Raw genomic sequence first — 1,153,433 nt, forward strand, 5'->3', positions numbered from 1 at the left:
TTTGGTGCACATACAAAAAACAAAATAAGATGACATGGTGTACATGTGACATAAAGAGGGCAGTATGAGCTTATTACTGGGTCTAAATATACAGCTCTGATTACTGGTTAAATTGAAATGGAAAGTACCACATCCTTTCATTTTCAAATTCATGCACAGATATGCTACCAACTTTGTTATTTGTTGGAGGGGGAGGGGGTGGGGAAAGGGGGGTCATTACCACCCTGGATATCCAATATAGAAAGAAAGATGCATTATTAAAAGGCAAACACAAGTCAATACTGTTTGGTCACATGGTTGAAATGTTTATTACTTTTCATAAATATCTTCGATCTAGCGATACAATACCCACACTAAGAAAATAAGACTCCATCTCTGATTACTGTAAAAAATAATTTCATAAGCAAGCAAGCATCTACATCACAACTGCTTATATAATATCTATAATCTATAAACTTTGTTCACTGAAGTGAATAAACCTATTTATTATTGAAGTCAAAACCTTCTTAAGATCTGGGAAGAATTTACTTTGTATTGTTTTGGTACATTCAATGTGCATAAGACTGCCTACGAATAACAAAGACAACACAAAAAAGTGAGTTTAACACAATGCTACTCTATCAAGTAACGACAACAGTGAATAGGAAAATATCTATTAATATTAATAAACAGAAAATTTTCATTAATATTTATCACATTTCCTTTAAAGTTTTGTGCTCTCTTAAACTGCATGATAATAAAGATATTATTTTACAATTGTTATCTCTTATCATTTAATCTATCATCGTTCTAATCTCGGGATCAACAGCATTAGGCTTAGCTATGGTACAGTAAAAAAAGGGGAAAATACAATGTAACGGACAATATACAAAACAACAAATATAATTTACAACACCATAATAAACCTATTTACATGTGTATATATATATATATATATATATATATATATATATATATATATATATATATATATATATATATATATATATATTTATTTATATATAAGGACTGAATAAATGTTTGAGAAAAATGTACAACTTGGACATAAAAGGCGGTTAGGAAACAAAAACATTCCCAAAGAAGGAGGTAACATTTTTATACTTCTTATAGAACAGTTGAAATAGAAGACAGTTCATGAAGTTACTACTAACTATCTTGAAGCAACTAAACTCTCATCATTCGTTACAAATCCCACACAAATGAACAGAAACCATTTTGTGATCACGATGTAGAGACATTCTGATAAAATTTGAACTACTTATTTCTTACAGACAAATTGTCTATAAATGTTATTCATTTACTTGTTGGATAACTTACAGATGGGGATGTGCTCTGAGTAGATGGAATCAAACATCATCAGAAAAATATCATTCAGATATATATTAATGTTGTGAACTAAGAAATGCTCAATGTCTTAAAGATTAGCATCTCAACTTTAGACTTTTTGCAATGTGTAGAAGAATTATTTAGGCTTTAACAACTCTACCAGGACGACGTTCATGTTTATCAAACGTGCTTAAAATGTAATATGGTGGCACAAACTATTGCTCAAAATGTGCACAATTCCTTTTCTCACAACAATCATAGTCTCATTTTCTAAACTAAAGAATTCTTACATCATCTTTTGCTTGTAGAAATTTTCTTCAATTTAAATAAAAAGAGTCAGAGGAGAGGTGTACCTCAATTCGCTTGAGGTTTACATCAGTATTGGGAAACCTCACGCAGGGCGTAGCTTGGGGGGGGGGAGGGAACCTCATGCCTGGGCATACCTGGGGCAGGTAGTGCCCAATTTCTACATCAACAATTTTTCTGACCATTTTTTGAAGGTGGGGCAGTTGAAGTTGGATTTGCTTAGTGTCCAGGTAGAATTGTTTTGAAAGCAAACCAACAGTTTTATTCATTAATGAAACCCTCTCATGGGTCAAAAACCTATGCTAGGTAAGTATGGTAGCAGCCATGAGGACTCTTGGTTTTCAGTATTATTGCTGCTATCCAAATCTTTGTCAAAGCTTTCATGAAGTGCACCCATACAGAAAGACATATTCTGAAAGTATGCCCTCTAAAATGAAATGATTTCCTTGATGTTCCCAACCTGGTAGTAAATTTAGTATTTTGTTCCCTTTATCATCACAAGCTGTTTCTCTTTTGTGGTACTTTGAGAGCTAAAACCACTTTAGTCTTTGATGCTACTGTCCAATGCCAAACTCAATTCCCTACTGCAGCTTACAATAATGAATTAATGAAAGAATATCATCCAAATGTGAAAGCATTTTGCCCTTTGATAACCTACTTTGAAAAACATGAATTGATAACCGTTTTCCATGCAAATTTGATTTAAAATGAGATGAATACCTTAATATGGGTTGGTAACTGATCACAAACAACGATAAACTAATAGCACATATTAACGAAAAAAGAAAAAAAATAGAAAGCGTAAAAAAAGATACCTCTTCCGTCCACAAAGACCTATCAATTTTGCATAACGTTTTCATAAATGAATATTCAATAGTTAAAGTGGATTCAGCAAAAAAATAAAGCCTCTTCATTTGTTGCAATAATTGTCATTGATGAAAACTTGAATATGCATATAATCATACAAAGACAGCAACCAATCGGGACAGATATCTAATGTTAGTACCACTTTTTACAGTACTTTCATGTCATACATATTCAAAGCATTCAATATGGCAGCATGAACAGTTCTAAACCTTTATCTAATACAAACAGGATCTTAATGCTACTCATACCAATACAAGTGTACTATACAAAGTGTACCATACAAGTATTATATGAAAGTATCATCATTAAAAAAGTCGTTCTAAATGGGTCGATGAAGGCTTTTTTAAAGCTAACTGCATCATGTCCTAGTTTTGTCGAAACTATACAGACCAATAGAAAGAGCAAACAGCTAATTCTCAAGAAACATAACAGGTAAAGTCGAGATGAAATCTGCAGAGGTAGGTACTAAAAACAAAAGGCTACCAACTAGTGCTCAAGGATCCAGTCAATCAAGTTTGAACAGTAATACGTGTGACCAGAAGATATAGTCTTCAATGCTAGATATTTAAGAGACCATACAGTCAGCAAATGAATCTTTGCCTAAAGTGTTCAATGAAATACTGAACTTTGACCTCTTTGTCATAACAGCAATCTCTGGAACGTAACATTTCTCTCAAAGGTATAAATGTCATGGAAATTGTTATTTCATCCAAAGAACTGCAAAGAAATAAATGTACTCTTAACAGCACTGTGGCCATATTAGCAAAGCTAGCAATTTTGGGGGGAAACTATTTACTGTTTTTTGACAATACAAACACACATGTTACTGTCTTTCGTTGCTTTTGAATATATAACACCAGATAAAATAACACCATTATTAAATGCTACATTTAAAGTTCAAAAGCAAATAGGGCGGGCATGTTTCTTACATCTGAAAATAACTAATAATCCCTGTTTTCCCCCTTCTAAACTGACCTTTCCAAATTGCCTCAGAGTAAGCTGAGAACAAGATAATGGGCAAACAAGTTCAGATTACTGATGGAAAACTTATTTCTTACAAAATAGTGATATAATTGTTACTTGAACATACACAGACATGGACAGAATCAGGTTATTATTATTATTATTATTATTATTATTACTATGTATTTGATAGAGCGCTCTACAAAAGATCACAGCGCTTAATGTGCTAAAAGATCACAGATATCACAGATAAAAGATCACAGGTTCAATGTCAACATTGATACTTGAATCCTAACATAAGAGTTGAGGTTATAAATTTGGCACTTGGATATATCTTATCCATTGCTTTACTACTCAATTGATATGCAATATTTATACCACAATCCTTCCTTATCGAGTGCAGCTATAAATTTGGTATTTTGGCATGTTTGGGCATAGCCAAATACAGATACAATAACATCAATGGTGCCAAAATCCTCCATTGTAGCTGACAGTACTAACTATGGAACTGACATGTGACAAACAACTTTGTTTAAAGACAAATCAAAATTAACATTAAATGTTTTTTTCATACTTGGAGAATTTCCTTGAAAAATAAAATCTATGCACTTTAACAAACAAAAACACAAAAATATTTTAAACCAACAAGAAACTATTAGTCAATGGTTTAAAGCCACCAAAGGACTTACAGCCATATAAACCCCATCCCCTATTAATGAGGCTTACATCAATGATCATTGGAAATGTTGAAATGATGAACAAGCAAGTACTTTATTTAATTTGGAGTCAGATATAACTATATTCAACAATATTTGAACACTAGTTTTAGATCTGATTTATATGTTTACTGGCACCTAAAATGATGGTTGTCTGCAATTCATCAGGTGTTGCATAATTAAATTAACAACACCATATCCACTTCCCAGCAGATTTTATACATTAACTAGGGCAATGATGGGTATTAATGAACCACAGACAAGAACTTTGTTAGCTTTTAGAAGAAACAGCATTCCACTCAATTACGTTTGAAAGAGACAAGAGCAATTTCTATGACCAACACTGTGTTTCTACTTCTTTCCTTCAGAGTCAGACATTTATTTTAGATCCTTCTTTGGGAATTAAGAAATGTTTGGCATTATTTTTGGGACATATCTTCCAAGTTCAATATGCTGTCAACTTTACACTACAAGGCAATCAATAACATGAAATTATCATATTATATTTTGCACGATGAATAAATTGAATATTTAACATCATTAACTTTTTCGCTCAAAAGTTCTGAATAATGTAAAAACAAAAACTTAATTTATTTGGAGAAAATCATCCCTCTCTGATATATATTGCTTAGAACTATGTTAAACAGGTATAAGAAAATTGGTTTTAATATTTATAAAGAAAAATAGGATTTCTATTTACATTTATGGTACTTGTAGTGAATACCTTTTCTTACGATGTATACTCTGAACTCTTTAATGTAAGTATCTCCATTGAACTTTATATATGTGTCTCATGTGTGCTATGTGGTGAGTTGTATAACAACAAATTTGCAGTTTTGATACTAAGATTATAATGACCATGAATGATGTGAATGTTCAATCCCACTGCATCATTACCAAGGTTGCTTACCTCTCCTTTCACAATTGTGACAATTGATATTATGATAGTAGAGTATATATAGTATGATATTATGATTGTATTATATTCATACCATTCCAAGAGGTAGTACATTTTAATGTTCTATTCGTATTTGGCAAGGAAACATGGGGTGGGGATGGGGTGGTGACAAACAAAGGATTGGGAGGGTGACATGTCACTTTGGAGGACGCTTACCTCCCCCCCCCCCCCCGCGTCCTTGAAAAAGAGTTAGACTTTCCAAACAACTGATGACATCTCATCCAAAGTCATGAAATATATATTTTAATTTGTACGATAATAGGTCTCATGTACCGACCAGCCCTTCAATATCATCCAAGGTCATGGACTCGATTGCACGGGGAGGTCTCGGGACACCGGAATCCTCCGAATTTTCATCGTCGGAGAAGCTGATATGTAACTGTGTTTCCTTTCCGGTAAGACTCTTCCGCTTGGCTTCCTCGTCAGCGCTTTCTTCGAACGCCGAGAGGTCTAGGACGTCGAGGTCTTCGTTCTGGGGCAAGGAGAGAGTCATGTCCATCGCTGTATTGTTATTGGCCGCGTCATCCTTGTTCTCAATGATCCCTCTGGTCGCTCCGACGAGTTCGAGATCGGTGGTGTTGGAATCTAAGGAGGTCTCTGACAGAAACATATTGTTCGTTTGAAAATTTGAGTTGGAATTATTACTGTGGCTGAGTTCAATGTTTTTATTCTCTGCGTCTTCCAACGTCGTTTTGATTTTGATCGGCGTCACCTCCGCGACCGAGGAGTGGCTCTGACTCTGCTCGCCGAGTTCCAGCCGATCGGAGGTACGGTCTTGCATATCTGTCGTGACCACGATGGCCACATTCCCATTCGACAGATGCTCCTCTTCCTGTTGCAGTCTAGGAGAATCCGCGTCCAATCGTTGGTTTTTATTCGGCGACCTCGACAACATATTTAATCTGTTCATGTCGTCCGTCAACGTATCGGGTAGAGGAAAGTGTCCGGAGACCGGTCGACTACGCTGCTCCATGAATTCATTGAATTCGTTGTTCTCGCTGGAGCTACTCAAACTGTGATCGTAAAGGGGCTGACCTGCTGGTTGGTCGGGGTTGTAACCCACGTGTAGTTGTCGTTGCAGTTGCTCCAGACGCTCCAGGGTGTGACCCTGACTGGCAGGTTCGGGTCCGTTTGGCATTATCTGACCCATGGCATGGAACTCGGGGAGGTCAACGCTGTTGTCGTGACCGTAGTCATTGCCACTGTGATGGGTCATCGTCAGGTGTGGCGGTGAAGAGAACGGATTACTGTGACTGAATGTATTATTATGGGATGGCGGCGAGAGTGACGTTGTGGTATTCAGGTTGGCGAGTTTGGTCTCTAACTCGTGCAGCATATTGACCAGCTGTTCCTGGTGGTCAACCAGCTCTTTGTTGTGTACCATCAGCTCTTGGACCCTTGCCTGCAATCGTACAAGAAAGAACACATATAAGAACACATATAAGAACACATATAAGTAAGAACACCTTGATAGCAAGGACTACTAGCGGAAGTAGCTGCCATTCATTACAAAGAAACATAAGCATGTCCACTGGCCAATAGTATTGTCCACAAACATTCTTGAGGTTCAGAGCCTTGAATTGTCATGCACAAAAAGCATGTCCCTAAACTAAACTATTTGTCTAATTATTTAACACCCCCTAAACTTGTAAGGTTTAGATCTTTAAGTAGGTTTCATTGGCTAAATCAGTCTGACACTCCCACTTTTAAACTAGATTCTTCCTTTCAGAAGGTCCTTTTCTGACAAACTTATCGTATTTATCACTGAATTTACCTCACCCACTGATACCTGAGGATGAGTCTTCGTAGCTCAGACCGTCTGACTCACAACCTCCCTATAATACCCTTATTTAGTACCGGGGGGGGGCGATACATCCTACCCTCACTGCTGATGTTGACCATGCAAGACAAATTCCTGGTCATCAAATGCAACTACCGGAGGGTTACAGCTCTTTTATAATACAGGAAACCATCATTAAACCATCATTAATGTTAGTTCATGTAGCACATCCTTACAATCCTGTTTGTATTAAGACAATCACACTTCCTTTCATTAAAATTTCCAATTTTTTTTTTCAAAAGGGTTAATTTTACAGACTTTAATACAATTAGTACTCTATTGCCAGATCACAATGGTATCACCTAGGTTACACACTACCTAGGTTACACATTACCTAGGTTACACACTACCTAGGTTACACACTACCTAGGTTACACATTACCTAGGTTACACACTACATTGTGTTGGGTACTGCTACTCACATAAGTTCACTAACCCTTTGAAATCTTCATGTATTTATAAGACTATGCATTATATGCAAACCTTACAGTGGATTTTAATACCTTTTAACAAATAAAATCCTAAAGCAATGTTATGTGTGGAAGAAGACACAGTGGAGAATCCTGTCATTCTAAACTAGGTCAGACTTGAAAACAGAATGATCACTAATTGTTGTGTAGTTAGGTTACAACACATTAGCCTGAATATCTGTGTATTACTCATGTAGCAGTAGCTCATGGCCATGAGTTCATCAACATGGCAAAAATAGTACATCTAGACCAAAGAAATGTTAAACAATGTTACATGTATTGCTTTTTCATGGTTTCACTTCATTGTCCTTGCAAACTGTTCAAGAAAAAAGTAGGGACAAAGGAGCAGCTTGTTACTCAGTTGAACTTCAGCAACTTAGTCAGAAATCAACATCTGTCTTCAATTTTGTAGACCCTTTCACCTTCATAATGTTCATAGCATTTCCATACTGATTTTAAGGCCATGGTAAGAAAACTTATCAGAGTAGAAAAAAAAGAAAAAGTCCAGTCACACAAGATACAACTTAAAAGCAACATTTTGGTGACTTTTACAGTTTAGAAAGATCAGACAAAGTCCAGTCCCACACGATACAACTTAAAAGCAACATTTTGGTGACTTTTTTCTATCCTGAACCAACATGTCCAATGCTATGAATTCAGGCTTGACTATAGCTATGCAGCTTACGTCTACTTGAAGAATATCTGTTCGGTATCGTCTATGACCATGTGAGACATAATGTCATGGTTCCTGCTTTTAATTACCTCCTGGTCCTGTGAGAAACACATGATTGTCCCATCTTGTTTAGAATGTCAATGACTTTTGTCAATCCCAGCCTGGTAATGTCAGTTTCCTTGTTCTAATTTATTGTCCTCTTTGTAGAAGAAGTATTAATTACTAGTATAAAGCAACACAGCTTTTGTTGTGATACTATCTCCATTCTAGCACTAAAATCTTTAGAATACTTTCACAGTCCATAAGTACTCCCTCTTAAACTTTCACTCAGTGAAAAAAACTTGGAGAAGTGTGACAGATTGCAATTATTTTGGCTTGAGTAATACTTCCTTATGTGTGGCAAACTTGTTGAGTTTTACTTGTAGAGATTGATTAATCATGTGTTTACACACTATGAGCTAACAGTGTGTTTCTTAACTATAGGGCAGAGTAAAACTGGTGCCCATATTTGTGTCCTAAGCAAATAGGCTCTGCTCATGTTTTTTTCAGCTTAGCAGCACCCAGCTAATTCCCTATATATTGTATGCTGATTACGTTGTGCAATGACTTACAATCATGCACTATTTGGTCAAAACTCTTTGGCAAATGGCAACATGGTTTTTAACTATGTTGTTTTTTAGCTAATTACTAATAACCGTAAAACAACTGGTTACAGCGACATTATTTCTTACGCATGTCGTAGCAACAAGCATTACCGACTTGGCTAGGATCACACAACTCTTAAAGCTTTTAATGAAAATGTGGAAGTCCCCTGCTGTGTAGGCCTACTAACAGGTAAAGGCTGCAAGCACGAAAGTACTGCAGATTAAAAACTTTTTGCCAGGTTGTAACCATGATATTATGGGTCTTGGGTGTTTAAATCCCATACTTAGTGACACAAGAGTCTTTTAGAGCTGAGATGATAAAAATCAAATCAATGTTCCAAATTATTTGTCACTATGGTAATAAAAAACACACCAACAAAGCATGTAACTAGGGACGAGGTTAGGCTTCATTGTGACATACACAAACAGCGGTAGTCACACAAGAATCTGTACAAGAACGTTTCATGTCGGATATAAAATACATGAGAGGTGGCTAAACGTCTCATGGATGATTCCACTTCTAATTAAGCACTACTAATTTAAGTTACTGCCAGAAAATGCCTGATGGATGCTTTTACCTGTGCTTCGAGTCGGGCGGAACTCTCTGCGGTGAGCTGGTCCTTGAGAAGCTGAACCTGGGCTAACGCCACCTGTGTCTGCATGTCCTGTTGTTGTAACTGGTGATGGAGGAGTTGTTTCTGGTGATAGAGGCTGAGGGGTGGGAAGCCACTGGCTTCATCTACTCCTGCCGCTGGTGCTATCGGTGAAGTAGCCACCTGTTGGTACATACCAAACATAAGAGAGATGCTTAATTATGTTACCATAGTAATTATAAAGCTAAAAAATCTTAATTCTAAGATGAATGGAAAGGCAAACATCAGAGAGATGCTTAAATGTTACCATAGTAACTATAAAACTAAAAAATCTTAATTCTAAAGTTAATGGAAAGGCAAACATTAGTCTGAAAACATTTACATGACATTTTCACGAGTCAGAATACATGATATGCCTACAAATATTTGAGTGTCGGTACTCAAATAGTTCTTCTATCAAATGACATCACACAAACTGGGTTACCAATATTTGCTTGCAGCTACAGTTTCCCCTGTAACTTTCCTTCCTATACAAACAGCAATGAATTTTATTTCACAGCAGCTTCCAGTCAGTGGTTTTTGCCAAACAAGCAATACATTATTAAGTCTCTTTGCTATCTCTAGATATATATGCCATTACAAACTGTTTCCATAAATGGGAGGTTAACATGCTTAATGACATTTGCTGTCAGGGTTGATACCAACTGACTTGGTTAACATACCAATCTTAAAAGGATAGGTTTATTACTTGTCAAACTTATGGACTCTTCAAGTGAGAGTTATTTCACACTGAATAATTTGGTGATTAATTTTTCAAGATAGAGGCTAGCTTTTTCATTACTTTGAAAGTTCAGCGATGAAGTTTCTATATTAATAATGTGCTTCCTTGTACTGTACACAGCAAACTATGAGCTGGTTAAGTGACTGAGCACTCATTACCTAACTCCCCTGTTGGTAGGAATCCCTGTGATTGCTAAATTCATAACATTTTGAATTCTGTTACATTTGGAATGACTGAATAAAAGTCAAACCTATCCTGAGGACTAATTCTGTTACAAACTCTTTAAAATAACAGTGTTCCAATTTTCTGTCCCTTCATCCATTGCGTGGTTTGACCCCAACGGGGCATTTACCATACAGGAAGAGGTATGATTGATAAATATCGCCCACTAACATTCAAGCATATAAATAGTAACATCTAGTGATGCAATATATATGTAGCATGACTTGAATATATATGTATATATATATATATATAAACCAAAACAGCAAGTTTGTGGAGTCTGGGTAAAGGAGAGATCTGTCTAAAACAGAAGAACACAACCAACATGTGCACTTGAAATTTATTCATTTATGACAGAGAAAACTTTCTTCTCAAAAATATTTAAACTGAAATAAACTCTAAAAAGTTTAATATTTCAATTTCAATTTTGGAATGCACAGCAGCATTTTGAAATGTTTACATCATCATGTAGAAGCGTGACATATAGTCGTCACTATTCGAAGATAACTTCCACATTTTCTTGTCTAGTAAAACTCAAAAACAACAGAGATAAGAAAGAGGCCTCAGTATTCCTTTAAAAAATGGAGCTTGTCACATAGAATGGTGTGTGTGACAAAAGCAAAGAAGCTGACTGACACATTACCTTCACCATGAAGCAACAGTTGTAAGTACTGAGATGGGTAGATGCAGAATGGTGGCAGTAGACTGCAATACTGTCAAGTAACTAGCTTGTACCAGGGAGTTGTTCCATAACAACTCCCTGCTTGTAACTACACAGGTATTGCATGGTTTGTTTAAAGTTTAAAAAGGTCTGGTGAATTTTGAATGACTACAATACTTTGTTTTTTCCAAAGACTTTAACTATACATACTGAGGAACATTATTTGTAGATTTTCACAACTCAAATTGCACAATGGAAAGATATTTTTTCTCAGTGTTAGTTTCTCTTTCTTCTCTTACCAACAGAGCAAATTCATTTCTTCTTCTTCTTCCTCAGATGATGTAATTAGTGACCACTTAATAGCCTACTCATTCTAAGCCAAGAGTTCCAAGCCAATTAATGCTAAGTGGTGTTATTTAGTTGTCTAATAAACAAAGTATGCATTGATCCCATACAAGGGCGTAGGAACCGGGGGGCTGGGGGGCGCCAGCCCCCCAGTGAAAAATATGGGGGGCGGAAGTATCATTCCGCCCCCCCTGCTTCGAAAGTCAGAAAATCCCTTTTTCATTTCCAAATGAGAACAAAAATCTCATTTGGAGCACCAAATTGCATCTAAGGCCAGGTGAAAAATGCAAAATTATTTACAAAATGGAGTGGGTGTTGAAGTGTGCTATATTGCACCAAATTGCATCTGAGGCCACCTGGAAATGCAAAAAAAAAAGACCCCCCTACCCTAAGACCCCTCCCCCAGGCCGGCCATCAGTCTTCAGCCCTCCCACTCAAAAGTACCTTCCTACGCCACTGATCCCATAGCATCAAACTAATTAAGTAATATTATGTTTACAATCATATTAATGTATCTATACATATTCGTAAACTCTACATGGAAGCCTGCGTTCCTACAGACAAACTGTCAGACTTCATTAGTCTCCATGACTCATAGCAGTGTCAGTCTACAGGTAAAAGCAAGTTCTAGGATAATTAATGGAAACTCACATGTGCTTGATTTACTTCTGTCTGGCCCATGTGGTGTCCATGGTAATGCAGTGGTGACCCCGGTCCCGATCCATAGCCGGGATTCATCTCATGATTTGACATGACAACTGCAAAGAGGTCAAAGGTCAATGTAATGCAATCCTATTATGCAACTCTCGACTCTTATGATCATTTTGGCGAAGGCGAACCAATCACCATCATTGGAATATGTGATAAATCTTGTTATGAAAATTTTCCTCCAGTTTGAGGGGTATCATGTTTGTATGGTTGCTTTCACACACAAGACTGAAAACTTCAACAAGCCTTAAATATGACATCTATGAGGAAGTTGATTTCTGTAATGGAGATGGTTTTGTATTAGCTGAATCTAAAGTATTGATGATCTGATCTTGATTTAACACTGGCATTAGTTTCAGTGTCAACATCGCCTGGAGTCACCTAGACAACCTATCAAACAGAACAGAGGGGAGAGTAAGTTTCGACTCCTTAGGACACTATGACGTCATAGCTCTACCAAATGGCAGCACCCTGACATTACTTTCATACCCCAATATCTCCCAAACTGAGCTATATTCTCCATAGTAATGTGGGGGAGTTGTGCATGACAAGACCTATATCATATATATTAAAGATGATAGGTGAATTTGTCCCCCCCCCCCCACCCAATAACACTCTCTAGGGGGACACATTTTCAATCACATTGTACATGACATTGTTTGAGAAGCATCATCAATGTATGTATGTATGTATTTTAGATCCTCCTACAAGCAGGAACTCGCGAAAAAGCCTCATTGGCTTGTCAAAGCCGAAGGCTGACCGAAGTCAGTCTCTTACATTCATATTTAACATCAATGATTATGAATTGTCAATTGTCAACAACTCTGTAACTGGACGACATACATTAACTGTTATGTCTTAATAATATGTCTCAATGGTTTATCTCCAAACACTCTGGTAAAGCAGGAAGACAAACATCTTTCAACACGGCAACTGTAAGACACTCCTGGTACTTGGTTTTTTTGCCCCAACATTTATTATTAATATTATTAACTAATATTGCAAAATTCCATTTTACAAAATGACACCCATTCAGACACTGAAAACAATAAAATTACAAAATGATGAATTTTCAGCAGAGCAGAAAGACCTTAAGGATAAAATGTGACTAAATGTCACCGTTTCGTCTTTCTAGCATATTTCAGAGTGAAGGGCACATTCTTCTTTCACGTTGTTTAATGGGTGGGTAAGTTTTCTTGATTTAGTAGTCAATGTGATTTATAATTCACAGCTGGAAACCAAAAAAAAAGGTTACCCAGCCAATGTTTCCCTGGATTGAATTGTTTTTTGAAACCTGTCGGCAGTTGCCTTCTCCCTCAAGATCTCCATTAAATAGATTTTTTACCATCAATTTCCATTTAGATACTTGACAAACTATTGCCAGTTGCTGTACTGTAGGTTTTCAAGTTAAATATTTTACTTTGAAACTTGTTATTTAAGGGGGAAGGAAGGGGGTGCATTGCTTCATGATACAGAAAAGCCAGTGAAAGACTGCCTAGTTCCATTTATGATATCATAAACAACTTTAGTAACACAAAGATTGTCTCAAAAATTATAAATACTGTGTAAGCAAGTATTCAAAACTGTGACATGAACACATGAAAAGTGTTTCATAACTCTTTGGAGACATTCCCGATGGTAATTTGAAACATATCAAACATTTTCCATTCAATCAGTGTTTGATTAACTTCACTGGAAAACTGGTAGAAGAATTCAGCCTTTTGTGTCATCTCGAAGTTGGAATAATACAGAGCTACGCACAACGTTTAACGACAGGTTTCATATCTGAATTTACCCTGTTTTGTATTTATCTCTTCCTCCGCAGGTATCATCAGCTTGTTTGGTCTGTCTGGGTTCATACCATCCGTCACCGCCATGTTCTGTTGGATACTGAGTTTATGACACACCTCGAAAGCCTGGCCGATGCTACGTACGATCCTCATCGCATGGCTCTGGTGAATACATAGAAAATGAAAGAAACAACATGAAAATAATCTGGAGCTTTGAAGTTTTTAGTTTATTAAGTGTTAAGGCAATATCTGCAATCTTGGTAGCAGCTACCTACGGTGGCTTACATGTAAGGGCTGATGACTTAGGGCCAAAACTGAAAAGAAATGGTAGAAAATTAAACTATTGAAGCAAATGGCATAAAACAAAAGTACAAAGTATTTTATGAATGCAAATCTGTCTCCTAGTACATAACACTGTGAGAAAGTGATAAAACATTAATGTTCATGTTACACAAAGTCCTTGGTAATACCACCAAATATTCTGTATGAAATTTTGATATTTTGTTTTCTGGTTCCCGTCATTGATTTATTAACGCCTCACATCATGAAAAAGGTCAACATTAAAAAATGTGATAAATCATATAAATTATATAGACAGTTTTGTTTATATGTTATATATTTTGTTATGCTACATTACCCCAAGTCCTTGGAAAAACCACCAAGTATTCTGTTTGTATATTAACTGTGTGAACATATACTTGCACAATGATAAATCTCACATCTATTTCTACTACATTTGGCCTGAGATTCTCTCTGATAAATAATTAATGGTCATACAACAATGTAGTATTTTCTGAACCTGATGATAAAGTCTCTTTAACCTTTGTCAAGTTTACACCAAACATAAACACATTAAGTTAAATGATATTACATTCTTTACCATTGCCAGATACCACAAGTTGATAGTTTACATAAACATCTTTTCTATGAACAGGCTTAGCCTGGTGTTTACTTCTTGGCAACTTGTTGATATGAATCTATTGGTTACAACTATATAATAAATCATAAAAGATACTTGCTATGAAGCTAGTATATAACACACAAGATGCTTCATTTGCACCAAATATCATTGAAAGATGATTTTATGTTTAGGTTGTTAACTTTCGTTGCATTATTTATGACATATAACACAGATGCATAACCTTTCATTTGAACTGAGACTTCTGCGTGAAGTATGGCTGCACCTTATTAGCAAGTATTTAATCCCTTTTACTAACCAGGAAGTCATTTGACCTAATGATTCCTTGTCATATTTGCTATAAGAATATTCAACTTAAAATTTGCAATCAGGTCCTAACAATTGCTGACTTCAACTACATGATCAGTAAGTAACATTCTTACACTAATGTTAACCTGTTTATACACAGTTAATGAGCTCAAATGATCTTTGACATTCACAAAAGTTCATCCAAGCCTTCCTTACCTATGGCACAAGGTTTTTCAGCCTTAAACCTCTGTTGACGTTGTAAGACCATTGACTATAGGAGACCTATAAATTTCTTTACTATCTAAGGTGGATGGATATACTATTAATAGACTTCATCTTGTGAGTTATCATGTTAAACATTTTTTTTCAGATATTGACCTCTGCTGACCTCAGATGACCTTCGACCCCAAGAAAGACAGTATAGTTGTTTCTTGTATTCACTTAGATGGATCAACAAAGTGAATGCAATCTCCTCTAGTTTGACGTTCAAAGTTTTCAAGTTTTTCTCTTATTACATTATTTCAATTTTGATAAGTCAATCATTAAACATAAAGTATCTATTGTCTTATGGTACGTGATTATCTTGATCTTTCATTTAGAAAAGAATTGTGATCTACCACCAGTTTCATATTCAACACAGGGTTTTTATAATATAGCCAAATGCAGCTACATTAATACGGCCCACATAGCAGGTAGGGATACAATTTCATACTTACGATGGAGTAATAATGCTCGTCAGTAATAAATGATAACATATGTTTCAGTCAGCTGAAATAGACTTCCTATTATTAATTTGATTTATTTATTCTTTATCCTTCCACTTTATTCTCCAGTAATATTCAAACTTCTTCATTTGAATTCCTTTCCTCTCAAACTGTTGATGGAAAACTTTTACTGTTTCAAAGCAGACTTGCAAATGAAGGTTACACTTGGACTTTACAACTGTCCTCCAATTATTCACAGCTTCTAGAAGCAACTGATCACAAATTATGTGGACAAGCCTCTCGGGATAAAAATTCTCTTTTAACGCTTAAGAGGAGAAGATTTTAAAGCAGGTTTGTTATTGGAGAACTTGTATAGATCATCATGTTAGATTCAAGAAACGTCTACACCGACACAACAACTATCTGACCAATGAATGGAGTGTTATTGGTTTATTTTATAGATCTTGGAAAACCACAGCCCACATAAGCAAACATTGTCTAATTCTGGATGTCAACTTTCTTGGACCAACAACAGATATAGAATATGGTTCTATACTCCTTCATAATAATGGTAAAACTTAATACAACGTACTGTGAATGAGTTGAGATGCATAGAAAGCTTTGAGGATAGGCAAACATAGGCAAGTAACTCTCACTTCAAAGTGTCATTATACCATCAATAATTAAACCTTGGACCGGTAGCATATTCAACTTCTTGGTTTCTGGAAATAATTCCGTTGATTACAGGTGTGCTCGCAGAACTTACTAATGATTTAAACAACAATGTTGTATAGTTTACTAAACAATTGAGTCACTGTCTCAGTATAAGCTCACAATGAAATGCAAATACAATCATCTATTTAATACTTCTGCATTAATACTATTTATTTAATTGGCATGTTTCAAATCTGTCTAGGTAATGAATATCACGAACAACAGATAGATCCTTCCTTTCACGACTCACACCCCACCATACCGCTTTAAGACCAATGCCTGTGTCCTGAATAAGGTCACCAATTATTGAATTAACCCTCAAGGAAAGAGGGGGAAGTAATTTTAAGTGGTGAAAGAAAAACTAAAGAATCTAGCAACAGGAATGCTCTGTTATGCCTAAAGCAGGTTGGGCTGGCAGTTGGAGTATATGGGGGGAAAGCCTTCAATTATTTCACGTGTGTGCGTGTGTGTATGTCTCTACATTCAGAATACTTCCATGGTGTGCAAGAAGAAAAGCTGTAAATCTGCAGAGAGGGAGAAATATGGTGGGTGCTAAGAATACCCACATGTTTAGAGGGCAAACTAGAAACAAAATAATTACTCTCAAGAGAGGGATAATAATGGCAGGAAAATGCCAGGGAGAGAGAGATGGAAATGTGTAAGGTTTCTTCTGATGCTCGGGTAGGCATAATATAAGGGTGCTAATGATATCATATTATAAGCATCTATTGGTCGTAAATACAAATGAACTTACTGGAAATTATTCAACTATAGAAAAGAAGGCCTACAAGAAGATATTGCCATATACTAACAAACCAGAATAGGTTATTATTAAAGGTGTGATAAGTTAACATACATGTTAAAAATGTTGAACCTAAATCAATTTTAACATATCCAATAGGTCCTATATGGATGTAGACAGATTCTCACTGCTTTACATAAGACATCTTGTTTATAGTTTGGAGTTACCTTTCTCTAACATAAAGCATACCTGAACTGATACTGTTTGGTTCAATTGGTATTAATTTCACATGCAGATGTTTATTTCTTGAGAAAGAAATTTTGCTTTTTTAACCAAGCATCAACATTAGGCCTACATCACCCTCACTTTCATTGGAAAGGTGTCCAGCCTACTTGTCTAATTTGCATAAAAGTATCCAGGCTGAATGCATGATTGTTATTAATTGTTCAGGCTATTTTCTGGCTACTTATGCAGGCTATTTTGGATGGATAGTCGATAATGCACCGTTACTGTGGATAAATCTGGGTAAAACTGGAATAAAACATAACCGTGCTGAACTATGAGTAACCAGGAAGCCAGTTGTCTTTGTGGTTCCTTGCCATATAATTTGCTCAAAATTCCACATATCTGGAGTTACGTAGAGCAAGTGAGTTAAATTTGTCGAAGAATTAAATGAGAACCGGAAAAGATCATAGATGTCCATCTCTTATTTGTAGCACTCACTTGTGGGCATCAACCAATTAAATCATTGCTAACATTTTATAGTATAGTAGTTTTATTGTAAAATATTTCATTACGCAGAAAGAACAGTTTCCCTTGGTCAAATACAGACAAATAGATGTATATATAAGCATATGGACATTTTCTTTACCAATTTTGAACTAGCAAATCAGCTCTGCCACCAATCATCCCTTTAATAATTCTTATTAATTAATGAGAAATTGTTATTAATTAATGAGAGATACATGAGTTAGTTTATACACTGTGAAATATTTTCACAACTTACTGGTCAAACCCAAAGTCATCTAGTATAAATCACAGAGAATAAGGGCAAATTGTGAGAACATTTGAGATAACCTGTGAACCTCAGAGCTGAAAACTGATAAGGGACACTTGAGTGTGTTTTAAGCAGGAGTGCATAACTATTTCAAGCAGATTTAATTTCCTGGATGACTTTATATATGTAGTTGAAGATCACTTGAGATCTAATCTACATTGGGCCAGTTCACTAGACTGAATTGAAAATTGACCAAACTGAAAAACAAATTGACCAAAAGAAAATCATAGCATGGTAGAACTCACCTATAAATTGTAGCTTGAAGTTTGGAGTTAACATGTTTTACAAGGATGATATACTTTGACACATGTTGACCTCATGTGACCTTTGACCTCTACCAATTTTGGTAGGGTTCTTGCACTCACTAAGCTGGATCTACATACTAGTATGACGTTCCACAAAAATGGGCTTCTTGAGTTATCATTTTTACAAGGTTTTACAGACTTTGACTTATATGTATAATGTTGACTGAGAATGACCATTGACCTCTACCAATTTCAATAGGGTTTCTTGTATTCACTAAGCTGGATTTACATACCACATATGAAGTTCAACAAAGATGTACTTTTTGAGTTATCAAGTTTACAAAGTGTTCAGAAATGTGACCTCTGTTGACCCCAAATGACCATTGTACTTCACAGAAAACAATAGGCTTCTTGTACTCAATAAGACAAGTCCATACACCAAGTATGAAGTTAATTCACAGTGAGTTTTGAGTGTTTACAAGCAAGTGTCACAAACACACATGACATCGCTTAGATACCTTCTGCCTCTGGCAAGGAATCAAAACATAACAACAAAATCAAATTTGATTAAGTGCCAATAAGACCCAGCTGATGCAATAATGAAATAATCATAAGATTTTGAGAATCAGCATTCCCATGGCCAGCACCTGATACTGTAAACAAATATCTCAAAGTTTCTTTATTTAATTCTCTATAAAACAAAATTCGTTTGGAGCCATTCTGGTGATATCACACATCATGAACACTTAAGGTGCCTGTTGCCTTGGCATATGCATATATATATGCATATAATATAATATAATAGGAAATCCCTGTAGCTAAATAAAGCCTAGTTCACATCTGAGAAATCCCTTGCAAGGAGCATCAGGACCCTGTTTTTGCCTGAAGAGGTCATTAACCAAAACCTGGACGTGTCCACATTCGAGAAAGCAAGGTGGATCAACTACAAACGGAGAACACTTTGCAATCATGAAGAGGTCACAGTGATAATTTAAAATTCAATGCGAGTGGATTGTTCTATGTGTTCCTATGTTACTTCTGTGCCAGTTTATGCGGAAGTGTCAAAGGTCACAGAAACGGAGACCTCTTTTTGCTTTGGATCCCAGAGCATCCACAATACAATCTTGATGGTCATTGCAGGGTTAGGATCCTACCCAAAATGGGGGTAATGACTGGGGGGTCACAACTGGGGGTCACGACTGGGGTCACGACTAGGGAGGTCCCGACTGGGGGACACGTGGGGGTCCTGACTGGGGGGTCACGACCAAGGGGTCATCACTGGGGGTTTGATCCTGAGTACGCAAGCATTTATACTAGGATCTTGATCGCCCTTGAATGTGGTCACAATCATATGGCTGTTCCAGGAGAGTAACAAACCAAAAGTTTTGTTCAAACCAAAAATTTCTGTGTGCAAAGTTCACAAACTCCCCCCCCCCCCGCCCCCCCTTGCAACCATTTGAAGTTAATGTCTAATTACATGATTCCTGGCATGATTTATCAAGGGCTGAGCATGTTAATACGAATTGCAACTAATCCAACCCCTAATATTAGAAGAACAATATTGTGCATAGGATACTATTTGTCAAATTTTTCACTTTATGTTCAATTGTGTTGTAACATTATGTGCATTCTCAAAATACTTGCCAACTCTGCTCGCCAACAGTTCCGTTCTAGACAGGCTTTACTCGCAACTAATTAAAGTAATAAGGTGTTTATCTCTAAAGGAACAATACAATGCCGATTAAGTTGGAATTATAAACATCTCGCTGATAAAAGATATTCAAATGAAAACAATAAACAAGATTATCCTAAGCTTCTATGCAGCTTAGGGAAGCTAAATCTTTGGAAAGGTCAAATCAAACTGCAAACCAAATACAACTGCAAAGTAATTAGACTAGAAAAAACCCGAACAAGCTTTGTTAAAAGATCTACAAGCACAAAGGTTACTTTGATGGAAGGATTGAACACAACTCAATATATCGATCTACTCGAAATCTGGCTTTTAAAAGTTTGAAAATGTCAAAAATTTAAAGTGTCTGTTTAGTTTGGTTAATAGCTTCCATATATTCACAACATGAACTGAATGTAGGGTCTTCACTGGATGCAACTAAAAGCTTGACAAAAGTAGCATAACGCATTAGATTGTCTCTGGTGGGACCATACCTAACCATACATTTGTCACACACTGATGGGTCCATACTCCAACATACAAGCAGACATAACCCACTAGATTGTCTCTGGTGGGACCATACCTAACCATACATTTGTCACACACTGATGGTCCATACTCCAACATACAGGCAGACATAACCCACTAGATTGTCTCTGGTGGGACCATACCTAACCATACATTTGTCACACACTGATGGGTCCATACTCCAATATACAGGCAGACATAACCCACTAGATTGTCTCTGGTGGGACCATACCTAACCATACAGTTGTCACACACTGTTGGGTCCATACTCCAACATACAAGCAGACATAACCCACTAGATTGTCTCGGGTGGGACCATACCTAACCATACATTTGTCACACACTGATGGGTCCATACTCCAACATACAAGCAGACATAACGCACTAGATTGTCTCTGTTGGGACCATACCTAACCATACATTTGTCACACACTGATGGGTCCATACTCCAACATACAGGCAGACATAACCCACTAGATTGTCTCTGGTGGGACCATACCTAACCATACAGTTGTCACACACTGTTGAGTCCATACTCCAACATACAAGCAGACATAACCCACTAGATTGTCTCGGGTGGGACCATACCTAACCATACATTTGTCACACACTGATGGGTCCATACTCCAACATACAAGCAGACATAACGCACTAGATTGTCTCTGTTGGGACCATACCTAACCATACATTTGTCACACATTGATGGGTCCATACTCCAACATACAAGCAGACATAACAGAGCCAGCTCACAGATTTTAAGGAGGGTGTGTGTCCCTGGTGTCACTGAAATTTTAGACCCCTAAGTGGTGCATTCTGAGGCACATTTAGGCTATTAATTAGGTCTACACAAAGATGGTACTAATAAGCCTGGTAACTACTTTTAATGTTTTGTGTGGGGTTCATTAAGGTAAGAGCCTGCACAGGATTTATACTAGAAACTTTCATTCCCCCCAAAATTACACTGGTCATGTATGATAAACTTAAACACAAACTTCAAAGTACTGCAAGGGAAGTAATAAAACGTGTAAAGCTTGAGTGACATAATCCTTTGTTATTGAACACAATGGTTTGGAACTGTAACAAGGAGTGAACAAAATTTGAAATTAGTTTTATTAAGGGATATTCAATTATGAGTGAATGTACAAAGGTCAGTGAGAATATCACAACGTTACAATCCAATGGAAATTGCTTCTATCATAAGGATCCTTAATTGGTGAATAATGAATGGTTACCTTCACTTTGACAAGAGCATGGTCACCAATTTTTGTTAATCATTCTCCCTCTTAAATGAACACAAGACTTAAATTCTTGATGTGAAATATAACACAGTATATGTTGTGAATGTATTAAGAAAGTGAAACTATAATTAGCTGTATTAATGAACTGCTTGACAATGAAGTTTAAACTATAAAATTCACCACTATTTAACACAAAATCATCCTTGCAAAGAACAAAAGGCAAAACCATTAGGCAGTGTAAGGTCAACAAGTGATTAGCAGATAAGTGTCATCCAGGGTTACCAGTTAAAGCTAAAATAATGACTCATACGGTCTGGATATGTAAACCGCTGGTTGGTATAGCTGAGATTAAAACTCATCAATTCTTTTCATGAAAGAGTGCACAAACTTTACTGCCAGTCAATTTAAACTACTTGTGCAATCTGCTACTTGTCAACAAACATCAACTCATAGCCTATGTCAACCTTAATAGCTCAGTTGTCTCTACGTCCAGTCTAATCTGCATATTAGCTACTAAGATACATAATGAACTTGTTAACTTCAACAAAGGAGCAACTACTTATCTACTTGCCAACAGGGTTTCTGCACTTTTCTTGACAAATTTCATGACTTGATCTTTTCACTCTTTGCCATGACTTTTTCCAGGCCTGGAAATTGATTGTCATTTTTCCATGAATCTTCCAGCTTTTCCATGACTGTGGGAACCCTGGTTCAAATAGCAGCTTTCTGCTTTAATTATCTGCTTATTACACTTCTTTTGAGTATTGCCTGCCACCAAAATACTCTGTTAAAGCCAGACATTATTGAGTTTAGTGATAATACTCTGCACACTATAAGACTGAAACTGGTTACCAGAATATATGAATAGGTATTCAGGAGAATTGCCTCTTTCAGTAAATAAATTTGCAAGATATCCTCCCATCACACTGGCATGATGTTATTAATTTTCTTACTTCTTCTAATTTAATATCATTTCTTTTTCACCTCATTATCACTGCTCCGACCCGTAAATGGACTGACGGTGGGCCAAGTTGGATTAAGCTAATGAATTCAGTGTTGATATAAAACACTTATATTAACTAGTACTGTAAACTTTTAATATGGAGTATTAGTTTTACCAGTTAACAAAATAAACATGTCTTTAATCTCCCTGATAAAAGCAACCAACAATGTGTGTTTTTACTTGGACTGGACTTTCCCAGTCAACTGAAGTTGACTTTGTCACTAGCTCTCCCTAGCTGTGAGAGACATTGTACCTGACAAGTAAATCCCCCATTAAGTGCTCAACTGACAGACATGAGAGGACAAAGCCATGAATCAGAGCCAAGCAGGAGAGGACGGAATGTTCAACTCAAGCATCCGTTACCATGGAAACATGCATCATCAGTTTCAGATCATCAAGAAAAAAACATATCTTTACAAGATATTTAAAGAATTTATGAGATGGTGACTCAAAGGGATTTCTTAGGGGGCCTAGAGGTTAATGCAAACCAGATATGAAAGTGTGAGGACATAGGAAGACAAAAGGTCATAATTGTCTTGTTTATTATGGTTTGAAGCACCAAGAAGAAGAAACTAAACCAAGAGAAAGGGGCAGATCACTCTGAGATTTTTGCAATTTTTACCCAGTTATTATGGAAAACCATCTAAATCTCAATAAAATTGCATAATTATTTTAGTGAAAGCTAGCCCAAGAAAAAACACTGACCGAGTTTGACCAAAATATGAGAAAAAATGGCAACTTCCAAGCAAAAATTTTCAGATATTTTCAATTGTAGGTCTTACTAAATTCAGGGCTTAATTGTGGCTTCTTGAACCACACTAACAACACACAAACAACCATCACATGAATACATGACGTATTTCAAGGATAGAAACTTGCAAAGTCACATGAGTACTGCTAACTTTTGCAGGGCCAGCAAAAACTCAAAAATTACTTCCTATTTTTGTTCACAGAGGAGGCCTTAGATGTAATAAAATACACCGATGTTATATTCATTACATTAGATCTTATGATTCATGTAGCAAACTACCCTGTCATTGCATATTGAGAATGAAAGTCGAAAACTTTCTGCAATCAAAGACAAGACTGTAGGCCTACATGGTTTGGCTTTTTCAGAAGGCCCTATTATGGACACATGCATAAAAGCAATGGACTTAAAACAACCAGTGCTATTCTATGTTTCAGTGCCACTCTATTCAAACTGAGTACTAGTCTCTTTAATCTTTGTGACTAGTATTTTAGCATTTCCCTAGCAACCTGGAAGTAAAGCAACATACTACTGCTTTCATATTGTTTTGATCATATTGTAGTATCATATATACATTTTGCTTTTCACTCACAATGTGATCAAAGTAAAAAAAGCAACATCCAATAAATAATATCTACTAAATATTTTGGCAATTATATTAACTTTTGACAAACTAAGATGCACTGATTTGTCATGATCAATGTTGGTGACAACAGCCCAAAAAAAAAAAAATGTTTTTCAAGATGTCATATATACTCTTTTCTACCAATAACTGAAAGAAAATTTAGAGATATACATGCGATTTTACGGTGCCCCCCATACAGGAATAGCTGGTAGGTTTATAACATGACAGCGTTTGAACCCAGTGATGGAGTACTACTTTAACGATGAAATGTCAGCAGTTGAAAGAAAAAGGGAAAAAGACTCACAAGGAGAACTAAAGCATAGACTGTAATTTGAGGATGTGACCTAGGAGTACAATTATTGCTAGGATCATCAATAAGATAAATACACTCCTCAAACATCAGCCTCCATTTATGTCAAAAACTGACCCCTTGGTGCTTCTCAAATGTCTGAATTTCCATATTTTGTTGTCCTCCTGGGGTGTATCATAGTGTCATAAATACCTGTAACATCTCTGTGGGTGTCACCAGGCCATAACTATGTCACTACTACAAATTCAACTCTTTGATGACTGTATTATTATATTGTTGGGTGCAAAAGGAAAGTAAAACATTGAAACTAAAAGGAATAAGTATTAACTTAGAAACAAGTTTAATAGTTTCTTATAGCAAGTCACCATCTTTAATTCTCTTGCCTAGGAGGTTAAAATGTACTGTTATTTTGTACTTTCAGAGTTTAAGTGTGTGACTTGGGTTAACATATCGCAAAATTTCACTGAAGATAAATGAATTATGCAGATGTGTGAAAACAGTAACCTTTCGAAGAGTAATATGGGTCACTTAAACTTTTAATGACAGTCCACACAATACCTCCTGAAGCAACACCATTTTAACTAACATGATGTCTCACAATCTGGAACAGTACCATTACAATCAACAAAGTCCTGCCTCACTTTCTGGAACAGTACAATTACCACTATCTTCTGGAAAAGTACTATTTATCTACCATGGTTCTGCCCTATTCTAACTTTCTATACATTGACCTGTTTATTTTATTCAACTAAAACATCAAACTAGGGAACAAGATCTAACCATCCACAATCACCAAATATTCCCTAAAATTCCAGGCTAAACAAAATTATTTTTGAAAAAAATAGTGCAAAAGAGTCCTTCCACACTGTCATGTACTGTGAGTCCAAATACTAGCTCTGACTATCTTTTGGCAATTCTCCAAAGCTGGTTAACCCCAGCTATATTGACAACCATCTTCATCTACTATATCCCTGTCGAAAGTACTGATGAATCAAATTATAGATACAAAGATGTAGATTGGGAAAGTTTTACAGCACTCTGTCTAACTTAATAAATACTCTCTTTGAAGCCTCTACAAAGCTGCAAGATTGTCGCAGCCAGCTTTCATTTGATCAATTTTTATCTTTAAACCACTCTCTCTCTCGCACCTCTACTTCCTTTCAACGAATGGGAATGTACTGACCTTTTTATGCGACTTAAATACATTGCATTTGAAGATGTTGGTTTGCCCATCTCTTGCGATGTAGCTGAATATCTTGAGGTCCTGAGAATCGTGTGAAACGTAGAAAACTCTGAAGGGGAAAGAAAGAAAAAAACAGATCTGCTGATTGTATCCAAAAGAGTACAACAAATATAATATTGCTAATAGTATACGTAGGCAGTATAATGTGAACTAAAACTCCAAACATCAACTTTTTATTAATCATATTTCCTTTGCAAGTATTTCACTATTTTTTTTTTTTCTTGATTGAGAAATCTTGAAGTAGAAAGCAATTTGAGTATTGTCATATAATCATTCTTTTGACTGGTTATTTCAACCCCCTACCCTTCTACATACAATGAAAAATATTACAAAATACTTTTTAAATTGAAATACAATGAAATTTTTCTGATAGCTAAAAACACAATTATTTTCTCCTTACAATAATTCTCTTACAACAGCCTTTGCTTTTACTGATATCTTTCTCCCTGCTTGGCCCCTGACTCAGCCCGCCCTCCCCCCCCCCCCCCATGTATGGACCTGTCATTATCATATTGTGCATTTGACAACACACTGATTTTCCATAGCTTCTGCATAATTGGAAGCAATACTTTCCTTAATGCCTCATTAAATCACCACCGCCAGCTCCTTAGGTAAAGACTAGATATAGTAAACAAACCAAAGTCAAGCCTGCTAGTGACATCCAGCTGTCAAAATTACCATCAAATTGTCGAAAGTCATAATGTCAAAACAGGTAAAACCACATGCAGTGAATTGGTGTCTTCATTTAACTAAGCCAGTTCACACAAATATTTGAAATTGGACAAAGCTTCCCCAAAAGTCTGTGTCCTAATTTTGTGTCAATTTGTGGCATATTGGCCAAGCCAATGCTCACCTTACTTCATCATAACATATTACTGGTGATTGGATTGCAAATTGAGTGTTGTGTCCACATTTCGTATAATTTGTTTTCAAATTAAAAGTTATCCAGATAAGAATTCAAATACGATGTGTAAGCACTTTGAAACTACGTGAATTATCAGGAGAGCAGAAATGATGCATGGTATACACATAGAGCAAAAAGAAAACGATTGTCACTTTTATTTCTGCACATGATTTATAGGACAGTTAGTTTAATACTTATCTCCCAGACTGTAGTTCTGGGAAGTCTGGACTTCATAAAAAAAGCTGACACCAAACATTCAACTTGGATAATAGCTGGAATTGGTGCATTTTTTAACAATTTAGCTGGTTTATGATAGTATACATTTTAACTTGCTTAGCTGCAGTTTACTCTAGTATTGCAAGAAACACAGGTTAGGGATCATATATGCACAACATGTACTGTCAGCTATTTCATATCATTGTTATAATAGTCAAATACACAAAATACAGTTCTTCCTTCATAGGAAGAAAATGCTGTATCATTTCATTACTTCCAATAAGAGCATAACATAAAATGGAGTACAATGTTAGTGATTATAGGATCTTTTTCAGTTGCCCCCTCCCCCGGTTCCCATCACTAGTAGTATCATGGTATTTTTTATACCTGTAGATGGCGTGCTTCATCAACTGATACCGGTCCTCATTCCAGTTGTAATCCTAGTGAAAGAAGAAAATGTTAAAAACCTTTATTTGCAATTTGCAATAAACTAAAGAAATTTTGGCAATAAATATTGGTATTTAGCAATATCCACAATGTCACATGTGTAATTTTGGCCAATCAGCATGCTGTCCCTATAAGATCCAATGAATCAATTACTTACCATGTGCTGGCATCAGTTACCATGGTAGTATTATGTTCACCTAGAGTAACTTATGTTAATTATGTAAATTAATTATGTAATTTATTTATGTAATTTATTTATGTAAATTAATTATGTAAATTAATTATGAAAATTAATTATGTAACTTACCTAGAGTAAGTGGGTTTTTAACCTGAATCTTGGCAAGCAATCACCTATTCACTGCCACACATCCATCTAAAAACTATAGTTGTCTTAGCTGAGTAATGCCTGCTGTTTAATGGATCAGAACTAGCTATACATGCAGCCTTCTATTCCATTTAGCATGCTTACTGTAATCAGTATACAGAGGAAGATTTTAATCTTTGACTGGCTTTAACATGTACTGTTTATTGTTGCCGTGTTCAACCCATCATGACTTATATTATAGAACTTCACACTCTCGTGAGGCTAGTATGCCATTTAGTTTTACACAAGACTTTATGACTAATATGCAACTATACAAAATTGTAACTTGCAACTTCTCTAAACTAGAGACACTTGTATTCATGATTATAAGCAATAAGCTGATTTTACAGTGACTGACTGCTTCCAGTTAAATCATCCTTTCAGAAGTCACCCATTACAAAACCTGTAACAGAAAATCATCAGCGACCAGACTAACTAGTGAATACGGATTTCACGGAACGAAAGACATTGATAATACTGAACTAAATGAAAAGGAGTGCAAAGCTTTGTGACATTATCCAATCTGACAAAACCGCTATACAATAAAAGGATTTCCTTTCTACTGAACGGAGCTTTGTTAGCGAAAGATGTAAAACAAATGCTGGAAAACAAAGACTTTCAGGTCAACCTAGTTTCTTCCGATTAAACTAGCCAAGTTGAGGTGTTAGTGTGTCTGTCTGTTCATTAACATGTTCATATAGTTTGGAAGAGATGGTACAGTCTCAGACTAATAATAATATTCCGTATTGAAGTAACAAGTAGTTACTTTAAGAACAAAGAACTTTCAGTTACTGCTAGATGACTTTTCCATGATCTCTGAGTTCGCATTGGCTGCTGTATTATTATATCACACTGTGGCTGCCATATTGGAAAGTGGAAATTATAAACCCATTAATCGAATGCCATTTCAAACAGCTCTGCATCCTTTAAGCAAAGCAACTAAGGTTGCTCTAATATTAATTAACAAAACATCAATATTTTTAACCAAAGATCTATTAACCAAGTATGGAATTAAAAATTATAATTACAGATAGTGTGGTTAATTCAAACCTCTTCAGGATTATTAATTCTGGAACAATGTAGTATAATTGGCACAGAACATGAATCCCGGGGCAAATAGGAAGGTTGATGATTGGGACATATTTCAATTCTGCCAAGTTTGCGTACTTAGAAGAACAACTATTGATGCAGGGTTACTGCTATTCATACACTCAAACAGAAGACTTTGTACCTGTACTTGTAACATATACCCTTAACTAGCAGTCTAACACACAAGAGACTCTGTACCTATAAACAGGTACTCTGTCACTGTATTTATACTCTGTACTAACACACAGGAGACTTCTTTATTGATCATGTTATGGTCACATCTAGCTAGCTATGCCAGGCCACCAAACTATCAACATGACCTACAGGGTTCAGTTAGTCCTGTACAGTACAGTACTACACTACACAACAAACCTAGATGCTAAATACATTGAGGAGGTTAACTAGTTAATCTAGCTTCATGTTGTGACAACAATCCCAGGCACACTTCTCCCTCTTATCACAGCAGTATCAAGTTAAAAGGTTAATACCAAACCAACATTCAACCTTAACATAATCTCATCAATTTTTAATTCTCGGTTTGAATGCCCGCTGCTCATATTATGCCTTCTAGCATATCATACGGCAAAGGAAATCACAGCTTACCAGACCCTTTGGGCATAATACAGCCATAGAATTGACTTTCTGCTTATATCTACTTTACTATGTAAACCCATATTGACTTCCACACGAATCCATTTTGTAAATCATTTCACATGTCGGCTGCACTTTTCTACTTCTAGAACAGACTTTTGCCTTAAGCACTGGCAAAGAAAATTCTACCTTTATTTTCTTTCCGAAAATCTGCGAGCCTGTTATTAAAAAAGTTTCATTGCAGGTAACAGCTGCAGTATTAACATAATCTGCAACAAGGACAATTTTGAAATAAATGAGACAAAAAAAATTGCCAGGTTACAGAACAGAATATCTGTGGAAGAAAGCATTCTTGGTACTTAAAGCTATCAGCATGCCATTCATGATACTTAAAAGAAAAGTCCAGGTCAAAATTTCTCTGTTTGATATGTTACAGAGGAACATAATCTAAGCATTCTGGTGAAATTTGCATTCAATTCCTATATACCGTTTTTGAGATATTGACCGTTGAAGTTATCTGATATTCTACTAAAAGTAAACTTGAAACAAACAGGTGTGATGTCATAGTTGCACACTGACAAATAATGTTTGTGTTTCTTTATTTTTCAGTCTATTGATTTGACCTTGCATTGGATAGGGTTACTAGTTTGTCTAAAGGAGATGTGAAGTTTATAAAATACCCATACCTATGGTACATTCACATTTTGGATGCATCCAATTGTGGAGTATATAATTAGACGTCAATTTTAAAGGAAAACAAATCATTACTTATCGGTGTGCAACAGTGACGTTACACATGTTTGCTCCGTTTTCACTTTTGGTACGAAAGGGTGGCAACTTCAACTGCCAATATCTCAAAAACGTTAAATAGGATTTGAATGCAAATTTCACCAGAATGCTTAGATTATGTTCCTCTTTAACATATCAAAAAGAATGTTGGACCTGGACTATAATCTTTAAGCTATTTGACAACTGAAGATACTGTACTGATGGAGTATGATATAAGAAGAGTAGATGGGGTGATGGTGTCATGACAGGACTGGGCAAGGAGTGCACAATATGAAGCAGAGGTGTAAAAAACAACACTTGTAAACAAGTTTTAATTTCGGAAGTATCTGTTCATTATGACGAACAAACCATAACACTGTAAAAGGGATGGGAGGCTTTCCATGATGCAGGCATGGGGGTGCTATTGTAAATGTTGTCAGGAATTTCTTGAGATTAAAGAGCAAGGGTGCCATATTTGTCAGTAGCACTGTGGGCATGGCAACACATTAATGTTAGCTACTTCAGAGTGTGAATGTAGCAATGAGACATGTAAGAGAGGAGTGAAATAACTCTGGAAATATATCCAGACATATTAGAATTGTGGGAGAGAATCAGGATTGATTGAATTTCCTCAAATATGTTAGTTAGCTAAATATTGTATTGAAAAGTACAGTACAGGAGCTTCTGCACATAGTATGATATGTATACATTAAAGTATACAGTTATACATGGCTTTACATATTGGTTCAGGGACCAGAAAATTCACGTCCAGATAACAGAGGTATTTATTGTACTTGCAATGTATCCAAGAACTGGTAACAGTGTGATAAAAGAATGGCATATTACTGTAGACAATATGTGAGGGTTGCACTGTTTGATATGTCACTCCTAATTATTGTACTCATGGTTATAATACCTTGCAAGATAACATCTTTATTTATGATATGTTGCCTTAGAGTGCTGCTTATTAGTAAATTTGATGTCTGTCAGACTGTCATGGTAGCTAGCAATTCTGCAAACGAAAACAATTTGAGTTCATTCAGATCCAGTCGAATATCAAGACCAAGGCAGTTTTTGACATTTTCAGTGATGGGGGCTTTAACATGTTACAGATTCATATCTCCAACAGAAGAAGCCGGAAATGAAATTGAGCATATCAAAATTATTTTGTATGTTGTGGAAACTCATGCTATGATAGAAACATCCACTTGTATTGCTATTTTATATGGTTTCCACTGTTAAATAATGCCTCATAACCACATTAAGGACTTAACCAAACAAACTGCAAATTCCACAACAAGCTAACAAGGTCATATGAATACAACAGGTGCATAGAGATGGATCCTAAAGAACCTAGAATTTCTCTTGCTGCATAAAGAATGCAATATGACCTAGATAACAAACTCTAAATTCAGGGGAATCATTCATAATAACACATGGGGACACTAAGGCTATGGCCACACTTTTCTGAAAAGAGAATAACTTTGTGATCCTCATTTATTGTTGATCACCACCTACTGTTTCGGTTGTCTAAAATTTAATCAAAACTGAAACAGTACCCCCTGTAATCTTACAAATTGTCTCTCTTATTGGGTCAAACTTTTCCCTAAACTTTTCAAAAGTATCTTGCACAGGCAAAGGTTGTACACTAGGTTCCCTTAGGTTCGGTTTCGAGACTGCCTAGGAGGTCTGGCAATTTGAACCTCTAGAATGTTACTTGACCTAAATTTGTCAGAATGTGCTTGAAGGATAAACATTTCAATGACAAAAGATTAGTATTTAGAGAAAACTCATGACTGACTTGAAGGTTGTTGTACTACACTACTACTGGTGTTACCCAGTGTTTTAAAACAAACAAGATTACCCAGCCACTTAGCCAAGCTATACTCATCAGGGGGGTAGGAACTGGGGCAGGGGGCACTGGGGGCACGTGCCCCCCACTTTTTCCAAAATAGCAAATGTGCCCTACTGGCAAATAAAATGTGCCCCTTTGATGAAGAACTGTCTTTTGGATATCTTAAGCCTTTTTTAATTTTAATATTTTATTTTAATTATTATTTTTAGTCTGTACATGCTATTTTTAAAATGGCATCCCATATCTTTTTGTAGCACCGTTAACAATAAACAATCTCAATAAATAAAATATCAATGTTGCAGCACACCATAATAGTATTGAGAGCATACTAACACATCATATGATATGGCCGGTGTGTATTGGTTTATAGCATAACTAGTGGTGGTTATGGAATGAAAAAGTGCCCTTCTCATGTTGTGCCCCCATCCCACCCCACTTTTTGGAAGCTTCCTACCTCCCTGATACTCATGAAGCATGCCATAATTCAAACCCAGCAGCGTTTTTTTCTTAATCATATCCCCCCTCCTTCAGTGGGGCTCAAAGTTGAAACACCATGTCCAGCAGGGGGAACATGGGATTAACCTGTTGGATTAAAGCTGTACCACACATCGGGACTAACGAAGGAAGAGTGAGGGGAACAGGAATAATAGCTTCAGTGTAATCTAGACAGCTTGAAACAAAGTAGAATGATTGAAAAACACTTACCCGTTTCTTTTTCTTTCTCAGCGAGACTGTAACTCCCTCTACACTGATAGTAATGTTGACTTTCTTTTTCTTGATTCCTTTAGCTTTAAACTCATACTGATGAAAAGACAAAATGAGAGCAGAATGTTTTGTTGATCATCAGTTATCACTTTACATAAATCCACATAATGAGTTATTTACAAAAAAAAGCAAGCTGCGGTTATGATGCTGGAAGACAAAATTTCCAACAATGTAGAAATTACCCGTGTTTCTTGTATATTCCAAAACTTACTGGTTTGGATATTTACGAGTGACGAGCTTACCTGTCTCCTCACAACCTTAGCACCTCATTCTACCGTGCCTATAAAGTCCTGGTAAATAAATAACACTGTGCGCCCTCTATGACCGGACCCCCCTTCCGGTCCCTCCTCCTTTCTCATGAGACCATTCCTAAAGAGTGGCCTCACGGACACGGGAGTGGGGGTGGCAAGGTCTGGCCACCCCCAACGACCCTCGTCGAGTTAACTTCCCAAAGTGAACCCCTAACAAAAAATTCACTGACGCCTTCTTAGCAGGGGGGAGTGTAACCCTCCCCGGCGCAGCGGGAAGGGGGGACACTCTCCTGAACCCTGCAGGCGGAACTACCCCTTACACTAACAAGGAGCCTAAAGATTTACGGTCCGCCACTTGTTACCCTTAGATCAACTTAGGTGAGAACGTAAGTGGAAGACTATGTACGCAAACGCATACGGAGACACATAGGTACACTCACCGATAGACATAGTCGATGGCTCTCTGGTGGATGGTGGTTCTGTCTATCTGGTGTGAAGCTCGGAGTCATGAGTCAAGTCGAGCGACCGCTCCTCCGTCCGGCTGTGTCCCACCACCCTCTCGGGGGAGGGAGGCGGGAATGGAGACAGGTAAGCTCGTCACTCGTAAATATCCAAACCAATAAGTTTTGGAATATTTACTTCGCTCCTCGCTTACTTGTCTCCTCACAACCTTAGCACCGAGTGGCACTGCCCGATGGTGGGAGGCCCGAGGGGTGGGACCTGTTACCCACCGGACCTCGCATCACCGCGCTACCAAATGCCGCTTCGGCGTGTAAAGTGTCGGTCAAGTAGCAGGCGACGAACGTAGTTGGAGTTTTCCACGCTGCTGCTTTGAGTATGTCCTCTACCGGGATGCCGGCGAATAGGGCTGTAGAGGCCGCGACCCCTCTGACGTCGTGAGCCCTTGGTCGGGAGGTCCCCGATGTGAACGGGCGTATGATCTCTACTAGCCACCTGGATAGAGTGTCTTTGGAGGCCGCTGCGTAGGGTGGTCGTGGTATGATGAAGAGAGAAGTTGATTGTCTTAACTTCTCTGTCTTGTTCAGGTACCACTTCAGTGCCCTGACTGGACACCATCGTTTGTCCTCGGCTACTGATGACATGGTCTTAATTTCCGGGATGAAAATGTCTCCTGGCAAGAAGGTCAAGGTCTGGTTCTTTGCAATAAATGACGGGTCTGGAACCATCCTCACCCCGTGGCCCTCAAATCTGATGTGATTCTGCTTGGTGGATAGGGCGTGGAGGCAACTCCTCCTTCTTGCTGACGCAACTGCGACGAGGAAGAGTGTCTTTTTTGTGAGGGCAGCCAGGGAGGCGTTAGCCATTGGTTCGTATGGTGGTCCTGCCAGGGCATGTAACACTGCTGAGAGTCCCCAGGAGGGGGCCAGCCGTCTGATCTGTGGGCGACGATTCGCCATGCCTTTGATGAGTTGTGCAATGTACGGGTTATTGCTCAGTGTGGAGCCATCTGGGAAGCCCTGGTGGATGGCAGCGATGGCCGACCTGTAATTCCTGATAGTGGAGACTTGTTTCCCTTCTCCGAAGAGTGAGAGGAGGAACTCGGCTATCTGTGTCACAGAGGCAGCAGGCAGCAGTATCTGTCTCGGTCGGCACCATTGGTCGAACTTCCGCAGACGGGAATCGTAAGTCGCTGCGGTCGTTCCCCTTCTAGCGTCGGCTGCCATCGCGGCAGCTGCTTCTGAAAAGCCTCTCTGTCGTAGGGAAGACCGGACAGCCTCCAGGCAACTAATTGTAACCCCTTGATGTCTGGGTGGGAGAGAGTTCCCTGTCTCTGGGACAGTAGGTGGGGCTTGTCCGGTAGACTCACTGGGACGTCCATGAGGAGTTGGGGGATCTCGGCGAACCAGGGTCTGCGAGGCCAGAACGGGGCTATTAGTGTGAACCTGCCCTTGGAGTTCCGAATTTTCCTGAGGACTTGTCCGATCATACATAGCGGCGGGGAGATGTACGCATCCATGTGGTCCCAGGAGAGGGACATTGCGTCCGTGTGGTAGGCCAGGGGGTGGAATCGTCTGGAACAGAAGGTCTGGAGTTTGTTGTTCTTGTGTGTTGCGAACAGGTCTATCGTGGGCCTGCCGAAGATCGAAAAGATTCTGTCGCAAGTCTCCTGTTCCAGGGACCATTCGTTGGGGTCTATATGCCCCCTGGATAGGGCGTCCGCCATCACGTTGAGCTTGCCTGCGATGTGGGAAGCCCTTAGGATCGTGCCGGAGTCCTCGGCCGCTGTTATCACCTCCCACGCGAGTCGGCACAGTCTCTCTGAGCGGGTGCCCCCCTGCCGATTGATGTAGGCCACCACTGTCGTGTTGTCGGTGAAGATTGTGGTTATCGTTCCCTGTACGTGGTCGTTGAAAGCTTCCAGGGCTCTTTTGACCGCCATCATCTCCAGGATGTTGATGTGGAGAGATGTTTCTGTTTGGGACCACGTCCCCCATGCTGTGCGATTGCTCCAGTGAGCTCCCCATCCGGACAGTGACGCGTCCGTCGTTATCGATGTCATTGGTAGCTGTATCGCAAAGGGTACCCCTGAACTCCAGTTGTTTGGGTCGAGCCACCATCGAAAGTGTTGTGTGACCTCCTCTGACCTGTAGATGAGCGTTGTTTTGTCTGGGTCTGTAGGGTCTGCGGACCTCAGCAGGTGCAGTTGCAGAGGTCGCATGTGTAGCCTGCACAGTCTCACTATATCGACGAGGCTGGCCATGAGTCCCAGGGCCCGGAGCCATGTCCCCGTTGGTGACCCCCGGTGTGCCAAGATCTGTTGTGTGGTCGCCTTGACTGCCGCGACTCTTTCTTCTGCGGGTCGGGCTACCCCGGTGGTGAAGTCCAGTATGGCCCCGAGGAACTGGATCGTCTGGGAGGGTGATAGCCGTGATTTCTTCTGGTTCACGATCCAGCCCAGTTCTTGAAGGGTCTGGAGCGTTTTGTGGACGTTGTTGGTTGCTTCCGATAGACTGTTCCCTACTACCAACCAGTCGTCTAGATATACGTAGAGGGTGACCCCTCTTTTTCTGAGGTAGGCGACTACTGCTCCCGCGACTCTCGTGAAGGTTCTGGGAGCCGTGGCTAGGCCGAATGGGAGCGCCCGGAACTGGTAGTCTTGTTCTGCGTACCGGAACGCTAGGAATCGTCGGTGTTCTTTGTGTATCAAGATGTGCAGGTAGGCGTCCCGTAAGTCTACGGTCGCCGCCCACATGCCCTTTCTGAGTAGGGGTAATATTAAGTTTAAGGTCTCCATACGGAAGTGTTTTGGTCTGATGTGTTTTGTGTTCAGGGGTTTTAGGTTTAGAATGGGACGCCAGGTGCCGTCCCGTTTTTTGGTCAGAAAAAAGGAGGACCGGAAGAGTGGTCCCGTCTCTTCCGGAACTCTTGTAATTGCCTGCTTGGCCAGCAGGGCCAGAATTTCCCCTTCTAGGGCTAAGCATTTGACGGGGTCCGTGGGTGTGAGTGTCTGCCTTCCTCCGCCCCCGAAAGGTGGGCTGGAGGAGAATTCTATTTTGTACCCGTGTTTGACTGTGTCCAACACCCACTTGTCCCCGCCAATAAATTCCCATTGCTGGGAGAAGTTTGTTAGTCTCCCCCCCACCGGCGGAATGGCCGCGGTGAGGTGGGCACCCCTAGGGCTGGGCGGCGAACGCTGGTCGATTGGAGGAGCGGTCACTGTCCCGTCTGGTCGACGTGGAGCCTCTGCCTCCTCTGGGGGCCCAGGGGCGGGTTGGACGGAAGGCTGCCCCCCGGCTTCGGCCTCTGAGAGCTCCTCTGCTCATAGATTTGGCGGGTGCTGCTCTCGTTCCCCTAGGTGCTCTGCTCTCCCTCGGGCGGAAGGGTCTGGTTCTCTGGGTAGGTGGGGGTCGGAATTCTGATTTGGCCAGAGTCTCCCTTCGGGCTACCTCTTCCTGGAGTTTCTTTTGGAAGCAGCCCGCAAAAAGGTCTTCCCCGAGGATTGGTAGTTCCAGCATTCTGTCCTTCGCCTCCGTCGAAGGCCAGTGGATGGCGGAGACGATGTTTTGTCTACGGGCCTTAACGGACCTGGTAGCGACCCTTGCAAATTGATCGTACGCGAGTCTGACGAGGGGGCCCAGCAGCAGGAGGAGCTGGCCCGCTTCGTCCCTGGATACTTGGCTGCTGTCCTCAGGGAGCTGTTGGTGGTGTCGCATAAGGACTTCGGCTGATAGCATTAGTACCGATGCGAACTTCATGCCCGAACGGGCTGCCATGTCCACCTCTACCAAAAGCTCTTCTAGCTTCCTCTGGTCCGGGGTCTTGAACACGTGTGTGGATGAGGCCCCTTGTTCGGCTTTTAATCTCTCCTTGGCCTCCTGGGGAATGGTTGGGCATCTGAATAGGTCCTTCCATGCCTCGTCAGGTACCCTGACCGCTCTATCTGCCCTGGCCGGGAAGGCCGTCCACTTGGTCTTGTTGGCAATGGCCTCAAATCTGTCATAACAGGTTGCGTCTACTGGTATGGTAGTTTTGGGCTTATATGACGCTTCGCCGGTCGCCGTCAATTTTGATACCCGGCCCGCCTTCTGCGGTTGCGTCTCGGGTTCCTCGAACCCCAGGTGTCGTCTGAATATGTCTGCCGCCCGTGTTATTAGCTCCTGTGGGAGGGCTCCTCCTGTCACGGGTGCTTCCTCCGGTTCGTAATTGTGACCAAAGCTGTCCTCCATAGGATCGTAGTCGAGAGGATCTGGATCTATGGGCTCCCCTTCGTCCTCCAAGCCGGAAAGATTCACCGACGCTCTGCAATCCAGAGCGTCCGGGTCCGGGGCCGGTTGCAGGGCCATGGTCGATACGGGGCTGGTAGGGCCCGGTGCCACGTCGGCTACCGTGGACGTCCTTTGCTCCAGCAGGGGCCGTAGCAGGCCGGTGAGTTTGGAAAGCCAAGCTGGTTCCTCTTCCTGACGCCGTCTCGGGGACCGGCGCCTCCTCTTGGATCTTCTGTATCCATCGTCGGAAGAGTCCGAGGACTCGTCGGAGATTGGAGAGTATCTCTTCCTCTCTCTACGTCTTGGGGATCTTGTATGCGACCCCGATCTCTCCCTTCTGGGTCGGCGGGAGGACTCTCTCTCCCTACTTTCTCGGGCCGGGATCTCCGTCGGAACCCGCCTCTCTGGCTCCCTGTCCGGCTCCCTGGAACGGGACCGGCTCCGTCTCCGCGTCCCCTCGGTTGCTCTCTCTTTAGGACCCGAGCCTCCCACGGCCGGAGGGCCGCGCTCTGTGGGTCTGTTTAGCTGCGGCCCGGACTGAGACGGAGTCTCCAGCCCGGCCGAGCTGTGCCTCTGCTTTGGAGGTCTTTTCCTGGCAGGAGCCTTGCCTTTGCTCCTGCCCTTCCCTCTGGCCGTAACTGATCCGGACGTAGCCGGGGCCGTTAGGGGAATTCTTTCTCTTTCTCTTTCCTCTCTCTCTACCTCTTTCTCTCCTTCGGCCCTCTCCTGGCCACTCTCCTCCACCTCTCTCTCTACTACTCCCTCCTCCTCTCTATCTCCCGTTATTCCTGGAACCTCCGGCGCCCCGATTGCGCTCGGGATCGAGTCCAGCCTTCCCTGGAGCTTGCTACGTAAGCCCTCAAGCCACAGGTCGATGTCCTGCCACTGAGCTGGTGTAAACTTAATACACACCAGGCAGGGGTCTCGTCGAGTGCAGGATCTGCATTTTGGACAAAGGTCGTGTTCGTCCCAGGCTCTGCCTGGGCGAAACATAGAGCAGTTGATGCACTTCAATGGATTGCGTGACATGCTGAATAACCGGATTAAGGAAGATTACTTCTTAGTGATAAATGAACAACAATAGAAGCTTAACGTAAGAGGGGAGAACTAGGGAGGGAATTAGGCTTAGGTGGAGCGTAGCGTAACCTAGCAACGGTAAACAAGGTAACGCTACGGGGTGGCCTAACATGAAAATGCAAGCTGAAACAAAAATGAGAGAGCGAGAAATACATACGAAAAAGAGTGAATATATGTGAGCAATATGAATCCCCAAAAGGGGGACGAGAGAAACTAATTGGGGGGAAGAAAGCTAGTAAACAAGCTAAGAAAACACAAAAACAACAACACGCTATAGCGTGGGGAGGAATAGGGCGGGAACCTAGGCAGTTTCGCGGAACTGCTAACCCCGCCGCAAACCAACCCGAGGAGGAAACGCACTACGAAAACAGTCCCCAAAACCCTCCCTTTTGATAAAAAGGATACTTATCGGTCAGGAAAGGACTGTCAAACTTCTAAAGATCCGAAGCTAAAAAACTTCCGGCGATCGTCGAAGAAAACCAAGACAATTTTCCAAGGAAACTATCCACAAGAAAAATATGCGTGTAAGCACTTGGAATGGTAGAATGAAAAAGGAGGAGGGACCGGAAGGGGGGTCCGGTCATAGAGGGCGCACAGTGTTATTTATTTACCAGGACTTTATAGGCACGGTAGAATGAGGTGCTAAGGTTGTGAGGAGACAGGTAAGCGAGGAGCGAAGTAAATAAATAAAATTTCATTGCTGAACACTTTATGCACTAGCGTCATGATACTAGACTGTTATACATATCACATACAGAAACATGCTATCTAACCACATGAAAGGTCAATATAAACATACCATGATTCCAGAATCTAAAATATTATACCATAACATTCTATGATTCGATATGTTATACATATAGGTCATGATTCCATACCAAGGTACCCTACCATGATACTGTTCTATGGAACCCTTTTTATACCTTATCATATCATGCCCTTTCATATAATGCCCTATCATATAACACCCTATTATATATTACCCTATCATGATAACAGCTTATACTGATAACAGTAAAGTAAAGGCAAGAGATTCCAAGAGCTTATATATTTTAGAAGCACAAGTTACATATATACCAATGTCTCAGTGTGACCACCACTAGGTCTAAGAGTCTGCTATTATAAGAAAACCTAATAGGACAGGTTAATGGGCATACCTCACCATGACCTTTGACACTACAAATACACAGTATATTTTCTGTATACCTTTTAAGCAGGAATGTACCATTAAACAATGAAATGACCGAAATGACCCTCGACACAGCATTGACATTCCACTAACTTTATTACTTTTCTCTGAAGTAAATCAAGATGCAAGGAAAGGCACAGATATATAACATGATATAGTCCAGTACTGTAGTAAACAGCCATGGTGCTTTCCATGTGTCCTGTTGTCAGTTACAGGGCAAGTGATAGGCTTTTGATGGTTTGACTGGAAATCTAAAGAAATATCATGTAGTGATTCTAAAAGGTTTTGAAAACATTCCATTATCTTTATGAACCTCCTCTCTTGCTGCACCAGGTGGAAGCAACAGTAATTGTGGTTCAGTGTTCAAAGTAGTACATTTTATACTTTCTAGATCTGGGTTTGGCAAAAATGATATTTCGACTGAATCAGTGAACCGCAATACTAAAGGATGTACCTTGGTTGTTATACTGTAGAAAATTAGAAATGTTACATGGTCGAATAAAGATCACTAACTTCTACATATTCTTTGGTTTATATATTGAACTATCCTATCACTAATAGACCCTAGACCTCTACACAAAAACAAGTCCTCAAAGTAGGCCTTTAAATTAGTGTTGCTACGATAATCGTTTTCAATATCGGTATCGGCCGATATTTCCAATATCGGCAGCATATCGGTATCGGTAAAATTTTGCCTAATTGCCGATAACAGCAAACCGATATTGAACTTTTCTTTTTAACAGCAGAGCTACTTCTTAATACTTGCAATGATCTGTTAATCTGCCCAAGACGATCTATTTCTTTAGCGTCAGTTAAACTCAGATTGATTTTCGATTAATATCCATGGAAACCTGACCCTCCGTAACCTCTAAAAACATGTCTACGGCGCGCAAATATAACCAATGACCTTCGTGAACCTTGGCCTACACACAGTATCAGTGTAGCATTATAAATACACTGTACTAACCATACAAGGCCTCCGTGAAAACCTTGAACATGATGTATAACTGCACAGTTCAGCAGTGCTGGAAAACCTTGTTCAATTTCCCGCGAACACAAAATACTGACAACTTTTTTTATTTAAATTGTCACGAAACTGATAAATTTTAAAATGACGAGTTAGAGTACCTATATAATGTTATAAAATGAAAAGAGATTTAATCTGTCTTTCAATCTGTGCAACTTACAAAACTTCCGATATTATGAAACAAACAACGTTCAGTAAAGCCTTGTTTCTAGACTGCCTAACAATGAATAGCGTGCACTATGCGTACATTTTTACAACTGCAGTGTTTAACCCTATACCCAACTACCACGGTACATGTGCTGCAAATTTTCCCAGGTACCTTCCCAAACAACTGTGAGCTCATCCCCTGTGTAACACCTGTTTGTTAACATTTTTGGCACGTTGCCAGGGAACTTTTTAGTTACGTGAGATCCGTAACCGCCAAGGTGGTTAGGCTATTTGCCATACACTTAACTATGGTAGGATATTATTTTTTCCGTATTTTTGGAAATTCTAGAAAATACTTTCTTTTCCCCCGCTTAACAACAGATGGGGTCTTACGGTATATTCATAAATGGATGCACTAGAGCCTTGTTTACATGACATTAGTTGCATTTAGTACGATATGCCAGTTTTGCGTGAATTTTTCGAGAGTAAAATTGCTTGATCTTTCGTAATATTTGAAAGGTGTACCACCTTACTTTCCGTACACAATTGGTAATTTCTCTACTGATTTTCAGTTTTATTCTCTCTATACGGTCAAGTGAATAAGTTGTACATTGAGTATAAACTCAATAAATTATAACTTTTACATTGTGATCGACAGTTCGTAACCTAATTAAGATGCAATTTTGCAAGCATACGTTAACACTGTAAGCAACTTTTAAGTCTTTACGATGTTAAGGCTCACATTTACTGCGTCCAGTTTATTTTGTCTGTTAAAAAATATCGGTATCGTATCAGTATCGGACCGATATTGGGATGATAATATCGGATATCGGCCAAAACCGATATTGGTGATATCGGCGCAACACTACTTTAAATCTATATCATGTTTTCCCTTGCCATAAGATTCTAATGGGCCACATTAGCAGAATTTTGAAAAAATCCCATTCCTTTCCCCGAATGCCCATCTGTGTTCCAGATCAGCTTCAACCTGCAGTTTGAATTGTCTTTGTGGTGATATGTTTAACTCCATAAATAGTGGTTATAAGAGGAAATAAACTGTAAGGTAATTGGAAATCTGTTCCTTCCAGTCCATCAAAAGTACAACGAACAGATGACACAAGGCAATGAAACTAAAATACATTAAATGTGTGAGATTAATGTGTGAGAAGTTTCCCAAGAACTTGGGTGTGAAAAGCAGCAAGTTGGCTGTAACCCTTTTAATAGATGAAGTCTTAGTTTGGATTGAGAGTAATTCAAGTCTGTGTGAATATTACGTACCTGGATGAAATCAGAACAGATATTTCTTTTGGTCAGAGTTATTACACACACTAACAAAATCCAGCATAATATGCAGGTTGTTAGGTTCAGAGTGCTTCCATTATAATATTTGTACTTTGGCTCTGTATCTTAAAATCTTACAATCACAGTCATGTATGTTTTAATTAGAGGTGTTAAAAGTTGAACTGGGACTGGGTGTTACTCAATGTCTATTTATGGGATAAGCCGAATGCCCAAGCTTTGGTTACAACACATGTGGATTTGTGAAATAAATACACAAAGAATCCATTGTGAGAAGTCAGGTTAAAGGTTAAAAGAAATATTTAGTAAGGATATTGAAATGTGTTCTTTTGTAAGGATGGAGGTAGTATGTATGAACTGGCAGGTCACCAATATTTGAATCAAAACAAAATTCTCTATCAGCTGCAGGTATTGGTTGATTCATTATTATACCTGTGCGTTAATCTAATTGAAGCATCAAAAGGCCTAAATATTATTATAGCTAGCTACTGTATCCTGTTTTGGAAGATTCATATTCCCAAAATATTATCCAATTTAGGCTTAAATATTTTTAATTATATCAGCCACATTTCTCTTGAAATCCCTTCCCTACCACTTTCTGGGTCGCAATGAATGAATCCCGGCTTACGTAGCATGCAAGGTACTGTGTTCCTGACTGGCGCACCCAACAGAGAAACCGCTATATAGGGATCGCCACCAACTATGTGCTGGGAAGCTCAGTTGGGAAAGCACTGGTCTTGTAACCCAGAGTTCACTGTTTAAAATCCCCTTCAATAGTTTTCCAGGATTCAGGATTCAAGGCATTTCAAATTTTCAAGTTTCAAGATTAACCATACGCAAAAATAGAGCAAAATGATTCTATCAAGAGTGGGGACAAAAGCTGCCTAATCATTACATAATAGTGGATTTTTCCCTGACAACACTTCCTGAAGAAGCTGACAAGAACAGTTACCATGGTAACTTAACTGAACTATTCACCTGTTGAACCTAATAACTCAGTCTTCCCACTCAAAGATATAAACATATACACCCACCCACCTATGTCTCTGCCAATATAGCTATATATACTAAGAGCCAAAACAGACTCTCCATTCTGAATTCTGAATCATCATTTCATTTCAAATTTAATATCTTTGACAGATCTTGGATATATTCTCCTCAGAAGTCAGAACCACTCAAAAGCTTCAGTGACATTTGACCTTACAAACCTACCATACTGCATGTACAATAACCAAAACTGGCTGCTGGCTATTTTGCAAGCTGATATTATACAATATATTTCTTTTTGGGAAAATTGAGAACAACAACAGTGCAATCCATCAGTAGATTCAGTACAAATAACTATAACAGCATTAAACCTTGTGTGTATTTGATGTATGTTAACCTATGTGTATTGCTCCAACCCAAAATAGGTTTCAAATGCGCTGAAATGTTGCTGAAAATCTTAACCAAGTCTTAACCAACTATCAGGCATGAATCAATATTACACAATTGGTCCAGTTTCATCCAATATAAAGAAAAAAAGCTGGAAAATTTGAAGTCCGAAACACTGACATACCAGTGAAGTCCATCTTCAAGCATGACAAGTGACCTCTATGACCTTAGCCTGAGGTTAGATACCAAGGGGTAAGATCCATCAAACCCTAACATACTGTCAAGGTTGTACTCCCAATATAGCATTGCACTGGAAGCCATCAGTACAATTATCAACCTTGAAATTTACTTCTCTAATCTATCTACAGTGTTTAGTGCCCTACAACACAGGAAGAACCAAGGCAAGACACACTCAACACATGGCAGGACATTGTGTTTGTAAGCAATGCTTACCCACCTCAACAGTGTCATCAAGAAGGTACTTAGGCATAATCTGGATGACTTTATTCGATGGTAACAAAGTGATTTTGGGAATGGGATGTAATATGTGAGAGAATTTTGGTCTGATTGTTTCATTCTATGTAGATCAATCAATCAATCCCATAATTTACTTTTTGTTTCTTGAGAAACTACAAACTAACACATTACAAAACCTCCCAAATTGTGCATTAAAAATCTAGCACATACAACAACATGTACTACGCTTGAACACCAAATGCTGAATAAATTTGTATTTCTAATGCATTTCTTCCATTAAAGAGTGTTTAAATTCAAAATGAATCTAGGTTATTACTTAATATTAGCAATTCAAATTTGTGATATTTTCATCATATCTCCGTTTGTATGCAGAGCAAATTAGGTTGCCATTATATATGTTTACCTTTTCAACTACATGCAAATGAAAATTGCAATTTTAGAAGGTTAGACTACTCTTAGTATAAATTGTGCTTGAGCAAATTTGCATTGTCTCAATACACCGTAATAAGAGGCATTTATGTATATATTTTGGTTGGGGATTTGAAAGAGATACAGTAACATAAAAGGTTACTAGTTTTTTTTGTGATGGAAATGTCTATTGAAGGAGTTACTTTTGTTGTGAATCATTTGAAAGGGAATGCACAATTGCTGAAAGTAAATACCCATTAGGAAATGAATATTAGATTCTGAGAGCTACAGGTATGTATTTTGTACTGACATGGCATAAACTGTTTTTTTTCCATATTGAGTAACTAACTGAAAGACTTTGAACCTGCAATAAGTATGTTCTTTAACATCAGTCCATCATCACCAGGAAGGATAAAAATCGGACAAAACCTTCATGGACCAAAGGCAATGACAAACTCAAGTAATCTGAAATGTGTGGCACTGAGACACTCAAATTATCTACAGGTGATAACTCTAGTTTATATGCAAATGAATGTATCCACTACTAAATGAATTCCCTCAGTTTATAGATAAAGGGATATTTAATTATGAATGAGTACAACAGGGTTTGTTCTAAGGAGAGAATAGAAATTACCTCCCAATGCCGAGATGAATTAAAAATTTCATTTTGAATATCAGGCCCAAAACTTGACAAGTTGGTCGCTGTAACTTATCTTTCGATGCTTCAATTTCTGACTCACTCCTTTTTAACTAACCACCACTTTTCCCTATTAGATCCATGCCTGTTACAGTGATACCAGTCATTTGGAAGCATTAATACACTCTCTTCATTATTGCACTATGCCTATATGCACAGACAAATAGACAAATAGACTGATTGATAGCCTCAGAAACACTGTTTGATGTCTGATGACATGATATTAATAAAACAGTTGCTTTTTTCTGAATTCCCTGAACAATAACATCCAACATGTGGTACTGAGAATCTAGCTTAAAGAAGCTTTCTGTTTTGACTTTGTTCATAATTTAATACTAAGCAATAATGAAATCCTCTCATATTAAATGTATTCCTTAATGATATTACTCACTGTTGACTATAACCATATTTTGATAAATAATGAACAAATTTTGAACAAGTTTTAAAGAGTTTGCACTCAACAGTCACATAATTACTGTGCATGATAAATACAAAAGTGAAGAGTGTCTGGGCAACAAACTGCTTCAGATTTTAATGAAATCTTTCATTTATTCCTTTAATTAACACTCGTTAGTGAAATTATTTAAACACTGGGTCTCAAGTTTGATCAATTGCATATATTCTGAGTAATACTTGATAAATTTGGAATACTGCCAGAAATTGGTGACCCAAATATACTGCAACTTTAGGCTGGTTTTATGGTTATCTTCACAAAAGTGAGACCACATCCAAAAGGTTATCGCAGAATCTGCATTCCTCATTCCTTTTGTTCCAGGGGGGGGGGGGGGGGGTACCTAACAGCTCCTTAAAAGGAGAATGTCTATTCCCAGGTAACAAGGTTCATTCTTTTGTTACTGCACACATAGTGGTATTCTTCAAGCTCTTTTTTAAGTGTGCCACAGGGAAGGAGATGAGGAGGCAATTAAATTTACACCTAAAGCCTAAAGATTCTCTGTGATGGTAGTAGCATTATTAACAGCTACATATGCACAGTACAGGTATGTGCTATGAAAGTGGTCTGCCACACTATATTTGCTATCTCTGATACACAATACTGAAAAGCTTACAGTACAGTTTCTTTGTAGAATACATTATTATAATATCCGTACATACATATGGCTTGGGCAACTCGCAAGTTAAAACTTGGAAACTCCCTTTTCGTGTTACAAATTGGGAGTGAATGGATTCCTATTCATCAATTTGCCTGCAAACATTGCCATCTCAACAAAAATGACCATCAAACAGTACTGAAGTATTCAAGTATTAAAAGGATCATCAACCATACAGTATATCTACAAATACAAATGACATCTCAGTTTTAATACATTGCCCGCCTCCAAAGTACACACAATGGAACAAAATGTTGAACAAAAGACTAAACAAATTAAAAAAGAGATTAACAACATTTCTGAAAAGTTGGAAGCTGCCCAAAAAAGGTGATGGAAAAGAAGTACCTGGATCACACATGCAGCTAGGTATGATTAAATCAAAACCTTTTCAAAAATATTTGCTATAAGTAAAAGGACGATACCTGATGGAATGTAGTGCTGTAGGTGCTTCCTCGAGTTTTAAAATACCACTCGGGTTTGCAGCACACTTTAGCTCACTATCAGTCACACAGGCTTTTAATCACAAGACGTCAGAGAAACCTCCCCCACATTAATATTCCGAAACCCCCTTAGGCACCTGCGATCAATTCGCAAGTCGACTTAATTAGAAGTATCCTCCGAGCAGTTGGAAGCCGAAGGAGGATCAAAGGAGGATGGAGATATTGAGAGGCGGGAGGGAAAGAAATCATTGATCAGAGGAGAGGAACAGTTCGTCAGTGAAACAGGTGACTGTGCCGTCAGCGCGCAGCAGCGCGCTGCCGAGGAGATGAATCATCGAATCTGACGAAATGCTGATGTCATGAGGCAATTCAATTTACTCAATTCTCCCAGAAAGATTCAGGAAGTAGAAAACAACAGGCAGCGGGGTTTGTCCATTGTGAACTGATTTTGGTCACGTATTCAAACTGTCTAGAGCGTATCTTTTTGCCACAGAGAAAATGCAGAATATTCAATTAAGCCATTGTAAGTGCTAAAATGGAAATGTCGTGAGTGCATACAAAGTGAGGCGATGGTGACATTAGTCTACATTCAACAGTTTCTAGAGTTATATTGATGAGTATCTTTTACCGTTAATGGGAAATGTTGGAGTCGAATGAATATCAAAAATGTAATTATCCAAGAAAAAGTACTTACAAAAAGCCATGTAAAAAATTCCTTTCATTTTTAGCATGTCACACAGCCTGAATATCACACTACGTTTTAATATTGTATGTGCCAAAAAAAAAACACCTTAATTTGTTTACAAGATCGACCTTGACATTTTCAAACTCTAATAAAGTCTTTACAATGCTTGTCTGGTAGACAGATGTCAAATAAAATTCTCATAAATTTGCTTCTTTTTTTTTTCCTCTTTTGCTCTGTCATGCAATACTTGATGAAGACAACCTAAATACACTGTTGGCATGGACAATATTCTTCAATATGTGGCATGTAAAGTGTAAAAGACTTGAAATGGCTATTAAGACTTACCCGTATTCTTCTCATTGCAGCGACTATTTCCACCCTGCTACTTGGTCTTGGTACATCCAGTGTTCCAATGTACTGTGGATGGAACAAATAGACATGTATGCGTTAAAAAGACAAATAATGGCGTTTCTTCACTAGCATGTTATCACAACTGTTCAGTACGGGCATGCTGTCAAGTTTGAAGACGGCTTCACGCTGCGTTCCGACTCAATTCAACTTGTTTTGTGGGAAACTTGAAATACTGTAGTCGGGCAGTGTGAGTCTCTGCGTAAAACTGTGATTGATCATGAGGGCTTCAGTGGAGAAATGTACCATTTTCACCCAATGGCAATAGTCAGTATGTGCAGCAATTCTTGACTACAGTACAACTGCCAAGATTCGATCCCATGCATCTAAATAACAAGCACTGGTCGTTAACAATAAACAGTCATTGTGTGCCATTCACACTCGTTTATAGTCTCTTCCCATTTCCCTGATAGTTATGTAGTTCTAAACAATTATGTTGACATACATATTTGTCATTCAGCATGGAATTCTATACCCTAACCTAACAGGTTACTCTTGCAGGCTTCTATGGGGGCCGGGGGCCGGGGGGGCAGAAGGGGCATTGCACCCAAATGTCACAACCTTTTGATGGACCATGGCCTATAAAGGTTGTAGACGGCTGCCAAATTCTACATACTACAGGTATATTGAATTGGTCAATCAACTGTAAAGGAACTGGTACCTGTTAGGATTGTTCACTGACATCTCTTTAGGGATGACGATATCTAGCATAAGATTGGCAAAATGATGCAATTTAAACAGTACATTAAATTTGTGGTACACAAAGTTATCTGTACAGGATCTGTACAAGTGCTAAAACAGCAACTGATCACTACCCACAGAGATCTGTATAAATGTTAGTAAGATGAGATGAACATATGCATTACAACAAAATTATTATATGTTTTTTTCCAAATGCCATAAAAGTTACAACACATTGCAAAATGTGGCTGTGAAATCATAAGACCCCTCATATGATGTATGACTGATGCCACCAGTTGGGATTCTACAGTACCTCCCCATGGAACGAGTCCATCAGTCACTAAATTTAATTACTGAGTAGGATGACACCTCAATGTTTGCTGAAATACAGTCATTGTACCAAGGGACTTCTTCAAACCTCTTTCCATCTCCCGCCTTTAATTTTGTCTCATGTCATTTAGTATTCAATTAAATATTCTCTATTCGGTGGAGAGAATTATGAACTCATCTAGCCATTGTGCCCAATGCTAGAAAGGATGGAGCTGCTAGTCTTTTTCCAGAAGCATGAAGATAAGCTCTTCAAAGCTTGCTATTAATTATTGTACACTGATTCATGTACTTGAAATTTAATCTTCAAGGGGAGAACCTTGCTATGTCAGCACATCAGTCATCGATCTATGGGGTCTTCCTAACTTTCAATTTGTCATAAAATACTAACTTCATCTTATCCTACTATCTTTCCTCTGACTCCTCAAACTTCTCCTTCTCCAACATGTCACAAACTCTTAAAACAACTGACTGTAACATTTTAATCTGTCAAGAAAATGCATCTCGGTAGATTTCTACGAAAATTAAAACAGACAAGTTTTTTAAGTGGTGCATCGGTTATTGTAATTATCACACATGTAGAAAGCCCCCATCTAACGGTCGTTGCTCCCATGTAATCTTATCCATATTAGTCACTTGCCATCTTAAGGAAAGTTTGTGAAATGACAAATATGTTTAACTGTTATTACTCTGTTTGTTCTCTAAATAAAGAGGAAAATCAAAGTTAAATGTGTGTTAAAAGCGCAAGGATGTTTTGTGGTTGTAAACCTGGGAGGTTGGAGGATCAAATAGGAAGGTTTAATTCTTAGTGGATGTTATTCATCATTATGTGCATGGTGGGTCTCACCATAGAGTTTAATATGCTAAAAAGTAAAAACAAGCAAAGGTTATTATTAATACCCAAACAAATATCTTAGTATTCATTGATTACATATTCATCTAAAGATTCTTTATTTTTTTTTTTTTTTTTTTTTTTTTTTTTTTTTTATTGTCATCTTTAATGAGGGTAGTCCTGCTCAGTGCAGAGCAGTGGCGTAGGAGGGTACTTTTGAGTGGGGGGGCTGAAGACTGAAGGCCGGCCTGGAGGAGGGGTCTAAGGGGAGGGGGTGTCCCCCTCCCCTTTGGATTTTTTTTTGCAATTCCAGGTGGCCTCAGATGCAATTTGGTGCAATATAGCACACTTCAACACCCACTCCAGTTTGTAAATAATTTTGCATTTTCACCTGGCCTTAGATGCAATTTGGTGCTCCAAATGAGATTTTGTTCTCATTTGGAAATGAAAAAGGGGTTTTCTGACTTGCGGAGGGGGGGGGGGGCGGAATGATACTTCTGCCCCCCATATTTTTCACTGGGGGCTGGCGCCCCCCAGCCCCCCGGTTCCTACGCCCTTGGTGCAGAGCACTGCTTTCCAGAGGAGCCCTCAAATATAAACAGAAGCAAAATGGTAAGTTCTGCTTAACAATATATTAAGTTGACAAACTGTGCCACATTATGTTACCAACCTACCTGGAACATTATCATGTAAGTTTTGAATACAGGATCCACCTTAAAGCAACATTCAGCCAAAATAAACTATAACAGCATTTATGATCGGTGATAACAATTGTTGTTCATCTCATTTCGGTGATCCTTCAGGGAAGACTTTGGTGTACCAAGTTACTAATTCGCTTTTCAATCTTCACTCCATGTTTATGGTATTATGGAATTGTGATACCCACTTGATCATACTGTTTATATGTATTAGACATGAAAACTTCAGCAAGGAAGTTGGAAGGACCATAACTGTACCTCTACAATGATTATTAAGCTCCAGATGTTGGAACTAAATAATAGTGTGATAATTGTGTCTGTTCTACCACTAGTATAAACACCAATAATTGTCACTTTGAAATAAAGAATGGTGTTTGTAAACAGAAAAATGATAAACTTTTTAAAAACTTTGCTTGTGAAAAAGAAAAGAAGAAAATTCAAGGACAATTTATGTAACATTTTTCACGTTTGATCAAAAGATGCATGCATACACGACAATATTTACAAGCTGAGCAAACGACCTTCAAAGTGCCAGTAAACCGAGTGACAAATTAACCGTCTTTATTCCCGCTGATGGGAGTCTTTATTCCTGCTGATCGGAGCTAACAGCACATCGGTAATAAGTGCTAGGAATCGGCAGGGAATGGTGAACTTGAGATGTAAAGAATCTCTGATCCCTACAGGGGACACACCTTAGGAGCAACGCGAGCCTCCTTGAATAAATAATCACGCAGGTCGGTATTAAACTGTGCAAATCATTCTGACAAGAACTATGATGGAACTAATAGCATGGTTTATTAGTTACTAGGGCTATTCTACAGAATACTTGGAATTCTTGACAGAGACCATTTTCACACACTTCATCGTAGGTACTGTATCGTTATTGCTGCAGTATCAACAACTTTGCGTACAGACAGAATGCTTCTTTTAACACCGGGCTGATATATCAAACTTATTAAAAAATATTAATATGCAAGGTAAAATTTTTCCTGATTATTTTATATCAACCTTGAATTTTTAGGTAATTGAACACCTGTATATGGGATTACTACCAGGGAGAAACTTTCCAAGTAATTACAACAAATTGATGATTCGACCTGCAATATTCCTGTATTTTTCTGCTTGCTGGTATGTACTTGTTAAGGATACAGAATGGAAACATATATGCCACAGCTGGCAAACCTTGTTGATAGATAGTGTAATGTACCTGTTACTGACCTGGGAACAGTCATGGTACATATTGACATTCTCTCTTACATTTCTGATAACAATCATTATTAACATAGCAATGTTATTGGTTGCTATGTGACTGTCTACGAAACAGCCATCGGTGACTTCATGATAATTACCTCAAGCTGTGATGGTAAAACAGAGGGTGGTTGTTTCAGCTCCTTAGTAAAAAGTTCTTTTTATTGAGGGCCATTGACAGGGCAAAAAGATACTGGTCCCTCCATATACACAATACTGCTGGTGCTATCATAACACATACATTGTGGATCAGCCCTAACCAAACACTTTGTGGATAGTAATAAGTATTAGTCTGGTATAAAACTGCCAATTTTGTAATAATCTTCTAAATTAGTGTGAGACAATAAGGTCAGAAACTATTACATATCATCGCTGTGGATGAGCTATTTACTAATATTTCAACATCAGAAATAATTATGATATCATGGCAATTAATTCACAATACACTTACAGTATGTTTTTATATGAAATAAAACATTCAGCAATGTGGGATGCTGCTCATATCATATATTAAGCCCTGTTCTAAATGATCAATATTTTAAATATTAAACTTGACTAAAATTACTTGCACAACAATAAACCAAAAGCTTACCCACTTTATGGTGTTAGTTTATAATACAAATGTGTCTGGAATCTGAATGCTTACAATTAATACTGGATGCATGGAAAGGGTTGCTTTCAATAGTACTTACTCAATCTCTAAAATCCACTGAACATAAAATCTTGCTCATACCACACACTATGCACAAGAATATTTAAGCAAAGGCCTAAACTACTGTAGATCTACAAAAATGATGAGTATAGGAAAACTTAACAACCTCTGTTGCTGTGAATCGATCCATAATTAGATGCTTTAATAAGGCCCTTCTTACACCAAGTCTAGAATAAATCCATCTCACAGACCAGGAGATAAGATTTCTCAGCAGTTTTTAACCCAGGCTTTGATTGATTCAGATCAAAGCTAGAGTAAATGGGAATGTACTAGGGATCCTGACACAGTATTGCAGTACATAGTATACATTTGTGTATTTTGTGTACATAAATGCAAAGGCCATGCATCCTGCATCTATGACTATAGGTGCGTTTACAATATTAAGTTTCTTCACACACAACAAAAACAGGCATCTTGCCACGCAGGTACTGAATAAGGAATGCAAGGCTACTATATATCTTTCCTTGTTATCGTGGGAGAGGCAATGCCATGTTATACAAAGATTACATTAACATTGGGTTGCAGGCTAAATCATTGCTTGTATTTAATGCTAAGCCTCTCTGAAGGACATCGTCTTGCTGCTTCATACACTGGGAAAGGTTACATGACGTAGCTGTTGGCAATTATTCACAATGTTCAGAATGAAAACAACTTTTTTTTAACCTTATCAGTACTGTAGAAGTGTGCTGTGACAACAGGCCAAACCAGCCAGATCACTCTATGCCACATTATTTCATTCCAATTTCCAACATACTGTAGATGGTTAACATGGATATGAATATATGGATGAAGGTTGTCTATATCTCACTGCATCCTCTCGAGAGGTTCTCTGAATACAACATCCATCTTCATTTCAGAATGTGAACCCATCAAGATCAAATATAGAAGACTCTCAAAAATGAGGTCAGAGACAGAAAAGAAAAACTTAATTGCAACTGAATCAGATTACCCCTCAAGGAGAAGAACTTTTGGTTCGAGATGTAATTAAGACTATGGTCAGTGTGGATAAAAAAAATCAATCCCTACAAGTTCACCTGCTAACTAGGTACATTCTAGGTTACTGTTTTTGCAGTTTTAGTAAATTATTAATTGGTTTTTAAGGCCTTATTAATTGGTTATTTCCTTAATATTTTTGTAATCCCTTCCATGCCTCTTATTCTTAGTTTCATTAAAATCCCCAACAGTCCTGTCTATTACCAACACAGGTTACACTTTCTTCAAAACTACCTGTATATCTTGTTTTGGGTTGCAGCTTTGATCATTCTGAAAAGGCAATGAATATAATTACTAAATACACAGTAAGTGTAACAACTTTTCAATGTTACTAAGAGATGTGTCTGCTGCTGATTCTCAAATAATTGATAAATACTAATCATATGTTTACCGAAACGTTTGTGTTCCACATATTTGATGTAATGGAGCATTTCCTACAAACCTTTGAAGATAATGTCTCATTGCATCATTGTTGTAGATTTAAGTAGCAAGTTATGTGTTGAGGTAGCTTATCTCTCATTCAATGGTCGAGTATAGCACCACCAGACTGACAAATTCGACAACCAAATAAAGAACATTTCACTACATCTAAAGTCAATCCAATTGTATTATGTAGGTAAAGTGCACACATAGGTAAACTACTACCATGCTATGTGAAGTGTGCACAATATCAAAAATGCAGAAGTGAAGACAATTCTTGTTTTCAAAATAACAATTTGATTTTTTTTCATATAAATGTCGTCCACTTGAATATGATCTACCTGTTGCAAGGAATTAATGTACTTGTTTGTATCTTCCCATACCGGCACGCTCAGTAATGGCTAAGTCGCATCATCAAATTAAAACTCGGGTCAACAGATTCCACCGAAGTGAAAATAACATGTTGTGGTGTGGAGGAGGATGAGTAATAGTGGGAGAAAAAGAAGTTCTCCTTCGAGCGGTTTGCCTAAACCAATCCAAGCATGTACAGTATCGAAAGATGCGAGCCGAGCTCTCTGCCAAACAAATTACATACGTGCACAATCGCTGGCAGGGTTTTTAAACTTGCTCCAAGTCATATCCAATTGACTAGGTGACTGATGCATTCTTGCTACAAAAAGGTAACCAGGGAGTACCGGTTCTACATCTACTGTGATTTTATATTAGCATCCAATTTAACAGATGACCGAGATCTTCGTTAAAACCCTTCATAATTGTGCCACGTTGCCATTGGACACAAAAACTGGAGATGTTCGAACTGCAGAGAGAGGGAATCTATGACTAAGTACTAGACTGAGGTAAAATCTTAGAGCATCAAGTGAAGGCTTTACCAGAATGCAAAAAATGGACTGAGGTTTGATGACTTCATTACACTAGATAAATGTCCTGAAATACTATTTTGATGTATAATTATACAATGGCATGCTATACACTGGCCAGTCTAACACATGTGGCAATAATACACACCTGCACCAAAAACAATAGGGGTCTTATATTCAATGTGATGCATCCACACACCATAGTATGAGAAGTATCAATGATTCCTACCTTGAGATCATGTTTAAAGGTTTTCAGACTTTGACCTCTGGTGAACTCAAATGACCTTTGACCTTTGACCTACACCAACAACAACACGATCCTTGTACTCAATATGGCAAATTCATATAAGCGATGTATGAGAAGTATCCATGGTTTCTACCATGAGATATCATGTTAGGTTTTTAGACTTTGACCACTGGTGACCCAGATGACCTCCACCAAAAACAATTGAGTTCTTCGCTATTCAATACAACGCATCCACATGCCACGTAGAAACAGTATCCATGCTTTCTAACATGAGATATTGTGTTAACACTGTTTTCAATACTTACCTCTAGTGACCTCCTCATGTGACCTTTGACCTACACTAAAACAATGTTTCTTTTACTCCATATGACACATCCACATGATAATTATGAGAAGTATCCATGCCTCCTGTCTTGAGATATCCTGTTTACAAGGTTTCAGTGTTTAATGTCTGGTGACCTCAGATGACCTTTGACCTCCACAAAAAAAATATTGGCTTCTTCAACTCAATATGCAGCATCCACATGCTAAGTATGGAAAGTATCCAAGGTCCCTATCTTGAGGCATAGTGTTTACAAGGTTTTCATGGTTTAAACTCTTGTCATTCAAAACAAACAAAAAACATAAAATAATAATAACCCAACCACAAGTTCAGAAAAACTAGGACAGACTTTATAAACATACAATATATCAATTGCTAAAATAATATGATCTCCTTTCCAAGTACCATTTCACACTGACAATGTCTAAACGGGGGGGGGGGGGGGGGGGGGAGCCATAAAGTCATAAAGAGAAAGTTTTATGACAACTTGTAAACTATCTTGTATGCTAAACCTTGTCTATCAATACAACTTTCTCTTCAGTGTGTGTTTAATGATCAATCCTTTAATTAACAGCAAGTGCAAATTTTTAACTTAGACCTTCATTGAAAACTGCTTTTAGCACATGAAATAAATCAAATAATGCAAGTATCAACATGGTTTAGTTTGATGGATACCAATATTGCCTACAAAGTAACATGGTGGAAATAGCTAAACAATATTTGAAAAGATATATGAGATCAGTTTTCTAGAGATTCTGGTCCTTAAAATGGAGGATGTTATTGAGGAGTATTTATACACAAGCCAGCAGAATGTCTGAAGGAGGCAAGAAGATGACTATAAATGGTAGCCGTATTTAATTATCAAACTTTTCATAACCAACAGTTCTTTGACTATCCAGCATGATGGGAACAACACCCGTGTCCTACTGTTTATGTCTCAATTATATAATTTTTTTTCAGGACTGAAGTCTTCGGAGAGAGCACTACTTTTTATCTTGCAGAAAGTCCCATTCTATGTCATTATATTATGACTGGTTCTCACAGTTCAAGAGTATTGTACCTGAGATAATCTTTTTGCTTTTTGCTTCTTTTTATAGATATTTTTTTTCAGGACTGAAATCTTTGGAGACAAATTACTCTTTGTCTTGCAGCAAGTACCCATTCTATGTCATAATATATTGACTGGTACTCACAGTTGAGTATTGTACCTGTGATAATCTCATTGCTTTTTGCTTCTTTTAGCGATATTTCTGTTTCAGGACTGAAGTCTTTGGAGACAAATTACTCTTTATCTTGCAGAAAGTACCCATTCTATGTCATAATATATTGACTGGTACTCACAGTTGAGTATTGTACCTGTGATAATCTCATTGCTTTTTGCTTCTTTTAGCGATATTTCTGTTTCAGGACTGAAGTGTTTGGAGACAAATTACTCTTTATCTTGCAGAAAGTCCCCATTCTATGTCATGACCGTCATCTTAGAATACCTCAAGCCCTTCAATTACAAATACAGGTTTGCAAACTTTGCATGATGATTCGATTCTTAGTGGAACCAAACTTACGTTGCAGACTCCATTGGTCAGTCTGTCTCACGATGACACTATATTTATGTGAACACAAAGGCCCGTATAAATGTTTCTAACACACTAATCAAAAGCACTTCAAAATTGTTACAGATGTGTTTAAAAAATGTGCACTTTTAGTGTTAAAATATTGTGGAAGGTTAGCATATCTGTACAGAGCAAGTGTAGGGTTATACTCTCTATACAGCCACTTCAAAGGTAGCATAGACTGATTATGGAAGAGATGCACTTACTGATCATGTTCATTTAACGGTTCAGATTGATAATTAGATCAGAAACAGGCTTACACAGCATTAACCTTTATTGATATTCACACTCTCTTACAGCCAGGATATTGATCTAGAAAAGACCTTTCATGTCACATGATGTCTCATTATATAGGAGTTCTTAAAACTGTGTTTAATGTTTATTCTTGTCATTTGTGGGAAGGGAAGGGGAAGGGTGGTACTTGAATAAAAGTACTAAAAGTGTATGAAAAGTTCCATGTGATTAATATGACTGACAGTTTACAAAATGTTTCAGTAAAATTATATCGATAGTTCCATATTACTGGGTGTCTCACTAGATCCTACAATATGGTTTTACATGTAACATTATCTGTTCTATGGGAAAAATTACAGTTAGACAAAAATTGCTAGATATGCTAAACTGGTCACATCATTATTATACTTACACAAGCTTTTAGCATTCTATTTATAATTTAAATAACAGATATTTTTTATTTTTTTATTTTTTTATTTGTCAATTAGCCTCTGAAGAAGATCCTGCTAGGATCGAAATGTCAGGCCATCTTACTTTTACACATATTATCTACTTGGATGATATATTTGTAATTTTGTTTGTGATGATCTTTGTATTCACAAGTTTCCACAGTGACAATGGTAATGTCCTTTCATGTCTATTCCTACTGATATTTTTGTACAATAAGACATTGCCGCACTTTAGCTAATCACTCGAGTTCCACCGGTTAGCTTAGAGTGGTTCTTAACGTGCTAAAATCAAAGCGCCAAGGCCAATTCATCTAGTATGCTTCAGTAAATCTCTTTTGACTTGTGTTAGATTTGTTTATCTAGTGTATAGGCATGAATGAAAAGCAACACTGGGAGTTTAATTATGTTGTGTTAAAATCTAACACAAACGAAACACACCAAGTGTCTGTGCTGTGCAGTATTCAAAAAATAGTGTTATATGGCCACCTGCCTATCAGAAAACTAACTTACACAGTGGTAAATTTTTAAAACACAAGAAATGTGCACGTTAAATACTTTCATATTAATTACACAGGTCATCAACATGCAATGCCCTTGTCTAGTGCATGGCCATTATTCTCTAAGTAAAAGCTCCTACATTGGTGATTACAAGTTTGACTGACCACATTTAATATGTACAGTACCAACACTGTTCAGAGACATAAATTTCAGATTACAATTCTGCCCTTCCCAGTACATGCCATGCTGTAGTACATTAAAGGTCCATTAGGCTAAGTTGTGTCCAATACCATACTACTACAGGTGCACTTTAGTAATAGAGGTCTCCAAATCACACAGCAGTAAGTTTCTATGAAACCACTAATGCATGACAACTACAGCACCTATAACCCATTCGTGCCGACTACAAATCTTCTTGCAACTTACTGTAAGTTTTTGGATAAGTTTAATTGTTGCTAATAATTTCTCTTTAACTTGAGAGCATTTAGCTATTCAAACACCTCAATATGCTGGGTTCTACATCCAAAGTTAACAGTGTGAATTCATGCATTTGTACCAAACTAAAGCTCTTCATCTCTGTCACGTGTGACTGCCTCTCCTATGATTCTTATACCAGTATCCTGCCTTCAGCATTTCCTACACTTCAAGTCTTTTGACAGCCAATGGAGGTCAAAGCATTCACTGAAGGTTTTTGAGACCAGAAGAAGGAAATGCTGCTTTTTACTCCTACACACTCTCACCGAAATTAAAAACATGGCCTATTAGTGAATGGCCTACTAGTGAACTTTGTGCAAAGTTCTGCAAACAGATGATCCTTTCCCCTCCAACAACTTGAAAAACTTGTCTTGATAGAATTCATTTGAGTAGTAGAAAGGAAACAAACTGCTTCATCCTGAAGCTGTTTGGTCAAGTTATTGCGGCAACAATGAAGGAATAGCACTCAAAGGGAGGAGGGAGCCAAATGAAAGGCTTGGCCTTCTTCAGACAGATATATGGTAACACTCTATTAGAGTTATTGCATTGAAAAGTGGTGGTTAGTGGATAGAACTGAGGGGTATGTAGCACCACCTGTGACAGGAATAAATAGAAGCCATCTTAGACCAATTTCTCTAAACTGATCTACGGTCCAAGACTTTTCATAGATGTTGGATTGCAAGGCCTGACTAAATCACTAGATGGCCTGCATGTTTCACTATTATCTAGCTATTAACAACTTATTTTTGAAATACCTTAGCTTGTTTCAGTGTTATTGCAAACAAAGCTAACATACTCTACTGAATTTGAAAAAATAGGCATAATAACAAAACCACTCATTATTTGATGAATTTGCTTATATTCTTGAATGGCTCTGATTGGGAAGTTAAATTACATAAAATATTTGGTTTTGTCTAAAGTACATAAATTCAAGTGTTCATGACAGTTATCTCTTACACATATAGACCAATAGTCATAGCTGTATACACCCCGTTAACACTGTATGTGTGACTTTCTGTATACAGAGCTGTTGCCTACTGCTGAGAGTCCCGAGACTTCCTCAGCTATTGAAGAATATAACAATGCTGAGCAGCTACTGTAGCTTGGGTTAAACATTAATGGCAAGTTTGACTATTTGGAAACTAAGGAACCTCTTAATTGACTTTTTAAGTTGAGTCAGTTTTATATACCTCAAAGTTTTTCTTTAAAATTACAAGCACACACTGAAAGGACGATAGAATATTGGTTTCGTTTTCGTCATGCAGGGGTAGTAGAAACCAAGACCTGCATGAGTGAGACTATAGGAAAGGAGACAGCAGTTGGGAAATTTTGCAGATAAAAATATAAGGCAGGATGTTTTGTTGTCAAACAATTCCCTCTTCTAGGGCCCTTTGACCTTAGTACCTGTCAGCAGGTAGGAAAACCTGTTTGACTTACCGGTATAGTTATTAAACTTTGACCCTTTAAACTGACAGAGAGAATTTAGAATGAAACTAAAAGAGAAAAGGCAGGAAAGAGATTAAAACTCTCCAGGTAATGTTCAAAGTGTACAATTTACCACCTGATGGGGTTGAAAATAAAACTATTTAAAAAGTGCACATTATAGATGATTTAAGAGATCTGAAAGATACTTTTATAGATGTTACAGTACATACATGATTAATTGCTTCTCCACACCAACCCTTTCCTCCCCCCCCCTCCAACCCCGACTCTCTTGAATACCTCTATGGTCCCTGACCTTTGACACGAATCAGCATGTAGCCACTTTGGTTTAATCTGTCCAGCTAGTACACTATCAGTAGGATGTAGTGACCTATTTTAAAGAGTACAGTAAGTAAATTGCGTACCACTTCCCTTCACTGATGTCCATCCACCGAGCTGGATGCTAGTTTCTATTAAGAATGTTGTAATATTTATAGCAATAGTGAAAATGTTAGGCTCAATGTCCCTTACACTGAAGCAGAAGGAAATGATGGTAGCAATCCCTTCAGCATATAATACACCCCATCAAACCACCTGGGATGGCATTCTCACTGAAAGCTATGTTTCTGTTTTATTGCAATTGTGACCAGGTTATAAATTGTTTGACCATAATGCGATAGCCTTCAGTCTAACTAACACGTCCGTATGTTTACAAATAACTTTGCATCAGAGTAAAAACTGGACTTCTTACATTTCAGTTCAATGCAACAAACTTTTGTGTCCCACAAATTCTAATGAACTGCAATATACCTGTTGTTTATTTGAACATCTTGGAAGTTAATGCCTAAATTTAATCCTTTCTGTTGTGATTTGTTAGACTGAAGTAAACACAATGTATTTCCAGCTATCTTATTTCTCCTTTTACAGGAAGGGTTCCAGACCATTGAACGAACTGTTACCAAATTTACTTGTTGACTGCACACTGTCCTCTTAATGTAATACCTTCCTGTATGTCAGCCAATCCTCTCTTACACCAGTCACTGGCTACAAAGTACAAATTGACAGAGCCATCGACACAACACACTTCCAGGTTCATATTGCTTTTGTTTCTCCTTCAGCAAAATATTTTCCTCTTAAATAACTATATCATATCTAGCAGCTTTTGAACTGGTAAATTCCCTATCATGACAATTTGGCATTTAGCTTACGTGTGGTAAACGTTAACTGCCTACTATCCAACAGATCTGTAATAGCACCAACCATTTAGGAGTGTTAGCTCAGTGGTTAATGCCGGTACCTTTCAATCATAAGGTCCCCGGTTCGAGTCACTCCAAGATTAATGTACTGTATGTCGTCCAGTTACAGAGTGGTTGACAATTGACAATTCATAAATCATGGACGTTAAATATGAATGTAAGAGACTGACTTGGGTCAGCTTGGGGATTTGATAAGCCAATGAGGCTCCTTCGCAAGTTCCTGCTTGCAGGAGGATCTAAAATACATACTATTAAATTATTAATATACTGAGTTTGTAAATCTTGATTATGATACAGCTGATCAATAATTTTAAAGGAGCACTCAATTGGTAAATTATACTGAAAGCTGTCAAATGCAATCAGAAAACTTGTCATGGGTAGTTTTTCATTCAACTGAGTCCCTGCATAAAAGTACAGAAGCAAACTATAAAGTATCATATGACATTGCAAACTTCCACAGAACAGTCTTTTCTGTAAATTACACTTGTAGTGTCTCCACACAATGGCAAAATTTCTATTTTTATATTTCAAATTTTCATTGTTTAACATTTCAATAACATTTGCTACTCAAAAAGCTTTATATACCATTTCTTTTTAGTCGATCTGTCCCTGCTTAATAAGAATTTCCATTAGACAGTTCGGTTAATTGGCAGTTACCTAGAACCACCAACCACCAAGGGGGAGGTGTGAGGAGTAACACTTAGTGCCAGTAATCACCTCTGGCAACTAAATTCATTATCAATGAGAAGAGCAAGTGACTGGTCAAACAGTGCACTGAAAACAGACTAGACATTAAATCAGTTAACAAAAATGCTGTTAAATAAGAGGGTGGGTTTTCAAACTGCATTATCATAATTAAATAAAGAAAAGGACAAGCAGTCTGTACCGAAAGTGCTCTGTAACTCATTGAGAATTGTAAAATGTACATATGTTGTTCCATATCGAGGTCTATGCATCCTAATATTGAATAAAACCACAATACAGTTTTGCCCATGTGCATCTAGTGTTATCCCACCTGCTTGCTTCATTCAATTTTTGGTGCAAGATGTATGAACTTCAAGTATTAGCTCAAAAACTGCACATGATGTAGGACTTGAATGCAAATTACCACCAGTACACTTTGAATATGTTTTTCTTTCATTAGTGAAAATTAAATTGCCAGCTGGACTGTACTATGCTTTGAACCTCAGTACTTAGGTTTGCCCATGTGTTGAATCTCTCCTTTGATATGGGTATTATAACTGCTATGTTTGTTATGTATGCTGATATGTACTGTATGCTATGCTATGTATGCTGCTATGTATGCTATAACTGCTATGCTATGCAACTGCTTTGATGTGTACTGTACATGTACTGTTGCCCTGCAATAGTTCCATAGCCCTATACATGATCACTCACCACAAAGAAGATTACCTGAAGCATCCTAAGTGTGTTATAAGATTGTTTAATTCCTCTATCCTTCACTGCACAGGACAAGCTTAGTTTAAAATAGTAATCTGGACAGAGGACACACGCAACAGACTATACAGAAAGGGTTGGTCTGACACATACTTAAGAGACTTACATCAGGAGAAGAAGCGCAGTTATAAATACACACAGAATCATACGGTAACCCCTACACACACATATCATACACAAATTAGGCCTATACACTTCAAAATACAACAAGAAAGTTGCAGAAAATTACATGCCACTTTCAACTGAACAAATTCATTTGGTAACAGAAATGGGTTGTTCTAGAACTTCTGGAAGGGTTTCAGTAAGGAAAACTCAGTGAATGGCTATGGTGAATGAAATATACTTAACGCAACAGGTAAATTAAAATTAAGGGAATAAACTGAAAATTGAAAACAAAACAACAGGAAGAGAAAGAAAAATTTGGAAAACTTAATACAATGAGCATTGCTCTAATACATTAGCAATTTACTTAAAACGATTAGGTTATAACTGTACAAGAAAGTTACATACAATTCTATGTCTAACAAATAGGCACTGCTTTATGTTCCCAAACATTCTATAGAGTTTTTATTATTTCCACTTTTACTGTTCTGGGAATTTTTACCAAATTGATTCCCACTGCTGATAGAAAGTTGACAGTAAGCAGGAAAAAATATTTGACCTAATGTTAGGGTTTGTTAAGGTTAGTTGAGGATCTGGCAGATGTATACAGCTGATTTATCACTTCCAAAGACAAGAATATATTTGTTAATCTCATCACTTTTTTGACAGCATGAATTACCAGAGAGGTTATCTTAATGTTCTGGGACTAGAGATTAGGTATGTTGCCTGGGTAACAACAGTGAACCACAGCTGTTGGTGGGAACATTTGTCATGAAACAATAATTGATGGCAGTCTCTAGTTATTTGTGAGTAGGCAAAGAGTGATGTCAGGCTAAATATATCTAACACTTGTTGCGCAAAAAGGAAATTATCAAACTCCAATTTCAAGCAAAACTAGCCAACAAAAGAATTTTTTGTCTTTCCACAAGCACTTTCCCAAGACTTCCCAGTTACGTGTCAACTTGCTTTCAATTACTCTAGCAACCAGAATACAAAAATGCATTGTGGTTGCGATGATGTAGCATGAGCAGTTTTCTTCATGAATCTGACGTAATGTATAGTGAGGGTGTACATGTTTACAAGGGTTTCACGATTTGACATCTGATGACCCCAAATGACCTTTGACTTCCACTGAAACAAAAGGCTTCTCTAACTCAATTTGGTACTTCTACACACTAAATTAGAGGTCGGCCCAAGCTTCCAGTATTGAGATATCTTGATTACGAGGTTTTCACAATTTGACCCCTGGTGACCCCAAATGACCTTTGCCCTCCACCAAAATCAATAGACTATTTGTACTCAATGTGGTTCTTCTACACACTAAATATGAAGTCTGCCCATGCTTTCCATCTTGATACAGTATATCATGTTAACAAGGTTTTCACAATTGACCCCTGATGACCCCAAATGACCTTTGACCTCCACCTAAACCACAAGCACTTTCCCAAGACATCCCAGTTACATGTCGACTTGCTTTGAAGTACTAACAATAAACCAGTATTTGGCTACATTCTCTGCAGTAACTCATCTCTAAGCATTACCCCTAAAGTATTAATCTGCCATGTTGAAGCTGATATTCTTTTTCAACATAATCCAACTTTAATACATACATCATCAAATAACAATCAGAAGAAGATCGAGAAAACCTCAAATTGAATGAACGACTTCTGCAGGCAATTATGAACATCCGCCATGCAAATTGGATCAATCGATCTGGACATGAAGCGTGAGATTAAAATCTTACTTTGGCTTGAAAGTTGATCCCATGCTGGAATGCTTCATCACTATGTAAGGGTATCCTGGTATCATAGGCATCCTCCACCAGATTGTACTTGCTGCGACCACGAGACGGCATTGTGAAGGTTCCTTGGTCCAAAGGATGCTAGGAGGAGAAAACAAGAATTATCCATGACCTCATAATCTAAGATTAACCAAGCATTTATGTCTTATCCTTTTAGCTGACGGAATAACGTCTTCCTCTACCCCTTTAAAGTCATCACAGTTCCACTAAGTTATCACCCTGACTAGTCTGGTCACTCTCAATGTCTTTATCCTCTTGTTGCTAAGTATGTGAAATAGTATTTTATTTGCCTCTTTCTCTTCATTTAAATATTGAATCTATCATACTAAATGAGGCATCAATTTTTCAACATGAGATGAGTCTAACTAACTACTTGAGAATCTCTTGATCATCTTCCACAGCTAGTAGAGAGAATCTGCATCTATCTTGGACTACAGTAATTATTGACTAAGTGCTCAGTTTCCTTAATATAACTGGAACACAACCTTTAATCAATATCTTTGTCAGCAATATTTTCTCCCGACTTCATCAACTTTCCGGGCATGTTCCATAGAATGTTGATGTGATGAAAGACCGGCAAACATTCCACCTGCAATGAAATATTGTACGGTCGAACCTCTCACTGTAACAGTACACACAGACTTGGTTGTCCATGAAGTGTTTGCAATCCACAAACAGTCTTGCCTTGGCAGCATCAGTCTTTAGACATCATTAGCACCTTTTACATCTACAGTTAAATTTTGAATAGTCACTGTGCACATACAAATGTCTTACAACATACATAATGGAAACTATGACTGTTTGGTTTAAATATTGAGCACTCCCTGAGCCCCAAACTTTAGTATTAGTGTAAGTGCAATATCCTGTGTACGAGAACTCAAGAACAAGGTCCAGCCGTGAGTTACTAGTTAGTACAGAAGAAAATGCACTGGAGTATGAGCATGGATATGAGTACTAGAAGCCACATTATCCCCCACCCCCCCACCCTGGTGATGTTTTCTTTTATTCAAACAAGTGATTTGTTTCCAGGTAAGATCAGCCTGTTTCCTAAAACACTTTATAAAATTGTGCTGGTTTTGTTTTCCTGCTTGAATACAATGCCATTTTGACCACAACATATTGGTATTATTTGATTTGTATTTCCTTCACTGGAAGTACTTCACTACCTGACTTTTCATAATTGGTTCTGTAACTACCATAACAGTCGTAAGAATTATTTTTCAAAGGAAATCGGAACGCCAGAAACAATATTCCTGACATCAGTGAAAGAACAATAACTTTGCTGCCAACCATCCGGTTAGAACAAGATTGGTAGACCCTAAACTGGAAGGAATCTTTCCTGTAAAAGGCACACCTGAGTTTGTCTGTACCACCAGCTCTGCTTTAATCGGATGCACCAATCTCTAGTAGGAAATGTAGATGTTTGTATTTGACAAAGCCAACTGGCATTTTCAATAAAAAATTCCCACATAAATACCATAATTTAGGCTATCAGCCAACAACTTTTAAGTTTTTCCCAATCTGCTTTTTGCATATGCTAATACTAGTAGCATAAAATCTGTTAGAGGGATAACATGTTGAGGCCTGAATCAAATTCATTAAATAATCTCTCCTTAATCGGTCACTTGGTTTATAGAACATCTGGGGGAAGGTCTTAGTTTGATGGAGCCTAGGTAGATCACAAAAAGCTTATTATCTCAGTTTTGTCAAAACTGTTGAAAAAAGTAGCAGAAACCTGAGCAATTAAGATATACAAGGCAGACCAAAACGAAACAATCAAGAATAAACTGCTCTGTAAGACTGCAACCACATCAGAACTGAGAGATTTTAAGTTTAAATAACTCACAAATTATCAAAGAGGACAATATTTGCCATTATGGCACTACAGACAACCTGCTGTAGGTGATCCACTCCAGGGAAGAATGGAGATTTTAGCTAGTCTAACTAGGTAACATTCAATCTATTCAATATTCTGAGTTGGGAAAGAGATATTGAGATGGGGTTTTCAACTAACAGTGTGGAATAATGCTTTTCTTTCCATAACTGCCATATTGTCTGTCACTGGGGATATCCCTTTCTTTACTGCAATTTATCAAATTTCAACAAAATGGAAAATGAGATTTGAGAGCTCTACCTTTTACTGAACTAAATCTGTGAGCTCCCTAACTTAATTGACACAATCAGCACCTATAGAACTTAATTAAACAAACCAACAGGTACACTTTATGGTACAATTTAAAACTCAAATTTGACAATAAATGGTCCTCTTCCAATTCTTACAATCCATATATTTCAGTTTCCCATCACATGCTCTCAAGTATCTAGTACAGTACATGATATTATAAACCTGTTTTACCATGTTAAACCTATGAAGTGCTATATCAATTCAAGTAAGTCTTATCAGCCAACTTGGGTATGATGCACTCAGCTTTGAACTAAGTACTATAGCATTACTAGCCTTTCCACAAAGTATTTAATGATCACAATTATTCAGATATTATGCAAAGTAGGCCTCCTGTAGCTCTACCTGCAATAAAAACATATTTGTAGGAATATGTTGTGGGGAGACAGGTAAGCGAGGAGCGAAGTAAATACATATTTGTAGGAATATTATAAGCAATCACATTCACATGTTTGGTTCGCATGGTTCCAAAATTAGCAGATATTGTTGAGACCTGTAGTTAAACGCCTGTTATGACACTAATTCAACACACTTCTTAAACACACTTCTTATAATATGTTCAGTACTAATGTATTATTGTGCTGAAGGAGATGTCACATAGGAAATTACACAAACTCTACAGCTCTGCTTTAAGTTAGTTCTGAGAACTGCCCTTAAAATAAACAATATGAATCACATCCACCAAATATCACAATTTCACACTTTCTTGTTCTCCTTTATATTACAGATTCTTTCCAGAAAGAGAAATTTATTTCTGTACTTTGATGTCACAATCTAAGGACATTTTGGTGTGAAACCTTGGGAAAAGTACTCCCGGAAACTTCAATCAATTTTAGCGAAATACTGTAAACGTCAGGGTCGGTGCAAACAAATGAATGCATGAAGTACAATATGTGGTGATAAAAGCATATCTTTACAAAATACAACCTTTTAAATTATGGTTGTCAAAAGATAACTGTTGCTTTGCTGAAATGGCAAAAGTGCATTGCCTTTGTGGAACAGTTTATCGATGAGGAAAACAATAATAAAATGGCAAACTTGTGAAAGGAAACAATAAAAGTTTGTTACTAAAGGATGTAAAAAATGCAGGAAGTGTAAATCATATAATTTCCTCTACAAAGATTACTCTTGCATAGTTAGGTTTGAAGTTTTCCTCCAAAAACAAATCTAGATGAATCAGGTCAAAACCAGCTTTAAGATAATTTTGTAACATCTGTGGCATCTTTCAGTAATTTTTTTCTTTGTAGATATCCTTTTAAAAGCATCTGTTCAAAGTTGCTATATTTAACTACAATAAGATGCTGTAACTGTACAACTCCTTCAGTGTTAAGTGTAATTGGTCCTACGTTTGTGGGATAAACCAAAACATTTGATGATTTTTTTTTTTAGGTTTAAAATTATGATATAAGCTTATAAACATGTCATTTTGACTTATTATGTCCTGTGACTCCTGTACACACCTAATGGAACTCTTTTGTCCTGAGATATGTGTCAGCATTTGTAGGACAATACACTTTGGTTTTCACATACATATGGGCTATATAATTGTCTGCACAAGAATCATTTTAGGCAATGTTAATTAACATACTGATACTGTATATCTCTGTCTGTGGTGGAAAATACCAAAGTAAGGAAAACAATCAACTGCGTGAATTACAAATCTATCTTGGTTGCTACAAAAATTATTTCAAGTAACCCTCCTCTTCACTACAAGTTTGTAAACACAGCACACCAATTTGATGATCTCAATGCTAAAAGATCAAACCATGCCATGGAGGGGTAGTACAGTACTATACTGTGACCCATTGAGAGGAAAACCTATGAGGGTAAAGGTCAAATCTGACTCATCCTACTTGACCTGAGTTAGACCTACAGCACTGTATATAGTATTGCTGAGGATGCTCAACTAACAGCAAAAATATATATAAACAAAATATAGAAACTCCTTTCAAGTTTAGTCATCAATAACAACAGTAGACAAAGTAAAGGACTGTTCTTCAATCTGTTTTTGCTGAACAAAATACTGGTGGTATACAAAGACATTGCCTGGGGGTTAAGCTGCTCAATGTTTTCTACTTTTCAAGGTCAAATGCAAACTACCAGTTGGCACCTGAGGTGCAGGTATCCTATATAATGCACAGACTATGTGAAACATCCAGATCTGTATTCTAGTAATATGACTAAATGCAACAGGCAAAGGGACTACAGGTATAAACTTTAAAACAGTAGTTTTGTTTGTTTGCCAATTCTGTCAAACCAATATCATATATTTTTTAACTAAATAAACTGTGTAGGATAGGAGTTGTTTTCAGTATTTAAAGATATACAAACTTCAGAAACTGAAATTGCTAGGAAAAACTTCATACTTGAAATAACAAACTGTAACCTACCTTCCTTCACAACTATGTTATCCTGCTGGTTTCCTGTTGCTATAATAATCCTACACTATCCAAAAATAATAATAATGTCCTCATGAACTTCTTGACTGTGTTGGCACTCCTTTCATCAATTTGGCCAAACCTCCTGACTCATTTACCAGCATCCTGTTCTGGTCACATGGTTTGCACACAAATCTGTGAATGCAAGTATTGAGACCAGATTAGCAGTGTAGATCTATGCAATGTACACACTATAAACATATACAGCAGGCCTACAGTACAACCCGGGCTTAAATCAAACCATGATGTTTCTCAGAGTAATATGTTTAACATTTAGCAGTTTTCTTTGCAATTTTTCCTATTGCATAACATGTAATCCCACAATTCTTCTGAAAGATTGCCTAATCATGGGCTGGGAATGACGAGAGGGGGAACAGGAAAGGCCCACATTCCTCCTCAATAGAAAATGTGAATGACAAAGTTTAAATAAAAATACAATAGTTCACAAGCATCTATTCACTAACACATGAGAACTTTATAGGGATCAAACACACCTGTGACCTTGTGTTTACATATATTCGATCAATACCAAGGCCTGGTAAATTAGACACTACTTTATTGCAACGGTTCGTTGCACAGCGCTGCACTCCCTCCTAATGAATACAAGTATGCTGTACTTAAATATCATGTAGCATGGTAGCTATATATTGATCGAAGATCACACAGGTGAAACAAATTTCATAAACTTTAATAGTGTAGTACTGTTATAACTTCATGCCTCTTTATTTATTTCTCTAATTCTATATCAAGTATGGTGTAAATTAGTACATGACACAACCTGATATAAAGTACCCTCGATTCCTTGTCACCCCTCACCTATCCCTATCACCCTCTCTTCACTCCCTTTGCAGACCCTACCAATCTGACTTAAACATTAATACTACATACAGCTGCAGCACTGTTTTCATTTCAAAATTTACAACACAAAGTGTAGTCCTACCATGGATACAATGCAAGCTGCTATATATGGCTGAATTATATATAAGGCCAAACTGTTTACACATGTGATGACAACAAGTGCTGCATGCGATCTATTGTTACTCATGCATAATTTATGAGTTTGTCCATGGAGAGAGAGCTCAGCCAGCTGATCATACAGATATCACATATCTCTAGCTCATACTTTATTTGATTTGGCTTCTAATTTCAAGGTAAGGTAATATTTATTGCACTAGGTAATGAATATCTGCCTGGTCCTGTAATATTGACATTTCCATGTAAACAGCTATGTACATTAATCTTGAACATGGAACATAAAAGTAAAGCTTTAGTACTGTTCCATGGAGATATATGCTAACCTGAGACAGGGAATACTCGTGTGAATTCTGAGATCACATCTAGTTACAGTGCTGGCATGAGAGACTGAGCATGTCTATAACATCACTACCAGTCCAAGCCTAATAAGATACCATAGTTAAATACTTTAAGTGGCAATTCATTTTTGTGCTGGTTTATGAAAGTTGTAGTAAACCATAGCATATCCTGCCTCTGCAACCAGCACCTGACTGTGGACTAGTACTCTCAATAATCCATTTTAAGCTCTCTGTAATTTAAGCAGGGCAATTTTAATTCGGAACCTGGATGGAATAGTGAGGTACTGTGTTCACACAATTCACTTTGCAGTTTTGTACAGGGTTGCAGAACTTAAGACTTGAATAAAAAAGATTTGTTAGGTTGACTTGGACATTGACAGGACATTCCAAGGGAAGGATAATAGAGCTTCTGCGTTCTACTGAACTATCCAGCCCTTAGTTGGTGATAAACACTACTGTATATACTATATAACCACTTCCATTGTAAGAGAGATAAAGATAGGAAGCAACAAGGGATGGATAGGGATTATAGGTCCTGTGCTATAAAAAAACGGAGCTATCCAACTGTTATTTTTTGGTGATCCATGGTTGAGGACTTGAGGTGGATAGGAAAGTAGGAATCAGGATATCCTGCTTCCACAGTCATCAACAGTTCATAGCTTGGGCCAGGATATATATACATTTCCAAATGGTATAATAATATGGAAATCATGTTCTAGTATAGATCGATGTGAATGAACTTTGGTGTAGTAGTCACGTTCTTCATGAATTTCAATTTGCTAAACTGACCCCTATATCTGTATAATCTGGGTCAAAACGTGCCAATTAACATCAACGATGCAGATGGCATTGTCCTTACGATTAAACCTTTTTCGGGTAGTAGCGACCTAGCTGGTAAAAGACCGGCTTTGGATTGAGCATATCATGACAGTCACTTATGATAGCTGAGGAAATTAGCTAAAGCTGATATCCTGGCAATCATGACACGTTCCAGTCCTAAAAACTGGAAATGGCTTGTTCGAGTTTTGTGAATCTAATCATCATTTTCCTTCCTCTTACAGCCGAAGGTTTATAAATATCGTTTTTAGATATCTTGCAGGAATGTATGTACCAGGTAAGTTATATCATTACTCATATCAGAACTTTCCTGTTCACAAACAGAACAATGGTCTAGCTCGTGTTTCTCGATCAAAAGTGACCAAGAAGTAATATTGTACACGAAATTACATTTTCCATTCAATGCCAGTTGCAAAAGTGTTTTAACTTGCAAGTTACAGCGTATCTGAAGAGTAAAGTCTATTCAAAGAGAACATCTATAAATAGCATGCTGGAAACATTAGAATAGTATTAAGTCTGTAAACTAGAAGCTGTGAATAACAAAGTGGTAGTCATTAGTCAACCACTTTGTCAGAATACCAATGACATTCACTGGACGGACTTTACAGGCAATTATTGGCCTACTGGATAAAGTGATGCATTTCAGCATTCATCATAATTGCCCACAACTTCATTACTGAACCACAGCGAATGTGAACAAACTCAAACTCGAAAAAACACAAAAACAAAAATATAGTGATGAATAAGATTGAACTAGATTTCTCAAGTTTAAGCAGCACTTTCCATGGAGGTTTACTACAGTATTACACAATCAATCAAATATATAGCAAAATATAACAGACTGCCAGTATGTGTAAATTCATGGCATTACTTTGCTCTCTTGTTAAAAGTTATTTATAGCCATTTCATAACCGCTTAATATGATAGCTTTGTCCTTGCAGTTAAGGGGAAGTTATAAACATACCTTTCTTCCTGGAACAGTTACAGGATGACAAAGAGCTTTTTACAGAAGAAAAGCTAATTAAAACTTAATTAATCAATAGAAAAACAATACACTTTACAACTTCCTGGGTTGTGTATTCAGAAATGTTGATACAAGTTTTACCTATGTCTACTCTATTGCACTTTTCAATCCTATAAATTTGAACTTTGAACTTTGCATCTCTGTTGACACCAGTTCCTGGTCAACGTCTACTACTCCGATATCAAACTCAACACTAACAAATACATCTGAGAGTATTGCTAACAGTCCCATTTCAGTGAACACATCTATGATGTAACTGGTAGTGCAATTCAACTCTGACCTACTGTACAATCTAGTTTACATGTAAATAATTTCAGTGTTGCAAAAGTTTCAGACATGATATGAATTAAGCACAGCTTTTGGATAATGAACAAATTTTCTGAAATAATTTTTTGCTGTGAGAGTGTTTTGGCATGTTATGCACGAGAACCTCTGAAATTGAAATACCCTCCAGGGCTACTGAAAAGCAGCAAAACAATTAATAATTTATGAATCCTAATTTTGCAAAATACAATGGCTTCTATCTATGATCATCACATGAAATGTCAGAAATATTTTGTGATGTATTTTGATGCAAAGGCCTTACATTTTATGTGCACAGTTCCGTTATGCTGGGTACAAACAATTTAAGCAAGTGCTTATAGTAAGGCCGTCTGGAAGCAAATTTCAATAGTGTTATTTTGTCTATATATGGGAATGGAAGACATGACAATGTTAAAAATTTTGTCAGGGGCATTCTCAAATTATTTCTGGGCTACTACAATCTCAGGACAAAAAGCCAGACGGGCTACTAGTACGTTGAAAAAAAAATTGTCTGGCACTGGTACTAATTTGCAGGAAATAATTTGGCTCACTTTTGTGTAGCAGTTCTAGGGCTTATTAGTTATTTTCCTGTAAACATTGAAAATAGTAAACCATGGTTATGTGGCAACCTGCTATGTATCTTTGAATTTGAATACCAAATATTTTCCATTTTGTAGAGCAAATATCTATACAATGCCAGATAAATTATTCACTGATTTGTTATTAGGCTAATATGTCAAAACTAACTTTCCACCTTCATACAAATATATATGGACATCTGTACCAAAGATATAAAGGTGAGTACAATGATATATGTATGAAACAGAAATTTCATCATGACAGGATAATATGTAATTTGAGGTATCGGCAGAAATCCAGTTTGTGATCTGTGTGCTCCCAACATAATCAATACAAAGTAATGCATATATGCCAAAAATGACTTGACTACATGTATAAGAGGGCTATCACGGTAACAAGTGATCGTCAACACGAAACCACTGTTGTCCATTTCAACATGAAATGTTAGAATGGTCAATGTCTCAAAATGCACCAAACATTCAACAGGCTCTTGTCATAAGTAGTAGGCCAACATTAGTATGTGAAATGCTGAACAGTAACCTTAGAAACATCCTCTACTCTAAAAGACCTATGGTTAGGCTTTGGCCTATCCAAGGACTACTGTTATTGTTAAGTTCACTCTAATCTAATGACAGGAATGAATGTTCGGAATCGATAACCCAGCATTCCACTTTTATGTCTACTGCTCACACAGATCTATTGATATATGTATGACTTGCCCCCGTAAGTCCTTCAGTTCACACTTTACTCTTCCAATATTGACATAGGCCTAGGAGTAGGCAGTAACACTACAGTCATACGCCTAATGTACATAACATTGGCCTGGATGAAAAGTGTCGGCTGGTCCATCAAGTCCTAGCCTGTTAGCGTTACATCCAAGGTTTACCTTAGATCTCCAGACTTCACAGTAGTCTGCCAGAGTACGCGGCAGATTCAACTAAAATTTGATTTAGGCTACTATGAAATGAGAAAGCAGGATGGCAAAACAAGGTTATTTGGACACACTATCAGCCTTATAACTTACCTAGCTGCATTGGATTCAGGTAGTCCAAAAAATGACCAGCTTCGAGAGATTGGTCCTTCGGTAAATAAATCACCACCGAATGAAACTGTTCTGATCGATATATTGTCAACACGATCAAATATATTGTGCAATGCATTAATGGAGATTGCTTAGTAACCAGAAAGGAGAGCTGGTTTTATTCCAGATTATCATCAAGTACTCGGTTGGTGGAAATTAGAATGAACGCAAAACATGAAAAGGTTCAAATTTTAACCTCTCGATTTCTGTTCAAGGAAAAGCATGTTCGAATTATTGATACATATCATTTGCTTTAAGGTCGTCACATCAAGGATCTATCAGATGAAAGAGCAATCAAAATAGCATACAGCAAAAGTTGGATAAATGTTGTATGTTAGGCTACTTGTCATCTGATTGAAGTTACTGACAAGTTGAGGTCGCTAGATTGATATAGATAAACCAGAAGAGAAAAGTCATATTGCGCCATGTTGGTAATAACTATCGGCCTGGGTGTTCACTTGGTATTTGCGAAATGGAAAATAAAGAACAAAATACTTGAAACAATGGAAATACTTTTACAACATTGAATGGAATTTCAACTTTAAAAAAAGGTAATTAAAATAGTAGAAAAAATGCAAAGTGAAATGAAAGTCAGAAAGAACTCTTTGAATTTCAAGTTTTTGTACAAAACTTTGAGCTTGTCTTATCTATTTGCATCGACTGACTATTACATGATCATCATCAATGTGTTTTTCATTGTTGCTAACAAAATGAGGACAGATTTCAAAGTAAGAGTACAAATTACAAAACATTTATTTACAATTACATAGTCACAGAAAATAGGAATTTGTATATGTAGAAGGTAACTGAGATAATATACATATCGCCCGATTGTACATTTAAAATCAATATTAATAGAATGGTAGCTCAAAATGAATTATTCCAAATCAAAAAATACATCCTCCATTTTTCATGACCACTTCCTGTAAACTTATTTTCCTTGCACCCTCTTATCAATACAATTTCTTCACCCCTCCCCCCCCCATTCCCCACCCCACATCCCAGTCAGAGTGCTTCTTTGCACCAATTACACTCTACGATGGAAGACAACATAACCTGTTATGTCATGCAAAATATATACATCTTTACACTTTACAAAAAAATATCTTCTTTCTTAAAAATAATAATATTCTGCTTCAATTTGTATTCCAAAATGATAAAATAAACCATTTTAATTCATGTGGAGAATGATGTCAAATTTGCATCATGATCTGCAACCTTAATAAAGTGAAAGACTAGATTTTGCACCGTTTTAATATTTCTGCCGGATTTGATACTAAATTCTATAGCAATGCAGTTCACAAGCTTGATTGATCAAAGCTTATTTTGAATAATGAGAACTTAGCAGCTACAAATGGCTGACTTCACATTGAAAGGATAGCTCAGAGGTTAATTTACTTTTGACATGTAACAAAGGAAATTAATTGAAAAATTTTACTAAATCTTTTAGTCAATGTTTACATGCCAAACCCAATGCAGTTCCAAAACCCAAAAGCAAACAGTGTGTCGATTAATATATATTCATCACATGGCATCTTGCTCATGATTGCTTTAACATTGGTGGATGCTTGTTAATTAGAAAAGGTATGGAATACCTTTGGCAATCATTTCAAATTTATTTATTAATCCAATTAACACTTTAGAGAATGAAAAAACAGGGACTACTTTTTACTTTCTCTCTCATTTATGAAGAAGAAAGGATAGTTTTATTTTTAAACACAACTACAGAATATGATCAATGTAGCTTGAATCAACACTGAGAATTCATTAATTCCAAAGGTCAAACAGTGACATATGTGATAAAACACAAGGAATAAAGTTAATCAATCATTCTGGGACTGGAGCAATATTATAAAACATATCCCAAAATTGGAATGTTATTGTAAAATTGGTTTGTAAAATTCCTATCAGTCACTATACTGCATAATAAATTCAAGATCAAATTTTGCAGGATTAATATATGTTACATAAAGATTATATATTTACATGTAAAAAAAAGTTTTAAGAAAAGTTTTAAAAAAAAGTTAAAGAAAAAAGTAAAAAACAATATATAAAAATTCACTGAATGAGATTATTATTTCATTATTTGGATTTTTTTTGATATGATGCATCACTTCCAAACAATAGAATGCCTTTTCAAGTGACCAGATTTCTGGTTAGTTTATAGTCAGCCCTTGTGGAGCAAAAGTTTATAGTGCCCACAATGTGTACATTATAAAAGATGCATTCATTATAAGTGAGCAAACTTTTCTTACACCAAGAAACATCTTCTTTCATCTTACTTAAATTGTACATTCTCCCCCCAACACTAAACTGGAAAACTAGGCATATACATATATATATATCATTGCGTTTTCTTGTATCGACAGCCTAAGGTTTCCCACCGATTTACTGCAAAGTCTTGGCCTGCCCGCCGATCTTACAGGAAGTGCATGAATATTCCACAGATGACATCATCGAGTAGCTTCTTCAAGTGCGTAACAATCTACTCCGAATCGCTATCGGCTTCTTCAAATTTGTTTTTCTTACCCACTAAACCCTTTAGCTCTTTTGACATATAAAATGGTTTTTCGGCCGAGCCATCATGTCTCTCCAAGTCCTCCACTGTAAATTTAAAAAAATAGTAATTTGGTCTTCAAATACATAAACATTTACAGTACTTTTTCTTGATTTGAATATCACAGCTACATTTCTTGCAGTACACAGCAGTAATAAAGGGAGTGAAGACTCGCGCACAAAGAAACGTCTGATGTCGGTAATCTGACCTAGTTTTAAATGAGGTGTAACAGAAGTGTTAGACACCACCATTGATCCCATAAAATACACACACAGCTTGCTACCATCGGTAATTAGACACTAGTGTACAGTCAATACATGCAGCTACGGTCAATACCCACAGCACAGTGAACATAGCAGCGATGGACATCTCACATCTAGATAAAAGATAACAAGGTATCACGTTTCATTACTATCTGCATTTTGTAGCGACATGAAGAAAACTTCACTTGCAAGCAACAGAAAGTTAACTTTTTCAGAGGCAGCACGCGGTTTGGGGCAAGTCTTCAATGCCTTTAAGCATGGTCATGCCCTGTTTAGAACCAACTCACTGAATTAAACATGAGATTACAGGGATCAAGCCATTTCATTTATTCATTCCAAAATAAATATAAATTAATAAAGAGAAGTCATTATTAAATATGTTAAGAGGAATAATAACTAATATATAAAAGGAAAAGAAAAAAAAAGAGACTTAAGATGATAGGATATCATATAATAATAGACATCTACACATAAAACTGTAAATGTTACTGGCTGTGCAATTACTGCCAAGAACATACAGTTGACAGGTAGGAAATAACTCCTATATCTGAAAAGTCATTGAGTAACTGAATTTCAAATTGGCACAACTTTGATACAGTTAGTACAATATTGTACCTTTTACGTCACACGTCAACATCATTAGCAGTGACAGTTTGAAAAGTATGAATATCTTGTATCTATCAGATAAAGATGTTGGAACTATTCATGCTGTCAGTACGAGTGCTTTGAAGCATGACATAAGTGCAAAGAGTTTGGAAAGTTCTCCCAACTTGGCTGCAACTTCCAAAGGTTTTCAAAGTTTAGCTTAGTGATAGGTTCCGGGACCGCTACTATATGTGATGATCACATTAAACTGATGAATATTTAAATTAATGAATATTCAATGGTAATAACATGAATCATACTTACGGAAGCACATGAAGAGGGTGTCTACAGCCATGTCATAAACACTGAAGAAACACCACGCAATAAAGTAGGTACCAATGCAAATAATCTGTGAAATGAGTAGATAATACACCTTATTAGTAAAAGAAAAGCAAGTATCAATTTTTTTTTGGCAGAGAATATTTTATCATCTTCCATTGCAACTATAGGGCATTCTAAACCTGTATCCTCAAAATGATTTCAATTGCAATCATAAACTCTTTATTATACTGTTATATTTTCAAAATACAATAAAACTGTTAGCAAACTGCTTATCTACTGGAGAGCCTGTGTAAGAGAATGTGTAAAAGTAAGTTGGCCTGACGTTTGAATCCTAGCAGGATCTTCTTCAGAGGCTAAAAAATGTTATATTTTGTGATTTTGTGATATTTCAAAAAGTGTTTGGAAATGAAAATTATGTACTTACAATGATAGGAGTCCAGTAGTAAGTGACATCAGGAATTCCCAGGAAAGAACTCACGATTGTAATTTGATTGGTGAAGAAGAAGAATGATGCTAAACCGATGAGCGCTGTTACCATTAACTTGCCAAGTAATAGGATGTAATCAGTCACGTTGTTTACCACTGCAACCCTACAGTCAGATAGAATCAAGGTTTAAATGGTATAAATTTGATCATTTCAAATCAATCTATGCTCTTTGAGATGGAATAACCAAAAGTTATTTAGATGGAAGGAATGCCCTGCCACTGTAAGTGATTCTATCCTAAGTGTCTTGGTTACTTACAGCAGTATGTACTATTGTCTTGAAACCTTGCATTATGCAGCTGATATAGTCATGTGGTACTCACAGTTCAAGTGGGTATCACCCAACTTGACTCAAAATACTTGTAACCCACACACTTCAGTTTAACGCTTTATAGTTTAATTTGCAGGAAACGTACGTATAATTAGTTTGACGCAATACACTGCTATATTCAGTTTGTACAGCATATTTGTAGATTCTTAGAATTTCATCTTTTTCATTCTGAGTAACTGTTAACTATTCAGCTCAAGTGTTGTTTACAATGAAATGCTCAGTTGGAAGATCACATGATAATATAAGCAGTGGTTTGAAACAAAAAAGTAAGCTCAAAACTGACCTCAAAATGTTCCTCAAAAGTAGCCAAAATGCTTCTTGAGATGCAGAACAGAAGCTTTTCCCGTAGACAGCAATCTGTCAAAGAAAATGTCAAATGAAAATGTGCCTTTTAGTAATTGTCAATGAATTATACATTTCTCATGCTAACATGTACACAATGCCTTTTGGGTCAGAGAGGTTTTGGAGCGGGCACTGGGTGGGAACTTCAGGCTTCTATTGCTAACTAACTCAAAAGTCTCCTTTGACACACCCACCTACCCACCTACCCACCTACCCACCTACCAAGTGGTTCTCATCACTTCTCTGCAACCTTCAAACAGGATGGACTATGATAGAAATACTAAACAAGGAAATAATTCTGCACGACAATTTAAAAGGCTTCAAAGATGGAGTCTCACAGACATAACCTTTGAGCAAGTGTTAAGCAATGACTTACACATAATAACCGGTGAGGTATGATATAGAAATAGAGCTCTTGAGGAAGCTTAATTCTGTTCAGAATGCTGGAATAAAAGATTATTTTAGTGGCTGTATTTAGTGCTTGTATACTTACAATGATGTAGGCATTCTTGTTGATAAACTTCATAACTTTCTCCACCAGCCAGAAGAGACATTTCAGACATTTAATGATGTACTGGACCACCTTGTTGTCTGCTTTGCCTAATACACAACAGATACAGAAAACATATATATATTACATATTATACATACAAAATAATACATACGACATTCTGTTATTCTGCATGTCACATCATGACAACATTCTCAACCATAGTATCATCATTTAACATAGTCTAGTGTTAGCTGTGGATTCATTACTTAAACGTCATCTTACCTTTGAGCTTTCTCTCGACGTACTCCAAGATGACCCTAATTAACTGTATGATGGCTATGATCAGTGATCCAAAGGCCAGGGAACCAAGGTGATACCTACAAGAAAACAAACAGAAACAATTACAAAAAACAATGGCAGTAAACAGTGAAATCCTGAGGTAGCTTTTTCAACTTGGTCTGTTTTTGTGTGTAAATTCTACCAAACTTGTATCCTACTATATCTCTTTTATACTGTAGCGGCGTAATTTGACACCGCTACTGTTTCCGTCAACTGATAGCGCCCTCAATTACCCTTGTAGTATTGCTAAGTCGAACTTACACCACTTCAACTTTCGTCTTTCAACTTCGACCGCTCAACACGACAAGCTACCAACGACGTTAATCACCTACATTATCGCCTATCCGACTGCTATAGATATATTTTATTGGAACCGCATTCCTTTATTTCGTTACATCAACTTTTTGTATTTTGTGAAGGATCTAAACATACATTTAATTATGGATGGATCCTGTATTTTCTATTAATTTATTTTGCAACAGACCGACCCAGTGGACCGGAGTTTATTTTTGCTTTGCTAGACGAACTGGTGAGTAATCATTTCATTTAAGTTTGTCACCGCCAAAATACCAAATGATAGTAATTAAGTGGGTCTTATCAAAAAGCTATTAAAAGTTAAACAACTCAAATTGGAATATACTGTTGTAGTATCAATCAAACTTTGCATTTTGTACATGCAATGGAAACAAGTTACTGATAGTAGAAGTGAGTGACCCACCTGATGGAACGCCACAGACTGTAGACCACAGGGAAAGCAGGAATGTCCTGAGGCTTGGTGAAAGCCCAATAATACGAAGCAAAGGCTCCTGCTAGGGTCATCTGTCCAAGAGCGATGATAAAGTTGACCAGCCAGAAGAGCATGAAGACATTGTAGAACTGAAGGTATACTGTATACCAGGGCAGTGCGTACTCTGCAAACTGGCAACGAGCTGTGGTGTTCGGATACGTTTCATTAAATGTCTACAAGAGAAAAGAAAAGAGGTGTCATGTTTATCATAGAAACAAACATGTTTATTATACATGCATTACTAATGAACTAATAGTTTGTAATGATATAGTATCATGCTAGGATAGCATCATGTTTGCAATACAATGTTCCCAGTGACGAAAATGGTGAAAATTACAACCTGATACTACATTGCTCAAAATGAATTCATAAGGCTTGGTGAATTTCTAGGTATATCTAGCCTATATATATATATATGTATATATATACTGGCCAACACCACAGTGAGTGACAACAACATTGCAATGAAATCAAAATGTCTTTCTATTCATAGGAATCGCTTTCAGAAACCAGGATTTGACTACTACTCACATCAAATTCACAAGTGGTACCATTTGCAAGTGTGAAATCAGACGGTGCATCGACCACAGTGAAGTGGTTCATGTAGGAGGTGGAAACAAAGAGGGCGATGCTCAGCCAGATGAGCACGATAAGTATCTCCAAGATGAAGGGGATGATTGGCCAGAATAGAGTCGAGAACATGTGACCCACCGCTCTGAAAGAGAGAATAGATTGACCGTCAGACTGAAGGGGGGGGGTGGGTCTATAAACAAACAACACTTGATGATGGATGCTATGAAACTTCAGTGAAGACTGCCTTGGTTAGATTTGTGACCATGGATGAACAAATAAGAATTGCAACAGAATTACAAGAAACCTGCTCACATGGCATTCAAACACTATAAGAGATTGTTGAAAGTTTTTGAAGTCATTTTGTTCTTTTCTAGCACTGATTAAAGCACAAAATCATCATGTGAAAAGTAACTGAAAATGCTTAATTTTTACCCTAATTCTTGCTTTTTAACCCTCCTCCCTTTTATTTCATGCAGAAACCGATTCTCAGCTCTGCAAGTTTTAGGAATTAAACAATTCCCAGGGAGGATGCTACATTTTGGTTAAGAAAGACAGAGGAACTACCTTTAGTTGCTTATTTGTTACAAAAACTAAGTACATAAGATTTGCTCGGCAAATTGTCGGCTTGTATTTTCTGATTGTATCATGTACAGAGTTTTGCCGCAGACTGTAACCGTATCTTACCTACTGGCTTCTTTGATCAGTGCGACAGCAATGCGAATCCTGTTGCAGAGGCAGATCGTGATGAGGAGTAGAATCAACAGGATTCCACCGAGGACACAACCTGTTGTGAGAGAAAAACACATTTATGGAATCAACATGAAGTAAAATACTAATTTAGCAAAAAAACTGTAAATAATACGTATCACATTGTCATGTTAGCTTACTGGTACAACTGACAGGGAAGCAAACAGAGTTATATCAGCATTGGAGATTAGTAGTGGGGGTGGGGTAGGGGGAGGGGTTGGATGGGGAGCTAGGGTTCTATCAGTCAGTGTCACATAGCCTGTGATCATCACAGGATCTGCTATTGTATTATACAGAATAGCTGGTTCAGCCGTTACATTATCCTTTCACAAAATTGAATCTCTTTTTCCTCTACAGTTCAAGTACTTTTTCAGTGTCACCAGATGCACTTCAATCTAGTACTAACATTAAACACTTCACAGCCAGTGGCAAAGCATCCATACAGTCAGGGGGGGCGGGGGCGAATGCCCCCCTGATGGACTCAAATGGACTGCTGGCGCCCTTTTCAGCTATTTACCACTTTTTACTTATTCGGGATTATTGACTTTTTTATTGCGCTCTCATATACCTATTGACGTTTGTCACATTTTGTTGGCGATGACACCTATTTATTCTTAGTTTATCTGCAAATTAGCAAGGCCCGGAAAGGGTCATTTCCGGCGATCTAGGGAGTATCTTTACTCAAAAATGTCTGTACGCCCATACAGACCATTCTCGCCCCCTCTGACCAATACCCCTAGCTCCGCCACTGTTCACAGCCATCATAACTCCACCAAACAATTCTCTTTCTCAGTTCTTCAAAAAGGTTGAGTTCCATTATTCTTACCAAAGATCAGCCAGGTTGTTCTCAGCCTGAGGTAACTGAGAAGGTTGGTGGAAAACTCCAGCGCTTCATCAGACCCTTCAACACCCTCCAGCTGCTTCCAGTACCAAAAGCAATAAAATGTGCCTGATTATCAAAAAAAAAAAAAAAGATAAAAATATGAAAAGTTTAAATGAAAGCATTTTTTTGTTTATTGTAACAGATACTTCATATGGAAAGCACAGTAACAATGGGAATAACATTGAAGAAATTTTTTAAAACTCTCTTTATTCCAACTTTGTAAATTTAAAGAAATGCTTACCAACACCGAGGAGCAAGAAGAGGACGGCCATACTGAGGTAAACCATTATACCTGCTAACCATCTCATCAAGACGATGAAAATCATGGACAATAACATCCCGATGAACAGACCACTGGGAAAAGAAAGAAATCCAAAGTTGACATTAAATATAAAGAATGAAAACATGATACAAAAAATGGAGAACAAATATAGCACTGAAAATCAAACCAAATAATACTTAAAGGTGGAAGAAAATGCATAGAGAAACATAGGAGGAGTAAACTGTACAACAGAACTACAGGTGATTATTGTTCAAGGGAGGAGGATCCTAGCGATAAAGTGACTTTGGAAATTGGGTTAAAATATTTCAGGTGTCTTTATGATGATTTATTGATGTCCTTTCTACAAGAGAACAAGTCTGTATTATGTATTGTGCACTGTTATGTACTTATTAACCATTACAAATACATAATTTTATATATTGTGCACTGTTATGTACTTATAAACCACTACAAATACATAATTTAATTTATAATATCAAACTTAAGTTATAATGCCTCAGTATAATTTCTCGACCCAAAAATCATTAAATGCTTTAATATTATTATCGATAATTTAGTCAAATTTGACAACTACTCACATTAAAATGATGTACCAAGAGGCAACCACATCCTCGTAGAGAACCTCAAAGAACCCTTGTAACTGGAGATATATGGATAGCACACTGGATAAAAACAGAAGATTAAGAAAAACACGGTCACGCCAAATCACAAAACCGACCGAATCGTGAATATCAAAGAATGTTGCAAATATATGGATAACGTTGAAAAGGAATGTACATGAATGTGAAGGGTCTCGATTAATTTTCCTATGGGGGGGGGGGGTTGATATAAACTTTGTTCAGAGGCAAAGGGCCAGAGAGAATCTAAATCTCACCTAGATGGAGATTGATACACAGATTTAGCTATGTGGGTAGACCTGTCGGATGCTCAAACCCAAGGTCCTAACGGTCTGCATACCCAATTAGTGCAGGATCCTCATTTTTCGCATTTTAAAAATATTTTAGGACCATATTCGGCCTGTGGGCCGCTTATACTGAGATCCTTTGATGTATGAAATAATTTATAACAATCAGACTATACTTCATCCATAGTAGGGGTACTCGATGGCCAAAAAAACTAAAGAACATTACTATATGAACACATATAACTATATTTACATCTATATGCAAAATACCTAAACATTCAGAAATACACTTCAGTTGGCCTATTACATTAACTCATTACCTACCATGCTGCACTGTTAAAACCTAACATAAAGGTAAACCCTTTCATAGACTTTCAACATGCTCTCATAAGTCAAGTCAGTCCAATATTTAAGATATTAACTTTTATTAACATCAGGGTAGAAAGCTTTTAACAAACATGGTTCTATTTTGTTATTTGAGGTTACCTGGATAAAGTTTGTGTAAGAGCAGTTGCATTGCCCTGTGATACACCATCAGCTGTAAGGATGTAGGAGGTGGTATTTGTGAAGATGCTATCCACAGACGAAATGGCTTGTACCAGCACGGTCGGAACACACCTCTGAACATCTGCAAGAAGATAATATATTCATCATGATATCATAGTTTTTCATTGTAATGAGAATCTCCCGTTCAAACTTTCATCGGCAAGAAGATCATACAACTTAAATAATATTAAATGTAACCTTTTGTGGTGACTAGGCCCCCACTTGTTAAATTTGATAAACTGCACAATATTATAAGAATTAGTTCATAAAGTAATCTAAAAAGGATCTTCAATTTAATATCAATAACATTTATAAGCTAATAAAACATACCAAACAAAAGTTACTCTAGCACCAACAAATCTAAATCCTGAAACTCTTACAAATGATGCAAATGTTTGAAAGGAATATTTTAACCCCAGGGTTTCTTTTTGCATGCAGGAATATAACTGAAATTGTTTGTACAGGAAGCTTCATGGCAACTTCCATAACTGAATTAAGCAATAAATATATAAAATAAAACCAACCCCCCCCCCACAAAAAAAAATAACTCCCTCACAACTTAGAATCACAACACATTGGCCATTGACATGGGTTTTTGTATTATTGAAAATCGTAAACCTGTTTATGTCAATTTTAACCAATCTGTTATATTTCTAAGAAAAAGTGGTCTGGAAAGGGTAAACACCAGTTTTACTTACAGACACTTTCATGGAGTGTATATGCAGCACATCTTTCCTCTTCAAATATTCTTGCTAATCCCAAAGCACCTTGCTGTTTTTTTTTTTCAAAATAAAAAAGAAGAAAAATTAAGATTAGATGGATACATGGATAAGCTCTTTCCACATAAATCACTATCAATGAATTTCAAAAACCATCATTGATGATCCTTGCACAGAATTTGAATTATTTTCATGAAATATTGTGTCCATTTAAAACAAGCTAATTAGAACTTATACACATTCTACGAATGAATGAGTTTTCGATGATCAGCTCGACTGTGTAACGAGTAGGTTACCACTTACATAATCACCGGTCAAGAATTCAGTTTGAGGGTCAAATCCATAGTCACAGAGGAGGGCATCCCACTCCAAAATAGCAGCAGCTGATATACCGAGGAGGGAGACCAGAGCATAGGGAGCGTATGTAGCCGTAGGACAGGATGATACGCATAACTACAACAGAGAAAATATAACCCAAAGAGAGAAAACAAAGACGTTAACAAAACGCTTATCTACTGCAAAAAAGCCTGTGTAGGTTAATGTATAAGTATAAGTAAAATAAAACCAAAACTTGATCATGTAACAGGTGATGTTTAAGTTATTACAACTATTTTTATTCAAGTTCAAGGCCTATAACTGATAAACCCATTATTTGAAAACAAAATTTGATCCCCTCCAAAAAGATGATCACATTACATTTTTTGTATTAAACGTTATAGTAAAGCTTTGCACTGTATAGCATTTCTATAGTAACCATGAACTGAAGCTTGCATACATGCATGTTATAGAATTCACTTTCATGTAATTTAAGATACTTTGAAGAAAATTGTGGTACGATAATGTGTCAACTTTGTTTTTAACACTTACAGTAGTTTAATGTACAGCAGAAGGAGCTGGTACAGTAGCTAAAATATATTGTAAGGCGCTTATATATAAATGGCCTGAGCATTAAGCAAAAGATGGTAATTTCATATGATAACCAAAATTTCTTGACTAACTCACCTGACGTGTACCACAGCTGAAATCTACCAAGGTGTCGAGACTCGCACATGCCAAATAGTCATAGTAGAACAAGTAGGGTTTGTCACTGAAGGCAAAAAGAAGGAAAAGAGTTCATTAAAATTTGACCAACCAGTGGATTAAGTATAAACTCTATAAAGATATTTAAAGGAACCAGCTAGAGCAATCAATCAGATTGTTCATGTCCTGTTAAAGCGAATAAATATTGAATGAAAGAAAGAAAAAGAAGAAAACAATGGATATGTTAATCAATAAATGTATTAGGCATGTAGCTAAATGTGCATAAATAAAGTAGATCATCTATGCTGTACTAGTGGAAATTTATTTTCCAGTCAGTTTGAAGCGGGGTGAATGCGGGGTGAATGCAGGGTGAATGGACCTTAATATGAAACTTACGCAACGGCAGCATCTCTTCCACAAACATTCCCATCAGAGTCTGTCGGATAGAGTAAAATGGTTGGATCTCCATTGAAGAAACCTAGAAGGGGAAAATTACCAGAATAAGAGTAAAAAAAGAAATATTTATGACTAAAATTTACTTAATTGTCAAACAAAAGTCATGTTATGGTGAGAAATATAAACCAATAATATCAATGTTTCTTCTGGTTTAAAATTAAATCCATGTGCCTCACTTTGAAGATTGAAATGTAGCTCAGTTATAAATTGAGAGTAACAGAGAGAAGTAAAATATCTGTATGTAAGTGAAGAACCCATGTTACACACACTTACACCACATACATACTAGCAATTAAAGTGCAATTTTATAACCAATCATTGTATAAAAGAGGGCAGTGTTTCAAAAAGAATGTTTTAAATCACTTTTACCTATCACAACACATTTCTAGTACTTGGAACTTTCAATAGAGGCAATAGTTTACATGATAAAACAATATTTGAATTAATACAGTATGGGATCATAAGAAATTTTACCAAGATAAGCCACAAATCCGAGACCTCCGATACAGATGATGAAAAAAATACAGCAGATTATATCTGTGCAGCCTCTGTAAGATATAAATATGTATATCAGAATGAAATATTACATTTTCAGTGCATGACGTTCTAAATGTTGTTTTTATCCATAATATAAATATCAAGGCATAATTTCTGGTCCGTGACCCAATCTAATGTGATTGATTTTATCCTGCTACGGTAACTATCTGAGTTACATAATTGGTGTGGCACGTTCCTAAAATTGGTAAATTAACCTTCATAGAAATTTCCATAGCATTCACTGTGATTGTCTCGGGTTATATTCAGAGCCTTCAATTTATATAACATTAGACCGTCATTATCCTTCTTACCTGTTTTTAATTGGTCCTTTAAATTCTGGATCATATGTCTTTGGTGTTCCTACAGGACAGAAAGAAAAGAGTGGTCAAAATTGATCAAAAAGTCAATAAAAAGTAGTACAAGTTTTAAACAGTATTTACAATATCCTATACATGTCTATGCCAGTGCACAATGGATAAGAGTCCTTTCAGATACAACATACTGTACCATTACTGCTCAATGTGAGTGCACTCTAAGAATGTAACACAAACCCTTATCTCACCACCCAGCTTGAGATTAAGGACAATCTTGCTAGGTTACTTCTATGTAATATCTTTTATGTCACAGTGGCCCCTAATCAATCAAAAAAGCGGACAGAAATAATTGTGTGCTTGAATGACTGGGTTTGCTTATAGTACTTATAATACTAAATACAAAGAATAATCGCAATTAAAACAAAGACATGATCTGGAGATGAACGTCTTTTTTGTTTTTAAAGAAGACTAGTTCTAGATGAATTGATGAAAATAGCAACTCGGTATGGTGCTCCTGTATTATGCAGGGAATACTATAGTGTTCAAATTTTGAATAGAAGATTTGAATTCTCTGAAGTTTGCTACTTATCAAATTCTATGGTTCATGTTCACAATAACTGCTTCACTGTACTGTACATCTTTTCACTTGTATATTAGTTTCATAAACTTGTTGCAAAATTTATATTTTTGTATCAGTAATATTAGCAAAGGTTACCCAAACTGATATCAACTGTCTGATGCTACAAAGCTATTGCAAAATATCAAACAGGTATATGATCTGCACATGTACAAAAGTTTCATCAATTCTGCATTTTGTTACTGCAGTTTTTGAACTGAACATTACTATGACTCGTACATGAGTAGTACAATTTTGCACTTTGCAACAGCAATTAATGGGGTGAGAAATTCATTACATTCTGTATGTTGTGTACACTTTTCACAATTGGTGACCATGGTTACAACCTCTTAGTGCATTGATTTGGACTAAGAACATATCAATACCAGGAAGCCTTTGATTGTGTTTACTCATTACCGATTTCAATAGGTAGATCTCCTCTGTTAATAGCAACTCAAATGATGCAGACTTTACAATACACACAATTGATTTAAAAACTGTGCAAAAGGAATTTGACAGAAATTTCTGCTGTACTGTACATACAGGTATAAATGCACACACATACACACATAGTCAAGCAATTAGATCTATTACAATTCAAATCTTTTACCTTGTATTATTGTATATACACACCCAAGAAAAAATAGTAAAACACATAACACACAGGACAGTAGCAAAAAATATAAAAGGGCATTTGAAAACAGAAATACTGTTAACATGACTGTTGACAAAAACAAAAAAAAGATAGAAAAAAAAAGAAGCAAAATACTTTGATTTAACAAAGATACTGAAATAAGGAAAAGAATGATGTACAGTACTGGGTACTTTTCAAATGCATCGCAAAAAAAGTATGTTGGTAAGTTTATCATTTACTAGACTTCTCATTTCCACTGAAAAATCCTTTTTTGAAACATGATGCAGTTCTGTGCACGACATACAAGAATACGATGAAAAAAAAGTCAAAAACAAGGTTACCATTCACACAATCCTGTTCTCTTGAACTGTTTCAATTTAAAATGCCACTTTTGACATCTTTGTCGAAAAACAGTCTCTGTATAAATAACATATTAATGCCTGCAAAGTATGTTTACTCAAACCAAACATTACTTTTACTATTTAACACTTTTGTTGTTTGAACTTTCATGAATAAACTACAGGTACTGTGATAAAACATATTAGAGCTACTATCGTATTTCAAAAACATTATCCAATTCCTACAGAGATTCAGTATATTGACTAACTGAAATGTTAGCTGCAAATTGTCTTGTCACATCTCTATACTGTAAGCAGTATCATAAGCTGGTATTTAGCACCTTCTTCCCATGGCAGTTCCAAACAATTTTAAACCAGCTTTTCTCAAATTTTTTAAAACTAAGATGTCTTTCTGCTTCATTATGTAAACAAAAAATAACTTGAGGTCTGTTCTGAAATTTAGAAAGTATTTTTTAATATTTAACATCTGTTGTGCTACTTATTAATGCAACAAGTTTACAGTATTTTGATCAACTATTTTCATGGTGCAAGAAGTTCCTTTGGATGGTAACCACCTATTCTAACAACAGATTATGTGAATCCCTGTTTACACATTGTTGAAGGTAAGTACAATATTGAACAAACACTGCCTATACTAACGGAATCCCTATTCTTCTGTTGTTGTACCATTTAATTAGACAAACAGTAAATTATTATGTTGTTATTTTAACTGTAACTTGAAAGGAAATATATGGGGGCTGCTTGAGAGGTTTTTGACAATTACTGTATATACTGTACATTAAACTGTGTACAGGGAGGACACAGAAGTACAAGAGGGCAATCCATGGTGGTGCACATCTCACAGCCAGCAAGCACTGATTTCAAATGAACGATATAGACCTTTAACCATGTGTCTGTTGACCTCAGTTCTGAGGCAACTACTGTACATATTAGTAGTATTCCACATTTCCATTATAACTGCGAATGTTCCCTGTCATTTGAATTCCCCCTAAACAAAATTTGAAATTCACTCAATTTGATGTGACCTTGGGATCTGTGAGACACATGGGGCCACCCTGGGGTACCTTCCCACTGGGTTTGAAAACAACAGCCATTTAGGAGGATTTTTGTTACATAAAATTGGACACACACCCATCCATGGGCATGTTAGACTGTTCACCCTGGGGTACCCTACCATGGCTGAGAGTAGCTACTCAGGAAAATTAACCAATACCATGGCAAATGTTGCTATGGCAGCTGACATATAGCTGTGTATATGGCCCAACTGGCAAAGGAAAGTAGAGTATCTCATACTCCCTATTAGAGTGGATGAGTTAATAAAGTTTTATTAGTTTTGGGGTGATCTGCATTGAAATTATGCTTTAACACAGGGTGTGAATTTAATTAGCAATGCCTGGAACAGACAATTCTGATTTACTTAAAAAGAAAGTTTATAATTTAGAGATTGAATATATTGCATAGAGATTTTGAGGTTAACTGAATTTCTACCCTTAATAATTATACTGTGAGTTCAATTTGTGAAGAAGACTTTGTGCATTGTGCCATAGCAATTTGCAATGTAACTTTACTAGTGTAGTTAAGTGCCAGTAACTGTTAACAAACCTTTGTTTTATAATGTGGATATGTTTTATAATGTGGATGCTTTTATTAGCTATAGACTTTATGATTGTCTTTACCTGTTATTCTATTGTCAAACACATTCTAGGGTATCAGGCTAATATATGGTAAAGGCTTCATAATTTACGCAACTTTGTAATTGACGCATCTTCAAATATTACCAGCAACAATACAGCAGGCAACATAAACTTTCTGCAGCGAAGCAGAGTTACATATTTCATGAATTTGAATCCATTTCAGGTATGTGCTAATCAAATTGTGTTTTGTTTTAAGTTGTTAACACCCTCAGGCTCCCTCCAGTTTTGCATGTATTTTGGCATTTGGAAATCATACTCCCTAAAAATAACCAAAAATACCTCAATATGATAACACTACTCTCTGGGACCTGACCTGTCTGAGCTTAGAAGCTCAGAGCTCAGCAAATGTCATCAGAGTCAATGGATGTCATGTACACTTACAGTTAGCTTACATCAACGGATACAGGTGTCAATTATGGGGTATGAAAGAGCTTGAAACGGCAAACATTTTGTGGTCAAATTCTGCTCAATTGTACGTTGCGTAGGCACAGAACAATAAATATTTTGAGATCGCTACATTTCTGAGGAACTACACATATGACAAATGCATACAGTTGAGTGATTTGGTTTTTTCCTTGATAGACATCGTTGATCAAATCCTTAAGTTTCAATTATGAGCCCACCATGCTATTGTACATGAGGTTCTGAAACGGCCTAGAACTGCCCAACAAATGTACTAGGCCTATAATGCTATGACCTGTTGGGATCACATTGGAAAACAACTGACGTCTATAGTGAAAAATAACTTCTAGACCTAGGCTTCTGAATATTAATGACTTTAAAGTGTTTAACTTGTTACGTCAGACAGAAAATTGTCCCTATTGACTTGTTAAATAATCTTTACTGACAAAAAGGAAGACCTGCATGGTAAAAATGTGATATCATGTCTTACTTATGGGGTGGGCAAAGTGCAGCCTGAAAGATTTATAAAACATTAATGTGACCCATGGAACCCTACAATTTACATTAGTCTACAATGTTTTACAGAACCTAATCCAGACTGGTTGTAGACTGTTGACAGTGGAGGTAGCCTAGGCCTACTCAGTATACATTACATATTTATATGGATATTGTTGCAGTTAATAATAAATATAGACTTAGTATTATATTTTAGTAAGGGCTGGTATTATGCTACATTTGTAAGTTAACTAGTAAGCATTCCTAGACTATTCAGTTGGTCGGCGTTTATGTAATCTAGAAGGATTTTTGCGGACTTAAACCATTCAGATTCAGACTATATCAATCATGGAAGTATCACGTCCAAGTTTTCCAAGGACCATTTTCGACTTCCATAACCAGTTAGCCAACTTCCGACTTAAGCTGCTCCGCGAACTTTTATTCAAGCAAAACAATCCATCCTTAAAAATGGGACGCATCGGCCGGGGTTGTTGGATAGTTAACTTTTGATTTGGTTATTTGCTTTCATATTTTTTGCGTCAACCACCTTGGCCGTATCATAGCTTAGGCTAACTTAGGCCTGTTTCTTTCAAGTAACGTAGTAAATTTTGATTTGCTTAGCAACGCGGCATACTACAACGCGGGATCAGGCTTAGTCGGTTTCTTTGTTACTTCGAAGAAGATGAAGATGTACGTTACCATGTTTTCCTTTCTTCTCGTCATCTGCAATGAGTTCTTCTTTATCTTCCACTTTGTTTTTTCCCATTTTCCAATTATAGCAGATATTTAATAACTTCCTATATTTCCTTGTTAAGATCCAGATTGCGATTTTAATACGGTACCAAACACCATCAACTAATCACACTAACTTTACAAAAGGGCCACAATCTGGAAGCTGAGAAGTACCTTGCCAGGAGAAAGTAATTAACATGACAAAGGTTAACTGACGTCACGGTGTAAACTTTCCCCACTGTTGCTACAACTTGGGAGTGAGCAGGACAATAAGAGTATTACAGAACAATTTGGTCTGCAAGGTGTAACAAAAGAAATTGTACGTCAAATTTCAATAGCAGCCCATCGAGATTGTGGGCTTAGCAAACCTTATCGATCGAAAGAACAAAAGATCCATTTAAAGCTAGGCCTACTGATGAAAAACATTCAGAAGAAAAGGCCTTGTTTACGGAGAACTTAGTAACTGGCAACATAAATTTAATTTATTCGTAGTTACTCAGTTATTAACAAGGACTATATCCTTGAGCCATATTTGCGCAACAGTTGAAAAATGTTCACGGAACATATTTTTCATGTCGGCCTCTGTTAGTATATTTGCACCCATCCAAGACAACTTAGCAACAAATACAGTGTATAAGCATTCAAGAACATGTACAATGGGTACGTTTGAAGCATGCTGTTAATTATCGATTTTAATCCCAAAGATGAATGGCACGTGATTGCAAACAGACCCTGGTTATACCCCAAATTTATCTGCACTTCCTGCAGGATACTTGGTCCACCATGGGCAATTGCTTTTCCATTTGGTTTGATTTCCCTGTTTCCGTGCCACGTTCGGTTATTCTCTCATTTAATACGAATTACAACGTTTTGAAAATTGTAGTTTTACGTTCGGTTAGACGCATACATCAACATTTTAAGTTTTATCCCCGTAACAAATTCGTTTCTAAGAACTATGCCCTCAATCGACTTGATTGCATTTCCCTCGTTAGAACAAGTAGTAATTATAGTAAAACCACTGTGACACGAATGTTTTTTTGTATGCTGCCATCTATACAAAGAGTGCGTTTAAAGCGCTATCGAGATAGGATATGAATATTCAGCGTGTTAGAGAATGATAATGAACACCCCACGTTCCATAATCTTCCTTGTGTTTTACGATCGCATTTTCTTTGAAGTTCCAGGGTATTTTGGACAGGTCGTGCATAAAATGTCCTATCAAGTACCTAGATGAAATCACTTTTGAGGCGACGACATTTTAGTACATATTTCCTTGGTATTGAGAAACGCCCGAGTCTCCATTAAATCGTCACTGCTGCATGCATATATTGTTAGCATTCCATAAGACAGCAGCAGAACGGGGTCCATGGTTAGTTGGAAAACACTACACTATTATACCTTCTTCTTTCAAATTATAAAGTACTATAATTACTGCAAAGAGTACGCAGGCGCGTAGCCAAGGGGGGGCGGAGGGGGCAGCCGCCCCACCCCTCTTGAGCATTTTTTTTTAAATGTTTTTATGATATCGCTAGTATTTTCAAAAGAGAAAATGCTAAGATGCAACTTACAAGGCCTGGGAAGTGCCATTTCCAGCGATCTGGGAGGCATTTTCAGCCAAAATTTTCTTCTACGCTTCGCGCCAATTATGGTGGCGCTACGCTTAGATAGTTTGCAATGCCGAATCAACAGTTTCGTCCCTCCCTTGGCAAATTCCTGGCTACGCGCCTGAGAGTACGATACGATGATCTTTTTTAAACAAATTCAGAATATATGTGACCAATTGTGACGTCTTACCTCAAAATTTACACTCTATTAGGCTCTAAATTTTATCCCGATATTATAAAATGAAAATGTTGACATTCGAACCTGTGATTTTTTCTCGATCAATCCATTACAAATTCCAAATACAATCATTTTCACAATTAATGTTTAACATCTGACGTTTTCGGTTCCACACTATTTTGCCAAGCCTGATGGCAGATTAATGCAAGGGGTCCATCTAGATATGAAAGAGAAGCAGCAGGCCTTAGAGAGTACACCAGGTCCATTTGGTTGACTGAATGCATGTGTAATATCAATGCTAGACACGTCTTCGCCAGCCTACGTGCGACATCGTTACAAGGGTGGTTATTTACATCCAGTACTTGTCACCGTGTCACGGGAGGTTGCACCATCAGTACCGCTGGTTGGTAGACGTTTAATTTACCTCTAACTCCCAGATCACAGCTACCTTCAGATATGTAACCCATACGATGTAACAAACAGACATTAAATATCAATAAAAATTAAAAATCAAAAGAAAACCAGAATGTACGAAGCAATGGTAGCAATTCGCATGTATTCAAATCCTCCTGTAAGTGTACTGCAAACAATCACGTCAGGCAAGAAAGAGCGCTTTAAAAAAGTTATAACTGAAGTTGTGTTTCTGGAATAATAATAATACAATTCGCATGTATTCAAATCTTACAGTAAGTTTACTGCAAACAATCACGTCAGGCAAGAAAGAGCGCTTTAAAAAAGTTATAACTGAAGTTGTGTTTCTGGAATAATAATAAATACAATTCGCATGTATTCAAATCTTACAGTAAGTTTACTGCAAACAAACATGTCAGGCAAGAAAGAGCGCTTTAACAAAGTTATAACTGAAGTTGTGTTTCTGGAATAATAATGATAATACAATTCGCATGTATTCAAATCTTACAGTAAGTTTACTGCAAACAAACACGTCAGGCAAGAAAGAGCGCTTTAACGAAGTTATAACTTGAAGTTGTGTTTCTGGAATAATAATAATAATACAATTCGCATGTATTGAAATCTTACAGTAAGTTTACTGCAAACAAACATGTCAGGCAAGAAAGAGCGCTTTAACGAAGTTATAACTTGAAGTTGTGTTTCTGGAATAATAATAATAATACAATTCGCATGTATTGAAATCTTATAGTAAGTTTACTGCAAACAAACACATCAGGGCAAGAAAGAGTGCTTTAACAAAGTTATAACTTGAAGTTGTGTTTCTGGAATAATAATAATAATACAATTCGCATGTATTCAAATCTTACAGTAAGTTTACTGCAAACAAACACGTCAGGCAAGAAAGAGCGCTTTAACAAAGTTATTACTGAATTTGTGTTCCGGGAATAATGATAATACGTAAAAGAAGTAACATGAACAAACACGAACACAGTAATTCAAAACTGATGCTAATGTTTTCAGCTTGAAAAAGGAAAAAATGAATGGTAAAATTGAAATATTTACTTTTAGAAATATCTTATACAAATTTTACATAGAATTTGGTAGATGATCTAAATTAACAAAATTGCCAAGAAAGTGTCAAAATGTAATTCTATAATAATTGCAATTTAAAATTTGTTAACAAGCACGAAAGACAGAGTATTTTTTTTTCTAAAAATACTTCAAGCAAGTGTCTAAAAATTGAACTAAAAAGGCAAGATGGTCAGAATTTTCTTTTCTTAAAGCACTCTTAAAATATGAAAAACAAACTTTTGGAAGACTATAACCCCATCATATGGTTGAACCAACTTATCCAAATAGTTTATATTAATATTATTTTACTGAAATAATTATGAACCAGTAATCCCCTGATGGTTTAATATTTTTCAAAGAAACCTTTTATAGGCAAGACTATACTAACATTGCTTTTAGTGCACAGGTGGCAAAAAATATAAATTACCAAAAAACATTCTCTTGTTAACTAATCAATATAATTAAAGGTGTACTATTTCAGAACAAAACAAACCATATTTACAAACTTATATACCAAACTTCTATTTTGTGGTTAAGATATACATGAAGCACATTAATACAAGAGTATAAGAAACTTATAGGTAACAAGCTGTTTTTACCTTGTTTGAGAATAGAATACATTCTGCTGTGATACACCATTTAAACAAATAATATGTATTTTAACAAATAATATGAGCTAGGAGTGTTAGCTCAGTGGTTAACACCGTTGCCTTTCAATCATAAGGTCCAGAGTTCGAGTCACTCCAAGATTAATGTACGTCGTCCAGTTACAGAGTTGTTGACAATTGACAATTCATAATCATGGGCGTTACAATATGAATCTAAGAGACGACTTCGGTCAACTTGCGGCTTTGATAAGCCAATGAGGCTTCTTCGCGAGTTCCTGCTTACAGGAGGATCTAAAATACATACATACATACATATGTCTGCATTGACAATGTTTACAATAACATCAAATGGTACTTAGATGCATCATTCAGAAATATTTCAGTGAAAATTATTTGATGAGTTCAAACTCTGTCTTACTTATCTAATATTTAGTAAAGCACATATTGTCTCAAAGGCATGTAAAGGCATAAATAATTTGTCATTTAGGCAATAGGTATCTAGCACCTGGAAGTGGCAAATGTATGATATGAGATATGTAATAAGCAAGTTTACAGAACAGATTGGAAACACAGCAGTAGGAATACTCTCGAAGTTCAAGGTGCACAGGTTTCAAAATAAAATATATTAATGTAATTTAAGCACACTCTCTCATTAGGTAATATTTGATATAATTAAAGTTGTATCATTTCTGAACAAAAACAAACCATATTTTACAAAATTATACACCAAAACATCTTAAAATGTTTCCCAGTTAAGTCACAAGGTTGGGATCATAAAAATGAAGAGAAAAAGGAAATAAGAAAGCCCTTCTACAACTACAGAGCTGTTGTCACCTTGCTTGAGAAGGTAATGAATTCTGCTGTGATACACCATTTAAAAACGTAAGGTCTGCATTGACAATGTTAAGATTAAAATCAATGGTATGGAGATACATCATCAGAAATATTTCACAGAGTGGACAGGACTTGACATTATGATGAGCTGAGAAAAAAATGATTGATAAACTATTGACTATATACTTATCCAGTGTTAACTCAGGCATGTACGAATCCAAGGTATGTTAAATGAATAAAGTGGATTTTCTATGTGGCAATATTCATCTATCACTATCATTAGGAATACAGCCTCCAAGGTGTATAGGTGTCAAATAAATTAAATTATGAAAGGTAATCAATATAATCAAAGTTTCACCATTCCAAAACCATCAATTTAAAGCAGCTTTTACAAAATTTTGTTCCAAAGCTTCTCAGAATGTTTTGTCATACATGAAGCAGATGAATAAAAAAGAAGAAATATAGCTGAAGAGATGCCACTTTGTTTGATATGCTAATAAGATGCATTATCACAAATATTTCAGTGGACTGTTTTTTTAAACTATATCATGAGTTGGTAAAACGTCTGAAGTGCTAAGAGAAAAAACACAAAACATGAAACTCTTAACACCAACTTATCACATCCAGGCATGTGAAATGTATATCATAATTCCCTGCCAGTGTAAGGCAATTTGTTCTAGCTTGGCAAGTTTTACAAAATGACATTGTAATGAATATTCTTGTCACACATCACCAAATACAAATGTTGTTACTGTTTTTTTTTGTGTTAATTTGCACTCAGGTTTACTGAGAAATAGCGAGGATCACAAGATGAACATGTCAAATTTCTTCAATGACAAGAAGGTGAGCGTATTAAACCCTGCTTATACTCCATATAAGAGCTCTATATACAGCAACTGTTTGGTAATTTCCCAGACACTTCAGTCAGCTGCTGCATTTCTCTTCCCGATGATACTCTTCAGGGATTTTGACATAAAGTAAGGCTTTTCAGCAGAACCGTCGTGCCTTTCTAAGTCTTCCACTAAAAAGAGTGAAAAGAAGAGAATCCAGCTTGTTGCAAGCATACATTCCAAAATAGAAATAATCAATATAGAAAATCCATAGAGTTGCAGCTTTCATCTTCTCAACACAGTTTAGGCCAATCATGACCTCTGACCTACACTGACCTCGATCCTAAACTACCACTTAAATACTATTTTATAACTTTCCCATTATTATTTATGTATCTTGTGGTTAAATGACTTTTCCCAATATGCTGGCAAACCACTTGATGGCTAAACAACAGTTTTTTTTTAAATTTTACCTTTGGCCTATGATGTCACTAATCACGCAGGCACAATTTTTCACGGTCAGGCACCTACCCAGCAAGTATGAATGTCATCTGAATTACTTTGTAGGAGTTTGTGAGACTGTTTCACACAATTTAGGTAATTTTCACCTCCATTGACCTTTGACCTAGAGCCTTAATTTGTCCTATTTATAAATTTGTCTCATCGTTCTCCACATATCGTGGTTTACTGGCTTTTTCCTACATGTGGTTGACAAGCAGTTACCTTACAGTAATCCTCCAATTACAGTTATGTACTTACAGAAGCAGAGGAATAGTGTGTCTACTGCCATGTCATAGACACTGAAGAAGCACCAGGCGATGGCGTAAGTTCCCAGGCAGATTATCTGTAAGATATTGAGGATAATCAGCATAGATGTATCGTTTAAGCTGACTATGCTAGAATGTATAGTGGTACTACTACACAGAGTGGCTATAACAAACACAAGGCAAATGTGCCAGGAAAGGTTATCTATTAGCTTACTCCATCAACATCTCACCAGGAATGATAAAATAGGCAAATAGTTGACAATGAAACGAAAAATAGTTACAGTACATTAGTTAGTTAGTAGAATAAGTTAAAGAGATGTGAAATGGCTGTAGTCAGATAGGTCTCTTAATAGTAATATATTATAAAGAGATATCTAAATAGGTGTGAGTAATACATGGCCTGGTCAGGTGATACTAAGCTATAATACCATGCAAAATGAAGCTTAATAACAGGTAGAACAATGACATATCCTTACATATAAACTTAAAGCAACTAATTTAGACATAATTGGCCAGTAGCCTACTCCAGTGAATATTTAACCAACCATAACAAACTTTGTTAATTTTTGTTGAGGAAATGAAAATCAAAGAGCTGATGAGGAATTATTTACAACCAAATCTGAAATGCTATCTTTATAATAGTTAAAATTTAGGTATTGACGCCAATGAAGGTTTCTTTAATAGTGAGAAATTTAAGTAGTACAAAATTCATTCTATAGATGCATCTGTGATTCACTCTCAAAATGGAAACTGATTTCACAAAATCAAACTTGCCACAAATATGTTTTAAAATAAAAAATAAAAAACTTCAAAATCATTTTAATACCACACTAAACCTTCCCAACAATGTTGTACACTACTGAAAAAATCTGGGCATAAGATGGATGGTCAGAATGTCCAGGAAAGTACAATTAGTTATTAACCACATAGTTAGCATCTTTTTAATTTATGACCAGTAATGATGATCATCAATGTGTACGCTACTAATATTGACTTTACTGAAAAGAACTTCCCAAAAGAGAAAGTATTGCATGCCCCTTTCACTGTAACAGGCAAATAACATAGAAGCTGCCATCTATGGCTATAATACTGGGAGATCTCACAGGAAATACTCTTCACCTGAGCAACAGCCTATACAACAATAAATGAAAAAACAAACCACTATAGGTGTCCAGTGATACGTCACTATTGGAACTGGTAAAAAATCCATCCAAAGAGGAGTCTCCATGGTGAAAAAGCAAAATGAAACCACACCGACTGTCACTGTCACACTCAGTTTACCGAGAAAGATGATAAAATCGGTCACTTTATTAACGACAGCAACCCTGACAGAAGAAAGAAAAGAAATCACAGAACACTGAAATGAAGCTGAAAAAACAGGAAAGGATCATGAAATGTAAACATTGCAATGATTTATGACTAAATATGAAACTACAAATGTACCATCAGGAAACTAAATACTGGCACATAAAAAACCACATAGCTGAATGCTGATTATGAAACCACATAGCTATGATTATGAAACCACATAGCTATGATTATGAAACCACATAGCTATGATTATGAAACCACATAGCTATGATTATGAAACCACATAGCTATGATTATGAAACCACATAGCTATGACAATGAAACCACATAGCTATGATTATGAAACCACATAGCTATGATTATGAAATCACGTGGCTACGATCAGACGACTACAACTTTACTGGCACCATTGAAACCACATGGTTTGATTATGAAGCCATGTGGCTATGATCAGACGACTGCAACTTAACTGGCACCTATGTAACCACATAGCTATGATTATGAAACCACATAGCTATGATAATGAAACCACGTGGCTATGATCAGAAGACTACAACTTAACTGGCACCTATATCACCACATGGCTTGCCTATGAAACCACATGGCTACGATCAGAACAGCTATGATCAGAAGACTAAATACTGGCACATGTGTTGCTAAACATGAAAACTACATAGCTATGATTATGAAACCACATAGCTACGAGCAGAGGACTAAAACTAATTAAAAAATAAATGATTGAATGATATGAAAGACGCATTTATAGCACAGATTCCACTCATGGGAACCTCTTAAGGTTTGTTAAATCATCACCACAATAGTTGAACCTTCATGATCATTTGTTTAAACCTCTGAAACTACCTAATACCCATTTGTGTGACTACTACCCACTTCATAGCCTATTTACTATTGCAAGCATTGAATAGTACAACCATATGTAAACTAGGTAGGTTAGATACTTGCATATATCACACAAAAAACTATAATCCTCACCTCAAAATGTTCCTCATGAGAAGAAAGAATGCATTCTTGGCTGATGTACAGAAGTTCTTTCCATAAATTGCAATCTGAAATTAAAAGAATTAATGTTTAATTCAACGTCATCGCACAAATGACCCAATAAGAATGAAAATTATAAATGTACTCTGACAGACTTGGAATGGAAACAAGGCTCACAGACGAACACAATAACACCAATCTTCCTCGTCACTTATTACAAAAATAGTCGATCTAATGCAATATAAGGGATCAGTTTATACTGAAATGCTTTCTCATCTTTTGTAATAACTCTCTGATACAAGAATAACAATACTATGTAAAAAATTAGCCTAGTACATGTCCTTTCATATGGATTGCCCAAATACTTAAATAATTCTACATCAGGTGAGTGATTTCCTCATCATGTGAGGACAAACTAATAAAAGCAATAAATTAGTAAACTAGAGTAGACAAACACCAATACATCATACATCAGAGATAACTGTTATGAATAACTTCCCCAAAAATCTAAGAAAATCACATTTCATTTTGGGAGATATTACTGATTTTAATGTTTCTTGACCCACAAGTCTGAAGACATGATCAAGTCTAAGGTTTGCAAATGTTGAATCTACAATCATAAGGTCCCCGGTCCGAGTCACTCCAAGATTAATGTTTGTCGTCCAGTTACAGAGTTGTTGACAATTGACAATTCATAATCATGGATGTTAAATATGAATCTGAGAGACTGACTTCGGTCAGCTTGCGGCTTTGATAAGCCAATGAGGCTTCTTCGCAAGTTCCTGCTTGCAGGAGGATCTAAAATACATTCATACATACATACAATGTTGAAAGGATACATAATGAACGGATAAAGGCTGATGGTTTGCGTTACTGACAGGACTAACAGACATTTCATTTCTCTACACAATGAATCATTTCTTTATCGATGAAAAGGACAGCTGGATTAAAAATGTACAATCGTTACATGTTATTTAAGGATTGTTTTAAGGACTTACCATGATGAAAGCATTTTTATTAATAATCTTCATCACTTTTTCCAACAGCCAAAATACACATTTAAGACACTTGATGATGTATTTAACCACATCATTGTTGGCTTTGCCTGTCAACAAAGGAATATACACAAAAGCATGTTACTTTTTATTGAGGGAATTGGGTACTACAATGATTTCCTGTCAATAAACAGAGCACATAATATAATCAGTCTGTGTTATGCTTTGAACGGAGGGGGGGGGGGGGGTTGTTTGTCTCAAGTAAGTAGGCCAATTCTTGCTGCTTGACAGACTCCTGCAATATAAACAGTTGACTTTTACAAAGCTCAGTAAGTGGGCATTATAAGGTTAATCACATCCCTTGACAAGTGGCAAGTTGATGTACAAGTATGTGATTATCCATGCAATGAAGAATGTGACATATTGCAGTATTATATATGACTGTAACACAATTTAATTCTACGTTATCTTGATGATATGACCATATAGCACAGGTCAGCACACTGGGTCCTGCCGGTGCCACATGACAGCAAAGTGGGACCTGCTGGTACCGGCAAAGTGAGGCTGCTGGTACCACAGGTCAGCAAAGTGGGGCCTGCTGGTACCACATGTCAGCAAAGTGGGGCCTGCTGTTACCACAGGTCAGCAAAGTGAGGCCTGCTGGTACATGTCAGTAGACTGGGCCCTGCTGGTACCACATGTTAGCAAAGTGGGGCCTGCTGTACCACATGTCAGTAGAGTGGGGCCTGCTGGTACCACATGTCAGTAAAAGTAGGGCCTGCTGTTACCACAGGTCAGCAAATTGGGGCCGGCTGGTACCACAGGTCAGCAAAGTGGGACCTGCTGGTACCACATGTCAGCAAATTGGGGCCTGCTGGTACCACATGTCAGCAAAGTGGGGCCGGCTGGTACCATGCGTCCCTGCAGACACGTTCCCTACAGCTCACAAGTTTTTCAAAAGCCTATTTATATGGCCTGTAGAGCCCCATAAAACTGAAGCCATATTTTTATGAACATATAATGAACTGAAACATTATAATGTACTAAATGAGTGAAAGAAAGAAATGCACTTTGCTGAGTTTGTACACAGAGCCCAATTTGTGATAGCATATTTCGACATAAGAGAGGGACAATTAAATCACATGAAGAGGTTTCTGATGTTTAGTTCCCATATAATGTAACCTTTACAGTTTTGTCTGGGAACTGATTTATACATCCTTTAAGTGTTGTAGCATGCAAAGTGGATACAAAATTTCAATGCCGCTCGCAAGATGAAATATTTCATGCCCAACCATATTTCATTATTGTAAAGGACAATGAATTATGTCACCATAGACCCCCCCTCTAGTCTACCTAACGTTGAATATTGTTAGCTAATACTGCTTTCATAAACAAAACATCAAATTTTCTCGTTTCAAGTTACTTTCTAATCGGAAGTCACAAGAATTCCTTCACTAGATCCCTCTCTTAGTCCTGCTAAGGTTTATTCTCTTCCTTCGGCATCGAGTTGTGTCGAAGCATTCAATAACTACAGTATAACTACAGTAACTATGCCAGTGCCTTTCAATCACAAGGTCCCGAGTTCGGGTCACTCCAAGATTAATGTATGTCGTCCAGTTACAGAGTTGTTGAAAATTGACAATTCATAATCATGGACGTTAAATATGAATCTAAGAGACAGACTTCGGTCTGCTTGCAGTTTTGATAAGCCAATGATACTTCTTCAGGAGTTCCTGCTTGCAGGAGGATCTAAAATACATACAATACATACATACAGTAGCTCCATACCTTTGAGTTTCTTCTCAACATACTCTAGGATGACACGGATGATCTGGATAATGGCTATTATCAGCGAACCAAAGGCCAGAGAACCAAGGTGGTACCTGTCATTAGTAAGGAGGGTAAATGCAGGATACAAGTTTATACAATGCATGGAAACTGGAACACCTTAAGTGTTATAATAAGAAACCAGTTGACCTTATTTAAACACTCCAGAAAGATTAACATTGTACTGCTTGGAAATGGTAACAATCTATAAATGATCATTCTATTCTGTCTCAATGCAGTGATTCGTATAAAAAAAAGTCACATCTGACGACCACTTTCTGTCACATTTGACACTACAAACCAGCTTGGTTTTTGTCACCATGTCTACTCAATGTCTACTACGAAATAAAAAAAAAGGAGTTGCATGAACAGACAATGGCATTAACATGTGCAGTGCCATTAAGCATGTTTACATGGCAACCTACCAAAAAAATACCACATTCATTAATATCAGGGAGTTCTACTATGCAGGCCATGTACTCAGATATTAATAAAATCAAAATTACAAAAATAACCTAGCCTCATGCAACTCATCTTGGATTTTGTTCCAAACTATAAACTTTATATGTGACAAATTTTGTTCCCTGAATTATAATACATATTTCTCAGCCTGGGTGCAAAGAGGAAACAAATAAACCATTGGAACAGCCTTATAAACAAGCAAGTATTAAAACAATACTACTAAACTTGAACAATGTAGGAGACATAGCAGCTGTTTAGTTTAGTGAATCCCAAGGGTTAGGAAGCTAATAGAAATCCTATGATTGTGATGATTGTGGATATTGAAAACTGCTCTACATCAACAATTTACTTTACATTGATATATCAGAGAACTACAAGGCAGGAGTGTAATTGTCGCACCCATTCATACTCCCAGGACTGCTCAATAACACTGCAGGAAGGTTGAATAGGTCAAGATAATCTAGTTTTGGGAGACATTTTCATCGGAAAGGTAGAAGTTGTGGGGCCGACACTTCAAACACTAGTCAATGCCTTCACCTTATGTATATAGTGTTCATCCATTTGATAAATCTGTTAGAAAAATTGCACCCACTTGGCATCAATATTGTACACGATAACTAGAAACTAGCGGAAACAAATTAGATTGAGTGTTTGGGAGAAGTTTCTGTGATCACTCAGTAAGTTTGTGACTTCGTTTGTCTTGCAATATGTCCTTGTCGCTATCTGCACTACTAACACTCACAAAGAAATATTCATCTCATACTGTTAGTTTATTGCACCCTCCATTACATCCGTTTAAAGGATCCAACCAAGCTTCACTTTGTGGTCGAAAAATCATAGTTTTTATTTCTGGTGTTTTTGTTGTACCGGTGAGCATGAAAATAAATCAAACTTAACAGCTGTTTGGGGCACAATATGGTTTTATTCCCTTCTTTACATGCAACTATAACAGAATTAAGTGCAAGCTGTACTCAGAACGAACATGTGACACATGTGACACATTTAATCTCATTTTCTTTACACATCATACAATTATTTCTAAGGTTACTCCTATTAAATCAAAGGGCCTGTTTGCATGACCTCAATTTTAACATTTACAGTCTATGTGTCTGCCATTAAAAGTACCATGAACTCTAACTGAACTGCTCCTACCCACCCCCCAAATGGAAGAAGAAAATGATAACAAAACCATGAAAATACTCTAAAGGATTAAAAGGGCAGTAAGCAAGTTGAAGTTTGATTCTTGGCTTCTTTAGTACATTCAACTGGCTATTAATGTCAAGAGGTGAGTACACTTCAATATGCCACTGCAAAGAGTGCATCTAAACAAGATACAATGATTCTCGTTGACATAAACCAATTTGCACAGAATGAATTCAAAACTATCAATAGCAAATGTCAAACTCATATAGTATGTTACATGTACAGATGCCATACAGGAAAACTATGTTCTCTGTACCTTTCATTACCAGAGTAACTGTTAAAATTAAGCAATGCTCTATGGTTTGTACAAACTACTGGTAAGTCAGTTTAAATGTTAAAATGTTAAACAGTGCATGACACCACTTGGTAGCATGGTCCCTTTAAGTGAAGCTGTTGTTACTCACCTAAGGGACTGCTTTAAACTTGTGAAGACAGCCAAAGCTGGGATGTCTTGCGGTTTAGTGAAGGCCCAGTAATAGGAGGCGAATGCTCCAGCAAGGGTCATCTGTCCGAGGGCGATGACAAAGTTGACCAACCAAAACAGCATAAAGAGGTTGTAAAATTGAAGGTAAATGAAATAGTCTGGAAGAGCATACTTGGAGAACTGGCATCTACTGGTTCCATTCTTAATAGTGTTGTTGACATCCTGTAGTGTGAATGGTAAACATATAAAACAGTCACCAGCAGTGAATGAAATGGTAATAATAATAATAATAATAATATTAATAATATGCAATTTATATAGCGCAATATGCAAAGGCTTCAAAAGCGCTTTACAAAACATAATACATAAAAAAAAAGTCGTAAAACATAAATACAAAACCAATACATCTAACAAAGATAAAATTACACGATGTAAAGTAGAGGAAATGTTAAAAATACAGTGTAAAACTACAATATATGTAATAGTTACAAATGCAGCATTATTGTCAATTTAAGATACTACGGGACAGAAAAATCACATACAAATGAAGTTCGCTAGGTGGATTACATTGACATTGAATGAAAGTCACAAAGGAGAAAGGAAGCAAATTGTCAACAATTCCAATTTGCTGCTCTCTGCAGGTGAGTAATATGAAGATGAAAGAGCATGTGAAAGACAACATTCTTACATTCGAAGGGACATTTTACCTTTACAAATTAAATGTTCATTGGAGCAAATATCTAGGAAGCCCATAAAACTGGTAAGCTTCCTTCTAGTGAAGCCTTGTTTGAACCCTCTTGAGACCAACAAGAATCAGACCTATCACAAAACAGTCCATCCCCATTCATGCTAAGTACAACATGGAACACTGGTGAAGATAATTTCTTAAATAAAAAATTTACATAGTTATAAATCATTTAGCTGGGCAGGTTATAGACCACTATACATTAATTACAGATAATTTTGTGTCCCACAAATTTTGTATTTCAAAAAACTTTGAGGCTTATGCAAATAATAGTGTAATTTTGGTGGATAAAAAAACAGGTTTTTCAATATTTTATCTAACCGAAATTCAGCTCAAAATGAAGCTTTAAAGTAGCGACATACTTTGAGAACAAACTAAACACTCAAATGAAGCTAGCTACTTACTTCAGCATTGCATTCTGTTCCATTTGTACTAGGCCCTTCTGTCCCATTGGAGTACACCACAGCATAGGTAACTGTGTGTGAAGTGGCAAGGTATACAGCAATCCCCATCCACACACTCACCACAATGATTTCAAGGAAGAAAGGAAAAATTGGCCACACTAAAGTAGATAACATGTGACTTATAGCTCTGCCAATGAAAGGGAAAGAAATATGATTAATAAATTAATAGATATCTACTGATAATTTTACTACCTAGGTTTGCTAGAAGGAACTGACAAAGCTAGCTGTGCTATTGGGATAATCAGTTGGAATAACAAGTGCTTCCAACTAATGTGAGATTACTTGTAGCAGAAATTTACCAAATGATCCCGATACTGATGGTCATGTGACATTGTTATCTTACGGCCAAATGATCCCGATACTGATGGTCATGTGACATGTTATCTTACAGCCAAATGATCCCGATACTGATGGTCATGTGACATCGTTATCTTACGGCCAAATGATCCCGATACTGATGGTCATGTGACATTGTTATCTTACAGCCAAATGATCCCCATACTGATGGTCATGTGACATTGTTATCTTACAGCCAAATGATCCCGATACTGATGGTCATGTGATATTGTTATCTTATAGCCAAATGATCCTGATACTGATGGTCATGTGACATTGTTATCTTACAGCCAAATGATCCAGATACTGATGGTCATGTGATATTGTTATCTTATAGCCAAATGATCCCGATACTGATGGTCATGTGATATTGTTATCTTATAGCCAAATGATCCTGATACTGATGGTCATATGACATTGTTATCTTACAGCCAAATGATCGCATACTGATGGTCATGTAACATTGTTATCTTACAGCCAAATGATCCTGATACTGATGGTCATGTAACATTGTTATCTAACAGCCAAATGATCCCAATACTGATGGTCAAGTAACATTGTTATCTTACAGCCAAATGATCCAGATACTGATGGTCATGTAACATTGTTATCTTACAGCCAAATGATCCCGATACTGATGGTCATATGACATTGTTATCTTACAGCCAAATGATCCTGATACTGATGGTCAAGTAACATTGTTATCTTACAGCCAAATGATCCCGATACTGATGGTCATGTAACATTGTTATCTTACAGCCAAATGATCCTGATACTGATGGTCATGTGACATTGTTATCTTACAGCCAAATGATCCAGATACTGATGGTCATGTGATATTGTTATCTTACAGCCAAATGATCCCAATACTGATGGTCATATGACATTGTTATCTTACAGCCAAATGATCCGATACTGATGGTCATGTAACATTGTTATCTTACAGCCAAATGATCCTGATACTGATGGTCATGTAACATTGTTATCTAACAGTCAAATGATCCCAATACTGATGGTCAAGTAACATTGTTATCTTACATCCAAATGATCCCGATACTGATGGTCATGTGACATTGTTATCTTACAGCCAAATGATCCTGATACTGATGGTCATGTCACATTGTTATCTTACAGCCAAATGATCCTGATACTGATGGTCATGTCACATTGTTATCTTACAGCCAAATGATCCCCATACTGATGGTAATGTGACATTGTTATCTTACAGCCAAATGCTGTACTAATCTGTTCACCCATGGTAAAGGATTTTAGCATAGCAGGATTTTTAGAGGTTCAATGAAGCATGCAACGAAAGAAATTAAAAACAGCTACGATAGCACAGAGTAGCCCAGAAGACAACAGAATTTTTAGAGCAATGGTATCCTTTCGTCTCCTGTTGTTTAGGTTTACGCTCATGCTTATCCAGCAGTGTTCTGCCAAACAAATAATCGTAGCAATATGTGGCGATGATTCAAAAGTTTTTTCCTGCTAGTATATTCATGTGTGTGCTGTCTACATGTTATTTAAACTGTTCAGCAATGAACACTACAATCATATAACCTTCTACTTTAATAGTATATGTCCTAGAGATTGGGATGCTCTGTGGATATAATCTCCCATATTCTAGTTAACATAGTTTGACATAATTTTTCATACTGTAATACAGTTATTGTCATCTTTTGAATAGTCATTGTGTATATTTAATATCATCTCTGAGTCTGACAGACAATCACATACATCTGATGATGTTATGAAGTCATGGTTCATTACTTGTGATGGGAATAGTCCATGGCCAAAATTTGCTCCCTTGTCCATTTATCCTCCCTTTCATTAATTCAATCAACTGTAACTGAAAATGGAGAATGATGTTAGTAATTTTTACGAATTTCCGTCTTGTACTCGGTAGTAATTTTTCAGTCTTTTCCCAGGGTTCCCATGTACCAATTCCCATCACTATTCATTACTAAGATGAACTTACCTGCTAGCTTCCTTTATCAGGGCAATAGCTATCCGAATCCGTTTACACAGGCATAGGGTGACTAAGAGGAGAATGGCAGTAATCACTCCAAAAATACAACCTGTAAGAAAGCACACAACGACCTTTAATGATTTTGATTGGTGCTTATTTTTTATGTATAATACTAAAATAAAATGAACAGATCCCCTTTCTCACCCAACGCCCTCCCCAAAGAAGCATCAAGATATAAAGGGATTCCATGTGAGAATACCAAACTACAACAACTACATGGAAACAGAATGTTCAGAGATGAAGAATGTTATTAAAACAGCTTGTGAATTACAGTTTACTTGCCTAGTATGAGCCATGTTGACCTGGTCTTGAGGAGGCTGAGGACATTAGTGGTCAGCTCCAAAGGTCTGTCTGCCCCCTCAATGTCTTCCAGATACTTCCAGTAGTAGAAGCAGTACCCAGTACCTGTTCATGGAGAGAATAAATGAAGGTAAGATCAAATATTGAGGGGGTGATGATAAGGTGGGGGTGTGGGGGGGGGGTAGGGTTGGATGCATGATGGGAATTAACTGTTTGACTAATTACTTATAGCTAGTTGATGAATAGGGTCATGATTTGTTAATTTTATTAATAAGCTATAGCTTGAGCAATTATTGTCAGCATAAAGTAGGTCCATCATGATGAAACTACAGGACATCATCAATAGTCAAGGGGTTTACACATAGCATGGTGTAATGTGTTCTAGAGTATTGACTCACACTATAAACCAGGCATGTATCCAGTGTACAATATAACTTCTACAATATTGAATCATTAGTCATCAACTAGTGCATTTTCAGACACAATTTACTTTTGTCTGATGTTCCTGTACATAGAGGAAAATGTGGCAATAAAAATTGCCAATTTAAGCAAATTTACAGCAGGAAAATACAATTTCTTCACTAAAATTCCCAGTCCTTAGCATCCCCCTGTCCTACAACTGAAACTTAGCAATTTATGTGAAGCCTGCCTGGCATTCTTCATAACTTCAGTAATGGACCCTTTTCTCTCATATCATCTCACAACTGGACTCTCCCAAATGATACAGCAAAGTGTGACAATTCAAACAGAAAACATGCATTGATGTGTTGGCCTTCCACATCAAAGTACCAGTATTTTGCTCATCTCAATTACAGCAATAACGTAATTAATCCTTACATATGATACAAGAAGATGAGGCAATTCAAACAAAAAACAAATTGTGTGATGTGTCATCATGTAGGGCCTACCAGGCCTCTGCTCATCTCAGTTCACAATAACCTGTTCACTTGCCATGTCGGTATAGGTCAAACTCATATCCACATATGTATTCCCTCAGTCAGGCAAACAAATTCCAAGAGCAGTTCATTTTGTTTCATAGGTATAGGAAAACATCTCTGAGAAAGCAAGGCTATGACTAACAAAGTGTCTAATTATCTATGCTTTTGGGCATCACTATTCACTAATGCCAAGGACATTTTTGGACATTCATATTATCCCTCCAAATTCAAAACTATTCTTAAAAAATCTCAAAATAAACCTGCATTTTTAGTTGATCGTTCTTATATGGCAATTACTTGACTAACCGACAGCATTTCAGCACATTCTTTGTTTGTCACTCCAAGATTGATGTATGTCGTCCAGTTACAGAGTTGTTGACAATTCATAATCATGAACGTTAAATATGAATGTAAGAGACTGACTTTGGTCAGCTTGCGGTTTTGATAAGCCAATGTGGCTTCTTCGCGAGTTCCTGTTTGCAGGAGGATCTAAAATGCATACATACACACACACACACATACATACAACCCACAACAATTAATGTAACAAAAAAAAAAGAAAACAAAGGAAACAAAGAATATATACAAATGTACATAAGAAGAGTATTCATGATAAAGCTAGAATTAAGTTAATAAACATAGACTGTGGTAACTTGTGAATTTAAAGAGTTCAACTTTACCTGCTGCTAAAGCAGAGTTAAGCACCAGGACTGTGAACCAAACAAGAACACCAGCAAACCAGCGCATCACAATGATGTAGATCATGGCGAGCAACTTACCTAAGAGCAGACCACTGAAAACAAACAATCATTAAAAGGGATATACAACAGCAGTCTAGCAGAACATATGATAGGGTATGTTATAGTTTAACTGCTTTATCTGCATGCAAGCACAGAGGATATCCACTCAGTGATCAACAAACCACTACTGTGCTTCTACCACCAGCGTTCCCCTTGTGCTGACACCGCTAGTACTACACCCTTAATACCTCTGTTTGCAAACCAAATTGAGAGAGCTGCTTGAACATGTATACATGCCAACAAATATAATCAAGGTTGCATTACATCCTGCCTTCTCCATAAACATATAAATATTGACATCTTCCCTTTAACTAATTTACAATTTTGACCACAAAAAATAACAAAAAACATCTCCTTGCATACAATGATATCTTTTGTAATATATTTCAACAACTTAGTTCATCACATATCTTATCAAATGTCACTTTATACACCTGGTGAAGAATTTGAAATGATGAAATCAAACATGACAACTTGAAATTGGATTAACTTACAAAATAGTTTACTGACCTGTTAGCCTCTCAGTTCCCTAATGAAACCTATATGATATACACTATTACATGTGTTGTACAATCATACTGAGCTGAAAATAACTATTACAAATGTGTGTGTGACTTATCAAGCTAATCAGAGCTTCAATGGCTAGGCAGAAAAATGAAAGTTCCAAAAAACTTTCACTTGACTATTAGAACTGTTTTATAACTGTCAATCATGGACGTCCCATGCCACAATTTACTTGCAACGTTTATGACCTGGATATACATAAAGTAAGTTACCACTTTTCCTGAAAGAATGAATTTTTCTGCTTTAATACTTACATGAGAATGACATACCAGGATGCTACTATGTCTTCATAAACCAATTGAAATGCATTCTGAATCTCCATGTACACAGACAAGAAGCTGATTAAAGAAAGGATGAAAAGTGAAACTCTAGATTCTGACATTTCTTCTGCTCATAAAGGTATTCCCTAAGAAATGGTTAAATCTGTTCCCATCAAAACACTCCAAGTTGATGACCCTCAAGAGAAATTAAAGCTAATTCAGCCTAAACAACAAAGTTGCATTTCTAATCCTTTCAGCTGAGTCAGTCTATATATTAAAATAATTACTTCCAGTGTATAGAGTAGCTGCATGCAGACTACATATTGTCTTAATGTTATTATTCTGTTCACAAGTAACATGTAAGGCTTTACAAGTAACAACTTGTAAGGCTTTTTAAGACATTTTCAGTGGCATTCTGTGTATAATCATGCTCTACCAAAGATTCTCCCTCAGACTTTTGCATCATTCAAAAACACAATAGAAGATACAAAATGGAAAGGTGGCATAACCTCAGCAGTTACATGGGAGGGTGGGGGGGGGGGGGGCAGGTTGGTGGGGGAGGGTGAATTGTGAGGTAGGGACTATAGTTTAGAAATGCATCAGTATTCACTAAGAGTGGACTACAAATCTCTGATGGTGAGTAACCTACAACATATATATATATAAACAATCAGTGTCCATTGCTTAGTTGAATAGGGTGTCTGCATATGAAGCGGGAGCCCCAGTTTGGATTAACGGTGGAGGCTGGAATTTTTTCACTATGCAGGACTTCCCAACTCATTACTGTTTCAAATATATATATATAGTTATATATATTTATATGTATATATTTATCACTGGAGTAAGGCAAAATATGTCACCAAAACAGAACTAGTATTGTTCGATACAGGTGGCAAAAGCCTACAGTGGAATTATGACCTTCGTTACTGGTTAGGGTGTCCGCACATAAAGCGGGATGGCTGGGTGCGAATCCCGGTGGAGGCTGTAAGTTTTTTCACTGTTCTGGATTTTCCGACTCATTACAATTTAAAATATGTGTATATCCCATAACCTAAAGAAACTAACTAGAACATATACTTGCTATAATAATTAGGCAGATCCTACACTGTATAGTAAGCAGCTCCTCAGTCTTCTTACAGACAAGTTTGTGACGAAAACGGCCTAGTATTTCATTCGCAAACCTTTGAAGTTTTACGTCCATGACTTCAGCCTACCTTGTGCAATTTTGATAGATGAACCTCACCCAAAATGTTTCACGTTTCTTTGCATTTGTTAACCGTTGAGCATGATTACTACTAAATTGTGGCACATGCAAAGTTCAAATTGCAGTAAAAGCATCATCACATGACACTCATGAATTTACCTGGACAGTGCTTCTTCAAGAGCTGTGGCATTGGGGAAGTTTCCAGGCAGGGTAATGTTTGCTGACCCTGTTAGGTTATCATCGGTCAGTCCACCTTGAAATGATTCGACGGCACTCACCATAAACGAAGGAAAGCATCTCTTCTGATCTGCAAGACAAAATACAATTTTATATATCAATTGTTTTTTTGGGGGGGGGAGGGGGGAGGAATAAAGGTGAGCCCGGAACATCCCTGCTCCCAATCTGAAAAAAAAAGTTTCAAATACCAAGGAAAAATCAGATGGAACCAGTTCTTATGTTTGTAAACATTCATTTCTACTTACATTCAGATTGTGGTAGGTAGTAAGCTGCACACTTCTCCTCTTGAAACAGTTTTTCCAATCCATAGCTTCCTTGCTGCAGAATAAAAGTTAAATATATATACTTTTTAACCTGCCTTTGCTTTACTCCCAACCATGCATGAATCATTGTTTTTATTCACTAGAAGTTTGGAAGTGAGCTGTTACTTAGGTGACATCTATTGTTTAGAATACTGATCACATATTAGGAGTATAATCACCTTAATTACCAGTAACCAATGTGTACCATGAGAGCACAGTCACATATACTATATGTTTGATATCATGATCTCATTAATTTTCTTAATTTAGTTAATGTAGTTTCTATCTTCCAGTGCTTTGGTGTTATCGGCTATATTAATATGATAATCGGTTAGTTAACCTGAAGGTACATTTTTGTATAGTAGAGTTATTAGATGCAACCGACTTTACTCTCGTCTCCATCACACTCAGTCATAGTTATCCTATATTCGTCATAACCGACATTGTTAGTATGTCACTGTTCTAATTAGTACAATCATTATAGTATTTAGTTCTATCTGAAGGTGATGCTAATAACGAACTAAAAAGCACCAAAGAAAATATCCATAGGTACACGATACTTGAATGGAACTTACGTAACTTCCCGCGGTATGTTCATACTCCGGGTCAAAACCGTAATCGCAGATCAGCTTAGACCAATCCAACTCAATGGGTAAATTTGGGATCAAGGCCACAGAGCTCTTAGCATATGGAAAGTATGCATAGTCTGGGCACATGGACACACAAACCTTCACAAGAAAGGAATTGAAACTTAAAAGGATATTGCAGAGAAAAATTTATTTTTGTGAAAGATGGAAGAATAATATATATTAAGCATCCTTGTGAAAGTTGCATACCATTTCTACATAGAGTTTTTGACACATTAATCATGGAAATTTTCACAGTTTGTACCATAAGTGAACTTGTAGCAAACAGGTATGATGTCATAATTGCACAGACAGCAATATGTTGTTTTACCTATTTTTTCAAGATTTTTTTGTAAATTTAATGTGCCAATGACTGAAGTGTGCTCATATTGAGATGTATCCAAGTTTTGTAAAAGAAATTGGATGTGAATTTTAAAGGAAACATAAAAGAAATTTGTCACGGTGCTTCTATGACATCACAGCTGTTTTCTGTAGGTTTGCTTTGGGCAAAGTTTCAATGCTGTCATCTCTAAAACATTAGGTACATAGGAATTGAATGCAAACCTCATCAGGATGCTTAGAACGTATTATTTATTTTATTCATATTATTCATACATCAGTGCAAAATAATTTACATATTATTTATTTTATTTGTATTATTCATACATCAGTCGAAAACAATTTTCATCTGGACTGTCAGTGATAACGCTTCATAATCTTGCTACCCAGATATACTGTAACTGTGGCATTGTCTCCATACTGTCTTCACTGAGAGCTGTATTCTGAGAACTCCACTTCTGTTTATATAGTGAGCTCAGGTTTCATGTGAATGTTCAAACAGAGCGTCCTTACATTGTTAGTCGCCTGAATGGACTAATTAGAGCTTGGTATGACTACAATGAAAACTGCAGTTATTAACACCTTGTAGCGTAAAAGGGAGGGAAGATCGAAGACTGATGGGTAAACACATTACCATTTACAATGGGTGCCAAACAACTGAATGGTTTCAGGATATAATACAAGGCAAAAATTAAATGGGCATAATAAGATAGCACACGTACAAGAAATCTTACTTATGTGTATATCAGAGAACTAAAATACTGAACTATTTACCTGAGGTGTAGCACAAGAAAACTCTAAGAGTGTCGTCAGGTCTGCACATGCCATGTAATCAAAGTAGTACAGCAGTGGTTTATCCCTACACAAGAGGAGAGATTATTAGCAAACATTGTATTCAGCATAAAATAATGATTATTGTACAAAGTCACCTATGCTTCATATGTTTTGTACCCATTAATAATAAAGCCTTCATGACTTGCACCCATTAATGATTGGACTTTTCTTTGTCATTATATAATACTTTAAGCCTGGCCCACTCATTAATATTCATGAGATGGGAACCACAAACAATAAGGCACATCTACACATCATCTGGCATATACCTACCCAGTAAGACCTTGATTCAATTAACTTGTTGGTTTTGAGTTATCCTATTTACAAGCTTTTCACTGTGATAACACTCTAGCCGCACCCATTCATGAATAGTTATGAAAATGAATTTCTTGATTATATTACCATGTATCTATCATCAACTGACATTGCCACACCAAATATGAACTTAATTGGAAATAGGGTTGAAGAGATATTACCATTATAAGAAATTTATGTTAAGTCCTGCCCACTCATCAATATGCATGAGATTGGAACCACAAACAATAGTGCACATCTACACATCATGGGGCATCTACCTACCAAGCATGACATTGACTCAAATTGTATTCCTTGAGATATCATGTTTACAAGCTGAACTTCACATATACACACGCATAAACACACGCACGCCAGCACGAATTGCAATGGTTACTGACCCTTTGGCATCGTAACCAGAAATGTTTGATACCACTTCCCTCTACTGGCCAGATTGATATTGGGGTAAGGGATAACCTTGACCTATTATTAACTGCAGACAGTTTCTGGCATCTTTTCACAAAATCAGGACTAAACTCCATTAAGAAATGAGTCTGAACAACCTTTTTGATCCTTGACCTCAATATTCTGTTACAAATTTGTTCCTTCAAGCATGATCCATGATTAGACATTTATTTTTCTAGTCCATTTCAAATTAGATTAGACAGGATTACCAGAGAGAGATAGAAAGGGATATCTACTGTAAGCAGATTGTGATTGTCATTAGAATAACTGGCTTCTCTGACAGTATATCACAAAGTTAAGGAGGATAATACTTTACTTACCGAACTGATTCATCTCTACCACAGACTTGTCCTCTGTAATCGGTAGGATGGAGAAGACTGGCTGGATCTCCAGAAGTAAAAGCTGTGGAACAAGCAGCATCTGAAAATTTATCTGTTAAGCTCCCAAATGAGCAAAAAGGGTAACTTAATGGTCAATCAAACCATGCTCAAACATTGCAAGCATTTTACTGCCATCTTGAAACCAGTTTTTCCTTTCTGACAGGGGCGCCGTTTCCCGCAGGGACACGGGGACGCGTCCCCACCAAAAATTTCAGAGGTGGGGACATGGTATACCATGTCCCCACCATCTTTTGAGTGAATTTTGGAAGTCCGGCTATCCATGATATCCTGCTATACCGCGTTAGTCGTAAAGATCTCAAGTACCAATTAGGCGTTATCAAAATAAGCAACAAAACTAATGAATGAGCGAATGCAAAAGTTGGAAACAAGTCTGATACGTTAATTGGCAGCCTTACAAGTTGCTTGTTTCATTGATGTATGCTACCCGGTGGTGCTAACTTCAACCATGTCTCCAGCAGCCAAAAACAACACCAGCCTTTGTTGAAATTGCGTTGCTGACTTCAGCCCATTGACACAGTGTAGGAGAGATCGAACTCAAACGTCGCTGTCCTTTTCCAAAGGTGGATTTGTTATAATATCTTGTTTTTATATCGGCTCATTATGATGTTTGTATTTGATAAATTTATCATCAGTAACTCTTATTCTTGTATTTTTTTAATTACTATTTTTCATGACACATTTAAAACCGTGAAATATTAACATGAATGACCCATTTTTGATCATAATTGTGTCTGGGAAATGCAATTTCCCGCAATCTGGGGGGTACATCTGTCAACAAAAATTCTGGTACGCTCCGCGCGAACCCATGGTCGCTCTCCGCTTAGATAGTCACGTCCCCACCAATTTTCAAAACAAAATGGCGCCCTTGCTTTCTGAGGTGTTTAAATGTCTGAATAACCTCATATCTGTGTCTAGGAATAATTTGGAAGAGGCAAAACCTAAAGGAAAGTACTTTGAAAACTTTCTACAGTCCTTCGTATACTGATAAATGGATACCCGATCACACACTTAATTGGCAAAGAATGATGTAGTTGCTAGTCTAGTTATCGTTTTGTAACCATGTGAAATATTACAACGATGAAACAATTGGAAGAAATCTTGAAATGATATAAAAAAGTGAAAATGAAATTCTGTTTACAAACTTGGTTACCTGCTAAAATTGAATGACTACAAAGAATTCTTCCAAGTAGCTACAAAGAATTGATCTAGAACTTAAATACCCATGGATGAAGAATGTTTGGAGAACTTAGGACTCAAATAGCTCTAAAAATTCTGCTATCAAGATATGAAAACATGCCAATGAAGAATTATTCCCTGAAAAGGAATTTAATCTTACCCAGATATCCAACAAACCCTAATCCACCAATGCAGCTGACAAATAGAAGACAACAGATGATGTCTGTGCAACTCCTGCAAGAAAAATGAACAGAAACAATATTGATCATATCAATTCCTTTCTCCCTAAAATGTAAACTAACCAGAATGGAAAAAAACATTGTGGATGTAACATGAGCAGTTTTCTTCATGAATTTGACGGAAATGTATAGTGAGGGTGTAGTGTACATGTTTACAAGGATTTCAAGATTTTACCTCTGATGACCCCTAATGACCTTTGCCCTCCACCAAAAGCAATAGGCTTCTTTTACACAATGTGGTACTCCTACACACCAAATATAAGGTCTGCCCATGATTCCTTTGAATCATCGAAACCAAAAAGCCTCCATAAATGCGACTCATGTGAGCAGGTGTATGACTTATACAGATAAACTGTAATTTCTGTAAATCCGGACGGGCATCTTTTCGATTTCCAAGCGGGCTCACAAAACACAATGCATGAATCATTATACTTTGTTCTTGAGTAAAAATTGAATTCAAACAGAAGCGAACAATATTAAATATATCAATGACCTATGGTATTTGAAATATTTTGTTGCAACACTGTTAATCAATATTTTTACTTAGTTTTTTGTATATTTTATATACACCACCCTTATGGAACTTCCCTGGGACACTTATGTTAAACCCTAGCTAGGCCCATGAAAACTACTTTCCTTATCTTCAAAAATATATACTTTTCTATTAATACAATAACTACTACAATTCACAAAATAATTGCTGTTTGTTTTTAATACTTTTTATCATCATTACAGAGTACAATGTACGCCCTTTGTAACAGATTGAATGGAATTGATCCATGCTTGTTTGTGCAAATTGTAACAGTAAAAATGAGGGCTTCTCAAAAAGGCAGTACAATGTTTAAGTAAATCGCAGTGGCCCTGCAATTGGTGAATGCCTAGGCTCTAAGATGATATGGGTTCTAGCAGCTTGATTCGAAAGTGTAATTTGACAAAATACTGATATACTACTATATATACTACTTACCTATTCTTGACTGGACCTCTGAAGCCTGGATCATATTTTTTAGGGTTTCCTGGATTGTGAGTGAAGAAAAACATAGGTAGCCTGTACATTACTTTAAAGACTTGGATGAATGTTGACAAATTCAAACTGTAAAATATCAGTACTATTGACCAAACATTTGATAATGTGATAGAAGATTCTTTGAATCAATATTACAAGGTTTTGAGTTTGATAATAGCAGGATTACTGGAGATGTAGCCCCTTAGTTGGCAGAGGAGAACATTGCATATTTTTGGGATTAAAGTTTATTAGGTTAACACCCTTTTGAAGTTTTGACCACTGTAGAGACAATAGTATTGCCAATGAGTGGCACTTACTCAATTTATATAAATTGGAATTATTTTGGTGCAAGATATTTAAGAGAGACCACCTTTTCTTTGGGCTTAGTTTTGAAGGACTTTACAGTATTTCTAACTTTTTACATACATAAGTATTGCTTTCCATATTAACTCCTGTTCCATAATTAGCACACTTAAATCATCCAACATGGTAGAGTTATCAGTTAGATCTATGACTCATAGCTGCTGTCCATACAAAACTGTGAGTCCACAAATGCACACTGAATTGTCATAAATAAATCCACTATTTTCTGACTTGATTTGGAGCGATTTACTTCAAGCAAATCTAAAAGAACTCTGATTTGCCAACTGCTCGTCTAGTGGCAAGTCTCAACCAATCAAAATCATTGTAACATTTTCTGAAAGATAACCTGCACTCTAAAATGGGTTACAATAACTGTAGTTCATTATGCAAATTGAATAGGGGAGTCTACTTAAATGGATTGGATGAGTCTTTCTCATTAACCCCCTCCTCTCCCTCCTCCCCTCCCCTCTCCCTTCTCCCCTCCCCTCTTCCTCCTCCCCTTCCCTTCTTCCCTCCCCACACCCCAAAAAAAAGCTGGCCATGAACAGTCTTTGACTGTGAGAAAGTTAGATAACTGGGAAGATAAATCTTTGACAAATAATGTGTCAAGCTAAGAAAACCAAAACCAATTGTTTCAGTAGTGAAAGAGCAAGTTGGATGAAGCCTAGGAAGCTGAACATATGTCAGATCTCCCTTCAGTTCATTGCTGCATAGAAAAGTAATTGATATGCCTATAATGCTTGTTTAGAGGTCTAGTGCCTTCTTTCACTAAGTGTGTAGAGTTGCCTTGAGGCTGTCTGCCCATTCAGCATGATTTCAGAGCTTTCTTTATATTTGAATGTATCAATTGATATTTTAATGTATCAATTGACTCTGGTTGTCAAGGTTGTTATCATCTGACCTTGCTCACTGTTTGTCCTTTCTGCTAACATATGAAACTTTGTGCATGTTAACATATGGGTTTCAGTACAGAAAAACATATGAGAGTTAGTTATAGCTAACTTGGGCTAACATTTGAAATAGTACAGCCAACTTATTGGAATAGTACAGCTAACATATGAATCATTACTGCTAACATATATGTGAGCCTCAGATGTTACATTTGGCATCAGTCTGGCTCACTAGCATGGTCAGTCCAGACTTGAGAGTCAAGATGTAAGGCTCTTGATTTTACACTTGGGGGGAGTGGGAGGGGGGGGTTTCACAATTTGACCCCTGGTGACCCCAAATGACCTTGACCTCCACCAAAAACAATAGGCTTCTTGTACTCAATGTGGTTCCTCTACACATCAAATATAAGGTCTACAAAAGCTTCCCTTCTTGAGATATTGTGTTTACTAGGTTTACACAATTTCAACAATGGTGACCCCATATGACCTTCACCAAAAACAATAGGCTCCTTGTACTCAATGTGGTACTTCTACACACCAAATATGAAATTGGTCTGACCTTCCCTTCTTGAGATATCATGTTTACAAGCTGTTTACAAGGGGGACACAGAAACTACACACTAGATGTTTAAAATGGCCACAAAGTTCAAACAAACTTACATCTACCTTGCACCATTTTGTTTAACTCCTTTTTAATATTGATTTGCAAAGTATGATGCTAACATTTGTGTTCACAAGTTTTAATGATGATGCATTAACTGAATACTGAAGTTGAGGTTTCACCTTGCAGACCCTATAAAATGTTTAATATCACTATAGCAACCAATTTTAGCGTGCTGATAATTTACTTTATATTATGTTTTAGAAATTACCTCCTAGACTGTTCAAAGGTATCAAATTCTTTACATTATGGAGATTGTTAGACAACAGAACAAGATGTCCCTAAGCAGGAAACTCCTTTGTCAACCAACTGCAGTCAAACAACTATAAATAAAGTTTCAACAGAGTGACAATTTTTTTTTTTTTTTTCACTTTAAAGCACATTTCAATACAGCACTGATTAATTGTGAAAGTCATTAGTAATTAAAATGTTCGCTAAGCTGTCCGGAAGGTTCTGGTGGTATAAACTATTCATACTAACAAGTGTTCCCTTAGACAATGGAACTATTATCCCATGTTTGTTAATTCCCTTACAACATGCTAATTTATGTACTCTTACCCCACTTCAATCACAAATTTGAAAAAATGTAAGTTTGCATTTGTTCGTGCAATTCATATTTTTTGGCTTAAATGTACATGTACACAGGAAAATTGGGAATGGGAGTAAATATTGTAGTTTTTTCTACTTTGTAAGAGTGTGGTCAAACTTGTCCAGTACGGTATGACATACCTTTTTATGTCAAGTGGGACATTCTCATTTATTTACTCCTATACCCCACTAATGAAAAATTTAAGAGACTCTTATTTGCATATTTGTTACTGTGATCCAACTGTTGTGGCTTAAATGTATACAGAAAAATTGGAAAAGGGAGTGGGTACTCTACTGGTTTTGCTACTTTTCAGAGAATGGACAAATTGTAGACATGCCTTTTTTAATGTCCCCTATGACATACTGATTTATGAACACTACCCAGCCAATGAGAAATCTAATAGGTTTAAACTTGCATGTAATAGTTTCATCAATATGTTGTGAATGAAATGTAGATAAACAAATCTGAGACTTTAAAGCCACTTCACAGAACTTTTCACTTTTTAAAAAAAAAAAATCAAAAGTCATGTCCTTTAAGTGTCCCATACCTATGTCACTATTTCTTAAATATTTCACAACACGCTAAGAATATCGAAAATTTTAATTGTTATTACGGTTAGCACGCTTAGGGTACAACCACCCTCCCTCACTATCTAAAATATGGAAGATCATTAGCAATTAAGAGTGGTTAACGCCGGCGTCTCCCAGTCATGAGATCCCCGGTTCGATTCCCCGCCGACAGCAATGTGTGTCGTCTGGCAAGGGTGTTGTTCAATAACAACTTCCTGACATGGACGTTAAATGAATGTGTGCCGAGAGATTGGCTTCGGTCAGCTTGCGAGTCTATAAGCCTCCATGGCTTCTTTCGCGAGTTCCTGCTTGCGGGAAGATCACATATACATACATACATACATACAAGAGTGTGAATAAGAAAATGTCAGTGAATTATCCCCTATGACAACACATGTATACATATGATATCCAAGTGGTATTAGTCACATGTTTACAGGGGATTGATATCAACTGCCTCAGTCAGGCAACAAACTCTAGCTCAGACTTGACTTGAACTCTGACATCTGTGAAATCCTAACAAATGTTACCATGGTGATCATGCAAGCCCAGACAATCCAAGTCCTCATTTCCATGCATTGGAGCAGGTAGTATTAAGAAATTCTTGGGTTCATAACAACCCCATGAAGTTCAAGTCCTTGTACAGTGACTTGATTTGTAGCACTTGCAGGTATGTCAATAGGTTCTAGCCAAGATAAACAACTAAACGGCCACACTGTTACAACAGAGCACATTTCATGTCCTAAACAGCCGCATAGACAAAGACACCTGTAGCTAAGCAGTCTTATTACAATAAATACCTTATTTATCTTTACAAGAAGCTTACAATTTGAATTGTAAACTGATATATAAGCATATTAATAATGACCTTAAATTGGATTAGCTACGTAGTTGGAGTATCATCATAATACATTATTGTAAATATTAAATTTTGCATAGTGTGAGAAACAAATAAATGGAATGAAATAAAATTACACTTGAATCCCAATGTACTGTAACTTTCCTTTAGTTTGGTTGTAACCGTGTATGACCCATCTAGATCTAGCACAAAATAAGTCAAGGGCAAACAGCTTTCAGTGTCATAATCTGCCAGTTAATAGGGCTGTACATTCACTGGGCATGGGGATGACTTGTCAGCTAGCTGCAGTATCAGGGAATATCTGGTTTCTAGCATCCCGAAATGCTATGCAAAATGGTCAACTTGCTACATAAAGACATGTACCTACAGTGTAGCAGGGTGTGTTTTATTTTGCACAGGAACTATGATATTTTATAAGAGAAACAATTCAGAGCCTTCAAACTGCTACAAAACATGTGAAAATTCCATTATGCCCAGAGTACGGCAGTTTTTTATATGCTACTGCTATGGAAATACTCATTTGTACTGTAGAATTGAAACATTACTATAGCAGCAGTCTAGTGTACATGTATTAACAACATCTTTTTATGCTGATTTCTGTGATCACTGATCAACTGTGCCAGAGCCAAAACCTCTGATGAAGAGAGGAATGAAATTTGGAGCACAACCTGACATGTATTTGCTTAAGAGTAATAAAATAATAAAGCTAATTAGTGCTAATGCACAAACATTCTTTTTACAACATGTATGTGGCTACGGCAACAAAAAGTTATTGTCCCATATATAGAGATGAAATGCTACAGAAATTTTAGTTGCACATCAAAACGACTGGTTTTAAATAATATTTGTATTTTTCTCCAAACTTACCCTGTTCTTCTTGATTAAAATGTGTTTACAATTCTCATTACTTATTTAAAGATCTGCTGTATTGGCTTCAATTATAGCACACTATAGCTATAGGAAAGTTTTGTGATTACGTAATCGACCTGCCACCGTCGTAAATCCACCTCAGGTTCTAAGATGAGCCTGCATAGCTTCTTAACACCATTAGTCTCTTTCAGTGGTGTAAGAAGGTACTTTTGAGTGGGGGGCTGAAGACTGATGGCCAGCCTGGGGGAGGGGTCTAAGGGGAGGGGGTGTCCCCCTCCCCTTTGGAATTTTTTTGCATTTCCAGGTGGCCTCAGATGCAATTTGGTGCAATATAGCACACTTCAACACCCACTCCATTTTGTAAACTTAATTTTGTATTTTCACCTGGCCTTAGATGCAATTTGGTGCTCCAAATGAGATTTTTTTTCTCATTTGGAAATGAAAAAGGGGTTTTCTGACTTGCGAACCGGGGGGGGCGGAATGATACTTCTGCCCCTCCACATTTTTCACTGGGGGGGCTGGCCCCCCAGCCCCCCCCGGTTCCTACGCCCTTGGTCTCTTTGTGTAAACACTGTGTGGAGATATGTTTATGTCCGTAATGTGTAGTTAATCATAAAGTGTCACACAAAGACCCTCTTACAAAAAAAATATATATATGTGGCAGGCGTTGCAGACTAATTGGTATAAAGAGGTCATTTTACAACCAAGGCAGGTCTATTATGTAACCTTTCATGATAGCATGCTATAGTTGGGGCAGGGAGCTGCTACTCTAAGAGTAGAGTAGCAGCTGCTCCCTGGTTGGGGTATATACAGCAGACCTTTAGGGTAATGTTGAGAAAGTTGTATAAAAGGAATAGAAAGGACTGAATCCGTTCCATGTTGGTTTAAGATGGAGATATGTGCTACTAAAATCTTGAATATTTATATAACTGTTATACAATAAATACCATGGCCATTTAGAGACACAATTCTTGGGGAGGCTTGGCCCAGCAAAAAAGTAAGGATTAAAAGTAAGATTAAAAGCATCTTGAGCAAATTAACTTTCTTTAGAAGTATATTGTAACACTTACACTAGCCTAGGCACTAACATGTGAAGGGGATAGAGGTGACAACAACATTATCATGTCAATAATTTCCTGGAAAACATATGGTCACCAAAGCAAAATTAGACTAGTTAGCATTGTGAAGTCAAACCTAGGCTATAGTGTTAACTTTGGACCTAGTAGTAGTATAGTCAGTATTGCAAAGTTCGGCATACTGCGAAAGTTCGGACACCCTAAGAAATACACGATTTCACCATGAAAATCTACAGGAAGAGTCAAATTTCACCAAAAAGTACGAAGCTACAGTTATTTTCTCTCCAAAATGACCCGTGTGCAAGAAATTACTTACATATTTGTCAATAAAATGACGAAGATCTATGAAGTCTGTTATAATTACTGAAAAAGCAACTGCGCCACCAATTTTATCACCAGCGCCACACTGTGGGTTGCGTGTCCGAACTTCGCAATACTCTAGCAAGAAATACCAGTTCCACAATCACGAAGAATCTTCTTGGAAAACAACGTGAAAACAGTTTGCAGGAAAGAAAGTTTAGCCGTGTATCGTACTATAACAAAATTCTCCCACCATATGAAGTATATTTTCAAATGATTTATACCAGAAGATTTAGTTTTGGGGTGTTTTAAGTCTTAAGTGGCCGAACTTCGAAGTCACCATCCTACTACCCTACAATACTACAGGCCTACTTAGCAATTGGCTTTTAACTTAAATCTAGGCCTAGGTTATGCAAGGCCTAAGTTAGGTTATAGTATAGGGCCCACTTGCCTGGCGATAGAAGGCTTGGGCTCAACGGCTTTTGGTTCGGATATAACATTTATCGCTCTTACCATATTTTCCTCTTTCAAAATCAAATTCATCGTCTGGGAGAATTCTCTCTGAATCTTCAACCCTGTTCCTCCTCCTGAACATTATTAAAACTTCTCCAAACTTTTGGTGAACGCTAGCCTAATTCCCCAACTCTATGAAGAAAGGCCAATATGTGCTGTAAACCTAAAAGTTGCAACCCTCATTTATTTAACCATAAGACAGTTCTATATTTGCAGAGTATGGTTTCGAGTAGCTGTGTCCTGTACAGTATACGTTAACCTCAATTTTGTTGCTGCACCATTGTACCATCTCAGTCATACTGCGATTTGACGTCTGATCTCAAGAATTCTCGTTACGCACTCAATTTACAGAAACTATTGGTTGCCCTAGCTACAGGTGCCTTTTTTGCATGACGTCATTACACTTTCCCGTCTGATGGCGCACGTCCACAAACATTGAATCAGTGTTACCGTTAAATTTGAGCATGCTAAAAAATTATTAGTTCATTTGAAGAAAAAAATCCCATTAGGTTCTAGATCCCTCAAATTATTCTATTGCTAAAGAAGATGAAAAGAGCAAACTGAAATGGTTTATGAATTTTGAATATTAATGATTAATAACCTTCTAACATATCTAACACCTTTAGAGTGCTACTGCTGTCCAAGGTGGTTAACTGCCGAGAAAAATGCCTAAAATGACAAACGGAAGTGGCATATATACAATAGTCATCATCGATCTGATGATGCTACATTGTTAGAGTGTATAATTTATACTAGCATTGGTGCAAAACATGCAGCAAGGCTACAAAAATATTTTTAGGTTTCTTGACCTTTGATCGCAATTACCGTCTAGGAGGAGTTCGCGACACAGTTTTTTTCTCGCACAATTTAAGCCAATTAGACCCTTTACCTGAATTTACCTTTGACTCCGACCCTAAACCTGTCCTATGTTAAAAGTTGTCTCATCTCTCTCTACATATCATGTTGAAAGCAGAAAATAGCTAAAAACCAGTTTTTAGGTTTCTTAAATTTTGACCTTTGACGTATGACATCATCAATCACGTAGGCACGAGCTAACATGGTCAGGCATCTACCCACCAAGTTTGAAGTTGATCAGACTTAGGGTCTAGGCGTAGTTTGCGACACACTTTTTTGCTCACTCACAGACACACTTCCTCACATTTCTGATCTACAATATCTCATCTTCCAATTGAAGTTAAACTGGCCTAAGTTATGCGAAAAAGTGTGTCGCAAACTCCTCCTAGACCGTAAATCCGATCACAATTAAACTTGGTGGGTAGGTGCCTGACCATGAAAATCGTGCCTGCTTGACTGATTAATGATGCCATAGGTCAGACGTCAAAAGTCAAATACCCCCAGTACGGCTTGTCAGTATGTTGGAAAAGTTATTAAACCACAAGCCATGTAGAGAATAATGGCACAATTTTTAAAATAGTACTTATGTTGTTTTTAAGGGTCAAGGTCGAAGGTCAATGTAGGTCAAAGGTAAAATTGGCCTCAGTTTTGCGAAAAAGTGTGTCGCGGAACTCCTAGACCGTCACACGATATGTACAGAGTGATGAGACAAATATTAAAATAGGACAGGTTTAGGGTCGGGTCAAAGGTCAATTTCAGGTAAAATGTCAAATTGATTTTTTGTTAACACACACTCGCCCACTCACACACTTTCTCAAATATCTGATGTGGGGTGAAGTACAATATCTCATCTCCCTATACATTATATGTGAGGAGATGAGATAATAATATGAAGAACATTTCTTCCTACAAATAAGAACAAGAGGGCAATCCATGGAGTTGCAGATCTCATCTCCTCCATGACAGAAGTGATTGTTAGTTTACTTCTGGATGCATCTGGTATCCATCTTTGTTAATAGGCTGGAATCCATTTTCTTAACGTATAGTTTAGTTTAAAGTTTAGTAGAAAGCGATATTACCTAACCATCACTGTTCTTTCATGCAAGACATCAAATAAGGACTCATTTCACATCTGAACTACATTGTCTTTTTTAACGTAACCCTCAACATCCAAAAAGGAATACACTAGTATTTCTTTCATCATTCTTTATATATATTGTGTGGTTTAATGGCTGTTTTTTACATGTTGACGAGCAGAAAATGGCTAAAGATCAAATCATTAGGTTTCTTGACCTTTGACCTATGACGTCATCAATCACACAGGCACGAGTTGACATGATCAGGTACCTACAGTACCCACCAAGTTATATTAACTGCTAAAAATGATTCTATATACACGTGTGAAATTACTTCCAGAATAATTAAGATGAAGCGGGAGGCCTTGGTTCGAATCCCGGTGGAGGGTGGAAGTTGTCTTATCTCTTTATATTTATCGTATTAATGTTCTAATTGATTTAATATCTTTAATTTAGTTATTGAATACATTCATTAAATTAAATATATTTATATTTTCGTAAAAAGTAACTAAAGTTTAATCTTCAATCATACAGGATATGCTCCAGCTTACACCTTAAAGTTACTAGTGGTGGGACTCCATTGGAATATTACTACGCGACTTCATAGACGAGTTCAAGGGCGGCGGAACCGGGGGGGCACAGGGGGCACGTGCCCCCCCACTTTTCCTCAGGGTTAAAAATGTGCCCTTTTTCTACATAAAAATTGAGGTGTCTCAAGTTAGCAAGAGGCCAGGGAACCAGAATGAACACTCGGGAAGGGCCATTTCCGGCCATCTGAGGGGTTTGTAAAACCAAAATTTTTCTTGTACGCTCCGCGCCAACCGATGGTGGCGCTCCGCTCAGATAGTCGTGCATACAACTTTGCAAATCCTGGCTACGCCCCTGCCTTTTAATGAATTTATGTGGGTCAAACTCAAAGCTATTTCGAATGGAAACAATTTGTTAAGATATTAACAAGAAATAAACTCTAATTCGGAAGATTCCTACATTAGCAACTAGCATGATTTCACCTCATTTGTCTCAATAGAAAACTTGTTCCTTGTTTCCCAATTTGCACATTGGATATTGCAGTGCTAGTGTAATATTGTGACGAGCCCGGCTCCTCCGATAGTAAAAACTATATCGGGACTCGCGATAGAAAGGTACTGGGATATCTTGATGCCGTATTTATGCTTCTTCAGGAGATGTCAGAACGGGCGAAAACAATGAGTTCACAGAAAAACAATTTGACGAGATAGGATTTGATTAATGATTCGGTATAATTTCTTCTCTGTCGATTCTCTTAACAAATAAAACTAAATTACAATGATTTGACTTGACTTGACTCCGTCAATTAAACAATTAGAGGGAGTGATGAACTTTCGGCGGAGTGATAAATTTTCTGATCAAGTGATAAACTTTCGCCCTCCTTTTACTTTTATACCTTACTTCCATAAAATCTCACTGCGCATAATCAGTAGGCAGCCAATGACCTGACCATCCTGTATTAACTTAATGATATAAAAATAAGTGCGCTGGCACTGATCTGCCCTGATTGGTTGGGAGTTTGGAAGTCCATCCCCTTTCTATGGAAACTTCCATACCACGTGAGAGAACCTTCTCGAATGTTCCACAGACATAATGGAATCTATTTTGGGAAAAGGCCCTGTACCAAGATTCAATAAGATAGTTAAAAACTTCTCGTGGGAAAACTGAATCCATGACCTAGATAAATACATAAGAGGCCCGTAAGGTGTCTCGATGGAGTTTTTCGGTAACATCAAAGAGATGGTATTACTATTTCATAACATCCCCCTCAATCTTTTAAAATTTTTGGATACTCCAAAATTTTAACATCATACTGCTTTAACTTATCATTACCTCAAGAAGGTAGAGTACTGTAAGCACATTCACTAATATTCATTTACTTCAATAAATGGTCTTCATATATCTCAAAGGTTAACACCTAGGTTACAAATATTAAAATGATCATATGGTATATACATTGACACTATCTCCATGAAATATTGTGTACCTCTTTAATATTGATGACATCATATGATGTAATCTATAAAAAAAAAAATATCTTTAAGATATCTTAAAGTTACATGACACAGCAAAATATGCAGTATCCTCTTACAAAATACATTTATGCATTTCATACATCAATAATACATTTATATCAAAAGTGAAATCATGCCGTGATTTGGGGAGAGATCAGAGAATACTAGACTTAGTTATCCCTTAACTGAATAGAACACCTTAGCGTTCCATAAAATTCGTACATTAGAAAAAAGAACCTTAAAATATTACAAACTCACTTAAAAAAACCTCCTCTTTAATGAAGGCATAGTTTCAAAACTGCTTTGAAACCTTGTGAATCATATACATTCACTTCAAGAATATCAACAAAATGTGACTCGATAGCATAGTGACCCTAGGTATGCACTCCGAAATAATTCTAGTAAAGTACCAAAGTACTAGATATTCGATACCATAAAAGAGACCCCATAGACTATGACATCAACAAATCTTTCTTCAAATTAACATAATACTTAACATCTTGTCTTTTAAACTTCATGATGAAATTTACTTTTGCATGAATATTTGATAAAAAGAAAATATATACATAAGTTCCTCAAAAGAGCTATACTTTCATTTGCTTCGATAACTGTTGCTGTAAGCAAAAGTTGCATATCACCAATGCTGTCTCTAAATAGCCTTCAATATATAACATCAATGATGCAATGTAAATATCCTTAAAATATTTCTCAATATATGAAAACCCATGTTGCTAATATTCCGGATATGTTCTAATTGCCGGGTAAACGTTTGAACGAATTCATAAGGAGAAATTAGGTATACTCACTACATATTTGTTATAAAAGATGAAACTAGGTCACTTGGTGGCGTTTTAAACAATAAAGCTTATTATTGTTACACCATACAGTACAATGACTTCCACTTACTAGGTATGCAGGTAAATGCCATGACGCATTCCATTCATACAATTGTGGGTAAAACACCTGTTCATCTGAACTTAAAGCAATATGCAGTTATACATATTAACCATATAATGTTTGCAACATCCTGCCTGGATTGCCTGTAATGTTCAATCCCTTTTCATGGAGAAAATTCATTATTTCCTCTGTGTTGGAATATTTTCCAACATTCCACCAAAAATCATGACTCTTAAAGCCTGAAGGAAAACATGGTGTCTGATAGGTGACCAGAACCTGTAATTCACCCAATTTGTATCGAGCACGTTGGACTTTCATGTCTCCTTGTGGAGCATTTGCAAAAACTTTCTTTTGCCTTAATATGCTATCTTTCATGGAAGGATATGGAAGTGCTAATCCTTCATTATGTGCTCTATTCTCCAGAAAGGATGCAACATTCATTGGCTTAGTGCTCATAAGACACATGACATGATCTGAAGTTACCCCTGGCAAAATGTTACCAAACTCATCATGAAACTCAATATGTGCATCTTGCATGACATTAACATTTTCTGCATTAGAAGTGTTACTACTCAAAACATTTCTCATTCGAGCAAGCTTTTCACTTGATGAACCCTTTGTCTTCAAGACCTGACGCAATTTCTGAATGTTGGTGATATTCTTAGTTTCAGAAGATGCTCTTACAAAACATGGTTTAAGCCTGTTATAATTGAATACATCACTAAGAATTTCTCCTTTGAGAGTGGCCAACAAATAATGAGTCCTATCTAAAACTTGATGGATCACTAGTGGTCCACACCATTCTGCAGCAATTTTGCGAGAGTTCGCAGTCAAGGAGGAAGACGTTGGCTTATACAGATACACTAATTGACCCGTTGAATAAATTGCACCCTTGTCCAGTTTTGCACTTATCTTAACATTTTGAGCATCTTGTTGCTTCTTTTGTAAGCCTAACATTACCCTTGACAAATGATCAAATCGTTTATTTAACAATGCAGCATATTCTCCATGAGATTGTGATAATCCTGCCATTGGATTGAACGATAAATTTGTAAGATTTGGTGGCTTACGTCCAAATGCAAGTTCAAATGGGCTATAGCTACCTAACTGAGGAGAGGAAAATGTGTTATATGCATAGGCTGATGTTGGGACAAATCGTACCCAATCCGTACCAAACTGATTTAAGTTCACTTTGAGGAAATTTGAAAGAGTCTGAATGTGTCTTTCAACCTGTAAGCTTCCATGATTGTTTACACTGATGAACTTTTGTTCAATGCCCAAAGCTTTACTTAAGAGCTCCACTAATTTTCCTGTAAGAGAAGCTGCCGCATCACTTATGATACAAGACGGTGGACCAAAGGTTGTGACTACCCTCTGCAATAATGCTTCACATATCGTTTCAGCATCAAGAGTCTTAAGAGAAACACATACAACAAATCTAGTGATCTCATCACAAACAACCATCAAATGTTTAAATCCTGTAGCCGTTATGGGCATAGTCTTGAAATCCAGACTAAGTCTGTCAAAAGGACGATAAGAATCAGGAATGCGAGCATGATATTGTCTCAATTTGTCCGGTTTCTTACGGAATTCTTGACAACGGAGACATGCCTGAATATAATTACTGATGCGTTGAAACATATTGCGCAGATAGAAATGCTGTCTAATGGTCAAATATGTACGCATTACACCCTGATGATTACTTAACAAGTCATCATGATAACGAGATATTATCTGTTCTACCATAGTCTCAGGTACGACTAACTGAAGAGTCATCTTAGCATCATTAGTCTCATGCAAAAATATCCTGAATAACAAACTATTACATAACAAATAATCCTCTGCTTGAGAACGAACAGTTCTAGCATGCTTAGCATTACTTGGAATAATGTCATGTGCAAGAAAATCATAAATTGGTTTGTAGAGAGGACAAGTTTGTTGTTGAATTTGCAACTCTTTTACATCAAATGGCAGATCATAGTTTTTGATCAACTTTCCTTGAATTGCCTTCATGACTTTATTCAATTCCTTTTGTTTTGGAATGTGCCCTGTAACCAAATGATCAATGTTCGTTATGACTGGCTTCGGCTGAACAAATAATTCTGGTGGTGGTTCTCTGATTACCTCTGGCACTCTATGTCTACTCTGATCCACTAATCTTGGCTCTGAAGGTTGAGAAACACTTGTAAAATTTGGCACAACCAATACATCAGGACTATATGTATGTCTATTTTCACTCGGCATAGAAATAGTAGGCCTTTGAATATATGTTTCTCTCCTATCAGTAGAATTAACTGGTGTAGTCCTCTTTTGTGACTCAGATTGTGGTCTCTGTGTAACATGATCACTAGAATGTGTTGCCTTAGGAACGGATGTCCTTTCAACTCTATTTGTTGATTCTTTGGCTGGGGAATCCTGCTTGGACTCCTTAGTGACTTTATTCGGAAATAAATCTGGAACCTTGACTCCCATTGACCTTGCCATTGACCTTGTCATGATTGGATTAAATGTCTCCTTAGGTGGAGTTGAAAAATCCTCATAAGCATTGAACTCTTGAGCAACCTGATCTATTTCAGAGTGAAATTCCTGTGGTGCTCTAGACAAATAATCTGCCAAAACCAATTCTGAGCCTTTCTTATAACCAACCTGAAATGTATATTCTGACAATTTGAACAGAAGCTTACGTAAGCGTGAAGTTGCTGGTTCTTGTTTTGACTTAAACAATTCAACAATGGCTGAGTGATCAACATATGCCTCAAATTCTACATTTTGCAATAAATGTTTGAATGCTGTCACATTAATAAATAGACCCATCATTTCTAATTCAGTTACACTATACCTATGACATGCTGGTGGTAATATCTTAGAGTAATATGCAATAATATTCTCTTTGCCATTAACTCTTTGTGTCAAGTATGATCCTGTTGCTACTCGTGATGTGTCGCTATATAATACAAAACGACCATATTTCTGTGGCATATGCAATATAGGTGGATTACACAACAACTCTTTAATATTTTGAAATGCACACTGATGTTCTTCTGTCCATTTAAATACCTTTCTCTTACGACTCAAATGATGTAATGGTCTCAATAGTGCTTGAATATTTGGAAAAAATGAAGCCACATAATTAACTGCACCTACAAATCGTCTTACTGACTTAACATTGTGTGGTTTCGGTGTGTTCCTGATTGCTGCACATCTGTCATGCAAAGGTTGGATACAAGCCTCGCCTTCTGGGGTTATTGAGAGCAAATGTCCCATATATCGGACTGAATTTTGAAAAATGCTACACTTTTTCGGAGAGATTTTCAATCCGTTGTCCATTAAAACCTTAAAAATTGCCTGTAGGTGTTGTTTGTGAGATCGTTTGTCTGCACTGTACACAATAATATCGTCATGATGAGCAATACAGAACTGATTTGAATTTGGGATCGTTGCCAAAATATCATTAATTTGCGACTGAAAGATCGCTGGAGATAAATTCAATCCCTGTGGTAAGCGTTTATAATAATAATGCTTTCCTCCATGAAATGAAGCAATACCTGTATATTGTTGTGCATGAACACTAAGTGGCAGACAGAAGAATGCAGACTTTAAATCAAGAACACCCAAAATTTTGGCTCCAGAGTACCCTATGGTACGGATAGTCTCGTTCAGTAATGGAAATGGGTGATTGAGACGTTTTATTCTACTGTTCAAGTAGCGAAAATCTGTGACAACCCTTTTGTCTTTTGTTCCCTTCTTTGGAATTAGGAAAACCGGTGAGGTATAAGACTGATGTCCTACTGCTAAGATTCCTAATCGCACTAATTTGTCAAGCTCACTGGCGACAATGACTTTGTCCTCATCTGAAAGTCTATAGGGACGTATGTAAAATGGCTCAGCATTAGTAAGAGTAATATCAGCCTCATAATTTGGACAGTGAGATAATTCACCATAAAGAGAAAATGCATCTCTATGTGAGTCTAGAAATTCATAAATGCTTTCTGTTTCTGAAGCATTCAGAATACTTTGTTCCAAATTAATGTTTTCTCTCATGATTTCCTGTTCGGATTTGGAAACCAGGGGATCATCGGCTGTCAAATGTGGATAACGATGTAAATTATATCGTGTAATTTCATCACGATTCTCTTTGGAGTCTGAATTGGTTCGAAAAAGAGACGGTTTTTCGATGTCTCTCATGACATTGAGAAAATCTAGAGAATCAGTAGGTATGTCTTCTGTGACCGTAATGATATCTGCTAAATCTAAATGAGCTACTGTGCGAGAAGGATGCAGACAAAATTTCTGGTTACCCATGTTCCTTAGTAGAATCTTTGTTCTACCTTTATGCATTTTCACTAACATTCGTGAAGGACACATACGAGATATTAGAGGAAACGGTTTAATAACCACATCTGCATTTCGTGCATATAATGGAAGACGTCCCTGTACAGTAATGTATCTTTGCTGACCTGGGTAAATAACAAATCTCTGCACTGGCCTAAGGAAAACTTTGGCTTGTTTAATTCTAAAACAGTTTGTGGTAAAGTCCAAAGAACCATTCAATTCCTTCAGAGTTTGACTACCTAATATTAAGTCAATACCTGTCAGGTTTGCAGCAATTAAAGCAGAAAGCTGAAATTCATGACCTTGAATTTTGACCTGAAATGTTATCGTGCTATACGCATGAATAAACTGACCATTACCCAACTTTAGGTTTACTACATCAACTGAGACTGGTTGTATAGAGGATAAATACTTTGAATTTTGCACTGTAGAAGAAGAAATGATAGAGCGTGTCGCTCCACTATCAAACAACAATGAAATTCCTTTACCATCATGTAAAGTACCTCTTACAAAATTACGTGTGTCCAGTTGAATATCCACATTACGGTCGTTACCTGTATATTTAGAACTAGGTATATTACTATTCTTCCAAATATTATTTGCTTTACGTTTCGATCTTCCTTTACTTGGTACTTTGTCTGGAGTCACTGTATGATGAGTGCTATCATAAGTGCTCCCTACTGAAAATTCTGTGTTGGTACTTTCTTTACATTAGCCTCCATTTCATGGCTTAGGCGAATTTGACAATATTGTGCAAAATGACCTTGATTTTGGCAGTAATGACATGTGATTGAAGGATTAAAATATGGTAACCTTCTCCTGTTATTATTCTGACCTGTCCTAGGACCACGAGAATCACGAGAACTATATCTTTGCCTCACATCTTTTGGATTGTCTTGCGATTCTGACCTACGTGACTGATCAAACTTGGTCTCTAATTCCTGAATTTTGGTACACAACTCGTGTATCTCAGAAGATGCAGAAATAGTAGGCGTCTGAACAGAAGACGCTTTGTCGTGCATTGCCATAAATAGTTCGGAAGAAGCTGTGGGTTGACTTTGGATTTGTAAGTCAAAATAGCATTGTACTTTCATGACCAAATCTGCAATTGTTGCTTGTGGTGATGCAGACATTAACACTGCTGAGCGGCATTGCAAAGGCAGGGTCGAGATCAATTTATCTCTAATTTGGTCCTCGCCATAACTTAATTGTGCTGCAGCTTTTGAAATTTTGGCCAAATGTGCTTGAGCTGTATCACCTGGCGTATAGCTTAATGCGTGAAATGCCTGTGATTTAGCGTAGGAAGAAGTGCCTGGACTGAAACGAGCAAGGAATTGCTTGCGAAGATCAGCAATAGTTGAAAAATTTTTGTTTTCAATCCAGAGTCTGGCTTGGCCTTTAAGTGTTCGCTTAAATATGCGACATATTTCATTAAATTCTTCCGCTACAGCCTCAGGGGTGGTTTGGGACGGCAATTTATGCACCTCTAAATAATCTTCAAATCCCAAATAATGAGCTTCGGCTAAATCTGCATCAATTACATCGCCCTGAAATCGTGATGGCAAAAAATCAGTGGGCCTATGTTTCTGCACAACAGAGGTCGAAGTTTCCTGTTTACTGACGGACATTATGCCGCATACAATTAGGCTGGTTACGAGTATACAACATGAGCCTATACCTAATTTGAACACACTATCGACCGCAATTAAATACAAATAACAAATATGCAATACATGGACACGATTAAAATAACTTATCGTTACACTCTGATCTCAAATAGGGGTTGGGATACAAATTGGCATGATTTCACTCACCCTTAAGTTTAACTAAGAACTGGTACTGGAACTGCAAACGATGATTGAAGTCCCTCGGCTAGTAGTAGTAGTAGTAGTACAGTAGCAGGTAGGTAGTAGCAGTAGCAGGTGGGCCTACATCTCGTATACTGCAGATTCGTTCGCCGTTAACATCGGGTCGAGCCTAGGCTTAGATCGCGAAAATGTTCAGTTCTGATGTTTAGAGCTGTAGTATTCTACGTACTAGTTGCGCGAATGTTCAAACGCGAACTGCATGCTGGGTTGATTAACGTTAGTGTACAGATCAGTGGTTCCGGTGTACAGACTTAGGCCAGTATAGGCTGACTTCCCTCGTAGAGTGTATGTTAGGCTAGGTCGTGAACATACGTTGTGTTCCTCGTTAGGTCTTCGGGCCAAAAAAAAAATCCTTCTGTTCGTTATTGATCGTAACGAACGAAGTTGTGAAAAGTTCCGTTTCCGTTGTGTTCCTGAAGAAAGCAACCGATCTCCACCATGTAATATTGTGACGAGCCCGGCTCCTCCGATAGTAAAAACTATATCGGGACTCGCGATAGAAAGGTACTGGGATATCTTGATGCCGTATTTATGCTTCTTCAGGAGATGTCAGAACGGGCGAAAACAATGAGTTCACAGAAAAACAATTTGACGAGATAGGATTTGATTAATGATTCGGTATAATTTCTTCTCTGTCGATTCTCTTAACAAATAAAACTAAATTACAATGATTTGACTTGACTTGACTCCGTCAATTAAACAATTAGAGGGAGTGATGAACTTTCGGCGGAGTGATAAATTTTCTGATCAAGTGATAAACTTTCGCCCTCCTTTTACTTTTATACCTTACTTCCATAAAATCTCACTGCGCATAATCAGTAGGCAGCCAATGACCTGACCATCCTGTATTAACTTAATGATATAAAAATAAGTGCGCTGGCACTGATCTGCCCTGATTGGTTGGGAGTTTGGAAGTCCATCCCCTTTCTATGGAAACTTCCATACCACGTGAGAGAACCTTCTCGAATGTTCCACAGACATAATGGAATCTATTTTGGGAAAAGGCCCTGTACCAAGATTCAATAAGATAGTTAAAAACTTCTCGTGGGAAAACTGAATCCATGACCTAGATAAATACATAAGAGGCCCGTAAGGTGTCTCGATGGAGTTTTTCGGTAACATCAAAGAGATGGTATTACTATTTCATAACACTAGTATGCATATTTTCCTTGAGGAGGGGGGGGGGCGTTGATGGAGTGATGTGTATACGCAAATAAGATAATACAATAAGAGTTATAAAGGGTACTAAATATCAGGCTGCATCAGTCCAATCGAATTTCTGCAAAGTGCCCTTTGATGTCGGTGCCCCCCAAGATTAAAAGTGCTTCCGCCGCCCTTGGACGAGTTCTATGGAACTTTGTTCTATTTTGTCAGGTCTAGCAGTCGACCAACACTTACTCTTCATTTATATCGAAAGGACCGCATTTTCTCTCCTTCGGAGTTCTCCTAAATCTCATATTTAGCTATATCTATATTTATACAATTGTGTTATAACAAACTCTCAGGTTAGGTATAGTATATCATTTATGTACAGTGTTGGTCTATGAGGTATTTAGTTTTTGTATAGCGCCATACCTTTGAGTTGGTCGCTGCTTCAATCAACTAGTGAAACAGTGAAATCTAGTTTTTCTGTTTATTCTTTGATAATCCTTATGATCCTCGCTGAGGATAAATTGTAATTTACTTCCGGGAATAACCTACAATCTTCAACATTCACCGACAACAAAAATTGTTAGGAACATTAATGTGATGTTTCTATTTGTCCGTTTATGTGGCTAAAATGTTTAACCTTTCAGCAAAGCATTTAACACATCAGACGTGATAGCATCAAGAACAATGCATGTGCTCCGACACTGCTGCGTATGTTTGTTTTGGTTTATCATCCAGTCTAAGGGTTATATATATATATATATATTTATATTATTACTTATTACCTATTTATATATATATATATATATATATATATATATATATATATATATATATATATATATATATATATATATATTTAACTAATTGAATGTCGTTTTGCCGAGTTACGCGCCTTTCTCTTTATTCCAATTTTTGCTTCATGCTCAAAACCAAAATCGTCACTGAGATTCTTATCATTTTGCTACAAACAATATTTGCAAACATTTCACTTTTTTCTTACTTCATATGTTTGCGAAACCGTTAGATTCTGGAGGCGTATAATTTTGCTGGGAACAATATTTCCAAAGATCTCATTTCTTTCTATTTCACATATTAGGATGTTTACTCCGTTGAAATGAAAGTCTTCGACCAAGATGAAGAAGTGCCCTTAACCATGAGAATTAAACACTGCAAAGTACAGTGACGTCACAAAGTGGTGTACTGGTCAACGAGATACTAACTACAACGGACACTGTGTGTATCCAATGACTACAAAATCGAAATAGATAAAGTTCCTCATGGGTTTTACCGAGATGTAAACATCCACAATCTACTTCGATTGTAACATCTTTATTATCTTGTATCATCTTTATCACTTAGTTAATGACTTTGAAGTTAATCACTTATAAGTCCCTATACTCCATCTGTATCAGATGATAGGGATATAAATTTATTTAATTCGGTACATATGAAGTTAAATCGATAAATACCAGATGAAATTGATATAAACCATGGCACTTTAAGTAACTAAAGGTTATATATTTACACAGACATCTAAGCACCGATTTCTAAAGTGACTTTGTCCATGAGTATATCTTGACTTATAGCTTAAATTAACATGTTAAATACATCGGTTTATGTGAGTTTAATCCTCTACATGTATGTGTAAATTAAATCTCTACTAGTTTTGACCAGTTTTTAAGGTACCTAACCGCTCATTAGCACGTTACAAATGACACGACAATGCTAGATGGCAGTTTTGATTTTGTATGTATTTGCAGCCCGAAGGAGATACTTGGTGGACGTACAGAATGAAAGAGGAACACAACTCCGGATAGTTCAAGAGAAATTAAGATCGTATTCAGTCCGATCCGATCACAGTAGAGTAAAAGTTTCAGAAGGTTGGGAAGAAAAGTTGTAATGAACACGCTGACAAGTCCTCACCATGCAGTTTGTTTAAGGGGAAAGGACACCAATGGAACCCGGCTACCACCCCCGAATATTGTAATTGTTCAATAGCATCAAATATCTACCAAACGTGATTCTCTATAACAGCTCTATGAAAGAAAGTGGAAATTATGGTTTTTAAGTTGACGTCTTAAGTTGACAAAATTGTTGGTTTAATGCAAACATTATTTGTAAGACGCAGGTTTGGCCGGGAAATACCGCCATGTATTACCCATGCTTTAACACCTTTAACATATCGAACAAAACAAATAAGCAATTCAATAAGCCATCGTATGAACCATAGCATTACAAACTAGTTGTGATACTTAACAGCATGAAATATAACAATGTTTAAGACATAAATTCGCTTTGCTCACATTTAGCTGTCCCTTTCGTCTTTCATCAACATTCGATACCAAAAACTTGTAGCCAATAGCATTGGACTACACCCGTACACTATACTGACAAATCAGGCTTTGTACGGGATTCGTCATAATTCATACAAACGCACTGCCCTCTATTACCTTCTTACGAGTATATGCTTTCCCTGATATTTCTGTTATCGTAAGTCCACATGGAACCTATCATTACTTTAAGGTTTAAGGTTGTCATGGTCCGGATTTCAACATGGGGACGAGGTGACAGGACTGCTATGTATCGAATAATCAGTTAACTTGATCTACAATATATCTTACAATCATATATAGGTAGAAATTTGCTAAAATGTTGTAGAACCTTGCTGAATAGGCATGGGCGTCAGCAGGTTTCAGAAAGTGAGGGGGACACTATACTATCTAAGCGGAGCGCCACGATTGGTTGGCGCGTAGCGTACCAGAAAATTTTGGGTACATAAGACCCCTAGATCGCAGGAGACGGCCTTCCTGAGTCGTTTTTAGTTACATCAGAACCAGATCTGTGAGGAGAAATTTTGTCTCAAATTCCGACAGAAAGTACTGGTAGAAAGATGCCGTTCTGACACCAAGGGAGACGAATTACACAGCGTCCATCTCAAACGAAATATTGAAAAAGTGGCGCCGTCACCTCCGGGATGAGTGGAGTGGTATATATAATACATGCATGTACATGCATGCATGCATGAAACCTTAAATAGAAAATCGCGCATATGCATGTGATTTTTTTTAACAACTACTCTGAAAAGTGGGTGGGACAAATGATATGATATCCCCTCCACTTTTGAAAGTGGGGGGGGGGACATGTCCCCCCGCCCCCACCTGTTGACGCCCATGTGAATAGGGTTTCGACAAGGGTTGAATCAAGCAGTTGTATGCATTGTCCGGCTCAATGCTCGGAACAACCATGAATTCACGAACAATGATATCGGGGTTTCCCCCGATGGAAACGTTTTGGGCCGTTTTTATTAAACACTGTACAATATGCTATGCTATTGAATATGTAATACGACCTCGGTTTGATACGTATGTGTGGATTTGTTGTTGCTTCTAACCATACAAAAGCCAAAGGGAAGATTTAAACAATCTTCGTATAACAGAAAGTCCGAACAATAATACTCAACCAAGCGGAACTGATGAAAAATCAGTTAAAAACAGGTTTTAAGAAGGCTAGCACGGTGTATGTATGCATGTATGTATATGTGATCTTCCCGCAAGCAGGAACTCGCGAAAGAAGCCATGGAGGCTTATAGACTCGCAAGCTGACCGAAGCCAATCTCTCGGCACACATCCATTTAACGTCCATGTCGGGAAGTTGTTATTGAACAATACCCTTGCCAGACGACACACCTTGCTGTCGGCGGGTAATCGAACCGGGGATCTCATGACTGGGAGACGCCGGCGTTAACCACTAGGCTATACACTCCGCATAAGTATGAAGTATGAAGTATAGCGGACGTAAACGTTCCCCAAATAGCTTTGCATATCGGTTAACATAATGTGGATATAATTACTGGTTTGGTAATTGAAGTTAGTTTTAGGAAAAGGACTTATCTATGACTATCGTATTTTGTCTTCATCACGTCTTCCTCACCACACAGTTGGACACCACCTCCCAGTTTAAAGCTGATTCGATACTGGAACTATAATAATCATGGATTACATATAAAAAATACCATATTATTTGAAGCTATAGGTCAATGGAATCAATGATATTTACACCATAACAAAGGACATCCAATTGAACCCTGAGTAGGTAAGTAAATAACGTTAATAGATAGTACTAATAAATGAAAGAATTATGGAAGGTGGGTATAGTGCAGGACCTAATGACAGGAAGGGAATCCAAAACTCGCCTCCCGCCCCCCGCCCCGCCCCACCCCCTCCCCGCCCCTCTGCACAAAGAAATGCTAGACACACTACTCAGTTTCCATATGAATCATAAATGATACAATAATAATAATTTAAATGGAGGTAAACTGAATGTGATCTCTCCAAGAGAGATGTTTGTCAGTATATCTTCCAAGGAACTTAGAGGCGATAGATAACAATATTTTTGGCACCACGGAGGTCGATACTTTGGAAACTTGGATCAACTAAAGCTACAATGGTATCTGAAGAGCACTGAAGTTGTTTTCTTAACATTTAGTGAAAACGTATATTGACACAAAACCAATTGTGATTTTTAAGAAATTCTGAATGAACAGTCTCTACGAGAGAAGCGACGTCAGGGTCAGAATAGAAAAGTATCATCCGCATATAAAATCACATGCATTTGGTTGCTATATCCTCGTACAGATGTCGTTGATATGAATAATTAATCAAAGTGGGCTTAATAATAGAACCTTGAGGAACACCACATTAGACATACTTGTAATCAGAAATGGTATTATGAACGGTAACGAACTGCATCCAGTCTGATAAATAGCTATTAAACTAATTAAGAGTATAACCCTACAAACGCCATAGTGTTATAGAGCTATCTAACAATATTACGGTGGAGAGTGTCAAAATCAGTGGCGGAGCGTCCATACAGTGAGGGGGGGGGGGCGGATGCCCCCCTGACGGACTCTGCTGGCGCCCTTTGCAGCTTTTTACCACTTTTAACTTATTCGCGATTATTGACTTTTTTATTGTGCTCTCATCTACCTATTGACATATGTCACATTTTTTTGGCGATGACATCTATTTTTTTAGTTTATCTGCAAATTAGCAAGGCCCGGAAAGGGTCATTTCCGGCGATCTAGGGAGTATCTTTACTCAAGAATTTCGGTACACTCCGCGCCAACCCGTGGTGGCGCTCCTCTAAGATAGTGCCGAAAGCGCCCATACAGACCATTCTCGCCCCCCTTGACCAATACCCCTAGCTCCGCCACTGGTCAAAATCCTATGAAAGATTGAGAAATGTACCTGATACTATAGGTAGTTGTTTTCAAAGGAATTAGTCAACATAGTCAATAAAATGTAACAAAGGTTGAACGCCCTGGAAGAAAACCACACTGGTAATCCTATAGTACCCTCTTGTTACACCAAACAAAATTATGCAATTTAGAGAACAAGAGGTTTTTTTTTTTTAGAAACAAGGAAGGACATAGATAGTAACTTTGGGGCAGTAGCCTGCTTTAAGGGAAAGAATTAAAAATATAGGCATTACTACTCTCGGGGGGGGGGGGTGGGGGATTTCGTCACAACCATCTGTTGAGTTCTTTAAGGACATTAATAAACGAAAAATCTCTTCACCATTGGTTGGATTCAAATAAAAAGGGAGTCTTCAACAGGAGCACCAATTTCTGTAAGAGGTAGAATAATACTTTATCTTAACTATCGTGTTCTTTTTCTCACCACTTCCCCAAATCACACAGTTAGACATCACTTCCCAGGCTGACTCGCTACTGGAACCAATGTTCATATATTGAATATAATATACTATAAAGACACTCGAAAACTCCAATCCTACAGCTCCAGTCTATACCAAAGCTATATATCATGGAATCTATCATATTGTAACCATGCATTACAAAGGATATCCTATGAAACACTTAGTAGATAAGTATAGAAGGTTTACAGATTTTACTGTGTGCAGTTCACAAAGAGAGTATACATACACCCCCCCCCCCCCCTTGCACTAAATGTCCATTTGTATCCACTTTGTTCCATTTTGGGAGAGATGTTTTTGTGTCGTTTTCGTTTATTATTAAAGAAACAAAAACAATCATAAAGTAACCATATTCCGTAACGGTTTCAATCATACAAATATTCGGTCTGACGTCGTTGCTTCTACACAACAATTGTCCCTGTACGGTAACTAATTCGCATGAGTGGTTTCAATTGTTCGAAATTACAGTATTTTTTTTAATATTGTACCTACATAAGGAACTGACCTACAACTATTTATGCAAGCTTTAGATCCAAATTTACATTGTTAGGTGTTCCCAAATACTGAGCATGTTCACTACACTGAACTACCACAATACATACTCATCATCATTGCTTACAATTTACATGCAGTGCACACTTTCAGGGAGGACTGTTCCCACTAATGTGCTATCACTCTGGCCATGTATCCCTATATATATATATATATATATATATATATATATATATATATATATATATATATATATATATATATATATATATATATATATATATATATATATATATATATAGATATATATATATATATATAGATATATATATATATATATAGATATATATATATATATATATATATATATATATATATATATATATATATATATATATATATATATATATATATATATATATATATATATATATATATATATATATATATATATATATATATGTTGTTTCGAGTATGAGCATTGTTTAGAGCAACATTTTACATGCTGCTATATTCAGCAACACAAAAGTTTCAACAACCCCCCCCCCCCTCCTCTTCCTTGGATCCGGCCCTGTCTATAGTAATGGTCTTTTAAGCCAGTGACGTTCAATTTAGTGTTTGGTGGGAGTGGGGGGGGGAGGGGGAATTGTACGAATGACAGACGTGGCTTTGGGTTCGTTGAATGCGATTCCCATGCAGGGGGTTGTGTTGGTGTTCCCTCAGAAGAAAATGTCAAATGGTGGATTCTGGGGCATATTAAGACTATAAAAATTAGGACAATAATTAGGTCAAAACGGTGCAAAGGTGCGCTACAAATTACGTGACAGAGGATAGAGGTAGGGCGTGGCCGTGTTTACCGACGAGTTAATGTTCAATTGCGATTTATGACTTCCCTATACCCAGTGGCGTAGGAAGGTACTTTTGAGTGGGGGGGGGGCTGAAGACTGATGGCCGGCCTGGGGGAGGGGTCTAAGGGGAGGGGTATCCCCCTCCCCTTTGGATTTTTTTGCATTTCCAGGTGGCCTCAGATGCAATTTGGTGCAATATAGCACACTTCAACCCACCCACTCCATTCTGTGTATAATTTTGCATTTTCACCTAGCCTTAGATGCAATTTGGTGCTCCAAATGAGATTTCTTTCTCATGTGGAAATGAAAAAGGGGTTTTCTGACTTGCGAAGCGGGGGGGGGGGCGGAATGATACTTCCGCCCCTCCATATTTTTCACGGGGGGGGGGGGCTGGCGCCCCCAGCCCCCGGTTCCTACGCCCTTGTCCCTACCGTTTGTATTGAATTTGTTTTTGTTAATTGTTATTCTTATTGTATATGTTTGTTTTTCGTTTGCTTAGGAATGATTCTTACAATTATTGAAGCGTTTCGACATATAACTATTTAAATTATTGTTTCTTTCTAAAAACCAGATATCGCTACAGAAGACCAAAAATAAGATGGAACATGAAAAAAGTCTAGAGCACGTGAAGATTAGCGATTTGGAGAATTCATTGGAATTTAGTAACATCATCATTTTCGTCACAATTTCCTTTTGTTTCTGGAGCATCTTCTACAAACTATTAAATTCGCTTAATCCTTCTAAAGGATCCGAATGGAACTTTAACATCGTAGCGATATGTTTTTACGTGTTGATAGTTGTTATGAGTTTTATATGCATCGTGTGTTTCAACTCGCCAATGCTAGCACACTTAGGTAAGTCAAAATTGTAATAACTGTATTCACATTTTTGTTACATGACAAAACCCTTGCATTCGATGAGAACTTCGAAAAATACTGTATAACAACTATTAGACACACATTTAATTTGATTTTGTCATTTCACTCTTCGCTTTTCTAAATGAATGTTAGTCTTCATTAGCTTGTATAGCGAGTCAACTTTCAAAAAAAAAAATGAAATTAAGTCGAAAATTTCGAACCTTTTATTTTTGTTCTTTACATGTTGCATTATACACTGTAGTCTTGGAAAATGTCTCGGAGACGAAATATTTGACATCAATTCAAATTTTCAAACTCATTAGTTTATTTGATATAAGTATTCTTAATTAATAAGACACATTCAGGAGGGTGTCTTAAATTGATTAATTACAACCTTATTGTGTGCAATGGGAGGGGGATGGGTATGCACGCATCGCGCACGTCATTGCAACTGCATATGATGAACAATGCAACAACTGTACGATGACAAGACTGTCAGTAGACAAGACTATACGATCTCTCAAACAGAACAACATTTTCTTAGTTGTCATTTTATTTCACAGTATTCATATTATTTAAAAAAAATTAAAAAAACTTTAAAATTAAAAAAAATTTTAAAAAATAATAATTTAAATTTAATTTAAATTTATATTTAAATATTTAAATTATTCATAACTTGTTTAATCTGTTTATTTGTTTACATTCCAGATCAGCCTAGCAACACTGCAGCTCTTGTAACGATGTGCTTTTCTCTCGGTTACTTTTGCTACGACACCCTGTGGTATGTGAGCCATTGTAAGGAGAAGAAAGATGTGCTGCTTTTAATTCATCACATTATAACAATTATTATTCATTGTATTGTATTGTGGAGTGGAGCATGCGCAGAAATAGGCACAAATGTACTCTTCGCTACGGAGATCAGTACGCCACTAGCATCATTGCGTTGGTTCATGCGTGAAAAACAAATGAAAACTCATATTTTATACCATATAAACGATTTTGCATTGGCGGCAATATTTTTAATATTTCGTTTAGGGATTGGATCATGGTACATGTGGACGTTACTAACGGGTCCAAGTTGTCCTTTGGCAGTGGCTAAAGTATTTCTGTGTGGAATCTACTTAATCAGTGTCGGTTTTGCCATTACAATTATAATAATGCTTTATTATAAAATAAAGAAATTAACTCACCCTGCTGATGACCACTACCAAGGTAACGGAAGAAATCCGAAAATCCGAAAAGATCCGAAAAGTTCCGACGAAACGGACGTTAATACGAACCAATGTGATAACGCTGTACACGAATTGGATTAAACCTATACTTTCCCCATTCTATAAGGCAAATTAGCGTAAATTAGCGTAAATAAGCATCGACGTAACATTTTCATCAATATACACAGTATTTTTTTTTTTGGGTTGTTAGAATGAATAAAACCGGAATTGTACTTTTTCTTAATTGGAATGCATATATTTACAAAAAAAGGGTTTCAATTTAAATTCATTCCTTGACCAATTTAAAAAGTAAAGAACATTTTGCCAAAGTGATCCTATCATCCTAAATGTTTAAAAGATATTACATTCATCGTATAATCCAGAAAGTTATGATATGATATTCCCTTAAAAAGAGATTACTTCACTAAAGTATTTATGCATTTCTATTAATAGCAATAAACCTGTTTCTTAAGCGGGAAACTGTGTTGCAAAAATACCTTATATAAAATCATCTTCAATTTGATCACATAAAATGTAACAAATGCTAATAGTCTATATATGGGCACTCTTTCTCAAGCTTGATTTCCTTTGTTTTAGTGCTTTGGTAAAGGTCTGTTATTACCAAGTTAAACAATTGCATCGCTCACATGGAAATAGAAACAAATAAACAAAGGAATATTTCAAAGAATGAATTCTTCTGTTCGCTTTGGGTAATAGACGCAGTTACATCATTGGGACCATTATATTCGTTTCGTTTCAACTTCCAGGTATTTTCAACGTGTATAATGGTCGGTAAGCGAAAACTCGTTATCGGGTGTACTCACTGTTTGCCCCTATTAATGTTCTTTTCATTTGACTCACATTTTAAACGTGTAACGGGTCAGTATATATGGAGAATGTGATATGTCCAAGTTAAGCTGGAACAATATCAGCATGCTGCAAGGTATGTGCAGTATATCAATAATAAAATAAAACGTTCAGTTTTTATGATCATTATATCATAAATAATATCAACAAGTTAAAACTCAATATCAACATGACAAGCACAGGCGCGTAGCCAGAAATTTGCCAAGGGAGGGGCGAAACTGTAGATTCGGCATCGCAAACTATCTAAGCGTAGCGCCACCATAATTGGCGCGAAGCGTACAAGAAAATTTTGGCTGAAAATCCCTCCCAGATCGCTGGAAATGGCACTTCCCAGGCCTTGTAAGTTGCATCTTAGCACTTTCTCTTTTGAAAATACTAGCGATATCATAAAAACATTAAAAATAAAAAAAATAATATATGCTCAAGGGGGGGGGCGGCTGCCTCCTTCGCCCCCCCCCCCCCCTTGGCTACGCGCCTGGACAAGCACAATATCAATTTTTCCAACATGAGAAACCTATCGGGCGGTGCCATTGGTTTCACAATTCAGGATTTATATCAACATGTTACGACAACCTTCTTCGTTAAAATTTTAACATCAGCATGTCATGGTTGATATTGATATGTTGCACTAAGATACCAGTATGTCACAAAACAAGATTAGCATATTAGACCTCGATATCAGCATGATATGAATACTTTCTTCGCGCTCAGCGAATATCTTTTCTCTTACAATATAGTACGGGCAAAACTGGTGCCGTTCGTGACATACAAGAACTACGTTAACATGAAACAACCACGAAGCGTATAGAAACAGGGGGTAGGAAGCTTCCAAAACGTGTGGTGGGGGGCACAACATCAGGGGGGCACTTTCTCATTCCACAACTACCACTCGTTATGCAATAAACCGATACACACCGGCCATATCACTTAAATATATCTGATGTATTAGTATGCTACCAATACTATTATGGTGCACGTGACTCTATCAACCTACATATGTACTTCTGTCCATCCATAATTTAGAACTTTCCAGAAAAAATTCCTCCTGTGTTCATTCCTTGAACAAAGTCTTTAGCAACCTCGGTTAAATTCTTAGCATGTACAGACTAAAAATAAATAAAATATTAAAATTAACAAAGGTTTAAGATATCCAAAAGACAGTTCTTCATCAAACGGGCACATTTCATTTGTCAGGGCACATTTGCTATTTTGGAAAAAAGAGGGGGGGGGGGGTGCGCGTGTCCCCAGTGTCCCGGCTCCTACCCCACTGTATAGAAGGGTCACCACACTGATGTCTTACAAACATTGAAACAGGAGACACGGTACATGATAGTTACCGCTGTCACTTAAAAGGCTCGTGTGCAAAAACGGCAATTTCCTAATCTTTGATACACGAAATCAAATGTGCAAAAACGGTCATTTTAAATTTCTTTTCATCGTATTCCGCGATTATTAATCTTTTGCAAGTGGCGAATCTAAAATAGCAAAGATCTTAAGTAAAGATGGGCCGTGACTGATTTAGTGTTCAATATCTTGAAATATGAAATTAAGAACAAAGAGGAACCATACAAATATTTCCTTTCTTCAGGGATCTATTATACTAAACACTTTGGAAATAGATTATTTTCCCTTCTCCCTCTTTTTGCCCTATTTGTTTTACACTTGGTAGGAGGCGTTCACATGTGTAACATGAGACCCCTTCAAGTTTCCCTTCTAGAGGTAGTTTTTACAATGTTTCATATTTCCAGCCCCCCCCCAGTGAAAAATATGGGGGGGGGGGCGGAAGTATCGTTCCGCCCCCCCCCCCGCTCCGCAAGTCAGAAAACCCCTTTTTCATTTCCAAATGAGAAAAAAATCTCATTTGAAGCACCAACTTGCATCTAAGGCCAGGTGAAAATGCAAAATTCTTTACAAAATGGAGTGGGTGTTGAAGTGTGCTATATTGCACCAAATTGCATCTGAGGCCACCTGGAAATGCAAAAAAAATCCAAAGGGGAGGGGGACACCCCCTCCCCTTAGACCCCTCCCCCAGGCCGGCCAACAGTCTTCAGCCCCCCACTCAAAAGTACCTTCCTACGCCACTGTACATTGAACATATCATTATTATTTAAGTGACAACATGTTTCGAAGCAAAGAATTCTGTTAAGAATTGAAACCTACATGAAGATATGTACTATTGGAATACACAATACAAAGCAGCATGCATGGAAAGATGTACTTGGTTTAAAAGTTATGCAATGTTGTATTTATAACAAAGTATCACCAGTCACGCAGGTGCGATATGGCAATGTTTCGTAATTGCTGCTATTATGTCTTTGTATGTCATGTTGTTCTTCTATGGATGAATCTTTCAGGGAGTTGCAGACAGTAAAGGAATTCAGTTGGAAAGCAATTTAACCATCTTATATAAAAGTATTTGTTATCAGGAAACCTGAATGGCAAAATGGCAAGAAGGAAAACAGTGTTTTGTTCTTTAATTAACAGTCATTTTAAGTCGATTCCCTTCAAGACCGTTTTTGTTTTATGATTCAAGATCCATTTTCTATAAGGACGTTCTGTTAATATGCATGGGGTTTGTTTTCCACATTTGCACAATATGCACAATTAGTATACTACACAAAAATGACAGTCTCGTTAAGAATGATTCCGATCAACATTCTGGATATTATATTTCATGTAGGAATTATTACAATATATATATATATATATATATATATATATAAAATATCATTACATACCAATGTACAGATTGGAACGTTTATATGAATGTTTGATATGAAATCATATAATATATTCCAATATACTTCCAAGTAAATATGAATGACTTCTTGAATCAGGTCGAATGACAACAAAAAGAAATATAACTTATTTGAAAGCACCTTTGAAACTTTCTTGAACTTATTAAATATTTCTTTTAACAATAACAATGTTTGGCAAGGCAAGTTTGATCATTTACATGTAACACAAAAAAAATGTTAAAACCAATCTTGGTATTGCAGCAATTATTACATTGTACAAGAAACTTTTCTTGAACGTATGAAATATTTCAAAACAAATTCAATGGAAAGGCAAGTTTGAACATTTACTACATGTAAAGCAGAAAATGCTAAAACCAATTGTGGTATTGCAGCAATGGTTACATTGTACAAGTACAGAAATGGACAGACCAAAAAAAAAAAAAAAACGAACTCTAAGACATTTAAAGAAAAACCATCTCCACCCCATCACAAGAATGAAAAGAAAAAATCAAATTATTATCTGTAATTTATGAGAGTGAATCAATGACAAACTACCCTTTCAAGTGATTTACACCCCTCCCCTCATTCCCTTCTCACACAGGCCTAAAAGGATAAGCAATATGAAACCATTAATAAGTTATGAAATGACGATAGTAGCATACCAGAGAGCATTTTCTCCTTCTACTTACCCTAAGTTGACCTTTACAATCTCTTAGCTAGTAGCACAGACATGGAATTCCTCCTACATCACACTAACCAGAAAGATGACTAACAGTTTCTATTTACAAGCAATCAACATTAATAATATACTTTTCCAATTTCTATAAGTCCCAGTTGATCACTTACACTCTCACCTCCACAGTAACTCTGTACAACAGAATCCCTTCATCTGTCATTGCAACGAACATCATATCTCTACCAATAAAGTAAACTTCAGTGTGGTGTCATACCCAATGATGACTTAAGTGTGGTCATTTCTTAGTAGCCTTAACTTCCGTTTAAGGAGAAAGGTAAATTCCTGTCCCATCCTCTGTAATCCATTGTCAAAGAGCATTAAGAAATTTCTCCTATTGTATTCAGTAGTAAGATATCTAGCCAGATGAGGATCTAATATAACCTGTGTAATTCAACTAGTTATTCGTGTCGTTATTTCTTGTTCGCATACCACTGTGACAATAGACTATACTCAACCATTCCTGCTGAGCTTGAGACAATGACAATTAAACCACCCTGGCTTACTTTGCTTACGGAAGCTTAAAAGTGCCATCAACATAAGAAAAACGTTGCCCCATAAATTGAAATTTTTCAGTAAATTGTTTAGATAACAAAATAATATCTTATCAAAAATTAGAAAAATGTTAGATTGCTCAGTTGCTTTAACTGAGCAATTGAGCAATTTTCTGCCAAATGTTTAATTGTTCACTTCATTCCATCTGGGCAATTGAGCAATTTTCTGCAAATGTTTAATTGACAACTAATCGTATCTCGTCAATTCAACATTTTTCTGCAAAATGTTTAAATGTTAACTTTTGAAAAATTTTCAGAACATGTGGAATTAACGAGATATGATAAGTTGTCAGTGAAACATTTTGCAGAAAATTGTTCACTTGTTACAGCATCATCATGTTGTAAGAGGACTATAACACAAGTGAATCCTAAATAGCGCCACCATATATACCGATCGCACATGACACGCACTCTGATAAGATCTGAAATATCTCACCAATGCAAGCCCAATAGTGCCATCATAAATATTTAACATAACATGCACACTGAGACAAATATATGCATTGCAGGCCCAGTAGTGCTACTGCATGACTTTGACAGAAAGTGAAGCAAAAAGGTGTGGTATGCCATCAATCAACATTGACAAAACCTTTCTTCGTAATCTTCATGTTTTGCGAGACTGACATCAAATTTTTTACTTCAAATTGTGAAAAATTACAACAGAAATATACCACATTTATTGGTATACTGTTACCTTAATACATCCTTAATGGATGACTTAAGGCGCAAAATTACTGTCGACATGTGGCAGACCATGTAAACAGACTGCTATCAGTGCAGGTTGTATCTATACAACAGTTTTAAATATTTGAAAAATGACCCTTTAAACAAATGAGGTAAATCAATTAAAGTGACTGGACTATAAAGTCTAATACACCGACCACTATAGGTAAGATCCTCAGATGTATCACTAAACTAACTAGTTAAACATACTACTATAATTATGACCCTCATATGACATGTTCACAATACCAATTTGGCAAAGGACAAATGGTACTGTTTGTCATCCAAGGGTACTCTGTTGTTTATATGAAATATATATGAAAAAGGAGATGCTTGGGTAGAGTTATAGGAATTTACAAAACAAAAGAGTTCTTTAAGGTACAACTGGAACCCTACCCCATCCAAGATCGGAAGGGTCCTTTAAGATACAACTGGAACCCTACCCCATCCAAGATCGAAAGAGTCCTTTCAGGTACAACTGGAATCCTATCCCTTCCAAGATCGAAAGAGTCTTTTAAGGTACAACTGGAATCCTATCCCATCCAAGATCGGAAGAGTCCTTTAAGGTACAGCTGGAACCCTTACCCATCAAAGATCGAAAGAGTCCTTTAAGGAACAGCTGGAACCCTACCCCATCCAAGATCGAAGAGTCCTTTAAGGTACAACTGGAACCCTACCCCATCCAAGATCGAAAGAGTCCTTTCAGGTACAACTGGAATCCTATCCCTTCCAAGATCGAAAGAGTCCTTTAAGGTACAACTGGAATCCTACCCCATCCAAGATCGGAAGAGTCCTTTAAGGTACAGCTGGAACCCTAACCCATCAAAGATCGAAAGAGTCCTTTAAGGAACAGCTGGAACCCTACCCCATCCAAGATCGAAGAGTCCTTTAAGGTACAGCTGGAACCCTAACCCATCCAAGATCGAAAGAGTCCTTCAAGGTACACCTGGAACCCTACCCCATCCAAGATCGAAAGAGTCCTGCAGGGTACAACTGGAACCCTACCCCATCCAAGATCGGAAGAGTCCTTTAAGGTACAGCTGGAACCCTACCCCATCAAAGATCGAAAGAGTCCTTTAAGGTTCATCTGGAACCCTAACCCATCAAAGATCGAAAGAGTCCTTTAAGGAACAGCTGGAACCCTACCCCATCCAAGATCGAAGAGTCCTTTAAGGTACACCTGGAACCCTAACCCATCCAAGATCGAAAGAGTCCTTTAAGGTACACCTGGAACCCTAACCCATCCAAGATCGAGAGAGTCCTGCAGGGTACAACTGGAACCCTACCCCATCCAAGATCGGAAGAGTCCTTTAAGGTACAACTGGAACCTGACCCCATCCAAGATCGGAAGAGTCCTTTAAGGTTCATCTGGAACCTGACCCCATCCAAGATCGAATGAGTCCTTTAAGGTACAGCTGGAATCCTACCCCATCCAAGACCGGAAGAGTCCTTTAAAGTACAGCTAGAACCCTAACCCATCCAAGATCGAAAGAGTCCTTTCAGGTACAGCTGGAACCCTACCCCATCCATGATCGGAAGAGTCCTTTAAGGTACAACTGGAACCCTACCCCATCCAAGATCGAAAGAGTCATTTAAGGTACAACTGGAACCATACCCCATCCAAGATCGAAATAGGGGAATCAAAACTAAAGCAAAACAAAGCATTTGGTTGTCAGTGTACAACTATGCATGGCATCACACCTGTTTGCTTCAACTTCACAATTTGGTACAAACTGTGATAATTGTAACTATCAATATCTTAAGAACGGTATGTATATAAAAAATAATGTGAATTTCACCATGCTGCTTAGATTGTGTTCCTTCCATTGTTAGCTATTCTATCGGACACAGATTTGTCATCCACGAATGTCTGAAATTTAAGTATAAACTATCACATCAGTTTGGTTAATTCCTATGGCAATGATGGGGGTGTAAAGATAACACCCCTTGAAGGTGAAGTTTCAGCAGAGAGTGGAATTCTCGACTAAATGTATGAAAGTTTGAACGTTCCAAATCGTCATAGTAATGGTATGGCACTTTCTCTAATTGGTTTTCTTCTACTATGCCATCGAACGGCCAGAATCCAAAAAGGTGAACCTCATCGCATAGTTGTATGGCTGTGCTGAGGAGATAAAACCCTGTGGAAGATTACATTAAAGAAATTAATACAAAGCTTGTAAATCACATATTGCTCCTGTAGATATTGCTTTCCAATTAATGGAGTTATAGCAAAATGAATATTTTTGGTTAGTTTTACCACTGACCTTTGACCTTCCTGAAGGTCTGCAATAAACATGTTCATATAACAAGCCAGGTTAGCCATACATAGCAAAATCCTACCAATTCTGAAGATATTACCGTCAAAGCTTTTCAACACAAATATTGTAGATGAAACTAAAGCATGCATGCACAAACAGCTTTTGACCTCTCTCCCAGAAACTATTATTATTATTATTATTACCCCGTTATTTATATAGCGCATAAATGGGTCTACGGTTATGCCCCATACGTATATATGATACAGACAATTGCGATAACCACACATCGAATGAAATAACAGCCCTTAAAGGGTGTGAAGACGTCTAATGCCGGTAATCTGACCTAGTTTCGAATGAGGTGTAACAGAAGTGTTAGACACCACCATCGATCCCAGAAAATACACACACAGCGTGCTACCGTCGGTAATTAGACACTGGTGTACAGTCAGTACATACAGCTGCGGTCAATACCCCAGCACAGTGTACAAACGATACAGCGATGGACATCTCAGGTCCAGCTAAAGATAACAAGGTATCATGTTTCATTACTGTCTGCATTTTGTAGCGACAAGAGATAAACTTCACTTGCAAGCAACGGAAAGCTAACTTTTTCACAGGGCAGCATGCGGTTTGGGGCGAGTCTTCAATGCCTTTAAGCTAGGATGCTAAAGAAGTGAAACTGAAGCTAAAAAGTTGAGACATGTGGTTCATCACAATTTGATAATCATCTTTAATATGTAGAATGACCTTCGACCATTTACAGTTAGATGCTTGAATAGCATAATTAATCGACAAACCTGTGGATAATCTGTTACTTTGATCTCGTTTCTTCCAAAATGTTTTGATACTTCTATAATGATCTGGATGCCCTATGACCATCACAGGGTCAGTTCTATCATATTTAGCTCTAATCTTCTTACAAAGAGTATCAGATCCAGAGTAGGCAAGACACGGGACCCACAGGAGGCCATGATGTTCCCCGATATCAGAATTCATTTCGATTATGTCAAACATATCATCAAGGTTATTGTATCTGCAAAGTGCATCAAGCAAAATGAGAACAGATCATAAAACATGATCAGATGGCAAAAAAAATCTGGCTAGAGAATACTTTGCAGCATAACGAGGCAGGTAATAGGAATATACGCAGGTTATACATAATCATTCAGTATGAATAATAAACGAGATATCAGGATTTTCATAAGAACATGTATGCAAATTAGGTCCCCAAATATCTTATTTTGCAATACATAGGGACTACTACCAATAGTAATACAATTTTTGTTTTTGGTGTATTTCATGTTAAAATAGTATTATCTAAAATATTCCCATCATTTGAGGCTAAAATTCTAGAAAATTGGTTGAAAAAGGACCGAGATATAAGAACTTTCATAAGAACTGGGGGCAGGCCCCCTCCTCCAGGATATACAATACATAAACAATACACGTATATACAATACACATATACACCCATACCTGCACCGTAGCCATTTTGCAAATATTTCTTACATCGATTGGTGGCGCTATGCCGACATTCAGGGTGCGCGAGATATGATTTTTTGAAACAATGAAGAGTTTTTCAACTTTTTTTCGGTTTTGGATTAGTTTTGGGCATTATTACGATGATAATTCAAATGATCAATTCTCTTTAGCCCTGATATTTGTAGGGTGGTTTTTCTTTATGTGTTGGGCTTGTTCTAGAACATTTATGAAGGTGCTGGCCTGTTTCTACGTGGAGCCTAGATTGTTTGGAAAAAAGGTCATAATGGAGAATTTTCACACTTTTTGAATCAAATTAAAGTTTAAACCATAATTTGGGAAATAAACATCAATAGCAACCCTCCCCCCTAAAAAATATTATTCTAACACTTAAACCAAGTCTATAGCGAGAAGAGTTTTGAAGATACACAATTTTCAAAGTGTTTGGTTTTTCGGGGCATATTCCGTCCAGAAAAGGGCTGAAGCGATATGTAGGCATTAGGTTCCAGAGTGATCAGAGATACAGACCGACTTAACAGCGCCCTCTAAGAAACGCTGAAGATCCACACTATGTGAAGGTAACCCAGCTCATTTAATAATTTCATAGAATGTAAATCAATATCGAAAATATCTTTTTGCACTTAGTGATTAATAATGGGCATTCCAGTTTCATTCACATTTTGTAGCGTTGGACTTTTCTCTTGGTCAAAATGGGTTTTTTTCTTTCTGGAAGAGGTGTTCTACGTTGAGGCATTGGACCTTTTAATATCGAATCATAAATTGAAGCACCAATTCACTGAGGAGCCCACAAATTTCCATCTTTCCCTTTAAATGTATACAGCTGCCTGCATGTTACTACCTCTTGATGGGAACATGATGGGCTCAACATGCCCCATATTCTCTGGCAAAAAAACATATGTTCACCTTTACGGTACGGGCGATATAATTTAACATGATCTGGATCTCTCATTCCACAGTAGGAAAACGTACCAACCAATAGCGCGTAATGTGACGTGCTGCCAGGTGCTATTGACATACTAAATAACCCTTCGTAGGTTCGAAATGATCAGAGTTAACAGAACACTTCACTGAAGGGGCATTTACGAGAGATTCAAGAATAACTAAGGTTTGGATGATAAAGAAGTTGAGATTTACTTTCTCTTTCTCAGAAAAGGCTTGATGTGCACGTACCCTGGCTACTATTCGAACATCTGTCACTCCTTTCTGTATCAAGTGACACACTTATTTTGATGAAAAAACGGCAAGGACACTTGTGTTGTCAAGGAACAACAAATCCTGTCGTTTGCTTCTTGTGTATACATGCATATTGTGTAACTGCAGTTCGATTGTTTGAAAGAAAATACTCAAAATAGCAATTTCGAATATAAACTTGCGGAAAACGTTGGGGTCCGTAGCTTTATTAGGAATTTGGTAGCTATGAAATTATGACATTGGTTGTTGTAGAATACCCATTCAAGGAGTACTATAAGAGTTGAGTGCTACAAGTGAGCACGTCACATGACCCTCTACGGTTGGTACGTTTTTTGCGCGTCTCCTCATTGACGTAGTCGGTCCAGGTTAATGTAAAGGCTACGCCGATGGTACCGGCATACAAACCCATCAGGCATATTACTCAACATTAAGTAACCTCAGCCAATACAAATGGTTTCAGAGTGAAAGACCTGCATATAAGTCATACGAAATTGGCAAACTGTATAAATATATATATATAAGTTTGAAGGAACAGGATTTGTTATTAACATATGTTACTGCAACACCAGAAGAAACAAGAGCCCAAGGGCACTGTGGTTCCTTGCTTGGGGTATATGACAATACACATAATATTATCAAGCAAGATTGGGCTCAAATAGTCCAAGTAATTGTGGTCCTACATGTTCCCATAAAGTAACCAACACTATAGCCAACACTTTTGTGATCACAAAATGTGATCGGATTTTTTATCAAAAGGCACTTTTGAGATCTAAATATGGCGTCGAAAATGTAAGAAGTATAAGGTCACCTACAAGCGGGTCAACAGATATGATAACATTGGTGACCACAGATGACATGACCTTTAAGTATGAAAATGTTCCACCACCCCATTCACAACTTGTCCCAAATTATCAACCGTGTCACACCTTGGCATTGGGATTTAATTGCATTAAATGTCTAAAAATTAACTTTGAACTTGTATACATAACTTCACACACAAAGGTCACCCGTAGGTCAACCAATTGACATTTTTGATCAGTGAGACCTAAACGGAGCATCAAAACTGTAAAAATTCAAACATGTTTTCTTTGCCCATTTTCTCCCCCCAAAATACCAATTTTTTAACATTAGCTGACCTTTGGTGACCTTGGACCACATGACCGCTAAGTTTGAAAATATTCCCCTATACCATTCGCAACTTGTCCAAAAAAATCAACCTTGTCACACCTTGGCACTGGGAGTTATTGCATGAAATGTCTGAAAATTAACTTTGACCTCCTATAACTTCACACACAAAGCTCATCCAGGGGTCAACCTATTGACATTTATGATCAGAAGGTACCTTTAACATCTGAAAATAGCATCGAAACTGTAAAAATCCCCAAAACACGAAAAGGTCACCGGAGGTCAAATTGAGGTCAAGGGTCACCCAGATGTGGGTGGACAATTGGATTACGTAGAAGCAACTCCCAACCCTAACTGACAATTCGTTCTCAAGTTATCGCAAAAATACTAGTTTTTTATCATTAATTGACCTTTGGTGACCTTGGATCACATGACCGTTAAGTTTGAAAATATTACCCTATACCATTTGCAACTACTCCAAAAATATCAACCGTGTCACACCTTGGAACTGGGAGTTATTGCATTAAATGTCTGAAAATTAACTTTGACCTCGTATAACTTCGCACACAAAGGTCACACGGGGGTCAACCCATTGACATTTATGATCAGAAGGTACCTTTAACATCTGAAAATAGCATCAAAACTATAAAAATCCACAAAATACAAAAAGGTCACCAGAGGTCAAATTGAGGTCAAGGGTCACCCAGGTGCGGGTCGACAATTGGATTACATTGAAGCAACTCCCAACCCTAACGGACATTTCGTTCTCAAGTTATCGCAAAAATACTAGTTTTTTATCATTAATTGACCTTTGTTGACCTCGGATCACATGACCGTTAAGTTTGAAAATGCTCCCCTAACCAGTTCACAACTTGTCCCAAAATATCAATCTTGTCGCACATTGGCACTGGGAGTTATTGCAGTTTTAATATTTTCGGTTTTTGGACCATAACTGACCTTTGGTGACCTTTGTGGGCACCAGAAACAATAGGGCACACCTTCTCCATATGGTGGATCTATAGTCCAAGTTTGGCCTCAATCCAACATTCCCTTATTGAGATAGAGCGTACCCAAGCAAGTGTCACAGACACACACACACACACACACACATACATACACGCATACATACACACACACACACGCCAACCTGACTGCATAGGTTCCTTTTGCTAAAGCAAGGAACCAAAAAAGGCAGAAGAATTTAGGCCTGGTGATATTACCTTGTATTTATGATGGTCGGATTCATGGTCGTAAAGTTTGTTTTTGAGCCAGCATCTTCTTGGAACATCTTCACAGGAGCTAAATTACACCTGAGCAGAGAAAAAGGATGACAACAATTATTGACACAGTGATTACACTCTGTCCAAAGAAACGGTCTTACTGTCCTACCTGGTCACAGTGATCACACTCTGTTCAGAGCAACGGTCTTACTGTCCTATACCTGGTCACAGTAATGACACTCTATTCAGGGCAACGGTCTCACTGTCCTACCTGGTGACAGTGATGACACTCTGTCCAGCTCAACGGTCTCACTGTCCTACCTGGTGAGAGTGATAACACTCTATCCAGGGCAACGGTCTCACTGTCCTACCTGGTGAGAGTGATAACACTCTGTCCAGTTCAACGGTCTTACTGTCCTACCTGGTCACAGTGATAACACTCTATCCAGGGCAACGGTCTCACTGTCCTACCTGGTGAGAGTGATAACACTCTGTCCAGTTCAACGGTCTTACTGTCCTACCTGGTCACAGTAATGACACTCTATCCAGGGCAACGGTCTCACTGTCCTACCTGGTGACAGTGATGAGACACTGTCCAGCTCAACGGTCTTACTGTCCTACCTGGTCACAGTGATGACACTCTGTCCAGGGCAACGGTGTTACTGTCGTACCTGGTCACACACCTTTCTTAAATTGTTATTTTTTCTTCCCCTCCCCCCCCCCCCCCGCACCCCTTTCTGATCTTACATTTTGCTTTTTTTTTGGAACATATTCAATATTTCAGACATGGGATGGGAAGGGGAGCTGGAATGGAAAGGCGGGTCCTATCCCCCTCCCCCAAATATAAGTCTGGCCACCCCAGAAATACTAATGGGGACCTCCAGCCACGCCCAAAATTAACAGAGGGCGCTGTTATATTAATCCTATCTAGTTCTATAAAACTTGACTAGTAGCAGTCTATGACTGCAGATAACAACAGTATACCGCCAGTAGCACCAGTAGCATACGCAAAATTTAGTTGATAGTCATTCAAGAAGAGATCTTTTGTATCATACATATACATATATCCAAGTTAAAAATCAAATTTGTATTATTGTTTAAGCACCTTGGCTTGTGTTTTCTAAAGCCCTTCTATTATTTCAGCCAAACTGCACAACATGGGACTTTGAACTAGCCTATAGTCACACAGGTTGTGAGCACTACGTGTTCCTATGTATGTTCCCATGCATGATTCAGAGATCATTAAGTAGTTCGGATCACACTTATTAGGACCAATATGACGTACAGATGTGTTATATGGAACGCGAAAAGGGCAAACTTATTTCGTTTGTTCTGTTTGTTGTCTAAACTAAAGTTGTTGCTGCTGTTTTACCACGTTGTTGCTCAAAGTCACGTTGTTGTCTTAACTTCCGTTGTCTAAACATACGTCGTTGTCTAAACTTACGTTGTTGCTATCGGCACTGTTCAAAATTGCTCAACCGCGTAATGTAAACCCGAATGCAAAATGCATTGAGGTTTCGATGACTTCAGTACACTAGAAAGTTGTTAGTATAAGCAGAACTAGCTGTTACTATAGAAATGGCCCGAACCACCATTTTGATACATTAACACTATGGCATAATAAACACAGGTCAGTCTACTGTACGTGGCTATACACACCTCCACCAAAAACAATAGGGGTCTTGTAGGTCCAAGTCCATTTGGATTCACCAGACGCAAACTTGTGGAAACCTTGTTTGATAAGCTACCGTATCTCCCACCGCCAGCTTATCAGTTAACATGTGCGTTATAACTCAAACGAATAGGAGGCTGCACGGTAAACAACTTCTAAAATGTTATAGGCTATGCAAATATGCTGTGAATGTCGGAAATCAAGTACAACCTCGAGTGTTTAGACAAAGTACCAGCATAAAAATACTGCACTTTTAAACTGATGTCATTGAGCCCCTCCAACAATGTGTAGAGATAATCCGGGAATGTCACGGCGGTAATCAAGTAAAACGAGTGTCGAGAAAAAATGCCAGCATAAAATACTGTTCTTAAAATTGATTTATTTGAACCATAATTTTTTTGTTTGTGCAAAACTACATCACAATTTCTCTGTTTCATAGATTTTACCAGTGTTTTCTGTTTGTGGAAAACTGGTAATCTTCAAGCTTCCCTTTCATATGCAGATTGCTATATGCTACTAAATTCTCTATCCATTGATATCAACATAGAGTCTCATGCACATTGGGCTCTAAATTGCCAAATATATTAAAATACATCGGGAAGGCGGAAGGTCAACAGAATCTGCACACCTTTTACATGAATTTCAGAGATTCTTGTTTTCCAAGAATGTGACCCATTTAATTAAGAAGATTAGAATTGACTGAAATTCCCCAGGTCTGATACATTATATGGAAATATTATTTTTGAACGGTTGTTTTACATTGCTGTTTGTGACAATAATGGTGCAATGCCCAACCTACATATTTTATACTAATTCTTTGGTGTGACCTTGTCCTTCACTTGGTTCAATGAGGAGAATCTTTGTATTGTAGACGCTTCAGTGGACCAAATCGGTCGTATACAAAAGTCAACAAATTTCTATCGTTGAATTTCTAACTTTTCTCAAAGTTTTTTAACTATGTTCTCACATTTGTCTTCTCTTTCTCTTTTTGGAAGTGCCTCTTGACTTATCAGAAAAGACTATCACATTTCCTCTTGTATTTGTTTGCATTTTGTATAAAACTTCACATCTAATGTTTCAATTTTTCTGGAGGACAAGCAACACCACCCCTCCCCCTCCCCCGGCCACCAACACCACTCCCAACTCCCCAACTGGTAGGCAGCTTCACTTCTCTTTCCCTCAAAATTCCTGCATTTTTCTCTGATATTGTAAAATATTACCACATGGGCCAAGGCTCCCTTTTTTAAGTTTTCTCCCTCCATCTCTCACCGCCCCGCCCCGCCCGCCCCCACTTATGAATTTTAAAAAGAAGAGGGCTCTGCTTGCTAGTGAGACAGTTTTGGTATACCTTTATGTAATTCTCCATTGTTAAGCAACTTCTTGTTTTGCATGTTGCATCAAATTGTAAATAGTCAAAGTCAATTTTAGTCCAGAAAGAATACTTCACACGTTTGTAAAACTTGGAATTGCGCACGCGTAATGGCTGCAATTAATACTTTTCTTAGAATGGAACACACCCAATATTCTCTATAGCAAATGGCCATCTATCTTGAAAATAGACAAAGGTAAGAGGCTCATTTTGAGTAAATATATTGTAAGCTTCGCCAAATTCCAGAAAAATGACGTGTCCACACTCAAATAGCTTTTAATCTAGCTTAAATCTGCATATTTAAAGCAAATGTACGGCAGCTTAAAACTGACATCAAGATAAAAACATCTAACCCTAATGACTCAGCAGTTTCCAGAAAATTGTTGAAATGATGAGATGTAATAAGCACATGTAATTTCAACGCCTCTCAGAAAATTGTGAAATTGTTCACTTGGAAAGAAGTAAACAATTTAAGATTTTGCGAAATGAATATGCTGAAATGACAAAATCAGATAAGCTTAATATATCATTTATCTATTTAAAAATAAAAACGAATCGTCCAGATAACACAACTAAAACAATTTATCATGATTCTGTTTGTTTGTTTTTGGGTACAAGGTTGTAACGTAGTATCTAACTATTTTTCTGAAAAATGCCAACAATTATTGTAAAAATAATTTTATCTTCATAGCACATTTAAGCTGCCGTACAAATGGGCAGGCACGTAACCAAGGGGGGAGGGGGGGGGGCGAAGAGGCGACCACCCCCTTGAGCATATTTTTTTTTTATGATATCGCTAGTAATTTCAAATAGAAAATGCTTAGATGCAACTTCCAAGGCCTGGGAAGTGCTATTTCCAGCGATCTGGGAGGCATTTTCCTTGCACGCTTCGCACCAACTCACGGTGGCGCTACGCTTAGATAGTTTGCCTACAGGCTTCGCCCCTCCCTTGGCAAATTCCTCGCTGCGCCCCTGCAAATGTGTTAATAATCTCACCTAAAGACGAAGTCAGCTGCATCGATTTGTTGGCCACAGCTACTATTCCTTAAGATGCCACCATTCCCAACTAGACTGCATCTTTGAAAATGTTTGCCAGCAAACGGAGACACCTGTAGAAGAAATTATTTTTATATAAACAACACTCTAATACAGTTAATTGGCAAATAATGCACCATATACCTCCCTCTGGATGCCCATTATATGCTCAGGGAAGTTAACAAACAAAAGAAGAAATAATGTATTCAGATTCGATGACATAACTATTTGCCATTTTTGGAACCTGTTTTAGCTGAAGGTTACCTTCATCAACTGTCATGTTTGACAAGGTTTTAACAGATTATTCTCTGTTTCACTGACTTGAGAAGACAATGAACTCCACTAAAGACAATCAGGTAAAGTACTCATTATAAAAAAAAAATCATTTGAAGTATAAGATTCATCTCATATTCCTTACTTTGATATATCATGTTCAAACAGTTTTTTTTTTTATAAATTTGACCTTTGACTTCCAATAATTTTTTTTATCTAATACATAGTAGCAATAAATACTGAAGAGTCATTTATCTCAGCGCAAACATCCTTGAATAATAATAATAATAGCTTTATAAAGTGGGCTACATAAAAGGTTTCAATTTCACATCCCTCATTATAAATTACGCACCGATCGAAGCAATGTTTGTCCTAACATCACTTAGGCTAGGTGTCAACCCTTAGCTTTTGTACTATTTTGACCGAACTTTACTTGTGAACGTTGTAAGTCTATAGTTAACATTTGCGCTTCATGCATATTCATAGCCATGAAAAGCCACTTGTTTCACTTCAATCGACCTAGCTTTGACCTCTGGTCACCTTTCCTTCTGAAGGTCTTCCTGCTATATGCCTAATTCCCATTCATTTGTGCCAGGTTCTTACCAAATTTGAAGAAATCACCTTACAACTAGAACTATATTTGCCTGCAAATACGCAGTATTGTAGTAAGATTGGAGTGCATGCAGTATTAGGAAGAACTTTTCGGTTACTCATGGTGTTTTATTTTTTGATCGGAGAACACAGTCTAAGTCCCATGATTATTCCTCTATGAAAATCAATTTCATGTTTTCTTGTAGAGTTCACCTCGAACTTCATTTATTTTAACAAGATATTTTGACATGCCTATCATAGCCATGAAGTTCAACATTCAATTCAATAGTTCCTTACATGCATGGAGTTGCATGCTAAAAGTCACCTTTTCTCCATATAAATTTCATGACCTTTGCGATGAGAGTAATTAGTATTAGAAGGATACCTTTGGGAGAGATGACCATATTGTATCATCAATAATGCTAGATCTGCTCAATCCAGGCAGGTAATAGGACAGCTTGGTGTGAAGAGGCGTGTTTTCCTGACTAAGAATGAAATAACGCTCTGAGTCAGCCATTTCAAATTGTAGGATTTCATTCCTGAATAATGATAAAAAAACAAAAATTTGAACAACTTTAGCTGATTGCATGTACAAATTAAGATCCCACTCCACAAGGAGCCTCCAACGTTCAATTTTAATAATTCTGATAGAAAAGATGAAGGGAAAGGTGGTTTACATTAGAAATTCACTTCTTCATGTCTTAGGCAAAATAAGTGGAAAATATAAACTAAAGAAAACTGAAAGAGCCAGGAGGTTATTTGGGTTTAATCAGTGTTAGTCTTGAAGTCACCTTAGGAGATACTGACTGTATGCATTTGAAAGTTGGCTTTTTTTTGTCTTTTGTATATATGGACATTTTTTTATTTATTTTTTATTATTATTTAGGTTTACAGTGTTGTTCAGGGACAAGGCCCTCTCACACGACTTTACAACCCTGGTCATTGGTAACTTGACACACCTACACACCAATCTCTCCTGGGGCACCACAGTGCACCACGTGTCCCCCTAGGGACTTTCCCATAGGGTGCAGCAACAAACCGGCGCACACAACTATATTTACAAGTTACCTCGCAAGTCCCCATTTATACACCTGGGTGAAGAGAGGCAATGGAGATAAAGCGCCTTGCCCAAGGACACAACGCAATGATCTGGCCAAGGCTCGAACCTGTAATCCTTAGATCACAAGTCCACTGCCTTAACCACTTGACCACAACGCCCTTTTGAATTCTAAATTTTCTTTCAATGCTATTTTAATGTAGTTATGTACATTATTGCATATATACTGACAGTAGTTGGATGGTATATTTCGCATCAAATGGAACTAACTGAGCATTGAATGATACATAGTGGCCATCATGGGAATTCACAGGTGGGGCTGAAGGTGAATGAAGGATCTATAAAGGAGAGGGATGTACTGTATGGGGTTACTGAAGCGGTCTTCTATATGTAGGGGGTCGGGGGGGGGGGGATTTCCCCCTCATAAAAATAGAAAACTTAAAATTTGACAATGAATTGGAATGACTATTAAATTAAATTTAATTTGAGTTAAATTCAATTCAATTCTGAACTGATTGAATATTGAACTGAATTCAATATTGAATTGATTGAATATTGAATCGAATTGAAGGCATGATATACAAGAATAATCTCTGTATATAGAACTTAATTGGCACATGAATATAACGTTATTCATTCCTTGGAGTCCACATGTGGGCCCTCGTAAATTGTTATTACCAGTACTGTTATTCTAGTTTTGAGCAGCAGAATGGCTAACCATGCCAACAGTGAATGCTTCTAAATCATGCACATATTGAATGAACGGGGTAAACAGTTAGTACACGGCTTTACATGCATATTAGCATTATGACAAATTTATGGACACTTTGAACCCAATCCCGGATTACCAAACATTTAAATAATATTCAGTACCCCAAATTTAAAAACTTCAAAAGACATCAAAGGAAAAAAAAAACAAGAAAGATGCATACAAAGCCCCTTTTCAATTTTCTTAAAAATCATTTTGCTATTCTCTAGTTGCTATTATCCTCCGCTAAACTTTATTGATATTTACTTTATCATATTGCTTTGAATGAGAATGTTCAACAATAAATCACTGAATGGATTGAAAACCCATGCACTGGAAATGCAACCTGTAGTTCTTTCAATTTAATCTAACCTGCATGGTAGCTTTGTTTATCATAAATTTTATTGTAGTCATCGTAAACCACTTTTTTTTATATCCTGAACGACTATATGCCTTTCATTCAGCTGTTACCATGCGAGGTCGATATAAGTAACGCAATATGTACACGTTTTGCTACTACCTACAAAAAATAAACTCTGTTTCCAGAATCTTTAAAGTACAACATAACACTCCCTGTATAAGGGTTATTACTCCTCGATCAATATGTTATGTTACATACGAATATATAGATATATAATACCGCAGTAATATCAATGACACTGGTCACACTGTGGAGTCAAGATCGAACGAGTTTTCATTAAATGGTATAACATTTCTTATGTTCTTCACAGCTGGAATGTTGTTCAGTTGCGTACGGGTAAAAAGTACTTGGATTTGAGCCAAATCAGAACAAGGCTTTCAGTTTCTGAAATGGTTCAGGGTAGTTACAGCATAATGATAAGCACAGAATCACTGTTGATATTTTGTTAATCGTTATGAGACGAGTTCTGCTATATGCCCACGTCATATATACCACTGTTAATTCTTGAGGAATATGCAATGACTCTTTAAATGAACATTTGAGGCTCGTCATTGAAAGGAACTAGATTACATCCGATGAACGCAATTCCAAATTCATGTCCATCAGTTTGGGGATGCCCGTCAGTTTGGGGATGTCCGTCAGTTTGGGGATGTCCATCAGTTTGGGGATGTCCATCAGTTTGGGGATGTCCATCAGTTTGGGGATGTCCATCAGGTTGGGGATGTCCGTCAGTTTGGGGATGTCCATCAGTTTGGGGATGTCCATCAGTTTGGGGATGTCCATCAGGTTGGGGATGTCCGTCAGTTTGGGGATGTCCGTCAGTTTGGGGATGTCCGTCAGTTTGGGGATGTCCATCAGTTTGGGGATGTCCGTCAGTTTGGGGATGTCCATCAGTTTGGGGATGTCCATCAGGTTGGGGATGTCCGTCAGTTTGGGGATGTCCGTCAGTTTGGGGATGTCCGTCAGTTTGGGGATGTCCGTCAGTTTGGGGATGTCCATCAGTTTGGGGATGTCCATCGGTTTGGGGATGTCCATCAGTTCGGGGATGTCCATCAGTTTGGGGATGTCCGTCAGTTTGGGGATGTCCGTCAGTTTGGGGATGTCCGTCAGTTTGGGGATGTCCGTCAGTTTGGGGATGTCCGTCAGTTTGGGGATGTCCGTCAGGTTGGGGATGTCCATCAGTTTGGGGATGTCCATCAGGTTGGGGATGTCTATCAGTTTGGGGATGTCCATCAGGTTGGAGATGTCCGTCAGTTTGGGGATGTCCATCAGGTTGGGGATGTCCGTCAGTTTGGGGATGTCCGTCAGTTTGGGGATGTCCATCAGTTTGGGGATGTCCGTCAGTTTGGGGATGTCCGTCAGTTTGGGGATGTCCGTCAGTTTGGGGATGTCCGTCAGTTTGGGGATGTCCATCAGTTTGGGGATGTCCATCAGTTTGGGGATGTACGTCAGGTTTGGGATGTCCATCAGTTTGGGGTGTCCACCAATCTGGGGACGTCGATCAGTCTGGGGTGTCCACAAATCTGGGGATGTCCATCTGCTGTACATACAGTAATTCTTACCTTAGTTGTGTTATTGCATCTTTACTGAAGTTTCTCTGTACTTGGTTCAGCACTTCGTGATAGATGAACAGAGCATCACGTGATTCTTCCAATCTGTCACACAAGAACAATAAAATGCAATTATTTCCCCAATTGTTTACATATTTATCAGTTTGCTTTAAGATGTGCATCCCTTTCCTTGGATTAAATAATATTTCAACCAAAATATCCTTTTTGTATGCCTAAGCATACATTGTATGGGTTTTTAAAAATAGCGCTTTCTTGGTGCTGAATGGAGGTGGGGGGGGGGGGCGGGGTTGAAGACGATGGAATTTTTTTTTTACTATGATGCATGGATTATACCATAAATCTGTAAAGGGTGGGATTAACCTGATTGTTGGACAAGAAGGTTGAGACCCGTTAAACTGTTTTTACAGCTACTTTGGGAAAACATTTCAAGTCTTCAGATGAAGGAATGAACAATTATCCCTATACACACTCGATAAATACAGTACACACATTCATTTATTTACTGTAAGGAAAGGTTATACTGATCAAAATTAAAGAACCAGCTAACATCGATTCTTTACATCTTCAGATTAACATGTCTAGAGGTCTATAGTTATGATATTGTGCGCATGTATTTCTTCTTTATACTTTTGGGCGTTTCCTTTTTACTATGAAGAAAAGCTGATATAATATTACTTGCTTTTGAACAGAACTTTCAATGAGTTATTTCACAATATGAAGTAGGTCACGGTATCTTTAACAAGAAAGTGAAAATGCTATTCATTTCATTCACACTTAGTCGATGCAAAACTTTTTATCAGGTTTGCAACACTTTGGAAATTCCTTAGTAATTCCATATTGTTCTCATAGGTATCGTCCTATAGTGGGATGCATTGTAGAACTGACATTAAGTGGGATTGCGTATCGTACTATAGTGGGATGCATTTTAGAACAGACATTAAGTGGCACTGGGTGTCGTCCTACAGTGGGATGCATTATATAACTGACATTAAAAGGGATTGGGTACCGTCCTAAAGTGGGATAGTGGGATGCATTGTAAAACTGACATTAAGTGGGTTTGGGTAAGTTCCTATAGCGGGATGCATTGTAAAACTGACACCAAGTGGGATTGGGTACCGTCCTGTAGTGGGATTCATTGTAGAACTGACATTTAGTGGGATGGGGTATCGTCCTATAGTGGGATGCATTGTTGAACTGACATTAAGTGGGATTGGGTATCGTCCTATAGTGGGATGCATTGTAAAACTGACATTAAGTGGGATTGGGTACCGTCCTATAATGGGATGCATTGTAGAACTGACATTAAGTGGGATTGCGCATCGTCCTACAGTGGGATACAATTGTAGAACTTACATTAAGTGGGATTGGGTATCGTCCAATAGCGGGATGCATTGTTGAATTGACATTAAGTGGGATGGCGTATCGTCCTATAGTGGGATGCATTGTAGAACTGGCATTAAATGGGATTGGGTACCGTCCTATAGCGGAATACAATTGTAGAACTGACATTAAGTGGGATGGCGTACCGTCTTATAGTGGGATGCATTGTAGAACTGGCATTAAATGGGATTGGGTACCGTCCTATAGCGGAATGCAATTGTAGAACTGACATTAAGTGGGATGGCGTATCGTCCTATAGTGGGATGCATTGTTGAACTGATATTAAGTGGGATTGCGTATCGTACTATAGTGGGATGATTGTAGAACTGACATTAAGTGGGATGGCGTATCGTCCTATAGTGGGATGCATTGTTGAACTGACATTAAGTGGGATTGGGTATCGTCCTATAGTGGGATGCATTGTTGGATTGACATTAAGTGGGATGGCGTATCGTCCTATAGTGGGATGCATTGTTGAACTGATATTAAGTGGTTTTGGGTAAGTTCCTATAGCGGGATGCATTGTAAAACTGACATCAAGTGGGATTGGGTACCGTCCTATAGCGGAATGCAATTGTAGAACTGACATTAAGTGGGATGGCGTATCGTCCTATAGTGGGATGCATTGTAGAACTGGCATTAAATGGGATTGGGTACCGTCCTATAGCGGAATACAATTGTAGAACTGACATTAAGTGGGATGGCGTATCGTCCTATAGTGGGATGCATTGTAGAACTGGCATTAAATGGGATTGGGTACCGTCCTACAGCGGAATGCAATTGTAGAACTGACATTAAGTGGGATGGCGTATCGTCCTATAGTGGGATGCATTGTTGAACTGATATTAAGTGGGATTGCGTATCGTACTATAGTGGGATGTATTGTAGAACTGACATTAAGTGGGATTGGGTATCGTCCTATAGCGGGATGCAATTGTAGAACTGACATTAAGTGGGATTGCGTATCGTACTACATTGGGATGCATTGTAGAACTGACATTAAGTGGGATTGCGCATCGTACTATAGTGGGATGCATTGTAGAACTGACATTAAGTGGGATTGCGTATCGTACTATAGTGGGATGCATTGTAGAACTGACATTAAGTGGGATTGGTTATCGTCCTATAGTGGGATGCATTGTAGAACTGACATTAGGTGGGATTGGGTATCGTCCTATAGCGGGATGCAATTGTAGAACTGACAATAAGTGGGATTGGGTACCGTCCTAAAGTGGGATAGTGGGATGAATTGTAGAACTGACATTAAGTGGGTTTGGGTAAGTTCCTATAGCGGGATGCATTGTAAAACTGACATCAAGTGGGATTGGGTACCGTCCTATAGCGGAATGCAATTGTAGAACTGACATTAAGTGGGATGACGTATCGTCCTATAGTGGGATGCATTGTAGAACTGGCATTAAATGGGATTGGGTACCGTCCTATAGCGGAATACAATTGTAGAACTGACATTAAGTGGGATGGCATATCGTCGTATAGTGGGATGCATTGTAGAACTGGCATTAAATGGGATTGGGTACCGTCCTATAGCGGAATGCAATTGTAGAACTGACATTAAGTGGGATGGCGTATCGTCCTATAGTGGGATGCATTGTAGAACTGGCATTAAATGGGATTGGGTACCGTCCTATAGCGGAATGCAATTGTAGAACTGACATTAAGTGGGATGGCGTATCGTCCTATAGTGGGATGCATTGTTGAACTGATATTAAGTGGGATTGCGTATCGTACTATAGTGGGATGATTGTAGAACTGACATTAAGTGGGATGGCGTATCGTCCTATAGTGGGATGCATTGTTGAACTGATATTAAGTGGGATTGCGTATCGTACTATAGTGGGATGCATTGTAGAACTGACATTAAGTGGGATGGCGTATCGTCCTATAGTGGGATGCATTGTTGAACTGATATTAAGTGGGATTGCGTATCGTACTATAGTGGGATGCATTGTAGAACTGACATTAAGTGGGATGGCGTATCGTCTTATAGTGGGATGCATTGTAGAACTGACATTAGGTGGGGATCGGTAGAGTGCTATACTCAGTGATATGCACTGAAAACAAAAGTTTAATAAACACATGTCTTCTATTAACATCATCTCTGTTTCTCAATATTTTGGACATATATTGAGACATGGTGTTACCAGTCATAACAATGAGAAAACAAATATTAAACTCACCCAGGTCTGTAGGAAAGCTCCTGCAAATAATAGTAGAGGATTGTCAAGCTGACGGCAAGCATTGCAATGATTACGAATATCTTGAATTTTCCAGTCCATATTTTGGACGACATCTTGATCAGCTTATGACTTGAATGATATACATTGTGTATTATACAACATAATGATCTGAAAAAGAAAAATCACACTAATCCTAAATTTGGAGAAATAATATCCATCATTCTGCTGAACGTATACCTCCTCAAATCCATCTATTTATTCACACATGTTAATTTGTACATTTTCCTACAGTGAAATAAGAGGAAAAAAAACATGTGTTTGGTCTATTATTTTTATTTTGGTGACATATTTTGCCAAATATGTCACCAAAAACAGAACTAGTATTGTTCGATACAGGTGACAAACGCCTACAATGGAATTACGACCTTCCTTACCGGTTTCGAACCTCTGGACATACGATCAGCGTCCTTGGCCTAGTTGGTTAGGGTGTCCGCGTACAGAGCGGGAGGCCCGGGTTCGAATCCCGGTGAAGGCTGGAAGTTTTTTCACTGTTCTTGATTTTCCAGCTCATTACGATTTTCATTTATATATATTCATTTGCCTTTGTTGTTTGCCTCCATTTTATATGTATATATATATATATATATATATATATACATATATATATATTCCAACTCATTGCGATTTCAATTATATATATATATATATATATATATTCCAACTCATTGCGATTTCAATTATATATATATATATATATATATATATATATATATATATATATATATATATATATATATATATATATATATATATATATTCATTTGCCTTTGTCTTTTGCCTCCATTTCATTAACAGAGTCTGTTCAAAGTATCTTTCGAGATCCGGCTTTAGGAATCACAAACTGTTCATGAGTTGCTCTTGAAGGAAATGAATCACACTAATACAGACAAAACAGCTAATGTAATAAAGTCAATAAACGGACAAAGCGACAAGAAAGCGAAAGCGAGAAAATAAAAATAAAGTCAATTATTTGTCAGACGCCATTATTGATGTTCGTGAACGAGATGTGTGTGTGTTGAACGAGATCGGTTAATCTTAATCATTGAACGAAAGGAAATGTCACATGATTTTCAGGCGAAGCCCAATACTGCCCATGTTTTGTCATGGCTAGTAACTATGCTTCCCAAGTTAAGCACACTGCAGCTAACAAATACATTGCTTTCCTTTTTTTCACTTCAGCGTTCATCTTTAACACTTTCAACATTATAACATCGTTGAGATAGCATCCTTGAGGAAGACCTATACAATTTTTAAATTCATGATGAATTGACAAGTCTCAAATCTTTTGCTGGTAAAACCAACTACACTATTTTTCATGCCAGTAAACAAGAACCATGCATGCTTCCTGTAGGGAGCTTTATTTTCTATTGAATTGAAATTAACAAATCATGTAGTATACAAATAATGAATGGTTATGAGTGCAATAGTGCAAATATTTCATGAGTTGAAAGATGTACTTTGTTCCATTCAACGAGGCGCATGCACGAATGGAAACCATCCATTATTTGTTTTATACAACATATTATATTAAGATGGGTAAAATGCCCTCATGCAACAGATTTTTTTGAACAGACAGGTTTCTCTGCTCTCTTACCATTGGAAAAAAGTGTTACCAAAAAAGTATAACCCATGGTTCTATTTCATAGAGTGGAATAGAGCGGATTTTGCATGCAATCAACGAGCAATTGACCAATCAAATGACCAGAATACAATTAGGTGTTGTATAATATAAAATATCGTAGTGAGCTTTTGAATATGCAGAGCGTGGTACTGCTTCTTTATACTGATAAGTGCTCTTGCCATGCTATGGGGGTATCATGATTGACCAATTGCTGGACACCCTGTCTCCATTAGTATTATACCGCAGTTAGTGTAGTGACGATACTTGAAATAATAATGACTGGAATTCAATGTTCTCTTAGTTAATGTAAAGTCTTGGTATGTGGTAATAGTTATTATACGTATATATAATAAGGTTCGCGTGGTGATGCGAGTCGTATCGCTGCGCTGGATGGAAAGGCACGCTAGAGGTGTGCATCCATAGGCGTAGGAGCCTAATTTGATTTGGGGGGGCTGTAACGACTTGCCCGAAAAGTATAGCCAAAATTTGCTCCGCGCGCATTCAACATTTCGATGTGCATATCATACAGGCATTCATCGGTTATTACATCACATGCCTTTACCCGATGAATGCTTATATGATATGCACACTAAGATGTTGAATGCGCGCGAATCGCGCGAAAATTTTGGTTATATTTTCCGTGTTATCACCCTTTCATATTGGTTATAATATTGGGGAAGTTGTTACGATAATAATAATAATATCAGTTTAACTATTGAAAAACCATTGCAAATTAACCATTGCAAATTATTCTTCTTTCAGTAGGTGCCCGAAAAATTATCACCATATTGCCCGAATTTTCACCAAAAATTTTGGTTGGGGGGGCTGCAGCCCCCCCCCAGCCCCCGCCTCCTACGCCTATGTGTGCATCCCAGTATAACTAATTAGCTGGTAGCGTGGTGTTCTGACAGAATTAACGCGCTGAAGAATTGAAACTTGAACAGAAGTCGATGGTAATATAGTCCGTTTCGGGTGAAAAGATTATTATGTAGAAGATTATATGATTGGTTGTGTGTCATCACACTTAGTACCATAGGCCACTGTCATCCCAGGTACAGGATCCGCTGTTGTAATGGTCTCGTTGGATTTTAGCAGGGAGTTGCTTCCATCATGAACAACTCCCTGGTTTTAGCTGGTTTTACTTGTCTAATAAATCAACGGTTATTCTCATCTCTGGTGTCGCCCTTATTCAGCAGTGGCGGAGCTAGGGGTATTGGTCAAGGGGGGCGAGAATGGTCTGTAGGGGCGCTTTTGACACTATCTAAGCGGAGCGCCACCACAGGTTGGCGCGGAGCGTACCGATTTTTTTTGGAGTATAGATACTCTCTAAATCGCCGGAAATGACCCTTTCCGGGCCTTGCTAATTTGCAGATAATGTGACAAATGTCAATAGGTAGATGAGAGCGCAATAAAAAAAGTCAATAATCGCGAATAAGTAAAAAGTGGTAAAAAGCTGAAAAGGGCGCCAGCAGTCCATTTGAGTCCGTCAGGGGGGGGGGGGATCCTCCCTCTGACTGTATGGACGCTCCGCCACTGCCTTATTAAATTATTGTTTTTACCGACTTAATCGACGGACATACTCATCATATCGCCCTCTTTCATCGGTGCGCGTCCCTTCAATATTTAAGTTTAAGAATTGTTGATCTCCGATCCCATGGCATGCGCATCAAGCGAATGACCTTTGTAACTCTCTGATTAAGTACACTGGTATGTTTGATAGCATTAGAGATATCTTTCCAATTAAAACAGCAGTTCAAGTTTACTATATTCTTTCATATATATTCCGAAATATCATGTGCTATTTATGTCTGTTGTACAGCTAAGACTAGTAGGCTACCCTGAATCCACTTCAGATAGTGAAAATTGGTTAATTAAACTGCTTACTGGCAGCCATAGGCACTTTCCCACTAACTTACTTTACAGGAAATATAAATTTGTAAAACGTCAGTGATATTCATACGTACTGTGTTTGTAGCGTACTTTATAATTATCGTAAGGGTATATGCTTCCGTCTGTTACATCGAATTGTATAAGAGTGCGTAATAATAGCGATTACGATATACATACACGTAATTTAATTTTTTTTCGAAGTCTTTCAGGGGTGGATTATACGAACATCCGGGTGGATTAAGAGCATAAAAAATAGTACAGCTTAATTTCAAATGTTATCAGTTTTTTTTTTAATATAATTGCTCAAAGTAGTGAGCATGCAAGTGTAACCGGAGCATAACCTGGTTAATGTTTTGTATAGTTATCATTTTCTTTTATTTTCCTACTTTTGTTTTTATTCATTTGATCATTTTCTTTTGTTTGTTTGTTTTTATTCATTTGACAATGAATAACCTTTACTTGGTAGATTTATGAGTTCCCTTAATTTTCACTTTTATTGCCAACTACTACATGGCAACAGTTAGTGGTCAGGTGGCCCTGTGTGACCTGTCTTTTTCTTAAGTTAAGTAATTGTTTTGCGTGGTCCTTTTTTCTAGGAATATATGAGTGGCTCCAAGAGTCTATCCCTTTTCAGAACTGTGGGTTAAATAGACAATTTTATAACTTTTTTTTGGTTAGATAGGAATGTTTTGGTGATAGATGATTATTTTAAAATGTACCAAAGGACACCATAAGTTAAGTAATGTGTCTGGTAAATTATGTATTAAGTGTTAATTGACAGCTGGTTGGTCACTGGACCTCGGATACCAGGAAGTGGAGGGCAAGCTGGTCTAGAGTAGGGGGGGGGGGAAGTTGAGACAAAGGCTAAATCATGAATATTCAATGAACCAAGCTTTGTGTTTAATTGGTTTAAGGTGGTCATGTGTGAGTTGCCTTGTACTATTATTATGGGATGTATTCTTATTATTATGGGATGTATTCTTATTATTATGGGATGTATTTTAATTATTATGGGATGGAGTGAATAGGGTAGCATGGTAGGGGGAAATTAAGATAAGACACTGACGCCGAGTTAAGTTTACAGTAGTTAGAGGAGAAGAGTAGAAGGATTAAGTTTGTAATAGTTAGAGGAGAAGAGGGGAAGGATTAAGTTTGAAATGGTTGGGTACGAGATCATAATTATTTTCTTTGACTAACTCTACCAGTAATAGAGTAGAGGACCAGTATTAAATTAATTAGAATTTAAATGGACACTTAATTAAAGCTATTTACCCATGGAGTTTTTATAGAAGTTTAGTGAATACCTGGAGCTTGTTCTACAAATGGATATTCTATTTTAGTAAAAACCTGGAACTGTTTTACAAGGAAATTTCATATTTAATAAAAGTTTAACACCCGGAGCTGTACCAATGGAGGCAGAACTATATTTCATCCTGTGCTAATATCTGGCAACCCTAAAATTTTCTGTTGTGATGGAACTGAACTATAAATTCCCATTTTAATTCAATGTTTGGATCCGGAATTGAACCCCTGCGATGACCCAACCCGAGTGATGAACAGTTTCTCCTAGAGACGCCCCAAGCTGAGACGCCCCAAGAGGTTATTTCCCCGAGTCGCGAGATGTTCAGAGAACCACCCAATCCAGAGACGTACCCAACTAAGTGAACCGCCCTAGAAGTTCCCTAAGGAGACAATTTCGTTCTCAAATTGTATTCGGTCGACCCGCGCCGCGATTTTGTTATTATTTTCGTTGGGACTGATAAGTATTATTTTTCCATTAAGTTCAGTGAAGTTCAGTTATAAGAAGTAAGAGTTCCGAGATATGTAAGTTACACCCATTTATATAATTTCACATTAAGTTAAAGTAACCCCATTGATATAATACAACGTTCATGTGCATCGTTAACACACCACTTTACCTTTATTTGTTTGTTTTTTTAAGTTGTCCCCACGATCTCAGAGTAAACCGGCCCTACCTAATTTGGAGGTGTCACTTGTAATCTTCCCAAACCTAAAAATATATTTACGCCTGGTTACTTCGTTTTTGGCCGGCTACATAATTGGCGCCCGTTTATGGGACCTGATTACAATTTGTTTCTCTGAGATTAGGTCATTGAGATTTATCAAGGACTATTCAAAGATGGCGAAACCCTTACATGCCCTCACAGCTGGAACCCATCCCCCAGGGAAGAGAAAGGATCCCTCCTGGAATTGGACCCCTCAGTGGCAAGCTGTGTTCGAGACACTAGTAAAGGAATTATCATCACCCCCAATCCTTGCTTTTGCCGATTTCTCTAAGCCCTTCATCTTACACATTGATGCCAGTGGACTGGGTCTGTGGGCAGCATTATACCACACACAATGGGAAAGAAAGGGTGGTAGCATATGCGAGCAGAGGTCTGAGAAAGGGTGAAATGCACTACCCTGCACATAAACTGAAATTTCTATCTCTGAAGTGGGCAGTGACGGAGAGGTTTAAGGAGTACCTTTACGGTCGTAAATTTACTGTCCTGACAGATAATAACCCCCCTCACCTACGTAAATACAACAGCTAAACTTGATGCTACAGGACATGGTTGGTTGGCAGCTCTATCCACCTACAATTATGACCTTCAATATCGGACAGGTAAGAGGAATGGAGATGCAGATGGATTGTCCCGCAGACCCCACCCCGACGACCCCCACACCCACCCTAACTGGAGACACAGTACGAGCAATATGTGAAGTTAATTTGCTATCAAAGTGCACTGTTGGAGAGAACCCACTCCCCATGGTAGAGACCCTGTGCTCCCAAACAAGAGTATTAGATATGGAATGTAATGGTAGTACTGATACTGACTTAAATCAACCCCAGTCTCTGATGAGCGGCGACCCCCATTTATGGCAGAATCGACAGAAGCGAGATCCAGATATCTATCGAGTAATTAGGTACCTAGAGAGAGGTCTTCCCCCAAATCGAAGACTGTACGTAGCAGAAACGCCCAGTGTTAAACAATTACTCCGACATTGGGATAAATTTCTTTTAAAAGATGGAGTACTGTACCGATGCTATAACGATCCCCAGGGAGAGAATGTGTATCAGCTTGTCCTACCTCCACTGTATAGAGGTAAGGCTATGGCTGGACTGCACGATGAAGTAGGACATATGGGTCAAGAAAGGACATTAGAGCTACTTCGGGAAAGATATTTCTGGCCAAAGATGGCAGGTGATGTGAGCGACTATATCAAATCATGTGGTAGATGTATCCGTCGCAAGACACATGAGAAAGCAGGAGGTGTGGCGAAGCTGGTCAACATCCACACATCTTCCCCAATGGAGCTGGTATGTATGGACTATCTATCCCTTGAGCAATCAAAGGGAGGGTACGAAAACATTCTGGTAGTCACAGACCATTTTACGAAGTATGTCCAGGCGTTCCCCACGAAAAACCAGACGGTTCGTTCTACAGCACGTGTCCTATTCGATAATTTGTTTGTACATTATGGTTTCCCAACCCGGTTACATTCTGACCAAGGCCGTAATTTTGAAAGTGAAGTGATCCAACATCTTTGCAAGATTGCAGGAATAAGAAAGTCCAGGACAACACCCTATCACCCCCAAGGCAACCCAATCTGTGAGAGATTCAATCGCACCCTTCTTGACATGTTAGGTACCCTGTCTGAAGAGAATAAAGCAAATTGGAAAGAGTTTGTAGCTCCACTATGTCATGCATACAACGCTACTAAACACTCAAGTACTGGGTACGCACCTTATTTCCTCATGTTTGGTAGAAACCCGAACCTCCCATCGGATGTAGCAATGCAACTCCCTAAACCAGTAATATCCACAAGAACTCACCATAAGTATGCGGAGCAACTACGGCAAAAACTAGAATTTGCTCACCAACTAACTGCAAAACACTCCAAAAGAGAGAGCACAACACAACAAACACGTATATGACTCCAAGGCTAAAGGAAATGAGCTTGAACCAGAAGAGTACTAGTGAGGAATGTGCACCTCAGAGGTAAACACAAGCTAGCTGATCGTTGGGGTCAAGAGGTTTACAACATTTTAAGGAGAGTTAACCCTGATATACCTGTGTATGTGGTAGAGCAAGAGCTTGGGAGAGGAAAGAGGCGAACGCTACACAGAAACCTATTGCTACCTATTCCAGAATCCATGAATACATGTGACCCCCCAGAAACCCCAAAGAAACCAGTCCCGAGACCAAGACAATGTTACCACGATAAACCCTTAGTTGACGTTACAGAGGATAGTGATACAGATGATCAGTCATCCTGGTATGCAGTGGTAACAAGGCCCGTACCAGCTAGAAGGTCAAGAGCTTGTTTAGCCCCTGAGGAGGTTCCCAGAATATTAAAGGAACAAGAAGTGACTACTCCGCATGCTACATTGGAAGAGGCGGAGCACAACGTTAGTTTGGAAGAGAGAAGAATCCCAGTGGAGCCAGAAGCTGTAACCCCACAGACAGAGACACCGCCTATACCGGCACCTCGATCCCAAAAGACTAAGACTAAGTCCACCCCAACAGGCCCTGTGCTGGGATCACGAGTACGGCACGCAGTACAACCAACTAGACGATCGGCAAGATTGGCAGCACGACGCAAAGGTGTGTCACATGCTCACATAGCAAACCAATGTAAGGTTACTAGCCCCTCCTGAGAAGAGAAAACTAATTTTTTAGTGTCATGTAGGGATCTCCCAAAAGAGTTTTCTAAGGCCATTTGCTCTTTGGTAGCCAATATTTAATTGTTGCAGATGAAACGATATGATCTGTTAGTATTTGTCTGTTACAGTATGCTACACTGGAAACAGATCTGCAAAGACTTGTTGAGTAAATAACTTACAACTCATTACATTTATTTTCATATGATTACAAGGTCATATTTTGTTTTGTGTGTTGAAACCAATAGTAACAATTTTTTTTTTTCTGACAAACTATTTGTGGTTGAGTTATCCACTTATATCTATTGTACATGATGTGAAGTAAGGAAACTAATTGTTTATATTTTTTCTGTGAAATTTAACGAAGGAAACCTGTTCTCCTTGGTTGAAACAGTGAATGTTATGGTGGGATACAGTCCTATTAAGTGCAAGGATTATTAACATTTTGTAATATTGATTGCATTTTGCACAGTTTGCTCTCAAGATTGTCTATGAGTGTCATGAATTGATTTATTACCGACTAAAAAAAAAAAGTGTTTTATGTCACTAAGTGTTTTGAAAAAAGTCACAGGTGGTGGTGACTTGTTTTAAGGTGAAATGTCAGGAGCCATTTCCAGAGGCAGGGGGGAAGTATAACCAGAGCATAACCTGGTTAATGTTTTGTATAGTTATCATTTTCTTTTATTTTCCTACTTTTGTTTTTATTCATTTGATCATTTTCTTTTGTTTCTTTGTTTTTATTCATTTGACAATGAATAACCTTTACTTGATAGATTTATGAGTTCCCTTAATTTTCACTTTTATTGCTAACTACTACATGGCAACAGTTAGTGGTCGGTGGCCCTGTGTGACCTTTTTCTTAAGCTAAGTAATTGTTTTGCGTGGTCCTTTTTTCTAGGAATATATGAGTGGCTCCAAGAGTCTATCCCTTTTCAGAACTGTGGGTTAAATAGACAATTTTATAACTTTTTTTTGGTTAGATAGGAATGTTTTGGTGATAGACGATTATTTTAAATGAACCCAAGGACACCATAAATTAAGTAATGTGTCTGGTAAATTATGTATTAAGTGTTAATTGACAGCTGGTTGGTCACTGGACCTCGGATACCAGGAAGTGCAGGGCAAGCTGGTCTAGAGTAGGGGGGGGGGTAGTTGAGACAAAGGCTAAATCATGAATATTCAATGAACCAAGCTTTGTGTTTACTTGGTTTAAGGTGGTCATGTGTGAGTTGCCTTGTACTATTATTATGGGATGTATTCTTATTATTATGGGATGTATTTTAATTATTATGGGATGGAGTGAATAGGGTAGCATGGTAGGGGGAAATTAAGATAAGACACTGACGCCGAGTTAAGTTTACAGTAGTTAGAGGAGAAGAGTGGAAGGATTAAGTTTGTAATAATTAGAGGATAAGAGGGGAAGGATTAAGTTTGAAATGGTTGGGCACGAGATCAAAATTATTTTCTTAGACTAACTTCACCAGTAATAGAGTAGAGGACCAGTATTAAATTAATTAGAAGTTAAATGGACACTTAATTGAAGCTATTTACCCATGGAGTTTTTATAGAAGTTTAGTGAATACCTGGAGCTTGTTCTACAAATGGATATTCTATTTTAGTAAAAACCTGGAACTGTTTTACAAGGAAATTTCATATTTAATAAAAGTTTATCACCCGGAGCTGTACCAATGGAGGCAGAACTATATTTCATCCTGTTCTAATATCTGGCAACCCTATAATTTTCTAATGTGATGGAACTGAACTATAAATTCCCATTTTAATACAATGTTTGGATCCGGAATTGAACCCCTGCGATGACCCAACCCGAGTGATGAACAGTTTCTCCTAGAGACGCCCCAAGCTGAGACGCCCCAAGAGGTTATTTCCCCGAATCGCGAGATGTCCAGAGAACCACCCAATCCAGAGACGTCCCCAACTAAGTGAAACGCCCTAGAAGTTCCCTAAGGAGACAATTTCGTTCTCAAATTGTATTCGGTCGACCCGCGCCGCGATTTTGTTATTATTTTCGTTGGGACTGATAAGTATTATTTTTCCATTAAGTTCAGTGGAGCCGTTATAAGAAGTAAGAGTTCCGAGATATGTAAGTTACACCCATTTATATAATTTCACATTAAGGTAAAGGAAACCCATTGATATTTAATACAACGTCCATGTGCATCGTTAACACACCACTTTACCTTTATTTGTTTGTTTTTGTGTGAGCATTCCGCCTTTTTAATTTGTCCCCACGATCTCAGAGTAAACCGGCCCTACCTAATTTGGAGGTGTCACTTGTAATCTTCCCAAACCTAAAAACATATTTACGCCTGGTCACTTCGTTTTTGGCCGGCTACACACACACACATATATATATATATATATATATATATATATATATATATATATATATATATATATATATATATATATATATACATTTCCCATCGAAGTTGACTGGGTTCAAGCCACTTTCTAATAATACAATCGTACAATTATCAAATCCTCCAACACGGCTAGCTGCAATCTTGACCCTATACCCACTTGGTTACTTAGAAAGTGTCTTGATCCCCTTTTGCCTGTATTGACTACTATGATAAATCTTTCACTAAAAGATGGCAATGTTCCTGACAAATGGAAGATTGCTACCGTTACTCCATTGTTAAAGAAAGCAGTTTGGACCCTATCTATTCTAATTATAGACCAATTAGTAATTTGAGCTATGTTTCCAAATTAGTTGAACGAGCTGTATTTAATGAGATTGTCTCACATTGTTCTTTACATGCTCCCTTTCCTGCTTGTCAATCTGCGTACAGGCAAAATCTCTCTACAGAAACTGCTCTTATGGAAATCCATAGTGGTATAATGATGAATATGGACCAACAACAATGCACTCTTTTCATCCTGTTGGATTTTAGTGCAGCGTTCGATAATGTCAACCGTGATATTCTTGTTAACATATCGCGTACCCAATTTGGCATTGTTAATAATGCACACAAATGGATTGGTAATTATCTGTTTTTCAGAAAACAGTATGTATCTATAGAAAATATATCATCGAAAGATTTTTCTTTGAATTGTGGTGTACCCAAAGGCAGCTGTCTCGGTCCTATTCTTTTTCTTTGTTATGTTTCTCAGTTGTTTGCCATTGTCTCTAAACACCTCTATAACGCACATAGTTATGCTGATGATACACAGTTATATTTATCTTTCAATGCTGGTTCTCTGTTATCTGAGGGCTGTTCTGGTAATGTAATCACTTATCTTCGAAATAAGACATTGGATGATCAGCAATAGGCTCAATGATTCCAATACTGAGTTTCTTTTAAGTGGTACTCGTTAACAAGTTGCTAAGACTCAGGTTCAGATGATAAAAGTAGGTAACGTGGATATCAAGCCATGTGATAGTGCAACAAATCTAGTGGCTCATCTTGACAGCAATTAACATGTCAATGGACATTCATATTGGAAAAGTTTGCTCTATGGCATACCATGGACTCTATAATATTCGGCAGATCAGAAAATTCCTGGATAAGGACTGTACTAAAACTCTTATTAATGCTTTTGTAATTAGTCACATTGACTACTGTAATGCATTCATGATTGGTTTACCTGTTTGTAAGCTTCGAAGAGTTCCAATGGTTCTTAATGGAGCGGCTCGGTAATTTTGTCACATTACTCTTACCTTACAATCTCTTCATTGGTTACCTGTACAGCAACGCATTGAATTTAAATCAATCTTGCAAGTTTTAAAGGTCCTCTGCTTAAGTATTTATGTGATATGATCGTGGTGAAGTCTAGTTCTTACTCTTTGCGGTCACATTTTCTCGAATCACCCTGCTTTCCTCGTATCAATCATAATACGTTTAATAGGCAATAGGGTTTTTGCCTACAAGGGACCTCGGTTGTGGAATTCACTTCCGGTGGAACTTATGTGAATTGACTCCTTGACCCTGGATGCTTTCAAGATTAAGTTAAAAACTTATCTGTTTAAGCTTGCTTATTTTGATTGACCCGACCGATTGACTTTTCTTTGTTAAGCGATTTTGAATGTTTTGTACAAAATTAGCGCTATCTAAATGCATACATTAATATTATTATTAATATTATTATAATTATTATTATTAATATTATTATTATTATGATTATTATGATATTATTCTTATTCTTATGATTATATTATGATTATTATTATTATATGTATATATATATATATATATATATCTGTACATATATATATATCATGCCTATTTCAAAAGAATAACGACCACTACCCATGCATGCTCTAGAAATTGTCAATGTTTTGGTGAACTTTACGAATAGTACAATATTTAAGTACAGTATAAAATTTGGGAGAAATGTTGTCAAAACCATACACAGTTAAATATTTATGTTCACTAGTATACGGTTGCAAGTAATTAAGACATCATGTACAGATAATTGATTTACGAGATCAGAAAACAGACAGATCGTGTCTGACGGATAACAACTATGTAATTATATATATAATTATAAATATATATATATATATATATATATATATATATATGAGAAAACTCTCAGGATTTAACTTAAATACATACGCACGTAACGGGACGTTTTTTTTTTTAACTTTTGTACCCTTTCATTAAAATATTTAATTTGAGGTGGAAAGTAATGCCTTGGAATCTCACGATGTGTATCTTATCATTTGTATATATTTTAGTTAGTCGTTAAGGTTATCCTGACCGGAATCCGTTCTCCTCGTACCCACTTGCCCCCCCCCCCCCCTCCACCCACTCCCCGTCAGTTTGAGTCGTTATGATGAAGAGCAAATCTCTCCAGTAATCCCAATAAAGTATATACCCTCTCTTCCTTCCCACATCAAATATGAATCAAGTATTTGAATTTTGTTGCACTTTTCAACAAGAGGGTTTGTTCTAACTACAGTTTTCTTTATTCCCTTTAAAAAAGGTGTGGTATTGACACCAGGGGTGCAACCACCTATTTCTGGGGGCAGAGGTCTTAATCCCTACAAATAAAATTGAGCACCAGCACTCCTCCTCCACCCCACCCCCCCCCCCCCCCTCCTCGAACTGGCAGACAGAATATTACACAAAAAATCTAAATGTACAGTAAGACCCTACATATACAGTTATACATGTTTATGCACCTACTACCGCTAAAACAGTAAAATTCTTCTTCAAAGGTTCAAATATGTCACCGATTTATATCTAAGCAGCTTGACTTGTCTCTTCTGACCCTGGGTGGACCTTCTGGATTAGGCTACTAAGACGTACCCAATGGGGTTTTGAATGTATGGAATAGTCGTACCTAGGCCTAGGCCTATACTCAGAGCACGTCGATGAATGATAGCCTATAAGACTTCCGTGGTCCCTTCTGTTTTACTCAACTGAATTAAGACTGGACGGCTAAGTTATAGGAGCCCATTGTAACTTTCTAGGCCTAAGTTAAATTGGGCCTCACTTAGACCTTACCGAAGTCTTAATATATAGCCTCAGACTAGGCCTATGCATCAGTTTACGTATAGCCTGGCTCAATCATAGTCCATGCTGTAGCCATTCGGTGCAGAATTACAATTCAACCTAATTTAACAAGTCTGTCATGGCTACTAATCCAATACCCGAAAAGGCCTTAGTTAAAATGAATGAAAAATCAGGCAATTACTTACATAAAAACATGAACATTAAAATGTCTGTTTTTATGGATCTTCTGGAATCATTATTAATCACTCGACGGATGGATATCTGCTACAAGTTCTAACGGCAGACTGCAGTAAAATATGGATTTGATCTACTCTCAAAATGACCGAATTAATACTGTACTAATCACAATATCACAGCGGGTGCTTTGTGCAAATAGGACTTTGAACCCATACTACCTTGAGGTGTTATAAAAACATCAGCCTGTAAAATGGAAACAAAAGCAAATTTGATTACCGAGCAGTGGCATAGCCAGCATTTTATTATTAGGGGGGCAAGATTTTTCTTAAGGGGCGGGCAACTCCGTGATGGTTCATGGTAGGAATTACCAAGCACGAGTGGCATCATTGAAAATGCACATGGGTTGCTAGCGCTAGTTTGTAATGGTTATACAACCGGTCAAATTATTGGCGCTTATTCTGTAGGACGATATTGATCAACGGTCTCCGTATGTGGGTACGATGAAGGCCCAAAATGTGTAACATCTCGGTCTGATTACCAAGTTCTGACCTTTTATGAATTATGAACATGAGCCCTGAGGTATTAATACTTGTGATTAGAACTCGAAAAAATGTTAAAAAGAAGTATTTTGAATACATCACTGGATTTCATTTGGAGGGGGGGGGCAAGACTGTAGCACAAAGCAAATTTGGGGGACATTGCCCCCTGGCCCCCCTATGGCTACGCCACTGATATCGAGGCACTGATAGTATATAGTATGCATGGTTGATTCTTCTGCATTGAGCACATGATCTGAAAATGCATGGTTTAAAGTTCGTGAGATACCTCTCTTTCTCTCTCTATCTATGGTGCTCTGATCTAGAGCATGGCCACTCATGGATTTGTCAGTCTCCAGTTCTTGGACAAGCCGTTTCATCTCCGTTTCCCCTACAGCCTTTTATATCATCCAACAATGTTTCTTCTCTTTTGTCCTCTCGGTCGGCTGCCCTCAAATCTACCCTCCAGAACCACTTTCAATAATCCTTCTTCCCTCAAGATATGTCCCATCCAATTCCGCTGTCTCCCTTTTGAAACATTTAATCATGTAATGTAGTATACTGTATGTATACCAGGACGTATTACCCTACCGTCCTGAAGGTGAACTCCAGTATGGCGCGCCGATCGTAACAACGTTTTGTTGCCGTGGCGAGAAGTTATGTTGCCGTCGCGGAAACGTAGGTTGCTGTTGCGGAAACTTCGGATGCCCAATTTCATTCCGTCGCAAGATATTATGTTGCATAATGCAAGCAGTGACCTTCGAATGTGGGCGTTGTCCAACGTACATCATTCACATTTCAATATAGGCCGCCTTACTTGCACAGCAAGTATAAAAGTTGGAAGGGCATTCAAAAAAGTGTCATTCGCCGACTTCCAGGGGAAGGTCCATATATGATCGCTATAGGTTCAGTCCAGTGTCCAACCCCCACCCATCATCATTAGTCCACGTGATAGAGGTAACTGTGAGGAACATTGAAAAGCGTCCCGAATCAGCTAAGAAAAATCTGATTCCGTTTGGGAGATTTTTAAACATTCCTTTACACACAACACTGTCAGCAAAATTGACGAAATGACTCCCTAAATTATCACTCGGTTAACTCTTACAACTGCACGTAACACGCATTAAGTCTCCTGAAGTTTATACTGAAACGAATTGGCTTTGCGGTGAGAGTAGGAAAACGTGGAGTATGCCAAAAAAAACTGATTTGACGACTTTATCGCCAAATACATCTCCACAAGAGTCACTGAAGTACTTACTCTTTAATAACACGACGACACAAACGTTGCTCTTTAGCTCTCGCTCAAACTGCAAGAAATAGTAAATTTGCCTGTTTTTTTTTTTTTTTTTTGGTTTTTTGTATTTTGTTGTAAAGGTAATATTTGTGTAAACTGCAAAACTACGGACTGTGAAGGCTAAACTGATAGAAAGTGAGCAAGATTTCGCTTTTTTTAATAAGCCTAAAATATAGATTTTACTAAATAACTAACGGTAGATCGAAATAGGGCCTAGCCTATACAGGTATATATTGCGGACAACGGTTAGGATAGTGTCATGAAGTGATCTTATACCCCAATTAAGGTCCTATCAAACTCCAGTAAGGTTATCAACCCTTTGCACTTTTGACCTTCGAGTTTCTCCCTCGTTAATTCCCACAGTTCCTGAATAAAGAAATACATTAGCAATGGTTCGGTCCTTTTTCAGATTTTCTAATTTATGGAGCCCGTAGGTTCAGGCAAGGAAACCATAACTCAAAGTTAGGACGACGTGTTGTTTTCTTTCTCAATCATAATTGGTTCATTCAGTGTTAGATTTCATAAATATTAATTATGTTCATCATTAGGTAAGATTGAACCAATCATTGATCAGATGCAAGGGCGTAGGAACAGGGGGGCTGGGAGACGCCAGCCCCCAGTGAAAAATATTGAGGGGCGGAAGTATCATTCCGCCCCCCCCCCCCGCTTCGCAAGTCAGAAAACCCCTTTTTCATTTCCAAATGAGAAAAAAAAATCTCATTTGGAGCACCAAATTGCATCTAAGGCCAGGTGAAAATGCAAAATTATTTACAAAATGGAGTGGGTGTTGAAGTGTGCTATATTGCGCCAAATTGCATCTGAGGCCACCTAGACCCCTCCCCCAAGCCGGCCATCAGTCTTCAGCCCCCCACTCAAAAGTACCTTCCTACGCCACTGATCAGATGCCATAGTACTTGTTAGCCGCGCTTGCAACTTGGCTAGCAGTGAGAGGCAAGTGTGACTGGAAACGTTAGTCGAATCAGTCAGTACTCAAGATCATTGTTGCGGCCATATAATTTATTAAAACAAAAGTAATCAGAATGTTAAAGTAACTTTTACAAAATGCTCTAATTGAACTTTAACTGAGTGACGGAGAAAATAAATCAGCTTGAAATCAACGAAAATTTGTAGTAATTTATTGAGTGGAGCTTCTTGGAGCTAGGCTTGCGATAATAGCCTACCATGTAATTTCCCCCATGGCAGGAAATAGGTACCAGTGCTACCGAGCTACAAGGTGCCGTCATAGTGACACAGCCGAATTACAATGGGCCTACTTAATTAACAGGCATTGGGTATAGTCGCCTAAGCTTAATACTGTGTGGATAGGCCTAATGTGCTGTACTGTACATACAAGTACTGGTACCGTTCTTTAACTAACACAACAGTTAGTCTGATGTTCGCCATCATGTCCATTGAAAGTTTTAAGGTCCCATTAAGGAATGTTGTATGTATTGTATTTTAGATCCTCCTGCAAGCAGGAACTCGCGAAGAAGCCTCATTGGATTATCAAAGCCGCAGGCTGACCGAAGTCAGTCTCTTAGATTCATATTTTAACGTCCATGATTATGAATTGTCAATCAATTGGACTACATACATTAATCTTGGAGTGACTCGAACTGGGGACCTTATGATTGGAAGGCACCGGCGTTAACCACTGAGCTAACACTCCTTTGAAATATGAAATATTGAAATATGAAATGAAATAGGAAATATGAAATTGAATATGAGAAACTCAGTCTGCCATCCATTGTACAGAAAGATAACAAAAGGTCTCAGTCATATATACCCTTGCCAAAACTATACCCTTACGTTATGCTACATTGGCATAACCAAATTATACCGATAAGCCATCTTATAAAACTGACAATTAACAACATCAAGTTGGTGTGCTTTGGTGAAATACATTAAGCTAAAAATTTATCACATCTTATGAAAAGACCTTTCTGTTTTAGACTAAATTAAGATGGACCACATTTCTGTATACATCTATTCACTATTTCAGATTGCTGAAACATTATAAGTTTGTGCATTCCTTTGACACCAATTTTAGAGTAATATGTGGTCTCGAAAATTGTCAAAAGTCTTATCATGTTGTAGATTCCTTCTAAGCCCACCTATGAAGTAAGCAATCCTTGTTTTATCATAAGACACTTTCATAAAGGCATGCAGTCAGAAAAAAAAAACAGAATGGAATGAAATTGATACACAGATATATGAGCCCTGCCAAGAGGAGACATTGTACACAATGGAAATATTCAAAACTTAATCAAAACGTACCCCTAAATTATATAATTGTGATTAGCATGCAGCTTAATTTTTGTTACATCTAAGGGAGGTAAATCATTCTGTACAACACAAACAACTTATACATAAAGTTGCAAAAGAAATCCAAAAATGACTAGAAATGCCTCAGACACAGATTATGAAAGTTGTTGAAGCAGAGCTTGCAAGACAGAATTTTGTGTTGAGCATTGGTATGAACAACAGTTTCAATAAAACCTCTACTAAAGAAGCACAGTCATTTGAGGGATTTTCAAACGCAAAATCTTAAGATAAATTTATTGCAATGTTTCGATTATCCATCCAGTTGAAAGAAGTTCTCGCAATCAGGTGAAAAAAAAAACAGTTATGCAATACAATTGCTGTGGTGAAAACAATTGGGAAGCTTGAAACAAGAGGATGCACTTACAGAAGTATTAGATCGGTCACTTCAGTCAAGTGATACCTTTCTGTGATAGGGAGTACTAAGAAAATAGTTCTCTTTTCGAAGAGGAGCGGAAATGTCTCTAAACTCCAAGTTGACACTGATGATTTCACAGTGGTAAATCCATTCGGAAGTATAGCTAACAAACTACAAGTTTTCTACATTTTTACTACTCTCTTGGCAACCTAAGACCATAGCAAAGGTCAAAACTGTAAGTTATGCAAATGTGGGTCTTTGTAATTCAGATCATGTCAAAAAGTATGGGTATGCATTTATACTATACAGCAGGGGTTCCCTAACTGGGTGCATGAACCCCCAGGGGTGCGTGAGTCCATCCCAGGGGGTTCGTGAGACGTTTCTGAAAGTCAAAACTAGACTACTTTTTGTTATACTAAAATATGATATATCATATTATTTAGTAATGTACAAAAGTCGTACCTATCGAAAAACAGGAGCATTAGTATAAGTATAAGTAAGTATAATAATGACTCAGATCGTGTCTCGAAAAGTTGGGGGTTCGTGGACAACTTTGACATCCACAGGGGGTTCGTGGGGGGGGGGTAAAGCTAGGGAAACCCTGCTATACAGTTATGCAACAGACATTTACCATTCACGTTAACATGTTAGAGAGTGAAGGATTAGACTTCAGAGTTCGAAGGTAGAAATTTAAACGTATTTGAACATTATCTTTCATCTCAGCAGCTCGTGCTTTCGGCTGTTTTCCTCAAATGGTCTCAACATCTTTACGATTATGTTGACTTTGTAATGCCAGAAAATATTCACCAAAATATTCACCAAAGATTCAGTTGTTCACTTCCTGCTGCAAAAATATTCAATACATATAGAAGTGGAACAAGTACATAATATAGCCTATAGTATACGTATATGGTAACCTACAGCATGTTGTTACTGTGTAGTCCTGTGCGGCGATCATAATAAAACGACGCAAACGATCATATATACGGCTGGACGGTCAGTTACCATGGCGACACTCTGAGGTGAGCTCAGTTTTATTATTATGATTATTATGATTATTATTATTATGACGATGACGATGATGATCATGATTAGTAGATCATGATAAGAAGAAGATCAAGATATTCGATGTCAGTAAAATATCTAGGATGGTTACAACCCGCGCCTTTCATACTGTATCACATTAATTGAAACTTTATTGCTATGTTGAAACAAGGCGGAATAGCTGTAAGCACATGTATCCGATTAGTTTGTTTTACACATGGAATCATTAGTTATTTTACTGTTAACACATTTTCTGCAATTAAGGATAGCAAAGAAAGATGAGACTTTGAAAAGAATTATGCGGTTATCCTCTTCTTCGTGTAAATACATGGTTGGTACTGAAGGCAGTGGACTTTTGAACTAAAATAAAAGGTCGTGTCTATTGGCACGTGCACGTGCCAATAACAACCGTTATTGTTACGTTGACGTACCAATAAACATCGATATTCGCACGAACATGCTCGTGCTTATAGACAGTGACTTTACACACGAAAGCGTGCCAATAAGGATTGCTATTCGCACGAACGTGTATGTGGGTATAAGTAGGCATGTTAGAATGTAGTGATTAGAAAAGCAGAGTAGGCGGGGAAGGTAAACCATGGCCCCAACCACAGTGTTGGGTGTGCACGGTCGATTTGCCCCCCCCCCCACTTGCCCCCCTGAAGATTTTGGTCGATGAAAATTTGCTGATTCTCAAAAAAAAGGTTATCTTTTTCAAAATCAATAGCCAAATCTGTAAAATATGAGAGAAATCAAAGATGTGATCAATTCTGGGAAAATTCAGAGAAATAATTAAAGATTTTGTTGGAATATTTCAGAAAAGATTTGTTGCAAAACTTTCTTAAAATGCATAAGGAATATGATGAACTTAATTCATCTAGTAGCTTGTTTGCTGCTTCGACGGTTTTGGAATCCTTTATTACAAAAATAGAAAAAGTATCCATATCCTTTGAACATAACCCTGAAAATCCCCATAGTTATCAAATTCCTGTTCCATTGTCATGCACTGCTGTGTTATTGTCCATCGATGTCCTGTTCATCCCTCCCGGCCAGCACATATCAGGACAGTTCATTGGTTACATCAACCACGAGCGCCCATTGGTCAAGTTACATGCGTGCTAATAGTCAATGTTATTCGCACGATTACGTTCGTGCGAATAGCCACAACGAAAATAAAAATTCTTTGTTGTTGTCGAGATGTTGCTATGTAACATGTATCGAAAGCTTTAGCAACAGATTGTGAGACAATGCTAGTGTACTTCCTGAAGGAAACTATTTAAGATATGATTAATCTATAAAAGAGATTATGATATCCTGATATCCGCAAAAGGGGGGGGTCCCCTTTCTACTTTCCAGTTTGTTTAGTTTGACAATCGTGCATGTAACATAGATTCAGTTGTTCTCTTCATGCTGCAAGAGTGTTTTTTTAAGCAACTGCATTATCATTATATAGTATATAATGCGTATATGGTAACTTACAGCATGTTGTTACTCGAGTTTCACGCAAGTGTGGCGATCATCAGACAAGTGGACACAAACGATCATATAACCAGAACCAGTTCAGATAATACCAGCTTAAAGTTCAAGAACAATAAATCAATCACAGATGGTGATGTTTTTACAATATGTCGACTGTTTTGATTCAATATTATTCAGTATTTCACAATTAAATTGACTGGTTCGACAAGTTTTATCGTGTGGGTTGACCTCTATGCATACATTGGCAGGTATATAAAACCATAAATACATTTGTTAAGTAACACAGCATCCTTACACAATTGTGCAAAGGGTCAAGCAGTGCACGCACGAATCTTAAAGCTCACACACACACAAAATAGATGAAGTGTTTCGATATGACCTAATTTCAGGTCGTTATATCAAAGTTTCAGTATTTTGTGAATACCTTTTTGCGTAACAACTATTGTACTTATTACTTTAATCACGCGGTCTGCGAATCCGTTAGGTTCAAATTTTAAAGCTACTGAAATATATTGTCGCTTTACAAATGCTTATCACCTTATAAGATTATAAAAAGTAGCTAAACTAAAATCTTTGGATGAACCCACCACATTTACCCACCACATTTACCCACCACAATTACCCATCACAATTACCCCGCAAAAAGGGTGCGAAAGGTCCTCACTATACTACTATACATTTTGATTATGTTGTACATCGTATAAAATACACAGCTTACTGGTTGTATTTCTGTAAACCACATTCAATTTTGGATAAATGAGCCTTAAAACATACGTGGAACACCAACTAAATTGACTGGACTATTTTGTCTCATGAACATTAGGTCAGTTCCTCAAAAGCAGCATGATATCATTTAAGTATAGCGTGATATCATTTAAGTACAGCATTATATAATTTAAGTACAGCATTATATAATTTAAGTACAGCATTATGTCATATTAAGTACAACATAATATCACTTTAAGTACGATGTGATATCATTCAAGTACAGCATGATATCATATTACGTACCAGCGTGATATCATTTTAAGTACAGCATAATGTCATGTTAAGTACCAGCATGATATCATTTAAGTCAGTACAGCGTGATATCATCTTAAGTAAAGCATGAAGTAAACTAAAATATTAGTAAAACAGTAGCAAGCAGTCGACTTGACTATTTCAAGTTCGCCGTATCTATAGGCAAAGAATTCCTGACATAGAAAACATTACAAACCTTTGAGAAACCTTTCAGAATGCTTTAAAATCACCGTTATCTGCGACAAATTTTAACGCGTTAAAGCAAAACACTTTCCTGTCTTTGTCCTTCTGCAGTTTATTCCCTAGCCTCTTCCCTTAATCTCGTACCTCTCCTTTTCCCCTGTTGGTTCTTTTCTTTCTTCTCTCGATCCTTTGTCAACTAATCCTCTTAAATCAATGTATTTTGCCCCTGTTCATTTGTCCCTGCTCATTAACCTGTATATGTATTCTGTGCTTGTATTTTGTCCCTTTTAGTTTCTGTTACTTGTCATTCAGCCTCTGAAGAAGATACTGCTAGGATTGAAACGCCAGGCTGACTTACTGTTACATATGTCATGGGACGAGAGGCAGTGAAGAGTGGCAGAGACGTCACTATCCTTGGAGAACACGCTCCGCATTCAGTTTACAAGTTTACGTACTTTGCACAGCCCCACCCTCCGAGAAAATTTTGGCAAACTTTAAACTTCACATGGTGCAAATCAACTATATTTACACTTACACTCTCTTTATTTATTGCAACCCTTGTTTTCTGAATCTGGGGTTTACATATTCTGACCCCCCCCCCAAAAAAAAAAGAGAAAAAATAAATAGCTTATAATAATGATGTTATTGGTTTTGGTGCCAACCAGGGTTCGACTTATGGCCAAAAAATTGCATAGCAACAAATTTCGACAATTGCTATACAATATTTTTGTTGCATAGCAGTTCCCCAATATTGAATAGCAGTTTTGAAATTACCACAAAACGGACCAAATGTTGGCGATCAATGTATTAACTAGAAAATGTTTGTTTATTATTATTATTTATACTAGTGTTGCTACGATAATCGTTTTCAATGTCGGTATCGGCCGATATTTGCAATATCGGCAGCATATCGGTATCGGTAAAATTTTGCCTAATTGCCAATAACAGCAAACCGATATTGAACTTTTCTTTTTAACAGCAGAGCTACCTGTACTTATTTATACTTGCAATGATTTGTTAATCTGCCCAAGACGATCCATTTCTTTAGCGTCAGTTAAACTCAGATTCATTTTCGATTAATATCCATGGAAACCTGACTCTCCGTAACATCTAAAAACACGTCTACGGCGCGCGAATATAACCAATGACCTTCGTGAACCTTGGCCTACACACAGCATTAGTGCAGCATATATACACTGTACTAACCATTCATTTCCTCAAAGGCCTCCGTGAAAACCTTGAACATGATGCATGCAGTAACTGCACAGTTCAGCAGTGTTGGAAAACCTTGTTCAATTTCCCGCGAACACACTGCCGATTTCCCGCCGGTGTTCGCCTGCCTAGCACGCGTAACGTGCGAGCATTAAAGGCGTGGTGTCCAGGGGCCCGTCTTAGGGCTATGGTGGGGTCATGGGGTAGAACCCCTCGTGGGGATCCTGGGGGCGAAAGCCCCCGAAAATTGTCATTTTTTGCGATGTCTGGCGATGAAAAAATTCGCAGTTGAGGATGCAAAATACTGACAACTTTCTTATTTAAATTGTCACGAAACTGATGAAAATTTTAAAATGACAAGTTAAAGTAGCTATATTATGTTATAAAATGAAAAGAGATTTAATCTGTCTTTCAATCTTTAAAAAGTGCAACTTACAAAACTTCCGATATTATGAAACAAACAACGTTCAGCAAAGCCCCGTTTCTAGACTGCCTAACAATGAATAGCGTGCACTATGCGTACATTTTTACAACTGCAGTGTTTAACCCTATACCCAACTACTGTACCACGGAACATGTGCTGCGAATTTGCCCAGGTACCTTCCCAACAACTGTGAGCTCATCCCCTGTGTAACACCTGTTTGTTAACATTTTTTGGCACGTTGCCAGGGAACCTTTTAGTTACGTGAGATCCGTAACTGCCGAGGTGGTTAGGCTATTTGCTTTACACTTAACTATGGTAGGATATTATTTTTTCAGGGTTTTTTTCCGCTATATGGTCAAGTGAATAAGTTGTACATTGAGTATAAACTCAATAAATTATAACTTCTACATTGTGATCGACAGTTCGTAAGTTAAGGTTTGAGTGTTTGCTCCCAAATCTGACTTGGAATTTGAATCGCACAAATCGGCACAATGTGCGATGCTGATTTGGAAACGTCTCGCAAGTTTGTCGTTTTGGATCGCATTTTGCGATGCGATACCGGAAAAATCGAACACTGGTGCCAACACTGATATCATTTAACCTTAAAAATTTGAGAAAGAAAACCAAATGGAAAGTTAAAGGTATCAGATCCCATATATACATCACAATCTTACAAAATGACAGCCCTCAAACATGACTTTCTAAGTAGCTTTCTTAGCTGTTTGTGGGAGTTTTACTTCACCCAGGTTCCCGCCGTCATATATGATAAAGGTGTTGGTGGATGTGTGTTCCCTTGTATTAGTTACTACATCATGTGTGCAGTATCTGCATGGTCTTTCAGTTCTCCCATTAATTTACACGCATGAGACCTCGGGACACAAAAGCATGATACCAACAAAGAACAATTTTACAAAAACGTTAATTTGCAAACAAAAAAGTTGTTTTGATAGTAGCTTTCAAGGTCACTAAACGCGTCACTGAACACTTACGGATGCTGGGCAAACATTTGTCCAACTTTGTGCCCAACGTTGCGGGTCGTAAAGCTCAAGTTGACTTGGGTAGGCTTATACTACTGTTGTGATCCAACTGTCGGGGCATACTATTTGCCCATTATTGGTATAAGCTATCTACATTTGCACAGTTGTTTAGTATATTTAGACTTTTCTCGCATAAAAGGGGTAATCCACATTCCACCAATATCCACAGTGTGGCCTGCTCCCTAGTAACTGGTTTACACACATCAGACAATGTAAATACTAAAACATACTAGTACGTACTTTTATGTGTTCCTCAAGAATTCAATCTATGTCACTGTGTCGTAAAATCATTGCCGTAGATGCGACTCTGTGTCCTTTACGTCCTTTCGTCCTGTCCTGTGTCCTAATGTCCTGTGTCCGAATGTCCTGATGTGTCCTAAACGTACCGGTTCATTTGAAATGATTCGATATCCGTGTCAATTGACTTTGAACCGTTTCTGATCACTCTAAACTGTTTACGCAAATCACTTCGAACCCATTTTGTATGCATGGTGGGAATGTCTTCAATGTCTCCTTAGGAACCGTTTCAATGATCAACAGCAATGCAGAATTCCTATTGTTCGAGAGCAACACCTGCTTCAATATGCAATTCTCATTGATAGTATATGCAACATCGTAACTATATTAATGCTGTATTGTGCAGTGGCGGACTGGCCACACGGGCATTTGAGCTCGCTCTCTGATGACTTCCCTTTTGTTTCTGAAACTTTTCTTGTGAAATGTTACTTTTTTTATAACAGATGTACTTTGTTTCGCTTTGTTTCTGGGTTTTTTCGCCAAGTTTATTTTTTCCCGTTGTTTTTAACAATTTTTCCCCCCTTAACCCAGGCTGTTTCTCCCGCGAGCATCTGGAATTTCTCACGAACCTGGTTCGGAAGGTTCGTAAGTTTTTCCAGCACTGGCCGCCGCAAAAGGCATGTGAATACAAAACTTGATTATACAAAAAATTGATAGGCGATAAACTGAACGTCTTCTAATCCACGTGTATCAATTTTATGTTGTATGAAAAGGCTAAAATGAACGTCACTAAGGCTAAACATTTACCATTGGTAATGGAATAGCCTATCTTCCTTCAAAATTGGAACATTGTAGGCCTACTTAATGCAACTCTTCTCATGTAACAAAGGCTCTTATGTATCATTTCTCTGTACACTAAACTACCTCTGGGGTTCCGCGGAAAGAAAGAGAACAGATTTTCTACAAATTTCCAAAAGCCAAAATTTGACAATTTTCCGTACCAAGTAACCATGTATTTATGTATAGCGAATGGCCTAACCACCTCGATGTGTATGAAGCTCATGTTACCTGTTAACATGTTGATGGCCCGAAAAGCGACAAGAATAGTTACCCAAAATATCCATCTCAAAAAGTATCTCAAACAAATCATCCATCTTCAATCTTTACCAAAATGTAAATTATAAGGACCTATTTCTTACATTTTTTGTACTTATAATTCCGTTATGAACAAATACAAATATTACGAAGTTAGTGTTAAACATCCTTGTTCGTTACCTATCTTTAAAATCCATTCAAGTTCAATTAGAAAATGTAATCTTAGCCCTATCAAACTAAGTATATGGTAACAACGTAACTAGTATAGGATTTCTGTTTAACGTATCCAGATTAATGTAAAGAAGTTATAAGATTAAAAACAACTCCAATGATGTTTTTAATCATAAAAAATTGCATTTACTTGTGTATCATTAATTTGAACAACAATATAGACCGCATTCAGAGGCCGGTTCTCAAATGTTACAACATAGCGTTATAGGCCTAATACGACAGCTATGGATTCGGGGCACATGAAAATCTCAGGTTTGTATGTAGTAACGTTTGGGAAATTCCCAGGCGTCGTTTATGAAAATTAGCGGTCGCCTAGTGTTATGTTTTAAAGGCAACCCAGTTGCCGAAATATCATGAACCAGTGGGTAAAAATCACGTAAAGCCGAACGCAGCTAAATGGACAAAAAATAAATAAAGGAGTTTACCCCTGTTGGACCTCGCAAGAGGTCCTACGGGGGATAATATTAAAGTTTTGTAGAATAGACACTTGTTTTCTTTCTAGGGAAAGTTGTCTATTGTTCAATCAGGGAGATGCTGAGAGGTGAAGTATTGTTCAATTAACATTGTATAGAAGCCATAAATAAACATGAGGTCGGAACTGAGGAGCCAATTAGGTAAGGTTTACTAAAGGGGAGGAATTTCTAAGTAAATGGGATTTGGAGACGGAGCGGTTTCTATTGTTTGGGTCGGAAGTGGTTGCTACTTTATCGGAATTTTTTATTTGTTCTTAATGTATAAGTACATCTGGAGTCGGGGGCTAGACCCACTTAGGAAAAGGATTTTCTATTGGGATGAGGCTTTAAGTAATAGTGTTGAAAAAGGAAAGGCTTTGGTTATTTGGGAAGTAAGTTAATGCTATATTGTATTTCAATAGGAGCTAAAGGGAACTAAGACACGGAATATTCTTCATACGATCATATACCGCGAGTACTGTATGTAAACATGGAGCTATAGCTATATATAGCTGTGCGTGTGAACAAAGTTTTATCTGTTGATCATTTGCATATAGCTGACACACTAGCCAAAACAAAGCGAACCACATGTGATAGGTTTAAGATAAGTGGTGTAAGGGAAGCTGAAGCTCGAGACAAGCCCAACCCGACCTGCCCCGCTTGAGGTCGGGCTGGAAATGTAACTTCGCTCTAAGGGCGACTGCTGCCCTAATGTCATATTTCAACCGGGAACTTTTAGGAGTGTACCACCTTTGGTCAATATAGTTTACACAGAGTACAGGAGTGGACACACGACTCGGACATTAAGAATGATTTTTGACCAATGTGTTGAACCAGGGAGCTGGATTCCATCCAGTTCCCTTATTGAAACATGTTGACCCGACTCAAACGAAAGTACTGTATACAGAATAACGTATGAGGCTGTTGAATTCGTTATAGTTCAAACTGAAATCGAAATCTTACATTAAACATTCATTATATAAATATTGTATTGTATAAATATTTTTCCAGAGCATACAAGAGAATGATTACAGCCTTAATAACTACTCAGTAATATTAGCACACAGTATACGCAACAGTGACATAGAGAGTAACACATGCAAGTCGATGTTGCGACAAAACAACCCGCACAAAATCCTAAACATGCAGAACAATGTTGGTCTACTATAGTTGTATATCCTGTCAACAGGATCCACTCCAACAAAAGAAAAAAAAACATAAATACCGATGTTAAATATAATCTACAAAAGAATTACGTAAACTTACGACATTTTTTGGCCTGTTTAGAGCGAATAAAACCATCTATAGGTCCACTGAGACTGTTTGTACCTAAATACGACGCTGTCTTACAGAGCCTGTCATACATGACTCCTGCTGTATATTATCGACAAGAGCGCCATCTGTCGTTCTCACAACAGTTACACATTCTGAGCCAAACAAAGCGAATCCTCAGTTTAAACGCATGATAGCTGCGAAACAATACAATACAATATATACTTATCAGAGTTGTCAACAAGTCCCTAGCTGCAAGTCTCAAGTCAAGTCTCAAGTCTTTTACCAGCAAGTCTCAAGTCAAGTCTCAAGTCACCTTGAAAATTTTGAGCGAGTCTCAAGTCAAGTCTCAAGTCTTTGGAGGTCGAGTCTCGAGTCAAGTCTCAAGTCCCTATGAGCAAGTCCCAAGTCAAGTCTCAAATCTTTGAAGTTTGAATACAATGATGCAGGCTACGAATAATGTAACAGTGTTCCAGGAATTATGTGGTATAAATTAAACAGCCGAATAGCAAAACCGGGGCACACGCCACGGAACAAATTACCTCAAAATTTGCTAGCCACTGTTTTATTGAAAAATGCCAACTTTCAGCCAAACAGCAGCCCTGGATGGAATATTCAACCAAGCCAATGGTAGTTATGGTAACGCCTGTAGTCGTCGTTGGGCGCTCGTAATTCGAGCGTACACGCAGGGCCGTCTTAACGCATGGGCCCACTGGGCCCTGGCCCAGGGCCCCGCGATGTCAGGGGCCCCGCAATCACAGTAACCCCGTGTCTTAATCTGGGAGGAAAACTTATTAAATGGGCCATTATGCCTGATTGAATTCGATACTTGACAACTTGTGACGAGAGTTGGTGAAACACTTGAGAGTTTGACATTAAATATTCAGAACTGAGTTGGCAACCCTGGAATATACAATGGCCCGAAGGCTTACACAGAGAAACTGTTACTCCGTAACTATAAGAAAGAGGAAATTGCCTCAGCCAGGAAAGGCATAAAATTTGAAAACCGTGGGCAATACCTCACTACCAAACCTAAACAAAAGTAACCACCACTTGTGTTCAAGCTCACCTTTACACCCCATATCAAAACCACGCATTTGAAAAAAAAAACACTTTAGAAACATTGGCACTTAATCTCGCAACACGCAACAATTATCCAAACTGTTTCCAAAAGAACCGATTCTAGCCTACAATAGGGCCCAAAATCTCAAAGATTTACTTGTTAACTCAAGGTTTCGTACTAACGAAGAATCAGCTGACTCTCAAGGTTCACACGAAGCTCTTTTAGATGCTCTTATAGCTGCACCATGAGTCCATAAAAACTTGTGCACAGAAAATAGATGCATTTTGAGAATGAGACGCCCAGGCCGAATATAAAATATTCAAAGGCTACTACTGATGAAGCTCCTCCTATGAAGTTTGAAAGCAGAAACCGGTCTAGTTGGTCATAAGAACCCAGTGGCGTAGGAAGGTACTTTTGAGTGGGGGGGGGGGCTGAAGACTGATGGCCGGCCTGGGGGAGGGGTCTAAGGGGAGGGGTGTCCCCCTCCCCTTTGGATTTTTTTTGCATTTCCAGATAGCCTCAGATGCAATTTGGTGCAATATAGCACACTTCAACACCCACTCCATTTTGTAAACTTAATTTTGTATTTTCACCAGGCCTTAGATGCAATTTGGTGCTCCAAATGAGATTGTTTTTCTCATTTGGAAATGAAAAAGGGGTTTTCTGACTTGCGAAGCGGGGGGCGGAATGATACTTCCGCCCCTCCACATTTTTCACTGGGGGGGCTGGCGCCCCCAGCCCCCGGTTCCGACGCCCTTGTAAGAACCTACGCTAGTCTCTCCTACTATTAACAGTACACTCAATTCACCTAATAGGTGCAATTATGTTTCACCATGAGGAGCATGCTATAAGTTCATGTTCCTCGGGCCCTCCCTTAAAAATACTTCATGTTCTTGGCGACTACGTTGCGTTAGATAGTGTAAAACCGCCTACACCTCCCTCTCAGTTGAAAGACTCAACACAAGGGTGTTACAAATGGTAAGTCCAGTATTGTTAGGGAAGGGATGGAGGGCAACTGGAAGATTTCTCTTCTATAATGTATTTCATTTTTTAGGTATATCACGTATGTTGTTCAGCTAAAGTTTTATGCTTTATGCGCGACATAGGGAGGGGTGGTAAATGCAGGCATGTCTATGCTTGAGCGACTGTCAAGGATGTCAATTTTTCACGCAACTTTTTTCGAACTCACTTGATTGATGGGCCCCGCTCCATTGCCGGGCCCAGGGCCCGGTGATCACTTAAGACGGCCCTGCGTACACGAAACCATAATTATTTATTATCGATATCAACTTATGAAGTTATTTAATGATTAGAAAATTGTGAAATACAAACAAGTCTCTAGTAGAAAAACCGAGTCTTTTGAAGGCAAGTCTCAAGTCAAGTCCCAAGTCTTTGCTAACTTTTTGGGCAAGTCTCAAGTCAAGTCCCAAGTCTCTGACAGCCGAGTCTCGAGTCGAGTCTCAAGTCCTAAAATTTGCGACTCGAGTCGGACTCGAGTCCGAGTCCCTGACTCGAGTCCCCAACTCTGATACTTATACAGACTATTTTTAAATGGAATGGAGGTAAACGACGAAGGCAAAACTGTAGGCGTTTGTCACCTGTATAGAACAATACTAGTTATATTTTGGTGACATATGTGCCTTAAGCTAGAGATCAAACATGATGATAACCAACTCGAAATCATTTGTGATTCCTAAGCCAGATCTCGAAAGAGATACCTTAAAACATACTTTGTTAAATGATATGGAGGTAAACGACAAAGACACATGAATATGTATATAGTTAAAATTGTAGTGAGTTGGAAAATCCAAATATATATATATATATATATATAAATGAAAATCGTAATGAGTTGGAAAATCAAGAACAGTGAAAAAACTTCCAGCCTCCACCGGGATTCGAACCCGGGCCTCCCGCTTTGTACGCGGACACCCTAACCAACTAGGCCATGGGCGCTGATTGTATGTCCAGAGGTTCTAAACCGGTAAGGAAGGTCGTAATTCCACTATATGGTTCCGCCAAAGCAGTAGTACATTTGACTATTGAGGGCAACAATGCCCTCTCCTTCCCATTCCAGGGGTACGTTTATCGTACTGTTTATGTTCTTCTGATATATGTACGTGGAATATATATGTGTAAACATATATATAAATATGCCTAAAATTTATTTTTGAAGTTAACCATGTATGTATTTCGCAAGTACAGCATATATATATATGTACGTAATATATTCCGCTTTCTCGCGCCATACTCTGGAAGCATTACGATAATAAGGTAGATAATAAACTACACAAAGTCATGAAGTCTGTATGCATGACAACCAAAAGTGATTCACTAAAATTGATACCATGCCTCCCACATGTGTTTCGATACAACTTATTCAACTTTGAAATTCAGATACAACCAAGTTATTTCACCATCAAGCATGTCCCTATTGAAGTTATGTAGTAGCTATGTGGCCCTATTTTGATTACATAACATGCTGTAATACATTACCTTAAACATCTATAACTACGGAGAGTTTTACAAGCCATCAACTTTCAATAGTCAACCTACGGGAGATTTAAATTTCCATACAACTTGTGACACTCTTCACTCACGATGTTAACATTTCTATGGCTTTCCCTGTTCGTTATGGTTTTGCCGTTGGACGAATTTCCGATGAGTTTCTGCGTGTCTGCAATCCTGCGGTTCTAGCATCCGATACAGCCTTATCAAAAGTATCAAGACAAGTTTTTGGTGAAGATTCGATGACTTGGTAGATTCTGGTTATCTTTAGAACTATTTCCATATACCACTTGACGAGAGGTGTAGCCGCAACAAGATCTTCTTTCCAATCATACTCCCTACCAGACCTCTGCGTGGATTAGACATGATGTTACCATCGCCGATCGCAAACGATTTCTTGCACCGTTTTCAAAGTAGCCTTCGAAGTCAGAAACGGCTCGATGTGGGTAATGTCTGAGATCTGTAGGAATATGTATGCCTTCTTCCTCCAGTAAATTCGAAGACGGTTTTTGGATGAGTGTAAAACACCAGCTGGAAATGTATGGTAGGCGCCGACTCCGTCACAAGTCGCTAATTCGTGTCTTAATAAGCGCAATCGATCTCCCCACAGCTTAGGACATTTCTGGTACATGGTAGAATGGTATACCCTTCGATATCATGGATGTATGAAAAATGGTCACCGCACAGATTCAGGTACATCCGGGTATCTTCGTAGCGGTCCAGCGATCGACGAACCAGACGAGCAGACAGGTATGATGACGGATTGGCATTATGGGCAGTCTTGTCCTCTCGCGTTGAGCTGTTTCCCTCGCCTTCAAGGTTCGCAGTATTTCTTTCCAGAATCAACTCGTACACCACGATGTTCAGTTTGAAAAGAGTCTTTACGTATTGTACAGTTTCGATAATTAACGGTACACCTGAAAGGCTTTCGGTTGAACAGTATACATAATGGTCGTAAATAATTCTTAGCTTTCTTTTCTAAAGCTTTGTCTGCGTCCCCTTTGTGGTATAACGCCAAACACCCGAAAGGACACACATTGTCATCGTACCTGTGATTATTGTGTCTATCTCTGTCCAGGCTCACGATGGTTTTTATTTGCTATTGAAAAAGTCTGGTAGCGTGGTAGCACCTCTGGACGAGTGACGCATTGAATTGTGAAACAAAGAACATGGCATTCGTCACCATTTCTACCACCCGTCTCGGGTTGGTTTGGAAGTTCTCTCGGTCGGTGGCTATAGAACAGGTTCCTTGAAGAATCGGGTATTATGGGAGACATGTAGTAGTATTGTAGCCCGCATGTTTCGAATAAAGCCAATTCCAACGTTTATCTTGAACTTGAACCGTCGTTTGATTTTCGAGTATAGCTAGTTTGTTACATAAACGAGTTCTTCAGTGGTCATCGTCTGTAGACGGATTAAAACTCAGTTTCAGTTTACCCTTCGTTTGGAATTTGGTGCTATTTTCCGACCAATGAATTTATAGAGATTTGTTTGAATCTAGAACATCACAATTGTCCAAACCCCTAAACTATCTGGCAAGACGAGATTCTCAGATTACAGTAACCACTGTAAATCTTAAAACTTTGTACCCCAGTAAAAAAACTGGACTGTACTGATAATTCGGTAGGATATGCTATTAGGTTTACAATAAGAACTGAGCCTATGTGTAATTCGTAAAACTGACTAACTTTACTCAACATTGTACCGACACACAACTGAATTACATAACACAGCTGTCAATACTAGAGCTTTTGCACTCTTTAAAATAGATCCACATACCAATTGAGTAATTCATCAAAGTATTGCTTTTTTTTTGGCTTTTCATAATTTGACCTTTACTGAGCTGAAATGACCTTTGCCCTCCACAGAAACAATGAGTTCAAGTCTATCTATCGAACGGTTTGTGAGTTATCGCGTTTATAAGGTTTTCTGACTGTGACATATATGTTGACCTCATATGACCTTTCAACTCTGCAGGAAGCAATAGGGTACATTTACTTCATGAGGTGCATCCATGTGCTAAATATGAAGTTCACCCACCTTATAGTTTTGAGTAAACATGTTTTCAAGCCGATGCGTCACACACGTGCGCGCGCACTCGCACGCCCGCCATCACCATCTCGAAGATTCATTTTGCCTCCGGCAAGCATTCAACCTTTAAACGAGAGGAGACACGTGCTGACACTCTCAACAGTGGCTACGTCCCTGTACATATTAACAATGTAACACAAATACACAATAGTACGTTTGGGTAAGTATACGCAAGTATATCATATTTCATGACCCAACTGGGGATTTTTTTGTTATTAAGACAATCCAGTACCATACGACACACGAAACTTTGACTACAAGTGCCAATTATTGAATCAAAGTTAACTTGTTTGGAGAAATCTCGTTCTATGCTTAGTACGACAAACGAGAGAAAACCTGACCAGAGCAGATTACGCCGTGCTATAGAAACAAGCAGCCTATATAGTATAATGATATCATTTTCTTTTGCAAATTATTTATTTTAGTTAAAATAATTAACCAGGTGGTTTCGATGATGTAACATGAGCAGTTTTCTTCATGCATATGACATAATGTATAGTGAGGGTGTACAACATACTTGATCTTAGTAATACAGTGAAAAGCAGTGTGATGTGACAAACAATAAATTCACAATGACACAGGCTGTCCTGAAACGATCATTGACCTCAACAAAAGGCTTCTTGTACTACATTTAACATACTAAATATGACATCTGTCCTCGTTGAAATATTATGTAAAACATGTTTTTCACAATTTGACCCCTGTGAACTCAAACGACCATTGACCTCCGCCCACAACATTAGGCTTCTTGTACACACTGTGGTACAATTACATACTAAATATGCGATCTGTCCAAGCTTCCCTTGCGATATTGTTTAGGATGATGTGTTAGTGTGGAAAGACAGGTAAGAGGGGAGTGAAGTAAATGTTTGGCGTTTGTTGAATTCAAATGACCTTTGACCTCCACAAAAAAAATAGGCTTCTTTACTCAATGTGGTTCTTCTACACCAAATATGAGGTCTGCCCAAGCTTCCCTTCTTGAGATATAGTGTTTACAAGATTTATGCAATTGGCCGCTGGTGATCCCAAATGACCTTTGACCTACACCAAAAGTTACAGGCTTCCTGTACTCAATAAGACAAAATATTAAATCAGTCTCAGCTTCCCTTCTTTCTGATATCGTGTTACAAGCTATAGGCGTCACAAACGCAACCTCGATCACACATGTGCGCCATCATGGATAGCCTACAAAGGTTACGATTATCATCGAAACCAAAAAAAGCAGTTCTGAGTCAAAACTCGCTATTCAAAGGCCCTTCGCATGGCTAACGTCGTTAGCAAATTGGTTACAGTTAGACGATGGGAAACGTCACATTCACTAAACAGCCGTGTAGGAATCACCTGACTGACATGTAACAGGATTGTAAGGTGGGGAATGACTGTGTGCCGGTTGCAATGTGCAGTACTGGGGAACCCCATGCACTCCGGTAAAATTGACATTTTAGACGTGCAATGGCGCATTCTGAAGCATGTTTAGGTTACGAATTAGATCTATAAGCAAGGCTGTTTTCAGTTTTAATGGGGTTGGGGAGGGGGGCGGGGGGGTTAAAGAGTGTGTTATAGTATAACCAACAACCCCCTCCCTCCCCCTCCCTCCCCTCCATCCCCTCCCCCTCCATCCCCTCCCCCTCCCTCCCCACCCAAGCACAACTGTGTAATGTTAAGATTGCCAATACAATAATGAAAGAAGGAGACTCATATTCAGTATAACAGATGTTGGCTGATTATTATTATTATTATCATTATTATTACTGGCAATATATTGCATAGCAACAAAAAGAAAAAAAAAGCATTTCATCAATAAATTAAAGAATTCGTAACCAAAGGGAGTGAACTTTCTGGAGTCATTTCTGTAATATAACATCATAGCATTTCAAAGAAACATAGGTGTTAATAGGCAAACAACATCATAGCATTTCAAGGAAATAAAGGGTTCTGAGAGGCAGTAACACGTTGCATTTCAAGGAAACATAACTGTTGAGAGACATACAACCACATAGCATTTCAAGGAAATATAGGTGTTAATAGGCATACAACATCATAGCATTTCAAGGAAATATAGGTGTTGAGAGGCATTTCAAGAGTAATGAATGACAGCTTTGATTCAAACGCAAAAATGAAATGCCAGGTGAGACAATACAACCAACAATTACGGTGAGACTATAAACACCAGTGGTGTTACAATCAGGTTGTCTCAACAATTACGATGAGACTAGAAACACCAGTGGTGTTACAATCAGGTTGTCTCAACAATTACGGTGAGACTAGAAACACCAGTGGTGTTACAATCAGGTTGTCTCAACACTTACGGTGAGACTAGAAACACCAGTGGTGATACGATCAGGTTGTCTCAACAATTACGGTGAGACTAGAAACGCCAGTGGTGTTACGATCAGGTTGTCTCAACAATTACGGTGAGACTAGAAACGCCAGTGGTGTTACAATCAGGTTGTCTCAACAATTACGGTGAGACTATAAACACCAGTGGTGTTACAATCAGGTTGTCTCAACAATTACGGTGAGACTAGAAACAACAGTGGTGTTACAATCAGGTTGTCTTAACAATTACGGTGAGACTAGAAACACCAGTGGTGTTACAATCAGGTTGTCTCAACAATTACAGTGAGACTAGAAACACCAGTGGTGTTGCAATCAGGTTGTCTTAATGTCAATCTCATGTTCAAAAACCTCATCTTTCAAATCCTTCGGAAGATCTCCATTTTATATCAAGTATGCAGCATGGTATTGTTAGAAGGGATCATGAGTGTCCACACCTGTGCAGTTGTTAACAAGGAACCACTTATTATTACAAAATAATGGACTTATTACTATAAAATAACTTACTAATAATGCCTAATGGACTTATAAATATAACATAATGGACTTCCACTTCTATCACACACTCCATATTAGATACTCTTTATAAAGATCCTGTTAACAGGCTTCATCTTCTACACTACACAACATGCAAAAAAAAAAAAAATCAAGACATACTCAACAGACAGTTGTAGACTTAGCTTCATATTTAATAAATTAATATATAAGGGGATTTTACCTTGGAAGTTCTGATGAGCAACAAGGGGAGGGGGGGAGGGGGGCATGGGGTACAGCCATGAGGCCATAGGTTAAATAGGGAGCCTGAATATGGGATAGAAAATCATGTTTTCAGAATGAGGATGTAAATGGGACCTCCCAAACTCCCTGTACACTTCCCCCAATGATTATAAATGCCCAACAGTGCACATAGTTCCAGTTACCAGGTAAGGAACACAATGTAGGGTGTAGCAGGACAAACAGCAAGACAGGGGCACAGTGCCCCTTCTAGGGGCAGGCAGAACCTATTTTCTAAAAAAATTGTTTGGGGGGTGGCCAGACATAATTCAGAAGAGATTCAAAATCATGTTTACTTCTTTGGTGGAGGGGGGTCGTATAAATTGTTTAATTTCTGCATTCCCTCTTAATAACATAATTTGGTTTTTAGATCTCTCTTTTTCCCTCCTCCTCCTTCTTCCTCCTCCTCCTCCTTCTTCCTCCTCCTCCTCCTCCTTCTCCTCCTCCTCTACCTCCTCCAGGAAGAGGGTAGTCATGATGCAATTATAAATGACAAAAGACAGAATTGACTCATCCCAGGTGCCCAACTTTCCAAAAAGAGAACATTTTTGAGAGGTAAGAAAGAGCATATCCTAAAAACAGATTCGGGGGGTTCCACAACAAAAAAAATAATACAAAATAAAATGAAGATACATAAAGGGTTTCTTTGGAATAGTACATGTGTCAACATGTTGAAGATATAGTCAACTTGCATGCATTACCGTAATAGCGAACAAAACGAAATACAACCAACTGCAGTAGTACGGACACACACAAGGCAATGGTACAACTTATTTGCAGCATTCATAAGCAAAGGAATTTAAAGTAAATTAAGTCACGTTTTGCAACTCAAATTGAAGATATGACTTAATAGCTAATAGCCTTTTTAGCCTAACGACAGTCTACATCGATTGCTTGTTTTAAGTATCATTTATAGTGAGTGATATCACCAAATGATCCTCTTATATAAGAACTCCTTATATATCAATAATAGTAGAACTCCTTATATATCAATAATAGTAGAACTCCTTATATATCAATAATAGTAGAACTCCTTATATATCAATAATAGTAGAACTCCTTATATATCAATAATAGTAGAACTCCTTATATATCAATAATAGTAGAACTCCTTATTTATCAATAATAGTAGAACTCCTTATACATCAAAGATAGCAAGAACTCCTTATATATCAATAATAATAGAACTCCTTATACATCAATCATAGTAGAACTCCTTATATACCATATTAGAACTCCTTATATACCATATTAGAACTCCTTATATATCAATAATCATAGAGCTCCTTATATATCAATAATAATAGAACTCCTTATATATCAATAATAATAGAACTCCTTATATATCAATAATAGTATTGGAACTCCTTATATACCAAAGACATTAAGAGCTCCATACATTTCATGGTAGTAGAATTTCTACAATCTATTGTATTTCAAAGATAGTAACAGGCCCCTCATCTCATAGAGTAAACGAGACCAACTGTTTGTAAATAAATTAGGTATTTCATCAAAATATTTATTTCTTCCCATAGTCTTCTGTTTTCGTCGGTAATCGGGAGGAGGCATGACCCCAATTAGCAGACAGTGTGTCCAACATTGGCAGACAGCCATAGTTTTGCTACCAGGAGACCCTCTCCTGTGATTGGTCGCTCTAATATAGCCCTAATTTAATGTCTTTACTTTGCATCTTGCCCCTGTTTCATTTCTTGGGCCATTTTTGCTGCGGTTAACTTACAGAGAAGTTTTTATGAAAGACAAATGAAACTCAGAAGAAGAAGAAGAAGAAGCCATCCACAATTGAGCTCTTTTCCCGTTTTCTTGGGATCGTCATGGAAACCAGGAAAGTTCTCCTTTTCACCTCTTACTACCGTCAGACGAGTAACAACCAATCTATCCTACTTCCCGATGCTAATTTTGCAGGCCACGATTGGCTTCATTGCTGTACAGTTTCACTGGAGCACGACCTTCGCACTTCTCATTCTTCCAGGTCAAAGGTCAGCCTCGAGTCCTGAAAAAATGAAAAGAATATCTTACACAATTTATAAAAAAAAAATTTTCATATTATGAAGATGATCCTCTTTTAGGGTGAATAATATGCAAGCTACAAACTTCAATCTTTTACAAACAGGATTTTTTTTCTCACTATATAGCTTTTTCCGCATTCCTTTATTTTTGCACAGTATTTTTGTATCACCATAGATTCGATGTATTTTTCTATCCTATTATAGGTTTTATTTTGTATACCTTTTAGGCGATATTTTTCTACTATTTGCTTTTGAATGTTTCCTGTATTTTAAATGATTCCTGTATATTAATTGTTTCAATTCCTGTAAAGCGCTTCGAGTAGCGTTGCTGATGAGCGTGCTATATAAGTACTATGTTATTATTTGTATTATTATTATTTATTTTCGGTCTTTCTGTACTATAATACTCCACAGAGGTAAACATTTGCTGACCTTGAACGTTGCATACTGTAAGAGGAATTCCTCGTCGTCGTCCTCGGTTTCGTCCAGACAGAGGTCACTCTCATCCAGGGTCTTATCCTGATGGTGTCTCCATCTGAACCTTTTCGTATCATCTTTCAACACTTCTTCCTGCTGGTCCATTTGCTCTTTGGCAAAATTGACAAAAACCTGTAAAGTTTTAAAAAATTTCATCAAAAATGTTAGACAGTATTTCCTGCTCTGACTAACGACAGATTAACCTTAACGAGCTATCCCTACCGATTGGAGATGCTCCCCCACAACAAAAGTCATTTTAATTAAAAAAACAACATAAAATAAAACTGTTAGCAAACTGCTTATCCACTAGAGAGCCTGTGTAATAGAAAGTGTAAAAGTAAGTTGGCCTGACGTTTCGATCCTAGCAGGATCTTCTGCAGACGCTAAATGACAAGTAACAGTAACAGAAGGGACAAAAAAAACATGCACAGAATACAGACAGGTTAATGAGCACGGTGAACACAATGAGATAGATTGTTTATAATTAAAAATTAGATTGTTTATAATTAGATTGTTTATAATTGTTTATAATTAAAAAACAATTAGTTTCAAACAATCAGTGTTGAATCATGCCAGAGGGAGGAAGCCATGAAATAACAGACATGAAGCTAATGAGCAGACAATGTCTTCACTTTGTAAACAAAAAAATCTTTACAAGAAAAAAAAGGAATCATTTTGCGCTGGGGAGCAGATTCAAACAGTTTTACATGATGTATCGCGTATTGTTTAAACAAAGATCCAATGAGAACCCTCACAAAATGACAGGTTAATGAGCACAGTGAACACAATGAGATAGATTGTTTATAATTAAACATTAGATTGTTTATAATTGTTTATAATTAGATTGTTTATAATTGTTTATAATTAAAAAAACAATTAGTTTCAAACAATCAGTGTTGAATCATGTCAGAGGGAGGAAGCCATGAAATAACAGACATGAAGCTAATGAGCAGGCAATGTCTTCACTTTGTAAACAAAAAAATCTTTACAAGAAAAAAAGGAATCATTTCGCGCTGGGGAGCAGATTCAAACAGTTTTACATGATGTATCGCGTATTGTTTAAACAAAGATCCAATGAGAACCCTCACAAAATGTCTTCGCTCAAAGATCGCGATTTAATTTGAAACAAGTTTATCTTGTTGGGACATATTTACAATTCGGTTAATACATTAGTACCATTTGGCCCCTTGTCTAAACTTGTTTTCCAATTGTTTTTTTGTTCTTGTAAACCGACCAGAAACATACTATCGCATACTTTTCTAGATCTGCAAATAGAGAACGCACCACTTTCAAATCAAACTTATAGAACGAAAGACTTTCTGCCTCACATAGTTGGTAAACTCACTGATTAGAAGTCAAAAATACAAACCTGGCACAAAATGAGACAGCTTTATATGGTCGTCCGGTTGATGGAATGATTTTTATTTTATGTAACTTAAATAGTTAGCATATATGCTTTACAAAAATGAATTACAAAGAAACCTAAACCTAGTTAAAGTTATCTAAGGTCTACAGTAGGGTTTCCCTAACTTTATCCCCCCACGAGCCGCTGTGGATGTCAGAGTTGTCCACGAACCCCCAACTTTTCGAGACACGATCTGAGTCATTATTATATTATTATTATTATAATCCCCATAACAGTGCTTCATTAAAGATCAAGTTCATAGTGTAATATTGTCCTGTCATGCTGTAAACCAACTTCATCAAAGTCATGCGGCCTGTGTCTGCTTCATAATTCAGTTATTTATCATATGCACGGTACAGTACTACTATGGTAACATATGCGTATGGAATGCGAAAAGATTTTGTCGATAGGTATGACTTTAGTACATTACTAAATTACATGATATATCAGATTTTAGTTCAACAAAAAGTACTCTAGTTTTGACTTTCAGATACGTCTCACTGGGATGGATTCACGCACCCCTGGGGGTTCATGCACCCCAGATAGGGAACCCCTAGTCTACAGGATACCTTTCATGTGAATCTTAATGAATAATTGGCAGCTACTGCTGACAGAAGCTACTACTCACGTTATCTAAGGTCGTCTGACTGACGGAGTAGTCTTCTATACTTAACATTTCTTTGATGTCTTCTAGCTTGGTGAATAATTCCTCAAGATTTACATGAACTAATTTCATGCTGTATTGCACAACGTTGTAATGCTCTTCCTGCAGAGAAAGACAAAACAAAACAATACAAAACAAAATACAACAAGAGCATCAATGACGCAGTATCTCAATACTGGAAGTTCTAATTTCGATTCCTAGTTTCTTATCTTTGCTCTGTCTCTACAATTATCAATATCAATCATGGTACAACAAATATAAAACTTGCATTTACGCTACTTTGCCACGAATAGTCTCTGCAGGTTACACTTCATCCTGCGAGTGTTGCCTTTAGCGCTCATTGCCTGTTTGTCGAGAGAACGGCGTTGCAAGGTTTAGTAATGTCATAGAAAATTTAAGAACATTTTTTATGTGGTATCCTTCATCTTGGGTCAGTCTCTGTTGGACTTTTTGGTCATATAGTTTGACGTCAATGACAACAGTCAAATAAGAAGAGGCGAACAACTCGACCATATTCTGGATGCCCGCCTTGAGAAAGCTAGGCCTATCGACCTACTGTACGATACTGTAGACTGTAGTGGTGACTACCATCAAAACTGTGTACACTTCCAAGTATCAAAACAACCCACGTTTTTCTGTCTCAATTATTTTGACATGAAGACTTCATGGATTTACGACTTGGAAAAAAATAATGTACAAGTAGATTACCAGCTTTTACTTGAAAGTGATGGGTGGCCTCCTCCTCCCCTAATAGCCACCCCAGTTCCTCTCCATTTTAGTATTTTCTTTTAATTCTTTATATATTTGATGTCAAACATCACAGGTTCAAAAGAAAGCTAAACATACTTCTTATAACCTAATAGTTATACATCTTATATCCTTATAAATAAAACATAACCTTATACAATTTTTATGTCTTATAAAAGCTGTGATGCTATGGCCGGCTCCTCTTTTATACATACTCCAGTGAAAATAAAATGTGATAGATTATTATTTTTGTTTTTAATTCTTTTTTTTGGGGGGGGGAGGGGGGTTATAGAAATATGCCAAACAAGCTGTTAATTCATAATGATGCTTCATTCTAGAAATGCACAATATACACTCTATTCCAAATGAATAGTTGTTGTATTATCCCATTAACATTATGTTAAAATTATGGCGTCACAGTTTATATATAAGTTGGAAACTTAACTTAATTAAAACACACTGTAAGGCAATCAAACAAACTTACCCTGGCCCAAAACTGCCTGAACGCCACCAGTAAAATGCTAATGTGGCTATTACTAAATGAAGGCCTAATATAGGATGCACTTGGCCTAGCCTAAGTATCCTTCAGTAATTATACAAAAATACCTCATGGGCAATCAAACAAACTTATCATGACTCTTCCTCTGAAAAAACTACCTGAACACCAGTACAATCCTTAAATGGATATTACTAAAACCATGGAGCTATAAACAGATGAAGTCCTAATATAAATTAAATGCAGTACAACAATGTGTATATGGAATTAGTGTGCAATACACTACCAGTACCAGCAGCGTATCTCACAACAGTACAGAAAATTGGTCGCGAGGGTAGCCATTTTCGTATGTCTAACATGTAGCTGCCATGAGTCATAGCCAATCTGCTACAAACCAGACTTGGAGGTGGGGCTTAATCATCAAAAACAAGGAAACAAGTTCCTTACAAACAAGTTTTGGAGCGTGTGCAAAAAAGGCTTGTTTCAAATGTGTTTTAGCCCGATTTGGCCAAATTTGGACATAAATCGGTGAAAAAGTCATAGAATGAGATACAATTCTGGAATAAAAAATAGTAACTTTTGTTGGCCTATATGATATATGCTTGCTCTGGAAACTCCAGCGAAAAAGAACTTTGTATGAAGACGCTGAAAATTTTTTAAGAGAAAAGAGAGTCCCATTTACTGTTACAATATCTCTATACATGTAATGTATTGAGATAACAAAACAAAAAGAAGAAAGAATTGTTAAAAGAACAAAAGACAAGTTTGATAAAATCAACGCTCTGTTGATTCGTTTTCTCAGAACTTAGAATGCCATTTGAGATTGTGCGACCGTCTTTGAAAGTACCTGCCGGACTTCCAGGGACCAGTCATTGATATTAATTACAGGCGCATAGCCAAGGGGGGGGGGCGAAGGGGGCAGCCGCCCCCCCCCCCTTAAGCATATTTTGTAAAAAATTTTAATATATTTTTATGATATCGCTAGTAATTTCAAAAGAGAAAATGCTAAGATGCAACTTAGAAGGCGTCGGAAGTGCCATTTCCAGCGATCTGGGAGGCATTTTACTTTAATTATGATTTTTAGTTTCATGATACTAGATAGTCATATGTGTGCAGGATGGGGAAGCAGAACGTCTCTTGATGTCAGGGGTAGCTATTCAAACTTACACACAGTCTCACGTTTACATCTATATATGAATATTACTTTCATGGTGTTATAAACAGGTACAGAACAGTTTGAAGTACATTGTTTGCACTCAACCATAATTCATACAACTGACTTTAATGTTATAATAAGTGTTGTCTAAATATTAGAGATTTTCTTTACCTTGAGTTCCGCTTTTGGAAATGTGTGACTGAACCACTGAGAGACCTGCGATAAGTTGGGCCTGTCTCCCTTGATCTTCAGAGTTATGGTGTAACCGTCACCAAATCTGTTTTTTAAGTGTTGGGTACTCCCTAGACATTTAAACCTGGCGTTGACCATGATGGCCATACGGTTACAGAGGGCTTCGCATTCCTCCATACTGTACGGACAAAGAGATTAGAAAAAAGAGCAGTTGGCATCAGCTGGTGTTAGAAGAGCACTTTTAAACGAAGACATGAGGGAAAGATGCAACAACAGCGATAAACAATTGGATATTAAGAAACTATTCAATAAGATTGCAATTTTGCTGAGATTATATACAAAGACAGGGAAACAGGTTGAAGTATACACCTTTGATTCTTCTCCAGCTTAGAGCTGTAGTTATATTTTAATTATTTTGGATGCAAACAGAAGCAGTAAATGGAAGCTATGCCAGTATTAAAGAAGTGTTTGTACCTTTCCAGCTTTCCATCTAACAAGTGACAATACATAAACAAAACATTAATTGAAGACCCAATCAGTTAAAGGGTGCTGTACCACACTACGTACTAACTTGCCTTACAGAAGGCCGTACACTGGATGCCAGGGCTGAAAGCGACCCACCTTAAAGTAATTGTCCTGACCCAGTTTTTATTTTAATAGTTGTAAAGACCCATAGCCTTCAACTGACGCCCAACCACACCCTCCTCCCACACATTGAACACCTGAACAGCTCACACGATATCCTTGTTAACGCAACAGTGTTGAATCCAGCATCCCACTGACAGCTTAAGTTAAAATCCCAATTAGCTGATTAAAAGATTTCCTTGTTTTCTTACCTATGAGATGTTAACACCACCGACTTGCCTTCTTTGACGATCCTTTGTATTACCTTCCATAGAAATTGTCTGGAATGTGGATCCATGCCCGTTGTGGGCTCATCCTGTAACAAAGTATTCGGATATTGCTACATTGTATTCTGTATGTTCAAATTCAAATATCAGGTTTACCCATGAGACTAGCAACAGCAGTTTACCCGTGAGACTAGCAACAGCAGTTTACCCATGAGACTAGCAACAGCAGTTTATCCATGAGACTAGCAACAGCAGTTTAACCATGAGACTAGCAACAGCAGTTTACCCATGAGACTAGCATCAGTATTTTACCCTTGATGAGACTAGCAACAGCAGTTACCCATGAGACTAGCAACAGCACATGAGACTAGCAACAGCAGTTTACCCTTGAGACTAGCAACAGCACATGAGACTAGCAACAGCAATTTACCCTTGAGACTAGCAACAGCACATGAGACTAGCAACAGCAGTTTACCCATGAGACTAGCAACAGCACATGAGACTAGCAACAGCACATGAGACTAGCAACATCGGTCTACAAGTGTTCATAACGTTCCAACCATCTGTGTTAATATCTGCTTACAAGCAACCAATCAGAGATCGCATAGTGACTGACTCACCATGAAGATGACTGGAGGATACCCAATCAGGGCTATGGCAGTCGATAGCTTCCTCTTATTTCCTCCACTATAAAGACCTGACGGAACATCCGCATACTCTGATAATGCTAGTTTTTGAATTGCCCAGTTAACAACCTGCGGGGAAATAAACACATTGACAATTTCTACCTGTAAGTTGCATAAAAAATCAATGAATAAACATGAAACAAACTTTCTCTCCTCTCCGTGTAAAACCACATTAAGAATCGATGCATAATAATCATATCAAACTTTCATCTTCTCTCCTTATTAATTTCTTTCAAGAATCAATGAATAAACATAACCCAACCTTGCCCTATCATCCAGCTTCAATTCAAATATTCACACCTTGGCTAGGAAATATCCATAGGAAATGTGTTTCTTTGTGAAGGACATATCCATAGGAAGTGTGTTCGTTTGGTCATAGAAATGCACTTTCAAGCGGATATATCCTATACAATGAAGCCTAGCTGTCTGTGATAATTGGGAGGCTCCATAATCACTTTGGGATTTATTGTGTCTACAAGGTTTTTAGACTTTGACCTCTATTGACCTCACAAAACAAGTGACCTTCACTTAAAAACAATGAAACAATGAATAAACATGACCTACCTTGCTCTCCTGTCTTCTCGGAATTCCTTTCAATCGTGAGTAGAAGAGCAGATGTTCTCTGGCCGTCAATTCCTCAAAGAGAGCATCAAACTGAGGGCAGTATCCTATATTTTTATGAAGTCTCCACCTTACACTGGAATTTGAAGAAAAAAAACAGTATCGTGTCACAGTTCATACCTTTCATCGATAACAATGGCCCAGATTCTAATTATTTCTTTTCCATCATTTCATTTATCTCCCACCCTTCCTCTTCCCCTGCTGGTTTCTTTTTTTCTTCTCTCCATCCCTTGTCTACTAATCCCCTTTCATCCATCTCTTTGTATTCACCATGCTCATTAACCTGTCTGTATTCTGTGCATGTTTTTGTCCCTTCTGTTACTGTTACTTGTCATTCAGCCTTTGAGAAGATCCTGCTAGGATCGAAACGTCAGGCCCTCTTACTTTTACACATTCTCTTACACAGGCTCTCTAGTGGATAAGCAGTTTGCTAACAGTTTTATTTTATTTTGATTTTCATTTTTATTTCTTTTCCAAACTGCTCCTAGTATCTCATGAAATTTTTTGCATATTCTAATGTAGCATTTTGATTAAATAATGTTACCAAAAACCTGTCCAAATTGACAAAAAATAGGATTATATAATAATTATACATCATATAACCAAGCTGAGACAACTTCCTATATGCTTTTACTATGAATGTTAAACAAGACTTGTTTATAAATTCTCATCATTTCCATACCTATACATTTTGCATATTATTATTAAATTTTATTAAAATATTTTCATTATCATTAGTTCAAAAAAAAGAAAGAAAAAAAAATTTGGTTAGTCAAGCCATTGGGTTTGTACTGTGATGGGTATACAGTATTGAAGAGCATGGCAAAACTGCTCAAAATCGGGTCAAAAGGCTGTCTTAATTCAAAACTAAAACATCAACATTGCAAAAAATTAGCTCATTCAGACATACTTTTCAGAATGAAATTCTGCTTCTCTGTGCAAAAACATAACAAATATATTATAATGTGCTACCAAGCAATCTGCAGGAAGATGTCAGCCTTTTCACCAAACAAGAAGTACCATCATCCATCCCTTCAAAGTGACACCATTCATTGAAAGGTTTGGGATCAAACTTTATACATTTAACTCTAAGTCACTTTAAGTTTTTAGGAGAACATACTCCGTTTGAAACATAGGTAACTTTGTTATCTGAAACTTTAATTTCGATTACTTTTCATTAAGAGAAAAAAACTGTTAGTAAGAGCCTCTGTAGGTTAAATATGTAAAGGTTAAGAGAGCCTGGCTTCTACGATCCTACCAGGATCTCCCCAGTTAGCCTCTAGAAGATCCTGCTAGGATCGACAAGACAGGCCCTCTAAATTTTTTACTGATTAATTTCACTGTTATGGGTTCATTTTATCTCATCAGGTTAAATCTCTAATCCAGAGTCACTCACCTTGAATTGCTGATAAAGGCATTACCTCCGGTTATCCGTTCGTCACCTGTGAGCATTTTAAATGTAGTTGTCTTTCCAGCTCCATTGACCCCTAAAAGACCAAAGCACTGTGCAAATAGAAAAAAAAATATATGAAAATCACCTCTGCTTGTATTGATAACTCTCATCATAAAACAACAAACTTTCCCAAAGTATTTCCGGTGGCTAAAGCTGATTGTATAGTAAACTTGCAGGACATTTTCTACATCTTTTGTTAGAAACCCCTATCTTGACAGGTTTTTGTACCACAAAGGTATGAATTTGTCCAAATTTGGTGATATTTTGAGCATGCGTCTGACAACAGCAGAGTGAATGATGGCATTGAGGCAACTGATTTGAAAATGACTTTTTGTTTCGTTTTTAATAATATTAAATCATTTATCCACAGAGATAAACAAGTACTTATACATAAAAGTTACACATTAAAGTTGTTGAATAAAGAGAACTTGGACCGCCAATTGTAACAGGTTTCAAGGATAAATCAACAAGAAGATTATATTATAGCCCAAGCAAAGCTTTTGAAGAACATCTTCCAAAATGACATCATAGACAAACCACCAATTGCGATCCAACTTCCTGGAGAAAGAGAAGGTTTAGCGCCCCCAAAAATAAGTAACATTCAAATCAACTAAATCTCGAGTTAGGGAAAAGATATTGAGATGGGGTTTTCAACTAACATTGTGGAATATTTCTTCCTTCAGTATAAATTTAACATTACTTTCTGCCACCAGAATTGCTATTTGAACTATAATCTTGCCCTAATCAGTCTGAGTTTAGTTACCCAAAGATGCAGAATCTGGTCACAAGGATTTAACCCCCTGATGGGGCAAGGGTGGTTCCCAGGATTCTATTTTCTTTGACTCCTGAGGCCACAGTTAGGAACACTTTTGCCAAGCAGTATTTTTTGCTTTTCCAGAATATATTTTCCATACAAACAATTATTACATTCATACTTCCTAAAGCTAACACCAAAGTCTTGAATCTCTTATTAAATAAATATAAAGAAGAGAAAAATAACTTGAACATCTGGGCTCACCTCTCCTGGTGGAACGCCTAAGCAGAGGCCGTCTACTGCTAAATGTTTTCCCAGCTTCCTGGTTTTGTAAATCTGTAAAATGTCCCAAACCGATCAAGTCATCGATAAACAGAGATCTCTCGACTTCTTTTGGAGATACTTTAACATATTTTAACATACTTTAACTCATACTCAATAACATACTCATACTATAACATACTTATAACATACTCATCGTACTCATAACATACTCATAACATACTCATAACATACAAAAACTATAACATAAATATTTTGAAAGGCAAAAGAGCACAGTATTAAGATTATATAGACAAGAATCTGGGATTTTAATGAGGGCATGAGATCTCTTGTAGGACCTCCATCCCCCCCCCCCCCCCCCAACTGAAAAAAAATTGGATGTGGAAAGAGGCATATTTAGGCTATAAATTGGGTCCATAGTTAGCTCTACATGTAACCCATTTTGTGCTTAAAACTACTTTAAGTCTTTGTGTGGGGTTGAAAAGGGGAAAGGGGGGGGGGCAGATCAGCACTTGTTATAACAGGCAAACTACATCATACACATTATGAAAGATAAGTACAAACATGAAAGAATGAGCTCATCATACATATTTGTGAAAAACAAACGCAAGCATCATTAGGTAGATTTATTACAAGAATTTTTGCTGTACCTTAAGTCCTTCAAAGACAGCTGTTAGTCTCCGGTCATTCAAAGTTGAGTCAAATATTTTTCAAAATAAGATCACAATCAAGCTGCCCCACCCTCTTTGTTTTCAACAAATGATTACAGTTAATTCTAAGCATTTTGATATCTTTGGACATTTGTTCATATTTACGATAAATATCACATTCTAAAATCTGAAATTAAATGAATATCAACCAGGCCTAATGAACTTTCAGACACATAAATCAATCAACCAAATCAGAAAATATGTCATATAAACAAATAATTGAATCAACCAATCAGAAAATATGTCATATAAACAAATAATTGAATCAACCAATCAGAAAATATGTCATATAAAACATCACATCAATCAATCAACCAAAAACCAAAAGTTACCTTTGTTAAATTTTTGAGTACTAAAATATCCTTTTCTGTTTCGTTGTTCAGGACTCTCTGCCTCTCTCGGAGGACATCTTCGTCTTCTTGTGGAATCAGAGCTTTATGAGCATTGACTCTCCTGAAAAATTCAAGAAAATCCATGCCATTGCTTGGACTTTTCTGTGTTGTGATAAATCATCTGCCTACCACTCAAGGTAGCAGCCGTAAATACATATTCCCTGCAGATCGTCCAGACTCTTATTAGACGTTTTGATTTTGGAACTTTGTTGATCTCAAATGACCTTTGACCTCCACAAATTTAAATAAAGTTCTTGCCCTTACCAAGAAGGATCAACATACCATATATGAACTTCAATAAAAAGTTGCCTTTTGAGTTATCATGTTTACCAGGTTTTCAGACTTTGACCTCTGCTGACCTCAAATGATCTTTCATCCTCATAAAAAAAGTATTCTTGTACTTAATAAGACGGATCCACATAGCCAGTATGAAGTTAATCCACCACAAACTTTTTGAGTTACGAAATTAACACGCAGATGTCACAAACACACATACAGGCACATACACACTCATGCCATCACCATCGCATAGATTCCTTTCACCTTGGGCAAGGAATTAAAAAAAAAAACAGAAACAGAGGCACCTCATTTATGTACGATAACTCACCTTCCCATGTAGAAAAACCCGTATTCACTGAGCACGACCAGAACAAAGGCTAGAAAGCCTTCAATCGCCATGACAACATACATGCGATTCATCATTTCCCAGCGGAAGGGTGACTGGACACTGTCTAGATCCCCTAAAAGAAAGAAAAAAAGATATCTCATTACCAAACAAATTATTTACAAACGATTAGCAAAGACAATGAACACTCTATTCAGTAAAGAAAACAATTAAAATTCCCCCAGTATGAGTGGCTTGATGACATCATATTTAGACTTGCTCAAGTCTCCGTCCAGCCTGGTCAACGAAACCATGATAACTTGCAAATGAAACATTAAAGACTCTTTCAATCCTGTTCTGGGTGAGATGTTTATCCTCACAAGACAATCCTATCATACAGGCATTATTACGGGATAACATGTGTTTTACTCTATCCTGCCCCGATCTGGACCCAATCTAACCTCTGATCCATATGATGATGCTTAGGTTTGATTGTCTTTTAGATGAAGTAGTACTATATACCAAATGCATCACATCCATCACAAATTTCATTTTTTATTATAAACCCAATCGTCAAATACCAATTCATACACAAAATGGTATCTGGTCCCTTGTTTCCTATTGAAGCAGTAAATGAAAGAAAGGGGTAAAAAAGGGATTCAAATACTTACCAATTTTGATGAAATATTCATTCATGTAATCGTTGAAGGCTAGGTCCATTAGACCTCTGCCCAGGCAGTAATTTGGAAAGATCAGTGAAATATTGTGCACAATGTTGTACGCAGCCTGAAAGCTCTGCAAAATAGAAGAAAAGGAAACTTGGTTGACTTGATCCAAAGGAAAAACTTTGACAGTTGACATGCACAGGATTTCAAAGGTGTTAGGGGAGGGGGATGGAGGAGAGTGGGCGTGGGGGATTCTAAATTCCCCGCCCTGATTTAGGTAGAAGCCTGAAAATTAATTGAAGAGTGTCCAGGGTCTGGAGGAGTAGTCTAATTCTGACCAACTAAAATCTGAGAAGTCCCTGGACTGAACCTCCTTTGGGGACACCACTTGTCCCTGAGCTGAACAAGAATTCGGACAACCTGATACCTTATAGGAGATGTCATCTTTTGTCAAACTAAAACCTGTGATAAAAAGAAGGGAGTATGGGTGGGTGGGGGGGGGGGGGAATCTGATGTACTGTACATCATCACCATCACCACAATCATCACCATCACCACCATCGTCATATCACCATCATCACCATCATTATCACCATCATTATCACCATCACCATCACCACCATCACCATCACCATCATCACCATCACAATCACCATCACCATCACAATCACCATCACCATCATCACAATCACAATCATCATCATCATCATCCTAAGACTGACCTCACTGACTTCCGGGTCATCGTGGGTGAAGATTTCTAACAAGAAGGAACCGACGATGGTAGTGATACCGGTGAAGAGATTGATTACGATGAGAAAAACATAGGCAGAGCTTGAGACACTGAAGAAGAATGAAGCTGGGTACATCATGGGCGTTATGGAAAATCTAGGAAAACAAGCAATATGCACACAAAATATGAAACATTAAATGGTCATTTAAGAAGCATATCTAATGATTGCAAATATTTAAATGAAATACTGACCAGCACTTTAAAATATCTAAATTGTTTCATTCACCAGTGATACACACAAAGGCAACAGTATAAGCATGCATAGCAAAATACATTCATCCCTAGAACATGTACTGGTGAATGTCAAGAAGCCTCCTACAAATGACAATATTTACCTTTAACCTCAAGAACACAACATAGTTGAAATAATAGATATGAAAATTATACTGAAGTAAAAGTAGTCCTCAAAAATGTGACAGCATTTATGATACAATATAGTTTTGTAATGTTGGGTTTTTTCCCTTTACTTATTTATACGTTTTTTAGAACTAGCCTACATCTGACAGAAAGATTCATAGCATGGAACATGAATACGACACTGCTGTGTGTACTGTGAAATGCACTGTTGGTGAAGTAACTTTTGTCGAATGAAGAAAAGCAGTCTAACATGGATGCAATGGAAGGAAGCTTGTCTAGTCGACAAAAAATCTGTCCTCACCCGTAGAGAAGGAAGAGTAAGATGACCGCCGGGAGATTGGTCGATGAAGCATACGCCGGAATGTCGAAGATCTTTAGGATGCTGATACAACAAACAGCTGGAACTAGATAAGACATCTGGTCAAGAAAAGAGGAAACAGAATGTGATTGCAGAAAACAAGGTTAACTTGTTGAGTTAATGTGAACAATTCTAGCAAACTGTAACATACAAGGAAGGGGCAGGATTAAAATTTCACCACACTAAATCAACTGCACACTCAAAATCATAAAGGACCATCAGGCAAACTGCTCTATACGAATCAAGCCCTATGTTTTCTACAATAAGCTCAATGAAGCTCCAACTAACTAAACTGCTCAGCTGCTAGTACAACCCACTGTTGATTCCTATCAACATGTTTCAATTTGAACCAACACTCTTACTTTCAGCCTCTCTTCCTTGGCATCCAATCATACAATCCCATTCCTGCTTGAGCAAGAATAAACTACTGGATACTAGCAACTCCTGCTTGAGCAAGTATAAACTACAGGATACTAGCCACTCCTGCTTGAGGAAGTATAAACTACTGGATACTAGCCATTCCTGCATTTACAAGAATAAACTACTGGATACTAGCCATTCCTGCTGGAGCAAGTATAAACTACTGGATACTAGCCACTCCTGCTTGAGCAAGTATAAACTACTGGATACTAGGCATTCCTGCTTGAGCAAGTATAAACTACTGGATGCTAGCCACTCCTGCTTGAGCAAGTATTAACTACTGGATACTAGGCATTCCTGCTTGAGCAAGTATAAACTACTGGATACTAGGCATTCCTGCTTGAGCAAGTATAAACTACTGGATGCTAGCCACTCCTGCTTGGGGAATTATAAACTACTGGATACTAGGCATTCCTGCTGGAGGAAGTATAAACTACTGTACATTAACCATTCCTGCTTGTGCAAGTATAATCTACATCCTTGCCTGGGTAAGTATATAACCAACTGAATACTAACCATGTCCCAGAAAAAGTTTGAAGTCCAGTAAACCAGAGGACTGACACCACTGAGGAACTGGACCAGCTTAGCTTTGGAGGACCTCTCTGTGACGATGAAGATGACAAAACTAGCAGGCACAAAGGACATGGCTATGATGATGAAAATAGCTATCAGAACTTCCGTTGATTCTTGTTGACTGTGGGATGAAATAAAATTAGGACGTTATTGTTTATAGACTCCTTCTGTGTTTTGACAGCAAACTTCATCCAGAATAGCAAACCGTGTTACTTTTATATCATCTATGGATTCAGAATGCACAATGCATGGCCTTGGTGAGTGTTCACAATTTTTTCCTGACAAAACTCTGTACAGAGAAGCTCTTTTCCAATTTTTCTTGTTTACGAGACGTGGTTTGGTGATTCCATATAAGAATGTTCAATTTTCAGGTACAGCTCAATTTTCCGGGCAAAAGTATGAAACAACATATACAACAGACACTTGGGGTCAGTTAACTGAGGTAAAAGGCTGTAGAGGAGCTCACATGAAATCATCAGTGAGGGACCATCCAGTCTTATTCATCGGGTGATTGATAACCGTCATTCCATATCCTGAGGGATTGCCGTGCTTGGAGGGATGTAGGTTGGCTCTTAGAATGGCGTTGTTTAATACGTTGACGTAGGTTGGAAGGCTGTGATACCCTTTATCATTGTGCCATGCCTAGAAGGTAGAGGAAAATAGTAAGAAAGTCAAATCATTTTAACGATAAAATGAGAAACTGCGAGTCTACGAAACAAGTCAGGTTAGTTTCAAGGTCATGAAGTAACAGTGTACATTGATATAGATAGACAGACTGACAGACAGACAGACTGAAGAAACAAGAGGTCAGTTTAGTTTCAAGATTGTAGACAGACAGACAGACAGAAACATGCATTAACGGTTAAAAAGAAATGGGTGAAGCAAAAAAAAATCATACAAATGTAAAAGACCATAGAAATATCCAACCATTATAAAGAAGGACAGAAAGACGATTTGTGTTGATTTATTTTTGACCACTGTTATTAAGCTGGGTTTGCAGGATGTCTGCAATGATGTGACACAACTAAATGAAAATATTGCTACATTTGTCGGTGACCCCTGCACTTACATCTTCGTACAATATGGGAGCTACGCTTTAAATATGTCAACTAACAACTTCAATGTAAAAGTTTACTGTAACAACAGGAAACATGTTGTCTATATTTAGTCAAACATTTATGAAGCAACACTGAAAAACTTACTATGGCAACATTACGCACGGCTATCTTCCGGTACAGCTTTGGAACATCATTGCTAAACTGTGGTGGCACAACTTACATCTTCATACAAAATGGGAGCTACGCTTTAAATATGTCAACTAACAACTTCAATGTAAAAGTTTACTGTAACAACAGGAAACATGTTGTCTATATTTAGTCAAACATTTATGAAGCAACACTGAAAAACTTACTATGGCAACATTACGCACGGCTATCTTCTGGTACAGCTTTGGAACATCATTGCTTAACTGTGGTGGCACAACTTACATCTTCGTACAAAATGGGAGCTACGCTTTAAATGTGTCAACTAACAACTTCAATGTAAAATTTTACTGTAACAACAGGAAACATGTTGTCTATATTTAGTCAAACATTTATGAAGCAACACTGAAAAACTTACTATGGCAACATTACGCACGGCTATCTTCCGGTACAGCTTTGGAACATCATTGCTAAACTGTGGTGGCACAAACTTACGAACATTGCCCAAGGAAAGTGCGCCATATCTGTGGGTCAAACACACAAATATATGTATATTAATATATATATATATACATATATATATATATGTATATATATGTATATATAAGTAATCTTCCTGTGGTCATTGCTGTCAAAATTTACCATTTAACCGGTGTAGCCTTTGTTTATCAGTAGTCTAGAGCTGGGTCTATGAGAGATTACTAGTAATCACAATGTAACCAGTGTAGCCTGCACTCATCACCGATGCACTTTCCCTTAGAGATTACTAGTAATCACTTTTTTTACTAACCTGTGTAATCTGTATTTATCAGTAGTGTACAACATGTATTCTGAGAGATTACGGTTGTTACAGTCCAGTAGAACATCGCTGGTAATCACTTTATGTTCCGGTGGATATGGCGATCCCACATTTGTCGGGCATGAAAATCCATAGCCATCCTCCTTGCAGTAGCATATCTTCTCTGGTGTCAAATGGCTTGAATGAGACCCTAGAGATCAACAAATTATTCATAAAGTAAAACTTAAGTCAACAAATTATGTTGAATATAACAATAGCTTAACATTGCAGAAGTGATACTGAGTAATATGCTGAAAATTTTCATAGCAAAAATAAGGTACAGAATTTTGAAAGATTCAGAGCGAAGCTCATATTCAAAACAGTCTCCAACATAAATGAAACGAGAGAAAATTTTTGTCAAATAAGTTAAAAATACAACTGGCATTGCTCAAACTTAACTCATTATCAAGATCACTTTCTATTGTGTTCTAATTAGCCACCATCAACACAACAATTTATTACTTTACAATGGTTTAATTGTATTCTAATTTGCCACCATCAACACAAGAAGACATTTTCACTTTACCATGGTTTAATTGTATTCTAATTAGCCACCATTCATCACAAGAAAAATTTATTACTTTACCATGTTTTTATTGTATTCTAATTAGCCACCATCAACACAAGAACAATTTATTACTTTACCATGGTTTAATTGTATTCTAATTAGCCACCATCAACACAAGAAAGTATTTTCACTTTACCATGGTTTAATTTTGTCTTTTTGTTCTCAAAACTTTAGAGAACATTAACCGGAGTGCCTTCATCATTTTCCGGGAATAAAACTTCGCTTCTTTTTCCTTACCTTCACATTTTACATTAAGAAATTCTCCTTTCTCTGCAACTTTCCCCCACTGACCATTTTTTGTCTCTCTTTTTTAGTTTTCTGTTCGCGAGGTTAGTAAGCATTTTTTTTTTTTTTAAATACTGAGAAAAATGTAACCTCTCTCAATAGGATGTCTTCTGGGCAATATCTTAAACATAAATTAAATGCATGTGGGACAGAGAAACCAAGGAACAATAGGGTCTTTTAGTTTGCAAATGATGGCTGATCCGATATCAAGTTTGGATTTACATAAACACAATGCAATATTCATGAAAATGATCATTTGCCACAAAAATGTCATAAATAATATTAGGTTTAGCACCCTTCTTCTTCCTCTTCAAAAAAAATTACAGTTCTAAATTTCTGCTTGAATTTTGCCAGTTTTACATAACATATGTAAATGGTATGATGAAAAGATGAAGCAATGTCGAATAATCGTAAATCTGCGTGATCGCAAACCAGTTTCTATGCTGCCAGATATAAATGGATGCCTACAAATCAATAGAATGATTGCAAGATGTTACTATGGCAACTTGCATAGTTGCAAAATGGATTTTAGATTTTCATCACTGCCAGTTTATATGGATGCCTAGATATTGTTGCGATGATTGCAAGATGTGACTAGACTAGTTCAGAACTACCCAATACCACGTCAACTGATCAACTTGCATAATCGAAAGTTGGCTTTTAGTTTTTCATCACTGCCAGTTTATATGGATGGCTAGCTATTGTTGCGATGATTGCAAGATGTTGCTACGAAGACTAGCTCAGAACTACCCAATACCACGTCAACTGATCAACTTGCATAATCGAAAGTTGGCTTTTAGTTTTTCATCACTGCCAGTTTATATGGATGGCTAGCTATTGTTGCGATGATTGCAAGATGTTGCTACGAAGACTACTTCAGAATTACCCAGTAACAACTGATCGCAAGAATTTCTTGAAGAGGAACTACGGAGCAAAGTGAAAGTCAACAAGATCCTACCTCCCCATCACACTATACTAAAGAATTACATCACACACAACTGACCAGCTTCAGTCTACAATTTGATAACAGACGGTCAGCCGTGCGGTCAACTGGAGGACCAATCTATCAAACTGAACTGGAAAATTTAGAGAAAATCTGGTAAACCTTGCAGTTATTCCACGGTTATAAAGTTTGTAAGCAAAGTCTCATCAAGTTCCTGTGGTAAGTGTTCATGCATATACCGATATTGGATTTTTTTTTATCCTAACACACAAAATAAATGATTAATGTTTACATTTCAAGTCACATAACAATATGACAATATACCACAGTTTGAGCAGCTGTTTTGTGCTTTAATACCTCTGTTCATATCTACAGTATGTAGCTCTTTGTTAGACCAAACATTCTTATAATGGAATCTGGAATCGTTTAAGAATGTTAATTCATACAATTATTAAATGACAACCATGGACAAAGAAACCAACTACAACCGATGCAAAAGTAATGAATAAAGATTTATACAATATATAATATTATAAATATAATAATGCGAAGCATATTCTATCTTCAAAATAGGCAAAAACAACCAACAGTTGAGGAATCGAAGACCGCAGAGGAACAGACTTTGCAAGTAGCTACATAAAATATCAAGAATAATGTTATTGAACAAGAAACACGTCAACCAAATAAACAACAATACTTCCATATAAATGAAAGCTACTGTACAGATATTAGCTCTAATACTAGTTTAAATGGGTGCTGTAGAAAACATTGTGCAACACTTTCAAACGGATTAATTCCTGATATCAACACAATACTGCTGGTCAATTGCTTTAGTTGAAAGAAAATGACAGAGACAAGGCTTCAAAGCTCTTGATGTACACGCTTAAAGGAATGAAACATAGGTTAATGATATCTGCATCGTTGCTCACTGGATGCTGTAACAATCAAACCTTCCCACTCAAAGCTGTTTTCACCTTAACTTCCTCATCTGTATACTGCAGCAGGAATCTGGCAGTATTACCACCATGTGGATAATAGTTTTGAGCAATAACTTGGGTCACTAATAATTCATCGAGGACTCATCACTTTGATATTTTTGCTTCAAGGAGTTCACAAGTGGTTGCAAGTCTCATGACATAAGACAGTACACCGCAGGATACATATTTAGTTCGAAAGGAAATGTTAGTCAGGATTTCATGGAGGGAACAGACTTGACAACGGTAGTTTTTCACAATTTAGGTCTCACAGAGCAATCCACTCAACGGGCCATGGTGAGGGTTTTACATCATTAAGCAGGTGGGGGGGGGGGGAGAATGACAGGAAGAATTAAATAAAAAGGGGAAGCTTATTAATCCTCTCAATTCTGAGAGGAGACGTTGCCAGGCTATTTGAATGTCAGACCCTCTATCTGTAAATAATTGCCACATCATGACTGTCAATATCATCTGTGTTCATGTTCCATGGGGGGGGGGGACTTAGCAGGCCCATTTACACTACAAGATGACAGTGATGCCCGCAGCATCATTTCTCTCTGAGATGTTGAATTGCCACCACTTGAGCTTTCTGACGGTAACCCTCAAAGAGGGTTTTATATACAAGACCAAGTATTATGCAGAATTTATTTCTCCAACATTTCATCTAAAACAAAGTACAATATAATGAAATTAATAATAATAATTGCCAACTTTGGTCCAGACTTCTTCCTTTCTCACCAAGCACTGATATAAAGAAGGAAACAATCACCCCAAAAGAAAGAGATGTAACATGAGTTGTAAAACAAAGACCGCCACCACCCTATGAAGCTATGACTCAGAAATACTTAAAATACACTTTCGAGTAAATATATAAGAAATTAACCCAATGCCTAAAGAGAGATATATATATATACACAGACACGCCAGACCCAACACTTCAGCAGCTTTCAAGATAACCCTTCCACCACGCATAAATACAAGTGTACAACTATTGAAAGGAAAACAGGCAAGTATCATACCAAGAAACAGCGGATCGAATGATATATTCATGTCACAAGCTAAGGGGACCTATCAGACCCATTATAAACCGATGCAATCGAGAAGAGATCATTTGGGACAACATTTCGGATAGAAAATCACGAGAATTTTATCCCAAATGACAACTCAAGAACCTGAGCACAGACTGATGCATTCTTTTTTGTCTTCTTCTTTTTTTTTTTTATGTAAAAGAGATCAAAAAACAAAAACCCTCTAATTTGTTGTTTAGCAATGATAGTACACAAAGGGCTGGAACTTATCTTTGCCCCAAAAACCTGAGACGGGGTGAATAAATCTGAGGCAGGAATTGATCACAGAAACAAAACATGTGAGAACAACAATTTAGCAACATTTACATGGAGGAGGGGATGAGGATGGGGAGAGGAGTATTTTTTTTTTAAGCTTCTTCTTCCCCACATTACCATTTGGCTTTAATTTTTCTTGAAACAAACAACTCGAGAAAAAATGCTCTTGCAATTATCACGTCAGAGGGAGTGTAAGGGCATTGACATCTATAGAGTGGATGGGTAGGGCAGGGGGCAAGGGTAAAGGTCATGGCAAAATGAGCAGAGGAAGTCTTCTTTCATTAGCCTATGTAAAAGACATCATTAAACTGCACATCAAAAACAACAGAGCGTCTTAACTCAAAATAATCGGTAGTGCTTTTATGACCGTACTGACGATAGTCCACGTAGCCAAGACCATCACCGGAACGGAAAATCAAAAGAGGTAACGAATGCAGTGCAATATGCAATTACGTAAACACAAGCATTGTCAAATGGCAAAGCAAAAGTCTTTTGACGGCACAGATCAGACAGAAAAAAAGAAAGATAGCAAAACGATAGAGTTGAAATCGAAGAAGGAAGGAAGGAAGGAAGGAGGCCAAAAAAATAAATAAATAAATAAAAAAAATAAACAAGGCCTAATTAATGTTGAAAGTAATCATCTCACCTTTCTTGGCATGATCAGTTTCATTTCCTTGGTAGAGGATTGAGTTAATGTGGAGAATGAGAGGACATGATACAAGATATATAGATATTATCATTGACGGAGAGAGAAGAAAAGATATCGGCTATGTATTAAGTGCATGCACTAGACGACGGTCGTCGTGGAAATGCTGCATAACGACCGCATTTTGACGATCCGTAACAAGTTATTTCCGGGTAGACTTCTCTGAAGCTACACCGAAAATAACACATGGGGGTTTCAAAGAATATGTCTTATGCAGTTGTTGGCATTTCTCACATGCTCATGCAGGTTTTCCTATCTACCCACTGTACGGTCCTCAAATCAATACAAGAACCTGGCCAACCCCTCCCCCTCCCACCCCACCCATCCCTCCTACCACCACCTTTGGTCATCATTTGGACCATTACAAAGCTTCCATACTATTATCAGCTCAACCCAGTTGCACATCCAAACTTCAACCCACCTATCTGTTCTGTCTAGCCAAACACCATAAATTTTCTTCCTTTTATCCAGTGTCTAACATTTCAAAGTCACTTTTCCATTACTCATGTACTTGTATAAAAATTTATACTTGTTATAGTGAAGGCAGACAACCGTCCCCACCCATCCCCCCCCCACCCCCCAATTCTAGAGCCATGTGAGTTAATCTTCATCCCTAAATTAATAAGTCAGTTCTTCCCAGGTTTAACATATTATTTTGGCACATTTTCATCAATTGATGAAAAATTAATGATACCAATACATATTAAATTCAAGAGATATTCCACTGCTGATCAAAGGAGAGAGAGGGTAGCAAATTATCTTTTCTGTTTATTGATATTTAATTGATTTTAGTTGATATTAGGCAGCAATTAGCAATTAAATTAGCACAAAATGCAGACGTTACCATTTCCTGGCATGGTTGTTACAGCTAAAGTGTTGTCAGTATGCCGAGCTTCTGGAAAACATTTAACAAACACATCTCAGCCTACACTATCATACTTTTGCAATAAATAGATACTTGGTTCATAGATAAAACCAGCCCATGGCTTGTATATCCTTTAAATCAGCACAAAGCATTCCACATTCCCCCCATTGTCACTTTCAGCCTAGATGCAAGTATATATTAAAGCAATGCTTTCGGTGTTGTCAGTAGTTTAAGAACAAAATGAAAGTTGTTTCTTTTCCTGGTCATTCTTGGCTAGTTATTATAAACTATGACAATGTACTCTAGTAGTATTCTGCTCAGCATTGACTGTGCTGAAGTATCGGCCACATTACAAATGGACCTATCCAAGACTAAGCCTACAATTGGTTTTATGTTAGTTTTGCAAAGCACTGCTACAGTGTCATGACCTAGTGTAGAATATACACCCATAAAAGAATCATGCAAGTAGACAATTACGGCTTCAAATTATACAAAGCGTGGATTACTAGCGATGGAAATTGAAGCCTTTTAATATCTCTGGATGGAAAACAAACACATGATATGGCTTGCAGTTATTTGCACTGTTGGTTCCTACTATCATGAACTAAGGAGTAAAACAATAAGGAAAATTGCCATAACAATTTCAACATTTTGGGAGACTTGATTTCCAAGACCCCCCCCCCCCTATGATGCATATTTCTATGTTTTCTACGGAGCATTAATTTGACACATGCATCATTTTGCTAATGTGGTTTGTTTGATAACTTTCAATAATTAAAACTCACCTATTCATACTATCTCCTTACTCCAAACAAACAGTCCTCTCTCTTTCCCACTTCCCTTCAGTTCATATTTGTGTACTCTATGTCATTTTCTACTCCAGTGGTAATAACAACCATAATTTATACTTACAATCATAAACATATTCACAATGGAATAGAAGTTTTTCAAGCATTGACTGTTTTTTTCTGGCTTTTGCTCAGCACTACCTCTATAGAAAGGTCACATTCCCAATGTTAAACACTGCATGTTCTTTGCATGGACTTCCACCAATTGATCAACTTACTGTTACTTGAAGCATTTAAGTGTCCCTATACTGCTGAGAGTCCCAAACATGTCATTTAAGTATCCCAACATCATCATTTCCTATACACAGCCCTTTCACAGTGGCCCACAGACCTGTGTTTGGTTCCGAACAAGGACAAAACACAGTTTTGAAATTCTTACCTTGGTTGATCCACCCATCGTTATCGTCCGCTTCGGTCGTCCTGGGTAAGTAGTTCGACAGAGGTTTCCCTTTCTGAAAGGACTCCACACACATGGAGTCAAAGTACTGAGCTGTCAGATTAATGCTGGAGAAGTTGGCCATCTCTACCAGCCTATCCAGGGTTCCATTGAACGGCGTCTTCAGGACGCAGCTAGCTCCGATTCCAGCCGGGTAGGTCAGGGAAGAGACGATCTTCACGGGGCCAACGTCTCCACTGATGGAGGAATAAGTCCTGTACTCTTCGCGGCTGTTGGAGATGGCGTCGTTGATGTAAGGGATCATGTTGCTGTCAGGGTACTCCAAGACGTGGTACTGAGATGGACTCAGAATGATGGAGGGAAGGTCACTGATATGAGGAGCGGAGAGAGCCACACTCATCGCCAGGGTGACATACAGCGCAGGCAGCAGCAACGTGGAGAAGAGGCTCTTCTGATTGCGTCGAATGTAGTGAAAGCGCTTAATGATGAGGGCGACAAATTGGTTCATTACTAAGACAAATCCTCGTAGGTGATGGCTACTCTGCCCTTCGTCTGTGAAGAATGTCCCATCATCGTTATCTGTTAAAGGGCAAACACAATTTCTTATCATCATTGCAGCATTCTATCATGCCCTTTTATAATGATAAGGTCTGTCCCAAAAGTTGTGAACATCAGATCTGAGAGGAGGGGTTCATCATGGTTCACATTACATGAGAAAAGAATCAGTACAGTGTAGTGTAGTCTGAATGTCACACGAAATGTTTCAAACCTCAAAAAGTATGTTGCTTTTCATAAACCACTATCAACACCTAACTTAGCCTACCACACATTTTTAACATAATATACCTAGCCTAGCCTACAAGAGCTTCATTACATATCTAACTTGCTGTTAACGTTAAACCTCTTAATAGCATTTCATTTTAAGGTTAATTTTTAACTTTTATATTCGTATCTGATATCTAACCAGTGCTACTGGCCTGTGATATCCTTTGTCCTACACCCTGCTACATTCTGAACATTAATTACACTCCATACATCTTTCAAACAAACCTTCATTTTCTTGGACATTTATCAGTGGTTCATCATCTTCATCAATTCTGAATGACGCGATCGATTCTGCTCCTACCTCTCGTCCTGAGCCACTCTCTGATGAAGACGTCAGAGACGAGCTTGAGCTACGAGAAGACAGCCTTCGTATAACAGATGGGATGAAGTTACGCAGAGATCGGGGTGTTTTGTGATCTGAGCGACGAAATACAACAAAATAGGTTCAATATTCAAGTATCATAATGACATGTAATTTAACAGAAAAACTCACCGGTTCATAATGTTTGGCCAGCAGAGCACTTGCCTTTATCAATCGAAGTTAATGGTTGAAATTCATTTAATCATTAATTGCTTAATTGCTGACAGATAAATCTGCAATGATGGATACTTTCTTATAAAAATCATAACAGCCAATTCTAAATTTCACTTTAGTTAGAAAATATAACACATGAAAACACTACCTACTGTAGGTCATTATAGAAACTACAACTACTGCATTTTCACCACAAGTTTGAAATTTGGACATTTACTATTAAACAATGTCACAACATTAAAAATTGTCATGGCTAGAATCTCCCTATGGCTTCAAACTACTCGATACCTTGTCTTACTCATTTCCATTTTTTACCCTCTATATATTCTCTCAATCAGCTCTTTCCTTGTGTGTGTGCGTAGGTGTGCGTTTGTTTGTATTCTGACAGAGGACTTGAACAAAAGAATCCAGGTCCTCGGTTGTGATTTCTAAAGAACCACCACGTCCTCGGAAGAATTCTATTGTATGGGGTATTGTTAAGGTTAGGGTACGTGGATTTGAACAATGGAAAATACAATGGGGTCCTCGGTCTGAATGTAATACAAACATGTGTGGGTGTGTGTGTGTGTGTGTGTCAGGTAGTGCAGTTATATAGGGATGAAAAACCATTCACTCCAAATCCCTCTGAAGTACTCCAAGATGCTTTAAATTATTTTAAAACTACCCTTTATGTACCTTGTCCAGAATCTGCAGACATCTCAGCTACCTTCAGGAAGACATCCTCCAAGGTGGAATCCATCAAACCAAACCCTAACACATCCAGCGATGATCGCTTTTCCTTCAACCCTGCAAACAGCTTTGGAAACTGGCCCTGTCTTACCGCCTCGTACGGTAGAGAGTATGTCAGCTCCTGAGGAGTCTCGTTGACCATGGCGGATTTTGGTACGTGTCTCTGAATCAACCGTGTGACCTGCCTCGCATCGCAGTTTGAATGGAATGAAGAGTTGAGACTGCCCGTAGAGGTTCCTGACGAAAACCCTTATCAAAGAGAAAAAAAGAGTATGGATTATTTGTAAACCATGTGTCTCGTATGGCTGTTTCTCTTTTATGACACGTTCCTGCTCGATAGAGGGCTTAAAGCATTTTCCTGTTACCTTCATCGAGACAAAAAAGAAATTGATATGACCATCGAAAGGAAAAATTAACTTGTGTCTTACATACCATAGAATGATTGCAAGTCGTGTCCATTGTACAATAAAATATCTTAGCATAACAAAGCATAACAAACTTAATAGCAACAATAAGTCAGTATTCAAATGCATTTGGAGGACATTGTGTGAACTTGAACCATAACAAACTGAATAGCAACATTTAGTCCGGGACTACCTTTGGAGGACACAATGCACTTGTGTTTTTACATATAATAGAATGTGTGAACTTAATAACCATAACGAACTGAATGGCAACATTTAGTCAGTGACTACCTTTGGAGGACACAATACACTTGTGTCTTTACAAATAATAGAGAATGTGTGAACTTTAAGCATAACAAACTGAATAGCAACATTTAGTCAGTGACTACCTTTGGAGGACACAGTACACTTGTGTCTTTACATATAATAGAATGTATGAACTTTAAGCATAACAAACTGAATGGCAACATTTAGTCAGTGACTTCCTATGGAGGACACATTACACCTGTGTCTTTACATGTAACAAAATGTGTGAACTTTAAGCATAACAAAGTGAATAGCAACGTTTAGTCAGTGACTACCTTTGGAGGACACAATACACTTGAGTCTTTACATATAATAGAATGTATGAACTTTAAGCATAACAAACTGAATGGCAACATTTAGTCAGTGACTTCCTATGGAGGACACATTACACCTGTGTCTTTACATGTAACAAAATGTGTGAACTTTAAGCATAACAAAGTGAATAGCAACGTTTAGTCAGTAACTACCTTTGGAGGACACAATACACTTGAGTCTTTACATATAATAGAATGTGTGAACTTTAAGCATAACAAACTGAATGGCAACATTTAGTCAGTGACTTCCTATGGAGGACACATTACACTTGTGTCTTTATATGTAACAAAATGTGTGAACTTTAAGCATAACAAAGTGAATAGCAACGTTTAGTCAGTGACTACCTTTGGAGGACACAATACACTTGAGTCTTTACATATAATAGAATGTGTGAACTTTAAGCATAACAAACTGAATGGCAACATTTAGTCAGTGACTTCCTATGGAGGACACATTACACTTGTGTCTTTATATGTAACAAAATGTGTGAACTTTAAGCATAACAAAGTGAATAGCAACGTTTAGTCAGTAACTACCTTTGGAGGACAATACACCTGTGTCTTTATATTTAACAAAATGTGTGAACTTTAAGCATAACAAGTAACAGTAAAAATGCCTTCCTTTTATAAATAAAACTGAATAGCAGCAGTTGGTCAATGAATACCTATCTCAACACTATTTCTGTACTCTCTCCTTCAAACACAAAACAAATTATCTCCAATAATGTATTTTACCTGCAAGAGGCTTTTTCACGACCGTTAGCTTGTATCCAGATCCATAGGTTGTTTTGAGGAAGAGTGAAGAGCCGACACATTTCAACTGTCCGTGAGAGATGATAGCGATCCGGTCACCTAAGACATCCGCTTCATCCATGTGGTGAGTGCTGAGCAAGATTGTACGACCTGTCAAAAACAGTCAAGACAAAAGTTCCATAAAAACCAGCCCCCGATGGAACAGTTTTCTGAAGCTTGTACTTATTTATAGAGTACAATCATGGCATACTTCCAAGCTACCGCATTGAGAGTATACAGACTTAGACTGATACTTCATCTATTATAGAAACAGGATACTTATACTGCTCATACTGTTAGTACAAGTGCTTTGAAGCATGGCATGATCGTACAATTTATAGAAACCTGTACCGACTGGGTTGATAAAACAAAGATATTTCTTAGGCTGGAGACACTGTGTGTCCGTACATAAGCTTGGTGATGATAATCAAAACTCTAGCTCTGGTGGAGGACGGGGATAGTGGGGGCCCTTAGATTTGGAACCCTGGGGGATAAAGTGCTTCTGATTTTAAACATCACTTCTGATGAACAGCACAGGAATTGGATTGGGCTCTTCATTTATGGGGTTTTCCCTTGGATAGGGTGTTTGCAGCACTTTGAGAGCCCCCAACTTTTACTTTTGCCCCTTGTTGCCTGTGGTTCTGGGTTTTTTTCTAGCTTCTATTTGTTAATCATAATATTGACACTATGCCACTTTCAATTGTATTACCTACCTCTCTAACTTAATTTGTTTATGGCTAAAATTTACTGACCTGAACGAGCTCAAACAGCATTTACCCCTCCCCCCCAACCACCCCTAACCACCATATGTGGTGATGTCATTGTGATCTACAAGCAATACCTTCAACAGAAGCTGGCTCATATCTGAGATACCTTTCGAATTGTGTAATGTTGTGGCATAAAAAAAAACCTTATCACCAGCCAATAAGTAGAGGCAAACAAATTATCAAGCTCATATAATTCTTTTTACCATTTGCTTATAAAAGTTTCAAGAGTTGTTAAACTCTTTCTAAAGCCATTTCTAACCCAGATGCCAAAACCACTTACCTTCCTTATACTTTAGTAGGAGGTCCCAAATGGCCCTCCTCGAGAACGGGTCCACGCCTGCCGTGGGTTCGTCTAGGATGACCGTCTTGGAGCCGCCCACGAAGGCCACAGCTACTGACAGCTTTCTCTGCATGCCACCGGACAAGCATTCCACCCTCTTGTGGCGTTTTGATCTCAAACCAATATCCTGTATTAAACTAATCAAAATACAGACAAAAACATGGCTTGTTTTATTTGAAAACAGAAACACAATTTATCTGTTTCATTTTTTTTTTTTGTCCATCTTATTGATGGAAATGCAGACGATACATAAAGCATAACCCAGGCTTTGAAATTTGAGAAGTTTAAATACTGGATAAAATGCCAGTGGATTCTGTTTGCCAGTAGATGCTGTTTGCCAGTAGACATTAAGAACATGAGCACATGATATGTTATATATATAACTTACTTGTACACCTAATATACATAGGTTATAGCATAACCTATTTACATTATGCTGTATATCATAGTTAGCTGTATATATTTGTTACTATAATTGTTATATATAATTTTTGCACATACGGCCTTCCCTATAATGTTTGTTACACTCGGCAAGCTCATATATGTAGGTTATGGACACATGAACAGCACGCAAATGGGCATGGAGGTGGGGGGGGATATGCAAATGTAATGTACAGGAGTATTGGACTGAGATTGCTGGCCAAAGAAAAACTGGATATTCATAGCTATAATTTGATATCAGCTGTATTAACAATGACCTTTACATAACCAAACAATAAAGAAGAACAAACCATTTGAACACTTCAAATATTGGACAGAGAAAAAGAAACTGTTAGCAAACTACTTATCTAATGTAAAAAGCCTGTGTAGGTTATATGTACAAGTAAGACGGCCTGGCATTTGAATCCTAGCAGGACCTGCTTTAGATAAGACACTGATAGGAAAAAGAGATCTTCTTCCAGACAAGATCTCTTCAGAAGGTCCAGCTAGGATCGAAACTTCAGGCCCTCTAAGTTTTCATTTCATTCCATTTCATTTATTTGTTTCTTCACAATATAGATACAGAGAAGTTAGCTAAGTAACAAAACATATCAAATAACAGGGAAAATTGTGAAAGGAAGCACTCCAAAAGACCCAGAGGGCTTGTCTAGTAGAGCGCTCCCATAAGTAAATAGAGAGAACAATACAAGAAAACAGTAACACTTATATCCACCCACACACCAACCCAATACGTATAACCCACCCACCCACCCCACACCACCTACAATACATATATATACACATATGCATACATACACAATTGAATACAAATACACACACGCATATATACACATATGTATATAAGTATATGCATATACATACTGTACATACATATATATATACACCCATGTAAATATAAACATGTGTAAAAGTAAGTTGGCCTAACGTTTCGATCCTAGCAGGATCTTCTTCAAAGGCTAAATAAATATAACTAATATAAACATGTATGCTTACTTACACAAACACAAAAACAATCATGTATATACATTTATGTTAGGGGGGAAAAGATTACAATAACACAGGAATGGCTACAGCTTACAAAATACAAAATGAAAACTTAAAATCTTAGTAGAGGTTTATAAGGGATCTAGTTTTATACATTAAAAAAAAAAAATTAGGATACCACATTCTTACCTGTCGGTGAGTGATTTTATCTCCGCCTTAGGTAGACCTTTCAGCAAACCATAGAACTGCATATGTTCCTCCACTGTGAGCCTACAAGACAGAACAATCATAAATTAATATTTAAAGGAAAATGATCATTACTTTAAATTCATATCTGAAGGTTTTCCATAACAAGACAAAAGCTAAATTATCTCAGGTTTCAATTTCAAATCATAATAAATTCTGTCAGTATTTGTAAAAATAGACTTTATATGATTAATTATTATTAAAGGGTAAATGAAAGTTTCTGGCAAATGGATTAATTTAATTTATAGCTATTAAGCCAATGTAGGAGAGAAATAAAACTAAAGCAGTGTCTTATTTTGCAATCCTAGTGTTCAAGTCAAATACAATCCTAGCTTTAAAGAATACTTTGGGTATGTTTGGCAAACATGAGTAAAAACTTGTTATCTTATTCAAAATGCTATTTTTGGAGGAAATTAAACAATTTTCAAGTAGAAAGCTACAGTACAATAGTAAGTGACAGGAACATAAACTTGGAAGAATTAAACAAGCAAGAATGGCCTGTAAAAGAATTTGCTGTTCATAGATAGGAGACAATCTAACTTGTATGTTTAAGGATGTATTGTTAGTTTGGTAACTGCAAAAACCAAGTTTTAAGAATATTACTGATAGGACGTTATAGTGGTGATTGAGATGAACAATCCAGGGCACCTCTAAACCTTAGCAGGTGGCACGAGAGGTATATCTGCATTTGCGAGCGAATTACTCTTACTGATTTAAATGTACTCACTAGACAAATTGCATTGAGGGCGTTGTGGTCAAATGGTTAAGGAAGTGGACTTGTGATCTAAGGATTACAGGTTCGAGCCCTGGCCAGATCATTGCGTTGTGTCCTTGGGCAAGGCGCTTTATCTCCATTGCCTCTCTTCACCCAGGTGTATAAATGGGGACTTGCGAGGTAACTTGTAAATATAGTTGCGTGCGCCGGTTTGTGGCTGCACCCTATGGGAAGTCCCCCGGGGGACACGTGGTTGTGCTGCACTGTGGTGCCCCAGGAGAGATTGTTTGAATTGTGCACACTTTGGTGTGTAGGTGTGACAAGTTACCAATGACCAGGATTAAGTTGTAAAAGTCGTGTGAAAGGGCCTTGGCCCTGTACAAGACCGTAAACCTAAAATCATAATAATCACCGTAGACTCTTGTTCGTAGAAGCATGCTTTGGCAATCATTATAGACACTCAGTAAATGATTACAATTTCTGTCAACATTTTAGACAATACTGGAAATTTGGATTCAGCAATTATGCAGTCAGATTTCCAGTTAATTCAGCTAGTTTGTACTGTGGATGCCATGCCATGTACTCATTATTGCAAATGTACTGTTTAAATGTAATGGAAGATAAATATAAACTTACCCATCAAATAAAGCATTGTGCTGGGGACACATCCCCAGACTCTTTCGAATCTGTAACATATCCGTGCGGATGTCCTTGTCATAGATCTTGGCTGTGCCGGACGTCGGCGGGAACAGACCGGTGAGGACGGACCTACGAACGAAAAGAATATCTTTGACTCACCACAAGATGTTGTACGTGAGAACTTCATACTGCTTCTTGATATAGGTACTGACTCCTCTTTCTAGTAACTCTGGCCAACCCTGCATTTACTATTCCTCACCAAAATATTATGTCCACAGAAGGGTACCTATTACCCAGGAGGGAACAGTTGAACATTTTTTCCTCCAGCCCACCTAACGCAACTACCTATATCAAAGACACTGAGATATTGCTATGAACACAGTATAGTACCTTGTAAGGGGTGGCCTCACTCAACTACCTACTAGACACACTGAAATACTATGAGCAGAGCAGAGTACCCAAAGAGGCACAGAATACTAATTCACATCCATCCAGCCCCCCCATCCCTCCCCTTCTTCTCCTCAAATACATGGTCACCATGTTATTAACATTTTGTCCTGGCCCTATGTGTCCACCCGATTCGTAATCTTTCCATTACATCGATATAACATCCTAGTGACATTATACTGTACCCGACCAGTAGTCACACTACAGTTAGGTTCAACATACTTGAAGATCATGACTGTAGATCATATCAGTACCACCAGTTGATCACAAATAGTATATACAATGTTTTTCCTAATTATTGGAGAAGATATCTTTTGAAATTTGTTTTTAAAGTCTAAAGTTTAACAAACTGTTTTAAGCAAAGTAACTGGTGTTTTCTACAGAAAGGAGTATTTTTACTAAAGTTTTTTTGAAACTAAACCAGTGGAAACAAGAACCAGCCAATCTCCCAGTGCATCTGGTGTGTCGGCAGCTTGTGATCACTTTCACGCTATGTGTAAATTCCATTCAGAGATGGTGAAAAACAAAGGTTTATTAAATACAGTGCATTATGACCGGTATGACAGGGCCCTCTGCTAAAACACTGTTAGAGCCTCATTAAAAGCTTTCAATGTAAAGTGTGACACTTTTCTCTATTACCACACCTGGAAGGACTTCCAGACAAATTTACTATGAGAAGACTATACGAACATAAGCTGTGATGCAATTGTTTATAGACTGTGCTAGCATTCCTTACAGCATGACAAATTATAAACAGCAATTACCAGTTGACTTCCTCTGCTGATCAACAAAGCACAAACTTAGGGGAATAAAACCAAGAAACAAGAGACCTGCACAGATATAATTAAGATCCAACCATGCAGCAACCTCAATGCCCTTGCAGGTGACATTTTCATGTTCTATGAGATGATAATTACATGTTGTGCCATCTGCTATAAAGCCTTGGACACTACAACATACTAAACCACATTCAAGCACCTCTGATGTGGAACAACTCTGATGTGGAACGATTGATATAGCATAGCATTATGAAATTGAGCTGTATCAGTCAGAGATGAAATGAGTTACTAACAAAATCATAAGCACGAGCTCTCACTGCATAATGATTTTATCATATTACAGTTGTAATGTGACCTTTGACCTATTCGTTCAATTTAAAGGATATGAACCATACCATAGACCATAGAGGTTTTGTGTTTATGAGAAGTTTTACATCCTACCAATGTTGCAACAACTTGACAGTCTTTGTGATTGACAATGTTGTCACATAATGAAAAATATAAACAAATTAAAAACAAAAACAAAATATAAATATAAATCAAACCTTGATAAGTATTCAGATGACTGAAGCAAATATGAAAATATGATCATGACCTGATTATTATAGAGAATGCAACTATGGCAAGTTACATATTTATAAGTGATAATTGGATAATAAATTTTGAATGTTTAACCAAAACAGTGATCTGTAAAGACAAAGCAAGGCTTCCTCGAGAAGATACTAAAATGAAATGACTAAAATTTCCATCTCACAGCTTCCCAGCTCGGACTAAGATCTCTTGCCGATAATGTCAATGTGATAGGTCGTCACCAGGGTATGATGGATACCCTGGTGAATGTATGAATCACCATCTTCATAAATATCACCAAACTGCCATAGCAACCCAATATAAGCAATCTTATGCTTGGAATTAATATGATGTTTAGAATATCTAGCTATTTATCAGTCAATTAATGGCTTCTTTTGAAATACTGCATTACTTACATGGTTGTGGTTTTTCCGGCTCCGTTGTGACCCAGGAATGATGTAATTTGACCTTCATACATATTCAAACTCAGCTTATTCACTGCTACTTTGTGACCGTCTTTGTAAATCTGAGGAGGGCAAAACGGTAAATTAATATTTGATATACTAGCATACATTACTATTGTATCAAAATATGGAGGAAACAAACATAAACAATTACACTATGATAAAATTTATGTCCCTATAATGTAATACAGGGATATAAGAATTTAATTGAACATTAAGTGTCTTTCCAAATGCTGTTAGAGATATTACTTACACACATTTATTATAAAGTAGGGAACGTTTTATATTACTGTACGAATTGTTATGGTTTTTGGTTTACAATTTGTTGTACTATTTGTTTTGCTATTTGTTTATCTATTTGTTATACCACTTGTTCTACTAGCTGTTGTACTGGTTGTTGTGCTATTGGTTATAACACAGCTAGTAGAACAAGTGGTGTAACAAATAGATCAACAAATAGCAATAGCAAATAGCAATAGTATACAGTTTAATACCCTTGTACCTATAACTTGTGTTGACCAAGTCTGGCCGAGCCATGAAATACTTTCACATTCAGAGAAAGACATATTGGTATGTTTGTATTTTCACCCCAACTAAAAATGGAATGATCCAGTTTTCTACAGTTCATCCAGATGGGACAGTGTGATTGTGTAAATCCCACCTTGAACCACTTCACCTGAAACCACCACACTGGCCGTTTCAAGGCACAAACACTGATATAAAGGGGGTTGATTACATCTAGAATTTCACAAACTCAAAAATTATATTCCTCTTCCAGCCTTATAAAGAAAATGTACGACATGTTATTAAGAAGAGACAATTACTTAAAAGGAAGAAAGAAAACCAGACCTTGGTGAGATTCTGAATAGAGACACCGAGAGGTAAGTCAGAAGGCTCTGCTTCACAAGTAATGCCTGTATAGGGTAGAACAATAAACAAGATCAAAACAAAACAATAAAGAAGATAAAAAGAAAACAATGGGGGTATTCTTCTCCATTAAATGATATGGAAATGTCCTATTCTTTCATTTAAATACCACTTCCCCTAGAAGAATCCAGAGTTTGAGTTTCCCAATTCTGAATAAGATGGACATTTTCTCCATTTTGTCATTTTTTATCTTTAAAAATAACAGTGTCGGTGATGTCTTTTCTTTTCTCTTTTGTTATTGTTTTTCTTTCTGCTTTTGAAAGATCTCAGGAAAAATATTGAATTTCCTTGCTTTCACCAACCATAGCATTTTTTACCCATCAAAAAGTCACTCATCAGATATTCCACATTTCATCACATGACAATGGAAATGTATAAACTGTTTGCTTTGTACTTTGATTGATCATAAATTAATTAATAGATTATGAGAAAAAAATAGATAAATTAGATACATATTTTTAATCAAAATGGGGTAACCTTTACTGATATCTAATGCTTGCTTTAATGTCTATTACTTTCCCTGGAGAATGATAAAGCATAGTTTTGCCATACCAAGCCATGTAGGTATCAATTTCAAGCCGTAAGTTGTTACAGACATAGATGCCCTCTGAAAAATTGATTACATCATGAAAGGAGATTTTAAACCACAACCTCAAAATTTTGCCAAATTCTGTCAACTTCACCCTCGGGAGATTTATCACACATAGGAAGACACATTTACCTTCGTTTCTGATCAACAATTCCTGATCTTCCTCCGTGACTGACAATGGTCTGTTTCCTCCATCGGTCAACCCTGAGGAACTACTAAACCAGTAGGAATACTGCAAAGGAAAGTACCAAGGTCTGGGGAGCCCATAGGATCCTAAAATATTTAAAGGAAAGTAGAAGGGGGGAAACGAATGAGGATAATTAACGAATGAATATTTTCTTCATTCCAGTTCAAATGATCTCAACGATAAAGACATGCAACGTGTAAGATAGTTTATAGTAATGCTGTTGTTATGTAGTTAATATGTTAATGCACTATGGTTATATCTATTGGGATGTGTACTAGCACACCGTTATATCTAAGTTCACCGGTATTGTGAGAGCGTGGTGGCCAATTGGGCTAAGGCGTCGGACTCTAGATCCAAGGATTGCTGGTTCGATTCATGCTTAGTTCATTGCGTTGTGCCCTTGGGCAAGATGCTTTATCCCACTTGCCTCTCTCCACCCAGGGGTTAAATGGGTACCTGTGAGGTAACTTGTCATTGGGCGCAGTATATTACTGCTGCCGCCTGGAGGGATTGTCTCTGGGACAGGTTATCATTGACCAGGGGTAATATAACATCTGTAAAGCGCTTTGAGACCTATCGCTGGTGTAAAGCGCTATATAAAAATCAAATATTATTATTATTATAACGTGATGATGCTCAGTAGTGTGTTACGTATCAATCTGTATCTCAGCCTACTTTTGTGTGCGTGAGAGACTCACCCCTCAACACCCTCAATAAAAGCAGAATTAAGAAAAGCTCCCGAGAGAATGGAGGTAACCTCACCTGGATAGACGTTTTCCACGTACCAGACGATGATGGCATACAGTACCGTGTCCACCAACAGAATGATCCAGAGTTGAAATAAGTTTAAGTCGTCGTGCTCTACTGGACTGCTGAAGAGGTTATTCCAGTGGACGCCTTCGCCCCCGATCTCGTAGAGGGCAAAATAACGAGCTCCGAGGCCAAACGCAGTAGGAGAGAATATCGACTGGAAGGAGGAACATGAGAAACGGTGACTTTGTGAAATGAAACGTTGTTTTGAGAAATGTCACATAAAGATTAGTAACAAAGTGCAAACAAATGAACCGATCTATTAGAAGCATGATGAGGCAATGCAAAGCCTCCACCAAACCAAACCCACCCACCCCTCCTGCACCCCCCCCCCCTCCCTGGCTCATATCCTTCGGGTCCTCCATACTCTCTACATTTCTACAGTGTGACCAGCGAGACTTAATTCTCACATTTAACCAGTTAACCAGTTTAAGCCAAAGGCCTTTTCGTTGAGCTGGAAAATATAAAAATATTTACTTTTCAGTCTCTTTGTGACACAAATAAAATTTCTACTTCATACCCCTGTTCATACTTTTCAAACAGAAATGAGCAAACAATAAGACAAAGAATGTAATGAGTACACACATTTAGGCACAAACGCCTCCCCTCGTCACATTAACGATAAATGAAATGTTGCAAAGGTTCTTTCGTACTTACAGCCATCATCTTAATCTGTGAGGGGATGGTGACGTACGCCAGTGACTCCTCTCTGATTTGAATGTAGATGCAAGGTACGTACGTGGTGAAGTAAATGATGCCAGCGCAAGCAGAAGCCAATTTGGCCTTGGAGAAGAAAACACTAATCACAAAGCTGAAAGAGAGACATAGCGTGATAAATAATCTTTATTTTTGGAAAAAAAACGGTCTTATGAACAAGCTTTGCTTATGTTTATGATCTTTGCCAATAGACGTGGCCCTTCTGCTGATGTTAACGGTCCTTTTATGATATCAACAGTCTTTGCTGATATAAAAGATTTTTCAAATGATGTTGTTACATCTTACTGATATAAATGGTTTTTACTTATACAAATGATCTTTGGTTCATGGTACTGTCTGATATGAACGGTCTTTGCTGACATAAAATGGTCGACACTGCTGTTTATGGTCTTCACTGATATGAATAGTCTTTCTGACACACTCAGTTTTTTTTTCTTCATACAAACGGTCTTTGCAGATATCAACAGCCTGTGTTGATATAAATGGTCTGTGTTGATATAAATGGTTTTTACTGAAAGAAATGGTCTTTACTGGTGTATACGGTCTGTGTTGATGTAAAAATTCCGAGTTGATGTAAATCTTTTCTAAGGATATGAACAGACTCTGCTGGTATGAACAGTCTTTACTGGTATAAATGGTCTGTGTTGATTTCAACATTCTGAGTGGATATAAATGGTTTATGTGGCTATTTAACAGTCTCTGCTGGTAAGAACAGTCCTTGCTGATGAAAATGGTCTTTGTTGAGATAACTTGGCAGCACCCGCCCAGAAGGGATCATGAAATGGTTCCGAGAGAATTGACAACTTTGAGAAACAAGAATTCCTCATCAACTTTGATTTACTCACCAAAAGACAATAACTGATGCAGAGAAGATAGTGAAGGTGATCCACACGATGACTGGATTGCTGTGCATCAAAATATTCCCGTAGTGGAGGATGGCTGTGATCGCCGCGACGATGACGGAGGCCTGCAGCATGCTGGTGATGAACCAGGCCACCCAATGAACGCCGTTACTCAAACCCATCATCTTCATGACCTGTAAAGCAGATAGAAAATTTGAGATTCCCGAGCATTTAATGATTCAGATTTGCTAAAAATTTTAATGCCTTTATGGCGTATGAGCCTGGGGTAATAAAAAAATCTCGGAACTTTGCAAAAATTGCGGTATAGGCTCCAGTTTGTATATGCTACAGTGTGTTAGGATAATAGTTTTTGTCTCCCTGCAGGTTGGATATCCATAGCTAATGAAAAACATGTGAACCACGGATCATATGCTACAAGGCTGTTGTTAGAAATTCACGAAAATTGAGAGGTGTAAATCCCGGAGGTAGAAAAGAAATCACAGATATTCTGCGAATTCGCGGAAAAAGCTCATGCCTGCGTATGTGAAGCTAAAGCTACCGGTAAGGGCTTCACTGTCTACAAGCAAATTTAAGAAACAAGTATAAATATAGGAAAACTGACATTATTGTATAACCAAACTTTGACAGTAAAGAACTTTATGCAAATTTTGTTTGTCATCTATTCCACTCAAAGTGTATAACTCATTTCTATTATTATTATTATTTTATTTTGTTTTTTACTATTTATTTTTGTTTTATTTGTTTATAATGTATAAGCATAGCAGAATCACATACCTCTTTTAACCTCTGTTCCTTCTCATACACAATGCTTCTGGTTAACATGGCCACATAGTAGACCCAAGACACGACCATAATCATCGGCATAATGTTGGCTATCATGAATAGAAAGCTGGAGGGGAAAAAAATATTACTAAAATAATATGGCATAATAAACAAAACAAATCTCACACATTCCAAACTGATATATATATCTAGGGACTACGAACCAGTATACGACATACAACGAATATGAATCAGGCAGTATCCAGTACGTTATCTGAATGTTCAGCATTCAATTTATTAAAAGATTTATATTGACATTGTAACGTTTGGCAAAGCAGTTCTAAATTCCTTTATACACAGTTTAACATACCATGTTTGCACACATACAGTAGTCACTGTTTAGCACTGCATGACATAGACTACCCAACTGTATTACTACAGGATACTACAGAAGAATATGTGTAAAACTTATGCTTTTCTAGGTAGCATGGGTCCTGTCTCGGGATTTTGCACAAGATATTGAATACGCATATTAACAACATAGCAAAGTCACTTGTCTTGACACAACATTTCACTACATATGGGAATATGTAAAGCTGACCTGTCTTGCAGGTTTCATGTATAATGTATATATAGTGTACAACTCCCTCTCTTGTATAGAACTGGTATCACTTACAGGAGTCTGTAATACTTATCTTGCAGATAACATGGATAAGGTATCTCCTCCACATAACCGCCTGAGTATGAAATACTTACTTATCTTGCAGATAACATGGATAAGGTATCTCCTCCACGTAACCGCCCGGTTCAGTGACTCGTCTGCCCACTCTTTTATCGATGATGGCTCTCTCGACGATGTCCTGCAGCCAAACGAATCCATAGGTGTAGTAGCCGATGACTCTGTGATGCTCCGAGCCAGGCTGCCAGAAACGGCGACGGATCAGGTCCGTCCTGGCCGTGTAACTTGAATTCTGCCGGATCTTGTAAACCACGTGTGCAGGGAGGTTACCATCTTGGTCGACATCAAAGACGAGGCCTGGGGAAGGAGAACGACTAGATCTGATGAGGAAGTCACACATCTTCTCGAGAATAACTCGTAAGAAATGATTTTAGAAAAAAGACTAGAATTTCTATCTAATGTAAATATCTTATTACTTCTAACCATAGCCGCATGGGTAGCCATTGAAACAGTCAATCAGTGACTGGTCAGCGATAGCCAATTAAAGACATCTGTTTTGAACTGGTCAATCACAGCAGGTTAATACCCAAATTACCAAAACTTCCCACATCTTTATTATTAATCCAACATTTGATCCAAAACAATAAACCAAGATCACACTCAAAGGTGTAACCTTAGGAACAAAGCGTTCGAGTCTCTCTCTCGACGTACTTGCAAATACAGTGATGTTTCTCGAAGCTGCCTTGTTCAGGACGAAATCGACCATGTCGTTCTCGTTCTTGAAGCCGACGAAGATGTCCCACTTGATCGGGCCCACCAGCGACAGCCACGCGCAGGCCACGTTGTCCAAGACATCGAGGTTCTGCTCTATGAGAGGCGGGGAGATCAGGGAGTCGTTGAGGATGAAGTTACGTACTTCCGGTTTCATGCTGACGTTCTGCATGAACTCTGGATGCGCGATGAGGGTTTTCTCCAACTTAATGAAAAAAACATCACACCAAAAAGATATCATATTTTAAGAAATATTTCTAGACATCACAAAAACAACAAATCAAATCATATTTTAGAGATATTACTTCACATCTCTAGTAAATGAGTGGACACAGCAGTAGGAGGCGACGCGTAGCAAACAGACCCACTATCATTAAACCGATGCTCCATCAATGATGTTTACAGCTGAAATACCATTCACTGATATGAAGCATACTAGCCAATCAGATGGACGAATTGAAGAGTATCCATACCATGGAGAGAACATATCAATGAATGAAATTATCCCTTCCCCCTCCCCCTTTCCCAAACCCCACCCCCACACACACACAGTCAAACTTCAGAAGAAAGCAAAAATAATCCTTTAGGTTTAGGTTGGTGAGAGCATTCCAACAAATTGTCAATTATAAGGCTACAAAAGAAACAGAAGATATCTTTACATTAGCTAACAATTTGAAACCACAGATTTAAAAGGTACTGTTTTTTTTCGCTCCAGCACTCTGTGTTTTGAAAGCTTATTTTGATGACAAACCTTTCCAAGACCCTCCAGAGCCATGATGGTTGTATTCATATGCAAGTACTCCCTCACTTCATGTGATATATTCAGCCAGGTCTCAGCCATGAAGGTGATGTTCTTGGCAAAATAGATGAAATCGCTAGCCTGAGATTTGAAATAAAAGTGATAAAAAATGTCTATGAGGCTTATTGAATGGTACAACATATATCAAAGAAACAACATCGTCTCGAGAAAGAAAATAAATTCTAAGATCTCCTCAAATATATGGAAATGTCAAGCAAACAATCCCACCTCCCCCTCCCCCCCCCACCACGCACAAAAAAAGATGAAAGATGAGAGCTTATCTTGAGTTTGATGTAGTTTCCATAAATGCATTATCAAAGTTAAGGCTAGCAGTCAAGCTTGTATGACTTCTTTTCAGTTTTATTCTTCAAAGAGAACTAATTAAATTTCCAGAGAGAAAGTACAATTAAAAGATATTAATAAACTTGACATCAATCTTATAGTGCACTTAATGTTAATAACCCAATATCCACATCATAAACCATTGATAAACTTTATAGTAATGAACACTGTGACATCATACGTTAACCTAAAGCTCTTATCATAATAAAATGAAGGATAAACATACAGATACAATACAATCTCTTCTCATTTGTGCATCACAAGACTCACAATTAAAATGTGAAGTATCTGTTTAATGTAAAAAATCACACTTTTGACTGCATCTTTGTCGGCACAGCTTCCCCCTCCAACCCCACTCCAAACGTCAAAATTAGCAAAAAATGTCAAACCTACTTCTCTTCTATCATTTAACACATTAATGAAGGCTTGAGGATACAGGAAATTCAACTTATGATGTTCTGATGAAAACTTTTACTCAAAATTGGGTCACAGAGTTCACTAATCTTCCTTGGAACTTATAAGGAATTGTCTAAGGCTTTTTGTCTAAGGCTTTGGAAGAAGGTAAAGCAACAAAGTGAAAAAAGTATGTTTGGTGATAGGGTAGAATACTAGTGTTTACACGGGTCCAAAAATCGGGAACCGGGTTCCCGAGAGCCGTTACCCGTCGGGTATCCGGGTACCCGAAAAAAAATTGTTTACCCTCGTGTATCACGATTTTCAAGAAATTACATATTGGATGCTGTTATAAATGAATCATATTCTCTACTGACAATGTTTTCATGTTCAAAAACGTAGGTGTAAGATAAGGTATAAAACCTTCCTCAATAATTTCTATTTGCTGTTGTTTCTTTCATTAACTTGTTAATAACTTCATATAATTAACATTACTACTAACATCGCACTGCCATCGCTGCTTATGCTTGTTCTCCACCTCTATTGTTGTTTATTGCTGTTATCTTCGACCACATGGTAGCCTAACACCACACAAAGTCAATGGGAAATCTGCCTAACCGTCGATTTGCCAATTTTCTATTTTTTTAAATCACACTTTGCGTAGGATTCGGGTAATAAATTAGGAACCGGGTAAGTATCGCATTGGGCGGGTACCCGGGTACCCGTATAACCCGTGCAAACACTATAGAATACCATGTTAAAGTATGTTTGGTGATAGGGTAGAGTTCCATGTTAAAGTTTGTTTAATGATAGGGTAGAGTACCATGTTAAAGTATGTTTGGTGATAGGGTAGAATACCATGTTAAAGTATGTTTGGTGATAGGGTAGAGTTCCATGTTAAAGTTTGTTTAATGATAGGGTAGAGTACCATGTTAAAGTATGTTTGGTGATAGGGTAGAATACCATGTTAAAGTATGTTTGGTGATAGGGTAGAGTTCCATGTTAAAGTTTGTATAATGATAGGGTAGAATACCATGTTAAAGTATGTTTGGTGATAGGGTAGAATACCATGTTAAAGTATGTTTGGTGATAGGGTAGAGTTCCATGTTAAAGTATGTTTAATGATAGGGTAGAGTTCCATGTTAAAGTTTGTTTAATGATAGGGTAGAGTACCATGTTAATGTATGTATAATGATAGGGTAGAGTACCATGTTAATGTATGTATAATGATAGGGTAGAGTACCATGTTAATGTATGTTTAATGATAGGGTAGAGTACCATGTTAAAGTATGTTTGGTGATAGGGTAGAGTACCATGTTAAAGTATGTTTAATGATAGGGTAGAGTACCATGTTAATGTATGTTTAATGATAGGGTAGAGTACCATGTTAAAGTATGTTTGGTGATAGGGTAGAGTACCATGTTAAAGTATGTTTAATGATAGGGTAGAGTACCATGTTAATGTATGTTTAATGATAGGGTAGAGTACCATGTTAAAGTATGTTTGGTGATAGGGTAGAGTACCATGTTAAAGTATGCGTGGTGATAGGGTAGAGTTCCATGTTAAAGTATGTTTGGTGATAGGGTAGAGTACCATGTTAAAGTATGTTTGGTGATAGGGTAGAGTACCATGTTAAAGTATGCATGGTGATAGGGTAGAGTTCCATGTTAAAGTATGTTTGGTGATAGGGTAGAGTACCATGTTAAAGTATGTTTGGTGATAGGGTAGAATGCCATGTAAAAGTATGTTTGGTGATAGGGTAGAATGCCATGTTAAAGTATGCGTGGTGATAGGGTAGAGTTCCATGTTAAAGTATGTTTGGTGATAGGGTAGAGTACCATGTTAAAGTATGTTTAGTGATAGGGTAGAATGCCATGTAAAAGTATGTGTGCAACGATAGTAGAATACAGTGATGGGTTATAAGACAGCTAAGTGATTATAACTTTGCTGGACGACTGACCTTGTCGATCAAGTCGTTTACATCCGGTGTGTTCGGTGAGTACGGGATCTTTGGATTCTGGAAGAGTACGTAGAGCAGGAGACCCAGGCTACGTTTCTGGATCGAGGTCAGGTGCTTGGAGAGCTCCTTGTAGTCACCCCGGTCTATCACCTCCTGGTTCACATGGACCTTGTCCCCGCACAGCCGTTCTTGCATCTGCACCCAGAGCTTGTACAACATACTGATAGTGACTGCCTTCTGGTCCTTGGGCTTAGGGGGCAGGGTGGGTGGTGGCTCAGTGGTAGTTGAGGGGGTGGTGAGTGAAGGAGTAGTCAAGGCCATTGGCGGTGATACCGTCGAAGACTGGTTACAGGGTGACGAACAGTTGGAGCTCTCGGTAACGTTGGTAGAGTTCACCGCTGACAGGGTGACATTCCCAACGGGAACCGGGGATGTAGTCTCATAGACAGGGTCGTCGGGTCCAGGCTTTGCTCTGTGGGGAGGGGGCGGAGGGGGTTCTTCTGGGCACGAATCAGCAGGCAGAATCTCGGCAAAAGCTACCAAGCTCTGCAAAGCATCCTGGAACAGGATGAATCGTTCAAGCTGCAAAAAGGAGAGAGGAGACCATCGTTAAAGGACATTCGCTATCTACAAACAAGTTCATTTCGACAAAGGTGACTTTCATTTTCCTCCAGCAAACTTTTGCTTTCATTTTCAGCGTTTGGTTTGATTTGTTATTTTAATTGTTGATCCAATATGATATTGGTTTACACTTTATACATCGATAATGAGTTCACAACAATGTGGGTCTCCAGTATTCCACACTGCACTGGATTTTTAATGCCAAGTATCTTTCCCTTTCATTTTTAATTAGTTTTTATTTCTGATTTCAATATGACACAATAAAAATATACTACATCAGTATACATAATATGAAAGTAACAACGCCCACATGAAACCAGGAAATTACTCAATTTCTAAAACTTCAGTATCACTCCTAAACCAATGTTAGTTGAACGATAACAGCCTACAGTATATCAAATGAATAACAAAACTAAAACAACCCCCTGAAACCTCTGAAACATTCTCAAATCATTCTCAATGGTTAAACACTTCCGAACCTACAGTATATCAGATGGATAACAAAACTAAAACAACCCTCTGAAACATTCTCAAATCATTCTCTATAGTTGAACACTTCCGACCTACAGTATATCAGATGGATAACAAAACTAAAACAACCCCCTGAAACATTCTCAAATCATTCTCTATAGTTAAACACTTCCGACCTACAGAATATCAAATGGATAACAAAACTAAAACAACCCCCAGAAACCTCTGAAACATTCTCAAGTCTTTCTCTATAGTTGAACACTTACAACCTACAGAATATCAAATGAATAACAAAACTAAAACAACTCCCTGAAACCTCTGAAACATTCTAAAGTCATAGAACACTTCTGACCTACAGTATATCAGATGGATAACAAAACTAAAACAACCCCCAGAAACCTCTGAAACATTCTCAAGTCATTCTCTATAGTTGAACACTTACAACCTACAGAATATCAAATGAATAACAAAACTAAAACAACTCCCTGAAACCTCTGAAACATTCTAAAGTCATAGAACACTTCCGACCTACAGTATATCAGATGGATAACAAAACTAAAACAACCCCCAGAAACCTCTGAAACATTCTCAAGTCATTCTCTATAGTTGAACACTTACAACCTACAAATATCAAATGAATAACAAAACTAAAACAACCCCCTGAAACATTCTCAAATCATTCTCTATAGTTGAACACTTCTGACCTACAGTATATCAGATGGATAACAAAACTAAAACAACCCCCAGAAACCTCTGAAACATTCTCAAGTCATTCTCTATAGTTGAACACTTACAACCTACAGAATATCAAATGAATAACACAACTAAAACAACTCCCTGAAACCTCTGAAACATTCTAAAGTCATAGAACACTTCCGACCTACAGTATATCAGATGGATAACAAAACTAAAGCAACCCCCAGAAACCTCTGAAACATTCTCAAGTCATTCTCTATAGTTGAACACTTACAACCTACAAATATCAAATGAATAACAAAACTAAAACAACCCCCTGAAACATTCTCAAATCATTCTCTATAGTTGAACACTTCCGACCTACAGTATATCAGATGGATAACAAAACTAAAGCAACCCCCTGAAACACTCTCAAAGCAATCCTAACAGCTACAGCCTAACATATTAATTGAACAGCATCATTGCTCGTTCTCTCTATGTTTCTACTGCCAACATTCACTTCCTGACCGTATCCTGTCTGTAATGACGCACTGTGTCGGCAGCTTGGCATGAAAAACCCCTACCATATTTTTCCATGTCAAACAAGAGTTTGTTAACCTAGCATACAAGGCACAGCCACCCTTACTCTACAATCAGCCAGCCTTCCAGCTGCTGTGATTTAATGAGACTTTGTACACACTCAACAACAAAACCAACTAGATTGCAAGTAAGAAATGTCACACTAGTTTTCCATACTGATTACTGTAAAGAGAGGTGTCTGTCCAAACACAAAGGAGACAGAAAAGAAAATTTATTGATTTCATTCAAATTTAATGATTTACTTCAAATTTAAATGATTTACTTCAATTTAATGATATACTTGACCCACAATTTACTCAATAGCTGACCTACACCATGTAACCTTGAACCACTAAACTGTTCTCACAACAAACTCACTTTATATCTATATCCATTGTTCCTAACCTATCGTTTCCTGTCAATTAGTCATATTCTCTGTGATACATTTTCTACTTCCTGTCAGTATCCCGACTGTAGCCGTTTTTTATGCAATGCTCTCATTTCAACTTCATTTGGGTAAGGACTCCAAAAACTATCATTCCCTAGCAACACCACAGTTATGTCAGAAATTAAAATGCTGACAGGATCAGATTATCTCGTGCCACATTTCATAGTGTTGGGATTTTATGTACGCTGTGCAGCATGCACGACAGGTATGAAGGTCCAAGATGGACGTCATTTTCCTCACCCACGGGATAACGGCACATTAAAGTCTTTCATTAGTGAATGCTGCTGCTACATTGACTACATAATAAACAGGTGACTAAAATATATGTACCTCATCCATCAGAGCAGCGGTCATATTCTTCATCCTTGACAATTCTTCATCGGTAATATTCAACTGAAAAACAAATCAATAAGAGGAGGCAATCAAATTTTAGTACCGGCTGGCAAGCGGTAATCAAACCACTTGTGTTGTAAGGAACAGAGTCATAAAAACTTCTATATTGTTGTGCATGTTATATATGTTACTAATGCATTGTCCATTTTCTGTAAATCCTTCAACATGTTGTACATGCTTCAACTTAACAAATTTTTATTGTTTGGGGGAGGGGGGATCCAACGCCATTGCACTATTCAACCACATGGTCTCAACATTCACGAAGGGAATGGCTAAACTTACTCCCCCCCCCCTAATGTTGGATTTCCCCATCTCCCTTCATACTCCAGCACTCTCATCCTTTCTATACTCTTTCACAGGTTTCCTTCCTTTTCCCTACCTCCCCCTCCCCTTACCCCCCCCCCACCTTTGCATTCAGTCCAGTTTACATGGACTATCATTCTCTATTCTTTCCTCTGCCTTACCCTTTCCCCCCCCCCCCTCCCCTATCCTCATTGCTAATATGTCTAATTCTAACTGTCTGTCCCTCTATGTCTCTTAATGTGTCTTAATTTGTTTTTGTTTCAGTTAACATCTGAAGAAGATCCTGCTAGGATTAAAAGGTAAGGCCCTGTTAACTTTGGTCATAAATCATATTACTTGGTAAGTTCTTAACTGGTCTCTGATATTAGTGAATTGATCACATGAATCAATTTGGCCTAAATTCCAGAATAAAAGCAAACACTTCGATACTCACCAAGTCAAGAACTTTTCCTGTATCGATTTGATCATGAAGTTCATTTGAGAGGCTCTCAAAGATATCATAAGAGTCCTCCCTGTTGCAAGTAGCATCTGCAAAGCTCCTCTGCAATGAATATGCATAGGAATAATTATCATGAATATGCATAAACCTTTGCAAAACCATTTGAAAAACATTCATCCCCCACTAATCATATTTTTATTTATTCTGAAAGGAATATCTTGAGTATTCTTATATTAAGTGAACAGCTTTCATTTTGTTTTACCAGGTTCACATTTTGATGTCTGTCAGCCAAAAAAAAATGTTATTGAAACTTCTCTAACATTATAAGAATTTCAAGGAATCATAAAATTTGAAAAAACACAAACAAAACATGATACAGACAATTACATAAAGACTTGTTTCCTTTCTGATCCTGTTCCTATATAAGGCATTAATTAAATAGTTTGTCACTCTTCTGTAATATACATGTATGTAATATACATGTAATATATATGTAATATACATGTATGTAATATACATATATGTAATATACATGTATGTAATATACATGTATGTAATATACATGTATGTAATATACATGTAATATACATGTATGTAATATACATGTAATATATATGTTATATACATGTAATATACATGTAATATATATGTAATATACATGGATGTAATATACATGGATGTAATATACATGGATGTAATATACATGTATGTAATATACATGTAATATATATGTTATATACATGTAATATACATGTAATATAAATGAATGTAAATCTCAGCACAGTTCAATGCTGATTTTATTTTCACTCAGTTTATTGTGATATATTTAACGACCATACAAAAGGGCCTTCAAGAGGTTCAATCGAATTTCTGATTACTTTGATATGCAAAGCAAAGAGATCATCAAGACAACCCCCCCTCACCCCAACCCCCCCCCCCCCCCACAACCTTTAAATAATTTTAAAAATATTACAGATAGTACAAAGCTCACCAAAAACGGCTTAACATATATTGTGATGTTATTTGTAAGAATACAACTTTACCATACACAGTAAATGCTGTTTTTAATCTTTCAGAAATAGCAAATTTTCATTTTGAAAATTCATAATAAATTAACATTCCAAAGTTGACCATTTTTGGTTTCCTAACTTACCTGTCTCCCCACAACCTTAGCATTCTTGTTTTAACATTCCTAAACGAGGCTGTTCATGAGGAATCTATTATTAACCCAAGTAGGTATAGTTTAACAGACATCCCGACTTTTAAATACAGTTTCTATCTGGTCCAAACTTTTCCACTGCATGGAAATGAAACATCTCACGTTCTATAAATAAATTCATTCAGTTAGCTACTTCAGAAAACTTGCAGACAGATTCTCACGCTATGCTCTTTCAACCATTAAGAGAACCATCTGTGCATATATAAGTCATACCTCAAACAAATTTCAAGGTTGTATTTTCTATCAACTTGGGGGGGGGGTACATTTCTTACTAAATATTTTACATTTGCTCCATTTTGTATCTTTTAGCTTTGGTAATATCAGGAGAAGGTTTTATGTTGATATAGCACTAACTCATTAAGAGTGTTTGCTCAAATGTCTCACATCCAGGTGTGACTAGATGACGTAAAACCGCTCACCGAGGTATTAAAATCAGTCTGGTTGTCGGAGTTGTATAAATCATGAACGGTCTCTTCATTGCACAAGACATCTTGTAGAGTCTCTGGGCTGAACAAGGAGTCCTGTAAAGAATGAAAAAGAAAAAAAGTGTAGTCTTATTACTAAAAAAATGTGAAGAGCTTAATATCCTATGAAGGCTAGGATATGAATTCAGTTTGGGGGATAATATAATCATAAACTGAAAAAATGATTGTAAAATGCACTTTGCAGAGAGTCTCAGCGCTGAACAAAGAATCCTCCCATAAAGAAGTAAATTGTATAGAGCATATTGTACTCTTCTTGACATACAGTTTCATAACTCAGTCCTAGTTGAGAGATATGAATTAATAAACTACATCTTCACCCTTCCTTATATCTCACAAGAGTCTGCATTTCCAGACTCTTAACCCAGAATCCCTTTCAAACGGTTCGGTTTTTATTGCTCACTCGCATCGATCATCAATATTTTGACAATTTATTCTTGCCTCGTTGATGACACACGAACAAGTTTAATAATTATTTATTGGCAAGTCCTTAACAAAAACCACTGCATTGTATCTGTAAGACATTATAGTCTGTCATTCATTAATCGATATTTGGTATCCTGGTTCGTAAAGCGTGCTGAGCAGAAGAATATAGAAACAGATTCAGAAATCGGCCTTCTCTTTCCATCAGGAGAAAATTCTGCATCAATAGTGTAGTTACTTGCATTATTAGTATTAGAGTTAATGGTTCAGTAAAAACAAAAATGCAGCATGCTGCTCAGCCTAATCGTGATTTAATATCAAACAATCGAGATTATCTCAGATTATCTGAGATGAATGACTGTCAGATATAGCTCAGAAAACATCAATTTATAGTCCATGTAAACTGGACTGAATGCAAAGGTGGGAGGATAGGGGAGGGGGAGGGGGAGGGAGGGGAAAGGATAAGGCAGAGGGGAGAATAGAGAATGATAGTCCACGTAAACTGGACTGAATACAAAGGTGGGGGGATAGGGGAGGGGGAGGGAGGAGTAGGATAAGGCACAGGCGAGAAAGAAATAATGATTTATGAATTACTAGAAGAACAGTCTATTACAATCTAGTTATATACATGTTACAACTCATCGATTAGTGGATCCACCAATTATAGTTTATAGAAGAAACAAAAGTGAAGCAGAGGGGAATGAGAAAGGAGAATAGGAAACGTTCAATGGGAGAGGGGAAGGGGGAAAGAGGATGGAGGAAATTTGAAGCAAAGGGGAGGGGGGAAGGGGATATGGAGGGTGGAAGAGGGGGCATGTAAGGGACAAATTAACATTGTACTTGACTGACAGACACACAACAATATCCAAGGGTCTCTATGGGGGGAAACATGGAGCCATCCCCCTCTACTCCTGTTACAGGGCTCAATCAATTCCATTCTTACTGTGCATACGGATTACAACTATTTGACTCACTCTGCCAACAACACTGGCTCACTAATGAGATTTTACTTACTTTGCCTATCTGTACTGTCTGCACTGAACAAACAGGGCTGCATCCATGATGCCAATTCACAATAGAATGTTGACACAGGTTTTGCTAAATTCCTACAGTAAACTGAACATGTTGTAGACCTACAGTAAGGCAGTAGTACGATATATTGGTTTATTGGCTAACAAATATTCAAGGCAAATTTCACCCTCAGGAAGGGCAGGGGAGGGGAGGGGAGGGGAAGAATCGTGAACTAATTTTGAGGATCACATAAATACAAAGAAGATTAGTATTAGGAATGAACAATGTGTGTGGATTCTTTGCAAGTTCTGGACAACATTTGCTGCCATGGAAAGTATGTAGTGGAATAGGAATTGTTACTTTTGGCAGTATCTATCCATGGGAGAAAAGAAATCATATATCTTTAAAGTAACTGTTTGATGGGTTTTGTAAATGTCAGTCAGTTCCAACCTTCTTTGAAGATGAATGTGAATGAATGAATGAGTAGTCAACATTCCAACTGTTCGTACAACAAAGTTGCAGAGACGACACTGTTCTAAACACAACCTTTCGAATTAGGAAAACGTTTTCAAAATGATCGTGCTATTTCCTTTAAATTGGTAATTCATGTGAAATGAATTTGAGAAGGACGGAATAACTAACTTGCCCATTTTATAGCATTGCTGCATTTGAGTAACAGATGGAGAAACTAATGAACCAAAACTATTTAGCAAACAGTTGCTATTAAAGTTTATTGACATCTTAACATTTCTCTTAGGCCTCGAATTGGCAGCTCTACTCGCACAGCCACGCATTTGTGGTTGATAACCAATATAGGAATATTTTTGCTGATTATTTTTTTTTCCCTACTGTACATGACTTCTATGACCTCTAGTGACTTTGCCAACATCAGTCAATATTTCTCTTGCCATCATTTCGTGCACGGACAAAGCTCATTCACACATCTTACACACACACATTAGCACCCAAGATGCCCAGGGGCTTACATGTGAAGATAACTACGTTCATCGTTCTCATAATTTCTCGTGCGTTATTCAGTACCAAGTAGTTGCACATTGCTTGTAACAGCTAGTGTACCTAAATGTTGATTAATTGTATTACTGCATCTCTCTCTCTATCGCGCTCTCTCCCTCTCTCAGAAAGACGCCAGTATGCAAATTAACAGCGATGCATTATTCATAGTACATCTTCTTCAATGTACATCTTCTTTGAGTAACCGTGACAACACAACCATGTATGTTTTTGCAAAAGAAGTAGGGACTGGATGCAGCAATGTGAAAGTATATCTTCCTGCTCTTTTTTTAGAATAAGAATTTCACCATGGCTTTTAGTTCAAGTAAGAAAACTAGTAGAAATAAAGAATTCACCATGGCTTTTAGTTCAAGTAAGAAAACTAATACAAATTACACAAAATATGTAGTTTGTGTAGCTATATATGATGACAGACTATAATATACTACAATATCATCTTTATTAGCAAAAAAAAACACAATATAGTGGACACTCTGACACTGACATGTACAAATCTCTTCAACTTACTGAAACTAATTTCAAGCTAAATTTAACCAACTTTGAGCAACGGACAAAATTTTAGCTTTTACTTCCCCTTCAACTGAGGCATACAGAGATAAGACTCCTTTATTTATTGATCATTCCTAGAGTAGATCTACACAGACTCCTCTGAAAAGAGACAAACTCACAAACAACCCGGCTTAAATTGAGGCTTTGGTTTGAATATTAATGAATCAACCTGTATTTGTATCCAAGGATTCAACCAAAATGGGCTCCTCCTCAAACAGAGAATATTTATTAAGCCTAAAACCCAAAGAAACAAACAAAACAAAAACCACTAAAGGCCAAGAAGATGGTCCTGGATGGGAAAACAAGAGTTATATCAAATTATCAACTCTTATCCCTTGAGAGAGCTTAACTTCAATTAACTGCTCACTTAAGAAGGTTTACTTTTAACTACACTTGAGGTCAAATTGTGTAAACTTTAGGGTATTTTAAACAGGCTAATCAAATGTAGGTAAACAACTGCAGATAAAACTGCACTATACATATCTATATGTATATATATCTTGGAGGTACTATCTCTTCAGTTAGTTTCGAACTAACAAGCTTATCAGGGCTTTTAGTACCTTGGAAAATTTAACCATCATCACAGGATCTAATAGTCAGAATGTCCACAGCACAACGTCTTATGGAGTTCACTTTATTATATGTAATATCTATTCATGTATGATATTAATATACAGTATCTATAGGAATTTAAGTTTTTTAAGTTGTAGATGTTATTAAAAAAAAATTCAATACACTGCTACAAGTCCAGGCTGTATTTCTATACAAATTTTGCTTTCCAGAAATGAGCTTTTTAGACAAGGGAGGTTCATCAATTGAAGTGACTGGCCTGTTAAGTCTATAAATACACAGACCATTAGTTCAGTTACTCAGATGCAACACAAACCTTAAAGAAGAAAACATCTAACTATTTATGATCTCGTTACATTACACATTCTCTTACACAGGCTCTCTAGTGGATAAGCAGTTTGCTCACAGTTTATTTTTAATTATTTATGATCTCATCAAATGACATGTTTACAATCCATTTCAAACTTGAAATGGACAAATGGTGTTTGAATGTCATCCAGGACTAGTTTTATTGTCCATATTAAGTTTTAAAAAAAACTAGTTCTGGTTGAGTTTAGTAGAATTCATAAGGAAAAATGGATTTACATTATGAGTTTAGTCTGCACTGAAGCACCACATTCATCGTCAAGTTAGCCATAAAGGATCATTCCCACATGTCTTATTTAATATGAATATATATCTTGATAAATTTAGAATATATATTTAGCAATAGAAATATTACCCACAAATTTTTCCGTCTTCTCAAATTATTACATATCAAGACTAAACTTCTGCCAAAAGCCATCCTTTCACAGGTCAATAGGCATTAACAGACATATTCTTCAATATGCAATGACAGATCTACCCCTGTAAACACCCCATCTGCTACTACTATACTTACCTCAAAGCTGTTGACGAGCCCTTCTGAGAGACTGTCTTCCCCTTCGGATGATCCAGATTGTGGCCCACCTACTGGGGTCCCGGACAGTATGCCAAGGACCCCCGTTACACTGTAAATACTGCTCTTAGATTCGTGTCTGTACAGGGCCCCGTGATTGAGGCCGCCAAATCGTCTGTTGATGAACTCTTGGTAATCTGTGTAGTTGTGAGTGCTACCGTCATCCTCGGATACATTCCTCGGTTCAGACCCGTACAGTATCTTATAAACCTGTAGCATGGAAACAGACGGGGGATTAAAACAGGCATCATTTATCATCTTGTAGAATGAATGTACCCTACAGCAGTGACAGAACAATGAATGAAGACAAGGGAAGGAGGAGAGAGGAGGGAGAGAGGGGGTGGGAAGGAGGGGGAGAGGGGAGGGAAGGGGGGAGAGAAAGGGGAAGGTGGGAGGGAAGATAAGGGGAGGGAGGAAAGGGGAGAGAGGAGACGGGTGAGAGGAGGGGGAAGACCTGTGGGAGAGAAGAGAGGGGGTGGGAGGGAGGGGGAGATTGGAGGGAAGGGAGAGAGGTGGGAGAGGTGGGAGAGAGGTGGGAGAGAGGTGGAAGGTGGGAGGAAAGATAGGGGAGGGAGGGAAGGGATGAGAGGAGAGAGGAGGGAGAGATGGGGTGGGAGGGAGGGGGAAAGGGGAGGGAATGGGGAGACGTGGGAGAGAGGGGGAAGGTGGGAGGAAAGATAGGGGAGGGAGGGAAGGGATGAGAGGAGAGGGGTGAGAGGAGGGGGAAGGTGGGAGGGAAGAAAGGGGGAGGGAGGAAAGGGGAGAGAGGAGAGAGAGGGGTGAGAGATGGGGGTGAGAGGAGGGGGAGAGGGAGAGGGGAGAGAGGAGGAGGAGGAGAGGGGAGAGAGGAGGAGGAGAGGGGAGAGAGGAGGGTGAGAGGGGGGGAAAGGAGGAAGAGAGGGAAAGCGGGGAGAGAGAAGAGAGGGGGAGAGAGAAGAGAGGGGGAGAGAAGAGAGGGAGAGTGGAGAGAGAGAGAAGGGAGATGGGAGAAGAGAGGGGAGAAGGGAGGGAGGAGGGAGGGAGGTAAACTGAGAGAAGAGGATGGTGAGTGGAGGGGAATGAAGGCGGATGAAGAATGAAAATATTTTCATATGCAAACGATGTTACTTCTCTAACCTACTGTAAGTTTGTAAAAGTTGCTCAAAATTCATTTACCCAAAGAGGAACATGAGTTCTAAAAGTAAAATGAATGGTCTCATTTTCAGTAGCTCCCTTAAAACTATTGGACTTTGCTTCCTCTAATGGGCAGAAAAGAGATGCATTGAATGGACAGGCATCCATTACAAACATCTCAATAGATCCTCAACTTAGACAAAATAAACTTGCATCCTAATTTCATATTACTCTAACATATATTACTGAATCTAAAAAAACAAAAAATGTCTTTGCTCTTTAAATATCCACTTCAGAACAACTCAACTAATGAAGACTTGCACATGTCTGACGCACCTTATATACGTAAGCTGTACTGACTACCGTCTTTCTCATTATTTGTAATTCTGTAAGACATGGTCACATGGCCATCATTTTTCCATTTCATACTCTTACGTCGATCCTTGAAGATTCATAATTGCACACACGCTCATCAAAAAAATTTCAGCTGCATGCTGGGAACAACTTTGAGAGTTACAGGTAGTCTATTTCATAATTCAAATGTCTGGTTCAATTCATAAGCCATTCCTGTAGATGGGTACAAACTTTCAAAAACTGAGCTGGGTAGACATACAGCTCGCTGCCTGCAGTTATGACTATCAAAGGGTTTCAGCAAATCTTCACTATGTTAGAAGCAATTCCCGCATGTGTATATTGTTTAATATATTCTACCGTTACTTCATCAATCTTGGTGTCTGTTTATAGACTTTAGTGTCGTTAAACTTGTACAATGAACTACAAGTGCATGCATGCTCAGAACCATATGGTAGAGAGTACACATGTTTATTGAACTTCTAATGTACTACAGGATGGCAGATTAGTCATCAATCTAGTTTATGTTACATCATATAGACTTTAGTATCATCTAACTTACAGTTCCATGGACAACATTGAGTGCATTCTCAGTACCATATGGAAGAAGATGCTGCTGATGTAAACATCAGGTCCGTTATAAACTATTAAACTGTATTTATGTTGTTTTAAATCTAATTCTTTGGTTCATGGTTCGAAATACAGTATGTACAAACTGTATACTGCTTAAAACTTAATGAACATTTTAACATGGATTAGAATATATATACTGTATTGAACCACAACAACTTTCACAAATCTAGAACTATCCAGGTATGTAACTTGTTGGTTAGTGGATCAATAGATACCTCTTGAAGAGTTTAGGCTGAGCCGGGACATGCATGCTGGCATCCACCACAATGGGATGATGCCAATTGTTTTGGCCCTACTAAAGTACCACACAAAAGAACTGACTGCTCTAATCCCCGTAGAGGGGGTTTCACTTGCCGTAATGAGAAAACTGTTCACACTATGTGTTTGTTTAGTTGAATGTATTGTAATATTAGCATACATGCCTGGTCCGTATACAGCTGAAAGATCGTCTGCTACAAACCCCTCCCTATGATTAAATGTCTATGTATTTGGCATGTAATATGAATTAGTAGGCTAACAGCCTATACAATCTGGTTACAATCAATGTTACAACATGTGTACTTAATGAATTACAATATAGACATTGTATGTAAATATTATCAACATGAACATGACAGACGAGAAGACAAAATGAATCAACATCAGTTTAGGATCCCAAAGTAGCTGAAAGCTGTGTCCAATATGTCAATAAAAATTATATATCTTTGTTATATTTGAAGGAATATTAAATTGTGCAATATGATCCAAGTCAAATCCGACAAACTTTATCTCCTTTTTATTTACGATAATGAGGAAACAGTATCTGCCGAGTCACAATCTATTGGCTACATTCCTTCAGATTCTGCTTAACTATGCAGGTATTATAGACTTACAGTACATTAGCGTAATTTTGAATTCCCACTTTGCATTTATTATTACTAGAATGTCCTTAATAGTATATCATTATTTATTCATACAGTATCCTTTTAGCATAACTGAAACCACACTGAGAATACCATTTGCACAACAACAACAAAAGACACACAGATCTATGTATATATATATATGGAAGATATTATGTCACCACAAACTTTGACCTAGACATGATTTACAGAGAATGTCGTAAATTACACCACCGTGCACTTTCACCAGTTACAAGTTCTCAAATATATAAAATTAGGAAATTATGAGAATCCAAGTTTGATTACATCAAGAATATCAAACCCTACTATATATACAGTATGTTTGGAAATGTCTGTCTACAGTAAAGTATTTCTAATGGACTTTGTTTTATATGCACATTTAATTAATAAATTAAGAAGCTTTTTAGCTTTATAAATACCTAAATATGATTTATTCAAAAGACCTTGAGAACAGCATAATTTGCATAAGAAAAAAAAATCTTCCTTTTACAGTACTACACTTCTAAAAGTACTATGACTTCTTCAAAGTTGAAACCGTCCTTTTTCAAACTTGCATGATTTCAAATATCGACTTCTCATTGTCAAGCAAACTATTGTGACTCTATTGCACTTTGAAGAAAGGAACCCTATATACTGTAGTTTATTATTTTCGGCTGGCGCATGGGAGACGTTGGAATCTTCTTTTTCAAACAAATTATCTTGATATCCTTGACCTCTGACCTCAACAACTACTAAGATATAAAATGACTCAGAGAAAAATTGTTCATATATATTGCTGATGATTTCAATATCTTTTCTAACTTGGATCCCCATAAGATGATACATGTATGCAAATTTTTACAAGCAACGTTAGGTAGGAACAATTACAATGTTTCAGTTCATGTGATCTGCCTAGGGTGCAACATTATTAATTTGCATACGCCAGTATAGTGCAATATGTAATTAACAACACTTGTACGTGTGTGTAAACAGGATTCTGTCCTTCAAAACAGTCAGATAGAGAGTTAATTTCACCCATCTACAGGTACAACCAATTAAACTTAATGGCGTAAATCAGTTTTCACTGTACTTTCGACATTATTTACACATCACAAACTTGGTGAAACCTCATTTTGATATCATTGATTAAAAGTGAGGGTGCTTAAGGTCTTTAGTTTTGTATTGTTTGTTGTGTATTTTGGAGTGTGCAAAACTATCTTCTCTCCCAATTAAAACACTTTCATTTTACTGCATAAAATCTACTCACTCAAGTGGCTGTATGATGCAACGATGATGAGAAACCTATCATATTAATTAACTCATTGAAGTTATGCAAATGAGCAACCAATCATAGTTAATTAACTCATTGAAGTTATGCAAATACAACTAAAAGGGGGGGAAAACCCAAAAATGCTGTACAGAACAAACAATTTAACTACTGTATGTGGTAAAATGCTTATGGTTCCTTTTCTCTTTTCTTTTTTTAACTTTTATTTCTTGCTTTTGCATAGATTCCTAAGGGTGCACTATCATAAATGAAACTAGGAAACTGAGAGAAGCAAAAATTCTCCTAACAATTACAAAGCTCGCAATAAAAGTATCTTTACTAGAATTGAAATAATGGAGCGGCCTAATTTATCAAAAGCACTCAACCGTATCACCACTTGCCTCTACCACTGCCCACTTTATCTTTATGTATGTTTACTATAGTTCACATTCATAAGGTATCTACAGTATAGTGCAATGTAAAACCATCTTCAAACAGCTGTTAAGTCAAAGGCCCTAAAGCAATCTATATTATTTATATGCCCGTAAATTAGCTAGCTAGTTGGCACCCACCTGCCCCTCCAGTGGGCCATGTGCTACCAGTAACATATCCGTGGTCCTACATCAATCTGTACAATGCCTGTAATTACCTAGTAAGCTAGCACCCACCTGCACCTCCAGTGGGCCATGTGCTATCAGTAACATATCTGTGGTCCTACATCAATCTGTACTATGCCTGTAATTACCTAGTAAGCTAGCACCCACCTGCACCTCCAGTGGGCCATGTGCTATCAGTAACATATCTGTGGTCCTACATCAATCTGTACAATGCCTGTAATTACCTAGTAAGCTAGCACCCACCTCAAGTGGGTCCTGTGCTACCGGAATCATATTCATGGTCGCAAATCAATCTATACTATTTAATATACCCGTAAGGTCAGGACCTAGCTCGTTGGCACCCGCTTGCACCTCCAGTGGGTCCAAGCATTGCTACTTGTATATCCTTACCTCTGGTGTATTCATTTGATGGTTGATAATTTGGTCTGCGTCTGAATCTGACATGGATAAATTATTCTTTAAGAATTCTCTGAATTCGGTCTCATTCTTCAGGATGGATCCCAGATTAAAAGCTGTAGAGAGAACGAGGAAAATTAGGGCAATATATATACATATATTTCCAATATTACAATGTACGTTAAAAATAATCTTCCAAATATTGCTGACATTGAAAAAGAGAAAGCTTACATTTACAAGGATCATGTCTGCCTTTACTGGCTTGTGTCGATTCCTGCTTAAATTAATTTTGAAAATCGTTTTTACTCTAAATCTGTCATAAGAATTCTGAGGGAGAAAGCAATATAACCTACAAGAGTCTCAAATAATGAGATTAACGGTGGCTATCCTATACTGTTGTAGGAAATGAACTCTCTCTACAGAAGTTTCTTAATTATGTTGCGATCAGCATTTTGAAACATTTCCCCAGTGTCCCATTTACAATAAACTGAACTCTGATCAGCAGAAGATGTGTAATAAATTAATAATTGGGAAGATTTATGGCCAGAAATTAATGTTGAAGTGTTTATATAACTCAACAATAAAACCACTATCACAGTCTGCTTTCAATAATACATCTAGTCACAAGCAATGGAGACTGTTACTATTTATAGGAAAAAAATAGTGAGAATTTAATGGCCTGTGAAAAGGTGTTCACATCGCATTATTACTTTATTGAGGACAGAAAAGTGATGGATTTTCCATGGTCAAGTGTTTCATTGTAAAAAACTGAATCAGCATTTTGAAATATTTCCACTGTCCCATTTATAATAAACTGAATTCTGGTCAGAAGAAGATCATGTGTAATAAATTTATAATCCTGGGAAGATTTATGGCCAGAAATTAAATGTTGAAATGTTTATATAACTCAACAATAAAACCACTATCACAGTCTGCTTTCAATAATACATCAAGTCACAAGCAATGGAGACTGTTACTATTTATAGGAAGAAAATAGTGAGAATTTAATGACCTGTGAAAATGGTGTTCACATCGCATTATTACTTTATTGAGGACAAAAAGTGATGGATTTTGCACGGTCAAGTGTCCCATTGTAAACATGACGATAAATGTGTAATAAGTAGCAGGCCTGATGCTTTGATCCTAGCAACAGCTTCATATAAAGGACTTTTGCAGAGGTTAAGCTGCAGTTTGTTTTTAAACAGATTTTGATTTTGATCGCTATGATGAAGATAACGGGGTGGGGTTTAATATGTTATTCAAAGTTATATACTGTAACAATGAATTAAGTAGTCTGAGCAGAGATGTTTCAAAGCTCCAATGAGCATACCACAAATTTAACAGTTTAAATATTGTAATTAACTTAAGATGACCACATTTTTGCCAGGAAATCCAGGGACACGAGTTACCCTACACTACCCTAAGTTTCTCTGAAAAATAGTCAAAGCTTAAGTTAAAGCTCTTTCTACGGACGTAATTACTCTGCGCCTTTCTACAAATTCAAGGACGTTCCTAGGACACTTTTAGACCGGGGACGGGGCATGAAATCCAGGGAACTTATGTCCCCCGGAAATTGATGATATCTGGTCACCTTATTTGATAGATGATGTTGAAATTGATCACAATTGATCAGCAGTCCAATCTTTCTGCGATGTTAGACTATGACATGTAGCACCGGTAATCATTCACAACAAGGCATCCATAATGTCTGCATAACCTGTTCGTAGTGGTTATATTACATCCTGCTTGTACATAAAATAATTTATCGTTTTGATTAAAATCTGAAATATCAACTCAAATGACCCAAGATGCAGTGCTTAAATTTGCAATAACAGCTATAAACTCAGCATCCTCCATAGAAAGTCCAACTGACCATAGATCAACAAGGATAATAATTATTATGACAACCAAAAAGTGGTATTGGTAACTATGACAACACAGGTCTATATATTATAGCTGATGTGGTTTTTCAGCAGGTGCAGGGATTCAATCCACACCTTAAAAAACAGTATATATATTATTATTACCAAATATTATAGAGTTGGTTAAGTCCACTGTACACATACAGTACATTACTATGATAATTACCAAACAGAGTTGGAAAAGTCCACTGTATCTGGAGATACATAATTACTATATTATAATTACCAAACAGAGTTGGAAAAGTCCACTGTATCTGGAGATACATAATAACTATATTATAATTACCAAACAGAGTTGGGAGAGTCCACTGTACAAATTTATACAGAAAGTTTACTATCTTGTATTTACCATACATTGTTGGGAGAGTCCACTATATACCGAGGTACAGAATTACTAGATTATAATTACCAAACAGAGTTGGTTGAGTCCAATGTACACGTAAGTACAGAATTACTATATTATAATTATATACCATTTACATATATACTCTACAATATTCCTCAAAATCAATTCAAAAGGTGCTTTTAACAACTTTGTCAGTTAAGGCAAAGCATCTCTCCAACCAATTGACCTTTCCACTCACCAAATCTGCTTTAACAGATGCTGACCATGATGGTAACTGGCAACACAAAGATACCCCCCATCCTACAGTATGTTGTGTTTAACTTGTTGATTATTACTTACAAATTACACTACATTAAATATTCCATCTGATTCTGGCAAAAATTTATCCCGCCCCCATGCAGATAATAGGTTAGATTAAGCCATATGAAAGCTAACAAGAACCCTGACTCAAAAAAACCTCAATGTTTTTTATGTAAATATAAGGGATAAAATAGTATTTAGGAATATAATGAGTAATATTCTCTAGGCAAAATCCACCGCAGCCAGAATAAATTGCAGTGAGCGTCTCTCTAACCTTCGAGAATCAAACACACTCTTACTCAAAGATAGCCCACCAAGCACAGCCAATCGATGAACCATCCAATGACCTACTCAGGATTTGTTTGTCTGTTTCCATGCTAATGAAAGCTCCGTAATTGACAACTCAAGGTTTTCATTAAATTTTTTCCGCTTCTACTGAAGATACTGGGATAAACAAATTTAAATCTACCCTCTCCGCTGGTAGAGTTGACCATCCATTTGGAAACTAACTACCTGTACATGTATTTGGAATCATAGGTTGTTTTTCTCACGTGTTGTTTTGAACTTGAGCTTATGTAATACAAACTAAGTTGAAAGGAATACCATTAATATATATGATATCATGAAACTTCTTTAATTACTATCCTAAGAGATACATGATCCATACAGTACCAAAGAAACAGAGTTCCCCTTCTAACTTCATCCCAAGCACCCCCTATTCCCCCTCCCCCCCCCCCAATTCTAACCTAATATGCCTGCGAATGCACTGTTTTACAGGTACGTCTAAAAATTATTTCATTTCTTCTGAAGGGGTGATGATGATGATGGGAGTCTGCTTCAATGACCCCAGGGCAAACCCACTCTTGTTTTAAATGCTAACCCTGCTTCATGCCCCCTTCCTTATCCCCTGCTTCATCCCCTTCCTTATCCCCTGCTTCATCTCCCCTTCCTTATCCCATGCTTCATCCTCCCTTCCTCATCCCCTGCTTCATTCCCCCTTCATTATCCCCTGCTTCATGCCCCCTTACTTATCCCCTGCTTCATGCCCCCTTCCTTATCCCCTGCTTCATCCTCCCTTCCTCATCCCTTGCTTCATTCCCCCTTCATTATCCCCTGCTTCATGCCGTCTTCCTTATCCCCTGCTTCATGCCCCCTTTCTTATCCCCTGCTTAATGTCCCCTTTCTTATCCCCTGCTTCATTCCCCCTTCCTTATATCCCCTGCTTAATGTCCCCTTTCTTATCCCCTGCTTCATTCCCCCTTCCTTATCCCCTGCTTAATGTCCCTTTCTTATCCCCTGCTTCATGCCTTCTTCCTCATCTCCTGCTGCATCTCTCCTTCCTAATCCCCTGCCTAATTCCTGGCTTGTTCAGCCTATGCTTTAAGACGTGTTGTGTACGAGAGGTAAGTGGCATGGATAGCAAAACTAAAGAAATCAGATTATCTAAGGTGTAGTCCAACCAAGGTTATATCCCGATCCTCTCTGATACAGATTTATCCTAAATTTAGCATTTTTTAGCCTGCATGCCTGAGATGTGAGCATATGAAGAACATTCCATCTAAACATGGTTTCAAAGGATCAATACTCTGTAACCTTCCATCAATGACAACAAAAACTTGGCTCAAAAATCTCATCTTTTCTTCAAGAAAACAAACTTTGGGGGGGGGGGGGCCAAAACATTTGCAAACATTCTACAATGTCTAAAACGTCTAGAATGCCTTTATAATGATGGTCTAGATCATTTCTAAAGCTTCTTATCCGACAAAGCTAATTTGAAGCTAATGCAAATTAATGTATTGGTACTCACACCCGGCGTTTGCAAATTTATTTTCAATGGAGCCGTCGTAAAAGATGAGGTCGTTGAAAGTATCTGGAAGCATCTTGATGGACTTCAGGTCAAACTCCTCGTTGAACATTTTATTTCGGTTGATAACATCTTCCAATTGGTTCAGGAAGGAAGTGACTCTGAAAAACAAAGGCAATTTTCAATGATGAACTTATTCTCAAAAACATCGAGAAGGTTACCAAATGAACTTGCTACAAGGGCCATCTGGAGTGGAAAAAAATTGATTGCTCAAAGGAAAAGTGTCAGAGAGAACCACGATCTCGTCATAACGAGATTGCACCCATTTTGCAGGCCTAAAGGCCTGCCTAAATGATTTTAAGTGCAAGACTATGGGCCTCCCATTTATTAATCGTGGGCCGGACTGAACCTGTCATGGACCGGATTTGACCAGCAAGTCAATGACTGAGAACCCCTGTTGTGGACCGTGAGCACTTCCAATGAGCACTTCTCTAATTGGCATCTCTACATTTCACTGTAATTAACTCTAGTCTATACAATGATACACTATACCAACGAGCATTTAACATTGTGGATTGTTGATTGTACATGACATATCTGGGTTGAAGTGTCTATAATGCCAATTCCTTCATAAATGCAAATCACAAGTACTTCACAATTGACTTGTAGCTTCTACATACATGAATACATACATGTAGAAACCCTACTGACATAGTAAACCTTACAGTATGGTAGTATGGTATTAGAAAGCAGGTCAGTCTAAATATGCCCAGTTGCATGTGTTTATAAAGATACAGGAAGCAATTTCAGGGTATACTTTATCCGGCATCACATTTCAAAATGCTATAGATGCAAAATAGGCAAATTACTATACAAATTGCAAATATGTAGAGTAGTAGTTTTAGTTTCATAGGAACAATTGCATATTTACAATCTTGAGAAAGTTCACAACCTTCAAAACTGATATATATGCAAATTTTATCACCTAATTATTCCCTGAAATTCATGCACAGGCAGTTACAGACGACCACTACTAAATACCGGCTTCAAGTCTTCAGTGCTAGTATTGTTGCGACCTGTCCCTGGCCTTGTGGCTATAGCCTTTATGAACATATAATGTACTGTACTCATATGCTAAAACAAATATGAACCTAGTGACCCATACAGAAAGTCAAGGAACTGCTCAAAAAGAATGTCATACTGTACATACAAGAATGCATTGTGTGGTTTTAACTTGCTATATCAGTAAATAACTATAGGCTGGATCAAAATAACATTGCACTGTATATATAAACAGTTAAACACGCTAGATACATATATCTATTTTTAGCTCTGCACCAGTTGTATTGAGCACTATACTGCTATTACTGACCATATACAGTATATACATATTTTTATATATATATATATATATATATCCAGATATGCAATATAAAATAAAACGTTAACATGCTCTTCGTTCCAGGTTCCAGTAGGTAGTGCAGTGAAACCATATTCACCTGACGTTCTTAGACTAACATGTAGCCTATATATGACAGATTTCTACCACTAAAAACATTCCTCTTTTTAATCCTATTTATCATTGCATGACATGACAAGTCTAAATCAGAAATGTAAAGCATATAACTAAGTGTGCACTATTTAAACAGTGAATGATAAGTGATGTTCTTGTGTACAGACCTGTTTTACTTGGCTCAATAAATTAACAATGACTGTTGGTTTTAGCCAACAATGACCAAGGACAAACACACAATCTGGACCATTGGGGGATCAAACTAGCCAGAGTGTTAGGCCGTGGGCCGAAGTAGGAAAAGTGATCTAAAAATTTATTTTCGTTGCAAAGTCACGGGGTCTACATGAAACCCATTATATTTTATTAGCAATATGTATTATTTTCCAAAATCAGTTGTTCCCAAGTGTCAATGTTGCACATTAATGTTTTTTAGGCCAAAATGGCAGCAATTTCCCCATACATATCCTGCACAAAATAGAATAGACCACAAATACTATAAAATTGATCAGAAGGAGAATCTACCTTCATGTTGAGGTCCCGCAGGCTATTTTGAACATATGTGGAATGATAATTTGTTTAGTGGGGGGAGGGGGGTCTACTAAAAGGTCACAAAGCACTAAAAACAGAAATAGAGGGCGCTGTCCATTTCAGTGTATCGGAGCATTGCATACTGCTATGCGAAAAATTATTATTAAAATTACTTCGCGATGCTTTTCATTGTAATTACATGGAAAATCTGTCTTATTTTGATCATGTGCCAAACATCATTCTGCCTAGCCCAATTCTATGCACTGCAATTCCCATACCTATGTTTGGTAGCTGGACATGGATATATTAAATGGTGCTTAAAATCCTACCCCTCTCCAAAATTTCAGAGATTGAAGCCCCTCTTGAATTGAAAATATTGAGGCAAAGTTAAGGGATTGGGAAGGTGTGGGGAAGGGTGAGGTGGTGTAAGGAGGGGATATGTATAAATCTAGTTTATAAATGAGGAAAGCATATGGGAGTGAAGCTCCAATGTAAACCATAAAGTGTTATGTAAAGAAGGCGAGAAAGGTGTGTTAGTTTCAGTTCTGTAATATATTATTATTGCAAAAGATATTTTTTCATAATTTTTTTTGAAGCATTTCTTTTTTTACAGTTACTTTATAAAGGGCCAAAACATTATGAATAAGAAGTGTAACTAAAAACAAGCATTTAGCATATTTGGTCAACGGCATATATGAACAGTGACAGTATTCTAGATATTGTTACACTTTTTGAACAAGACATTCAACATGCACTGAGTGAGGACATTATGTGGTACAATGATAATTACATTTATATAACCATTCAGAGAGTCAACTGAGTTGGAGATTCCTTGGAAAACAAGATTTCAAAGCTCACACCACTTTTGACCAAAAGAGATGTAGTTGGTGTGCCTACATGCAAGTTTGAAAATGTACTTAAAATATTATGTGTACAATCCAAGACATCACAGGCACACACCATCACCAGTGCATAAATTCCTTTTTACAAATATTGTTAAACTGAAGTAACAATTGAAAACATTTACTATATCTAATAGCTACAGTATGTATACATTTTCATAGAACAGGACCTGTAACTGTAGCCGTCAAAAATTAGGACCGAGTCTTCCACGGAAGGTTGCTCTTTACTTATTCATCTGGTTTTCTTTGTTTACCTTCGTGAAAACTACAAATAAAAATAATAATTATACAAACAACTACAAAATGCACATTCTATCGAAAACATATACAATAACAAGTGAATATATCATCTATGGTAGTAAGGCTAGTCCATTCAGTGATATAGTCCCATCATAACTGTCGCTAAGTTCTTACGAAAAGAATATTTACTATCTTTGTAATTGATGGATATACATATTACAATTGGACAGGAAGAAGCCTTTAGGTCCGGGGTAAATTTGCATCTAAACCATAACATAAAATAACGTACCTCTTTGGACTCTTTACAAATTTCGGCTCAGTTAAGCACTCTGATAGGTGTGGCAAAGATAAATTGTGTCTTAACAACATGCATGGTCGGCCTATCTGTACAAGGCTGTGCACGCTCTCTCAAAAAATGCCGAGTGAGAGACATCTCGGCCTCGTACACAAAACAATTTAAAGTAACCATTGTGCGGTACTGTAATGAGGAGAATTCCACATCTGGGAATATTTGCCATGCAGGACAGCACAGGATTGCTGCCGAGCTCACAAATTATGAATACGAACAGGTTTAAATATCAATGAATAGATTTTACGTATAGAAATTGTGAATCAACTGTTACAGGACCTATGAAGTACATTGTACATTTTCATGAAAATTTGCAGGAATTTAGACATGGCAACTTTCCATCATGTCGTCACTCATGCAGAATTGCTAATTTGAAGGTCTTGAATAATATAACTACTGGAGACAGAATGTGGCCACTGTGTAGTGTGTGGACTGATCTCAGCAGCTTTGGGGCAGGTCCTTGATCCATTGATTCTGTTGACAGAGCAGATGAAGATTTATTTAATATGTATTTGTGATACACAAATGGGCTTCTTTACTTCACCTCAAGTAATTTAAAGTTGCTTTCAATCACTTCAATGTTGCATAGCTGATAGATAGTTTTAAAAGAGATATGCAACATTGCAATAAATGTCCACATTAATAAAAACAGTGACTGATAAAGCTCAAATAAAATATGCTTATTAACTTATGCTGCATACCATGAGTTTTGCAAAATTGATTATTCTACATTAATTTTTTACTTTACAATTGAATTATTTCCTCCCTCCTCCTCCCCCTCCCTTATTTACCTTTAAACAGTACATGGACCTGAATTTCCATTGAAATACATTTAATAAGCAAGACAGTATGCACGTCTGTTTACTTACCGAACCATGTTGTCGTTTTTTTTCAATGATATGTTCACACACGGAACGGGACTACAAGCAGTTATGTTTTGCATCATTACAGTATCATAAGTATTTGTATAGGCCTATATTCCAACACGTACATATTTGCACTCTATTTGAAGGCAACAGACGGAAATCTTACCTGATTGATCATTGTGTGTGAAGTCTCCAAAATCTGTGCAGTATCAGTTTTAGCTGGTAAATCCTCTGCAAGACAGAAAATAAAGAAAGAGATTTCAACAACAGTTTTGTTGAATTGAGCCTAGGATGACGATCATATATTTACTTTGTGATTACAATTTACTTCAAGGCCTGTATTTAAGAGACGGGTTGTAACTGTTCAGTTGGTTTAACTCGCATTAGTTCAAAAAATATATAAACAAGGCATCTTCAACAAGAAATACAGCATAGCAAGTTTTACCTGAACCAGCAACCCTCTTCGTTCCTGAGACAAATTGTACACAGAACGTACATCCAGCCAACCTTTTGTTTCAGCATAGCCTGGTCTATTGAATAACACTGGTTTAGTCAACGTTACAACTTAGCTAGAGCTGTGTACATTTTTTACCGCCTAGGCTAGTTGAGAAGGACTGTGGTTACTGTAACTGTACGAACTCGAATGACACAGTTTCCAGTCGATTAGAGCATTCATTTTCAATGTAATATTTCAAGAATACTTAAATAATAACTCACCAACTGATTGTGTAAGTTTAGATATAGCCCTGGAGATTTTGGAAACGTCGGTAAACTTCATATAACATTGCCGATGATACCCGCACGTTGTTGTGTCCAACGTCAAGTTGAGTTCTGCATTGTCAGACAAAATAGTATTGGCAATATCCCCTAATTCTCCACCTAAAGCCTTCCATTCCTTGGCACATCTGATTACTTAAGCTTTGGAGACATTGGTAAATGCAGTCATTTTCTCTGAGGCTGTCTTTGAAACATGGATAATGCATTATAATTTCATTTTCGTTCGGCAGGCCGCCTTATCACTAGTTGTCGCCATGTTCAAATGTTGCCAGATGTTAAAAAGTATTGCGCAAGCCTGTAGACGCGATTGTGATTGGTTACTCGTGACATCATACGCTGTATTTTCGCCTTATAAACTCTCTCCAAATTTGATTAAAATGGTAACGGTTGTTAATAACAACTCAAAAATGTGCACGTTAGACAACTGGGAACAACCGATAATGGTGATTTCATATTATTTTCATAATTATAATGGCATTTGTTGGTAGTCCTCTCTGTGTTGCAACGAACTTAAACGATTTTGGACTTCGGCCCACGGTCTATGTGTACATAATAGTCATTCCAAGAAGAACATGAATACCTCCGGTGCACTAGAGTAATCAACAAGGCACAGCAGGTCAATAAAGAAGTTAATCCTACAGACCACTGAAGAATTTACTTTATACTATATTAGTTTTATGTACATAAAATAAGTGGTTAAGTCTACCAAATCAAATTCACAACTATATGTGGCAGACTTTTATCTTGGTTAGGAAAAGTATGTGATAAGACCAAGGAGCTCCATATCTGAATGTCCATTATCACTGGTTGATGGAAGCATTTTCCTCTGTGGTTGCAATCATGTGGCCCTAAGTTTATATGCTATGGCCTTATGATTGATCTCCTTTTGTTCCCAACATGATCAGTTAGGTCATGTAAGGTGTACCCATGCATGCAAGGCATACCAAGTATAGTGGTACAACATAGAGTTTGTGCTAGTACTCACAGTATGTGCCATAATATTTTCTCTACTGTACAGGAGCAGAATCTTTGACACATAGCTTTGGCAGTTACAACAGTTACAATAAGTAGCTGTGTAAATTAATCTACTTATTGTAAAATTAGGACTAAGCCTGAGTTGGGTAACAAAAAATCGGAACCGGGTACCCTTTATCATTACCCGGTCGGGTAATGGGTACCCGAAATTTTGGACCGAATATTGAAAAAAAATCACAGAACTAGCCAAACACAATGTACATATATGGCAAATCACTATGCCACCTTACATTACACATCCGAAATATATGTTGTTATGAACAACTGAATTTGAAGTTTTTATGTATAATAAATAATAATGCACATGAAAAAATAAAGAAAAACCTAGCAAAAATGACTTCCAACTTTCTCTTTTAATAGGATCCAGGGATTGCGCGATACCCGCAAATTGATTTAAAATTCTGCATGTCAAAAGTTGCCACTTGAGATGGGATTTCCTCGTTATAAATTTCAGCTCTCAACTTGAATTAAACAGACATTATGGCTTGGACAGGTGAGTGACATGCTGCATACTTACTGTGATTTAGGATGCTCTGGAAATCCGTAGGGGTCTCTAACTGCTTTGGGACAAAAGATTTGCATAACTGGTATGATACCAGCAGAGGGTAGTGGCTGGGCCATGAAGAAAGCTGAAAATAGGAGAGAAAAATAAGTATATATATATTTATATTATGTGCACACTGTACTGTATGTGATCGACAGTCATCGACCCTCACCAGTTGACTTTATTAATATTGATGAAATGGCGAGTAAGCGTTATTTAAACAGTATCCTCTCTTAACTCCCTTCGAGTGTTTGACCAAGAATTTCAATCAGTTTTTTTCTCGTTATAGATATATTCCATTTTTGGTTTACTTTACTTACAGTACATTACCCCTACCAACATAATGGACTATTGGACAAGTCTTCTTCGAGTACAGTGTTTCTGTATGTTGCTGTGTTGGACGAATCTAACCGTAAATAGTAATTACCGACTTTGCGATCCCTGTTATAGTCATTGCGGACTTTTGCAATCCACGGTTTCCCTGACAATTTTGAAAGGTCGGTGAGAAAGACTCCATAGTTTTCCCTTACAGGAAACCAACAATTACAACAAATATGACACAAATCGCACCAAACAACATCCTAGTCTTAGGTTTTTAAATAAATAGTGTAATAGTATACTATTTGAGTCCATTCATATCCGGAAAAGTCTGCGTAATTCAATTAATTCCAGAAGTTTTTGATATGCATGCCCGTACTTAATCATTATTCCATATATGCATTCCCTTGAGCACTGATTGAGAAACAAACATTTAACTTAATCTGCAATTTATGAAAATTCAATCTGTTATTGCTGCATGGTAATGAGGGATCATGAATAATACAAACTAACTAAGAAAACATTGATGAATAAATGCAACATCTTTGTCTTACTGAGGAACAGATGGTTTCTGTATAGTACATATGTTTGCATGCATGCAATATCATGCAATGTACCCTAACATGTGTACATGCATGAAACCAATAAATATGTACAGAACACATGTGTACATATTTATACAGTACACTGCTTCAATCTTAATTTCTGCATGGTAATGAGGGATTATGAATATCACAAAAATATAGAAACATTGAAGAAAAAAATGGAAAATCTTTGTCTTACTGAGGAACAGATGGTTTCTGGATATGTTTTCATGCAATATCATGAACCCTAACCATACATGAAACCAATAAACATGTACAGAACACTATGTACAGGTTTATACTGCAGAACTACAGTACACTCTTTATTAGTCATTTAATATACAGAATTTGCTTTAAAGAAAATGTATCTTCCTATCAAGGGCACAGTGAATGGTTCCCCACCCACAACCTAATTTTTCCACTTGGATAATTTCCTCTTGACACCAGGTTCAAAGGGATAACAAATACAGCTGTGAATATTATTTACCAATGCTGATATAGCAAGCAAACCCTGTATCACCACAATGTGGAGACTTATACACAGCAGGGATGAAACCATCACAGAAAATATGAAGATTACTCAGTGGAATAAAATGTCTTTGTGTATTAATAGATAGTCAGTTTTACTGTAGCAGGGTAATACTTCTGTGGTGTAACTCAAGCCAAGACCACTGCTGCACCTTAGAGGCATTCCCATGACAGGATAATACTTCTGTGGTGTAAGGACTAAGGTATATTGGATAAATGGATGAAACAAATTATGCATGTTAACAAACATTTACCAAGTTGTGTTGTTTATTAAAGGGGAAAAAATAATAACGAAAGTGAACAAAAACATATTGGCAACGGATATTCTAATGTGATAACCAGTATGTAACATGGTCAAAGTTTAAAGCCATTCCTATGGATATTGTAATGTGATTACCAGCATATACAGTAACATGGTCAAAGTTTAAAGCCATCCTACTGCACCATCAGAGCTTTATAAAATCACTTACTGTAAGTACTAAACCACTTCCTCCTATCCATCCTTAAGACTGTGGTCTCTAGGATTGCCAAGATTCTAAGTCTATACTACAAGCTACAGTACATAGTTTATTGAGAATGCATCATTACAGGCACTCTCATATACATGTACAAATGTATGTTATTTTGTTTATCCATATTGCATTCTCTCCATGATTTTTTCTTAGAACAGCATGTTGTACGGTCCCTAACACTGGGATCTCTATACTTTGACAGCGAACTTACGAACATTAACTAAATCCTTTCTCGCCTACCCATACTAGACAACATTAACTGAATCCTTCCTTGCCTAGCCATACCAGACATTAACTGAATCCTTTCTTGCCTACCAATACCAGACAACATTAACTGAATCCTTTCTTGCCTACCCATACCAGACGACATTAACTGAATCCTTTCTTGCCTAGACATACTGTTTCCAGACAACATTAACTGAATTCTTTTTGACTACCCATACTACACAACATTAACTGAATCCTTTCTTGCCTTCCCATACCAGACAACATTAACTGAATCCTTTCTTGCCTAGCCATACCAGACAACATTAACTGAATCCTTTTTGACTAGCCATACCAGACAACATTAACTGAATCCTTTCTTGCCTAGACATACTGTACCAGACAACATTAACTGAATCCTTTCTTGCCTAGACATACCAGACAACATTAACTAAATCCTTTCTCGCCTACCCATACCAGACAACATTAACTGAATCCTTCCTTGCCTAGCCATACCAGACATTAACTGAATCCTTTCTTGCCTACCAATACCAGACAACATTAACTTAATCCTTTCTTGCCTACCCATACCAGACGACATTAACTGAATCCTTTCTTGCCTAGACATACTGTTTCCAGACAACATTAACTGAATTCTTTTTGACTACCCATACTACACAACATTAACTGAATCCTTTCTTGCCTTCCCATACCAGACAACATTAACTGAATCCTTTCTTGCCTAGCCATACCAGACAACATTAACTGAATCCTTTTTGACTAGCCATACCAGACAACATTAACTGAATCCTTTCTTGCCTAGACATACCAGACAACATTAACTGAATCCTTTCTTGCCTAGCCATACCAGACAACATAAACTGAATCCTTTTTGACTAGCTACACTACACAACATTTACTGAATATTTTCTTGCCATACCAGACAAAACATGTTTTTTTTTGCTGCAGACTTTCCTCTCATTTGAGCTTGGATCATGATCAATTAATGGATGAAATAAGTCTTAAATTAGTGTGATCACTTCCCTTTACTAACCCCACTTTCCTGTTTCCGAGAGTTATCTCATCTCTATTTGCAGCTGGTTAATGTTAGGATCAACTGTACTAACAGATGAGACATTTGTAATGTGAGCACTGCACAATGTGCAACAAGTGTCCCCAGCATACTCACATACTGTACATCAAACTGTGTTGATTACTATGTGAAACAGATTGTTGTGAATAGATAAGTAAGGGAGGGACATAAATTGTAACTTTATCGGGTACCAGCCAGTAAGCTGAAGTTATAAAACTACCCTCAATTCTTAGAACTAAATTGGGGATGCCTACTTTACCTGTGTGCCAATAATACATGAGGACTTGTGTTAACCTGTAACTTAGTAAGCTTTCAGGTAGTTTACAAAGTTTGTATCATATACTTGGCAAAACCCAGATACCTTTCACAATTTTTACAATTATTGTAAATATTTACTCTTAGAATCGGGCAACCCTAGTACACACATATTTTATCAGTCATGTACGATAACGTGTGTAAGCGTGCGTGCGTAAATGTGTGTGGCCTGTGTGTGTGCCTGCATACAAATACCGTAGTATTAGTAATATTATTAAAGAACAGAAGCTTCAATTCTAAATGTACTCAACAGAGTCAGGGTCTTCAAACATATACTGGAGTTCTCACAATGCTGCAGCAGATCAATAGAGTATTCAAGCTATTATTCTTTGTCATATGTACTGTACAGTATACATTTATTTTAATATCAATTCAGCCAGGTGACAACTGGCTAAATACAGTGGCGGAGCGTCCATACAGTCAGGGGGGCGGATGCCCGCCCTGACAGACTCAAATGGACTGCTGGCGCCCTTTTCAGCTTTTTACAACTTTTTACTTATACGCGATTATTGACTTTTTTATTGCGCTCTCAAATACCTATTGACATTTTTAACATTTTGTTGGTGTAATTTTCTGACAAAATGGCGATGACACCTATTTATTCTTCGTTTATCTGCAAATTAGCAAGACCCGGAAAGGGTCATTTCCGGTGATCTAGGGAGTATCTTTACTCAAAAAATGTATGTACGCTCCGCGCCAACCTGTGGTGGCGCTCCGCTTAGATAGTGTCGTAAGTGCCCCTACAGACCATTATCGCCCCCCCCCCCTGACCAATACCCCTAGCTCTGCCACTGGCTAAATATTCAGTCTAACTGGTTTTCTTTTCTCTTTTTTTCTTTCCTTAGTCTAACTTGTTTTCTCCTTTCTGTTTTCCTTTCCTTCTTTCACTATTTCTTTCTCTTGTCAGATCTCTCAACGAAAATAATCAAAATGTCACTGTACTATTCAACCATAGCAGGTACAATAACATCATATCTATTATGGTTACTGCTTAAAGGAATACTTAAAGACATGATTAAAGATCTCTTGGTTTCATATCAATTCATTGGCTATAGCTAAAAATCAATAATTTACGACGATCCCCCTCGGCGATCCCCCTTAATTAGTCTATTTGAAGGTCACTATGAATAGACCTATGTACAGTAATGTAGACAACCCACAAAAGTTACTGATATTACCTACAGACTGGATTAAATGTGACAGGTCACAGAGTCCAATGTCATTAGCTCACAGTTAACCAAATATAGATATGCGTACCAAATCTCCAACCCAAATTAATATTCAAAATAGCTGTTCATCCTACTATATCTATTACACCTCTCCAGGAATAATTCACTGTTACATTTTTTTTAAAGCAGTGTTGGGGTTTATGAATTTTTGCTTCCCTGAAAATATATATCGAAAATTATTTAATCCTGTGCCAACAAAAAGGACCATGTAAGTAGCAATTTGTCTATTTCCCAATATCCCTCATAATTTATTAACTTATTGTAAGTAGCAATTTATCTAATTCCCTATATCCCTCATAATTTATTAACTTATTGTAAGTAGTAATTTGTCTAGCCCTATCATAATTCATGAACTTATTTGCTACCTCTCCTTAACTGTGTGCCCAATTCCTCATTAAGGCAATAAGCTGCCTACTAGATGTTTTCTTCAAACATATGTCCATTATTCTTTTTAACATTTCTGTATGTCGGAGAATAACTGTAGCCATACGATATTATAGTCACACTGCAAGTGAAATGAACTTGGAGAATGTAAGCAAATAGGTGTGCTGTGAGGCATTACTGAAAATCTCTGAACTGGAACGTTAGTTAGCATATTGGGGTGTAACTTATCTCACATTCTTGGTGACTAAAATTGATTTAAGCTTCATCTGCATTCGTGTGAGCTTTAAATTTGTCGACCAGAAAATCTGAAATCTTGGACTCCTGGATAACCTGTGACCATCAGCCCTGCAAGCACACAAGGCCATCAGAAAAAGGGACCTTGTGCAGAAGTACAGTATTAGAAGACTACAGTGCAGTATTTCTGTGTTACTGTGCAGGCATAGTACCTTCATCCTCTTATATCATCCCTGTGCTTAAAACATTGACACAAGCTAGTAGAAAACAACATGACTCACACAACAAAACTACATTTGGCAATCATCGACTATTTCAAGTACACTCAAGTCCCCATGAAAAATAAACCGCTTGCACAATCCGGCAAACACATTTTGGTTTCTCACTTTAACCCAGCATTCAGGCACAATTCAAGAGTTTTACGTCCGATAAATCCAAAATTCTGGACAGAGCACGTAGAAGAAAGGATGATACTTTGATAGTATATATGTAATATTAAAAAAGAAACAAATTAGCCCTGGTCTAATTGAGAGCATACATGTACAGACATGCCAGCTCTTTAACATTGAAGTTCTATATGGTGATAAACTTCTCTCTGTATCAAATGCAAACCCCATTAATCTGCATACCCTCACCTAGAGCTATGTATAGATGGTCTCATAGAGCAATATAAAACACTGAACCTACAGAACAAGTGTGTAAACATCCATGTGTCCTCTATGTACATGTCTAATATCAAATGGAAGGAGCAGTACTATACTGATACAGTACAAGAAACTTAACAATATTTTCCTCCAGATTGGACCCTCTTTAGTTTTAACCGTTTCTATATATATATACTCTATATATACTATTACCACCCAATGTGTAAATATGCTGTATGTATGGTTTTATGTGAATTTCATACTGTACCTGCAGGATATATAGCGAAGGTTTAATATATGAATACACTGTATCTGCACAGACCATAATGGTTCTTGTGTTGGATCAGTCCATTAATTACAATACTATATGTTTGTTACTTTATACTGCAGAGGACTTTTGAGAATTCCAACCTGCCTGCACTGTCTTTAACACTGTAGCTATACTGTATACATGTACAGTAAGTATTAAGTTCAAAACAAACAGTGAGTAAGTAAATAAACATTAAAGATTGCGCAACCTAATAGTTAACCTTTCGAGTGATCAGTTCGTCCTAATCTCTCATAAATCACGTATTTCTCATCTCACATCATCACCGACGCAATAACGATATACAAAGGGCAAATTTCTGAAGTGGGAAGGAGGGGGGTGATTGGATGTTGCAATTTACAAAAACAGCTGAGGGTGGTTGCAAATGACTCTAGGAAGTAAATAACTACTTCAAATACTTAGTGTAAAACGAATAACAGACTGTACTTTACCTCAATTCCAATCAAAGTAATAAAGTATACAGTGAGACCTTGTTGATACTTTGCGAGTGTTTTATGACATAGGTATTAATTTGCGAGTGTTTTACGACACTTGTTTCTGTTTCTCGTTATAATGTAAAACTAACCTAAAATCTACCGAGGAAAACAATATGTCTACAAAAAAACAAACAAAAAAAAGGTGAAATTCTAACCAACAGAAAACCCTGACAGCTTAAAAAAAACATTCCAAGGTGCCATATCCCAAGGATAAATCAACAAGGAGATTATCATAAAAGAAAAAGTAAAGCATTTGAACAACACAGGTCTACAGTACCTGACATTTAATGTAATGTGCAATGTATACAATTTACAGTATGATGGTATGTACTGTAAATCCATGATAGTAGGATGGTGACTTCGAAGTTCGCCCACTTAAGACTTAAAACACCCCAAAACTAAATCTTCTGGTATAAATCACCAGAAAATAAACTTCATATGGTGGGAGAATTGTGTTTTAGTACGATACACGGCCAAACTTTCTTTCCTGCAAACTGTTTTCACGTTGTTTTCCAAGAAAATTCTTCGTGATTGTGGAACTGGTATTTCTTGCTAGAGTATTGCGAATTTCGGCCACGCAACCTACAGTGTGGCGCTGGTAAAAATTGGTGGCGCTGTTGCTTTTTCAGTAATTATAACAGACTTCATAGATCTTTCGTCATTTTATTGACAAATATGTAAGTAATTTCTTGCACACTGGTCATTTTGGAGAGAAAATAACTGTAGCTTCGTAATTTTTCGTGAAATTGGCTGTTGCTATAGGTTGTCATGGTGAAATCGTGTGTTTCTTAAGGGTGGCCGATTTTCGCAGTATGGCGAACTTCGCAATACTGACTATACTGTATGGGGCATTTAAAATGTTCTTTTAAAGAGTAACAGTTATGACAATCTCACTGATTCTGCTCCATGATTTAGTTCTATCCTTCAGCTACAGTATGTTAGTTCAATGATTTGACCAGTTTCCTCCATAAATGGAAAGATACATAACTGAATATTGGAAAACTGACTGGAAAATGTCAGGCAATGGAAAAGAGCAACAAAATCTTTGGCTTGAATGTGCTCACTACTCTTCAACCCTTGTAACCCAGAGGTCACTAATTCAAACACAGAGGTGAAATAATCCAGGTACTGAACACTAATGTACTGTATTGTGCTGTACTTACTGAACTGTAGTTTACTTTACTGTACAAGTTTACTGTATTGTACTGTACTGTAGTTTACTGTACTGTACAAGTTTACTGTATTGTACTGTACTGTAGTTTACTGTACTGTACAAGTTTACTGTATTGTACTGTACTGTAGTTTACTGTACTGTACAAGTTTACTGTCTTGTACTGAACTTGATGTACTGTAGTTTACTTTACTGTACTATGGTACTGTACTGTACTTAATCTGATTTTCAGTCATTTGAAAATGGTTGTCTGTGAATTTTTGAATTTCAGTATGGGTGTAATCTCTCCACCTCCAAACACCCCCTCCCCATTCCTGTTTATTCTAAAGAGGGAAACACACCATATGGTGGCATATAATCAGCTCATTTAGCCAGACAATTACAAAGTAAAATTTCACAAAAATTTTCATTTCTACCAGAATTTTCCAGTCAAATAAGCGGTTAATTTCATAGCCATGCAGTCTATAGGATGTTACGACTAACATTAAGTAACATCCCAAATTAGCTACTGTATATTAACGTTACTGTTGGTACTTGTTGCAACCGTGCGAGCCCGGGTCATCCAATCTCTCCAGCCAAGCTTACGGGGCTCAAAGGTGGCCATGAATCATGCTTCAAGAATAGTCACAAATATTGAGACCTGTAGTACATGTTCATTATACTTCTCATAGTTTTGAATGTATCGTAAAATCAATATTTTCTTAACAGCGTCATTAAGAGAGGGGACTATTGGTTTTGTCAGCGGGACAACTTTATTTCTGACATTGCAATAACACCATACTCCCCACTTAATCAGGAAGTGTGGTAACCTATAATAATATTCCATAGACTTAGTCTAACATGTACAATCGTGGCCCTGAATCAACCTGTTCTCTCTTTTTCAACTTGGAAGAGTTCAAGCATTATATGAGGAAGGAACCATCATTCAGTGACAACTACGTGTACAGGCGCGTGAAGCGTACAAGAAAATTTTGGCTGAAAATGCCTCCCAGATCATTGGAAATGGCACTTCCCAGGCCTTGTAAGTTGCATCATAGCATTTTCTCTTTTGAAAATACTAGCAATATCATAAAAACATTAAAAAAAATTTTTTTTAAATATGCTCAAGGGGGGGCGGCTGCCCCTTTCACCCCCCCCCCCTTGGCTACGCGCCTGTTCGTGTACAGTGTGCTTGGTGCATGACTGTTCACAGTTGCTAGTACAGCAGTCTACATTAGCCATGAAGCTTGCTATACATATAGGCTAGAGTGGGTAAAGAGGCAACACCGGCCATATGCATGGATTGATTCTGCAGGAATATTATTATTATTATTACCCAGGAATTATTACGCTGGACATAATTTAGCGTTCAAATCTAGTGCAGCAGTGTGGAAAGCAAATAGCTGTCTTAAAACCTCTTCAAACTACTGCTGTTATTGTGTACAAAAAACTGTCACACATTTTTGCACAGTTTGTAATTATAGCAATTTGTCCATTTTGCATAACATTTTGAGATGTACAGTGCTGCCCGAAATACGTTATTATTCCCCGGTATTACTTTACCTTCCTGTTTCAGTAGAATCGGTTTGTTTTTCCTGATGGCAACGATGATGAAGAACAGAACCAGAGGAATCACTATTTCAAAAATGACCACAAGCTGAAAGAAAAAGAAAAAGAAAAAAGCATGAAACAATTCATTCCAAAAAAAACATCAGAAGTTTCATGGTGCTCATTTCAAGATAAATAAAAAATATCATTACTTTACTACATTAACCACAGACGGGACAAGTTCGGTTAAAATTATACTTACAAAGATTTAAAGGTTCCTTTAATCAATATGGTTTTTGGCTTTGTAGCAAATGTATCAGAATTTCTTCTTGATATGTAATTGATTTGGACTATTTGCTTAGCAAATTCAACGTAGTCCAACTCCTGATTTTTTAGACTAATCAGTCTACTTTAAACAAACGTTGGCTGTTCACATTATTGCAATGAAACATGCTCAACGATCTTTCTCTACCCTTCTGATGCAGAAACGTAACACATATACTTAGCTTTACCATTTCTTAAAACCGATATGAAAATTCTTTCATAGCCTTCACTCAATTGAAACAATACAATTCTGTAACAGTTTACTAGGATACCATTAATATGTAAATACAGTTCATAGATGCATCTTTGCCAATGATAACGATCAGAAAAAAATTGTTCTAAGGCTGAATACGATACAGAAAGGTTTCTGTGAAAATTCAACATATTTTCTGATTTTGCAAAATCTGGATTTGTACTGTACTCAAGTGTCCTTTACTTTTGTTACACATATCCTTTATTGGGTCTGTCTTTATCACTTAAAAGGGATCTAAGTAATTAGTAGATAGGCTGCCTTGAAACACTTACTGGATTCCTCTTCTTCAAAGTGTAGTTCTTCCATAACAAAACTTGAAGTTGGTGTAGGAACCCCATAGTGGCTGTGTTCAGTTGTGATGTGACACACTGATACTGATAGCTGCTTCACTCTACTACTGCTTAGGTTATCTCATGACTTCATGTTGACATTGAATATCACACTTCACAGGGTTCTCAGTGATGGCTTATTGCAGTAATTTCCAAGTCCAAGGTCGTAACTTCACACTAATAACAAAGAAAGATAGAGAAGACTTGTTTACTTGTTCGGCTGTACGTGTAATATTCACCAAACTTTGGCCTCCCAAGTCAGCAAAAGTGGTGGTTGACCCAATGTTGGACACATCAAACGTGGCCTATAGCCTATGTGCGGTTTCAAGGGTTAGCGAAAGTCATAGCCTACACAGTACTAGGCTATTAAATTTAGCGAAACGTTAGTCATACTCATACTAGAATAAGATCAAGTTGATTACCGAAAACCTTTGTCTCTTTTAAGAAAAAGTTAAGATAAACGCTTTCAACGTATATCATTCCTTTGTTGAGTACTGCTGAAGTTGACTAAAAGATTTTCGTTTGAGTTCTCCAATAATAAACTACCATATACTTTCCCAGTTGTCCTGTGAATGTTTTCTAACCATATCCTCCGTAAGCACGTCAGCTGGCTGCAGCGCTAAAACTCCGAGTCCAAACACTGTACATGTACCTGCATCAGATTGTTTACAACAACAAACGTCACTAAAATATCGAAGTTAGCTATCATTTCAGCAATAGTGTTTAAAAGGATGGCGCTAGCACGAATTCTCTAATAGGCCACACAATTTATATGGCGAATTGTAAATTTTTCACTGATGGGGACCTGAGTTTGTAAACTCGCACACTCCATTATTTTACTCATATTTTTTTGATAGCCGTAATGATTAAAAGCAGACCTTCCTTAAACGTTTTCAAACTGTATCGAACAATACTAGTTCTGTTTTTGGTGACATATTTTGCCTTACTCTAGAGATCAAACATTATAACCAACTCGAAATCATTTGTGATTCCTAAAGCCGGATCTTGAAAGGGATACTTAGAACAGACTTTATGTAAATGAAAAATATATATATATGTATATATAAATATATATGTATGCGTGTATGTATGTGTGTGTGTGTGTGTGTGTGAGAGAGAGAAGGGAGAGGGTATATAGGTTGTTAGATGTTGCTAAATAATGGCGTTGAAAGCTGTCAAATTGTCACAAGGGCCAGAAAAAAAACGTGGGTTCCAATTCTTCATTGTAAGAATTTGGGTTGTAGATGATAAAGTGGTCCACATGGAATATTGTAATCCCTATATAGTTGGAAAATATGAAGAGCCTCGGCAGAAACATACTCCCAGCTTGTCCCAGCCTGTCCCAGCTTCAAAAGTAGCAGGAAGCGCAACTCCCGCTACCCCCTCCGCCCACCCCCCCCCCCCTCTCCAATGTTCCTCCTTTGCCAAACCAATTTCACCGAAGCATAAGTTCGAAGCAATTCACATTATTATAATAGCACTTTGGGTCCATGAGCAGACAAGAACTGCCGACATGTTTATTTCACTTTTTACTTTTGCTACGTAGCTGCTAGCTAGCAAACTGAGCCTGTTAAAACACAGTGTATCTGAAGATATCGAAATGTTATTTACTTCCGATGACAGTCCGTTAGCATCATTTAATCGATTACAAATACAGCTATAAAAACAAATTAGATCCATTACATAATTCCGGCTTGATAAGGTTCCAAATAAGATCTCAGGATCTTGTCTGAAAGATCAGTCCCTTTACGATTGAAAAGGTGGTGACGAAAAAGCCGTGAAGCATGACTTAATAAGTCCAAAGTTTAACCAGGGAGTTGTTATGGAACAACTCCCTGGTTTAACTTATATGAAATAATCCAAGGGAATCGAAAATTTCGTGCAAATGTTATAAACAAGTCCTTAAGATAGTCTAAATGATGATTGGTAGACATGTGTACTTGACATTTAAGTAGTTAATGGATCGCTTCATACTACAGATGGATTTGTTAATCTATCATTCTATAATTGGTGGACTATACATCGTTCATGTTTCATTATTTCGTAATTTACATTCTTTATCACAATAAGCTTTCAGCGGCATATACGAGGTTTGACAATTTACTGACGCATCCAGTGTGATGATGGTTTTGAAGGGAGGGGGGGGGGGGAGATGAATCATTACTTGGGGGGTAGATTCCAGTTAGCATGTGATGAGATAATATCCTTTGTGTTTGTTCAATGCTAACTAAACCCTTCGCAGACACCTCCTCTTACCATATAAGAAAGATACGAAGAGGTACGAAAGATATTAGTAGACACATACGTTACTGTCACTTAAAGGACACCGTAAAATTACTTACCCCTCTCCTCACCCTCCCCCCCCCCCCCCACCAAACCACCACCGCCCTTATCTTTTCATAGTTAGTATCTCAAGATAAAATATTGTGATAAGAATGATGGATCTAAGAAGTTGCAGGTTTGCAGAAAGCGTTACAGAGAAAAACATAAATATGATCATGCATATAAGAGATGAAATGATGAAAGATATAACGACAAATAAATAGCCTAATAGGCCTCAGGGCGTACCATTTCACGTATTAAATGTCATTTTATTATGGGGGACAAACCCCAGATACTCCTATACATTGAAATTTAATGCTGAATTAAGAAAAAAATAGTTTAAGTAAATGGGTGGTACCCGTTGAAAACTGTAGTCATGGGGGTGGGGGGGGGGTCGTCGGGGTGATGGTGGGGAGGGGAGAATGCACATTTGTAAAAGCTGGAGGATGATTGCTTGTTGAAGTTCAAGTTAATCAAATTATTATAATTCAAGATATCGCCATATCTGACAAGGTCCAAACATTATACATTGCAAGCAGCTGGCATCTCAGAGACACCGTAGAAAAGGTGTCCTCGGTTTGCTGGTACAAAACCGTAACGCACACACCGAAAATTGAATATTATGAACCTAATGTTACAATATTACACTAACACGTACATTCAGCCTAACATGAAAAATAAGTATGAAATTCATTCTTCTTTAACTTAATGCCAAGGGTAAAATATGGCATGTTACGCACACAATACATGAATTATAACATCATCTCACAATAAATAATATAATTTGAAAGAAATATTTCCAAAAGAAGTTATCTAGGGGATATGAAAATTGACAGGCGAATTGCTGTGTACGGATACTCATACGTTCCATACAACTTTCAACTCAAATAAAGTTTGTATATTGGAAGCAAAAGTATGGGCTTCATGGCTTGCAGGACCATATCATAAGGAGGAAAGTGGAGGATGCTATCACACCCTACAGATACCGCCCACCCGTACCCCTGGGGTTTGTATGGGGTAATGTTAACAATGGCAAATCAAGGGGAATAAAATAATTAAGTAAACAGAAAAACATTACTTTGTAGCTGCTTCTTCGCTGTCCGTATCATTCATTAAAGTAACGTAACCTTTGGACGGAGGAGGTAGGGGAGAGGGAGGGGGTTCCTGTATCCGTGGTACGTCGGGGGTGAACTGCAAATTGTCCACCCTGTTATATAATAAGTAAGTTCTTACTCTCTGTCAAACTATAATGTCATTTCAAGACCTGGATTATTCATACGGAATATTGTCGGGTCGGGTTTGCTGCACATTGAGTAGCACCATGTGTTTGACAAGTAGCGCTTTCACCCTCCCCACTCACATATACTCCTCCATAAGTAAGCCCCTTCTGTACAAGACCGACTAGTATAGTATTGTTTCATTGGACAGTCGGAATTAAAATGATTTCATAATTTCAAATGCGAATTAGGGTCGATGCTCTGATTATGAATGCTGAGTGAAACTTGCCGATGGAGAGAGAGTACCAACAACGATAAAAGCGAAATAAGAAAAATATATTAATTTTTGGTTTTTCTTTCTTTATTTCTTCAACCAACCGCGTCACATGACTCACACGAGCTAATCAATTTTGTTTATTTTTACACATTACGATTTACTTCATAGATAATTTGCAACAGGATAGTTTTAATTTTTACAGTAATTTATAGATAATAGAACAAATTTATTTGGATAACAAAGACTGTACTTGGAACACCCAATTCTGTAGCAAGTGTCAGAAATAACATATGAATTACAGAAGAGTGGTAAAGCACTCACTCAATATTATCCCACACCTTCACTGGGAAATAACCAAAAGAGATGTTCTTTATTTAAGCTTTTTTTTGCTCAAAGAAATGCACTTCGTATCGGAGTTACACTTACAATTAAGCCTTACTGTGACAAACAGGTGAAACAGTTAACCCTGCAGTAGGGACATTTTTTTCTTCTCAATATTGTATTCGTTCATGTCCTGCTCCCAAAGCACTCTTATCGACAGTATGAGCAGTATCGAATATCATATCTCTATCAGATACGTGTTAGGAACGGTTCGTACTGTCAATATGGGTGCTTTGAAGCATGGCACGTGAGGACAGTACAGAGTGGTATAAACATTAGGAAACTGGTTGGAAACACCGAATTACCTAATTAATATGCATACATCACGTGATATCATATTTTTGTAAACAGGGTATATATGGTAAACAAAGGCGTGCAGTGATAGGCTATATATGGTAGACCAGTTATAGTTGCATTTGTAAATCAAAATGTACGTCGAAATGATTTTTGGTCACACCATATCCTCGAACAAGATTCAAGTTATTATTAAGAGTATGATAAAATAGACAAGGAGGGAAAGGATGCGTGACATAACGCATATTTGACATAACGCATAGCCTATGTGACATAACGCAATATGTTAGTATCATGATTAACCTCCACCACCGTATGTATACAGGGTTCCTCGTATAAATTCTTATTCCAAACTATCCTTATCGAAACAAAACTGTACGTATGACTAGTAGCAACAAAAGATGTGTATTAAACATTCTGGGTAATTGAAAAAGTCATCCAACATGTAGGCTATGTATGTATGTATATTAGACCCCCCTGCAAGCAGGAACTCGCGAAGAAGCCATCATTGGCTTATGAAAGTCGCAAGCTGACCGAAGTCAAGTCTCTTAGATTCATATTTAACGTCCATGATTATGAATTGTCAACAAATCTGTAACTGGACGACATACATTAATCTTGGAGTGACTCGAACTGGGGACCTTATGATTGGATGGTACCGGCGTTAACAACTGAGCTAACACTCCTTAAGGAAGTGTTAGCCTGGAAGAGCCTGGTCACAAAAACTAAAGGACTTAACTGATCCACCCTCAACCAGCCCCTTGCATCAAGAATGTGACCGAGTGTATTCATGACGATGTAACCTCAAGTGCGTATCGCCGTCCCACCAGACTCCAAACGCGAGCGGGTTTACTTCCGGCTCCTAACAAATGAAATTACCATAGTCAACGTGATAGACAGAACACATTTTCGTCTCTCCAGAAACCAGAGTTAAGCACGAAGTAATCATCACTTGCTTTTACTTAAAAAGGACTTTCGTCCTCGTTTTCTGCTTAGAAAAGCATTTAAACAAAATTTTACTCGTGAAAACTTCAACACGTTGCGTGTATATAAATAGTGTGTTACCTAACTAACAATTCTGTCAAATCCTTAAATGTGTGCTGGTTAGGTTTATTCAAGGATTGAATGACGAGCAGTTGTAATGACCTTTGACACTATTTTAACATAACTTCCGTCGGCTTACTGCGAACGGTCTCGGCCATTGTCCTGAATCCGTATCTCGCAATACGGACGAGTACTGACCCCTTATCGCAATATGCGTATACGTGTAATAACATCACTGGTTAAAATGAAAACTCCGAACACAACGTTCAATGTAGTCCCTTCCGCTACACTATGACGTAATGGGGTTTACTGCGCAACTGCCACAGAGCTGCATTTGACATAGATATGTTACTTCTATCATTTGTTGACAAAATTTCTGGTTTGGTATTTATATCCAAATATTTAGGATTTAAAAGTACTCATTTTGGATAGCTTCATCAAGGACAGAGTTGATCATGCAGCCTCGATTCAAGAAATGTGTCATGGTAGTTTTCGCTTGGTTTTGTGTTAAGGTTTATCTCTGGTTTTTGTTTTCTCCATTATTGGTGGTGTACTATCCAGTATGCCATCTTATTGTCCACGTAGCCAGGTGTTTACATCGGTTTGTGGAGAAGCATTCATTGTTTGTAGCGGTGTCATAGTCGCTAATATCGAACATACTTAAATGTACAAGTTTTAGATAATTTCGCTATAAATATGTAAGCTGGAATGACTATGCAACCAAAGGAGAGTGACATTGTGTCCTACTGGTAACGAAAAGTTCTGCCGCCATATCACGTAGTGCAAAGAAAATCTAAAAACTATGTGGAGGCAATAATTGACATTCTTAAACAGCGCCATCTATTAGGTCGTCTGGCTCGATAACAGCAGTTGCACTACAACGTGTTACAGTATGGTTAAATCCAAGGACAGAGACTGCGTAGGTCGCACAACTATGCTGTTGTGAGTCCATCATTTTAGAGGTCGTTTGACTATTAGGAATGGTTGTTTGCTTTTTCAATATGTTCGTATTTCACTTTAACAATCTTCCCACGAAACTGACATCCAATCATTTGTGAGTAAACTAGTGGTTATGGGCGAAATTTGGTCTCAGCCTAACAATTGCAATTAATCCCAAACTTTATATGGATTATAATTATTACTTTTTTAGGCAAATTCTAATTGAAATCCTTGCAGAAGATCATGTCAAACATCTCCCTACCACCCTTCCCCTTTCTGGAGAATGGTTCATCCTAGCGATATATAGAGTCATAATTAGGTCACATGAAAAGCTGAACCAAAAAGGAAACGAAAATGCAACATTTGTAGAAAAATAGTTGCATCTCTGTTAATAAATAAACTCTTCATTTGATGTACAAAATTATATGAAAACAAAAGCATTCTTAGCAACAACAAAATGATCCTGCATAATCTACTTTGGTACTATGACATGAAACTATCACAGACATATCTAATCTGCTGATACCAACTTTGACTGCGGTCAATAATGAGGGCTGTAGACCTACATTGTGGGTGAAGCAGCATTTCTCGACAAACTGGAAACCAACAATGCACTGCTCCCATATTGACCAAACTCTTAGTCCCAGAAGCCAAGGGTCATGAAGTTGTTTAAACATGAAGGTAAATCAATATTGGAGAGTTGCTAATATGATCATTAAAACCTTTCATGAAAGTTACATGTCCAGACTCTTAATTATTACAGTATACTAGCCGATGCCTGCCCTTATAACCAAACTCAAATATTGGTGTCAATAGAGGGAAACCCATAGTTTGTACAGGCAACCATCCTGGAACTTTGATGGTCGATTTAGACCTTGAATTCTAGCCCCCAATACAGATATTTCAAAAGATATTTCATGAGCTAAGAAGAAATACATTCTTAACAGACCAAATCTCTGCAGTGAAATGAACACCCAGGTTTAAGTCATCAATGGTTGAATCTCTTGTGGGACACAATCCTAAGGTTTTCTGTCTGACAATGAAAATGTCAGATGTCCTAAGTATGAATGCAGTAGTGTAATTGTAACGTGCTCCAGTTGCAGCGGGAGGGTATGGGAATGTCTAAGATGTCTAATGTCTAAGAGTGCAAACATTTTAATATCATGAAAAATAATTGCAACAGCCCTACATGAGGTCAGTACATAACTCTACAGTGTTGGTCACTTCATACCTCTATCCTAAACCATCTCTTTCGCAGGGACCATAAAACTTAACATAATTCCAGTGGAAATATGCCACTTTGTAGGACTTTCATTGCCGTGGCTACAGAATATTTTAAATTCTTCATCATGAGATCCTAGAAGATACCAATCTGATATCAGAAGCCCCTAATGCAACGAACATTGTCATAGTAGGCACTTTGATGAGGTAATACTGACCAAATGAGGTACTACTGACCAAATGAGGTACATATTGAACAGATGTGGTACCACTGAGCAGAGGAGGTAAGAATTCATAAGATGGCCCAAAGTTGTCACAGGGAACATCCAAGTAATGTCATCGTTTAACCTTCGTTAAGATGATCTTAAATTCAAGATGAGATCTAGAAGATACCAACAATTTGGGTTCTAGCAAGAACAGCTAATGACAAGCATTCATGTAGGACACTCTTTTAGGGAGGCACTACTGAACAAATGATTTTGCACTACTGAACAAATGAGGTACTACTGAAAAAATGAGGTACCTATTGAGCAGAGGAGGTAACCATTGATGACAAGCTGTCACAAGATGAGGTGATACAGAAGGTTCTTCTAAGCCTCCCCAGACCCTCTAGCTATTGTAATTGGGTAGCCTGACAATAAATCACTTGATGCAAGACTTCAATGTTGACTTGCAAAAACCAGATTCTGTTTCTCTATTCATTTTGATTTCCAAAATGCTCCCCCTTAAAAAAAATATTTGTAAACGTTTAAAATGCCTCTTTAAGGTCATATATGATGACAATGTCAGAGCACCTCTGATATAATCGATACCGAATCAACTGTCCATGAATAACCGAAAGCATTTCTACTAACACCCACTGTTGCTAGGGGGAGCTGACATGAAGGCCTATTTGCTAGACTTTAGCGTCCAGCCGCTTTTAACAGATGAGTCAAAGATTGCTATAAATAGTAATCTCAATGCAGTGGAAGTAGTACTGAAAGGAACACACTGCACAAACCAAATCTCTGATCGATCATCAGTTCGTTATAAAAACCAAATGGACTGTTTGACTAAAGTCATTTTCTTTTTTGCTGAGAGGGGCTGTTAAATTGTCAAGTAATGGATCGTTAGGTTATGACATAAAGACAATGGAATGGGAGTTTATTGCATAGCATCACATAACAAATCCACATAAATAAGCAGCGACTGGCCCCTTTTGTTTGGCCCTCAATGTTCACAAACATTTCTCTCTCTTGAGACAGGGACCATCTACTCTTCCCACTGTTCTCATCCGTTACCACGAATGGCCACGGCGATTTTACACGATACTCCGCCAGAATACAAAACATATAACTCTCTGCTGGTACAGTTCTGTGCCGTCGACCTTTGACCTCTGTCACCTTCTTGGCGGTGGACCCGTGACTCCTGGATGGATGAAGTGGCAATGTTTTCCCAGGCGGCACCCTCTCTCCGACGTGAAGTGGTAGCAAACTTTGGCAATGCTCGCACCTGGATTTCGAAATCAGATACAAAATTATTACTGGTTAACTCGCTACTGTCGAGCTGTTAACAGTCAAACTCTTTTGTCCTCCCATCACAAAGGGCCCGCCACCCGATCAAGCCATTTTCCCTCGGACAGAACCAAAAGTACGATGGGTGATCGTGTCGTGGCAGATAAAAACAACGAGTGAAGGTGCACTATAACCAAAATCATTATTTCTTTTTACTTAAAGCCTAAATGTGTGGGATAGAACAGAAAACAGACCAGTTTGACAAAGGTTACTTTATTACTAGACCATAGGTAATAGCCACCTCTATGTCGTTGATTGCATGTCTATGGTAACATCACCATATGCCCATTAGAGTTTATACACAATTAACTGATGCAGCATTCCCCCACCCCCTTCCTCCCCCACCCCTTCCCAAACCATATGACATTCAGCTAATAAACATACATAACTTATGTAACATTTAACATTTGCTGATAATAACAACTTCTGCCCCAATTTCTCTATGTAAATTAGGCTAGGCCAAGGTGGGTCAATCTGATATGAGACCTACGTAACCAACTGTGTTTGCTAGCAGGTGGCCAGTCAAAAGGCATACAGTGTAACCAGGGATTTCATCAGGGTTCATATAACAGATACATGTGACAGGTAAGGGAATTTCAAGGGACATTTGGATTTTTATGCAACATGTACAGAGGTGTATCACCAACGGAAAACTGACTCACTCAGACAGTCATTGACGTAACAAGTCACCCCAAAAGAAGAGATTGATGTATGCCTCTTTGATAGTGAGAATGGAACCAAAAACTTGGCTTGAAAATAGCCAGCCTTTTGTATGCACTTTTTGGCCTTTTGTATGCACTTTTTGGCCTTTTGTATGCACTTTTTGTACATTTTCTATACTATTTCTGTTACTGTTCTGTTCTATTCTATACCATAATCTGTTAACTATTTCAGTTTTCATTAGTTTCACTAGTCAAGTTTCCTTTTCAATCAGTGAAGAAAAAGGGAACAAAAAGTTAGGCAACTTCCCCTAAACTTGCTGTTTGTATTTGATATTACCACATGCTATGAAATCAGTCTAAAATTGTGGAGGGGGGGGGGGGCTGGTGGGGATCAGGGGATCTGGAAGAGTACCCCAGACCTCCTCCCCCTTCCCCCCTACACATGGGAGGCAGCTTCAACAGGCCCAAGGTCACCTTTTTTAAAATCCTAGATCCTCCCCTGATGGGGACAAATCAATACCTGCCTCTGAATGAGTAATATAAAACCACCAACGAGATGCTACAACTTTAGGCCACTCTCGGTAAACCAAAGCAATGCAGTACACATGAATGATATTACATGATAGGAATATTAAAGCTGAAATACAAGCAGTAAATTAAAAGCACAAAGACCAGAGAATGGTTCTTACCTCTTCCCCTTCCTCCCCCTCCTCTTCCTCTGAATCTAGGACCGGGCGGCCGAGGACCTCGAAAGCGGAAGTCCCTGTTTGGGAATCTCTCCTCCGGGTACGGGTAATCAAACCCAGGACCTGTCCAGAGAAGAAGGAAAGCAATAAGAGTAGATTGAGAGCCAGAGATTTATATACGGGTATTTATCATCATCATCTCCCTGACTGAACCCGAGGAATTAATATCCTGTGCTCAGATTTCACACTCCAGAAATTTTACTGGGAAGTTAAATGACCTACTGCAGAGAGATATGTACACATTGAAAAATCAGTGATTGATCCCAATTGTCACTAGTAAGGTGTTGACAACTGCTACTCTGACTGTAGACTGTCTGTAATACCCTCTGATGCACCAAGCTGCCCCTCTCCCCACCTCCCCCCTTTTCCGACAGTTGTTACTGCCCTCTGATAATACCGCTGCCAATTTGCCAACATTGGTATATACCACAGTCAAGTGTGCAGTCACAGATCTGATGGCTAGAAAGTTATATAATTCTCTAACGTCAGGTTTACTTGCCTTCAAATCCAGGGTAGTGGCCCTCCTCCATTCCCATCTCCGGTGGCGGAGGCATGCCACCAAACTCATCATATTCAGGGTACTGTCCTCCCATGGGGTCCAGGTACGGTTCGCCTGCAGGGTCATACGTGTAAGGGTGTGGTGGAGGGCCCCTTGGTGGCAAGGGTTCTAAAAGGGGTGGGGGACCTTGGACGGGTGTCTGCAACAAAGGAGCTTGGCCTGCACCTAACGAAGAAACGATCACAAGAGATGAAACAATACTTTTATCATCAGATAACTGGTCTCAAAAAAACCTAATAGTCTGACTGAATGAGAGATCTAGGAGATATATCTGGAAATCAGAGAAATCAGACAGAAATTAGAACAACAATAAGGTCCAACTGCAGAATCTTGCCCCGGAAGCACTCACTTCTTTGGTACAAGCTGCTTGTAGTGCTATAATGTCATATCGGCCTACAAAAGCAGCCCACTTCTGACTCACAAACAGGTTCATCTTACATCTTATATGCAGCTGAGCTACACTGCTGAAACAACACTGGTTGAACAACACTGACACGGTGACTCACTTCTTTATTAATCAAGAAGGAAATGCAGTGACAGAATGCGACAAGCTTCTTTAATGGCATCGATGCTTCAGTATAGAGAAAAATACAAAGTCTCTGCAAAAGCCCGCTCAATAAACCTTGGAGAGTCAGGGTAATCTCTGGCCAGAGATAATTCTAAAAGAGCCTTAGATCAATGCTTCGACTACAGAAACTATTAAGCAGGCTTGTTACCTCTCTGAAACAGCCTGCATATTGTTGTGGTTAGCCTCCAATTTAGCCCCCTCCCCCAAGCATATACTACTGAGACGATGAAGAAAACGAAAGAGGGCACCGAACCTGGACAATTTTTGATGCAGTTTGGAGACAACATAGTAGTCTACTGCCACCGACATTTAATATTTTGCAGATAGACGACGTTTCTTACCTTCGTGAACGTCGTCTCCTTTGAACGGCGCTATGATCTCTCTGAGTTTATTGGTGAAGTCCTCACTATGGATGTCAACATCTGGCTGGTTTGGATTGCTCTGTAGTTAAAAAAACAAAAGTATTAAAATCATTATTCATCATCCAGAAATGGAAATCTGGTGGCCAGTAGTCAGTATGTGCGATTATGTGACAATGCAAGTCATCAGAACTTTAAAGATATCTCACCATGACAGACGACAGAATCTCCTTGATTTTGTCCATGGACGGTTCCTGCCGTCCTCCACCTCCAGGATGTACAGCACCAGCCTGCCGTGGCATCTGGTGGACGACGTTTGCTATCCGAGGAGGTAACCCACCTGGCGGTATACCCCTTCCAGGAACAGGAAAACCAGGGTTTGGTAAAATTGGTTGAGTTTCCATTGGTTCCGGAACTGTTTCCTGAATAAGTATAAAAATGAAGTAAATCTTATTGGCTTCCGTTTGTATGAAACCATCAAAACTAACCTGCAAATGTGTCAGCTTTTAGAAGGCCGAAGAAGCATCTGGTTAGACTGGGAGATTCACGCTTGCAATCTCATGATTAACGTTGGGCCATCTAAGCCCTTAGGGTCAATAGCCGGAATCAACACCACAATTTGTTGACATTCTCCCCCCCCCCCCCCCGTTTTCAACCGTTTACCAAGGCAGTACAACTTACATCTTCCAGTGGTATAGTTTTGGGTACTACGTACTCCACCGCCTCCATGTCCGGTTCTTTGGGCGTGTCTGGGATCATGGCGGCGCTGAAGAAGATCTCCTGAAGGACGGTCCGTTCTCTCTTTGCCTGGACGTCTTTCTCCGTGCTACTGCTGCCATAGACCACCAGTGGATCTATGTCCAGCCTTGGCGGCCTCCTCCACTGGATGAAAAAAAGGTGGAACAGACGAGTCACACATTTTGTCGGCTGAGATGCAGATTGACGCTGCTCAAGATATATTGAAAGTCTATCGAGAGAGTGCCCATCAATCAGCATTAAAATATATATATGGTCCGTTTCTTGCATGAGTGCCACGGCAGAGACCGAACACCTTACCTAACAAATGTCAAGACTTATGCTAGACCTGCCAAAATAGCCATAAATTATGGACTGAAGGCTACATTTGGGTAAGACTACATACTTTGTGGTATTGCTACAGAGAAAAATATGAATATCAGTGAGCTGAAAATGAGTCATGCTGTGGAACATATGCTGGTCGCATAATATGTTCTTAATGACACACAAGACAACACTGTCAACAGTTGTTTATCGCGTTACAGTATCGGATGGAAATAAGTTCCTCCGACTTCATTCATGAGCAGGACAGACAATTCAAGCTTGCTAAGTTTACAGTCAAAATTCCAAGCAGTTAATAAATAGGTTTACGATACTCCAAACCTGCCAGTTCCGCAAACGAGGAAACGGCGAGCGCCATGTTAGGCTAGAACACTATGCAGTGATACAGCAAGAAACCTGTACGTCACTAACAGTTGCTTAACCGTCTTTTGGCTAGGCCAATCTTACCGGAATGGTCTCGTAGGTGGTCTTGCCTCCGTTTCCACCTTCCTCCTCTCCGTTCCGGTTGGCTTTCATGGCGTTAGCGATCGTTTGCCTTTCATTTCTCATCTCATTCTGGGCAGCATCCCGGAAGTCCTTTGGTCTATTCACGTTTTCTGTCGTAGCAACAGAGACCATGGAAAACCACATTATAGTGAAATCATACTACCTACAATATTTAATACCAGAATGCAAAAATGCATTGTGGTTTCGATGATGTAACATGAGCAGTTTTCTTCATGAATCTGACGTAATGTATAGTGAGGGTGTACATGTTTACAAGGGTTTCACGATTTGACCTCTGATGACCCCAATGACCTCCACCAAAACCAGCATCAGAAGAGAAAATTAACTCCAGGGAACCTACTCCTCCCACAGACAAGCATCTGCAACCCTTCCTACCCTTGTCCATGTTCAAAGGTCCAATATTATTCCTCCCTTTTCCTTTAGCCAGTGGTGTGCACAGGTTGTCCAAGGTGGAGGGAAGGGGAAGGGGATAAATGTGTAATCCCCCCCCCAAATTATTTAAGTAGAGGTTGAACTTTAATTTAAGGGACAGAGAAGGATTTCATAAAGGCCCCTGGATGACTCCTCACACAGGAAATGGTGCATTCTGAGGTATATTTAGACTAAAAATGAGGTCCATAATTAGCTCTAAATGCAAAGTTAATAAAATACCCTTCAAATTTTGTGTGAGGTTGCAAAGGGAGGGTGTACACTATAGCATGTGGTCTAATGCTTCCCTATCTGAATGAAAACAAAATCCCCAGGTATAACTCCATTTTCTTCTGAGGATGGAAGGTGGGAAGGCCATGGTCCCCTTGACCGACCCCCCGCCCTTGTGCACACCACTACCTTCTACATCCCCACACCCTCCTACGTCTATACATGACCAAAGAACTGTGAGACGATAGAATATAGGTGACAGCTCGTGAAAGAAAAGATCAAATAAGAAAGCAAGAAAAATAAGAAAGCAAGACAAAGGAAGCCTACCTCTTTCATTTTCATCTAATTCAAAGAAACAGACGTCCACCAGGTCCCCGTCTTCCTTCCACGTGACGGTTTTCTTCTTTCTAGATGGAAGGATCTTCAGATTACTTTTACCTTGGGTCTTCGTCTTGTCGTCATCTTTGTCGTCCATCTTGTCCTCGTTGCCAGCGGGGACGACCTCCCCAAAGACGCTGTTGTCGTCCTTGCCTTCCTCCGGCTCCGCATTGGAGTAGAAATTGACTGCAGAGGCCATAGAGAAGTCATAAATTGATAAAACATCTCGGCAGTACTCCAAAATCACTTATTTCATAAGCATCAAATCATTTTGTTTGGTAGAGTTGTCTATGCAAGCCAACAATGTTTAGCAGCAGAGTTGTAGAGAGTTGTACTAGAGTATTATATATGACAGGGTTTTTGAAATGGCTTTCTACACTCTGAAGTACAAACACGTAGGAAACCTGAATCTGTATCACTAACTCTGCATTAACTTGTCAGGAATTACTACAGTGAAGGGAATAGTCAATAACATTTATCTCAGCAATCATAGCATTCAATTAACCATCAGTCTCTCATTAATGCACTAAATTAAGAGTAAATGATGTAACGTGAACTTTCAACCACTGAGAATGTCATTTTAATTATATATAGTTTATCAACACTATCATTTTGTTTTATTTTAACATGATAAAGCAAAACAAATTAGCAAATCTTTTCGAGTGAATTCAACGTAACAAGTCCCACATTTGGAGAGTTAGTTCTCGGTTGGGATAAATTCCAGTTTTGTCTTCCTATGAAAAGGTGCTTGTCAGAAGCAATGTATAAGCTTAAATGAAGAACCCAAGGTTTGTTATCCAGAGGACACTCACTGGTAGGACACTTTCTTTCTCTTCAACGTTATTTTCTGTTTTTTATCTGCAAACCGAGCCATCCGGATTACAAATTTGTTTGATAACTTTCATATTTAGTTCTTAAATTGATTTTTTTTTACTAACAGAGAAAGCAAATTTGTACAATAATAGAGAGTAAAGGAACAGAAGGGACACTCACATTTTGGTGGATCTGTTTTGTTATCCTGTAGAATGAAATAAAACACATATGTCAAAGAGTGCACCCATTTAGATATTTTTAATAGTGTTAAAAATCAGGGCAGGCAATGACAGTAAACAGACATCCATCAAAGCACATGATGGGCACATGATAGGCACATGATGGGTTGACACTGATACCTCAAATCAAACAATTAAAAGCCTACAGCTACTGTATCGGATTTTCAAAATATAAACCAAACAATTAAAAACTATTTCTAGACAAAATTGATCAATATAGAGAAATCTTTAACTAAAGTAAAAGATGTAGAATGTTGTCTGTACTCAATCAATTCGTTTGAAATTGGAGGCGATTAAATATGTGACATTTCTTGCCATATGAATCCAACATGTATGTAGCTTACAAATTCGACTTTGACAATATTTGATTTAAAACCATTTTGGATATTACCTCTGGAGTTGAACTTGGAGACTTGTCTGACTTGGTTCCATCTGGCCTTCCTTTGCTATTAGCTGACTGTTCCTATGAAGATGTAGCAAAAATCACAGACCACGTTTATTGGTTGTCTTAAGTTAACATTAACGGATTACTGTATTCATTTAAGGATGATGTTTCCTAAACAAAAGGTTACTGCTAGAATATAATTTTGAGGGGGAACGGGTGATTAGTGCAACACACACAAGAATGTGAAACCGATTCCCATATAAGGAATGCATCATTTGATCACATTTATTGGGGGGGGGGGCACTAGCCTATAAATAGGGCACTACGGAAATTGTCACATTTGAGTTGTTAAAGCCTTCAGAGATTTCAATGGGCGCTCCATTTTTATCAGAAGAGACCTTTATTCTTAATCCTCCATCTACATCCATCAACAAATTTTCTCCAGTGCCTGGTTAAGGAGATTAAGTTGGGGGTGTTTGGGGGAGGAGTGGGTGTCACTACACTTGTTACTGTTACAGTAAATTTCTTGACTCTGATGATGAAAGGTGAGGGGGTACTATGGAGGGGTGAGGGAGATGATGGGAGGGGTGAGGGTTTGATGCTGAGGTTAGGTGACATGTGGTGGGAATAACCACATCTTATTTTTGGCTGTCTTGGGTAGGTTTCTTGACTCTCATACTAACAGGTGCTTGCAGTATCTACTATCTAGTTAAATGTAAAAACTGGAAGGGGAGAGGGGGGGCGTGGGTGCTGGAGAGAGAGGAGTAGGGTTCAATAAACACACCTTTGCTGCTGCTTTGGTCAGTTTCTTGACCTTCTTCCGTACTGGTGCTACCGGTGCATTCAAAGCTTCTAAGAATCCAGAGCTTTCTTGAACTGAAGAAATGAAAAGAATATCCAAATGTGGTCGTCTTTCTTTGAGAAACTTATTTGATAAAAACATTGACAGGCCAGATACTGATATGATACCGTTGCACTTACAGGCTTCCAACTGAATCTATCTATTCTCCTTAAGCCATAAAGGTGGGGTGAAGGGGGGAGGGGGGCTCACAATGCCTCACTCTGTTAAAACATCTCCACCAATACCCCAGAGGCACATTTAACAGATAACCAAAATACTATTCACTGGCTCTCTATGCACCCCATAAAATTCACCCCAGACAAAATCTGTCGGGTTGCCCATGGATACAAAGCACAAATTACACATCAACAAACGATGCCTACAACTGGTGGTAAAGATTCCTATATTTTTACCAGATAACAATTAGAGAAAAAAACCTAAAAACTTGGACGTGAAATGGTAAGGTTTTGAATCTTACGTCTGGGTTTAGGTGGGATGATTTTCACTCTGATACCGGTCGACGTTCTCCTCTCCTCTATTTTATCTTCTTTCTTGATCCTCTTCTCTGGCGGAGTTAACGTCTTACTGAGGAGAGGACTAAAGGATGCGGAACGAGACAGAGAGAGAGAGTGAAGAGAGGGAAAAAGAAGTGCAGTGAGCAAAGTGTATGCAGAGCTCTGTGTTTCAAGATGAGTAGCAACAATTTGCCACTCTGAACAATGTATAAAACACATGGAATGGTTAATTTGGTTCCCCTATGTGGAAGCATAGCAACCAGTCCTCAACAGCTCATTTGGAATTCTGAAAAGGCTTAATCTACCGTAGATTTACTAATTTCTGTTTCACAGTTGACAAACCTCCGCATTTTGCGGTTCCTGTCAAAATTCTAAAATGATGTAAGTTACAGAGAAGGTTTCCATCTTTTCCTTCTTTTGTGTAGAAGTAAGTTGGGACAAAAACACACACAGAATACAGACAGGTTAATGAGCACAGTGAACACAATGAGATACATGTAAGGGGATTAGTAGACAAGGGATGGAGAGAAGAAAGCAACAGGGGAAGAGGAGAGGTAGGAGAAAAACAGTGGAGGGACAAAGGGAGGATTAAAGGAACTGGGTAGGGAATAAACTGGACAAGGACAAAGACAGAAAGGTGTGGAGAGGTGTCCCTTCTGTTACTGTTACTTGTCATTTAGCCTCTGAAGAAGATCCTGCTAGGATCGAAACGTCAGACCAACTTACTTTTACACATTCTATTACACAGGCTCTCTAGTGGATAAGCAGTTTGCTAACAGTTTTATTTTATTTTTATCTTTCTTTAAACGGTTGTGTAATGGTTTGAGTAAGTAATGGTTTTAACAGCTTGAGTAAGGAAATTAATAAACTAATATTGTGAAACAGTACCCCTTTGGTGGTTTCATAGATGTATGTCAGACAACATCTGCTCTATTTGAATATCTCTTAAGTAAACTCACCCTTCCCTTTTCCCTGCCGGTGTTGACTTCACTTCAGGCTTAGGGGTGATTTTGTCTCCCTTCTTCTTGATCTTGACTGGGGGAAGTTTTGCATCTGACTCAAGACCTGCAATGAAAAGATGTGGTAATATTCACCGATGTACTTTCGATTGCTGCGACGATATAGTATTCTATGACGACACAAAAGAAACGATACATCTCTTGGATATGAGAAATAACTACAATATCATCATAAATTCTTCTTTACAACACCAGTTATCAACAAAAGCATGTTTTGTAGCACCCAATTGTTTTCTTCTTAGTCTTTTAACAGCTGCTGGAGTTGACAATAATATGGCTTCTCAGAAAGTTTGCTCTTCAACTGCCATGATGTCGCTTTCAGCTTTAAGATGCAAACGTCAGGCAGACAACAGTCAAGGCCTTCAACAAAGCATATATAAAGCTAGCCTTGTCTAATTTGCATATGCAAATCAGGGCCACCATTCAGAGCCTGTTGGCAACCAATACAGCAGCCACAGATCAGCTACGAGTCTCATTCTAATATCTTTTGGTGTCAGGAACAAGCATAGGCATAAGAGCCCAATTTGATTTGGGGGGGGGGGGGGCTGTAACGCCTGGGGCCGAAAAATATAACCAAAATTTTTCGCGCGCTCCGCATGCATTCAACATGTTTATGTTCATATCATATTGGCTTTTACATTAGTAATGGTGAACGAGTCTAATTTTAATTACTAAGAATTTTTTTTTTAAACTATTGATTTCCTTAGCTACATCATTACAATTTATTTTTCTTTCTGTGGGTGCCCGAAAAATTCTCAGCATATTGCCCAAATTTTCACAGAAATATTTGGTTTGGGGGGCTGCAGCCCCCCCCCCCTGCCTCCTATGCCTATGGGAACAAGTCATATCCGACTGCATCAAAGGATTAACAAAAGCGACGCTCACCTGTCGACCTGAATTTTGCGAACGCCGGCCCGGATCTCGTCTTTGCTCTGGACGGTCTCTTCTCTTTCTCGCCTTCCTTCTCGTTCTCTTTCTTCGCATCCAATTTCTTGTTATTTTCTTGAGAATTTTTCGCATCTTTCACGGCCGGCTCCGTCTTCCCGTCCTCTTGAGACGGTGGTTTCTTATCGTCCTCCGAGGGACTAGTCCTACCACCGCTATTAACTATCTCTTCTTTCTCTTCGGTTTTTATCGCCGTCTTACTATCTACTTCTTTCTCTTCCGGAGTTCTTTTATCAATTACATTGTCTTTAGACTCCTCTAGAGTTTTTTTGTCGTCGACTACTTTCTTATCGACTTCTTTATCTCCCATTTCGTCCTCCTTCTTCTCCTTCGGTGAATCCGCTTTTTCGATGACAGCTTTCTTGAGCTTCTTCTTCTTCGATGCCGCTGGCTTCTCGACTATCGGAGGAAGGGAAGATACTTTTAGGAGCGTCTACATACGTTACTCTGCCAAATTGCCCAAAAATCTTTTTTATTGGTTCGATCAATAAGGAGTTCTAAGCCACCAACCCAACATGACCAAATTCTATTTGTATTCTATTTCTATTGTATATATTTGTATTATATATTTGTATATTTGTATTATATATTTGTATATTTGTATTCTATAAAATTCTATTTTATAATGACCAATTCAATCAGAAACACCCTTTATAGGAGACACAAGCCAAACCATTCCTAGCAATTTAAAGACACTAAAAATGGGAAGAAATGGAACTGAAACTAACGAAAAATAATTAATGACCAATTATGGAATGAAACCATAGATTGCTCACAGATTTTCATTCAGCTGACGGTAAAATCCTTTACGGGGTATCTCACCTTAGATACTATTTCAGGCTTCAGTAATGCTTGGTAGATATGACTAATATTGCCAAAGGTGTGAAAAGGCTAATTTGTGCATCTCAGATACAGCTGAAGTAAGTATTTCTCCTTAAAAACTGCAGCACCTACACATCAACTAACAAGTTCTATAAGCTTCCAAATCACTTGGGAATTAATTGGCAACTAATATTGATGGTTATTTATATATTTTTATTAGTTCAATTATTGTAAGATAATAGTGTATTTGTTAAGAAAGATAACATGACTTCGGCAAAGCTTAACTGCGCTTCAGTACGAGGAATTCGTTTATCGACAGTGATCGTGAGAACTCTGAATAAATTGTGTATCATCATTAGCACAGTTCACAAATCTGACCGAGATCATATTTGGGTCCTTGTTCGGTAAATTTCTTAATTCATCTATCCATTATTTTTAGAAAACTGCTCACTTTCATAATGGGCCACGTACTACTTCACACCTGTTCGGCTTCACAGCTACGATTTTTTAAATTTTCATGTAGTCAGGGTGCTCTTCATTTACATATGGAATTTATGGAATTATGTGGAATTTATGGAAGTCCTGTTAATACCCATGAAATATTCTAACCATTCTGACACAAGGGTATTAAATACAGCACAAACAAAGCGTACTCACCCACTGGGCCGCTGCCTCTTATGACCGTCATCCACGAATCGACTAATTCTGTGGAACAGGCCTTCAACCCTGAACGAAACGGAAACGAGATTGAGGAAAATAAGGAGAGGAACATTAGAAAAAGGCATCAAAATAAGGAAATTTTAGGGTTAAATAGACCAGTATAGACTAAATGAAAGCATATTAAAGGCTGAACTCTGGAGGGAGAGGTACATGTTGGCGACCGTTGAAGATTCTGACATCAAATGTTCATTGGAAACGCATCTCATGTGGACCTCATTTTTAGCTTATGTCTTTATTATATCGAATCTTCGGTATCAGTGGGCTATCACCGTACTATCCTATTCATCTCCATCTAGTCATTTTACTAAACTCAAGTCAGGATCTTAAAATCCACAATACTGATGCAAATTTTATATTTTTTAATGATATCCAGATTGCTAGAGACTCCTAGCGTGAATGTTTTCTATGCGAGGATCGTCCACAAAAGGAAAACTCTTTTGCATCTTGCTTCTGTTCCCTCTTACCTGCCCGATTTCCTGTCAAAGCTCACACTCAACACATCCCATTTCCTATACTACCTGTTCTCATAACAACTCCCCATAATTTTTTTAATGCAAAACCGTAACTGGGTTGATATAACAAATTCCCTTTCACAGGGAGATGCCATATGTCATCATCAGAGGAAAGCAACCTTTGGTATAAAACTTGATCAATTCAAGGTAAAAAGAACACTCTGTGTACATTACAGGGTTGTAAGCAAATCACTTTAGTTTATCAATGTTGCATCCAGTCATTGCCAGTGACTTTCATGACTTGTGTTGAGCCATGGAATTGCGCCTAAGCATTTTCTCTGTCGGCAGAAAACTTAGAAATCTTCTTTGAGTCACTTGACTTGCACTTTTAGGGACTCAAGTCATGACTCGTTACAACACTGGTGACTTGTTACAACACTGGTGACTTGTTACAACACTGGTGACTCATTACAACACTGGTGACTCGTTACAACACTGATGACTTGTTACAACTGGTGACTCGTTACAACACTGATGACTTGTTACAACACTGGTGACTCATTACAACACTGACGACTTGTTTCAACACTGGTGACTCACAATAACTTTCTATTTATGAGATACTGAGATGATATTTTCTTGTAGACATTGTCAACAGATAAAATATTAAACGGTAAATAAGAGAATTAAACAAAAACTCACTGTCATTAGTGTCTCCCTTGCTGAACTGCTTGATAATTTTAGCTGTGTTAGTCTGTAGATGGAGAGCAGAAGTAGAGGAAGGTTCAAAATAGTTCATTTCAAAAATGTTCTTTTCATTTGGTTAATAGCATTTTATGAAACAATATTTGTTCGTAATAAGTAATTATGGAATGAAACCATAGATTGCTCACAGATTTTCATTCGGCTGGCGGTAAAATCCTTTACGGGGTATCTCACCTTAGATACTATTTCAGGCTTCAGTAATGCTTGGTAGATACGGCTAATGTCGCCAAAGGTGTAAAAAAGGCTTATTTGTGCATCTCAAATGCAGTTGAAGTAGATATTTATCCTTAACAACTGCAGCAGCTACACATCAACTAACAAGTTCTACAAGCTTCCAAATCATTTGGGCATTAATTGGCAACTGTTCCTAATATTTGATTGTTATTTATTCAATTATTGTAAAATAATAGTGTATTTGCTAAGAAAGATCACATGACTTCCGCAGAGCTAAACTGTGCTTCAGTACGAGGAATTCGTTTATCAGCAGTGATCGTAAGACCTCTGAACAAATTGTGTATCATCATTAGCACAGTTCACAAAATCTGACAGGGATCAAGTTGGGTCCCTGCTGTCCAGAAGGGGCTGGCAGGACGTAAGACAATGTAAGTGATAATAATAACAGAAAGGAGAGGGCGGTTAAGTTGCTGTTCTGCTATCAAAACGTAACCGCCTTCTGTCACACAAATTTTCATTTCTTTGGCCATATTTTATTTTGTACTTAATAACAGACATTAACATGAGCTGACCTCATACATTACATGCCAGAGCAACACTGCATACAGACCTATGCATAGTTTCATACAGTTGCTTGGTCTATAATTTGTGCTAGATACCCAAAAAATCTGGGAAATGCATGCATTTCTCGTGTGTCCACAAAAAGTTGAGCCTTATGTATAAATTTGCAGACAAATGTCTTTGCCTTCTTTGGTAGTCACTTAAAACTAGAATATTCCCAAATTTGGAGCAGGCTGCTTTCATTTACATCATGAATATTCAGTGTTCTGACCTTTTTCAAGATTTCAACAGACACCGGTAGCACCTTAAACAGCTTGATCAGCTCCAGGATAAACGGATGGTTTTCGTTATCTTTGGCCTCCTGGAGCCAAATATTTAATATTTCCCAACCTCCTGCGTCTACGAATCTACGAATGGGGCGAGAGAGTAGCAACAGCATGGTTAATATTGCTGTGTGGTTCCATCAAGAATCATGCTATTACATAAAAAACAGAAACAAAGGTCAAGCTACATGGATAAAGAAAACCTTTATCAGGGAGTAACTTATTGGGTATCCCATCGCCAAATGCTACGCAGTCTGGGCAAATTTCGATACAAGTGAAAAGTTGTATAAGTGAAAAGTTGTATAAAGTTGATTTTTTTTTTACACTGTAGGAACTATAGCATATTTATAGGAGACAGGAATTCAGAACATTCAAAACTGCTATACACACTTTGATTACTACGTTATTCCTAGCTTAAGACATTAAATGACAAGTCAAGGCAAAATTTCAGGGTGGAAATGTCATTGCATACAAATACTAAAAAAATTCTATGAAGTTTGATGGCTCTTTAGCTATTCTTATTTGAAGGGTATTCGCCTTTAAAATATGCTAAATGTCTGGAATATTCCTTCAAGGCTAAATCAATGGTGAAATTGGGTTGTCTGTCCAGTCATAATTTGTTATGTTTATAAATTTTTATGTATGTGCATGTTCTATTAGTCTAATAGTTCCTCCAAAGGGAGAGGGGGTGGGGAGGGGAAGGAGGGTGAAGATGCAGATGGAATGTAGAGTTTTACAGAGAGGAAACATTGCTTAAGCTAACCTGTGCTTCAGTACGAGGAATTCGTTTATCGTCAGTGATCGTAAGAACTCTGAACAAATTGTGTATCATCATTAGCACAGTTTACAAATCTGACAAGAGATCATATTGGGTCCCAGTATTTTTGTTTGCAGTGCTCTGAAATTATATCTAGAAGTCTAACATAAAAGTAAGAAGGAATCACAAACTTGGACGTAAAACAATTTCAGACTCACTTATTTAGGATCGTCTTTTCTGAGGTGGCTCGTAAAATGTTGACGTAGATACATCGACTGACTAACTTTCTGGCAGCTTTCATCAAACTGGAAATAAAAAAGATAAAATAAATAGTAAATGTGGGAATTTGAAGCAGAGCAATAGTTATTCTACTAACTCTTTCAAATATTTATCGAACAGATATGTAGAGTGTTCAACATAAAAAGACACCTTATCTTTCTCACTCAAACACAGGTCATTCAATGGACTTAGTAAATGGGAAAAGTGGAGTTGGGGGGAGGGGCACTAGGCCCCCTAAGATATCTGTCAGGCCCACCTCAACCAATTTCCTGATGTCACGGCTGCCCCCCCCTAGAAAATCATTGGGCCCCCTAACAACAGCCCCTGAGGTCATTTAGTAAGTAACAAAATGAATTCCATCTGATCCTAAAGATTTCAACTCGGACATTATTTTTCGTTTCAATGTAAACCTCCTCCACATCAAAAGCTTCTACGAGTGTGCTTCTAGTTTTGCCTTTTTTAGTATTCTGTTTAAGATTGGTAATGGTAATACTGACTAGGCAGTTGAATGAACTATGTATTGCCACTGAGGTTTGAGTACCAGTATCATAAAGATCAATGCTCAGACAATTACAAGCTTTAAAGGTAGACTTACTTTAAAATTTTGGACAACTCGGTCGACCCTTTGACCGAGCCATCTTTGTTGAGCAGTATGGATAAAGCTTTCAAGAGCTGATATGGATCAACAGATGCCTGCAGAAGACAAGAGAGAGAATACAATGTAAATTATATGATTATCATCTAATGCAAAAACACCAATGTAAAAGTGAGGGTCCAACTGTATAGTTTGTAATACTAGAACCGACTTCGATCTAACCATGATATTACTGAAGGCACTCATGTGAGAACAGAAACGTACTAACTGATAGGTCAACTTACACTTACAGGTGATTAAAAGGTGTTACCAGGGGGCTGGGGTGGGCAAGGTAAACAAGGCAGTGATCAGGGCACCCAAATGAAAACGGTCACTGTGCACCCTTCACCAGAGGAATAGCCAGCCATAAAGAAGTGAGGGGTCCTCGACCTCCCCATCCCCCACCCACTTTCTTACATAAATAAGGCACATAACATGGCAAAATAACAACAGGTGCAATAAATGTAGAGTTTTGGTTCAGAGGCTATGGATGTTTCTTGGGCCCTGAGGCATTGCCTGATTGCCCAATTGTTCAGTCTGCCCCAGCAGCTACTTTGCTAACCTACAGTAGATCGAGGGAGGGGGGGCGAGGAATGGGGGTGGTGGTATGATGACCAGCTCTAGACATGGTAGAAAGAAGTGCATTAGTCAAGTGAGGACAGGTAAGTGATACATACAGCTATGCACTAATTACATACGTTATCAATAGAAAGCTAGCCATGTGAATGGGGATTTTCCCCTGGCCCATTCCCTTTCAGAAATTGATATGGGTTGCTGAAAGGATTCCTAATTTACATTTTATGACTGGCAAAGTACCTTTCTGTAGCTAAAAAGGCATGCTTCTGAAATATGTTGGCCATTTATGCAGAAACTTGACAAACCTAAGAGTAAGGGTTAAGGAGGGGGGGGGGGATCTGGGGAAAGACAACATGAGCCGACTGGAGGGTGGGGACCATTCAGCAGTAGTCGTCTAGTGTTTTTACTCATCAACGTTTCTCTCCAAGGTAAGTCATTGAAGGGTATTTAAAGTCTGTTAGGATTATATCCTTTGTAGCGATTGGAAAGAGGATGGGTGGCGGGGGGGGGGGGGGGCGGGAGGATGGAGGGTAGGTGCTCAACATTTCTGGCCCATGTGTGCACACATGCACTTCTAACCCTGTGTGTACCACTCTGTCTCTAATCCTTAAGGTTACTGCAGATTATACAATGTAACTTATAGGTGGTGGCAGCTTTACATAGGATAACCTAAATTTTGTGAGAATGTTGGTATTCAATGTCAAACATGTATTCCTAAGATAGAACATATGGATGCCTTCCATCTATCCATATCTTTTTTGATTTTCAATAATATAAATATTTCAAAGTATCTGAAATGCTCCTTTCATACTTCCATGACACCTTCAGTTCTTCAATCCAGACCAAATTTGTTAATGCCAATATCTTAAGTTTTTGAAATACTCCCTTTAACTTCATATAGACATGTACAAGGCATCCAAGGTTATATCATAAGACATTCATGTTATTTCCTACATCAAGTTTGGATTTTCCATGAGGAGCGTAGTTACTGGGTTCTGTTCTTTACTGGGTAGTCTGGTTATTTTGATTGTCCTTGGACATGAGTGGAATTTCCTCCTGCACACTGTAACAATGATCTGTTCAATTACCCCTAATATACCACCCCCCCCCTCTGATCTAACCCTCCTACACCATCTGATGCTACCCTATCCTTGAAGGTTGACTTGCACTGGTGAATGATGTCACAATTCACCTACATGGGCATATTATTCCACCAATGAAATATCCCAGGTACAAATTGATGCAATAAATGACATGAGCCCATTTATGTATTTCATAGGTACACAGTTGCCAATTGTAAATATAGTCCCCAGCAGTTCACATCACTTATTAAGATGGTCCATCGCTTTTCATCAGATTCAATGGTATCTCAACCTCCGGAGAGCAAAAACAATGGACATAAAATACTGAGAAATTATTGAGCAAAACATAGGAACAATGCCAAGTGCATTGCCCTTGGGTGTATATTTTTATATTGGGGCTTATGATGGAAGTGAGGGGGGAGGGGGGGAGGGTTCACATACTTATTGAAGGTCCCATTTCCTGTTATACTTATAATTAAACTTCAAAGACTTTACGAGTACACCCCATCAGAATCAAGACATGTTGGGGTATAAATGTCTATGAAAAACATGGTCAGTTTGTTAGGATCATCACCCTTATGTCTTTCACTATGGGCAGACTACACACCTTGCAATGGGGCTTCAATTTGAATGGGGTCTCACATCTGTCCCCCCCCCCCCCATCCCTCTCAGCAAATTTCTTAGTGTTCACTTCAAGCTTCCCTGTTGTACAAGTTTCATGAAATTCCTTTGTCAATGCACTTGTGGCAGTACAGCAGTGTCAAAGTTAGTATCAGGAGAGAAAAGAATTCAACCGTGACTAAATAGGTTAATTAGTACTGGGATCAAGGTAGATCTATTAACAGCAAACACCCTGAACCCTTACTATAAAACAAGTGTTATTAACATGCATACACTAAATACTCAGGCAAGATGGGGTGGGGGTAATAGATAAGGGTTACAGCCTCATAACCAGGGGTTATTTACAGGCTGGGGGATGAAGAATAATGTATTTGTCATAATAATGTACTATCACAATAATGTACTTTCATACTAATGAATTTTCTTATCATACTTAATTACAAAATCACTTCAGCAAGGAGGCCAGGTGATACAATAACCCCCCCCCCCCAGACTTGTCTTTTGTCACCCATACACATAACTACTCAGACCCATGAAAGGGAATTGTGTCATGGAACAAGGATCTGTACAAATTGCACACAGAAAAATGTGAAGATATGAATAATAAAAAGAAATTAAATGGGAATTAATTGGACTGTCTAGGCATCTGATTGCTGAATTACGACTTGGCATTGTATTGTCAAATGTTAGCAATACAAGCTGATACAAGACACTGTAGCAGAGCAACACAGGCATAGTACAACATGAAGGAATTTGTGGTAGAAAATTTCAGTTGCTATATGCTAGCATTGACCATATCATTTCATGTAATTCAAAATGCTTTTCTTGGAAATTTATGTGAAAACCCTTGATACACTGTTAACTGCCAATGACTATTTTGTGAACTTCTTTAGTTACATATTGTGAGCTATTTAACAGCAGGTTTATTGTAAGGTGACCATTTTTTCCCCCAGGCAATCTGGGGGACATGATATTGACCCCCTCATGTGGACATCAATGTGTAATACCTAAACTGTACACTCAAAGCAGAGGATGGAAATTTGTGGGCCCTCAGGGATGATGGTTAAATACCCAAGTTAAGAACACCTCAACCACAAACACGTACTTTGGCCAAGATAAAAATCCAATGCAAAAAAGCAAAATTGAAGGTAACCAGTCTTATTGCTTGTTATGATCCATGGACAATACATGAAATCTGGGGACACCTATAATCCAGGGATTGTGCATAACCTCAGGGGACGGTGCAAAAAAACCCATGGGGAACATCTGGTCACCTTACTGTGTGCAAAGATAGTAACCAACCATAACATTACTATACATAGTGGGGAGGTTCATCTAAACCTTATGCTATTTTACATGCATGAATGGGAGACTAGTTTTCCACCTTAAAATTACAAACGAAAGCCTGTGGAGGGATAAGTGATGACTCCCCCCCCCCCCTCTGCACCTCCCTCCCCAACTCCATCTCTTATCCTCCAATCCTGCCTGATGATTTTGCAAGCATATTGTAAGTTGAAATGTGTAATGTTTCCATCATTAACCAGTCTTGTATATTACTACTTGGGGGAGGGGGATGACGATATGGAATGGAAGGGGACATGTTGCCTTCACTTTGTCATCGACCAACCAGAGAATGGCTCCGGCTTTTGACTGAGGGGGGTGGGGGGTCACAGATTCCGTAGCATAGGTACATCTGTAGCTGAAATGTCATGTAAATTGTGTTTTCATCATCTATTTTTTGTCTACACATTTTCTGCACCTCACATGGGTCTTTCATTTCTATCTTGCAAAATCACAAATCATTTAAAAACCAGACCCATGGACTTTGTGCAAGTAAATCATCCTGGCTTTGCCATACATGGAATTTGTGTGTTATAATTGGTTTGCCTGTTATCTCTTGGATATCTGCAAGACTAGGTTCAGAGGTCTGAATGGGTCATCATTCCATTGGCAGAAAGTCTCACTACGTTATGCATAATTTAGACAGTTTTACTAGTGAAGTTATATCACTTATAAGCTGATCACCACATGCAGTTGTACTGATGCTGGAACTGTAATTAATATAATTCATCGACCCCAAGTGCCTTTAATTAATAAACACTTCATCCGCCCATTCTTCCTGCGGACTCATGTTCTACTTTACTGCCAAGATTACGCTAGTCTAGTAACGTGTGGTTTCATGTAAGGTGAATGCCATTTCATTCTATAATGTAGGGTTCTCCAGCACTTGTAAACCCTCTTCTTGAGTTTAATGAACCCGGAAACCAGCAGCCCATTCTTTTGTGATACCCATCGTAGCCATTGCACAAAGGACCACAGTTCTTTTACATTTATTTCCAACAAAAACCCAATAAAAGTTGGGTGTTGTAGTTCATATAATAAATACCCAATGCTAATTAATGAATCAATAAAATACTTCCAGCCCTGTAATCATGGTGTAGTCAAAACAAACAGCAACATTTTACATCCAGTCATTTGTGCTGTGTGTAATCCCCACATCTTGAAATAATATTACAACTTTTCATGTACTTGTGCTAGTTTAATAATTCACAAGACAAAGTTGCAAAGTGAAATTATTTAAGGGATTACTTTCAGGCGGTCTTTATTCCAACAGAGGGCACTCTACCAGTAATTCATCATTTCAGATCCCTTTGCTGTCCATGTTCATTCTCACAGGACATTGACAGTTTGGGGTTCAAGTGCCAGCGACGTCACAAGCAAGGTAAGGGCCCTGTGGACAATTATGTCCCCAAGCCCTGTTTTGCACCCTTTCTGAAATTAGAATACAATATTCTTTATCCCATATTTTCCTGTGCCCCTCCACATATTCCAGGGTCTCAAAATTCACCCTGGACCCAGGGCTGTATCCCCTGACACCCCCTCTACAGGCCTACTGCAATTTATGATTCAACATTCTGGTTCCTGAAAACACACACATAGCCAAATCTCAAGGAAATGGTTTATATTTATCAATATATATTATCTGTATATCTCAATTGGTGCTGTACAATTCTTAGATAAAGTACATGACTTTAACAGCCCTTTATAATGCCTTGGTAATTTTATGGTAAAGACGCTCTTAAGAGCACAAGAAAAAGACACATGACACAGTTATTACCAGCTTTATCATTTATTTATCCATGTTCAGCTTAAGGCATAATTGTAACTAGATAGCGTACATATGAAATTATATTCCAAATAACTTATCATACTAGTAAAGGGTTTTCACAGGGTCATACCATCATTGCTGTGTGGGTTCTTATATACAGGTACAAGCCTTCTGAATGCTACTGATTAGTACAATTCACTGGAAATGGTAGTTTGATAGCATGCATGAATTAGTAATTTTTTTTTCACTAGAAAAATAGAGGAAGGCAAGATTTGTTAAAACATGTATTTTTCTTTCAGCAAAATGGCATGCCCTGTGCAAACACTGTTGATAGCCACACCACGTCAGTCACACTTTCTGGAAATAGAACATTTCGACATACAGCACATGAGTTAACAGTACCATTGGAAATGAACACAACCTGGCTTCAATAAAGGTAAAAAGAATGACCTGCAAGAGCTTCATAAACCTGGACACCCCTGTTAAAAGAACCATCCTGTACTTTAAACACCTTCAGTATCAAGTATCATAGGGACAGAGACCCAGTATAGTTTATAACACTATTTAATATTACATTGTCCAAAATTTCAGTTGGACTTGCCTTGTTATGTTCACCTGGTTGGTAATCTCCATTAATAAACCCATTTGTGCCTAGGGGCGATTTTTTTTCATAATCTTGGATGTGATGAAGATTTTTCAACATATTTTAATGCCTGCCATCACTTCTGTAACATCCATTTGATCTGACATTTGGAAGACAATGCAAGCTTACAATGGGAGGAAACTTTCAAGACTTGTTTACCTTGAAGCTCTATCTCATATTATACATACTGTTTAACATTAGTTTGTCATGGAGAGCTTTTATGTTATAGCTTTTATGTTATAACTTTCATTTGAATTTGATTTTTTTTTTTAATGATCAGATTACTGCCTCTAGACTGCTCCTTGATAGTTTGCAATGTTTATTCTCGAGTGAGCCTGTTTTGATGACTGCATAGTGAAGTATATTACAGCAATTGGTTGCATCCAATGATAATTTGACTATTCTATACTGCCCTCTGTGCAATTATGTTAAATGATATATGCAGGTCTGTCTTCATGCTTGGATGATTAATTTGCTAGATTACTGACCTATTTTCTCAATAGTAGCCTTAGTTCACAATTCTAAGTGCATATAGGATCACTGCAAATAGCAATGGCTATTTATGTCCCTAGTGTTGTATTCTTAGGAGCATGTAACTGTATATTGCTCTAACAATGAATGACTTCCTCATGATATTGTAACAGGCTGTTACTGTACACAAGCTAACAGCCTATTTTAGGTTTAGTTTACAGCAATGGTGATCCAGGATATGTTTGTGGTATACGTATAACCTGCTGCTTTAACATAATGTACATGGTGGGATTCCCCTATCTAAATGGTAGGGATTTGAGTTGCATTTGTTTGAAGTTTTTAGTTTTAGTTCAATTCACATGATCAAATGTTCTAAGTGTGAGAAACTGGAGGACATACATGTAGGAACATTTTCTTTCTTGCCTGCTGTACAAGAATTAACAGTAGAAACTAGTAATACTGCAAAGCTCTGTCTAGAGTCTGTTATGAATGCAGCTCAAATTATTATTTACCCTTTGCAGCATCAATTTTATTCTATAATTTCTCTCTTAAATAAGGGTGACAATTTTAACAGTCCTGATTCAATTGGCAACCACTTGACACAGGGAAAAAAAGCCAAGGTTTAACAAACCAAACTTTAATTGTAATATGGTGGATAAACATGTTAAGTTGAATGAAGTCACATTATCTCTTTGAAAACAAAAAAAAACTCCTATCTCAAAACTAACTCATGATGTGATTTACTTTCTAGTTAGAATATTTGCAAAGAAAGATAGCAGAGGAGACCGATCGAAAGGACTTGGGTATCTTTAAATGGCTTTTTAGCTTGCTGCAAGAGTGACGACTGTCTGTGTTTGTAGAGGCTCTAGTTTCTCTGGAATCAAGGAATAGTATCAGGCAAGGGACACAGGGAGGAGATAGGGCAGGTTGTAATGGTCTTTATTTGAGACCGTGCAAACAGGGAATCAATCAGTAAAGTTTGTTTATTATCCATTATGACAATGTCACAGACACTCTACACCAGTGCCATTGACTAATACATGTGGGATTTATGGAGGTCAGTTCGCAGTGTGTGTTCTTCCGATAACAAAACGTAGGACGGCAATTATTGTACATTTCATTTGGTAATCAGCATTTATTCCCAAACATATTGTACATCAGTCGCTGATAAAATTATATTCCAAGTTTATTACAGACGGATGTGTAACACCAGTCAGTGCATTATAAGCAAGACTGCTATACTGAAGACTGTATCCCAGTGTATGTCCATTGTCAGGGTGCAAGGATTGGCTAGAAAGACGTACTGCCTATCTTAAAGATGGTCAGTTAACCCCATACCTGGCACCTTATCCTACTTATTAATGGCTACCAGGTTTATCCTAGGATAATAATACCTTTTCATCTGGCACCTTATGAACACAGTGCCAGCTTATGCTCATCTTTTCATCTTCCAAGTTATTTCTTTAGAGAGCAGAATAACTAAAGCAAGAGCATATTTTATACTTACCATTAGGGACTTCAACAAGCCCCCATGAGATTCCAGCCATGAACATATAAAACAAAGCCAGTTATGCTTTATAAAAAAAAGCGTTTAAAAAGAAACACAGAAAAAAATAAAAAATGAAAATAATAGTCCACACTTTTTGAGACGGAAGTTATACATGCACTTATAAATTATGAAATTGTAATGTTGAGATGAAACACAAGGTGAACGAAGAGCAGCCAACGGCTTATTACTGATAACGGAACCTATGTTATGACCTGCAGAGTTACTTGACACTCTCTAATTCTATTGCAGTTCACATCCATTGTTCAATCGTTCATCAGTCCCATTATAACAGCTTACAGTTGTAGTTATTTTTACTCTTCAAGCATACAAAATATTTATGGTTCATTGTGATAGAAACATTTACTGTACCATTTTGAAAAATTTGCATCAAAGAGTTCGTTAAGAAAAGATGCAAAATTCTCCTCTGTCGCTTCTGCAATGCGCGTGTTCTATCTTCAATGGGCTCAGCAAATCTGAAAGAAAAAGGAAAGGCATAACAATAATACCAAAAATTGATCATTTTTCTTACATTTCCCACTTGAAAAAAACAATGGCATTCTAACGCATTGATGCGCAGTATACTTTACACCACTTGATGTTGCTACAGTACCTGCTTGTAAAAATGCACTGTGTTCTTGATAAATTTGGGATAATAGTGAAATATTACAGACATTGTGAGGGAGTAACACACACAGTACAGCACGTGACAGGGATAGTGGATACTCCAATGGTTTAAGTCATTTGCTCAACAAAATTGCTGAAATTTTCCTGCACCCATAAGTCAAATTCTTCCTCCTACAGTAATAGCCTTTTGTATCGTTGAGATACAGTACATGTTTTTGAAAATTTGGTGAAACTATACGGATGCTTTTGGAAAGAGCATATTTAGTGATGTCATCAATTCAATATGGCAATTAAATTAAAAATGTGATGCTTTCAAGAAAAATATTGTTACAATTTCATAAACAAGCTGCAATGTAACGAAATTCTAAATGGAGGGGAACGTAATGATTGACATTTGACGACCAAGCAAACATTCTAATAAATATATCATTATCACATTTCAAGTATAATTCAACAAAAATATTATAAAAGGAAAGTAGAACGTTTTAAGAATATCTACCATAATGACATCACCGACCACCTATAGTACTATAATCCACTTTTTGGAACCTGGTTTATTTTGTACAGTTACAGTAACTACTTTGCATTTAAAATGAGATTTTCAACCAAACCTGTGGAAGGTTTTCCTCAGGTTTCATTTTAGTTCCAATGAATGGAATATTTCTTGAATGGAACTTTGCTTGCTAATTCAATGCTCCCACAGAATTTATGTCACTCAATCTTTCACAGGGATAAAATCATTCAAGGACATACATGTTCATCGTTTAGTACGGCAGATACAGTATTTAGTATTTGGCTGATATCTCATGTTCAACATGACAGGTACAGTCAAATCACATGACACAAGTCATGAATAAACATTAGAACAAAGTACCTGCAAGATTGATTTATTCAGTGATAGACATCTAAAGTTAATGTTACATTTACCAGTATTAATCCATATTTTACTCCAACAAACGGTCCCACATACAATAAATCTAAGTGTTCATGCTACATACAAACAGCAGATCATGGCACACACATTATGTACAACCTATCACCACACAGAACCCTTGGCACTATACTGTAAAGATCTTTAGGTACAGTACATTACCCTTACATGTATACCCAATCCACATTTTGTCACTCATCTGCAAATATCGAATAAGCAACGCAACTACAAGTGATTCACTCCCCCCCCCCCATCCTTCCCCCCCCCCAACCATCCTTCGCCAACTACATTTAATTTAGGAATAAATAGTATTGTACTTCCATGGTAGAATCAGACATTAGTTATTTTAATAACCAAATCAGGGTTTATCAGCTTTTCAAGATACAAAGTACAGTATACTATACACCCACATACATGTATCCATGTATTTCATTGACAGAAATTTGTTAAGAATACTCAGTTGCAACACAGTTGACGTTACTGGGGGGGGGGCATGTCTTATTTCAAAATTAAGTGTTGAAAATCTTTTAGCATTCAAGAAGATGGCAAATTTAGTAATTTACTACTTTGTCCCACAAAACAGCTGTCTTATTATACCATTGTTGTCTGCTACATTAGATCTTATAAATAATGCAGAAAGGCTGTCACGTCAACCCAACCCTGGAAGAAAGTGAAGCCTGCTTAAGTAATATCACACAATATGGCTGTTTATTTTCAAGTAATATCACACAAATGCACTGGAGCACATATTTCAGTTTTAACTTTAAGCACTAAGTGCTGAGCCATCACACAGGAGGGAGGGGGGGGGGGAATTCCCTCTTACAGCAAGCATAACTTTGTACTTTGTTACATTACAATGATACTGTGCGAGGTGGGGAGACAACATTAGAATCCATGGTTACACAATTGTATCTGCTTTCCTGTCACTTTAGGAGAGTGGAATGCACTAGACTACTAAGTACCATAATGTTTGGGTATGACCCTTTTTACCAATTACAAATCTGAACTACATGTACTGTACATGTATCAGAAAATATTCTAAACTGTATGTTTTAATTGTAAGGACGGCTGAATGAATTTGAACATCAGAAAATTTGTTAGGCAATACCCATTATAATCATGTATTTTTGCCATTTTATTCTGAAAAGGGGCATGAATATACATTAAAATTTACAGAAGCTCATTAGATAGTTAGTGACAATACATGGCCAGTATTATGCAGATCTTAGTGAATTGTTGGATAACCAAGGTTTCAAAATACTGTAAATTCATGTCATGTTCACAAAATGTACTTATTAATCCCATATATTTCATACATTTTCCATCGACCAGCCACTCTAGTAAATTTTACTACCAAGTTACAACTAAATCACATTCACATTTACTGAGGACAAGGGCCGTGGGGGCAGGCATTCCAAGTCTTCATTACTACTAACTTATGCTCTAAATAAGTATGGTTCCAACATTTTGTTGTTCAGTCTTCCTTTACCCCTAAGCCAACCTTTAACCCCTCACCAGCAGGAATGTGCTTATATAGCAATCAGGTATTTTGCATAACATTTTTTGTTGTTGATGGAATAGTCTAGCCTCTGGGTTAATTATTCCCTGTAGTACTACCAGTGACAGTCTACCACAAAAAAAAAATATTTGTATAATTTCAATTTGGACAATAGACATGTCACATACAGTGTGTCTCCGTGACGTTCCACCTGTGATCACTACTAGCAATTTGACTTCTGCTAGCATTTCATAAAAAAAATAATCATAAAAAACAGAGATTAAGTTATTTTGACCCAGAAGTACCTTTAGGGTGGCCAATGACATCACATCAAGTGGAGGACACATAGGAATCAAGAGCCCCAGGGACAATTACACCAATTTAAGCATAATATGTATGCAGTATTATACATATTATTTATCCCATATTTCAAGAAAGCCAACACAGAGCAGTAGTTGCAATTAGTATGAAAAGTCGAGCTAACCAATACATTTTCATCACAGTGACTTCACTCCTGCTTGCTTGAAGCCTCCCCCGCCCCCCCCCCCTCCCCCTCCTTTTTGGTATAAAATATGACAACTTCAACCAGCAATACTCTGAAATCAGCATGTGGGAATAATACACAAGTTTTCACCTTTGTACAATTGTTTATATGTAAAATACTGACATGTTTAAATATCATCTTCACTCAAAACTTGAGGTAACCACCTTAATGTCATTGTCTCATTGAGTGTGTGTATCAAACACCATTTGAATTTGATTGAAGACTTTTATTGATCTTTTGAGGTATGAAATGCCAGCTTAAAGTCTGTATCTTTGAAGTGTAGCCCATAATATAAAGTGTAATATTACTACACAAATCTTACGTTGCATAGCAGTTAATGTAAACAGAACAATGATGAATAATCTGTGAAGTGCAAACACTCAATTATTCCATACCTTGCTTCAATGATGGAACTGTACAGCATCTTAGGATTTATTCAATAAAGACTGACCCCCTCATCTTGCCTCACCTCCATAGCAACCACACACAAAACAAATTTATGTAAGCTATACTTCCTACTGTCATAAGAGACAGTTAAGTTCAACAATGTTAACTATACACAAGCAAGTAATATATCCTATTGCATCATCTACAGACCATGTGTACTCATAGTACTACTGTATGTATAATTACTGACAATGTTACAGGCACAATCAATCACCTGTAACAATATCTAGAAAAAAATATTTCATTCATTCATTCATTCATCTTCCTTTCATTGTAAGTGTGGTTCACTTGATGAACCAAACTTAATAAATTAATACAAGACATAGGTCTTACAGCGGGAGGGAGGGGGAGGGGGGAAGAAAGGAGAAGGGAAGGAAGGGCAGAAGGGAGGGGAAAGGAAAAAGATGGTTACAAAGGATGAGGGCAAGGGAAGGTAGGAGAAGGAAAAGGGATAGGTAGGGTGGGGGAAGGCGAGGCAGGGATGGGAAGGGTGAGAAGAGGAAGGATGGAGGGGTGAAGAATTATTGGCTGAGGGTGGAGGACGGGAAAGAAGAGATGGAGAGAGAATTAAGGCTAGTACAAGAACTTAGTTAACCTACTACAGTATATTAGTAACGTGTACTCAAGTAAATGGATATAATTTGCACATTGACGGATACCCCTCAATCTATATACATATGTGATTTAAACAACTTACTATAGCTGCCCATGTGTGAGCTACTAAACCTTTTTAACTAACAAACAAATTCAATTGTTCATGTATTATTTGGCAAACCTATGCAGAACTCTGCCAATTATAGTGCCCCCTTCCCTTTCCTCCCATGAGAACCTGTGGCATACCCACAATTGTGGGTATGCTACAGGTTTTATGTACCTTTAATATAGGTGAAGTGGCATACCCACAATTGTGGGTATGCCAGAGGTTTTATGTACCTTTAATATAGGTGAAGTGGCATACCCACGTCATACAATTGCGGGTATGCCACAGGTTTTATGTACCTTTAATATAGGAGAAGTGGCATACCCACAATTGTGGGTATGCCACAGGTTTCATGTACCTTTAATATAGGTGAAGTGGCATACCCACAATTGTGGGTATGCCACAGGTTTTAAATTTATGTACCTTAAATATACTGTAGGTGAAATGAGAAGATGTGCATCATTAATGCCGGTCATCATCAATACAACAGGATATTAAAGCTCTTCCAACTAAAATCTTTAACTGCTTCAACTTATTACCTAATCAAAGATTGACTTTAGCAGTCTGAACATTATATGACCTAGAAATTCCCAAAAGGCACCAGAAAATCTTTACAAATTATCCTTTCCAAAAAACCAAAAAAATATTCTTTGATAGAAATGCTTAACAATTTGCCTTCTTTGGACACTCACAGGGCTTCATTTGTACACAGTAATATCGATTTGAAGGTACATTCTGATTTAGTATGTGACAGTAAGTATGCAATATTGCTTGTATTATTGCTACACTACAAGTTTAACCTACTGCATACATTTATTTATCTACTGGATATCTTATCAAAACTACATTTTAATTAATAGTAAACATAAGCCGGTAGTACCTTTTAGACTTTTACCTTGTATCCTTGCTAATAAAATCCAATAGAAACATTAAGACTCCTACACAAAAAGACTTTTCCAAGAGTAAAAATAATCTCCCCGAAGAAACGTTTATTTCAAAGCAACTTAAGTCCAATCACAAAGAAAACCAATCAGGAAATGAATTCAAATTTAAACGTTTCGGAAGATATTTGATTGTTGAAAGAGGCGTCATCAGGTATCCCCATTGTTATGTAAAGTGACTTGCCAAACAAAACAAAAACAAAAGCGTCCCTTCATCTCAACTTGGCAATGCACCATCTCAGGCTGCAAGTATCGTATGTTCTCCTTCCATGCTTTGTGAAGGGGTTAATTATCTATTGTCTTTACTTATTTGTTCATTGTCTTCTTTGTTGCTTAAAAGAACCACATTCTGTGATCAACAGAAGGGCAAGGCAAACTTTTGATGGTTGTTGGAGACAAAGCTCGTACAAAATTATTTTCATTTGCTGACCAGACAAGTTTGCACACAAAATGAAGAAAATTTTGTAAAAAAATTGTAATTTGAGACAAAGGCCCCTATGTATTTTGTCAATGTGACTAATACTAGTTATGAAATATCTAGGCCTAAGTTGTTCTTGCATTCTTTAGAATTAGTATTGAATTATTCATTAATGTATTTGTTCATTGAAGGCTTTAATTTGGTGACAAATTAGTAGTATTCTGCAGTTATAATTAATTTTCCGTCAAACACATAAATTTGCTTTGATATTAGATTACCTGAGGCTAAACGATACGTACATATTGATACTGATCTTTTCCTGTCATTGTACTTCTCCCCAAATGGCTAGCGGAAAATGAAAATAAATATGCCTTTTTTATTATATAATGCTGTAATTCCTCTGTATACAGCAGGTTACGTTATAATATGCATCTTTTATGTATAATCTTATACTTGTATTTCTTAAGAGTTTACTATAGTCCCATGTAAAGTGCTTTTAGATATTCTTTCATGTAATGTGCTATATAAATATAATGTATGTAATGCACTATATAAATATAATGTATGTATGTACTATGTACCCTGGTGAATAAGTGGCATGTTGCCGCTGCTTTAGATAATAACCTTTACACACATTTACATACTGTACAAGTATCATTTGAGTTTAGGATAACCTGTTCCTTTATAGAGAAAGCAGAAGCTGTGTGGATCAGATGAAAATACTGACTTTAGAACAATTCAACTTGGTGACCCCCAGGAATTGGAAAAGTTTTCCTTGTTTTTCTTTCAGGAGTTTCAGCCCTGGATGACTGGAAGAAAAACAACATCTGCTACTACTTGGTACTCCATATACTGTACACTAGCCCTACTGCACACTATTCTGCACACAATTGCATGTACATTTGCAAGTACTGTAGTCTACAGTGCATGAATGCTATTTTACACTACTCCAAACAGTGTACAATAATGTACACTTTTCGTGCACAGTGAACCTTTTGCACAATTACGTGTGCATTTCACACAATTACAAACTAGTCTGCAATGTATGCTATTTTACACTACTACACACTACAGTAGTGTGCAGTGCATGATGCAATTAAACACTACTCTGCACAGTGTCCATTAAGTACACGCTAGTGTGCAGTGTATGCTGGTACTGTACACTTCCTCTGCGGAGTATGGCTGCTGCAGTACACACTACTCTGCACAGTGTACACTTGTTGTAGTCTGTACTGCACCCTACTTTGTACTGGGTATACTGATGTGGTTAACTTGATACTACTGTGCTGGTGGTGTGTCTCACAACATGTCAATTGATATAATTTGACAAAAGGAACCTAAATGAGTAAATTTAGCAAGAATGGGTCAGATTTCATTTATCTGAAGTTAGACAAATGTTCCACATGTCTGCATGTACAGTCCAATACAAGTATCACAGGAAAGGTAGTCTGTAATAATGCACACACAATACAGTAACTTTGAGCTCTGCATTGTTGAGATATTGCATGCAAGGAGTGGATACGATCGATATTACAGTAGGCTTGGGCACATCTGTCACACAGGATTGGTGTGACCACAGTCCTAAGAGTCACGACTCAGAATGATGACATCACAGAAAACGTGATTTAGTAAAAAGTCTTTGTAGTACAATGATTTGGTAAATTGCTTTCCACAAAACATGGTACTGGTTATGCAAAGTCTGTCCTAAAAGATAATTAGAATACCTTCCTGATAGATTGTATATAGATTAATATGTGATAACTTGCCAAATTCTTTCTCCATTATTTCTATTAGGCATTCGTGAACACTGAATAACTAACTTGACTAGGGATGCACCGGATCCAAATTTTTGGATCCGGCCGGAACCGGATTTTGCCGGATAGTACATGAAATCCGGATGGTACCGGATTTTTCATTACACAAAAGAAAATCATTAATAAGAAGTAGAAGTATGAAACAAGGAGCAAATCTTAGGTGAGGTATACGCATATTATAAAGAAGGTGAATTTAAGACCCCATTTATGAGATTAAATATGACTTGAAGTGGTGGTGTAATCCACATTCTTTAATAAAATGACTACAATATAATTGTTGACAAGCTTGATACAGTATGTAAATTTGCTTGCTGGAAAAATACTGCATACTACCTATGAAATTTGTTTTAAAACGGGAAAATGATTTCACTGCAAACTGTATTTGTTGTATATACTGTAGCTTCATATTATTACAGTAGTTGTATTATTTTATTTTGATACTTAAAAATTGTGTGGAAAAAAAAAACGTCAAAGAGTTAACTTGGAACCCAACACTCGCACTTCGCATCCCTTTTAAAACGAGCCGGGACCACCTCTCTGATCACCAGGGGATTACACATACTGTAGAGCATTTTCTACAAAGCAATCTGTTCAGATTTTTGTGCAAATCTTTTGGACAAACGTTTTTCTGTCATTCGATACATACCAGGAAGTAATTTATCTAGTAGTGTACTACATACCAAAATGGTCAAATTGCTTTGTATATATTCAAAGACGTATATATAGTTCTTTTCTACACATAAACGATAAACCATTAATTTTTTTTTTTTAAGTGACAAAAAAAATTGGGAGTTGTCAAAATGCTATGTACACAGTATGTGAACACTAAATTATTCCCAACATACATTAAACAAGTTTTCAAATGATTCGCTCTTCCAACGTTCGTTCAATGATACAAATGCTAAGTGCTTGCTAACCTTGACTAACCATTTCATGGTGATAAGTACTGTTACAATTTATAGTTATAAAGAATTAGGCAGTGGTAAGTTGGAAACATAACTTTACCATCAAGTGTTTTTGGTCTAAAATGAGAGACCTGAAGTGAAGTTTTAACAAAATTAATGATTTTTGACTTTTTGACATACAGTAATCGATGGTGAGATCATACAAGTGTTGTTTTTGCCCTAGAAATCTACAGCCTAACTTAGAAATGGAAGCATGGAAATTTACTGTACATGTAGTTTAATATTTACAAATTTTTGCAAGCTTATTTCAGTTTGTTTTGGTAGGTTGCCTGTAGAATTAAGATGCTGATACATAATGCTAATGCATTATGTCTTAATACATTAAGACATAATGCATTAGGAGATAAATAGACATTTTAACATAGATCTCTGCATCATGTACAGTATTTCTTAACTTCTCTGGCCGTGCAGGACACAGGAGATTATTTTTGTCACAAAAGCAAAATACAATGCAAATACGAAAGTGCAGAAGATGTACATACTATATCAAAAATATGGAATCCATAGCGGTTTATTCGTACTAGGAACAAATTCAGAGCCATTGAGGGCTGCAACATCCTACATGGAATGCCATACATGATACCCCAAAGCCTATATCATAGTCAGTTCAGTAATGTCAGCAATAAATTCTCATTTGCATTAACCACAATATATTCGTATACATAAGTACTATAAAAAGTGCAGCTCTTTAAAGTTGCATAAGAAGGAAATCAACAATGTAAGTATAAATCTATGACGTACTGATGGAAACATGTACTTTTTAAGAAAAAGTAGCCCAAGAAAGAACCTGGGCACGAAAACCAAACGACTGATCCGCTCTCAGCCCCAGTCCCCTTGCATCGGGACTGTGACTGTGTGATCATCGTCGGGTGTGCATCACCCGATATAAATCTATGACGTACTGATGGAAACATGTATTCTACATATTACAAGAATAAATAATCATTTGTGATTCAATCAGAGATCAATAAACCGATACCATATATTTGTATTACTGTTTCATTTTAGACAGAAAAAACAAAAAACTTTGATATGTCCACCAATATTGGAAAGGCTGTATTATAATTATTCCATTTATGTTGCATACTGTAAAATATCCATCTAAGAAACACTCTGAATTCCAAACTTCCACAAAATGATTGATCAAATTTTAAAAGTTCATAGTAACTTAAACAAGTTTGTGTATTCTAGTTAGAACTATAAAGCCATCCTTGATAATAAACTGTTTAAAACCACTATTACTTTCTGGATGGTAATACAACTAGAATTAGGTGACTAGATGTCTGCAATTTTCGGGGACAGTCCCTGATTCCAATGTTTCATTTTCACTAGGCCTACCAGACTAGCACTGTTGATTGTCTGAATAACAAATACCGCACCGGCCCGGCAATAAATAAATGATACTACATTCTTCGGAAAATATTCCAAAATCTATCAAAATTGTGGCAAACCATAAAGTACTAAGTACAAAATATTTTACTTCATTTTATCACGGTACCACAAAATAATAATTCTTGAAAATAACATTTACTTTAATACTGGCAAAAGGTATCACCATATTGCATCTGAGGACCTCCAGAAATACAAAAATTTCTCAAAGGGAGGGGAACCCTTTCCCCATTGACCTCCCCCCATGTCACACAATCCACCGTCAACACTTGTTCCAGATTTCTATTAAAAAGATATGGCCACCTTAAATTAAAACTATAGAACAACCAGGTGCATAGCTAGATGTCATCTTGTAGGGCCAAAAGCTTCCCATGGGGGCAGAAACTATTTGTCTCAAAAACTAACAGTTCTGACAATTTTTATTGGGGGGGGGAGGGTGGAGGAGCCAATTTGTCATGGGTTTATATCCCCTTCCCCAGCCCCATGGCCAAGCCACTGAGAAGGACATGACAACTCCACTGATACAAGACATTGTCAACTACTAGTACTATGGCAAAACTACAATGTAGCCACCTAGTTGTCCAACCTTCACAAACATGATCAAGTTTGAACAAGTTCAGACAAATATTTGATAAAAACTTTGGTCAGTTTAACTACCAATCTTCATTGCAAGATTGTAATATAGTTTTATGCTTATCTTGTTAAAATTACAGCTGATATCCAACAGACAACAAAGGTTAATTTAACATATCAAAAAGCATATTACAATTACATGATTTACGTTCGAAACTTCCAGAACTTGTAATTGGTGTAAAGTTAAGGCCCTTTTCTTTGATCTGATTGGCTGTTCGCTGACTTTAACACGTATTGAATATTCATATAACTGGATAGCCAAAACCCGGGAATTTTCTACAACAGCGGCCATCTTGATTTGAATGCAAAGAAAGAAATAGCTGTAATTACCTTACCTTTTATCGATCCTAAGGAAAAATGGATACAACAAAATGTTGCAAGAAAGATATCAAATTCAAAATTTTCACCAAACGACGACGAACGTACTGAATATCATGGTACAACGTCAAAACGCTGTCCATATCACACCCATCATATGGGCATGTAGAATATATAACGTTAATATATAGCAACTGTCCATACTGTATATCAGTATCACTTACATTTATTGCGATTGCCTGGTCATCCGAGCCCAACAGTACTCGCTGGTTGAGATTTTATATTCCTGCAATTGTCTTTGATCTTTATATGATGTCGGCTAAGGCCTAACCTTTCTGATTATTACGAATATGACAGACAAATAACGCCTCGCCCAACATCTTATCGCAGTGCAATACTACAAACCCTACGTACTGTAAGCTAGTGTGCCATGTGTTACTGTATCAGCTTGAGAACTTCGAGATGCCTGCATTGAAATTTCTATTTCTTGAATATCTTCGAAAATTATCCTTCATTTAGAAATTTTCCTCCTACTGTGACATCCTTTAGTTTGGATATCGTACACTATAACCCTTATAAGAGTATTAACAATGAAAATTGGGAAAATTTTTGTTGCAAAGACACACACTTCTGTTTAAGCTACAACGCCATGCCAGCCCAGCTCTGTAATGCTGAACGTAACGTGGATCGATAAGCAGTAGCACTGCCCGCATGCAGTCTAGCTGTAACGCACGCTTACACGTACACAGTATGAACAGTGTAGGAATTCGCCGAGATGGAACATCCGGGTACTCTTGAATGTTGGCATTGTACCAAGGTAGGTCAAACCTATATGCGCATGTCCTACACAGAAATTAATACCGTGATGTCATAGAGCAGGCGATGAGACCTCTATAGTGCGTGTTCATGTACATGTTCCCAACTATAAAAATAGAGCCCACATCTTTTAAATTTTTGTCATAAAAAGAGGATAATGTGACAAAATTCTCAGTGTCTAAATAGTTTTAGAAGGTTTCAATTGTCACAAAGAATTTTATTTGATTATTAATGCAACAAAATGATGACTTGTAATCTGCTTAAAAACCACACTCGTTTGAGTAATTAACAAAATGGCTGCGCCCATGGGAAGGTATGCTGCTCAGAAATCATTCCAGCAATTCCACCTTTTAATGTCGGCTCGTATGATCCCGATTTGGAAAGGAGTTGGTTACACCTCCTGGAGTCAACGGCCGTTATTGGTAAATGTCTATGCAGAGAATATTCGAATTGGAGCGTTGCTTATAACTTATAAACACGATAGATTTATTTATACTAGCCTAGGGCTAGCTAGACTAAAGTAGTATAAGTATAACTACAGTAGTAAACGTAAAATGGTACTATTATTGGCCTAGGCATACATGCTATTAATTACTACTGTACATCATTCATAGAAAGTATGATTGCATACGGTAAATACCCGATAGTAAGTGCATTTTATTCTGTAAAAGGATATTGGTGATGATGGTCTACTCAATTGTGCTAGGTTGTTTAGTTCTATACTTGTGCAATGTGATTTCTTCGATGGTTTGACCAAATTCTGTGGTAAAAAGAGAGAATTTAGCCTACAGTTGTAAAGGTGGAGAGTCAGAATGCACAAAACAGGGGGGAAATTTCCTAACTTCGAGCATGCAATGAAGTGTACTGCACAATCCCGTTGAATTGGTGAAATAATCCACGAAAGTGTCTCAAAATACAAAACTGATGTATCTTAGTTTCACTGTCTGAATTTTTCTTTATCACATATTTCGTAGGAACCTTGAATTTTTTACCAGGCCCCCTTGACCAACAGGGTTTTAGCCCATGACACTCTCACAAGCTTGAACACCCAGAAAAAATTCCAAAGAAGATTTTCTCACACCATACTGTATAGAAAGTATCCAAAGAACAGGGGAACCAGATATGACCATCAATGCAACTCTAAACCCCCATGCCACATTGTTTCAGCTAACATTTGGTACACTATAAATACCATCAAACCTAATTTGGGTCCCATACATTTTAATTTAAACATTTATTGTATGTTCTTTTATTTTCAGATATGCCAACCAAAATTTCCACAGCCACCCATCGGAGATGTTGCAACATGTAATTCGTATCATACCAGCTCACCAGTCTGGAAAAGTTCTGACCTTACTGATGAAGAGCTTCATAGAGCTAAAGCATACTTAAACAGCGAAGGTGAGCAATTGATCCTTCGATGAGTAATTTAATTGAAAAACAGCTGTGTTGTACTAGGGACCTTTCAATATAAGACATTAACCGGAATTTCAATGAATGGAGGTATATATATCGATATATATCTAAATATATATATATTAGCAAAAATGACACCAAAACAGAACTGGTATTGTTCGATACAGGTGACAAACGCCTACAGTGGAATTAAGCGCTTCCTTACCGATTTGGAACCTCTGGACATACAATCAGCGTCCATAGCCTAGTGGTTATGGTGTCCGGCGCATATAGAGCGGGAGGCCAGGGTTTGAATCTCGAGGGGGGGGGGGGGCTGGAAGTTTCTTCACTGTTCTGGATTTTCCAACTCACTACAAATATATATATATCTCAGGGAGTTACAATCTCTCCTTTGTGCTTTCAGATTATAAAGAGAGATACCAAGATAAACCAGTCTGGGCCAACTACAAGAGAAACTTCAAGGGACAAGTACCACCAGCGGTAAGGAATATAGATTTATTTCTTGTAAAGCCTAGGATGTCAGACCTTTCAAGTATGACATATTTCATGTTAATCTTTGATATATAGAAGGAAAACATTGATTGATGTCACTATCACTTAAATTTTATCACTTGCTGTCTATTGATATCTTTATTTTATTCAAAATTACATGGAATGAGTAAAGTTGTAAACCTTGTTTTTTTGTAAAGTTTAGATATATATTTTTTTTAGCATACGCACAATGGTATGAAACCCAAAGAAGTAGTTGTTGTTTTAAACTGAAGAGAACGGCTGTGTAGGTGACAGTGGTGGGGGGGGCGGGAATTAGGCAGGTGTGGTCCCTGTCTGTGGATGGCATCACCATCTTTCCTATGATGTTGATTTGCAAGAACCTTCATAGATGATTTACAAAAACTTCTTCATGTTTTCTGTTTTCTTTTTCACAGAAAACGAGAAAAAGATGCATAGTGAGTATTCCAATTATTTGCTAATTATGAATTAGTGAATAGAATAATCAACCTTAGAGTGTCTATTTCCTGTCTGAATGTAGATGTCTAAGTCAATATTATGTACTGTAACCTGCAATGCACTATTGAAATCTAGTTGCTTGATTCTTCACCTACTTAATCTAATCTTACTTATTCTTTTCCACAGAGAGGAAACGACGAACACAGAAAAGTAACTTCCAATGCATGTCCGATATGCCGTGATGAGAACTTAGTTGTTGATTATAGGGTACAGTACCTTTGCCTCTTTATTTTACTGTACACTTCTGCACGGAGGTACGTTCTATTACGTATCTCTAGTTAAATTGATAAACCTTCAATAACTGTTGATTCTTGCCTATGGCTGGTTGCTGACCCGTGGTTGGCATGCCTAGTATTGTTTTCTCCTATGCTTCAGATATGCATTGTCAATTCTTACTATGCTTCAGAGTCCTATTGTCTTCTACTATGCTTTACTCTCCTATTGTCGGTACTTCGTGTGCTGGAATAAAATACTGTTACGTCTTACTAAGCTTCAGTTACGCATTGTTTTTACTATCATTCAGTTGCCTATTGTTTTTTCTACTTGCTTTGGTTACCTATTGTTTTCTTCTTAGTATGCTTCAGTTACCTATTGTTCTCTATAATGCTTCATTGCCTTTTTTCTACTATGCTTCAGTTTCCAATTGTTTTTTCTACTTGCTTCAGTTACCAATTGTTTTCTTCATAGTATGCTTCAGTTACCTATTGTGTTTGCTATAGTGGTTCAATAACCTATTGTTTTCTACTCTTCACCTACCTATTGTTGATTCCTTCTGTACTTGGATTTCAATACAGATATTTCCCACTAAATTTCTATTGTGCTTCAGTTCCCTATTGTTTGGTACTATGTTGCAGTCACGTACTGCTGTTTCCTACTTGCATATACGACCGTCACGCAAATAATCTTTTTCCTCCTTTCTATCTTTCTGTTTTTCACAGAATACTCAACTTTTAGACCAGTTTATTTGTCCTCACTCTTGGGAGATATATTCAGATAGTGTAACTGGTAAGCATTCCATGCTTAGTCTTGTATATCTTGTTTCTAGATATTTATACAGGAAACAACAAGTTTTCACCCCTTTTATTAGAATTAATAGGGATTCCAGATTTGATGAATAAATAAAACAAGGTGTAACACATAGATAATTGCCCAACAACAATATATAAACAAGAATGTTCATATTTGATATGAACCGATGGCTAGAACCCATTGGACTCATGCACAGTGACATCATATTCATCACTTGTGGGTCACCCTGGTAACTGGTAGCCGTAGGTAACATAGCCACGTTAACTGAACCACGCAGCAATATAATCTGATATAACTTGAAAACACTCCAGTGTGATGGAACTGCATAAATACACACGTCTCCCCATGTTGTGTGTTGAATCGCAGAGAGAAGGCCCTCCCTCCCACAGCAACACATGAAGTATATTGTTGTGAAAGATGCTAGAAGGGGTGTTGTAAAAGCTGATATTTCCTCATGGTCTAAACTCAATGATTAGGACTGCTGTCCTATTTCTTTACTGATGTATTATAAGTATGGAGTGATACCTGGGAAATGAGTAGAAAGTACCTGATGTATATTACTTAAGGGACCATACCATTGACATCAATGCCATGTTCATTTCTTGTTTACCTTCTACACAGGTGTTTGCCAGCAACAGCACAAATTATTGGAAACAGCCATCACTAAGGCCAGATCATACGGTATGAGATAGCTAATCCTTGCCACATTCGTGTTGTCTCTGTAACATAAGGGGAGGGTTGAATGGTGTGTTCTATTAACCCATTCTGAAGTTAGATGTTAGCTGTAGCTGATTATCTGACCTATAAGGTAGCATACTCCTATTAGCGTCTATATCAATCCGCCCGAATGTTTTCCTTCAGGAAAAGTGCCAAAAAGCACTTAGGAGAACATCTTTTTTGACCTGTTATCAATTAGGATCTAGTTTTTTGTGGCTTGCATGTCGAAGAGCATGAATGGAAGTACATGTGGTGCATAAATTGGGTCAATTAAGGCAACTTTAGACCCCTTTAGGCCTCCCAGGGCAGCGTACGAAAATTGTTTACTACTGAGTGAAGCGGTTTGTTTTAAGTGACAAAAACTTCAGGCTCTGATAGCAAAAATTCTGCGCTGTCATTTGTACGGAAAATTGATGGTGCCATGAAAGGCCAACTTGTCAGCTATCCGGTGATGGGTAGCGGTTAGCTAGTGAGAACTTCTATCTAGACTTAGAGACCACATTACTTTTGTGATTTAGTGTGTAAGTCAATGGGGCTATTAATGGGCGTATGATACCATATATCCTGCCACATGCTATCAGTTTAGAATCTCACTATTCTTACTTATTTCTTCCTTGTCAGGATTGATTTTCTACGAAGTTCAGAAGATCCACTACAATTACGAAGATTATTACAAGCAACAAGCAGAAAAGAGATGACATTGCAAAGCTATAAAGTGGAAATTTGGAAGTGGACAATAATAGCATTGAGGGGATTTTATTTGAGGACCTAAGCAGCTGGTTGAACTAACTCTATGGTTGAACAAATGCTAATTTTCATTAACGACCAAACCATGCAACTGCAAAGATTTCACATCAGGAAGAATGTTCAAGAAAATTGGGGAAAGTTTAACCAAGTTTAATCGTCAGACCTAAATGACCGAGTGAAACCAAATATGCACAGATTTAATGTTACAACATGTTGCTAAGATTTGTTATTAAAATTAACCTTCAGCCTAAGCCTACGACACTTTCACTGCAATCTACTTGTAGACTATTTTGCGTATTAGATTCTGGGCTATTATTATGCAAGGTTTCTTAATGCCAGCCAATGTCACCTATTTGAGGAAGTTGAAATATGTCAAAATGAATTATATTACAACATGGCACTAGTTTCTTGTTTCTATTCCTGTTGGGATGTGGACTATTGTATTATAAGTTATATAAATGTAACCACTTATTCTAGGCATCTGGACTATCATGTCAATAGTGCTGAGACATTGCATACTGTTTGATATGACGTGTGGTACATGTAATCCAAATGATATACGAAGATAATTGGCTTTATACAGAACATCATATGACTCTACAACCAATTAAAATTAAACCAGTCTTCTGCTGTAACATTTTTCATATGAAATGATCTTGCAAATAATGCATAGTTTCAAATGTGTCTATCTGGTTCCCTCTCCCTGGAGCTTTGCATTGAAAGGGTTCTATATGCAAAACTGTTGGTAAGGGCGATGGATAGTATTAACTGTATTGTCATCTTCATGTAATAAACTGTTGCATGATTCCAACTTCATGTGTATTCCTTGTGGGTTTTTGTCTTGTCAAATGGCTTAAAGACACCACCTGCTTTAGAGTATAAAAGAGATGCTATGCATTTCTGTTTGTTTTAGCCGAGTGACATCCAACCTTGTATCATATAGGTTGTATTTAAAGGACTCTTAGTTATTTACTCACATTAAAGAGGGAGCCATAGATAAATCTAATTCACTTGGTTTCAAGTGGAGTTGGGATTACGAAGCACTTAAATGAAATCATGATTAAATATGTAACTTTATACAACTTTGGTACTCAGTCTACATAGTTTATTGTGAAGGAGAAGTCCAGAATAATAATGATAAACAAGATTGCTTATTTCTGTTGTGTAGACACATTTATTATTATTATTATCATTATTATTAATAAATATATAAACTAATTTACACTTTGGTCAGGTCACATTCATGCAATTAAAGTGAATAAATACATTCCTAAAATCATTCACGACTGTACAATAATGTCGGAAAAAAAAAAGGTTACATATGAAACAATGAAAGCTTCAACGTCTGCATACATGGTGTAATAGTCTAAAAAAGTTAAAAACCAGTTTCAAAATCAAATAGCAAACGTCTTGTTCTGTAGCTAAATGAAAAGGCAGCTCATTGGTGGTAATGTTTAATATTTCTTTAGAGTGATATTTTTTCTTAGCCTCAATTGACAACCCTGTAATCTTCACCATTTAATAGTGCAACTTAAACATTAATTGTGTAAACATTTTAATGTCAATATTTCTTGGTCCAACAAATAAAAAAGTTTGGAGTACAGGTTATATTTTCTGTATCTATTTTGACTTTTCAAGATATCCCATTCAAAGTTCTTTTCTAAAATGCTACTTTTTGAAATATTTCAATGTCTCACCAAATAATGTTAACATTAAATCCACTGTCATGTAAACTTGTGGTATACTAAATCCAAAAACCCTGTGGTTGTTATGACAACATTTGCATTCGATTATTATTCTTTAACCCATTGGACGTATCATTTTTAACATATATTTTTAGACCGCAAAAACTCTTTGTCTGTTGAACATTAATTAAGAGTCAATTCATCATTAAGTACTTTCTGAGAAAGTAGAAAAAAAGTGGAAAATCTAGTCAGTGGTGAACTTGGCCTGTTTCATACTATCCTACTGTGGGCTCAAACATCCTTAACCAGTCCCCTCCCCTCCCATCCCCTGACAATTGAATCTTTAGACTGCATATCTGTAATGTCTCATGTCATACTCCAGAATGTATAATACTTTTTCTTGCATTTCAAGAATCTGTTACTACAAGTAAACTAACATGAAGCTGAAACCAAGACTTCTCCACCAAAATTCAGCTTGTGTTCACCATTTTTTGCACTTTGACCTGTGCTGAATACTATATCTTCTCTTCAATATTACTACAAAACTTAACAAACACGTTTAATACTGTCTCGAAACACAAACACGTTATTGTCTATAAATACATGATCGAATTTAAAACTGGTGGGGCAAGAAAAATATATTTCATAACTGCAGAATGGTTAGAAATAAATAAATTAGTTGTCTCATACTGGGGGTAAAAGAAACCTTATGCCCTTGAAGAATTCAGTATTCACAGGGGGGAGGAAAAATCCACCTATTGTCATAGCTGTGTGTTAGCTATTTTAGAATGCTAAAATTGGCCACAAAGACGACCTTAAAACAGTTCTGATAGCTAGTGACCCCCCAGTTAACACGCCCTCATGCCTTTGTTCATAATACCAAATGTCACTCGAAGTTGGGTGTCACAGGAATCGATCCAAATCGGCAATTACGGTCAAAATTTGCGACCTAACTGATGAATGCACATCAAGATCGGGACTGTGGCCTATGAGGAAAGAAACTCTAAATTCAAATGAAGGGTAATCACTTCCAACAATCCATACCACTTCTTTTATCACAGCTCAAAGTCACTCCTCTTATGGAACAAGTACGGTTTCGTTTATCACAACGTTGCATAACACCGTATAAAGGGATATAACTTTAAAATGCTCTTCTGGATCAATAATATCTTAAATAGCAATTAAAAAAAATACATTTTTATCCAACTAAGAATGACATTAATGCTGTATTTTCAATAGCAGTGGATAAATATTAAGCTTGTGTAATAACAATTGTTATTTTCAGTCCAATTGCCCAGTGTGCACATTGGACTTTAAGTGAGACATAAAAAACACAGACTGGTCCATACTGTCAGTTTTATGACTGACTCAATCAGTTCTAATTTCTCAAATTTGTTTTTCGTTTTTTTAAATAATGTATGGAACCGGTTAAAACTGCGGTTTCAAATATCGGTTTAGACCGGTTAACCGTGCAGCCTTAGTTTGCCCTAGTTAATATCATATCACTATTGAACATAAATCACTAAAACATGATCTGTGGTGATTTCATTGTACGATCAAGGTGTTATAAATATTTCATGAGAATAATCCTTTCCATTTCAGCATCCATAAAATATTCAATTTTTAGTACAAAAAGTTAGTCTTATTCTTTGGTCCAATATCATGCAATTTTTTAAATATTTTTTTAAAATTTGTAACCATTTAAACAACGATTCACTGAGGACAATCATTAATGCTCCAGAAATATGTCCGTAGACGTATAAAGCTAAAACAAAATGAAAAGCTAGGCCAGTGATTATTTGGCCAAAGTTGAAACACTGACCGCATGGTCCCTAAAGTACAGATATTAACTGGACATCAGTGGACAAGTGATAAGACAACCAATGGTCAACATTAATTTATTTACCATTAGTGGATCCAACCACAATGTCTCAATCGGACATCCATGTTACCCTTAGAAATAATCATTGTTTAGGATAAGACATGCCTGCCTACCTTTGCTTACATATGCAATGTCAATCAAGATTGGACTATTAAAACTAAAACAGGCCCAGCCAATTGCATATAAAAATGGCTATGTTTACAGGATTTGGAGAAAGTCGTCCCTTCTTTAAGGGAAAGAAAATCTTTATGGAGATCGAATCAAACAGAATGTGAAGGAATTGAAGAATTTTTTTTTGTCTATCAATTTATAAAAATGGAATGTGCTGTGGCCAATTTTATATACAAAAAAAATGCTAAAAGGTAATAGTAATACTTGTGCCCACAATTAATTTCCCCTTACTCCTCCCCTTAAAAAAAGAACGTCCTAAAACCATATAAAGTGTTCTCAACACTTTGGTATACTACAATATAAAATACATATATCAGGATACAAAATATACAAGCTTAAAAAATATTGACACAATTCTTTTGCCATGATTGCTCTCAAAATGTCAGCACACACAAGGTATGAATTGTCATTTTTGGTGACAAAAAAAATAAATAAAAGGGGGTGGGGGGGAGCTAAGGCATAGATGTTCCTTTAAAACCACTCCAGTGTCCCACAATGAGATGGAGAAATGAATACCCATGGATGTTCCAGTATAACCACTCCAGTCTCACACAACGAGCTAGGGAAGTGAATACCCATGGATGTTCCATTATAACCACTCCAGTCTCACACAATGAGAGGGAGAATGAATACCCATGGATGTTGCATTGTAACCACTCCAGTCTCACACAATGAGAGAGGGGAAATGAATACCCACAAGAGGGGGAATGAATACCCATGCATGTTCCATTATAACCACTCCAGTCTCACACAAATATATTAAAAAGTTACTTTCAAAGTTACACATTGCTACCTATTCCTCTTTTTTTTTAACATATATATATCAAATTTAACACAATTTATAAGCTAACACACACTTGAATGAATACAAAGGAAGACATCTCTACATTCCCTTCATCACATAAGCTACTTCCTACCTTTGGCAAGTTTAAGTACAAATACTACCCACCCCCTAAAAAAATTAAAACCCCAAAACACAAGCAAACAAATAAAGGAAAGCAAAAAGTTAAAACACACCCAAAAAAATTCAGAGTAAATTTTCATTTCTTTAACTCTGTATGTAAGATACTGTTTCTCTTGTCTGGTCAACGATGGACATACTCTGATGGTATCACATACAGACACACAAACAGACACTTCCTTGCATTTATGAGATCTACTGATACTATCAGCAACAACCATACTATTTTGAATTTAGTTATATAACAATTTGATTCAATTTCAAGGTTTTTCAATGCTTCCTTCCATTCAAGTACTATTTAGTGAATACTACAGTATAAAATTCATCCGTTTTCTAACAACAAACTGGTCCTTGCCTGTTATCACAGCCTTCTGTTGATTCAACTCCTTTCCAATGTTGCAATCACTAAATTATTCAATTATCCCTGTGGTACCCATTTTATCCAATTCCTGTCACCTTTTCAAATCCAACATAATCAACACCACCAGACCCCAACATCAGCACCACATTACACCAACATTGGCACAACTTGACACTGACTAATCCAATATTATGTAATGTACAGGATATTTAAGAGCCCTCTGAACTAATGGCACCACATGACACCAACATCAGCACCATAGGACACCAACATAGGCAGTACAGGGCACCAATTTATTCAATATTATGTAATGTACAGGATATTTCCAGAGCTCTCTGAACTAATGGCACCACATGACACCAACATCTGCACCACAGGCCACCAACATCGGCACCACAATGCACCAACCTATTCACTATTACTTACTGTACAAGGTTTGTCAAGGGCTCTCTGAACACCACTGAATATAAGGATGGTACATCTCATGTGCCATATTCAACTGATTTTAATAACAATTCAACTAATTCTTCCTGCAAGGCGTTCAACGACAAAGGCACATAACAGATTTCCATGAAAAGAGAACAAAAAAAGCTCAACAGTAAAAGTTTAGCACCATTCCTCATCAAGCATGACCAATTTATCAAGCTACAGTTCATAGATGCACAAGCATACCTTTTATGGGATAAACTATTATGCACCTTAAATTCTCTTCATAAATGTGACATAGGCTTCTCTAACTGTCCAAAGAAGCAACTATCTGTATCTCTCTCTAGCCATGGGACAGTGCTGCATCTTACAAACTGGTTTATATAGGTTAAACTAGGTTTACCAACAATTTGGTAAACCTTGCCTTACTCTATGGTGCTGAATGTTATTGATCCATAACACATTAACACCTCACTAGGTGTTAACACCTCACTAGGTGTTAACACCTCACTAGGTGTTAACACCTCACTAGGTGTTAACACCTCACTAGGTGTCATTCTGCTAGTTGAGCTCTAATGGACCGCTACCAAACTACTGTCTTGTGCAAACCAAACTTTCATGGAACACACCATTGCTTTTACGTGTTCCTATCACCGAATCCTTGTACAAGCTACGTTGATGTATATAAACCAGTCAGAAACTGCTTGTAGGAACCATCAATACAAATACACTGTTGAATTTGGAATAAGAGAATGCCATGAGACATTAAATAAACCACGTTCACCATCAATGTGAGCCTGAACCCATCAGACCAGGTATTCAGGTGATACATCAATAGGGACTTGAATCCATAAAACCAAGTGTTCCGTGTACTCAGCAAGGGGACCTTGGATCCATCAGACAAGCTGTCCAGGGACCACACCAAAGGAACCCTGGATCCATCAGACCAGCTGTGGAGATTATTCATCAATGGGGTCCCTGGATCCATCAGACCAGCCTTTCATCGTTGTCGACCTCAAAGGCTGACATTGGTAGGCTGTTATCGTACTTCTCCTCCTCAGCCGGGTTATATTTACCCTGCATCTTGCGAGCCTGTCGTAGGCACCACCAGCTGTACACGGATATGATCAGTATGAAGATCAAGAAGACCAGTGCGGGTATCAGGACCCTGTGAGGCTGGGCACCTTGGACTGGCAGCCGCTCACAAAAATTACCTGCAGGGGGAAATCAAACATACATTTAAATGATAACCTGTTTTTGAAACATTTGACTTTGATGTGAACATGCAGATATTTGAGACTATGAAAGTGTTACAGGACCTCAAGGGTGTGAAAGTGTTAATCAGAGTTGTTAAATACAACAGACCCTTATGGAATATTTAATGTTGGCTGAAAACCTAGTTACAGCAACCTGTTTCTGAAACATTTGACTTTCATGTGAACATCGAGTAGTTGGGACTTTGAAAGTGTTACAGGCCAAGGTGAGGGTTTTGACCTTAGTCGTGGAATATTTACTTTGGGTTATAAATAGAGAAATTTACAAAATATTTTGATGTGCTGTCTGTGGGTTTGTGGCGAGAAATATTCCATTGAGCAAACAAACAGGCTCCTTCCAATAAAAAAGTTTGACAGCACAACTCATTTTCAAAATGAGGTACTTTAGGCTCAAAAGAACAAGTCTACATTTCTACAGTTGCATTGTTGGATGTTGTGCTGCTGTACAAAACCTTCAAACATTAGAAATTTGAACATGACAGTTTTCATGTAATCAAATAATACCATAAATCAGATTTGACTTTCTGTTTACTGAGATTGATTCCTTAAATAATCGTAATGAAATTTAATTATAAAATATGGGGGTGAGTGACTATCATATCAGAAATATTTCTTTAATGAAACTTTTTGAGGTAAATGGTTTCTTTATGGCATTCCCTACTGACCTCTGTAGCCATCAGGACACTGGCATCTGTACGTCCCGGGTAAGTTAACACACGTACTCCCAGAGGAGCATCTGTGGAGGTTCACAGTACACTCGTCCACGTCCACAGTACAACCCTGCCCTGTGTAACCAGTTTCATTGCAATTACATGCATAACCGTTGATTCTATCCCGACAGACACCGCGGTTCTGGCAGGGTTCACTGGCACACTCGTCGGTCTCTGTCTCGCAGAGCAGTCCTTGGTATCCGTCGGCGCAGGAACATTCAAAGCCGGGTCTGTTGTTGGTACAGCTTGCACCGTTCATGCACGGTTGTGCGTCGCACTCGTCGATGTCCTCGGTGCAGAAGTCACCCGTAAACCCGGTCCCGGAACAATCGCAAGAATACCCGCCGAGGGTGTTGACACATCTCCCCGAGTTTGAGCAGTCGTCTACTCCGGTCTGACACTCGTCGATATCTTCGGTGCAGTTGACCCCTAAGTACCCGGTACCAGAGCAATCACAAGAATACGCCAGTTCCCTGACCTCACAGTCTTCGAGGTCCACGCAGGTCTCGTACTCGCAGGTCTCGTTGCTCTTGCAATGTGCGAGCAGGTCCGGGACTGAATTAAGACACTGGCAGGCCCTCTCGTATTTACAGACACCGGTATTCTGACAAGGTTCAATAGCGCAGCTGTTAATTGCCGATTCGCAGAGAGTGCCGCCATAACCGACCACGCATCGGCAGGCAAATCCATTATCGATGTCGATGCAAGTGGCACCGTTTTGGCAGAGTGCCAGATCGCAGGTTCTGGTGTCTCTTTCACAGTCGGTACCTTGAAAGTACATCGGGCATTCACAAGCATAGCGGTTCACGCCATCCTCGCATTGTCCCCCATTCAAACAGGGCGAGCTTTCGCATTCGTCTATATTCACCTGGCAGTGAACCCCTTGGAATCCATCCCTGCAGTTACAAGAGTAACCCACAAAGAACTCCTGCCCGGGAGTCCTGCTCTCCAGACAGGTGGCGCCATTCATGCAGGGGTCTGAATCGCACTCTGCTATATCCACACCACACAGTTTACCCTCGTAGCCGCCCATACATAGACACGTATAGTTCTGCTCAGGATTTTGGAGGTCATGGAAGCAAGTTGCACCATTCAAGCAAGGGTTAGTGTCACAGAGATTAATCGGCTCCTCGCAGACCGCTCCGCGGTAGAAACGGTTGCACTCGCACGAGAACCGACTACCTTCGCGGTGGCAGGTGGCGCCATTTTGACACGGGGCTGACAGACAAGAGTCATCAAATTCGCAAAATGACCCGTATGTTCCGGTACGGCATTCGCAGAAGTAATCGGTATCATTTCTCACACAGGCTCCTTGGTTTAAGCAATCGTGACGGAAGCAGGGGTTGTAAACCTCACAGTCGGTACCCTCGTAAAAATCGACGCAGGTACAGGAATACTCTGTGTTTTCATAGTTCTGTTGGCACGTTCCATTATTCTGACAGGGCACTCGAGTGCACAGTCTGTTATCCACGTCACAGCTTTTCCCTTCGTATCCTGGCCGGCACGTGCAGGCATAGTCCAACGGGAAGACAGGCGCACAACTCAGACTGGTCTCTTCGTTACACGGAAGTGTTTCACAGACGTTGATCTCAAAGTCACAGAAGCGTCCCGTTAGCCCTGCGGGACAGACGCAGGTGTAAATCATGTGCGCATCTATACAGGTTGCTCCATTTTCACAGAGGTGGCCTGAAAGAAGAGAGAAATTGAAATGGTACTTGAGACAAGCATACACTATAGAGATTAGGGGAAGGCAAAACATCCAGGCAAGTACAAGGACTGTTTCCTCCTTGCAACTAAGAGAGGGCTGGGAATAAGAAAAGGTTGGAATAACATTTATGTTGCATCTCCCCAGTCTTTTGAACACATGCTCTCACACCCCTCTCCCCCCAACCCTAAATACACCTCACAACTTGTACATGACTCAATTAGAACTGGTAGCTTATGCATGAATCCACCACCTAGACAATCATGAACACTGCTTGTTTATTCCAAGATGGTTCTACCAAGGCAAGCATGGGCACTGCTAGCTATTCCATAACTGAACTACCATAATCTACTGGAATACTCACCAATGCAATCATCAATGCTGTTGGTGCAGTCAGCACCCTCCCACCCAGGCAAGCAAAACGACAACTATAGCTGTTCCATGACTGTACTACCCATAATCTACTGGAATACTCACCAATGCAATCATCAATGCTGTTGGTGCAGTCAGCACCCTCCCACCCAGGCAAGCAAGGACAACTGTAGCTGTTCCACGTGTCGACACAGAAGGCGTTAGTGGGGCACGGTGAGGGCCGACACACATCTCTGGAGGTGCAGCCTTCGTTGACATTGGTACTACTGACGGTTATGCCTTGATGCTGGGCACCCATGGACAGGTACTGTACTGCCCTGTTGTTAAACGTGGCATTGCGAACACATCCAGTTAGAAATATGTCATCACCGCCACCTACAGATGAAAGAAGGCATACAGAAAATTTAATACAGAAATTTAATTAAAATTTAAACTTAATACAGAAATTTAGCATTTAATTAGACAAACTACTTTGAAAAACACAAATATGACTTCACGAAGGCAGAGAAGCATGTACGTGATAGACCGAGAGCCAAAAAAGGCCACAGTCGTATCAGTGGATGCAGTAATGCTTGTTAATACAAATTCACATACAAATTCACATACCAAACTATAGATGCTATATGATCAGCAAACCAAAGCAGCAACCTTATAACCAATGTTGTCCATCACTTCAGTACAGATGCTTATTACATATTCAGCATGACACTTTTTCTATTACATATCCTATTTTCAAGTATCCTTTGGTTTTCATACGGTCCATATCAATTGACTATATTTTTATACCCATCATTACATCTCATCTTTTACATATTTTCCATAACATATCCTATACCACTTAATCTACATTCATCCATAATAAGAAAACCATAATATGACCATATATGATATGATAATATGACCATATATGACCATAAAACCATAATATGAAACCATACATAACCATAGATAGCTGGGAAAGTACAAAGAATTTTACGACTAGAACAGGATTTGAATCAGTGACCTCTGGGTTAATATACACTCTACCAAATGAGCCATCCATCCCTCAGCTGGTTGCGATCCCTATGTAGCCATTTCTTTGTTGGAGGCAGGGCGCAACGATCGGAAGCCAAGGTACTACACTGTACCATGTTACCAAGGAAACACGCCCCAGTTTCGTTTGATGCGACTCAGAGAGCGGCAGGGAGGGATTTCAAGAGAAATAGGGTTTTTTTTTAAATTTATTTATTTATTTATTTTTTCCTGTATAATTAAATACTGTTACTTGTGAAACTACCCTCTACCATACAACAAACCCAAGAGCAAGACATTCTCACCGACACTGTTCATTCCTCCGATGTAAACCTCTGCTGTTGGGTTCCTATCGGTGGTATGCAGTGGGAAGTTACCCTGTACCACATGGATCGAGTTATCAGCCTTGATGGCGATGTAGCTACCGTGGCGCTCCCACGAGACCGCGTGCCACTCTGCATCCGTGACGTTGACCGGTAGAACCTCTGAGAGCTCATCTGCGGATGAAAGACAACATATGATGATGAGGGGTGGTATGGTTATCTCATTTAATCTAGCATGAGGAAGATTTGTAGTTATGAGCTGGCCTCCTTGTTTTTTTTTTAACCTCTCTTTGCCAAATGCGTACTTTAATGATTATCTCCACTTCTCCTTTTACTATGTATCTTTATAAAGCTACAGTAATTCACCTGGTATGAAGCCTTTTTGCCAAAGTGATCAAATGTAGACAGTTACCAGCTGAGTGGTAAGTGTGGTACAACCTTACATTGGGTGGTAAATACTAGTCCCTTCCTTGATACTAACCTTTTGGTCATAGTATATCCTATCATATATCATGTTCATTAACTAACAACCCTGTTTGCTCCTCTATAAACCCACTCAGTCCCTTACTTGATGTTTATACAACCCCTAACTTCCTAACCTGTTGGTTATAGTGTATCCTATCATATATCTTGTACATAGACTAACAACCCTATATACACCCACATAGTCCCTTACTTACTGCTAACCTGTTGGTCATAGTGTATCCTATCATATATCTTGAACATAGACTAACAACCCTGTTTGCTCCTACATAAACCCAGTCCAAAACATCTTCCATTAAATAGATCAGACCATGAATGCAAACCTTACTTTCTTCTAAGGCTGATAATTCTCATTATATATATTTGACATATCAAGAATACAACAATATATTTAAATAAGAGTAACCCCCCCACCGAAAAAAAACAACTCATAACATGGAACAAAATGAGAAAGACAATCTGTATGGTTTTTGAAGGGGCACACTTCACAAGTAAACCTAAAATAAAACCAAAACATTTGCTATACCAACCACCAGAGAGTTATAAAACTATGTATGTGGGCATTAGTGATGCTTCACACAGAAGACTTCAGTACAAGTACAGCCGGGGAAGTATTAATATCAAAGGGTGCTTACCGATCCCACCAAAGGAAGTATCGAATCTGAGAGTACCGCCCTCTAACTTGAGGGTCATAAAGTCCACTTGACTGGAGGAGATGCTGTACAGTTTCACCAGCATGATGATACCATCTTCATCCCTGGTCCTGAACTCAACCCCAAACTGACTTCCAAAACTGAAGAGCAGGCTGTCCAGAACAATCCTGGCGTAACTGTTATCACCAGAGAATGTGGCAGCACTCGCTGTTAAACAAGGAAGAAAAAAAAAAAAGTTAATCCTACGATGATACATTTATATGGTAAATTTGTATTGAAAGCATGAAAACTGGCTAAAAACAAAATGAACAATACGAGGACAATTTTGGTTTTGTATGTCACGCTGTTTTAACAAATATTCATTTTCTTAACCCCTTCCGTCTGCTTTCTCGCCCATCCCTAACCCTTGATCCCTAACCCTCCCCTTTCCTCCCATATCTTATCATGCCTGATTTTAAAACATGAAGCTCCTAGCTTTTTTGATCTGACAATTTTTCTTCATACCTTCCATACACATCGGTCCAAAGTAATCCAGAGAGCACTGACAATTGAAGCCTCGCCATGACGACAGGCAGACACCATTATTAGCACAGGGGGTGGATAGACAATAATCCTCTCTAGGGCACCCTGCAGCAGCTGGAGTGGGATCTCCCCTCTGGCCGGTGGGCGTGTGGGTCTGCAGACCCAACAAGACTCCATCAATACGGAGGTCTCTTATGCACCCAGAGAAACTGTAAATGGAAAGTCATGAATATTCATCGACGAACTACACATGAAAAATGAATCACATCTATGTAAGCAGAATGCCACAGGGGTGTCCATAATGAATTATTTGAAAGTAAAACATAAATAAGTAGGATTAAATATTTACAAAATGATTAAGTGGGTAATTGCAGAAAATAAACCACTGAATTTTGAAGAAAACTATATATAGCCAGTTTTATTCTTAAAATAAAATTTGTTACTATTGACAAGCTTTGCCAGTTGGAAAGAAAATTCAAGTCCTACGCTTTAATAATCAGTTGACAAAAACTACAATGATTGAGCTCTAAACCATTACCACATTTCTTCTAAAGTAGTCATTTTTATCTGTACCTGTTTGGATTTCCAATAATAGTGCTGAGAGGGGCATAGGTTGGACCAGGGTGGAGCTTTCCAAAGAGAAGAGGCCGTTGTAAGGTAACTGATGGAGGGGATACAATGGTATCCTGGAACACTTGATCTGAGTCCACATCTCTCACTGAAAAAGAAGAGAAATGCAAATACAACAACAATGACAAAAACAAGGAATCCTAACAATATATCTATATTAAATTTGAAATTGTCTTAAAGTGGTGCATACATATATTCTTAGCCTTTTAAGTTGTAATAAAATATGTTACCATGGAGATTTAAAATTTGACTCTAACAATGTGGTATGTAAGGTGATTGGAGGGGTAGTGGAGTGGCCGGATGGGGGTTTGGGGAGGGGAGGTAGTGGAATAATTATAAAATAATAAAAATATATCAGTCGCAAAGGGTCGTAATTGAATGATTAAGAAAGCTGTTTAAGTTAAATTTATCACACAATTTAATTTTTTTTTAAGTTTTCCTTCCAGTTTGGTTTTCCATCTGGTCACTAACATGATCCACTTGCTTGTGCCCTTCATATGTATTTACTCTAATATTTATATCATACACACCTGTATTAACTTTTGTGTACGTGTGAGGAAATAGATTTGAATTGCAACCTAACCTCATTGACTATTGAGATACATAACACACCGTAACAGTGTTGCCAGTTTGGCATTTTATAAATGCCAAACATAGCATATTCGGTGTCTTTCTATTTTCATTGGCCAAAAGAAATTATGACTAAAAAAAAAAAACCATTGGAAATTTTTACCACCTTTCACTTCCTGATGTTCACCCCAATTGCACTGAACTGTGAACCCGCAAAATTCCTACCAATATATTCATATTTGGCTTTTTGATCAGCTGATTTGGTCGCCAACTTGGCCGGTTGCGTCACAGTAAATCTGGCAACCCTAATCGATCATACTACCACTGTACTTACCCTCTATGGAGACTTGCGACATTCGAACATTAATCAGCACGGATATCCAGTTCCCATTGGCCAGATTTTGACCAATCACAGCATTCTTGACACCTCCCAGTTCCAGAAGGTTGATGATGATGGAATCATTATTCAACAAGCCAACTGAAAATCCTGATGCCTATTCAAGAACAAAATTAATCAATGCATTGTTTGTTTGAAAAATTGGATGAATATATTTGGAATCGACATAAATGAGTTGATGAAATGGTTACGATGTATTAGAATGATATATTCCTTTAGCTTAGAACTTTTCCCACGAAGATACAAGTAGCGAAACCAAAACAATTCAACATTATGACTATTTATCGAACATGATATAAAGATAGAATTATATGTAGAAGAGTCACATAGGTTCCTAGATCTGAATCAATGCTATGAATATTCATTTAATAAAAGTTTGTAAAAATTTTTCATTACTGTAAATCTAGTTCAGCTAAAGTACTAAAACAGGGAAAGAATACAACTGCAATATCCAAACAAGGTTTACCTTCAATATTTTAATCAATCTTTTTATTCACCATGATTTGCTGATGAAAGCATGCAGTAATTGCTCACCCACACGGGTGTCACCGTCAAAATTAAACACAACAAAAGTGAAACTTAAACTGCAGATATATCAAAACGAAGAGCTTTAACAATAAATAAATTCAGCTCATATCAAACTCACCATGTAAAACAGGAGACCTGGTTCGGGAGATGATGCTGAAAACAGAAAGTAGATCTCTCTGACCGGGCTGGCCGATTCGCTCTCGGCAAAGTGCAAGAACGAGTCGACGCCAAAGTGAGCCATCGTCTGAATCTCGCACAGATCGCCAGCAAAGCCGGGCAGACAGTCGCACCGGAAGCTCGTCCACAGGTCCACGCAGGTCGCTCCATACAGGCAGGGATTGGACAGACATGGTGGGGCATTGATGCAACCAGGGTTGACCCCACTCTGGGGGTCTGATGGTGGGGTCAAACTTATTAGCTCACTGTTGATGTAAAAGTCCTGCAATAGAAGATAGGCAGATGTATTCATTGAATGTTGTATGTAATGTAATGCAATGTAATGTAATGTTATGTTGTGCTATGTTATGCTATGTTATGTAATACAATGTAATGTTATGTTGTGCTATGTTATGCTATTTTATGTACTGCAGTGTAATGTTATGCTATGTTATGCTATGCTAATCTATGCTGTCCTGTGCTATGCTTGCTATGCTTTGCTATATTCAGAAAGGATACAGCAGCATGCCATTGGCAGACTTATAGACTTACAATGTTGGAGATTCGTTGGCAGGTGCTACCAGTAACAGGTCAGCATGATTTTGACAGAGGTGATGGAGTGTTAATGATTACCAGATACACTCACTATGATATGTGGTAGTGCAAAAATGAAACCAAGACAGGTTAGCGAGAGAGTGCAGTTAAAATGGAATGCCTCGCTCTCTTTCTCCAAGTATGGGAGATAATGCAACTCATAAAAATTTCCACTACCCCCTGTGGTTAACTACTTTTTGAGAGGATTCTGTACACACTAGTACAAATAAACACTGACATAGACATGGGATACATAGTTCAGCATTTATTATATTTTATTTTTTAAGAGAGAAAAACTTATCAATCAGCTTAACCTCCCATTCTCTACCCTCCCCCACCCACTCCCCTCCACCCTGCAGCCTCTTTCATCTTTTCTATCCTCTTTCACAGGTTTCCCCAGGCTTGCCCCTTTTCACCTCCATAATACTAATTACCTCCCATTGTTACACCCCTTAAATTTATCTCCACAGCCTTTAACCCCCTCTCAACTCTCTTTCCTTTCATCTGATCTCTAATTTCTGAAAAGGGACCCTGCTAGGATCGACTGGTCAGGCCCTCAAAGTTTCTGATAAAAAGAATACAATAAAATTCAGCAAACCTGAAAGCAGCCAATGAAGTTATTGGTGACATCCAGTGTTGAGAGGATGTAAGGGGTAAGCTGAGAACCTATCCCTCCGAGGAACAGGGGTTGGTTCAGCTCAAGAATACCGGGGTCACGTGTGGTCAGAAGGGTCGCCTGGCATGGTGCTGATCGGCAGTTGCCATCGTCCACCACCAGGATGATGTCGTTGTCCTCCAAGGTCAGGACCACGCCATGCTCTCTACCGTCGCTCAGGCCTGAGCTGACCCTGGACTCTAGGGTCTCTGAGCCAGTGTTGACAGAGATGACCATAGACCCCAGGTGAAGATATAAAGCCAGGTGCTCCAATCGCCCGTCGCTTTCCACCTGCCAAGAACAATGATGCGTGCAGGCGACTAGCAAGTGAGATGGGTAATGGACTTATTTCGGTACCTACTGCAGGAGTTATAAGCACTGCTTTATGATTAACAAGTAACAGAAATATGTCAGCATCTACCTCTGCTAAGGTAGACACCAGACCTGGTACAACTAAAAGGGCCTAGGAGTTCTTCTAGGTTTTACCCCTTAGATTCTGGTCACCATCCCTCTCGTTCCCCCCCTTCCCCCCCCCCCGAATAAATTAAAACATAAAATCTTATACATATATTAAAATATATTCATCGATCAATGTTCTGAAACGTTTTCATCAAGCTTATACATATGACTATGTGCAAACGTTACATACCCCCTCGCTGTACAGGAGGACCGCAGAGGGCAGCGTTGTAGCAAACTTGAAGGTCATTCGGACATTGTCTATCTGTCGCCGTTTACGACGCTGAGCGCCGACGGCTAGCACATCCAACGGAGGCAGGGTTATAGCGCCCTCACCCTTGAAACTTGCAATGGTCACTATCTCACAGAGGTTTCCGATCGTGCCTAGGTGGAAATAACAAACTTCAGTTAACCTCATCCATCATTCTTAGTGCTTGATTTGTTATTGACGGTTATTAGGTGAAATGTCTTTGCATTTGTGGTCAAACTTTCAGACTGTATCTGTGACTTGTTAGTTCTGAGACACCCAGCTGTCTCACAATGTAATCAGAAATCTGTAAATCATGACATTGTAGTCTTGGTACAGGACTGTACGTACTCACCATGTTGACAGACGCAGTGGAACGAATCGAGCTGCGGTTCTGTGCAGGTCGCGTCAAAATAACACGGTTCGGAAGCACACTCCATGATATCAACCTCACAGTGCAGTCCTGCGATAGAATGAAACCATGACAACGAAAATTACGATTCAACTTCTCTTCCAAAACTTGTAAATCATTCCGTAATCAAATAAAGCTATACGTGTTCGAGTGGGAGGCAAGGCTGAACACGAGATTTCTGTGCCTTCCCCTTCGGATATGAAGTCAATATTCGCAAGAAGTTTGTTTACACTCATAACGTTCTTTAAGAGGCTACAAAAAGTTGGACAGAGCTGCTAACGTTATTTAGCCACATAAAAATATATAAAATTGAGAAATCGTTTCATATATAATCCCTATGACTGTTAATGCTCATTTACATCTTGCTTGATCAAATTTGATTTTATTTTGAGTAATTTATGAGAATCCTACCGTCGTATCCTCTGGTACAGTTACATCGGTATCCATTTACTTCTTCCATACATATCCCATTTTGACAGGGATTCGATGCACATTCCATAATCTCCGTTTCGCAGCGATCTCCTGAACAAAAAGTAAAATAAATAAATAAATGAGTAGGCAGAGACCTAAAAATTACATAGCCGTGCCTTATGGTTATTACAAGTCACCTTGGGTATGCTTCTTTTAGGACTAAGTACACTTGCTACAGGAATACGGTGAACTTGTGACCACACACTAACATTTCTTCTTGAAAAGTAACAGGACTCTTGAGATTACACAATTGTGTTAACCAGTTATTCAGCAAATTAGCAACTGACATGCCATGGCTCCAGTAAAAAACTGAATCAAAGAGCTGTATGAATATTTACCCATCGATATAATACTGGGGCCTGAGACGGAAAACAAATCCAGTCAAAAAAATTACTGGTAAAAATTCAACTCGAACCGGTTTACATGGTTAAAGATGCACAACTACTTTAATATCCATGCAGTAACCTTTGACCCACAATATACAAATAATTGTACAACGTATTAGATTCTATGTTACAAATAATGAAAATCTTAGAACTGTCTAACAAGTGCTTTGAAGAGTCACTGTTATGAAGTGAGTCATAAAACCGTGCCAACTTCACAACAGGAGTACAAATTCCCAAAAAATTGCATATTTACTATTTCGTATTCTCTTGGGGTTAGGTAGGGGTGACATGCTGCAGGTTTCTAAAGTTGTCCTGAATATCATACTATAACTAAAACCCAATGAACTACACTTTACAAGCAGACTCTCAAAATACTGTGGGTCCATATTTATTCTTTTCTTTTTCTTACGCAACTGGCAATATTTGCGGACAAATCTGGTGAAAAAACACCATATACGCATTTTCTGTTATCTTATGACAACTGACCCTGTATATGTTGGTTCATAATCATAGCAATTTGGGGTCTCTTACATGAACACTGAGGAATGAAACATAGTAAAATATATTCCTTAAGCATTGAAACTAATCTTGACTAGACTATCTGCTATTAAAATGACATATTCTGTTATTATAAAACACAGATAATAAACACACAAGAAGGTGTTCAAAAATATGTTTTTTATGATTTTGAACATTCCACAGGTGTTCTTTAGTTTCTTGAGACCAAATAATTTTACATACCTTCATATCCAGGAGGACAATCACAGACAAAAGCATCTACCAGATCAGAGCAGACTCCACCATTCTCACATGGGGATGATGAACATTCATCGATGTCTTCTTCACACGTTATGCCTGTATATGGAGATCATTTGGGGCAGAGAAATTTACTACTTAAATATTACTTATCTAAGTATACACTGAAATTGCACAGAAATAATGGCTGCTTTAAGTCATGTATATATATTTTTTTGGTATCTCTTGTTGTTTCTCAACATTGCCATATTGATTCCTTTTGAAATAAAAAATTTGCAATTTTGTAATTACACAAAACTTTTGTTAATACAAGCAAAATCAAAAAGTACAAGGATAAAATTGACACACCTCATAAGGTCGATATCGAGTCATTGCCGTGGTAACAATAGGAATAGGAAATTTGCTGTCTGGCTTGGATTCACCTCCCAAACCCACTCAAATACCGAAATGTGGAACCCTAGGTGGCCCCACGTAATCTAGCTAGCTTCAGCTCCCACTTTTTTTCCCCCACCCCCAACACACTCCTTCCCTGCCATGTCCATCAGCCTTTACTATTGAATATTCATCACATCCCACTTACCGACATATCCAGGTTGACAGTCGCAGCGGAAGTGATCTACTAAGTCCTGACACATAGCGGAGTTCAAGCAAGGGTTTGACTGGCACTCGTTGTAATCCACTTCACAGTCGATGCCTTCAAATCCAGGCACACAGAGGCAGCTGTAGCTGTTCAGCTCATCTCTACAAGAGGCATTATTCTGACAAGGACCGCTGAGGCATTCATCGATTTCAGAAGAACAGGTTACGCCTGAAAACCGAAAGCGAGGGGGTGAGAGCGGGGTGGAGAGACAAAACTGTACAAAAACAAACTGACATCTAATATTATGATCTTTGTACTGTTCGTAACTTGTGGGGATTGGTGTAAAAAACGTCTTTCCCGAGTGCAAAATGTTAATTTGAAGGTTTCATGTATCATTAACAGTGGAATCTTAAGACGCGTACTCCATATGGAATACTAGAGCTATCTCTGAATCATGACTTTTATTCTTATTGAGACTTTTCATACTAATTTAAATGGTAAGCAAAAATTTTCGTCTACAGACAGCACAGCTAGAGTGAAGTAGTCGTGTGCAGATAGCTAAGGACTAGCAATTCAACCAACCAGAACAAAAATACTATGGCATACAATTATTTCAAACATATACCCAGATGGGCAAAGTATGGGGTAAGAAAGGATTCCTAGGGCATAGACACTGCCACAAGGATCATTGTGACTTTCGGCTTGGATTTGCATAATAATATTACAGGGTAGAAAAGTTTGAGTACTTAATAGGATTTGTTAGCAAAAGTTATGTCAATTCACCACTTTTAAACTAGCTACAGTTTAGGCACTTAGAATATATCCAGTCTTCCAATTCGGGCATTGTATTCCACAGCTATTGATTTCAACAATGATGGTACCATGCTGTACGACATGGTTATGCCTCCCAACAGTGAAAACCTAAGATTTGAAAGATAGCATACCTTCATAGCCTAGAAGACAAGTGCAGGCAAACGCTGCTATCAGATCTATGCAGGTGGCGCCATTCTCGCACGGATCGGACAGACATTCGTCGATCTGTTCTTCGCAGAAGAATCCGTCAAACCCAGCGAGACAGAGGCATGTAGGAGCTCCTCCGGCCTGCTCCAGACACATCCCTCCATTTTGGCAAGGTGGGGGTATTGCATTGCATTCTGGGACATCATCTTCGCAGTGCCTTCCCGACCAATGCGGTGAGCACTCGCACAGATACGATCCCGGCCGGTTGACGCAGGCTGCCCCGTGTTGGCAGGGGTCGGTTTCACACTCGTCGATATCTACCTCGCAGAAGTCTCCGGTAAACCCCGTTTCGCATGAACACAAAATACCTAAAGAGAGGGAGCCATTCAACAATGTCACTTTATTACAAGGGAGACATGTCTTCCTTCTTCTCTTAGTCCTTTTGTTTTTTTATTTATTTATTGTTTGATATTTATAGCAATGGTGTTTTATATCAATTAAAGTTAAGAACACTAAAATGGATTCTCTTCATTAGTTCACCGCTGATTCTCAATAGCTTCCTCTTCATTATTTCAGCAGAATTTACAACTTCCACTTTTCATCATGAAGTAGTCATACAAGCCACAGTGGTATGGTTATACTTTCGCCTCAGACATTTTGATATATTACTCTCACTGTCTGTGTTATCGAAGCTGACTTCACAATGATTAAACATTATGATTAAACATTATGATTAAACATTAAAAACATTAACGATTAAACATTATTACACATTGATACCCCTACCAGCAGGAAAACTTCAACCCTACCTCGACCTTTGACATATGTACGGGTTACTATAGCTATGACTGCAATAGCCCTGTAGTGCCAAAATAAGTGTTTTGAAAATTGCTGCCATTGCTCCGTGTAACGTTTTCATCCAAACAACGTGGCCACCTTTCACTATGAATCACATAGTCATGCATGCATACTTCAGTTAAACTTAGTATTTACAAAAAATATGGAAATATCCATATGTAACACAGTTTTCTTATAACAGTTAACTCAGAAGGTCTGCTATCTACACCAAAAAAAATAGAAAGAAGAAAAGAACAAATCCTCCTTTAGTAGTCAAAGCAGGAGAGAAGGATTATACAAAAGGTAACATAACAGTTCATAGTAAATTTTAACGATAAGATTATCAAACCGCGTAGAGCTTAGATATTTAATCCCTACCTGTGTCTGTATCTATACAGATGCCTCCGTTCTGGCAAGGGTCTGAATAACAACTGAATCGATAGATTTCGCAGAAATCCCCGGCGTACTCGTCGGTGCAGTCGCAAGAGAATCCTTTGATGCCGTCGGTACGCTCGATGCAGCTGCCGCCGTTGCGACAGGGGTTCGAAATACATTCGTAAATGTCGCCCTCACATTGGAGACCTTGGATAGTAGAGATGGAAAATAAATTTTTTTTTGGCTTTGAATTTTCTCTTCTGATTAAATTCTCTTTTCTGACTGGCTTATGCATGCAATATGAAATTTTAAAAAAAAAGGGTAAAATGTTTTAGTGGAAGACAATGAGACACTTGAATAAAACTGGGATGATGATACCACTCTAGAGTGCGGATTGAAAACCCAGTCCTAATATCTTCTTCCTAAGGTTGGTCATGCCGGGCTGAAGGTCACATCCCCTCCCCCCACCCCCACCCCCCCTGTTTTGCTCCTGAGTAGGTGATCTATAATATCACAGAGACAATCGTTATGACAAGCTTTACTGCTTCTACCACAAGCAAAATTACAGCTAAAACCATTCCATTCCTACAAAATGAGTAAATACTTAATTGACGATTCAGTTAAACTAAACTATAAGGACGATGCAGTCTATATTTAAGTCATTAAACATGGTCAAATGTAAAAATAATTCCATATAATACAGACTGGTGTTTAACATACCTGTGAATCCTTCAGTGCAAACACAGGTAAACTGCAGACCCCTGGAAGGGTAAGGCTGACACTCCCCTTGATGAAAGCAAGGGTTTGGTTCACAGACGTCGATGTCGATCTCACAGTCCGGCCCTTCGTAACCCTCTGCACATTGGCACTGGTACTGGAAGTCCCCGTCCAGGCACGTGCCACCACTCTGACAGGGGTCTGAGAGACAGCTGTCCTCGGGGAACTGACAGAGTGAACCCTCCAACCCAAGTGGACACTCACATCTGAAAATGAAGACAGAGAGATGGTGACAACCAAAATATGTCAGACATTTAAAAAATTAAAATTAGATTAAGATTTAAAATTTAAAAAATTAAAAAAAAAAAAATTAATTTAAAATTTAAATTTAAAAAAAAAGAACAGTAAAATTACTCCTACTAGGCAATCTCTGCACAAGGGCCATAACTAACATTCGACTTGTTTTAAACCTACAACTACTAATACACTTTCTTCCCTGAATTTGCTTAGAAAGGCCTAGGCCAGGGTGACAACTGCCTGCAGGGTCCATACTGAACGTTGCTATATATCCATGAAATATGGTCAGAAAGAAGAATGTCGTGATGTCAAGAACGATATGAAACCATATGCATAAGGTTATGCATAATGCATAAGGTTATATGAGGTGAAGTGATTAACATTAACTTACCTGTGGCCATCGATTAAGTCAACACAGATTTGGTAGTTCTTGCACGTATTGACCTCGCAGTCATCAATGTCGGTCTCGCAGTCGACCCCGGTGAAACCGGATCGGCAGAGACACCCGTATGTGTTGAGAACCGACTCATCACAGACTCCTCCATTCTGGCAGGGGTTACTGGCACACTCGTCGATGTCTGTCTGGCACAACACGCCGGTATATCCTGATAAGACGGAACCGAAAAGAAATCTGGCGATTACTATCGCGGTTATATACATCTTTGATAAATCACTAAACGGCACTTCCGTTGGTGAGTCCAGTATTAAAGCCTGACATCACTGGGTTTGAATCTTACAAGTTTGTTTATAAATTTCCAGTCAGTTTATCAACATTCATGTACAATTATATTATCAGGATCTTAAACAATTTCTGTAAACCAAATGACATAAATTTCCGGGGGTAGACAGATATAAAAGCTTTCCAAAGAAGTGGATTATCCACAGTTCCATAATCTGGAATTTTTTAATGCATAACTTTGTGTCTTTAATCATGGAATCTGCTTAAGTAGCATCCATTCACTCAGCATCAGTTACAAGACACTTTGGGTTCTTCTTTCTCCTTTTTTAAAGATCGATTCCAAAAGAACACAAGTCCGGCAAGCTACATGCATACATGTCCAGAAGTTTCCATAATACACACATTGTTGCAACCAATGACAAGCTATTAACGAATGCAATTTGATATTTCGAATATCTTTTGTGCCATCGATGAGATCCAGTAATCACTAGCATTACTATATATATATAGCAGAACCTTCACTTAAATAGTAAGCATGTTTTGTAAGTGTTAGTGCAAGTGTTACACTTTCACTGTTTCCTGGTAAGTTTAGCCTGGCAGGTCATAGCACTCTCCACATAACACACAGCTCCATCATGCACTGATAGGACAATAACACACTCATACAACCATTAACTAGCTGGCAGGCTCTACTGCATTCAATTTGTGATGATGATGGAGATTAACTTTTCATTTGAAGTACCTGGATTAGTTTGCTATTGGACCAACCATCCTTTGAAATATTAAATTAACAAAAGTGAAAGATGTTGTATTTCAAAGGTTACGTCCTCCTGATCTTGTGATTAAAAATCTCATAATTTCAATGGTTATTAACAGAATTGATAATGTGCGACTCATTGTACTATGTTGTTAATGTTAGTCTCATTACAGAGCAACAATCTCTATGGAACAGTGCAGCCAGAGTTACTTATGGCCATGGAAGAAGGGTCGAAAAGAGTAGCTCACTGGCACCCTGAGAAAGATGGTATTTACTTTAAAAATCCTGTTGTTTTGTCCATAAATGAGTTCACAATGCTGTTCTAGGTTTCCTTAAGAACCTTATAATTGTTTCCTGGTCCAGCCCACTTGTACATGTCTATTTCATCTCACCATAGATAGAGAGTGGGCTGTACAAAAACCTTATTCTATCTATCTAAGTTGTTATCAACATTCTATGCAGTGTACCTACTCCCTCCATCATCTGCATACCTCTTGTCATTGTTCTAATAACTGGTAACCTTAGTTTTCCTTTCGCAGTCATTTCAATGTTAAGGTTTAAGAAATGGTGTTGTCTTGTTTTGGTGTTGTCTTGCCTTTGGTGTTGTCTTGCCTCGTGTTTGTGTTGCTTTGTATTGTATTATTGTATTCAAATGAATCGCATCCTATTGCATTGCAATGTTACGTTTGGACAACTGGTATTGTTTGTGTAAGCTGGGATGAGAAGGGGAGGGAATCCTAACATGGTTTTATCCAGAGAAATTAAACAGAAGCATTTGCTTGAATATAAACACTTCAGTAATACGCCCTCCAAGAAAGACTCCTCCCACCACCCACCAACCCCCCCCAACCCACCACCAAAGACATATGTACACATTGTATCTATTGCTTTCATATTTATCCATAACCATTTGGCAACCTTTAGCATTTTAGAAGTGACACACAAAAATTTATTGTCATTTGGAGCCAAATAACGTAGATTAGGTTATATTTTGCCAACATCTTAGCTTCTAGATTTTTATGTTTTTATTACCAACAGGCAAGGTTTTTTTTTAACCTGCTGTTTGTTATTAAATACTGCCCAGATTCTGAGAAACACTTCCAAGGGTAAACAACGAGTAACAATAAATTCAATTTTTTTGCATCCTAGTCAGAAATGACAAAACTTCTTACCAAGAACGCATTCACAGGTAAATTGATTTTGCTGGTCCAGACATGTCGCACCATTCTGACACGGACTCGACCCGCATTCGTTGACTTCGGTTTCGCAGTTGTCGCCATAGTAACCAGGAAAACAATAACATGTTAGGCCACCTGTGAGATGAATATGATTCATACTGTTTTATTGACACACTTGCATAACCACAGATCAGCACTCAAGAACAACAATAAGAGGAATGTACAGTACATTACAGCCGACCTCTGTATTAACATACTCTCAGCAATATTTTCACAATAAGCAATCAATAAATGGATGGATTTTCATGACAGCGTGCCTGTTTCCCAGATGTAGCACATATATGGGAGCAGGGGGGCACATATATATACATTGGAATTATACTCATAATAAAGTCATTGGTTGCATGTCAGAGATAACATTAATTTACTTTGCACTTTAAACCTAATGAGCTGAGTACAATGAAAAGCTTTGGTTTTACCCATATATTTGCTACCCCTAGGTTTTAGGCTAAAACTGGCAGGGTACAATTTAACCAGTTTATCGCATCAGGAAATTCTATGCAAAATACGGTAAATTTTAAAAAAGTCCCAAGATTTACAGCAGTTTAGTACACAGGCAATATACTGTTTCAATTGAGACAAACTTCAGAGTTTTCAAGACTGCTACTCAAAGTCTGAACAATTTATTACTCCACGAAAGATGATCAAAACTACATACATAATATCAATGTTGACTATGTTACTGAAGTCTACACCTCTGTTGTACAGGAAAGACAAAAGCTACCAACGTCTGCATTGGTCTTTGTATGACAGAATAGGTTACCATGGAAACATTATCATCAGCACTAGGGGGAACCACATAGAATTCTTTGCTCCTGATATAAAGTTGCAAATTGATGCACTACAAAGAAAGACCTACACAACAAAACTTGTTTAAACAACACATAATGTGGGTATTCAAAATAACATCACTTTCTTCAATACGATCATACTGGGACGACCACTCAACGATGACATTGATTTTATTGCTGGGCATCCTAAGTCTGCGAAATTAATGATACATATGTGGTTATGACATGATTTGTATAACTGATATGACTTCCACACATACCTTCGGGCTTGTCCACGCAGACTGAGTTAACACTACACGGGTTAAAATTACACTGCCTGACTACGGCCTCGCATCGTGTTCCGATGAACTCTGGTGGACACAGGCAGCTGAAACTGTCCGGACCGTCTACACACGTGCCACCAAAGTAGCACGGGTCGCTGAGACACTCGTCCAAGTCAACATCGCAGTGCCGGCCTTCAAATCCTGTCAGAGGGAAACAAAGACAACATTTTATTTATCATATTATCATTAATTACATCATTAATTACATCATGCCAGCAGGACAAGAGTATGGCCGATTTCTTCCCTGTTATCATGAAGAGTGTGTAGACTCACCTTGGCCACAGATACACTGGTACCCTCCCACTGTGTTCACACACTCTGCCGTGCCCGGAGGATTGCAGGGACCGGACACACTGCTGCATTCGTCCAGGTCATCCGCACAATTTGTGCCCTGAAAATTCGACGGACAGTCGCAACGATAACTGCCCACCGTATCCACGCAGGTCGCATTGTTGGTGCAGGGAAAAGAGGCGCATTCGTCGATTTCCGATTCGCAGAAGTCTCCCTCGTAACCTGTGACGCATTCGCACGTGTAGTCGTCGATCCCGTCCGTACAGGTGGCGCCATTCTGGCAATCGCTGCTCTCGCATTCGTCGATGTCTGTCTCGCATCTGTCTCCCGTGAATCCCGCTCGGCAGACGCAGCTGTATGCGTTCATGTCATCCACGCAGCGGCCTCCGTTCTGGCACGGCTGCGAAGTGCACTCGTTTATTTCCACCTGACATTTGCGACCGGTGTAACCCTCCAGACAGGTGCAAGCATAACCGCTGAGTTGATCCTGGCAAGTGGCTCCGTTCTCGCAGGGATTGGAGAGACACTCGTCCATGTCTTGGCCGCACAACGTGCCGGTGTATCCGGGGGGGCACTCGCACATGAAACCGTTCAATAGGTCGATGCAGTTTGCTTGGTTCTGGCACGGAAGGCTGGAACATTCGTTATTTTCGACCTCACAATTCCTTCCTGACGTTCCCTGTACGCAGTCGCACTCGTAGCCACCCAGGAGATCTCTGCAGACAGACTCGTAGAAACACGGGGAGGAGGAACATTCGTCAACTTCGGTTTCACAGCGGGGACCGGTCCAGGCCGATGGACAACCGCAACGGAACCCGTCGATCTGATCGACGCAGGTACCATTGTGGAAACAGGGCTGTGACATGCATTCGTTCACTTCCTCTTCACACAGTTCTCCGGTGAACCTGTCAGAAACGAGGACAAGAACCTGGACTGAGTTTCAACAAATTTTACATTCATGTTACAAATTTATAGAAACTCAAATTATGGTCAGTTAAAAATGTTTCCGCAAAATGTTTGTTGTAGTCACAAGAAATGTTTGATATTTGAAAGAAGTTTATGTCAAAGCTTGAGTTTCAGAAAAGAGCCTTCACTTTTTCTGGGATTTTGGTAAGAAATACTGAGGAAGTATTTTCATTTTTCTAGTGATTAATCATACTACGATCAACAATCCAGAGAGATTGACACAGTGCATTGCTGGTGGTTATTGAGGTAACAATCAGCATAATTATCATCAGATAATCATGACACCATCCCCTACTCGTATCCCTCCAGGATTCTGGCAGCCACTGTTTCAATGATAACGAACCCCCAAACTTTACCTGGTTTGGGAATTAACGAGCGACATACTCACCTCATATAACCTTGTGTGGTGAAACAGATGCACAAATTGTGAATCCAAAGCGATAAAAAGATGTAAGATGAGAAGGATTGATGAAGAAGAGCTATACAAGAGCGATGCTTACACAAGAGGATAGCAATTACGGAAGGGAGATGGCCATACACACACACAAAGAAATTGCCAGATGCTAGATCGAGGTATATACGGTAACGCATAAGGTTATATGAGGGAGTACGCGCTGTGAATTGGTATTGCTTACCCAGTAGCACAATTACACTGGAAGCCATTGACTTGGTCTGCACAGCTCCCTCCATTCCTGCACGGCGAAGACTGGCATTCGTCGATGTTATCTGTGCAATTCTGCCCAGTCCAACCGGCCGCACATGTACAACTATACGTTCCGAGACCGTGGGAGCAGGTGGCACCATTGCGGCAGTACCCTCGGAGACATTCATCGACGTCGGTCTGACAGTGGGTACCCTCCCAACTGATGGTGCAGCGACAGGTGTAACCATTGGTACCGTCCTGGCAAGTCCCTTGGTTCTGACAGGGGTCCGATGCACACTCGTTAATGTTGATGGCACAGGTAGGTCCTGAACAATAAATTAAATGACAGAACATACATGAAAAACAATATTTCTCTTGAAAGTACAACCATACAGTCATACACTGAAATGTGAATGCTCACATTCTACTCCCTACTTCAGCTCAGAGTGACAATTTACAACCCGCAAAACTACTCACATTCAGTTACTCAGGATATTTCATTTACACCAGTCAATCGTTTAATGACATTCCATAAGTTGCTGTCCAATCATATTATAGTCATCTTGTGCCATCACTACCTCAAAGCCCCCACACCCTTCCTCATCCTCTTGCTATCTTTACACCACTACCTTCAAAAGAAGAAAAAAAGAAAACTTACCTTCCCATCCTGGCTGACAGTCACAGCTGAACATATCGATACCATCTTGGCATATTCCACTGTTCTGGCAAGGACTGGAACCACATTCGTTTATGTCAATCTGGCAGTCTGCACCAGAGTAACCTAAAAGATAAACAAATTACACAGACACTTGCATAACAAAGACAAGAAAAAATACATTCATGAATGCCGCACAAATATCCTCTCAGAGTATATATATATTTTAAATCCCTTAACCTGATGATGAGACCAAGGCCATGATGAAAAACAAAGAACCCAAATCAAAATATAAATGCACTTTCCAACAGCTTTATTTTTTATTTTTTCACATTTTGACCCACATTTTGGACAATGTTGTCCAAGTCAGAGCATTACATTCAATGAATGCAATGATACAAACTAACAACAGTAAATTAATAAGTGATTCGTAATTTTGTTTGATTCTATAATTTTACAGCTACTGCGGTTGACTCACCTCCAGCACAAACACACTCATAGCGGGCTAAGAGGTCAACGCACTGACCGCCGTTCTGACAAGGTGTGCTCCCACACTCGTCGGTCTCGCTCTGGCATGTGACTCCCTCGTACCCGTCAGAGCAGGTGCAATTGAAACCCTCCAAGAAGTCATTGCAGGATCCACCGTTCAGGCAAGGTGTTGATAGGCAAAAGTTAGCAATTGTACAGTTTTTACCTGGAGGAGAAAATTAAGACAAATTAACTTTCTTTTTTATTTGTGGAAATGTGAGCAGTTTGTTGTTCAAACAGGTTGATGGGAAACCAAAGCAATAATGTGTTTGTCTGAGGAATAACCAGCTTCAACAGTAAAATAACTTAGTGATACAGATTCAAATTCAAATTCATCTCGTGGAAGATCCCAACACTGCTCTTCATCAGGGAATCATAAACTTTTCAGGTTGTACCATGGAAAGGCAACTGTTTGTTTGCATTAGTGGTAAACTGCCATAAACAGTCATAGTTCACATAAGTTCACAAAAGTTCACATAACCATTCACATACCCCAAAATCCACAAACTACACTAGTCAAGGTTGACCATGCCAATCTGCATTTTTAAAGCTGGTACATGAAATGTGAAATATGAAACATCAGGTTCAACTCAGGAACCACACATGCTTAATACTTGCACCATGCAATTGTGCAAGATACTGAAATATTACTCTCATTATATTGAACACAACATCCCTTCTCCAGAGCTGGAATGGATATATATCCATAACAGCTAACTTGTTAAATCCAAACAGTTAATCTTTTAATCCCAAACAGTTAATCAGTTAGTTCCCAAACATAGAACTAGCAGCCCTGTATGACATATGGACAACTGCAAAAGAGTAAGAAACAGCTAGCATTGAAGTTGATCAGTAAAATAACACCCCATGCACCCACCCCCCCCTGCCCTCCCTTCCCTTCTCCCACAAAACCTATCTACTGTAAAGTCAACTCCATGTTCCTATACCATATGTCATCCCAACACCAAAGTGCTCTTTCATCCTAGTATGACGTTTTTCTCGAGGTCACCTGTAACAAGTGTCATACCCTTTACATTATGCTCAGAAGCATGACGCTTCAACAGAAACTTTACATCAGGCTAAACTGTTCCTGTGTTTGGTATATATTACTTATTTGTTTGTTTGATTATGACAAAGACCAGAGGAATGTATAAAAACCAATCAGTTAATATGAGAGTCCTATCAATCCAATGCAATCCTTGGCATTAGCATAGCTACACGTCGCGTGCGTCGTGAGATGTTTAAACAGATTGACAAAGTCCATATTGAGATCCACTTTGAAAATCTAAACAAATCAATGCCGATAAAAGAAAGCATTGAGAGCTCCTGGAAAAATGACTCAAACATTAAACAACGCTGATGTCAAGTGCAAAGCACACATTGGGCATTCCTCAAACAGTAAAATAATTGACAACAATAACATCTACGGTAAAACGAAAGAAGTGATCTTGATATGATTAACACCGTTTATCAGCAAACTATTCTCTTCCAAGCAACAATTCAACAGAATACCTTTAGATAAAAAGATTTTTTTTTAGAGTTTATTTAATAAAACAAATCGACTTAGATAATTAACAATTAGATGCACAGAAAAGCCAACATTATCTTTCAGTTTGGTTTGAATGAACATTAGCTGATATTTTAGAGGTGATTAGTAGCTTCCAAGTCAACACACAGAAAGATATATGTCAGGCACATAGAAAGATTATTTGTGTTTCAAGTCGCTATATTTTTTGGATTTTGACTTGATTTTGATTATGACCAGAGTATTGGATTATGGCTTTTTATGACTCATTATACCCAAATACCATGCTAAAGCCATCTTCTATCATAAAGTACCTCATATAAGAATGTTGTGTGGAAAAAAATTCTTTCTCCCAAAAAAATCCAACAAATTGTGGCAAAAATGTTATCAACTAAAATGACTAAACAAGAATATCAAACAATGTTTGCTTTGAATGATTCATACATGTATGCAAATAAAGGTTTAGGTATCTTCAGATTGAGTGTGAGAGCTTTCAAAGCTGTACAGTATTGTATGCAAATTGCTTACAACTATAGGCAGGTCAGGGATATGTAGGGAATAAATAATTCATAAATAATTAATAATTAGTTAATTTTTGTCCTCACTCATTGTCATGGCGACAAGACAATATGACACAAAAAACAACCACCTGCTTCTATTTAAAAGTAAAACAACTGCTGAGCAAAACTTGAGTCATACAAGCTGGTTAAACATGTCTGTCAAATTTGACGCTATTGTTCCATCTGTTACTCTGTATGTTAAGTACTACTACTCCATGGTTTCGGCAGGCTATATAGATGAACCTGACAGTTTATCAATAGCATATGTGCCATTATCTACTAATAACATACAAATAATGAATGGTTATGAGTGCAATAGTGCAAATATTTCATGAGTTGAAAGATGTAATTTGTTCCATTCAACGAGGCGCAGCCGAGTTGAATGGAACAAATTACATCTTTCAACGAATGAAATATTTGCACTATTGCACGAATGGAAACCATTCATTATTTGTTTTATACAACATATTATATTAAGATGGGTAAAATGCACTCATGCAACAGATTGTTTTGAACAGACAGGTTTCTCTGCTCTCTTACCATTGAAAAAAGTGCTATCAAAAAAGTATAACACATGGTTCTATTTCATAGAGTGCAATAGAGCGGATTTTGCATGCAATCGACGAGCAATTGACCAATCAAATGGCCGGAATATAATTAGGTGTTGTATAATTCATTATATTACACACTCACTGTTAAATGCTTTATTTCTATTCAATCAAGAAGAATTTATTGATGCATTTTGCATTCACTTTTACCTGAGCATCTTGTTATAGTTCACACATAGAATTGGATACCATGCAGTCTAACCTAACAAAGCATTCTACGTGGTTACAACGTGACCATAAAAGATGATAATTTACAAGTTTTTAACTGTATCACCCAATGAAGAAAATTCTGTGTGTCACTAATTTAATTAATTTCATGTTTTCCTTTGTAAACCTTTGTATTTTGTGCCTAATTCTGTTGCTCCTGATGCAAGTTTGGTGGCCTCTTGTAATCTCATCAGGTATCTTTCCTTTTGGTCTAGCATGATACTACTATAGATCACAACAAATCAATGGACATTGCAGTATTAGGGTATTAAGGTCCCCTGTTTGACAGAAGGTCTGATGTCTCCACAGGGAGAGTCGAACTCAAACCATGCTCCTGTTACACACTACAGGTGTGTGCGTGTGTGTATGATCAAATAAACACACACACACCTGTAGGTCTGTTGTCTCCACATGGAGAGAATCAAACTCAAACCACTGTACAGGTGTTTGTGTGTGTATGATCAAACAAACACACAGTTACAAATGAATTTCAGAAAGGTCACAGGCTTTACTTTTCACATCACAGCTCCATACCGACAACACATACAACATAATATATTCACAGCAGATGGACGTATACTTTGCATATATATATTGATTCATCATTGTCAGTGATCATGAAAGGACACAATAATTCAAAAGAGAAGAGGCGATTGTAAATTATTGTTATATAATATATACATACATACATATATATAGAAAATAAGAAACAAACAATGGTTACTGACTGGCTTATTATGACACATTAGTCTTAGGAAAGCAAACTAATTCTTGGCTACAACAGGCTCACAGTTACAACATTTACAAGCATTACTTAAGCATTTCAAATCATATTCTACCTAAGATAATTTTCCGCTCTTTTCAAGTAAGACTGTAAAGAGAGGGATACCTACGATTAAGTAAAATTACGACAATATCTTGTACCTTTCTTAACCAAATGAACATAACTCAATCTAAAACCATTTTGTCAACCAGAAACTTTTTTCATGTTAGTTTTAGTCACATAGAAGGGTAAATTAACATTTCTTAATTTTTTAATTTACTTATTATTTTGCTTTTTTCTTTTATTTTTTACCGTTTCTTTGTTACTTACAATGAAAGTAACCGGCAAAACCTAATAAACTAATGTACACTGAAATGAGAATTTAGTGCAAAGTATCACTACTTCCCCTGATCCAAAGTTTTGAATCGGCCACTCTTGAAGTTTTCTTGAAGTTTTGAATTCAAGTAGAGGGTACTACACAAGATCATCATACTAAATAAACAAGGTCTAGGTCCGCAGCGATCATTCACTCACAACAAAGCTGACAAACACAACTCAACAATCTAACTCTTCCCCATTTGATTTACTTTATATTGACTGCTGTACACTTCTTTAAGGACAGTAGATAATCCCTTTCCACTCTGCTAAGGGTAATTCAGAAACCACTCCCTATAACTAGCTTGAAAAGCAATTCAAAAATGTCACAATTCATTGGTCAGAGCACAAAGTTTGCTCGTATCACAATAGACTAAACTTGGACATGTATACAAGCAATTTGGAATCCTTGAAGTGAGACTCTCCCATTGAAGGGACCAATTTCTTATACAGAGGTAAAGTGGTACTACCGCTAAGTCTAACCAAGGCATACAATAGACAGATGACAATGACAATAAAACTGGGCTTTAAGTATTAAAAGGCAAACAATTAAGGGGAATTTACTGAATACAGTAAGTGCTGTATATATATCCTGTGATGTTACAGGAGTTGATTTTCGGCATCACTTCACTCAATCGTCACTCAAGTTTTCTCATCTACAGGAAGCTGGGGGGGGGTTAGGGTGTGGGAGGGAGAGGGGGAGGGGTAGAGTCAAATTAAAGAGAAGCAGGAGGCAAAGCAAGAGGCAATGGGAAAGAAAGAAGCCCTGCTTAACACTCCCAGTAGGATGTAGATCACTCTTCTAAAACCAAGAGACATCTAGCAAAACTGAGCGATTTCAATCAAATGCAAATAAGTGAAAGAATTTGGTTAAAATTGGCTTCATTTGCTCTCACATATTTCTACCAAACTTTCTTCCTCACATGTCAAGAGAATAATATTGAATATGTTCTGGTTTATTTGAAACAAGTTGTTTAGACAATGTTAAAGTCATTAATTGTTCGCTGTTTTTACATTTAAATTTAAGCTAAACTCAGACCCAAGAAGTTTGGATACAAGAAGAGGGAGGGGAGGAGGGGTGGGGAGGGTGGTGGGAGAATGGGAAAGAGATGTTTGCTCTCACAGGAATCTTAAGTTTTACTCCAACGAACGTGAATATTTTTAAATTTGTGGGAGATGGGAGGATTACACGTGACAGAAAAGTTGCCCAAAGCACTGATGTATCTGTGCCTTTATTCACAAAATTTAGGTACTTCTTTGTTTCAGTTTCAATATTTCAAACAAAACATGAATCCCCAAATTTATATAATCTTCATATCCTTATCTGTCTGTTTAACACATCTCATTCAGCACTTGATAAATAACGCCTTTCAATTCTACTTTTCCCCGTAAACAACTTATGCTTTGATGATTTCTGTAAACCCTGCAAGAAAAGTTTCAAATGGAGCTTAAAAGTTTTGCAGCCTTGTATCAAACAATTCCTGCAAGCAGAGACTGACCAGGGTTTTCCTTTTTCCATTCAAAACTATAAGAAAAATGTGTGACACATTAAAACAGAAACATGTAAACAGCAAAATAAAACAAAACAATGACCTTTGTTGTCAAACAAAAGATTGAAACAAAAAACAAAACATTGTTCTTTTGACATGAACATTTTGCTGTGCAAGCTAGAATCAGTGGCTGATCCTGGGCAAGCTGCGAATCCAAGAGAAACAATTAAGACTGTTGCCATCAATTTTAAGCCTTTTATTTCAGTTTATTGTTCTGTGGTTTGTCTGTAACATGTATGCTAAAAAACAATATCTTGAAAATTCCTAATTTATTTTGTTTACATGTTGTCATTATTGTCGTTATTGTTGTTTACCAACTACCTCGGCCGCTGCATCCTCTTCTAACAGACGTCTGTCAAGATTTATGACTATTCTATTAATAAATATGGACCTCCACTCCTAACCAAATTAATTACAACATTTTCTGTGTGATTTTTACAAAATGAAATACAATTTGTGAAGGTTAGGGATGAGCACCTTGTCTATTAAAACCAAAAAACATAAGATTTTCTCCTACACTTATACCACAAGAGCTATGATAACTGTGTATCAAATAGTGTACAGTGAACAATAAGACTGGTAAAAACCTATCCCCTACCCCACTCAATACGACTGGTAGAAGCCTATCCCCTACCCAACTCAATAAGACTGGTAGGAACTTATCCCCTATCCCACTCAATAAGACTGGTAGAAGCCTATCCCCTACCCAACTCTTTCCCTATAACTCTTCATTTCCCATTAGCTAGAATAAGGACCTTTTGTTTAATCCATCCCAAAGCAATTACAATTTAGTAGTTTTACTGTTGTACAACATTTGGCCCAATCAAAATAGCTCGTTTTATACCCAGACAATGATTCCATCTCCAAATCTCTGTAAAAAAAGGTTCTGCTACTTGCAGGTACAATATCCACCAATCAAAAGCCTGTAAACTGGACAAATCTGAAGTACTTACTTGGAATAGAAATAACACATATCCATACGATAACAGATAGTTTACAAAACTCCATTACTCAGGGTAAATAATTCATGATTTTATCAAGTGCTGTTAAATGGCAAACTTGATCTTGCTGTAGCTTTATATTCCATTTAAAAGCTCCTACAATTCGACGACAAACACATCCGGCCTGAAGGATACAACAAAAGAAATGTTTTTTGTTTTTTTTGTTTTTTTCCTTCAATTTTTGCTTTCCAAATTTTTCTCTCCAAAGTGCAGCTTGCTTGACCGATATTGAGAGTGCAGAAACAATGAGCAATTAAATCACTTGTGAAATTCACACGGTCCAAAAAAAATTAATTCTGTTTTATAGCATCCTGCTCCTGAAGAAATTAAGGTACAGAGTTTATCTGGAGGACAATAGCAGCACCTGATGTGTCCTCCCTCCAGTAGAGGGGGTTGATGAGTGACTAAACCACAGACAGGATTTCAAACTCAACTGATAAAAGTATAATCCTCTTTATTTTAAACCACTGGTAAGGACAACAAGACACTGCTGTTCTGATTCGGCTTTCCCACATCAGGTTCATGTATTGATTCGAGCTGTTATGGTCTCATGCACAAACCCAATGCCAGAGTATTTGCTTAACGCCTGTACCAACACAAAGGCGCCCGATGCTTAACTGTGAACAGTCAGTTTGCATGGGACTGAAAGGCTCGAAGCAAACAGGGGTTGGGAGGGGAGAAGGAGAAGAGCAAATATATGCTCTCTCTCCATTTGGATTGGCGGGAGGGAGCAATTTGGCATGGACTCTATGTTTTTGGCATGATAAACAATGTGACATAACAAAACAATATTCTAACAGAGTTGAACTTGCAAGCAAGTGCAGTGAAGCCAGGTTAACAGGTGCTGGACAGTACTATTGTTTCGTTCATGACAATGGGCAGGGAAACCGTAAATTTACCCTTTGGGTCAAGTTTTAAATGATCTTCGTTGGGTCAGATGTGCTATCAATTGGGTCATTTGTCAAGATCCCATCATCCCCCATCCGATGGATGCAAGTTAACACACAGTATCTGATTACTCTCCCAAATTATGCTGAGATTATATGCAAGGGGCGAAATAGTTTTAGAGAATTGATTAGCAATAATTGCTCGACAATTCTTGGAAATAGCAATTAGCATTAGCAGGTACTGCATCTTTTGCTAATCAAAAGTAATATTGATTAGCAACTGGCAATTCTTGGGTAGCAAATTGCTATGCGAACCCAGTTATTTCGTCCCTTGATATGTGAAGATATTAAAACATCACTGCAGTGAACATTGGACTAAAGATGAAAGCCATCAAGAAAAGACAAATTTTCTATGACCAAATCGTTCGATTGAACAGCACAGCCTCAGTAAAGTGCACAGATGATTGCCATTAAGTATCACATAACTTGACCATACGGTAATTTCAGTACACTGGTGGGCACAAAAGTTAATGCCGGTCACAGAGAAATTTTGTTCCCAATCCACAAGCCACAGCACTCAAGGCAGTTCCTACTTTCATGGGGAAATACATGTTCTTAATATCTGCATTGTTCATCTGTTCTGTTACGTACATCCTATGGCAAGTAGAACTCCCCAGAAGTATGTATACTTCATGGTTTTCCTTTCTGTAATTCTGTGAATTTTCATTGTCACATTGTCGATTTATTCGGCGAAAGACACTGCTTAGTTATAAGGTCTTGCAAGTCGTATTGATAGGGGATTGATCATTGAAGACCATCTTGAAGGTCACACACTTCTTCCCCCCCCCCCCCCCCCCCCCCGTGCTTTAGTACACTCCATGCAAATTTTATGGACATGTAGTTTCATGCCTCTTACTCCCAAATCCCAATGAAACACTTATTATTTATTGCAAGAGTTCTATATGTCTTTTTAAAGCCTGTGAAGTACTTCATCAGGTTTACTAAGCCCAATAAATCCATTCAGCAACTTAATCATGGTTACATCACATACAACCAAGTGTACTAATACCACAGAACTTAGTTAAATTCAGTTAAATTGACTGTTTGATAATAAGCTGATTGTGTCCATACATAGCTATATAGATACACTGCTGGACTATTTATGGAGTTAATTGCATGCTTACCTCACAACAGACTTAATCCATGAACTGATAAACATTTAAACAGGCTTATTCCCATCAGCTGATCAAACTTACTTCGAGAGACCCTCATCGACACGATGGAATCCGAGTCCCATCAGAGAAGGTGATTGACGTGAGAGAGCGGTAAATATTGACTGAGACACCAAATTAACCCACGGACCCCCCATCGGAGTGCTCGGCTCTTTGTCTTTGGTTCACAGTGTAAATAAAACTATAGAGTGTTACTCATAATTAATTGTAACTAGATTCAAATTAATCAACCATAAAAAACAGAAGTGAACCCAACTGTCTTCTTTAGCTAAATGTTTGTGATAAACAAATCCCCATCCACTTCCCCCTCCACCCCCCCCCCCCCCCCGGCTTCTTCCACAAAGTTTGTGAGATATCATAGTTTTAAGGTCATGTCATGGCACTAACACGATGCCAATTTGTGATGTCATACTGTCAAAACGAGATTAAAATGATCCCTCTCTCTATATTTTCAGTTTCAGGTTTGGTTCAAGGCGAACACGAACAGTGATCACATACTGAAAAATTACGCCAGCAAGAGGCCATATTCGTGACTTCAATATGCTAGATTCAGCCTATTGCACAATCTGTCACTACCTCAGGAAGTACACAATGTAACACATAAAAAATACAACCGTTCAATGTTCAAGCGGATGCGGTTTCATGATGTCATATTTAGACTTGACAAAGTCTTCGGTATTGTGTGTGAAGGGGACACATCAATACTGCAATATTGCGATGGAAGAAATGGAAAGAAGATTTTTTTCACCAAGAGAAGATTTTCACCAAATGGAAGAAGATTTTTTCTTAGAGGTTATTTCTATGTTAACGATGACAGTTTCGTTTGCTTCTCCTTTCATTAAGACAGTCCATCAACTGTTCCTTTCCACCAACTAAATATTCATACATGAAGCTGATACATAACTTCCAAACCTGTGGGATGCCCTATAACTACACAGATAAAATAACACACTTTGACACGGGCTGCTTATCTAGGTAATGGGACTTAAACAATTCCTGCTTATCTTGAGTCAATAAGCCAATCAAAACAGAGAATTCATAGAATTAAACATTTTTACAACAGACTGTAAGACACAATAACAGATCTACATTTTAGGTGTCGCATGTCAACAAACCTGGGTCAAATTAAATGACCTCCAAATGTAATCATTCCACAAACAGATTAGCTTTTTTTTTTCTAAGATTGGTGAGGATAAGAAAGTTAAAAGGAGACACAAAACCCCAACCATCATTATTTATCTACGTGATAGAGATAACTGTCATAAACAACTTCCACGAACAGGTAATTAAAAAAAACCTTTTCTATATCACAGATTTAATGATCCTCCCAACACAATACAGAAGACTTGATCAAGTCTAAATATGACATACAGTAACTGAGCCACATGTGCTTCAGCTATTGTTTTTTACACTTCTCTGTATTTATTACTACATTTTTTTTTCTGTAATGGAAGTGGCTTCTCGGAATGCTGAATCAAAATACTGACGCTCTTGACAAAGAAGGCAGCGTTTTCAGAGTCAACCTTGTCAACATTCGACCTTGAAATATGAAATATAATATGAAATAGTTTTCTTGAAAATAAGGAAAACTATAAAAGAGAAAGTATTTAAGACTTTTGGATCCTAGTGACACTGTGACATGACACATTTACATAATGACAGCTCTTAGACATCTTTTCTAAACTAGGATATCTCCCAAACAGAGCAAGATTTCCCCTTTAACTGTGTGTGTGGGGGAGTTGTTCTTCATAAAGATCTCTGTCACAGTTCTGTTCTCTGTCACGGTTGGGTTTGTGTTCTGCTTAAACACATACACACATTATGTAACAGACATAAAATACTTCCTGTCCTTTTGGTTTAACCACACTTGGGGGAGATATTTTGGTAAGACTAATGCAACAAGTTCTTACTTAAAACCATAAAACCAGGCTTCGCTGAATGAAATGAAAATTTTTTCGACCAAACCAGGAAACATCCCCAGTAATGTCTCCTTATTTCTTTTTTGCCCAATAGTGTCATAACACCACTGGTTCTTCTGAATATTGTCGAATGTCACAAAATATGGTTATTGCTCCCAAATTGACACTAAAAATCCGGCAAGTGACAACTGTGGAACAGTGGTGTGGGAAATGAAGAATGGGAGCAAAAATCTGGAGGATGTGTTGACAAAAATGATCAGATTTTGGGAACATGATATTTTTTCATCCATCCCATACTAAGTAGCCATCACCCGTGCAAGAATGAGGTTAAAAATTGAATGCTTCAAAATATTTGGACCACATATTAAAATGGGATGGTTTGATGCTCCTCTCTCTACCCCCCCCCCCCCCCGCCCCCAACCACACCCCCACTCCCTCTTACACCCAATCCCATACATAGGATGCCAGATGAGCCACAGCATGACTTCTTAACGCTTGGGTGAACACTGAGCTCAAATTTATGTAAACGATAAGAATGTTGAGTAGCACTCTATGCGATCATGTATCAATACACGCAGTTAAGGCAAAAAATATACAGCTTCAGTGAAAATTTGTTTTCTATTTCAGCGATTTTTTTCAAAATTTTTTGTTTTTAAAACAGCCTTCAAACAGAAGGGAACAGAACGAATTTGTTTACCAATTGCTAAGATACCAAGAAAACACAAGAGCAAGTTTGTTTAAGACACCATCTGTACACTGTAGGGGGTAAGAATTATGACACAGGTTAGTGTGAAATATTACTGTTATTGCCTGCATTGCAAACTGACAACCCTTATAATAGGTAAACACCACAGAAACCACAGAGAAAAACATCGGGAGTGGTCATTTCCAAGTTCAGAATCTTACACTAAACTATATACAATGTTTGTTTAATGATTTAGCAAAATTGTACAATTAAGGCCTAGCTAATGATCTTTCCATGGTGAACCAATGTTAGGCTGGATCCTTTGTTTATTAATAATTAACACTTTTTTATTCATTTATTCTTTTTAAATATGACTATGCACTGTATGTTCTATACCATGAGATTATACCAGGAACTAGCTTGTAATTGGGTTAGCATATTTGCTCATTCTATAATAATGAATCATGTGTTCTTCACTATGCAAGACTCTGAATAACTATGCAATGTTTGCACTAAAGAACCACACCACTATACCATGATACTGTGATCTAGCTTATTCTCTCTCATAAGCATGTCAGCTTATTGTTTACCTGATAATAATCATAATTAACCCTACATGATAATACTATTCATCAATCACTTTTATGTCTTCCTAGACGATAAAGTATACATAATTTACCCTTCATCAGCTAATCTTGGGGTCACAGAGAAACCACCTATATTTGAATGTCCACCCCCCCCCCATGTATACAAATCTTGCTTACTGCAGATGACGCTAATTTCCTCACACTGTTTCAGTTACTTTCTGCACAGGCTTTGTGATCCATATATAACTGTCAATCATCATTAACAGAGTTTATCTTTGCAATGTAATATTTCCTGGTACACAACGACACAAGCAAACCCCACAGAAAGTATTTTGATGGATCAATGCGTACACAGCATAATGTTAAACACAACATTTTAAAGTTGATGTACCTTGGGTTAGCCTTATTGAGGATTAAAACAAAAATTTCCTCACATGTATGCTTTTACCTTCCTCTATACAATTTCCCGAACAGCTTGATAACATTTTCTTGATAGCAGTTTGAAAATCTTGGGGTTCAGAAGGTTGTCATATTGGCGAAGCCGTCAAACCTCAGAGGTTTAAATCAACTTTAAAGGTCACTTAGCATATGTCCTAAAATATGCTAGGGATTCATATATAGTGGTCACCCATGCAAAAACTTCAACACCCATTTTTTTGCATCACTTTGTTAGCATTCTTCCTCACTACAACATTTCATTGTTTAGTTGGTCACCTTATAATGTCTAGAATAATAACAAAAATAATAATTATAATAATAATCAGCTGTTATCTTTACGATGCTTAAGCGACAGGTGGGAGAAACCCGCAAGGGCTAATGGATTACAACTTACACATGGGGTGGCTTCCAATTCAACATTTTATTTCAAATTTGGAATATTTTCAATTTCAGATGGGAAAACCATAGATTGCTCTTGGATGAAAAACCCACCATACTATGACCGGGTCAGGTTTTGAACCCGGAACCTCCCGATTGCTAAGATTCCAAATGCCACCGCCTTTATCCACTGGGCCATAGCACCAGTTATCGTAATGAGCTTGATAGGTCAGAATCTCCAGTCAAATACTTTCAGAAACTTTAGCATGCAATAATATGGGAACGACGTTGATGATTTTTTGTTTTCTTATATCAAATGTAACACACTCCTCTGAGATTGATTCTGTAGTCCCTTAAAGCTCTACTTTGCAACGGAGAGGTATTTTATTGTCGTCGCTGTGACCAAATCACACAATATACACACACACGGATACCCCTCAGTCTAACTAAGCTTTGTAAGATAGTATACCCATTCAGCTACTATTAATTAGCAAAAAAGTTAAAATATTTTAACTCAATTCAGAAAACAATTTCATTAATATAAAATAATATAAAATGTGTTTGTTTGCACATCTACCTGAACAGCAGCATATCTTCCTGGTGTCTGGTGTAATGAACTTCACCAGCTGACCCAGTTTTCATTTAAGTACATTCTTACCTTTGTTATATTCTTCTGTACACAAGCAGGTATAGTCCCTGATTCCATCCTGACATGTAGCACCGTTCAGGCAAGGGTCTGGATCACAATTGTCGATGTTCAGACAGCTTAGAGGCGACACCCTCTCCAACGCAAACCCATCCGCGCAGGTACATTGGAAATTGCACGACTGCGAGGGCGCTGCACACAGAGGTTCACAGACTTCGGATGGCTGACACCCACTATGGGAGACATTCCTGTTGAGGGTAAAACAAAAACAAACGGGAAAAATTTCAAGTGAGTTCTTCTCAGAATAAAACGCATCATGGAACATATAAAACAGACAAGATATACCTTACATAAAGCCATACAACTCCCAAAAGTGAGTTTGCAAAAAAAATTCTGAGAGATTTTGCCAGACTTTAAAATATATCTTTAAGGTTTTGGAGCACTTGGACAGTGATCGATGTAAGTTATTATTTTTTTTAATTTAGTCCATATTCCAAATCCACAGTCCTAGTTAACTTTGAATGCATTCTGAGGATTGGAAACTGGACAGGGGGTGGGGGAGGATCATGGCTCATTCCTCATGGAAGATTCTGGGCCCTGGACCTGAAAGTTTGCGGACTGCTGATATTGAGAATAAGAATACCAGAAACCAAGCCAGACTGAAATTGGATTTTTTAATGATACTGAATAACAAAGTCTGGAAGGACCACATGCATAAGTCTAAGAAATCTCCATAGTTATTCTCAAACCTCTGTCTGATTCTGAAATTTGGTGAGCAGAGAGAGTACAATAGTTGTGTGTAGACAGGTAGAACAAGAAAGCTCCACCCATAGAATAATATTCTGCTTTCAAGAATAATTGATGATGAAGATTTTAATTTTTTCCCGTTCCCTTACGGAGAAATGAATTCTGTGATACAAAGCAATATTTAATATTTAAATGAATTTACAATGTCACAAGTTGACCATCGAATCCTCCTTTGTGTTTCATATGCAATATTCAACTTGACAATTGTCTTCCATAACGTACCCTAGGTGTGCAATCCTCTCAAGCGATAGAAAAGGGAATAATTTTGTTTTTGTTTTCTAAATGTAGTGACTGATCGCTCATATTTAAAAAAGTATGATGCTTGGCTAGCCTAATCAAACGATCAATGGACTTCAGGGAATCGAAATAAAAAAAAAACACACAAGATTTGCCCGTACTTATCAAGCAACATCCAATTTTGAACATTCATTCTGTATTTCATGAACAGAAATTTTGCACAACAAAAAGCATTGAAAACATAAAAGAACTGTTGGTCAAGAAGTAGTAGAATGTAATGTTTTTAATTTTTCTCATCACTCTTTCCGCTCATCTCACCTCTAATTTTATTGTATCTAATTTTGCTCTACTCATTGGTTACATCATCTAACTTTAAATGTCTGTCCATTTGTGTCTCTTAATGTGTTCTTAATTATTTTGTTTCAGTTAGCCACTGAAGAAAGATCTTGCTAGGATCGAACCGTCAGTAACTTTTACATATTTACCTACACAGGCTTTTTGCAGTATATAAGCAGTTTGATAACAATTTTTTTTCTCTCTCTTTGGTTTTCATTTTTGACAGGTTGACAGGCCACTAAAAGATTCAGGAAGTCGGCTGTTGTCTGTAACATTATCACAAAAGCAAAGATTAGTCCTGTTTGTAATGTTAAGCATCATTGAACATCATTGAAAACCAGGGATCGATCTCCGAGTTCTATTTAGAACATAAACGGTAGACAGACAAAGCTTGTCTTTGCCGAGACCGGTTTATCCCTACCTTTCATCCTTGATCTGATTGTCAAAGTTAATGGCCTGAGGAGGTTCCGGCGAGATGCTGTAACTGATAAACCGGAGATCTTCGTAGCAACCTCTGAGGGACCGACGAGAGGCGGTCGGGATGGAGGATGGAAGCCGCTCGGGGTCGTTGATACCGCCTATAAATAGCTCGAGGGCGTTCAGTGAGAGTGCAGCTCCAGCTGGAAGAGGAGAAGAAGAAAATATGACTTAGAAATGCAATTTTTTTTTAACCCGGGATGCACGCACCCCTTTGAGTGAGGACTCCAGGAGGTGCAAATCCTATAGGAATAAACAAGTAATGCAAGTGGTAAAGTGGGGGGGGGGGGTCGTTTTGATCAATTCATAAGAGGTGTGAGTAGTGGGGAAAAGGTTAAGACACACTGATGGAGAATAAGTACCCATATTACCACAACATGGATACATAACGTTCACTGGATTGGGCAGAAAATATGAAATGCAAATGATGTTAAATGAATATGTAACAGCAGATAATCAGAATGACTTACTTACACATGACATCTATCTAACAACACAGTTGGTTTTGCATTTGAGTCACAACGCCCCCCCCCGACCACAACTCCACTCCCCCATGGCACAATGTTATTTTGTAGCATCAGTGTGCCAACAGACATTTATAACATTTATAACAAACAGGTCTGCTAAATTTGAATGCAAACATCAAATGCTTAGCTTAACAGTGGGCCCTATATTATAACTGCACAAAAGAATGTATCCAGGCCTATCCTCATTTACATAAAAGAATTGGGGTAGAAGGGTACCATTCTCATTTTAGCCCCCGCCCCCCCCAAAAAAAAATAGCACTTATATTCCAAGAGTGAATCAGAGCTGGAGGTTTTCATTAGAATTAAACTAATGAGATGCAACTATCTGCTTTGAATACATGATAACTGTCAATCTCTATTTTGCGTATTCAAGCCTAATTATGAATGTGAATATAGCTCTTTGTGCAACTTTTTTTCATGTTGGCTCAAAAGGTTTTCTTCCACTGAACAAGATGATCCTTCTTCAAGAAATCTCACAAATAATAATTCACTTGATTATCTTTCCCGTATTTATACTTACGATAGACAACTTTGGCGAGTTCGAGGCCAGTTTCATCTTGTAATATCGCTGTACGGCCTTCACGGCTTACTCTGACATACTGCCAGTTACCATCACTAAAGTCTGACGAAGTCGTCGAGGCAAAGACTCCAGCCCCACTGTCCTGAAATCGGCAACATCATGAAAAAACTTGATTATTGATGGCAATTCGCAGGCTCTATTAAACTTTCAAAAATTAGTATGTTAACAACTTAAGAAAGCCAAATTTTAGAACATCTTTTAAAGAGAACATGTTACATTTGTGAGCAATTTATGAGCAAACAAGCATTTATTATTTTCACCTCTTCCAAAGGCTTTACGATAGTTTACACCATCAGCAAAACCATGCAAAATACAGAAAAATAATGGAATACTGTGAAAATAATTTATACCCTCCAGAGCCTATCGTATAACCGTATTGGTCATTACCTACACTTTGTTTTCTCTTCTGGCCTGCTATGTTATGTTGGGTTCCATGTATCGCATTCAACACTGATATTAAAGTAGATACTCCGGCCGGCTATGATGGCTAGCCTATTATTGAACCAGTGGCCAGTTACTAAATCTCATATTTAATTTTAGGATTGTATGGACTTTTATTTTAGAATAATGCAAGTACTTCATATGGGTACTGTGTAATGGACCTGCTATCACGACTGTTGCCATTTCCTTGCTATAAGGATTTTATTGGTTATGGTGTGACTATCTTTAGTAGAGATAGTTTACCCCCCGTGGTCTAATGATTGGTTACATTCACATATAACCTTCAAAGATTTAAAGAGATACACAGAGCAGACCTAAATATTTGTATCTTTCTATATAATGACACAGCTCAGTTAGGACAGCCTGTACACACTCACTTAAAAAAAAAATACGTGTTACAAAATTAGTTTTCAAACATCAAAGAATTGCACAGGATGCACACAGAAATTGCCAACCTCCCCCTTTTTCTTCATCTTTTGTTCTTTTCATTTAGTGGCCCTGTATTGACCACCCCCCCCCCCCCCGGCAAGCACATAGGATGTGTTGGCATGTCAGACTGATACTCCTGATTACACCAATCCAAATGTACTTTGACTGTTTAATACAAAGAATGGAATCAAGCAGTTAAAATAGTGTTTTTTTACCCTTGTGTTCAGGCCGAGCACCAAGCTACCTTCGTTCATGTACAGCAGGAGATAAGCAGGATCACCCAGGTAGAAGACTAGCCCGCTGGATGCCCTGAAGAATGGAGGAAATTACAACCAAATGAGTACAGAGTGACAAATATGATATTAACAATACTCAATTGTCAGAACTAGATGTCTTAACCACGTTTTAAGCGACATAGTTTATATTTTATTCATATCTCATTGTATAGGTCCAACAATGCAGTTGGGACAACTTTCTAATGCCAGTCTACCACTCCATAGGGCAGTTGCATGTCACACATCAAAACACTTGTGACAGCAGGAAGAGCAGGAACAGTTCCATGACAGGAATAGTACAGTGACATCAGGAACAGTTCTAAATCTTTACATAATGGAAACAGAATGTTCATACTGCTCCTACAAGTGAGTAGCACTTTGAAGCCAGAGGTGGAGGAGCCATGGGGTACAGGAGAGGTACATGTGCCCTTTTGTTGAAAAACATTCAAATACTGAAATTTGTGGTATGGGGATGAACGAAAGGATCCATTTTGCTGCAAAGTTTTTAGTTAACTTTGTGGTTTGCCCTTCCCCCACCCAAACCCCCACCCCCCTGGCCAAATCCAAGTCATATGACTCACTGCCCATCAATGTTTGTTCCTATCCAGATTGAACCTACATCCACCGCCCACTTCAAGCGTGACATGATACTTACTGTAGATTAGAAATTGTCCTAACTATGATAATCTCAATGTGCTTTTTATCTCTTCCATATATACCAAATACAGTCAGCCTACCCTCACAAACAAAGCAAGAGATACTATTACTGGGACCACAGCTTCAACATACCTTTACGGTATTAAATTTCACAAAAGATCGTTGGTTCCAATCCCATTCTAGTCATAGATTATTCTTTTCCCAGTATTAAATTTCATAGATTGACAAACTGAGTAGATAACACATGCATGCTACCTCAATTTGCATACAAATTGATTCCAGCAGATTATAAAACAGGTCTTCCTTTTTTTCTCTTTCCTTTTGTGAAAGCAAAATATTCTGTCAACAATTTACTTAATTTCAAAGCATTTTGTAAATTCTTTGCCACCATTATATATCTTAACTATGACTTCACCAACCAAAAGTTAGGATAAATAGCATACCTTGGCAATCACTATTGTAGAAGAAACATTCCCTGCAATAATAACAGTTGCAGCGAAGAATGGATCCAACAATCTGAAAAGTGTTTTGTCATTTCAACACTTTACAGAAAACTGAAATTAAACATGTGCCAGGGATGTCAGGATGACAAATCTTAGTTAATTCTATGTAATAAATTATAGAGGCAACTGTAACCAATCATGTATGGTAACTGTAAAGTGGGGGCGGGGGGAGGGGGGGTGAGGAGTGGGGAGGTGGAGCCTGTGTCAGTTTATCAGGCTTTAGACATGGTTGAGCTAGAGTGCTTTTACTGTGGAGACAGGTAAGCGAGTATTAAAGCAAAATATCTCGTAATCGATTGATATATATACCATGACATCCACCGTGACGTCAGGATTTTACACAAGGCCGGAAGAGGCAAGGAAGGATTGATAGCACAAAATACTGCTTTTAAATGATGGTAATAAATAACTGACTGATTCTGGTCAAACAAGTGATGAATACATTGACCCATATTGTCATCGGTTTCAGTGTTGTTTTCTTGTAAGCTGTTCAGATAATTGTGATACAAGAGAATAAAGTACAGAGGGAAGTAACTTTCCTACTGATTAAAAACTTCTACTAAACCGAACCAAGAATTGAGCTCGTCTTTATTACCTTGACTGATCACACACACTATTTATAGAATCAGCTTTGAATGATTGAAACAAGTTGAGATTAGCCTTTTGTGATGCTGATTTTTGTCAGACGTAACATCCTCCTAAATGAACATTTAATTTACCTATAGTTACTAATTAAAATATGAAGTGGATGTCATAATACCTGGTCCTGAACTTGATACTAATGATGGACCTATTATCAGGAATGAAGGTATGGTCCACACTGAAAAAGGCATCGCTTGATTGTATGGTGATTTTTGTCAGACTTTACATCGTCCTCAATGAATATTAATTTAGTATAGTTACTAATTACGATATGAAGTGGATGTCATAATACCTGGTCCTGAACTTGATACTAATGATGGACCTAGTACCAGGAGTGAAGGTATGGTCCACACTGAAAAAGGCATCGCTTGATTGGACGGTGATGACCGTGGGCGGGGCACAGAAATCGGACGGACACCCATCTCTGACGTCACCTCCTAGCTCTGAGGCACCGCCGATGTCCAGGGTTGTCACACCAGTGCGGATGTAATCAATGCACGTTACCAGGTAACCGTTCAGTCTATCTGTAGCAAGCTGTGGAAGTATAGATGTAAACAAAAAATGATTCTTCTTTGTGATTCTTGATGCATCATATTTTAGTTCTTCAGCTGGTTTCAATATGAGTTTTATGTCATTCAATATTTTGAACAAAATCAGTATACTCTGACAATGAAAAAAAAAAATTTAGTGGATGATGTTGGATGAGTTTGGGAGGAGACAGGTAAGCGAGAGCGCTATCAAATCGGTCCTTTCTAGTTCTGCAAAAACTTGACAAGCTGCAGTCTCTGAAATCACTGCGAATACCTTTCAGGAATTTCTGGCAGACACTTCTGGGCAAAGTACCTGCACAAGTACCTGGACATTCCCCAATTCATACATAGTGTGACATATTAGAACTAAAACTATCATTTTTAAACCCTCATAACTAGCCCATTGTGGCAATGTATTGTTGCCCACAGTTGGTATGGCAACTTCACAAACGTCCGGTCATCAACCAATCAGAAAGCTTTCTTGAGGTATTTTCAATCACTTCCGCTAACCTGAGTTTAGGCTTTGAGAGTGATTTGAGAGAAAAATTGTATCCAAGTTCCTGAAATGCAATATACTGGACTTATACCAGTGATTCCTCCAACAATATGTGAAAACGGGATCTTTTTTAAACATATTCTCAAAACTAGCACATAGATTGAGATGTTATAGCGCTGCACAAAATCTTTGGAGTCTATAAATGGGACAGATCACGCGCATTAGGAACCAGAGCCATATCTACGGCACTGTTAGGACCGATATGATAGCGCCTTCTGCAGAAACGCTGAAGATCCGTATTGATGAGTCAGCCCCTCTGTGCAGAGCTTACTATATACGTTGACTGATTGTTTATAAATTCTAGATAATAAATCCACCAAACATGTTCTTTTATCTTGATATGAACAACTGTGGATGATATTGAACACCATAAGTGCTTGACAGATTTGAAATGCATTTGTAAAAATATGTATATTTGATGCCATACAAGCATTAAGTTTTGCTAAAATTTTGCATTGCATCTGAAATACTGAAAATATGGTATGTGTGGTAGACTAAGAAGCCCAGCCACTTCATTTGATGAGTCCGAGATGTACAGGTTATAGTATCTGTTTACGGTCCAAACGTATCAAAATCAAACATACCCTCAAATCATAGACATCCTGATATCCACCGATAAATAAATCTCCATTTAGTTTGGTCAGGTCCAAAGCGCCCGAGGACTGTGGTGTCAGGTACTCCACGGGTACGGCTTGGTCGTCTAATGTTGCAAATGTGGTCCCTCTGATGGTACTTCCTAGGTTAAATAGAACCACTTTATGTGTGGTGTTGGTGGTGAGTGTCTGGTTGCCTACAAAAACCTGCAAGGGAATACAAAAAAAAATAGTGTACAATAAAACAGTTAGATGAAAATGATACTCAATCTCCTTCCCAGGGACAAGGATTTCACGGTTTCCAGATCTGTAAAGAACCACAAATACCTTTCTAAAGAGCGTAACATATTTTCTTCATATAAGATTGTTGATATTCGGGGATACTCATTTGGAATATGATCAATATAGGACTTGCTATACTGCCCATACACATTAAGTTCTACAATATTTAGCCATATTGTACGTGATAGTTTCACATAGTGTGTTAACTAATAAATTATGGATCAAGCCAAATATTATGAATGAATTAACACTGTGTCGAAGAATGACATATTATGTTCAATTCTCAGAATTTGGTTTTCAATTCTCATGGTGCCCATGTTTCTGACTCAAGTGAAACCATGCATACCAGCTTAGTTCCAGCACACAGCATAGCACGGAACCTCACTTTTCTCATATTTGGAAGATCTCAAAATCTGTCGTTACTTGGGAAGAGTGGGAAATTAAATCTATTTTGTGAAAATGTAGGCCTACTTCAAAAAGGTCAAGCTTAGTTTCAGGCATGGTGATTGATATCAAGATGCAGTCAATTTAAATTAAAACTGTTCTTTGAAGTTCTGCACTTTCCCTACTATCCCAACATCATATCCCTCCCTCCCTCCCCCGACCCCCCCCCCCCCGTTCCCACCTCCTTGTATATGCTAGATGAGTCCCCTAGTCACCTGAACTAAACCTTTACTTCAACACCTGCTTCAGTTTCTTCTAAATATCTTCACTGAGTCCTTTATAAATACACTAGTCTAACTTTACCATCCTGTATGCAAATGAACACAATTTGGACTGCCAACATACATGCAGACACCTTAATATTGAAAACACCCGTCCAGAAGGTTATATCTTGATTTGAGGCTATAGAGACATGCACACTTTCTTTCTATTACTATTGTATGCCTGAATACTACTGCCCCTCCAAAGGCTGCCATTTCTCTACCACGCACTCTTCTCTCCCAAAAACAAACTTTCCCACAACCGAGGCTTACCCTGCAAACTTCTCCCCTCCACAGAGGACTATACATCACAGGTAAACAAACCTGATGCTTTGAACTTGTAGGTCAAGGACATTTAAACAAAGACTCTACAAGTGTTTTGGGGAAAACTTCATAAATTATTGTGGGTGAAAAAAAAAATAAAGACTTGACCTTTGTGACCCCAGTAACTAGTCATCTTTGGGAGATTGAACCATTTTCAGCAGAGGGGGAGAGGGACCTCCTAACCACATGTAAATAAACTGCTTGAAGACTTGTTTACATTGGCAACATTTCATGACTCAATTCTAACATCTTATGATGGCTTGTTTCATGGCTTGTATTTATTGCTATAGGTTTGACATATTTATTTTCCCATTTAGGAGAACTTGCAGAAGTCAAGATCATTATGTTGTAATAAAACGAGGGGAAAACTTAGCACTGCTTGGCAAAGTGATCCCCTACAAAATATAAAGTAAATTTAGAAAGCTCTCCCTCCAAAGCTAAAACAACAGAGCTTACTTTTGTTTGTCTGTTGATTCTAATGTCAGGTTTTAACGAGGTTAGGTCAATCTTGTGATGGAAACATTTGAAAGGATAAATGTGTGAGTGTGTGTAATTCGTGACAGGAAAAGGTAGGTAAAAGTTCACACACACTGCAAATCTTGAAAAGCCCAAGGCCATCAAGCATGGCACAGTTCACAGACTGAGGGTTTCAAGATGACCACAAATTGCCATACAAAACAGGACGAAACTAGGAGCTTTCCACATTGATTCATTTTTGGTGTGTGTTTCTAATAAACAATGTTATTTTAATAAATGCAAATATCAACATCGTTCATATCGCGATTTGGACAAACTTTGTGGTTTGAGGTAGTACTGTAGCATACATGTAGTCATCAAGTGACTTTGGTGTAGGATGCGGGTCTAGTTTTAATCTTACTTAGTTTTATCAACCACTTTATTTTCTTCACTGTTTTCTTGCTCCATATCTGATTTGATCTCAAACTGTTTCATTCTTCTTTCCTGTTTATGGAAACTTACTTTAGTAGATACAGTTACTAACAAGACCTGTCTGTACTATAATGAGTCAATCTTCTAGTTTTTTTAGTAAACAAGAGCGTGAACATCTCCATGACTGCATGTGTATAGTCTGCCTTTCATTAAATTCTCTCTAAGGGGTAGAAGGATAGGTCACACAGCAGGGGTACCCTCACCTACATAACATCAATCATTAGTTTAACAGTATACATATGGGATAGTTTTCTATATAGGAACAAGACTTTGCAATTCAATCTCATAAAAACATCTCAATTTTTTTTTATATACTATGTAGACTGTACAGTCTATACACAGAAAGCTACAGAGACCGAAGAAATTCAAACACACTCTCCAATTTCCTACAACCATGGGGCTTTAGCTTGCTTCAATAAATGGAGTAGTGTGTGGGTAAGGGGGGGGGGGGGGGGTGGGGGGATGAGTTGGATGGTAAGTGGTGATAGATGGGAGGGTGATGGTGTCACTGATGATGGGGCAAAAGGGGGGGTGAGAAGAGATGAGGGGTGTAGAGAAATCCACTTTTAGGAAGAAACCAACAGAGTGATTTGACTGGCAGTGGGTTTGTCCGTATGTCACTTACTCAGTGTGTGTTTACACATTCATCCTGCCAAGCTGCAAATGAGGTCTTATAAACAATATCTGAGACATATCGCTGTGACTCTCACCTCAATCAAAGCCCCAGCGGTCACCCGCCACTCAATGTATATTCTCCCTGAGTTCACGCCCAGCGCAAAAAAAAGGCCCTGCTCTTCTGGACTGCTGTCACCCGATTGGTAGATGAGCATCCCGTGGTCCGAGCAGAAACGAAACTGGAATTCTAAGACGTTTTCGGCTCCCCGCAATAAATTGCTTCCACTGTTGGCAGGTGGTGGAAATTTGATGTAGGAATTAATGTCCACAAACTTATTCAACGATTGGCATTCGACCGGTGTGAGAAAGGCTGAAAGAGAGAAAACGGGGCATTGTAATCATGCAGTTTGACAAGGATAGCAGATCAAATTGAAGCACTTTTGGTCACCAACAGATTGTGAATTTTAAAGTGACAAGCATCTTCTGGATACACAGTGGGGGTATATTGGTGACCTGGTATGACCTTTGATCCCAACCCAAAACAATTGCAACCCAGAACTCAATATGGTGCATCTATATAAGAAGTTTGAAGTCCAACCAACTTAGGAATATTGAGTTATCGTTTTTACAAGCCAAAGCGTTACACACACACGCAGCTGTGTTTTACATTCAGACCGAAGACCCTATTGTTTTTTCCATTGTTTAAATCCACATACCCTAACCTTAACAATACCCCTTAAAAATAGAATTCTTGCAAGGATGTGGTAATTATTTAAAATTCACATCCGTGGACCTGGAATTCTTTGTTCAAGTCCTCAGTCAGAATACAAAACAAGTGCACACGCACACACTTTTGTTTCAGCCTCATTCATGATTACTTCTCAAGAGAGAAACAGATCTTGCTTAGGGCCTTTGATAAAACGGGATAACCCTGTTCAATCCCAACGAGGCAATAATTCGTCAGACTCGATAGGAAATTTAAATCCTTAAATACAGGAAGGTTTCTAAGACTGCAACAAACTTTACTTTCTAATAAACGCCTAGAGTTCCCATACATTAAGTACATGCAAAGTAGTCCTTTTAATAATAAAGGACATAGCTTCTACGACTATACAACTAAAGTCCTTGTGTAAGGAACTATACAGTTCCTAGGACTAAAGCAACTCTCTAGTCCTTTAGAGCTAGGTTATAGTTGCTATGACTACAGAAAGTGCACTCCTTCTATTTTTGTCAGTGTGCAACTATGACATCACACCTGTTTGCTTCAAGTTCACTTTTGGTAGAATATCAGATAACTTCAACGGTCAATATCTCAAAAACGGTACATAGGATTTGAATGCAAGTTTCACCAGAATGCTTAGATTGTGTTCCTCTGTAACATAGCAAAACATTATGTTGACCTGGACTAGTTGTTTAATCTAAGACTAAAAACTTGAAATTTCACTTACCAAGTATAAATGAAAGACTATATATCCAAACAGGGCAATTTCCTAAAAAGTTTATGATTCTTCGTACGACGGCCTTTGACCTCTGGTTACCAGCACCAGGGGTCATCAACCCATTGTCTCTCTTTCCTCTCATCATAATGTTCTTGTTTTTCTCCAATGTTCATTTGGATGTGACAGGGTTCTCTGAGGACTTCCACTGCGGTCCACTTCTTTCATCGTCCTACAAGAAATGGTACCTTCACATTTAATCATCCCCTTTCAAGCATGCATGCTAACATATCTCCATGCAGTGTGGGTCCTACATTCCCGTAGCACAAAATATATCCTCACAATGGTAAAATTAATTCACACGATTTGATTCTGTGGATGAAAAAAAAAGATAAATAGGAGTGCGAAATGGTTGCCACACCTACATTACTTTTAATACAGACCATACAGTAACAGATTTCTTTCTGCTCTTACTCCGCAATTCTTGGTACACATACATGTACACTCTGTAGAGCAGTGCTGATTGCCCACAGCTAGAACTTGGTAAACACTTCAGTATCAAAGATTTGGAAAAATTAAATTCCTTGGTTACAGTTCCGTACAAAAAACGATCAGGGAAAAACCGTACCAAAAACGCACGTTGGTGGCACTTTGGATGGTAGAATGAGAAGGATGGGCATTGACTGGGGGAGCCGGTCATAGAGGGCGCGCAGTGTGTAAAGGTTCCAAGTTCATTCTAGGCACAGTAGAAAGAAGTGCTAAGGTTGTGGGGAAACAGGTTAGCGAGGTCAATGTATTAACCGTCAGTTCAGGGTTCAAATGCACACATCCAACAAAACTTTGCTGGGGACGTTTCAACACCATCTAAAATTTTCCCTGGATATGGATGCTCTGATAATGTGAGAACAGTCAGAACACCATATAAGCATTTCTTGGTGTGCTAATACAGGCGCACAAGATATTAACGTGTCATTTACAAATAGCATTTGAGATTGAAACATACAGATGGGTTCTTTCTAGATCATGCTTACAGGTGATGCAAAAATGCAGCAAGTCAAAAGTTAGCTGTATCTTTACACATCAACCAATGAACATAGATCCCTTTAATACTGGGGTGAAGATGAGATGCCTTTTGCCACTTTGACATGAGAACATTAAAGTTCAAGCATAGTTATATGGAAAACAGCTTACTAAGTAAAATCACATAGTGACATAGTCAACAGGTGTGACAGCTTCTACAGAGGTACACAGTATGTATTCCCAAGAGTTCATATCATATCTCAGAAAGGGATACATACAAAGTTCAACATGTAAAAACTTGGTAAACTAACATACAGTGTTAGCAGTTCTCCATATATTACATACAGTATGTTATTCTCCTTTTCCATAGAACAAACTGTACAATTCCGAGCATTAAAACCTTTTGTACAAGGCTACTGTATTTAAAGTGAACTTTTTCAGGCACATTTGTGAACGGAGTGATGAAAATGGGAACTATTGTGCTGTACAGTATGCTAATTTGATGAACTCACACCAGGTCAACTATTCTAATACCCTCAATATAATGAACCAAATAACTATTCATAAAAATATTCAAGTGTTGAGTACATACTTTTCCAAATTCTTTAACCCTTTGTAGTAAGTCCATAACAGTGAACAGAGTGAATGCAGATAATAATGACCAGGACAAAATTTGTGTGGTCGTCCGATCCTCAGGGATGACTAAATTTCTGTTTGGACAGCCAAAATACCGCACCCCCTCCCCTCCTAAATAGGTAAATTGATAAATTGGTATCACCCTCTATCGCTTTGGAGATACTGAAATAATTAAACAGAAATAATTTTCACTGCCTATGATCCATAAGAACAGGAGTTTCACTGGCTCAAATCAGTGCTCTATGCACAAAACCCTACAAATCTCTCCTACTACAGTATACATATTGTTTAACTCTGTTTCACTTTGCTACAGTTCTCCAGACAACCAAGACAAATTCCTTAATAACTTGCCCTGATGACCATCTCAACTGTACAGGGAGGAGGGGGAAGGGGGGTGGGAGAGGCCATCCTGCTACCTATGAGAGTAGGACTTTATACAGTACATGAGATTGAATAATCCACAATTTGTATTTTTGATCGTATGTTACTATCAAAAGCTGTAACTTTCATCAGCTAGCAAGGAGAGGCAAGGAATAATTCTTTGTTCAAATTTTGTAAAGCATTTTCTAAGGCTCTGTAATTTTCTCTCATTTGATGAATATTCCAAAACTTACTGGTTTGGATATTTACGAGTGACGAGCTTACCTGTCTCCTCACAACCTTAGCACCTCATTCTACCGTGCCTATAAAGTCCTGGTAAAATAATAACACTGTGCGCCCTCTATGACCGAACCCCCCCCTCGGTCACTCCTCACTACTCATGAGACCACTCCTTAAAAGTGGCCTCACGGTCACCGAAATAGGGGTGGCCAGAATCCTCTGGCCACCCCCAAGGACTCCCGTCGACTAAACTTCTCAAAGGTGAGCCCTTAACAAAAGGCACTGATGCCTTCCTAGCAGGGAGAGTGTAATCCTCCCCGCCGCAGCGGGTAAGGGGGGGGACACTCTCCTGAGCCCTGCAGGCAAAACTACCCCTTTTTCCTAACAAGGAGCCTCATCCTGTAAAGGCCCAACACTTGCTAACCCTAAGACAACTTAGGTGAGTACGCATATGAAAAACACAGGGTGCAAAGTTACCCTCACCGATAGACCTGGCCGGTGACTCTTAGTAGTTGTTGGCTCTGTCTATCTGGTGTTGTGCTTGGAGTCGTGAGCCTAGTCGAACGACTGCTCCCCCGTCCGGCTGTGTCCCACCCCCTCGGGGGAGGGAGGCGGGAATGGAGACAGGTAAGCTCGTCACTCGTAAATATCCAAACCAGTAAGTTTTGGAATATTTACTTCGCTCCTCGCTTACCTGTCTCCTCACAACCTTAGCACCGAGTGGCACTGCCCGATGGTGGGAGGCCCGAGGGGTGGGACCAAGTACCAACCGGACCTCGCATCGCCGAGCTACCAAAAGCTGCCTCGGCGTGTAGAGTGTCAGGTAAGTAACAGGCGACGAACGTAGTTGGTGTTTTCCACGCTGCCACCTTGAGGATGTCCTGTATCGGGATACCGGTAGAGAGAGCTGTGGAAGCCGAGGCCCCACTGATGTTGTGATCTCTTGGCCGGGTATCCCCCCATCGTGAACGGGTGGATCATCTCTACTAGCCATCGGGATAGGGTATCCTTGGCGGCTGCTGTTTAAGGTGGTCGTGGCAGGATGAAAAGGGAGGTTGTTTGTCTCAACTTCTCTGTCCTGTTTAAGTACCACTTCAGTGCCCTGACTGGGCACCATCGCTTGTCCTCAGCCACTGATGAAAGGGTTTTGATTTCCGGAAAGAAAATGTCCCCGGGCAAGAAAGTCAAGGCCCGGTTCTTGGCAATAAGGGACGGGTCTGGAACCGTCCTCGCCCCATGGCCCTCGAATCTGATGTGGTTCTGTTTGGATGTTAGGGCTTGGAGGTAACTCCTTCACGCTGACGCTACCGCAATGACGAAGGGTGTTTTCTTTGTAAGAGCAGCCAGGGAAGCGTTCCCCGTTGATTCGTACAGCGGCCCTGCCAGGGCATGCAGCACTGCTGAGAGCCCCGCAGAGGGGGCTAACTGTCTGACTCGTGGACGGCGATTAGCCATGCCTTTGGTGAGCTGGTCAATGTCTGGGCTAATGCCCAGCGTGGAGCCGTCTGGAAAACCAGACGTCCCCGTCTGGGGCCTGCGTGTGGGACCTGCGGCCTGGGACCCGGGGTCTGGAGGGAGCCACTAGGATGAATTTACCCTTGGAGCTGCGAATCTTCCTCAGTATCTGGCTGATCATGCCAAAGGGGGGGAAGAATTTAAACCTCTGGTCCGTCTCAAGGCAGGGACCTGGCGCTATGTGGAAGGCTGCAGGTGGGACCGCCTGTTACAAAAGATGGGCAGCCCATTGTTGCCCTTTGTCGTAAGCAGGTCTATCAGAGGTATGCCGAACATGTGGAAAAACCTACCGCATATTCCTTGCGAAGGGTTCACTCGTCGGGGTCGAGTTGTCCCCTGGGCAGAGCATCGGCCCTCACACTCTCCTTTCTGGCTATATGGGAGACCCATAGGGCCGTGCCAGATTCTGCAGCTGTGGTGAGGGTCTCCCATGCCAGACGGCACAGTCCCTCTGCCCTGGTGCCACCCTGTCTATTGATGTAGCTACTGTACAGTATGCCACCACCATCGTGTTGTCTGAGAGGATGGTGATCAAAGTGCCCTGTACTTGGGCTTGGGAGGACTCCAGAGAGCCCCAACCCCACAGTCCTGAGAGCGAGGCGGAAGTACATGAAACCTGGTTATCTTTGCAAATAGGGTGTTGGGGCCGATCCTTTGCCCTGCTGACGCCACTGTGGTGCAGGAAAGTGGTTTCTCTGTATATGCTGCTAAAGAAGTCAAGGACAGTGGCCTGTATGATGACCTTGTTAGCACCTGCAATACAGCAGCACTCGCAGTACTGCTTGCAGTACCACAGTACCGCTGATGACCCCTTTAGTTATCAACCAGTTGCAATCAGAAAACCTCTGAAGAAAAGTACTGCCTTGATGATATAGACCTAAGCTGTACCCTGTAGGGAGGTTTCATGGAGGTTCTTTCCATGAAAAATAATATTAATAATAATATTGAGGGTTGAACTGCGCCGGCCTATCTATCGATAACGAAGCCAGAGGCGCTAGCAATATTACCCTTCTCAAAAATAACCTGTTAAACAGAGAGAAATCCCTCCTGGATGGAAAGATGCAATGGAGATAAAGTGCCTTGCCCAAGGAAACAACAGAATGATCTGGCCAGGACTAAAACCTGCAAGCCTTAGATCACCAGTACACTGCCTACACCGCTTGACCACAGTTCTCTCCAAAAATTGAGTACTGAATGGATAGTTTGCTTCATGAGAGTCTTAATCAATGCTACAGCTGCTATGTGGCTTTTACAACTACAGTATATGTATGTATTTGTGTATGTAATTTAGATCATCCTGCAAGTAGGAACTTGTGAAGAAGCCTCATTGGCTTATCAAAGCCGCAAGCTGACCAAAGTCAGTCTCGTACATTCATATTTAATGTCCATGACTATGAATTGTCAACAGCTCTGTAACTGGACAACATACATTACTCTTGGGGTGACTTGAACCGGGGACCTTTTGATTGGAAGGCACCGGGTTTAACCACTGAGCTAACTAAGCTACAGCCCTACTCACCAGGAACAAACTCCCAACGGGGGATGTGTAGGGTGGGTTTGTAGAAATTCCACCTCATAAATCCTGGCTGTTTAACGGAGTCCAGGGAGTTACTCAGCAAACACAAAGGCGTTACTAAATGTTTAGTCTTTTGCTATGATAGCGTTATTAGAGGTGTAAGAAATATGTTACCGAAACCCTTTAGGGGCTATTATTTCAAGACAATTTCCGTTAAGACCTTAATATAACATTAATATAACGTAATATCTCATAGACATCTTATGTCAACGTTTTATCAACACCACATTTAACGTAATAAACACGTATTGAATGTTATGATAACGTACCCGTTACTTCTCAAATCTCTTCCTGTCGAGATGTGTCCATTTCGTTGTGCAGTAAAGGTTTCCAGCTTCCTATTGAAACCACCTAGCGCCTAGGCTAGTCAAGACTAGGCCATCAGGTGCTACGAAATGCAACTCTACTTAAGATGTCGGAACATCGAACATTGCTCATGAAGCGCATGCTGTATGTTCGGAGCGTGTTAGCGCTTGTAACTTGCTGGGGTTGTATCCTACCCCTTTTTCAACTTACTAACGCGTTTGTCTTGGTAATTCACCAAAGAAATAGGAAGAAAGGCTTATTCCATATGATCGCTCACGTAGTCGATAGCTCGTTGCGGTAAAAGTTGAGCTTACACGTGTCAAGCCAGGTGGCTGCTTGGCCCCCCCTCCCAGTCTCTTAACAAATGTGCCACGTTGTACCTTTTTTTTTTTTTCTGGCAGTTTGCCAAGGATCTATGAGCGATATGTTTCCTGGCACTTTGCCAAGTCTCGAGAAAGTTCTCTTCCTAGCAGTTACGGAATACTGTACGTCATGAGAACCGATTTGAAACCCCTCAGTCTTACGCATTTTAACATGTTCTGGAAGTGGGTTCACCAGTGTTTTAAACGACAGTGTTTTTAAACACAAGTAAGATTTTAACCTAGGCAAATGGCGATGAATTATGATTAGAGAGGAGTATAATTAGCGAGGAGAATATGACCCCTGAGTGTCTGCAGGTACTCGATAAATAAACACACATTTGGGATGTGTAGTGGTAGCGGTGTTTTCCCGCAAATGATTCGAACCTGTCGTCGCCGCTCAAGCTGCTAGTTCCGGGGGGGGGGGGACACTCCCCCTATTCTGGGAAGCGGGAGTGACCGTCCTCTGTAACCCCGAAATCTAGGGGTCGACCTCGTCGTCTAGGCCGGACAGGTTGCCCGACGCTCTGCAAACCAGGTCGTGGGAACCTGGCTCGGGGCTGGTTCTCTTTTCGGATTGGGCGCTTGCCCCTGCTACCCCGTTCTGGGGGCCCGGCATTGGTAATCTCATCGGTTCCCGGCCTCAGGACCGGCCGCGGCTCCGGTTAGGGGGTCTGCGGGCCGGGCTTCTGCACCTGCTACCCCGTTCTGGGGGCCTAGCAGTTGTTAATCTCGTTGTAAATGTTGTTGTAGTTGTAAATGTTATTGTAAATGTCGCAGTTGTAAATGTTGTTACTCTCGTAGGCTCCCGACTTCGGGACCAGTTTTGGATCCCGTTTGGAGATCTGCGGACCGGGCTTCTGCCCCTGCGCCCCCGTTCTCGTCGGGCCCGGGCCCTACGGAGCCAATCTCTGAGGACCCAGCAGTCGATTGTATAGCTATGGTTCCCGGCTCCGGGGGCGGTCTCGGATCTGGAGTGAAACCTCGGTTCTGCCTTCCCTTCGAGTCTCGCCGTACTCGGGGTCTCGCCGGACCCGGGGCCTCGCCGGACCCAGGCTCCCGGAGCCCGTCTCTGTGTGCGTACCACGCCGGGTACCACCACGCCAGTACTCCCCGACCCGGACATTCTGTCCTTTCCGGTGGGATTTTTTTTTTTTTTTTTTTTTTTTTTTTTAAATATTTTTTTCTCGCCGGACCCGGGCTCCCGGAGCCTGCTATGGGACCGGCTCCGTTTCAGCGACCCCTCGGTCGTACTCTCTCTCTCGGACCCGAGCTCTCCGTGGCCTGTAGCCCGCGCTCTATGGGTCTCTCTTGCTGCGACCCGGACTGAGACGTTGCCTCTAGCCCGGCCGAGCCGTGCCTCTTCTCAAGAGGTCTTTTCTTGGCGGGAGCCTTGCTCCTGCCCTTCCCTCTGGCCGTAATCAACCGGACGTCGCCGGGACCATTAGGGGTACTCTTTGCTGCGACCCGGACTGAGACGTTGCCTCTAGCCCGGCCGAGCCGTGCCTCTTCTCAAGAGGTCTTTTCTTGGCAGGAGCCTTGCTCCTGCCCTTCCCTCTGGCCGTAATCAACCGGACGTCGCCGGGACCGTTAGGGGTACTCTTTCTCTCTCTCTCCACCTCTCCTTCGGCCCTCTCCTGGCCACTTTCCTCCACCTCTCTCACCACTTCTCCCTCCTCCTCTCTCTCTCTCTCTTGTCTCTCCTATATCTTTTTCTGGGGCACCGATGGCCTAAGGAATCAAGTCCAGCCTGCCCTAAAGCTTGCTTCTTAGACTCGTAAGCCACTGGTCTATCTAGTGCCACTGGGCTGGCGAAAAATTTATGCAGACCAGGCGTGGGTCCCGTCTGGTGTAGGTTCTACACTTAGGACACAAATCGTGTTCGAACCAGGTTCTGCCTGGCCGAAACATCGAGTAGTTAAAAAGCTTTAGCTGGTTACGAGACAAACTAAAACGCTCGAATTAAGGAAAGACTAACTCTTAAGCTGACGGAAAAATGCAAACTAACAAGAGAACGGGAGATAACGGGAGGTACATAACGGTGAGTAGAGGTACGTAGCGTAACCTAGCAACGGCAAAATACGAAAAACGCTACGAAGTGGCCTAACAAAATCAACACAAGCTGAAAAGGAACATGAGAGAGCGAAATATAGAAGAAGAAATCGTGAATAGAAATACAATGTAGACATGCTATGAACATGAAAATACAACGACACGCCTATAGCGTGGGGAAGGGAAAATGGCGGGAAACCTAGGCAGTTCGCGGAACTGCTACCCCCGCAAAAAACCTAAGGGCGGAAACGCACTAGGAATAAAAACAGTCCCCAAAACCCTCCCTTTCAACAAAAAAGGATACTTATCGGGCTGGAAAGGACTGCAATACTCCTAAGAATCCGAGGAAAGAAACTTCCAAAGATCGCTAAAGAAAACCAAGACGAAATCCAAGGGAAATATATCCACAAGAAATTCACGTGAAGACACTTTTAATGGTAGAATGAGTAGTGAGGAGTGACCGAGGGGGGGTTCGGTCATAGAGGGCGCACAGTGTTATTATTTTACCAGGACTTTATAGGCACGGTAGAATGAGGTGCTAAGGTTGTGAGGAGACAGGTAAGCGAGGAGCGAAGTAAATAATATAGTTTTGGGAAAAAACCTGCTTCTTGACCATTGGATACAGCATTTATATTAGAACAAGAAACTTATGGTGAACACCCTTTTTCATTTGCTGCTGCAGTTTTATGGAACAATCTTCCTATTACTATCAGAAAATCTGCTTCTATATCAACCTTTAAGACTGCTGTTAAAACACATTGATTTTCTTCTTATTTTGCTTCATACCTTTTCTTGTGTTTGTTTACATGTAAAGCGCATTGAGACCGCCTCAGGTATATTGTGCTATATAAGAATCTATTATTATTATTATTTGCGATGCTATATACTGGATATTGGATAAACTATTTCCTAAGAGAATGTGACTAGTTGACACACTTACACAAACATACATGTTTGTATTACATTCAGACCGAGGACCCCATTGTATTTTCCATTGTTCAAATCCACGTACCCTAACCTTAACAATACCCCATACAATAGAATTCTTCCGAGGACGTGGCGATTCTTTAGAAATCACAACCGAGGACCTGGAATTCTTTTGTTCAAGTCCTCGGTCAGATAGCAAAACAAACGCACACATACATACACCTACCCATACACACAGACATTCATACAGTACACACATATATACCTTCAGTAGCTACATCCAGTCTACAGTAGATGCATTAAGTAAATTCCATGATTTTAAGTGTACAATTGTGTATACACTAAACTAGTCCAAAAAGAAGATTAGCCTTTAATGATTGAGGAATTATACAGATAATATATGGCATAGACCTATATAGAATAAATAATTTTTTATTCCTCCTTTAAGAGGTAATTGCTTTTCTTTCCCACTGCACTTTTCTTAACTTCTCAAGTACCCAGACATATCAGAGACAGCACTTTATCTATCCATCAATCACAGAGTTGTCAAATATTGACGAGATGCAGACTCGCAGAATAAATCAGCTGTGAGACCTGATATTCATTACCATCATCACAGCCTGTCTAACCAAAGATCTGTTTGTACACTTTCAATGTTAATTTAGACCCCCCTCTCTCCCCCTGCCCCCCCCCCTTTCACCCTCACACATTTCTAGTTTCGTCATTTACGACCCTATCCAGAAACTGGAAGGTTGTCCAGTAATTTGGGTGTGAATTGGTATATACAGTACTTACAAGAAGGAAGTGTAATATTTTAATTCAAGCTTTGAAGTACTGTAACTTGTGGAATTGCAGGCTATATGAGCTAAGATATATATGGCAACAGCGTGGAGAGAGAGAGAGAAAGAGAGAGAGGTGGAGAAATAGATCAAAATTTAAAGTATTTTAAGTATGTAAATATTTCATAACAATCAATTCTATTTTGTCATATTTCAATTCTGTTCTGTCAAATTTGTCAGACAAACAAACAATAATGTTCCAAAATAAGTGTGCAGATGATTTCTTGTTTTACAATGCTTGAAGGAGCATTGTGGGAGTGTGTGGGGGAGGGGTGGGGGAGGAGGAGGAAGGGACTTGTATCTCCATCATACTTGAAAGCTCCTCCTTTTTGTTTAGCTCGTCTCAGAATGTTGATCCATTGTTGTCATGAAAATTTAAATACAAAAGAAAAACATCCTTGTCTCTCTCAACCTCCCCTCCCACTCCCAGCGTATTCTCGCTTGTGTTCTTTCCATCTTCTTTGACTTCCAACCACTTCTCCCCACCTCATTTCTTAACTCCTTCCATCCTCCATTTCCAAACCTCTTTCTCCCTTCCAGCCTTACCTAACCTACTGCATTCTCCCTCCAATATCTCCTCTCCTAATCCCCCGTTCCCAAGTTTGCTCCCCTCCCAAACTCTCGCTCTCCAAGTACCCTTCTATCTACCCAGCTGGAAGTATTGGTTACAGCAATGCTTGTGTACAGCGATTTGCATAGAGAGTACTTTCAAGTATATACCCAGAACTGCACCTATATAGGAAGCCCATACCACAGTATATGTACCACATCATCAATAATCCTACTACCTGGGATAACCATCAGGCAATCAGATCTACCCACACACATCACCTTGTTTTTTGTTTCTTTATAGAAAACAGTTATAAAGGCCTTTCAAAAGTTCACCAATTTGCTGACAGAGCATATTTATCTTTAAGTGCATTCAAGTAGAGGATAATATATGTAATTGCTACACAAAATTCAAACAAATGGCAGCTTTAATGGAGTTCAGTAATCAGTATAGACCTAATTATTTAAATGATGCTATAAGTACTGAAAGTTTTCAAAGGTATTATTTCCTTGGAGGCCTAGTAGTGTTGTATTGCCTTTGTTCCTGGGTGTCAATCAAGTCCCACCGATCAATTTACCCTTACACAGTGTACATTACATTCCTCTCAACTATTATATCATAGTATTTAATAATGCCATCATATGACAATGAAAAACTGGTTGTGAAACACTAAATTATCATCATAATAATAACAATTACTCTTAATTATGTAGTGCAGACTCCAACAAAAGTTGCTCAATGCGCTTTACAGGTGATGACACAAGTTATAGTACCAAATACAATTTCTTCTACGTACCTATTAAACATAGCGTCTGATTTATTGTTAGGATACATTAGGATGTTTAACAAAATTTTCCGGGTGTCCATGTACCCAAAGCCCCAGACCCACCCCCCCCACCCCTCCACCAGGTATGCTCACACCGTCCAGTGTCACAAACCAGTTTACTGCCTCTCACACGAGAAATCCCAGGGGAAAACTCAATAACAAATTTCCGTTCTACTTCTTTTAACCGAAACATAATTGGGAAGGTAGGCAACATGTTATTGAGAAACAGAAGGTAGATCTACTATCTGGTGGGTAACAGTCCCATGACCGTTGGAGGTCTCCCTACTCCTTTGGAGGTGATTGTGAGCAAGATATGGTAGAGGCACAGAATGATAATCATCTATGCAGGGTGAAAGGGTGGTAGCAATGAGTTGACAGGGTGAAGATTGAGCAGATTAACACACTGGAAATTCAATCACTTCCAATGTATATTCTTTTTTTCTAAATATATCATATATTTTATATAAATATATTAAAACAACATCTATTTGCAAAGAAAATAAGGTTAAGCAAGCATGTTGATGAAATCCTCTTCAAATGTTCAGAAAAAGGGCAAAAAAAGCAAAGAAAGGTACATCTTTGAAGCACTCATTGAATGGTTGCCAGTTTATTGTAGTTTTGCCCTGGAACAAAACTTGGCATTTTTCACCCAACGGATGTCACTTTTAAAGCAATTAGTTTTTACAGATTCTTTTCATTTCTATCAACCATGTTGCCAAGACACTTTGTTAACTAGTGTTAATACTCATGATAACATCCAAAGAAAGGCACTTCCTGATGCAAAGGAACTGTATTATGAAGAAGAACCTTTTAGACTTAAACACTTATTGAAGTTGGTTGCAAATTAATGATGATTTTGCGCAACAAAATGGAGCATTTACTCCCCATAAGATTGCATACATGTGACCAAACTCGAATAAATTAAGAGCAAGCTCAAAGATCCTCTCATCCCATAGAGCAATGATACCGTACATACATATATCTTCTCTAAGGTTAATCATTTTTGTTTTTCATATTTTATAGTTGTTCCTTCTGTCTATATGCTGTTAAGTTGTTTTCTTTCCGTTGAAGTGTTTTGGGGTGATTACACCTACAAGCTCATTGTTATCAATCACCCAGGCTCTAGATTTCATTGTCTGGTTATATCGTTTGTATTCTATTTAAAGATGAAAGAGTCTGAAATAAAATGTTTCATGAACGAAACGAAAGGAAGTAAGACCTTCTCTCTCCTGGAAATTTTTCACCAACGGATATTACTTTTAGCGAATAGTTTGGGATTCTTTTCAACTCTAGCATTGAACCATGTTGCCAAGACACTTTCTTCATGTTAGTACTGATGATAAAATCCAAATCACAAAAATCTTTACTTTTTCTTCATCATTTGAATGGAAACTTGACTATCAAAGCAGACAAGCTAATTAACTGTAATATTAGTACAGATTTTAGTATAGTTCGGGGGGGGGGGGGGGGGAATAAGAGAGAACACAAATGCAACCATCACTTTTGGAGTAACTTTCATAAGACAGAGATATCTATCTTTGTGAATAATTGATTATCCCAAACAGAAAAATCTTGGTCTGTTTGGAAGATATCCTAATTTAAAATTCCAGTCTGGGAGCCGTGGTTTGTGAATCTGTGGTGCCATAGTTATAGGAAGTATACTTTGTAATAATAACAATAATAATGATATAATTTTTCGTATCTTTAGCTGTTTTGGGGAAGTTGTTCATGACAATTATCTCCATCACACAGACCAATTAAAATGATGGTTGGGTTTGTGTCGTATGTGACATCAATTCGACATACTCCTCTTAAAACACGCTTATCAAACACGACCGGGGTATAATTTGCATAGCACTTTTTGAAGGCTATTAACTTTGCCTAGAGCTAACTAAAATATTATGGTTCTGTGTACTAACACTGCTATGCATGATCTTTGCACAGTTTGTATAGTAATGTGCATAGTTTGTATAGTAATGTGCATAGTTTGTATAGTAATGTGCATAGTTTGTATAGTAATGTGCACAGTTTGCATAGAAATGTGCACAGTTTGCATAGAAATGTGCACAGTTTGTATAGTAATGTGCACAGTTTGTATAGTAATGTGCAGTTTGTATACAGTAGTAATGTGCACAGTTTGCATAGTAATGTGCACAGTTTGTATAGTAATGTGCACAGTTTGTATAGTAATGTGCACAGTTTGTATAGTAATTTGCCCATTTTGTATAGTAATGTGAACAGTTTGTATAGTAATGTGCACAGTTTGTATAGTAATGTGCACAGTTTGTATAGTAATGTGCACAGTTTGTATAGTAATTTGCCCATTTTGTATAGTAATGTGAACAGTTTGTATAGTAATGTGCACAGTTTGTACAGTAATGTGCACAGTTTGTATAGTAATGTGCACAGTTTGTATAGTAATGTGCAGTTTGTATACAGTAGTAATGTGCACAGTTTGCATAGTAATGTGCACAGTTTGTATAGTAATGTGCACAGTTTGTATAGTAATGTGCACAGTTTGTATAGTAATTTGCCCATTTTGTATAGTAATGTGAACAGTTTGTATAGTAATGTGCACAGTTTGTATAGTAATGTGCACAGTTTGTATAGTAATGTGCACAGTTTGTATAGTAATGTGCAGTTTGTATACAGTAGTAATGTGCACAGTTTGCATAGTAATGTGCACAGTTTGTATAGTAATGTGCACAGTTTGTATAGTAATTTGCCCATTTTGTATAGTAATGTGAACAGTTTGTATAGTAATGTGCATAGTTTGTATAGTAATGTGCACAGTTTGCATAGAAATGTGCACAGTTTGCATAGAAATGTGCACAGTTTGTATAGTAATGTGCACAGTTTGTATAGTAATGTGCAGTTTGTATACAGTAGTAATGTGCACAGTTTGCATAGTAATGTGCACAGTTTGTATAGTAATGTGCACAGTTTGTATAGTAATGTGCACAGTTTGTATAGTAATTTGCCCATTTTGTATAGTAATGTGAACAGTTTGTATAGTAATGTGCACAGTTTGTATAGTAATGTGCACAGTTTGTATAGTAATGTGCACAGTTTGTATAGTAATGTGCACAGTTTGTATAGTAATTTGCCCATTTTGTATAGTAATGTGCACAGTTTGTATAGTAATGTGCACAGTTTGTATAGTAATGTGCACAGTTTGTATAGTAATGTGCAGTTTGTATACAGTAGTAATGTGCACAGTTTGTATAGTAATGTGCACAGTTTGTATAGTAATGTGCACAGTTTGTATAGTAATGTGCACAGTTTGTATAGTAATTTGCCCATTTTGTATAGTAATGTGAACAGTTTGTATAGTAATGTGCACAGTTTGTATAGTAATGTGCACAGTTTGCATAGCACTTTGCGATGTCCATAACCAGATAAATTATTACCTGACAACAATCATCACCTGAAAATGCAAGTAACATTCTTTCATAGATGATCTCACTCCTAACAATTACTCCAGATTTTCTTTTGTAAATTCCAATACTGATCCAAGCTAACTGTTACATCCTTCTCCCCCCCCCCACCCCCCAAGGAATGTGAACATGAGTGCTGCTGGGACCAGCCTACAAAACATCCCTCTACCAAGCTAGCTTGGACATCAGAAATAACAGACAGTAGAATAATGACCAATGACAGACTGTAAATACCTACAGGAGAAACCTCTTCAAGATAGATTAGGTAAACAATTTATCACCTTAATTCAAGATGAACGGAAACCATTTCCTTACATCCCTCGGTGGATTTATCAAAAAAGATAAAAGAGTTCATTTTGGCTCAAGGGGACGATCAATTCATAATGATTTTAAATTGACTTCAAAATTAAAACACCTTCCTAATCAAATCTGTTATGAAGATGAATTATGAGGTTAGGGTCTGTTGTGCAGTAATAAGTTCTGGTAGCATAGCTGAACTAACTTTACACCTGCTTTCGTATGTCAATGTGTCAACGTTTCTTAATTGACAAACGTTAGTCACCTCTGATAGTTAAGTCATTACTCATACCTTATAATTTTACACGTGCATTAAACGCAGTTACAAGAAAATCACATGTCAACTATATACTGGTTCAAGATGAAAAGAGTACATGATATTAAAACAGTTATGAGGAATCTGCAATGATTGATAACACTACATTAGAGGACTTTGTTTTGGAGAAAGGGTGGAAGAAAGCTAAATCATTCTCAGAGTCTTCTCACAAAAAAGGAACCATTTGATGTCTTTTGAACAATACTAACAGAGTTAGATGGATATTAAAGTCCACACAGCGACATACTGGGCTAGACAGGGGTGGACATCTGGCAGGGAGGGGTAGGGAGGGATAGGGGTAGGTAGGGATAGGAAGTAGGGTTGGGCGATATATCGAAAATTATTATTATCGCGATAATTTTTTTTCAAGACGATATTTTTTGAGGATTGAACAAATGACGATAATTTCTTGTGAAAGAAATTTGAAATAGATGTAGAAAAAAAATTCTCCGTTTTATGTGTAAATGTTATTCTAGCATTCCATGGTTAAGAAAGTTGAAAAGAAATATTTTATCAACTTCATTTACTGACTTTTGAACTTCATAAAAACCCGTTCTTTACAACATTGACTGTATAGAGAACAAAACTGAAAATCAGTAGAGAATAACCAATTGTGTACGAACAGTAAGTTGGTAAACCTTTCTAATTTTACGAAAGATCGAGCAAAATACTTTCGAAAAATTCATGCGAAACTGGCATATCGTGCTAAATGCAACAAGTGTCATGTAAACAAGGCTCTAGTACACCCATTTATGAATAAACCAGAAGACCACATCTGGTGTAAAGCGGGAGAAAGTATTTTCTAGAATTTCCACAAAAAAAGAATAATAATATCCTACCATAGTTAAGTGTATAGTAAATAGCCTAACCACTTCGTCGGTTACGGATCTCACGTAATAACAAAAACACAACTAATTGTATTTTGCGAAGTTGACGATTTCTACAAGGACATGGAAACAATATTTAGCATTAAGTTAATCACGCCTGGTGGCCTAAAACATGGAATTACAAGGTTTACTTTCATAAAGATGGCCATACTGTAGCTATTGGGGCCTTGATATCGTGCTTCAGTATGTCTGTATGGTATAGACTGTGCTTCGTGTATCATGGGGAATAGATTGTTTTGTTCATGCGGAGGAGTCGGTTGGCTTGAGGTGTGTTTTACTTACCTTAATGTTACGGGGATATTTACCTACTTTCCTTGAACGTCTAAGATAATATTTCGCATAACTTTACGGATCCTTTACTGACTGACCTAATTAATTCTAGAGTGGAGCCAAAAAAGTTCACTCCATGAAAAGTTTTTTGGAACCGTGCCAAAAATGTTAACAAACAGGTGTTAGACAGGGGGGTTGTTTTGCAAGGTACCTGAGAAAATTTGAAGCACATTGTAGCCTACCGTGATATTTAAGTACGGTTAAACACTGCAGTTGTAAACTGATTGTTAGGCAGTCTAGAAACGGGGCTTTGCCGCACGTAGTTTGTTTCATAATATCGACAGTTTTGTAAGTTAAACTTTATAAAGATTGTAAGACAGATTAATTCTCTTTTCATTTTATCACATAATATAGCTACTCTAACTTGTCATTTTAAAACTTTCATCAGTTTCGTGACAATTTAAATTCATAAAGTTAGTCAGTATTTTGAATCCTCAATTGCGAATTTTTTATCGCCAGACACGAAAAAATACTTAACTTTTCCGGGGGCCTTCGCCCCTGGACCCCTACAAGGGGTTCCACCCCTTGACCCCAACGGGGCTCTAAGGCGGACCCTGAACCCCACACCATTATGCCCGGTGTGTTTGCTGCGCGAAAACACCGGTGGGAAATCGGCAGTTGTTTTTAGTGTGTTCGCGAACACACTAAAAACAACAAGAAAAAATTATCGTAATTATCGAAATATCGCGATAATTTTTGAACTATTTATCGTGACATTAAAAAGCAAATATCGCCCAACCCTAATAGGAAGGGGTAGACATCGTGCAGGCAGGGGGTATGAACGGGTAGACAGGTAAAAGAAGAAGATAGGCAGTGCGTAGAAGATGCCCAGCAGTCCAGGTGATTAATACATCAAATATTTATGCCTTAAAATGATGGGTTCACCTGGAAGTACCTCTTCCATCTTGCAAACATGATCAAACTGTGACAATTGCTGCTAAATTATTATATAAAGCCAAAAGATAGGAATGTCTTATATTAATATACAACAACTAGTTTGTGAGGAACTTCCTCCACCTGACCCCCCCCCCTCCCTACCCTTGGCGTTGCTGTAGTAAGGCAATGGACTTTTTTTGTTACAAAGTCATCTACAATATAAATAGTGAAGATCCAAAAATGGTGTATGAACCACAGTTTTCCGATTACATTGTCTATGTTCATGACACATTCTGAAAGTAAAAAAAAAAAATCTGTAACAAAAGAGTCCATGCACAGCCCTATAGATGTAGAGGCTATCACCATTCAGCATGGAAATATCTACAGTGAAATCTACTCCTCCCATTTATACCAAACACAGATCAATTTTCCCACGGTTGTGTAAAATAAATCCTCCCAAAAGTGAAAAAGTCATCCATACAATATGTATATAGAGTTACATTCCAGTCAGTGTTATGAGATTAGTTGTAAATCCAACTCAACAGTTAAAGACAAGTTTTTTGTGATATTTTTGCAACAATAGGAAGGAATGTGGCAATCCTGCTCAGTGTTTAAAATACAGAGAAACATCCAAGCAAGAAGATTGCATTCAGAGGACTTAGACATCTAGTAATAAAACCTCTTTTGAAGGACAACTTTAAACGATCAAATTACAGAATTTTTCTCTAGTATTGATCTTGTTTCTCTAGCACTCTACCTGCACAATGGGGACAATTGAAACGAGAGAAACTTCTATTATGTGAGCTCGTAGAAATGATCTGGTCTGAACCATGAAGTTTGACATTAAACCACTGAAATAACATGTTTAAATATGAAAGTAATTCTGCACTTACAAAAAGAAAAAACAAATCATATTTAAAATTTGGACAGAGTCTAGCTAGAAAAGTTTGACTCTAGAAAAATGTGAATTATGGAAAATGATGCAAGGAAGTGTGAAATGTGGCCGGTCTATGAACTCCTAGGTTTTGCTACTGTCAATAGTACCATACTAGAAATAGGGCTAAATTACAATTAATACAACAATTGAATAGAATTGAAATTTTTCTTCAGTGACATGGAGGTGTAGAGAATTGATATAAAGTCATCTAGAACAGTTTGGTTTATACTGCTTTGCCTATTGGCCATCAGTACAGTCCCCAAATATGCTAGAACTAACTGTAGATAGAATGTCCATTTGAGTGCCAAAACTGCCTATATGAAAGCTATTTTCTTTTCCTGGAACAGTTCATTGTCTAATTAAAATGTCTTAGAACAAATACATTAACACACATCTCAACAGGTTATAATAGCTTAGGGCAAAAACTGGGGTTGATCCTGATAACGTTTGAAAACTGACTCAGAAAACATAAATATCTTCACTGAGGCTGCACGATACCTTTAGTCGATGCTTTTAAGGAGCTTACAATATGTTATAATTTATTGTCAACTTTATGCATGTACCATTTAATGTGATTCTTGAAGCTGATAAAAACCTTGAATGCTACTTTAATATACAGAGCTTACTCTCCTGTATTATCATCATCATCACAAACCTGTTCATTAGTCTGACATAGAATAATTCATAAAGGCTTCTGTCCATACTAAATTCAACCGAATCACTGATCCATCAATTAACAGCTAGCTCACATTAAAACCTAATTATTTGGTAATGACTTAATGATTAATTTCCTCCTTCAAGTAGATTCTGTGGTGATCAATATTGGTTAAGCATCACTTGCTGAAGTTATATAATTAAGTGATGCAGACTATATTAAAAGCTTCCCTGCATCTGTGGTTTCTTAATCTACTCCAGCAAACTTCCATCCATCCATAGCTTACTTAAAGCAGCAGTAATACATATGGTTACCAATATACCAGTAATTCTGCACAATCTTTTAATACAACAATTACTGCTCAGAATAGATCTGTTAATTGAGGAAATTGAAGACAATGTCCCCCACCTAGATTTGGGACCTTTAAAAAGGAACTTTAGTTGTAGGTAAGGAATGATGCCACTCTGTTCCAAATCTCTCACTCCCTGGGACAAGGTGTTTAATATTGATCAATTTATTATTCATGGGCAATAAAACACAAATATTAAACTGCTTCATTATTTGAACATAAATGTGCCAAGTCAATGCAAAGTTTGTCACTGTTACAGAATATTTCGGAATCAGAAATAAAGTTGACAACTTTGAAACTACCAAAATCAACACCATTTTGGGGGGGGGGGGGGGGGGGGGGGGGTAACATGTTACCACCTACAGTGAGAACTAAACTGTGACTGAACTGCTTGATCAAACAGCTTTAAGGGAATGCACTTTCCTATCCTGTCAACCATAAATGAATTGGATGGATCACTAAATAACTTTCACTTTGTTGGGTCAGGTTAGGACAGCAAGTTTGTGGTTTTAACTGTGATACAGCGGAACAGCTGCGAATCTCGTCTCCACTCTGTCACTCCCTGTTCACTGGTTTTAAACTATGTTACTTACATGACTTTGTCATTGCGTAAGGGACAGTGGGAGGGTGTGTTAATTATCTTAGTAACTAACATTAACACTAAAGGGATACAGAGGGCTGTACCATAATTTAGTAATAGAGTTGTGGGTCTGTTCTTGGCCCCCCCCCCACCTACAGGTATCAGCTTTTGACCACATCTGTAGGCCATGTTTACATCATCCAATTACATTCACTCCACACATGCCACAACTACAAGCAATCACTGATAATGACCTTATACAATATGGCTCTGTGTAACCCGAGAAAGAAAATAGCACTAAATCATGTCGGAACTCAAACCAAACAGCTATAATTCATGGCACTAAATTACCTCAGAATAAATTCTTCTTTGTGGATATCAAGTTTAAATTGTCAAGTTTTACCCAAAACTATTAAGTTTTCAATAATCATTTAATATCATTTAGTTAATATTAAAACCAATCTGACCTGTACTTACCTACAGTAGCTGTCGTAATAACTTCCACTTCAAGTACAAAAGAAAACTGACCGATGATAAGATTTGTGGACAATGGATGAGCTTTGGCGTTAAACCAGTATATCCTTTATGCAGACAAGTTGGTTGTAACAGGATGTGTTTGTACTGTTATGTACGTAATTAACTTTCTGAGAAATAAATTACCATACAAACAGTACAATGCTACTTTGTTACAAAGTCATGACCGCCACAACACATGTTCTTTGCTTGCGGTCAGATTCTGACAAAAAGTTTCTTCATTCCTATTTTGTTAAGTTTCCAAACCTATAACTTAATCCATCAGTAATGCTAGTGTTCAAATATGATGGATGGACACACAATGCATTCTGAAACTGCATGAGATTTCAAAAACACTGGTAGTACAATGCAATTTACCTTCTTAGATATATATGCACCTACAGTATGTATGTATGTGTATATATATATGTGCCAAGGTCGGCTTCTTATTAAATTTCAAGTCCAGCGGTGGAAAAAAAAACGCCTCAATACATGGAAGTCGCTCACACGCAGAGAATGGACCAAACAATAGAGCAGTTCTCAATTAGGAGCAAGCTGTCACACAAAACTTCTCAACTCTTTCACTCATTGTGTTGGTATGAGTCAGTACTGGGGGAAAAATCAATATGAAGATACAAACAGTGTGTGTATGTGTAATATGTTATCATGGAAGGATGTGTTCAATGCAGTTAGTAATAGTTGCCAGATTGTTAGAGACTTAATGTCAGCTCCATCACGATATCACTAAGGAGGGAAATGTTTTCATACATTTTGTGGGTTATATTATGTCACTGTGTATTACATGTTACTGGATATTACATGTTACTAGAGATGTTACTGTGCTATTACATGTCACTGTGATATTACATGTTACTGCATATTACACATCACTGCACGTGTATTACATGTCTCTGCCTATTACAAGTCACTATGTATTACATGTTACTCGATATTACATGTTACTGGATATTACATGTTACTGTGCTTTACATGTCACTGTGATATTACATGTTACTGGATATTACATGTTACTTACATGTTACTGGATATTTAATTTTACTGTGCTATACATGTCACTGTCACATTACATGTGACTGTGATATTACATGTTAATGGGTATGTTACTGTGCTATCACATGCCACTGTGATATTACATGTTACTGGGTATTACATGTCACTTTGGATGACTGTTGAAATCAAACAATATATACAGCTTTACAATGCTATTTAACAAAGTTCAGTAGCAGGTTTCTGTAAATATAACAGACTGTAAGCATTAGACATACACAGTTATGCATATCATCAAATAAAGGGCCTGTATGAGGAACAGAAATATGAAGAAGAGCCAACAGGTCAGATCGTATGCAAACATGCGTATGAATGTAAATGTCACAAATTTCAAGACAAATTAATTTGTGTATCAAATGAAAAGTGGAACTAAATACACTTATATCTTTCATAGGATAAACTTGGAAACATTACATGTTGTTTAAGTTTCAGATTTGAATTATTACAGTATAAAGAGAACATGCCCACAATTACGCTGGAAAAATCATCGGAAAAGAGTAAATTTGTTGCTTAAATAGTGATTAATAAAGAATTGAAACGGATGAAGTTTTTTACCTGTACATATGTTACTTTACTGAAAATATGCTAATTATTAGCTAGTTACTGACCAATTAAACAACATTTGATTCGACACAAGCACAGTGCTAATATGTTACCAACATAGTGGCGAGCTACAGGTAGACCGGAGCATGTATTTAGGAAACAGGTTAAGAGTGGAAGGAATAAGAAAAACTTTAATAACCATGCAGTTACAGTACTTCAACAGAGATAATTTTGTGTCCCACAAATTTCAGATGATGAATTTAAGTTAATTTAACCAGTTACAGTATTTTAATACAGATAATTTTGTGTCCCACAAATTTTCGTTTCAAACCCTCTAATGCATATATGCAGACTAACTTTATAATTTTCAGTTCATCATATCGATGGCCTAAAGTTATAGACTGTTTTCAGGAACCTCATCCTTCCTTTTTAAGGGGTCGAGCATGGTGCCACCAGATTGTGGCAATTAAATTCAATGGCACAATTATTATGCAGAGCTCTCGATCTTGGCAGAATCGTCACCCTTCCTGGCCAGAGCAGAGAGGCAGGTCTGTGGCCATTACAGATACAACATCATCATCTGCCGATTATTTCAGACATAAAACTGACAGTTGTTCCTCAAGCTGATTTGCCTTGTCAAAGTTATTTTCCTTCCCCTGTCAGTTTCTTCCAGGTACCCCAGCAGGGATCCAGAGTGTGTCATCCATGTACTGTCACCTCGTTTCTTGGAGATCACGAGAGGAGAAGATCTATGCAGTAATACGCCCGCAATGAGGCGGGCAGACCTTATGTGATGATACTAACTGCATGTTAATCTACTTAATACCATGTAAACTATTATGATAAAAAACAACAGTGATTAATAACTATTAAATTAGTATTAATCCCCCTTAAGCCGCTCTTATACATTTGAGCTTATCCATCAAGTAATGCTCAGCTGTTGGTCTCGAGTTCCGACTAGTCAACATGACAGGCATGACTATAACCGAGAGACATCCCATGTATTCCCAACCATCGCAAGGCATGACGAGACACTCAACAACACTGCTAGTCCTGAGGTGATCATATATGGTTATTTTACCAAGGAATGGGGAAGGTTTGGGGGGGGGGGGACCTCTCTTAGAGGGTGTAGTGGTAAACCAAAGGAGGTACATATACAGTAGAAACAATTATGAACTTTCAAAACTTACTGGTACACTGGAAATGAAAGGATAATGAAGGGGGGCAAGTGGGTGGTCCCGGAGGTGACCAGAGAGGGGAGATGCGGCCGGTACATGACTAACTTCTACAAACTAACTACAAAGTAGAAGGGGGAATATTTCTGTGTACAAATTTTGTGTATGTATAGCAGCTTTGTAGGCTTCAAATCTATTGTTATACAAAATACTGTGGTTCCTGTGTACAGTCCAAAACTGGTATATATACATCACTGCACCTGTTTATAGCAATTTGAAACATTTTCCAATGTACAGTATTTTGCGATGCGATACTTGATCAAATTATTCCCTGAATGGTGGAAGTTACACCAAAACAGGTAAATTAGTTACAGCTGCTGTGACATCACTAGGGTAAATTATTGGAAGAGGGGAAAACCCTTTGAGAGCAGAAATATTATGACATTATATGAGTTCCTTTAGATCACTGATTAAGAGTAAACAAATTCTAACTTAAGGAATGCAGGTTCTTAACATGACTTCATGATGGCACGGGATCCAATGTTTACACTGATAACATTCTAAATTTCAAAAAACTTCAAAAAAATTAATTTAAAAGAAACTTATACAAAGATAAGAGAAAAAAAGAAAGTTTCAGATCCTAGTGGCCTTATGATGTCACAGATTTACAAAATGACAGCTTCCAGACACAACTTAGGAAGTTAGCATATTGTCCAAGCAAGGTTTATTTCAGCTGATTGGGGGGGGGGGGGGGGATTTCCAAGAGATTTCTGTCATGCATATAAGCCAGAGATGACATTTGGGTTTTGTGTCTCCATTATAGCCCCATTATGCATTATATCTTGATGGTACAAGAACTCTTTTTTGGTACTATTCTATGGTAAATGATCACACAATGATTACACAATCATCACACCAAGACAATGATTGATGTTTTCATATCAACCAAAACAATAACGAGGACCGGCCACCTTTGTTTTGGTTTGGATGTTTCATGGGCTCTCAATCCCTGCAAATGGGCCAAAATTTGGCTAATATTTACTCAATTCTACTGAATATGTCTGTAGATTTAGGGTGCAGTTAGTTCCTATCTAATAATGGAATGCATAATGGGAGCTTTAAAATGTCAAAGGTTACACACCCATCCCATGTTTTCTGACCACAAAGAGCTCAAACTTGATTGACCAACTCTATCCTCTCTACTTGAAAGTCATAAATAAGGCTAGGAAGTTTATTTGAAAAGCAACCACAACCAAATTGGGTCAGTTACATACCAACCATAAATATTGTTATCAATCTTTCAAAATAAGTTTTATTCTCATATTCTGCTCATTCAGTTTTACTAGGCATACTTCTCCAAGTCATCAATTTCACTTTCACCTATTGCGTACTTCATAAAGGTTCAGTCCGGTCTTCAGGTCAATGAAGCCTTTAATTGGATGATTAATGGTATTTTTTTATCCCATACACTTTTGTCTATAAATTTAAATTTATCAGCACTGCTATGGGATTGAGGTAGATCTAGATATCTACAATGTCAGCAAATGACAACGTGCAAAGGATGGTCACACTTCAGAGGTGGACTCTCATACTTGAATTGGCAGGTGGTGACATCTTTCATTATTTTAGGGCAACCCAATGCAGCTATCCTACATGCACACAATTTATGCAGTGATCCTGCATACGTCTCTACCTACCCCCCCAACATCCCCTTCCCCCTCCTCATGATAGATTTCAGACTACCATTACCACCAACCTCTACCTCTGCTAGTACTATGCAGGGCAATCAAATTTGGTAATAAGCCTTGCCAAGTAACTTACACAAAGTGTCAAACTTTTACAAATTCTTAAAGCATCTATAGTCCTAGATCCATATTCAATGTACATCACATTTACAACTACTCTACTACTTTTGTAGCATATTATATAAAGGGCAATTTTTTAAGGATTTTGTCTGGTTGTCCCTCGGACAAACCATGCCTTACATTTTTGGTTTGACTGAACAGCAAACTCAATTGCTCTAAAAACATGTAGCAAAATATGTTAAACAGTTAAAGTGACTAATATGTACACTGGAGGAGAGATGTGTAGGTTTGGTGAATAGAACACCAATATGTACACTGTAGGAGAGATGTGTAGGTTTGGTGAATAGAACACTGATATGTACACTGTAGGGGAGGTGTGTAGGTTTGATGAATTGGACACCAATATGAACACTGTAGGAAAGATGTGTAGGTTTTGCTGCATAGAATAGCAATATGTACACTGTAGGAGAGAGATGTGTAGGTTTGGTGAATAGAACACCAATATGTACACTGTAGGAGAGATGTGTAGGTTTGGTGAATAGAACAGCAATATGTACACTGTAGGACAGATGTGTAGGTTCAGTGAATAGAACACCAATATATACACTGTAGGAGAGATGTGTAGGTTTGGTGAATAGAACACTGATATGTACACTGTAGGAGAGATGTGTAGGGTTGGTGAATAGAACACTGGCCTTTCGGGATAACAACAATTTTAATTTTGTTTTTATATTTGGGGGTTATTTAATTACAACTTTTGCAACCTGAATTTGATATAAACAACTAGTCATCAGTCGGATGACCTACATTACTGATTTCGGTTGTCCAAACAGAAATTTGGTAGACTTTGACGACCATTAAAAATTGACCCTGCTATATATTCCTTTAATGATCCACCCATTTGCCCTGCAAGACTGTCGACCCCCATGTAATATTATACTCACTCCCACTGGAAAATATAAGAAGTTGGCAATTAATTGCAATATATAAAACTGGATATTATTGACTGAGCTGCAAGAATCTAGAAAGCACCTACACAGTAGAGATCGTAAATCACAGATTAATCAAACCAAAACCAAACCATTCGTTTGTTTTTTGCTTACATTATTTTCTGCCTCGTTAACGAAACTTACTCGTATTCTGTTGGGCAGGAAAGTGGTGGCTTGATAAACAGAAGCAAAAAGATTTAGAAAGGGGGGGAGGGGCCCCCCATGACAGTTCCAGAGGAGTAAATTTAAAGTGCTAACTCTGCCAGGCAATGGCATATCAAAATAAATTTTAATCCAAACACTTATGCATAAAAATAAATCATAAAAAGAGAAGGAAAAAAATTAAAGTCAAGTATTATTTGGAAGAAGTCATTCTAGCCAGGGTCAAATTCCTTGAATTATTTCATTTTGCAGTGATTGATGGGAACGTTTCCTGTTGCTAAGGCCTCCTCCTCTCATCTCAAGACTCAAGGGGGAATGTCTTAACAGTCTGCATGGCATATGCTGGTTTTAAGTCCCTACGAGCCCTCTGTGGCCTTATAGCACTGCATTTCTAGAACAAAGGGATCACTATTATCACAGTATTAATACAATATGTACGTTATATAGGAAAATAAAAAGATGTTTTTTGTTTTCAATTCATAAAAGGAAGGTCCCTCAAAATTAAATGCAAGACTAACTTATTTCAAACAAACACTTAGCAGGTATGTACTGGCAATGACAAAGCTTGCTCAAGTCTTCAGCCAGTAAACTTTAAGGAATGTGTTCTTTCAAATGGAATAATTGTGATTTTTTCACTTACAGGTAGCTCTTTTGAAGAGTTTATTTTTCAAGAGCAACTCTAGCAAAAAAAGGGTTAATGACAGTAAAAAAGAAATTGCTCATCTTCAGTTTCATAACAATCTATAAATATGCATTTGCCCATTTTTAACATACTCAACAGCCATGATACAATAGCACACTTACATGGCAACTCTACTCTTGACACTTACTTGATGGGAAGAATTTTTTGTTTTTAAATTTGGGATGGAACAATTTCTCCCTCCCTCCCTAACCCCTCCCTACCCCACACATCCCAAACCTATATACCCAACTTATCAATTCTGTTCCAAACTTACAACAATTGGATATCATGTCAATAGGGTTTCTTCAAAACAAAATTAAAACTTATCCCAATCTTGCATGTGATGTCTGCACTCTCTCTCTTATCCTATCACCATCCTTACAAATGATCCTATTCCCATAGCAACAGACCTCCCTACTTCCTCCTACTGTATAAGGATCATGCTTCACTGTTACACCCACAGGAAGTATGGTTATATATATAATTATATACCTTTTGTATTCAGAATAAAGAAGTACCATGTATTCTGTCTTGTATTGGGCCTCAAAATCATATACCAAGGTCAAACATCAACCTACTCATCGGGTCACATGTTCTACTGGTGACCATGGAGGTATCAGATGCTCAGTGTGGGGTGCTGCAGCAGTCAACTAGCCTCAAGTAGTTTCCAGCTGTGTAGGGTCAAACCAGACAAAATATCCTCTTCCATATAAACACCATCAGGAGGATAGAAAATTCAATTCTGTGAAACATGTATTGCAAAACTCAGACAGTGCTAGGTTTCTGGATCTGTTGTTTTGTAGTACAAAATAGAGGACACATTCCAGTTTGGATTAAACATTTTTAACAATATTGTTCATTTAGTTTCACTTTGTAAACTTAAATCTTTTCAAATATATAACAAAGAAAAGTAACCTTTAGACTGGTAACTTTTGACACAAATTTGCGGATAAACTTGTGATAAACAACAGGGAGGTTGCAAAGAACTTTCACTACGCCATCCAGAAAATCACACCCAGTCAGTAATTATATTCCTAAATCAACATGACTCTCGTGACTGAAAATCGAGAAGGTTATTTCACTTCTGGTCCATTGTCCCATGTTTACTAAAACTTTACTACATGTTACTACATGTTTACTACATGTTACTAAAAGTTACTACATGTTTACTACATGTTACTAAAAGTTTACTTCATGTTACTACATGTTTACTACATTTTACTACATGTTTACTTTATGTTAATACATGTTTACTACATGTTACTACATGTTTACTACATGCAACTACATGTTTACTACATGTAACAACGTGTTACATGTTACTAAAAGTTAACTACAAGTTTACTACATGTAACTACATGTTACTATATGTTTACTAAATGTTTACTACATGTTACTAAATGTTATGACATGTTTACTACATGTTTACTACATGCTAACTACATGTTTACTACATGTACAAGTTTACTACATGTTTACTGGCAACAAATTGACAACCAATGGTAGCCAATAGTTGTGAGAACACCTACAATATATATAGCTCTACATAATTGAGTAGCACTGTTATCCTGTAACATGTGTGACAGTATCAACAAATTCTGGACACCCTGGCATTGAACATGTCAGTTCTATTCATAAATTCCACTGAAAAATCCTAATTCTCTCCACAATTAGCCAACCTTACCTGGGATTGTCTAACACTGTCTTTCAATTTTTGTTTCTTTGTCTTAGAATTCAATCAAAGAATTCAATTCAATTTAAATGGGAAAACTTGTGAAAGGGTCGACCAGATAACAATTACCATTGTTAGTTGGGTTAATAAAGGTTTTCAAAATCTGTTGAGAGTTGTAGGGTGTTTTGTTTGTAAGCTAAAGAAACAGATACTATACACCCCCGTTGAACAAACGGTGTCAAATGAGGTTCTTACATTTGATACAAAGAATCGTAAAAATTCATTCTTTTGTCATATAATGTGAGATTACTATACCTATATTAACCTGAAGAGATTCGGAATGCTTATTGTTAGCATAGAGTCAAAATGAACTTTAAAACCAAAAGCCAACAGATCTATCTAGCTGAAAGTTTCAAACGAACTGCTCGTGAATATTGTCGTTGTAACGAAGGGTTCACGTTGCTAGTTATTAAGAGTTAACTCTACCAAACAACAATTTTTCACATGAATCGCTGTTGTCAAGCAACAAAAAGGCTTACGTTGCCGAGCAACAGGAGCGTTCATGTTGTTATGAGCAGAAAGTGTTAATTTTGCCAAGAACACAAGATTAGCAAATAAAGTTGTCATTGGAGCCACGAAAATGAGTTTTTAAATATGTATGTATATGTGTGTGTATGTATGCGTGTAGTTCATATGTACTTCAACTACGGGAAAATGTACCAAGAGTACTTGGTAATTCTGTTAAGTGATTTTAAGATATACAGTATAGGGGTTAGATTCTTCACTAGCTATTATAATTTTCACTTTTGGCAAGTCAACGGATTATTCTCACGGATTTACAATGTGTGAATGATTGGCTGTACAAAGTTCACATTCTATACCGGCGTTGTATAATGTTGACTACCTACACTGACCTTTGATTCTGCATATATGACTAATTACATGCACGTACAATTTGCCAGCCATGCATAGCATTTCTGATGGAATATAACTTACAAAACCACAAATACTTTGATTCTTTACCAAATCAAACAATCGTACAGAGTGGTAAAATAAAATCACTGCATAGGAAACTTTTATTGTACTTTGTTAAGTGTTGTTTCCCTTTGGTGTTATAGACAATATTACCTGTCTCCCCACAACCTTAGCACTCTAGTTTCTACTGTGCCTGTAGTGAAATGGTAACCTCTTTAGCACTGTATGCCCTCTTCACTGTACAGCCTCTTCTACTCTTGCTACCATCTCAGAGTGTCTGCCTAGTTGTGTTTTATTATTATTATCATGGTTCCTTATATAGCGCAAATACTATAAAATATATATATTCATATGCGCTTTACATGAAGCAAGAGCCGAGAAAATATATAAAACCATGGACAAACCACAGAAATAAAAATACATAAAAAGAATTCAGATATTATAAGCTTTGCAGTATAAATGAGTCTTAAGTTTGGATATAAGAAGGGTTAAACTTTCAATTTTTCTTAAAACCTCAGGGAGTGAATTCCATAAAACTGGCGAAGCATAGCTAAAAGATCTCGGTCCAAATTTTGCAGTTCTTATGTTAGGGACAGTTAAAAGCAGACGGGACAAGGAACGCAACGGTCTAGAGGGAGTGTAAAGAGAAATTAAATCACAAAGGTACTGCGGTGCAATATTGTAAATACATTTAAAAGTGAGTAATAAAATCTTAGAAGATATTCTTTCTCTAACTGGAAGCCAATGCAAGTTATGTAGGACGGGTTTTATATGATCATATTTGGAAGTACCCGTTACAAGTCTGGCAGCAGCATTTTGGCTTTTTTGAAGTAAATACTTGATTGCTGAAGTTCTTTGATGGAAGGGAGGAACAAATCTAGTATTAGTTTTGAGTATGTACAGGAAACACTTGCAAAGTTTAGAGAAATTGATGTATGAATGTCATACAGCTGACTTTATTACATTTTCCCTCGAAACTTTGTAAAATGTAGTAAGGCTTACATTGGTGGAGCTTCCAAGTAAAGCTGTCAGTAGAATATCGAGCAATCCTCATACGGTATAAATGCGCACAAATTTGATGAGAGCTTGTTTTCAAGTTCAAAAGTTCGAACACTGGGATGGAACAGCTCTTTACTCTTAAAATCAAATGAATTATTCAACAACTGGGAAGCAATAAACAAATTATTTTACACAGATTCCTACCCATTGTTTAATAAGGTAAAATGGGGGGGGGGGGGGGGATGACAGAAAAAATTGAAAGGACATCAAATCATCCCCAGACTTTTGAAATAATGGAAAAGCTGCTTATATAGCAAGGTGGCTGAGAGATTTTTTGCAATAGTGTTAGGATTCTGAAAGTACTTTTAAACTACCAGAGATTATTAGCTTGGATGGTCACTGATAAATTATATCCTGTAAGATGATAATGCATTGTTAATCCTAAATCAATCACAAAAAGTGTCACCACAACTTGGTCTTACATTTTGTGGTATTGAAAATATTGACAGGCCAAAAATGGCATAATCTTCCTGTCAGAGAAAAAAGCTTAGGATTTAACTTTTTTTAGTTTTCCTTACAGGGGAGTTTAGAAATACAGTCCAGCGTTAGTGACCTCTGGAATTCTGTTACTGATTGGTTTACCAACTATCAGTCTCACAGAAACCCCCTTGAGCCTGAACAAGCACAAAAACCAGATTTTACAGACTATTCTGCAAAATATCAATTTTCCACTCCATTTAAACTTTTGATTATATTTCTTGAGGAATGACAGCAAAGGTCTGAGAGGTGTAATGTATATATAGTAGGTGGGAGAGGAATGACATCTGCAAGACATCTCTGACAATAGTAACTTTTGAACCATATGTAGAGATCTATGGTACAGTATCATGTGAATAAGGGGGCCTTACAGAGGTCTACTATCATCTCACACTGTATCAACTTGGAATATAACCTATAATCGACTCATATCAACTAGGATTAGAACCTATACAATCAACTAGGGAAAAGAAGGAGCCTTCAGGTTTAGTTATCATATGGCACTATACAGTTTATACAAACAGTACAAGCCTATAAAATCAACTAAGAAAAGAAGGAGCCTCCATGTACTATCATGTGGCACTATCATGTGGCACTATACAGTTACAAACATAAGTTACATAACAAACTTATAAAATCAACTAAGAAAACAAGGAGCCGTCATGTACTATCATGTGGCACTATCATGTGGCACTATACAGTTACAAACATAACAAACCTATAAAATCAATTAAGAAAACAAGGAACCCTCATGTACTATCATGTGGCACTATCATGTGGCACTATACAGTTACAAACATAACAAACCTATAAAATCAACTAAGAAAACAAGGAGCCGTCATGTACTATCATGTGGCACTATCATGTGGCACTATACAGTTACAAACATAACAAACCTATAAAATCAACTAAGAAAACAAGGAGCCCTCATGTACTATCATGTAGCACTATAGAGTTATAAAAAGTACAAACCTATCCAATCAACTACTGTAGGAAAAGAAGGCGCATTCATGTGAAGGATATACTAACATGTTATACTGCAGTATATACTTTACATATGGGGACCGATATGAGTAACCCATGGTAATACATTTATACAATATGTATTCAAAAGTACCATACAGACTACCACGGAGATTGAGGTACCCAACAATACCAATACTTAATTGCACTCAATGCCATCAAGGTTGAAACTATGCCCTTGAAAACTGGGCAGACACACACATACATGTAGACATACATCCACTTACACATAAACACCATCATATAAATTTCTTTTGTCATTCTGCAAGGATATAAAACATGTAAATTAACACCAAGCATGCCCTGCATTTGGTAGCATTTTCAACCTTGTTTGTTAACAGTACTGCAATATAAATGTAGTTAAGTTCTGTAGTTCAACTGTACATCATGAATTGATATACTGTTAATGGTTTCAAAAGAGTGCTTATTGAAACTTTATAAAAAAAAATGCCTAATGATAACTAATAATACCCAGACAAACGATGAGTTAATTACTGATGGTTATTTATCGTCATGTCAATTAAGAAATAAATAAAATATGGGCAGTGAAAGAAAGAATAATTTTCATTGTTCATATCTATATATAGTCAATATACTTCACAAATGCATCCATCAAGTCTTCCTGCATAAAATTACAGAAGAGGGCAAATGTTCACTCTGAAATCATTAAAATGACATATTAGATGGTCCATACAAAACGCATAGGCTAGTATATACTTGTACAGCTGTGCTGATTTTAACATTAATTAATGGACCTTGGGGACTATCTAATGATAAACCATGGCAAGTAAGTACTATACACAATAGGAGAGATGTAGTATATTTTCAATGGACAATTAATTAACAACATGTCAACATAAAAAAGTAGTTAACTCTTCAAGCATACAGGTGTTTGGCAGGTTTTTGAAATTAATTACAGGGTCATTCCTTTAGAAAGTTTGGGTAATAGCATATATTGTGTGAGACACACATGTACTGTCTTTAATATGCCATACTTTCTGTGCATACCAAACGCAAGGGATGAAAGTACAACAACCTGACATGTTGTTGTTGATACTTTGTATTCTCTGGGATGGGTTGGGTTGGGATGGGGTGGGAGTAGGAGAGGAGGTGGTGGTTTACACTCCACCTACCTTACAATAATACTGTGACACACATTTACACATACATGTACAGTATGCTGTCGAACAGTTTACAAGACTGTACATTGAGGAAGCAAATCTATATATCCACTCACTTTCCTCCTACTTCGTTCTTTCTTTGTTTTTTCAATTAAATTAATTTCTTTATTATCATCATTATTATCATCATTATTATTAATATTTTTATTATTTTCATTATTATTATTGTTATTATTATTAAATTAAATCTTTAAGGGAAGGACCTGGGGGGGGAGAGAGAGAAGTAAATACAATTATGAACAACAAAATCATATTTTACCATACACTTTCTAAATTAACATTGTTACAGGTACTGTAAAAGTACAGTGCATTGAATGGCACACCATCTGAATATATAATACTACCATATATACTAATTTACAAAATGCATACTATACGTACAGCATTCTATATAGCTCATTTAATTGCAGATCATACATGTACTGTGTAAACTATGTACAGTACAGTCACTGTGAACACAAGTGCATCATTGTTTGCAAATCAAAACCGCTACAATGCCTTTCAACTTGTGCTCCATGACTACTGTATGTGTATAATAAACCAAGCAAACTTAAAAATCATAATAATAATAATACCCAGTATGCGGCAGTACTGAAAAGGTTATCAAACCGAAACAATTCGTATGCTTAGCCTTGAAATGTATACATGTTAGTAAAAGTGGTCGACATAACGACCAGGATTTAGCCTAAAAATAACGGACCAGTATATTAAATTAAATTACAAGTTCTACCTCTGTATATTGTGACATTTGAGATCGGTACTCAAATCTCTCTTAAAATCAAATCATAGCCAACCTGAAAACCAACAGTGCTCTCTACAAGAGTACCTAGCAGGGACTCCAGAGCTTACTTTCACACTGTGACTTCATAACATGTGTAAAAGAGTATATATACTGTATAGAGCTATATAGCACACTGGAAAACTGAGATCTATTCATGTATGTAAGAATATCTGCGACTGTAAGATTCCATAAACAACAATTGAAATGAATGCTCAAAACCTATACTGACTGTTCTTCCTTCCCTTTGGTGTTGGACACGGTTTGCAATTCTATGTGTTAATTTCTTTACTTTCGTCACTGAACTTTCATTTCATAGTAACTTTTAAAGTGATTTTTATGAGCGGCGAGCTTACCTGTCTCCCCACAACTTCATACTGAAATAAGTTATAGTAACAGCAGCCTACTAACAGTGAGTCAGTGGCATGAGCTTGAAACTTGAAACCGTAAGGACCAAGTCTTCAAATTATTTGATCTTTAAATAGAGCATATACCCAAATTGCAATTTCATTTTATATTTAAATCCTGTCAGGCTAAACCAGGGAATAATTTAGTGTTCATGACCGTTTTGTCTACAGCAGTACTTTCTGAAGGTTTCTGAATTTTGCATCTTAAAATAAAATACTGTTTTCTGTGTACATGTACAAATCTGCTCTATGCATCTTGGCACTTGTACCATATATCTATAGCAAAGTTGACCACTTAATTTGCATAACATTTGGTGATGTGATGCAGGTTTTAAATAATTCCTTCGAAAGTACATCTTTTTGCAGAAAATGGTGGACTTGGTTAAGTTTGTACATTACCAACATGACCACAATACCAACTTCATTATAAAATGTTTTCTACCCAATGTTGTGTTAGATCCATACATAACTTTCCCATTGTGAAAAAGTTTTACAAAAAGTTTGGGAAGATTAAGAGACTTTTTCTGTGTAATTTTCTTGTTGATTGCACAAATTGGAGGTTTTATCTAGTTCATTCTTGTTTTTTTCCCTTACAAACAGGACTTAGATGATAACAAATACTTCAAGAAAGCTCACCTTAGTAACATGTTAAAGATTCAAACAATACACAAAGATATTGTTCCTTTGACGGTTTCAATTTCAAGCATTCAAACTCATTGTTAAACAAAACTTTCATAATTTACGTAGCCATAATTACCAACATCTGGTCATCTCTTAATTGATCATGCTTTATCTTCTTTTAACTCAATTCAATACAAAATCAATGTTCTTAAGACAATCACAAAACATTAGATAGTTGAAAGTTGAAATCAATTTTAACCATACATGATGGACAATAAAAGCACAAAAGCATTTCATGCAACAAATATTCATGGGAAAAAATCAGAAACCACAGAATGAGAAAAAACAAAATATCTTCAAACAGTGTCAATGAGGGAAAGGAAACCATATATGCTTTCTGTTAATAAGAAATTTCCAACTTTTGAAAAACATTCTCCATCATAATATCTCAGATAATATAGCCTACTGCTGCATTTCTTGGCGGCTGGACTAAGAAAACATGTTACAGCATTCTGGCAAAGGGAGTTTGTAGGCTTGCTAGTTTACCTTTCACCAAACGTTATTTAGGCTTAACTTACTCAGACTAAATGCTACTAAAAGATGTTCTCTGCAGCTGAAAGTGAAATATTTTTGAAATGTTTTCTTTCACATTAGTACTTACAATATTGTTTGCAATGACCAGACAGACAAGCTGGGGCATTCATATAATCATGCTGGGGCATATATATAATCATAATAATACTTTAGTCTAAGTTAATTCCATGGTACTAGTCATTTTGGTATTCTTATTAATATTATGTGCATAGGCCTTTGCTAGGCCTGGCCCAACACAGTAAGTTAGGCGTTTGATAAGCTTTAAGTTACATTGATTTACAACCAAATATGTGCATTCTCCAATACTAGATAACATCATGCAGAGGCAGACTATGTTCTAAGGTCCAAACCTTGTCTTGGCTAAGAAGAACGCCTAATGCTACTTGCTAGGCCCTTACTCCTTAGACCTAACTTAGTACCTACTGTATGTAAGTTAGAGGGGCATATCTTAAGAACTTAGGCTAGACCTAACTCAGCCTATGATCAATAGTTAAAGCAAAACATTTTCTTGGAAACCTTAATACTCTCTAGTAAATCCTTATTCCCTGGTGCTGTGTTCTCGGCTATACACGTTAGGAATTCACTAGGCCTAGTCTTGGGCTAAATTGTTAAGCACAGAAAGAGACAAACTTACCGTGCAGTTTCTCGTTAGGAACTTAGGGTCTCAAAATATTTCCTCAGTCTTGGATCTCGTCGTATGATAAGGAAATTGAAATGTACTATGCGGTAAAATATGACTCGCTTCTCTCAAAATTATCCCATATCTGCTAATGTTCGTACTAAGCTCAAGTACATAAATGAACTCTAAGAATATTACTGTCCTTCATCAAGCTCAAAATTGTAGCAATCTTAAATTATCGTTAATACCACCAGACTGGTAACACTGAAAGTACTTCTCAAAGGTCGTCTGTTCACATTGCTTGTAATGTAAGTACGAAAACATTCAAATTAGTGGCAATGTTGTTCGACGAGAAACGTCAGTACTGTTTGCTTGTGAATGGATGCTGGTACCTGTCGTTGTTACTCGTTACATACAACGTTACCCACAGAGACGGAACGCCAAGGAATGAAACGGGGGCGGTAGATCATATTGATTAGATCAGATCCTAAATCGTATTCTTAAGAAATATCCGTTTTAGAATGACTCCCGGCTCTAATGACTCAATTAAAAGATCATTTCTAATCCGAAACGTTCATTTGTTTTGGGAATCTACAATCGAACAACCTGAAATAACAATGATTTGCAAATCATGGATGGATTAAACTTATTATGTTATTTGAAAAATTGGAGACTTTTCCCGAGATCAATTTCACAGAATGCTAAGGAAAACTTTGTTTCCTAGTTCCAAGATATATATATAGTTGATATTTTGCTGCCATGTGTATAAGTCATCCACTTTGTGATATCATTCTGCCATTAGACACTAACGGAAGTCACCCAGGTAGCAAACCCAAATGGGTAACATATGGGATGCATATATGGGCCAAGATATGGGTCAACCCATTTTTTACCCACAAGGGTTTATTGGGTTTACCCCAGTTACCCCCAAATGGGCCCCAGCCTAGATTCCCATATGGGCTGGTATATATGGGAGATATATGGGATGAATACGGGTTACCCCATGAACAGATCACCCAGGTCAGTAAATCCCAGATCGGCCCCACATGGGCTTGCATGGGCGATCCGAGCATGATCCAATTTTAACTACTAATGGGTAGATTAGGATGTTAAAATTGAAGGTTTTATCTCGTGTGTAAAAGTAAGTTGGCCTGACGTTTCGATCCTAGCAGGATCTTCTTCAGAGGCTAAATGACAAGTTACAGTAACAGAGGGGACAAAAACACGCACAGAATACAGACAGGTTAATGAGCACGGTGAACACAATGAGATGGATGAAAGGGGATTATAAGTAGAAAGCAACAGGAGAAGAGGAGAGGAAGGAGATAAACTGTGGAGGGACAAAGAGAGGATTAATGGCACAGGGTGAGGAATAAACTGGAGAGGGACAAAGACAGAAAGGTGTGAAGAAAAATGGAGGGGAAGAGAGCTGTAGGAGGAAGAGTGAAAGGGGGGGGGGGAAGGGAGAAAGGGGAGAAGGAGTAGGGAACAGAGGAAAGTTAGTCATGTACGCCTTCGTACCATTCAACCTCATGGGCTGAACATTCAGGAAGGACATGACTAACTTTCCTCTGTTCCCTACTCCTTCTCCCCTTTCTCCCTTCCCCCCCCCCCCTTTCACTCTTCCTCCTACAGCTCTCTTCCCCTCCATTTTTCTTCACACCTTTCTGTCTTTGTCCCTCTCCAGTTTATTCCTCACCCTGTGCCATTAATCCTCTCTTTGTCCCTCCACAGTTTATCTCCTTCCTCTCCTCTTCTCCTGTTGCTTTCTACTTATAATCCCCTTTCATCCATCTCATTGTGTTCACCGTGCTCATTAACCTGTCTGTATTCTGTGCGTGTTTTTGTCCCCTCTGTTACTGTAACTTGTCATTTAGCCTCTGAAGAAGATCCTGCTAGGATCGAAACGTCAGGCCAACTTACTTTTACACATTCTATTACACAGGCTCTCTAGTAGATAAGCAGTTTGCTAACAGTTTTATTTCATTAAGGTTTTATCTCGATATCAAAACGAATTTATTGTGCAATTATGAATTTTTATCTCAAATTTCTAACGCTGCATCACAGACTTCTGATGTTTTATACATCGAAATTTCTACGTTTGACGTTGAACAATTCCGATCATCGTAAAAATGTGACAGGTTTGTGGCGTTTAACTTTAAATTTCTACTATCTCGAAAGTCGGACATATTATCTCTACATTTGGGTGTTATTTTTTACATTTTGGCAAATTTTTCTCGAAATGTTAGACATTTCAGCACTTAATCCCTAAGTATTAAAAGTTTATCTTGAAATTTTGATGTTTCAAAGTAGTGACACCAATGTCCGAAAATGCGGACGGATTATGAGACTAAAATTGGATCACTTGATTGCTCAATTGTTCATATATTTATAGTGCGGTTTCAGTGTCCTTGTCGCTTGATCGAGGAATTGAGGTAATGGGTAATATATTTTCCTCTCCACTCTCCACTCTCCTCTTCCACCTCTCCCCCTCTCCCCACTCCTCCCCACTCCACTCCTCTCCTCCACCCCTCCCCATTCCCCTTCCCCTCCTCGATCATTGTCGCATTTCGCTCAGCATCTTTCAGTGACTTGCAATACAGAGTCACTCTCTCTCTAAGCATAAAGCCTATCGAAAATTGGTCACTGAATTTCCAGGTTTTCAACGGTGCACCGCGGAGAAAAAACCAAGTGACACTTTTGTAGACACTTTTGGCCAGAAAAATAAAATAAAAGGTATTGAAGTTTTCATTTCCAATTAAAAAACCAGGTGTGACTTTTGAGGTGCCATTTGGTGATATTCAGTGTGCAATATGTTGAACTAGGCTATGTCACACTAGTTACATTAGCATCTGCCTTGACTTTTGCTGTCAGGTGTGATAGATACCAGGAAATAGGCAAGACCTAGTTCCGCGAATTTTGATGATAACTTGCTAGTTAAATTAGTTAAGAAATAAGAGTTCTAGCTCCATTTGCATTTGGCAAAGCTTAATTTGTATCCCGTCAATATCAGACTCGAAATGCAGATCTGTAGTGATATCCATTATGTCAGACCCGCCAATCCCCAAATGTTTTAGCCTAGACATTTCCCAACAAAGACATGAAAATTGGTGCCTTACCCAGAGATTTGGCAAATGTGGCTATTGGCATAACAATCTATACCTCACTATTGCTTGGCAGTAAATTAGCTGAGAACAGTGCAGAGCTTACAAGGTGCAGTTTCACACAATTTCCATTTTCATTGATTTTAAATTAAATTACTTAATTAAAGCAAGAAACTTTTCAATTTAAAAATGTTTACTTCCAATTTTCCTTTTCCTATCTTTCTAGACGACGAATAATTTAACATGTTCTCAGCCAATGAAATTATTCCGGGTCTTTGGCTTGGCGCTCGATCAGATGTAGAGTGTGAAAAAGGAAACTACTTGATCAAGCACAAAATAACGCATGTGTTAAGTATTGAGTCGCAAGCTCCATCAATCTATTGTCCAGACATCAAGTACAAGTTTATTGAAATGGACGACCAAGAGTGTGCAGACCTTCTCGTTCATCTAGGAGAATGTTTTACGTTTATTGAAGAGGCTCGGCAAGCCGGCAGTGTTTTAGTTCATTGGTAAGATTCTAATCAGCTCAGGGAGGTTTCTGTTATTGTATTTGACTGTGAATAGTTCAGGTGTACATGTCCACATGCTTTACAGGAGTAGCTTAAAGCAGAAATTATATTTTCTTCTCATGTGACTGTTGGACTTCTAGATGAATGTATCGCTTAAATCGTGTTCTTTATCTTAGTTTCTCTGTTTGTATGTTTTCTTGTATCCCATACAATTGTGTAAAAATCCAAACTATTGCATTCGATTATTCTCAGTCATTTGTTGTTCAGTCATATTTGTGTTTTGTTCAGCCATGTGTCACTTGTTGGAGTTATTAAATACTGTGGTCAGTTGTATGTTGTAAGGAATCCCACTTCTGACACCATGTGATAGGTTAGTCAGGACGCCATATTTTAAGGTGTATCGATCTGACCTCAGAGGTCAGGTTAATTAATATTCATGACAGACAGGTTGATATGATTGATGCAGCTACTGAGTGGTATATATGTAGCTTGGATAAAAATAAAATCTGATCATTTCAATGTGAATCAATGACAAAAACTTCTCAGGAAATTCTGAATTCTTTTAATGTGAATTCCTTTCAACAGTCTGGTTGGGATGTCTCGGAGTGCCTCTGTGGTGACAGCATATCTAATGAACAAAGATAAAATATCCCTCGAGAGTGCCCTCGACAAAGTGAAAGAAAAACGTTTCTACGTCAGGTATGTGTCCGTGAAAGGACCACAGGAGTTTTTGAGATATCAAAATTTTTAAAACCATGAAAGTCAATATATTTTAGCATGCAATGGCAGTGGTTTAGGGGTACATGTAAATTGTATAGAATGGTCATAAGCCATTAAAGGGAGAGGGGAAGAGGCATTTGGCTTCAACAGAATCTGGCCTTAACCAGTATAAGTGAGAGGGGAGGGGGGTGGGTGGAGGTTTCATCAGGACTGGTGGTTAATCAAAATAGTGGAGGGGCATTGGTCTTTGTCAAGATTGGTCATTTACCAATATGAAGAAAAGGGGAGAGGCATTGGGTGAGACCACCAGGATTGGTCCGCAATCAATATAGTGAGAGGGTGGTGGGACAGGGGGTTGGGGGGAGGAATTGGGCTTTTTACATCATGATTAGTTGTAACCAAAACACTGGAGGGTGGAGGGGCATGCAGCTACACTAGGATTTGTCATTTACCAATATGAAGAAAGGGAAAAGGCATTGTGCTTCATTAGGATTTGTAATTAATTAATTTTGAGAGAGACAGAGAGAGGGGGGGTGGTGGGAGGGGGAAGAGCATTGGGCTTTACTAATATGGGGAGAGAGTATCAGCATATAGCTTTACCAGAGTAGGTCGTTAGAGATCTGTATTTGCAGGAACACTGAAAATAAGGATATAAACTACAATGCTTTATGGTCAAGTTATGATAACCAGCGTCTAGTTCTATCTTCTCACTCATGTAAAACTGTATTATTTAAAATGTGTTTTCCTCCTTTAACTATTAGACCTAACCAAGGCTTCATGGAACAGCTGAGCCTGTTTGAGGCAATGGGATGTGATCTCAATCCTCACCATACCCTAATGAAGTTCCACAAACTTGGTCAATATGCTCAGCAAAGAGAAGGTAATGTTTTTAAATCCTGCATTTTTAGGGATATAGCCCTTCCCCTCCGTTCTTCAAATGAATATTGTAACTGTACCTTGAGGGGGTTGAGCATGACAATTGTAACTGTACCTTGAGGGGGTTGAGCATGGCAATTGTAACTGTACCTTGAGGGGGTTGAACAAGGCAATTGTAACTGTATCTTGATGGGGTTGAGCATGGCAATTGTAACTGTATCTTGATGGGGTTGAGCATGGCAATTGTAACTGTATCTTGATGGGGTTGAGCATGGCAATTGTAACTGTATCTTGATGGGGTTGAGCATGGCAATTGTAACTGTATCTTGAGGGGGTTGAGCTTGCTTAATTTCATGATTTTGATTTTGACTAGTCATCAGCTGTGCTCCAATGCTTTGGAGATTGACCTCAACTGATGGGGGGGGGGGAATGAAAATATGACATTTTAAAGAAAGGAGAAATATTACAAAATATCACCAAGTAATATCTAAGGATGATTCTAGTCTATTCTGGGTATATTGACTGCCAAAGACCCTTATCCTGCATATGGTTATAGTGGTAACTTCGAATATGTCACACTACGTGTGAATTAGGGAATGTGCAGGTACTTTGCCCAAAAGTGTCCGCCAGAGATTCCTAAATGGTATTCTCAGTGATTTCGAGGATTTCAGCTTGTCAAGTCTCACGGAACTATAAAGGACGGTATGACAGCGCCCTCTATTTAATTATAATTGGTACCATCTCTACCGCACAAGTTTATATTGATGGTCCAGTTCGTCTCTCCAGTAGGCTTTGCAGTTTAAATTTTCCTGTCGACAGGTTCTCGTAGGGAACGTTCCGTTATTCCTAAGGAACTCCTGGAGAAGGATCCAAACCAGAAGTCACCCAGCGGTCAAGGAGACCAAGAAGGATCCGTGTTTAGATGTAGAAAATGCAGGTGAGCTAATGAAGTGACTTATAAAAACCCAGCCCAAATTGTTACACCCTTCCTATTCTGTCGATTGTATATTTTACTGGCCAAACCGGTTGTCAACGGTGACAGAAAGTGAAACCCTGATGATCACATCAGAGTTGGAAACCAAGTTTGTCTGTTAATTAAATGGTATAATCCAGATGGACCACTCAGGACCGTGTTTGGGTTAACATGTGACCCTAGGTTAGACTCGCTGTACACCAGGTACAACAGCATGATTAAAATACTAGCAGAATTCCAGTTTGGTATGAATACTAGGGATTGCAAGGCACAACATGAGAGTATAAGCACTCAATCTTGCATAAATATCTATTCCAAAAAAATTGCAGAATATTTTCTATATCTTTAGGCGAAAACCACAATCTCATAGCCTTCTGTATCGTTAAGGTATGGATTTATTTAAATTCTGTGATAACTTGTAAATTTATTTATGCATCTGGCAACAGTGGAATGATGTCACCAGGAAATTCAAAGAGTAGACTAAGACACTACCTGAGGTACTGTGTGTTCTCACTCTGTGTATTTGTGAATCTTGACTTGTTTGTTCCCAAACAAACTCCTTAAATTAGATAATTCAATCTTCTTGAATATACATGAAAGGTTAGCCGGTGAAAATCTACATGAAATTCTACCCTCCTGATAACTAAAGATAAAGGTTTAGGATTTGTATATTATGACACAACCACAGTGGCCAGAATGATGCATATGTAACTGTGTCACCGTAACACTAGTGGTTGTACTCTTAAAGTCTCAATACCTTTTGACCTAACATAGGCTTACCATGATAGTGAAAGTAAGCCTAGCCTAACGGTCATAAAAAAACAGAGAGATTTGATTGGCGCATGATCTTTTGGGCAGGGCTTGCAAATTTTGATTGGAGTTTGTAGAATCTATGGACTCGTTAAAAACTCTAGCGAATTTTATTCAGCTCAAATTGTTTAACGATACCTAATTCAATAAAAGTAATGATTATTAATATGAAAATTGCATAGAACCGTGTTATTTTCACTGAGCTTTTCATTGAGGGCAGTAAGCAAGGTCAAAGTTAAAATTTGACAAACACACATTGAGACTTTAACTAATATTTGAAGTTCCCCAAAATTCAGTAACATATTCAACACAGAAATAGAGGGCAGTATTCACAATTACACCTTAATGTGCCTTTCACACAAGATTTCCAAATGATCTCAGGTTTGAGTAAAACTGGTATGAGCACAGACAACTGTGCTAGAATAGAAGTACGAGTGAAAACTCACTACGAATCAGTCCTTAGTTGGTTCGGGTGAGCTATGATTGCTCATTTTCTTATCTAGTTATTCAATACTAGTATAGTATACTACGATATTGATAAGCTATTAATGGCAGTCTACATTTTGTCCTTTTGCGTTCCAACCAGACGAGCGTTGTTCAAAGAGGGCAGTCTTATAGGGCATAGTCCAGGGAGAGGTCAACTGAGCTTCAAATGGCACAAGCAAGGTCAACCTCTGGCGCAACCCGAAGAGGGGGGTGCGGAAGGATGTACCTCACACTTTATCCACCCCGTAGCTTGGATGGAGGAATTCCTCTTGGGACAGCAAGAAGGGAAGGTGAGTTTTCTGGATAAAGAAGAAAAATCTCATCCTTTACAGTATTACAAAGATTTTTTATTCGGTCTGCAGATCATGGTGACCAGTGTCAATTACTGCATGTCTTATGTACAGTGCACCAATGAGTTTTCACAGGCCTACACCCTTCAAAGCTGGTTTAACTAGGCAAATGTTTTGTGTACCAGACCATTTTGTGGGACAATATTTGGATACATGTGAATAAAATGAGTGTAAAAGGGTGTAAGGACTGCAAGGATGATGCAACTTATCATTTCAGGCATAAACAGGGAATTGCTTCCCTGAACATTTCCATCGCCTAAAGACCAGCGTTTGATTTATAAAAGAAAAAGGACTGGTACGTACCTGTGTTTTTCCCCTTTTTTTTCACTTCTTGTTACATCGCACCTTTTTTTCCCTCTCTCAACAGCTTTCGTGTCCAAAATGCAGTGCACGAATTGGTTGTTTCTACTGGGCAGGTAACAACAACACCCTTAACCTTTTTACAGCTTTCTCAATATTACTCTTGACTTAAATGGTTTGTGGTATAGGAGTTGATTTTTTTTAAATCCGAATGATACTCAAAATATGATGGAACATTTTTATGATATTTTCCTTGTTATTTGTTCCTTCAAGACAACACGCCTTTAGCTGAACTGATGTGCCATATGGGAGTCAGGAAATATTTATGGCATTGCACTCGTTCCCATTGATAATGCAAGATGGGGAGATATGCAGGCAATTGTTCATCTGAACGTATTATTATTTCATATTTTTTAACCTCCCAGGTCAACAATGCTCCTGTGGTGCCTGGATCACCCCAGCATTTCAGATTCACAAGAACAGAGTTGACAGACAACAGATTCCACAGTTGCCAAGGTGATGAGATACCAGAGCCGTCCGTTACAGGTTTCCTGCCGATGTATAGATGCCATCCCATTGCTTGCAAATAATTTTCAACCAAAAGTCGATCAGATGTGTAAATTTCAGGGTTTTTCTCTGCTCTATATTGGAGATGGGTTGCAAATGGTGACCAAGTCTCAAGTTGGCAACTTCAACATCCAATAACATGTTCAACACAACTGGGTTGTCCTGGAAACTTGAGTTCTTTTGAAATGGGGCATGTACTTGGGAATGGGCGATAAAAAGAATGGTCAGACATCTCCTGCTTGCAGTGATTGTACGGTGATTGATTGTACCATGTTATTCCGGTACCAAAGATATTAAGATATGGTTGTGTCGCACAGTTAGTGTGTGTACTGTATATTGGTTAATCTCCATTTGAGCATATTAGCAAGGTGATTTAGTTCAATGAGGATGACATATCCTGATATGGGTATAATGTATATTTCAGGGCATTAAAATCAAGTGTTGGCTGAGGTGGGGACTAGCATCTCATGCCAACTGATTATCGAGTTATGTTCTTGGTGAAAGAAACATGCTATCATTTTCACCCATAGTAACAATGAAAATGTTATCAACTCGACACTCATGTAACACGCTGCAATTGTAATGTTGCGCCAAATTTTTAGTTTTTTTTATCAATTCTAGCTAGCCTCCCCAGCAGCAGTCCTACTTTTGTAATAATTTTGATGATATTCTCACACAGAATATTACTTAATATTGTCAGAGGTTAATGAAAGCCCCAGACTCAAACAAGAAAAGAATGAACCAACTTTGAAGCACTCATAGACAACTCTTTATTAAATTTGTGGAGAGATCAACATATCCTCCATCTGTTTACACATGTATGTTTTTTTTTTTTAACTTATAACATAATATATAACACCTGATGATATACAGAGAGTATTGCATACACTTTATACTGCAAAACACTTAAGTTCAAGATGCTCTCAATTTATTTGTAACCAACAACTCTGGAAAGATGATATTGAATTTAAAACACACTTCACTTCTTTAGCACAAAATTGGTCGATACATGCATGAATGGAACTGATAACGTGTCCAAAACTAACTTCTCCTTTGATCTATGATAATAATCATGCAGTGTGATACGATATTGGTCTTAAAACTAATTTCCAAATGCTGTTGCAGGCTCCCAGCTGCAGATAAGAAATTCCAGATACCTTTCCGATTTTACAAGGTTCATTCAATTTCCTTCTAGATAGTCACATACATCATTGACAACATGGAGTGAGATATGAGATCCAACAAATCATATACTTATAGAAACATGAAATAATTTGGACAGAAATATTCTTGATAATTACTATCAGACCATGGAACAGTATGCAGTACAATTTTAAATTACCATGGGACTTAAAAACAAGATTTTCAAGAGTTTGAAAATGAAAAGATGTAAACCTTTTGCTGTTCAAATAGTAACACAATGATATTTATATTACCGAAAGCACTCTTGGATCTTTTACAGCCTAAATATGACTGCAGTCTAAAGAAACTTTTGTAAACGGATCGCGTACCGATTCAGCAATATTCGTTAGTTAATTTGTTAGTTTGCTGTGGCTTTTGCTTCTAACCCATAACAGTGAACAATACAGTCTTACTGAAATTCCATAAAGAAATGAAAAGGGTGAATTTAGATCACATATATATTCTTCCACTGAGATGAATAAATTACTGGTGCAACAATTTTCAATATTTTTTTAGATATATAGCTAGTATTGTGCCAAATCCATTTTACAGATTTAATAGTTTTGATGTTCTCTTTGTAAGTGGATATGTATTTGAGGTACAGCTATTGCAATAAAAGATCAATTATTTCCAAATGCTTGTTTTGTCTCTGTACATATATATATACCTGTCACTTGAATATTGCAATTTCCAGATACAAACATTGACCTTGTGTAAATATGACCTGTATGTGAGGGATTGTGAAACAAACAATGAATTAAGCCTTCATTTCTCATATTTATATGAACATAGAAAACATCTCCCCTAACTTAAGGAATAACAAGCAGGGGAATAATTCAGTGCCTCGAAGTTTGCATAGCAGTTTAGAAGGCTCTGAACGGTCCCTTACAAAATACTCTGGTACCTGTGAACAGTAAAACTGCTATACATCTCTACACTTGTATAGCAATTTGAGCATTTTACATAACAATTTGCCCATTTTACATAGCATTTTGCCCATTTTACATAGCATTTTGCCCATATTGCATAGCAATTTGCCCATTTTACATAGCATGTTATCCATTTTACATAGCATTTTGCCCATTTAACATAGCAGTTTGCCCATTTTACATAGCATTTTGCCCATTTAACATAGCAATTTGCCCATTTAACATAGCATTTTGCCCATTTTACATAGCAATTTGCCCATTTAACATAGCAATTTGCTCGTTTTACACAGCATTTTGCAAGGCAATACCGAATAAATTATTCCCTGATAGTATCACTCGTCTATAAAACAGATATATTTCAGAAAGAAATTCTGTCTGCTACTTTCCCAGGGTTACACAACATGGTATGAGCTTCTGTTTAAAGATGTTACGGTTTGCATCACTTGACAGAACTAGGACAACTTAAACATATCAGAAACTTGTACCAGTGGTGTAGCTAGGAGGGTAAGTGGTGCCAGTTCAAGAGGGAGAGCTGGGGTACTTTACTCTTACTCCATCTAAACAGCCATAAATGTAAAAACCACAAAGTTCTGTCTGGCTTTCTGATTGGACATTTGGGGAGGGGGAGGGGTGTGTCCTTGAATATTGAAGGCCCCGGTTCAATGAGCCATATATTGCTATGCTTCTGACTTTAACATAAATCAGACAAAATAATTGTAACTAATACTTTCTCAAAGTTGATTCGACCATTTAGTTACTCCCAATTTGAGTTCAGAAAGGCAAATTGTCAATCATAACATTCCTTCAACTAAGATTGTGCTTTTTAACTTTAAATCTGAAAATGTTGTCATGTATGTAGCTCTTCAAAATTAATTTCTCTCCATAACGGGGAGGAGGGAGCCCCCGACATAGACCCTTCTACAAAGGCCACGACGACATATCCTCCTTTCTTCAGCAGTAAGGTAACCCTACGACCATATATACACAGAGGGTTAAGTAAAACCACTGCCACAAGGAAATGTTATGGTTGGCAGTGAAAGAAGCATAACAGGTGAACACTATTTTTTTGGTATCTTTCTAGCATCAAGTTAGAAGTGGAAGTGGTTAACAGAGGACTGAATATACATTGGAAGAACTGAGTAAAGAACATCTTTGTTAAATATGGTGATTTATTTAATGATTTAATAATTCTATGGCATAAAATCCATTCCTTTTAATCTCTATGTTTATACACATTTGAGGATGATGCTGACTAACATACAATATACAGACACACACCATAGATATACATTCAACAGTACATACATTGTTCCATCACAGAGCACCATATCGAAAGCAGTATAAACTTGGCATACCCCAAGTTTGTATGAAGAAAAGTTGAAGAAAATGTAATAAAGGCTGCCATGTATTTCCTCTCATTAGTCGCAGAAGTTTACCAGCACAGTGCATGTTGTACACAGACCCATAAGTAGGTTATAAGGAATGGGGCGAGGGGAGGGGGATTGGGAGAGGGGATTTCCACCTAGATAATCAATGGTCTGTATGTAGAACCACAAGATACTTGGGTAACGTGAAAACAATTCCAATAGGGCTCATTCTTAATATTGTGCGTGTGGATTTATGAAGTCCATACAAACTCCAGCCGTACAGTCAAGCAGTACTCGTAGTTTGCATTCCACAGAGAATGGGCATTGCAAAGTTGGGAATTAACATCAGGCTGCCAGGAATGATGTGTCATAGGTAGAAGAACGAATGACACAAGGGTATTAACAGGACCCTCAATTCAGGGAAGCCAATTGCAAGCTTTCAAAACCCAAGAACTGCAAAGGGAACATTTGCTGTCACCATAAGTACTGCTGACTGTATTAAGTAGGGCTTTGAAAAGTCCTGGAAATGAATGAAGTATGTTTTTACCAAATATTCACAATTAAGTCATGCCACCATTCCAACATTAACAGTTAGTGTAGTAGTGTACTCTGCTGTGATCAGTATTGCTTTGAATATACTCTTATCTATTTGTTAAGAGTCTATTATTCATCTCAACACACATGACTCACTTCATCCCTTTTTTAGATATTTTGATGTCATTAATTTTTAAAGATGACCTAGACCCCTCCCCCCTCCAGCCCCTTTCCCTAGATTAGGGCCTGGGTAAACACATATCCTACCTCATAGGTTCCTGTAGCACTGCAGTACCTCCGTACCAGTAGCATATAACATTATAGAAAAGGCTACCCCAAAGGTAGTTCCGAGCACCTTTAACATTATTACTATTACATCTTATCTTACAATTGTTTACAATACACTTATTTGACAAATTACAGGTGTGCAACATTCCTCTCTTAATAACAAGTAAATATTTCAGTTAATAGACTATCAAATACTGAAGAAACTTTCAAGCTATGGCTTCATCAAAACAAACATGTCACTAAGACCAACAACAAACAAACTTCAATTCTTTTGACAGTAGTTGTTCAGACAAAAATATGCACCAACAAATACACACACACAGTTCTGAATACTGGAAAAGTTTGCTTCAAAGAGTCCTACCCAGATAGGTAACAAGCTACACTTATTAGCATTGTTAGAAATATTAAATCATACTATAATTAATATACCTGGAGTAGTAACGAATAAGTAACACATGGCAACAATCACTGTATATTTTCAGAATATCCTAACAATGGAATCATACATGTACAATATTGACGATACGATAACTGAACATGGCAAATAATTTCAAACTCCACACCCACATTTTCCCCCACGAAACAAGAAATTCAATTTTTCACTCCGATGACAATGCATTCCCTTTTCTATAAAACACAATTAATGCAGATTAGTTATTGCAACTTTTGTCAAAATGAAACTGTAGCATAACCCATGCAGCCACCAATTGTGTGACATTAATTGGAAAGTGATACATACACACTAGATGTTTGATATCAGGACAACTGGGACAAGGTCAACAAACACCCAGGTAATAGCTATTAGCAACCTGTACCTCCTCCCCCTTCTCCTCAAAAAAAATTATTTGCAATGCCAGAATAGGTACATGACGTTGACATTTTTTAGGAAACGAAAAAAGAATCTTCACAGTGAAATCCCAAAGTGAATTTTCACCTAATGTTTATGTATCACAATCATATGAAGCAAGTCCTATTAAGACCATCACCAAATAAGGCAAACATTATTCTGCTCTTGGTTTTCTTCGCAAGCTAAGGATCATTTTGGACAAAAAAAAGATAAAAATAGCACAAAAGAAAGATGCATTCTTGGTATGTACGATCCAGAGGGCAAGAACACAAGCTCAGTGTCTACTCTGACTAGTAGGAGTCTTGACAATGGAGAAGCATTAGAATTGTAGACACTTCCTTCTGCCCTTGATGATGAAGGCTCACAATTTCAGTCCATTCACTACTACACACCATCAACGGCAATCACTGGAGCCTTGTTCACACTCAAGAACTCAAGGAGCATCGGGATCTTGTTTTCCCCCGGATAGGTAATGAAGCTGAACTCAGACGCGTCCGGATTTGGGAACGCAAGGTGGATCGACAACGGACGGAGAACAACACACAATCACGAAAAGGTCACAATGATAGTATAAAATTCACTGCCAGTGCTTTGTTCTGTAATCCTTGTATTTTACTATATCACTTCTGTGCCAGTTTATGAAGAGTGACAAGGTCCAGTTATCAGAGATCTCGGGTCGATTGATCCACCGCCATTGTGGGTGGGGGTGGGAAGAGGGGGTCAGGATCCTCCCCAAAAGGAAGATCACAACTGCAGGGTCTGACCCTGAATATGCGAGGGTCCACACTACAAACTTGATCGCCCTGGGAGTGTCAGATTCTCCTTGCCTTCACAAATTTTGCAAAAAGGCTTTGGGCATGATTTGCTAGCAGCTGAGTGACCCAACCAGCAGCCCAGGTTACTACAAACAAGCACAGAAGTGCAATTGGCACCTTGGAAGAAACTAGCACCGTTTGTGACCAAGAGGAAATTCCTCCTGCATCTCAACCTGAGAATGCTTTGGAAGCCCCTGACTCAACTTTGCACTGGCTTGCAGCCAGGAATTCAGTACACCAAAGCGCCCCTCATTGTCATGCGTGCGATTCAGTTAATGTTTCACATTCAACCGTTACTTTTCATTTGCAGCTTCGAAAGTAAAAAAAAAATTGCACCAACTTCACAAATGAGAAAGCGAAAATTGAAAAACACTTCAAACATATAGAATGATCCCATTGACACAATGACCATGTGGTGCTATGTATTTTTAAAAAGGAGATTAATTTTCATGGTGTGTTGTAGGATGACACAAAGAATGTGGTGCACCATTAAACAGTTTGATGAGTGAATTAGTATTCTGTCACACCTGGGAAGGGTCTTGGGATACCCCTGGGAAGGGTCTTGGGTTACCCCTGGGAAGGGTCTTGGGTTACCCCTGGGAAGGGTCTTGGGTTACCCCTGGTGAGGATCTCCAGTCATCCAATTGGTACTTATTGCAGGTGGTCGTACCAAGCCTAAAGCAATCCCAATTCTGGTCACCAAGGATGGCTCTTTGACTTTATCCGAGTCTGGTATCATCTGAAGGAGGCAAAATGCAGATGAAGTGTTGTATTTAGGGGCCAGAACACTATAGTATAGTATAGGACAGTATAGTATAGTGTAGTAAAGTATAGCATAGTATAGTATCATATAGAATAGTATAGTATAATATAGTATAGTAAAGTATAGTATAATATAGAATAGTATAGTATAATATAGAATAGTATAGTATAATATAGTATAGCATAGAATTTTACAGTATTGTATATTAAAGTATAGAATAGTACTTTACAGTGTAATATGTTATACTTCAATACAGTATAGTACAGTATCTAGTGTATACCATAGTATCATAGTATATTACAGAATAGAACAATGTTTAGCAGTCACCCCTGGAACACTACAGTGTGCCACATCTACTTGTCCCCTTGGGGACTGCCCATATTATGCAACAACATACATGCGTACCCAACTGTATTTACAAGTTACCTCGCAGGTCCCCATTTATACCCCTGACTAAGGCGAGGCAAAGAGAAGATTAACTGCCTTGCCCCAAGATACAACATAATGATCTGGCTAGTAGTCGACTTCCAATCTTTAGATCGCAAGCCGTTCTGCCTGTTTCATTTCATCACAATGCTCCACACACACACCCAAACACACACAAAAAAAAGCTAGAGTTAACTATAATACCTTGTCCAGCCTATGATGGTGTATCAGCCCATCAGAACCGACTTGGAACACTGAGAAAGCATCAAAGTACCTACAAAGAAACGAGACAGTTTACAATGTTTGTAATGTACTCTGAAAGGACAACATAGACACAAATTAATTTGGATATGTTGTAGATTGTAAAGACAAAAGTGAAAAAATCAAGACACTGCCCTCAGTCCATGTTGTGTTTCCATACCCTCGATTTATGTTTAAAGGCACATTCCAGATATTTTATATATTTTATAGGTGAATAGCTTGAAAACTGGGTTAGCTATAGAAACATTACTCAGACTCAAATTTTTCTTCTTAGATGGTCTATGACATATCATGTTTAAAATTTGGCCTTAAAGTCATCATTTGAATTTGTCCACAGTGGAGCAGTGGAAGATGGAAGATTTTTCTGATCAAGGTATTGAAATCAATCAATGCTCTATGTTTGACATACAAAATAAGAAGAAAACAAACAGAATATCGGGTAAACTTATCTCAAAATCTGATTACATGGTTCTTTTACAAGGAGAATCAAATGGCAGATCTACCAATGTTGTTGACTAATAAATGGCCATTCTTTTAAGTCTCTCAAGCAGCCCTAGTCGCCTTTTACGACAATGTCTATACCAAAGATACCCAAACTTGCCGGTCCCACGAACCAGGAGCTTCCCTAAGGACTGAGCCACGGCCCACCAGACCCCTATCTCTCAGAATCAACGCTAGGAGTGCATGAAAGCTATCATGGACTCTGGACGTTTGCCAAGCCCCCCAAAAAATGTAGATTAATTTTCCGATGCCTGGAAGACTCCTGCAACCCACTGACAAATTTTGGCAACCCACTTTTGGATCACGTCCCACAGTTTGCAGACTGTCTACACTTTCTTCCACTTAACCATCAGCGTACATTGTTGCTTTCATCGTGTACCTACTTTTAGTTATAAATATAAATGTTCAATCCAACCTGCACCCATTTACTGAGCATACAAGAGCAACAAATATGACATCTCTCAATTTGAAATATTGACATTCCTAATACCTCCTCAAACAACTTCTTGCTCTTTTTTGGTTTTATCAAAATGATGGCCAAATTCAAAATTACAGACAGATGGAGCTCACCTGTATTTGTGCTTTTTGGCTAGAGGTCGAAGAACGAAGCTGTGGAGGGGAACTCCTTTCAGCCTCCATCGGGCCTGTATGGTGCCATCCTCTGGCTGCATGGTCATTCTCAGCAGCTCGAGGTGGGCGTTGACGAGATAAGCCGTGCTGGCTAACTTGAGGGATTGCACTGTAGCCTTATACGCTGCAAGACCTCTACAAAGCAGGAGCGATAGAGAGTTAACATGTCACAAAGAGTCACTAGTTGTTAGAAGTTAGCATGCTGGGTATGATCCCGAAATTTGCAACAATTTTTTTTTATCATTTTACAATATTTACACACTATGGATTTTTCAGAATCAGGTTGACACAATTTCGTTACTGATCATTGCTAACAAGTACAGTAATTTACAATTTTCCCATTCAAATATTTCAATGAAATCAGTGTTTTTTACAGAAACATGTACTTTTCATTTTAGTAACTGTGACAGCTTACATTAAGGAACAATTTCTCACACAACATAAAATACCTTCAAAACACCATAACTCCCTGGATTGTGTATTTACAAAAAATGATATTAATATACATCTACCAAGCCCAGGGAATAATTTCGTGTAACAATTTTACATTGCACTTTTGCAGGCTATGAACCTATGTGCCTCTCATAAAGCACTATTGTTCCTGTGTACAAACACTGCTATCGTCTTTGTACTTGTATAGTAATTTGTCCATTATGCGACGTAATACTGGATAGATTATTCACTTTATAAAATTCATAACTTTTTGCATCTCCACCCCCCTGCAATCCTCCCCTGGGTCACAGCCCATCACTTCATCACTTTCTGAATCTATACCAAAACAAGTACAAAACTAAATACTCTTATACAAAGTTGAGAGCAAGATATCCATATTGCCATTTCACTTGAAACATCTATCTATATATAACCAACTAAATGTTACATGCTCTGCAAATAGTAATATCGTTCTTTGAGAGTTATATCTTGGCGACAGGTTGCTAGTCTTCGCACCAAACTACCACACAGCACGTAATTGATAAAAGCACCAAACTATGAATGAAACTGGGGGAGTGATACCTGGTTACACGGTATGTATGGTACTGTCTTCTGACTACATACACACCAGAGTAAGGGAAACGACTGTAAACGGGTCGCTACCAACTCAGGGCTGGATAGCGCTCAGTCGGTAGTGCTCACAGAGCTCATAACCCAGACAATCATACCCTTTTCTCTTTCCCAGGTTGTCTATAACTTCCCACTCACTTTCTCAGATCTTCAAGTTACTTATATCGTAGCCAGGAAAAGCAAGATTCAGAAATCGACTACAATTTCATCTTGACTTCTGGGACTAAATCAAATTAGTCATATATAGTCCGAGAGACTGAGACTCACTTTGTCTTTACGCCCATCAACCTGTTATCAAATTCTAAGTCTTGGGAGTACATGCCATAGTCATGCGACTGCTCAAAGAAATTGGGCATCTGGAAAACAAAAAGAAAATGCTGTTTTTGATTAACAAAATTCCCTTGTAAGCTAAAATGCATAGGGAAAAACTTTATGATGACAAGAAAACTGAAATGTAGTACTTCTTTAACTTGTCCCGTTCATGCAGTAGTTAAGTTTTAAGAATTAAGTTTACACATACTGTAAGTTTGTCAAGTGCTGACAATTCCTAACTACAAGTAATTTACAGTTTTCCTTTCAAGTATTTCAATGAAATCAGCATGATATTCAGAAACGTCCATGGGACAATTTACTCATGTCTACAGTAAAACTAAAAGTCATACGTGAGAAATATAAGAACGTTCCCATTCCCAGTTACCGGTTTTAGTCGGACTAGGTAGATTGTAACAAACATATATATGTAGTACACGCTACCAACCTCTTCCGACAGGCGATGAAACATGAGCTCCAGTTGTTCTCTGTCTGGCCTACCACTTGTGTTCTGGTTCCCATCTTTACTGGACGAGTTTGCTCCTGAGCACATCACAACCCACTGGTCATTGGTATGGTGGCATCGATCGCTCAGTTCAGTTGTTACTTTTCCTGACAGTTCATGATTAACCGATTGAATGTTCAAACCGTATTCAGAAGAATGGTCCGAGGAGCGTCTCGGTCCATCCCGACCATCGAACTCACCAGATAAACCGTTCCATCCTCCACGGGTAATTGAACTAGTACGTTTGCCGTCCCCAGACCTTATGATGATGTCATCACTATTTTTAGAACAGGGTACGGCTGAACCCAATACACTGTCCATGTGCACTCGCATCATTACCTCCCTCACTTTCTCCTCGATCATTTCTTTCATTGCCATAGGATCCTTTAAAGTTCCAACGTTTTGGATTAAACTTTGCACCACACTTGTCTCGATGTGGAAGAGGACCGGTGTTTCTCCTATTGAACTATGCTCCAGATCGATGTGTCCATCTGGTGTCTCACCGGAGACTCGGTTGTGCTCAAGTAACTTCATCAAAGCCATGTCCCTCCTTTCTCTCTGCAGTGAGTAGGACCGTGGCGTGGCACCACGGTCGAGTGTGTGGCCATCCTCTGGTACGTTGTACCTGAGCGGCCGAACATTAGCCCTTCGTCTTCTCACACAGATGGCATCTTTATGTCTCTTTGCTCTCCACGATTGTTGCAACTGTGGGGCCGAAAGTGTAAACATTGACAGATGATGAAAATATCTAATTACTGTTCCTTTTATAGTTTCAAACTTCCTATATTATCTATCCTCTCTAACACTAACATACCACCAGTTTCTCAAAGACTAGCTAAAAAGTAACAGAACATGCAATCTAGGTTAGAACATGCAATATGATCTATCCTTCGGAAATGACATTTGCAGAGAAAACTTTATTCAGTTTTGCACCACAAAAAGGGCAAATTGCTACATATGCAGACTTACACAGGAACAATACTACTTTCTGAAAGACAAAATTCAAAGCCTTCAATACTGCCACACAAAAATCCCATCACTAGATTATTCAATGCATTATGTCATTTTCTGAAAAACAATTCCCAGAGTTTTGAACAACACTGCAGGATTTTGGGAAACAATGGATTTCTCTTAGATGAAAAACTCCCTTAATTTTGCTGGCTAGGGCTCAAACTTTCTAGATGTTAGATTTCATTGCTAGTAATGCCACCACCTTTATCCACTCAACCATAGCACTGGTTTGTTGGAACCAGCTAACCAATATTCAATATCTACTGTATGCTAAGGGTTGATATTACTGTGGTATGAGCAATGAAGAGTCGACTACTCGGGCTGCTATTATAATCACCCTGGAATGTGTTAATAGGTGAGCAGCTCACTAAGTGACCAAAGTAGTTGTTTACATTCTTACTCATATATCGATACTGTTATATCTACCATTTAACAAGGCGACTACTTGTCTCTATTGATTGTCCAAGGAAATTGTCACCACGTCTTCATGACACCAGGAGGGATTACCAGTCAATAATTGATCTCCACTGAAAATTGATTATCTTCTAACACAGAGAGAATATGTATGATATAACATCCCAGGAATATAACTAGAGAAAAAATTTGTGTCCCAGGAATGCAAGTCCTCCAAAAAGTTTGCGTACCGTACAAAAAGCTTGCGTCCCCATCGAACACCAACTGCGTTTAGATGTTCATTCAAAATTTGTTATGTTTTGCATGGACCTAGTTGTGAGTGTGAGTACTTGGGGTTTGTTTCTCAAGTAAAGAAAAGATTGGATCTACCAGACACAAGCAATTTGAAGATCTTACATCCCTGGCTATAACATTGCGTCCAGGACACAGAATCCTGCATTCAAAACAATGCAGACATCCAATGTGTTCTTCCCATTATGTCATGTGGTATGTTAAATGCTAACAAATGAGGGCACATTTCTTGACAAAGGAAAACTCTGAATGGTTGCAGCTGGCCAAAGAACTGTTACAGCAGCAATTTTGGAGTTTAGGCCACCATATTTGGTTAGGCTGATAAGACTAAGAGATTTACCTTGTCCCACCTTTAAAAATAGTAGTACAGATAGGGTAGGCCTAACATTAGGACATAGGACCTTAGGAGCAATTGCAGATCACCCTGCAACTCACACACAAGGCTTTTTGAGAACAGCAATCCATTGTTTATTATAGGGACTTCCGGTCATAACCTGTGAGACACAAGAGTTGTGGGGTATTCTGCAATTAAGCAGGACCTTATACTATAATGTTAGTAGGTCGTGTCTATTGGCACGTGCACGTCCCAATAACAACCATTATTGTTACGCTGACGTACCAATAAGCATCGATATTCGCACGAACATGCTCGTGCTTATAGACATTGACTTTGCACACGAAGGAGTACCAATAAGGATTGTTATTCGCACAAACGTGTATGTGGGTATAATAAGCCATGTAGTGATTAGAAAAGCACTACCAATAAACATTTATATTCGCACGAACGTGTTCGTACTGAGTAGGCGGAGAAGGTAAACCATGGCCCCAACCACAGTGTTGGGTGTGCACGGTTGATTTTCCCCCCGTCGCCCCCCACCCTCAACATTTTGGTCAATGAAAATTTGCCGATTCTCAAGAAATGGAACCTTATCTTTTTCAAAATCAATAGTCAAATCTGTAAAATATGAGAGAAATCAAATAAAGAGGAATCCTTTATTACAAAAATTGAAAAAGTATCCGCTGATATCCTTTGAACATAACCCTGGAAATCCCCATGGTTATCAAATTCCTGTTCCATTGTCATGCACTGCAGTGTTATTGTCCATCGATGTCCTGTTCATCCCTCCTGGCCAGCACATATCAGGACAGTTCATTGGTTACATCAACCACGAGCGCTGATTGGTCGTTACATGTGTGCGAATAATCAATGTGATTCGCACGATTACGATCGTGCGAATAGCCACAACGATGTTAGTATACTACTAGGCTATGGTGGCATATTCCTATTAGAGTCTGGATCCATCTGCCGATTGTTCTCCTTCAGGAAAAGTGCCAAAGAGCAGTAGGAGAATGTCTTTTTAACCTGTTATCAATCAGGATCTGTTTTTTGTGTGGTTTGCATGTTGAAGAGCATGGAAGTACATGTGGTGCACAAATTGGCAATATAAGACCCCTTTAGGCGTACAAAAATTGTTTACTAATCAGTGAAGAGGTTTGTTTACAAGTGACGAAAACTTCAGGCTCTGATAGCAAAAAATCTGCATGGTCATGATACATAAAACTGATGGTGCCATGAAAGGCCAACTTGTCAGCTATCCAGTGATGGGTAGCGTTTAGCTAGTGAGAACTTCTATCTAGACTTAGAGACCACATTACTTTTGTGATTTAGTGTGTAAGTCAATAGGGCATATGCTACCCTATACTGCAAGCCAATGTCTGTGGTCTTATACAGCCTTACCCTCTTAGTTTTAAAGAACGGCAGTGCTTCAAGCCTGCAGTGAATTGCAGGCAATGGGCGACATGGCCAGAAACTACTATATATTCGAATATCCATTATGCAGAACATAAGGATAACTCACTTGGGCTTCTTTCATTAACCTAAGTTACGCCTACGGTTCTAAATTAGCATGAGGTAGCCTAACGTTAAGGCTAGCTTTCATTTACCTGACTTTCTTCCAACAAACCCTGGTGGTTTCCATCCAACGCTTGGCAGCATACGCCCGAACATGTTATCAGTCTGCGTGGAAGAGTACATGATCGTGGAGTGACGAAACTTCGTAAAATCTGAGTTATCATGATTCGCACTTCCTTACTGTTGAGTATAGCTCATACTGAGAAATGAACGTTGGCTAGGCTTTGCTTGTCATGAACAGAATTTGGTGTTGTATGTGTGTGTGTGGTATACAGTTTGCACTATAGTGTAGATGGGTTGCCCAGCTTTCAATAACAAGGGTGAATGAACCAGGGCTCAAATATCGTAACTAATATTACGTAATGAAGCTTGGCCAGGTACCAAAACATAAGCACTGGAGGCTGCATGACGTACGTATAGACCGTCCTTCAGATCCATCAGAGAGTTTAGCCCAACCTCAAGTTCGTCTATCTGGGTCATTCAATACCTCATTAACCTCTCTAGCTGCCACAGGGCAGTGGCGTAACTTTGGTGCATGTTGCCCCGAGGCGAAAATGGATTGGGACGCCCCTAATCATGGAGGTAAACCTCCATGCCCTGACCAATTAGGTGTGCTTGGTGCAACACTGCAGAAGAGCAAATTAATTTTGGTTTTGAAAGCCATATACCCAATAACTTACAAATGGTACTTTAGAATAATTTTCATTTATGTTTTAATTAACTAATCATGTTATTAACATGGTTGGCCTAATAAAGAAACGTTTCCATCTTCTCCAGTTTCTGTACTTTCGAAAATTCGTCACTATAGCTGCGTCTTCTCGGGTACTGCGTCTAGTCTGATAGGCCTGACAAAATCATAATGCTTATCAATTATTTTCAACTCCAACTCACAGTCATGGTGACTTAAATATTTCAGCATTGAAATTGCTGGAAGCTTAAAGTTGTGATGAAACAGTGTGAATAATGGAGTGGAACTTATGTCAACACGATATTTCTTCTCAGTGTCCTCAATTGGGTCATCTTCTGAAATTTCATCAACAAATTTACGAACCCGTCACTTTCTCAGTCCTCTCATTGTCACTAAATGACACACTTATTCCAACCTTAAGAGCGAGGGTATAGTTGACTCGTTCCGTATCTAATTACTCCATTTTGATAATATGGGCTATAGTTAGGCAGTCTGGAATTTTCTCAAAATTTCGATGATTTTATTAGGTCCAAAAGCGTAATTATATGCGGATGCCAGGTGGGTAAAAGTTTCCACTTCTCTTCCTAAGCCATTATATCCATACAAACAAAGTATTATCGTGTCGAAAGGGTATCCAGGCCTGGGTGCCCGGGGGTCCTCTCCCCCAGCACGCATAGGAGTTACGCCTCTGGCACAGGGCTTGTTTTAAGAAATCACATGTAGGGCGGGGGGGGGGGGAGCATTAAAAGGAAATTTCACCCACGTGATAACATTATAATACAATAAATGGTCGAAAAGTGGAAATTTCATCGATTTAACAAGCATTCTTCTTGGGAATACCCAGCATTTCTGAGCTCATTTGGAATGACAAACACAAACCATAATACACATAAAACACGAAAGTAAATGGCTTTTACCTGTGTTGTCCCGATTAATTCAACAGACTTAATAAAGTCTCTTTCCGTATATGTATCAGGTTTGGGAAAGATCGTTCTTCTCTTAAAGTAATAATTTAAATATCACACTCTTTTCATTCAACAATCTCTGAATCAATGGCGTCGTCTGACATTGGGAACTCGTTGGGAGGAGGGGGGGGGGGGGGGGTGAGTGCCTTCAAGGGTAGTAGAATGTAACATTTCGCATCTTAAACGTAATCTGTATTATTCAGTTTTGTAGGGCAGCTGATAGAAAACCTTGCGAATTATTTTGCTAAGTTGTATCAATGGTGCGTACAGGTATCCATACACACGGTCGGGCCAACCGATTTTTATACTTTGCTAGTTGCTTGTTATGACAATTTTTCTTCAATCAGGTACCTTTAATGGAAAGATAATACTATAAAAATACACTCTATATGATTTTAAAGCCTGTGTTAAATTGCAGCTTAAAGAAATTAAGACATTAAATTTGTGTTTATTTATCACGTTAGGCTGGTTGCTTCGTTTTAACGTTAAATTATAACGTTAGGTTCAAACTTTTCGCTTTTCGGTGAGTGTGATCACGATCAATGCCGTCGATCTCGGGACTTGAATGCTACGGTGTCTTCAAAGTACTACTTATTTTTTATCTATACTAATATGCACACTACAGTTTATATATATATATGTAGGGGTTGTGTATGTAACAAAAGTGGATGGCTGGGAAAGATAAACGAAAGTGAGAAAAGCAAATAAAATATGACACAGCTTAGCAATTTGAAAGGTTGACTGCTAACAGAGGACCATATTCATAACATTAATTTCCTCCTCCCTATATTTACCGTTTTCGAGATAATGAAAGTTGACTGTGAAATCTCTTTTATCAACAGTAAAAACGTTGAAGCAAACATATTTTACGTCATAGATACACACGGACACACCCGTTGACAAACTTGCTTTTCTTGAAGATTTACAACAAATCTTCCACGTCAACATTTTGATGATGCCTCACCAATCAGCGGAGGCACTGAGAGTCAGTTCGGACCAGGGGAAAATTACATTATCGGGACCAATGTTGAAGGGTGCAATTTTCAAAACGTCCCGTATATTATGAATATAAAAAAACGTTATTCTGTAATTCCAACATTTCCCGGCCTCCCATTTGACTACGGACCGGGCTGTACCCCCTCTGACCTCTCTCTCCACCTCTCTCTCTCCCTCCTTCTCTCTATGAATTTAATATTGATTGGTACACGGACCCAAGTGTGTGTGTCTCAGAATGCATCAACCACTTTCCATCTAATTAAATAACCCTTACACGAGAATCGGCTTCAACGACCTTAGGGCCACACTCCATATTTATAAACCTGGACGCAACCCTGACTTGTGCCACATATCCACGCAATCCCGCCCCCCCCCGCCCCTCCACGCACACAAATACACACATAAGTAAGCTCATACACACGTCACGATGACCGGATATGTTTAGTTTGCCTTCAACAAGGAGTAAGAGCGGTGAAATGATATCATTTATTTCTCGAATCAGTGTGATAATGTGGCGACTTATTACATGTTTACTGGTGTGTAAAGGTATCCGTACACCTTTCCACGCAGTGCGTTTTATATACTTCTATTACTTCTTCGTTTGACAATAAATTTGCCTAAAAATACTATTTGTGGTTAGATAATATCATACTTTATGCTTGATCTGATTGGAACGTTTTTTGGTCATTAAAGTGTGAAATTATAGGGGGATAAAGTTTATACTTAGTTACTGTGTTAGGCCTTGGTTACCAACTTAGTGCTAAATTGTAACATTAGGTTCAAAGTTTTCCCTTTTCGGTGGGTGTATTACCGTTTCCTCCGCATAACTGGGGACATCATTTCTACGGAGCCTCTGAGGTGTCAACATATCTACAATGTAAACTATATTGTGTAGTAGTACCTTGAAATAACAGAAAGCAATATTTGGACAATTTTAACTAGCGTTCAGAAAAACATAGAGGAACATCACTTAGCAACCAGAAAACTTTAAAAAGAGTGCATATATACCTACATTGTTTAATGCAATTTGCAAGCATCAGGACCTTCACATATTAAGGATAGTAACAATTGCTTATTGTATGCAAATAAACTAGATATTCCGACGGCTTAAATTGATTGCTAGAAACTTTCTGCATCAGTTGATTACAACCACATCCTCACAACGTTTTCTATGGCGAAGATATGATATTTTCTTTCAAATGTGCTGACTTTTTGTATGAGCATCTGGCAACAAGGGGATTAATTGACGTTTTCCTTTATACTTGCAATCATTTATCGACAGAAGAAAAAAAGAACAGATTTTTGTAAACGCTGCAGATTGATGGAAGGCAACGTATAGAGAACATTGAAAGCTGCGGGGAAATTCTAAATGTCTCACATTTTAACCGTAACGTGAACACGATATCAATGGGATGGGAGGGAAGGGGGGAGGGGGAGGGAGGGGGATGGGTTAAATCTAAATTATCATGACTGATCTTGGCAGGGCGCGAATCTTTATGGAAGGGTTATAGGCAGATACAATATTTTTTTTAAAGGAGGTAGATTGGCCTTTGGGTCGTTGGCGCCGACTTCCATTAAGAAGTGGGGGTGGGCATGGGGCCACCCCCAGAAAAAAAAGTTATAAAGTTGGTGCATTCTGAGGGATAATTTAGACAATCTATATCAATTTAGAACAAGTCTATGACTATAATTATAGGTTTAAACTCAGGGTTGTGCTAATAATTACTTTTGAATGTTTGTGCGAAGTTGAGAGGGGAGGGTGGACACCCCACAACCCCTGGATTCGTTCATGAGGACGTCTTGGGCCAGAAGGGAGTGGTATTATTCTTCCTCGACTGAATGTTAAATAATCCGGTCACCAGAATGTTTATTTTGCGACTGACGATGGAGGGGGGGGCCTCTGACGAGGGGGGGGACTGACGAGGGGGGCCTGTCCACCCACATTAGGCATGCCACTACATTTAAAGGATACATATATATAAATATATATATATATATATATTATATACAGTTGATTAGTTTGAGACGTTGTAGCTTAATTCAGTTATGACAGAATATTCATCTTTTACTCCATACTCCATATAACATCACGCACTTAGGCTCTTATAAGAAGGGTCTAAAACCGTCCTTAAAACAGCCTACAGGCATCATGTCACGGGAAATTCCCATTGCTACATCTTTGCTGACATTGTTTTTATTTTATATAGAGCCTTTTCATGTTACAAGTTGCCATGGCAACAAAATCTGATAAAGCACCCTACTTGAGAATACTATACAAAATCAAATCAACGACGACTGAAAAAGAAGAAGACTCCAGCTGTTCTGGTATTTGCATAAAATTTATTGTTTTATCAAACAATGTGGAACAAAAGAAAAAAAGAGGGGTGAAGTGGTTTGGAATCAATGTGATAACATATCATATACCCCCTCCCCCTCTCCACTCCCTCCTCACCAAATTCTTAGCTCTACTTATTATGGGAAAACCTCAGTTGATGTAATACGAGCAATAAACTGAACTCTGTAACAACTTAGAGTGACAGAAATTGCCAACAATAATAATGCCCGGATTGAAAACTAAGGGCATTTACATATTTAAAATGAAATTGCGTCATATGATAGATGTAATATTGTGGTAGAATTTAACGGGCGGAGGCAAACAACCCGATCATCATCTTTGGCTGATATGACAGAGATCTTATTGGAGAACAGCTCAATCAAGTCTTCCCTTTGTATGTGAAGAACATATTAAATCTGTGATATAACACCTAAATAGAATAAGGATTTTACTTTAAGTCTATGGTGAAGTTGTTCATAGCAGTTATCTCTATAACATAGATCAATAATGATGATGGTTTGGGGTGTTTTGTTCCCTTTAATGACTGGCTCGACCCGGCCTCCTGGAGAGCAATATAACTTACGAGGATTTTAGGCTAAAACGCTAATTCGCATATCCTTCTCAAGTTAACAAGGTATATCACACAAATTGCCATCGTACAACATAATGACCAAAACACATAAGTGACTTCCTGCTACCGATATGAATATCTGTAAGATTTAGTTACATTTGAATGACGTATCTGTTGACGCAATTATTGCTTTTAAATATATGTGCTACTTGTGTTCCCTACAGAAAAAAACCCTCAAGAAAAACATCTTATATTCTTCTACATCAAATAGCAAGGACCCCCGAGGGGGAGGGGGAGGGGGGGGAGTGGTGTTTGTGTGTTGGACTATATGGGGATGAGGAAATTATCATTCTCAATTTTCCCGGTGGGTAATTCGCTTTCAGGTATCCGACGAAAAAAGGAAAAGTAGAAGAAAAACCATATCATAAGAAAATCTTCCTAGATAAAAAAAAAAAAATGAAATAAATATTTGCACGATGATTTTATAATACAAACCTCACATTAACACTAATTCACTTTCCACGTTTTCATTATCTCGGTATGTAAAATATTATTGTTACATTTTTATTGATAATGTAGCAATGAAGAGGTACCCAGGTACCTATAGCACTGACCGTTCCAACAGAAAACAAACGGTTTTCACTTCTACCTCAATTTCTTTCTCTTAAAAATTCCGTTTCCGAAGTAAGGGCTCTTTGGCTATTGTAAGTGAGATAATGAATACAGACAGTTTAAGAAAATTAACGCTTTCGTTTTTCACCACAAGTTATCCTCTTCATTAAAACTATAGTCAAATTTTATACAAAGTGCTTGTTAAACCGCCGTGAATTGTTCTTTTTTTCTTTACACGGCAAGAATAGGGAATATCACTCTTTTATATTAATATATGTGCAAGAAGCGACAATAACGGTGACCAACAAACATTTAAAACATACATACATACATTAATTAGTTATTTAATTAACTAATTATCTAATTAATTAATTAATTTGCCTCTGTGTTTTTTACATATTCTGAGAGGATATCTCAGCTTCTGAACATCTCTGCATATCCTGGCAAGAAATTTGTATTTAAAGAAGTAGCCTGCATGTTGACGGCTTCGGCCTCGTTACTCCCGCCTATCGATAAACAATTACTGCGTTTGGCAGGCATAGACGATACACTAGATACCTCGTCAGCCAAAGCCGGAGACGCAGTCTTAAGTTCACTATATGTGATTCCGTTTGCCATGCTCACTAAACTTTCCGGGGAATTGTTCGGGCTTTCATTTTGCAAATTGTCCCTGATTTCGCTAAAATCATCCAAGACGTGCTTGTCGTCCAATGATTCCCCGTCAGACCCGTGTAATTCTTTGGTATGATCACTGCCGGCTTCACTCTCTTCCTCCTGGTCTGGTAGCGGACTAACATTGTCGTCGTCGTCGCCAGGAGACTTGGACGTATTTGAGTCGTTTGATGAAATATCCTTCCCATCTTTATCCTTCTTAAGAATCGTTCGCCTGTATTTTGCCCTTGCGTTTTGGAACCAGACCTATGTGGAAAATAAAAGTATCAAAATGTGGTTAGTTTATACCATCATTCTCGACTTTTGAGATGTATCGGAAGAAAAAGGTCCTTTGCTACCGAGGAACTATTTTCCAAAACTTCAGTGCTCAGTTTTCAACAATTAAAAGCCGGAGAGAATACATGTTAAAATATTCCCTCGTAGATAATAATGATATAGGCTACCCATGAAGTATTCTCGGGAACTTAAATTGCACTGTTACCGATCAAAACCTCTATCTACATCATGTGCGCAAAGGCACACAGTTTTGAATTGTCCTATATTGCATAGTTTACGTACTAGACGAGCGCCATCAATTTACCTGCAATACTCTTTTGGTAAGCCCCGTTTTCTGTGCTAATTGCTTCAGATCTTTGGCGTCTGGATTATGGTTTACAGAGAAGTAAGACTTCATGGTCCGAAGCTGGTGATGCTTGAAGCTTGTCCTCATCCTCTTACTCCTCGGTGGGGGAGGGTGTGGGTGATAGACGTCACCCTCGTAACCATGGTGACCGTCGAGATCAGTTAAACCTGCAATATAAACAGACGAAAATAGCGTAAATAGATTCAGTTGCAGTACTGGCGGTTCAAAGACGATGGGTTGAGTTGATAAGGACACTGTCAGAAACTAAACCAGATCGAAAAATGAGATTATGATTAATCTGTCAAATTGAAAGGACAAGTTCAAGGTTAAAATTACCCCCTTATCAGATGAAGTTACGGAAAGAATAAAGAGGTTCACATTTATGAATGACATAGCCTATACGACGTCCCAGTATTCTGACTGGTGCTTACACCATTCTGTGTAGAACAATGTGTGAACGAGTTGATACACGGGTTGAGAAGTTTATGAGAAACCATCTTAATTATTCACCCTTCAAGTGTTCCAAATAGGGCAATACATGGCGCGGAGGACGATGGAGAGGGTGAGGGAGAGGGTTGGGTGGACAGTGTCTTGAAAGGAATCTGAACCGTATAACAGCATGTTGCTTCTCTCGAGAGAAATGGTCCAGGCCAGATGATCATAGAGATGATCATAAGAAGGTCTGTCAACAGGACAATCTCAGAATACTTTTGCCAAATACCTTTCGACCGGTCTCGACAACAGTTGGTGGCGGGGTGGGGCGGGTGGGGGTGTGGGTGTGGGTGGGGCGGGATGGGAGGGGTGTGTGAACCATATTTTAGACAATTAGGTAACGCCATTCTCTATCCGACGCCCCTTTGCCATATTGTACGGTCACTAAAAACTCTGCCATTTAGGTGCCACAACATCTCAGCTTAACATAATTAAAAACAGACTTTTCTCCAGGACAAATTTAAATTTGTCGCTCCACCATGCCAGGTAATTTCGTTATATTTCATATAAAGACGCAAGTGATAAAGGAAGTTACAAATTATTTAGGGATAACGATTGATGAGTTTTTCGGGAATGATATGTGCTGCTGAACTAGTAGCATATTGACAGTGTCGTGTGCATAGGTGGATGCTGTGATGAAAAACGTACTAGCGCCCTCTTCTTCGGCATTTAAACAAGTAGATTGATTTAGTGGTTGAAAGAACAACTGCATCTCCATTACAGACAATGAACATTTGGATAAATACAGAAAAAACATACAAAAAATTGAAACTCATGTGGCTAGATGGTGTGTTCAAGTACTCGAGTTGTATATGGAGGAACATTAAATATGTGATATCTCCTTAACGGAATAACATTTTTCTTAGCTGTTTGGGGAACGGTTGTTCACGGTGGTTATCTCTGTCACATCGTCCACCAATGATTGTTGCGTTTGTGTCTCATTTAACATCACAATGCAACCTCTATACGGTAGTATATATGGTTACCATGGTAACATATATTCTATATATTGTAATCCATTGACGGGTACTTCGATAAGACGACAGGCCTTTAATCAATGTTGACCTGGCCTGACCTTGTATAGCATTATTATTCCTCAATCATAATGACCTACAACATGTTGACATAGCAGGTTATTATTATGCAATCAAGTCAGAAATGTACTTTGTTAAATCGTTCCTTTTAATGTAATCATTAAATTCTATTATGATTTCAGACAGTTAGGTCACTGACATAATGTTTTAGGTTTTTTTTTTTATAGCATATTTTTCTCTATTAACATTTGGTAAATTATCATTTTCTTGCACAGGCATAATATATACACACTCATTCTTCCCCAATCTGTTTAATTGGAAATGTGAATAGGCTAATTTTTCATTCAAACGATATGCAAAAAAAAAAGACAAAAAGAAAAAGACAAATCAAACGATATGAAAAAAGAAAGAAAGGACAAATCAAACAATATGCGAAAAAAAAAACAGAAGGGGGAAAAAACTAGCTAGACACGATTGCGTGACAGTGGAGCTGTTTGTAAAGGAACATATTGGTTAATGAATTTCTAAGATTAGCTTTAAGATGGTTGATAACACTACCGTTCGAAATACACTGGCGTCTTCAACAAATTAGAGAGTGGACTGAGCGTCTGAATATCTAGGAAATCATGCAGCATATCAGGAAATATTAAATTGCTTCACAAATGTTCCTCGGGCAGTTAAACATCAGATATTTTGTTCATCGGAAATAGTTTCTAATCCCTTTCACAGCGAGGAATATCCTCTTTGGGAAATACTGTCTGGACACAGACGATACGCCTTCTGAAGACATGAATATTCAGTGATATCATTGACCGCACAATGCAAACGTCATAACAACATCGTCGAAAAACTGGAAGTCATTAATTTGTATTGATGCACACATGATTAATATGTATGCATGTACAGGAAAAAACTGTAAGGATTTAGAAAGAGTATTGTTCAAGGAAATACGTTATGATAGAAAATAAATATTAAGTATTGGATAATTATATGAGTCCCCCCCCTCCTTTTTTTTTGTAGTTTACCACTTCACAGAAGATAAATGAAAGTGACATACAGATGTAAGGAGAAAATGCCACAGAAATTGGCTATCTATTTTTTATTGAATATTAAAAAAAAAAAAACTTCCACGGCATGCTATATTGGCGACGTTTAAGGAACGCATCAAGCAAGAAACTCGTGCAATTGTTTTAATTATCATTAAATAATGTCTAATCTATTCGTTAAAACAAGACTTACAAGTCATAAAATTTAACTGATCGTATATATAGACGGGGAAAATTAAAACCGCATAGAAAAAATATATAAACTGTAAACTTTATTGGCAGATCAGAAGAAATACCAAAGAATATCGTTTTCTTGGTTTAGATTGAAAACATAGATATTTTTTTGTTATTTCTCTATCTGATTTCGCCTTGCCTGTTACAATTCCCAAATATAACATCCGTGAGATGTACGCCTACTTGAGGTCTCAAGATGTCCGCCATACGTCTCTACGGTCAAGTTCCGCTCCCATATCGGGCTAATTTCCAAACCCCTGGAGAGGGGCTGTCACCGGCAACTGTAGCTCAATCCACCCCTTTGATTCGTTTCGCCGAACCAATGTAAACATTGCCAGTGTCACTAGGGTGCATATTGTGCACGGAAATTGCGTGCGGTTACCAAAAGCTATGTGACGCAACTTTAGCGACGGGTGTTAGGACTTGTTCCAAGTCGATTTCAATGCCTTCGTGGGATGGAATTGTAAGATCGTGGGGTTTAAAATCGTTGGTATGCTCAGTTAATGAGTATTGACTCTGGTGAACCTCATTTTATTGATTTGATGATGTCATCTTGACGTGTTTGCATCAATGATTGAATTTACCTCTAAAATATTATTGAAAAGGAGAACAACGTAGCGGGAGTAACGGAACTATAACTTCCGCACTCAGTACAGGTCTCGACCTAATCCTTCGAATGAAATGAAAGTTTATCTCAAAAAAAAGAAAGAAAAAAAAGTGAACTTAATGAAATGAAAAATTAAGAAAAGACGGGAAGTGACTAGAAGAAGAAATAAAACCGAAAATGACAGCAACTTGTTTTGTTGGTTATTTTTGACAATCGGGTTGAATTGTCGTATATTGGTAAAGCCCAGATCCTGGTCGATTACCCGATTAACAAATATCTCAGATGATAAATGCATCAAATAAACGTTGGCGAATATTCGACTCGGTCTATCATAACGTCATTAAAGCATTGATACATTTCAGATCAAGTAACTTCCGAACAATGAAGTCACGAACAAGCCTTTACTTTCGACAAGAAATGTTTACATGTTGAACAAGTAGGTTCTATATATGTAAACATTTTTATAACGTTATGTTATTAAAGTGTGTATGTGTGAAGTGATTATACAGCACATCGTCTGGCAAATGATCTAATTCATTTGTTACGAATACCCTCGATTAATCGGAGCTATTCGTTAATCGCAATGCAGTTACAGCCTCGCGTGGAGTCAAACGGCGCCACAATAGACATGCTATTGGCCTTGACCGTCACCTGAGCTTAATCACCGAGAGACGTGCACGAAATATCCAACGGGAAGTGACTAACTAATAACACGATGCCATATTCTGATAAATGAAAATATGCTAGGTAAGTCAAGTTTCTTCTTAAAGACAGACTACCACATTTCTAAGATTATCCACGAATGATTTTTCGTCAGGATTTTCTACAGAAGGGGGTTTGCATCCTCCCCATATAAAATATTTTGGTTTCAAATGCTGCTTTCTGAGGCATATTTTAGACTAGAAATTAGGTCTATAGTTAGATCTAAACGCATGGTCCTGCTGATAACTACTTTTTGTTTGAGTTCCAAAAGGACTCAACCGACCTGGTATGCGCTCATGTTCATCATGCAACCTTCAAATGAATTAACACAATAAAATAAATAAATTTGGTATACGTTAAATTAGCCTATTTATATCGGAAGAACGTTTGTACGACGACACGATATCATACCAGTAACCAAGCTACAAATTAACGCACCCCCCCCCACCCACCCCCATCTGATATCTTGAACATGCAGGACAAAGGTGATCTGATCTGGCCCCAAATTTCAGCATGCTATACCAGTTTTCCGAACTACAATTTCCTTTGAAATTTAAAAGAAAACTATTTCTAGATAATGAGCCGGTAGGATAAAATTATACAAATTTATTTTTTCTTAGTGAAGAGAAAATCGTTGAAAATACTTAAATAATAAACTGACAACCATTATCCTGATGATGACAATTTATAACGGTGTTTCTTAGTATATATCTGGGTCTCTATGAAGCAAACGTCAGCATAACATACACAGCTGAAAAGTTCCCTAATTTTTCTTGTCGGTAAAACTTAAGGATCGACCCTGTTTGAGAAGAATCTGTTTGAGAAATTTCACCCCAAATTTTGTTTCAAAATCAGTGCAGATTATTTATCATCAATTGTGAAACAAGACAAAAGCTAAGATATTTCCTGAACAAACCCAAAAAATCGTGATATATTTGGGTTCAGCGCCATTTTGTAGGTGGTCTTTGTGTATGAATAAGACGCCGAACTCTTATACTGTCATCGGTAGGCGGTGACAACTAACAAAACCGAATGAAATTTAAAAGAGTGACGATCGTCGAAACCAAACTAGGATGAGAAAAAAAAATTATCAAGAAGATGAGTCCATTATGACAAAGTGACTTCTTTCGTGGCGTTTTTTCTTTTTTTGTCTGTTAACGATATGTAGACGCACTTAACCTCACAAATATCTTCAGGCTAATTTTTGTCAAGTTTATCTGACGAGCAATTTGCCATAACTCAACAGGTATCCGTTTAGAAGGTGTGTCTCTTGTCATGGTGCGATGGCGAACTGTAATACACACCATGGGAAACCACCCGAGAGAAAGGCTCTCAGCCTCTCGTCTCGATATGTATTCTCTATCCACTCAACAGAAGAGAGAGAGAAAGAGAGCAAGAAAAAAAGAAAAAAAAAAGAAAATCCCAGCCATGGAAAATTTACCTTCTTTTAGTGTTTAAGCTTTCAAAGGCACCCTAGCGATATGACAAATTACACACATATTAGGAAAAGAAAAAAATAAACGAAAAGAGAAGCAGGGAACATGTCAAAAAGTTTGCAGGCGCGGGTGAGGCCAGGTAATATTATACCGGAGCCACACGGCAGATGAACCCGCGAAATACTTCCAATATGATACATTTTCGGCTGGGAATTTTGTCGATATTTTAATAGTTTTATTCATAACTTACTTCAATTCCAGGCGTCTTCCTAGAAATCAATCCCAATTTAAGGAAAGAGAAGCGATCCATATTTTGAGGCTTGCCAGATGCGCTTTCTTGTTTTGCTTCCTTTTTTTTGTCTTTCAGACAAGATACATTTTATAATACAGGATATATGGACTAGTATTTTATAGTATATATATAGATATAGAATATATTCAAGTCGGGTCACAGAGTATAATGTTACAAGAAATGAAAGACAAATCTAAGGTTGCACTCCATAACTAAAATGATGCATTAAAGGTTACTTATATTGAAACCGACATTTAGCATGCCAGAATTTACCACCCAATAGTGGCCATTACAGGTTCGGTAGGTAGGTATGCATTTACTGTAGGAGTACACTGCATGTACACCTCTATATGATAATTCTTGATTGTATATATATATATATATATATATATATATATATATATATATATATATATATATATATATATATATATATATATATATATATATAGATAGATAGATAGATAGATAGATATATATATATATATAGATAGATATATATATATATAGGAAAAATCAAAGTTTCTTGTCTTCTAGTTTCATTATCGCCCAAACACGTAATTACAAAGGCCATAGTGGGTTTCTATGTACAACGAACATGTCATTTTACTTCACCAAGACATATTATTGTCAAATATCGACGTCGAACCCCCCCCCCCCCACCCTTCGCCTCCCCTCCCCATCGGAACCAGGGAGTAAAGTTGAAGAGCTCCATCTCACAAGAAAACATTTTGGAAGCTTTTCACCATAGTAGAAATTGCGCAACACCCCAGAGGCCCTACAGGGTATACCTTTAAGATGACAATACTGTACACTTGGCCACGACCAACTGTCGTCAGCCAGTTGGAGCAATTCTGTAATATTTAGGCCCCTCTCATATCTATATAGTTCGTTTCCATATCACGCTTCAAACCACATGGTGACAAATACAAACAATTTACCGAACCTTTCCCTAATAGAAACAGGAGATTCACACAGCTCATTATATTGTCAATTCAAGTATTCTGAAGCATGTACACGAAAGTGTACAACTTTAAAGACAAACTGTCCCACATGGGCACTGTAGTGCATTCTTACACGAATATTCATAAATGGGATGTGTACCAAACATATAGTGCGAGTACACCACCATACGTACAAGTACAGAATTCCCATTGGTATGAGTACGCGAGTACAGTGTTCTAAGTACACTTTGAGTACTTAATCTTGCGATCAGTGAGGAGTATGCAGGCGCGTATCCAGGATTTTCTAACCCGGGGGGCGCGAATTACTATCTAAGCGGAGCGCCACCATCGGTTGGCGCGCAGCGTACAAGAAAATTTCTGGTTTTGATACCCCCCCCCCCCCCCCAGATCACCGGAAACGGCACTTCTCGGGCTTGAAATGACCAACCAGATGTACACTTTTGGCCTGAGAACCAAGTATTTCCTAATAGTTTTTTTTTTCCATCCATAACCCTTTTGAAGATTGTCAACCCGGCACACGTCATGTTCGACCTGATCGCATGTCCTGTGGGTCTTTGCTTTTGCAGGTGATTCTACGTCGCGGCCCACAATACCCGTCAGCCCCACTTTTCAAGGTTTTAAGCTCCAAATTTGTTCAGAATTTTAAAATTCACATTTCTCGTGAATAAACTCACTTCAAAACATACCCATAATGTTGTACAAAATTTCATCTATGGACAACCAATATAGAAAAACTACCTTCAATCCCTAACAGACCGGTCAAAATTGCACGAGTAGAGGGAAGTGTGATGCAGAATGTTGGTCAGAAATTTTCGAAAATTCAGACACAGTTAATTTATTGGTGTACAAATATTAAACCTCTTATAACGGCTATTATAAAACTTGGTTGAAGGAAATGAAAAAATAGCAGATATTTCCGAAACCAAACACTGCACACAAAGGCGTAGGAGGCGCGGCGGCAGTGGCGGAGCTAGGGGTATTGGTCAGGAGGGGCGAGAATGGTCTGTAGAGGCGCTTTCGACACTATCTAAGCGGAGCGCCACCACTGGTTGGCACGTAGCGCACAGACAAATTTTGAGTAAAGATACTCCCTAGATCGCCGGAAATGACCCTTTCAGGGCCTGGCTAATTTGCGGATAAACGAAGAATAGGGTGTCATCGCCAAATTACACCAACAAACTGTGACAAATGTCAATAAGTAGATGAGAGCGCAATAAAAAAGTCAATAATCTAGAATAAGTAAAAAGTGGTAAAGAGCTGAAAAAGGCGCCAGCAGTCCATTTGAGTCCGTCAGGGGGCGCATCCGCCCCCTGACCGTATGGACGCTCCGCCACTGCGCGGCGGGGGTGCAGCCCCTAATTCGCCATTACTAATGTAAAAGAAACTTTTGACATAATTGGACCTCCATGCTTTTTATACATCTACATGAGACATGTCGTTGTTTACATTGCATCCCGCGGTATACTGCGCAATTTGAACAGACCGTACGGTACATGATGGCATGCGATGTAATAACCGATGCTTGCTTATATGATATTGACATTGACACGTTGAACGCGCGCTTGGCGCGCGAAAACTTTTGGTTATTTTTTCAGGCAAGTCGGACAGTTTGAGGCTTTTCATCCTGGAACGCCATTTTCATACTCACTGATATGATGTGATATCTGCTGTTTGCGTTACAAATTCGAACAGGCGCGTAGCGAGGAATTTGCCAAGGGAGGGGCGAAGCCTGTAGGCAAATTATCTAAGCGTAGCGCCACCATAGGTTGGCGCGAAGCGTACAAGAAAATTTTGGCCGAAAATGCCTCCCAGATCGCTGGAAATGGCACTACCCAGGACCATTTGTTAGCGCGAAGCGTACAAGCAAATTTTGGCCTTTAAGCACTTTCTATTTTGAAATTACTTAGCGATATCATTTAAAAAAATGCTGAATGGGGGGGGGGCGGTCGCCCCCATCCCAAAATGCGTCATGTTCCCCGGCGACACGGTCGAGTTCGAGACCAGCCACAGTTGGTTTCATAGCACAATTGTACACACGCGTTATGATAAACCCATATATAGTATATATATAGATCATTAGTGAGAGAGGAAAATAGAACCGTCAAAAAAATGGAGTTGTCGGTGTAAGGGGTAGGGTGAGGCACACTTTTACGAAATCATTGATCCGTCACTGGCTACCCTTCAGCGCTGTAATGATGTAACTGTTCCTCTTTCCCTTCGGTGTCTTCGCGTTTTTCTTTTACTCCCTCCTTTTCTCCTTCTTCTCTCTTTCTTCTTTTCCCTCCCTTCCTCTCCTCCTCCTCTTTTTCCCCTCTTTTTCCCCTCTTTTTTCTTCTCTTTTTTTTTCTCCTCTTTTTCTTACCCGGGGGGCGCGCGCCCCCAACGCCCCCCCCCCCTGGATACGCACCTGGTATGTGTATAGGTTAATATACGCTAGAATCGCCAAGTGTACGAGCATGGGTTCACTGCAACTATACGGTTAAGTGCGGTTAATTGACACGCATTGTGAGCGCTTGCATCAACATCTTAACACGCTACGGTACTTTGTAATACAGTTAATCCACTAACCATTCATATTGACCTACTGAGCATGCGTATAAACTTTCTGAAAGTTAACGTTTCCATATCTTTCTCAGTTCTTAACCACTACATATTGATATCATATTACGGTGAACGGAAAGCTGTAGTGAAATTTGTGGATTACTTTAAGTGATAATCAGAAACTTGTTTTACGCCAAGCACCGTTGCATGTGTATGGGAAATAAATTGGGTGAAACAGTCAGGCGATATAAATACAACAAAGTGACATAGCACTGATCACGTGATCTTGGCACGCGAAATTATGACGAAGAGTGACATCAAAAAGGTCGGCGAAATGTCTCCAAAATCGAAGGAAAATCATATACCCCCCCCCCCCCAAAAAAAGAAATTACAAAATGTGATTAAAAGATCTGTTTTGGATTGGTTAACCTGGCGAGATGGAGCGTTTGTAACCTTCAACTTGCTGAGAAGAGATTGAGTTGTAAATATGAAGCAAAAGATTACAAAAATCTTACCAGCCCCGCTGTGCGGGGAGATTCATCCCCATTGATTGCACACAACAAACAAAAAAACACACGGCAAAGTTAGGAACATGTGCTCACCATATTAAGAGCACCGTGTTGACTTCCTATAGAACAGGTATAAGTTTGATTTGTCCAGAGAATCAAGACTGAACTTTGAAGAACAAACGTTAAAACTTAAAGGACCAGATTTTACAATTTCTGTCGTTCGAGCATCCGGGATATTTTTTTGTGGTAGTGGATTGAAAATTGCTTCAAAATATGATGAGGAATTTAGATACAAATATGTATCTTGAATAACTCGGCCTGCTTGCTATTAACTAAAATACCGGCAACGTGCATACTTCATTACATTCACGCGCATATTTCATCATAACATTCACAGAGCGTGCGCATATGTTTCATCATAACATTCACTGATCTGATGCGCATATTTCATTATAACATTCACTGACCAGTGCGCATATTTCATCATCACATTCACATTCACTGATCATGCGCTATACGCAGAATTCATAACGTTTAAGTGTAGTAATGACTCGACTAGAACATTACACAAGTGAGATTACATTCACTGTTGTCATTGTAAAGAAAAGGAAGGTAAATTTTGACTGTACTGGTCGGGGTATGTAGTTTATTCATATATAAATATACATACATACAAACATACATACATACTATAGTTTAAACTGATTAGCCGCCTGTGATTCCACGCTCTCCATCTCTTCTTAATATCTTATATAGATGTGAATGCCTTGAGACCCTCTTTGGTGATTTTTACCTGAATTTCCGTATCTTGGCATTATCAAGTAGTCACGTAGCATGCCGTTAGGCGTGAACGATTCCACCCCCTTATTTTGTTCGTCTTTGTCGTGCTTTCTTAATTCCTGTGTCTGAATAACAATAAGAACGACTTCTTGTTTGACTTTGTTGCCTTTAGCCCAACATATACAGGGCATCATCCTTTAGTACCCACCCCCTTCAGATGCCCCTACCAATGAAATATTTAACGTATCAATAACCGAGGAGCGATAACGGTCAAGAAGTGGTAAGGTAGGGTAAACTCTGCCATAGAAAACATCAAATTACCATGTTTCGTACTATAGAGAGGGAGGGAGATAGAAAAGGTCTATAATTATAGAACATACGAAAAAACAAATAAACACAAATTAAACCGGACATGTGGGGGTTTAAGCTACGGGCACATGAGCAAGATTATTTGATTAGAAAGAGGACGAATTTACTCTTTAGTATCAAGCAACTTCATTCAGAGAAGCAATGACAAATGATAGGAGAGAAAAATAGAGAGAGAAAAGGCATTTAATGATATTTTTCTAAAGTAGATGGAACACAAGAAAATTACGGAAGTTCGTGAGAAATTGTGTTTTCCCTTCATTTGTCCTTATTCGCTGCGTCCAAAGGGCGTCAGTGTATAATAAGGGTTGTCCTTCCTGAAGGCATGAGTTCGTCTGCTTCAAGAGGCTGTCTGACAGGGTTACCGTGTATAAAAAAAGTATCTATTTTTAAAAGAAATCTCTCTTCGGAACCGGCCTACTTATCTATAATGTTAAAGAGAAACGCCATGACATTCGTATTCTCCTTTTCGTTCTTGTATTTGTTTTTGTTCCAACCGATCTTTTGATATGTATATGTGTGTGTGTATGTGTGTTTTCCTCTTTATATTTCTAAAAGAATATCAAATTGATATCATTTGCATATGATCATAAGTTACATTTGTTTTTAGCAAACACGTGTAAGACTATACATTTTATTCTACCTTTTCGGCGTCCCATAGATAAGCACGGGTCACTGTCACATCTCATTTGTCCGTGTTCGTCTGTTTGTTGTGCTTTTGAGGTGTGTGTGTATGTATATGCGGTAGTGGTGGTGGTGGTAAGGGGGTCGGGAGGTTGGGGGAGGGCCATGCACAAAGGTAAACGTGAATTGTCTCAGTCTATCACAATGAAGTATCCACTTATCGCTAAAAGATGCTGCGAGGCCTATTAAGAGCCACTCGACAAATAAAATAAATAATTAAATGAAAACAAAGAAGGAAATACACAACCCCCCCCCACCCCCCAAAACAACTGGCAATCAACTTATAACAGTACGGCTATAGAGCTATTCAATGTTGCGTCTATATTCTTGCTATAAAAGCCTAGTTTTTAGAACTTTTTAACTACCTCATTTGCATAACAGAGAAGCTCTTTTCATCAAACTTCAAATATTCAATCCTTTGTTTTAATATTACGATAGTCTTTCAATTTGTGTTTATATGCTTTTTTTTAAATTAAGGTTATAATATTTGTATTTTATCCATATATTACAAAAACATTCCTAATATTTATTGATTTTACTTCATTGTTTTTCTTTAATTTTTCCCCACCTAATTTACAAATTGTTGGAGATTTATATTAGAATACTCTGTGAACTGAGTAAGTCCCATCGTTTATAACATAACTTAACTTCACAGTATAATTTATAGCTATATTTCAGCAACAACGAATATATATATCCTTCACACTTATATTCTAAGGCATTAACTTGGATTTAGTCTAAAAGAAAGTTAAACTCTAAATCGTTCATGAACCTTTATATTTTGGCTGGAAGACTCTCTCTTTAAGCCTCGACCGTTAACCGAGTTTGTTGTCGATTAAATAAGTATTTGTCATCTGTCTTTAGCACAAATTGGAAGCATTTTATCACTAATTTGTATACTCTACCTGCACTAATTTATACAATTCCGTCCTCTTTAGCTCATAAACAAATCGAATACTCTTCATTATTGTGGTATAAAGGGCAGTTTAAACGGTAATGATTGCATTGGTCACGCCAAGAGACACGAACAAGGGCTGGGTAAAAAGGTAGTTGAAAAAAATGTTAAAAAAATAAAGAAAGCACGAAGACAAAAACATTCTTGAACTAACAAAACAGGACATGTTTGAAAAGATAGTTTGAATTAATTTATGCATGCACACAGTATATGTGGCATTTAATACATTATCTACAACCATCATCATAAAATATGTAATAAACCTGAATAAAACATATCATAAAATAATGATGATCGATTTACCATCAGATAAAAGTAAGATTAAAAACTTGTTTAATTACATAAGACTCTTTTAGGATTAACGCCCCCACTTTTTAACCCTTCGTTCATTCAACAAATTTTAACTATTCAATGATCTTGTGAAAAAGGATGGTGGAAAAGAGGTGGGTGAGGGGGAGGGGAGGGGAAGGGGTGGGGTTAGGAGAGGGGTTGTAAGTTTGTGAGGCAAGGTCTCCTATATACGCATAAACGTACACACCTACGCACGTACGCATACAAAACGTTAATACTTCTTATTGGTATCTCGCGTATATACGGCATATGCTTTCATAAGTATATTATAGATAAACTGATATTGTAACCTGTGTACGCCAACACGAACCTTACACAGGTATAGAGACAGGGTGGTATTTCAGAGTGCAATTTACCCCTAAGCATTCAACAATAGCCCAAACGATTTGTTTGTTAACTTGTTTTACTTTCAACATTTATCAGATCACGATTTTTTCGTTTTTACAACCAAAATCCTAACACCTTGCTGGATATATATATTTATATATAAAGAACGACTCCAGGCAAGTCTAGCTTGTAACTAATCTATCAAAACAAAACCGGAAAAATCGTTCACAAAATATTACTCAAAAAAGAGCGAAAATGTGCTTGAAGCAAGTTCAAGACCTCGGCTCTGTGAGATCCATGCAGTATCGAATTGACGAAGACCTAGGGGTTCTCTACAACTATTAAACACACAAATCTTGTTGCAGCCCGCCCCGTGAGGTGACATTTGACCTCGGGCGGGCCACGTGACTCACCACAAGAAACGGAGACTACTACAACTTTCCAAACTTTCGCATTGGAAATCATGAAGTCATGTAGAATTGAAAAATAAAAAAAATAAAAAAATAAACCAAATCCGAATAAGAAAATGATCACTTAGACAAAGAACCGAAGGGTTCGAAGTGTAGCAGTAGGGGTGCTTCAATTCTTTTCTGACTATCGTTGTTTATTCTCAAATTTTATATTTTTTGGGGGGTATTAAACATTAATTTGTTTGCAAATTCGAACCGGGTAGAATGACCGTGCGGTTGGTCAGTGAACCCCTCGTTAAATGGAGTTGTGCTTTGTTAGGACAGAAAAAGGAGAGGCCCTTTCTATTTTTTTCTCATCCTATACTCCTTAATTAATTTTGCAATTTGTAATTAAGTATGCTTTTGATTTGACGTTGGTATATGAAACAGTATGTACCTAAAATATGTTAGCAAAGAACCAGGGGATTTGAGCGCGAGGATGAGCCCCGTGAACAATCATGTCACCCCCCCCCCCACTCCTCCGCTTGAAGTACTCATTAAATCCATGGTACATTCACTATTGCTTCCATCCCATATTTTCTTGGGCCGCAAAGTCGACTCCTAGCTGTAGACCATCCTGTTGGAGGGGGGGGGGTTGGGCGAGGGGGTCTCAATACTTTTTCTATAGGGGGGGCTGGCAGGGTACTGCTTGAAAATTATTTTCTTTAAAAAAATCCTGACCTGAGAACGGTCTTTGTGCACGCATCATCAAATGGTACCGTAACTATTTGTTTTTCAAATCTTATATTCTTTCTCTTGAATCTTTCTCTAGATTCTTAAAGTCTAGATACTTTCTATCTATACTGTTAAATTTTGAACAAGTTTCAAAGAGTCAGGAAATTGTTGTCTAGTATACTGTACAACGTGGTACTTTGTGTTTAAGAATACATCCTCCAACTTTGCCTATATATTTTGAACAGCGATAATGCTACTACTGCATTATATTTTAAAATTAATTAAAAGGTTTGAAAAAGTAATACCAAGAAACTTTCGAAATCATCCTACAAGTGAAACAGTATTTCTGTCTTCATGAACTGCAGACGATAAATACACTGATATAACATTAATTGATTTACCAATGAATGTCAAACATATACATAATTGTAACAATACTATCAGAAATCAGCGATATATAGTACTAGATAATTAAGTATCACGTTAAATCACGGCTATCAATATACAACAAATCACTCATCGCCGGCCGACGTTTATCTACTCTAAGGTATAAATATTCATTTTATTGCTTATTCCAATACCACAAAACAGCAAGGCTATATTACTCTGTTTATCTATATATATATATATATATATATATATATATATATATATATATATATATATATATATATATATATATATATATATATATATATATATATATATATATAGCGTCACACACACACTATATATATATATATATATATATATATATATATATATAGCGTCACACACTGGCATTTCACGTATACCTTACATTCTGTTAATAATAGCCTATATACTGCAGCATCGGTATTTACACCATATATAACACAGTGTAGATAATTTGTGGACTCCTGATTTTTATGATCGTCATATCATTTGTCTTCTTAAATTCTTTTCCCTATTGCAATCTCATATGAATTTTATTATTTATGTCTCTAGGGGATGTTAATGTCTATACTATTGCTTCTAATCACAATGTTATTAAGAAAGGTAAGCATTTCAAAGTTAAACAGGCTAACAAAACCCCACTCATCCATCTTCCATACAGAAAGAAAAGCAACTGAGTTATACATAATGACTAAGGTAAACAGTTTACCTTTGTTGATTTAAAGCCTCTTTCGGTCGTTAACTTCCAAACAACAAGGTTTACACTTTCGAAAACAAAACAATGTTAAAGCATATCGGAAAAGTACAGAACTGACATGTCTGAGTGTTGTGACAGAAAATCACACAATAATATTTAGACACTGTTTGGGCGAATATATAAGCATTGTGAACAAGTTAATGTTGGACGGTCATATCAATACATCTACTCTAAAATTGTGCAGCTTGACGTAGTTTTAAATCTTACATCGAAAACTGCGATTTCAGAAACAATCATAACAGATTTTCCCCTTTCAGCGAGCTCTAAATCTTCAGATCTGGTTTACGATCATTGTCAGGGTGGTATATACTTAATGAACAATACGTCATTATTTTTACTGTTGACATGGCTATATATATATATATATATATAAAAATGAAAATCGTAATGAGTTGGAAAATCAAGAACAGTGAAAAAACTTTCAGCCTCCACCGGGATTCGAACCACGGGCCTCCCGCTCTGTACGCGGACACCCTAACCACTAGGCTATGGACGCTGATTGTATGTCCAGAGGTTCGAAACCGGTAAGGAAGATCGTAATTCCACTGTAGGCGTTTGTCACCTATATCGAACAATACTAGTTCTGTTTTTGGTGACATATATATATATATATATATATATATATATATAAATATATATATATATATATATATATATATATATATATATATATATATATATATATATATATATATATATATATACATACATATATATATACAAATACATATACATACATATATATACATACAAATAAATAAATATATACATACCAATAACGTACATTATCAACAACTAACATATACGAACAGTCTGTCCCTTTAAGAATGGAACGAGATTTTTTTACAATCTACCACAGCCAAGAAGACCTCCATAGCATGAAAACATTTAACGGCTGCTATTCAATGATTTGAACGAACAATTTAGTCGGTAACGAGCGTTCTGACGGGCTCCATTAGCCGCCATTTTATCAATACGAGATGGCAGGCAGACCCCAAGAGCAGACATTTACTGCTTTACTTAAATCATACCAAAGTAATTCTATTATAGTTTTATGGATCGTTTTAGGAGGCTTGTTCCATTCCAATGTTTATTCGTACATATCACTTTATTTATGATATGATACACTTTTTTTATTTTGCAATGTTCTGCGGTTTCGTCTTTTCTAACTTGTGACCAGATGCATTACTGCTTTATTTCTTTTATGTTTTTGTTTGTTATTTAACAGTCATATGGAAACGTTAAGGTGCCGTCAACATTGTTACGATCTTAATTTTCTGTACTAATAGTAGTAATTTTCAATAAAATTATTAATTTGCGGTCAATATGATAGCAGTTTGCTCTTTTTTGCCAGAAAATGACAAATTCCTTGAATTTAATAAGTGAGGAATTCAAAAATATGCTGTAAAAAGGACAAAATGATTATTTAACAAAAGGCATCAATTAAAATTATTTGAAGCAATGTATGTATCATACCGCTCATCTTTATAAGATGTCTGAAATATGTGGGAACGGTGGGGGCTAAATGTGGGCGTTGGGGAGGAGCCGCGGCTCGGTGGCTACGCACTAAATTCGGCACTGGAGCGGTATGCAAGCACATTTTGAGTACTCCTCAGTGAATTTGGTAAATTTTCAAAAATCGCAATAAAATTAATCAATCTCAAAAAAAATTCAAACAACAATAAAAATAAGAATTAAATAGAAATCCCGGAATATACGAAGAAGCAAGTAGGTCAATATATGACCATTTTTGGATGTTTCTAGCATAAATGCGGAAAACCCTTATTGTTTCAAATTAAGGCAGAAATGCATTGCTGATTATTGAGCAAACATGAATAAGATGAATGGCCTACAAAACGCGAATAATCTGTCTTTTACTTCAATTTAGGTCCCCCCCCCCCCTTTCTTGTTGTCTAAAAATACAATATGGACGGTAGCTAATATATGTTACGTCTCCTCATTCAAATCATAAATTTTCTTGCAACAATGAAAACTTAATAACATCTCAAGTTCAAAACGATTCGCTTGTCAAAACTCTGACACAGTCCAGATGATTGTTTCTTAATTAAGGAGATCCATTTGATCATCCCTACGCAGAAATGAACTCTTCCGTTTTGTTGTTGTTGGTATGCTAGCACAACCGTCACGATATCGAGTTTGTCAGTGTATATATCTCCATAGGCTTATATATAGGTTTGATTTGCTATACTTACTATAGCCTACCTTATCACATATATATGACGCAGCACTGAAAGCCTAAGTTGATTTCACACACCACACAGTGTGCCTGATTTACACACGGCATGTGTGTAAATCAGCACACCTTGTACCATACATAGGCTACATCGTATTCCTAACTTCATGTTGGATATTATAACTTGTTTATTGCCTATAACTTACCTATTGCAAGTCACAATGTTGACCTATACCACCCACTATACCGTAATCATCATTGTTAATATGCTAGTTGTACCAACATCACACAGCACAAGTTCATTTTAAAGAAATTACGAACATGAAACTGTTGTGTTCCCATCGATTGCGCAATCTTTGAAAGTTAGTCGGAGGGTGCATCAGTTGCCTTCGTAACTACATAAGGTTTACGATATACATTCATGCATGCGACTAGAAGGACACACTGATGCAGCACATGTGCATGCGGACCTGTTCAAGGTATATGTGAATGTTAGCTAAGGCTTTATTCCAAGAAACGATTACGCAGCAACCTATCTTCATCCTACTCTCGCCCTATACCCCCTACGCAGTTGACCAACCCCTCAAATTCACCCCTTATTTGCCCAATATATTCAATCGAGGGACATGTTTTCAATGCACTGGTATTCGACTCTTGACCTGACGGTTTCTGACATTCTCAAAAAGGTTTTAGATACCGAAAACGAAAATCTCTTAAATGCCTGAAATATCTTCAGAATGTACAGTAAGTTTGGAAATCATCAATATAGTTGTTATAGGCTTTAAAAGAGTTCTTTTTACGTTGGATTCCCGCAGAGGGGGTATGTTTCTAATGAGAAATAAACTATTTCTTTTTCTTTTCTTTTTTTTAGTTCTGAAATGAATATTCTCTTGTCACAAAGATCGTTCGAATCACAGTTTCATCTTTTTTCCCCTCTCTTTTCCCTGTTTACATTCTTATTCCCTCTGTTTCTGTCGGTATTAATATCAAAAGTTGTATTTCAAGATGCTGTAGCCATCAAAACTCTGTAATGGGTGGCGAGCTCACTGTCACGCAGGTTGTCATATCAACATCTCAAGGAATATAGAGAAAGAGAGAAGAGAAGAGAGACAGAACGAAAGGAATAAAGAAAGAAGAATACCCAACTCTGCGTGCACAGCTATATATCCCTGCATAAACGTGCGCCATATGGATACCATATGCACATATACACAGACTAACAAGCCATACATACTGAGTTGAGCTCTTTTGATACTATTTTTTCCCCCTTTCGCTTCATCATCGATGGTGATTTTTTTCCTCCCTGTTTTATTAGGATGCCTCACGATCTTAGAGCGTGTCCTCTGATCGTGTCCTATCTGTGTCGTCCGGGAGAAATCAAACGAGGGATGATGAACCGTCGAATCATCCCAAAATGAAGACGCCAGAAAGAGTAACGATAGATTTAAGTGAATTTACAACCCGTTTTTTTTCTTCTTCAATTTTCTGCACAAGGAGAGCCAACGAATCTTGCTTTCAAGAAGCAGCTCGCCTTGTTTCAATTTTTTTTTACGGAGAGATAAGAAGGTGGGTCGGATGTTTACCTGACCCATAACGAGGAGGGTATACCAACTTATTAAGAAGAAATGGGAAAGGGATCATGTCGTAATGGACGAGAAAAGAAACACAAAGACACAGTATACTGTAAAACATTATTGTGCGTACCAGTCACATAAAAGAGTGAACCTCCCCCGACGACATAGAAACCTGCGCGAAGGTTTATTATCCCTATAAACGCTACATTAGATATCCAACGATATTTAACTACCATATATCAGCAGTATCTAACGGAATTCGATGACGATAAGCGAGGCTAATGCAAATATGATAGATGTTTGCGTTTTGCATTTTAGGCCTAGGCTTATATCACATACAGTCTATATACGTGTGTCCGTTACTATGAATACATCAAGTGTATAGTATTTGATATCTTTGTGCGAGACAAATATGATGGCTGTTTGCGTGTTGCGTATGTTTAGGCCTCCGATATGAAAGAATGAGTCTGAACCTATATGGTTAACTATATTAACACATAATGTAGAGACATCTTGATTCCATTGATGAATCCCATTGATGAATGCACAACAAAGGCTATATATAGGAATTATGCAAGCATGAATCATATAGCCTATAGCCTACAGCTATACAAGACATCGTAGCGATAGTATATCATTTTTCAGTATATATACTAGGGCGTGTTATATCTTACAATTATCATGAACAATGAGTAAGACAGTTATTATGGACAGCGTGTCACGTGACCCTCATATCAAACCACCGAGACGTATTATTCTTGTACAATATATACGTGACCAATGCCTATATCAAGGTGATCTTGTGATTCACCATCAATCCGTTCATCTTCGCCTGCGATCCTTCGAGAGACGCCACGTCCACTATAAAGACAACGATCCACTTTCTATATGTGTCATAAATTAATCATAAAATCGCTCTTAATCAGGGATAAGCTAACGGTCATTCTCACTTTTGAAAGTTTGTGACAATGTCAGCGAAAATAAAAAGAAGGTCTTTGATAAAAACCGGCAGGAATTGTTTTGTTGAGAATATATGTGATAAAGTTCATCGATTCCGTAAAACTGACAGTATAGTATATCACACTGTCAGTACTGGTGTAAGGTGCAGCAATTTAAAATAGGAATGGCTATAGGAGGAAGTAGGTTGAAGTTAGCTTACACGACGAAGATTGAAGTATAGCCTACATGATAAGGATTATGATATTCATTACGGTGATTGGACGATTTACAGCATATAGGCCAACGTATGAAATAAGAGATGCTTAGCGCATATCTCTTTCTCAAGAATCATTTGCGTAAAATGAACACATATTAAATAGGATATATATATATATATACAGATATTACTAAACCATTTTTTCCAGCATATAGCATACACATGAATTAATTTATCAACTTATAATTCAATGGAAAAGAAAAACTGCAAAAAAAAAATCATTTTTGTTTTGTCATTTCGACAGAATTAAATTGAATCTCTGAATCATCGTATTATAATGAAAAAAATCTACTTATTTGAGCTTAATTTCTTAACAAGGTTTATAATCCAGGCATTTTTTTTTATCTGTAGCTACTATAAATATATATATATATATATATATATATATATATATATATATATATATATATAGGCCTATATATGTATAGGCTATATATAGGTCTACATGTATATGACGCCTTTTCTTATCAGTGGCGGAGTTCCCACAAAGCCAAAGGGTATTAAAGCGGATATAATCACTTCTAATATTATCTAACCTAAAATATTGAAATACTTAAGAATACTAAGCTAATTTTTAGAGGATTTAATCTGCAAACTGCAACCGTTATACTAAGTTTGTATTCTATATTTGTTGTTGGATATCTCATGAATTAATCCTGAGATAAATACAGACGCAATAATTTTAAGCTTCAGAGAATAAAGTTGAGATAAGATCCAGTGTGATCGTGCACAGTATCTATGCGGATGGGATGGGTTGGCGGGAGAGAGAGATGGGGGGGGGGGGGAGTCTTTACGAGCGTAAAACTGTTCAGGGTACATTCCATACTAGTCTGCCATTTCCCTTTCCGCTCGAACACCTCACATACACACACACATATATATGAACGTATATGCAACTAAATACAAAGGCCAAATAATACATGACTGGAAGTTTGTCCTTGAATGTCGCAAGACTTTGATAAGGTCATATCAGCTTCAAACAAAATGGGAAGTGCGTTCTCTAAATTCAGATAATGAAATGAGAATAATCGACACTTCAGTAGTATCAGAAATTCTTGACGAAAGTACCTGTTGTTTGGTATCAGATGGAAGTTCAATTCAGTTAACGGTAAAGTTAAAATACGATACGGGAGGGCTTTATCAAATACTGGAGATACAGTTTGATGGCGCTATTATCTAATATAATTCTCAGTCTGTTCACACACATCCCATCAGGAGATCTTCGACACATACACTGGGTCTAATATGTTTGCAGTCAGCTATACTCGGAACTGAACATAGATACTTGTGGCATTGCACAAGCTGAAACAATAACCAATATCAACGTTAGATTTCGTATTTCTCAACAGTATTTCTATCAATCTCACGTTACTTTTATAAAAGCGTAATCAAACAAATTTGTAGAACTGGAGGGACGGGGGTGGGGTGGGGTGGGTGAGGGGTCAGAAGTCATGCCACTGAAAGTATACGGGGTAAATTGGAGGGAAAATGGAGGGTGTTTGGATGCAAAATGGTGCTATATTTAACTTTTGAAACAATCTTGAAGCACTGTCCACCTTTTAAGTCGTACCGCATGTACTGTACACTAAATCTGTCTGTCTATCTGTCTGTCTGTCGGTGTGGTGGGCTGGGGGTCCTGAGCTTCCTTGATGATATTCTCTTTATTTGTGACTGGGGGTGGGTGGAAGCGGTGGGGGGGGGTCCTGGTTGCACCACTGACGGTTAGACTAATAAATAGGGCCTATTTGAAGAAACATCTCAACTTTATCATCAAGATGATTGATCAGAAAACGGCTTGCAAGTTATTATTCAGTGAAATGGCCATTACCAACTTAATTACACCAGTTCCGTAACAGAGTGAGTTTAAAATGTCAACAAGGTCCCCTCGCAAATGGCAGCTAATAGCTGTAATACAGAGAAAGTAATGGAGGTAGAACAAGAAAGCAATACTGATGGTCTGTACCGTTATACTGTGCGGGGGCTTTTTTTTTTACAGTTCGAAAGGCACAATTGAATATGATTTATCTGTCCGAAGTTTTCTCCTCTGTGGCGATCAAGGAAATAAAAACTTTTCCTCCCTTTGTGACAAAGCTGATCATCTGCCGTGTCAGCGAAATTTTGTGGAATATCACGAACGAGGAGATAAGACAGTTTATATGTTTATCATTGGCTAAACTATGTAATGGATGTTTGGCATTATGCATTCAACATCCTTTCGTCTGGAATGGTATACGAGAGGGTCGTTTTGCCTGTATAGGCTACTTACAATGGAGGACCACTTTATAGGAAAGATAAATCGTCAAAAATGGTCAACGCCTTCCGTGAAACGCTTACCATATCTTCCTCAGTTCTCTACTAAATAGAACATAAAGTAAACAACACTTTATCGCAAGTGTGTATTGGTTCAGTTACGTTGTTACGTCATCAAGTAATTTAGACCTTTACGTGATAATTTTCATTGGGTATATATACAGAGTATACGTCGGTTTGAGTAACGTAAGGAAAGATGTGTGCCTAATCCACAGTTACAGCATATGAAATATAAAATAAAACTGTCGATATGAAATATTACAGATTGCTCTCTGTTATGTACAGGCCACCAATACACGTATATGTAATATTACGAATTAAAATACTGCCAATATCAACCAGAATGAAAAATGCATTGAGGTTTCGATGACTTCAGTGCACTAGACTTCTGGTTGTTAGTATAACCAGAACTAGCTGTTACGATAGAAATGGCCCGAACCACCATTTTGCTACAATAACACTATGGCATGTTAAACACAGGTCAGTATACTGTACGTGGCTATACAAACCTCCACAAAAAAAAACCATAGCAAAAATTACAGATTGTTTTACGACAAAATTGATATTAGGAAGAAATTTCAGGTCCTGCCAAACACAGCATTCCAAATTATTCCAGTCCCTCACTTGTTTTTATATATTTACTATTCACCAGTGACAGTCACTGCGTGTTATGGACAACCGTGTTGTGAAGACCGGAGGCAACATAAACACGCTGAGGTTTCTAGAGGTAAAATTTTGATCTTTATCGGAGGGGGGGGGGGGGTGAATTTCGGCCTTGAAAAGATTTTGAAACATTCAAATATAAATACTGCAAAACTTGATTCTGTGGTCAGATATGATCAGAGTATCCTTAACTGTTTGTAGTTTTAGTGATATGAACTTTTTAGAAGTGTCGATGGAGAATGGGAATTGCATCTGGACGATAATTTACATATTGTGTTCCGGTTACCCTTCACGCTTTACTGAAACTCTTTTTACTCGAAACCCGTGCACACTGAGCTATACGATAGTGTTCATGACACATATGTTCATATATGTATGTATATATATATATATATATATATATATATATATATATATATATATATATATATATATATATATATATATATATATATATATATATATATATAGAGGGCATCCCTATATATATATCACTATATATTATATGCATTACATTATTACTGCAAAACAAAATAGTACGCGCCAATTGATTTTGCCTGAAATTTACTTCACTTTACAACCATTTTAGAAGGTTAAGGACATGATTTGTGCTAAGACACAGTTTGGGCTTTCATTGCGACTCACTAATTTACTATAAATCTATATATACAGTACAACGATAGGACATAATCACATCACCTCTGTGTACTATAGTATCGTACTTTAAATGTGTATGTAATTCTCCTACACCAGACCATCAGCGTACATTCCAGGTAAGCCTCTTAATCCAAAGTACGCATAGATATCCCTCTCACCTGTGTCTAAGAAATACAATGTTGCACCAAACAAGTTTTAGACTATTTCAACTCCAATCTCTCAGGCCCGCATTAAGCCATTTGTCGGCAAATGTCATATATACATTACAGAGCAGGTAAAGTGCATTGTGCCTGCACCGCAGTGTAAGTTCCAAACGTGACGTGTACATCAACACTCCCATTCCATGTGTTAATCTAAATAAATAGAACTTAAAAAGCCCGATGAAAAGATAGGTACCGTATCCTCAAAGACTTCAAAAAGAGGGATAACTTGTTTAATGGAAAATATAAAAACAATAAGAGTAAGTTGTTGTTATTGTGATTATCGTTACCTTAGCGACAGCGTTAATAAAAAAAATCGCCGCGATTCCTAGATTTTCGAGCATTGACTGTAAACGTTCTCTGGTGGGAATCAAATTCTGATCATCCCGGACGAGACGATCTTTTGTTTCTCTTTTGTGAAGTAAATGACAGAACCAAGAGAGTGAATTGGTTGCCTATATATAGCGGCTGGACCCAAGTCTACTCAGCAACAAACAAACATACAAACAAACATACAAAGAAAATAAAGTATAGGCCCATATGAAAGCTAGGACATTTACTACCAACCACCAAAACCATGGTATCCTTTCACCGAAGCCCATATACACCGATACTGTTGGTGTCGTGACCAATGCAATCCTAACATCTCTTGCAGGCAAAAAATGATTTATTGGTCATTTGGACCGCATTTGTCTTCCGCCAGCTCATCTGCTGAAGATGAATTGCACTAACCTACTATATTAACACATAAAAACATGGCATAGCAATGTTTACACAAAACAGCCTATACAATGACCGGGGTGATAAGTATAGGTAAACTTCCAGAGACTACACTATTGTGGGTATAAGGGACACAACAGGGGAACGTCTTTGGCTAATAGTAATATGAACAATTTGTACGGTATTCCAAAGCGAACCATTTAAAAACATGAATGGAGGTCCCAGGGAGGGAGAGAGAGAGGGGGTTCATGATAGCATGAAGCACAGACAGTACTCAATTGCCAGCCTGGATTGTCTGTCTTCAATAAAGCCATCATTCCAACTCGCGCAATTAATGTTCATCACGAAACCCCTCATCCATCTACCAAAATGTGGTAGGTCGGCAATATCTATCACTAAACTCTTCATTTGTACATTGAACTTCACCAGATCCCTTCAAAGGTTTTTTTTTTTTAATCTCTCAAGGTTTTCCTCTGATATACTTGGTAAACCATCTTCGTCATCATCTTTCATATCTCTCTTTCAACATAGCCCCGAGTGTTTGTTGCTAGTATCGAGAGTCCTGCGTTTCAAGAACACCCCGTGGGGATGGTGGAAACCACTTGGCAGTGAATAGCAAAAACAAACGAAATTCTCGACGATCGATGGAGGAGGAAGATGCAGCAGCGAGCATGGGACCCGTGAGTTCGTGGAGGGGCAAAGGCATAGTCTAGCGTTGATAGACCGAGTTTTCCACGAGAAAGTGTGTGGCATTTTTGAAGTGAATGAGAGATCCGAGGGACACACATATAAATGTATATATATATATATATATATATATATATATATATATATATATATATATATATATATATATATATATATATATATATATATATATATTTACTAATGAGTGATAACACTATAGACAGAATCGATGCAGTCTATAGCCCGCAAGGTATATACATGATATTATGATTTGGTGTTGAATCTATTCGGGTAATTCACTTTTTGATTATTATAATTAAATTCAAATAAACGACTAGTGTTCATTCCTTTCAGTTAAGACGGATGGGAAATTTGGCACTTTTATCATGCATATACATGTTGAATATTCATGTTTATGTGGCTCACAACATTTTTAATCCAGTTATGGGTTCGTTTTCGCGATGTTCTTAAAATCGTCAAATCATCATTATTAGTAGGAGACTTGGATATTAATAATATCATACATCAGTTCTAGTACTTTTTTCGATATATTCACACAGAAACAAAACAGAATGGTTTTGCATGTACCCAGTGTGGAAGGTATTAGTGTTCACAAAGCAACACACCAAGACACCATGAAGGAAAGCATAAAACTACACGCGCCCTATACGAAGTTTTGTAGGATTCTATGCGACTGAGAACAAGACAAGTGATAGCCTACACTGGCTGCTATAGAAAACCAATAGTATATCTCATTGCGGCTCCCGACAGATTGTTAAGAAAAGATTGAAGAAAGTATTGGAAACATTGGTGGGAAACGTCATTTTATTGTAATGCTTGATTAGTTAAACGACTATGTCCATCGACAATTTAAAGGGGTTTGATGTAATAATGCCGTATCCGATATCCTGACTCTCATCCAATATCCATGATCTTTCATCATTGCGATATCTCATGTATCAATGGTAGTATCAACTTATAACGAATTGTGGCACATCTCCATCAAAACCTACGCACGTTTTTCTTTTATTATTATTATTTTTGTTATCATCCTCTAAGATAACAATTTCCTTTTCCGTTCAATCCCCACCCCCCCCCCCCCCCAAGCACGAGGGAATCTTTTAAAATTACTGACATCAATCATAAAAAGCAGGCAGCGATGATGTCTTTTAACTTTTCGACGTTAATCATGCATGCAGTTAAGTTACCTGAGACGGATCTTAGGTCCAACCACCAAGGATGATAATGGACCTGACATCCTCCGTCGTAAATTCACAGATATCGTTATTTCATTTTTCTACGCTTTTCTTTATTGGCTGTATACCCAGCATGAATAATTTGTCTTCATTAATGATAACAAAAAAAGTGAAGATAAAACGACTTCATGAGATATCGATAATATACATCCAACTATTATTCATGACATCTATCAACTCGGGTGACTCGATATTCCCGCTATCTGTTCTTGTATGGAAACCCAAATAGGTCAGGCTCTTAACTTACATATATGAAAGGCGAAGCTTTATATGTAGCGGTATTTAAAACTCGGTACGGTTTTCAGTCTTCTGCTGGTGTTTGTCACATGTGATTTACTCTTTACATCTATGCATATGCCATGAATAGCCGGGTAGTGCCAGATACATTGGAAATTTCAACCAAATGATCACGTGCCAAAAACTCTGACGTGGGTTTTGACTCGAAATTGCAAAAAACGATGGTCCAACGCGCCCGTTTATGTAGGCCTAGATGATACCTATTCTTTTCTATTGTTTTTATGTGTTTTAATTTTAAGTTTTCTGCTCATGGAAGCCTTAATGAGTAACGCGTAATAATTAAAGTCTCGGCGACTAGTTTATGTGTATATAGGCCTACACGAAAAACGGGCAGTTAACATTGACATTACAAGCTGTCCAGTAAATACTACATTGCCGCCATCAGGTTGTTAAAGGGTGACTTTACGCAAAAATGTCAGTATTGAAAATGTGATCGTCCAAGAAAAGAGAGACAATTGAGTGCTAGTTTAGTTTAGCTATTACGGTTTTCAAGATATTCAGCTTTAACATATGCTCAATCACTGGAATGCTCCTTTAAGTCTACATTGATGATGACGTCAGCTCCTCAGTATAGGCCTAATTGTTAACGTTAAACTTTTTGTTCTTTAAACTTCATATATAAAACGGCAGTGTAACCATAAATGACATTCAACACCATTTGTCTTTGAAAAATGTGTTATTTGAGTCCAAAAAAGTCCTATATTTTCCTATCACGTGTACAATATCAAGCCGACTCACAACTAATGCATTTGTCAATTATTAATTTTATTATTAAAAAAAAGTTTTACTTTTTCTGAAAACTAAACCTTCTCAAAACCACAAGAATATATTAACAGGTATACAATGTTTCTGTAAAAAAGAGCGATTGAAACAAATTTGTCTTTCGATTCAAACTACAGGGGATTTTTTGCTGAGGCCCTACAGACACGCATGAGTCATATATTTATCAAAACTTTCAAAGAATTTAATATAAATAAACCATGTAGAAAAGTTACTGTTTAATAAGAGAAAATAAATTGCCATCACCTCGCACCTCACAGGATAGAAGGAGAGACAACACCTGCGTATAATCGTGACCAAAGGTTTCGATCGCTTTCAAGCAAATAAATTACCTCAACTTTCTCTTCTAATATAAATTCTGTAGTCTTCTTTCCTCTATTTTATTCTTGTTTTTTGTTATTTCTTAGCTTTTGATATAACTGAATGTTACCCCCATCAATTCTGTAAACTCCTGGGGTCAATATTCGTACAAAGAAAGAACCAAAATACTAAGGCTTAAAGTAAGCTAAGAAATTGACAAGTTACAGTTCTTTGCCAACAAAACGATCGTCAAATTTCTTATTGCATTTGGCTATGGAGATATATGTCTATACCAGGAGCAAAACGAAACTTACAAAGATTTGTTTCCCTTCAGATATGACTTTAAGGTACAAGGGTAAGTGTAGTTGACACATGAATAAACCGAAATAGCGTGAATGGTATGGTATGATGTCTGTGTTTCGTGTATCACTCACTATAGGGTGTTCTAAAATGCAGGGGTTTTTTTGGGTGGGGGGGGGGGGGACTGGATCAGTCATAACTTTTGGGACTACATCTGGCCGTGAGGTACGGTAACCATGGCAAGCGTTTTGTTGCATTTAAATCCAGCCGCGCAGTTTATATGTGTGTATACGCAGTACATGCGCAGTGGGCGCATTGTAAGCGCTCATTCATAGCTTTCGCTTGGCACATAATTTATTATATCCAGTTATTGAGTTATATGTGATACGAAGGAGCAACGAACAGCGAGTCATTTATTTTAAGATATTTCAATATGTTTCTCTTTGGTCTCTCTCTCCATTTTGTTATTTCTTCCTTTTAAAACTTTTTCAAATATGGTGCATTGTGTGCCGTAGTTCCGGGTCAGGTCAAGAGAAACGCAAGCACAAGTGGGCGTATCGCAGGTATTTATGGTTGGCCATCGTACTGATGAATATAGACAGACTAAAAAACACTTACTGTAAATATTTCAGTGACCTCTTTTTGAATTCGTAGATTGTACCCAATTAAAATCTGTTTCATATATATTGGATATTGTTTACTGTTTACTGAGAGAATTGGTTGGCATCTGAACCGTTAGCTTAGCTATGGGAAGGCACTATAGTAGTTTTAACGGAATATATAGGATGAAGGCGAGAGGTCAACATGGGAATGATCTATATTGGTGGCGTTCTGCAGTACTCCATAAAAGGACAAAAGAGGGGAGGTTTCTTATACAGACACCTTATCTCAGAAGGATCAAACCCTGTTGACATTTCAAATCTTCGTTTATCATCGCTGCATTCTAATTGGCAGAATAAATTTCAACTCTTTTTACGACTAGGACAGTTTTCGACTCGACGAATGTAGCAAATCATAATTCCGTGATAATTGGGCAATTGCAAAAGGTTATCAAAACAAAGGGGTTGGGATGATCGTTAGGGGTCATCTTTTAATAGACACTCAGTGACTGGTTGACGATTGCAATCAGCTAGATGTTAAATGTCGTGTGAAAATAAGGCAATCGTAATGATTACTGGCTCAACTGTAGACAAATTTACTGTTTGCAAACACTGACATAACCATGTAAGGTATGTGCATTGTTTACGAACGCTAACATCGTCATAAAGCTGCATGTCCATCGTTTGCAAACATTAACATGGTCATATATCTATATGTACAATGTCTGCGAACACTAACATGGTCATACAACTGGATGCGCATCGTGTGCGAACACTGACATGGTCATATATCTATATGTACATTGTCTGCGAACACTAACATGGTCATACAACTGGATGCGCATCGTGTGCGAACACTGACATGGTCATATATCTATATGTACATTGTCTGCGAACACTAACATGGTCATACAACTGGATGCGCATCGTGTGCGAACACTGACATGGTCATATATCTATATGTACATTGTCTGCGAACACTAACATTGTCATACAACTGGATGCGCATCGTTTGCGAACATTAACATGGTCATATAGTCATATGTACATTGTCTGCGAACACTAACATGGTCATACAACTGGATGCGCATCGTTTGCGAACACTGACATGGTCATATCTATACGTACATTGTTTGCGAACACTAACATCGTCGTATAGTTCACGTGCATTGTTTGCAAACGCTAACGTGGAAATATAGCTGTATACGCAGCGTTTGCAAACACTTACATGGTCACAGGGCTGTAAATAAATCGAATATGTAATACACTTAAGAAGAATTTTGACCAGGTGAACCAGGACTAGATAGAGTAACAGTTCCCTGGATGAACTTTGCTTAATTTAAACAAATTCTGCTCGGAGACAATTGATTATCGTTTCATATTCACGGTTTGGTCGTTACAATGCAGCAAAATGTTGGCCAGCGCAAACTCGCAATCCATTCGTGGATGCAGGTTCATGAGACAGGGTGTGACTTAAGTCTTAACATTTCCTCTTTTATAGTGGGGGAATAGCGGTACCCATGTAACTTCAATACATAATACGTAGGGTGGGAAACCCACCGGTCTTCCTCCCTTGCACGCATGTATTGCAACTTTGAGGTTGTTTTGAGCGCAGATCACCGAGACCTGTCGCTAACTACGAAGGACCCATGCAATGTCAAATGTTCTTACACATCACTTTACGTCAGTTTGGATTATCTGTGGTGTTCCGATAAGCTACCTAATACTGACAACCTCAATGTGAACACTGACATCAGCATCCTTGACTAGCATCATCGGGATAGATAACCCCTAACCCCACAACGCTAAGGGAATGCTACAAGAGATTTAACGGAAAGTGACGGTAAAGGTCTTGGTGTTTCTACGCCCACAGCGGCGCATCGCTTGGGGGCGTCTCGAAGTACCCTGAACATCGACAGGGTTTTCTTTTGCAACCGTGTGCCTTAGGCAAGGATATAGCTGCAGAGCCGGAAAAACGAGGAAGGTTAGCTAAATAGAGGGCTCTAAAGAAGGTGATAAAGGTTGTTGGCAAACAATGAAGATTGACTTTGACACGTGAAAGGGGGGAAGTTGATGGACCGTGCACCCTCGTGTAAATTGTTTAGTCAATGCAAAATTGAGATGACTTCAAAGATACAATACACCACTCTGTTAAACAAAAAAAAATATTACGTTTACAATGTACCTGAACGGCGGCATATTCTACTATTAAATGGCAGAGAGATGGTACAGGTATACATCGTATAAATTTTCTCAACAAAATTTGATCAAACTATTATCCAAGTTAGGCATCTAAGCAAGCAACAGATATATACTGAAAAAGAATATATATCTATATTTATATCTATATCTATATCTCTCTCTCTCAAGACAGCTGTATAACTGATGGGAACAATGCTAACATTTCATCTTCCGGCCATTTTGAATGATGAATTATGGGCCGATAACATACGCCCGCATTCCTTCACACTCTCCTTGATGGCCAATTGATAAACTTTTATCCCTCGCAAACAGACTGAAAGGGTGAGCGAGGAACGCCGTTTGAGTCTTTATCAAGAGTCGATGATACTTGCTAATGATAAGAATTCAATAAACAATTGTGAAAAGGTTTTATTTAGGTCGCCATAAATTTTCGGTACGTTACTTCCTGGTAAAATTGTTTGTTAGTATGAGTCAAGGAGGGTAAATAGAGAGATAAAATAGTACTGACGGCGAGTCGGCACGCATGCGCACAATCGTCAACTGATGATAAAAGCCTGAAGAATGGTTTCAAGAATGTACGGATGCCAGTAGTGAACTCCTGGCCGAGAGACTTGTAGCATGTACAGGTCCATGAGTTTATATATGCTTTAATTACAGAAAGAAAAAAACAATATGCAAAAATATATAGAACCACTTTCACAAATTGTTTGTTCCAAATCATGATTAATTTTTTAGATTGTTGTTTTTATTGTTACACAAACGGCTTGCGTTGCCATTATTTAGCGTCGGCGAGTCAATGCATGTTCGGAATCAATGTTAAATGCCATCACGTGAAAACTCACCATGAAGACCGTAAAGTTGAAAGGTCACACAAGATGAACAGTTGGACAATAGTTTGACTCCAAACACTCAGGTCTGTGATCATATAATATAAATAGTATTGACCTTTATTACAATACATGTAACAGGAAGAGTGTTTCATGGTCAATGAAACATTAATACACAAATCGACGTAAAAAAAAAAGACTGGCGCGTAATATTTTCAGGTATCCTCATATAAGGAAGCAAGCAGGTAGGTTTTAGTGGTTCCCGCAAAGACAGAAAGTTAAATAAATAAGCCCAAACAGACCTTGTATATAGATGTCTCGGGTTGTTTAAAGGTTTTCAGTTTAAACAAACGTAAATCTGTGTGTCTGTGTTTATTCAGAGTGAATAGACGCTGGTTTGAGAAGTGGGGAAGCTTAGTGATACATGGTCCATTAGCAGACGTGAGCCTCTTGACATGTACGTCCATACAGAATCAAGAGAGCAATGATATTAATTTATGTGCTTTCATTGTTTATTTATGACTTAACAAAATGGATCTTTTGTTTTGATACATTTGACATCGCCGAATTCTTCATATATTAGCGACATCACGACATTCATGTGGAATGTAGGATCATGTCAGGTATTCTTGAAGAGGACAGTGAAGGTCTTTAGTCATTATAATGACATGTTAATCATATGGTGTCAAAGGTTAAACTTCTCTCTGCTGATTGGTCGAAGACTCTGCACGTGTTCGTATAGACGCATGCACATACACATATATACTCAATAAATACGTCTTCACAACACTTGACTAACTGTTGCACTGATTAGATATACACGATACGAAAGTTGAGTCATTTTTTATCAGATAAGGCAGACAGTTTAATCCTTTGAGTTACACTTATTTAATTCTATAACGAAAGTGTCAAGCAGTCACAATACTATCGAGGTTGACAGCTTTTTTTCAAAACTTTGTCAAATTTAGACTTTTAATTAGAACATTGTGTTTGTCATAACAAAATTTCGCTTAACTTTGGTTTTTCAGTTCCCTTAGCCCGCCCCCCCCCCCTTCCCCCCTTGTTTTTGTCACACCCTGATCGAATTTCAATAGGAGAACACGCTTAAAGATGTGAGTGAATATAAATTAACGGCATATATAGTGGTTATGGGTTTACCTGGTTGACTAGATAAGCAAGAACAGTAACCCTAAAAGTCATTCGCGTCTTCAAATCAAGTAATTTTTTTTTCAACCTTGATAAATTTTAGCAAATTGAAAACAGTTTTATAAAGTTTTACCAAAACGATGTGGGTCCAATATTCATGCCCACGCATGCGCAGTTTGTCACTGGGATTATTCACAAACAACATATACTGAAACATCGTTTGATGAAGACGCTAACGTAGATTGGCAAGGCTGTACATAGTTCATACAGCGCCAAAGAACAAAGTCCATCGGTTAGATGAAGTGCGTGGCCTTGCCAAAGAAGATTCACAGTTACCTTCAAAAGTGATGTGTTTTTCTGTTAGTCAACTTGACTTTTCGAGGTAACAAACCAGTTTGCCTATAGTAACGGACTGAATATCCGATTTCTAGGCGTGCTGAAGGGACCTTCACATGTGAAGGTTATCAGAGCTACAAAATCTCTTTTCGAGAGTGCGACAGGCAAAATGTTAGTTGACTCACTGACCATTGTTTTCTTCCTCAAAATATTTGTCATACATTATTTCATAAATAATTTTTCTACTCATTCTACGATATTATTTAATACTTCTAAAGATAACATTGTGGTGGTCTATTTAATATAGTTAAAGTATCCAACTTTTACAAACGAATGTGCACGTTGGTCAAAATGACCGTTGTAACATTGGGAAATTAAAGAGCCAAAGTTCCATATAGTCATGTATATGATCATACCAATCTTAATGTACCGGCTTCACGCCCCATGCATGGAACAGGACCGTACCCAAAGGTTTACTTTATTTATTCATATTTTTTTTAAGGGGTGGGGGATGGGTGTAGACTGATGTCCATCCTGAGGAGGGTTCCCATTTGAGGACTGTTTTGTCTTGGTACGAGGGCTTTGTTTCAAACTGGTCCTATTACTTCCTTCCTTTGTAACTACACTTATTTATAGTACAGGCTTCATAATTTAGAACCATTTGGAAGAAAGTCTGCCAAATTTGGTGGGGGGGGGGGGTGGGGGAGTACTGCTCCACATGTTACCTTAACAAGTTTCGCCAAGAGTGCACCGAACACTTTTACGTTGAAACATACCGAATCTGACATATCTACTGAATCATATATCTAAAAGACATAGGCTATCCATTCAAACATAACTAAATAAAGCATATAGTACGTAAACATATACTATACAGAGGGCTGACTTGACATGAAGTAAAAGTCCCCAAAATGAAGTCTAGACAACGATTAACCTAGAAACTAGTAGAACTGGCGTTGACTTTTCACACCACCCGTGACGTCACCGTACTGATATATTATCGTTATTATTCACAATTAAAGTTTCCTCTATTAACATTCAATTTTCTTTCCGCTGTAATCAGACGTAGTGTGTTTGAGACTTGAAATTGTACAACGAAGTCTATACTTTTTGATTCCACGAAGATCAAACAAACAAAATATATATCACATGTGCGCCACCAACTCACCAAAGTGTCTTAAAAAGTAGCAAATGAAACAAAATACACACAAACACACACACCTGCCAAAACAATAAAAAATACAAAGAAGAACAAGAACGAGAGCGATAAAGATGAGTTGATGTCCAAATTTTGTAATGACAGTAACTTGCGGTAGGTATTGTAAAGGGTCACTTGTCAGGGAGTCATTGATGCGCATTTTGTTTCTGTTTTTCTGTATTGTTTTCAGAAAAGAAAAAAAAGAGAGAAAGAAATAGTTTCCAAGGACACAGAGACGCTTCGTATTGTCCCATTTAATCTCAACATTTGATATGTACACAAAAACAGTGATCTTCAAAATCAGCACGGGGATTATCGTCGCGTCATAGCGTCCACGGAGTATACACCCTTCAATTATGACTATATATGTCTATTAACTCGATTTGTAACAATTCTCTGTTGGTAAAATAGTTTAGGATTTACAGATTTCATTGTCGGGTATAATATACTGACAAATTAGATTGCTTACAGACCCCCTTATTAAGGAACTTGTAAGGCTTTTGTGTAAGTGTACTCTTAAGCAAAGGTCGACTTTGTTCGGTTCAATCAAGCCACTTGTCTCATTAAATCATTTTGAGTTTGACTGATTTAGCACAAACAGTGAAAGTAAATCCAATCCCTTATTGTGGACGAACGAGAGATGTACGAAGGAACGAACAAGGTTAACTGACATAATTATGCAGAGCTCATTCAATAAAATGAAAGTTACACAAAGAACCTATATACGTAAAAGGAGGGAGGCACAGTGGCGAAATGTAATATCGAAAAACAGAAAACTGGGTAAAAATGCCCCCCCCCCCCCGCCACCTCTATCTCTCTGTGTTACTACACTGTTGTCAACAAAATATTTCACTAAATATGTTATAAATATTTCACTTTGCTATTTATGTCAATTGTTTATGAAGATGCATACACTTGGTGTTCATATCTGCATAATTGTTTTGGTTCTTTTTCCTGATCAAATCAAGTGGTGTTCTCCAGGTGTTAATCACACGTTATATACACTGATAAAGCACACAATGGATTTTCATTTCGTGTCTTGCATGGTGTGGGGTTCGGGTAGGGTTGTGCGTAAAGCCAAAACGCCAAGAACAGCACAGTTTCATATTTCTATAAGGATTGCTTTGGAAGAAAACAAACAAACAAAAACATTTTCGACAGTTTCCTCATGAACAGAAACAAGACAAACCAAGCGAGAAGAATATGGAACCCTTCCCAACTCAACTTATCTCGTTAATGCCAATTTGAAACAATAAGTGTCAATTCTGCTCTCAAATGGAGAGAAATAGGCGACGAGAATTACTGCCTAATATTTGGCTTTGTTACTTAAAAGATGATGTAAGCAATAAATACTTCGGCGGAGTGATAAGGATCGTGGCGGTATATACGTGTACGTTGAGTGGCGTTCTAAAGTTAACTTTGTAGTATGATAATCATTATTATTATTATTATTGTTTTTGGCTCCTGACCGAGAGGCGATGTAAAGAACAGAAAATGACGGCCATTTAAACCCGTCAGCGCGACGCCACCATCCCGACGGCAACGGCTTCAGGTGGAACGGCCATAAACTACCAGGTTCTGTGATATGGTTATTAATAAGCGATGTTGACAACATGAAGAGGTCTGTTTAGAATCACATCGCAGGGAAACGAGCGCCAACCCAGAATTTTACCGTCAGATTGGAAATAAAGGATTCCGCTCAAAAAAATTGAGTTGTCTTCTTAATAAACACGACCATTAACTTTGGCTAAGGTCTGTTTCAACTGTCTTTAAAACAAACGTTCGATACCTATTTGTTATTTATTTAGATGTACGCCGTGTCAAAGGTCAAACGCTCACAGTTGAAAGTTGGCAAGGTAAATTGAGGAAGGGGTTATCAAGGTGACTTTCAATCACGTATTGAGACACATTATTCACGCCCTGTCTTCCCCTTTCCCGCGGTTGTTAACAACAGTGAGGAAATGATGGAACGTTGAAAATATATAAAGTATGATGATATCATTTCCACATTTATTATCTTTCACTGATAAGAAAGCTGAGCCCGGCTCGTTTAAATTTACCGCTTTCTCATGTTATTTTGTGTATATACTTTAACTTACACCATATTTTCCAAAAGACAAGGACAATCAAAACGGCTGCAATTTTGCTCTAAACAAGGTATTAGCCATAAACTTTTAGAGGCAAGATTTACGATTTGAAATGCATTACATGGTAACTGGTAGCTAAGTAGCCACCTGAGAATTGAACAGGACCAAGTCAGTCACTCATTCATCATGCATGCTTTACAGTACAAAAAGCCTGCTCACCGTACACGAGTAAACGAGTGGTCACGTGACAGCCTGATATAATTTGAATGGGACGTTCGGCCAAACTTTTCATTCCTGGACTATAGGATCTCCTTACCGATTAGCTCCTGTACTTAAAGTTCACAACATTTCGGTTTCAACATTTATTGTCAGAACGTTGCTACTCGTGTTACTCTCAAGATTTAATTTGCATACTTATGAATATGCAAAAATATGAAAACGTAAAATGACGAACTCATGCACCAACCGGTACGATTGTATATATACATATATATAGCGCCACCAAAGGTGAAGCCATGAAGTATACCCGCGCGCGTTTCCGCACGTACTCTTTTGACAATTGTATTTCTTTCAGCGTGTTCGTATACATTTAACGATGAAGCCAAATTGCGCCTCCCTCGATCGATTGACTTAGCTGGTAGTTTCGTGAAACTGCTTTAAAGTATTAGTTAACATGGTGAAAACAACATTGTTTATTAGTGCAAACAAGACAATTACGTCAAAGTTTAGACGCTAATTACGAATAAATGCCACTAAACAATATAGTGTTTCTTGCAAAATGTAGCGATGCATGAAAGTAGGTCTGGTCAACCATTGCAGGGGAAGAAAAATATATGTTTATAACTATATATACTTCTAATACGGCCCAGATATTACAGGTTGGCTTCACTTTCATTCAGTGGTGCATTATCCCTTATTATATACATTATAGCCAAGGCACTATAGTATATCTCTGGTTAGACAGTTAATCTCCAGTAGCATCCCACCTACATATACGCATATATTCACCTACACATACACTAATCCACGCACTTCATCAAACGTGCACAGAGACAGGATAAAAGAGTATTTTTGTATCCACAAAACGCGTTTGCCCTATGTGAATCACCAACAACAGTCCATGAGGGGAGCGGTAGAGTGTGGGGGGGGGGGTGAGGGGAATGCATATTGTAGTTACTCTCCGTGATTGATGGACATCAAATGGCTTAAAGTGAGCTTCTTTTTATTTTATTTTTACCTTAAACATAATCTTCAAGTAAAAGAACTATTTCCAGCTCGTGCATGGTGACAAATTATGCGAGTTGAGGTTAGCAGTCAACCAGGTGTGTCTGTTTCAGATCAGAATTCGTCACGTTCTACCTGTGCTGCCAAAACCACTGGGTCATTTCATCGCCTCGTTGATCGTGACGTGGGTATAGTCTCACTGCCATTCCTTTGTTTTTGTTTGATTACACACCAGAAATATTTCTAATGTCTTCTGTTTATTTCTTTTTATTTATTTATGTTAGATGGAAAACGCGAACATGACAGGTTATATACCTTAAAGCGAAATGGTATTCCCCCTCCATCCCTCCCCTCCCAATAAAATAACGGCCAATATTTGTTTTGGTTCGACTTTATATATAAACGTGTCCAGCATAGTGTATTTGTACTGTTACAGTGCTTAACAATTAAGGGATTCCAATCTGCGCCCCCAAATACCTTCCTAGGAAATGCAAGCACATATCGCGGTACATAACGTAAAGCCATTTTTTCGTAAAAACACTCATTCGGGAAAATATATCGGAGTGAACTCCCAAGTTTGACATAAATGCCACACTGACAAGATTCGTTTGCTTGTAATTTAGTTGAAGAGCAATTGTGATCAGATTAGTCCCACCCCCCTTTTTTTCTTTATGTATCTCAAATGGGGGTAATATTAGAGCATTTCTCTGTACAATAGTCCGTCTTATTGTTCGTTGTCCGTCTGCATTTTTTATCTTTAGTGTGATTTTCCCTGGTACATATGTTAATTTATTTTCTTTCTAATGCTTCGTCAAAATTCTTGGAATAATAATGTTTGCCAACTTGGTTCACTTTATGTCCATTTCTCAATTTATTTACTCGCTTTCCAGCCTAACCAGTTTCTTTCTAAATTTATTCATAAATACGAATGAACCTTTTTTTTATATCTCAGTTAACCAATCGTATACTGTCGCTGTGTCATTCTAGTTTTTGTTATTTTTTTTATTATTATTATTTTTTTTTCTTTAAAGTCGATACGACCCCTTTAAATATTATTTCGATGAGATATGAAGGGTATGATAGAGTGGGAGAGTTATGCAGGTCGGGTGCCGCATATACGACCTTAATATGAAAATCCAAACATTTTAGAGCCTTTATGAGTTCATTTCAAAAGTTTTCTTGCCTTTTTTACGACGTAGATTGATTTGAGATTTATGGGAGGGTGTATAGTAGACACTCTAGATCGGGAGGTTAGGAGAAAGCACGACTGGCATTCATAAAACCAACAACGAATTGTAAACGGATCGACTGAGTGCGTGTGTTTAATACTTAAATATTTCAGTGGACAAGAAGATGAACAAGAATAAGAACAGAATTGCTGCGGTCGGAAACACCTCTAGGGCCAGTTACAAGAAGGTGATGACGAAAGCAAACCAGAATCATGAAATGTGTCCAAAATCGCAACGTTAACTCAGGATGTCCGAAATGTTATAAATAGACACGATAAAAGCCATGAAAGGGTGAAAACACACAACTATGTACTTAAAACTACGACTGGAAAAGACTGTGGTGTCTGGCGTGGGGCGTCTGTTGGGGGGGGGGGGGTTGGAGGTGTTCTTTGTGGAAGGGAGAGATGGTCATGCGGTGGGAGTGTGTGATTTTACCAAATAATGTGGGAGTGGGAGTAATGAGCATGCAAAGAGCGTTGTCGATAAGTAATTGTGAATTTTGTCCATTTCACCCAGTTGGGACAATTTTTTCTATACTGTAGTGACATGTCCCGCTTCAGAGCACTGGTATTGTCAGTACGAGCAGTATGAATATCATGTTTCTATCAGATCATGGCTAGGAACTGTTTGTACTGTCAATACCAGTGCTTTTAAGCAAGATATGGGATGACAGTTTAGAAAGGTATTAGCATTAGGAAATTGTCCCAACTGGCTTGTCCATTTAGTAAAGGTTATGTACATTCATGCTCTTAACATGTTCAACTATTACGGTACTTATGACGTTTACACCCCTTCCTCTGTTACTTATTCATTTCCTGATTACTATAACACATTTAATTACCACATGATTCCAGATATATTGTTTAGGGCATAAATCCTATACGTTAAAGTATTTGTGGAAAGTTTGATCATTTTTTAAATAAAAAACAAGAAAAAAGTTTGGTGCTGGCGGAGAGAGTTAGAAGCGAGGATCTAGGCTTTTTTGGATATACATCACTCTCGACTTTTAGATATCGGGAAGTGGGTGTGTTCTTTCTCATCATCATACCACTACTGTGCTATTTAAACTGCATACCTTTATTGATATGTGTTAACACATGGTCATGACACATCTCTAACCAAATTAATTATTTGAATGTGCTCAATATATCATTGATATAAATCATCGCAAACTGACTAGAAAATCGTTTAGATGGATAAATCGTACCCAAGAATGGATTGTTCATAATAACATTGCTGCTAATACAAACTGGGTATAACAGGGTAATTGCATAGGATTAAATTATCGTTATACATGGTTGGTCTACTCGATTCCGTTAACTGCCATCACTCACGTAATCCTTACCGCATTCTCACTCGCGACAAAGGAAATAAAAGCAGTTGCCAATGAATACCTCACATGATAGTGTACAATCAATGGCTTAATTTATACTAAATACAAAGCCCACGCTGGCGAAGATCTCCATCATTTTCACTAACCCTTCAAAGTCCAGTCTGTCAACACCCTGTACTTTCGTGCCCTCACGGTGTTGCCAAGGGATATAGAAACACCGCCCGACTGAAAAATGGTGCTACTGTACTATTAAACGTTACACATTAACTAGAAACACATCGCTATGTGCCAGCATATATATATTTATATGTATATATATATATATATATATATATATATATATATATATATATACATATATATACATATATATATATATATATATATATATATATACATATATATACATATATATATATATATATATAGCTAGAGTAACGGATGGTTGTTCAATACTTTCAAGTACAGCCCCCCTTGCGCCCCTACCCCATCCTACAACCGACATCGCCACCACCCCCGATGGGGTATATGCGTGGATTCCTTGCCCTTTATCACCGGTATATATTTCTGTATTTTACTAATAAATTCCTACGTCGCTTTAAATCTCTTTAACCGAGTACACGCGTCAAAACTAAGCGTTAACGAGGACGGGATAACTTTTGTTGATTGAAAACATTTTTGAGGTCATTTTTAAAGGCCATTCTTGGTTACTTCATTTCAGAAGGCAGCACAATATGATTATCTGCGATGACCAGCTATGATGGCAAGAAGTCATAGAAGATGGATAATGAAAAAATACAGAAAATATTAAATACATTTGTTAATTTAATTTATAAAATATCTGACGGCCATCATCTCATTTTACAATGGACAGTCAAACTAGAGCAACCGGTATATCAACACCGTGAAATTGATATCGCGATGTGAATTATATCAGACTGCGAAACAATTAAACATTATCACACTAGGACAAGCAGTTAATCAAAATAGCCTAACATTAAATGGCAACGAAAATTGCGTTGGATTGTATAATTTTAGGTTATATTGGCCATTAATGCAAATGTTCGCAGAAAATTGGATTGGGTACGCCTCAGTCTAAAAATAGATAGCCTGTAGTTACACCATTTGCATTTGCCTTACTAAAAATTAGCCTTATTAACAATGTAATGACATGTGGAAACGTTTGTGTTCTCATTTTAAATGTTTTTTTTTAATATCTTATATATGTTTTATTTCAGTTTATTAATAATGTAAACGTTTAAGAGGATGGTTATTAATTCACATTTGTAAATACATGCAGAACATTATAGGATATACCTACGTATGAAGAAAGTACGTATATGTTCGATTTTTTTAGTCTTTTTCGTAACGTTAATACCCCATGCAACCGAACACGCTATGTGTCAGTTATCATCACACAAGTGTATAAGCTCAGCCTAGTACAATGACATACAATGGCATCTGGAATACTTCAGCTTGAACTCTTTTAAAGTTCTCGTTAGTACATTGCCCAGGTTAGCTTTCGTCTACAGTAGATTAATGTTCTATCATCAATAGAGGGGATATAAAAGTACTCTGCCTCCTCCGCCATTAGGCGGGGTTCAACAAAAGGACTTTCGACTATTCCCCTCGTGACGTCATTTCTTAGATCTTTTTTTAATGTAATCCAGCGTTAGGCTTAGCAAACCTACATAGGGTGGAATGTTACACACGTGGCATTAATTACACCAAATAAATACTTTAAAAATGTTGCTTCAGACCTATCTACGATCATAGAAATCCAATCAGTTATCTCTTTCGAGCACATTTTAATGTTTCAAAACTATGCGATCAGTTACGCGATTCTTTTAATTTGAGCAATGTTGTCTTAATATTTAAAACTATAAACATTGTGCTCTATAATCATGTATCGTAAACCCACCAAAAACAAAAAGTTGTACTTTATGAAAAGTTCGTTATCGTCCCAAGAGGGGGAAAATCTTCGCAACGGCAACCTTTGGAAATTATAAACGAAGTTATAGAACCCTAGGTCAAAGATCATTATGAATATGAGTAGCTTAGGACCTATGAAATTGTTGTGGTATAGGCATGCTTGGAAACATTATACACACACAAAATAAATAAATAAAAAGAAAATCATAACATAAAAATCTTGAAAGTAAAATTTACGCTGTTTAAAAATTAAGTAAGCATTTTAAAAACATTGACTGACTGACCTCCGTGACATAAGCTGGATGATTCTATGGTATTATTGCTTCAGTGTACTATGTATGTATCGGATCTCTGTACGAGATTTATGTTATATTAAACAAACATTGACTCTAAGTGCTTGGCGGGCACCAAAGTACTATAAACCGTTATGACAAGTTACATTATCCGGACCGTTTGAATATTTTATTGTACCGTTAGCGATGATATAATAAACACACAGATATTTATTTGAGTCTTCCAGTTTGAGACGTTATTTTAAGTCTTTTTTTCCCCCATTTGTCAGCATATAACATAAAGCAATGTGGTATAATAACTTGTATATAGTTTGTGTAAGTACATGATTTCGTTCGACATATATAACGTTGCTGGTCAACCGCACGTATAACGATCAGATGAATGGGCTAAATATAACGTGTTCTCCATTTCAAGTGATAAAATCGAAATTGCATTTGTATCAGAAATGGTCCAGAGGAGGTAAGTAATATAGCCAGGCTTTCCCATAGGCAGGCCTACATTGTATATCGCGTTTTATAATGTCCACATGCATATGCATGTGTGCGACGAATATAATTATTTCAGAATCGTGTGCTATGTGATCAAGTCCATCGAAGCACTATAAAGTGGTGTAAAGGTTGTATAAATAGCATAACCTACCCCCTCCCTCACCCCTCCCCCAAAGAAAGATCAAGAAGTTAAACCCCATCGTCAAGACATGAATGGTTTCTTTTCTTGTAGGGAGGGTGCCCTTAATTCCTTTCACTCTGAATAGCGTTATCACAAATGTATATTCATCGCCAAAACTACGACGACTGAATTTATGGAAGAAAATAATAATATTATTTATAATACTAACTGAATGTCATGATTCATACCGTAAAAGAAAAACAAAATTGCTAATTATTTTAAAGGAAAGATTTTGTCTATTTGTGAATCCATAATTTGTCGTTGCTTTGTATCTTCAAATTGTAAGTCGAATTGCTGAAATGATTGTTTTGAAATCACAGAATTTAACTCGATTCCTATACCAGCTAAACAACCCTTGTACCGAGTGACATCGCAATTCGCCGAAAATCATCACTACTTGTTGACTTGAGATATAACTCATTTTTAGTACAATTGAGACAAAACACTTCATATAATTTCACAATTCTCACCAACTACATAAATCGTAAACGCCAGTTGAAGTTTTGGTTTCGCTCAATGAAATTAAGCAAGCACTGTTGAGTAAATAATCAAGTATTTTGGGGGTAATAAATTTTAACTTTGTCGTGTATTTAAGCAACGTTATAAGTATGGTTGCGAGCCATACAACTATAGTAGCTGTAACGGCATCATATATGTTTGTTCGTAGTGATACCAGGGAAATGCAAGAAATGCTATACTGCGACATGGAAAATGGTCCCTGGTTTCGGAGTAGGTTTGACAACCTTATATATATACATGTTTATCACCACCTCTGCAGGTCAGAGGGAATACAATCCTCAGAGCTTATATTCCAGCTTTAAAGTCACCCTTGGCGATAGAGATAGAGGGAGGTGGTGAAAGGGAGGGAAGGAAGGAGGGGGGAGGAAAGGCGGGGAGGGGGGGGGGGGTACAGTACCTAGAAGAAGGAATCACTTCCCATGCACCCGACTCTAAACCGTCTGAAAAGGTAACAATAAACGTTATACCATTGGGGCATCACATAGGTATACAAATAATCATGTGTTCCCAAGAAACGCGATTGGTAACACTAATATTTGATATGTGGTTACGGATATACAGACATAAAGATGTCAAAACAGGGCTCAAATTTCACCCACCCACCCACCCACTCAACCACCTCACTCCCCTTTCCACCTTTTATGCTTATTTTAAACTGACCATGTCCGCTGGTAGAATCTGCCAGATTATGACGATAGAATGTCACACTTAAAAGATGTCCCGATAGGCTCATTTTCAGATTTAAACTTTTCCCAAGGTTTTGAATTCTCCAGGATTGACTAATTTCTTCTTCTTTTTTAAACCTATCCTTGTTAATAAAAGCGCACAATTGATGTTTGGACGCTGAGGTACAAAAGAAACCAATAACAACCTTCTTGTCAAGACTTATTAGCCGAATCAAATCTTAACCAATACCTACACCAAGACCCCCATAGAAGAAGAAGAGGGGGAAAAGGGAAGGTTTATTCCTAGGAAATCATCCAGCAAGTTAAGTCACTGACAACTAACGTTCTGACATTTCGTACAAACAGCGAACAATAAGCAGTAACATTTGGTCGCATTCATCTCCGTTGAGCTATCCGTTCATTGGACAGACGGCATTCACCAGCATCAATACAACACTTACTAGTTCGTGTCAGTCACTTTATGGCAACAATAGCGCCCAAAAATCAAATGGAGGCTGTAGAGTTTGACAAGGACACGAGGACAAGAGTGTCCAACTGGGCCGGTAGAATGGTTCAACTGGAACTGAGACACGGCACAGTGGGGGTAGGGTTAGGATTAAGCCCATTAAGGGTAATTTTAAGCCCTTGGAAATCGGTCATCAAGAGGAGGGTATGGCGATATGACGGATATTGGACGAGTCTAGACACTAGGAAGATACAGATCATAAGGCGCTCATTTCAAGATTGTATTCAAACTCGTTGACACTTCAATGATTAATCCCACTGATCGCGTTATTGATAGGCTGTCATTACTTTCAACATGCGGTCAACTTTTAAACTAATTTCTATCGATCTGCGGATGATAGGCCATGACGAGGCAATCTCAAGGATACAATTATGGGGGGTATCTTCTTTCCAAAAATATTAGGACCGCATAAACATCACACACACAATATATATATATATATATATATATATATATATATATATATATATATATATATATATATATATATATATATATATATATATATATATATATATATATATATATATATATATATGAGAGTGACCGTTCACACAATATTGGAGGATTGGTCTGACAAAATTACCTTTACTCTCCCGCAGCCAAACTTTTCCACACCCCCCTACCGCCCCCAACATCCCCGTCCGGCACGGCATCTCATGCTTACTAGTTATAACAATAAGCTCGAAGGACAAATATGAATCAATTATGAAGCTATGTGAAATCACCGTTATACTTTTAAACTTACACAAAACACATTTCATGAATTCCAAGTTTGATCCTCCCGGGCTCCTAATCATTCAATGAAGAGCTTTTAAGGTCTTAAAAGTAGTCAATCCCTAGTTTTACAAAGTTTGCTTTTGCAAGATCCCGAAGTCTTTACATGGAATCCAATGCCTGCCTATAAGATACCTACGAATCCAACGAACGATGGAAGAATCAACAGATTCAGAATCTCGAACGGTAAGGCACAAATCCGTAGAATAATATCTCTTTTACCAGTAATGACATCTCGGTTAGAGAGTAACGTTAGCGGTGTTTATGTTTCGCGGATTAGGTATTCTATGCCCGATTCGAATGTAGCGAGCTGAATGACAGACACGCTTTGACCTTCCTAATCCCGTATTAAACGTACTTTTTCAGACGGCAGTGCAACAGCTAGCAGACGAGCTAAAGGGGATGGACGGGGTTACATCCACCAGCGAGCGCCCGTCTAAAGATAAAAAGAGTCCAGACAAAAGTCATACCGTTACCACGGAGAAGTACGGTACGCATGCGCCAAGCTGTTTACAGTGACTAAAGCACTGGGTTGGGGGGGGGGGGGGTGGAACCAAAGCATCACATAGTCCAATGCTACGGGTTTTGAAATAAGACAAGGGTGAACAAAGGCCCATGGAATTAGTTTTGATAATATGTTGTTCCAAGGTGCTTTCTATACCTGTTTTCTGTTACTGTAGGGCTGAGCGGTTATTAGATACATACTGCAGGCATGGCACGGGCACCACCAGCCCGCTGCAGCTCAACCGTACACTGGTTGGCTAATAGTGATCCCTCTCGGCAATTTGTAGAGCAGTGCCAAGTTCATCAGTTACATATATACACGTATACACGTGTAGTCACGTACATCAGGGAGAGCCTGACTCCAGTGTAAAGTACAAGCGCTGGCAAAAAGGAAGCTCTCCTGTATATAATAACGCGGCCGGTAGATACAGCACCTCGATAAAGCGTTTCGTCTGCAATATTGTTCCATCCATCCATAGAGAGAGTGTGTGTGTGTGTGGGTGGGGGGGGGGGTAGAGATTGACTAAAACAACTTCCCAGGCTACAAACGCAAAATGAAGGGGACGGGGGGGGGGGGGTGGGGAATGCCTATAGGCCTGCAAACTTCCTTATTTGACGCATTGCAATAGAGCTCTGTGGAATAACCACTGACGTTAGATATACGTAGCCTAACACTGCCAACACTTATTCATTCCATGTTGTTAACAGTAGTTACACCGTTCGTCTATCTTGCAATTGTTTAGAGTTTGTCTTATTTGTCAGCCTGCCATTTATAAGAGATCTTCATCTGTCATTGAACCGTCGGGTGTTCGTTAGTTTGTTTGCATTTCTGCACACTTGGAGGTAACCTTTTCATAACAATACCTATATATACATAACAGCTCCTATATTTTGATGAGGTTTTTATTAAACACCTACATCATCATGGTGGGGAAACAAACAAAAACAAACAACAACTGTTCGTAGAAGGAGTGTTAAACTGGACATTTAACAAATCTTAAAATAACTAATTAATGAAATCTTCGTAGTGCTTTATTTTATTCATTTTTACCCACTTCATTTTTGTTTTACCTTGCAAATTCCCAGTGAAGAAAGAAAATGACCGCCCTAGTTTAATAGTCTTGCCCCCGAGGGTGCACACACTTACGACATGAGTTTAACCACCCCAAACACACGTAAACCGTGAGAATCGTAGTATATAATACAAACGTAAACGTGATTGAAAAATAAACTCCAAGCCATTGACGTCTGCAGTTAAGTGTTCCTTACACCCCAGACGGAAATACCCCTCTGGAGTTTGTCGAAACACCTGGTCTTGTAAGGCTAAACCTACAGGGAGGGTTATACGTTACTCTCTTGTAGTAGCGATTGGCTTAGTACTGGATTATCCACACACCACCAAATACATAAATAAAAAAATTAAAAATAATGTGCCTTTTAAACGGTTTAAAGAATATTGACTGTATTGACTAAACATTGTACACCTAAACAAAGGACAAGGTAAGACTTTGACACATCCGTAATTTACGCTACGACAGGTTCTATTTGTTTTACGACAGTCGTGGATTCCTATAATATTATGTATTATAATATTATAAATATATATATATATAGAACAGTGATATTCCATTCAATTGACAAACAGGATACCTGGTTGAAAAATATATATATTATTTCATATTTTTCACATACAAATTTAAAGGAAATATATCCGTATAAATATGAAGATATAAAAATATTTTAAAGTTTTTGGCTTCCGGCAACAGTTCTTCGATTTCGAAATGAAAAAGATCATATCAACTCTCGGTAAGGTTGATTTTTTATTTTATGTACGGTTGATGGTAAGAAATAAATAAAACTAACAAAGAAAATACATTCTCTTACACGTGATGGAAAGCGAAGGAACAACTGTATAACAAGAGCACGCCGGGTAGGGAATAAGTTGCAGGCCCCACCCCACCAACCATGCCCTTACCCCAGCGCCCTTATTATTCCATCATCCCATTCCTCAGTGAAATAATTGCACTACATTCCTTTAAATGTTTAGCCCGATCGTCAAAATTAGTCAGTAATTAATCACCCATGCACCAGACGACCCGACCCTGTCCCTACCCAGATCTGCACCCCCCTCCAATCCCTGAAAGTTCGGGTTACGCATGCGCAATTCCACGAGTATAATATACATGGACTTATACAAAGAGAAGAGATAAAGCTGAAACCTACCTGCGCAAAAGTCACTCATGATGTCTCCTTTTCGTTTCCTCGGTCTCCCTTTGTGGTGATTGAACGGGTGAGGTGACGTAGGATGTGAATGTGGGTGACCCAGCCCATTGTAGTAGGGCGCCCCCGCCGGCGGTGAGGAGTTATTAGGGGCCATGCCCGAATTGGGGAAAACGGTCGGCGTAAGACCGGTAAACATTCCAGACATAGGTGGAGGGTTTTGATGGTCCATAGGTCCTACACAAATCATTTCATAGTGAAGTCTGCAATACACGTGCTCGTCCCTCATCCCGAAATAATCGCCCGGATTCAGAGGTCGGCTGCAGGCCGTACAGGTGAAACACATGAGGTGAAATACAAGCCCCTTAGCTCGCATCACCATCTCATTCGAAGATATCGCCAGGTAACATCGAGCACACCGTTTCACCGAGAACCGTCTATAAGAGGAAGAACCGGAAATATATATATACTGCTGGTTACACTATTAATTGTTATAGCTAAAAATAAACAAACTGGATACTAGAGAGACAACCCCCCCCCCCCCCAAAAAAAAAAAAAAAAAAAAAATCTATACAAATCATGAGATAAGATTATCGAGTTACACCAGGAAGCCAACAGGCTTAGTTATTCCCTTGCTACATTTTGTTATACGAGAAAAGGTTTTGTGTGACGATGCACACCATATTCTCAACGTTTGACAATTGTTCACTGCTTGTTTCAAGCTTTACTTTAGAAATAATCACATTTAAAAGATTTTTAGACTTTGACCACTGTTGAATTCAACCTTTGACCGCCACATTAAACATTTTCGGAGGATTGATCGGACAAAAGCACCATCCATCCCACGGGCCCGTACCCGTCCAGCCTTCCACTTAAATGTGGACCCAAGCTTTACCTTTGGTGTCTACCTGTTCGCAAGGTTTTCAGAGTGACTTTTGACTTTCACAAAATACAATAGGTTATTGTACTCAGCGTACTACTTCACCCCTCCTAACTCATCCTCACTCCAGCCTCTGCAGTCCCAGTTATATGTATCATGTAGCTGATTGTAGTTATAAATGAGGCTTTGGTCGTGACGTCAGTCACACTTACCCCTGCCCCACCCCTCCTCCCCATCCCATTCTAACATTCTAATCAACCTCATCTTGAGGCTATACTATCATTCTGTTCCCAAGGTTACGTACTTGAAATAATCATCCTTGCAGTAAATTTTTCCATCCTTTGAGTAACACGTCAACTCCGAATCTAACTGCAGTTTACAATCGAAACATCGTAGGCATTGAATATGCCATTGCTGATCGGCGGCGTTTAGGAAGTAACGATCACCGATTTGTCCGCCGCAGCCGGCGCATTGTGAGGGCTGCCCCGCTGCCATCGCCGGGCTAGATGTTGTGGATGAGTCTCCGCAACACGCCGACGGCATCTTCAGCTGAAATCGAGAACAAATATTTACGATGACAACAACAACATATAATAATAACAATAATCATAAAAATTATGATAATAATAACAGTAATAATTATTATAATAATAATAATAATAATAATAGTATTAATAATAATAAAAAATAATAACATTCATGATAATAATAATAATTATAATAGGGATAATAATAATGATGATGATGATGATGATGATGATGATGATGATGATGATGATGATGATGATGATGATGATGATGATGATGATGATGATGATGATGATGATGATGATGATGATGATGATGATGATGATGATGATGATGATGATGAAACTACATGGTACAATGAAAAACAAAACAAAAACGAAAAGAAAAGTGGACATTTTCAATGTCCAATCTAGGCCACCAAAATGTCTGCAAGCTAGAAAACAATTCTGATGAAGACCCCCCCCCCCACCTCCACTTTTTTTTTGCCCCTCATTTTTTGATTGCTTCCTACTCCCCTGCTTGAATGAAACAGAGGCGTTAGACAGACGCATTCGGGTAGCGATTCTTAGAGGTCGTAAATATCTTCTAAGTGTTTATGTATGTGTGTATGTGTGTGTTTCTGAGACTTTCGATCCAACATTAAAATATGGTTTTGATAAACCCCAAAATCATTGAAGTCTGGACAAGACAATTTGACTGAGTGAGTTAGCGACGCGCAACTTTGTGTTTATCAACAGAGACTCTAGGATGGCGCACTATGAGTTTAGATAACAGAGTGAGATAAGGGAAGAAAGGACAATATCTGCAAGGAACGCGGAATCTTTACTGATATTTCTTGACAACTGGGACAAATTTACCGTTTGTTGACTTTCTAATCATTGCTGCCTGTCGACAAAAGTCACCACGTACGTATGTGTGTAGAAACTATATAACGCTGAAAGCAAACTGGTTGTCTGTCTGTAACCCACTGATCCTGAACGCTGCAGACCCTTTCAAGCTTGTCACTCAGATTTTATCGTGACGTCATTTTATTTTTATTTTACAGAACTGAACTCGTTATTTTGATGTTGTGGTGTGATTGCCAATGCCAGTAAAAGCAAAGCGTAATGACTTTATCATTTGTATGTGTGTGTATATATATATATATATTTATATATATACATATATGTATGTATATGTATGTATGTATATATATATATATATATACATATATATATATATATACATACATATATACATACATATATATATACATATATAGCCAAGAACTGACAAAATACGACTTTGCATTATTATATCTACATACAAGAAACGAATATGCAATACCCAATCTATGACGTAGTATATTTCAGACTGCGCATGCACCGTCGGTGATGCATTTTTTGTGTGTGCAGGTGGTACCATCTACCCAAATATTTGGGCATTTTGTCAAAATGTGTAGTATTACCAAAGTATAATTTCCTTTGTAGCGAAAAAAAACAACATCCTACAACTGCAAGAAACATTTATAAAGAAAGTTTAAAGAAAGTTTGAATGTCTTCTGAAAATTCAAACGTATACAGAGAAAACCTACGGTACTCCTGTGAGTATTGACTATAATCTTGAAAGGGGAAGTTTGTTGGATTATACAGGGTATAACGTGTAACCGCGCGCAGTTGGTTACCGATATGACGCACCTGGAAGGTAAACCACACGAGACTATTTCGGGCGTCCTGCGGCTGAGACCCAGGGTGCACGAATGATGTTAGAGATATTTACTCTGCTATGTTACATCACTGTATATATATATATAAAATAAAAACTTCGGTTCCGTGCATGCTTGCGTATTATGGCTGTAAATATTGGAGATTGGAGGAAGGCGGGCGCGGAAGACTTAAATATCAGGAAATTTATTGTTTTACTTTTAATAAAAGAAACGTGATATTAAAGATCATGCCTGCCTGCATACACGTAGACGCGCGGTGCATGATGCAGCATTGGACGCATACCGTTAGAATGTTCAACATATTGAGACATATAATTACAGTTGCAGGGTTTAATATAGTATGTCCTACATCTGAATACAAATGTACTAGGCCTATATATCCAAGCATTAACTGGACTGTTGTTTGCAGGTCTGCATTTCGCTTTTGATTAGTTTTATTAAACCCCATTACAATTGATTTTTTGTTTTTTTGGACGGGGTGTTATTTAAAAAAAAATGTTAGTATCTTTTGTTTTGCGTTTTGCGTTTTGGTTTGTTTTTTTTTATTTTATTTTATTTCTTTTGGTCTTTCGACGAAGGAAACGGACAGTAATCATATGATATTTTTGTTTTCGGTATTCGCTCATATTTTTACTTTTTAAGATATCTCTTAGATCGTTACGATTATGGTTGAAAAAGTTGTTGTAAAGTATTTATCGGAAGTTGGTTTTCTACTTCTTCAATAAACAGGAAAACTCACATTATATTAGCAATATCTCAAAGAGTTCGTATTAAAAATGAAGCCCCTCACTTACCCTCCCTGGCATGTGTGATTAGATTTTGAAAAAATTTGGGTATTAATTATTAAACAATCAAATAAATCAGTTTTATACAGGCATATTATTGATTAAGTCACAAGAACGTTTACACTATATGAGATATCATAAAATTACATTATTTCTCGATTCAATTTTTTCCCACTTAAAATAAATAAAACTGCAATCGTTTCATTTCGTTATTGAGTCCCGATACTAACATCTCTTAATATATCGTTTTTTTTTGCGTAAGATTTCATGTACGGTACTATATTAAACTACACATCACAAAAAACTAAAAATCTATCAAAACGAAATAACGAAAACCACTCACTATACATCCAAGGTACTTCATGCTCAATTATACCGTCATATATGACATCTATATTGTTGAATTTATGATTTATTTGTATCAATATATTCAAATAAATTGAACTTTAAGTTATACAAATCACCTTTAATAACAAGCATAAATATTGCACGCTTACAAAGCATTGTAAAATAATATTTCCAAATCTTAGTGGAAAGCGAGCGCAGCCATGCGTAGTTGACCGGAAGGATGGGTTGGTTCAGTGAGAGGTCAGTGTTATATTCAATCAGTCTCAACAATCCAAGAATTCAGACTGCAGATCTATCACACTACTGCCCCTCCCTCCCAACCCATCCCACCCATCCGAACACCCCACCCACCCTCACACCCAAATCAAGATGATAACAAAAGGAAACGAGAATTACTTTTCTAACCGGTTCGGATACAAGTAAGTTATCTACTGACCACTGACAGACTTGTCACATAAACATACTCAAAAACCAAAAAGAACTCAAGCATTTATCGATATTGGACGAAGACTCCCCGAACAAAGTTACTATTATATTATCCTTTTTAGTAATGAATATATAAATTATTTAATTAGACTAAACTGATATCAAAGGCCAATTCAATATTGTAAATATCTGTTTTACTTAAAAATGTGTCTTGAAATTAAAAAAATCATTTTAATTCGACTGAATGTGTCACGTTATCAAAGTTAAAGATTACACTGTGGAGGAAGAAAAACAACAATTTGCTATTTTCTAACAGACTTTTTAAAACAAATTTGTAGTCCCGAATTGCATGCAAGAAAGACGAGGAATGCATTTGTATATATACGGCTGCTCTTAAAACTTTTATATAGACGCCTATAGACGTTACAAATATTTGTATTTATTTTTTCTTATACAAAAGTACAAAGTGGAGGGAAGTCTTCCATAAAGCTTAAAAGCTTAACAATGTGGAAGACTCCCTGAAGAAAGAAAAGAAAAGAAAAAACAAGAGCATACATATATAAGGGCATACATTCAGAGGGAAAAAAAGGAAAAAAAAAGAAGCATCGCTTTGATAGTGTATCGATATTCAATAAACACTTCCAAAATGATGTTTCAAACTTGTGAACAGATGTTTCATAAATTAACGACTTCCATTCAAGATATTTCAAAAAAAACAACAAAAAAACTGTGAGACGTTAAGGCTTTTACAAACGCAATCTGTAGCTTTTAACAATTGACTTTAAGTATACATTGCAGAAGCGAAGTATTGCCAGATGCCTGTATACACAACCGAGAGAAACAACAAAGGCTTTCTATTGTTATATATGTAATCAATTAAAGCACGAAAAGTATGTTGTTATCAAACTTTATACTTCTCAACGGTTTAAATTTGGTTGATTTTCTCATTTAAGCATAATTAGTATTTACTGTTTTGCTTATATTAGAACCCAATTATTCTTTTCCAAATTATATCAAAGTTTTTTATTATATTTCCTAAAATAAAACATTAATTGAGAACGAATGATTTTGCATTTTGTTTAGTGAATCTATATGCCCACCTGATTTTACATTTATGCGTTAAAAGCATGCAAAATAGATAAACAAACGAATAACCAAAAAAGGGTAAGAGGGTTAAAACAACTTTACAAATTATTTTGCGGAACTTACAGTTAAATTTTCCTTTCCATGAAATTGCGAACCCACTAAACGTATAAATAAAACCTACTATCAGTGGAGACATTTGTTTTCCACAGAAGAGCTAAATTTATATATCAGAAAGACATTTATTCGATCTCTATCGATAGAACCCCGTCGAAAGAGTTTATCTTAAGTTGAGAATCTAAATATTTAGCTTAGAGGAGATTAGATATGCTGAACCCAGACACGTGGTTTTTACAGGACAAAGTACACACCTCAACATGTGAGGCAATAGTTTGATAATCTTCCACCAAAACAAAACACTGTCTCGTTAAAGTCTTGCATGAGGTTAAGAAAATGCATCGGGACAACATCTTATGATATGTATGTGAAATGGGTCTTGCGTATATGAAATTAGAGGACATGTTGCCACACACACACACATATATATATATCTATATATATTAAATAACATTCATTCATACTTAGTAAAGATTCCTAAATCCTATTGGTCCATTCAGGTCAGCTGACCGTGGTTAATCCTGTGAGTAACGCACGGTAAAATTACGAGGCATCACTTTAATAAATCTTTGGTTATATGTAACCAAAAATGTTTTGTTTTATGATTTTTTCCCCCACACAAATGGTAGTGTATGAATGAACGGGGTTAATCAACGGTCCAGCGTGCGTTACTCACATGATTAATGCACTCCGGGTGTTAATGCTATCGCTGGATGCACTCGGGCTCCGCCGATCGTGCATTAATCCTGTGAGTAACGCACGCTAGACCCTTGATTAACCCCTTAATCATGGTCATAACAAAATACAAACAAATGTCGCACATAGAATCAGAGTACTAAAAACCGAAGTGTCAAATACAACAACATTAAAAAATTTACAACGTTCCTCACTAAAAAAAAATGTATTTCTTGACTATAATTTTTTTTTAGTAATTTAATCCTGCTGTACTGTAACTGTTATTGGTTAAGATTAATTAATTCCAGCACCAGCGAACCTCGGCCCGAAATAGAATTTAAACTCTTAAAATAGGTTATGTGGCTGCGACCTAACAAAATAAGTTTGCTCAACACGGAAATTCAAGCTGCGAGATAAGTATATAAATCGAAAAGTTCCCACTGAAAAACTATGTAAGTTCAACTGAAGTAAGGAAAGGTTTACAAATGAGAAAATATAAATAAATAACAAATATATCCTTATATATATATATATATATATATATATATAATATATATAAATATATATATATTGTTTTAGATAAAAACATAACCAAACGTTTGACGAAGCATCTTTGACAAAGACCCATTGTCAATTTGCTATGACAAAGAAATGCAGAGGAACAAATCAAACAGAAACATTGAACAAGTCAAATTCTCAAACTTACCAAGGCAATGAAGTTGCAGTAGTTTATAATTGCATATATATAACAATTTAAAACTATTTAAGTTGAACCCGAACATCAACAGTTATTCTCTCCAGAGGGGATTTCTCAGACTAAGAAAAATAGTTTCTTTTTTTAATTTGAAAATTTTGGTGGCCTACATTTCGTGTTCTTGTTCCATTCACACTCCCACAAACATAACACTAAGTTGCATGACCTACATTTTGATTGGAAGGCGTCTTAGTGCGTGCCTCCAGCCTAAACTTCTCTTCATAATAGCCACTGATTTTGAAAAGAAAAATTAAGTCTTGAAAAGGCACGTTGTTACAAGGAATGTGACGGTTTGCCTTGTAACAGTGATTTTGGGTATAGTTGTGAATTGTAGCACCAAGCCGCCCGACAAACAGGTTCAAAGTCAGCCTCTGGTATTGTTGACTGTTTGTATTGTAGTATATTGAACGGTACCTTACGGTTGAATGATAAATCAGACGGCGCCTTTATTCTGCTCGTAACTTGTTCTCAGAAACAACACAATATCAAACTTTTACCGGGTTTTTTTCCCCCCCGTCTTGAAATGAAAATATTCCCAATACTATTTGGATTCCGGTTTCCTTAGATGTAGGATCCTGCGTTTCATTGTGTTCTTCTCCCCTTTTATGAGAATAGCACAATTTTTTCTCAAATATTAAACATCCTATTTGCAATTTGATAATCTTTGTACATTGCTGACACGAAGAAATATATGCACATTAAAAAAAAACTATCATCAACATCTCGACTGTCATCATCAGTGCCAATAATTGCTAATATCAAAGTCATGATGGCTATTACCAAAGTCATGATTGTTATTATTAAAGCCACGAGTGCCATTATCAAAGTCATAGTTGACATTACCATAGTCATGTGTGCCATTAATAAAACCATACTTCCATTAGCGTCCATCATCGTCATCATTAAAGACGGCAACAGCATATCAGCAATACAAAGCTATCAACTATTGACTATCATCATACTTTTACTGTACAATTCAGCGTCTGCAGCGCTATCATCAACGGTGACAGCAATAACCATATACAACCTGTCACTAGTATCAAGATCATTAGTCTCCTCGTCGTCATCACAATTATACAAGGATCATCATTAGCATTATATATTCATGCTCAACAGTAACATACCATGAAAACATTTATCACTACCAAATATATTACAATCAGTTACAACAACAATTACACACTAACAATTACTTCCCGACAACTTCCCGACATGGACGTTAAATGGATGTGTGCCGAGAGATTGGCTTCGGTCAGCTTGCGAGTCTATAAGCCTCCATGGCTTCTTTCGCGAGTTCCTGCTTGCGGGAAGATCACATATACATACATACATTACAACAGCAAATAACAACAAACAAACAAAAGCAATATTGACAGTGCCGAGGAGCCACCATGTACATTTCCTTACCGTACACAATGTTAAGATTTACCTTATGTTAAACTTGTTTTGTTTACTTTTATCATTACCTATACAAATCAGGTTTCTTTGTCGCATTCAACAATTCTGGAGATACAATACTTAGTTAATTGTTTTAACTCCAATAAACAACAACACATTAGTTTGAAGAAATTAACCCAAATTCCTCTTTTTGTTTGTCTTTTCGCATCGAATAAAAAAATAACACATTAACATGTATTTTCAAACAAAAATCTACAAATACGAATACCTTTTGTTATCTCGTAAAATACTTAATTAAAGCATCCACCTGCTACTGTACCAACTCACTTTGTACTTCGTATATTACCAACTTTTCGGCAATAGCAATGACCCCTTGACCTCTTGACGTCATAAAGAGTTGGTCATCACTATTTAGTTGCGATCGATACAATAACCTGTCAATTTGCTTGTGATGGACTCATCTGTCATAAAGAAGATGTTTTCTGGGGATATGATTTATCGATTGAACTCTTTAACTGAGATTAAAAGTCACAGTTGTCGTTATTCAATACGATGACCACCGATTGACGCTGTTTTTTTAATGGACGGTGGGTTTTCTTTATCCAACGATTTTAGCTATTGACTTATCTCAATCATACGGTCACTTCATGAGATGATAAATTAAAAAAAAGAAAACACTTTGTAATTAGGTAACACTAACTCGATATACTTGATTTTATTTCATTGCTCATTTAGCATACAAAGTAAAAATCGTGGCTTATGCTTGGAAATCCACAGCTGCAGTGAGGACTAATTTTATTAAAATCAAACCAAAAGCTATACTTTAGTTTCTAGTTTGAAGAAAGCAATATACATACACACACACACATATATATATAGGCCTATATGTATATGTATATATATATATATATATATATCTATATATATATATATAATATATATATATATATATATATATATATATATATATATATATATATATATATATATATATATATATATATATATACATATTAAAATCAGCATTAAGTTATTGCTTGTTCTTATTCAACTACTTTTTTTCTTCATTCGGGTTCTTTCTTGTTATCTAAGTTTTGTAAATATTACTTTACTTCTTGCAAGCTTGAAAAGACTTAAGATGTATCAAATATACGCAAACATGATTCGAATAAATTAAGAAAGAAGAAGATGACATTACTGCTCAACACAATATTTGTATGCAACTAGTTCATAGGCATATTTATCAATATTTTCCATGTTATCAGCTAACAAGTTCAACATTATGTTATTTTCTGTTATTAATTATGATCAACGAAATACTGATTTCATGAAGACATAATGGTGAACGCTGGTTATCAATATTATGTTTAAAGAAACAGTTAAAAAGGGAATTGAGATATAAAGAGAAAATCTGATTGCGATTTTTTTCTTTTGTTTCAAATAAAGTCTAGAAACAATACAAAAAAAAACAAACTATAATAACAACAATGTTATGGAAGAAACGTTATCAAACAAACAATTTGAAATGTTGCGTTCTTCCTACTTTTCAAAACTATACGACACAGATTTGATTATCTTTTTTTAAGTCTTGATTTTTCCTATATATACTGCGGTGAATTTAATACTTATTACAAACACCAAGTCACACACGGAACTGTAACAACCAATTGGATATGTTCAAGTATTTTATCGGAGTGGTTAAATTCTATTTTACACGATGAACAACACATCGATAACACACTCAGAAATCTTCCACACTGATAACGTAAAAGAACTTGATTACACCACTTCAATAATTATGAATTACCATTCGTTCTTAGTGTAAATGGTTTCCTCAAAACAGCAAAAATCCTCTTTTATGATATACGGTAACAAATAAAATATACGTATTTAATAATTGATACGAAGTGAGTGTAGAACTTATCCGATTGTTCTTGTTGACCATATTGTTGAAGTTACCCTAATTGTTCTTGTTGAACTTATTGTTGAAGTTATCCTATTGTTACAAATGCTGCCGATGATATGAACACTATATATAATTGATAAGTCCAAGTTAGAGAATAAACTCAATTCCAATAATTTGTTGACTTAAATATTAAGCCTAAAATGTATACTGATTAATTCTCAGTCACGAACAAGTACCTTTTTATCACTTTATTGTTGTTATAAATTGACTACTTCTTTAACAATAGCGTTACTCATAGATGTATGGCAATAGTTTGCAGAATCATAAAGGTATTTGCTTTGTCATCGCTATTGTTATATACTCTATAAGTATGTAAGTATGCCTGCTGTACTAAAGTTTGCAAAATCAATTACCTCTGACTTATTTCATGTTGATTTAAGTTTCCAAGAACTACCGTTAATTAACCTAAACGTTATGTACGATTATGCATTGAGTTGGTTACGGTTTGCCTTTGCTTTTGAAAAGGGGTGAAGGCGAGGGGCGGGGGTAGCCTTTTTGTTGAGGCGGATACAGTTAATCAGCTATTCCATCATCTGGTCTTAAGTCCTCGAACCAACCCCCCCCCCCACCATCCGCCATCACACACCACTCCAATCGGAGGGAGGGGACGAGAATATTCTTCTCTGTGTCCTGACCGTGTGTTCTATTTCAGTCTGCTGCCCTCGGTAAATTGAGCTCCTCGTAACGGTCATTTTGATGTTTACAACTGGTAAGAAAAGGTAGCTAAATATATCTAACTTCAGTGATCCGTGTCTGATGTTGACCTTCGTTATCAAACCATTACAAACTTATTGCATGACTACACCAATTGTTAGTCTTAGGTCCAGTCTGTTTTGTTTATACGCCATTAGGCCCACTGTACTTGTTTTTGTACTAAAAGTGTTTGTTTACGCCTTGGCTATGTGGAAATATATGTATATATGGAAATATATAATGATATGGAAATATATATAGATATGGATATATATATATATGTATATATATAATATATATATATATATATATATATATATATATATATATATATTCGGCGTTTTGTATACATTTATTTTAGCAATGCCCCTTTTTCATATCTCATCTTCGACTTTCCTGAAGAAAACTCAATAACAGAACCCACGAGTACTTTAAAGAAAGCGTGAAAACAATACAGACCACAATAAACATATACATACAGTGGCGATACGACATACAATTCCACAACGTTTTCAATGCTAGATTTTAACACTATAGTACGTAGTTCGGTGTATTGTATCTCTATACAACATCCTTTTGACATCTCTCTAACATTATATTGACTCCGAGAAAATATCGTCAACCAGTTCCACCAAATGTCTACCACTAACTGCGGGGAAATTTCCAACTTCCCTTCCAATATATATATATAAGTATATAAAACTTCATACATTGCTATTATTCCAGCCTCTAGTAACCAAGTCATTACAGGGTTCTATAGGGTGTCTTTAATCTAATCAAACGGAAGTCTATAATCGAAAGAGCGGAAGGATCAAGTTGGAACACAAATATATGAATGAAATAAAATGGATGAATTATTAAGGAATGAAGTCACTAAAATCTGAAATCCAATTAAAAACAAAACCTAAAACGAAAATTTGTAGATATTTATCAGAAATAGTAACTAAGGGAAATGAGTTCAAAGTTGATAAATCACACAAATAAACAAACAAAAAACAAAACAAAACAAAACAAAGAGGCTTTGTCTCTTGTGTTAAGTACTGCTTAGATACCAAAATAAGACGTTATAGGTTACAATCAAATATTAGTACTATATTGTACTTAATAAACACTTTTTTTTATCAAAATCATGGAGTAAGTCATCAGTTATACAAAGAAATATATCATTCTTACATTACAAATCATTATACGGTTGTGAAAAACTATTTGAAGATACACAATATACGAATTTAAATTCAATCTGCAAATCTAACAGTTTAATATATCTACTTTAATATTGCTTACCATGCCATATTTACATTTTTTTCCCCAACCTAATATAAAACAGATATGACTCTTTCCACAAAGTAATGAACACATGCCTGCATCCTATAAAATTTTCCCCACCTTTTAACAGTGTCAGTGTCGGTGAGGTTTGCATTCCGTATAGGAATAACCTTCGCCTAATCTTTTGCTAAAGATCCACTATTTACATTATAGCTTCTTGCAGTTTTATGTGCTCATGCAAAATATCATATGTGATATTCACAATACATATTTCGTTTTCTGTATTCACGTATTAACATTCCGTAACAGTGTTTTATGTATTATACAGAATTAACTTTTTCGTTTTCAGTATATTTACATATATATAACACTGTGCAAAATATTTTATGTATTACACATAATTCGTTTTCTGAGTTTGCATATATAATATTGTGTTAAACTATTTTATGTATATTATACACTATGTATCTGTCTGTGTTTATACATATGACATTGTGTAAAATAAATAATGTATTATTACACAATACATATTTCGTTTTCTGTATTCACGTATTAACATTCCGTAACAGTGTTTTATGTATTAGACAGAATTAACTTTTTCTTTTTCAGTATATTTACATATATATAACACTGTGCAAAATATTTTATGTATTACACATAATTCGTTTTCTGATTTTACATATATAACATTGTGTAAACTATTTTATGTATATTATACACTATGTATCTGTCTGTGTTTATACATATGACATTGTGTTAAATAAATAATGTATTATTACACAATACATATTTCGTCTCCATATTAAATCAACAATGAAGACTATATCGGAGGAAGTCCTGTTGCTATTTATGTAAATATGCATTCTTGGATCCTACATTCCTAAGTTATTTTGCCCAACAATGAAAATGGGCATATATATTGTTCGCTACTATAGAGACAAGATTAAACCAGTCTTTGAAAAAAGGGGGTTGGGGGGGGGGGTTGGAGAGGGGGAAAGAGTTTCGTCAATGTATACTTAAAACCTGACATTATTTTAGTAACCTTTCCTTGTTTAGTTATTCCATTTGACTCATCTTAGAAAAGTTCATCAATAGTTCATAACTTCAAGTTAATTTACAACGTTTCACTAATTTTATTTGTTTCCTTGATACTTCATTGTCAATTTTTTTAGACGGTTTTCACCATAATATATGAGCAAATGAAAAATATTATTATTATTATTATCCATAAATTCATCTACTATTCTCAACACGTTCAGCTACTTGCATACATCTATATTCATATTGGAAGTAAAAGAAAGAACCCATTTCATTTAATGGTCCGCAAATTATGCTGGTAATGAAAAATTCTGGCTAAATATTAACAATGCTTTTTACACTTTTGCCTTTGTTCTTTACTTTTATCAGTTGTCGGTTTGCCGTCGCTAACGGTGTACGGTATTCAAACCTGTATATAGTCATTGAACTAATCAGTATAGCATCGCAAACGGTGTACGGTATTCAAACTTATATATAATCATTTAACTAATCGGTATGCCATCGTTAACGGTGTACGGTATTCAAACTTATATATAGTCATTGAACTAATCGGTGTAGCATCGCAAACGGTGTACGGTATTCAAACTTATATATAATCATTTAACTAATCGGTATGCCATCGTTAACGGTGTACGGTATTCAAACTTGTATATATTCATTGAACTAATCAGTATAGCATCACAAACGGTGTACGGTATTCAAACTTATATATAGTCATTGAACTAATCGGTATGCCATCGCTAACGGTGTACGGTGTTCAAAACGTATAGTTATTAACTAACCAAAACGCATAATAAAAACAGTAAACAACACACACATATACACACTTTCACGAATAGCGGTTAACCCATGCGTCTAATTTGACCTAATTACTTTCATAATGATAGTCCTACCAACTAAAACGTTACTTTTTATCTGCATGCGATATTAATTTTCTGGCTTAACTGTTACGTATAGCTTTATCTATAAAATACCAGTAATAATCTCAAATTTCAGCTTTATTTGGGGTGTTTACTATCTAAAATGCTACATCCAAGGTTACTATGACCGGTTATTAACTTTGACGATAAACGCAGCATGTGTGTGTGTAATAACAGTTTACTCAATATACACATGGTCTTAACTAAAATTTGATGTCTGTTACCAACATAACATAACATACCTTTAAATAATAATCATTATATTTATTTATCAAAAAAGTCTCGTTTTTCGATGAAATTAGCAATTCCATTCATTTCTGACAAACTTGTTTTTGCCCTGAATTTGCTTTGTTTATTTTACATAAAATTATTCTAATGAATTAAGGCACAAGGAAGACAAAAAAACAAAACCCGTTTCCACAATCAACAAAGTTTCTCGATTTGTTGAAAGCTAAACTTGAATAGTGCATGGAGCAAATGCGCTGGAAACATGAATGAGATGGAATACATGGAGTAACTTAGAAAAATACAAAACACATTTCACTAAATGCTGGAGGAGGGGCGGGGGAGGGGGTAGTTACGAATAACATAACTTAAAAGAGTAAAACCAATAGAAAATACTAGACGTGCTTGCAAACAAAAGACAACAAGAAAAACCAATTAAAATAAGTCTAAACAATATATAATCAATACAGGAATGAATGGCAAACCATGCAAAATATAACGCATGGTTCAATAACATAAAAAATTAAAGATCAAAATTTTGGGAGAAAATTGTTTAATTAGTCAAATTTAATGTAACATAAATCTACACTTCACTGGAACCATTATAAGTGTCTGAAACCGTCTTTGTTTATCCTTATTGTTTTGTTTTTAAATTTCAGAGGTGTTAACGATTTTTTGATTGCATTTTTTTTCTTCTTTGTAATAATGATCAAATACAATATTACAAACTCATTTTTTCCTCCACTTTTTATTTTTCATTTTTATACAGGTTTTTTCCCCCCTTCAGCAAAACACTTTTCTTGTAACGTTATTCGTTAAAACTTGGGTTAGGTTCGATAATAGCAATGTTTGAACGGTACCCCCAAATCGCGATCTCACACATATAGTTTGATAGTAATTTTTGCTAGAAAAATCTTTGTGGATACCAACGAAGTTAAAAACAAAAGGCGTGTCCGATATGTAAACAAATAAAAATTACACAACAACAACGACGACCATTACACAAGAAACTTAGTTTTCAGGAGGAATGTTTGCAAATCGAGTAAAACCCTATGCGCCGTGATATTGACAAAATATGTTTTTCACATTTCTTAAGTTCTTTGCGTTTGTCCATTTATATTGGTAAAAGCAGACAAAAGGTAAATATCTAATGCAAGATATCAGACGCCAAAGTCTGTGTTTTCTTCTTCCGAATATTTTCAAACGAACCAGAAATGGTCTTACTGCAAAAGGTGTTTCGTTTTTTAAAATTTCGTCTTTCCTAAGTTTTGTTTTAGAGCCCCATGTATGAAATCAACTTTCCTTTTGACGAATGTCGTCACCAACAATCAGCACAAAAAACAATACACCAATAGCAAAAACTACAAATAAATAATTTCGTTAGGTCCATTGGACAAAAATATAAAACAAATAACTCCTTACTGTGTGTATTTTGTTTTTAATCACTTAAATATTCCCCAAACGTGGACTTGTCGAATTATTTCGTTCTTTTGACAGTGTTATACACCCTAAAAGGTTTGATAGAAAGGATGATTTTAGCCTACCGTTGTTAACTGGTTGCAGTTATGCGAGCCCGGGGATCTGAGTTCGTACAGCCCCGGTGAGGTTCCGTTGGAGCTGTCGCAGCAGTAGCCCGTCATCGGAGACAGCGAGGAGTCGTGCATTGACGGCGTAGTAGTAAGGCAGGCAGTAGTAGAAGCGATCCCGACTCTGTTTCCAACGCACATAGATGTCCCTGGTTCGCGTTTGTACGTAGTCATGTCCCGTCGCGGTTAAGTGCCTTCACTGTTTTTCCATGTGAATTTCTTTGTTAAACAAATCGACTTTTAGTACCAGCTATAGGTCAACACACAGTATATAAACTGCTTATGGTTTACACACTCCCCAGGCCTCGTTGAGAATTTTTTTCTGATAAGAAAAATTGACTTGGCATTTAACAATGGAGCTCTTGGCTGTTTTTTCTCCTTCTTCCTTTTTTTTTTTTTGGTACCGGTTTGTGCGGACGGGTTCAACGATCTTTTGGTGTATGCACTAAGGTATGAACTCCTTGTTACAGTTTGTAATGTTATTATTATTATTATAAATAAATATATATATTTGTTGAGGGTAGGTGGAGTGGGGGGGGGGGGGGGTTGAGTTATAAACGTGTCACTTGTCACAGAACTTCTCAAACAAGTTGCAAAACTTGAAATCAGGTAAAAACGGAATATTTCTCTATTAAAATACCGAAACGAAAGAAGTCTATATAGTTTGATCCAACAGCATGGGAGCTCTTATCAGTCAGAACAATTTAACATATTGATTTCTAAAGTTGTGATGAGAAAAGTCCCCGAAAACTTTTTGTTAGCAATGTAAAACAACGTGTAACTTTTTTGTCTCTTTTCAGGCCTTTTCTTTTTGCAAGATACAAACTGGAATACACTAAACGATGTTTGGTTTTTACTTTCCTTCGGGACGTTTGCTTCCGACCAACTTTCCCAAAATAACACCACAAGCAATAAAAGAATGAGAAAAGGGGAAAATAATTCGAAGTTAACGGATTTGCAGCAACCGATGGATTTCTTCTCAAAAGTTCCGAATTTGTTCTCCTTTTTTTTCAAGCGAAGATCAGAGAATACTTTACAGATAACCGGAGAAATTTATATCCTGCGTGACAGAAACTTTCAAAAGTAGGTTACCAGAACTTGAACGGGCTGCAAAGATACCACGTGTGGTGTTGTCTATATAGACTGACAACTCTCTCGAACTTATCTGGTTGGTTACAGATGAAAATAAGTAACTCCTCTTTAAAGGTCTCGATAAAAGCATCCATGCATCAGGAGAAGGCTCTTAGGAAACCGGCCACGCTTGGTAAGAGAGCGGTTACAACCCGTATCATATACTGTACTGCCTTTCAACAATACCTCACTTTTCACAATACCTACCTACGCGGTACACTCAATGGCATGTCATTTGCACGAGCCCTCGGTGACGTAACACAAATACTCAACAGCGATTGGTTCAATCTTCGTCGTCTTTATTCTAGTAGGCGTGGCGTAAGTTCACACTAAAACCCGTATGGTTTTGACAGACGTAACGGTCAGATAATTCATAGCAGTAAAACTGCGTCCAGTAGTAACAGCCACAATACATTCCAACAAAGCTTTGTGGTTTCAGGAAGTGTCAAAAAGTTAAAACTTAAGTCATCACAATCGTTGAAGAGAGAGAGAGAGTGAGAGAGTGTGGTCAAAGAGATGAAGATAAAAACTTGGAAGTTTTCATAGGGCTGTATCGCAGAAAAAAAAAAGGAAAAACAAACTTTGAAGTGTCAAGCCTATTTTTAAGAACAAATTTATTAGAAACTGTCCCTGTGGGAATTTTCAGTTTTATCAGTCATTTTTTGCCTCTGGGATTAGTTTCACTAAACGGACTAGTGCCTTCTTTACTGTTAGAAATTGCACTGAAATGACCAAATGATTTTTTAAATGGAAACTTCAATTTTTATATCGATTTATATAATAAAAACCAATATCTAAAATGGTTTACTGGCGCATGAGTACGTCCAACATTATCCCTGAAATTCACAACTTTGATACAGATTTGCGCTCATCGACTATGATGGAACATTTGAAGTAGGAAATACATTAAAAGTAACTTGCACCCTGACGTCTTTTCAGGGTCGCGTCATCACACAACGACAAGTTAACGTTACCAAAACGTTGGAATATACTCAGGATGATCAAATGATCAAAAAGTAATATTGTATATATTGCAATAGCCAAAACATTACGAAGCTGTCTGTTAAAAGCAAAGGACATACAAAATATATAATGGGGGTTGAAAAAAACATTAAAAAATGTAACTTTAACAACAACAAAATACCACTGAGCTGACTTACAACGATATCGGCTCTCTGAGACTTTTTTCCCCTCAAAAATAACGCAGTACTTAACCATTCAAACTCTGTATTTCTATGTATCAGACTTGTATAGTGAGTCCGTTCTCGTACTATACGCACTCACCCGTGTGGGTTTGCACTATATATAGTACTCGGGAACTATAGTACACACTTACGTACTCGTGCTTATAGAGCCTTGTACTGATACTCATGTATACTACATATATGTTACGTATGTTTTCCTTTGATAATGGCAATCAATATATTAATAACGACTGGATGTTTCAAGATGAGAAGCATGGAATCGCACATACGGCACAACACGTTACAGCATACTATAACTTTTCTATAGGCCCAGTCTAGAATTATACATGTCTTGGTAATGGCAATAAATATATCAACGGGGTAGTGAGAAGAAGACGCTCTTGAAAGTGAATAAACAAATTGTAATAATCCCTCGCCCCCCCCCCCCAAGAAACCCACACAAAACAAACAGAACACACACACAAAACACATACACACTGCAGGGGTGTGAAGTATGAATGTGAGAGGGAGGGTGGGGGTTGCCATTTGACTACGATACAAGAAGATAAGCAAATCTTCATATTATGTATTGCTATCGATATAGATGAAGTAACGTTGTAGAATTTTGGTAAACATAAATCATAAAAAAAAATAAAACAAAAAACAATGCAGTCACGCGACAGTTAAATGATCTCATTCTTGAAGTTATTTTGTTGTTGAATGCCCTCTATATATAAACTGTCGATGCGAGAGGATTGGATATAGGTCTATATCATTTAGTATACAAGGAATGTGCAAAAACTTGTGCATTATTCGTGGCATATATGAATAAACTTCACGAATATCGAAATCATATATAAGAGAGAAAAAAAATTTTCATAACATACTTGAAGACAAAACCCGTATGTACGTCACATATACATTGATAATGTTATTGGTGACGTAATGCAACGTAGGTTCTCATACTACTGGGTAGGAAGCCATAACTTTCACACTACGGAGACGACACAACACGAAACCTTACAAATCCGTAGCATATGCATTTAGAGGACCTTGACGGAGAAATTCACCAATGTATTTGAAATGTGTGCATTGGGTGATGGATAGATATGTAACTAAGGTATATAACTGTTATTAAATGATTGGGTTTAACCTGGTTGTATTATATTCTATATTAATATTTTGCTTTGTTTTGTTATTGAACCTACTACTAACAATAGGGCTTTATATTCTAACAGTTTTCCTCATTTTTGTTCGGAATGATAACATTTGCTTTCCTTCACGAACCTTTACGTATAGGCTATTTAACATGTTTACCAATCAGGAACGGTTTAATTACCAATGCACCGACCCGCACCTCACTCCACCTCTCATCCTCCAACGCACCTCACTCCACCTCTCATCCCCCAACGCACCTCACTCCTCCTCTCATACTTCAAGGCACCTCACTCCTCCTCTCATCCTCCAATACACCCCACTTCTCCTCTCATCCTCCAATACACCTTACTCCTCCTCTCATCCCCCAACGCACCTCACTCCTCCTCTCATCCTCCAATACACCCCACTTCTCCTCTCATCCTCCAATGCACCTTACTCCTCCTCTCATCCCCCAACGCACCTCACTCCTCCTCTCATCCTCCAATACACCCCACTCCTCCTCTCATCCTCCAATACACCTTACTCCTCCTCTCATCTTCCAATGTACCTCAGTCCTCCTCTCATCCTCCAATGCACCTCACTCCTCCTCTCATCCTCCAACGCACCTCACTCCACCTCTCATCTTCCAACGCACCTCAGTCCTCCTCTCATCCTCCAATGCACGTCACTCCTCTCATGCATCATGCATCCAATAATGGGGGGGGGGGGAGGCACGGAATGTCCGCAGTCTGGAATATTGCTGTGACTTCTGTCCACCCCACCCCCTTCAATATCCATCCTGTGCAGGGGTCACTGACCATTCACCGATTTCCATACACACTTTCCTCGCAGCTATAGACCTGTTTAAGTGAAGTTGTTATGTTACGTAAGTTTTTATTAGCGGGAAGAATTCCAATGATTGTGAACAAGTACAGAGTATTCACAACGTCGCACAACGAAAATGAGGTCGCTCTTGCTCATTTTATGTCGTGTTACACCATTGATCCCCATACCGGGTATGTTTGAACATTCCCTTCATAATGTTTTGTCTTTGTCGGTGGGAATTAATACTTTTGAACATGAAATATGAAACGGTTTAGCCATTGTTGAATTCCACTTAGTTCTTCCGGGTTTAAGAAGTAATGTTCCAAACACTAAGTGTCTCAACAGGAGAACCAGACAAGCTGTCTATGCAAGGGGTCGTCTTCGATTTCCTTTATTGATCCAGATATATACAGTTCGGGGACAAGCCAACTTCGGACTCGCGATAGCCGGTTAACCGTGCAAAAATAAACCGGTTAAGTGGTTTAAAAAAAAAAAAAAAATCCCTATATTAAACGACAGACGCAGGTTTGGTTCTTTCTATTTTACAACATTGCCTTAAGTCCCACCCCCTCCCCCGCCTCCCACTCCTCATACGGAGGCATATGCTGTCAGAAGAGAGGGAATTTCCTTCTTTAGTCAGTAGTGTTAGGCCTATAGTTTGCCACTGTGAAGAACTTAGGCATAAAGATTAAAAACATGATGTAAAATAATAAATAAAAACAACAAATAAAACAGAAAAAGTAACACATTTTCGTAAGCGTTTGAGGAATCAAACAAAGAGAGTAAAGGCTGACTACTATTTTTTAATTCTTTGGAGATATGTTTTCCATAATTTATATCCTTGTTGAACATGATCATAAAATGAGATTCATTTGCAGCATTTTGTAAAATTTGGTTTGTGAAGTGGATACTTTTACAAATGATTAACTATACACCAATCATTGAGGTTCTTTTGTTTTATCTGCCTGCGGTCGAGATATGTATGCAGATATATAGAAACACTTCTGCTATTTTTTGTTTGTTTGTTGCTACAGGTATATTTAACAGTGATCTCCAAACATTGATAGATGTTCTAATTTGGTCACAATTGACAGATTATTCCCAAGTTGGCGAAATAGTTTTAAGAAATTCTTTGACAACCGCGATTTAGATAAATTTGATAAAAATGCATCATGTCACCCAGAAATCGTTCTGTAATGTCATTCTTATGACCTGTATCTATTATGACGACATTGAAATGAACTGGGGAATCTTCCAATCGCATCCATCTTAGAATTAATCTACACATTACATAAAGTTTCATATCTCATACAAAAAAAAATTAAAAAAAGCTTCTGGTCCATTTATGTTAGTCTTTATCCTTTCAAATTTTTTGGGGGAGAATTTTATTTTTTTCTTTAGCAATTTTTTTTTTCTGATAATTTTCATTCTCAAGGTAGATTGACATGGTTTTACCTGCCAAAGGTGGTAAGGTTGGGCAAGGTGATCTTTTGTGATGTAAGATTACCAATGGTGTGAAACTGATGACCTCGCATGGCCCTTTATACACACTGACATGTCTAATCCTCCTACACAGGCAGTCCCAGTCTATTGAACAACGCCATATCGGCGTGAATATCGCCCCGGGTTATTGAACCTACTACTAACAATAGGGCTTTATATTCTAACAGTTTTCCTCATTTTTGTTCGGAATGATAACATTTGCTTTCCTTCACGAACCTTTACGTATAGGCTATTTAACATGTTTACCAATCAGGAACGGTTTAATTACCAATGCACCGACCCGCACCTCACTCCACCTCTCATCCTCCAACGCACCTCACTCCACCTCTCATCCCCCAACGCACCTCACTCCTCCTCTCATACTTCAAGGCACCTCACTCCTCCTCTCATCCTCCAATACACCCCACTTCTCCTCTCATCCTCCAATACACCTTACTCCTCCTCTCATCCCCCAACGCACCTCACTCCTCCTCTCATCCTCCAATACACCCCACTTCTCCTCTCATCCTCCAATGCACCTTACTCCTCCTCTCATCCCCCAACGCACCTCACTCCTCCTCTCATCCTCCAATACACCCCACTCCTCCTCTCATCCTCCAATACACCTTACTCCTCCTCTCATCTTCCAATGTACCTCAGTCCTCCTCTCATCCTCCAATGCACCTCACTCCTCCTCTCATCCTCCAACGCACCTCACTCCACCTCTCATCTTCCAACGCACCTCAGTCCTCCTCTCATCCTCCAATGCACGTCACTCCTCTCATGCATCATGCATCCAATAATGGGGGGGGGGGGGAGGCACGGAATGTCCGCAGTCTGGAATATTGCTGTGACTTCTGTCCACCCCACCCCCTTCAATATCCATCCTGTGCAGGGGTCACTGACCATTCACCGATTTCCATACACACTTTCCTCGCAGCTATAGACCTGTTTAAGTGAAGTTGTTATGTTACGTAAGTTTTTATTAGCGGGAAGAATTCCAATGATTGTGAACAAGTACAGAGTATTCACAACGTCGCACAACGAAAATGAGGTCGCTCTTGCTCATTTTATGTCGTGTTACACCATTGATCCCCATACCGGGTATGTTTGAACATTCCCTTCATAATGTTTTGTCTTTGTCGGTGGGAATTAATACTTTTGAACATGAAATATGAAACGGTTTAGCCATTGTTGAATTCCACTTAGTTCTTCCGGGTTTAAGAAGTAATGTTCCAAACACTAAGTGTCTCAACAGGAGAACCAGACAAGCTGTCTATGCAAGGGGTCGTCTTCGATTTCCTTTATTGATCCAGATATATACAGTTCGGGGACAAGCCAACTTCGGACTCGCGATAGCCGGTTAACCGTGCAAAAATAAACCGGTTAAGTGGTTTAAAAAAAAAAAAAAAATCCCTATATTAAACGACAGACGCAGGTTTGGTTCTTTCTATTTTACAACATTGCCTTAAGTCCCACCCCCTCCCCCGCCTCCCACTCCTCATACGGAGGCATATGCTGTCAGAAGAGAGGGAATTTCCTTCTTTAGTCAGTAGTGTTAGGCCTATAGTTTGCCACTGTGAAGAACTTAGGCATAAAGATTAAAAACATGATGTAAAATAATAAATAAAAACAACAAATAAAACAGAAAAAGTAACACATTTTCGTAAGCGTTTGAGGAATCAAACAAAGAGAGTAAAGGCTGACTACTATTTTTTAATTCTTTGGAGATATGTTTTCCATAATTTATATCCTTGTTGAACATGATCATAAAATGAGATTCATTTGCAGCATTTTGTAAAATTTGGTTTGTGAAGTGGATACTTTTACAAATGATTAACTATACACCAATCATTGAGGTTCTTTTGTTTTATCTGCCTGCGGTCGAGATATGTATGCAGATATATAGAAACACTTCTGCTATTTTTTGTTTGTTTGTTGCTACAGGTATATTTAACAGTGATCTCCAAACATTGATAGATGTTCTAATTTGGTCACAATTGACAGATTATTCCCAAGTTGGCGAAATAGTTTTAAGAAATTCTTTGACAACCGCGATTTAGATAAATTTGATAAAAATGCATCATGTCACCCAGAAATCGTTCTGTAATGTCATTCTTATGACCTGTATCTATTATGACGACATTGAAATGAACTGGGGAATCTTCCAATCGCATCCATCTTAGAATTAATCTACACATTACATAAAGTTTCATATCTCATACAAAAAAAAATTAAAAAAAGCTTCTGGTCCATTTATGTTAGTCTTTATCCTTTCAAATTTTTTGGGGGAGAATTTTATTTTTTTCTTTAGCAATTTTTTTTTTCTGATAATTTTCATTCTCAAGGTAGATTGACATGGTTTTACCTGCCAAAGGTGGTAAGGTTGGGCAAGGTGATCTTTTGTGATGTAAGATTACCAATGGTGTGAAACTGATGACCTCGCATGGCCCTTTATACACACTGACATGCCTAATCCTCCTACACAGGCAGTCCCAGTCTATTGAACAACGCCATATCGGCGTGAATATCGCCCCGGGACCCCCCGACTGACGAGTAAAGCCGAACGTATATAAGACTATAGAGAGAAGGGAATAATATGGGTAGGCCTGTATCCAGCAAGAAAAATACGACCAAGTTTTGTCACCTTTTGAAAAATTGAACAACATTTAAAAAAATACATTTTTTTATACATCGAAAAAGGGATTACATCCAAAAAGAAAACTTGACAATCGTTCCTATTCAATAACAAAAACCGGCAAAGAGAGAAATAAGGCTAGCAGTTTTACTATGACGGCTTAGCTTCGAGCCAAACGAACCAAAAGGAAAAAAATCCATGTTTGAGATATTATTTTGGGTTCACTTGAACTGTATTCATTTGCGACTGTAAAATAACAAAATGAACTGTTTACCTTACGATGACGTCATACCGACTCAGCAGTGGCTGGTACGTGATGCGTACAACAATATGACTTTTGCCGACAAAGGGTCAAAGGTCATACGTGAACCTCTTTTCCCCTTTTTTATTTCTTCAACAAGAGCACTGACAAATCTGTTCCCAGGGAACAGCAAGCAAGGGTGATCCTAGCTCATGTATCTATACACAGAAAATTCTATTTTTTCAGGTGGAAGCTACATAAGCATAGGAGATTTTTTTTTTTTGGTTAAAAGTATTAGAGTAAAATATTGTACATGAGAAAGGGGCGGACTGCAGTGAAAAAGGAGCGATTGGAAGTCTTGTGGTCACTATACAGAATGAGAAGACCCTGTGGCGGGCTTCTGAGTCATAGTAAAAAAATTAATAATAATAACGAAAATTGCTTTGATCTTTCTTAAGTTTGAAACTGTAATGGTTAGCTCTTCATGGCAGTACAGCTTACAGTCAAAAAGTAATGTTATTATATGCGATACACATGAATGTAACTTAAACTGACACCGGTATTAGAAGTGAAAAAGGTTGGGGCGGGGGAGGGTGATATGATTGGACATCAAGCGGCTGTGAGGATTTGAAAACAGTCATATGACTAGGGTTCATTGTCCAAGCAAGTTTGAAATAGGGCAGAGAAGAAATTAAACAAAGAAATATGAAAAAAATCAATGAATTTCGTAAGATTTATATACACCATTTCTTTGTTGTTTGCTAATATGAAGAGGACTGCTTAATGTCAAATCGGATGTAGACCTCGTTCACAACTACGGCCTTCCACCTCCAACCCCCCCCCCCCCACATCCGAAAATAGGGGACATACGAAAAACGAACGTTTTTCAAGGGATATTTAATTGAAAATTTAAAGTTCCGTTTTAATTAACTTGTGTCAGGAATCCGTTAGATATTTACCAAGGAATTGCTTTGTAGTATTTCTTGGTAGGTGCTTGGAATATTTTACTAATGTGGTAAGCTACATTAAAGTGTTATTTTAGTAATCGTCGTAGGAAAACAAAATGTGTATTAATCTAGATTGTGGGGTCGTAGATTTATAGGCATGCCGAACTTGCAGAAGGGTGCACCCGTGTGGGAAGAGGGGGGCAAGTGTGGTGGTACATGGGGTCGACAAGGAGCAGGATACCCGATAATGGGTTGTATATAGTCCCAATTTCCAACGACAAAGCAGTTTCTGTATATTATTGGGGGAGGTGCACTGTAACAATGAACAACGTACCCGTTTACGTCACTATAAATGTCATGTTTTGTTGTTTTTACAAGGAAAAGGATGGCAAAAAGCACACTTTGTAAAGTGTTTTTGGCAAACCAACTATATCATACACAATAACATTTTTACTAAATTTCGTTCAAATTTAATCGTGGATTTTTATACAATTTCTGATTTACAGAAAATGTAGGCCTATATATAGGTTAATTTGTTTGTGGATATTGTCATTTTGCTGTTATTTTGTGGAATCATTCTTAAGGTTATAACAATAATTCCTGTTTATTCTTAACGCTATTTTTCAACAAAAAAATTCAGGTGTTACGTAATAACCCAGTTGCTGTATAGGCCATGCAAAGTGGAAGGCAGAACTATGGCAGTACATTAATTTTGAGCGCCCTCGATACCATCAAAATAACAACGATTGTAAATTAGTACGGTAATTTATGAAGTTGACGGCCCAAATATTCTTGATATTTTACGTCTGATTTTAGTAAAAAATACTGATGATTTTAACCCCAAGAGTGTGCTTCCATTATGTTTCCCTGGATTTTCTTTAGCTTGATCTTTTGTTTGATTCAAGTTTAGTTTTTTTAAATCATTTTCTTGCTTGTTTTTGATAATTTAAACTCAGATAGATACATGTGTTAGTTCAGGGATTTTTACATTCGTCGGAGCTATCTTTCTAAGGTCCTTACTTCAGATACAAACAATAGCCTAGCCGGGTGTTGAAAATATTACATGACATTTTCCATTTTGGTTTCCTATTGTTCACGTCATTTATTTGACAAATTAATGAAGGAATATTAGACACCACCCTTCCCCCACCTCACCCCCCCCCCCCACACACACATAACACTCCAAAACTTGACGTGCACTTTAATTTACCGAAACGTTAAGCCCTTCCACTTATCGTTCCAGTCGTTTCAGGGATGGCACCACAAAGTTACAAGCAACTTATATCAAAAAGTTCAACTTAATTTTGAGCAATCATAGAAAAACCGGCAATGCTCAAAATAACAAAAATTCCCGATGCGGAAACAAACACAGTTGGTATTTACAGAAACCGAAACCGGAAAAATGCGATATAAGAAGAAGGAAACAATGAATGTTAAGGTCATGAGTAAAGGTGACAAACAAAATGAAAAGAAAAGAAAAAGAAAAAAAAACAAAAGAAATAAATACTTGTATATAGCCTTTGAATCTCCGACCGATCTAGGCGTGAGCTTACCTGCGGATAGGCAGGTAAGCGCGGTGCGTTATTAGAAAGGTAATTTGACGTGTAATTTAAGCCCAGTATCGCGTTATCAAGTAGTTACATACAATACCATACTCCACGACAGTGCAATTGCTCAAACTTAAAGGTTACATATTGAATCCCAGCTATCGTGTAACGGCACGAATGTAACATAAGGCCTAGCTTGACATTCCGAGAAAACTGGGCACAGAGAGGCTGTTGGGAGAAGCAAGCCGTTGATAAAACGGTAGACTGATGCGATATGACAACTCCCGCTCCGCATACAGACATACAGATAGAAAGTGTCCGGTACGAACACTCGGTGTGATATTATAAAACAAAATGGCGGCCGAGGCAGACGGGAGCCTGAAGGCACGGACCCCTACCAGTTTCGAAGATTGGTCTTGACAAGACCCCGCAGCGAGCCCATTCTGTGGTAGGCTGGTGACTGACAGGTCCTATCACAGTTTTGGTATGTATCTGAATGGGTTAGGTTTCATAACCAGATGCATATCGAAGCACATCGTCCCAAAGTTAAAAATATTTCAAATTATATGAAATTACTTTCTCATGTTTTTACTTTTCTTCATTTAACGTACATGGGGAAATGTTGTATTTTGATATATGATGTATGTTATTCATCATGTTAGAGTGTGGAAGCGTTAGGTTAGCCTTTTTTTGCTGTTGCCAGTGGCTATATAGCATTTTGTGCAGTTTACCGTACTTTGTGCATTTTGTGTATAGTATGAAGGTCGAGATGACGAGATCTATATGAAATGAAAAGATTTATTCAAAACTGCATCACGTTCGCGTTTAGTGTGGCTATTGTGGAACGTACCGGAGAGAAGCTAGCTCAGGTATGACGTCACGTGGAGTAACTGGAACACATACAGATAATCTTATTAACAAACATACATATCACAGAGAGCTTGCTGAGATTCAAGGAGGGCCAGTCCTATATATTCTTCGTCCTATTCAGCCTATATACGCGTGGTTGTAGCTCCACTCCATGACCTATACGTTACCAATATGTGTAACATGAAACACATTGCAGGCTTATTATATATATATACATATGAACACACACACACACATATATATATATATATATACACCAATAGCAACCACTATTTTTGTATGAGATATATGGTCATACACGAAACCATATACTACAAGAAGTTTATGTGCATGGATGGGGGGGGGGGGGGGAGCGGTTCCTTCAAAGAATGTCAGAATACCAGAGAAGCTATTTTCTCTCTTACTCACCTCACCCCCACAAAACCAGTATAACCTCGATGATGTCATCATTATAGAATTTCAAATTTCATTTAAAATACTCTTGATCCTTTCATCTTCTTTAGTATACATTTGGGCCGCAGTTGGAACTGAGGGCTAACTGAGGGCTAATGATACACGTCATCTTGTTCCGAACAAAATGACAGGTGAAATTAACCAACCAGGCGCAACCGCGTATACTTCTACCCCCCTCCCCCACCCGGCCGAAGAAAACTTACCCCATCCCCGCTGACAGAAATAACATTGCAATAAGTTCCTGGTGTAAAGTACATTTAATATAAAGTATGTACGGTGCAACCTAAACAGTTGAAAACTCTTCAACATTGTTTCCAAAGCTGCAAATTACAGCGCCATTTTGCATCTAAGCACCGCCCTATTTACTCGAAAGTTTCCCCTAGAACCACTTCACGAGGACGACGTTAAATCTTAGTCCCCCAAACCAGAAATGGTGATTGCTCTCACGCTAACAACCGGGAACCATAATGCAAGACAAATGGTTATTTTGTTGGATTAGATTAAGAGGAAGGGTTGACCCTCCCCTCCTCCCCGTGCCACCCATTCCTATTGCTTTCTCTGCCGTCAGGTAAAAGTCCTGTTCAAATGGTTGACATCAGTACTTGTGTGGAGAAGCAACCTACTTTCTATATTCATCAAACATTCATGACGTAACTTGACGTGTATAAGTATAATGTAACGTGTGCAAAACAGTGTTATTTTGTCAAATTGAAAATTAACTCCTCACCATGTTTTTTTTTGTGTGTGTGGAATATTTGTCATACTTAACAAAGCGTAAAATCATTAACATATCATTTCCTATACTTAGGGATTCTCATATTCAATATCAAGTGTTGAAATTGATGTAAACCAATATACGTACCAAAAACCTGTGACCCGGATATTTGGTTTCAAGCTGACTCCTGAATATTCAAATGATCTCTTTTCTTCTTTTGGTGCTATTCGAGAAACCTGAAAAGAATTAAAACAATTCCACATTTTTTTTTATTCTGAAGTTATGTCCGATAACTAAACAATAAATATATATATATACACACATGCATTAACAAATTCCTAGATTATTGACAGTAAAATTTACATTTTCTTCAAGAGTTTTGAGTTCCATTCTGAAGTGGGATACTCGATATATTTCTTCAATCGTTTGGTGCAGCCTACTTTCCGTTACCATGGAAATAACATGTGCATATATTCCTGTGTAAATCACTGCATGCACTGCAACAGTACACATGTAATCAACATTATGTTGAAAAAAATGTTTGAAAAAAATGTCGGAAGATTTATTTACAGTTTTGGAGTTTGACATCGACATCCATAGTTCAAGCAAGCTTACATGAATTCTGCGCATCGGATCTGAGGGATGGGTGCTGTGGGAGGGGAAGGGGGGGGGGGTTTCGTGGCTTGGTCTTTGATGAAAGTTCCTTGTCGTTTATCAAAAGGTTAACGGGCGCTGGTGTAACTAATGAAGTGCACTGGTGTGTGATCCATCCGCACCTTTCCACAATTTTATTCACACTTATTAAAGTAACCCAAGACAAAAATTTCAAACACTCATTCCTCACGTCTCTATATAGTTCCCTTTCCTACATATGTGAACGATTTGCCCCTTCATCCAGTCATCATTTTTTTCCTCACTTAACTGATAATTTTGCAGTTTATTTCAAAACCAGTTGATCTATCGAGATATCTTTTCTTACCCCCCAAAAGTGGTTTCTTTCTCTACCAAGACAAAAAAGAAGGTCGGGTGACGAAGCTCTTGACTATATCTTAACCAAAACACAAAACTCTTTTATGATAGAAAATTGAGCATATTTGAAACAATATTGTTGCCGAAAGAAGAAATCGTCTCATGGAATGTCATCGAGTCCGTGTTTGACTACTTGAAAATCTGAAACAGTTTGAAGCTCTGTTGATTGGTGTAATTTATATAGGCTATTTGGGAGGAAGGAGGAGGCGGCACGATAAAGAAGTGTCTCTATTTGGTAGATCAAATAAAAATATAAATAAATTAAGGAGAGAAAAAACAGAGAGGTTTGTCATTTTTAAGCCCGTGAATTTTGGTACTTGATTTTTTTTTTACATTAATTTGCACCCACATGTACAGACAGAAAACACTTATAGAGCAATCAAAACAATTTAAATGAATAATATGTTGAACGGCGTTCCATGAAAGTCGGTCTAAAGGTAAGACCCAATCAAGGTCGCAAAGAAATAGGGGAGTTCATAAAAAAATATTACCAAAAAGGGTGAGTGTTAATTTTATTAACTAAGTACCGTATATAAGTATAGAATGGGCATGGATGGACGAGTGCAAAATGTGTATTAAATTACTGTTTGAATAATACTGCGCAATACTTTCGAATAGAATATTCAATACCAATGAGTCATTATTTAAATGAAGTATGACGTCTTCTGAAAGGCACCGCTCATGACGTCATCGATCATCGACGTCACTATTCAGATTGGATGTACCGTACGTACATATGGAAGCCAAACAGCTCAACACAGCTGGCGTTGCTATGGGTTACAGTTCTGCTTAGCCAACGAATTCCCCCACCTAAGATCTCCAGTCTTATTTTGCACTACAGGTGAGGATAATCAATGCCCCCCCCCCCCCACTCACCCCTTGTCAACCACATTCAAAGGTAGATATGAGCACGACCTTGCATTTAGACCTATTTATAGACCTAATCTAAAGTCTAAATATGCCTCAGAATATAACATTTGACAAGTTTTTTTTCTGGGGGAGGGGAGGCTACTAGAAACCCCATCTACACGGGAGTCGGCTTCAACGACGAGGCATCACCCTCTCCTTTATAAAATCTTGGAGCCAGCCTTGCTTTAAATTTCAAACCATATAGCGAAGACAGTATAAAGCGAAGATATATCATGTAGGTCACGCATTATCCTTTAGATTTAGATGTTTATATGGGTTCATTAACAACACACTACGTCACACAATTGTTCATTGGTGTACTTAGAATGTTAGCATGTCCTCAAAACACTATCATCATGACAGTAGGACTACACTATGGACGGTAGTGAGTGAAATTATGTATCAACCAATGTACATAATGTTGCCATTTGGTCTGTCGGTTGGTCAGTATATAAAGCAGTCTATGGATGTTATATATACATATATCTGCATGATTATAAAAATAGGTCGATGGGTAGGGAAGGGGGGGGGGGCTTTATCTGCATTTTGGGGGCAGAAGTTATTTAACTTCCTCTGAAAAAAAGGACAACTTCTGGATGATTGATCATTACCGGACAAAGAATCCTGCCAAATCAGTCCTTCAGTCGGTTGCCAAGGGAACTGAAACTTATCTGCGATATATACACTACAGTTATGGTCAAATATAGTTCGTTCTACATGAACCCTAATCACAAGTCATGTCGTCGCAGACCGTGTAAACTTAAACCGCGCCCGCGAACAAATATATATATATATATCTTTATATATATATATAATATATATCTATCAAATAGCCCTTTCAGTTAACATCGTATTAAGTAAAATCATTTACTTTTCAAGTGATACATCCACCTCTCTCAACAAAACAGCGAGCGATATTTCGTGATCCACGCCTCCCGTTTCTCCCCGTTAGTTATATCATAACTCGATCATATTTCTTTAATGGTTATTTTATTAAAATATCGAGATCGCACCCTACTTCTGTAACCCGACACTGCCGGTAGACTGGGCATAGAGTGCGCTTTGTGGGGGTCCCTATGGGTCAACATTATATAATATACCCTGTACTTTACTACTGCAGGATCTGTTGAGGTTGCTGCCTGACCTTATAATTAACTTATCTTACAAACTTAATTAACATTTTTGACTTGTGACGGCGTAATGTGCCGGCCACTAGGAATTACGAGTGGCCTGTTCATATATGTATATATATAAATCTATACGTGTTATTCTTCCTTTGTTATGCAAATGAGCATAACGCTTGACACTGTAACGCCTGTTGGATAGCAGAATCTATTTGGTTATGTGTCCGCAAGATTACAGGTCATGAATATGCCGTAATTTTTAAAATGAAAACGATGAACGTGTATCATTATAACAATAGCTGCATCAAGAATTTCTTATATTTTTTGTTATATCTGAGATGATGTTTTATAGTTCTAAATGATGACTCGTCTTTCAGTATTATTTTTCACATTGTGATTTTCACGGTTTAAATATTGAACATTGTATAAACTATACGAAATGTATACACACAGTGACCTAGACTATAGTCAAGGAAATTTACTTAGTGAAGTTCGGTAAAAATTCGGGAGTCCATGTCACTTAATTTTAATCTTATTTATTTTTACTTTTAATTTTAAAATAGAAAATTTAAAAATTCAATATGTAGGGAAATACAAAAACTTTGATAAACATAAAAAAAATTGTTGTTTTTAATAAATGAATCCTTACTTCCGAGAAAAAGTAAGAAAGAAAAATCAAGATTCGCCCTATAGTTGCAAGTCACAAAGACAGGTAGGCATGTTTACCTATAAGTATATACAAGTGCAGGGTTTCATTCGCAATGCTGAATAAATTATGTATAGAAAAATGCAGTTCTATATCTTTATCTACCGATTTATCTGTCGGCAGCAGTATATGTCAATCTATACCAATATATCTGTGTCGGTATATTTATATCGATATATAAATCGACATCGATATATATATATATATACATATAATATATATATATATATACATATATATTACATATATATGTTATATATATATATATATATATATATATATATATATCTAAATATGAATATAGATATCTATCTCTATATATTAAGTTTCCACTGATTTTGTATCCTTCTGTATAGGATTATATATATATATATATATATATATATATATATATATATATATATATATATATATATTTATATATATATATATTATATATATATATATATATATATATATATTATATATATATATATATATTATATATATATATATCTAAATATGAATATAGATATCTATCTCTATATATTAAGTTTCCACTGATTTTGTATCCTTCGGTATAGGATTACCATTCCTCCCTTGTCATACTAAGAGTTATCAAGTGCATTGTTTCTTTAACCTATTTCGGTTTGTTCCAATTGTTTAACCAACAAGAGTAAAAACCAATGAAAATCCACAAAACTTCCAAATTCAAAACGGAACAAAGAATGCATTGGTTAAAATTATTTGTGTCAAAGTAGCTTTGGTCTTCAGTTCCCAGCGGGGGGACGGGTTCACTATGATATTTGCAGTCGCTTCGGCGACAGTAAATCCAAAATACACGAATCGAAAGGGTATTTTATGGTGGAAACCAAATATCAATGTTTTGGGACAATGATGTTTGATTTGGGTTAACCAGATTACTTACGACTAGTAATCAAGTAAGAAAAATTAAATTTGACGTTTAAAAATGTCTTTTCTTCCTCAAAGGGTATTGTTGTTCATGTGGATGGTATGTCTGTGTTCGTGAATCATATGTATAGCCTATAAGAGAAACATGAGTTGGTTGCATAAATACAAATTACGTGTCATTGTGTCCTATAATCATAAGTTTAAAAAAGTATTTGCTTCGATCCATGTCGATAAGAAGAGATGTTGAACTCATGACAAAGAGGTGAAAGTTGCCAAAATTTAACTAAGCCGAACTTAAAAAATAAAAAAAAAAGTTGGACACTTCCCCCCCCCCCCTTATTAGAACTGGGGAACCAGATACGGGGTGCCTAATGCCATATATATATATAGGCCCTACCAACCAAACTGTGTCACCTAAACAATTTTCGATGTTATTTTGTGAATATTTGTGGCCAATTAATACTTTATTTATATATGTTTAAGCTTTCTTTATTTGGCTCGCGATTAAGGTCAAAGTGAACATGTGGGTTAATCTGTGCAATAAGTAAGTAGGCCATACTTTACATCATTTCAACATTGTTGTTTGTTTCGTTTTCGCGTTTGACGGTACATTTAATTACATATTAGTAAAACATTCTTGTAATAAAAAATATACCGGAAAATCCATCACAATAGAAAGATTTTCAGACCATTCCACAACATTTTTTCTCAAATTTACGACAAATAGTATAAGGCTACAACGCATGCGCAGACTGCCAAGAAGCAACATGTAAGGCTATACATATCTTCCAGTTTCATACCATATTGTACTGTACATTTAACCCACACAATGCAACTTATTTTTCCCTTTTAAAAACTGTGACGACATACAGCAAAAAACAATTTTCCCACCACAATTTAAAATGTGGCTGGTCGGCAATGCACTTTTACCACTTAGTAAAAACACGTCACACCTGAATAGATCACTGCTGGTAACTAGTCGATGTTTCCGCCGTATATCTCATCATCTACAAATGAATGTTTGTTTGTTGCCTCCTATAATGTTACCTTTCTGATCACAGAGCAAAGCAAGTTATAAACTCAATCGAAAGCTATGAATGAGACCAATACAAATGACCCTCACTGCAGATACAATACATACACATCTATAAACTACTCCACTGGATTACAATGTAAACACAACGCGTCCCGGTAGCACCCCAAATTTATTTCTGGGGCCATCACCCCCTCCCCATGTAAAATATTTAAGGTGTATATCCTTACAGATTCATAAAATGATCACGTTTTATATACAGAGCAATGGTATTGGCCATGTGTACATTTTGCTCGTATATAAGATACACATATCTGTATATCCTGACAGACTCGTAGTCTGTTCATGTTTTCTATATAGAGCAATGGTCATGTGTACTGTTGCTCGTAAATAAGGTATACATATCTGTATATCCTGACAGACTCGTATTCTGCTCATGTTTTCTATATAGAGCAATGGCCATGTGTACATTTTTGCTCGTATATAAGATATACATATCTGTATATCCTGACAGACTCGTATTCTGCTCATGTTTTCTATATAGAGCAATGGCCATGTGTACATTTTTGCTCGTATATAAGATATACATATCTGTATATCCTACAGACTTGTAGTCTGCTCATGTTTTCTATATAGAGCAATGGCCATGTACACATTGTTGCTCGTATATAAGATATACATGTCTGTATATCTTCACAGATTCGTAGTCTGTTCATGTTTTCTATATAGAGCAATGGCCATGTGTACATTGTTGCTCGTATATAAGATATACATATCTGTATATCTTGACAGACTCGTATTCTGCTCATGTTTTCTATATAGAGCAATGGCCATGTGTACATTGTTGCTCGTATATAAGATATACATATCTGTATATCTGACAGACTCGTAGTCTGCTCATGTTCTCTATATAGAGCAATGACCATGTACACATTGTTGCTCGTATATAAGATATACATATCTGTATATCCTGACAGACCCGTAGTCTGCTCATGTTCTCTATATAGAGCAATGGCCATGTGTACATTGTTGCTCGTATATAAGATAAACATATCTGTATATCTGACAGATTCGTAGTCTGTTCATGTTTTCTATATAGAGCAATGGCCATGTGTACATTGTTGCTCGTATATAAGATATACATATCTGTATATCTTGACAGACTCGTATTCTGCTCATGTTCTCTATATAGAGCAATGGCCATGTACACATTGTTGCTCGTATATAAGATATACATATCTGTATATCCTGACAGACTCGTAGTCTGTTCATGTTATATGTGTACATTGTTGCATTTAATCATTAATAGTTTATGGAAAAAGATAATGACTGTATCCTATTGAGAAAATATGAATATACTTGTATACGTAAAACACTTACAAACCATGACTTCCCATACAAGAGATCAGTTCCTAAAGGTATAGATATCGTGCTCAACTATGTGCAGGTGTTACTAAGGTAGATGAGAATATATTTATTTTGATTCTTTTCGAAATCCCTCCAATTGTATGTTTTTGAGTGATGTAGGACAATAAAGCGTATATGGTAGGCCTATAGCGTATTGTTTGAGAGACCGTATGACCACAACCATACGGGCAATCACAGCAGGGAGTATAAGCTGGTCCAAGTAGAAGCTCCCTGGTCGCAAGTTGCATCCGCCTTGAGAACAATTTGAGGACAAGGTTCGAACATATTTTACGGTATACATACATATATATGCCCATAGGACATGTTAAACATACCCTAGCTTTTGAACTGCGTATACGTCAGCCATGGCGCTCGGAAAAGTACAACAATAGAATTAGTTAAAGCCCTACATATAGGTTGGATATATGCTGAAGGGGTGTATAGGCTTACTACATATTTATACAGTATTATTATTATCATTATTATTTTTTTGTTAAAACAAATCAGATACTGAAATCCGACATGTAAAAATCATACATTACATTCAATTTCGACATGTAAAAAAATATTTGTTAACGTATCGACATTAATTTAATATTGAAAATGGATATTTATGACAGCATATGCGTATAAGTTGATTCCTATTGCGACGATGACGCAAACCTGTAAGTCCACATGCTAGACCGGCCAAGACTGCATGGGGGAGTCAAACAAACAACAACCTGGTATATAAGACCGAACGAAAAATGAATGAATGTTATACGCGTCAATCAAAGACCGTAAACTTCGGTTAAAATTCTCACCTCCTGATAACTGCAGAGAGTGGGTACGAAATTAGACCCGGTTTATTACTGTCCTCCTCTCGAAGAAAAATTAAGGCAACAAACAGCCGCTCTCCCTTAGTATATACACGTCTATACGCTGTCGCCAGTTTTCCGAGGCAGAACAATGTAAGTATGAAAATGGCGGATGTTTTTAAGTGACAATTGCTTGTTTGGAGTCGGTTTGAAGTCACACCATGGCCTTAAAGAAGTTTGTCTTTTCGAGCCAAGTGGGTGAGAATGACTTGTTATAAGCAACGCCGTCGCTGATGGCTTTTACTGTCCTGTCGTTTACCAGTCGTTCACGGCCAGACAAAGCCTGGGCAAATCAAGGAAGTCCTTCTATTGTCAAGGTGTAATGTACCATGCGACGTCACTGAAGGTTCACGTTGAAAATCTGGGACCTCGCATTGAGTGTAGGGGCAGATTTAAGAGCAATCAAAAGTTTACCACTAGCTGGCCGAGTGGTGTGTCAATAACAAAACGCAAAAAAATGTTTAAATTAATGTAGGAAATAATGTCAAAATCTTTTTAAATAATAAAAAAATAATAATAACAAGAAAACGTGAAAGAGGCTGCTTTGTGATGTCGATTATTTTCGTATGAATAAGCGACTGAATTTGGAGGTTAAGAAAACACAGCGGGTTCGTTGTGAAAGTTGGTTATTTTTTGTTTTCATATGCAGAGGATTTTAAAGGTTGTAGTGATTTTATAAAGTTTTCCAAAGTGCAAGAACTGAATCCACTGCGTTGTATTTACCTCTTCACTATCTTAAAAAATAATATATTTATTTATTGAAACGAAATGAATTATTATTTAATCACAATTTAGCTAGTTATAAACGGCAGCATTTCATGTTGATTTTTGAAGACTTACCTTTCATGAAAAATAATTATCATGAAACAGTACGTTAATGAATTTTCATTTGGTTGTTGCATGTCATTAACACTATGTGTGAATAAGGAAAACCATCCGCCGATACATCTTTTACAATCGAATGAACTATTTCATGTAATTAGCATTATTTGGCTAATTAACTTTGAGAAGATTGCTGTTGTATTTGATCGCTACACGGAACGTGTAGTTTCAGCATAGGCACTGTTGACCCCGCCGTTCCGATTTTATTCTCATGTACCACGCCACTCATCAGAGAGCGGTGGCCGATCACATCTCAGTTGCAGGCTGTACGACCTCAGTGTAATGGACCGCTAATATGATTCAATATGTGAAGTCTGTGTCCTATATGTTAGTGCATTACTCAAATTTACACACCGACAAGTATGCTTTGCTAAATTGGCCCTCGAACTTTTATAAGCTCATTTGGACAAATTTTGGTCAAAATACACACATATGCCTATTTGCTATGTTGGCTAAAACTGAAGCTTGTCAGGTAGATTGAATTATAATTCTATTAAAGTATAAGACATATATATTTATGTCAACCGATATTTATCACCACCTTAAGGTATAATTAGCACATTACCGTCACTTTGATATGTAATCGTATTACGCAATAAGCCGATCCGACGGATATTGCGTCTATATCGACTAATAAAAAAAAAATTGAGGAATGAACTATGACTCATTTTAAAAGTCGAACGCCGGTTGATGAATGACGTCACTTCCGTCACCGTTCGCAACTTTTCGATCAAGTAAAAGGTACGCACAAGACAAAGTACATTACAGTAACTTAGTTGGAACGCATGCTCGGTGCATAACTGCGTAATTACATGCCTACCCCCCCCCCTCCCCCATAGCATTGGTTGAAGAAATCATATTTCTTTCTGTGACAGTTGAATGGAAGAATATACTGTATAAGTGTATAAGTAATAAATGACAGGTTGTACGCAGGTCAATACATCGTAACCGCCTCTCCTCCCCCACCCCCTCCCCGCCATAAGAAGAAATGCGTTGATTGAAGAAAGTCAAATTTCCTTCTAAGACAGATGAATGAAAGAATATACTGTGTACGTAGTAAATGGCAGTTTGTACGCAAGGCAGTGTTAATAGTTACGTCATCGGCTCGTGCCGCGCTCTATTTACGTGCTTGCGTATACCGTTACTATATTATCGGCAAAATGCATATATACCATTACCACATCAAATGCAATCAAAGGGCTGCAATTAATAACAATCAGATAACTCAAATAAAAGAAATATTTGTTTACCAAATGAATGCTAATGAACAAATAATCATGAATCTCTCCATTCCAGAATTAATTAAAAAACATCATCACTCATACAAATTTTTGTAGAAAATGTCATTTTTGGGGCCAAATTTTCGATATTAAATTCATGATTTTCAATGCACTACTTGACCATCTCAAGATATAGAAATGTATTTATATCTGCTTTCTGGTTACCAAATTTAACAAAATGACCGAGTGCAAAAATAACGATTTTGCAACAACCGCCAAATAGACATGTTGTGTAAAAGTACTTTTACACATTCTCTTACACAGGCTCTCTAGTGGATAAGCAATTTGCTGATCCACAGTTTTATTTTACTTTGAAATAGACATGTTGTTATAAATAGTGGTTCCCATTGGGCATAATCTACGTCAAAGTAGACCTACAAGAATTCCTAGTTCCGGTATAGAGAGTAGAGGTCTGCACGCATAAAGAAAACAAACAACCATGAAACAAGAATAACAATACTCCAAACAAGGAAGAACAAAAAAAGAAGAATGTAGAAAACAGGACCATTGTTACCACCAGGGTGTTAATATTTATAAGATGATAATAAAACAATAGACGTCATCAATCGTATCAGTTCAACCTTCAGACTAGACCCCCCCCAAAAAATAAAAAAAATAATAATATTACATAAAGAAGACAAAGGACGAAAATAGCTTTAGTTGGACATCGTCAAGTTTCATTGTCTTTAGAATAACTACGTCATGAATTCCAAATTTATTAATAGATTCCAAATTTGAGTTAAAATGTTGAATTGGAAGCCACCCGACTTGTAAGTTGTAATCCATAAGCCCTTGCCGGCGGGCTTCTTCCACATTTGTGGTCGCTTAAGCTTCGTAAAAATAACTGCTGATTATTATTATTATTATTACAACACGTGTTAAACGAACTGAACTCACCACGGCAGCCTTACAACTCACCTTTGTGTTTACTTGCTACTAGGGGCGGAGAGGCCGTGGAGGGTTAGCGGAGGAGGAGGAGGGGGAGGGGGCATGTGGATCGTTCGTAGAATTTCCAAACAAACTGAATCAACCCTAGCATTTGAGAGTTCACTGAGAAGCATAAATCATCAGCATCTATAGGTACTAACCTTAAAGGAGCAGTCTGGAGTTTTAGCATATTTTAGAGGTGAATACCTTGAAAAGCCGGAATAGTTATAGAAACATTACTAGCTCCACTTGGTCTTCTTGGAATGGACAAACAAAGATTAAAATTACACACTCTGTGGTTTTATCCATCTAAATTGTACCCGGAATTATCCATCTATGAAGAACGTTTGCATATGAAACAAGGAAATATGCCTACTTCAAGTTCGTGGAGTACAAAATTAGTGGTTTTCGCAAAGAAGCCAGGGAACAGGGGGGGGGGGCACACCTTTATCGTCAGTCGAGGCAAACGAGCAATTTTAACGCGGATCGAGAGGGTGTGGGGATGAAGGCTACACTAACCCCCCCCCCTCTCCAGCCCTGCATTCAACCTCACTTTAAAAATTCAAAAGTATTCATTAGTACAATTTTGTGTATCGACCGAATTATAGTCTAAATAATGCCTAAACCCTAATACCCATACACCACAATATGTATCCGCCTCTCACAATTCCGTAAATGTACATGCCCCTACTTAATCAGTAATGGTGCACGCCCGTGAGAGGGAGGGGGGGGGGTTAGAAGATGTCCTTCCCCACCGACTTTGAACACTCTGCATGTGCAAGCCACTGGATTAGATGAGAACCTTTCAATGAGGAGCATTATAATTTACGTTATAAACTTCTTATATAGTTAGAATGAGGCATATCCAATTGGATATGAATATTCATGACATGGTCAGAATACAAACAGCATTCCATTTAAATCACCTGTTACAGTTGATAGTTGGCAAGTAGTTATGTCTGTCTAATGACAGAGCAGAATCACCCCACCCCCCCTTCCCCAACGTCTCCACATACACACGCACACACATGGGAGATCATTTCAGGATTGACTTAGAAACCATTTTCGTAAACAATGTCGTCACTTTTTTCTGTTTAATGTCATTCATGTAAATTTATGTTACGGGTCAATGAATTAACTGTGCTAAACACTTTTGCTCCGTAAAAATGACTGCCTATATCAACCTTTATAATCATTCACAAATTTGTGTGGTATAGGCTATTTATCACTCTTCTTTAGCTTCCCCATGTGTTTGTAGCAAGTTTTGTTATTCAAAGCTTTGGAAATTGTGTTTTCTTCTTCTTTAGGGCATTGCGATATAATGAAGAAGGACATTTAAATTCAAAAGATACAAAAGTTTCAAAATTAATTGAGAAACAAAAGACATCAGTACACAACACTTTTAACGAGCGCACGTGCACAAATGCCAGTTATCTGTATCTATTACATCAAACGTGTCAATAAGGACAAATGATTTTTTCCACTATTTGACTTAAGCCGGTATTCGATACAGCCCTACTAATGATCTAACCAACTAACACAAGCTCTGCAATCTGTGTAATCCTGTAAACTTAAGATAAATGCATGATGGATGGTTGTATCCTATCATCGACTCAGGAAGTAAGGTATACCCTATAATCCCGTTCTCCGTATACTCTGATCCCATCGCCCAACGCTCTAATCCGTTTTAACACACATCCACTAATCTCTTATGCCACATCATCCAAATCCCTCCCCACAGCCTGTAATCCCGTTCCCCTTATCCTCTAATCCCAATTCCCACATCCTCTAACCCGTTTGCAACACATCCACTGCCCTTCAACCACTCCCTTCAACACAACTTGTAAGTCCAGTCCCCACATGACCTACCCCGATTCCCAGTACCCTCTACTCCGTTTCCCATACACCCACTTCCCCCTTCAACCACATGCACCAACCCTTAACACAGTCTGTAATCCCATTCTCCACACCCTCTAATCCCATTCCCACTCCCTCTAATTCCCATATCCCACACACGCTTATCCCGTTTCCCACATTATCTCATTACTTTCCCCTCAAGTATGAATCCCTTCAATTACTTCCTCTAACGATTCCACACAAAACTAGCACACCTCAGGCATACACATCGATCGTTATATATAAAAGCCCTTGTAATGATGCTTATTTTTTAGAGTGAAATGGTTACTTCAATTAATGTCATGTAAATTAGTTCAAAATTTGGTTTCTCATCCAAAATGTAGACTTTGATGGACTCTTCTTGCAAAATGGAACTAAGTTTAGATTAAAAACTCAACAGAATTTATGTACCAGCGGATAGCTCTATACATTAGCATGTACTTTCAACTTGTAAGATTTCGTTCTAGTCAATCTATGAAAATGGGCTTATTGTTAACGAAAGTTATCTTTTGAAATACTTTAAACACTGCAGGTGATACAAAACGTTAGTCGAATCTCATACTGTATACCTTTTTGAAGCATTTGAACGGATTTGGCTTAGAAATAACGTAAATAGGGACAACAGTATTTGACATTTATGTATATCTAGGTACATATGTACGGTATTTGACCTATTGTGTTCTAGTTTATTCCTGAAATTTGGCGTATTTTTACATTGAATACAGTTTTCTAAAACATAATAGCATATCAAACTGTATTAAATCTAGCATGTGCAACAGTATATAGCTTAACAGTGTGGTCAATTTACCTTTAATATCCCCATTTCCACTGCTCAACAAGCGGAATGAAATCAAAGCATAATATATATATATATATATATATATATATATATATATATATATATATATATATATATATATATATATATATATATATTTATATATATATATATATATATATATATATATATATATATATATATATATATATATATAAATATATATATATATATATATATATATATATATATATATATACAGAACAAGTATTGTTCGATATAGGTGACAAACGCCTACAGTGGAATTACGATCTTCCTTACCGGTTTCGAACCTCTGGACATACATTCAGTGTCCATGGCCTAGTTGGTTAGGGTGTCCGCGTACAAAGCGGGAGGCCCGGGTTCGAATCCCGGTGGAGGCTGGAAGTTTTTTCACTGTTCTTGATTTTCCAACTCAATACGATTTTCATATATATATATATATATATATATATATATATAGTATTAATTAACAACTCAGATCGTGTATCGAAAAGTTGGGGGTTCGTGGCAAACTCTGACATCCATATGGGGTTCGTGGGGGGATAAAGTTAGGGAAACCCTGCTCTACAAGATCATACTCTTTTACCTGCCCATATATATTTCCAGTCATCGTTTACGTTCACTATACAACTACAATATGGTGATCACGCCCTATATCCAAAACAACGGAGATACTCGTTCACTCTACTAAAATTCATTAATACTAGCCCTCTTTCACGATATGTTCGCGGATAATACATAACACGTGTATTAATAACAATGATTTTACTTAAATTTGTAAGTTATGAGTAATTGTCACAGGAATCACGTGGTTTCATTTATTCTATTGCAACAGTGCCTGAGTGATATTTAGTTAGACAACATACCACGTGTCAATTTGTCACCTATTGGTATAACGGGACAGGGTTCATCCCTAATGTAGGTGACTTCACTCTAAAGGTGTCGCTAGACAAGTGATTGACTTCACTGGTAAATGTATCATTGTCACAATACTTCCACAAGTCTAGTTCTGACTCGGTGTGTGTCTTGAAGCAAGTTCAGAGATGGTACGGGTCATTATTTCAAACAAGTCAAATTCTGACTGGAGTTTAACTTTAAACAACTCGGAATGCGACTTAAAAACAGGTTCAGTTCTGACTCAGTGTGTGACCTAAAACAGGTTCAGTTCTGACTCGGTGTGTGACATAAAACAGGTTCAGTTCTGACTCGGTGTATGACATAGAAACAGGTTCAGTTCTGACTCGGTGTGTGACCTTCAACAGGTTCGGTTCTGACTCGGTGTGTGACCTAAAACAGGTTCAGTTTTGACCCGGTTAGTGACATAAAAAAGGTTCAGTTTGACCCAGCGTGTGACCTAAAAGAGTGCTTACTCGGTGTGTGACATAAAACAGGTCCATTGATGACTCGGTGTGTGACTTAACACAGGTCCAGTACTGACCCAGCGTATGACCTACAACAGGTTCAGTTCTGACTCGGTGTATGACATAAAACAGGTTCAGTGCTGACTCGGTGTGTGACATAAAACAGGTACAGTTTGACCCGGTGTGTGACATAAAACAGTTTGACCCAGCGTGTGACCTAAAACAGGTTCAGTGCTTACTCGGTGTGTGACATAAAACAGGTTCAGTTTGACCCAGCGTGTGACCTAAAACAGTGCTTACTCGGTGTGTGACATAAAACAGGTTCAGAGCTGACTCGGTGTGTGACTTCAAACAAGAGTTACATTGAGGAATGGCTGGAGTCTCCGAGGAGATACGAAATAGCCTACACTATCAGAAGGAAGTTATTCGTTGGAATTTACACTTATAAACTAACACAGTGCGGTGCCAAATCGATAACCAGAAATAGATTTAGCAACTCTACAGTTGACCACTGTGTGATGCATATCAATCTAACGAAAGAGACAATTTAAAGGGTATTTAGCCGAGAGATTACTGTGTCTTATCAATCTTTGTTAAACTCATCCCGAACAACGGGAATTTAATCTAGCCTGGGTGATTTGTTAGGGGGAGTCCTACCATCATGTCTCTGGATTTATTGTGCATGTTTAATCTTCTAGAAAACTGCATGTATGGTCAACCCGCCGAGAAGATCTCATCAGTAAGACCCGGCCAATTTGGCTATATTGTTACTACCACAGTGGTCCATAGCATTACCGATATTTCCCTGTCAGGATTTTTAACTGTCATTCACAGATCAGCTAAAAGAATCAATTCCATGAGACCACTGTTTGGATTTGATAGGTTGTCAATCAGTCGTTTCCTTTATATAAGGCTGAATTGAAACTTGACGGCCCGCTGTCATGAAACACAATGCGTACTAAGTAGTCCTATTCTGCTACGGTATGGTTCCCCGCCCAGGAAAACATGAACAAAAGGAAAGCGTGAAGGGCACAAACAAAGATGAAAGGCTTTGTCGGAGCAAAGAATGGAAGAGATATTTATACGGGGCTATAGCAATCAAACTGGGATGGGGAGACCGCTCTTGGAAAAGAATGTTGCGGTAGACATGCCCATATAATTATTCTTGGAACTGAAAACAAAACGGGAAGAAGCTTCTATAATACGACGGAAGACGGAAAACTTGCAGAAACAGGAAAGTGGAGGAAGATAAGAAACGAATAAAAATGTTAAACTACTAAGAAGTATTGTTTTAAACTTTACTTTTAGTATTGAAAAAGAAAATAAATTTATAGCCGCAACTGGAGATTAAACTGTATCTTAATCTGAATGTTAGATTTTTTTTATACTGTTTGTCAGTTTAATTTAGGTTGGAACAAAGTTATATTTCTTCAATAGATATTAAAATAACCTTTTTTGTGTTACTTCTAAAGATGTTCCTAATACAGTAGTCGCCTCTAAATATACCGTACTGTGACGTATTGACCATTTGCAGGTACGAACGAACTACATGTAAAACAAACCAAAAAACAAACAAACATAAAATATATATCCACATATATTCAAGCGTGTACTATTAATCCACAAATGACGGCTATAAACTATATATATATATATATATATATATATATATATATATATATATATATATATATATACGAGCCTGTATAATTAATCCCCAGTGACGACTTTCATCACAGTAACTATCAACTATACACGCAGATTTGTGATCTCATCTGACAACTCATCAAAAAACGAATTTGGTTTACATTGGGAATCAAAGCTTTAAGAACATTTCAGAGAATGGTTTAAGATCTCCTATACCGGAAGGAAACCCTTCATTTCTTTCATTTCTGTTGTCTGTTTTGTAAATACTCCACAGGTGTCCAGCAACCGAAATACATTTTTTTTCTTGTTAATTAAGCCCGTTTGAGGATTTCTTTCTCCGTTCTCAAACAATAGATTTTATTCCAAGCAACGAGATGGCTCAAATTTCCATACAGGTGCGGGCTATCGTTTCATTGTAAATCACTTTCTATTTATGCTCATTTTCATGTCTACGATGGCAAAAAACGTTCTCTAATGAAAAGAGGTGAGAAGCATTGGAAGACTTGCATCACATGGAGTTATTGTCCCCTAATATGCTAGAGAGATTGAACATGGTCAGTTAAGATGTAAATTATAAACGTCTTTGATGCCACTCTCATGTTTTTACTCACTGGTTTATTTTACTAATTTTGAGCATCAAGGAAAGAATACTTTCAGTACCGTAACCATTTTCTGTCTTTATAGCATGTTGAAATTGAGAGGGGGTCGGGGTAAGGGGGCTGAAGGGGGAGAAGAATAAAATTGATTGTTTCGTCATCATAACAGAATCACGTACGATTCCAATAATTATTTAAAAGCATATTCAATGTTGGTTACCCCTAAAACTAACGAATCAGATATATGTCGTTTAGGTCATTTCCACAATCCTACCTACGTAACGAATAATTGTTCAGGGTTAAACCGATACAGAAAAGTATTTTTTGATCTACAATATACTGGACTTTGCTGCGTTCGCAAACTTCCAAAGTTTTTATGCAGATATTATCTTTTCCGAGTTTGATAACACTTCCCAGTGCATGGGCGTGCGCAACGAAAGATGGGGGGGGGGGGGGTTGATGAGGCGGGGATATCCCCTTCTTCACCTCCATCGTCAGTCAAGATGCTTCAATGGGGGGGGGGGGGGTTCTTTACATTCAGTCGGGGAGGGGAAATTATTAGACGTCAATTATAGTCTAATCCACCATTTGAGGTTTATACGTCTATTTTGTTTTGAGTGGGAGGACTCCAGACACCCACTCCTACATGGAAGTCGGCTCCAACCCCCCTCCCCACGTCACCTCCTTTGTAAAAATAAAACATTCGCCTCTGGCCATTTCATAAATGTTCACGCCCTTAATCCTTATTCAGTCGGGATACACCTTAGAATTTGAAAGCCTATGCACGTCACTGTCCGATAGTGTACAGTACTAATGTTAATGAAACAATAACGAATTAACAGAATTATACACTATGATCAGTATGTACATTTAGGTGCTTCAAAAATGTTTTACGCACATCTTTAAAAAATAAATAAAAAAGAATGAATTAATATACAGTAGTAATGCACTTATTTGCTTATAAAAGTTTCTCTTCCAGAACGCTTGTGGATTGACGAACTATAATACAGCGTTTGAGACATTTTGAGGACGGAAAAGAAGATTTCGAGGGGAAAGGGGGGTTACTCAAATTTATAATCATTTCAATTTAGAAAGCCATTCCAGATGGGAAGACCGTAGATTACTCTTGGTTGCAAAACCCACCTTACTATGACCCGGCCGGGAATCGAACCCGGAACCTCCAGATTGCCTCAAATACCACCGCCTTTATCCACTTGGATACAGCACCGGTTATCAATTTTATTTTAAACCTCGGGGACTACAATCCTTCAAATAAAATTACATTGACGTAACAATCTATTTACAGGACTTAACGAGGGTTTCTCAATACCTTGGAGGAGACAGAATTATTGTCAGGTGTGCGTAATAAGAATTTTCGGTGTTAGAAAGCGAAGTGTTTTAACATCCAAGACTCTTGTCCAGTAATGAATGGGGGTAAAAACACCGAACTCCCATTTCTTTAAACTGAGGGCGTTATTCATGATTGACGGACTAGGGTCCCCACAGAATTAAGGAGCAAAGTTCACCATGACTCGCGTGTGTCTCATTACCGGGATGACTTACAGTCACGATCGGCGGAACGTAAACGAACGATTGGACAATGACAGGAATCACTAAAATGGACTAATACAGCAAATATCTCAACCGCACCATTAACCCGAAAGTAATGAGAAGAGGAAAAGAAAAAAATAATAATAATAATGAGACGCTAAAAGAAAAAATCCAGGAAAAGTCTCAAGAGAAAACAAGAACGGCCTAATTAGGTTCCTTGTGGGATCGATAAGCGATAAAATTCTCGGTGGTCGCGTGGCCGAGCTGCATTCCACAAAGTACATTGTATTGTCTCTATTTGTTTGAAAACCTGTCCCTCTTTACTCGAGTTTAACGTGTCCTACTGATTACGCAATACTTTCAAATTAGCATTGCGTGCATTATATCACGTGGTCGGGAAGTTCCCCGTCCTGCCGTGTCTTCGAGTGTAGGGCGGTGCGGACTTGGGTGTCACGTATTAGAGTAGGTGGGCGGAGTGAGATCATAGAAGAACCACTTCATGGTAAAGATTTTGGCATACTGATCGTCCCGCAATTCCGGTCTCAGTGATATCGCCGACGTTCCCGCCTACCCGAGTCCGTCATACGAGCTGAACTGTACACAGTGGGGAAAGGGGATCTAGGCCATCCCCCAGACCCAAATATCTGTCAGGCCTCACAATAATTGTCAGGAGTATTTTGTTTTAGTAAATAGGTCATGTCTCTCCCCCCCCCCCCCCTCCCACAAAAAAAAAATAGGTTTGCCTCCACTAAAATCAGAAGTCTAGCTACGCCCCTGACTGTACGAGGTTTTAAAATAACCGATCAACAGCTTTACATCATGACATTCCAGTCGCAATAACGGTGAAATTAAAATAATCATTACGAGAGTGATTCTTATCTGCAGATTTAGGCTAGTCGCATCAATGTAGGCAAAGGGTTTATATTTAGTTTCGTGATTTCGGGCATCTTTTTCAGTTTGTACGAAACATCCCAGAAATGTGTCTAGATTCACTGGGTATTAATCAAAAATATATCAAAATTCATCAAACTAAGACATTCTCCTACATTCACCAAGTGACTGTTAATTCGGGAGACATTTTTTCCTTTATCTGGGGCATAAAATCTCTCGGGGCGATGTCTGCACATCCCCGCAAGCGAGCTTGAAGTTCGCCCGCTTTGTCGGGTCAATCACAAATATTGGCATCCCCTCCCTCCTCCCCCGCCTCAGTCGTCGGACTATATAATAACCGCCTGAATTACAAACGCAATCACGCTTTTTCTTTTAAACTCATAAATATGTAAAATAATGTTTGCTTATCAAATATACGTCATTGAAGTCTATACTATTTTGTCACAGAGTAATTCCGTTGTCCCTCAGCCCCTTCACTGGATGCACGACCCCTCTTTGTGTTTTTTTTTTACACAACATAAATTTTTCTTTAAATATTTCCACGGATAGGCCACGTCTTTCAGGCTTTAATCGAGTGACTGCCGTATTAAAATCCCTAAAAAATGAAACACAATGCAAGAAGCTTGAACGTTAGTGTATATATCTCGTAAAGAGCATTTATTTGAAAGAAAGAAAAACTATCAACACAGGTCTTACCCACCCGCCTTAGGAAGGCAGGACCTTGCGATGTTGATGAGGCGTCATCGACCAGCAACAACAATGGCTAGCCGTGTCGAGAGACATACACGCGACGGCGCGCGACGCCACGAAACAAACGACATTTTACGACGTGTTAGCCTATCCTAACCAGTGACGAACTGGTGTCTTCCATTGCCACGAGAGCCCAATTATATCCAATGAGAAAAGTCTTTAGATCCCACGGGATCAATAAAAGTGTGAAACATCTATCACTTGCTAGTTATGTTTGTTCCATAGATATAAATATATGATATTTTTTGAGAGGATTCTTTGGGGGTTTAAAAGCTTGTTGAGACTTTTTTTGGGGTATTTTATGTTAGTCGAAATGAAACGATGAATGAATAGAGGTCTATTAAAACTAACAATCAACAGATTTAAATCATCATCATAAACATACATAAAAATATTAGAAAGACAAATTTAATAAGACAAACATGATCGAAACAATGGTATAAAACTCCTCAAATATCACACATGTTGCGAGTAAGGAATTGATGTTAAGCTGTTTTAATTACCTGTCATGGGGAAACCTTCTATGCCATAAATATTTTCTATCGAGGGCAACACAAGGTTCATGTATGATAAAAAATGATACAAAAAAAGGATTGTTTTGGGTTTATTTTTCAGAAATACTTATGGTTACCACGCGATCTTTATTCTGACAGAAACTAAACGTAGCAGTTAACTTCAACAATATACTGTACAATAATTGACCATCAGATTAAAATTTCGTATAAACCGCCGACTCCTTCTTGAAGTTCAAGGGCCTGGCAAAGTTAAAGTCACACATAATGTGATACAATTGTTGTAGAGCTGCCCAATAAAAACCCTTATACGTGGGGATTGTTACCCTCTAAACACAATTAGGGGTGTTTTAATTAGATACTAGGTCATCTCAATCAGGAAAATAATATGATAGTGGCAGGAAAAAATGAAACTTCAATGGGTAACTACTGTTTTACATCCTCGCATTTTTGGAGGGAATACAGATGACGTTTAAGCTGTGAGGTACTTAAGAGGGGGAATTCCACGAGACCGAAGGTCCGCAAGTCCGAATTTCCACGAGCCGATGGTCCGCGAGACCGATGGTCTATGGATGGTCCATCGATCGTAACTAGACTTTTTCATTAGAGGGGCTTCAGAGGGGGTCAAAGAGATTGTCAAGGGGGACAATATTGTTTATTATAGGGTATCGCTATATCTTATTATTAAGTTATAATGATCTAAAATTTCATTTGGGGCAGCAGGGGGGGGCGAGACTTTTGAGAGCGGGGCTTTTGCCCCCTGCAACCCCCTGGATACGCCACTGGTGGAGGCCTAGTATCAATGCAAGCCGCCCCAGCCCCTTGCGCAAGTCACTGGTATCCACTATGAAAAGAAATGGCTGTAAATTCTTTTTAATTACGCGCTTTATCAATGTAATATTACCGGTAGTAATATTTGTCTTACCACTATTATAGGCCTAGTATAATAGTTTCCATCTCGCGGGGCCTAGTAATAGTTTCGGTCTCGCGGACCTTTGGTCTCGTGGCCAATAACCACTTAAGAGTGTTGGAGACCACTTGATAGAGGATGGGGAGGGGGTCACTGAGGTGGGGGGGAGATTGAAGGTGAGGGGGTAAATGAGTGCACTTTATCATTCCACTCAAGTAGTATAAAACTTAACGTTTTAGTAAAACTTAACTTAGGTGTGTATGCAGTTAACTCCCCTTTTTCATATTTTTTTTTTGGGGGGGGGGGTGGGTGGGTTAGGCAGAGGCATGAAAAAGCAACTCACCACACAAATGGTTCGGTTTGGTGCTAGAAACAATTTTGAATTTGGGTTCGAGTACTATAGGGGATATGGCAAAAAAAGGGGAGGAATCCTGCTGTAAAATTAACCAGTAAATTTGATTTATTAGAACATCCTCCTCTTACTGAGAACATTTACTCTTAACTCAAATCAGTGGCTTGTGTTACCTTACTTTAAGAAAACATTTCCAGACACCCAAATTCTTCCCTTCCCCAACAATGAGCTACACACATATACACACAATTCCTCAGTCTAAATGCAATGACCTACACGGAAACACACATCCTTCTCAGTCTAAATGCAAAAACAAGAATAAAACTGTAGAACTACCGTACAAGCATTGTAATAGTTCAATCGTTATGAGAATACAATACTTTTGTGACATAGTAACTACTACCATTGCAGTTTTACAATGACGCTTGTGCACAGAAGTCATCAAACTTATGGGTGATGCATCTTGTGCGAGATGTTGTTCCATCCGGCTGAAGAACTGGATATAGCAGTTCCATCGGTAATTTATCATGGTGGAGCACTGTTGTAGATGATACATCACTGGATAAAGTGGTTCCAAAGCTAATGAATCAATGGATTTAGCAGTTCCATAGGTAACACATGACAGTATAGAACAGCTTTATAGGTTATACCAGATCACAGGAATAGAATTTCTGTAAGCAATACACTACAGAATTGATGAGTTATGTCTAGTGCTGTTCCCTTCATAGCACACCTGACAGGGCATCACATCAGAGGACATCACTTGAAAGGGCATCACATCAGAGGACATCACCTGACAGGGCATCACATCAGAGGACATCACCTGACAGGGCATCACATCACAGGACATCACCTGACGGGGCATCAAATCACCTGACTGGGCATGGAATCACCTGACTGGGCATGGAATCACCTGATAGGGCATCACATCACCTAACATGCGATCACATCACAGGACATCATCCGACAGGGCATCACCCAACAGGGCATCACATCACAGGGCATCACGTGATAGGGCATCACATCACAGGACATCAATGAATACAGTATTACCATATGTAACATCATGGTATAGAATAATCTCATAGGTCATACACATCAGAGCAGTGCCAAACGTAGAGCAGTGCCAAACATAACACCTCACAGGAAGATCAGTTCAGGTGATGTAGTATTGGATAGAGCAAATCCATATGAAACAGGTCATAGTATAGAATAATTCCATATGTAATACATCATGTGTAGAACATTACCATAGATTATACATTACATGGTAGAGCTGTATTATAGGTAAGACATCACTGGATAGAGCTGTATCATAGGTAAGAAATTACTGGATAGAGTTGTTCACAGTATTTGAAACATGTAGAGCAGTGCCATATAGGTAATACATCAGAAGGTAGAGCTGTATCATAGCTAATAAATCACTGGATAGAGCAGTTCCATATGTAATACATCATGTGTAGAGCAGTGTTATAGTTAATACATCACATGCTAGAGCTGTATCATAGGTAAGACATCACCGAATAGGGTTGTATCATTGGTATAAATACATCACTGGATAGAGCAGTTCCATATGTAAGACATCATTTGTAGAACATTACCATAGATCATACATTTCATGATAGAGCTATATCATAGGTAATACATCACTGGATAGAGCAGTTCCACATGTAATACATCATGTGTAGAGCAGTGTTATAGTTAATTCATGACATGGTAGAGCTGTATCATAGGTAAGACATCACCGGATAAGGCTGTATCATTGGTAGTACATCACCGGATAGAGCAGTTCCATATGTAAAACATCATGTGTAGAACATTACCATAGATCATACATTTCATGATAGAGCTATATCATAGGTAAGACATCACTGGATAGAGCTGTATCATAAGTAAGAAATCACTGGATAGAGTTGTTCCCAATATTTAAAACATGTAGAGCAGTGCCATAGGTAATTCATCAGAAGGTAGAGCTGTATCATTGGTAATACATCACTGGATAGAGCTGTATCATAGGTAAGAAATCACTGGATAGAGTTGTTCCCAATATTTAAAACATGTAGAGCAGTGCCATAGGTAATTCATCAGAAGGTAGAGCTGTATCATTGGTAATACATCACTGGATAGAGCCGTTCTATATGTAATACATCATGTGAAGAACAGTGATAGAGTTAATACATCTCATGATAGAGCTGTATCATAGGTAATTCATCAGAAGGTAGAGCTGCATCATTGGTAATACATCACTGGATAGATTTGTTCCATAGGTAACACATCACATGATCGGTTTGTTCCAAAGGTAAGACATCACATGATAGATTTGTTCCATAGGTAAGACATCACATGTATGATAGATTTGTTCCATAGGTAACACATCACATGATAGATTTGTTCCAAAGGTAACACATCACATGATAGATTTTTTCCATAGGTAAGACATCACTTGATATATTTGATCCATGGGTAACACATCACATGATAGAATTGTTCCATAGGTAAGACATCACATGATATATTTGTTCCATAGGTAACACATCACATGATAGATTTGTTCCATTGGTAACACATCACATGTTAGATTTGTTCCATAGGTAAGACATCACTTGATAGATTTGTTCCATAGGTAACACATCACATGATAGATTTGTTCCATTGGTAAGACATCACATGATAGATTTGTTCCATAGGTAACACATCACATGATAGATTTGTTCCAAAGGTAACACATCACATGATAGATTTGTTCCATAGGTAACACATCACATGATAGATTTTTTCCATAGGTAAGACATCACTTGATAGATTTGTTCCATAGGTAACACATCACATGATAGATTTGTTCCATAGGTAAGACATCACATGATAGATTTGTTCCATAGGTAAGACATCACATGATAGATTTGTTCCATAGGTAACACATCACATGATAGATTTGTTCCAAAGGTAACACATCACATGATAGATTTGTTCCATAGGTAACACATCACATGATAGATTTTTTCCATAGGTAAGACATCACATGATAGATTTGTTCCATAGGTAACACATCACATGATAGATTTGTTCCATAGGTAACACATCACATGATAGATTTTTTCCATAGGTAAGACATCACATGATAGATTTGTTCCATAGGTAACACATCACATGATAGATTTGTTCCATAGGTAAGACATCACATGATAGATTTGTTCCATAGGTAAGACATCACATGATAGATTTGTTCCATAGGTAACACATCACATGATAGATTTGTTCCAAAGGTAACACATCACATGATAGATTTGTTCCATAGGTAACACATCACATGATAGATTTTTTCCATAGGTAAGACATCACATGATAGATTTGTTCCATAGGTAACACATCACATGATAGATTTGTTCCATAGGTAACACATCACATGATAGATTTTTTCCATAGGTAAGACATCACATGATAGATTTGTTCCACAGGTAATACATCACATGATATATTTGATCCATGGGTAAAGACATCACATGATAGATTTGTTCCATAGGTAAGACATCACATGATAGATTTGTTCCATAGGTAACACATCACATGATAGATTTGTTCCATAGGTAAGACATCACATGATAGATTTGTTCCATAGGTAACACATCACATGATAGATTTGTTCCACAGGTAATACATCACATGATATATTTGATCCATGGGTAAAGACATCACATGATAGATTTGTTCCATAGGTAAGACATCACATGATAGATTTGTTCCATAGGTAACACATCACATGATAGATTTGTTCCATAGGTAACACATCACATGATAGATTTTTTCCATAGGTAAGACATCACATGATAGATTTGTTCCACAGGTAATACATCACATGATATATTTGATCCATGGGTAAAGACATCACATGATAGATTTGTTCCATAGGTAAGACATCACATGATAGATTTGTTCCAAAGGTATCACATCACATGATAGATTTGTTCCATAGGTATCACATCACATGATAGATTTGTTCCATAGGTAAGACATCACATGATAGATTTGTTCCATAGGTAAGACATCACTTGATAGATTTGTTCCATAGGTAACACATCACATGATAGATTTTTTCCATAGGTAAGACATCACTTGATAGATTTTTTCCACAGGTAACACATCACATGATAGAATTGTTCCATAGGTAACACATCACATGATAGATTTGTTCCATAGGTAACACATCACATGATAGATTTGTTCCATAGGTAACACATCACATGATAGATATGTTCCATTGGTAACACATCACATGATAGAATTGTTCCATAGGTAAGACATCACATGATAGATTTGTTCCATAGGTAACACATCACATGATAGATTTGTTCCATTGGTAACACATCACATGATAGAATTGTTCCATAGGTAAGACATCACATGATAGATTTGTTCCAAAGGTAACACATCACATGATAGATTTGTTCCATTGGTAACACATCACATGATAGAATTGTTCCATAGGTAAGACATCACATGATAGATTTGTTCCATAGGTAACACATCACATGATAGATTTGTTCCATAGGTAACACATCACATGATAGATTTGTTCCATAGGTAACACATCACATGATAGATTTGTTCCATTGGTAACACATCACATGATAGAATTGTTCCATAGGTAAGACATCACATGATAGATTTGTTCCATAGGTAACACATCACATGATAGATTTGTTCCATAGGTAACACATCACATGATAGATTTGTTCTATAGGTAACACATCACATGATAGATTTGTTCTATAGGTAACACATCACATGATAGATTTGTTCCATTGGTAACACATCACATGATAGAATTGTTCCATAGGTAAGACATCACATGATAGATTTGTTCCATAGGTAACACATCACATGATAGATTTGTTCCATAGGTAAGACATCACATGATAGATTTGTTCCATAGGTAAGACATCACTTGATAGATTTGTTCCATAGGTAACACATCACATGATAGATTTTTTCCATAGGTAACACATCACATGATAGAGCAGGGCCATATACATTAATCACTGTCTTTGGTGATTCAGAGTGATGTTAATTAATTACATCTGAAGGAGGTATTACTAGAGAAACACACCCCTGATGTATGAGGTGTAAAGTTGTAGTTGTTACATGTTTCAACTCCATTATTACAGATGCACAGAGGATTTGTTCCTACCATCCCACTGCCAGTCCAATGGGCAGTTCATCCCAATGGCAGTTCAAAATGCTTACATTTTCAGACTTAAGACGATATTTAAGAAATACTGCATCTGTCCATTAGGTTCAGAAAAGAATCTGACATTAAAAGATGAGAGCGCAACATTGTTCTGCTAATGATCAAATTAAAAGAGAGATTTCTGTCCAAAATCTCTCAGTTCATGGCAAGATTTCACAGCTTGATGCAAATCGACTCTATAGATGACCATGTGTTGCCAACAGACACTGTTGTGCAATTAGTAAAAATAAAACAGAATTGCTTGTGGCTATTGGTACTCAAACTATGTTCACTGCGGTGGCACTTTGTAGTTTAAGGGTATGTGTTAGTACACTGTTACAGTTACTGGGTATGTGTTAGTACACTGTAACAGTTACTGGTTATGCTACATAACCTCAGCAGCAGTAGCAACCGATACTACTCACTGCAATAATGATCTTTAAGTCGTCTTCTTCCTCCTGACCATGTGATGTGAACTCAAGTGAGTAGCAGAATGCATATTAAACAGCAATGGCAAATAGAAATGTGTGCCGTGAAAACATTACCGAGCTCATTGCAATCAGAATCTCCCGAGAATCTGTCACAATTGTACATTCTTTGTCTACAGCATATCAAGAAAGTGTCTCGAGGTTGGAAACAAATTTCATGTATCATCAGATATACCTGCGGTGAAGCCTTTGATGATTTTATCCAGAATTTAACCATATTACTGAATGCTATTCCCATAGTCCCTAACAGGAGTTAGTTAGACATTACCAACACTTTTCAAAGATGGAAAAATGTTTTAACTCCCTCTTGAGGTTTTATCCAGTTCTACAAACACCGACTGATCGACTAAGAGTGAGAAGAGAACTGACCGGCTGTCTTCTTAAGACCAGGTCTCCATCTGGAGTCGTTTCTTCTTCTCCATCTCCCGTAGATATTTCTCAGCAGCCTCTCTTGTCATCGTCCCCTCTGACTGGAGGATCCTGGTTAGGGCAGCCTCTACATCTGCTGGCATCTGTTTGGCATTGCTGATAGAAAAACAATGAAAGTAGATAATGTCATGAATAGAATCCCAGAGGCAGAAATATTAAAAGGAGAAGCAACTTTCTTCTAGAAATCTTGTTACCATTCAAGAAATACAAAGACATATTCCCTGGTGTTCTTCTCACCAGTTTGACTCTCTTGACTTGAGGAACTATCGCATTGCTCTGTGTAAATATCATGCGGCATGTACCCAGAGTGTGTAGTGCCCACCCGCTGATAAATATCCATACCAACTAACAACAATAAACAACTTCAGCCCTGATTGTGATATGTAAAAACAGGATAGGTACATCTACTATTACAGGAAAAGTTTTCCACGCCTTTCATATTTATCGATGGATAGCACACACGGAATAATGCACTGAAGCACACACTGATTTAATCTGAAAGAAAATCACATTTGAAAGTTTACCCCAATCTTCACCCCCACCGACCAAAGAAAGTTACATGATATATGAACATGTTTGTGATGTCACCAATCTACTTTGCTGCCAAACATCAAGCCCCTGTTGAACTGCATACCCACTAGAACACTGTACAGCTACCTACAAGCTAAACCAATAGGTGTTGAAATAAGCCTTCTAAAGGCTTCAACAGCAGCCATTCCAAATTCATTTGAACTGTATTAACTTGCATTGTTGCTATTATTTAATACTTGTGTTGCGGGTGATGGTATTCGCAAAACAAAATATTTTGCTCATAATCATCTCAGTGAATCATCTACAACAAAACAACGAAGTCACAAGGTCATTTCGATCTGATTAAAATATATTCTTACCCAGCAACGAAGAACCAAGCCCTCTGATGCTGTATCAGTCTCCATAGCAACCCTCTCTGCTCCTCCATCTTATGTTGCACATAAATCTTTTCTTCCTGAAATAGATGAAATGATCTCCATTAATATAAACATTTTTCTCTAACATAAAAGAACACCACGAACGTGAAAACCAACAGGTGGTCGATTTTTTTTAATGTGTTTTATAAGAAGAGGTGTCCATCCATCCCTTCCCTTGGCTACATGGATTGTTATGATATATGTCAAGGGTATACCTCTGCAAAGAAGCATATAACAATGAAGGCATGTTCATGAAGGCCATAAGATACACCTTTATATGCAGCGACTTTACGCTAGGAGATGTTGTGACCTTTTGCTTTTTTGAACTTTTTCAATTCTTCAAATCAACCTGTTAGGTATATCTCAATGTCTTTGACGGCTCTGCCCACTCACCTTTCCAGGCTGAGCCCCCCCCCCCTCCAAACCCCATTAAATTGCTTAATCCCAGATTGTAAATGCTGATTCGATACCACTGACCACCTGACGCAATATTGGATACGCCCTAGTGATGATGCCTAACAGTCGTTTAGGAGTCTTCTGGGATTAATAGATCTTGTACAGAAACAATACTAATTGCTGTTTGAGGTTGACTGATGAACATTCTGCTTAATAATATTATGGAAATCAACACTGATATTATTCTTACTGATAGTCCATGAACTTAAGCAAAACCAGGTTAGACATGTCACAGAAAAGCTGCAGCAGCTGCAAAATCCTGCTCAGCTGGGATGAGGCGAAATGAAACAATAGGAATTACCCTCTGCTGACCAGCAGTGCCTAGCTTGTGTGAGACGGTGGAGCAGGTTATATCCTATGTGGCTTGGCTTCAGGGAGGCTGCAGCCCCCTCAGCCTTTTACTTTTGACATGGTACCCTCCATGACTTCACAAACTTTTACTTGTATTTCATGAGGTTCATACATGTACTGAAATTTCAAATGCCTATTGGAACTTGTAACATAATAATTCTAACCATCACTTAAAGCATTAAACCAACTGCAGTAAGATCGGCAACGGCCGATTACAGATAAGTTTTGCCCAAGTAGTCACCCAATTTCAATTTACCGATTGTTGAATAAAATATTGTCCAAGAGTTACAGTAAAAGTAAGATGCATCTCTAAGGAAACAATGCATATTTTGCATTTCACCTTCCCTGCATGATCACATAACATTATATCCCTGATGTGCTTTTTGAATCTGTTGATATGTTCACATTTGAAATAAAGGAAACAGTTAATGTTTCAGATGTTAAATATTTAATAGTTAGCCAGGTGTCTTATTATATATTTGAATTTCACAAACCAAATAGTTGTCTTTGATGAAATGAAAGTTGAGAGAATTGTAAGGAATGTAACAGTTTGAGTAACTTTTATACTTTCCCCAAGGTTAAGTGTTACACAATATATAACTTATTAATTTCCACTGGTTCTGTAGTTTTGTCACTTGCCTAATGAATATGCAGCAATTGACTCTCCATGACAACCAGAGTTGTAGTGAGTCCATTTCTAGTACCTGTAGTATTCTAGCAGAATTCTCAGAAGTGGTACTCACCCTCATGTGTTTGTTTCCATACTGGTTCTCCGGGCATTATGCATATACACTAGTGCAACATTATGTAATCATAGTTGTACTTAGAGCTTTGTTCTCACAACAAGAGAAATTCTACTTGTACTTTATACTCACACTGTTGTACTCATACTCACACTGTTGTACTCATATGCACGCTTTTGTACCTATACTCACATTGTTGTACTAATACTCATACTGTTGTACTGGTACTACAAGTCTGATGGCAACTGACTTAAAATGCTAGGTTTGTAATAATTTAACGGAAGACCTACGCCAGTGATACTGAGATAGTAAGTGAGTGATTCATTATGTTGATTGGATGTATGCACTGATGGAAAATATTGTTACATACGTTCTCACTACAGCTGACTACACCTGGTTTAACCTACATGCATTGGTATTTATTCAACATCTCCTTGTCAACAATTGTGCAATGAATGATGAGGCTAGCATGCTAGCCCCCTGATGCCCCCCACCACCCCACCCTTCCCTTCTTAATACTCATGATTTCAAGAATATTAGACCAAAGCGAGATATATCAAACTAAGCTAACCAGACTAAATTTGTTTAAAAATATTGGAATTTGTTATTCCTTTATTTGGGGTGGGGGATGGGGGATGGGGGGAGATGGGGGAGGGAAGAGAAAAAAAAAAGGAACAGAACATTCTGTGAACAAAACAAATCAAGCTAACTAAGACCTATCCGCTTTATGCCAAAAGTTGCTGCTATCTTCACATGTTTCATATTTTATATCAATTATTTTCTCATAAAGTAGGGAGAATCTCAAACCAAAGAATTGCTACTGAAAACAACAACAAAGAGAATCTTTGAAAAGGACAAAGAGCCCTACCAGTGAATGATCAGTCATGTAAGCAACAAATTGCCAAAAATTAGTTAGCACTTTACCCTAATGATACAAACTTAATAACAATAAAACAACAGTGGTAGATAAGAAGGACTTTATCAGCACAGCTTTACATTTGACGGTCGTAAGATTTGCTAATTAGTCCCAGGACGTCAACGTCAATCAAGGACGAAATTTCACAGGAGACAATGCATTGGCAATTATGCCATTGTTCTTTTTCATTGCATTTTATTTTCTAGGCATGAATATTTTAAGTGAATATTTTACAAAGTTAAGAAGGGAGATCTACGAAATTTAAGCAGTGACTTTGTTCAAGACTTCAGCCAGAAAGGCTTTAATAAATGAGAGTGGTTTAATCATCCATAGCATTTCATAACAGATTTCACCGTCATGCCTTTGTATGATTTTGGCTATGTTTCGGTACATATATATGATGTGAAGGTACAATGGACCCACCATTAACCTACAAGTTTAAAATAAAATTGCAATCTATGAGACATAGAAAACTCTTAAACTAGCTCTTATGCAAGGCTATAGTCATTGCATCATCTGCATCTAATAGTCATTGCATCACTTCTACAAAACAAATTACATTGAAGTTGTGTTCATGGCTTGGTGTGAAAGGAACTTAACCTAGCCAACACAAAAATTTGCTATTATGAAACAGAAAAATTACCAACAGTAACAATGCCATACCTTAACATTTTCCATACTATGTTTTACTTTAATTTGTATTTACCTGGTCTCTAGAAAATGCAGGAAAGACTTGGAGTTTACCACTGTCGGTCAACGTGGCCCATTCACTCTCGCAATAGAAGTCCTTGAACTTACTGCGACATCCATAGAAGAGTATATTTGCTAAAGATTGGTGGGAGAAAAAAAGAGAAATAATCATGGAATGAACTGAGATTATCTACTGCACATGACTACTCTCAATGATACCTAGCCACATACAGCTGAAGACTTGGGAAGAGAGTTGCCATAGTGAAAATGAACATCTTTATAGAATGCTACGTACAGAGATGGAGAACCTTTTCCAAGACATTACACTGTTGTATCTTACCTTTGGTACAAAGTCAACATGCAGAGAAAGTCAGTGATTTCTCACACTAATATAATAACTACAATATCCAACTCACCTGTAACGTTTTCACATGAACGTTCGTTAATGAAACTTCTGAAGGGCGCCACCCCTGTACCGGGTCCTACCATTATCACTGGTATAGTGGGATCCTGAGGGAAACTGATGGTGCCTTTCCTTGTCCATATGGGAACCATTTTATCCTCTAGTGATGAAAAGAGGGAAGAAAATAAGTCTTTACATAACTAATAGGCCGAATTATTTTAGGTAATTAGGTTAAAAATTCACCATGGTGAATCTTATTGTGCCTTGCACTGATCGCATTAATTACTTCTAATGATAAACTCCTACAGAAAAACAATGAAAATTGGCAAACTAACTGGGAAATGTTAGATACTGGATAAGAGCAAAGGATTTTTATATGCTAGAATGGGATTCGAACCATGAATTTCTTCGCCCTAGTAATTTACATCATTTTATCGAAAGAAGGCTGAAAACTCTTGCATGAGTTCCATTCTCTCGTTTTCTTTGGCAACAGAAAGGTTTGTTTTGTTTACCAGCACTCTAGAGATCGAAAAATTCACTGCAAATCTTTGGGGACCTGACGAAACCAATTAAAACAGAGACTGCACCCAAGGCCAAAGACCACATGCAGAGCTGCTATGAACAATAACCTCAACATTTTAAAGTTTTGTTTTTTCTATCTGTGTTTCTGATGTTCTTTTTGTCAAAGTTGAAAAAAAATTAAACTTTCAGTTTGCAAGGCTGGGATATTTAGATTGTAGACTGGGATATATGTTGCTAAATAAGCTTTTATCTGGGATATTTATATATATATTCTTTTAATCTTAAATTCTAAAAATAAGGTGTAAGTCTAGGTAGGCCTCTTTCAAACCAGAGGGCCAATTGGCTTTGTGGTGATTCTGCAAAACTGCCTATCAAGTTCAAAGTTCATCATAGCTTCACTTAATGCAGTGATTGAAAACTCATTTATATACATTTCATTTATCATTTATATACAGCATGCTCGTTTCCCTTTTTTATCCAATTTGGAATATTGGAGCCTTTGTCATAACTTCCCCATTCTTTCAACACTTAATTGCTTATTTGTTATTTTTCTTTCACTTAAATTTAACTAAATATGACCTTCTCACTCCCCTAAATTTTAGGTCTTTTAATTTTAATTCCTTTCTTAAGTTTTACTTGTAGAGGCTTCCTAGTCATAAAATATGAATATGAATTTGGAATAAACTGAATTGACATGAACACACATACACACCATCATCGCATTGGTTTCCTTTGCCATTGGCACAGAATCCAAAAGGCACTAATTTTTTGTGACTTCATCAAAATAGAAAAAGCAAAGCAAGGTCTATTTGACAAAAATTGTAGCTTACCCCAAGGACAACCAGCTATATTTCTAAAACAACATTCACATGGCTTCATATAAAGATAAATATTATGTTAACGAAGCAAAAGGTCATAGTAGAATCAACAGCTTAAAACTGATAAGAAACTTAGTATATACAAAAATCTGAGAGAAGAGAGAAATTATTGGCTAGAATGGAGTGATCCTTGGCCCTTTTTGGGTTAAATTAATGAAACTGGGGTTTGATCCCTGGTCTCATTGTATGCAAATTTCTGCAGCTTATGACTTGAAGAAATGGTTAAATAAGTATTCTCACCAACTAAGAAATAGATAGCTCAGTTTGTAGATCACATGACTTGTAATCCGGAGGTCACCGTGGCCTGAACGAAAAAAAGAAACCTTCCTCTTTTCTCGAATTTGAAATTGTAATCACACAAGGGTAGGATTAGATGGGAAGCTTATTAAAAATTACTCACTACCTTTGGTAATGTTTGCCAGCCAATTGGAACAGAGTCCTTCCCTTGGTTTCACAATCTTGGTTTGGTATTTCACAACTGCCATCAAAATGTGGAGTTCCCCAGGGTGTGCCTAGGAGACAGCAAACAAATAATACTAAGTATGGAATGTGTCCACACTCTAAATTATGAACAAATGTATCATTGATTTAAGTAATTTCCCTTAAGCCATAAATTCAATGGTGTATGCACAAAATGAAAAAGTAAGGTTGAGGTAACTAGGTGCAGTACATTTGTCTTAAATGATAGCTGTTAGGGAAATCAATTAACTCAACACATTACAGTATATGGATCTTAGTGCATTTCAAATGATAGTTTCAGTTTGTAGCATGACTAATCATACCAATATGAAAACTACATGTTGACTCATAACTCAATATGTATCAGCACTTTCATGTACATATACAGGATAGTACTTGATACACAGACTGACTTGACTAATCATACCAATATGAAAACTACATGTTGACTCATAACTCAATATGTATCAGCACTTTCATGTACATATACAGGATAGTACTTGATACACAGACTGACTTGACTAATCATATCAATATGAAAACTACATGTTGACTCATAACTCAATATGTATCAGCACTTTCATGTACATATACAGGATAGTACTTGATACACAGACTGACTAGTTATAGCAATGTAACAGGTACAGTTATATTGATTTATGAAACTCAACACATACTAGTATATGCTGCTACATACTGTATGTTTGAAATGAGAGTTCTCCACTTTAAAATACAACTACAAAACAAGAAAATAATTCTTCTACAGGAAGTAAGTGCTCAGCCTAGACATGAAACCTCTACATGCAACTGCACTTAAAATATCCCAGCATCCATGTGCATTTAAGCTGATATTTATGTTTCATCTCAATCAGGAACAACAAGCAGTAAAAAAAAAATGTTTTGTTGCTATAGATTTTTCCTTATGTTGAACTCAAATGACCTACAGTATGACCTCCACCAGTTGTTGATAGGGCACTTGTACTAACTGTAGCCTCTACAACTATCTTAAAGTAAATGCACCAAAAAACACACTGAATAACCAAGCAATATTTGTACTATTGTTTTATTTGGACTCTTCCTTGTCCATCCAGGGTTCAAAACTATTTGCTAATCATAGGAAACAACTAGTTAGGAAGAAATCTTTGAAACTTATGCACAGCGTTCTAAAATCTAACTCGCCTGCCTCCTTGTAACTTAGACAGCAAAAACGAGGGTGCTGTGCAACAACAGGAATACCCATCCACTCACCAAAGGAGATCTACTTCCAAAATATGAAGTTTCCCCCAAGTTGTCCTTTCTTGAGTTTACTAGGCTTTCAGACTTTGTTCTCTGTTGTACTATAATAGAATTTTGATCACCAATAAAACACAATCAGTTTCTTATACCCTCTGAGATGAATCTACGTCTAAGTACAAGGTGATATTACAATACGTATTTCACCTCACTCACAACAGACAGATGTGAATTTTTTACCTTTGGAGATGACGCTATCGAAAAAGCTCTGGGTTGTATTGGAGGAATTAAATCAAACAGATACTGCAAAGGAATCGTTGAGCTGACATGTGGGAAATCTTGGAGCACTTCTAAAGTAGTCCTCCTTGGTCTGTTACAGTAGGCATAAAGGTCTTGCTGAAATTTGAAACAGCAAAATTAATCCTGAAATTACTTCGTTAATTTGTACATGTAAAGTGTCTCTTGAAGCAAATGACACAATAAAACTTGCAACCCATCCTCTCCTCCCCCTGCCTCCCACCAATGCATGAACAACTTCATTTCCAGATTTTTCTCCATCATTTTTCTAGTATATTTTTACACTATACAAAAATTTATTATTTCTCAAACTTCACACCAAAATGTGCTCCTCAGATTTGAAGACTTTAAACTTCATTAAAAACGATAAATGCAATAAAAGAGCATAAATGTCATTTCACTCCATAGTCCAAGAAAGCAAACAAATCTTGTTTCCTGTTATAAAGAAACTTTCTCTTTTATCCATGGAACTAAGATTAAAATACCATTACCATCAGAGAATCTGTACCCAGAGGGGTGTTATTATCAGGAGCTCCTGTTTTCAAGGTTATATCATTATCAATCATACTGAAATGCTTCATGCATGAATTGAGTAGAGTGGTGTGTCCCGGACATACTTTTCATGAGTGGCAGAGGGAGCCTTAGTTTATATTGTGTCGGCATCTTTGATATCTTGAACATCTAACATAGGTCCTTATTTAATTGTCAAATATTTGGACAACTCATGAATACCTCAAGGCAGTCATTGAGAGACAGAGAAAGGGGGGTGGGTGGGGTTAGTCTTATAATAAGGTTTGTCAGCTACTGCTCTCCCAAAGACACCACTTCCTTCAACTTTTGAACCAAAGAGGGGAAGAAATTTGCTTATTGGGGAAATATAAACTAGACCTTAAAAATTCCCAAAATAAGGTGAAATGCGCTTGCAACATGGTATCCGTGACAGCTTCTGAATATTCATTAGCATGGTTGGTATTAAGTTTGTGAAGATTTCTGTGTTCACAACAGAGCTCTCCAGCAACCTAGCCATGGGAGTTGTCATATGTCCTTATGTGCATGATCTTTACTGTTTTGAAATCACTGAATCAAAGTAACATGATTGCTTGAAGGTGCATCATTCACAAGTTGTGAACATGCCCGGTGAGTATGTAAGCAGATGTGCTGGATTAATGACTCAAAAGTTCCACTAGTTCAGTTTCGTCTGACGAAAGACATGTTTGTGTAAACAAAAGCTAAGGTGTTGATAAAGACAGTTTGTTGGACTGGAAAGTTCCGAGAAATGTTTCAATCAATCTCTTCTTTAATAATTATTGACAAACTTACGTTGATTTACTCATAATACTGCTATATGAGATTGCTGCTGGTGATTCCATGTTGATGGTACTAATACTCACAGCAACAGCTTGAGTAGTTCATGGAACTAGATAGGGCCGATATGACAGTGCCCTCTGTTGATTTTGTTCGAGAATGGAGAGCCCCATTATTTTCGCAGTGGTCCAGTCTGAGCATGGAACTGTAAGCTCACTCGAATACCACAGTATCATGTCAACATTATGACCCCCTATGATAGAGGTTGTTGTATGTCAAAGCATATCCAATGTAAATATAATTAGCTTTTCTTTTACATGTTTGACTGACATACGTATGTGAATCTATTCAGAATAAAAGAGCCAATTTTGTTGCAAGTAGATATCTGACATTTGTTACACCCACCTGACCTTCAGCAGAGGAAAATTCCAACAATTTTTCCTTCTCCAGATCATTATTTGCATGATAAGATAACAGTTCATAGAAAGACCTCCTTGGGATGCCATTTATGTCTAAATAGTGTGTGACAAGATGTTTTATGGAGCAGTGCCTCGGTATCAGCCACTCTGGAGGAAGACTTGAATCTGGAGAAAAAACATTAAATGAGAGAAATATGACTGATACTGCATATTCACGAACAAGATGACTCTATAACAGAAACCAGAGTCTTGAACCAAGCATGCAAAATGTCGCCTGAATATGCAAAAACGTTATTACCCAGTGAAAATCATTCTCTTTAAATGAGGACCTCTGATTCACCTATACATGGCTAACAAAATTTATAGAAGAAAACATGGCGTTGCTACTAATAAGCAATAACCGACCAAGTGTAGTGCTAAATTTTAATACTTGTATTGCTATCAACAGAGATCTTCCAAAACGAGGAAAATAGAATAAAAGAAAAGGAAATCTTTGATCCGTGGATGCTAATGATATTGCACATGTGATCTGAATACAGAGTTATTACTGTCAGTAGAATGATAAGTGTGCTAACCAAATTGCCACAGGGTCTGAGGTTGGCCTTGACTAACCCCTGTGGACATTTTGAAAAAAAAGTTCATATTAAAAGGCTATGAACAGACATCTCATAGTGAGGATTTCTCCAATGTGCATCAACAGTTATGGTTTGTAGGTCATGACCAATTAAGGGTAAGTCTTCCATTATATATCAGGCAATGCACGCTGAATCTTTACAGCATACAGGATATAAATACAGGATATGAATACAGGATATACCATACAGGATATACAGTTGACATAGGCAATGGTCCATAAAACCCTCTATTAAGAGAAGAATATCGTGCTATCTCCACTCCAATTTGCAGTATTTTACAATAAGGGTTATCTGAGATGCAATGCCCAGTATATATATGCGATAATGCGAGTAAAGTGTGCTCTGAGTAAAGTGTAACATGCTGCACAGAATTATTAAGTGTTCCAATTCTTGTAGCAGTTTATAAGGCTTGGAAATTTGTCTCTCATAAAGTACCATGGTTTAAAAACTGCTGTACAACTTTGTACTTGTACACCAATATGAACATTTTGCATAGCATTTTATAATGCGATATTTAATATATTATTCCCTGTGCTGATGAAAGTCATATTCTAGATAATCCTTAAAATATGAAGTGAATACAATGGAAAATAAAACAAAACATTTGAAGAAATAAAAAAGAATAAATAGCAAGATGGTGTTTTTACCTGGGTCATTTGATTCTAGAGAGAAGAGTTGATCGGGATCTAAATTAAGCTGACATATAAAGGCCTCGACAGATTCTGGACTATTACTTGGTTGAATCATAACAACATCACCTGGAGAGTACCTTTAAAGGAATATCGAGAAACAGCCATAAATGTAAATATAACAATATAACATTGGGTTGTTCAAAACAAAAATTTATCATTCATTTAGTGTTTCTTTTGTTTTCAAATTACATTCCTGAAATGGAAATGTTAAGTTATATATTTCGATAGACAACAGTATTTTTACATTACTTGTTTTATAAAAACAAACTTTTGCAGTGCAAAGAATTGGATGCACATGATTTCTATTGAAGTGTATTGTGGGAGTCTTAGCACAACTCATATAAACCAAAACGTGTGTGATACTGATGTAACTATTAACCATCACATAAAAATTATTACCATTAACAAGAAACTGGTTCGACGATTAAGATTCGAAATATTGATCTTCAAAATTTGAATATTTCTTACTTGATATTTGATGCTTTAATGTCAAACTTTATCAAGCGAACATCCTGGAAGTGATCAGGAGCTGTTACTCGTTCGTTGGAGATGATACTGGCATAGAATGGTCCGTCGGAAGATGAAGCAGTATGACCGCCATTCTGTTGTCCTGATGTACCATTAGGAACAACACTGTCATTTGTAGGTAACAAACATGCCTTGTACCTTGAGGAAGGACTGCACAATGGAAGCAAGCCCAAAATATTAACAGTAGTAACTCTCAAGAAAAACACGTTTAGAGTACATATATCTCAATTATGCGGTGAAAAGTGTAAATAAACACTACTGTGTCGTAACTTGCACCATCGTATTGAGATTGAGATTGAGATTGAGATCATCGTATTAGTCCAGTTATACTAAGAGTGTGTCAATTATCCCCATTGTTCCAAAGTACCTCCATCATACTGGGGCTGTGACACAATCATATTATTACATTGATAACAATATTATATAAGTTATCCCTATTGTGTCATAGCTACACTATCATACTGTCCTGGTGATACCATGGTAGTATTGCAGTTATACTGATATTGTGTGATACCAGTATAATGTAAGTAACCACTATTGTGTCTAAGTCACACCATCATAGTGTCTCAAGTGTAGTTATAGTGTAACAATCGATCTCATTAACTCACGTGACATTAGAACTTATGATCTCAACACCGGCTGGTAATGGGTACAGAGCCAAGACCTTATCCCAGAGAGACGTTACCCAAGGATCAACAATAGCATCAGGTCTGGAAGAGATTAGCAAATATGAATTACTAATGAATGGCAAAGGACAATAACAGTACACATATTTATTCATGTGTTAATGTTTTCTGTGTTACTCAATATCCTCCAGCACCCAATTATCCACACACTGTCTCTAGGAAATATTCATAGGAATTTTTCTTCATTGTGGAGAGACATATGTGAAGGAATATATCTTTTAGTTTGTGGAAATGCACTTTATATCGGATATATCCATACAATTAAGCCTAGATATTAATAAGGTGCTCTCAGCATGCTGGTATTATACACAGATTCCAACATCACTGAAGTTTTATCTGCATTGGGCTTGCTTGCTTTCTAAAAGTCTCAAAAGTAAAACTAGTTTTAAAGCAAATTTACAGAAGCTTAAAATCCAAGCTCTTCGAGATCTTCCTGACTGCTGAGCTTGACCAACTTGGCAATATAGAACAAAATGATTCCACTAATAATAATGTGCAAATTTTGCAGTATTTTCTAGAAAAAACACCTTCTTCTGGAAACGTTTACAAAGTGTAATTTCTTTTATAATATAAACACAGTTTAACTGATGTTTGATTCATTTTTGGAATTTTTTGTTACTAATTACAACTATTCAGCTTTGTAATCAACCAACAGCATAATAAATACTCTTGGGATAGGAAGTTAACCATTTTTCACAACATACCCCAGGTCATGCTGATCATCAGCGAGACCAACTTGTTGAAGACTACTGGCTCCAAGCTGAAGAAGTCGTCTGTACAAACGTTTAGCAACAAAATTAAATCTGAAGAACATGGAATAAAAATCAGAACAAATTGCTGTTACATCAAGTTTTAAACTATTACAGAAATGGCATCCATACTAATGTCAGTAAATATGAGAGACGAGAAGAAAATTTAGAACTTACTTCACCACTTTAAAGTATATTACAACTAAATAAACTTATCAAAAGGTAAACAACCATCCATAATTATTTCATATTTTAGTAGAAACAGCAAAAAGGAAACATGAAGAGGAGATAGTGAATTTTCTATATGTTTTTTATTACTACTGGGTGAAGTATGTGATGAATATCTCTTACATAAAAGTAAGGAATCTAGCCGTTTCTTTTTTTTTTTTAACGTTTTGTACTTCTTCAACTTCTAAAATAAGACTTCAAGATATGAAACAAAATGTAGATGTTATTGATAAATTAACAGTTAGTTTACGATAAAAAATGAAGTACAACAACGTCATTGAATACATCATAAACAGGTATCGTGTTCACCAACAGCTCGACAGATTACAGAAGGTGTAGTGCTCCCAATTATCATCCAGCTGATCGGTAAACAAGGGAACGTATAACTTGGTTCCCAGTGAGCAGAGGAAAAAGGGCTAGCTCATACCTTTCCTATTGTTGATAGGTATATCAAGAAGCTCATGAGAAGTTTCAAGGCAAATATTTACAACAAGAAACATAGACATTGTTTTGTAAATTGAGTATAATGGTCTGATTTTTGCAGGTTGAATTTACCATAATTTAATTAAACATTTTCTACTTACTTTGGGTACGACGAGTCACCAAGACCAAGAACTGCAAATTTAAGTCTCACCAAGGATTCTTTAGGAAGATCTTTCCTTAGCAAAAATTTCCAAAATTTCTACAAGAAACAAAGAAAAATTCATAGGAATCAAAGTGAGTTGCCATCATTGTTAAAGCAAGTTTATATAGCAAGTCAGCTACAGTGATTTCCATAAAGTCCTAAAATTATTGGTTATCTGAAAAAGGTTGCAATTTTTTTCCTGTAACGAGTCAGATCCACATTTTACTCTATTACATTACAAGAAGAGTCTTAGACCAACCTTTTAAGCCCACAACCCAGGAGCTTCCATGAGGATTGAGCCAGGACCCACCAGACCCTCACCTCCTCAGAATCGATGTTCAGAAGTCATGCAGGTTTGCTTGGATTATGGATGGTTTTTTCCAACATCTGGGTAAATTCTAACAGAAACTTTAACATGTCGCATTTCTGGGTCAACCCCATGGTTTGCAGACTGTTGTCTTATACTACCCACAAATTAAACAAATTTAAATAACCCCAGTACAACATCAGTGGCATGTAAAATTCACAAACTGAATATTCGGTACTCTTGAAGGAAACATGACAGGTGGACAGGGAGCTACAGCAACCAATTGCTACAGAGCTAATGAAAAGTAAGAAAATAACAATGACAGACAAAGATATCCCCTCTCCCCCTCTCTTCCCCTACCCTCTTCCCCCAAGAAAAAATTAGACTGCACAGTTTTTACTGTTGCATGAGAGCTATCAATTTATACATACCCTCATATTGTCCGGTTCATCACCTTGTCCTGTTGTAGCGACCACAAAGACTGCCAAAGTCTCTTGAATCAAGTTGGACTATTTAGAAGAAAGGAAGAAGCTCAAATCAATGCCACACTTCACAAAGATAAGGAAATAGAAATTTCTGTGAATCTAACATGCATATAAATCTAATTCTAGATGTCAAATTACATACCCTTTATTTATAAGATAGTGTCAGAGCTGACGAGGCTCTTTGTAAACAAATATACTGACACTTTCATATGCTCAATTATGTGAAGATATCAGCGCCCAACTTCAGACAGATTGTATAAGGGTTACATCATTCTGCACCAAGTTTATGGTGACAGAATATTTGAACATAGATAGATTGTGCCTTGGAGATAATTGTGATTTGTACAATTATACTGTAATATTCATATCTAGTTTCAGTATTTAGTAAACGGTAATGCTTCAGATTTCTCTTACAACATTGTAACTGTCCAATGGCATCAGCTTCACTGCAAAATGTCTTCTCTTTGCATCTCTTCCCAACCTCTCAGCTACATCTTGTGCGGTTCCTGTCTGACTTCCAAACAAGATGCATAATCTAGTGGAGGCTTGATCTCCCATTCCTGTTATAAAGTACGTAAAACGTAAGCTGAAAGATATCAAAGATTAGAAGCAAATATTAATGTACATAATGTTCGAAGAATTACCTTGTCTGTTCATGCATATGATGGTTGGCAGGACAATGAAAAATCAATTAGCAATTTAGCACGTTCGAAAGAACTATGGCACACGTACAACTCAACTGTTAAAATCATGAAAATTACAAACATGGATATTATAATTGGCAAATTGGTACCACCATAAAAGGAACATAAATTATTTAAAGATGAAAAGAAATTAAGTAGGCTACACAGGAATGAAAGTGTTGTGCACAGAGATTAACCAATTTCTCTATAAATGCTTTAGACATCTGTAACAAATAAATAGATCCAGTCACGGGGGGTTATTATTTGTTAATACGTCGAAGAGTTTATTTCTTTCAAACTTCAACGGAGTCTTACAAGAGAAATCGAAAACGTCTTGGCTTTATAAACTTAAATCACACGATAGGTATAAAAACACGCCTTGACTTTATAACAACTCTGTAATAACTGCCTCCCAATCCATTCCAAACCCTATTTAAAGAAAACACGCACCATTCAAACAAATCACGCACTCCAAGCGATACGCACAACCGACGCACACACAAACAATCCCAACACCCTCACACACGCACAACTGACGCACACACCAACTCAATCACATATTGTAACAACATCATTAATTGTTAGGGGAAGAAATATTTTTCTCCACTTGAGTCAGCATTTAATTAATATTATTGGCGAAGATTTTTTAAGTTTCCGAGTTGCAGTGGTGATGCTAAACAACTTGGCTTTGACTCCACCCAAAAAAAGAGAACTTCTGGAAGTCAGGGTATTCTATAAATTGTACCTTAAGACTTCCGTGTGCAACTCTCTTACAATACATACCAGGCTGAATCCTAAAACTATTTGTCCAGACGTTTTAACTTAGGGAAAGATAGGTCTGCTTAATTAGCAAGAAATGTGGAATAGTAAAGGCTAATTAATCTTAACGTTAGTCCTGGTTAGGCCTAGGCTAGTGCCTATTCTGAGATGTGGATCCCCCGGCATTCAAGTCAACCAAAACACCAATTTCGCGAAAAGTTCCGTTCAATTGTAATTGTTAGATTAAATTAGCAGTGAAATAGAATTACTTTCAAATTAATTCAAAAGTTTGTCCAAGAAAGCAGTTTATGAATGATGTACCTCCTGAGTGCTGTACTTTTTACCGAACCTGAGCCGTATTACTAGACTATAATACTACAGTACTAGAATGCGCAGACGATAGCGCAGACGATCGCAGAATTGCTGTTTTGAAATCAGATTCACATATTACGCAATATCTTCATCCTGCTTTTGACAACCGTACATGGCGTCCTTCGTTACTGCTTCGGCAGCATAATCAGGTTTCATCTCGCTTCGAAAAATTAATTTAACGAACAATTTAACATCAAATCACACAACCAGGGAATTAAGGTATGTTTAATCTGCACAGCTTTACTCTCTGAAAGATAATTGTCTCACATGAAGGGGTTGGAAGCGAAAGTTAAAGTATTGAGTAGCCTCCGTGATTACATACCGTTGGTTATATTGTTCATATGTAAGCAGTTCCACTACGAAGAACGACAAATGTTAATGAAACTGCGTGAAACAAGACATCAGCCCCTCATACTTTGGTCGAAAACATTTCAAGTAGCCATATAGTGTATGATTTTCAGTGCTTCTATTTTTCAGAGAGCAATGCTCCTAGTGGTTTACTGGTCAATATGTTACATCAGCCTTGTCGCTCAAGATCACCTGTAGTCTAGCCTCTAGGCCTAGTGCTTCCATGCATACTTCCATGCATACTTGTGCTTCCATGCATACTAGTTCTGACAATCTGAGTATCTTTTAGAGAAGCTCCAGTTTTCATATCAGATACTGAAGTGGAGGAATTTAAAGTTTGACCTATTTTCCCAGTAGGCTAGAGGGAGTAAATCTGTTTGATAATTATCTTCCAAGCATGAACTGTAGGCTCCATTCCAACAAGAATGTACTACATTGACCCTGTTATTTGCTTTTCATCATCAAGTGTTTATTTTGTCATTTGCCAGTGTACACTTTTTTGATGTGTAAAGTAATGTCCTAAGAAATGTTGAGAGAGCGTATGGGAAAACGACTGAATAAGTATTGCACTTCTGTTGTCTCCTTTTCCATGCCATGAAGGTACAACAAGATAACAGTAGCATGTACACGTGTAAAATATCACTGTACACTAGTCTCTGTTCTATCCTAATTCTGTAAACATTTTTACTTGCTGGATATAGTACATGAATGTTTGAAGATAATGTACTCTACACGACTATAACTGATTTAGTAGCTGCTTCATGAGACATCACTATTAATCCAGATGTTGGATGAATAGTGGGTAAGACATTGATACCATTCACCCAGATGCTGGATGAATAGAGGGTAAGACATCACTGCTCACCCAGATGCTGGATGAATAGTGGGTAAAACACACTATTCACCCAAATGCTGGTTCAAAAGATAACTGTCATTTGAATGAATGAAATTGAAAGAAATTAAACCAATCTAACCAGTGTGTGACAGTTACTGTACAACAGAATCTATTCAATTTAAAGGTCCATTGTAGAGGATTTTCTTTCCTTCTTTATGCCTTGCAAGAATACCGATTGCATTTTTTTCAATGAAGTAAGGTTGGATGTCTTTTAGTGTATAATTAATTGAAAAAGCAAGTTTTCTTGTGTGAAAATGTAACCTTATGCCAACTTTTTTTTAGGTCAACATGGATGATTTATGAATAATGAATAAATTTACTACATAGTAATTAGCATTTTGAGCCTAACTATAACTAATCATTTACATTTATTGGGTGCATCTCAGTAAAGATAACCGATACACCAGAGTTGTTTACATTCAATTCATTTATTTGCCTTTTCATTGCAGGTTCTATAGCCACAATGGCCACTACAGTTGTTGTATTTGGGGCGACTGGTCTCCAAGGGGGTTCAGTGGTAAAAAGTCTCTTGGCAGCCCCAGAGAAGTACAAAGTCAAAGCGGTTACTAGAAACGCTAATTCCCCGGCAGCGACAAAGTTGTCTTCGCAGGGGGCAGAGGTCATTCAGGCAGATTTAAATAATAGAGAGAGTCTCGCCGAAATCATGTCCGGTGCTCATGCCTGCTTCCTCATGACCAAAACGGATTTCACAGCGGCTGACGCAGAGGAAATGGAGTTCAGCCAAGGGCATGCTGTCGTGGATGTTTGCCTGTTTGCCAAAGTCAAGCATTTGATTTTCAGCGGACAACCACACGTGAGGAGGGTTCTCGGTGCGGGAGCGAGGCATATGGATGCTAAGGCAAGGATAGAGGACTACATTAACGAGAAGGAAGTCCCAAGGACGACGGTCATTCTGCCGTTTGCCTATGAACACTTCTTTGGGGTTCATAAACCAAAAAAGAGAGAGATGCAAACATATGATATTGGTAAGTTCAAGAATATGAAAGTTTGTTTCCCAACTTGTTAAAAAATGAGACTAAACCAACTCACATTTCCAAATTATATGCAATTTCATCATTTATTATCCTACTGGTAAAGTTGAGTTGTTAAATTTATCCTCCAAAAAAAAAAAAAAAATCATGTGGAATATTAAAACTTTTCAATTAACAAAAACCAGTTAAGAACACATTAAGCAACAGATAAGGACAGACAGTTAAATTGGACAAATGATTAATTTATTCAGTTATCCTCTGAAGAAGATCCTGATTAGATCAAAATGTCAGCCTTGCTCTTACCTTTTTACATGAACTTTTACATTTTAACTTTTTTTTTACATTAACTTTTTACTCAAACATATTTACCTACACATGATTTTTGCAGTCGATAAGCAGTTTGCTAACAGTTATTGCTCTCTGTTTAGTTCAGTGTTGGTAATAATCAATAATAACACAATGGTGGCAGATTTTACAATCCTACGTAGTCCTAATTTTAAGTCCGAAGCTTCCAATGAATGCATTATTACTGTCTGATAAATATTTGATTTCAACCAACAGCTATTCCCGTCGGTGGGACCTCCATTGACATGTTCAGTATCAGCGAGCTGGGAGATGCAGTGAAATACATCTTAGAGCATCCAAATGAAACCATCAACAAAACCTACTGTCTCTCTGCGGATAAAAAGACGATCCCCGAGATAGTTGGGATCCTCAACAACCATCTGAAGCCATACAAGTTCCAACATTCAGAGGTAAGACAAACCTTGTTTTCACATGTTTCTTTCTGTAGTTGTTTGTAAAGTAAATCATTGAAAAATCATTGAAAATAGAACAAATTTACAAATATATTTCTCTGAATAAATTGTTCCAAACACAGTCTAGGTTGAAATCACTTTCAATAAAATTACCACTCCCCCTCAAAAAAAAGATTGTAAACAAAGTAATTGCAAATTGTAGAGACAAATTTTCCCAAAATATTCTTTAATATCCCAAGTATCTATCACCTCAAAATTATTCTTCAGTACAACAGACTCTTTTTCCTCATTTCAGAAGATCTAAAGATTTCCTTTACTTTTGAATTTGGGACAGTTTTATATATTTTTATGAGTGACTGATAATAAAGCTTCCTGGTTGTATACAGTAACATGTAATATTTTGTGCTGTAATACAATTGTTTCCGTACTGTTTTACTTTTGCAGACATTGTATAGACTGGCTTTCATTCTTTTGATTTTTTCTCGATATTAAACAGATTGACGTCAGCCAATTCCAGCGTCTTCCCTTCCCAGGAGCTACAGACATAGCCCACATGTTCGAGTTCCTCAATCTAGCCACTCACAGGTACAACATGGTATCCACCAAGAAACTTATTCCTAATGTCTTGACCTTTGACACTTGGGTTCAACAAAACAAAGAAGAAATAATAGCACATCTAGATAAATAAGACAACTCTTGTTTGGATTTCTACGGACATACTTGCTCAATTCGAAGAGGGTCAGGAAATTTTAGATTTTTTGACACACCAACTTTCTGCTGTTGCAGGTCCCTCTCCCCAATAGGACAGATTCATTTTGCATATTACAAATCTAACTACCAATTGTGTGTGAGTTTGCAGATGAGCTACAGTATGTGTTCTCCAATGCTCTTGTGGCTAGTGACAAACAAAGATTGGGAGGGGGGGGGAGAAATAAAGATTGGGAGGAAGTCGGGGGGGGGCCTGTTCCATGATAGCATATTATTTTGAGAGCTGGTTTGCTATCCTACATAAATCATGTTGTGTATACATTTTTACAAGGGCAGTGTTATCATGGCAAAAGTTTGCATGTTATTAATCTAAAAATGGTGTCAGTGCAACATAACTTTTATAATCAATGGAATTATTTGTTTCTCTCTATTCTCTAAATTAATACCAATTTTTGTAACAAAATATGTATGCTTACAATTTCTTGATAAATTGTGTTTTCATTTGAATTTTATTCTGATGGTTTGGTAAACTTATCAGGAATTGGGGACTAATCCCACACAACTGTTAACCTTCCATTTGTTTAACATATGATTATGCTTTATACTTTTAAATTCCTAATTTGACCAGTTTTGACATGATATTTCTTCATTAATCCAAAATTTAAAGTTGCCCATAAGGTATACTGTAAGTGGTACATTATTACATGCTTCTATGTATTTATGTATGTAACTAACAATGAACTTCATACTTTTCATAGTTTTGCTTAGTAACTGCTTGCAGTGAGATTTTTTCTTTTTAACCATTTGCTGTGATTTTCCAACCAAGGACTTGTCATGTACAAGAACTCATATAGTAGCATATTGGTAAATTTCATATTATGACTAAACATATGTAAGAATCTATGCATTAATTAGTGAATTTATAAAAGGTTTTGAAGTTGGCCAAAACACTACTGTATGTGCAGAGTTCAAACATTGTCTCACAGTAGCACTAAAATTAATGCAGCCTGAAGTATTACTAAGTGTCATTTTACTGACTGTAGCACCTCCTTGAATTTTCCAGTGCTGTGGGGCATTGAAGTTGAATTTTACAGTCTTGTTTGAGGCCAAGACCCCTCACACGATTTTCCAACAATTAACCCCTAGTCATTGATAACTTGTCAGACCCACGCACCAAAGTGTGCATAATTCAATCAATCACTCCTGGGGCACTACAGTGCACCATACCTACAGTATGTGTCCCCTGGGGGACTTCTGATAGAGTGTGCAGACAAACGAAGGACTGCTGAAAAAAAACCTAAAAAATTATTATTGTTTTAAGAAAGTATTTATTATACTTTACACCACTAAACCCAGTGACAGATAGCCAGTTGACCTTACAACTATCATAATGTTATCGCAAACTGATATTCCTAGACACTTTGCTCCTTTTATATTTATTGTGTAATCACAGCAATGTTGAATTATTTATTTCGATAATTTATTTTTCAGACCAAAAGCAACAAGTATACTGACATAGCAGGTTACCAAACTTGCATATGAGGTTATATAATGAGATAGTGAGAGATATTTATCTTAGAATAGCGCTATTATACCAGTGCACCAGTATCGGAAACTGAAATTGTTTTATTCTAGTTGTACGTTTGTGTAGCTTGCCTTACATATTGTACAGTACAGTGACTAATAACCATGCTCAACGATATCATACAATCACTGTGGAGTTACAACATAAGATCTGGTATTTAATGTTTGCACCTTGTCATTTTAATCTTGTAACTTCACCCCGGGAATTGTTAAAATCAGTATCCAACTTTGGCTGATGATAAAATGTACTTCCCTCCCTCACCCACATTTTACAAGTCTGTAGGATGCGTAACTAATATTTAAGATAAAGACACGTATTCAACAAACAACATCAAATGATATCGATAATGTTGCAAAAAAGTTGGCAATAACTAATTTTAACTTTTGCACATAGTACAGTACAGTATTTCACTAGCACAATGCAGTGACATTGAAAATACATATTTTCATATCCATTGATTTTGCACAAAACTTTGAATAAAATGGAAAAAAAAGAAGTTCACTTTTTTGCCTCATGTTCTTGTTTTGTTCCTTATGATTTTTCTTTGTAGAATACAATACAAATTATCCACTAATTACAAGTAAAATTCCAACTCCTGCACACACACAAAATTAAAGATCTGTATATTTTAGTTTTTGAATATGAGGGTTACAGTATATGGTGATAATAGCAATGTATATATTACTGGGTATGAAAATGATCTTGTGGGTCATGTGCAGTAAAAGTTTTGCACACATTCTGCAGGCCACCATTCAAGAATGTACTTGTTGCTATGACGAAAATGGTAATATTACATACATGGGAAATAACAGATCAGAAAATTTTAAACGTACAATGTGTTGTGCACCTAGTACGATACTTTCAAACATCTATCACAAGAAGGCACCAAAGTTATCTGTGAACATAAGTTATGCTTTTTCTTGAGCTATATACATGAGGTTCCATATGCCACAGGAAAGAAAAATCTAAATTGTGATATTTTAATCAGTTGTTTTTACAGTAGGTATACATGATAGAATGTGACACACTGGACATTGAACAGGTGTGCAGTGTAGTGTCCATGAAAGACCATCATAACATTTTTTCTCCCTTTCAAATCTGTCCAGTTGCTGTGTGGTCTTGCTATTGATGTAAGCTGTAACCATACATGTAACTTCCTTCCTCTGCTTGATTATCCTGTGGTCCGATCTTCTAAATTGTTTTCATCATACAAAAAGTCAAAATGAAGGCAACAACAAATGTCATGTTGAATAAAAGAAACAAGTGTACTGCTATGAATCCGTCAGGCAGATAAATTCCAGTTTGCAATGATATTAATATTCGCAATATTAGTAATCAATGTTATAAAATATTTCAACGAATCGGAAAGTACCTCTGCTGGGTGGGTGATAGAATAATGGTTGACAGCTCGAAGAACTTTGTAAAGTCAATAGAAAATCTTATAGATGTTCATACTTGAGACAGTATTATGAGAAATGATATTGCAAGAGAAGTTCTGAACCCCTTCAACTAGTTTCAGCAAATTTTCATCCTGTCCTAATTTGATGAAACACATGCACGGATTCCAAGCACAATGGGGAGGACAAAAAGTGGTGACATCACTTGTGAGTAATGCCCCTGTGGTGTACCTTCAGTTGCTAGTTTTTGGCACAACAAATATTCAAATAGAAAGGTGAGAGTTAACAGCAATGCACTCCATAGTACTTTGACACCAGCCGTCTTGAAATCATGTTCCAGAAATAGCCGTATGAAAACGATTACAGAAAAATATGCAATCATACCAACTCCTGTAAACAGAGGAATGAAAACGGTCCACCAGGATACATCCCAGACTTGTTCCACTTTTAGTGCCACTAAAATGGTAAACAATAAAATGCTGAGTGTATGAATCCACATCTCAAATACTGTCATCCCCAACCACTGGGTTGCTTCTTTTTTGGTGTACAACATTTTGAGTAATGTTGTAGCTTCCTGAGTAAACTGGTAAGTGGTATGTGCTACAAGTACTAGTATATTGCACCGTAAATGAACGATAAGCCCTGTGTTTTGAAATTAGGCTTGGGTCACTTGTTTGACATCATAGTTACTGTTCTAAACATATCACCACGGTAATTAAAACACATCACCAATGTTTTAAATATAATCACCACAAGCCTATCGATAAATCTGCTACATATATCGAACGTAGGTTTGTTAGCACTGTTATTTTTAACCGTAACGATATGCCTTAATATGCTTAGGCAAGGCTACATACATACAGTTAAATAGTACATGCTAGACTAAGTAATGTATACGGAACTTAGCCTAGGCTAGCAATCATTCTTCTGTTTTAGTCTCCTTTGACGAGATAGATATTTTATCACCTTTGTAGATAGATCGGTTGCATGTGCAAAAGAAGAAGAAAATCGCTTTTACTGGAAATGCGATTCTTGCTGAGTTCAATGTGTCACTGCAATGAAGGAAAATAAAGAGGAAAATGTTTTGATATCGCGAAACTACTACATAATGCAAAAGTTTCGTTCCAGCTCGTGACCTTTGCCCTAGCCCTTTTGCGACCGTAAGTTGGTACCAAGACAGTCGTTTCATTCATGTAACCGTAGCTAAGACACAGCCCGCATGCGCAAAACAGTAATTGGTCGTCCGGCCGGTCAATTCAGTCTATACGCGACGGCTAGGCCTACAAAGTACATTTGTAAGTTCTACAACGTTTATGTCATTTTGGAATGTGATGCAACTAGATCGTCAACATGACCAAGCAAACAAGAAAGCGAAGTTCAAGCGGTAATTTTTGTCATAAGCCTCATAGCAATAGGCGATACGCAAATCAATTGTAAAGCCGTAGCCGCCCTAAGTTACTGTAACTAAGTATAACCTAGCCTAAGCCTACGTTAGGCTAAAATAGTCCTAGTCTAGTAGCATGGACACTGCGAAGTTCGGACACCTAAGCATTAAAACACTCCAAAACTATATGTTATGGTATAAATCACCTGAAAATATACTTGATATGGTGGGGTCATTTTGGAGAGAATAACTGTAGATTCGTAGTTTTTCGTGAAATTGGCCCTTGCTGTAGCCTAGGTTGTCATGGTGATTGGTGAAATCGTGTATTTCTTAGGGGTGTCCGAACTTCGCAGTGTTCCGAACTTCGCAATACTGACAATACTACTACTAGTAGAACCAAGCCTAGTACTACTACTAGTAATAGTAGTTGTAAAAGTAAAACAAATAAAGGCCTTCACAAGTGACAAATGCAGTTCCTTGAATAGTTTTCCTCCTGCCACTGTCTTAAGAAAATGAAATTTAATTTAGCTGTAGTGTTAGTGTTAGGCATATGACAACAGATCAGGCCTTTTATTTTTAACCGGAAAAAATGCATTGCTTGCATGTTATGGGTTTGAAATTCATAATGTGCAGATATTTTAAATCAAATAATAAAAATGCAAGAATGTCATTTTTTATGTCTCTCTTTAGAAATGCAAGATGGATCAGACATGGAGTCAAGAAAAAGGCAAAGGACTTGTGTGCGAGTTGCAAAGAAGAATGACAACAACAAACAAAAAGATAGCAAAGATGGGTAGGTCTAAATCTCTTTAATTATTCATATAGGCCTACTTGCTATTAATTAACAGTGTGAAGTACGTCAGGAAATATAGTATGGTTTGGTATTTTCATGTATTATTGGGATAACAATGTACTTATATATGTCACAATCTATTATCAACGTAAGAGGCTGTGACAGAAGCTGTCACTCTGATGCTAACATCCTCAGTGTGCTAGCCTACTACTATATCTAACCTCATCGGAATTGTTAGTTTTTCCTGAAGTTTACATGTCAGGGTGTTCGAAGTTTATCAGATCGCTGGATTTAATTGGTTGTTTATATTCACATGAAGTGTTCAGCACTTTCATACTTAACTTTGACTTTGAACTCTGTTATTCACCTACCAGGGATGCTTCCAGCAGTGTAACAAAACAAGATGGAGAAAACAGCATATCAACAGAGGGTGCATCAACCATGACAGTTACTCCTGTCTTAGGTGAAACTTGCACTGTTCTACAATCAGAAAAGGAGAACTCATTAGCAGTTCAAATCACAAAAGAAGGTGGTAAGACTAGTGAAATTGGGGATGTAAAGAATGCAGACAGTGACAGTGGAAAGATTGAAGTAATGTCACAACTTGCAGATACAGGACAAACTAGTGGTGCTGGTCTTACTGGAGATACCTTACATCAAGGGATACCTGCTTGTGAGAAGAATTTGACAGTTGAAATGGACAGTGAATCAGTTAAAGAGGATGAGGCAACATGTTTGATAACAGACAATTCTAAAATAGTGAGTGGGGGTTCCCCAAGGGGGACAGTTATAGATGAAAGTGTGCAAAATGACAACAATGAAAGCAGGACAGATGAGTTACAAGTGATAAATATAGAAGATAAAGTTGAGTCAAGAGAAGTTCCTTCAATTGAAATGGAATCGTTACCAATTTCCGGACAGATTTCCGCAGTCGATAACTGTCAGAATGAATCAACTGCAGTTGCCCAGTCAGTGGACGATTCATCAGAACAGAATATGATTAACAAAACTGAAGCATTTGAAGATAAGGGGCTCACAGAATTGCCAAAAGGACAAGTAGTTGAGAAGGTGATATCCGATGATGTAAACAACACTAAAGATAACCTTGAAGTAGTGACAGAGAGAAATAAGGAGGGAACTTCAACATGTACTTCCACTCTTGAGGCTAGCACTGACTCTGTGAAGACTGCAGAAAATAGTTCTGTTGATGGTATGTTGCTATAGTAATGAGGTACATAAGTCTAATAATTGTTTCAAGTATATTTCAGTTTTTTTTTAATACTCTATCACCTACTAAGCCAGACTATCACATGACAAGGTTATGATTGCAACAGTTACAAGGGAGTTGGATAATGTTCATCATAGTGTTTATGGCAGTATAAAGGACTTAATGAAAGCTACCCTCGGCTTTCTGACTACTTCAGATAAAAAGGAAGGGTATCTTATTGTCACTCTATAAATCAGTTTGCCATGGATGCATGAAACTTCCATTGAGTCATAACAATAATAAATTTAGCATATCATTTCATCGATAGTCAGACTGTTTAAAAATGGGTCTGGACTTAACTGGATAAGTCCCTTTCTTCAAGATGAAACATTGACTGACTTGTGTCCAACAACTGATCTGACTTACTAGATTCGTCATTGTCTTTGATATAATGTTGCCTTTCATATTTTACTTCAAATTAATTTTGTTTATCCTTTTAGATATTTTGTCAAGTAAGCCAGGGTCGATGGAATCATCTGCCAAAGATGGAGACAACTTTGAAGCCTGCGTAGATTTGATGGATTTCACAAGCTCGCAGCTACTCAAGATTGAGGCTGAGGAGTGTGACAAAATCAGCAAACCTGTTGGCATTGACACTCAGTCATCATCACATCAGATGACTGATCCACCAACACCTGATACCAGTCAGATGGAGGAGAGGCAGGGTGATGGAAGGGCAAGAGAAGTCATGAGAAAGATGATGAAGGATCTTAATGAAATCAAGTGAGGAATAATGTCATTTTGTGTTTTAATCTTTTAATTTGACTGGTGTGTATAATCTTGATTATCTCTCTTAAGTGAAGCCCATTCAGTCTATATTTTATGGTTTTAAAGGAAGCAATACCTCTGAGAAGATGCAATTTTTTTGTATCGTTATTTGACTAATCATTTAATGCAATAGTAATTTTGTAAAATACACTGACTGTTGATTTGAACACTGCTTCAAAATTGAATTGAGAGTGACTGGCACAGATTCACTAGAAGACCAGGTTTATAGTGATGAATATTCCCACGCCCTCCCCCCCCCCCCCCAAAGAGAGGGAATGCACCATCTCACAGATCTACCAAAAGAAACAAAGTCAAGCACCCACCAACTTATCTACACATGACAGTCATGTGATTTTACACATATGATGTTTCCCAAACAAATACTCATCCTATCCCACGTCTCAGACATCCGTAAGCATTATGGAATGACAAGTAAATTTTAATACAATCTTTTCATTTTTATTAATCTTTTGATATCAAGGTTGGTAACAGGTTCATTACTGTCTCAGATGTCGCAATACAGGAAACACCGCTCCCAGCGACAGCCGCAGCCATCTGCATTCAGTACGGCAACTGCAAACCAGCCAACCTCGGGACAGTCTTTCCAGAGAAAACACAGAGGATCAGTCACATCACAGTTTAAAAAGTATTAGTGGAAACATCTTAGCATCAAAGAACACTATTTATTGAAGGCTTGTTCCTCCTCTGTCTTTTCATAAAGCCATTGTATCATTGGCAATGATTCAATATATCATATGTCAATGTGAGATCCAGTCTGAAATACAAACATTCATTCTTGACATATTATTATTCATTCATTAATTATTCACTGCTGATGGTAAGAGTATCTTGGACTGAGTTCTATGAAAGACAAAAAGTTATTACATCATTTTGCTATATTTCATAAAAAAATTCTCTCTCTCATTTTTTTTAGCTCAAAGTTGAGACTTTACCGCTAATTAGATATTGTATAATATAAATAAGTTATATAGAGTTGTGGAAATCATTACGTAGTACATTTTATCACCAAATAAATTTAAACATTAATGACGTATGAAAGGAATATCTTTTTAGTGAATTGCAGAGATGCATTGATGTTACTAAAAATTGATGACACCAACATTCCATAATTTAATCTCATATCCCAATAAGATGATGGGAAACAGTTAAGTTGTACATTTCTCGGATAGGGATATGATTTTTTAAGAAAGTTACTGGGAATTTTTTGCAACTGTTTATGTGAAGACCATTTCCTCAAAGCATTTTGTATCACAAAGATATACATTTTTCAAATTTGGCTTCTTCATGTTTGTTACATTGGGTATTCAGCAGTGTGCCTTGTTTCAGATTTTCCATTGTACGTTTTTAATATTTTATAGTTGATATATACTTTGGGATTGATAATTTAATTATTAAAGTTTCACGCTCCAAGGTTTGGGAAATAAACATGTTCAAACAAGCTACTTATTTGCGTCTATTGCTGTCTGTGTTATATTATGGGAATGTAAGAAGGGTCTTTAAGTAATTCAATAGCCATCCTACTGGATGAATTGATCAAAGATATTCTCTGTTCAGAATTCCGATGAGACTGTTTTCACCGTCACAATATATCAAATATATTCACAATGTAAAATATGTATTATGCAGTTATGCGTTCGATACATGAAGTGTTTTACAGGATGTTGCCCCCCCCCCCCCCAACTCCAACTCCAGCCAACTGCACATGAAAACAACAAGGCATATAGAAGCTAGAGCCTACGGATGCAATTTGGTTACGGTTTCCTCTATACAGTGCTCTAAAGTTTACACCGTGCGTAGCTCTAACGTTTTTTGGGACCACGCTTACGTCACATACACAAAACTGATGGTTAAAACTGGCAGATCGACTGGAATGAAGAGGGTCCTGGTCACGTAGGCGCATAAATAGAGGCTTAACCAGCCCTTTTGTCTCTCCCCTTAATTTTGGTCTGATGGACAAACTAGAGCATTTTGTGCCCGTTAAATGACATCGGACAGGTTAGTTTACTCCGGAACCCTCGGCGCTGAGCTTATAGCAAAAGAAAAATGGTTATATACATACACGGTGGTTAACTACAATTGTTTATTTTACGCTATAAGATGGAGAAGTTGGAATTCCCCTACCAATCCCGCCCGGTACTTCATTAGTTCGCTGACTGACTTTACGCCAATTGGTGATTGTTGATAATTCATCGAGTAGTGGGTATATATATAAAGACCATGATATTGAGTAATAACATCAACAAACCCAGTAGAAAAGATGCAGGCTTTCCTTGATGGTTGACTTCAGAAAGTCATTTAGCCAATACAGTTTTATGGCTTATTGGCACTCCGGTTCACGAGGTTAACAACGAAATACAAACACCCCGACTGCTCGACAAAGGCATTAGCGACTTGACAGGGATTTCATGGATTTGAGTTGCATTTTGAAGTGGGTTATTATCGACCGTCACATACGGCTTTTACCCTCCCATTCACCTCCCGGGTTACTTGATCGATTTAAGCAGAAAACACACACTCTTTGGGCAATTGTTACATCTAGAGACATGATTACAACGTACCAACTCAGTGGTTATTAAATCAGACCGTTATAGCAAGGCTTAAGACTATATCACCATTTTAAAATTAATGCCAAGAGATGTTCGAGTGAAGTCGTAATTCTCTCAAAGCCAATGTGTGCTTGGCCATAACATTATCCTTCTAAAGCTCTCGGGCAGATTTGGTAACTGAAAATCGGTAAGTTTATCATTCTAAACATAAGATATTAAGTGTAAATGATAAATAGTGCTATGAAGATGAGTCAGGCCTGTATAGCGACCATGCTTGTCACAAGCTATTGTGCTCTCCGTCTGAGCCACATTTCCAAAATGTGCGCAAAATCTTCAAAAGTTACAGGACACGAGGATTGTGCTTCAGCTGTAATTGATAATGCCCCTCTTTAAACGGTAAATGGCTGGTGTCCCGCCAAGTCGAAACGTCTGACTATACCGGTCTGATGTGAGTTCTTGCAAGTTACAACATAAGTCGTTTCAAAATTGGAGTGAAAAAATAAATCATGGCTAACAAAGATCAGTCCGCTTTTATAAGAGTTTGGTTACCAAAGAAAAAAATAATCACAAACCAACATGTTGCTTGACTAAACTTTCCATTTATAAACTGCATTTGTTTATTATTTTGTTTATCGTTTATTTGACATATGTTTGGCGACTAAAATAATCGCTAACTCATCAATCGCTTCTCGACCTTCTGGCTAAGATCATGTACAACATTAGGTTCCCCTTCTAGGGTGACACAGTCACAGTCTCAATGCAAGGGGACTGGGTTGAGAGGGATCAGTCGTGCGGTTGTTTGGTTTTTCGTGCCCAAGTTCTTTCTAGCTATAGGGTGACTTTTTCTGAAAGAGTTTCCATTAATCTACATCACGTTCAGGATTTGAGACAAATGCAGTGAGAGATAAAATACTCGATATTGATGGATATGTGGCATGTAAAACACAGGTTTCGATAGTCTTCACCTTCCGTATTGATAGACAGAGGTGCAGTAACCGCCCGTGGAAAATAAAGGCGCCGACAGGTTTACAAGATACGGGTGGATCTATTTTGTGGGGGGGGGGGGGAAGTGAAAAAAGTGTATGTGTGTGGTAGGGAGGGAGGGCAATGCATGTCAAAATGTAGTGAAGGGAATGGATAAGCAAGTCCCATATCATTGCTTTTGTTGAGATCAAGAAAAACAAAATTATTTCCCAGACTACAACTGTAGTACAGCGCGGCAAATGATGTCAGCACCCAGCTACATCTTTTCTTGATTTCCCGGTATACATAATATGCTTATCCACTTGCCACTGATTTTCAAATATATATACATGGTAGTCATAAATGTCTATAATGAATTACATACTTCTGTTGTGTTGTGGTTTAAAACGGAAATGTATATCTGTCTGGTTTGTTTTTATTTTCAGAGATCAGTTAATTGTTCCGACTATTATCGGTTAACCGTATACGACAATTGGCATGCGTGAGCAATCGAACCAAAAAATCACAAAAGACGGTTATCGGACCACGAGGGAAGACCCACCGATACGCCGACATATTTCAAGAGCTCAGTATCCAACGTACAGAGTTCCTTCATATATTACAGATGAAAGTGCCCTTCCAAGTCCAACCATTACTACATATGGATATCCACGGTATTCTTACGATGAAATAAGCATACCGTCTTATCAACCGCCAACATCGAACAAACATTCTTCCTCTTCAGATGTTAGTCAATTCGAGTTACTGAGTTATACCTCACCGGATTATCCACTGACGAGTTACCAAATCCCCGATGAATCGCAACCTGTGGTGCAACGGATGCAAATTTACGATATACCATCTTATAACTTACGCCGTTATAGCCCGCAGAGTCACAGCACTTTCCAGAAGAAAGATTCAGTTCCGCAATACAAGAAACATTACCCGAAATTCCCGATACCGCGATATCAGACAAGATCGGGGACCATAGCACAGACAAATTTGGCAAGAGGCACCGCACGTGATGCCTTTCAAAAATAAGGACACGGTATAAGCCCCTCTCCTGACACTTTCATTTCACTTTGTGATATCAAAAGACGCAGATAAGATTATTTCTGTAACTGCAGATGTAAAGAGATGGGCCTCAAGCGAAATTAAATACAATCTACTGTTTGTTACTTTTATTATTGACAGTTTGACATTGGTACTTGATGAATATTCATTAGATGACGTAGTTTGCATGTCATCGATCGTTTCAACGATGAACGAATGCTCGGCTCTTATAAGAGACTCTTACATTGAGAGACAACTGTTAGAAGAAACAGACGATGATATTTCTTGGAAAGAAAACCAAATCATCGGTGAAAACCTGCAAAAGTCGTGGCTTGATGTGTGTTCTTGGATTCCAAACGGTGCGGGCCAATTTCGTCGTCATAGCAACGACAACAAAAGCTCGAACCAATCCAAGCCTCACAGTAAACTCGGGGCGAATTTACGAACAACTACACAAGCCCATGCCAAGCGAATACAAGGCGCAAACTTCCGGAAAGGTGGACAATGTATTGAATTTCATTTCAAACATTATAATAATCCGAAGAAATATATCGAGCAGTACAGAAGATTCCATACATTTGGAGGTCCTTTGGAGAGACTGTCTTCTCGAGAAATAACGACAAGGGAACGAAATAGAGAAGTGAACAATACAAGCAGAGATTTCACAGAAGAACAAGCAGGTTATCTACATTTTGGGCAACCATTTACTCCACTCAAATCTTGTCTTCAAAATGGAGGCATGAAACGTAATTCCCCAGATATTGAGCTTCAGTTACAACTCATTTCTCGTCGACCAGCTACTACGATACAAGGACATAGCCTTGTGAACGACAGAAGTGACTTAAAATACCACGCAAGCTTTTCTGGTAATACAAGTTTACCTAGCTATTGCGCTTTAACAGAAACCGCCAAATCTCGCCGACGAACGGGGAATAAAGGAGTTTCTAGGGTCAGAGGTTACGAGAGTACAGGAAGTAGTACACAGAGGCACTCTGCCGATGCGTTATTGTATGCCTCTAATATCTCTTACAGAGCACCACCTCATACTGCACCGACCGATACGTTTAGAAAATCCTTAGAGGTTCATCTGCCTCATGGAGAGAAGATGGTACTGAAAAATAATAAACTCTACTCTTGGGAACAGTCCTCGTTTACCGATGCCATCGACAGTAATTATCAACAAAGCATGATGGGACACAGTGCGATTCCCCGTGCCCCTTACATGCCCGGATCACTTATCAAGCACTTACCTCCGACATTCTTCGCTGCGAATCAGAACCACAAGTCAACAGACGTACTTATAGACAAACCATACAGGTAAGCAACAGACGCACAGATACACAAACCCTACAGGTAAGCGATACATGCAGTCATTTGGCGGAAAGATGTCGATCTCAAACGACGCAGCAAAAATGACCATAAAATACACACACTTTCATCACATTTTATTCGTATAGTTTTTTTGTCCTGTCAGTATCCATGGAGATGAATTGTTATTTGCGACAATTCTTCATCATGACACTCCATTAACAAGATTCTTTCCCTCTTCAAGTATGCATAGCTTAGTGAATGGTCTCTTCTCTAACGTCATTATATTGTTCAATAGACGACAGTATTATAACGGGTAATCGCACGAGTCGTCCATTCTTCAAAAATAACATTAATAACAATAAGAAATAAAAAATTAATAAATATAGAGGACCCCCAAATTTGTGTAGTTTATTTCCTACAGTGATTTAATACAGTGATTTGAGCCAAGGTTATGGTTAACAACTACGTACCGGTACGCCATTCAGGGCACAAAAAGAAAAAAAAATAGTTTTTTTTCACTGTAGAGATATAATGTCAGCCATAGAAACTGTGACCACGTGATAATGGCAATGATATTGAAAATATAAGATATACCAGAAAATAATTTTTACAAAAAGCAAAAACGTCGGGTCAGGTAAAATATGATAAATGCTAAATGACAAAGTCCTTCAGATGAATTGCGAATGGATCGTTACAAACCCTTAATTAGATACCAATAACCTTTCCTGTGTAGTTCTTCATTGTAGTTACGTAATCGTAGTTAGAAATCCTTGTAGTTACGTCATCATTAGTATACTTCTCTCTCTTCAGTTTTGTGCCTGTAAAGCCACCAGCCATCCCATCCGAAAAAAGGGTAAAATACTTCATATTTTGTTCTTTCTTTATCATACATGTACCATCATCAGTATTTTTCTACAGCACCTCCTCTATACTAACTATTATCACTTATTTGCATCTTCTCTGTTTACCGGGTTTAAATACATGAAGTTGTTTTTACGGTTGTTGAAGAAAACCTGTTCAGCTAAGAGAGTCAAGACAGAGCAAAACAAAACAGGACAACGAAACGAACGATACGAGGCGATGCAAGTTGTTAACGAGTTAAATTTGATCACCAGACACTGTAGTGGTGTAACCATGGAGGTAAAAACAGTATTTGGTTGTTGAAAAACACAAACTGTGTATCAAAGACGGAAACGCACGGCAAGATAGGATAAAAGATACCACACAGCAAGAAAGAACGAAACGCCAGCAATTCCAGATAAGAAAACGTGATTACTCTCCTAAATGTACCGTGATGCAAGAACTTGGAAAATGAATAACACACACTATCGGTTACCCGCTCGGTACCACTCCCCCCCCCCCCCTTCGAACCCCTCTTCCTCCAACGCCCTACAAATACGGCACTTACTGAACTGTAGATATGTGGGTAAGGAAATAACCAGTTGAATATTCTGTCCCACTCCATCTTAGTGTTGATTCCCGACCCGTTGCTAAAGTCTTTCTTGACTACGCCACTGTTAAGTTAATAAAATCAAAGCTAACCAGTATTAAGAAGTGTCGGAAAGTCTATTGATTTTGCAGTGACGCCACGTGTCGATAAACTGATCAGCCAATTATAATAAGCGCCAGCAACTTACATCAGATCTAGCACTTTATCACTGGAAGCTAGAATGTCTCTCTCATATAAGCTTCCAAGTGTTCTTATAACTTCCATTGATACTGCGAAAGTCTGCTCCTTATCACCCCACTCCTCACCTCACTGGTCCCTCATCCCATCACCCAATTTGAAATGACATGCACGTTATTCTTTCAACCACTGGTAAGTTAAGATATTGCTCGTTTTTGCCCTGTTTCGTATTTTTTCAATATACTAACATCATTGTGCCAAATTTCCAGACATTTGTAAAATACTAGCGCAACAGGCCGTCAATCCTTCCCCTCTCGTCCCCTACCGTCCCGTCCCCTACCGTCCCCTCCCGTCCCCTACCCTACCCTCCCGTCCCCCACCCCGTACTAGCATGCCCTGCTGACAGTAATTAGCTATATCTAAGTATTACTCAAACTAAGAATACAACTGAATCTATTCAAACTATATTAACATCACTTCATTCGTCAGTAACTAATGATTCATCTTGTTACTACTTTCTTGGACAGAGACAACGCAATAAATTGTTCGACTGGAGTTACAGTTGATTATATGGATTCTGATGGGAGCTATACGCCCATGGTAGAGGAGAGGAGACCACAACATACTGAGATAATGCTAGAGAACTTCTACAAAGAACTACTGGCCGCAGCGCATCAACTTCAACGCGCGCAGCCGGGGAAGGTGAATGTCGTTCCCACTGTTCTCTGTTTGTATGAATAAACTGGATATCGAGTCGGTGATGTTTGAAATTCACATCCGGAGGGGGTGGGGGTACGTGTTGATCTTTACGGTCCTTGTGGTTAAATCCCAAATGTTATCCTTTTGACCAAAATTATACATTTTTACGTACTTTAAAAGAAATTGCTACTAAGCTTCTAAACGTCAGAATTTTAAATATTATCTTGACTTGAAATGTTTCTTCCATGAATGTAAGTAGTGGTCACCATACAAAGAGAAAATATATTTTTGCACGTCAGCAGGTATTAGAGAAGGACAGGATCCCTCGCCCTACCTCCCAAACCAACAGTGTCGCCTCTTCCTGGGAGCCAAGACTTGCTGAATCAGTTCTGCGAATATTCAAAGGCGACAACACGGCTAAGGGGTCAAATGTCAAAGGTCAACCAAAGTCGGTATCAATCTCGCAAATTATTGATCATTGTATGCCAATCAAAACGGAAGATGAGAGAACTGCCAGACTGAAGCATGGACGAGTATATATGGACTACCCAACAGGTAGCGAGGGTCAAAGGTCACGAGTTCAAAGGTCACCTCGACAAACACACAATTATTCAGGTTGTAGCCCGGTTACAGAGAAAGAAGCGAGTCCAATAGCTAAGATTGAACATAGTAATTCGAAAAAGGTAGCTACAACAACTATTCTTAAACTGTGTTCTAAACACAAAGAATATGTAAACAAGGGAGAACGGTTTTCACCCAAACCTGCAAACATTCTTTCTGAAAACATGTCTTTATCGAAAAATAACAATATTACAACAAGCTTCACATCAAAAAGGCAGCAGGAATGTAATTCTGATGGAACCGATTCGACCACGAAGTCAAAACTAGGCAAAGAAATAGCTCACCACAGGAGAGCATCGAAACAACAAAAGAACGATTTCCACAAGTACGTATCGAGCCACTCGCAAGCAATGTTTGCAAACAGTGCGCCCTCATTGAACAGCCACGGTATGCAGACATATGTCAAACCATCAATTAAAAGAAATGTAAGTACTGAGGCAGGATCTAAGGATCAAAATGAATATTCGTATAATACAGTCTACCATGTACGATTAGGAAACCCTTGCGATAAGTCTTCATAATACTTTCGAAAGGTTGAAACTGTTGAAATAACGTATAAAACGTTCAAAGCTGGAGTAATCTAAACGTACATTGACTTACAAAATGCAGCCCTTGACATTTCGATAGATTACTAGTCTTGACCTAAACTGCCCGTTTTGGTTTTATTGGTTTCTCTGTCTTTATCATAGCATTTATGATACATAATGATGGTAATAGGAAATGCATGATTTACACACATACATATATGTATATATATATATATATATTATATATATATATATATATATATATATATATATATATATATATATATTTATTTAGAATTGAAATTGTAGTGAGTTGGAAATATATATATATATATATATGTTGGTTTTTGCCAGATAAATCCTTTGTTACTTCATAAAACTGGATCACAGTAACAGGTCTGTGCTGTTAAACATAGCACATGGCTTTCATTGTCACATCTTTCATGTTTACAACCTTTTTGGCCACAAAAAAAGAAAAAGGTGTTTCATTTGTTAACCTAGCTGGACTCTGAATTCATTATCAAAATGCAACTTCTTTTCTGGGGGTAATTTTTTTATAAAGATAAAGAAAACCCTTTCCAACTCATTTGCCATGTTTGATGCATTTCTCTTCTGTAATCAGGTAACATCCATTCAAATGTGAAGATTCCCCCTTTTTTTATCTTTTACAAAAGCAAATCTTTATGAAGCAACAAGCTATGTAATTTCATCCGACAGATGGAGAAATTATACACAATTTTTTGAGATTCTTGAGAATTTGAGATTTTTGAGAATTTCGAACGTTGCAAAACATATTCCTTTCAATCGTTGATAACAGAACTAACGATTTTGAGCAAATGGAACATGTCAAATAAAAAATGGAAAAATAGAAATGAGACTTCAAATGTAGACACAGACCGTTTCTTTTTTACAAATATATTTTTAAGTTAATACCTTATCTTTAACATCACCCTGCCAACACAAAGTTCATTAAAAATATGACATTTATTAATAATCTGACAAAAATTGAGGCTGCTATGTGTTTTTACAACACATCAAGAAGGAAAGTCGTTCTTAAGAAATAAGACTTAAGACAATGAGAAATAAAGTGGAATTGATCATACACAAGTCTTGATATATGCTACATTTTCTTCTAAAACAGAGGAACAAAAGCTCAAACACTTCTCGACCAAACGGGCATTGTGACCTGCCAAAGAGATTGCCGTCTTTGGTCCACCAAAATACACAATGGTGGCATAATGCATCAGAAATGAGTTACATAATCAACTAACAGGCACCTCCACCCCCCCCCCCAACCCCCATCACCACGAGTATCTCCCTCTGGTTTGATGAACAATTCACATGGACATCAAGATAGCATTAAAACAGGACTTTTTATCACAGCATTGTTTATACACTTCTTCGTATAACCCTCATAACTGCATTACAGGACGACATTAAACAGAATTTTGGTATTGATATGTTGAAGGCCAAGAGAGGAAGAAAGAAAGAAAATATGAGTGGGTGCTAGTAATCTTTCTATAGCAACTGCTCTGTTAAAAAATGTTCCGTTTTAAATGATACTAAATCTATGCAATGCTCCTTTAAGGCTTAGTTCATGATGACGTTGGTTTCTCAGTGCAGGCCTAGATGTTAGTTAATGTTAATCCATTGGTAATTAAATGCTTATAACACAATTCCCCAAAATGCTTTTGTAACTTTTGCACTTATGAACAACAGAGCACCCTTGGGATGACACTTTGTCCTAGACAAAATTTGAAATGTATTGTATTAAAACATGTTTAATAGTTAAAGACCATCGAAGTATAATCCAGTTTTGTGTTGCAGAACTGCTCTAATGGTCTGCCTGTTTAGTCGAACCGACTTAATCGATATTTATATATATATATATATATATATATATATATATATATATATATATATATATATATATAATATATATATAAAGATGAATATATATAGATATATATAGGCATGTCTCTCCTTTCACCTTTGCAAATAAATACATCGTTTTAGACAGGTGGATAGCTGAATACCCAAATGTACAGTTAAAAACTCCAAATTTACTGAAGGAGTCAAGATGTAGAACATATCCAACTGTTGGTAAACAGTGAAGAACTAACAAGGACAGTTGAATGTCACACCACCATTCCCCCTCCCCTGGTACCCTCCCCCACTCCACCCCCAACTCACCCTCCCCATTATCCTCACCCTTCTACTAAGACATGCAATTATAAATGAAAACAATCACAACCGTTCAGGCAAATAATAAACGCTTCCTTTCAAACGAAGATCGACTAAATTACCGAAATTAGTCGGCCACTATAACAGAAACCTAGCAAGTTTGATCGGTGGTCGTACTCACATATTTATCGTTCTTCAGTTTTTATTTATCTGTCGTTAATGACAATCTGCTCCATTCGATCGGCAGAACGTAAAGTCCTGTCTCATCTGATGTCTTTCAATCAGACTGTCGGCTGAAAGCAGCCGACACATGGGGACTTAAAATTGTTAAAATCTGGGATTAGGGGCTATGGTACCGGTATTTCTCACAGGCCACGGACGCCCTCTCAACTGAGCAGACCCGAGAGAAGAACAAACTTTGTTTGGAACTCCATTCCTAGTATGGTTTCTTCTTTCGAAATAACGACTTCACGATCAACATCCTCTCTGCGACGGGAGATGGAATGACAGTTAGACTGAACTAGATCTCCTCCAAGCCCAGTAACCTGTAGGCAGGCTTCGGTTATTCAATCTGGTGGTACTAGCTTAAACCTTCCCTAGACCCCCCTGAATCTAGACATCAATTTACATCAAGCCGCTTTCTCTATTTCTCCCAACTCCTCCAGCAATTCTCGTTTGTAGTCGTCAAAGTCTCCGTCTATCTCGTTGATGGTCTGGTCCTCCACGACCCAGAGCTGGCACTCTGTCTCCGTGATGAGTCTGGCGTCGTGACTGACAATGATCACACCTGGAAAAGAAAACAGAAATACCACCACTTATCACCATCTATAGCAAACTGTACCTCCCAAGGACCTCTCAAGGACCTGAATAATATTCATGAGAAATAGCAGTAAAACTGAAAGATGTTTCCCTTGCTCGGAAGATTCTATTTTGACAACAAAAAACAACAGTAATATCCTTTTAATGTCAACTACTTTCTACCTTACCGCCCCCTCCCAACACCCCCCCATTCCAATTCCCCATCATTTTCTTCCCACTAATGTAGTAATATGGACATTTCTGTCCTCTTCCATCTATTACAAGTTTTCGAACAACATCAGGGCAAAATGACAATTTATTTAACGGTCTATAAATCAAACATTAGAAAAGAAAAGAAAAAATAGGAAAATAATATCATAACACATGGAAATGTCTGAATTAAGTATTTTTTATTTTGGTTCATGCAAATCCTTCGCTGTTCATTATCATATTAAGCACATCATTAATACAAAACGTAAATATGATATGTAGATATAAAACAAATTAGAAAACAGTTAGAAATTTATTGACTAGCATGTCTTTTTGCTCTTCCAACTGACCATATCAGCCATAAGTAATCACTGGTAATAGTTCAAACTAATATTGTACTGGGAAGTCTTTCCTCCCCCCCCCCCCCAAAACCCCCTTTATTGCATCTTCTCTCTTCCTTTCCCTTTGCAGTTTCGGTAGTTAAAGAAAAAGACATCTTTTCAAGTTTGACTTTCCTAGAGCTAATCGTTCACTCACCTCCTTTAAAGGTGTTGATAGCCTCTGCCAGAGCGTCGATGGATTCGATATCCAAATTGTTCGTCGGTTCATCCTGAAGGAGAAAATGTCAGAGCATAAAGGTCACAGGATCAACCTTTTCAATTCCGTGAAAGGTTTCTTTTTTGTAATGGTGGTTTGGGGGGGGGGTAGGGAATCTTTTGAGGCCAATTTAGAAAATTGCCTTGGACTTTCATTGACATGGCAGTGCACATATACAAATTTTCAGTTTTCAAAAGAGCACCAAAAGACAATTTTTGAAATGGGAACCGATGCATTTTTTGGTGCCAAAATGACTTCTCACCATATTTCTCCCATTTGTTTGATTTAAATTATAATCCCAGACGGAGAGAGAGAGCGAGAGATATAAGTGCTCGAAATCTATCACACAGACTAAAACATTGTTTTTCTACCTTTTCCACCAGCAAAAATTGCTGGCATTTTGGCCAACTTTTTGAGCCCTGACTTAATTCAATATTTCAGTTGAATGATATTTTAATGATCATTTTGAGGGCAATCTGCAGAACCCATATTAAAGGGGCACGACAGTTGTTGCCATGGGTAACAAGTGATTTCTAAAGGACAGTACGCCTAGTGGTAGGGAGCCCGACCATGCCGTCAGTTCCTTGGAGCCTGGTTTTAGTTACGCTGAATTTAATTAATTTGAAAGATTATATTGTGAAATGATCAGTGAAGCAAAACTTGGTCTTTACAAACACTTTCCTTCCTTTGGTTTTCCTTTAAATTTGAAAAATGATTATAAAATGTTGCAAACTAATCTAGTTGTGTAGACAGAGTTTTGCTTTATGTCCTTTAAGGTTTGGACAAAGCCTTAGTTTTCCTTTAATCTTTGACATGATTCTACAAACAATGGAAAACTAATCAAACTATATTGTGGGTTTTCACTTTATAATTTACAAAAGTTCCGGTCAATGAAAAACTAAGACCGTTTGATGCGACATAACAAATTGTTGTGCAACGTACACTTTCCACGAAAAGGTCATTTCACAAAGTTATAATCTCAGCTACTAGAAGAATTATGAAGACATGTGTTTGAGCAGCACATGCCATTGCTCACTTCTATATAATAACTGTTACATCTCAGACTTTCATGAAAAAAACACGAAAAAAAAAAAACAATTTTACAATCATTCATAATTTCAAAATCATAAACATTCATAACTAGGCATAAGCCTACATCTATCCTTAAAATGACCATAAAACTTCTTTCAGCCCTACATCCCCGGTGCTGGTTCTCACCAATATAACAACATCGGGTTCCATAAGTGATAGTTCAGCGAGTGCTACGCGGGCTTTCTGTCCTCCAGATAAATTCCTGTTCAGGATGGTATGGGCGTGGCTGGAGAGACCAAACTGGCCCAGTGTTTTCCTCGTTTCTTGATACTGGAGGTTGAACAACCTCTGCAAATCAAAATTTAAATGATTTAAAATTGAAAACTTATTCGGGTCACATCAGCAGTCGGCTTCTAAGAATAGGTATAGATTACAGCACGTAGGCAGTATTGACTAGATGTTGGATATTAATTTCGGTGAAGCCACTTCCCTTCCAAAAATGGACGCAAAATGCCAGTTTTCTGCGTCCCGTCAGCAACTCTCTCAATCCTACTGAGGTACAACTCAAAACTAGTAACATGTTCTTTTAAGACTTTGTTGCCAGATTAAGTTAATCAGGGAGTTAAGTAATGAAACCTTGCACTCCTAAAGGTATTGTCACTTTGAGGTTTTCCATCTTAGTGTTAATCACATGCAGAAAGCAGAATAGGAATAAAATTTTTTGCTATTCAACTCATTCTCTAAATTGATGCTTGACCAGTCCAGCTAATGAGCCACATTTAGTATATAACAGCATCAAAAATTGAAAAAATTTGACTACTAAAAACAGACAATTTAACACATCAATCAGGAGTAACATTGTGTACTTGCCTGAAAATTCAAATGGCATCCACAGACAACCTGCCTTGCTAAAAGTCAGTTCTAGTATATTAACCAGCCATATAAAAATCAACACTTTTTGGTTTTTGGTTTCTTCTTTATTTTAGCCTCAAGCCATCCTTCAAATGTCTGCAGATATTAACATATTAGAAATTAAATGTAAAAGGGCATAAAACATATAGTCATATTTACCCTCAGGTAGTCGATAGGTGTTTCGTCTAAGTTGAGTTGCTCTCCAGAATGTTGGGAGAAGAAACCAATTCGTAATCTATGATTTTTCCTGCATTCACCTTGGAGCTGATGACAAAACAAGACTTGCTATTAATTTTTTTAAATTTCCTAGAAAGTAAGAATGATAGTCATATCTGTCATCTTTCAATGATTTAAAACAAAAGAAAAGCCAAAATAGTTATTTGATAACTATGAACACATTTTAATTCTTTCAGTGAACTCACATGACCATAAGTACAGAGGTTCCCTTCTGCTGAAAACTAGCTGCATCAAATCTTGTTACCATAAATACAGACCATAATTGTGCTATAAAACAGTCTTATCATATGCAGCCATCTTATTATAACCGATACCTGGAACATTTAGCAGCAGACTTAATCAATTCGAATAATGTTGCCAAAGCTACAGTAGTCGGGTCAATATAGGATTTTACCTCAAAAAAATTGCAACAAAAGGTTTTTTTGCTTTAAGTCGCTCTATAGGTTACTGACATCTCCAGAAAAAAAGTCTCCCAAAATCGGACCCCGGGAAAGGGGTTAATTTGCATAATTCCAAAATGGCGGACCCCAAAGGCTTCAATGTACCGAAAACCTCCTTATACTTCAATTTTCGCATATGAAATGTATTACCAACCTATAGGAACATGATGCCAGAATACCAAATAAGCACATTTTCAATGTTATATGACGTCACCATAGCGTAGGGATGACGTATGTGACCCAAAATTAACATATATCAGCCGATTAGGTTGAAATTAACACATAATTTTCAAACGAAACCAGGCAGATGTAATACATAGAAGGGAACCTACTCGAATTGACATGTTCATGAAGTAGAAACGACATCGAATTACGTCAGCAACCAATTGATGCTCATTTTCAAGTAGCTATACCAAGGGCGCAACCACGTATAAAAGGTACGGGGGTCCCAGTCAGATTGTGTTGGAGGCGCTCAATCCCCCGATAAGTTTTCGTTTCTCTGCCAGAAGTTGAGGTTCCACATGAGGTTTGGGCGTGAGCCTCCAAGTGGTTGTGCCCTTGGGCTATACACGTAACATTTCAGATGACATTAGGATGTTGTGGAGGAATGACATAAACATTAGGACCAGCATTCTGAGGATATGACAATTAACCTAGTGCAACAGGGTCACATATACCTATGTATTCTACACGTCAACGTCATCATCGGATTCAATGTCTGGTCCCAGTGTCTGGTTAAAGGGGTTCTCACAGAAATCCACTTGGCATGGTCCACATGCTGCTGTGCAGGGTAATCCATACCCTCGTCAAGTACACCGCCTCGTTGTACACGCCGTTTGACAGTTACAATGTACAACCTTGAGTAAGCAGTCAGGGGCAGGCGACTTGTCACACATTACAGGCTTGAATAGAATGTTCTCAAGCTTCCAGCCCCAGTCCGTTGCATGGAAGTCTTTCTCCTGGCCGCACCAAGCTCTGATTTGATAGTAACACCTCAATGAGTGGAATTTCGTCGCTGACGCAGTTGGGGGTAGCAGTTCTGGAGTAACAAAACTTGTCACCAGAAGCAACCTTCTTCCTCAAAACCTTATGTCTCAGCTTGGCTAGATCCTCTGTTGCTTTTCCACCAAAGAGTAACGCCATTGCTTCCACATTGTTCAATAGTGTCAGATGTTTCTCCGACACTCTCAAAACGAACTGCACACGAAACTAGGTCTTTGTCCCCCTCGACAATCTTCTGGAACAACGACTTTTCCCCCACACCAAATAGCATGGATGAACAGCAAGTGAGAGCACATGGTTTGACCCAGCAGAAGTTTGAGCTCATTAATGTTACAAACTCGAACTTGGTGCCTGGATTTGTCGTTAGACCGGAAGAACAAAGTTTTGTTTTCTGGGTTCATATAGAACAAGAGAAGAACCAACAAGTCGAGTAGTTGTTCCAGTTTCGGAAGCTGCAATGGCGGCATGAACTATGTCACAGTCCGCATCTGCCTGACAGTTGACTACATGACATCCTTTCTCTCGAAGCCTATTGCTTATCATGTTGATTAGTGCCTGTTTGTTACTTCCCCTTGAGAGAAACTCATCCTTTGTCCCACGGAACACTGCTCCAGGGGTTACGCTCACCAGTGGGTGCTGCCTGTGTTGCCGTCTCTCGTGAGTGCTGTCTTTGGTAGATGGTGTCTCTTGGTACCCATCAAAGACAACAGTTGCAGTGCCATAGTTTCTAAGGGTGAAATCTGCATAACAGTTGGCGATGGTGTCATATGTAGTGCCTTTATCCCAGGGAACTCGATGCATCAGTGAACCGCCATCTAATACATAACTCTCAGTCTTTGGGATATCACTGGTTATCGCTGTCTCTGACTGCCAATTAGTTAACTCCTCAATAGCTCTCGCCAACTGTGCTTTATCTGGCTTCCGGAATACACCATTTGCTTCAAAAAGCGAAGGGGGGGGGGAAGGAGTCACTTCGAACTCCAGAACATCTCCCAAGGATAGGTCTCCAGCTTCTGCGACAAGTTTTGTTACTCCAGAACGGCTACCCCCGACTGCGTCAGCGACGAAGTTCCACTCATTGAGGTGTTACTATCAAATCAGAGCTTGGTGCGGCCAGGAGAAAGACTTCCATGCAACGGACTGGGGCTGGAAGCTTGAGAACAATCTATTCAAGCCTGTAATGTGTGACAAGTCGCCTGCCCCTGACTGCTTACTCAAGGTTGCACATTGTAACTGTCAAACGGCGTGTACAACGAGGCGGTGTACTTGACGAGGGTATGGATTACCCTGCACAGCAGCATGTGGACCATGCCAAGTGGATTTCTGTGAGAACCGATTTAACCAGACACTGGGACCAGACATTGAATCCGATGATGACGTTGACGTGTAGAATACATAGGTATATGTGACCCTGTTGCACTAGGTTAATTGTCATATCCTCAGAATGCTGGTCCTAATGTTTATGTCATTCCTCCACAACATCCTAATGTCATCTGAAATGTTACGTGTATAGCCCAAGGGCACAACCACTTGGAGGCTCACGCCCAAACCTCATGTGGAACCTCAACTTCTGGCAGAGAAACGAAAACTTATCGGGGGATTGAGCGCCTCCAACACAATCTGACTGGGGCCCCCGTACCTTTTATACGTGGTTGCGCCCTTGGTATAGCTACTTGAAAATGAGCATCAATTGGTTGCTGACGTAATTCGATGTCGTTTCTACTTCATGAACATGTCAATTCGAGTAGGTTCCCTTCTATGTATTACATCTGCCTAGTTTCGTTTGAAAATTATGTGTTAATTTCAACCTAATCGGCTGATATATGTTAATTTTGGGTCACATACGTCATCCCTACCCTATGGTGACGTCATATAACATTGAAAATATGCTTATTTGGTATTCTGGCATCATGTTCCTATAGGTTGGTAATACATTTCATATGCGAAAATTGAAGTATAAGGAGGTTTTCGGTACATTGAAGCCTTTGGGGTCTGCCATTTTGGAATTATGCAAATTAACCCCTTTCCCGGGGTCCGATTTTGGGAGACTTTTTTTCTGGAGATGTCAGTAACCTATAGAGCGACTTAAAGCAAAAAAACCTTTTGTTGCAATTTTTTTGAGGTTGAGGCCATTTTCCCCATATATTGACCCGACTACAGGCAGTTTATACTTTTATCAATAGAGTCATGTTGCCATGACTACAGAATAAGTTTTCACACCCATACTTGTGAACCTAGATTTATTAAACCAGCTTTCATATTCAGCCTGAACAGCGATTTGAATTAAAGATAATTTCACCTTACAATAGAATAGTGTGTCTAGGAATCAAATACCCTCATTATTATTGTGAAATTCAGCTTAAAGGAATAATAAGGCAATAACCTCAAAACTTTCTAATACTTGATTTTTAAGTGCACTGCTTCCTGTATGACTGATCGTGCTTGCTTTTGAAAATCAGCTCAAAAGGCCTCACCACAATGCACAGTGAGCCGCCATTGATTACATAATGCGCTTACAATTTCATATTGATGACATAAGGGAGGAATAATAAATAATATAAATTGTCTTTGATCCCTGCCTTAGTTATTCCTTTAAAATGAGAAATATTTGTAAGGGCAAATGTACATCCAATGCACACCTGTTCAACTGAAACTGTTAGAGCATTCATTCAAAGTATTAGATCCGATCTAAGTCATACAAACCACAAGATCAAACTTACAGGTGTAATCTCCCCAGTCAGCAGCTTCAATAGGGTACTCTTGCCAACACCATTGGGCCCAACAATAGCCACTGAGAAGAATAGAGAATGACGGTATGAACAATAGGTCATTGTTTTCAATCACATGAACAATAGTTTATTGTTTCCAATCACATGATTAGATCTGAGCATGTTCAAAACAGTATTTATATACTCAAAAAGAAAGCATTGGAAATTCTCTTCTGAAGAAGGAGGAGAAATTTGGAGCATGTTTAGGCGATATCTCGCAAAGCCAAAGGTCCTTTTGTAAGGTACCAAACTTGGAGGGGGGGGGGGGAACGGGTGGACTCGGTGAATATTCTCTTGAACATTAGTTTCTCATTGTTTTATCGAGATTCAGCGACGCTATGAACCATCCGAGTTGCAAAACTGCCACATGCAAAGCTAAGTAGATCAAATGGTTTCCCTCTTACCTCTGGAAGTCATGTCGATACCAAATTCCAAATTCTTGAAGAGATGCTCCCCTTTCTTGTACCGAAAATCAACAGCTGAAAGAAAGTATGATATAAATACCAAGCATGTTAATATTATCCAATAGTTTGAATATGACAATATATTATATTGTATATATATATATATATATATATATATATATGTATATATATATATATATATATATATATATATATATATATATATATATATATATATATATCTATATACAACCCTGATAATTAAAAAACTCATACTGTTATCATAGAAAAGGCAGCCTTTCCATTCAATGCCGTAAACTATTCCTCAAAACTAAAAGAAAACTAGGAAGGATTGAAACCCAACCGCCACTCACCCACCCCCACCCCCCCCCCCCCTCGGTGCACCCTAACCCTGATACTGTGTTTCTCCTAATTGTGTGAGTAATCCATGAACTCAATAATATCCTGATTTGCATTCATTACATTTCAGATGCTGTGATATTAATCAGCCCAGACTCACAAATGCAGGCCTGCCTAAGATAGCTGGGGCTAGTACTCCTTAAATGTACCCAAAAAGCAGGATTCATCAAAAGCCAAATCTCCTGCCCATTCCCCTGCCCCACCAGCCCCCTCACATTGCACCCATAAAGTCTACCAGAATCCAATCCCTGTTTGGTCCATGACTGTGATTTTATAACCACCGATCTGATAATGATTAAATGTGCGTTCTCTACAGCTTAGAGGCCGTGAGATCATTATTCAATCCATGACAGACTCACAATGCAGGCCTAGTATCGGGGGGCTTAGAGGTGGTGGCTCGGGGAACTTGAAGCTGACGACATAATCCCTGGGTTTCTTCAGTAATTCGACGGGACCATCGTCGTCCTCATGGGCGGGGTCGCCCTTCTTCCTGTTGGTCTTGTCGGACTTCTTCTGTTTATCTGTTTTCATCACTTTGTCCTGTATTGATGCAAAGATGAAGAGACGTACTACTCCTGACCAATGTTGAATAATGCATGTGTGAGAATGTGAAGAATTTTAAAAACCCTGAAGGTGCGAAAAGTGAGTTTGGGTTTTGCCATCAATCAAGCCCTTCGATCAGAGTACTCCGCCACTTACATTACATTTTCTTGAATAATTGAAGCAGTATATGAAAATTGAAACTATGGCTCCTAAGCCTAATGTAACACATGGAAAGTCTCAGCAGGGATGTGTGTGTGATTATGCGACATCCCTTAAAGATACATGAATAATCAGAACCAAGTTCATGAATAGTCCAAGAGTTGGCCCTTAAACAAGCTTCTAAATAGCTCTTAAACGAAATTCATGAGGGAGATGACGAATGTCGGAAATTAGATCATCAACAAACTTAATATTGACACAAAATACTCTGTGATTTATTTTTTGTATAGTCAAACAACATAGTTTGTGAATAGTAAATCAACATACTCTGTGAATTGTCTGTGAATACCGAAAGAACATAGTTTGTGGACAGCGAACAAATTTCGCTCGTGAATGGGATTCATGAAGATATTTAATTTCGGAGCTACAGGAAAAGTGATCAACATATTTTCAGTCGACAATGTTTCAAAAAAACCTGGCCAGAGCTATGGGCAAATTCATCAGAATAGTCATGAATATTCAGGACTGGTAGTCACAACTAATCACATTCCATGCAAGCTCATGAATATTCAACAGGCTAAATGAGTAGTGATTTTACTTACAGCAGCTCCAGACATGAATATTCAGCATTGGGTTCAACATGCTAAAGAGTAGTGATTACTTACAGCAGCTCTATACATGAATATTCAGCATTGGGTAGTCACAAATAATCACATTCCATGCAAGCTCATGAATATTCAACAGGCTAAATGAGTAGTGATTTTACTTACAGCAGCTTTAGATGACTTCCCTCTTGATTTCAGTTCTTTGATTTTCTTTTCCTGGAATCAAATCAAAATTTCAGTCAAAAATTAATAATTCCTTTCTCTCACGATAAAGTCCTACAATTGTTATCAAGAAAGGGAAATTGTCTACAACAGCGTGGACAACTTTAGTAGTGAGCTATCTTGTAAATGGCTATCGTTTAATTGTAATTCTACAGAAAGTTAACGTTTGGCTTGTAAATTAAGCTCCACATTTAGTCTTTGACAATCAGTACTGATTTAGATGGACTCTTACAGTGAGAGGTTACAACTCAAATTTGGAAACCTTTCAATTTAGAAAGTCATTTCAGATGGGAAAACCGTAGATTGCTCTTGGATGAAAAACCCACCTTACTATGACCCGACTTGGGAATCGAACCCCGAATCTCCTGATTGCTAAGCCTCATTGGTGCAAATGCCACCGCCTTTATCCATTCCACAGCACCGGTTAAATGAGCTCAAATGAGTTACAGACAATATCCTTTTTTTATATTTCAATTACAACTTAGTACATTTAAGAGAATTTGAGCATGAAAAATGTAGGGAGATTTCTTCTTTCTTTTAAATAAAAAACACAAACATTTGAGCTGATTTAAGTAAGTTTTCACCAAAAGAGGGATCACTTGGAGACCTACTTTGATCTGATTTTCCTTATTATGAAGAACAAATTAAGAGACTTGTTAATATACTTAACGGCTGGCTTACTCTCCGTTGCTATGATAATGTAAAGCTATTTCCAAAAAAGTGGAAAAGTTGGAACACCATTCTGTAACTAGGTACCTCCTAGTGTATATTAAAGAATACTCAATTTCCATTCTTCTCTTTTCACCCTTATCCGCAGCTATACCCTCTCATTCCCTTCCTTGGGATGTGGGGGGGGGGTGGGAGGCTGGGGTAGGGCCTGTAACTTACCTGTTTTTCGTATTCTTTAATCTGCTCTTTCCGTTTCTGGACAAACATGTTCTTAAATGCATCTATGGTGGAAAAAATAATACAAGTAAGGCAATATCAGTTATTCTGAAAATTCATTCCAAAACTTGAATTTATTTGTTACAGAAACTTGAGCTGTACTGTACGTTCATACTTTACATTCATACTTCCGCAACTTTGATTCGCAGTTAGAATCACATATAGTACAGAAATGTATTAGGTCAAATAAATATAGGTTAATAGCTTCCCAAATATGCTTGAAACATGTTTAAATATAGAAATGAAACCAGATATTTGTAAATGGACACAGAAAACTTGACCATTTTAAATATATCTAAACGAATAGCCCACACACACAGTGGGGGGCAGGGTGACATTACAGATTCTTTAATTAAGGACTGGAGGTCTTCTTCAGCATTGCTGCCATTTTTGGGGGTTTGCCCTTTAGAGGAATCTGTTACAAACTTCCTACTCAAACATTTTCCTCCATTAATCTTATATAATCACAAAAACACAAATCACAATTTAATATTACTTACTGTAGTTGCCTTTGTAGTAGAAAAGCTTCTGCATGTCTGCATAACAAAAACAAAAACAGTTAATAGGTTACACAAGGATGACGCAGACAGCCTCAGGCAACTCTTCAGAAACGGTTTGCAATGTAACATGTGTCTTCGATGCACGTGGACGACTAGGTCAGGGTTACCCTAGATATAACAAGGTTTCTGATTGGTTAAAAAAACGACTCTTTTTCCAACTGGGCCAATAGATATTTTACATTTACACATTTGATGAGAGGTAAGCATTTTCTCGAACAATTTCTTTTTTAATTCCTTCAAATCTCAGAGAGTGTCAGTGTAATCAACAAGTAGCAGACTACGCATCAACCTCGTAAATAAATGTCAAGCCATATTACAACGGTAAGACTTGTGAAAATTGCTGCATTCACTTATGTCGCACCATACTGCAGAAAAAAAATAAAGAGTAGCTAGTAAAGGATCCTTGCCACTTGGAGAGACAAGGGGAACAAAAAACAAACAATTCTGCCCCTATTCAATTTCTTATATGCAAATTAATAACTTAAATGCAAAACGGAAGTGTTTTGGGACTATTTTCGAAGTCTCATGATTGATATGAGAAAGGTAACACTGGCTCGAGAGTTTAAATCATTAGTAACATTAATGGAATGAACGAATGATATAGTTTGTTTCCATGAGTTTCCTAGAGAGACATAGCCTACCCTAGGCTTCACATAGACGTTTTTGCTTCCTTTAACCTCCTATGGTGTATTGCCCCCACCCCGACCCCCTCTATCGGACAGCTTTATTTGCTACCCAAGATGCATTGGAACTATGGCCTTCAAGTCCTGTAGCCACATAGTAGTAACACTACTCTGTGGTATGCATACTGCAGAGACAAAAGCACCCGTAACCGACGGAAACCAACATTCCTTTGAGGGATCGTCAGTATTCTGTTGTTAAGGGTTTTTGGGGCTTCCCTCTTAGGTTTTTTATTATTAGTACAAACTGAACGTAACCTATGGTGGTATATAAAGGACCTATAGGCCCAGTACTGTGTGTAACCGGCTCCTGCTGTATGGGATGTCTTCTGCAGAATATGTTGCTATGTAAGATACTTTGAGACACACGCTATCACCAAGAACGATTTAGTGCTGGTTTACAGTAACATTGTGCAAGAGAGTCAGTGCCCTTGAAAAATGTGTTCAGTAATGAATCGTTCCTGTACAACTTTTCTCAACATAAAATTAAATATATGGCTTGGGGGAAGGTGGGGGGGGTTGTGAGAGTTGCAGATTGGTGACAATCAGTTTAGGCAGCATATATATATTTATATATAAACACTTTCATTGACTTCTCCTACAGAACAGAACATACAAACACATACATACACACAAAGTGAACAGTTTAGCATCTCCAGGGATACAATTGTATGTTTCAACAGCCTGTTGCCAACCAAAAAAAATAAAGACCAAGCAGTCCAGTAGAAATATTTAACTAGTCTTTCATTGTCCCTTCCACCCAGAAATGACAAACAAACTGACTAACATTATACACTCACACACACAAAAACAGAAGAAATAAATGAACACGTGTTTGAAGATCACATGGCAATATTTTTTTTTCTCCAATTAACACAGGGAGGTTAACCTCGATCTGGTGAAGCCTCACACACAAAATAACCTTATTAAAGCATGCAGAAAGAACACAAAGGGATTATACGGATATATTTCAGATAACAAAGGGATCACTGAACATCAGACCACACAGGGAGCTATGTGTCATAATTACAACAGATGTCATTTGGATTTAGACCTCCTAGGAACAACTAATATCTTGAAATGTGAGATATCTGTGGTACACTCTTGAAAGACTAGACAAGAAATGCAGTTGAGTCAACAAAGATATCAACATGATGCATGTTAGGCTAAGTATTAACATACAGGCACTAGACTATAAATAATTGCGTGTGGGTGTGACGAGTTACCTTATGACCAGGCATTAACTGTTGAAAGGTCACCTGAGAAGGCCTTGACCTATAGTCACTTCATTAAGTTGTTTCTTAGCAATGATTACATACTCATACAGTGTTATAAATGCATGTCATAACAGACAGATTTATCATAAAACTATATGCAAAGAATGAGGCCATGTCATAATTAGTTTTCACTGCATGGTGAGAGAGAGAGAGATAAAGAGTGGGGGCAGTATTCACTTATTTATATGAGTTAACACTTGTACAACCATTAGATAAACACTGCTGGTCATGGCAAACTACAATATTCTTGTATCGGTTTTGAAAAGCAACCAGCTGTTGGGCATTGCATTCAGTTTCCAGCAAATTTGATCGAATTCGCTGAGAATTTTCGTAGAATAAGGTTCAAATTAACCAAAGTTCAAACTTTGCTCTTTAAATGATAATTAGCCAGTAATTAATAAAGCATTGCTTTTTTTACCTTAAAATTTCATTTCACTTTTTAAGGAAAACAACCGGAAAGTCCAATACCCAAAGTCCGCAAAACTATTGACACTTTCCTCTTTTTTGATAGGAAATGCCAATGAAAATTATCAAAAACATAGGTATTGAATAATTGCAGAGTTTAAAAAAAAAAAAAACTGCCTAAAGAAAGATGCCACAACAAACTGGCATTGATATCTTAGTTACATTGCCACTTATGACATGAGAGAGACAGCGTTAAGGACTTACCTAAATGGATTATATCTGTGCAAACGTCATCTAAAAACTGCTGGTCATGGGAGACTATGAGAAGTGTCTTCTTCCAGTTTTGAAGGTAACTTTAGAGACGAAGAAAAAAGCGGCTCGTCAGTAAAACCTGACCTTAATCAAGTCTCGTTATATTATTATTATGTGAGAATTATGAGACCCTTTTGACTTGATGGTGATATCATGCATCACATGACGATCAATGACAATCTTGTGGAAGGAAGAAACTTTTAAACCTAATTCGAGCATTTCATCGACCACCAAACACAGTTAAGCAGAATGTTGGAAAGCCTGGACTAACCTGTCCAGCCAAATGACAGCATTGAGGTCGAGATGGTTGGTAGGCTCATCAAGTAATAACAGAGTTGGTTCCATGAAAAGAGCTCTGAAGTGGTAAAACAAGGAAAGAGCAAAAGGTTAATTCAGAGAGACAGAGAGAGAGAGATATGTTTCCCTTTCCTCCCATTTATTGGTTCTTTATTTTCTCCCCCTACCTTCCCCATACCTTCCCCCTACCTTCCTCCTACCTTCCCCCTACCTTCCTCCTACCTTCCCCCTACCTTCCCCCTACCTTCCTCCTACCTTCCCCCTACCTTCCCCCTACCTTCCTACTACCTTCCCCCTACCTTCCTCCTACCTTCCCCCTACCTTCCCCCTACCTTCCTCCTACCTTCCCCCTACCTTCCCCCTACCTTCCTCCTACCTTCCCCCTACCTTCCCCCTACCTTCCTCCTACCTTCCCCCTACCTTCCCCCTACCTTCCTACTACCTTCCCCCTACCTTCCTCCTACCTTCCCCCTACCTTCCTCCTACCTTCCCCCTACCTTCCTCCTACCTTCCCCCTACCTTCCCCCTACCTTCCCCCTACCTTCCCCCTACCTTCCCCCTACCTTCCCCCTACCTTCCTCCTACCTTCCTCCTACCTTCCCCCTACCTTCCCCCTACCTTCCTCCTACCTTCCCCCTACCTTCCCCCTACCTTCCTCCTACCTTCCCCCTACCTTCCTCCTACCTTCCCCCTACCTTCCTCCTACCTTCCCCCTACCTTCCTCCTACCTTCCCCCTACCTTCCTCCTACCTTCCCACTACCTTCCCCTACCTTTCCCCAACCTCACTATAGCATCATTTACCACTTGAAGGACAGCATCATGCCTAGCTCTGTGAATGGGTACATATCCACACAGTCCTTCCCTCTAACCAATGAAACACACCAAACAACTAGGTCTTAGCCAGATTACTTGGACAGACTTTGCAAAACAGATATGAATTCATTCCCATTGCTAAATGCCGTAAAGGCACACACATTGTCTAATCAGATGAGAATTCGCAGTGTAGTGTTTGATAAGAGATTTAATAAGAGGCGACTATTAACCTTGCTAACGAGACCCTCATTCTCCAACCTCCGGAAAAGTCCTTGGTAGCCTTAGCTTGCATTGGAACAGTGAAACCAAGACCCTGCAGGAAGAAAAAAAATATATAGAAGAAAAACTCACAAACATTTATCAGTTTATCACAGGGATCTGGAATGTTATTGTACTGTTATAGGGAGCCTGTGAGAAATGTAGGAAGTTGAAAGGTTGGTTTCAAAATTCATTTTTGTCCTGTTAAACTAAACAGTAAAGAAATGAAGTATTAATGACTTTTCTTTTAACAGTTTTAAACTGAGTGTTTGAGCCTCTCACTCACCGCTAATATCCTCCGCGCTCTGGATTCGGCCGAATCCGCACCGATAGCTTGCAGCTCTTCGTAAACCTGAAAAAAATAAAAACCTTGTAGACGTCAGCTAGGTTGAATGTCTCCTAGTTTGACATCACTTCCATTAGAATCAAAACACATTACAACAGACTAATTTATATATAAGGTAGTAGCCGAGGCTAACAGCAAATAGCAGCAGGGTCCCTAGCACCAAATGGATGTTTCACTGTTTTCATTTCGGCTATTGCAGAGTAGAGCACCCAAAACTGCTAGGAAGGAGTAAATTCTGTCATCAAGGAACTTTATCCTCTCCTATTTCTTCAAATTAAATCACAAACCTCGCTCATTTATCCGTGGCAGTTCCACCTCATCAAAGCCCACCCATATTTTTTTTGGCTTCTTCACACCCTTATAGAGAGTAGCATTCAACCGATTGCTTCAGATCTTGAATTCAGTATGGTTAATCCAGAAACTCCAAATTTACGATGTACCGTTCCGTCGAAAATTGTTGACTATAATCGAGTTGGATAGCACCCTAAACACTTTACTCCACGTCATGAGAGGTGACAACTGTGCGACTATGTGGAGCAATTTATCGCTCATGGATGCTCTTCTTTCAACAATGAAACCATCAACTCCCTACTCCTAGATCCTTCGACTTACCTCCTCCAACCTCTTAGAATTACTGTCGTCTCCAGCTTCACCATCTGCGATTAGTTTCTTCTCCTGAAATGAGAAAATAGAAAAGAAAAAGAATTAAACAAATCCACATATATCGGAAGTGCATATTACGTCAAAGTCGGATAGGCTTACACCCTACATGACACTTGATATATGGCAAGCCAAAGGCGACAAAAAACGTATTACTCATCTTAACTGAAATCTGTTCTCTTTCATCTGCTTCCCCATCTGAGACCAAATGACAACAATTCTACTTTAAACTGACATCTGGACATGCAGCCACGACTTCCCTCCACTTGGCATACTTTACCACCTGGGAAGAGGCTTTACAGGGAGTGGGGGTGGTGAGGGGGGGGCAAGAGGGGAAGGGTTGTTGACAAGTCTGGCAATCCAGTTCAATTCATCTCACTCTATTTATTTAAGGTGTCGCTCCTTTAGGTCATAACATTCTCATATCAATGAAAACTTTAACTTGATTTGTCACCTTTGACCTTGTAGGTATTTTCCCTTATTTCTTTTCCTTTTCCTGAGGGGTGAGTTTTGTGCTTTGCACACAGCTCCAACAGGGTCATAGTCCATTATATTTACCTATCTCCAAGATAAAGGCAAACTCTATTAAAGCTAAACATTGTCAAGCATGAGTGACTATTGCTGTTAACGTGCCCCTGTATGATAACAGTTAGATGCAAAACTCTTAGCGGATGCCAGCTAAGAGGATTGATTTAACATGACGAGAGCATATAATCATTCGCTAATTGGTCAAATTGCGTCTTTCAGAGTAATCTCTCTACCCCTGTCCTCAAGTAACTAAATTACAGCTATTTCTTCACTCACCTCAGCTAAGAGTTTTAACCTCTTTTTGTCAGCTTTAAGCACTGACTCAAACGCAGGAGTATCATCGGCTACAACCTCTGAGGAATACGAAAAAAAAAAAAAAAATGAAGCGAAGAGAAAATTAGATACTGACTTTAAGAAGTTAATAATGTTCTCTCCTCATTTCACCCTTCAAAAAGAAGCTATCCACTAACTCAAATGAAATGTGGGACATTTATACTACCACAATGAATAGTACTTCACCATTCTGTGGCCCTGAAATCTCCCCGCCACAGGAGGAGTGGCAATGCCATTCCATGTGACGCCATCAATCTAGCATTATTTGAGCATGGTCAGCTGGTTACATTTCACCCAGCAAACCTTACCCGGAATGCATCCCAAACCCCCCCAAACGAGTTTCATTCCGAACCATCGTGCGATGCGACACACCACGCTGTCAGATATGGTCGATTGAACGTAACCTGTTTCGGCTTAGTACGTGTTCTGTATGTGTCCAAATCTTCACTTTCCTATTAGAGGCTTCATCTTGATAAATTCTTGAAATGATGATGCATTTGCAACGTTTGCTTAAATAACTTTCAAATATTCTTTGCATTTAGAATTTCATCAAAACCAAAACTTTGCTATACAGTTAAGTAATAGCATCCTGAACTAAACAGTCCAAAAAGACATGTTTGCTGTTTCACCCCTCGCTACCCCTCCCCTACTCCCATCCAACTCATCTTCATTGGAAAATCTAACACATCTCTGTTAACTTGTACTGTAACTGGTGAATATTTTGAATAATAGCTTTTAATCTACAATACAGTTAGAGAAAAAGAAGACAATTTTTCTTCATTTTTTGAAATGGCAAATCAATCAAATTTTGACAAAAAAGGGAGAAGCCATTTTGCCTTTAGACAGAAAGCAGGGAAGGGGAGGGGGATAACTGGTAACAAAACGCCCATAGTGTCCCTCATGTCAACGGCTATAGCGCAATGAAATGAAGATTATTTCGAAGAGGAAAGACTCTCACCTTGTTCACAGAGTAACACGTCTATATTTGGTGGAATAGCCATCTTTTTGCTGGCTATATGGGATAATAAGGTTGTTTTCCCCATACTGTAGAGTACAATAGTAAAAAAAAAGCAGTTATATATAGTTAAATCATGAAGAAGCAGGGTTCTTTTGAAATAGAATCCAAGTAGATAAGCTTCTGTGAAAGAATGGGAAAACATAAATTGATTTTCTTCAGCTATAACAAAATGAACTAATAGAGTATAACTATAAGTAGTGTAAAGTATAATGTATTGATACATTTCAAATGACAGCATGTGCAGTTTTTAAATCTATCTGAGCTGGTAGGAGTTTTGCTGTTGGCACAGTTCTCTGGAAGCATATTCTCTATTGGATGGTTGCACAAAAATGACGTCAACAGACCCTCTTCATGTTTTAAATTAATTAAGGACTTGCAAGAGGACTTGCATTTCTCATCAGTCATATATTAATGTTGTCATTTTCAACATTATATTTTGAATTATGCCAAGTTATATTCACAAATTATTTTGATTCCCTCAATAAGAGAGTTGGATGCTCTCTATTTTTAATGAATTATTAACTGTCTTAATTCAATACACAATAGAGTGTGTCCCCACAAACTGAGTAATTTATTTACTTTCAATACGCAAAGCTGTGTGTCCCCACAAACTGAGTAATTTTATTTACTTTCAATACACAAAGCTGTGTGTCCCCACAAACTGAGTAATTTTATTTACTTCCATTTGCAAACCTTACAGAGTTGTGATTAACGTCATCGGTCCTGTTGCAATTTTTGGCTTCAATTAATGGTCTACTATAGTATCATGAGACTGTAGGACATCCAAGACAACATTCAACGATTAACCATCGCCAACTCATTGCAGATTGCGGCCTACAAATGTACTGTCAGTAGTAACAGTAACAAATGGAGAAACCTAGTCTCAGTTTAGTGGACAAACTATGTAAACCCTAACAGTAATAGAAACAACAACAAAACAATAACAACAATGATAATCATAACAATAAGTCTTATATGGCACAGAATCCACACGAAACAGGTTTCTCAATGCTCTTCACAAATGCCAAGTTTAAGCGACCTAATTAATAACACTTTGAAAAAAGAAGAGTTCCTGATTGTGAACCTGACATTACTGGTAACAACACTGTACTCTTCTCTTAAGATAATCTTGTTTCTTAATTCTCCAGCATGCATGTACTTACCCATTAGGGCCTACCAGCCCGTACCTCCTGCCACTGGCGATGGTCAAAGATGCGTTTACAAACAAATCTTTGCCGGCTGCCGATATAGAAAATTTTTCGATCTGAAGGGGGAAGAAAAAATGAGGACATGTGATCAAAACTCATGTACCAAGCCATGGTGCAAGTGTCAATCTATGGGTATATATTGAGCAAAATTCACGAAAACAGCATATTTTTCAATGGGAATATTAGTAATTGTGAATCCAATTCTACCATCTACATAGGCAGAATACCAAGCAAGGGTGCAAGTTCCAATCTGATGGTACTAATCAACTCATGATGGATTGAATGACAACAGATCACACCAGACCAGACAAGACCATCCTCAGATTACATCACACAATATATACGCAAATTACAATATTTTTCAACTCAGATAAACAGAGAAAGCCAATCTCATTGTATCATCGAAACAACTGACAAGTGATGTCTTGTTCACTCACATCACTAATCACCTGTTTTATCCACTTACATGATATCACAACCAAGCATGTGATATCACGTTCAGGCACATCGGATCACATTCATTCACATGGCCGAGCACATAACATCACATCACAAGTGATCACCTCCACACATACCAATCCAAAACATACTCTCTGGTAACTTCAGGATCTGTTGAAAACTTACATCAGGTACTGAAAGTAATGATAGACACTTATTCCTGTATCTTCAGCAACTCTGCTAAAAGTATAGTGAAACTGTTAGCAAACAATTCCTGTATCTTCAGCAACTCTGCTAAAAGTATAGTGAAACTGTTAGCAACCAATTCCTGTATCTTCAACAACTCTGCTAAAAGTATAGTGAAACTGTTAGCAACCAATTCCTGTATCTTCAGCAACTCTGCTAAAAGTATTGTGAAACTATTTTCAAGTAATTACTGTATCTTCAGCAACTCTGTTCACAGTCTTGTGAAACTGTTTTCAACTAATTCCTTTACCTTCAAGAACTCTGCTCAAAGTATAGTGAACTGTTATCAACTACTTCCTTGTATCTTCAGCAACTCTGCTCAAACTGTTAGCAATTCATTCTTGTACCTTCAGCAACTTTGCTCAACATATAGTGAGCTATGGATATAACAAACCTTGATATCTGTAGCATTTTCTAAGAGAGCACCCTTTGCATGTGACTCCTGCTGCGAGAGAGAAAACTGACCGAGGTCTCCCTCCATTGCCTTCATCTGTTGCATCATCAGTTCCTGAGGGGGGGGGGGGGAAGCAGATAACAAAAAATGACATACTGGCATAGAGGAGAAACAACACCTATGTTGCACAACATTAACGTTCTGTCCTCATTTCACCCTTCAAAAAAGAAGCTTTCCACTTACTCAAATGAAATGTGGGACATTTATACTACCACAATGAATAGTACTTCACCATTCTGTGGCCCTGAAATCTCCCCGCCACAGGAGGAGTGGCAATGCCATTCCATGTGACGTCATCAATCTAGCATAATTTGAGCATGGTCAGCTGGTTACATTGCACCCAGCAAACCTTACCCAGAATGCATCCCAAACCCCACCAGTTTCATTCGGAATCATCGTGCGATGCGACACACCACACTGTCACAATATATGGTCGATTGAAAGTAACCTGTTTCGGCCGAGCGCAGTCGATCGCAGTACGTATTCTGTATGTGTCCAAATCTTCACTTTCCTATTGTACGCTTCTTCTTGATAAATTCTTGAAATCATGATGCATATGCAAACGTTAGCTTTCAAATGTTCTTTGCATTTAGAACTTCATCAAAACGAAACTTTGCTATACAAATATTTGTTTTCCTCAGCGAATAAGTGAGTTTAACATTATTGATAGAAAACAATAACGTTTTCACCTGACTTGGCACGATGACATCATTCACTCTGCTGTTGTTGCCAGATGCAATCAGCAAATAACCATCAAATTTGAAAATTTCACATCTTCGTCTTACAAAATGCTATGCGGATGTGGTTTTGACTCAAAGATGCAGAAATATTTCAAAACTTTTTAGTACGCAATCAGCTTCTTCGGCCACCAGCAATGTCCCTTTAAATGACACAGACGTCCTACACGCTGTCACCACTTGACACTTTTTGCTATAATATTAAGACCAAGACTGCTACAGATTCCAACTGACCTTCTTCTTTTGTTTCTTCTTCTCTTTCCTGCTCATGGGTTTCTCCTCTTTTTCGGCTTTCGTCCTCTCCTGCTCCTCCAAGCTCTCCTTCTCCTCGACATCTTCCTCCTCGACTTCCTCGTCCACCTCTGCCGGAACAGAACAAACACAAAAATAACTCGGTTAAGGGAAGGCGATCGATATGAAAAATTCTCTCCCTTTACGTGCTCGACATCTGGGACGGGGGGACTTGAAATTTGAATATAGCAATGGTTTGTTAAAACATGTCAAATTTAGTGGCTACTTTTTGTGTCCACAGTTGCTGGAGTGCAAGAAATGTTTGCCCCTGATGGGGTGTAAAAATGTACAACTAGTGTATCCTATGGTACATTGTATTACCTCTGTCAAACAAGGGTTCTTACTTGGTAGCTCCATTCCAACAAGAGGACACCAAAAGGATGACCTCCCTTTGACCTCCCCTTGACCTCCCTTTGACTAAACTGAAAATAATTTTGACCTTGTCATATGAAGTCAATAGAGTGTATGTGTTACCTTATCCGTTTTCCTGTGATGCTTCTAAGGAGTTGACTCACTGTGTGACATGCTTAACTAAGTAGTCCAGCCACTTTAACTGATGGAACTATGAAATAGCTCTCCAAAACTATTAATGGCACTGAAATATCCTCTAGTGGTTCAAACCATTCAAAATTAATTACTTGGCCTTTTAAGTCATTCTTTATGTAGTAAGTGAAATGAAGCTGTTATTTAAACCATCACCCCGACCCCTCTTACCATTTTCTTGTTCTTTTATTGCTGGGACTGGTTGTTCTATTTCCTTGTTATCTTCAGGAGAGAGAAAAAGAAGAAAACATTTATCAAACAAGAAGATAGTTTGCATTAAAAAGAGAATGATGGCATGATCAGATTATTCCATGATGAGGTTAATAAGTGTCACCCATTCCTCTTTATTTTCTTGATACAACACTTTCATCAAACTACCACAAAGACTTACAAATATATATATTAGAGCAATTTCAGTTCTCAACTCAGATTATTCCCTTTCCTAGTTTGGGCTGTGGGGGGGGGGGGGGTGGTGTTTGGCATGTGTTTTCAATGTCAAATTTCAAATTGCTCCCTCTTTTTGTTTTTTTCTAGTATTTTTTAGAGAGGAAAAGTAGTCTTCCAGAGTTCTATTTAATTTATTAACACACAACACAAACTCAACCATCATTATTGGTCTATTTTTGCTGGTTCGATTCCTGCCTAGTTCATTACGTTGTGTCCTTGGGCAAGATGCTTTATCTCAATTGCCTCTCTCCACCCAGGGATTAAATGGGTACCTGTGAAGGTAACTTGTCATTGGGCGCAGTACATAACTGCAGCCATCTGGAGGGATTGTCTCTGGGAGAGGTTATCATTGACCAGGGGTAATATAACGTCTGTAAAGCGCTTTGAAACCTATCGCTGGTATAAAGTGCTATATAAATAGAACATTATTATAACCATGTATCACTTCACACCAGTTTTGCCCAAGATAATTATGACAATCGTCGGTAGAAACTTGACAATCTTTTGCTAGATAACTCCCAACAGGATTCAACTAAAGCTGGTAAGATTCCTCAGCAGTTAATGATAATACTTTCCCAATTCCTATATGCAAATTAGGCTAGCCACTGTACATCACTCACCATGAGAGAGCAGTACAATCTTTCGGTTTATTGCTAGTTTTTGTCATTTTTTTATTTTGTTTTCCCCTCAAACTTTCAAGATGCTGCCTCAAGACTTTATTTAACACATCTGCTGTGAGATAAAACAGAGCAAACCAGCAATACAGAATGGCAGATCCCGTTCAACTGATGATGATGACCACAGGAGTTACTCCACAAACACAACCTGCCGGGTGAAAGATGACTTAAAAGATCGTACCTTTACTCTCTTCCTCCACATTTGGTTCGTCCTCTGGCTCTGCTTCAGGTTCCATTTCATCCAAAAATGCAAACTTATTTTTCTTTTTTCCTTTCTTCTTTCCTTCTGTTTTCAAGAAAACACCAAACAGAGACTCTAAATATGAATTATCGCAAAATGACAGAACAAAATAATAAAATAAATAAAGACATGAAAACCCAAATACCCCCCCCCCCCACCAAAAAAAAATGACAATCCATTTTAGTCTAGAATCCTCTTTGGTAAGCCCATTTCTTAAATTTTTTGGTTTCTGTTTTAAATTAACGAAAGAAATCTTTCAAGTCCTACTATCTCTATAGTGGTAAATTATTTTAATTTTATTGTTGTTCCTAAACGTTCACTAAAATTCAGGGTTCTTACTTCCATGAAGTTTTGCAGTTTGGTTGGGCTGTTTATGTTAAAAAGACTATTAAATATACAACAATGGAAGCTATGGCTCCCTGCTGCAAGAGTAAAATCGCCTGGGACGAGGACATTTTTGGCCATCTAAACAGGATTAAGTCGTGACAGCCAAAGTTCAATCAATAAAATATTCATGTTCTGTGTTTGACAATTTTTTCCTACCTGGCAATTTCATCTACGGATCCTTTTCCCCTACCCCTACTTACTTTTCTCCGGATCTTCTTTCTCTTTTACTTCTTCCTCTTCTGGCATTTCGTCTTCAATGCCCAGACCGGCAAATTTGTTGCTTACGGCTTCCGCCTCCTGCTCATTACCTTGTCCTTTTATCTTCTTATTTTGGGGTTCTGTATAGAAAACAATCGTTAACATTTTAAAAAAATTAATTATATTTCTTGAGGCATTTATACGTCTGAGATCGGCAAACGATGCCACAGACACAACACTTATATTTTTAATGCCAAAGTATCGGTGTGTCTACACACTGCAAAATGAAAACCCCCAATGATGACTAAAAGATGAAAATAAAATAAAAAAAGCCACAGAATCTAGGATGTGAGGAATGACATTGACATTTGAAGGAGCTCCTATGATGAAAAGGATCTGTAATAGATCCTGTGAATAACAACAGAAGGGATACTAACTAGTCTCCTCCGAGGGCTTTTCTTCCTCCTTGTCCTCTTGCTCATCATCATCATCTTCATCTGGGATATCACCAGCTTCATCCTCTAAGAGGTGAGCAAATTTATTGGAATCGTCTCGGCCACCTTTCTTCCCCTTCTTCTTATTTTTCGATGGTACTACAAGGAAGCCACAGAAAATATGATTTTTTTCAGCAATCTCAGGTTGAGACCATTTTTGGCAACATATAGATTCTTAGTGAAAAAATTCATTTTGCATCACAACAAAGTAAGAGACGTAACCGTAAATTACACAGATACGGAGTTACGGAGTTAATTAAATCAACATACAGAGGCTTGCTACACCTCTCTGATGAGCTCAAGATTGCTCGCGTAGGATCTTGTCTCCTGCTAGCACGGAATGTCAGACAATTTTGGAATCAATTTGACTGCTTTGTCATCACAGCGCACATTAATGTCAAGACACCATAGGCTCTCTACATAGGAATTGCATATTTGACAAATCTCCTTGTCAAATATGTGGTAGTGAAATAATGAAAAAATCTAGTGTTTAACTTTGCATGGCAATGTTGAAGGATCATGAATTTTACCTTTCACAAAATATTCAAGTAACACAGTTGCGTGTAATGATTGAGCATGTTTCAATTGTGAGGTATGGAGTATCTCGTCCTGTCACATGCCAAGTTTCACTGAAGTGCCATGGACTCAAATTGGAACAGAAGTTGGAGTAGGTTCCGACTAGACTCAGACTAGGAGAGCTTTCTGCAAACTTAAAGGCCCACAATCCAGCATTCTCTTCCACGAGGACCGAGCCACGACCCACCTGAACTCCGCCTTCATGATTGAAGAATTTTTGTGCCCTAAACGTAGGACGTGCACAACAATTTGCGGACCTTCAGACTAGAATCTTCTGGTCTACCATCTGAAGTCTACATGTGAAGCAAACTAGCCAATATGCAGTTATCTCACTGTGCACGATGCCAAGGTCAATACTAACTCCAGGGAGCACTGAATTAAACAGTCTTACCCATCAGAGGATGGAGGTACTCATCATAAATGACTTACACTGAGTTACATCTTCATCTGAACTATCTCCGCCTCCGAGGTTCGCCAGAGGATCGATGTCATCTTCATCTTTGTCGTCTACAATCTGTTTCTGCTGCTGCTTTTTACTCTTCTTGTCTTTCTTTTTTGCTGAAAATGAAAGATTAAAGATAAAATTCAAATTCAGAAGAGAAAACTTTCTCATCAAATAACCTTTCTCAATCCTACAGAGGGTTAAAGTACCGACCCTTTCGTGGGATTTTTTCCTCAATTCCAAGCATGACGGTTCTAGGTACAGATTGTGCATGACTAGTTACATACAAATTGGCAACAGAAAGAGGTAAAGAATGATGTACATGTTTTAGTCTTTGAAAGATATTTATAACACAAACCAATTCCCATTAACATAAAGCCGTTAAACAAGTCTAAAATATTTACGATAAAATGGATAATACTTAAAAAAGTAATCAACCAATGAATGTAAAACGGATACCTCAAAACTTTGGTTTTTAAGTGAAATCGCAAATGATTGACACAGAGATGACATATTTGTCTAAATTCTATCGTAAGGATGAATGTTTATGCGATCATTGTACCAAAAGAAACTCAGAGGTACAGACAATACGAATGATGAATCGCTCAACTTGAGGATCATGAGATCAAGTTCTGAGTTTTTTGCATATATTGGTGAACATCTATAGTCTTGCAGCTCAAAATCAAAGACAAGAATTATTTCTATTAACATTTGCTTTGCACATTTTCAGTAACATATTAAAAAGGTGCTTTTAAGATTCCTTCACTTGTTTATATCCACTGATAGAGCAGAATTTATTTTATTAATAATTCCTTTACATATTTGTTATTATAAAGGAGCTTCTAAGATTCCTACACTAGTTTTTAATCATATATCTAGAGCAGAATTTTTTGTTATTAATATTCGTCTTGATATTTCGAGTTTCATATTAAAAAGGTGCTTCTAAGATTCCTACGCTTGTTTTTATCCAGACTGAGATAGAGCAGAATTTCTCTTATTAATATCTCTTTTGCACATTTTCAGAAACATATTGTAAAAGGTACTTCTAAGATTCCTACGCTAGTTTACATTCACAGATAGAGCAGATATAGGATAAGGTATGGTAAAGATCTTACAATTACCACTCTATCATTAACGTGGGCCGATTAAGGGAAAAACTCCTGTCACCTTTTAAAAATGAAATATGACACCTTTCATGGTATCTATACACTATTTTCCCCCACAGTTTGCACCAGTGATACCCCCTGTTATTTTCTTGTCACAAAAACATTGCCAAGAATGTATTCGCATGTACAAATTTGTTCTCCAAATAAGTCCCGCAGATGGTCTCCTGCAGTTCAACTCTTCATATAGACTTTGGGTACGGTAGTTCAATGATGGGGGAAGCCTGGCCTTCTAATCCAAGCCCCTTAAACTCCTCAGAGATAGACACTGACCTTTCTTTGCTTGGCCCTGTGTTTGAGCATTCTCTTCTTGTTCTGTCACATTTGGCTTAGAGTCTCCCTTTGTGTCTCCATCGTCCCATTCCTCATCTTTAGTGTTGCGCCCTCCCTTGTTCTTGTTTTTCGGCATTTTGTATTATTTGGCGATGTGTCTTATAGCTAAAACCTGCAGAGTAGAGAATTTCCATCAAAATTAAGCTACATTCTAAAATTTATTCTCGCAATTAGCATAAAATATTTTTATTATATGTTTATCCTTTGCAAAATAAAGTATTTCATTGAATGTCCCAGTACTGAAGATTTAAACTTAATAAATCAAAATTGATCTTTGGAAAATGTGAGCATCAAAAGTTGAATTGGAAAATTTATAGTGAGGACTATTCTGGTACGGTATGTAATACGACACTTTTGGAAATTTGATCACATGACTCATCATTAGAAGTTTGCTTTCAAGTTTCTCAAGGTAATTTTTCAACAATGAAGTTAATTTGCAAAACTAGATCCAAATCATCACTATCCAGTAACATTTTTTTCTTTACTTAAATGTCAATCAATGTTTCATCACAATATTGTAGACCTAGGCTAGATTTTTATAACACATGGCAAAGCTAGAGATGTGAGAATTTGATTAATTTATTTGCAAAGAAGTACAATTTGCCTGGTCAAGGTCTTAAAGTTAAGGGAGTGATTTAAACCAACCATTACAGCAAATTTTGTGAATATATTTTAGTTTGTAAAGTAGTAACCATCAGTTAGCCAACTTGGGCTCAGTTGCACTTAGTTATATACTCAAAAATCTTTTTAAAAATTTATTTAGCCAACAATATGCTTTTTTGCCTCAAATTTCAACTGTTACCATACCAGGGTTAGGCCAATTTATATTTTGTCTCATGACAAGGATAGGCCTAGGCCTACTGTATGTAGTTATATTTCTGGTATTTCTTCCCTATTACTACAACCTAGGTGCCATCACGACCTAAATTGGTATCAATGATTTGAAATAATATGGACCTTGTGGAACCGGTACAGCATTTCGTGCCGAAAATTTGTAAGTCGAGGCCTAAAATTATATTAATGCGACCTAGCCTAGTAGTAATAACAATAAAGGCCTTGTCTAGGCCTAGGCCCTAATGTCAGCCTAAGTTCCAAACGTTATATACCCAGGAAGTTTCCATGTGTTGTCCTATCTACAACCATTCCGCTACTATCTTACGATAATAAGTAATAAGTAATATCATTAAATATTCCTACAGTTTCATATTGAGATAATGAAATAAAATTGAAAATGAAAGATACAATGAACACACTTTTTCCTTCTTTCGCGGTAAAGTAGACGCTTCTTCAGCAAACGCAGCTTGTGTATTTCGCAATAAACATGAAATACATGTGTCAACGGTTTGGGGGCAGTGTCTTAACTACAAGTGTTTCACACTTTTTATGCCCGCCCATTCGCCAAATATGCGAGTAGATATTACATGAAGACTATACTAAGTAGGCGTGGTAAAGTGAAACGTAGACCTGTAACACTTACAACTTACGTGACATTGGACGTATCATTTGTGCGACATCAGTTTAGCTTCAACACCACAAACATGAGAAAATTGAAGTATCACGAGAAGAAACTTCTCAAGAAAGTTGATTTTATTTCTTGGGAAGTGGATAACAACCTTCATGAAGTGAAGGTAATGAGAAAATACCACATCCAGAAACGAGAAGACTACACAAAGTAAGGACCGACCAATTTATTCCCGACATATGTTTACTGTATTGTTAATAATAGGTTAGGCTAAGCCAAAGTCTTACCTTAGCCTACCGTATCATAGACCTTGCCTAAGTTTACCAGAAGAAGTTACTGTGCCTCAGTCTGGGAGTGTGACTCAAGCCATATGTAGGGCCTAAGTCCTATTCCTAGCATAGTAATTATGGTGAATTTCAGTCAGTCCATAGTAGGCCTCGTTTTAAAATGCTCAGAAATTAACAAACCTAGGCCGTCAGCCTTTTCAGCTAAGTACTGTTAGTGTTACTACTAGTGTTACTTATTTAGTGTTGGCATAAATGTACTAGTAGTACTACTACTAGTGCTAGGCTATCCTAGAGTAGAAAAATATGCCCAAGTAACGTTGCTCCTAGTGATCAAATGTTAGGAATAGTGATGTGATCTGTCAATAAATTGCTTCCAGGTACCCGTATGCTAATTTTGGACAGTTCCCCGAGTACTTATACATATTAAGATTGTAAACAACTATTCATGTCATCAGTTCAATGATTTATACACTCTGGTACCGACATCAAGAAGGCATCGAATGACATCAATGTGGCTATAACTATAATGGCTATATGTGGCTGAGGCTATAATGAAATTGTTTCTTTTCCAGGTATAATAAGCTCAGTCGCCATGTACGAGTCCTTTCAGAAAAGATCAAACAATTAGAGCCCAAGGATCCATACAGAATCCAAGCAACCTCTCAGCTTCTAGATAAATTGTAAGTCATTTCATTGTTAACTTTCAGATCATTTTCTTTTATATTTCTACTTTAAAATATTATTGCTTGTTAGATTTTTTGTGTTTGAAGCTAACTTTTATATGCTCATGTAGAAAATATTATTTGTCAGACCATAATTCTAGCAAATCTGGCATATTACTGATGACTGGTTCTGCTTAATAATAATAGTACTAGTTTGGTTAACTGACCAGAGAGCAAGCTTGTTGATTTGAAAGTTAGCTTGTCAAGTTGGAAGAAAAATTGGTAGCCTACATGTATGAAAAATTCAACTAATTAATGTTCAAAAACTAGTATTTCATATTGTTACCCGTAACATTTATGACTTACCTCAAGACATGGACATGTAAGTGTGGAACCTTTATGAATGAGCAAGATACATCAGTAGAGACATTCAGTTTTGAGCACCTTCTGTGAAGTTAACGTTAAATCGCTGTTTCAACTATTTTGGCTAATAAGGTACAAGATGGGCCTAATTGCAACAAAGAGTAACTTGGAAAACAGTATGAAAGTCACAGCCTCGTCGTTCTGTCGAAGGAGACTCCCCGTGGTCATGGTTCGGTTACACATGGCCCAGACGGTGAAGAATGCTGTGGAGTACATTGAACAGGGACACGTCCGGGTCGGTCCAGAGTTAGTCCTTGATCCTGCTTTTTTGGTGACACGGTTTGTGAATTTTTGTATTTACTTCAGTAATATTTATTCCAGGTATTGAGTTCAAATTCAATGCTACTTGATACTTAAATACCATAACATGCAAGTCCAATACCCCTGACTATAGGTCCCTTTGATATGAAATGATGTCTACTGTATGTTGCAAAGTGTTTGGGCGATGAAATGTGGAGCAGGGATGGAACCAGTAACTACTGGTTTATCAACCTAAGTTTAGGTGGATAATTTATCAAAGAATTTTCTTCGTTTCAAAGAACCCATACGTTTATAATTTTCTATATCGATAAATGTCTCCCTTACATTTTTTTGGGCAGTCTAGACCAATTGCCAATACACATTTTATGATTTCAAAATGTTAATGCCTCCTTACAAGAAACTTTGAAACCTTGCTTTTCTACAGAAATTTGGAAGACTTTGTGACTTGGACAGACACATCCAAAATCAGGAAGCACATCATGGAATATAACCAAGAGGTAGGTGCAGATTGTATTCAGAAGGATTGAGTTGGTGTAATTTGCTCTAGATGATAAAAGAAAATAATTTGTAGGAAAATTGGAATATGTTTTAAGTCAATCTTATATGTCAGAAGTAACAATTTTCAAACAGAAAGTGAATGTTTATGATGGTTAATTTGTTCACAATGTACAGAATGTTGTTTACCTTTTGTCAAACTTTTGATGGTAAAGATTTCTTCAGCGATGAATAAATTAATAAATTTCATTTGTCATCTTTTACAGCGGGATGACTTTGACTTCTTTTGAGGCAGTGATCGTCTCATTTCAGTGGAGTCAACAATGGATGGAGATGGATGCAGAATAAGGGGAGATGGATTAAAAGTATGATGCCTCTCTCTTTACTCTGAATAGTTGTTGGCCTGGAGGAGAGAGCAGGGTTCCACCAGTCAAAAGTTGTCCTATATTCGCTGGGAATATTCCAAAAATGTTCTCATTTTGGAGAATTCTCAGATGTGTATGTTGGTGACACGAAAATACAAGTATGTGATGGTTTTGTTGACTGGAGTGTGTGAGAGGTCTGCACTTGTCCACAGCAGATGTTAAAAACCACAACGGTTTGAATTGTGACATCAGAAAACAATTGTGTAACCTTGAACAGTGTCAAACATCTTTATATTTGTTGTCTAACAGATGAATAATGGCACCTTTGCATAGGTTATTCATTTGTTATCATTTTGGTGAGGGAAATCCAAGTTTCCAATATCTTTGCATTCATTGATAAGAACATTTGGTATGTACTACATAAATAGGAATAAGTTCTAAGGGAGACCTGGCAGCTATGTTGATCCCAAACAGGTTCAAATGCTATAATGACTGTTTACCTTATCAAACAGTACAAACTACCCATGATGCTGTGACAGTTTGATATTGATATATTAGAAGGTGAAATTTGATATTTAAACTTGGTTTTTAAACTTATGCAAGGACTGAAGTTTAATATTCAACTTGATTTATATTGTTGCCCGGTGGTGGGGGGGGGGGTGGTGCTACAAGTGGAGGGAGCACATGTTACTGCACCTGGTGTGATTATTGCTGCAGAATATTTTTATCTTGATAACCAACCCATGTCACGTTCTCTTAGCAGAATCTGAGGCTAACGTAATAAAGAAGGAAAATATACTGAATATTGTTCTTTCCCTCTCTCGCTCTCTTGTTTTTTGTGGGTTATCTTTTATTACAAAATACAAAAGGAATTTTCTGCATATAAACAATCAAAATACAAAACTACAAAATAATGAATATTTTCAGTTAATATTGACCAAGAACTGCAGGGTGGCTGCCAACCCTCCCATCGTACATAGAAATGAGAGTTTCAAATCGGTTCGGTTTCCCTTCCTGGGTCACGGCCGAAAGGACGGGATCGGTGGCACTCTTCGGCAGAGGGTAAAAAGCCTGCATGGTCTTTTGCTTTTGTTTCTGATTTAGGACCCTGCCCTGCGATTGGAGTAACCGATCGTTCGCCTCTTGTAGCATCTTGGAATCCAAGGCTGCTCTTTCCACCGCCACTTGGGCTTGCCTCATCAGTTTCCGGTGCTCCAAATATCTCTGGACGAGCTCCGCTTGACTCTTCTGGTATTCCCGTTCCCTCTCCACGATTCTGTCCTTGGTCCGTAACAGTTCGCTCTTTATCAAATGCCGGTCGTGTTTCAACAGAGCCTTGGAGATGGAAGACTGTTGGCCGTTGAAATCGGATGCAAATAACTTCTCTTGATTTAAAGATTTGGTTCTGTCCTCTCTTTTCAGTCTCCTCTCCTTGGCTTTCTCTAGTTCCTCCAGCTGAAGGGTGGCCCGTTGTTTCAACGCATCGGCTATGTCGCACACGTCTTGGTCCCTCCTCTGCAGTACCGCTAGACGCTTTTCTTCCATATACGAGTACCTTCTCTCCCTCCGGTCGTCTCTCTGTTCCCGCAACGCTAAGACGTAGTCCGATCTTTCTGCCGTATCCTCTGCGTTGTCCCTGTCTTTGTATGCCTGCTGTACCGCCCTCAATGAAGCCATACCCATGGTCCCTTGCATTCTAGCAAACAATCTCTGATTAGCATTGGGTTTCTTTTTCCTTTTGATGAGCGGTTTCGGTCGCGGAATATTATCGATGACGTCCCTGTGAGCCGACCTGATATCTTTACCGGTCTCTCGTCTTTCGATCAACAGGTTTTGAGTCAGGTCGCCGCGATGGAGCACCGATTTAAGCCCGGCGATGCGAAATTTAATCGGTGGACTTTCTTCCTCCCAACTATCTTCTGTTTCTCGACTGAGATTCCTGTCAACCTGTGGTCCTAACATCTCATAAACTGTGACAGGTCTTTGTTTCTTTGGTGTAGATCCACTCAATTCTGCTTTAAGTTTATTTGCATCTTTCTCGATGTCCTGCGGCTGAAGGAGACCAGAGCTGTTCGGGACCATCACTTGAGCAGGACTCCCCATCTGATGTATTCCGGAGATAGACGATTGAATCGGTACCAGCTGATGTGCGGATTCCAGCTTTGTGAGGTCAATCATGATATTTGCCCTGATTCTTCCCGTCGGTGAGGGAGTGTTTCTATCGAGATTCTGAACAATTGCCACCTATAACGGAATCAATCAAGTTTGATTGTTAAATTTTATCTGTATTTAATTAACCATTATTAATAATTAATTATTATCTGCAGTAACCTGCAAAATCTCAGAGACAGAGTAGACAAAATAAAGAAAATGAAAATGTACAGGATTGCTTTACCACATTGCTAAAAATAAATAAAACAAATTGTAAAAGAGCAGTTTGATCTACTTTGCATAGATTAGCAAATTGAAAGTCACTTCTGGGGGCTGCTAATGTTTTGCCAGTTTGTGATACCATAACATAACATAAAAAAATTAGGTTCAAAATTTTCTTTTCTGTTCTTATTTCAAGGTAAGAACAAACATTGCTATTACTGCAATCAATGATAGTAAAAGTTTATTTAAAAATCAGTAACATTTTTATCAAAAATATATGCAAAAATCCCTTTCAACAATGACAACAAGCAAAGTACTGAATAAAGGTTCTATCTGGGCAAGATTTTAGACAATTGGGGGGGGGGGGGGGGGGGAACAGGTAGGTTTCTTGCCAACCATGTCTCCATGTTTATTGTTCCTGTTACTGGTATATTTGGATGAATGACTCCTCAAATTGATAAACTTCTTCATTTCCCTTCATTTTCCCTTCATTAGTTTATTTTACATTCAACTTCCACAAATTCCATCCAAATTTTACCTGAGGTCTGTCCAGAGGTGTCATGCCGAACCGTTGATTGTCAAGTGATTGAAGACCGGGGGAGATGGAACCTGGACGTCTGTTCTTCATGTAGGTGTCATAGTCCAGTTTGCTCCTCACAGCCAAATCTGCCTCTCTGTTGGTAGTGGATGGGATGGAAGACTTTTCATGAGATGGAGCTGGAAGTGTAGACATCTCATCTACAATTTTAGGTTCAACTGGAGTTGAAGCCTTTTTAGCACCTTTTCCAGAAGCCAATCTTTTCTTCAATTTCTTGGATGCATATTTGTAACCCTTATATTTCCTCCAGTATCGCTGGATTGCTACAGCCGCCCTGAGAAAAATGTAGATAAACTTTGAGAGATCTTGAATGGAATCTAGGTGTAGGGTAACTGAAGGAGGTGAGAAAGGAAGGGGGCGGGGGAGGGGTGTCATCTGATGTCTTTAACACACAAAGACTTGTAGTAGTAGCTAGCTGTTTGTGGATGCTTGTATCTGGTCACTATTTGTGGGAAATTTTGCCAAACCTAACAAGTATTACTCAACATAATCATTGCAATATAACTAAGATACAACACTTAGAGTTTGCAGAATACAAATAGTAACAAAAGTGCAATTTTGGAAATTATTTGCTCGAAACACTATTAGCTATTGATACAAATAGCTAGAAACAAATATAATAATAATAATAGACTTCTTCCATATTTCAAATAAAACTTGACCAGTAATGATAACAAACTGACTCTTTTTAATGGGATTTTAGTGTGGAAAAGTATCAAAATAAATGTTTGCCAAAAATCAACGTAAAAAGATGCATAAAAAATAATATATTAATAACCTTGGCATGTCATGATTGCTTACCAGTTAAATAAGCAACATTAACATGTTAGAGAATAATAGATTCTTTAATGGATGATTTTAGACAATTTTTTTTTTAATGTGCTAAAACTCTGGAATGTTCCTTTAAGGCCTCAGAGGTGATGACATCAGGGCCTCAGTGCAGGCCTAAATGAAAATCCATTGTTTTATCAATTCTAATTAATCAACCAAAACATGTTCCTTAACTTTGTTAAAGCAAACAGAGCACTCTTGGATGACATGTAGCACCACCTGTCATTGACCAATTTGTAATTCATTGTCAACGTCATCTGACGCCATAAATATCAACTTGTTTTCCCCATTGAGTTTTGTGTTGCATCTGAGGAACTGATCTATTTGTGTGTGTATTAGACTTAATAGTCCAGTCACTTTAATTGACAAACCTCAATATTTTAAAGGATCATTTCTCACAGATTAAAAGTGTTATACAAATTATACAACCTGGACAGTGTGTTATTATGGTCTACAGCATATCCTAATTAATTTTGTGCCTTAAACCATCACAAGATACAGATATGAAACATGCAAATTACCAGATTCTGTTGGCAACCAATCGCTTGGCTCTACATCTTCCCAGGAAACCTCGAATATATCTCTGGATGATTATGACTGGAGAGTGCTTGGCTTGAATCAGGGAAACTTGGAGTAGAATGTGACGGACGGTTTCCGTTTCTTTTCTTATGCTTCTCTCCTAAAGAAAAAAATGAGATATCACAGAGGGTAACAGGAAAGTTACCAAAGAAAAAAAAATAATAAAATTTAAAAAAAATTATAACAAACTTAAACAAAAAGGAAAAGCAACCTTATAAAAGTTAAATGGTTTGACTTTTGATCCTGGGGAGGATCTTCAAAGGAAGGCTAAAATGAAAAATAGAGAAAAAGAAAACACTGTTTTTGTCTCAGTACTTGCCTCTACAACCCTTTAACTATCGATGCATTTTACTGCACTGGCAGAAGATGAGCAATTTGTTAAGAGTTTTTTGTCTCTTTGACAGTACAACAGAAAACAGTACTTGTAACAAATTTCTTTTGTACTTAAAATATTTGTGAATAGCTTATCTATGATAAATACAAATGGACAAACAGGTGAAGAAGTATAAACTTAATAAAATACACAAAAAGAAGAAATTTTTTAATTTATGAAAAAAATACAATGATATGAAGGTGCCATTATTGAACCATGAGCAAATATGAATCTTGTAGGGAATGAGGGGGGTCCTAGATGGTGTACAATCTTTCAACCTAACACAAAAATGGCTAAATTAGCCATAATGTTGCATTTAGGGTTTCCATCTACATGGAAGGAAGGTTTCAAAGACTGAATGTCCCCACTGAATCCTGTATAATTCATAAAGTGGAGAGAAGTGATTCCTAAATCCCATGGTTTGACAAATTGCATCCTTTCAGGATCAAACTGCCCCTATTTGGTTCTGTCTCCCTGACTCGGGTGAATTCCCTGACCAAGGCCACTGCTTTATCATCCCTCCTGGAAGAAATAAATTGATCTTCTTGTCCAAATGAATAATCATTTCGAAAAGGGTGACTCGAGATTTACTTTAACATTTGTCGGATGCTTATTACTATGTAGGAATTTAATAGAAATATGTTTAGTAAAAGTACCTTCTTTAAGTTGAGAAGAGGGTTATACTGGAAGAAGCTATGCATTGCACTAAAATGACTCCCAAATTCCGCATCTTCGATAATCTCTTCATCAGAAATAACATGGAAGTCGAGAGCTTTCAGTGTAAAAATACTGCAAAAAAAAATAATAATGATAATAATTATCATGAAATAAAAAGATTTTGTGTGAGAACAAAGGCTACCAAAATATGTTCACTGTAATGCTACATAAGGCAAGATTTTCTGTCTATATGTATGTATATACATGTATATATATATATATATATATATATATATATATATATATATATATATGTATATATATATATATATATGTATGTATATGTATGTATATATATATATATTTATATATCTGTATTATAAAAGAATGAAACACCGATGTGTATTCCCATTGAAAATAAGAAAAAACAGACATGAAACAGGACTTGTAGTTGATAAATCAGTGAATTCAATTATGTAGGCCTTCTTATTGTATCAGAGGAAAAATGGAAAATAAAGACAGCTTAATGTGTTGTCCATGTATGACACCACAAACTATTGCAAAAAAGTATTTATCTGAATAAATAAATAATGTCATTCAACATTTTATATCTCAACAAGATGGGAGTTGGACCAAAATGTTTCTTTCTATTTGCTCTGTCATGTATATTTTTGAAATTTTATACTTCATTATCTGTTTCAGGTTGTGAAGTATAAAAGAGAGTGCATTGTTTGTTTATTTGCCAAAATTTATGAACCTCCTGTGATACTGATCAAATAATTACAATGTTTCTTTATTATGAGATACAGCTAAACTTTCCGTTCGTTTGATTTTCTTATCGACCTTCTACTGTAATCTCAGATCAGAACTATGACATTGTGGAATGAGCGAAAATAACAGAATCTTTGGTTTCAAATGAGATCAATCTAACTTTTAAAGATGTAAAAATCTCTCACCTGTTAACAACATGATGTCTGTAACTCTTCTTCAAACTGATCGGAGTATCAAACAGAGTCAATATTTGAAGGTTTGGTGATGACCCCAGGTTCTGCAAACAGGACAAACGACCGACGCTGTTGTTATGAAGGTACAGAACCTTCAACTCGGGAAGACACTGCCAAAACTTTGGACCCGGTAAAGTTGAGATCTGTGAAGGAAGATACAAAGTGCAGATGTATATATTGACCTTTCTGTTGGGTTATATGCTGTGTTACATTTATTAGACTAAGCCTAGCACTATAACATACATCTCTATATCACTCTCTCTGAGATAAACTGTCTGTAACAGAGCGAACCTTTTGGAAAGTACATATCTAATTACTGCCTTCGAGCCATTAGTTCTTCGCTGGCGGTCGAAACCCTGACTGTTCTGAGCTAGTCCATATGGAAGTGTTCACTGATCTTAGCATGCATTGTGTTTTCAGTAATACATACTTTGGGCAAGGCATTTGCTCACCGAACAATATTTTGAACTAAGTGTGTTTACTTACAAACAAGGGACATGTTAATTTAATCTGTCTGAATTTTGGAGGCTTTAACCAAAACAGAACAAGGCAAAAGCCTGGCTAAATGACAAGAACAGGCTAACATTAAGTTTCTGCATTTGAATTGACAATAACAAGATATAGATTCAGAAGATTTCTTGTAAAGATAACCTTTTCAAATTGCCGTTTAGGTGATAATAACTACTTTTATTTTATTATCTGAAAAGATCACTAACAATAATGGATATTTTCTCAATCCTTCTGCATTTTCTCTTTCTGTAACATAATGGCTTCAGGATTTCCCACCACAAATGTCAGTAAGCTTTGACAAAAAAAATGTCTACTATTCATTAGCTTACCTGGTTGTCGTGCAAGTCTAGTCGAACGAGACTTTCACACGTTTTCAAAGCCTCAAAGTTTGTAATATAATTCCCTGGGAGGCTGCAGTATCGTAGATTCCTACAGAATCCAACATCACCGACATCTTTTAATCGCATATTTGACAACTGCACTTGAAGAATATCTTCGATGCTAGAAATGCCTTCGTCCGAACTATACTGCTCTCGGAGAAAACCTTTAGAAGGAGACAATAGGTAGCCTCTCTCTTCTGCGTGTTTTATGAACTCTAAGTGGCGTTCTTTTGCCATGACTTCTCGAAGACGATGGGGTTTCTGCTGTTCTTGCAGCCATGCCACGAGCTGGGAGTTCTTGTTTGGAGTTTGTAACATTTTCAACCTATGTTGACTTTGAAGTGCTGTTGGCCTAACACCTTCTTATCACATGGGCTTTCTAGACAAATCTGTGGAGGCAAAGAATACATATCTGCGGTTTAAAAGATAGAGGTTTGGATTTCATATCTGGCTGGATTATCGGATTTTGGAAATTAACATAATCAAACAGTTTCTTTAAAGGGTATGAAGACTCGCGCAAAAAGAAATGTCTAATGCCGGTAATCTGACCTAGTTTCGAATGAGGTGTAACAGAAGTGTTAGACACCACCATCGGTCCCAGAAAATACGCACACAGCTTGCTACTGTCGGTAATTAGACACTAGTGTACAGTCAGTGCATATAGCTGCGGTCAATACCAACAGCAAAGTGTATAAACGATACAGCGATGGACATCTCAGGTCCAGCTAAAGATAACAAGGTATCACGTTTCATTACTGTCTGCATTTTGTAGCGACAGTTAACTTTTTCAGATGGCCGCACGCGGTTTGTGGGGAGTCTTCAATTCCTTTAAGGTAAATACTGGTGGGGTGGAATGGGGAGTATGTACATGAATATATCTATATACTCTTTCCCTTCTATTCATGTTCTTCCACTTGGGTGCATGAAGTTAACGAATTTAAGATCTTTTATCGAATGACATAGACAGTTCTCTTCGTAGAACGCAGCTCATTTTGAGCGATTCTGATCACCCTGCCAATGCATATTTCAATTTCTTGCCATCACACCGCAGACTCCGTACCTTTAGAGGGAACAGGCGTTTTACCGCCAGTTTCTTTCCATCTGCCGTCAAACTTTATAATAACATGTAAATTATTAATTGCACATATTATTCTATTATTCTATTTTTCTATTTCTATTCTAAGGAGCTTGAGGAATGTTTTAATTTTCGATGTGTAATTTTATTGCTCATTGATTGAATAAAGAATCTATCTATATATCTTATAAGGTTACAGTGAAAAACTCCATAAATATTGCCAGATTTGAAAATTCCTCATATTCGGCTGAAATTCCGACCTCATTTTAATTCCAGTGAATCCCTATTCAAGGATATATAGTTTAGGTTATTTAGGCAAATCATGTATGAAGAATCTCATTTAGAATATTGTGCATAACACATAGGCTACACACTATAAATTATAAACAATACAATTTTAGTAGCTAACCTTGAACAATTGTCCCACACTGATGCAAACAAAATGTGAAATGATATCTATGCAAGCTTTCATAGACTAAGTCCTCATAGAACATCATGCACATTTCATTTGATTGAATCATTATGCAGATAATGTAAGCAAATGCTCACTTATGTTGCTTCAAATGGCAACAATAGTTTGCAACTTTAACTTTTTTAGCATTTAACATATACATTGAAGTAGGCAATGCGGGAGTGTAGGGCAATTAAAAGCCTTAAGGCCTAACGCTTGTGTCTATATTAAGCCATAGGCTACTTCTTATTTGTGAACATCCTTACAAAATTTATTACTTTTTATTGTTACATAAACTGACTAAGCAAAGAGGTACCATCAAGCGATGATTACGTGTGATTCGCCGTAGACATAGTTCAAACGCCTAACATATTACAACAAGGCTATGGCTCAACGTTTCGCTGAACTTGTCTAACGTAAAAACAGTGTGCATACCCACATATGAAGAATAGGACTGCTCACGGTCTTGAAACATGGTACTGTACACTTCGTCATTTATTAGGTTTTTACTCTTCCTTCTTCTTCTTCTCTAATTCAAAACGTGCTGAGAACTTACACAGAAATATTACAACGGTACACTAACGTTGCAGTTATTTCTTTATGCATTATGTTAGGCCTAACCTTAGCCTACATACTTTTGTTTCGGAAACAACATATATTATATCGTTGAAACAGCTGATACATAAATAGAGCACACACATGGCATTCAACGTAGCCATAACAACAACACATCCAGGACGATGTGATGGCGTAATCATATCTATAAATAGAAAGAAAAACACCCCTCTGCTATCAGTTACGCAAAACACAGAGCCGTATACGGCTCTGGCAAAACCCATAATTAGTACAGAAAATACCATAGAAATTGTCAATTTCTATGGAAAATACGCATCGTAATAAATATAAACATAAAAAAGTGAGGCACATGCATGTTGGCGTACTATACCCGAGTGTTCTCATATCACAGGAAAAGTGACAACAGGAGGACATCTTTTTCGATATGTTTTCTGATAAACGCCATCGACGTATTCATAGATTTATATTTGTTTCGATGATTAACTATCAGTCGGTTTGGCCAATTGTTACACCAATCCGTTCATGTTTGTGTCGTTATGACCTAGAAAGTAGATACATTTGTACAGCAGGTTGTGAATGTTAAGAAGTGATTACATAATTCCGTAGATTTTCAGTATGGGCATTATTTTGGAAGGGATATTATGATTCTGTGAAATATGGGAGTCGGCATCCGGTCTACAATCTCGTAGATGTATGTGGCAAAATAGTACCCTGCTCAATTAATATAAACCCGCTAATCAAGTTTTCGCACTTCTTGTTTTAATTCATTTTGAAGTTGGGCAGCACATTTCCTATATAAAATGTTATGGCTCGATTTGACAAATCATATATTACAAAAGCTATCTTTCCCTCTCCCCCCCCCCCCCCCCACCCTCTCTCTTTCCTCCATATCTCACTCGACCACTTACTTTTTTTGAAAGAATACTATGGGATTTTTATCCAGGTCTCGATGTTGTCAGGGTTACAAGTGCAATCGAATCTAATTCATACAACGACAGCTAGCTTACAGCACGTAAACAGTGGCTGCGTGGCCACTGGTGACGTCACATCAAAACAATCAATAAGCGTTGTCATTTGCCAATAGGCTTTATAAGCGGAAATTATGTATGCTTTCCAGTTATGTTTATAGCACGTAATGGGAGGTTGGAGTTGGGACCGCTTTTGACCGTCGTGACTGCATAGTCCTTGAAGTGTCCGAACTACCGATGTATTAACACACTGCTAGGACCATAGTTTCCTATCTCAGTATTAATATCCACTCCATGATAATGATGTTTCTAATTTTTGCCAGAAATTACCCAGTGATCAGTTTCGCCGTGCAGTCCAGTAGATATACTATATGGTGTTGATCCCGTCGAGCCATGGTTACTCTAAGTGGGTACTCTGGTGGGGATTGAAAAGGGCCCAGGGGAAATCTTGGAGATCATTTCATCTCATTATTATACGAACTGCTGTGATAAGTGCATATGAACAATATCAGGATAGTATGAATATCTGACGGTGGTTATACCTACGCATGGCTATACATACACGATAACTTGTGGTCTTTCAGTTTGAAACCAAACATATAGTGTACCATATAAAGTCCCCCCTCCACATGCTGCCCATATCCAACTGCTTATTCTCTATGTTCGCCACCACTCCCCCCCCCCTTCTGCCCATCGTTCCCCACACATCGGTCAGTTGTCAACGGATCGAGTGTCGTTTCCGAGAGATGCAACTCCCCGTCGCCCCCACCCGCCCCAAATAACAGAGGTGACATCGCGAAAAAGTATACATATATCTGTGGAATTACGTCATCCCTTCCACCTTGCCAACTTATTAGTCGTAATCGCATGTTTTCAACTAACTGAACGTCATTCGTGCCAACGTGGCGCCCGCAGATCTGAGTCTTCCCCTATAAAATAAACTGCGTTTGATGTTTTTCTCGCCATATCATCTTCACTATAGGCGGACCGTCAAGAACTCTATACAATAATTCTAATTCTATGGTAGAAGTCAGGGATTTAAACATCGGCTTCATATATCACACTATGTTGCGAACTTTCTGAGATAAAGTGAGAGCTGAGTAAATTTGAAAGCGGACTAAACAGCTTTATCTGTTATTTCATTGTTGTTCTTGTTGAACTGGTCTTGATTCGTACCGAATTCGAAACCGTGAAGCATCATGGGTTTGCTTATATCGAAAACTTTTAATCTGCTTCGTGAATTAGGCAGTGGAAAACCAACCAGGGTCATCTTAATAGGTCTCGATGCAGCCGGTGAGTGATGAAATGTCAACGTTTGTTTAAAAAGTATAAAATAAATATAACTTTATATATGTCCCCCTATAACAAAATCAAATTGGTAACTTACTGAATCTTCAATCGCAGTATTAGGATTCGAGGTTAATGATTTTTGCAGTATCTCATTACTATATATATAGTCAGTTGCAAATGTGCGTATCATTGTTTTGGCGATGTATGCTACCGCCCCTCTCACACTTATCCGAAGACATGAGCATGAACGAAAAACAACAAGAATAACAATAGGATTTTTTGTTTGTTTTTGAAAATCACACCAAACCTTTAAAAAAATATCAATAAAAAATGAAAGGAGGAGAGTTGGTTTGCATTATTAATTTCACTTGAGATAATTTATGTCTCTAACTGTTATAGGATACATGAGATAATACCAGGGAGTTGTTCCATAACAACTCCCTGAAAATACTCATAGGCAATAATGAAGTTGAGCAAAACATGTGGAATATCATTAATGTTAATAACATAATTAACCAGCTATACTTTACGGATAGAATAGAACAATCAAGTATACTACTTTTTTTAAATGACGACATATACAAGATTGAATAGACGAAAAGGAATATGTTAAAGAGGAGAAATTAATTTATTAATTAAATTAATGCATCTGGCAACAGCCGAGTTAGTGACGTCATCATGGAAAGTGAGCAGGAAAAGGTCGTTCATTTTCTTAATAATGTTCAAACCATTTATCTACTACACGATTAAACAAAAACCGATATTAAACAAAAACCGATTAATATAAGCAAGTAAGGTGTAACGCAACATCTCAAATGTGTCACATTTCGAGGGCAAATCAATACCAGTATTATAACAGGAACTGGAAGCTTGAAAAGTAAAGCTTTTGACGGACATATGACATGGTGACGTCACAGACAACCGACTATGAACCACGGTGGAGTGCACCGGATTTCAAAGGAGCGGGGAGCGGGAAGGGGGATTCAAAATTTTCCCCGATTGATTAAGGTAGGGGCTGAAGTTTTTTGAAAGGGCCAGATGCGAATGGAGGATTTTACAAAGAAGGGGGGGGGGGGGCTGCACTGGGCTCATTGAAGCCGACTCATAATGTAGGTGGGTTTGGGGGTTGCCTCAGAAAAATAAATTGTCAAATGGTCTAGACATTAGACTATAATTTAGGTCTATATAAGTAGCCCTAACCACAAAGCTTTGCTATACTTTTTGTGTGGGTGAGAAAAGAAAGGGTGGGGGCTGGTATAACCATAGCAGTGGTCCAATTCTTCCGCGGCTGAATGCAAATATCCCCGACTGAACCATTTCCCCAGACTGAGAATCGCAGTTGTGGGGGCCATGTTCTCCTCCCCCTCCCCCATTGTACACGCCACCGATGCTCAACTTCCTAGAGTAGGAATCAGGGAACATCTGGTAAAACAGTTTACGTTCCAACAACCATATATCTTGAGTCACATCAGTACATTGAGATGGTATTTTCAACCAATAGTGTATAATGAACTTCTCTCTTCCATAAACGTTACCACATTATCTACCACGCGTGAATTACTCACTTCCATTGGTCATTATACGTATATACTAACTTTCAATGCACAGGAAAGACGACAATCCTCTACAAGATGAAGTTACACGAGACGGTAACCACCATACCAACTATAGGGTTTAATGTGGAGGAAGTGACACCAGTACCCGGCCTCACAATGGTGGTATGGGACGTAGGAGGCCAGGAAAAGATCAGGGCACTTTGGCACCATTACTACCAAAACTCAGAAGGTAAGATCATAAAAAAGATCCTTGTGTGTACCATCAGGTGTGCGTGAAGTTTATTGCAAGATCGCAGCTTCAATCCTGCCCGTGTTGTAAGTAACATCCATCAGTTGTGTCCTCAAACGACGAGGCCACGCAACCAGCTCTCCACGCATTATCACTATGTCATGCTTCCAACATGCATTATTGTAACATCTCTAGATATAAGAAATTCACATTTCCTTAAAAGTCATAATAATATACTGGTGTTATTTCATTGATTTGAATGGAATTGTTTTTCGTCTCATCAAACCAGGTATAATCTTCGTTGTGGATAGTGCTGATGCCGAGCGATTTCCTGAGGCCCGGGAAGAACTTCACGCGGTCTTGAAGGATGACCAGATCACACCCGGTGTTCCTATCGTCATAATGGCAAATAAACAGGACCTACCACGTGAGTAACAAACAAGTACAACGCTTTTGAATTAAGGGGTACAGGTAACTAGGTAAACTGCAGTACAGTGGAACGTGGGTGAGGTGCATGGGAGGGGGATGGGAGGAGAGGGCAGAAGAAATCGAACATGCATGGGGACTACAAATGGTATCAGTGATGAAAAAGCCAAATACTTGCAAGTCCTTGTATGTATTCTCACCAACACTGTAAACACATGAGAAGTATATAATGTTTATGAGCAATTAAAGATAATCATGATGATAAGTAGGTGTGGCTCTGTGTGTGTTTGTTCAAGGAGGGGATTGGAGAGGGTTAGATCGGAAGGGGAAGAGTCATGCGGTTTTCAAGAATAACTGCAAGAGGAAACACTGGTGAACAGTCATGGGTATATTTTTGCCCAAACACCGATACTTAGAGACGGCATCTACATGTAAACTAATTAATATTTTTTTTCAAATCGTATTTACTAATCTGACTAGATTTCATGAAATATTATATTATTTACTTTGTGGAATGTACGTGAGAATAAGTTGGTATAGGCTGTCACTTTACCGATACCAAAGAGCATATTTACAGATATATAAGTCTAATACAAATTTCTCAATTACCGCCCCGTAAAATAGATTCTGCAGGAGCATCTAAACTGATTGAATCTCTGGATCTTCGCACCATCACCAGACACCCTTGGCACATCCAAGGGACATGCGCCACCAACGGAGACGGACTCTACGAGAGTTTTGAGTCACTGGCTAAAATGGTGAAAGAGTATAGAAAAGGAGGTGTACAAAGGTATTAGAGAATATAACGGACTGCATATATATATACATATATATATATATATATCCATATATATATATATATCCATATATATATATATCCATATATATATATCCATATATATATCCATATATGTGCTTTATACCTCTTGTTCAAATAGTAATTCCGTACTATAGAATAACGGTTATGACACAACGTATGAAAATGGGTGACGATAGTACACAATACAAAATATTAATTGAGTCCAACAATGGATGGTGACGTAGAGACTGCCTCTTATGTAGATTAAAGTGTCTTATTAGAAACTATAGTATAGGGACAGTTTTTATTCTAGGTATGTTTGTATGTACATTCCTTGTCTTTTCTTGTACATTTTTCATGGATACAGGCTTCGCCCGGGGAGAAACACTGTCTTTCAATGTTAATATTTCAGAACACTGCGGATTGCTAATTAAACGAACAATGTCTTTCAATTGATATGGGGGGGGGGGGTGGTGTCGGGGGCTAGAAGGAGTGAGTTGGAGTCTGAAATGACAAGATTGTATAGTTTTGCGGCTAAGATTTATAGAAGTTATAGAAGTTACACTTTGTGTGCTGGATCTTTTAATAATTTACAGTAAACCAGCGTATATTCTTTAAACTGTGAGTACACAGTTCAGTTTGAAAATTATACGGGATAAGAAGGGGGATGGGTTGGTGGTTGGAGGGGGGGGGGGGGGGTAGACAATTTATAATAAATATGGATGCACTTAAATGTAACGGGAAAAGTTGGAATCGAAGAAGTCAACGTTTCAGCATTATTTCATCAACTATATAAGAAACTTTCCTATTCTTCTATAATTTGACGTTTTCACAAGTTATATTTTATGTTATAGTTGTATGTTAGCGATGTAGATATGCAAATATTTCCCATTCTATCAATCACCAAAAAAAAAGAAAAAAAAAAAAAAAAAGAGAAGATTATGTGGTGAAGAACTTTCAGAGAGTAAAATAAAAACAAACATTCATTTCTGTCTGTCTGTCTGTCTGTCTTTTCTTGTGTTGTGATGTTTGTTGAGCTGGTATCACCAATCTGTTCCAATTGTTTCAAGTTACAGCTGATTTAACGAGTATCGGTGAATTTCGAAAAAGAAATCTAATACCTAAATGCAACTTTTCTCAGTTTGCTTCGCCCGTGTCGAGCCTGTTATTTTTTAGTTTCAGTTAATTTTCTCTTTATATCTATCTGTATATTGCAAAGAACCCGGGAGGATGCAACGAGGGTCGGTCGGTCAAAGGTCGACTGGGCAACGTCAGAGCAGTATATACGGCTCTGTATACGGCTCTGGGCAACGTAGTAAAATAGCGCCATCTTTTTCACATTCACTTTTTCCAACTAATATTTAGTGACTTAATTATGGCGCTAACTTGAAGGCTCGTTGTATTATTAATGTTAGTATTTTATTGCTATTTCTGAAATCAAAAAATGAAACAGGTATTACCAATTTACAGAACCATGGGACCAAGCTAAAATGTCCAAGCTCTTTCAAAAACAGTGTTTCAAAATATTATATGATTGCAAAGGATGAGGAGTAATGAGAGGGGGGGGGGGGGGGTCTGGGAGATCGACCCTTTTTTTCGCTGAATTTATTGCTTGTAATATGACAGTCATTGGAAAGTTAAATAGTTATTTTATTTACACATAGGCAGGGTATAGTAATATTTTGTTAACCCTTCTTTCTTTAACAATTAAACAAAATTACCCTGGCGTTTGTCTAAAGTCGATTAATGCTCTGTAACTTCCCTCTATTATCCAGGTACATCCTGAGTCTCGGTGTTTACTCCTATGCAGAGGAGTAAAGGCCTACTGACAGTGTCACGTGGTATGACTAGCAATGTCCAATGACTTCACAGCAAATCCTGGTTCCTTTATAAATCAGGATAATTTTATATGCGCCGCGTGTCGATTTGAGCTACGTCCGTTTACATAACAGACGTCCGTTTACATAATCAAGCGAACCATAGTTACTGGCCTAGAATTACACGAGGGGATGATCGAACGATATGCTCTCTCTGCTATTGTCCATACGTTTTTAGAGGCGAGGTGGGGTAAGTGGGGCGGGTTTGGATGGGGTGCAACAGAAAAGCATGGACATACTGGTACTACCTAACTCAATTTTAATGCTAGGAATGTTAGGGTCCTTTCAGGAACAAGAAAGATTTAGTACACAACCTCCTCCCCCCCCCCCCCAAAAAAAATATCTGCCACTCCTCCCCCTTCCCAACAAATTTCTTTTCCATACATGTTTTTGACTAACACCACTTCATTTAGAGGAGAAACAGATCCAACCATCATTATTGGTCTATTTGATGGGTTCACTGTCACCGATAACTTCCCACAAACAGCTAAATAGAATCTTATTCCATTTCGGATATAGACCTATCCCAGTTATAACGTTTCTTAAATACACAAGGACGAAGACTTGATCAAGTCTCCCCCCCCCCCCAAAAAAAATGTAATTGAGCAACAAGTGCATCATTACTTTATGTTTTTACTTTATTTAATACGTTTATTTTTTTGTACAGGAGTTGGGTTTTGCGAATGCTGAATCTAAAATACTGAACCTGTTAAAAATGAGCTAAAAGATAGCATCTTTTTCAGTGTCAACGTTAGTAATCCTAGTACCATGACAACATGAAAAAACAAAACATACACAAAGAAAGTAAGAGGTTTCAGATCCCGGTGGCACTATGACATCACAGATTTTCAAAGTGACATTTATACTAGGATATCTCTCAGTAAGTACCAGACTTTTCTTAACAGCTGTTTTGGTTGAATTTTTTCGTCACAAAAGATCGGTAATAAAAGCCAAAGATGATGCTTGGGTTTTGTGTCCCCTTTAAAGATCTGCTTTATTGGCTCCAATTATAACACGTTATAGCAAAGTAAGTTTTGAGATTACGTAATTGACCTGCCACGGTCGTACATCGACCTCAGGCTCTACAATTAGCCTGCATAGCTTCTGAACACCATTAGACTCTTTCTGTAAACACTGTGTGGAAATATGCTCATGTCTACAGTCTAGTTAATCATACAGCGTTCACACAAAGACCCTCATACAAGAAAAAATATGTGGCAGGCGTTGCAGACTAATTGGTAAAAAGAGGTCATTTTACGACCAAGGCAGGTCGATTACATAATCTCAAGAGACTTTTCCATGAGAGCCTGCTATAGTTGGGGTCTATGCCTCAGACCTAGAAAGAAGATAGACTATAACATGATATTTGTGACAATAACTTCTATCACCTTGAAGTTTAACTTTTCGCACAAACTGGGGGGCCATGGGCGGCGATCCTGGGGGGGATGGGGGGATATATCCCCCCCATGAAAATGGGTGGAGGGGATGTAATACACCATATCCCCCCCACCAAATGCCAGGAATAAGAATATTTTCATGCCTTCATTTATGCATCATCGCGAATGTACGGCTCTTTTTAGCTTCATTTCTCGCCTATACCATAAACGCAGTGCGATCTTTTCAAATAAACCGTCTTTATAAAGCAAGAATAGTTGACTGTAGGCTTCATTGGCCCTATAACAACAAAATGTATTATTGCGCCCACGGTATTGATATAGTACATATATGCACCCTCATAGTATTCATATAGGCCCTATAGTAGGCCTACACACGTACATGTTCCCTCGAACAGCTGAGAATCTCATGTTACCAGGGTAATGCTTAATTAGGGGCGTCGGAGCGGTTCGCCGGACCAATATTCACGGCGCAAAAAAAAAAGGAGAAAAAAGTAGCACTAAGAAGAAAAAAAGGCAAAAAATAAAGAACCAAAATGAAAACATACTTCAAAATGTGTTTCAGAAGATTAATCGGGTACAAAAACAGACAAGGGAGAATGCACAGAAGAAAAGCTCGGGAAGTGCCATTTCCTGCAATCTGGGAGGCATTTTTTCAAAATTTTCTCCATTACGCTACGCGCCAACCAATGGTGGCGCGTAGCGTAGTTTGACCTTCCAAACGTCCCCCACCCCCCCGATAATTATGGTAGATGGCCACACTCTGATCTTCCGTACCAATCCCAAATAGCTTCCGACGCCCCTGTTAATACACATACGTTTCACCTGGATGCCCTAGCAATCGGTACCTAGGAATGTAACTATGTGTAATTGTGTATTGCATGTGTATAGGCCTATAATAGCCTGCATGAGGCCATTTTCTTCATCGAATAATATAAAGAGCTCTCGAACATTCTAACGTAGCGCCTGAAACAAGATTGACAGGGCCAATTTTCCCAAAATAACACCCGAAATTTAAAAAAAAGTATTTTGGATCCTGCTTATGAGATATTTCGGACATGAAATCCCTATTTTAAAGTTGGGTATATGCCGCTTGGAAACCTCGGCAAGTGCCGTTTCCGGCCATCTAGAGGGTTTGTAAATCCCAAAATTTTCTTGTACGCTTCGCGCCAACCCATGGTGGCGCTACGCTTAGATAGTCAACAAGGTCATATCCCCCCCACTCGGAAGTACGGATCGCCGCCCATGTGGGGGGCACCACCATTGTCAAAAATCTCAATTAGCAAATTTCTTCGAGAATGTTCTTTGTTCCATATTATCCACTGATGTAACATTAAAACTGCCTTCGCTTTCATTACGAGTGATGTCAAACAGACTGATTTCGATCTCAGTTTTGCTTCTTTTTAATATGTCAATGTGAGCATATAAGACAAAGAGCTTATATAGCCTCAAGACAAAATGTTTGACAGTCGTTTGATTTACAGAATGATGTCTGTCTATATCCTTGACGGAACAGAAGGAGAGAGAAAGAAAAAAAAAAACGTTGTAGAGTGTAGATAAACATACGACACTTGAGGTCACGACTGTGAGAGACGGCATGCATGAGAGAAACAGCAAATAATGTCTATTAGATGACATCGGAATGTAATATCGCGTAGTAACGAGAGATCGGTACGGTATCGGGATACAGTGGGACACGTTAAGAATATAAATACAAATTGGACGTTTAAGCCGTCGTTTAACTTGTTATTATGATGATCATTTAGTAAACTAATAAAAGCGACTGGATCTGTAGTGCTCAATTTGACAACCGCTGACAATGTTTGCGAGACCGTACAAGACCGTAAGACAACTGATATAAAATGTAAAAAGATTCTTGAAAGGAAAAATCTCTAGGGGTACAAACAGTACAGTCTAAGAAAACTTTCTACGAGACTTTTGACTTAATTTAAGAACCCTGGAAGTAAGTGTCCTTCTTTTTACAGAGCACAAATACGCAAAAGACCATCACTGTTTAGAATATTCCTTCTTGCTCTCTGGTATCTGAAATTAAACCAACGATACTAACCAGCCAAAGGTGAGGTGGTGTAATTTGGTCTTTAAGTAAGAAGGGAATCTTCCCAGCAGAATCATTGTTTCGTTTAATGAGAGAATTACAAAAAACTTGCTAAAATCACATTTAAGGACGACTGTTTGGCAATCCGAGGACGGCGTATGAAATCTGGGGACTGTCCCCAGGAATCGAGGACGTCTGGCCACATTACCCAGTGATGCTCTGTTATTCTGTAGCTTAAAGGAACATGTTTTGTTTGATCAATTAGAATTTATAAAGCAAAATATAAATATTATCCTCTGGAAATCCCTTAATACTAAGTCCCTTAATACTAAGAGGTATTAACTATACATGCCAAGTATTAAACTATAGCAAGCTATGCAAGGTACAAGATAACTTGTGTACAAGCCTTAGCTCACATACACACATATGCTGTAATCATCCCATTGATACCTTTTGCAATTTTTCAGCAAGGCATAAAAAAATTAAATATTTAAAAATTTAAAAAACACTTTTTATAACCACAATGTTGACATGGATTTAGGCAAGAACATCTCAAAGTCTATCATTGTTAATGCTGCAGTCCTTAACTGATCTATTCATTTCAGTCAGGACTCCATGCAACTCTTTGAGCAAACACAGAGATTTATATCCTTGCTATGTTTCTGAATGTAAATCATCCATCACCCGAAGAATTACAACCCATATGTCCTCTCACTAATTACGTCGATCCATTTAGGTCTTGATGTCTCCGTGACTACTCACGGGACAGATTCTCCGGTCGCTAAATTGGACAAGAGGAGAATCCAACTACATGCACGCATGGTTTGTTAAGAAAAACCAAAACGTGGGCACATTCATGATTACTTGTTTCTCAAGGCAGGTTATGAACTTTCCTCTTGCGAGCCTTATTTAGTTTGTAAATGCAAATGAGTTGTGATTACCCTGTTTGTGTGTTGTTTTCAAAAACAACTGAATGTTGAAAAGTCAGATACAAAAATGTAAAATGGAATATGTAGCAATTCTATCCGTATCTTGAACAGCAAGTTTCTGTAACTGATAGATGACATTTGAAAAATATAATTTTTGCATGGTTTCCATGCTCTTTTAATAGAAATGAGATTTCAGACTATTTGAAGACCACAATAATGTCTTACAGTTTATTGTGAAGCCTATACATACTAAATGAGACATAATGCCAGGCTGCAGCAATTCTGGATCTTGCAAAATGTATACTAAGCCCTACCATTTACTTGATGATGGTTCAAATAGCCATGAACCCCAAAAGACTGGTATGCCATATCATAGACTTTTCACCACATATTAATTTCTGAAACATCCTTCTCACATAATTCTTATCATAGTACACTAGTCGGTATAGGCTTTATATCCAGCATATGATCTGAGCGTTAGGCTAGATCTGATGCGTATGCTTGATTGCATGAATGCTAGGACGGACATTGTCACATCTTCTCACTTCTCCATCTAAACTGCAACATTCACAGACTTTCAAGACCAAGCAAGCAGCCTTTTCTTCACCTACTTTTCCCCATTTTCAAAATTGTCCAGGAAGAATGATTTTAAGAATCGTCTGTGATATAATCATCGCAAAATGTGCTTCCTTCATTTCTTCCGGTTTCCCTTTACAGTCATTTTTCTCCTATTATTGCCAATATACTTTGAAAGGGTTTTATTTATTTTATTTTTGTGAGAGTCATGTCCATCCCCTGAGGATACATTAGTTGTACATTACTAAGCTAAGGATTAACATTTTTGAACCTCAGTTGATAATATCTCTGCTGTTGCCAGATACAATCTTAGAATTTGAAATAAATCTCAAGTTTGCTACAGTATCTTTGCTATGATGAAAGCTTTCTGGATGCGGCTTTCATCTACCGATACAGAAAACCTACGGCAAACTTTAGAATATGATCTCCTTTTTCCTATAGGAATAAAACCTTAATTAATAACGATATCAATGGACAATGGAGCTGAACTCAGATGTGCCAATTTGAAAGAAAACATAACATGCATATATTACATGAAAAACTAAAGATTATCCCCCAGTCCTGATGTGCACCCCACAACTTGCAAATGGCCAATCGCCATGACATTAAAACGAGAGAATACTGTAGGACTTGGAAGAGGGAGGGGACATTTTTGGGGGTGCTACGGATTACCAGCCGATCCGATTATTTAAGACTGTCTTGCTTTGCTATTCTGAAAACTTGTTATTGTAATATTGTGACGAGCCCGCTCCTCCGATAGTAAAACTATATCGGGACTCGCGATAGAAAGGTACTGGGATATATTGATGCCGTATTTACGCTTCTTCAGGAGATGTCTCGAACGGAAGAAAACAATGACTTCACACAAAAAACAAGTTGACGAGATAGGATTTGATTATTGATTCGGTATAATTTCTTCTCTGTTGATTCTCTTAACAAATAAAACTAAATTACAATGATTTGACTTGACTTGACTCCGTCAATTAAACAATTAGGAGTGATGAAATGGTGACGAAGCAACGAACTGATCACGGAGCGCTGACGGAGTGATAAATTTGCTGATCAAGTGATAAATTTGCTGACGGAGTGCTCAAACTTTCGGCCTCCTTTTACTTTTAAACCTTACTTCCATAAAAATCTCACTGCGCACAATCAGTAGGCAGCCAATAACCTGACCATCCTGTATTAACTTAACGATATAAAAATAAGTGCACTGGCACTGATCTGCCCTGATTGGTTGGGAGTTTGGAAGTCCATCCCCTTTCTTCGAAACTTCCATACCACGTGAGAGAACCTTCTCGAATGTTCCACAGACATAATGGAATCTATTTTGGGAAAAGGCCCTGTACCAAGATTCAATAAGATAGTTAAAAACTTCTCGTGGGAAAACTGAATCCATGACCTAGATAAATACATAAGAGGCCTGTAAGGTGTCTCGATGGAGTGTTTCGGTAACATCAAAGGGATGGTATTACTATTTCATAACATCCCCCTCAATCTTTTAAAATTTTTGGATACTCCAAAATTTTAACATCATACTGCTTTAACTTATCATTATCTCAAGAAGGTAGAGTACTGTAAGCATATCCATTAATATTCAATAAATGGTCTTCATGTATCTCAAAGGTTAACATCTAGGTTACTAATATTAAAATGATCATATGGTATATACATTGACACTATCTCCATGAAATTGAAATTGAAGTGTACCTCTTCAATATTGATGACATCATATGATGTAATCTAAAAAAAAAAAATATCATTAAGATATCTTAAAGTTACATGACACAGCAAAATATGCAGTATCTCTTACAAAATACATTTATGCATTTCATACATCAATAATACATTTATATCAAAAGTGAAATCATGCCGTGATTTGGGGAGAGATCAGAGAATACTTGACTTAGTTATCTTTTAACTGAACAGAACACCTTGACGTTCCATGAAAAATTCGTACACAAAAAAAAGAACCTTAAAATATTACAAACTCATTTACAAAACCTCGTCTTTAATGAAGGCAAAGTTTCAAAACTGTTTTGAAACCCTGTGAATCATATACATCCACTTCAAGAAAATCAAGAAAATGTGACTCGATAGCATGGTGACCCTAGGTATGCACTCCGAAATGATCTAGTAAAGTACCAAAGTACTAGATATTCGATACCATAAAAGAGACCCCATAGACTATGACATCAACAAATCTTTCTTCAAATTTACATAATACTTAACATCTTGACTTTTCAACTTCTTGCTTCATCATTGAAGAAATTTACTTTTGAATGAATATTTGAGGAAAAGAAAATATATACATAATTTCCTTAAAAGATCTATACTTTCATTTGCTTCGATAACTGTTGCTGTAAGCAAAAGTTGCACATCTTCAATGCTGTCTCTGAATAGCCTTCAATATAACATAAATGATGCAATGTAAATGTCCCTAAAATATTTCTCAAATATATGAAAACCCATGTTGCTAATATTCCGGATATGTTCTAATTGCCGGGTAAACGTTTGAACGAATTCATAAGGAGAAAAAAGGTATACTCATTACACATTTGTTATAAAAGATGAAACTAGGTCACTTGGTGGTGGTTTTAACAATAAAGCTTATATTGTTACACCATACAGTACAATGACTTCCACTTAATAGGTATGCAGGTAATTGCCATGACGCATTCCATTCATACAATTGTGGGTAAAACACCTGTTCATCTGAACTTAAAGCAAAATGCAGTTATACATATTAACCATATAATGTTTGCAACATCCTGCCTGGATTGCCTGTAATGTTCAATCCCTTTTCATGGAGAAAATTCATTATTTCCTCTGTGTTGGAATATTTCCCTACATTCCACCAAAAATCATGACTCTTAAAGCCTGTTGGAAAACATGGTGTCTGATAGGTGACCAGAACCTGTAATTCACCCAATTTGTATCTAGCACGTTGGACTTTCATGTCTCCTTGTGGAGCATTTGCAAAAACTTTCTTTTGCCTTAATATGCTATCTTTCATGGAAGGATATGGAATTGCTAATCCTTCATTATGTGCTCTTTTCTCTAAAAATGATGCAACATTCATTGGCTTAGTAGTCACAAGACACATGATGTGATCTGAAGTTACCCCTGGCAAAATGTTACCAAACTCATCATGAAACTCAATATGTGCATCTTGCATGACATTAACATTTTCTGCATTAGAAGTGTTACTACTCAAAACATTTCGCATTCGTGCAACCTTTTCACTTGATGAACCCTTTGTTTTCAAGACCTGACGCAATTTCTGAATGTTAGTGATATTCTTAGTTTCAGAAGATGCTCTTACAAAACATGGTTTAAGCCTGTTATAATTGAATACATCACTAAGAATTTCTCCTTTGAGAGTGGCCAACAAATAATGAGTCCTATCCAAAACTTGATGGATCACTAGTGGTCCACACCATTCTGCAGCAATTTTGCGAGAGTTCGCAGTCAAGGAGGAAGACGTTGGCTTATATAGATACACTAATTGACCCGTTGAATAAATTGCACCTTTGTCTAGTTTTGCACTTATCTTAACATTTTGAGCATCTTGTTGCTTCTTTTGTAAGACCAACATTACCCTTGACAAATGATCAAATCGTTTCTTTAACAATGCAGCATATTCTCCATGAGATTGTGATAATCCTGCCATTGGATTGAATGATAAATTTGTAAGATTTGGTGGCTTACGTCCAAATGCAAGTTCAAATGGGCTATAGCTACCTAACTGAGGAGAGGAAAATGTGTTATATGCATAGGCTGATGTTGGGACAAACCGTACCCAATCCATACCAAACTGATTTAAGTTCACTTTGAGGAAATTTGAAAGAGTCTGAATGTGTCTTTCAACCTGTAAGCTTCCATGATTGCTTACACTGATGAACCTTTGTTCAATGCCTAAAGCCTTACTTAAGAGCTCCACTAATTTTCCTGTAAGAGAAGCTGCCGCATCACTTATGATACAAGACGGTGGACCAAAAGTTGTGACTACCCTCTGCAATAATGCTTCACATATCGTTTCAGCATCAAGAGTCTTAAGAGAAACACATACAACAAATCTAGTGATCTCATCACAAACAACCATCAAATGTTTAAATCCTGTAGCCGTTGTGGGCATAGTCTTGAAATCCAGACTAAGTCTGTCAAAAGGACGATAAGAATCAGGAATGCGAGCATGATATTGTCTCAATTTGTCCGGTTTCTTACGGAATTCTTGACAACGGAGACATGCCTGAATATAATTACTGATGCGTTGAAACATATTGCGCAGATAGAAATGCTGTCTAATGGTCAAATATGTACGCATTACACCCTGATGATTACTTAACAAGTCATCATGATAACGAGATATTATCTGTTCTACCATAGTCTCAGGTACGACTAACTGAAGAGTCATCTTAGCATCATTAGTCTCATGCAAAAATATCCTGAATAACAAACTATTACATAACAAATAATCCTCTGCTTGAGAACGAACAGTTCTAGCATGCTTAACATTACTTGGAATAATGTCATGTGCAAGAAAATCATAAATTGGTTTGTAGTAAGGACAAGTTTGTTGTTGAATTTGCAACTCTTTTACGTCAAATGGCAGATCATAGTTTTTGATCAGCTTTCCTTGAATTGCCTTCATGACTTTATTCAATTCCTTTTGTTTTGGAATGTGCCCTGTAACCAAATGATCAATGTTTGTTATGACTGGCTTTGGCTGAACAAATAATTCTGGAGGTGGTTCTCTGATTATCTCTTGCACTCTATGTCTACTCTGATCCACTAATCTTGGCTCTGTAGGTTGAGAAACACTTGTAAAATTTGGCACAACTAATATGTCAGGGCTAAATGAAGGTCCATTTTCACTCGGCATAGTAATAATAGGCCTTTCAATATATGTTTCTCTCTTGTCATTAGAAACATCTGGTGTAGTCGTCTTTTGTGACTCAGATTGTGGTCTCTGTGTAACATGCTCACTAGAATGTGTTGCCTTAGGAATGGATGTCCTTTTAACTCTATTTGTTGATACTTTGGCTGGGGAATCCTGCTTGGACTCCTTAGTGACTTTATTCGGAAATAAATCTGGAACTTTGACTCCCATTGACCTTGCCATTGACCTTGTCATGATTGGATTAAATGTCTCCTTAGGTGGAGTTGAAAAATCCTCACAAGAATTGACCTCTTGAGCAACCTGATCTATTTCAGAGTGAAATTCCTGTGGTGCTCTAGACAAATAATCTGCCAAAACCAATTCTGAACCTTTCTTATAACCAACCTGAAATGTATATTCTGACAATTTGAACAGAAGCTTACGTAAGCGTGAAGTTGCTGGTTCTTGTTTTGACTTAAACAATTCAACAATGGCTGAGTGATCAACATATGCCTCAAATTCTACATTTTGCAATAAATGTTTGAATGCTGTCACATTAATAAATAGACCCATCATTTCTAATTCAGTTACACTATACCTCTGACATGCTGGTGGTAATATCTTAGAGTAATATGCAATAATATTCTCTTTGCCATTAACTCTTTGTGTCAGGTATGATCCTGTTGCTACTCGTGATGTGTCGCTATATAATACAAAACGACCATATTTCTGTGGCATATGCAATATAGGTGGATTACACAACAACTCTTTAATACTTTGAAATGCACACTGATGTTCCTCTGTCCATTTCAATACCTTTCTTTTACGACTCAAATGATGTAATGGTCTCAATAGTGCTTGAATATTTGGGAAAAATGAAGCCACATAATTAACTGCACCCACAAATCGTCTTACTGACTTAACATTGTGTGGTTTCGGTGTGTTCCTGATTGCTGCACATCTATCATGTAAAGGTTGGATACAAGCCTCACCTTCTGGGGTTATTGAGAGCAAATGTCCCATATATCGGACTGAATTTTGAAAAATGCTACACTTTTTCGGAGAGATTTTCAATCCGTTGTCCATTAAAACCTTAAAAATTGCCTGTAGGTGTTGTTTGTGAGATCGTTTGTCTGCACTGTACACAACAATATCGTCATGATGAGCAATACAGAACTTATTTGAATTTGGGATCGTTGCCAAAATATCATTAATTTGCGACTGAAAGATCGCTGGAGATAAATTCAATCCCTGTGGTAAGCGTTTATAATAATAATGCTTTCCTCCATGAAATGAAGCAATACCTGTATATTGTTGTGCATGAACACTAAGTGGCAGACAGAAGAATGCAGACTTTAAATCGAGAACACCCAAAATTTTGGCTCCAGAGTACCCTATGGTACGGATAGTCTCATTCAGCAATGGAAATGGGTGATTGAGACGTTTTATTCTACTGTTCAAGTAGCGAAAATCTGTGACAACCCTTTTGTCTTTTGTTCCCTTCTTTGGAATGAGGAAAACCGGTGAGGTATAAGACTGATGTCCTACCGCTAAGATTCCTAATCGCACTAATTTGTCAAGCTCACTGGCGACAATGACTTTGTCCTCATCTGAAAGTCTATAAGGACGTATGTAAAATGGCTCATCATTAGTAAGAGTAATATCAGCCTCATAATTTGGACAGTGAGATAATTCACCATAAAGAGAAAATGCATCTCTATGTGAGTCTAGAAATTCATAAATGCTTTCTGTTTCTGAAGCATTTAGAATACTTTGTTCCAAATTAATGTTATCTCTCATGATTTCCTGTTCAGATTTGGAAACCAGGGGATCATCGACTGTCAAATGTGGATATCGATGTAAATTATATCGTGTAATTTCATCACGATTCTCTTTAGAGTTAGAATTGGTTCGAAAAAGAGACGGTTTTTCGATGTCTCTCATGACATTTAGAAAATCTAGGGAATCAGTAGGTATGTCTTCTGTGACCGTAATGATATCTGCTAAATCTAAATGAGCCACTGTGCGAGAAGGATGCAGACAAAATTTCTGGTTACCCATGTTCCTTAGTAGAATCTTTGTTCTACCTTTATGCATTTTCACTAACATTCGTGAAGGACACATACGAGATATTAGAGGAAACGGTTTAATAACCACATCTGCATTTCGTGCATATAATGGAAGACGTCCCTGTACAGTAATGTATCTTTGCTGACCTGGGTAAATAACAAATCTCTGCACTGGCCTAAGGAAAACTTTGGCTTGTTTAATTCTAAAACAGTTTGTGGTAAAGTCCAAAGATCCATTCAATTCCTTCAGAGTTTGACTACCTAATATTAAGTCAATACCTGTCAGGTTTGCAGCAATTAAAGCAGAAAGCTGAAATTCATGACTCTGAATTTTGACCTGAAATGTTATCGTGCTATACGCATGAATAAACTGACCATTACCCAACTTTAGGTTTACTACATCAACTGAGACTGGTTGTATAGAGGATAAATACTTTGAATTTTGCACTGTAGAAGAAGAAATGATAGAGCGTGTTGCTCCACTATCAAACAACAATGAAATTCCTTTACCATCATGTAAAGTACCTCTTACAAAATTACGTGTGTCCAGTTGAATATCCACATTACGGTCGTTACCTGTATATTTAGAACTAGGAATATTACTATTCTTCCAAATATTATTTGTTTTACGTTTCGAGCTTCCCTTACTTGGTACTTTGTCTGGAGTCACTGTATGATGAGTGCAATCATAAGTGCTCCCTACTGAAAATTCTGTGTTGGTACTCTGTTTACCTTAGCCTCTATTTCATGGCTTAGGCGAATTTGGCAATATTGTGCAAAATGACCTCGATTTTGGCAGTAGTAACAAGTGACTGAAGGATTAAAATACGGTAACATTCTCCTGTTATTATTCTGACCTGTCCTAGGACCACGAGAATCACGAGAACTATATCTTTGCCTCATATCTTTTGGATTGTCTTGCGATTCTGACCTACGTGACTGATCAAACTTGGTCTCTAATTCCTGAATTTTGGTACACAACTCGTGTATCTCAGAAGATGCAGAAATAGTAGGAGTCTGAACAGAAGACGCTTTGTCGTGCATTGCCATAAATGGTTCGGAAGATGCCGGGGGTTGACTTTGGATTTGTAAGTCAAAAAAGCACTGTACTTTCATGACCAAATCTGCAATTGTTGCTTGTGGTGTTGCAGACATTAACACTGCTGAGCGGCATTGCAAAGGCAGGGTCGAGATCAATTTATCTCTAATTTGGTCCTCGCCATAATTTAATTGTGCTGCAGCTTTTGAAATTTTGGCCAAATGAGCTTGAGCTGTATCACCTGGCGTATAGCTTAATGCATGAAATGCCTGTGATTTAGCGTAGGAAGAAGTGCCTGGACTGAAACGAGCAAGGAATTGCTTCCGCATATCAGCAATAGTTGAAAAATTTTTGTTTTCAATCCAGAGTCTGGCTTGGCCTTTAAGTGTTCGCTTAAATATGCGACATATTTCATTAAATTCTTCCGCTACAGGGGTGGTTTGGGACGGCAATTTATGCAACTCTAAATAATCTTCAAATCCCAAATAATGAGCTTCTGCTAAATCTGCATCTATTACATCGCCCTGAAATCGTGATGGCAAAAAATCAGTGGGCCTATGTTTCTGCATAACATTAACAGAGGTCGAAGTTTCCTGTTCACTGACGGACATTATGCCGCATACAATTAGGCTAGTTATGAGTATACAACATGAGCCTATACTTAATTGAACACACTATCGACCGCAATTAAATACAAATAACAAATATGCAATACATGGACACGATTAAAATAACTTAACGGTACACTCTGATCTCAAATAGGGGTTGGGATACAAATTGGCATGATTTCACTCACCCTTAAGTTTAAATATGAACTGGTAGTGGTACTGCAAACGATGAAGTCCCTCGGTTAGCAGTAGTAGTTGCGGCAGGTAGTAGCAGTAGCAGGTGGGCCTACATCTCGTAGTAACTGCAGATTCGTTCGCCGTTAACATCGGGTAGAGTCTAGGCTTAGATCGCGATGTTCAGTTCTGATGTTTAGAGCTGTAGTATGACTAACTACTAGTTGCGCGAATGTTCAAACGCGAACTGCATGCTGGGTTGATCATCGTTAGTGTACAGATCAGTGGTTCCGGCATCCGGTGTACAGGCTTAGGCTAGTATAGGCCGTCTTCCCTCGTAGAGTGTTTCAGTTAGGCTAGGTCGTGAACATACGTTGTCCCTCGTTAGGTCTTCGGGCCAAAAAAATCCTTCTGTTCGTTATTGATCGTAACGAACGAAAGTTGTGAAAGTTCCGTTACCGTTTTGTTCCTGAAGAAAGCAACCGCTCCTCCACCATGTAATATTGTGACGAGCCCGCTCCTCCGATAGTAAAACTATATCGGGACTCGCGATAGAAAGGTACTGGGATATATTGATGCCGTATTTACGCTTCTTCAGGAGATGTCTCGAACGGAAGAAAACAATGACTTCACACAAAAAACAAGTTGACGAGATAGGATTTGATTATTGATTCGGTATAATTTCTTCTCTGTTGATTCTCTTAACAAATAAAACTAAATTACAATGATTTGACTTGACTTGACTCCGTCAATTAAACAATTAGGAGTGATGAAATGGTGACGAAGCAACGAACTGATCACGGAGCGCTGACGGAGTGATAAATTTGCTGATCAAGTGATAAATTTGCTGACGGAGTGCTCAAACTTTCGGCCTCCTTTTACTTTTAAACCTTACTTCCATAAAAATCTCACTGCGCACAATCAGTAGGCAGCCAATAACCTGACCATCCTGTATTAACTTAACGATATAAAAATAAGTGCACTGGCACTGATCTGCCCTGATTGGTTGGGAGTTTGGAAGTCCATCCCCTTTCTTCGAAACTTCCATACCACGTGAGAGAACCTTCTCGAATGTTCCACAGACATAATGGAATCTATTTTGGGAAAAGGCCCTGTACCAAGATTCAATAAGATAGTTAAAAACTTCTCGTGGGAAAACTGAATCCATGACCTAGATAAATACATAAGAGGCCTGTAAGGTGTCTCGATGGAGTGTTTCGGTAACATCAAAGGGATGGTATTACTATTTCATATTATAATTAAATTTTGATAAAATTAATTCACATAATGATTTATATTTGTCTTCATTTAAGTTTCGGTGATCTTCCCTTGGCATTGCCGGCACGACCCTTTCCTTAAAACGCAATAAATTCCCTCCCGAGAGTCAGTCATAAAAACACCAGCACAGTTATTATTATTATTACGACTTGTTCCCTATAGTTATTGCTATGACTAATAGTCTCAGACTCCAGCCAATCATCGACGACAGTCTGTGACTGTAGGAGATGGATGGCACATAGCTTACCAGTGCTGTACGTTTAACCTAGCACATTGTGAGGATGACTTATTGGTCACCCTTCTATATATGTAATTTATTACATCACGCATAGAAATCGGCCACGAACAAGGGCTAATTCAAACTCGTCGTGCAGTATGACCAATCACAGAAACTCTACCATAGATGCTACAACATCTCCACATGACTTTTTCATTTCGGAACAATCAAACACAATGTCCAATCTTCTGCCCTCACTGCTCCATTGTCACCTTTCTGCTCAATTCCCACTTAATAAATGTTCTTCTGATCTATTTATCCCTCATTTCTATATTTATCTGTTTTGTCCCTTGAGGGTGGTGGGGGGGGGCTTGTTGTCCTCATTCATTCTCCTTTGCATTTTCACTTTCTTTTCTCACTCTGCCCATCTGGTTTATCAGTTTCTTGTCCGACTCCCCCACCGTTAGCGCCGGTCTTTTGCATCTTGGGTTTCCTTCTGTTCTGTCGCCCTCTATTATACCTCCGATTTCTTTTCCGTTTGTTGGGATTCCTGTTATCCTCCGAATGCCGGGTGGAATCGGTCTCTGCAAAAAATGTACACAAAAAAGGCATCGATCCAGAACGACCTATGGCCATAACAATAACGCTTGCTAGCCGAAATAATACATGTTACTATAAAGAATAACAACCCATTGATACAAATCAATGGTATCGGGTTTTCATGGACAAAAACGACCCAAATTTCTCAACGTGTCAAATATCCCGTATATTACTCCGACCTCGTTCTATAAGAGATTTGTTTTTGCCCACAGCCTTGGTTGATGTGAGATATGCGTCTAAAATATCAATTTTTCTCTTTAAAAATCAGAATAACCCAGCATCCTACATTGTAAGAATTGGAGACAAGAAAATGTACTTTATTATGGTTGTAATCATTAATTAAACTTTTTTTTTGGCTTTTACTGCACACTTCATGAGCATTCTCTGTTAAATGTCAAACAGATACTCATACATCTCCAAGCACCAACGATTGTAATGCAAGATATCTCTTGACTTTACAATGAGAAGATCATTCACCACATTTGATTTTACAATTCGTTTTCATATCTAGACATACATACTGAAAGAAGGACAAACCAACATACTTCTTAGAAAAAAAAGAAAAAAAATCACATCAAAAATGTTGAATTTAAATGTCATTTTTTTCCCCCTCTGATATTTAGCAAGAACTTTGACGACATGCTGTTTTCTACATTTGGCATTTTGCACCGGGCTTTTAGGTCTGTAAAACACAGCATGCTAGGACATTTTTCTGTGAACATATTTCTTCCTGGGTCACACAGTTTATTACCTTGCTAGAAATATAAGAAATGGTGTTCCAGTTAAATAATATACTTAATCCAGAAAATTTATATAAATGATGGATAAAAATTTTGTGTGGCCGAATAACATACACCATTTTAAGGCCGGGTTTAATAATAGACTTCTACACTGGTTACAAACCCCACGCACAATAGTTTGTCAGACAAGCATAGAACTGCGAGACAAGGAAGGTTGGAGGTGGGTGTGGGGGGGGGGGGTAGAAACGATTCCGGCTTTGCCCTATTTTGTGACCTCTGTTCCACAAAGTCTATTGTTGCCCTGACAGTATGACTTTTGACCATAGAGGGACAATTCATCAATTGTGGTCAAAGGTTGAATACTTCATTCACTTACGTTTTACGACCGGTTCTGGCTCTACGATCTTGAACTCGTCCAGCTTGTCGTCAAGGGCGACCAGCAGTGTTGGGTATTCGACGACGGACTTGCCAACAAAATTGTCCTTCAGGGTTTTGGACTTATCCAGAAGATGGAAGCTGCACAGAAAAACAGAAAAGGAGAAGTGTACGGGTGGGAGAAGTGAGGGGGGGGGGTGGGAGGAAGGATTAATAACAACACCTTGTACTGAACATTCTCGTATGAGGTTAACTTTTCTTGACTCTATTCTCTGCAAATTTAAAGTGAATATCACTTTTCTGAAAAGTTTGAACTATTTTAGTATAAATAAAGTACATGAGTAAGGCTTACTTGAACAAACATCACATCAGGACTTGGAAGGTTGATGCACAACAATTTGAGGTCAGAGGTCAAGTGTAGGCTAATAGACCATCAATCTGTTCCATAGTGTTAGCACTGAAAAAATGCTTCTTTTGGTTTTGATATGTTGACCTCTACTGACCTCTACTAAAAAATAAATAGGGTTCATCTGCTCTATGCCGGGCATCAGCATACTAAGTTTCAAATTCATCCAATTTTCCATTTACCTGGAGATATCATAGTTATCAGTCTTTGACCTGTGATGACCTCAATTGACCTTGAATATATAGAGTTCATCTACTCAATGTGTGGTATCTACTGTGCACACTGTACCATACTTCATATGTAATTCACCTCAGACTCCCAATTCTTACAGTAAGATATCGTGTGTACCAGTATTTGATACCTAGACCCCTGCTAATGTCAAATGACCTTCCACCCTTCAATAAAAACAGTATGGTTCATCTATTCAATATGGGGAGGGGGGTGCATCCACATACTATATAAATATGATACTCATGAAAGATGACCTTCTTGAAAATATTTTGTTTACAAGCAAGGAATCACACATACATGCCAACCCACAAACATACACACACATGCAAATGGCATCGTTATTGCAAAGGTCTGTCATGTACAAATAAAAGATCAGCCCAAATTTACTTTCCCTGTTTCTTTGCTTTGCATGTTTCCTGCGGTTCGAAATCCATTATTCTTCGATGTCGGTAAAGTGACAAAGACCTTGAGAGAATATCGAATAAAGCAATTTATGACTTACCCTCTTTTCTCTTTGTCTTGATATGGTTTAGATTTAATGAGCACCTTGACATTCTCCAGACCTCCGGCTTGCGTATAAAGCTTCACTCTAAACAGATAAAAAGGAAGGCAAGAAAGGAAAAGCGAATGAACATGCTGCCTCTAAATGTCTAGCAATTTGCAAGTTTTCAAACATATTTTTTCTCAAGGTTTAAGCAATTTCAAGATGTTTCCAGACATTGAGGCAGTTAAATTGTACCAAGAAGGAAACATTCTCTGAAATTGATCATCAAGAAAATCTCTAAAAAAAACCTTGAAAATTTCTGATATTCTAGCAGATTTGGGGCTTTGTTCACTTTCCATTGGTTGGCTGCAGATACAGTAAAATTGCACTCACTAGGTGATTTGACCAATCAGTGTCCATGATTCTGGGTATCCTCTGTCATGTCCAAAACAGGCATGATTCGTGATTAACAACCGTTAATGAGCTTGGTTTTTCTGAAACAGTGATGGTTTTAATCCTGACTCCTTCTTATATTGCGATATTGCAAATTTTGTAACATTTATGTTCCTTTTAACATTTCAAAGGATTTAATTTCAAAGTGGAAGCTGGTAATTGTTGCTGAATAAACAGGTTTTTCAATGCAGTACATGCTCCTTTAAGGATCCTCATGATCTGACGCCATTTCGAAATATCTTTATCTATTATTTCTACCTCGTTATCCCAAACGCGACTATTTCTAAATTCCATTTGTCTACCAGCTCCCTGGGAGGATGCTGACAATGTCCAATTTTTAAACATTACTATCAATCGTTGCAGATAAAAACAAACCCACAGTATAAGAACATAACCTGACACTCATTCATAAAGTGAATAATATTCCACCTGTCAGTTAAAACAATTCCCATTTCAAGGATCTTGTCCCTAACTTGAGATATGATGGATTGAATGAACCAATTTTGTAATCTGGGTAATCCCTTGATTCCTCTCCAGGATGTGTTTCAAAGTGGGCGGCCTGTGATGACATCATCTCAAATGATCCTCAAAAGCTTGACTTTCAACTTTTATTTAATACTTTTATTTATCCTAAAAAACTGATAAAACTGGAAGCTATGCTTTAGCTGTCCATGTTCCCTGTATTTAAAATTCCATCAAAATGCATCTTTTTTTGGAAGAAATATTATTTATTCCTCTGGGCTATTGATGTAAGTTACATATTATAAACAACAACAAAAAACATTTATAGGTCATTCACTCCACTGTTGCCAGATCCATTTAACTAAATGTTACAAAACTTTGAAAAAAAATACATCTCCGCCGTACAAAATGCTCGGACCACGTGGTTCAGACCACAGGATGCAGAAACTTTCCAACAGTCTTTTTAAAAAAATACACAATCAATTCCACCTGCTGTACCAGAATATTATCCCTGGAATAAGGGGCCCTAGAGCAAGGGTTCCATAACCTTGTCACACCGACTTAGCAAAATACAAATCTCCTTCTCGTCTTTCTTTAGCAGTCACTTTTACTTGTTCAGCCCAATATACATTGAGAGTGGTCTGAAAAATTATTGCCCCAAGCAAGTTAACCTTTTCTCTAAATCAGGTGTATTTATACTCTATGAGAACTTAATTTCACCTTTGCTATAATTTCTCAAGATCATGAAGAAACAAGTCATTTGTTCAAGTTGAACGGAAAAAAATAGTCAAAAGTCTATCATCCTAGTTAATATCTTCCCTCCAAAAATGTAGAGAGAATGAGGGGAGGAGAGGGTGGGGAGAGGGGCAATGGCAGGTCACTTAAAATTCATGCAAGGTTGAAGAGCAAGAGACCATTCTTGTTTATGTAAGACCGAATTGCGTGAATTTGTGAGAACTTTTTCCTAGTGAATCCCCTGAATGTTTCCAGGTTTGCCTTGTATGTGTTAGTCACATTTTTATCAGTGGGATGACAATTACTTTAAATCAAACTTTGATGAGAATTGAAAACTTTGCTTTTATAAAAACAGGATGGCCAGCTTCCTTTAAGACAGCGCTTCTAATTTCTTCTCCGAGAATAAATAATCAAAACCTACAGTATAAAACATTTTGAAAGATTTGTCACAGCTGGGGTTCTACTCGTAATGCATTAGGATGGCAAGTAAAACATATTTTTGAGTACTTAGTCATATTGGAAACTTTATTCACAATACATAAAGTAATAAGTGTGTTCCTTATACATCATCTGCGGTACAAGCAGTCTTTTTCATTATAGACATTTAACCATTTTTGTTTCTATCTAAAGCCAACTTATGTACCCCTATCGACATAATGGACTATCCTGCAAAGCTTCAGGTACATTGACTATTGTATAGGGTGTTAACAATTTCTGTATCAAACATGACATATTTCAACATTTTAGAGACATGTTAACTACATAATATTATCAACATTTGCTATTATATAGTACCAAGTACAATTTTCATATTTCTTTGATAATTTTGATCCACCTGTGGAATGTTTTTCTAACACTGACAAAAACAGTGCAGATCCTGCGATTTTATAGCTCGACCGTTTTGAGAAATGACGGTCTGGCCGTCGCTGGTCGAGCGGTTTGTACCAAAGTAGTCTTCGGATCTGAGTACAGAGTTTCTGTGTGGTGCCCTGTGGGACGAATCTAACCGTAATAGTAATTATCGACTGTGAGATTCGCGTTAGTCATTGCTGACTTTGCAATCTGCGGTCCCCCTCACAATCTTGCAAGGTCGTTAAGAGTGACGCCACAGTTTTCCCTTTCGGGGAAACCCAAAAGCAATAAAAATTCCTCTTGAAAGTCTTGAAAATGTGCATCCACTGGATTTTGGATGTCAACAGTACAACAATTTCTAGGAAATGTCATTTCTAAGGCCAAAACCTAAATCTACCCATTGACAAGCAGATTAGTTGAGAGGCTCCAAGGATACTTTCGTACAGCATGTTCTCCTGATGATAGTAAAATGCGCAGTGGATATATATATCACAGTGATATATCAGTTTTGTACAGATACAGGCCCACTCTAAACCCAGAGACTTATCCAGCTACCTTGCTACTTACTGTAAGTACCATATTATTCACATATTTTGAAGAGGAAAATCAGTTGAATCGACGATAAGAAAGGAATGCTATACCGAAGACACAGAATCTTATCTATTCTTCTTGGATCGTAACCGCAATAACTAACTGTGACCAATTTCACAGAAATTTATCTTTATCTCTTACTGTAATACTATACAATTTCAGTATAGAGGGGCTTTAGTGGCGAACATCTGCAAAGTCTAAAATCTCTCATAACTAGTCCATGTACTGAAGTATAGGCTCACGATATGTTGCACGAATGCATCGAAGAAATAAAAAATAATGAGAGTGTCAGACAATTGCTGGATTCATTGATTATCAAAAAGTGTTGTTACTTCTGTAAAAAGCATAAAAATTGTTTACTTTTGTACATTAACACTGGAATGCAATGTATATTAACTAAGTTTTCTTTTTGTAAAGAAGAAAAAAGAACGAAAGAAAGAATTGAACTACACATTGTCAGTTTGCTCGGGCACTTCTACACTACTTAGGTTCCTTTAAAATTGACATACTGCTATGCCACTTGCATTCCCAATTCACAACCGTCATAAAATATTAAAATCTACCGTCAACGACAGAATAACACCCAGAGAGCCTCGAGGATAGTCATCAACTCATATTAAAAACTCATATTCATACTGCAAGATAAATTAACATATCTGTACTGTGTGAGACTGTATCATCTGACATAAAACTACTATCACATCCTAATTAAGCAACATTGCAACAATGTACAGTATTAATTTTTTTTCTAAATATCCCATATATCCGTTAAGGAGTTTTGAAACTGTTCATCTGTTTTTTGACGACCCTTCTATTGCATTATAACAGAAGATAATCCTGTTGGATCCTAACCCAAAAAACCATTACTAATGATTGGCAGTGCCTATTAGACACCTTAGGCAACATTTATAGTCTGCAACCATTCTACTAATGACAGAATTAACAAAATGTAAAATGTCATTTTTAGCCAAGAGTAACATTTAAGATAATGTGATGCACATGTCAGTGTCATCTTCAGTACACGTGAAAACTATATTTGCATCAGAGACAAAGGTCTCTGCTAAAATGTTGATATAACTCCATACTTAACATGCTGAAAGTCAATTCCCATAGCAATGCAACTCATTAGCTTAAAGTTTTTTTCTCGTTTCCAGAAAAAAAAGAAAGACAAATTTTGCCCTGGGGGGGGCGGGGGTGGGGAAGGAAGGAGGAAATGAAAATCAAAAATTTTAAATATTTACCTCCCAATTCCCTTTGGGCATGTGATTCCCACAAGTACTTGTCTAGTTGACAAAATATTTTACGCAGCATGGAAGCAGTAATTATACCTGTAGTTTAACATTCATTTGATGAAAACCCCTGGGGGCGGGGGAGGGGGATTACATTCAGTATAATATTAACAAGTCTTATCTTTTCTTATAGAAAAAAATCCACTGGAATTGTGAGTGAGTTAAAACATTATTACAAAAACGTTTGCAGCTGAATTGCTGTGATATCATCGTGAACATTTAATCTGCTGTTGCCAGGTGCATTACCAAATTATCCCTTAATATGAAAAGTTCTTCACGATACAAAACGAATTGAGGATGACGTATGGACTTAATTTTGATGATATTCAATTCTAACATTGCTAAAAGTAAAGTTGATTATTTGACTTTAATTTCCAAAAGACAATTGGAGGAGAGGGGGAAGGAAGGAAGAAATGAAACAGAAATTTTGAATATCTCCCACCTCAACTCATTAGCTTGAATGTTTAACTTTTATTTAAAGGGGGGAAGGGAAGGGGGGAAGGAAAAAATCAGAACTTTTGAATATATTCTCATAAGGGCTTTGGCATAAAATGGTTCAGAAAAATTTCCAGCATTTTTGAGTCATCAGAGTATTCCTTTAATTTGGTGTCACTCTTTCAATCAACTGAAAAATATTTGCACGTATGCAGATTTTACGGTATACGGTACAATGCCTAATTGACTCCTTTAAGTTCTATCACCATTTTTGTTTTCCTGATTTGATTGTAACCAATGAAAATGAAAGGAATTTTCCAACCTTTAATAAAAGGTCTTTTTTAATAAGAGTGGTAAGAAAATTTCATCGCATCAACTACTGGAAAAGGACAGGGGGAAAAATGAGGTTGTCTTTTAGGATTTTTGTAAAATTCTATTTCTTTACAGGCTAAGTGGATTTGTCAGGTTATATTGGCCGTCAAGGATGACGCCATGATTGAAATTAACTCATCGGGCCACGAGAGAAGGAAGTAGTGAAATATGCCTTTAATAGTTATCTTCCAAACAACAAGTAAAACAGAATGTATTCAGTACTCATAGTGGATGAAGGAAAGAAGGTAGAAATTCATTTGGCTTTGAAATTCCTGCGAAAAATGCTACAAAATGTCGATTCTGATGGAGAAGATCCAGTCCGGAGTGACCGTTGCTGTATTCGTTGAAATGGTGGAACTGGACGGGCGGGTGCGGTGATCTGTAACGGGTCATTGGGGGAGCACTGCAAGAATGTTAACCGTTGTCATAGGCAAGGTAGCCTGATTGAACATGTATGGGACACAGGGTAAGTGAGGGGAGTGAAGTAAAAAAGAGGAGCTTACTGTTGCCGTTTGATCGGGTCGCAGACTGACGGATCCAAATAAACTCCGAGAATATCTTGCAAGGTTTGATCTTCACTTATTCTGAGGAAATCAAAAGTAGAGAGAGAATACGCTTAAGACGGAAGTACGGTAAAAGAACCGGTTCAGTTAAAAGCAGTTCTACGTCAACACTTTCAAGGATCGAAAAATACGTTGAGGGTTTCTAAAGTAAACCAATACACGTACCATAATGCTGTCTAACTCCCCTCGAAGCAGTCTTTCGTAAGGTGGTTCGCAAAAAGATGAAACAATTATATGGCTTTCAAAGTGTTCTGCAATTCTTTGGCGTTAGAGAACCACCTCATATCTCAAAAGTGAAATCGTAAGGCAAACAAGAAACTTGTTTTGTAGCCTCATACTCCATCTTTCTGGATACATTCACCATCGGTTTGAAAATCATTTGCAATCAAATCTATGCTATGGATGTGAGGTCCCCAAAATTCCTGGCCTCCTCCTCCCCCCCCCCCCCCCCCCCGAAATGAGAAAACATATTTTGGAGTGCATATACTCCTTACTTTCCTAGGCTCACAACATGACATGTAGAACATACACATACACACAATATGATATACATACTCATGTATGTAAGACATGACCTGACCTATACACTATTGTACACCTCACTTTATACTCCTCCTGGATTATGATGGAACGGCTCGGAGCATACCCACGCAGGATAATCAGATAAATTGGACCGTGGGAAACTGACACTTTTGAACATGAGCTTGCAATGTATTCAGGCTTCAGTCGAATACGACTCTCCGACAGGGAAGAGTGGGAGAGGTTATCGGTTTCTTACCAGCGACCTACTTTTTGAAAATGAGAACAGATGCTTTGAGCACATAGTTCCACTTACAGAACATAATCCCTTTTGTATCTCTCTGTGTAAGAACTCGGAAGTTTCGTTAAAAGGAAAAGGAAAACGAAAATGCTCTTGACAACGGAACTGACCAGAATTAATAGAAGCTCATCTTTGGGTTTATTTTGGTCATCAGATAGGCAATAAAGTTTGAATTTATCCTCCAAATACGTCACAATGGTCTATCCTTAGGATGCAAACGACGATGTGCTAAATTGGTTAATTTGATTACACCGAGGAAAGACTATTTCGCTATTACCACTATTTGCATAGCTCATGGATTCAAAGTAAATCAATATAAAGTTTTTTTTTTTTTTGGAGGGGGAGGGAAGAGTGGGTGTGTGGGATTATGGTGGGGGAGGGGGAGATTCTAGGGGAGAAGATTCTGGGAGGGGGTGGAAGAGGGAAATGGGAGAGAATTAATGGAAATGAAAAGAAAAGCAATGCAAGATAAATGACACCCAATGTAAAGCAACTATGGCATGTAGAAAGGATATCACCAATCACTATGTTTAACTACACATGTCTAAGATGTGTGTACAGGCAATATAAGCCAACTAAAACCTGTTTTGCACAATGTATATGTTCTTTACTACGTATAGGTGCTCTGTATATTTGTATCCTGTACTGTATATGTATGTTCTATAAAAATGTATAGGTGCTCCATACATGTGTTCTCCTGTTGTACTATATATATATATATATATATATTTGTATGTTCTATACTAGTACGGATAGGTGCTCTATACATAGGTGCTCTGTATATTTGTTTCCTGTAAATATGTGCTGTAGTACATACATATACTGTATATGTATGTTCTATAAAAACATATAGGTGCTCCATACATGTGTTCTGTATATATATGTATCCTGTTGTACTACATATATATATATATATATATATATGTATGTTCTATACTAGTACGGATAGGTGCTCTATACATAGGTGCTCTGTATATATGTATCCTGTAAATAAGTACTGTAGTACATACATAGACTGTATATATGTATGTATTATACTATGTGTAGGTGCTCTATACATATGTTCTTTATATGTTTTCTGTACTATATATGTTCTGTATTACCTATATACCTATTTACCTATACCACTGAAAAGACAATTTTCAAAAAGAGCCACTGTATTACAAGGCTGTAGGGCTTTGATGAAACACAAACAGCCACACAGTTTCCTTCTAGGGTTACCATACGTCCAGATTAATTGGGACTTTCCAGGGTTTACAACGAAAATATGTTTATTAAGCTGGCAAATTAAATTTTTCAAGGTCTTTGTTATGTTCAAATATATCGCTATATTTACCATTAGCAAACTCCCCCCCCCCCCCCACAAAAAACGAAAAAAAAAAAACACTTAAGCAACAGAAGTTGGGTCAGTTAAATATAATAACTAATGAACAGTAACCAGCTTTGGCTAATCCATAGCAACAAATTTCTGGTAAAAAATTACAATTTAATTTGGAAAATTTTATGCTGTTCTAAATGGGTGAAAAAGCCCCTCTAAATATGCCTCCATAATATGCAGCCCTTTAAAAAAAAAAAAAATACAAATACAAATTTTTCTTCAAAAGGGTCTCCCCCTCCCAATACCTCCCTCCCCCAGTGTCTGCAATGTCTCACTTTTCAACCCAAAGATATAGGGTAGCCCTCAGTCACTAAATCAAGTGATTAGATTCAGAGAGTCGTTACTGTTAAAACATAACACTAATTATGAGTTTTGCTTTATATATTTTGTACGAAACCAAATTCAAAAAACGGTCCAACACAAACCAGTATTTAGAAAGGCTGTTAACCTAAATAGACAAGAGTGTATTTAGAGTCCTCAGTATTTTCTTTGAACTTTGGTCTTTAATATGAAATAACCAACAAGCTTTTTTGACACTAGATCGAGACAAAGAAATGGAGACACGTCGATTAACCCAGTTTTGGTATTAAGCTTGTTCAAACACTTTTAATTAATTTCGATTATACTGTATTTTCCAAAAATATCTGGAACTTGGTTTATTATGGGAAATAAGACACAAATTTATTTCAATTTTAAAAAGCAAAGATTACAGGAGAGTTAAATTTTGTGATGATTAATATAACTCATCACTCAAAAGCTAGTGTCCTCAAGAGAATTGAATCTTTGAGTTCATCTTTTAGGAAAGGCCTTTAGGGTTTTTATTCTCAATTGCCAGAAGAAAAAAATCAGTGGTTTTCTGAAATTTTCATTTCTTTGAGACCTTAAAAGTAACATACAATACTGTGTGACTCAATGCAGATCAAAATTTCCTGTTTTAATGAAACAAGAAAAGCACACTGATGATTGAAAAATGGAGTCAAGGAGCGTAAAAAGTTTTGCCTGTTATTTTGTTCCTATTTCAATGCATAAGCATGATTTCAAACATATTGCATTCCACAGTTTATGTGTATGACTCATCCACTGCATATGCATTATGACAAACATCTTGCACTCCACATTTTGTGTGTATGACTCATCCACTGCATATCCATGATTTCAAACATCTTTCATTGCCCTTTTTTTGCATATTACTCTGCCACTGAATTGCTCAAAGTTTCATGTTAGTCCAATTGTATCAAAATTTACCTTTCCCCCCATCTTTTATGGCTATTGCTCTGTTGGAGCACATTCCTTTTTTTCTGAGGGGGGGGGGAGGTAATCTTCAGTGGTTTTTACATCTTGTAACAATCCTCCATCACCTTCTCAACAGAGCGATAATGCTGCAGAATCTCAATACTTCCTCCAGTACTACTGCTGTGCTTGTACTTCCATGCTCAGTTCATGTGCATAACTGTGTGTGAATACTGTATCCAGATTGCCATGCCTTCAAGAAAGCCTCTCGTTTCTGCAACCATTTCCGTCTATTTCTGCAAACATTTTTCATTTTTGCTGCTCCTTTTTTCATTAGAATATCTCAATACACATCAGTTTCCTATAAATCCATCAATCAATTAATCAACAACCAGAGATAGCTACATTCTGTTCTACAGTGACATGCTATTTGGCAAACTACATGAACCTGTGAAAAAGTTCTACTGGGACATTACAATGACTGTTACAGTACTGATAATTTTCCTCTGATTAATACAAAATTCAAACAATTGCTTTAGATTTCTGAACTGTTTTAGGAAACAAGCCCTCTGAAGTGAAATTAAGAAAGAAAAAATACCCCCGTTGCTTTGATTCATTCGATCTCTAATGATCGATGTCATGTAGCAGAGTCACGAGAAATGTGAGGGGGAGGGAGATTGGAGAGAATGATTGGGGAGGGAATGAGTGGGCAGGGAGGGGAATTGGAGAAGGGCTTCCCCTTCTTCAATCTCTATCCACCTTTTTGAAAATAAGTTCAGAGTTCAAAGTCCTGCCCTATCACACAAAGTGTATATCTTCATCTGCAGTGACAGGGAGACTGCCATACAGTTTAGAGTAATATAATTTTCACAGATATTTTTACCTTTACCGGGGTCATCGTCCGTACTACATATTGGTCTGCTCGAGTACCCAATACGCTGAGGGGGACCATCAAAGTGTTAGGTAAGGCACGCAGAGGGGAAGAATCGTGATTGATTATATTTAAATGTAAAGAATCTGCAATATCAAGACTTTGTCACTTTGACTGATGGAGGCCTTTTGCAAGGTTCAAGCAGGAAGTAGGCATGAATTAATGAATTTAATGATCTCTCATACAGGAAATAATGAGACATTGTTTAGTACATTGATTTTGTTTAACAATTGTCTACTAAAGAGTAACATTTTTTCCCCTTTTTTTCAAGGAGCACTAAATGAGTCCCTGCCTCCCTGTTAACTTGTGCACGTGTCAGAACGAACAAACTCAATAAGTACCGACATGTAACGATGTGATAGTGTCCCTCAAATTTTGACTTGCCCAAGTCCTTTAATATGTAATCTAGTACAGTTGACATATTGAATACAGAGTTCAATGTTTTACAGAACAATGTCCCTCCATTTGAGTAAACAATTATGCCTCGGTGACATACGATGAACACCCACCTGTTAAGTAAATGGATATCATATCTGAAATTCTTCTGGACAATTAGTCTGAGACTTCAACAATGTCATTTCTTTACAGTAATCAGCCATTCAATTACCGCTTCATGTGACAGACCCGATATGTTTTACTTGTGCGAGGGAGTTCCAGAAACACATAAATCGTAAGCCTGAGTTACTCAGAGGATCTGTCTTCTCTCAGCTAGAGGTCAATTAAAGCAGGCCATGTGTGCTGTGTCAGTTTCCTTGACAACGATGAAAGAAATATGTTTTTCTCATCAACACACCGTGAGGAACCGCTCTCTAGTTTTTATCACCTCAAAGAGTTATCGAGTGGAACATCGTTATTTATGAGACGTAGCCCCGTAAAGAAAATGTTATCTTCTTACTTTCATGTTTACCCTTTGAGTAAATTTTAACTAAAAGCATATAGCAAAAGTCCAGAGTATAATTCAATAAACATGATGTCTTGGGTAAATATCCCCTTGTACACTAGAACTTGTAACGCAAGGCTTCTCTAAACATGACTTTACACAACGAACACACACAAGCAACATGTAGTATGGACGGACGGACGGACGGACGGACGGACGGACGGAACAGACACTTAAATAGGTGAAACCACCACTTTCAATTACATTTGCGGTCTGGAAAAGGAAGGAAGTTTGTCTGGTCGAAAAAACTAGGCGCTTGAGAAAACACTGTTTAGTCTGTTAGCTTTTAAAGACTTGCATTATCTACCCAAAATCACATACTGTTACCATGGTGATACTGGTGAGTATTAATAATATTTTCTAAACTATGATACTTTTTATCTATGCCTGGTACTGTATGTTTTATTAAAATTTGTGTTGACAAGAGACTTACTGATGTTCCATGAAAGTGACACCACTGTGCACAAACTGTAACTCGATGGTCCACATTATAACTCTGTGGGTAAAAAAACAGACAAGACAATAGGCAATGTATTCAGAGAAACCTTCAAAGTGACAAAAAAAAGTGATTATGTGTGAAATTCTAACATAATCTCCACAAATTAGTTTGGCTCATTTGGTATCCTATCAGTATCCTTATGTTACACCCACTGTTACTTTGTATACCTAATTCTAGTCAAGAAGGCTAAACCCTAGAATAGTTTATTTCATTAGTATTTGAATCACGTAGGCGGTCGCTATGGTGACCAGCATTCTATAGTCTTTTGTACATTTCACGATATGTCATAGCGACTAACAGTCACTGGAATGATTGAAAGGGCAATATTCTGCTTGTTCTTGTTCTACCCCCACTCCCCCCAACCCCAACCCCCCTCAACCCCCACTACATATCCTATGTCCTCTCCCCAATTCATTCCACCAAGTCACAAATTGAATAGGATGGCCACTGAACCAAAAAAAAAAAATTGTTATCTTTGCTGCCATATAAAATTTCGTTTTGATATTTGCGCTCATCAAATGTGGTATTTGTTAGTCCCCTTTCTGAGCAGCTAAGTTCTCTCTCATGATGGTAATAGCCATTGCATTCTTCGACGAATGTTTCCTTGTTCTGTACTCCTTTGTATGGTTTTAAATGTTTATTGCACATGAGGGCTCACCGTCCTGTCAAAATAGTTTTTACTCAGTGAAAATTTAGAACAACATTTTTGAAAGCATCTGAAAGGCGACATAGTGACATACGTAACTAACGTAAGTACGTCACCGAAATTCGCATTCTCTAGTCGACCAAGTCCTCCCACGAAAGCAGAAGTGTCAGAGACAAATGCCAACCAAAGGGATGAAAAAAACGGATGAATCGATATTTGCAGGCATCCCTCAAATTGCCTGCAAACACCGCTGCTCTACTAATGCGATAAATGATGGCACGAGATCAGAGAAACAAGGTGAGAAGATAACGTGACAGATTTGCCGTCGTTTATCAAATTAACGGATTGAGTGCTTGATCACTGGAGGATGCCGAGGTTTACATCTCACCTTGAACCCCTTTGGATTCCACCGATAAAACTTAATTCGGCTCGCACGAAGACTGGAAAAATACGGCGAGTTTTTTAACAAACAACGGAGTAGGGGAAAGAAAGAAAACAAGTTAAATATTCCAAACTCTGATGAAAGGAAATTTCACTTTAAAAACTTTATTTCCAGTCATGCGTAACATTCTTTTTCTTGAAACGGAGCTGTTCTTGGCATCGCTTGAAAACTGTGCCTAAAATTTATCGAGTGAGTTTATGAGATATTGGTGAATTGTTTTGAGCTTTTTACATGAAGGCTTACAGAAGAATAAGACTCTCCATGAATAAAATAAGAGGTATGATTGCAGTAAATATGTCAACAAATTACTTTAAACTAAACCCCCCCCCCCCCCCCACAAAAAGCCAAGAGAAGGTTGCATGATTGTCATAATCTCAAGAATGTCACATACTGATCCATTGCAATTCTGATTGCTTAACACTGCTTTGTACAATTTATATTGTATTTTGTGTAGCCAAGAGGGATTTCTTGATGATAAAACTGTTACTGTGTTGATTCACCTTCAAGTAGCCTTGCAAAGTCACAGTCACACATGACATTAACTTGTTTAAGAAAGGACTGCTTATGCAACTTACATTCATCAATTTCTAATGGTGATCATTCAGGCTGAAATTTTACATTCTTTCCAATGAAATTGCTGTAGGCAAGATCTTAAAGGAGTGACTTCAGGCACAAACTTAATTTTGAAATGGGGTAGACTGTTAGGAAACACTTCGCTCATTCCAGGTTTAATTCTGTACCACTTTTAATTTTTGAGAAATGACACTTTGCTAAGGCAAATCAATTAAGTGACTAGACTTTTCTATTTTATTATAATTATTTTTTTATTATTGTCATATTTAATGAGGGTAGTCCTGCTCAGTGCAGAAGCACTGCTTTCCAGAGGAGCCCTCTATTCTTACACACAGACCAGGTCAGTTCCACGCATGCCAAAAAAAAGCTCAATCGGAAAACATAAAGACTTCCTTGACCTCGAATGACAAGTTAACCATGCACTATAAACTTGTCAAGGACAAATAGTGTTGACTTTCATTCAAGGGAGCTCCTTTTGTTATGAATATGAAAGAACATTTTTTCGGATGATTTATTAGAATTTTAAGACATTGGAATAACATTAACATTTAGGTCTGCACCGAGGGGCCGACTTCACCATATACTTAGCCTTAAAGGAGCTTTCTGCAGCATTTTCACACTTTTAAAGGTGAATATATATTTAAAAGTGGGACATCTATAGAAACTTTACTACCAATGAAAAGTTTTTCTTTGTTCTTGAAATATGACATATCAAGATAAAAATTCTGGCTAAAGGCATCAATTTAGTATTTCTCTTGAAGGATAAGGGTACATTTTGATGGTCTTAAATATTGCCACAGTGACGCAACAAATTTTCTCGATGACTCATTTGCAAAGCAGGCCTCTAAGCTGAAATTTGATGGGGATACCATTAATTTTTGTTACGCTGACCAAGCCAAGTTCCAGTCACCCATAATTTGTGTCCCCTTTATGCTAAGTGTCCATGATCATTTCACTACCCACAAAGTATTGAGTCCTGAACCCCTTATAGTGCAAAAAATGGAAACTTTAATTGGATGATGCCATATATATCAATAGGCAAATCTTTCAGGTTTGCCTTTTCTCAGGTTTTGCCTATTTCCATCATTGTTGATGCTACTGTACTGGTGGTTAAGTAGCAGGCAATATTATCAAGTACATTAACTTTCTTCTAAGGGATCAGAATGTTACAACATTATTGAGGCAGAAATTCAACCCAACCAGAAACAACCGAAGCTAAAATTACTTTTGCATGAACAATTCTCGAGGCTTCCGATGCCGTTCGAAATAGGCTTTCCTTAAAACTTTCAAATGATGCAATCAGTGTTTTACCTTTGGTTGACTTTTGTTCTATTTCTCTTTGAGTTTGTAAATCCGGGAGGTAAAAATTCGTAGTCTAGGCCTCCTCTCGTTGCCATGACTTGTACGTGTCTTCTCTGAGGAGGAGGAAAATTAAAAGAAAAATGGGATAGAAATATCAAGAATGGCTTTACAAACAAAAACAATACCCAAAAAAATAATAAAACAAAAAAGAAGTCAAAAGGCATATCATACCTGTTTGGAATCCATTGCTATTGTTACATAGCAACAGACAGGAATCGTTTGTTTTATGGATTGTTTCATCAGACAGCTTTTAATGGTATGTTGTATTTTCAGTATTAGATTAAATAAATGCACTGTGCTCTCAGTAATCCCTGAGTATTGAGACAAGCCTCCGTATTTAACTTTATTAAGAATGTCCAAAAACTTGTTGACTGGCAGAGTACCAGTATGAATACAAAAAGAACAAGGCTCTAAGTACCAGTGGCCTACTGAATTTTGCACTAATGTCTATACTAGGATCCAAAATGCCTCGAGTACTCTTGAGAGTAACATAACATAACAAAACAATTAATATTTATATAGCGCTATTCCATCTAGATCATAGCGCTTGTGACACAGACACAAATTAGCATGGAAATAGGTGAGTCTTAAGATTACTACAGAGTACAAATCCATGAGGCTGAGTCAGAGAGTACAGGTCACTATGCTAGAAATACGAGTACCATTATGTACTCACAAAAGAGCCTGCATTGTACTCACAATCCCCATAGACCTTTGGAAAGCATCCTGATTTCTGGCCCGCTGCGCTGCTTGACTTTTTCGGTCCACTTCCTCTAAAAATCTATAATCTGTGGGTTGGCCAAAATGGAGATTTATGAGAGTTGGTAAATCACACGGCACACTGTTAATCCATAGACAGATCCTACTGTAAATTCATTACACATCGTAGTAATTAATCCAAACTCAAACCGGTTGTAACCAGGTATATTTTTTATTCTTCATCAGACACTACGGACATCACTTAGTGTATAACTTGTAAGATTAAGTTGTTGGATTTTATTACAATGCTCGCCTGAAAAGTTTATGTATGCTATATCAAACACTTTCTAAAACACACCATGTCAAATATACAGTATACTTAAGTGTATACTTTTGCGATCAAATTGCTGTACTTTTCTCAAAATTCTTCAAAATGTACAGTATCCTTGCCAAACAGGTCAGCATCATCCATGTGCATGAGTGTGTACACAGATATCAACATGGTGGTGTGTATGAGTTGTACAGTGTTGGAGCATTTCAGATGTCAGGAATGAATACCAACGTCCTAAATATAACATAATCTGATAATTATATTGTTCTAGAGAGTAAAGCAGTCTAAGCCATTGCACCTGCTATGTTATGTAATAGGCAATTACTTTAAAAATGCCATCTATTGAAGTGTTCTAGAGAGTAAAGCAGTCTAAGCCATTGCACCTGCTATGTTATGTAATAGGCAATTACTTTCAAGTGCCATCTATTGTTTGCTCAACTATTCTGTTTTTTGTTATGCAAAATTAGCATGTATTGTATTGAGTTACAGAATATGTGCTTTAGAGACAGTGGTCAGTTGTAAACTGTTCTTCAAAGAGAAAGGTTGAGTGAGAAATAAGTTGTAAACTGTTCTTCAGAGAGAAAGGTTGAGTGAGAAATAAGTTGTAAACTGTTCTTCAGAGAGAAAGGTTGAGTGAGAAATAAGTAAAAGACAGAACACAACGAGTTGTAAACTGTTCTTCAGAGAGAAAGGTTGAGTGAGAAATAAGTTGTAAACTGTTCTTCAGAGAGAAAGGTTGAGTGAGAAATAAGTTGTAAACTGTTCTTCAGAGAGAAAGGTTGAGTGAGAAATAAGTAAAAGACAGAACACAACGAGTTGTAAACTGTTCTTCAGAGAGAAAGGTTGAGTGAGAAATAAGTTGTAAACTGTTCTTCAGAGAGAAAGGTTAAGTGAGGAATAAGTAAAAGACAGAACACAACGAGTTGTAAACTGTTCTTCAGAGAGAAAGGTTGAGTGAGAAATAAGTTGTAAACTGTTCTTCAGAGAGAAAGGTTGAGTGAGAAATAAGTAAAAGACAGAACACAACGAGTTGTAAACTGTTCTTCAGAGAGAAAGGTTGAGTGAGAAATAAGTTGTAAACTGTTCTTCAGAGAGAAAGGTTGAGTGAGAAATAAATAAAAGACAGAACACAACGAGTTGTAAACTGTTCTTCAGAGAGAAAGGTTGAGTGAGAAATAAGTTGTAAACTGTTCTTCAGAGAGAAAGGTTGAGTGAGAAATAAGTAAAAGACAGAACACAACGAGTTGTAAACTGTTCTTCAGAGAGAAAGGTTGAGTGAGAAATAAGTTGTAAACTGTTCTTCAGAGAGAAAGGTTGAGTGAGAAATAAGTAAAAGACAGAACACAACGAGTTGTAAACTGTTCTTCAGAGAGAAAGGTTGAGTGAGAAATAAGTTGTAAACTGTTCTTCAGAGAGAAAGGTTGAGTGAGGAATAAGTAAAAGACAGAACACAACGAGTTGTATTAAACTGTTCTTCAGAGAGAAAGGTTGAGTGAGAAATAAGTTGTAAACTGTTCTTCAGAGAGAAAGGTTGAGTGAGAAATAAGTAAAAGACAGAACACAACGAGTTGTAAACTGTTCTTCAGAGAGAAAGGTTGAGTGAGAAATAAGTTGTAAACTGTTCTTCAGAGAGAAAGGTTAAGTGAGGAATAAGTAAAAGACAGAACACAACGAGTTGTAAACTGTTCTTCAGAGAGAAAGGTTGAGTGAGAAATAAGTTGTAAACTGTTCTTCAGAGAGAAAGGTTGAGTGAGAAATAAGTATAAGACAGAACACAACTTGTAAAAGACTGAGAAAAAGAGAAAGAGAAAAAGAGAGAGATAGAGAGATGAGCAACGAAAAATAAAAAGAGAACAAGCAAATTTACTTTTGAGTTTAATTTCACTATGTCTGGTGAACATATTAAAGAAAAAGAGAATCAGACTCATTCCTATGAATAAGATACTCTGATATTCCATGTGATCAAATTAATATACCAATGAACATTATTTTCTATAACCTACTGTACCTGACTTCTGTAGTTTAATAGATATAGTACAGAGAATCCAAGCAATGGATGCCTTGTTAATGCCATTACAGTATGTTAATATTTCAGGTCAGTTATACGTAAATATACTGATAAACATACAGAAGTAAGATGGGATGGGATTAAATTATAAGCCAATTTTTGGCTTTGGTAGTTGTGAAGGAAAACAATGCAATAGTTATCCTATTATTGGAGCCTTTTGAGGCTTATTCCAGCACCTGTTGGTATAGTGTTCTTGTCCGTATCCAGTCCAAATAAACTTTTTTAACTACAGTACAGAAGTAAAATGAATCTGTTACATCAACTTCATGCTTGTATCGTCAGTTAAAAATTCAATTTCTTTTTATCAACCTGTAAATGAGCTATGCATTTGACTGGACATTAGCGATTTGGATAAAATTGTCGAAGCTGAAACCTTGCCCCACACCTCTTCCTCCGGCCCCTCCCCCCCCCTCAAAGGAGCTTTTATTATGTAACATACCACTGAGCAAGTTGGTTTCATTAAACTGTTGTATGGGAACAAAAGCTGTTTTGTCCCTCACACCACTGCAGCCCGACTTCTCTTTATGTTGGTTCACACACAGCAGACTGAAAAGAAGAATTAGGAAGGGAAGTATAGGTTAATGGAACGAATATGCAATCTTAATACCAAAGATAATTCCATACTTATAAATATTTTAGTATTGGAAGATTTGAGCATAGACTATATTCCTTTTTTGAGGTTACTTCAATATTAAATGTAAACAGAAGTTCTTGTAGCCACCAAGGTACAATTTATAAACACAATTAGAGTCACTGTAATTTATCTTCGAATATCAGCAGGCATCAGGCTTCATAGCCGTGGCTCAATTTATGATGATTTAATTTTCTGTTTGATGTACTTTTATGAGACAGACATTCCCTCAACATCTTTCAAGTGACTACAATTTAGCATAACAAATATTAAAATGTGCAACAAGAATTTATCTGTAATTTATGCAGTCTGAAATGATGACAGATTTCATATTTCATTTTACCAAAGGTTCAAACTATTGACGGATAACAACATAATTCACTCCAGAGTTTCAAAAATGGCGTGAAACTGCGAATAATGTCCCGCAAATAAAAAATGAGCCACGCTAACCAGAGGGATTTGTTGGCTATATTTCTGGTACTTCTACATGGTACAAATTATGGTTCATCCATAAACCTTTCAAAGTTCACCTTTTTACAGTACAGTAACCGTTTTTCTAAAAGACACCTAGATAATCGTACATAACTAACGCTTTCATTGCACAGGTTAAGGAATGTGTGCCCTTAACATAAAGCAGGGGTTCCCTAACTGGGGTGCATGAACCCCCAGGGGGTGCGTGAGTCCATCCACAGGGGGTTTGTGGGGGGATAAAGTTAGGGAAACTCTGACATAAATGTAGATAGATAAAGAGATGACAAGGAAAGTTCTGTTAATTAGGTATCGATGACATTCTCTTATGTACGGCATACAATGAGGTATCTGCTCTTATTGGACTCACCTGCATGAGTTAATGTGACAAGCTGGACAGGTGTAGAGGGCATCATTCTTAGCACAAGTTGAGCACTTTCCTTTTCTAAATAATAGTTGAAAGAAGAAACAACTTTCACAATAAATCATAATCAAACAAAAGACCAGTTGTATCAATATTTTAAATATTTATCTACTGAAATGTTTTAACATAATGAAACTTTTTTCAGACTGCTCGATTGTTGCAAAATTTTAACGTTACTTAAGTGGTGTTCATTTCACCCTCAAAAATGTGGAATATAATCCTTCACGAAAGACATACAATTGGAAAATTTTACTTGGCTTTAGTTTCTTCTACCTCTGTCAAATCAACTTTGACTGAAAAAAGGTGGCACGGTCATTTTTATATTAGGTATTAGAATTGGACACTGTTACTAACATTAAATAGAACAGGTCTTTAATGGCAAACATTATTTTAATTTTTATTTTATCCCTCTTATTTCTTCATTTAACTGTAATGAAATCAGCAAAGCAATAACATTACAACTTACAAATGTGGATACTAATTAAGTTAAATCCAGTTTAATGATAGGCTTCTGAAATCTTATTCTGGTCAAGTAAATAAGAAATATACACTATGCTTAATATGATCCTAGGAAAGGCCTACAGGGTAGTAAACAGACACTCTACACCTATTTATAAACACAAGCACATAGGTACAACTATCGATGCAGGCCACTTGAGAGATATATGTTCCATGGTACATGCAAACATTCCCACACACAGTTTAGAATATTATTTATCTTACTTTCTTGATAGACCTTGCTACTACCACAATGGTGGGTCGTTTTTATTTTTGCTGTCCGCATCCAAGGGTCTGCTTCACGTAATGACCCTGCCTTTACTTTAGGATTTCAGGGAAAGTGAATCCATGACCACTTCTCCACTTGGTTCAACAATATAAAGATGTTTAAGAAGTATCTCCTCTTCTAAAGATTATATATCTATTGGACATACATGTTTTGTTTCTTTTATTTTATAGTAGCCACTGATATATGGGAAGTTCCTGACCCCTATTATTTCTCTTCATTTATAAATATATATTTTGTGCCAGATATACCCATTTTGTATACTTAGGAAGATCTGTAAATACTCAAGAGGCTATTCTGAATTATAATGTGGTGAGTTATACTAGTTCATATATACTATAATAATATTCTTATAATACTAGTTCATTGCCTTAGGCATATAAGTATAACTGTCTCCGAAGTGAATTCTACAATTTTTACTACCAAGTATAAATATCATGGCAACAGTACCATATACCATTAATACTTGGTCTAGTATTTGTTAGTTGAACTTTCTAACTATATAGGCCTTGTTGCGCTGTAACTTTAGTAGCCAAAGGCAATTGCCAACACATAGGGTTTAGGCCTAAATCTTATATTCATCAGACTAGCATAGTGTAATTGACGCCTATGCTTGAGTGTAACTTAACGTTAGGTACAGTAGTACTAGTACTAGCAGGCGGCCATGCCGACACAATTCCTTAAAAACTTCACTTTAGTAGCCGAGACTAGATGTTTCTTGTGACTTCCACGGATATTAATAAACACATTAAAATCACCTGCTATCCATCTTCGCACTGTCGAGCATTTTCTCTTTTGCTTTTCTTCGACCCAATTGAACTGCAGTGTTGCGATGATAGTAGAACTTGTGTACAGTACACACCTCGGTTACTAGTTCTAATTGCACATGGTTTGATGTAAACAACAGCGGATATGTATCTTTCCGTTGACCAGATTGTACTTCTCATGATCTTCTATATTGTGCAATTTTTTTCTGCCATGTGTTGAAGATTTTTGGTCGCAGTAAGCTCCCTGTCACTGCAGTATGCCCCACAAGTCAGCTAACATTTTGATCGGCGCGGGAGGGGTGGGAGTGAGGAGACGATTATTGCTTAGGTTTTGTCTTCTGTGGGGCCTTTGTGGGGTTTTGAAATGAAGTGGCTATGGCCCTGTGGTCGTTGCGGCCGACTTTCATGTGGGGGAGGACGTTCTGTGCTTTCCCCAGACAAATAAAAACATTAAGGCATGAAATGTTGTATCCGGAGGCATGTAACAGACATATTTTTGCTGGGAAATAGTAAGCAACAAGGGTGTAACAAAACTATATTCAATTTCCTCAGTATTCCAAAGTGTTATAAAAGTAAAGTAAAGTAAAATTTATTGATATTCATCATAAAATGACAATATAATAAAATGGACTACAGCATCCCAAAAATAGGTTAATAAAAAGTTATCTATATATCATACAATTCAAAGTAGTTAATACTTCTAGGTAAAAATGATCGCCTAAACCGTTCTGTCCGCATACGTGGGATCGTGTAAAATCTACTGACGTGGTTTCATGTAAAAATCAAAGAGAGGGTGATCGGAATCCTCGACTATATATGAAGCACACTGACATATTATACTGATATGTAGTATTTTTGTCACAGTATCCCTATACAATCCCCCCCCCCCCCCACATTAAATTTGGCTTCATGAACGACCACAGGGCCACACCCCTTCTTTTGCAAAATCCCTGATAAGTAAATCGGGTAAAAATTGCTAGAGCAGCACGAGGAGACAGAAATGGGGTATTTTTGCCAGGGAGAAAGGGAGGGGGGGGGGGGGGGTGTGGGAGCGAGGTATCAAGGAATTTAAGTTTTCTAACTGTTACTGAGTCTATATATACGATAGTACGGTACCGTACAATGTTAATATCCGAATTTCTACATTCGACATTTCAACAATTTCTTAAAATGTTGTCATCTTTTTCGGATAGCGACGAGTAAGTTATATCGAAATATCAGCTACGGTATTTTTTTTTTCAAATTTCTTCTCAATACGTGTTTGCTGATGAACTTCGAAAAACAACTTCCGAAGTGGATTCAATGTTTCTTGCACTCTGACCAGGTGGGTTAGATAGAGTAAAGCTGTTGCAATCGATAGAAAGAAATTTATTTTCTGTTGCCCTTATGGCGCGAACGATTTACCGTAAAATCACTGCGACCGCCCATGTCAGCATGTTCATTACACAAATGTACACAAAATAGTCTTTACATGCGGCCCGATCAAGATTTTAACGCAGTCGTATGCTCGTATCATCCACTTTTTATAATTCCACGGAGGAAACGTCTGAAAACATTCATTGCAATGGAAGGAAATGACACAATTTCGCAAGATAAATCGGTAAGACCAAGAGAAATATACAAGAGTAGGGACCTAAGACAGGCTAGCCACGAAAGTAAAAGTAAGCCAACGGTTGTAAACAAAAAAAGAGAGATTTGATTGGCGCGTGATCTGTTTGGCGGGGTTTGCAAATTTTGATTGAAATTTGTAGAATCTACGGACTCGTTAATATTATAACTCTGGCGAATTAAATTCAGCTCACAGTTTTTAACGACAGATACCTCAATAAAAATAAGGAATATTGAAATGAAAATTGCATAGAACGGTGTCATTTTTACTGGAACTTTAAAACAGTAAGCTGGTAAGGTCGAAGTTTAAATTTGGCAAGCACGTACTGAGACTTTAATATCGACATTTCGACATTATACCAACATGTCAACTTTTGTGTCAAAATTGCAACCGTATTGATATCAAACTTTAAATAGACTATTATAAACTCAGACAGAATTCTGAATTTTGTTTTTAAATGTTTTATCTAAAAATATCCAATATATTTGCAAAATAACGACCTGAACGTAAGTTTGTTTCCATCCCAAAGTTAAAAATGGAGCTGAAGATTTGACAACCACATGGACATCCTCTCCGTGTATAATGTGTTACCACGGTTGGTGGAGGGACAGGCCCCTTTTTTATTGCCCCCTTGCCCTGCCGAACACTGAGACGCCCTCAAAAAGCTACTTCCCCTTTAAAGGAATATATAATTACTGTATCCCTTCATGTTCCCAGATTTCTAGAACTTACAAATAAATATAGAAAAATATGTGCTAATATACCGTACATCGCTTACACAATCTCAGTGACTGACCGATGATTATAGCCATACTGTTGAACTATATAGTTGACATCACTTAGCAGACAATGGCAATGCCGGGGCAAAAATTATTTGGAAGGTGGGGGATGGGGGGGGGGGTACAACTTTGCAAGTTTTCCTGACTGTTTTAGGTAGTAGGGGCATCAACTTTCCAGGCGAATCCAAACTCTTGTGTTTGTGACGCCGTTGAATGACACTCCCAAGAAGAGGGTCCTATACAGGCCCTCCTCCTAAACATTCAGAGTTCAAATGATACAAATGAGGCATATTTTAGACTATCAATAAGGTCTATAAGTTTGCGGTAATAAATACTTTTGATTTTGAAAAAAAAACTGAAAGCCCCCCCGCCGATTGACTGATGGGGGTGTAGGGGTGGGGAGGGGGCATGGCTCCCGCTCACCTTTGATCACGCCCGTAACATTGTAGTTTCGCTTCGTTGCATTAAGCCAGGGATTATAGTTAAATGAATGTAACTTCTTTTTTACACATCGTGGTCCTCGAGAAACCTTATACTATCAGAGCAATGATTCTAGGCAAATAAATCACATGAAACTAAGGGAATGTGAAAAAATGTACATTCTCTGGAATATTCTGCAATTCATCATTTTGCCACAAAATGTTAAAATGATGCTATTCTGATACGAGCGTATTTTAAATTTAGAATTGATTGGATTAATTAATCAATTGATCATTAGTTCTAAAAATTGTAGAAACGATGTCTTTCCGGGAGAATGGCATCAGTTTGTTGCAAAATGTTAAATCTGTGAATATATTAAGTGCATCAATTGATGATTCTGCAGCAAAACGTCAATTTCCCAGTCACTTATTAGATTCAAGGAATTTGTCAGTTTGTTGAAACTTGCTGCTGTCTTCACAGAAAGATCTTAACATTTTGACGGCACTTCATCGTTCCCATATGGAACAGCCAGTTTTCACTGAGTGACCGGAAGGAAACACGTGAAATAGGTTATCTATGCTTTGGGGACTTCGTGTATATGTTCTACGTGTCATAGTTCAACATAACATATGGACAATGCGCACTGTAAAATTTTCTGATTCAATTAAATGTAATATAACCCCTCATCAAGTCCTTTATCAGCTCTATCAAACAGGAATTTACTGTATTCCAAGACGATCAGTCTGTAGGAGAATCGTTTAAGGTACCTCCCCCATGCTAGCTTTAGTTCGTCAACCCCAAACCTTAGATTTCTACTCACTTCCTCCAGACTCTCTTACACAGTTTTCACCTCCGCGGCAAATTTCCGTTGCGGTAAACCTCGATGCCAAATACACCCCCATATTACCCCAGGCCCCGGGGTCAAAATTCCCAATGTTGACTATGGTCGAAGACCCCCTTTCCCCCTCTTGTGATTCTATTAATGTTATTAACATATTCTACTGTGTACTTTGCAAAAGAGGGTAATGATGTAGGTGAAACAGGTTCTCGGTTCCGCTTACGTTATAATAATCACAACAAATCTATTCGTGATATTTTGCAGGATTATCGAACATTTCAATCTTCATAGTCATTCTCTCAATAACTTGTTTTATAATTGCCTCGAACTTCAAATCCGCTACTGAACGTAAACGTACAGAAATCGATTGGATCTTTCGTATATAAGTCTCACATCACAGGCCTCAACAAGGCTTGTAATCCGTTCTTTGCTCCTTAATCCACAGCCTGTATAGTCATGGGTTTTTTGGGTTCTAATTCCATCAATGCAACTTACAATTATCTAGCTTCATACTCTCATCGTGTCGCATGCTTAGGTAGGACCTACATTTCTTCAGTGTCGCAGTCAGGGATGGATTAAAGTTTCATTGTAGTCCATTAAATCAATTTTGTGTCCCCCTCTACAGTAGGAGATTTATCCTGAGACCGTCTCTTAACATATGTAATCCACGACGTAGCCAAACGTAAAATAGATACATACACAATAAATTTGCACAGTCCTGTTCTACTGTGAGGCACGTTTCACCTTAATTGAGAAGGACTTCATTTAATTCTTTCCCATGACTGAACTAAAGAATTTGTGGAAATAAAACATTCCATGTAGCCGTCAATCCACAACTTTTAATTTCAAATCTCCCCTGTCCTTACAATTTTGTCCTTGTCTTATTACAAATGTGGGCGGAGCAACGATAGTGAGTGCAAACGACGTCAGGCTTAAATACACAAGCTGGCGGGAAATACTTCTCACACATAGTTCTCTGGTACAATGCAGTTGATTGGACTGATATTAATATTACTGTTTGAACTTCGTACATTGGTGGTCGGTATACGGTGCAACCATTTTCATTTAGAAATTGTCACTGAGAAACACAGACGTATTCACATCGTATCGTGATCAAATTGGTTCTTGTGGTTGTTTTCGTTTGGATATATTGTACATTGAGCCCGTGGTAAACATCGCAATTTCGGTTATCGTGGATGTGTTAGTTAATCAAAGTAAGCATTCATGCGGTTAAGATTCTATGTTTCAGATTTCTGAAATAGCTTCTTTATATAGGCCTAATTCGCTTTTAATGTACTATAACGTTAGTTACCACACACCGTTACTGTAATTTGCAAAGGCTTGTTAGATGTCTGCAATCACATACTAGTTAAGTTACAATTACAAAAGAGCTGAAGTTATGCTAAGGTCTTAGAGTTATTGCTTAGCATATACCCTTATGGAATGATTCATAGAAAAGTTAGCATAGGCTAGGCATTTCATCAATCATGATAATTATGACAGGGCTCTTGTATTTTGTAAGTTACTGTTTTGAATAACCTATAGCTTAAGCTGGCTTAACATCGCGGAAGTAGCATTATTATAGCAGTAGTTAACTTAGGACATTAACCTAGCGTTAGGCCGACTCCTAGACCTAGGTTGTATTATTTTCATCACTTCACACAAAGGTCACTTCGTCCACCACATTTGGTGCAAGATTAGGCACAACTAAGTATCAGTATTACTATAACACTTTAGGCAAATGTTGCCATGCAAGTTACATAGTTAGTGTAGACTTCACTTATTAACCCTAGGAAATGATATCATGCATGATTAAGCTTCAGTTTAGCCTGGTGTATGCTTGTATCGACCTAGGCCTAGCCCGGCCTGAGTTACATACACTGATACAGTGATCAGACTCATATTCAGAAGCTAAGTTCTGCTACCCATACTGGCTTGGCCAAGCACCAGAGTCTGTGTATTTGCCCTACATCTAACTGCAACTTTCTTGTTGGCTAGTAGTAGTATAGTGCCTGCTTTAAGTTTAACCTAGACCAGATGTTAGCTGGAAGCCAAGCTCACAAATATTCACAAGGGCATAGACTATAATATATACTTCAGTTGATTACGCCCAGCCACAACCATTTTATAGCTGCCTAGACACTAATACAGTAGAGTAGTGTGGGATGTGGACTAGCCTGCCAAATCAGTTAAGCCCACAGTACCATTAAGATTGAGTCATCTCACAAAGATGACTATCAAAGTTAAGGCTACCTTTAACATAGACTAGGCAAGTGTTAGGGAACTAACCTTGTAATTAAACATTCATTCCAAAATATCCGACTTAAGTATTACCTTCACAGAAGATGGGTGGACCGATTGGTAAGTTCAGCCAATAACAGAGAGAACACAGCATGGAAATCTGATGCATCGCTTTACAAAAAGAACATTCCAAACTGACATTCCTATTAAGGACAGCTGGAGTCAGGGATATTACTACAGAGCATTTATCTGCTAGATGGGAGGGGGGGTGGGGGTGGGATAGTGGACTGCTGTAGAGTGGGTTCACTATTGTTTTCTGTACTGATTTGCAAGCTGTCATATATGCATTAGATGGTTTTGCAATTTTGTTTAAGGAAGATATCAAGAAGTATTCTGTGATTTTCATTTGATTCCAGTTTTTTTTCAAAGTAGGGTATCCTCTACTTAAATTTATACTCAAAGATCTCAATAAAGTAATTCATTAAAATGACAAAATTTTATTCAGAGAAATTTGGCATCCAGATATACACATTGTAATATCGCCATGAATTAGAAAACCCCAGCAATGATGAATAAAAGTTCTGATAAAGTATTCTTGAATATTTACAATGCAAAGTGCTAAGGGGGTTACTTGAAAATGCTTTTGCAGTGTTATACATCTGAGTCTGAATTGCTACTGTTTGACTTTTTATCATGTACCGTGGCTGATGTACATATACATCAACCACAGTGTATATCTATGGACCATAACCCTCAAGGGTCGCAACCTACATGAAATTTAGCACTTTGGCTGCATGGAGTCCCTAAGGTGAGATAAGGTTTAAAATGGCAGGAGTGCATGTCCTTTGTCTTAAGTCCAGTCAGTGTGATGTTTGTAATTAATGTGTCATGAATTTTGTTTTTCTTATATCCTCTATTTTAGGTATTGGTTACTAGGCAACCATGTATGCCACTCGGTGTTCAGTAGCATTCATGTTAGCATTGGCCTGTTTGATGGGTCAACATCTCTGTAAGGAGGACAACCAATTAGCTACCGATGATGGTGACAAGGAGGAAGGCAACGATACCCTGCTTTACATTGGAGCCATTTTCCCGATGACCGGTGAAAGTTGGCAAGGTGGACAAGGATCAAAGCCAGCAGTGGACATGGCTCTGAAAGATGTTAACGATAGGCCGGACATGCTACCGGGTTACAAACTCAATATGGTCTGGAATGACAGTGAGGTGAGTGAGTTAACATTATGCAAATTTGGTTGTGCATATGCAGTACATGTTAATAATTGGCTGCTAGAAGCACATAATTTTTTAATACAGTGCTCGTTGGTAATTGAACTGCTGATTCCATGTTGAGAATTCATGCTCTATAACTGTGTATAGCGTGCACTGAGTTTCTTTCAAAATTTATATGAACTGGGATATATTACATGTTGAATATTCAGTACATGCTAATATTCTTCAGTGCATAAATTGCGTATAAATCTATGGCGTGGAGAAAGGCAGTGGAGAAAGATATTACTGTTGTGTTCCCAGTTGTCTATCAATGGTTGTGCTGCAGAGCTACAAATATGGGATGTATCAAAATATTGACCTTAATGGCATGCCAAAAGGTGATAGTCATATCAATGCCTTTCTAATAATTCTAATAATTTAAAGGATGAGATTAAGTGACTAACGGTCTTCCAAGTAAGAGATAAGCAGCATGACACAATGGAATCCCGAAATACAAACTGGCCTAGATTGGAAAAACTGAAAGCTATACGTAATCTTCTTCTGATCTTTCAAATGTCACATTTTGTTACATCTCGTCACAAAGTTTGTATGGTGCATCTGAATATGATCCGAATCTTCTGCTAGAAATGTCGAGCCCAGCTCAGAAATTTACTTCACTTTATGTCTAGCAGAAGATTCGAATCACTATATCACACCATACATCATATCTCTGTCCATTAATAGGGAAACTAAGTGCGAGACGATATGTGATCAATAATTTTTTTTAATAAAAAACAAATTACGATTTGACCAGTGTTGCAATTTTCCCCCTTTTTTCCCCCTGCTTCATACTGTTTTTCTTATGTCAGCAAAAATGTCTTTAGATCATCAAAAGATGGTTTTTTAGATGAATTATTGATAGTAAAAAAAATGGATTGCATAGTCCAAAAATTCCTACAGAATTATTGACACAGAAGAAATGCAAGGCTGTCCAACACTTGATTATCCTTGAGGTACCACGGCAATGAGAAAAAAAAAATACCAAAAAACTGACCGTATGCAAATTTCACTAGCAGATCAATTAAACTGCAAGACACAGCCGTATGTATAGAAACACAGGCCATCTATGGCCATCAAAGGTCATTTATCCGTAACACTGATTGTATAATATCGCAATTAAAGACAGTGCAGGAAGCATTTAGTAGCTCATATATTGACCATGCTTTGGAAATTTAGTTAAAAAAAAACCTCCTTGCATGGTCAATATATTTAAGACGTGAAGTAAATTAACTGAGTGTACGTGACCATGTGGACATAAAATTCAGCAGTTTGTGAAACAAACATATATCTGTGTGCATTACTCTTCAATTTTACAAAATGTGTAAGATTGTAAAATGAAGTATTCGGATTTGTCATACATTTCATAGCGTGATCAATGTTTGGAAGCCTGCTAGTTTACATGAAGTGGAGGAGGGGTCTGGGAGGGTCTGGAGGGTGGGAGGGGGAAGGGGAGAAGAGATGAGGTACAGAATGGTACCTAGAATATGATCAATAGGTAGAGTTGTCTATGGTTGCTCACGGTAACTTGTACAGTTTTGTAGTGATGGCGCCCTATTCCCAACAAGTTGTCAATTTTAACCAGTGTGTCTTTTGCAAAATAAGGCAGTTTGGATTTGTCGTACATTTCATAGCTCGAACAGCGATTGGAATTTTAATAGTTTCGGTGAAGGGAAAGGGAGGGGGGTGCCCGTAGGTGGGGGGGGGGGTGGGGGTGATGAGGATGAGGTAAAAGAATGTCTACATGGGTTTGAGCTGCAGATGCTTTTACAGTGATAACTGCGCGCAGAATGATTTCATCGTTTCCAAATTTAGCAGCTTATAGAACTGTTGTCATTTTCAAAGGTCTTGGTATAGTTTGGGATATTTATGATAGGGTTTGTTGCAATTACATGCTCCAGATCCACAAACCATGTCAGCTATAAGCAAAATCAGGTTAGGGAATCTTACTTCAGTGAGGTGTGAGATGTTGAAGTATTTTGATTGTCATGTCTGACAAGATTAATGCATATATACTGGCTTTAAAGGGATATTCAGGTGGCAGAGATATGTGATACTTCTTTATTTAAAAAAAAAAAAAAACTCCCTAACTCAACGTCTTTTTTCTAACTCAAGGTATAGTTGATTGAAACTCTCGATGGAATGGAACTTGTTTTTGACTGGTTTAAACCCTCCATTCTTCCCTTTAAGTAGTTCATTACTGTAGGTGGTCGGGGGATGTCATAACAGCAACTGTTCTTCAAAACCTTTTCTTATCTATGATTATCTTCTTGTTGAATTATCCTTTAAACTTGATACATTTGGCATGTATGAATGTTTAGCTGTCAAGGTTTTCTGTATAATTTAGAATTTCATAAAAAATGCAACTATAATGTTAGATATATGTTATTTTTTTCTGTGAATATAAATGGGTTTAAATATTATGAAAGAGAAAGAAAAACGATTTGCAATGAATATTCTTGATGACATCATTCAATTATGTTTTTGCCAGATGCATAATTCATAAAATACCACCAAATTTGACAAATTCATATCTTTGCCATACAAAATGCTATGAGGATGTGGTTTAGAACTAGAAAAATTGCATAAAATTTCCAGCACGATAAATTATTAAAATAATTAGCAGCGAAGGCAATATTCCTTCAAGTTATATTTTATGCGCTGTCAATAGTAAATCTGTGGGTGTCAAAGTGACATCTAACAAAAGAAAAATGAAAACGTCCATTAAACTTACCTCTTGTCCTGGTTTTAACCTAATTATGAGATTTCCTCTCTAACCTTGACATCTTTTGTCACATTCATGGTTAATCGACTTCCAGCGGCCATCTTGTTTGAGTTCCATCTTCTTTATCTTGATCAAATTGCCAAGTGTGATTCCACATTTAAGGTCCCTTCACATGTGACAGTCATGCAAGACCCTGATCCTGTAATATAGGTACAGTTCATGTCCTGGGGGATGAATTACTTTAAGTGCAGATCCACCTTGTATATTATGCTAATCTACATACAATATCTGAATGAATAAGAGTAGCTACCATGTAAATGTAGTCATGTTTGCCTTATGCATGTTATTATCGGAAATGGATGTTATATACTGTATATGCGTTTATATACGCTTGTTTTGTTAAAGTATTCGCAGCATCAAAAAAAAAAAAAAAAAATGAATAAAAAAAAAATTATGATAATAAATGCAACATGAATGATATTATTATGATTTATAAATATAGTTGTTTTTATTATTTATATTATTTATGATTATCTGTCGCATTTTCCTTTAATAAAAATATTGTAGGCCCGGCCCAAGAATTAGTGATAAATTTTATACCTCGTTGGTTAAACCGTTTCTATGCTAAACTATATACCTACCTGTGGGTTAATTTAGATGTCTTTTTTTCTTTAAATTATAACCTATGTAATCTTGTACAGAAGCAACTGTTATGTATTGTTGCTGCTGGACAATCAGTGAAATTTTAGAATATTCATGTCACTTCTTCAAAGGACTAACATGGTAATATTTAGTTATATTACAATTTGAACGTCTCATTAGAATATGTACAGAAGTACTATGTTTATCTTTCAGCCTTTGTACCTTCAGCTCCCAATCCATGGACGAACGTGATAGTATTTGCGTTGTCTAATACTTGGCCAGTAATGTCAAATATAGTACCCTTTCTGTACAGTACACCGGCAGAATATATCAGTCAAATATTTTTTCACGCACAAGTTTCCGTGTTTTTCGATGATCGAGATTGAAACTCTGTCTATACAGTCGTTGAATCCGGAAAAGGAAAAAAACAAAAAATCAATGAAAAGTGTCGAAAACAACTTTTAATACTACATACTGTGAAACCACATTGAATTGAATTGTTGTATTGGCAGCCGGTTTTTGTTTTATTTGTAAAATGTCGGTATCTTCACCCATGAGTAAACTCTTACCGTTGGTTGTACACTTGATTCGACCTTCATCATCCATAGAGAGACATATAAAGAGGGAGAGAGAGAAATTGAAATGCTTGGTCAGGTGGAAGGCGGGGAAATCAGAAATTGAAAAACAGTTGATGACAGGACTGGGTAGTAAGAGCTGGCAGTGTCTCTTAATGATAAAAAATGGACTCGATTGGTGCTACACTGTTATTGAAAATGCTGCCTGAGAAGGCTAAAGGCTCCCGTGGGAACGCAACTCTGATGGGTTGGAAAAATTTGTGAGTGTCCCTCAACTTCTCAAATCTGATGCCCGCTGAGAAGAATATACTTGTTGAGGCTTTTTTCAAGACATCACTTTAGCTCGATGGTAATGCCTCATCTTACAGTGGACATTAATTAGGGTTGATTCCTACACTGCAGGTTAAACGTTTTTGTTTAATTCTACTTAGGATAAATTGACAGGCGGCCATGTTGGTTGCTAAGGTATATTGTATTGGTAATGTAGCACATGCAGAGATAAACAGTATCTACCTAAATTGTTGCGTATTCTCTCTCTGTGACCCAGTTGAACAGACGTTGGCATCACAAAACGAGTTCTATTCAGGCTGATGGACCGTAATTAATTGGACTGAATACTTTGGGCACTTTCAGCCCAAATTACTATATATGCCTCAAAGGCTCAGCAACTGCTTATTAATTTTCGGTACCTGTAAAATTGTACGTTTTACCCTGCAGCTGCCTTAATGACATTTGCAAAAACCTTACACTTCAGTTATACTGTTTCTGTAATGCTCGAGTTTGAAGATTTCTGGTTTTTCGAAGGAGTAACAGCAAACCAATTTATCACATTTTGTTTACAGTCCTAAATCAAAATGTTCAATCTTCTTGTTTTTCTAGACATGAAAGAAAAGACAGAAAGAAAGAAGGTTCAATGAATATATTTCCTCTAGAATGAAACAATTGTAAAGAAAATGCAAAATAATTTGTTGTGATCAGTGAATTCCTAATGTTTCTCTGAGTCCATTCCATACTCAAATTTAGGCCTTCAATTGCATAGGAATTGCTATGGTGGGGGTGGGGATGAGGGTGGGGATGGGTGGTGATAGCAAACATAACCGGCTGCTTTGAATCGGTTTGTGGCATAGGCCTAATAAATGATTTGTTGTCAAATTTCAGATGAGATCAAGATTTCACTTGGAAGTTTAACACATGTATGCATAGTTCCTCTACACTTCCCTGAAATACAGAAATAGTACCTTTATTTATTGTGTCAGAGCATTTATAGTGCTGTAAAGTGCTTCATTATTGAAAGAGTTCAATGTCAGTGATCTACCCCACCTTTGTGAACTTTGAGGAAGCCCTGCGATTCTCTTCCGGTTTCGTTCAATGATGAAAGTACTTTTTCATTAGAATTGTGGACGGAATTGACTTGTTTGATTATTTGCCACCGTTTCCTCACCTATTTCTGATTGCAGACGAGGCATTTTAATGGTTTTTAGAAATGGTTGCTTTTAATACTGTTTTGTCTTTCCCGCTCGCACGTGACAGTCTTCAGGGTGGCATGCACCTATTATATTCTCCATGGAGCTGACCTTTCCTGACCAAATTTACTTAAGGGATGTGGGTGAAATGAACTTCATGCTCCAAGCGGTTCTAGCAATTAGAGAGAAATTAGCCGCTTATACACAAGGATATGGAACGGCTAGTGAATGCCCTACTCTTTGCGACATTTTATCACACATTCGCTGAGAGGTTCAGTATACGCTCTGTTGAGCATATTTAGATGGGAAACATTTGCAAAGGGAAATTGCAAGCTTGCATTGATAAGATTGATGTTAGCTGTGATCAGGATGACTGGTGACGTTATTTATACATTGTTTGTGAAATTGTCGTCCAACTTCCTCACAGATCCTTTTAAATCATCGAGCTATGCCTAGCTTTCTGTGATTCAATCGTGACTTTTATGATTTCTTCGGTGTCATAAAAAAATATGATTGATACCTAGGTTGTGAAGTCAGTTATTACTTGCTTCAATTTTGAGTTACTACAGTATCAATCAAATTAACCACTTCTCAAAGATGAATTGCAAATTCCTATCATCCTTGGTTGTCATGTTGTATAAATTCAACCTCAAAAACGTACTTTTTTTGATATAGTTTTGAAAAAGTCTCTTTTATGGATGACATTAAAAACAACTGGTCAACCAGTTTATATGTCATTATGAATTTTTTAATTTTTTAAAAAAATGAAAAAAACATCATATTTGAGACAGTTTTACTGTACGTTTGTGGATGAAAATCTTGAAAAGTCCGAGGAGAATAACGCAATGTGATTCACACTGTTCTATTTGTTAGGAAAAACTGGGACATAAACAGACGTTTTGCAAACAAAAGTCATCCTTTTTTATAAGCAAACACATATATTTGTTTCGCCCTACCCTTGCTATCAAGCCTTTCATCAGTTGACTTCTTTAACCCAAGTCAAAAATTCTTGCTTAGCATGAAGCCTGTAACTTGAGGAAGATAGACAAATCCTAATTAACCATTATAAATTTCATTCCCCATTAATTTGAATTAAACAGCTTTGCTTTGGCGCCTGGCCCTCCGTTAATAATATTTTCATATTATTTTCATGGGACGTGCATATGGCAATGGATCGCATCGTGATGTTTCGTGGTGATGGTCATAGTAGTGATATGGGTGGTAAAGTATATAGTAACCATGTGTGTCAATCAATGATCAGTATTTGGGAACCACGCTTTCCTATTGCAAATTGCTTGGCAATGAGGGACCACAGTAGTACTATAGGTACACATTATACTATTCATAATGCAAAACTATACGGTAGTTGGTTCATCATGGCACAAGCAAGTCTGAAGTATGCTGCACATGTCCCATCCAAGTATCATTTTCTGAATCAAAGTGACCATCTCATGATGACTAAATTTTTATTTTCCTGCAGTTATCACAGAGGGCCTAGCAGTATCATAGAGTGCACCATATGAAACATACATTGTGCTATACAGTACATATATGTTGTGTGTATTGTAGAAATTTTTTACAATTAACATATCTCAAGGCTTTGGACAAGTTAATTTCATAATCACATGTAATGTTCAGACTGGTTGATAATCAACTAAACGTTGGAAGAAATGTACATTAATTAATTATGTGTAAGTAGACAGTTATCAGATTCAACCATATATACAATATGTGGAAGTGTAATACATACTTGCAAGCTGTAAACTGTAGAATGCTTTTATTGTATTAAATTCAGTGCATTTATAATCATTTACTTGCAGCAGTTTTAGTTTTGTCTACAGTGTGAGTAGAGCTACAGCATAGCTACTGGAGTATCTCTATGGCAACGAGACAACTTGATGGAGACATCAACATTACATCAACATTAACTTACATCAACATTGACTTACATGTTAATATGGGACTATACAGAAGCAAGCTAGAAGCAATTCCACTGTCTGCAGCTGCCATTTTGTACAATCTATGATGCAGAGCAAAATGTTTAAATCAGGGCCTGGGTTAAATTGACTGGCGGACGAACGGTACAAATGATAAAATTGATTTTCAACTCTCCCATCACCATGGAGATCCTGAAATTAAAATAGCGGTTGAACAGAAATTAATATATTGGTGAACCCTACATATGATCCACTCTAAGCCTATATGTATTCTGGTCCAATGCTGGTATTGTATGTATATGTAGTCAAACCGTAACACATCTCTGATACTGCAGTGTACCTACTGGTCGTCCATTGTTATTTTGCTACGTTTATGGGAAAATCAACATTTGCCATATATGCACAACCAAACAGTAAGACCTGATTGTCCCCCCCCTAAAAAATAAAAAATAAAACTAAATATGTTTTTTGCCGGTGATGCCATACAGTATAGTGATTCACAAATTGAAACTTTGACTTTGTAATTTAGTATAAATGTTATCTTACCAATCACAGCTAGATCTTTGCTTCTGCAGGTTAGTAAAATTGCTTTGATTCTCCTCTATTTCTTGTTTTTCCCCACCCCTGCCCCTTCCCCCCTCTCTTTGGTTTCTTTAGGTAGCCACAATATTGCATTGCATAAGTGTCTCTGGGTTTTGCACATGTATGAACACCAAATAAGACATTAATTACTGGACCAAATCCAATGTCACTGAACATTTGCTAATATATAAGAACTGTTTGTAGGTTAGCAACAATTGAAAAAATGTCTACGACGGAGACTAAAGAGAAACAAAGGAGATACAGAAGCCAATTAAAGTCAAACATTCCTATGATGTAAATTTTAGACTTGCTCAAATCTTTTCGTGAGCAGAACTCAATGGACTGATTCAGTAAATCTCTCTAATTGGTTCAGGCTATTTTCAGTGCTATAAAGCTGTTTGGGGGATTCATGCCTGCTGTATGTCTACCAAATAGGTTAATGATGATGATCATGATGATAATGATGATGGATTTATATAACCTCTAGGCTACATTTTTGAAGGTCAGAAGAATGTGAAGGAGATTGGAATAAATGTTCAGAGTACTGTGGAATAGCTTTGTTTGTCAATCTCTGAACCTTATACCAAACCTAGATGATAAATATAAAATTAAACCAACATCAGATAAAGTAACTTTGTAAGTTATTTTTTCATAATGGGAACATCAAAATACTTTGAAATAAATAAATGGTTTCATTCTATACTTAAGGGAAACTTTTTTGTACAGACAGTTTGTAATGTACTGTAGCAGTAACACAAAAAAATTAAATAAACAAAGCAAAACAGTAGTTCATGCATTGTGTAATAGACAGTAACCTGATGATCGCCGCAGTGAGATTAAGAACTCAATGTGTGCGTGAAACTCTGAGTTGCAATGCAATGGAATAGTGTGTGTATACATACCTATATAGCTCTGCACATTGAGCACTATACTGTCATTATTGAACTTTATCTACTACGTATCTACTACTACTACGTATATATATATATATATAGGCATATATATATATATATATGCCTAATGTGAACTGACTGAGGAGACAGGTAAGCTCATCGCTCGAAACTATCCATTTGTAGTTCATATTGCCCGTGATACAACATTTGTGAAATGACCCAACCTAGCTGTAGTCTGAATGGAAAAAATATGTATCTATATGGATACTATATATTAACTAAAGAAGAAAAAATGTCTACATGAAATGAAAACTTATCCAATTCACAAGCACTTTTCATTGAAGCCTAAACCATACATAATTAATCCTAATATTCATGGCATGCAGATTTTACAACCAAAATACTTTTTGCTTTCTTTTTTTTTTGGCTACTTGAGTTTAACTTTAATTCATGCATCAGCTGTAACTATATATAGCCCCAAGTTTTTCACAATAAAAAAAAAAAAACGAAAAAAACCCCCCTCGGTATCAGGTTTTTCCTACGTTGTCTTGGACAATTTCTTTTGCTTTCGGTGTCTCACACTGATGAGATACGGGGACATTTTTTTTATTCTGCGTCAGAGCTGTTGTCCTACAGGGTCCATGCCAAATTAAGAAAAATGGTACAAGGCCTACGGGATATGCTGGTCATATGAAGTTACTAAAATTAGGTCAATATCTTTTGTTGTCTTGGACAACTGGAATAGACTTTAAGTATGTACTTGGAATTCTAACTTGAGATTATTACTGGGAAAGACAAGAAAGAGAGGGAGAGACAGAGAGAGAGAGAGAGAGAGAGAGAAAGAGAAGGAGAAATAAATGAAGATGGTAATAATAAGGGACAGGAGCTCGAACAGTAAAGTGGTTTAAAAATGATTCTTGTAAGTTTAATTAATAACAGCTTTAGACTATTTGGAAATGAGAAAAGTTTGATATATATCTTAACGACTCCTTTCGCATATAAATCTGTTATCGTGAAAGTGTCAGATTACTCTCACATATCATAGAATAATTTATCGATTATTATTGGATAATGATATAGCCAATAATTCTAAGGTAGATAAAGCGATTTTAAAATTGACAATGTAAAATTGATAAAGGGATATTATTGAGGTATTCAGAAGTTTAAAAATGTGAATCAAGTTAGAAGTAGCATTCAGACAAGATATAACACTATACAGATATCTCTATATGACCCAAGCAATTTGCAAGTCATTGAAATCTTACAGTATATATATGTATTATTGCTTATTGAAATCCTTCATAATTAAGTTAATTACACATTTCTTACAGTTTGATCGTCAGTATTATGGAATGAATGGTACATAGTTTTTACTGTTTTTTTTATTTACTTTTTTTTACAGTAGAGCCGTAATGTTAACATTGAAAATATAACATTATTCTGGAATCTCATGTTTTGAGTTACTGTATCAGGGCAACGTGTTAATGGTTGTCCAGTCGTCCAAGACGACCACATTTCTGTTCGGGCGACCAAAATCAGACTTGAAGGTCGTCATAGGGACGACCCTGTCATTGTTCAAATGAAATTCAGATTGCATTGTAAGTAAATATCCCTTAATACATAAAATAGTACACTAATTAACACACAGCAACTAATGGAGCACATTAGATTACAAGCCCAAACATTCTAAAGTTATGAAAGTGTGTGATTGTGTTTGATATAAGACTAATCCAATAGCCTTTTTTTTTAATACTGATAGCTTCAGTACTATAAATAACACACACATATTTATATAGCAGAATAAGAAATTATTTGTATATATATGTTTTCTGTGTATAAATGATATGTTGCCGAGGTGAACCGTAATGTTTACCGTTGCTTGACATTCTGTTATGCATGTCCACACAAGAACTTCCAGGTAGGTAATTTGTAAACAATAGCAGATGTTTTTTCCCCCTAAACTGGCTTTATTCAAACAAAGTCCCAGTCCTAACCATAAACCTCTTGTGTGTGTAATAACCCAATTTGTAAATTTACATTTATCTTTTGTCTGCACAACTGAAATGGGACATGCCTGCTTGCCAAAACGCCTGTGTAGATGTTGTGGTACCTCGCGCGCTAGTTTAGATTTTAATAGTGTCAAGTGTGGTATTGGATTTTGAGGCCGCATCATAACAGTCGGTGCAAATTCCTTGTTAGTATGAAGTCAGAATGACTGATAAGGTGTGTGTGTGTGTGTGGGGGGGGGGTGTTGGTTGTGAGAGATGTAAGTCAGCTATTCAATAACACAAGTATCTAGGTCATTTCTGCATTTGACCATTGCTAATGGTTGTTGCTAAGAACCTTTTAGATTTGAAAGACATTGTGTAAAACAAACTCCTCGTATCGCAACGAGTGCGGTACGTAATACTACTATGCAAATATATATGAGCACGGAGATACTCGGCTGGTACAAGCTGGGGTATATTATATTAAATACTTTGATGTAGGAAGGCAGGACATAAAATTTGTGAACTCGTTCTTTGTAACGCCACGCGCATGTTACTGATATACGTATGCGATAAACAAGAGCACAATAAAAGTTCGGCTAACGATGGAGGACAGAAAAATAGGGAAGAAAGTAAAGGCTTTTTTCATCTTCAGAAAGTTGCATGGTTGGGTAGTAAATGCCATGAGAGCATTTCAAATTTTGACAGGTTGATGTAAATAATTATAGAACAGAAAGGTTAGATTTCAGCCTTAAAATTTGTGAATTTGAATAAATATAGATGGCAACAGCAATTTTTTTCAGTAAAGTTGCAGCAAATTTATCACAAAACTGTTGCAAGATCCATAGTGTTCATCTGAAGTTACAATTTTACAAGTTTGCATTCATGACTTAATATCAGCTAATGAAGTCATGTATATATCTTCTTCCAACATACTAAATAAAGAAAGGACGAAAATCGTACTGCAGGCCACTAGAAGGCGCTTGCCCAAGGAAATTTGTATTAATTACGATGTATCCTCAGATTTTGCCTTTGATTGAAACCCGTACATTTTGCATTTGACATCGGTATGTTCAAGATAATATCTACTTCCCAGAGTGACATCTAATGTTGACATAATCTGATTTTTCGACGTAAGTTATAGTCTGCTAGTCTGTTCGGGGACCAATTTCGTCTTTCTGGAAAAGCATTGAAAAGATTATAATATTCTAGTGATGTATCCTGTTATATGAGCTGTGTGACCCAGTCAGCCACAGGTATCAAATGTTTCTCGCAAGTAATGAGTTTTTAGCTTTTCAATTCTAGACTTAGAGTTGGGAAGATTTTTTTCTTTTTCTTTTTTTCTTTCTGGCAGACTGCAGCTTCTTATGGTGCTAATACATTTTTAGTAGGTTAATTGGAGCAGAGATCCCGGTAGGATATTTGGAATGATATTGTGCCTTGTACATATTTGTACAGTATACTCTAGCTATGAAACCTGTGTAGATATAAGGCCATTTAATAAGACCAGATTAAGAGTTGATGATGATTGAAGCAGTCATTTTACTCATTTTACGTTCACAGTCGCTAGTTTGTTGGCAATTTTGACCAAACGGATTAAAACAACATTAATTAGTGTCTTATATTATTATTTCTAATTTATTGCAGTATTGATCGACACTTAATCTATACTCCTAGTTTTTATTTATTTTTATTTTTTCATAAACAGAATATTGATCTGCTGTTATAAAGAACAGTTTTATACCATTTCTGAGAAATTTGTTGATTTAGGAAAACACTTTGAATTATTAATGATTCTTAGTGTTAATGAAGGAAACAAAGATGGAACCTTGTAGATTCAAATCATTCAATTATAGAAGAATCTTTTTGAAATAGTACATGTAAAAACAGCGTACATGTTGATCTTTGATTCATGCAAGCTAGTTCACTTCAGACACCCCAGAAACATTTAAATGTTTGATAGCAAGAGGAGTAGTACCAACCAGTCTTATCCAGTTTTAAGCTTCTTCAGATCGCTTTGCAGTGCTGAAAAAATGTCATATGAGAACCAGCCACTCTGAAGTAAACAGCCTGATTATTCTATTACTATTATTTCACTAGTATGTTTGATGTTGAAGATTAATAGATTCGTCACCATGACTACCATTTAAGTCACCATTTATATATAAGTCACCATTTAAGTCACCATTTATATATAAGTCACCATTTATATATAAGTCACCATTTAAGTCACCATGGTCACCATGACTACCATAAGACATTTTGCTACATTCATCAGGTGGGGTTAGTGTGACTGTGACGAAAAGCAGATTACTGGTATAGAAAGATAACATGGGCATTGCTCTCAAAGTTGAACATTCTTAACTTTGCTAACTAGAAATTCTCCAAATTAATTATTATTTATTTTGACATGTTCTAGGTTCTGTATGGTCCTCCAAAGTTAATCTCAGATTTATATATCAAGAAATACTAAATAGACAAGTATCTATGTCAGGGGATGGAAAAATGGTTTCATTGTGCAATTGTTGGTTGAAGATGGAATTATGTGTGACCATTAATTGAATGTCTAGCATATTTGAGGTCAATACCAGATGACCTTAATGTTGGATAATTCTTTCCCATGGGTTTATTTGGTTCTGGCTGGCATACATATGAAGATGAAACTAAATGAAGCTGTTTCAGGTGAGCAAGATATATATATATATATTTGGTTGTTAGTTTCTGCACATGCGCATAACTGCAGAACACTGAGTGATGTGAAATTATTAATAGGATATAGCTAAGACGCTCTAAGAATTGGAAATATATATGCATTCATGTTGCCCATAAACTGTCTTCCGTTTAAACACCGGGTGCAACCTACGGACAGATCTGCGGTGAAGGATTAGAACTGCAGTAACAATAACACCTCCGCTTGGTAACCGTAGCTGTAATTCTCTCCCATTCCGTAGATCAGTTTTCACTGCATCTTTTGGACTCGATTCGATCAATATTCTCCGAGGCCTCAGTCACAGTCTGACAGTTCAGGACGAAAAAAAGTTCCGGAAAATATGTTGAAACATGTCCGCTGTGAGCCCTCATCTCTGCACTGATGCAATTTAGCCAGTTTCCTAGTTTAAGTCAACACAGTAGGATATCCCCCTAGCATTCTATTTGCATATATATGAAGAAACCTTTCACATGTGGCCTTAATGTGGACTTTTGTCCCTCAATATGTTTTGGAGACACGCTTTATGAAGTTATTTGCAGGTTCTATGTCTTACAAGCTGATTTGGTTCTATTCTAGACAAATTTATCTCTTCTGGGACCATTGATTTTGAGGCTAATTGTGGTGGAAAAAGGTTTGAACTATTACAGTAATCATGTGGTACTAATAGCAATGGTGATTGATCTGTGTTGAATGGATTTTAGTTTGCAATTCTGCTTGAGCGAAAGTGATCTATACTTGTTTGTGAGAATTGGCAAGGTACAAAAAGGAGGGCATTTTAAGAAAGAAAAAAACTTTTGGTTGTTGTATTTGACCTGCATTTTCAATAGGGTGTTTGGACTCAAACTTAACGTAGTGTGTATCTTTGACCCCCCCTCCCCCAACCCCAGTCTAGATTGGGCTAAAAAATGGTTGTGAAAAAGAAACTTTAAGAATATAAAGAGGAAACAATCTTGTCTGTATAATATTCCTTGAACCACCGAAATCGACAAGAAAAACGTGTTGCCCTACATTAATTGTCTTCAGATTCCCTGATCCCATATGTGCCAGAAAGAAATCAAATCTGGTCACCAATTGTCACAATATTTGAATGTATGCTTTCCTAAACCACTTGTTATTAGGGGATTATTATGTGATACGCTTACATACCTTTGTCCGCATTGAACTGTGTTACAAATAATGTTTATGATACAAACTGTAGACGTGTAAGGATAGAACTACTTTTGATGGACCATTATAAAGGCATTGAAGACTCGCCCAAACCACATGCAGCACTGTGAAAAAGTTAACTTTCCGTTGCTTGCTTTTTTCTTATTGCCACAAAATGCAGACAGTAATGAAACCTGATACCTTGTTATCTTTTATCTGGACCTGAGATCAGGGAGTTCCATAAAACTCCCTGCTGAGATGTCCATCGCTGCTATGTACACTGTGTTATGGGTATTGACTGTAGCTGCATGTAGTGACTGTACACTAGTGTCTAATTACCGACGGTAGCAAGCTGTACTGTGTGTATTTTCTGGGATCAATGGTGGTGTCTAACACTTCTGTTACACCTCAGTCGAAGCTCTAGGTCAGATAACCGGCATGAGTCATTTCTTTGTGCGCAAGTCTTCACACATCCCACTGCCATTTTTTATTCAAAATCATTTTCCAGATACATTTAAGTTTGTATTTGCCATCAGCAAGCGCAACAATATAGAAATCCATATATATATATATATATATATATATATATATATATATATATATATATATATATATATATATATATATATATATCCCGGTGGAGGCTGTAAGTTTTTTCACTGTTCTTGATTTTCCAACTCATTACGATTTTCATTTATATATATTCATTTGCCTTTGTCGTTTACCTCCATTGCATTAACATAAAATATATATATATATATATATATATATATATATATATATATATATATATATATATATATATATATATATATATATATACTAGTAGCCATCATTGACACTCTTGGCTGGAGTGAATCGTCAATTTGCTTAATTCTTTTTCCTGACATTGCATCGGTAATATTCCTCGTACCCGCCAGCGAATCTCTTTCCAATCCTTTTCCGTACGCTAATCCGTCACTTTTTTTCCTTCCCTTTTTTTTTTTTTCATTCTCTCCCTCTCTCCATCTCCAACAAATGCATTCTTCCTATTGTACTGTTTTTTAATCAAATGTCACCTTTTGCATCTTAATTTATATTCATTACTTTACTGGCCTGTGGCGGCGGAATTTTGTTCATCTCGTGGATCCCCCCTGAAAGAAATATATTTCTACGTATATGTTCATCGCAGGCTAATAAATGATATCTATACATATATATGCCTGGCAAGAGGGCAAATATCATTCCCGCATCTGTAGTATCAGAGAGCTAGCTACGTACGTATGGTAAAAGCAAAAATTTAAAGTGTGGGAAATACATAACGGAAGTTGTTCATGCCCTGTCCTCTAGTCATATTTTATTTGTAAATTTTTTTTTTTTTTGCTTTTGCTCATGTACTGTATTATGTTGAATAAGTTAGGACCACAGCATAGATTTATAATTCTGTTGACTGGTTTCATATATTCCAATAGATTAATGATTCTGTTGACTGGGTTATATTTTCGGATAGATTATTGATTCTGTTGACTGGGTTATATTTTCGGATAGATTATTGATTCTGTTGACTGGGTTATATTTTCGGATAGATTATTGATTCTGTTGACTGGGTTATATTTTCCGATAGATTAATAATTCTGTTGACTGATTTCATATTTTCCGATAGATTAATAATTCTGTTGACTGATTTCATATTTTAGAAAGATTTATAATTCTGTTGACTGGCTCATATTTTCCGATAGATTAATAATTCTGTTGGCTGGTTTCATATTTTCTGTAACGTTGGTATAGTGCAACTTGTCGATTGACATATATAGATCCACACATTGTAAAAAACTGTATAATACTTTACAGTACTACCTTAGACATACCTTAGCTCTATAGTTGTATAGTGTGTAACAGTCAGTTGCATAGCATTTGTGTGAAGAAGCAAAATCATGTCTACAGAAATAAAACTGCTTCCTTTTGGTCTCAATAACAACCACCTGTTTCTCAGAATTTTGATACAGTTACTGTCGCTCAATTGTTCTACAGATTTCGTACCAGTGATCTGGCCTTGTAACTCGTAGCAAAACACAGTAAACGCTAAATTATTCCCTGTAAATATGACTGTAAAAGTATATTGAGCCATGCACAGTCAAATTAAGGAACGAGTACAGTTTGCAGTCGTCATTCCATCTGTGCACCAGTTGTGTGTAGCCTATATGTAACCTATCCACTTGAAATTCTAGCTAATTTTCTGTATGAGTTAACTTTGAAAAATGAGCCTGGATATATAGATATATATTTATTAATATATATCTATAGATATATTTATATATGTACATTAATATCAGTGAAATCAAATTTTGATGTAATTTAACATTCAAGGTATACAGTAGACAGCTGTAGTGTGATGTATATATCTTCTCCTATAATTTCTATAAATCCGGTCAGGAAATACTTTAACCATTTAAATACACTTTGCATGGCAATTTCAAGGTTCACGACACTTGGATTTCCAGGAATACTGCAAATGACTACGTTAATGCATGTGTAATGACAGCTATGTATATCGTTTGCATAATTTGTGAAGTTATTTTTGCCAAATAAACTGTGGCACAATTTATTACGAGATACTCCACAAGTTGAATGATTCCCCGTAGGTCGCCAGTCCTCTACATTTAAGACGAAAGGGTAACAATAGAGTATACTTCTTGACCTTCCTTATATTTTCCCCTCGTCTTCATCCCTTCTGGTCATTTACTCCGTCATGTTCCAGAGAGGAATTAGAAAAAGAAAGTAAAATTTTGGATGGCGATATAATGGGTTAGTCTATATATAGGCTATGCAAGTTTTCTTAGATTCCTGCATGCAAACTTACATGCATGAATTGTACAATTCCTGCCGTTGCTAGGGAGTTTTCTTAGATTCCATGCAAAGGTACTGTAGATGCAAGTTTTCTTAGATTCCTGCATGCAAACTTTAATGCATGAATTATACAATTCCTGCCGTTGCTAGGGAGTTTTTTAATCCCGTGCCTAATTTCTCAATTCCATATCCTGTCCAGGTCATCTTTTGATGAAGTATTCACGAAATTTTTTAATTCCAGTCCTGTTTTTCTTCTTATAAACGGAGAGAAATCAATCTTCTTTTTAGGACGGTAGAGCCTCGGATGAGCACTCATGCCAGATTTTTAAATGGTTTTGCTTTCCACGGTTTCTATTTATCTTGGCCGACCCATAAGACGATGTAAACCCCAGGGATCAGATATCTTCTCCCTCTGGGAGAGCTGAGCCTAGAGGACGGATCGGAAGAGATGCATTAAGTGTGTGATAATGGTTTAGACATGTTCGCTGTCAAATTAAATGCGGGCACGGGTAATCTTTTACTCGTTCGAGAGATCTTTTTTTATTCTTGAGAGCAAAATTTAATATCACTTTTTCGAATGAATTCTCAAATCTTAATTAATACATGTTGTAGAACGAAATAAAACAGTTATCACTTTGGGATATTAGAGAGATTTAAGTAAAAGAAAAGAAAAGGGATGTAAGGAATTTGCTCTACTGGCAAATATGACCAAAGTTTCCACGTAAAAGTACTTGAAATTCAGGCTATTTATTGAGTACATGCCATGGATTTTTGCTGTTTTGCCACAAGCAATTAAGAAATAAATAAAAGATAAAGAAAAAAGGCAGTTTCAATTCTTTGGAAGTAGACATTAAAAATGTTAAAACATCAGCGTGACTGCATTATGACTGATGTGTGTGTAAATCATGGAAAAATACATGTGGGAACAACAAGTAGATATTTTCTTTAGCACTCACCAAGTACAGTAGACCTATATTAAATTAATGTGAAAATCTATCCCTGTCATACTTTCTTTGTATTCTTTCATATTGGGTGGTATTTGAAAATGATTTTCTCGAAATTGAATAATTTTGGAAATATGTATTATAATCTACTGACAGACATTGTTTAAAATTAATAACAGCAACTTTTTATTAAAAAAAAAAATTATGAACGATTGGATGAAAGATTGGATGAAAGATGAAAGATTGGATCCAAAACGATATCCATAACTGCTAGTGATAGTACATATGACATGGCAGATTGGACAAGTGGTCTCTGTGTTGATAATTGCCAATCTCTGGTTTTCCAGCTAAGCGGTAAAAACCGGGTAAAAAACTGGTAAAAATCAGATTAACTAACTATCGATCATTAATGGTCAATAGTGGGTTTTCATTTTGGATGGCCAACATTTCAAGTCAATATTCTACATTGCTAAGATACACATGTAGGAATTACACTGGTAAACAGACAACTGTATTTAAAGTTATATGTAAACTATATCCCAATTTCTGTCTTAAATGTATTCTAATCATCTGAATCTGGTTTGATGCATTTTCCAATTATGCATCATTTGCAAATGTTTTAATACAATTTCAGATATTTCCTAGTTTTTCCCAAATTGATGTACATGGCAAAAAACTTCCCTAGAATCTGGTTTGTATGAGGGGGGTATTAAAAAACTCACCCGATAAAGTACAGATGACCCCTGCTTTATATTAAAATGTCCGTGTATACAAGATGTCTATTAGGGTTTTGGGGGGCGAATCGTTCATGGTAAACGTCTCTTCCACATCGATACAGGCTACAAACAATATTAGGCATTGAATATTCTAAGTTTTGTCATCCTTAACGAAGGATGATCGGATTTCTTTCGGCAGAAGGGGTGACCCTACGACCTTTTGTCAGTCGTGTAATTGTTATTCCTCTCGATGTTCATGCTTGAGAATCCCTCAGACTGGAAATAACAAGATTCTGCTTGACTTGCTGACCTATAGCTGGGAAGTTTTTAGTTTAAGACTTAAGTACAGTTCACTAGAGAAATGTTTTTAAGATTACCCCAGGGGCCATTTTGAAGATTGTGTGTACGGCTCGATCTTTGGTGCATTGATATAATGAAGCTTTCAGTTTTTTAATGCAGATTTACAGCAGAAATTTGTGTCTGTGATACCCCCCAAAAATGAGGGGGAAGGAGCGGGAGAGGGTAAAAATGATTGTTGATCGTTTCATTTTTACCGAGTCCTTCAATGGTGTAGGTGCTCTGTAATATTTGAATGACATGTTAGGACATGTTCATCTCACAATTTAGTGGCTATTGATGTCTGAATAACTATCCTGATAGGGGAAAGACGGTGTTGTAAAGCGAACGGCTATTCTATTGAATAAATATCACACAGTCCTCGTAACTCTAAAGTTATAGCTTAAGGCTGCATATCAAAAGGTGCGTGAATAGGCATAAAATAAATCTTTATGTATCGTAGTTCATTGCAAAACCACTGCTGCTGTCAATGCAGGTTGCATTTCTACATGACTCTCGTATTCTGAGAAATGACTAGGTATTACCTAGTCATTTCAGCATCAGAGAAGGCCTATCATTCAAAGTGGCTGGACTACATAGTCTAGCAAAAAGACCATTTGATCAACCCTTCAGAAGCAATATGATGCAAAACTCAATATGATAAACCAGAAAATTCTTTGGCCTCAAGTTCTATATTTATTTTGCAATAAATTTCACATATTGGTTTTGTATGCCATCTTATGACGCTCTGTTTGCTTATATCATGAAATAAAAGAATATTTTTATGGTTGAGTTAATACAATTTATGAAAACAAAATGGATTAGCTAACATTTAGACCTCGACTGAAGGTTGATATTATTGTTTTGTACAGTAGATGAGCTGACTTTTCCGACATGTTTTCTAATCGGGAATGTCTTGAAAACTGGAAGTGGCTGTTAGAAACACCACTAATACTCAAACTTCCTTTGATGAACTATTTAAACACTGACAATATTCCAAAATTGTCAAACTTATCATGCTATTTCTTCCCCCATCAGTTTATAATAGACTTGTCGTTACGTGGATATTTTAATTTCTCGTAAAATTTAAATATTTAGGTGATCGTTTTGCCTCACAACATTTTGACTATTTTTGCAAAATTGTTGTAATCAAATCTATTCTAAATTATCAGAATTGAGATTAGCCGATTGAATAAGACAAGAATCATTTAGAGAATATAATGTCCTGAGGTTACAAAATGTACAAAGTAGCTAGACATATTTTGACAGTTGGTGACCAGCCCTGGTGCCCGAGATTTGTTTAGAGGCAAAGGAGATGATCATGAGCTTGTTGCTATGGTTTCCATTCAGTATAAAAGCATAGTGCGATCCTTTTGTCTCAGATTGCAATGTAGGAGATCGAAATCCTCTTCCAGATTGATTACAGCCCTGTTGAAAATAAAAAAAAAAAGTGAATTAGTTTCCCAATAGTAAAATTGGAATGAAAGCGATCCTACCCTATTGAAATGTCAAATGTTTTAACTGCACGTTGAAAGATTTATGAACGATGTTGCTAAATTAGACGATGGATGCTAATAGGTTATCGAAGACGTTTGACCCCGACACATATCCAACGGCACAGCGGTGTCCAGTACTAACTCAGCGTCGTGTTCCCGCAGCCCTGCGATAGCAAGTTGATCCGTCTCGTAAATCACTCGTACGACAAGTTTGATGGATCTGAGTGGGATGGATCTGATATCCTCCAATAAATAATGTTGCAGGATAGATGAATTATTTTAACATGACTTTCTCTCATGATATATATAGCCAAAGCAAATATATAGCCAAATATATATAGCAATATATAGCATATATATAGCAAATATATAGCATATATAAGCCGGAACATTAAGCTTAGGACTTTTGAGGCTTTATTAAAGAGTATTTTTTTGTACAATTGCGAACTGTGGGGCACAACGAAGGATCTTGATCGCAAAATTGACACTTTTCAAAGGAGAATACTTCGTAATATTCTCAACATTAGATGGACCAATAGCAATTGGTTATCAAATGATGAGCTCTACAACGAAACCAACCAAACACCTTGGTCATCCATAGTCGCACATAGAAGATTGAGATTTTTCGGTCATGTAGCAAGACTCCAGGAGGACGCTCCAGCAAAGGTTGCTTTAAGAGAAGCACTGAGACATACTGCTAAACCAGTAGGAAGGCCTGTGACAACCTTGCTTGGAAAAATAAAGTCGCAATTTAAGGACATTAACAATTTTGAGGAAGCAATAAACCTTGCGCAAGATCGTGATATGTGGCGGAGGTTAATCACTGAGCATGTCGGATAGACGAGACTCAACTTACTACTACTATATATAGCATATATATATAGCAAATATATAGCATATATATATAGCAAATATAGCCAAAGCAAATTCATTTACTTTGAATATTTGTCCCAACTTTCGTCATTAGCTGGGTTGCTCTTTAAATTGAAATCAGTGCTACAGTTTTGTAGCTAAGAGTATCTGCTTTTTTATAATTATTTTGTAATGTAGCGAAAAACCTGAAATTATCAAAAATGCAACAAAGCAGAGATAAAGCTGCTTTGCAAATAATAATGAATGCACAAATAGATTTGTACTTATTTCATTCTCAAAGTATTTCAATATTCACATCCATAGCAATTTGGCTGGAAAATTCAGACCTCATTATCAGATTTTCAAGTTGGACGCAGTCACTAAAGAAACTCATTTATGATTAGACAAGCAAATAGATATTTCAGGGCTGGAAAACCTTGCGAACCATCTGAAGTCAGGTTGAAGTTGCGGCGCTCGCGGGGAAATTGCTTTGCACACACAATATAGAAATGAATTTAAAAAAAAATGGATTAAGGAAATAAAAAAGTAAAATAAATTGATTAAGGAAATAGATATGCAATTGATGGAAGGTAATTCTTTGCCATTTCAAAATTTGTTTTTAAAGAATGACTCATAATGCATGTGTAACGTCAATAACACATTTATTCTCATATATGGTTGATTCATTATACTCATTCATGCATTGGCTCCACTCAGCAGGTTTCCCTTTGATTACCAAAAACCAAATTCTTATAATGGGTCTTTTAAATGTGGCATGCTTCTTGTGTGTAATGTTCTCGTGTGCAGTGTCACTTCGAAGGGAATGTTCATCCACACCGGATGGTTCAATACTGTAGGCCGTGCATGTAAATATCTATCAATGAAGAAACCAAAGGAAATAGGTGAAGATCATATTTCAACAGACTCGGTATAATTTTAATGTTTTAATGATGATTATATAGCTATGTATGTCTATATAACTGACTGTAGTGAGTTGGAAATCCAGAAGAAACTTCTAGCCCCCACCGGGATTCGAACCGAGCCTCCCACTTTATATTCGGACACCCTAACCAACTAGGCTATGGACGCTGATTGTTTGTATGTCCGGATGCTCAAAACTGGTTAAGAAGGTTGTCATTCCACTGTAGTCATTTGCCACCAGTATCGAATAATGCTAGTTCTGCTTTGGTGACATTTTTCGACCGTACTCTAGAGATCAATCAAGATGCTAAACAACTCTTAAATCATTTGTGATTCCTAAAACCGGATCGGAAAAGAGATACCTTGAACAGACTCTGTTAAATGAATGGAAATAAACAACAAAGGCAAATGAATATATAATGTTAGTAAAGAAAATCTTGACGATTCTTTGACTGGCTATTGTTAACCGACTAATAACCATTTGTTTAAGTTTTAAAGTCTTACTGGCAGAAAACTGCCCTTTGCCCTTTTTTTCCTTACTGGCAAACAGCAAAATCCACTGAAATTTAGCCAGTAAATATAGCCCAAAATTCTAGCGTTCTTGCCTTACTTGGATTTTATTGAGGTTGATTTATGGGTCACAATGGAGATGTAATGGCATACACGGTTGGATGGAGACTAGGATCATTAGTAGGACGGGCCAATCTCAATCTCTACAAGTTAAGAAGTGAGGATGATCTGGTATAAGTCAGTTAACAGGAGTGAGATTAATATGGATTTATGGCTGGTAATTGCAACTCAGAAATATCATACAGAAACAACCAGAATCAAAACCTTTGAGGAAATGTTTTCTTTTTCTTCTTAAATTAGGTTACATTTTATTCTCAATCATGATTCTGTGACTTGGAAGGGATTAAAATTTCTTCAGATCAAAAGATCACATCTGAAGCGCAGTTCTCTGTGTCTGTGCTTCACTGATTTATGTTGTAATTGTAATATTAATCTGAGTAGACACTAGATGAAACATAATTGCACTGCCAGATAAGAAAAAAATAACTGTACAGGAATCTTGTCATGGTTTCTTTCATGTCTGTAACTTGTAAATATGGACACATGTCTGTTTGTGTGTGATTTGATCGAGTTGATATAAAAGTGTATTTTGAATGTTTGTTTACTAAACAGTTAAGGAACGAGAAAAGAAAACAACGTTTAAGGATGTAAACACGTCTTCTAGGAAATGTTTTTTTTTCATTGTCAAGCTCAGTGTTGTCATGGATTATTGCTATGGAATAGACATGGTTGACATTGCAATCTCACGCAAATTGAAACATGTGTATAGTCTGCCAATAATAATAATGTATATCTCCAGTGTTCACTTGTGTCATCGCAAGCTCGGCTGTTGGTTTTTTCTGTCTGGAGTCCCTGGTCATAATTTCTATCTGTAGTCACCAATTAACGCATAAACTCACATTTTCATGTATGCATACTATAAATTGTGAATGCATACATATTAATCATTCGAACGTTACGACTTGGATGTCAAGTGTGTGCACGATGTATAAACATGCTGACAGAAAATTACAACCACTATATGTCTGCAAGTAATTTTGAAACATTATTAAAGAGCCTGCTTGTGTAAGGGATGGTTGTTTACACGCGGTGGGTGATATCAAAATTGTCACTGTAAACAAATTGAATCAATTATGTCGCATAGGATATTTGGAGAAATTTATCACTCTCTTTGAATATATCTATATGTATGTATACTGTATATATATATGTATATATATATATATAAATGAAAATCGATTGCATCGATTGCATCGATTGCAATCCATTGCATTAACATAAAGTATGTATATATATATACACATAGATATATATCTATGTATGTATTTAGATACATATATCTATGTATGTATTTAGATACATATATCTATGTATGTATTTAGATACATATATCTATGTATGTATTTAGATACATATATCTATGTATGTATTTAGATACATATATCTATGTATGTATTTAGATACATATATCTATGTATGTATTTAGATACATATATCTATGTATGTATTTAGATACATATATCTATGTATGTATTTAGATACATATATCTATGTATGTATTTAGATACATATATCTATGTATGTATTTAGATACATATATCTATGTATGTATTTAGATACATATATCTATGTATGTATTTAGATATATATATATAAGTAGAATAGAAATTGAATAGAAAAGTACAGATTTTTTTTTTTTTTTTATTGTTGGTAGTTTTCTAGATACAGTTTTAAGAAACCCAAATATTTTCTGGGAGTTCATGCTTGATGAATATATTCATTCAACATGATTTAATATGAGGAATAATGTTATGTAATAGTTATGCCATATGGCGCTTCTAGCTACGTACGTCATCTTTCAGGTAATCAGATCTGTTATAAAAGCCAGCATTCAGAGCATGAAATTGTTATTAATGTACTTTTCAAAATCAAAATATCAAGCAACTCTGCTTGTTGCAGTATATTACATCATCACTAAAATTCTGTTTAAAAGTCATCATTTAATTAAAATTAAACTGTAAAGCACTCTTTTTTTCCCTTCCACCAGGATAAATATACAACTGTATTAAACCCATACAACTGCAAAATTCAACACATAAACACATAGCTAGGATTTATTTGGTATCCTACAGGTTGCTACGGTATATGACCAGAGAGTCACTGTATTCAGAATAGCAAAATTAGCTTCAGGGGTAGCCCGGGCTTTAATCAACATAGCCAGCTATAGATTAAATAAAGACAAGTGGGCTTGTAACTGGAGATGAATGCAATACCTTAGGCTAATACTAGTTGTATGTATATAAGTACATATTTATATCTATATATGATATATATTTATACATATAGTTAAATGAAATGGTAATAAACGACAAAAGCAAATTAATATGTATAATTGAAATGGCAGTGAGTTGGAAAATCCAGAACAGTGAAAAAACTTCCAGCCTCCACTGGGATTCTAACCCGGGCCTGCCGCTTTATATGCGAGACCCTAACCAGCTAGGCTATTGACGCTGATTGTATGTCCAGAGGTTAATCAAATACATTTATACATCTTTGGACTTTTATATATATACCAGCACAAACCCATTTTACTATGTGATGTTGGATAAATGATTCCCTACGGGCTCCACAAAACCTTATTCCTTACTTGGTATACCTTTACCGCATCAAAGTATGACAAGTACATGAGTAGTACTTGTTCTTGATGTTAGGTTTTACATGTTTCGACAGCCGAATGATACATTCACCTTATAAAATACCCCACTTGTTGTTCAGTTGATCATCCCATACTAAACCTGTTAAAAGCAGCTTGCATATAGATCTCCTAGCCTACACACACAGCTGATTGTATGCTTTAAGCTATATTGCCTTACCCATGTTTGTATATCAGTTGACGAACCACTCATATCCAACGGCTGGTCAGGTGCTGGATGATAAATGGATGATTATCTCAAGTTAATTGGCCTAAACCTGAAATTAATATAAACATGTGTTCTTTTCTATTGCCGCTCGCCTGTTCCATTTTTAGAAACGGGGAAGGTCATTGTACATTTATCTGTGTTGTTGCATATCAATCAAAGTACTGTCTGCTTTTAATCGATGCATATATGCGTACAGTATGTTTGTCATTTTATTATTAAATATCTATTCTCTGTACATATTTGTATTGAGATGCAGATTAGAAGAATACAGTTCTGTTCTAAAATTGTGCATAATTCTGATCTTTGAAGCTTAGGTGACATGAAGGAGATCTTGGGAAAGGGGGAGGGGGAGAGGGGGTTGGGAGGTGGGTTTAAACCCCACACACCCCTGGATCTATGCCTGCAAGGTACTATGACAACAAACATTCAGTGTAATGTACAGACACATTACAAGATGGGTGTACACAATATTGCACTGGAAATGTGTAAGTACCATTGGAAACACTTTGTGTGATCTTGGGTAATCATTTGTTTTCATTGCAATTATAACAATGCACATGATTAAGTGGATCATGATTATAAGGGAATTATGGACACAAATTATCAAGAAATAAATCACAACACACTCGTGAATATGGACAGCTAAAATGAAAACAAAACCAATACGTGCATGATATGCGCTTCACATTACTTAACCTTGCGTGGAAAACATTTTCTTTCATCCAGGGAGCAGTCATGCAAACCTTCAAACTAAATAACATATAGTTGAGCAATTATATGGCCCAGCGATGAGGTCCCCCCCCCCCACCCCTCTCCTTTGATTTAGAACCTAACGACTTTACAACTTTAATTTGTGACTCATAATAAATAACATCCACTAAATGTATTTGCATAAAGAAAGTAGGGACGCTGTTACATGGTTAATGAGAGGATCGTAGGGCATATCTGTTACGGATGACAGGCATAACATTGAACAGTCATTGAAATGTTTGTCATGTGATATCTCCTATTGGGCATAGAGAGTTCACCATCTCTAAGCCAGTGTTCAAATGCTGCCTCTTTGTTCTGTGTTCAGCATCTCCAATATGCTCGATTATCCATGTTCTGATATGCGTACTTGGTTATAGCTCAACTCGTGCATTTTCTTTCATTGAAACAATGTACTCTAAAACTGTGAGTGGCTATATATATATACACAGTACATCCAAACCAGATGGATTCTTGCCATTCAAACCCTAAACTTTTCAGTAATAATCATCAAATAGCTGTGAGCAATATGCACACAACTTGATGGAAAGTGCCTGGCAATAAGAACTACAACAATTGACCCTGTTACCATAGAAACTTGCATGATCGCACAAACTACCAGATCCATGAATGATATATGTACATATACAGTAGTTGATAATTCCTGTATGGATAAAACATAGCATTTGTTAATTACTGGTGCATGAACAGCATCAGAACTTTAACCACTATAAGTTATATATCAATCATTCTCTGGCCTATTTTTTTTTTTCAACATGTTGAAATTTTCTGGAACTGCTTTGACATTCCTAATGATTTAAAAGGGTCAGATGACTTGAAAAAAAATATGTTTCAAAAATATCATCTAGAGTGATTTATAATTGCTAATATTGGTTAAAGCAGTAAATGATAATCATAAAGAAGATCAGACTTTATATTCATGTAAACTTTTGAATCTCACACAGCTTGCTTTTTGAGCTAATTCCAGTTTTTTTTTCAGATAGTATGAATTTCTGAAATGTAATGAGAACCAAATCAAATAACCCTCTGTGATTTATATGATGCTCACGAAAAAGAATTGGCACAAACAGCGCACGAAAATCTTACAACCGTTATTTACAAATTTGAAAGTATCATTTCATCAAGAAGGAAAAGACATGAACAAGACTTAATTCTGATGTACGTCACAGAGCAATGTTGTTTTGTGCTCGGGTTTTCAATTCATATCTTTCTTGATGCAATGAATTAATTTTCTTTCAAAAGCTGTTGTATATTTGAGAATGTAAATATTAAGAATTTTTAATTAGTATATTAATTTGCAGATTCGAAAACCCTCCCCACCCCCTTCGACTTTAATTATTTATTGCTTTTCCAATGATAAAATTTAGAATTGATCTCTAACTGGAATAGACCGAGGTTTCGATGGTTGAGCAATGTGCAGCACATGTTTAACATTTTCCTTTTCTTGTACTCGATTACACGGGTTGTATACAGCGCCTCTCTCGCCGCATTTTGAGTAACCAAGTCAGCGTTCCCCCTGAGGATTTAATGTGCCTGTTAATTGTTTCAATCATAGAGTTATGTCTTTGCGGATGAAGGAGAGAGATCTCTCGCCTATGGCACGATCTCTTTTCCAGATTATCATCCTGACATGTCAAAAGTTGTGACTGTCTACAATTTGAAGCAATCTTCAATTACATTATTGGATGTCATTTTGAGGCCACGAAATGAACCCACCACTTATAGGCCTCTGGTCATTAATTGATACAAGATCAAAAATGGTCTCTTGGATGCATCCGTGAGAAAAAGACGGAAAAAAACAAGAGACGGAGAGAGAGAGAGAAAGAACCGAGTAGAAGAGATGATATAGTCACGCTGCTGGTGTACGATAACACAGAATGTGATGATCTTCTTTCGATATGCCAAAAACTGAGATGCCACTCGAGTAGGGAGATTCGCTCTGTCCTTGTACTCGATAGTGTTAGTCAACATTATGCAAATCGGCCTACGTCAATCTACAACGGGGAAGTTATATTCGATTGCTTTTGAAGTGATACTCGGTGAAGGAGCAGAATAGAGAGACTTTAAAAGTGAATGTGTATTAGCCATAAAGTGTTAAAGTGCCTTTGCAAATTAAAGGGATTAAATTGGGCTTTGAAGTTTATTGGAAGAGAGGGTAGAGAACTACATGAAGAGCCTAATTTATAACGAAAGGATAAATTAACTGTGTTTCACTTTAAGCGATGTAGGTATCACTTGCCTGTGCAAATATGTGCACTCCGGCATAATGAGGAGTTGCCTTGTGGTAAAGTATCCTTTTTATGTTTCAGAAAGGACAATTATGAACTGTGTTTCACTTTAAGCTAGGTATCACTTGCCTTTGTAAGTGTGTGCACCCTGTCAGAATAAGAAGTGGCCTTGTGGTTAAGTATCATCCTTTTTATGTTTCAGAAGTATTAAGTGGTAAAAGAGCAAATGCAAAATACTAATTTTTGTTCGTTAAAAAAAAAAAAAAAAATCCTGAATATTTTATTTTGTCAGCATGCCAGAACTTCAAGGGTCATCAATATAATATTTTTTCAGTTGTATACATATGGATTTGACATGTTTTTAGCAAAAAAATGTTGAGGAAGGTAGGGAAGGAGGAAAAGGCTAAAGGAAGGGCCATTTAATGAGTAGATTCTAGGCTTCAAGCCATCTCAAGAACTTTGAAAGAGAGGACCTGCACAACAGAGTATAGATCACAAACAAGAGGTTTTGTTTTCGTTCTTCGTAACTTTGTAACTATAATTCTAGCAGCAACATGAAGCTGCTTAAAAGGGATGGCGATACAAATTTATTTGTGTATCTTGTTATAACTCCTCCAAGGACATTTTACATATTAACACTTTGCTCCATGCATAAAACAATAAAGCAATTCATTACTTGAGGAGGGTGACTGCAGTAAGAGACGTGCATGTCATTAACACTTGAATGAATGGGCAGCATCCTTCACACTTAAAATAACAAGAAGACAAGCTGGCGACAAGTACCTCCAACGTTGATACAAGCAAAACATACACGATCAGTGCCCCACTTGCTGGTTTTTTTAAATCTATGGTTTTTAATTTATTCTTTAATTAATGAGACAATTACAACTTGTGCACTTGCGATCACATTCACTGAACATTTAAGTGATGTTTACCTACGGTACTTAACTGAGGCCAGTTATTCTTTTGCCTATAAAGCAGCTTCCTACTGGTTAAATAGACTTTGCATTTCCAACTGACTTGAGATCGTTCCTTCAGAACTGACGATGTTTTGCAATGTTTTGACTGAGGCAGGTGACAGGTGAATTATTTTGTCCCTGAAGGTGAATGAATCGACCAGTAGTTGTTGTCGTCTGTCATGGATATAGTTCCGTACTGATCATCTTTACCACTTCATGACTATTGATCAAGCAAGCTGGCCTCATCGTGAACCTAATGTGCTTCCTTAAAGTCGAATTCAGAAAGAGATTGTCCGGTTTATATATGGACAAATCCTAATATGCTCAATTTCTTCAGGCTTATTTGAGGGGAAATTGTTTGAGAAGACAGGAATAGCTGTTGCCATGGAAGTGCATAGTCGGCTAATGTAGTTGACCAAAAGCCTATGAATAATTATTCTGAGTAGCAGCTCAGGACTGTTGCTAGGGAAATGAAGTTCAAAAGGTCATCTAGGGGTCAGTTCAGTCACATTTTAAAACAGCTTAAAGTACTGGAAATGTCCTTCTCCAAATATACTCTGTGCATGGATATATTCAACAAAGCCACTCAAAGTTATAAAAAAATTTGGGTAGGGCCTATAAATGATGAGTCTGAAGTCAAGTAGTGGTCTTTTTGAACATACATGTACGTTCATAGCCTACATCACAGAGTACAGTTGCAGGACCTGATTTTTCTCGTGGAAGTATTGATGGCTTGAAGCAATGGGCAAGGAATCACTTAGCCTTTTGGCTTTCTGGTATTACATTACATTCATCAAATTACTACTCCTCGATCATGCTTTTATACATGAATGATATATGTAACACCAAGGGAATTCCAGTGAATAATATATCCAGTATAGCATTCGCAAAACACTGCGTTAAATGCTCAAGTTGCTACAATAGTCCAAAGATGAATAGCAAATATTCACACATGATTCAATTTCAGAGCCATTTAAAACTGCTAGACAAAATTTGAACATTTAATTCAAAATTCCCTGCAGTTTCTTTACATTTCCATTACCATGGCGATAGATTTATTGCTTGACATATCATGTATGCCCTCACATTCTGCAGAATACATAATACGCATTGATATTAAGTTATCAATAAACATGGAATAAATCAAACTGTCTTGTAATCTGCTCGTAACATTAATTATTGATAGTTTTGTGCTCTGAGGTTGATAAGTATAGCATATTGTCTTAACCTGTTGAGTCAGTTAAAGCTATCAATCACATTTTATAAGTTTCATTAATACTGTCTGTAACATGTTCGTTAAATGCATCACTGAACAACATCGCCTTGAACTGAATGTCACTCAATTTCCAAAAAGTGGCATGTTGAATTTTTTATAGCGCTTCACATTTACGATTTAAACAAGGTATTGTTCAAAATACGAAATACGAGTCGATGAAGGAGATGACTTTTCAAGGTTTATATCTTTCAAAGATGGACGATCAACAGGGTTCGCCAAACGTCGGTTTCAACAGAGGGCGCTAACAAATTGGTCCTAACGTGTATGATCTGTACTGTTTTAACCGATCGATCTCTGAATTCAAAGAAACAGGATCTAACTAGCATGCAAACACGCCAAATGAACTCGGATAAATCGATGCACCGGTCCATTTAGCTAATTCAAGGTTCCACTCGTGAATGTTTGGCCAAATGACAAGAAAAGAAGGTTTCAGAAAAAAAAAAATTTGACGGTGCTTAAAATAATCAATTTGACTTGAAACTTTGAAAATATGTCATCAAAATATCTCTTCTTCAATTCGAACTAAAATTCTACATATTAAGAGTGCATGATCAAACTCAAGTATGATACTGTTATAATCTCCAGTCAGAGACTGCAATTAACAGTTATAAGTTTTGCAAAACTAGATATTGGAGCAATCTAATATTTCACTTCATTTCATTTATTTTATTTTTTTCTTCACAATATAAATACAGAGAAGTTAACTTAAGTGACAAAACATATCAGCAACAGAGAAACTTGTGAAAGGAAGCACTCCAAAAAATCCAGAGGGCTTGTATAGTAGAGAGAACAATACAACAAAACAGTAACATAGCGCCTGCCCTCTGTTAACTTTGGGCATGCCTGGCGAGCCCCATTGAACTATAGAGAAATTTTTCATTCATTTCTAATATTTTGTTGTTGAGTATATTGACTAATTTCAAAGAATATTATGTAACATAAATATTGCTTGCTTCTTAAATGTTTAGTTACCATAGTAACCTGAGCTAAGGTGGAATTACTTGATACAGGTTTACTGCAGCTTTTATACACTCCTATCCAATTATTGATGTTGTTGGATTTCCCTTGTACTTCGTATTTCACAATAATGAATTTTCTTTTATCAAACTATATATTCAATGTAACATACATACACACGCAAACACACAGATATCTTATATACATGCATATGTTAGATTGCATGTTCTTTGTAGAGACAGCAGTTAACCCTCTACTTTTTTGTGCTTCTATTTTTAGGCCTTTGCTGCACAAGAATGCTAGCTTGATTGAATTTGGCATGAAAGAGCTACAGAGTGAAGTTGCATATATCTCCTGGGTGTTGTTAGAATGTTCGTCTGTATCAATTACATAGATTCTTAAACTGAGAAGTAAATTCAAAAGATTTGTCAGGTGCAAGCTTAAATTTGATTGATTGAAGTAGATACGGTTAAAGGAGCAGTCTATGGCGTATTAAAGTACTTTAAAGTGTTTTGTTTAATGTTGGCCTGTAGAATTTCATCTGAGACTTTAAAATGTAAGATTTATTAAGGGAGAGACTGTTTCTAACATGATTATTTTGTTACATCTCTATCAGACGAGATCTAAAATTTATTGAGTAACGTTAAGTTACAAACTGTTGTTTTCTTTTAAGCTGGCCTGTAGAATGTCACCTAAAACCTTAAAACAGAACATTTTTTCAGAGGAAGGTTTCCTAAAAGGATATTTTTTACATATATATCAGATACATCAAACTTGTACAAAAAAAGATGTTGTTGAAGGAGGCATTTACCCACAGTGCAATTCGGCTAAGCATTCAAATGTTGTGTGTGAAGCGAAATTTTCCATTATAAATCTTTTGCTTTTTACCCACAATGCAATTGGCTTAGTTTTCAAATGTTGTGTGTACAGTGACATTTTCTGTAATAAATCTTTGCTTCTACATATATTTACTATTTGTTTTCTTGACAACAATAGACTCCTACCACATTTTTGTAAACATATTATTTACTTGCTTAAGTAATAAAAAAAAATGGGCTTGAACCTATCAATGAAACTTGACTTACATCACAATTGTTTACATGTTGCTTAATTTAGTACCATCCAGGCCTCTTGCATATTTGTATCACTTCAGTTTGGTCAGATATGAGTTCAGTAACCTTCTTATGACTTCACAATCTCATGTAAGGATCTGGATCACATCTCCATAATAAAAAAAAAAACTGATGTATCTTCAAGAAACATTGATCAAGACCCAAGTTTTGCCTTTTGTAAACAAGTACGTTCAAACAGCCTCAAGGCCTTTGTTCTTCACTAAGTGTTGATGGTAAGATTTGTGACATGCCAGTCTGCTTGGGTAAGGGGGAGAGAATGTACTATTACTCAAAAGGGAAATTCCAATATAACTCCCCAATAAACAAATATGTAAAGGTTGCTCTTAATATTAATTCTGCACAATTACAAAAATTTCTGGCAAGAGAATTGTGTATTTTATTTTAAGTTTGATATCCATTTACAGTATCTTTCTTTGAGGGACCTATTAAATTGCATAAGACACAAAAATTTGAAGCAATTACAAGAATTATTCACTTGGTGGTAGAAACTGTTGTGAGCATAGAAAATAATATGAAACACTGGTAACTAAGAAATCATATTTTTAGTTTATTACTGCAAATTGATGCAAATTTGTTATCAGTTTCAACGACGTATACGTTCGAAAACGACTCATGAATTATTCATAACTCTTTGTTTTGTAAACACAGCTGAGCATATATGCTGTACCCACGCTATCACTACTGTGAAAATGCTGATGTGCCAAGCAGTTGGTTGTACTAATAGGCTTTCAAAACATACCAGTGAGAAAAGGCAAAGTTTTTCCCAATTCATGACTCACAGAAGGAAACCAAGTACATACATGTACAGCATGGCTCCATGCCACAGGAACCGACAACAAGTTTACGTCTGCGACCTACAAATTTACGACCTACAAAGTTTACGACCTACAATTACGACCTACAAAATTTGCGACCTACAAAGTTTGCAACCTACAAATTGAACAGAAGTAGGCCGGGTCGGCATCTGTGAGGACCATTTTTGAGGAGTGGAACTGGTACCAAAGCTATTACTATACTAGTAACGGATCTAGTTGTCATTATTAACATTGGTGGCGAACAGGCTAAAATTTGTAAGGATTCGGTCAATTTCCATGTTCATGAGTTGAAGCACTTTATAATAATATTTTCAGCACACTTTGAAAAATGTAGCCTACAGTACTGATAGACGAAGCTTATTCAACAAAGTGAGTCGTAATAATGCTACATGGGCTTATATGTAGGCCTACATAGGTATTGTTGGTTTGTGTCATGTCATAACAATACTACATCGACTTATATGTAGGCCTACGTAGGTATTGTTGGTTTGTGTCATGTCATAACAATACTACGTATGTAGTTCATATGGACTTATTTACGTATGTACGTACGTTTTGGTTTGTGTCATGTCATAACCTATGATTGATCAGTATAATTTATATCAAACGGAATCCAATCTAGTTTGAATAGTACGTGTGCTATCTACTTAAGATAATCTGCACAAAGTGCGATAAGGACGTCATATCCTTGTTCGTACTTTTTTACATAAAAAGGCACTTTTTAGGAGAGTTATTCAATGTTAGATTTCTTGAGACATGGTAATGCAATTGGTCTGAGACTTGGTGTGTTGTGGTAAAATATTCTCTTCATTCTAAGAATTAAATTTAAATGCCATGGATTGTTCGTTTTGTTGTATTAATTACCTTAAGAGAACTAACAAAAGGAGCAAAAGAATGGCGGGAAATCATAAAAGCATGCTTATTAAAATTATACTGCTTCAGTTCTATCTTACCCGCCAGAGACGGTCTTTCACAATTAAAATTGCTCTTTTTAAAGTTATATAAGCAGAAAAATCCTTAGCCAAACAAATAACCAGCAAATATTTTTCATATATTGACTTGTGCAATTGAGAGTTGTGAACAAGTTGAGAAAGGACCTCCTGTTTATGAAAATATAATTTGCAGTTTTATTGTCGTCTTTTGCTCATATTTTTTTTGTAATAGAAATCAGTAAAATTAATAAATAGTTGCCATTAACTATTATTTACTTTAAGACACCTCTCTGTTTAATTGAACAATTAAGCTTTCACACTTGTAATTAACAGTCGTTGAGGATATTGGTTAGAAATATGCTAGAAATTGCTAGAAGATTTTTATGAACCCTGTATTTCCCTCATCATTAACTATTATTTACTTTAAGACACCTCTCAGTTTAATCGAACAATTAAGCTTTCACATTTGTAATTAACAGTTGTTGAGGATATAGTGCAAACTATGCTAGAAATTGCTAGAAGATTTTATGAACCCTGTATTTCCCTCATCGCAGCTGTAACAGAGACGAACATAAATACATCCTACCCCACATAATTCTCCTTGGGTCGTGAATGTTTTCGCACATAGCGCTAACTATGTGTTACAAGATTTGTGAAGTCACATCTTTGTTTTTCGTCCACTTGAAATACAAGAGGCCCCTTCAAGTGTACCAGAGTGTCATGAATCTTTACAAAGAGGATCACAGCAGGTAGCATGAAGGACACAACTAACATTCATCCCGTTCGCTACAGCATGCTTGTGAATGTTCGGGGTAATAACAGCAATTTCAATGGCTCATGCCACTGCAAGGAAACTTAATGCGCATTCTTTGGAAAATAAATTAGTCTTTGATATTGTATTGTTCTTGAAGTATATACAGACTATATTGTTCATATTTGATATTTGAAGGACTAGAATTATAGCACAGGGTTGATTTCATTTCTATAATAAATATTAACGGCATTCCAGTTTCCACCAGATTCACTCAATATGCTTGTGAAATACCTGTTTTTACCTTTTTGGTTCAAATGCAAATAAATAAAGCAGCTTATATAGATAAATGCCAGATACATATTCTAGCTATATATTCTCCTTTACTATAGCTACAAGTAATTACCACAATAAAGCAACTTATAGAGATAAATGCCAGATACATATTCTAGCTATATATTCTCCTGTACTATAGCTACACGCTTACCCCAATATTAAAAGAAGCTTATATCTAGATAGAATGCCAGATACATATATATTCTAGCTATATATATTCTCCTTTACTATAGCTACACGCTTACACCCAATAAATATACCTTGTGTGTGGATCTGACCCTGGGTTATCGATTTCAGAGACACCGCGTGTAAAGATTGCCGCTCAAATTTTGGCTGTTTTCTCGGCGCAGGGTGTTGGCACCCACGCTGTGTATGATCTTCACAAGTTAACAGTGCCAGTTTTATGCCCCTAAATCAGTTTATCGAGACCTAAAGATATGAATTGGGTCTGTTCAGTCGGGATAATGCTCTTGAGCTGAGATTGCTAATATGATTTAAACCTCCGGTATGAAAAAGCATCTCGCAACGTCAACCATTCCAAAGAATTAAATGATGAAAAAATTGACGTCAGTAGTCGTTTGGTCTTTTGAATGTACTACGTACACGTACGTTGCAAGGCAAGTTTAAGAGCAAGCACGTTATATAGGATCTTGCATCTGATAGGTTGCTACTGAGGGGGGGAAAAATGAGCAATAGAAGAAAAATGCACTGCAATATTATAAGAAACAGAAGTAAAAATGGAGTGCCCAATAAATTTGATGATATAATAATTATTGCCTAAGCGAGCATGTCTATGATTAGAATTGACATGTTTTGATGCTACCCAGTACATCCAGTGTATCTCGCCATTAACATTATTGCTTTACACATATTCTTTGAATCTTTTGCAAGAAGACATATATAAATAAATATATGTATATATTACAATACGTTATTATTCGTTCAAGACGATTATAAAAACCCTTTACAGTGTGAATAGTTTGTTGGTATTGATCGTCCCTTTGAACCTCCACAAAGCAACTGCTTGGGAGGCGGAGTAGGTGTTGCCGGGGGAAGGGCTTGGGGCACATTTAGTTAAGTCCCTTTGACATTGGTTGAGATGAGTCAGTTTTAGAAGGGTCTTACAGGGGGTGAAGACTCGCGCACAAAGAAACGTCTTATGCCGGTAATATGACCTAGTTTGAATGAGGTGTAACAGAAGTGTTAGACACCACCATCGATCCCAGAAAATACACACACAGCTTGCTACCGTTGGTAATTAGACACTAGTGTACAGTCAATACATGAAGCTACGGTCAATACGCACAACACAGTGGACATAGCAGTGATGGACATCTCAGCAGGGAGTTGTTATGGTACTCCCTGATCTCAGGTCCAGATAAAAAGATAACAAGTTATCACATTTCATTACTGTCTGCATTTTGTAGCGAAAAGAAGAAAACTTCACTTGCAAGCAACGGAAAGTTAACTTTTTTTCAGAGGGCGGCACACGGTTTTTATAATTATCGTTCATTTCATTAAAAAAAAAAAAAAAGGTATATTTTTGCTCACTCTTTTGCAGCTGTCAACATCTTAAAATTTCTAGCAAAATAAGTTCTCAAGTATTAAAGTGCAAGATTTGCAACTCTCTCTTTTCATGTCTAAAACAGCTTATTCAACTGACCATCCTTATTCAGAAAGTCATTTATTCAAGGGAGAAGATACATAGTATCCATGGATACGATGTAATAGTACCACGTAGGTACAATTTTTGTGGGTTCCTGCTGCAAGGTGATAAAGACAGTAAATATGTAATGTCTTACTTTTTGTTTAATGTCAGGAAGTGTGTCTGACATGCTCGAGCAGTCATTTATTCCCAGCGTACGTGATCTCAACTTAGAAGTACTGGGACGTCACTATCTTATCGACCAGGGAGCTTGTCTATGTGAGGCCGAGCAGACTTTAGGAGTCGTTAATATAAAACTGCAAAGATGCTTGATCATCATTGGATGATCTAAAGTAAATTTCAAAAGTAAACGAAAATCTACAATCACCAAAAGAATGACTTAAGGTAGGACCTGTCAATGTTGATAGGTAAAGGTCAGTAATAGTCCTAACTAAATAGATTAAGCTTGGAGTACACTTGTCAAGATGATAGACTTAACGTTACTGATCTGTTTTTTCAAGAAACCCCGTTTGAAAATGCTCCAATTTCTAGAGAATTATGTTAAAGTCAAAACAGTATTTCTTCATAGAAAATATATTATATGTTAATATTAATTTTTTAGCAACAAAGCCTTATAACTCTATCCTCCCCTCCCCCCGTCCCCCCAAAAATAATAGTTCTTTAAGCTAGCTACAGGTGCATATGAGTAACGTACCAGCCAATTGTATAAAAAATTTAAAACTTCATTCGTCTGTGAGAATCTTGTATTACATTGATTGGAGGCTGTGCATTAATTATCCGCGGGAATGAAAGTCACCGTGTGCTGATATTTGATATTTAGGCCTACACAGCGCGTTGGAGGTAATATTATATCTGTCTGCCAGAGGTATACAGCGAAGCCAATCTAGTCAATAATCAAATAATCTCAACAGAAATTCATTTTCAAGCTATATAGGTATTATTGATCTATTGATCAAATAAAATTTCTTAGCATTTGATTCAGATGTGTTTCTTTTGGGTCTTGCCCCATTGTGGTTATAGTAAGTATTAACTATAGTATCTGGGCAACTGACTTGTCAAAATTATAAGAAAGTAATTAACATATCTCAATGATCTTTGTGAGAGTGACAGTGTATATGAGGTTGATTGAACTATATGTAATAAATTGAAATTTATATGCTATTGTGATGACATTTTTACATTGAACACATTCAAACTTTCTCTACTTAGGGGAATACTTTATAAAAGTATTTTTTACAAAAGTCATGATTTTTTATGATTTATTGATGATGATTTATTGATGATTTATTGATGATAAAAGCCATTAATTATTTTCCTTTTGGAAAAATTCTGCTCATTGCAAAATTTGTTAGGAATTCCGATCTACAATTCAGCAGCATACAATATGTATTATATACATCAACACTTAAGAGCATATATGTATGGATGTGTCAATCTGTGGGTTCAATTTTCAGCCATTGATCATTTAAATAGAGGTTGCTGTACAGATATATACGACTCCTCCTTGTCTCTCTCTCTCTCTCGTATTCTAAAATAGCCGCCACGAGGGATTTACTCTGACAGATTAAGTTTAAATTCTAGCGTCCTTGACCTTGGAATAGGACCTGTGGGTTCCCAGGACGATGAATGTAAATATACAAGACAATTCACTGATGAGTCGTTTTTCTGACTCGTCATTCCGGCCCGTGGATTGAATTAAAAGACAAAACATGAGAGGGAATCTAAACGTGTACGATACACTTTTAAACGAAGCTAATCGCCTTTGGTTATGAATACCGGGAAGAGCAGCGACCAAGATGCTAAAACTTATGTCGTTCATAAATTTGTACTTTTTTTCCTTTTCGGTTGTGTTTTGTCTGTGTGGGTGTGAAATTTTCTTTATATTAGTTGAATACAGAGAAGAGGAGTGATTTGACAGTTTAGCCTTGTAATTTAAACTGTTTAATCTGTGAAGATCTGTAATGATTAAGTGATAATATGAAAATATATGGGGAAATAAATAATGGATGATTTAAGATGATAAAAGTTTTGTGACATCCAAGTAATTAAGTCTCAAAAAGACAGCACTACAGAACTACTGTACTTTTGGTTTTTGCATTGGTTTCTTAAATGAAAGTTTGATTTGCATCAGTGGGTATTTGAACTACATGACTGTTGTTGACAAACAAGCAAATTAAAAGTAAAGAAAAGTGGGGGGAAAATATTATTGTAATAATTTACCAAACAAATGAATACTATATGAATACTACTAAACTGAATACTTTACTTTGATAGTATTTGTCAAGGTTATATCTTTTAATATATTCTTGTGTTATAACAGCCTATAATCTGTCAGTTCACACAGTGAGCTTTTAGTAATTATTCATCATTTATTTCAGGCACGTAAAATCCGATAAGCTTGTACATTACAGAATGAATATTTCGTTGAATTTAGCATATCCCCTCATAACGTGGCACAGATTGTTGAGCATTACTTGTACAATTGCATACACACAAACACTTTTGCATATGCATGGCATCTGTGTCTGACGTTTACCTCTTAGTTTGTGCTGGAAATTTGGCAAGAAAAATTAAAAAAAAAAAAACTCCCGCCGGTCTTACATATGATGATATCAGGCTACAAGAATATCTCTGGGTTGTTTTCTTCCCAGACGAATTTAAGGCAGGAAAACCCTGGAATTCCCTGGAATATAAGCCAGGAAAAGCCTGGATTTAACCCAGGGAAATCCGGGGAAATTCCTGGGCTTGAAAATGGTAATTCGGACAGGAAAAGCCTGGTAAAGCCTGGTTTATATAACTCATTTAGAGCCAGGTTAAGGCCGGACAAGCCTGGATGGTTAACCCAGGTTTACCCCGGAAAAGCCAGGTGTCTAGTGTGTGAGTGAAGAGCCAGGAAAAACCAGGAAAAGCCTGGTATATGCACACCCAGGATTACCCAGGAAAAGCCAGGTCCCTGTTTATATCAGTGAGGAGCCAGGAAAAGCCAGGTGTCCATGCTTACCCTATATAAATTATCTCGCTGGCTTAAGTTGGCAGTTACTTTTAGCTGATAGGAGGTTAGTGTGTTTGTGGTATAGGAAATTTTCATAACTTTAAAATCATGAATTATATGTATATGTAAGGGTGTTAGCGACTGAAAATAAACGTTTGTTCTTGATCAGAGAACTCTGGGTTTGGTGTGATGACCAAACACAGAACATAAAAATGGAACACTCAACTGGATTGGATCAAAATAAATTAAACTTATGAATAACAAACAATATACAGCTGATCTGAGCCCAGTCAAAGAATTAATAAAACGACTTAAAGTCGAGAGGTGCACCCAAATGTTAAAGTTAATACACTTAATTTATAAATCTGTTCTGGTGATTGGTGTGCTGGTGACATCAGGTACAGATCTTCCAAGACATCAGATCTTCCACGACATCAGTATAGTTGAACAGAATAAATTGTATGATAAATGTCCGATCCCAACAAAATAGTATCCTTTAATTAATAAGCAATAGTGTCCCAGGGTGTCCTTTCAGTAAAATACTGTCAGTTATAACAAATGGTGTCCCGGAATATCCTTTATGGTAAAATAATATCCTCTAAGTAAGTAATATCCTTTAAAGTAAATAATGTCCTTTATAGTAAAACGCGTGCCAGACTGATAGGTGAATATCACTCCTTCCATAAAATAATAAGGACTACAGTAACTTGATTTTATAAATTAAGGTTTAAAACAAACTATCCAGCATTAAAACTATATTTCTCGTCTTTTGCAACTGTCTTGCTCCAATACTCATGGCCAACTGCCTAACTCCCTATACCCTCACAAAACTCTTTTGTTCCTATAATATATATACACAGACCCCTTTTCCTGTGAGAGCTAATTTCCAGGAAGAACAAAGATAGTTGCTTAGCAACCCAGGAGAGAGAAATCTTAATCCCCCCGACCACAAAACAACTTACAAATATACTGTACAAATGTATAGCCCTCTGTACAGTGAGCACTGCACTAATAAACAAGTAAAACTATGGTACAAAAGAAAACTTTATGTAAGAGCTGACCATCTTACAACTAGCTAATACTGGGTAAAAGGCAAGCTTGGCTTTTCCTGCCTAGCCAGGACAGCATTCCACTCTCTTTTCCTACCTATTGTGGACTTGGGAGGCTGGGTGAAGCCAGGAAAAAGGCTGGACTTTCAAAATCCTGGCTTTTCCTGCCTAGCCAGGACAGCATTGCCCTCGCTTTTCCTGCCTAGTGTGGACTTGTGAGGCTGGGTGAAGCCAGGAAAAGGCTGGACTTTCAAAATCCTGGCTTTTCCTGCCTAGCCAGGACAGCATTGCCCTCGCTTTTCCTGCCTAGTGTGGACTTGTTAGGCTGGGTGAAGCCAGGAAAAGGCTGGACTTTCAAAGTCCTGGCTTTTCCTGGCTACCTGAGGCAGGAATAAAGCTTGGATATCCAGGGAAACCCGGGGTTTTCTTGACTCTTGCTTAAAAGCCAGGAATTATTTTCGTCTGGGTTTGATATTTTCACAGAATATTCATAAATCCTACCATTGCAATTTCATATCTGTTCTTGTTATAGTGTACTAGTGCAAATTTGTAATTATTCTTTGTTTGCCCTTTCAAAGACTGAAAGGTGGTGGTATGTATATTCCAGTCCTCCCCTCCTCCTTCCCGATCTGAATTGGACAGGGATTAAATAACATCTAGCCTATATGGGTTTTTTTTTTGCTATAAGGTATTATACTTACACATATGGTAGGCTACAATTGGAAGTCATTTAAATAATAGCTTGCCTATATGGTTTAATTCAAAGATTGCTATTAGGTTTTATACTGACACATGGTAGGCTAAAAACCTAGGCTACAATTGGAAGTCATCTAAAACTTGAAGAAATACTATGAAAAGTCACTTTTATTCTTCACTCCATCATGATTCCAGGGTGATAACAAAACTGTTATTAAAATACTGTACATTGAACATGTTTCATTTCTATTAAAACATTGCTATTCATGCTAATTACCTGTCGCCTGCAGATTGGTTTGCAATTCTTTTTATATCCTATCAAAAGAAACGGAAGGAAAAGAATTTTTCTTACACTAGTTTGTAACCTCTTTTAGATAGCCTAGCTCTATTTTATGTTGTTTATTTTGAGTCAGTTACGTATTTAACTCAGTGGTCAAAGCTATGTAAGCATTACTGTAACTCATAATGTCATATTAAACCTGTGTTTATAACCATGGAAACATGGCCGTGTTTTCCCGATAATACATATATACTACTTTACATGTCAGTCACAAGGAAAGCAGTAATGCACATCACAATTAGAAGATACTTTCTCATTTCGTCATACAGTTAATCATGATACTATTGATCGAGAGAGTCAAGCTATACCTTCCTTGGTGCTTATAGTTTTTACCCTCTCCGTTTTATTAATATCTGTGCCATCCACTGTACGCTGTTAGCGTAATGGCTCTCTGTATAGCTTTATAACTCTGCCATCATATTGCGCCATTTATTTATATATACATATATATATTCATTAAAACATTGATCTATACTCCAACCGTATATTTCCCTTTTTTTTTTTCTTCATCTTCTTGCCCGAGTTCTCATTTACACAGAAGAATTAAATTTACTACTGACAAGTTGAAACTGTCCTAATCAAATTGAGCTGTGAAAGTGGGGGAAATAAAAAAAAACTGGCCACTGTGGAGGACAATAGCAGGTTGATACAATTTATTTTGTCTCTGATTGTCATCAAACTGAAATATGCTTGTCGGTAAAACCTTTAGATGTATACAAATATATATATATATATATATATAGATATAGATATAGATATACATATATATACATATGCCTAGCTTCCTTCTTTACTCTTCTGTTGTATGTAATTTGTATTGAAACGAATTGAGAAGAAGGACGACTCATATCACTAGTTATTGGTCAACTTATCAAATCACAAAGAAAAGTACAACTACTTAAGATTTTGACAGTAATATACATGAATGCACTCGTTATTCGCACTCATTATTCACACCGCGATGGCCAGCAACAAATGATATATATTTATTGTACAAATATCTTACCGACAATACGTTAACTTTAAAAACAAATTAATTTGTCCGTCCATTGTTGTACATGTTACAAGCACGGTTGATCAATGATGATATAACTCAGGTGTGGTATATAAATTTCTTTTATCGATTCCCCGAGTAGTATTTTAACAGAATCGTGTGTCAGTGATACTTCAAAGACTTGAAAATAACATTTGGAAGCATTCCAATGTCAATATTGGCAAATCAAATGAGAGAATAGAGAATGATAAAAAAGACTTTCAAATCGATACCTGCATTTTCCTGGCAGGGAAAAAAAAAAATGTTCTCTCTGAATACAGAAGTGCATGTGACCCTGCTTTATTCCTAGGAACAAATGCAAGGAACAAGAATGGAATGACCGAAATTTATTCAGGGGAAGGCTTTGGATTTGGTAAGGGGGGGGTAAGGGGGGTAAGGATGAGTGGGAAGGGGGTGGTAGAAGGGGGAGAGGGAGGGAGAGAATGGGGACAAGCGAACAAGGGAAAAGGGACCAAGGGAAGGGGATAAGGCGGTGATGGAGGAGACGAGGAGAAGAGGATAGCGGAGTAGAAGACAGAAAATTGTGGGAGAGTGGTTCAATCGTTTGTAGTCTTTGATGAACAAACTTCCCCCAAATATTTACTTCAGGAAAATCTCATTCCATTTGAGAGATACTTTACCACAGAGTTTAATACCCTCCGACGGCTGAAGGCTTGATCAAGTCTAAATATGACATCATCGAGCCACATATAATTGCTTCATAGTTTTATGTAAGATGAAGGCCACACTTTTCCTAAATTTTACGCTTGAAATCATCGTTCGATGAGGAAACTTCTCCTTTCTGCCTTTTCAAAGTCCTAATGAACGTTGCTATTCAAGTTGTTCTTGTTATGTGTAGAATAGTTTTATACAAAAGTGCATTTTAATTTTTTTTAAATAGGTATTATTTGTATATCAATTTTGCTTTTTAACTGCATACATTTTCAAGTGGTTCTTTTGATAGCTTTGAGAAATCACAAGTTATATACTACAGTTGGGGTATAATAAGTGAATGAAAGAATATCAGAGAATAGAAGATAAAAACATGAGTAGAGTTGTCGTCATGCAATTTCAGCACAGTAATTAGCTCATTCCAATTTGTGTGATGTTATAAATTACAAGAGAGATTAATTCCCAAATACAGGTGTATTCAAGTTTGCCATCGAAATCAGTGTCGGAGAATGAAGAAACGATTAAGTATAAACTACCTTTCCCCATCTCGATAAAGCATGAATGACAGTCAAATTTGATAAACTGCCTTGATCCATAAAGCCATACGTGCAGAAACACATCAGACAGGTAAAAAGATTTGCTTCTTAGATATTATAAATTAAAAGAGAGATTAATTCCCCAAATACAGGTGTATTTAAAGTTTTGCCATCGAAATCAGTGTATGAAAATGAAGAGATGATAAAAAAATAAACTACCTTCCCCATCTCGATAAAGAATGAATGACAGTGAATTTTCAAGAACTGCCCCAATCCATAATGCCATACGTGTAGAAACACATAAGAAAGGTAAAAAGATTTGCTTCTTATATATTATAAATTAAAAGAGAGATTAATGTAGGAAAATAAAAGGAACGATTAAATATAAACTGCCTTCCCCATCTCGATAAAGAATGAATGACAGTGAAATTTCATGAACAGCCCCGAACCATAATGTCAGACGTGTAGAAACACACCAGACAGGTAAAAAGATTTGCTTCTTAAAAAATGTTCAGAAAAGAAGGACTTAGCGTTATAAAAGCCCTGGGAGCTTCGGAATACCAAGCACGGTTTCATAATCTATGATCTCGGGTGTAATCTTTCTGTAATTCCGTTTAATCAAAGTCATGAATGACGTAGAGAAGTGGGTTATGACAACATGATATGTGTCTGAATCCTTCACTTGACTAATTCTCTCTTCCTTTTTTCCTCCTGCAAAAATGTAATTTGATCAGGATCTTGCCGAGCTCTTCGGATCGGTAACATGTGACAGCTAGCAATGTGACTAATTTATCTAGTTTTCTCTCTATAATGAGAACAAATTTGATCTATTTATATACAGTAGGTTCTGTCATCTATTTTTATCCTTAAGGCCTGCATGACGTCACTGATATCGAGTCCGCTGTCATGAATTGTAACTCTTTTTTTTATTTTTATGTCTAGAGCAAGAGGATCATGCGACCTCTTCTATGTCTTTAAAGATAATATCAAAAGATAATCCCCTCCCCCACCCTCAGTCCTTCCCAACATCCTCACTTCAAGCAAAACAATATTGTAGCAGGGGTTACATTTGTATGTAGGCCTATACAATTAGAGTACATGTACTGTATAGGATCTGCTAAACCCTCCAAATCTTTCCTAGGTAGTTGAAAATCACACATGAGGCAACACATGCAGTAATAATACTTCGTGTAGAAGTTTGAACTGGAACGAACGCTTTGGGTTCTGTTACTCGAATATGACTGGTATAGGTTAGAATGAAACATTGGATCTATCTTAATACTATGTATTTGCACCAATATAAATAAAGCTGTACAGTGCATCCTGCAGTAGGCGGTGGAGGAGGGGAGGGAAGTGTCCAATGGGAGAGATATAATGGGGGGGAAGGGGGAGGGGGAGGAAGGTTAGAATTGCTTCATTTGTGCAAGAAAATATAGATTAATTTTCAGTTATTGTTGTTCATGTTTCTATTTACTACTGTTATGTAAATATTCTTAAGTCAACCTTTTGACAAGATAAGCTGACTTTACCATTTACCAATTACTTTACCAATTATATAGTCTGTAGTACTGTAACTGTCCTGATATATTGACCTCATCCTTTCCTCTCCCTCCCCCCCCACTGCCATCCCCTCCACACCGTCACACTGTTGCCCCTTACAACTATAGGTGTATGTGTGCCCATGGCCTTTCAGTATAACAGCTAGGTTGATGAGATTGTTACAAGATTATTTCAGGATTTGAATGCATGTTTTAAGCCTTAACATTTTTTTAAGTCTTTTAAATGCTTCAGAAATGTTTGCATTATAATTTCTACCATTTTGTGTGTGTAAAACTAAGTAGGGGCTTTCTTCTGTGGCAAAACGACAAGTAACAGAAACTACAAGGGACAACATACTTGTAAGCACAAAATACAGATACTGTAGGTTAATCAGCCCCACTTACTTTTACACATTCTCCCACATAGGCTTTGTAGTGGATAAGCAGTTTGCTAACAGTTTTTGTTTTATTTTGATTTTGTGCCATAAAAAAGACCTAAATTCAGCTGTGATATAAAGGCACTTGTGGTAAATGATGATTGGGTGGATCAATTATACACCTGACTGAAGGCTAAATACCAATTACATCCTTGAGATGCATCGCCAGGTCACATGATAAGTCAGGTGTATACTACCACCACCATCATCATCATCTTCATCATTAGTCATTACCGTAAAACACCTCATTAGATGCCAAGTAAGCAAATCACGTTTTCACAAACTTTTTAAAGTCGAGTGCAAACTTTCTTCTGGTCGCGTAGATTCGTCTGACGATATCGTCGGCGCGCTTAATAGTTGGAAGCATTCTTTCGGGCTTGGTTGGCAATTACGCATTTCAGATCAAAAGAGTGATAGCTGTAGCTGCAATGATCGAGAGAGGAAGCCCTAGCTTAATGAACATTAAAATGATCTTGTGTAATCAGTAAATGGCTAATGCAATCGAGATGTCAAAGATAGAAAGAGGGAATCTAAGAAATCTTGTTTCGAGGTGAATTACGATGTACGTCAACAGTGTTAATGGGGCGTGTTAGTCTTAATAGGCCTCTTTGCAGTTAATGCCTGACCTTGTACACGCATGCTACTGTTCTGTAATGGAGTATACTGTCGTTATGATCACTTTGTAGACTTTTATCAAAAAGGTATTTTTTTATCCCTTCTGTTTTTTTCTTCTTATACACAAGTCTTCTTCAAATTCATAATTGACATTATGGGAGCTAGGATCTTCAAAACCATTCTAGTATTGTAGTATGTTCATCCCCCCCCCCCCCCCCTTTATATGTTTTCATTTTGTTAGGCACGGTTGAACATGATCTTAAAGTGTAAGGATTCAGCATGGCATGAAATTGTGATATGGTGCAAGGAAAATGAATTGAGATACGTATTGGTGCGTGGCCATGTCAGTCAACGAAGCAGTCGCGATAATTTACTCCTTCCCATCCTTACTTTTAATGGAAATTCAAATCCCTGGCAATGTACATTGTTCTGATGATTCAAACTGCTGTTTCAGATTATTTAGATTTCCTCTGACTCCCCTCCTTCCCCTCCCCTCCCCTCCCCTACATACCACATTCTCACTCTCATCACCTCTCCCATATACCCCACTTTCCATCACCTCCCAACTTCCAGTACATTTCCTCTCCGATAACCCTTCCCTTTTCATCTCCCACTGCTCATCCCCTCTCACACTGCGGTGCTTGCATCATGCTTAGATTTTTTTAATTTTCAGAATTCCCTGAATCTGTGATTGTGGCAAGGGAAGTTTATGACAAATGAAGTCATTGAATTAAACCATGATGATTATGCAATTTGAAATTGCATAAAACTTATTAGAACTTAATAGACAGGCGGGCTAAGTGGTTTCAGCGGGAATGTTGGTAGGAATTTTGGAAGGTGGTTTTAATCAACAAAGAAAGGCGACTTCGATATAACATGTCGAAAGTTCAGCTCCCGACATGAAAACAAATGCTTTTTTATTTCTGAATACAACCGTCAAATAATCAATTCATAAACATGGAAAATAATATATATACAATCGATGAGAGGGCATAATATCCCATTACATGAGTGTCTTATAGATGTAAAATTAGTTATTTGATACAAATTCATGATCCGAACTACCTTCGACTTGACCAGTTCAGATAATCGGGGTTTTACTGTACAGTATATCATCTATCTCTGAAACTATAGAAATGTTATAGAAAAATGTGGAATGAAATTTGTGCTTGTGCAAGTAAAATTTAATAAACGATTGAACTTGACAATAAGATAATATATATATTATATATTATAATCCATTTACACTCTTGGATACTTCATGCTTTGATATTATTTGAAGCTAATTAAGAAGAATTATATCGACTAATTTTGCTCGGAAGAATAACCGATCAGGACTTTTGTCTCTTCTTGATATCCATAGAATGGAATAAATGAATTTGATGCCTGCAGCCCTTTAATGTGATCCATTTTTCATTTTGTGCAATGCATAATCGCGAAGAGAAGCTTAATCTTGTATATATATCACAGATAAACTACACGCTTTATCTCTGATCTACGCTTCGTGATGTTTCCAGGTGTAAGAGTTAATTCTTAAAACTTGGGCCAAATTTCTGTGTAATACTATTATTATGTCCACTTTAATATCTATTTTCTCAAATTTGAAGCTCACATTGCAGCATGCAACACTAGAATCTGGGTTTGGAACTTGCAGTAAAAATGCCAGAACTTCCCCTAAATGAGGCTGCTCATCATTCGTATATGTTGCATTTATAACTGTTGTACATTATGTTATAAACTACTGTTGCTATGGCAACCGTGATTTTCATTCGTATGTTAAGTTCACATGGACATGCAATATTTAGCATACGTGTGTTCTTGAGCTTATAACAACAATTTGATATCAGTCGCATGTAACTGAATACCCTCTGTTGACTTACTCTATATTAAATTTGAACTTTTGTCACGAAATCAAACTTAAAAGTAAGGGCAAAAAGAGGGGTTTTTGCAATTATTTCTTGGTTAATTTGTATTCCCTCCACTTTGTTTGCAACCCTGCATCAATAAAACATTGATCACTGTAGTGATAAATTTCAAGCTTGATGGTAGAGTCTGACTAGTTGTCGCTATGGCGATCAAAATCTGGCTGATTGTGAGGAGGAAGGCTTCAGCTTTTCTTGGTCCCATTCAGAGCTAAGTACCGTTGCTCATGTCTATCTGGAAATAATTTTGCAAACTCCAAACTAGAGTTAACAGATCACTGGCAGGGACGGTAGTTTCAGACAAAGCTTCAGAAATAATTCAAATTATTTTGTATCGTAGCACCAGAAGTGACTCAAAAAGAATGTTACTTTAATACGAGAAATACATGATGTCCCGTCCAATTTAAGCTGTGACAGAGGGGGGTTTATTTACAGCTTCAGTATCCGAGAGACTTAAAGAGGCAGTTTGCGCAGCTGTGAAATGTCAACATCATTTCTTCAGCTAATAAATTAAGTGTTCTTTAAAATTGATATTTTTATGGCCGATGAAAGAAGAACTTATTCTTACCATCTCTGTGAAATTTGCATCCAATTCCTCAATTTGTATGATTTAATCGAGATAACAACATATGAAGTTGACATGTTTTGTAGCAACTGTGAACTTGAAGCAAACAGGTGTGATGTCATACTGTAGATGCACTCACACAAATGCACTCCTCATATCCAAGGTCAAAACTAAGTATAAGAAATAACGAAAAACAAGACGTTCTGCTCTTGACCAGTGTGCAACCATGACAATCTACAGTACGTGTTTGCTTCAAGTTCACTGTAATACTTATTGTACAAACTTTGACAATTTTCAACAATCATCTCAGATACACACTGTACAAGAATTACAGGCCAATTTTAACCCATGATGCTTTAATATTATGTTCGGATCCTTCACATTAAGGCAAAAATAAAATGTTCCTCTGGACTGAGGGAATATTTCACCACCACACAAGGATAATTATTCTGCCTTTTATAGTTCATAGCTACACAAAAGTCACTTTAATAAGATTTCCTGGCAAGCAGAATAATGATGATAGGGATGAAAAACAGACTTAATGATTGATTTAACGATGTCATTCTTTGATATCCAAGTAAACATCTTGGCTATAATACACTCACCATGACAATAGAGGCCCATATATGTCATGGGTGGTGTTACCTGGTTGTATCTGAGTGATCGCAGGGACTCAACCCTTCATCAAATGTTGAATGTGCAAAAAAATTTTTTATCAAGACATGAAGGGACACTATAGTGGCATCTAGCATTTATGAATAATATATTACTTCATGGTATCGTATGTTGTGATGGTGAAGTCATGAGGTCTTCTTGGCAAGTAGCAGTCTCTGTTGGATTCAGGTTAAAACAACGATTGTAAAATAGTTGATCAGTGACATGTACCATCTTATCTGATATATCAAAAAACAAGTAGAAAGCCTTATCGTTCAAAGTGGAGAGTTTTGAAATAACAAACTTTTTTTGGGATCACATAGCCGCATTTTTCTGGTAAATTTGTTGTATAAATGTCAGCAGAGGGAATGGAATAATATAAAAGTCAGGAAGTTTCCACAGTTGTCGATGTAGTCCACGAATCATTGCTACAATGTGTGGGACATTGATAACCTAGCTGAAAATATCCAAGGAACATAAAGCTAGGCCAGACTGACTACCACTAGAAGTACTCAGTAGAATTAAAAAAGTTATGAAATTAGTCAATATACATATATATCATCCAAGCGCCCACTTATAACCAAGAAATGTTCTTCTTTAATTGTGAAGGATATTTCTGGGAAGGAAGTGTGTTCTTTTATTCATCCATAGGCATGCACTTTCTGTCGGATATACGTGTCCTTAAAATTAAGCCTAACTGCAATAATAAGGTGACTCAAGACCTAACTTTGTGTCGTATACATCTTCGGTAAATGTGAACATTGCAAATTTGAAGACATCATCTGCTGCTAGTTGATAAAGCAAAATTCCATGAAATTTGTTTTAATTAGTTTTTAGGATACGATTCTTAATTAGACATCTATTAACATCTTTATAGTTACGAAATATTTTAATAATTAAATAGAAAGAAAACCTGGTACAATTTCCATGTGGCAAGACTATAAGTGAATGGACGTTTGGGTAATTTTTAGCATACGTGCTCTTTCTTTCTTGTATCAATTAATAAGGTGAGATCGTGACCTTCCAATGAAGAGGTCACATATATATTGGCTTTCTTCAAATTACTACGAATATGTCCGTCCTTGTGGTTACTGAAGTACTTGCAGCAGTCTTGACAGTGTGTTAACCCTTCGAACCAGCTTGTACGCGAATGAGATGTCATCACGTCGACAAACAGATAATGAATAAAGTCTCCTTGAAACCTGATTGGTTTTCTTCCAGTTCTCCACTTCCGATACTCCTTCAAGGTCCTTGTTGGACGGCCTAATTTATAAATAGCCAAAAGGTATCTGAAACGTCTTTCGACGTTTGGTACAGTGTCCAGTTACAAGCTTTTTTGCCCCCCATAGATATTTGTAATGATCACTATGTAAACACTCCCACATAAGTGGAGAATGACCACTCCAAAATTTCCGACCAACCAACGAATGGCCGTCCTATTGGCTATAGTGGAAGTACTCGAAAATTAAAAAAAAAGAATGAAACCCTCATCACAGTTGAACTTGAGAAAGGGAGTAAACAAATGACGAAGGTCTTGTCTTTTTTTTCTACTCTTTAAGTCTTTTACCGCAGAGTTGTGAGATCAAAACGTGCGATAGCACATCGGCTAATATCCAGCATCGTGCAGCTATCTCGAATTACTTGAACAAACATTGTAGAAAATGACAGCTGGCTGCTATGTGCTTTAATTAAGACAACACGGTTGAAGAGATATAAACCGTCTATATCGTATATTAAATGTCAATATTGAAAAAGTCTCATTTGTTATCGTAGCTAGCTCGACCTTTAGCTCTTCAAAGAACATCTGCTCTCGTGAAATTTATGTATCAATTCCGACAGAAATTCCGCCGATCTGACATTCCATCAGTCAAATCCGTATGTGTAGATCTCAAATATGGCCGGCCTTAATTAATATCGCAAAACGAAATGAAGAGTTATAAGACTTGTCCTGTAAAAAAATAATAATTATAATAACAGAGTTATAATGCGCACGTGTATCAACCCCAGAAAAAGGCGCTCAAAGCCCAAGGGCGCTCAAGTAAAGCACATGACGAAGATGAAGGATCAAACTATCACTCTCAAACAGTCTTTACATAGCAAAATGTCATTCTCATTTTGGCTAGCTGTGCTCAGTACAGGATTTCTTTCAATTTGCCAGTAACTTAAATTTCTCTGTATCTCTCTCATTTTGAACGTGGAACAGCGAATTAACGCTTTTTATAACCGCGAATTTCCCAGGGAGTCATTTCTCTACAAATCCCAAGCCATGCATCAGAACTTTATTCACAGAGTCCATACCTGGGATGGATTTTAATCAAGCTTAGAGATTATAATGCATTCCATACTTCTAGGGAAGGGTAGTTAAAAAGTTATTATATGGACCTCTTAAATTAAATTAAATTGCTAGTATGTAGCAGTTTTCCAACAAAATATGGTTATAATTTTATAATTATGTATAATACCCAATGTGACAACCCTTTCTAGTCCAAGGTCACTCAAAGGTTGCTATCTAACATTTAATTCCTTTAAAAATTCCTCATGATTGATGCAAATTTATTAATAACAATCTTATTTTGTTGTCAAGACTCATTCTGTAGCTACAGTTTACCACCAAATCCGATCCGACTGCTTATAAAAATAGTTTGTAATATGATGGAATTCAGAGCTTGATAAGACATGTCAAGTTGTTGTTTTTTTTCTTTTACTATTTATAATTTTAATTTTGTAACCTTTATCAGTATACATGCCAGAAAATAATATTTCTTTTTACCATATAATTCATGTGTGTTTATACATACATGACCTCTGTTCTGGTGAAGTATGTGTTTGTGTGTGTGATTCACTTTACTGTAAATTATTGTATCACACCTGAAATGCATTTAACACAATTACTCAATGATATCTCTTCTAGACAATCAAAATGTCTAAAATCGGCAGATTTTGGGTCACAGAACCATCTAACACAGATGAATTCAGTGTAATTCTCATGCAGGGCTACAGTTGCTACTTATTGATGTATTCAGTATAGGGTGGTTGTATTGTCTACCTAATTTACACTGCAGGATTACATGTGATATAGCTATAAAAGCTAATTTTCAGATGACCAAAGTAACCATCTTAGTCAACTTTATTTTCTTCAGAGACAGGTCCCAGGCCAGGAAAATTCCTTGAAACTTTACCCCCAATATGTTAAAATGATTGATTTTTATTAAAGTAGTCATTAAAAGTTCTTAATAACCTCTTTGTAATACACAATAGTGCTTTTTCTTCTGTTGCAATCACTTCATAGATTATGAGATGATTAAGCTTGAGACAGTCTGTTGTACTATATCAATATAATATCAATGCTGCATTGGAATACACCCCCCCCCCTCCACCCAGTTCATAGCAGGTCCCTAAATGGCCCATCCATAAATTTACGGCTAAAAATCGGTATGATTGCATTATCTCTGGCAAGACGAAACGTTCAATAATGTTTCTACTATAGATAGGATCGATGCAAAAAGTTACTTTCCAGAGAGCAAAATAATGCATATTGGGTGTTGGTGAGAATTTGTGCACTATAGCTGGCATTTAACGTAATTTTGGGAATTAAACTCGGCTGGTTATGCAAATATGCATGCATTTGTGTCTGCATGGCTCAACATGTTAGGATATTAATGTTAACTTAGAGGAAGTACATAAGGAATAACATGTAGGTTGTATGCACCTGGTGGATATCTCAGTGCATGCAAGTTTATAAGTACTTCCTGAGAAATACCGGGACAATTCAGCCAATTAGAACACTGAGATAGACCTCCACTCTGTAATGACAGGCAACCGTCATCGGTCTGACCTCATGAAATTCTTTGTGATTAGTAAAAACTTGAAATTGTAACATGATACTCATTAGTGAAGACTCCCAATGAACTATGCATTAGTGGGTGAACAGTGTTGGTATAATCTCGGCTAGCAATATATATAGCTTACCAAAGATCATTTGAAATGTATTCTTCCTTAAGGAATTGAAGCTCTAACGAAGACCCTCCTCTAATAATGGCACCGGTCTGTTTGACATGGTCTAACGGTTGCTTAATTCTTGATGTTGAGAGAGCTCCATAATATATACTGTACAAGATTATAGTTATGAATTTATTTTATCTCTGGCATCTCAATCTAAGGGAGATGAACCCAACATAGATAGAGCAGAGTTATTGTTCTCATTAAAATAGATTTGTCCATTCATGTTTTGAGGGGATGGGGGGTGGTGGGGTATGCATTATGTTGTCATTGGAGACAGAAAAATATATGATTCATAGAAGTAAGTTCATATACATGTAAGTTCATGGAATATGCTCGTAAAATACAAGCCTGAGTCCCTGATTGTACCCTAATTCACTCAGGGTCCTCCCGCAGGACTGATTCAATATATTTGACAGCGACGTGTTTGAGTCTTTTTAAAGATTTACCAATAAGTTAGGTCATAATTAAATTTTAATATAATAAAACAAGAAAGGGTTAGAAATAAACGAAAATGTTGACCATCTATTTCAAGAACACAAACAAAGTTATTCGTACTGTTGACCATGGTCCTTCCCCCAATCCTACTGTACATTCCCCATCGTTGTAACTTTGTTATGCCTGTCTGAGTAAACTCATGCTGGTATATTGAAATAAATAATAGACAACAAAGTGTTTCAAGATTTTCCCTCCACTTTGGCTTTACTCTTTGAGGTTGCAGCGGTTATCCCATAAACTGGCATCTCCCATCTGTGCTAGATTTCATGGTGTAACTGTAAAAGTCAGCGTTGATTATACCTGCTGCTGTATGGTAATATTTACTTCGCTCCTCGCTTACCTGTCTCCTCACAACCTTAGCACCTCATTCTACCGTGCCTATAAAGTCCTGGTAAATAAATAACACTGTGCGCCCTCTATGACCGGACCCCCCTTCCGGTCCCTCCTCCTTTTTCATTCTACCATTCCAAGTGCCTACACGCATATTTTTCTTGTGGATAGTTTCCTTGGAAAATTGTCTTGGTTTTCTTCGACGATCGCCGGAAGTTTTTTAGCTTCGGATCTTTAGAAGTTTGACAGTCCTTTCCTGACCGATAAGTATCCTTTTTATCAAAAAGGGAGGGTTTTGGGGACTGTTTTCGTAGTGCGTTTCCTCCTCGGGTTGGTTTGCGGCGGGGTTAGCAGTTCCGCGAAACTGCCTAGGTTCCCGCCCTATTCCTCCCCACGCTATAGCGTGTTGTTGTTTTTGTGTTTTCTTAGCTTGTTTACTAGCTTTCTTCCCCCCATTTAGTTTCTCTCGTCCCCCCTTTGGGGATTCATATTGCTCACATATATTCACTCTTTTTCGTATGTATTTCTCGCTCTCTCATTTTTGTTTCAGCTTGCATTTTCATGTTAGGCCACCCCGTAGCGTTACCTTGTTTACCGTTGCTAGGTTACGCTACGCTCCACCTAAGCCTAATTCCCTCCCTAGTTCTCCCCTCTTACGTTAAGCTTCTATTGTTGTTCATTTATCACTAAGAAGTAATCTTCCTTAATCCGGTTATTCAGCATGTCACGCAATCCATTGAAGTGCATCAACTGCTCTATGTTTCGCCCAGGCAGAGCCTGGGACGAACACGACCTTTGTCCAAAATGCAGATCCTGCACTCGACGAGACCCCTGCCTGGTGTGTATTAAGTTTACACCAGCTCAGTGGCAGGACATCGACCTGTGGCTTGAGGGCTTACGTAGCAAGCTCCAGGGAAGGCTGGACTCGATCCCGAGCGCAATCGGGGCGCCGGAGGTTCCAGGAATAACGGGAGATAGAGAGGAGGAGGGAGTAGTAGAGAGAGAGGTGGAGGAGAGTGGCCAGGAGAGGGCCGAAGGAGAGAAAGAGGTAGAGAGAGAGGAAAGAGAAAGAGAAAGAATTCCCCTAACGGCCCCGGCTACGTCCGGATCAGTTACGGCCAGAGGGAAGGGCAGGAGCAAAGGCAAGGCTCCTGCCAGGAAAAGACCTCCAAAGCAGAGGCACAGCTCGGCCGGGCTGGAGACTCCGTCTCAGTCCGGGCCGCAGCTAAACAGACCCACAGAGCGCGGCCCCCCGGCCGTGGGAGGCTCGGGTCCTAAAGAGAGAGCAACCGAGGGGACGCGGAGACGGAGCCGGTCCCGTTCCAGGGAGCCGGACAGGGAGCCGGAGAGGCGGGTTCCGACGGAGATCCCGGCCCGAGAAAGTAGGGAGAGAGAGTCCTCCCGCCGACCCAGAAGGGAGAGATCGGGGTCGCATACAAGATCCCCAAGACGTAGAGAGAGGAAGAGATACTCTCCAATCTCCGACGAGTCCTCGGACTCTTCCGACGATGGATACAGAAGATCCAAGAGGAGGCGCCGGTCCCCGAGACGGCGTCAGGAAGAGGAACCAGCTTGGCTTTCCAAACTCACCGGCCTGCTACGGCCCCTGCTGGAGCAAAGGACGTCCACGGTAGCCGACGTGGCACCGGGCCCTACCAGCCCCGTATCGACCATGGCCCCGCAACCGGCCCCGGACCCGGACGCTCTGGATTGCAGAGCGTCGGTGAATCTTTCCGGCTTGGAGGACGAAGGGGAGCCCATAGATCCAGATCCTCTCGACTACGATCCTATGGAGGACAGCTTTGGTCACAATTACGAACCGGAGGAAGCACCCGTGACAGGAGGAGCCCTCCCACAGGAGCTAATAACACGGGCGGCAGACATATTCAGACGACACCTGGGGTTCGAGGAACCCGAGACGCAACCGCAGAAGGCGGGCCGGGTATCAAAATTGACGGCGACCGGCGAAGCGTCATATAAGCCCAAAACTACCATACCAGTAGACGCAACCTGTTAGGACAGATTTGAGGCCATTGCCAACAAGACCAAGTGGACGGCCTTCCCGGCCAGGGCAGATAGAGCGGTCAGGGTACCTGACGAGGCATGGAAGGATCTATTCAGATGCCCAACCATTCCCCAGGAGGCCAAGGAGAGATTAAAAGCCGAACAAGGGGCCTCATCCACACACGTGTTCAAGACCCCGGACCAGAGGAAGCTAGAAGAGCTTTTGGTAGAGGTGGACATGGCAGCCCGTTCGGGCATGAAGTTCGCATCGGTACTAATGCTATCAGCCGAAGTCCTTATGCGACACCACCAACAGCTCCCTGAGGACAGCAGCCAAGTATCCAGGGACGAAGCGGGCCAGCTCCTCCTGCTGCTGGGCCCCCTCGTCAGACTCGCGTACGATCAATTTGCAAGGGTCGCTACCAGGTCCGTTAAGGCCCGTAGACAAAACATCGTCTCCGCCATCCACTGGCCTTCGACGGAGGCGAAGGACAGAATGCTGGAACTACCAATCCTCGGGGAAGACCTTTTTGCGGGCTGCTTCCAAAAGAAACTCCAGGAAGAGGTAGCCCGAAGGGAGACTCTGGCCAAATCAGAATTCCGACCCCCACCTACCCAGAGAACCAGACCCTTCCGCCCGAGGGAGAGCAGAGCACCTAGGGGAACGAGAGCAGCACCCGCCAAATCTATGAGCAGAGGAGCTCTCAGAGGCCGAAGCCGGGGGGCAGCCTTCCGTCCAACCCGCCCCTGGGCCCCCAGAGGAGGCAGAGGCTCCACGTCGACCAGACGGGACAGTGACCGCTCCTCCAATCGACCAGCGTTCGCCGCCCAGCCCTAGGGGTGCCCACCTCACCGCGGCCATTCCGCCGGTGGGGGGGAGACTAACAAACTTCTCCCAGCAATGGGAATTTATTGGCGGGGACAAGTGGGTGTTGGACACAGTCAAACACGGGTACAAAATAGAATTCTCCTCCAGCCCACCTTTCGGGGGCGGAGGAAGGCAGACACTCACACCCACGGACCCCGTCAAACGCTTAGCCCTAGAAGGGGAAATTCTGGCCCTGCTGGCCAAGCAGGCAATTACAAGAGTTCCGGAAGAGACGGGACCACTCTTCCGGTCCTCCTTTTTTCTGACCAAAAAACGGGACGGCACCTGGCGTCCCATTCTAAACCTAAAACCCCTGAACACAAAACACATCAGACCAAAACACTTCCGTATGGAGACCTTAAACTTAATATTACCCCTACTCAGAAAGGGCATGTGGGCGGCGACCGTAGACTTACGGGACGCCTACCTGCACATCTTGATACACAAAGAACACCGACGATTCCTAGCGTTCCGGTACGCAGAACAAGACTACCAGTTCCGGGCGCTCCCATTCGGCCTAGCCACGGCTCCCAGAACCTTCACGAGAGTCGCGGGAGCAGTAGTCGCCTACCTCAGAAAAAGAGGGGTCACCCTCTACGTATATCTAGACGACTGGTTGGTAGTAGGGAACAGTCTATCGGAAGCAACCAACAACGTCCACAAAACGCTCCAGACCCTTCAAGAACTGGGCTGGATCGTGAACCAGAAGAAATCACGGCTATCACCCTCCCAGACGATCCAGTTCCTCGGGGCCATACTGGACTTCACCACCGGGGTAGCCCGACCCTCAGAAGAAAGAGTCGCGGCAGTCAAGGCGACCACACAACAGATCTTGGCACACCGGGGGTCACCAACGGGGACATGGCTCCGGGCCCTGGGACTCATGGCCAGCCTCGTCGATATAGTGAGACTGTGCAGGCTACACATGCGACCTCTGCAACTGCACCTGCTGAGGTCCGCAGACCCTACAGACCCAGACAAAACAACGCTCATCTACAGGTCAGAGGAGGTCACACAACACTTTCGATGGTGGCTCGACCCAAACAACTGGAGTTCAGGGGTACCCTTCGCGATACAGCTACCAATGACATCGATAACGACGGACGCGTCACTGTCCGGATGGGGAGCTCACTGGAGCAATCGCACAGCATGGGGGACGTGGTCCCAAACAGAAACATCTCTCCACATCAACATCCTGGAGATGATGGCGGTCAAAAGAGCCCTGGAAGCTTTCAACGACCACGTACAGGGAACGATAACCACAATCTTCACCGACAACACGACAGTGGTGGCCTACATCAATCGGCAGGGGGGCACCCGCTCAGAGAGACTGTGCCGACTCGCGTGGGAGGTGATAACAGCGGCCGAGGACTCCGGCACGATCCTAAGGGCTTCCCACATCGCAGGCAAGCTCAATGTGATGGCGGACGCCCTATCCAGGGGGCATATAGACCCCAACGAATGGTCTCTGGAACAGGAGACTTGCGACAGAATCTTTTCGATCTTCGGCAGGCCCACGATAGACCTGTTCGCAACACACAAGAACAACAAACTCCAGACCTTCTGTTCCAGACGATTCCACCCCCTGGCCTACCACACGGACGCAATGTCCCTCTCCTGGGACCACATGGATGCGTACATCTTCCCGCCGCTATGTATGATCGGACAAGTCCTCAGGAAAATTCGGAACTCCAAGGGCAGGTTCACACTAATAGCCCCGTTCTGGCCTCGCAGACCCTGGTTCGCCGAGATCCCCCAACTCCTCATGGACGTCCCAGTGAGTCTACCGGACAAGCCCCACCTACTGTCCCAGAGACAGGGAACTCTCTCCCACCCAGACATCAAGGGGTTACAATTAGTTGCCTGGAGGCTGTCCGGTCTTCCCTACGACAGAGAGGCTTTTCAGAAGCAGCTGCCGCGATGGCAGCCGACGCTAGAAGGGGAACGACCGCAGCGACTTACGATTCCCGTCTGCGGAAGTTCGACCAATGGTGCCGACCGAGACAGATACTGCTGCCTGCTGCCTCTGTGACACAGATAGCCGAGTTCCTCCTCTCACTCTTCGGAGAAGGGAAACAAGTCTCCACTATCAGGAATTACAGGTCGGCCATCGCTGCCATCCACCAGGGCTTCCCAGATGGCTCCACACTGAGCAATAACCCGTACATTGCACAACTCATCAAAGGCATGGCGAATCGTCGCCCACAGATCAGACGGCTGGCCCCCTCCTGGGGACTCTCAGCAGTGTTACATGCCCTGGCAGGACCACCATACGAACCAATGGCTAACGCCTCCCTGGCTGCCCTCACAAAAAAGACACTCTTCCTCGTCGCAGTTGCGTCAGCAAGAAGGAGGAGTTGCCTCCACGCCCTATCCACCAAGCAGAATCACATCAGATTTGAGGGCCACGGGGTGAGGATGGTTCCAGACCCGTCATTTATTGCAAAGAACCAGACCTTGACCTTCTTGCCAGGAGACATTTTCATCCCGGAAATTAAGACCATGTCATCAGTAGCCGAGGACAAACGATGGTGTCCAGTCAGGGCACTGAAGTGGTACCTGAACAAGACAGAGAAGTTAAGACAATCAACTTCTCTCTTCATCATACCACGACCACCCTACGCAGCGGCCTCCAAAGACACTCTATCCAGGTGGCTAGTAGAGATCATACGCCCGTTCACATCGGGGACCTCCCGACCAAGGGCTCACGACGTCAGAGGGGTCGCGGCCTCTACAGCCCTATTCGCCGGCATCCCGGTAGAGGACATACTCAAAGCAGCAGCGTGGAAAACTCCAACTACGTTCGTCGCCTGCTACTTGACCGACACTTTACACGCCGAAGCGGCATTTGGTAGCGCGGTGATGCGAGGTCCGGTGGGTAACAGGTCCCACCCCTCGGGCCTCCCACCATCGGGCAGTGCCACTCGGTGCTAAGGTTGTGAGGAGACAGGTAAGCGAGGAGCGAAGTAAATATTCCAAAACTTACTGGTTTGGATATTTACGAGTGACGAGCTTACCTGTCTCCATTCCCGCCTCCCTCCCCCGAGAGGGTGGTGGGACACAGCCGGACGGAGGAGCGGTCGCTCGACTTGACTCATGACTCCGAGCTTCACACCAGATAGACAGAACCACCATCCACCAGAGAGCCATCGACTATGTCTATCGGTGAGTGTACCTATGTGTTTCCGTATGCGTTTGCGTACATAGTCTTCCACTTACGTTCTCACCTAAGTTGATCTAAGGGTAACAAGTGGCGGACCGTAAATCTTTAGGCTCCTTGTTAGTGTAAGGGGTAGTTCCGCCTGCAGGGTTCAGGAGAGTGTCCCCCCTTCCCGCTGCGCCGGAGAGGGTTACACTCCCCCCTGCTAAGAAGGCGTCAGTGAATTTTTTGTTAGGGGTTCACTTTGGGAAGTTAACTCGACGGGGGTCGTTGGGGGTGGCCAGACCTTGCCACCCCCACTCCCGTGTCCGTGAGGCCACTCTTTAGGAATGGTCTCATGAGAAAGGAGGAGGGACCGGAAGGGGGGTCCGGTCATAGAGGGCGCACAGTGTTATTTATTTACCAGGACTTTATAGGCACGGTAGAATGAGGTGCTAAGGTTGTGAGGAGACAGGTAAGCTCGTCACTCGTAAATATCCAAACCAGTAAGTTTTGGAATTTCTATAATGTATGGGTTGTCTGGACTGATTTTGCTACGTTTCACATTGAAAGAAGGAAATTCATATATTTTGAAGGAGCAAAATGCATCAGTGCAGAGTCTCAAATACTTTAATTATTAATGTTTTCAAATATAAGGTTCACTTTAGTAGTCTGCACATGGGGGCGTAATGTCACAAAAATGGATGCCCCCCCCCCCTCATTTAAATGGCATGATGTAGCCTAGACAAAGTACTTAGATTACACAGGCCCTGATTCATGTACCTTACTAGTTGTATGGTTATGCACTGGCCCTTATCCTGTACCTTACTCTTTGCACAGTTATACACTGGCCTGAATCCTGAACCTTTATACTTGGTGCTTGGTTTTTGCACACTGGCACTTATCCTGTACCTTACTCTTTACATGGTTTACACAGGTTCTTATCCCATACCTATAACTTGGTACATGGTTTACACAGCTGGCCTTTATCCTGTACATTACTCGGTGCTTGTGTTGTACACTGGCACTTATCCAGTACCTTACTCGTTACATGGTTTACACTGGCCCTTATCCTGTACATTACGTTTTGCATGGTTTGCATTGGCCCTGAATCCTACACATTACTCGGTGCTTGGTTTGTACACTGCCACTGAATCCTGTACTTTGTTGCATGTATGTTTCATGTGTTAATCAGAAGTATAGGTTTATTAGTTATGTCTACATCCGTCTGCCTCTTCGATTATCTTTCTTCGCCTCGATTCATCGTGTCTGTTGTCATGCTACCATGCCATGTGTGTATGATGGATCATCCGGCATCCATAATAATTAGCTCCGCTTTGGTTTTCGGCAAATACTGTGGATTCATATTACTCTGAAGTTAGTTAGAAAGGACAAGGCTTCATTCTTCAGAGTTGTTGGAAGATCACGAACATGCTTCGAAAAAAATCTTAGCTCACTACGTGAAAGATTATGTGAGGTGCAAGGGGAGGGGGGGAAGGGGGAAGGGGAGGGTGTTGGCAGAAGTCTGCTTCCGTTGGCTCAATATCTATTTCTGAGCAATTATAGCAGAATATATTAAAGTAATTTATCCTACAGATTGATGCTTTAAATAGGTTGTTGGCTAGGAATAACTCAGTGGACTGTATAGTCTAGTCTTGCATCTTTTTATTTACTGTAATACTCTTTGTTTTTAATACCCTCTTTTACTCCCTGATAACATATATGAAAGTAGTGTCATAAGCATATATATGAAGGTTCCTACCTATCTTGGCTCACAGTACTCTGATAAAGTGATGTTGATATTGTATGTTTAATATGTATCACTTCATGTTTGGGACATGAATGGAAACAAAAAATCGACTATTCCTGTAATATTTGGCAGTATTAATTAATACCTTTTAAGTCTGTGGTCATGTAAAAGAGAAACCATCAATATATCCCCACCATGATATTACTGAATATTGTAACTTCGTAATTGTCATTGTGTGAGGTCATTTGAAGGTCAAATGACGTATCGACAAGCATGTACTCTGACTTTATATTTGGGAAAACAACAAAGAAATTCAAGGTTATTTGTTTATTTATGTTCAGTGAGCCAGTGAGTGGTTGCTTCACTTCAGAGAACTACCCAATATTGTCAAACTTGGATAAAAAGTAAAGTAAAACATGGCTCATGATATCTTGCATATTAATACTTAGCAAAATGTATGATCAGTGTTGTAAGGGGAACTGTGAGGGGGAGGGGGGGGAAGGAGGATAAAGAAGAGTAGAATGGTAAGAAAGGATATGAAGTTAGATTTGAAGAGGAGGTGAAGGGGGGGGGGGGAAAGGAGTAAAGGAAGGAGGGGGAGAGTATTGGGAGATGGAACCTCAAGATTGCCTATGATTTGTATTCCTAATGCCCAGTTACATAGTCAGGTATGTTTCTATACTCTAGGGCTCCATGCAATCAAAACTGACCCTTCTGAATATGAAGAGCTGTATTAATGAAGATAACAATTATCCAGCAGTAAATTCCACATACCATGGCAGCTGCTCATAAAAGTACAGTTGCCCTCCTTGTAGCATCTATAATTAACAACAGAGTAAATGTACCGTGACATATATATCTATATAAAAATGTGTCACCTGTAAAAGAAATGATTCATACACTCAACAATAACTCATGGCATGTTGGTGTTCTGAATACTTTTCTGATGTTTTTGTTTTCTTTCAAACATAGCCTAGTTCAGAGTAGAGTTTCTCGCAGTTGAGCGATCATCAGACAACTTATATATGGTATCATAACCGTGCATATATAATTCAAAGTAAAAGTTGCACTTAGTGATACAACATGAAGCTGACGATTAATGATACCATAGAATTTAATATAGTTAGTATGTCCTTTTTAATGAAACATTTACACCATTTGCATAATTGAATTCATTAGTTACCTCAGCGAGATACGGCAGTCACGTAGTTCTCAAACTGGAAGGGTGTAGTACAAAAATGTTTCTTGAGCTCAACTAGGCATGCGAAAAGATGAATAAGAAACTAATAACAATTTAACAACATGTTGGTTAAAATTGTCATTGGATCCACAAATAAGGAATTTAACTTGTAAGAGTTTTGGTAACAGAGTGACAGCCGTGTGACAGTAAAACAAAGCTGTTTCTTGGGCAAACACAGAGAAGTAGATGAACATGACAAGGAAAATCACAATTGAGCTATTAAAATTGAGAAGGCATTCAACTCGATTGTGGTGACAGTGTGACAGCAATGTGACTGACAGAAATGCAAAGCCATTTCTTGAACTCAAATGGGCATTCTAAAAGTGATAATGTAGATGGAACATGCCATAGATTTATAATACTTTAAATTGAAATAACTTGAAAACTGGAATTGCTGTAGAAATATTACCAGCAATATCTTCATTTCTCTTGGATTATAAATATGACAAGATTAAATTTCTGCCCAAATCTATTGTTTATAGGCTTTACAGGATTGTCTCTTTAACTGTTTGCCACCATAATTCCTGACTATATGCAGGGTTTACATCTCTTCATTTCGTGACATACAGACGATGTGTGTGACTTGCCTCCTTTTCATATTTTGGGGGGCATAATAAGCAGAACGAGGAGGAAGTCTAGACCCATGTGTCAATACCGAAGGCTTCCGTTTTCATTCTCTAGCTCTCCTCCCGAACTCAATCCACAATGGAAATGAATTCCCGACAACTGGTTATATAAATTACCCATATCTCACCCTAACCTAGAAGACAGAACTATATCAATGACGTAATTATTCAGATTCGCAGACAGTGCAGCCCCTAACGATTGAGTTATTAGGAGGGACGAGATTATGATGACGACAACCGATGCTTCCAAACGATGTAACGAACAAGGTTTTGGTAAAATAAATCCCACATGGTCGAACCTAGACGAGGGAAGGCACAGTTGCCCATGCGCCAGTCAGTCTTTGAAGAGAATCGACAGCTGTCTGGGAATGGATGGTTATAATGTAAACATGCACCCTTCATCAATGCTGATTAGTCCTGAAGTATCCTCTTGTCTTCCTAATCATCACAATGGGTAGAATTATTGACAAAATCCGGGTAATCAAATGGAACCGTCGTACCTAAGGGTTTTCATTCGGTTTCGGCTCTCGGGACCTAGAGGAAGTAATGCGATCGGCATAGTTTGCAGCATTCGGGGAATACGGTCGGAAAGAAAATGTCATAACACGTGAAAAGCTTTTCGCTCAGGGGAGAAAGAACATCGAGTGCAAACTGTTTTGTAGTGAGAAGTTTTGTATGTAATTGGAATAGCTGTTGACGGTTGAATGATATCTTTTGCACAGCCCGAAGAAAGGAGAAAAAGGGGCGAAAAAACAAAATAATAATAATAGATAAAAGGAAATATGGAACGTGAGCTTCCGCAAAACTTGACAGAAGAAGAAGAAAGAATACAATGAGAAGTTGACAATGAGATGTGAAGGTGAAAATGAGGAGCCACATGTACATTAATGATGATCATGTTGCTAACATTTGATGCATAAGAAATGTCACATGTCAAAGAAAGAAAAAAACAAATCAAAATTGGAACATGATTAAATATAAATGATATATTGAACAGATGTGAACATCCCCAAAAAATTATTGAACAATATTAAGGCAAACTAAATGTCATAATTAATGTAGTGAGTGTTCACCATGTTGTCCATTCTTATACCTTTTTAATATAGATTTTCAAGTCTTTTCATGTTCCGTCATGAACAGAAGACAGAAATATAAGTAGATTATATAGGAAGAAAGATACTGCAAATTAAGAGGAGATGGGTATAGCAAGCTACTGTAGGAGAAAAAAGTAGACAGAAGATTGCTTTGTATGGACAATTTCAAAAGAATCAAGGGTTGTATGTGCCTGTGTGTGAGGGATAGGGATATTATAATTATTAGGATTATAATTAGATGTGGGCGTTATTGAACCTAATGAAAACATGCATGGATATTGATCGACACATAAGCCTATATACTTACATGCAATTGGTCCCAATGAACATTATCATGATTTAACATGGACAGAACTAATGAAACCAAATCAACGGATACAATTATGGACGAAGGCATAATGAAGTTTAATAGTTTACCTGTCAAGGACATAATGAATGGAATGGACCGTGACATGATGAACTCAGTGACGATGGACATATATTGTGAAGTGGATATACTGTGGACACATTGAAATTTAATGAACATCTAGTGAAGATGGACATATAATGTACGCAATGAGAATGGACGTATTGCGGACGTATGGACTTAATGAAGATAGTGAACAGGGAGATATGTAATGAATGCAATGAGAATTCACATATTGCAGACATAGACATAATGAAGGAAGGTAGCATGGACATGTCATGTCATGAATGCAATGAGAATGTAATGAGAATGGACATATGGTGGACATATTGACATAATGAGCAAAGTGAACATGGATATATCTTATAAATGCAATAAGCAATGGAAATATTACGAACAAATGAACATAATGAACATGGACATCATGAAGCCAATGAGCTGCATGGACATAGTTGATATGTATATAACTACATTATGGATATAACTATGTAGTGGACATGATTTGGGGGAAGTTGTAGTAGTATGTGCTAATAATTGGAAAGAGCGTGAAATATAAGACTATGGGTATTAAGTATTTAAATATATAGGATTGGGTGTGGGTAACAATTTGTTTGTTTTTGTTCTAAATCATGTTTTCATTCTGCATATGTTGATTTCAACACTTGTACATAATGGTAACTACCTCATCAATCATCCATGCACTCTGTGTATTGACCTGTATTTGTATTCTGCTCTAACGCTGACACACGTACGTTGAGCTCTATGCCTTTGCATAAATGCTGATTTACTTCTTCTCTCCTTGAACCAGCTTTCAGATGGCTTGGACTCGGAGCGTAAGAAACTGGAGAGCATAATTCATGCGGTGGAAAAAATTTATCTGATTGGATTAAATATATTATGAATACAAAAAAATGTTGTCTTATTGATTGTGACCTAGATATGAAATAGACTTTTGCGATATTTCACACCAATTCCGTCATAAGAAACGCAGAAATTTGCTCTCCTGCCTCGTAAATATTAAAGCTTAGGAGTCGCACAATTGGCTATCTCCCCGCACAGGTGTAGTTAGCATGATTCATTCTAATTTAGCATTTTGCCAAAGTATATCGGATTAACCTTCATTTATCGTGTTTACTGACAGTTTGTCAGACCGAGCGAGGGCTGCTCGCTTCCAATTCCACGATGGCTTTTTCGTTCTCCGATATTCAAGGGGACAAAAATCTAGCAGATGAAGAGTGGGAAAGATAATTAGTCAGGCATGAGCTTTTTCCGCGAATTCGCTGAATATCTGTGATTTCTTTGCTACCTCAGGGACAAAAACTATTATCCTAACACATTGTATCATACCCAAACTGGAGCCTATACCGCAATTTTTGCAAAGTTCTGTGTATTTTTTTTTATCCTGGACTCATCCCTGAATTAGTGATAGCAAAAATGATTACTTAATGTCATTGTACATGGTTTGGACTTGCACATGTATGAGTTTGTTGTATGTTGAATGCTGATGTTATGTATGTTTATGGTGCTTTTTCCTAATAGTTATTTGATAGGTGTAAAGATTGCAATTATGTAGGCTTTCTAGACATTCAGGCAAAATCATTTGTAAGTTTTACCCCTTACTTACAGAAGAAGAGTTCTTCTTTAGACCGAATTGATTGTATAATGAGGATTTAATGTCTGCAAAAAGTAGAAGGTTATCAGCTACTTGAACCATCAAAAAAATAGTTGTGAACACATTTAGCAACTTTTAGCATGCTAAAATTTGGGCCAGACACTGATGTTATATGGATCTTATATTTATTTGTGCTAGTTTCCTGAATTCTGGTTTCTGATTGTGAGCTAGTAATACATTGGTTGAAACAGTTAATTCTTACCACCGTCCTGGTTGAATACTAAATTCTTGCCTTCTTAGTCCAATAATAAAGACCTTAAAAAACAATTGATTATGATATATATTCTACAATGACATTTCCTGAAAAGCAACAAAATTTGGAAACTGCTCTGTATTGCAAACAGAAAAAAAACTCAAAACAAACAAGCAAACACGCACACGCATGTACACGCAGTAGTATCTGTACCACCTACAGATGCAAAAGATATTAGCCATTATTCATTCTGGTTCCTACGTTAGCAACAGATATAAATACTTCACACCAATTGTGAGCTTTTTTCAAATCATTTTTCTCTTACGGTTTACTTCTCGTCTGTCAGACACGTCGTACCAATTTTAGCTCCGAATTCACGAGCTATGAAGCGTCGCATTAGCGGACGACCTTGGTAACTTGTGAAAAGTTCATTCATAATGCATGAATGTTATCACCCAGCAAGAAGTGATGATGGTTTCAGCCAACAAAATGGCACCGTTCAAGATCACATTTTTGAACGATTTTTACGGAAGGATAGATATTACGAAACTTACGAAGAGTTAGATTTGTTTAAGGTCACAAATTAGTCGTGTTAATGCTATGTATCCATAGCTATATCTATAAACTCTAATATATGTACCCAAGGTCTGTGATTAAAGACATGACCCTCAAATTTAAACCGACCAAATTGAAAGAAAAATTATGTATATATTCAAATGTACTATAGTAATGGATTTGTTTTGTTACAGGATATGTCGTACGTAGAAAGTTTATGAAAGTTTGGCATTCCGTAGGCGAAGTTATAGCACACTCTAATTGTGATGAATTTTGTTGTACACTGAATTTGACGAAGAACTCAATATCGGCTGAATATGTCGATTTTTTTATCAGTAATTTGCAGTTTATTTATCAGTAATTTGAGAAAGGTGGAAGATGGAGGTTGTGGGAGAGCATGGGTAGAAATTACTTGGGTCGGTGTAGGAAAGGGAGAGACGCTCTTTTAATATGGGCAGGTGGTATTATATTAAGGCTATATTATGTACTTCAAACCTGAACACGTTGGGGCATAGCTACACTTCTTGTTTTAGAAGGGCACAATGCTATTCTGAGCCGGGGAGGGGGGAGAGTAGGCCAACTCTATTTTCTAAGAAAAACTTGTTTTAATGATAAATTGTTGTGAGCCAGAAAACCCCTTCCCCTGGGCTAGGCACCCCCTCCCCCCCCCCTTTGACTACGTCTCTTGGATTACAGCAAAATGGGAGGGGGTTCTGCACTGTACGTAAATGTAGACCAAATTAAGTTAGGTAAAGTTAAATTTAAGAGTTAAAGCTTTGCATTCTTTTACAAACTCACACAACTCTCCTGTTCTTATTTTAATGCTTTCACTTACTTTCAAAATTCAAACTGAATAATGGTTATTAGTTTCTTTCTTTTTGTAAGATTCTTTAATTTTAACGCCATATTTTAAAAGAAGGCACTTAGTCCAAGCTTCTTGTACCATGGACTTGTCCAGATGAACAGTGGATAGTCGATCTATGTGAAGGATCTTGATTTTGAAAGGGGACCTTTTTTTCCATTTATTACTGTATTAATTTACTGGTAAAACAAGGTATGTTGTATGTCCTTGTCTGGTCGACCTTTCTGCCTTTGAAAATTGTGTCCACAATTTTTACATCAAACTTCTAATCTTTGCTTGTTGTTAAGTCTGTATTCCAGACTGGTAGGTGTTGCTACGGAATTTGCCTTCCTGAATCTCTCGGTGTTTACGAGGTAATCTATCTGCTGCCATAAAAGTTTGTGTAATAAATAAAAGTAGGTGGATAAACATGAGGTCTACTAGATATAGGGCAACACCCACTCCCCCACCAGACCTGTGCGAGGGAAAAGGGAAAATAATACAGTATAAATATATAAGCAACACCCACTCCCCCACCAGACCTGTGCAGGGTAAAAAGGGAAAACAAATACAGTAAAGACATAAACGACCTTTCCTCCCACTAGCCCTGTTTGGGAAATCACAATACAGATGTATAAAATGACATTTACAACTCAAGAAAAATCAGATTTTCTCATGTAGCCTTGTTGTTTATGTAGTTCAGCATTAACTATGACAGCCTACAGTGTCACATGTTTATGTAAAACATGTAATTAATACACGCGATTGAATGTTCTGCGGAAGACATGGAGAGATTGATGAGCAAAAAGTGTTAGACAGAATTGGGCCAAGCTTTAGGGCATCTGTGTAATAATTTGGATGTTTTGTTTCTTTCATCGGTTGTATAATAATTCGTTATATGTGTTAATTATAAGCAACTCAAAATTCTCGGCATAGAGAAATCATGTTTCAGTGCACAGTTATTAAACATGTTTTAATGTTGTTTGTAGCTATGTTTAACTCAGAATCTAATGGCAAGGAGTTCATAGACTCTAACTGCAGTCATAAGTATAAATTAGTGACTGCTGAGATGCGTTGCCTAATCAGGGACGTCGCTAAAGGGGGGGTGTGGGGGGTGTCTCACCCCCCCAATCTTGGTAAAAATGACGATAGTTGGAAAATTTGAGTGCGACAGTCGGAATTTCCGACTGTCGGAATTTCCGACTGTCTCCAGCTTCAATTCGGAATTTCCGACTGTCGCGCTCTAATTTTTCTGACTGTCGCACTCTTATTTTCATATGTTCTTGTAATTTGTGAGTGACATAAAATTTCCGATCAAAATTGACCTTTAATCAGTCATATTTACCACGTTTTCCTCGTCACATTGAGAAATTGTATCTCGCGATCCTTATACTCCACCATACAAAACTTCGTATGATTTTGAATACTCTAAAAAAAAATACAACGTTCGCCAGCTTCATTTCGGAAAATTTATGTAGTAATTTTGCTATTGGGTGGGTCGACCCTGTTCGCTAGCTTAAAGTAAGTTCAGGATATACCAGGGACGTAGCCAGGGGGAGCAGGAGAGCGACTGCTCCCCCCCCCTTTGAGTGTCGAAAAAAAATGTTTAAAAACTGTTGTTTTTTAGCATGGTATTTTGTCAGTGCTCTTTTGATCTTGAATACTCGTCAACTCCGTTAACTCGATTATAATCGTAATAACATGCAGTCCTACTGATTCAACTACTTACTTAGTTTGGCAGATGCAATTAGATAAATTTAGCCTATAGCCTATTTCAAACCTACAGTTGGCCACTGCGTAATAAAATACATATTGCCTACCTAACCTCACTCGATGGAATGTCACGAACCGTATGCACAACGACGACGACAAGTTCGTTCTCATCCGTTCTATGATTCGTCCTAAGTTGTTGCACGAACAGCATGTTATGAAGCTAAGCTAGCAATCGTACGTGATACGCACTTCCTATAAATAATTATTACACTGTTAATACACGGAGATAACGATATTTTTTTAGGCCACTGCAAATCTGGCTGTCTTACAAAATATGAAAGTTTATATTGTCCATCAATTAAGTTCGTCAAATGTATTTAAGTCCAGACATTGGACAATAAACAAGAATCATCCTTCTGGAAAAATTGTAAAAGAGCACTATGTTTGTCTTTCTGATATATTATGTAAAAGAACATGTAAAAGAATTCAAACAGGAAACAAAATCTGCTGATAATATGATATCACATGATAATGATGAAACTGGCAACAAATTGCACCAGATCGCATCTAAGGACCTTCAATTGTTCAAAAAAATCTCAAAGGGGAGGGGGACACCCCCTTCCCTTAGACCCCTCCCCCATATCAATAGCAAAAAGTGCTTCCCCTTTCAAATTCCTGGCTATGACGTTGGGATATACAGTGTCTCTATGGTATACAATTAAAACACGCAATGCTAATCTACGGAAGTTTAAAAGTGCCATCAACATAAGCAAAAACTTTGCCCCATAAGGTACAAATGTATTGAAAAAAGTTTGGAACAAAAGTGCAGTCGCGAAAGATGGGGTGTCTGACTGACACTGACCGTATCGTTGACGATGAGTGCGGGGGGGGGGTACAAGGCGGCAGTCGGAATTTTCTGACTCCAAAACCCATCCAGTTGGAATTTCAGCCACTACACCCCCCCCCCCAATCATCAGGCCTTAGCTACGTCCCTGTGTCTAATACGGAGCCAAGTACCAATACCTTTAGTGTAGAAATTTCTTATCGAGCGAATCCATCAAAAGGCTTCTAGTTTAATTTTTGAGTCTTGCAGTATACTGAAGAGACGACTTGCTTCTCTTTGGATATAACACCTCATTGCCCCCTTCAGGTCGGAAGTAGACGGCCTCGGTTTACGAAATCAGACCCTTCTGATAGAATACAAGAGCGAAAATCCAACTGGTCACTTTTCCCCTCGGGAAATTTCAGCGAGTTTTTCTCTGCATCTGAACAAGGCGGCTTATTCCGTCCAGGGCGCAAGTGATCATACACCCGACGTAATCCGCCACCTTGTTTTCAAGTACGATCGGTTTAATTTCTGAGTATAAGGAGATGTCTTACCCCCATGTAAATGAACCTTTACAACAAGTCCAAGAGAATGAATGATTTGGTCACAGTTACCTCGGGGGAATTCTTGTGGTTTTAATCTACGCTGTAAGTGTGCTTGTACATTTACGCACGTGACAAGTGAGAGCATAGCCTCAACCCTAGCTGTATATATAGAGATATATATATATATATGTATATATATCCTTCGTACAGTATACTCTGATGCGTTTCGTATGATGCTCACGAGATGTACGGAGGAGATCTTGCGAAACTTTATCTCTGCGGTGTCCTTGCAAGACTCTTGAAACCTCCCGATGGCTGCATGGTCTTGATTTGTCGTCATGACCGTCAGGTGCCAGGCTACCACTTGAGATTTTCCAGTTTCTGTAGAGTTGTAGAATTCTTAAACAGATTGTTTGTCAGTCACAAAGTTTGTGAGATTTCTTAACAAGAAAGGTAGAATGATTCATTGAGTGGGCAGTAGGATAGGATATGGGATAGGATGTAGTGGAATAGTATCTTCCATATATGTTGTTCAGTATAGATCTGTATACTGTGCCATGCTCTATATACAGTACAAGAACAAAGAATATATGTATATATATTGTAAAGCTGTTACTGTAAAGTTGAGGAGCAATGGGAGTTTTGTGTGGACGGTGTGGAACCATTGTGGTAGTTTAAATCCCCTTGGAATTATACAGGGGTTATCTCTCCTGGCATTAAGTAAACCAGTTGTAATTGTTGGCAGATTATGGCTTTTGGGGCTGCTCCTATGGATTGGCATGTGGTATCAGGCTTATCCTGGGATTGTGATGTAACACATGTGATATTTTCTAGGGATACTCTTGTGATCACAATCATCTCTGTAAAGGAGTACAATTGTTTGGGGATGGTAGGAATGCACTGTAGTATTTGTGTGCTATGTCTTAAGCTAAGTTGTAGAGAAAAGTTCATCATTTGTATACATGTGGCATTTCCACGTATTGTTAAGGGATTTATATAAAATGCATTACCTGGGAGGGACAGGACAGTCTACTCTGGTTGCTGTTGGAAGAAACATTGTTGATGGTAGGCTTCAGGGCCATGTAGCCACAAGTTTGTACAACACAGCCAGTACAACACACTCAACCTTACTCTAAGAAGTTTTCTTTTCAATATATCTGTGTTAAAAAATACAATCACTTCTCTGGATTTATTTTGTGTTCATCTTCATTCTCTGGCCAATTACAATACTACATCTTAGGCCAAGAACCCTGAATCGGCTGGATGGCGCAACTCACAGAGGAAAGTGCTACAATATGTATGTATGCTAGCCAAAATAGGTTAGGGTTGTATATGGACAAGTATTGGTATAGGGTCTTTAGTAGTTTTTCAGTATGGAATATTTTGCTGAAATTCCACTTAAATGTCACATTATCAACCATTGGAATATATTTTTTGACCTACATAGTACTAAAATGTTCTATATTTCCTTTTCTTTCTTGCAGTGTAACCCTGGTCTGGGCACTAATCTATTTTATAATTTGCTGTATACGAAACCGACCAAAATCATGATGTTAACAGGATGTAGTGCTGCCTCTACACCGGTGGCTGAAGCTGCCCACATGTGGAATCTAAACGTTGTAAGTATATATATAAACCCCTCATCGAAAAATATCAGGAATTAACCATCAACATTATTGTACAACTGGCATATCCACTGTGGATCCAAAGTGACATTGTACGAGTGGCATATCCATTGTGGATCCAAAGTGACATTATTGTACAACTGGCATATATCCATTGTGGATCCAAGTGACATAATTGTACAACTGGCATATCCACTGTGGATCATAAGTGACATTGTAAAACTGGCATATCCACTGTGGATCAAAAGTGACATTATTGTACAACTGGCATATATCCATTGTGGATCCAAGTGACATAATTGTACAACTGGCATATCCACTGTGGATCATAAGTGACATTGTAACACTGGCATATCCACTGTGGATCAAAAGTGACATTATTGTACAACTGGCATATCCACTGTGGATCATACATTATTACACAACTGACATATCCACAGTGGATCCAAGTGACATTATTGTACAACTGGCATATCCACTGTGGAATCAAAGTGACATTGTACAACTGGCATATCCACTGTGGATCAAAAGTGATATTATTGTACAACTGGCATATCCACTGCGGATCCAAGTGACATTATTGTACAACTGACATATCCACTGTGGATCCAAGTGACATTATTGTTCAACTGACATATCCACTGTGGATCCAATGTGACATAATTTATGTTTTGTTGATGAGCATGGTTGAGTCATTCTGTCACTTGATAATACACAAGACAGGCCAAACAAGCTCCACTCAAGCGGCGTGAAATTTAATATCAATATTTATACTTCATTGATAATGAGGGCTTTGAACACAGGTGACTTTTTCTGATCTCCAATAATAAAATTAAAAAAATTATTTCGACGAAGACGTTCGTTAATACGAGATTGGTACGTACAAACATACATGTAATTAGGTCCAAACACCCACTTGCTACTCCTCCATGCAGAAATGTTAAAGGTGATTTTCAAAATTAGTTGCATCCACATCTGAAGTACATATAAAGCTCTACATTGTGCCTCTCTGACTAATATTAACGATATAACTGGAAGACTTTTGTGATCGATGAAAAAATCTACTTTTGATTTAAATCAAGTCTGCCTTTTTTTTTGGCCATATGACAACTCTATTAGTAATTTCCTTTAAGATGATTAATCCAATAGTTTATCCATGGTCATTAATGTCATTAATGGTCATCATGATATGACATATCAAAACAAAGCAGAGCTATGCAAATTGGTCACCTGTTTACACAAAATTACAGATTTATTTTATGAATTTTTTTATTTTTTATGAACCTGATTAAAATTTGCTATTTCTATACAAATTGTGAACACTGATTTATTCATTTTCAAAATGTTGATAGAGCTGGCATGTTTCATTTGGCTTACTTTTTCTATATTATAATTCAGAGACAGAAATTGTGTAAAACAAGGCAAGATGCTATAAAAAGCCCAGATGAAATGTCTCATTATTATGAGATATGTTCATACTTTGAATGTCCAGCAAAAATATGTAAAATGTGGTTATTTACTAAGTTTTCTCACCTATTCCCAGCAATTGGTAGTTTTTTATCAATTTTTAAAATATTATTTTGGGGGTTTTGGTATGAGTGACTTTAGTTGTCAAAGTAAAAATGTGTTGATGTTAGTTGGTGTCGTTTCGGAAACTTTTGTTAATCTCCAACAAATTTAATCAAAACACAGCTTAGTTTTGTTTAACAAATTGAACAAACCTGTTTCACAATTTTTATTGACAAAAAACAAAACAAATAGAAAACAATTCTTCTGAGAGCAATAAGTTTGGAACATGTAGACTATTCCTTCTCAAGCGTTTAACACAAAGTCAGAATAAAGTTGAATCGGAAACCTTGGTATATATCAACAATTGGACTTGTTCCATAGGTGCATATTATTCCTAATAGCAATTGTGCAATTATAAAGTCCTGAGTAATAATAGATTAGAAGAGAAATTCCATTTTATTTAGCTAATTCTTCAAAGTAGAGGGCGCTATATCATTATCATACTACAATACACCAGTACATACTTCTTATGTAAAGTGGATGTCTTGTGATTTGCTGTTGGCTATGTTGTTATGATCACATCATAACATTAAGGCTAACAATGTAAATATTCTGTCATGCGGGGGGGGGGGGGGGGAATGTCTCCTATACAGTTGTTAAAGTTGTATGAGTTATCAAATAAATTATGATTCCATAGAAAGGATGCTGTGTTGGCTACACAAACGTTCTTCAAAGTGCAATAGTGTAGTGTTGTGTGATTCATGTTGCAAAGTGTCCTTTATGATTGGTGTGGATATCATGTACACAAACCTTAATGATAATGTAAATGCTGTTTTTTGTAGGAATTTAGATCTGATTGAAAAATGTTTTACATATGGACCTTTGAAAGACATGGTCATTTTTCAGAATATTAAACTTGAAGGCAAATTGTGTACATTTGTCTGTAATGTTATACTATACATTGCTAAATTTTCAAATATACTTTCTGAAAAAAAATGTGCTAACATACTGATACATAAAAGGTTTGAAGTGAACAGTGCATATAAAGGAACTTAAGACTAGATCTCTAAAAAATGATGGTTTTGGTGTCATATATGGGTTGTTAAATGTTTTAGTGCACCCACAGATTTGGTTAGCTCTCCATGGAGTATCCTTAGACAATTTTCCGTTTCAAATTGTGGACAATTATTATACTAATACAGTCTCAAAAGACTTGTAGTGGTTTTGCGACCTATAAACCGAATTGCGTATGTGTCGACTGTCCTTTATGGTGTTATCAATCATGACGTGAAGATTGTTAGCCACGACACATAACGAAGATCTTTTCAGTGAATCCATATAACTCTCCACTCTCACAGGAACTGGTTTTCTATCAAGTGCACTGTCCTTCAAAGGCATCTTTTAAAATACAGTCAAAATATTTTGTTGGCTTAAATTGCCCCAATTTTTCTCACCAAACATACTTTCATAAAATGTAGGCCTACTTGAACATTGACAGGATAGAATATGCAATCCCGCCATTTTGATCAGATATCAACAACTCTACATTCTCCCATGATGCATCTGTGTTGGCACTATTTTACTGATGGCGGATGGATACCAGCATACTGAAGGTTATGGTACTATGATATAGTTAGCTACATATTCAAGGTTCAAATGCCACCAATAATCCAGCTTCTCTGAGTTGATAGCCAAAGCGTCTGCTAGCATGCAGCTTTGATCAAGTGCCAAGTCTTCCAAGAACCATAAATGTTTCACTCTGTGCAGATTAATATGGATTTTTGTTGTTTTCTGTTTTCTGGTTATTGCACCAAAGAGAGAGAGCAGCTAAGTTGTCAAGAACAAAATCTTAAGCAGCAGAAAAGAGAAAGCTTGTGATCAGATGAAGCCCGTAAGCTGCAAACACTCGTCCGTTAATTCCTTGGATTATAAAATACATAATTTCTGCAGCTTTTCAAAGGCTGTGGGAAATGCCAAATATGTGTGCACTTGTATACAAGGATTGACTTATAAGATTTTTACAATACTGGGGCTGCATCTGAGTCCAGCTATTAATGAGTGGCCTGTACTTTCTATGACCTTTCTGCCACAGGGATATGGTAAAATGACGGATCGAGTTTTGCTTCAGCAACAAATTGGAAAAAAGAGTATTACATTATTTTGTTGAAATTTACTCACCTGCCACAAAATGTTTCGTACATAAATATTCAAATAATATCAAAATATGATTTAGTGGTTTGACCTGAGCCATGTTTAGGAAAGAAGTATCTTGCACACTGGCCCCCCCCCTCTCCCCTTCCCCCTCTCATGATAATAGTCAATAGGCAATTTGAATGCTAATAAAAGAAAGCAATGACATCTCTCCCAGCCTCAGTTCTTCTACAAGAACAAAAATACAAAACATAAAAAGAAGTTCTGCACGTGTTGATTGGATCGGTGCAACATGCTTTTAATGAAAAGCCTAAGGCCTCACTGTTTTTTTTATTCTTCTGAAAATAATGCTTTGGTTAGAATTTCAAATCATTTGCAAGATGATCTGAATGACTAAAGTTTACTTACAGAGCTAATTCTATAGTTTTGGCTCAATTAAAACAGCTGTCGCCTCCGTTCATTTTTTGACGATATCAGTGATCCCATGACAAAAAATGATCAGTTATCGGCAATTGCCGATCAGCAGACACCAGAAAATAATTTAAAATTGATGTTAAAGTAATCTACGTTGGCAGACAATTGTAATCAGCTAAATGATCACTTGCCCTCATTTAACTTTAAAGACTTTCATGACATTGGCTTTTATGTATGTAAAATATAAATGCAGCTATTATATAAACTGCTACCTCAATTGACCAATCAGAGTTGCGGAAATGACCGTCTGCGGTATGATCTCTCCATCAAGACCATTATAGTACTGCTATATGTGATTGGTGATAATAACCTCTTAAAGTTGGTAAATTGCCTTAATAGTTTCCATAATTTATTTCCCCTAAGTTGCTTGACGACTGTTAATCTCGGAAGAACACTTTAGTTTTAAGTTTTGTCATTTAAATCATTCATGCATGCATGCATACATGACCCAAAAAATCAATGTTTCTGGCTAATGTAGGCCCTGTGTTCCAAATAAGGTGTTTCTTTATCTTTGCTTTATATAATCCATTCAAACTGGAACTTGCGGCAAGTTGAAGCTCATAAAATGGCAAGGAAGGTGACAGTTTATACGTAATCGCTCCCTACAGAGTGAAATTTTAAGTTTAATAGTTCCACTGGCGATATTTTACTCTGACAAGAAACGGGAATCAGTTATAAACACCTCGGAGCAATTTCGGAGAATTTCTCTCACTTTGTAAGAAGATTACCGTAGTAAAACAGAGATGAGTGATCACAATCTATATTAGCTAGTTGCCCAGGAGGCGATCGACAACTATCACGATAAATATCTGAGCGACTAAGATGTGTCAGTTGTTAAAGTCTTTATATGGATGGTTGCATATGTGGCAATGTGTGGCAATGATGCTTTCAAGTAATGTCGTAACTCTCTATTATTTTTCTTGATTAAAGTATGTTATTTAATCTGACTAGCAGCCTGAGTGTCTTAAATGTGTTGAGCAACATAACTCATGTTTGATATATCTATCTCATTTACAAAGTGAACCATGATGGTTCCTTTGATGTACTTCAGACAGTATTCAATATGTACAGTATACCCCTGACACCAGGATAGACACAAATTTTGTTAGTTTTCTTTGAGGTTACTGACTCACAAATTAAAATGGTGGCAGCAGTGGGATTGCCCATGAGATGTACAATGGTGGCAGCAGTGGGATTGCCCATGAGAATGTTGTATGTAAATAACCGTGAATTGGGACCTTAACACATTGAACATGTAACACAGTACATACTGTTCATGTCAAATAGACATGACCATATAGTGCCACAGCAAGGTTTATAAGCCCTGTCATTAACTTTTTCATATTTCATGGAGGATTCTCACTTTGCATACAAAAGTCACATGTATGGATGTATGGTTTTCCTCATTTATGAATTCAATGTTTCTATGCTACAAAAAGGGGGAAGGAAAGAAGGAAATATGAAAACGCAAAAATCCATTTATAATACAATGGCTTATTAACATCATTAATTTTAAAAATGCCTCTATAGTTTGGTAAATTGCAAATAAGTGTTAACAACTTTAAAAGCAGTGAGTAAACACCATATGGAGGGATGAGAGGGAAAGTGGGAGGGACATTAGAAGTTCATACAAAGGAACTTGTCATCACATTTGATGAGAGTTTGCCTACAATTATTATATTAATGCCATCAATGTTTGACCTCATATCTTTTAAATTCTGTAGCCATTTTCAGTTTTCAACCATAATCTGTGGTCCAATCGGTGGAATGCTTTGCTAAAACTCCCTCAAAATCTAATTACTGCTTAAAATACATTTGTTTCCTGAAACAAAGAATGTTCAATCAGAATCCAACTGTAACATTGTAACATAAATGACAGTGGTTAATATATGTGTCAGTTTTTGAAGTTCTTGTTGTTGGTTGTCATGAAGATCAATTCTGATGCATTGTAGGTTAAGGAGAGGAAGGGCAAAGCTTAGTTGTAATTACGTCCCTGAAAAACACGGATTGAAAAGATTTAAAAAATCGATAAATACGAAAGCCTTGAGTAGTTCATATGCCTGCTTGGTTATATATCGATGTAACTATCTTTAGGCAGTATGCTTTCAGGATAACAGCATTACATTGCTACCTCAATCGTCCAATCAGAGTTATGGAAATGACTGTCTGCACTAGGATCTCTCAATCAAGACCATTAGTACTGCTATGTACGACCAATCAGCTTTTATTCATTTGCAATTATTACTGTAGGGAAAGCTTTTTCCAATTAACAAAACTTTTTTCTATAATATAGTATTCAGTTCTTTATGAAAGGATCACTTTTTCGTGAAATGTTAGGCATGAACATGCATTTTCAGATGAATAAAAAATCCAAGCAAACCAATGGCAGTCAGTGTTTTACAATGCTACATGTTTCTGCAGAAAAATGTGTCACATTAGTGAACTTTAATGTTTGAAATCTCAAGAGAAGTCAACGTACTTTTCCTTGAAAAAAAAAGAACAGAAAACTCATTGACATTTACCATTTTGTCCTTGGTTTCTAACCAGAAGAATTTTTAGTTGCTGCGGTAAGTGGCCCAGATGAAGAATTTCCAATACTTCTTGTCCTAATTTCTACTTTTTGCAAACTATAGATATATATTCTCTATATAATTCAAAACAATTCCTTGAAGTTACGAAATAATCAAACAGGTATTAAAAATTTTCCAAAACTTCTGCCAATCCAGCGAACTCAGTTGCATTGACTCTATTGCATTGAACTCAGTCTCAGTGACTCTGTGAGAGAGTTTCAATATTCAATTACTCCTTGTTACTTTCGGCGATCATGCACTGAAGAAGAGCTAGTTTTGCTTGAAAGCTCTGTAAAAACCAAACATTGTTGTTTAACTTCCCATCACTCACTTAATTTAATTTTTGTTTCTCACTTGAGAGCCAGCCATTCTCTAAGTGCAGCATAGTTTTCTAACATTTTTTCCATTCCCTTTATATACACCCAAAAGTAGACTTTTCTTGTCAAATGTTTACTTTTTGTCAAAATTACGAGAGAAAATGAAATTAGATGAATTATGAACTACGTGAAATGAAAAATGGATCAGTTGATTGCCTGCCACTTCTTATGCTAATACAAATGATCCGCTCGAGTGATTTTAGCAGTGAATCCCTAGTTTAAGGGAGGGGGAAAGATGCTTAATTTTGCCCCCTTGGGGCCCGAACAAACTTGAAGTTCTCACGCTAACAATTAAGGTGTTTATATCCATGGAACTTGATTTTAGGTTGAGAATTTTTTTATTTTACTTACTTTGTCACAGACATTTATTTTCAATAAATCCCCTCAAGGAATGGTTTATTATTGGGGGGGGAAGAAATGAAGACAATTTTTGTTTATCTTCACCCCGAAGGATTGTCTTGCATACAGTGTAAGACGCCAAGATACGTGCCAAATGATATGTAATGTACGGAGCAGAGCTCGCTGCTGCGTTCGGAAGAAGTTCATAGCTCAGAAATACAGTCAATAAATCTGTGAAAGAAAATAATAATTTTAACCAAATTATGGAGATTGTCATCGGAAGATTCATATCTCTTAAGTGGAATTATCTCAACTATTTAGCAATATTCTTCATAAACATCAGTCAAGGTTAACTCCATATGGTGGCAGAAGAGGTTTTGTCTGACAGCTAGGACACATTAAACTTTGAAGGGCGCAGTGGTACATGCGTGACTTTGATTTGAGGGGGCAAGTTAACCACAAAATCACCTAAAAAAACACCCTGAAAAAATTAACGGGCCCTCAGGTCCCAGTATTTGAATGTTTTTCAACGAAACAGCACTTTTCAATTACACTGTTTTAAGTTTGCAAACAAAATTTTTCAAACAACAAACTGGTAACTCGTTCATTGCAAAAGTGAAGAAAGTACCTTTTAGTAAAAAAAGGGGGGGGGGGCACTTCTAAAATTTTCCACAAGATGGGAGAAGGGAAAGGAGGCAGCGAGAACCATTCCCCTTCCCTGGTTAAGGTACCCATGCTCTGGACCCATCGGTTGGATGAGGTTATCACATTTATTAGAAAATGGTTTCCATAGCTACCACAAGGATCTAATTACCAGGGAATCTCCCAGGATGTCTGATTGCCAAACCAAATAAGTTTGAAAATTTTAAGTTAATTAATATTAAACAGAAAAAGGCATAAATTTAGTTCTAAAGGAAAAGACACCTGCACAAACATTTTCGTCTGTGATGCGATCATGTGCAGCGACAAACACTTTTCGGATTAAACGAAATAGCCAATATGATTTCAGAAAAGTGACAAAGAATTAACTGAGGTAAAAGTGGCAATATTTGAATGTAATATTAAGGCTGATTTGTCTGCTTGGATCGACTCCCTAAAGATGCTACTGTTGTGGCATGCGGGCTGTCTCAATCATAGCAAATTTAACCAAAGGGGAAGGGAAACCTCAGATCCCCCCTCCTATCATGGGCCAAGATTGTATTGTTCAGCCTGTTATTTGATCCCTTAGGTCTGTCTAAGGACCTTTCAGCCTGTATAAACTCAAAATATATAATTATTAGAAGGTCATTGATCAGTATTGCCCTCAAATATGCTAAAAAAAGTCAGATTATGGCCAACCAATGAATGCTCAGAATTCAGCAGGCATTTTACTGCCAATCCAAGAGTAGTGTTCCACAATGCTGGGATTTATAATAATTGTCTATTTTCAACACTCCTCAAGATGTCTTGGAATAATTTTGGAAGATCCAAGCCAGCTCTTTGGAAGTACTTTTGTAAACTTTAATAATTCTAGTAATCTTCAGCATGCTCAGATTTGGGGCAATTAAAGTTAGTCAGTATAGGCCCCAAATTATAGCATGCTATAATTGCTAGAAGTTTTCAAAAAGTTTATCCCTGGAGGTCTTTACTATCCAAATTGTTCTCAGACATTTTTACGGAACACACAAGATGACAGAATATTCCCAGTGAGGAAAATTTCCTTGAAGGTTGTAATAAAAGCAGTTTAAGAATTGTAACCAAAAGTGACCATATTTGAATATCTAGCATAATTTGGGGCCAATATAACATACCTTTAAGTACAGATGCATGTCCTTGAAGTACATCATAGTGTTGGAGATTACCATACACACTCTCATATGCAATAGATTGTGGTATTATATATACACATATATAGCCAATGGCAGACATTACATTATGTGTATTAGGTATCTGGCAACCTGTATGTACAATATTTACTACTCATCCACAATATTGATCTCTGGGAGTTAATATTTTGTAAAGCTCTAATTCGGTTTCAGTCTGCAATTACAACTTACTGTACATTTGCTTTTAGTCTTCTGGTAGCTGGGCACGCACTGTAGCTTAATAATTTTTCTTCAATGTGAAATTACACACTGGTTACTATTAAATTTTACACGTAGAGTTGTCCTCATGCAGAGTATATTGCCAATCATTCCACAAATCCTTTGGGAAATAAAAAAAAAAGAAGAAAACTTTAATAATGTTTAGAATGTTCATGGTATTTGCAGCAATAAGAAGACGTGATCGATTAAAGTAGAAATGTTTTTTTTTCGGGGGCCGGCTGTAAATTGAAATCCGATGGAAATAAGAAGTATTTATGCACCTCGCATGATTAGAATTTATGAGTCAGTTGTTGCTTTCATCATCATTAATATTTTGAGCTTTATCATCAAGCCCAGATTAATTTGGGTATCGAGACCAAGTATGCAAGGGTTCATATAGCAGGCTCCAAATCGGTTTTAATTTCTGATGGATGTAAATTATCCTCTCCCAGCAAATCAAAGCCCAGCAGCTAATGATAAACCCAGGTCGATCGGGCGAAATCTCCACATAAATCTAATTTGACAATAAATGACGATATCGACACGCCAACAACATCATGTTTATACGATACATCATACTTTACCCAGCTTCCTGAAAATGTTATTAAAATCAGTGGATTAGGTTAGGGAAGAAAGGAGAGGAATTGGTGAGAGAGGGGAGGGGAGAGGGGGGAGGGGGAGGGGAGGAAATGGTGAGGTGGAAAAGCTGCCAGAGTAGCCAAGGATATAAATCAGTGTAGGTTTGCTCTTTGTAATTAACAGAGATACAATAGTCTCTAGATGTAAAGATGACTACTAGATTGGTTACTAAGGTGATTTAATTTTGTGATATTTCTTTCATCTTCAGCTTGCGTGGGGAGCCAGTTCACCAGCTCTGTCCAACAGGGAGCGTTTCCCTACCTTCTTCAGGACCCACCCCTCTGCAACGTTGCACAATCCAACCAGGGTTAAACTATGCAAGGAGTGGAACTGGACGAAGATTGCCATTATACAGGAGACCCAAGAAGTGTTTACCTCTGTAAGTTAATTTGCGGAATGACCAATTTTTAAAAAGATTGCCAAACACTTTAAACAGTTTTCTAAAAATACTTTCGTGATGGTTCTAATCTTCAAAATTAGTAAATCAAACGTTAGAAGGGGGGGAGGGGTATAGGGGGAGATAAATTAGACTGTAAAATATACCCCACGTGAAAACTGTATTTTCATAACGGCGCTCCATTCTTACTTTATTGGAGATAAATTAACCTCTTCTCTAGTACAAACTACAAACCATCAGTGTCTGCATGTCTTTCTGATATAAAGACTCACCAAATATGTAACAAAAACAATTCGCAGTGATTTTGTTTCCTTTAAAATCATATGGCATATTTTATAAACGTTATTTTTCTTAAATTTGTTGAATTCTTTCAGACGAGTGAAGACTTGGAGAAAGAAGTAGCCAAAGCGAACATGACGATAACGGCAAGGGCTAGTTTCTTGACCGAGCCGAAGACTGCCGTGGGGAACCTCAAGGCTCAAGATGCCCGAATAATCGTCGGCGTATTCTATGTCGGCTTTGCCCGACGAGTCTTCTGCGAGGTAAGCGTATTATCTGAAGAAATCTATCGATCAATCAATGCTTCAAATTTGGCGAGGTATACTGAGGGACAGGCAGGGTGGATTGGGACTATATTACTTTGGCGTACCGTGAGGGCCTCTTGGTAATGGTCACGCTTTCGAGAGGATTGATAACCTTCCTCTAAAAATGTGTAAATTTTTGGTCAAATCCATCTTGGAAAGAGGACTATAGACCTTAATCAATCAATCTAGCTTTCTCGGTTATCACTTTCTGTCCCTCTTGCCCCGCATGATTCTTGAGAAGAGATTAGCCAATAAGATTGTCTTCTGTTTGGGGTGACAAAGAGTCGAGATATATGACATAATTGTCACGTTCTCAAATCCGTTGTTTTTTTTTGTAGTTTTCTCTCTTGTCTGGGGAGACCATAATTGAGAGAAGATTTGTAACTCTTTTCCATACAATTCTAAGTTTGTACAAAGAAACCAAATAAAAAAATGCCCTCTATGAATACTATGTCTAAATGTCTACAAATGGTAAAGAGAGGGTAATTGTACAAAATTGACACATGGGGAATATATCTGTCGGTCCTCATGTGGAAACGTACTATAAGAAATTCGAAGTTAATGCGTGTGCGTTCTTCTAGCTAAGTCTGTCATTACTCCAGTATGTTTGATATCGTTGGTCGATATCGCTCTGAAAGTATTGGCAATATTGAACAAATTATTAACTTCAAACGCCTTCCATATTTTGCAAAACTGTAACGACACCAGAGGACGTACTAGACTGCCCTATAGTGGACTTCTAGCTGGTTGTGCTTCATCTACATATGTTGCCATGGCAATTTTATGTTTCTAAGACAAAAACCTAGAACGTTTGGTAGGATCGTCTTGGACAAAATACCTGTTTGAGGCCTTGACTCTAAGTAAACTGCATAGAAATTTTATTGATTATAAGTACACTAAAAGTCAAGTCATCAACCCGAACACTTTGTTCAAAGTTTTGAAAAGAGTCATCCTCATGTCATGCACAAAGGATATAGATAGACCACAGAAATGCCATCTGCACTTTTCATCTGCTCAAATACCTTCAACTTCCTGAGCTGAAAATCAGCTGCACTTTTGCCATCCTTGCCTACCTGCCAGCGTCCATCAATAAAGTCACCTGTCTTTTCAGCGTATCATAACAAAAGGTACAATATATCCGACGGTCACAAGCGATATGTTTCAATTAAGCTTTTCAAGACCTTAAAAAACAAACTATAAAAAAAAAATACCTCCATCATCAAGCTAGCTATAGGGATGGATAACTCACGCGGCAACTAGCGTGATAGTGCAATTGTTTTTTCACGAGGTCATAACATTACATACTCTCTTGGCAACTGCTCAAAGTGGAGGAGATATATTCCTTTTCAATTAAAAACTTTTCTTCCCCCCATCTCTCTCTCTCATGATCCAACTGATTCGTGGAGGTTTGGAAATGATGATGATGATGATGATTTCAATATTGTTACGGCATGAAGACGGCAAAGCTTAATTATCAAAGGCAGTAGAGAAATATAAAAGTGTGGGGAGTGCGGGGGGGGGGGTTGGTCAACGACCAGTGGGTGATATTTCATCCACCGCTGTAGCAATTTGTCGCTGCGATCAATCTTGGTCAAAAGATAGCGGTACAAACCTTATTTTAGCAATGTGCTCATTAAAATGAGTCTTAGCTGATGGCGTTTGCTGCTCATTATTCGCTTCAGGTAAAGATATGTATGCATCAATAAGAGCTAGCCATGCTTAGTTTCTGTAGGTATTATGTATGACAGATCTCTGTTTGTAGTTGTAGGTATATGTTGATGTAATGTGGGTTTGTGATGTAAAGACCTGTGATGACATATGTAGGTTTATGTGGGTATGTATCCAAAGGTATCTGATGTAAGTATATGTTGATGCAATGTGGGTGTGTAGGTTTGTTTATGTATAGACCTGTGCTGACAGATGTAGGTTTATGTGGGTATGTATCTATAGGTATCTGATGTAAGTATATGTTGATGTAATGTGGGTGTGTAGGTTTGTTTATGTATAGACCTGTGATGACATATGTAGCTTTATGTGGGTATGTATCTATAGGTATCTGATGTAAGTATATGTTGATGTAATGTGGGTGTGTAGGTTTGTTTATGTATAGACCTGTGATGACATATGTAGCTTTATGTGGGTATGTATCTATAGGTATCTGATGTAAGTATATGTTGATGTAATGTGGGTGTGTAGATTTGTGATGTATAGATCTGTGATGACAGATGTACAGTAGGTTTATGTGGGTATGTAGAACAGAATTTGAACCTTTCACCTCTGGGTTACAAGCCCTGAGATCTACCAGCTGAATTATCTAGCCCTTAGTTAGTGGTGATGATCACTATATAGACATTGTTTGCTGGGGAGAGGGGGATGTGGAGGATGGGGACAGTCGTAAGTTAAAGTACCTGGCATGAAAACAGTGTATCCACCAGGGGTAGCACCTCCATGGTTTCATTCGTTACAACCCAGAAAGCGGTGGGGAAGGGACTTTAAGAGGAATTCCGGTTATATGGTATATTCCTATATGAGTTAACGAGCAAAGGAAAACTAGCTATGATTATTAAAAACAATTAGTGGACAAAAGCTAAGAAATTAACAACAGACGTCAGCAAGTAGTAATACCAACACAGAGAATTTGTTGTTGTTGTTGGTGTTCATTAAGTAGTTTTCCCTATAAAGTATACTAATGGAGAGAATGATCATGATGAACTTATCTGACCATGATGTCAACCAGAGCCCGCTTTGGCGCAGTCTAACCTGAAAATATATTTCCAGTCGTGATGTTCTCATGATTGATGCAGGAAACGATGAACAGGCACGTGCCTGTTCGTCACTGTACAGTAATTAATAGTTTCTCGGAAAAATTTTCATTCACCAGCAGTAACGTAATGTTTGGCTTTGTTTGGCTTTTCACCTTGGTTTCTCGTGACTGTGCATCTCATAAGTACAGTGATCATAGGCGTAGGAGGCGGGGGGGCTGCAGCCCCCCAAACAAAATTTTTGGTGAAAATTCGGGCAATATGCTGAGAATTTTTCGGGCACCTACAGAAAGAAGAATAATTTGCAATGTGTTTTTCAATGGTTAAACTGATATTATTATTATCGTTATTATTGTAACGACTTCCCCAATAATTATAACCAATATGGAAGGGTAATAACAGGGAAAATAGAACCAAAATTTTCGTGCGCTTCGCGCGCATTAACATCTTATTGTGCATGTCATATAGGCATTCATCGGTTATCGTCATGAGATGTAATAACCGATGAATGCCTATATGATAGCACATTAAAGCAGCATTTTGCGTCCTTTTCTATGATTTTTCTCAACGGCACTGACTCCACTATGCCATAACGACATACATAACTAGCTTATCTATTTATATCTTACTTCAAATGGTGGCATAAAAGTAGAAAAATTTGCAACTTTCAACTTTGTTTTCTCCAAGATATTTTCTTGGCTAATATCTTAGTTTGCTGTTTTGTGATTGATATATGTAAAAAACTCGATGGACATGTCAAAAAAGTAGAAAACGGCGACCAAACGCAAAATGCTGCTTTAAGATGTTGAACGCGCGCGTAGCGCGCGAAACATTTTGGCTATATTTTTCGGGCAAGTCGTTACAGCCCCCCCAAATCAAATCAGGCTCCTATGCCTATGACAGTGATGTCATTAGGTCGGGGTATTAGGACTATGAACTATACACAAAGTAACCAGTGTGTTGGTTTGGCACCCGATTATCTGATTCGTGACCAAACAGCCAAGCGAGAAGGTACATTCCTTGGAGTTTCGTAATATTCTCCGTATATATTTTTTCTGTATATTTTTTCGTAGCTCTTAAACTATGATAGTCTGACCTAAATATTTAGACAAGTTGTCAGCCTGTAGTATTGGATGACGATGTACTGTAAGTGTTAACAACGTATCCGCACATGCAATGTTTGTCAAACATGGAAACATCTGAATCCGGCACAATTACAATTATTTACATATTTAAGGTTCCAGAAAAGAACCCTTTTGGCTGACAGAGAACTTGTATAAATTACATGAAGTGTTTCATACCAAGGAATGCTGAGGGAGAAACATCATTACACATGCGTGACTGAGTGAGACTCACAAGATCAGCAATAGAAACAAACATGTTCGGCCTCGGGGCATTTCATGCTCCTAGACACTTTAGTGGGTTCAGGACTGACCAGCTATATTCCCTGTTTTTGTTTTAATTAACTTGGCTAATTGCGTAATGAAAGACCTCCCTTTATTTTATCGAATTAATTCACACATTCGATGTAGAAATCTTGTCACCTTTCAAGCGAGGTAATCACATGTCGCTAGTTTTTTTTTTGTTCTTCATTTCTTTATCGTGCTTTCCTCCTCGTCGTAACTTTGCGCATCTGCTGCTATGCGTGACGTTACTCCCGGCAACGGTATCAATAAGAGTTTGATACTGCGGTGGAAAGCGGGGGGGAGGGGTGGGGGGGGGTTAGGAACAAACTTGGTGATAAAAAAAAAGAATAAATCATGTACAAACTGTGATGAATTCATGAAGGTCACATAAACCAATCTGTCACCTTAAATTTGGAGAGCGCCATCAGACATCTATATCAACGGATATTATTACTGACTTAAATAACCGTGATCAATCTACAGATTTTAGCGCTCATCCCTTGGAAGTATGAATATAACCTGACACTTCTTTATGCAGCAATCTAGAGGCCATTGCCATACGGTCATGATATCCTCGGTCAACAGGGGAATATTAATGTAGCGTTCACATCTATGTGCAGCAGCCATGGAGGATTGAATTTTTCAATCGTTTTCTTTCACTTTTTGGTAAAATTAAGGCGAAGAAATGGAGGGAAAGGGCAAGGCCTCTTAAAATTCTTAGTCTTGAAAGCCCTTGAAATTTAAAAGTTTAATCAGGAAAGGCGAGGAAAAAATCCTGATCTGAAGATTTCTTCTCATATATATATTTTCTCAATTTGCCGCTGTTGTCAGGAGCGATGAACTTTGGATGATGATTTGTGAGTCTCCATCATAGAGCTTGATGCAGTTTAGCCTAGGCACTGAGTCTAGACGTACGATCGGGTCATATGCTAGATGGAATCATATATGCTAGATCCAATCATATGCTAGATCGGATCATATGCTAGATCGGATCATGTGCTAGATCTGTAGTGCATTTAAAATGGTCACCAAACCCAACCGTCATGGTTTATTTAAGAGACAGAATACTTTGTGATAAACAACTCCAGAAACAGCTAAGCAAAGCATTTGTTCCATGTTGGGAGATGTATATTCTGTATAAACATCGTGTCTGGGAGATGTAATTTTTTCAAATCTGTGATGTCATAGTGCCACCATGTTCTTTGTTTTATATTTTCAATGTAGAATGACCACAGTGTTGACACTGATGCCAATGCCATCAGTGGGTCATGAATTGTAAACACGGTTCAATATTTTTAAATCATCTTTTTTCATAAAACCATCTCCGTAACAAAATAAACATTCTACCAAACAAATGAAAACTAAATAAAAAATTGAAGTGCAGGTTACCTAGTGATGTCATATTTAGACTTAATTGTTTGTGGAGAAATGTTAAATCTGATATTTCCCCAAAAATGCAATTTAGCTATTTGGGGAATTTGTTCAAGACAGTCCTCTAGATGCACATTGTACAGATAATGACGGTTGGGTCTGTTGTCTCAATCCTATAAGCGAGGGAGCTGTTTAAGAAGTGTAAGCTTGATAAGGTTTAATACTGGTTTAAATCAATTTGTTGTGATAAGTTAAGGCTTATAGGGTTCATGGCTCCTTGCACATCCCCCTCACCACAAGTAATGACACGGATCAGCATACAGTTTGCAAGAGATAGAATGGTTAGGCCTACAAAAGGTAGCCTTTCATGAGGTCCTCATACAGGGTAGGCTACGTAGAATTGTTAGGTGTCATCACCGTTTAGATACACCTTCTTGCAATTCTGAAGAAGAAGAAAAACATAGCTTACTGAGGGAAAGTTAAAAATTTTCTTTCACCTGTCACTAGGACAATTTAATACACACTAACAAAATGGCAGCCCCCTGGCACAACGTTTAAAATTTCATTGCTATATCTCCCTGGAAACAGAGCTATATTTGCCTCAATAGATACAGTATGTGGGCAAGGTGTTCATCAGATGGAATTCTTATCATAATTATCATAAAGCATATAAACTAAAATAAAAACTATGACAGGTGTTTAATTGTCAGCAATATGTGTGCTTGTTCAGAAAATTTATCTAATTCTATACATGCTGTTTTCACAGATATTCAGTTTGCATTAGAAAAATCCATTTTGTATGTTTGTAAGTGCCTCGGTTAATTTGTGAGGAGATTGTACCGGAAATCAACCCGCCATTTAGTAGCTTTCTTGTAAATTTAGTTTTCATCCCAGGTAGAAAGAAGGATCGCTATAGGTACCCCTTTGGGGTTTGCCATTGGTGCATTCAAAGTTTTCCTTCCGGGAAGTCTGATCTCAGCAGTTTCGGATTAAAATAAATTGAAGACTTAATTAAAGGTTAATATATACTTTGGCTCATATATTGCATCTGGCATCTAAGATCTTCTTACACTTAATCTCACTTTAGTGAATAGATTGTTAATATATATAATTATTGATATCACTATATAGATCTTGCTACTTAGTTATTAGCTGTAACATCATCTGTACATCAGTCAGGACAAAAAAAAAAAAAGATAGGTCACTCCCTCGTAGGTCGTGAAACTCCAAAAATCTTTTGTTAACCTCTCCCATCTTCTCCCAGAAAGTGTCAAAACAGCCTCGGGTTAGGTTGAAAATAAAGAAAAAATTCTGTAGCTAGGTTCGGAAATAAGACAGCGAGTATATATAAACTGTTAAGCTTATAGTTTACTTGTTTTCTTGTATTTTTTTCCCTTTTTCTTCTTCTTCTTTTCATCTGTAAGCAGGGTCGCTGGCCTCTCGCTATAAGAGTATGTGCATGTTGTGGAATTTTGTTAAATGGATCAGTTTTTTTGTGGAAAAACAGGTGGGGAAAAGAAAAGAAATATGTGGGTGTTTTTTTTTAAGGTTGAGTAATCTATTCTGACTTCACATTTTGTACCCCCTTTTCTTTCAGTATTAGCTTCTGTTGAGCTGATATTGTCCTTGTAAAGATTTGAATTTAAATACAAAAAAGGTAGATGAAAAGTCTACCTGACAAGAAAATGTCCTAGTTTGATGAATGCGCCACAATAAAAGAGGCCTTTGAATTGACTGACATATCAATTTAGAATGAAGAAAAAATTCCAACTCCGCTTTTAGGAGGCGACAAGTCAACAACATCTGGCCTCGAAAATGGATCACAGATTCCATTAAAAGATTATGAGAAGCACGAGTCAAAAAGTTGCCAATATTTATTGTTATTATTCCTGATCGATACATTAAATTCATGCACTAATTTGATATTCATCATATTTCTGCTTCATTATCATGGCTTTTTTTTTCTCTGTGTATTTCCTTTTCTACATTTGCTATGATTCAGATAATATGAAGAGCAGGCTGAGAAGTTTTTTAGTTGGAAAAAACTTTTCTTTTAAATTTTTTTTTTTTTTTCTAGATGTCTACGTTACAATTATTTCTAGATGTCTACATTAGAAAGGGTTAAGCCTGACAATTATGTTAATTGTAATGCTCCTAAATTAATGTGTTTGCAACATTAAATTCCTTGTTCTCATGTCCTTTAGAACGATTGGCTGCATTGAATGATAGTTGTATTTAGGTCGATGGTGTGAAACGTCCTTCGCCTTTCCAAAACCTGATCTATCATATATATATGTATATATGTATATATATATATATATATATATAGATATATAGATATAGATATATATATATGCCAATCAATTATTTTCTGTATGCGTACAGTCTGTCACTGTATGTGTACCCTGGCCCGATAGCACTTGTAGAATACGCTTCAGAATTCACAATTTCGTCTGACAGCTCAAGTTGCGTCATCGATCTACCGATGATGGAAATTTATGAAAATGTGTGTTAATGTATTTTCCAAAAGGTGTCAGGCAGGCCTAACTAAGTATCTGCTTTAATATTCAACATTCAAAAAGATGGAATGGAGATCATTTGTGTCCATCATCTAGTTCAACCTTTTGGTTCTCAAGTTTTCCCCCTGCAATTCTTCAAATGTGGACAAAATTTGGTCGTCGACCGAGCAATTTGTGCTGTAAACTAAGTTTGAACTCAATTCGAATCTGACTTGCTGATGTTTATCACTTTTAATTTTTAATTTTCGTGGAAGGACCCTTTAATCGTACTCAGCTGTCATTCATCAATAAAAGTGACTGGACTATGTAGTCTATTATACACAAACGAATAGATCAGTTCCTCAGATGCAACACAAAACTCAAAAGGGAAACAAGACTCTTATGGCCTGAAATGATATGTTAACAATACAACTTTCTCATGGCCAAAACTTATTGAAAATCATTCAATTTCTGTTACTTTCATGAAGTTAAAAGAACCTTTTTTTGGTTTGAAAATAGCTATTAGAAGTTATAACACAGTGTCTTAACACTAACATATATAGGTCTACACTGTGAAGAGACCACACTATCATCAGTTTATCCTTCAAGGAGCATTTCCAGAGATTTTGCATATTTTTAAATAAGAATATCTTGAAAACTACATCCTGTAAGCGTATACTAATAAATATCATTGTGATGAGACCTACATGGATCATTTAAAAAGCTTTTCAGCATAAATAATCCATTTTGTTTTTAATATCCATTTTTTTTTCGGTCTTCTTTTTTTTTGGAAAACCGGAATAGCTGCATAGAAACATTACTAGGACTGAATTTTCTTAATTTTTTTCCCTTAGAATATGATATATCAATAATATTACTGCCTAAAGACATCCTATAAGTGTAAACTAATGAATAGTAATGCGATGAGGCCTAGATAGATAATTTATAAAGCTTTTCAATATAAACATCCACTTTTATATATCAAAATTCTTATTTTTAGGGTCTTATGCAAATGTAGTCTGACTGGGAAGGGGGGTAGGGGAGGGAAAGTTCTGTAGGGGGGTTTTGGAAGGGGAGGAGGGTTCATAGTATAGCATGCGGTTAGGATGCCCATCCTACACGTAGCTGTAGGGATCAACAGTTTGATATTATAATTAGCCAGCTTCTTTTAAACAGATTTAGAATTGTTGTATAGTAGTCATATGTGTGGATCATTGTATGAGATTTTTAGTACTTTCATGAGTTAATGCTTTAAAATTGCCAGAGATAATCTCTGCACTTTTGTTGACTTTTTTGTCGCCAAGGAAAACACTAAGTTGTGATATTTGACTGACAATTTAATTGCTATTTAATGTTTTTGCTCGAAAAGGATACTTTAAAGGAGAGTTCCTGATTGTAAATTAATTGACTTTCTCTTAATGATTTGATATCCTACAGTCACAGTGCATTTTTGTGAGGTTTTTATTATTTTGGAATATTTGGTATCGACATGCATCAAAATCACTGCTAACAGCTGCTATAGAAGGTTACACCATTTAAAAGGGAAATTCTGATATTGGACAGCTGTGTTAAACTGATATCAAAGAGAAAATTATTCAACATTGTTAGAGATGCAATTCTGCCATCTTGGTATCTTCTGTTTTAGTTAGAAATATTCAATTTGCTCTGTATATCGATAATTTATTAAAACTATTATAACACACAAAAAAAGACCCCCAAATATCAGTTCCATTGCCCCTGATGCTATACATCATTCATTCTGCTATTGCCAGATCGATAACAAAAATATCACCAAATTTAATTACCCCCCCACTCTCCCTCCCCCACTCCCAAAAAGAAAAAAAAAAAATGCTTACAGTGCAAAATGCTACAAGTGTGAGGATGTAGTTTAGACCTATAAAGATCAGGCACAAGCTTTTTCCGCGAATTCGCAGAATATCCATGATTTCTTTTCTACCTCGAGGACAAAAACTATTATCCTAACACACTGTAGCATACGCAAACTGGTACATATACCGCAATTTTTGCAAAGTTCCATGATATATTTTTACCACAGGCTCATCCCTGAAAGATGCAGAAAAATTCTTTGACAGCAAAATCTGCAACTTCAGCCACCTGAAAGGTTAAAATTAACACTTTGGGTTCTCTTTCCATGTTCTGAGATGTTTGAGATCTTGCCTTACCATCCAGTGGCCCCCAAAATCTAGTTGACCTATTCTTGCCCCAGGGAGTACCCCCGATTTCACCCATGTTTGACCTATTGAAATACACTCCCTGACAGCTACAGTAGGAGTTTGAACCGTAGGAAAAAAGAAACTTAAGATAAATTGACACACTTTGAACTGTGTAAACCGATCCCTCTCCTCCTCACTTCAAGTGATTGTCGTTAGTAGTTTGTACGCTACAGCCATGTTGATAAAATTTCTTTCCCACGGAAGGAATAGTATGTATATTCCATAGCTGAAATTGATTCCTTAGCTGGAAGGTCACACGAACGGCATAAAAGTCTTTAATACAAGTAACAAAAACACAGTAGTATGTAGCTTCAACCCAGATATGATTGAGTTCGCTTTACAATCTTTGCCATTTCATCTTTTTTCGTCTATTGTTAAATGTCCTTTGTAGTGCATATATCATCACTAAATTGTCGTTTGTGGTTAATTTTTTGCCTGATTGACTAGGCTAATATTCGTAAATGTTCTGACTGTGTTCAAAAAGTGTTAATATACAACTTGGTATGTGGTTAACAATGTGGCAGATTTGTAGAGTAATTTGAATAAGGTTGTCACGTAGTCATGGAAAAGCCCTGGAAATTTCCAAGTCAAATTTCTTTCACGGGCCTGGAATAGTCATGAGAGGACATAAAGAGGTCAAAAGTCATGGAAAAACGATGATTTCTCAATACGCTGTTTGTATTGCCTATGATTTAAAGCAAAAGCACACATTTTTTATGAAAGAAGTCATGGAATTACGTTCTCAAGATAGCTTGGGATATTTTCTCTGTGTAGCCGTGCTAAATTTCGATATTGTGTCGATATGGGTAATTACTTTCTGGAGCTTCAAATAATTATTTGTGACATTTTTTATACACAATGAAGCACGCAGCCTCGGTTTACTTTTACCACAAAATACGACCTTTGAGATTTACATAAAGATTGGAATTATGATGTCGTCTTTATCGCCTGTCTGCCGTCGAAAAGGGGAAGGAAACAAAATTCTAGGAAACTTTCGTGACTTTGGTGCCAAAAAAAAATTTGTGAAAAAAGTCCCGTTCGTATAATTAAAAGAGATATGAGTAACGAACATTCGATACTGTGCACAGCATTCCGGAATGTAAAGTTGATTTTGGCTTTTGACGTCGAAATGTGGTATATTTTTCCAATCACGGCCGTGACTGGATCTGTTATCTGCCGCTCAGAGTGTAGTTTGACCTACCGGAATACTCCTCGACGATATCAAGGTTATTACACTGGAAAGAAAAACGATTTTTCGCCCGATTCAAATTTCCTCATTTGCATCACGGCAGCTGTTTGTGACAGTTTAGTTTCCCGTCATTCAAGGTTAAGAGGCAACTTGTTTCTGGAGAAACAATCTTTCTTTTTTTCCTTTAATTCCCCCCCCCCCCCTCTATGAAATAGTTTTTTTCTTCTGCCTTGCCATTTGTTCGTAGCATGGGGGTGACTAGATGTACAAGAATCACCGCCTCAGGATGTGCAAGCCAGCAAAGACACAGATGGCTAATGAGTTCATTAGTTTACTTAGTTTGTTTTTTTATAGTTTTTCTCGTCTAGTGTCTGACCACACGTTCCGACAGAGCTTTTCTTCCTCGTATGAAGATCCAACGATGGCTTGCCATAAGCTGGTAAAATTTGTTTTATGAAGCTGGAGTTTGTTTTCACACGTAATATAAACTAGAAACCATGCACATATGTACCTATATCAGGTTTTGTGTTAAGATTGGTAAATTTGTTTTATGAAACTGGAGTTTTGTTTTATACGTATATAAAAAAAGAAACCATACACATATGTACCTACATCAGGTTTTGTGTTTAGATTGGTAAATTTGTTTTTATGAAACTGGAGTTTGTTTCACACGTATATAAACAAGAAACCATACACATATGTACCTATATCAGGTTTTGTGTTTAGATTGGTAAATTTGTTTTTATGAATCTGGAGTTTGTTTCACACATATATAAAAAAGAACCCATACACATATATACCTACATCAGGTTTTGTGTTTAGATTGGTAAATTTGTTTTTATGAAACTGGAGTTTGTTTCAAACGTATATAAACAAGAAACCATACACATATATACCTATATTAGGTTTTGTGTTTAGATTGGTAAATTTGTTTATGAAACTGGAATTTGTTTTATACGTATATAAAAAAAGAAACCATACACATATGTACCTACATCAGGTTTTGTGTTTAGATTGGTAAATTTGTTTTTATGAAACTGGAGTTTGTTTCACACGTATATAAACAAGAAACCATACACATATGTACCTATATCAGGTTTTGTGTTTAGATTGGTAATTTGTTTTTATGAATCTGGAGTTTGTTTCACACATATATAAAAAAGAACCCATACACATATATACCTACATCAGGTTTTGTGTTTAGATTGGTAAATTTGTTTTTATGAAACTGGAGTTTGTTTCAAACGTATATAAACAAGAAACCATACACATATATACCTATATCAGGATTTGTGTTTGGATTGTTAAATTTGTTTTATGAATCTGGAGTTTGTTTCACACGTATATAAACAAGAAACCATACACATACTGTATGTACCTACATCAGGTTTTGTGTTTAGATTGGTAAATTTGTTTTTATGAAACTGGAGTTTGTTTCACACGTATATAAACAAGAAACCATACACATATATACCTATATCAGGTTTTGTGTTTAGATTGGTAAATTTGTGTTATGAAACTGGAGTTTGTTTCAAACGTATATAAACAAGAAACCATACACATACATACCTATATCAGGTTTTGTGTTCAGATTGACATATATTATTCTCTTTGAGTCACGCAATATTGATGACAAAATATGCTTGAAACTTGTCAAATATTGATCTCTCATATCCATTTCAAAATAATTGTCCCTCGCCACTTCGATATATTTTTCTTCTGATGTAATAAATCCTCCGTCAAATTTGGAGGAAATACTTTTGCAGTGTTGTCATTATAGCTACGGCTAGGAGAGCATAAAAAAAACTGTTCTTTTGGAAATGCTTCCAAAGTTGGTTTGCTGGGGAAAAAAACCTAATTTGTCCCAAATATGTTTAAACAACCATTGAAACTAATCATTTCCCTATATCGGAGCAAAGTTCAGCAATTTTGGAGCAATTTTCAAGACATTCGATGGAGCTGATCAAAGGATGAAAGCAATTTCCCGAAAGCATAATTTCAAATGAATATAATTCATAGTTGTACTGCAATCTAGCTTCTATGACAGAAAACATACAGCAGTAATTCCTTTATGTCTCTAGCACGGTGTCAAACTCACATTGAGCTTTGTGTTAAATTTGTAAGGTAATGTTATGTTATGTTACATTGTGTAAAAATGGATCAGACCCCAACATCTAGCCCCTGCGATGGACAATAGGACAGTGGTTAGATATACCAACCACACATTAAGATAAACGCACAGGGCTTCAAAATTAATTAAGAAAATAGGTCATGCCTGCCCTACTTCAACCCTCCTTCCTTCCCCCTAAAAGCAAGTCTTCTTATATGGCCATTTTACTCTATGAAGACCGGAAAAATGCAACCTAACGGTAAAATTCTAAATGCTGTACACTCTTTCGTTTTGAGCTAATCAAAGCTTATATTCAGTTTGAGGTAAAGTCTTAAGATAAAATTCAGTCTAATCATGCGTCTGGTCTTTGTTAGATAATATTTTATTAAAGAATAATTGTAAGGGGGAAGATCTTCAAGCAGCATGGCAGTCTTTATACATTCGTATAAGCACCATGCAGCTTAACCTTGAGTCAGGTGTACTTTTGTCCTGTTAGGATATGCAGGCTTCATGCTTCAACATCCCTTGAGATGGAAAAGTATTGATTGGACTCGGTTTGGATTACCACGCAGATGTGTTAGTCAAGGAGTTTAAAATTACTTTTTCATTTTGTTAAAGTTTAGAGAAGAAACTGTACACTTATAGGAATAGTTTCTTCAACTTCGTATATGCTTGGAAAAACATCATTCTCTCTGATCAGAACAATATGATGAAAGATGTATCACTGCTCCTTCTGCATTTCATCAAACTGGCATGTGATTGGTGTTGGAGTGTATCTTATAACACTCTTTATAGTTCCTTGTCGCCAGCATAGGGCAGGGTACGTTGGTAGGGTAGGTGCGGTAGGGTAGATGGGGTAGGTAGGATAGGTAGGTGGGGTAGCTGGGGTAGGTAGGTTAGGTGGGTAGGGTAGGGTAGGTTAGGCAGATAGGTGGGTAGGTAGGTTAGGTGGTGGGTGGGTGGTTAGTGTAGGTGGGGTAGCCGAGGTAGGGTAGGTAGGGTGGGTAGGGTACATAAGTGTAAGGGAGGTCAGGTAGATAGGTGGGTTGGGTCGGGTAGGTAGGTAGGTTAGGTGGTGGGTGGAAAGGGTAGGTGGGGTAAGGTAAGTGGGGTAGGCTGGGAGGGGTAGGTAGGTTAGGTGGTGGCTAGGGTAGGGTGGGTAGTTGGGGTAGGTAGGGTGGTTTAGGTAGGGTAGGTAGGTAGGTGGACAGGTAGGTTAGGGGATGGGTAATGTGGGGTAGGAGAGGTAGGTTAGGTAGGTACGTAAGGGTAGGGTGGGTAAGAAGGTTGGTAGGTAGGTTAGGGGGTGGATAGGGTGGGTTAGGAGAGGTAGGTAGGGTAGGTAAGGTTACGTAGGTAGGTTAGGTAGGTAGGCAGGTTAGGTAGATATGTGGGTAGGTAGGTTAGGTGGGGTAGGTAGGTTATGTAGGTAAGTTAGGTAGATTAGGCAGGTAGGTTAGGTGGTGGGTAGGGTGGGTCGTTAGGGTAGGTAAGTGGGTTGGTTGGTGGGTAAGCCTGGTGGTGGGTAAGTAGGGTAGCTGGGTAGATAGGTGGGTTGGTAGGTAGGTTAGGTGGTGGGGGTGGGTAGGTTAGGTGGGGTAGAAGGGTAGGTAGGTAAGGCTAGGTAGGTAAGGCTAGTGTAGGTAGGTAGGTTAGGGGTGGGTAGGGTGGGGTAGGAAAGGTAGGTAGGTAAGGGTAGGTAGGTAGGTAAGGGTAGGTAGGTAGGTAAGGGTAGGTAGGTAGTTTAGGTAGGTAGGTTAGGGGGTGGGTAGGGTGGGGTAGGTAAGGGTAGGTAGATAGGTAGGGTAGGTAGGTAAGGTTAGATAGTTAGGTCGGTAAGGTTAGGTAGGTAGGTTAGGTAAGGTTAGGTAGGTAGGTGAGGGGGTTGGTAGGGTGGGGTAGGTAGGTAGGAAGGTAAGGGTAGGTAAGGTAGGTAGGTAAGGTTAGGTAGGTAGGTAGGTTAGGTAGGTAGGTAAGGTTTGGTAGGTAGGAAGGTAAGTGTAGGTAGGTAGGTAGGGTAGGTAGGTAGGTAGGTAAGGCTAGGTAGGTAGGTTAGTAGGGTAGGTAGGTAAGGTTAGGTAGTTATGTAGGTTAGGGGTGGTTAGGGTGGTAGAGGTAGGTAAGGGTAGGTAGGAAGCGTAGGTAGGTTAGGTAGGTTGGCAGGTTAGGTAGATAGGTGGGTAGGTAGGTTCGGTGTGGTCGGTAGGTTATGTAGTTAAGTTAGGTAGATTAGGCAGGTAGGAGAGGTAGGTAGGTAAGGGTAGGTGGATATGTAGGTAGGTAGGTAATGGTAGGTAGGTAAGGTTAGGTAGGTTAGGTAGGTAAGTAAGGGTAGGTAGGTAGGTTAGGTGGTGGGTAGGGTGGGGAAGGTAGGTAAGGGTAGGTATGTAGGGTAGGTAGGTAAGGTTAGGTAGGAAGGTAAGGTTAGGTAGGTAGGAAGGTTAGGTAGGTAGGTAAGGCTAGGTAGGGTAGGTAGGTAGGCAGGTTAGGTAGATAGGTGGGTAGGTACTATAGGTAGGTTAGGTTGTGAGTGGGCAGGTAGGGTAGGTAGGTGGGATAGGAGGGGTAGGTAGGTTATGTAGGTAGGTTAGGCAGGTAGGTTAGGTGGTGGGTGGGTAGGGTAGGTAAGTTAGGTAGGTAAGGTTAGGTAGGTAGGTTAGGTAGGCAGGAAGGTTAGGTAGATAGGTGGGTTAGGTAGGTAGGTAGGCTAAGTGGTGGGTGGGTAGGGTAGGTAGATGGGGTAGGTAGGTTAGGTAGGTAGGTTAGGTAGTGGGTGTTGTAGGGTAAGGTTGGTAGCTGGGGTAGGTAGGGTGGGTTAGGTAGGATGGGTGGGTAGGTTGGTAGGTAAGGTGGTGGGTGGGTAAGGTTGGTTAGGTAAGGGAAGCTGGGGTGGTAGGTAAGGTGGTGGGTGGGGTAGGGTAGGTAGGTTAGGTAGGGTAGCTGGGGTGGTAGAGTAGGTTAGGTAGGCAGGTAGGTAAGGTAAGGTAGGGTTAGGTAGGTAGGTAGGTTAGTTAAGGTAGATAGGTTAGGTGGTAGGCATGTTAGTTAGATAGGTGGGTAGGTAGGAAGGGTAGGTAAGTTATGTAGGTAGATTAGGTTGTGGGTGTGGTAGGATAGGGTTGATAGTTGGGGTAGATAGGGTGGGTTAGGTACGGTGGGTAGGTTGGTAGGTTAGGGGGTGGATAGGGTGGGGTAGGTAGGTAATGTTAGGTAGGTAGGTTAGGTTATTTAGGTAGGTAGGTTAGGGGGTGGGTGGGGTAGGACAGGAGAGGTAGGTAGATAGGTAGGTTAGGTAGGTAGGTTAGGTGGGTAGGTAGATAGGTGGGTATGTAGGTAGGCTAGGTGGTGGGTGGTGGGTAGAGTAGGTAAGTGGGGTAGGTAGGTTATGTAGGTAGGTAGGTTAGGGAGGTAGGTTAGGTTGTGGGTGTTGCAGGGTATGGTGTGTAACTGGGATAGTTAGGGTGGGTTAGGTAGGGTGGGTTGGTAGGTGGGTAGGTAGGTAGGTAAGGTGGCTGGTGGGTAGGGTAGGTTGTGTAGCTGGGGTGGTAGGGTAGGGTAGGTAGGTTAGGAAGGTAGGTAAGGTTAGGTAGGTAGGTAGATAGGTGAGGTTGTAGGCAGGTTAGTTAGATAGTGGGTAGGTAGGAAGGGTAGGTGATGGGTTGGTAGGGTAGGTAGGAAGGGTAGGTAAGTTATGTAGGAAGGTTAGGTTGTGGGTGTGGTAGGGTAGGGTTGGTAGTTGGGGTAGATAGGGTGGGTTAGGTAGGGTGGGTAGGTAGGTTAGGTTGTGGGTAGGTAGGGTAGGTGGGGTAGATAAGTATGTTAGGTAGGTTAGTTAGGTAGGTAAGGTAGGGTAGGTAGGTATGGCAGGTTAGGTAGATAGGTGGGTAGGTAGGTCAGGTGGTGGGTGGGTAGTGTAGGTGGGGTATGTAGTGTGGGTAGGTTGGGTAGGAAGGTAGGTTAGGCAAGGTAGGTAGATAGGTTAGGTAGGTTAGTTTGGTTAGGTGGCGGGTGGGTAGGCGGGGTAGGGTAGGTGGGGTAGGGTAGGAGGGGTAGGTGGTGGGTGTAGGCAGGGTAGGAAGGCAGGTTAGGTGGTGGGTGGGTGGGTAGGTTAGGGTAAGTAGGTTAGGTGGTGGGTGGGTGGGTAGGGATTAGGTAGGTAGGGTAGGTGGGTGGGATACGGTAGGTGGGGTAGGCATGGTAGGGTAGGTACGTTTTATGAATTCTAATAACTCGACCAAGGTGTATGGTCTTTGAAACTTCATATTAACAAACAGAGCACCCTTTATATTAACATACAGAGCATACAGAGCATATTAACAAACAGAGCAAACAGAGCACCCAGAGCACAAACAGAGCACCACTTTTAATGACCATTTGCCAGTCACAAATGTTAAACACATGATAAACATGTCATTTGAGGCCATAAATCATTAAAAGTCTTATGTTTTCCATGTTGACTTTTGTGTTCATTTTGAAGAAGTGCATGTCTTGCGTTTTATAGACTATATAGTCCAGTCACTTTAACTGATGAACCTCAGCTGTATAAAAGTTTTTTTTTATTATCAAAAATTGGAAGTGCGTATAGATAGTACAACCATTGTTTTAACAGTGTACAACATTTCAAATTAATTTTGTGCTTATAGAATCATTCGTTAATATAAGAAACAACTCGACTGCAGTAATAAATGTCTTTAATGCCAAACTTTCCGTACATTGCAAAGAGGAGGCCAACTGTTAAGAAATGGTTATTGTTTGTATTCATTTATTTAATATATGCAATGCATTACAACTAAACTGAACTCTATGTATTTTACACATGAATTGTATGTTATATCTAAGTATATAGCCTGTCATGGCAAGTCATAAACTTGTTATATTTTACACGCAACAAAAAACAACAAAACAAACGCCATTAAAACAAAAGAAACATTATTATCAAATCAGGTATTCAATGAATGTTTTCTTCAGGGTTCTATTTTTTACTTGAACCGGCTGCAGGCGCTTTCAATCGTTTCCCCGAAATGTCTCATGCTGAGACAAAAAGCTACCAATTTGCTGTTCTTCTTCTTCTTGTGAACTGAAAGAACATAAAGAAACAGGTAATGAAAACGTGATCGCTCCATAGGTTAACACACATGTTGCAAAGTTCAGTGCAGAACAAAATATTTAGCAATGGTAGCTACCAACCTCGAGGGCAAAATCTATAAAAAAAAATATATATATATAAAAAAAGTGTTCTCCCTAATTAGTTATCTGTGAGGCTTAAACAATGAAAGCACTCAGGGATGAAAAGGTGTGGATAAGAGAACTTGCCCTGCAATTTAAAGAAAACTGGTTGACTGAAAATTAATTTGTCTCATCACTGGAATAAGTTCGTAGGACTATGACTGTAACATCACACAGACGATGACAACAGTGTTGTACTCTTTTTTTTTTGGGACAACTTTTTTATTATTTGAGTACACTGACCCTTTAAATATCTGAGGATCATCAATTGCAGTGACTGAATACAAAGCCTATCATAAAGATCATAAGGTCAGTTCCTCAGATGCAACACAAGAACACACTACAAAAAATCGTCATAGAAATATCACCTTGTACCCGTTTTGTGAGCAATTGGTGTTTTTATTTTTAAATAAATATATGGGGAAAATTCTCCATTTTATTAATTTGCATGAATTAGCACTGTTACTGAAGTATAATGTCAATATTTTAACTTGCCTTACAATGATACGCAGAATTCATTCTCAATGGTTCACAACTTTTAACCAGCCAAATAAGTTCATACATGAATTGCCAGAAAGCTGCCGGTATCCTGCTAGATATGCTAGAAAGAGTAAAACCGGTCACTTGCAATAATACCACACCAATGTTACAGCATCATAATCACTGGGAGATATTTAATTGGTTGAATAATTTCAATGTCCCTGAAATTCTAAGAACAATTAAAAAGATTTTTCTAACCATTTTGTAGTATGTTAAACCTTTGAAGATATATTTTGATGAGTTTTTTCAATGTTATATAAAGATTGAGCAAAACTGGTTTTAATATATGTTAGCACCAACAAAATATAATAGCACCTCTTCTTCTACCCTAATAAAGCCTGCCCCCCCCCCCCCGATTTTTTGCTCACAAGGAGATACTATCAGTTTTCCAATTACGTCCTCGGGAAATTCCACTCACGATATTGGATCACAGGTTTTGCTAAAAGAGATTAATATTTCTCCTGGAGATAATGGATGGCCATTTTTGACGGACGCATTAAATATGCAAGATAAATATTTCGACATAAATCTTTGAATATTAATATCAGCTTATATAGTATAGCTAATGCACCCTGACCGGATAAGAGTGTCATTCACCCTTGCATATCCGGCAGAAAAGTGCAAGCACACCATTTTGAATGAGTACTCTAAAAATCATGTGTTGCCATCGGATACAACGACCGTGAGAAAGTTTGCTCAAGATTGATCGAGAAACCTTCTCTACATTTACACATTTTGACTAATGATCTGTGAGATTATTCTTCGAGCCTCAGTTATTTTCTTTCCCTGAATTATCGTTGTCCTTAGCTGCGTAGGAGAATCATATGAAACGTTAATAGATTTCTAGTTTCTCTCGATCTGTTTAGACATGATCAGTCCATTTGATGGTTTTGTGAACCTCACAAATTTATGCACTTTGCTGTCGGGAGGAGGAAGTGAATGCAACTGATTTTGCGAGGGGATTAAAATTTTCTTGAACGGATCTTCACGGCTGCTTATAATCGCCCGAAATATACCAATTTGACACATGTCTATAGTTCCTCTTTCAGATTTGTTTCTTTGTAAGAAACAAATGGACAGACGAACATTCAAAAAGCAATGCTTATGAATCTCCTGCAAAGGTATTAACGTTATTAACCGAAGACAATTAAAGAACTGCAGATGATTAAGCACCTGAATCATACCATATATGTATATTACGACCTCTCTTACCGGTTTCGAACCTCTGGACATACAATCAGCGTCCATAGCCTAGTTGGTTAGGGTGTCCGCATATAAAGCAGGAAGCCCGGGTTCGAATCTCAGTGGAGGCTGGAAGTTTTTTCACTGTTCTGGATTATATCAAACTGACTATAATTTCAATAAATATATATATATATATGTATATATATATATATAAATATATGTATATATATATACATATACATGTATATATATATATATATGAATAAAATCCTCAAAACTTTATTTTGCAGAGGTAATATGAGACCAATAAGTTTCAAATTTTGGGGGTTGGGGGAAGTGGGGAGGGTGGATGTGTACATAAATTGCACTCCGGATATTTACTATATCACTGACTCAATGAACTGTTCAGATCCATAAGAGTGTAATGCATAATTTACCCTATCTAGTTATATAAAATTGAAATGTCATTATTTAGTTTTATTTCATATCTCCCACCAACAAAAAGGAGAAGAGAGAAATACTTGATATTTTTTTTTCCTTTTCATTAGGGAATTAGATTTGATGAGTTTTATTTTCCTCGATGGAATACCGCCATAGATCCAACGTCTTTTTTTTACGGCCGTGTTTATTTCCAATCATCAGTTCACTGGCCTTTTTCTTCATCATTTTATCATTAACCTGATTAGCTGTTTCTAATTAGGATCTCTGATTGCTTTCGCACTCGCATTCTCACCGTAAGTATATCCAAGAACTTGTCACCAACGCCGGCGCGAAGCTTGCGTGCCTAATTTCCATCCTGTGGTTTAATGTTACTATTAAGCATCTCGCGTTCCTTCATTCTAGTCTAAATAGTCTGGAATATGTGACAGAGATAGTCTTAACGATACGATAACAGCTCTCGTGCGTGTTTACAGAGAATCTTCAGAGTGAATCTGATTGGTCTCTGCAAGGCGGATACTTTTGATACGCTTTCGTTTAAAGCCAATTGGAACCTCTTATTACACGGTTAAGTAGGAGTTTAATGGTTTTATTCCCCAGAATTAAGCAGCCCGACTCATCTTTTTCCAAACAACAGAGAATTGAATGAGGAAACTGATATCGAGAAGTGATATTAATTTTTCTTTTTTTAAAGAATGAAAAACAATTAAAACCAGGGCAAGGGAAGGGGAGGATAATTAAACCCCACACTGGCTTCACGGGCCATACTTGCGCTGTTATTACCTGCATTCTCCCCCCTCCCCACTTCACACCAAATGTGGCTCTCAAAATGATGTCTGAATTCCCTCCCCCCCCCCCCACCCACATTCAAACGATGCCACTGAGTGTGCATATCATTCATCTTTAATGTCACAACGTACAACTTAACTCTCAAGATTAGTCCCAGATTATATTACAACCTTGCTGGTCACAACTACACAGAAAAACCGGGTATTGCAGTTGCATCACCCATCATTAGTTGGCCATTTTCACCATGTTGGCTTTTAAATATGCATACATGTAGGTAATCAACGTAACAACATAAGGAAAATAGACATGTAAAAACTTATTTTTTGATCTCTAGATGTTGACTGGATATATCTCGGCAATTTTCTCTATATACTAATAAAGATCACTTTTTTAATAGTACAATACACGAGCCTTGTGTGTTTTCTTTTCCGTTCATTTCCGTTTTCTGTTTTAAACACGAACGTTGTACTTTTCTGCTAAAAAGTAGACTTTTGTCACCTGTGTTTTGCACCCGAAGAATAAAAGTCTTTCCACGCTGGGTAAATGTTCGACTTAATTTGTCGTAAGAGCCCGGAACAATGTTGAAACAGGTGACAGCGCTCGGGGCCGGTCAACTTTGAGAAATGATGGAAATGGTATGGTGGCTCTCACAGATGGATGCTCCCTATTTCTTACACGAGATTGGAGAAACAGTGAGAAAAGATGAGAGTCCAGCTAACTGCGTATAATCCATAAACACGTAATAAAATATCCGCAGCAGGAACAGACTTGCTAGAAAAGTACATTTTGACACCAAATTTTTTCACGAAGTGTCAAAGGAACGAATCACATTTAAATAAAACCTGAAGGCTTTTTTAGCGTCCTTGTTAGAGACAAAATTGACAAGTTGTTTTATAGTAAGGAACTTTTTCCAAAGTTTTATAAAGACTTTGTGATGTAGAATTGCAAGCTGTTAAAATATTGTAGATGTGCAAAAAGAAGAGGTATGTTTAATGTTTTGTGTGAAGAGTATTATCAGAGTATTATTTCAGATATCATTAAAGATTTTGTATAATTTTCTTACTTCATTTTTCATATCTTTTCCTTGTAACAGCACCCCCCCCCCACCCCCTCGCCTCTTTTATGTTATTTTTGTTTCTGTTATATCAGTCGATATTCGTATTACGTCTAATCCAGTTAGGCTAAGAAAAAGCAGTTATCTTGCATCCTGAAGCTCTTGTCATACTTGTCGTAGTCTTGGGGGACTGCTTAGCAGCTAAACCTGAAGTAATCATATATGTAACCGGTATTTACCATATCCTACCCTAGGCCCATCAACATCATCTTTATCAAAGCTGCCTACCCTTTCCCCCTCTGCGTACATCTTATCTCAGTACATATATATTTATATATATATATATATAAATACATACATATATTAATATATATATATATATATATATGGATGGCGTGTCAGCTGCTATGCCTACAGGAAGTTATGCATAATCAAACTGCGTTCACTTTAGGGGGAAAGAACACGTTTTGAAGGTGGCTTTGGGAATATCTTCTGTATAATTTTACCCTGGAATTATTCTAGGCATGTTTGCCAGATAGAAAAAGCAATTTGATATTCAGCACATAAAAAAACAAAAAAAGACAAAAAACAACCACAAGGGAAAATAATGTTTAAGGAATTCAAAAGTATTTTTCATATATTAATGCAGATGTTATGAATTGATGAAATTGAACTTGACAAGATATGAAACCTAGAGGGTTTGCTTGAGTCACATTGCATGGGGACAGTTTCTATTGTAGCTATGGCAACAGGATAGCTGCGTGGGCTACTCTTTTTTTAAAGGTATGGTGCAATGTAAATATAGTCTGTTCTAAATGGTGCATTATTGTTTTAAACTCTGCACTATAAGGTTGCCATGACTATATTCTGAATAGGACGGGCTGAAAAGAGAAAGAACTTTTAATTAAAAAAATTGTACTCCTAAAATACAGAGGTATGTATTATAGTCAGATGCTCTTAGTAAGAGAGCGCAGGAGAGCCACCAACATCACGTCAAGTAGTTTTAAGTTTCCCGAAATGGAAAACTACGGAGCCACTCTCACCGACCTTGCAAAATTGTGAGGGGGACTGTGGAGTGCAAAGTTGGCAATGACTGCAATGCAGATTGCAAAGTCAGTAATGAATATTACGGTTAGATTCGTCCAACAAGGCAACATACAGAAACGTTGTACTCAAAGCCGAAGCCAAAGTGAATTAATCATGTCACACATCCCGAGTCTATGCATGCTTAGTTCTTCAATACCGCCCTCATTAACCTTTCAGGAAGCATTTGATACTGTAGTTTTGATTACTCTGTCTCTCTCTTAATTCTCTGGATATAAACTAACAAACCCAAGAGTGACATCAATATTTTAATGCATTTAGGAGGGTTGTAGTATGTATGCTTAGGTTGGGGGGGGGGAGGGGGGAGGGAGTTGAGACATAACTTTATTGTTAATCATGTATTAATGTTTGCTATTATTATTTATTTATTTTTACAAGAAATTGACGTATATTTAAATCAGTAAATCAATCAGTGTTGATCAAATGTATTTGATAGAGTCTTTTCAAAGTTGCTACAACTCCATTATCGTTCCTTTTGTCTTTAATTTTGTTGCTTTGGCAGGTGTACAATCAAAGTTTCTTTGGACCAAACAGGGTCTGGTTTCTGATAGGTTGGTATCCAGATAACTGGTACGCCGAAAAAGACGACAACATCGACTGTACGCCAGAGCAGCTTAAGGAAGCCTTGGAGGGCCACATAACTACGGAGGGGATGATGTTAAAGCCTGACGATTCACCATCAATATCAGGCATGGTAGGTATAATAACGTTAGTTTCGATTAATCACATTCCAGAGAAAATGTTTTTTGAAATGCATAGTCTGCAATCAGGATATCACAATAAAGCATGAAAAGTTTGTAGCTGAGATATGTGAGCAAGAAATCCATCATTCTATCCGTTGTCTCAAAACAAATTCAAGGCACTATATCAAAAAGGACAAGCTGCAGTAGCTGCAAAATCCCCTGCAGCAAGGCTGCAAAGTTTCTCAAACAGTAGAATGATCTCTGCAGACTGTCAGAGCCTATTATTTAATAATTGCAGAGCACAGCATGGCTGCAGTTGTGCTGCAGCCCCCCATCCCCATCCCCCACCCCAGTATCGGACTTTTCAGACGATGCCTGACAAAGAACGGGCCGAACGGGTACGCAACAGCCTGATGCATTTACGTGCTATAGCCTGATATGTACATGTATCTCATAGTTACCGTAGCGATCAGTTCTACACGAGAAACCCAAAGGCTGGTTCATACAGTAATGCACATTGAATTGTATCTTAATTTGAAGGTCAAAGCGATCTGTGTGTTCAACAATATATTTTCAAGGAATACTTCCAAAAGAGTAATCAATGTTTAAGGCAAACGCTTCTCAGCCCTTACGTAAATTTCTGAGAATCGATTCGTGCTTTGGTGACTGAAAAATTTATGCCTCCGTGCGATCTTGGGGCCCGGATAATTCTACGGGGGGTAGTTTTCTTTTCCAAAACTGTGCTACATGATCTTTGTTTTATTCATGTAGATGTTGTACTTGTAATGATTCCTTTGGGAATGAAATAGAGGAGACTCTCAAGATTTTCATCAAGGAAAAAGGGCCGTAAGAAGGTGGTAATTTCTTGGGAATGATATTTTTAGATAACTATGTTTGCAGGTTCTGTAATACTCAAGTGATTCAGCTACAAGCAGCAAAAAAGAATAAAAAAAACACTGTCCAGTGACACTCTTTCCGTCACTACAGTTAAGTCATTCAAATGTGCGACCACAAATGTCATCTCAAAAAACAATATTTGAAAATGAGATCAAAATATATCTTTAGGGTTTGGTCAGGGCTAAAGGGTTTATCTAAGCTACAAGACTGCAATATCTTTGGTTATATTTTGAAGATCACCTGTTTTAAATTTGTAATATAAAGTTAGTTTCTGTGAACAGAAGAAACCAATATAGTACAATATCTGATCAGTTTGTTTCATAGAGATGGGAAGGTTTGTGAGAGAAGGCAGAAGAATGGTGGCTAGGTTTGGGAGGATAGGGTGACGCGAAATTTAAAGTTAACAGCAAATCAATGCAAATAAAAAAAATCAAATAAAAAAATCAAATCAAATCAAAATCAAAAATAAAATCAAATAAAAATCAAATCAAATAAAATCAAATAAAAAAAATCAAATAAAAAAAAATCAATGCAAATAACAGCAAATCAATGCAATGCAAATAAAAAATAAAATTGCAAATAAAAAAAAAAAATAAAAATTGTTATTTTCGTATCATTTCAGTCATAGTCCTGCATAACATAATTTATTTGTAGTAGTCAGGGATTTCTTCCTGATCATTTGCAAATATAGTCAACCAGATCCAATAAGTATGTTGTTTCTTTGTCAGGGCTGTTAATATGCCCTTCTAACCTGACAAAATCATTTTCTTACTGTAATGAGCAGAATTTGTATCGCAAGGTTGTTGACCTGCAGACGTAGATGCACTTTTTAACTTGTCGCTTGACTGCTATGAGTTTACCACCGGCTATAAAGTTACGTAAATCACAGCCCATAAATTGCTTAAATACCATTCAAGTATTTCAATATTATGTTTCATGATTAGATTAGTTTAAGCGATTACATCTGCACTGCATGCTCGATCAACTCAAATCTATTTTAATAATGTAACTACAAAGATTATTGTAACCATTGCACACTATGTAATTGACCTACAGAAGGCAAGGCAAATTTCCAAGGACTTTTTTATTGTTGGATCTCGGACAGCCGGCTAGATTTTAGTCTTTACTAGTCCAAACAGCAAATTTTGGTTGTAAAAAAATGTAACAAGTAATGAATAATACGTACCCTGTAGATTTGGTGAATATACAACAGGCTTTGAGGCAATGAAACAATCCCTTTTACTAAATTGGGATATTTATCAAAATGCAATCTGAATTTGTTGTAGAAATGTAGTCGTAGATTTTGGTTGTCTCTGATGGCTGGACAACCATTAAAACTTTGCCGTGGTAGGCCTACGTAATGAGTAACATAGTTTGCTGGTAATCTTATTAGGTACTTGCTTACTCACGTTAACAAGACATTGGGACTATTCATCTACAGTAAGCCAGTTTGTTTCAGAATTTGATAAAATCAATAACACCTTGTTTGAAGTTAAGACATCACGGACTGACACAGTACATCCCTTTCTAATAGAAGGCTTTGTAGTTTATACAGTAAAACATTGGGCTTGCTTCAAACAGTTTATGCTTACAATTAAGCCATTAAATAGATTAAAAGTTGATTTTGATCAGTCAGTTGTCACGATGTGCATTTAGAAATACTAAAAACGTGTGTAATTATATACGAGCTATATGGTCGTATGTGTGATGTAAGCATCCCTACACATACTCAACATGTCTTTGTCGTGAACATGGTGCGATTTTGTCAGGAATATTTCTGAAGCAAAGTGTCACATTAAGAGGAATTGGAATGAATTAAGTGCTAGCTGTTAATGCAGTTTTCTGTTAACAGTTGCTAGGGCTTTCAGGAAGATGAAGTATCATAAAGAAAAATAGTTTGTTGAACTGAACCATTGCATGTACTTAATCGTAAGTAACTCCTAAATTTAGCACACTAAGACCGCGCGTATATGTAGACATATTTTTTTATTATTCAATATATGGCAGGGAATTAACAGTTGTTTATCATCCGAGCAACATCAAAGCTTAACAAACGCCTGCATAGCCTGCTATCGATTGACCTGTATAAAGCTGTCCAGTGTGGTGTCTAATTGAACCTGTGTCCAATAAAGCGGGAGAAAACAGGTCACGGAAAAATTGGCTGATTGCAATGGGAGTTAATTTTGAGTTTTGACCTCCAGGGAGAATCTGTTATTAACAGCTTTTTTTCCATTACGGACCCTATGAAATGGTAGATGCTGACAGAGTTCCCATGGATTAAATTTAAAAAAAATCCTTTGGCCTTCTTCTCACAGGTAAAGGTTGTATATTGCATAAAAAAAGGTTCAGTGTCTCTTCGTGCGTAAAATTAAGCCACGGTTATCGATATTGAAGTTAATACATTAGTATCTGCATGATAGTTAGGTCATGGTAACAAGGTGAAGGACAAGCTATTTTTGATTATTGCATTCATAAGTCTAAGCTAACCAAACTGTGGTATGTGGTAAACTAATGTAATTGTGTGTATAGACTAAATATACTCAACGTTGACACTGTGCTCCATCTTCTTAAGAATAGAATAGTATGCATAGTACACACACTTATACAGTATGGCTAACAATTACACAGTCCCCTATCTAAAGGCTAAGTCTTCACAACAGTGACAAAGTGTCCTAGCTTTTAGGGTGCTGATTGCTTTTGGTACACATTATTTTAGCTAACAGCACAGACCCTTTTGATGGGTAGGCTAAGTCTTCACAATAGTGACAAAGTATCCTAGCTTTTTAGGGTGCTGATTGCTTTTGGAACACATTATTTTAGCTAACTGCACAGACCCTTGTCACTGGAAGTGTAGGCTAAATCTTTACAACAGTGACACAGTGTCCTAGCTTTTTAGGGTGCTGATTGCTTTTGGAACACATTATTTTAGCTAACAGCACAGACCCTTTTAACTGGAATGTGTAGGCTAAATCTTTACAACAGTGACACAGTGTCCTAGCTTCTCAGGTAGTTGTGTACTCCCTCCAGTCTTATTGATATTCTTAACCTGTGAACATTATACCTTGATAGATATCGACATTATCCACAGATGGTAAAAAATTAAAAATGGTAGATTTTCTTCAATGCATCAGTCTTTGCCATTGTTGATCACCTGTCTGGCAAATTTTGAGATCTGTTTATTGATTTTCTTAATACACAGCATAAATAAATTGAAAACAAACGTGCAATAGGAAAGAAATGATTGAGTATAGAAGGGATTTGACCCAGGAATGACCATTTCCCATTTTCTTCTTCTTCTTTTATTTTATTTATATTACAACGTACATATTCTTCTTTACATGTCAATTTGTGTTCATTGAACGATAAAACTGTTGTTATACATGCCTGTACTGATTCACCTGAAGAAACCTAAATTATAAGTTTGGTGTAAATTATGGAATAACAAACAAAACATGGTTTTCCAAATGTTCAGTCCAAGATCCACTTTTACTCAAGCATGTCATACCAGATATAAGCTTCCCGCAATACAAAAAACATTACGAAATTCATCAAGACTACATAGGTGATACAAATTTGACAGGACTAGTTCTGATATGCTAGTTTGTTTCACTGTGTTCCCTAAAACGGATTTCATTCAGTTCGTCTGTCATCAGTTGCAATTAACCGATTTTGCTTTCTCTCTCTCTATCTCTTTTTGGGGTCTGCAGACATCCGATAAATTTGAGGAACGGATGGCGAAAATATTTGCCAATCCAGCGCAAACAACTGGCTATCCTGAGTCTCCATTGGCCTATGATGCTGTATGGGCTCTAGCCCTAGCCCTGAACAAGTAAGATTTAATAAAAATGGTCTGAGCACTGCCCTCATTCTCTACGTTTTCCATTTAATGAAGTGTGGGCTCTCTGTGGTCACAACCATCGGACAGTAAAATTAGACTATTACTGTCCCAGGGCAGTGCACATTGCTTTGTATGAACCAATTCAAACATGATTTATAAGTTGGGGCTATTAACTTTATTTTTCAAGACTTGTCTGTCATATTTGGTTGCCATGTTTTTATTGACTAAGGATGGCTGACTTAAAAAGATATTTCATAATTTTATTCAAGGACACATTAAGGATTACTAGACAAATCTTTTGTGTTGCTATGGGGAAGTCTATTTAGTCGAGCATACCTGCTCTTCAGTATATTTCGACTTTGCACAAGATTGCAGGCTTATAAAATATGAATAACATGTCTGTACATGTGAGTCAACTTATAGTATACTTGATAGTAAAGTCAGCTTTCACTGTCTGTAGACATGCTGATAACCCATTGCTTTCTCATCAACTCTAGAAAACAGATCTTAATAAAGAACAAAGATTTTGCTTCATTACACCTGTTTGCATTGATATATTATCATTGTAAATGTAACTCTTGGTATTTATAAACACACAGACACACCCAGGTATGTTTTACCTGAATGTGTTTTACCTGAATGTGTTTTTTTCATTGTTTAAATCCACGTACACTACACCTTAACAATACCACTTTACAATACAATTCTTCTGAGGACATGTGTGATTCTTCTCAAGTAACCTCTGAGGACTTGGAATTCCTTTGTTCATGTCCTCAGAATACAAAAAAAGTCCACATTTACACACACACAAAATTGCCCAAGCCTTCCACCTATCGAATTGTGCTTCGAATTTGATGAGTTTAATTAGTGATCATGTTTCCAGGCAGTGTTGAGATAAACAAACAAACAAATAAACATAAATAACAAAGCATCATGGTACTGTCATGCAGCCTGCATTTTAGCAGTGTACTCCACAAGATCTAGCATAGTGAACACTATACACCTGATAACTCATTTTTTATGCGATTGTGTTTGACCTAATAATCACCATATTCTTGTCTTTTATAGAATACCTAAAACAGCTCATTTCTACAACATCCAAAATATATCTGTATTATATATATATAGGTCATGAAAAGTCTCAATGTTAACTTTTGTTATACATTTTACATGAAAAACTGAACTGAGCTGATTTAAACTGTTAGCTGCAGTATTCATCTAATGAGGATGAATTTCTATGTATACATGTTGATCACTGGATCGATGGATGTTATATTTCACTGAAATAAAAGACACAAACTGAAGTCAAAAAGATTAACACGATAGTAAAAACAGTAGGGTATCTTTTTCTTCCCTTCAGGCTCACTCATATCCCTATCCTTCACCTCCCCCCTCCCATCCCCACCCCCAAAAATGATCTAGCAACAAAAGAAGATGACAAACAGAAGTGATTAAATGTTGTTGGTATATATCTGCCACAGAAGTGCAAGCTAAATAGTTCTCAATGATTTAGGGTGATATTTTGTAGTAGGGTGGAGGTGAAAAACAGGGCTATAAGATCCACCAACAGCTAGCTACATGAGCCTTAAGTGTTGCTATTGACTGAGTATACTATACATTCCTAAGTATGAATACAAAAAATTAAAAAGGGGGATAATATTTGTCTTTTCTGAGAAAAAATTATTATAGTATGCAAAACTGTACCAGATTAGATGTACAGAAATCTCAAGCACTAGAAGCTTGCAAGATTTTGCTAACTATCAGCAATCAAATTGTACATCGAATGGATAATCAACACTTCAATCTTTGATATTTATGTGTTAATTCACTGTTATCGCCAAATTTGCTAGTTTACATACATCTTTGTTCATATTAGCTACTCTCTTACGAAGGAAGTCGCTCTGCATTTTTGATATGGCCAATTTCTTTGTTTGATTTGATGCAATAGAAAGCACTATGTATTGTAACACATGGTAATATCATATATTCAAAACCCTACTTGTCAAGTTCACAGGATTTTGTGTTGATTCTCTGAAAAGCCTCACCCCAGGGTGGCTGGATTTACAGGTTATCTTGTTTCTCTGTGTGACAAAACATTTCGCAGGTGACCGCCAGTGACTCGGTCAAGTTTTCTGACACTTAAATAATCTCCTAGGATAACTGACAGTGGGTAGGTTTACAAGGTATTTATACTCAGTTGCTAAGGAAGGGACTATTGCCTCAAGAAGGAGATTAATTGTACTTATCAGATAAAGCTAGGAGGTGATAGCTAATGTAATTCATCTGTTAGGATGTGTCCTTTCTAGGTAGCTTGAAGCTAAGATCATGATTCAGACACAAAGCCCCTTCTCTCTATCTATAATAAAAAACCATGCATCGATTGGAGGAGCTGACAAATCTTTTTCAATTAAGGCTTTTCTTTGGTTAACTGTCACTGTTCAAGCAACGGACCATCCATGATTCAGAGAAACGTAAGGTCAAATCTTAGCTTGGTGCTGAAATAGAGAAATTTTGTAGATAGGATATGTATCTCAAGAGCAAAGCTTTTATGTGGTTGGTTTTATGTTAACAAACATGGATCTCTTGTTACATGTTGTCAGCATGCTTATCTTGAAGTGTAGGCTTTTACTAAGTGTAACGTTCCATTCTTGAATAGAAAACTATGATTTATCATAAAAGCCTATCCTTGGAGTTTATAGCAATATGTCTGCTTATCATAAAATGAAGAAATATGGTTGATTTAGTGGGAGTTATTAGTTTACATATCTTCTTCTTTTTATATTTTACAAGATGTGTTTAGTTATTGCTATATGGTGGTTAATAGTGCTCATTTTGTTAATCATATTTAAATTGATTTATTTCTGTATGATGGCTTTCAAAGAAGATGAAGAGGACCACAGGTCTGACAAGAGGGGTAGGAGAGGTGGTGGCAGTGGGGTACAACAGTGCGGCCCTGAGAAAATAAGGGGGTATAGGGAATGGGGAAATATTGGATAAACAATTAATTGCCATTTACAAAATATGCCCTTAAGGAGACATGAAAACTTCAAGAAGTGGCCTCTGGGTGGCATAATTGTCCCCAGGGGCACAACCAGGCTCTCAATGCCCCCGCATAGTTTGTTATTATCCTAAGGGAATCCAAAGAGGTACAAGCAAGCACAATCAATTGTTAATATCTGACTCTGTCCTACTTCAACTGAAAGTAATAATACTAAAACCCATCGGTGCACAATATTTAGGTGTTGTTATATATATCACTAAGTTGTGCCAACGAGAAGAGAAGGCCAGAGTAGAAATTACAACTAAACATATTCTAAAAAATATAAACATAGGTTGGTTTATTAGGATATCAAGTTGAGTTTTCTATATGAAGTTTCATCCATATGTTTGTAGCTACAATGGTATATACTATTACAAATGAAGGGAAAAAATTTATTGAAATAGTACACCTTGTTTTTTTATCCATCATTGTAGGGCTCTATCAGTGGAAAGGAATTTCATGAAATTTAAAAGCAAAAACAAATTCACTGATGAATCACACATGATTTACAAATTTTCATATCCTACTCAATGGTTGCTAAGGGGTCTTTTTTCACCGGATATTTGCATGGCATATTAATACTCATCGTGTAATGAGGTCAACAGCATTGTTCTTTATTACCGTATTGTCTTCAGTTAATTTCTTATATCCTTATACTTCCAGGCCTAGAATTTAATGAGTTTAGCCACTTGGTAAAAGGTACAAGTGCTTAAAAAATTTACTAGCTAAGTTAAAATTCCCATTGGCATTTTGCTGAATTACATTACACACATGAATTACATTACACACATGCTTGATTATGCATGAAGAAGCCAAACAGAATTTGCTGATGATATACAGCAGCCTAATATAGGAATACAGGGCTGTTTTAGGCAGCCTACATATAGATCATGCCCATTGTATAATTGACTGTTGTACCCAACATATACCATGTTTTATGTTCTACTGGGAGAAACATGCAAGTGTTGTTTCATTTTACTTGCAAACTGCAGAATCCACTGTCATTATTTAGCCAGTAAATAGTCTGAATTTCGGGCCCCATTTCCACGATATTTTTACATGACACACAAGAAAATATCACACGTCTTTTTTGTGATGAGAAACCACTTGATCAGTTTCTCATTTTCACATTTTCTTCTCCTTTTTCTATCTCTTCCTGAAGTACTATGAACAATTTAGCTCCACGGAACCTCAGCTTAGAGGATTATAATTACAACAACCAAGAAATTGCTGACGATATTTACATGTCTCTCAACTCATCAAATTTTGAGGGTCTCTCAGTAAGTGGAAAAGTTATTATTATTATTGTTTTTCTTCCCGTCTGCTTTGGTATCCCATTAAGTTTTTGTAACTATATGCATACTCCTATGTTCATATTGTAAACTATGTTAGTTTCTTGTTGTCAAGGGTATGGATAGGATGGAAGCCTATCAGTATACTATACATTTAACTACTATGTACCAGCATGAAGAACTACTGTACAGCATTTCTTGTGTTAGTAAAACAGATTAAATTAAAAACTGTGGTTCCCACACGGTCTGGAAAAGTCAGGAAAAAGTATGGCAAAGGAAAAAACCCATTTTGTAGGTCATTTAAGTTTCAAATTTTGAAGCTTATAGTCTGGAAAAGGAAGAATCAGGGCAAATCCTTGTGTGAATTTACACTTTTTGTATGATTTAACTTAATACACAAGCAAGGGGTTTGAGAAAAGGGAGAAAAAAGTTAATAATATAAATCCAACTTTGGTGAAAAGAATTGGCTACATCATGTTATATTTGAGGTCCTTGTCTCTTTAAATGTCCACCTCACCAACAATTAACAACATTAGCTACATCATTAGTATATGAAGGCATCATCGTAAACCATGCACACAGCTTGTTTGGAAGAAAGTCTGGGATTTCATTTCCCTCAAAAGTGTGGGAACCATATGTGTTACACACAGAGCCTACATGTAGTTTAATATGTGTAAGCAGAGCTAACTCCCAACCAGGAACGTAGAAACTTAGAACTGGATTTGAACCATGGCTATACAGCAGACAGACTACATGGCCAGCCTAATGATGAGTTGATAAGCCTATACTCATGACTGCAGGAATTCTCCTAGCGCCCAATGCTGTAGGAACTGTGACATATGGCTTGTACTGTGATACCATTCAGAAGGTTTGATCAAGCACATAATTTATCTAATTCATAGGATAAATCTAAATGAATGCAAAACCTTTTGAACCCACACTGATCTCCATGGGGGCAACATACTGTATGTCACACACACCTGGCTTGGTGGGTGGGATTAGATATATGCTATACAGCAGATGCTATCCATAGTGTAACCATGCATTTTACAATCTTAACAAAAAATAAACTTGAAAATATCCTTTTTTCTTGTCTAGGGCACTGTTGCATTTTCCAGCACTGGTGACAGATTGGCCTGGACACAAATTGAACAAATGAGAAGTAAGTAAAATGTTTTACAAATGACAGCTAACTTTAGATTAGCTGATCCTACTGCTTTGTCCCTTGTCCCTGCGGAAACGGACACAACTCGGAATTTTGTTTATATCTCCCCCCCCCCTCCCCCACGCATCATCTTAGTGTACAGCAAACACTCCATCGAGTGGCACATTTTACTTGTTGGGGGGCTTGTTTTTCCATGCAATCAAATTTCTAGCCAAAATCAAAACTGACACTATTCTGTTTATCATTTTTAATGCATCCAAAAATCGTATAGCTGGAAATGATTGGACAGATATTGTTCAGCTCAATCGAGTCATGATCATCTGGAAGGCTTAGCTACAAATGGAAGTTGACAAGCCTCTGTCCTTGAAAGTTAATGATGTATCTGGTGAAATAAATTGCATCGGAGCTGTGAAAAAATTAAAACTATAATGAAAATATTCTCCGTGGTGAATAATTGGTTGGCAGAACCAAACAGTATGGCAACCCATGAAAAGGTTTTTTTTTTTCACATTCTTGTGAATCTTACCTGTGGAATGATACCGTGGTTAATCGGATGTCTGGTAAAAAATTTGGAGGACCATTTCAGATGGGAAAAATGTGGATTTCACCTACATGGAAACCCATCTTACATAAGCCAGCCAGGTTTTGAAGGAACAACCTCACATATGCTAGGTATATATGTGCTTCTAAATGCTACAGACTTTATCCACTAGCCTACCATAGCCCAAGCTGGATAACTTACAGCTCTGTACCAATCTTCCATAGGAAAGACTAACAGAAAACTGTACTTTGGCTATGTCCACTGGTTCTCTCTTTATCCTCTGGCTAGCTGTATAGCTATGGCTGTCGATCTCCCAGCTGTATAGTCATATACAAAAAATAGGCAGCCTAGCTTTCTATATTCTTTACACCTAGGCATCTGATGGTTCTGTACTGTTTTAAAGATACAGTAGATTTCAGACTGTTTGAAAGTGTGTCTTTTATTACCAAAGTTCATTTCACCTCATGCAAAATGTAAAAGTCGTTTACGCCACAGGTTTTTGATATAGCATTAGTCGAGATAGGCAGATAACTGCACCTAGGAGAGTTGATCGAGTACTTACGTGAATCATGACTAAAGTTATTACAGAGAACATGGATGGAGGGATGACAGCCTGCGTGGGATGTCTTTCATAAGCTATCAATGAAGAGTAGTTTCATGTGAGCCGTTAGTAATATCTAAAAGTGCACAAAGGAACTAAAAGGAAGGGAGATAGTGACACGGAAAAGTGGTTGCGGATAGAGAATATATGTGTATGGTAATTCTGTATCTTATTCACATGATATGACTAGGAACAGTATATAGCCCGTGCATGGGACATAAAATATCAAGTAGGGCGAATTAATGTCTACGTTGGTATGTGAGCTACATGTAGGCTACTGGCATAGGTCTTGAACCAGCTCACTTGAAATATTCAAAATTCAGATTTTAATCTCTCGTGTAAAATTTAGGAAAGCATTTAAGACGAGAAGTTAGAACAAAATTCACTTATAAGCTACGATGTAACAAGGAGACAAATAAAAATTCAAAAGAAATTTGATAGTGACTGATGCCCAGAAATGTTTATGATATTCAACGATGGCTTTATAATTATGTATCAAAGATCCACTTCTGTGATGGCCTTGCATAATCCTATTGCTACAACTGCATGCTTAAATATATATTTGAAACCTTGACCTATGACCTCACCAAAAAGGTCACACATTTTTTTCATCTTTACAATGAAACCTTTAAGCTATAAAACAACAGCAGCACCATTCTGTCTGAGCCTGATAATTAACTTGAAAACTTTTAAGTTTTAATTCTTATCAAACTTTTGTCAGAAAACAACATATTCCGACGCACTGCTTTGTAAAGAGATCTGAAACGTCAAACATTGTAAATCATTCGGGCAATTGCCTTACACCTCAGCACTTTTTGGTTCTGATGGGGTGTAATTATACAGGGTTTTTAGCTTGACCTCAACTACATGCACTACACATTTCAGGGCCTAACACAGAGAATTATAGCCTAAGTTCCACCAGTAAGATGTACCTAGACTACCGGCGAGGCAAGTTTAAATGGAATCTCCTGCCAGTGTTTTAAACCTGTATTTCATTTACGTTAAATAGAATGTGGATTAAAGTTTACTATAGAAGTCACAGAAGTCAAACCCCAAGAGTTGATTCGATCTTTCTCAAGGACGAATGTGTTAATGAAGTCAACAAACGGAAAAACTCAATTACTGGCAAAGGTGAAAGCATCCAAACACACCTTTTTCATGACAAAATAGTCTTTCACCACTTTCTCTGTGGCTGTTGCGGTAAAAGTTTCCAAATTTAATCGCTGCATATATATGTACCGCTTTCTACCACTCCATTCAAATTTGCAAACAAACAGCTCGATCAGCAGCCTGACGTGAAATAAATTACATTTTCATTTTAATTTGCTCATAATTGGAATTCATACTCGTGTAGCCCGGAGGGTGTGCGTGGCATTTGGAAGAATTTGTCTTTCTCCGTCCTGTGTTTGCTGGATTCCAAACTATGGTTCTGGATGTAGGGTTTTGACTGTGCTTTCTGGTATCAATAAAAATTAGCACATTTTTTTCCCCCTTCATATTAGTGAGATGAGATTGTTATTTTGAAGTTTTTGAAATTACCAGAGACATGTCTTCCAGCTTAACTATGAAAGTCTTAATTTTTTAGCCAGCTTAATATTGTCACTCTTGGAATATTAAAATGGAAATGATTTTTGTATTATTGTTTATCATCTGATATAGTGTTTTATTAGTAAAGGGACAATCAGCATTTCAGAACAGTTGTCATATTTTGCACAGGATTTTCAGTGTTGATTCCAGGACTGGGTTTGAATAGAAATACAGTATAACTGGTGTTACTGAATAGTAAAAGATAATAAGTAATTATATTAGTGTAAAAATTAATTTAATACAGTGATATTAAATATATTAATATTAACAACGTGCAACAGATGCACAAAGCAGAAGATGAATTAAGAGGTGGATGAAGGCACAGAGCCTGAGAGAGATTGAATTAATAATTAAAGTGCATCATTGATATGAAAGCTATTAACTCCATAGTCTATAATTGCAAAGATTGGTTTTCATGTTAGAAAGTCGGTGGTGGGGTGGAGGGGTGGTAAAAAATGTGATTTCAGGAAATCTCAGTCAATGGAAATGTTTTTTAAAACAGTTTCCCATGTTTCGCTGATAATATTCATAAAATTTTATATTTTCTTAGTCTCTGTGAATGCCCAAAATGGACTTCTCACCTGTTCTGTGCACGTTTCACACCTACTTATTTCTTTAGTGAGCATTCTTTCGAGGGAGTTCGATCCAACATGTGCTTTTCCTAAAGACGTTTGATCGATGATTGTTGATATTTTATGACCTTTACCCCCATAATTTGATTTAATTTGATTCAAATTTATTTCCTCAAATGTACATAAAGGCCTGGTACACAAAGTTACAATTACAAGATACATTTGATGAATACTAGAAACAAAAGAAAGGTTGTTTATCAAGCTAATTGACCACAAGAACAACAAAATGCAAGGAGACAATAGAAATGTAAACAAAATTCACAGGAATATTGGAATTGAAAGGAATATATATAAACAAGATTAGATTCAAGAATATTTGCGGAGGCTCCTGAGAGTACTAGCTTGCTATTAAAGGAATACGATATGGGAGATTATGCCACATATAATAGCAATTGTTGTCCAGTAAAACAATTAATGTCAAAATTCTCGCCGTTGGTAAGGCCTGCATTTTGTACCGGGAGACTTCAGCACACGACAGTACATGACTGATCACAACCCCACACAACTTGACTGTCATTACGGGCAAAATTGTGAAAATTAAGAATACTAATGATTGTGAATTTGCCTGTTTTAAGTCACATATTAAGCTTCGATCAGTCTGGAAAACTGAACATGAAGTAGAATTATCCTGACTGACAGCCGTGCGGTGTGCAGGGCTTTGATCACCATGGAAACTGTACAGTTTTAACCAATGATTTATGACGACCAATCACAGGGTTCATAAATTTCCATCTGACCTGAACAAGCTCCGTTCATTAACAGCAAACAGTCATTGTGTTCGCCGATCAGTCGGTCAGTATGCGGGGGTCAGTCTTAGGACTAATTAATCTTCACAATTAAAAATTTTCCACTCCATGACGGTTGATTCGTGTCGGAGTCAGTCGTACATTGTGGAACGTACTTTACTTTGCTAGCTAACCTGTCTATAGTGTTATTCGTTATTTACGAGAAAGTGGATCTTTGAAAAATATTTCCCGTTCTCAATTATAGATGAAAGTAGGGATGCACCGGATATCCGGTCCGGCCGGACTATCCGGCCGGATAGTGAGCAATTATCCGGTTCCGGTTCCGGCCGGATATTTTTCAAAATCCGGCCGGATCTTCTTCAAAATCTGGCCGGATCTTTTTCAAAATCTGGCCTGAATTATTCCTTAAAAAGGTGTTGATATTAACTTAAATCAATGTAAACTATTTCCAAAAATTAATAAAAACATTCAAAGTAAGGAAAAATTAGGTTTAACGTGTTTAATTTAATTTTCTCAATGGTCTGGCGGTTTGCGTATACCTCACCTAAGATTTGCTCCTTGTTTCATACTTCTACTTCTTATTAATGATTTTCTTTTGTGAAATGAAAAAATCCGGTTCCGGCCGGATTTTATCCGGCCGGATTTCATGTACTATCCGGCAAAATCCGGTTCCGGCCGGATCCAAAAATTTGGATCCGGTGCATCCCTAGATGAAAGGTCCTTACCGATGTGGTGTTCTTATATAATAAATATTGATTTTATTTAAAAACAATTGTCATTCCCAGATGGCACCTATCACAAGATTGGTTATTACTCAGATGCTACTGACAACCTGACCATGGTGAACACAACAGAGGAAATATGGCCAAGTAAGACCTGATGACATCTTAAATGCAGACGTTTTTTTTGCTTTTCTTGTCATCATTTATGTGTTTTATCCTGGAACAAAAAAAAGATTCAATATTGAAACAAAAAGGAAATAAAGATTCAATCTCTGACCTTTCATACTGCCAATTCCAATATGATTATTATGATTATAACTATGATTATTACTATTACTATTATTGGGATTATTATTTATTATTTTTATTATTATTTTTATTATTTTTATTTTTTATTTTTATTATTATTTTATTATAATTGAAAGAGAATTAACAGGATTCTATATTGAACTATCACATCCCCCAATGCGTTGTGAGTACTTTGAGCAAATTTTGTTGACCTATCGGTGTGGGTATAAAGAAATGAACACTATAGGTCTCTGTGCACTATTTTTGTCGTTGTACTGTCTCATTACCCAGAAATCACCGTTCGCTCCAAGACTTCTCAAATCTCTTTTACAGAAATTTATTATATGTTAAAAGAGAATTAACAGGGTTCTGTATTGGATTCTCACATCGCCTCAATGCATTGTCAGTACTGCGAGCAAAGTTTGTCAACGTGGGTATAAACAAACGAACGCTATAGGGTCTCTGTGCACTATTTCTGTTGTCGTACCGCCTCATTACCCAGAAATCACTGTTCGCTCCGAGACTTCTCAAATCTCCGCGCTTGATTCAGCAAAGCAATTCTTCCACCGTGATGGAAAAGTGCATCCAATTTGTCAAAGCAATGTTCCTTTCATGGCACATTGATTATTTGTACTTTACACGAAATAGCTGGTGGAACGTAAACAAAATTTACACCCCCTTTCCATCTTTTCTTGTTCTTCAATATTCCATTTTTAGAATACCTCTGTTCTGATTTAGAACAACCTCTTACTGCTATAGCCAATATTGTGAGAACTACTATGAATTAATTTGACATCTAGAATTTGTGGGGGGGGGCGGGTGGGGGAAGGGGAATGCTTGGCATCGAAGCATGCATGTTCACTTTTGTGGAATCACTATCGATGGGTTATTTAACCCTTAATTTTTGCATGAACGAGGAATGGGGATATATCGAGGAAAATGATCTCTGGGGGTTACTGATGTGAGAAATTACTTTGTAAAATATGCAGGAATAAAAAAATGCAAAAAAAACCCGAAAACTAAAAATTTGTCAAACTGCACATTTGTGACCTCAGTTTAAAAGGTAAGCAATTAATTTGGAAGTTCAATATAAATTTTATTCTTTGTGAACAATAACAACTTAAATTATTTCTTTGCCTTCGTCTAAACATTCTGCCAAGTTGCAGACATCTCACGGATGCTATATTTCGATTTAGTATCAATCATCCAAATAGATGCTATACTTTAGCACAACTGAACTCAGCGTGATCGGGAGTTACAAGAACTTCAACCATTAGTACAGCTATTAGAGGAACAATACCACTGGTTTCAGCTTGACTGGGCTCCACATAATAATAAATAATAATAATATGTTAATTCTATATTACTGGAAGTCAATGAATGAAGTGCGAGTGATCGGGCGACAAACGTTTTCTTGCGGATAGTCATTGGTTGATGTCATTCTATTTATAAAACCAACCCAGCCGTCTTCAGACCATTTTTGATGAGTTTTGAAATCTCTTCTGAGGATTTTAATGAAAAGTGAAAATCTGCATGACTGTCTAATTAAGCTGCATGTGTAAAAAAGAAGGTCTATATAAACCTAGGCTGTGTGATGTGGCTGCATGGTACATTAGGAATTAACAGTATATACTGAAGACAAGTGTAATTAGAAGTGTTATTAACATGGCTCTGAAGTGTATCCTATCAGATCAAAGTGGGTGTTTTTTGCCAAGCACCACATTTACAAGCATTTCAAGAGAAAATCTAAGCATGAATCATTCACTTGAGACATGATTTTTCAAGTTATCCAAACTGCAATGAAGCAATGCTTTTTATAAAAAATTATGAAAGCATGGGGCTAAATGTGCTATAACCATGGTAACACTTTACATTTTAACCAACTTTTTTAACTCTGATGATAATCTCTTTGCAGATGGTATACCAAAGGACGGTGTGGACGAGAGGATTGAGTGGAAGTACATTTCAAAGAGCTGGTATATCCCAGCATGCCTCTTGGCATCACTGACCATCATAGCTGCCATCTGTTGTATCATATTTAACTTCCTTTATCAACACACCAGGTATGCAACATTGTTATAAAACATTTAGATTCTTAGACAAGTGCCAAGCTCGTCCATGCGTGTGCATGTCGTAGGTTTTAAAAAGGTGTGTCTGTGCAGATACACATATCTTGGAACTGCCGATGGCTCCACAAGCTTGTCCATGTGTGTCCATATCATGGGTCCGCAAGCACGTCCATGTGTGTGCATGTCATGGGTCCACAGGAACGTGTGTGCATGTCATGGGTCCGCAGGCACATGTGTGTGCATGTCATGGGTCCGCAAGCACGTCCATGTGAGTGCACATCATGGGTACGCCAGCACGTCCATGTTAAGTTGCTTGAAATATTTGTAAAGGATCGAGTTCTTTTCCCCGAGTGTTGTGAATGCGTGGAATGACTTGCCTCTGTCCTCTTTCAGAGTGTTATATTAATTAAGTGGCTTGAGGAATTTTTTAGATGGTTAATTTAAGAATTGCAGCAGGATTTTGATTTTTCTGTGTGTTTAGTGTTTCTTTCCTAGGGTCCTTGATGGGGCCTTAATTTTAGTCCCGCCCCGATCCTCTTCAATACATCTATGTATAAAATTCTCCTTATTGTTTATAAATCACTTAAAGGACATGGTCCAATGTATATTTCTGACTTATTACATATTTATGTCCCCTCTCGTAATCTAAGATCCAGCTCTCAATTTTTATTATCTGAAATTAAGTCCAAACATTCTTGGGGGGGGGGGGGTAGGTCATTTATTGTTTCTGCCCCTCGCTTATGGAACCAACTCCCCTTAAAAATCAGACAAGCATCTACTCTCTCTTACTTTAAGAAGAGCATCAAATCCCATTTAATGACAAAAGCTTTTATATAATCTTGAACCATTAAGTTTTTCTTCTGTCATTGTTTTGTATTATTCTGTATTATTTGTATCATTTCTCATTGTCAATTGCGCCTTGAACATTCTTTGAGTGGTGTGTGCGCATTATAAGTCGTATTATTATGATTATTTATTATCTAAACATGTCATCTCAATTCTCTTCTGTTCTCAAATGCAGCTATATCAAATGCTCACAGTGTCACATCAACAGTATCACAGCATTGGGGTGTGTCATCTCCTTAATGTGTGTTTTTCTTCTGGGTCTGGATGGCCAGTATGTCTCTAATACAGTCTTTCCTAAGACATGTCATGTGAGTGAAATCTTTTCTTTTCAGGGAAAAAATTGAGAATTTTCTGAGTTACATCTGAAGGCTATTTAAAACCGTTTTGTGAAACCTATTTGTTATTTTATCATATTAGTTGTAATGCTTTCCACACACTTTTCTTCTTGTTGTGATTCAGTCTCTAAAATTCTGTACGGTTGTAGAGCTCACAGAAATAGGTTAGGATACAAATATTCCGTCGTGGAATGGTCTAAACTGGTGGGCACGATAGTAATCTCGCCCACCACAATGAGATTTTGTACCCAATCCAGCACCCTCATCACTGTTACTCGCACCGTGGCACAGAAAACATTGTTCCAGTATATTAAAGGTTTAGCAAGCTGCATCATTAGGGTTTTGAAAAACTTCATGTCCACCACAGAAAATGTTGACAGAGGGCAGTATGCTTGGATATGGGTCATAATTGTGTCCACCTGTGATAAACTTTCTGCAGGTTCAGTTTAGCTTCACGGGTATTGGAGTGCTGTCTATCAAATTTAACAACACTAGATGTAAACCACGACAGAGAAGTTATGATATTATTTAACCAACAACAGAAGCCATTTCATTTCACTCATCTAGCAGTGACAAAAGACGCTTAGTCACTCTAATACCCAGCAGCCAAACCTGCAACACTTTGAGAGCCATAGTACTTCTGCCTCATCGGTTGGTCATACCTTTATAAAATCAAATTCAAGAGGGGAAAAAAATGCCTCAAGTAAACATGTGTGACCATGGAAGTACTACATCGGTTGCATTCGCAGTTCGCTTGAAGAATGTGTTGATATCTTTGCTAAGATATGCCATGCAGTTTTCACTTCAAATGTGAGAAATATAAGAAATACCACAGTGTATTATATCTACCTTTGGTTAGCATGCATATCTGTTTATATCTTCTTCTTCTTCTTATAGTTTAAAAGAACGATTCAAGTTATATTTGCATTTCTCAGGAGATTGAGTTGTTTTACTTTTCTTGATTTATTTTATTCTGCAGGCTATCTCATGGCTGTTGAGCATCGGTTTTTCTCTTGGTTACGGGTCAATGTTTTCCAAGATTGTGATGATGCACTCCTTAGTTACGCAAGAGAAAACTGACGAGGACGGGAAGCGAAAAAGGAAAAAAGTCAGCATGCAGGTGAGGCCCTATGATGACTCATGTCCCTGAGAAATCAAAAGAAAACACAGATTAATAGTTGCCATGGTGATCATATGAATGTTAGTCATACGGGCATATTCCCGGATGATTTCATTATCAAAGACTCGTCACAATTTCAGAAGACTGCTGTGCGTTTTCTTGATTACCTTGATTTACTCAGTAAAATCAAACAACAGTCATTATTCATAACTGCAGTAGATCAAGCTGTGATGTGATCCCGGGGCTACCATACATCGTGATTAATTGTGGTTAACCATCCCACTTTGGCTGGGAAATGATATTGCTTGGCCGCAAAACCATTGTTCCAGATTTCTAAAGGTCTTTGTGAAGTGCAAAAATATCACTGTCTTTTTATGATATGCAAACTAAAACTTTGACTTCAGAAGTGGGGGGTGGGGTGTTGGGGATGTAATTTGATATTTAATCATGTTTGACTATAAACCATACTAAATTAACCACTCTTTTGCCTACAAAAATTTTCCATAAAATAAAAAAAAAATTGGGAAATTTTATGCTAAACTGAACTGATGTATAAAGCTGTATTAAAATATGCCAACGTGAAAGCTCATTGTGTGAGTCTTTGAGAAAGAAAGACTCCATTCTGCATCTTTTGACATGAGTTTGTAGTCACTGACCAATAAATCTTGATGATAATATATATTGATGATATATATTGATGATGATTGATGATGATATGATTGATGATATGATGATGATATGATTGATGATGACCATTTATTGATGATGATATTGATGATATATATTGATATATAACAATAAATATTGATGATGTCCCTCATTGGGTTTTTATCAGTTTTAATTTCTCTCTCTCTCCATTCCACCAAAGAATGTTAAGACCTGGAGGATGTACATCACTATTATAATTATTCTAGTCGTCAACTTGGTGTTGCAGTTAATCTGGCAGATCATGGCTCCCATGACCAGAAAGGTTGATACTTTCTTCAGCGTTACCGTAAAAGATGTCCGAATAATTCCTCAACTAGAACATTGCGAAGCTGATAATTTGGCAGTGTTCTTAGGTAAGAGTTTTGTTACCACAGCAACGGTCCTTGGTAACACTTGGTAACACTCCTCATAAGTTAACAGGCTATAATGTTTTATGAAATACTAACCAATTCCAAGGTTTTTCATCTAAGGATATACAGAAAAAGGTTTTGTGGTAGGCATTGGAAGCAAACGCCTGTTGCGTTACTCCTAGTTTTCAGATACTAAATGTGGGTGAACATATAATGTTCTCTGGGTCAAAAGGTAAACCGCTGGAATTTTTTAATTTTTGATTGCAAGATTAACAATTTATGTGCAGTAAACCAAAACCTATCAATTTTGTTAAAAGAATCCCAAATTAAGGGGGGGGGGGGATAATCCTTTGTAGTATTTTTCTTAAGGTAGGATATTCCCATACATTTGTATGTAGAAGCGAGGATAATCCCTTAATCCTTAACTTAATATACTTCCAATGTAGATGTATCTAATAAGTCAAACTTGTTTACCCTTTTCTTGACAACTTTTGTCACTACTTTTGTCCCATTTATATTCAGAGAATGGTTTCAAGTAAGGTAAACAAGTTTTGTAGGGATACTGCTGGTATTTTTGTTTGTTGAAATTATTATTATTTTTTTTTTTTAAATTATTTTTTTGAAATTATTTTTGTTGAAATTAGATGTCAACCGTAACTGGTGATACATGGCATCAAGCAGGGTGGTCGGATGTGAAGGGTTAGTGAAAAAACATCTGGTTATGAATCTTTTGAAACCAAGGAGCCTTTCAAAAGCAGATAGATGCAATATATAAGAAATAGGTCAGTCAGCTGTATGAATCCACAGTTTAGCTATTACATCAGGAATTTTGACTATAAACTGTATTAATAATTTGATAATCTTTTTTTTGATGATGATGATGATGATTTTTGTTAATATTTTTGTAAATTGATTTTAACAGTCATGTTTTACCTTTTCTTTGATCTGCTTGATAGGTATTGCATATGGAGTGAACGGTCTGTTACTAATATTCGGTCTCTTTTTGGCATATGAGACAAGAAACATGTCCGTGCGAGAGTTAAATGACTCAAGACTGGTCGGCATGGCGATTTATAACGTGGCGGTAAGGAAACCCAGTTTCCCAGAGATTTCCTTAACAATTCTTTGAGTTATCATGTAAATGGCACCAGTACGAATTTGCATGTGAAAAGGTTGCTATGAGATTCTTAAAAGGATGACGTTAGCCACGAAATTAATTTAATATGTTTTGTAGACAATTTTAAAACCATGCATTCAATCCAGGTTGTACTACTATACCACATACAAGTTTTGAGAGATGACCCTTTAATCATCCGAGGATCATCAATCAAAGTGGCTGGACCTCTTAGTCTAACACACATACCATGGAATCAGTTTCTCAAAAGTCTGAATGGCTATCGAAACATTAATAGCACTCAAATTTTACTTTTGTTTTTGGACTATGACATATCAAAGCAAAATTCTGCCTATAGTCTGCCTTTAACCTCTCTCACTGTCGAATAACTGTCGAGCACAAGAAGTGTTTTTTAAGCTCTGTATTGCATTTCATTCCCATGCTGTCACCAGAAAGTAGGTTACTTTTTTTTTTTCAAAACAATCATTAGCCTCAGGCCTACAACACTTTTAAGGTTAATGTACCTATGCTTTGGCCTGTGATTTGCAATAGGAATTTGAATCAGAAAAGAAATTAAAATGGTGAGGCTATTTGCACCTGTTTTAGGGGCAATTGGACATAGTTCATCTGGTTGCTATGGAACATCGCCCTAGTTAAGTGAGTGTACGTGGAGGGAAGTGAAGCAAGGTTGTAGTTAGCTTCGAAGAAGTTGTAAGCTGCTTGCTTCAACGTACTGTCCGATAGCTTGAAAGTGGTAACGATCATTGTAGTCGAGGCCAAACATAAGGCTTATATTTCTTGCATACATTTGGACAAACAGTTTGCATCTTTTGCTTATAAGTGCATTGCGATTGCGATGTAAAAAATTGCAAGCATGATCTATTCCAAAGTTTGGCTTTGTGGATTACTCTTGAATGACATGAGAGAACAAAGCATATTTTCACACTCACAGGAAACATTATTTTTTACCTGGTTAGGTGTGACGGCAAGGGAATGCTAATAGGTTTCTACTATGTATCTTGGAATTGATGAAAACAAGTAAGAAAAGAACGATTAAAAAAGCATGTTCCTTAGTCACATTTCCTTCCAAATTTATTTAGGTTGCTATGACAATGGTCTGTGCAAATCCCATGAAGTTTAACCTTTTCCATTTAGCAAAGAGGTGCATTTGTAAACATCCACAGTTTAATATTAACAATGACAGCCCTGATTCTTGTATGCAAATAAGGATCAGCCAGTAACGTATTGTATAGAAATGACAAAGCTTTAGCCCGATGTTTGCTTTGAAAAGTAAACATACTTTCCCAGAATTTGACGTTACTCTTGTGACACTCATGCAAGAACAAATACCATTTGTCTTTTGTTCATGCATGTTTGACGGAAAACAAAGCCACACTTGAAATACTTCCAGCAGCTTCAATTCCTCTCAGAAATTAAATTGCATCACTACAGATGATGACGTTACAAAGTTGAAGAAAGAAACAGAGCTTTGTTAGTTTGCACAGAAATTACCCGAATGAGGCCATAACTGTTATCTGATAATGTTGAGTTGATATGACCAGCACAATCTTGTCATAAATGTCAAATTAGAATTCTGCTGGGAATTTTTAGAGGCTCTCTGAAGAACAAGCTATGCCAATGAGGATCAAGAGGATTTAAAACCCCAACTGGTCTTTGTTTCAGTGTATGGTGGAGAGATTATTTGTTCGTAATATTAGACAATTTTGACCTATAATGTGAAAAGGAGAGTGCCTCCCAGAGATCTCGTCTTGTCCATTGATAGTTCAGCTTACGTAGGTGAATACAAACATTAAGCCACACTTGATGACAAGAATTATACGAGAAGGGGCATATTCTCCATTATTACAACTGATAGTGTGCTAATTGCATGTCCTTCTAACAATGCGTTATAATGCTTGGGAATTTTGTTCATCTTCCTAAGATGAAGCAGAACCTTACACTGTTTTACTGATGGTAGAAATGGTAAAAGGTTACAACAACAAAAATCATGGGTATGCCATCGTTATCTCCTAAGAGGAATGGAATTGTGGGTAAAACTTATAGATAAGTCTGAAAGTGATCTTTTTAGTTCCTCCTGGCAATGAATTAAATTCGGATGATTTAAAAGTTCTCATAAACATATCTCAAGTATGTCTTCCTTGTGCAGTATGGAATATAACTTGTGATGGCATTTTATTGATGTATTATGAACAACAGTTTCGAAGGTATCAACAATAATTTGGCAAAAAGAATATTTCAATGAATTTTCAAGTCTAATACCCACCACATCTCCCCTCCCCCCTTCTCCCCAACCATCAACATCTTCCAAAATGTGTTATATAAGTGTGCTTTGAAAAACTATATATTTAACTAAAAGACTACAAATTTACATTTGTCAATGATTCTTCAGTTTATTTGTTTTTCATCTCTTTACAGGTGTTGGGTATTATAACAGCACCAGTCACCCTTATCATCAAGGACCAGGCAAATGCCGTCTTTGGCTTCTCGTCCTTGACAATCATTTTCTGCTCAGCGATAACTTTAGCTCTTATTTTCGTTCCAAAAGTAAGTCGAACCTTTCAGAAACACAAACTTCCTAAAGCATCCCTTTTTTGGGGGAATTCTCATTACAGTAAGTGGTAAAGATTATTTGCGATCATGTGCTTAAAATTTAGGATATGAGTTATTTTTTACTCTTGGTGATTCATAGAGAAATATTAAAAAGATCAGGATAACATTAATTTTGATTTTAATTTTTAAGAATGTGATCACTGAAATTTAAAATCGCCTGCATCAAAGTAAAACAAATTGTATGCAAATTAGGACAGTTTAATCCATAGCTATTCCAAACCTAGTATTTATCGGTGATGATTATCAATATGCTCTTGTTATTATTATTCAACCAATTTCCGGGAATATTCGAGCAAATGTGTCTTGTCGTTTGTTTCATGTGTGAATTTGTGATGATGTTTTGGGTGGGGGGGGGCAGGACAAAATTATGCAACAAATTTTAATCGGAATGTTTTCATAAGTGAGCGAAATTCGATTGAGATGCTCAACCACTGTACCGTCAAAACATTTCCGTGGCAAATAACAAGAGAGTTCTACCCATGATGCCCGTGACAGTATTAGCTACAGGAATTAAATGTCACGTGAAATGACGATAACTTACGGTTGCAGGTTTCACATAATCGGCGAGAAATACAGCAGACTTAATGTAACTAACTTTCCTGGAGACGGACAGTTATACCTTCAGGACTCCGCTCATTAACCTATTGAAGCAGCGAATGTGAGAGTAAAAATGCCAATAATGATCGATTTTTTGGATGAAGCAAAATGTCAATCTCGGACAAAGAAAACATTGAACTGGATATTTATGCAACTTGGAACATTCTCCCCCAGGCAATCTCTGCAAAACTGCTCACATTCAGTCAAATCTAGTCGGGCTATTTAGTGACAGTGGATATCTCTTTCAGGGCTTATAAACTGGCAATCATCTTAATCCGAAAACAGAGGCAATGTTTTAGTTACACTTGATATCGTATGTCCCTTAATTTTTCTCTCTCGCTCTTCATGTTTGCAGATTTTAGAGATACAACAAAACCCCAGAGGCACGTATAACAAGAGCATTCGCGGGCAGACGACACCTAGCAGAGAAGATGAACAAAAGCATAGTAAACTAGCGGCAGAGAATGAAGAAATTAAGAAACAGTTAAAACAAGTAGGTCTCCATGGCGATGTTTCACTTCTGTGTGAGACTAGTATTCCTTTTCCCTGAGTTTACATAACAAATCACATCTTCTCGTTTGGTATAAATTTGATTTGCGTGGGACAGAAAAGGTTTCATTAAATGGTTAACTGAATTACAAAGGATGTGACGATCCCATGTACTTTGAGTCTGTGTCTTGTATTCTTTCTTCTTCTCGGAGGGTATAGGTTGGTAGGGACTAAATATCTAAACGGAGGAAATAATTGCAATGCAGTGGACAACGGGACTTAAAAATCTATCTTAATAAGATTCGAACGGTATCCTGTTTCAGTGAATTATAATCTAATGCATTAAAGAGATGTGAATATAAACAAATTTACTCAGACATTAAGATACTGACAAAGCAAAACTAACTGCTCTTTCACTGAAAATAATCTGGGTCAACAAACAAGGTAGGGTATTTGTAGGGTATTTAAAGAGCCCAGCACTGCAGTGTGGTGATACCTGCATGTGTTACAACAAGGGTAATCAATAAATTAAATAATCAATTTGTGAATCAATAAATCAGCACTGGGTTTTTTTTCACAAACCACTGTAAAATTGGATTCTTTTGCCCACCTTTGGTCTGATAATTGGAAGACTAACATTTTTCCCCTTTCACTTTGTGCAATAGGCTTCGGACCCTTTGCTTTCTACATTTCCAAATTCATTGTAAAGTAACTTTCAGTAACATACCGGATGTAGGGAATAGAACTTTAGCAGGTCACGTGGTATTCCACAGCAGACTATAGCCGATCTGTATCATGAATGAAGTTTATTGCTTAAAGGTTGACTTTTGTGCAGAACTGTAGTCTGATTTTGTTATAGTATACTAAAACAGCAAAACAAAGTATAGTACTGGTAATGTTAAGTACATCCCTTTTCCAAAACGACATTCTGAAATCGGTTAAAAAGAGCCGAGACTCATGCTTGCGTGAAAGATTTTAAAAGACGTTAGTAATTAAAGATAAATATTGTCCGTTGAGAAAGAAGTAATACTAGGCCTTTTCTCTTTTAAGAGAGAGAAATGTTTTCTACATTTATAGTCAACATAAGATAAACTTAAATCTAAATAGTTACAGTTGGTGTATACAAAACACCTCCGTTTAGAGACACCCAATCACAATAATATGATAGATTACCGTGGACATTCCTCTATTTCTAAATATCTGACAAATGGCCATCAGTGTATGTATGTATGTATTTGAGATCCTCCTGCAAGCAGGAACTCGCGAAGAAGCCATCATTGGATTATCGAAGCGGCAAGCTTACCGAAGTCAGTCTCTTAGATTCATATTTAACGTCCATTATTATGAATTGTCAATTGTCAACGACTCTGTAACTGGACGACATACATTAATCTTGGAGTGACTCGAACTGGGTACCTTATGATTGGAAGGCACCGGCGTTAACCACTGAGCTAATTCTTCTAATGAACTACAAACTTTCCCCGTTTATTATGGTTATTTGAATTCTCTTTTTTTTCTCTTCAGAGGGAAGACAGAATACGTAACCTAACGGAGCTGATCGCAGAACATTCAAAGTCACTTCCTAAACAGGCAAACAACTTTGTACAAGCCCAGCCATGCAAGGCGAGGACAAACTTAAATGGGCCATCTGTTAGGCTTGCGCCCCCTGCTATTTCAGTGACTGAGGATAGTGCATACGTTTCCATGGCAGCGCCGAGCACGGCACTAGTGCCGCAGCTCAAGTCTGTAAATATCACCAGAGCGACCGGAATCTCGGAGGACGAGCTCTCCGAGACGTATATCTGACGATTGCCTAATGGAGGATTCGATCGAAGTGATGAAGACCGAGGATAACGATTTTTGGCGAGTAGGTTGGAAAAAAAAGGAAAAAGAAAAACAACCTTACCAGATGCCAGACAAGTTGTGGAAGGCTCTGTACATCTTCTGGGAGAGTCTCGATTCTCGGGGAGATGGCTAACCAGGTAGCCTAACACACTTTGATGAAATTCTTTGGAAGAGTCCAAGACGACTGGACGGAGAGTGAACGGGAGTGTTGACAGCAACTGTATGTCAAGCTATTAGAGTAGTCAGCAGCTGCTGTAAGGCTTCCAGATGAAACAAATTTTTCTAAAGACACCTCTGGAATTGTAATTTTTATTCACAAATGGTGGAAAAATGGTTTGGGATTTTCATGCAGTTGATGAAATAGAAGGATTATGTGAAAATGAAAAGAGGAAGTAGAAGCATATTTGTAAAGTAGAATTCCAAAATCAACTTTGAAATGATGCGAAAAAAACAAATTTTCATTTTTTTGGGGGGGGGGGGGGGAGGGGGAGCCAAAAGTATTAATTATATTCCTGTGATGTCAGTCATGTATGGTCAAGATGTACGAGCATTTACTATAGTATGCACCTCAAGCCTGACGATGGCTGCTACATGGGTTGTAGGTGTTCAGTGGGCCAGCAAAACAACAGCACAAAAATAGAACACAATTAGCAAACATGAAGCTCTCCTTTGATGCATTGTACATGTATCCAAACAATAATGACAAAAGAAAACAATATTGCTACACAGTACCTCTGTGTGTACACTATGTCCACTGTGTGTACACTAGTATGTCTACTGTGTGTACACTATGTCCACTGTGTGTTCACTATGTCCACTGTGTGTTCACTATGTTCACTGTGTGTACACTATGTCCACTGTGTGTCCACTGTGTGTACGCTATGTCCACTGTGTGTACGCTACGTCCACTGTGTGTACGCTATGTCCACATGGCCGGAGAGAGCGATGATCAATATCCCAGCATGCTTTGCTGCAAGTGAAATATCAAAAATTGGTTGAGGTTGTAAATGCCTCTAAATGAGAGATATTTTATGTTTTTTAATAGCTGGTAAATGGGTAAGTTTTGCATAACATATAATACTGTAGTTAGCAAGACATGAATAATTTGTTATAAATTAAGTTTTGGCGCTATATTTTGAAGAATTACCCCTGTCATAGGTGGGGAATGTTGTTAAGGTTGCTATCACATCTAAGACGTTTTTAAGATGTGTGAAACTCAGTGGAGTAAGATGAAACTCTTTTCGGTGTAAAGATATTATAATGGGCATTAGACGATAAAGGTGGCCATTTTGCACTTGATACCTCCATCATCTCCGGATCACACGTAAATAATTTTAATCTAGGTCGTTAGCTCCAATCTTCCAACCATACCCACTTGTAAATGATCGAGACTGAATGATTTCGGCCGCTCTTTGTTGTCGATCGATCTAGCAAGGATAGAAGGGTAGAAACAATCTAAGAATCGAATGCAAATTGATGGCTGTCGTAGGTAAAAGTGCAAAAGTTAGAGGGCCTTTTAATGCACGCTAGATATTCTTCAGAGACAGTCTTCCTCAGAAGAAGATCCTGCTAGGATTGAAAGCTTCAGGTCTGGCTAACTCTTATATATAAATCTGGCAACCCCAGAACGTTATCACCATCCTAGCAACGTGTTAGATGCAACATCGAGAAACAGTCTCATTGGCCAAATTTATTCTCGATACGACGTTCACGATTTTCAGTAAGATTTTACTAGTGTTCTGTAATATTATGTGAGGATAATTATTTTCAAGGTTGATATCTTTCCCATTGCAGATTTTGGTTGCCCTAGTTAGCATGATCATACAGCAGTTTTTATAAGTCTTCCGAATGCTTGGTTATATAGACATAAGCCGGTCTTTCCCAGTAGTAGTCTTGTGTCAAATCTGGTAAGATGTGTTAACAGAAGGTGGTTATGATGTGATGTTCAAAGCTGCTGCATATTATTAAAACAACCAAGTTAATCAATAAATCAATCCAATATCATGTTTAGTTATTACATAGTATACAACAGAGAGTAGCAAGTTAAACAAACTGTCAGTGACTGTGATCAATTATCAATAAACCAATCAATTTGACCCAATAAATTAATCGATCTATCCTATATCATGTTTAGGTAATAATATATTACATTAGACAGAGTCAAGTTAATGTAGGTTTTTTTATGTACAAATTTACAGTAAGGTTGCTCAATAATCTAGTGGCTACAAGAAAACTATCCTGATCTATCAATCAATCAAATCAATTAAAGCAAAATGTAAAGGGGCCTGAGGTCGAGAGTTGTTGATCAAGTTTGTTGACATTTTGTGTCCAGTGACTTATCTTAGAAAGTTTGATTACCGGCTAAATTCGCAGGTCTAAACTACCTTCCACCTTTAAATTACGTTCCTATAGTTTCCAGTGAAATGCTGTTGCCAGAAATTGCTTTTACGATGCATCCAGCTGGGTAATTATGATAGTTATGAAACGACTAAAATTTATTCTGCGAGAAGCGAATACTTGATAGCATTTCAAGGATATTTAAGAAATTCAAAATATAGTGGAGTGAGAAACAAATAGTGTCTTTTTGAGGGGTGCATAAGGGGTGCAAATACTCTAATACATAGTGAAATGCAGTGAACTGTTTAAAGTAAGACGTAACTGCTCCAAGCTCAGACAGGATTTAAGGAGGTGGGATATAAGATTTAGCAAGATGTGTTTAAAAGTTTGAACCAGGTCCCCTATTTCGGTTGATCTGTGCAATATCGTTAGGGTGGTGTCAATAGAAATGTAAATGTTTGCCTATAAATGGCCCAGTTTTTTATTTTCCTTTTCCTAAAGAATTAACAGGGGCAAAGTCATTTTATGATATCATTGGGATTAATAAGTTGGTGATATTTAAAAGAAACATGTGCAATTTTTATATTTATTGTTTTCTGGGATGTTTTTGGTGAAACCATTGTACAAAAAAAACAGAAAACCAAAAGAAAGAACAATGGGGATGATGGAGTAGATTTATAAAACTTTGACCAATTTTTTCTTTGTTTCATATCTCATGTTTGTTTTATGAAATAAATTTTTGCAAACCAATCTTATTTCTTTGTATTGTTTTACAAGGATATAACTATTTGTGAAATATATTATGAGATGGTATACGTTACAAATGTAAACAATAAAGATACCTCAATTTTGTGAAAGTATTACCTATGATGTTTTAGAGGGAGAGTGCAACAGGTGCGCAGATGGAACCACAAAAAAAAGAATCATATGTAATATTTTCCAGCTTTCTTATCACGAATCACTGTCGGTAAAGATTTTCATTAAAATTAATTTTGTACTTGGTATGTTAAAATGGGACAATGAACCCAACCGTTGTCGTTAAATTTATGTCATTGAAATGTATATGATTATCTGCTGCCTCAAACACAACAAGGACTGGGAAAATTTTAACAAGACTTGAATAAGGCTGGGAAGACTTTTACAAGACTGACAAGATTTGTAGAAGACTTGTTCAAGACTCAAAGGAATATTAAGAGACTGTGACGCCGTGTTCAAGAATTTTGCAACACTTAGAAGACTAATGTTAGACTAGCAAGTCTTGTACCATATTGGAAAGACTTTCACAAGAATTGTAGAAGACTTGTACAAAACTCAAATGAACATTATGAGACCGTGAAGCCTTGTACAAGATTTTTGCAACACTTAGAAGACTCGTGTTAGACTAACAAATCTTGTACCATATTGGAAAGACTTTCACAAGACTGACAAGAATTGTAGAAGACTTGAACAAGACTCAGAGGAATATTATGAGACCGTGAAGCCTTGTTCAAGATTTTTGCAACACTTAGAAGACTCGTGTTAGACTAACAAGACTCGTACAACATTGGAAAGACTTTTACAAGACTGACAAGAATTGTAGAAGACTTGTTCAAGACTCAAAGGAATATTATGAGACCGTGAAGCCTTGTACAAGATTTTTGGAAGACTTGTGTTAGACTTTAAAATCTTGTACAAGGTTTGGGGAGAATTTTACAAGACTGGCAAGAATTGTAGAAGACTTGTTCAAGACTCAAAGGAATATTATGAGACTGTTAAGCCTTGTACAAGATTTTTGCAACACTTAGAAGACTAATATTAGACTAACAAGTCTTGAACAAGACTGACAAGAATTGTAGAAGACTTGTTCAAGACTCAAAGGAATATTATGAGACTGTTAAGTCTTGTACAAGATTTTTGCAACACTTAGAACACTAATATTAGACTAACAAGTCTTGAACAAGACTGACAAGAATTGTAGAAGACTTGTTCAAGACTCAAAGGAATATTATGAGACTGTTAAGCCTTGTACAAGATTTTTGCAACACTTAGAAGACTAATATTAGACCAACAAGTCTTGAACAAGACTGACAAGAATTGTAGAAGACTTGTTCAAGACTCAAAGGAATATTATGAGACTGTTAAGCCTTGTACAAGATTTTTGCAACACTTAGAAGACTCGTGTTAGACCAACAAGTCTTGTACAACATTGGAAAGACTTTCACAAGACAAGAATTGTAGAAGACTTGTTCAAGACTCAAAGGAATATTATGAGACCGTGAAGCCTTGTACAAGATTTTTGGAAGACTTGTGTTAGACTTTAAAATCTTGTACAAGGTTTGGGAAGAATTTTACAAGACTGACAAGAATTGTAGAAGACTTGTTCAAGACTCAAAGGAATATTAAGAGACTGTGAAGCCTTGTACAAGGCTGACAAGATTTTTGCAACACTTAGAAGACTTGTGGTAGACTAACAAGTCTTGTATAAGATTGGAAAGACTTTTACAAGACTGACAAGAATTGAAGAAGCCTTGTACAAGATTTTTGCAACACTTAGAAGACTTGTGTCAGACTAACATCACTTGTACAAGACTGGAAAGACTTTTACAAGACTGACAAGAGTTGTAGAAGACTTGTTTAAGACTCAAAGGAATATTAAGAGACTGTGAAGCCTTGTACAAGGCTGACAAGATTTTTGCAACACTTAGAAGACTTGTGCCAGACTAACAAGACTTGTACAAGACTGACAATACTTGTAGAAGATTCTGACGAGTTTTTCAAGACTTTTAAAAGACTGGAAAGAATTTTACAAAAACTGACCAGACGTTAACAAGATTGGGAAGGCTTTGCAAGAATGACGAGAATTAAACAAGACTAGGAAATCTTGTATGTGACTGACAAGAGGTATGCAACACTTAGAAGACTTGTGTCAGACTAAGAATACTTGTTCAAGGCTGGGAAGACTTGTAGAAGACTTGAAAGACATTTAAAAAGATTTACAATACTTATAAAAGAATGGAAAGAATTGTAAAGAATGACCAGACTTGTACAAGACTGAGAACACTTGTTTAAGTCTGGGAATACTTGTGTAAGAGTGACAATACTTGTTTAAGTCTGGGAATAATTGTATAAGACTGACAATACTTCTGTAAGACTGGTAATACTTGTGTAAGACTGACAATACATGTGTAAGACTGGGAATACTTGTGTAAGACTGACAATACTTGTGTAAGACTGGGAATACTTGTGTAAGACTGACAATACTTGTGTAAGAATGACAATACTTGTGTATTAATGACAATACTTGTGTAAGAATGACAATACATGTGTAAGACTGGGAATACTTGTGTAAGAATGACAATACTTGTGTAAGACTGACAATACATGTGTAAGACTGGGAATACTTGTGTAAGAATGACAATACTTGTGTAAGACTGACAATACTTGTGTAAGACTGACAATACTTGTGTAAGAATGACAATACTTGTGTATTAATGACAATACTTGTGTAAGAATGACAATACATGTGTAAGACTGGGAATACTTGTGTAAGACTGACAATACTTGTGTAAGACTGACAAGAATTGTAAAAAACGGAAAAGAGTTACCACAAAACTGGAAAGATTTATACAAGACTGGAAGGACTTGTGTAAGACTGATAGGTACAAGATCTAAAAAGACACACTCAGCTTGTCGTCATCAATTTTTAACAATCCTCCAATTCTGTTTCCTACTTAATTTGTTTCAATGTACGGTTTTACAGTTTATTTAACATGTACCTAACATCAGTGTTTAGCACTACCTGATATAGCCCATTGGGGGAGAGAGGGGGGGAGGGGCGAGAGGGGTTTATTACTATTTTATGTGCATTGGGTGGGGGTGGGGTAGAGGACTAACCAATCTGGTAAGGATCTATATCAGACAGTTAACTATATATTTGTTCGATTTATGTTGAATAGTCTCCATGAAGTGGTATATGCATAAAACAGTATTCATTTATCGATCTTTTTTATCCAATGTTGCATCACTAATGTAATCATGTGACAATATTTCCTCTCTTGTTTTATTTCTCTCTCTCTCTATTTTGGTGAAAATGATTACTTACTTAGAAATCTGTTTATTGTTTCCTTTACCAAACTCTTTACGTAGTTATTTATTTGGTGCCGTTCTTCCATTAATGATAATGTACAGACTTAGTGCAATGACATGAAGGGGGGGGGGGGAAACATGTTTTTGATGAAGAAATTTTAAAAACTTGTGTCCGACTGCAACTTTTTGCCTTTTTCTTGACTTCTTATCTTCTTAGTTATTTAAGATACAGTGCCTTGGCATTGCTCATGATATGTGTATCAGCATCCATGATGATAGGGGTGTTATCGCTTTGTGGAAGCTTTGAGGGTCGGTCCATAAATAGGCGACTTTAGGCCGGGTCAATCATAGATTTCCATAAAAGGAACTGATAAACTAGAACTGCAGGATAGTAGCAGGATTGTAGTGTGCGTGGAGTGCTTGCAGTATTAGGAACAACTTTTCTGTTGTTCATGTTGTTATTTTTTGGGGGTGGACAACACACCAGGGAGTATAGTCATGTAGGTACCTACAAAGTGAGGGCGCTTGCGAGCGCCGTGACAGGCTCAGAATAAGTTGGCTACGCAGCTAGCCTCTGAAACTGCAAATGTACAGAGACTATATGAAACTTGAAGTTTCAACTTCAAGTCATGTAGGTATCGATCACTTGGCCATTAATGCTAATATTGGAGCGCGCAGGCGCACTGCAATAATGAGGTAAAAGAAGTCGAAATTTACAAATATGTAGTCGAAAAAAAATTGAGACATAACATTGTTATATATCAAAGGGGGGAGGGGGATGATGTCGTTGAAAAGACGGACTAGAATTCCACCCCACAAGAGCTGTAGCTTGGCTAGGATATATAATTTACTTTGATATTAGTTTGGGTGAAGAAAGAGATGGGGGGGGGGGGGCTGGGGGAAAAACATGGTGTAGGAAAAGTTCACGTACAACCGAATTATCCCAATTCAGTTTAAGCCTAACGTATTGTCAACTTACTGAGCCGAAAAGTCGACCAGGAAAGAACCTGGGCACGAAAACCAAACGACTGATCCGCTCTCAACCCCAGTCCCCTTACATCGGGACTGTGACTGTGTGATCATCGTCAGGTGTGCATCACCATTCCCCTCGAAAGGGAACAAATACTACACATGATCTTAGTCAAAAGGGTAAGTAAGAAATAAGAGGGTAATCCATGCAGTTGGATATCCAGCCTTCATGGATAATAGGTTTAAATTCCACAGCCATTCATGAACTCCACATTGAAGAAAACAGAATTTGTACTTAATGCAACCCTCACCCACACCTCCGCACTGGCGGTGTAGCAGTACAAACTGTCGCAAATATCTTATATTCAGTCAATACTGTCCTAGTCCCACTCGGACAGTTTATACTGTATTTACCAGTACGTTTGGTCTCCCTGGACCTATTGTACAAGGCCAGTTTGTACAGACTGTCTCCCCAGACAGTATATGCTATGGTTACACGAAGGGGGACATTATTTGACGGTCATATATTTTGTTGTAAATTGTGTCCCCCCTGAACACAATGTCCGCCGTAGCAGGTACGTTGTCACAGCTGATAGAACTTTTCCCCACCCCCTTGTAGGGTAGCCTACGGTAAGTAAATGTATAACACGTATATTTGGAGTACAACCTAAACTTCTGGGCGAATTAGCAATTAACCCCTACCCCTGCAATACAAATAATCCCCCTCCCCAATATTAACCCCTCCCCAATTAAAATTAGCCCCTTCCCCAAAATTTATGATTGTCACCATATATTCTTTAAAATTCATCACGTCCAACCCCCAAAATCTCCCCTCCCTTAAAGAAGAAAGGAATAGGATTCAAGATCAGGTGCTTAAAGTCGGGTGGTTGGAACTTTCAGTCGGGGGATTTTTATCTTTTTTCGGGTTTTTTTTTCGGTTTTCCAATTTTGGTTCGTTTCGTTCATTTCTGCCATTAAATTACAAGGATGTACATTTGTTAATACACAGTTATAGCAATGAGGCAGCGGGTCCAGAAGTAAGATAACTACTTTAAACTTATAACTAAGGGAAATGTATATAAACATACGAGGCGGAAGGAAGAACGAAAGAAATAATAACTGAAAATGTGTATCAGAAAGGCAGTGTAGGCCGTATACGTAGATTGTAGGTGTGTGTTGGATACAAGCCAAGTGTGCGTCGTTAACGATTACGTCATAATCAGAGCACGTCAGCACAATATTGAATAATTCACAGCCTGTAATTCTCAATTAAGTCTGCTTAAAATAGCGTTGATCTGCAAATAAGATACAGATAGTTGCTACACAAGAAACAAAACTCAATACTGGTTGATAACGTTTGTAAGATTATTATGGTTGATGTGTCATTAATCCTCTTAAAAAGTTTAGCAATTTGAGGTTGCTATCTTGGACAAAATTATATTAAATTCCGTTTTTTCTAATTATTATAAAACCATACGCTGACAAGATTGTCAAATTTGGATAAAATATTCAGTTCGCCAAATTTTAATTTTAGATGTCCGAGAACGTTGTATATATATATATATATATATATATATATATATATATATATAATTGAAATCGGAATGAATTGAAAATCAAGAACAGTGAAAAAACTTCCAGCCTCAACCGGGATTCGAACCCGGGCCTCCCGCTTTATATTCTGACAAGATAACCACTAGGCTATGGACGCTGATTGTGTGTCCAGAGGCTCGAAACCACTAAGGAAGGTCGTAATTCCACTGTAGGCGTTTGTCACCTGTGTCGAACAACACTAGTTCTGTTTTCGAGACATATAGTACGATAGAGAGATCATTATTAATTTATTGACAATTAGTTATTAACGCCATGATTCTCAACATTATATAGGTCAGCGTATTTCCATATTTCTACCGACGATGTTTGTTACATTCAATCTGTGTGTGTCATGTCTCTGTCCGTGTACCTAACATGTTTTTGCAATCAGCACGACGCCTACACAATAGGAAGAGGTTAACAGCTCTTTTACACTACACTTTCTATACCATTTTAACGATGGCTCAATGGCTTGCAAAATGATCAAATTTGGACGAAAAATCACGGTTCTCCAATTTCATTTCAAGATTTGATATTCATATTAGATATGTTATTTTAATGAGTTGGGACCTATTTTAAAAGCTATTATTGTCTGATGTATAATCCAAAGGTCAACCTCCGTTCTCCGCATCTATTTGGGAAGATTCTAAAAAGTTGCTAATTTTGGTCGAAATTGATCAAAATGATAAGGCTATAGCCTTGCAAAATGATCAAATTTGGACGAAAAATCAAGGTTCTCCAATTTCAGTCTCGATGTTCATAATGGATAAATAGGGATCAGAAACACATTCCTCTCATCTTAAAAGTGATTTTCCAATCGATTTTTCGCCTTAATACAGATATATGAAATTATAACATCAAGATTTGATATTCATATTAGATATGTTATTTTAATGAGTTGGGACCTATTTTATAAGCAATTTATGTCTGATGTATAATCCAAAGGTCACCCTCCGTTCTCCGCATCTGTTTAGGAAGATTCTAAAAAGTCGCTAATTTTGGTCGAAATTGATCAAAATGATAAGGCTATAGCCTTGCAAAATGATCAAATTTGGACGAAAAATCAAGGTTCTCCAATTTCAGTCTCGAGGTTCATAATGGATTAATAGGGATCAGAAACACATTCCTCTCATCTTAAAAGTGATTTTCCAATCGATTTTTCGCCTCAATATAGATATATGAAATCATAACATCAAGATTTGATATTCATATTAGACAGTGGCGTCACCAGACTTTTCAGTCTTGGGGGTGGGGCACATGGGGGGCACCAGCATTTGATGGGGGACACTTAGGTGGATACGGATCGCTGTCCTGGGTGAGGGGTCTAAGGGGAGGGGGTGTACTACTCCCCTTTGGAAAATTTTGGCATACGGAGGATGGGCTAGATGCAAAATGGTGCCACATTTGATGCTAAATTCGATCTGAAGATATCTCCGGAAATTGCAATATTTGAGGTAATGATTTTAACAACGGGCAGAATTTTGCAGAGGATATGAACCACATGCTGTCGATATTATGCCTAACCCTATCAATAGAACCTACATTTGTTGAATTAATGTGTGCATGAACCCCGACTCCTTTCTTGTCCTTCTCGTTTTCTCCCATTATCTATTAAGATGTAACAGGTTCCAGCATCGTTGTTGGCTCCTATCAGGGATCTCACCATGCAATCCAAAGTTGGATCACACATCGAGTATGGCTCAGTATGCAGGTGTGAATATTTGCCATTTGTTCCTATAAGCATCTGACCTCAAATGACCTCTGCACCCCCTACACAACAGGGTTAATATATGAGTCCACAAATATAGGCAAGTATGGTGCCTGCGGACCCTCACATTCTCACATTTCGTCAGCTCCTAACATGTCAACCTCAGACCAAGGCAACATACTGCAGTACCCTCCCTTCTCACAGCAGGTCCAGATTTTCGGCATTTCACAGGCATCCAATTCACGAGAGGTAAAAGACACACACAGACAGCAGACAAGCACTCTCACCCATATGACAAATGCACACAAAGGCCCACACAAAGGCCCTCAAGGTTAGGGTTCAGAGCAACGATATTACTCATCGGTCCAGAAAAAATAAAGCGCGTTCTTTCATATTCTGAGGTCAGAATCATGAGAAAGGTCCAGAAATAGTGTTCTCTGGCGAGTAGGGGTGGCCTACTTTTCAGGAATTTGATTGGACTGCACCTAGTGATTTTCTGAATAGTCGTCCTACTTCCTAGGAAATAAAAACACGGCTGCAGCACAGCCAGAACAGGGAAATTCATTGTTTTGAACGATGAGTCATGTAGCTCGCGAAGCGGACGTGTATAGCCGCTGGTATGGCGTGAGCACTGACACATTCAATGTAAATATCGACACCTGTTGTGATGGCGCGGGTTACGACTTCGATAGCCGACGGTCAAGGATAAACTTTTTCATATTTTCGCAGCTCATTTGAAGAAAATACGAATTACTGTGCTTCTTTGTCCTTATGAAAAACCAACTCATATGATGGGAGTTGAATATAACAAACTATATATATTTTTCTTACCAACCAAAATCTCAGATGGGGGGCACTCGGTTTTCCAGGGGGGCACGTGCCCCCCCCTTCCCCCCCCCCCTTGGCGACGCCACTGATATTAGATATGTTATTTTAATGAGTTGGGACCTATTTTAAAAGCTATTATTGTCTGATGTATAATCCAAAGGTCACCCTCCGTTCTCCGCATCTATTTGGGAAGATTCTAAAAAGTCGCTAATTTTGGTCGAAATTGATCAAAATGATAAGGCCTTGCAAAATGATCAAATTTGGACGAAAAATCAAGGTTCTCTAATTTCAGTCTCGATGTTCATAATGGATAAATAGGGATCAGAAACACATTCCTCTCATCTTAAAAGTGATTTTCGAATCGATTTTTTGCCTCAATATAGATATATGAAATTATAACATCAAGATTTGATATTCATATTAGATATGTTATTTTAATGAGTTGGGACCTATTTTAAAAGCTATTATTGTCTGATGTATAATCCAAAGGTCACCCTCCGTTTACAGCATTTATTTGGGAAGATTCTAAAAAGTCGCGAATTTTGGTCGAAATTGATCAAAATGATAAGGCTATAGCCTTGCAAAATGATCAAATTTGGACGAAAAATCAAGGTTCTCTAATTTCAGTCTCGAGGTTCATAATGGATAAATAGGGATCAGAAACACATTCCTCTCATCTTAAAAGTGATTTTCGAATCGAATCTTGGCCTCAATATAGATATATGAAATTATAACATCAAGATTTGATATTCATATTAGATATGTTATTTTAATGAGTTGGGACCTATTTCAAAAGCTATTATTGTCTGATATATAATCCAAAGGTCACATCAAGGTCGATTTTTTGCCTCAATATAGATATATGAAATTATAACATCAAGATTTGATATTCATATTAGATATGTTATTTTAATGAGTTGGGACCTATTTTAAAAGCTATTATTGTCTGATATATAATCCAAAGGGCAACCTCCATTCTCCGCATCTGTTTGGGAAGATTCTAAAAAGTCGCTAATTTTGGTCGAAATTGATCAAAATGATATGGCTATAGCCTTGCAAAATGATCAAATTTGGACGAAAAAACAAGGTTCTCTAATTTCAGTCTCGATGTTCATAACGGATGAATAGGGATCAGAAACACATTCCTCTCATCTTAAAACTGATTTTCCAATCGATTTTTTTGCCTCAATATAGATATATGAAATTATAACATCAAGATTTGATATTCATATTAGATATGTTATTTTAATGTGTTGGGACCTATTTTAAAAGCTATTATTGTCTGATGTATAATCCAAAGGTCACCCTCAGTTCTCCGCATCTGTTTGGGAAGATTCTAAAAAGTCGTGAATTTTGTTCGAAATTGATGAAAATGATAAGGCTATAGCCTTGCAAAATGATCAAATTTGGACGAAAAATCAAGGTTCTCCAATTTCAGTCTCGAGGTTCATAACGGATGAATAGGGATCAGAAACACATTCCTCTCATCTTAAAAGTGATTTTCGAACCGAATCTTGGTTTTCATATAGATATATGAAATTATAACATCAAGACTTGATATTCATATTAGATATGTTATTTTAATGAGTTGGGACCTATTTTAAAAGCTATTATTGTCTGATGTATAATCCAAAGGTCACCCTCCGTTCTCCGCATCTATTTGGGAAGATTCTAAAAAGTCGCGAATTTTGGTCGAAATTGATCAAAATGATAAGGCTATAGCCTTGCAAAATGATCAAATTTGGACGAAAAAACAAGGTTCTCCAATTTCAGTCTCGAGGTTCATAATGGATGAATAGGGATCAGAAACACATTCCTCTCATCTTAAAAGTGATTTTCCAATCGATTTTTCGCCTTAATAAAGATATATGAAATTATAACATCAAGATTTGATATTCATATTAGATATGTTATTTTAATGAGTTGGGACCTATTTTATAAGCTATTATTGTCTGATGTATAATCCAAAGGGCACCCACCGTTTACAGCATCTATTTGGGAAGATTCTAAAAAGTCGCGAATTTTGGTCGAAATTGATCAAAATGATCAAATTTGGACGAAAAATCAAGGTTCTCCAATTTCAGTCTCGAGGTTCATAATGGATAAATAGGGATCAGAAACACATTCCTCTCATCTTAAAAGTGATTTTCCAATCGATTTTTCGCCTGAATATAGATATATGAAATTATAACATCAAGATTTGATATTCATATTAGATATGTTATTTTAATGAGTTGGGACCTATTTTAAAAGCTATTATTGTCTGATGTATAATCCAAAGGTCACCCTCCGTTCTCCGCATCTATTTGGGAAGATTCTAAAAAGTTGCTAATTTTGGTCGAAATTGATCAAAATGATAAGGTATAGCCTTGCAAAATGATCAAATTTGGACGAAAACGCAAGGTTCTCCAATTTCAGTCTCGATGTTCATAATGGATAAATAGGGATCAGAAACACATTCCTCTCATCTTTAAAGTGATTTTCGAATCGATTTTTCGCCTCAATATAGATATATGACATTATAACATCAAGATTTGATATTCATATTAGATATGTTATTTTAATGAGTTGGGACCTATTTTATAAGCTATTATTGTCTGATGTATAATCCAAAGGGCACCCTCCGTTCTCCGCATCTATTTGGGAAGATTCTAAAAAGTCGCGAATTTTGGTCGAAATTGATCAAAATGATAAGGCTATAGCGTTGCAAAATAATCAAATTTGGACGAAAAAACAAGGTTCTCCAATTTCAGTCTTGATGTTCATAATGGATAAATAGGGATCAGAAACACATTCCTCTCATCTTAAAAGTGATTTTCGAACCGAATCTTGGTTTTCAATATAGATATATGAAATTATAACATCAAGATTTGATATTCATATTAGATATGTTATTTTAATGAGTTGGGACCTATTTTAAAAGCTATTATTGTCTGATATATAATCCAAAGGGCACCCTCCGTTTACAGCATCTATTTGGGAAGATTCTAAAAAGTCGCGAATTTTGGTCGAAATTGATCAAAATGATAAGGCTATAGTCTTGCAAAATGATCAAATTTGGACGAAAAATCAAGGTTCTCCAATTTCAGTCTCGATGTTCATAATGGATAAATAGTGATCGGAAACACATTCCTCTCATCTTAAAAGTGATTTTCGAACCGATTTTTTGCCTCAATATAGATATATGAAATTATAACATCAAGATTTGATATTCATATTAGATATGTTATTTTAATGAGTTGGGACCTATTTTAAAAGCTATTATTGTCTGATATATAATCCAAAGGGCACCCTCCGTTCTCCGCATCTATTTGGGAAGATTCTAAAAAGTCGCTAATTTTGGTCGAAATTGATCAAAATGATAAGGCAAAATGATCAAATTTGGACGAAAAATCAAGGTTCTCCAACTTAAAAAGTCGGGAGTTTTCAAAATTTCACACTCACATTTATCTGATATTAGATGTGAAAGTTGGCAGAATAAATAAGCCAATATAAAAACAATAATATGACTCATGTAGCATTTCACAAATTTTAATTGTATACATCACACTCAACTAGTGTTAAATTTAATCCCTTTAATTTAACAATTTGTTGTTTATCTACTGTATTGGCAGGTGACGTCACTACCTGGCCATGACGTCATCTGTTAATATTCAACGTGTAGTACCATCGTGTTATGTCGATAAAGCGAGCAACGATGTAATATTCATAAAGTGGTTTCAAGTTTCAACATCCTGTAGCAAGAAAACGCTTCCTAATTGAAACGAATCTAAGATAAGACGGGAATTGTTTGTTTAGTTGGTTCGTAGCATATATTCTTGAACAAGGAAATAAACAACAAGTGTATTTTTTAATTGATTAATATTTCATCTGCATCATCAAAACCGCCGGAGTTCGAGAGTGGGCGAAAGGAAGGCAACGGAGGGACACGGCCGGGTTTCCTGATAAGCCTCTTCACTCCTCCCCCCACCCCCAGCCCCCCTCCCCCACCCCACCCAACACACAATTCCTCTTATACATTACGTTGACCGGTGCAGAGGGTGAAGAAATAATACAATAGTAAATCAGTAAATTTTTGAATGTTTGAGAAACTAAGAAACATTTATTTCGTCGTTAATGCATTAATGCATTAGTGTATGAAATATAAGTTAAAGAAAAAGAATGAACACATGTGCAGCTTAAATTGTAGATTGTTACAACTTTCCAAAAATGACCATTACACCCTCATAGAATATCAAGGTTTGTATTGTAATATAAATATATATATTAAAAAAGGGTATGTATGGAGCCTATGCATGATGGGCACACTACTGTCTTATGATCACAATATGATATGTAATATGCAAATGATACAATATATGGGAAAACAGTATATAATAAACATATAAATGTATGAAAACAGAATGGCAAATATATGACTCTTTATATGCAAATTGCATAATTTTTACATAGCTTTATCTATAAAATATGTAGCATAATTTTTGTTTTAATGATACTAAATAAATATATAGCGTTATGAAAATGCTATGATAAACATGATTATAGTACATTATTAAAGGGTTTATGTAATAAAGTGTATTAATAAAGGGTAAACATATTATAGTATATTATTAAAGGGTATACGTATTAAAGTGTAAATAGATACGATGTCATATATTCCCAAACGTTTTCCTTGGCGCACCTTATTTTTCTAAGACCTAACATCGCCCAATTGATTGCACATTGACTGAAAGTTAGTGAATGACAGCACAGATGCAAATATTAAAGCTTGGGAAACAATCATGGCGTGACAGGGAGTAAGTTTAACTGTCAAATTCCATCGAACATATTGGTTACGGAATGAAACAAATTTTTGGCCTCTAGCCGGCTCGCTGTCTAGCTCAAACGTAATTAAGTGAGCCATTGTTTAAGCTGGTCTCGCCAACTGAAATGACATTATTGACATTACGAGTGGCCGTAAAATACAGCAACTGAAAATGTAGACGCAGCATTTCTGAATAGCGTGAGTCACTGAGCGAACTTCAAATCGGGGGGTAGCCTGTCCTAAAGCAGTTGTTTGTTTTCATAACCATCCGCTACCCCTCCCCCCCCCACACACATAAATATATAATTTAAAAAAAATTAACTGATATGAATATCTCTTGCTAATAAGTTATGGTTAATTTTTAATTTTTTTTATAGAATACACTTGGCTTAAAATTTTACAAGGTGCTAAGGCTATATGCGATATTGCACATTTGTCCTAAGAGTAAACTTAATTGACCAACTGATTTGCAGGTATAAATAATTTGCTCACTTGCTCACTCTTCTTTTTAAGCACACAGAGTTGAATAGATGAAAGACACGTCACCAACATACTTTTTTGTTTAGATTTTTCCCCCTTAGATCTCGCTTCTCTACAAGAATCCCCCCGACAAATTTAAATTAATTTAATTTAATTCAAATTTCAATTTCAAAAACATCAAAAATCATCAGGAAAACTCACCCACCCCCAAATAATATATAATAGTTAATATAAATAAATAAGAAAATTAAAGAAAATAATAATATTTCTTAACGACCGGTTTTGGTGTCGATAAGTCTCCCGATGAGCTCCAAGAGGTTTACCTTGGCTCTTTCAAGATAGTACTCAAACTCCTCAATAATGTACAGACATTGCATATACAAACACTCTCCGGCGCATATTTGATTGTTAACACTTCTGGCTATCCGAACAGAGTTTCCGGGTGAATTTCCGGCTGGATATCCTTTCTGAAAGAGAATGATAGAATATTTAACTCAATAATCTATACCTAAATGTATATATATTCCCCTTTTTCTTAAGACATTAGTTACACCTTACGCATTGTTTTACTGTGTTCGAGTAAAACTCCCGTGTAATATTATCTGTTCACAATTATCGGGGTAGTATACATCCGCCTGAAAAGAATAGTCCTGTACATGAACTGGTAAAGTGACTTTAATTTTGCCAAATATTCGGTTACAATCACTCCTTTTGATGCTTGGATGTTGTAGAGGATGAAACTACTAATGGGTCTAAAGATCTTAAGGATTGAAGGTTATTTAAAGCGTTTTATCAATTGCAGGGGTGAGAAACAGGCAGATTCCGCAACGAAGAACTGGCAGATGGGTTTGGTAGTACCATATGCTAAATTTCTATCTCTTCTAACTCAGAAACTAAACGTCCATTGTCACCGTGGTAACATTTGAATGCGCTGAGATAGCCTACACTCTATCAGCTATCATATGTTGGTGGGATAAGACATGCCTGGTTGAACACTTTTAGTATAGCGGCTTTGGAAAGTGACTTATTTAGTGTGTTAGTCAATGGAGCAGTTCAACAAGTGGAACGACACCGTTTCATGCCTCCATTGACTAGTAATATATGGTCATAAAGCAAAGAAATCCCTTACCTGAAGGATAAGAAGCTCGAATCGGTCCAGAATTTCTCGAATCTCGAAATCTATAGTGGTCGCATTGTGATATAGACCAAAGCCTTCAGCGTCAGCCTCATCTAACAGTATCGCGCCTATTTCCAGGTAAGCATGGAGAAACGTTGTCAGAATATCCGAGTGTAGAAAATACAGCGATGTCAAATGGTTGTGAAGATCCTGAAGGAATATGAAGGGAAATATTATTTGGGGAGCCAAACGAGCCAAAAACAAAAAAATATGCTTATTAAAGACGTTGAGGTATTTCATGATATACTTATACCACCCCCCCCCTTCACCTCCACCTCCATACAGAAGAAAGCAGTAGAACTTCCGAGTGACTCTCTCATCGGAGCCAGTAGGGGGTTGTAATTGGGAAATCGGTAAAATAAGGCCCTCCCCTATGGCCCTCCCAAAATGAGCACAATTGTCCGAACACCTTCCAGCAAAGCATTTATCAACTTTCTATTTTCGGGTAGCGTCTGCCGCACAGCTTAATAAAGGGGGAAGAGGAGGGGTGGGGAGGGGGAGAGAAGAGGTGTACACGGTGGTTCCAATGAACGTTAGTCCGACATTGGATTCGCTGGCCGTATGATGCAGCACCAGGGAGCATTGAAAAATTATCATAGTTGTACAGGTTTGTACGCAAGTTCGAATAGGGGAGGGGTGTTTGGTGGGGGTGGGGTGGGGTGGGTTGAGGTGAGGTGAGGTGAGGGAGGGGGTAACATTGTTTCATGCTCCTCTTCTCCCACTTCAAACATCTATGTATATTTCCCTTCTAACATTAATGATACTTACAGCAGAATTATCGTTGTACCAATCCAGTCGCGAGAGGTTCGTGGAGAGCATTTCCATTCCTTCGATAGTAATATTTGGACTGGTTCTGTCTTCGTTATTAAAGCGATGTTGTATCTAAAACAGAAAATACTCTTTATTATAAACGACTGAATTAGGGAGCTTAGGATACACTTTAAGATAATGTTTGTTCATCTTCTTGCCGTGAAGAGAGGCTTTTTTTTTACTCCAGATTAAAGCAAAAGCAAACAATGAAGCATATATATATATATATATATATATATATACACACATTCCTAGAATATTGACAGTAAAATTTACATATTCTTCAAGAGTTTTGAGTTCCATTCTGAAGTGGGATACTCGATATATATATATATATATATATACATACATATATATATAAGTACATACCCCGACTTATTTAGGTAAGAACTGAACCTATATGTAATGAGCAGAAGCGAATGAAGGATTCTTTTAATCAGGAATTGGCGCTGGGCCGTTGAAGTCGACTCCTGTGTATGGGATTCATTTAAACAGTTTGTGAAAGTTTCGTGACTTATAAAATTAACCGTTTAACATACTCACAAAATGAGATCTAAAGTCATCGTTGTATTCTTTCAGCGAGAGGATAAAACGCTTGGCGCTTTCTAGATGGTGCAACTCGTCACAGGTTACATATCCAACTGCCAACATGTACACCAAAACAACTATGGAAGAGCATAAAACCATCAGTTAGACACATGAAGAATAAAAAAATATTCTGTTTTTCAATCAATGAATTATGAGATTATTCAATTCATTCATTAATTATGGGATTAAAATCATATAGTATATAACAAAACTGTCTTGGATAAAAACAACAACAAAATATGTACCTTTCCTTCATTTTTTTTGTCATAAAGTTTAGTACCGTACCATAAAAGATACTACTTTTGTTGGCTGCAAAATTTTAAAACTTGATCTACATATTGCTTATAAACCAGTGCTTAAACGCATATATTCTCATTAAAAATGCTCTATATAGGAGTGTTAGCTCAGTGTTTACGCCGGTGCCTTCCAATCATAGGGTCCCCAGTTCGAGTCACTCCAAGATTAATGTATGTCGTCCAGTTACAGAGTTGTTGACAATTGACAATTCATAATCATGGACGTTAAATATGAACCTAAGAAACTGACTTCGGTCAGCTTGCGGCTTTGATAAGCCAATGAGGCTTCTTCGCGAGTTCCTGATTGCAGGGGGATCTAAATACAATACATACAAATATAACGTCAAGTTAAGCATGACACATGGCTTTAATGGTCTTCCGTACCTATATACACTGATTGACGGGTACGCTTCAAACCACCGCAAAACTAAACAAAGGGGAGAGTTCTTCAAACTATTTTGCGCTGCATGATACAGTTACATGTATACGCAATGCAGTAGAAGTTAGTCAACCACAAATCATAACACCTGAAGATTATGCGATATTTACTACAAATCAATAAGACTGACATATCTGAAGGAGGCATACAATAATGTGCGCTATTAAAATGTATTTTCATTTTCATTCTTAGTAGGTACGATTGGACAAAGTAATGACACTAATGATACATAGTTAAAGAGCTATAGAACAGCCTATCATATACAAAGTCTAGCCTATATACGGGCCTTCAAGTGCATACTGCAGTTAAGAATGCCTGACACAAGATATACTTGACAACCACATGAAATTTGCGTCACTTGAAGTGAGGAGCACACGAACACACACACACAAAAGAGTAATAAAAATATAAAGGTATATATGTTCTTACCAAGGTATCCACTGAAATTCTGTTCCATCTTCAAGTTGTGATTATTTCGCCTGGCCGTGCACGATTGTTATATTATATAATATGATACTTTATGGAAAGAGATGTTTTCGGTTTGATCTAGACTCGGCCACACACTGTGATATTTCAGAATAGACTTGGCTACAATTCGACTTTGCCTTTCCAGCTTCAACTTTGTTCTGCCCGACGGAGTCACAAAACGAGCTTTAAATACTGATTGAAAAATAGACAATATAGGTCGAGCATGATTGACAACTTTGAACATTTTCAAAACACAACAACAGAGACATTTTACCTGGAAGCTAATAAATACAGACCTCAATTTTTTATGAAAATAGCGTCAGCAAGAACAAAGGGGATTTCCCTATACGTCTTACCTTTTGGTTGACAGGACATAACCGGAAATACTTCGTTGACGTCAGATTTGGTTCACACGGGTTTAATACTTTACATATATATATATATATATATATATATATATATATATATATATATATATATATATATATATATATATATATTAACAAACTAAATTATGTAAGTGAGTTTTCAGGCAAGGCTAATGAATAAACAATCATTTTATGTTTTGATTGTATCGTTTTGTGTTTGGGTGTGGTTGGGGGGGGGGGCGGTGGGCTAGGCGTGGGGAGTTTTTCAGTCAGTTCACGTTTTTTTCAACTTATTTTACATATTTTTAGAGTGGGGAAGGGGTATACGTATTAAGTATCACCGACACCCTGAGGAGGACAAAAAAGTGCAGAGAACATGATTAGAGAGAAAACACAGCGAGAAAAAAATAGAGGGACGGAAAACAGTGAAAGTAATCAAGTTTAAGAAGAAAGAAGACTGTATAACGAAAAAAAAGTAGAAAATATTAAAGCAAAACTAGAAAGAAGAAATAGAGAAGGAGAAGAAAGCAGAACTCATCTTTGTTGTTTCCAAACTGTCTAATGGGTTGAAATAATGAACAGACATCTCATTTGTCACTATTCGTTCACCGGTTAAGGAGTAGGGGTGGGGTATTAATTGGGGGGGGGGAGAAGGTGGATGTTGGAAGGGGGGAGATCCCAAAATATAATGCAATATTACGATGATGATAACTCCATTTTTGTTTGTCTTATATAATCACTGAGTTTAGCAGGCGTCCTTGACACACTCTCTCTTACTAACATATCCGGTACACAACATTCCACAAATATCCATGTTTTTTTTTATTAATATTATACTACCCCGCCCTTCCTGCCCATCCATGCACACTATCCAACCAACCGAGTATCCGTCCGGTGTCATAAACGGGTGTGAGGTGCGCGGCCTTTTTTCTTTTCTTTTTGACAGAAATTACAATATCTCTTTCCCAGGACCTATACGTGTATTGGGATAAGCCTGTCAACAATTTTAAGGTGACCTTTGAAGGTTTTATCAACCGACCAGGACAGGACAAGGTTCAATGGTACTTACAAGTTTCAAAGGTTTCGTTAGAAGTTTCAGTATTCATTGTATACATAAATAACGTTACGGTGTGGACTATATATAGCCTAAGCTATATCTAAATAGGTATCGCATGGTGAGGTGTAATAAATAAATAAATATATAAATAAATAAATATAAAGCACTTCAGCAATTCTGGTCGCGTGATGACAACCAACATCATTAAAATTAAAGTATCAATATGAGGGTTTGGGGTGGGGTTGGGGGATTCCCACCCTTAATCTCTGTCCGTTAGTTTGGACAGTATCCGGTTGGTAAGTATAGTTTAATAGATTGAACTGTATTGTCGGAATCAATCGCAACAGGTATAGTCCGCACATTAACTGGACTCCGGTGCTGGAGATCCGAGATCAGTGATGACACAATACCTATGCGAACTTCAGTCGTCATCAGGTTTTCTTTGCCCATGCGTTAGTTTCGTCGAGACCTGATTCGTGTAGGTCAATGCTCGCTGGACTTTCTGACTGCAAGCTCAAACCTTATTTTCGAGTTCAGAAATGCTAGATTAAACGTCCACTAGGCCTTCGAATGTTCGGTATGTTCGCTAACTAGGCGAGGATACAGTGACGTTTAATATGTAGTTCAATCGGACCAATCAGCGTCCAGGACTATATGTATTCTCTGTTACGTCCGAAACAGGCGTGATTCGTGATTGACAGCTTCGTCACAAAAACTTGGAACCTCAATAATTTCCGACTAAGTATTTCCTTAGTCTGCTGAAGCACCTTCGGGTGGAAGCGTAATACGAGGTATATGTTATGTTATGTTGGTTGTGATAGTTTTAGTCATCATTTCTTCGTTTATATTGCAGGCACATGCTAGGTAGAGTAGCCTACTATTGATACAATTGCACAATATAGCCTTTGGTTTACGTTAAAGGAGCAAACGCCGAACTGGCTTCTTCGTGACGGAAATAACTTCAAAAAGGTTGCAGTAACTAAGACCCCTCCATTGAATATGAACAACTAACTAACGTTGACCTGCACTACGCAATACAATGACAAATACAGTTGTGCTAGTTTCTACTGTCCCGTGGTAGAGGCGGGGAGGAGGGAGGGGCAGGCGGGTATATTGATTTGACTTAATAAAGAACACATTTACAAATCACGTGCGACATGATAAAATACGACTTGTGATAGGGTTTACAAAATGTTTCTATCAACCCCCCCCCCCCTGCTATCTTATATTTGAGGATATGAATCGTGCACATGATGCGATACTGAATACCGACGGTTTACTTAAAATAAAGTATTGTTCTGATTTTAAGAAGCCTATTCATTGCGAAACCCATTCTCCAACCCCCATCCGCCCTTTTTAATCGTAAAACGTAAAAAGCAACCACACGCATGAAACTGAAACGAAGACGCCTTTGTCGAGCAGTCTGTTAAGTGTTAGTGTCGTAACTTGACGATAAACAAACGGTGGCTAAAGCAAACAGCGACATGCTCCAGGGAAATACCCTGACGAGGTGCGCGTCACCAATGATGGTTTTAATATGCATACAGGGCGAAATGATTAAAAATCTTGGAAGTATTGGAATGTATTCACCCATGGGCGGCGATCATGGGGGGGGGGGGGGGCGGGGGACATGTCCCCCAATATTTTAGGTAGGGGATATAGTATATATTTGGTGGCATAGTTCTTTTGTGTGGCTATTTATAGAAAATAATACGTGATATAATTTATCCAAATCATATTTGGCGGTGGCTAAAACTTCATCCAACACATGCTGCATGAGGTAAATGACTCTCCGTGGTCGTTTCTGTGACCTGTGACCGTATAGCATGTTGTCACTCATGATAATTATCATAATGTCTGTACATCTCTTGTGTATGAGTGTAAGTACGCACAATGATCCTCATCGATATGGGTTCACTGGGTTTCCATTTGGCCTGTTTCCTACAAGATTTCTAACCGCATGCGCACCCACACCCACCCACACGCACGCGCATACACACACTAAAGAGAATAGTTTTAGATGTAAGTGCAGCCCAAATATAATTATGTTGAAGATTGATCATTGGCGCCCTCCGATATTACAAACTGCGGGAATGTCAGTGGTGAAGAGGAAGTGTGTTTTTGGCGGGGAGGGGGATTTGTAGAAATGAGGTTATGCCCGTCTAAGGTTACCGTTGCGGTCCGAGAAGAAAGCAATTGTAGAAAAAGGGAAATTTCTCTGTTTGAAAACATCCGTTTCGCACAGGCAGTGGACAATGGATCTCGGTATCCTATGACGTTTAATATGGAAATATGCCGATTGTGGATTTGAAGCAGTCGAGAAAAGTTTCCCGGAAAGCAATCGTCAGAAACGGACTGTTTTGTCGTTGTTGGTATTATTAAACAAATGAAAATGGAATGTTAACAATGAATATCCTACGAGTATAGGTAGGCCTACGGTACTACTACATACAGTCGTGAATTGTGTGTTGACTTTTGCATGGATGAATGAGTTTGACGCATAATACAGTGACGTCATAATTTATATAACTTGAGCTTTGTGGTTCAAGTTCGATCCAACGTGAAATCATAAATGTACAAACGGTTACATTTTATGATGCAAAGTAGTTTACAGCCAGTGGGCTAGGATGCACTGCTACAAAATGAGAATTAAGCTTACGGTACCTAATCTTGTTTTTATTCCCTTTGAAACAAGACATTATATTCCAACGCACCAGTACTAGAGGGGAGGTGGGTTGGGGTGGGGTGGGGAGAAGGGGTACGAACTGTTGCGTTGAATACATATAATAACTTGATAATAATGAACCCGACTGTTAACTTTGTTTTGGTACAAGCGCATTTCTCCAACTATTCACGACAATAATGACCAGACTATATGGGAGCTGCTACACTTATATAAACAAAAAACAAATTGTCAAAGTCCACCCCCCCCCCACTATCATCCAACCTCCCTCCCCCACCTGAGCAAAGGAATAGCGGATTTTGACTTACTGATCTTTGTTGAAATGGTTCACCGGTTTTACACACATTATATAATGAGTTTTTGTCCATGGCTTAGGCAATAGGCACCTTTTCAAATACTGACTGATTCTACTACAACCAATCTGTGTAAATAATTGAACAATCGGAATCTATTTAAAACAATATTCTTATACCCAAAAGTTTCTGTGTTTTGTGTTGGGTTGGTAAACCTTTCAAACAGTTTACAAAATGAATAAACTGTAAATCGTCATGCGTCATCAAAATATTGAAAATGGGTGGGGGGGGGGGGGCTGAGGGAGCATGGACGAAGGAAAGGAGTTAGAATGTTGTATTGTATATGTTATAAATATAATATATAGATTATAAACTAGTTTAATATTATTTTCAGCTTCTTTATAGGGGCGTGGCGGGGGTGGGGGGGGGGGGGGCGACTTAGCCGGTGGAGGCTTTTTTACTGTTCTGGATTCTCCAACTCACTACAATTCAATTATATATATATATATATATATATATATATATATATATATATATATATATATATATATATATATATATATATATATATATATATATATATATATATATATATATATATGACTGTTTTCTTTCCTGAGATAGAAGGAAACACTATACAAGGATCACAAGACAAACGTAGTTGTTGTTATTAACAAACTTAATATGTTACCTATCCACACTTACGTAAACTTTTCTATTTTTTGTTAACTAGATACGATGTGTCATGATTTTTTGTCAACCGGTGGCTGACTCGGTGAGAAAACATTATGAATCGTTCCTGATTAATCTACTATTGTTATTCACATAACGTCATTTTCATAAAAAATAATATATAAAACAAAGTCTTGCGTAGTTGAATGTAAACAAGGGAGAAGTGTTTTTTTTTTCCATTAATTTTCCATTAATGATCGATCGCTGTCGACAAGATGACTAAGACTGCCGGGCTTTTAAAGGTCATTGTTATTGACCATTAATACGCTAGAAAGTTAATTTATGGTCACTTATGCTCAACACTGGGTTCAACGCTGTGGGCATTTCACAGCCATCTTGAAAGTATTCCCCTCCCCCCCCCCCCACTCCCACCCCACCCTTCCTCACTGAAACATTTAATTTGTTTCATATTAAAACACCCCTGGATGTCAGCAAGTAACTTAGAGGGGCCAATACTGTTGGTCCTCAAGGACGGCCCCGGCTGGGTGGCGGTGGTAAAGATGAAGATCTTCCACCCCCCTCCCCTATCATACCCCTTAAACTTATAATATTTACGATATCGGATATGCATTAAAACAAAGCATTAAACAAACAAACCAGTTTTCATTCGGGTCAAATTCATTCGGCGAAATGTTATACGTATCCGCCAAGACGGTAAGGTACTACAGTGGCATTCACAGAACGCCAAAATTATAACGACTACCACCCCCCCCCACCGGGGGGGGGGTAAGGGGAGGAGAGGTGGGGATAACGTTGTATAATGTTAAAACTTCATTATTTCGGACTCTTCCACACAAGCCAATCTTCAGATAAACGTTGTTGTTTCCCAGTCCTGAATATGACCCTTAGCTGACACACTAAAACATCGAGTTTACATGTAAAAGGTAGACTTCATTTTGCCTTGTCTGTTGGGCGGAACGTTCCGCGCCACCTTGATTGATCTACCACCCATTATTACATTTCTTGGAATTTCTTTTCGATATCGCGCATGCTTTGCGTGTCAAAAATAACAATGCTATTGTTTATCCGCAAGTACGACAGCCAATTAGCTATTGCTCTAGGTCATAATATGACATCATGCTCAGTTGAAAGGCACTTACCGTATATAGCATTTGTGTGCGACGCATTGTCACCTATAGTGTAGCCGGTAACGGTACATTGGTGACTAACATCTCACTTAAATTAACTAGCTAATTTGAACTTGGTCTGGACTAGAACGTGGGAACTGGTTTCGTCCCAGTCCGCTTTCGGTGGACTAATAAGGGTTAGGCCCATAAATGGCATTCCTTGCTTAAACGCTTCTTGGGCGTTAATCCAAGTTCCTTGTGGTTACAAATCTGATTCTCGAGTACCTTACTATCGGCAAAAATCAAACCCACACATTTACATTCAGGGAAACCCTTTAACGTTCCACAATATAATGCGATTGTGCATGTGAGTGTCGTACAACAGTACGAAACATAAATGGTTCCATTGACCGTAAGAATACCCCCCCCCCCCCCACACCTATCTATCTATCTATCTATCTATCTATCTGTCTGTTTGTCTGTCTGTCTATCTGTCTGTCTATCTGTCTGTCTGTCTATCTATCTATCTATCTGTCTGTCTATCTATCTATCTGTCTGTCTATCTATCTATCTATCTATCTATCTATCTATCTATCTATCTATCTATCTATCTATCTATCTATCTATCTATCTATCTATCTGTCTGTCTGTCTGTCTGTCTGTCTGTCTGTCTGTCTGTCTGTCTGTCTGTCTATCTATCTATCTATCTATCTATCATTCTAACAACCTAAAAATTTATCTATCTATCTATCCATCTATCTATCTATCAATCTATCCATCAACCAATCAATCAATCTATCTCCCCCCCCCCCCCCTCCCCTGTTACGTACCTTCCATGCACTTAAGTTTTCATTGATCAACAATTTCCGCGTGGCATCCCCAAATATTCCCACTGATAGCCTGTATAGTTTCTAAAGGGCCAAAAGTATTCTGATTTGTAAACCATCTGTTATATGCCCTGCCAGAAATTATACGATCATGTACTATTTAATCACAATACTAAACTCTCTGAACTTACCGTAATTTTCTGGACTTTTTTTTCGAGCTAAGACATTCCGTCGATGGGTGGGGGACTCACTCGTCGACTGGCAATTACACGCCTACCTCGTTATTCTCTGACAACTCATAGAAAAGGGGTGACTTGATGAAACCGCTGTTCATCCACGAATATCACAGGGACTATGATGCTTAGCAATCGGGAGGTTCCGGGTTCGACACCCGGCCGGGTCATAGTAAGGTGGGTTTTTCATCCAAGAGCAATCTACGGTATCCCAATCTGAAATGACTTTCTAAATTGAAAAGATTTCTTCATTCTACAAAAACAGAAAGAGAGGAGGATAAAAAAGGGACAGAGAAAGAAAGAAATACACGCACAGACATACACACACGCACAGACACGCACGCACGCACAAAACAAGAGACCAAACCAAGGAATAAAACAAGACTTTACGAATCGTTTTCGGATTTGTATATAAGGTCGTGTGTACGTATAATTTTGAAGATCACTGTGGTAAGATTTAATAATACGGTAAATGTTTCAATAGTTTTCGATCATATTAAAGCTCTTCGAAAACGTTTCCTCAAGAAATGAAGCTACGCATGGGGCATGTATATAACCCTTACAATAGCGTTTTGTACACTAAGCCTAACCAATGAAAAATTACCACTTTGGGGTTTCCCGAATGGGAAAACTATGGAGTCACTCTTACTGACCTTGCAAAGATTGTGAGGGGGACCGCGGATTGTAGAGTCGGCAATTACTATTACGGTTAGATCGTCCAACACAGTAGCATACAGAAACCGTTGTACTCAAAGCCGAAGGCAAAGTGAATTAATCAGGTCACACATCCGGGGTCTATGCATGCTATGTTCTGCAATACCGCCATCATTAACTTTCTTCAAACATTTCATACTGTATAGTTTTGATGTGTTTTTCTTAGCAAACAAGAATTAGTGTCCATGTTCTTCATCGTAAAAGAAATCACAGTAACTCATGCAGGGCGGGCTCGTTTCCTTATCGCCTATTGAGATGATATTTTGAATTGCCCTTTCAAATCAAAGTCACCCGTCTCTCTGCCCCTCAAAGTTGTGTAACCCTCCCCTCAACCCCCCCCCCCCCACACACACACAAACGACCACTCAATAAATATATGTAAGGATAAAACGGCGGGGTAAAGCCTATTGAGATGATATTTTGAATTGCCCTTTCAAATCAGTCACCCGTCTCCCTGCCCCTCAGAGTTGTGTAACCCTCCCCTCAACCCCCCCCCCCCCACACACACACACACAAACGACCACTCAATCAACTACCACCGCCCTTGCTTTTGTAAATTTGAACATAGGTATGTAAAAAAGCATGCATGAAGGTGATACGAACTTACATATATAGCTTATGACCCATGTACCCCGAACAACAAAATATTCGCCTGTGCTATATATAGGTGCAAAGAATCGACGACTGCCAATGTCTACAGCACGTATCGATTCTCTGAAACTGAACAAACTCAAGAGCTATACAACATATGTTGACTTTGGCATCCAGCAACAATTCACCTTTCTACGAAGCTAAAAAAAACACCTTTTCAAACTTGCCCACATGAAGTTCACCCAAAAAAAAACAAAAAAAAAACAGGAAACTGGGGAACTATTCAGTTATAAATCATCTGATGTTAGAGCGACTAAACTTTTTAAAGCATTTTTTTCGAGGTTCATTTTCCGAATTCTTGACCACTGTAATGTATTTGGACACAATTACCCCACCCCCTCCCCACCCATAAATATATGTAAGGATAAAACGGCGGGGTAAATCCAACTTCCACTAACCAGAAAAGTACGACCCTTTAGACTAGTTCACCGTTTAATTGTGTTATTTTTAAATATTCGATACAAAATCGATCATTTCCGCCGCATTAGGGATGCGCCGGATATCCGGTACGATTTTTGTAAAATGCAACAAATCCAGTTTATAGTGGGACCATTTTCTGGTACAGCTCTGTTTTAGGACCAAAGACATTCCTTAACTTTTAACACTACTCCAGTACCTCCTTTCATGAGCCCCCCCCCCCTCCCCCTCTCAGTAGTCATTCATATTTTGTTGACTGCAAACAAAGGATTTAACAAGTGTGTTTATTAACGTTAAATCTGAATCAAATAATATAAAAGGTACCGTATTAAGGACAGTCTTCCTTTGGTTAAAGGTCTCCTTGTATATTCCAGCTGCATGGGCCTCATTGTACTTCCGGATAGATAAGCCGTCTGTCCTTTTCCAAATACATAAATCATAAACGATAACTTTTTATTTATGGAAGGTTTTTTTTCTTAACCACCTATATCGAGTGTAACTTAAGTCTTTTCATTACATTTTGAGCATATTTTGACAAGTTGTGAAATAGTGTGATACTAAGTCTTTCTCCATTATCATTTATTATTGTGTTTTCTTGAAATGACTTCATTGTATCTCTTACAAAAAAAATCATCCAGTGTGGCCAGAATTCGAGTAAAGATCTGGCCAAATCTGCTTCCGACCGGATCGAAACATTTCAATCGCGTGCATTGTTGCCTCTTCCCTACTCCTCACCGCCGATCCCGACCCATACCCCCCACACACCCATACCCCCCCCCCACACCCATACCCCTCCCCCCACACCCATACCCCTCCCCACACGAAAGAACCTTCAGACTGTTTGAAAAAGACAGTAATAACAAATAATATAAATATAAATGAAAGCTATTTTTGAATATGACAATACATGAGTGGGTTGCCACTCCTTTTTTATTAGGACAATCGTTTGCAGTCCCATGACATACACACATAGATTGATCAGAACGTACCGTTCCCTTCCTCCATCATTGCTAATATATAACGTACTATCACCAATGCCAAACAACTTTATAAACTTAATACTCAAATACTGATATGACTGTGAACCAATCTTCCTTCCCGTGCCTTTCTTTATAAGTAGATACTTATATATAGTTGTTATATAACCATATATTTTAGATAATTATATTCTCTACCCTTATTGCTGTTTTTTTTAATGCGAGCAGGCATTTTGTACCTGAAAATGTCCCAACCCCCCCCTTTTTTCCCCCAATCCCCACAAACTTTTTGACTTATCTGTACGTGTTTTTTTGATGATGCGAGAAGGAATTTCACATCGCCGAGCTGAAATCTTGACAACTCGGAATAACTTTAATTTGTATATTTATCAAACTCATAAGGCTGCATATAAAGCGGGAGGCCCGGGTTCGAATCCCGGTGGAGGATGGAATTTGTTTTCTTCACTGTGCTGGATTTTCATACTCACTACAAATCTTTGTCTTTCAATATCCAGCTTTAGGGTTCACAGATGGTTTCGAATTGGTTAAGAGTCATTATTGATCTCTAGAGTTTTAAGGCAAAATGTGTCACCAAAACAGAACTAGCATTGTTCGATACAGACGGCAGAAAGCCTACAGGAATGACGACCTTCCTTACTGGCTTCGAACCTCTGGAGATACAATCTGTCTCCACAGCCTAGTTGGTTAGGGTGTCCGCGTACAAAGCGGGAGGCCCGGGTTCGAATCCCGGTGGAGGGTGGAAATTTGTTCACTGTTCTGGATATCCAACTCATTGCCGTCTAAGTATATCAATATATATATATATATATATATATATATATCAAGGGCGTAGAAACCGGGGGGCTGGGGGGGCGCCAGCCCCCCCAGTGAAAAATGTGGAGGGGCGGAAGTATCATTCCGCCCCCCGCTCCGCAAGTCAGAAAACCCCTTTTTCATTTCCAAATGAGAAAAAAAATCTCATTTGGAGCACCAAATTGCATCTAAGGCCAGGTGAAAATACAAAATTAAGTTTACAAAATGGAGTGGGTGTTGAAGTGTGCTATATTGCACCAAATTGCATTTGAGGCCACCTGGAAATGCAAAAAATTCCAAAGGGGAGGGGGCACCCCCTCCCCTTAGACCCCTCCCCCAGGCCGGCCATCAGTCTTCAGCCCCCCCACTCAAAAGTACCTTCCTACGCCACTGATATATATATATATATATAGATATAATATATATATATATATATATATATATATATATATTAATTTGAAATTCATATCAAACTATCAATACTCGTTAAATTCGAGTCTTAAGGAGACTCACTCCTCCACTCACTCGTGCAAAATACAAATTTGGATCCTTTATCAAAGATTGGGCAGTTTAACCCAGGCCAAGAATAAGGTCGCCTACAGAGCTCTGTACACCTCCAACAATGTAGTGTAAACACCTCTCATAATTAGAGCGACTCTTATATTACCGTACAAACAACGTACCAATGCATTAAATACCATTGGTAGTTTGTTTGTTTTTGTTTTTGTAAGACATAAAGGGTTGTTTGAACTGATCCAGGTCAGGTTCTTGCTACGTGATACCACGAAAGACCAAATGGATTATGGTCTTGCATCTACCAAGCTTTTAGGAGCCAATTTTGTCAATACTTTTTGGAAGTTTTGCAAACTCTTGAAGTGCATAGCTTTTGAAAACAAAGTACATTGGTCAAACTATTAAGTCTCATAGCTTGTTCCATGATTGTTGGGAATCGAAATAGCAAATTTCATTTTCACACAGAATAGTGAATACTATATCAGTAACCTGTGATGTGTTATATGCATGGATCATTAAAACAGCTGCATTTTCGTTCACTTGGAATTGTTTGAGAAACTGTTTTAAGGGCTGTTATTTTAATACCGTATTATGGTATGATGGCGTATTTAAACTGGAACAAACTTCATTAAGAATTTCATTCAGAATTTACGGGGGGGGGTCCTTCCTGAATCGTTGAACCCCCCTACCCCAACCAAACAAAACAATGACAATTAAATGTGTCCGTCCGTCTGTGTGTCATCACAAGTTATTGCACAATGTTCTTTTCTCTAATTAATTGCAAAAATCCTTCCACAATTTCTTATCTCCGGCAAATGGAACAAGCTATACAGATGAAGAGTTTGACCAACGTGCTTAATTTTTACTCTCTGTATATATTTTATTATTTTGAGCCTCATATTTTTGTTACATGGCGGACCAAATTGCCCTTTTCAGACATCCCTTTTTTCTTTTACAAAGTCAACACTGATTTGATTGGTTACACTTTCCGATGAATGACCTTATTCAAACACCATCAAATAACAAAAAAATAACAAAAAACATTCAACGTTTTAAAAAACAAACAAAAAACTTGCTGGTATATGAATGTCCTAAACTCTCATTCACAAATAAAGTTACCTCCTGAGTGTGTTGATGTACTGAATTCACAAAACTTGAACCAATCCTTTGAACATTCTGGGGGTACAGCGTCAGTGATATGGTGTAAACAGAGAATGTCAGACAAGATCCGTACCAACGCCAAATATTTCTCTTCGCGAGATATTTAAATGAAAAATTTAACGAATCGACACTATGAAAAACTTATCATATAGGGACTGAATGGTGAGTGGGGTGCAGCAATCTAGTGTTCTTCTTTGATCTCAAATATTCTACAAACTTGATACTTTTTCTGACCTCTTTCACTTCTCCGTCTTGATTAGAAATTTGATATCAGTGACATGCAAATACCACGAAAGGAGACAACACAAATAACCATTGTGTAAAGAGAGTCAGGTTTGCAGTGTCCAACAGAATGTACCACTAAAACACTACACTGTACCCTAAAACAACTTGCCCTGGTGTGAACTTGAAGTCAAATTTCATGCAAGTACCATAAATGGAGTACCCATACAATGTCAATTTTGTACTGACAAGTTGTAGAGTACCCCAGTACACTGTATACCACCAAAACACACTTCAACATGTGAATGTTAACCATGTCATAACTTTGTGTTACACTGAAGTCACTTCAACAGTGATGATTCACTTGTGAATTTTAACCATGTCATGATGACAAAGAAAACAATTGTTCCAAATCGCTGAGTTTTAACGTCTAACCTCTAGAGAGTTCATTGCCGTTCATTCGGTTCACTTTAAATAGATCGCTGGTATTCAAATTATTTTGTTTAGTGACCCTAATTTCCACCTTGCTCATCTTGGAGACCTTCCAGTGGCCAATGTGGCCTGTAGGAGGGCTCTTCAGGGAGGCACTCCCCCTTTGAAAAATCTTTAATGGTGCCTAGGTAATAATTGCAGTTTTGAGAGTAATTATTTTTCAAGATTTTTGCAAATTTCTTTCCACAAATAGCACCAACTTCTTCTGATTGTTTTGGTGACCTTGCAAAATATTTTGCCGACCCTAAAGAGGGTGGTGACCCCCACTTTGACTACCAGGGGTTTTCGATGACTGTGTTCGCTGTCCTGACTCTCATAGCGCTCGACACATCCCTGTCCGTAACCGCTGGGAAAATGGATCAATGTCCAATTACGACAGATGAATAAACGAGACTATTAATCTCGTTATGCATGAGTCTTCAACTGCGTATTAACATCTGATCTCAACTCCACCTACCCACGGCACTTGGTAACTATGGGTTACTCTCTGTTGTCTTATATGGTTTGACTGTTACCTACGGACAATAGATCACTTTCGAACAGTATATATTTTGAATCAAATCGTTGCTACAGTTTTGCAATGTTCTCCAATAATGACATCACAACCACAATGTTAGTAGATAGCTTTACACATTATTTCAAAGTATGATGTCAAAACTCCAAACTTGTTTAAAGTTCCTAAATTTTGCTTCCCCCAACCCGGCCTCACTCCCCGCCCCCCCCCCACCCAACATACCCTGAAAATCAAATGAAAAGTTTTCTCTGTGAAAAAATGTCTAGGAATGAATCTTATCATTCATGAATCGCAGCCTCATTAAAGTTCATTTTGTGAACACAATGAAAGGAGTGTGTCTTAGTTTGATGACCTGTAGTGCTTGATAGGTTTGGTCAATTTGTCTAGAAAACTCAAAAAGTTGCATTAAGGACATGTTAACACTATTTTGTATGTAGTTATAGCGTACAGTGTTAGTAGTCTTGTTGAAGACCATATCATTCATGTGGTAGATGATATGCACTGTAACTGTCCGATACACACACAAACCTCCTCTTGTGCTGTTTAAGATGTTGCATGCTGTAATAGTACCAAACACCAATACACTATAAAGCAAACACAATCATATTTGGCTGTTGTGTATTGTATGATATTAAGCACCGTCATTGCATATACCACAAAATGTCCCGTTGTGCTGTAATATTACCAAACCCAATCTCACTGCCCACCCATCCTTTACAAGCTTTTCTCAATTAATACTGATGAAATAAACTACCAGTTCCTTTCCACTTTTTTCTCTTCACATATTGTACTATCTAGTACCATTCCCCCCACCCCCATGGAGGGGTGGAGGTAGGCTCTTTATATTCCAACAGACGGTCGACGCCAGCCTCTAGCAGACATCCACCTCTCTACTCTCGAGTGGGATGCTGTCTGGTCATCGTAGTACGTTCCCTCCTCCAGGGGTAATAAAGTTCCTCATCGGTTGCACAAACGCCTGTTACCCTCGGCGGCCTGGCTTGGTATGATTTTGAGCAGCTTTTAGACCAATTCCAACACTTTTATAGTACCCTGACTGTTGGCTGCAACCAGGACGTTGGAACCCTGCAATGGAAGGAGTAGAGTAGAAACTGTCACCTCGTCGAATTATTAGAGAAACGATGCGATCGATACACATGCGAGCCACAGTAGCAGAGCTACTAGAGGTTATCGTTTAACCGGTGAGTGTTTCCCTTTCCTTCGGCCTTTTCCTCTGATGCCTTTTTTCCCCTTCTTTTAATCTGAATCTTACTTATCCAGGCATCCTTCATCTCTTAGCATCAGTTTTATCCCTTTATTTGGCTCCTCAAGTTGGTCTTACCTCTTCCACTTGATTTCATCTCACATTTTTTTTCATCTTACCTCACCTTGCAGATAGCTCCAAACTTTCACCTGATTTGCCCACACCCCCCCCTCCCACCCACCTTTTTTGCAATTTTTTACCCCATCTTTAAATCTGATCCCTTCTATTTATATCCAACCTCTTTAAATCTGACATCTTCCTTCTGTCAAGCCTTCTATTTCATCCCACTGCCCCTTTCCCCCCTTTCCCCTATCCCCCACCGCCCTATCACCCCACCCACCCCCTCCCCCGATCCATCCTATCACTTCAACTTCTCCTTGTCTTACCGTCCTCCAGGCTACCGCACTGACAAATTCATTCGCTTCCTCCTCTTTTTCATCTTTGTCCTGAAACGAGAAAGAAACACAAAACAGATGACGGCCAGCTTGTACTTAATTAAGCATTCTCATCCTTACCCCTCATCCGTACCTCCCTAAAAATTCTCATGTCAACCCCACCCCAACCCCCGCCCCCTCCCTTCAAAAATATCAATGGAGTTAAAGGCACCCTGTTAAAATAAAATCAGTAGTGGGTAACAAAGTTGTTTCTCAACACAGCAAAAAGAACAGAAATCTACCACACACCACAATCTATAGACCAGAAAAATGCCAGATCAGTGGAACGTGTTGCACGGCAAGATTCATTTCCGAGGATCAAGTTTGATACAGGTCAAACAGAGGAGCCCCAGGAGAGCATATTATATTACCAAGGACAACCTTTCTTGATAGTTGGACAGCAGACTCTAACTGCATTATATGATTTTGTTCCACACAAAAAAAAATATATATATAGCATTCTTTGACTTTAAAGATTTAGTTAAAAAGATGTATTTTTCAATCACTCCTAATATTTCACATATATATATCTGATTTTTTTTATTACCTGAAACCCTTTGGCAACTTTAAGCAATCCCTTCGGAATATCACCCATAGTAAACTGTCTATTCAAACATATGAGGCTCATCAGGTTAAGTGGCTGAACTGCTTAGTCTAATGCACAGACCAGTAGGTCAGTTGCAATTCATCACACTGGGATACCTCTCCATGTGTTTTTTTCCTTCTTCGATTTTTGCTTTACATCTGAGGCTCATCAGGTAAAGCGGCTGAACTACTTAGTCTAACACACAGACCATTAGGTCAGTTGCAATTCATCACACTGAGTTTCTTTTTCCTTCTTTGTTTTTCTCTACATCTGAGGCTCATCGGTTAAAGCGGCTGAACTACTTAGTCTAACACACATTAGGTCAGTTGCAATTCATTACACTATGAGACCTCTCCTAGTCTTTGTCCAAAAATTACCCCGGTAGGTAACGATCCTCACCCACGATATCTCTTAAATTTACAAAAAATCAGAATAATATTAATTACAAAATATAAACAGTTTTCTCAAAATTTTTCTTCATTCCACAAAAAGACACTTGGTAAGTTACCTAACGATGGACAAAATTTGGATGTAACTTTTAGAGACAAATAATAGCTTACTCTAACCTAAAATTCACTGCTGTCAAAAGCTGTTTGATAGTTAGCAGTGGGGTGGGGTGGGGGGGGGTGGGAGGAGGGAACTCACCAGTACACTGCGGACTGTGTCAAATTTGAAGGTGAAGAGTTGCTTTGAGAGCCCTTTATAATACACAAACACTGAGTTGTTTTCGCTCCCGCAGGTGATGTAATCTTCCGTAGCGGCGAGACCGACAAAGTTTTTCTCGTTGATGTGACCGGTGAAGGTTCGAAGGCAGTGCGGTTTTTCCACATTCCAGAGTTTTAATTGGCTATCGGTTGATCTGTGAACAAAAATATATACATATATGTGAATATAGATATATATATTTGTACATACGGTAAAATGTACAAACAGTAGAAAAAAAAGAAGAAAAAAACATTGTTCAAATCGTTGGAATTTATTTTCAAGTATTTAAATCTTTATTATTTATCAATTTTAAACTACACGTATCTTCTTGATAACCTTCACCACTGACGACGCTGTTGTCATTTTATCAAAGCAAACGTTTCATTGCAGGGAATGAGCCAGTCTTCTAAGAGCACATGAACTGTTACAATATTTTGTGCAACTTTTCAAATTTTTCTCATGAATCAACAATCGAAGACAGTATTTCCATCCTTTTAAGGTGAAAGTAGTTTTGTATTCATGAAACCGAGAGCAAAGGGAAATGGGTTTTACAACTGAATGGTCAAAGAAATCATAAGGTTTTCTCAAAAACAAACTATAAGAGAGCAAAAAATTTATGAAAATTGAAGGCCTAGTAGGACGAGTACAACAACATGAGTACAAGGCTCTAAAAGTTTGAGTACACTCAAAGGCTCTTAAAGCTTGAGTACACTCACAGGCTCTAAAAGCTTGAGTACACTCAAAGGCTCTAAAAGCTTGAGTACACTCAAAGGCTCTAAAAGCTTGAGTACACTCACAGGCTCTTAAAGCTTGAGTACACTAAAAGGCTCTAAGAGCTCGAGTACACTCAAAGGCTCTAAGAGCTCAAGTACACTCAAAGGCTCTAGAAGCTTGAGTACACTCAAAGGCTCTAAAAGCTTGAGTAAACTAAACTACTCTATTAGCTTGAGTACACTCAAAGGCTCTAAAAGCTTGAGTACACTCAAAGGCTCTTAAAGCTCGAGTACACTCAAAGGCTCTAAGAGCTCGAGTACACTCAAAGGCTCTAAGAGCTCAAGTACACTCAAAGGCTCTTAAAGCTTGAGTACACTCAAAGGCTCTAAAAGCTTGAGTACACTCAAAGGCTCTAAAAGCTTGAGTACACTCAAAAGCTCTAAAAGCTTGAGTACACTCAAAGGCTCTAAAAGCTTGAGTACACTCAAAAGCTCTAAAAGCTTGAGTACACTCAAAGGCTCTAAAAGCGTGAGTACACTCAAAGGCTCTAAAAGCTTGAGTACACCTCATTTGTACGTGTGTAAGTCCTGGACTTTCAAAATATCTCGAATACGTAAACGAGTACAATTCCACACGGACAACTACGAAAGAAAGACCACCACAATAGCTTCCAAAATTTCATGAGTACAAGTAACGAGTACAAATTCATGAGAACCAGTATGGGCAAACTCTGCTCGAATACTTGTACACTTACAGGCTCACTACAAACTCACTACTTAGAGTTGCAAAGAATGAAGTGATAATCAGTGGGTGGACACTTCAAACGAATGAAAAATCATGAGCTCTTGCAAACAGATTTTCTTCCAAGGTGGAAAAAAAAAAACAGATTTATGCCTGCCATCCCCCCTCCCCCCACCCTCCTGAAACATTACATATTCCTGGAGAGGTGTCGTCATAGGTAATTAATGACTTCTCCCTGCAAAGATAGATTTTATTGGTGGTGGCACTTACGCGGAGACTATTTCGTCCGCTGTCAGGAACTTTGTGTATGAGACTGCCTTCCGATGGCCCTTGAAGATATTGACTGCCGTTCTTGTGTTTCTCAAGTCATAGTAATGGACACAGTGATCTATTAGAAGGAAAATCAGCTCAGAAATGACATACATTTGTTCAACGTTCTGTCTCACTTGTAAACGAGATGTGGTCAAAAAAGTTCAACAACCTTCTCCCCTTTAAATCAATTCTGCATTTCCAATTTCATCTTCAAGACAAAAGTTGGACATTCCTGTTGTCAAATGGTGAAAAACATGTCGACAAATTTACGGTTAATTTTTTTTTCCTTCTGCATCATCAGGTGCCAGAAAGGACCCTGATATTTATACGGTACAGAGAATGATTTATCCGGTCTTACGAATCGCAAAATACTACGCAAAATAAGGCAAATTGCTATGTAAAATGGGATGTAAAAACAAACCCAGAAAAGAAAGAAAAATAGAAACTGGACAAGCTCTGATTTCAGAAGACATTGAACATTTCTGATGTATCAAATTACAGGGGAAAATAATCGAAACAATTTCATGGGAAAGTAAAACTTTTGAAGTAAATGTGTCGGCCCAACCAGTTGATCACATCACTGTTACATTTCCTGGAGAAATTAAGAATTGACCTCACAAATATCACATGATTAATAAATCAGAGATTTATGCAAATATCACATTATTTAAATATCAGAGATTATGCAAATTGGCTAAACTTACCAGCGGAGCCAAAAGCTAGATTATACATCTTGGAAGGACTGAATTTGACACAGCAAACATTAGCTTTCGCTTCTATACAGGTGACAGAGTTTTCCTTGTTCGTGGACCATATTTTGACTAAAACGTGAACAAAAAGAAGGAGCGAATGAAAGAAATTATGATGACACAATCAATTCAACAACCGTGTACAGGGTAAAATCGTCCCTCCACAAGCTATATATAAGGTAACACCAACAGCATAGGATATTACCACTGTTTCACAATGCTATGCAAGATAACACCAACACTTAACAATGCTATATAGGATAACACCACCCTTTTGCAATGCTATTCAAGATAACACCAACACTTAACAATGCTATACATGAAAAAAAACACCCTTTAGCAATGCTCTTCAAGATAACACCAACACTAAACAATGCTATATACAGGAAAACACCATCCTTTAACAATGCTATATAGGATAACACCACCCTTTAGCAATGCTATTCAAGATAACACCAACATTCAACAATACTATTTAGGAAAACGCTGACCTTTAGCAATGCTATATAGGCTGACAACACCTTTTAACAATGCTATATATTATAACATCACCCTTTAGCAATGCTAAATAGGATGACACAATCCTTTAGCAATGCTACATAGGATAGATAACACCACCCTTTAGCAATGCTATACTTAAGGAAAACACCACCCTTAAACATGCTTTCTATAATAACATCATCCTTTAACATTTTTTACTTGAAGCAATCTGTCATAGGGTTTTCGTGTGGTATATCCTGAGACATCCAATGTTCATTTCAACCTACTTCGATATCTCAGGAGAGTCTCATAGTCTGGGTAGTTTGGCAGATTAGATCACTACAACCCAACACAGAATGCTAAATTTATCACTGAAATCAGATTTAATTGTATGGCATCCAACATACTTTTGGCTTTTTAACAGAGCTTTCTGAAAGTTTGGCAAATATTTCCCTACCAAATTTGTCACCCCCCTCCATGAACCTGAGATTGTACTGCTTATTTCTTTCAATCACCAAAGTCCACCGTTGGTACAACAGTAAAACAGACCATCAATTTCCACAACTTTTAATTAACTGGCAGTATTTATTTGCATCGGCTTCTATTTTTTTTATTTATCTTTAAATTAATCAAAATCAGATACATCCCTTCTGTTCTGTTTTTCCCCAAACAGGTAATTAATTATTGGTTAATTATTAATTAATTAAATTCCATTCAATTCTTACAAATTTGTTTTTCTTAATATTATCCTGCTGGTTAAGGTTATCATATCACATGCTAATCAGATGAACTGAGATTCAAACTCTAAAATTTTTGGGATAAATTTTCAACAAAGGTTGGAAAGGTTCAATCTAGCAATCTGTGTTTAATTAGATGTGGGCAGAACAAAAATAATAAAGACTCTTTTTACAAAGTTCAATGCAACCACTGTTTTTTGTTGGCGAAAATATTAAGCTCGTTTCTTGTTCTGCAAGTAACAATTTTGTAATTAATTATTGGTGAATTATTAATTAATTAATTTTGAACACATTTATTGACTGACATGCTCTCACTGATATGGATGTGTTTGCTTTCCTTTTTGCATTCAAACATATTTATTAGCTAGCAAAGGTATGATGTTAGTTTCAAAGGCAGATTGTGAGAGATACTTTTCATCAACATCACTTTTTTCTCGTGTTGTTTTCGCATTCGACAAGTCTGGGAAAGACAACGCTGGTTTTCAAATAACTTGTAGACTGACACTGTTTTCGACAAACAGTCTTTTATTTCTGCATCCAACAAATTATATATTTTTATTTTATTGTTGTCAACAAATTGTCTTTAGTGTCCTAAAACAGATGTCCCTTCTAACAAATGTGTTGACTGCAGTTCTTATCAACTTTGTGTTTGTTTTCCATTCTGCATTTCGCTAATTGAACTAGCTACGTAACGAGGGTTGATATTCAACAAATTTGAAGACGCACCCAATATCAACATAACATATATGATCAGTACACACAAAGGAGAGATTAAATTCTCAAGGATGAAATCAGAGATTTATGTTTCAAACCTTTAATAATCAGATATGTTCATGACATGCCTTCAAAGGACTGAAGATATGGGACAAGGGTGATAAGGCATTGATCTAAATAGCCATTTCAAAATACACATATGCTACATCTCATTAATGAAGCATAAAATATCCCTCCCACTCCACTCCACCCCTCCCACTCCACCCCTCCCACTCCACCCCTCCCCCACCCTTCCCAATAAACACAAATTATATGAAATATTTCCTCTCCCCCAGAATGTGTGCAATTAGCCTCTAAATTAATTACACAAATAACCAGTATCTGCCCAGAAAGCTTCCGAGTGTATTAAAGTCGGTTTAACAATCGTAGCAGCGACTTCTGCTACGATGGAAGTGTTTGCGGGCCTTGGCTAGCGGCCAATGTTTTGTGTTGAGAAATAACAGAATTATCATCCTAGCTTGTATTAAACATAATCGTGATATCTACGGTACAGCACAATCATGAATATTCAGTAGTATCTGTATGAATATTTAAATGTTTTTACCTTTGGCATCATCTGAACCAGACGCTATTAGTTTTGGATCCATCCGGTTGAAGTCTACACTCCAGCACCTTTTTTCGTGTTCCTGCAAAGAATAGCAGAAAGTGAAAATAATGAATGTCCGAAAATACACGGTACCGAACTGGAATGAACCGATCTGAGGTATGATATTCTGTTGTACAATATCAACAGTCGTATAGCGCAGTGGTTCAAAAGTATTTGAGATGAAAGGTGTCATGTTGTGGCAATGGAAGGTTCTATGTATAGACTCTAGCAAGACTTCTATCCAATCCCGAGAGCACTACAGTTTGGTTCTTGTAGCAGAAAAATGACAAATACTGTTAGTATTCAAGTTTTGAACAGTAACTTAACTGACTCGTTCAAAATAACAAGTATTAAGTTTGACTTTAGAGTTGGTTTTGCAGCTAGGAACCAGATGGAGAAAGAGGTAACTATCATCAGGAATAGTACCCCATCGGCAGCAGGAACCCCCCCCCCCCAGCAATAGTACTCCATTGACAACAGTACCCCAACAGCACGCCATCAGCCATAGTACCACATTTAGTACCCCATGGGCCATAGTATCACATAAGCCATAGTACCCCAACTGTTAACTGCTACAGTACCCCATGGGATGTAGTGCCTGATCGGCAACAGAACCTCATAGGCAAAAGTACCCCCATCGGCAATCATACACCCCTCAGCAATGGTACAAAGAATTTCCCAACACTCATGAAACCTTGACCATACAATGACTTGTCTCAGTATTTGGCACATAGTTTGTGATCAAAACAAGTTTGCTTATCAATGTGAAATTCCTGCACATAATGACAGGTTATATATATATAATCTTGAACCATTAAGTTTTTCTTCTGTCATTGTTTTGTATTATTATGTATTATTTGTATCATTTCTAATTGTTAATTGCGCCATGAACATTCTTTGAGTGGTGTGTGCCCATTATAAGTCGTAAAATTATTATTATTTGCTAGAAATCGTCTTTCACATACATCTGAACCAACTGTTTCCCTCCTTACCTCTCTCTCTTCCTCTCTCTCTCACAAAAATGCTTGTACCGAAGACAAAATTACAATCAACAAACTCATTAACGCAGCTGCTTCAAAATATTAGTCTGCACGACAGGCGGTGCTTCAAAATGACTTTGATATTTGTTTGATACGGCAGGATTTTAACCTTGCTAAAATTAACGTTCAAGCAAAAAAACCCAAATCTAATCATTAACATACCTTATTGAGCAACTAAGACAAACATTATTCCAAAAATAAACTTGAAACTGAAACAGGAAATTAAGAAATGATTCACCTCCTTGTGGCATTATGACATCGCACACAACCGACAACATAACAGCCTGTAAACCAAGATATCTCTCAAAAGCAACAAGACTTTTCCTCACATTTATGTTTTTGAGGGGAATAAATGGGTGGAGAAGGGGGAAATGGGTAGGAATGGGGAAGGGGTCAGGAGGGGAATTGGGTGGGCGAGGAGGATGGGTGGAGAGGGGAATGGGTGTGTGATGAATGGGGTGGATTGTACCCCCATGAAAATCAGATGATGAATGTGACAGTGAGATTGGTCTTACCTGATACAATTTTGTTTTTACACCCTGGAATACGTCCCATAATGCAATAGTACCCTCATAGTCGCTGCTAGCTAGTACCCCTTTATGATAAGCACTCCAGGCGACAGAGCTGAAAAGGGAAAAGGCAATATCAACTGATCCATTGTTTTTTTTTTTTCTTGGAGCCCCGGCGGTCTTTTTAATTAAGATTACAACGAACACAAAGTGCATATAGTATCATCACATCATTAGTTACAAGCTCTTGATTGCGCAATAAGTATATGTCTACAAAAGTCCAAAACCTTATTGAACCATCTTCTACGGATGCCTGTAAGCCACTGACAAGGGATCTCAAACTAAGTACACGTCTTGACTTATCGACAGTCCACCACAACTGTCTTCAGACTTAACTACGAAACTATGAACTAGCTGGCGGTGCTAGCTAACTATAGTAAACTTAACTACGAAACTATGAACTAGCTGGCGATGCTAGCTAACTATAGTAAACTTAACTACGCAACTATGAACCAGCTGGTGATGCTAGCTAGCTATAGTAAACTTAACTACAAAACTATGAACCAGCTGGCGATGCTAGCTAGCTATAGTAAACTTAACTACAAAACTACGAACTAGCCGGTGATGCTAGCTAGCTATAGTAAGTCCTCACCACACAACCTGAAGTTGTAACAGACAGGACTGGGTGTTCCAATTCTGGCTGGATCCTGTATTGTTCTGTCCATTATTGCAACAACAACAAAATTCATCTGCCTCACTTCACTCAGTCATTTATATAGTGTTTCTTTTGTACAAGGTTGTGTGGCTATACCATATGTGAAGTCATAGAAAAAAGGCCTTGGCCATTTCAAAAAGACTGTTAAACTTCAAATTTCAAATCTCAACTTTTTTTGTTGTTGAAAAAAATTCATGTTTCCCAAGTTTACATCCCTTCCATTTCCATATGAAGGTTGCCTTAAACTTAAAAAAAAACCCAATATTTTCTAAAACGAGAAAGAAGGGGGGGGGGGGGGAAAGGGGGGAATTGGGAGACTCACCTAATTTTTGAACTGCATACCATTTCGTGGACGGGATAGTGTATATCCACTGCGTCCGTTATGACCGTACCGTACTCAAAGACCTTGATCTTCTTTGTGACACCGGCTATTGCGAAATAATCATTATCCTTGTCAAATTCTATACTGTAACGGAAACCAAAAAGATGGGGGAAGAAAAGAGAAAAGAAAAGTTGATTCACGGAAACAGCAATATCCTTTCTGTCCGCCGATTTCGTAAAAAGTTTTGAACCGTCACTACTGACCCGTTCGTTCATCTCGAGTTGTTCACTAAGCCCCGTTCCAACTCTGATTTTTTTTAGGGTAGTTCAAGGCAATGCCAATTACCCTCAAATCTCATGCGCAACTCATTTGGCTAACATTCCCTCCCCCCCTCCATTCATCTCCATCCACCCACATTCCCAACCACACATGACTATGCAAAGATGTGATAAATTTTACGAGTGGTAGAAAACCTGTATGTTAGCATGTCACACTAAGTGTGAATTAGGGAATGTGCAGGTACTCCCCCCAGAAGTGTCGGTCAGGGATTCCTCAAAGGATTTCTCAGTGGTTTCGGAGACTACAGCTTGTCAACTTTCGCAGAACTAGAGAGGGACTAATATGACAGCGCCCTCTGTTGATTTAGAGCATGGCGGGAGACTCCCTCCATGGGTGAAGCATGGATGAGCCCAGGATTTCCTGAGTGCTGGGTAAACTGATCGATTTTAGAAGGTGCTCAGATGCCAAATGCAGGCACTTGTGTAGCTTTTTAAGCACATACACAAGTACTAGTTTTGCTAACAATTTACATTTTTAAATTTTTTTTTAGTGAAATATATTACGTACCTGGTAAAAGTTATTAGTTTGTTTCAAAGAGATTTAACAAGGGACTGGTTGAGAGCCGTAAGTAATGTTTCTTGCATGCGTAACTGGTGCATTATTAGTCTGTATGACTTTGGCATAGGCTAGGCCCAACTTATGTTGAATATATTGTTAGGAATGTTGGGATTTTAGATGAAAATAGTGCTGGGCAGGATTCACGATTTTTAAGACAGTGCTGGGCGGTAATTTTTAGTATTGGGCGGGGCCACCCAGCATGGGCACATCCCTGGTGAAGTACAGACTGTAAGTCACGCTGGTTGTATTGACTCACCTTGATACTATGCTGGAACCATTGTACACATCGGCGTAGCTTAGAGTGGCTAACGGTCGCAGCGAGCTGTACTTGGTGAACTTGGATATACAATCGGTGAATTGGTCTAACATCTCCACCGAGCGAGACTCAGCTACAGAAAAGTGGAAGAGTGAAAGAAACGAAAGAGTGAAAAAAGAGAATCGGGTTCCGAGGTTGCTAAGCGATGACGTTTGAAAAACTCAACGACATTTCCACCTAAATGTCAACGGACTAACAGCCACATTCTTTGTTTATATAATTGCAAATTCGAGGTTTAGATAGCAGCCACTTTTGTAAATATGCAAAAATGGTAAGGGAATTGATACAGTTTACGTGGAGTTACATGAATGATATAATAAAAAAATAAATGTGATATAATAAACATCATGTCATACATACTCCACTCGTAAAGTTTGATTTTCATTACATAGTTTGAAAAAACTGTTGTTAAGTTGTGCAAAAAAAAATATTTCTCCTGGTTTGTGTTCATCAGAACTTACCTCTTTAGTGTGTGTATCTATCCGTCTGTCAGTCAGTGTGTGTCTGTCCATACAGGAGGTCCTGTCTATTACAGCTCTATATATTATCAAGTTCAATTCTGTTTTACTCACCGCATTGAAAGATATTTGTCTTGTTTACTATTGAGGTAACACAGTTCACTGATTCGCTGAATCATCAATTTGAATGTGTATTTGTCTGTCTGTCTGTCCGTACGAGGCCTGTATTTAAATCTTCGTGTAATGTCAAGTTCAATTCTGTTTTACTCACCACATTGAAAGATATTTGCCTTGTTTACTATTGAGGTAACACAGTTCACTATTCCAGTGGATCATCAATTTGAACATGTATTTATCTGTCTGTCTGTCCGTACGAGGCCTGTATTTACATCCTTGTGTAATGTCAAGTTCCATTACTGTTCTTTTACTCACCAGGTAAAAGATCTGCTTGTCTAATATTGAGGTAACAATTCTCTAAATCTTCAAAGTGAATGTGCAGTCTCTTCCTTCTCGAAGCGAACGTTGCATCCAATCTCTGAGGTTTACCGACCTGACACAAGAGAAGAGGAATATGCCATAAATGTTAGAATATAAATGTAGAAAGCTTACGACAGCAAGACAGGAACAGAGAAATGAAATTAATGACGGCTGACGACGTAGCAGGTGTCATCCTCTGAGAACCCGTCTTGCAGGGAGATGCCAACAAATTTATGCTTTGGGTTAACAATTTCACCTAAATATCTGTTTCTGAACATCAAGAGGCCTCACAAGGAAGGACAAAAAGAAACACAAGTGTGGACTTATAACACTCATGTGTTGAGTAATCTCTGGAGAGTGATATGAGGAAGATCTGAGAAGAGGAACGTAAAAACCATTCCAAACAATTTGATGAGTGAATTAAAAGGAAGATAAAGTCAATTTTTTCCCCTGTTTCCGTCTGTGAATGTTGAATTACACAATACATCTTTAAAGGTCAATAAAAGTTTGCTAAAAATACGCATTTCAATAACAACCTCCCAACCCACCAAGTTTGTTATTTAACCATTGAATTGTTTAATTTGATTAGTTCAAATTAGTCTAGGCGTCTATTCCTTTATTTGTCTCGTTCAACCCTACTGACTGTCTGTCCAAACAGACCTGGGGAGTCGGTTTGATTATTTTAGCAGTTTTCAGCTTGCTATAAATTGAGTGCCAGTTCTAAATAACTTCATTTTAAGGGCAAGACCTAGATATATCCCAGGGGTCAAAGATACTTGAAGCACCACTTACATCTGGTCTCTAACATGAAACTGTCCCATAATTGCCCTTATACCTTCTAACACAAACACTTCCTCTCACCTCCTGCCCTCCCCCCCCCCCCCCCCATGTCCGTACCATAACCAGTGTGGTAACAATTGCACCTTCATACTCACATTTTTACTTCCATTGAAGCCTTCCTGTTGACAATCAACTTTACTGTTTTCTCCTGGTACATTTGGACTTGGTGGACTGCAAAGATAAGCAAAGGTAAATAACAGGTTGGTAAGCCATGTTGAATGTCCCACCTCACCGTTCTTTCCGTTAGGTGGGGGTGGGAGTGGGGGGTAAGGAGGCAGCAAACACTGTTTCAGTAACTAAGCACTCCGTGCATACGCTTGACCTCTTTCAAGTTATGCCATGGATACAATCACCTCCTTAGCGACATAACACGCACAAAGTAACCCTCAGCTTTCATTATATTATCCAGTTTCTCGACTGCATAATGCTATTTAGGTATTGGGTCATAGATTGATTTGCCCCTCTTTGCTACACAATGTATCCTTTCAGCTAGATTTGGCCGACTAGATACCTCGGCCGATTTCCTTTCACAACAATAATGATGAAGTCTTTGCAAAAGAGTTCAAAAAGCCACTGTAACACAATGGATTGACCCAAAAATATATGTCAGACATATATGTTTTGTCTATTAACTGCAGGAACAATCACCCACAACGGGGAGTTGCTCCCATTTCACTACAAACAGTTTATAGTTCTTGTGATCCTTGGATAAACAGTTGGAAATGAGTCATTACAATTTCTGCTTGTTGTTGATAATTCATTCACTTAAATAGGGACACACACCTAGGCTTACAGTCTGCTGTTAAAATGGATAAAAAAAGGGATATATTCCAGTGGCAGACAAACGTGACACTAACCTATGGAATAGGAAAATATTGCAAACTGTTACAAAACGCCCCATCTCGATATATAACTTTAAAGCAGCATTTTGCGTTTTGTCGCCGTTTTCCACTTTTTTGACAAGTCCATCAAGTTTTTTACATACATCAATCACAAAACAGTAAACTAAGATATTAGCCAAGTTTTTTCCCTGCCAAAAGCATTAATTGGTGAGTAATTAAGGACATTTGCAGATAATGAGAAAAGAGTCGTCCGACAAAATACACATTTAATATTAATCGCATACAGTTCCCCCAACCCACTAGTTTGAATTCAACCAATCAGAGATGCAGATTTAGTTTATATGAGCCGTTGCTAAAAATAGATTCAAAACGTCGAGTTGGTAACTTAGTACAACCAGCGAGCTGGACTCTAACAGCTCCCTGGTACAACTGCCATAGACAATCTACACAAATCAAGCATGGTATTGGCCAATGACGGTCGTAGCTTTTAAATATTCATATTATGGGCAAGGTTTATTTGGATCCCAACGGAAAATATTTTCGAGAAAAACAAAGTTGAAAGTTGTAAATTTTTCGACTTTTATGCCACCATTTGAAGTAAGATTTGAATATATAGATAAGCTAGTTATGTATGTCATTATGGCATCGTGGAATCAGTGAGTTGAGAAAAACCATAGAAAAGGACGCAAAACGCTGCTTTAAGATTTGTTTGATTGAACATATTCCAGCTGGCAAAACCCTCAATTTTCCCCCCTCACAGCCCCTCCCCCTCCTAAGTAGCCCACAGTAGATGGTCTGGGATTTCATAATGGCAAATGTTTGTCAAAAGCTTTCTTTCCTATTGTAACCTTTTTTGGTAATTTACCCTTGAAATTTGACACCTTTGAAATGTTTGCATTTTGCTGCCAGGGTTTGCTACATTAAGAATTTCATCAAAATACACCTTTTTAGGGAGAAATATTTTGATTTTCCTCTGTGAATAATTAAGTTAAATATTATAAAGAGAGAAAGGGGGGGGCAGTGGAATTTTTAGCTGAATTCGCCATAATTACATTGTTCACTCTACTGTTTCCAGATGCATTCACAAATTACCACTGAATTTTTGCACCAAACTTCTGATCTTTTCCATTCGAATTACTACAAGGATGTGGTGTTTGACCAATAGATATAGAAAATTTCCAATTTTTTTGTTTTTGTTTTGTAAGCTATCAACTTCAGACACCAGAATACCCTTTTGAGGGATTACCCTTAATTCTCAAAAATACAACAATATTTTTTCCAGCATTTTTCTTTGATTTTATCTATCTAACTACTTTTTCAAGTTTTCTCAAAACATGTTCAAACTTACCTTGTGGATGGTGAAATGTCATTACAGAGGACAGGAAAGTTCTGTTTCAGGACGAGAAAAAAAAAAGGAAAAAAAAAAAGGGACATTAAAGATAGGGACCAATTCGTACCTTTGTGCCCAGATCTTCAAATGCAGGTCATATTTGGTAAATTGACTACTAATGATTCGGTTAATATGTGACTGCACTAGGCGGACTTTGAAAAGAATTCATACCTTTGCACAGCACAAGGATATATACAAGTTTGTAGTTAATCTTCTCTAAAAAATAAAAACCAGTCCTAAAGACCTAAAAGTCCTAAGAGTGCAATAATCAACAGTCTGTCCATAAGAGACAGTAACACCATCTGTAAGCCCACCCCCATCTTCCCCACCCCCCATCCTTCCAACCCACCCACCCCTCCCGCACATCACCTCACCAAGAACTAATTTCAGAATTACCCTGGGCTATCTGATGATATGCAATGTGGCATCCCATCCCCAACAAGCGACATGAAACTTGACACATCTTGCCAACAGGGAGCGGGTACCCGACATTTTAGGTTTCGGCCAAAATATCACGTGACCCTAGTAAATTTGTCATTGGCCCCATAACCGTGGCTGAACTCTTGCAGATATCCTACATGAATACCTTTTGTTTACAATTGTAACTCCTTTGCAAGAAATTACGACAGCTCAAAAAGATATTACCAAATGCATAAACTGAATGCAATTTCATTTTGATAAAATATCCACGCAGCAGTGTACAATGGTAGGCAGAACGAATTTTGTAGCTTGTACGGCGCATAAAAATCATTCCCCATCTCCCTGTTGGATGAAATGGCCACCATAGGGCAAGCTTATAGCTAAAACCACATCATCCATCCTTGCCCCATCTACAGCCCCCCCCCAAAAAAAACACCCCCCTTGAGCTACTTTGGGGCTAAAATGGGTAACGGTTGATATTAATTCACAGTGAAGTCCTACTGAAACCCATCCTCTACCCAACACTTGACAACACTTGGTTGACTTACAGACATGGCTGCAGAGTTATACGCTATGCGGTGCTTGCTGAGTCTGTCTTCCACTCTTTGTAAATCACCCTCCATTAACCTCATCTGTTTGTTGACTTCATCAAGGTGCTGAGGAGAGCAAAACATGGAAATCAAACATTTCATTACAAAATTACATAAGAAATGATAAACTATTGCTTTCGTTTCCAGGCCTGTGTATATATATATTGTCTGTATATTTAGGGTGGCCCAGGTCGAATCACGGTGGAGGCTGGAAGTTTTTTTCACTGTTCTGGATTTTCCAACTCACTACAATTTCAATTATATTCATTTGCCTTTGTCTTTCATTTCTATTTCATTTAACAGAGTCTGTTCAAAGTATCTCTTTCGAGATCCGGCTTTAGGAATCGCAAATGATTTTGCGTTGGTTAGCATCATGTCTGATCTCTAGAGTAAGGCAAAATTTGTCACCAAAACAGAACTAGCATTGTTCCCCAAGATCTTAACTTTCAGCTGAATTGGCCAAATGACATCATCCATTCTGCTGTGTTGCCAGATGCACAAATATTTTACAAATATCACAAAACTTTGGAAAAAAATCCTATCTGCGCGATGCCAAATGCTATGACGATGTGGTTTTCACCTAAAGATGCCGAAAATTGACAGCAATCAACTTTAACAATCTGGACATTTTATACAGTACAAAGATGACCTTAAAAGATCAAAATTCAGGAAGACCTAAGACGACGGTGGGAAATGAAAAGGGTAAAGAAACACCAAATTGTACCTCCTGTCTTTTCTTTTTAGCTGCCTCTAGGAATTCTTTCAGCATTTGATTCTGTGCATATTGGTGGTCCTGTAGAGGAGGAAAAAAAAACAAAAGTTTACTAACATTGTACACAATCAAAATTGTATTCAAGAAAAGACCATATTAAGAGCATTCGAGATAAAGGCCATTTGATACAGTACAGGGCAAATATTTTTACTGGTCACCTGAGGCTATTTCTGTTGGTACGACGACCAAGATCGGCTTTGGAGTTGGTCTGCCAGGGATGACTAGTTTGTCAAGGTCCGATTCAGATGGCATTGTAATAAAAATACCCTCAAAAGGGTAAAATGATAAATTAGTATCATCTTCCATCACTTTGGAGATATTTGAAATAAAAGTGGTAGGAGTAAACGACCGACCCGATGGGAAGTCATGCTGGTCCAAACTAGTGTTCTATTCAAGAAAACAAACCAACACATCTCTCTAACAGTGTACATATTGGTATTCTATTCGCCAAACCTACACATCTCTCTCCAACAGTGTACATATTGGTATTCTATTCAACAAACCTACACATCTCTCCTACAGTGTACATGTTGGTTTTCTATTCAACAAACCTACAAATCTCTCTCCAACAGTGTACATATTGGTTGGCTATTCAACAAACCTACACATCTCTCCAACAGTGTTCATATTGGTTTGCTATTCAACAAACCTACACATCTCTCTAACAGTGCACATATTGGTATTCTATTCGCCAAACCTACACATCTCTCCTACAGTGTACATGTTGGTTTTCTATTCAACAAACCTACACATCTCTCCTACAGTGTACATATTGGTATTCTATTCAACAAACCTACAAATCTCTCTCCAACAGTGTACATATTGGTTGGCTATTCAACAAACCTACACATCTCTCCAACAGTGTTCATATTGGTTTGCTATTCAACAAACCTACACATCTCTCTAACAGTGCACATATTGGTATTCTATTCGCCAAACCTACACATCTCTCCTACAGTGTACATGTTGGTTTTCTATTCAACAAACCTACACATCTCTCCTACAGTGTACATATTGGTATTCTATTCAACAAACCTACACATCTCTCTAACAGTGCACATATTGGTATTCTATTCACCAAACCTACACATCTCTCTCCTACAGTGTACATGTTGGTTTTCTATTCAACAAACCTACACATCTCTCCAACAGTGTTCATATTGGTTTGCTATATTCAACAAACCTACACATCTCTCCAACAGTGCACAACTGGTTTTCTATTCAACAAACCTACACATCTCTCTAACAGTGTACATATTGGTATTCTATTCAACAAACCTACACATCTCTCTCCAACAGTGTACATGCTGGGAATTCTTTTATTATTCTGCTACATTTTTGTTTCTTTGACATGAACCAAATTTGTTGTTCAGACAACCAAACTGTATTAAGACTAGGTTCTCCGATTGACAACCAGAAAAATCGATCTTTCCTGAGATAAATCATGCGGTTGACCAGCTTGGAAAGAGAAAAGATGAAATGCAGATCAAGCTCAAGAAGTTGCATTTAACATCAGATCAGATGAAGGTGTCACAATGCACACAGTCTTTGATGATAAAACTTCAAAGTTCTGAAGTCACATTCTTGGCAGAATATTAAGGTACCTTGACAGTTTCATGACATGTAAAGATAATTTTAAAATAAACAAATACATACTAAACAAGACCATATTTACCAACTATTTATGTGATACAAAAACCTGGTGCATCAACATAACATGTGGACAGATAACCCATCAGCATATGTTCACTAATATTCCAGTCAATCATTCAGCTTAGTGTTGAACAATCACAGTATACAGTTCTATATTACTGTGATATTACAGTAATACTGTGATATTATAATGAACTATAATTTACTATATTACAGCAGAATGGAGCCGCCCCCCACCCCTTCCCCACGCCACCATCCATTTAAAATATTAATTTTTGATATATTGCAGGTTGTACAGTACTTCTATTCATATTTTCATTTTTTTTAGAAATTAGGCTTTTACCAATCAGAAGCTCATCAACAAGTGGCCTGACTAAAAGCGTAACAAAAGGACCATTTTAAAAGTGCAAACAAAGAAACTTCATGATAGGAGAAAACCAGAAAGACTTTTTATGATCTCAAATTTAACTTATTTACAATGCATTACAAATTTGTCAAGGAAGAATGGTGTTGATGATAATCCCAAGATGCTCTGTATTAAATATTCACATGAAACGAGCCAAAATATGTTTTGGTTGACTTTATATTAGAATTTATTAATGCAGGCCTCGAATAATTCCGCTCAAATACTGTCTAAATGCCAGTGGAGTTTTCCCTTTGCCAGTAGGATAAAAAAAAAAGCACTGGCATACTTTTTTTTCTGTCGGTAGACATCACGGTGATTTTAAATACATGGTAACAAAACACCAGTCAAAGAATCGGCACGATTTCCATACCTGACACAAGCCTTTTAGTATTGCTTTATAAATATAATTGGGCTGCCCTCAACAGCCCTGTACGGTTACTGACTTGTACCGTCACACTGTAAATGGCTTGCTGGCGATAACATGATTTGAAGCCTGTAGGTTTGTGTTACACCCGAGCATCCTTTTTAGGTCTTTTCCAGCAACCTACCGTACTGTATGTCTAACATTGTGAAATTCTAGGTCTGAAACGTACCCAAGGCTAACCAATATGTATACACAAAATTCTTAACTGGTTAGAAAGGGAAAAGTTCAACTTCTTTAAGAGCTATAAGAAAATGAAATGAAAAAAAAAGCACTCACCAATTCCAATTTTCTCTTCTTGCTAATCAGAAATTCTAAAGCCTTGTTAACTTCTGTCAAGCCCCATTTATCAGGATCAGCCATCAGTTCATGAAGGTCAGATATATGACTATTGTGCTATATTTTACGCGAAGGGAGATAAACAAAAACACAAAAATAAAGAACATTTCAAATTATGATGAAATTAATGAGATGGGGGCGGGTGGGAGGAAATGAAGATTCTCACGGCCAGACCACCGAGAGACTCACAGTAGAAGGGTTTGCTGATACATACATGTCTAATTATGCCTTTTGTTTTAAATTCTAACGGCAAATACATGATTTACAGTGTGGTGTTTCTGTCATTTCTTGTGTATACTGTGTGTATACTTGTGCATACTGTGTATACAGAATTCTACCATCAATGTAGTTTTTCTACAGTGCAGTACAGTATGTGGAATTTTTTTCGAGGCAATTTAAAATTTTAGTTTGAAATAAATGAACTAGAGATCTTACCAAAATTATTTAAGACAGTTCCTTCAGAAAATGAGACGGCTTTCAGATTATTATGATATGAAAGTTCACAAAAAAGTCAGTCCTTGTGGGAATCAAATTTGTTTGACAAGGGGTTTGGGGGTGGTGGGGGAGGATAATAATTTGCTTACATGACAAACACTGACATTTCCCCCAAAAAATTATAAAACAGTTCCATAAGAAAAATGAGATTGTTAAGATGCATTAAGGTTCACATAGATTAATACATTAATATGAGGAATGAACTGTTACGCTGACATTTGAGATTAAATACAGCATGGTTCCAATGAAGCAACCAACACAAAAAACTTAAACACAAAATGGCAAATTATGAAATGATTGACGTTTGCCAAAGGGGTCGAGCTGGACCAATGAATGTGACATCTGGGGAGAGCTTCTATGCCACACTTTTTTAATTTTTTCTTTTGGATTCTCACTTTACGATGTAAAACGGACCAAATTATTTATTTGACAGCAAGAAAAGGTCAAAGCTAGGACAGAACTCACCGGATGACCTAACTTTGGCCTCTTGTCCGTCTTTTGACGATGCTTCAGAATTAATTCATTTACTGTGAAAGAAACAAAAGACAAACGACAAATGAAAAAAATATATAAAAAAACACGTCAAAATTTGGGGAAATGTGATTGTAACAGAGTGACAAAGGAACAAACTGTTTCACTCCCTCTCTCTATAACAAGTAAATATGTAACGGGGAACAAGCTCAATTCCCATGGCTTGTGGTCATAAACACAAAAGACTATTGTTTCTGCATTCTTTCTTAACTGTCATTGTCTCAGAGAATACAGTAAATAGTAGTACAGCCTTTAAAGATCAGAACAATTGATCATAAATACTGCTGTGCTTTTAGTTTTCACAGCATTTTTCGGAGCACAAAAGCCATACAGGCATACACATACAGAGATAATATGACTCATTTCGCAATAATTGTTATTCTTTTGATTCCGTTCACGAAAAAGTCAAACTAATCGCCTCTGATAAGTCAATATATTTCAAAACTCATATTTTTACCACACCAACATACTCGATGCAACCTACTGAAATTCCAGTAGAGAGGGAAAATGTAATATTTGTCAGTTAGGCTACTGTATGCCAACTGCTAATACCTTGTACGGCGTCATACTTTCCAATATCTGACTTTCAAATCAACTTTCCTGACACAAAGCAGCTCATCTCTGATCAGAAACTGTTTTCCAAACTCATTACAGGAAAGTTTTTCACGACAAGTGGGGAGAAATGTATCAAAATTTTGCTTTAACAAAAGCCTATGACCTCGTCAGTAATTTAAAATATGATTTACAAGAATGTCTGCAAATTTGTAACGGTCGAGCTGCTTGCTTGCTTGCTTACAAGGGGTCTATCTCAGCGGCTCGCGTCTTTTCTGAGGCCACGACCCAGCCAAAATTTGGGCACTTGGCCATGACCTACTGATCATCCCCACCCTTCCACCCAGACCCCAAATTTATCATTACAACGCAACTGGACTCTGGTTGCTAACGTGATATGGTTGTCTCTGCTTCCTTACTACATGTTTGTCTATCTTGACTGGAAACTACGTAACAATGCAATCCTGAGATTGGCTCACACGGCCACTGTGTCCAGTGTTAAAATTAATCAAGATAACATGAGTCAAGCAAAATTGGTCATTTCTGGAAAAATTTTGTGACCCATCGAAATTCTTTTGGGACCCAATCAATGGGTCGGAACTCATAGGTTGCTTACCATGGGTAAGACAGACAGACAAACAGACAGACAGTTTAATCCACACTTCCACACCAGTACTAAACCAAAGACCTTGCCAATGTAAGCCCCCCATCAATCCTTTCGGGGGGATTGAATTCAGATTGGAAGGAACAATATGAAGCGACTCATACCAACTCGCCTTGGAAAACTGTTTCTACGAAACTTTAGAAAATTGAACAGGGTTTGCCAGCGTATCAATATCATCCAAAAGCTGAAAATCTTAACAATTTCACTGCAAGTTCTCCTCACTAGTAATTTGAAACACATCCATGTTCATTATAAGGGTATTAGGGGTTAAAGCTTCCGGACATTGGGACATTATGAAGTACGTCAAACTCTACGAAACCACAAAACGGCCAGAGAACCTTGTTCGCAAACCACGGTTGCCCAATTCTCAACTTCAAGAGAGATTCGTTCTAAGATGTGACTGATAATACTCACAAGCAAAATTTGGGAATATTTGATCTGTTTTTTCTATTGCAAAATTGCACTTCGGACATTTGCTTCTCGCTTTCAAGCTCTGTGTTATACATCTGTAGCTGAAATGAGACAAATAAAAACAAAAAAAGGAAAATGTGATATGTACCGTATTAACATCGCAACATTAACACACATACCTTCATTAGATATATTTATTCCAAAAGATAATTTTGTATCTTTGAATTTTTTATTACAATTTCTGTAAAACATTAGTGGTCATAGTTTTGAGGGTTTCATATGGTGTAAATGGACTACCTTAATTCACAGTTTCTTGTACGAAAATTCCCTGAAGATTTATCGGTTTGGGAGGGAGGGAGGGTTGGGATTTACAAGCAATGATATTTATCTGTCTCCTAAGTGCAAATGTAGTTTGGAGACAGGTAAGTAAGAGAGGTGCAAAGTAAATCTTATACAGGGTTCAAGCCTAATTGCAACCACAATCTCTTCAATGACTATGCCAAAAAAGTAACATCTTAATACCATTTTACAGTATCTGTATATATATTAACAGCTTTCAGATATTGCTTGAGATGCATTTTTCATGAGCTCTGATGATCTTATCATCGCCTCACTTCAAGTGGACGAGAGATGCTAAAGTACAGTACACCCTCAAACATTCTTCTGCAACACTGGACTGTCGGTGTTAATTGGGATTTTCCCCCTTTATAGCATATTCGCTCAATACATTCACAACTGACTGGCAGGGATTTCCCCCAAATGCAGCAAAGTGTTTTCCAATGATACATATGCTTCCAATAGTTGGCTTGAGAAAGGGATGCCTTTCATAATCACAGACATGGTGTTTCAAGCAAATTACTGTACGTAGATACTGTCTTGGGGGGGGGGGAGAGGGGGAGGGGGATTGGCAAAAGTTTCTAAGGATATGAAGATTTGTCAGAACATATTTCCTTAATGATAAATGATGGCATGTTCATTACCATAACTTCAATAATTAACAAGCAAGCCTCTTTTCATTAATACTGTAATGGGAATCATGTAAAGAACAGGACATATTTGTCCCAAACTTAGTTGTAAATATTGTAAAATGTATGACATATCTGAGACCATAAAGACATATATTTTCTATATATATATACTTACCAGAAACTGTGCCCACAGTTGGTAATATAAGCCTCATCGATGACGTCAAAACAGATCGGACTGAAGGGAAATAAGAAATGTCAAAAAAGAGAAGAACATTAAACCTCTGGCTTTTTCAAATCACCCGAGCTCAAAGACAGTCTTACAGTGAAATTGTCACTCTTAATGTAGAAGTGTACATGAAAATTTAATGAGATATCATATGATGTTTGATCTGTATGCTAGTGTCATATTCATCTACTGTAACATTAATGAGCAAAAATGTTCAATTTTCTCCATTTAAATACTGACGTCTCAATGAATGAGAAGAACGAGCCCCCCAAATGCCCTAGCAGTAAACACGATACTCCGCGACTGAAAATGCAAATTTCATACAAATACGACAAATAATTGTGAAATGTGAGGATTTGAGGATTTTACGTTCATACTACTGTAAATTCATGTTTTTACAGCATGCAGTTGGAAGTTAGGATATTCAGGATCCAAATTGTTTAATAGGTGACATGTGATTTGTAGTGCTTATTGTGGTTTCACGTCTATACTGTACAGGTACTGCACAAAAGAGGATTTCTACGTGTACACAAAAAAGCATTGTTTTTGTTGGTGTTTTACTCCTCTCCAATGTTTTACCTCCTGTTTAACTCCTGTTAACTCCTGTTAACTCCTGTTAACTCCTGTTTAACTCCTCTCCAATGCCTGGTTCGTTGTGTCACTGCACGCATTTTGCTTGAATTCACAACAGATTGTCAGGGGTTTCACCAAATGCAATAACTGCTGTAGGTAGTTTGTCACTAACAGGAGCCCATGGGGGGACATGTGGGAACCGTTTTTTAAAACATTTTACGAGACGTTTCGCTATGATTCTGAATTATGGACAAGCTTTAATGTCAATGTTTCGACGGATGATGGGGTTGCAAATTTCTCATTGCTTCTGTGCAATAGTCAATAATTTGTTTTACCTTGCTTTTCATATACATGTATACATATGTATTTCTGACAAATCGCAATAATATTCCCTACCCCCTACCTTTCCGTGGCAGGCACCTTCACAATATCACCAGAAAATAAGTTAGCATTTTCACATGTTTCTAAGCATTTTCTAGATTTCTGGCAGTGTTTGTCACAACATTCTCAATAACATGTACTGCATACAGGCCTGGAATTTCAGGCTATTTACGCAGAGGGACTTCGCTGTTTGCCAATTTACAAAAAACAGGGCACTTGTACTTTTCTGCACATGTAGTGTAAAATTAATGTTGCTTTCGTATTAATGAAAGCAAAATGCAAGGAAAATGCAAGTGGGAATTTGATTTAAGCCAGTGGAATTGTTATGCACCAGTTGACAATTTTAGCTTACATGTGGCTAAAATTTATGAAATTCTAGGACTGGTACATATATACTACACTATGCTGTATGTAGGTGAATCGTTCCCTGGTCACAGTACCAGCCCATAAATAAATATTATAATAAATATCTTGTTGCTATGAAAGTCACTTTTCCCAGGTACTATATAAGCGAACCAGCAAAAAAGGTCCACAGACGATAATACAAAGTAGTGGTAGCACAGCCTTAAAGAAATAAATATAAATAAATAAGTATATAAATAAGTTTATAAATAAATTTATAAATAAGTTTATAAAAAAATAAATTCAATGACAAAGAACACATCAAGGGAAAGATGTCACAAAAACCCTAAAAAACAAAAATGCGGGAAAATAGAAGGAAAATGCCACAGCAAAATTAATTCTGTGATACATAGAGTAGTTTGATATTTATAAGTAGGAAACCCAATTTGCTTCTAAGCCATTATTACCTGGCCAAATTCCTGCCTCTTAATAGTAGTAGGGTGCCAGACACAAAGACTAGTTGTACTTAGTGTGTCGGGAATCTGAGTACAGGATCACCAAGCGCCAAGTTAATCCTTCCTCATTCTTCAAATTCCTGTGTGTCTAACCACAACAACAATCCTAGGTCACGACCTCTACAACTCAATAGGCGATTTCGAAGGGAAAAGTAGAAGCGAAAATGTGTTGTAAAGCCCCAAACAGACCCAGGCAGCAGGGCTGTTTTTTCCTTTGCTTCCCTTCTTTCTGAGGCCCCTGGTATTTTGTTACCAGACTAGACTGAGCCTGTTTGGGTTTTATTGAAATGAAGCCCGCTTACAGTGGGAGGAATTTTCGATAGCCCTGGGAAAATTTCTTTGAGATGGTCATGCATGTTGCAGATGTCGAAAAAGTTAAAAAGAGTAACTGAGATATATACTACAACCAGAAAACGAAGACGTTTAGTGGTTCCGATGCCTAGACATATTCATAGTCTCATAAGCCATGCTTGTTTAATATTCATGAACTTGTGCATACCAAAATGAAGAGGAATTATGTATTGACTAATGAAGCAACATATAAAGGAAGGTACCAGGAATCAGTTATCATGTTGACAAAGTCTATTTAGTGACATCGTATAACAACAGATACATGCATGAATATTAATGAGGTCAAAGTTTATGACCTCATAGGCATGTATCTATATACTTACATTGTATTATCCAAGTATATCTTGTATATAAAGCTAATTAGACATACTATTTCACAGATATCTGATGAAGAATTTTATCTTCACTGATTAATATTTATAATACGCACACAAAAAAACAACACGGTTGAATGTATGAATATAGTGAGACAAAGCTAATATCCCAAGATGAAAACCATGGAACATTTGGTTCTAGTCATATTTTTAAAAGCCATTCTTCCAATTTGATGAATATTAATGACATCAAGTTGGAGATATCATGACAATCTGCATATTATACCAACATCACCATTACCAGCATGAACCAAATTATATATGTTAGGCCACTCCCGCTCATAAAAATTCATCAGATGAGAACCACAAATAATAGGGAAAATCTACTCATCACATTGAATCAGTTTTTGGTTGTTGAGATATCTTGTTTACAAGCTGCTTTTGACAATTTCCCATTAAGCCCCATCCACCCAAAATATTGCTGAGGTAAAACTGTTGTTACCAAGAACATGTACACGTATAGTATACTTGTAGTTAAATCACCATACTAAGTATGAACTAAATCAGACATACGTTGAAGAGATATTGACAGTTTAATAATTTTATGTTAAGTCCTGCCCACTTATTATTATTATTCATGATTAATATTCATGAGATGGGAACCACAAACGTTAGCCGTCACACACACACACACACACCCACACACGTCAGCACGATTGCAAAGGTTACTGAACCTTCGGCAACATAACCGAAAAGGGATTGATTTGGTTTAAACCACATGTGAGTGACTAAGTTTGAATCTTCAATTGTGTTGATTATAACATACTTAATCTATAGCACTGTTGTATTAAATTTGAGGTCATTCTTCAAAACGTTCTGAAACAAAAAGTCAAAAAACGAAAGAAAGTTTCATTATAGTCATCCTGGGTAAACCATTCAGCATTACAAGTGTCATACTGTAGTTTTTACCAAACTACGTTACGGTAGCTGCCTATTAGAATATACATGCTGCTTCCAAGGACTTGCTAGCTTCCACTGACCGTGTTGTATGACTCATGAGTCAGATCTGACCACGGTAGAGCGCAAGGTCATGTGATGATGATCATGGCAATGATTGGTCCAGCTGAATGAATATTTACATACAGTATTCAGCCTTCTCTTTTCCCAAACGGATCCATTCAAGAAGTTGAAGGATGAAATATCTGACAAAGAGATACATAATTTGCCTACCAAAAATGCTTAAAAATATTTGAGGTTCCCTGCTGACAATTACGTTACACCTTGTAGCATGTACAGTACAGAGGAATGTTACATGCAGCAACCTGATACTGTAACTAACTGTCAAATTTTATCCGATTGTTTCACTTTGCTACACAGATATATAGATAATGTACTGTGTATCTGTCATTTTTGAAGTTACAAAGTCTACATTTAAAAAATAACTTAACCTATTTATTAGGACAAACTGCAAACAGTCATGTATCTATTACAATGTTATTACTGCACAGTCCACAAGTTGCTGGTATCGAATGCTGTACATGTACCGATGGCTCTAAATGCTGTGCAATTTAATGGGCCGTTCTTTCGACAAGGATGTAACAGTATTCATATACCTCCTGATTTGGTCATAAGTTAATAACTCAAGTTTAATACGCTGTGAGCATTGTGTACTGACAGACTATACATACTGTAGCATAGCATGGATGCACCCAGGTATGGCCAGCTGGTGAAGAACGCTTGGGTAACAAATGGAGTTTATAGTCCTAATTTCAACGGAGACAAACTCAAACATCATTATTGCTCTATGAGAAGAGGTTAACTGTCACCGACAACTTCCCCAGGCAACTAACGAGAGATATCTTATTCCATATTGGGAGGTATCACAGATTTAACGTATCTTGACATGTAAGGCCCGAGGACTTGATCAAGTATAAATACAACAACCTCGAGCCGCATGTGCTTCAAATTTGTTATCTTTCCATATTTTCTACAGTGGCGAGGGGATTGGCAAATGCTGAATGTGAAATATTGAAGCTGGTTACATGACCTACTTAATGATGGCAATTTCACCCGGAAAATAAGAAAAGACCAACAAAGTGAAAGGTTCCACATCTTAGTGACACTATGAGCTTATGACATCACAGATTTACAAACGACAGGCCAGAGACACAACTTTTATAAACTAGAAGGATATCTTCCAAATGGAACATGATCTTTCTTTGAGCTGTTTGTGGGAGAGTTGTTCTTCCCAAAGATCTCTGTCATATCATAAGCTAAAGATGTTGGTTTGGGATTGCATCTGTGTTAACTTTCAAAATTTAATTCTGCAAAATTCATGTTACACTGCTCAGTACAGTATGTAAAGCAGAGATTTATTGAAGTTAAGACTGCAAGATCCACCATCCAACAACAACTACCCAAAACCCACCTCCTCCCACCCCCCCTTCCCCAACCACATCCTTATGCAGTAAAACTGTTCAAACGTACTCCGAACAACACAATTTTAAAGCATATTCCAATAACTTTAGAAAGGCAGTTATATGTTACTTTCTTTAGCTTATTTCATTTACAGTACTGCAAAAGTTGACCTCCAAAAGTAGGTCAAGCTTTTTCCAGGGAATAAATTGTGATGGAGATCAAAGGTTCTCACCAAAGCAAGATTTTCATTGAACAAGTGAATTACAAGGTTTTTCCTTACTGCAAGTACTAATCAGCGTCTCAAAGGCTCAATGGCCATACAGCTCTTTAATAATCATCAATACAGTGAATCAAATAATCAAAGGCAACGGTTGTTGAGCCTGCCAATATCTGGTAACGGTAGTGTTGATACGTTAGCTGGTGTCACCGAGTACCAGCTACTGCAACTGAAAACTTTTTTTGGCAACAAGGTTTCTAGAATTGAACTCATACTGAACTGATTTTCAGGGCCAGAGAGTACTGTATATCCGTATCTTCATGGTCGTGTGATAAATTTTCATAACTATCCCGTTCTAAATTAGTGCTGTTGAAGATAAGACCCTCGAGATAGAGCTCATCGTGGTGAATCACTTTGACCGTGTTTAAAACGGAATACAACTGAAACGAGGCTTTAGAAGTGAGATGAACAAAATAATTGTTTGAATGTTTTACTGCTGAAAAGGTCTGCAGTAAATTTGCTCTATCTGTCTGTCTATCTTTATATCTACTTATCTATATATTTAGATGAGAATTAGTTGAGACTAGTGGAACACTAGTAGTTGTAACTCAGGGAATCACACGTTGAGCGATCGTCAGACAACTGCACCAGTTGTCGCTCAACGTGTGAAACTCTGAGTAACAACTACTAGCGTTCTACTAGTCTCAACTAATTCTCACCTATACTTTGCTTTGTCCACTGAACATAGAGCACTCTGCGCCAAGATAGACACCACCAACCAAACGTATATATATATATATATATATATATATATATTTATTTATCCAGGGTCTTTGCAATATTTCATATACAGTGCCTATTACCCACTCTCATAAATAACCTTTAGGTAGTACAATTTAGTTTGGCTGGCTGTTAGCTAGGCAGTTCATGACCCGGTATACTGTATGTTGTTGCCTTTTTGGAGAGTCGTCTACCAGCCACTCAGGCGAATCTTCATTTCTTCTGAACAATGCACAGGGGGACGGCTGGAGAGAGGTGAACTAAGGACGCATGAATGCTTAGCAACAATGAAAATTACAGTCCCGTTTTGCCATCATACTCGATAGATCTAACAGTACCAACCAGTAATTAGTCCACGTGGTCCCCTCAAAAGTCGGTTTGATAACGACGAGTAATTTTAATAACAAAGTTATATAACGCGTAGGAGAGTAGGGACAGAGTAATCTAAAGTAAGAGACCTTGAAATATATTGGATGTATCGCATATTAACATGTGGGGGACATTTCATAATCAACCTGTCTACTGGTGAGTTTGGTTTCAGAGCTCGTCTCTGGTACAACAATTCACTTAGAAAGGTGAAATAAAGTCACCAGGGCACTTTTGTGTGGATCCCAGAAAGCGTTAAACTGGAACGTTCTGAAATTTCTGAAAACTGAAAAGAGTAGCAACTTATGTACTGACAAACTGTGTCCTAGGTTAGATGATTTGTTGACTTATTTTGGAACTGTAAAATTTTAATTTTAAATTTCTTGAAAAGATACAAATAAATAATCTGATAAAATTATTATTTTGTATCAATAGAGAGAAGAGTATATTTTTCCATGTTTTCTTTGGTGATGTTGTTATTGTTTACCTTTAGAAAGACCAAAAAAATAAAAATAACGGTAAATATTACACAAAAACTAAATACACATAAATACACAGAAAATAAATACTACACAAAACTGGGTAGGCCTAACATGTACTACGTTAGCCAGCTCTTTAACAGGCTTGTTGTATATCAACATTTTGGCCACAATCCAAAATAGGATAAAATTGATCAGGAACTAATATAAACTTTACTGGTACTGTAACTTCTACCTGTAGACAGCAGTAACAAAATTTTGTAGGCATCACATTTCAAACGCACCAGCGAAATACTGCGTTGACCTTTTAAATGTCCTGTAGTTTAGGAAACTGCCTAGCATAAATTTGTCATACCAGACATGTTACTCCATATTGTCACACCGTGCTATCTAACACTACTTAAAAGTTTAAGTTCTGATCTTCAGTTTCACTAATGACTTAAGACAGACAATTGCCACCATCATTAATGCATTACCAAATTTGTCAGTCTGGGAAATTACTGTCGTCAATGGCGACGGTTTTTGCATCACTTTATAAACAATAAGAAGGGCTGCAGTATGCAAGAAGCACAGGGCATTGTATAAACATACTGTACGCTCTCTGTCATACTGAATATTGTGACGTAATGTGTAGGATACAACTGACTGTTTGGAAACATCCTAATGTACAGTACCTCATGTACTGTAGTGCACCCTGCCATTTGCATCTTTTAGTTCCTGAAAAAGATTCTGTCTTTAAGTTGTTCAAAAACATGACTGTCAACAAAAATGATGCTGTTTGTGACCTAGTTTTAAGAGCCAACTTTGGAATGTCACATGCACGTGTAAATTGTGTCTTTATTAGAAAGAGCTACCAAAAACATCCTTGTCAACTTGTTATGCTATGAACAGCAGGTGGGTAATCACACACTGTCAAGAACAGTAAATGCTAACCGTTCACTCCCACTGCCCAGTAGAAAGTCTGACTGAGGACCGAGGCCTCCCTCCTTGGTGGTCACCTTACAATATCTGTTTTTACCTTTCTACACTCAGGGATTCTTTTGTATTCATAATGTTAATCACTCCTTCCACAAACTGTGTGTTATATATTGCAGCTCTAATGTACATCCTAAATACTATTACTGTCATTTTCGTAACAGTATTTGCAAGAGTTGTAGAATATGATAGTTATTTCCTCCATATTAACATTACGTTCCCATGCACTACAGCTAATTCATGAGAAAAGAAAAAAAACTTCACTGAATCTTTACTTTACAGAAACAAATTCTATTGCTTAAAAAAGTACCGTACAAGTATCTACTTCATTAAATCACTTCTTAACTGTACCTACAGTTTCACCCACAATGCAATTTGCTTCTTATACTATTTATATTATGAACATACTCAAGCAATCGTTTTTGGCATCGAAGTCAAACCAGCAGCACACACCACCGTACAGTGTGTGCCACGAATTGCAGGCTAGGGTGCATATCACCCTGACCCAGTGACTGTAAGGGATACTACACAGGTTTGTTTGTGTACAGACAGTACAGTAGAATGGTCATTTCAGGTGAAATAGGTCACCTTGACTTGAACCCTCACGACAATGCTGTCAACAAACAAACACCAGTGATTCATACAGTACTTTAGGCATGAACAAATCTCACCAATTTCATCGCTTAAAACAATACTGTACTGCACGGAAGGTACTGTTGACATTTGGCTGAACTGTTGTACTTTCTGTACTACTTGTTCCAGGTGTGTTGCTCGACATGTCTGTATTTACATACAGTACCTGTATGATTGAAGTCTTTATTACGACTTATTAATACATTTAATGATGGATGTGGGTGAAGGAAAGTACAGATATTGAAGTACCGCAGTTTGTCAACTGTCTTATTTTCACAATTTGTAATCACGAGTTCACGATCGGTATTTAATTTTTCAATGAGCAATTTTTTTTTAAGGGATATTTATATTGTGGGCCACTATAGGGATAAAATGAAATGAATTTGAATTTAATGATAGTATGTAAGGTACGGTACTTCGCCCAGTCGGGGTAAATTAAGTTTCTCTACACTGTACTTTCTGTCATTTCAATGCAAGGTTCTCGGCCAGTTTACGAAGACTCATGCATGGAAGAGTCATGTTTTTGAATCATGGAATGAACAGTTGGCAATCAAGTATCTCCCAAAAATTATTGCACGTAAAGTACACGGCTTGCACTACATTTAGTGAACTGGAAAACTTTACAAAAATAAATCACTCAAGATTGTGAATTTTCCATTTTTTTTTTTTAATATACAGAAAGGATAAAATGTCATACAGTACCACTCTCCAAAATTGTTACTGTGACTATCAAATGTTAAAATTGAAAAACAAAAAAAACAAAAAAAACATTTTCTGTAATACTGATCGTATGTATCCCCACCAATATTTGCAGGGTTTTATCTTCTAGACATACAGCAGGCCTCATTCCAGGAGTTGGAACAACACTTGTTCGAGGTTTGTATATATTCACAGGAAATAAAAAATAAATTTTTGCCTACACATTATGATCAATCTGGTCTGCTTTTTCAACTATGCTCTTGAATACCTCTCTAGTTTTGGTACATACGTTTTGTATGTAGGCCTACAGTAGGTTCCAATGTTGCCTAATTCGTAATTTTGCAGTAAAGAACAACACAAATAAAGTATACTAGTCGAGATTTGCTGGGTGACCGACAAAATTATAAAAAAATAAAAAAAATCTGGTTCAGAACTTGGTGTTACGATATACTGTACCTAACAAGGATCTTCGATTGTATGCAATTATGATCATCATATCGGGTGCTACGAAGTATCAAGCATTACATTACGTAATATTTTGCAAAAAATACGTTGGTCTATTTGTAAACAGATATATTGTGATATGTTAACGTACTGATTTTCAAAGTGCTAAATTGTTGAGAGAACCAATAGGCCTAGCTACAGGAAAGGCAGTTCATAATCTTAAAGTAGTGTTTGCACAGGGTAATTTGTAAAGTCACTACCCGGTTCTGTGAACATTGGCACAAAAAATTGCTGTACATAGGAAATCATGTGCAAAACATAGGTCTATACCAAGCCTACTTTGTGACGGTCCAAAATTCTGAATGAAACAAGTTAAAGAGTAGACATCATTTGCATGTTATGATGAGATTTTAAAATAAAATAAATTCATTTCATTTTTGTGTGTTTTCTGTGTCTTCCCGATCTTCTCAAATACCCGATCTTCTCTTCAAAATACTGTGATTACAGGGTACAGTACTTGTCAAAACTGAAAGAGTAATCCGTTTGTTATTGTAAGCACATCCTTGTGCATGTTCAAAATCAGAATAGAATATGCAGGTTCTCTTGTGCAATGAAGTATGAGACTATGTTAACCTGTAGGCTAAATGAGCTATGCACATATGCCTAGCCTACCTTACATCCTTAGTGGGCTATTATATTAGTAGTTAGCAGAGTTAGTTGTCTTGCTGAGCTGGCAAATGATATTTGTTAGGGTAGCCTAGGTTACCTGTAGGAAGTCAACTACAGTATTAAACATAAACACAAACCTAGGAGTAACGACTTAGGCTAACCTCAATGTTTGCCACTGTACAACTACCAGACTTCTTGGCTATGGCTAGGCTATGTGTAATGAAGTAAAACTGTATCAGGATTGCATACACCACTGTTATTCACATTGGGGGTCACAACCCTTTTCAGGGTCTTCAAAATAATTCAGAGGGACTCCAAATTTTTTTTTTAAGAAAGCGGGGACCCGGGCTTCCTAACATATCTCTACCAACACTTGACCTCTCTTCACTCACATGATTTTTTTTGGCACGTGCCGCAGCACTCTTCAAACAACATCGGCAGGGCGATTCTTTTCCTTTTCAAAAGCAGCTGCATGTAGAATGTTACCTGCAGTAACTTGCTGGCATGTTTATATGACATTTCAGTTGTGTGATTTGACCACTACTACTCATGTTTTATCCCTTGCGGAAGTTGCATCAAAATGGGGAAGACTAAGTCCTACAAACAATATTTTCTGAACTATGGATTTAACAGTGACTGACGATAGCACCCCAAATTGTGTTTTGTGTTACCCTGTGTCATCCAATCTGTCCATGAAACCAAGTAAACTGGCGAGACAGTTGAAGACGCAACATAACATGGATGTTGGCGACAAAAGTCCTGAGTACTTTCGAAAAAAGGCGAAGGGAACTTGAGGCCCAAAAGGATCCATTTGAAAAGTTATGACACATTGAAAGAGGAAAACTTAGAGCCAGTTACTTGGTTTTCTGCTAGGATTGCAAAGGAAAAGAAACCATTCACTATCAGAGTGTTACTGATTCTTCCAGCAGCTGCTGTCGATAGGTGCCGAGAGGTAATTACACATTTCTAAACGAATAAAATGTGATTTATTTAGACAAAGAGTCCCAAGTGTTAACGGTAGTTTCTCGATATCAAAATGTCGCGTATTGTTGTTCCTAAGGGTATGGTGATAGTTTTTGAAAAGTTATAAAAGATTGAAGATGATCTTCAAACATGAATATAAAAATCATAGGTTTGACCCTATGCTTGGTAATTTGACCCCAAGATTCCTAATTATATTTGTTCTGCTTCTAATTTAGGTAATTGCCAATTGGGGAAGATGGCGCTCGGAAAATCATGGAAGTAACGCCGTCGGATACAACCGTCAGACGGTGAATCCAGAAAATGATTGGTGGCACTGAGGATCCGCTTGTATCCAAGTTAAAGAACTGCAAATTTTCCATACAGCTCGATGAATCTACCTGATATTACGGACAAAGCTTTGTTATTGATGTTTGTCAAGTTCCACAGGGACGATGAGTTTCTTGAGGATACTCTCTTTTGTAAACAATTTGAAGAGCGGACCACGGGAGAGGACGTTTTCAGACTAACGGATGGTTACGTGGGCATGAAAGGGATCGAAAGGAGAAACTGCATCAGAATTTGGACAGGGCAGCAGCTATGACTGGGAAAGAACTGTGGAGTAGCCAAACAGATATTAGAGAAAGCACAGGGAAGCTAAGTGGTTTTTGCTACTTAAATCTAGAGAACTTAGCGGCTTAGAAAATGTCGCAACCTCTCTCGGAAGTGATGAGCCCGGCTAAGAGTGAAGATAATTAAGTGTTATCAAGAACAGTGCTCAGAACTGGCGCTTGTTTAAGCAATTACAGTAAGGTCAGATCATGTCCAGCTTCTATATTTCAGCCAAGTGCGCTGGTTGTCGAGGGGGAAAGCATCGAACAGATCAGTTGAGCTGCATCAGGAAGTAGAGGATTTCATCCGGGAGACAAATTCTCCACTATCGGAACATTTCTGTGATTAAGTCCTTTGTTTCAGTTCTTATATACGTGGCAGACCTTTTTAACAAGTTAAATGAGCTGAACACCTTTATGCAGGGAGGGAAGAACAGTTCCGTTGTACCGCAGGTGTGATCAAAAATTCTACCTCGATTTTATCGTGGTAAAATCGAGGGGTTCAAGCTGAAAACAAGATTATGGCAGAACGCTGCTGACCAGGGAAATTTTGAAACGTTCCTTATCTGCTCCGAGGTGATCGTCGCATTGAAAAATGAAACACCAATGGTCGTTATCAGTGAGCACCTCCAGATACTCAGCAACCAACTGATTGATCTGAATGACTACTTCAAGGACGACCTCCGAGAGAAGAATGAATGGATTCAGGATCCGTTTCATGTGAAGCCCGATGATCCCATTGACATCCATATTGATAAGATGTCTTCTTTGATGGAAGTGACGTGTGATGGGTCGTTGAACGCTATATTCTGCGAGCGCATGTTGACAGAATTTTGGTTGACCATCAGGACAGAGTACCCACCACAAGAAGAGTACTCAGTGTTGTTTGAAAAGGTTGCAAAGTTTTTGTTTCCGTTTTGCATCACCTGGATGTGCAAGATTGGTTTCAGTGTCGTGGTATAGACAAAAACGAATGCTCACAACAGGCTTTCGACAGAAAACCTGAGTCTGCCCTAAGACTGGCACTTTCTCCACTTCATCAAGAATCGATTAAACTATCGGGAAAAGCGTGTTCATCCGTCCCACTGAGAGGTGTAAAAAATCTGGTCGTACAAACTCTTTGAACAGTAATTACTGTATGCATGTTACCCAGTGTTAGTTGATCGATATGTTTCTATTTGAGTGTTTTAAATAAAAGAGCGTAATGACAATGATAAATGTCTTGCGTTTTTTTACACCAGCACAGGTTTTTGGTCTAGAGTTAAAATTCAATCGAAGTGTTCCCTGTAAATCATAGTGAGTGTTTCCACCCCACATTCTTTGAATGTTTCGCACTTGGTTTTTATTGCATCACGCTTAGCAGCAAATTCCACTATTTATGGATAGCTTTGGGTGAATGAAATGTTGCAGAACTATGTGTGCTTTTGCTCATGGAGGTATGTAGAATTAAAATAAACAAACGTGATACATTGCATTGGTAGGGATATTTATGAATACATACAACCTCCCTCCCCCCCCCCTTCCCAATGGACTGCCCATTAGAATTTAGGAACATAACCTGCAACAAATCATGTACAATTTTCACTTCTTTTGCATTTAAGCACTCTTATTAATTATGCAAAAATATTAGTTCAGGAGGGGGGAAGGTTGCCCCTCCAGCGTTTCTGCTACTGGAGGGTCGCCAAGATGACCAAGGTAGGAATTGGGGTCACCAAGCAAAAGTTTGAATACCGCAGGCTTACACCTACGTAGACCGAAGCCTAACGTGGGGCCTAAGCTGTTGTTGGCCTAGGCCTAGCCTAATATTTCGAGCTTTTTCGCGGGCGGTGTATACATGTTCACATACTTTATCAAAACTAAGTTAGTCCTAGGCCTGAATCCCTTCCATCAAAGTTACCGATACAATTCTTACCATAAGTAATCATTGTCTTTGTTCTCATATGAATTCTGTATGCCGTTGTATTTGTAAATATCGGAAGGAGGTTGTCCGGGTCGTTTCGAACCGTGAGATTGTGAGTTTGCGCGAGCTCCATGTCTCAAATTTCCTGAGGTCCCACTCGCCATTATAGCTTTTCTCACGTTCACTTTCTTTGAAGCAACTATGGAAACTGCAGCTAGGAAAAGTACGAACAGTTGTGAAATACCCTAGAAATCAAGGGCCTAAACTACAGTAGTGTGACAGTGTAAGGTTCCGCCATTGTTACTCGTACACGCAGAACTGCGTTGTGCATGCACAGAACTTCATTATTTTCTATTTGCTCAAAATTTACACTGCATCACATTGAGCTGGTCTGGATACGAAGGTCAACAGGTCAGCGCACCTGCGTACCAGCTCTGAGTTGGGTGTGTCGAAACCATAGAAATTGATAAGGATCTTGGAATTTATTTAAATTATACATGACATCTCGAAATTTCAAATGTTCATGAACTGACCTTTTCAAGAAAAAAGAAGTAAAAAGAAATAAAGAACGTTCGTTATGCTATTATTTTAGTAATCAATGTGATCATAGGCATATATATTTGGCTGATATGTGAATATTTGCACATATCACCAGTAATTGGCAGTGGGTCCATTTTTTGATATATCTGCATGGTATCTGGTTCAATTAGTTGTTGTCATAATGCAGTTTTCATCACTTATATGTATAATTGTTTACTGACCAATTTAAAGCGTCGGTTTCATATTGAAATTAGGGGAAGATCACGGGTTCTTATGACTGGGGGCCAGTTTCACTTTGCCAGTGGGATATGGTAGTCAAGCTTTCGGTCCAGTTCGATTGCTGTGGAACCGCTAGGATCTGTCGACGTCCCTTTGGGGTTACTAACGTGAAGACTGCCATACACAAACAACTAGGTTCGAGGACGGAATACATTGTCCATCAACACACAAGGGAGACTGTTACTATATGTACATTAGTAGATTTTTAAACCTGCATGTGCAGTTGGCAACCGACACTGCGCGCAGTAACGTTGACGAAACTGAACGCGCTCTAACGTTTAACTTCAGTTTGTACATGTTTTCACCTTCTAATTAAAGTAGTGAGGTGTCTTCTAATTGAAGTTAGTTACAAACGGGATATAGCAAATAGGTTTACGATAATTACCGGTTTTGCGAGAATTTCTAAAAGATATTGAATTTTACGTTGAACCGAAACATATATAGAGGCTGAAAATAGTATATTCTAAAGTTCCGTCTTTCAATTTGATATGTGAAAGAACCAGGTGTAGAGTCTCTTTGCGCTTACAAGCAGTTTCGAAACCATTCTGTTTTAAATTCGTAAGACTGATTGAAAAGTTCCTTCATTACTGGATTTCTCAATATCAACTCAATGTCGATCGGGAAAACGCTTTTCAGTTTCGGTTTGTAGAAGGCCTATCGAGGAAGCTAGTCTTGCTGTATGTTAGTTTTGTCATTCGAAGGCAACTGTGCTATGTGTACGTGAATTTTGCATAAACCGAGAGAGAGAAAGAGGTTGAGTCAAAGGTGGAGAGAGATGGGGGTGGGGGAGGGCGTGGGAGGTGGAGAGAGTGGACACGGTACGGCCTCTCGTGCTGAACTCAGCTTTGTAGTTAGACCACAAAGGTTCGGCCCGGATAGGAAAACTGTCCGCGGCCCCGCACTGATTTTCAAAACCATTAATGCCGGCGGTCCGAAAACCCTGTAAGATAGGAGCATTGTTTTACTCATAAATCAATAGAAACAATGATACCGTATAGAATAAAACTGTATAATACGCATGTAGGACATTTGGTCGTCCGTCACCACATATTGGAACATTTCCATTTCTTGTTTTGGAAGTCGTTAGATCCTTGCGTGCAGGGCCCTGTGGGGGGGGGGTTGGCCCGCGGATTGGATGCAAAATCTCACCGAGGTTCGCACGGTCAATTACACTCCAACCCTTGAGAAAGTATCATGGATGATTCAAATCATAGCGAAATAGCGCCGCCTCAAAAACCTATTCGATGGCGCTGTCTCAAAACTGTATAGTTACTATTGAGTTATAGTATACCGTAGTTGGATAGTTGTTATCTATGGAACGCGAAAAGGGCAATCTTATTTCGTTGTCTAAACTAAGTTTGTTGCTGTCTAAACTAAAGTTGTTGCTGCTGTTTTTACCATGTTGTTGCCTAAACTTACGTTGTTGTCTAAACTTACGTTGTTGCCTAAACTTACGTTGTTGTCTAAACTTTTGTTGTTGCCTAAACTTCCGTTGTTGCCTGAACTTTTGTTGCTGCCTAAACTTACGATGTTGCCTAAATTTCCGTTGTTGTCTAAACTTTCGTTGTTGTCTATAAACTTCCGTTGTTGTCTAAACTTTCGTGGTTGTCTAAGCTTCCGTTGTTGTCTAAACTTACGTTGCTGCCTAAACTTACGTTGTTGTCTAAACTTTCGTTGCTGTCTAAACCTACGTTGCCGTCTAAAGTTGGTTCTGTTGTCTTAACTTAAGTTGTTGTCTAAACCTATACGTTGCCGTCTAAAGTTGGTTCCGTTGTCTAAACTTACGTTGTTGCCATCGGCGCTGTTCAACAATTGCTCAACGTGATGTAAATGAAATAACTTTTCGCTCGAAATTCAACTTGCGCCGCAAATGCTAACTTCTACTATACGCACGTATAACAATTAATATTTACTGAGCCATTAGTCGACAGACATGGCGGAAATCGACCAATTTAAGCAATATATTTACTTGGGTTACACGAACAGGAAGATTGCAGAGTACTTGGGATGCTCTGAAAGGACTGTAAAGAGTCGGAGGAAAGAATACAACCTTCGAAACAAAGATGTTCAAAGTGCAGTGCATGGTACGTCTGCCTATTAGTAGTACATTATCTAGGTTGAGAAAAAGAATTACTGTAGGTCTAGGCTAGGCCTAGTAATATTGCCACATACATACCGTTATCTACCAGTAGGCATGTTATTATTAATAATGACCAGTTGCCAGTCTAGCAAACTCGTCCCCTCGATATACAAACCCTGGCAGATTCTCCTCTCTAAATTCCAATCTCGTAGCCCCTTCACAAACTTCCCCCAAAGATCAAGGTCTAGAAACATTTAGCATGCTGCAATGCATTTCTAAGACTTGTAAGTTGTAAGGCATATATGTAGCAAGAGTAACACATTTTTGGGTGTTACAAAAACGAATGACAATTGCGTTACACATAACGAATGACAATATGTTGTACACACTAAAAAATTAGGGTGGGGGTCCTGGTGGAGGGGGCACACCTAGGGAGGGGTTTAAAGCGAGCGGTTTTAGATGCCAAATGATGCAAACTGCTCCATTTTTTTCACCTACAGTATATTTGTATTCTATTAGCTGTATATTTACAACCTTATCATTTTAGAAACTTAAAAAAAAAGAAGTGGGGATTCATGTAACAACCCCACTCCACTGTGGCTACAGGCCTGTCTAAGGTAAAACTGTAACTGTTCAAATCCAAAGGAATACGGTTATATCTACATTACTACTAGAACTTAAAAGGCTAGGCTATATATGTGGTTGACAGTCAACGTGCACCTCGCAAACTTGCCCTCCACTGTCAGCAAACTCTCCCCTGAGTATTAGGTTAAAGTTGTGATTAATTATTTTATATGTTCTAAAGGCAACACAGTCTGTTGAAAAGGTTAAAGGCGAAGTTCCATATGTGGTAATACTTGTATTCGTGCACTGCAGGGTTATTGAAGGGAAAGAAGTCACACTTGTACTTGAAATAAAGGAGACAGGGCTAGGGTGTGAGCAAGGAATAGACATGATGATGTCATTGTCTTAAAATTTGTATACATCCCTTTCCTTAGCTATATTATTTGTCAGTATACACTATTAGTCCATACTGCACATTCTGTAGGACTACTGTAGGATATGATAGTTTCCAGATGGGAGAGAATTGAAGAAAAAAAATCATCAATTTTGTATACAATATGGCAGCCTCCATGAATAGACAAGTGGTTCTTTCAAATCCTGTTCTTAACAAACTATAAAAGAAATTTTCATGGGAATTCCATCACAGTATGAACATTTATTCTCTGAACCAAAGAGTACAAATACGATCACCATGGTTTCATTTCATGATGTACATCAGTGTTTAGTGCATCTTGGTACATTACACTAGTGTACTTCTTTTCTTCTTCTTCAATCATTATCATGAAAGTGAAATTATCTATTTTCTGTTTAGATGCAGAGTTGGATGAGATGGTGAAAGCTGCTGTTGGAAAGAATCCATCCTATGGTGAGAAGATGGTTGCTGGCCTTCTAGCATCAAAGAATGTACATGTTCAACGTGATAGGATTAGACAGTCCATTCGCAGAGTTGACCCTGATGGTATGTTGTTAACATAGTGATGAAACAATGTGGAACACAGTGCTAGTTTGTAAGTAATACATACATGTATAAATAAATAAAATAGAACAACTACTTATCAGGTAACACGACCCCTGCTTACAACAGTTATCAGTACAGTGGTTTACATCTTAAACATTTTGATATAGTGTTTCATCCCCTCAATTGAGGGAATTATGAGGCAACCTACATGCAAAATGTCTGGAATATTCTAAATAGCTTAATCATTCTGAGCCATATACTGTACACCACAAACTATCATGTCAAAATATCACTGCGTACAAATAATGTGCCTACAGATGGATGCATCATCGATCTCCTTTGTAGAGTTATGAACTCAGTAAGGAAGTACATGTACTGTACGTAACTGTTCCAACTTTATCCGAACTAAAACTCAGGGCACATATCTCTAACAATTTCATACGGTACTCTCTAACTACTTTAATGAGCCATGTAATTACTTCAGCTCACCCAAGGCAAGCTCTGAAATATACACTATTAAATTCATTACATTTTAAATTGATACAGAAGGCAAAGTACTTCACCTGAAGAGTGAGTAATACAATTCACATAGGCCTACGGAACAAATTTGCCTTTGAAAGTATTATTTCAACATGCAAATTTGGATATACTGTATGTCGGTTGCTGTGACGTTCACCAAGAAAGGTAATACAATTTTAGTTATACAACTGCCCAGAATAGTGAATGTTGCAAATAGATGTTAACTTATTATAACCTCCACATATGACCTCCAATGAATTTGTCAGTGCCTGAGTCAATTTTATTCTAACACCTGATCCCCATGTGCAACAGATTGAAGGCAACATCCCTTACATGAGTTACATTTTGAGTTATTGCTGGTTTGGGTCTCTCCTTTATATTGTGTAATTGACAGTTGATATTCTATATTTGTACCAGTTTTTATTCCCTTACATCAACTTATGATTGTCAATAATAAAAAATACACAAAATTCATGGGGAAAGGAGCAGTTTGACTGAACATTATGACCTTTCACCATCTATATTCATGTGAAGTTATGTATATTGTACTCATACATTCATCAGCGAATGATTGTCACTAACCTTGGTCCTGTCACTGACAGTCTCTTGGAAGAGAAGCAGATTAAATGATTTTGTATTTTGACCTTTCTTGATGTCCATGATATTCACCTTTCATCCACCTACTAGGTGGATTGGTTGCCCTTCATCAATTGACAACTGCTGTCAACAGTGGTCAAAATGAGATGACAAAGTCTTTTGAGGAGAAGTATACATGGAAATGTTAAAGAACTCATATTTTGACCAATCTTGCTCTCAGTTGAATTTGTGTAGGTCACCTTCTCTGACAAATGACTGTCCACTAGTTTGAAGAACATTCCAAATCCCATTTTAAAGAATCCAGATTCCAGATTTGATGTTTTCTTTCTTTTGACATCCAGTGATAATATTTAAATGGTATTAAAGTGGGTTGGTTCATGGCTTTTGTGTTATGGCTTTTGCGGCATGTCATATTTCAGTTCCTTACTCCTTGAAAGTTTAATTGTCTTAGAACAAAACACCCTTTTCCTTTTAGGAGTGGAGACCAGAAAGAGAGTAGCGCTTCACAGAAGGCAGTACAGTGTTCCTGGCCCTAACTCACTCTGGCATATTGATGGAAATCATAAGTTAATAAGGTAGGCCTACATCCAAATATACATTTAGGAAGTTGACATAAAGCATACATGCTTAACATATAATTTCATTGCCTTCTGCATCTTGAGGCCACCCACATGTTAGAAGATGTGTGAAAATGGTGATTTTAAAAAAAAATTCAAGTTCTTGAATATTAAGCAACGGCTGATATTGTATGGAGGCAGACACAGTATTTCAATCCTATAACAATCGACAGTAATGATATTATCATATGTGCAGTACAAAAATTGGATGCTGTGTGTGTAATATGTGGCAACCACCAGTGGATGCTTTGTTTGACATTGCTATTAATTTCTAAAATAGGACTACTGTACATTAGTACTACTGTACAGTAGTACTTGAACAGGAATCATCATGGTTGTAATTCATGTTTGTTTTCTAACTTCAAAGATTAAATTTGATAATTAAACCAACTGTTGATCATGCATGCAATTTTCATGTTTAATTTTTAAGATGGCGTTATGTAATACATGGGGGCATTGATGGCTACAGCAGAATTCCAGTTTTCTTAAGGTGCTCCACTAACAACAGGGCGCACACAATGCTTTCTGCATTTAAGGAAGGTGTTTTGCAGTATGGGTTGCCATGGACAGTCAGATCTGACAAGGGTGGTGAGAATACCAGTGTCTGTGCATTCATGATGGCACATCCTTTAAGAGGGCCAGGGCGTGGGCACTTCATTACAGGAAGGAGTGTCCACAATCAGAGAATTGAAAGACTTTGGAGAGATATGTTCACAGTAAGTTTTAAGCTCAACCCACTAATATCACTTAGTGTAAATGGGTTAATGTCTGTCTCTTTGTTATAAAGCCTACTTCTACTACAATTGGTGGCTGATTTTTCTGAAATTTGCAGTGAAGGTGCCACATTGGGATATAACTTGTTCATGAAAAGATGCTTGGATAAAGGGAAGTGGAAATTTAATGCAATTTCCATCTTTTTTCAGTTACAGTTCTCAGTCCATCCTTCAATGGAAGCTGGTCACTTCGCCAAACAACCATTTCGCCCAACTTTACCATTTCGCCCAACCAGCCTGGTCATTTCGCCCAACCAGCCAAGCCTAAAGTAGTGTCATCCTCCCAATATACCCGAAATAACTGCTTAGACTACTATCGATATCGAGCGGACCTCACTGTATTTACCTAACACGAAGTAACATAACCCAAAATGAATCAAATCGAAATAGTGAAATAGAAAAAGTAATATTATTCTGACTGAATATGAGTAAAAACATGGTTGGGCAAAAAGATCATGCTGGTTGGCCGAAATGACCCGGCTGGTTTGGGGAAATGGCAGTTGGACGAAATTATTGTTGGGGGAAGTGACCAGAAAGCCCTTCAATACTATTGGTACATCATATGGTAATGAGCTTTATAGTGAACTGGGTAAGGGGTGATACACCTTATGGATGACACATACATACATAAGCGCTTCCTACACACATAAGCAGTAGACAAGACAGGTACACTTCTACATAATGACATTTTGTTTGCCGTGTCCAAAATGCTTTTACATTTGTGTCTTACTAGGGGCAGTTATTTGTTTGAATGAGTGTAATTACTTTTACTCAGACCCCCCCCCCCTTTTTTTGTTGTTGTGAGAACTGCGTTTACAAGTAGTTGACAACAAACCTTAAATCAACTCCACATCACACAGTTAATATGTTTTGTTTCATCTGTTTATCTTTTCTTATCACTCCATGTACAATGTAATGGAAATAAGTAAATAATAAAAAACTATAAGTGTGAAATAATTGTGCTGCAACTTCAGAGTGTACATTGGGATTTGTATTTCATTCAGGGATGTGCCAGTGTCTACTACAAACTGTTTACAAAGATGGAGGATGAAAACATTCTGGATGTTACAAATGAAATTGACCTTGCTGCCCTCCATCATGTGTTCTTGTCAATCATCAATAACCACCTGGATATTTTTCAACAGAGTTATCTTCATCACAAACTAAGAACAGAACATAACAAAACTCCTCTTCAGCTTTGGCATTCTGCCATAGGTTATGGTTTTCCTATGGACTTCATCACTGAGGTAATTAATACTAGAAACAGCAATTTGCATTTCTACAGAGCATTGCACTATTTGCCAGTGTAGTTCAGTGTCAATATTGTGATAATTTTCTTGATTTTGTCCCTTTATACAATTGATAATGCCATCTTTTAAGTTATTGTTTTGTGTTGGTAGGAGGGATGGAACATTCTCACAACTATTAATGCCAAATCAAATACCACTCAGTTTAAGTAACATGGCTTCAACACCTCACAAATCCTAATAACCATGAAAGGTTAATTCAAGACAGAATTTTCTGTTCCAAAATTGATAATGTGATAACAAACCGTTGTTTGTTTCTGTCATAGGTTCTTCACTTGTGGGATAAGGTTTGTTTACTAAAATGTTAAATTCCCCTTCATTGATTCCAATGCAAACAACAGTCTTGCATTGCATAAGTAATGACATTGCATAAGTTATTTAATCAGAATTATACTAGTAAAAAGTTGTTAGCAAAGTGAAAGAATCATATCTATAGCTTAATGTCCTTAACATTGTAATTGCACACTTTGACTCCAACTGACCTAGCATTTGTCACATCGAGTTATGTATACAACACAAGGGTTGTCATGGTAACAAATTAGGTTATACAATGGAAGGCCTGCTTTGACTTGACCTCAAAACATCTTCATGGGCCTTTTCTTGGGTTAACTATTTGGGTTTTTTATATTCAACTTGAAACTTTGAAATTTTGTCATACTGGGCTATCAACGACAGAATAGCCCCTCAATGCACAGCATTATTGCAGTTCATCACTTAAGGAATATCCATTGTTATTGTAAACCTAGAACAATTGTAATGCAATATGGCTGTGACTATTGCTTTCATAATCCTTCAATCTGTTTCATTGTAATTATTCTGTGGGTTATTTCATCAAAACTTATGAATATAATCCAAATTAGAACCCCTCCCCCCATTCTATATTCTCCCATAACTGTGGCTGATGCTCACTCATAATGTATGGGATCATTGAAATGATTAACAGAATTTACAGGACCTGCCTTGCTGTTAAGATTGAGAACTCAATTGAAGATGTAACAATGAAGACCAAAGAGACTACACAACAATATCTTTAGTATATCCTATTTTGCAACATTGCCACTGAAAGCAATATAACAATTTTACAGTATTGATATTATTATTTTTATGCAGGCAGAGTTTCAACAGTACATGCCAGAGCAGGCAGGGAATGAAACCGCAGCTGTCAACATCCCTGGAGGGATACTACTGAATGAGGATCAGCTTTTAGCTCTCAATGATAATTTCAGTTTAGATGTTGCTAGCCTTCAAGTTGAAGAAGACCAAATCAGTTACTTCAGTGCTGCTAAGGAATTTATCTACAACCTCATTTACCATTAAGTTAAACCAGTTTAGCAGAAGTAAACTAAGCACATTCAAGTTGAAACAAGCTATATTATAATCAGACCATACAGTAAACTGTTACTATTACTACACTTCCCACATTTATTCTTGACATTGTCAGGGAATGTTAAAAAAAAGGTCCTGTTTGGGTAAATGGAGAAATGGTTTGGGGAAATGTTTCCTAACTTTATTACAAAACAATATGAAAGCAAAAATGAATTCAGGCAAATCATATGTAGTTTACTATATTTAAGTCACCCGTTGAATGACCTTACATGGAAACTTGACCTCTACTGAAAAATTGTTACTCTAAACCCTTTAACTTTAGCAAAACTTAAAAGACCTTGTTTTTTCCTAAAGATCCCGACCAAAAGGCATATGTGAAAGGTTCCAAAATATGTGGAAACATATGCCCAAGGTCATACAAGTTCAACACAGAATGTAATTTGCATTATAAATTGGCATATAGGAAATGTAAGTGCAGGTTTAACTTTTAGTACAAAATCTTTAAAGAAGTAAATTTTGGTCTCACCTAAAATCGCACTTTGATATACATTTTAGACCACATCAAACCATTTTGTAGGAAAACAATTACTGGAATGTAGCTCTAAACCATCCTTTGACAAAGAGTAAAAAAAAACTTATGTTACCCAGCCAAAATCTCTAACAATGTTCAAAAGCTTAAAAACTATGAAAATATATGCCCAAGAGGCCAAGATACTACCTCTCCAACCTAGAAAAGATTTTGCACCATATAATGACTTAGTCAGCAAATATTAGTCCAGGCTTGTTCAGGCACCGCCACGGGCGACTGTACTTTATGCGTACTCTACAAGAGACACAAATGACGCTTTAATGAATATAGTTATTTGTATGTAAATATTTTTTTGTATGGATTGTAATAAATGAATACCTGTCATATTGCTTTCGATTAATCTCTTGTTCTCATAATTTTTTTACCTTTTTGTTAAAGAATCATTCATCACTGGTTTCTTTATATAAATGTCTACTGACTGTACTTTGGTAAAGAGAAAAACTGATCCAACAACTTTTCAGTAAAGCCCAATGATTAAACAGTGTAATATATATATACCTTTACTTTCCAATACCTTTTCCTTAACTAAATATTTATGACACCTTTATACAAAAGAAATACAAAGAACTAAAACAGAAGTTGCATTACAATTCATCTGTGTAATGCTTCTAGTTCACAGAACAGGTGAAATTCTATTGACTGGGAAAACGCCCCCTATGTTTAATTGTTAGCACATGTTGGTAAACCAAACCAGCTTGCAAGGAAACACAAGAATTTATCACCTCAAACTTTGTTAATAATACAAGCATGGAATTATATCATGCTAAGAAACTACATTTTTGTACAAAACTGATATAACTGTGCACCTGGTAAAATAATGTATTATTGCATTAATTGATAGTAGTGACTTATAATATAACCATTTCACTTCAGTAAACCATGATACAATTCCACCCCCCCCCCCCCCATTACCAAAAGAGTGGGTTGTGACAGTCAAATGATTTCATTTAGACTTAGTTATTTGTAGAAAGACTAATGTAAGGCTTGATACTAAAGATAAAGTAAACTGGATCGTCACTGTAGCCCAAGCTCGTTTAATAGAAAGTCATTGGTATTAACGTTTGCCCAAACACTCAGCGATAATAGTACTTTGTGTAAATACTGTATGGCAAGCAGGTATATTTTATTTTCTATTCATATCACTGAGAACAATTGGACGGATATCTGAAATAAACTCTTTATGAAAATCAAAGGTTTGACTGTTCAAGGTTTGATATGTGCACATTTTTTCCATCTGACAAAATTTTTCCTGATACATTGAATGTAGTGAGATAAGATAAAATCAGAACACAATAGAACAAAGTTGTTTGTTCTTATCCTCTGCTTTTAGTAGTACTATGGATGTGCTTAAAGTTCTCAATAATGTATATAAAAAATTAATGAAAGATCTGTATAAAACATGTTTAGGCTTAAGTATTTGTGCTTTAATTTATTACATGTGAAACCAGAAAGTAAGTCGGCAACTAGTAGTACCTATTCTAGTTTTAAACATTAATTGCAAAATGTTAGTCTAGTAGCCTTATTACACCATGGAACACTTAGCACAAATACAACACATGCCTTGAATGTTACTGATAAACACAATGTTACTGATAGGCACTAATAAATATGGCAAGCATAGGCAACTTCATGAAGGCAGCCGATTGAGTTGGTGTTAAATCAGAAAGTAAACCAATTCTACCCAGTTTTGTTCAACATGAGAGCAGCATGTCATACTAATAAAGACATTTCATAGTTTTTGTTTGACTTATTGAATGTTAATTGGCCATTATTTAAGGATATGTATATATTCTGTTCAACTCTTTCAAGATCCGGCTTTGAAAATGGTAATGACCAACTCAACTAGCTGCATAACAATACTATGATGCTGGCTGGACGTGAAAAAATACATGAATATATAATATTTGTCTGTTGATACACTTTGTACTCTCAAATGTATAAGAAATATATGGAAATAAATAGAAATATGTTAAGATTGAAAGAATTAAGGGATGTAGATATCTTCTTTTTATTTTTACATGGCAAGATGTTTTTATGGCAAGTGACTAGTTTGGAATGTAAGAAATGTAAAGTACCATTTTAGCCCAATATGGATGTTGGGCATTGTTTTGTGTTTACTTGATGTCATGCACACAATTAAATATGATGAAACTTATATGGAGATTGTTCGTCAATCAACATTAATCCTTGATTATGACATCATAATTGTAGATCAGACTAGATCAACCAAAGATTTAATATTACTGTAAACCTTAGATTGTTATAAAGGGCATGGGAATATATCATAAAGATTGTTTTTGTGTGCATGTTTTAAATTAAAAAAGTCTATTAAAACTAGTTTATGTTAATTAAAGTTACTTGTAGAAGAATGAGATTGTGGATCACAATGAGAGTGAGAGTGTGAAAGTGAGAGGCAAATGAAGAAAATATGCAACAGTTGTGTTGCCAAACCCATTATAGCAGAAATAAAAGTGAAACAATAGCAGCAAAAGTTACTGCTTTCCAAACCCAGGGGAACATAGAATTGCTTCTGTCATCAATCGGGCAAATTTGTCTGCATCTGTTATTCCCCTTGGTAGATGCAATTCCAAGCCACACGTTGATGATGTGGGATATGGCTTGATGCCTTCGACCGGAGTATAAAAACTGATATCAATTTGTTTTTCAAACCCAATAGGTGGTATGGAGTCTGCACCGGTACAAAATCTTAGGATATGATGCATCCCAACAACAACACTTTCATCGTCTTCTTCTGCCGACATGCTGCACTCACCAGCTACAGAAATGCAAAGATATGGACAATAAAGTGTTAATAAAGGTAGCACCAGCTTCAGGCCTTCGACAACCAGGCCAGGGAATGGGCATGTGCATTTTCCCCCCAAAAAATTCATAATAATGTTCTTCAAAATAAAGCAAATAATCTTTCAATAGCAAATTAAAACAACCAGTAAGAAATTGTAGGAATGCACAATGGTTTCTCGTGTCATGGTTATTACAATTATTGAACAGTGACCAGAGCCCAACTTTTAAAATGGTGTCTTCTGTCTGCAAATGCTCATTCTGTAAGTGTCATCAGCTGATAATGATAATTTACCTGGAATGTTCACACATTTACTCTTCATAAATATACATAATAATTTGACCCTGACCCTAAATCTGTCCTATCCTAATATTTGAACATTACAATACATATCACATCCATGGTTTAATGCCTTTTTCCTACATGTTGATAAGCAGAAAATGGTTTAAAAGCAATTCTTAGGTTTCTTGACCTTTGACATCATAAATCATGCTGGCAAGAGTTTACATGGTCTGGCATCTACCCACCAAGTTTGAACACGACCGGTCTTAGAGTGTAGGAGTTTGCGACATTTGGTTTTGCTCACACACTTCCTCACATTTCTGATGTGGGGTGAAGTACAATATGTCATCTCCCTATACATTACATGTAGGGAGATGCGATAAAAAAACATTGCTCATCAATTGAGGTGATATCACACCTGCTTGCTTCAAGCTCAATTTGGGTAGCCGACGTGGTAATTTTATCTGCAAATATCTCAAGAACCATACAAATGAATTGAATACAAATTTCCTCAGAATGCCTGAGTTATGTTCCTCTTATACTTTATAGATTTTGGTTTAAGCCCTGCACTCAAATAAATATGCATTTTCTCCAATTTAACATACAGTAATCGTGCATGCAAGGTATGCGTCACACACACACTGACCCTGACTACATCTATACATGTAACCTTCCACAATTAATGCAGAAGCATACACCTACCTTGGCATTTCTGAAGGAATTGCTCCCAACAGAACACAGTGTCCCCCTCTTGGTCTTCCTTTACAATGTCATCTGACCAATTGACTTTGAATAATTTTTTTAAAGAGGTAAAAGTGAGCTCTTTAGCAGTTGATGTTAGTAGTGGCTTGAATGGCATGGGTTCTTCAGCAATCATTTGCCAAAACCCACCAACACTGTCCATCCCTTCTTGGAATTCTTCCACTTCAGCCTTACATCTAAAGTGAAAAATGATATACTATGTAGTTACATCACCATACAAAGTATAAACTAAATAGGACAAACGGTTGCAGAGATATTGATATTAAAATAATGTTACGGTAAGCCCGCCCAATCATTAATATGCAAGCCCCACTAAAAATGATAGAGATCATCTGCTTACCACAACCGACATACCAAGTATGACATCAATCACATATTTCCTTCTAAAGACACTGTGTACAAGCTAGAGCATCGCATATAGACACAAGCAAGCAAGCAAGCACCCACACGGATGCATAGGTTCGAATGGATGCCAAAGCATCAGAACAAAAAGATCCATGAGATATGCCCAGCATACCGTTTAATGGTTGTGAGTAATACTATTTACTTTATCTTTAATGTTTTCAGCTTGTTACACAGTGTGAAATGTATTTATACTTAGAGAACTGTTGTCATTAACTTACAACCGTGGATGTAACTATTGATTTGATATATATCCTTACCTGTAAAATACATGCTGTTTGACCAGCGCCTTGATGGTGTCTTCTTTGGATTCAATAGACAAAGAATAGATCTTACTGTATCCACTGTTGGCTGCCCAATCACTCACCGCTGCCACTGCTGGGTCAATCATACTCTCAGATGATATACCTTCAATCTACATGGGTCAATAAATAATCATGCATGGACAGTCTGTTTTATGTTACACAAAATAAAGGTAGTCAAATTTAACACATTAAATGCATGGAAACCACTTTTGAATTCTGATCAATGTCTGATGTATTTGCATGTAATTTTAAAATACTCCTTGAACATTTAATCAACTGACATACACAACAGTTTTAACTTTTGGGCTTGTTGTGCTCTGTATGCGCAATTAGCATAGTAATTATGCAAATGTGTCATAATGTAGTTGTACTCAGATTTCAAGTCTCACTGAAGATTCTGCTTACCAACTTCTCTTCAGAAATATATTCATATCATTTATTTGGAAGCATGAAAATGTGATCAAGACAATTATATTACCTGATATGGTAACTTTTTACAGAAAACAAAACATTGTTCTAAAGATAGAGTTAGCAACATTTTATAAACCTCAAAACTTCAATAATATTTATAAAATGTTTAGTTTTGAAAATGGAAAAGTAACATATATCTGCACAGCTTACAGAGTAAACACTACAGCAACATGTTCAAAACTGGTTACTTATTAGTGAATAAGTTGACATTTTCTTTGGCACAATGGTAGTTATCAACGTTTAATTATTTATATCACTATAGAATAGAATCAAAGAAAGTACCATCTTTAAATGACACAGTACATGAATGTCTGTAACATCTGATATCTCAATTTGTTCCTCTGGCTTGCCGACCTTCCCGACCATAAGATTATACAATCCTGGGTGCAGCATAGGGAACCCAGGGCCACCATGAAGAACACTCCAAGCAATGAATTGCCCTGCCAGCTTATACTTCCCCATTTCCAACAAATCAATGTCATGGGAGAAGTAAAGCTTTCCAGGCTTTCCCTCAAAAATGCTGAGGGATGCCAACTGTTGTGTCAACAATCTGTAAAATATAAAATTAAGACCACCAAGACTGATTATGAACACTTTGTTACAAAGTAAGATGTACAAAAGATGCTAAAGTGCACTTGGTCTATAATGTACCAAATTGATGCACTATTTACTGCTTGATTTGAGAAACAGGATGGCAAAATAAGTATGTTAGACTACAATAGCATCTACAGGTTTCAGTAACAAAACAAAAGCTCATTTCAGGACGAAGATGTCACACGCTATTGATAATTATGACATCTGCTACAAAACTCCATAGGCACACTAGATAAACACAATGCAAAAATGCATTGAGCTTGTCCTTTTTAGCAAATTATCTGGCATGGGGATAATAATATTCCAACAATTCCATACCGAAACTTCAGAACTTTCCATAGACATGATTCTAAGATATTTTCACCCTTTAACCTTTAGTGAAAAACTTATGGTACGTAATGTACATTATTATTATTGTCAACATCATCACAAAGTGGTTATGGTTTGACATCATATGATTTTTCACCTCATCCAAACACAGTTAACATGCCATATAATTAGAAAAATACCAGGAACAAGCTTAAAGATGAAATCATTTAACCACACAATTATGAGGTAAGGAATAGTAAGTGATTGGAAGATTCAAGTTTGAGATTCATAAACATTCATGTAATTTTGACCTCTAGCAAAGAGCTTTTATACTAATCATTCAAACAACAAAGATTAGACAGAGAAAGAGAAAATGTGTTAAAACACCAAAACATACCTAAAAAACTCTCGTTTTGGCCCACCAAGGTCGACTGCATCTTCACCAGAGAAATGGATGACTGGATCTTTGTAAAAGGAAAATTCTGTCTGTTTTCTAATTACATCAGTGGCAGTTTTGATAACTTTCTTTCTACGAATGACTAAGTCCACTGACTGCGCCTCTCGTAGACCACGGTAGGTCACCAGCTTACTCTGCATTTGAGCCACTAGAGCTGTTTCATCACTGGGAAATGACACAAAGAGAAAAACCAACTTTGCTAAAATGATTGAATTCCCTGCTGTTGCTCTAATATCAACCAACTGGCCTCCCTAATCTTATAAGTTATAAACAGAGAGCATGCTAATGATCATCACCCTGTAGTCCCTGCACAGCAATGTATCTGCCCATGCCAGCATGGTTTATATCTTATTTCAATATGCTATGTTCAAAGCCCCCAGCTGATGCACGCCTCTCATGATGACATCACAATTCATTTTTCCTCGTTGACAATTGTGGAAAAATCCCTGATAGGCTGCATTCCATCCAAAAGAGGATGGCTAAATACACCATGTCCATGAGATGGAATAGGAAGACAGATACGTAACATTTTCCTTTCCGCATGTTTTGCGCATACAATAATTTCTATGCTAAGTCCCTCATAATTGGCACTGTGTGACCATGGATGGATAAAGGAGAGGTCATCTAACTCTCAGCATATAATCCAATTGACAGGCATTAGTTGAGAAAGAGAAGACAAAGGAAGAGCAGCTTGCATGGGAATGATTAGTGAATGTAAATTCAGTATGTTTACATGGTGTTAAGGTAAATATGCTTAATGCTTACTGATCTTTGTCCAAATCTCGAAGACTCTCCTCCAAGACTAACTTCATGTCATCATCAGTGTCCGACTCTGATGGGGAAGGGCTTGCCGGTTCTATTAGGTTGATGTAGTCTTGGACACACCTACATGAATTAAAAAGACATGCTAACATTTGCACTATCAAATACTGAATGTTCTTACAACACTGATAAAGAATTTGTTTTTCAAATTTCACACCCTTGCACAATTTTCCTGCATGTTTCACATATGAAATGATCATTTTCAATGAGAACTGTTTCATATGTGAAATGAACAAATCATATGTAAAATGGCTATTTTCATACAAGAAATGTCCTAAGCCTCACACGAGGAACATCATTTCACTGAGATTTACCCATTTCCAGTTTCCTATGTGGAGTTTGTATTTCATATGAGGAAGGTAAAATTCTCATATAGGAATTCTAGTTTCATATGAGGGATGCATTCCAATGTACTCTGCCAAATTCACTGATCAGAGTATGGCATGCAGTTTGTATATTAGTTGACAAGAATATTTTTAATAGAACTGAAAGGTATCCCTACCATCAGTATGAATATTACAGGTGAATAATATATAAGGAATCATACAATACAAGTAACCCAATGTACAGGAAGCAGCATGTATCACAAAAATTTCTGATATTACAAGAATTTGCTAAAAGTTTAACAAAACCCAACAATAATCACTATGTACTCTCTATAGGGGAGTTTTGTACTTCAAATCGAATATAAGTACAAGAAGAAATTTCTGTACTTGTGTTAAGCTTAACAACTTGTATTGATGCAGACTCAACCATATACACATACTCTTGCCCAGAACTAATGCAGTACTCTGATTGTACTCATCTCACCAGATCCCACATATCAGGGATTTGAGCAAAACTTAGGCTATTCCTATTACTTGTAATGTAATATCTATGGTAAATGTCAGGCATTGCACCTTATTCCATTCAATGAGAATTTAGGTTTATATACTGGAGTACCGGTAGTCTTAAACTTTTAATGCAATAATCAACAAGGCATGCATTAAGTACTGTTCATAGCTACAAAATGACTATAACTTCATACCACCACTCCTATTTTTCCACCATGGCATGCATGGTCACTGTTGAATTTGGGCAATAGTTCTCAACACAATATTTTCATGTCCCTTTCCCTCCCATCCAGTATGGCTACTGACTAGCTTACCTGTCAGAAACATGGAAGTGGCTTTCATTCTGTATTCCAGATGTTGATGGTGTATCATTGCCAATTCTGATATGAAAGCAGGGTTATAACAGGAAATTAAGTTCAACCAGAATTTTGGACAAAAAATTCGCCCTGGATGTTTGCTTAATTCACTAATTTGTGTAAATATGGATATGAAAGAGTGTGTACATGAAGGACTGGCCGACCACATAATGCTTTCTAGAATTTAGTACACAATAAAATCCCAGATTGGCATAGAAAGAGTTTCAGAACTTGAATGGGCAGGGTGGGCATCAGAAGGGGCAAAGTGGGCTGTGAAGCAGTATAGCTATGGCACTTAAAGCTTAAAGTTGAATGCTTACAGCCTTTCTCAAGGCCGATGCCCTCTCACACGACTTTACAAGTTAAGCCCTGTCATTGGTAACTTGTCACACCCACACACCAAAGTGTGCACAATTCAATCAATCTCTCTTGGGGACTTCCAGGGGACTTCCAATAGGGTGCAGCCACAAACGGGCAACACCCAACTATATCTACAAGTTAATTACCTTGCAAGTCCCCATTTACACACTTTGGTGAATAGAAGCAATGGAGATAATGTGCCTTGCCCAAGGATACAACCGAATGATCTTGCCAGGTATCGAACATCAATCCTTAATCACAAGTCCACTGCCTTAACCATTTGACCACAAGCCCACCCCCCCCCCCCACACCCCACTTACTAACTTACTGGTGAACATTTGACTTAAAGCATACTGAGATGTATTTATTAGCTTATAGTAGGTCAAGATTCAACAAATCACAATTGAAACGCACGATTTCCTTGAAGCATTAGAGAGATAATAATAAGAGAAAGCTGGTCATGATTATGATAAGCAAGAAGAACATTTTCATAACAATTATAAAGAACATATTACTTACATATCAGGAGCACAAAACTGGGGTCCAGTCTGTATTTCTGATGCAGCTGGTTCTGTTTGTCTATCATTCCCATCTCTAATTTGAAATAGAACGAAAATAACCAGAAAGCTATGATCTGTGACTTAAAAAATTATGTCATCAGTTATCTGATTGATAAGGTATATATAACCAAGTTAACTTTGCCAACCAAGAAAGTCACACCAAGCAATCCTGCATGAATGTCCATCAATCTGTAGTGTTTCTGATTCATATTAAGGCATCCTTACATGCTGTCAAAGATGTTCCTATGCCATGTTCTACTAAGCCTTAAGTTGTTTACATAGCAAAATATTTTGGATAATTGAAATAGAACTGACATTTTATTACCAAAAGAAAATAAGAGTAAGAGGATCTCAGAACTCTTTTACTCAAGACAGTCAAGAACTTTATGCAATCTAAATTGGAACACTGTTTACCTAAAAAGAAATTTAACAATTGGTCTTGTTATTCATCTCTTACATATTTTCTTACATTTTTTTCCTACATGTTGTTACAGACGTACAAAATATATGTTGTACAAATGAGGTAACCATTATTACAAGTTTTACAATGTTAGTCCAAATATAGTATATTTTTATCCATAATACAACCCAGCATTGAACACATATATATTTGTCTTAACTGTTTCACCCTAGAATAATCAGTGTTGAAAAGGGAATGTACACTCTAATGCATCCAATCATTTTGTACACTACACATTCACTACATCTCCACACTGATTAATTTATACATAGCGAAGCTTTAATTGTGAACGCTGTGACAAACTGACTAACCTTTCAACAGAGCAACTTTGAGTCTCTGTTACAACCCCATGAGCGGAAGGTCTTGTGTCATCATGCTCGTCTCTAAATAAAGTAAACATAACAGGGATGTAATGATATACTATGTTTTTTATGATACTTCCACAGTATTTGTATTAAAACCAGATATGCAAGATGCAGTACATCAAAACTTGGGTAAAAAGTCATTCAGAGCTTGTATCACCTATAACAAACCTTTCTTGTGTCTGTCTCCCACACTGAGTTACATGTTTCTTCAGTTTTGTTTGGGCAAAAAACATCTGGCATTGATTGCATTCAATCATCAGTTCATCTTCCTCAGTGACTTCATCAACCTTAGCATAATAAAAATGAAAGAAAAATATTACCTTAACATATAACTAGCATGGAGTTGTAGTAAAACATATCAGCAACTGTAGTCCTTCTTAAATAAGCAACTACTGGGTTCATACTTGTTTATCTTAAGTTTAGCAATATAGTGTTGTCAAAAGTATAAAGCTAAAGAAAAAGGTGGGGGAAGAAAATTGTACACAGAATAATACAGAACTGTTCAAATTGTTTTAACTATGTATCACAAACTATGAAAAAGAAAAAAGAAGCATGCCGACACTAACTATAGGCCAATACCACATAATGCTGTAGAGAAAGTGGATTCATATACCTAAATTTGATTTTCCAAAAACAATGTCTCTTGAATGGAACTACCAAAAACAAGTCACCATGAAAAAAGCTAACCTAAGCCAAGAAGGTAAAGAAAGAGGGAATTCAGTAGGTAAAATATATTAATTTCATGTGTCAGCTGAGTTCTAAAAAATCAAATAATGTAAGAAACAAACATGAGAGGACCAAGCCCTGAAAATCATGGCTATCAATGGCAATCTCTCATATTGTAACGCAATCATATGCTTTAAATGTGGCTTCAGAGCAACCCAGTGGACAATAAAAGCAATAGTAAAACAGTAAATATATAAATAGCTGAGCAAAATATGGTCCCTTTTTCTCACCGTCATGTTTGAAAGATCCAATTCAGCCTGTATTGGTCTCAAATAAATCCGAGCTTGTTTCATTACAAACTTCAGGTTTGCTGCAGAGTAACCTCCTCCAGCAGGCAAAGAAATGCTCTCTAGCAGCTTTGTTTGTGCAGTACTTCGGAGATATTCGTAACCTCCTGCATCTTTTAGTTTGGGGAATTCCTCCATTAGTCTTGCTTGCAATTCCACTGCAGTTATAGAAGATGAGACCGAAATTTTTTTTTCTCCAAGTCCAGCCGCTTGCAAAATCTTTTGCTGGAATTTTGAGGGGATTATTTTCTGTAATAACGAAAAATGTACACATTAAACAGCCTGTAATAAAATGTGCAAAACATCAAAGAGTAATTTTCCATCGGTCCTGTACTACATTTTCTAGATCATTTCATAACGAGATCAGCACTCAATGCAGATATAACAGGAGATACCCTGTCTTTTTAATATCTGCACTCTTGATGTCCCTCAATCAACACCTTCTACAGTAAAAAGTATGTCTGTACAGTTTGTGCATTGAACAGTACATAGAAGTGCATATTTATTTATTGACAAATTCAGTTGCAGAAATGGATAGTTTGACTGTATGCAGGGTTAGTGAATTTGGATACACTGCAACCTACTACATGTATAGTGTAGAAGTAATGATATGGAAATTCCCTTTTTCTTGTGAATTTGTTATTAGATGTAACATGAGAAAGTACCATCTCCTCTAAAACAGAACTTTACATACAAATAATGTTGCTGTGCATTGCAATGGGGAAATTATGTTTTACTTGTTTTAATGTTTTCAGTAATTATCATACTTGCATGTTATTTCTAGTAGACAAACAGACCCCCCAAAAAAATCCAAATTTGTGCTAAACTGAACAATTTGAGATGTAGTTGATATAAAGCAACCATGCTTCTTCAACTTATATGGTTACAATTAGCGTTGTAAAACAACATTTTCCCAGTCTGATCATGATTATTATTCTAACTGTGCACTGTTCAATTCACTGTTTGTGTTAATATGTATGGACATAATGAACAGTCTGACAGAGTGGTGCAACTTTTCTTAATTGTTGAATACCATACCTTTCTAATTTCTGTACATTTTATTCCAGTGAATGTTTCTTTCATATGTATTGTACAGCTCACTCAAATGATCATCACTACAATCACAGGAATCAAGAAATATCTGTCCAGTGTGTGTGTTCATTGATACATTTCTAGAACACTGTGATATAGTCAATCCTCACTGCAGATGAAATCTTGGAAATTTCTAATAAATTTCAATTAGTTTTGGCCTGTTTTTGTAAATATTATTAGCCTGATGCATACAGTAGTCAATTGGAACTTTGCCGATGTACAAAAGAGGTCGTCTTTGACAGCCAATAACTAAAAAATATATGTTGGAAAAAATCTGATTATTTTTTCTGGAAGAGATATAGTACTACCCTGTTGGTACACAAAATTTCAGGAGGGTGTTTAGCCTTATTTGGAAATGAAAAATCCTCCTTTACAAGAAAATGTTTTTGTCTCTTTTGATGTTCCACATGTTTTGAGCCTGGGTATTGTACTTCAAGGTCATTCCATTCAATACTGTGCAGATTGCAATGAGATATTGAAACAAATACTATTTACAAAGTACTTCTCTGCTTCTGGTTAAATTCATTTAATTCAAAGACTTTACTATATATTAAAAATGAATGTCAACTGGTACATACATGTACAGTGTGTACAGTACATTTATGAACAGTGTGTACTTGTACAGTGTGTATTACTGCTACAGTAGGTTTAAGCATAAAGTAGTACTGTTTTTGGAGAGGATGCAGCAACAGCCATTTTTGATTTGACATGGAATGACCCTATTTACACAAAATGTAGTATGAGGGAAGGGTCCTGCTCGTCACTTTAAACAGTAATATTCCCTGAAAATCACAAAATTAAAGTAATGTTAACTCATTTGATACTTACTGTAGATGGCAGAGCTAGACACATCACTGTCAGCGACAACAATCGTTTCCTCCTTTGATTAGGAGCGGGCACACTGTATGGCCGAAATAACCGACTGGTTTCTCTTTGAGCTACCATGTTAGAAAAAAATGTTAATGATGAGGTTGCAATACAGGTAATTTGTAATATTTGAAGATGACATGTACAGTATATATGTGTAACATTTGAGAATTAATACTCAATGAAGCAAGTAGACTCCCATGCAGTATTTCTGAAATGAATGATTGACAGGCTCATAAATAGCCATTGTATTACTCACAGAAAAAGTGATGAGGTCAATTTAAAAAGTAAGTTAAAGTCATGGTGATACATTTCCTTTTTAACAAACATTACTTGATCAGATGGAAGTATTTGTAGTGTGATTACAATTTCATGAGAATGTAAACAAGGGTATCTGAGTACGAGTACCTACCTTCTTTCCTGAGTACACAATTTTGCATTAGCACTATAAATTTGCTTATACAGTAACTTTCAAAAATTAAGAGTACTAGGACAAATCCATTCTCACGAGTGCAGGCAATTGTGCCACAATATGAGTAGGATCACTGCAAGTCTGTTTAATCAAATAGTGTTAACATGTCAAAACAAATAAACACAAAGAAAATGTTACCATCTGGACCATATGTTCCCCCATACAATACAAGTGTTTACATTCCAAAAACCAAACCTTGCTGTTAAAAAGCTAGCATATGTACACGTTTGCATTTGAAGCAAATAAAGCTACTGTAGTATTTTGTACACTGTAAAAATTGAAAAAAAAAACAAAGGCCTACCAGCTCTCTCTCTATTGTCTCCTTCAACATTCAATGCTGATGCTCGACATCTGCTTCTTAAGATGGCTTGTCTCCCTATCCCTTCAACTCCCAGCCTATCAAGCTGATCACCTGACATCAATTGGACAGCTCCTGTAGTAACCTGTTGCAATATATACATAAGGAATAATTAGCAATAAATCTTTTATGTTCTGACACCACTATCAGTAATCTAATTAATTAAATCTTTTCAGCATGTTATGCCAATACTGACATGTTGATTCTCATTGAAACAGGCATAGTTGCTTGACCTGTTTCTATTAAAACAATTCGTACTAAATCTAGTAAATACCATAAAACTTAAAGTTTTGCTACGTTAATCCAGGTATTTAATGCATGGTAGATGCTAGTACTGGAAACTCTTGCAAACACCGGCTTGTTTCCTTCTGGGCCTCTAAAAAAAACTTTGAAGACAATGAATATAACACTAATTGCTTAAGGATATTCACAACAGACCATCCTAACAATTAGGTGTAGCCTTATCTGGCCATATTCCTACAGACACACTTAACCTGCTGCCTCTCAAACTTAAGTAGGTTGTTCTTGACAGCTAGCCTACAGTGTATATTTGAAGCAAAGTTTGAATATGTAGTATTTATCCAGGGGGCTGCTGTCACTAGATTTGGCTATGGTCCCTTTACATCAAGCATCATGATAAACCTCATTAAGTTTATTAAGTGTGATGTGTAAAGTTTAAGTTTTATCCACCACATTGTGTCTCGAAGTTTGATGAGGACACATTCATGTAGCCTACACCATGATAGAGATGAACTTCTCAATCTCAAATCAAATTTACTTTCAATCTGAGCCACGAGGCTCTTATTGGTTACGACTGGGGGCCCAGAAGATTTAATCACATGAAAATAGACAAAGTTTTTGATGGATGTATGACGTTTTAACGTGGCCAAGATTGACAAATCAGTATGGGGCACATCTCGTGAGGTAAACCTGGGGGTCCCATAATACTTAATTGGGGGCCAAAAATGCATTTATTAACATGAAGAGAGACAAAAATGAAACTTACTCAGATGATTACAGTAGTATTTTTAGTAATGTAGGCCTGGCCTTTAGTACTTCTACTGGTAGTACTTCTTAGAATACTGAAACACCAATGACAGCAGCCCCAAAGGGCCAACCCAAAATGGCATTAGGCCTAATCATTTTGAACAGAGATGGGGATTTTTAGTTTTGTAATCGAACTAAAGCCTAGGGGAACTACTGGGAGTAGGACTAATTCCGCCTATCATAGCCCAAGCTAATCAGGGCGCACTTTGGGGACTACAATTAATTAATGTGAATGATAAGGCACTAGCCTAGGCTAGGCCTAGGCCATTTAATCCAATCACTTTGGTAACTAAAGGCTTACCCCTTCACGATCGAAGTTGTCGACCACTCGCTGTGGGTAGTCTAGACTGATTAAAATTCTTTCCATTATTGAGTCTGGTAGTAAGACTAAGAAAAGTATGAGTACCAATATGGCTCGTGGGACCCGGGTGTGATAGTGGTAGTCTGAGGCCTATATAGTACATAACAGCATTCTCATGCGCTGGTGTTAAATTTCGTGCGAAAAATTGAAACGATCTATGTTTACGTCACGTGGTCGAGCAATTGTTGAACAGCGCCGATGGCAACAACGTAAGTTTAGACAGCGACGTAAGTTTAGACAACGAAAGTTTAGACAACGGAAGTTTAGATAGCAACGGAAGTTTAGATATCAACGAAAGTTAAGGCAACGACGTAATTTTGAGCATCAACGTGAATTTAGTCATCAACGTAATTTTAGACATCAACGTGAGTTCAGACATCAACGTGAATTTAGACACCAACATGAGTTCAGACATCAACGTGAGTTTAGACAGCGACGTAAGTTTAGACAACGAAAGTTTAGACATAAATGTAATTTTAGGCAGCAACGAAAGTTTAGACAACAACGTAAGTTTAGGCAACAACGTAAGTTTAGACAACAACAAAAGTTTAGACAACAACGTAAGTTTAGGCAACAACGTAAGTTTAGACAACAACGTAAGTTTAGGCAACAACATGGTAAAAACAGCAGCAACAACTTTAGTTTAGACAGCAACAAACTTAGTTTAGACAACGAAATAAGATTGCCCTTTTCGCGTTCCATAGTTATCATGCTAGCCACAATTCATTGTTGATAGCACGGAATAATTGATGATTTCATTAATTTAAAAAATGAGTAAATTATATCAATAGGTGTTTGACGAAATCATCAAATCATCAACAAATAATATTGGGATCAAAAAAATTAAAACAATTGTCTCACTCTGTAGTAGTTTATGAAAAGCTTATCATAAGTATTAGTTATAAGTGGCCATATCTGGCGTTGATGGAAAAAAAATACCCTCTAAAAATAACCCGATCAACAACTTTCAAACAACTATACCAAGCATGCTAGCTAGTTCTCAAAGTATTTTTTTCCCGGTGCTCAGACTCATTACACCTGACGTTCGGTAGTTAGTAAGCATTAAATCCCGCGGTGCATGTTACTTCTAAACCGTGTACGTTTTTAGAATTAATCGTAAACATTATGTAGACCAGCGGTCCGCAAACTCTTGGGCCCATCGTAACCCAGAACCTTCCATGAGGACTGAGTCATGATCCTCCCCCCCCCTCCCAACCCACCCTCAGATTCGACGCTCAGACTGCAGGAACTACAGTTATATGGTTATAACTTGGTATTTAAGAAAATATCACTTAATCATATATAAGTCTATCACATAAACGGATTTTTTTCTTGGTTAATTCACTTTCGTCCCTTGTGAAGACACCAAATATTTAACCTATTAAATATTTATCTAATTACTGGACGAACGGTAATTTGGACGAAACAACACAAATGGAATATGTTTATTTTGGGGGCCACGGTTTTCACAAATTGTGCATCCAGTCTTACTTGGTCATCTTATCTCGATTTCTTATTCATAAGCAATTAAGCCATCGTGATACTGCAGTATGATTTATGTATCAATTGCCCAGGCTTCTTTATATGCACTTTGCCCTTCGATTGGTGCTGAATGGGGTGTATCGGCGCAGACCGTGTGACATTGTCACCTACCGTACGTCGTCTGGGCTTCATTGCAACTTTTACGGTAGCATACGCCCATGAAAAGCCCCATTGACTTACATACTAAATCACAAAAGTAATGTGGCCTTTAAGTCTAGATAGAAGTTTTCACTAGCTAAACGCTACCCATCACCGGATAGCTGACAAATTGGCCTTTTATGGCACCATCAATTTTCCGTATCATGACCATGTAGATTTTTTGCTATCCGAGCCGGAAGTTTTCGTCACTTGTAAACAAACCTCTTCACTCTGTGGTAAACAAATTTCCTACGCTGCTCCTGGGAGGCCTAAAGGAGTCTAAAATTGCCTCAATTGACCCAATTTTCTCACCACATGTACATCCATTCATGCTCTTCAACATGCAAGCCACAAAAAACTAGATCATGATTGATAACAGGTCACAAAAGATGTTCTCCTGCTGCTTTTTGGCACTTTTCCTGAAGAAGAACAATCGAGCGGATGGATATAGACTTTAATAGGAGTATGCCACCTTACGTCACCTTAGACACCACACTTCAATTGGGAGTTTTGATAGATAGTTTACCCCCTCGTTATTTGTAAATCCGGAAATTATACCCATCTGAGAGGGAAGTTCTACGAAATGGAGGGATTATGCAAATCTCCGCTGTTTCAGACATATGTCAAATATGGTACCATCGTAATTTTGAAGATAATAGTTCTTGGACCTTTTACAGCCTTCAATAGAAAGATGACGGGGATATGACAAAATATTCTACATCGTATAGGCCCACTATAGTAGCCAGCCTTGCATATACCCTACAGTAAAGCTGCATTATAGCTTAAATTGTAGCTGTATTATAGCTTATATTGAAGTTGTATTATAGCTTATAATATATTTGTATTATAGTTTATATTATAGCTGTATTATAGCTTATATTATAGCTGTATTATAGCTTGTATTATAGCTTATATTATAGCTGTATTATAGCTTGTATTATAGCTGTATTATAGCTTATATTATAGCTGTATTATAGCTTATATTATAGCTGTATTGTAGCTTGTATTATAGCTGTATTATAGCTTATATTATAGCTGTATTGTAGCTTATATTATAGCTGTATTATAGCTTATATTATAGTTGTATTATAGCTTATATTATAGTTGTATTATAGCTTATATTATAGTTGTATTATATCTTATATTATAGCTGTATTATAGCTTGTATTATAGCTGTATTATAGCTTATATTATACCTGTATTATAGCTTATATTATACCTGTATTATAGCTTATATTATAGCTGTATTGTAGCTTATACTATAGTTGTATAATAGCTCATATTAAGTTGTTCAAATGGTTAAGTCGGGGATTATCTTGTTTATTAATTAGACCACGTACTACTATACCGTGGTGCATTCCCCATGTTCATCATGTGCACACCTAGCTACTGTATAATATATACCTAGTACTAGAGGAGCCTATAATGTAACAAAAGCCAAGATATCTTCGTATTTATTTTTGCAGATGTTTTATGTTTATTTGTTTGAGACACTAAAGAAGGCCTATCTGCTTATTTACGATTCTGCGACATGTTTTACTATGTCCATCACTTACTTTTGGTGAAAAAAGTTAAAATTTCATACTGCACAGAAACATAATTTTCCAATGTGAAATTACGTAGCACCATGTATCTGCATAAGTGCCTAACCTTTGTCCATATAAAGTATTGATGTTGTATAGATTTGTATTATGGAGATTTGAACAGCAGTCATATTGGGCAAGTGAGTTTTGCGTTTTGGCGAGTAGATTTTTAGTCACGGTCGCCAAATAGCGAGTACTTTTAAACACTTTTCGGAGTCGAGGCCTGAAACCTTTAAAACATGATTTCTCATAGCAGAAATCAAGGACACTTTTCATACATGATATACGGATTTGCCATATTGAGTACAAGAATCCTGTTGCTTGTGAGGTCAAGTCTAATTTGAGGTCATCAGAGGTCAACCTTAAAAACCTTTTTATATGATATCTTACGATGGGAACCGTGGATACTTCTCATACTATTGTGTGTGTGGATGCATCACATTGAGTACAAGACCCCTAATGTTGTTGGTGGAGGTGTGTATTGCCAGGTACAGTAGACTGACCTGTGTGAATCATGCCATAGTATTATTGCACATCAAAATTGATATCGTGACAGCTATTTCTGGCTAACTTCAAGCAGAAGTCTAGTGCAATGAAGTCATCGAAACCTCAATGCATTTTGCATTCTGCCGGGTTCAAGTTGTTGTCAAGATTTCAAGCCGTTCCAAATCTTCACACGCTGTTTATGAGTGGTCATAGCTAAACCTCTCCGCCGTTTTGGTTCAAATTGCCATGTACCGGTGCTTAAACGAGTTCTGACACTGGACACCGGAACCTTACAAATAAATAAATCCTGTTTTTTTTTTGTAACATCACCGGAAATCAGGAAGTACTTCAATACGTGATACGTACGTATAGCCTACACTGGTTCGATAATGCTGTAACGTTAATATGATTATAACCTGTCATTAGCGTGCAGTGCCAACATCAGAACAACAGAGAGGATTATAAAAGAAGGTAAAATAATTACAGTTACCATAAACTTATTCTACCATACTATCGTATTGTAATATTATTTGGGGCAGTACAAATGCTTCTAGAATTTCTTTATCCTCCAAAAACAGGCCATTCCTTCTGTATTAATCATTTCTCGATTCCACCTTTTAGACTCACTTCCTCGTAACACAGTGTCCGTTTCCAAAGACCTAAACTCTGGAATTCACTCCATGTTATTAATTGTCTCTCAAATATTACTTTTAATATTTCTTACAAGTGCCTTGTCCATTAACATCATTTTAGTACCAATAATGTGTGACTATAACAGTTTCTTAGTTCTGTTTTAGCCTTTTTCACCTTAAATAGCTGTGACCCCTTTCTATGTGGTATTTTACTCGCTCTTCACCTCTTTCTCTATCTCTGTCTCTTGTGTCATTGTTTCATAGTAAGGCGTATTTGTATTTTGTAAAGTACGTTCACATTTATAAGTTTTTTGTGGACTTTCCTCAGTCTTTTTCCTGTTGAAGTTATCATCGTCTGTGTATTATCATATTGCTGATTTCAAAAGTGACTGAAATAAAGTTCTTTGAACGAACGAACGAACGAACGAACAAATTAATAATTAATTAATTAATTAATTTTATTGTCGCTGTTAACATACCATGTGTGTCAACCTATTGCAAGTCGTGTTTCGATAACACCTACTTTACTTAATGTTCACATACGAACGAATGCATGAATGAAATTATATATCAAAAATATATATTTCAAAAAAAAGAAGTAGAACATACACGCAGACTTTTGAGTTTCTAGAATGAAACCCTTCGAAGTTACATAGGTCCGTTACAAACGATTTCAAGAACAACAAGTTATTTGTCATACTCCAAAAAGTTTATTACCTGCAATACTTTCAATTGTTAAATTCAAACGAATATAATCCTCAAACTATGAGCAAAATATTTAGAAGGGTTTCTATAAGCAAAACGGACATGATAGTATTCTTTTCTATATCTTAATTGCTACATTATCTGGCACTTGCTATTATCAGTACAGTTATTCAGATATCAGCCATCGCGGTAACCATCGGCTACCATTGTTGGCCAACGCTTATAACAGCGGTTATCAATGGTAACCACTGGTTAATCAAATTTCTAACAAACAGGCAACTAAAAAGACAATGTTTTGTTAAGAAAATGAAAGTGGCAGGGGTTTCTCGTAGATGCCTCCGACAACAATGTAAATGCAAAAAATACTTGTTATTTTGAAATACTGTATTATTATGTAATATATATATATATATATATAGTTATATATATATATATATATATATATATATACATATATATATATAAAAAATGCAAAAAATACTTGTTATTTTGAAATACTGTATAATTATGTAATATATATATATATATATATAGTTATAGTTATATATAGTTATATATATATATAGTTATAGTTATATATATATATATATATATATATATATATATATATATTCACAGCTTATGAGTATTTATCATTACTTTCGTATAAGTCACTTGTAACCATTGACCGTATCATCAGTGGTATATACTTGTTTTCATATGTATCTTATCTGAAATAAACCAAATTCTGTGTGTTATTTGTATAATGATGTGTTTAATAACTTGATTTTTATTACAATTTGGAATGAATTGTTAAATTATTTGTCCACGGTTAGTCTCAATAATTATACTTCACTGTTCGAGTATACTTATCATAACTTCTGAATTCTTCATTATTAAACTAGTCATGCAACTTGCTGAGATGGACATGTTACGTCAACACGATTCGTTCCTCTTTACTGAACATTCCAACATTTGTAGCTGGCATCCTTGCCACGACTCCACATTTGCTCTAGAGCGTCCCATCCTCTCACCTGACTAAATACGACGTACTCATCTTGATGCTTTGCATAATGGTACAGACCGTACACCAACGATTGTGCAAACCTGGCTGCTACACAATAATACAGACAATCTCTCTCGATTTGAGTGAGCTGACAGTGTTTAGTGTATCCTCTAAGAAACAACATGGCGGCTTTATCCGTGTCTGGTACTTTACATTGAAGAATGTACATAATGGCGATACCGACATCAAATACTCTGTAGCTGTAACAAATGTGTTCAAAATCAATGATACCAGACACACGGATCTCATCCTTGCTGTTTGGTAGCGGTACGGAAGCTAGTACGTTTACATCGTTGTAGTCGCCGTGAATTATAGCTGCCAAAAAAAAAATATTGACATGAATGCTAAAGTTGTCTAAATAATCAATTATCAGTTTATCTTAACTTAAAAACACCTTTTATCAGGTAAACATGTCACGACATTGCGTATTAAACGTAGGCCACAAACATCAACTACAGAGAATATTGAGATGTGATCATTAATCAATTTGTTCTAGCAATGTCTTTTTTTTCTTTGGTCGTTTTTGAAACGGAAAGGTATACAGTGTAATATAATACTTACCCTCTGTTAACCTGTTTCGGTTGGTAAGTACATGCCTGTCAAAGCTATCTATGACACTTTGAATGGTATGTACTCTTCGTGGATCGTTCACAAAATTGAGCCAGTTCGTCACGTAACTCAGTCGCATCAATGACCATGGATTATTGTCCCCTTTCTCCTTTAAGCAGCCGTAGTCCAGTTTGATACCCTGCAATGGAAATATTCGGGGGTAATGTCCACATTTAGTGCAAAATGAAACCAGCATGCTAATGCACTACAACGTCCAAAGTCTGAAAGATGAGCTGTACAAGGAGGTTGTTATACCCTAACGATTTCCTGGGTACAGTAGGCCTACTAAAAGGCATTGTTTCTTCGTTATTTCTGACCTCAAATTTGGTTTTTATGTAGGACATTCGGCACCAAAGCCGAACAGTAATATACTCTTTGTATAGTTTACTTATGATGAGGTTGTCTGCCTTTAAACAATGCTTTCCTTCCCATAATGTATTGTTGGGTGTATGATCGACATTGGACCTTCGATCGACGACGGGGAAATTGGTATACGAATACAGAAATGTGTGGCCACTATAGATGATCATATATCTGTTGATATAACAACGCGGCAACAAATTTATTACGGAATTCTTAAATGTCCCTAAAGACTCCCTATATATATATATATATATATATATATATATATATATATATATATATATATATATATATATATATATATGTATGTATATATATATATATATATGTATATGTATATCTATATATATATATATATATGTATATATATATATATATGTATATATATGTATATATATATATATATATATATATATATATATATATATATATATATATATATATATATATATATTTATATATATATATAATTACTTGAAATATTAGATGCATCCTTCCGAGGTGTTCTCCCATCTCTTCAAAGATATGATCAGGGAGAACGTCAAGATCGTGTATGGTCACCCCTGGTATGTAAGTCAAGAGGTGGACTGCAAAGGTATCTTTTAGACTCCCAATTTCTGAGACTGATTTACGTTTACAAATATTTGCTGTAGGAATGCCAGACAATACTCCTGAATCAAATCAAATAAGAAAATCGAAATGACTTGAAAATCATGTTAGAAAAGTAAATGTATAGTGTTAGTGTTTCTTAGCGAGACGTTATCCTCGAAGGCGTGTAAAGCGATATTCTTTGTCAGCACCCGATTCTCATGGATTTATCAGTTAAAATTGGTAAACGTGAATACCCGTTGGTCAGTTAAAACTGGTCTGTGTTAACAATTTCCTTCACATGTTTTATATTTATGACCATGCAGTTGCGACTGAGGACTTTCAAATAGAAAATACTAAGCACCCTATCATATGCATAATGATTGACCGGACTGACCAGACTACTTTAAAGGTTTCGCCAATAATCTCGTCCACATTTTAACAGAAAGTAGATAACACTTGACTGCAAAAGCGTAAACTCTGCAATTAGAACCATCTTTACAAGGTAAACTTACTAGTCAAACATAGGAACAGTTGTTTAGACTCCTAACCATTCATTACTTGAAACAGCCTTTGAGTAATGAATTCGTAATTTTTCAACAGTAGCATCTACTGACAGATCTAACATGTGCTACGGTGTTATATAACACACTTCAGTTTATACTGACTAACAGTTGTCTCTTATTCACAGTACAAACTGATCAAGCAATGTACATTGAGGGTTGCCAGTTGTAAATGCGTCCCCAATGTCTCACACTCGAGTTTGTTACATATGGGTTAGCCTCGTTTTCCTAATAAGTTGACAAGTTAAGAAAGCAACTAGTTGTACTGTTAATTTTACGATTATGAACCTTTGACATGTTCAAATGGGTTGTCATATCGCACCCGATACTCATAGCTAGTACAGTAACTACTGTTCATGTTCCACAACCGTGCATCAGTAACTACTGCGCTGTGTTCGTAACACGGTAACATGTGTTGCAGGTGGCACAGTAATTACTGCAAAGCTGTTACACGTTCCCATGTAAGACAAAGAACTGCGCGACTGGACAAGGAGTCTATGAGTATTTGACGTGGTAAACTATTACTATATTAAGGCCTAATTTAGACGTAGAGCTACTCATAAGGCTAATCTAGGTTCCCTCTCCCCCACCTTAGGTCCCGTTTTGTAAATCTGTTTTGTATCTATTTGAGACTTGCACACTATCACCTGTCCGTGAAGAATGTTTCACTCAAATACGATTAGAAAAAAGTTAGGCTACCATCTGAATCTTGCATACAGTATAAAACTAGGGAGTAGTCTTCGTTACCCAGCCGCCGCGCATTTTCACCTTTCGGACTCTTAGTTCAACGTGTAACAGCTTTGCAGTAATTACTGTGCCACCTGTAACACATGTTACCGTGTCGCGAACACAGCGCAGTAGTTACTGATGCACGGTTGTGGAACATGAACAGTAGTTACTGTACTAGCTATGAGTATCGGGTGCATATCTACCTTTTTGTTACAAAAAATAAAGTTTGTTTTGATACCCGACAGAGAATAGTTGATTCCTGAACCAGCTATAACTTTCATGTTGGTCAGCACTGTAGATACGATGCCCAATTCTCTGACAAATCTAGCCTCTATCTAACCACAAATAATAGATGCTCAAATATGTGTGGAAGACGAATCTTGTTCCATTGACTTAAAACAAGTACTTTGACTTTTAGTAGGATATAATTTCGTATTCATATCCTTTGCGATAAAAAGGGTTAGGCTATATGATGCTGTTGTTGCAAGTACAGATATATTCATTTCAAGAGAAATTGGTTGAACCACGGACTGGAACAAACTAATTAGCGTTGACAAGAAAGTATACAAAATGTGGTCTTCATAGCTTACCTGGACTGACCGATGGTGTAAGTTTCGTAAATTCTTGTAGCTGAAATAGGTCACCCTTGACTGTAGGTATAACCTCGGGACATGGGAAACCTTTTTGCTTCAATATTTCCATGACATTGTTGGTAGCTGACAAAGCAGGCGTTTGGTTGTTTAAAGCAGAGTTGAATACTTTGAATACATAAGGTAATCTCTTTCCTTCAACATTCACAGTTTCGATGTAAAAATTCTGTCCATCGTAGGAATCAAAATGTTTGATTTCCACTACCGAAAGCTGATAGTGTTCCTTTACATATGCTATCACTTGCTCCGGGCAGAGAAACGGTTGACCGCAATCGAATGCATTAAATTCCATACCTTCCATGATATCATTTAAAACTGGAGTCGTAGCAAGTTCTGAACTAGTGAAAGTTGATTATGAAAATCACTGTTCGAATATATTAGTAACATGTAAAACGAGTCATGAATATTCTTAGCAGTTAGGAATTCTCAGTTATTTGCGTCTGCAGAGATCTTGTTGAAAGGTTCGATGAAACAGGATCCTCGTACTTCTATTCCGATTTTTTTTAAACATCATGCAACCACGGTTTGGTGTTGTTTATAATGCATAATGCTATTACGCTAATCATTTATGCATATTAATCCCGACGTAATTGTACTATAAATCCATTTCGAGAAGGCGAGGTAGAGGGAGAGGGAGAGGTGGAGAAAGAGAAGGTTTTTCCTCAAGTTAGACATATAAATTTCAAGCCGTTCCCGGAATGTTCACACGCTGTTTATGGGAGGTCATAGATATCCCTCTGCGCCGTTTTGGTTCAAATTGCCATGTACCAGCTGAAACAAGTCTCTGACACTGGATACCGGAACCTTACAAGTAAATATATCCTGCTTTTCTTGTAACATCACGGAAATCAGGAAGTACTTCAGTACGTGATACGTAGGTATAGCCTACACTGGTTCGATAATGCTGTAACGTTAATATGATTATAACCTGTCATTAGCGTGCAGTGCCAACATCAGAACAACAGAGAGGATAATAAAAGAAGGTAAAATAATTACAGTTATCATAAATTTGAAGCATTTTCGACTTCTATGGTTTCTTTTTGCATTATCCACTATGGATAATTAGTTTTAATGCATTGAAACATATACCGTGTTACTGATCAGATTGTGTGATTTCAGAGACTCGATGTGTGTATGATATAGACTGGGTAGACTCAATTCAAGTCACAGGATTTTCATAAATTATATATGACAATAAAATAATTTGGCAGTGTTGAAAGTTTACGGTAAGAAAATATTGTTTTAACTTTGGTTTATTTATTGATAAAACTACATATTATATTAACGCATTCGTTTCTTAGTTTAACAGATCTAATACGAAACCCGTTCGAAGTTATATAAATATATATATAGACATATACATTCATAAATATATATATATATATATATATATATATATATATATATATATATATATATATATATATAAGTATATATATAAGTATATATATATATATATATATATAAATATATATATATATATATATGTATATATATATATATATATTTATATATATATATATTTATATATATATATATATATATATATATATATATATATATATATATATATATATATATATATATATATATATATATAGTTTTTTCACTGTTCTTGATTTTCCAACTCATTACGATTTTCATTTATATATATATATATATATATATATATATATATATATATATATATATATATATATATATTGGGGTGGAAGTAAAAGACTCCATGGAGTTCATGGGTCCATCAATGAAATGAAAAGCCGTCGATCTAACACCTAATGCATGTTCACATTTAATCACCACATAATTACACACCTTATTGTTTCACTCATCTTTCGCTTTTGTTTTCCTTTCAGGACATCGCCATGAAGTTTATTCTGCTTGCTATTATCGGGCTGACAGTAGCAGCGCGTACGGTCTGCGCTGGTTGCCCGATATGCGGTAAACAATAACTGTTTAAAACGTTCTTTGTTATTTCTAACTTTGAAAACCAATTAGCAAATATAAATATCAGTACGAGTAATTCAATGGGTTAATGTATAGGTATCTAAAGAGGAATAAAAGTTGAAATGGCATTTAGAGTTTACTAATAAATGTGTAGAAAACGAGACAAACAAAATGTGAAAATGCATGCCTGATTCGAGTCAAAACACAACCGTAACGGCAAAATGCAAGGTATTTGCAATAATGCATGTTACTCGAAGTTCAAAATCGGTTCACGAAGTCGAGGCAAGCATGGCTTATTCGAAATATCACTAAGGATTTTTGGATCAGATCATTTCATAATAAATTTTTATAGTCTCGAACATCCCCAGCTGTCAAAATTTGAAGATGTTAAGAGGGGTGGGTATAAGAGGAGAAAAGTTAATAAAATGACCGTTAGTGATTATGGATTACATTGTTTGTTTGTTTTTTTGCAGAAATTATCGAAGTTAAAAAGTTCTTACCTGTTTGTAGTATTAAGATGTTTATAACACCGTCTCATATATTGGTTATAATTCAGCTGATAGCATTTCGATGTCAATCATTTACCTACAACCGGCAATATTATGCAGTTATGACTTCACTTGAGTCAATGCTGTGTAACGTGACTATAATGCGACAACTTATTCTAAACTTCAACGTCTTTTACAAACAACCATGAAAATCTATTAATCATTGATTTAAATAAAATAAATAAATCCGTGCTTTCAAATATCCAGGTGGAGGAAATTCAACTTTAGTAGACCAAGTAGAGCAAGTTAAAGATTTGTCAGTCTCGTGGCTAGCCGCACAGCAAAACATCGATGGGAGCTGGCCGAGTTTAAACACCCAAAACGCCATCTTGGGGCTTCAACTAGCGGATCCGTCTTGGTTTACTGGACATGTTCCCGAGGAAAGACTATTGACCACGTCAACTCTTGAATATGAATTGATGCAGTACCTTCTATCATGGAGGTATGTTTATATGAATATGAAACTAACCTAGAAATTGTCGTTACAATAATCGTTCCACCATGGAGGTATGTTGATATGAATTTGAAACTAACCTAGAAATTGTCGTTACAATAATCGTTCTACCATGGAGGTATATTTATATGAATATGAAACTAACCTAGAAATTGTGATAACGATAATCGTGCTACGGAGATATGCTTATATGAATATGAAACTAAAGTAGAAATTGTGGTTACGATAATCGCTGTACCATGGAGATATGCTTATGTGAATATGAAACTAACCTAGAAATTGTCGTTACGATAATCGTTCTACCATGGAGGTATGCTTATATGAATATGAAACTAAACTAGAAATTGTGATAACGATAATCGCTGTACCATGGAGGTATGCTTTTAATGTGAAACTAAACTAGAAATTGTGGTTACGATAATCGCTGTACCATGGAGATAGGCTTATATGAATATGAAACTATAAACTAGAATTGTCGTTACAATAATCATTCTATCATGGAGGTATGTTTATATGAATATGAAACTAACCTAGAAATTGTCGTTACAATAATCGTTCTACCATGGAGGTATGTTTATATGAATATGAAACTAACCTAGAAATTGTCGTTACAATAATCGTTCTACCATGGAGGTATGTTTATATGAATATGAAACTAACCTAGAAATTGTCGTTACAATAATCGTTCTACCATGGAGGTATGTTTATATGAATATGAAACTAACCTAGAAATTGTCGTTACGATAATCGTGCTACAACGGAGATATGCTTATATGAATATGAAACTAAACTAGAATTGTGGTTACAATCATCGTTCTACCATGGAGGTATACGCTTATATGACTATGGAAATAAACTACAAATCGTGGTTACGATAATCGCTGTACCAATGAGGTATGCTTATATGAATATGAAACTAAACTAGAAATTGTGGTTGCGATTATCGCTGTACCATGGAGGTATGCTTATATGAATATGAAACTAAACTAGAAATTGTGGTTACGATAATCGTTCTACCATGGAGGTATGCTTATATCAATATGAAACTAAACTAGAATTTGTGGTTGCGATTATCACTGTACCATGGAGGTATGTTTATATGAATATGAAATTAACCTAGAAATTGTGGTTACAATAACCGTTCTATCATGGAGGTATGTTTATATGAATATGAAGCTAACCTAGAAATTGTCGTTACGATAATCGTGCTACCACGGAGATATGCTTATGAAACTAAAGTAGAAATTGTGGTTACGATAATCGCTGTACCATGGAGATATGCTTATATGAATATGAAACTAAACTAGAATTGTGGTTACAATCACCGTTCTACCATGGAGGTATGCTTATATGACTATGTAAATAAACTACATATTGTCGTTACGATAATCGCTGTACCATGGAGGTATGCTTATATGAATATGAAAATAAACTAGAAATTGTGGTTACGATAATCGCTGTACCATGGAGGTATGCTTATATGAATATGAAACTAAACTAGAAATTGTGATAACGATAATCGCTGTACCATGGAGGTATGCTTATAATGTGAAACTAAACTAGAAATTGTGGTTACGATAATCGCTGTACCATGGAGATAGGCTTATATGAATATGAAACTAAACTAGAATTGTGGTTACAATCATCGTTCTACCATGGAGGTATGCTTATATGACTATGTAAATAAACTACATATTGTCGTTACGATAATCGCTGTACCATGGAGGTATGCTTATATGAATATGAAAATAAACTAGAAATTGTGGTTACAACAACCGTTCTACCATGGAGGTATGCTTATATGAATATGAAAATAAACTAGAAATTGTGGTTACGATAATCGCTGTACCATGGAGGTATGCTTATATGAATATGAAAATAAACTAGAAATTGTGGTTACGATAATCGCTGTACCATGGAGGTATGCTTATATGAATATGAAACTAAACTAGAAATTGGTAAATGATGGAAAAAAATAACGTTCAAACACAAAAGACAAATACGAACAGACATTTTGTATTAATGAATATTTTAAGTTGTTGATGATGGAATGATGGAGCATGATTACATCATAGCATGATGAAAGAGTGCAACATCATTCGACAACTGTCTATTCATGCGCTCATAATTCTGCTCGTCCGATGTTTCAAAGATTTTGGGATGATAAATTTGTTCTTCTTGCTCCTTATAGAACAAGCGGTGATCCCATTGGTCAACTAGGAATCAGCGCGGGTCGTCTTGGCCAATACATGCTAGCTATGCAGTCCGTCTGCATATCGGTCGATGACTTCTATGAAAATCGTCTCCAGGTCGTTATGAACAGACTGTTACGAAGGAAGGATACCTTTACCAACTTCTTCGCCTACAGTTTTTCGATTTTGTCTCTATGTAGCGGTAACTTCACAATATATAAACGATCCCTGTTGAAGCTCGTCCATGGAACCGATAGGCGACATCCGTGCAGTACACAATTTGATGGTAACGCATCTATCTGCATGCTGTGAAATTCACACTAAAAATGTGTACACCTGCATTATCACCGCCATCAGAACAAACACAAATGCTGAGCCTTTAAACATTTCAAAAACGTTACTTTTCTGACAAAATTAACGATATTTTGAGCTTCCAGTCAAAGGAATAACTTAAAAAAACACTATAGACGCAATTGATAGTGCAATAAACGAGCCTCAGCATTAAAAGCATTGAGCTATGGAACATTTTACCTACTATTTGTATCCATATGGAACGCCAAATAGATTCGCCAAATATGCCGATCGTCTTAAAAGACGGTCTTAAAACATATGTGGCTGATTTATTCATATACGTTGTCACCATAACATATCGAACGCCGACAGAGTCACCAAACATGATTATTTTCGAAGATGTCTTCAGTGTTGTAAACTAACATGTGATAATACGCAAAGAATATTAGTTAGTTGCAGTCTGTTTAAAGTTCACACACAATATTACTCATGTGATATTGATAAAAAAAAATATGAAAAAAAAAATGTTTCATTTCGTTCACCACGTCGGATTTTAAATCCAAATACATTTTAAATGGATGCGATCTCGTCTTACGGAGTACAATGAATCTGTTTCGGACTTTGCTGTCGATGAAACTCAGAGTAAAATATCATTTTTCCATCAATTTATTTACAGTCGATCCAGGACACAATATTGACATATTGTCTCTAGAAGTGATGGCAATGGTATGTGCCAGAGATCAGGCTATTCAACAAGGTATCCGACGCTGGGATAGGGTTCTGTCTGCCCGGGTACAATGCATCATTGACGGTCAGAGTGACGATGGATCTTTTGGTAATGCTATCACCACGTCCTTGGCCGTACAGGTAAGAATCTGCCTAGCAAGAAAACAGCCAGCAACTGACAGTGACCGCCATTAACCGCCACCGCTGAGACCCTCATTGAGCCATCTCATTGTATAAAAGAATCCTCTGCTATGTCTGGAAATAATTTAGAATAGAAAGAACCTCCAGGAAAGTGCGATTAATACGGGGTTTTTTTGGGGGGGGGAGGAGGGGAAGGGGAGGGGGTTATTCCTGCAAAATTCAATTTTCAAACTTCAACTCTCAAAGTTTGAGGGCAATATTTTTGATGACTTTCACGGCGACATGATAATCTGCTGTAGATATTGCTATAGGTATATGCTATAAGTACAACAACTTTTTCTTCGGAGGGATAGTCCAGTTGTTGAGTACTACCTTCAATATATCTGTGAATATTTATTTGATTTATACATGAAATTGAGTACTTTTTCATTTCTTGATCAATCGTACATATGACAGGCGCTTACAGCTGCTGAAGCTAGTCAAAGTACCTGGAACTGCGTGGATGCCGTTGAATTTCTTCTCACTCAACAAACTAACGGGGATTTTGATGGAGTTGCATCAACTTCGCAGATTATACCGTTCCTCAACTGCAATAACTTTGGCAGTCTCCGTGAAATCAGTGAAACATGTAGCCAGCTACCCCCACCAAGTGAGTATCATACGGATGACGTATATATATATATATATATATATATATATATATATATATATAAATGAAAATCGTAATGAGGATTCGAACCCGGGCCTCCCGCTTTGTACGCGGACACCCTAACCAACTAGGCCATGGACGCTGATTGTATGTCCAAAGGGTTCGAAACCGGTAAGGAAGGTCGTAATTCCAACTGTAGGCGTTTGTCACCTGTATCGAACAATACTAGTTCTATTTTTGGTGACACATTTTGCCTTACTCTAGAGATCAAACATGATGCTAACCAACTCGATATATATATATATATATATATATATATATATATATATATATATATATATATATATATATATATATATATATATATATATATATATATATATATATATATATATATATATATATATATATATATATATATATATATATATATATATATGTATATATATATATAATCCACCCTCCCCGCCCCATCCTGCCAATAAAAAAAACACCAATAGTTATATCGGGAATTATTACTTGTCTTATTTCCAAAGACTGTAATTTGTGTATTTTTTATAGTTTTTAAATATATTTTATATCCATGACCGTTAAAGTCTACACCAACTATAGTCAATCGATCAGATAACACGGTTAACACCATCGCCTTTGTTCTCGATGCTAATTACTGTACAACTTTGAGGCCTCAACTCACACATTTCTCATAAGCTATAATGTTATATATTATATTTTCCAAGGTATGACAATTGACACTATGGTTTGGATTTCGAATCTAATATCTTAAAAATCTCATTTTTCACATGTAATACTGCCAGTAATATCTCATTCGATATTACTTTGCTGGTAGATGAATATTCACTGTGTTATAGACCTAGGAGTTATAACTGTATTTTGCATATTTTTTTTTGAATCGTACTTTTTGATCATGTCTTAGGTAACAATATAAACAGGTAATGCTAGACCTTTGCCGGAAATGTTGAAGTATCAGTATACAAGGATGCATTTTATGCAGTGTTTCCCATCTTTAAGTGGAAAAAAACTGACTGGGATTTTTTTAAAACAAATCGGGAATGAGCACAAACATTTATTTTTGGGGGAGGGGAGAGGGGGAGGGGAGAGAGGGTTACAACGGGATTCGAGCCAGTGACCTCAGGAGTACAAGCACACTGAGTGAGTTCTAGTATATATATATATATATATATATATATATATATATATATATAGTAGTGTTTGCACGGGTTATCCGGGTACCCGGGTACCCGCCCGACGCAATACTACCCGGTTCCTAATTTATTACCCGAATCCTACGCAAAGTGTGATCTTCAAAAAAAAAAAAAAATAGCAAATCTACGGTTAGGCAGATTCCCCATTGACTTAGTGTGGTGTTAGGCTACCATGTGGTTGAAGATAACAGCAATAACGAAAGTATTCCATGGATATCTTATAACTGCGTCACAATTTCAGCTAATAAACAAATGGCTATGCTAGATTACCCCATTGACTTAGTGTGGTGTTCGGCAATCATGTGGACGAACGTAACAACAATAATCAATGTGTTTCGTGGATATCTTATAACTGCGTCACTATTTCAGCGAATAAACAGATGGTTAGGCTTAGCTAGATTTCTCATGCATTGACTTAGTGTGGTGTTAGGCTACCATGTGGAAGAAATGATTATTTATTCATTCGTTTATTTCATAGAAGGAAAGGCTGACAAGGAATTTTACGACATGTTTATGGATTATAGACGGGATAACTAAAAAATAATAATCGCAAGTAGCTTTTTACTAATCGTGTATTCCAAATGCGATCAAATTGCGCGAATCGCGTAATCTCGCGGCTAATGCTAACCCTGGGCTTGCATAATAGATAGTAGTAGTACAATAACTGAGTTAATGGGATATTTTATGGTCTGATCCAATAGACGTGGAGAGCAAGCATAAGCAGCGGCGGCAGTGCGATGTTAACAACATTACTACCAATTAGTAGTTATGTTAATTATATTAAGTAATTAACAAGTTTATGACAGAAAAAACACAAATAGAAATTATTGAGAAAGGTATACCTTACCTTACACATACGTTTTTGAACATGAAAACATTGTCAGTAGAGAATATATTTCATTTATTGTAGCATTTAATATGTAATTTCTTAAAAATCGTGATACACGAGGGTAAACAATTTTTCCCCGGGTACCCGGATACCCGACGGGTAACGGCTCTCGGGTACCCGGTTCCCGATTTTTGGACCCGTGTAAACACTAATATATATATATATATATATATATATATATATACTTTGATCTCCACATTACACCTTGTCAAGTATGTTAAAAACCAGTCGTTCTTACATTATCGTGGGCTTTGGCTTTTGATCTCAGACGGTAGGCTACTCAAGCAACAAGAGGAACTTCGTCAGGTAAATTAATCTTCAGGGTTGTGATGGCAACAATGCAAGTTGTAAGCTTCCAGTTGTCCTAAAAAAACTCAATCTACAAAGTCCCAGATGTAGCCTCTTATATGAATAAAAACTTGTCTTTAGATAAATCAATTCTTTGGTATAAGTGAAGAAAAAAAAAACGTTTTTAACAAAAGTCAATATTGCCATTTTTGTCTCTCTTCCTGGAAATGTTTGATTTATTTTCGCTTCACAGTGCCCTCTCGTCCAGTGCCAACTGTTATCGAGCCAGGCGATGACACCGTGACCTTTGACATTGAGGTCAGAGCGAATGGCGACGTTGAGAGCTACCAAGTGACCATCCTCAACGGAGAGAATCTTTACTTTGGAATGATTCGATTGGCTGATCTGAACAATGACTTCACGTAATTTGCATAACACTAATAAGCAATAATGCTATTTTATGAGGCGAGACCTGCGTGTGTAATTGTGATTTTTGTTTAAAAACATATGAACACTAAAGATTTCAACTTTTATGAGTGGTCCAAAGATGATCTGTTCGCCTTGAAATAATTTTCTTCAGAAATATTGCAACAAATGCATAACATCTGCTCACCCTTGATCGCGTTGTAAAGGCAATGTTACTAACAATATGGACACGTGCTAACCACGTTCATATCCAAGAATTGACCACTGGAAATTATTAATGGCAGACAGAGTAAGCTATACGCATGGGTACTGTTTCGGAAGTTTGGGCCAAATTAAACCTCCTTGTGGCGACATTTAACCCCTTATAGTCTAAATTCGTCTCCTCACTATGACGATATCACGTTATGGCTACACACAATGGCAAATCATATATAGCACTTCGTTGTCTTTTCCCAAACTTTTTACGCAAACAGTCGACCATAATTACACACACAGTCATTTGCTTTAAAATAACACAAAAATACTTCTTTTTAAACAGCTTCGAAAGCATGTGGATCATTTACTCACACGGCTAAAACAATTGTCTTCTTTAATAATCTACAGTTTTGAAAGTAGTGGATCTGCCTTTGGTGAATCAATTGACGCCATCAACGGTGTTTCTGACGACAGTGTCAACAGCCTCTATTGGACCATACACATTGGCCAAGAGGGTACCTTTGCCCCAAAAGGTAAGTAGCCTACTATTAATGCAAAAACCACGGCCATGGAAGATGAATTGCTGTCTAAGGTTTAACTATTGTTGCTGCTTTTTTTTATTTGAATATATAAATATATATATATATAAATAAATATATATATATATATATATATATATATATATATATATATATATATATTAAATCAAAAAATATGAAATCAAAAAATAATTGTTCTCACTCTTTCTTCCTTTCCTCTTCTTTTCTTTTTCCCTATTCTAGGTATTGAAGGATTATTTCCATCTGACGACGAAGTTTACATCTTCATTTTGACAGATTTCAGCTGAAAACTTCGTGACAAACTATCCATTACAAACCAGAACCAAAACCAAACAAAAATATTTTTTTTAAAATCTATTGACATTATCATTAAAATCTTTAATATATTTTACTATACTACTATCGATCCTTTCTTTGGGTCTATTTTCATGGAGGTGACGTCACATAAATTCCGTATCATTTAGTCAATTTCTTGTCAAGGTTTACAGCTAGGTTGGCAGGTTTCTAAGGTACACGTTGTATGCTACAGTAAGATACAAAATTTACATATTCAAAATTTGACCAATCAGACTGAGCGACATATTGACCATCAATCATCATGCTCTCGTTATCTCGTTATTATACAAATAATAAATGGTTATGAGTGCGATAGTGCAAATATTTCATGAGTTGGAAGATGGAATGTTCCATTCAACTCGGCTGCGCCTCGTTGAATGGAACAAATTACATCTTTCAACTCATGAAATATTTGCACTATTGCACGAATGGAAACCATTTATTATTTGTTTTATACAACACCTTCAAATTTGGATATAATTGGATGTAAAATGCACTCATGCAACAGATTGTTTTGAACAGACAGGTTTCTCTGCTCTCTTACCATTGAAAAAAGTGCTATCAAAAAAGTATAACACATGGTTCTATTTCATAGAGTGCAATAGAGCGGATTTTGCATGCAATCGACGAGCAATTGACCAATCAAATGGCCGGAATATAATTAGGCGTTGTATAATGAGGTATTATACTGCCTATATAAAATGACCCCTGGAAGGTCTCATTAATGGGGCAGGGGGTGAGGAACAAATCAAAGAAAAGTATGATAGATATGTTCAAATGAACATTTTTAGTTTACATTTAGAAGTTACGTTTCCTTGTAGCTACAGCCTTGTTACGTAACTCTTGCCATACGTTCGGTCTGTTTGCATTTGCATTTGTATACTTCGAACTTTCATATTTGGGGAAGGCAGTATTATAATGGGACGAAAAGAAGGCTGGGTGGTGGTGGGGGGGGGGGCAAAAGGTTGTGGTTACTTGTGAGCATGCTTACATCATTTTCAATGTAATAAACAACGGCTAACTCTCAATTTAACTTCTTTCTTTTCTGTTTTTGACTCACTTTTGGTTTCCTGAAAGGGAAAAATATGGAGTCACTCTTACCGACCTTCCAAACTTGGGGGTGGCAACATGATATTGACAACAACGCGGATCGCAAAGTCGGTAACTACTATCTGTTTATAGCTCCATGGTCCAACACGGCAGCATAGAGACTCAGAGCCAAAGGCCAAAGTGAAACTAACCAGGTCACATATCCGGAGTCTATGCATGCTTAGTTCTTCAATACCGCCCTCATTTCCTTTCGGAGAAAAATGTCATGCTGTAGTTTTGATTGTACAAGACAATTCTTATTTGTTTAACAAATGTATTGTCTGATTTCTTTTCCTTTTTTTCTTTTGTTTCTGGTAAAATTCCCAGAAGTGTTTACAAAATTGATATTATAATCAATAGCGATATATGATTGCGCTGAAATGTCGTGACAATCTCCTGCAAAAGTTGCTTACCGTTTTTTTAAATCGTACTTTTAACGTTCGTTATAGTCTCGATTATAGTATACTCCAAAAAATATGACTGGCTATAACAAGACTTAAAATACAATACAGGACAATTAAATCATCAAAATCTGGAGAACGTATAATAATCGGGAAAGGGTAATGCTCTCAGATGAAAATGAAACCCTCTTCCCCCGCTTCTGACGGATGCCAATGCTCTATCTTGGACTGCTTTTCTTACAAAGTACTTCACATCAAGATTTCCCTGGCAGGAAAACACAAATGATATGCTGTAAGTTGCATACTAATTCGTTTTTGGTATATAATCTTCTATGTGAAACTCAGGGATGCTACCATTGCCCCTTCCCCGGGATATTTTCGCGTACCCCGCGTGCTATAGAATGTGGCCCCTGTGTGCTCAATAAACCCTTTAGAACAGTGTACCCCCCCCCCCCCTCTTATAAAACACTATAACCTACACTACCATTTCTACGCAGACGATACACAATTATACATTTCGTTTAAACCTAATCCTGATGCCATTTAATTCTGGCGAGCTATACAGAATATCGAATATTGCCTCACTCACCCACATTCGTAACTGGATGCTCTCATTGTTCTTGATTATTCTTGGATCCACCCATCAGCTTAAAAACCTTCTGGTCACACCATGAGTAATTTCAAAAGATAAATTTAGGTGGCGTGATATACAGCTCACACCCGCCTGTCAACATTATGGGAGAGTTAATGTACGTAGTAAATTCACCCCACAGGAAACTGATGGTGAGGAACTAACATTTGTTTTAACTTCTAACACCAACATATTTGAACCTATCATAACTTTCAGACCTTTAGAATACTGATGAGGAAAGGTATTTCACTTGAGATTTACTCCTTTATAAAAGGAGCATCTCTTGTTGCAATTTAAAATCCTTCGTGTCTTGAAGTAATCCACAACGACATTCTACGGTAAGCCTATTGTTCATCTGAATTATCAAGAATCCCGCATTGTCTGATCACTTAGAACGAACACAAAAGACACATTGTTTTCTGCTTTCATTGCATCGAGTAAAATTTTCTACCCCATCTGTCCAGGCTAAATATAAATTCGATAATGTATCAGTGTCGTCCGTTAGCTCAGTGGGTTGAGCAGATGACTTAAGGAGCTGATATCTCGAGTTAGTTCGAAACCAGCAAAGATAGACGAATGTGACAAAATTCTATTTTGACTTTTCCCTCCTTTTTCAGCTGATGTGTTGGTTAGCGCGACGGTGTAAGCGAAAGACCTTGCACTGCTAACAGAGTAAACCGTGGCTAGGGTTCGAGACAGGCTGGAGGCGTAATTCCTCCGGCTGTAGGTATGGTGCTTTTGTGGCCTAGGACCCCACGCCATGTCTCCCTTGTTGTCGCAAGCGAACCCGGGAGGATGCGAGGAGGGTCGGTCGGTCAGAGGTCGACCAGAAGCGTTCTTGGTGGCGTGCGTGAATCCTTGCCTTTGGCCAGAGGGCGAGACACTCTCTGCGAGCCGGCTGTGTGCAGACCATGTCCACTGAAAACGTGGCCCAATGAGGCGCTATCCTCCTGAAAATGTACCTACGGAAGCTTATATGAGTCATTTTCATATTTAATATATTTTATAAAAGTATTATTTAACTAGCGCCATCTTTTATACTTCCCGCACAAAGATAATATACTCTTTTTGTTGCCAAAATCCTGATTGGTAATATTATTTCCTTTCCCAAACAGTGAAGAGTGCATATTGGTAGCATGACGTAATTTTTCTAAGTTATAATTCGCAAAACTGATCAATAGTACTATGTTGTGTATTGTTCGTGGTTGGAAAGTCTCTCTTTAGGTTAATATCATGTTACAGTCACATGCGTGTACAGTGGCTTGCGTCGTATCGATAAAAAAAAATCATTTGGTGTTGTTTCCACTGTAGGCTACTGTATATAAACACTGTATATTGTAACAAATATATATATATATATGAATGTTTATCAATGGGAATGGCAGTTAACTGGAGAAAGGAATAGACTATTGCAAAATTTAATCAGGTCAAAAAGGCAACATGGCCATTACAAAATACGGTGGGTTTCAACTAATATAATTATCTTCAGGTGAGTCGTTTGCTTCCAGCACCTTTCAGGTATTACAAGCATTTACGTACACAGGAGCTTGGAGAATGGTGAGGGCGGGTGTTGGGAGACACATACAAATAATCGCTCCTGCATCCACTCTTCCCTATTTATACACCTGGAAGGGAGGGAATGCCAGGGCTGTGACAGCCCCCCCCCACCACACCCCCACCCCCGTGAAGTCAAATTTCCCCTTCATCTGGCCGGCACTAGCTCTCTATTTTGGTTTACGCTTCCAATCAGAAAACTTATTTACTTGTCTACTTTATTTCTACTTTATTTCCTATACTAGTCAGCTTTTATAATTACATGGCTACCCTGCAGGACTTTTCATGCTCAGTTGGAGATTATCGGACGGGGAGGTTGGGAATGGGTTGGTGTGTGTGTGGGGGGAGGGGGGTGGTGGGGATGGGATTCGTCCCCTCCATATATGATTTATGAAACAAACGTGCCCCAAATCAAATGTTTTCCTTCTCTTGTTTGTCACGAAAAAGTTTCCTTTGATATTTCCCCCAAACAAAAGAATCATCCCTTTGTTGAGAAATTAAGAAACTGTAACTAGAAATGGCAGTTTTGTTGCAAGATTTATATAAAAAGTAGTATAAGCATTTTATAATAGCCTATAAGAAAGAGTAACGTTTGTGAAAGCTATGCCTACAGCTATCGCAGTATATACGTGGATATACTGTGCGACTCTGCCACTACATATCGTAGCAAAAATTAAACACAAAAATGCCGGACATATCTCTTATTCATTAATGTTAGCTATCTATTTGACAAATCTATTCGGGAAGAAATTTTAGTCGTTGCTCATCTATACTTGCAGGTGTATATGAATTATCATAACGAAGAAAAAGAAATCGAATCAATGCATAAGGAATTCCTAGGCAAAAACGTTTACAGAACAATTAAAATGGAACATATAATAAGCCCAGTGAACCCCCATCTACCTATACCATGTTACGTTGTTAAGAGTTTTTTTTTTTTCATTTACTACATTTCGGAAAATGATAATTTGTGATGTTAATGGATACAATTTAGGGCATCGAGGGATTGAAGCTAGCGAAACGTCTTTACGATTAAAACATACTTTGAATAGATATCAATTTAGCATGAAAACTCTGGTCATACCCACGCTTGGCGAGAGTTGTAGGTCATATTAGGGCTACATTGTGGTATGATATGTGCTGTTACCTCATTTAACCAGTGTATTCCATTGACACATCCCACACCCATTCACAATATTTCTCTGTGATTTGCTGTGGACCCTCAACTTTTCTCTGAAAATGTACAAAACAGCAGACAATTAATTACAGTGAGTAGGCTCAAAAAAGCAAACCTTGATGCACATATGTAGGAGCAGGAAATAACATACTGTAGCTTATGGATTATAAGACTCAAAACATTCTATGTGCAAGGTATTAACACGCAGCAGCCACTCCACTGAGCATATAGACCTCGTACAACATTATCTGCTACAGTTGGTTTTGAAGAGAATGGCAGTGATCATGTTATGTCAAGTGAAAATACCCTGGACAGGGTCTGGTGCCGTATTTTGTGTTTCAGCAAAAGTGGAAGTTATGTATATACTAAACATATGCAGTATGTCTCTGAAGAATTATTGGATGGGAGCAAATGCAGTTACACATAAATGCAAAGCTAGATGGAATTTGAATGCAAAGGGTAAGATTTAGAAGAACTCTGAATATATCACCTAAGTTTGACTCCATCAAGGTTTACAGTAATTACAGAGCACAGTTTATTGTGCTTTAGAAACACAGTCACTGTCTTGCACATGTATCTCCAACTGATATGTTTATAGTCACTGCCACAGCACTGCATGGATGAGGAACTCAATAAGCAGGTTTAACATCAGTCTACCAATCATGCAGTGAGGGTTAGGGTTAAATTGTGGAGGTATATGTCTGATTCAGTCCCATTGTATACCATTTTGAACTGCCTCTGCACCTATGGGTCCTAGAAATTCAAGTTTCACATTGTAGACTTCCACATCTGAAATTTTACATTTGGTGTTCTGTGGCATGTGCCAGTGCCATTAGACTAGCCTAGCCTTATGCTATAAATATTAATATAAATATTGATATAAATATAAAAAGTTAACAGTCTAAATGATGTTTCAGGTGCAGGTACCAAATTTGGGGCAACCATGCTGTGCAGTGTGGTTTTCAACATATATGTTGATGTGAAAGAACATGTAGTCCAAACCAAGAAACTTTGATTGTTTTATGTTTAATTTTAGAGAACGTTCAAAATGAAAGTAGTCCAATCTTTTATAAATCAATTAGGTATATTTGGTACCATACAATACTGTACCATGCATACTGTACATGCAGGCGCGTAGCCAAGGGGGGGGGGCGAAGGGGGCATCCGCCCCCCCCCCCTTGAGCATATTTTTCTTAATTTTTTTTTATGATATCGCTAGTAATTTCAAAAGAGAAAATGCTAAGATGCAACTTACAAGGCCTGTGAAGTGCCATTTCCAGCCATCTGGGAGGCATTTTCAGCTAAAATTTTCTTTTGTACGCTTCCCGCCAATCATGGTTGCGCTACGCTTAGATAGTTTGCAATGCCGTATCTACGGCTCTGATATTGCCTACATTTCGCCCCTCCCTTGGCAAATTCCTGGCTACGTGCCTGTGTACATGTCAGTGGCGTAGGAAGGTACTTTTGAGTGGGGGGGGGGCTGAAGACTGATGGCCGGCCTGGGGGAGGGGTTTAAGGGGAGGGGGTGTCCCCTCCCCCTTTGGAATTTTTTGCATTTCCAGGTAGCCTCAGATGCAATTTGGTGCAATATAGCACACTTCAACACCCACTCCATTTTGTAAACCTAATTTTGTATTTTCACCAGGCCTTAGATGTAATTTGGTGCTCCAAATGAGATTTTTTTTTCTCATTTGGAAATGAAAAAGGGGTTTGCTGACTTGCGAAGCGGGGGGGCGGAATGATACTTCCGCCCCTCCACATTTTTCACTGGGGGGGCTGGCGCCCCCCCCCCCCAGCCCCCCGGTTCCTACGCCCTTGGTACATGTTTCCATCATGATAGACCAATTAACATTTACACCAAGTACAAACTTCGGTCCCCGGTATTGCAACAGCCAATGTCATCCTAACATTAAAAGACTAGTCCAGGTCAGAATTTCTTTTTTGATATGTAAAAAAGGAAACTAATCCAAGCATTCTGGTGAAATTTGCATTCAATTCCTATGTACCGTTTTTTTGAGATATTGACTGTTGAAGGTTGCCACCTACATTCACAGCATAACCACACAGCATCTAATGGTTCAATTTAATCTGTTGACAAGTGAAATATATCTATGCTGGTATATTTTCTATAGACACTCGTTTCACTTGATTTCCGACATTCACGGATATATGCACACATCATTTAAGGGCCTCAATTAAATCAGTTGACAAGATCACTATTTCTATGCTGGCATTATGTCTAGACACTCGTTTCTACTTGATCTCCGACATTCACTGCTATATGCACACATCATCATTTAAGGGGTTCAATTAAATCAGTTGAAAAGTGCAGTATTTTTATGCTGGCATTTGAACGCCTATAGCCAGGCGCGTAAATGGTTGCCAAAGTCATTCCTTAACTGGAGAAAGGGCGATTCTAGTCTCCCTGAGAATAACAGGCCCATACGTGTGGTATCTTGTCTTTAACAAACTACTGGAGAGTGTTATTGAAAAGAGACTTAGGCAATTTCTTACAAATAATAATATCTATTTTATGATTTCCAGTTTGGTTTTTAGGGAATGTCATTCAACAACTCATGCTTTACTAGAAACTGATACTATTCCTTCTCAGCTTGATGTGCGTAAATAATGTGTTAGGTTTATATCTTGACATTAAGAAAGCCTCTGACACCGTCGATCACTCTATTCATTTTAAGAAGTTATATGTGGTTCGTTTAACAGCACACGATCCCATGGCTAGCTTTTTAAACACAACAGAAGGCAATGCATTTATGTTAATAATACTTACTCTAATTACTTAAACGTAAATACCGGTGTCCCCCCCCCTAGGGGATCCGTCCTGGGACCCCTGCTCTTTCTAATTTATATCAACAATATTCATACAGCGGTGCCCAACTTTCTCTGCTCAACTCTTTGCAGATAACACTAATGTTTTCCTGTTTGGTAACGATTTTAAACAGTTTAATCGCTAAGGCCACTCAGACTCTATAAGATTTGAATTTGATTTAAAGTTTGATTTGATTTGATTTCTACCAATTCAAAAACAAAAATAAACAAACAATGTGAAAGTAACATAATAAAGAAATCGAAATAAACCAATACAGTATATCTGAATGGTAGAGGGAACCAAAAAATAAGCATAGCTTTTCTGGATTGGCTCAATAAATATTAATGCTATGTTTAATCATGTATATTAAGCAATTTTACTTAACAAAGAAGACAGCTTAAGAATTGGTTAGACTGCAAATAAGGCTTCCCCTTCACTTAGGGAAAACTAATTACACCATTTTTCATGCGAAAGATACAAGTCACTCCTGTCGTGACAATGCTAACTGTTAATGATGTTACAATCTGCAAAGCGTCTAGTACGAAGTATTCAGGATTAATGATCGATGATAAGCTTTCGTGGGTGAACCACATTAACTATCTCTGTAAATCCCTGATTAAATATATTGGTGTTTTTTTTTACAACCTAAGCGGAATTCCTCTCTGATGCCATTGCAACTCAAATCTATTATTCTATTATTTAGCTCTAAGCTAAGATATTACCATCGAAATTAACGGCACTGCCAAATCGTCATATTTTAGATCGCTTCAAGCCGTCCTATACAATATACATTAATTAAGCTTATTATGAACACGCCTAGACGTTATCCGACTTACCTCTTATAAAGAGAAAAAATTGTGCTTATGATAAAATGAATTTCATTACTATTGTATGTTTTGTTTTGTTTATAATCATTGCAATAACAAATTACCAAATGTTATTTCTGCTGTTGTGAGCCATTCTAATGCTTTTAGTTACTCCATGCATCATAACTCATTAATATGAATTTATTTAACGTAGCATATCATCATAATCAGCACGGCAAATTGCTTCTGAACAACTATTGTTACAATCTATAGCAGTCTCTGTCTCAATCTGTTAAATCTGTGAAGTCTCTAAAAGACGTTTCCATGTAAAATCAAGGATGATCTTCTCAACAAGTACATGTAAGCATGTTGACTTTTAACTTTGTTCTTTAAATACCACACTCTACTCTTTTTTTCTCTTCAAAGGCTTTGCTATCCTTCTTGCTTCTTCTTCTTCTTCTCCATCTTCTTCTTCTTAAACATCAGTCCCTCTCACCAAAATAAATAAATAAAAAAAAAATGCTAATTGACAATTTGATTTAGCTAGTAAGTACATAGTAGATAGCATACATTAATAGTGGTTCCACGACAGACGTCTGACAAGCGATTTATGCTGGTATACGTGCAAATCCATTTCGTTTCTTTCTTTATCTTCTTTTCTTGATAGTGAACGCTACATTTGTTAAATAATGCACTGGTTGTATGTTTTTTAAGAAATGGGTGTATAGTACAGTTGCGTCGGGATGAATATGCATAAATGATTAGCGTAATAGCATTATGCATTATAAGCAACACCAAACCGTGGTTGCATGACGTTGTAAAAAACAACCAGAATAGAAGTACGAGGATCCTGTTTCATCAAACCTTGCAACAAGTTCTCTGCAGACGCAAAGAACTGAGATTTTCAAGCTGCTTAGAATATTCATGACTCGTTTTGTATGTTACTAATATATTCGAACAGTAATTTTCATAATCAACTTTCACACATTCAGAACTTACTACGACTCCAGTTTTAAATGATATCATGGAAGGTATGGAATTTAATGCATTCGATTGCGGTCAACCGTTTCTCTGCCCGGAGCAAGTGATAGCACATGTAAAGGAACACTATCAGCTTTCGGTAGTGGAAATCAAACCTTTTGATTCCTACGACGGGCAGAATTTTTACATCGAAACTGTGAATGTTGAAGAAAAGAGATTACCTTATGTATTCAAAGTATTCAACTCTGCTTTAAACAACCAAACGCCTGCTTTGTCAGCTACCAACAATGTCATGGAAATATTGAAGCAAAAAGGTTTCCCATGTCCCGAGGTTATACCTACAGTCAAGGGTGACCTATATCAGCTACAAGAATTTACGAAACTTACACCATCGGTCAGTCCAGGTAAGCTATGAGGACCACATTTTGTATATTTTCTTGTCAACGCTAATTAGTTTGTTCCAGTCCGTGGTTCAACCCATTTCTCTTGAAATGAATATATCTGTACTTGCAACAACAGCATCATATAGCCTAACCCTTTTTATCGCAAAGGATATGAATACGAAATTATATCCTACTGAAAGTCAAAGTACTTGTTTTAAGTCAATGGAACAAGATTCGTCTACCACACATATTTGAGCATCTAATATCTGTGGTTTAAAGAGAGGCTAGATTTGTCAGTGAATTGGGCATCGTATCTGCAGTGCTGACCAACAGGAAAGTTATAGCTGGGTCAGGAATCAACTATTCTATGTCGGGTATAAAAAAAACACTATATAGTTTGTAACAAAAAGGTAGATATGACAACCCTTTTGAACGTGTCAAAAGTTCCTAATCGTAAAATTAAAATTACAACTTTAAATCCATAGGCTAATCCATATGTAACAAACTCGAGTGTGAGACATTGGGGACGCATTTACAACTGGCAACCCTCAATGTACATTGCTTGATCAGTTTGAAATAGGTGAATAAGAGACAACCGTTAGTCAGTATAAACTGAAGTGTGTTATATAACACCGTAGCACATGTTAGATCTGTCAGCAGATGCTACTGTTGAAAAATTACGAATTCATTACTCAAAGGCTGTTTCAAGTAATGACTGGTTAGGAGTCTAAACAACCGCCCCTATGTTTGACTAGTAAGTTTACCTTGTAAAGATGGTTCTAATTGCAGAGTTGACGCTTTTGCAGTCCAGTGTTATCTACTTTCTGTTAAAATGTGGACGAGATTATTGGCGAAACCTTTAAAGTAGTCTGGTCAGTCCGGTCAATCATTATGCATATGATTGGGTGCTTAGTATATTTTCTATTTGAAAGTCCTTAGTCGCAAGTGCATGGTCATGTGAAGGAAATTTTTAACACAGACCAGTTTTAATTGATTAACGGGTACTCACGTTTAGCAATTTTAACTGATAAATCCATGAGAATCGGGTGCTGACAAAGAATATCGCTTTACAGGCCTTCGATGATAACGTCTCGCTAAGAAATACTATACACTATACATTTACTTCTCTAACATGAATTTTTAGTCATTTCGATTTTTCTTATTTGATTTGATTCAGGAGTATTGTCTGGCATTCCTACAGCAAATATTTGTAATCTTAAATCAGTCTCAGAAATTGGGAGAGTAAAAGATACCTTTGCAGTCCAACTTTTGACTTACATACCAGGGGTGACCATACACGATCTTGACGTTCTCCCTGATCGTATCTTTGAAGAGATGGGAGAACTCCTCGGAAGGATGCATCTAATATTGAAAGTAATTATATATATAGGCCTATATATGTATATATATATAGGGAAATTAAATAAATTCGTAATTAATATGGGTTTCTGCGTTGAAATAACAGCAGTGATATGATCATCTATATAGTGGCCACATATTGTCTGTATTCGTATACATATTTGATAGTGGAAAGGTTCAATGTCGACCGTACGCCCAACTAATGCAATAAAGAAGTAAAGCATAGTTTAAAGGCAGACAACATTATCATAAGTATACTATAAAATAGAGTATATTACTGTTCGGCTTTGGTGCCGACTGTCCTACATAAAAACCCAAGTTGAGGTCAGAAATAACGAAGAAACAATGCCTTTTATTATAGGCCTACTGTACCCAGGGAATTGTTAGGGTATAACAACTTCCTTGTACAGCTCACCTTTCAGACTTTGGACGTTGTAGTGCATGCATTAGCATGCTGGTTTCATTTTGCACTAAATGCGGACATTACCCCCCGAATATTTCCATTTGCAGGGTATCAAAATGGACTACGGCTGCTTAAAGGAGAAAGGGGACAATAGTCCATGGTCACTGGTGCGACTGAGTTACGTGACGAACTGGCTCAATTTTGTGAACGATTCACGAAGAGTACATATCGTACAAAGTGTCATAGATAGCTTTGACAGGCATGTACTTACCAACCGAAACAGGTTAACAGAGTGTAAGTATATATTACACTGTATACCTTTTATTAAAAAACGACACAAAAATAAAGACATTGCTAAAACAAATTGATTAATTAATGATCACATCTCAATATTCTCTGTAGTCGATGTTTGTGGCCTACGTTTAATACGCAATGTCGTGACATGTATACCTGATAAAAGGTGTTTTTAAAGTTAAGATAAACTGATAATTGATTATTTTAGACAACTTTAGAATTCATGTCAATATTTTCTTTGGGGGCAGCTATAATTCACGGCGACTACAACGATGGAAATGTACTAGCTTCCGTACCGCTACCAAACAGCAAGGATGAGATCCGTGTGTCTGGTATCATTGATTTTGAACACATTTGTTACAGCTACAGAGTATTTGATGTCGGTATCGCCATTATGTACATTCTTCAATGTAAAGTACCAGACACGGATAAAGCCGCCATGTTGTTTCTTAGAGGTTACACTAAACACTGTCAGCTCACTCAAATCGAGACAGATTGTCTGTATTATTGTGTAGCAGCCAGGTTTGCACAATCGTTGGTGTACGGTCTGTACCATTATGCAAAGCATCAAGATGATTACGTCGTATTTAGCCAGGTGAGAGGATGGGACGCTCTGGAGCAAATGTGGAGTCGTGGCAAGGATGCCAGCTACAAATGTTGGAATGTTCAGTAAAGAGGAACGAATCGTGTTGACGTAACATGTCCATCTCAGCAAGTTTAACTACCTTTGCATGACTCGTTTATTTATGTAGTATTCTGCACTTATCATAAGTATACTCGAACAGTGAAGTATAAAAATAGAGACTTATCGTGGACAAATAATTTAACAATTCATTCCATATTGTGAAAATAAAAGTTATTAAAAACATCATTACAAATGTTAACATATGCATAATTTCGTTTATTTCAGATACGATCTATAACTACAGAAAACAAGTATACCACTGATCATACGATCAATGGTTACAAGTGACGTATACGAAAGTAATGATAAATACTCTATCTACTATATATATATATATGTATATATATATATATATATATATATAAATATATATATGTATACATGATATATATAAATATATATATATATATACATATACATACATATATATATATATATATATATATATATATACAGTATTTTTCAAAGTAACAAGTATGTTTGGCATTTACATTGTTGTGGGAGGCATCTGTACGAGAAACCTCTTCCACTTTCATTTTGTTTAACAAAACACTGTATTTTTAGTTGCCTGTTTGTTAGAAATTTAACTAACCAGTGGTTACCATTGATAACCGCTGTTATAAGCGTTGGCCAACAATGGTAGCCGATGGTTACCGCGATGGTTGATATCTGAATAACTGTACTGATAATAACAAGTGCCAGATAATGTAGCAATTAAGATATAGAAAAGAAAACTATCATGTCCGTTTTGCTTGTAGAAACCCTTCTAAATATTTTGCTCATAGTTTGAGGTTTATATTCGTTTGAATTTAACAATTGAAAGTATTGCAAGAAATATACTTTTTGGAGTATAAAAAATAACTTGTTGTTCTTGAAACCTTTTGTAACGGACCTTTGTAACTTCGAAGGGTTTCATTCTAAAAACTCAAAGATATGAGTGAATGTTCTTCTTCTTTTTACATATATATTCTTTATATATAATTTCATTCATTCATTCGTTCGTTCCTTCGTTCGTTCGTTCCTTCGTTCGTTCGTTCATTCATTCGTTCGTTCGTTCGTTCGTTCGTTCGTTCGTTCGTTCGTTCGTTCGTTCGTTCGTTCGTTCGTTCGTTCGTTCGTTCGTTCGTTCGTTCGTTCGTTCGTTCGTTCGTTCGTTCGTTCGTTCGTTCGTTCGTTCGTTCGTTCGTTCGTTCGTTCGTTCGTTCGTTCGTTCGTTCGTTCGTTCCTTCCTTCGTTCGTTCGTTCGTTCGTTCGTTCGTTCCTTCGTTCGTTCGTTCCTTCGTTCGTTCGTTCGTTCGTTCGTTCGTTCGTTCGTTCGTTCGTTCGTTCGTTCGTTCGTTCGTTCGTTCGTTCGTTCGTTCGTTCGTTCGTTCGTTCGTTCGTTCGTTCGTTCGTTCGTTCGTTCGTTCGTTCCTTCCTTCCTTCGTTCCTTCGTTCGTTCCTTCGTTCCTTCGTTCGTTCCTTCGTTCCTTCGTTCGTTCCTTCGTTCCTTCGTTCGTTCCTTCGTTCCTTCCTTCCTTCGTTCCTTCGTTCCTTCGTTCGTTCCTTCGTTCCTTCGTTCGTTCGTTAATTCATTCATCCAAAGGTATTTATTTCAGTCACTTCTGAAATAAACAATATGATAATACACAGACCTATGGGCGGCCATTTGGGCAAAAAAACAACAACGATGAAACAAGAGACAAACAGACAACAACAAAGATGAAAGGGAACAATAATAAGAATGTAGTGCATTATAGATAGACTGAAAGTATAGAGATGAAACATTCTAAACAAGAAAAGAACAAATAAACAAAGAAAATTAACATGATGATACAGCTAATAATAAGAAAAAAAATGCACCAAAAGGAAACTGACTAAACAACCAAATTAAACTACACCAAGCTATCGATAGTAAGCAACATGACAGCGAGAACTAAATGAAAGTTCGCCCCCACGATTGGAAGTTTTCCCCATAAATCAAATGAACGTTGGGACAGAATCAGAGAATCAGAACGAACATTGGGACAGAATCGAAACGACCAAAAAAATATTGAAAATATACGTTATTGTAATAATTGCTTATTTTTTTAAGAAGAAACCTATGTTCTGTATTTACATCATCACTCTACCGAAAAGTTAGATTCTAGAAAAGGCTACGATGGAGTCTAAAAGCCTTCCAAGTGAGAGAAACAGTACTGCAAGGTCTTATTAATTATAATAATTATCATTATAATAATAATAATAATTTTTTCATAAGGAACCTATCTGATTACAATAACTGTATTGTATAAACTTACATCAAAATGTTGGTCCTGTTTTGGGGGCAAGTCGTTACACCCCCCCCCCCCCCCAATCAAATTGGGCTGCTACGCCTATGGTTACATATCATCAGCGTATTGTGTACTATTAACCGCGCACAGTTTTCCCATGGTAACTTGTTTGTTTACTTCGAAAGAAAGAAACCACAGGTTGTAGAAACACTCTTAGTTGAATGATGTAATATTGATACTACTCATACATGGTGTATGGATGTATCACATTGAGTACAAGACCCCTATCGTTTTTGGTGGAGGTGTGTATTGCCACTTACAGTAGACTGAACTGTGTTGATCATGCCGTAGTGTAATTGTACATCAACATAGTGCTTCGGGCCATTTATATTGGAACTGCTATTTCTGATGTACAAGCAGAGTTCTAGTGCAATGAAGCCATCAAATCCTCAATGCGTTTCGCATTCTGGTGTACAAGTTCAGTTTTGTGAATAATATTTCAATGAGCGATTTCAAAGTCGTTGCTTGCATTCCGTTCATGCATGATACTGCATAAAAAAGATAATAGTATATACAAAGACCTATGATATGAATTCGGGAACGTTGCACAGAATAACAAATCTGTCGACTTTCCCCATTTTTGCAAGAAAGGTGACTAATATATATACTCTTTATCAGAGAATTGTTTGTTGTTCAGGGTAGTTCTTTGTTCTGTCCAGCCCAGGTCCGAAAAGGAATTCGCTGATCAAGGTATTTCTCAGCTATTTCGTTTGTCTCAGAATTTCTTTTTGTCTAGGCGTAACGTTGTTTGTCAGAAAACTAATTCATTTTCCGTTACGAATGAGTGGCTCTTTAAAGACGTTGACTAATTTTAAATACATATATGATTTAACCAGTTGTAGGGCTATGCGACGACATCAATTCATAACCTTCTTTCGAAGTGCAGTGAGGCCATTTTAATTTTACCCCGAACTCAGTTTTCACAGATTCAGTTTTTCGTTCAGAGAAAGCAGGTACGTAATAGGAATAGCATGGAGAGAGTTTTATTGATAAATCAACAACTTTTAGCAGGAAATTAGTGATTGAACTATTGTGACAGTTTGTTTGATAAATAAATGTTTTGTGATAGATTAATAATTGTATAAAACATGAAATTCTTGAACATACCGTCTACACAGTTTAGTGTTGACATACAGTTCACGCATTATACCACGGGCGTCGATTTGCTTCTCAAATGGATGGGGGTGGGGCGGGGGGGGGGGTCATCGATCATTCTGTACTATTTTTTTCAGTTGCTGCGCGCAATTGTGGAATATGTTACCACTTGATAACAAAGACGGCTTAGCGTGTAGGAAGCTTTGAACTCACGTTTTGTGACAAGCTTTTGCGCCTTGAGCGCCCTTTTCTGGTTGGATATGTGCGCATTATAAATCTTTGTTGTTGTTGTTATTACGATTGATATTATTGTTAATTCTGCGAGGTTTCATAGAAATTTGTAATATCGATATTGTATGCATGTATGCATTTATGTATGTATGTATTTTAGATCCTCCTGCAAGCAGGAACTCGCGAAGAAGCCTCATTGGCTTATCAAATCCACAAGCTGACCGAAGTCAGTCTCATAGATTCATATTTAACGTCCATGATTATGAATTGTCAACAACTCTGTAACTGGACGACATACATTAATCTTGGAGTGACTCGAACTCGGGACCTTATGATTGAAAGGAACCGGCGTTAATCACTGAGCTAACACTCCACTCTTTTCGTTTACATTGCAATTTCAATAACAAAAAAGTGGACAAGTTTACGAGGCAAATTTCGAAACAAAAAATTACTTTGCATTTGCTTTACTTGTATGTGCGGGTTCTATAGTGACCTCCATTAAACACACTACAAAATGCGACAAAATGCATTTGTCTACGCCTACTGCAAAAGGTGGGACTGAGTACTTGCCTCCCGTCAACCAAATGCCCAGACGGGGGGGGGGGGGTGAGGGAGATGGCGAGGAGGCGTATCGCCACTCGTGTAAGATTATAGCCTGCCATTTTTTTGACAGCACTTCATTTTTCACATGACGTCAGTTTGAAACATTGATTTAATGAAACCTATAGTGATGGAATTTTTTATTATGTTTTCTTTTTAGTAATTATAACTATCGAGAATCAACAAAATGGATATAAAAATCGTACTGGCGAGTGTCTTTCTCACCGCATCCCTGGTGGAAGCGAGCTGTCCGATATGTGGTCAGTCTATACACAGAGGTTACATATATATATATATATATATATATATATATATATATATATATATATATATATATATATATATATATATATATATATATATATATATATATATATATATATATATATGGATATGCCGTTTGCTAACAGTTTTGTTTTATTATGAAAGAAATATGTACACAACTATATAGTATAACATGAACTATGTTTTCTCATCTTTCATCCATTTATCATACTCAAAGGTAAAGTAATAATGAATGGAAACAACATTATTTGTTACTTTGTGTTTAGGTGGAGGAAACGCAACATTAGAGCAGGAGGTCAGTGACGTCAGAGATCTAGCTATTCAGTGGTTGGCAGATCAACAAGAACTGGGTGGGAGTTGGCCTAGCCTCAACACTCAGAACGCTATATTGGGACTACAACTTGCTGATCCGGGTTGGTTAGCTGGTCATGGGTTGAAGGAAAGACTGTTTACAAAAGAAAGATTAGAATATGAACTATTACGTGAACTATTACCTGCATTGTAAGTATTTATCATGGTGAATGCATACGCCCTCTAATTATTATCTTGTGAATGGATACGCCCTCGAAATATTATTATGTGATTGAATGGGCTTCTACTTATATTACTCAATATTATTATTATTATTATTAGTATTATTATTATTATTATTATTATTATTATTATTATTATTATTATTATTATTATTATTATTATTATTATTATTATTATTATTATTATTATTATTATTATTATTATTATTATTATTATTATTATTATAATTATTATTATTATTATTATTATTATTATTATGATTATTATTATTATGATTATTATGATTATTATTATGATTATGATTATGATTATGATTATGATTATGATTATTATTATTATCATTATTATTATTATTATTATTATTATTATTATTATTATTATTATTATTATTATTATTATTATTATTATTATTATTATTATTATTACATATATATACTATATCGCATTGTATTACAATACACTGTACTGTATTGCATTGCCCCTTTTTGTTTTGCATTTGTGAATTATTTCGTTGTGTTGACCTCTGGTTTGTTGTTGTTGTTGTTGTTGTACTAATTGACATTGTTCTTAGGGTGTTGTTAAGTTGCGGTGGTGTTATGCCGTGGTTCTTTCATAAAGAGCTAATATTAGTAATTTTTCTTCAAACGCTTGTCTGAAAAATTTATTACTCGTGAGTTTGCACTTGGGTGTTGCCATGACAACATCCTGCTAATAAAACACCTGCATGGTTTTTAAGGTAACGCCATGCGCGGCGCAAATATCATCGAATACAGTATGGCGAGAAGGGTTGAAAACATAATGTCCCATGTTTAAGTCAACCACGTGGTCTGCGTCTCCCTAGTAGTAGTAGGTAGTAAGTTGAGTCTCGTCTATCCGACATGCTCAGTGATTAACCTCCGCCACGTATCACGATCTTGCGCAAGGTTTATTGCTTCTTCGAAATTGTTAATATTAATGTCTACCTATACCTTGTTAAATTATGATCATGTTGCAAGTTCAACTGCTATTGCATACAAATGCTTTACTTTTTCGTTTCTAACAGATGCAATGACGGCGATGACGATAGCAGTAGTTCAGACAGCGACGAGGACTGGTATGTATTACATACCTACCTTAATTCTGCATTTATTTAAATGAGACAGAAATCCAATCATCATTGTTGGTCTTTGTGATATAGTTTGTACTGTCATGCCAGCCGATTCACACAGCGATTACAGTAACTATACTGTAAATCTTAAAGTTTTGTACCTGCCACAGTAAATACTGGATTGTGTAGTGACAAATCTGATAAATCGTTATAGCATGTGCTACTAGGTTTACAGTGAGAAACTGAAAATATGTGTAATCCCAACAAATCCCAACAACAGGATTTGTTGGAATGACACAGATCCTCAGTCCTTACTGTAATCCTAATAGCACATGCTATACCGATTTATAGCACGATCCAGTTCTTACTGCGGTACGAAACTTTAAGATTGACATTACTAACTGTGTTCTCTGTGTGTATCGGGTGATCATGCACACTATTCCCCCCAATAGCCATACGAAACATATCATTCCATTTGTAAGATTTCACGGATTTAACTGGTCCTTCACACACACACACACACACACACACCCACACACGCACATGTTTGTATTACATTCAGACCGAGGACCCCATCGTATTTTCCATTGTTCAAATCCATGTACCCTAACCTTAACAATATCCCATACAATAGAATTCTTCCGAGGACGTGGTGATTCTTTAGAAATCACAACCGAGGACCTGAAATTGTTTTGTTCAAGTCCTCGGTCAGATAGCAAAACAAACGCACGCACACAGACACAGCTGAAGACTTGATCGAACCACGTGTGCTTCAATGTTTTATGTTTGTCGTGATTCATTTCACTGTTTGTTTTCTGTCGTAAAAGATGGGGTTTTGCAAAATGCTCAATGTAACATTTTGAAGCTCATATAACATGACATAATGATGGTACTTGTTTCAGTGTCGATGCTCGTAACATTCTAGTTTGAAAGTAAGAAAAAATAAAGTAACAGGTTTCATTTTCTAGTGGCACAGTGACTCACAGATTCATCACATGACAAACGACCCAAACATGAATTGTTAGACTAGAGTAAACCTCCCTTACCGACATAAGAATTTTCTGACGGTGTTCTTCATTAAGATCTTTGTCATTTATTTTAAGCCAAAGATGATAGTTGGTTCTATGTCCCTCTTAACGCAAGTCTTCAAATTATCATTCATTCGGTCAAGGGATGTAGATGAGGATGGGATAATGTGGTGATTGGGGTGGTTGGGGTCGAAGGTTTCGAAGGTTTCGTTCTACTGTGAAATATTATCATTTTTCAATGATAGTCTTGCCAGCAAGAAATCGATCAAGGTGGTGTTAATCGCTTTGAAGTCATTCCTTCTTCAGAGTCTGGGGACTGATGAATCGAATATTTAAATTGATATATATGTCATCAACAGTGATGAATGTTGTACAAGAAGTTTTGGTCGAGGAGCTGGTGTTTTGGGTCAGTACATGCTCGCCCTCCAATCAGTTTGCTGTCCCACTGATGACTTCTACGGTGTGGATCTGAAATGCTCGATGACGAAGCTTCTGAGAGATTTCCCGGAGCCAAATTTCAACAACTTCTTCCAGTTTAGCCTGGCTATCCTATCACTGTGCAGTTGCAATGCCACTATATTCGAGAAGGGCCTTGTGAAACTAGCAGATGGGTCCGATAAGAATGACCCGTGCAGTGGTATGTACATAAGCTTATCATTACAATATTAGTGAACATGCATAGCAGGGTGCACATGGGAAACATCAAGTACACCAACTCACAAACCCCTCCCCCTTTGAACCTCACACACACACACACGCACACCCACACACACACACGCACAAGAAGTCATTAGCACCACCTAGTGCTTAGTTATAATTTTATACATATTTATAGTATAAAATTATGCCAAGAATACACCATAAAAGTCTGGTTCAATGACGTCACTTTCAGACACTCACTTTCATAAAATCCCGGATTTGAACTGTAGAACGGTATTGTCATCGAACTAACAGAGTAGCTTTAAGTGAACAAGGAATTAACACATTTACTTTACAAAATGTTCGTGGATGGACAATGACTGTTGATTAGGCTATGCTATTTCTCTATAAGACGGTTAGTTACTAGGAGAATCGCGGAACAGGTATACCTGCACTGTCGTATAACGTTAAACCAAGTAGCTGCTACTTAGCCTAGTCACAAATCGGCACGGATGTTGGGTTCCAAAGATTTCACATTTATGTAGATGAAATAAATCTAAACATTTGGCGCAGAGAGTTGCCAATTAGAATATGGCTATACCGTCGCATTATCTCCCCAACCCGACATCCGCCCTTATCCTTCTAGAACGCGAACATTAAAGTGAGAGTATTAACCTAAAATAGGCCTACCATGATTATAAGTGAAAACCAGAATCGATTTTGATTTCGTTAAGTTCGATCCCAATGCGTGAGTATGAAACCCTCGTTTTTAATTTTTGTTTTAATCCACTTCCAACTTTAGATGGCATTGACACGTTATCCCTTGAAGTGATGGCCATGGTCTGTGCCACGGACCAGGCTATCTATTATGACGTAGACAACTGGTACGACATCCTTGATGACAGAGTGCAGTGCATCCTGTCCGCTCAGAACGCCGATAAATCATTTGGAAATGCAATCACTACGGCTCTTGCTATTCAGGTGAGCGAAGGTTGTCACTAAACATACTCGGAAAAGTCAGTGACTGAATCGGCCAATGTGTTCTGTAACGTTTAAGTTGCTTTATATATACCGTGAGGAACTAACCTTTCCCGAAGGGACTAATATATGGAATGCAAAACAATAATTAACAATATACTGATGATGATTTTAAAAAAAACAGTATACATTGATGATGTAACAACTTACGATGATGATGATGATGATGATGATGATGATGATGATGATGATGATGATGATGATGATGATGATGATGATGATGATGATGATGATGATGATGATGATGATGATGATGATGATGATGATGATGATGATGATGATGATGATGATGATGATGATGATGATGATGATGATGATGATGATGATGATGATGATGATGATGATGATGATGATGATGATGATGATGGTGATGATGATGATGATGATGATGATGATGATGATGATGATGATGATGATGATGTGATGACGTCATGAAAGGTCTCTTTCGATGATGATTAAATTTTGGATATGAAGGCTTTTGTGTGATAGATTTTATGTTAATTAGATGCGGAATTCGTTAACTGTTGTTTTGCATATATCAGCAATTGGAAGATAGAAAAGTTAGTACATATAAAATTTTCTAACGGTCAGGCACAGCTTTTTCAACTAGAAATCTTCAGCTGTCTACGTGAAAAACCGGTTCAAATGGTCGATACAAGTTATCTCCTATTTATTTCACACGATTTATACATATATGATCCAAGCGTAAACTCAAATAGCATGTTTGTCAGACAGAAACAAAAGACCTTCTCTATACATGCAGGCTCTAACGGCAGCTGGCGTCGATCCAACGTACTGGTGCTGTGAAACTGCGGTCACGTGGCTGTTAGCCCAACAGACTGATGGTGATTTTGGTGGTGTCGGTGCAACTGCCCAAATAATTCCTTTCCTTGGGTGTAACAACTTTGGCAGCCTAAAAACCATTCAAATTGATTGTCCAAATTGTAAGTAACGGTTTCAAAAAACAAAAACAATCTAGCACACAGTTTCATACATATGAACTTGACGAGGAATACGATCGAGGTTAGGACTAGTGTTATATAGAATACGCACATATATTTTCAACTAATTTACTAAATAACGGGATTCTGCATATTAGAGTTATAAATAGTTATGTAAGTGGTTATATAAATATATATATATATATATATATGTATATGTATATGTATATATATATATATATATATATATATATGTATATATATATATATATATATATATATATATATATATATATATAGGAGATATAAGACACTGAAAAGTTGTCGATCAATAAATAAAGTTAAAAAGAATATTTGGATCGGGGAGAAGGGAGGTTTTACCTTGGTTAAGGATAGTTTGTTTAAAATCGATTAAATTTTTACCTTTACTTGTTTACAGTTGGAACACCGCCACGCATCATGCCGGGCGATACAACAGTAACTTTCACCCTGAAGGTCAGTTTCGGGGGGAGCCCAGCCAACCAAACCTACCCAGTAACTATAATTGACGGCGAGAGTCTGTTCTTCGGGATGATACGACTTCAAGATTCCGACTCGAGTTTCACGTAAGTATAGGCCCTATCATATATAATCCTTGTTATAGTATATATATATATAGTTAAGACGTTTATATGCGATTCTCTTCCGTTTTTACGTAAATCAATGTGTTATGTGTTACTTCATCCCGCTATAACTTAAATGTGACACAAAATGAAGCCTTTCATTGTGTTAGTTTTTATGATAGAGATACCGGTCATAAAACACTTCCCCGGACAGTTCAGACGAATCTTATGCCATTTACGAGATATCGCCGGAGTTATGTTTCTTCAAATCAACGACTTAAACAAGTCTAAATATGACGTCATCTTATGTTGTTCGTATGTCTTTGTTCTTCTTTCCCTCAGAACTATTAACAATCAATACCTTGAAAATATGAAAATAGAAAGCAGAGAAAAAAGTAAACGATTTTTTTAGATCCTAGTGGCATTATGAAATCACATATTTACCAAATAAGAGCCTCTTAGTCAAGGCTTTTAAACCATAATATCTCCCACATGCAGCCAGGGTTTTTCGTAGCTCTTTGTGGGACATGTTAAACACAGAGATATCCATGTGCGCAGATCAGTCTTGGATAATGGTGGGGACGCGTGTCTGTTCTCTGATACTATCTAAGCGGAGCGCGACCATGGGTTCGCGCGTAGCGTAGAAGAATGTTTTGTCAAATTTACCTCTCAGATCGCCGGAAATAACACTTCCCAGACCCAATGATGCTCCCAAACTTCCTATAAATTTTAGATCTCATGGCTTAGACATTTAGTTTGGGAAATACATGGGCGTCAGCAGAACAAAAAATATCAGGGGACATATAATCCAAGTAGACTTTTGTATACGATGGGTCTGGGGTCCTCTCCCAGAAAACAATTATAGACTGCCGCAAATGCGATTTCCGTCCAATATTTAACAACTGTGGATAAATATAATAAAATGAGAACTGCTGCATGTCATTTGCACAATGCTGGATCAAACTGCGCCAAAGTTCAATACAGGGGAATTTCAAATGCAGCGTTTGGTCAAGACAAATTGGTGGGGACACGGTATATCATGTCCCCACCACTGAAAAAGTTGGTGGGGACGCGTCCCGCTGTCCCCACCAGGATCTGCGCCCATGAAGATATCTATCATATTAACTTACTAGCAATGTGTCTGTGTGTATGATAAACGCTGTGATCGGTCAATATTAAACATTGATACCACCTTGTTTTACCGTATAGTGAAATATGCGTAGAAGGCCTATACCTTCTTCAACGTCATAATACGCTGCGGATAAACATGTATCATCATGCATGGTAACTCGTTCACAGTCCCAATGTAAAGATTGGATAGGGCTAATACGTGCATCGCTCCGATGAAATAAAGTTTGCTTTTTAATGCCTGCACACATAGATCTGTATCGACGTAAAAGAAAGGGAGGCAATGATATAGTCCTATGGAAGCATTACTTGAATACTTAATTGGTTGGTGTGTGCATGTCACAGAAATATAACACGTAGCAGCGACTTCGCAACCGGCTGACAACAATACGCTTTGCAGTTATTTGAAGGTTACTCGCGCCATCTTGAGTACACCAAAACAACAATGTCTCGCGCAAATTGTGCCTACGTAATAGTGACGAGGTTTCGACGAAATCCTAATCCTATAGTCGAAATATCTTTAATTTTGGCATATAGTATCACTTGAAGCTCCAGTTTCACCCGACTTTTATGTGGGCAAGATGGGGGGGGGGGGGGGGATTTACTAGTTGAAGTGAATTACGAATCATGGCTATTTAGCCACGGCTTACACAGTAAATTCTAAGTTTTTGAAGAATAAAAAGAAGAAGGCAATATAGAACAGATACCCATTGTATCATTTGTTTCTTCGCAGATTCCAGACCCAAGGTTCGGCCTTTGGGGAATTCCTTGTGTCAATTAACGGAGTAACGAGTAATTTTGCAGCGAGTTTGTTTTGGGGGATCTTCGTCATTGAAAATGGAATGACGTCATCAGCTAATGCTGGTAACTGTTTCTTTTCTTCTCCCATCTATTTCAATTTACAAACTCGGTTCACTTCATGGATCGGTTCATTCTTCCTGTTGAATTCTGCATATAGAAGACTGCACGTTTGGTTATAGAAGGCTATAGTAAGAATGAGAAATAAGAATGACCACACATAACTAAACTCCTCTTGAATATAGTTTAGGAATGTATCTATATATATCTTCCACTTCCAGCCTTCCAGCCTCCCGTTGGTGGCTGGATGTTTTTTCACTGTTCTTGATTTTCCAACTCATTACGATTTTCAATTATATATATATATATATATATATATATATATATATATATATATATATATATATATATATATATATATATAGTTTAGAAATAAACAGTTAGAACGTTACAAAGGGGTTTTGAAGAATGGTATTTGCAATGCTTGGAATTTGCGTTTTTCATTGGTTGATCATTTGATTGGTTTTGTATTTTTCTTCATCAGGTGTTGAAGGACTTTTCCCTCAAGACGGTGATTGTTTCCTTTTCGAGCTAACATTTTTCGGAAAATAGTTGGCCAAGTTAGCGGTGGATAAGCGATAAAAAAATATTATCAAAATATTCTTTCAATTAAATTTAATGCTTTGTATTTTGGGGGAGGTATGTTCGTGCCGGTTCATTACTCATTCTCTGTCCTAGAAAGACGAAAATGTTAGCAAACTGCTTATAATATGTACAAAGTAAGAAGGCCTGACGGTTGGATTCCTATAGCAGAATCTTCTTCAGAGGCTACCTGGTCCAAAACTTGGCTTGCTGAGCAAGGGTCGGTCAATTGGCCTACCCGCTTACCGGCTGGTATTTTGCTTAACTCACTTTGTATAAGAAAATAAGGATTTTACTGTTCTCTTACACTGTCATTATAATATTTTGCTTAACTCACTTTGCATAAGAAAGTAAGGATTTTACTGTTCACTTATACTTCCATTGGTATTTTGCTTAACTCACTTTGTATAAGAAAATAAGGATTTTACTGTTCTCTTACACTGTCATTATAATATTTTGCTTAACTCATTTTGGGATTTTACTGTTCACTTATACTTCCATTGGTATTTTGCTTAACTCACTTTGTATAAGAAAGTAAGGATTTTACTGTTCTCTTACACTGTCATTATAGTATTTTGCTTAACTCACTTTGCATAAGAAAGTAATTTCTTTACTGTTCTCTTATACTTCCATTGGTATTTTGCTTAACTCAATTTGCGAGAAAATAAAAAGAATTCCGATTCACAAAGATCTCGTAGTTATCTTATTTTCTTTTCTCTCAACCTTGTCATCCATAAATTATTGTTGAACATAAAAGAAAACAGCACTTTCGCAGAGGACAGACCTTCACTTTGTCTGTTTGTCTTAATTAGCGTAGTCTTAATTAACTTAGGCCTAATTGAGGCAATTAAGATAGTAGACGCTCGGACCGGTACACGTTTACATTTTAATCCGCAAATTCCAGTATTTTGAATATTTTTATCAACAACACGGCATATTTTAATTACTTCCCTTTCTTTAATTTGGTCACAAAAGGACACTTAAATAATTACATATTTCTTGTATTCTCAACGAGAGGTCACTTTTTGAAATAACAAAATGGCATGCACCCTTTCGTTACACAAATACAACAACCAGAAAACGAAAACGTTTAGTGGTTCCGATGCCGAAAACGTATTCATTGTGCGGTAAGCCATATAGCTATTCATGATCTTGTTCACACCAAAATGAAGGATATTATATTGTGACTAATGCGGCAACATATATAGGAAGGTACCAGGAATCAGTTATGCATGTTGACAAAATCCATTTAGTGACATCGTATAACAACAGATACATGCATGAATATTAATGAGGTCAAAGTTTATGATCTCATAGGCATATATCTATAAACTTGCATTGTATTTATCTAAGTATATCTTGTGTAAAGCTAATTAGACATATTATTTCAAACATGTCTGATTAAGAATTTTTATTTTTTTCTGATTAATATTCATGATATGCACACACAATAAAACAACATGGTTTGATTGTATGAATGTAGTGTGACAAATCTAATATGCCAAGGATGAAAATCATAGAACATTTGGTTCTTGTCTACAAGTGTTTAAAAGTCATTTCTTCCAATTTCAAGAATATTAATGACATCAAGGTGGAAATGTAATGAAAATGTGCTTATTATGTACCAACATCACCATACCAGCATGAACCAAATGTTACGTTCAGCCATGCCCATTCATTAATATTAATGGCATGGGAATCAAAAACAATCTACTAATCACATGACATCTACCTGTGTACGATATTGATTCAACTTGTGGTTGTTGAAATATAATGTTTACAAGCTGTTTTTTGACAACTTTCCATAAAGCCCCACCCATCATGAATATTAAGGAGGTAAAAATTGTTGTTGCAAAGAACATGTACATGTAGTTACATCACTCAAACCAAGTATAAACTAAATCGGAGATACAGTTGAGAATTTTATGGTGAGCTCTTGACCACTCATAAATATTCATGAGATGGAAACCAAACCAAAAAAACCATCGGGCACATCGTGACTGATGGTAGGTCATCTACCTACCAAGTATGACATTGATGCAAATTGTGTTTACTGAGATATCGTGTTCACAAGCTGCTTTTGAAGATTTCACATTAAGCCCCACCCACTCATGAATATTAATGACGTAAAACTAAACAGAAAGGGGTGAATTTCGGAGCGAGCTCCTGCAGCAGTAGTTACGGTATTTCGGCAAGGTGGAAGTCCTTACCTCTATACAGCACCATAGAACGAATGGCATATGTCCATAATATCATTGCAGTGTAGTCCCTTGACAGAACATAGGAATACAATTAATGTAATGCTCTAGATAGTATTCAGTGTCTCTCACGCAGTTATCATAAAAAAAATTAAAAAACCATGAATGTTAGCAAGGATTAGAAAGATGGTATACACACACACAATGATCGTCTAAAACCCAATAATTTTATTGTTTTTCATATATATATTATGCATATCTCATTGATGATTAGATTGGGGTACACATATTACATAGTAGATTGCAAGTTTAAACAAAGTATTCCTTTGTCTTGGATGGAAAGGGCAACACAAGAAAAGATCAGAAAACCTTCAAAACAATACTTGTTCTTGTACGTGTCATTGTATTATATTGTATTATGTATCAGGCGCGTATCCAGGGGGGGGGCGTTGGGGCGCACCCCCCGGGTAAGAAAAAGAGGAGAGAAAAAAGAGAAGGAAAAAAGAGGGAGAAAAAAAGAGGAGGAAGGAGAGGAAGGAAGGGAAAAGAAAAAGAAGAAAGAGAGAAAAAGGAGAAAAGGAGGGAGTAGAGGATAAACGCCAAGATACCGGGAAGATATAGAGGAACAGTCATAATTACAGCGCTGATCACTATTATATTCACAGGGTAGCCAGTGACGAATCGAGGATTACGGAGGGGGCGTGCGTATGGCAAGCCGTTTTAACATTTACCTCTCTATTCTACTTAAGTAGAATTAATTCCACTTAAGTAGAATACAATTAAGCTTAAGTGAAATGAATTGCACTTAAGTAGAATTGCATTTTACTTAAGCTTTATTGTATTCCACTTAAGTGGAATTCATATTAGCTTAAGTTCAAACGGTTTTTGTCTACATCGTATTTTACTTAAGTAAAATACAATTCTACTTAAGTAAAATACAATTCTGCTTAAGTAAAATTCAATTCTACTTAAGTAGAATGCAATTCTGCTTAAGTAAAATTCAATTCTACTTAAGTAAAATGCTATTCTACTTATGCAAAATGGCTTTTCAATTTCACTTAAGCTAAATTGCATTTTACTTAAGTGAAATAGAATTACGCTTAAGTGAAATGTGATTGGTCAATCTATTTCACTTAAGTAAAATGCAATTTAGCTTAAGTGAAAAAGAATGACACTTTTACTTAAGCTAAATTAAATTTTACTTAAGTAGAATTGTATTTTACTTAAGTAGAATACATTTAAGCTTAAGTGAAATTGAATTTAACTTAAGCTTAAAAGAAAGTGGTAATTTTACTTAAGTGGAATACAATTAAACTTAAGTAAAATGCAATTCTACTTAAGTGCAATTCATTTTACTTAAGCTTAATTGTATTCTACTTAAGTGGAATTAATTCTACTTAAGTAGAATAGAGAGGTAAATGTTAAAACGGCTTGCCATACGTGCGCCTCACCCTACCCCTTACACCGACCAACTCCATTTTTGACGTTTCCATATTTCCTCTCTCACTAATTTAGATATCTATATATATATATACCGGTACTAAATATGATAACGAGTGTGTGTGTATGGACGCCTTAAATTGTACAATTGTGCTATGAAACCAACTGTGGCTGGTCTCGAACTCGACCGAGTCGTCGGGGAACATGACGAACCCATCACTTCTTGAGATTGTTCCCATCTGCATGAAAACGCGCGCCCACAAATATACGTCCACCCCTCTAATCGCTTCCCGATGAGTTACGAAACTAATTAATTAATGACCTTCGCCCGTAGTACCAAGACCTTGACAAAATCCGACAACACACCACTTCATCGATAACAATCGGGTATATTAGTGACGTCTAGAGGACGTGCACTGACCTACATAGAGTGTGACCACTTCCGACTTTGCAATTTCCCAAGATCAGGCCCCGAAAAATCCAAGAAATCCAAGGGCACTGTACTGTATGGATATCTAGCAATACCTAGCGATAGGGATGAAAATCCCATGATCTTCCCTTAACTGAAGGCAGATAGAGAATCGAAGCCTTCAGTGTGTAATGAACTTGAAACTGTGCGTCTTTCGAAATGAAAAGATTGTGGGGCAAAGTAGCGTAACTCCTATGGGCTCAGACCGTGCTAACCAGGTGGACCCGACCAAAAGGGGGCCGCCGCTATACTGATGCACAGAAAAAGGGTATACCTCTTTGGATAGGGAGGGCCCGTTTTACTGGGAAGAAAAACTCATGCAAAGACTGAACAAAACAATATACATATTTTCACGTGATACGGAATACGGACATCATGATCATGGGCTCATTTGGGTATTAATGTCTGTGTCGAGCTAGTTATGTTATTTATTATTATAATCGAAAACGAAGTATATTATTTAAAACCCAATTCCAGCCAATGTTGTACTGAGTACAACATCGGGACATATGATTTTTTGAAAAATTCTAAAACAATAACCCACCGCCCAACAGACTTGAAACTGCGCTCATTTGAAAAAGAAGGCAGGGCTTGCATATAAATGTAATATAAAAGGTAACAATAAAGATGCCTTCGGTGTATCTGGTATAAGTAAAAAACACAGGTAATTAGGCTTAGATGGAGACAAAGTTTCAGCCGAAATTAGGTTTATACTAAGGTTTGATTACTGTATTTGTACAGTAGTCTCCATTATACTCCATACAGTATAGGGGGGCACTTGCCCACTCCCCCCGGAAAATCACAAATTAAAAAAAAAGTTAAGCATTTGACATTTCAAATGATTTCCCCCCAACCGACAGTTCTCTAGTTATGTTCATTGCATACGGACCCATAATGCATTACTGAAATTATTGAAAGTCAAAATCCTAAGACATGAGATCTCAAAATAACCGATGTGTAAATGCAACTTGAACGGGAAGTGTCTTTTCCGACGATCTACGAGTATTTTTTGGCAAAGAAATCGTCGTGCGCTCCGCGCCAACCGATGGTGGCGCTCCGCTTAGATAGTATACTCAAGTAGTGTGTTACACCTTTATGACCTACTGACCCCCCCCCCCCTGTAAACATTTCTGAGGACGCCCTTGCTTAGACCTCCTGATAGGGGCCACTTTGGGTTAGGAGCCCGCCAGGCTCATCGTTACACCCGGGTGGAGCATTACACAATAAACAGATAATACTTATTTCAGTCTCCTTTCAACTATTCGAATTTTTAAAGCAAACAGCAGATATCACATCATATATCAGTGAGCATGAAAACGGCGCTCCGGGATGAACAGCCTCCAACTGTAGATATGTGTAGTGTTCGATTTCGGAAATATCTGGTATTTTTTCATTTCCTTCAACGAAATTTTATAGTAGCCGTTATAAGAGGTTTTAATAGATGTACACCAATAAATTAGCTGTGTCTGAATTTTCGAAAATTCCCTGACAACCATTCTTCATCATTATTCCCTCCATGCAATTTTGACCTGTCTGTTAGGGGTTGAAGGTTTTCCTGTATTGGTTGTCCATAGATGAAATTTTGTGCAACATTATGGGTATGTTTTGAAGTGAATTTATTCACGAGAATTTGTGAATTTTCAAATTCTGAACAAATAATGGGCTTAAAACCTTGAAAAGTGGGGCTTACGGGTATTGTGGGCCGCGACGTAGAATCACCTACAAAAAGCAATGATCCACAGGAGATGCGGTAAGGTCGAACATGTGTGACTGGTGACATCTTCAAAAAGGTTATTGATGAAAAAAACTATTGGGAAATTCTTGGTTCTCAGGCAGAAGTGTACATCTGGTTGGTCATTTCAAGCCCGAGAAGTGCCATTTCCGGTGATCTGGGGGGTATCAAAACCAGAAATTATCTTGTACGCTGCGCGCCAACCGATGGTGGCGCTCCGCTTAGATAGTAATTCGCCCCCCCCCCCCCGGGTTAAAAAATCCTGGATAAGCCCCTGATTACCATTGACATAATCATGATGAACACCCTTGCTAGCTTGGTAAATTTGGAACTATTTAATTGTTCGCCCGCCTTGTCAGGTGACTGCACGTGACGTATCTTCACATGTCAATCATCACCAAAATCAGAATTTGGAATATGTTAATGAGCTATATCGATGGTATGTCGATTTAAATAGGTATATGTCAATTTGAGTTGCTAGAAACTGGTATAAGTCCAAGGCAATTGACTTCTACCGATTTAATTCGACATATCATCGATTTAAACTAGTAGATGTCGATTTAAATTGACATATACCGATTTATTTTACATATCATCGTTTTAAATTGGTATATGTCGATTCCAATATGTCGATTTAAACTGGTATAAGTCGTATTAAATTGGTATATGTCGATTTAAATTGACATATACCGATTTAATTCGACATATCATCGATTTAAACTGGTATGTGTCGATTTAAATTGACATATACCGATTTATTTTGCTTATCATCGATTTAAATTGTATATGTTGATTTAGATCGATTACATGTAGAATTAAACTGGTATATGTCGATTTAAATCGGTAGAAGTCAATTTAAGCTGCTGGAAACTAGTATAAGTCGAAGGAAATTGGTATATGTCGATTTAAATCGGTATAAGTCGATTCCCCACAATTTGAGACTGATTGCCCGCCCTAGTGCTGTACTATTTTGGTAGGTTCTACTGCATACACCACTGCGCATAAACGTAAACAGTACACTGTATTCAAATTTCAAACCAATCCGTTTTACTATATTCATTACACGTTAACCCAGATTCAAATTTCTTACAAACATTTCAAATGGATGAGCGAACGATCTTGTTAGTCACTGTTTTACTGCTGATGTCGTATTTGAGGCTAATCCAACATCGAAGGCATTTAATATTATGTCATTAACACCTAGGAAGATATACTTTGCGTAGGCTAATGTAACGTCATTATATGCTAGGCCATACGTAAGGGTTCTAGCCTTTAAGTACTGCCGTAGCAACCGAGTCCAAAATCATCCGTTTCGAAGTAATCATAAATTACCGTTTTTTTGGCCTCTTCAAAAACCTGAGAGTTTGGCGTACAATGAATTATAGTTTATTAGATTTAAGTGGACTGTCATTCAGTTTGTCTAGTCTCACGAACTTAACGGTGACTTTTATGCAGTGTTGGTCGAATCGGTGCGAAGAAAAATAAAATGTGTTTACGTATAGCGTCGTTAGGTAGTGTTTCTGTTAAGAAAGGCCCGGCCTGACATTTGAACAAACACAACGTAGGTATACCTCACGCCTACTGCACGTTGAAAAATACCCGCCAAATTACAACTGGATAGAGCGGATATTATAACTTAGTCGGAAATCTCAGGTCACCATAAGTCCGCGACCGTTCACATTACATTTATCAAGAACGCAAGAGGGATTGCAGAAACCCCGAAAGAAGGATTATTCTTCAAAACGCACGCGGACTTGAAGTACGAGTACGCGAGCGTTCACACAAACACACATACATACGCACACACATACACCCATACATAGACATGCACTCAAACCGATGAAAGCATCATACTTCTATGACATCGTGCAATAGCACCAACATAATATTGGGTTAAAATTATCACAAATTCATTTCTACGCAGAGCATCTTAAATGATTTGATTTAATATATGTTTATTGATATTTCCTTATTTTTTTTCAGTTGACTAACACTTTGAAAACTGATGCTTTTTTTACTAACTCTTAATTTGCCTTTAATCGCTTTTATGGAATTTATCTATCATACGTTTTATTCTCTCTTATTAAACATAATTGTATTTTATGCTATTTATACTGGAATGAAGGATCGGAAACTGAAACTATAACTAGATCTAACAGCTAGGACATGTTCCTTTTGAATTTATGTGTGCTATGAAAAAGAGGTTCGACCCACACCCTCTATCCACTCTTGTTCAAACATATATAAATTGGATGCAACCATATACAAATTGAAATGATAAAACTACCATTAATTTATCATGCACAACCAACCTGAACATTCTGCAGCTTGCTTGCATTTTGTGTGCATTGAAACCTTAGCTTTTTCTTAGTAAACTTGTCTAACATTCTGTCCAGATGTTGATCAAGGAATGAAAAGAATGTAGTTTCACAGGTTTACATTAGCAAGACTTGAGAAATCAGCAGAAAGCTGTACAAATAGAAAAATCTTATATTACTACCAAGTATTATTCTCAGTATTGTTACCGGGATTTTAAGAGTTGCGCCAGCGCCGGGATACAACATCTTAAAAATTGTTTGCGTCCGCTCAGAAAAAAACTTGCGTCCCCACGTTCCTCCATGAAAACATGCACTTTAAATTACCTCTACAGGAACGCACAATACTTACTTAGTTATAATGACCCCTGACAAAAACATTGGCTTGTGCGCAACGGATATCCTTTAGTTATAGGTTTATAATGTGCATATTGAAAATCATAAATGCAAATTATACAACTCATGCCTATGGAAGCGTGGGGACATTAATATTATATGTATTATCTTAGATTACAAATAAATTCATGTGTTTGCACTGAAACCCTTTACAAGGTGTACTTACTATATAAAGAGAAGTGCAACTCATAGCAAGAATATTTTGACATAATGTGGTAGCCCATACATGCAATACAGACACAACTCTTTAAATGTACATTAATATTCACACAGATTGAAACAGATTGAAAGAGGAAGGTGCCAACTGCATTATCAGTACGCAGCTGGTACGGTACGGTGCCAGCATTATTTTTAATATATGCCAGCATTAATTTGAATTTATGTCCACATCAAATCAATTTTATGTAGACATAAAAAAGTCCTGCCTCCTGATATGTCGTCATAATTTCTGAATTTTGTCCACTTTGGCCAACCATACACGTTGTGATATTTGACGAGTGCACACACATGAGAGCCTATACTACAAACTTTGCTATCTCTACACGGGACAGCAACGTTACAATTAGTTGCATTGAGACCGTCAGTATAATGCGCTATATAAATTAGTTGTGTTTATTGAGCACGATAAATGCAAAAATGTTTGCAGACAATGGTAGGGACTATTAGCCAAACAAATCACAGGAAATTTGGAAACGCATCATTGACTGCTTTCAGCATGAAACTTCTTTGTAACGGGAGTGTTTTTAACCTTCTACTTTGCGGTTGATTGTTATCATTTATTTGTTTGAAACAAATTCAATCATCTATACAAAGGACTGGAAGAAATTTTGTTCTTTTGAGAAGTTGCGGTTTTTTAAAAAGAAAGATATTATTCCAAAAAGTACGAAAACATGTTATTGGAAACCTGCTCAAATACCGAATCATGTGTCGTTGTACTCTTGTTTACACAATTTACACGTTGACACTGAGGGTTATATCTACGATTTGTGCAAACAGATGAATATTTTTTTCAACTCCCTGGTTTAAAGCTGCAGTTAAAACGGCATGTCTATTAAGTGTTTATATGAATGAGTAATTGTTATAACGGAACGCCATTACTGTTTTAGAGATGTGTAAGCATTTTCTTTAAAACTTTCCTAGCTTCCAAGATTTTTATTATTTTGAATTCTTATACATGAACTCATACTTTCATTTGTGGCTTCATCATCTGTTACTAACAATGTGTTCAAATTTGTTGTATCACAGTGTTCTTGTGTTTAATTGTTTCTACCTGGTAAGTTGCATCACATAATTTAAAAAACAAAAAAGCACCCACGGTTACAGTTTACCGTTAATCAATGAATCACAGGTAGGGATGTGTCTGTTGTATAACGCTTTACAAGATTGATTGCCCTACACAACAAACAATAACAACACCACTGAACTGAACAATGTGGCAACAAACACGTATTTAATGTAGATCCCACCCGTACAGTATACCCACAAAGAAATGTGTAATATACACGTTTTTATAGTACTCGAGTCCAGTTTTCTGCACTCGGACTTTAGACCAATTCCAATTTGGTATATCATCTTGCTTGGTCTTGGCAAATCTCTTATTTCTGAAGTTTACTCTTTGAGTGTCCAGAATGAGCACTTATGTAAGGAGTCAATGCAGTCTTACACATTTAGCCACACATACAATGAATATCTCCTTGTTTAAAGCAAGTCATATGAAGCCAATGCTTTGATTGGTTGCTGCTATTCGTCATATGGTAGATTCTTTAGCATAAACGATAGTGGCTTTGTAATTTATACAGAGACTGTGTGTATACGGTAATTCTCACAATATAACTCCATTTCAATTAGATCCTTTCATTGTTCAAAGCTGTTTCAAAGTTATGGTTACAAAGATAAAACGGTGATCATATAGATGTCATTTTGATCTTAGTAATACAGTGAAAAGCAGTGTGATGTGACAAACAATAATTCACAATGACACAGGCTGTCCTGAAATGACCATTGACCTCAACAACTGGCTTCTTGTACTAAATGTGATACATCAAAATACTAAATATGACATCTGTCCTTGATAAAATATTGTGATAAACAATGGTTTCCACAATTTGACCACTGGTGAACTCAACGAATATATGACCTCCGCCCACAACATAGGGCTCAATATCACAATATTGGGACTACTAGCCCCCTTCATCATCTACATGGCTGGCTAGTGAATGCCAGCTGAACATACACTCTCAGGCGCGTATCCAGGGAGAGGCGTTGGGGCGTGCGCCCCCCCCCCCCGGGTAAGAAAAAGAGGAGAGAAAAAGAAAAGAGAAGAAAGGGAAAAAAGAGGGGGAAAAGAGGCGGAAGGAGAGGAAGGAAGGGAAAAGAAAAAGAAAAAAGAGAGAGAAAGAAGAAAGGGAGAAAAGGAGGGAGCAGAAGAAAAACGCCAAGACATCGCCAAGATGGTGGCGCTCCGCTTAGATAGTACTTTTCGCCCCCGGGTTAGAAAATCCTGGATACGCCCCTGTGTATAGTCCCTGTACTCTATAATATCGCACGGGAGAGGTAAACACAAACGTTATATTGATCTTGTAGAATAAATGTTCTTATGTGATAAGATGCTTGTGCACAACAACTTTCCTCAGATAGCTGCAAAATATCTTATGATATCACGGAGATATCAGTGATTTAATATGAGAGAGGGGTTGGGACAGTTGACGGGGGGGGGTATCATTTTGTAAATACGCGATTGTGGCCTTGCACTTTGAGGTATTTATTTACTTCTTTAATGTTTCTCTGGTTTATTGTTTCTTGGTAAAACAAGAAGTATTGCGACAGAAAAATAAAAAAAAACAGTATTATAGGTTGTGATAAAAGTTGAACCCATTTCAGACACAAACATTTGCAAATACCGCCACCACTTTTCAAGGATAACGCGCACAGTATTTTTCAAAGGTCCATGAAACTTCAAAGCACTAGTTTTTGAGTGATGTCATTTTTAGACTTGATCATGCATTCAATCTAGTATATAGTCAAGGGAACATTTTCAATCATATTTTCCAAAATATGAATCTTTCATTTTTTAATTTTTTTTTAAATATTTTTTTAACTGTTCGAGAAATGTTATTCACCACAACCATCTTCTATAATATAAGTAACTGATGATGGTTGGTGTTGACTTCTTCTGCTTAAGGAACCTAGATACCCTTGATGATATTTTTTTAAATAATCTTTTATTTTTGGGTTATTTATACATAATTTTCCATCATTTATATGATACAATGTTTGAAGGTAAAATACACATGTTAGATCAATCAAGATCTGAATTATTCATTCAAATTAAATCAAAACCTAATGATGTGTATTTTAACATTACCCAATGGTAGATACTTCAACTAACCAGATACCTAGCCATTTCTAGTCCTCAAATATATAATGTAATACACGGAAAAAAAAATATAACAAACCAAAATTAAACAGATTTTTTTTTTCAAACGTAGTACTTTAATATTTTATTATTACAACTGGAAAAGGAATAGGAATAGGTAAAGAGAAAAAAAAAAAATAAATACTTTTAATGTTTTTCCTGTTTCTGTAATAAATAGAATTTGGTAAAGAAAATGATGCACAAATGATATTCCATATGCTTTTGAGTGATTTAACCTACATTGCAAAATTACTTTTTTTGAAAGTATCATTAATAGGGTTCTTGAGTGGGATGAATTAAATATTATTCTTAATGGCCAGAAGTTTATATTATATCTTCCACTTTCGGACTCTTAAATTTACATTAAAAAAAAAATCCAAAGCAATTTTCTTTTGTATACTCTGCAGAAATAGCGGAAAATTCTCGAGAAAAATTTCAGCTGATGTGAAGATGACACTAATTTGTAAGAATAGGAAATGTTTCCACGCCCCCCCCCAACCCTAACCCCATGGACGATGAATTTTTAGTAAAATAGTCTTTTCAGATACAATGAAAGTTTAATGAAATTTTTCCAAAATATTTAAATACCTATTAATATTCAAAAGAACAAAGCCTGAGTGGGTACATTGATGAGTATTAAACTAATTTCTATTTTTAGAAACACACACCGAGGGAAGAAAAAATTAAACATTTTTAAAAGTAACAGAGACAGTAAAATTATAACACGTCGCTCCTACAGTTTCTATGAACCTAAGGGGTAAACCTATTAATTTAAAAAGAGAACGTTTTGAGGGTAAATGTCTTAATCTATTCTTTTCTTTCAAATGGAGGCAGACCGATTTTTGCCACTAATAAAAAGGTTACCAAAGGTGCTAAATCACGAGTGTCTAAAACCAAAAACTTGTCAAAAACAAAGCACACAGGAAGACTTTATGCAAATGAGCTAATCAAGAACTCAGCTTTACATTATCTATTTGTACTAGGAATTGCCCCTCTCCCCCCCCCCCCCCTCCCCCAATCACTGCAAATTCCAATGTTCTGTTATATTAGTAAATTGACACAGTACACTTAAGGTAGTTGTTCTTACAAGCTGTGAACTACAGATTACATAGAGAAATACCTGACCTTTTCAAAATTAAAATTTCTACGAGTTGGCCAAAACGAAAGAGGGCGGGATATGGGCTTTTACACCTTCCCATCTGGATTAAATGTTAGTGGTTACATATATCTCGTACTGCAATACACTAATGTTGTCATAACACCTACAACCACATCAATAATTGTACCCATCACCGCCCCATCCCCACTTTCCCAGTTCACTAGAGCTTGGGTTAAATATACCCCTAGTTCGCACTTGTATGTTCCTCAAAGTGAAAAGACAAGTTTCTACTGTAGTTTTCTTCAAAAACACCGACCAAAAATGAAATAAACGAGCTGCATGTTCCCCAGAGGTATCTTTCGTCGAGGACTCAAGTGAAAAGGTACGAGAAACAGGGAACCCTCAACTTGTGGACAAAACAAAACATGAACAGATTACAATTCCAGACGCCTCTCGGGAACAAAAGACGACGCGACCTCAGTTCCTTTGACTAAAGTTACATCAATTATCATAAACTTCCCATAGTTTCGAGAATGAAAGTTCTATCACAGAAAGGTAACATAGAGAAAATATTTGAGGTTGTTGGTTGAAAGTTGCCCAAGAAAAAAAAAAGACTTAAAATCTTGTTAACCAAATTCATAAAAAATTGGGAAAAAATACCACAAATCTGTACTTTCAAAATGAAGTTGATTACAAACCCTCACAAATTAAAGGGACGAAAAAGAAAGTTCACGGAATCAAAACACAAAACTTACAAAAACAACCCAATTTGGTTTGTTGCTTTTTTAAGTGAAATCAGGCATAGCTTTTCAAAATTAAAAACATGGAGTTAAAAAGTTACTGACAGAACTTTGGTTGAACTTTAATGAGGTTAAGCTTTAAACTGGAAAATAAAATAGAATTGTCGGCTACGGCATTGTTCTTTCATTGTCAAGAGCAACTATTTCTCCGTATCTGATAAATTGACAAACAGATGGGAGTTCACCTCAAACAGCCATTGTTGCAATTAAGAAAGCATAACTGGGTGGTAAACTGTCTCTGACTGCCCACGAATTGCTCTTGCCATACTCGACAATCGAAGAAAAAAAAAAAACAAGTTACACCTAGTCCACCACCTTGCAGAAAAGATTAATCTAAAGGAACAAGCTTTCAAAAAATTATTGAAGTCATAATTGTTCTCATTTTAACTTATATTTACAAACTAAGTTTTAAGCAAGAACATGGCAGTTTTGTTACTAAGTTATGGAATGATGATATTTGTAAGACAGGACCAGGAACATTTCACGGGTGCAGTTCGAGAGAACCACATTAAATAATTTTCCTATCGGCCGCTAACGACCAAAACAAAAGAAAGCTCGTAACTGTGGGGGAGGGGGTTAGGGGGGAGTATATAGCCTTGTCTCCCTAGACAGAATGAGACACATAAGCGGTCGAAAAAACAGTTTTTCAATATCGAGTGAATCAAATATTAGTTCAGTTCTACTACATTACAACTCCCATATACATGACACCCTACACCAAATGTACTGTAATACATTGTTCATATCATGTTATCTATTAGGATTACAACTTATTTTGGCAATTCAATCAAGCATGTTTTTTTTGTTTTTTGTAATTTAGCGGCCCTTTCGAGAATACGAAAACGATTCAACAATAATGCCATCAGCTTGTCTGCCTATTTCATCATTAATCAATGTCTCACTGAGGTGGTGAAATGTCTTCTTTTGTTTCATACAAACTAAAGACCCAAAGAGAAAATAAAAGCCTGTTAACACATTGATAATACTGTGACAGACTAGACAGAACATGGCAGGCCCCTGATGTCACTTTTAAGAGCAATCCTTGCTTACGGATATCACCTTATCTTCGCTACTGCATGTCTACACTTTGTCTGTGTCTTCTAACCGCAACAGAAGGAGAAACTGTGAAGATACCAATGTTAGTATCTCATCTCATTGCCACACTAACTATCCCATCGTCACAATTCGGTCTTTCGTTCCATGCAGAGCAACTGGAGGAATGAGACGACCAACTGTGTCGTCTCGTTTTGCTGGCTTGCAGATGTAACAGCATCCCAACATCCCCGCAGGATTAGTTAGGATGGAAGCTAAACTCAAAAAAAAAAGAAAAAAAAAAAGGGCATTCTCTTTGCTTTGCTGGCAATCCCACCCATTGTAATGGTATCATGCATATTTATATATATATATTGGTTTGCATATTCATATGGGTTCATAGCCTGCAGGACTAGAGCCCTCTAGGAACATCTCGAGTGCATCCATCTCCTGTTTCTGTTCCGTGGTGTCTTCTTCCTCGGGTTTCTTCTTCGTCCGTTTCTTCTTCCTCTTCTCACCTTTCTCTTCTTTTTCATCCTTGTGTTTCTTGTGTCTGTGCTTTTTATGACTCTTCTCTTCATCCTGAAAAATATTTAATTCATATAATAAGTAATAAAAAATGATAATAAATATTTATAATGTATACAACGAATTGGCGATCAATATTTCAAGGTAGGCTAGGCTAGGTTAGGAGGACAGAGGTCATAAACAATTTATAAATACTGAAAATAAAAAATGGCGTGGGAGGGGGGTGGGAGATAAATTTTGAATAATTTATATTTCCTGATCTTAGTGAAGATATTACCGGTAAGACAAAAAAAAACTTGTTTGTGTCAGAAAATGTCCAGATGTCAATGGCATCAGAACTTACTAAAATTCATGCTTTATTCGGTGGGTAGTCTTGTAGGAGGTGGTCATAGTTTTTAATTTCATATAAATTAGTAAACTTCAGTAGGGTTCTTACATGTTGCTTCAGACCCTGCCCCTGAAGTGGATCATAATTTGAAACGGTCTAATTTTTTCACCATTTTTTGACTCAAATGATAGGTTGGTTCCTGCTTGACAATGCATTTCCTATGGGGTGGGGTGTGGTGGGGTGGGGAGGGTATGGGGGAGGTGCGGAGGGGTTGGATGGTGGGGAGGTTGTTCAGCTTAGTAATTTTTACCTTTCAGATATCACAAAAGCTTACCCTGTCTTTCGTTCGACTTTTTTTCTTTTTAGCTGAACTACTGGTGCTGGTTGTGGTCGTCGACGTCTCCGTACCGCTGGGGCCTTCATCGTTAATGTTTACCAACGAATCAAACTCATAATTCGGTCCTACGCTGGCTTTTGCTGTTGGCCAAAAATAACCAAAAATAAATAAAAAATTTGGACTGAAACACAATATTAAAAAATAAAATCATTTCTATAAGCCAATAACCAGCGGTCTGTATGAGATTGTGTCTGCTATAACTATGACAATAACAAGGGCACCCCCCATCAGTCATCTGCCACAACCCCTCACACACCGCCCTTCCTAACTCTCCTTACTCAAATCACCTGGTTTCCTGTCTCAAGTTTTGACACTGATACAATGTCACCTCTTCCTACAAACACACTCCACCCCAAAAAGTCTTTCTTCCATTTCTCCAGTAATATAACCAATAGAGAATGGACTCCTCTTTCAGCCATCCCAACCCTCACCTCCACCCCACCTCCTCCCAAGCTATCTTTTCCCCACCACCCATCATCCCCACTACCCAACATCCACACTACCCAACATCCCCACTACCCAACATCCACACTACCCAACATCCCCACTACCCAACATCCACACTACCCAACATCCCCACTTCATTTTACATAGCAGTTTACCATGTCATACCAGATGAAATATTCTCTGCAGGTGACCCCACAATTATTACCTCAATTCCCCCCCCTCGAATTCTCCCCAAACACCATCTTTCTTTACCACCTCAAGTAATGTTACTGACACAAGAAGACCACCATTAGTCCCCTCCCCTCCCTCGCTTCTCCCCCCCCAAGAGTCAAATATCCATCCCACCAACAACAATGCTACCAACACAGAATACAGAGATACCCATCCATTCATCATCTCCCTCCCCCACCTTTGCCCCACCCCAAATAACCATTTCACTCCCACCATCTCCCCCCACTTGCTGATACAGATCTTGACTTCATCCATCGGTGTGGAGCTGATTCCCGAGGGGCAACGGAAGGATATTTTCCACTCACTGGATGATGGAGACTTTGACGATTTGGAAGTGACGCTCTCAAGGAAATTCAGATCCTCCAACTGAAGTTGGATCCCCGCCGAGGACGGTGAAGTCGCACTCTCTGGTTCGGAGCTTGAAGACTGCTGGGATCAACAGGGAAAATAGAAAAGGGTTCCAATGGTCAAGTTCCGTACATGTCACATAAATACTATTGTCTGTATTGAAAAAATTGCTGATTGAAAAATTGATGAAAATTTTTATACATATCCAGGCTAAAAATCACATCCTCTTAGCACTTCGTTATCGCAAAGATACTATTAATTCTTTTTTAAATTTGGTGATTTTTTGCAAAACAGCAGATTGGTTGATGTCATCACGGCAATCAATTGAGATGAAAATGTCATTGCTTTTTCGTTTTAATGTTTCACATTCATTTATCCACAAAAGGAAAATAATGTTTCTACAAAAAGGGATTTGCTATCAAGATAAACTCCTATACAGAAAGAACATTGATAGCTAAGCAAGCATTTCCAAATGTGTCAGGTTTCAAAAGGATAAATCAACCAGATGATTAGAATAAACCAGAGTAGTAGAGCTCTTCAAGGAAATCTACCGGGATGGCATCACAGACCACTTACTGTGACCCACTCTCTGGTGGTATCGGGTTTAGCCCTGTCAAAAGTAGCCCACATCCAAATAACTCATAACTCAAGTTAGGGACAAGATCTTAGGAATGCGTTTCAACTGACAACGCTCAATATTTTTTCGCTTCGGTATATGTTTTTCGTTATCTGCCTTTATTATCCAGCTTGGTATATCATAAAATGGTTCATATACAACCATATTCTGCCCCCCCCCCAAAAAAAAAAAAATTTTAATGTATTTAAAAAAAAAAAAATCTTAAATACGTTGCGCTACCTCTAATCTAATCTTTAAAAAAAAAATAATAATAATTTATTTTAAAAAATTTAAAAATAATTTTTTTTTTTTTTTTTTTTTTTTTAATTTATTAAAAAATAAAAAAAAATCTTAAATACGTTGAGCTACCTCTAATCTTTTCACCATTGCACTGTCAGGGGCGTCCACTGTGAGATTGCTTTTGGTTGACAAATGGGATTTTCCCTGTTTCACAATTGAATGTTCATTTAGTGAGATATCCTCCTCCTCCGGAGGCGTCTCAGATTGATTGTTGACCTTTGGCCTCTCCCGGCTCTCTTGGTCCGATGAATCTACATCTTCCACTGCCTGTATGACTGGACCCTCAGGTTCGCTGTCGCTGAGCTGGATCTCTCGGCTGGTCAATTTCTTTTTGGAATGCTCGGGACTGTTCGACGGTTTGATTTCGGGACCCTCGTCGTCCGAGTCTAATTCTTCTTGGAATCCGGCAACCATTGGATTGTCACCTTCGTCACTAAAATCCCCCCAAAAATCAGAAGGGAAAAAAATAAATAATAAAATTGATTGTTCAACACTAAAACAAAGTATAAAATCAACATTAAAACAAATATATAAGTATATAAAATCCCAAAAGGCAATGTCAGAGGGAATTGACTTTGGGTAGCAAAAAACCCAGAAATCATCCATAAAGGTGCAGGTTGCCCAGGGGTAACCCCTATAGGGGCAGAATTAACAGAGACAGTCCTAAGGGATTGGACAGGCACAAACAACCTAGTGGTCCAAGATGATGTATATATGAGATGTATATATGAGATGTATATATGAGATATGTATATATGAGATATGTATATATGAGATATGTATATATGAGATATGTATATATGAGATATGTATATATGAGATATGTATATATGAGATATGTATATATGAGATATGTATATATGAGATATGTATATATGAGATATGTATATATGAGATATGTATATATGAGATATGTATATATGAGATATGTATATATGAGATATGTATATATGAGAGATGTATATATGAGATATGTATATATGAGATGTATATATGAGATATGTATATATGAGATATGTATATATGAGATATGTATATATGAGATATGTATATATGAGATATGTATATATGAGATATGTATATATGAGATATGTATATATGAGATATGTATATATGAGATATGTATATATGAGATATGTATATATGAGATGTATATATGAGATATGTATATATGAGATATGTATATATGAGATATGTATATATGAGATATGTATATATGAGATATGTATATATGAGATATGTATATATGAGATATGTATATATGAGATATGTATATACTAGACGCACCTATCTGATAACGTCTCGGGTTCCTGCGCTATTTGGACCACGACGGGGGCTCTCTTTCCCTTTTTGCTGCTCTTGCTGCTCTTGCCGGGGGCGGGCTCATCCTCAAAGAAGGACCTGTCGATACCCTCGTCCGGGACGAAGTCCTCCACGGACGTGACGGTGGTGTCGTTTGGTTTAGTCACTATTTCAGCTGGGGGTTCGATGACTAGGAGAGGGAAATATGATTCATATTAATGATGTGAAAATAGATTCTCTTTTTACTACGTGGGTGGGTACAATATCCTGGCACATCTGTAGATTCGTTGTACATCATTTGAAAACATGGCCTTAGATGGAGTATTAAAATAAGTCACCACCTTCACCCTCCCCCTCCCCCCCCCTCCCACATCTTTCCCACCCCACTTCTCATCCGGTTAAGCCAAAATAAGAACCAGAAAGCAAAAAGGCCTAGTGATTTCCTGCCCATTGGAAATATTGTTTAAGTACTGTGGTTTGAAATTGACACATTTTCATCTGTGAAGTCACTGTGTTTACACTTTACAGGTATAGAATGTTTTAAGATCCATTGATGTCATGTTATACAATGGTCACAAATCGGCTTCTCGCATTCGATTTTAGTCGTTACGTGCCAGAATATAAGATCCAGACATGATTCCCTGCAGGATGTAGCCTGCTTACAAGGTCTTCACCATTTGACCTCTGGTGACCTCAAATGACCTTTCACCTCCACCAAAAACAATAGGGTTTCTTCTACTCCACATGGGGCCTCCCACACACCGAGTAAAAAAGACTCACCCGCAGATCTTCCATCATCTTTTCTACCCTGCTCTATTTTGGCCTCGCTCGACCCAAACCAACGGGAAAACTTCTGGGAGAGGGACTGAGTCGGGGGGTCGGGTTCACCGGGTGGTGATGTGGGACTGTGGGGGGCAGCACTGGGTGGTTCTGCTGCTGCCTGCGCTACGGGTATCTCTCGTCGGTTCGACGGAGGGGTGCTCGCAGGACTGACCTTGGCTGGAGTACTCGATGAACTGCTGGAGGCTGGAAGACACAAAAGTCAATTATAATCTCATAGGTTCTGCTTTTAACCCTTCCTTATTCAAATTTGTCATGACAACAACGATTATGAGGTAACAAGTTCATAGTCTCTCCCCTCGCCCTATACCTCCCCCCACCCTCCCCACTTCTGCTGTCTCCCATTGCTCTCTCTCCCTTCCAAGAGCTCTTTATGATATCATTACCCAGGTTTGAATTTAAAAACCTAGGACAAAGAAAGATGTATCCCTAATGTTACAGTAGATGTCGAATTGGAGAGAGAAAAAAAAGTGTGAGAATTTGATGAGTATTACAAATGTAAATTCTGTAGCACAAGCACAACACACCCACTTGGGCAGGAAAATGCTACATGTACAGCACACTGTACTGGTGTTCTAGCTGGTATTAACTGGTTTGCTTCATTCTATTAAGTTCCATTCTTAAAATGTGTCCCATAAAACAACATCAAAAGATTTCCATTTTCAAAATTCTTACCAGTCCTTTATACCCTATAAGGACTACATCCGATGCAAGTATTCTAAATTATGGCCAAAAGTCATGGAGGTGAAGCCTTGACTTCTAATGCAAGCACGACCTCTTGTTACTAAAGAGGTGGGATGTTTTTGGGAGGGGGTTAAAGGGGGGAGGGGGTTAAAGGGGGTGGGGTAAGGTTGCAACCATGTGTCGATTCTATAATTCAAATGATCCCCCAGACTCAAACAGCTTTTTCGACATGTGGACATTTGACACATGGACCATCTGACATGTGGACATTTGACAAATGAACATCTGACATGTGGACATTTGAAACATTGACAACCTCACATGTGGACATTTGACATGTGAGCATTTGACACATGGACCATCTGACATGTGGACATTTGACAAATGAACATCTGACATGTGGACATTTGAAACATTGACAACCTCACATGTAAACATTTGACATGTGAACATTTGACACATTGACAACCTCACATATCAACATTTGACGCATGGACAATCTGACATGTATCCTCTCTTTGATTTTTAAATGAAACCACGTAGATTTTACACGATCCCACGTATGCGCACAGAACGGTTTAGGCGATCATTTTTACCTAGAAGTATTAAGACTTTGAATTGTAAGATACATAGATAACTTTTTTTAACATATTTTTGAGATGCTGTAGTTCATTTTATTATATTGTCATTTTATGATGAATATCAATAAATTTTACTTTACTTTACTTTAAACATTTGACATGTGAACATTTGACACATGGACCATCTGACATGTGAACATTTGACACATGGACAATCTGACATGTGAACATTTGACACATGGACCATCTGACATGTGAACATTTGACACATGGACAATCTGACATGTGAACATTTGACACATGGACAATCTGACATGTGAACATTTGACACATGGACAATCTGACATGTGAACATTTGACACATGGACCATCTGACATGTGAACATTTGACACATGGACAATCTGACATGTGAACATTTGACACATGGACCATCTGACATGTGAACATTTGACACATGGACCATCTGACATGTGAACATTTGACACATGGACCATCTGACATGTGAACATTTGACACATGGACAATCTGACATGTGAACATTTGACACATGGACAATCTGACATGTGAACATTTGACATGTGGACATTATTTTTACCTGTCTGCTGGGTTCTGCCGTTTGGTACTGGTAGAGTTTGCGTCTGCGGACTTTTGGGAGGAGCCTTCTTCTTCTTCTGGACCCTCTGGCTTTCCAGACTACCTAAATACCTGATGAGTAGAAACAAAAGAAGGCTGTTTAACAAACACATTGATTGAAGCACGTCCAAACTAGGTGCGACCTATCGAAAAGTCCAATCTCACAATTTTTCCCTCTTTTCGAGTTCCTCGATCTTAGAATAGTTATGTAATACTTTCATAAATATAATTTGAAATCGCCTCTTTCAAACTAGATGGACCGCTTTTGAACTCCTCTCATCTCATAATTGTTTCCATCTCTTGAAGCAATTCGTCCATGGGGAGTTATATTGACCATTACATACCACAAAACCGATCACTCTTCCATACTAACAGTGTGTACAGTAACAAGTACAACTGACAATATCAATGATACAGCTTTATATATCACACATCTCAACTGTTTTTATTCTCTCGCCTAACAGCCCTACTCACAGGTCGTAATTCTGGTCCTCGGATTCTTGCCTGAGCTGTAGTTCCTCTATGGTAGCCCTGGATTCCATTTTATTTGTCTCCAGCTGTGTGAGTAAGGTCTCCATCTGGAGTTGCAAGTACGGTATATTGAAGAACGTGTGTAAGTATCGCAGACCAAAGCCGTTCTTCATCGACGATTCCGCGTACATGACCGGTGCGGAACCTTCTGGCCTTTTTTTCAAAAACGAAAAAAAGAAATAAGAAATTATCAAGTCGATACAATATTGTTTTCATCCACTATATTTACCAAAAAAAAAGAAATATTGTTTCATTTTTAAAGTTCGATTAAACGTTGACTATTACCTCAAAACATGTATATGTATATATTTAAAAATAGACATATATATATATAGATAAAAATTTAAAAAATATATATATATATATTTAATTTTTTTTTTTTGGGGGGTGGGGGGGGTTACCTCTGGAAATGTTCTATATAGAACCTAGAGTCTTCCTCGTCCACCGTCCTGTGTTGTCCCATGTCCCTCATATTGCCCAAGACTAGTACTGGTATGTGCTGGGGAACGTTCGGCAGTTCTCTCTCTACGTATTGCCACGTCCTGTCAAGACGATGTGGAAAAGAAAATTCAATCAACGTACAGGGGAAAAGAAATTCAATGAGAACAAAATAAATATGTGCTCTGACCTGGGATGGTAGTTTTGAAAAGGGAAAAGCCCTACCAAATGTAGAGCAATATCAGTCAAGTTGGTGAAAATGTGTCATACACTGCACTGTGCCATATAACCTTCCATTCGCGTATGCAAACACATAACATGACAATGCAGTTATGGTAAATGCCTTTATTACTGCTACCAAATTATCGATACTGACGAAGATGTAACCCAACAGATGGATATATACACAACTACCCACACACACAATAACACACACACAGAGCGACTGAAGTGGTTAAGCTTACTAAGGCTTAGTGAAGGATTTACAGATTACTATAAAACTACATCATTGGAGGAAGTACTATTGTAACTGACATGAACGTGCTAATGATTAATCGTACTTAGCACCATAACTACACCACACAATGTCTTAAAGGTCACTAACGATTTGTAAACTACACCACCAATGCCTAGCTGCATAGTAGTAATCCTCAGTACTAGTATTGCACCACAAGCATATTTAGCACTGTTTTCATATTCACAAATGCTCTGTAACACCTAGCACCATAACTGCACCATCAGTGCTTCTCAATTTGACAATGCAAACAAACACTTTATCCCAAGACTACACCAGATGTACCTTTTTAGCTACCATCATAATTGCCAATGCTTTGTAACAACTAGCATCATAACTACACCATCTCAACTCACCTACACAAAGAAAAAGTTTGCACCAACACTACACCACATGTCCCTTTCATAGCTGCCTTTAATACGCACCAAAGTGCTTTGTAACATCTAGCATCATTACTACACCGTGGGTGCCTCTCAACTCACCTACACAAAGAAAGGCTTTGCACCAACACTACACCACATGCCCCTTCTTAGCTGCCTTAATACTCACCAATGCTTTGTAACATCTAGCATCATGACTACACCGTGGGTGCCTTTATAAACGTTAAGGAAACTTGCATCAAGACAGGGCTGATCATCTGCTTCCAAGGCATCGTTACCCAACTTGAGACTCTCTGTATATTTCTTCGTTTTACCTTTATCGACTACATCCCAGACTTCCACTTTAACAATGTCGTCAGTTGCTGCAAGACGAAAGACACAGATGATGGTATCACTGAAAGCTATATACATACATATATATGTATAGTAACCATATATATAGTAACCAATAACTTAGTACAGCTCTTCATACCACTGTAACCCACAATGCAGTAACTCCCATCAACAGCTGGTCTTATCTGGAACTATGTAACCGCCTAAGAGAAGTTTGGTATACCACTATAACCCCCAATGACACCTGGTTTTAAGTTGTAACCAACGCCACAACTGAGTGTGGGTACCCCTTTGAATATTGGTATAATCCAAGTCTCTGTAACCCATTCCACAACTGCACCAATTAGTGTGTAACCCCTTTGAATATTGGTATAATCCAAGTCTCTGTAACCCATGCCACAACTGCACCAATGAGTGTGTAACCCCTTTGAATATTGGTATAATCCGAGTCTCTGTAACCCGTGCCAGAACTCATCTTTGCTCGTCTCTGGGTCAAACATAAACAGCCAAATCAATCGCATAATATAAAGGTTAAAGTTCAATATTTGACCGTTTCTGAGCAAAAGTTAGAAAATGTTGGTTATTTATCTTCTTGTAAGTATTCCACAGGAATCTATGAACTATTTAGCCTGGCCTTTAAGCACTCTCGCTCGTAACTTTGTAAGCAACCCATTAAAATAGTGGAATAATCCATACCTTTGTAACCCCACTGAATACTAGCCACTTGGATCTCTGGGGTTGGAATGTATTCTTCTTTAAACTTCTCCCCCTGAAGTCTTCTGAATAACGTTGATTTACCAGTGTTTCTGTCTCCTTTGATGATCACTTTCACTGAAAATAAAAACGAATAAAGTTTTGAAAATATTTCATGATTTCATGCAACTTTAAGGTGAATAATTCATTCCAAATATGCAAGGGAGCTTGTTTTACATCACAAGTGTTTGAAGTTGTCTTTATGACAGTTCAGTCATCAGTACTTACTTCATCCATCAACATGCAAGCATCCACAAATTGTCTGCGATACTAGATTGACATAGGCCAGTGAAATATCAAAGAGGGAAATTTAATCGGCCAGCTTTGCTTCAAACTTGTTAACTTCTCTCTTGCCAGTTGAGAGTGACCAGTTTCCAAATGTACTCATTTTGCTAGAGATAATGTCTATAAATTGGTCATTCACTGGAAACTTCAATGGGTATATTCCACACTCAGTTGTAAATCCCTTCCATACCATGTAACCACAAACATGTACAGAAAATAGAGAGCTACGTAAGGGACTAAGTCTTCTATGAGGCTGAGTCACACCTACGAGAACTGTATTAATGCACACCTCTTCTTATTAATTTTATGAATGAATTATTTGTACCAGATACATATTTAGAATATAATCTGTTGTATGGAACTGAAAAAGGTTGTGTTAACATTTTTTTTTTCTTTCCTATGAACAAGAGAATTTAATTAGTTTCAAAGAAATAGTAAAATTTTATAAACAGCCCCCCCCCCCACCGATCTTTGCATAATTAAGATCATTAACCCCCAACTCCTCCCCATCCCACTCCCCTGGCACCTTCCCAGGGGTCTCTAAGATTAGTTAAATGGCTTGAAACCCCTATTTTTGACTAACATCAGTACTGCAAGATGTGCCGAGACTATTTTGTGGCAGTAAAAAAAAAACACAAACTCTAAAGTAAAGGTCAATCCAACTCATTTTCTAAATGAATCCATCAACCGTGTCTATTTTTAGTATTCCTCGGAGAAAGTTTGCCGTCTTCACAAAGTATAATATATTGAGCGTGATATTTTCCGTTCAAGCTGTGAGACATTTGGAAATGTGTCAAAGTGTGGCTTGCAATGTTTCGGCTGAAATGTTGAGTTGGGATCTTTTTTAGAATTAATTTTGACATTTTTTAGTACCGCCCTTTATTTGGAATCTTTATATGACCACTTGATTGCATTGATTCTGCACTATACTAACCCCATTTGAGCTATATTAATTGCTCAGTTAATGAGGCCCGAGTAAACACGTGCTATATTTAAAAACCGCTTTCGTCGTGAGACTCACAAAATAAAATTTGAAAAAGAAAGAAAGAACAAAACAATCCCCGATTCAAGTAGTGAATCAAACCGAAAGTGGAAACACTTAAGTCACTAATGTTTAGAAATGATAAAGATTTGAAATGGTTGTCCGACATTTGGCATAATGGTTGCTTGACACTGCCATTTATCTGCACAGCCATCTAATATAACTGTACGTGCTTGCTCACTGCAGTATGGAATGGCCACACCCTATGTCAATATTGAACAAAAACCTCCGACTGAATAAATCTGAGCTCTCGCTACAGTAGTCTGTTTACTCTTGTGGTCACAATAACCTGCTGAACAAATTACCAGGACCATAAAACAAACATGTTTACACTATATACAAAAGGAAAACTTACACTTTGTGCTTTGATTTGGTTTTAGGCTTTATACTAAGAGGGGATTTGAAGCAGCCACATCAATATTACAATAAGCCACAAAAATTCTCATTGCTAAAGTAACTTTCACCGCTGATTTTTTTTCTTTTTTTTTTGGGGGGGGGGGGAGGGGTGGAACAAAACAAATGTACAGTACTTTATACAAAAAAACATACAGGCTTGCTTAAACAGGATCGGAAGCAGTTGGGAGAGGGTGGGAGGGGGGGACTGCAATCGTTTTGGACTTTTTAGGGTTCTCTATGTCATACAATCCTTGAAAGCAAAGAACCAAACTTGTTCAGGTCATAAATTATCTGAAACAATTTGTGAATAAGGGGTTAATCAATGGTCTAGCGTGCGTTACTCACAGGATTAATGCATGATCGGGGGATAATGCAAGCGATGCACGAGGGCGGAGCCCGAGTGCATCCAGCGATAGCATTAACACCCAGAGTGCATTAATCATTTAAGTAACGCACGCTAGACCGTTGATTAACCCCGTTCATTCATACACTACCATTTGTGTGGGGGAAAAATCATAAAACAAAACATTTTTGGTTACATATAACCAAAGATTTATTAAAGTGATGCCCCGTAATTTTACCGTGCGTTACTCACAGGATTAACCACGGTCAGCTGACCGGAATGGACCAATAGGATTTAGGAATCTTTACTAAGTATGAATGAACAAAGTTGTACCTCTTTTGATAGCAAAAATTAACATGGCCCCATGTAAGAAATTTGTTCTTTAATCGCAGAAGGCACATAGGAACACATTTCAGTAAGAACGCTGAACAAAATGTATATTAAAAGGTCTCATACTGTAATATGCAGGATAAATTAAGTCATTTCAAACTGAAATGGGAACCAGACTTGGGAGTGTTCACATACTCTCATACCTGTTTGTATAATTAATTGTGAGCTTTCTCAACATTTAATCATTTACCTTTAAACGAATCGCTAAACGGGGAACAATTATTCCAAGCATCGAGAAGCTACTAGTTGCCGAAGACACCAAATCTTCAGATTGAATTGCTTTTTTGGGATTTCACAGATATCACTGTACCTTTTATGATATTGCTTGTTAAACAAATAATCCCCCTCCTCTTCAACTTCTCCGAACCCACACCCCCCCCCCCCACCCCAGGAACAGCAACCAGTGGTCCATTGCACATTTCTGTCATTCAGTCCACAGGTAGGGGTCACACATCACCCCTCAAAATCAGATCGGGCCGTTTGGAAAGTTACTTTACGAGGGCCTTAAGAGAGGGTCTTTCTATATATGATATGTCCTAAAAGATCTGAGTAAAAGAAATCGGTATGATAGAGCTCTAGGATAATCAACTTACTATTATAATATTAATAATAATCAGCGGTAATTTTTACGACGCTTAAGCGACAAAAAATGTAGTAGAAACCTGCAAGGGCTTATGGATTACAACTTACACGTCGGGTGGCTTCCAATTCAACACTTTATTTCTCAAATTTGGAATCAGAAAGTCATTTCAGATGGGAAAACCTTAGATTGTTCTTGGATGAAAAATCCACCTTACTATGACTTGGCCGGGTATCGAACCCGGAACCTCCTGATTTGCTAAGCCTCATTGATTCAAATGCCACCGCCTTTAACCACTCGGCCACAGCACCGGTATTGTACTGCCCACCCTTCGAGAATAGACTTACTATTATACTGCACACCCTTGCAGAATAGATTAACTACTGTATTATGCTGCACACCCTTGGAGAATAGATTAACTACTGTATTATGCTGCACACCCTTCGAGAAAAGACTTACTATTATACTGCACACCCTTTCGAGAATGACTTACTATTATACTGCACACCCTTGCAGAACAGACCTACTATTATACTGCACACCCTTGCAGAATAGACCTACTATTATACTGCACACCCTTGCAGAACAGACCTACTATTATACTGCACACCCTTAGAGAATAGACTTACTATTATACTGCACACCCTTGCAGAATAGACCTACTATTATACTGCACACTCTTGAAGAATAGACCTACTATTATACTGCACACCCTTGCAGACCAGACCTACTATTATACTGCACACCCTTAGAGAATAGACTTACTATTATACTGCACACCCTTGCAGAACAGACCTACTATTATACTGCACACCCTTGCAGAATAGACTTACTATTATACTGCACACCCTTGCAGAACAGACCTACTATTATACTGCACACCCTTAGAGAATAGACTTACTATTATACTGCACACCCTTGCAGAATAGACCTACTATTATACTGCACACCCTTGCAGAACAGACCTACTATTATACTGCACACCCTTAGAGAATAGACTTACTATTATACTGCACACCCTTGCAGAATAGACCTATTATACTGCACACCCTTAGAGAATAGACTTACTATTATACTGCACACCCTTGCAGAATAGACCTACTATTATACTGCACACCCTTCCAGAATAGACTTACTATTATACTGCACACCCTTTGCAAATTTCCTCTGTAAGCTAAGGCCCATGGTACGCATGCCACCCGGTACCTCAACCTTAGCGCCATCTGGAGTATCTGTGGCGACCAACTTCCTCAACGCTGAAAACATGGCTTAAGACAGGTTATGTTTACTTGCGGCTGCAAAAGCAGTTGTAAGCTACCATGGACGGCATCTGGTGAGAGCGAAATATATACATAAAATATAAATATGTCTATAGAATCTACTGTGATCAATAGCAAGACATTTTATTAACAGTATCTGATCGTGTACTCTCCTCACACAGTCCATCAGACAGTGAATAATTTATAGTTCATAATTAGTGTAGTAGTTTTAAGGTCAATGGATTTCATCTCTCACAAAATCTTGAAAAACTTAAATGTATCTGTTCCCCCCCCCCCCCCTCAAAAAAAATATGACACTTTCTTGCATTAATTTAGTGATTTCTCCAGTTTACGTTGCTACGACATACCGGATAAGTTACGCACAGCCAATCCATAATGTTACAACAGAAATTTTTTGAGAAAGTCTGTTGGGTTCTTTCAAAAAACAACAATAACCTACAACCAACCCATCATTGTCAAGGAATTTTATCATCCTGATCAAGTTAATTTTTCTCGAGAAAATGGAAGCATTTTGAAAAGCTTAACAAAAAATTTGAACCAGGTACATCCAGTTCACTACTACCTTTAGCGGCAAATACAGATTTGTCAGGCAGGGACTGATTCGTACATACATATCATATCCTTCATCTTGGTGACCCTTGTGAACCCCCCCCCTCCCACCTCAGACAGTCCTTTAGAAAATCATTACTCCATTTGGCAGACAGAAAACCTTTTTTTCTACTTTCTGCCCCCCCCCCCCCTTCTTCAGATACACAACTGGAAACCCAAAAACATTCTGAATATGTAAAAAGTTAAAGGCCTGATGTTTCAAACCTAACAGGACCTTCTTTATTTGCTAACTGACACAAACACAAGCAGATAGCATATGCAGTTCAGTTCCTGCTAGCCTGCTAGGAATCAAAAACCTCAGGCACTCTTTATATATTTACCAACACCAGAGTTTTGCAGTAGACAAGCAGTTTGCTAATAGTCTCTTTTTTTCTCTCTCAAATCTAAATATAACTGCAACAGATGAACATTAACAGTAAAGAAAGGGGCGGGGGAGGGGGGGATGCACTTCCCTGTGGTGCTATGAAATCACACATTGGATAAAATTAGCAGCACCCTGGCAGCCCGCTGAGGTTAAAACGATGGTATTTTACAAGTAGAGCGGAAAATATTTTCGGAACTATCAAAAGATACGACGTTCTCACAGCTTTGGGGGGGGGGGGGGAGGAGGGAGAGGGTTGACTGAGTGGCAATGAACTGACTCATCAAGAGGTGATGTCATAAGAGTGTCCTTAAACTAATTGTTTCAGTCCGAGCATGAGTGACCGCTTTCTTTTTTGTTTTTTCTTAAATACTTTCTAACATGTGTTGTTAGTTTGTTCCCTGTTTCAGATAGCCTCTGCAGACGATCAAAATGTCAGGCCCTCCAATTTTTCATGTCATCTATTTTTTCATTTATTTATTTCCAGTATAAATATAAATATTTATAAACAGGACATCAAAAGACGAGTACTTAATAAGAAAATATTATTTTAAAATGTTAGTGTACAAAAGCAAAAACAAAGTATATATACCAAACGTACAAGAGCAGCTGTTTACAATAAATTATCCAGATTACCATTTTGTAAATAAATAGCAGCACAATAAATAAAACTATTTCTATACACATACAGTTCTGAATTTTGGTGTTATTGCTTTGTGTCTCAAATTATACCTAGTAGTTTCTTGAAGTCGAGAGTTAAGTTCGGTATGCAAAGAATGTCTGTCATTTCTCTGTATGCAATTTACTCTTCTAATGAACTCATTTCTAGCAGCATTTGTTTACAGTACTCATAAGGAAGTTAAAATCTATATTAATCTTACATACTCATTTGTAAACACAGGCTTTTTGCAGAGGATGAGCAGTTTGCTAACAGTGTTTCTCTCTTGACTGTCTAACATATCTCAAGGCAATACTGATCACCTTTAAAGTACACATAATTTTTGCCACCAGAGATGCTTTTGAGATGTGGCACTGATTCCCATTTTGTTCGAACCAGTAATTTGCGACAAAATATTTCAAACGATCACAAATTCCCGACAAATATTTATATTATATACCTTATAAAATTGAAAATGAACTTTTTGGTATCAAAACAAACAGTTACAGGCTCTTTGGCAGCTTCAGGAGAACAACAGTTAATACTCACTTCCTGACTACTGGATACGGTATTCTGTATGTGAGTCTGACCAGTAATGTCCTCCGGCCGCTGTGTCCTTGCAAACCGACCGGGATGGCGCAGAATGGAAGTCTCGGTTTTCACAGTGAACCAAATTGAAGCCTGCTATGCAAATCTGATACAGGATTTTTAAGGTGGAAAAGCTAATCACAGATGAGCCACTGTCTTCACAGAACTCCCTGTTGAAAAAATCAAGGTATAAGTCAGATCTACCAAAAATGAATGTACATATTCTATTCACAGACCTGCAACACAACACAACACCAACCACAACACCAACATGTATGGCGTAAGTATTTAGTTAACATTCTGCTCAAAATTAACTGTCGTAAATTTTTAGCTTCAGATAAGTATTGATAGTTATAAATCCTTTGGAAGTTCAGTACGCTATTCGCCTTATAAAAGAAGTCTGTTCTAGTGTTAAATGTTACTTAAAATAGCCAAAGTCAATATTATGTCCAAGGGCTCCTGTCTCTGTCAGAGATCTCCCAAACAAGGTTGAAGACATTCTGTGGCAGTTAATGCATTGGCCTTCATACACATGTCAAAGTGAAGGGTCTCCAGGTCTAGGCCTACCACAGACATTTAATAGCCTACAGAATAGTGTTAGGCCTATAGCTTACTTAGGGCCTAGCCTAATACAAATTAAACAGATTGAGGGCCTAGGCTAATATAGATAGATGCTATATATATAACGATGAGCAATAACTTATACCCTAGTTAGGTTATCCTCATATTGTAACCAGTATTTAGCCCTAGATAGAGTATGACAACGGTTAGGTTGGCTACTCATTAACAATAACATTTTTGCACCTGTGATTGAGATTTGGACTCTCCCACTTGGAGACGATACACAAAACCATGAGTGTTTGCATCTCTTTATTTATGGTGGACCTTGACTCACTTAAGTAACTGTAGCCTAGGCTAAACTATTATAACTTATGTTATTTGTTGGGCCCTGTTGTCGTATCCTAATTTGACTATGGTCCAACCTTGTCCTGTAACTTAGCCTAGCCCTAAGTTTAACTTAGGTTAATGTATATAGTGTTGACTTTAAAATACAGTTGCAAATGTCGCACAATTCTTAACAAATAAGACGATTAACAGAATGGTTCAACAGCACAACATGATTTTAAGGCAGTGGTGTGAAAAGGGTGCACGTTAACTTGTGCTGAATATGGCAAGAATTAAAATACCATATCTTGCATGCCAGACCTTCGCAATCTTCCGCTGAGTATAGCCTTACCGTACCGTGTATACTGTATGCACACTAGGTTAGGCTATGTATGATACAAAACCATTTATCTAGGATATGGAACGCTGTAACAGACATGTACCAGCTGTCTGTACGTACACAAGAGATGGCGCTGTGCATGAACTAATCGAAAGGGTCGATGAACGGCGGCACAGATTACCATCGATGAAAGCAAATGGACATCTGCCGAGCAACGCTTGGTGGGTCCGGAAAAGTGGGTTCTAGAATTCCCCCCTCCCCCCAAAACATGAACTAGATCAGCCCAAAAGGTATCCTCCTTAAATGTCCCATAGAAAAAGATCCGTATTCCATACCAATAGTGTGCACAGGATTTCAAAGGTGAAGGAGGAGACCAAATTCAAATTTTTCCCACACTTGATTATGGTAGAAAGGTAGCTGAAATTTTATTAAAGGGCCAGAGGCGAATGACGGATTTTATAAAGGAGAGGAGACTGCTCTGGTGTTAAAGGTAGGGGGTCCTCCCCAGAAAAAAAAAACATTTCAAACATCATATGGTATATTCTAGATTATAATTTGGTTTACATAAGTAGCTCTAATCAGAAAATTGAGCTAATAAATAAAAGTAAGCACAAAAATTGCCATGGTGTCATTTAAGCTGATTCTCATGTACGGGAGAAGGAAGGGTTTCCCACAAAAATATAAAACATGTTAAGTGGTGCATTCTGTGGCAGAATTAGACCATAAATTAGTTCTATTCTAAGTAAGTAGACTGAACTGTGTGAAAAAGCAGGGTTGGGGAGGGGGAAGGGGTTACACCGGTAGAGGTGGTAGAATTCTTTCTGATGGGATTGCAAAACCCCCTAGCCAGTTTTGTTTCTACAACTTTTCTCAATTTCAATACATCCGAAACTATGGTAAATATATGGACTGCTCCTTTAATGATTATCTGACGCTGATTCGGCTTATATGTGCAGGCTTATAGGTCAAAGGTGACACAAACCGGCCAACAACCGAGTCATCTTTGGCTTATATGACAAATATCTTTGTGGAAGAACCATTCCTCCAAACAGCCCTCCCCCAAAAAAACATTGTTCCATTTATGAGATACCTTAGTTCAGGGTTTCCCTAACTTTAGCCCCCACGAACCCCCTGTGGATGTCAGAGTTGTCCACGAACCCCCAACTTTTCGAGACACGATTTAAGTCATTATTATACTATAATACCCATAACAGTGCTTCGTAAAAGATCAAGTATCACATGCACGGTACGGTACTACTATGGCAACATATGCGCATGGAACGCGAAAAGAGTTTGTCGATAGGTACGACTTTTGTACATTACTACATTATATGATATATCAGATGTTAGTTCAACAAAAAGTACTCTAGTTTTGACTTTCAGGAACGTCTCACAAACCCCCCTGGGATGGACTCACGCACCCCCTGGTGGTTCATGCACCCCAGTTAGGGAACCGGCCCTACCTTAGTTCATAAGTCTTTCCTGATGACTGCCATGCTTCCTATACTTGATCAAGTTTTCAGCCTTATGTGTCCACAACCATTTTTTATCTGTGATATCTCCCAAACGGGAAAATGGTTTTCTCAGCTGTTTACTACATCAGTTATCTCTACCGTACAGACCGATGATAATGGTTGGGTTCGTGTCTTCAAAAAATATAAATCCATTGGTTTATAAATTCTAATAACTCATCCAAAACATATGGTCAATTCCATGATAAGGTCAACATCATACTCCCCCCCCCCTCCCCCCCAAAAAAAATCATTGTACATTAAAATTGTCTAAGTTTCCAATAAATAGAATACTTGTAGTTACTCAAAATATTTGTTTCACCCCCGAAAAATCCTTTGTTTGATTATGGGGTCGGTAATAACAAATGGTTGCCGTAGTAACTAAATTATGAAAAAATACAGTGAAATTTCATTTTGTGCAGATTTGTACATAGCAATCATAGGTATCATCAGTTTTTTGGACTAATTATATTTGCTATAGCATAGTGCTCACTTAATAGCTTCAATTTTTTTCGACATCAAGGCACTAGACAACAGTGGTGAATTGAAAACACCCTCGATTTACTGTCACGCGAGTCACAAAATTTACTGTTTTTTTTTCTCCTTGCCTGCACAATAGTTTTATTCCAAATAATGAAAATCAAGTCTTCACATAGATACCAATAGGATTACTGAATTTTCCTATTCAGAAGATATTCAAATTTTGCGGAAAATCACCCTTTATACGAATGTCACGCGAGTCACGTCAATTCAAAATAGTGTTTCTACATATTTACTGTGTGAAAATTACAGGGATGTTATAGTTTGATGAATGAAGAACACTGATTAAAGATATCATATATGCATTCCCCTTTAATTCGGCAACTTGAATAAAATGGACACATTTAATTAATTTTATTTGAAATATCAGAATTTAAATTCATGAATATTTATTCGCAATATAATACCTATTTTAGCACCACATTTGGAAAGTTAGCATGTGTCATTGATTTTTTAGTAATATACAAAAACATTATCTATATTAGTATCTGGCAATGCAATGTGCTATGACTTGACAACCTTAAGGTTAACTGCACAATCATTCTCAAAATCCTATGAGCGAATGTATCTTCTCAAATATTACTGTACATGTCCTCTCAGTGCAACACTTGCAAGCCCTTGCCAGCTGGAAGCCAAGAAGTGCAACAGTGAATAATATTGTTATAAATATTAATTGGCAAGATATATTGCTTGAACAACTGTACTACCCGTACAGTATATTACCTACTGTCTGCAGTCATGACATTAATATCATCTGGACATTCCCAAGGGAAGTTCCTTTTGGAAACTTTCTAGACCAATGAATGATATATTTCACTATGCAAGATTTAAACCTTTGATTCACTACTGCATTTGGTCTAGAATTATCCGAAAAGTGAACTCGTCACGCGAGTCACGTTTTCTTGTCACGCGAGTCACAATACATCTTCATCGTTTTTTTCATGCGTTACAACATATTTTCAAAGTTACATAGCAATTGAGGTAGAGGTGTTTTTCAACATCGGTATGATTATAAACAGTTATTGGAAACATTTTAATAAGACATAAGAAATCGAACATTTGTGTGTTCATTGTGATTTTTGCTAATAGTAACTGTCACGCGAGTTACGTTTAGTTTTTTCGCCAATTTCACCCCCAATACTTGAGGTATAAAAAAAAATTCCCTACTGTTGTAAGCATTGAGGCGTACCTTCACTTGAATGCTTTTCTCCCAGGTAATTTCTTTATTTGTTTAATGATATCAAATAGAGAGGAATTTTAGTAAAAATGTCACGCGAGTCACCACGGAATTGACCATATGCTCTACATCATATGAATAACAGCACCCATGGGTAACATTCAACAAAATTTGCAGTTGACAAATGTTGTAATGCATTGTAAACATGTTATCTGAGGCTGATACTGTTTTCCCATTGAGGTTTGCGTGTCGTCTGAAAAACTGACCTAATGGCGTGTGTGTTAGACTAAGAGATCCAGTCGCTTTATTTACTCGATGTTTAAAGGGTCAACAATTATTTAGAAACACAGCCTGGACTGACAATAGTGTTTTTTATATATGTTTTTTAATAGCGTTATTATATATATTAAAATTTTGTGCCTCAAGTCCAACCCTTTAATGCAAATATTGTGTTAATTCTTCCTAATTGCAGTAGCAACCTGCAAAATTAGACAATAAGGTGCACTGCTGAAAAAACAATTGAATTAGGAAAAAACTTAACGGGATCACTCTGGAGTTGATTGATTTTCAAAAAAAAAGGTTAGAAATTGTGTACATCTCTAGGTCAAAACCACATTGTCAGATCATTTTGTATTCAAATGTAAAGCTATCAATTTTTTCAAATATTGTAAGTTGTTTGTTTAATGCATCTGGCAACAACAAAGTGAATGATGATGTCATAGCAATTGAGCTTGAAAGTGCATTTGGTGAAATTCTTAACCCACAGAGAACATTGACAGCTTTAATAAAAAATTCCTGATTAATCATATTTCAAGAATAAATCCAGCTGGAAGGTTACAATTGGATACAACTTTTAAAGAACACTTACCGTGATGACATCACAGTCCACCCACTGTGATCCACTCACAGGAAGAATCAATGGTTAAGCCAGTCCGAAAGTTACAACATGGATCAATTTGATCAACCATATCGTCAGTCAGTTTGGGACGAGATATCGAGATTGGGTTTTCGACTAAAAGTGTGGAATCAGCATTTTCTCCTTCAAGATAAAAGTCTCTGCTGGGTTTTAGTGATGAAGGTAAAGGGTGGAAGCAGTGTGTTCATTGATGCCCACTCCTTTAAAGAGTGGTCTGGGGATCAGTCAAAACCAGAAAAGACATGGTTAGACTATTAATTTATGTCTAACCACAGGGTTGTGCTAACAAATACTCTTGAATTTTTGTGTTCGGTTGAGAATGGGAGAGTACACGCCAGAGAGGTGCGCTAATTTTTCCTCGAACTGAATACAAAAAATCCCATGACTGAACCATTTTCCATCGACCGATGCCATCATCTTCCACACCCATCCATAAAAAATACTGATGAGTCAACTGAAAACATGCCCAAGAAAACGCACTTTGGTTAGTTCCACAATAATAGGAACAATTCCTGACAATTTCAATATTATTTTAATATTTTAAATTCGGCTATGGGTTGGTACCATGGGTTGGTACAGAATGGATTTGGTGGGGACATCCCCGGTTTTTGCTTTTAAGCATAATATAAGGGGGATGAGGGAGGGGGGATGCAACACAAAAAGAAGACAATATTGGTAAAATTGTTGTATGTTACCTCAAAAGTTTTTTTTATTTTTTTATTCTAGTTCCGTTGCCTATGTACATGCCAAACATAATGGAGGTAGTGTAGGGAATAGCAAAAAAAAAATTCAAAAAGAAAAACTCTGGGCCCCCACTTACAAAAAAAATTACATTTCATGGCATTTAGAAACAACCAAAAACAGACCCCTCCCAATCGACAAAATTATGCTTTCACCTCTGGGACCTCCATTCTCTTGGCCTATTCAATTACTTAGAACAATAGCATGACATTATGGATGATTTATTATTAATTAATTAACACCAAAATAGCGTAAAAAAACTAGAATATTCCAAACTTTCAAACATTTTGAAATAGGATTTCTACCAAGACCATAACCATTACCCCACCCATTTCCATTTCCAATCACACCTTCCAAATTGGGGAAGCAGTCTCTCAGATTTTTCTGAGTATTAATCCAACCATTACCCCCCCCCCCCTCTAACCAACTCCCAAACCACCCCTTCCTTTCCCTACCCACCTAATAACACACCGAGGTTCTGACCAATGAGGTTGTTAAATTATTATTATTATTATTATTATTATTATTACACCAGTACTTATAGATTCTCCAATTAAATTCAGTTACAGAACAAAATACCTCAGTTTTTAGGGAAAATGTGGTCATTTTATAAGGGCAGTCATCCAGGATAGGTCACCTGGTCAGAATGAAAGCAAATGACTTTGCTCCACCACTCTCAGCCCCAACCCCCTTACATCAAGACTTCATTACCATGTGACCCATGACAATGCCTCAGTAGGCTTCAGCCATTACTTATAACTTATCTAAGCAATAGAATAATCAAGGGATCTTATAGATCTTGACAATCGATATATTTAGGTCATTAACTAATTAATTAACCTATTTATTTGGAATGGTTTGTAACACCACATCATGCAAATCATAACATAGGACTATACAACAACAACAAGAAAAACAGTGTTGTGTTTAATAAACAGCTTGCTATCGTGTGACACACTGCTAGCCTGCTTGGCAGGCTACCATTATTGCTCTATTATTTGAATGAGCAGAAGTTACATCTGCCGTGCGGGCAACCACACCCAGGGTATATTTATTATAATCTAAATCTGAGTTTTTTCCAAAATTGTGAGATGCAGCTTGTTTTTTTTCTTTCTTTTTTGGGGGGAAAAGAACAAATTTGTCTTTGAGTAAATCAAATTTGCTGATTTAAGGGGACTTCTCTTTTAACATATTTTTTATCCTACAGCAATAGAATAGTATCAATATTTCATAAACTATTCACCTGAACACTATACCATTGTGCAGTATGCACCCAAACATACCATACATTTATTTTGGCTTCTTGTCTACATAACTTTAAAAAATTACACATGCTTATTTACAACACTTACGAAAAGAATACTGAAAACGAAACGACAACATAGGAAAAAGGCCTATTTTCTCAGAAAATACTCCTGGTAAGAAAAAGAGGGAAAAAAGGAATAATTAATAATGATGATAATAATAATAATAATACTAATAATAACCAAAGCACTACACAAAACTAAAAAAAAAAAAAAAAATGATAAAAATTAAATATTAAAAAGAGTTATTATAGGCAAATAAAGTTTAAAAAGCACCATGGTCAAAATAATACCAATATTTCTACTAAAATTCAAAAGAAAAGTTTTCAAAAAAAAAACCATAACAGAGAACTTTTAGTCCACCTTGAAATCATATGAATTTGAAGAGTCATTACAGTATTCCTGGTTGTCACGGCAACCTGGAAAATATATTGTCATCTGGTTTTGAAATGTTCAGATTTGGCTATTTTTGATCAGGTATTCCATTCTTTTGTTAAGTTTTGGAAAATTATCCACAAACTGTGGTAAATGATATACTGCCCATTTTCTATGTATTTTTAGGTATTAAAACAAATGATTATTTTAATTCTCATTATCAGTTGGCAAAACTCTTTGAGAAACACCAATGTAACCAGTGTAACCGTTTGGCAACGCTTTCCCAGAAACACCAATGTTTAGCAGCATACCAATAATTTGTGATTTAAAGCCCATTTCATTTTTTTACAATTTCCTGAATACGGTTCTAAGGTGAATACATGCTGAGATGAAAACCACACAATGATTGCACTCGAGAAAGTTGAAGGAACTACGAAAATAATATTCTATTTGCTGTAAATTATGCTGTGTGCGGCCCTATTACCACCCCTGGTCCTCCACTCATTCCACATGCAGCACTACTTCCATCCCACCCAACCCTCCCCTTTCCCGGCGTCCATTCAACCACCATTCCATCCTTTCTTTATTTCAGATGTAACAGGATTATCTTTATTAAACAGCTAACTTCAGACAGGAATGCCTGTCTGAAGTATTCCACTCTTTGGATATTTTCATGGCAAGATGGAAGTTACATTATGTTCCATTTGTGGTGTAATGTAGCACCCAGTCATCAACAAGACAGGCTATCTAACACCCATTCAATGGTGTTATACAGCAGCACCGGTCAATGACAGCCACCTGAAACCATTCCATGGCGTAATACCGCAGAATATCAACGAGAGTTATCGAGAACCATTCCATGGTGTCATATGGCACTGGTCAAGGAGAGGTGCTAACTATAACCATTGGATGGTGTCATATGGCACTGGTCCAGGAGAGGTGCTAACTATAACCATTGGATGCTGTCATATGGCACTGGTCAAGGAGAGGTGCTAACTTTGACCATTGGATGGTGTCATATGGCACTGGTCAAGGAGAGGTGCTAACTATAACCATTGGATGGTGTCACATGGCACTGGTCAAGGAGAGGTGCTAACTTTGACCACTGGATGGTGTCATATGGCACTGGTCAAGGAGCGGTGCTAACTATAACCATTCGATGGTGTCATACGGCACTGGTCGGCCAGGAGAGAAACCTACGACCATACCTTTTAGGCTACAAGAGGAACACAACGAAATAAATATATAGCAAAAAACACAATAACAAAGAAGTGGCATTAAATCACCAGGGAGCACTTAAACTACATGGAAGTCCTGTTACACATTTTGGCACAAAAAACATTAAAATACGGTTTCAAGAATGTCTAAAAGCTTCTTCCACACCATTTGTCGATATTAAGCGTAGAACATTTGAAGTAGCTTCAAAACAAGCTCTATTTAAATGAGGGATGTATGCTTTGACTTTTCCATACTTCTGAATGGTGGCTTATTCCCCCCCCCCCCACCCCTTCCCATCTGCCCACTGTCCACCCACTCAAAGAACATTCCTTGAAAGGAAATGATTTTTTTTTAAATAAACTTTCCTGTCTGAATTGGCCTTTGTTCTTTCCAATGAATATTCATTACAACATAATTTTCCTTAACTCTTCCTAATGATTGTGTTTTATTCTTCACTCAAACTTGCATTGAAAAGTATGTTTGTTTGTAGGAACTCCATTCTGATGGATTCATTTGTACTTTCTTAATATGAATAATTCTGACACCTGCATTATTTGTCTAAAATTTGAAGCTAATTAAGTTGGAAGAATCTTACCAATTAAAAGGATATTACAAGACTATTTCTTCATGGTTCTTTGGCAACGTCTGCCAGTTCGGAACAAATGAAGGTACCTCAAACTCCAAAACAACTTTTCTCTGTCTAAAAGCAGACGCATAGGTACAAGATGGAAGAATTAAGACTAAGTACTAGCACTGTCTGCAATTTGCACTCATAAATATTCAATAAGGAAGGTAATACATATTCAATGTTTGTCATTAACAAATCTCACCCATAAAATGAATATTCAACAATCTATGTCAGCAACCTCAGTTACAAATGAATCTCTTTGCAGTCTCACTCACACCGGAGTATTCCATAACCTGTTTCATGAATATTAAATTTCAGTGTCATAAAATGAATATTCAATAACCTGTATTAACATAAAGAGAAAAAGGGAGGAAATTCAATACAACTTCACTCCCCACTATGGTTTTATCTTTAAATATTAACAACAACAAAAAACACAGAATTGGTTACTCTTCTATTCATGAATTATTCATGAACTGTTGTAATAAATAACTTATTTTGAAACCCTTTGGTAACTTTCATGGCTCAAAAGTATTCACAGAAAGTCTAAAATTACACCTTTTATTTTTTTTGAAATTTTCAAAACTAGAAACATATCCACACCATAACTTAAATACTAACATGCACTTTTTTACTTCCAAAAATGTTTTTATTTTTTTTGAAATATTTCTCAAGGTAAAACAAACGATTCATTTGTTTTAACTCGTTAAGAAATACAGGATGGTCTATGCGTCACAATTTTAGTCTGTCTTTTTTTGTTTTTTTCCCCTTCCAAATCCAAGACAGAAATCACTCTATCTCCATGGTAACTGAAGACAGCAGACTGTATAAATGTTTTAATAAAGCTAGCAAAGAAAACTTGTCGAAGATCTTCAAAGATATCCTAACAAGCCTAGCCCTTTTCTTTGTATCTCAAGAAGACCATCCTATGAAATATATTCCAAATTCCAGTCACTTCAAAAACACATTCTTTTCATATACAGTAGTTAAAAAGAGTAATAACTGAAGACCGCCCTCTAGACGTTGGACCAATTGCTGCCACCTTCTTCGTTGCTATGACCGCTGGCGCTCCGTTCGGACTCCCCCGGGGGAGAGTTGTGTTGGCTGTGCGTGTCACTGCCGCTATTCAATCGCTCTGTGTTTCCGGTCTCCTGTTATGATAATCAAAAAATAATATATATATATATATTCAATCAAAACATAAAAAAATTACATAAATACATATATATATATATATATATTTTCAATCAAAACATTATCAAAAAATTATATATATATAAATATATTCTCAGAATTTTTTTTTTTAATTTTTCTTTTTATAATGTTATGATATAATAACTAGGCTTGCATTTTTTTTTCTTTCTTAAAACAAATTTATGAAATTGCAGTCTCTTGTTGAGGTCAATTTCTACCTACACCCATCCAAAATTGCCCAGAGCTATTAGCAAGTAGTTGTCACTTGCACATTTGCATCAAAGCCAAAATAAATATTCTTTTTTTTTTTGGTAATATTGAATCAATTTCTCTTTTGACCATTAAATTCTGTTTCAAAAACATTTCTCCAGATCAAAGTTTGAAGTTTTTAGCGACGAAAATTTGGAACAAATATGAGTTTTTAAGCTTAAGAGTTTGAAGAACAACTCAAATAGATTTTTTCCATTTTTTTTTGGGGGGGGGGGATCATGATTGATCAACGTCATTTAACAAGAAATTTTGTAAACATTGAAAACTTTTTGTCTTCCCTCCCCCTGAACTGCTTTTCGAAAAACCTCAAGTTCCCCACCTTGCCCATCCCACACCTATTAGTCATCAGTTATTTATTCCTCCACCAACAGATAAGTTTCAACCCAATTGTGACTCAACATTCCCTACATATTTTTTTCTTTTTTTTAACAAGTCGTTATGTATGTATCTTCAACCCAGATGACTTGTAATATGTGTAATATTTTCCTACATCTTTCAAACTAGTTTTTTAACTCCCCTCGCCCTCCCTTCCTCCCTCCCACACCCCTACCTCCCTCTCCCATACCCCCACTCCCCCCATTATTTTCCTTCAACCCCTGCTTGCATCCTTCCCATGACCTAATTAGATATCTAGTAATACTTAACAGATAATGCAAAACAAAAACACTAAAAAAACAAAAAAAATTAATGAATGGATTTTTTGCCATAGCAACAAAATGAAGGCACTCGACTAGTAGACCGAAAAAAACACTAAAACAATAAACCAGAAATGGAAAACACATAATAGCATACATGCATGTTGGTTATGACCTAAAAGCAAAATGGACATGTTTGGAGGATGGGAGAAGACTTTTCTCCAAATGCATCTAGTTGTTATTGTAAATGGTTTGATATGGAACGATGAAGACAACTGGAAGCATTCAGTTTTATTTGGGGTGGGGGAAGGGGGTGGGGGAGGAGAGGGGGGAAGGCTTTCTTCCACTTACCCATTTCCGAAAGGATGAAATGAAATGTTGACCAGCAGCAATGACGAACACCTAACGACTTGCCACATGAGAAGTAAAAATTGCATGCAAACATGTTTGAACACCACTTACAGTATAAACCAAGGCCTAGAGAATTTCACCATTTTTTAGCCAATTGCTAACAAAAAAGGAATTACAGCATACATCAGTTAATACTGTATAGGGCATTGGAGAGTAGCCCAGTAATATGTGCTGATTAAGAAAGAGTAGTAACACAAGAGCTAATCTATCTAAGGTACAGAAATCATGCCGATTCTTTCTTTGATTGACCACTGTTAACATACTCACCAATATGCTCAAGTTCTTAATATCGACTGGCAGAAAATTGCCAGTGCCTTTCTTATTTTTATCTACTGGCAAATGCCACCTACCCCTCTCCCCCCCCCCCCCTACTCCCTTCACCTTTCTTCCTATTTTTAGGTAGCCAGAATTTGCAAGAGTGTTTCTGAAAATTCCTCTTCGGTCTCTTTTCAAAGAGCGAGAATTTAAATATCTGTATTATCTCTTACATATGTTATTGTTTTCAATCATTATTAATATGAATTCTCTTAATTTATATACTCTTTTTTCTCACCAATGTTATTTGAAATGCACCACTTATTTTGATAAATTAATAAACTGAATTGAATCTAACAATATTAAGCAGAATTTTAACTTTAATAGGGAAAGACTTATCTTCTTTCTTTAAGAATATATTTGAAAGGTACTCAAAAAAATATTTCCCTTGACATATAAATATATCAAAAAATGCAACAACAAAAAACAATAAGGGGGAAAATATTTTGATAGGTATATTACAAATGTATTCATGTACAAATTTACATATATAGAAAACCAGAAAATACACCCAGATATTAAAATATAACCTTCAAAATATGATAACATTACTTCTTCAAGGATTCATTTTGTCCCTTAAAATTTTATAAAAATTCATAAATAAATAAAAATACTGTCACCACAAAAAAAAAAGAAAAAAAAAAGAAGCTAACCTGAACAATTAAGTTCAAGTTTTGTATAAAATTGTTCCTACCATAATCCCTTTAAATGAGGATAAGAAAAATATATCACAAAAGCTGAAAACAGAACAGGCTATTGTCCTCTTCTTTGACCTTAGACATTTTAATGCCATGAAATATCTCACCTTATTTTACTGTTTTTTTTTAAAAATTTTTTTTTTAACATTTCACCATAAAAAAGTTAAACATTTGCAAACATACTGCACAAGAAATCCATGGTGAACCTTATTGCAGGGACCTATTTTCACCCCCCCCCCCCCCTCATCAAATGTCAAATTGTATATATCAGCTAAATTTCATTTATTTCTTGGGCCATACTTAATAAATACTTCAAAAAAGCTCTTAGATAAAAAAATCTTAAGGTCAAATAATCAATTAATAAGTATAAAATCATCCATGAAGTAACCAAAATTATATATATATATATATATATATATATATATATATATATATATATATATATATATATATATATATATATATATATATATCATATATATATATTAAACAATGAGAGTGAAACAATGAGAGTAAATATATATATATTATTAGAGAAAACCAGAGAAATAAGATATGACTAATAATTGACAAATAAGGAGTAAGTTTTTAGAAAATATATTGGAATTTCTTGATTCTTGTAAAAGGGACCTCTAGTTGAAGTGTGAACTTTGCATGGCTCAAATTACATCATTAATAATGAAATTCGACTGCCAAGTATTGCTGGCGAAGGTCCCAGGGGGACCGAAAATTCCAATATATTTTCTAAAAACTTACTCCTTATTTGTCAATTATGAGTCATATCTTATTTCTCTGGTTTTCTCTAATAATATTTTCTTTTGGAGTAAACGTGGATTTTCGTTATATATATATATATATATATATATATATATATACCAGAAACACACACTGCTACAGCGTACAGCGTACACACACTGTTACATCCTAACAGGTTAATTCAATTCTTTTACCGTTTTTACCTCCTGATTTTCATCTTCGTAGATATTAAATTTAGGAGCAATCTTATCATATTTACAAATTAATGTCCCTACAACAGGACACTTGAGATTTAACGCCTTCCTTTAGTACTTTGTGGAAAGACGATGACTGTTTTTGTTTTAGCTTGGAGACATTACCAAGAACTTCCTTAAAACTGCCCTTCCTTGGTATTAACTTTATTAATTGGTGTGAACAGATCTGTTGATTGAATGTTAGACAAGAAACCTAACAAACTTAACTATTACTTTCATCCAACAACAAAATTGCACGGTCTACATTGTAAGCAGGCAACCATTTTCAAGATTACCAGTAAAATTAAAATCATTCCACTTATAAAAGCTGCTAGAAACATGACAAACCAAACAGAAACATTTGGAGTTGGATTACATCGTTAATAACTGGCTAATTATGGATCTTTAAATGGCAACATCCATTTATTTCCCATGGTGAGGTATTAAGGGACCTCTTGTTGAAGTGTGAACTTTGCATGGCTCAAATTACATCATTAATAACTTGCTCCTTCAGTATCTTTCAATGGCTACATCCATTTATTTCCCATGTTGAGGTATTTAGGGACCTCCAGTTTAAGTGTGAACTTTGTATGGCTTGGATTAAATCATTTAATAACTTTCTACTTTTAAAGTAGATCTACAAATGGCTACATCCATATATTCCCCATATGGAGATATTTAGGGACCTCTAGCTTGCATGGTTTGGATTACATCGTTAACAACTGGCTAATTATGGATCTTTAAATGGTTACATCCTTTTATTTCCCATATTGAGGTATTTAGGGACCTCCACTTAAAAAAGTGTGAACTTTTGTACGACTTGATCTGAAGTGACAGAGAGTTTACCAACCAATGCAAAATGCAGTAATAAACACATATGTCAGTTTTTTGCAAAATTAAGAAAAAAGCTCACATAATAAAATTCGCATAATTCTATGGTCCTTTCAATTCTCTTTAGGAATATCAAATCTATAAAATCCAAAAACTTTATATCAGGCTGTTTCTTATCCTGCGCTATAAACCATTTATGCCAATCCAGGAAAGAATTAAAATCTCTCCCACATATATTAAGATACTGATTCATTGTTCACTTTTTCAATGCTGGAACTTTTACTTAAATTCCAAAAACCTAATTCTTCCCTGTGCAATTAAAAGCAAATCGTTAATTTACATTTTCGAGTAAAAATGGATGGTGACAAATTCAATTGCAAAAATTGTAGTTTTAAAATTATCATCACATGACTCCAATGATTGAAAATTTGCAACCCAACATCACTTGGTATAAAGTAAGCTTACAAAAATATTTTATAAAAATCCCCAAATTTGTCTTGAATCTAATTTTTTGTTGTTAATTCCATTCCTCCTTTCTTTTTTTCCTCATTTTTTACAGGTCACAAATTTATTCCTGCAAATCTTTTATAATTCCCTTCTCTTCTGATGCTATTTAGGCCAGCACATTACAAACATTTCATGATTTTTCATATCAATTTAAGTGACATTTTTATGTGCTTAAACCTTTACAATAATTTGATTACCTTAACTTCCCTATGCCTGTTTTGTAAAGACGCAATTTTATTAAAATGACTGCTGGTTTTGGTTGTCTTAATTTCCCCAGATGCCAGTCTTTTTGAAGACTACATCGAGCAACTTTTAATTACGCTGTAGTTTATGTTACGCTCTGTTCAATTGCAGCTTGTGTTGGTTTGTTGCTTGGCATAGTTCTTTCCAAGTTATTTATAAATTAATACTAAAAAAGCTGGATAATCCTCTATTTTACGAAGAAATCCCTCTTGGTTGCTACAATCGGTTTTCTAATTCTTGAGCTAAAAAACATGCTGAATCCAATACAGCAATATTTGGTGTTTCAATATTAAAATCAAATTTAGTATTTTCATTGTTTCAATAGCAAACAATGCCCAATTTTATCAATCCTACTTACCAATGTTGTTGGACGAAAGCAGTAGATCTCTTCAGATAACCCTTATCACCATATTACATCAAGATGGTATCAAATGATTGCTTTAACATTTAAACATAACTTGAAATTTAAATGTTAAAAAAAAGACAAATTAAATGAAGTTTTGCAACCTTGTAAAATGTCAAACTGGTTTGATTATGAGCTTTAATTTACGAAAGTGAATTTCATAATAATTTTTATCAAAGAGAAACCTGGTTTCCCCGAAAACTGGCTCTCTGAAACCGTCTTAAAATGACAACATTATTCATTAACATTAACGAATTGTTTACCGGATGTCTTGGGAAAAATTTCATGTGTTGACATTCAACAGTCTTATCAAATATAAGAATAGGTCACATCTACTTTTCAAAGTGCCATTTGGGGTTTTTAAAAATATTAAATGTCACAAAATATTAAATGTCAGGCTACCTTAAAGCAAACTAGAGGGTTATATCGATCTGCTAAAGTTAGTAACCAGTTTTATTAATCTTACAACAACCCCTATTACATTCTTTTCATAGCTTCATTTGAAAAAAATTGTACATTCAACATTTAATACTACATACGATTCTTCATGGCAAAGTTAAAATTCATTATTCACATACATGTAAGGTTACACCACGAAAAAGTGTCATGATTTCTTTCAAATTTTGTGTTGCTCTTAACATATATCTGACTGTGTGCTAAACTAAGTAGACCAGCCACTTTGACTGATAAAGCTTTCACATAAATGGTGATTTTCTAAGAGAACTGAAATTGGTATTGACATGCAACCAGCACTGATAATTCATGTTGCTAATGATAACATATCAAACCTATTTTCTAACCCTAAAGCCCATCCCTTCAGTGCCCTGCTTAAATTGGAGATGATGTCTTCTTTTAGACTCACATTTTCTCCCCCCCCCCCCGCCCCCCCTCTCCATCAACCTATTCTTGAAGGTATTCTACAAAGTTCTTAATCTCTTGACCATAGAATGTGGAAACTGGAATGTACCTTTAATTTCCTTCTTTATATTTTATTTTTTTCCGGCTCATCTGCAGAGATGATGTAACTTTCAGCAAGGTACATCCTCAAATAAATTCCCAAGATTAATTCAGAATTCCCTTCCTGCCATTAAAACATCCTACCCAGATAAGTATTTAGCTATCCGATGCATAACGGTTTGGGTTTACTGGATTCAGTTCAACCAACAACAACAAAAAAACACTTCCACTATATAAATCAAATCCCCAGAACATCATATTACCCAATTTGGGAGATTTTGAAAAATTTCTTCAAATTGTGAAATGGTTAGAGCCCTTACATTAAAATAGTCAAATTATAAACACTATGGTAAGCGCCTACTTATTAATCTGTTGATTTATCATAAATAAAAAACCATAATTCTCCACTATATGAGTGGTACGTCACGTTATGTTACCAATTTTTCATTGCTAATGTAACCAAAACACAATGTTTTTTTTCTCCTTCACATTTCTAATATACCGAAATTGGTCACATGACTGTAGTTCACACTCCGTCCGTCCCATTTGATGCAAGATTTTGGAAACTGTTAAAATTTATCCTGTTGTTTTACCCTGCATTGCGTCCCCCCCCCCTGCAAGAAGGCGTTGGACAGCATCACATTACAGATTCCCTGACATTACCCAATGACAAACAGTAACTCGTTACTGTAAATTACGTCGATCACATCACAATCGTGCGATGTGATCGTTAATATGTCTTTAAAGTCCGAAAAGTGAATTCTAAAAAGTTGGAAAAAAACCACCCCTCTCTGTGGCAAGACTGGAGAAGCAGCACAAAGGAAATGACTTGCAGCAAGTTTAAAGATGAAAAGGTTCATGCGGTCAGTTATGGAGCATCGGGTCATGCACAGTGGGTGGGATGATAATGAGGCGAGTTTTGCATGCAAGGAAGGCAGCTAGGTCAAAGGTCATGAAGCCCCGACAACATCCCTCCCACCGCCGTTCTGGGCGGGAGGGTATCGCCCACCTACCGCATGATCGTACATGGAAGGGTTCTGGGTGTGCGGCATGTGGTTGTCGTTGCCATAGTTACCGGCCTGAGACATCCCCTGCCTCATGTTGGCTACCTGCGGAGAAAAATATGGGTTTTTTTCCATATGAGAATGTTTTTTGTTTTTTTCATGGCTTAAAAATGAGAAGCGTGGTTTGCTTGGTGGCAGCAAACAGATAACTGCTTACAGATGGAATGACAAGCGATGACTCGTGGGGGTGCCGCTTGAGTGATTTTTTTTGCAGATGAAAACTATTACAATTCCTAACTATTACAATTCCCCCCCAACAAAATGGCAAAGAACTGTTAGACAATGATTTAGCATAAATCCTAGTTTGCTACAGGGAATCACTTCTCTGCCTCTTCCCGTGAATTTCCAAAATCGGTCAATTTTTGTTTCGTTTCTTATTGCTCCCTTACTGTTTTGGCATTTCCCCCAACCCCCCCCCCCCCTCCCCCTTCTTTAGAGTCTGTAAGCAAGACTTTTCACAGTCAGTGCAGATTTTCAAAAGCCCACAAGGTCTGCCTGTCATGCCTAACAGAAATTTTTTAAATTTTGCTCAATTCATTGTAACTCTGATGAAGTGTCACCAAAATACAATTACAGGTTGTTTTTGTTTGGGGAGGGGGTTTTTGTTTGGGGAGGGGGGGGAGTTGACAAATCATCTTTGTTTATACAATCTGCTCCATTTTCAAAATTTTCATAAAAACTTTGAACAGACTAAATAACCAAAATAGTGCCCTCTTTTCCCTATTTAAACATGGGTGGGGGGGGATTAGTGACAAGTATGTAATAGTTACTGTTGAAATTTGGTCTCTTGTTTAGCACCTGCCAACATTTTTCACTGAATGTTCAAAATGGAAAACATACTTTGGGTAGTTAACCTTATTGGGCCTACCTATGATTGGATACACAAAATAACAAGATGGACATATGTAACCCCTCTATTCCAATATTATATTTCTATTTTCTCCATGGGAGTAAGAACATCTTAACTTTGAATTGATGAGGCCCGTGGATGGAGGGGGGTACAAAAATTTCCCTGTAGCCCGCAAGATTTTATTTGTGCCTGGCCCCCATCTGCAGAAGCATAACACAAACCATGGGTTAACCACTTCAACTGACAAGTTTTTGAATCACTCATAAATTGGTTAGGGACAGAATATATATACTTAGTAGGCCCTTTTTGGATGGTTTGAAGTAAAAAAACAAGGGAAAACCAATGATTTTAATCTAAAGGGTAATTAACATCTAAGGCCATATCAGAAATCAAACATCTTTTGCCATAAATCTAACCAATCAACCCCCCTCCCCCCCCCCCCTGTCAAACTGTAATCTTCACAATGCAGTCTACTTAGCAACCAGTATGATGAATATGTATAAACTTGGTATAAATATTCATTAGCTATTTAATAACTATTACCTGACTAGGCATATTGTAAGAATCTCCATTCTGCATACTCATATAGCCATCTGGTTGGTTCATCATGCTGAAGTTACCACCTGAACCTGAAAGAAACATAATTGATATTGTTAAAAGGGGAAAAATTCATGCCCCCCCCACCCCCAAGCGGAAAAAAAAAACATTTGAACACACATGGAATCTGTTTGAATTTTGCCTCCTGCTTTTCGTTTCCCTTTACATGGTAACCTATGATAACATTTCTCTGATCATGAGGTTTTTTACTTTACTAGCCTAAAGGTCAGTGTCTTCAAATCTTGGCCTACCAACTGATCGTTAAAGCCCAGATTATTACCCACCACCAACATTTCGTTCAAGTGCCATATGAAACCAGGACATGTTTTTTACCAGCGGGAAAAATCAATGCACTCGAATCATTAATGAAACATTCCTTGTTCCTTTTCCCAAAAATTTGATTTTGATATCATCACAGATGTTCATGGTTTATTGCAAATTAAGGCTCATCTGCCGAAGGTTAGTTTAAACAAGAGCCCAAGGGCACTGTGGTTCCTTGCGTAGGGGTATATGACAATACACATAATATTATCAAGCAAGATTGGGTTCAAATAGTCAAGTAATTGTGGTCCTACATGTACCCATAAAGTAACCAATACTATAGCCAACACTTTTGTGATCACAAAATGTGATCGGATTATGATCAAAATGCACTTTTGAGATCTGAACATGGCGTCGAAAATGTAAGAGATATAAGGTCACCTACAAGCAGGTCAACAGATATGATAACATTGGTGACCACAGATGACATGACCGTGAAATTTGAAAATGTTCCACCACCCCATTCACAGCTTGTCCCAAAATATCAACCGTGGCATTGGGATTTAATTGCATTAAATGTCTAAAAATTAACTTTGAACTTGTATACATAACTACACACACAAAGGTCACCCGGAGGTCAACCAATTGACCTTTTTGATCGGTGAGACCTAAATGGAGCATCAACACTAAAAATTCAAACATTTTTTCTTTGCCCATTTTTCCCCCAAAAATACTACTTTTTTAACATTAATTAATTTTTAACATTAATAACTTTGCACACGAAGGTCCCACGGGGATCAACCCATTGACATTAATGATCAGAAGGTACCTTTGGCATCTGAAAATAGCATCGAAACTGTAAAAATCCCCAAAACAAGTAAAGGTCACCAGAGGTCAAATTGAGGTCAAAGGTCACCCAGATGCGGGTTGACAATTGGATTACATTGAAGCAATTTCCAACCCTAACGGACAATTCGTTCTCAAGTTATCGCCAAAAAACTAGTTTTTTATCATTAATTGACCTTTGGTGACCTCGGATCACATGACCGTTAAGTTTGAAAATATTCCCCTATACCATTTGCAACTTGTCCCAAAATATCAACCATGTCACACCTTGGCAATGGGGGTTATTGCATTAAATATCTGAAATTTAACTTTGACCTTGTATATCTTCGCACTCGAAGGTCACACAGGGGTCAACCTATTGACATTTATGATCAGAAGGTACCTTTGACATCTGAAAATAGCATCGAAACTGTAAAATTCCCCAAAACAAGTAAAGGTCACCAGAGGTCAAATTGAGGTCAAGGGTCACCCAGATGCGGGTCGACAATTGGATTACATTGAGGTAACTCCCAACCCTAACGGACAATTCATTCTCAAGTTATTGCAAAAATACTAGTTTTTTATCATTAATTGACCTTTGGTGACCTCGGATCACATGACCGTTAAGTTTGAAAATGTTCCCCTAACCAGTTCACAACTTGTCCCAAAATATCAACCTTGTCGCACATTGGCACTGGGAGTTATTGCAGTTTTAATATTTTCGGTTTTTGGACCATAACTGACCTTTGGTGACCTTTGTGGGCACCAAAAACAATAGGGCACACCTTCTCCATATGGCGGATCTATAGTCCAAGTTTGGCCTCAATCCAACATTCCCTTATTGAGATAGAGCGTACCCAAGCAAGTGTCACAGACACACACACATACACACACACGCCAACCTGACTGCATAGGTTCCTTTTGCTAAAGCAAGGAACCAAAAAGGGGGAAAAAAGAAGAAATTTGTTGCAAGCTGATAAACCTATTCCAAATACTCTTCCATTTAGGTTGCCAATTTTGGATTAAAAAAACTTAAAGCAGTCTGGAAGGCTGAACATCTATACTGGGTAAAACAATTAACTTTTTATCAACAATTTGACTTTACATCAAAGTCATGGCAGATGGTTACATCCACTGGTAGTGGCTCGTAAGGTTCTTTTAACGAGGAACGTGAAAAATCCATCTTTTTTAAGGACTATCAGACAATTTCCACTGCAGATGTATTTAGGATTTGACTCTAATTTGCATACAAAAATCAGGGCAGAAAATTACTAACACCACTGATTTATCAACATTGATCTCTAGATATTTTTTTGCAGGTGAAGAAAGAAGAACATCAATTTTTTTTATTAGAATGAGTTCCCTGGAAAGTGGATCACAATCATGACATTTTAGTAACAACATTTTAACCATGCCTTCCTTTAACCGACAGAAACTGGTCTAAAAAAATCTTAAAGAGAGATGGGGAAATACCAAACAAGGTCTTGTAAAGCAAGACTAGATTTTCCTTCTTTTGGTCTAGTTTACAGGTACATGTGCAAATGAATTTCCTTACAGGTAAAGACAGGAGGGGAGGGGAGAGAAGGGGAGGGGAGGGGAGAGGGGGGAGAGGAGGGCATGGGGAGGGTGGTAGATGATAAGGGAGAGAATATTTCTATCAATGTTCCTCTTAGAATAAAAAAAAGAAAAAGCTCACATAATTTCTGTTTTAAAACTCCATTATAGGGTTGTAAAAATTGCACAAGCAATCCTGTATATAAAGACACTGCCTCCACATACCCTAATTCAAAAGCTATACCCAAACAAAAACTACTATCACTGTGTTCCCCCCCTTCTACCCCTCCCTCCCCTCCAACTCCCCTCCAGAAATCATTACAGATACTTCAGGGGGACCTTCAAAAACACCCAAATAACAAGAAAACTCCCAAATAACAAGAATATACCGATTTTAAATCCATAAAAACAGACAAAGACCAGACCAAATGCAGACACTTTGATGCTTAAAAAATGCCATTTCATGTAGAAAGATGCGCCAGGCATTTTTTTTGTCTCCACGATAATTTTAACACTGCGCTGGCTCCTTTGCAGAAAAATAATTACGGATCAAAATTGTCAAGTAAAACGTGAACTGACACTGTTGAATGCCAGGGACTACCAACACACCACAAATTGCATTTCCCCTTCATTTCCTCTATTTTGCTTTGTCACAAGGCATTAATTGCAGTTGTTCTCAGCATTTTTAATAAAGGGATTTTTTTGGTGTTCACGATATAGGCAACTTCCAAGAGACAGCTTTAACCGAAAATATGAAGATTAACCCTCGACCTAATTAACCAAAATTGAGGGGCAGATTGGGTGGGTTGGGGGGAGAGGGAAGGGGGAGGTGAGGGTGATAGAGGAGGGGTAATGATTGGTAAACCGTCAAGCATGGGCATGCTGGCATGGACAGGTAGTGGGATTTTTGGTATATTGCATTAATCTCGGAGTATGTGAATAAAAACAAACGGCACCCAGATTCCAGTTATCAGGGTTTCTCTCTGTGACATTGCCAAAGGTGGGAATTTTCCTCCATGGATGAAGTATGTCACAGACACCACTGGAAACTGGCAAAGAGGAGATACTCTTCGCTACAGGTTCTCACAAGTCCTAAGCTGGTATGGAAGTACCGAGAACAATGGATTATGGTCCTTGATGAATGGGAGGGAGAAGCTGATGTTAATTATGGGGCCTCGGCCAAACAATAGATAGTGAAAGGTTGTTTGTACTAACCTGACGTCGGTGTGGGAGTACCAGGGGCAGATGGATGTTGGTCCCCGGAGGACATGTGAGGGGCGGGAGCTGCGGATACACTGTCCGCGGCTGCTGCATTCTTGGCTGCGTAGAGGTTAGCCTCTTCCTGGGCTTTACCGATGTTCTTCTTGTAACGGATACGTTTGTTACCAAACCAATTGGAAACCTGAAAGGAATAGGAAAAAGAAAAGGATGAATCCAAAGTTATGACAGAGAAACGTTTATGACAATGATCGGTCTATCAGACAGGTATCGATTAGAGTTAATTAAAGACAGATAAATTTGTTAATTAACTACATATGCTAACATACAGTCTTCGATTCCTGTCAAAACTTGAACAAAATCCATGCAAGAACCCCCTTCCTCTTTTTTAATCAAAGTAATCTCTTGTTCAAACTTCCATCAGAGCAAAATGTCACCCTGCAAATTATGGTAAATTTTGTAATAATTCGGCCAAAGTTTATTGGCCGACTTGTCCGACGATTGAAGAAATATTTATGACCCTCTTTTAAGGATGATGGTTCACAGGCGCTCGGCTAATTTCCAAACCATGTAAACCGTGTAAAACTGTGTTGTTGTATATGAACCGGCATCACAACTGACCACAAAAGCTTTGAAAGTAAATCAAGAAACCATTCATAATCCTCTGTAGAGATCATTTCAACCATCTTCACCAGAGTGCAGTTGAGCAGACCGACAGAATCGATCAAAATCGTCTAAGCAACAAAGGAGCTATTATTGACAAGAATTAACCTAGATTTGTGTGTTCCCTTAACCACTTCTAATGCCAAGTTAACAACAGATCAAACTGGGAAACCTTGACAAACATAATGTCCAGGTCTTTTTGAGATGAAATGATATAATACTTTCCTATGACAAAGTTATTGTAATACCTGCGCTACTGTGATGGAGCACTTCCTGGCAAGCTCTTCTTTAGCCTCTTCACTTGGATACGGGTTACTTAGGTGGGAGTAAAAATATTCGTTCAAAATCTCTGTGGCTTGCTTGCTGAAGTTCCTCCTCTTTCTCCTACAGTTGCAAAGAAAGTAAAATCAAATGAAATCAAAAGCCATCGATGCATTTCTTTGATAATATAGGACATGCTATAAAAAAAAAATAATTAAAAAAAAAAATAACGTAAAAGAACGTAATGGGTACTAAATTCCTAGCGAATGAAAAGTCAAGCTACAAACGATTTTTTGTAGAATTAAAAATGGTGGAATTTGGAATGTAGAGGGCAGTGACCACCAAGAGGTTTCCTTTGGGCGGGATGGGGGGAGGCGCTGTGTAAGAACGTTACCGCTTGTTTTAGACTGAGGTAGATCGGAGAGGAATGGAAAATTACACCCATAGTGTGATTGGATAACATAATGATATTGAAAATACATGCTAGCACTATGGCTGCTCTGAACTAAGAAATGAAAATTCCCACATCAGTGATACTATATAAATGTGGATTTCCCCTGATGGTAAAACCGTAACGTCCCATTCCAAAGACAGAACTTTTTGAATGGGGCAACGACTGACTTGAGTTTGATAACGATGTGACGTCCCAGAAAGTATCTGACCGATCTGTCAGGCCAATTTTAAGGGTTTTTTCTTCATATTTTAGCCAAGTATCAAGGATTTAATATCCTTTCAAATTTTCAAAGAACTACAGAGTGTGCATGTTCTTTTGGGGGGTGTGGGGCTGTGTTTTGTGTAAATGCGATCACTTGAAAATACACGAAAAGGGGAAAAAACATGATACGAGAAGATTGTTATTCCAACGAGGCGAAGCTTTGCAAAGATTCTCCTCGTCCAGTGAGGAACTATTAAGGCAAGAAAGAGTCTAAGTGAGAGAAATGAAGAATTATTTCTGTAAAAGTCTATCAATGAAAAAAGCAATGCCTAAAATTTGATTCGTGAAAATTATTAAACTATCTACTAAAGTTTTCAGTTATGAGAGCATCTCAAAAGTCATCAGAATTGGTCACAAAAATATGCTAGGAAATCAAACAATAATGGTGCAATAATGGTTAAACATTAATTCCTCATCAAGAAATTAAAAATCTGAAATATTTTTCCCCCCTTGTCTAGACTCAATATTCTCTCATAATGCTCTTTAATTTTACACTCCACAATTTCTGAGAATTATTTTTGCAATCTGACGACCACCAGACGGTTCCCTTTCGAAAGAATTAAAGGTTTGTAGCGTGCAATATAATTTCGGCCTACACTGACAACCATTTTAACCGTTTCATACCATTTTCACAAATCAAAAATTATACTGATGGATTGATTAGCACCACAAAATAAATGTCTGCCTTTCCTTGTTACCACTGGTTACCATCACCAAAGTCAACAACTTTTCTCGATTAGATATGAGAACAAAACCGGTTACCTGGCATCTAGGAACCTGGACCGGAGTATCATGACCGCCTCGCACGTGCTCTGTTTCAGCTGTACCTGAATGGCATTAAATTTCCGGTGGATTATGTTCACCATCCGATCAATTTCCTTTGGCGCAATGGGTCGTGTCCGACTCTGCTCTCGAAGGAGGTTCATGACGTGGGTTGTGAATTCGTTGCAAGCCTTCGGTTAGAGAGAAGAAGAAAAAACAAGACCAAGGTGTTAAAAAAAGAGAGGGAAAAAAAAAAATCAAAGTCAACTAAAAGGGCTTTTTTTTTTTTTGTTTTTTTTTTTGGATGTTTGCCTCAAAAGTGAGTAATGTTTTTTTGGAGAGTTTGCGGATCAAATGGCTGGATTTGACTTGTAAATTGACATGTGTTGTACAACATTGCGTGTGGCGCGGTAATTCCATACTGCAGTTTTCTCGCTCAGAGTATGCATGGAGTGACATTTGATGCCGGAAAGATAAGAACCCTCCTGATTACTTCTCAAATCTCAAGGGCTACAATTTCAAGCAACAAATTTTTTATTCCAAAGTAACTTCATTTTGCTTTTTCTTTTCTTTCTCTCTCTCTTCTCTGTTTTTATTTAAGGCAAGTGTTACAGATGACGCATGGCTGGAGATTGGCATCTTACATCCTCATTCCGCCGACCATGTTATGAAGCGAAAGGTTCAAGAAACTGACATTTTTCACCGTCACGTTTTGTCTCTTTGACTTCCAATCGTGTCTGCTCCCGAAAGAAACAGGCATTCTGTGTCCTTGACACCTGTTGAACAGGAAAATTGCCACTAGTGGAGACTAATATCTCGCTGCATTTTGCCATCTTTCGGGGGGAAAAAAGCCGGTTTACCGTCCGCTTGAATGTCAACACGCTTAATACGAAGAACAAATCCCACTGCAGATGTACGGTACTAACCAAATTTGTCAAATTCTAAACAAATTTTTTTTTATATTATTCAGCCAGCGATTTCCCAAAACTACGGTGTCTTTCAGTAAATTCTTCACTGTTTTCATTTTTCCTTCTAATTTTTATATTTTTTTGGCGATTGGGTAGGGGGAAAGATCAAGAGTTGGACGATGGAGGAGGAAGAGGGATTAGAGAGGGGACAGAAGTGATGATGCAACTAGATGCACCAAAGCTCTCACAGTAACATGTTAATCAAATTTTGACTGTATAAACTTCCAATTACAACGAATGCTAAAGCCTGGACAAGATTATCCCACATAATCTGTTTCCACTGTCTTTTGAGCTGTTGCAGCCGTGTGTTTGCCTAAAATTAAGACTAGGATCTCCTTGCCGAGCTACAGATCTTGATCGAGTTTAAGCAGGAAGACCTTAATACTCATGTACGTAGCTGGCTCTGTACTTTAACAAGTGTGCTATGATTTGGTTACACGATCTAGTAAGAAGAGGGATTCCTTCAGTCAAAAAAAGAATCATCTCGAAATGCCAAGTTTGGTAGAAGACGGAGCAACTTCTCATTCAACAGATGTAAGATTAGAGGTCAAATTAACATTCATTCATGAGAGATGATTCGAGCTTGCATTGACAAAATCTAGTCGCTGCACATATTTAAAACCCTTCCTCTCTCCCCCCCAACCACCCTAAAAAATGCTAGATATGTAGCCAAAAATGTCCAAACGCACCCTAAAACTATCCCACAGTATCACACTTGAGGTGTTGTATTTTATCATATACACTACCCTGGAATAACAATTCCCAAACTCTTCGCTTTCTCTGGACCTTAACTTATTCCCTCCCTCCCTTGCCAACTTTTAACATTAGTTAAGGATGCAAATTCCATGGAAATCAGAAGAGAAAAAGAGTGCAAAATGTTTTTTTTTTTTAGTAACACTTCCATTGGTGTGGCACTAATTTAAACACTCTCCACAAAATAGAAATTGTTAAATGTTCTTGCCTTGGCCCTTTCCCCCCCCCCCCCCCTTCGGTTAGTTTTGCTCATTTAACGCATTATATGCAAATACCTCGTTCAGCCGACGATTCTTATCTCCCAAAGTGCTGTAGGTACTGCTGACCTTTAATTAAAGAGGTACTCTTAGGTAACGATCGGAAAATACATTTTAAAAGCTGACGGGACAGCATGGGATAAACATACATTGCAGCAGTGAATGTATATACATACATACACACATACATACAAACATATACAGACCTGTTCATATTTCTCTAACTCTGTGTGGTAAATCTGTCTGATCTGTGCAAGCTTGGCTCTGTAGTCTGAATGTTCTATGGCGTTCTCTTGCTGTCCCAAGCCTCCTCCGGATGCGGCCGCGGCGGCCGCCGCTGCGGCCGAGCCCCCGCCCTTCTCCGGTCCGGCCACGCCCTCCGCTATCAACATGTTGTCGAGCCTCATCAGCTGTGGGTCTGGTGGTTCCTCTTCCTGCGCGCCTCTTATGCTTAATACTGTAAAGAGACGAGAAATGATAAAAAAACATTACGGTTAAATTCGATCAGAGTAGGTCGATGGATGGTACGCGGGACCAATTATTTGTGCAGTATTAATGGTATTAATGGATGGTACACGGGACCAAGTATATGCAGTATTAATCGATATTTACATCGACAGAAATCCCTGTTGGTTTCCCTCAGTTTTTCACTCCATGTTCAATGTTCCATACAGAAATATTTCTTCCCCAAAATTAGAAGCGCTCAGCTGGTAATTAAGTCTACTGCATTCCCTCACATGTTAATAACAACTTCTGCCTAGAATGATATATGCAAATGAGGAGGCCAGACAGACCTAACCCCGTCAGACCGGACCTTCTGCTATAAATGGGTAGGCATAGGACAGGTGCTAGCATTGCTTTTTGTTTTCAACGTTGCACATTTCTCTGGATGTAATTTTGATAATTAATTCCATTCTTTAAAACACAAGCACAACTGACTAATTAGAAGACAAGTTTACACAGAGCTGCATGTCTTGCACTCACCGTGTGCTACAAGGGTACTGCCAAACATTCTATACAGCTCCTTTAAGGTAACCCCATACCATAAATAATGAGAGCTGTACTTGGAGGACCTAATATCTACAAATCCCACGTACCAAATCTAGAACCTTCACAATTTCTCTGTTCTTAATTCTTAACTGCCAAAACTTCCATTTTGTCTATATAGTCACATACCACATTTTACTGCAGATGCGATGCAGTGAACATAAGCCCTTACAAGTAGCATCCCACCGTCCCAAATGTTTGAACAATTGTCAATCTGGAGAGGATCTCTCTAAATTTTTCATGAGAAAGGTATTTCAGGGGTTTAAGGTCGAAAGAAAAAAATGATACTATTCATAAGGTCAGAAGATGTCACCTCATTATAATGTAGAAGTCGGGCTTAATATTAAGGGTATATCAATACGAAGAAACATGTGTACATACGTTGGATGGTAGAATGAGAAGGAAGGGCAACGACCAGAGGAGCCGGTCATTGAGGGTGCACAGTGTTAAAAGTTTTCCAGGGCATACTAGACACGGTGTTAAGGTTGTGAGGAGACAGGTAAGCAAGGAGCGAAGTATACTATGCATTACCTCCATGATCAAAGAACAAATTTCCTGTAAATGTAGCCTTCACAGACAACATTTCCTCTGGATATTTGCATTCTTATATACTCTCTTATCCTTCACAAACTTTGCTATGGATATTTCCATGGAAAGTTGTGGATATATCTGGATGCTGATGTTACATGTGGATGTCAAAGCCAGGGATATATCCATCTACAGTATATCTTTGACCTCTGAGCTTTAAGAAGAAGCAAACCCACTGGACCCATCCTCAGACGTGATATATAGAGCTACCTGTCATTTTCTTCCCAAAAAGCTCTGAGAAATCTTATTCTATTTTTGACCCATTTTTTCACTTATTGTTTTGTTAATTAATTTGCTTTCTTTGTAAAGCGCCTTGAGCAGTGACTTTTGTCTACTGATTTGGCGCTATATCAGCCTCATTTATTATTATTATTATTATTAATATTAGCTATGAAAGTTAGCTGCCATATGCCAGCTATCAAAGAGATAGGTGGCTATAATTTGCACATCATGCACTTCTTAACCTACTGAGATTTTTTTAACAAGTTTCTCAAATGTTTATTCACAACTGTAACAATCAAGTGTACCTTCAGTTTGTACTTGGTTCAGTTTGAACTTCTAAACTGTGATGAAGAGATTGCAGACAACAAGCTACATGTCAAAGGTAAAATTTGACAATGCCTGCCAGCGTAGAAAAACATAATTTTTTGATGGTTATATTATATATCCATTACCTATGCAAACCATCATTCTAGCAAAGTATACACAGTAAAGATAAACACGTTTACACAAGAACAAAAGACGGCTTGTTTTGAAAGTAAACTTGCTGGATGGGTTTGTTCACACAATAAAAGAGATAATCGTTGTGATTCGTGATATGATAAGCCATTAAAATAGTAAAATCAACTAGACGGCTTGAAGTGGTCAAAGGTCAGACTATTAAAACACGCATATAATTTAACTGTAGACTGTAGAGTCAACAGTTTTAAGTAGAAAATGATGTTATCATTGTAATTACACTTATCTTAAACACACAGTAATAAGCATGCAGGTACTTCACAATACGCCAGCAAATGACTGAACAGACCCTCTACATGTAACTACACCTATCAAAGCTCAGCCTATACAATGTCTCAAATCTTTATATATCTTGCCATATTTTTAGTGGGCTGTGTTACAAATAATCTCCAACAGATTCCAGAAATACCAACTCTTCCTCCTATAACTTCACACAGTCAACTAACCCCCTCCCCCACCCTCCCTCCCACCTCTCTCCCATTCCAGACCCTACCATCAAAGATTATTTGTCTCTCTTGTTAAGAATGGCTGCGGGATTTGATTTATGTGTGCGAGTTCCATAAAGTATCTAGGATGCCTGAATTATTAGCACATTGTGTATACTGTGTATACATCATAGTAGAGTAGTGTGCTGGTCATTCTACTGAAATGTACATAACTGTACCACATTATACCTTGATCAGTATGTATGAGCCACTTCACTATGAATCTTACATACTTACATTAATGTATCTGTCATAACTCTTATACTCATGGTGATTTAAATGTGCTGAAAGAATTACCTAAAACAAGGTCAGCTTTTACAAATTCTACACACTCCTTATTAATTACACATACAGTTTGCTCTATATACATACATACATGTATACACATATACATGTAAATACACATACACACATACATACACATGCAGCTGTGTTTTCCATGCAGACTAAAGGCCCATTTATTTTTTCCATTGTTTAAATCCACATACCTGTACCCTTACCTGAATAAATACAGTACCTCTTAACAATAGAATTTTTGTGAGGACGTGGTGATTCTTTTGAAATCACATCCCAGCACCTGGAATTCTTTCGTTCTCTCTGTCAGGATACAAAATAAACGCACACACCCATACAGACATTCTCGCATACATATACCCATACATACATACACATAGGCACACACACATACATGTGGTGTACAGTATATATGCGTACGCAACTCATACAGCCCTAGTCCAGTGACGTCAAATGATCCCTAAATTGGGTTAATTGGCCTGCACAAAGTTAATGACTGATCGAACCGTTAATATCGAGTCTGTGACATGACATATACCTCCGCTAACAATCTCACTGCATACACACACACACAGATGTATGTATGCATGTATGCAGCTGAAACCTACAGGACATAAACACTACGCACATTATAATCATCCACACTCCACCGAATCCAAAGACCAGCTCTGCCTATCGACCGTAACATTTCTCGCCCCGCGACTCCACGTTTACACATCCTCGGAGTACGAGTCGTGTTTCTTCGATCTCTTTCCCTCGTTATCGCCGAGATGTTTCGGAGACGATATCGGTGAAAACTTTGCCCCGGTCGTGCACGGCTGCTCTCTCATTAATAATTCCATACTTGAGGAAATGAATATAGTCATCATATTCTACTTTCACTGCTGTAAAAGACTGCAGATTGACTGTAACTGAATGATGCTGGGTCACTTAATGATGATGATGACGACGACGTTGATGATGATCATCATCAGCTGTGTATATCGTATACACTGCCGCACCAGAGAGTGAGCACGCTCTCTCGTGAGACAAGATAAGAGGGAATCGAAGAAGACCAAACACTGTACCGTCATGGGAGACTTCTTCATGTATTCATACAAAAGATCAGCGACTTGAAACAACTTCAGTGGCTCTATACTGTATAACAAAAAGGACCACTGTCTGAATTCATGTTACTATAATACCAATGTAACTGTTATGTGACCTTCAGTATCATCATGATGCCTGGTGGAAAGACCACTGTCATTGTACGGTGTGATTAAACAACGTTCACCGGAGCATTCATTTTGTACAACATATAGTACAACAAATAAGGAGAACATATTTCCATAGGTACGTTCAACTAGGAATATGTCTTCGTACTAGAAGACCAATGTGTCCATAAAGTACTATGCAATGTCTTCATACTATGCAATGTCTTCATATTAAAAGACCAAAGTCTTTCATACTATAAGACCAATATCTGAATACTGTAAGAATAGTGTCTTCATACCACATATGTACAGTACTGGCAGCCTTATAACATGAGACCAATTTTGTCTGCATACAACAGCAACAATGTCTTCATACTATGCAATGTCTTCATATTGAAAGACCAACGTCTTTCATACTATAAGACCAATGTCTGGATACTGTAGGAACAGTGTCTTCATACCACATATGTACAGTACCGGCATCCTCATAACATAAGAACAAGTTTGTCTGCATACAACAGGAACAATGTGCTTCATACTATATGTACCAGTGTCTTCATACTTACAGGACACAGCATTACTTAACTTGACATTGACCAGTACTTCTATTTATATATATATTATTCTAGCACCTGTATCATTATTACATCTGTTTACAGTGTAGCCAACAGCTCTCTAAATATGAGCCCTCTCTTGTAATGCATTGCATTTATACTGAGTCCAGAGAACACAACCGCACACACCTTCAGAATGTATCCACATATATAACATTGCTCCCAACGTATCTCAAGTTCGTCTTCCAATTTTCATTTTCCCCAAAAAATCAAATTATCCCTTGTAGCCATAATGATAAAAAAAAAAATTTAAAAAAATTCCAACTCCCTTTTCTACCTCGGATGTGGCCTCAAATTACACCATCCTGACTGGCTGATTTTCCCCCGAGTTCCCTTCTGGGAGAGAAGTGATAAGCAAATATTTTGAAGAAGAGAAGGGGGGGGGTTGAAAATCAATAAATACAGGCCACAATATTATTCACTTTGTACAGGTGGTAAATATAACAGCATGCTTGCACAGTCAAACAAGCAAAGGCAACTAAACTCAGCCACTGAGTCATACGATGAGGATAAAATTGACAGCGATTCTTTCTAAATATCTAGTCAGCAGTCACACACAGTAGAACTTTAACAAAGTTTACACATTTGCAAATTGTCCACCCAGCCCCTTATCCTATTGTACATGTTTACCAGATCCATTCCTAGCCTAGCTATCTTACACCCACATACATTGGTTTAATTGTCAAGCAATAGTCCCAATCATAAAGACTTAGGGTAATGTTACATGTAATTAAACTCATCAAATTTTTGAGAAAAAATTCAATCATCCCAAACCTCTTAGCTAGTTTGGGTATCTACTGTATGAATTAATACAAACCTCACCTGTCTCCTCATAACTTTGAGATACAGTACTACTGGGTGAAATTAGGGGGGGGGGGAGGTCAGGGGGGCAGATGCACCAAAAACCAATGCAAAGGGCTGATTTACTACCTGCAGCACATGCATGTTTACAGTTGTGCAGTATAATTAAACGGTAACACACAGTTGTACAAACTGGTACAAGAAATATTCCAGATTTTAATCCTTGAACTGATGTCCTCTCAACCTTATTTACACTTCTTGGAACACACTTTCCATTTTGTTTAATTTTTTTCTTCTTCTTCTTCTTCTTTTCTTTTTCCATCACTTCACTTTGTAAGAAAAGCCAAGACCTGGTGCCAGTACAACTGCGAACAATTCCCCACGCACACTGCGAATACAACTTCACCGAGACTTTTCTCTTCCGCTACATTTCCCATGTTAGACCTACTATAGGCAGAGAATGTGCAGAGGCCTCACACATAGGAGAGTTCAATATCCGTTCATGATACATATATATCTATTACAACCTCTGCGGATGTTCCGACTCTCAAAATTTTTGGCTGCAGATGTATAAATGTATATATATATATATCTATATATACGTTCTTCCTCTTTTACGATTCTGCAGCCAAACTCTCTCTCTATCTCTCGCCAGTCTCTTCGGGAATTACAGTGATGGCTCCTTTAAAGATGATATTAAACAGTCAATTTACGATGCTCAACCAATCTTCAGCCCCGGTAAAACAAGCAGCCTTACAAAACCCTTATTTTGTTTTGTGTTTTCTTTCTTTCCTTTTTTTTTTTTGTTTTGGTTTCCAGAGGAACGACATGTGCGTACCTCAGCCATTGTCAGAGCTATCCTAATTGTCGAGAACAAGTCAGATTTTTTTCTTTTTTTTTCTTCTTCGTCTTGAGGGGTATCTGAAGGTAAGACTTTGAGGAAAACAGATTATCGTCATCTTCTATGAAAAGGTATCGTGTACTATGTTTGCTTTGTGGTGTAGAACACTGTGGATTCAGTATTTAATATTTTGACAATATCTCACATTGGAAAGCCTATACATAGCCCATGTGTGTTAGTCAAAGTATGGGCAGCGTGGTACCCAAGGGCCAAGAGATCAGAGGGTAAATAATTTTGATTCACATAGATAATATTGCAAAAGACCCTTTTTTTGGTTCTCTTTGAGTTACGCATAAACTTACCACAGTGATGTGTTATCCATATATAAACGACATTAATAACAGATCTGTAAACGCCCACATGTGCAGACAGTCTAATTGGGCGTTATCCAACTAATACACACGTGAAAAACTGATAGAAATAACTACAGCAAGAGATCTGTTTACAAAGTAGCGTTGTATGTTATCCACCTAATACTATACATGCATAAAAGAAACAATAACCGATTGGATTGTACTTACTTTAAAAACAGAATTAAAATATGAAATATTTCATACAAAACAGCATCCACTCCTTTTTTACACATCTGCCCATCCCCTTCCTCCTTCCCCTTAACTTGCCCAAGAGTACAAACCCTTAAAAAATATTTCTGTTGGATGCAAATTTAAATTAACTGTAGACAGTCATTAGTGATACAGTGTCCAAAAACATGGTTCAAAGGTCTACTTGTGTACAACAATGTGTAGCAAAGAGACCACCAACCCTATGCAGGAGACATGATATGAAATATCAAAGATTAATGCCATCGTATTAAACTTCCAATGCAACAACCCAATTGGAAATGTTCACCACATAATTTAAAGCTGTACTGTATAATGTACTTTATGGACCGAAAGCCTTTTTCTTTCATAGAATCTTGCAAGGGTTTGTGTGAAACAGACTGTTAGCATAGTAGGTAGATACAGAGTGGGTCTCTCTTTACAAACTGTGCAGTATTTTTTGACAGAGGAATGTCATATTTGACTAAATGGAAAAACAACTATATACCACCAATGTGCCCAAGCAAAGCAGACTCTCTCTCTCTCTCTCTCTACATATATATATATCTATCTCAGCAGCCTAGAGAAACAGTCTCTGGTCTTTGGGTCTAGACTGGCTGTCATAATTCAACAGAGACGTCCAAACAAAAAGTCAGTAACACAAATAGTTGCAGTGGATGCAGGCTCACAACAGACATGGCTGATTGTCAAACCCTGATGGAAATTGTTTACATGGGGCATAATTTCTGTACTGTCAGAAACCTGGGATGAGTTGGTACAGTCAGTCACAGTTAGTTTGGTAGTAATATAGAGTCTGGTGGTTACATTATGACCCCTATCCTCATCCATAATCCTTTATATATACATATATATAGATATAAATATATATGCTACTTTATGACTGTAATGCATTAAGACTGCTGGTCAATGATATATACTTGTTACAAGGCCAATGTTACTGTAACATATACAGTGTGTGTAAGTTAGGGAACTTATATTTACTTTCGAGTGAACAATTAATACAGCAAAAAGAGATTTCATGAGGCCCCTCCTTGGCTTGTTATAAGATCTACTCACTGTGGTTCAAACTCAGTGTGTCCCTATACTGTACCTCTAATAACAACTCCAGCACTCAATTAAATGTACTTACATTACCAATTGTAACCAGTCTTGTCATTTACAAGGCATAGGCAAAAACTGCATTGACTACGACAAATCCCTAGAAACACTGATGTAGTGGTCAGCCTATCACAGACACTGAATCTAACTAGATGTCATTGACTGTCTTCTAGTTACAGTCAGTTACAAGATACAAAATAATCCTGAACAGAAATTGGTTCATTCTTTCAAAATTCTTTCAATGTTAGCAGATCAAGAGTTGAGGAAGAGGGGGAGGAGAAGAGAGGGAGGGAGAGAGAGATGGAGTAAGGAGCCCATTCAGAAATTGTTATCATATTTCTCTACATCTAGTGTAACTTCAGGTACAGTGTTTCATTATATTAATGTTGCGATTATGTGTAATCTAAAAATTAACAGAAATGATTTTGGTTGAACTCATTGTTCTGTTTGATTTTTTTCCTTCTCCGGTTCCCTCTGCTACATCATTTACTATTGTTTACCACTTATTATTTACTACTATTTATTATTTACTATTATTTACTAGCACCTACTGTAACCAAATGGACTATACTCTGCTACTACTGCTGAGTCTAGCACCTAGCCTAGCCCTGCCAGCTGGCGACGATAACAACCCTCCTGCCTGATTACATGTATCATGTACCGACAACTACTTAACAAAGGTTTGTTTACTTTCCATCAATCTGGCATGTAGCCTACAGACCCACTACTACACTAGTCTGCCAGTAACTTACATGCCCATGCAAGCTCTCGTGTGAGAGAACACAAATCGCCACGAGACCTTTACCAACATAGTCAAGTGCAGCAGTGCTCCTCATAGAATACTGAAAGAGTGCTGTGCAGTACCTCTGTGCAAGTTTACATTTTAACCTTGCACACTACTACGATGACTGGGAAATATTCGTCCCCCTGTTTGTATGTATGTATATATACACTAGCTGTCTATGAAAACTGGTGATGCCCTTGGAGATATGGGCAAGTAAAAAAATGTTTGGAATGCTGACGCATAATTTTCTGAACTATATGTTGTCAAAGCTTCCATGATCGTCGTTGTCGGTGTGGAAGGCACCTGCAATTATTACAGTGTATCATAGGGAGAACCTTTGAATGATGCAAAATGTTCTGTCCACATCTGTACCGTTGTTTTTATTCACCTTTAAGTTTTTAACGGGTAAAGCTATTCTCATCCAATACAGAGAGAGGTGGAGGAGAAGGGCTTGTGAGGATGGTAGAGTACAGTATGTATGCATGTATGAGATGGTCCAATGGGGGGGGGGGGGTAGATCAGGAAGACTGGGTCACTGTGTGGGAGATCCACAAGGATATGTAGGCCCTATACGGAACTGATGAAGGGAGAATCCTGCATGAAGGGTTTGGATGAGAGGGCAAAGGCGAATGAAGAATGGATCATGAAAGACAGGATTTAAAAAAAAAACTGCTGGGTCTTAGAGACTACAGACTCGTGCTTGTTGAGAGACTATATGTAAAGAATGGATATTGATTAAGTAATTAAATTAGCTACAGTAATTGCACACTTGGTGATGTCCTGACATCTTCCAATCTTACTACAAAGTCTGATCGAGTAATTTTGTAAAACAATACTGCAATTCAGACACACTCACTCTATCCAACCCACTCCCATCCTCTTCCCCCCCCCCTCCTCCCCTCCAACCCCACCTACACATGAGCCTTTTGTCACCAAATGAGCATTATGAAATGAGCCCATTTCTTTGTGGAATATCTTGTCAACCACGTTCTTAATCCATTACGGTAGGGCCTCCTTTACACACTACAAAGCATTGAGAGCATACACTTTATCAGTAAATTATATATGTCCTCATTACTTTAATCTATAGTCCACTTGATCTCATTCTAATCAAATTTGCAACCTTTCAAAGGAAATTATTTCTAGTTTTATTATACTGCACAAGTTATGTAAAGTGTCCCCTGATAATGACTGAAACCTTTTGTCTTACTACAGTAGTTGTTTGCATTTGGTCGCTATAGTTACGGCACAAATCTAGTAGTCCACAGGCCCAGTTTAAAATTTCAAAAAACCACTCAAAAAAAAAAAAGGAAAAAAAAAAAATAATATTGATATAATACTATCTACTGTAACATTTTCTTGCCTTATTCATGCATGAAACATTTCAAAATGCTTTGGCGTGTTGTGTTTACATGCCAATATCTAGTGAATTAATTATTCAATTGTTTTGTTAGCATGCGAAGGGATGTACAGTACTGTATATCAACTCAAGCCAGTTGGTGAATTACTATGTACTTAGGCACACCTGTTTGTAATGCCAGGACTAACAAGCATTTGCTGAACGATGAATCACATACACAAGGCAAACATGCTTCAATTCAAAAAGTTCTTTAAAACAACAGACATCGTGGACCAACTGTTCAGGTGAGCCAAAAATGGTGGAATTGATAAATTACGTACTTAACAAGGCTGGACAAATAATTAGGTATACTGGTAGTTTATTTTACTAATCCAATCCCTTCTCAACGTTTTACTCAAAATGGATGAACTGCCTACAGTATAACGGCGCTAAGTCATTTACCGCAATCACAAATGGGCTCCTAGTCGTATCGCCCTAGAGATCGAATTTCTACTGTAGGACTTTTGTAAATTTTCAGGGGTACATTGCAGTCTATTTTACACTTATAAAACAAACACACAGAAAAACAATAAAAGAAAAAACAAATTTGTCACTCAAAAGAGTAATGGCAAGAATTTGATTATTTGTGTGTGTATGTATGCATGCATAGATGTATAATATAGTGTTAAAGAGAGCTGTTCTCTGTGATTCTGCAATCACAACTTCGGCGTATACAGTAGCACGAATGAATCAGGTGTTTGAAATGGTACAGAGGGCGGACGTGGTTCAAGGAGGCGTTATGGGGGCGGGGTAAGGAGCAAAGCGCTGAAAACATTTCTGTACAACAAACCCATCCATCTACAATTTAAACTGCTACAGTAAACTGCTACAGTCAATGCACTCTGAAGGTTAAAAGCGCTTGCCTGTGAAATAAGATTTCATATCCGCTAACGATCGTCGTCACGAGGTGAAACGCTGTATCTGCTCACTTTAAGAACAATTAAGTGAAACTTAAAACAAGAATATATAATCAAAGAACAAAGTCCAAGCCATCTTACTGCCAGCACTGCCGCACTGCCTGGTTAATGGTTAATAAACAGAGACGTCACCGTAAGAAAAACAAAATAATACAGTAATAATCACATGATTTTCTGCAGTATTTATGTTGATCTGACTTGATCCTACTATACAGAGCTACTGTAATCTTCCTAACCAATGAGTCAATGACTATACACTAGAATCAATGTGACATAAATTGGTTGATTAGATGTCAAGAAACAAAACCTAGGGTAGGGTTCATGTAACAACAGTAATTGGATTATCAGTAAAAATGACACCACATATTGGAACATTCTAGTATATTTTTTATATATTTTTTTTTATGATCATATCACTCTTTTTTAAAATGTCAATCTACTCTAGGAGATGAAATATTTAAAGATCATCATCAAGAACATTGCCGCCAAAATATGCTAGAGAATCAGGTTATGGTCACATATGCTCAAATTTCAACAAGCAACTTTTACTGCCGGTTAAAAGGTAGTTATCAAATTTGGAACTTATACTGATGATCTTTAAAGCTATTACAGGAATTTAAAAGAAATAACTCAAGTTGCAAGCCAGCATCATCTGGAACAATTTCATTTCACATTACACTGACCTTTGAGCTTGACCCTTAACAACCACATAAGTACTAATTTTGAAACTGAGGATATAGGTAATCAAAGTAAACATAGTACATTAATGATAAATTAACAATGGAACAGTAATGCAGAAACTGTCAGCTACTTTACCAAACCAAATGAGAATTTCCATTACATATTTAACCAAATTTAAGCGTATGTATAATACTTAGAATGAGCCTATGAAATCTATTGAACACATTGTTGTTGGAATCCACCACAGAATATGTTTTTTCTAACCAAAACACTGGTTTAAAATTGATATTCAAAAGAATTCATACAAGTGATATATACTGTATATAAACCATCAGTAAAACAATCATTCCAATTAAAAAATTGATAAAGAGTACAGGTTTTCATACAGTACAATACTTAAACTACATACTATTCGCCTAGCCTGATTTGTGCACATGCTGTATAATGTCAAAGCTGGACGTTAAACTACTGTATACACTGTACCTACGATGTATCTAGTATAGATTTTGCATAAGCAGTACATAATGTACACACTAGTGTTTACACACCATCTTTCCTTAACCCATATCTGTACCATTCAATATTTTCTTCTTAATCTCTTTTTTTTCCTTTTTTTGGCTATGAACTCTCAAAAGTCTTGTGCAATCTGGCTTGCTTTAATTCAACACAAATTAAATCTCATTTTCACTGTGGTTGCAATCTAACAAGATTACCTAGCCATTTTCCCCCAAATTTCCCCTTGATCAAAGTGCTTTCAGGAGTATTACCGGCAGAAGAAAATCCATTTTGGCGAATGCCCTTACATCTAACCGAGCGTGTCTAACGCATCATGCATGATAACATTGGCTTTTTGTCTGGACTCGAGAGAAGTTCTTACCGTATTTATTTGGTTTGCATTAACAATGCCAGAATGCTTATATACGGTTCTAATTTCTATCAGCTAGAGCTATCATGATGTCGTCCATACTGTATATGATTATTTTTATTATTATTATTATCATTACGTAAGATAATGAGCTACGTGACCATGTGATACGTTGACAAAAGCCACGTCTTGATGAATGTGATCCATGTAATGAATGATGCGATTACTTCACTTAGTAGTGTATATGTCAGTTAACTTTGGAAAATCACCCAATTAAAACAACATCATCCTATAGATGCTTGGATTATGGATAGGTGCTGCAATGTAAATGCACACACAGACAGACAAACAGACAGACAGACAGACACCGTAGATACCATACGATATTATGTACATGTATACCGTTGATCAAATCTACAGTACTTATCTACGTCGAAAGCACTGATAACAAACCAGATTTTTACATAGTACTCCATACATCTCATTGCTGGCATTTTCTCTATAAACTCAGGCAGTGCGTCGGCGGTACACAAACTGCCGAACATCGACATGAAGTTTCTCGCTACTCGGGATGGATGGACTACGGGGAGTAACCTGATCTATTGGGTGGAATCGAGGCGTCCCCCGGGGGATTAGCGGTGCTCGAGTTGATAAACAAGTTTATCGGGCACTTACGTACATTAAAAGTCACTCATATAAACTTGGTAACTACCACAGCCAAAACTGAAGCATGTCAACTTACACGGCAATGACGGTAATGGATTGAAATGTCACTCCTCTTTTTAATATTGTCATTCTCTTCCTAAATCTTGCGTGACATAATCAAACTCCTTTCGACTTTGATATATGAAAATGAGAAGGTAAATCCAAGGTTAACCAAATTTTCATTACTCTCAGCAAGGGACCAAAAAAAAGAAGAAAAAAATTCTTTTTAGAAACTTTTCTGGTTGTTAGTATCTTCCTTTCTTTTTCAAGTCTATGCAGCATCTATGGGACTTCACATATATCTTATTACAAATCAATGATGTGTCTTCATCCTTTCAAGAATAAAATCTTTTTACAGTACCTCAATTTCTGGAGATGGATAATTAAATACCGCATTCGTAAATAGAATCTCAAGGTCAACACACAAAACTTTAAGCAATTGGCCTGACCTGTACAAACAGTAAAACAGTTTGCCAAGCAGTTTTGTAAGAGTCTGACAGTCAATTAAAGTTAATAGGCTAGGTACTGCAGATGGGGGAGGGGGAGAGGGGGGAATAGCAGGGTTGAGACAGGTGTCAGGAGGAGTGCAGTAAATCTGGTAGAGAATTATTCAACCAATCACAATCCTTTTGAGCATGAATTGTACTCTAATTAATAATTAGTTACAATCTTGTCCCCAAAATATTGATTTTTATAGTACCTCTTATTTCTAAATTTATGTTACAACTTTGACAAAACATTTACAAAAGTGAACATTTGGCTTGAAATTCTCTTAAATTAAAGAGTAACAGGTATGCTAAGATGTTGTCAAAAACATGTTATACTATCATGCTTGTGTTAAACAGCAGACTTATTTACCTTACTGTCTTTCTGCTTGTTATGGAGAAATAAATAAATAATAAATTATTTTCCAGTTAGCCAATTGATATCAGTATCAAGGACATAAATCTGAAATAATTAACATTTAAATTTTGAGTGTTACATTTGGATATGAATGCATAATCTTTTTTCTTTTCTTTTTTTTTTACAATCTAGGGAGGGTGTGACAAAATCTTGACCTTTGTTTTGATATGAAATACCAAACCTTTTTTTCCCGAATTTCCCCCCTCCCCTTCAAAAGTTTGCCCCCTTGCACCAGTGGGATTGTAAACCTATGCATCTTTGCTTGCTTATCACAAAGACGCAGAATTGGCATTTGCAAACACTGCAATCTGCACTAAATGTTTACTTTGAACAATAAGAAAATCATCGAGGGAATATCTGCGACATCTAAGAGCAAGAAACATTTTTTGTTTTATATCGTGGGAGGATTATAGCAAAAAAATTCACAATGAATGAATTTGGACAAGGACAATCATAAATGAGATGAAAAAATAAAAGGAGTACTTCCCAGAATTTCGGCTTTGAGCACACAATTGTAATACAATATAGTGCACCACGGAGAACGTAGTACTGTACAATGAACATGACAACTGCAATCAACACAAAAAGTGCCTAGGCAGCAATGTTGATTAATTTCTGTTGTACCCACCCTCCTATAATTTGTCATTTACAACCATCCCCTATCCCCCCCAGCCCCTCTCCCAAGAGACAACAAAACTAATGTTAAGGTTTTTACTTAATAGTGCTAGGGTACTGTACAAGGATCAGTTAACCCAACATTAACCTCAACACTGACAGAACCAATGTACATACTGTTTAATGACATTCTACACATCACAATCTGTACTTAAAATTCACTTAATCAAACTCTTACTAATTTCCCCCCATCTTTAATAACATGCAACCACATCCACAGTTTAATACTGTTACAACTAAGCATCTTCCATTCTACTCAATATTCCATTTTTAGGTTTTTTCCTCTCTATCATGACTAGATTCCTAAAAAGTGCCAGCATTTTAATCTTGTATTTCACTTGTTCTTCCGTTACTCTTTTCCGAGGAGTAACACCTTCTTTCATTACAGAATGTAAATGAGACAGTGGGTCTATCCGTGAAGTCTTCCACTGAGCGTGCCACGGTACAGTCTATATATCTGGCAGGCAGGCAAGCAGGCAGGCAGGCGGAGAGCGCACGGTCGTCGAGACAACAACGGGAGTCATCAACACCCAGACGAGAAACGTGAGAAACAGTTGGATGCCCTCCACTGACGAAGCGTGAATCAATGATTACTACGAACAGATGTAGCCACATTACAAACACTTCAACCAAAAATTTTCTTCCTTCATACATCTTTAGACTCACTCAAAGCCAGCCTTTGCTCTATGATTGTCCCAGTATGCAGACGATAAAACTGCATGCATTAAATGTGAACTTTTTAACTGACAAAAAATTATGAGTCCTGTTAAATGATGTAGTATAGTCTGTACCATAAATGGAAGCTCACTGGAGATTACACAAGATCGACGTATATAAATCTATATACATATGTATATATATTTATACATATATATATATATATATATATATACATATAGTACATGTGGATCAACTTCATAGTAAAAAAAAGAAAAACATTTTGATTTATCAAATGGTCGCGCAATGGGATATGCATCTAGATTCAGCTTTCCCTATTCCGTGCTGTATGATATCAAAGTTGGGAGTTGTTTTTTTTTTTGGGGGGGGGGGACAATACCGAAAGCTGGTTAAGGAATAATTTATCTGGTACATATTACATCGTAAACTGCTATGCAAAATTGATCAATTGCTCTATATACAATTGCAAAGATGTGTATGCAAAAGGAACAAAATACTATGGGTGTCTATTGCATCAATAATAGCACTATGTTTGCATGCCCAAATGAACACTGACTTTAAAAACATCAAACTATTTACTAGTTGTCCAATAGTAAAGAGTTAAGTCTTTTCACTAAAAGTCAGTTTCTTTTCAGTGTATTCTGCACCAACACCCACCCCCAAAGCCCTAAGTTTCAGAATGACATTTAATCACAAGATTTTATTTTGAGATACATGTTGTAGTGCTTTTTGTGACAACACTGCCAACAACTTTATTGGTTGTAATTTTAGCTCTATAGCACATATATATAAATCAATTTGAATTTTCAAAAAATACCCCGTCAAAAATCTGAAGCTCGTCAATTGAAGTGGCTGGACTACCGAGTCTAACTAACAAACAGACCCATTTAGGATCAGTTCCTCAGATGGAACGCAAACCTCTATAGGAAAACATAATACTTACCAACCCACTTGTTTACAATGCAATGCATTTTACAAGTATCTTCTTCATGAAAAGAAACCATTTTCTATGTTTCTTTTTTTCCTATTTTTTTTTTTAATTAATTTTTTTTTTCTATTTTTTTTAGTACAAGTATCTTCCTAACAAAAAGAAACCATTATTGAATCAGATACATACTAAAAAAAATTCTACTGTTGTATGGCAATAATTGGACACATTTTAAGGAGTTTACTGTACATCCTCATACAGCAGAGTTTAGTACAGTCAGTATTTAAAAACAGACTTTAACACAGGTTGTTCAAGTCAAGAAGATGCTTTCCCAGATCCGTATGTATGTATGTATGTCTGTATGTATGTTTATAACTATATATAAAAAAATATATATATATATATAATCATATATCTATATATATATATGTATACATATGGGAGAAAATGAAAACACATTTATTTCGATGAAAAATTAATGTCTGTGCACTCAGCCGACTTTTCTCCAATTAATATGTAATGACAACTTGATTACAGTTTAATTATTGCCTTCTTTTTCCCGAGTTGTAAGTTCCAACCTCGTTCATGCCAGGTTCCCCGACACCAAATTACTCGATCCTCTCCCATTTCATTTTTTAACGTTGAGATGGAAAAAACAGTCGAGTACTTTCTATCCAAGTTGGTATTGGCTGATATTTTTCTTGAATATTTCATGATGCCATTTTCCTTGTGGGCTGGGTTTTTTTTTTATTTCTTCTTCTTTTTTTTTTTTTAATGACTTTTCCACTTGTCAAAAAAAAAAAAAAATGACTTTTTCTGTCCATTCCATATCAGGAATATATTTGAATACTTCATCTTTCCAAGATTTTTGTTCGTTTTGGCTGTAAACTGCACAGAAATTTTAAACAAGACTTTTGGGACAACAGAGAGGTACGTAGCAGTGCCAACAATTGGCAAATTGGATCTTATTCTCATGAATGATGGTGTATCAAGGGGACAGTATTGTTTAGTGAGAGGAACCAAATTAGACAGAAGCATTATTTCAAGGTTATTACATCTTTGATTAGTGATTATAAAACTTACTGGTTTATATATTTACGAGTGACCCACTTACCTGTCTCCCCACAACCTATGCACCGCATTCTACCGTGTCTAGAATGCCCTGGTAATCTTTTAACACTGTACACCCTCACTGACCCTATTGACCTCCTTCATTTTTCTACCCACAAAGTGTCTCACTGTGTTTTTCGGAGTTAGAAAAATTTTGACACTTTGTGGGTAGAAAAATGAAGGAGGTCAATAGGGTCAGTGAGGGTGTACAGTGTTAAAAGATTACCAGGGCATTCGAGACACGGTAGAATGTGGTGCATAGGTTGTGGGGAGACAGGTAAGTGGGGAACGAAGTAAATCTCACTCGTTTAATTCAAAACGATGAAAAATATTATAAAACTTACTGGTTTATATATTTACGAGTGACCCACTTACCTGTCTCCCCACAACCTATGCACCGCATTCTACCGTGTCTAGAATGCCCTGGTAATCTTTTAACACTGTACACCCTCACTGGCCCAAATGGCCTTCCTTCATTTTGAGACCACTTTCCCACAAAGTGGCCCCTGACGCGACCTCGGGGAGGGTGGCGGGTAAACCCTGCCACCCGCCGAGCTCGCCGAGAAGGAAAAATCTAACGCTAACAAAGACTGCTGACGCCTCCAGGCGGAGGGTGGAGCCCACCCTGAACAGTCGGGGTGGGGGTCCGCCCTCCGTCACCCCGTAGGCGTGCCTCCCCCTACACTAACAGAGGCCTAATTGAACAAGGGGACGAGGCCCATACTACCTTAGATGGTAAAGAGTAACCTGGTAAACCGAACTAAGGAAACAACACCCACCGATAGACAAGTAGCCGCAGGCGACCCAGGGGGTGGCGATGTCTATCGACGAAACGCGAGGAGTCATGAGTCAGGTCGAACGACCGCTCCCCCGTCCGGCTGCGTCCCACCTCCCTCGGGGGAGGGTGGCGGGAAATGGAGACAGGTAAGTGGGTCACTCGTAAATATATAAACCAGTAAGTTTTATAATATTTACTTCGTTCCCCACTTACCTGTCTCCCCACAACCTATGCACCGAGTGGCACTGTCCGATGGTGGGAGGCCCGAGGGGTGGGACCCCCGGAGCTCGTATCATCGAGCGACCAAAGCCAAATCGGCCTGTGATATGTCCGATAAGTAGCAGGCGACAAAGCGATTGGAGTCTTCCACGCCGTCGTCTTGCAGATGTCCACTATTGGAAAACCTGCGAACAGGGCTGTAGAAGCAGTGAAACCCCTGCTGTTGTGAGCCGTGGATCTGCCTGGACCTGTAGCCAGAGGGCGGACGGCTTCCACCAAACAGCGGGACAAGGTATCCTCCCAGGCTGCTGAGTGGGGCACTCGAAGGAGGAAGAACAGAGATGTCGAAGTACCCAAGAGATCTTGTGTTCTGTTGAGGTACCACTTCAGTGCCCTAATGGGAAACCATACTGTAGTCTGTCCTCGGGGATCAAAGAGAAGGTCTTGATCTCTGGGATGATGATGTCTCCCGGTAGGAGAGCCCAAACCTGGTTCTAGCGAAGAAGGAGGGGTCGAGAACTATCAGCACCCCACAAACCGTAGGACTGAAGGCACCTTAGTCAAGGCGAGCCGTTGCTGCCTGGCGTGGAGCCGTAGGGGAAGCCCCTGATGGAAGGCGGCAACAGCCGAACGAAAGTTTTTGATCGTCTAAACCCTGCCTCCCTTCTTGGAACAGTGGGTAAGGAGTCGGCGATCAAGGTTAGAAAGGCCATGGTAGGCAGAGTCTGTCTCGTTCGGCATACTCCGAATCTCCGTAGGCAGAAAACGTAAGTACCAAGGTTGTTCTCACTCTGGCGGCCAAAGTCCTTTCTGTCTAAGGAAACACCAGACAATTTCCAGGCACCTAATTGTAGGCCCTTGCTGTCCGGGTGAGCCAGCGCCCCGTCTATGGGACAACCGACTGTGGTTTGTCCGGCAGGATCGCTGGCTCGTCCGCTAGGAGCTGGATAACTTTTGCCCGAACCGGGGTCAGCGGGGCCACTATGATGGCTGACCATGCCAAGAGGGGGAAGATGTAAGCTTCCGGTCCGTTTCGCGACAGGGACCTGGCGTTATGTGGAAGGCCTGCGGGTGGGCCGCCTGAACAAAGATGAGCAGCCCATTGTTGCCCTGTGTCGCAATCAGGTCTATCAGAGGTCTGCTGAACATGTGGAAAAACCTACTTCATGTTCGTTGCAAAAGGGTCCACTCGTCAGGGTGGAGCTGTCCCCTGGGCAGAGCATCGGCCATCACATTCTCCTTTCTGGCTATCTGAGAGACTTGTAGGGCCATGCTAGATTCTGTAGCTGTGGTGAGGGTCTCCCTTGCCAGACGGCAATATCTCTCTGACCTGGTGCCACCATGTCTGTTGACGTAGCTACAGTATGTTACCACCGTCGTGTTGTCTGAGAGGATGGTAGTCAAAAGCCCTGTACCTGGGCGCCGGAGGGCTCCAGAGAGCCCAACCCTGTGTATCTGCTGCTAAAGAAGTCAAGGACAGCGGCCTGCTTGGTGACCTTGTTAGTGCTTGCAGGACAGCCGCACTCGCAGTACTGATTCAATACCACAGTACCGTTGATGACTCCTTCAGTTATCAACCCGTTGCAATCAGAAAACTCTGAAGAAAAGGAATGTCCTGATGATGCTAAGCTGTACCCTGTAGGGAGGTTTAATGGAGGTTCTTTCCATGCTAAAAAATATTAATCATAATATTGGGGAAAGAAAAGGCGTAGACCTATTGAAAGATAATGATGCCTGAGGCGCCTAACAATATTACTCCGGTCAACGAAAACCTGTCAAGCATAGAGACAAGTATCTTCTGGATGGGAAGCTGCACTGACAAAAAAGTGCCTTGCCCAAGGAAACAACTGAATGATCCGGCCAGGACTCAAACCTGCAAGCCTTAGATCACCAGTCCACTGCCTTCACCACTTGACCACAGTACTCTCTAAAAATGAGTACTGAAGGTACAGAATCTCACTCTGCTGAGTGAGTACGGAATCTTAAACAATGCTGCCCTGCTACAAAAAATGAGACTGAGTACTGAATGGATAGTTTGCTTCTTCAGAATCTTAAACAAAGCTACAATGCTACTGTTTATGTGACTCCTACAATTATATGTATGTATTTAAGAACGTATTTAGGATCATCCTGCAAGTAGGAACATGAGAAGAAGCCTCACTGGCTTAACCAAGCTGCAAGCTGACTGAAGTCAGTCTCTTACATACAAATTTAACGTCCATGATTATGAAAAGTCAACAACTCTGTAGCTGGACAACATACATTAATCTTGGGGTGGCCTGAATCGGGGACCTTATGAGTGAAAGGCTTTAACCCTGAGCTAACTGAGCTATAGACCTACTCATCAGAAACAAACTCCCAACAGGGGCTGTGAAGATGGTGAGAGGGTGGGTTTGTAGAAAATCCACCTCAGAAATCCCTGGCTGCTTAACGGAGCCCGGGGAGTTACTCAGCAAACACAAAAGCGTTACTAAGCATGTAGTGTTTTGTTATGACAACGTTACGAGTGGTGTAAGAGGTATGTCACCGAAAACGTTTTCAGGCTCATATTTCAAAACGATTTACGTTAAGACAATAATATAACATTAATAAAACATTAATATCTCATAGAAACGTTATGTCGACGTTTTTACCACACCACATTTAACGTAATAAACACGTAATAAATGTTATGATAACGTACCCGTTACTCCTCAAATCTCTCCATGTCGAGACGTGTCAATTTCGTAGTGTAGTACAGTAGAAGTATCCAACTTCCTATTGAAACCACCTAACGCATAGCCACGACTAGGCTATCAGGTGCTACGAAATGCAACTGTGCTTAAAATGTCGGGAACATCGAACATTATTCACGAAGCGCATACTGTATGCTCGGAGCGCGTTAGCGCTTGTACCTTTGTTGGGGTTTTATCCTACCCCTTTTCCAACTTGCTACTAACGCGTTTGTCTTGGAAATTCACCCAAAAAATAGAGAGAGAGGTTTATTCCATGGGATCGCTCACGTAGTCGACAGCTCGTTGCAGCAAACGTTGAGCTTACACGTGTCAATCCAGGTGACTGCTTGGCCCCCCTCCTCTCATAACAAATACACAGCGCGGGAATATTGTCTTGGCAGTTTGCCAAGACTCTTGGAAGGCTTCGTTTTCCTGGCACTTTGCCAAGCTTCGAGAACGTTCTCTTCTTGGCAGGTTGCCAAGGTACTAAGTAACGAGACTGTACTAGAATCGCTTCAGTTTGCGCCTTTTAACATGCTCTGGAGGGGGTTCCACCAGCGTTTTAAACAACAAAACATAAGCAAGGTTTCAAACCTAGACATATGGCGATGAATTATAACGAGAGAGAAATATAATTAGCGAGGAGAATATGACCCATGAATGCACAGGAAATCTATGTCATGTCCTGGTTTCTGCTGGTACTTATTAAACACACATTCGGGATGTGTAATGATAAATGGTGTAGCGATTGCAGTGTCTTTCCGCAATTGATTCGAACCTGTCGTCGCAGCTCAAGCTGCTAGTTCCGGGGGGCAACACTCCCCTGATGAAAGAGACTCTTCCCCCTCTTGGAGGCGGGATTAACTTTGAGGCTGGGGATAAGTATATCTCCGTTTGCCGTGGGAACCTCGCTCCAGCCGGCTTTCCTTTCGGATTGGGCGTTTGCCCTTACTACCCCGTTCTGGGGGCCCAGCAGTTGTTGATCTCATCGGTTCCCTGCTCCGGGACCGACTCCTGGGATCCGGAGTGGAACCTCGGTTCCGCACTCCCTGTGAGGTCTCGCTGGACCCGTGGTCTCTCGGAGCCCATCTCTGTGTGCGTACCTAGCCGGGTACCACTCCTCTCGACCCGGACATTCTGTCCATTCCGGTCGGAATTTCAAATGGGCTATTTATTGGCCTTGAGCCTTGCCCTTGCCTTCCCCCTTGGTCATAGAATCCGGACGGTGCCGGGACCTTGGGGGGCAATATCTCTTTCTCCTCTCTCTCTCTCTCTCCTCCGGCCTCTCTCGCCGGACTCGGGCTCCCGGAGCCTATCTCTGTGTGCGTACCACGCCGGGTACCACTCTCCTCGACCCGGACATTCCGTCCGTTCCGGTCGGAACTTCTAAAGGGCTTTTTATTGGCCTTGAGCCTAGCCTTCCTTGGGTCGGAGGGGAACGTCTGTTCCGGGCTCCTTCTGAGGTCTCGCCGGACCCTGGCTCTCCGGAGCCCCTCTCTTTGCGCGCACCACAACGGGTGCCGCTCTCTGCGACCCGGACGGACTGTCCGCTCTGGCCGTCTTTGTCATGGGCTTTTGGTTGGCCTTGAGCCTTGCCCTTGCCCTAGCCCTTGGTGGTACATCCGGACAGCGCCGGCACCTTGGGTGGCAAAATCTGCATCTCTCTCTCTCTCACATGGGCTTTTGGTTGGCCTTGAGCCTTGCCCTTGCCCTAGCCCTTGGTGGTACATCCGGACAGCGCCGGCACCTTGGGTGGCAAATCTCCATCTCTCTCTCTCTTCTCCGGCCCTCTCCTGGCCTCTCTCCATCTCAACTCCCACCAACTCTCTCACTTCCTCTTCATCTCCTGTCTCTCCTCCGATTCCCTCCAGGGGAACTGTGGGTTCGGTGATAGATCTAACCTGTCCCGGCCTGCTAGCCAGGTGTCGATGTGCTGCCACTGTCTGGTGTGAAAACAAAACAGACTAGACAGAGGTCTCGGAACAGTTCACACATTTAAGGTGGCTTCGAGACATGTCTGAGAAACCCACGTTAAGGAGAGACTAACGGCGAATAGTCTAACGTATCAAACGGAACGACTATAAGGAGGAAGTAGGGTGGGAGTATGCTAACAGAGAGTAAAGTTACGTGACAAAAACAACGCGCCCCGCTAGAGGCTCGCGGCTTACAAGGTACGCTACAATAGTGAAAAACTTCCCACACTTAGAAGCGAACACGTAACCAGAATACATGAAGGAAAAGGACGAAGCATGTAAACAAGGGAGAGAACCCCTCTATCCGCGTACAGAGCGGGAAGGGAGGAACAAGGCTACGAGATACGCCCCAAGTGAAAACTCCCGACACTTAGGAGGTGCACGAGTAGCGAAACCCATGGAGAACATGAAAATATGTACAAATATATGAAGGTTCAAACAAGAACAACAACAACGTAATCGAACCGCCTAGTATTGGATAGGAGTTCGCGGCTTACAAGATACGTTACAAGGAGAAACACTTCCGACATATGGAAGCAACGTAACTAAACATATATGCATCGAAAACTTGTAAAAGGACGAGACATGTATATAAGGGAGAGAACCCCCTAACCGCGAACCAGCGGAGGGGGGAACAAGGCTACGAGGTACACCCCAAGTCATGAGACTCAGGGCGCGCACGTAGCAACAACTGGAGGAAACATGAAAATATACAACAATATATGAAATCAAGGATACTCCCGTCTTAACATGAAAAACAACGAAACGAGCCGACTATCTCGAGTAGTTAGGAGATATCGGAACGTGGCTACAACTACGCTACAAAAGTGAAAACCCACACTGAAAGCGTAAAAATTAACGAAGTACATGAAAGCAAAACATCTTATGCTAAGTAAGAAAAGCTGAAACACATGTACATACGGAAAAACATGCCTATCCGCGTAAACAAGGCGGTATAGGCAACGCTACAAATTACGCTACAAGGGGAAAACCCACACAAAGGCGTAAGAAGTAACGAAGGTACATGAAACAAGCAAAACATATTATCTTTTAAAGTAAGAAAAGCTGAAACATGTACATACGAAAATATATGCCTATCCGCGTAAACAAGGCGGTATAGGCAACGAACGAAGTAGTCTCGCAGAGCTACTACCTGATACCCTAAAAACGTTACGTAAGAAAAAACGAACGCATGGGCGAGAGTGTACACTAAAAACAGCCCCCAAAAACACCCTTCCCTACAAGAAAAGGATACTTATCAGGCTGGAAAAGATCCTTGGAAGTGCAGAAGTCCTGATAGGAAACTTCTAGAGTATAAATCCAAGGTAATCCGGGCGAATTTCGCGAAAATTTTTCTAACTCCGAAAAACACATTGAGACACTTTGTGGGTAGAAAAATGAAGGAAGGCCATTTGGGCCAGTGAGGGTGTACAGTGTTAAAAGATTACCAGGGCATTCTAGACACGGTAGAATGCGGTGCATAGGTTGTGGGGAGACAGGTAAGTGGGGAACGAAGTAAATAATGGAAATACATAGATTATTGCAAAGCCTGAGCTCCATCTTTGATCAGACACATCAATGTCTAATGACAACAATTAAAACAATATATAAAACACCTTTTTTTATGATATGAGGTTTTCCAGGAAAGAGACAATATCCCTGGCATTACTGATAAATGTATCAGAAATTGATCAGAGGACTGAGTCAGGGGTTGTACACTACTGGGAACCATCTCTTGTTTGTACCAAAATGCAGCATAAGAGTGAATTGGTCACCATGACAACAGTGTAAATATAGCTAAAAAGTACTGCATGCTCCACTTCAGGACATTTGCATTGGCAGTGTCATAGAAGTCAATAGGCTAAATGTGAACTCAATGTGTTTAGTGTTGTTAAAACTTGAGACCCTCTTCAAGTGATATATATTATTATTTATTTATTATTATTACTATGATGATGATTCATTATCATTAGCAAGTGCTTTATCATATATTCAAGCTATTTACTAAATGATATGCTGAGTGACATTAACACTATTTAAACTAATGGAGTACATTAATATGAGATCAAGTGTATTGTTAGAATGGAAAGGCAACTCTGCAAACACCGTGACACGACTGGCTAATCTTTGAGGGCTTTTTTTCTTTTTACTTTGAAGTTTGTTGACAGATATTAAATAATTTTCTGAGAGTACAATTGTAATTACAGTACAAAAGTCAAGAAACTTGTTGTCTTTTCAGGTGGGGGATCCTATTAAAATTGTGTAAATGCCATCGTATAAGATCTTTGTCAAACATGATCAAACTAGAATTTACATCAAGTGCTTCAAATAAAATTCTCTTCTTCAGATCTGCATTAATGGGGGTACTACCAAGGCCCCCCTCTGATTTCTCCTAAGTACTGTAGCTCTTTAGTAGTATACAGCAATCCACTCCCCCCTAAATTAGGGGTAAATGTAAGGCCAACCATGTTGGCTTCCACACGGAAAATATAAAGCTGCATGTACACACTACATAGATTACCCTAAACCTGCAGATGAGAGCTGCAAAAAAAAATCTCTAAAATCCAAGACTGAAAATGAATATCACAAGAATCCACCCAAGGAGGCAAGAAATGTGGTAACTATGGCGATGTACTGTACAGTACGTTGTACACTAGTTTAGCAACGACACAAGGTACTGTGGATTGCCAACCTTTGCAATTCCATCTCGTTCCCCTCCCCATCCCTCATCCTCTCCCCTCATCCCCACCCTCATACCCCTCCCTCATCCCCCTCCTCTCCCTCATCCCTCCCCTCCTTCATCCCCCTCCCTCATCCCCCTCCCCTCCCCTCCCTCATGCCCCCTCCCCCTCAGTCACCCCCTCCTATGTGAATGTCAACATCATTGCTCTTATGTAAAATATGTTTTGCTCTTTCAGTTAAATATGTTTACTAAAGATGTTCTTGATGAGACCAGAAATACTGTACCTCACCTGCCTTAAAAATTCTTTTATATAAAACAATATTTATGTTTTAGCTTAATCCCCCTACACTTCACCATCCCCCTCCCCTTTGCCCCACCCCAATATAATTTGTAAACGCACAATACCTGCAGCATATTTTTCACAGCTTATATCGTCTGACCCAAAAGAGCAGTAGAGTTGGAAGTTAAGCCGATTCGCAAATTTGTTTAAATACCTCAAGGATGAAGATATACTGTAAATCTGGCAACAGCAAACGGATTAATCCATCTGCCGTTAATTTTCAACGCCTGCAAAAATGATTTGGTGAACAAAATCATTTAAACCCTTTAACAAATCTTTCTGCAGTACTATATACAATGCATTATTATTATAGAATGGTTGAAGATCTGGCAATTAACCGAACAACAAAGACATTGCCCGTATTTCTCGTTCGTATTTTAACAGACTCCGAAGGCACTTGATATATTCATTTAGACTCCAGCACACTTGAAAATCAATACAGCTGTAACAATTTTACATAATTTGCATGAGGAAATATTTGAACAGTTGCCCAAGTTTCCAATATATATATATATTTATATACGTACTGTAGTCGATTCCTTTCTCGTGCGGGGGAAGACAAAAAAAAGAGAGAGAAAAATACAGGCAGGCTGCGATAAGAGACAAAAACACGGTGGTCGTTGACCTTCCTAGGATATAAAATGCAATAATTTGTCGTCTTACAGTCCCCACCTTGGAAATCCTAAGGGCTAGTTTTCTCTGCCTTCTTATGCCACCATCTTTTAATCCAACGTTTTGAAGAACACACCACTCAATTGGCGTTCTAGCTTGCGTAGTTTCCCTCGGGTGCGTCTTTATGTAGATACATCTTACCCTGATGTTATTTCAGGACGCTGGCTGTTTGGGATTTTCCTCCGTGGCTTTCTTAGGGTAATCTGATTTTGAAGAACATGCCTGATTATCGTTACTAGGCGGGTGTAGAAGTCCGACACTGAAAATTGCATTTGCACCCGGGTTTCTTTTCATATATTGCCGGGGAAAATATGTAGTGAGAATAATCACACTGGGAAGGGGGAAATTATGCGAGGGAGGACATTTAAACGGGGTCAGCTGGGGTAGAACAGTCGCCCAAACTTGGATAGACCGATTCAACACAATGTTGACCTAATTCACAAACTTACAGTAGGTCAAATAAAAATTGGGTTTCAATGTCAAGAAAGAAGATGTTTACAAATTTATGTCCTGGTGAAGAAATCCATGGAGTAATTACAGTACTCAAGCTTTTTACATGATTTATTTAATAGGGAAGTATGGGTTACAGTACCTAATGGTGACTACCTTAACAGTGTGCTTAAGTCTATTACGCACAACGTTATACACAGAAAAACGGTTGTGGGGAGGAGACAGGTAAGCGAGGAGAGAAGTAAATAAAACACTTCTATGATAAATGGAATGTCAAATGAACTGTGTGTGCACCTTCCAGTACAGTACATCACATGTGTAATTAACTAATTAATTAATATCAAATTTTCATTATTTGATCATAATCGTAAAATGATACCATCCATGTTACATGTATCTGAAATGGATACGCACTTTTCTAATTATAGTTAATTTTTAACCGATTCCCCTACAAAATGGGAGTGCATGGTTAACAACCTCACATTAATATAAACGTGTACACAAATTTGAAAAAAATAACAAGCACATTTATTTTGTAACAGAAAATCAATGATACCGTTTTACAGTCTTGAAAAGGAACAACTGTATGGTGGTGTACAAATTTAGCCAGATATAACATTGAAAACCTCTCATTACTCCAATGGCGGCTAAACAAATTTTTACTTTACTCGAAATGTTATATATATATTAGCAGGTTTGTTTATACAATTTGCAATCTATTTCAGGGGCAACTTGCTTAATCAGTCTATATTAAGGGGGTAGAAAAAGTGACTCACGGAACAATTTTTTTTTTTTTTTTTTACATTTGTACCACCTCTCTTCGCATGTGATGGCAGTACGGACCGATCTGTCCTAATTATTGCAGCCATCTGAGAAAGGGACAGTAATTCAAGCAGTAATTGTCTAATTGGGCAGCTCTGTGTAGTTAAAGTCAAGTCATAAAACCCAAGCTTAGCACCCCACTATAGGAGGAAGGAACAAAAAATAATAATTCACCGCAAAATCTTACAACCTCCAGGATAAACAGCCGTACTTACGTACGACTACCGCTACTACTACTACTACGACGAACCCGTACGGTGAGTATAGAGTAAGTTGGTAAGAAAGAAGACCATATCGATCTCATTTCATTTCCAAGCCAGTTTGATTGTAGAAAATTTGGAAAATGTGTGCATGCCCTCTGGGCAAGGTAGAATAATAAATACAGAGAAGCTGATAAGGGCGACTTGTTTACATTACAATGATTAAGGCAGCCTTTTGGCTTAGTTTGAGAGATTGCGGAACCCAGGAAATAACATGCCAGGCAAAATGTGACCAATTTTTTAGTCCCGGGTTTGTTCTGCCGTGGTTACATGAAAAAAGGAAAAGTTTTTTTTATTATTTTGAAGTGAAAAGCTTCTGCCGGGGAAGAGGGAAGAGTAATGTCGGTTGATTGGATGGATAGGATAGTTTACATTCCAAGTACTCAGGTGTTTAGGTTAGCGAAACGAAAAGGCCAAGGTTACGACTGATCCTAAAAAAAACCGAGATGAGAACATTATGCGACCGGCGAGATGGTGCAAAGATCCCTATAAAAGAACTCGAGCTTGTTTCGGGCATAATTTGCAACGGTATAAAAAATCCTTTCAATTAAGAATGGCATTCATGTTGTCCTGAGCTTTAACTACAATTGGGAATAAAATTAGTTCAGGAATCAGGATCTATGAATTACAGCATAGGCCGAGGCTGTCTCTGATTTCAAGCATTCGGTTTTTTCTACAATTCAGATTAGATCTCCTATTGATGGTGAAAATAGAACGAAAAACTTTCTTCCTCTGATCGGATGGATTTGCTCTCATCTTGACCAAATGAACTTTTGACCTTCAGTTTAAAGTATTTCTTCTCAAAGTTTACACTATATAATTTAAGGCATCTTTAGATTGCATGTCCTCTCCTAAAATCTGAATTCACAATCATTCTGTCTGCTGATGTTGCTTCAGACTACAGGTAAATTCCTACATTTTTAAATAATTTGTAGTCTACAAGGCTAGTGCTACCACAACTGCTAAGTAAAATAACACATACAATTTAATGATTTCTTTGTCATTAAGAAAACATTCATCATGTAGGTAGAGTGATCCCATACTTCAAGTTATGAAGATAAAACTGAAACTTGATTCTTACTGTAGAACCACTTTCATTTGACATCAATTGTAATACTACGTATACCACAATACATATCATATAATATATCAGCATACTGTATCATATAATATATCAGCATAATGTATCATATAATATAGCAGCATACTGTATCATATAATACATCAGCAAACTGTATCATATTATATATCAGCAAACTGTATCATATAATATATCAGTATACTGTATCATATAATATGTCAGCATACTGTATCATAAAATATATCAGCATACTGTATCATATAATATATCAGCATACTATATCATAAATCAGCATACTGTATCGTATAGTATCAGCATATGGTATCATATAATATATCAGCATACTGTATCATATAATATATCAGTATATAATATCTGCATACTGTATCGTATATCAGCATACGGTATCATATAATATATCAGCATACTGTATCATATAATATCAGCATACTGTATCATATAATATCAGCATACTGTATCATATAATATATCAGCATACTGTATCATATAATATATCAGCATACTGTATCATATAATATATCAGCATACTGTATCATATAATATATCAGCATACTACAGTATATCATTTAATATATCAGTATAATGTTTCATATTATATATCAGGAAACTATATCATATAATATATCAGCATACTGTATCACATTACTGTATCATATAATATATCAGCATACTGTATCATATAATATCAGCATACTGTATCATATAATATCAGCATACTGTATCATATAATATATCAGCATACTATATCATATAATACATCAGCATACTGTATCATATAATATCAGCATACTATATCATATAATATCAGCATACTGTATCATATCATATATCAGCATACTATATCAAATATCAGCATAATGATCATATAATATATCAGTATACTATATCATATCATATATCAACATACTATAGTATATCATATAATATATCAGCATACTGTTTCATTTATATATCAGGAAACTATATCATATAATATATCAGCATACTGTATCATATAATATATCAGCATACTGTATCATATAATTTATCAGCATACTGTATCATATGATATATCAGCATACTGTATCAAATAATATATCAGCATACTGTATCATATCATATATCAGCATACTATATCATAATAATATATCAGCATATTGTATCATATAATTTATCAGCATACTGTATCATATAATATATCAGCATACTGTATCATATAATTTATCAGCATACTGTATCATATGATATATCAGCATACTGTATCAAATAATATATCAGCATACTGTATCATATCATATATCAGCATACTATATCATAATAATATATATTGCAGTCAGATTCTAGTCAGTGTATGGAATACCAACACTGGTTTTTGTCTGTAACTGAAATGTACAAAATCCTCCAGTTTAAAATATTTACAAAGAAAAATTTCCCGTTCCTCTGAACAAATGCAGTGTCCTATCAACCTACAACCTACTGTCAATATACAGTATTGGCATCTTAACCACCATTACCACTGCACCCATATAATCCCTACTTCTCTGCTACACAGTATGTCTCAAGTATCACTTTCATGTGATTTCATAGCGATATTTCAAGTTATTTTCATCACTTTTAGGTTAGCAAATCTTCTGAAAGGAATGTTAAAAAAACCATTAGAGAAACTTCATCTGAATGTTCCTTGATATTTTGATGACAGATTTTCCATTAATAATTCATAATGAATAGTCTGCTTCAAAGGTTATAAGATCTTTCCCCATCTTCAACCCTCATTTCAACTATGCTGGAAACAGGAACGATTTCTTTAAATACTGTACTCTGTACAACATCGCATTTTACTTAATGTCCAAATTTATTAACTTATTCCTAAAAATCAGTTAAAATGTTCCCCTGACTTCTGCTAATAAGCTTGAATAGTTCACATTACTGCTATCTCCCCATCCCCTCCCCCCCCCCCCCCTCTCACAAATATCGCCACCATGCCTGGAAATATTTCTGGTGGATTAGACAAACCAAACATACTTTAGTGTAGGGAGTGTACATACCATCCCGTCTCATCGAGAGAAAAAATCCAAATGTGGACCTTATTACTGAGGGAATTACGACTTGACGTTGCCTTCACGTAAAGCCATTGAGAAGGAATAAACTAATTTCCTTTCTCTTAATTAAGTCCTGACGTTTTTTTAACTCTCGCCCTAATTCGTGTAGAGAATGTTTTGGTGCATTTTTTTTTCTCAGCAGGCTCGGCTAATTTTCTGGCAATAGAAGATGAAGTTTTAAATTTAATGAAGGCCTACATCATGATAAAATGATAAATTTGATGGGGGGGGGGGGGGGGGGAAAGAGCCATAGGCCCATGAATTATACATTAATACAGCTGAAACAACCCATAATTATATGTTGAACAGTGTTCATCAGTGCACTCACAAAGTCAGAGAGCGGCCTGTTATAAGTTCAATATATAATAAAATATCATTTGTATACAGTTGCCCAATATTACTGTAGCTTGGTTTTTCCACAAAAAAGTTTAAAAATATAGACAATTTTCAGGACAGTTTATCTCTAGCCTTCATCATTTCTAACAGAAATTAATTAACTCTTGTACCAAGGAATGTTTTGGTTGCATATATTTTCACACTATAGAATGAGATGTATCATCTGCAGTATGATTATAAAATGAATATAAGTTGCTTAAATTCACAAAAGTCCACACAATGTTTATGGTTTTGGTCAAAACATAACATCCACAACATTTACAGTATATACCTTAGTAGTTGCAAACTCTTTTAAAATCATTGTGAATCATTTTTAATATATCAGTATATAAATGATGGTATAAGCATATATCTGTTTATTAAATGCAGGAGTATTTATTTTTGGTCTGCAGATATCTAAGGTTGTATCAGAATGGAAAACAACAGAGAGAAACATTACATATGCAGCACAAGAGTAGTTTGCACGCTAACCCTGGCTAATGTTCATACTACAGATGGAGAGAGCACTATGAATATAAACAGGGCTTACATAGTTTGATGACTGGGCATCTTGTGACATGATATCACAACAATGAAATAAAGAAAGAGGGACATACTGTAGTTCAAGTTGCTGGTAATTTATTTATTTATTTTGCATGCTCACTCTAACAACAAAGAGCTGACTTTGCATTTGTAATAGTTAACCTGATGAGATTCATTTGATATTTGGACATTTGGACTTCTGCTGACCCCAAATGACCTTTGATCTCCACCCAAACTAATAGGTTTCTTGTACTCACTGTAAGAAAGACACATGCCAAATATGAGCTATGTGATCTTGGGATATCGTGTTTACAAGATTTGTGTTTATAAGGCTTTACAGAATGTGTCCTTTGATGACCTCAGATGACCTTTGACCTCCACCACAAACAATAAGGTTTTTGTAATCAATATAGGGAAGCCACATGCCAAATATGAGGGTCTTTAAAGTTCCTATCTGGAGATACCCTGTTTAAAAGGATTTCAAGGTTTGACCCCTGGTTACCTTAAATGAACTCTGACCAAACTGTGTAAAAACTTAACATAAGGCTAGCCTGTCATGCATACCAGTTCCTTTGATGTTCAGGTTCTGAAGATTTTTGAGATTTTCACATGTTGCCCTCTGCTGACCCCAATGAGCTTTGACTTCCACCCAAAACAATAAGGTTCTTGTATTAATTATGGGGAAGCCACATGCTTATGGCAAGTATCCAAAAATCAAAACTTGGCATCTTACAAAACCAGCTGTTTCTCAGAAGAACTATACCCACTAAAAGGTTTGGAGCTCCAAAATATACATATATTGTTTTGAGAAGATTTATATATGCCACTAATAATTCATACATTCTGCATTCAAGCACTCCTAAAAGTGGATCTAAACTGGGACAAGTTCACTTCAATTACAGTATCGAGTGCAGGTATCTTTGCTGCCTACATCTCAAAACCGCAGAGAACTGAATATTTGACGTTACAGTTGTAACAGCTCAAATTCACTCCAAAAAAACTTATAAGACTGGAATTTTATATCCTGCTCTCTTGTCTGTCTCCATGCACTTTCTTCATCTACCTAACCCAGTATCTGGTAACATTTTAGAACTGTCTTCCCTCCCTTCCCCCAACTTCTTACTCCCCCCCCCCATTGGGAAGGAGGATTTAGAGGGCAGTCTCATATATGGGATTGGGGGAGGGCAGTACTAAAATGATCCAAGATAGTACAGTATGTAGGTTTATTAGGTTAGGTAGAATAAAAAAAAGTGCATTTATTTAGTAGATTGGAGACAGGTAAGAGAGGAGCAAGTCAATTTTAAGTTAAAGAACCTGCTTTGAATTTCTACAACGCTCCATAGAGTACAAATGTGACAACTTACAGAGACAGTATACATTACTGCATGACAGCCAATTAATATTGTAATATAAACACTATAAATAAACTAGTGCAGTAATCTGTTAATGTAAAGCAACATTTCATCCTTGGATTTGGTCCTTTTTTATGCATTGTATATATATATATGTGGTTAATGTCTTTAATGGTCTCCAGATAATCATGTAGACATCTCCCTCAAGTAGTAGTCATTATTTAACCTAAATTACTGACATTAATTTGCTCTCTACTGAACATTCAATCATGATTTAATATATACATATATTTATATATATATTCGAAAAAAGCAGAGATAAGATATGACTCATAATTTACAGAAAAGGAGTATTGTTTTAGAAAATTTATTCGAATATTCAGTCCCCCTGGGACCTTCCTCGCCAATTCTTGGCAGTGTAATGAAAAGTACAAAATGTAAACACAATGAAAGTAAGATGCTAGATTTAAGTGTTAAGAAGCATTAATGGAAATAGAACCAAATAAAACCATCACTATATACATAGTGTAATATATATTAACATATGATAGATCAGGTATAATAAGGGTATTTTGTAGGTTGGTTCATAGTTCATACAAATCTAGTGATGAGTTTAATCAGTTAAAGTTTCTGTGTTCATTTTGCAATATATTTTTCTTTCACAGTCACTATATAGTTTACCATGTAGGGTGTTGTTACATGATGTGTCAACCATGAAGCCAAACCTTGCAATTCATTTCATGCTTTTCATTTGTAGAGACTATAATACGATCAAACACAGCACGATATTGACTAGCAACAATATTGTAAATTGTAAGCAATTTTTTGCTAATACCATCTACGCTGGCTTAAACCACAAACTGAACGAACAAAAGACTCAATGCAAACAGTTGCGGAGATCAAAAAGCACAGTAAGGTCTATTGAATTGATTTATTTTATGTGAATTAAATCATTTCCTCCCCCCCCCCCCACCCCAGCCTATCTTTCCAATAAGCAAGTAGGAGTATATGCATGAGCCAACAAGATACATCTCTAAGACGTACAGTAAAGCTATAAAGTTCTGCATCTATGACAGGAGTCGGTGACGACAATATTCAATCGACTCAAAAGTTTATACAAGCTGATGAAAGAATAACTGGAAGCGTAAACCCACACCATCTCTGAAAACCTACGGGATGAGGTGCAAGATAAACAAAACCTACCAGTCAAAAACACATACATCTTTTCACTAGGTTTGTCATTTATATTTCTCTGTTTTTCTTATTTGATTTTTGAAATTGATTTTGAATTTTGATTTGGCTAGATGTAAGGAGCACATTTTGAAAGAGAAAACTGAATGTTTGGCGAAAGAACTTTGAACCCGGTGCAACAACGTGCTAGTTTTCGTAGAAGTCAAAAGGCTGGGTATAGCTCAGTCTGAAGTTGCATCGGACTGGGTGCGTAATTTTTTTTCCTAGGAGGGTTAGGGGCAATTTTACGAGTAACACGCATGCGCGAGGGTCTGGATACGCCTATTTATGATAATTGCCCCTAACCCTCCTAGGGAAAAAAATCACGCAGACTGGGTCCTGATGTTACAGGTCAAATTATGTCCTTCTAAAATGGCTAATCTCTGCCAGGGGTTTCTTTGTCATTTCCCAGTCATTTTCCACAATTATCATAAATTTGCTTACATAAATTCTACATAATTGTTAATGGCGCTCTGCCTTAAAATTTCCAAGATTTAGGCATTTCATCACATCTTGCTCTTGGAATGAACTCTTATAACAGAATTGCTGGACGACAGAAAGACCAACATATTTTCCTGTTTATTAATTGACCTGCAAGCTGCAACACAAGTGTTTCAAAATTCTGTGTATGAGTGTGTGTCCTTTGTCTTTTCTTCATTATCTCCCCAGCTTCAATAATCGACCTCACATCGGAAATCAACGTAAAGTTTTGGGGTATCGCGAAGCCACTTATTGCCAGTACCACGCTACTTGGATTTTACGTACTATACACATCCTACCTTATACATATCCGATACTTTTAACGTAATCTTACCGTATGGACTACTAAAACTTGATATCCACTTGTTATAGCTTAGAATATCCACTCAACTTTCTCTTTTTTTTTTAAATTTCCCTCGGTTGGACGACTTACCACTTCTCTCACTGAATTCAGGGCTGGATTTCACTTGCAATGTTACAAGTGGCCGGAAAAGCTCCTAGCTGCATAAGAGGAAAATTAACTATGCCACTACAAGCTAAATAGACTGCATCTGATATATGTTAATTAAAAACTTCACACAACAACCAAAAAAAGACACAAAAAAAATCCTGATCCTTTAGATTTCAATGAAAGGAAGTTTTTTAGAGCCTGTGCATCTTGAATTCTTAAAAGGGGAGCTGAAAGCATCATTAACCCAACTCAATGAATTTTAATGTCCATGTTAAAAGGAAAATGCTCTACAGATCCTTCAGATCGGGTCATGGTGAATAACAGAATTTAGGGTTCTGCAATCTACCCTTGTCCGCAACGGACAACAGGAAGTCTGCCCTCACAGACCGTTCAGAATATTCTGAGCGATCTTCGACATCGTCCAAGAGCTTAAAACAGAACGTTTTCTTGCCTCGATCTAGCAAACTTCTTTTAATGATACTACCCGATTTTACATACGAAAGCAATATATACAGCAGTTTCAGCACCGTGTCAAAAAGAAAAGGTGCAGCACATGCAAAATCTGCTGCAGCAATGCTGCAACAAATATTTCAAACAAAGGAGATTATCTTTGCAGACAAGCAGAGCCTACTGTGCCAAACTGCAGAGCAGAAAATATTACGTCCAGCTCGGCCTGGCTACAACAACACTGCAGCACCCCCTCCCCCACCCCCACCCCCACCCCAGGGTCAGCCTCTTTTGATATGGTGTCTATGTAATTTTTCAGATTCATTTTAAATTATGTAGAACAGTTCAGACAATTTTTAAACTATTTCCACTTTGATCTTCGCATGTACCTAGCTACTGAAGTAACATGAGAAAGTATCCACGCCGTAAATATTTAAACTTGTTTGAAGTCCTTCACTACTCACGAATGGATTAAAGGTCATTTGTTACAAATTAATTTTACTCATGGAAGAATGGTTCTTTACAATAATCCCCACAACCAAATCAACCACTTCCTAGGGTAAAGAGCATCTAGAATCTCAACTCGTATTTTTAAGCAAGGAATTGTCATTTAAAGCAAGGAATCCACCAATGTAGTGAGGGTATCGTGATTACTGCAAGAAACATAAGACCTTTAAACTATGTGTAATTGTAATTAGGTTGTTCTGAATTCGGAAAAGTTCCTCTATATATATATTTTTTTAATTTCTTCTTTTTCTTTGTTTTTAAAGGATGACATAACACCAAGGCTAACTTTCTAAATTGGAGTGACAACGTTGCCATCCACTGGAATGCATTTGAGACTTTCCACTGATCTCAGTCTAGGATCACATGTACTTTGTAAGAAACGTTAGCCAAGATGGGCACGAAAACCAAACAACCGAACGACTGATCCCCTCTAAACCCCAGTCCCCCTTACATCTGACTGTGGCTATGTGATAACTGATCCGGTCTCAACCCCAGTCCCCCCTTGCATCGAGACTGTGACTGTGTGATCATCATCAGGTGTGTGTGTCACGATTCCCCTAAAAAGGGAACAGATAGTACTACAAGGGATCTTAGCCAAAAGGACGAGAAGCAATCACTTGTAACACACCGTATCTATTTCTGGCCTACAGCAGCTCTTAACCTCTAAGAGAACACAAACAGATAGACAGACAGACACAGACAGGCAGACAGACAAATTACCCTACTCTAAGTAACCAATTCAACCAGTACTATTATATTCCTTGCTCACTCCCAACCAGACCAATGGGATGAATGTCACATTGGGCTAATTCTTCAACAGAGCTGAAGCTTTTGATGTCAATTAGCAATTAACAAACACAGACTTCTTTAGTGTTTCTCTCTTCATCCTGAATGCTCTCTGATCAGCAAATTGATTACCAGGTAATGCATAAAACCTGCCTCTCATTGTGCTCCCCAGTCCACCCCTCCATTCAATAGTTCAGCTCCTCCTCTTAAAGCCATTGTACAAGAGGGCACTGACAATGCCAATCCCTAAGTAGTAAACTACTCCAGGAGATGAAAGGGTGACTCCTCGGGGCCCTATCCACAGACACAATACAGGTATGGTAGGCTGGCCGTTCCTCTGCTGTAAAATCTGGTCATTAATTGATTAGGGGAAGGAACCCGAGGAAGCCACACGGTAACTTTCAGCGATGACTGATGCCCAAGGCTAATGCAGGAAAATTAATCATATCTTGTTCGGTGGCCAACCTCTATTTTCATCCACGGCTATATAGCACCGCTGAAATAACTTCTCACCGTTGTTGTCATTGATTCATAAAATGACAAGTCTAAACATGTCAAATTTTTTTTTTTTTTTTTTTTTTTACCCCCTTTCTACATCACCTCTCATAATACGCCCTTCTGCTAGATAACAAGTCGAACATGACTAAAACGACTGGTAAGTACTAAATAAGCATATTATTGACATAAAATGACAGCAGATCCATAAATGCTACACAATATTTAGCAACACAAGAACGAGCTACTGTACACTGTAAGTACTGTATATTGTGTGTTGTAGACAAGTTACTCTTACTGTGCCACAAACTACTACTGACAGGAGGTTATGGGAATGTTCTAAACTTTTGACTGTAAAAATCTCCTTCCCACACAGAGGAGGGGAAAATATATATATTTATGAACATAACATACTGTAAGGCAATTCTTGCCTGTAAAAATTAATTATGAGGAATCAATCTAGGTGTTAGAAAGCTTGCCATCATGGTGAAATAACACATGTATGCAGCAGGTATTTGTAACCCAAGAAATATAAATACGATTTAGGTCGCTTTGTGAAATCATTTTATCATAACCCATCCTTACTACTGAAGTCTGCACATGCCACATGCATGTACTGTACCTTCTGCAATTGTTCTTTTGATAATGATTAGACCTATAGTCTTCTGAAGTGAAGAAACAAGGGCTATACCCAGAATACGAATTAACAAACAACTTTCTTGAAATATTTGACAAAGACATCGCAGAATCAATGCATGCAATATTTGAGCTTGTTTCAATGTAAGAATTTTAAACTAGCAGACAGACTATGAAATCAAGAAAACTACCAACAGAAAGAAAATGTTCAACATCCCGTAATTAAACTAGTCTCAGTGAAAGAGTAATGAATAAAAAATATAAAAATATAAAATATACTAGAGTGAAATTATGAGGAGATGGACGAGCAAACCATTTAGGAACATACGCTACTCTACTCTACTCTGCCATCACAGTTCACACAAGCTTTACCAAACCATACCGTATGTTTTACAAATTCTTAGAATATAATAACAGCCTGGAAAGATCTTCAAGAGTTGATAAATATTTTCTGTGGAGCATGTCTATAGTTAATCAGACTGAACAAACCCGAAGAGAGGTCTATTAGACCTAGGATACTCAACCAGCCGGCTTGGATGTACGCTGACAAAGCTACTGTATATTACCTTCACTATATAAATAAAGAGCACAAAGAATTCCTGGCCAGTCTATACAGTGTGGACTCACTCAAGTTAATTGCATTACTGGTATAAATTGACCTTGATCAAACAGCTCTGAAATGGATCTGTGGCCCTATATAATATATACATTGTTTAGCTCCCCAAGCACAAGGCAGAGCGCAGCTTGTTCAAATTTGCAAAATCACATCAAAAATATTCAAAATATAAAAAATTTTAAAAAACTGCGTACGCTTTTTTTGTTGCCAAAGAGTGTTTGAATTTCGGCAAGTACGACTACTGACTGACAATAATTTCATATACTGCAGTTATTGTATAGGATGTACAAGGCAAACGATATAGCCCGACAGTGGCTAGGCGTAATCTACACGAAACTGCACATCCTAGCGAGGGAGGGATAGAAGGTTTGCAATATAATATATACAGTATGGCAAGCAGAGCTCCTAACCCCAGGGACAAAATGAGATAACAATGGGCCAAACTATAAGAAAGATTTGTAGTCATTTCATAAAATGGAAAATATTGAGGAATTCAAGGAAACTTAGTGAGACTGTTAAGAGTTGGAATTACTCTGACCCCAGTTTGCACAACTGATTATTACTATTTACGAATGCCTAATGTTATCGACATATAACAGGGACATTTAGCAGCTCTTGCAAACTAATTACCAACCAAAGATGAGTCGTTCAAAGGAATTTATAATCATTCATGGAATTTGTCACTTTCTCACTGCTTTCACTATTTCTTTACTATGACATTTATGTTTGACCCATATTAAAATGTGTGAAAGGGTTATTATGTACAGTAACTGGATGCTGGAATTAATTTTAACTAGAATCTTTTTTCAAATTTTTATAAATTTCAAATTTTTGCTTCGAAGAGCAATCTTACACACACTACACTGCAATGATTTGTTGTTTAAATTTGAAGTGTTTATATCAAGAAACATTATTGATCTGTTATCACATGGCAAAACACTATCTATGGAAACTGGTCAATTTGCTTGCACAAGTGGGAGGATGTGTTATACAGTATCCATGCTGTTTGTATACACTGGAACCACAGTATTGATAAACGAGTCAAAACTGCTAGACAGACATCTGAACACTAAGTTTGAACACTAAATCATACCCTGTGAATACCTTGCACATACAGTGGTGTCGTATGCAACTCAGAGCTACATAAGCAAAGACCAAATGGTCTATGTACATACATCCTACAAGCCCCACAGCCTAGGCAGTATTGAATATATACTGACATACTTTGTATGCCTGTGCACTTCCAAAGACTGCCCAAGCTACACAGAGCTGCTGTTGGCAGTGTGGAATGCATATGAACAGGATAGGAAAAGTGTACAGTACTGCAGTCGGGTAGTGTGGGTAGCTACTAACACTTTGTGGTTCCAAGAGAGGTCAACAGATGAGTAAGCAGTAGTGACCTCAGGGGTCATTTCAAGAAGGTGAAAGTAAACATTTAAAAAAACTAGTTCCTTATATTGATGAGCATCATACATGTACCTATTTTTTTCTTCTTTTTCTGGCAGGCAGGCAGGCTTGCAATGGAGCTGTTGCCAAGTTCAGTAAGCATCCAATGTAGTATTACAGTGCAGTGACTACTGAAGTTTGTTGTTTTATACTGTAGATCTATCTATAGGCCAGTACTGCTCAAGGTTAATGAATTTTTGCATAATTATGGAAAGATGATGTACCTACCATGACTAGTACATCTTTTTGGGGGATTTTGAGTAACTAATCGGCCATTATTTGCATATCATTTTGCAGAAATGTTAAAAAAAAAAAAAAAAACGTGCAGACTTTCAGCATAATGTACAGTAGAGAAAGACAGTGTCCATTGACACAGCAGCAGTTATATGTCTCTTTTCAAGTGTTATCCCCCATCCATCCATGCATCCAACCCCACCCTAATATTGAAGAGAGGGGAGGTTACGATGGTAGAAAGTAACGTACAGGTTCAACTGAAGTGAGCCGGTAACAATCCTGGTAAATTATCTGTGTACAGTAATCGGTCTAAAAGGTTTTGCTTTTGTCGACTTGACATTATAATGTACTGTGTTGAGATTCAGCATAATGTCCAATACATAAGACAGCTGAAACCGCAGCTTACAAAAACCAGCTCTTTACAAACAAAAAAACGACCGTTACTTATCTCCCAGATACCAGGTTCCACTTGACAGCCCAGAACAAATCACCTCTGTATTTTAACTAGCCTCGTCTGCCGTTCCGATTTGATCATCCAGTTTTAACTACAAGAAACCGTGTCCCCAAACAAGAAGGATTTTTACAGGCACAATAGATGCCATGATATGTCTGTCCTTGACAAGTTTCTCCCTTCAGGTTCTCACCGACGATGTTTTATTGTGTTAGCCTGGAATCAAAAGAGCATCACGACTGATCTCTTTTCTTTCATTCTTTCTTTCATTTCTTTTTTTCTGCCCACCCTCTATCGACTCTTTTTACTTTTAAACATCCTCCTCCTCCTCTCAATCCCTGTGAACGGTTATCTTCAATTTATCATCCTAATCCAAGCAAAGCATAAAAGACTCCTTTTGCTTCTCAATCAATGGGACAGGGAACCATGAAAAATGTCTGCATTAGTGTAATGGCGGTGCATAAAAAAAAATATATAAAAAAAACCAGGGAGGATGAGACCTTCCAAATCATGTTTGCTTCATTGATGAAAGACTTAAATACTTAAAGCAGCATAGCAAATTAAGAAAACAAGATCAAGTAAATAAAAACAAAGGTAAAGTTACATCTGAGCTTTGCTTTGCTTTATTTATATAAATCATCTGAGCTTTGCTTTGCTATATATAAATATATATCAAGGTCCGGGTTCGAATCCCGGTGGAAGCTGAAAGTTCTTTCACTGTTCTGGATTTACAACTCATTAAGATTTCAATTATATATATATACAGTATATATATATATATATATACAGTATATATATATATATATATATATATATATATATATATATATATTTATATATATATATATATATATTTATATATTTATAATTAAGCTATTATCTAAGCTATTATCAAAACTTTGTTTACCCATGCATCATATCTTTCATAATCTTTGATATCTGTATAGCCTTGCCTTTCCATAACTCTCAATAAAATTTTCTGTCTGAAACAGTGGCAGTTGAGACAAATGCTTTGTAAATAAAATAAAAAAGGCATGATACCAAAGCTATAATCAATACAATGTTGTTTTGATGACGACCACAATGACAAAACAACACTGTTACTTTAACATTCTTTGCCTGGTGTAGTGTAAATGCATGTACAGCTGTGAAGGATAAAACAGAAAATGGGCAGGATAAACCCACTGCAATTTAGAAAATTAGCCAAACAGCTCTGAAGGAATGTTCAGGGTTTAAAAATTGTCCACTTTTTTGGCATCGTAGGAACTGCCAGTGTACTGTATAATGAACAAAGCAAAGAGGTTATATAACTGTACTGGACAGCATAATATGCATTGAGCAATACACAACATTATTATGACAGTAAACTTATCAAAGCTCAGTCGTGGATTTAAGCCCTAATTTTTAGTCTTTTGCGTATCATTTTCTCTTCATGCTAAAGCACATGACCAACTGCAGACTTTGCATTCATAACTTTATGATACTCTTTTTAAGCTAACTTACAAAAAAAATACCTATATGAAGTACAGAAGTACATGATCATCATAAATTCATAAATTTCAGAGAGAAATATTCGGAATAGACAGTAGAGGAATCTGATGCCAGCCACTGTGCTTGACGATATCATAAACAGTTTGGTTAGTTGTAGCCTGGGGGTTGATGGGCAAGATCAGTTCCATAATGCAGGGCAAGTTTGTCCTTAGGTATCCTTGAAATCAGTACATGTGTGTAATAAGATACTGGCAGACTCCTGAAGAGACTCAACTCCTTGGAGAGGAGACCTTCAGCCCTCTCTGATCATTTGTCAGATAACTGATACCATAGTAGTACCAGAGGGTATGCAGTGTAGTATTATTATCAATTGGGACTCTGGCTGTACTGTTGTGTGTACATACCTACAGTACAGACCTATAGTATAGTACTAATGTACTCTGCATACAACAGTATACAGTAGATCACCTATTAACCGTACAGTACATAGAAGTGGAGAATGACATGGATAGGACCAGCTGGTCGACCAGCCTAATATTGTACAGTATAGTACAGTACAGTACAGCACAGTACAGTACAATATAGCACAGTACCTGCAGTGTTGCAACTGGTGGGATGATGTGCCAATAAAATAATTCTTCTGTCCTATGATATAAGTACTGTAGATCAAAAGGACTGTTATGCCAGATAATCCAGGTGTACAGCAGTTCATTTGTTAAATTTCAAACTTTCTAACCAAAATTTTGGGTTTCAAAGTATTGCAACAATACTGCCTTCCAAGGTTTTGTACACATAAAATGATGAGAAAACAAGTCAGGCAAAGGAAGAAAACAAGCATAAATTTGTGTGTTGTTCTTATAGAGAACTTTTTAATTCATATTTTTCATGTTCGATAGAGCAGGGGATGCATGTTCTTCTGAACGGATGCGACTGTTTTTTTGTTTTTTTTGTACCGCCCGCAGGTACAGTACGATTTCAAGAGAATGTAACGTTTCTGTGAGAGCAAGAAGTAAAGCTGCGTCAAAATGGTTTATGCCCAGCCTGCACATATTGTTACCAGAGTCGCTACGTAAACAGTGTATACAATACATTAATAAGCTGCCAAAAAAATAAATTTACATTCCACAGCGAAGAAGGGGAGTGGAATCAGAGATTTTTTGGTACAGTAGCTCTAACAAAAATTGCAGAGGGGGTTGGGGGGGGGGGGGAGTACTCCTGGCACTCAACTTAAAAGTAATTTTTAAGCAATGTGCAATGATTTCCCACAGTAAATGTTGAGAATGTACATATAGAGAGCAGATTGTTGCCGTAGGGTCGAACTGGAATCAACTATTCTTTCAAATACATATCGCAGTAATTCTCTCACCCATTAACACCATTTCTTGGTGAGCATGAATTCTTTTTTTAATCGCAATCTGGAACACAGAGAGCCTTTAGTCCTGTCTGATCGTTGAAACCATTTTTATCCGTGCTCTTATTTACCAGAGGGCTGTTTACCATCATCGTCCTTAAGTAACCTTCAAAACGGAGCATGAATGTGTCTCATTCTACCAGCAGCGGGGATCGGAGGATACATTCCTCGGGGGTTCAGTCCCAAAGGAGGTTAATATTAATACGATTAATGGAACGGCTGAGCTGTAAATGTGTGTGATGCACACCGGTGAGGGGGGATTAAGAAACACAAGATAAGACAGTGCCTGCCCTGTAAGATACTGATACAGCAACATACTGTATGGCAGAGATTTTCAAAGAATCTTTTATTCTGGATGTCACATCCTAGATCAGTCAAGACTCTTCTAGACACACTTCGGATGGTAGAATAAGGAAAAAGCTACACGAGTACTGTATTCTTGAGGAGAGTACTGTAGGAATGAGGTGGAATGTCACTGTGTTACGATCACACCTAAGTCTTTCAACATCACATCCCATCCCCTATAATATGGATCCCATCTCCTACCATATCAAATCTTCTACCACATCCCATATCATCCCATTCCCATATCATCCCATATCCCATCTCATATCCCACCCCATCTCATCCCATATCCCATCTCATCCAACATCCCAGCTCATGCTTTATCCCAGCTCATGCTATATCCCATCTTATCCCATTCCCATCTCATCCCATATCCCATCCTATATCCCATCTCATCTCATATCCCATATCATATCCCATCTCATATCCTATCCCATCTCATCCCATATCCCATCTCATCCCATATCCCATCTCATATCCCATATCCCATCTCATATCCCATCTCCTACCATTTTCCACTGCCCGCCAGATTCACTTTAGTCACTACAGTATATTGTAGTGCAATATTACACAAGGAGGCATAATGACATCACAGTTTCTACTCTACCAAATAGGTGTGCTATGCAGCTAGCACGTACTGTTAAGTATAGCCCAACAGTTAACGGCCATTCCAACTACATTCTAAATTTAGGTTTGGCAGATCTGTATGGCAGACCTTGGTATAGTATGTCTATTGTAGATTCAGATAAAGTTATGAATAATGTTTTTGCTTTGAAAACAAAAAAGTAGTTCATACCGCTGCACATTAAAGATCAGCCGTTCCTTAAAACTCGACAGGCTACCGCAACGTACGGTTCCTCTACTTCACAATCCCACGTACGGTACCCAGTAACATCTTCTAGTATCGTCTTTGTCTCGTAAAAAAGAACATTTCTCTGTGACGTCATCATGTCACATTGAGACGAACAACCATTCATTTGGCTTGCTCCGTCAATGTTACAACTTAGATTTCCATGAAAATCGTATCTCTTTCTCAATTCTCTGTATTTCATGACAAATCCTTTGTCTGACATGAAAAATTAAATTAAAAAAAAGATGCAAAACTGTATTGGTTTCATATGGACCCTAGAGTAGACTTTCCTTTTAATAACCCAACATGTGTAGGAAGACACGATCATGACATTATTTATGCATGATTGAACCGACACTAGAAACCAGACATGACAAACTCATTGCACGCATTATAAATTTTTTAAGATGCTTCCAGCAGATACAGTATCGGTTGTATACAACTTGTACACACATATCTACATGTACATGCCAAAGGCTAGAATTTTCCCAAACTGTGACACAGTCTGGCAAGCTTGGAAGAGTACGGTTTATACATTACTGTGCATACATGTAATCTATTGTACAGTAACACAACGTCTTCAAGCCTCATTATGCAGCCAATCTTGACTGGTCTAAAAACTCTTTGTTTTGTTACTAATGCTACGTAGTAAGTTATCACATCATCATGACAAAGTACTTTTTGTCTGGCCCATTAGCAGAGACTGAGCGAATCAAACATTCATCAAACATTTCCCAGTTTGTGTACAAAACGGTCAGAAACATGCACATGCATGGGTGGATGTACTACTGACCTCTACATTGATTTATACTATACTTGTACATTAGCTATGAATTTTGCACAATCACTATATGCCGAGCACCATTAAAATAATTTTGTCTACCTCAAATTTCCAACAACTCCAGGTCTCTCCCTCTCACCCAAATGATGTTTCCATAGCAGCAAGTTCAAAAGTACACAATTCACAAAATATACCCATCGGAGTCATCATGGACTGCTTCGCTGCCAGTTGAATCCACGACTGTACTGAGAATATCCAGGGAGTTAATTATTCACAATGTAGTCCTAAGCTTTACAATTTTTTTCCAATACTACATTCACGGTAAAGCCACTTGCTCAAGCATGTGTCTTTTTTCGATAGTTACAGTTGTTTACAAACAAGGGACACCTTTTTTGGGGGGGGTTTGAATGTTTCATTCGCTCCCGATCTCTGCGAATTGGACATAATTTTATCAAAAAAGTATATTGTTGTGTGATTATTTATATTTACTACACAAATCAACACAAAAGTACCAAAAAAGATGGCAGAGTTGGGGATCTGTTTGGTCTTTTTTCATTATTTTTATTAACGGAATGTGTGTGTTGCTTTTAGCAAACTAAACTTCTAGTGCACGTAGCTTCGCAAGGTTTTGAATCCCCCACTGTAGAGTACCCTTTATTGTATGAGTCACAATAATACACATTTAATATCACATCACTGTCACTTATTTTTGTTACAGGATTCATTGCCTGTAAGTTGTCAAGTTCACTGTAGACAGTAATGTCTTATCTTGTAATATAAGGCATTCAACCTTTGAACTGTAGTTGCCCTTAGAATCACCTTTCACATCAACCCACATCCGAAAAAGGGCGCATTATTAGGTGTTGATACTGGGAACTAGTTGACACCTAGAATGTACAGTATATATGTTGTTACCATTCATGTTGCCAAATGTTTCAAGGAATCATGTTGGAGGCAAGAATCAGATAAGGCCAAGAATATGCATATACTGTATATCATCGTGACTCGTAGAACATGTTTGCTCTCTGCAAAATGAAGTAGAGAGGAAAGCCTTCATCTAACCCAACAAGAGTTCTACACTAAAAATAAAGATAACTTAACTCTAACCAGATTAATAGAGCATGAATCGTCAAAAGTCCCATACTCTGAACATCTCTACATGTTTAGGAGAATTTTGAAGAGACCAAAAAAAAAAATAATAACGGGGTTCGACAGCTTTTTTTTCTTTTCTTTTCTTCCCTTTCCTGTCTCTCTCTCTCTCGTTCTTGTAAATTCATAACATTCCTTAGAAAACAGAAGCTTGCTCGGAGAGACAATTTGCAAATATGCTGTTGTAAGTGTGTGTCATAAAAGTAAGAAAAATTGTGCAGCTATATATTCAGTTGGCAGCCAGATCAAAACACATTAATACAGAATGTTTACAGGGTCGATTGAAATGCAAGTTTTATTATCGACAATTCTTTCCATTCCTCCACTGCTGTGTTTCTTATCCACAAAAGGATTGGGGAGGAATAGAAGTTTTCTGCTAATGGTACCTAAGATTATATTCAGGCTCCACAGGGGATTATTTCACTGATAATGTTAATACATTCTTGTTCAACGGATACTACGGCGGGTTTTGGACGAGATTGAATCAAACGTGCATTATAGCACAATATTAGCAAAAAATAAAATTCTACAATTAAGGAACATTTGCTTTTTTTGACAATCTGAGAAATTTTTCTTTCATGAATTCAAACTTTGAACACGGAACTTGCTGTAAGTGTCGTAACTCCAATTCTGGTATCTTGTAATGGATTTCGGGAAGTGTGTTCCGACATTAATGCGGGTTGTGTTAAAGGTTGTAAAATGATTTGAGCATTGAGTTTAAATTTCATCATAGGGGTGGGTGGATTCCTTAGATCAACATTATGAAAATTGCAAATCAAGTGTACCAGATAGATACTGGCATACATAATATATACTGTATGACAGACCTCTATTGATTCCACACTTGTACTCATGTTCTAGCATAGTCCAGTGTACTCATACTTGACCCCCCCCCCCCCCACCCATGGCTTTGTACTCTTTTCATTTTGGCAAAATTGTATCGATATGCTGTAAGTACAAGATTAAGTACCACTGTAATTTTCACACAAGATCAGGCTTGTACTCACTCACACTGGTACTCATAGCAAGAGGAATTCTACTGGTCCTCATATCCATGCATGCTGTTATACAGATACTATATATAATAAAAGTCTCCTGTGTGTGCTAGGGTCATAAATTTACATCAGTGACTGGATGATTCACAGCCATCATTTTGGTTACCAATTTTAAAAATACATTCTCAACATAGTCTAAGGTAAAAAAAACTAATGTAGAGTGTACTGTAAGTAAATGACGGATGTTCATTATAGAGCACATCCTTTAACCATGGAGCGCTTAAAATAGCTTCTATTAGAATCCATGACAAATCACCATGTACCCTGTCGTTTCCCCACAGCGATTCCCTCATCCCACAACCATTCTGCATCTCCCCAAGTTTTCAAGTGTTGACGCCCAGATTATCATCTGGAGTCTTATAAATCGCCTGTTTTGTTGTCCCAGTTCTGTGCTTATTTGTAACTTTAGGTTCTGCCAGTGGGTGGTCAATTCAAATATGACAGCATCATAGTAAAACACGATACAGGACAATCGTACAAACAGACTCAGTGAAAATTTAAAGGTATTCCTCAACCGATAACCAACTAAGTAACCTTTTTTCACGAATCCTGAATTCTGCAAACTTAACGATTAGAAGTTAGGACATGAACTGTACACAGAGGATGTCAAAATGGAAAATTACAAAGACCGTAGGTTTGACAAAATTTCCTGTCCTCTTAGTTATACTGTACAGTATGTATTCCTTTCTGTGAGGTATATAAAACTTGATACAAGATGGGGCTGGAATTTCATTACGTATTAAGGATGCCTTTATCTGAAAATTGGCCTTTTTTTTCCTTTTCTTTTTTTTTTTTTTTTCGAGCTGGGTTTTTGACTGGCATATATTACAAATAGACTAAACAGATAAATCAATGTACTGACAGCTAATTGGTCTACTTGACTCTTTAACTTTCTGGGGTCTGCAGTGGTGGCAGTTAATAGCTTGAACTTGGCTCTCCTCATATAACCAGGGAAAATAGATAACAACGCAAAAAGTTTCATCTCTGACCTACAAATCTATAATATAGCCACCACAAACAAGCTCTTTTCAAGACATTCATATGGAAGGGGGGGGGGGGATTTTCAATGTCTTGATATGAAAAAACAAAACCCCAAAATTTTTTAAGGCACATTAAATGTTATTACCGAGGCAGGCCAGCTGGCGATACATTACAGGGATCGACTCACTCACATTCTCTCAGGCACAAAGGCCTCCAATGTCGTGAACTTTCAGAGTTGGGGTTGAAATCGGAAGGTACAAAGACCCGTTTCTCTTTTTCTTCTTCTTCATATTTTTTTCCCTTCTGTTGTTGTGTGATCTGAGACCTTACCTAGGCTAGACCTATGTCTAGCCTTTCAAGCAAACATTCACTTTGCATGTATCAAATGATCAATTACTCAAATTGGATAAGTTCTGGATGGAATTTTAATACCCAGTTATCTGAGACACCATGCAGACAAGCCCCAAGGAGGTTGTTAGGAGGGGGGTCCAGATGTGGCCCAGCTTTCAGCTTATTACTCGCTGATATCCTTCACTCCTGTCAGAGCCGATGTTAGTCAAAGAATTCTCAGTTTTTCATGTTGAGCTCATTAGTTTCAAATGTCTGATTGCTGTTCCCCTACTACTAGTTACTGTACAGTACTGTACATGCAGCCTACCATTACAATATATATGAGTTAAATGGCAGACAACATACAGTAAATAATAACACATACTTGTATGTAGCCTATGTTTCTTACTTACTGCATTGACCTTATTTAAATGTAAACAGTTCACATATCTACAGGTCCTTGAAAGCATTAACTTTATCCAGAGCAATCTGTGGGAATCCTAAAGTTTTTCAAGCTATTTTTTTTTTCAAGCATGTTGATCGCTTTAATTACATCAATGCATATTGACCCATTCCTTTGCCCATGGAAGTTAAGTATAATGGGATAAATAGTTGTATTGCTCTGGCATTCACTTTTGCTATCTCCAAGGCTGAAGCCTAATTCTTCCTACAAAAACTGCATAATTTGTCACTTTCACAATAATGTGAATAACCTGTACTATATTTTTCAAGCGCTTCAAAGGTAATGTTCGGCAATACATTTCACATGTAAATGCAACTGTGTACAGGTACAGAGCATTAACTTACTACTGTAAAACAGTATTATGAAAAGCGCAGCAGACACACATATTAACCTATTAAGTCACTATCAATTTTAAGTTGATTCTTTATTTACAAGTTATCTATCCTGAAAATAAAAGTAACAGACTCCTGAAATACTATAGAAGTGGAGCTTAAAAACCATCATGATTTTTTTCAGCAGTTTAGTACTATTTTCTAGGGTAGGTCCATATACAGTATATGCAACAGGGTTTCAGTGCACAATGCTGTGTGCAACCACCTCAAAGGACACCTTTCCTAGGGTTTTACTTGAAATCTTGTATAGAAATCCTTACTGAATAGCAAAGATGAAACCAATTGATACAACACAGGAGTATTGATCACATTGCCCTGTGTAAAGAATTTAACAGAACAAGTCTCCCTTCTCATTTCAGGTATACCCAATAGCCTGTACTGTACAGTAGCAGACAATGTTAGTACAATATTTGTTTAAGGCATTGTTCTTTACAATCTTGACAGGCGATACAATTTTGCAATTCCTACATTATATAGTTACCATAGCAGATCTTCAAGTGTCTAGAAACTCACATCAAAGTATATGATCCTAATGTGCTCCCCAACTCTCTTAATGGGCATCTTAGTGTATGGATCTTCCCTTTCACCACACAATAAACCTACTAATATTGAAGATTAAATTGGTTCTTTCATTGATGACAATGTATTAAACTTAACTACATTCCGATAGCACATTTTTAATAACGACTCATAGAGCTCTATATCTATTTATTTATCTTTCCCTTTTGTTTACAAGTGGATATCGAAGATCATATTATATTCAGGACAGAGAGGGTTGTATCAGTAACATACTCCAAACTTACCTGTTTTTTCTTTAATCTCACACAGCACACTGAAGAGAGCTGGCTTCATTCTGTGACAATTCAGTGCATGTTTTCTGAAAAGAAAAATGTTACACACAAACTTTGCAAAAATTATTATCAGCAGATACTGTAGTACTATGGATAGCTGAGGAAAGCTGATGCATGAGGAATAAAGGGCTTCTTCTTTTTTCTTAGTTTTTTAAAGGTCTAACATACTAAATGCAGTTATCCAAGCTATGTAAATATATATTCTAAACTATTATTTACAGAGCAAAAGAATGACACTCGCAAAGCTAAATGGCAATAAAGGCCAAAAGTCTCAACACAAAAATGTAAAATAAGTCTCAACATAAAAATGGAAAATGGGTAATACATATGCTATCCAACAACACTGCTTTACAATGGTGGTAAATTGAATTTGGGAATAGATGTGCAAATTTGGTCAATGAAACAGAGCTTTAGTTTTTGGTAAGCCATTAATATATATATCCTAGATTAATAAGATTATGGTAGTTCATAAATATAAGCATTATGAAAGCATACAGGCTTGCAAAAGGATGTGTACAGGTAAGGGACTACATTTTTAAGTGTTCATACTTCGTCTGATGTTGAAAGTGATTTAAATTTACCAATTCAGTATTAATTACAGACCTATCAATATTCGTTTCAAGTTGTTGGTAAGGTCCACTGGTGTGAAGAAAATCAGATATCTGTCTCCTGACTGTAAATTACTGATATCTACTGTACTTGTTCTGTACATCAAAATTCACACAAAATAGCATACTGCATATAAATATACTACTGTGCTTCTCCCTTGTGAAGCTCAAAACTATATAGGTGATTGTTATTGCCTTTAAGTACTGCCATCTCAGAATCTTGTTTCTATTAGTTTGAAAATTTGATTCAGTCGTCTTTATACTGGCTAGATTAGGCGGTCTGCACAGACCCACACTACAGTGAGCACTGTAGAATTGTACTGTATTTAGTACACACTGTATTGAGGTGCTACATATAGTGAAACAAATATGATGCAATTTTCCACGTAGAATGTATGCAATTGCTAAAACCAATTGCCAGTAGCTACTTCTAAGTTCTAGGCCTATAAGAATTATCGGTATGAGTAAAGTATCTGTAGGCAGGCTGTCGGTGAAAGGCATATTTCCATACCGTCGCTTTGAACTACTGGGCATACCAAGGTATAGTTGTATAATGACACACCTTAAGATGTTGGTACCATTTTGGGTTTTAGATCGACAATGCCTGAATGGTTAACATCCCCTTCCCCCCCCCCCAAACCTTAGATCAAGTACTGTAACCTGTGTTTAGTCAATGATACTGTTAGTAGCCTATATAAATAAAATCGAATATATTGAAGTTGGCATTTCCGTATTACATTGAAAATCAAAATCCTCCTGGGGGTCAAAATCTATTAACTTGTCCCTTTCACCGATTGTATTATAGTAGCTGGATTGAATTTGTCCCCATCCGTTTGGAAACAGCAAAACAGGTGACAAACATGGTTGGATAGATGGTCACCAAAAAAAACAGAGCTAGGTCTATATTTATGTCAACCATTCTACAGTGTAAAGTTCTACCTCAACTGACAAAACTAATATTTTATTGCCTCCTAGAGTCCTACACCAGTCATTTTGGTGTAGTATTTGCCTCAATTGTCACAGAAAATAATTTCCACAGCTTCAAGTTCTTTTTCACTGAGAGCACAGATGTGAATATTAAACAGTATGTTAGACTAAAAACTAATTAAAAGCAATGTAGACTTCCAGCAAAAATTGGCCTGTACCTATGTTTAAACCATCTGTACATCATGCACAGTACTTGTATGGCACTGCACATCAACAATGAATGACCTACTGTAGTATGTAACCTATCAATGTATCACTATCAGTATCAATGAAGCTGTTGGCATTTGCTAATAGTAATTGTAAAATAACAACAACATTGTGTTTAAACTGTTCTAAACTGCAGGCTCATTACACACATATCATGCAATATCATTACTGGTTAATGTGCTTGTGTAGGACGAGACCAGCCAAGACAATGCCAATTGTTAGTGTTAATGATCGTATAGTTAACATCAAATTCAGACTGTATCTACCTCTTGGTCTAAATAAGCTAGTCAATAACTACTCAGTAATGTGTTCACGATACTAACGTCTGTGATTTTATGTTAGGATTAAATGGCCTATAGTAGGCTAGGCTGATTTTGAAGACTGCAATGAGCAAATATTGCAGTGACTCTGATGAGAGAAACGACTACTTTGAAGAGTGTTCATAGACTGCCTCACCTGGCTTGAGCCTCATCTAAGCTTTGATCTGTTATAGACATAATCTGCTGTAAAATGTCACCAATCTCCTGCCTCCTAGTTTCTTGGGAATGAGGACGATCGGTTTGAGGAGATGCCTGTTGAGAGCCGTCGTTGCCGTGGCTCACGCTAACCGGCTGCATCCCGGCGTGAGGTACCAAGCCACCGCTCTGTCCGATCGGTGGAACGATGTGTCCTGGCGGCATATTGTAGCCTGCTTGATGCTGTAAAGAACGTTGTTGATCCTCCATACCTTAGTCTAAGTCTCTTAGCTTTCAAACAATCATTGAGAGGCCGAGTTGGGTTTTATAAATGCAGTTTCCCTGAGGGTAGTTTGATGTGAGTCTGCAAGCTTCTGCGCCTGACAGTTCCAGCCTCATACAGGTGAATTATGTACAAGAATAGCCACAGCGAAGTATAAATTCACGTTATCCACTCCCCAGTAATAACTAAAATCCACACCGGAATATATCCATGTATGTCAGTAAATCTATCAAAATTGGTAGTTCAACAAGTAGGGGATTCCGTCACTGTCAGTCGGCGAGCAAAAACTGTTGAAAAGTTGGTGAAATGTTTTGATAATTGGAGGTGGAGAATGTAGATGAATAGGGACAGATGCCAGTCAAAGCGCTAACGTGTCAAGGGTCTGTCAAGAATAGACTCCGCCCATTGTCATGAATGACAGTTACTATGCCAACAGATGCACTGACTTTATAATAGGGACTTTGTTATGTTTTGCTATAGCCACTGCTTTGTTTACCATATCAGTATGTTCTTTTTGAACTGAAATGATTATAAATCTATTTATTATTAAAATTTATATTTGTTAAAATCAAATAATTTTCATAAATAATATTAATAAGACCCATGTGAATTTAGAACTTTCTATTAAACCCTTTTGTTATAGTGGTTGGTTCAGATCAATCAATTCTTTGTCTGACGGAATAGGACAAGCCCTTTGTTGTCCGTCTGTTTATATTGCAGTACTACTCCACGAAGAATACCGAGATTGATAAATAATTTCGACAACAAACGGTGATAGCAAATTATCTCTCCATCACTAGGCAATAAATCTTGTAATTTTGAAGCATCACGAACGATGATGAATTTACCGAAAAAAGGCGGTAAAATGAATTGTGTATCGAGTTGGGAAGGACACTGTCCAATTTCAAACAATTGATGAACCACGAGTATATACAACTCGCTGACCAAGGTGGATATTTCACTATTTTCATGGCGCACCGACTGGTCGATGGCTCAACGGATGGGGATGGGGAATTCTTTCGCCTCTTGAATTTTGCCATCGCTGGACATGTTTTAATCTTTATACACATCACAGACATTGATAGCAAATTAATGATCTTGCCAGAAATTTCTCCTTCACAAGAAACTTGATTAAAAAAAAATATTGGGAATCTTCAAGCTCCTTGCTGCAATTGCGTCCGCAATTCCTAGACCTTCATGCCGTTTCGAGATACCTTTTGTAAGTTGATACTGTTACGGTACCAAAATTAGTGAACTTGATGCAAGCGGGTGCGATGTCATAAATCCACTTTGAAAAAACTTGTTAAATTTTGTTTGCACCCAATTTGGTAGAGACCGCATAATATGGGTATTACCTGACTGAAACCTACATTTAGTGTAAGCTTTACGCCTTCTAGATGTACGTTAATATGGTAAGTATTGGTCCATATTTTTGGGGTGGCTGAAATCACTGTGGAGATTCTACCCCCCTTCCACCTCTCCGCAGATAATGATTGCCTAAATAGGACATTCCGAATTTAGGACGTTTCAGAGAGGGAAAATGTTGCGAGGGGTTAGCCGTACACAAAATGCTTCTGGAACTTAAGTTGAAAAAGTTAACTTTTTTTCTTCTTTTCTCTTTTTTCTTTTTGTTTAAACTTTTTGGCATATTTGGGAGAAATATTGTTGAACCTGTATCCTGAGTCCAAGGCGGTAAAATCAATAGAGTGAAAATCAAAAAATTAAACTGAAAGATTGTATTGTCACGGATTGTAACTATGACATCACGACTGTTTGCAAGTTCATGTTCACTTAACGTGCAGTGCAAGTTACCTCAGCTATCGATAACACGAAACCGGTATAGGCCCTTTGTATAAATAGAGAATATACCGAATGCAAACTATTTCACCAAGCGTGGTGCCAACATTAATTATGTGCTTAATTCATTGGTCAAAAAGAAATTTACCTCTCGAATATTAATTCAATCAGAGTGAAATCCTATGCGACTCTCAATTGGGATTGCCTTGTGAACCCAAATTATCATTGACAATCAGAACTAGTTCAGAAACTATGTTAGTGCTGTAAAGGTCGCGCTGACCCGACATACTAGTACATAAGTACATCGTAAACAGCTCCCTCTATTTACTAGTACCACTGACCGGTATAGTATGTAGGTACCGCATCACAATTAAAGTAGTGTACATCCGCTCGAAAGGTTAACCATTGTCAGAGAATAGAGGTAAAAGTACCAAAGATAAAGCTTGTTTAAGCATGTTATCAGTTACTGTCATTGTTTGTTCTGCCTTTATATGAAAGAACATAATTTAAAGTACAGATGGTGTGACAATAGGGAGGATCGAAGGTGATATAAACCATTTTAGAAAATCTTTGGTTAAATGTTGATATTACTCCGAGCGAGCAAATGGAAGGGTGGGGGTTCAGTATGCTAAACTTGCTCCTCTTCTAGCTCAAAATATAACGGTCTTTATATGTAAGTTTGCAAGTGCCATGATAGGCTAAGATCTCAGCTATAATGTGGTGGGTAGGATATACCAGTTGAAAACTTCTATCTATGCTTTGGCAGGTCTTGAAAGTGACGAGTTTAGTGTTTAAGTCAATTGAACAATTAATTGTGGTGCGAGACCTGTATGGGCGGCATGCAGCAATTCCAACCGTTCTATTTATCATACATGGTAGAGATATACTTGCGATAAACAGATCTTCCACAGAGCTATATCTAAGAAAAATATTGCTCCGTATTGTGTCAGAAAGTTGCCAAATTTGGCCACTGTGTGATGTCATAATGCTGCTATATAAGAAAAAAGCTATAGGAAGTGGAATAGGCTATGGTTGCTAGCTTGTTTGTTTATTATGTTAAGTATACTTCTAATATTTATATGTATTTCTCTAATAGGAACCAACGTAGGCAGTGTTGATGTCGAAAAACAATTACCGCCAATATTACAGGTTAGATTATTTAAAAACGTCAGAATTTCTAGAATTATTACTGGTCCAAGCAATATCCTACCAAAGGAAAATGAACAGTGCAGTATATAAAGAAATAGCAACAGATATTCAGGTATACAAGAGGATCGATTATTTCATATTTAACATGCTGAAGTCTTCTTGCTATATAATCACAGCGGAGATAAATCTAACCGAAATTCGAACGAAATAAGTTTCTATAAGAGTTTTGCTTAACTGTTTTTTTTGGGGGGGGGGGGGATTTGGGGGGTGGGCGGTGGTGGTTCATTGTGTGAAAGGTCCAGTTCATGGTTGGGTTTATATCACCTTTGTATAATTTTTGACAACAGCAACTGAGTTTTGACAAACGTTGTCGTTATAGTACCAAATTGTCATGGGGTAAAAAACCTTTTCAAGTTTTTGGCAATTGTAAACTTCCATCTCGTTATATAAAAATACCCTTTAATTTGGTTTTTAACAAAATGAAATAAAACTGTACTTGAAAAGCGCAAAGTGAAACCTTAGGAAAGAAGTGTCGTTAACTTAAAATGCCCTAGTGTTGAAAACAACATTCAAAAAGTGTTGTGGTAACTTTGTATAAGGTCACATGTCCCACTGTCCCTGTCCGGATGGACATAGTCTCACCCTACCGACGGGACCGGTATATGTTTCATTTATAGTACAGGGGGGGGGGGTTCCGTTAAGATAACATTGTATAGCAGAAATTACATGTTTGAAGAAGAATACCAATGTACAAGCAGAAATAGAAAAAGAAGTGAAAAATTATACAACCCGCAAACCATGACGTAATAAGGTCAAATAAGCTATATAATTGCTGGCGAAAATGCATCCACATTGACGTGAAAAGACAATTACTATTATTATCATCATTATTATTTTTGTTGTTGTTGTTATTATTGTTGTTATATTGTTGTTTTTATTTGTTAATATTATTGTTGTTATTATTATTGTTGTTATTATTATTATTATTATTATTTCTTTTTTTAAAGTTTGGAATGGGCGTGATCTCACACCAATTGGTAGAAACACAATTGGGAAGTCTTTTGCAATCAGCCTTGCAACCTTTTTTCCTTTTCAGGTTCTGCCTAGCCCTCCAAAAGATTTTATTCATAATACCCAAAGTACTATTTTTGACCTATATGTGTCTTCAACACATGCATGTATCATAAAAAAATTACATTTACAAGAAAGTACAGGTCACAAATGTGACATATAGCTAAATTGAACCTAACGCACTCGTTCGTTAAAGAGAACAAAAATAACAACAACTTGACAACCAACAAAGCCAATAAAAAAAAAACATTAATTAAAATGGTCAGAGTTTGATATATTCCAACTATCACATTGTGTAAATTGAACATAAATTTGCACATATCGACCAAATTCGAATTTAATGCTCCAATTTTCATTACCATATTTGTCTTGCCAGAGAGAGATATAGAGAGAGATAATAACATTTAAAATTATCTTTAATTGACAGAAAAAGATTTAGGTGGAATGCAACCTGTTTTGTTAAGTACGATATTCTTAAGACAGCTCTTGCTTCTTGAAGACTAATCTATCACTGCGTGTGTGCGGTCATCTACCTAAGCAAGCAGCTATAGGGGCTTTAGCAGTTAAAAGCGACTTTATACCACTGATAAGGCTTTAAGGTAAAAAGGGAGACAACAAAAAATGTCTTTAAAACGAATTTCTGCGATGAATTTCAATTTTACATGAGTTTGACACAAAGTGTATAACTCACGCGGTCGTTCACCCTGCCGTCGTATTCAGTAAGCAAAATAGAAAAAGTAAAAAAAGAAGAAAAAACACAGACTGGTATATAAGTATATACCGTACCATAAAGTGACGCTTGGGGAATATTCTTATGTGTTTACTGATGAAAGAATTTTCAGCATAATTTATATATATGTGCCCAAAAGCGTAACTTTTGGATAACACATTGGAATTTAGTTAAGTATATATGAGTTAAATACTCAGAGATATATTGGTAAGACTATATACCAGTATATATAACGCAAACGTTTGATAAAAAATACATTTTTTTAGTCTTTTATATCACTTTGTGTCAGTTTCATATATAGGCCTACATAGCATTACCTTCAATTTCAATTTGGTTTTGATTTTCTCAGTTGGAAATGAGCTCTTTTGTTTATGTCTTTTACTTTGATTCTTGAGTGCGTTATTTTAGGCTCTCTTTGTATATATATACATGTATACACATTGTCTTCATCAAATTTATCCGCTCAATAACATATGTATGCCTATTTCGACACTATAGTCGATCCGTAATGACGACGACAGTGCAAATTATTATAATTGGTAAAGTTTCATTACAAACCATGAAACAATGAAGAGAATAACGATAATTTGAATGATATCACTATTTATTTTGCACGAGAATAATACCAAAACCAAAGCAAAAATGTATCAATATAAACGAAAATCATGTTTAACTCGATACATAAAGCTAACTGTTAGTGAAGATGCTAGAATGCTGCATGTTCAACCCCCCTCCCCCTGCTCCTGGCACCGGTCCTCTCCTCACCCAAGAACATGCCTGGTGAGAGGGTACACGGGTCAGCGGTGGTTACAGCCCCGGAGCCCGGAGTCAAGTATATAGGGACAACATATAAATGGCCCCGGGAAATATATGATGAAGAATTACATATTTTCATTCTCATAATATGCATAAGAAATAAAAATGGCCAGGTCACATATACGGTAATTGTCCTCGGGCCCCGGAACTAGCTTTCGACGCCCGCTGCTCACGAAGAGAAACTGCCCTCTCGTGCATCCTATCTTAAATTCTTTATGAAGTTTTGATTGAACGGCTTTGGTTCATATTATAGATTTTATATAAGGAAGACTTCTTCACCGTATACAAACCATATATATATACATATAATCCATTCGAATAGAAAATTTTCAGTTGATTTGTATAGTAAGGTTAGCTGTATATTACTGCAATGCTCTAAGGCTTATAAACGACGGACGAATCGAAAACAGTCACGTTATATCTCTACATCGTAAATGTAGATATAATTGTTAGTTGCTACCGGCTGTCGATCTGTAAAAAAAGCGTCTGTAACTTTGAAGTCACTCTCGGTCATTCAAAAACGGTTTGCGCAAAATTGAAGAAAACGCTGCACGGCGTAACCAAAGCTAACTTGATTAAGGCTTAAAGGGCATGTGTGTACCCATCAAAGACTCCCGTTCACTAACGTTTATCACGATGAAGTTTGCGAAGTTATCACGAAGACATATATCTTATGTATATATATATATATATATATATATATATATATATATATATATATATATATATCCAATTAAGATCGTTTGATTACCATGACATGTAAATGTATTGATTGATTGAATGCTGGATTGATAACACAAGATAATACTGTTACTATATATTTGAAATTTCTTGCCATTTGAAAAAAAAACTGAGTTTGGTCGAATGTTTATAATTTTTCATTTCATTGAATTTCAGTTATATAGATGAATTCTGTATAATCTTCATTAATCAAACAAGAAATATAAGAGGGGGTTCTAACCCCTCCCCCTCCCACTGCAACCCTTCACTCTCACCTGGCGACCCCTCCCCAACTCCTTTCCCCCCATTTCGCCTGAACTTTAACCTCTTCATGAATGTTTTGTCTAAGAGCAATCCTTAAACCCCGAGATTGCACTTTTGAACGCCATCATTTCGAAGGTAACTCAAAATCCCGGTTACTATTCTCTCCTTTTTATATACATCTCATAAGACACCATTTATACAGTACATTTATACACAAAGATAAAGAAGGCTTCAGATATGAGCATCAAAAAAACAAAAACCAAAAAGAATACACGGTTAGATTTGATATGTTGTAAACCCATGTCATTTAAGATCTTTCAAAACCCAGCTGTTCTGACATAAAAAAAAAATAAAAAAGTTATATTCTCAGCTTCTAAAGTATCCAATGATTTTTTTTTTGTTTTTTACATTCCTACTGAGATTTCATAAATCGACAACCTTTAATGCAATGTTTCCCTGATGTGCAGAGAGAAAGAAATAAGGAAATAAATAAATAGGAGGAAGATAGATAGAAAGAAAGAAAACACTTAATGTAGATCGGTTTGAAGATAGCTCCTGGGGAATATGATTAATGAAGTAAGATGGAAATAATTTGATAAAATTGCACCGTAAAATGTCTTCGAGTCCCTTTAAACATTTAATGAGCATTGATTTGATGAAGGCAGAGAAGACGAAGACGAAATGAAGAAGAAAAAAAATATTCTCTTAGATATAAGTTTTAGAAAAAATATCTTCTTCAGTAAAAGGTTCCACTCCATTTATTTCTCTTATCGCTTCGTGAAAGATTTTTTTCTTCTCTTTTTTTTTGCTGGTTCGCTTGAAGGATATTTTCCTTCGATCGTTGACTCTAACGTTTAGCTGGGAATTCTTTCTTAAAACATTCGTATCTTTTATTATATCTCTTCTCTTTTTTTCCTTTTTTTTCCACCCACTTAAGTGTTTTTGACAGATATTTTCCTCCAGCAAACTTTATTTAATTTACGAGCGCTTTATCAGATGTTTCTGTTGCCTCAGAGATGCACATTTTCACAGGTAAATGCAAGTTACCAGATCTTCAGTAATGTTGACACGGGGTGTTTCGTTAATAAGAGAGAAAGTTTTTCCCCCACCCCTCCCCCGCCCCCAAATAAGAGAAATAAATAAGTAAAAAATTCAAAATCGACGCAAGTCATGCATATATAAGGATTTCAAACACCACTATATATTAATACACTGTACAGACAAAATTGGCCAGTTTGATGGAAATCCGACAAAGTTGAGATCATTTGAAATATTTGCAGTTCAACTTTCACTTGTCAGGAAAATTATTAAAACGAACTAAATGTTGCATATATTAGGTAGAAAATGTACTTTCTAGCACTAAGGAAGTTATCTTCACTATGTAGGCAAGTATTTATGCCATTATTGTCAATCGTTTCCACGGCTGCCTTTGAGATTTGCGCAATCTAGTGACTCCTTATCCACAAAGCTATATAGAGCTGTCATATGTGACAATCATACGTACTGGTATATTGAAATGACTTTTCATGACACTATTTATGAGACTCTACCACTATGCGTGGTCGTGGAACTGGTGAAGCCCACCGACAGGGGTGGGTATCTGGGGCTCCTCCCCTTCCCACCCCCAGGAAAAGATAAACTTGTAGTCGCCAAATGATACATTCCGAGGTATATATACTTAGATTATTCATATATGTCTTGATAACTTTACACGCCAGTATAATCTCAAGGTTGTGCAAGCTCCTTTTGAATTTTGGGGTGAGGTTGAAAAAAGGGGGTGTACAATCACACAACAGCCCGCGTCTGAAGGGACTTATTTCGGATAGGCTTTCCCTCCCCCTGACCCCCCCCCGCCCCACCCACGCACGTCTGGCTAAGCCACTACGGGTCATGATATTATTACACGCATACTGTATAACCACTCTTTATTGTACTGACATGCACGCCCATACGCACGCAAGCAGTAAGTTCAAAAACGTATAGCAGGACATACGTGCAATGGCTTTAGTGAAAGGTATATTTGGCATAATTTTAGTCTTTTAATGTTATAGCCTAAGGTCAAAAGGGCAAATATGAGTGCTGGTTATGTTTCTACAACGGTTCTTGTTTGCAAAATGCTAAATGCCTGGAATACTCCTTTAAGGCTATAAATTGATGATGACGTCGGATACTCAGTGTGGCCATGTTCATGTTAATCCATATTTTGTTTTATAAATTTTAATAATTCAAAAAATTGATTAAGTTCTTTCAAGTTTATATCAAGATTAATGCACCGTCGGATGACATTCAGTACCATTTGTAGTTGGCAAATTTGTATTCCTTTTATAACGTGTCATTTGAGGTCACGCGTCTCTTTTGAGTTTTGTGTTGCATCTGAGGGAACTCATATAATTGGTTGTGTCCTAGACTTTATAATCCAGTCGCTTTGACTGATGAACTTCAGCTGTTGAAAGGGTCACTTATCAAAACTTAAAAATGTTACATACAAACCTGGACTGTTTTTGCAGTGGTTTATAAAAGTCTCCAGATGAAAGGCATCCTTTAAATCGTTAGTTAATCATTTGTTATTTACATATTATAAATTGATCAATAATTTAATAATTTGCAACTCCAAATTTATCATTTTTATTTTCATGACACTAACTAGGCCTCCGTATACAGGTATCACATTTTTACACCGTATACCGTATAGCGTGCATGTGCCATATAAGAAAAATAACGTTGTTTTGGTGAGACGTTGTTTCGGCCTACATTACTCCATCGTATATCGTGATTAATATCGAATATTAATTCTAAGAGTCGAATTTATTCTTTGAGAGTGTTCAGGGTTCAGGGGCATCGAGAACCAGGTATGGTGGTTATCGGCCTCCTCTATGTAAACTCTTGCATCCCATATTTCCTTTCCCCCTCATGCATTACTTTCCCGGGCCCCCTCCAAATTACCCCCCCCCCCCACGCACACACTCATACACACTTTTAGCATACCCATCTGACATCTGGAATAAAATTATGTATATATACAGATGAACAAACATTGAATATAAGTACATATAACTATATGTTGTCCCTAAGTTACCATCGCAAAATATGAATAAATTCAATACGCTCCTTTAATGATTCTATAGACTACATTTTCGTTATCTAAAACTTTGTTTACATCCTTATATCAACTTTGCTTCGCTCGAAATGCATTGATGATTAATTGTGGCTACGGATCGAGTAGTTATTAAGATAGGCAGTAAAAATGATCATCATTGCTGAAACTGATAGTCTATCAAAAGTGTAAACAAAGTAAAATCATTTTGTTTCTGTATAATTAAACTACATTTATGTCGTAAAAGACATAAGTGCTTATAATATGTATGTATATGAATATATGTACGTCGTAATGGATAATATACACTGTATATAATATGCTACACATTAAGATATGGGTCGCTATGGAGTTTTTCCCCTCACTAACTTAGGTATCAGTGAAAAAGAATATTGTTGGATATAAGTCATTTGAGACGACAGTGAATCGGCTTTTCTCTTGTCATTTAATTCAAACACAACAAACATATTAACGATTCCTGTTTCTACACATATACCGTGCCGTGTATATCGGCTTTATTATAGGGAAATAACGTAAGTGATTAGCCTAATAGCATTATGATTAACGTTGGGCCTAAGCTATGTGAGTTTAACATAAAATACGCGCAAGCTAACCTAATATAGCATAGGCACATACGTTAATCATAAAGGCGACTAAGCTAAGACTATAGCAACGTAAAGTATATATGTAGCTTAGGAATCCTGTTACATAGCCTACTACATAGTAGTATTAATTTCGAGATTCGGGGCTTCATATTTGTTATATAATATTCAGGATGCAGATGCTTCGCAAACCAGTTCGGGACCGAAGACAAATATTTCTTCGGGCCCTCTTTTTGCACCTCTTCATGCAGCTCACAGTTTCCCGGTCCTTCAATATTTCCCCGGACCCCCTTAATTAAATTCCGAGGCCCCGGGACTGCAATCCCCGACCCCCCCCCACCCACAGGCTTTCGTTATGCCTCACAGGATGGTGACCTAGGAGTGACATTCACACTGATACACTGAGTGACTTCGTGCAGCCTATACATTTCGCTCTAAAAGCAAGTGAATATTTCCACTGTAACAATTTCCTGCTTTAGAAATTCAATTTGAGTTAAAGACTGACATTGCTCCTGTATACGATGAACATTGCATGTGTGACACTGTCGCACACATTTTCTAACCCTTTGGAATTACATAGTGGCGGTATGTGGCTTTCAAAATTATATTCATAATTAATTAGTTAATTGTATCAATGAAATCTATTTCATTTATTTCTTCATGAATTTCAGGTGACCTAGTAACTTTAACGACTGTATCTCATGTGATTATCTCAAATATATGATATCACATTTGGTTAATTTTTTTTTTAATAATGATGTATGCGGCATTATATGATTATGACTGTTAGATTTGTATGCACAGGTCCTCTACGATCTCTATATAATTACTAATCATGCATATTCATAAGGTTTCTTGGCAGTTCATCCAGTTGGGAACAAAGTTGTTTCTTATGTGTACTGTAGGCCAGTTATGTCCCTTTCCCAAAGCACTCGTATACTGACAGTATGAGTATCACGTGTCTGTAAGATAAATATCTATAAATATCTATAAATTTATATAATCTATAAATATCTATAAATAAGATAAATATAAAAGTCTGTAAAGATAAATAGGAACTGCTCATACTGTCCGTACGAGTGCTTTGAAGCATGATATGAGAGGACAGTATAGAGTGATATACAACATTAGAAAAAGGACCCAACTGGATGGAGAAATTGAAGATAGGCCCAACCATGCCATTTCCTGCTAAATTGTCATACATTGTAATACCATTTTTTCTTTGTATTGTTTGATTTTTATATCGACGGGAGAAACAACAATTACATATCAGTGTCCCAACTTTACCCACATCTTTTATTTGACTTTCCGATACTTACGGCGTGAAGCACATGTAATTCTTATACATTTGTTTGTAAAGAGAGAAAATATAGGGTTTCGTTTATCTGCAAAATGAATTCTGGTTACGAGAAGCACAATTATTTTGGTACAAAGAAACTAGTTTGGATCACTGCAGAACCTATAATTCTAAAACCGTATAGGTTTGTTTCAAGGCTATCGTAAAATATAAGGGTAAAGTTGAAACCTATAAAACATGTTAAGGATGAAATGTTTACATGATTGATGTCAAAGGCCGACGAAATTGGAAACCAAGTGAAGTAAGATTTATCTCTTACGAACTGCAACACACCAAAAAAGAAAAAAAAATCAGGTAATCCTAGTACAATATGCTGGTTTACAGTTCAAATAATGGCTGCTTGGGGTGTATGGAATATTCTACTTTTGTCACGGTAGGAAGTTGTCTTTCCTGTTACTAGTAGTTCTCACCACTTTGACATCGTACGTAAATCAATAACTACAAACTTGCGTCTGAAATCTCAAATGGCAAAGAATTATTTGGGGTATGATACAACATACTTTAAACCAATAATCCCGGGCTTACATAATTCATGTGATTTAAACCAACTGGGCCATAGTCAGCTCATTGGGTGTTAATTGGAGATCGCTGTATAGACATTTTGGCCGACGAGAGGAGAGGGAGGGAGGTGGTCAATTGATGGAAGAGCTACTTATCGGAAGCCAGAGCATCTTGAAAAGCATGTAATCCAATAATACACGTACCTCACTTTCATAATATATGTATGATCCAAGACGTGCAGAGAGGTGAGTGGGAGGAGGGGGAGGGGGGTCCTCCACCTACATGCATCGTCACGGTCGGGGGGGGAGCGGGGATTCTTCATTCGGGGGAGTTATTTTTTCTTATATCGCATTAGAGGAAGATTTAGACTGTATGGAACAACACTTCTAGAGCCCTGTATTGCTTCACATTTTACTATACTAATTTTTTTGTGGTCTTGTCATTCCGTTGGTCCAAAATAAAATACTAGAACTGAGAGGCGAAAGTAATCATCAACAAGTGATGGGCCAGAAACTGGTGGGTTTTGGAGTATTCCCAGCAGAATTTATGCTTTGTAGTCCCATGGACCCCACCCTATATAAAGGCCCACCTATCGACGTGCGTGAAGGTCCCTGAATGTCATTGCGTACCCACCCCCCCCCCCACTTGTGAAAACTAAATCACTTAGCCTCTCCCTCCACGATATCACTGCGTACACTGCTAGATGACTCTAAAAACTGCATCATGCTTTGGCCGGAGAATGGATGGATGATCGATTTTCCGGTGATCATGTAAAGCCGATTCACATTGGATTAGCATGGGTGTTGACAATGGGTGTTTCCTGAGCCACTTCACGATGGTGGGATAGAGTTATCATGAACTTCTGAGAGCCCTGCCAGATCAGTAAAGTATTGTTGTTACTCCGTAATTGCGTTCGATGCGTTGTGTTACGAAGTTCGTCTGTATTTAACACTTTCTTCTCTCCATCCCTTGTCTACTAATCCCCTTACATCTATCTCTTTGTGTTCACCATGCTCATTAACCTGTCTGTATTCTGTTCGTGTTTTTGTCCCTTCTGTTACTTTTCCTTATCATTTAGCCTTTGAAGAAGATCATGCTAGGATCGAAACGTCAGGCCAACTAACTTTTACACAACACTTAGAGGTAATAGGGTTTTAGGTATGATCAAGAGTAACTTCAGTTTTCTGAAAGAGGACATAGTAGTTAGGCTTTATAAGCAGTTGGTTAGGCCTCATCTGGAGTATGCTGTGCAGGCTTGGAACCCATATTTTGCTAAGGATAAGGAAGTACTCGAAAAGGTCCAGAGGAGGGCTACTAGGATGATTACTTTCTTAAATAGTTTTCCTTTTATAGGCGGTTACAACTGTTGAATCTCACCACACTGGAGCTTAGGAGGTCACACGCGGTGACTGTGATTCAGGTTTTCATGATTGTGTATGGTTTTGACAAATTATCCTTCACCGACTTTTTCATGTTTGCTAATAGAAGCTGTACCAGAGGTCATTGTCTTAAACTTCAAAAGTCACCAAGTAGGATTAATATTCGGCATAACTTTTTTTTCTAATATGGTTGTGAATGAGTGCCGGGAGCGGTTTGCCTGAGAAAGTTGTACTTGCAAGTACTGTGAATGGGTTTAAGAATGCTTTGGAAAAGTACTTTAAGCATTGTAATCGGGTCTGAGTGTTTGTGTCTTCAGTTTTTTCTCTCTCTCTTATAGGGTCCTTGATGGGGACTTGAGTGTCCCTCCTGATCTTTTTTTTCCTACTAAACTAAACTAAACTTACTGAAACGACTGGTTGTAAAGACTATGTATCTGCCTGTGTTTTTCTTTCGCGAAACAGATTACAATCGTCACTTGACTAATTAGGTGCATTGCTTATCATATGCATACTATCGTTAGTCAAGATATATTTACGTGCGCAGCATTCTTTCCATTGATACGCAGGTGGAGAAAACGTTTCATTTTAATCAAATGAATGCATATAATTTGTATCTGGTGGGATAAGATATAGGTTTGATGACCTAGCCTATTTTAAGGTTAGTTTAACTTATAACTTAGGCTTATCGTAGCGAAATGTCATACCCAATTCTCAGTTATACATCACAGGTAGGTACAATTCAACTGCTGAATAGCTAGGCCTATTTGTGCTAAGTAAGGTCTAGGCTAGGCCTGTAACTAAGTGTAACAGATTCAGACAGCCTATCCTAATAATATTGTCAGGCCTGTGCGAGGGTAAGTCAATCACCCTTACTCAAAATCAATCTTATCTCAAAACCTAGTGTTTCCTTGTCCAGTCATAGATTTACTGTTAGAGATACAGTAGGTTAGGTTAGGATCAAAGTTAATTTTGCCATTCCCATAGCCTTACTCACGAATGACACAATATGCTAACTAATAGTTAGTAACTACTAATAGTACAATAGGCGGCTAGGCCAATTTAATCCTTTAAAGTTAGGTTTCTAACATTGCTGCCAAACTTTGTCTATTAACCTTAGTATTAGACTGTTTGCTCAACAACACTGCTCAAATATGTTACACTTACATTTACAGTGAGAACGAACTAATGTTAGTCCTTAGGCCAACACTGGATGGCCTGTTAATTATCTAATTCTACTATAGTAATAGTATCCCTAATTTGGTGCATCCCACAAAATAGATTTGCAAAAATTCTGCCCCATCACCATAATTGGCAATACAATTACTTAATCACTGTCAACACGGGTATATACTGGTATATAGCCTCCTAAATGTTTATGTTAAAACCAGGGTTAAGTTCATCATTTTTATACACTAGTGTAACCAGGAGCTGTCCTTCTGTGGTAACCATGCTACTACTAGTTTTCAGGAACTTGTTTGGGCTTCTTTGTTTGGGATCAAGGTTTTGCTAGGTTTAATAAGGATTTCAATCCCAACTTGACGTAAGTACAATGTGTGTATGGAACTAGCAAATTATATCATTCAAAAACTCCTCGCGTTTGGTAATAACCTAGAGTATGTCTCTTAGAGAGGCTTGGTCAGCTTCAAAGATTCTTCATTCGAGTGTTCAGGGCTCTAGGAGTCCATTGGGACTCCTTTCTCATTCATGACTGTACTGTACAATGACCTAAAGTCAAAGGATTCAGTTAGTGTTCAAATTTTGTGTAGCATTTTTATTGGCTCTGAATTTTTGCTCTCATTGAATTCTGTAGTTCCTGTGTAGCAAACTGCTATACATCTTTACACTTGCATTGCAACTTGGCCATTTTGGATTGCATTTTGCGATGCTAAAATGGATAAATCGTTCCCTGAAGTTTGAAATAGCCTACAGTACTGTTAACATGGTAGGCTCAGACAGTATCATATGACTTTGCATATATGATTTGCAACTGTCAATTGCTTAAGTTTATTACACTATATGGTGGACTGCTAAATCTCTGATTTCTTCTCCCCTCAAGACATACACATCCCTAGAAAATATTTGTAGAAGTATTATTCACCAAATCCCATAGATTAATTAAGTACAGTTGGGTTATATCTAATTGGGGGGGGGGGGGGTTGCCTGCGAGAGGAGACCATCACATCTAACTTTATTTCGTTCCTCTCTTACCTGTCTCCTACTCCACATCTGCATTTTCCCATCAACCTAAACCACGCATTGGAATGTTTTAGCACTCCGCCCTCGCTCCTTGTGCACCGTCCACTTGCCTCTCCTTTGGAATCTACCATTCTCAGAAAGGAAACTACCCAAAATCCCTGTCTAGATTTGTTTCAACGTTTTTCCATCGTTATTTTGATTCCGGTCATATTTTTGTGTTTTCCGAACATCTGGATCCAAATAACTTTTGAAGGACATCACTTACAGTAAAAGAGTGGAATTTTTAACTTACGTCCATCGTGAACAGATGCAGTTAGTTCGTTAATGATGTCCTTTCGCTAATGGGTTTGTTAGTTTTTCCATAAATGACACATTTCTGTCATTCTCGGAACTTGGCCATTCTTTGTTGCATAATTGACTAATTATTGTTTTTTTCTGAAGGGTCTAAAGACATTTGCACCAGTCAAGAAAAGTACATTAGTGCTGAAGATAATAAAGAACATTGGACCAACCCTGTGACTCTGTGTCCAGTCAGTATGGCACTACTGGACGACCCAGCCTTCATCATCGCCCACTTGAGGCATTCGTTCATCACGAGTGACGATACGGGAATGTGCGAGATGGCCCTGATGAACGAAGAAGTCGATTGGCCGAAGAGAAAGAAAGAGCTGGAAGTCAAGAAGCAACACCCTTGGAACCAGTATGAAGGATATGATAGCGAGCAAGGTAGGTGGTTTTCCTCTGACATTGGTCTTAGGCCAGTACATTGATCTGTGGGGCCAAGGTGTTACTATGGTAGGGACATAACTGAATTATACGGTGGCAAACTGATATCATGAAGAAGACAGCTTGGTATTTGAAACTGATTCTGTACTAGCGTTGGTCCTTGATATCTTTGCAAAAGTCCTGCCAGTCCTTCTCCCAAGTTAAAAGACATCTTGCAGACTGAAGTCCTTGTATAAAGGTTATGTCACCAAGATTTATCAACATGAATTTAAGAAAAGCTCGTTTAGGAATACTGGCATCGCAAGAGTCCCCAGCAGCTTTTTTAACGAATCTTACGAACTGTAGAATGAATGGAGTGTTTACTGTTTGAATGATAAAAAAATTGATAAATTTGTTCACATGTATCAGTGAATAGTTCTCTTCTGAATCTGGATAAAATTTAACACAAACGTACGGGTATATATGCCAATCTCCCCCTGCCCCCCACCACTCAACAGGTAGTGACTGAGATTTTAGGCTGTAAAGAAATTGAAGTTCTTCAGTATTAAACTTGATGGTGAAATTATACAAAGTCTTAATACCAGATCAAACTCTACTGTACCTTAGCCTCACTTTGTTTTTAAGATAGCCTTTTGTAGAACTGAAAACTTTACTTTGCATTAATGTACATTATGCTCTCAAAAGTTCACAAATACTAGCAAAAGTTGAAATATGTATGCAGGCAGGTGGTGTTGATATATTTCTTTTCCTGACGTTTGGCATGAAAATGACCATATTGTTACAATAGAATATTGGGTGAAATTCCTCCATGAATATTACAATTATTTTAAGCCTTTTCATATATTTGTTTATATGTACAGTAGCTCATAGCATCTTGACCTGACCGGTAGTGAAAATGCCACGCTTATCTACATATATATTCTGTATCTTTAAAGTGAATGTGTATAGTACAAAAGGATATTGGTTGCTCATAATATATACCAAAACTTTATAGGTACCAGGGTATGTAGACTTTACTGCAATACTCTTGTACCTGGCTCCAAGTTTGGGTGATCTCTTGCCAGCAATTTGATACCATCTTCATTATTAAAACCAGGAATGTGGTAGATAGATTAACAATTATGCCCTTCTTGTCTGTTGAATTGTCCATGTGCTAGAACATACTGCTGTTCATTTTTGTACAATCTAAGGCATGCACACATATGCATGAGAAAGTGACAAGTGCATGATTACCTGCAGTCAGCAGTGTGAGTACTGTATCTCCATTGAGGTCTTAACTGAAGATTTGATTAGACTTTCACCCCCGAAAATCAGTTCATAACGAGATGGTATGCACAGTTTCTCCTTAATAGTGTCCCTTTAATATTGCCACTGATTAGAGTGTACCTGCGTGCACAGAGTCCCTTTAATATTGCCACTGAATAGAGAGTACCTTCGTGCACAGCATCCCTTTAATATTACCACAGGTTAGAGTGTACCTGCATGCACAGTGTCGCTTTAATATTGCCACTGATTAGAGTGTCCCTGTGTGCACAGCGTCCCTTTAATATTGCCACTGATTAGAGTGTACCTTCGTGCACACTGCACAGCGTCCCTTTAATATTGCCACTGATTAGAGTGTACCTTAGTGGGCAGTTTCCCTTTAATATTACCACAGGTTAGAGTGTACCTGCATGCACAGCAACCCTTTAATATTGCCACTGATTAGTGAGTACTTTCGTGCACAGCGTCCCCTTAACATTGCCACTGATTAGAGTGTACCTGCATGCACATTGTCCCCTTAATATTACCACAGATTAGAGAGTACTTTAGTGCACAGCGTCCCCTTAATATTACCACTGATTAGAGTGTACCTGCATGCACAGTGTCCCTTTAATATTACCACAGGTTAGAGTGTACCTTCTTGCACAGTGACCCTTTAATATTGCCACTGATTAGAGTGTACAGTACCTTCGTGGGCAGTTTTCCCTTTATTATTGCAACTGAATAGAGAGAGAGTACCTGTTGATACAACAGATGCCATTTCTGACACAGTGCATCCATCGTTCACTCTACTCTCACCGTGCTCCCGGTTCAAGTCCGCTGCACCCATCCTGCACTGAGGAAAATCACCGCCATCAATTTCCATGAGTTTGACCTGTCACACTCCATCATTTTCTCTGCAGCCGATATTTAATGACTTCTACTTTTACCCTGTGCAATTTCAAGATGAGAACCTGACCTACACACAGTTGCCATGTGTGATACGAGAAAACAAGAAGAAACAGTGAATCGAAAATCACTGCTCTTATTTCCCCTCTCTCTCTCTCTCTCTCTTCTCTCTGTTTCTCTCATTTCAGTCCTTAAGTTCAGAGAAACATTTTCTTTTGGTATTTGAGCACACATCTGATGCATTAGATGATGAGTTTCCTGAAAAATGAGAGCGAAAGTTTTGTTTACATCTTCTTTGACAATTTTTTATGTGTTCTATTTCTTTTTGGCTCAATGATCTGGTGGATTCTAAAAGAGGAGAGCCCCAATCGAGGGGGGAATTTTTTATTTTTATTTTTTTTCTTAAATTCCCTCGCATTTGAAAATTCTTCTCTGGAAGAATGGATGATACACTCTTTACATGTAAGAAAAAGAAAAGACAAAAAAAAGAGAGAAAAAAATGAAAAGAAGATACTTTATAATGTGTACAGAGACAATAATTTATCCAGTTATTGCAATGCTGTCAAATGCTAGATACAAAGTGGTCAAGTTGGATTTTCTAAGAAAATATAACCAAGTTCAGAGCCTGCCAAAACTGCTATACAATATTTGAGAACTAAATAATTCCCTGGAGTACTGTAAGTTAGTCTACTGTGACAGTGCATACAATGAAGATGCTATTAATATTCATTTTTGGTACTGGAGGAGAAGAACAATGCTGATGGTGTGTAAAATTTCCACCTAAAATTAATACCAAAATTGACTGCAAGGACATAATTTACCAACTTTCTTTCTGTGTTCAGTGATGTTGATATAGGTTTGAAAACTAAATATTATATCATAAAGGCATCTGATCCCTATTGATATTGTTTTAACAAATATTTGTAACATACTAGTGTTTGCATGGGTTATCCGGGTACCCGCAGACGCGATACTACCCGGTTCCTAATTTATTACCCAAATCCTACGCAAAGTGTTATTTTTTTTAATTTTTTTTTTTTTTGCAAACCGACGGTTAGGCGGATTTCCCATTGACTTAGTGTGTTGTTAGGCTATGATGTGGTCGAAGATAACAGCAATAACGAAAGTACCCGTCCGACGCGATACTACCTGGTTCCTAATTTATTACCTGAATTCTACAAAGTGTGATTTTTTTTGGCAAACCGATAGTTAGGCAGATTTCCCATTGACTTAGTATGGTGTTAGGCTACCATGTGGTCGAATAACGAAAGTATTCCATGGATATCTTATAACTGCGTCACAATTTCAGCTAATAAACAGATGGCTATGCTAGATTACCCCATTGACTCAGTGTGTTGTTAGGCTACCATGTGGTCGAAGATAACAGCAATAACGAAGGTATTCCATAGATATCTTATCACTGCGTCACAATTTCAGCGGTATAGGCTAGATTTCCCCCGTTGACTTAGTGTGGTGTTAGGCAACCATGTGGTCGAACGTAACAGTAATAAAGAAAGTATTCCATGGATATCTTATAACTGCGTCACAATTTCAGCGAATAAACAGATGGTTAGGCTTAGCTAGATTTCTCATTGACTTAGTGTGGTGTTAGGCTACCATGTGGAAGAAATAATTATTATTATTATTATTTCATATAAGGAAAGGCTGACAAGGAGTTTTACGAGATGTTTATGGATTATAGACGGATTAACTTAAAACTAATAATCGCAAGTGGCTTTTTACTAATCGTTTATTCAAAATGTGATCAAATTGCGAATCTCGCGGCTAATGCGAACCCTGGGCCTGCATAATAGATAGTAGTAGTAACAACTATTTAAGAGCTAAATTGGATATTTATATGGTCTGATAGAGGTGGAGAGCAAGCATAAGTAGCGGCAGCAGTGCGATGTTGGTAGTGATGTTAATTATATGAAGTTATTAACAAGTTAATGAAAGAAACAAAAGCAAATAGAATTATTGAGGAAGGTTTTATACCTTATCTTTATACATGTACGTATTTGAACATGAAAACATTGTCAGTAGAGAATATAATTCATTTATTATAGCATCCAATATGTAATTTCTTGAAAATTGTGATACACGAGAGTAAACAACTTTTTTCCGGGTACCCAGATACCCGACAGGTAACGGCTCTCGGGTACCCGGTTCCCGATTTTTGGACTCGTGTAAACACTATAACATACACATGTGGCAAGAAACAGATAATCCATTTCCAAATGAATTTGTACAAGATTTCAATGCTTTTAATAAGCATGGGTGAATGTCTTGTATAGAACATTTAGAATTTAGCTTTATACTGTACCAATGTTAAGCAAAGGTGTGGCAATACGGAATCAGTACTTTACACTGTCAGTTTTTGGTGGCCATCGAAAGACAGGCATAGATTGGAAGTACCTGGTATTAATGAGGCATGGCTCGTTGTTAAACTGTTACCAGACGGCTCTAGGCAAGATAGAAAGAAAGAGTTAACTAGTCATGTAGGAACAGGTAAGTGATTCATTCCTATGAATGTAAACCAAGCTGTGTGTTTTGGGGTTTCAAATTGATGGCTGTATGCTTTAAAACAAACTGCCTAATATATAGAAGTTAGCTTTATAACTGTTATTACAAACAAAACCAATTATCAAGGCCTCTTGCAATACATTTTTTTTACTAATACACATCTGTAGTCATGAATGCTCTGGAAAATGTAAAACACTTGATCAAGCATCTTTTTGCTGTACTTTCATTTAACCAGAAATACAATAAAGTCATTTCTAAGTCAGATTGGCATAAATAGTTCATGAAAATCTGGCTCGAAGTAGATTAAGAAGAAAAATAAAAAAAGACAAGACGATAACACAAAAACATAAAGGATAAAATCGAAAGAATAAGTAGGAAACACTTTTTCAAGAGAACTGTTACAACTGTATAGAATGCAAATTATACAATATTTTTTGGGGAAGGCTGACTGCATAATTGCATTCATGATTAGCGAGATGACAAGCACATGAGATGTTATCATTTTCATCTCGATGTGCGGGCTGAAGACGAAGCTCGCTGCCGTTGTCGTCCACGACGACGTGGAGGTCTGAAATGATGACATGACGAGGAGCTGAAGAAATAATTCAAGAGGACAAACGTGACGTTATCTCGCCGTGAAATCTGGATGTCATTGTTTGGTGGGTTTGATCTTAGCAAAGACATCATTTTTTCTTGCAGTTATGTTGTCAGGGCTTGTGAAGTAAACAGTGAAGTAAATATCAGTCCAAAAAAGAAAAAGGGGAAAAGAACTAAAAAAATTATTTGACAAGAATTTTTTGTCTACATTTTAACTTTTAGAACATTGACGAGTGAGAAAAAAAGAAGCACAAGACGATATTAGGATATTTATCAAATTGATAATTAAATTGATCCTTCTAAATTTTGTTCTTTGGGAAAAGAAAGAGCTGGGTAGGTACAGTAGTAAAGAGAATGTACAGTTGTACACCATCACTAACACTATAATAACAAGAAATAAATAGAAACGGTAAATCTCACTGCAGAAAACAACAACAACATTAAGCAAGTTAGATGATGCTTCCACACTGTGTAAAATAGTTATTACTATGTCAACTATTTTAATATGAGGACGTGCATCCTCTTGCCACCATGCCATCATTAATATACTCCTGCATATATATGCACTAATAAAATAACAAGACAGAGTCAGTTTAACAATACCATCATCCAAAACAACAGAATCAATTTAACAATAACATCATCCATGCCACTTCATAGAACAATAGAGTCAGTTTAACAATAGCATCATCTATGCCACTGCATAAAACAATAAGAGTCAGTTTAACAATACTATCATTCGATCCCACTGCATAGAACAATAGAATCAGTTTAACAATACCATCATCCATGCCACTGGATTTAACAACAGAATCAATTTAACTATAACATCATCCATCCACTGCATGAAACAACAGAATCATTTTAACAATGTCATCATCCATCCCAGTGCATTGTACAACAAAGTCAACAATACATACAATAAGATAATTCATCACTTAGGATAATAATAATAATAATAGTACTAATAATAACCAGCAGTTGTTTTACGATGCTTAAGCGACCACAAATATGGGAGAAACCTGTAAGGGCTTAAATGGATTACAACTTACACACTAGGTGGTTTCCAATTCAAGATTTTAACTTAAATTTGGAATCTTTTCAATTTAGAAAGTCATTTCAGTTGGGGAAACCGTAGATTGCTCTTGGATGAAAAACCCACCTTACTATGACCCGGCCGGGTATCAAACCCGGAACCTCCCGATTGCTAAGCCTCATTACTTCAAATGCCACGGCCTTTATCCACTCGGCCACAGCACGGGTATAACACAACAAAGTTCATATAATGATGTTAGATCACTGCATGAAACACCAATGTTAGTAATGACAAGATCCTGCATCACAACACCACAGTGTTAATGATATCTAGAAATCATGTATCATTCTCCTACTTCTGTATTTCAAACAAATAATACCCAAAAGTTCAAATACAGTAGCAGCGGGCATCCATCCCGTCTCATACCGGCATAAACTTACTCACTCAGACATGTATGTGTACGAGAACGACATGAAGGTTGTTCTACAGATCGAATCATCAAATTATCCATTTGCTTATCTGTATCGACATCACCCGTCATATCAACGTACAGTACATATTTTCAGTATCAGGTTAGTTCAGTTTATTCCAGTAGAAAGTTCAAACAATTTGTAAATAGAAAAGTTGATTGGATTAAAAAAAAAAAAGAAGGGAATAAAAGCTAATGAAGATTAAGAAAGTAAAGTGGGTCTACCCTAAACTTTATTATAGATAGCCTTATGGAACAGTGCACAAAAGGTTTAGAGATAATCAAGTGTAAAAAAACATGAGATAAGTAGAGCTGAAAGCCTACAGAAAGATTGTGATATTCCAAAATTGGATAGAAAATATTAAGACCAGCTCTCTGTATAAATGATGTAATGGTGATATAAATGTTGTAAAAAGATGTAATTGGTAAATAAATTATTATTGTAGGATTTCTTTATTAATACTTTGCATAATTACTTTGAATATTTAATTTGAGGTATGAAGGCCCCCTGATTAATTAAAGGTGTTCATCACTTGCCTTAAATGTAATTTAAATAAAAAAATGGGGGGGGGGGGGGAAGAGGTGGAATTTGCAAGGTTTGTCGATGGGATGACTTTTTTGTGTATTGTGTGAATAAACATTTTGAATCATAGTAACCTACATTACAAACAATGTCAGAGAAACACCCCATTAGAACACTTGCCTCAAATGTAATTTAAATATAAAAAAACAGGGTAGGGGAGGGTGGGGGGGGATATGTAAGGGTTGTCGATGGGATGATGTTTTTGTGTATTATTGTGTGAATAAACATTTCGAATTATTGTAACTACATTGCAAACAATGTCACAGTAACACCCTGGAAGAACAGAAGCAGAAAACGATGGAAGGAAAGGAATGAAAAATATAAAATGAAATGTCAGTGAACTGTTAGTCTTTATAGTACATCCACTTACTTGTGTTTATCACTTTTCATTGTAACAGCCTGTGGCCTCTCCATTAGATCACCAATATACAGTTTGCCACAGTTATCTCGTCTTAACACGAACCCGTTCTTCTCCCTACTTGAGATGGTTAGATTGGAGACTTTCGTTGGGTTTTCATAAAAGGGGTGCACTTTTTGAAATACAGAAAGTTCTTTGTTAACCCCCCTCCCCCCCCCACTTCAATAAAGTTATTAAATGGAAACCAAGAGAGTGAAGCAGGAGGCCTCTCTCTTCTTGGTAATGTAAAACTAATTGGTTGAGTTAATAATTATGTTTTTTGCCAAAAATGAAGTGAAATCTGAGTTCAAAATTTGTCGATAAAGGACGATCTCAGATTTTATGCTTTACACAAAAAACTTGAGAACAGATAATGAACCATCAAGATTTAAAGAGCGAGACATAGAGAGAGAGAGGGAAAATCCTCTTAAAGTTTTAGAGGCTGCATTTTATTTTGAGTATGTCACCATTTAGTGCCAGCCTCATTCACTATTGTTAAGGGATGTTTTGTTTTAAAGGGGTGTTAAAACTTTGTCTTTAAGCTCTAGACTACTAACATCATATCAGGAACACTGACATGACGATCTTAGCTCTTAAAAGAAGATTTGTGATTGAATGTTATTACATTAAACTTAATGTGTATAAATGTGATAAAAGTCTTGGTAATGAATCCCCCCCCCCTCCCCCGATTCTTTTGCTGTTCCTCCTTTCCCTGCCCCTCCCACATTAAAAAGAAATAAGCTACTTATGGTTTGGTGCAAGTTATTAATATTTAGTATGTGATGATGTGTGGTGTCACAGTGCCTCCAGAAACTGATTATATTAATTTCTTTCTAAATGTTTTCCAATGAAAGGGGAAGTCACTTTGGAACAATAGAGATAAAATTCTTTATTAAACATGAGGTTAACTGAATTGTAGTAAAAAAAAGAAAATCATATTTAAGGGTAGTGTGTATCGTGTTTATATACAGTTAACTGTACATTATGGTCCTGTAAGTAAAAATCCTTTGTTCCATCTCTTGTTAAGTGTCTTAAGGTAACCCCTCCCCCACACTCCCCTCCCATCCCACCCCTCCTCCATCCCACTCACCCCCCCATCCCACCCCCTGTGCTGTCAGTATATTGTAAGCCTGCCCTAGCTGCACTAGACCTAACTGATCCCTATTTGTAAACTTAATAGTGTACCTCGTACCTTCATTCTGCAGAGGGCAGTGTTGTAAAAAATGTTTGATCTCAAACTGGGTAATTTTACTAAATTCCTACACAGTACAGTGAATGGTGATCACACAGACAACTTGAAATGGTTTTCGTCAGGTATGTCCTCCCACAAGGCAGTGCAAGGGTTTCTCTTCACACGTGACTCACCTATAGATGTTATTTAGTATCAACTGAGCTACAACATCCACTGAATTTAATAGTTGTACCATTAAATATTTATACATTAAATATTTAATTAACATTAAATATACATAAATATACAAAACATAAAAAACATTAAATAAAAAAGACATCCATGTTGCATTACAGATCTTTCGTTTGTGGGTTTCTCTCCTCCTGATTGTGTTGTTCATGGGTATATATATACGAGCCCTATGTTTGTTAATTTTCATTAGACTTACTGTAAGCCTCCTACATGACAGCCTGTACACTACATAAACTGTATATATATATATATATATAGTCAGAGTTCACTATGGGGTCAATCATACCTGAACTACTGTATATATCTAATCATAGGAGAGTTGTCTGCACCCCCCCCCACTCCCCCGTGTTCCACTCTCTCGGTACCTGTTTCGTATCCAGTTTCTCTCTGCTTCCGACCATGCATGCATGCATGCGTGCTTGTCTTTGTATTCTTGTAAGTAATTAAGAATTACTGGTAACACTATCCTCAATTTCCCTTGGGTCAGGAGTAAATTAAGTATTCATGATATAATGGAATCAAAGATACGTGATAGTTTCAATGAAGAGAGCTCGCCACGAGGGACAGTTTGATGCTTATAAGCAGTTATTGGAAAATTTGCAAACCGCTCAATTTTTTTTCCTTCTTTCTGTTTTTTCTTTCCTCCGGTTTTCTCGAGTTGAGCATGCTTTCGAGATTCTTTTGGTGTGTGAGTGGTGTACTACAAGAAATCTCGTATTACACGATGGAGAATCTAGTCTTAAATGCGAAAGGAGCCTTATTCCCTTCGGAAATTAGAATTGTTCGCAGGCTTTCTTCAACGCACTAATTTTGTACAAAGTGTAATTTTTGGCAGCAGAGAGTGTTTATGGTCGGTTTGCTCAATGGTGTTTCTGCATGTTTTGAAATTGTCTTAGATCGAAGAGGTATTGCGTGATTTGGGAGTAGTACGTAAGATAAACTGGTGGATAGGCTTGGAAAGAGTTCCTAACAGAAAAACAGAAATGAGAGAATTTAAATGGTGTCTTAGTTTATTTCACTTACAAATATCTCTTTGGAATATCAATTATTATTGTGAATGAGTAGTGGATTTAGTAGTGGATCCAGAACTATTTTAGTTTTAGTTTCTGTTTTCCTGACATACTTCATGAATATTTAGGAGTGTTAAAAACCCTTCCAAAACTTTGTTGTATTTCATGTCTTCAAAATCAATTAGAAGGTATATCACTTGTGAAATTTTCAAGGCTGGTGGTAGTTTTGGTCAGATTTTATAATGCAAAATGTTGCAGAATTATTCATATCCAGTGTATTTTATGGTAAATATTAAAACTCTGGAGCCATGCAGTTATAATTGATGGTACCTTAAAAGAGTATTACAGCCATCTAACATATTGTCTAGACCATGTATAGGTGGTAGCACATAGATAAAACTAGGGAGCTTCCTGATTAAAACTACATAGGGGGCAGCATATTGATAAACCCTACACTGTACGTGGTGGTGGTGGTGGTACAGTAATGTGTCAACAATATTCGGTTCTAAAATTTTCTTGTCTCACAGTAGTAGCTTCTTAAATTCCTTTTTTTTGCTTTTTTGATTAAAAGGTTTTGAGACTTTCAGCTTGAAATTATAATGCATATCATCATCTGCAACTTCTCCACAATTATATGTATATCTGATTGAGATTAGGTGGAGTTGGAGAGAGTGGTTGTGACCAGGGGGGGGGGGGGGAAGGGATAGGTGGGATGGGATGGTAAAGAAGAAACTCAGAAAGGGAAAGAGATATGGTTGAAGTGCTTTTGAGGATCCTTTGAATAACCTCTAGGATGTCATTTTAATTTACTTCACTTCTTGCCTACCTGTCTCCTCACAACCTTGGCACCCTCATTCTACCGTGTCTAGAATGTCCTGGTAACCTTTCAACCCTGTGCGCCCTCTATGACCGTATATTGCCACTCTCATTCTACCATTCAAATTCTACCATTCAAAGTGTCCGACTTGTAAATTATTCACTGAGATTTGAGAGAAACAAAGAGGCAGGGGTTGGGGGGGAGGGGAATGGAAGGGGTGGGGGAGAATGGAAGGGGTGGGAGAGGAGAGAACAAATTAGCGGATCAGTTTGAAAACTCAGTCTAGAGCAAGGCTCATTGAACAGGAATTGTAAAGTATAACGGTAAGGAACCGCATCGACTTTATTTGGGGAAACATGACGTCTCAATTCTCGAATCTAAATAATTGATGACTTGATTAGGGTTTTCTGATGCTGGCAGCACAGAGAGCCTGAGGGAAAACGGGCGAGTTCCCTTATTTTATTAACACCAAAGTGTTCTGGTACTGAATTCTTCATTTCCTTAAAAATTAGTTTTCACGCCTTTTTCCAGCTGTCGCTTACATTTTTGAGCATATCGAAGGCAAGCTGCCTCGGCCGGCACGGCAGTAGTTAGTTACAACTTGTTGTGCAGCCGTTACAACCGATCGGTTGTTTTAATCAGTCCTCATTCGGGGGGAGCGCAGAGGGGCTTAAATAAGTAATGACACATTGAGGGTATTGTAACGCTGTCGACCGTGTGGGCTTCATACTTTTCTCATTTTATGACAAGAAAGGATGAAAGGTAGAAGGGTATCAGACACCAAACATTATTACAAGGAAATGAACTTTTGCTAGCGAGTTCATCTGCGAGGGAGGTGTCATCATGACTCGTCTGGAGATAGACTCGTGAGTATTATGAGTAAACAAAGCGAGGGAGACAGACAGAGCGTAAATATTTGTGAAATCTGATTGACACAAAACACATTGTGAAAGTCTTAAGAGGATGACATGTTTTATAATTTGCACACAGGGTGTTTAAATAACAAACTGACATAGTTTTTAAGTGATTGTTTTTGTTTTTCAGACTGAACTGCTTTTAGTACAGTAGTGTTGTTGAATAGTTTCTATTAAAAGTTGAGCTGAGTTTGAGATCAATGTAAGCATACAAGCTAGTCACATGTGGGTATCAGTAATCTAGACTGAATGCATATCGGCATGTCTCTCTGAGTCTGCGTTCAGTCTGGACTGTAAGCATACAAGAATGTCAGTCTGAGATCAGTCTGGTCTGTAAGCGTACATGTATCTCTGATTCTGAGATCAGTCTAAACTTTAAATACACAGGAATGTCAGTCTGAGGTCAGTCTGGTCTGTAAACATACAAGCTTGTCGCTCTGAGGTCTCCATTACCAGTGACAGTCTGTCAGAGGGACCCTCTGCTCTTGACTGTTTGATTGCTAAATTTCCAAACCCTTCCTCCAGACTTCTTGCAATTCAGCTGCCATTGTGTTTTCACTTTCATTATTGAATAGAAAGGTTTAAAAGTCAACTACACCATCATGTTATTCAATGAATGCGTGTTAAGAAAGACATCATTTCCAAGCATGTTTTTAAAGCTTTTCAAAAACACTTGTCTGTTTCTTTTCCCTCCAGTATCTGCCTTTCCGTAAAAAATTTTCTATTCCGATTCTCTTTCTCTCCTCGGTCGCAAACCGTACCGTACAGCAATATTCACCTAAAGTACAAAAACTCGGTATTAAAGGAAAGTGATAATTTTCAACGAACTAGTAGAGATTGATTTACAGAATGAGTCAATACTTTAAGGAGTCTGTTCAAGGAGTCTGTTCAAAGCTCTTCATGACGAAGTCAAAGAACGAGTCCATCTCTCTGTTGAGTTCTCGAGGGTTCTGTCAACTCTGACTGCGAAAACACAGGAAATGAAGAAACAAGTGTTATCACCAAATACACCTTTAATAAGATTTAAACTTTACACAGCACAGTCATGGAGTCTTCCTTTAGTAAACAGTTTGCCATTTCACAACTCACCGTAGAAGCGGCCGATGTTCTCCCGCCTCTCCCGACGACGGTCAATTATCTCCAGAGAAATCCCCTCCAAGGCTCGCAATATTTGATCTGCAGATCACAGACCAGAGTTTAAACCAGTTCAATCTACAAATTGTTAGCAGAACGAGGCAAGTCTGGCATGAAGATCACATTTTGAGTTTTTATTGAACTTTCATACACTAGTCGTCTGTTAGTGAAGGTGAGTGTTAGTAGGGTCATAGGTCACACGACAGGCCAGAGGACGTAGAGTGTTTGAAGGGTTACAAAATAAAAATAAAACACAAATCCCCCCCAGAAAAAAATCAAAAAATGCATACATATACATATACTTCAGTGTTAGGTGATTTACTAAATCTAGCCTATACTTTCTAAAGATGGGGGTACTGTGTAATAATAACAGCGTTAAAGAGACCAAACGGTATAAAATGCCCTTGAATATATGATCTCAAGCAAACTACTTGCTGAAGAGAAGAAATTCATTAGTCAAATCTTGTCCATTAATATCTTTATGCATCACTGTATGTGATCTGAAAATATTCCTGTTCATGCGCAGTTTGCATTAGTTTAGTGAACCTCAATGATACATTTTTGATGTGATGATCTCAGATGAACACTGCATTTCATCAAGTTTGGAAGGGAGAGTCGGGGGGGGAGGAGAGGGGGAGAAGTCAGACCAATTTTCAGTGATGTTGAAACTGTTCCATGGAAGTGTGAAAAGCTCTGCTATGACCATGTCTCCATCCCTTCTCCCTCATCCCCTGGGTGTCAGGAGCCCTGCGACTTCTCCTGATGAGCATTCAGAGAGCTACATTCATGGCAGATGGATCCTCTGCTCTCGTTCCCGTACCTGTTCTCGACGGTCAGTAAGGCTCTGCACTTTGTCTCTATAAATTACTATGGTCTCTGTGTACAAAAACTGCTGTGCGTACTTGTACTTGTGTACACTATATATAGTAATTTGACCATTTTACATAGCAATACCTGTATGACCATTTTACATAGCAATGTAACCATTTTGCATAGCATTTTGTGATGCGGTACTGGATAAATTATTCCCTGTCAGCCTGTGTCAGGAGCGGAACCAAATCAGCTGTTTCCATAGGCATTCTGTACCATTCACAGAAACCTCAGCTGAGCGACCCTGCACCGCGGCAAGTTTAAATACGTATGTCAAGAACTGGGTTTGAGTCAGAAATCTGATTTGGGGATCGCTTATGGGGAGGGGGGTAGGTTGAAGCACTCCATCCAAAACTGCTTTGACAGGCCATTGCATATGGCATGATTTATTATGGTTATGCTACATTAAATTGGCTCATTGTCAGCCATCTTGGAAGGTCTTTATGTCTGCAAACTGTGCATGCATGGGTATATACCTATAGTACAGTACAGTACAGTACTGTACTTCCATTACCAGAACAAGTTCAATGTTCTAGTTTGCCATCTCTGATGATATCTTTAAAAGACTTTTTGAAGTACAAATTTGAATGTTCATCAGCCGAGATAACAGATTTGACATGATGATGCATTTACTGTCGTTCGTCATGTATCATCGCCTCCAATCGCCAAAGCTGCGAGAGCTCATAGATCTGCATTTCCATGTTAAAGTAACAGACACACAAACTTATGTTAACAAAAAGGAACATGAATTTGTGTGCTTGTACAGTAGAAGGATTGAAGGGTATGCAAAGACACAGAAAGTACACACACATTTGTCGACGTCAGTCTAGTTTGATCCTAGTCGCCTCGCAGTATTTTATAAAGTCTCTTTTGCTCTTATAATATATGCAACTATCCTATCTTTGCAAGCCCAGGGCAAATCTTGAAGGATAATTTCTGGTTGTCCAAAATAGAAATGAAAGAATGTTGAAAAATCAAAGAATGCTCAATATGTACACTTGTAGGAGAGATGGGTAAACTTTGGTGAATAGAACACTAGCTTTTTGGGCCGGTAGAACTTCTCCTCTTCGGATGGATCATGGTCCTATGACTACTGTTCCTTGACTTCAGTATCTCCAAAGTTAGAGAGATTGGTACCAGTTTATTTAAATTAAAAACTACTTTAGGGTATTTAGCAACAATGCAATCTGATTTTTTAAATATAAACTACTGTATCTATGTAAGTTATGTGTGTTGATATGTCTGACGCATAGTTGGCTTATCTCTATGTATTAAGTTTGTACTCTAACTTGTGAGTTGAATCTGAACATCCTGTTAGCAACTGTACAGTTTGTGAGTCTTCTTTGGTTTGTTTATATCAATCAGTGATCTTGCACAGAAGGTGACACTCCCCCCTCCCTCCCCCCACCCCCCCCCGCACACGATGGATGCAGCTCACTATAGGGGTGGTATAATAATCCAGTAGATCTGGTCGGTGCAAAATTCAAAGATGCACATTTACAGTAATTATGACTGGGGGTTCTTTGCGACACACTAAATTAGAACATTGTACTACACTCCTCTCTGTTACCCGTCTCGACGCCCTACCATTGCACCTTCCCATTCCACCTAGCCTAATGACTGGTAAACAAGTTTTGCACTTTCATTGCCGAGGTTTGCTCTGCGGCAAAGTGTTTCAGCGTCATTCATGAATTATTTATTGCCAAGTTAGAACTATTTGCATATTATTCATTGCAAGTTATGGAACTATTTGCAACTTTTTCCAACTACATGTGGAAATAACTTGCAGTGTGTATTTTACTATCAATGCTACTTTGGCAGTCTTTCGTAGTACAAACAACCATCTCAATGTGCTATCACTCACTCTCATCTGTAGGGTTGTTTTTGAGGGCAAGAGGAGGGGGGAGGAAAGGGGGAGGGTTTAGCCAGTGACCTGGGATTGGTGAAGGGACAGTCTGATAGGCTGAGTACTGTAGATTGGAAAGTGAGACAACTGACTGGTACAGTAACTATATAGGTACAGTAACTATTATTGTCTCTAATTACTATACCCCGACCAGTACATTTTATATTTTGTATATTTACTTTGTTCCTCGCTTACCTGTCTCCTCACAACCTTGACACCACATTCTACCGTGTCTAGTATGCCCTGGTAATCTTTTAACACTGTGCACCCTCAGCGACCGGCTCCTCCGGTCGTTGCCCTCCCTTCTCATTCTACCATCCAAAGTGTTTACACATACGTTTTATATTTTGTATATATTTGTCATTTACTTTTTTGGATTTTTTTTTATTGTTGTACCTAAGTTATATTATTTTAGTTTGTTATAAATTTCTTTTGTTGCAGGATATGAGGAATTCGATGTCAACCGGGAGTCGTACGAAATCGAATCCAGTTTCGACTACGGTTTCCGTCAACGGTCGAACACTGCCATCCGGTTGGAGAAACTGAAGCAGGACCGACAAGCCCAGAAGAAATGTCAGAGAATCCAGTGGAAGGAAGACTGTAGCTCGTTCCCGGGTAGGTTTAAAAAATTATATGCCTTGGAAAACCGAAAATGATTAATTTATTTGAGAGAGAGAGAGAGAGAGGGGTGGAGAAAGAGGTGGAGAAAATAAATTGAAAATGACAAAATGATGAAATGAATTCAGTATGTTCTTCAAACATCATCAATCTCCCAAATGTGCTAGGAAGTCAAATAAATGGTCGGCTTTTGATGGAATATTTGAAATCTTTCTTCATATTTTGAATCAGATTGTCAAATTCAACATTCCTCAAAATTTTGGATTGATATGGAGCGGAGGGTGTCAGAATTCCAGTAAGTACTGCAAAACTGCATAGTCGTACAGTATGAGCAATTTTGCATTAATGAATATTCATTGATGTCAATTTGTTATTCAATAAATTATCATGAAGTAGACTGCTAGCTTGGAGCTTTGCAATGTCACTTAAATCCTACCAAAAAATAAATAAAATAAAAATGTGACAGCATTGATAGGGTCATTTTGTTCTGCATAGCGCAGTGCTTAATATCAGTATTTAGTATGTATGTATGTGTGTGTATGTACATGTGTATGTGGTAATTGGTTGATTTAGATAAAAAGAATAGAATGGAATTCGAGAGGGAGGGAGAAATAGACAAAATGGTTGTGATTCCCTGCTATATCTGGGTATACATAGAATTTACCAAGGGGGTTGTACCCAAAGGGTGATGTACCAGTTAGGGATGATGCTGTAAGACCGACAGCAGTCATTTGCCCCCCCCCCATCCACCCCATCCCCATCCACATTGAACGACTAAGTTTGAATCGTGCACAGATTGCACTGGTTGTGACAGTAAGTATTATTCGTATATTTTTTATATTTTTAATGGCAAACTTCCTAATATTTCTGCTTTTGACTTTAATCCATCGGCTTCAGAGATTGAAACGATGTACGGTGAGTGTAACTGACAACAGTCCATCCTGAGTTTTTGAGTTCCATCTTATGGGTTCATTTCTTTCGAGGATTAAATTTTTTGCTGTTATCTGGTGTTCAAATCATATCTTTCTATATTTTCCAACTGTTTTTTTGTTTGTTTTATAATTATAAATCTATCGACCAATTTATTCCAACTCTTTTTGCTGTTATCTGTTTCTTTCTTAATTGTTTTCTTCTTCATACAGTTTTGGCCAGTTTTATTGAAGAAGCCTTGTTTTGGGTGACGGAAGTTACTTTTGAAAAATGTAGCGATCTAAAAAAAACAAAATTTTATATCGGTGCTAGTACTGTATCGTAGTTTGTGAAGACACTATGAAACCTGTTCATTGAGGTGTCTTCCTGTTAAAATTCACTACTGATTAATTTTAATAAAATAAATTAAAACGTCTTTTGTATTGTGCCATGATTTCGTACAATATTTTAGAAGGAGAAAAGTACAGCATACTGAATTTATGATTTATTGATGATAGACTTTGACATTAGCACATTCGCTGACCTCGCATGCATACATGAGACGCAACATGATTCAAATGTCTTTGACCAATCAGGAGAAAGAACGGTGAAGTGCCATCTTCCGATTGGTTGCTTGCCCGCAGACAGGCAATCGTCGCCGTCAAGTTGCCATATATTTGTGTGCATTTGTCGAGCATATTTCGGTGTCATTAAGAAAAAAACCCAAAAACATCTCTATCATACTCATTAAAAAGAAAATAGCATCTCAGCTCGGTTGGCAAATAATTCTCAAGTGTAAAGTAATGCACCATTTCACTCAAATATTTGTTAAATTAGAAAAGGAATTTTTACAGTTCTCTCACCTTCCATGCACCCCACAGCTTGTAGACTTACAACATTCGAACAGCGATAGTACATTACCTACATTTCTTGAGGGAACTTGTTTTTGAAATTTTGTTTTGTTGTCACTGCTTTGGTTGTGCGCTGTACATTCAACCCTTCCTTGCCTTTCCCACGAATTCATTATGCACGTATTATTTGTGCCGTATACTTTCTTACACGCTGTGCAGTTTTTACTTCCTTCCGTTTCGTCTCTTCAGGCCCTACAGAACAAAGTAATATCTTCTACTAAATGAAATAAGATATATACTGTGGCAGAGATCCTGCAAGATTTTTGAATGTTGCCTACCTACATTAATATAATTTTTTTTTCTGTGTGGTAGATTTTTTGGCATATTTTCTATAAGGACTTTGCCACTGTTTCTACACCCATATTTAACAAAAACACAAGCATTGTGTGATGGGAAAATTTGTGAAACTAAGACGTTTAAATGAGCACCCCTTGGGATACCAAGCCAGTTTGGAAAATTTTCCAGTGCTAATACCACTCTATACTGTCCTCCCATATCATGCTTCAAAGCACTCATATTGACAGTACAAACAGTTCCTAACCTTTATCTGATAAAAACATGGTATTTATACTGCTCACATTGACACTAAAAGTGCTCTAAAGCAGGACCAGACAGTACAAGTACAGAAAAAAAGTGTCCCAACTGTGTGGGGATATCAGCCAGGACTATTTCTGAATGCTAATACCATTCTATACTGTCCTCTGATATCATGCTTCAAAGCACTCATACTGGTAGTATGAACAGTTCCTAACCTTTATCTGATAGGAAAACCTTCAAGATATTCATACTGCTCATACTAGTACAAGTGCTTTGGAAGTGTGACATGAAAGTGCAGTAAAAATTGTCCCAGCCATTCTGGACAATTTCCCAATGCTAATAGCACTGTATACTGTCCTCTCCTCTCATGCTTCACAACACTTGTACTGACAGTATGAACAGTTCCAGACTTTTAGTTTAAAATAGAAACATGTCATTTATACTGTTGAGGTTACCGTTTTAATTTTCTAGCCCAACAATGATATTTCATATTAATTACACCCAATGCTTTTGTTTTTATTCATTTTGATGTCAGTTGCTTTTTGTTCTACATGAAGACAAACCACCCTCTTGGTAAGGCAATTTCACGAATGCATACAAAACAAACATGTTCATCTGATACACGACTTGTTCTTAGAGAACATGAACTGTACACTGACTGCATGCAGCTTTAATATTTAACTAAATGTGTCACTGTTATTGCATATATGTTATTGCATTAATAAGCACTCACTTGGGATAATTTTTTGGCTAAGTACTGTTTTTTTTCTTTCATATCCCACTTCAGAGCACTTGCACTTGTCATTATGAGCATTACAAATGTCATGTGTTTCTATCAGATCAAGGTTAGGAACTGTTTATACTGTCAGTACGAGTGCTTTGAAGCATGATATGGGTGGACAGTATATAGTGGTATTAGCATTAGAATCAGATAAAGGTAGGAACTGTTTAAACTGTCAGTATGAGTGCTTTGAAGCATGATATGGGTGGACAGTATAAAGTGGTATTAGCATTAGGGAATCGGCTGGTAATTATTTCAGCCAAAGATGAATATTCATGACTTGTTCATGTATATTAATATCTATTAAAGGCACTCATAATACAGGTTCACACTTTGCATTCATTGTTAAGTAAAATAAGTTCAACTTTTTCTTATTTTTATTTTTGTTTGGTTAATCAGATGAAGAAGAGGATGATCTGTTCGGGAGGAAGGAGGTCAAACCGGTCCAAAAGACACTCCGGTCGGCTCTGTCCCAGCAACTGGAGCAGTATCCGCAACAGGCTAGCAATCCGTTCTCGGAATTTGCAAAGTTCGATGGAAAGGTAGGTATCGTCACTAATAGCAGTCAATAGGAACTGTTTATACTGTCAGTATGAGTGCTTTGAAGCATGATATGGGTGGACAGTATATATTGGTATTAGCATTAATTACAGTAGGAAATTGTCCTAGAATTAACTCATACATATGTTTTTACTTCGCTCCTCGCTTATCTGTCTCCCCACAACCTTGGCACCCTCGTTCTACCGTGCCTAGAATGTCCTGGTAACCTTTCTTAACACTGTGCGCCCTCTATGACCGACCCCTCCGGTCAATGCCCCTCCTCCTTCTCATTCTACCATTCGAATAATGATATCATACTAAAAAAATATTAAATAAATTCAATTTTTTTCTTTCTTCAAAAACATATTTACAGTACCTACATTTTAATACACTTTGTTAATTCAAACAGTATAAGTTTGCTTTTTAAATCATTTATATTACACCAGAAAGAAAAAACACCCCAAAAGCAGAAACTCTTTGGTTATTGTCATAGGCGTACGGGACCATTTCGGTTTGGGGGGGCAGAAACTTTTGTGCCCGAAATTTCCCGTGACACTATCTAAGCGGAGCGCCACCATCGGTTGGCGCGTAGCATACAAGAATTTTTTTGGCAAAATATGCCTCTCAGATTGCCGGAAATGGCACTTCTGAGGCCTTGCAAGTTGCATCTAGACATTCTTTATTTTATAATCTCACGTTTAGAACTTTACACTTCCCCAAAAATTTGGTAAATTAGAAGAAGAAAAAATGGTAACATCACTTTGACGGGGAAAACTAGGACAGTATATTTTTTAACTCCTATTTAAAAGGATACTTATCAGGCTGGTAAAGATCCTTGGAAGTGCAGAAGTCCTGATAGGAAACTTCTAGAGTATAAATCCAAGGTAATCCGGGCGAATTTCGCGAAAATTTTTCTAACTCCGAAAAACACAGTGAGACACTTTGTGGGTAGAAAAATGAAGGAAGGCCATTAGGGCCAGTGAGGGTGTACAGTGTTAAAAGATTACCAGGGCATTCTAGACACGGTAGAATGCGGTGCATAGGTTGTGGGGAGACAGGTAAGTGGGTCACTCGTAAATATATAAACCAGTAAGTTTTATAATATTAGAAGAAGAAAAAATGGTAACATCACTTTGACGGGGAAAACTAGGACAGTATATTTTTTAAGCTCCTATTTAGTTACGGTATGTATTATTTTAACACAGTACTCAGCTACCCCCAGAAAAACATACATTTTTCAACGACACGTAGGCGGGAAAATGTCACTGTGTCGGGTGAGACTGCAATTTGTCTCACAATAAAAGTATAAAAAATAACAAAGAATATGATAAACCTGTACTTTTAGGCTTGTAGGCACTCCCCCCCCCCCCCACCATCCAAGAAAAAGAAAATGTTTCTTATATACACTCATGTCTGGGATGTCCAGGTATACAGTTGACTAGTTAGAAAAAAATGTTTACTACGGTTTTTTCACTTCAGAGACTGCTAATATCCATGCATGCTTGTCACCACGATTGTGAGCGGCGTTCCCTGTTAATAATTTTGGGAGATAGTGCAAAAAGCGTGGTAGCCCAGATGAGCTGCGCTTACGGTGGTGTTACATGGAAATATTCGGGCATCATGATGCTAAATTAAGAAAATCATTAGGCCTATATTAATATTAATGTCACAAAACAAATAACACAGAACGCTCTCCACGGAATTTTCGGGCAAAAATATGAAAAAGATTCGGGCAAGCTACTACATATTTATATATATATATTTTTTTCTCCTCTTAGGCTGCCCGAATTTTTCAGGACTTTTGCCCGAATTTCTTGTCCTCTGGGAAATTTGGGGGGGCAGTCTGCCCCCCCGCCTCGTACGCCTATGGTTATTGTTGTTGTTGTTCTGTCTTGAAAACTGTCTATAGAAAGAGAGTAAAACTTCTTACATCAGCCCCCCCAAGTTCTTCATCAAAAAGCCAATTTATATTTTTAAATATTTGATGCGGCCAATTTTTTCGTCGACTGGAATCATTCTGAGAAAGAAACTAGGTCTAGGTCATGCTCGATGTCCTCTCCAAATTCAACACACTTTCTGTAAGACTCTGGCTTGGAGCAGACGGCCGTAAAATATTACACGACGACGTCGGTCTCGGAATGACTGCAGTTATAAGCAGAGATAAAGACTCCTCAGCGCAAAATGTTCTAAAAAATAAAAAAAAAATAAAAGCGAAATTAGATGGATTGGGGGAGATCCCTTTAATATTTCGTATTTCGTCCTTGTTTCACTTCGACATCTCTACAATTAGAGGTGCGATATCTTTATGTTTAGCAGAAGCCCTTTAATAACTGTACTACCAAGCTCAAAGTCTGTTTCTTCAGTGCTATTAACAAAAAAAAGCTGCTATTTGGCACTTTGGTTTCTATATAAAGAAAAAGAAGGAAAATGAAAGAACAACTTGATTGTACCATGGCACAGTAGAGCTTCAGTGGTTAATTTATTTCAGTGTTTACATGTACGTTTAAATGGTAATCGATTCATTCCGGCTTCGGTTATTAATTGATCAAATTTGATCGTAAATTTTCAGTTTTTTTTGTTACGTAGGTTCTTTGTGTTGCATTTAGTCATTGGGTAACTAGGAAAAAAAAAGGAAAAAAAAAGGGAGATGGCTTGGAAGGAGATCATTCATCAATTAAGAGAATTGTCGATGAGATTTAAACTTGTTAGGAGAAGGGGTGTGGGGGAGGGGTAGGGAGGGATAAGAGATGGGGAAGAGGGGGTAAGATTTTCACCTGGTCATATTCTTTTCTCTATACTCGGTATATAGTATATAATGAATTCAAGTGATGTCAATATAAATGTGTTTTATATTGGTTGAATGAAGATATGTGCAATGGGGGGGAGGGGAGGGGATGGAGGAGAGGCTGTGGAGGGAGGTTGAAACCCAGGATGTGCTACTATTTTGTGGTAGTTTAGACCGATAGTCCGGCATTCCCCTCCTCCCACTGCTCTTACAGTGCCTGCTGCTATAAGGTTTGGTTTTTTGTGTTCTTAACTCCCATTAATTTTAGAGAAGAAATAATATGTTGAGAAGAACAGGTTCTATGCAATCACACTGTATTAAAGGGAGTAACAGAGGTGAGGGATATTGCATGAGTAGAGTGGGGAATATAGAAAGGGTGGTAGTGGGTGGTACACAGTATGGGTGGCAGTGGGGGATGTGGTATGGGTGGTAGTGGGGGATGTGGTAAGGAGAGCAGTGGGGATATAGAAAGGGTGGTAATGGGAGATATGGAAAGGTTGATAGTGGGGTATGTGGTAAGGGTGCCAGTGGGGGATATGGAAAGGATCGCCGAGGGAGGTATGGATGCGATGGTTGTCGGAGATGTGGAAAGGAGTGGTAGTGGAGATGCGGAAAGGGATTGTAGTGGGGATGTTGAGAGGTAGAGGTGTGTCAAGAGGGGTGGTCGGTGAGAAATGGAAAGGGTGGATAGGGGGTGCCAAAAGGGGTGGTCGGTGAGAAATGGAAAGGGTGGATAGGGGGTGCCAAAAGGGGTGGTCGGTGAGAAGTGGAAAAGGTGGATGGGGGTGTCAATAGGGGGTGGTCCGTGAGCTCAGAGGAAAAGGTGGATAGGGAATGTTAAAAGGGACGGTTGAGGGAAGTGGAAAATGGATGGTAGTTCAGGATGTGAAAGGGGTGGTTGTGGAGGATGTGGATAGGGATAAAAGTGGAGCTGTAGAAGGGATGATGTTGTGTCTATGCGCCTGAGAATAATATAAAGAACTGCCCCTATGCAAACGTTGTCAGACTGCCAACACTTCATGTTCGTGTGTGTGCGCTTCTGTTCTTCGCAGGCTCACATCGGATCGGGAACCAGCATCAAAAAGATTGGTATCTTCTTGGACATGTGTGAGGGGGATGCCAGGGAGTTCCCCTTGGAGATACAAGTGGTCGGCACGGCAAAGGTCAGCGAGGTCATTGGCTTGATATGCTGGCACTACAAAAACGAGGGATACGAACCACCGTTAAGGTATGACAGAGATTCTCCCGAGGGTAGAGAAAGTAATTGATATAGAAGCAGTCAGTAGTTCCTAACAATACGTGTTGGTGAAGTAACATTGTAAGATGCCTTGGATTTGCTAGACTAGGCTAGGTTTTATAGAATAAGCTTTGCCCTCAGGCTTCTTATCGGGCCTGAGCTTTTTCCGGGAATTCGCGGAATATCCATGTTTTCTTTTCTACCTCGGGGACAAATACTATTATCCTTACACACTGTAACATACGCAAACTGGAGCCTATACCGCAATTTTTGCAAAGTTCTGTGATTTTTTTTTTACCAAGGCTCATCACTGTCTTATACATCCTTGGTAATCAGAGGAGATCTACATGAATATTGGAAACAGCTACTTCCTGCCCGGAAAAAAGGTCTAAGTCAAAGTTCAACGAAAAGTTCTTCAATTCTTGAAGACTTTCAAACTTGTACGATATTAATCTAGTATCAAAGACACACGTAATATAAATAGGCTACACAATATTTCTCCCCATTCCAGATAGAAAACCTGACTGAGTTTTGAGATCAATAAATTTGAGGAATTTCAATACATCGTACTACACCAGTGAGGAAGCAGATCGTTAGTCTGTGTGGTGTTATCGTTAATACCCTCCATTTACTATGGTTTATAATATCCTCATCCAATGTACACAAAAGGTCGATGTCTCTCGTACAGGACAGGCAATCAGTTAATAGGAAGTGGAAAACTCTGCTCCAAATCAGGATAGTAGAGGACAAAATATTTATTGCCACAGAGGGAAGAAGGCTTAACTCCAGATGTCTGTCAGTCTGTCTGTCTGTCTGAGGACAGTTCGGTCTAATCAAAAGGGTTAAACAACGTGTCTTTATATATATATAAACACTTGATATAGGGGGAGGGGAGAAGTCGGGGGGTGGGGGTGGGGGTGGGTTGGCCTGCAATTTTTTCAGGTCACTATTGTAACCATTTTTAAGGCAAATTTTAAGGATAATACTCGTTTCATTTCTCATTGAGATTTTTTTTTTAAATGAGTGCAAACAATATCAATGATAAAATAAAAAGACTTAAAATTTTATTCCCCATCTTCCCCCCACCCCCCTCCCTCTTTATTTTCTTCTTCTGCTTTTTATGGGTTATCAAGAATTGTCAAGAGCTCACTTCTCTCAGGACCGAAGGCGTCTGAAGAGGAACCTGTGAAACTCGTCAAATATTCATTGCGACGACTGGCCCAGTCATCTTCATATCTTGTTTCTGTCAATCACTCGACTCGGTCGACATCGTCGCCATTAATATTCAAAACTTTTCACAGACAGGTCTCTGCTCCGATCATTATCACGACTGCACTTATACGGAATCGTGTTTCACCTCATTTTGTCTCTGTGAAAATTGATACTTACATAGTCATTGCTATTATTTTCCCCGCTGCTCCAGTCGCCCCCATCTTATGTATCTTGTTGGTTTAGGGATACCTTCAGAAAACACCATCTCGCTGGGATGCTTGCCCCCGCTGGAATTGAGGCGATTGGCTCATCTCTAAATGTGTGATAGACTTGTTAAAGTCACATTTAGGCGAGAGATTATCCAGTGTACAGTAGTCAATGTGCAGGGAGCCAAATATTATAAAGTTTTGAAACTCATGGAAGTTGTATTATCACGAAGGAAATTTTTATTGTTAATAATTTTACAATTATATACAAAAGAAAGAACAGAAATTCCAAAAACGAAAAAGAAGAAAATGGTTTCGTAGGTTTTAAGACATAATTTGATGAACCTAAAATTATCAAAACAAGTTTCAAAACAACTTGTTTCTATTTTGTATAATTAGGAGAATATTTCATGTACATTCAAAACACATCCAATAAGTTTTTAAAAAGTGTTAGAGTTTGGATGGAGGGAAAGATGGACGGGCGGGCTGTCAGTCTGGTGGGGGGGGGGGCGGGCGTGCTGGCCAAAACTAGTAATATTTTAAATTCATGCAACATGCTCGATGCCTTAGATTGTCTGTGTTTACCGTTGATGGTATTTTCTCTTCTGTTTCTTTATTCTCTAGAGACAGCATTGATAACTACTGTCTGATGATAGCCGAGGAGGAGGGTGAGGTGGACGATGACTTTCCTGCCCTCGATTGCAAAGAAGCCATCTCTAAATTTGGCTTCAGTACCTTGGCTCTCGTCGAGAAGGCATCGGTCCTCCCCGATAAGGAATCTCAGGAGTCCGGTAAAGATGAAGCAATAATTGTGAACATGTAAGTATAACTCATCTCATGTCAGAAACTATAGAGAGATGGCCTTAGGCATTCACATGTGAATAGATTTGTTTAAATCTGTTGGTAACTCACATGTGAAGATATTGGATATAAGTGGGCAGTCTGGTAGAGGGGGAAAATGATTGTGAAGATATGAGTATACTCATCTCATATTAGAAGCTATAGATAGATGGCTTAGGCATTCACATGTGAATACACTTTCATAAATCTGTTAGTAACTCACATACGAAGATATTGGATATAAGTGGGCAGTCTGGTACAGAGGGGGCGAAAAAAAATGATTGTGAATATTTGAGTATACTCATCTCATGTAAGAAACAATAGGGAGGTGGCTTAGGCATTCACATGTGAATAGATTTTTTTAAATCTCTCTGTAACTCACATGTGAAGATATTGGATTTAATTCGGCAGTTTGTTAATACAGGAAAGAAATGATAGCGAACATGCGAGTAGAATCGTCTCATCTGAGAAACCGTAAGGAGACCTTTGGAACGTTGACTTCTCAGAATCGGGAGAGACATTATGAGACACTCATATTGTTGTCCTGCTCTGTCTTTCTTTGTCCTCAGAAAGTCCTCAGATGGAGAGTCCAAGCTTGCGATCGATAATACTCAGGTCACTCTCCGAGAGTTGATGAACAAAGCGCTGAAACGGAGGAAGGGAATCATCCCAACGGCAGGTAGAGTCAGCTCAGTTCCGAATGTAGTAAAAATGGAAGTCACTAAACCTCACCATCATTAATGGTCTCTGCGATGAGAGATAACTGTCATGAACAACTCGCCCCACCCACCCGCCCCTCCATCATTCCCCCCAACCACCCTCCTCTAAAAGTAGATGACTCAAACCCTACCATGACGAATGGACTCTGTGACAAACAATTTAACCCATACAGCTAAGAAAAATATATCTTATTGCATGTAGCAGAGATGACAGATATTATGATCCTTCATACACACACACACTCACTCACACACAATGCCTGAAGACTTGATTTAGTCTCAATATGACATCATTGAGCCACATGTGCTTCAAATGTTTTGATATCTTTTTTTTCTGCATTCTGCTTTTTAGAGAGACAGGTTGTGTAGTAAGAACCTTTCAACAATAGTGACACACATATCCAAAAGATTAGTCTCAAAAAGGTCCAACTTCCTTTCCCCCCCCCCCACCCTCCTTGAAATACAGAATTTGTCATGTTGTCTTTGCACTGTGTTCACAGTGTAATTGTTTTGTGGACACATGAAGAATATTTTTAGATATCACATTGTAATCACTACATATGACCCCTTGAGAACTTTCACTCTGTAACCTTGAGGATAAAATTAGAATGATGAAAGTAAAACACGTCTGGAAAAAATGAACTGTCCAAATGAGCCATCTGCACATTTATTTATTTTTCATTTTCAAACGGTTTTTTGTTTTCTCTGTTTCCTTATGTTTTGAAAGATAAAAGTGCTTTGTTACTAACTGATCCTTTCACTTGTTAGGTCCTGATTACCTGATGGAGAAGGTTAACGACCCAGGTGTGTCCCTGGATTTGGACGCTAAGTTGAGTTCGATTGGATGCCTGAACTTTGTGATGGTCAGAGAGCACAGTAAGTTATCACATGTGCGAAGGTTTGACTCTATTGCCATATATTTTTCATCAGGTTGTATTTTTTTGATATTCTGATTAAAATCTGGTAGTATTCATCCATTACTGGTTACCATGCAGGCCTAGAATGTCACAATTTTCTGCAACATGCTAAAAAATGCCAGTGCCAAAAAAAACCCAGTTATTTCCAATATCTTTCCTTTAGTAGTAATAGTATTCTACTACAAGATTGTGGCAAAGTCTCCTCTCAAACTGTCATGGTATAATTCCCCGAGTAATGATAGACAAACCAAACATGGTCACCAAATATTAAATTTGTGGACCATTTTCCAGAGCTAATTTATGTTTTTTTTGGGGGGGGAGGGGAAATTGGGACTGTTTCCTTTCATCCCATCCAATTGTGTTGGTCAAAATTCCTGTTAAATTCTTTCAAGAAAGTTTTTACCATCCAAAAGGGGAGGGTAATTTCCCTTATAACTCCCCCCCATCCCCCACCTAATGACGGGCCATATCATCTGTCACTTGCTCCCCTATCCAACACTCCCTCCCTCTCTCCTCACCCAGTCAGAATGTCTGCAAAATCCCTCGTCCTCGTGGCAGGGTCTGTTGTCCTTAGAAACACGTCATTATAGACTTCAGTGTTAGGGTTACCCCCGGTCTTCAATACATCCACTGATTATAACAGGAAGTGTACAACAAGTTGTTGGTGGCAGTTACTAATTACGCTAGTCTAAACACTGCCAGCAAATCCCCAAACGAACTGGGATACAATTTTTATAGTCTAGCTGTGACTTCCTGCAGTGATTAAACACAGCCGACCCAGTCACCCAGAGACATTCTAAAACAATAGCGTAATTTCTCATTAACTTCTGACGGACATATCCACCGCTAAAAATAGTATGCCAGCGAATTGGATCAAGCCGAACGGAAATTAACGAAGCTATCTTTGGCTTCAAGTGGCCATGACATGTGTTTTTATTCAGAGTAAAAAAACGCCGCAGCTAGTTTGCATCTCGTTCAGGCTACTGAACAAACTCCAAACTTAGATTCAAAGCTGATCAAAGTAAAATTGTCCTTGCATGATCTGTTTTTTTTTCTTTTTTCACAAAGAGAATCTTAATGAGCAAGAGATTTATTAATTTAATAAATTAAACTCTTGTTTCCAACATTTCCTGACCAAGAAACTTTATCGAATAAGTATTTAATCTCACAAATAAAGAACATTTTTGCAAATTAAAAAAAAAAAATACTTGAGACTTTGACATTTTTTTTCTTCAAAAATTGTTGTAAATTTAAAATTCTTGAAAAATGGGTAATAAGTCAAGCTCATGGGTTACATATCGTATTGGGTTTATGGTATTGGAAATCGTCGGAAAAATTTATCAACATCCACTCAAAGCAGATGCATTAAGAGATGCATTAGGTCTTAGAATGAATTCATGCCAAAAACATATAATTATAATAATAATTAACAGTTATTGAGAAATGTTGTAGTTAAAAATTTATAACCTTTATATTCCGGTGGCAAAAGTCCAATGGTTAATTAAAACGTTGGGAATTTTATGCATCTTCAGGTTAAAACCACATCTTCGTAGCATTTGGTGTGACGTGAAGATGTGAATTTTTCAAAATTTGGTGGTAGTTGTGAATAGGCATCTGGCAACAGCAAACTGAATGATGTACAGCAATTCAGCTGTGAATGTTGTTTCTTGCCCCTTTTTTATAATATTTAACATCACAGAGGAAAATAAAATTTGTACAAAAAAGTTTAAAAAATAAATCTAAATGTAGAGAATCTTGACAGCTGAGCAAGAATTCGAAATGTATCAGGTTTCAAGAATAAATCAACAAGAATATTATAGGAAATAAAAACTTTTGAAGGACACCTGTAATTATGTCATCATAGAACACCCACTGCGATCTACTCCAGGAAAGAATGGAGGGATTAGCTAGTCAAAATAGGTTACATTCAATCAACCAATATTCTTGATTTATGAACAACATTTGAGATTGGGGGGGGGGGGGGTGGGGTTCCAACAGCCTCTGGAATTTTTTTCCTTCTCTATATAGGCCTCATATTGTCTGCCTTTGGGAAATCCCTGGGTAGAGAAGTTCTGCCAAAAACTTTGTATTAGTCACCATGTCCAAAAGGTAAAGCTGCAATATGCTGCTTAGCTAGGATGAATCGATACCGAACAATAGAGATTATCTCTGCTGACCTGCAGTGACTATCATGTGAAACTGAATCACACAAAAGGTTATGTACTTTGCTGCATCCCCCTCACTACCTTACTTTTGACAGGTACCTTCAGTGAATAATATTGCCCCCCGTGCTAGTATTTGTTAATATCGCATGTCGTGTGTTTTGCTTTCATACTTTTTTCCTTCATTCTCTACGTATGTTTACGATGTGTTTGCACCACGTTCACAGGTAAGAGGTCGTACGTGAAACCGAGTGAGAGATTCCGTCACGGTTCCGGCCAGGAACTCTCCTACGTCATCAGCACCCAGTATAAGTCGTTCAGGGTCAACATGTTACACAAACTGCGCCCAACCAACGAAATACAGCTCGGTAAGACTTTTTTAAGTTTATGACTAAAACACGACTTGGGCAAATATGACCAAAGTTTTTCTTACCATTATCTAGGTAACAAGCTTCCCTACTTAATGATTCCAGTCGGGGTCTTAACATTTAGTGGCCCAGACTGTTTTAATCGTGTTCGTATTATTCATATGTTAAAGAGTTAGTTGAATAATTTAGAAACAAGCAATAGAGTTTTGCTTCATCGTACGAAATGAAGGTCGACTTAGTCAAACAAATGAACTATATTGTTGTGTTACTTTAGTTTGGAATATCATCGAAAATAGATGTAAAAAGGCTCTTTCTCTCCAAAAGCTGTGTTAACAGAACATCATGTGGTGTGATGTGGTATCGTCTTATGTTGTGTATGAAACGATGTATGGAATGATGTGATGTCATATTTTGTAAGGTGTGGTATGTTGTATGATATGGCATCGGATGTGATACCATAGCATGTACAATATAATATATGATATGGTATATGATATGAAATATAATGTAATATGTGAAATGGTATGATATCATCTGATACGATATATAATATGATAAGTGATATTGTATGATATAAGTGATATGGTATGATATATGTGATATGGTATGATATATGTGATATGATATATGTAGTTGGTATAATATCTGTGATATGGTATGATATATGTTGTTGGTATAATATATGTGATATGGTATGATATGATATATGTAGTTGGTATAATATATGTGATATGGTATGATATATGTGATATGGTATGATATGGTGTTATGTGTGATATTTTGTGACATGGTATGATATATGTGATATGGTATGACATATGTGAGTTGGTATAATATATGTGATATGGTATATTTGTGATATGTTTGATATGGTACTGTGTGATATATGTGATATGGTATGATAATGTGATATGACATGTGGTATTGTATGATATATGTGATGATATATGTTATGATATATGTGATATGGTATGATTTGTGTGATATTGTATAATATATGCGATATAATATCTTTTGATATGATGTGGTGTGATATAGCTGGTGTATAATTCAATGTGACATGATAAGATATATGATATGATACACAGTTTAATGAAATATCTGCTCTCTGATCTCTCATTTAAAAACAGGCATCTCGGGAGAGAAAGTGGAGATTGACCCCGTGCAGCAGAACAAGCACACTCCAGCCAAGTTACTGACAAAACAGAAGGCCATAACCATTGAATCAGACAGAGTAGCTGCCTGCAAGATACTGGAAGAGAAACAAGGTAGGACATTGTTAGGAAGAGAATTAGGCAGGGTAGCAGTCAGTATCGTAAGCAGATGGTCTCTGGTCATATACGTACATACAACAAAAGCAATACCAAGCACTGTTAAAGGCACTGAAGACTCGCCCCAAACAGCGTGCGGCCATCTGAAAAGTTAACTTTTTGTTGCTTGCAAGTGACGTTTTGTTTGTGTCGCTACAAAATGCAGACAGTAATGAAACGTGATACCTTGTTATCTTTAGCTGGACCTGAGATGTCCATCGCTGTATCGTTTATACACTGTGCTGTAGGTATTGACCGTAGCTGCATGTAGTGACTGTACACTAGTGTCTAATTACCGACGGTAGCAAGGTGGGTGTGTATTTTCTGGGATCGATGGTGGTGTTTAACACTTCTGTAAAACCTCATTCGAAACTAGGTCAAATTACCGGCATTAGACGTTTCTTTTTGCGCGAGTCTTCATACCCTTTAAAGTGTTCGGTTATCTTGTAACAGCTGATGTCTCATACCTCAAGATGGTCAGTAATAATTTCCAAACATATTTAGGCTTATTGTAAGAAACTTTGCTAACCCACTGTTAGGTAAGCCTAGCCTTGTTATCCTTTAACGTATCATCAGCAAAGTTTGTTCAGAAGTTGTTACTGCTGTTTATTTTAGTTTTTATTTTAACTAAATTAAGTAGGGTTCGGTAAATCCAGAAAGGAACCCCTCCATCCACTTTTAATAGTAATAAAGGATATGCTGCACCATTAATAGGCATTATGCGGTCTCCCAGACTACTGTATTAAATGTTAGGTAATTAAATGTTAAATGTATTAAATGTTATTAAATGTTAGGTAATTATTAAATGTTAGGTAATTAAAGCATTGTCACACAACCAACCACCTTAATATTATGCCTGATGTCATTATTACCATTATTAGTTTCTGGTATGCAGCCTCACATACCTTCTGTGTGTAGCGTTTGTATGTCCATCAAAAAAGAAAGCTATAAGGATGTGGTAATTAACCTAAAATGTTTTAGTAATTTTCCAGCAATTTTGTTATACAATGGGACTGCAGTTGGATTCCCAGTTGAACTTTTCCTTTTTACTGTATTTGAGATCTCGAAGGACTTTAAGAAAATTGATTTGATATCTTAATCCCTGTTGGAGAGAAAGTGAAGGAGCTCAGCTAAAAATCTGTGAAATTCCTGCTATATTTTGTCATTTTGGTTGCTTCTATGTGTAAGACAATAGTATTATGACAACCCATTCACCATGCTACCCATTCAAGTGAAACAATGAATGAAGTGTCCCGGGATGTTTGTTTTTCATTCAGGCGTTAATGTAGCTCTTTAATTTCTTCATTATTTTTATTTTGTTTGTTTGTTATTGTTAACTTTTTAGCACAAAAGTTGTTTAGAATCAATTTAATCATATGTTGTAAGTTTTTTTTCTGTTTAATGAAACAACTTTTTGATTCATAGTGTGTGTTTTTTTTGTCTCAGGCAAAACGGTCTTCCGCTTGACGTTCAAGAGTCCTTCTCACGAGTTCAAACAGTATGACTTTGAAGCCAGCCCAGCCAAAGCCAAGGAGATAGTCAGAAGGATTAACCACATCTTAGAGCTGAGAGCCAGCGCTGTCAAGCATGACTATACACTTTGGAGGAAGAACAAATACAGTAAAAAGGGACCAAAGAGCTGAACATATCTTTAACCTAACTAACAACCTGAACAACCTAATAACAACCTGATAACCTTAGTGGTGTTCACATCTCTCAATGTGTAGATTAGATGAAGCTCTTGTGTACTTTGTCATAACAAGAAAAAGAGTCTGGATACATAACCCGTACAAAATGGTCTAACCCAGAAGGCCATAGTGTTGTGTTACTCCGTAATTGTTGTATGGAATGGGAGAGTGCAGGAGAATTTCTTTTGAGGGATTTTTGGGAAGATGGGTACATATCACTTACAATCTGGTCTAACGAGGTGGCCAATAGTGATGATTTAATTAATTAGTAATTGCTTGTGTCAATTGGGAGAAATTTTCCTTTTCTCCTTATTATGACATATGAAGACTAACATTCTTCCAGAAGTCACCTCATAACATGGATTGCCGTGATAACTTTTCCTAGTAGTGAATTACTTTGTCGAAGGAAGAGCTAAAGATGTTGTGCAACACAACGTTGATGATAGCACTGTAATCGGATAACAGCGATTTTAGTATTACATGCGCCGTTTGTTCGGCTGACGGTCAATATGTTATTTTAACATAGACCTGGAGGGGTTAGAGGGAAGGGTAAGAGGGAGGGGTGTGAGGGAGGGGTTAGAGGGTGGAGAGGGGGTTTAGAGGGAGGGGTAAGAGGGAGGGGTTAGAGGGTGGGGTTAGAGGGAGGGGTTTGAGGGAGGGGTAAGAGTAAGAGGGTTAGAGGGAGGGGTAAGGGGGTGGGGAGTAGGGCTGGAGAGGGTGGGGTTAGAGGGAGGGGTTTGAGGGAGGGGTTTGAGGGTGGGGTAAGAGGGTGGGGTTAGAGGGAGGGGTAAGAGGGTGGAGAGGAGGGCTGGAGAGGAGGGTGGGGTTAGAGGGAGGGGTAAGAGGGAGGGGTTAGAGGGTGGGGTTTGAGGGAGTGGTTAGAGGGAGGGTAAGAGGGTGGGGTTAGAGGGAGGGGTTAGAGAGGGAGGGGTTAGAGGGAGGGATAAGAGGGAGGGGTTAGAGGGAAGGGTTAGAGGGTGGGGTTAGAGGGAGGGGTTTGAGGGAGGGGTTAGAGGGAGGGGTAAGAGAGAAGGGTAAGAGGGAGGGGTTAGAGGGTGGGGTTTGAGGGAGTGGTTAGAGGGAGGGTAAGAGGGTGGGGTTAGAGGGAGGGGTTAGAGAGGGAGGGGTTAGAGGGAAGGGTAAGAGGGAGGGGTGTGAGGGAGGGGTTAGAGGGTGGAGAGGGGGTTTAGAGGGAGGGGTAAGAGGGTGGGGTTAGAGGGAGGGGTAAGAGGGTGGGGAGGAGGGCTGGAGAGGGTGGGGTTAGAGGGAGGGGTTTGAGGGTGGGGTTAGAGGGAGGGGTAAGAGGGAGGGGTGAGAGGGTGGGGTTAGAGGGTGGGGTTAGAGGGAGGGGTAAGAGGGTGGAGAGGATGGTGGGGTTAGAGGGAGGGTTAGAGGGAGGGGTTAGAGGGAGGGTAAGAGGGTGGGGTTAGAGGGAGGGTAAGAGAGGGAGGGGTTAGAGGGAGGGGTTTGAGGGAGGGGTTTGAGGGAGGGGTTAGAGGAGGGTATGAGGGTGGGGTTAGAGGGAGGGGTTAGAGAGGGAGGGGTTAGAGGGAGGGGATTGAGGGTGGGGTTAGAGGGTGGGGTTAGAGGGAGGGGTTAGAGGGAGGGGTTAGAGGGAGGGGTTAGAGGGTGGGGTTAGAGGGTGGGGTTAGAGGGTGGGGTTAGAGGGAGGGGTTAGAGGGTGGGGTTAGAGGGAGGGGTTAGAGGGTGGGGTTAGAGGGTGGGGTTAGAGGGAGGGGTTAGAGGGTGGGGTTAGAGGGAGGGGTTAGAGGGTGGGGTTTGAGGGAGGGGTTAGAGGGAGGGGCAAGAGGGTGGGGTTAGAGGGAGGGGTTTGAGGGAGGGTAAAAGGGAGGGGTTAGAGGGATGGGTGTGAGGGAGGGGTTAGAGGGTGGAGGTTTAGAGGGAGGGGTTACAGGGAGGGGTAAGTGGGATGGGTTAGAGGGAGGGGTTAGAGGGTGGGGTTAGAGGGTGTGGTAAGAGGAAGGGGTAAGAGGGAGGGGTAAGTGGAAAGGGTTAGAGGGAGGGGTTAGAGGGTGGGGTTTGAGGAAGGGGTTAGAGGGAGGGGTTAGAGGGAGGGGGTGGTGGAGGAGGAGAGGGATCTGCTTGATTTGATATCGAGACTGTATTCATATAATCAACTTTGGAAGTACTTTTCTGCTAAATTTCATGAATGTAGAAAAGGTATTAAGTTAACATTGTATGCAAATATGCAAGTAAAAAATGTTTTTGTCCCTGGTACAATTTCACTTTGCCCTGGCACACAGTTGGAATGACAAAATGGCTGGTACTGTACCGCACTTACATTATCCTGTCCGATAATTTGACGTCCTTCAGTGCTTGTTGGCGTAAGTTTAAATGATACAATCGACTATGAATCAGAAAACAAAGATACGTGCAATACAAAGATATGTGTAAATACAATCTCATGTTTAATTCATTTTTTTGTTCTTTAGTCTTAAAACTTATATAAATAGTTACCTTCAAGTATGAAGCCATTATTTCTAATGTGAACCTACTACTTTACAGGAAGCATCTTAATTTGCTGAGTGATAATGCAACTGTAATGCAACTGTGTCCTTCAATAACCTGAACCATTCGACTCTCCCTTGTTTCCTTTTTTGTTCTCTTTTATGCTGTTTCAACTGATAGACCAAACTAAATACAGCTGTGATATAATTAAATTGCATCACTGCTGCTTTTCTGGAAATCTTAATAGAAGCTTCATTATGAAATAACAAATAAATTTTGATAAACAGTTTAAAGAGGGTCTCTATACCCAATAATGACAGTGGTAACACTTCCTTATCCTCCACCTTGCTTCACTTTGCTCCACCTTCCTCGACTTCCCTTTCCTCCACTCTTTTCATGGGAAAAGTTTTTTCTTGTTTTTGGTTATTGTCACTTATTGTTCACCTCAGATGCATTATTTTTATTTTCATAGTTCATCACACAACTTTGTCTACATGTTAAAGATGAAGCAAGCAAACAAAAGTGAACATTCACATAAAAATGCAATAGAAATCATATTAAAAAAACACTCCCATGCAAAATTTTAGAAAGTGCAATGAAAAATTGAATCTCAAATTTTTGCACTTTATTTCCTGAACATACTTTTTACAGAGCTATTAACTGAGCACAATTCATTGCCTGT

The 1,153,433-nt window shown here is 37.6% G+C and overlaps 35 protein-coding genes and 3 long non-coding RNA genes across 77 annotated transcripts in view; 16 read left to right on the forward strand and 22 right to left on the reverse strand.

Annotated features, from left to right (window-relative positions):
* Positions 1–279: 279 nt before the first annotated feature.
* Positions 280–74,727, reverse strand: LOC139963502 (uncharacterized). Its single transcript, XM_071964324.1, has 11 exons — positions 74,573–74,727; positions 69,445–69,627; positions 64,816–64,953; positions 48,148–48,219; positions 32,836–32,931; positions 27,404–27,456; positions 25,837–25,945; positions 13,869–14,025; positions 12,017–12,123; positions 9,342–9,539; positions 280–6,538 (listed from the first exon to the last, which is right to left on the reverse strand). Exons 3-11 carry the CDS (start codon positions 64,924–64,926, stop codon positions 5,402–5,404), a joined length of 2,040 nt encoding a protein of 679 aa, XP_071820425.1. The 5' UTR covers positions 64,927–64,953; positions 69,445–69,627; positions 74,573–74,727; the 3' UTR covers positions 280–5,401.
* A 506-nt stretch (positions 74,728–75,233) lies between these two features.
* On the reverse strand, positions 75,234–93,214 carry LOC139963501 (choline transporter-like protein 2). Its single transcript, XM_071964323.1, has 20 exons — positions 93,034–93,214; positions 88,132–88,180; positions 87,758–87,831; positions 87,224–87,305; positions 86,810–86,894; positions 86,111–86,260; positions 85,787–85,859; positions 85,029–85,170; positions 84,217–84,300; positions 83,597–83,709; positions 83,299–83,421; positions 82,410–82,509; positions 81,684–81,867; positions 81,084–81,325; positions 80,309–80,403; positions 80,027–80,133; positions 79,475–79,548; positions 78,801–78,966; positions 78,359–78,443; positions 75,234–77,233 (listed from the first exon to the last, which is right to left on the reverse strand). The coding sequence occupies exons 1-20, from the start codon at positions 93,098–93,100 to the stop codon at positions 77,115–77,117; spliced, it is 2,214 nt and encodes a 737-aa protein (XP_071820424.1). The 5' UTR covers positions 93,101–93,214; the 3' UTR covers positions 75,234–77,114.
* A 2,171-nt stretch (positions 93,215–95,385) lies between these two features.
* LOC139963712 (choline transporter-like protein 2) lies at positions 95,386–127,204 on the reverse strand. Its single transcript, XM_071964794.1, has 20 exons — positions 126,840–127,204; positions 120,111–120,159; positions 119,065–119,138; positions 117,648–117,729; positions 116,509–116,593; positions 115,345–115,497; positions 114,713–114,785; positions 114,390–114,537; positions 113,021–113,104; positions 112,083–112,195; positions 110,447–110,569; positions 110,114–110,213; positions 107,740–107,926; positions 106,571–106,812; positions 104,463–104,557; positions 102,678–102,784; positions 101,674–101,747; positions 100,529–100,694; positions 99,362–99,446; positions 95,386–98,793 (listed from the first exon to the last, which is right to left on the reverse strand). Exons 1-20 carry the CDS (start codon positions 126,919–126,921, stop codon positions 98,693–98,695), a joined length of 2,223 nt encoding a protein of 740 aa, XP_071820895.1. The 5' UTR covers positions 126,922–127,204; the 3' UTR covers positions 95,386–98,692.
* Positions 127,205–152,098: 24,894 nt separating this feature from the next.
* Positions 152,099–201,618, reverse strand: LOC139963849 (alpha-2,8-sialyltransferase 8F-like). 4 transcript variants are annotated; one of them, XM_071965048.1, is made up of 8 exons: positions 201,493–201,618; positions 173,406–173,573; positions 169,819–169,911; positions 166,416–166,569; positions 165,128–165,240; positions 161,091–161,180; positions 156,852–157,087; positions 152,099–155,934 (listed from the first exon to the last, which is right to left on the reverse strand). In XM_071965048.1, the coding sequence occupies exons 1-8, from the start codon at positions 201,495–201,497 to the stop codon at positions 155,702–155,704; spliced, it is 1,092 nt and encodes a 363-aa protein (XP_071821149.1). In that variant the 5' UTR covers positions 201,498–201,618; the 3' UTR covers positions 152,099–155,701. The 4 variants fall into 4 exon arrangements, with proteins under 4 accessions (XP_071821149.1, XP_071821150.1, XP_071821151.1 ...); XM_071965049.1 differs by lacking the exon at positions 201,493–201,618 and adding an exon at positions 187,311–187,479; XM_071965050.1 differs by lacking the exon at positions 201,493–201,618 and adding an exon at positions 180,815–180,932.
* A 7,242-nt stretch (positions 201,619–208,860) lies between these two features.
* Positions 208,861–293,642, reverse strand: LOC139963359 (ATP-binding cassette sub-family A member 2-like). Of its 4 annotated transcripts, XM_071964028.1 has the most exons (48): positions 293,428–293,642; positions 292,949–293,182; positions 292,115–292,208; positions 282,526–282,637; positions 275,802–275,959; positions 271,421–271,542; positions 266,112–266,378; positions 261,584–261,685; positions 259,940–260,047; positions 259,141–259,203; positions 256,017–256,598; positions 253,274–253,402; positions 252,463–252,727; positions 251,829–252,108; positions 251,085–251,199; positions 250,293–250,483; positions 249,388–249,541; positions 248,683–248,887; positions 247,866–248,006; positions 247,067–247,131; positions 246,170–246,279; positions 243,955–244,086; positions 242,547–242,627; positions 240,873–241,069; positions 239,769–239,936; positions 237,956–238,258; positions 236,971–237,162; positions 235,903–236,499; positions 234,655–234,705; positions 233,751–233,777; positions 228,944–229,142; positions 228,572–228,677; positions 227,418–227,593; positions 226,895–227,072; positions 225,902–226,017; positions 225,176–225,338; positions 224,460–224,583; positions 223,792–223,924; positions 223,125–223,245; positions 222,065–222,136; positions 220,990–221,096; positions 219,537–219,669; positions 218,907–219,041; positions 218,272–218,375; positions 217,415–217,613; positions 214,809–214,946; positions 212,731–212,907; positions 208,861–212,282 (listed from the first exon to the last, which is right to left on the reverse strand). In XM_071964028.1, the coding sequence occupies exons 2-48, from the start codon at positions 293,012–293,014 to the stop codon at positions 212,250–212,252; spliced, it is 7,491 nt and encodes a 2,496-aa protein (XP_071820129.1). In that variant the 5' UTR covers positions 293,015–293,182; positions 293,428–293,642; the 3' UTR covers positions 208,861–212,249. The 4 variants fall into 4 exon arrangements, with proteins under 4 accessions (XP_071820129.1, XP_071820131.1, XP_071820130.1 ...); XM_071964030.1 differs by lacking the exon at positions 234,655–234,705; XM_071964029.1 differs by lacking the exon at positions 233,751–233,777.
* A 5,715-nt stretch (positions 293,643–299,357) lies between these two features.
* LOC139963912 (serine/threonine-protein phosphatase 1 regulatory subunit 10-like) lies at positions 299,358–337,968 on the reverse strand. 4 transcript variants are annotated; one of them, XM_071965136.1, is made up of 22 exons: positions 337,490–337,968; positions 337,087–337,239; positions 326,413–326,516; positions 317,954–318,051; positions 317,298–317,384; positions 316,271–316,406; positions 315,202–315,253; positions 313,985–314,053; positions 312,446–312,904; positions 311,501–311,606; positions 310,505–310,623; positions 309,970–310,061; positions 309,192–309,263; positions 308,742–308,766; positions 307,698–307,934; positions 306,672–306,820; positions 305,829–306,029; positions 305,357–305,569; positions 305,130–305,229; positions 304,161–304,385; positions 303,605–303,724; positions 299,358–302,191 (listed from the first exon to the last, which is right to left on the reverse strand). In XM_071965136.1, the coding sequence occupies exons 3-22, from the start codon at positions 326,413–326,415 to the stop codon at positions 302,079–302,081; spliced, it is 2,676 nt and encodes an 891-aa protein (XP_071821237.1). In that variant the 5' UTR covers positions 326,416–326,516; positions 337,087–337,239; positions 337,490–337,968; the 3' UTR covers positions 299,358–302,078. The 4 variants fall into 4 exon arrangements, with proteins under 4 accessions (XP_071821237.1, XP_071821235.1, XP_071821238.1 ...); XM_071965134.1 differs by lacking the exon at positions 337,087–337,239; XM_071965137.1 differs by lacking the exons at positions 337,087–337,239; positions 337,490–337,968 and adding an exon at positions 331,683–333,012.
* A 190-nt stretch (positions 337,969–338,158) lies between these two features.
* On the forward strand, positions 338,159–345,849 carry LOC139963913 (small ribosomal subunit protein mS40-like). Its single transcript, XM_071965139.1, has 8 exons — positions 338,159–338,503; positions 339,341–339,482; positions 339,901–339,977; positions 340,424–340,444; positions 340,632–340,712; positions 341,444–341,510; positions 342,156–342,215; positions 342,873–345,849. Exons 1-8 carry the CDS (start codon positions 338,375–338,377, stop codon positions 342,947–342,949), a joined length of 654 nt encoding a protein of 217 aa, XP_071821240.1. The 5' UTR covers positions 338,159–338,374; the 3' UTR covers positions 342,950–345,849.
* LOC139963911 (uncharacterized) lies at positions 345,719–434,301 on the reverse strand. Of its 5 annotated transcripts, none has more exons than XM_071965128.1 (34): positions 433,921–434,301; positions 397,705–398,064; positions 396,352–396,626; positions 393,375–393,590; positions 391,997–392,238; positions 389,843–389,936; positions 388,698–388,839; positions 387,595–387,793; positions 385,806–386,041; positions 372,383–372,598; positions 371,908–372,030; positions 371,242–371,575; positions 369,623–370,545; positions 369,287–369,490; positions 368,170–368,310; positions 365,953–366,166; positions 365,268–365,530; positions 364,551–364,754; positions 363,320–363,703; positions 362,376–362,603; positions 361,781–361,894; positions 360,594–360,704; positions 360,126–360,233; positions 359,717–359,907; positions 359,011–359,358; positions 357,781–358,101; positions 357,072–357,231; positions 356,111–356,255; positions 355,520–355,746; positions 354,998–355,222; positions 353,862–354,053; positions 352,651–352,920; positions 350,424–352,154; positions 345,719–349,698 (listed from the first exon to the last, which is right to left on the reverse strand). In XM_071965128.1, the coding sequence occupies exons 2-34, from the start codon at positions 397,838–397,840 to the stop codon at positions 349,472–349,474; spliced, it is 9,144 nt and encodes a 3,047-aa protein (XP_071821229.1). In that variant the 5' UTR covers positions 397,841–398,064; positions 433,921–434,301; the 3' UTR covers positions 345,719–349,471. The 5 variants fall into 5 exon arrangements, with proteins under 5 accessions (XP_071821229.1, XP_071821230.1, XP_071821231.1 ...); XM_071965129.1 differs by lacking the exon at positions 433,921–434,301 and adding an exon at positions 418,040–418,321; XM_071965133.1 differs by lacking the exon at positions 345,719–349,698 and having other exon boundaries at positions 351,982–352,154; positions 352,538–352,920.
* Positions 434,302–436,480: 2,179 nt separating this feature from the next.
* On the forward strand, positions 436,481–442,641 carry LOC139963915 (dual specificity protein phosphatase 12-like). The gene is made up of 8 exons (XM_071965141.1): positions 436,481–436,641; positions 437,236–437,518; positions 438,104–438,217; positions 439,000–439,118; positions 439,934–440,051; positions 441,484–441,673; positions 442,101–442,149; positions 442,459–442,641. Exons 2-8 carry the CDS (start codon positions 437,253–437,255, stop codon positions 442,551–442,553), a joined length of 951 nt encoding a protein of 316 aa, XP_071821242.1. The 5' UTR covers positions 436,481–436,641; positions 437,236–437,252; the 3' UTR covers positions 442,554–442,641.
* A 1,658-nt stretch (positions 442,642–444,299) lies between these two features.
* Positions 444,300–457,147, reverse strand: LOC139963914 (uncharacterized). Its single transcript, XM_071965140.1, has 6 exons — positions 456,680–457,147; positions 452,963–453,724; positions 452,473–452,561; positions 451,084–451,278; positions 449,956–450,025; positions 444,300–449,301 (listed from the first exon to the last, which is right to left on the reverse strand). The coding sequence occupies exons 1-6, from the start codon at positions 456,809–456,811 to the stop codon at positions 449,176–449,178; spliced, it is 1,374 nt and encodes a 457-aa protein (XP_071821241.1). The 5' UTR covers positions 456,812–457,147; the 3' UTR covers positions 444,300–449,175.
* A 4,698-nt stretch (positions 457,148–461,845) lies between these two features.
* On the reverse strand, positions 461,846–571,191 carry LOC139963509 (LIM/homeobox protein Lhx9-like). Of its 3 annotated transcripts, none has more exons than XM_071964339.1 (6): positions 571,141–571,191; positions 542,876–542,964; positions 514,350–514,594; positions 513,169–513,602; positions 464,067–464,275; positions 461,846–463,732 (listed from the first exon to the last, which is right to left on the reverse strand). In XM_071964339.1, the coding sequence occupies exons 3-6, from the start codon at positions 514,586–514,588 to the stop codon at positions 463,229–463,231; spliced, it is 1,386 nt and encodes a 461-aa protein (XP_071820440.1). In that variant the 5' UTR covers positions 514,589–514,594; positions 542,876–542,964; positions 571,141–571,191; the 3' UTR covers positions 461,846–463,228. The 3 variants fall into 3 exon arrangements, with proteins under 3 accessions (XP_071820440.1, XP_071820441.1, XP_071820438.1); XM_071964340.1 differs by lacking the exon at positions 571,141–571,191 and adding an exon at positions 550,631–550,960; XM_071964337.1 differs by lacking the exons at positions 542,876–542,964; positions 571,141–571,191 and adding an exon at positions 529,517–530,864.
* LOC139963513 (uncharacterized) lies at positions 563,048–570,162 on the forward strand. Its single transcript, XR_011791591.1, has 3 exons — positions 563,048–567,390; positions 567,651–567,874; positions 570,054–570,162. It is a non-coding gene; the product is annotated as an uncharacterized lncRNA (long non-coding RNA).
* On the reverse strand, positions 569,991–587,630 carry LOC139963508 (NADPH-dependent diflavin oxidoreductase 1-like). 3 transcript variants are annotated; one of them, XM_071964334.1, is made up of 15 exons: positions 587,518–587,630; positions 586,169–586,340; positions 585,701–585,778; positions 584,922–585,019; positions 584,065–584,163; positions 583,283–583,384; positions 582,615–582,824; positions 582,102–582,223; positions 580,806–580,984; positions 579,039–579,194; positions 577,507–577,618; positions 575,720–575,866; positions 575,320–575,438; positions 572,091–572,185; positions 569,991–571,296 (listed from the first exon to the last, which is right to left on the reverse strand). In XM_071964334.1, exons 2-15 carry the CDS (start codon positions 586,310–586,312, stop codon positions 571,152–571,154), a joined length of 1,806 nt encoding a protein of 601 aa, XP_071820435.1. In that variant the 5' UTR covers positions 586,313–586,340; positions 587,518–587,630; the 3' UTR covers positions 569,991–571,151. The 3 variants fall into 3 exon arrangements, with proteins under 3 accessions (XP_071820435.1, XP_071820436.1, XP_071820437.1); XM_071964335.1 differs by having other exon boundaries at positions 587,466–587,606; XM_071964336.1 differs by having other exon boundaries at positions 569,992–571,296; positions 577,510–577,618.
* A 15-nt stretch (positions 587,631–587,645) lies between these two features.
* On the forward strand, positions 587,646–593,931 carry LOC139963511 (nmrA-like family domain-containing protein 1). The gene is made up of 4 exons (XM_071964342.1): positions 587,646–587,787; positions 589,261–589,797; positions 590,365–590,558; positions 591,058–593,931. Exons 2-4 carry the CDS (start codon positions 589,275–589,277, stop codon positions 591,247–591,249), a joined length of 909 nt encoding a protein of 302 aa, XP_071820443.1. The 5' UTR covers positions 587,646–587,787; positions 589,261–589,274; the 3' UTR covers positions 591,250–593,931.
* On the reverse strand, positions 593,352–595,358 carry LOC139963512 (transmembrane protein 203-like). Its single transcript, XM_071964344.1, has one exon. The coding sequence runs from the start codon at positions 594,802–594,804 to the stop codon at positions 594,391–594,393; it is 414 nt and encodes a 137-aa protein (XP_071820445.1). The 5' UTR covers positions 594,805–595,358; the 3' UTR covers positions 593,352–594,390.
* Positions 595,359–595,466: 108 nt separating this feature from the next.
* Positions 595,467–599,666, forward strand: LOC139963510 (uncharacterized). Its single transcript, XM_071964341.1, has 5 exons — positions 595,467–595,635; positions 596,326–596,428; positions 596,803–597,638; positions 598,136–598,418; positions 598,945–599,666. Exons 1-5 carry the CDS (start codon positions 595,602–595,604, stop codon positions 599,114–599,116), a joined length of 1,428 nt encoding a protein of 475 aa, XP_071820442.1. The 5' UTR covers positions 595,467–595,601; the 3' UTR covers positions 599,117–599,666.
* A 1,292-nt stretch (positions 599,667–600,958) lies between these two features.
* On the forward strand, positions 600,959–608,057 carry LOC139963586 (uncharacterized). 3 transcript variants are annotated; one of them, XM_071964471.1, is made up of 4 exons: positions 600,959–601,217; positions 602,440–604,363; positions 605,168–605,210; positions 606,512–606,684. In XM_071964471.1, exons 2-4 carry the CDS (start codon positions 603,234–603,236, stop codon positions 606,548–606,550), a joined length of 1,212 nt encoding a protein of 403 aa, XP_071820572.1. In that variant the 5' UTR covers positions 600,959–601,217; positions 602,440–603,233; the 3' UTR covers positions 606,551–606,684. The 3 variants fall into 3 exon arrangements, with proteins under 3 accessions (XP_071820572.1, XP_071820570.1, XP_071820571.1); XM_071964469.1 differs by lacking the exon at positions 605,168–605,210 and adding an exon at positions 606,983–608,057 and having other exon boundaries at positions 600,961–601,217; positions 606,512–606,686; XM_071964470.1 differs by lacking the exon at positions 605,168–605,210 and adding an exon at positions 606,986–608,056 and having other exon boundaries at positions 600,964–601,217; positions 606,512–606,686.
* A 909-nt stretch (positions 608,058–608,966) lies between these two features.
* LOC139963587 (ATP-binding cassette sub-family F member 1-like) lies at positions 608,967–639,053 on the reverse strand. Its single transcript, XM_071964472.1, has 27 exons — positions 638,926–639,053; positions 637,613–637,784; positions 636,164–636,292; positions 635,102–635,257; positions 634,667–634,804; positions 634,020–634,124; positions 632,886–632,936; positions 632,115–632,242; positions 631,084–631,197; positions 629,961–630,061; positions 628,738–628,823; positions 627,723–627,799; positions 626,871–626,933; positions 626,199–626,264; positions 625,885–625,967; positions 624,815–624,898; positions 624,496–624,584; positions 621,810–621,845; positions 621,253–621,314; positions 620,308–620,358; positions 619,195–619,375; positions 618,416–618,490; positions 617,964–618,034; positions 613,724–613,828; positions 612,839–613,000; positions 611,561–611,633; positions 608,967–610,802 (listed from the first exon to the last, which is right to left on the reverse strand). Exons 2-27 carry the CDS (start codon positions 637,746–637,748, stop codon positions 610,645–610,647), a joined length of 2,580 nt encoding a protein of 859 aa, XP_071820573.1. The 5' UTR covers positions 637,749–637,784; positions 638,926–639,053; the 3' UTR covers positions 608,967–610,644.
* Positions 639,054–639,143: 90 nt separating this feature from the next.
* On the forward strand, positions 639,144–642,291 carry LOC139963589 (U3 small nucleolar ribonucleoprotein protein IMP3-like). The gene is made up of 5 exons (XM_071964475.1): positions 639,144–639,344; positions 639,994–640,101; positions 640,579–640,785; positions 641,192–641,264; positions 641,529–642,291. Exons 1-5 carry the CDS (start codon positions 639,211–639,213, stop codon positions 641,550–641,552), a joined length of 546 nt encoding a protein of 181 aa, XP_071820576.1. The 5' UTR covers positions 639,144–639,210; the 3' UTR covers positions 641,553–642,291.
* A 139-nt stretch (positions 642,292–642,430) lies between these two features.
* Positions 642,431–651,114, reverse strand: LOC139963588 (uncharacterized). 2 transcript variants are annotated; one of them, XM_071964474.1, is made up of 7 exons: positions 650,898–651,114; positions 648,882–649,321; positions 647,995–648,185; positions 647,038–647,170; positions 645,951–646,108; positions 644,539–644,872; positions 642,431–643,871 (listed from the first exon to the last, which is right to left on the reverse strand). In XM_071964474.1, exons 2-7 carry the CDS (start codon positions 649,248–649,250, stop codon positions 642,555–642,557), a joined length of 2,502 nt encoding a protein of 833 aa, XP_071820575.1. In that variant the 5' UTR covers positions 649,251–649,321; positions 650,898–651,114; the 3' UTR covers positions 642,431–642,554. The 2 variants fall into 2 exon arrangements, with proteins under 2 accessions (XP_071820575.1, XP_071820574.1); XM_071964473.1 differs by having other exon boundaries at positions 650,894–651,114.
* Positions 651,115–652,959: 1,845 nt separating this feature from the next.
* On the forward strand, positions 652,960–656,978 carry LOC139963811 (uncharacterized). The gene is made up of 4 exons (XM_071964991.1): positions 652,960–653,295; positions 654,901–655,077; positions 655,367–655,504; positions 656,128–656,978. Exons 1-4 carry the CDS (start codon positions 653,202–653,204, stop codon positions 656,298–656,300), a joined length of 582 nt encoding a protein of 193 aa, XP_071821092.1. The 5' UTR covers positions 652,960–653,201; the 3' UTR covers positions 656,301–656,978.
* Positions 656,979–672,565: 15,587 nt separating this feature from the next.
* Positions 672,566–697,129, reverse strand: LOC139963714 (box C/D snoRNA protein 1-like). Of its 3 annotated transcripts, XM_071964795.1 has the most exons (10): positions 696,974–697,129; positions 695,378–695,452; positions 694,348–694,454; positions 691,510–691,598; positions 690,760–690,863; positions 687,722–687,784; positions 681,930–682,010; positions 676,256–676,342; positions 675,118–675,257; positions 672,566–673,985 (listed from the first exon to the last, which is right to left on the reverse strand). In XM_071964795.1, the coding sequence occupies exons 1-10, from the start codon at positions 697,000–697,002 to the stop codon at positions 673,804–673,806; spliced, it is 957 nt and encodes a 318-aa protein (XP_071820896.1). In that variant the 5' UTR covers positions 697,003–697,129; the 3' UTR covers positions 672,566–673,803. The 3 variants fall into 3 exon arrangements, with proteins under 3 accessions (XP_071820896.1, XP_071820897.1, XP_071820898.1); XM_071964796.1 differs by lacking the exon at positions 687,722–687,784; XM_071964797.1 differs by lacking the exons at positions 694,348–694,454; positions 695,378–695,452; positions 696,974–697,129 and adding an exon at positions 691,923–692,073.
* On the forward strand, positions 692,218–694,263 carry LOC139963715 (uncharacterized). Its single transcript, XR_011791743.1, has 3 exons — positions 692,218–693,260; positions 693,328–693,370; positions 693,435–694,263. It is a non-coding gene; the product is annotated as an uncharacterized lncRNA (long non-coding RNA).
* Positions 697,130–698,460: 1,331 nt separating the features above from the next.
* On the forward strand, positions 698,461–842,734 carry LOC139963795 (gamma-aminobutyric acid type B receptor subunit 1-like). Of its 4 annotated transcripts, none has more exons than XM_071964953.1 (18): positions 698,461–698,582; positions 703,792–704,093; positions 779,032–779,166; positions 789,503–789,673; positions 790,066–790,233; positions 814,684–814,875; positions 819,469–819,590; positions 823,802–823,919; positions 825,030–825,093; positions 829,989–830,072; positions 832,129–832,276; positions 833,304–833,436; positions 834,443–834,583; positions 835,452–835,644; positions 836,598–836,725; positions 839,192–839,320; positions 840,339–840,476; positions 841,997–842,734. In XM_071964953.1, exons 2-18 carry the CDS (start codon positions 703,812–703,814, stop codon positions 842,276–842,278), a joined length of 2,628 nt encoding a protein of 875 aa, XP_071821054.1. In that variant the 5' UTR covers positions 698,461–698,582; positions 703,792–703,811; the 3' UTR covers positions 842,279–842,734. The 4 variants fall into 4 exon arrangements, with proteins under 4 accessions (XP_071821054.1, XP_071821053.1, XP_071821055.1 ...); XM_071964952.1 differs by lacking the exon at positions 698,461–698,582 and adding an exon at positions 701,615–701,842; XM_071964954.1 differs by lacking the exons at positions 698,461–698,582; positions 703,792–704,093 and adding an exon at positions 778,184–778,679.
* On the forward strand, positions 760,074–762,099 carry LOC139963829 (uncharacterized). Its single transcript, XM_071965013.1, has 2 exons — positions 760,074–760,342; positions 760,796–762,099. The coding sequence occupies exon 2, from the start codon at positions 760,797–760,799 to the stop codon at positions 762,090–762,092; it is 1,296 nt and encodes a 431-aa protein (XP_071821114.1). The 5' UTR covers positions 760,074–760,342; position 760,796; the 3' UTR covers positions 762,093–762,099.
* A 1,919-nt stretch (positions 842,735–844,653) lies between the features above and the next one.
* LOC139963796 (uncharacterized) lies at positions 844,654–848,492 on the reverse strand. Its single transcript, XR_011791762.1, has 2 exons — positions 847,161–848,492; positions 844,654–846,915 (listed from the first exon to the last, which is right to left on the reverse strand). It is a non-coding gene; the product is annotated as an uncharacterized lncRNA (long non-coding RNA).
* A 9,452-nt stretch (positions 848,493–857,944) lies between these two features.
* On the reverse strand, positions 857,945–871,162 carry LOC139963547 (uncharacterized). Of its 3 annotated transcripts, none has more exons than XM_071964399.1 (6): positions 870,098–871,162; positions 862,841–863,071; positions 861,632–861,753; positions 861,047–861,160; positions 860,231–860,428; positions 857,945–859,568 (listed from the first exon to the last, which is right to left on the reverse strand). In XM_071964399.1, the coding sequence occupies exons 2-6, from the start codon at positions 862,866–862,868 to the stop codon at positions 859,371–859,373; spliced, it is 660 nt and encodes a 219-aa protein (XP_071820500.1). In that variant the 5' UTR covers positions 862,869–863,071; positions 870,098–871,162; the 3' UTR covers positions 857,945–859,370. The 3 variants fall into 3 exon arrangements, with proteins under 3 accessions (XP_071820500.1, XP_071820502.1, XP_071820501.1); XM_071964401.1 differs by lacking the exon at positions 870,098–871,162 and adding an exon at positions 863,236–863,250; XM_071964400.1 differs by lacking the exon at positions 870,098–871,162 and having other exon boundaries at positions 862,841–863,171.
* Positions 871,163–872,807: 1,645 nt separating this feature from the next.
* On the reverse strand, positions 872,808–914,921 carry LOC139963548 (E3 ubiquitin-protein ligase COP1-like). Its single transcript, XM_071964402.1, has 19 exons — positions 914,586–914,921; positions 900,896–900,955; positions 899,756–899,853; positions 898,060–898,121; positions 897,040–897,156; positions 894,233–894,301; positions 893,467–893,574; positions 892,457–892,497; positions 890,362–890,437; positions 889,382–889,499; positions 888,432–888,564; positions 887,279–887,422; positions 886,248–886,356; positions 884,651–884,732; positions 882,071–882,187; positions 881,325–881,442; positions 879,540–879,753; positions 878,261–878,320; positions 872,808–877,696 (listed from the first exon to the last, which is right to left on the reverse strand). The coding sequence occupies exons 1-19, from the start codon at positions 914,735–914,737 to the stop codon at positions 877,634–877,636; spliced, it is 1,941 nt and encodes a 646-aa protein (XP_071820503.1). The 5' UTR covers positions 914,738–914,921; the 3' UTR covers positions 872,808–877,633.
* A 1,787-nt stretch (positions 914,922–916,708) lies between these two features.
* On the forward strand, positions 916,709–924,248 carry LOC139963906 (uncharacterized). Its single transcript, XM_071965119.1, has 6 exons — positions 916,709–917,476; positions 918,848–918,994; positions 920,586–920,685; positions 921,158–921,443; positions 922,505–922,747; positions 923,918–924,248. The coding sequence occupies exons 1-6, from the start codon at positions 917,326–917,328 to the stop codon at positions 924,122–924,124; spliced, it is 1,134 nt and encodes a 377-aa protein (XP_071821220.1). The 5' UTR covers positions 916,709–917,325; the 3' UTR covers positions 924,125–924,248.
* Positions 924,249–924,361: 113 nt separating this feature from the next.
* LOC139963904 (uncharacterized) lies at positions 924,362–992,020 on the reverse strand. 3 transcript variants are annotated; one of them, XM_071965118.1, is made up of 14 exons: positions 991,916–992,020; positions 938,606–938,747; positions 937,794–937,903; positions 935,817–936,122; positions 935,029–935,147; positions 934,807–934,878; positions 933,995–934,069; positions 933,074–933,139; positions 931,870–931,989; positions 931,045–931,269; positions 930,099–930,294; positions 929,229–929,383; positions 928,507–928,742; positions 924,362–927,498 (listed from the first exon to the last, which is right to left on the reverse strand). In XM_071965118.1, exons 1-14 carry the CDS (start codon positions 992,003–992,005, stop codon positions 927,215–927,217), a joined length of 2,196 nt encoding a protein of 731 aa, XP_071821219.1. In that variant the 5' UTR covers positions 992,006–992,020; the 3' UTR covers positions 924,362–927,214. The 3 variants fall into 3 exon arrangements, with proteins under 3 accessions (XP_071821219.1, XP_071821217.1, XP_071821218.1); XM_071965116.1 differs by having other exon boundaries at positions 930,027–930,294; XM_071965117.1 differs by lacking the exon at positions 991,916–992,020 and adding an exon at positions 940,011–940,776 and having other exon boundaries at positions 930,027–930,294.
* LOC139963832 (cobalamin binding intrinsic factor-like) lies at positions 944,130–961,503 on the forward strand. Of its 2 annotated transcripts, none has more exons than XM_071965016.1 (9): positions 944,130–944,290; positions 951,560–951,644; positions 952,406–952,640; positions 954,844–955,130; positions 955,812–956,002; positions 956,459–956,651; positions 959,305–959,473; positions 960,081–960,205; positions 960,455–961,503. In XM_071965016.1, the coding sequence occupies exons 2-9, from the start codon at positions 951,569–951,571 to the stop codon at positions 960,517–960,519; spliced, it is 1,341 nt and encodes a 446-aa protein (XP_071821117.1). In that variant the 5' UTR covers positions 944,130–944,290; positions 951,560–951,568; the 3' UTR covers positions 960,520–961,503. The 2 variants fall into 2 exon arrangements, with proteins under 2 accessions (XP_071821117.1, XP_071821116.1); XM_071965015.1 differs by lacking the exon at positions 944,130–944,290 and adding an exon at positions 950,545–950,686.
* On the reverse strand, positions 945,791–950,383 carry LOC139963833 (hydroxylysine kinase-like). Its single transcript, XM_071965017.1, has 4 exons — positions 949,644–950,383; positions 947,648–947,844; positions 946,763–946,949; positions 945,791–946,516 (listed from the first exon to the last, which is right to left on the reverse strand). Exons 1-4 carry the CDS (start codon positions 950,002–950,004, stop codon positions 946,092–946,094), a joined length of 1,170 nt encoding a protein of 389 aa, XP_071821118.1. The 5' UTR covers positions 950,005–950,383; the 3' UTR covers positions 945,791–946,091.
* On the forward strand, positions 969,761–974,159 carry LOC139963874 (hydroxylysine kinase-like). The gene is made up of 4 exons (XM_071965078.1): positions 969,761–970,438; positions 971,595–971,791; positions 972,287–972,473; positions 972,722–974,159. Exons 1-4 carry the CDS (start codon positions 970,078–970,080, stop codon positions 973,144–973,146), a joined length of 1,170 nt encoding a protein of 389 aa, XP_071821179.1. The 5' UTR covers positions 969,761–970,077; the 3' UTR covers positions 973,147–974,159.
* LOC139963873 (transcobalamin-2-like) lies at positions 976,268–986,808 on the forward strand. Its single transcript, XM_071965077.1, has 10 exons — positions 976,268–976,423; positions 977,557–977,656; positions 977,948–978,182; positions 979,258–979,308; positions 980,690–980,967; positions 981,772–981,950; positions 982,771–982,951; positions 983,388–983,553; positions 985,412–985,542; positions 986,021–986,808. The coding sequence occupies exons 2-10, from the start codon at positions 977,584–977,586 to the stop codon at positions 986,086–986,088; spliced, it is 1,362 nt and encodes a 453-aa protein (XP_071821178.1). The 5' UTR covers positions 976,268–976,423; positions 977,557–977,583; the 3' UTR covers positions 986,089–986,808.
* A 6,117-nt stretch (positions 992,021–998,137) lies between the features above and the next one.
* Positions 998,138–1,019,070, reverse strand: LOC139963724 (rab-like protein 6). Of its 4 annotated transcripts, none has more exons than XM_071964817.1 (14): positions 1,018,919–1,019,070; positions 1,017,693–1,017,901; positions 1,015,372–1,015,565; positions 1,011,143–1,011,277; positions 1,010,283–1,010,475; positions 1,009,183–1,009,323; positions 1,008,725–1,008,934; positions 1,008,213–1,008,322; positions 1,006,292–1,006,537; positions 1,005,497–1,005,701; positions 1,004,279–1,004,642; positions 1,003,251–1,003,371; positions 1,002,205–1,002,347; positions 998,138–1,001,596 (listed from the first exon to the last, which is right to left on the reverse strand). In XM_071964817.1, exons 3-14 carry the CDS (start codon positions 1,015,499–1,015,501, stop codon positions 1,001,402–1,001,404), a joined length of 2,193 nt encoding a protein of 730 aa, XP_071820918.1. In that variant the 5' UTR covers positions 1,015,502–1,015,565; positions 1,017,693–1,017,901; positions 1,018,919–1,019,070; the 3' UTR covers positions 998,138–1,001,401. The 4 variants fall into 4 exon arrangements, with proteins under 4 accessions (XP_071820918.1, XP_071820916.1, XP_071820917.1 ...); XM_071964815.1 differs by having other exon boundaries at positions 1,003,251–1,003,374; XM_071964816.1 differs by lacking the exon at positions 1,018,919–1,019,070 and adding an exon at positions 1,018,802–1,018,822 and having other exon boundaries at positions 1,003,251–1,003,374.
* A 4,711-nt stretch (positions 1,019,071–1,023,781) lies between these two features.
* Positions 1,023,782–1,100,692, reverse strand: LOC139963417 (pre-B-cell leukemia transcription factor 1-like). Of its 2 annotated transcripts, XM_071964160.1 has the most exons (9): positions 1,100,029–1,100,692; positions 1,097,723–1,097,796; positions 1,045,774–1,046,024; positions 1,043,590–1,043,780; positions 1,042,100–1,042,235; positions 1,041,186–1,041,372; positions 1,037,277–1,037,362; positions 1,035,833–1,035,928; positions 1,023,782–1,028,517 (listed from the first exon to the last, which is right to left on the reverse strand). In XM_071964160.1, exons 1-9 carry the CDS (start codon positions 1,100,295–1,100,297, stop codon positions 1,028,383–1,028,385), a joined length of 1,425 nt encoding a protein of 474 aa, XP_071820261.1. In that variant the 5' UTR covers positions 1,100,298–1,100,692; the 3' UTR covers positions 1,023,782–1,028,382. The 2 variants fall into 2 exon arrangements, with proteins under 2 accessions (XP_071820261.1, XP_071820262.1); XM_071964161.1 differs by lacking the exon at positions 1,035,833–1,035,928.
* A 12,794-nt stretch (positions 1,100,693–1,113,486) lies between these two features.
* On the forward strand, positions 1,113,487–1,150,836 carry LOC139963787 (target of rapamycin complex 2 subunit MAPKAP1-like). Of its 6 annotated transcripts, none has more exons than XM_071964915.1 (12): positions 1,113,487–1,113,554; positions 1,116,428–1,116,712; positions 1,132,984–1,133,157; positions 1,134,058–1,134,075; positions 1,136,698–1,136,840; positions 1,140,676–1,140,851; positions 1,142,903–1,143,097; positions 1,143,688–1,143,797; positions 1,144,606–1,144,713; positions 1,147,144–1,147,284; positions 1,148,415–1,148,552; positions 1,150,041–1,150,836. In XM_071964915.1, the coding sequence occupies exons 2-12, from the start codon at positions 1,116,523–1,116,525 to the stop codon at positions 1,150,235–1,150,237; spliced, it is 1,590 nt and encodes a 529-aa protein (XP_071821016.1). In that variant the 5' UTR covers positions 1,113,487–1,113,554; positions 1,116,428–1,116,522; the 3' UTR covers positions 1,150,238–1,150,836. The 6 variants fall into 6 exon arrangements, with proteins under 6 accessions (XP_071821016.1, XP_071821017.1, XP_071821014.1 ...); XM_071964916.1 differs by lacking the exon at positions 1,113,487–1,113,554 and adding an exon at positions 1,113,714–1,113,845; XM_071964913.1 differs by lacking the exon at positions 1,113,487–1,113,554 and adding an exon at positions 1,114,209–1,114,356.
* Positions 1,150,837–1,152,858: 2,022 nt separating this feature from the next.
* LOC139963420 (kinetochore-associated protein DSN1 homolog) overlaps positions 1,152,859–1,153,433 on the reverse strand; it is a 10,536-nt gene continuing 9,961 nt past the window's right edge. Inside the window, exon 10 of the mRNA XM_071964165.1 lies at positions 1,152,859–1,153,433. This exon is cut by the window's right edge and continues 142 nt beyond it. The gene's annotated coding sequence lies outside the window, so the exon portion shown is untranslated.

The sequence above is a fragment of the Apostichopus japonicus genome, chromosome 22 (genome assembly GCF_037975245.1).
Source record: "Apostichopus japonicus isolate 1M-3 chromosome 22, ASM3797524v1, whole genome shotgun sequence".
Taxonomy (NCBI): domain Eukaryota; kingdom Metazoa; phylum Echinodermata; class Holothuroidea; order Aspidochirotida; family Stichopodidae; genus Apostichopus; species Apostichopus japonicus.

Excerpts from the sequence above, each read along its gene's own strand:
- LOC139963832 (XM_071965016.1), top strand. The coding sequence starts at position 951,569 with ATGAAGTTTATTCTGCTTGCTATTATCGGGCTGACAGTAGCAGCGCGT. Across the intron at positions 952,641-954,843 it reads CAGTACCTTCTATCATGGAG|AACAAGCGGTGATCCCATTG; the intron begins GTATGTTTATAT and ends TGCTCCTTATAG. Across the intron at positions 956,003-956,458 it reads CCACGTCCTTGGCCGTACAG|GCGCTTACAGCTGCTGAAGC; the intron begins GTAAGAATCTGC and ends TACATATGACAG.
- LOC139963914 (XM_071965140.1), bottom strand. The coding sequence starts at position 456,811 with ATGATAACTCAGATTTTACGAAGTTTCGTCACTCCACGATCATGTACT. Across the intron at positions 451,279-452,472 it reads TTGATGGGCGTAAAGACAAA|AGGTCTTGCAGCGTATAAGG; the intron begins GTGAGTCTCAGT and ends CCTGCTTTGTAG. Across the intron at positions 449,302-449,955 it reads ACCATCATAGGCTGGACAAG|ATGATACCAGACTCGGATAA; the intron begins GTATTATAGTTA and ends TGCCTCCTTCAG.
- LOC139963589 (XM_071964475.1), top strand. The coding sequence starts at position 639,211 with ATGAGAAAATTGAAGTATCACGAGAAGAAACTTCTCAAGAAAGTTGAT. Across the intron at positions 640,102-640,578 it reads TCTCAGCTTCTAGATAAATT|GTACAAGATGGGCCTAATTG; the intron begins GTAAGTCATTTC and ends TTGGCTAATAAG. Across the intron at positions 640,786-641,191 it reads CCTGCTTTTTTGGTGACACG|AAATTTGGAAGACTTTGTGA; the intron begins GTTTGTGAATTT and ends GCTTTTCTACAG.
- LOC139963795 (XM_071964953.1), top strand. The coding sequence starts at position 703,812 with ATGTATGCCACTCGGTGTTCAGTAGCATTCATGTTAGCATTGGCCTGT. Across the intron at positions 825,094-829,988 it reads ACAAATTGAACAAATGAGAA|ATGGCACCTATCACAAGATT; the intron begins GTAAGTAAAATG and ends TGTCATTCCCAG. Across the intron at positions 835,645-836,597 it reads TAATTTGGCAGTGTTCTTAG|GTATTGCATATGGAGTGAAC; the intron begins GTAAGAGTTTTG and ends TCTGCTTGATAG.
- LOC139963915 (XM_071965141.1), top strand. The coding sequence starts at position 437,253 with ATGTTCTCAGCCAATGAAATTATTCCGGGTCTTTGGCTTGGCGCTCGA. Across the intron at positions 440,052-441,483 it reads TTTAGATGTAGAAAATGCAG|ACGAGCGTTGTTCAAAGAGG; the intron begins GTGAGCTAATGA and ends CGTTCCAACCAG. Across the intron at positions 441,674-442,100 it reads TGGGACAGCAAGAAGGGAAG|CTTTCGTGTCCAAAATGCAG; the intron begins GTGAGTTTTCTG and ends CTCTCTCAACAG.
- LOC139963359 (XM_071964028.1), bottom strand. The coding sequence starts at position 293,014 with ATGGGGTTCCTACACCAACTTCAAGTTTTGTTATGGAAGAACTACACT. Across the intron at positions 242,628-243,954 it reads CACAATGCTTTATTTGATGG|GCTCACAGTGGAGGAACATA; the intron begins GTAAGTTTATAT and ends TCTGTCTTGTAG. Across the intron at positions 224,584-225,175 it reads ATGACCCGGAAGTCAGTGAG|AGCTTTCAGGCTGCGTACAA; the intron begins GTCAGTCTTAGG and ends TCTATTTTGCAG.
- LOC139963811 (XM_071964991.1), top strand. The coding sequence starts at position 653,202 with ATGGGTTTGCTTATATCGAAAACTTTTAATCTGCTTCGTGAATTAGGC. Across the intron at positions 653,296-654,900 it reads AATAGGTCTCGATGCAGCCG|GAAAGACGACAATCCTCTAC; the intron begins GTGAGTGATGAA and ends TTCAATGCACAG. Across the intron at positions 655,505-656,127 it reads AAATAAACAGGACCTACCAC|ATTCTGCAGGAGCATCTAAA; the intron begins GTGAGTAACAAA and ends CCCGTAAAATAG.
- LOC139963904 (XM_071965116.1), bottom strand. The coding sequence starts at position 992,005 with ATGTCACCAGTCACACATGTTCGACCTTACCGCATCTCCTGTGGATCA. Across the intron at positions 934,879-935,028 it reads GGGAGACAGACACAAGAAAG|AGACGAGCATGATGACACAA; the intron begins GTTTGTTATAGG and ends TACTTTATTTAG. Across the intron at positions 929,384-930,026 it reads TACTGTGTCATTTAAAGATG|ATTGAAGGTATATCATCTGA; the intron begins GTACTTTCTTTG and ends TGACCCATGTAG.
- LOC139963714 (XM_071964795.1), bottom strand. The coding sequence starts at position 697,002 with ATGCTCGACAGTGCGAAGATGGATAGCAG. Across the intron at positions 687,785-690,759 it reads AGAACAAAAGTCAACCAAAG|AGTTATAATGTGGACCATCG; the intron begins GTAAAACACTGA and ends TTTTACCCACAG. Across the intron at positions 673,986-675,117 it reads GCCAGAACCGGTCGTAAAAC|AGACCGATTCCACCCGGCAT; the intron begins GTAAGTGAATGA and ends CATTTTTTGCAG.
- LOC139963586 (XM_071964469.1), top strand. The coding sequence starts at position 603,234 with ATGTCATCGATCGTTTCAACGATGAACGAATGCTCGGCTCTTATAAGA. Across the intron at positions 604,364-606,511 it reads CTTATAGACAAACCATACAG|AGACAACGCAATAAATTGTT; the intron begins GTAAGCAACAGA and ends TTTCTTGGACAG. Across the intron at positions 606,687-606,982 it reads AACGCGCGCAGCCGGGGAAG|CAGGTATTAGAGAAGGACAG; the intron begins GTGAATGTCGTT and ends TTTGCACGTCAG.
- LOC139963724 (XM_071964815.1), bottom strand. The coding sequence starts at position 1,015,501 with ATGTTTTCAGCGTTGAGGAAGTTGGTCGCCACAGATACTCCAGATGGC. Across the intron at positions 1,008,935-1,009,182 it reads TATATAGAACATTTCCAGAG|GCCAGAAGGTTCCGCACCGG; the intron begins GTAACCCCCCCC and ends TTTGAAAAAAAG. Across the intron at positions 1,008,323-1,008,724 it reads GAGGACCAGAATTACGACCT|GTATTTAGGTAGTCTGGAAA; the intron begins GTGAGTAGGGCT and ends TCTACTCATCAG.
- LOC139963502 (XM_071964324.1), bottom strand. The coding sequence starts at position 64,926 with ATGCCGTCTCGTGGTCGCAGCAAGTACAATCTGGTGGAGGATGCCTAT. Across the intron at positions 14,026-25,836 it reads TATTTAAGTCGCATAAAAAG|AGCCATGCGATGAGGATCGT; the intron begins GTCAGTACATTC and ends TGTATTCACCAG. Across the intron at positions 9,540-12,016 it reads CAGAAGTAAATCAAGCACAT|GTGGCTACTTCACCGATAGC; the intron begins GTGAGTTTCCAT and ends ATGTACCAACAG.
- LOC139963508 (XM_071964334.1), bottom strand. The coding sequence starts at position 586,312 with ATGGGAGATCAAGCCTCCACTAGATTATGCATCTTGTTTGGAAGTCAG. Across the intron at positions 584,164-584,921 it reads GGTGACTCGTCGTACCCAAA|ATTTAATTTTGTTGCTAAAC; the intron begins GTAAGTAGAAAA and ends CATGTTCTTCAG. Across the intron at positions 583,385-584,064 it reads GATGATCAGCATGACCTGGG|ACCTGATGCTATTGTTGATC; the intron begins GTATGTTGTGAA and ends AATCTCTTCCAG.
- LOC139963873 (XM_071965077.1), top strand. The coding sequence starts at position 977,584 with ATGGATATAAAAATCGTACTGGCGAGTGTCTTTCTCACCGCATCCCTG. Across the intron at positions 981,951-982,770 it reads CTACGGCTCTTGCTATTCAG|GCTCTAACGGCAGCTGGCGT; the intron begins GTGAGCGAAGGT and ends CTATACATGCAG. Across the intron at positions 982,952-983,387 it reads TCAAATTGATTGTCCAAATT|TTGGAACACCGCCACGCATC; the intron begins GTAAGTAACGGT and ends ACTTGTTTACAG.
- LOC139963512 (XM_071964344.1), bottom strand. The coding sequence starts at position 594,804 with ATGTTGTACACCAAAAAAGAAGCAACCCAGTGGTTGGGGATGACAGTA.
- LOC139963510 (XM_071964341.1), top strand. The coding sequence starts at position 595,602 with ATGACCAAGCAAACAAGAAAGCGAAGTTCAAGCG. Across the intron at positions 595,636-596,325 it reads AAGAAAGCGAAGTTCAAGCG|AAATGCAAGATGGATCAGAC; the intron begins GTAATTTTTGTC and ends GTCTCTCTTTAG. Across the intron at positions 596,429-596,802 it reads CAAAAAGATAGCAAAGATGG|GGATGCTTCCAGCAGTGTAA; the intron begins GTAGGTCTAAAT and ends TTCACCTACCAG.
- LOC139963874 (XM_071965078.1), top strand. The coding sequence starts at position 970,078 with ATGGAAGGTATGGAATTTAATGCATTCGATTGCGGTCAACCGTTTCTC. Across the intron at positions 971,792-972,286 it reads GGATGCATCTAATATTGAAA|GGTATCAAAATGGACTACGG; the intron begins GTAATTATATAT and ends TTCCATTTGCAG. Across the intron at positions 972,474-972,721 it reads CCGAAACAGGTTAACAGAGT|CTATAATTCACGGCGACTAC; the intron begins GTAAGTATATAT and ends CTTTGGGGGCAG.
- LOC139963501 (XM_071964323.1), bottom strand. The coding sequence starts at position 93,100 with ATGGGAAAAAACAAAGTGGAAGATAAAGAAGAACTCATTGCAGATGAC. Across the intron at positions 85,860-86,110 it reads AATTCTTGACCGGTGATTAT|CAAGGTGCTTTGGGATTAGC; the intron begins GTAAGTGGTAAC and ends AAAAAAAAACAG. Across the intron at positions 84,301-85,028 it reads CTTACACAAACTTTATCCAG|TGTGCTATCCATATATCTCC; the intron begins GTAACCTCAAAT and ends GTTTTTATCCAG.
- LOC139963829 (XM_071965013.1), top strand. The coding sequence starts at position 760,797 with ATGTCACGCAATCCATTGAAGTGCATCAACTGCTCTATGTTTCGCCCA.
- LOC139963548 (XM_071964402.1), bottom strand. The coding sequence starts at position 914,737 with ATGGCGAGTGGGACCTCAGGAAATTTGAGACATGGAGCTCGCGCAAAC. Across the intron at positions 898,122-899,755 it reads AATATTCCCAAATTTTGCTT|TAAATGAATTAATTCTGAAG; the intron begins GTGAGTATTATC and ends TTTCTTTCACAG. Across the intron at positions 878,321-879,539 it reads ACACAGTCCGCAGTGTACTG|GACAAAGATGAAAAAGAGGA; the intron begins GTGAGTTCCCTC and ends TTCTCGTTTCAG.
- LOC139963417 (XM_071964160.1), bottom strand. The coding sequence starts at position 1,100,297 with ATGGAGGATCAACAACGTTCTTTACAGCATCAAGCAGGCTACAATATG. Across the intron at positions 1,097,797-1,100,028 it reads TTAGATGAGGCTCAAGCCAG|AAAACATGCACTGAATTGTC; the intron begins GTGAGGCAGTCT and ends TTTTCTTTTCAG. Across the intron at positions 1,035,929-1,037,276 it reads CTTACAATATGCCTAGTCAG|GTAGCCAACATGAGGCAGGG; the intron begins GTAATAGTTATT and ends TTTTCTCCGCAG.
- LOC139963906 (XM_071965119.1), top strand. The coding sequence starts at position 917,326 with ATGGCGGAAATCGACCAATTTAAGCAATATATTTACTTGGGTTACACG. Across the intron at positions 917,477-918,847 it reads TGTTCAAAGTGCAGTGCATG|ATGCAGAGTTGGATGAGATG; the intron begins GTACGTCTGCCT and ends TTTTCTGTTTAG. Across the intron at positions 922,748-923,917 it reads CTATGGACTTCATCACTGAG|GCAGAGTTTCAACAGTACAT; the intron begins GTAATTAATACT and ends ATTTTTATGCAG.
- LOC139963547 (XM_071964399.1), bottom strand. The coding sequence starts at position 862,868 with ATGGAACAGAATTTCAGTGGATACCTTG. Across the intron at positions 861,754-862,840 it reads GAATTTCAGTGGATACCTTG|TTGTTTTGGTGTACATGTTG; the intron begins GTAAGAACATAT and ends GCTCTTCCATAG. Across the intron at positions 859,569-860,230 it reads TCGAGCTTCTTATCCTTCAG|AAAGGATATCCAGCCGGAAA; the intron begins GTAAGGGATTTC and ends ATTCTCTTTCAG.
- LOC139963588 (XM_071964474.1), bottom strand. The coding sequence starts at position 649,250 with ATGTTACAAACTCCAAACAAGAACTCCCAGCTCGTGGCATGGCTGCAA. Across the intron at positions 648,186-648,881 it reads TAGACTTGCACGACAACCAG|ATCTCAACTTTACCGGGTCC; the intron begins GTAAGCTAATGA and ends CTTCCTTCACAG. Across the intron at positions 643,872-644,538 it reads CACCTCTGGACAGACCTCAG|GTGGCAATTGTTCAGAATCT; the intron begins GTAAAATTTGGA and ends ATTCCGTTATAG.
- LOC139963509 (XM_071964337.1), bottom strand. The coding sequence starts at position 529,732 with ATGACTACGTACAAACGCGAACCAGGGACATCTATGTGCGTTGGAAAC. Across the intron at positions 513,603-514,349 it reads TGCAAGGATGATTATTTCAA|ACGGTTCTCGGTGAAACGGT; the intron begins GTACGTAACCTT and ends TTCCTCTTATAG. Across the intron at positions 463,733-464,066 it reads TTACCAAAAGAGTATTGCAG|GTCTGGTTCCAAAACGCAAG; the intron begins GTAAATTGATGG and ends TTTTCCACATAG.
- LOC139963587 (XM_071964472.1), bottom strand. The coding sequence starts at position 637,748 with ATGCCGAAAAACAAGAACAAGGGAGGGCGCAACACTAAAGATGAGGAA. Across the intron at positions 635,258-636,163 it reads AGATGAAGATGTAACTCAGT|TACCATCGAAAAATAAGAAG; the intron begins GTAAGTCATTTA and ends GCTTCCTTGTAG. Across the intron at positions 625,968-626,198 it reads GAGCGCGGAGGATATTAGCG|GGTCTTGGTTTCACTGTTCC; the intron begins GTGAGTGAGAGG and ends TTCTTCCTGCAG.
- LOC139963911 (XM_071965128.1), bottom strand. The coding sequence starts at position 397,840 with ATGATGAGAGGAAAGAGAGACAATGGGTTGATGACCCCTGGTGCTGGT. Across the intron at positions 389,937-391,996 it reads AGTATCAAGTTCAGGACCAG|GGCATCCAGCGGGCTAGTCT; the intron begins GTATTATGACAT and ends TCCATTCTTCAG. Across the intron at positions 372,031-372,382 it reads TGAGTGTGTTTGTGCTGGAG|GTTACTCTGGTGCAGACTGC; the intron begins GTGAGTCAACCG and ends TTTATCTTTTAG.
- LOC139963712 (XM_071964794.1), bottom strand. The coding sequence starts at position 126,921 with ATGTTCAGGAGGAGGAACAGGGTTGAAGATTCAGAGAGAATTCTCCCA. Across the intron at positions 120,160-126,839 it reads TTTTGAAAGAGGAAAATATG|GAAACCCTAAAAAATATGAT; the intron begins GTAAGAGCGATA and ends CTCACAATCCAG. Across the intron at positions 113,105-114,389 it reads CTTGAAGAAGCACTGTCCAG|CTTCTTGTCTGTGTACATGG; the intron begins GTAAATTCATGA and ends TTCTTTAATCAG.
- LOC139963787 (XM_071964915.1), top strand. The coding sequence starts at position 1,116,523 with ATGGCACTACTGGACGACCCAGCCTTCATCATCGCCCACTTGAGGCAT. Across the intron at positions 1,143,098-1,143,687 it reads GAAGCAATAATTGTGAACAT|AAAGTCCTCAGATGGAGAGT; the intron begins GTAAGTATAACT and ends CTTTGTCCTCAG. Across the intron at positions 1,143,798-1,144,605 it reads GGGAATCATCCCAACGGCAG|GTCCTGATTACCTGATGGAG; the intron begins GTAGAGTCAGCT and ends TTCACTTGTTAG.
- LOC139963913 (XM_071965139.1), top strand. The coding sequence starts at position 338,375 with ATGGCTGCGCCCATGGGAAGGTATGCTGCTCAGAAATCATTCCAGCAA. Across the intron at positions 338,504-339,340 it reads GGAGTCAACGGCCGTTATTG|ATATGCCAACCAAAATTTCC; the intron begins GTAAATGTCTAT and ends TTTTATTTTCAG. Across the intron at positions 340,713-341,443 it reads ACTTAGTTGTTGATTATAGG|AATACTCAACTTTTAGACCA; the intron begins GTACAGTACCTT and ends TGTTTTTCACAG.
- LOC139963849 (XM_071965047.1), bottom strand. The coding sequence starts at position 180,817 with ATGGTGAGTTCTTGTGGATATTACTGGTTTAGGGAGTTGCATTGCTAC. Across the intron at positions 169,912-173,405 it reads GAGCTTTCCTACAGACCTGG|ATTGGAAGAATCACGTGATG; the intron begins GTGAGTTTAATA and ends CTTGTGTGACAG. Across the intron at positions 165,241-166,415 it reads TATGGTCATCTCTCCCAAAG|GTGTCTCCGTTTGCTGGCAA; the intron begins GTATCCTTCTAA and ends TTTCTTCTACAG.
- LOC139963912 (XM_071965134.1), bottom strand. Across the intron at positions 317,385-317,953 it reads GAGTTGTCCAAAATTTTAAA|TTTGATGAAAGCTGCCAGAA; the intron begins GTAAGTCTACCT and ends TTTTATTTCCAG. Across the intron at positions 315,254-316,270 it reads CTGTTGAAATCTTGAAAAAG|ACTAACACAGCTAAAATTAT; the intron begins GTCAGAACACTG and ends CTCCATCTACAG.
- LOC139963833 (XM_071965017.1), bottom strand. The coding sequence starts at position 950,004 with ATGGAAGGTATGGAATTTAATGCATTCGATTGCGGTCAACCGTTTCTC. Across the intron at positions 947,845-949,643 it reads TACACCATCGGTCAGTCCAG|GAGTATTGTCTGGCATTCCT; the intron begins GTAAGCTATGAA and ends GATTTGATTCAG. Across the intron at positions 946,950-947,647 it reads GGATGCATCTAATATTTCAA|GGTATCAAACTGGACTACGG; the intron begins GTAATTATATAT and ends TTTCCATTGCAG.
- LOC139963511 (XM_071964342.1), top strand. The coding sequence starts at position 589,275 with ATGGCCACTACAGTTGTTGTATTTGGGGCGACTGGTCTCCAAGGGGGT. Across the intron at positions 589,798-590,364 it reads GATGCAAACATATGATATTG|CTATTCCCGTCGGTGGGACC; the intron begins GTAAGTTCAAGA and ends TTCAACCAACAG. Across the intron at positions 590,559-591,057 it reads ACAAGTTCCAACATTCAGAG|ATTGACGTCAGCCAATTCCA; the intron begins GTAAGACAAACC and ends GATATTAAACAG.